Raw genomic sequence first — 1,136,751 nt, forward strand, 5'->3', positions numbered from 1 at the left:
TTATAGAGAAAGGGAAAATAGCAATATTAAAATATTTCCTCTAATTAATTCCCTTTTAATGTGCATGAATTTCGTGCACTGGGCCACTACTATATATATATAAAGAGAGAGAGAGAGAGTGAGAGAGAGAGAGAGAGAGAGAGAAATACTTAAAAAAAAAGTAGTGGCTCATGTGATTACAGAGGCTGGCAAGTCCAAAATCTGCAGGGGAGGCTGGTAGTCTGGAGACCCAGGAGAAGTCAGTGTTGCAGTTCAAGTCTGAAGGCTATCTGCTGTTAGAATTTCATCTTGCTCAGAAGGAGGTCAGTCTTTTGTTCTATTCAAGTCTTCAACTGATTGAATAAAACCCCTTATATTATGGAATTCAATGTGCTTTACTCAAAGTCCACATATTTAAATGTTAATCTCATCCAAAACATTCTTACAGAAACATCCAATGTTTGAGCATATATCTGGGCACCATGGTCCAGCTAAACTGACACAGAAAATTAACCATTACAAGTGAGACTGTTCTCCACTCAGCTCCTCACACTTCATCTTTTTTTTTTTTAGGCTGCTGACTACCAGGGTTCTGGACAAGGCTTTTTTTTTTTTTTAAATATATTTTATTGATTTTTTACAGAGAGGAAGAGAGAGAGACAGAGAGTTAGAAACATCGATGAGAGAGAAACATCAACCAGCTGCCTCCTGCACATCTCCTACTGGGGATGTGCCCACAACCCAGGTACATGCCCTTGACCGGAATCGAACCTGGGACCTTTCAGTCCTCAGGCCGACGCTCTATCTACTGAGCCAAACCGGTTTCGGCTGGACAAGGCTTTTTTTAGAGTCTGCTCGGCTGCACCAAGGTGAAAAGAAAACAGGGGCCTTCATTATGACGCACAAATTATCTCTACTCTTGGATCCTCAATCCCTATTCTCAACTCAGCCCAGGGGTGGACAAAGAAGCATGACTCCCACAGTGCATCTGGCTTCTAACTATCCTCTTTCCCTAGACAGGAGGATTTTACATGGGTTAGAGTGGTAGAGATCGAAAGATGGGATGGATGGGATTGATTCAGCCAGACTGCCTTTCTAGGTACCATATCAATTATGCAAAATTATGCAAATATTTTATTTTCCTTTGCTTTCTTGAACTCAGCTGTGGAGTCTGGAAACGGTGCCCTTACTTTTCTAGACTGACCCAAAAGTCTAAGTTTTATGGAGGAATTTCAGACAAAATAAGAGAGAAAGGCTGGTGGGAAGATATTTTAGGCAATCCAAATCTCCTCTCTATAATCTAAGAATTAAATGAGTACGTTAAAGTGTTATTGGGGAGGGATAAACTATACACCAAGATAAATAAAGTGGTTGGCTAAAGCGGGATCCCTAGAAAGGAAAGCCCGTAACTCTTTGAGTGGGGTCAGTTCTGATCAGAGCAGAAACAGCTGAATTGTGTGTAAACCTTATATTTTGACATCAGTTTTTATTGTTATTTTTACCACTGTAAAGGCAAAGATGCAGAATTTAGGGTGAAGGGGCCTACCTTTGTAAGATGAAAAAATGAGAATGGTTTAAAGATTTTTAAGGAAAAGTTTTCTAGTGTTATGACCATATTTTGGCATAACAAAACTAAAATGCTCAAGCGCAAATTGATTTCTCTTTTTGACTAAAGCATAAGCTATCAAGAAGATGAACTACTGAGTTAAAATAACTACACCAACAAAAGAAAAACAAAAGAAAAAAACCCAAAACACTCCACCAATCATACTACTGCCAAATATCCAGATTTTAACAAGCAATCTGGAAAACAATTTTGAGCAGTATATAAACTTCATAAAGCTATGCTAAGAGAACAATCCTACTGAAGATGATAAATATACCTTTAAACCTCTTAAGCACTTTTAAAAAAAATATGTATTTATTGATTTTTAGAGAGGAAGGGAGAGGGAGAGAAACATCTATGAGAGAGAAATATCGTCAATTGGCTGCCTCCTGCACATCCCCTTGGGGATTGAACCTGCAACCCGGGTATGTGCCCTGTCCAGGAATTGAACTGAGATCTCTTTGTTCCTGGGTCAAGGCTCAACCAGTGAGCGTTGAACTGCAACACCGGCTAGGCTCATAAGCACTTATTTTATTTTTATTTTTTTAGAGAGAGTGGAAGGGAAGGGTAGAGACAGAGACAAAAGCATCGATGTGAGAGAGACACATGGATTGACTGCCTCCCCCATGCGCCCCAACCAGGGCCAGGGGTCAAGCTTGCAACCAAGGTACATGCCCTTAACCAGAATCGAACCCAGGACACTTCAGTCCACAGGATGACACTCTATCCACTGAGCCAAACCAGCTAGGGCTCTTAAGCACTTTTTAAAATACAAAAATCAAAATCAGAACTGGAAGTGATTCTGGATAGTCACTCAGACTTCTGAAACATGACTTATTCTTACGCTTTTATGACAACCAGAAAAAGTATTAATTTTGCAAAGTTTTAGAAATCTGGCCTAGGAAACCATGTATTAATTTATTTCTTCATTTATTCAGCAAATATATATTGAAGAGATATGACTTACAATATTTTCCTACATTTTGTGCTGCAGCTCTAGCTATCCCGTTTGTTTGTGTTATATTCAGCTATCTGCCAGCTGTCACTCCCCTCTCTTGGGACAAAAGTGGGCTACTGCTAGCTCTCAGTTTTTTCTTCAACTGTCTTTGTATCTGTACCCCAATCCTAGCCTGGGGTCCTTTATACCTAAATCTTATAGGTATCCTGTATTTTTCTGTCCCAGATCGGAATAACATACAGAAGGTAGGGCACATGTCAAATGAGCTCATCCTATGCAGTAATATAGCTGTGTGTTGTGGGAGCAGTACTGAAGAGGGAAATGATGACATGGCAAGCTGGGGCTTGGTGGGGATGTATATGGCCTAACCAACAATCAGAACACATGCCCCAACAAGTGATGGTTTATAGGAAAAACACGGCAGACTATTTGAAATCACAACTGTCCTTGTAAATGCAAAAGCAAACTTATAGAGTATTTATTATTTCTTCTAATTCATTGGGGAAAACATTGGCAGGGATGGGATTTCAGGAGATACTTAAATGAAGAAGACTGGACAAACAGAATATGAAAGAACAGGAAAGAAATGGGCCTTACTGCAGATACAGTGTTAGGCATGGGAAAAGCTGAGAGAAGAAGGGAAGTGTACATTTAGAAAAATTCCTGACCAAATGTTTGCACAATATCCTACGAGTAATTCTAAGGTTAAGAGATTTTCCTTTTTTTCTTTCATTGCTTTTGATTGAGGACACAAGATTACTATATTTCTAACAGATGATATATTTTATCTTAAAAACCCCCGTCAGGGTAGGAATCACCCCCCATTTTCTTATGAGGAAACAGCTATCAATAGCAAATCATCAATTGTCTGACTCCAGAGTGTTTGCTTGTTGCAGATACTAGGATATAACCTGAGTCTCCTAAAATAATTCTATCAAGGGATTCTATCAAGAGAAGCTTCACGGAATTGAGAGAAGTAGAGATTATGCCTGAAACCACTTCACCTCCAGTCTTAAAACTTCAAAAATGGCCGAAACCGGTTTGGCTCAGTGGATAGAGCGTCAGCCTGCGGACTGAAAGGTCCCGGGTTCGATTCTGGTCAAGGGCATGTACCTGGGTTGCAGGCACCTCCCCAGTAGGAGATGTGCAGGAGGCAGCTGATTGATGTTTCTCTCTCATCGATGTTTCTAACTCTCTATCTCTCTCTCCCTTCCTCTCTGTAAAAAATCAATAAAATATATTTAAAAAAAAAACAAAAAACAAAAACAACAAAAAACTTCAAAAATGGACAACATTATTTTAAAAGAAAATTTCCAAATATTTTAAAGTCTGAGGTAAAAGGGAGTACAGCATGAAAACCAAACCAGTGCAGCCGTAAGGGTCCTCAATGCGTGTGGATTTACATTCCAACCCGGATTCCATCACCTTGGACCCAGCACCCGCCCTTTTTAGAACTCAGTTCTTCTTCAGTAATATGGATTTTCCAGACTTTTTAAAAGTTATTCAAATTATCTCAATCCTTACTTACCAACTCCTAACACCAACTTCAAAATAGAAGCTTTTCATCTCCTAACTCTCAAGAAGTCAGGGAAGGAGGTACAGGTGACCCTCGAACAACCCCAAGGTTAGGAGCAGCCACCCTGCAGTCAGAAATGAAAACCCAGGTAGTATTTAAGTCTGAGCTCCATGTTTGCAAATTCAAAAATACTGATTCCCAACTCCAGACGAGAAATCCTGTTTTCTATCAGCAGTTGGTTGAATCCATGAACGTGAAACCCAGAAGATAGGAGGGCCCACTATACCCGGATTGAAAAACACACGCCGTTTAAATAAACCCAGGCAGTTCAAATTCGTGTTGTTCAGGGGTCAGCAGTATTTGAGATAACAGGGCAGGAAACAGAACCATGAATGAGGAGAGTATCCTTGCTCATACAGTGCCCAGAAGTTCAAGGAGGATGATGTGCGGCCTGGTAGCCCTTCACTAATTCTTATATCTGTGACTTGATTATTATTTGAGGAACATCCCGGCCTTCATTTCTGCCATTATTAAAGTAACTAACCTGTAATTACCCTACAGATACATTCCTAATAGGTTGTGAAGTGGCCTTCTAGGTTATGGTTAAGGGCGAGGCTCTGGAGCCAAGTGAAACTGGCAGAGTTCAAATGCAGTCCTGTCGCTTGCTGGACGGCCTTACAGAAATTCGTCTTTAAAATGATGAATTTTTTTTTAAGGGTGCAGATTTCTTTCTTTCTTTCTTCTTTTTGGAAATTAAATCACTTTTTATTTTTCAATTACAGTTGACATACATTATTATATCTGTTATTAAGCTTCAGGAGTACACCCCACTGATTAGATAAAATGGATGAGTTTTCATAAGGGGTTAATATCCAAAATTTATAAACTTATAAAACTCAACTTAAAAAAACCCACACAAACGCCCTAACCAGTTTGGCTCAGTGGATAGAGCGTCAGCCTACGGACTGAAAGGTCCCAGGTTCGATTCCAGTCAAGGGCATGTACCTTGGTTTCAGGCACATCCACAGTGGGAGGTGTGCAGGAGGCAGCTGATCAATGTTTCTCTCTCATCGATGTTTCTAACTCTCTATCCCTTTCCCTTCCTTTCTGTAAAAAAAAATCAATTAAAAAATACATTAAAAAAACAAACAACAAAACACACACACACACACACACACACACACACAAACAATCCAATTTAAAAAATGGTCAAAGGATCTGAAGAGACACTTCTCCAAAGAGGACATACAGTGCCGGAAGCCAGTCCATCCTTGCTGCTTGACACAGTCGCTGCAGGGAAGAAACATCTGCACAGCATATGTTTCAAGGGACCTGGTGTATATGGCATACTGTTCTTAATATGTTTGCTCCCCTTCTTGGAGCTATGTGTTTTAACCAAGGTCACCTCTCCGAGAAAGGTTGTTTCCCCAGGTAGGGATTTTTCCCTGAAGTTAGGGAGGGAATAAAACCCCTTAACTAAGTGCCAGGCGGGTAGTTAATCACTTTAACTACGAACAATCACACTTAAGCTACATAATCTTTACTCCCTGGAATGGAGATAAGAAACGCCCTAACCTTTGAAATAGAAATTGATAGGATTAAAATCAACTGGTATAAATACAGATGTAACAAGACAATAAAACACAGAACTTGGCTGGAGAACCTTGCTATGATGATCACCTGAACGCTGCCTATGTGTCATTCATTCTTTTCCGACTCCGTCCACACCTTGGGGAACCCCTGGACCTGCTGGGGCTGGACCCCAACATACGGATGGTCAACAGATATATGAAAAGAAGCTCAGCTTCAAATTAAAACCACATTGCGGTATCACCTCACACCTGCCAGAATGGCTATCATCAATATGTCAACAAACAACAAGTGCTGGAGAGGAGGGGGAGAAAAGGGAACCCTCATGCACTGCTGGTGGGAAAGCAGACAGGGGCTGCCGCGATGGAAAACCGTGTGGAGTTCCCTCAAAAAATTAAAACTGGAACTGGCTTCTGACCCAGCGAGTGATTCCACTTCTGGGAATTTACTGAAGAAACCCGAAACACTAATTGGAAAAAAATGTATGCACCTCTATGTTCACGAAGCGTTATTTACAATAGCTAAGATCTGGAAACAGCTCAAGTGCCCATCAATGGATGCGTGGATAAAAAAGCTGTGGGACATTTACACAGTGGAATACTACTCACCTTAAAAAAGATGGAAATCTTACCTTTTGCAACAACGTGGTGGATGAACCCAACATCGAGAGTAGCATGTTAAGTGAATAAGCCAGGCAGAGAAAGACAAGTGCTATATGTAGACTCTAACGAACAAAACAAAGTAACCAACAAAATAGAAACAGAGACATGGATACATGGAACAGACTGACAGCTGTCAGAGGGGACAGGGGTTGGGGAACTGGGTGGAAAAGGTGAAGGGATTAAGCAAACAAAACAAAACAAAAAAACCCCTCATAGACAGAGACAACAGTGTGGTAATTACCAGAGGAAAAAGGGGGCTTGGGGGGGGATACATGGTGATGGAAACAGACGCGACTTGCGGTGGGAACCACATTATAGAACGGTGCTTGTGAAACCTACTTACTTTTATTGACCAATGTCATCCCAAATACATTCAATAAAAAATTGTTAAAAATGGATGAATTTTCAGATGGAAACAATCCAGTGCCCACACCACAGAATGGCTGCGTGGCCGGGTAAAATCCATGAAAAGCCCAGTGCAGGGCACACAATACATTTCAATAAACGTTAGTCATAAAGTTCAAAACTTTTCAAAGGGATTCATGACCATTCTATAATTAGAACGAGCTGTCAATTACATTTTAAATTTCTTTTTTTTTTTATTGGGAATTTCCCTTTTAAAGCGGTCATTTCTACTTAAATTTTCACATATTTAGATGTCCATGCATCGGGTTTTCGTGAAGCACGACCATTAAGAGCTTGTGCTATTTACTCAATCGCACATGAATCACATCACTTGTGAGCTGTTTTGATTTTCTAAGCCCCTAAGTAGTTAAGGCATAAACGGGCCGGGCCCGCCCATGAGCACTGGTGACCAAGGATTTAACCTCAGGGCCCCGGTGTCCCTGCGGCCGGTAGCTGTCAGCTTGCAGACACGCGAACCTGAGCTGGGCAGGAAGAGGTTCGGAGACAGGGTCCCACCTGAGAGGCGGAGCGCGCAGCGGGTTCTGCACCGCAGACACCGGCGCCCATTCCGTGGCCCCCCGCGGCAGCGGGGCCTCCGGACGGCTTCGCGAGCCCGGCCCGCCCGGCGGGGATGAGGTTACAGCGCCCTGGGTCGCCCAGGCCTCCGCGAGTTTCGCGGGTCGCTGTTCAGCACGTTTACATTTGAATTTCCCTGAACCGCTGGGTGTGGGCGGCGGCGCGGACCCGCCCCGGAAACCTCCTGGCGGCTGGCTCCTTCCCGCCACCCGCGGGCCCGGCCCCTCAGGCCCAGCCAGCGAGCGCCGAGCCGGGGCAGCCGACGGGCAGTCCCAGGCGCCACTCCCCGCCGCCAGCGGCCCTCCCTCCACCACGCCCCGCTCCGCGCGCCCAGCGAACGGCTGCCGGAGGGCCTGAGTTTGAATTTACGGGCCCGGCTCCTGAGCCTCAAGAGCGCCCCGCCGGCCTCCCATTGGCCGGCGACGGTCACGTGGGGCTCCGCGCGCGCCCGCCCAGGAGGTGACTGCCGCGCTCGGGCCGCGCCGCCCCCGCCGCGCGCCGCCCGCCCGCCCCTCCGCCCCGCCTGGGAGGAAACAAAGTGCTGCGGGCGGGAGACTTCGGCGGCGGCGGCGGCGGCGCGCGGACCCAAATCGGCCCTCCCGGTCACCCTTGCCCCGTGTCTTCCTTAGTGCGTGTTTGTGTGGGTGCGCGCGCGCGTGCTTTCTTACAAAGGGCATTTTACGACTGATTGATCCCCTTTGCCCTTTGTGCTGTAACCCCGCTCCCACCATCGCGGATCGCCGGTGTGTGCCTTCGGTCCCGGCGTCGCTCCCTCCAGCCTGCTGCGTGTCCCCGAGCTGCCCGCGGCCTCCCCGCTCCGCGCCGATCGCCCCGCCGCCCGCCATGGCGACCGCGACCCCCGTGCCGCCGCGCACAGGCAGCCGCGCTGGCGCTCCCACCACGCCGCTGAGCCCCACGCGGCTGTCGCGGCTGCAGGAAAAGGAGGAGCTGCGCGAGCTCAACGATCGGCTGGCGGTGTACATCGACAAGGTGCGCAGCCTGGAGACGGAGAACAGCGCGCTGCAGCTGCAGGTGACGGAGCGGGAGGAGGTGCGCGGCCGGGAGCTCACCGGCCTCAAGGCGCTCTACGAGACCGAGCTGGCAGATGCGCGGCGCGCGCTGGACGACACTGCCCGCGAGCGCGCCAGGCTGCAGATAGAGCTGGGCAAGTTCAAGGCCGAGCACGACCAGCTGCTTCTCAAGTGAGTACTCGCTTGGCCGCCGCGTTAGCACGCGCAGGGGCTGGGGGCGCAGCCCGCGGGGGCCTCGAGAACCCCGGAGAGGGAGATCGAGGCCCAGCGCGCCCACGCCCTTCCGTAGGGGTAGGGTCTCCATCTCCGGGAAGGAGAAAGAATCTAGTGTTTCTTAGTGGGCGCAGGGGTGGCGGCGGGGGCTTGAATTGTAGCGATGGTGGGTGGGACTGCGTGCACATTTCCTGATCCTGGATACCGAGCTGGGCCGGGCAATGTGCCCTCCTAGGTGCGGGGAGGTGACGCCCGGGCGCGCGCTCCAATGCGCGCCCCAGGTTCCGGCGGGGCGCGAGACAAAGCGTCTAGTGGGCTTGCAGAGCCGAGGTGGCTAGTCCGCGAGGATTTGCCGCCCGCCTTAAGAATGAATGAGTTTTGAGCTGGGCGGAGGGAGGAAGGGGAGGGACAAGCCTTAAATGTCCCGGTCTCCCGGGGGTGGGTCCTGCCTTGGCGCGCTCAGTCTGGGCCCTGTGACATTTTGTGATCTTTCTGCGCCTGCCTTGAGAGAGGGAGGAGGGGCGGGGTCTGAGCTGCGCGCCACTGCCGGCGCAGGGCCGGTTGGGTTTTCTAGCTGGTTAGCTTTCACCCGGGAAGGATGTCCTTTCTGCGGAGACAGGCGGGGCCCTTCGGTGCTTCTGAGCGCGGGACCGCCAGCTGGGTTTTTCCATGTCGTGGCCTCCATTCTCCGATCCGTGTACCTATTACCACCCCCCCCCCACCCCCCGCCCCCGTCCAAGGCAGCAGCCCCTTCCCTAGTTTTTGCATCCCCGTAAATAATGGTCGGTCGGTCTTTCTGGTAATGGTGGAAGACCATGCTCATTCCCCGAGTCTGTCATAGTGATGACAGGCCAGGGCAGGTCAAAGGTGTGTAAATGTGGAGTGTTGTGGCGAGGGAGAGCTTGTAGTTATTCCACCTAAGGCAGCGGTTCTCAACCTGTGGGTCGCGACCCCTTTGGGGGTCGAACGACCCTTTCACAGGGGTCGCCTAAGACCATCGGAAAACACATATATAATTACATATTTTTGTGATTAATCACTATGCTTTAATTATGTTCAATTTGTAACAATGAAAATACATCCTGCATATCAGATATTTGCATTACGATTCATAACAGTAGCAAAATTACAGTTTTGAAGTAGCAACGAAAATAATTTTATGGTTGGGGGTCACCACAACATGAGGGAACTGTATTAAAGGGTCGTCGCATTAGGCAAGTTGAGAACCACTAACCTAAGGGGTCTGACTTTCATTCCAGTGCACAAGGGTAAACTTGGAAGCCTTTGCTGATCCTACCTTGACTTTCTGATGAGCAAAATGGCATAATTGTCATCATTAAGCAACTTAGTGTTGATGTCAGGCTTTAGAAATTTGTTACATTTGAGTCCAGAATCCACGATCGCCATCCTCGTTGCCAATTGAAATTTTGCCAAATGAAAATCGATTTTGACTTTGACTCTGCTCCTGCGTATCTTTCTATCTGTATCCGTGTGAATGACTGTCTCAGTCACTGATTTTGTAGGTTTGAATCTGTGCTTCCCCGTTACTAAACATTCATAAGAACGGTTCATAAAAAGGTATGTGCACTTGGTAAAAAGAATATACATTAAAAAATACAGGCTGATTTACTGAAAAACTAAAATAGTATCTTGTATCTTTCCCTGAGGCAATCATGTTTGGCCCTTTTTGTGTCTATTTCTTTTAGTATTTATTTCCATAACTCAAAAAATAATCATAAGCTGCCCTGGCCTGTGTAGCTAAGTTGGTTGGGTATCATCCATGCACTGAAGGGTTGCCAGTTTGATTCCCTGGTCAGGGCACATGCCTGGTTTCCTGGGGCTGGATTCCCGGAAGGAGCTGTGCAGGAGGCAGCCCATCAATGTTTCACTCACATCAATGTTTCACTCTCACATAGATGTTTCTCTTTCCTCCTCTCCCTTCCTCTCTGTCTAAAAATCAATAAAATCTTTTTTTAATCATAAGCTTATATTTCTGTTTCTTGTATTTACCAACCTTTAGAGTCATGTTTTAAAATGAGTCCATTCACTCACACTACTGTCTCCATTTTCCTATAAATTTTTTGTTAATGAATTCAAATCTTAGATGCTATTGTATGACTCACCATTGTTATGTGTACTACTAAGGAAAAAAAAAACACATCAGGGCTAGTTATGTAGGAACGATCCTGTTGGATCCATCCTAGTATCAGAGATGTTAAAATGTAGCACTGATTATGTATCTGTTACATGCCAGCCACTGTTCTGTGTGTGAAGGATACAAAGATTTTTTAAAAAAAAAGTTAGTGGAGGATACAAAGATTACACTCCTCGACCCAGTCCCCAAAAGAAACAAACAAACAAAAAAACACCAAAAAGTTACTACCCTTATGTTTCTGAGAGTAGGGGAGATAACCCAGTAAGAAAATAAATATTGCATTTCATTTAATCTGAGGCATTTTGATGCTGATGCTTTTTAAATAATTCCAGAGGGTATCTATCCTTTGAAGGTTTTTCACCCAGTAACAAGACTGCCATCTGGCTGACTAGTTGTAAAATGCTATGTGTAGATTGTGAGATGCTTGCTCGTTTCAATGGGATTAAAGTGGGAAGAATGTGTGTATTAGAATCAGTGAAATAATGCATGTGATTTAATGTTGGATAATAACAGATGCTAGGGGAATAAAAATAAAGCGGGTGAAGCAATAGGGTGGTTAAGAAAGGCCTGTCTGAGGGCTTGACAGTCGAAAATAATCTGAGATGCTGAGTAATGTCCTGGGATTATAGTTTTCTTAAATCTGTACATATATTCCTATTGTCAAGATTAGATGTACAGTAGCATACTCTTATAAGATGGGGCTACGTTCCAAAGCCTCCATTGGATGCCTAAAACTGTGGATAGTGCTGAACCCTTTATATATATTTTTTGAGTTGTTTCCTATAAACATGTACTTATGATAAAGTTCAATAAGTTAGTTAGGCACAGTAAGAGATTAAGAACAGTAGCTAATAATAAAATAGAAGAGTTCTAACAATACACTGCAGTGAAAGTTATGTGAGTGTGGTCACTCCTTTCAAGGGATCCCTTGCTAAAGTTTCATATAGGCTCAATGCATTCTGGTACAATATCTTGCCATCAGAATGTTTTCTATATTCCATACACAAATTTTAATGGCTTTATCACCTTAATTTATTATGCACTGTGGTTGTAACTTTTCTTTCTTTTTTTTTTAATCCTCACCTGAGGATATTTTTCCATTGATTTTTAGAGAGAGTGGAAGAGAGAGGGAGAGACAGAGAGAAATATCAATGTGAGAGAAACACATGGATAGGTTGCTGTTATCATTCAGGTAACTCCTCTGCATTTTCTGAATAGAAGAACAAATTAGGATCTCTCTGATGGAATAGGGTGTGCTGCTGGCCACCTTGTTGGAGGGCCTGCAGTTAAGGTAAGGGGTGCTGAGCAGGGCCACATGCAAAGCTGTTCCATGTTAATCCCTCTATTTAAGTGTGCCTCACTATCCCCTGTAGTTCCTGTGTTCATGTTCTGTGATAGGTGCTTTAATCTATATTTATTCTAGAAATTTGTTGAGATGTCATCTAATGATTCCTTTCCTATTCACTTTGGTGCATCACATAATTCACTGCTGTTTTATTGGGGTTTTCAAGTGGGGAGGCTAATACCTGTGCATAGTAAGTCATCATCTTGGAAATCAGTTAATTTTGAGCAATAATTGAAGTATAATTTGTATGATGAAAAGAAAGAAATGTCTTATTTCTCTTTGGTCCATTTAGGTTTTTTATTTGCTTAAAAATAATTTTCTATACTTAACTTTTTATTTGGAGCCAGAGTATTGTAATTAGTCTATCATTTTGGTGGTTTTAAGATTGTCAACAGTCTTGAGAATTATAGATTCCAAAATTACTAAGTCCCCTTGGGCTCCTCAGTACACAATATACCTCAAAGAAGAATTCATGGAGACATTTGGCCTTGCTGGAAAAAATTTGACAACAGCCTCCACTGAAGCTGGTCTTTAGATCCATCCGACAACAGCTCCCTGATCTAAGATACAGCTACTCCAATTCAGTCCGAGTTAAATTATATTTCATTGGAAGCTTTTTTGGGGGTTTTCAAGAATGATGACGTATGCCATCAGTCAACACTTTAAAGAAAAAAGTAAAGAAAGATTGACTTATTTCAGTATTAACCAAATATGCAGGAAAAGGAGATACAAGAAAATTGTGTTGATTTCAGTAACTATTTTTGTGGCTGCATACATTTCTTTTTCCTTCAGTTATAAGGGTCCATAATCTTTTATGCAAAACCTTTGCTGCTAGTTGTGTTTTGGAAGTAAAAAGAAGTCCAATTTTAATAAGGTAATATGATGCATATACTGTGTATGACACCCCCAGTGGGGTCTAGGGTAGCACGTCATCATGAAACAGATATTTCTGCAGGGAAAGATATTAATAGTCACAGTAAGTGGAGAAAGACATCTATAAATAGACTCACATTCATTCAGGTCTGGTTTTGTTACCAAGTGAATTAATGTAAATTTAAGTTTTAGAACTCTAAAAATGCATAAAAGAGATTGTCAATTTGTATTTTATTATTTTTTTCTTTTTAAAATTTATATTTTCTCTCTTTTTCCCTTTCTTTCTTTTCTTTTCTTTTCTTTTTTCTTTTTTTTTTTTTGGTTAATCCTCACCTGAGGATATTTTTCCACTGACTTTTACAGGGAGTGGGAGAGGAAGAGAGAGAGAAACATTAATGTGAGAGAGACACATTGGTTGGTTGCTTCCTGCATGCACCCGACCAGGGCCGGGGAGCCTGCAATTGAAGTACATGCCCTTGACTGGAATTGAACCCAGGACCCTTCAGTCCACAAACCGACGCGGTATCCACTGAGCCAAACTGGCTAGGGCTCTAGAACTTTTCTTTTTTTCCTCATTTGGTTTATGGTAGATATTAAAGCTTAAAAAACTGCAAAATTAACTGTAGGTTTCTCTTTTTGAAAATTATAACTGAATTAGAAAAATGGTGATGGGGGCTCATTGGTATATTTCTAATATAATGAAGGAAGGCAGTAGGATCATTTGAGATGCTGAGCAACTTACTGTGTTCCTTCATTAAACACATACACACACACACACACACACACACACACACATACCCACACCACACACACACCACACACACAAAATGACTTGAAAAAGGATGTCCCAGGAAACACAGTTGTTAGGCTTGAAAGCCAATGTTTTCAAAATAATCTTTGACATATTGTACACAAATTTTGTTAATAATAATAACATAATTTCATATTTTTTAAAAACAATTGATGCTTTAAAAGATATAATTTAGCTTATGAAAATAAAAGTTTTTTTTCCTCCAAATAGAATAAAGGATAATGTTGATTGTGTTTTTTCATGATACATATGGATCTGAAGATTTGTAGACTTTCTACCTCCATCCACAAGCATCATTGATTTGAGGAAGATAGTTTTGAGGTAGAAGGATCAAGCATACTTAGTGTATTCCTTTGGGAAAAAACAGCATTTGTTACTACATTAGTAAAGATGGGAAATTTGGATTTGTGTGTTTTCATAAATAAGAATGCATGTGCATGTGACTTGCTACTAGCAAGTATGACTGGAACAATGTCCATCACAGTAGCCTGAGATGGGGTAGTATCAAACAAAAGCACTACCTGAAGTTGCAATTTCCTATTTTTGGTGACTTGGGAAAGGCACTTAATTCTTTGAGCCTTTATTTCCTCATCTGTATAATTGGGGTAAGGAGTAAGCAATAGTTTTAGCTGTTAAAAATGGGTAGTTTTTGAGTTAACTTTTTTATTACATAAAGATTATATGTTCATTATGGAAAACTACAAAACACGGATAAAACACCAAGAAGAAAATAAAACTTGCCCTTAGTTCTATCTCCCAGAAATATAAGTCCTGAAAGTTTTTTTCTGTATCATATTAACAAAAAAAATGGGTTGATAATAAGTATGGGTATGTAACCTGTGTTCATCAACACTATTCTGTGAACATTTTACATGTCAGACAGTAAATGTGCAATACCATTACTGAACATACGTTGAAGATTTCATCACTAACCTTTACTGGCCACTTCAGTTTGCTGTGACTAAGGCTTTGCAGGTAAGTACAGCTACCCAATTTCTCAGAGGCCATGACAATATTAGGATTTTTCCTCTGGTTAACTGAATGGTTAAATGTTAACTAATTCAGTGGTTAAATGTTAACCACTAGATAAAGTTATTACAATTTTGCCAATTTTTGATGCCACTAGTAGCAGACGAGTGTCCATTTCCTATTTGGATTAATTTAATTTTAATTTCTGAAGGTTCTTGGTCATTTTTATTATGCTCATGTTGCTAGCATAACGGAGTAAAAAGATAAAAATTCAGGTTATAATCTTAGATTTCTGCCAATATTTTTGGTATAGGCCTACATGAAAACTGAGGTTTTCTTTAGCTAATATATTTAAATGGGCCTTTTTAAATTTAATTTTTGGCCGTCAGTGCTTTTGGCTTTATTGATCATAGAATTACAGCACTTTTACTAGTACTGTTGGGTCTTGTATCATCTGATCTAAACAATTCATTTGTAAATATATAAATTGAAACCTAGAGAGATTAAAATACTTGTGTAAGATGCAGGACAAGAGCCAACATTTATTTTGTGCTTATTGTGCTTGCCTGGTACAATACTAGATGCTTTATAAACACTTTTAAACCTTATGATAACCCTGGTGGTAAGTGAGGAAACTTGAGGCTTAAAGTCAAGTCTTTTGCATAGGATTACTTAGCAGATAGATAAATGGTGAAGTTAAAATAGATTCTAGTTCAGTCTTCTAGCATTGTGATAAGGTTTTTATACCAGTATTGCCTCATTTAATCCTTACATCAGCGCTGTTTTGCAGATATTATTCCGATTACCAGCTTTCATGAAGCAGGCTCACAGATACTGTTATCTCTTCTTGGGACTTGTCTTATGTAGATTGTTAAGACCTCTTTTTTCCCTTCTTTCTTAAAAAGCTACTCTCCTGCTTTACTCAGTGCTTTAACAATTTTAAAAGAAATTAAAATCTCTATGTAAATCTTTAATAGTCATGATAGAAACGTTCTTTTCATTTATATTAAGCACACATTTGTGAAACAGGCACTGTGTGCCAGGCCTTGGGCCAGATGCTGGGGATAGAGGGCTGGGGCGCTCAGTCCCTGTTATCAAGTTGCTTCCAGTCTAGTGTAGAAGGTAGACAACGAATACTACAGTATTGTGATACTTTAAATGTGATACACTAATACAGTGTAATAAGTGCTTAGCAGTAACCACATAGCGCTATGGGAGACAGAGACTACCACCCAAGGCCGGCTGGGAGCTTTGCAAAGGTTTCAAAGACATCTCGGGGAATTGGGGAGGTAGTGATGTCTGAGCTGAGTGTTGGGAGGTAAGTAGGAGTTGACATCTAAAGGAAAACATTGGGAGAGGGTGTTGTCCTGGATGGCAAATAGGTCATTAAACTAGAGCCATATATATATGTGTGTGTGTGTGTGTGTGTGTGTGTGTGTGTGTGTGTGTGTGTGTGTGTGTATATATATATATATATATATATATATATATATATATAGTGTTTATATAGATGGTTGGCTTTTAGGTAATATGGTGCCTCAAGAATTTTAGATGACATAAGAGTGACATCAGTCTGGCTATTCTGTGGAGGGAAATAAGAGTAGAGGTAAAAACACTAGTAAGGACACTTGGGGAGTAATGAGGTGACTCCTGAACTGAGGCAGGCAGTGGGAAAGGACAGAAAGTAGATTTGTCGGTTTAGGAAGAATAAAGTCTAAGTTGATTATTTCTATGACTAGGTGCCTGGGGAGATGGTGTTGCTCTTAACAGAGATGGATGGGGAAGGAACAGGTTGGGGGACCCTCCTCAGGGTTAGTGGTGTTAGTGCTGTTTGTTGGACTTCCAGGTGGAGATGTCAGTGGCAATTTGGAGTAGAACATCTCTTGAGCTCTGAAGAGAGGCTGGGATTGGAGAGACAGTTTAGGCCAGTGATGGCGAACCTATGACACGCGTGTCAGAGGTGACACGCAAGTTCATTTTTTTGGTTGATTTTTCTTTGTTAAATGGCATGTAAATATATAAAATAAATATCAAAAATATAAATCTTTGTTTTACTATGGTTGCAAATGTCAAAAAATTTCTATATGTGACACGGCACCAGAGTTAAGTTAGGGTTTTTCAAAATGCTGACACGCAGAGCTCAAAAGGTTCGCCATCACTGCACTGGAATAACCAACTAGTGTTGAGTGGTGTTCAGCTGCCATGAGACAGCTGTTGTTCAGGAGAACCGTAAGGTAAATTAAAGCCAAGAGCTCAAACAGCCGGTCTAATTGGCCCGGTTCTCCATATAGAGTTGGTCTGTTTTGAGGGATTTAAAAATCCTTGTTCGCACCCTGACTGCTACGGCTCAGCTGGTTCGAGCCATGTCCTGTTCACCATAGGGTGATGGGCTCTACTCCCGGTCAGGGCAAAATCCCAGGTGGTGAGTTTGATACCCAGGCAGCGCATACAGAAAGCAACCAATCACATCGATGTTACTCTCTTTCCCTTCCTCTCTCTAAAATTGATTTTTAAAAAAATCTTTGTGGATATGATTAAAAATAACAATTTTAATAGAACTGTTTCTGCTAAGTCTGGTTTTTAAATCCCTCAAATTTAGAATGTATAGCTTTTTAAAAGGCTATAGGATTAAGTCTATCACCTCAATATTATACCTTGGATGGATTTTTCCCTAAGCACCGATATCTTCAACAGATTATATTCATTGAGCAAGCATTTATTAAATACAAATAATTGCCCTGTCCACTTTTTTTTATATATGCAGTATCATAATCTTTGGCAAATTTTATGGAAATGCAATTAATAGCCAGAAACTAACTTTATATAGCTCTTTCTAGGTATGTTATTATTCCGCCAACTAAGAGATCATTTATAATTTAAGTCTCTTAAGTGGAATTGCTTAATGTAACTCTGTGGGGTTTTGGTTTTGTTTTTAAAATATTTTTATTGATTTCAGGTATAGAGAGACAGAAACATTAATGAGAGAGAAACATTGATCGGCTGCCTCCTGCATGACCCCCACTGGGGATCGAGCCCACAAACCTGGGTATGTGCACTGACCGAGAATCGAACCGTGACCTTCTGGTTCATAGGTCAATGCTCAACCACTGAGCCAAGGTGGCCGGGCCTGGGAGGGCATTCTTTTTTAATATATTTTTATTGATTTCAGAGCGAAGGGAAAGGGAGAAAGAGATAGCAACATCAATGATGAGAGAGAATCATTGATCAGCTGCCTCCTGCATGCCCCCACTGGGGATCGAGCCCACAACCCTGGAGCATGTGCCCTTGACCGGAATCGAACCTGGGACCCTTCAGTCCGCAGGCCAATGCTCTATTCACTGAGCCAAACCAGCTAGGGTTGGGAGGGCATTCTTAATTAGGATAGAGTATCAACTACATTTTTTTTCTTCTATTTATTTTTGTTAATCCTCACCCAAGGATATTTTTTCCATGGTCAACTACACTTTATAAAACTCTCTTCCTGTCTGCAGTTGGAATATTGGTTCTTCTGTAAACATCTACAGTAAATGGGTATGTTTTTTGACTTATATTCAGTGTGCATATTTTTAGTGTTAGATGCACATGTTGAATTTAGGTGAAAACGCAGAAAGATCTCCTTATCTGGAGGTAGGAATACCTTAGGCAGGTCAGTCACACTGAACAAATCCAGTTATGGAATATAGTCAAAGAGGAATGCCCACCAGCCCCCGGATTCCTGTGTAAATTGCTCTCTATTCCTGGGCATTGTCAGTTGCTCCTCTGCTTAGGTGACCTGTGTGTGGTTTAGGATGTCAGTTCTGCAGGTTTCTGCGCTTAGATCATGTACTGACAGTTAGGTCAGGACTTCCTGCAGCACTTTTAATGAATGAAAAATAATGCAGTTAGAAAACTGACAAGATTATGTTCAAGATGTTAACTTGCTACAGGGCCTTGGTATTTTGGCAGCTTATGTGGCCCATAAAACTCACTGACTCATGGCTTCTGATCAGGTGTAATCTTAGGAATTTTTTCATTATCCATCTAACCTCAGAAATTGGCAGACGATAGGGAGGACATCTAGGAATGCAACTTTTAGAGATTATAAAAGTGTCAGTTATTTATTTATTTTTAGGAAAATACACGATATTTTACATAGCATAAAAAAGGCAGAATGGGTTTTTGGGGAGACTATTTGGGGAGTTTCTTTAACAATTACCAAAACAGTCATTATTTATACATTGTCTATGTAGAACCCTCAGAGAGTTCTCAGTGTCCTGAGGTAGCTAAGTACAGACTTGTATGATAAGTGTAACATAAATGTGCAAGAATCAATGTGCAGCCGTAGTATCCAACTCTCCTCCTCTTTTCCCTTGAGCCAGGGCATATAAGGTTAGCTTTCATTTGCAATTTTAAGCACACTTCTAATTCTGATTTGTATCTTCCTAATATGTTCAGTAATGTCAAAGTTACAGCTTTAGGAAAGACTGTAATGGAACAATGTATATTTTTACAAAATAACAGCGGTATAAGTAACTAAGAACTTGACATCACATTTCAGCTGGTACCTTGGGTGGCTCGAGGTATCACACATCAATAGCATATCCTACTCATCCCCTTTAGTCCACTCCTTGTCATAGCTGGTCATGATTTTTGTGGAAGAAGCCACAAAAGTACTCCAGTCATTAGGTGCGCTCTCTTCATTGTTTTGGCTTCTCGTATTTCCTGTTCTCCACAAGGTGCTGCGCAGTATCTTTCACTTGTGGTTTATTTAGCATTCTGGATCTAGAACCATGTACATTCATTGTATCCATTAAATCAATGAAGTAAGACACAGAACATACAGTAAGTAGCCCGTGAAGTTGGAGTGATATTACGTGTCGTTGTGCTTGTGTGTGTCCAGTATCCTTGGTGGGCTATTTGGTTTCTGGGAAGCACATGTTCACTCCCCTGCCATTGCAAAGTACCACATTATGATATGAGATTTAAATATTAAGACAGCGGTGCAGTAGAGTGTTTTGTAATTGTTAAGTAATTTGAGCCAGTAGCTTTTGTAAATATTGTGGAATACATAAAATTTTAAAAAAATCATATGCATTATAATATGTATTCCTGCCCAGCTCTGGTCATTTATACAGTGGGATAAAATAATAGCTCCTCTACAAGCATTGATTCTGTTCTGTGGAGTTCCCAGCGAGAACCAGTTGTTGCAACGAGGCATTCTTTTTTGTTATAAATTAATGACTACATGGGATTAAAAAAAAAATACTTGATTTTTTTTTTCACAAATCTTCAGTGAAAGGTTGCCATCTTGTGGTTTTTTAAAAATAAAGGATTTAAGCAAAATCTGATATGACTGCTGAGATGTTATGAATATAGTTGTTTTATGATACCAAAATGAGTAAGACATGAATACTATTAAATCTTTTTATATTTGCTTATCCTCTGGACAGATATGTGCACTTTATTTTAATATTACAGATTTTAAAAATTTCTATTAGTTATTAAACTTTTCTTTTAGCCCATTCAAACATTAGTAGTATAAATAATCTACAATTACAGTTTTAATTAAGAGCAGATATTGAGATTTTTGATATTAATTTCTAATTAATAATAGAATTATTTGGATAAAAATATACTTTTTTAAGGAGGTAATTATTTAACAAAATATATCCAAAGGAACCTTAATTTTATAATATAGAACTCCAGTTAGTAATCTTTATACAAGAAGAACTGAGTTGTGATTTGACTAATAGATTAAGAAATATATGTAAAAAAAGAGTCTTCTTAGAGAAACATGTAATTCCTTTTAAGGGAGCACATGTGTTCTTTCTCAGAGATAACCAGGATTCTGGTGCATTGGTTCCCGTGGACTTCTGTCAGGGAAATTCCTAGAAGGGAAAGCTTGTTATCCACCCAAAACTTGAGATACAATGCTCCTGAATTGCTCCTCTGATTTTAGCAGGTTATGGCAGCTTTTAGATAAACTGCCTCTTCCGTTTCCCTCTAAGCAGGGCGGGAGAAGGCCTTCAAGTCAGGGGTAGAATTTGATGTCTTGCCCTTCTTCACTTGTCTTGCAGTTACGCTAAGAAAGAATCTGATCTCAATGGAGCCCAGATGAAGCTCCGAGAATATGAAGCAGCACTGAATTCTAAAGATGCGGCCCTGGCTACTGCGCTTGGTGACAAGAAAAGTTTAGAGGTAGAATTGGAGGATCTGAAGGATCAGATCGGCCAGGTCAGTAACCACTGCTCTTGAACCATATTCGGCAGAGTAATCGCCTTGGTTGATTAAGTTTATTTTGTATTATTTTTTTATTTAAAAAAATTATTTTGATTATTTTATGGCTTATCTGATGGCCTTAAGGTAGCTAATGTTCAAAGCACCTCCACTCTTTAGTCATTGTCTCTTGATCATGCTCCTTCTGCTTCTTGCTCTCAAAGCCTATTTCATTATCGTAACAAAATGTGAGGTAGGAAAAGAGAAGGTGTCATACGGTGCGCTGCAGACAGGAAAAGATGAAAGGGGTAGCTACATCTTTGGCTTGAGTTTTGAAATGTAAGTCAGAAGTCTCTGTTCATTTCCTGTCGCCAGTTACCAGATTTGAGAGGTGTTTTGGCGTGGCACTCTGTGGGTGGGACAGCAGCTGACACACAGTTGAGGATCAAGGTTATCGGGAGGGACTCTCATACACTCGTAAATACATAGAAGTTCCAGTGCTTGGTTGGATTCAATCCATCGGTAGCAATTAAGTTTATTACTATATGGTTGCTGTATAATGCCCACCAATTCTTTTTCCTGATGTTAGTTGGAAGTCTCCTTGACTGCTGCCAAAAAACAGTTAGCTGATGAAACTCTGCTTAAAGTGGACTTGGAGAATCGCTGTCAGAGCCTTACCGAGGACCTGGAGTTCCGAAAAAGCATGTATGAGGAGGTAACTGTATAATTTTTACTTCTTCAAGGAATGGAGGGATCCCAAAAGGCTTTGTTATAACTTTATATGTAAATAATGGGAGAAATTTTGTCGGTAAACTTTTCGAGGCACTGCTGCTAAAAGGCTGCGTATGAGAAAACAGGTATGATTTTACTTCATCTGATGTATAAAGGCTTAGTCACAGCAGTTAATTACTGTTTAAGCATTTGTATTACTGCCTCACAGATTACTCCAAAATTTAGCAGCTTAAAACCACAGGCCTTTATTATTTCTGGAGGTCGGGATTCTGAGAGCTGTCTCACTGGATGGTTATGCTTCAGGGTCTCTCATGAGGTTACAGTCAAGCTTTCACCTGGGCTGGAGGAACTGCTTCCCAGCTCATTCACAGGCTGTTGGCAGGAGCTGTTAGTTCAACGAGGGCTTCTCCAGAGGGCTGCTCACGCTGTGGCTTCTCCCAAGAGTGGCGATGAGGGAGAGAGTAAGAGCAAGACAGAGGCCTCATTATCTTCTGGAAGCTACTCCCAGAAGTGATATATCTTCACTCTCCATCTCACACTCCAACCATGACACAGGGTGTGACTACCAGGAGGCAGCAACCATTGGGGGCCTTCTTAAAGGCTGGTACCCATAGCATTTATAGCTATATGTGTATATTTGAAGATATCATTTACAAGCCTTACCTTTTGTGGTCTAACCTTGGGGGTTGACGGCAGCAAGTGTTGCAAAAAAAGAAGTAATAAAATTGGAGAAAGGGGAATGTATATTTCCTCCAAATTGAAGAGGGTTGGCATGAACCCAGGGCAAACATGCAGTTAAATAATGAAATGTTTTTAGAAGTAATATAATTTTGAAAACAATAATTAACAATGATTTGAAAATAGGAATTTATTTTATAAGTTAAATTTTTTTATTGTAGAAAAATATTGGAGATATGACCATATTTATAATGATAGAGTATTAAAATAGGTATTGTTGGGACTTAAGTGCTCTCCCAAGCATTCTGACTTTGGGCAACTCTTGAATTGTTTTTTAATTTAAAAATGAAATACCAGTACTTGCTGTTTTTTTCTTCAAGGAGTAGAGAAGATCAAAATGGAATATTGTGTGTGAAAGCTCCTTGTAAACTAGTGAATGCTACCATATACTTGTTAACGACAGTTTTGCTTTATAAATGGAGATATTTTTATATTAGGTTGATGACATTTTTGTTTTGTTTTGTTAAAATTGTTTGTAATTTGCCACTACTTATTCTGATTTTGTGCATGGACTCCTTTCATCTCAGCTTTGTAATCTACACCATTGGGGAACATCTTGTTAGTTTTTGCCTTCTTTGAGAATGAATTTAAAATATTCCTTTTTTTTTTAACATGGAAGATATAATTCTATTCCATAAGTATACCTAAGTTCCTTATTAGGAACAGTTAAAGGGGCAAGAATGGAAGGAGAAAACCAGAAAGAGGAGGTAGGGAGGCAAAGGGCAAAATTATTAGTACGTCTCAACATTTGCTGAACTAAACCTTTCATTTGCATGCTTCTCACTTCATTAAATAGATGTGAGCCCTGAGAGGTTAATAGCAGAACTAGAATTTGAACCTGGTTTTCTGGTTCTGTCCAATGCATTTTCCTCTGCAAAGAAGTGTTAAAAGAAAGATGAGGAAAGGCATAGGAAAACACTTGCAGTAAGATGATACAGGAACAAGAACTTCAGTGGGTCATATCCCCCTCTTGTGGCCGCTTTAATTATTGTCATTAAAGAACGATCTGTTGTATTTTCAGGGCTGGAAGCTGGAATGGAAACTTGACTCTCGGGCTTGTGTTTCTAGACATTCTGGTTTTGGACAGTTGCTTAAAACATAGAGCAAAGGATTATGCCTACATTCTATTCTTTAACAGTGAATTGTCATAAGTACTCAAGATTGTAAAGTGCTAATTGTTAAGGTTCTGTATCAATTGGTATTGATGCCTCAGCAGCAGCTCTTACAATAACTCATGTAAATTAGCTTGCTCTGCCCATTGTTGCATCTTAGTATGTCTAAAAAGAGTTTTATTATGTACAAATCTTCTAGTTGAAGTTGTCCGCACAAGTTTAACTTTTCATGTGGATTTTTCTCAGAGGTGTCCTTAGGATCATCAATATGACATTTTAGAAAAACGATTACTATTAGGTGTACATAGTTTTGCGTGATTGCATGGTACTTTAGTATGTCTCCCAGGCCGTTCATAGCTGTGCTACTGAAAAGAAACAGAATTCTCAGGGCTTGAGATGCTGCCATTTCTGTTATTAGTTTCATCCTTGAAATCGTCTCATTTGAAAATGAAGGCAAAAAGCTATACTCACATGCCTGCTAGGTCAGATGTGAGGGTGGGAGCATAGACTTCAGGTGCCTCTGATGCCACTCACACTTGTACCAATGCAGCCATGGTGAACAACTTGGTTTGATATCACTCTCCCCTCCCCCCACAGGAGATTAATGAGACCAGAAGGAAGCATGAAACTCGCTTGGTAGAGGTGGATTCCGGGCGTCAGATTGAGTATGAGTACAAGCTGGCCCAAGCCCTGCACGAGATGCGCGAGCAGCACGATGCCCAGGTCAAGCTGTACAAGGAGGAGCTGGAGCAGACTTACCACGCCAAAGTAAGAGTGGCTTCAGGGGGCAGGTTCAAACTCTGAGCCATGGCCTCAGTCACCTGATGACGTTTGCTCTGTTCTAGTTTTCTTTTTCTTATTTTAATTTATTTTTGTTGTTGAAAGTATTACAGACGTCTCTCTTTTTTCTCTAGTGACCCTTCTCCTCCCCCACCCACTACCCCCTGGCCTTCATCACATGCTAAACAAATGTTACTAGAAATTATTAAAAGAAAGTAGGATTATCCTAATTTTATCTGAGATGAGGGTTTATCTTTTTGTTCCACTCATCAGTCATGTCATGTCATAGTAGTCAAACCCAAGCCATCTGAAAACAGTTTTCTTTCAATAACAAGTGCTAATCACACCGTCCTGCACATCCATACAATTGTAAACCAGCGCTGGGCTGCATCTAGTTCTGACCTCCATGGCACCCGTGTACACATATTTGGGGCTTTTTTGAACAAAGGCCAAATGGAAAGTCTGATATTTCTTCCTCTGCCACTATTATTAATCGAAAAAATATTATAAAATTTTTGTATTAGCAGACCATGCAAAAATCCATCAAATCACCTACGAGTACAAGCTTTCCTAGGAAATGATTTTACCCCAATGTGGTAAATGTTACATGTTTTGATTAGAAAGAATTATTAGTGAAGATTTAGAAAATTAGGGTCATAGAGGTATTGAAAAATCATTTCTATTGCATGGCCTTACACTGTTCATGTGCTTTTAGTCCATTTTATGATGCAGCAGTTGGTTGGTGGAAGGGAGAGGTCCTTTAAACCCCATATTCAGTTGCCCAATACTTGTTCAGTGCGAGACATTGTGCAGGGCAGTGGAGGAGCCAAAATATGGATTGGTCCGTCACATAGACTTCGGCCTCAAAGGGAGCCAGGGAAGAGGCGGCGTACATAAAAGTGTGCTGAGCACATGCAGAATAAATATTATGGGCATTTGGAGGAATAGGATATTGAATTACCTGAGGAGCTGTTTGGGTTTTTTTTTTTTTTTGCTTCTGAAAGGAAGTGTTTCTATCTGGTTTCAAGTAATTTATCAATGAGTGCTTTCTGCCTATTTTCTTTAAATTCTGTATTATTTGGTGGGTTAGAGATATGCGATGCTTGTTTTCCTACCATGGTTAAATTGCTACTGCCCAGTCTCCTTTTAGCAGTATTATCTGAGACATTAGAGATATAATGGACAAAATATTGGAGTAATACACGTTGGGCAAAGACCCAGGTATGTGAGCATTGTTAAAGCTCATCCATTGAAACATTTACGGTAACTTTTCCTGTGTCAGCCAACTTCATGATGCTCTTCCTGTTTCATCAACCAGTTACCAGCAGGGCTGAGGTTTGAAATGAAATGCCTTGAGATGAATCATGCTTCCTCATTGGTTTGTTCCATTTCACATAGATAAGGCTGCCTATCGCTTGCTTCTTCTTTTAGCTCGAGAATGCCAGGCTCTCGTCAGAGATGAACACGTCTTCTGTCAACAGTGCCAGGGAAGAGCTGATGGAAAGTCGTATGAGAATCGAGAGCCTTTCGTCTCAGCTTTCTAATCTACAGAAAGAGGTAAGTCCGCATCTTCCCCCGAGAGGAACTGAAGGTGAACCTGAAGCCACCTCCACCAGGGTAGTTCCCCTGGCTTTGCTCTGCCTGGTGCCACTTTTCAGAGAGGGTGGAGTTTGTCTGCGTTCACAGTGCCGCCCAGGTTTTTTCATTTTGCGTTGCTAAACATCCTCTGAGCAGGACCGTTATTCCTAAACTAGAGGCCCGATGCACGAAATAAGTGCAAGGGGCTTGGCCCTCGAAGCTTGCCTTTGCCCTGGCAGCCCCGGCTTCGTCTGGAAGGTCGTTCAGCTCTCCGGTCTAATTAGCATATTATGCTTCTGTTATTATAGATTAGTAGATTAATCTGCTGCTCACCTTACTTACTTGGAAAGTAACCTCAGCTTCTGTTTTCCTTAAGGGAGGACATTTTGTTGTAAACTTTCCATATCAGATGAAACTTTATCTTATTCTTGATTAAACTTTTCTTTACTTTTTCTTTTATTTTAGTAAAATCTTGATTATAAAACTGACAGCATTTATTGCAGGAATTTAGAAAACAAAGCAGACAGTGACTTACAAAAATAAGGTAATAAAAAAAATTAAAATTGAAGTTTTTATAGTGCCTATATGTAGTATTTTGAAGTTTTCATGGAACAGTAAGGCTGGAAGGACCTTTGAGTTCGCTCAGCCCGAACACAGACCTAGGTGAGTTTAACAGCTCGCCCAGAGACTACAGACTGATCAATGGGTTTCTTTCCTAGTTTCCAGTTTGTTTGTTTTTAAATGATTTTATTGATTTTTAGAGAGAGAGGAAGGGAAAAGGATAGAGAGATAGAAACTTCAAGGATGAGAGAGAAACATCATCGATTGGTTGCCTCCTGCATGCACACCCCCTACTGGAGATCGAGCCTACAACCCAGGCATGTGCACTGATGGGGAATTGAACCAGTGACCTCCTGGTTCATGGGTTGACGCTTAACCACTGAGCTACACTGGCCGGGCTTTTTCTTTTTTCTTTCTTTTTTTTTTTTTAAAGTATGTCCAGTTCTTCACTTTAGATCTCAATCTCTTCAAAGATTTTCTTTTAGGAATTTAATACTCTTTTTTTCCATTACAGCATCTTAACAGGTACCTTTCCAAACAGGCCTCTTTGTTCTTGCTCTGACTTGACATTTACTACTTTTTCTCCATTTAATAAATTATATCCCAGTTGTCCCTTCTCCTTCAATTTTACGTTTCCCTAGCTTTTATTATTCATGTTTTTGCCTGCTGTTTAATCCATTTGACTGTGCCCATCAGTTATGTGCCCATCCTTGCAAGTTTTTTTGTTAACTTCAGTTTAGTAGATTTTAACTGATGTTAGGCAGGGCCCAGGGGATTTTTGGAGCTAACTCCTTAGGGAATAGGAGAGGAGCACATCCTTCAAGCAGAATAGTTTTACATTGTAAATAGCTAAAACAAATAGTTTTACTATTCTGACGGGGAGGGGTGATCCTTTCCCCTGTTCATTACTGGTATCAGATTTTATGATAAATAATATACCTTGAGGAATATCTCCATTCGTTGATAAATTTTAGCCTTAGAAAGATCATCAAAAAGGAAAACGCCATTTCTCAATATTTTCCTGGTGTACATCTTAATAGTATTATTATTGAGTCATATCAGTTTCATCATGCTGTTTTTTAGGCCACAGAATTTCCTTTCAGTTATGACTCATGTTAGTGAAGTACTTCTTAAATTTTATTTTAAATGGACATAGCCTTTAAAATGCTGACTTTAGAAAATATTTTTAAATACTACATGTTAGCAGTATTATGTTCTGGAATTAGGAATTTTACATATTGCTTACAGCATTTCTCTCATTTCTATCTAGACTTTTTACTTTGGCCAAATTAATTTGTTGGTCAGAGCCTCTTTGTATGCAGGCGTGTCCAGAGGCACTTTGAAAGCATGTCTAATTTTTGTTTTTCTTACGCCCAGACTCTGGGAAACTGCTATTGCAACTAGAGCATAATAAACTAGTGCAATAAATTGTTACAAACTATAAAATAAAATAAAACACAAGACCATTAGAGGTCAGTCATAAAATTTTAGAGTTAGAGGTGGGATCTTACAGATAATTAGGCCTCCTCACTTTCCAAATGTGGATACTGGTTTAGTGAGTGCCCAGGGTCTCCTAAGCAGCTAACAGCAGGATTGGGAGGGAGAATCTAAGCCTGCTTCTCATGTCCCGTTCTATGGATTTCACTACATAACAGATGCAGTGCAGCTATTTAAAATAGAATTTAAATATTTCTATTTAAACAACAAAATGATTCAGAATAACTTTAAAACCTTTTTATCCTACATGTTGATTTTTCTCTCCTAAGGAACTCTGGAGCATCAAAGGCAAACACATAGGGGCGTTTCAGGGTTTACAAATCTGGGCGCAGAGGTTCTCCCTGAATCTTGGCTACTTTGTGTCTCATCAGCCCCTTTAGATTCCACCTTGTTGCCCTGTCTGTCTACCTCCCACATGGAAATAAGGTGAAGAGATTCATCGAAGAAGAGACATTTTGGACTTATGTATATTTTTCTTTTAGAGGAAAGATCATATAAGAAACCTGAGAGGAAAAAATGTATTTCTCAGTTTATAGCATTTTTTTTGCAAATGCATCTAAGTGCAAGCTCTCAGAGGCAGGGATTATGTTTGGTATCACTGTTAGGAAGAAGGCCTGCTTCTGATACGGAATGTTAGATGCTGCTCTGAATTGTAATTAATTAATTGATTGATTGATTATTTTCTAAACAACTTTTTTGGGGGGTGTAATTCTAGGTTTACCAAAAAGTTGGGAAGATGGTTCAAACAGTTCTCCTGTCTCCCTCCTCCCATTGCCCCCATTGTTCCCCAATAGTTCCCCAAGAATCCCTGTACAGTTCCCCAATAGTTCCAGCAACTCTCAAACATACCCACCCCTGTGTTTTCTTTTGTCAATAAGTTTCTTATCTTTTGTTAGCATTTTGTTCATGGTCAGAACTAAGACCTGACAGTAGGTAGACTCCAGACTGTTTGGGTTTCACCACATCTTCTATTACTGTCATATTTTCTGCCCCAGGGAACTCATCTCCCCAGCCTCCTCTGGTCTGGGACAGTTTCTCAGGCTTCCCTTGTTCTTATGACCATGACAGACTGAGGAGCACTAGCAGGCGTCCTGTAGACTGTCCCCCAATCTGGGTTTATCGGGTGCTTTTCTCCTGATTAGCCTGGGTAATGGGTGTAGGTGCCCTTCTTGTTGCATCACATCAGGGACGACGTGACATCCACGTTACATCCCTGGTGACGTCAACCTTCACAGTTGGGTAAAGTGGGGTTTGCCAGGTTTCTCCACAGCCAGATTACCGTTCTTCCCTGCCCACACTCATTCTCGAGCTGTCAGGGGTGAAGGGCAGGGATTCAGCCCCACATCCTGAGGTGGCCTGTCTACATTTATTAACTGGAGCTCTGAAGTAGAGGTATAGTTCTTCCCTATTGGCACATTTATGTATTGGTTCACATCAGGGTGGACTCGTGGATATTTTATTCATTGGGTTATGATCCAGTACTACATTATTTTACCAGCTTCGGCCAGTAGGAGTTCTTCGGGTGGGTTGTGAGGCCCCCACTTGGGAGCACTTCTTTACTTCCTGGTGCTCTGAGGTGCTGCAGGCTCATCTTGTATCTTCCCTGCCCTCACCTCAGCTCTGCCATTTCTCCCAGGAGCCCTAGTTCTCCTTGCTGGAGAAGGGTACATGCACATGAGACCGGGCTCCCTCCTGCAGGCAGAGCTAGGTCATCCATGAATGTATGCTAACCCGTGTTTGCACACTTATTTGTCTACTTGTATTTATGTTAAGCTAAATACAAATTCATACTGATGTCTCTGACTCCTACCCTGTACCCCAGGGTTCGTTTGAGGCTCCCTTTCTCGTTTATCTGTAATTTTTCTCTCTGAGAGTAAGAAACCTGGTTTCTTCTATCCTGTTTACGTGCTTGTTGAAACCCAGTATACATATAAAGCAGTTTCACAATTTATTACCCACTCCCCTGTGAGAAATAAATCTCCCTTGTAGAGCGCAGTGTGTCTGCACAGTGTAGCGCTCCTTTTATCTCCGGACTCCCAGGGCCTCAGCTGTCCGTCAGTCTTTTTGAGTTGATTGCCTTTGCCACTTTCTGAGGCTGCTGAGATGAATTCTGTCTTGGAGAAATATAGAGGAATAATTACCTAGTGAGCCACAAGGTTTCTAGGATGAACTTCCTGGTATAGGATGTATAATTTCTCATTTTTTTAAAATACCAAATGTGAAGTTTTTATATTTACAATAATATCTGGCAGAGCACACTGTGTTGTGTAGTCTTTGCGGGCTGGGTGAGCACAGCAGTCCCACAGGGGCACATTCCCTAAAAGGACAACCAGAGTCCCTGTACAGTTGCCCAATAGTTCCAGCAACTCTCAAACACACCCACCCCTGTGTGTTCTTTAGTCAATAAGTTTCTTACCTTTTTAGCTCTTTACTTTTGTTGATTTATACTTCTGAGCTAAAAGCGTTGTAGGGGAGTCGGCCGTGACTTTCATGAAAACCATAGTTTAGAATTCTGTTCTATTTGGTCAAATACAGAAAAATTATAGGTGTGTTTATGACATTTGATGGCTATATCTTTTTTAAAGGCATTTCCTGCGGGCTGCATTTTATATTGGAGGAATTTTGGTTTTTAAATTCTTAAAATCAAAATCTCTTGCATTCTAATATTAGACATTCCTTAGGGTTCTATTTGCTTCCTAACCCAGGCAGTGGTTCGTGGTTTAAAATAGCCGCCTGTGCTAATGTGGGAATGTTCCTCGAAAGTCAGTGTGTTCCCTTGAATCTGCAGTCTAGAGCCTGTTTGGAGAGGATTCAAGAGCTGGAGGACTTGCTTGCTAAAGAAAGAGACAACTCGCGGCGCATGCTGTCTGACAAGGAGAGGGAGATGGCAGAAATCCGGGACCAGATGCAGCAACAGCTGAACGACTATGAACAACTTCTCGACGTAAAGTTAGCCCTGGACATGGAGATCAGCGCTTACAGGAAACTCCTCGAAGGCGAAGAGGAGAGGTGAGCAGCCTGCTTTTTGCCCTACCCTTTTTATTTAAATAAGAGTAAATAGGATTGGGTTATATTTTAAAACTAGGTTAACTTTAAATGTTTTCTCTGTCATTTCCTTTAACACCTAGGTGTTGAAATGTTCATAGTAATAGAACATATTTCTATCTCAGCAACAAAAACTGGGGCTCAAGCAGTCTATTATTATTATTATTATTATAAATGCTGAACTGTGCCAGGATGAAGTCTTTCCTTTGAAATTTAAAATGTTTTGATAATTTAATAAGTTGTAAAATATCAGATTTGCTGAAAGAAACTTTATACTTATTTTTCAAATCAGGATTAGTGTATAAGTCCTTTTAATGCCTATTCTCAGAAAAAAAGTTCCAATGGAAAAGCATCTGGTTTAGAATAAAAAGCCATTCAATTTCAGTATTGCATACATTTGTGATTATAATTTTGTAAAAAAGAAAATGCAGGCATGACAAGATTTTAAAAAGTAAAGTAAATATAACAGTGTTTGTGTAGGGTGATGGTCGATGGGGCGAATTCCTCTCGTTTCCCAAGCCTTCTGCATTATGGTTATATTCCGTTCCTGGGGAGAACATTCAAATTATTGTTACTCTAAAGAAAAATGATGGTGGGGATCCTAGCGCAGAGAAGTTCATCTTAGTTAGGATGTGCACCGGCTTGGTCTCACAGATCGCCAGTCATGTTTTGCTGTAGAAATGCACCTGCAGGGCTTCGATAGCCATTTCTAAGGCAGGAGGGGAAGTGTGTTTCATAAGCGGAGCATTGTTTTCCTGTATAGATTGAAGCTCTCGCCGAGCCCTTCTTCCCGCGTGACAGTCTCACGAGCATCCTCAAGTCGCAGCGTGCGCACAACTAGAGGGAAACGGAAGAGAGTGGACGTGGAAGAATCCGAGGCGAGCAGCAGTGTTAGCATCTCTCATTCCGCCTCAGCCACCGGGAACATCTGTATTGAAGAGATAGATGTTGACGGGAAATTTATCCGCTTGAAGAACACTTCCGAGCAGGTAAAAAACAACGCCCCTCTGTTCCCCCAGCAAGACTTTGCTGGCTGGTGGGCTATCTTAACAATTGTAATTGCTCCTCAGCCTTTACTTGGGTTTAGTGGTCTTCACCTACATTCATGAAGAAAGTGTAAATGAAACCAGGAGGGGGGAGAGGAGTTTGTGCGCTAGTTGGTTTGAAGATTTTCTTCATTAGCCCTTCCTTACAGAAGAGCCAGGGCTTTTGGTCACTCCTTGTCATTTTGTCACAGTGGCCTTTCCAAGGATGGATTATTGTTACTCCCTACCCTTGCGAGATTTCTGAAAAACTTGGAGTGTGGGTGTAAATGGAGGGCATTCTTTCACAGCCATTAACTTCATGAAAAGAAGGAAATACGAGCCAGACTTAGATATTTGCTCTCTGAATGAATGAGTGAACGAATGCTAATGCATCTGGACCACTTCTGCCCACATTTAATCTGCAGTATTGTCGAAGTTGCTGTTCTGATGAATGACGAAGCCATATTTTCTTTTCTTTTTTTATCTCTTTATTTTAGAGGGAGGGAGAGAGAAGGTGAGAGAGGGAGACAGAGGGAGAAGGAGAGGGAGAGAGAGAGAGAAACATCGACGTGAGAGTGAAACATCAATTGGTTGCCTCCTGATTGTGCCCCTACTGGGGATGGAACCCAAAACCTGGGTATGTGCCCTGACCGGGGATTGAACCTGAAACCTTTCGGTGTATGGGACGATGCTCCAACCAAGTGAGCCACACTGGCCAGGGCACCATATTTTCTTTTTATAATAGGAAAATATGAATCATGAGAGTCAGCCATAAAGCTAGATTAATTTCCTATATAGACTCGTTGGTTTGATTATTCCATAACTCTCTGTGCATTTGAAGTGACCTTGTTTTATTTTCTTCTCTGAATAGGATCAACCAATGGGAGGCTGGGAGATGATTAGAAAAATTGGAGACACATCAGTCAGTTACAAATATACCTCAAGATATGTGCTGAAGGCAGGGCAGACTGTTACAGTAAGTGACTTTAGTCATCAGTTAACTTCATTGTCTTACCTAACAAAGTAATTCAGGAAAATGATTGGCTTAAAGAGAAGCATTTTAGAAACGGGCATTAAAACATCTTTGACGTTATTAGGAAATCACACATGCTGTTAAAGAGTTTAAAAGTTCTGTGCTATTGAGAGCTGCAGTTGTCTATTAGAAGTGAAAGAATTGACCTATGAAGTCTTTCTATTTTGTCTACATGAGTAGATGTAAAACGGCTGTCTCCTGGCTGACCATTGTAGCCCAGGGTACTTGAGGAGATACTGCTTGGCATAGAGAACAGTTAGGAAGGCCATCTATTTATTATGCTGGGACCTGCCTTACAGCGACAGCCTTTAGTCTCAGATGAGCATCAGAATCTGATCTGGGCAGGGTTTAGTGTCCAGGCCCCACTTACCTTAGCCACCATCTCTAGGGCTGGGATAGGGACTACTTACGTTTTCAATGGAAGTCATTAGGTGATAGGCTCTTCAAGAGCCACTCCTTTAAACATAGTATTTTACCAAAAGTTACACGGGGCTTTTACATAATATCAAAGGCTCTAGATTTAGAGAGATGGGCTCTGTGCCATTCTGATTCTGTTTTGAATTCTAAATGGTTCTCTATTGCTGTGTTTGAAACACTGCATCTTCACTAGTTACTAAATATCATTTGCTCATTTTTAGAGAATTTTCATTGGTCAATCATAAGGTTCCTTTGCTCTAGCTTAGTAAGTAGCTTTAACAAACAATGTGTTAGCTTTGATAGAGATCTTTAAGAAGTTACTGTTTTCATCCTAAAGAATGTAAAGATGGCTCTTTTTATCAATTCTTTTAAAAAATATTAAACATGTTTTAAATTTTGATGGATATAAACCTTAGTGTCTAAGATCAAAGGCTCAAGAGGTTAGAACTTCTCTTTTAAAAGTGTATTCATAGAGCGTGATGCCACATTGTGAAAATATCAGATGCTAATTTTATAATCATGGGTAAAATGGGAACAAATACCCTAACTACATTATCCTTTCCTCTCCGTAGTAATTACTATAGTGAGAAAATTGCTCAGTTTTTTATTATTTGTCTTATGGAAGCTGCATAATGTAGTGGAAAGCATCTAACATTTTAATTCATAAGATTCAGATTTGAGTGTGCTCTCTATTTCTTTAAAGTAATGTGAAGCCTTTATGCCAATCACTGCATTTTCCACTGCATATAGTTCTGCAGGACTAAACAGATACATATTCTGTAGGACTAGGGGAGTAGCCAGTTGTCATATAAAATACTGGAATACATTTTTTTCTCTAGTCGGTAGCATGAAACGTGAGAAGAAGCTCTTTGGAACATGGTCATGATAAGTGATTAATCTATAAAATTGTACAGGGCGATAGCAAAGATGAATTTAAAACTCTAGAACAGAAATAAGAGAACTACACAGGTCATTGTAAATTTTTTTGTAGCCACATTAAAAAATGTAGAGAAAGATGTGAAATTAACTTTCGCACTACATTTTATTTAACCCGATATATGCAAAATATTACCATTTCAACATGGGATCAATATAAAAAATTATGTCAGATATTTTATTGTTTTTCTTCCAACTGATGTCCTTCCTGCATATCTCCATTTGGACCAGCCACACTTCTAGTGCTCACAGCCACATGTGGCTACCATATTGTGCAACTCGGCTCGAGGACATATTTATTACTTTTAGGATAAATTACCCAGTAAGATTGCTGATATTTTATGCTTATTATTAACACGCAACCAACCATGCGATTCCATGTGGACTAGTGAAAAGTATTGCTCGCAATTAGGAAAACACTATCATTCCACATGATCTGAAAGTCTGCCCAGATGCATTCCTTTTCCAGTTTTCTCCCAGGACATGCCCCCTGACCCTTTCCATGTGTAACGCCCATGGAAGACCTGGGAGCTGCATGTGGGATCTAAAGAGGAAGGGCTCCTCATCAGCAATTCATAGATTTTTTTCCACCTTTGAAAGTATACTGGCCTAGACCATCTCCAGTCTCCGTCTGCCATCAGATAGCCCTTTGTGTTGTAAAACATGTTACTGGTAGAGAACTTTCCTATTTTCATGTGGTTTTTAGGACGATCAGGACAGGGCATCATGGCCCTACAGGTGAGCACACTGAGGTGTAGAGGTGTAGTGATGTGTCCGGGATTCACACCTACGTTTTCTACTCTAAAGTTTTCTCCACTTTACCCATATTCTTCTGCCAATAAGTACATTAAAAATATGGCAGTATTTTCATGCCAGTGAAAGGGGAATGCGATTGTTTTCTTTGTTTTGCCTGTTTCAATAGCAGTCATATTCCTGTATCTGTTTGGAGTTCCATTTCACACGGTTCCTGGTTGGAGACATACCACTTTCCACGAGCATTCTCGATAGGCCGTCTCCTCCAGAAAGTCTGAGAAAAGTTAGTCCTCTCCTTGACTCCTGCTGCAGGCAGCTGGAGGGTAGTCCTGTGGGAGGGGTCAGAAGGCTCCCTTCACATGAGCTCATAGAGCTAATAGAATGCTGACAGTGAGAGCTCAGATTCACTGAGCAAGCCAGCCACTCCCTGTGGGTGGGTAATGGCTTGTTCTGGACAAAAATTTTCAATCTTCTAGGTACCATTTCTGTCCCATTTTATGGATGACAAAAGTAAGGTCCCTTTCTCGAGGGTAGCTGACATGCAGAGGAGCTGGCATATGCGTGTAGGCAGCTTGACTTCCGAGCCCTGTGTCATCATTTTCATTTATCAGATGAGGAAGCTGAAGCCCAGATCAGTTCTGCGGGTTCTCCTTGACACAGCCAGTTAATACAGCAGGTCTGGGGCTAGGGCACAGGCCCAAGGCCTTTAGAATCAGCCCTACTGGGTGTTCAACTCTCCTCATAATGTTGCTGTCATTGGCATGCGGATATGGGTTCTGAGTAGACTGATGTCCTGGTTTTGTTTCCAGATCTGGGCTGCAAACGCGGGTGTCACAGCCAGTCCTCCCACCGACCTCATCTGGAAGAACCAGAACTCCTGGGGCACTGGCGAAGACGTGAAGGTCATCCTGAGAAATTCTCAGGGAGAGGTATGGCCATTCATTTTATCAGCACCACTACCGTGTCTACTTCAAAGTTCATCACGCAAGTGTGATTTCTTTGCAGAAATCAAAAAGTGACTGTTGCTTAAATCAGACCAGGGCTGCCATCTAATTCAAGGAGACGCTGACTTCAGACGTGGGGACGCAGTATGAGTGTCAGAGCCCTGACTGGTGACAGCAGAGGCTCAGTGAGCCTGGCCACGCCGCTGTCTCCACGCACACGGCTGTGTGCCCTTGGCAGCTTCCTTCGCTCGCTTAGTTTTCTCTAAAATGGAGATAAGGCAATATAAGTGAGCTAACATTAATATAATGAGAGCAACAGAAATGAGACAGTCCTGGGAGGTGCTTGGAACAGCATCTGGTCTCTAGTGAACATTAATGTTACCAACCTTGTCACTAGCTGTCAGTGTGTGTGGATTTTGAAGATCTGCTTGATGTGTATGTTTTCAACATGTCAGTCCTAGAATTCTTATCAAAGCACCTTACCCATCCCCAAATGTCAGGTAAAGTCACCTGGTGCCCCCACCACACACACACACACACACACACACACACACACCTATGAGTGCATGCGTGTGCACCAGGAGATACAAGTGTCTTTGGGAGGGAGTGGTCTCAGGCAAATCCCAGTGTCCCGGGGGCTGCTTCTGTCCTCAAGGACCAGGTGCAGGCCTCGTGCCCTGGCCTGCGCTGGCCAGATGGGCCCCTCACTAGAGTAGTAAGTACACTGAGGGCAAGGACCTATTCTCATTTTTTCCTGGCATTGTGCCTGGCACATAATAGGCACTCAGTAAGAATTTCCTGGATACATTTTTATAAAACTCCAACATGGACCTTCACTTAAGTTCAGAGAAATAAAATGATTAACAGTGTTGTCACGGGGCTGAGGCATTTGCATAGGAAGGCCTGTGCCGGCCCCCTTCCCATCCTCCCTCACTGTCAGCGCGCTGATGACTAGACTGCTCCACGCAAGGAACCCGCTGCAGGATGGGGAGTGCCCCTCGCCTCAGGCCGAGGCTGGGAATGGAACGGCATCTGTCTTGTCTGTAGACCTCAGTTGTGTTAATTTTGGGGGTGCATCTGGGAAACTCACCTCCAAATGCCTGCTGGGTTCTCCGGGTAGGGGAGTGCCCTCAGTAATTCACAGGCTTCCAGGTGCGGGGTCTCCCTCCTGTTCTCCGCGCGGCAGCCCTGGCTTGCTGCCTGCAGCACTTTGGAGTCCTTCCCAGCGGTCGCTGGCGCTGCCGCCTCAGTGCTCGGATTTCTGTAGCTCCTGTGCTGGTGGTTTCTTTGTCACTGAAATGGGCAGAGTACACATCTCTTTCAAAACATGTAGGAGCGGTGGTTCGCTCAGACTGAAAAGCACTATTATAAGGCAGATGAAATCGGCTTGTGTGAGCCGTGGAATCTAGTTGCCACCCATAGCGTTCTTTTCTGTGTGAAAATGTGTTCCAAGTTAGAAGTAATCTTAATAGGAGGATATTTGGAATGCAGCAGGTTCAGAACCCACTCCAGAGATCCGATGACGTGCATAAAGCAGGTGCCGGAGCCTGGGAGAGGTCTTGAGGTGGAATCCTCAGTGACGTTTCCATGAAGCGACCGGAAGCTCGGGTTTCCCTTCATAATGAGACAACTGACTGTCAGATCTGTTGGTTGGTTTGTCTGGTTTTTTTTTTAACAAACGATTGCTTCCTGCTTGTTAGGCCCTATTAGTGACTTCTGTCAGCAGCAAGGGTGGTATCACAATGTAGTTACTGATTTCTGTGACTGCCACGAGGACTTTTGTCAGCTATTTAATTCTGCACAAGACTATGTTTAGTAGCAGGTCCCAGATCTGTTTGCAACGATCTGTATTCATCACCATAAAGACCACTTTTCTGTAACCTTGAAGGTAATTGGCTCAAGCCAGTTTCGTTTTCTGTGCCTGTTTTCTTCTTGCTGAGTCATTGAGAATGTCAGAAAACCCAATTACACTGGCTTTCAGAGAATGGGGATGCGTGGGCTCACAAAACCCAAACTCCAGAGATAGTGGGCTGGACCCATGGGTCCCCCTGTTGTCTCTGCTTCCCACGTTGTCTCCCTCGTGGGTTCCGGGTGGCTGCTGGCTGCCCCTGGAGCTGGCTTGGTATAGGAAAGAGCGGCTTCCCGTGTCTTACTGTGCCAGCTTGGCTCACGTGCCCGCCTCTAACCCAGTTCTGGGGCCAGCTTGAGCCTCCCTCCCCCTCCAAGACGGGGTCACACTCCGTGAGAGAGAGGGGTGTCCAGTGAAACTGGGGCTCTGACTGAGAACTGAGGGAGGGAGTGTTGGATGATTAAAAACATAGAAAATAAAATGTCTTTGTATGAGGGAAATAAAAAATAAAGCAGTCTCTCTGTACCTAGCAGAATATAGGCACAACTGAAATTTATCTATGCAAATGATTACTTCCCTTTACAGAGATATAACTTAACCATCGGCTCCTCGAATAACAAATGAGTAGTTATATCCCGGAAAACAGTAAATGCTATATAGCTCAGCCGCCAGAAGCTAGAATGTGAAGAATCTGCAACAGATTTTGAAAAAGTCCTTCCTTATTTTAAGATGAGTTGAGGAAAGCTGGGTACTTAAAAAGCTTTTTGAGAATCTTTTCTGTTTTGTATGTATGCCACAATCTCCCAAATGATAGCTCAGCTCCAAGAAATGTAATTGATCTAAATTATACTTTGGTTAAAGCAGGCAGATACTTGTGAAACGGCTCCTTGTTTGTGTAGACATAGACCAATCTCACAGAATCGAAGTTTCCGGCTAATTGAGAGACTCAAAATGGCCCATCTTTCCTGGCCCTGCCACAGTTATCAAAATTCCCACAAAATGCTATCATCTCCCTCACTTCACTCACACACTGTATCCTTGGACGTATTTAACATGAAAGCTCATTGCTATGCCACTGTGGCTTTCTTCCTCTGCTATTTTAAACTAGCTGGTCTGTGTTAAATTTCAGATAAGCTTTCGCTGACATCACGTTAGCGCCTTCCTCTTCCTGTAAAGGCGTTATCGTGCTTGAGTGACGCTAGGACACAGGACAGCGTAAATTAGGTGCTCCGAGCCTCCCGGGCACTCACTCCCCCTGCCAGCCTGGAGCTTAAATGGAATCACTGCTGTGTCTGTGCGAGTCAGCAGTCCCTACAGGAAAGGCAGTAGGAAATGGGATGGCTACTTCCTGTCCCACGGACGGTGAATGACGGGCGGTCCATTTTACGTGTGGAATACACTGGCACTTCACTAGTGTTATCAGTAAACAGTGCTCATTGGTCTTGATTCCATGTCATTCAAGAGGAGCCAGTTGCTGAAGGAATGAAAGGAGCTCGTCCTTTTCTTCTCACTCATCAGGGAGTCCTGTTGCTGCCTTGGCCCCTGAGGTCACAGCAGCTGGCCTCCAACGTCATTTAAAAAAATATATCTACACTAATAAAAGAGAAACATGCAAATTGTTGTCACTCCACTATGCCCACCAGCCAATCAGGATGAGTATGCAAATTAACCCAACAAAGATGGTGGTTAATTTGCATTTGCAGGCACGGAGCAAAGACTGAAGGCTCCGCCCGAGCGAAGACTGAAGAGGCTTGCCTTCTCTGCTGCAGTCAGAGCGAAGGCCTGGGTCCCAGGTGCCAGAGGAAAACCGGTGCCGGCATCCAGGGGAAGGAAGGCCTATTGCACGAATCTCTTTGTGCAATGGGCTTCATATATATATATATATATATATATATATATATATTTTTAATATATATATATTTTAAATTGATTTTTAGAGTGAGAGGAAGCAGGGGGGAGAGAAACATTGATGTGAGAGTGAAAAATCCATTGGCTGCCTCCTATAAACTCCCCTGCTGGGGATGGAGCCTGCAACCTTTAGGTGCACAGGACAATGCCCAACCAACTGAGCCACACCAGCCAGGGCTCCAACTTCATTTGATTCAGCACTTATTTAGCACCTTCTTTTTGCTGGAGCCAAGAGAGAGCCTTACTCTGTATTCACGTGGAGGGTTGTAAGAATTCAATCTGCCAAATCATTTACAGAATTTGGAGTAACAGAATGGGATACGAAGCAGTGGGACCTTCTCAGCAAGCATTTCAAATTGGATACCAGAAGCTTCTCTGCAGGGAATATTGAAGATCTAAGAACTGCTTCTAATTATGCAAAAATTCCTGTTCAGTAGCTAAAGCTACTGATGAGCCACTTTAAACAAAGTCCCTGATGTAGGAATGCTACTTCTTACACTTACGTGTGGTTTCAACTTAAAATCAAACTACTCTTGCTTTTAGGAGGTGGCTCAAAGAAGTACAGTCTTTAAAACAACCATACCTGAAGAGGAAGAGGAGGAGGAGGAAGGAGCTGAAGTGGCGATCGAGGAAGAACTTTTCCACCAGCAGGTATTACTTCAATATATTTGTTTTAAATTTTATGAATGGAATCACATGAAAACCAAAACCAATAGTGGAGTTTGGGTTTTCCCTTGTGCCTGATGAGCCAGAACAGTGATCTACAATGGGGGCTGCTTTTCCTGAGGAGATCCTCAGGAGAGAGTACATTAGGTTACTGCAACAAATGTTGGCGTGCCTTTGTAAAACATTATCTCATTATATCCAATTTCAGTTTTGTCTTTTTTTTTATGTACATAATACGGTAGGACATGTGTGACACTTAAAAATAAGCATATGTAATTAGAATGTATGCTCAAAATTATTTGCCTAAGGGTTCTGTGATTGAGAAGTGTACACTGTTAAATTAGAGTAAGCATCTGCATGTAAACTTAAAAAAATAACAAAGAGCAATATTCAGCTTCAGAACGAAACAAACGCGTTGCTACATTAAGTTCCTAATCATCTAATTGCAAGATAGGTTTTAGCTGGTGCTTGGGCTTTTGAGAGCCCTTAAAGAAGTTCCAAATTTGATTTTAATTAAATTGGAATTACTAATAACTAACGAGCCTTCAGTTTATATTCTCAAGCTGTTTGAGTCTGGTCATTCATCAAAACTGCTCTTTTCATAAGACTGTCTCCAGATTTATAAATCTGTTCGTTTTGCTTTATGAGTCCCAATCCTACTCCAAACGAACATTACCTTACGCGTGTAGTCCCCATGGTGGAGAACCACTGGAGGTGGGCTATATGAGGTAGCATGAACTTTTGGCCTGGATACTTCATACATTTCAGGGACTCTTTAAGAAGAGATACTTTAGACTTGGCTTCACTAAGAAACAAGCTCGGGATCCATTTCCGGCCCTTAATGAAACGTTGCAATGACTGGGAGTAAAATAACGATGTCAGGTATCTGAAGGGGCGAGACTGGTGGCTCAGCGGGAGTGGTAGTCGGCCAGCCGCTGGAGAGAGCTCTCTGGGCCCCAGAGTAGCTGAGATCTCGGGGAAACCTGCTTGCCCAGTGTTTTGAGGGATGGGCAATTGTTGGGGCAGGAGAGGCAGACGATGGTGTTCTGAGGGTGTTTGAATTATTTGTTGTTACATTGACAAACCACCCCAAAACTTAGTGGCTTAAAACAATGGTTTTTTCCTTCCCATGATTCTGTGGTTTGACTGGGCTCAGGTGGGAGGTTATCTTGCTCCCCGTGATGGAGACTGAGTTAATCAAGCAGTTGCTGGGAGCTTGGCTGGGGCTGGAATGCCCCTCACATCTCTTTCCATGTGGCTGCTCATCGTTCAGCAGTTCAGCCCCAGCTCTACAACTTGGCAGCACCCTCCAAGAGGGTGAAAACAAAGAGCGCTGGGTTCCTTACAGGCTAGGCCCAGGTATTCTCCCCGCCAAAGCAGTTGTAAGGCCGGCTCCAGGTGAGGGCCAACGTCTCCACTCTTTCCTTAGGGGAGGCGCGGCAGGGAGTTTGTGGTGATCTTTAGTTCACCAGGGGGCATGCCAAGACTCACACACGAGGTGTATCTGTGCGTCCAGTTGTATTGCAGGGCGTGCCTGAGAGAGAGGCGGGGTTGAAGGTGGTAGAACACCCGGGCAAGTAGCGGCTGCACATTTTGAAGCAGAGGGGAAACTGAAACAGTGTCAGAGGCATTGACTACAAGGGAGATTGCAGAGGTACAGCGGGACTGGTCCTTCTTTTTTTTTTTTTTAATTCATTTAGAGAGAGAGAGAGAGAGAGAGAGGAAGGGGGTGGGAGAGAGAGAGAGAGAAACATTGATTTGTTGTTCCACTTACTTATGCATTCCATTCAGTGGTTGGTTGTTGTTTGTGCCCTGACCTTGGTGTATTGGGATGACGCTCTAACCAACCGAGCTACCCGGCCAGGGCCCTGAGGAACTATTGAAATGCAGATTCATTAAGCTCACTGGCTGAACTTGAGGGTGAGAGAAGGAACACAGAAGTTAAAGATGTGTGAGGTGTTTAGCTTTTGTGATCAGAGAAAACAATATCAAGGTTCAGAAGACAGGAGATGGAAGGACAGATCAGCTAGTTGGACTTCACAGCGGTGAACGAATCCAGTGGCCTTGCAGGCTGACGGGAAGTTTTTCTATGACTTTCACATTTGAGGATGAACCCAATGCAAATGCTTCGGGACGGGGATGTTGAGGAGCCAGCCGGCGTGTTGTTCTCTGATGTGGTCGTTCAGAATGGAGTCCATCAATCTCTTTCCTAAGTTATAAAAGGAAGTTAGTGGACAGAGGTTTTCAGCTTTGGTTGCATATTAGAATCCCTTAGGAACTTTACCATTTTGTATAAATAGATTCTCATTTAATTGATCTAGGGACTTAGATCAGAATTTATTTTCTTTAAGCTCCTCAGTGTAACCGGAGTTGAGAATCACTGTGCTGGAATTTGTTAGAGTTTTCTGGGGAAGAATTCCTTAAGGGACAGATGAAAAAGGATAAATGAGAAATGATGAGGGTCCACTTGAAGATACGGATTTGTAGCATCTCTCATTAAAATACTGTGATCCACTTTCTTAGCACGACTTTCTCTTTCTCTTTTCCTCATCAGGGAGCCCCTCGAGCAACCAATCGAAGCTGTGCAATTATGTGAACTTCTCAAGTCGACTGTCTTCCTCAAAGTGAAGAAGGACGGTAATCCTTACCTACATACAGTGCAGAGCCTTCTCAGAAGCACAGAATATTTTTATATTTCCTTTATGTGAATTTTTAAGCTGCGAAATGATGGCCTTAATTTCCTTTTTTGACACTGAAAGTTTTGTAAAAGAAGTCATATCCATACACTTTGTTGCAAGATGTGAATTATTGACACTGAACTCACTGTACTGTTTGGAAAGGGTCCCTCAAATTTTTTGACATTTTTTGTATGTGTTTTGTTTTTTTTAAGTTCTTATGAGAAGAGAAGGGGAGGGAGGGTCATTAAACCACTGTGTGTTTGGGCATAATTTGAAGATTGCTCCATATAGATTAGCAATCTGCTCTTGATTATTCTCTGCTACATATAACGGTGCTGTGAGGGAGGGGAAAAGCGTTTTTTCAATATATCGAAATTTTGTACTGAATTTTTTTGTAATAAACAATCATGGCTACAACTTTTTTTTTAATAGAAAAGAGAAATTTTGTAAGATGGCAATATTAACCTAATCATGTAAGCACCCTGGATGAAGGATTCCACGAAACTTTGTTTTATGGTTACTTCTTCTCTTAGATTCATAATTCACCAGGGGTATGGGGGGAGGGTGGGAAGGGGGAGGGAGGGTTTCTCTTAAAACGCGTTAGCTGTGTTTTTTTAAGATAGTGTAACTTGCTTAAATTTCTTATGTGACATTAACAAATAAAAGGCTGTTTTAATATTCATCTACTGTCTTTTTTAACTTGTGCTCAGTGCTTTATGCTTTTTAGCTTATTTCACAACAAGACTTAAATGGGAACATAGGTCGGACAGTGGGAGAAGTCATTGAGGAAGACATTTATTTTTATTTTATTTTATTTTAAATTGATTTAAGAGAGAGGAAGGAAGAGGTAAAGGAAAAAAAGATGGAGATTATACTTCTAGAACCTAGTTTTACTGCCTTTTAAAATGGCAAAAAGATATTGCTTAAAAGCCACCGTTTAGAGGGGTAAGGTATGAGTGATATGAAATACAGGTAGGCGTGTGCTGTGGCGGGGGTACCTTTGTCAGGTATCATGGTAATTGGGGTGTCGTTTGTTACGGGTTTGGGGAAATTTTGTCGTGTGATTGCTTTAGCTAAGTGAGTTCATCTTGTTGAATGTGGAGTATCTGAACCATACCTAACAGATGATAACATTTCAGGAGCTAAGCCAGAGTCAATGTTTGCTTTTCTTTTAAAATATTCCTGCGGTAAGCTGCACACTACCAGCTTTCACTTGAAAATAACTCAGAGTCCCAGAATCACTGTGCTCTGCAGATTTACTGCATCCTCTGGTGCCCTCACAGACTCAGATAAATGCTGGGTTAGAAATTCCGTCGGTGAAGCAGATAAAACGATAACTTCTCACACAGATTTATCTTCACAGTGAGAATGGCAACGTGGTGTGGGGCCAGGCTTGCCTGTGAAACATTTTGCCACAAGATGGGGTTCTTGTCATCAGAATTTGCTCTAGGTACTTGATCGTTGGTAAATTAGGTTTTAGAAAAATCATGACACTTTCATTAGTGAAGAATTAAGAAAAATTGGCAGCTGTGATACCAAAGAGTAGTAAAGACTAGTGAAATTTCGAGTAAAAAATCCAGGACTCCGTTTTGGGCCCTTGAATGTGTGAGCGGTAGATTGTTGAGACGATTCAGATGGACAGATGAGACTGACAGGACGTCTCTGAAAGTGAGCGGCACCGCGGCTCTCCCCACAGAATGTTGCTGGTCAGAGCGCGCTGCCTCTGTGTGTTACATGTGTCTCCCTATCAACGGAGTTAAGAGCAAACACAGCATAGAAAACTGCATTGCTGGGTTAGTGAACTATTTTATAACAAGCATGACTTCCCACCCCATTTTTGCATTTTGTCTCCGATTATTGTTGTTTCACCACTGTTTTTACTCAGATTTATTTTTATTCCTCTTGCTTGGCTCTCGCTTTTCTTCACTAAAAAGAAAAATTTGGATGTTCTTATGTTGTTGACTATTATTACTTCGTCTCCATTCACTGTTCTTCCCTCTGGGATTTCTCTTCGACTACTTTGAGCCCATCCTCTCTCATATGGTTTAGGATTCTTTGTGCTGCATTCTCAGTAACTGCCTTGGGTTCATCACACAGATTCTGTTCTGAGCTCTGTAATCTGCTTGCCTATTGAGTTTCTTTTTTTTATTTTTTATTTATTTTATTGAGTTTTTACAGAGAGGAAGGGGAGGGATAGAGAGTTAGAAACATCGATGAAGGAGAAACACTGATCAGCTGCCTCCTGCACATCCCCCACTGGGGATGTGCCCACAACCAAGGTACATGCCCTTGACCGGAATCGAACCTGGGACCCTTGAGTCCGAAGGCCGACGCTCTATCCACTGAGGCAAACCGGTCAGGGCATGCCTATCGAGTTTCTAATTTCATTGACTATACTTTTCATTTCTGAAGTTTCCTTTGATTCTTTTTCAAAACTTGCCTATTCTTTTTTAAACTTATTTCAGAGAGGAAGGGAAAGGGAGAGAGACATAGAAACATCGATGATGAGAGAGAATCATTGATCCACTGCCTCCTGCACACCCCCTACTGGGGATCGAGCCCACAAACCCAGGTGTGTGCTTGACCAGAATGGAACCTGGGACCCTTGAGTCTGCAGGCCAACGCTCTATCCACTGAGCCAAACCAGCTAGGACTCATGAGTTCTTAAGATGCTAATTTTTCTGTTAGCTGCCTCTACTGACTGCCCCGCCTCCCGTGGTGGTTTGCTTCCTGGTGGGGTGTGTAGCCTTGTGACCTCGTCTGCAGCAAGGGTTGCTTCTGTGCCCCAGGGTGTGGGTGGGTTTCCAGGCCAGCTCCCCAGTGATAGCAATGGTTCGGCCTTTCCTGTTGTTTTCTCACCTTGTGATAGCGAAACCCACTGTGACACTGCCTGGGCGTTCCCTGCCCTTATTGGTGCAGCAGTCCGCTCTAGGTGGTCTCCTGCGCCCGCACGCAAGGCCACGTTCCTGTCCCTACTCCCAGCCCCTAACGCTCACATTTCAGACGGTGAGTTCAGTTCTTTGTTCCTTTATGGACACGTCTCGTTCTCTTAAGCTGGGCTCTGTATTACAACAGAAATGTACATTTTACCAGCTGAATAGTGGAAGGAGGGAAGGGATTTCCTTGTCAGTTTAGTCTGTCATCATACATAAATGCATGTGTGTACACATTTATTTGCATATATGGATATATTTATTTGTAAGAGATGTGATTACCCTAAGTCAGTTCCTCTTGGTTTCTCTCTTACCCACCATCCCTTTCATCATATCTTAAATCTGCAAAGGAATTTATTTGAATGCCTCTTCTTTTCCTGGCCAAAATACACGTTAGAAACAAAATGAGATATTAAGAAGAATCTTTCAGTATCCATGCTTCCGGATCGTCGGCTTCTAAACAAAATGCAGATCTTCTCTCTTTGGTTCTATTGCACGAAGCAGTGGCACCTTGGATAAGAATTTTGGGAGGTACCGTCAGAGGAGGATGTTAAGGTTCAAACTTGAGCCCCTGAAATAAGGTTCTGGTAAAAGTGACAGTTACTTGGCAAAACCCAGGATTCTGAAATGGGGACTGACTTTTTCTCTCCCCTCCTATCCTTCCCCTAACCCCCCAATAAAACAAAAACAGGCACCAAATGAGGCAATACTTAGGATTCTGTGTTTCTGCCATTTGCCTGCCTTAACTAAAGGGACATTCGGAGCCAAATCGATGGGAATGAGGAAAAATATTTAGGCAAAACTCACAGAAGTCGTATTTCAAGTTGTTGGAGAGGAAGCTGCATATGAACAGTGTTGAGTGGGAAGAATTAATAGGGAACAATTCTGGGAGTGGGTGCTCCTTGGCTGTTTGGAGGGTCAGAGTGAGGGCAGGGAATAACAGGAGATGGACGGGCGCCAGTTTGCCCCGGAGACAAGCATCAGGCCCAGTGTGTGACATCACTCACTCCCTACTCCTGCCCCTCCAGTCCCCAATAATGTGTTTTCCCTCACTTTTAACAGCACAGTAAATCCTGTTTTCTGCTGACATTTCTCCAGAGACAAAATGCACTTTTCAATGTAAGGAGACAGGCTGTTCAGGACCTTAATTACTTTATAACAATAAAACATACTCGCCCAGATTTATTACGCGAGCGCTTCCTCCCCCAATCTGAACGGAGTCCTAGGTTCCGTGCCAGCCCAGTTTGCTCTCAGAGAAGTGCAGCTCTTGTTCCATTTCGGTGGTTTTCAGACTTCCTTTGGCTGAGTATTACTTCCCAGGGGCCCGGTCTGTGGATCCTGAAGATTTATCTGTGTTTGGTATGCCATTTCCTCAAATATTGGTGTTGATTTCTTTGATTTAAAACGGGACAGTCCCATGTCCCGTGGCTTCAGGTAAGCCACAGGTGCTAACGTGTCCACCGTGCGACCACACCAGAGAAACCTCACCGTGCTGAGTAGGTCTGACCTCCGGCACGAGCTGGCTTTCTAGCTCAGTGGCCACGAGTGATCTTGTTCATTATCTAGTGTCCCAAACGGTGCGTCCCACGTCACCTGTTCCCCCTTTCCCTTCTCTTTCTCCCTGCATTCTTTTAAAATATGTTTTTATTGTGCTCGCTTCGGCAGCACATATACTAAAATACGTTTTTATTGATTTTTTATTTATTGACTAGAGGCCTGATGCACGAAATTCAAGAGTAGGCCTTCCTTCCCCCTGGCTGCCGGAACCGGACGTCTAGTCTAATTAGCATATTATGCTTTTATTATAGATTTTTTTTGAGACAGAGAGGGAGAGGGATAGAGAGATAGAAACATCAATGAGAGAGGGAACAACATCGATTGGCTGCCTCCTGAACACCCCCTACTAGGGATAGAGCCCTCAACCCCAGTGTGTGCCCTGACCTAGAATCTTGGTTCCTGGTTCCTGGGTCGAAGCTCAACCGCTGAGCCACACCAGCCAGGCTCTCCCTGCCTTCTTTACCTCCGAGCCAGGGAGCCCCCCCCCTCACACCGCCCTCTAACCAGCCTCCTTTTTGACTGCGAGCCCGGCATCTGGTGCCTTCTCCTCCTGGGATTGCGGCCCAGCGCTCCCCACCCCTCTGTTACACTGCCTTCCAATGGGTGTCAACAAAGGACTGAACCTAAACGCTTTCTGGGGCCAAATTTTTCTATGATCCATGTTCCCGGTTGCCTGGTTGGATCATTTCTCTGTAAGTTGTCCTGATAAGAGAACAATTGTTAGGAAATCTGAACCTTGGAAATAACAAGAGCTGAGAACATTCACTGTTGCTTAGTTCTCATCATTATGTGTCAGGAACGAAATCAAGACCCCAGACTGACCTCTGAGAAGTGCAGGCTCGTGGTCACCAGGAAAAGTAGGGGCTTATGCTTACAAACCTGGGGGTCCTTGTGGAGGAGGGAGGGTTTGGGCACCCGAGGGGGATGCTTGGGCTGACTCAGGGGGGCCCCACCCCCGACATTCCGGTAGGAGCCTGAAGCTGTGTCACGCCCCTGGGGGAACCGGCTGAGCCCTGGCTGGGGCGGGTTCTGGGCCAGCGCTGCTCTCGCTCTGTGGAGCACACGGCCCCACAGATTGTCTCTTCCTTACACATGGAACAGCTTCGTTCTCATGAAGGAAGAAAGAAAAGCAACAAAGATCCAAAAAGAGGAAGGAGGGCGAAAGGGAGAGGATCAGGTATTGACTTCACAGAGCCGGGCTCTCTGCCCAGGGTGGTTACGTTACCTTACTTACGGCTTTCAGAACCACACCGGGTGGGTGTGACCCTGCTCTGGCAGGTGCGTAACGTAACCTCCCCTAATCCGGAGGTTACGTCACTTATTCCCTCAGTCGTTCCTTCAACCATTCACAGGGATTTGGTTTTGCCGGGCACTGCCTAGCAAGGCACCAAGAATACCAAGATCGGAGAACCCGGTCGTTTTCTTGGGAACTCAGTCTGATCACAGGTCAGTATCCTAGGCCTGCTCTACTCTCCCAGGCAGCGCTCTGAAAATAATTTACGTCCTTCACAAGTGAAGCAGTGTTGCTCACCGTCAAGATGAATGGGAACAATTCCAACTGTCAGATAACCCCCAAATCCCTATTTTACATCTTGGTTCTTTCTAATGTTCTTCAAATTAATGGCAGATGTAAGAAGTGTTATTTGCACGGCGCAGTTTAGAAAGTGCTTTCCTGCAGATTAGCCAGTGTGTGCCTCTCAGCCCTTGAAGATGAGACTCTGTCGGGAGCAGACAAGGGAGGCTGCTTCCTCAGCAGGCTCTGGCTCCCTCCCCGACTTCCTCCCGCCGCACTGCACTCTGCACTGCACTCTGCCAGCTCACAGCTCAGACAGCAGCCCCGGCCGCCCTCCCCTGAGCTGGCTGCGGTTCAGGGTGCACTTCCCCTGACATGGGGGTGGGGGTGGGGGGAAATGAAGTGTTCGGATCTTGTCTCCTGTGGGGGGTAGTCACCATGAGGTAAGCTAAACTGAGGTGGGGGAGGACCCATAAGCACTTGAAAGCAGGTTGGGCCTCGGTGAAGCAACATGGTCATAACATATCTGGGAATTGTTTAAAATGACCCAGAGGCTGTGCAACACCCCTCCCTCCCCCCTATTATCCTAGTGGGCAGTGGGGGAGGGTTGTGAATAACAAGAGTTATTGGAACTGGTGATTCAGCTCTGATTAGAAAGGAGGTAAAAAAAATTGTTGTTAATGATGGAGAAGTAAGCATTCTTTAAAGCATGCCAAGGGGAGTCAGGGGCCATGTCCCAGACCTGTGCTTTCCCACCTGGATGGGCCTTCTCCACAGACAGGCTGCGAGAGTGAGGAGCAGCGTTGTTCTTGCCGCTGAGCTTGCTCTGTCAGTGGAGGCCCAGGTCAGAGCAGTTACTGACACAGAGTTGCCGTCACTCAGTGGTGTGATCCTGAAAAAGCCAGCTTTCCTGCCTCCCAGCTTCCTTATCTGTGTCTTGAGACTAACAGTCCTATTCCAGGGAGAGGATGGGAGGATTCAGTGAGGTCACGTGGAAAGATTATACCAACATAGTAGGTCTGAATCCATAGGAATTTAAAACTGGTGGTTACTTCAAAGGTTTTGGTTAGGGGATTGGGAGGTAAGGTGAGACTTGCAGTACGAAATGGGGGGTGTCCATAGCCGTGCGTGGATGTGAGTCTCCAAGTGAAACCGGTGTTGGTCCGAGTTAATATTTCTCCTGGCCAGTTGAGTGGTGAAACAAGGAAAGCTACTGAGAATACTGGAAGCGCCACATTTACTCGTGTCATGAGTAAATACCAATTCAACAAACACTTATGAGGCACTTCCTAAGGGCTGGCCGCTCTGTGTTCTAGGCCCTGGCGATAAAGTGTAAAAAGAAGGAGAAAGCCTATCCTGTCCTGGCCGGAGGGGCGGAGCCTGCAGCTCAGGGCGGCATCAATCAAATAACTGCACGGACACGAAGGCACCGCTGGTCTCGCACTGGAAAGATGTGTCTGGTTGGAGGCAGTCTCAGAGGTGGCACGTCTCGTTTAGAAGGTCTCAGCTACACAGACCCCCACAAGCAGGACAGGCGTGATTACATTGTATTCACATTCCTTGACTTCCTGTGAGGATTATCTGAGTTTCTTGAAAACCAGGACCCGAACCTTGCGCCGGTTCAGGAAGGGACACAGCAGATGGTCCTAAGGGCCCTTTGTGCGCTGGCCCTGGCCTAGACACCTGAACTCCCGCCAGGCTCCTGGGGCAGGGGAGACAGGTGGTGGGGAGGGGGCAGAGCGACCAGGTTCCAGGAGGAATCCACGTGGGTGGTGGCGCCGGCTGTTTCCCTGGTCCCGGCCCCCCCCCGCCCCCCCCCCCCCCGCCCCCGCCCCCCCCCCCCCGCCCCCGCCCCCAATGTCCTGGACCTGAAATTCAAAGGCACTCAACTCGAGGGCCCAGGCCGGTGGGAGAGCTCCCGGGGAGTTCAGCGGCCGAGTGGGTCCTGCGCCTCTGAGACTCGCCTCTGCCTGTAAGGGATGGGATTTGGGCTCAAACCTGGACGCACCTGGAAATTTGGAGTTTCTGTGTCTAAAGCCGCCCAAAGAGAAACCCATTCCCAATCTGCACGCTTGGAGACAAGCAACACTGTTTGTGAGCAGCGAGATCTGCTTTTTTCCTTTGAGAATGGAATATTCTATGAGGGAGGCTATTTCCCATCGGATGCTTGGGTACCTGTCCTGGGATTTTCCCAGTTTAGACGATTGTTGGCCATCCCCTAAGGAGTCTTTATTGCACGGATGTGCTCCAAACAACCTCTCATCGTGTGGCGGAGGCAGGTCCCGGTCGGAGCTCTTTCTCTGGGGAAGGCGGTCTTTGTGAACCCGGCACCACTGTGACAGGCTGGCCAATTGCTGCCTTTGCGTGTAGTTTAAAACCAAAGATGACAGGGACCGTCAAGGGGCCCCACGTGCTCAGGGCGCACACGGGAAACGGAGAGGGTGTCTGGAACATGCTTGGCAGTCACTTCTGAGTTTTCCACTGAGACCCAAACACTGCGAAGATTTCATGGCTCGTGCCAGTGGTCATTCCTCTCCTCCCGCAGCGCCTCAGTGCTCGGGCCTGCACGCTGTGGTTGCAGCCTCCTCTGCTGTGGACCTTGCTGACCGCAACTCGCTAAGCTTGATCCTGGAACTGCGGCCACAGCGTCTCGCTGTCCTCCCTGGTGTCTGTAGGCTGATCAGGTTTTCATTGAAATAAATAATAATTCAAGCCTTCAGCTGGGCAGGGGCTTGACGGGTCCCCGGGCACTGATATACTAAAGCAACATGCAGCTCCACCAGGGCCCCCTCCTTCCCCACCAGGCGGCTGGAACAAGTACCTGGGTCTTTGGCAGCTCTTTCCCCAAAGGGAGTGAGAGAAGGTGGGCAAACACTGAATTATGAAGGAAAGGGAGGCGGTTGGAATGCATTTGTCATCCTTGGCACACGGGTCCCCAGTTACAGCAATGAGACCAGGCCTTCGGTGGGTACCACAGGGCACCTGGCATCCTCAGCAGGCTGCTTTCAGTGTGTTCTCTCTCGCAGACCCGGTCGGCTACGGCTGGCCCGAGGTGACTGACTTGGGGTGGTTATCACGGGAAACACGTCAATGCTCGCTGATACCGTCTCTGGGGGAACCAGGAACGGACAGGATTCCAGAAGGTTGTTGTTTGAAAGGCCTCCTCAGTTCCAAGGAGAGACAGAAGGAGCCGAAAGCAAACATATGTGCTGCCCATTCATTGATTTGCATCGTATGGTAACGGACCCCACTGGGGGCTGTGACCTCTGTTCTCAGAAGAGCCACCAGGAAGTTGTGGAGACAGATGTGTCTTCTCATCTTGAGTCCCCTGACCCGGCAGGGCATTCGGCCACTTCTTCCCTGAATCGCCCTGAGTCTACGGCTGCTCACAGCTGCTGCCGGTTCTCCTCCCTCCACACGCACCCTGTTCCAGGCACCGCTCCTGTGGGTGGTGCTGGACTTAGCCGCATGGCGCTGTCGTTAGGAGACCCACTGAGATTAACAAAACAAGTGTTGGCCTGTGGAAGGATTCTTAGGCTGTGTGTGTGCGTGTGTATGTGCGCGCGTGTGCACGTGCATGCATGTGTATGTGCGTGTGTGTTTTTTTAATGTGCATGCTGGCACATATGTGTGTGCATGTGGGGTGTATTTCTGGTTCAGAATAACTTCTTAAATTGCTGAGTTTCTTCTAGGAGAGCATTTCTAGATTAGGTCCTCTGTCTAGATGTTTTTAATTCATTTTGAACCACAACGGGGTTTGATTCACGAAACTTTCTTCTTTTTCTGTGCTTAGGTCGGCAGATCCCTGCTATGCTCTGGGCCCGAGGACCACTGTGGTCGGGGCTGGGGAAGTCTCACCGAGGGCAAACCTACCTGCCCATGTGCAGCTCCCGGGGCCATCACAGAGCCTCCTGGATGTGACCTTGTGACATGTGTAGAGGACCCTGAGAACAAGCTGAGGAAATAATTCCTGTCACCACTGAAGAGCAAACCACGCCCCCCCCCCCCCGCCCACCCCCCAGATCAAAGCCAGTGTGTGCAAGTGCACTGCAGGCTGCAGACAAGCAGAGCCAGGCCCCAAGGGAGGGTGTGGCCATTGCCCCTCTGTTCCCCAGTGTGGGAGGGCAGTGGGCTGGTTGCCTCATGTCCATGGTAGGACTGTCTGACTGGTGACCTCCAGCCTCCGCAGGTTCTGTTTTCTTTTTTTTTAATTGGATGCTCTGAGGCCAGTTGGCCACTGTCCAAACTTCTCTGATAGTCTCATGATTTTATTTTTTCACATTTGCTTTTTCTGAATCAGGATCCAAACAAGGTCCACGTGTTCCACTTGCTCATTCGTTCGAAGTCCTCTGACTGAGATATCCAACCGGAAGGGGCAGTGGTGCTGCTGGAGGGAAGCCCTGCTGTTGGTGTCATCGAACAATTTCTTTATCCCACTGGTGCCTCTGAAGTGACAGCTCGACAGCAGTGCTTGGCCAGGTTCCGGTTCCGTTTTGTGGCAAGAATATCTAATGGGCGTATCTGCGCACTTCCTATTGCATCACAGCCAGAGGCGCGGGGTGGCAGCTTTCTCCTTTTTTGTGGAGTTAGGAGTGATCTGTAGGGTTAGGTGTGGAGGGTCTGATCCCTATTACTAAGTTCCCCATCAACTGTGGTCTTAGCATCTTCTAATGATCATTTGGCAGGTGGATTATTTCATTTAGATTCTGCAGTATTTAGGCTCTACATTATTTCTACATGTGTACTTCCTCTCGGGAAAACTTCTCCTCATCAGTTACACCCCAAGATGCAGTGCACACACGAGTCTCTTTTTAAAGCAGTTATCAGAATAATGATTTGGTTACTTAGCAGGCTCCAAAGATAACCGGTGAGTTGTGTGTTTTTTCAAAGAATCATTAGAAGCTCATGCATTTTGACCCAGCTGATGTCTCACAGTTCAGGGCAGTCGTTACTCTTTTTGGTGCTCGTATAGTTCAGCTTAGGCTGCTGGAGCCCATTCTCTGTAAGTTGTGTCCTGTGTCCTCTGGACACCACCACATGGTCTCCTTGCTTCCTGGTGTGACAAGGTGCTCCAGATGCATCTTACACAGTTCCTGTCCCAGACCTAGAGTCGGACATTTCTCGAGGGGACCTGATTCTGTTTAGCAGGAAAATGGCCTGTAGAGACCACCATCAGGTGTGCTCAGTTTCTGAAGACTTTGCGTCATAGCGAGGGACCTGTAAGAGATACACAGAGGGGACCCGGGTCTTGCACTTGGGCATGGCCACGGCACTGCAATCTCACCAAGTGCATTAGACAAAATAAATCCCACCTGAACCCCTTCAAACAGGGAGCATGTTTGAAAGTCCCTTGATCTTTGCAGACCTTGCTTGAGTCTGATTCCTTCCCACCTGGGATGAAGCAGATTAACTGATACCTGTTAGGTTCTTCCCTCTCCCCCTCCCTGCTAGCACAGGCTTCTGAGGCAGGAGGTTCAGGCCCCCGATTCTGCAGCCTCCAGAGGTCACTCCAGCCAAAACTGCCCCCCGCCCCCATTGTTCCGTGAGCCCCAGGGGGCTGTGCCACCCCTCCCAGATCGGAGTGTGCCTTTGGGAGTGTCTCCTCACACGCAGACCTCCTTGTCCAGGATCGCTCATCGTGTTGTGAGATGTTGCCCACAGGACTGAGTCCTGCACCCTCACAGAGACCGCAGAATATAGATCCACATGGCAGTCTTGGCCCGCTCACCACAGCCGCCCCTAATGGGTCTCCACTCTCAGGTCAGGGTTGCGGCTGGCCACCAGCCTCCGACGCCTGCGGAGGGGAAGCTCTGAGTGGTGTCCTGTGACATCATGGAGCTGCCCCACCCCCCAGCTGCTCACGTGGAGGCATGAAATGTGGTTGGCCTGGCTTTTACTAGGCGGGGGTAGTGAGAAGGAAGGTAAATGAGAGAAAAAGCCAGTGACTTTTTTGAACTCCGTAGGAGTTCACATATATTAGCAAAGTTATTTGCAAATTTCCCCAAAGCCAGTCTGAGCTTTCTGTCTACAGAGCAGAAGAACATGGTCGTAGTTGTTATTCTGTAAAAACAATGCCCTGGCCCACGGTGGGGTGTCTTATGGGGCTCTCGCGGTCTGACTCGCGGTCTGACTCGAGGCTGGCTCCTCCCACGCTGTGGCAAGGGGCAAAGAGCCAGAATCACTCATGACAACTAAACCCAAGGGAAAGGCTGGATGTACCAAAGGCAGCTCCTAGACACAGGAAATTGTAAAGCCAAACAGGGTGGACTGCAGAACACCCCAGCCCGAGTAGTTCTGCAGAACCGATACGTTTGGAGAAGGTCTGCAGTTGCCCAGGCGTCACCATTGGGAGGGCCCATTTCTCCGATTCCAACCTCTGCAGCACCCGTCTCCCGCCACAGTCCACGCATCCTCCCAGCGCTTGCCTGGAGGGGCGGCCAGCTCCATCCTGGTCCCTACCTCTTGTCCTGAAATAATCCTGAGCCCTGTCCCATTTGCTGCCCCCCCCCCCCCCCCCCCCCCCATCCCATGTAAGGCTTCAGAATCACAGCCTACACGTCTCACCCAGCACTAAGGCTGAGTGGCTGAACTTCAGGTAGCCCTGAGAACACTCCAGCTTAAAGTGGAAAGGAAGGACGCGCCAATTTCCCTTCCTCGGGATCTTTCCTCCTTAGTTCCTACTGGCCGAGGGGCAGTCCCCGGGGAGGGTAGGTTGAAGACAAAGATTTTGTGCGAGCCACGGTGCCCAGTAGGCTGTGTGGAGTGTCAGGAGAGGCCGAGACAGCCTGGGCCAGACTGAGCCGGTGCCAAGAGCAGAACGAAGAGGCCTGGGGAGAAATGGGACCTGCCGCTGGCCGCTGGCTGCCGTGTACCCGGCTGCTGTCTCTCCTCCATTTTCTCCTTTGGCTCCTCCAAGGCCCCAGATGACTTGCCTTCACTGAACATGAAATGACGGTGGCTGCTGCCCGGACGACAGTGACAGTGCAGGGCACTGAGGGCGCGGGCAGGGGGGACAGGACACGGAAGACAAACGCAGCAGCTTCCAAGTCATGCTGTTTATTTTCCCTTCACTGGGCTTCACAGCTCATCCGGGCTTCTGCTCACTCCCCGAGGAGCTGTGGAAGCGGCGCGTGTACTCGTGCTCTCTGTCCCCCCGACGAGAACACGCAGGAACACACATGCGCACACCCGGGGCAGGCGAGAGCACCCGGGCTTGTTTCAGCTGTCGGTCTCCCCTCTGGCTGCACAGTGACACGCATTTGTCTCTGCCTAATGCTCTCAAGGAAAATGGATAGGCCAGGACGCGGCAAGGAGCACCACGGGGGGCTGTGTAGGAAGCTGGTGGAGGGAAGCATTGAACCACAATGCTCCTTCGCCTGCCCCTCTTCACTCCTTTCCCTGCTTCATGTTGATCTCAAAAAAAAAAAAAAAAAGCAGAGTAAAGGCTAGCAGGGCTGCTGGTCGCCCCCGGAGGCAGCCTGTCCGGGTGACAGATGTAGAGCCTCGGCTGGAGTCGGCACTGCCTCCTGCCCTCCTGGCTGGTGCCTTGTGCATGTGTGCAGTTCCCAGACTCTCCCTCCTTGGACAGCCTCAGGGTTCAAAGGCCAGGAGGGGAGGAAGTGTCTGCCAAGAACTTGCAGAATCCCAGGTGAGCCCTGGCGCTGGTGGGGGTCAGAGTCTCAAAAGGAGGTTCCCGACGGGAGGCACTGACGCTACCCCCCTGCCCCCCCTCAGCTCGCAGGAGTGCTACCCCCCACCCCACAGGCACCTACGCCTCCGACTTGGACTCTGCCTGGTTTTCCAGGGAGCGACGCAAGCATGGGGGGAAGGTGTGGCACCGGCACAGTATTACTGTGTCAACCCTCCCAGCGCAGGGGCCCCAGCGAGCGGCCGGAACCTGCCGGCCTTTGATATTTCACATCATATCTCATCTCATGAACCCAGACGGCGGGGATTCTCCGCAGCCAATCTTGACAGGAATGATGCTGGGAATCTGCCGCTTCCTTAATTCATGGCAGCAGCAGCGAGGAGAGGGTATGGTCCTCTCGTGGGGGCGCCATTCAGTGGAGAGGTGCCACTGGTTAACCCGACAGCTCAGGGACCAAGGCCGGCTGCACCTCATTCATCACCTATATTGCAGGGCTGCGATTCACCAGCTCGCTACCAAGTTGGACCCCTGGCGCTGGAAATTTAGTGTGTGACAGCTGCGTGCAGCCAGTGGTGTCCAGCATTTTAAAAAGGTCAATTAAGAAACGGTTGATGGTGATGCAGCGCATGACAGCCCAGAGGGGTGAGCAGGGCCGAGGAAACAGAAGGGCCGAGGCGTATATTACTGGAACTGAAGCGCCGAAGTGAAGCGTGGTGGGAGGAAATCCATTGTCACAAGCCATAAAGCACATCTGAGTTTTGCAGCGGCGAGCGGTACAGCTGTTCCCTCCCCAGGCAGAGCGGGCAGCAGCCTGCTCGCCGAGGGCTCTGCAGACAAAGGCGACACCTGCATCAGCTTGATCAATCTGCAGACAAAGATCGTTACCCTCCTCGCTGCTGCTCCTCGGCACTTTCTGTTCTCCCACGCGGGGAGTGTAAGGCAGCCGCTGGAGTGATATTAGGAATGTGGGTCATGTTGCAGAAATCCATATTTTAAGCATTCCCCGAAGCTGGGCTCTGCCTTCTACTCCGGGTGTGGGGCGGGTGGGCGGCGGGAGTCTGAGCGGTGCTTCCTCAGACCGCACATCTGCTCCCGGCTTCACGGGGCACACAGACGCGGGAACAGTCTGTACCCTTGACACTGCCATAGATAAGAGAGGGACACGCAGCCCTCAGAAAAAGTCTATTTCATCTGCGACAGGATTGGCCTGTGGTTGGGGGAAGGTACTGTGTGGGGCTGTGTTCTGGAACTGAGACAAAGGGGTCTGAGAGGCCAGGACAGGCTTTTTTTTGCCACATCTACCTGTCAAGCTGGAAATTCAATAGAGCAATGGGAGTGCTAATTGATATGCAAAACAGGTTCAGGGTTCCTAGAAATGTCTAATGATCCTCCTAGTCGCTGGGAATGCAGAATTGAGACACGCACTAAATGACACCAACCTTTTTTCCTTTTCCTTCTTAAAATCTACCTTGGGAAACTTCACAGGTTTTATGATTAAAACAGAAAGTATTGCAATCAGTGGGGTTTGTCTTTCACACACTGGATATTTATTATTAGAAAATAGCTTCGATCAGCCGTCAGTACCAAACGAGTTGACAGGAGCGTGCTTCTCACCATATTTTTTCTTTTTTCCTCCTTAATGAGAATTAAATAAACAGCGCACTGTGGGGAGAGCTGCCACACCTCTTGTTCCTTTAAAGTCTGAACACTTACATGAGATTTAGTACAAAACATCCTTCAAACATGACTTGTTTTGCAGTTGTTATGCTGTCCCCTTGAGTATGGGACATAAAAGAGATGAAAAAGACCACTTAAGCTATCAAATGACCCCAAAGAATCTACAGGAGAAACTGGCAACAAATAAACGAATCCAACAAAACCCATCCAAACCAAGACACCAGTTTTAACATTGGCTTTTCAATTTGATTATCATCTAAGTTTAATAAGTTTATATATTTGAAATAGTAATAAAAAGGAAGAATCGAATTGCATCCTCAGCAGGACAGCCTTCCTCATTGGTTAAAAGAGGTGTTCGGAAAGTTCCATACAGTATCTGCTAAATAAACATGTTTGGCAGCTTAGCAAATATCATATGATTGCAGCATCCGTGACTGGAAGTGAAACAGCATTCGCTTTCTCCTGGCGGAGTTCGTTGCTCCGGGCGCTGTGCTCACACGGCTCTGGATGTTCTTAGACCCACGGGCTTCGGGAAGGGTTTGGGGGTGGCTCAGGGCACGGCCCCAGTGCGGACACTTCCAAACCCAAACAACGAGTCAACCAACCAACCACACAGATGTCAGACAATTGTCTCTTTTGAGTTCCTCTTGACAGAATGGAGGCCCAGCAAGGACTGCTGGTTAGAAGGTATGTTGACAGACTTTGGAATGAGGAGAATCACCCTCTGATTGGTCCGACGCCATTCGTTGTACAATCGACAGTGGTACCTAAACGACACCTGGGGTTAGGAGAGGAAAATAAGGGAAGGTTTCAGGTAAGCAGACACTGATAATCAAAAAACAAACATGTCACATAAAAGAGCTGTAAACAGCTGGCAGCAGTACAGTGGGGCGAGGACCTGGCTGAAACGGCTCCAGCAAGCAGCCCAGTGTTGGGACACTGGGCACCAAGCAAAGCACCCGCATGTGAACACCTGGGCGCAGCTCACAGAGCAGCTTCCTTCGTTCCTCCTCATATTGGGTAAAATCAGGGTACCAATAGGAAATGAGTTTTCTTCTGAGTTTGGGCTTATTTTGGGGATAATGGTGTTTAGGTTTCAAAGCAACAGTGATGAAGAGGGTTGGCTGGAAGCAGCGGGCACAGTGGGTACAGTGCCAGCCCTTCCCAGCTGAGGGACTGGGCAATGTGCCTTTCTGGTCCTCAGGGAGGGATGCTGGGCTTCCCGTGCCCTTCTGCAGGCTGGACACTGCACCACTCAAAGGACCCCATCCACACCGATTGTGATGGGAAGGGCATCTTTTGTACTTGCCATGGAACCCTGTAAAGCTGTACTGGGCGGCCCTGATGGGTGACCCCCAATCGCTCCAGCTCCAGCATTCGATGGCTCCCGGAGGGGGCGCTTTGGCATGGGCACTGAACTCCCTGGTCAGGTCTTCTTGAGCCACCGTGCCTTGTGCCTGCCTCGGCATGGCACCAAGTGCCCTGGGCATCAGAGCACTTGTCTCTCTCCCTGGCATCGTGAGAGCAGGGCTTGTGTTGTTTTCATCTCTGCAAGGCCTGCGCCTATCACAGAGTTGGGCACTGGGACGTGGCTCAGTAGAGTTTGCTGAGTGAATGGATGAGTGAATACATATCCTATGCTTCCTAATTGCAACAACTGCTTAAGATTTAAGCCTCTGTTATAGCTACGCGACATTATGAAGAGGAAACTCAGTTAATTGTGACACAACTGTGTGCCCAAAGTGCTTGCTTCTCGTGTAAATATACTGGGATGAGAGGATGACATGTGTGGCTTGTTTTGGAGAAGACCGGCACGAAGCATTGATGGACTGCCCAGGAAATTCAGTTTCACCTGTACTTTTGAAGATGTACAGACAGAGTCCAGGCTGAGTGCATGCAGACGACTAGGTTTTGGGAAGGAAGGTGCCCTGGGCTGAGAGTGACAAATTATCCAGGGATGGGCTGTGCCACCCTCTGGGGCGGTGGACTGTATGGACCCCAGTGCAGGTCGGAGAGTGGGTTGACCCCGTGGTTTGAGGTCAGCGTTGGCAGAAATGGAGGAGAGTGCAGGCTCTTGGTCTGAAAGGGCTTGCTAGTCTTCATGGCAGGATCATGAAATTCACGGCCTCAGAAAATCAAATTTCTAAGGCTAGAAAGCAAACGCCACAGGCTGAGTGCCAGAGATTTGGGTATGAAAATATAAGCTTTTAAACTCACACAGATGTGCTTTTGTCCAAAAGGCCCTGAACATGCCAAAGCGGATCAGGGTTTTTCCCTTTTTAAAGCCTGCTTCTCTTTCATCGATTCTGTCCTAAGGCTGCTTGGGCTCCTCACGAATGTAAGAGAAGCAGGTTGGACAGCCTGCTGTTCAGGGCCAAGGGCAGGGAAGAGGCAGAACACAGACAAGTACTAATGAAGAGCGTTGGCACTACAGTAAGTCTGGAACCTGAAAGTATTACAGGGAAGCTGAATTTCAAATCAAGAGTCCTTTCATCCATGAGGTTAAAGAGCCGCGCTGGTTGGCATCGGTAAGCAGAGGATTAAGCTGTGGGCACAGGTGGGCAGCACCTTCTTTACAGGGTAGGAATCGGGCCTTGGGCTCTGGGGCCAGGCACATGGGGCCTGAACCCCCAAACTCCCCTTAGTGTCGCCGTGACTTTGGGAGGGTTGCTTACTACCCCCAAGTTTCAGTTCTGTCGTTTGCCAATGTGAATAATGACATCTGAGATGATGCATAAAAAGCACTTAGCACATGCAGGGTAAGGGATAAAGTCAATAATACGGTAATAACAGTGCATGGTGTCAGGTGGGTGCTAGACTTTCAGGGTATCACTTCATAAGTTATATAAATGTCTAATCACCATGCTGTACACTTGAAGCTAATGATATTGCATGACAACTGTCACTGAAAAACAAAACAAAAAATAAGTAACAAGCACTTAGCCTAGTGCCTCACACACAGGTGAATGTGCTTGGCCTGTTGTTCGGTATGGAAAAGATAACTTTGTGAAGTATAGGGAATGGAGGGAATGGAGGCTGGCTGTCTCCTTTCAGGACGCTCTCAGTGTGGTGGCGGGCCAGCCTGCATCACCGGGAGCTTGTTAGAATGTCAGAATGTGGGGCTCTGCCCAGACCTAAGGAGTCAGAGCCCGCCTTTTAACAGGATCTCCAGGTTCTGGCACCTTCCCTGCAGCCTGGGCTGCACTGCTCCAAGGAACACAGTTGTCCACGACTCAGTGGGTCTCCCGGGTCCTTGGCCAGGAAGTGCAAAAACCAGCCCACTTGTTCAGATAAACAAGCGAGATCTTATTATGCATTAATTTATCTTAATTGCTGCCAATGACCATAGTTTGCAGGCAAGTCCAATCAATAAGAAGAGCACATAAGCAGATGACTCCGCCAGCTTATAAAGAAAGTTGGGCAAGTGCGGAAGGGACCGCCGTGCGCAGCTGCCCTGGGTGAACGCGGGCCCCAATCTGTAGACGCTCCAAGACACTCCCTCCCGCAATGAGACAGAACAGGAGAGAACGAGGTGTGATTTAGAGGAATAAAGAGGCAGCGAGGGGAAAATAAACATAAACCAAAAGAAGCTATAGCAGTAGGGACTTGGGAACCTCATTGATACGGAAATTTCTGAAATTTCCAAGGTTTTAAGGAGGAAGAAAGAGCACAGGGCCACTATTCTAACAAAACTCCTCCTTGTAGGATGGGTTTCTTGAAGTGCATTCATTTCTTCATCCAAAGGATGTTTATTCACCTCCTGTCCTGGGCAAGGTCTCTACAGAGTTGTGATCCCATGGATGGCACAAGGAGAAGTCGGGGAGGTGACAGCTGTCGCCAGTGCGGCTGCTAAATCACAGTAGGCTTTGGAAAACCTTCTCACTATGTATTCTTCTTCTGCCCTTTCTCTCCAAAGGTTATGGTGTGACTGTGAGGTTATTGATGGGGCCGGGGCTTTGTGAATTGCCATTGCAGAGAGGGGTCCAGTCTCTGATCTCTGATTGTACCGTGCAAGAGAAGAGGGCTGTGTGGGCGTCCACCAGCCGGGGAGAAATGCCCAGCACAGGGCCACACTGAGCACCCTCACGCTGCCACGGGCTGCTGGGGGTGTGTCTAAGCCAGTCCCCCAGGGAACCTTGTAACAGTATTTTCTCAGAGCCTCTCCCCTTTATAACAAGAATTTAAATGATTAACCCATGGGACGGGGAGTCAGCCAGAGGATTCAGATGGTCCCTTCGTTTTGTCCTGTGATAGAGCACAGTTTCTGTGCTGGGCACTGGTTGCAACAGTGACCCAGTGACTAGAAGGACTTCCTGTGGTCACTGAATGGCGGTGCCTCCGTTCTTGCAGCTCTGAACCGGGCCTCCTATGACTTCCACTATGGACAATTTCTTAATGCTTACTGTGGACTCAGTTCTCATCTAGCGCTCTTGGTGGCTGTCCCTGGACTTCCAACAGGTTACCACGTGGCCAGAGATGTGTTGGGGCACCCCTCTCCTGAGCTCCAGAGTGGGGATGGCTGAGGCCTGGCCCCCTGGGTCCCAGGTGCCTGTGTTCCCACAGCAGCTCCATCAGGCGGAACTCCCGGTTTGTGTCCGTGTCCAGGCCCGGCCTTCGTGGCCAGGTGAGCGGGTGAGGAACTCCAAAGGCACGTTTAGGCGCTCAGCGTGGATGCACGGCCCTCTTCACAGAGCCCGAGAGGCCCTTCCAGGAAGGCTCCTCTGAGGAGTGGGACTGACACCGTGTTTGTTTATCTAAGACATTTTCACAGCATTTTCTCCTTAAGCTTGACAGCTTGTTTACAATGGGTTTCTGCTGGAGGGCAGTTTCCAAGTGCTGTCAGCTTCTGAATTACGGCTCTTGCCAGGGCAGCTCAGTGCAGCATGTCTCTGGGAAGGAGAGAGTCTACACTCACTGCCTACTGCTGAGCACACTTTTCACAACAGTCGAAGGGCAGAAACCCTTTCTTTTCCTTCCGCTGCTTTGCATTGTACAGAGGGCTGGGGGTTGTGGTGGGAGTTGGGAGAGCAGGGAAGCCACAGGAAGGAAACCAGGATGCCTATGCTAGGTGCTTTGATATACGTTCCCATGTAATCCCACCTAATCCTTACAATAGCCCATTGACCCTGGGGTTATCAATCATTCCCTCCTTTTTTTTTTTTTTTTGCAAAGGGGAAGGATGATCAGAGAGGTTAAGTACCTTGTTTAAAGTTACACAGTTATTAGGATGCTAAATCTTGGGTTTGAGCACATGCACTTTTTCCTATGCTGCCTCCTGGGAATGAAGTACTATATTATCTCTCTCCTGAAGAACCGACTCCTGGTACCTTTCCCACCCAAACCTTCCTTTCATCCAAATGGGAGATCAAACAGGGTCACATCCTCACATCCATATTTCTCTACATAATTCTTTCTTTCGTTTCTTCCTTCCATGCCCCTGCCCCCCATTCTACCTTGTTAGGTAAGTGGATGCTTTACAAAGCTGGTTTTCAAAAAGGCTTCAATTGGTTTGAAAGCCAGTATTCAAATCTACATCTTCATTTTAGGAACTTGTCTAAGAAAAATGGTAGACAAATAGACCTCTAATCATGGTAAACTATTATTTTCCAAAGTATTTCCCCCTGCACACTTCCATTTCAATCTAGTAGCACCACGGGAAGTTGGCAGGGTGGGTGTGACTACCATTTCCACTTTACAGATGGGAACACTGAGGCCCAGAGCAGTGACATGACTTTACACTGAGCTAGCCAGACTATTTAACTCCTTATTTCTAACTCTCTTCCCAGCACAATGTCCGTGTGACTTCTGAGTCAGCTTCATTGCTTGATTCGTAATGAATTAGATACACTTTGGAAGCACAGACTTTCAAAGAAGGCAATACTAGCTTTGTTTGGGAGCTCAATTAGGCTGGGAACAGAGGCTAAATAAATCCGAGGACTCAGTTAAAGTCCGAAGCATCAGAACACTCCCTGTCTACGAAGGCTCAGGTTAGGTCCCTTTCCCTGAGACTGAGCTGTGCTCCCCACTTACTGAAGGAGCACTTGCACCAGGGGGAGGCTGTGTGTGTGGGCGGGGGGGAGGGGGGGGGGTGCAGATGAGCAGGGGTTGGGTCAAGGTGGCAGGAATGGCCGCTGGTGGGCAGGGCTTGGGTGGAAATGGGAGCCATGGAAGCTCCCACACGCTGACGCTAACGCTGACGCTGTGCTGTGGGATATGGGAACTACACTTCAGACAGGAAATGCATATTGAATGACAATGGGACATGCTCAGATTAGAAACCAGCAGGCACAGGAGAGTAACGCCGGGAAGCAGGGGCCCAGTTTCGGAAACGATTCTAGATAGTGACGTTTTCTCTGCAGGCCCCAGAGGGAAGCATGAAGAGAGATCAAATGCTGTACTTTGTGGGTGCTGCCAACTGGTGCCTGAGCAACCAACTTACTCCATAAGTTAAAGAATGAAAATAAAAAAGAGAGATGTTTTAAAATTCTTCCTCATATGCAGAGGGAACACTTACTGGGAAATGGTTTTTCTTTGGTGGCAGCTTCTGAGCCAGATAAATGAGTGTCTTTATGGGCAGCAGAGTCAATATCCCGACACAGAACAATCCCCAGGCGCAGGGCAGCTCCACGCCAGCGGGACTTTACTGTGTCAGGGTGTAAGACAGTAACCAGCAGGAGGATTCATGATCTGTGCGGGCAGCCACAGCAGCAGTGCCAAGCACATCCTTCATCATCTACTATGATCCCCGCAAAAGTGAGGAACATAAACAAGGGAAGGAGAACGCCTCCTAACACATGGAGCCTCGACGGCCGGGGTGAGCAATGTCCAGGTGTGTGTCTCTGACTGATGGGCTCTCAGAAGCTGAGGCTTTTTCTTTACTTGATCTGCTCGTCTCAGCAGCGTGTGCCTGCTCACCACCCCCCCCCCCCCCGCCCCCTCTTGTAGTAACAAACCAAATCACACACTCCAGCTGCCTGAACCGGGCAGGTGAGGTGTGACTCAGATAAGAGGGGAGGCCATGCCAGCTGTGGGCTGCCAGCTGCAGCTGGCCTGGTCCCCGGGGCCTGGCCATACTTACTAGTGTCCAAAAGAGGTAAATAGTGAAGAGTGCGACAGTGAGTGCAATCAGTCCGACAGCCTCGAGCCGACTGCTAAAGTGCAGGTGGTCTACGGCGCCCCGCAGGCAGAGCCAGCCCGAGATGGTGGCCAAGGGCGTTATGAACAAGAAGCACACCATGTCTCCAAACAGAGTCCGCTTCTCATGCTGAGGGCCTGGGTTTCTGAGCCACTGCCAGGGAGAGGGAGAGAAAGACAGGACATGGTTAAACCCCCGGTGGAGTGGAGATGCCCTACTCCGAACTTGTCTTGATCTTCAGAATCTGGAAAAAGGCACTTCTGACTTGTGCTGAGATCATAAGGGAGCATTAGGGCTCATTCCCATGCCTCCACCCCCTGAATAATAATAGTGATTATGATAATAATATAATATGACAATGGTGATGATGGTGATGATGATGATGATGATGATGATCATAATAGTAATAATGTATCCTTACTGCAGATGGCCTGTTTTTGAAAACATTCAATGGTTATTATTAGGTTATTATTATATATCACAATGAGTCTATGTGGAAGGTAGAGGATGTTTTGGGGAGGTAATAGTTGAGGTGCCAGGGTCCTGTCAGGTGGCCAAAGTCTTCCAGTGTCTGGATCCAGGGACTGTGAGCAGGAGAAGGAAAACTCAGCAGGCCTGGATTGCTCCATTCCTACCCCTTCCCAAGGGAGACTGGTTTTCGAGACTGGCTCCTCAGAGATGAGCCCTGAGTCCTTGAACTATTCTGCCTGATGAATGTTTTGTATGCCTGAGGCACCGGGCCACGGAGTACCAGTGTAATCAGAGAGCTGATGCCAACTCTGTGATTTATGCTGAACACCTATGTTTGCCCTGGGGGCTGGAGCCTGAGTAGCCGAGGTTAGTCATGCAGGCGCGGCGTGCCTATGTGACTGACCCCAACAAACACTGTGGACACCAAGGCTGATAATGCTTTGTATGTGTTGCCGCGATTTGTTGCTAAACAAATGCACAGTAACATGTGGCATTACTGGGAGGGGACACCTGGGAGCTCGTGCCCGGTTTCTCCTAGACTTTGCCCATGCATCTTTTCCCTCTGCTGATTTTAATGGGCATCCTTTTGCTGTAATAAGCCGTAATCAGGAGCATAAGAGCTTCTGTGAGTCCTTCCAGTGAATCACTGAGCCCGAGGGTGGTCTTGGGGACCACCACACACAGAGACTCACCTGACTCCATGAACTCAGTAATGCCCCCTCCCTCATGTTTTGGGACCCTGAACCTCCTTCTCAGAACTGTCCTGGACATCTTAATTGTGCTACCATGTTGACTGACCCAACCCCCAAAAGGATGGGGACAATTTTGTGCTTGTTTAAGGACTAGAGCTAAGAATTCCTACAGGGCAGGGTTGTCCTCCCACTTGGGGAATTGCTGAATATCTGCTGAAACGTTTTACATAATCTATTCCAGGAAAAGTCATGCTTACAGGTTGGTGTCAGTGTACACTGGTGAGAAGGCCTGGTGGCTTCTGATTAGTGTTGAAACATGCCCCCAAACAATGTGACATTCTCATAGCACTGTCCCATGTAATAATGAGAGGCCATGGAGTCCAGAGAAGGAGTGGAGTCAAACACAGGTCATGGGGTGCAGGTGGGGAGAGACACTGCGACTCTGTCTTTCTTCTCATCCTACCAACAAATGGGGAGGCCTAGCAGTGCTGTGGGCTGGCCCTCAAATGGGAGCACTGTGGGCTACTGAGCAGATACCCCAAGTGGCCAGGGCAACAATTTCCATAAAACCACTGCTGGGAGGGAAAAAACCGGAACAGGAAAGAAAAGGGAGGGAGGGGCTGACTGGAGAGAGAAGGGAATATCATGCTCAAGGGCCAAGGGCGGAAGGAAGAGACAAAAGAGCCACAAAGAGGGCGAGCAAGTTGAGGAAGAAGCTGTGGAAGGGCCAGTAGAAGACTCAGGGAGCGAGCAGAAGAGATGGGAGGTAAAAGGCACAGAAGGAAGTTTTCGGGTGTGTGTGTGTGTGTGTGTGGGGGGGGGGGGGGGGCCCTTGCTCCAGTGTTTGCCAGAAGCCAATATTAAATGACCTGGAATGCCCAACGTAGCACTTTCCAGTAACAATCCCCCTTAAAATGGGTTGAGATGCTGGCGGAAGTCAACCTCAGCTCAAAAATGGGCCTGAAGAAATGCTTAAAATTAGACAATGGGGAGTTGACTTGTCTGTGAATATAAACACGGCATTAAAAAAATTTAATATAAATACCAAAATGACCAAGTGCAATGTGTTGTAATGCTACCTCAGACATTCAAAAAACTCATATTAATTAATATTGTATTGCTATGAAGAGTACAAATTGGGCATTTTTATGGCAACTTTATGGAGGCTCAGTTAGGTTAACCAATTGCTCCAAGTGACTCAGCAGTCAAACTGAAGAGGATCAGGATATTGCTTATTTTTCTTGTTTTTTTTTTTTTTTTTTTTCTAAAATGAACATGGATTGTTCAGATATCCTATCAGTAAATATTTGAAAGTTATAAGTTGTAAGACATTCAGAAATCCAACTTCTTAAACAGTGGAGCCCAATTTGCAGTGACCTGACTCCTCCTGCAGTTTAGACTGTGTCTAGGAGCGGATCTGGACTATTTTTTCTGTTGGAACATAGTAGGTCCTCAATAAAGTGACATATGTTCACAGACAAGCTGAGCTCAGTGGCTAAGACTTCCTCCAATTTCTTTTGCTTTGGAATTCTGAATATATTTTATTAAAACTAATTTAGCACCTTACTTATCTATGTGGCCCTTGACATTACCCAATGAAATAACTCAGGTATGGCAGGAGGTAATTATGAATCACTACTTAATCTCTGTCTGATGTAAAATAAATTGGAAAGGCAAATTAGAAATTATTTGTTCCAAGTTTTTTTATTTTCTATTATTTTTTAAGTCTATATTTCTGAAAAATTTCTAGGTCATTTTATATGTACACAATTACCCAATACCAAGGTTCTATACCTTATTAACACTATGTATTTTTTTTTTTTCAGCTTAGCTTACTCTTTGTGTTGTTTGCTGCCGAGTCATATTTAGGTATGAAGTTCTTTAAACGAGTACTATTATGTTCGCATCTGGGACTTCTTCAGAACCTCAAGTGTTATTTATTGCCTACACAAAGGCAGCCCCCTAGAGCAAGACCAGTGATAACATCTGTGGTTGAGAAAAAAAATTGCCCCGTGCCATGGTAAGAACCTCTGCGAACATGTCCAAATAGGCTGAGCATAAAGGATATTTATATCGCAGAGTTTATGAGAGAAAAATGTGATTACAGCCCTAACTGGCTTGGCTCAGTGGATAGAGCGTTAGCCTGCGGACTCAGGGGTCCCAGGTTCGATTTCGGTCAAGGCATGTACCTTGGTTGCAGGCACATCCCCAGTAGGGATTGTGCAGGAGGCAGCTGATCGATGTTTCTCTCTCATTGATGTTTCTAACTCTCTATCTGCTCTCCCTTCCTCTCTGTAAAAAAATCAATAAAATATATTTTTAAAAAAATGTGATTATACCTCAAATTTCTAGCAATAGGGGGTGGTCAAAATAAATTATGGATTTACTTAAAATAGAATACCATAGAGTAATTTCAAATGATAATGCACCTTTTATATTTACTGACATGATATACTGCTGAGCAGGAAAAGAAGTCTACTGAACAGAATGTATAGTATGAGCCTATATATGTAACCATATATTTACATATACGTTGACATTTACATAGATATAGTGGATTCACATAGACACAGACCAGGACACTGAGCAAAACTGTGGCTCTTCCTTGCAGCCACTGTGGACAACAGGATGAAGACTTCTCAAAAAATTAAAAATAGAACTGCCTATGACCCAGCAATTCCACTTTTGGGTATTCATCTGAAGAAATCCAAAACACTAATTCGAAAAGATGTATGTGCCCCTATATTCATTGCAGCATTATTTACAATAGCCAAGATATGGAAGCAACCTAAATGTCCATCAGTATATGAATGGATAAAGAAGAGGTACATATGTGTGCTGGAATATTACTTGGCCATAAAAAAGTGAAAATTTGCCATTTGCATCAAAATGGATGGACCTACAGAGTATGGCAAGTGAAATAAGTCAGAAAAAGAAAGATAAATACCATATGATTGCCCTTACATGTGGAATCTAAAAAACAAAACAAAGAAAGAAAACAGAAACTCATAGATAGAGCAAATTGATGTTTGCCAGATGGGAGAAGAGTTGAGGGGGAGTTTGAAAAAGGGGGAGGGATTAAGATGTACAAATTGCCAGTTATAAAAACAGTCACAGAGATGTAAAGGGAATATAATCAATAATATTTAATAACTATGTATGGTGTCAAATGGTACTAGACTTATTGGGGTCATCACTTCATAAGTTATATAAATATGCAATCACTATGTTGAATACCTGAAACTAATATAATATCTATACTAAAATAATATCTATAATAAAAGGGTAATATGATAATTAGACCAGACATCTTCCAGGCATCCTTCTGGATGTCCTTCTGGACAAAGCTATGGTGGCAGGGGCCAAGGCAGAGGCAGTTAGGGGCAACCAGGCAAGCAGGGGAGAGCAGTTAGGGGCAACCAGGCTGGCAGGGGAGGGCAGTTAGGGGCGACCAGGCTGGCAGGCAGAGTGGTTAGGGGCAATCAGGCAGGCAGGCAGGTGAGCGGTTAGGAGACAGTGGTCCCAGATTACGAGAGGGATGTCCGTAATCGGGCCTAAACCAGCAGGGATCGGGCCTAAACTGGCAGGGATAGGGCCTAAACCAGCACAATAGAGAGGGTGCAGGCTGGGCTCAGGGACTCCCCTCCCTGTGCATAAATTTCGTGCACTGGGCCTCTAGTTGTATTATAACAGTAATTGAAAACAAAACAACAACAACAACTAAAAAAATGGTGGCTGTTCTTGGTGGTAGAATTATGAATGATCTTTATTTTTTTCTTTTTGTATTATTTTTCTATAATGAATGGACTCCCTGTATAAATATAAGTTGTATATTAGTTGTGTCTGAAACAGAGAGAGAGAGAGAGAGAGAGAGAGAGAGAGAGAGAGAGAGAGAAGAGAGAGGAGAGGTCCAATGATGTCTGGGTGTTTAATCTCAGCTATATTATCATGCATTTTGGCTTAATTTGTAATAGACAAAGGTTATCTCAATAATTGTTCAATTACATTTCTGCTCATGTATGTCTATGGCCTCTCTTATCAGTTATACTTTATTATACATAGAATGTTATATGCATTCTATAGTAGTACCTTCCTTTCCCAAATATTCAATAAAGAGCAGGCTGACACAGAATGGCTGGTTTGTGTGTCTATCTTCCCGCCTGACCCGAGGAGAAAACTTACCTGTATCACTGGCATCTAGCACACTCAACACTCTCAATGTTGAATGAAGGACAAAGGCTTATGTTTACTCACACCTTACCATATGCCAAACACTGTCTCATAAGCTATATAAAGTAATTGGTTTACTCTTCAATAATCTTTAAAGAGGTAGCATTATCATCACCACCATTTTATAGATAGAGAAACTGAGGTCCAGAGAAGTTAAGTAACTTGTAGAAGATTGGCCTTGACTTTGAGCCATGTAGTCTAGCTCCAAAGACAGTACTCCTAACTACTCTATTATATCATCATTCTTAGAAAACACACACAAAACAAAACAAAACAAAATGGGGGGGGGGGGGGAACGACACTGGGTAGATGAAGGGGATGTGAGTCGTATTGTACCTTAACTGTTTTTTATCAGCACAAGAAGGAATATTTACTTATCATGGTTCCCCTGGAGCAAAATATCCATTAATTTGTCCTGTCACTTGTGGACAGCGTTTGCAGCTAAAATATCATTCTTTTTTTTTTTTTTTTTTTACAAAACCAAAAACTATTTATTTGAAAAGATAAATAAAGAAGACAAATCTTTGGCATTTCTGAGTAAGAAAAAAACCAACACATATACTACACTAAGCATGAGAAAAGGGATGCAATTATAGGAACATAATATAGGAATACTACATAAACAATTATATTTTTAAACTAAAATATCATTCTTGAAGAATCTTTAATTTAACCTTTGTCTTCAGCTTATACTTGGTTAGCTGTATTTTAAAAGCTGAGGTCAATGATTGAGAATACTGGTTTGTATGGCATCTTTCCCTGGTTGGCTCACCCATATTGTTGCCAATGGGCAGCTGAGGGCACCTTTCCTGTAAAGCATACCATATGACCCAGCAATCCCTCTTCTGGGTATCTACCAGAAAAATTTGAAAACGTTTATTCGTGAAGATATATGTACCCCTTGCTCACTGTAGCATTTTTCACAATGTCCAAGACATGAAAACAACCGAAGTGTCCTTTGAAAGATTATTGAATAAAGATGTGGTACACATATAAAATGGCACACTACTCAGCCGTAAGAAAAGATGAAATGCTGCCATTAGCCACAATATGGATGGATCTTGAGAATATCATGCTAAGCAAAACAAGTCAGATGGAAACAGTCAAGAACCATATGATTTCCCTCATGGATGGGTCATAAAACTGAAAGCAACAAATGAACAAATAAGATAAACAAACAAAATAAAAACTCTTAACAGTATGGCGGTTTGGTGGTTACCAAAGAGAAAGGAAATTTAGGGGAAAGCAGAAGAGGGTACGGGGGTTATGAAAAGAGACTTGACTTTGGGTGATGAACACACAATGCAACATACAGATGATTTATACCTGAATTGTACACTTGAATCCTATGTAACTTTGGTAACCAATTTCACCCCAATAAATTCAATAAAAATTTTAAATATTGTAAAAGAAAAATAATAAAGCAGGAGAGATGCCGTTGAAAGCCCTGGCGGTGAACTGCCCATTTTTCTGAGGCGATCTCATTCCAATCACTAACTTGTCCCCGAACCATGAGATGGATCTACTCTTGGAAATAGGTACAAAAACCAACCAAGCAACTAAACACAACAGAAACCCCCACAGTAATCAGCCCTGCAGGGCTGAGACAGCAAAGGGACTGGAGTGTATTCTGCTCCCAGTGACAGGGCATTGTTCACTGGCTGTAAACGCACAGCCGCGGTGAGCCAGGCACTAGCGGTTATTTTCAAGGTGGGTTAACTGCGGATTTGGGTCTAATTACAGTGTCAGTTTGTTGAATCCCTTGCTAGTGGGTAAGGGTGGCGGGGGTGCAGTGCTCGAGGACATTAGATTCTGCCTCCCAGGCTGTGAGTTAATCGGTTTAAATCCCCAAGGTAGACAGGACATTGTGCAGGTCGGTTTGTACTAGAACCAGATTACACTCTGGTGGCTAATAGCTCTGATCAATTACAACTTCCCCATGAATCTCTTTAATGAGAAACCATCATGAAGATGAAAGAAACGGAGAGGAGGAATAACAACTGATAGAACTATAGCAAATTTATGGAGCGGGATGAAAAAAAAAAAAAAGAAAAAGGAGGGCCTGGTCTCACAATGTTTACTCACTTGGGTTTATCTGCCTGAGTGCCTCCTGTTAATCTGACACTTGGCAGCGTTATTAACCAAGCACTCGCCTTTCTTGGGATGGGTCTTATTTTCAAAGCCCAACACAACCAACCCCAACCTGTCTTGCTTGCCTGGGGAGCTGCATGTGAAAGGGACAGCAATGATCAGAAGATATGTGACAGGTCCTTTGCATGATTAACAGTGAAGCTGAAACCTGAAAACCACGCATTTCAGTTAACTTGAAACACAGCAGAGAACAAAAACAAACTCCTACTGGAGCTTTAAATCCCTGAACTCCACAGACTATCACTGCATTTCCAGGACAGCTGCAGTCACACAGAAGGAAACTGCGACTCCAGGGAAGCCAAGGAGACATCTCACCAGGCAGGAAACAGGGCACTGCCAACGAAAACTCGACAGAGGGTTTGCCCGTGACCTTAAAGTGTCAGTCTTCAGCTCTGGTGCCTCGCCAGAGCTCCAGATGTGCGTATTCAACAGCCCACTCCACATCTCCTCGGAGATGACTAACAGACAACTCAAACTTAATCTGTCCGAAACAGAACTCTTGATTTAGCACTTAATCCCGAAACCCTTCCTTTCGCCAAGTCTCCTCCATATCAGTAAATGACACCACCATCCACCCAGCCGCTCAGTCATCCTGTTTCCTTTCTGTGTCTGCCCCACACATCGAGCCCTTCAGTGAGCCCTACTGGCACCCCCTTCAACACGTGTCTGTGCACTTCTCTCCATTTCCACTGCCGCCATCCCTGTTACCCTAGAATCCAGTTCCTGTAAAGCAGCAAGATCACATCGCTTCTCTTGCTTAAAGTTGTTCGATGTCTCCCCATCACACTTAGTCTGATGCAGTGATTTTCAGCCCTTTTCATCTGATGGCACACGTAAACTAATTACTAAAATTCTGTGGTTGAAAATCGCTGATCTAACGCCTTGCCGTGGCCCACACAGCCCAGGTGTTTGTACCCTGGCTCCATAGACCCCAAAGGGGGGCAAGGATAGTGCTCATGAGATTGTTGGGTGGGGGAAATGGCATCTTTATTTTTACAATCTCTAACTGAAATTTAGCAATTCATTGAGTTGCACAGAGAATCTCAGTAGTGTGAGCAGCACCTGTGACATTGTCACTAAGGGAAATCATAGATATTTCATATCACATTACAATGCCTGCAGATATCTTGACATATCACTGCTTTATGGTCTGTTATCATATCTGCCCCCAAATGTGTTAAAGAAGCACTTACACTTTATATCACAACTCTGTCTTATAAATGTTTTGATAGATGAATTATAATGTGATTGGCTTTCTTTGCATCCCTATGTAGTTTACCTACTATAATTGAAAACATGACTCTGAGCAGGGATCCAGAGGCTTGGACAGACTGCCAAAGGGTCCATGATAGGAAAATGTAGGCACCTGGATCTTACGCCTTGGGCCTCTCAAACCATGCATTTTAGCAGTGTTTTGTTCCTGTTTCAGAAATGCTGAACTGTCTGCCTCAGAGCCTTTGCAGTGGCTGTTCCTTCTGCTTGGAACGCTTATTCCCATGGCAGGTTCCTTCTCATTGCTCATACCTCCACTTGAATGTCACCTCTTCAGAGAGGCCTTCACAAAACACCACGCATTCTCTCACTCCAGTCATTCTTTACCACAGCAACCGGTTCCTTTCTTTTTAACTTTGACCACTGCCAGAAATAATCTATGTATTTATTATTTTTAATTGGATTTATTGGGGGTAACATCTACACTAATAAAAGAGAAACATGGTAATTGGCGTACGACCGCTACCCTTTTCATTGGCTAATCAGTGAATATATACAAAGTAACTGTCAGCCAAGATGGCGGCCGGCAGCCAGGCAGCTGATGCGAACAGGGAGGCTTGCTTCCTTCAGTGACAGAGGACTCCAACGTTCCCCGCCGGCCTCTGAGCTTCAGTTGGAAACATAGTAACATTTATAGAAGATAAACAAAAGCCCAGAAACCTCCTGTCAGTCAGCCGGGATCTCAGAGCTGGAGTCGCAACATTGTTTCGAATACAGAAAACAAAGGCCAGAAACCTGCTTTCAGCCGAGCCTCAGAGAGAAAGCCGGCTCTCAGCTCCAGTGACAGCCATAGAAAGTAAATAAATGCCAGAATAAAAAGAAAAGAAAAAAAGGAGAGGTTTGGAGCTTCAGTCGCCCGCCAGCCTGAAAACAGTCCTCAGCCCCTCACCCAGACTGGCCAGGCACCCCAGTGGGGACCCCCACCCTGAAGCAACAAGATGGCGGCTAATTTGCATACTGAAGGCAGGCGGCAGCAGGCAAGGCTGTCTGCGGTCTGGGACCCGGATCTGTGACCCTGCCGGGCGGGATCAGCGGAGCCGCGAGGCCTCCCAGCACCGGGATCAGCGTGACAGGGGGCAGCGCCCCAACCCCCTGATTGCCCTGCGGCTCTGTGTGTGACAGGGTGCGGCGCCCCAGCCCCCCCCCCCCCCGCCCCCCCATGGGCCCTGCTCTATGTGAGACGGGATAGAGCCATACCTCCCCATCGGCCCTGCCCTGAGTGTGACAGTGGCGGCTCCCCAACCTCCTGATCGGCCCTGCTCTGTGTGTGACAGGGTGTGGCGCCCCACCCCCCCCCCCCCCCCCCCCCTGCCCACAGACCCTGCTCTGTGTGTGACAGGTGGCGGTGCCCCAACTCCCCTATTGGCCCTACTCTGCGTGACGGGGGGAGCTCCTCAACCCCCTGATAGGCCCTGCTCTGTGAGTGACAGGGGGCAGCGCCCCAACCCCCTGATCGGCCCTGCTCTGTGCATGACAAGGGGTTGGCGCCGCAACCTCCCCATCGACCCTGCCTTGAGTGTGACAGGGGGCGGTGCCCCAACCCCCCAATCAGCTGTACCCTGAGCGTGACTGAGGGTGGCATCGCAACCTCCCAATCCGCCCTGCTCTGTGCATGACAGGGGGCGGCGCCCCAACTCCCCAATTGGTCCTGCTCTGAGCCCGACCAGGCGCTGCACCTAGGGATTGGGCCTGCCCTCTGCCACCCGGGAGCAGGCCTCAGTCAGCAGGTCGTTATCTCCTGAGGGGTCCCAGACTGCGAGAGGGCACAGGCCGGGCTGAGGGACCCCCTCTCCCCCCCCCCCGCCCCCCGAGTGCACAAATTTTTGTGCACCGGGCCTCTAGTTGGTTAATAAAATCATATTGGTTTCAGGTGTACAGTTCTACAATACATCATCTGTATATTGCTTTGTGTGTTCACCATACCATGTCAAGTCTCCTCCATTTAATCTTTTTATTTATGTACTTGTTTATCCGGTGTCTTTCTCCCTAGCAGATAAGCTCTATTATACAACATTCTTCTGGCTTGTTCACAGTTATTGCCCCACTTCCTATAATATTTAATTTGCACGTAATAAGTATTAGTTGAAGCAATATATATAAATTCTCTCAAACCAGAGGATTGCTTTGAGTAGAAATTAGATGAGTTTAACTGAAATATATACATACATATATCACCCCGACTCTTCTGATCAAACACAGTGAAGTAATTTTTGCCACAGACACACACTTAGCAGTGGCTCTGGCATTTACAGCAGTGATTTGGCAGAAGCACAAGCCATATTCAAGGACACCCTGGAGATTTGTGACGCTCCCTGGAGAACTTAGGCCAATAAGCCAATTAATGGGCTATAATGCTCCATAAATACTATCTCTCTGTCTGGGACATTATAATTCGGCTCTGGCATTATTTAAACAAATGCTACACACATCACACCAATGGTTTGAAATTTTCCAAAGATAAGATTAGCAGCACAGCAGGATTAAATGGCAAAATAATTTTGTATATTCACTTGCAACTTCAGATATAAGCAAAATGGGAATCATTTCCCGCTAATTACTTTAGATCATCACTGTGTAGAAGTGATCACAGCCAACTGGAGATTGCTTATACAACAAACGAGTAGATGCTGCAGAGTTAGGTGGCATATGTGATCAATGTAAAGCCAGAAACATAAGAGGAGATAAACAACCAAGAGAGGATAGAGGGCAAGAATACAGGAATTTCCAGAAGAAATTGATAAATAAGATGGACAGTGCCCAAGATGGAAATGATTTACTTTGGGAGACAATGGAGTCATACTGTGTAGTCACTTATAAACAGGACACAAAGAGCAGCTCCCAGTTCCCTGAGCCCTGCTTCATTCTGGCTCTCATGGGGGCCCTGACCCTCCGGCTGGTTAAGTTGCTGGAGTTTAGCACCCTCTCTGCCCACTGCTGCTGGAGCCCAGGTTTCTGAAACTTTCAATAACTACTACTAGCAGAAGGACAGGATCACGCGGTAAAAGGTGCCAGGACAGTGTACCAAGAAAAATCCCCGAGTGGAACACTAGACAAAAGGTGAGACTATGATGAATAATAGAAATAAGGAAAATAAATCCCTATTTTGACAACTGGGGATGTTTAAAGGAATCGAGAGGGAGAAATCAAAATCAAAACCAGGTCGTCAAAATGGGACCACATTTAAAAATCTGTATCCCTCACTATGTAGTGAGAATGTAAATATAAAAACTACCCAAGCAGCCCAGCTGGTGTTGCTCAATGGTTAAGTGTTGACCCTGAACCAAGAGGTCACCGGATTGATTCCCTGTCAGAGTACATGCCTGGGTTTTGGGCTTGATCCCCAGTAGTGAGCGTGCGGGAGGTAGCTGATCTCATTGATGTTTCTATCTCTCTATCCCTTTCCCTTTCTCTCTCTCAAAAAAAGATCAATAAAAACATATCAAACAAACAAACAAACAAACAAAATATCTAAGCAGAGTGTGGTAGAGGGATTTCAATGAAATGTAAAATAAAGGATAGAACAGACATTCTCCCCAGGGCCACATACTCCCAAAGTAAGCAAGAACGGGAACACAGAGAGAGGGAAAAATTTCTGCTAGATGGAAGAACTGTGAGAACAGAGAAATTTTAGATTCACAGTCACTATAGTTCAATGTTTTGCTGCCCAAAGGACCCCAAGTATGTAGGAGGGCTTGGCTGATCTTGCTGACACTAGACCAGTGATGGTGAACCTATGACACGCGTGTCAGAGGTAACACGCAAACTCATTTTTTTGGTTGATTTTTCTTTGTTAAATGGCATTTAAATATATAAAATAAATATCAAAAATATAAATCTTTGTTTTACTATGGTTAAAAATATCAAAAAATTTCTGTATGTGACACGGCACCAGAGTTAAGTTAGGGTTTTTCAAAATGCTGACACGCCGAGCTCAAAAGGTTCGTCATCACTGCACTAGACGTATCCCGGCAATGAATGGATTTGGAATCTCTCAAGGCTCCACTTGAGACAATGGCTTAAGTTCATGAGCCATAGTAGTATTAGGTGGTACCTCTTCCCATCCTCAAATTTCAAAGGGATCCCGAGAGTATTCAAGTAATTTGACTTGTGCTATGTCTAAGCTGGTCATGATTATCAAGATTTCAAACAGCCCTGGCCAGTGTGACTCAGTTGGTTGAGCATCACCCCCTGCACTGAAAGGCTGCTGGTTTGATTCCCAGTCAGGGCACATGCCCAGGTTGAGGGTTTGGTCCCAGTTGGGGTGGGTACAGGAGGCAACCAATTGATGTTTCTCTCTCATCTCTCTCTCTCTCTCTTCCTCTCTCTCCCCCTCTCCCTTCTTCTCTCTCTAAAATCAATAAAAACACATTAAAAAAATACAGACTTAAAAAAAGATTTCAAACATTTCAAACTCTTCCCTAACCTCCTCACATCTAAAGGGTCTCCCTCTCTCTGTCCTGGCCAACCCAGCCATCTGTGTGTAGTGCTCCCCAGAGCCTTTTGGATATCCTTCATTAGGTATGGGGCCCAGACTATCAGAATTCCAGGTAAAAATATGCCATCCTATACAATAAAGAGGGAATATGCTAATTGACCATCATGCCCTCACAAGATGGCGGTGTCCACAGCCACAAGATGGTGACGCCCAGTCCCTTCAGCCCCGCCGCTAGCGAATTTTCATGCGACCATTACCTTTTCAAAAAATCTTTACCCAAGGATATGATTATTTCTTTTAGATCATCTGTTCTCAGGAGCAGGCCTAAGCCAGTAGGTGGGCATCCCCCAAGGGCCCCAGACTGTGAGAGGGTGCAGGCCGGGCTGAGGGACCCCCCGTGTGCATGAATTTCCATGCCCTGGGCCTCTAGTAATGTAATAAGAGAGGAGGGCACCATTTTATATTTTGCTGGAGTTATTCTCTTGATTATGTTCAGGCCATTTTGCTACAAATCTTATGAAGCTGTCTTCAGGGAAGACATTCTTAAGGTGTAGGAGCAACAGCTCAAATGACATGGGCCATGGTATCAAGGGCTGGATTTATACAAGGGTGAGCAGGAGAGTGGCTGGATGAACACAGCTCCTGCCTGTGGGAAAGCTCTGCTCCATCTGGGAGACACACATACATTTTAGCTTCAATGATCCTGAGACATGTGCCCCCGATGTGTCCCCAAGGCAGAATCAAGCCAACCATGGAAAAGCCCAAGTTAATAACTAGCCCAGTCCTGCGTATGTGCAGACTGAATCACTAGCTCTCTATTTAAGACTAGCAAATTATATCCATGGTGGTGGCACCCACAGAATTATAGTATGGCCTCCTTACAGAGGAGGGAATTTGCAGTGAAGTGTTGAAAAGCTTCCCTTACTTTTCATGCTTAAAAACACGTTAAGGGTGCAGGAGACATTTTTGGAAAATCTACATACTTTGTAATTTATGTAACTATTTTCCTAGATCAAGGGTCCCTGACCTAGGCTGTAGGGCTTCAGAAAACCTGTGACTCTTTTGAAACTGGATGTCTGTGCATTTCAGGGGAGAGAGTTCAAGCCTTTTTTTTTTTTCCTTTCAATGATAAGTTGTTTTTTAATGGATATGTTTGACATATAACATTGTGTAAATTTAAGGTGTACAATGTTAATTTTATACATTTAATACTGTATGATTGTCATTGTAGAGACATCTAGCAACTCCATCACATTATATACTTATGCTTTCTTTTAGCAGCTGGAATAATTAAGTTTTAGTCTCTTAGTAGGTTTGATGAGTATAGTTCAATATAGTGGTTTATATTCATTATAATGAGTTCAAGCTTTTCTCAGGTTCTCAAGCACATCTGAGGGGAAGAAGCACTGTTCCAGAGCATTTATGTAAAATGTCCCAAGACACTCCTTGGTCTAGTCCAACTTTCTGAGATTTGATGAATTTAAGAATATGGGCAGTAGGGTCTCATCGTTGGGACAAAGTTCACCGTTCCCACATACAGTGCTCAGCATTTACCCAGGGCTGGGAGCTAGGCAATAGCTTTTGAATTGGAACACCCATGTGTGGACAAATTAAATTCATTAGCACCAGAGTCCCACTCGTTTTACTGGGAGAAATTCAGGGTCAGCCAGCAGCTAGAGCGGTAGAGAAAAGAGGCCCTCGCCAGCGTGCTGGAGGGCTGAGGGGACCCCTGGCCTATGCAGTGCAGCGTGCTCAGATAGTAGTTAGTCCTTAGCTGGTGTCCTTGGCGTCTACTCTGTCTTTGTTACAAGGTCTTAGCCATTTACAGAACTCTCCCTTCTTTCCTTCCACCTGTCATCTTTGCTTCTGAAATAAGAACCATTTGTGTAACACCAATACTTAACTTTAGAAAGACATGCATTATGTGGTTGTAACCAAACCTGATACTTTCAGATGACCTGCTTACATCTTCAATGTGGAAAAGATTAAGAACAAAACAAATTCACCTACATTTCTGGGCAATCCAGTTGGCTTTTAAATGTAAGAATGGAATTCTAAACACTTAACACATTCAACTATATGGCAAAAAGGAAATCTGTGTATATGGTATTTTGTAGGGCAGCAGAATCAAGAAGGCAACCAAATTAAAAAAAAATCAATGTACAAACGATATTTCCATACAATAAAAGAGTAAAAATAAGAACAGGGTTTCATCACATAAACTGTGACAGGGAGAAGGCAGGACTTCAGGAGGGGGAAAACCATTGGAATCTCTGTGCCAGTTTCCTCATGTCTACAATGGACAGGGTGATACATACAAATAGCAGAACAGTCACGTGCCTATAGCAGCAGCCTGGCGTAAGGACTCAGCAAAGGATAACTACTAGTAGCAGTATATTAAGGTAAATAGGATAATGAGAAGGAATACAAATTAAATAAAACTATGGCAAGGAAGGTTAAGACACATTTTCTATAAACCTGAGACCAGACCTTGCAAACATTATGGTACATGAGGGAAGCCAGTCACATAGGACTGCATACTGTGGGATTCCGTTTGTAGGAAATGTTCAGAACAGGCAAATCCAACATGATATCAAATAGAGCAGTGGGTGCCTAGGGATGAGAGGATTGTAGAGTGAAGGCTGAAGTGTGTGAGGCTTCACTCTAGAGTCTAGGGTGATGAAAATGTTCTAAAATGGACTGTGTTGATGGTCACATAACACTGTGAATATGCTAAGTGTCACTTAATGTGCACTTAAAATGGGTGAACTATATGGTATATAAATTATCTCAATAAAGCTGTTTAAAAAATAAAAGACTGGAAAATCCCCCTGGTAAAAATAAATTGAAGTGTCCTGTAGATTTCCCTAAAAAATTCCTCTATCTTGCATGAATTCTGGTTTTTAGATATTTCCTTTTGCCTTGCCACATCTTCATCTATAGGGTTACTTTTCATATATATATATCGGTCAGGTACCTCTTATTAACAGCTGAAAACATGTATATTTTGATGAATGAATGACTTCTGGGTTTCAACGTTCAAGTCATAGATTTTAAGCAGATGAAGCCAGCGTTTAGAAAAATATTAGAGCCATTTTATTACTTCCATCTCTCAACCCTTTCCCATCATCTCCCAGCCTTAATGCAATGAGCAGGCCTTTGGAAGCAGGAGGCGTTGCATTATTTTTTAGGATAGTGATGGTTTTCCCTTGTCTCCCAATTTTTGCTTTTACTGATTCTTCTCAGATATAATATCCTTAAGGGCCTATAGATTCTGTTTTACAACTTCCTGCTGCTCCTGCTCGCCAGCATTTCCTATGTGCTATATTAGTCATTTCCCTTGGAGCCTTAACAGATCTTGAACCTGACAATTTATTCCAACTTTCTGCTTCTAATAGCATCACTGGAGGTGAAGAAGTGATGAAATAATGTGCAGAAAAGATTTCGTTTTCTTCTTTTCATCTGACCTCAATCTTCACAAACAAATCTACACATTTTCAAAAGTGGCATACCTTTGAGTCAAACCCAGTTTTCAGTATTCTAAACTAAGAGCTTCAAAGCAGGTTTTCCTCTTTCATATTGCACAAGGGCAAACATAACTTCCCTCTCATATATCCATCACCGTGAAAATCTACTCCTCTAACTTTGTAATAATGGATTGCACAGAAACAGCTTTACCCCAGACCACCTCCAGGGTCCCTATCTTTTCAAGAATGAAGGCAGGCAGTGATGAGGCATGGCATAGAAACACACATGCAGCAAATATGGAGGAGAAAAACAAAGCCAAAATACCTGACAGTTTTTTCTTATCTTTTCCCAAGTCTGCTGCACCTGTCATAAAAGGTGCAGCAAATAATTGAGGCACTTATACAAATAATTCAAGAGGAAAACTAGTGTTTTCCTTCATGAGTTGTAAAACCAGGTTTTATCTGAATTACTTGGATGACAGTCTTGAAAGAAATTTAGCTACCAAAAATGGTGTAAGCATAGGATGAGTGATGAACCTTCATAACCATTTGTAAAAGGAGAGAAAGGGCTCTTAAACAATATTGAGTTCAACAGGCTTTCAAATAACATCTCTCCCTTAGGAGTAATCCCAGAAAAAATTGGTGGCACAATAACCCAGAAAAATGAAGGCTCAAATGCAGAGAAAGAGTAACTGGATGAAACGAAAAAAAAAATAAAAATAAAAAATAAGAAAGGGTCTATAAAGTCCCTTGGAAATCGAGAATGACTTTTCTGGCTTCCAAATAGGATGATATACCTGAGAGCTTCGTTTCCCAGCTGGACTAGGGTATAAAGAGGCACAGAGAAGTAATGCCATTCCACTGTCCCAGCACACAATCTGGCACAGCTCACGGTTTTGTTTTTAATAGACTTTATTTTTCGAGCAGTTTTAAGTTCATAGCAAAATCCAGAGGGAAGTACAGAGTTCCCATATATCTTCTGCCTTGCCACTGCATAGCCTCTTCCATTCCAACATCCCTCAGGTAGTGGCACACTTGCTACAATAGATGAACCTACATAGACACAGCATTATCCCCCCAAATCCATCGTTTACATTAGAGTTCACTATGGGATTGTACATTCTATAGGTTTGGATAAATGTATAAAGACCATAATAGTATTGTGCAGAATAGGTTCACTGCCCTAAAAAATCCTCTGTGCTCCACTCTTCATTCCTCCCTCCCCGCTGACAGCGCTGGAGTTAAGAGAGGAATTCGGCATCAAGAGGAAATCAGGACTTTAATCCACATTTTCTTCATTCTCCCCTTTCTGAGTTACATCTAGTCCCTTAAAGAGGCTGGTAAAGAAGTCCTCAGATCTGTGCGTGCTGCACATGTGCACGTCAACGAGCAAGTGACAGAAAGTACTTTGGAGCCAGGAAGGAAGAAGCCAGGTGTCGAAAGAGCAAGGGCTATGGAGCCAGAGACCTGCTTTCTTCTGCTTCCTCCACTTACTAGCCCTGTGGCTGGGATTTTTAAAGCTCTCTCAAGAATGACTTAACATCTCTGAGTCTCACCTTCCTTATCTACAAAATGGAATAATACCCGTTGCAGGGATACCCAAGACACTGAACTAAGATGGCTCCATGTGGTGTCTGGCACGTAATATTTTCCCTTTGCCCATACAACGGTAAGTAACTTAAGAAGGAAAAATGTTGGGGTGTGAGCATCTTAAGGATAAAGGCAGATGGACTCAAAGGGAAATTAATGCCACTGGATGGAAGTGTCATGTCCAGCTCTGTGCCTTTTCTAGAAAATGAACTTCGTAGAACCAACGGGCACAGCAGGGTGTTATTCAGTGAATAAAGGACCAAAGATCTCTCACTGCCTCGCTGAAGCGACTTCTCCACTTCGCTCATTCTAATACAATTGTCCATTAGGCGGCATTTAACCATAATCATGTATTGCTCACAGTATTTCACGCCATTATTTGTTTAAAAAACGTGTATTCTTTCTTTGGAGTTCAGTGTCAGTTGTGGACACAAAACTGAAGAGGCAAAAGGATGGCTGGCAGGAGCCCTCGGCGGGGAGGTTTATGCATATTCTATAACTCTGCATTGGAAATCTGCACCAGGGCAGGGCGTCTGCAATTTATGTCTCTCTCCAGTTCATCCTGGTGCCTCATACGTACCTAGGGCCGTTCCTGGGAGCTAATTGTGCTTTGTGATTTCAGCAAGACTTAGGAGAAAGATGGTTCGAAACTGCAGTCATTCAGTGACACTTCATTGCTTCTCTATCAGCTCCCCTTTACAAAGACACCCTGACCTCCCATCTAATCATTTCTAATTGTCTTCTTTTCAAAGCAGTGGCACTCTTGGAGTCCAACACTAGCTGTACTATTTGTTCCTACATTTGGAATTAGCTCAAAGGTCCAAAATCTTTCAGGATTTTATGTCACGTTTTGTTTACTTTCTCTTGTGCTTGGCCCAGATGTGCTTAAGGAAAACCTGGCTGGATTTTCTCCTATATTTGAGACTACCTGAGGATAAATTAGTGAAGACTACATTTTCTCCCTGGAGTGCTAACATTTGTTAATTCTAGGTAGTAGATACACACCTGATTGCTATCTTATTCTTTATCCTCCTCTGTATTTTTAAAAACAGAATAATTAAAATAAAAAAAGTTGTGTGGCCCTGGCTGGTGTGGCTCAGTTGGTTGGGTGTAGTTCCATGCACGGAAAGATTGATGGCTTTATTCCTGGTCAGGGCACATGCCTGGGTTTCAGGCTTGATCCCTGGTAGGGGGCATGCAGGAGGCAGCGGATGGATGTTTTCCTTTCACATTGATGTTTCTCTCTCTCTCCCTCTTCCTTCCTCTCTCTCTCAAAATAATAATAATAATAATAATAATAATAATAATAAAGTAAAATAATAGGTATGGTCATGTTTTATGCATGGGACTGGATTTTCCCTCCAAATTAATCCTTTACCAGCCACGGATGGGCTAAAGACATAGGCACCAAGCCGTGAGCTCACTTCCATCTGGCACGGCCATGTGAACACTTTGGTTGGCTGGCTTTTTTAATGAAGTGATTTTTAATGAAGCAAGCTGTGAATTTAATAGGTACCTTAAAACAGCTTCTTTGTAACTAAGCTTTAAGTAAGGAAGCAACTGCCAAATTAGCTATCAAGGCCAAGAGAAACATTCAAGCCTGAACAACTAACTGCAGGATCAAGGATTGCTGGACGTCGGTCATCAGGCATGTCATCTCAACAGCTGGCACAAAGGATGGTGACACAGTCCACCGGGAGGTTGGTGTATGGCAAGAGGAAAATAAATATAGCATTTATAGCATTTTACTTGACCTCACCAGGGGTCAAGGAAGTGCTGGGCCAGCACTAGGGCATATAGGCAAGTGCAAGATATTTGAATTGTTATTCTTACCTCTGTTCATGCTAGAATGCTATCTCTTAGCGGTTCCTTTACCTTGTAATTGTGAACCAGTCATTTCAGCTCACTTATAATGTGGGGACAACAGGAGAGATCACAAGGTTCAGTCTTTACTACCCTGAGAGAAAGATATGCTGACAGCAGGCAATGCACATAGCATTAGAGAACTCTTTTAAAGGTGGGAGAAACACCTAACTCTGGAATCTCAGCTGTAAATAGTACATGGGTAACACAAGAGGTTGAAGAGGGCTGGGTGGATGTAAGCAAAAGACAAGGCCCGGGGAAATGGGAGAGTGCATGACCCACTTAAAGGCATTCAAATTCTTAAAAAAAAAAAAAAAAAAAATTTCAAGAGAGCACACCTGTGTGCATGAATGAAGTCACCAGTTTGTGAGGTTTGCTTTATTCAATGGTGAGGAAGCTGATGAAAAGAGAAGAGAAATGCCTTGTCCAGGTTCTCAGTGCAGGTCATGGGACCAGGATGGAACCAGGCTCCCTGCGGCTATCCCAGGGTGTCTGTCTGTATTGCAGTTCTAGACCAGCAGCCCAGTCATGACGTTAGCCCTGCTTGGGAAAGTCACTGGCAAAGGTTTCACTCAGTGTATGTTGCCCATACAATAGACACAAAGTCCCTCACACACTCCCTTCCGGTACTTGGCATTTCCTTTGTCCTTCATGCTACAGCGCCTTTTTCTGCTTTGTGAGGCCTAGCCTCACCTGGATCGGGTAGGAGAGTGGCCTCAGGTACTTGGAGCTGGAAAGGAGGGGCCTACTAAACCTGGTGGCAGAGCAGGAAGAACCTGTGCCAGCCCGCCTGGGAATTCTGTCTGTGGTGGACACGAGAACGGGAAGTGGGAACTCCTTGTGGACTCAACTAAGTCCCTCCCACGTTCCATTTCACAGACGCTGGGTGTGGCCTTGTCTTTCATTTCATCCCTCCAGAACACAGCATGGAGTGGACAGAGAGGCCTGAATGCAGGACCAAGAGACCCTCTTACTTTCTCACTGAGGGATCTTGACCTAACACCCCCGTAAACTTGTTTCTTCATCTACCAAATGGGGTAATAGGATCCCCCTAAACCACCCCCCCCCCCCCCCCCCCCCCCCCGGCTGTGGTGAAGTGTTTGCCTGCACAGTGCTTATGTTCCCGAAAGCTTGACAAATACTAGCTGGGCCTGAATCTTTCTGATTTGGCCCGATCGCCCCATCCCCACCACACTTCTCTCAGGCCTGCCAGGCGCTGCACTGTGAGGGGCTCCTGCCACCTGCCTTTCCTTACAACTGGAGGGAAGACTGATGACTGCGTGGGAGAAAGGACTGTCAGAATCACCACATTGCTGTGTTGCTCAAAGCAGTGTTGCTAGTTTGTATTATATAAAAGCCCTTGTCCAACGGAGTCTGTCTTAAACTGTAAGGGCAAGGGGTCGGTTTCTTTGATTTACAACCATAGGCCAAGAATACGATATATGGCTTGCAATTGGGGGAGGGGAGGTTCTCCATCCATTTATATAATGAGCAAGTGCTTCTTGGTTGCCTGTCACATGCTGTGAAGAGGGGGACTTGCCCGCCTTCCTTCAAGGAATGGAATAGGTGGTCCTCATGCCTGGGAATCGCCTTGAATCAGTTTATACCCCCTATACTGTCATTTCCTAATTACCCCAATGGTACGAGGGCTTGCTGATGAAAATAAATACTCTGAAACCACAAGCTCATATTTTACTTAAATGAATATATTAACTAAAAAAACCCCAAAACCCCACTACAATAAGAGTCGAGCAATGTCGCCACCTGAGTCTGATATGTACGTATTAGGAAGGTTTAAGTGAAGTCTTAAATGTATTAACTAGCAAGTGCCAAGGCGCAAAGTGACTTCTCCACAGCAGTTCAACTCTGCTCCCTGCTGTGTAGCTGGAGATTACACTGAATCCAGGGCACGCTTTAGGACCAGCTTCCTCCCGTGACTTACAAAAATAATCATAAATAAAGCGTTTTAAAAAAATCCCCCATCCTCATCTCCCTAGCTTTACATCCCATTATTCTGAGTAACTGATGTGTGTGAAAACACACCCTTTCAATTCACCTAAACCTCTGATTCACAGGGAACAGCTTTTAAATTGTTCATACAATTCTTATCAGTCAGCGGGGTTTGCGTCAAGGAAACAGAAACACGAAAACCTAATCACTCTGCTTGTGAACAATCACCGAGTCTCCCTGATTGGAGGAAGGACAGGTCCTGGGAAGCCTTTCCTCCAGATTTCCACCACTTCCTGGCTGTTTCATTTTAATCATGACCTTGTGGAGCTGATCTATGACTTCAAGCGTTTGCCAGGCAAGGCTGGGTGTTACTGATACACGTCTTAGGAAAAGCAGTTACTCCCATCACCAGAAACTGATGTTGCAAGCACGCTATTTGCACATAGGAAGATGGACTTCCTTGGCAACCTGCTCAGTCAGATGTGCAATCACGGCCGCAGGCTGGAGTCAAGGCACACGACTTTGGGAAACAAGCCATGGTATTTTTATTGGTTTGCTCTATTTTACCCTTATAAAGGAACGGTATCAGAGTTCAACTCAGAGAAATGAGGAAAACTGAAAATGAGCAGGAAGGAGACTATAAAACCACCCAGGCTGGTCATTCAGGGAATCCTTTTATGGTTAGTGGATATCTGCTGACTGCCTTCTACCAGGTCATTATTCTTGGGGATAATTCATCTCACAAATTGACACATCACCAACAGAAAATATGTAACCTTCACGAGAGGCATGCTAGCTGTGCCAGCTGTGCAGAGAGGAAACACATGGGTTATACCGGCTCTTCCTTCTTGCTATGTACAGTTTGAATGTTTTCCTTCCAAGCTTTACCTGATTGGATGCAGACCTTATGAGATTTATATCAGCTGGACTGTACAGGACATTTACCCATGTCTAGAGAAAACCAGATGATCCAGATGTAGTTCTTGGGTTGAAATTAGCTTTTGTTATACTGGCTTATTTAACAAGAAAATAGGGCAATGAATTTACCAAAAGAGACTAAAAAGATGTAGTCTGGCCATGTAGGTAGGCAGGTAACTAGACACACACTAACACAAACATGCACACACAATCATCTTGAGGTATAAATTATATACCACACAAAGTATCCTTTTTTTGTTTGTTAATTCCTACCCGAGGATGTTTTTTCATTGACTTTTAGAAACAGTGGAAGGGAGGGAGGGAGAGGAGAGAGGGAGAGAGAGAGAGGGAGAGAGAGAGAGAGAAAGATAAAAGAACATTGATGTGAGAGAGACAACAATTGGTTGCCTTCCACACACACCCCGACACCCCGACTGGGGGCTGAGGATTGAACCTGCAACCCAGGTATGTGCCCTTGACTGGGAATCGAACCCAAGACCCTTTGGTGCACGGGACACTATAACCATTGAGCCCACGGGCCAGAGCATACAAGGTAGTCTTTTAAGTGCAGAGCGAATTTTTTTTCCTCAGACCTATAGCCTTGGACCTTCAGCCTTATAGAGCCTTATAGAGATCAAAGATATCAGGGAGAGCTCCTAGCTCATCTTCCTTCATACTTCAGCTCAGAGAAACTGAGCCACCCCACCCAGACGGTCAGTGGTAAAGTGGGGAGGTGATGCTCAGTTTGGACATGCTAATAAAAACCAGCCCATTGCCCTAGCTGGTCTGGCTCAGCAGACAGAGCCTTGGCCCATGGACTGAAGTGTCCTGTGTTCAGTTCTGGTCGATCCCCAGCCCCAGTCAGGGTACATGTGGGAGGCAACCAATTGATGTGTCTCTCTCACATAGTTGTTTCTCTCTCTGTCTCTCCCCTTCCCTTCTACTCCCTCTAAAAATCAATGGAAAAATATCCTTGGGTGAGGATTAACAACAATAACAATAACAACAAAAACCAACTCATTGATTCGGTATTATGAATAGAAACTCACTGTTTTGTGGGGAGGGAGAGGAAAGACTCTATGTAGCAGCCCATGTTTAGGTACCAGGTTCCCAACCTGTTAAAATGAACTTCCAACTGTTGGTTGCAGAGAGTTCAGGAAAGGAAGTGAAGGAGAAGTGTCTTTGGAATAGTGGTGTTAAAGAGGATCAAGGGACAGCGTCAGTGGGGGAGGTAGGAGGGGGAAAGGGGGATAAATGCTGATGGAAGGAGGCTTGACTTGGGGTGGTGAACACACAATACAATATACAGATGATATATTAAAGAACTGTACATCTGAAACCTGTATAATTGTATTAATCAATGTCACCCCAATAAATTCAATAAAAAAATGGAACAAAAAAAGGGGGGGGATAAAGGGCCATGTTGAATGAGGACTGAGTTACTGAAGAGTGGGAGTCTGAGGTGTTAAAGTAATTCCGACCAATGTTAACGTCTGGGTGCTGACAAATAAAATTTATAAATGACTTTTCCAACTGCTTCCTCTAGCAACAGGAGCTGTTATTACCACATCGATTTTAAAATTAACTGTTATGGAATTTTCTTGCTTTAATGAGAAGGCAGACCTGACTGGTAAATAAAGTAATGATTAAAGCAATTAAAAGAGTGAAAATGAGAAACAAAGTAACAACCTTTAATGCTTCACCCAAATTGGCAGGTTTTGATGATTTACTTAACAGATTCATGTTTATCTGGAGGTAAACGTACTGAGAAGCAATGGTCACTATGATAAACCCTTCCTTTGGTGAGGGGGAAAGTCAGTTAGTAATGTCATCTGTTTAAAAATCTCCCTGCACCTGGTTCTCATTTGTCCTCCAGCTGAGAAACCAAAGACAACTTCTTTTTATTACTTGTGGTCAAACAGCAAGTTCATCTCGCCATGGGATGATCAAACGGCCAGCCTCCCCCGGCTTGAGAAGGTTTGCCTTTCACTTTCAACTTGTTCAATCATCATTAACTCTGAAAAACGTCACATTCCATTTGTGCAATGAAAATTTCACCACCCGCGACCGTTTGGGTGAAGTTTTTGTAGGCGAAGCCCTAAATCTTGAAGAGCACCTCACACATTCTCAAGGTCATTTGCCTTGTTTCCTCATTTAATGGCAGTTGCCTAAGATTCTGGAGTCTGTCTGTGTCCCGACAGACATCTGTGTGTGGATAGGTTTCCTTCTCTGGGAGTCAGTGGGTTCCCTGGGTGATACAACACGGGTGTAATATGAGAAAACGAAGTTGTGTGCGTGTGTGTGTACACACACACACACACACACACACACACACACACACACTCCTTTGTTATATAACACCCACAATACCCTGGGTTTTTTCCCAAGCAAAAGCAAAGTCTTTTTTACTGGGAGGTACTAGTAAAGAAGGCCATTGGATGCAGCCCACTGAAGCAGGGTTTTCTTACTGTGGGGAGCCAGCTTGCCCGGGGAAGCTGCCATATCAACTTGGGGAAGTTCCCAAAAGTTTCTAGAGAGGGGAAATAGGCTTCTTTTTAAATTTTGCCATTGGGCTTGAGAAATCTTCATCTCCTTTGTTTATTATTTAATTATATTCCCCCGTCTGCAGAGAAGTTCTGACATGTAAATCCCAGTGAATGTGGCAGAGGGCCAAATCCCTGATGGGCAAGCTATAAATATGAATTTCTGAGAGTGGTTGTCAAGCAGCAAGATGGCTAAATTAAGAGGTCACTTGATCCAGAGTCTTAAAAAAAAGCATAGAGTTTATTGGGGCAAGTCAAATAAATTTGTGCCATTTGGCAAGCAAGCCATAGCTAAAACAGGCCCCAGTTTCAAGGTCCTGATTAAAATTTCAAGGTCAAACCCAAGAGAACACATATGCAGAGCTCTCCAGAGCCTTGAGTGCCAAGGCGCTAACGCACTGTTTTAAATAGTCCTCCAGAAGGGCTTCTTGATTTCAAGCTTTAGTTTAATGCCAAAGTTGTGCTGGGCCAGCTGTTAAAGTAAGGAGAAGGTTACTAGCATGTCTGGATTATAGGCACATTGTCTTGGGCCTCTTTCATAATGTATTAGAATATTTATTGTTGCCAAGATCCAATTTTTAATTGGCTGGTAGAAATCGAGGGTAGGAGAGAGGGCAAAATTAGTCCAATGATATTTTCCAATTCCCCAGCTCATACAAGACCAGACCCTTGGTCTAAAGAAGAATCATGTGGCTCCTAAAACATAAAAGAAAATGTCCCACCATTTTAACCGCTGGCTTGATAACACCACCTTTTAAGAAAAGAGATTCTAATACTAGGTTATTAATTGAAAAAAGCTTGTATAAATTTCCTGGGAGAGATTGAAAAAAAAAAAATTCAAACACTTGTCTACCCAGTATTCTTCTAAGTGCTTTATAAACATTAACTCACTTAATTCTCACAGCACTTCCAAGAGGTGAAGTAACTTACATAGGTCATGGAACTATTCAAACCACTATGCAGCAATACTTTTTCATAAAGACCTTTCAGAATACACCCATTGATTGGTTGCTTCTCCTGTCTCCACCTCAGGGAGGTCAACTTTCTACTACTGCTCCTGAATGAGCTAGTGAGTTCTCTCCGTCTGTGTCACCTACGCACGCACACACTCTCACACACACTCTCATGCAAAGCTATTTCTGTGCTTCAGTGAAGCTGCACAGGGTTTGTGATCTGGGCATAAAAGCAGACATCATTTGCTCATTAGAGCTAAGTTTTCGGGACGTGCCCCAATTACTGACCTCCACTAACGGCCTGGGTTTGCGCTCGACTGCAAACCTGAAGTGGCAGAGTTCACAGTAGCTGGTGTTTGAGGATGACAGCCAGTGCTCCAGGCAGCTCCGATGAATTGTCCCCAAGGTCCCCGTACATTCACATGGAGAGAGCAAGTCCTCTTGGCTGCTGCCTTCGTGGCAGATCCTGCACATTGGCCGGTCATTGAAGGGGCTGCAAGAGAGGAGGGGTACCTACTGGTCACTGGGCTAGAAACCACTGCCACGCGGATGGTCCTCTGGCTCTGTGTCCTTTACCCCTCCCCAGTGGCAGCTGCTCAGAAAAGACAAGTGCTTTAAAACCCCAGATCTAGCCCTAGTTGATTTGGCCCAGTGGATAGAGCATCGGCCCGAGGACTGAAGGGTTCCGGGTCCGATTCCAGTCAAGGGCACGTACCTTGGTTGCAGGCTCGATCCGGGGTGTACGGAAAGCAACCAATCGATGTGTCTCTCTCACATCGATGTTTCTCTGTTTCTCCCCCTCCCTTCTATTCTCTTTAAAAAGAAATGGGTAAGGATTAACAAAAAACAAAACAAAACCCTAGATCTACACTTGTACTTGGCAGTGGGGCCAGTGCCATGGTCCTCGAGCATCTACTTTTGCCAATACAAAGAAATGGGGAGTGGCCCAGGGTAAAAAATGAGTAAAAACAAGCAGCATGCTATTTTTGCCTTGGGTACAGATGTAATCCAGGCAAACACCAATTAAAAAATAAAAACCATCCCTCGCCATTAAGGACAGAAATTGCTTTGAAATGATACCAATTGTAATTTCTGGACAAACTGTGTTTTTAAAACCTGGCCAGGACACTTGAATACGCAGAGGTTCCTTTCATTTCTGCTTTCAATGGGTGTGAGGCTGAGAAGAGGGGAGTAAACTGGCTGCCAACCCAAAACCGCCACACAGAAGGGCGGTCTGAGCCACAGCACAAAGCTGAGTAGCAGGACTTTCGTAGGATGCTCTTCAGGATGTTAAGGACACTAAGCTGAAAGCGAGTAATGAGAGGATACCTTTTACCGAGGTGGCCTCTGTCTAGAGCTCTGCCTTTAACTTAAAAAAAATCACCCCTGCATGGCACCTGATATAGTGGTTTGTGTGGCAGGCTCTGGCCTGGGCTCGAACACCAGCTTGCTACTTAGCAGCTGGCTAGCTTTGGACAAGTAACATCATCTTTCTGTACTTCAGTGTCCTCATCTCTAAAATGGGTACAGAGAATGGTGCCTTCCTCATGTGGTGATTGTGAGGATGAGAAAGGATAATCCAGATGAGAAGCTTAGAATTGGGACCAGCATATAGTAAATGCTGAGTTAATGCTGTTTTCACTCGTAGAAAAATTCAGGTCATGGAAATCAAATAACGGCCAAAAACCAGCAGCCATTGGAAGGGTCAAGCAAAGATGACCTCACTTCTCAGTGGATATGGTGTCCTGTATCCACTAAGAGGACTATCTCTTTCTGATCGACATGTTTTTATATTGCTCAAACTCTCCTTTATTGGGCATTAGATTTTAAAGTATGTCATCACTGTATGTGCCAACCAGAGGACCAAGCTCTTTACCCGCTCTCCCCTGCCTCTTCCTGTCCCCCAAAGATGAGAGTGGCCACCACTCTCTGACACCATCTTTGGTCCAAATGGAAACAGTCATAGACACACTGCCATTTCCGACAGGCCTTTCCAGGGATGATCCTGGGAATGAGTGAAGGCTAAAAGGGGATTAAAAGAGAAAAGGACTTCCTTCTCACTTGCCCAAAAGACTCACTCATGCTCAGGGGCGGGAGGCGGGGGGAGGATGGGGGGTGAATGGGGGGGGGGGGATGAGGACACATTTGTAATTCCTTAACTAATAAAGAATTTAAAGATTAAAAAAAAAGTTTAAAGAGTTGACTTTTTCTCCCTCTTTATCAACAGCCTCCTTCATTCACATTGAGCCACTTGCATGAGCCACTTCTCGTTTACATTACTACGTGATGGGAGAACACATAAAAATTCCACACACACACACATGCACATACACACACCGGGGCTCACAAGTCTCATTTTAGTGCTGTAGCCTGTTGTTCCCTATCAACCGAAGTGTTTGATGCCTGCAAGGGTGACAGGTACACATCAGCTATCTGTCTCAGTTCACAGATGAGCAATGATGCTCACTGCCTCATTGTATTCTGAGCCCTAACAATTGTGTAGAAGCTTCTCAAGAGGTAGAAAAATATATATCGACTTCCTTCCCCTCCATGACTTCCCTTTGCCATAGCAGCACAAATTGAAAGTACATGGACAATGTTTATGACATGCATAGATGTGTGAGTCCATGTCTGGCGGACACCACGTCCAAGGTGAAGGCAATAGAAAATATGGCAGTGGCCCAGTGGTAGTGCTGCAGGCACATGCTCAGATCTGTGGACCTGTATCTACATTGGAGGGGTTGGCTAAATTGCTCAGACCAAGGTATGTGGCCCAGGTGTGAGTGACAGACCCACATTTCAGGGTTAGAAGAGTCAGCGCTGATATCAGGAGGCAAGTCCAGTGCGGATATACATGTTACATCCATAGGTCAAGTCCCACTTACCCATTTTGAAAGAAAGCCGGAGAAGCCAGGGTGTACTTATTGGCCAGGCAGCCTGTAGCTGTCAATCTGTCACTGGGCAGCAATAGCACAAGAAGAGACCTCCAGGGACAAAGTATTGGCCTGAATAAGCCACTTCTGGGCTGTTGAAAGCCTTTAGCTTTGCTTTGGTTCATCACTCAGGGGAGACAAGTGTGGGGGTTTTAACAACAGTAAATATCATAGGGCAGGGTGTGTATGAAGGATCATGGGGGGCCCATGAGGAGCAAAGGAGGGAGCAATAGAAGAGGTCCCCAAGGGGGATGTGCCAGGGAAGAGACATGCCCAGGAAGTGGCCCTGGTAAGTGCTCCTATCAGGCAGTGCTGATTGGCATGCACACCAGGAGCAGCACTTCAAAGGTTTTGCCCACAAATCCAATTACTTTGGCTCAGTCACCTGAAATCAGTGCCTCCTTCATTCTACTCTAACATAGGGTTATCTTTGTCACTGCCTGGAGACAATGAGTGTAATTACTGTTGCAATGTCAAAATAAATGTAAAGCAAGGGACTCTGGCTTGTGGGATCCTTCCCTGCCCGGCTCTCTGCAAGTGTGTCTTTAGGCGAAATTAGTGAATTTTAGCTTATACCCTATTGCTATAGAAACAGAACTTGTGTAGTCTCCCCGCCCCCACCCTCTCCCCTACCACCTCTCACCTGACACAAAGACCTGAGCACTAATTACATTCCCTTTTTTCCCATCTGACAAAGGGTCCTTCGGATCAATTACACGTTCATTTATTTTAATGTTAATTGTGGTACTACCTCTGGGTGGCAAGAGTCCGTACTACTGTTGACAGCAGCTGCCCGTCCTTGGCCGAAACTTGCATGACATACTGTGGCTGCCCATTCACTAGGCTGCCACAATCCTCCACAGTCTTCACCAGGGGCACAGTTGAGCTGGTGCAGTCTGGCAGCACTTCTGGCAGGTGACTGCAGCGGCTGGTTGTCATGGTAACAGACAGCAATTACTCTGCTAATGGCTTCCGCATTCATACAGGATTTCCATCTAAGAGAGATCAGAAAACAGTTTACTTGGGCAGGGTGGTTAATAGGAAATGGAGAATTACAGGCTACCAACATCATCGTGTCATTATTTAATATAAATAACAGGGGTAGCCTAGACGTGGCTCATTATCTTGTTACCATTTAATATGCACGCGCACACACACAGAAGTCACAAGAAACAGTGGAGGTAGCTCTGAACAAGACAGCGAGCATGTCAGCGTACATAAACATTAGGATTCCTGCTCTGGGAGAGAGGAGGGAATGATGGCTCCAAAGCTAGATCGGAAGAGAAGATAAGCAGCTCTCCTGCTCTGCACCAGAGAAGCAGTAAGTTTTTGTTGACACTCTCTAAAAATTACTAGAATCATTATTACTGATCGCAACTATTTTATTCTTGGAAGCAATTTATTCCCCATGCAGTTTCATTCTAAGATACTAAGATTAATAAAAAGAGAGAGAGAGAGAAAAAAAATAAAAAAAAATCTGGCCAACTAACACCTTGTAGGACAATATTTGCCAAACATGAATCATTCAATTAATGTACAACCATTCTGACTTTTGCTATATCTTTGCTTATAATACAACTAGAGGCCCTGTGCATGAAAATCATGCACTGGAGGGGAGGGGCGTCACTCAGCGTGGCCTGCGCCCTCTCGCAGTCCGGGACCCCTCGGGGTATGTCCACCTGCTGGCTTAGGCCCGATCCCTGTTGGCAGTCAGACATCCCTTTCACAGTCTGGGCTCTTGCAGTCCTGGACCCCTCACTCCTTACCACCTGACTATAGCGGAGGCAGGAGAGGCTCCCGCTACTGCCGCTGTGCTCGCGAGCTGGCCCTGTGGGAGCACACTGGCCACCAGGGGCCAGCTCCTGCGTTGAGCGTCTTGCCCCCTGGTGGTCAGTGCGCATCATAGCAACTGGTCGTTCTGTTTGGTCGATTTGCATATTAGGGTTTTATTATATAGGATTATCTACTTATGTCTTCAAAATTAACCTCCCTTAAAAACTTAACCTATTTTCTTTAGTCTTAAGTGAAGTTATTAATAAAATGACTAGTTGGATGATCTTATTACATTTTTTTCCTAATAGACATTACAATAAATACACTAGTATTGAGTTTTGTTTATTTATGTACTACCTAAAATCTATGGACACTGCATTGTCATAAAGGAACACATAGGAGTATGGAAGAAACTGATAAGTGAGATCTCTACTGCCTATTAAAAATAATCCATTCTTGCCCCTAGCCAGTTTGGCTCAGTGGATAGAGCATCAGCCCACAGACTGAAGGGTCCTGGGTTAGATTCCGGTCAAGGGCACATACCTAAGTTAAGGTTCCCCAGCCCTGGTCATGGTGCGTGTAGGAGGCAACCAATCAATATGTCTCTCTCACATTGATGTTTCTGTCTCTCCCTCTCCCTTCCACTCTAAAAATCAATGGAAAAATATCCTCGGGTGAGGATTAACCAAAAAAACAAAAACAAAAACAAAAAACCAAAACCCACAATAATAATCCATTCTTAATGACAGCCTTCGCTCCCTGACACATAGTCTATCATGCAAACTGCTAGGAATTCCGTTTCTGATCTGTGTGGCATGGGCTTGAATTTGACCTCAAGTTCAAGGCAGTGAGGCCCACTGGAGTGAGGAACCCCACTACATACAATATTAAATCTCATGTGATATGTAAGAAATAGAGGGCTTTCTAGTGGAATTATTTATGTCTAAGGGTGAGATGACATAGTTTCCCAGTCCATACAGGCCATTTCTGCTCAGCCTGTTCCCCTCAAGTTTCTGAGCCCGACACGACCTAGATAGAGGCAGGGTTGGTTGGCAGATGGAGTTCATGGTCAATAACCAGTCTGAATGGTCAAGGCCCCAAGTCTAAATGAATCTTCCCCCCGAACCCTAAGAGAATTTTTGAAATTCTTGAAAAGGTTGTTTGCTCCCAGATATATGTCTCTACTTATTACACTTTACTTGACTCCTACAAGTCTGGAAAACAGGATCTTCCCAATTTCTAAAAAAATGTGCACCAAGTGGACATTCTTAGGATGAGAATGTAGTGTTTCCAGATGAACTGAGCTGACACTGTCCCTCCCAACAAGCACGTGTCAAGCAGGCCTGACCACCAAAGACAACGGATGGGAATGGAATCCCTTCCTTGTTGAGGAGGTGTCTGGCTAAGTACGCGCCCTTTCCTGTGCTCCTTGGCTGCCATGAGTCCTCTCAGGGTCTGCGGTCTGGCCTTTCCAGGAGCCTTTTGGCACCTCAACAGGGCTGTGAACACCAACTCTATTCTGAGTCCTGAGATGGGGGAAGCGGCAGGGCTGCCATTGTCATGACTCTGGTGGGCTTCTCAACCACCAGGTACTTACTGAGCATTCAAGGAACATACCTAAACAATCAGCTAGTATAGTTTTGCTTTTTAAATAGGAATTGTTGTTGTTGTTGTTTTAGCATCAGAAAACCAGGAAGTATATGCTATGGAAAGTACAGAAAAGCACAAAGAAAACAATAAAACTAACTCATAACCTCACCACTCAGATAATCACAGTATACTTTTTGGGTGGCTGTCTTTTTAATTTTTGGCAGAATTGGCAGGGTGGAGTGGATTTGCAGCTGGGGCCAGATAATGTGGTTTTTATTTTATTTTAACTGAGTTATGGTAGCTCTCAGGCCACAGAAAAAAAGGATGTTCAAAGACCGTCTTCTTAAACTATGTCTAATCCTACTCCCTTGACTTGCCCTTATAAAACCCCATTGACATGATTTTAAATTCTCATGATGCCTCACAGTCACAGAGTGTAACTTCCTGGCACAGCTCTCTTGCTTCACAAGGCAGCCATAGATTAAGAGCCAGGGGTGTCTTGGCAGGAAAAGCAGACACAGTGACCTTCTTGCAGCATGGAATCATTATGTCTGGGTGCACTTTGAGCGTCTATTTTGGGGTTTTGCATAATTCCAACTCAGAGAGCCAAACGCGTCCTCCCTACACTGGATGGAATCGGAAGAAGGCGGAGGAGGGATGCACAGAGTGAGACCATGAGACCAGGGCTGTCAGTGCTTAGGTCTCTCAGGCGTATAATGCCTCCAAGTTCATTTACTTATAACCTAGACTAAGTCCTCATCAAAGGAAGTGGTTCTAAATGCATAACCTCATTTTGCAATGAAATACCCTTAAAACAATTCTAGAAAGCAGCGTTTCCTTTAATCTTATTTTATATCTGTAATTTGACTTCTGGACGATGTACTTCAGTTCACTTCTCTTCTCAAAGGCATCAGGGCTATTATCAGCCATCTATCTCATCAGTTTATTCCATTCACAGTGGGCGCCAGGCACTGAGTTGGGCAAAAAGGAACACAAGGCTTCTCTACTTTGCCTTCTCCTGCAAGCAAGCCCTGACTCTTTCCTTGTGCATCTCTGCAGAACCCTGAGCCCAACTTAGGACCTGGCTGAAGCGAGACTCCAGTCCAGCGCGCACTGAAGGGCACACCAGCACATCCATTGACCAGTATAACCTTGAGATTCTAAGACTGGCATATTCAATCTCCACACTTCTAAAAAAGCTGTCTTTTCTCTCTCTTTTTTGTTCAACCCCTCTACCCCCTCCCCACAAACAAAACAAAACAAAACAAAACACCCCGTTTCTTGAGTTGCAAATGGAGTGGAAGGAATCACACAGAGCATGAGCACCTTTGATCATGGTCAGAGGGCTGAATTGGTTCCAGCCCCAAAGGAGTGAATCTAATGATTGGCTCAGGTGGAGGAGCATAGAAGGGGACATGTTCTCCCCAATCTCCATCAAAAGGAAGCCCAGAGGCCTCGATCCAGACGTGGGCAGGAGTGGGCCCTGCAGGCTGCATGTACCAACTGGCATGACTATTGCACCTGGGGCAGTGACAAATGGCCCCTGCATTCCCCTGTCTCATTCAGAGCCACCTGGGAAAACAGCAGGCTATTGCCTGGATGCTAAAAAGAGCTGAGCTGTGGGTTTGTAGCCCAGCGCCTGGTCTCTCACGGATCTTTGTGCAAAATTTCAAGCACCATTTGACCACTTTCTTATCACTACTGCTGCTCTTGTGAGAAAATGTCTTTCTTGTCTACCCAAGAATTCTGCTCTCTGGGATTTCTTAGGACAAAAACATGCTGGGAGGGAGTGGTGTCTGTATAAACTTGAAACTTCAAATTGCACTGGTAGGATGGGACCTTTGTTGGCCAGCCTTTACACCTTGATAATTTCTTACTCAGGCTGAGAATAAAACATAATTTGGCACTGGCCAAATTCAGCAGCACACAGTGGAAAAAGGTAGATGAGAGGGAAACAATAAAAAAGGAGGGAGGGCTAAATAAATGAAAGCCTGGTTAGACAATTGTTTTCCCCCCGCCTAAAGACAATTCTTTGTTCTGTATTTTTGTGTGTGTGTGTGTCAATTGTTAAGACAAAAAGGACTGCCTGTTAAACTTGACCCCTTTAAAGGACAGAGTGCAGGTTTTACAAAAGCAAGAACCCAACCAGGCTGCAGATAATCGCTGCTGCATTTCTGAACAGGCTGCCATTGTAAGTGATTTCCATGGGAACATGACTGGCATTATGAGGATGTGTCCAGAGGTCAAAGGGGAAGGGAATGGAAGGGAAGGGAATGGAAGGGAAGGGAAGGGAAGGGAAGGGAAGGGAAGGGAAGGGAAAGGAAGGGAAGGGCAGCCCTTTTGCCTCAGCAGCCCCTGGACCCTCCATAAGGATCACAGAGTTATGGGAAAAAGTGCTGTTATTTTTTTTTTTGTTGTTAATCCTCACTAAAGGATATCTTTTTCATTGATTTTTTTTTTAGGGGGAATGGAAGAGAGAGGGAAAGACAGAGAGAAACATTGATGTGAGAGAAACACATAGATTGATTTGCCTCCTGCACACACCCAACCAGAGCCTGGGCCGGGGAGGAGCCTGCAACCAAGGTATGTGCTCTTAATTGGAATCGAACCGGGACCCTTAGATCTGCAGGCTGTCGCTCTATCCACTGAGCCAAACCGGCTAGGGCTGCTTTTTTTTTTTTTTTTTTTTTTTTTTAAATTTTTATTGATTCCAGACAGGAAGGGGGAGGGAGGGAGAGAGAGAGAGAGAAACATCAGTGATGAGAGAGATTCATTGATTGGCTGCCTCCCCAATGGAGATCGAACCCTCAACCCAGGCATGTGCCTTAAATAGGAATCGAACCATGACCTCCTGCTCATAGGTCGACGCCCAACCACTGACCCATGCCAGTCGAGCAAAAAGCTCTGTTCTTAAAGGTAGGACACCAACCCTGACTCTGGTTCACTACTCTTGAGAGCAAATCACTCTGTCTCTCAGACTTTGCTGAGATTTCTTGCACATTTGAAAATAGGGTACTAATACTTCCTGAGCCACTCATCTGAGGCCTAAAATAACATGATACTTGTGAACGTGCTTTGTAAATTGCAACAAGCCCCACACAGAGAGAGCTGTATTTTATTACTACGTTTAGCTTAATTTCCGCTCTTCTTCTGGCCTGGATGCATCTCGTTTCTGATCCCCATGGCTAGTTGACTCCTACAACACTGCACCTTTTAAAAAAAAAATATATATTTTATTGATTTTTTACAGAGAGGAAGGGAGAGGGATAGAGAGTTAGAAACATCGATGAGAGAGAAACATCAATTCAGCTGCTTCCTGCATACTCCCTACTGGGGAGGTACCTGCAACCAAGGTACATGCCCGAACCTGGGACCCTTCAGTCCGCAGGCCGACACTCTATCCACTGAGCCAAACTGGTTAGGGCAGTGGTCGGCAAACTCATTAGTCAACAGAGCCAAATATCAACAGTACAACAATTGAAATTTCTTTTGAGAGCCAAATTTTTTAAACTTAAACTATATAGGTAAGTACATTGTTATTAACTTAATTAGGGTACTCCTAAGGCTTAGGAAGAGCCACACTCAAGGGGCCAAAGAGCCGCATGTGGCTCGAGAGCCGAAGTTTGCCGAACATGGGGTTAGGGCAACACTGCACCTTTTGGAACACACCTGAGCTCTGCCAATGGGTCACTCCATCTGTCTTAGAGGGGGAGCACAAAGGGAGTCTCTTCCTTGCATACCCACTTCTCCTTTTCCTTAGCCCTGTCTTTTTCATATTCCTGAGCAGATGTTTCAGTCTTCCATGAAAATGTTTAGTAAAGATATATGATGGCCCTAGCTGGTTTTGCTCAGTGGATAGACCGTCGGCCCTTGGGCTAAAGGGTCTTGGGTTTGATTCTGGTCAAGGGCACACACCTCTGTTGCAGGCTTGATCCCTGGCCAAGGTCAGGGCTTGTGTGTGAGGCAACCAATTGTTGTGTCTCTCACATCAATGTTTCTCTCTCTCTCCCTCCCTTCCACTCTCTCTAAAAGTCAATGGAAAAATATCCTCGGGTGAGGATTAACAAAAAAACAAATAAACAAAAAAGATATACGATGAAAAGCTATTAGGTTTAAGATACTTTAGTGTAGTTGTCACAGCAGCTACCATTATCTTAGCTAGTCTAGCGTGTGATAAATACACTAGAAAATAAAACACAAGCCTCTCTCAAGTGCCTCTTCAGGCTTGCTTCTATCAGAACTGTATTTTTAGTGCCAAGTCACCTTTAATCACTTAGATGTAGGATGAGAAGGCTGTGTGCCAGCTGGCACTAACCTGGTCATACGGGCTGCCCAGGCAGTGGCCTAAGCAGGCCCAAGCTTGGATTGGCAGTCTGGAGCAAGATTGTATTTCCAAATGCAACTCTAAATGCCAACTCCAGAGATTTTAAGAAGCGGGCTTCTTAGCTTCCAATATGTCCTGGAAGGGTCCTGTGACACCTCCACCCCCAGAGTTGATCAACAAAGAAAATAAAAGGAGCTAATTTATTTCTTAATTCATTCATCCATTAAAAAATGTTTTTCGAAAACTTACTAGGTTTTCCTGGGAAATGCCTGGTGGTATAGAGTCCATCATTCCAAGTCCTGCTTTACATTTCCCAAGCATAGGCCACTAAATGGTCTGGAGTGTTCCCCAGACCCTCTCGGGACTGCAGAGTTTGAGGACTCCAGCAATCATGTCCTGCTAGTTCAGGGAAAACCACCGGATGCCTTAGATTTGGGGGAATGAAACTGCAGAACCATGGAAGGGTGAGATGTCTTTCTGCTCCATCAAAGCTGTACTTTATTAACACTGGTCCAGGATTCAAAAGCCTGACCTTACTTTTACACAAGTAAATCTGCTTCAAAAAGGATTTCCAAACTATCCCTTAGCCTTCTTCAAGGATTCGCATGCTCAGGGAGCGAGGCCTCCTCTAATGAGACCAGTGAATGGGTGATACAAGTCGGCTGGTGATGGAAATGGGGAAAAAATAGCAATAATGGTCTGTCCAGGAAATTTCCCCTCTGAGTTAGATTTTTAGACTGTGGATTCTAAGAAGAGTCTCTGAGAATAGGAATGCTCTTTGAGGGAACATTTCTTTGGCTTTTCAGGCATGTTATAACCAGACAGTGTGCTGCATGGCTGGTGAACTGACTGAGAGTATTCTGAATGTTCAGAGAAAATGAAGGCAGGCAGGAAATCCCGTACTGACCTTGCTTTCCAATGAAAATGGAGCAAATGACTAATTCCAAAACCATTAACATGTAAAAGTGGCATATTTCTTCCGAGAACAGGGCACAAAGGCTCTCCAAGGAGATTGCCGGGACATGATTGCCAGCAACGTTTAAGTTTTCAAAAACACGCCAAGGAGGCTATTCACTAAGAATGTGTTGCAGCAAAGTAGCTGCTTCATTAAGCTTAAATAGCCGCGGCAGGGCTGTGCTTACAGACCCACGCTACCAAATTATACATTTCTTTTCTGGATGCTTCACTGACCTCATTATGTAGAGCGAAGAATTTGTCATTTCAAATAAAGTGACCATCCACATCTTTATAAACATGACTGTCAGGCGCTTGATGAGTCTGCAAGTGAAACACTGGCTGGCCCAATGAATTAAAAAACAAAAAAAAACAAAACACAACCCACACACAAACTCTGCTCTTTACTGCCTCATTTATCTCTAATACGTGCTCACTGTTACAGAGCAGAATAGGCAGGTGAAATGCCTGCCTGTTTCTGAGCATGACAGAGGTTTTGATTTGGGATAAGGGCCCTTTCTTGAGGAATGTGTAAACACCCATGATGAACTCTGGGAAGAAAAAAAAAAAATCCAGACCAGCACCAGACAAGTTGGATCTGTAGAGAATTACCATAACACATTCCGTGTACTATTTGAAACATATCTAGAGTTATTTATCACTTTTCATCCAGGTCATTAATTCTGATTCTCAGTCACAGAAATATCAAACTAATTCCCCCCCCCCCCCATTTCTAATTACTATATTTTCTTTTCCGCCAGGTACAATCTCTAGTTCTGCTAAAGGCATCAAGTAACAATTATTGTATTTACACATACTTTCCCTCTCAAGCAGTACTCATAAAATTAATTCAGATATTGGAAGCTATCCATTTTTTCATTTAATTTTAATTATATAGATGAAAATGGCAATTAAAAATCCCACAACAACACCGTATGTTCAAAGACACAGTGACAGCTGAATTACACTTGTAAATAACAACTAGCTCCTACACAGAGCCCTGCTGAGCCCGGGAGCTGGTGGGGGAATGGAGCTGCACGGATGAGTTCTGGGAGCTTGGGAACAATCCGGGCAAATCAGAAAAGTTTAAACGTCAAGTTTAAAAAAAACAGAGGAGAGCAGGCAAAATAGAATGAAATGTTCATGGTACAGTACTTGGAGATGAGAAAAAAATGTGTATTCTTCAAATGATATTCAGTGTGTCCAGTGCCAACAGCTACCTGTCCAGCATGGGGAAAGGTGTGGAGGGTATGGCCTGCTGACCAGGGTATCTAATGACACAGGAGAAAAACATGTCAGCTGCAAATGAGAGCTGAACATGTTCTACGAACAAAAGTTCCTAATTCGTGGTTGGGTTCAGACACATTTTCTACCAGCATTTAAGTGAATGTCCCCTAGTAAGGAAGTTGATTTGGGGTCCAGTCCAAGTTGTATCTCACTCTCCTCTGCACAAACAACCCTGTACCAGCAATACAGAATTGCTAATTCTTAACCCCACCTCACACCATACCCTGGAATAAAGCCAGTTGCCGGCTTATCTTAAACCAGGGTTCCTTGCGGCTTTCCCCAACTGCATTTCACCAAGAGCACTCTTTAGGAAGTTGAAGTAGGAAGCTGTAGTCTTGCCCTCTCACAGGGCAGTGTCCAAGCTCTGCCTCCCACCAGGCTGGGGGTAGGGACCCTCCGGAGTGCTTTCAGGCCTGTGATGTCCCAAGAGACGTTTGGGGGCATATGTTACCCTACATGTACTTGCAAGGAAAACCAAAGTTACACACCTTGCCAAGGAATATTAAGGAAATGCAGAGCAAAGTATAAAGCTCTTTGGATTTTGCTTTTCAGCCCCGTCTTTGGCATTACAGACTAGACTCCCAATCATATGTTTCAATTACTGAAATCTGCCAAACCTCATGTTCTTTCACACGTGGTCTGGAGGCCTGTCAGAGTCTCTGGGTGCTTCTGCATTGCCTTTTCACATCTGTGGTTTGGGATTCAGGGGCCCCTTGGGAGCCTTTAGGGGAGAGGAGACACAGCTCTGGTTTCAGATCACAGAGTCCTGGCTTTGAATGGCCACCTGGAGCTTATCCGTAGAACAATTACTTGGCGCGAAGCCTGGTTTCCTCCTGACACCGAGGGCCTGTGGTAGGTATGTGCCTGGCACATGGAGGGCACTTGGTAACCCGCTGTGCTTAAGACTGTAGGGCAGCAGTCATCTCACAACAGCCCGGGCCAGGCTGGGGAAAGAGGCCCCTTCCAGAGCCTACCTCTAGGTCCCCTCACCTAGCCTACCTCTCCACACTCCTCCTTACTACTCTCCTAACTTCCCAGGCCAAAAATCCCTCGGAGGCAGAACTGCTGACATCTGCTTTGACAGTCTTGTATAAACATAGGCAAAAAGCACAGACACAACCCCCTGGAATTACTTTACTCCGTTCTCTACACACACACACACACACACACACACCATAGATTCTTTTTTATTGGTTCCCTAAAATATATCCTTTTAAATAATCAAGAAACAAACAAGCACAAGAAAAAAGTAACCCTTAGTCAAGGACTGAGTTAACTGAGATCACTTTATCTTGAATCTCTTCACCTTTGTATATCCTGGATTCTCGAGGACCATGAAATTGGTGGGGAAAGGCCTCTTTCTTACTTCCTGCTTACCTCAAAACAAAGCACCTATTTAATGCAAAGTGCCTACTAACGCCTTCAAAGGTGCCACTGAGGTGGTATTTTTTCTAAGCACACTCCTCCCTCCTGCACTTGCTCCTTGGGCTGCCTGTCCCAACTCTTGACTCTGGCCCAGTTCCAGCTCAAGGTGCACCTTGACTTTGGCAATTGCATCAGTCCCTCATCTTACATGGCTGCCATCTGTTGGAGTGTTGTTGGCTTTGTCTGGACTTTTTCAGTGGGAGATCCAGCCCACTCTCTTCCCAGTCTTCAGGGAAGCTGAGTGTTCTAGAAATGCCCCAGTGCATCAGCTTACACAGAAGGCTGTCTTCCCACCAGAACTTCCCTTAAGCTCCTCAACCACCTAGAAGAAAGGTCCTGAATCAAATATCTGGTCTATTCATGTCTTTGTATACCCAGCTTTGCCAAAAACAATGGGTGAAGTTCCTTCACCTGGTCCTGCCTGTTTGATAGAACCAAAAATAACTGTACATTGACAATGAATGAAATTATTATCCAACACACACAAAAATATTATACAGAGGTCTACCTTTAAATTTTTGTCTGATGGTTGTTTTCCTTCAAAACAGACAAAAACAATTACAATATATTTTTTAATAGTTGCTTAAACATTTGTATTTTTATTGAACATTTTTTTTTCTTTTAAATTTCTGGCGGGTTACGACAATTAAATAGGAAACCGCAATTAAATAGGAAACTGTGGCATGAAAAATAACACACATCCCATCATCCATCAGGAATGACGCCAAGCCCTTTCCATTTCTTTCTCATTCAAAAGAGTCCGTCACACAAATATCAAATATGAGCACTGTCGTTTTTTTTTGGAAGGAGAAGAACATTAATTCTGGCAGCACGTTACAATTCCAGTAAGTGGTTAAAAATTACTCTATTAATAGCAATAGTGTGAGTGTGTTTTTCTATTTTCACAGCACTATTAATTTTCTATCATCTAAGTGCTTAATAAATACAATGGGTCTTCACTGCCTTCCAGGGTGAAAATAACAGTTATGCCCCCACAGAGCTCACTCATTTGCTTTATGGGCTAAAAATTCTCTAAAATGTCACAAAATAACACAATGTTCCCGCGGACTGTGTTTTATTCTTGAATCTCCAATTTCACTAATAAATGTGAAAAACACATGTAGCCAGATAAGTCCCTGGAGACCAGCCACTGCAGGTGCTGAAGAAAGCAAGTTATTTCAGCTAAGATCGGCATTCGCTTTCACAAATTCTCCTCCAATTGCTTGATGTGTGGCAATGAAACTGGTTTCTAGTGACTACCCCAAAGATCTAACAAAACTAGTTAATTTTTTTAAAATAAAGAGGATATTATCAAAAAAATTAAGGAAAAATATCATAAAATTTTAAATACCCAGATAAAGTGACTTTTTCTAGTCCCAGCTCCAATAGATCTTCACTATCATCTCTGAGAGAGAACTGTTATTTTTTCCTTAATATTTTTATAATAAAACATTTCAAACAGAGAGAAAACTACAGTAAACCCACATATAGTCCCTCATTCCCATCTAATAATCAAAATTTTACCACACTTGTTGCACTCTCTTTTTCTTTCTCTCATCCTATTAAGATTTTTTAAAAAAAATAATTCTTTGTTGTTGAAAGTATTACATATGTCCCCTTTTCCCCCCATTGACCCCCTCAGCCCCCTCCCCTGCCCCTCCTCCTCTACCTTCCCCCGCAGGCCTTCAGCACCCTATTGTCTGTGTCCATGTGTTTTACATATATGCATACAAGGTCTTTGGTTAATTACCTCCCCCGCCTTCCCTCTGAGATTCCGCACTCTGTTCAATGCTTCTATGTCTCTGGAATCCTATTAAGATTTTTAAGCAAGTCCCAGAAATTATGTCATTTTACTTCTATATACTTCAGTATAAATTTCTAAAAACATGGACCTTTCTTATATAACCACAAAGCCATTATCATACCTAATAAACAATAATACCTTGTTATCATTTAATACCCAAACTGTAGTCAAATTTCTCCAACTTGAAAAATCATTTATAGTTGGTTTGTTTAAATGATCCAAATAGGGTACAAGAGTTGGATGTTCTGTCTCTGAAGTCCCTCTCACTTGCCCGCAGCCACTCCCCCCCCCCCCCCATGCCATTGTCTTGCTGAATATACTTTTATAGGGTTCCTCATGGGGCCCTTCTCAATAGCCACTTTCATAATTTGTCTTCTTTTGGTATCATTTAACTTGTTCTTATAGCCCCTGTATTTTCTGGAAACTTATTGATTGGTTTGATTAAGTTCAAGTTTAACTCTTAAGCTACAATACCTCAGAGGTGGCATTGTGTCCTTTTCATTCATTGGGTACTTTTCATTACATCACGTCGGCAGGCACCTAATGTGTGGCCATCCCACCTTTAGTGGGTTTGGCAGCCTGATTTCTCCGTTGTGAAGTTCCCTATTAACATTTCTAATGGTACAATCATTGAATCCATTGGTGATAGTGGTTTGACTCAATTATTTCATTTGGAGCTACAAAGTTATGCTTTTCTAGTTCTAATTTCCCTTCCACATTTAGTGGCTGGAATTCTCATGTGAAGAACATTCCTTCATTAACCAGTGCAATCTGGCTTTCCTCAAATACAATATGCACAGAAAAGGCAGGACTCATTCTTTCCTTTGCCAATTTTCAAGAGTAAGGAACTGGTGTCTTAGTTTTATCCTATAGTGACTGAGTTGTCTTTGTTGTTTATATTATTCTTAAAGGTCCACTTGTCTTTACGTAAATAAAAAATGTTTGCCCCATTAATAATCCTTCTTCTTGAGCACAGAGAGCTGGATTTGTGATTTAAAGGGGCACACAGCAAGTCCAGGGCAGTGATGGCGAACCTTTTGAGCTCGGCATGTCAGCATTTTGAAAAACCCTAACTTAACTCTGGTGCCGTGTCACATATAGAAATTTTTTTGATATTTGCAACCACAGTAAAACAAAGATTTATATTTTTGATATTTATGTTATATATTTAAATGCCATTTAACAAAAAAAAATCAACCAAAAACATGAGTTCGCATGTCTGACACGTGTGTCATAGGTTCGCCATCACTGGTCCAGGGCATGGTCCCTGCTATCTTGCAGCACTCTCAGTAGAAAAGACAGGTGCTGTTTCCCTCACTTGTTTTGGTATCTGACTCTCATCTTTATGATTGATACAGTCTTTCGTTAGGCTCAACACTCCTGCATTTACTGATCCCTTAGGAAAATGAGAACAATTCTAAAATATCCTCTTTTGCTTATTGTGGCTGAGCAGTGGTGTCATGTGGTGTCACTTGGCCCTGTAGACTTCCACTTTCATACTATTTGTTAGATACATCTGAAGGCACCTCAAGCATGTGTAAGCAGGTGAGCAGAACTACTCCCTTCAGAATGACTAGTTGAGACCACCTGAGCTGTATCAGCTTGAGCTTTGTCCGTGACTCATCAGTGAAGTTGCAGGTGCCATCTGGCATGGCCACACCCTGCTCCAGGCTTGCAATGGTGACACATTAACACACTGGGCAAGCTCCCACTGGGGGAAGAATCTGCACTGTGGGTAAAGTCTGCACATGTATGAGAAACAGCTCCCTTTTTTTCTTCTCACTAATAAGAGTGAGAATGTTTGGGCCATTCATAGGTATTCCCCACAGAGGCACTTATAAGTCTTCTTTAACAATGGCTGACAAGTGTCTCTGAGACCCATAGGAATCCAGGGTCTTTCCTTTTTTTGCTCTCCTAAGAGCAGAGACATTTTCTGCCCATTATCACCTTGTTTTACTGACAGGCAGCTGTCAGTTAGACATTAAAAAAGAGTGATCACGGGAAGATAATATGCAGCCTCTATCCACACACTTTAAGAGAGAGGTACTCATGAAAAATGTGTATTTTGGGAAACCTAGATGCTCATGTGCCCATCTGCATTCCTAGTTAGCTTGAAATTCAGTGAAAAATCACAAAACAGTGAGAAGAAAAATAACAGCGGGATGGAATCAGAGGAGATTCCTAAATGGCCCTGTAGACACCAGTGTGGGGGGTCACTGCTGTACGCAGGAGGGAAATGGGCTGAGAAATGCATGCCAAACGCATGAGCAGGATGGAAGCAGCTCTTTTCTGGCTTCCCTGGAACTCACCGAGAGCTGCTGAACCCAGGAACAGGTGGGAAATAACTCTATGACTCTATAATGGAGGACTTTCACACATTCAGATACTCTCTTTTGAAACAAAGGTGAAAAGGGAAGTGCACACTTTAAATAAACTAATAAAAGCAATTCAGCGCCCACTGAGAATCCTTCTAGCAAATAGTTCTCTGTCAGAAGTAATAGTGTTACTCAGATAGCTGGACCTCTAGTTATATTTTCAGGTCCTGACCTCTTGGTTAATGAAAATAAAAGCATATCTTTACACACACACACACACACACACACACACACACACCCTATACCAGTGATGGCGAACCTATGACACGCATGTCAGAGGTGACACGCGAACTCATTTTTTTGGTTGATTTTCCTTTGTTAAATGGCATTTAAATATATAAAATAAATATGAAAAATATAAACCTTTGTTTTACTATGGTTGCAAATATCAAAAAATTTCTATATGACATGGCACCAGAGTTAAGTTAGGCTTTTTCAAAATGCTGACACGCCGAGCTCAAAAGGTTTGCCATCACTGCCCTATACAATGCCATCTTTTATTTTCAATTCAATAAAACTTCAACTTATTCAACAAATCTAATCTAATAAAAGAGAAACATGCAAATTGACAGTACCTTTGCTACACCCAAGCCATGCCCACCAGCCAATCAGACTATATGCAAATTAACCCAATCAAGATGGCGGCCGGCAGACACGGAGCTGGAGCAAGCAGGAGGCTTGGTTGCCCCGGCAATGGAGGAAGCCAAGCTTCCCACCTGCCCTGGCCGCTGTGGCCTCCGCTAAAGGCAACAAAGTTTCAATTATAGAAGATAAATAAATCCCAGATACCTGCTTCCAGCCAGCCTCCACTGGAAGCTTGGGTGGCTGGGGGCCGTGGCCAGCCTAGAAACAGTCATCAGCCCCTCACCCAGGCTGGCCAGGCACCCCAGTGGGACCCCCACCCTGATCCGGGACACCCTTCAGGGCAAACCAGCCAGCCTCCACCCATGCACCAGGCCTCTATCCTATATAATAAAAGGGTAATATGCAAATTGACCCTAACAGCAGAACGACTGGGAATGACTGGTCACTATGACACACACTGACCACCAGGGGGCAGACGCTCAATGTAGGAGCTGCCCCCTGGTGGTCAGTGCGCTCCCACAGGGGGAGCTCTGCTCAGCCACAAGCCAGGCTGATGGCTGCCAGCACAGCGGTGGTAGTGGGAGCCTCTCCCGCCTTCTCAGCAGCACTAAGGATGTCCGACTGCAGCTTAGGCCTACTCCCCGCTGGCAAGTGGACATCCCCTGAGGCTCCTGGGCTGCCAGAGGGATGTCTGATGGCCAGCTTAGGCCCGCTCCCCCAGGGAGCGGGCCTAAGCCAGCAGGTGGTCATCCCCCAAGGGGTCCCAGACGGCGAGAGGGCACAGGCCGGACTGAGGGACCCCCCGAGTGCACAAATTTTTGTGCACTGGGCCTCTAGTGATTATAATATAATGCCATCTATATGCTAACAATTCGCCATAATTCTTACCATTCTGGACTCAGTCACAGAGCTTAGGGCTACTGAAGTATAATCCAGACTGAAACTTCTAATATGAGCACAATAGGGAAGAAAATACATGCTACCATAACCAGTGGTAATAATCAGCTTGACTACCGATAGAAGCCAGAAGTCACTAGCCTCACCAGTGAAAAGTGTTAAAATTTTCTTTTTAAAAAACGAAGTAGGGGAATGCTATTTACTGCAGTGGTTCAGCATGTGAGTCATGGAATTAACATCTTTGGTTTGAAACCCAGCTTTTCCATCTATCAGTTATGTCTCATCAAGTTGGGGATAAAATGGTGCCCAACCTCCTATTTTAGGATTAAATGAAATGACTTATGTAACGCTAGCACAGACCTTCCTTGGCACACAGCAAACACTGCTAGCTGCCATTATTGTGTGAGGGCCACAGCAACTTCAAATATCACAAGGGTATACTATTGCTTTTGATACTTCTGTCTAAGCCAAAAGGCATTTACCACAAAACTGACACTAATATAGGAGAAAACACAGTATTTTGAGAAGCAGAGTGGAGGAGCAGAAAAAAACATGAGCTTGGGAATCAGGTACATGGCTTTGAATACTGGCTTTTGCCACCAGTTACTCCTGTGCAATCTTGGATAACTAACTTACGTTAATTTGCCCATCTGTAAAAAAGGCAAGTGCCTCCCATATAGAATCATTGTGCAAATTAGCCCAAGTGTCTCGTCCAGTGGGTGCCCATTCAGTGGTATCTCTCATTATTATTAAAATATTATATATGGCTCTGGAGAGGGACAGAGGTGGGCCTGATGAATCCAGCCACTGGATGCTATGATCCTGAACTGGGGCAGAAGGGCCAGCACTTACTGGAAAAACATTGAGGTGAGACTGAACACAAATACCAGGCACACCTAAAACAATTAAGTGTGACTGTAAGGTGCAGTGTGCAGAGAATATTACCTTAAAACACAGCATCAATACAATAGAGAACAGAATATTGTCTCCCTTTGTTTTTGCTAGAGGGCTAATATGAGGCTCTGAGGAGCCAGGTCGGCCACTATACCTCTGTAACTTTCCCTTTATCCTCCCTGGGTTTGCCTAAGGGCCAGGTACCATTTTAGCCCCAGAATGAGGTAGCGACTCAGAAGCAGGATAGATACAGACGAATGAATGGTGGCCTTCTTTTCTGGGGAGGATGTCAAGATAGTGAATTCATATATTTGTTCAACGAGTCAACAAATATTTTTAAGTGCTAATTATATGCCAGGTACTTGTGAAAAAGCAATGGTCTTAATAACATTGTGGGGCTTTTTCTGAATAGAGGGCTAGAAGGTAGAAGAAGGAAAGTCTATAAAGTATACCTTTTAATGGAGTTTTCCCAATGACTGCATTGCCATTAAAGAAGATTGCTCATGTAAAGAAACTGTGTATGGTTTTGTAGTTAAAAAATAATACAGTTTATTGAAGCAGATTGGAGCTTTATTCCTTGAAACTAATAAAAGAGGCTTATGGGAGCTGGAAAGAAATAAAGACAACGAGTTTACAATCATCTGTAGATATACAAGTATCTAAAAAGATGGCCTTTTTACTCGTTTTAATGAAAATATCTGAAAACCTCCACAGTAATGGGTAATTTGCCTAGGAACTCATCTTCATTATTTGTGTAACTTTTAATCTGCCTGCTTTTCGTTTCCTGTACATCAAAACCACTTAAGGGCTCTAAAAAGATACTGAGGAGAATGCCATGGTTAGAGCAGGAAGTTCTGTTATTGAATTTACCACAGTGATCATCATTTGTAAATCTAAGAAATGAGTCCAATTTATGGACAGACCAAGCTAGAGAAGTCAGCATGTCTTGTTTGCATACATACACGCTGTCATCATGGATTAATTTTAGTTGCATTTTCTCTTCCAGCAGGCAGGACACATTTTATATCACCTAGAAAAGAGAACTTAATAAAAATCATGATGCAGTGTATTCCGGCTTCTTTCTAGTGTTCGGATCCTTATGACCCAGATACCCAAAATGTTGTAAATTTCCCCTCCCACATGTTCCTGTTTTATTAAAAGAACATGCATTTCTCCCTAAGCTACCTGGTAAACATTTAAGTGGGCCCTGGGCTGAGTGCTGTGTAAACAAGATAAAGAGAGTGCATGGTTCTGGGAATGTTGACATCAACCGATGCAGGTGGAATTACAAACTCAGCTTGGTTTTCCCCTGCAAAGAACCATGCCCACAACCAAGGTACATACCCTTGACCGGAATCGAACCTGGGACCTTTCAGTCCGCAGACTGATGCTCTATCCACTGAGCCAGACAGGTTGGGGCAAAACAGATTATTCTTTTTTTTTTTTTTAATATATTTTATTGATTTTTTACAGATCGGAAGGGAGAGAGACAGAGAGCTAGAAACATCGATGAGAGAGAAACATCGATCAGCTGCCTCCTGCACATCTCCTACTGGGGATATGCCCGCAACCAAGGTACATGCTCTTGACCAGAATCGAACCTGGGACCCTTCAGTCCGCAGGCCGACGCTCTATCCACTGAGCCAAACCAGTTTCGGCGATTATTCTTAATGTGGGAGGGCCTCATCCAATCAATTGAAGGCAAAAGGCAGACTCTCTCCTGAAGAAGAGGGAATTCCTCCTGCCTGACAGCCATTCAACTGGGACATCAGTATTTCAGATTCAAACGGAAACATTGGCTTTCCTTTGGCCTCAAACCTGCCGGCCTATGGCCAGGAATGTAGACCATCAGCTCTCCTGAGTCTCCAGCTTGCCAACTCACCCTGCAGATCTTGGAACTTGTCAGCCTCTATTATCACATAAGCCAATTCCTTACAATAAATATCATTCTATCTATCTATCTATCTATCTATCTATCTATCTATCTATTATCTATTTCTCTGAAGACTGCTGACTAATACAGCAGAAACAACCGAAAAGCTGATAATCTAAAAAAGTATATAAATATATACATATACATATACATCTTTGAAAAATCCATCAAGTAAAACTTAAGCAAATTCTCAATTACCTTCTTGGTGATGCTCAGGCTATGTATGATCCCTGATCACACATTAGGAGCGTGGATGCCTGGGGTGTGCTAGGTGGAGGTGACACAGGCTGTTCTCAGCCTGGGTGATGAGCCCTCACACATACTGAAAAGCAATCTGGTGGTACGTACTAAAAGCTTCAAAATGGTTGTGCCTTTCCTTTTAGGGAACTATTTTTAGGATATAATGTTTGAGCCTTTCCTTCAAGGAATATATTTTAGGGACATAATCAGAAATGCAGTGTTTTTTTTCTAGTAGCACAAAACAATTGTCCAACAGTTGGGAAAAGGTTAGAGTACATCCATAAAATGGATTATAACATTACTTTTATAATAGATGTTTAACAGCACTGGAAAATAAAATATAAAGTGATGTAAAAAGAAGTAGGATATACGAGTATTTATATCTATAATTTCAACTACCAAAGAGAAAGATGGTGTACCCACATGTAAGTAGTGGTTCTCTCTGGGTAATAAGTGATTCTTATTTTACTTTTATTGTTTATGTTTTTAGTATTTTTAAAATTTTTGAAAATGAAAATATTTTTATCATATCTGGAAAAAAAGAACAATAAACATTGTATAAACCTCAAGAGGGAAAGCATATTAAATCACCTCCTTAGACAACCAAACCAAACCAAACCAGAGCAAGCCTACCAAAATTCAAAAAAGCACACCTCATCATCATAAACAATTCAAACAAGTAACCAAGAGGACTTCCTTTATCCAACAGATTCAGACATGACATTACAGATATCCAGGGAAGGAAGTCAGCAAACCCTCTCCAAGCACCTGCTCCAGGGAGGAGCTGGTTTTGTGGGAAGACCCAGGTTAGTGACTGGATCCTCCGGCCGCTTCTCCACACACAGATGGCGGCCACAGATGTCAATGTGGAGAGACAAAATGACCCAGCTGGAATACTCCTCTCTCTCTCTTTTCCCCCATATAAATATAATGTGCCTAAATTAACATTTGACTGGCTTTTTTCTTTTTAAGCAGGAACATACTAATTTCCATTAAAAATCCATATACTTAATGTGAATCATATCCTTGCTACAAGACAAGTCTATAAACAGGAGCTGTAATCATCAGCCTGTTTGGGATTTATATAACCAAATTGCCTGGCTCTCAACTGTACATTTAACCATGTGACCTTACGAGAATGGGTGAATATTTTCACTTCTGTTTCATAAATGAGAAAATCAAAGGAAAGGAATCTTATGATTTTCTCAGCACCCTCAAGTCAGTGGAAGAACCTGATAACTGCATTTTTTGACTCGAATTGCTGTGCCTTGCTACCACTTTTATTATTAATACTGATTAAGTGCACATATGATGCAAGATGCCGTTAGTCATTCTAATTGGGGTGAAGTGAGGTGAGACAGAAGAGTAGGGCAAGGGGAATAAAAAGTGAAAACCTTTCTCCCCCAAAGTTACCTAAGTAGGTGATTTCTCCAGTTCTGACAAGTATACTCCCCAAAACTCCCGAGTTTCCTAATAATGCAGAGTAGAATTGAAAGCTTAAAGAAAAAGCACATATTCTGTTGATAAGACTCAAGTTTTGAAACAGGAAGAATTCTTGGTATCGAATTATTTGGTAAGACATTGTAATAGCTGCAAGATTTCATGGTTAAATTCCACAATATATAGTTTCAGCAGCTCTCACTGACATTGATGAGTACTTTAGATTTTTTCAATCCACATTTTACTAATTTAGAGGAGAGCAGAACATACTTCTCAGCTCTGTTGATCTGATTCTTAGAATTTAATCACCTTCCTTAGTATTTCTAAAGTCTCACGCTGTGGGTGAAACTTCTCTTCATATGTGTGAGTCATCACACGTTTTTCTAGGCATCACAACTCCTCTACTCCCCATCCTGTGCAATGATTTAATTTTTCCCCATGGCACTTCAGAAATGTAGGCAATAAAGTTCTGTGAGCTGTCCTACTGAATTACAGGAAATTAGAATCTGGTTTGAGGGAAATAACTTCACATGTGCATTACAATAAAGAAAATGCAATATTTTCTCAGTTTTGCAGAGGCTAAAATAAATAATGTTCCTTATTTCTTACAAACAACAAGAAAAACCATACAGTGACCAGGTATTTTGGGAGTGGGGAAGTTGATTGTCCTTTCACTGAAAGGAAGTGAATTTTGTGTATATACTAGTCACTATAGTTGCAAATAACTTTTTCTAAGAAAACCAGCCTTAGAAAGGTTGCCAGAAGTTTCTTCCTTTTTGGATAGTGTCTAATAACAACACATGCACAAATCCCTGTTAGTATCCAATTCTACAACAAATATAACCTTATGCTAGCATTAATGAAAGCAGATGACCCTCAACTTAAACACTATTTTTATTATTTCTTCTTTGACAGCTCCATACCCTTGGGTATGCCTTCCCTGTAAGAAAAGGTTAGGATCAGCGTCTCACCCACATAATCTCCTACTGCACGCCCTTTTCTCCTCATGTGAAAGGAAGGCTTCGCTAAGTGGTAAAAACTGTTTGGTCAGGGTAGATGAAAGTTCTCAGGAGTGGCTGGAATGGGAGAACACTTATTAACACTCCCCTGGCTGCAATCCATTCTGTATTTCCTTCTTATCCCCTACCCTTCCCTATATCATCTATGCTGGGTGATCAACCTTCAGTATGATTCCTTCTGGAACATGGTACGGCGTTAATAAAGAAAATAGAGAACTGTAATTATATTGGGAGAACTGGAAGAAATTCCTATTGGTGCTTTGAAAATAATTGTAATTATGAAAAATACCGTAGTGGTAATTTTAACAGGCAGAGATGCTTCTGGACTAAATGTATTTAAGACACAAATCTCAGACTTGAATAGAAAGGCAATCCAAATACAGTTGATTCTTGTTATCTGAGGTGGTTATGTTCTATAAATTGCCGTGAACACTGAGTTAGGGAATTCTGAACCATCGCTCCTACGGTAAATATAGGGTTAGGTTCTTGCAAGCCTCTGGTCACATTTTCATCAAATAATCAATACATAACCTTGTTTTATGTGTGTTTCTGTTTAGAGATACCTTATTTAATGTGTAGTTGATTCACTAACATTGAACTCAGGGCCAACAATTCTATAACTTACGCCTGATTGAAACACATCTAACAATTTCTTATACAAGGTAGATAATGAAATTTATCTAACTTATATTTTCTCCATAAGGCACATCACAGCCTTCTGTGCTTAGGAACACTAAACAGCACGTCAGCACTATGCTTGGGGTCATTTTAAAGAGCAAAATTACCAACACTACCCACAAAAATAGATTGTGGAAAAGACACTGGTTTACATCATGAGAGTGAAGCAAGGAGGTAGAGCATCGCCTTTGGCCTGCGCTGGAAATGTGTGTGTTGGGAGACTGAAATTTTTCACACTCTGTGCATGTCTGCATATTACCATGAAAGTACCACAGGTATTGATTTTCGATTTACAAATAAATTTCAGCAAGTACTTGAATTCTCAGATATGGAATCCACAAATAATAAGGACTGAGCGTAGAAATTCTATCTCTTATCCAATAGCAGATTGTGCTTTATCTCCTTTTCTCTTAAACATTGATATGGCCTCAATGAAAGTAATCTCCCATGCTAAACAGTGAGACATGTTTTTATGCTAGGCAGTCACTGCAATTGTAGTGCAGCTGTGTATTATTTATTTTGCTTGTGTGTGTGTGTGTGTGTGTAAGTAAATGGGTGTTAAAAGCTTTGATTTTAAAAAATAAATGAATGTTACTAAGGTTGGTGGAAAATGTTAAACTACAAGTTCACAAAATCTCCTCCAATTATTTGTTTTAGAAAGGAAATAGAGAAAATGTTGTGAACAGATGCAGAAGTTAATTTTTATAATTCCGGTAAAACTTCCATTAGTGCACTTTACTCCCCCTGGTTCAGAAAAGGTATGTTTGGAATTTGGTAGAAGAACGATGAACAATTACTAAGTTCTCTGGAAAGGGAGAGATGCTGAGCTGAATATGTGAAAATAAGAGGCCTCTGTCTCCTTAAGCCCTTTTGTGCTGAACTGCATTTCAGGAGCTTTCTAACCACTGCAGGTAAGATTAGAAGTTCAAACCTATTTTTTACAAGTTGTTGTCATCTCTAAAATGTAGAGAAAAATCTTGACACCATCTATCTAACGAGGCGGTGTAATAAGTAGGGAAAAAACCTAGGCGGGAAAATTCACACTTGTTAGAAACAGTTTTCTGATCATACTTAGGTTTTCAAAACTTAAGCCAAGGCATGTGTTACATGTGGTAACAGAGTCCCATGGAGTAGAACCTGAATAAGACAGGACTGAGCTGCATCTAGGTCTAGGATAACATTAAAGTAAGACTCTGGCAGAGTCACGGTTTGCATTTGGGCCCTGACCCCAGGAAAGCACATCTGTAGATTCAAACAACTGCAGATAGGAAATATTTATCTTTCTCTATAAAACCCTAATATGCAAATAGACCGAACGGTGGAACAACAGAACAACCAACCAACCAAATAACCGGTCGCTATGACGTGTGCTGACCACCAGGGGCATGCATGGAACATGGCAGGCGTCAGAAGCAGGTGGCAGAGTGCGGAACATGGTGGGCATTGGCTGTGGTGGGATGGTGGAGCAGGTGAGCGGGTGCCAGACCAAGGCGGGGTGTCAGTTGCTGTGATCGGGGCAAGCGTCTGGTGGTTACTGAAAATTCTTTGCTCCCACGTGCTGTGGTCCTGCCGGGAGCTCGCACCCGCTGCTGGCACTCACCCCGCTCACACCCGCTGCTGGCACCAGAGCCACCGCTCGCACCCGCTGCCAGTGCTCAGCGCTGGCCCCCATCACTTGGCGCTGTCAGCAGGTGCCAGTGGCAGCTGCTGGCCCGATCGCCCCTCAGGGCTTCTCCACCTCCCCCTGCTCCTTAGGGGCAATTGGGGCAGTAGCTGTCACTTGCATCCACTGACAGTGCCGGTTCCACTCACATCTGCTGCTGGCACTGGCCCCAATCACTCCATGCCATCAGCAGGTGCGAGCGGGGCTGGCGCTATCAGTGTGTGGGAGAGGCGGTGGTGGGAGTGGGGCTGCCGGCAGACAGGGGACCAGGGGCCGCAGCGGGAGGGGCCGGGCAGGGGTGCAGAGGATGGGCTGAGACCCGCCCCTGTACCCACCACAACCTCACAGCCCACAGTTCCTTTCAAGGTGCACGAATTCATGCACTGGGCCCCTAGTATATACATAAAAAGTTATGTTGTTGCCCTAGCTGGTTTGGCTCAGTGGATAGAGTGTAAGCCTGTGAACTGAAGGGTCCCAGATTCCATTCCAGTCAAGGGCACATGCCTGGGTTGTGGGCTCGATCTCCAGTGGGGGGTGTGCAGGAGGCAGCCGATGATTCATCAATGATTCTCATCATTGATGTTTCAATCCCTCTCTCCCTCTCCCTTCCTCTCTGAAATCAATAAAAGTATAAAAAAAAGTTATGTTGTTGCTGACAATTACGATGTAGTTAGGCCTTATGATGGTTGCATCTGTACTGAACATGACAGAATTTTTTGTCATTATTGCCTAAAAAATTAGTATAACAACTATTTATATAGCATTTATATTGTATAAGGTATAAGTAATCTAAAGATGATTTAAAGTACACAGGAGGAAGTGCAAAGGTTATATGCAAATACTACTCCATTTTATATAACAGACTTGAGCATTGTGTATTTTAGCATCTTAGGAGGTCCTGGACCCAATCCCCCAAGGACACAGAAGGACAACTATACTAAAGGTTCTTGCCATTAATGGCTCTGTCGCTCACCTGGTATTATTTTCCCAAGATACTATGTTCCATGTGCACCTAGGTACACAACATTCATGAGGCCTGGAAAGTCTCCACCCTTTCCTGCACCATTACCCTCCCTACTCTAATTCCTGCATATGTCCCAATATCTGCTTTCACACCCTGAATATATATGTTAATATGCAAGCAATGTGAATAGAAAAGGAATGTGGGGCTAGATTTCAGGAAACCGTGGTTCTAGTTCAGGTGTGAACTCTGTGACCCTGTAAAGATCACTTCACCTCTGGGAGACACAGTTTCTTCATCTACTAAAAAAATTTATCCTTATAACATTTTTACAAAAATGATCAAATGATACAATGTATGTGGAAGCATTTTATAATCTAAAAGGAAGGGTGATTGTAGGTGATTATTTTTATTACACACAGCCTTTAACCTTTCCTTTCCAATTCTTTCCTTACTCATTGTGAAGAAAGCAACATGTTTGATAACCTTCATATTTCTCAGAATACCAGGCCCTTTTCTTGCCTGCCACTTCCTTCCTTTTTTTTTTTATTCACTGAGGAGATAGATATACAATGGCCAGCAAGACAAAGATGATCCTTCCCCTTCCCCCGACCAGAGAAGATAAGAGAGAAACCCACTGGTATGCTAGAGCCAGCCTGTACCATCTCGTCGATTTCTTTCCAACTTCATGTTCAGTGAAGCCATATCGATGGCTTGATATTGGCAACAGTTGGAAGTACTTCACAAAACTACAAGTCACTCCTCCCCACCTCCCCTTTTCCTCAGAGAACTGGTGGTTGAACATTTACCAGCACACTTTTGGCTACAGAAGCAAAATGATTAAATGGCACAGGTGCTAGAATGGAGATAGAAAGGACTAGTCTGGGAGCATATAGGGAGGCACTTAGCCTGGTTGTGGGGAGTGGGCAGAGGCATTCAGAGAAGGTGTCCTGGAGAAATGAGTTTAAGCTGAGACCGAAATAATGAGAGGAGCTAGCCAGGCTGGGGGGAGGGAGAAGAGAGTTCCTGAAAGAGGTCACAACATGTGCAAAGACTCAGGGTGTTAGAGCATCTGAAGGAAGTTCCTTCAAGGCTGCAGGCAAAGTGGGAGGGAGGAGAGAAGAAAGAAGCTGGAGAGGTAAGAGGTGTAACTTGACCCTGGCAGCAATGGGTGGCTACCAGTGGGTTTTGAGCAGGCAGGGTCAGGGTTATGAGTGTGGGGTTCAGAGTCAGAGGTGGCATTTGAATTCTGGCTCTGCCAGCTGGGGACCTCCGACAAGCTTCTTACTTCAGCTGAGTCTCATCTATAAAAAAAAGGGTTGTTATAGTACGCAGACCTTCTGGGGTGGTCGTGCAGCTGCAGGTAACATGCTCAGAGTTGCTTGGTGGCAACTAACCACGGAGCAGATGCACACCTCCTATGGGAGAAGGGCTGTTTCTGCAGCCTCTTCCCATCTTAGAACAGCACTATTTTGCTAGTTTTTCACACTCTGAGTAGTGATGCATTACAGTGGTCGGCAAACTGCGGCTTGGCAAACCGTGGCTCGAGAGCCACATGCGGCTTTTTGGCCCCTTGAGTGTGGCTCTTCCACAAAATACCGACTTCTGCACATGGGCCACGAAGTTTCAATCACACTGTACGTGCGCGCCCGCACGTGGTATTTTGTGGAAGAGCCACGCTCAAGGGGCCAAAGAGCCGCATGTGGCTCGTGAGCCGCGGTTTGCCTACCATGGCATTAGTAGGTTGTGAAATCAATTTAGTAAGTCTTGAGTAGCACTAAAAAATAACAATTAAAAAAGGGAAAATAAAAAGATATAGAATTCAATGGAACCGGATTAAAAAATCCCCAGCATCACAGTCCATTGTACGTTGCCAGGTAAGTTTTGTTTTGGGTTTGTGTGTACGGGATGGCCATGTAAAATTTATTCCTGAAGGCTGAAGTTAAAAGTGTGAAATCCCCTGCTTCAGCTTCAAGGGGAAACTTCCTGTGAACTTTGGGGGCTGCAAGAATGGGGAGGGGACCAGCGTTGATGTCTCCTACTTCAGGAGGGGGAAATGTCTCCGTTACGGATTTATTCCCCTGGTTCCCAAGGCTATTTAGCTTCTAATAAACAATGATGCTCCTTGGGCCTGGTAGGATCCTAGCCTTTATCTGTTGTCTAGCAGCCAGGGTAATGGACAGTCCATGAAAGTGACCAAGAGCCAAAGGCCAGGAAGGAGAGTGTCTCTTCTAAGTAGTGGTGGGTGTGTGACTGGGAGGGCAGGGGTACGAAGGACCTTCAACTGCCCTGTTGTTACTAAGCTCAGTTCTGACTACGAGTCAAACTCGGTAACTAAAACTGTCCAAGGCAAATCGCTGCCCAGTCAGTGACTTGGTGCACGAGGGAGCCGAGTAGTAATTGACATTTAGTTTGGTGTATCCCAGAAAGGTAATTGTATATGTGAATACATTTTAGAATAATTTATTTTCAACATATGTCAAAACATATCCAATTTGCCCTTTGGAGTTGCAAAAACTATTTGGCATTTCCTTTTCCTTTGAAAGTAAAAAGAAAAAGAAAAAAAAGGAAAGCAATGGCAGATGCCTGGTCAGTGTTTGGGAGAAAAAAAAAAACAAGCACCACATCACGTGATGATTGTTTCCTTAAGTCTCCACAGGCTCATTCCCCAGGCATATGAAATTGGCACTAGATTATCTGCCGACATTTATTGACAAAGAAATTAATCTTCCTCAATGATGTTTTTAAAAGCCCATTCTTTACAGGAAGTTGCAGCAGAACATCAGGGCTCATTCACTTTCCCTTTTCCTCCTTTCCCTCCTGACAAAAGTGGCTAAAAAAGAACCTCTTAAGCCCTTGATTCCACTGAGAAGGTGAGGGATCAAAAGAATAAAAGAACATCCTCTCCCCTGTGCAGGTTATCACATGCTCAGGTCAGGCAGTCACTGAAATCACAGCCACTAGGAGACCACCTATCATGTGGGTTTGGGAGTGTGTGTGTGTGTGTGTGTGTGGAGGGTGGGGGAGGCAGCCAGTGTGAGAACAGATACCCTAAACATGACAACTGTGTATGTGGTCAGAGAAGACATCCCTATCAATGACCTGCAGTTACCCACTGTTTGGCCTAACTGCATTTTCCTTTCATTCTCACTCATCAAAATAATTTTTAGTGGAGGGAGAAAGCGATAAACACTTCCTACATTGGTAAGACAGTGCCAAGCCAGGAACAGCCCACTTTCATTCCCCAAACACAACTGAGAGCCCCTCTCCCCTGACCCTGGGTAAGCCCCTGCAAGGCTCTGCCACTGTCTTCAATGGAACTGCCCAGTTTCTCACCCAATCTAGTAATAATTGAGCATCCAATGTGTGCACCAGACTAGTGCCCGTGCAGAAACACACCAAGGAATAGAGAAAATGTTGCCCCTGATGACCTCCATGCTCCTCGAAGAAACAATACGTTGGATAAAAGAACGCACGAGAGAATGAAGAGTTGAAAGCAGCCTAAAGTTGTGCCTCTGGAGCTTTTCTGTGACCTGGAATCTGCCTAGTGAGTTTTGGGCTAGTTCAATGGGGGTTATTTCTTAAGTGTACCTGGATATTATCTTGTCTGTGTCACCTGAGACACAGGCCAGCAGCCTGGACCTTGGTGACTGGTATGAAGAGACGCAGGCACACAAAGGGATATAGAGACTAAAGGGAACTCAGAAATGTGGAGGGAGCCTCTGTGTGTCAGTGCTGATGTGGTGGTGATACCCTTGTCTGGTCAGAGCAGGCGGAGGAAGGTGTCGTGGTGCGGGCAGCCTTCTTGGACAGGCAGCATTTGTGGCAGGCTTCTTGGACAGGCAGCATTTGTCGAAGTGTTTCTGCGTGTGTGAGCCTTTGTTGGTTTGCAGACATGGAGTTTGGAAGGCGTACAAGAGGGAGTGTGGAGAGAGGAGGGAGGACTTCCCCCACCATGAAGAAAAATCTTCCTTGGTAACCAGCAAAGCTTATAATACCAGCATCAAACAGTTCTTCCTTTTGAATGAAATTTTGGCTTGATTAAAAGGAAATCCCAGTGGACCTTAAAAGACAATGTTTAGGAGGCAAACCCAGTTATAAATGCATTCAAATCTAAATGTCAACTTTTTCATGTACATATGTTAAAGAAAACAAGGCACCAAACAGCTAATAAATGATATGAAATCTCAATTTAATCCTCTCTGAATGTTTTAATTATCCTGACTTAATTATCCAAAGTGGACATGCAGACGGCCAAGCGACATATGAAAAAATGCTCAAAGTCACTGATCATCAGAGAGATGCAAATTAAAATGACAATGAGGTATCACCTCACATCTGTCAGGATGGCTACCATCAACAAATCAACTTATGACAAGTGCTGGTGAGGATGTGGAGAAAAGAGAACTCTGCTGGTGCACTGCTGGTGGGAATGCAGACTGGTGTAGCCATTATGGAAAACAGTATGGAGTTTCCTCAAAAAATTAAATATGGAACTGCTATTTGACTCACTGATTCCCCTTTTAGGAATATATCCTAGGAAACCCCAAACGCCAGTCAGGAAGAATGTATGCACTTGTATGTTCAGAGCATAACAGTTTACAATAGCTAAGATCTGGAACAGCCCGACTACCCATCAGTAATGAGTGGATAAAAAAGCTGTGGTACATTTATACCATGGAATACAATGCAGCAATAAAAAAGAAAGATCTCCTACCCGTTGAGACAGCATGGAAGGACCTGGAGAATATTATGCTAAGTGAAATAAGCCAGTCAGAGAAAGACAAGTATCACATGATCTCACTCATATGTGGAATCTAGTGCACAAAATAAACTGATGAACAAAATAGATCCAGAGACATAGAAGCATGGAACAGACTTTCGAATCTCAGAGGGAAGGTGGGGAAGGGTGGGTGTGTGGGAAGAGCTCAACCAAAGAACTTATATGCATCTATGCATAACCCATGGACACAGACAATAGGATAGTGAAGGCCTTGGGTGGGAGATGGGTGAGAGTTAGAAGAGGTCAATGGGGGGAAAAGAGGGACATATGTAATACTTTCAACAATAAAGATTTAAAAAACAACAAAAACAAACATAACAAAAAACAAAACAGAAAACTATATTTAAATATTATACTCCACTTGGTAAATTTGTTTTTCTATAGAGTTATAGGTTAGTAATTGTTTTATGTGTATTAAATTTGTGCCATAAGGTACATATTCCAAGATCATTTTGTTCACACAATGCTGTGTCTGAAATCTATCCATGTTGATAGATATGGATCTAGTTTACAGGGTGGGGCAAAAGTAGGTTTACAGATGTGAGTACACAAAACAGTTTATTCTTGTATTATCATTTATTAATTGTTATATTGTTTTTCATAAAAACAACTGTAGATCTACTTTTGCCCCACCCTGTATTCATTTTTAGCTGCTGCAAGTGTTCCTCCACATCAAAAAAAAATAAAATAAAATTCCTAGGTATTTTATTCTTTTTTGATGTATTATTCATTTAATAAATATTTATGTGCACCAACAATGTACTGGTTGGTGCCTGGGAACATAGCAATGAAGAAAACAAAACATGAACATAGTGTAAGTTATCTGTTCTTCATTCACAGACATTAGGTTTTGCCATAATAAAGAATGCTGTGGTGAATGTCCTTGTACAAGGCATCTGCTGCAATGGCTTCTCTAGAATATGTCTAGGGAATATTTCTAGGGGTAAAACTGCTTCTCCCTAGATCACATTTACAACTTTACCAGGTTGTTGCCAACTTGCTTTCCAAAGTGGTGCATAGACTGCATGCCCAGGAAGCTGGGAAAATTCTCCGTTCCATTCATCTTGCCCAACATTTGAACAGTCTTACTTTATTTTTGCCATTCTGATGGGTGAGGAATGGTACCTCTGTTTTACTAAGTATTTCTCCTAATTATTAGTAAGGCTTAGCATCTCTTCCTATATTTATTGGTCTTTTAAATCTCCTTTGCTTACTGCCTGAAGGTAGTACGCTTTGCTGCTCATTTTTGTAGTCAGTTGTTTGTCTTTTTCATACTGATTTGTAAGGATTCTCCAACTATATAGTTTGGAAACATATTTGCTGTTTCATGTGTTGAAAATATATTTTTTCCAATCCAGGGTCTTAACTTTATAGTGGATTTTGCATAAAAGAGTTTTACAGTTTTATTTCTTAATGTAATCTTTCCTTTTATGAACTGTCCTTTTTGTGTACTGAGAAATAATCTGTCCCCTGCAGACACAAAAATATTCTCCTGTACTTCCTTCTGATAATTTTAAAGGCTTATTTTACACACTCAGGCCCTTAATCCATCTAAAATTATCCATCTGTATGAAGTGAGGCATTAATCTATTTTTTTTTCAAAATGAGAGCTAAATCATTTATTAAATAACTCTTCCTCTTCTCACTTATTTTTAGTCTTGCCTACCCTCTGCCAAATTCCTGCATATATCTTGGATATTGTTTCTGGGGTTCCTATGTTGTTACAATGCGTACATCTGAAATTTTAGTCAGATTCTTTCTTAAAACCATTCTCTTTTGGTCCCTAAATTTCCTATCTTTCTCCCAATCTCACAACTTCTCCTGTCTTCACTTCCACTGACCATATTTTTAAACCTGTCTCTTTGTTTACAGATGAAGAAACAAAGATGCAGAGATCTTATACCTCCTGGTCAAGTTCAGAAGACAATTAGCAATCTTGGAAAAGGTGTTATTTCATTGTGGTTTTGATTTGTATTTCCCTGATGATTAAGTGATATTGAACAACTTTCTTGTACCTGTTGACCATCCGTATGTCCTCTTTGGGAAAATGTTATTCAGATTCTCTGTCTATTTTAAAATCAAATTGTTTTTTGCTATTGAGTTGTATGAGTTCTTTATATATTTTGCATATTAATCCCTTATCAGATATATGATTTGCAAATATTTTCTCCCATCAGGTTTTAAAATTTATTTTGTTGATGATTTCCTTTGCTGCATAAACCTTTTTAGTTTGATGTTGACCCACATGTTTATTTTTACTTCTGTTGCGTTTGCTTTTAGAGTCAGATCCAAAAAATCATCACCAAGACAGCTTGCTGCCTATGTTTTCTTCTAGGAGTTTATGGTTTCAGATCTTACATTCAAGTCACTTTTTTGTCTGTTAGAATTTATTTACTTTAATTTAATTATTTTGACATCCAATATTATTTTATTTTAGTTTCAGCTGTATGCATAGTGGTTAGACATTTATATAATTTATGAAGTGATCCCCTGATAAGTCCAGACCCACTAGGCACCATACATAGTTATTAGAATATTATTGACTATATTCCCTATGCTGTACTGTACATCCCTGTGACTATTTTGTAACTACCAATTTGTACTTCTTAATCCCTTTAAATCTTTAATTCATTTTTAGTTAATTTCTGTGTCTAAGATAGTAGTCTAGTTTCATTCTTTTGCCTATGGCTAGCTAGTTTTCTCCACATCATTTATTGAAGGACTGTCCTTTACTTATTGTGAATTCTTGCCTCTTTTGTTGTAAATTAATTGGCCCAAAATGTATGGGTTTATTTTTGGGCTCTCTCTTCTGTTCCATTGATCTATGGATCTGTTTTTTATGCCAATACCATACCGTTTTGATTACTATAGCTTTGTAATGTAGTTTGAAATCAGAGAGTTTGATGCCTCCAGCTTTGTTCTTTTTTTTCCTCAAGACTGCTTTGGCTATTGGGCGTCTTTTGTGGTTCTATATGAATTTTAGGATTGGTTGTTCTATAAATGCTGTTCTATATCTTTTACCTCCTTGGTTAAATTTATTCCTAGGTATTTTATTCTTTTTGATGTAATTATAAATGGCATTGTTTTCCTAATTTCTCTTTTTTAAATTAAGATTATTGGGGCAACATTAGCAAACAAAATCATACAGGTTTCAAGTGTACACTTCAATAAAACATCATCTGCATAATGCATTGTGCGCCCATCACCCAAAGTAAAGTCTCCTTCTGTCCCCATTTATACCCTCTTTGCCCTCTCCCATCACCCCCCACCCCTTTTCCCTCTGGCTATCACCATACTGTTGTCTGTGTCTGACATACATATACATACACATGCGTGTATATGTACACGTATACGTATACACATACACACATACATATATATATACATACACACACATATATTTTTTGCTTAATTCCTTCACCTTTTTTTACCCAGGCCCCCTAAACCTTCTCCCCTCTGACAGCTGACAGTCTGTTCTATGTATCTATGCTTCTATTTCCATTCTGTTTATTAAATTATTTTGTTCATTAGATTCCACATATAAGTGAGATCGTATGGTATTTGTCTTTCTCTGACTGGCTTATTTCACTTAGCATAATATTCTCCAGGTCCATTCATGGTGTTGCAAAAGGTAAGATTTCCTTCTTTTTTATGGCCAAGTAGTATTCCATTGTGTAAATGTACCACATCTTTTTTATCCACTCATCTACTGATGGGCACTTGGGCTGTTTTCAGATCTTGACTATTGTAAATAATACTGTAATGAACACAAGGATGCATATTTTTTTTGAATTAGTGTTTTAGGTTGAATTTCTCTTTCTGATAGTTTGTTGTTAGTATATAGAAATGCAACAGATTTTTGTATATATAATTGTAACCTGCAACTTTACTGAGTTTGTTTATTATTTCTAACAGTTTTTTGGCAGAGTTTTTAGGGTTTTCTATATATAAAATCATGTTTGCCATAAATAGTAATAATTTTACTTCTTCCTTTTAATTTGGTTGCTTTTTATTTCTTTTTCTTGCCTAATTGCTCTGGCTAGGACTTCTAATACTATCTATCTTTATAAAAGCCTAAGCAACCAGCTGACCAGCTGACCGTTCTACCATCCAACTGGTAGCTATGACATGTACTGACCACCAGGGGGCAGACGCTCAATGCAGGAGCTGCCGAGCTATGGTGACTTGGCAGCTGTGATTCTTGGGTGACGCACCCGGAACCAGAGAGGAAGGAGCCCAATTCCGGGTGCGTTCACTTGAGAACCACCCTCTTGCAATCTGGGACCGCTCAGGGGATGTCCGAGAGCTGGTTTTGGCCTGATCCCTGCAGGCCAGGCCAAGGGACCCCATTGGTGCACAAATCCATGCACAGGGTCTCTGGTGTTGAATAAAAGTTGTGAGAGAGGACATCTTTGTCTTATTCTTGGTCTTAGAGGAAAAGCTTTCAACTTTTCATTGTTGAATTTGATGAAAAACTTTCAATTTTTCACTGTTGAATAAGCTGTTGGTTTATCATATGTGGCCTTTATTACGTTGAGATATAGTCCCTCTATACCCATACCTCTTATTAAGAGTTTTTATTATAAGTGGATGCTGAATTTTGTCAAATGCTTTTTCTGCATCTATTGAGATGATCATATGATTTTTATCTTTCATTTTATTAATGTGGCATATCACTTTGTTTAATTTGTGAATGTTGAACCATTCTTGTATTCTTGGAATAAATCCCACTTGATTATGGTGTATGGTCCTTTTAATGTATGGCTGTATTTGGGTTGCTAATATGCTGTTGAAGATTTTTGCATGTATGTTCATCAGAGATATTGGACTATAATTTTCTTTTCTTGTGGTGCCCTTGTTTGGTTTTGGTATGAGTAATACTGGCCTTGTAAAATGAGTTTGAAAGCATTCTCTTCTATTCAATTTTTAGGAAGAGTTTGAGAAAGATTCTTATTAATTCTTTGAATGTTTGGTAGAATTCACCAGTGAAGCCATCTGGTACTGGACTTTTCTTTGTTGGGAGGTTTTTTTTTTTATTACTGGTTCAATCTCCTTACTAGCAATCAGTTTAATGAGATTTTCTATTTCTTCATGATTCAATCTTAGAAGGTTGTATGTTTCTAGAAATTTATTCATTTCTTATAGGTTGCCCAATTTGCTAAGATGTTAATACGAGAAGCTAAGTGGGAGGTATATGGGAACTTTCTGTACTATCTTTGCAATTTTTCTGTAATTATAAAACTGCTTTAAAAATAAAGTTTATTTAAAAAATAATTACACTTTATGTAAATAAATGATAATTCCTACATGTTCTTAAAGCTGCAGTTATTAAACCACCATGGAAAACAACTCAGTAATTAACAGATAGCTAGCCCTGCTTGGTATTCCAACCAGCATTAATTCCTGGACTAATTACCAATGAGCCTTTGTCTCCTGGGTTATTGCTTACTTATAGGTCCACAGAGGGTACTAAGTTATATTCTAAAGCTCCTCTGAGAAAAGAGCAAGAACAAATGGATATAAACTATAGCAGGAGGGTCTTGAGTTGTGCTATGAAGTCAAACTATGTGATATTCCTTGTTAATCATATTTTAAAGGATGAGTTGACCATACATCGGTTTCAGCCCATCTTGGAGTAAATCAGGCAAGAGAATTGATTTCTATAGTTTCTAGAAGGTCCTAAAAGATTTTATATCCTAAGTAGAAAATTTCCATAAACTAAAGGGAATAAGTGGTATCAATCACATAGAACTTGCTCATTAAATTGTCTACAGTTTCTGCCATTCTCTCCATCAACACATGATTTACTAATTTTGTTCCAAAGATTTGGGTTCAGGCAGCATAAATCATGAATAAAGATTAGTTTAACAGTCATAATACCGCATGGGACAATGTTTCAAGTGAAGAAAACTCAAAATTGTCACAATGTGAAAATAATGTGACAGTTGTATCAATATTTGGAAATTGAAATGATATTCAATACCCTTCCAGAGGCAGAGTATAAGTCTTATTTCTGCTTATTTTATGCATATTCTAAAGCTTTTCTTTTTTAAAATTTTATTAATATTTTCCCTTGTGAAAATCTTTTGAAAAGCAAATCTAAGATCATCCTGATCTGCCTCCAGCTATTAAGCAACACTAGACATTGACCTCCTGCTACTGCTTTGATGACTTAAATACTTTAGAAAAACAATAAACTACCAGGCCCCTGAGCCATTTACAGCAATGATATTCTGCCATTTTTTGTGCATTAAAAAAAGGGAGGACTGTCTGTCCATTGGCACATACCGGTTTTAATATTTGAAATTATATCACCTTGTTTCCACTGGTTTATTCCACCTTAGTTTTTAATCTTGATGAAATTCTAATTGTTTATGTACTCAAAAACATAAATGTGATTTAGAAAAATGACCAGACAATAAATATTCTCGTTAGAAGTTAAGTACTCACCAGAATGAATTAAATGTGGCTAGGGTTAAGGAGAAATGGCTCGTTATTTAGGTAACTCAATTTTCTATTATATTATTCTCATGTAGCTGATAGCATAATTAGTATAGACAAATAAGATGTGTCAGAGGTAATTCCAGCTATGACTTCATACATTCTATGACATCTCTTGTTATAAACATTTATTCCAATTGTCTGAATTCTGGGTGTGTTGAATGAAGAAAAGGGAGAAATACAGCAAGCAGAATGGAGCAAATCAAAGTCCTTCACACTATATCCCCTCTTCATTTCACTAACAATATTTTGTTGGAAAGGTTTCAATACATTTTCTTTGTCAGAAATGAAGAACATTGATCTACATGCAGGGTTTGCATAGAGGTTATCAAAATAAAATTTTAGAGCAGCGGTTCTCAACCTGTGGATCACGACCCCTTTGGGGGTCAAACGACCCTTTCACAGGGGTCGCCTAAGTCCATCAGAAAACACATATATAATTACATATTGTTTTTGTGATTAATCACTATGCTTTAATTATGTTCAATTTGTAACAATGAAAATACATCCTGCATATCAGATATTTACATTACAAATCATAACAGTAGCAAAATTACAGTTATGAAGTAGCAACAAAAATAATTTTATGGTTGGGGGTCACCACAAAATGAGGAACTGTATTAAAGGGCTGCGGGCATTAGGAAGGTTGAGAACCACTGTTTTAGAGAATATGAAGGGGCTAAATTCAGTATGTTAAATGTCTAATCAGAAATGCCAAGATTCAGAATCAGACATCTGTCTTTTAGAAGCAACCACCTTAAGGCTGACGAAAGAAGGTTCATGGAAAGGTAAAATGAAATAATGCCAAAAGTTATGTTTACTATTGTAAAAAATATTTTTGGTAAGCAATATAATTTGTTCCTTTTTTGTCCTACATTGTTCCCTCTTCATTTGTGTAACTACAGTTGAATTTATTTCATTAACTAGTATTGGGGAATGAACGAAACTTAATTAAAATTCAAATCATAATTCCATCATGATGTATTCTACCCTAGTATTCTCTGGATCTAATAAGAAATTATGCCTCATCAAACATATATAATTTGACTTGAAGTGGTAATAGTAGGAAGTCAAATTTATGGTTATAATAAAGTTGTCTATGCTGGATATTTTCATTTCAGAGTACAATATGCATTGGGTAACCTAGGTTCCCAGGCAATCATTTAGTCATTCGAACTCACCTTGGGTGGAGCTTGTTTATATCCTATAATCACACCTGGAACAGTCACTGCTAAATATAAACCCAAGGAAGGATATTAATGATTGTTTCCCAACTTCAGTGATACCACTACACAATAATATTGACAGGCTCGAAATTCACAACATTAAAGCTACCATGGTTACTTTTTCACAACGTAAGCAAACAGGCATCTGAAAAACTTAACAGAAATAGCCATCACTTGGTCCTACAGAGCTAGGAAGGCAGCACCCTGTGAAGAAACAAGGATGGTGCTATGCCATGAACATGGGTAGTATAATATGATAACTAACTCAGGGAAGGAAGCCATAGATAAATTGCCAATGTTTGAGAAACCTGTGTTCACAGGAGGTACACAGTGTACATCTACTGATTGATTATGAAATTCAATGACCTGGCTGAGTCCCTGTGGGCTAGTCATTTCACTTCCATGGACCTTGACTTCTTTGTTTGGAAAATGAGGGTATTGGATGTTCCACGGCAATTCCCTTCCAGTCTCAGGTTATGTAACAATAATCACTTATGGCATATATATGATAACTACATACTTCCCCTTCCTCTAAAAGTCAATAAGCATGTCCTGGGGTGAGGATTAAAAAAAAAAGATAACTTCTACCTCCCTCCCCTCATCCACTCTGCTATGCCTCGTCCATTCTTGACCTGCAGTTGAAACTAATGCCATAAGGGCAAAGGGCACAGCACACATACAGGCAAGGGTAACGAGATTTGCCTTTATGTGGTATTCAAATGAATGGTCACTTGCCGTCATTATGCTAGTTCAACCTGAGCTTCCCTGGTTGCTCTATTTGCTAGATATATATAAACACATTACATTTCTTAATTAACTTACTTATTGGTACGATCCATTCACCTCCTGACAGACATCAGCATCTCCAGATTTGGGAACTAGGGAAGATGGAATACTGGCTACTCCCTAACGGCCCTAAGCGAGGGTGCAAAGAGAAACAGTAACCAACTGGTCTTTAAATTGAAAGTGTGAGACTAGGGAATTTACCTTCCTTATGGTTCATGTCTTTGGAAAATAAGACTTAAAAAAAAGATTTTCTGTAATTTTAAGATGTGAGTCCAGTGAGTTTTTTCTTATTGTCCTATTATGGTTGAGGCTGGGGTCCACATAGCATATGCATCTTTTTTTAAAAATTGTTTTATTGCTTAAAGTATTACAAAGGGTATTACATATGTCTCCTTTTTCCCCCCGCCCTTGACAATCCCCTGGCGTCCCCTACCCCCCAGTGTCTTATGTCCATTGGTTATAGCATATGCATTTTAATTGCTCAGCCCATGGGCTTGTTTGTCAGTTTCTTGAGCATGTGGAGCTTAAGGGTGAGTTATGGAAGGAAGCAGGATGTTTTAGCATGAGATTAGCTGAAATAGCTGAGGCTTCTGAGCAAGTGAGCTAGACTGAAACCTGTTGAGAGAAGAGTCATACCTTCTAAGGTAGCCCCAGCAGGAGTGAAGGGCGGGAAGTGAATGACCTTGAGGAGGATGGGGCTTATTGGAAGCAAATGAAATTGAAGTCTTCCTGACCTTCAAGCAGAGAGAGAGAACATGCTCCTGGTCAAAGCAAGGAGGAGAGGGAATTTACATTCTAGAACACAGCCCTATTTTCCTTCTGATGACTTCTTGCTTCAATTACATTGGGACACATCTTTCTTAAAGCTTCCATTTATTGAGCAATAAATATAGACCAGGAACATTGCCAAAAGCTTTACATACATGAGATCATTGTGTTCAGAACAATCATATGAGCTATGTTTAATTATGCCTCCTACCCCCCAAGATTATACATGAGGAAACCAAGGCTTTATTTGTTAAAGAATGGGTCCATGGAGAGAAGCCAAAATTCTCTTGCTGGTCTGACAACCTCTTTATCACTAAACGTACTTCTTCTCTTTCATGAACAGAGACACTGGCTTCCACACAAAGTCTACATTCCAAAGAGTAAACCACAAAAATTGCTAAGACATTGAACGGTCAAGGCTTCAATAATAGTCACTGCCTACTCATTAGAAAGGGACATAAATAAACACTGTTCTAGGAACAGTTTTTAGTTATCGGTGTAGGAAAGAAATATTTTGTGGTAAAAATTTGTTTTAATAACAGTATATTATATATTAATTATATAACTGATGAACAGTATATTAACAATAATTAATATTAATGCTAGTTGAAGCCTAAAATGGTTTGAAACAGTATCAGGAAAGGTTTGCATAAATACAAGGTGAAGCTCCTTAAGCGTAGATAAAACAATGAGCCAGTGAGAGATTAAACCATTCAGAGAGAGAGAGCATTTCCTCTTTACTAATTTGTAAGTCAAGGTTTTGGGCTTAACTGGCATTCTCACGTATTGCTAGTGGGAGTATAAAATGGTGAAACTACTTGGGAAAAGGGTTTGGCAGTTCCTTATAAAGTTAAATATGTATTTAACATATGGCCCAATATTGGGTATTTATCCAAGAGAAATGAAAACATATGTCTATAAAAAGACTTGTGCATTTTTATTTATAACTAGAGGCCTGGTGCACAAAAATTTGTGCACTTGGGGGAGGGGGGGGGGGTCCCTCAGCCCGGCCTGTGCCTTCGCGCAGTCTGGGACCCCTTGGTGGATGTCTACTTGCTGGCTTAGGACCGCTCCCTGGGGGATCAGGCCTAAAATGGCAGTCAGACATCCCTCTGGCAGCCCAGGAGCCTCAGGGGATGTCCACTTGCCAGCGGGGAATGGGCCTAAGCTGCAGTCGGACATCCTTAGCGCTGCTGAGGAGGCGGGAAAGGCTCCGGTCACCACTGCTGTACTAGCAGCCGTCAGCCTAGCTTGTGGCTGAGCAGAGGTCCCCCTGTGGGAGTGCACTGACCACCAGGGGGCAGATGCTCAATGCAGTATATGCCCTCTGGTGGTCAGTGTGTGTCATAGTGACCAGTCATTCCCAGTTGTTCTGCTGTTAGGGCCAATTTGCATATTACCCTTTTATTATATAGGATAGAGGCCTGGTGCACGGATGGAGGCCAGCTGGTTTGCCCTGAAGGGTGTCCCAGATCAGGGTGGGGGTCCCACTGGGGTGCCTGGTCAGCCTGGGTGAGGGGCTAAGGGCCGTTTTCAGGCTGGCCATGCCCCCTGGTGACCCAAGCTCCCAGCCTCTCCTTTTTTTCTTTTTTCCCAGGGCGGCCTGGAAGCACGTATCTGGGATTTATTTATCTTCTATAATTGAAACTTTGTAGCCTTGAGTGGAGCCCAGGGCAGGCCAGGGAAGGTGGGAAGCTTGGCTTCCTCCATTGCTGGGAGCAACCCAAGCCTCCTGCAAGCTCTGTGGCTGCTACCATCTTATTTGGGTTAATTTGCATACCGGCTCTTGATTGGCTGGTGGGCGTGGCTTGTGGGTGTAGCAGAGTGATGGTTAATTTGCATCTTTCTCTTTTATTAGTGTAGATAGCCCCAAACAGAAAGCAACAGGTGAATGGATAAATAATTTTTGGTATATTCATATAATGAATGCTAATCAGCAATAAAATGATATAAACTACTAATAACAAGCAGCAACATGGACACTGGACCCAAGAATATACACACACAGTGAGTCTGTTCACATGAAATTCTAAAGGCAATGCTAATCAATAGTGACAGAAATCACATGAGTGGTTTCCTGAAACAAGACAGGTGTTGGGGTGTGGGGACTGACTGCAAAGGGGTACAGAATTCTGGGGAGGTGGAAACATACTTTATATTGATTGGGATGGTAGTTATACAGGTGTGTGCATACATTTGTCAAAAAACATTTAACTGATATGCTTAAAATATTATTTGTAAATATTACTTTAAAAAAGTTGACTTTAAAAAAAGACAATTGGTTAAAAAGAGATTATGCATTAAAAAAATAAACATTCCTCCATCTCTGTTTCCCTGTCCCCCAAAATGTTTTCTTTATCTAATGCTTGTTTCAGGAAGTTTCTATCCTATTTCTTTAGTTGGAAAGTAGATTTTTGTTTATAAAATCTAAGTGGAAAAAAATTAGAAGATTTTAAAGTAAAGCTATTAAAAGTTTTTTAATTATCTTAACTGGATAAGCAGATTTTCTTGATATTTGAGGTTTTACCACTCGGACCATTCTTTTTTGTTGTTGTTAATCTTCATTGAGAATATTTTTTCCATGGATTTTAAAAAAAATAGAGGATGGAAGGGAGAGAGGGAAGGGGAGAGCGAGAGCACACCAGAAAGACACATCAATTGGTTGGGTCCTGCCCAGGGCTGGGGATCAAACCTGCAACCCAGGTACAACGTGCCCTTGACAGGGAATCCAATGACCCTTCGGTCCGAGGACTGATGCTCTAACCACTGAGACACTGGCCAGAACTCAGAAAATTCTTAAAATGCTATTTTTAAAATGAGTGTTTACTTCTACATTCCTTAAATAACATTTACTGAACACAATTCACTCCTCCCTGAATGCCTCCAGATCTTTATTATTAATCTCAAAAGTTGTACTATTTTGTAATATAATGATGATTTCAGTTTCTAATAGCACACAGGACTGTTTGCTTCTATGCCAAGTGTCCTCAGAATACTGAGCTTTTTAAAAAAGATTTTTAATTGATTTTTAGAGAAACAGGAAGGGGAGGGAGGGAGAGAAACATCGATGTGAAAGCAAAACATTGATCAGCTGCCTCTTGCACACTCCCATACTGGGAATCGAGCCCACAAACTCTGGCACATACCCTGACTAGGAATCGAACCTGCAACCTCATGGTGTGCAGGAGGATGCCGAAACAGCTGAGCTACACCAACCAGAGCTGAGCTTTTTAAGTGTTCATATTTGCATTTCATTATTTTCTGTCTTTCTTGTTGGGCTATAAACAACTTTCTCCCCTCTTATCTAACCCTCTAACAGAGTTAAATTAAGAGAGCTATACACAGAGCATTGGTGTCCAACTTTAGATGTTCAAACCAGTAATTGATTAGTTTCAAAAGAATCACCTGGAAACTTATCAAAACTACATGTGCCTAGGCCCCATCCTTGGGAATTCTCATATCTAATTTAGTATGCATCATACATGATGTTTTTATTATGGAAATATATTTGTATGTTTGAAGACATACAAAAGTAGAAAAAAATATTATAAGGAACCACCAAATACCCATCATCCATTTCAACAATTATTGTCATTTGGTCTATCTTTATCATGTATCTGCCACTCCCCACTTTTCACACTAGAAGTGGAATAGGCCAACTATGGCCCTGCAGGCCAAATCCAACTTGTTGCCTTTAAAAAAAAAAGTCAGCTGCAATTGTATTCCATAAAATAACCCTCTTAAGTGTACAATTTAGTTGTTTCTGTATTTCAAAGTTGTGCAACAATCACCACAATTTAATTCCAGAGCATTATCATCACCCAAGAGAAAACCAACAACCATTCACAGTCACTCATTCTCCAATTCTTCCAGCCCCTTACAACCACTAATCTACTTTCTATCTCGATGGTTTTGCCTATTCTGGAGATTTATATAAATTGAATCTTACAATATGTGTTTTTTTGTGTGTGTGGCTTCTTTCACTTAGCTTAATGTTTTCAAGGTTCATCCAAGTCATAGCATTCATCAATAGTTTATTCCTCTCTTTGAGTGAATAATATCCCATTTCACAAATATACCATATTTTATTTATCCATTCATCAGTTGATGGGCATTTGGGTTCCCACTTTTTGGCTCTTATGAACAGGCTGCTATGAACATTCATATGTAAGTTTTTATGTCTTCAATTCTATTGGGTATAAATCTAGTAGTGGAATTGCTGGGTCATATAATAATTCTATTTTTAACTTTTTGAGAAACTACTAGATTTCCAAAGTGGCTGCAGCATTTTACATTCCCATATGCAGTGTAAGGGTTCCAATTTCTCCAGATCCAACACATTACTGTCCATATATTTGATTCTAGCCATCCTAGTGTGAAGTGGCATCTCATTATGGTTTCGATTTGTATTTCCATAATGGTGAATGATGTTGAGTATATTTTTGTGTGCTTATTGGCCATGTGTATATCTTCTTTGAAGAAACATCTATTCAAATATTTTGGCCATTTCAAAATTGGGTTATTATTATTATTTTTTTACTATTGAGTTGTAAGAAGTTTTTGAAAATATATATAGATTCTGAATGCTAAATTTTTCAGATATATTATTTACAAATATAGGGTGTCTCAAAAAATGTATACACACTGAATAATTATTAATTCCAATGGGTTAAATCTGAAAAGAAAGAAACATCAATTGAGCTATTAGAAAAACAGCACACATTTTTTTGGGACACCCTGTATTTTCTACTATTCTGCAGGCTGTCTTTTCACTATCTTGCCAGTATACTTTGAAGCACAAAAAATGTCAATATTAATTATCTGTTTTCTGCATTGGTTGCCTGTGTTTTAGGTGCCATAACTGAGAAACCATTGCCTAATTCAAGATCATGAAGATTTACACATACATTTTCTTCTAAGAGTTTTATAGTTTCAACTCTCATGCTTAGGTTTTGCAAATCTGAATTTTTAAAAAGCTTCTCATGCAATTTTGAGCCACAACTAGTTTTGTAAAGTAAAAGTAAATAGATTTTTGTCTCCTCCAAGAATTTTTTTTTTAAAGGAGCTTTGGTGCACAGGTTTCTCAATGTATATGTTGAATATTGGCAGGTCTTTTTTGTCTAGTTTCTGTTTTTTCTCTATATTGCAAATGGCTGAGTTGTTCAGAGAGCTGATTCAGGAAAAGTGTGTATTACTGTTTTGGTATGTGGTACCAATAACCTAAAAACAGTTCAATCACATTTAGGAGGAGTTCCTTACAGTTCTAAATTTAAAAACAAAACTGTCATCTCAGTTAATTTTAATGTATGGTAACCCATAATTTTGATCCAGGTATTGGGAAATGTTGTGGAGGGGGAAAAAAAAGCAAAATCAGCAGCTGAGATTTCAAACCAAAAGAGGATATAGCATGATGGTCACACTTCTTTCATCTGCAGAGAGAAAGACATCCAGGCAACACTAAGCACCATCAATTGTTAGTTAACAGTTTGTTCCAGAGACCCTGAGGCCAGTGGTTCTCAAAGTTGAGTGACATCAGAATCCCTAGAAGAGGTTGTAAAAACCCAGATTCCTGGGTTCTACCCTCAGAAATGCTGCTACAGTAGGCTGGGGTAGGGCCATAAATTTGCCTTTCTCACATGCTACCAGATTATGCTGATGGTGCTGGCCCTAGGACCACATTTGAGGATAAAGGGGCTGCCCATCCTGCCCTATTGCTTACTGAACATCGATTGAGCAAGCATTAAGCCAGGAGACTCAGCTGGTGTTCCTCCTTGGTCATGAATATGCTAATAGTATACTAAGGAAGTCACAAGGCCATAAATATAGATTTCAAATTTGGTTAAAATTCTTAATCACTATAGAGTCTCATATCAGGTTCCAGGAGTATGGTCATTTGTCCAAACACCATTTGGTCACTTAGTAAAGTACCTTTACCGTTATTTTTTATTTTTATTTTTTTAAAAAAAATATTTTTATTGATTTCAGAGAGGAAGGAAAAGGGAAAGATAGAAACATCAATGATGAGAGAATCATGGATTGGCTGCCTCCTGCATGCCCCACACTGAGGATCAAGCCGGTAACCCGGGCATGGGTCCTGACCGGGAATCGAACCGTGGCCTCTTGATTCATAGGTTGACCCTCAACCATTGAGCCATGCCAGCCAGAAGAAAAGTACCTTGATTTTAATAAAATGAGCAGGAATTATATAAATTCCTTTGTTTTTCTGGTATTTTTTGGTATTTGGTGCATAGGGACATCCACTGTGTTAAGAATGCTATTCAGGAACGTCACTGTGTTTGTGATAATAAATTTGACCTGTAGCCAAATGGTACTCTTGAGAGATGTGGTTGTGACTTTGACAGATTGAGCCAAAGTTAAATTCTGATGAACTGGAAAAGAATTTTATCAGTCCCAAGATGTTTGCCAGCTGAGTTGGGCAAAAGAGTGGCATTCCAAAATGTCCTGAGCAATCCACATTTATTCTGTCACCTCTACTTCCAGTTTTCTCAAATGTCAGCTAAAATCTTCATTTTCCTACTTCCTGTCATTTCCAGGACCACAAGCTTACACCTGAGAACCAAAAGTTGAGCTGTGTTTCTGCCTCAGCAGCAGAGGGAGTTTACAGTTCTGCTGATGGCACAGAGACAGAAGGGGACCTCAGCTTGCTTGGCTGTTCACTAGAGAAGAAAAGAAGAAAATGTTTCTGTTGGAAAATTGAGCAGATTCAGGAACACAGAGAAATCTGACAGGCTGGCCACAAGAAGACATTTTACATTTAGGTTCTTATAGCTAATTGTTTTTTGAGAGAAGTGGAACATTTGCTTTGAGAAGGAGAAACAGAAGCTCTATGCTAACCCTGTCTGTGACATCCCTGCAACAGGCCCCGCTCTGCTCTACCTTCACTTGCAGACCCTTGAGCCCTCTGCCTCCCAGACCACCCACAGGAAGGATTTGTCCCTCAACAGCCCTCACCGTGCTCCAAGGAGGAAGGAAGCATTTTTTTTTTAAAGTAGATGGCAACCCAATTCAAAGGAAAGCCAGTTACCTTAGTATTTATATGTCCACAAGAGGAAAGGTTGCACATAGCATTTTAATTCCTGGGAGTGATATTAGTCACTAGGCTTCTAAGAGATTTGACTGTTATTCTTCTCCTGCTTCTCTAAATTACAATGGCAATTACTGCATTTGCACAGAAATCACCCTAACTGGCTAGCTACTTCATTACATTATCACATGGTTCCTATTTTATGGGTTCAAAATAGTTGATGTCAGTGAATTGGCAACTGAGAAACTTAGGAGGTAAATTAGAGCAATTACTAATAAATTATACATGTGGTAACTAACAATTTGTCTATCACCTGGAAATATGAGGAAAAACGCCAGCCTCCATGGCCATGCAATTCTAAGCAGGTCTTTTCATTTTCCCTTTCCAAGACCAAAAGCTTCCATTATCCACACCAGTTCCATCGTTACTGTTGCTGCTTTCCCAGAGACCAGCATTTATAATACAAAGTTAGAAAGATAATGGGTGGGATTTTCACTTCCCTTGTAACAGAGGGTGTGACGACTTAAAATTAAAGGACAACAACAACAACAAAAGCCCAACTCATCAAAATCAAGAAGTGAGTTTCCCTAAATAAGGTCAGAGAGGAAATAATGGCCAGAGATAGGGGCAAAGTATGTCCTCATTCATAATCACTATCCATCGTATCTCTACTGTGCATCGTTTCTGGGCGAGGCATTTGATGAAATTAAAGGAAGTTCTGTGTTATAAATCATCAGTAGTTCTGGGGGCGGTGAGATTAAGTCAATTAACAAGATATGATCTTTCTCTTCTTTACTGCTTGTCTCACCGAGACCTGCCATTCAACAGGACAGGCGTTGACGTCATTCAGTAATTGAAGGCCAGATTCCTCCATCAACATATTCCTCCCACCTGGTACAGCCTTACCACCATCCACTCACATGCCCAGCAGGTTTCATCTTCTGTGGCTGCTGTCACAAGGTAAGTGGAGGGAGAGAGTGGCTTTTACAACTGCATGCTCAAATTTATTATCCCTGGTCTCTTGTCCCACTGAGAACGATCTTGAGGAAAGGATGTAACAAACAGCTCTGAAAAACCCCTGCAAACTCAAGAGGATTTACATACCAATTCCAAATACCTTCTGGCAATGGGGAAAATTTGTTTTCTGCATAATTTATATACCGCATTTCCCCTCATACTCAGCACAAATTAGATACCGATTTCTTTATATCACTTGATATCATGTCAGTTTTAAAAATATTTTCTCTCTATCTACATGGAATATAAATGATACCTTTGAAATCTCATATTTGCATATTTTACCTTTGCTTATAATTTCAGTAATTTTTATACTGAAATGCACAGGATTTTTTATGTAGTTATTTTTGCCATATACCTGGTTGGTTACAAGATCTAATTCCATGTCTCCAGGTCCCCTGTAGAATCACATGGCAAATATCTCCCTTGGGAAGTCCTGATGTTAGGGAGAATAAAGAGCAATCACACTCATTGTTTTCTACTGGTGAAATGAGTAGAGTTTAAAACAAAACTAACCTCCCCGTGAATTCCAACACCTTTCTAAATAACTATGGGTGCTGTTTCACAACCTGACCTGCATATTTCCTCCAGGCTGCCATGGGAGTTGTGATTACCCTGTGCCCACATGTTTGTGTGCTAGGTCACACTAACTGAGTAAACAAATTCTGCATTAGTATGTTCTTTGTGGGTGCCTCAGTGAGTACAACCCAGTGAAATTCCACCTGTTGGTGCTCCTGCCAGGTGCAGTAAACCAGAGGAAGTAAGGCTTCCACCTACGGGGGATGCACTTGCAAATCTGGCTGCCCGAGGTCATGCCTTCCTGATTCGTGTGGTATCTCAGCCTCTCAACTAGTGAGAGGCTAAAGCAGCCATCTCAGGAGTACAGAAGGTGGCAGAGATAGTTTGGGGGAACAATCCTCAACTCTCACATACCTTTTGCCTAAAATGCATTGTAATGACTCCACCCGGGCCAGTAGTGGTAGAAAAAATATGTTTGAGTGTGGACTACTGCTTCTGTTGCAGTTAGAAAGGAGTAAGTTGTCTCTACTAGTCAGAACACATCATATACATCTTTGCAGTTCATGTAGTATACAAAAATTGCCTAAGGGGATGGCAGAAAAGAGCATTATTTTAAAAAAATTATTAATTTGGAGTCTGAGGATGTCTTAGAGGAATATATATCTCGTATCCATATTAACCAAAAACTATTTTACAAGGTGGGGCCCAGAATGAAGAGAAGATGAATGGGAAAACCTTCTTCTTCCAACAGGGCTGATTGCTGGGATTGATGGTCCCACCTTCCTTTGCCAAGGCTACACCCAATTGAGGGAAAAAACCCTGGAGATTACCACCTACTTCAGAATTCTGTTCATTTGGCCCAAACAGCCCCTACTTTCCTCCCTATTTTGGCATTATTGTTCTCCGGTTAATCATAAGCAGAGGGAACAATAAGTAACCTTTGTATAATACCCTTGCCCTTGTATTTTGTTCAAACCGCTGTTACCAAGGAAATGATTAAGAATCTTACATGGGGGTTTCAAATCAAAATCATTACATTGATCAAAGGTGGTGTCTTTTTAACAGTGCTTATCTCATAAACTCATTTTAAAACAGATTTCAGAGAATCTTAACCAAGATTTCAGATTACCACATTAAATTGATGAAAACTGTGGCTATTGAGAAAATAAGAAAATAGGTCTCTTAATATAACCTATGCACCATTTATTAACTTTTCACATATTCCATCACATCTGAGCATTACTTTATTCTAATAAATTAATTTTAAAATATTTTTTTATTGTCTAAAGTTTTACATATGTCTCCTTTTCCCCCAATTGGCCTCCCCCCGCCCCCCCCCCCCCCCAGCCATTCCCACAGTGAGCAAGCCCCCACTGCCCCAATGTCTGTCCATTGGTTATGCTAATATGTATGCATACGGGTCCTTTGGTTGCTCTCTACCGCCCCGCCCCCCTCGCCTGCCATTTGTCTCTGGATCTATTCTTATTCATCAAATTATGTTGATTATATCCCACATATGAGTGAGATCATGTGATATTTATCTTTCTCTGACTGGCTTATTTCGCTTAGCATAATGCTCTCCAGTTCCATCCATGCTGTTGCAAATGGTAAAAGTTCCTTCTTTTTTATAGCGGCATAATATTCCATTGTGTAGATGTTTTTTAATCCACTCATCTGCTGATGGGCACTTAGGTTGTTTCCAAATCTTAGCTATGGTAAATTGTGCTGCTATGAACATAGGGGTACATATATCCTTTCTGATTGGTGTTTTTGATTTCTTGTGATATAGTCCTAAAAGTGGGATTACTGGGTCAAATGGGAGTTCCATTTTTAACTTTTTGAGGAAACTCCATACTGTTTTCCACAGTGTCTACACCAGTCTGCATTCCCACCAGCAGTGCAGGAGGGTTCCTTTTTCTCCACATCCTCGCCAGCACTTGTTGATTTGTTGATGATAGCCATTCTGACAGGTTGAGATGGTATCTCATTGTTTTGATTTTCAACTCTCGGATGATTAGTGACTTTGAGCATGTTTTCATATGTCTCTTGGCCTTCTTTATGTCCTCTTTTGAAAAGTGTCTATTTAGATCCTTTGCCCATTTTTTGATTGGATCGTTTATCTTCCTTTTGTTAAGTTGTATGAGTTCTCTGTAAATTTTGGAGATTAAACCCTTATCGGAAATATCATTGGCAAATATGTTTTCCTGCAGTGAGCTTTCTTGTTGTCTTGTTGATGGTTTCTTTTGCTGTGCAGAAGCTTTTTATTTTGATGTAGTCCCATTTGTTTATTTTTCTCCTTAGTCTCCATTGCCCTAGGAGCTGTGTCTGTAAATATATTGCTACGACATATGTCTGCTATTTTGCTGCCTAAGGAGTTTTGTAGGATTTTTATGGTTTCCCGTCTTACATTTAAGTCCTTTAGCCATTTTGAGTTTGTTTTTGTGTATGGTGTAAGTTGGTGGTCTAGTTTCATTTTTTTTGCACGTATCTGACCAAATTTCCCAGCACCATTTATTGAAGAGACTGTCTTGACTCCACTGTATGCTCTTGCCTCCTTTGTCAAATATTAATGGAGCATAATGGCTTGGGTCGATTTCTGGGTTCTCTGTTCTGTTCCATTGGTCTATATGTCTGTTCTTGTGCCAGTACCAGGCAGTTTTGAGAACCATGGCTTGGTAATATATCTTGACATCTGGTATTGTGATCCCTCCTACTTTGTTCTTCTTTCTCAAGATTGCTGTGGCTATTCAGGGTCTTTTTTTTTTATTCCAGATGAATTTTTGGAGAGTTTGTTCTAGAATCTAGATCTTTGAAATATGCCGTTGGTATTTTAATGGGGATTGCATTGAATCGGTAGATTGCTTTGGGTAGTATGGACATTTTAATGATGTTGATTCTACCAATCCATGAACATGGTATGTTCTTCCATTTGTTTATGTCTTCCTCTACCTCTTTTTTCAATGTCCTGTAGTTTTCTGAGTACAGGTTTTTTACCTCCTTAGTTATCTTAATTTTTTTGGTGCATTGGTAAATGGGATTTTTTTGTTTTGTTTCTCTTTCTGTGAGTTCATTATTGGTGTATAAAAAGGCCATAGATTTCTGGGTATTAATTTTGTATCCTGCTACATTGCTGAATTCATTTATTAGGTCTAGTAGTTTTTTGATGGAGTCTTTGGGGTTTTCTATGTATCTAATACATTAATTTTTGCCTGACTTACAAGTCTTAATGAGAAGCTATTTAAGTTACACATGACAGCTGAAGTCATCTAGCTAACATTCATTCTTAAATCTATTCTAGATTCTAACACTGAAAGTTTACTATTACATTTTTGTGTTTCCCCATATGTAAGTTCAAATTATGTTTTAACTTGTATAATATTCTGGTAAAATTGTACTGGAATGATACCAGAACCTAAGCTGGGGTCATATTTCCTCATCAGTTACATTCCTTAATGCAATAAGCCAGACACCTCGGGAAGCTCTTATTACCAACCTGGAGAGATGCAGAACATGGGGATGAGAAAGCCGTTCTCCCAGGTATAGCAGCAAAAGTAGTCTAATAGTAGACTGATGTGAAGGGCAAGTAGGCTTTTAAATAGTGGATCTGGGTCTAAGTGAGTAAAGTTAAAACCCAGAACATCTATTCTGGCTAAAACTCATGATGATTCAAAACTCAAACCTTCATGGATGCACCTAAGGAATGTAATTGATCAAACTTCTCTAAATGGAAAATGTACCTCCTTTCCTCCCCGTGCCATACTATCTTCCCAATAGGCCTGTCCCAATAGTTTCTTTTACTCCCTTTGGAGCTGCCTGCTGTTCTTACAACCCTCTCTTTTGTGGCTTCCAAGGCTGATACGCAAAAAAAACCCCTCCTTCAATCAGGTTTCCACTATCTTTTTACCCCCCTCTCTTTTTCTACCCCTTGGTTAACTTTCCCTTACTGTCTTTTACTTTGCCATCCAGGGAATGACAAAGGAAGATATTTCCCCTTCTATATTCATGGGCTGTTCTTTACTCCCTCTCCTCCGCCCTCCCCTGCTCATGATACATTCTCACTAAGTCCTCAACAGGACGTGACTGGATGTCCATATCACACTGTGGGTACCTTGTGGGTAAAATTATCCACAGCTTAGTGGGGCTTGGGGGACAAAAATCTATGTGACTCAATCACTTCTGTTTTATATTCTGTCAGCCCTGACCCTTGGAGTCTCTCTCTTTCTTGCCATTTGCCCTGCTGTCAAATGCAGGTCCCAGTCCAGCTCTCTCTTATAGCGCCTCCATTGCTTGGTGTCCAGTTTTACTCCTCCTGCTTTGGGTCAGAGTTTCCTTGCAGAACCATCTGCCCCTCTGCCGTGGGACTCAGTCCCTTGGTGATTTATGCAAAGCTGACTCTCCTTTCTCTCTGTCTAGACCTCGTCACATCCTCCACCTGCTCTCTGCCAGCTCCACACCTGTGGTGGCTGATTTGCCCAGTCTCCCCACCCAGCTCAGCTTACTCAGCTCACTCCTATCTCTTTCTCCAAGATCCAGAGCTGCAGTGCCTCAGACCACTTCGGGAGTCCATTCTTTGGCATCTTCAATTTGCACAGGTGGCCCCTAGCCCCTGGCTCCGTTTGGAGATCCTTGTCCCCAGCCCTGGGCAGCCTGGAAAGCATATCCATTTGGCCCTCTGCCTGCTCATCAAGCAGGCAGCCCACACGTCCTACCTGGGAATGCCCCTTCAGGACTGTTTTCCTGACCTGGCTTACAGACACTGGCCTGGATTTGCTTCCAGTCCCATCCCCCAAGGTCATTCTCAGAAGCTTTTAGGAGAAAGGAAGGTCTGTGTGTTCAAGTGACGATGCCTGCTCTGAACGCCCTGCTATCTATCTGGCCACATGAGGAGGCAAGGGTTGGTTTATCAGTCTTGGCCAGGCTGCTCACCACCTGACATAATCAGCACATGTGCGCCTAAAGACAGGCCTCTGCTCTTGGGCAACATGTTTTTGGTAAAAAAAAAAGGGGGGGGGGGCAGATAAAGGGATGCTATGGGGCTCACATGAAGTCACAGTGCTGAAGACACTGTCTCACTGTACAATGTCCTGTATATGAGACCACCATGGCTTTGTTTTCAGTCATGGATCCCATATTGGATCAGTTTCCCCTCTTTGCACTGGCTGCTGGAAAGCTTAGTGCCAAACCTGAGGGTTGCCTGGGGATAGAATGAATCTGCATGGATTTTTATAACCTTACTCACCAGTCCATTTTATGTCTTCATCTCTATTTTCCACTTTCCTTTCCTATCTACTTCTAATTCACATTTTCTTACCTGCCATCTTAAACCCTTCCCAAATCAAGGTGGGACATAAATAAACAAACATATAAAATGAGGTAATTTCATGAAAAACTGAAACAGAATCTCTTTTATACAGTTGGTTAAAAGATAAATTTCTGGACAGCAATATCTACTGAATGTTATAATGCACATATTTATGACACAGAAACATCAATTCCAGGAATGTATCCTACAGACATAGTCACACAAGTGTGTAATAGTTTGATTGCAGCATTGTTTGTAATAGAAAAAAAAGCAAATGTCCAGGAATGGCTAAATACATCATATTGCATGTATACAATGGCACACGTCACAGCTGTTCAAAATGAGAGATGAGTTTACATGTTCTAACACCAAGGATGCCTCTAATGTATTAAGTGAAGAAGAAAGAAATTTGTGGTTGGTGCGGGGGAGGAGAGGAGTATATATTTGCTATTTAAACTTCAACCCCACTACAAATAACATGAATACTAAGGAGAGCTTGCTGCTTGTTGCACGGTATAAACAAAATCATCCTCCTCAGCACAGAAGCTTTCTCATAATTCAAGGCAATATTAAATAACCACAACGAGGAAGCAGAATTGCAGGAGTGTCGGGAGCTACATTCCCTGAATTAGCACAAGCTACAAGATGAGAAGAGAGGTGTGTGTGGGGGGGGGGGGGGGAGGGGGGTAAAGTAGAGGGAAGATGAGGGGGCTAGCCTGTGGAAAAGCTTTGGCAGTTGAGGGTTGTCTAATGGGAATTTTGATGTGAAATGCAGTGAATTTTGTTTTCATTCTGTCTCCCAAAGCCTCAGTAAAACCTACCTTTTTCCCAATACTTTGCAGTTGGATTTGTTTTGGAGGGAACATAATGAAGTGTTGCATCCAACCTAAGGGGCAGAGGTGGCCCAGAGTGATGAGCCCCATCTGAGTCACCAGCCGATAATCAGGTCCCATGTGCAATTGGTTCTGTGTACATTGGGAACTTCAGGTTGATGAGACTAGGAAAAGACTAGAATACAGGGAAAAGCACAATAAACCACAGCAACCCTGTGCAAAAGCAACGGTCTGGCTAATACATACTGAAATCAGCTTCCATATCCAGGAAGACAAATCACAATTTAGGGGGGAGAAAAAGGTGAAAAGATCACAGGCGAGAAGATAATTCCAGAACTTAACATGTGCCAGAGTAGCCACTATTATATACATGACATATATACAATGCTAGCTCTGACTACATTAGTTCTTATAGGAATATCTTCTTTATCTAAAAAATATAAAGAGATGTTGTCTTCATTAAAATTCCCCTTACTGCCCACTTCACCTCTGTACACTTCAGCCCCTCACACAGAACTGCCCTAACGTTCCTATGGATGGCTCTGGGTCTTCCAGAACCACCTCCTCTACAATCACTGCTTCCACATCCTGTGTGACCAACCCAGTGAGGATCTATTGGAGCAGGCCCCATGGATGGGCATCAGTGGCTCCCAAATCCCCAGGATGTTATGCAATCTATTGTGTGTGTACACTTCTCTGGGAAGGAGGTCATGGCTCTGACTCAAATAGCAGTGGGATGATCCCCTAAATGCCCAGGACCTCAGATTTAGAAGCCTGGTATGAAATTACTAAAAAAAAAAAAAAATCTCGTATTTCCAAGGCCTAGCACAAAGTGTGGTGAACAGGTTGTACTTAATAAAAAAATAGATAAAAGCTTACAATGACTGAGTATTCAAAGTACACCAGAGACTGAGGTGTTTATTATTATTATTATTATTCTTGTTTTACAGTCGGGAAAAAGGAAGTGCCAAGTGCATATCCATGTTTGTAAAACTCTAAACTCTTGATGTTAACCACTCTCTATAGATGTTGTTAAGTGAACAAATGCTAAATGAGGTGACAGGTGGTGGCTACTAACTTCCACCTGCAGGTAAGAAAACTGGTATCCTCATGGGGGGAGGGGAGTTGAGTAAAAAATAAGGTTACCCATCTTCCATTTAAGTGTGCTTTTCCTTATACTTCTCCAACTTTGTTTGAAATAGTCTTTATTCCTTATTAGACACGAAAGTGAAATCCTAAATGGAACTCATTTGACCTGTTTCTGCATTCAGGACTCTGGCATGTATATGATAATATTGTTTATTAGTAGATCAAATTTCATACCAATAGGGACTGTGTCACCATGACATCTGAAGAAAGCAAAATCTTTCCTTTTCTGGGATCCTTCTCTTGTTGGGGGGGTTGATGTGTGTGTGTGACTAGTAGGTTATGAAAGTGATATGAGTGGGCTAGTGGGAACAAGGGCCATCAGGACAGGAGCCAAATCCAGCCTGAGGACAGACCTGCCCATTGCCTCAGTCCATCAGGATCACTTGAGAATGTGGGCCCAGGATGACTAGATCTTCAGAATTGTGAGAGAAACCAGAAACATAGATCTTATGTTGAATTTCCTGAGGTTTAGATGTTGACAACTTATTCAAATACTTTTTAGAAATACAGTACAGGCCAAATGAAACACATCTTCTATGGCTGGGTGGACCTGTGAGCCATCAGTTTGTAAACTCAGTTTTCATTTGGGGAACATCCAAAATCCTCTTCTGGCCCCGTCAGGCAGATAAAGGATATGGAGGAGAGGTGAAATTAGTATTTTCAGTTTTGTTGCTTGTTAGCATCTTCACGGAAAGGTTTGGTGAGGGAAGTGGTTAAATCGTTTTTAGACTATCAGTGGATTTGAAATAAGCTATCCACGACCTGGAACTGAAAATCAAGAGCGGGCAGTAACAGTTGCATGTGCCTTTCTCCCTTAAGCGACTAGTTGACCTTTCTGTGGCACAAAGAATCGTTCTGGTGTGCACTGATACATGACTTCAGCATTCTTTAAGCTGGCTGTTAGCAGGCAGTGCTCTGTGCTGACTCAGCAGAAAGATCCACAACCCACATGTCTTCTTGCATTGCACGTGCTTCTGCAGGGCAGCAAACCAGCTCCAGAAGTGAACACACGACTGTTTGCAGAACATCTTTGGATAGTTGCTATCCAGTGAGGAAGAGCTTCTCAGGAGAACAGAACCTCTCCTAATAGGGGGACTCTACCTCGCCGATTACTCTATCAAGGCTGTGCAGAACACTGAATAAATCTGGATTTATTCAGGGATCAGCTACTCTGGCACTCCAGCCTCGAGGGCCCTCAGCCTGCTTCCTGCACAGCACTGCCTCTGAGGCATTGATGGAGGAAGCCATGTGAAATCTTAACTTAGACAATGAGACTGAGGCCTTTAAGAACTAGTTCCCAGTTCAGATCTAAGAACGGTACTTGGAGAAAACTTCCTCCAGCCTTCTTTTCTTTAAATACATTAGTGAAATGGATGCAGAATATTACTGTATTTTGGGAAATAATGCTAAACAATGTTCTCTTCAAACTGAAGGTGTTGCATACAAGTTTAGATTGAAGAGAGATCTATGTTTGTGCATGAACAGAATTTCCCTACCTCACCAGCAAATTGAGGATTTTCCAGCCTTTTTTCTTTCAACAACATAAGATACCTAAGCCAACAGTAACAGAGTACTGAAGTATGGACAATACCAAATGTTATGTCTGGAGTGAAGCTGAGTTCTTCATTGGCTGCCAGACAAGCTCATCTTAACTTTATAAGGAGAACACATTACCTGACTACTATAGTATTTAGCATCTCTAAACTGAAGTATGCCCAAATGTTTTTCATGAAACATTTAAGTCCATTTTCAAACAGCACCTTCTAATTTTGTTAATCCTTTCCTTTCAAATTAACTTGATAGACTGTGCCTTTCTAAGTTTCAGGTTATCTCATATTTTTCAATACCCAGTTCCAACGTGTTCTAAGGACAACCCAATGACCACTGTCCAAACATTTGCGTCACTGTCCAAACACCTGTACTTTTCAGGTTTAAAAATGGTGGACCAAGATAAAATTCACATTTTAGTGTAAATCCCAAAGGAAGAATCCGTGTTTCATCTTTCCTTTTCTTTCCCACTTTTTCAGTTCCTAAATATATAAGAACCCATATGTTAAACAGGACCCAAGTAAGAATGGTTCTCACAGGGAACATACAAGGCAGTAAAGAATCAAGGGCCTTTTCTCTCCTGCAAACAAATGTGGTTCTTTAAATAGAGAATTTAATTATATGTTAAACTGCTCTTCCAACACCTACTTCACACGTTTTTGTTTCTTGCACTGAAAATTAAGGTAAAAGATGAAGGGGAGCTGAAGAGAAAGGTGTGTTTAGTCTGCATAAGGAGCCAAGCTGCCCACGTATACCCGAGTTAAAGGTTGGATAGAATTCATTTTTGGTTTGGACTTTATTTTCAGTTAGCCAAATAATGACAATTTATATTTTGCTCAAATTGAGATATAATTCACGTACCATAAAATTCACCTACTTAAGTGAGTTTTAGCATATTCACAGAGCTGGGCAATCAACGCTATAATCAATTTAGAACATTTGCATCACCCCCAAAAGAAATGCCATGTCGATTAGCAGTCACTCCCCACTCTTTTCTTCCCCAGCCCCTGGAAACCAGTAATCTACTTTCTGTCTCTATGGATTTGCCTATTGTAGACACTCCACCTAAATGGTATCATACACATGTGGCCTTTTGTCTGTTTTTTTTTCCCCACTTAGCATAATGTTTCCAAGATGTACACACGCACAAGAGTATTATCTGAATGCTCCAAAAGAACCTGGGTGCACTGTTCTTGCTATTTGCTTTCGCACCTTCTTCAGAAAGTCTGCATCACATCTTAATGCATTTGGGAAACTGAGCAAGTCCTTTTGTCTCTCATCAGCAGTTTTCACTTGCCAGTGGACATCTCCACAGCAAGTTCTTATAACACCTCAGACTCAGCATGCACAGTTTCTCTCTCCAAACACAATATTACTTTTCACGTACTCCTTTTTGTTAAGGATAAAACCCCTGCCCACGCTAACTTTAAAACCTAGTCATCTTTACTTCATTAAAAATCTAATTCATCCATCACTGTGCTAGACTCTCCTATGCCCCAGATCTTCTCCTGCCTGCCGGCCTCTGCACCCTCCAGTGACATTCCCTGGCCCAGACCCACATCACAGCCTGCCTGCTCAGCTCAGTCACCTACTGCTCCAGTCTTTCCTGCACTGTGGCTGAGCCCTCAGCTGAATGAACTGCAGGGAACAACTCCATCTGGAGGGCAGGGATGGGGAAAGAAGAGCAGGTGATTTTGCTCGGAGCCATGCTGGGCCCTGGGATGACAGTGAGGCAAGCTATACTCTCAGTGCTAGAGGGGAAACTGGGTGCTTGTCAGCTCTTCCCTAGTGCTCTTCTCTGGGCCCCACCCATAGAGGTTCTGACTTACTCATTTTCAAAGTCCCCAGAAGACTCTAATGTGCAGTTCCGGGATCTAAGAGCCTGCCACAATAGCATGGGGTTAGTAGGACAAGCAAGGACAGAAGACCTGGGTGCCAACCTTGAATACCAAGGATAGCTGTGATACCTGGGACATGTTAACTAACTCTCTACCCTTGATTTTGTCATATGTAGCCTGGGCTAAGTGTACCTTCTTCATGAAAATGCTCTGAGTATTAATTAAATTTGACATGAAGTAAAAAGTACCTGGCACAAAGAAGGCCCTGGGAAAGTGGAGGGTGGAGTGGGATACATCTGCCTTGTTCTGCATTGCTTTTGTCACACTGCTAAAACTGGGTGACGACTCAGAACCATTTTGTCTGTTTCCCACAAGGCCTCACATTAGGGTGACTCCTTTGATGCAAGGCAAAATGACTCAGCTGGCTGAGGGCACTGTGGACCTTACAACTCATCCGGACAGGTGCACAGCCAGGTCCCAACATTTTGTGCTGCTTTAGTTTCTTACAATGTGGGAAGGAGCGGTGGTACATGAAAGCAGTATGGTTTGTGGAGGGACGCTGGATTAGAAGTCAGGAAAGCTCAATGTGCTATGTGACAGGAGGAAAATGCCATTGTAACATATGAGTTTAGGTTGTTGTTAACACCCTATTCACATATGCAACTGATCATATATTTTCTCCTCCCACAGCCCCATTAGATAGATTAAGCTGAGATACCTGGTAGCAGTAGGCTCTGAAATACTTTGCAAAGTCATTGATGATTCTTAACTGTGCAAAAGGCTTCTTGTGGAGTCAGCAGTGCATGCCTTCATTATCTTTCTTCTGCAGGAGGAGTGCTAGATTAAGAAACACGTGGAGGAATCCGGTATCTGGATGGTACACATACCCTCTCTCTGTCTGATCAGTGCACCTGGCACATCCCAGAGCCACTGCCTTCCTTAATGAGTGACACATTCCCTTCCCATGGAATCACATCCCTCAAAGGACCAGTAGCATCCTTGTGCCCTGAGGAATCCTGGCACTGTCTTCCCTCCAAGGAAGAGCTGGGGGGAAAAAAGAAGAATAAAAAAAAATTCCACACTAACATTAGAACCTCCCAGATGGCTTTGGTTTCCTAAGAGAGCTACTTATTTTTCAGTAATGAAGGGACCGATGATCCCTTCTGCAAGTGGCCTCAGAATAGGAGGGAAGGAGTGTACAAGAATCTGGCCTCAGAATAGGAGGGAAGGGGTGTACAAGAATCTGGCAGGGCCCTGGTGTCCTGGTCCCTATCTGAGAACAGGAACTAGCCCACTGCCAATGACCAGGCTTTCCTGAGTCATGAGGCCACAGGCTGGTCACTTCTTCAGCTCTGGATTGTGTATTGGAAACAGCAATGCAGCAGCTCAGAACAGACTTTCAGCAGGGATCTAAATAAGGGCTTGAATTCTCTCGTTTGTATATCAGCAAAGGCTATCGGAGGAAGTGTCAGCAGGCTCAGAATGTAGACCTCGTGGCAAGCTAACTTTGGACTGGAATAGCAGTTTACTCAGGGCCCCAAATCCACCCTCACTGCCAACTTGATTTATGATGCTGGGGTCAGTCCACTGGGGCTCATATGGCCGAAGAGCCAGATCCCTCAGCTTACTTTCCAGCTGTGCCCCCTCCGCATTGTAGACACTTTCGGGCAGCAAGTCAGAAGGAGCACGGGATGCAAGGGGTTCTCCTAGATGAGGCCCAAACCAAAAGAAAGCACTGGAAGTCTATGTCCTCTTATCTTTTTCTTATCTTTTATCTATGCCCAACTTCTTTTACGTTTTTCATATCTGATCAGGGTTGGCTATTGTTTTTCCAATACTAAAATTGAAAAATTAGCCAGAAATGTAGAAGACAGAGAGAGAGAAAGAGAGAGAGAGAGAGAGAGAGAGAGAGAGAGAGAGAGAGAAAGAGAGAGAGATTATTAAAGTGAGGCTGAAGCAAGGTAAAACCTGCTCATGAACTGAAGCTGACTGTAATAATAGGACTGGAGGGAGGGGGGGAGGTGGGTATTCTAAGTTAGTGTGGAATCTGGCAGTTTTAGGGGTTTGGAGGGAAGACAGTGCCAGGATTCCTCAGGGCACAAGGATGCTACTGGTCCTTTGAGGGATGCGATTCCATGGGAAGGGAATGTGTCACTCATGAAGGAAGGCAGTGGCTCTGGGATGTGCCAGGTGCACTGATCAGACAGAGAGGGTAGAGAAAAACTTCCGGTGACCCTCTATATTCAGTATAGAAACTCTAGGATAAACCACACCGGAGTAAAGGTGCTTAGAAAATTAGGACAGGAATACCTTCTACGCCAGGACGGGGATGTGAAAAGGAGTAAGGAAAGCCAAGCAGTGGTTAGGTGCAGCCAAGGGCAGCACACGGAGAGAGCGTGCAGGGTAGGTGAAGCCCAGCAGCTCGGGGGAGGTGGACAGAAGAACCAGACAGGAAACAGGCTGCTGCTCAGGGTCTGCAGATCAATGCCAGAGCCCAGCCCAGACCTCAAGTGAAAAGTGAAGGTGGTGGAAGCAAAGGGCTTCTGAGAGCCAGTCATGCTTCTTGACATTCCCGGGTCATAGGTCCCTTTTAAGACAACCAGAGAGCCACTCCAGAGAAAATGCATTTGTGTTCACATTATTCCACCTTTCCCTTCTGGGGAGTCACAGGTCCCAAAAGCCAAGGCACAGACTCGAGGTTAGGAACACAAGACCCAGAGGATGCTCCTCTGCTCTGAAATATGAGAAGTGATAACAGGAAATGTGTACTTAAAGGACTGTTTAATCCTTTAAACCTCTGGCAACCAAAGCGGAATAATATGAGACCTGGCCTGAGACAGTTCTGAATAATATACATCATTTGCAACAAAGATTGGTTAGGCATTTAAAGCTGCCAGTCTGTGCATGCGTCCAGTGGAAAGGCTGGGGCTGGGAGAGCAGGAGGGAGGTCTCAGGGGCAGAGCTGGGGGAAAAAGAGGAATAAAGAAAAACTGGGAAAAGAGTATTTGGGAAGAAAACTGTCCCCCCTATCCACTACCAGGTAGCGGTGGGAGAAAGTTAATTCAAATAATGATGGGGCCTCACTTTAGGGGACTATTCTTAGCTTTTTGTCATGTATGTTTCATACTAAATTAAGACACATGGTATTTCTTTAAAAAAAGAAAAGTGAGTCAGTACTATTTTTAACAAAACATCATTACTTTTCATTTACTTCTTTAATTAAACCACAATTTGATTTTTGACAAGATGTGGAGATATGGGAGGGAAAGGATTGCAGCTCTGTTTGCTATTAGTAAATATGTGATAGGTTTAATTTGATGTTTATGTATGGATGAGTTTTTCGTGGTGGTAAGGAGGCTCTGGTTTTGAAAATACACGGTGGTTTCTGATTCATAAACACACTTTTGCCGGGAGACAGAGCCTGACATTAAGAGCATTTTTCATGCATGACTCTATTTGGTCCCTGGGTACGGAAGAAGCAAGGACACAGTAGGGTGGATTGACTGTCCAAGGAAACCTAACTTCTTATAAAAGAAACAGATAGTTTAGATCATTAGCACAATCCATGAGTGTGAGTCCATCGCAAGCATATCTAACCGTACTAGGATTTATAGAAGAGTGCTCATTGTCTATGTTCCCCAGATGATATACAGCATATGAAAACATATGCATAATTAAGATACAGAATTAGGAGTCAGAAGATCTGGAATCAAGCAGATTCAGAAGCTGTAAGGTACATGACCTCGGCAAATGATGTACCACTTCAGACAAAGCCCAAGTGTCCTACCAAGTGTTCTAAAAATGCCTGCTTACTTCCCAACCCCACAAGTAGCATCAAATGTGAGCAGTGAATGAAATACCAGAAATTAAAGCATTTGAAATCTCTACAGTACCATATTAAGTTATACCATTGTTATACAAAGCTACAGAATTTTTGGAAAACGTAAGCATATTTTAAAAAAAATTTGAGTGCCTGCTTTGGATAAAGCACTATTCTAGGTATTGTGAATTACACACGTGAATAAGCCCTCGAAAAAGCTTTGTTTATGACTTTAAAAATTAAAATAAGAAAGTTAAAGTTCAGATTGTAAAGCTTAAAATTCATATTTTGAAGATTTTTCAAAGTTGTATGGACTTATATCCAAGCAAATAGGAGAATAATTTCATTTAGATAGATCAAATAAAATGATTAGTTGAAAAATTCTAAGTAAGTACAATGCAATAGATACTTAAGCATCAACATTGATAAATCTGTCTAGAGTAATATGTAAAGCAAATACATCTGAGCTGAATCACATGATTCTTTTTTTTTTTTTTAATCTCAAAATGAATGCTGACCTCTGTTGACACACCAATGCTTAGGAGAGGCACTTGCATGAGCAATCAGGTTCTCTGTAACAAATAAACTGTGTTTTCTTCTTGTAGAATATGGTGGAATGAGTACAAGCAATTGTCTCCCTAGAATCTAATAAAATGATACTGAAAGAGGGAGGTACATAACAGTGAAAGGAATGAGAAAGGGACATCAGGGGAAGAAGACAGATTTTGACAAAGTTTTGGAGGTCAAGGACAGGATGGCAGAGAACAGAGTAGATGATGATTAATATTATGTGTCAACGTGGGTAGGCTATGGTGTCCCTCCGTTTGAACAAACACTAGTCTAGATGTTGCTGTGAAGGTATTCTGTAGATGTGATTAACATTTAAGATTTTTGACTTTAAATAAAAGAGGTTACCCTCCTTAATTTGGGTGGATGGGGGTGGGAGGCGCGGTATGAAGGCTCATCTAATCAGTTGAAGGTTTTAAGAGCAAAAACCAAGGTTTCCCAGAGAAGAAGATATAGGAGAAAACTTTGGAAAAGTGGGAGGGCGGGCATGAGCTGCTTGGCAATGTACCAGTAAACCAGTAAGACCCAAGGCTCACTGGGCAGCAGCAACAGAGACTGAGATTTTGAAAGAGAGTGTAAAAGAGAGAGGTTCATGGAAGCCTGCCTAAGGTATACTGGGCCTGGGAGTGCCCTTCATTCTTTTCCTTATCCCCTGCCTTATGTCCATGTACTGTGCCAAAATTTTACTTGTGGGTAAATTATTGGGGACTCTTTATCTATTAAAAATTTTTAAACTGCCTGGAAATTATACTATATGTAAGACACTAACATTAGGAAAAGCTGGGTAAGGGATATACAGAAACACTCTATTATTTTGGGAACTTTTCTCTAGGTCTGAAATTAGTTTAAATAAAAAGTTAAAAAAAAAAAAATAACAACCCCCACCCCCCCCAAAAAAACAACAACAAATAACTGTCTGGAGAGAACCAGAAAGGCTAGAAAATGTTCCAACACTCTAGAGCAGTGGTTCTCAACCTTCCTAATGCCGCGACCCTCTAATACAGTTCCTCATGTTGTGGTAACCCCCAACCATAAAATTATTTTCATTGCTACTTCATAACTGTAATTTTGCTACTGTTATGAATCGTAATGTAAATATCTGATATGCAGGATGTATTTTCATTGTTACAAATTGAACATAATTAAAACATAGTGATTAATCACAAAAACAATATGTAATTACATATGTGTTTTCTGACAGTCTTAGGCGACCCCTGTGAAAGGTTCGTTCGACCCCCAAAGGGGTCGTGGCCCACAGGTTGGCGACCCACAGGTTGAGAACCGCTGCTCTAGAGTAAATCCCTCCACTTAGGCATTTGGAGCCCCCACCCCATCCCCCACAGCCACAGAAACTCCCTTCTCAGTGTTGATCCTAACGTGAAACTACCAGGAGACAAGCCCCCCACAGCACCAATGGCCCATGCAGCCTTCCAATTCAGGGACAGCACAGAGCAGGAAATCAGACACGTGATCATACACAGCAGCAGGGAAAACCCACACCAAGTATTAAGAAAAATCAACTCAGCCCTTTGTTCTTAAATATCGGTGGATAACCAAAGTTCATCACTCCTCTTTAAAAACAAATTAGAAGCCCTACAAAGAAAAGCCAAGTAATTTAAACATGATACCTGACTCCTGAAGAAACAAATCATTCAGGAAACATAAGAAAATTTTTAAAGTGAACTCAAGCTTTGTTTCCACTGGGATTATTAATATTTTCAACTAACAGAATGGAGAGTCAAGATGTACTATATAAATAGATGGAACAATAAATAGAGGTTTAAAACTATTATTTTTAAAGTACAAAGATTAGCAATAGAATAATTAAAAGTAGCCATCAATTTGGGAAGGGAGAAGGGTAATGGAAGTGAACAAATAGAAAAGGTCAACAGATAATTGACACAATGAATAAAAAAAAAATAGCAATGTAAAGATCAAGCAAGGAATCACCTGAGCATCCATTACCAGAGAGCAGTGTTGTCTTGGGAAGGGGGCGAAGGGGGGTGGGAGGAAAGCATACATGGCATTTGTGTGGTATTTTATTTTTATTTATATGTGTATCATTTTCACAAAAGCTGAAAAGGAGGTAAAGAAAAAAAGTTTCAAAAATATTCTTTCAGAAATGAGATTTTTTAAAAAAATGTAGGCAACTTCCACTGACATCACCAACACACTTCACTGAAGAAGAAGAAAACCTATAATAATAGGACTAAAGGGAAACAATTTCAAATTTGGTAGAGGGTCAAGCAGCAAGACAATTTGGAAATTTCTGAATTGTTTCCTTTGTCAGAAAGCAAAGAAAGTTTTTAAAAAACACTTTAGTAACCTCTCCCCGTCCCCCATACACTGTGGATCTTGTCAGTATGTGAGTGGCAGTCCACTGTAAATCTAAGTGTAAAAATAGACCACATGCTTCGTGAGCTGGGGCCTTTCCCTGGCTGGGGAGTGAGATTTGTGGAGTGTTCCAGTACTATTGTGAGCTAGCAAACCATAAATTGTAACACACGTAGAGGAAAGGAATGTGTTACTGATAGCACCAGTATGAAGATACTAATTACAACACTTAGAGCACATCAATGATAATTATGAACAGCTTCCTATTATATTATGCTCTGATCCTTAGTGTCTTCTGCAATAACAGCAACTTGCCTTTTTAAGAATGAAGTTTAGCAGCATGATGACTTCTATTATTATGTTTTCTTCTCCCTACATTCATTTTTACTGTAATGTTTTCCTTGGCAAATGTATTCCTTGTCCTGATAAAATGTCTAGCTTTGTGAACTTGCCATATGCCTAACAAGCAAGGGTCCCAAAGATATTTCCATGTACTCACTGCCTCTAGGATTTGAAATAGGGTCTGCCAACTGGGTCTTCCTTGGGCCACATGAAATATATGAAGTTGAGCAATTTACTGGAGCTGCAAACACTGGCAGCTTTAGGGAAACAATTTACCAGACTGTAAAAGAGAAAGCCATCCTGTGGGTTTAGTGAATGCCGAGTGAACAGTACAGCCCCAGGGTATACAGTACAATCAAAACGTGTGATTATCCCCCCACACCACCACCCCAACTTTTCTTATGTTCTTACATTCTGATAGCTCAGTCTAAAAAGTTCACCTGCCATCAAATCTGCAGCTGGAAACAAAACACACCTCTTCCTCTTGATACCACAGGTATCGTGTCTATTGGCCTTTACTAATCTGTCCAAATTGGCATCATAAGAAGAATGTCAAATCAGCCTGAAACACAAGACCCCTGTCCCCGCCCCGCAAATCCCTAATGATATTGCAAAGCCTTCCATAACACCTCCGAGGACTCGAGCTCAGGGAAGGAAGAAAGGGGAGCTTGTAGCTCTGTGGCTGATAGGCAGGCACTGAATGGACATTTCCCTGAAGGAAAATCAGACAGAAAATAATCATTTTCTATTTGCTTTCCCATCTCCTTTCTATTTTATTAAAGTGGAGTTGTGAGTGAAATACGAAAACCCCATTCAGTTCAGTGCCCTTGGCTGAAAGTTTTCCTTAGTCAGGATCATTCAGTTAGTTTGTACTTGAATACTGCGAGTAACCGGTTCCTGAAGGTTACTGGCCGAATTTCCAGGTCAGGGTGCAGATATGGTTACCACAGAACTCTGAAGGTTACCAAAGGGCATTAGAGGGCCACACATCATATAATAGTTTTTTTCCTTCCTGTTTTTGTTACCCAGGTGATTCTAAGGCAGACCACCATGACTCATGAGGCCATCAGAGGACAAGGCCACCAACCTAAACAGCCTTTGAACTGATCTTCCCTGTTGAGTATAAAGGTGCTAATTGCAGCAATAGTCATAGGGCACAGCCACATCTCTCCTAAATTAGGGCTGAGGTTCCAAAGCCAGGTAGGTGTAGAGGACAAATCCATAATCTCCTATTTCAACCATAGGGAATCAAGATGACAAGAAGCCTATGAGTAAAGTATCTCCAGTGATCAGAATTTGAAAGCATTTAAAAGAAATAAGTTATTAGGCAACTGAGAATATGAATAAAACTTAGAAATATCACCCTTAAAAGATGTGCTATCTTCAGGTTCCCAATATTTGATATTATCAGATGCCATCAGCACCACAACACATGACTGCCTGAATGGCCTGGGGAATGACTTTGTGGCCCAGTAGATTGCTGAGCTTATCTGCAAAGCTGCCATAATCTCCCCTGAATATCAGGGCAGAGTCTTGCCAAACAGCTACACACTCACTTTAATCATTTCAGGCAGAAAAAGAGTTCTGTATATAAACAAAAAGTTTAACCCATTGAGATAGGGTCTGCATCCCTATTCCACGCCTCTCCCTTGCGTTCAATGCACCCATAGGCTGTTGAAATGATTGAAAATGGTGTAGATATAACCTTAATCTTAGACCTTTCTCAGTTAATATTACAGGAATGCAAAACAAAACAGTCCCTTTGAAAATGGTTTGGCAGTTTCTTTATAAGAACTAAACACAAACCTGTCTTTTAATCCAGCAATCTGACACTTAGGTATTTATGTAAGAAAAATGGAAACATGTTCACAAAAATGGTATGTGAATATTAATGTGACTTTATTCATAATAGCCAAAATCTGGAAACAACTGAAATGTGCTTCAACTGGTGAAGAGAAACTCTGGTACATCACATAATGGAGCAATAAAAAGGAACTAACTACTGATACATGGTACAACACAGACGGCTCTCAAATGCATTATGCTATGTGAAAGGAACCAGACTCAAAAAAATACATAGCACATGAATATATAAATGTTATGCCCAGATTTCAGGATCCCCAAGAAACCAACAGGGAGCCAGCCAGTCCGATGCAAAAGCATAAGAGTCTTTATTTCAAGCTAGCTTGAGCTCCCCGTCCACCAGACTCACCAACACAACAGCAAGCCAAGTGGCCAAGAGACAGAACCCTGCGTAGAGATGGGTTTTATAAGGGGGGGGGGGGGGGGTTGGAGTAAGGGGAGGAGAAAGGACTGTGCTCTGCCGATTGGCCAGTAGCAAGTCGGTGTCTTGTTCCTGGGTGTGGCTAGCAGAGGCTTAGACCTCCGGGAAGAAGCTCCTTGCCAAACACGTGGCTGCCCCAAAATGGAGGACACAGGATAAGATGGAGGGCATAGTCCTCGCCCTTTCAATATATATATAAAACATCCTGGAAAAGGCAAAGCTATAGAGCTGGAAAACAGGTCAGCAGTAGCCAGGGGCTGGGAGTGGAAGGAAAAGTTGACTTCGAAAGGGCATGAGATAATTTTAGGGGGGTGATAACACTGTGCTATATCTTGATTGTGATAGTAGTTACACAACTTTATGATTTGGTAAACTGCATAGTACTGTACACACACAAAAAGTGAATTTTACTGTATGTAAGTTATAAAAATAAACCTAACTTGAGCACAAAATCTCAGCATAAAATGCTCAATAATTAAGAAAGGCAAACTTCAAAAGAGCTGATGAACTTCCTTCCAACACCAACATTGGCAGGCCTTCTCCCAAGCTGGGTGTTGTAGCACTCAGAAGCCAGGCACTCAGTTACTCTTGGACATGTAGTTTAAAGAAAGCAACTAATACATAGGTCAATAGATGTTTTCAAGCCTATACTTCATGAGAGAGCTTCTGACACTTTGGCATCAAGGTGCTATTTATTTTGCAGGGTTTCTGCATGTGTTCTTACCTTGCTTTGCCTGGAGTTCCAATTGCCCGGATGCCACTGCTTTCACAATCACAAGAGTTAAGAAATTGTTTCAGACTGAGAATTCAAGCCTGCCCTGTGTTTGTTTTCTATAATGAAGCAAATTAATCTTTATTACTCCAACTGGACATAACACAGAGAAAAGAGTCTTCCATAATTCAGTGATACTTTTCTAGATGACCTGTACAGAATTATTTTTGGCAGAAAAATATTTGTGTCCTGGACATCCAATGGTTGTTAATTTTCCACTGGATGCCATGACAATAATATACCATTTTAACGGCTGTGATTTGACTCGAGGCTTCATTTTGCCCTATCCTTCTCCCAATAAAAACATTCATTGGGAATCCACTATATGGAAGTAAATGCTAAGGACAAACAGAATGAGAAACTCAAAGGCCTAGACTTTCAGCAGCCTCCTACAGCTACTCACATACCTCCAATGGAAGGCAGAGTGTGGTGTGTGGTAAACAGAGGTATAAATACAGTGCTAAGGCAGCAGGGGGAGGGGAAATTGAAATAGTTTGGGAAGCTGGAATGGAAGCTGAGCCTTGGAAGGATGAGGAAGATGCAGAGCTGCAGCTATTCTAGGCTGAGGAACCAGTTGGCACAAAGGTTCCTTGTGAACACAGATTTGTTTAAATTAGTTATCATAGGCTGGCCTCCTGGAGCCTGAAAACCTGGGTACTTACCATTTTTATTTTTGAATTTCAATGTCTTCAGGCCTCAAGCCTCTAACATATTTAGGTTATCTGCCTTGTCCATAAAGGCATTTCAGTGGTGACCCCGGTTTAAGTGGATTGCTTATGGTCAAAGAGTTATAGAGAGTCAAGTTCGAAAAAAAACACACAACAACAACAAGAAAGGGAGAAGAGGGCACACTGGTGGGAAGCTTTTGTTCCTCTCTAGTGGATATGGATCCAGGATCTTTAATCCCCTCAGGAAATGGCATTAACACAGAACACTAAAAACCAATGCAGGAGAACCTTTATTGCAGCATTATCATTACTATTAAGAAAATGGAAATCATATAAATATTCATCAACAGGGCACTGCTTAAATCAATAATTGATTATTTACACAATGGGATACTACAGAGCCAGTAAGGGAAAAACAAATAAACAACAGTGTGAAGAAATGGGAAGATCTCTAGGAGAAATTACTTAAGTTAATTAAAAATCAGGGAGCAGAAGAGTATGTATAGTAGGCTCCCATTTACGTTCGTATATGCATACAAACTTCAGGATACATAAAAATTGTTAACATTGGTTACATCTGGGGAGTGAAAAAAGAGGAGAAAGGGAAAAATTTATTTTCAACTCATACCCTCCTGTAACTGAGTTTATTTTTAACCACTTGTGCATATAATGATGATGATCATCATCACATAAAGCAGTGGTTCTCAACCTTCCTAATGCCGCGACCCTTTAATACAGTTCCTCATGTTGTGATGACCCCCAACCATAAAATTATTTTCGTTGCTACTTCATAACTGTAATTTTTCTACTGCTATGAATCGTAATGTAAATATCTGATATGCAGGATGTATTTTCATTGTTCATGACCCACAGGTTGAGAACTACTGAAGGAATACTTATAATACTTCCTGGGGCTGACCTGCAATGTACTATGAGGACCAATGGCTAATACTGTAAAAGGTACTAGAAGTTTAATTTAACAAGTATTAAGCATTTTAAATTAATAAGTGGTTACTGGATATGTTATTGTTGCAAGCCTTAAACAGCTAACAATAGAGTGCAGTAGCACGTTAAGACAAAGAAAAGACAACAGAAATGCGGAGGGGGGGAGCAGGAGGGAGGAGCCAGGCAGAGAAGACTTCCTGGTGGAAGCAAGGCTTAGGGCTTGGAGTAGTGAAGCAGAAGCACAGAAAGGACAACAGAATGAGAAAACAAGAAAACAATATGATGAGCCGCTCACTTGACAAAAAGACATTTGCTACTCTCAATTCTGTTTCAGAACTGATTAGTACTAGAAGCAAAAAAGCGTTCTAAAATCTGAAAATCCTAATCCCTCTCAGTCACAAAGGGCTTCCCTTTCCATCAAAGACTTTAAGACTAAAGCAACTTGGACCAAGACCCATGAACTAGACCTGGGTCTCTTCTTTAACGCTTGAAGAACAATGAAAAAACACTAGGAATCTCTCCACTCCCATCCATGTGCATGCCTGAGTGTGTACACATGCACATTAAAACAAATTCTGATCCCTTTTTCTTTGTCAGAGGTAAAATGCTTTGCCATATCTATCTACACTAATAAAAGAGAAACATGGTAATTGGCGCACGACCGCTACCCTTCCCATTGGCTAATCAGTGAATATATACAAAATAACTGTCAGCCAAGATGGCGGCCGGCAGCCAGGCAGCTGATGCGAACAGGGAGGCTTGCTTCCTTCAGTGACAGAGGACTCCAATGTTCCCCGCCGGCCTCTGAGCTTCAGTTGGAAACATAGTAACATTTATAGAAGATAAACAAAAGCCCAGAAACCTCCTGTCAGTCAGCCGGGATCTCAGAGCTGGAGTCCCAACATTGTTTCGAATACAGAAAACAAAGGCCAGAAACCTGCTTTCAGCCGAGCCTCAGAGAGAAAGCCGGCTCTCAGCTCCAGTGACAGCCATAGAAGGTAAATAAATGCCAGAATAAAAAGAAAAGAAAAAAAGGAGAGGTTTGGAGCTCCAGTCGCCCGCCAGCCTGAAAACGGCCCTCAGCCCCTCACCCAGACTGGCCAGGCACCCCAGTGGGGACCCCCACCCTGAAGCAACAAGATGGCGGCTAACTTGCATACTGAAGGCAGGCGGCAGCAGGCAAGGCTGTCTGCGGTCTGGGACCCGGATCTGTGACCCTGCCGGGCGGGATCAGCGGAGCCGCGAGGCCTCCCGGCACCGGGATCAGCGTGACAGGGGGCAGCGCCCAAACCCCCTGATTGCCCTGCGGCTCTGTGTGTGACAGTGGCGGCGCCCCAACCCCCCCTCACGGGCCCTGCTCTATGTGAGACGAGGTAGAGCCATACCTCCCCATCGGCCCTGCCCTGAGTGTGACAGTGGCGGCTCCCCAACCTCCTGATCGGCCCTGCTCTGTGTGTGACAGGGGGGAGCTCCTCAACCCCCTGATAGGCCCTGTTCTGTGCATGACAGGGGGGAGCTCCTCAACCCCCTGATCGGCCCTGCTCTGTGTGTGACAGGGGGGAGCTCCCCAAACCCCTGATGGTCCCTGCTCTGTGTGTGACAGGGGGCAGCACCCCAACCCCCTGATCGGCCCTGCTCTGTGCGTGGCAGGGTGTGGCGCCGCAACCTCCCCATCGACCCTGCCTTGAGTGTGACGGGGCGGTGCCCCAACCCCCCAATCGGCCCTACCCTGAACGTGACTAGGGGTGGCATCGCAACCTCCCAATCCACCCTGCTCTGTGCATGACAGGGGGCGGCGCCCCAACTCCCCAATTGGCCCTGCTCTGAGCCTGACCAGGCGCTGCACCTAGGGATTGGGCCTGCCCTCTGCCACCCGGGAGCAGGCCTAAGCCAGCATGTCGTTATCTCCTGAGGGGTCCCAGACTGCGAGAGGGCACAGGCCGGGCTGAGGGACCCCCTCTCCCCCCCCACCCCCCCGAGTGCACAAATTTTTGTGCACCGGGCCTCTAGTATATATATAAAAGCCTAAGTGACCATTATGACCGAACAACTGGTTGACCAGTCACTATGATGTGCACTGACCACCAGGGGGCAGACACTCAATGCAGGAGCTGCCCCCTGGTGGTTAGTGCACTCCCACAGCCAACCTCCCACAGCCAGCTAACCTCTCCTGGTCCCTCCCCCATGGCCGGCAAACCTCCCGCAGTCCCTACCCCCAATCCAGCAGGCCCTGTCCAGCAGGCTCCGGCTGGCCTGGCCCTGATTGGGACTGGGAAAGACTGCCCTGATAGGCCCTGATCGCTGGGCAGATCTAAGGACCCTACCTGTGCATGAGTTTCACGCACGGGGCCTCTCATATTTGAGTAATATTTGATTAGAGCAACCAGCCTCCCTTTTAAAGGAGGCTTCTGGCTGAGTGGTGCTCCCCCTGTGGGAGCGCACTGACCACCAGGGGGCAGCTCCTGCATTGAGCATCTGCCCCCTGGTGGTCAATGTGCATAATAGCAACCAGTCGTTTCACCATTTGGTTGATTTGCATATTAGCCTTTTATTATATAGGACTAGAGGCCCAGCGTGCACGAAATCGTACACGAGTAGCTCGCTTCCACTTGCCGCAGCTGGCCACCCTGCCCATCGCCACTTGCACCCTGCCCTCTGCCGCTCGTAGTTCTCCACTGCTAGTAGCTTGCGCCCCACCCTCCGCTGCTTGTAGGTCTCCGCTGCTAGGCTAGTAGCTTGTGCCCCGCCCTCTGCCACTCGTAGCTCTCTGCCACTAGTAGCTCTCCACCATGAGTAGCTGGCGCCCTGCCCCACCCACTGCGAGAGCTGCTGCCCGTTTGGTTGTGACGCTGTTACAACCACAGGCCTTTTATGATATAGATTTGCTTAGTGCTCTATCCCAAAAGAACCCACTTGATAAACACTGTCCTTTTTTTGCAAGATTAGGAATAAGAGGAGATTCCCCTCCCCAATCAATAGGCTTGCTATCTCTTGCCATCACTGGTACCCAATGTGAAAGCACCAAGGGCAATCTTTCCTATGGATTCAGATCCTGTTTCTAATAGCAACAGTAGAATAAGCTATTTAATTTATTTTTCTGAATACCAGTTTACTAGATACCTTATTTTTTGGTAAGATTATCCTTTTTTCATACTTCCTCCCTCTCTCTTGAGGAACTATGTTAGATCAGCAGTAATTCTCTGTGTCCATTTAGTACATCTGGCCAACTTCGCCTTGTCTGCTACTATTCTTAGGGAATTGACCACAGTCGGTTATTTTAGAAAATGATCGTAATCAATAATCTGCTGATTGTTTATTGCTAGGGGAAAATATTGAAGCACTGTTATTACAGAAACCCATTGGAGACTATTGGTAATCTAAGAACTGAGGAAATATTAAGAGAGTAAAAAAGAATATTATTCTATTTCTCAAAACTCTCCTGACTAGAATCATAAAATGACTTCGTCAATGGCAGGAAATATCTCCTTACACCAGAAATCTTAGGTCCAGGTGGGTTGTTTTTCCTTTTATTTTGTGTAGGTCACAAAGTAAATAAAGAAACTTCTTGTGCAAGGGGAAAGGAGGACCATGGAAATACTAAAGCAGCAGCTTCCAAGTGGTCCACATGGCAGCCAATGAGCTGCATAACCAGAAGTTAACCAGGCCTGGCTGCTGATCAGAAAGTGCTGACTTACGGGGAACCAGAATTCTGCTCTAGAGGCTAAGAATAAAGCATAGAGTTCCTGCTCCTTTTTCAAGCCACTCCTCGGCTTCCCTTAACTTGGAGAATGCATACAGCTTGGATCGGGGGTGAAACTGGAGCAGCTACACTAGATGGGCACTTGGCCTCTGACCAACATGCTTGTCTCCTGACTTTGCTCTCAGCAAACCCAGTGCAAACATTCAGCATTCCATGGCTGAGGCCACATACGGAAACTATCAGGTGGAGATGGCCACAAATGTACTTTCTCACACTGGGGAGAACAGATGAGGAGATGAGGTTGGGTGGGGGGGAGGTGGAGGTGGGGATAAAGGAGCCTCATGAATGCCTTAAAATCCATGCCAGGAGGACAACTAAGAGATATTCCTGTGGATGTCAACCTGAGAAAAGCCATCTTTTAAACAAAAGTCTCATTTATTCCCCTGCACCACTCCTTCCTTGCCAATCCCCAGGCTACGCCAAAACAAACTGAAAAGCTATAAAGATTTGTGGTTAAAAGAACAAGCTCCAAAATATTTGTGGATATTGCCTAAAGGGGCCTCAAAGTGATGGACTGACGTAAAACTAAGAACTGGAAAAAATATTACCGCATGTCACAAGACATCAGGAAGAAAGTATACATGGCGAAAACTAGAGAGCCTCCTAGAAAGTTCTTTTTAAGCAACACTTTTCAAGGAGAACTAGCATATTGAACTTTCCACATAATTGCTTTTCAGGTCTGTCTCCCAAATAATCCCTCAGTGAATATCTAAGTCAGCAAAACAACAGGAATTTTTATATTGATTCTACAATACTGGCATGTCTGTGAGCTATAAGTCTCAGTTGGAGTAAACACATAAAATATTGCCAATAAGGATAAGACGTTTTTACCTAATATAGATGATGCAGAAAATGGGTCCATTTTCTTCCTTTTTTCCCCCCAGATGGCAGACTTATACAATGCTCATTTTTAGGGCAATAATGTCCAGACCAGCATTCAATGAGCCCATTAGAATCAGCCAGTCCAGCATAACTTCCTGGTCCCCCTGCACCTTGGGGACATGGAGTCTATTTACAAGGCAAAGTCCTCAATGACTTGACCTAAATCTTGGGCCTCTAAGCTCCAAACTCCTTATAGGCTCCTCTCTTACAGGCTACTCTCTCACTGACTTTCAGATTTGACCCTCACTGTTCTATTCCCAGGCATAAATTTACCTCACTGCCATTACAGTTTCTGCCCGTCCAGCCACCTTGCAGTAATGTCTCCCAGCTGATTCAGCCCCTGATCCTCTGGCACCTGGCCACTTCAGGGGGAAAGCACCCTCCTCCATGCTAAAGAGAAATAATCACTAAAAGAAACTCCTTCTAACTATGAAATGAGTGTTCCAAAATGCTCTCCCAGTGAATGGCATTATATTTTAATATTTCATAGAAGATACTAGCATTCCAGAAACTAGGTTCAAGTTTATTTTCAAAACATCCAAATGGTCAACTTCTCTATACATCAAATATATAATCTAACCTATTTGGTCAACAAACATACCAAATACCTATTATTGTACGACTGCTATGTTGAAGGTACAACAAATAAGGCACTGCCCTCACCCTCAAAGAACTTAGCCATTACTAACGTACCACAATGCATAGAAATCAGCCCACTCCATTGAAGCCATATCATGAAACCAAAGCAAAATACTAACAATGCCTTAGTCATTCTAAACTTTATAGTTTTCAAAAGGTTATTACATATATTTTAATGTTAATTAATGATCTCAAGTTAATTTCTCACTAGTAAATTGATAGAGATCCTTAACATCATTTAGCCAACTTTATTTGTGCTATTGCCCTCCCTTTTAGCATACATCCTTCATTAATCTCCCTTTCCCCAAAACTTAGGAGGCATCATGCTTCCATACCATTCCTTTTCCCACATTTCAGTTCATTATCAAGTCCCGTTTGTTCTGACACTTCTCTCCATCCCCACTGCCATCACTTTACCCAAGCCATCATCAGATCTCACCTGAAGTACTGCAGTAACCTCCTAATCAGTTGCCTTGCTTCCACTTTTATTCATTACAATCTATTCTCCAGGCAATAGCCGGTGCTCAGTGTACCCATAGCATGCAAGTAAGTCAAGGTGAATTAGGTCCCAGCAACTTTGATCAGAACTAGAACACTGGGCAGTGATATAACATGCAGGATGATGAGGAATAATTTGGATTTGGCAGTGCCAGTGACCTCATAGCATCACTCCTCTTTGGAAAGGCAAGAATGAATTACTTTATAGAAGACCCTAGGGAGACAGCTGTAATCATTTGGATGCATGCCACTTAGAGACACACTACAGAATGGACACTACATAGTGACACATTCCAGAGGGTATGGAATGAGAAACAGAGGAAGACCAAGAATGAATTGAGTAGACTTAGTGAAGAATGACATGGCACAAAAGGATTTAAAGAATGAAGCTGGGAAGCCAATGATACCCAGCCACCAGAAAGACATTAACCCTATCACAAGTGATGAAACCAGTTAAGAATTCCATCCACACAGCTATCTCAGCCCTGATACCATTTGTCTGGTGATTACCAGAAGACTGAGCAATAGAGACAGGGGTTATATTTAAAATGTGTATTAGTTTTCAAGTTCCTCCCTCACCTCTTGTTTTAAGTCTGGCCTATATACAACTGGCTGTGAAAGATGTATTGCGTGTCACTATTCTTAGTGTCTCTTTCATTGAAAATAAACTGATGTTGTATTTGGATGGGCAGAGGGATTTATAAGTATAAAAGTTCTAAAGGGAAGAGATGGCTCCAGAGATGGTGGAAAACAGTTTTGAGAGCCGAAAACTGGAGTCAACTGCTACTATGCATAGTCAGGGTTGGCTTGTTTGCCTCCTTTCTGTACTGACTTTAAAACAGTTATTTTAATTCCAATGCTGCATCGGCACTAAGACCACCACATCAGAGTGGAAACTGTCAACAGGCCATTTCCCAGAAACTAGACAACTATGCCCTCAGGTGAAACAACATTACTACAGTATGTTTAGGAGGTGGCTAGGCCCAGTAGCATGCGTCTGGAATTTTTAACACAAACAGAATCCAACCCCGTATGTCATATTTCAGGATGGGTGATTTCCTTGCTATAAGAACAGTTCCTTTTATAAATTAGATGTTACTGGTGGGGTGGGGGAGGAGTTAAGACAAAATTCATTTCTAACGAACCAATGTTTAGCTATTACTACAATGGAGTATGCTGGCAGGAAACTCTGCCTGGAGGGAGAGAGAAGAGGACAGAGCACAGACCGCAAGTCCCACTGGACTGAGCAACTTGAAGATGGAGATTCTGTCTTATTTCTCTTTAGCTCCAGAACCTTGCAGGTGCCCAGCACTCAATAAATGCTTGTTGCATTGAACTGACAGTTGTAGAAAAGAAAAGAAAAAGAACTGAGAGTGGAAGTTTGGTGAGTGGGATGGAAAGAAACCAGAAAATAAGGGTTTGGGTGTATTAGAGGAGTAAATAACATTGGTAGGAAATGAGTGGAGAGAGAAAAAAATGACAAAAATTTACCAAAAAATAAATGGAGAACCAAATGTCAAAAGAGGATCCCACAAAAACATTCCATTCATACGAAAATGTGCACATGTACCCACAAACACACAGGCACAGGAGCCTGGTCAATACTCGTGGGGGAACTAGAACGCTCACTGAAGGGCAGAAGGGGTCTGGGAGGTGTCCTGTTTGTTTTAGCCCCTGCTCCCACGACAGGAGGCAGCTGAGGAAGGCTGGGGGCAGCTGGTGGGGTGAGCACCAACTGGAGGAGGCACTCAACCTGGAAGCATGTCCACGGGCAACACAGCCACAGACACTGGACTGCATGGAACACAATGGATGAGCCCTCTTCACTAATTCTGAAGGAGATCCCTTTAGTCCTGTTCCTAATATAAACCAAAATTTACCTGACAATTCACCTTGTTTGTATCATCTATATAAAGCAACGAACAAGCCGCACTCTATAAATAGGTTTGCAAACTGGGCTGTGCCTTTTGCAAACATTAAAGTGGAAATGGTCCTGACACAGATCAATAATGCTTGCCTATTTCCCTGTGCTGTTCTGTTTATTTTTAGTCTCTACACAGAGCTCAATACCTGTAAGAAAAACTCTATATCACCTTCCAGAACATTACCAACTAATGACCAAGGCAGAAACAAATTTTTGCATTTATTTTCTTCTTATCCATTTGTGTGTGTGTGTGTGTGTTTTTTTTTTTTTAAAAAAAAGGAATAAATTCAGACCCGGCAAAAATTTGTTGTATTACCTCATTACATAGATTCAGGCTTTGGGGAAGAAATCATGAAGCTTATAAAATTCCATACCTCCTTTATTACTCCCTGTTTTCTTCTATTTGCCAATTTATCTAAGAGTTCAGTTCTCTATTCCATAGGCAAAGAAGTGCATATTAGTGTACATAAACACAAAGAGCTTGGGTTGCTTAGAAACAGGAAAAAGTATGACCCCCTGCCTCACCTCCCTTTACATCATTTAGCACATGAAGGAAACAGCTGCACACCCCAATGAGGATCATCACGAGCTTCAGGAATATAAAAGGTGTATTAGAAAAAACACTGGAAGCTGAAACAATTGGGACTTGATTCTCTACAAGGGCATTTCTTATGGAGTTCAGCATAATACCCTCATGCAGTTGGTGTCATTTAATGATGGCCAAATAAACAAGTTTCTCCTAAACATAAATCATATTGTGATTATTTGTTGCACACTGGAATCCCCAATGAATGTATGAATTCCTTGGGGGCCCAGATAGAGTTCCATCTTCATGTTTTTGTCCTCAGCAACCAGACCAAAGTCTGGAATGACAGATGATTAGGAAGTACTGATTGAAAGATCAGACTATGTCACTGTGTGATGCTGGGTATGTCCTTACCTAGGGGGTTTAATGAAGTCCATGGCAATAGCCATCAGTGGGCATGTGACCACCCTGAATTTCTGGGCAAAATTTTATTTGCTGGAACGTGTGCATAATTTTTCTGAGAAGAGGACACATATCTTTTATTGTATCAAAGAATCTGTGGCTATTAACCTGACCCCAAAAGTTTACGAATCTGTGGCAGCAGTCTCCAACATTATTGGATCATGAATCCCAATACTAAAAAGCTTTGAGCCTGGACAGTGTGGCTCACTGTTTGAGCGTTGATCTATAAACCTGAAGGTCACGGTTCGATTCTCCGTCAGGGCACATGCCCGGGTTATGGGCTCGATCCCTGGTGTGGGGTGTACAGGAGGCAGCCAATCAATGATTCTCTCTCATCACTGATGTTTCTCTCTCTCTCTCTCCCTCTCCCTCTCTCCTTTCCTCTCTGAAATCAATAAAAATATATATATTTTAAAAAGCTTTGAACAGCCGAAACCGGTTTGGCTCAGTGGATAGTGCGTTGGCCTGCGGACTGAAGGGTCCTGGGTTCGATTCCGGTCAAGGGCATGTACCTGGGTTGGGGGCACATCCTCAGTGGGGGATGTGCAGGAGGCAGCTAATCGATGTTTCTCTCTCATCGATGTTTCTGACTCTCTGTCTCTCTCCCTTCCTCTCTGTAAAAAAAAAAATCAATAAAATATATTAAAAAAAAAAAAAAGCTTTGAACATGCACACCATGCTCATGTACTAGATATGTACCCATGTACTATATAAGGTACATGACACAACAAACATCAAAATGACAAAAGTACAAGGTAAATTGAAATAAACAATATTTATTTTAAAAATTTTATTGAATTTATTAGAGTAACATTGGTTAATAAAATTATATAGGTTTCAGGTGTACAATTCTATAATACAACATCTGTACACTGTATTGTGTGTTCACCACCCAAGTCAAGTCTCCTTCCATAACCATTTATTCTCCCTTTGCCCTCTTCTACCTCCCCCTATTCCCCTTTCTCTCTCATACTGTAGTCTGTGTCTGAGGTTTTTTTCTTTGCTTAATCCCTTTACCTTTTTCATCTAGCCCCCCCCCAAAACCCCTCCTCTGTGACAGCTCTCAGTCTGTTCTCTGTATCTAAGAGTCTGTTTCTATTTTGTTTGTTTATTTTGTTCATTATATTCCACATATAAGTGAAATCCTATGGTACTTGTCTTTCTCTGACTAGCTTATTTCACTCAGCATAATGCTCTCCAGGTCCACCCATGCTGTCGCAAAAGGTAAGATTTCCTTCCTTTTTTTTACGGCTGAGTAGTATTCCATGTACCACAGCTTTTTTATCCACTTAAACACTTATTTTATTTAAATATATTTAATAGTACAAACCCATTTTATTTACTAAATAGTCATTATTTTATTAAGAGCAATGTGATTGAATATGGGTCATGTCTGAAAATTTAGATTTAATTATTTATGATTTGTTAATTTTAAGGTCAGATTCTAAGTTCAGTTTATTTTACATAGCTGGGTTTTAATGGTTGTCATAATGCTAAGCAATAAAATCACAATATGATCTAAAAATTTCCAAATACCTTTCCACAACATTCTCTCTAAATTTTAATTTCTTTAAAATTCAGTTATTTTCGTACTTATTCTTGGAAGGACAAATTAATGACGCTTTCTTCTTTCTTTTAAATGATCTGTAGGTAGCACACTACTGAAGTTGCTTATTATCACAGAAACAATTAACGAAATGTAGAAGCCTTTCCTCTTTATAAAGAGAAAAATGAATATAATTTATCTGTAAGTTTAGAACTCTCAAGTAATTTTCAACAGGATAAACAGCAAAAGTGTGTGGGATACAAAAGAGTTTCATGGTCCCTTCTCAATTTAAAATGTATTAAGTGAGTTTTCTACCATGCTGTATATTAAAGGTCTGTTTTTATAAAATTAACTAAAAGAAACATCCTGCAGTATTTTGTATATCTCTGGCTTCAACATCTTGGTTGCACTAGCTTGATATGAATGATATAGTGAATGAATTTATCTCTTCTAACATTACCCTAGAATCGAACAGCTGCTTCTTAAGAGGAAACACTACTCGATGTTTTTCATAAAACATTTTCATAAAGATTGTGAATAAATCTCATCTAGTAGTGGCTTACCAAAAAGAAGCACTTAGTGTATTTCATTGGTGAAACAGAAATGAACAAATACAATAGGTTAGATCTAACAACTTACACATTTAAAACAAGTGTTTTGCCCTCCATAACGTGCTTTAACACAGTATTTGTTTCTTCAAGATTTCAGTAATATCTTTAATAATACTTTCAACAGCATTTTCTGGCAAAAAAAAACTCATTTTAGATAGTTTTCAACATATTATATTATCTGGTCTTGTATTAGGTGAAAGAACATGTATTTCCTCAAGATGTGTGCTTTTAACTTTTACATACAAGTTAGAAAACTTCACAAGAGGCTTCACAACACTATTTAGTTTAGTGAAATTTTATAAAGATTAGAAGGTAAATTTTAACCTTGAATTTAAAAAATTGCAGAGGTTATTCTCCAGGTTTTTAAAAATCATTCATTATTTTAAACTCATAATCATTCATTATTTCTATGACAAAATTTCTCAAGGCAAAGTATACATTTCCTTCCAATATGTGCATTCTTAATGACAATAGATATAAATCCTTATTTCAGTTAGCTGTCTTGATAATTTTGAGATTTGGGGGCTAACTTTTGGTCAAAACTGACTGTATTCGTAGTTTTTTTAACTCATGACTAACAAAAATTTGTCCTAAAAGGACATAACTCCTTCATTTCATACTGTTCCCTTGTGCTTGCTTGTAAAATTAGTGATATCTTCAATCCACATTTTGTTTTTGTCTTTGCCAGAATCTTTTAAAGCTACTTCTTTTGTTTATTTTGTTGTTGTTGGGGGCTAGCTTAAATGAAACAAATTAATATTCTGCAAAAATAAACTTAACTGGACACATACAAATGCAATGCAACATGCTATAGATAAGTGAGGGGCCAGTCACTTATCTGTTTTTTGAGGGTAACCTACTGCTCTCTCAGAACCCAGGGCCTTCTGACATAAAGAACAGGAGAGGGAGCAAATGTCAACTCATATATAGTAATAAAACTTAATTTTTCTTATTTTGGGGGTATTAAAAATAAGTAAAAGTTCTAGTATTTTCTCCTCACATCCCAGTAGTTTATCTTGCAAACTCCACTTTAAAAATCTTTAGTGCTATTTCCAAATCAAAAATTAAAAATTATGGATGGTCTGCTAGACTGGCACTGGCTCTCATTGTTTGACTGCTCAACGAGTTCCTGGATAATCCCTGAATTTCTGTTCGCTGATAACTCCGGAGACACCCTCCATCCAAAAGCCCACTGAGTGAGGAATGAAGGCAGGTTACCGGGGTGGGTTTTCTCCTGCCATCACCTAGAACAGTGGTTCTCAACCTTCTGGCCCTTTAAATACAGTTCCTCATGTTGTGACCCCCAACCATAAAATTATTTTCGTTGCTACTTTATAACTGTAATTTTGCTACTGTTATGACTCGTAATGTAAATATCTGATATGCCGGATGGTCTTAGGCGACCCCTGTGAAAGGGTCGTTCGACCGCCAAAGGGGTTTCGACCCACAGGTTGAGAACCCCTGACCTAGAAGGTAGTCTGATTGACTTCACCAAGAATAATTGGATACAGTTCGCAAGTCTCTGTCTCCATGTTAGACTATATTCACCCCTCAAACGGACTGGCAGTTTTCAGTCTCAACAGACTTCACAACATGTGATTGTGAGGTGTTGCAAAATTATTCAGCACACATGCACTTCGCTTAGAAGCAATGACAGCTGCAAGTGGGAGGGAAGTGACGGGGTCATGTGTTTTCACGGTTGTTCTTCTGGACAGCTCTATTTTGTGTGGGAAGAAGAAACAAATTGTATCTCTTATATGGAAGGGAAAAGTTTTCTAAATTTAGAGTCTTTTATCACCTGGATTATTTCCTTTGAACATGTTTTTCTACAATTGCCACGCTGAAGGCAGGGGCTCAGGGAGTCTCGTGTGCTCGAATGCAGCCAGCGGTAACAAAGTCATATGCCAGGCAACTGGCCAGACAACCCAGTTCAGTGACCAAAGCCTATTTCAAGGGTCTGAAAGGACAGTCATAAACATCTAGAAGAAATTATTTGTCACAAGATCTTGGTTACCTATAGGTAAAGTCTCTTAAAGCACTAGCAACAACATAGGTAAGTTTTAAAATTAAGACAGGGCCAAAAGATGAATTTGTCCTAATTTCCTCCATGAAAACACTAGCTTCTCTCCTATTCTTCAAGAACTCTTAAAAAGGAGATTCTAAAGCTTCTAATTCCTTTTATTTTTATTATTTTTTTAAATCCTCACTCAAGGATATTTTTCCATTGATTTTTAGAGAGAGTGGAAGAGAGAGGGAAAGACAGAGAGAAACATCGATGAGGGAGAAACATATTGATTGGTTGCCTCCTGCATGCACCCTGACCAGGGCCCGGGCCGGGTAGGAGCCAGCAACCCAACCAAGGTATGTGCCCTTGACTGAAATCGAACACGGAGCGCTTCAGTCCACAGGCCGACGCTCTATCCACTGAGCCAAACTGACTAGGGCTCTAATTCCTAGTGAGGGTACACTCTCACAACCAGACTCTTTCAAAGGCTACGGATTACTCACCCTTAGGAAGTTAACTTGATTAGCTCTGTCTGTGTTTGAGGAAAGGGAGGTGTAGAGAATATAGATGCCATTCAGTATCTCTTTCTTTGGGGGAAAAAAAAGTCTTGTTAACAAAAAGAAAAACAACAAGAAAAATGATCCAATCTAGGTTGTTTTCAGTATTTCAGAGATTCCACCATTATCTGTCATCAGAGAGACTAAAGATAATAAGAGATTATTTGTATTTACCTCAGTTAAAAGTATACCATTTTCATTAGGTCTTTTAGAAAGTGACAAGATGGCCCTTACAAATGAAGTTTTTATTTGTGCTACTTCCTTGCCCACAGATTTATAAGCGCTGGTATTGTGTTTCCTATATGAAGGGACAGAGGTTATTAACTGTGGATCCTGACTGGATTCCTGTTACATGTTTGCATACTGAATTCCCTGTCTTTATTTTCCCATGAAACTAGATCCTCCATGCCCCACCAATCCCAACCACTCTACCCTATTGCCCCTCAAAAGTCTTGCTTCTTCTTACATGCAACTTGTTGGCTACTCTTGCTTGGAATTTGTGATTAAACTATATTTGAACTCTTCCATATAAATAGGTAAAAAAAAAAATCAGCCAAAATAGCAACATAAGCAGCCAACTAGTAATCTGGCGAGTATTGCCCTTAAGATTAAAAGTTATCAACTAGAAAATTTTTACATCTTTTTCCCTACAAATGGAAAAATAGACAAACAGGCTTGAAAGATGAATAGAATCATATAGTGTTAACACTGGAGCAAATCCATAAAAATGATCCAGTTTTCTGTTCCTTTCCCAGAAGAGGAACATAAGGCCCAGAAAGGAGCCTTGTGACTCACTCCACTTCCACCTGTAGTCAGAGGCAGAGCCGGGACCAGGCTCAGGGTTCTGACTGAGGTCGAAGCAGAATGAGGGACCTGGCCATCTGGTTATTTACACTGAAATCTAAGAGAAATCTCATAGCAGTAACTGAAATTAGATAACCAATTTCATAAGGTGGTAAAGAGTTCCAAAGGCATACAACATTTAAACTATTTATTAGTTATTCATACATTTTTGAAACTAGAAAAGGGATCTTTAAAAGATTTCAAAGCAAAAATCTATTTCAGACACCCTAAATATTTTCCAGCAGGTTCCCACCAGCCTCTGTCGCTGACATTCTTGGACAGAGGCCTAGGAAATGAGCTAGGCCAACCAACTCGCTTCATGATGGGTGAGAACCAGGCACAACTAGGCCCGATTGCCACATCACATATATTTTCTCCATTCAGGACCCAACAGACTTCTAACTGCCAATTAAAAACCACTCCCAGTATTTTCATCCCAGATGATTATCTGTGACAGTTGTGCTTCCAACCCCCTTTCCAACATCCTGTCCTTGGATCAGGCATAACATCTAAGCTCTGTGTTTAAGCTAGAGAAGGAATAAAGACTAAAAGCACTGCCAAAATACTCTTTGCTGTGAGTCTCCACACCACTTCCTTTCTTAAAAGTTATAACCTGCATGAAATAATCCTAGTTCAAAGTAGAGTGTTTTAACCTACATTAGTGACCTCTGAAAATCTGAGCCTAGAAAGGCCTCTGAGGTTCAAGCGATAAAACTATCCACACAGAATACATGGGTTCCATAAGCCAGGGTACTTTTCTGAAGGACTCCGTGCTGGAAGTGAATGAAATAATCGACGCTCTAATGACAGATTCAAATTTAATCATCTCGGCATGCCTCCATCTACTCATCCAAATAACTGCTGGCTCTTTGGGCTTGTGTTCAACTGCTTAATGTAGTGTGTGGGGAATGGCTTCTCTCAGAATCCAAGGCTCTCTCTTGGTCTGGCCCCCCAAAGTAAGGTCTTATCTCTCATTGGGGCAGACACAGGAGAATGCTTCCCCCCTTTTATTGAAAAAGAAAATGTTGTAGATTTTATTTTATTTAAGAAAAATTTTTATTGAATTTATTGGGGTGACATTAGTTAATAAACTTATATAGGTTTCAAGTTTACAGTTCTATAATACATCATCTGTACACTGTATTCTGTGTTCACCACCCAAAGGCAGGTCTCCTTCCATCACCATTTGCCCCCCTTTACCCTCTTCTACCTCCCCCCACCCCTCTCTGGTAATCACCACACTGTTGTCTGTGTCTATGAGGTTTTTGTTTTTTTTCTTAATCCCTTCACCTTTTTCACCCAGCCCCCTCAAACCCCCTCCCCTCTGACAGCTGTCAGTCTGTTCTGTCAGATAGATGAGATTTTAAGAGAATTCATTTTTGACTGGTTCCTTATTCCTTGTTAGTGATTTCAAACACCAGGTAAATCTATAGCTATAACTGTATGTAGCTGATTACTGCTTCCCATTTATACTTTTAGAATGTAAAGGCTGCCATTTTAATTGGTATTCAGAGGTCTGCCAATGTGCAAACCCAAGCAGTTCAGTTAATTTACCCATTGGAAAAGTGAGTTATCTAGAAACAAAAGGGAATGACAGATTAAAAGGCTATCTTTGCTAATACTTTTGAATTGGGCTAAAGTTAGTTATACCCTGTTGAGTCCTTTCACTTCTTAGGATGAACAATGTAGCAAGCATGGCGAGACATATTGCTTGGGCCTCTAATCTTAGCTGTAACATTTCCTGTCTCCTGTTCTACCATCAATAGTGACCTACTTGCTACACCATGTGATTTTCCAACTGGAGCTTTTGATGCTCACACATGGGAAACACAATTACTTTTATATTTAGCACAAAGTGTAGCCATGAAACATTTCAAATGATTTCCAGTTCAAGATATCCACATTAATCTTATTTTGAGGTAACTTATTTTGCTTTGTCATTTAGAGACATAATAGTTGTAACTCATTAAAAACAAAGCTTTCACTTTAAAAAATAAAAAAGCCACCTGTGAAAAATGCTACATTGTGTCAGTATCTAATAAATTGAAAACTAACTGGCAAAAAGTAAAATAATCATGTCCTAGTTACTTATCTTGTTTGAGGAAATGGACAAATAAGACTCTTGTTGAAAGTGATAGGGAACAACACTGCGGGTATTACTTAGGTTTGCAATCCTTAGAAAAGTGAAAACAACTTATTAATGAGGATAGAACAGTAGACAAAAACTAACACTTAGAAAAACAAACAAACAAAAAAACTAACACTCAGAAATGGAATAGAGGTGTACAAAAGGAGAAAACAACAGGATGTGTTCGGTAAAACTATGGGTAAAATTAAAACTCACTAAAGAAGAATGCATAATAAGATTATGAGTACCTAGCAAGAAACCCTTACAATAAAACAAAAAAACTGAGAGTAACTCAGGAAAGTTGATTTACCAGGCAAAGTAAAACTGTCATACACAGTTTTCAAAATTAAGAAGAAAGTCATTATTGCAAACTCATGTATGTATGTAACATAGCAAATGACTATTCAAAATGTTGTCTTTTCTGGTTAGCTTTGATCCACAAACCTTAAAGGGTCTAACACTCTAATGAAGAATACTTGTTCCATGTCACTTGTGAATAAGCAAATTCCCCTCACTCAACCAAATCTCCAAAACAGATGTCAGGAGACTGCAATGCCCCTATTTAAGTGAATTTCCAAAACTCTGTGCTACACCAGCTCAAAAGCAGCTGCTTTTGTGAATCATAAAGAACCTTTCAAAGCATAGTATTCACACATGGAAAAGCACATGTTCTCCTTTGCCTCCGCCAAAGAAACCTCACTGCCACCCCCTCACCCAAGTACTTGGGAAATATTCCAGCCATGTGTGAGTGCCCATTATGGATTCTTTCTCCTTGCTACTGCTTTTACTATACATTTTCTATAACCTCATGCTGTTTCCTACCCACACAGCTTAGCAAGAAAGGGGGGAAAAAAGGCCTTTTTTTTTTTTTTTATCAATTAAAGGGCCAATCCACTGTATACGAAAACTACCCTGTCAAACAGGCTCTCAAGAGCTTACATAGACCAGGCACCTGCCTAACTTAAACAATGATGATACGCTGACCCAGCCCTTTAATTACCGATCTCATTGTTACCTAGATCTTGATGGATTCTAACCCAGTCATACACCCATGTCTAACCAGGTTATAAAGTGAGGAAGAAAGAGGTCCCCACCACGATACTCAGGAAGAAAGTACAATGTGAACAGCAAAACACCCTTTTCCCTTTCTTCCCCCTTGTCTGATGCAAACCAGAAAAACAATCTGGAAGGAGCCAGATTAAAAATTACTCTCAAATATGATGTATTCTACTCACCATAAAATTTCTATCTGTTTTTGGAAATCTGATACAGGGAGTTTAGCTGAGAAATATATTTCATAGTAAGTGACTCTAACAGGTTTTTGTGAGTGGGAACCCCAGAAGGCAGAACACTGTCAGCTGGGTTTAGGCTGATAATCTGCACAGCGAAATACCCTATAGGTTGCAAGGTCACCTGGGAAAAGATCCAGGACAGATGGGCAGGTAGGAGGGAAATGTGAGGTTCTCGTCAAAGTTGAAATGACGATTTATTTAGTTGAGTGGTAAAGTCACACAGCAAACCTCAGAAAATAATGGCTCACAACATATTTAGCAAATGACCAAGCAACACTCAGAATGACAGGGAAAGAAAAAACATTAAGGCACGTACTTTGGTGGAAAAGGGCCTAAGCTGAATGTGAAAGAAAAGGGATCTCGGAGGGGGCACTCGGCTTCACTTCTGTCAGTCCCTTCCAAATTAATATGTGAGGTAAAGCTAGTTTTCAATTTTCACCTTTATAATTTCCTCAACTAATTAAGTTCTAAGAATAAAATTTATTAGATACGAGTTCAAATGAAAAATTATGTGTAAGCAGAGAATACAATTTTATTTAAGTGAATTTGCTACTGCAAGTTATCATGTCATTATAATTCTCCCAATTTACATTTATCCTTATATGTATACCTTCATATTTAAAGGTTTGTACCCAATTAAAGGAGTTGGCATCCTTATAACTATAATCAACATAAAACCTAAAGTTAAAAGTATTATTCAAATTTTCCTCTTGTATTCATGTAATTCTGCTGTAGTAATAAGTCTATCTTTTCTCTAGAGAAAGAGAGGAGAGAGAAAGAAAAACAAGTTTTGTTAAGTTTTCAAATTTTATAGGAAAAAAGCTAAGGTGCATATACTCAGCTCAAATGACAATCAGCATCCCACTTTATTCCTACTAGAAAAGAAAAAGACTGTCTATGAATTATTAGATATCAAAACTTCTAAATATTCATCTTTTCATCAACTTATGCACTTGCTTGCTCATTCATTTTATAGGGTCTCTGCCCTCATGGAACTTACATTCTAGTTGGGAAGACAGACAAAACCAAGTACACAAAACAAGGTTGTGGCAAGTATCATAAAAGAAACAAAAATAGGGAAGAAACAGAGAATTGGGGTGTGGGTGTGGGCCTCAGATTAGATGGAATAGTGCTGAGAGGTGCCTGTGAAGAGGAGCCCTTAATGGAACGGATGTAGCGGGACAAACCTAAGATGTGTGATCCAAGCAGACAGAACAGGATCAGAGGTGGTAATGGGACTGGCTTATCAGACAAACAGGAAGCTAATGTGATTAGAAAACTGAATTAGGCAAGAGGGTAAGTAATGAGGTCACAGAAATGGGCAGGGCTCATCACTTAGGCCTTGCCATAGTCTTGGGACTATCTTCCAAGGCAAAGGAAAGCCATGGAGAGCAGAAAAGGGACATGAGTAAATGAACCTGAGTCTAAATGCTAGCTTATCCACTCAGCAGTTATGTGACCTAAGCAAATTACTAGTTCCTCTTGGATGCTCAATTCCTACTTTATAAGAGTACTCAATAAATAATGGCCAATTACAATCATCAATAATTATCATTATTGTTAATGCTATGATATGTAAAGAAAGTTAATAAAAATGTTTACATTCAAATAGACCTATACTGCAAAATAACATATCAGAAATTTAGAATTATTGTGAAATAAGCAAATTATTTTAATATTTTTTATTCAGTAAAAATCATCTACTTAAAGAGTACAAATAGACATAAATTAGTACATTCAAAATTATTAGGGTTTATTGTGGTTCTAATCAGAATAATTATTGATCCTGGTTCATTTCTCTGTCCTTAATTAGTCTTCATTGTGGCTTTTTTCTCCCTGTTAACCCAGCCTTGCCATTTTGTGTCCAGGAATGTGTAGCTCATGCAGTTCATGGTATCTACCAAACGATACAGCAGTCATAAAGGGAATTTTATAGTTACTTTCCAAGCCCGCCAATATCTATTGCCCCCTCATTTCCACACACATACTTTTTTTTTTACTAACAGAATCCTGATTTTGTTCAAATTCACCTCCTCTCTTCCTTAGGCAGTGATGATTGATCTTCTCACTAGTGACCAATTTACAGGTGAGAATATGATCCCATTCTGATCAATGAGATGAGAAGAGAGGTCTTCTTAGATTCTTCTTTGTAATGTTTTCAAAAAGAGACCCTGGAACCAGGCCAGTGTTGCTCAGTGGTTGAGCCTCAACCTCTGAACCAGGAGGTCACAGTTCGATTCCCGGTCAGGGCACATGCCAGGGTTTCAGGCTTGATTCCCAGTAGGGAGGCAGTAGATCAATGATTCTCTCTCATCATTGATGTTTCTATATCTCACTCCCTTTCTCTTCCTCTCTGAAATCAATAAAAAAAACATATCTTTTTTTAAAAAAGAGACCCTGGCCCTAGCCGGTTTGGCTCAGTTAGAGCATTGACCTGCAGACCAAAGGATCCTGGGTTCAATTCTGGTCAAGGGCACGTATCTCAGTTGCAGGCTTCTGCCTGGCCCAGGCCCTGGTTGGGGTACAGGAGGCAACCAATCGATGTGTTTCTCCCACTTCGATATTTCTGTCTTTCCCTCTCTCTTCCACTCTCTCTAAAAATCAATGGAAAAATATCATCGGGTGAGGATTTTTTTTTTTAAAGAGAAACTGTGGAAGAAGGTATCCATTTTCTGTGCTCTAGATATTGACATGCTTGCAAATGATATCTGAACAACTATAGCCATCTTGTAAAGAACCAGTCTTAGGATGAACTGGTGTGAGGACAACAGAGGCAGAGACATGAAAGAACCTGTATCCCTGATGATACCACTGTCACTGAATCAACCAATCCTTCCACCAGCCCTACTTCTCACATGGATACTACACTTCCCTTACTGTTAAAGTTAACTTGAGTTGGAGTCTTGTGTTTTGTCCAGAAGGTCTCCTAGCAGAACATTTCCATTCAGCAACATCACTAATTTCTTTGTCTCTGGGATGGTCTAGGAATGTAACTAGGACTTCTGATTCTTGCTCAGTGAACTCCAGAAACCTGGGTATGGGAAGATACAGAATTTTAACTGGTCATCCAGAAAAGCCTGGGAGAAAACAACCCTAGAAATCATAAGAAGATGGTACTATGGCATGGGTAGCTGGTACTAAATGACCCCTCTCTGTCTTTGACTTTCTCGGTTTGTTTAAAAGCTTTGACATGCACCTGGCTGGCATGGCTCAGTGGTTGAGTGTTGGCCTTTGAACCAGGATGTCATGGTTTGATTCCCAGGGCATATGCCTGGGTTGTGGACTCAATCCCCAGTGTAGGGCATGCAGGAGGCAGCGATGATTTTCTCTCATCATTGATGTTTTTCTCTCTCCCTCTCCCTCTCCCTTCCTCTCTGAAATCAATGAAAATATATTTTTAAAAAACAACTTTGACTTTTACCTCCCACCTGCCCAGACACCTGTTTTCTCCCCAAGACCTAAATGAAGTGCATAAGGCTACCGATTGTGAGCCCTTATCCAATTACAAGAATTTCAGTAGAGACCACGTAGGACTAGCACAGATCCCAGGCACAAGGCAGATGTTAAGGAAGGAGAAGCAGCTTCACATTCCACTGGGATAAGAGGATTAAGGGGCAGAAACACTCCAGAGAAGAGGTGCAACATTATGGTTTGTAGTCAGGAGGCAGACATGCCTGAAAAAGAAGGGGGAAATACCATGATCATCAAAGGACAATGGCTGATTTTTCTTTTTTCAGCTATGTAGAATTATCTTAAAGTTGGAAATATTTGGGCCCAGTAAAAGAAAATATCCATCAAGAAAAAAAAAAAGCATAGAGCATGGAAAGAAGGGATGGAGTGGGATTATTGCTTGGGGAGCTGCTGTGAGGGTTGGGAATGAAGAAAAAGAAAAGATCACTTTAATGTCTAAAGGTTCATAATAAGCAAAAAAGCCGTATGGTTTGAAACCAAATTAACCATTCCAGTCTTATAAGCATTTTCCTACAAGAAAATTATAGAATTATAAATTTAGCACATACTAGAGAGCAGAAAATGTAATGCACACAGATTTCATAATTCAGTGCCATATTTGAAAAACATTACTTAGAAAATGGAGTGAACATTATAACAAGGGAAGATTCCCTAAGAGACCATAATTAAAACAGGATATAAATGGTGTCTTAGCTCTTGAAAGGGTCACTATCAAAATTCCATTTAGTGTCTTAATTACTAATTTGTAGCAAAAATGGAAATACATTCAATGTGAGGATGGTATCTAACTGTGACATGTTGTCTGGGTCAGGAAAGTGGTAGGAGAATATCTGGAGAGGTTAGAAACAACCCAACTTAAGGAGGTAGATCAGGAAAAGAAACCTGAAACCCCCCAAATAAAAATTAAATTAAATAACTGAAGGAGAGAAAACTAAAACATACTGGAAATAATTTGTAAGGGAAAGAAAAAAGTGACAATAGCTACAAGGCAATAACCCAGCCTCTCTGGAGACATAGGCCATGCATGATTAGTTAGAACAACAAAGTAAGAATTTATCAAGAAAGGGTGCACCAATCCACATGTTCTGCTATTAAAGATATCAGGGTAGCCCTACCTTTCTTTTCCCTATTCTGTGGGTACCTGTTTTGGTTTTTGTAGAAAGCTTCCTCTCCTTGGTTGTAATGAATATGTCTTGCTAGTCGAGACTTGTGATCTTGTTTCTTAATGATTAAAAAGCACACAGGAGGTGGTAAGAGTGATTAGGAGGATAAGGGAGGTGTCACTGGCAAGCATGGGTAAGGCTGGTAAAAACTGAGGTTTTGTGAGACTAATTACTTTTACACTCTGTAAGGTTGTCAGAACATGTAATATCTTGCATTAGTGTGATCTTTTTCTTAGCATCAGAAAAATACACTGGAATGCTATAGAAAAGTCCTTTGAAAATGTTCAAAAATGCAGTTACTCCCAAAGGGATAAGATTCATGGTAATACTGATTATAATAGAGCTTTTATAAAGTAGAGTTCTTACCTGAACAGAAGGGAAGGAGAATGTCAAAAAAAAAGGAAAACACTGGAGGGTGGGGCTAAACGAAGGAGAAAAGTTGGAATTGGGGAAACTTAGAAGGTTACGGATGAGAACATTCTGTGAGAATCTCTGTTTGTGTAACATATTTGCAAAGTAGAAGAGGAAGATTTGGTATTTGAGACACCTGAAAGCAGACATGAGAAATTACCAAAGCAAGACTCCACAGAGAGAACCTCCACTGGTGGCAGGGAAGGGGCTGAACAATGTGTTCTATAGACGTTTGCCACTACCCCTCACCTGAGCCTTCCTCAAGGCCTCCCAGCCCCAGCTCCTACGTGAAAGCAGAAGCCCTGGGATGTGCAGGGGCAGGTGCTCCTGACTTACAAGATCCAAAAGAAACCAGAATTTGAGTCCCTGACCTAATCTAGAGTTGCTCATCTTCTCTGTTACTTTGAACACCTACTAGTAAATAACTTTATATGTAATCACTCAGTTTTCTAATGATATTTTCTTGGCAGGTCTGAGAAGAAAGCACCTATGTTAAGTAAGGCTTAATGTCCCAGATGATATAGTCATTTAGAGTCTGTGAAGACCTAACGAAAAAGGGCTATCCTAATGGCCCTGACCTCAGGCAGTGAGGCTTAATTCAGCTGATCCATAATCTGCACATGGATACATGATCAGTACATGACCTCAGTAACCCAGCTCCGAGGTAAGAACCATGCCATAAAAATGACTATCTATGGGGCACTTCCCGAACAAAAGAGATTTATAAATGAAAAATATTATGAAAGTTAGTCTCTAAAATCAAAACTACTGTTTTTTTAAAAAAGCTTCTCATAACAAATGTCAAGTTTCCCCATTATGCTGAGCTTTGGATGTCAGCAGCCTCTAGGCCCAGCACCACATTGTTCCTCCAAAGCCCCCAAACCTCCCATGGCCAAACCTAGCTGGTCACCCCCACTAGGTGGTGAAAGGAACCAAGCCATCTGAGACTTCAAAAGATAGAGTGAGAAAAACAAACAAAAAGTCAAAAAGAAAGAAAAAAAGGTATGAGAGTGAGGACGTCCCAAGTCTCAAAAGGGGGCCCATGGGTTAGCTGCCTTTTCAAAATATGACAAGGGGTATGGGAACAAAAATAGAACGAGGGGAGATGGCCTAGGCTAGGGGGAGAGTTGGAGATATTCATGAATAAGACACAACAGGGAGGTGGTGAGAGAAAGGCAAGGCAGGAATGAAGAGGAGGGACTTTGAGGATGGGAGGGGGCGGGAATAGGTGATACTTAGATGAAATGCCGAGGCTGGTGCTAACGTCGAAAGCCTGGCACTTGGATTGCTATTGCTAACATTCATACTATTGGTGAATATCTTTGTCATATCCTTTCCAGGCCTTGTAAGTGTTCACTTGAAATTCTTTGTAGCCTCTAGTAGTGCACCTAGCAACTATTTATTGAATACCCCTTCTTGAGAAGCTACAAGATGAGAGGTGTGGTCCCTGCCCTCAAGGGGATCTCTATCCAGAGGGGCTGATTACAGGAAATAAGGGCCCTGCTGACTGTATACAAGCAGGCCAAAGAAGGACATGGAAAAGCTTCCCATAGTAGGTGCTAATACTTGAATTGCTCTTTGAGTTAGCTAACAGAGAAGAGGTGCTACCCATGATAGATACTCTATTACTATTTGTTAATTAAATTAAGTCTATTCTAATTTGTAATGATTGCCTGGTAGATACTAGTAGTTCAAGGATTAGGAGCTAGTTCTTATCACTAAAATTATCTTATCAATTAAAAAGATAAATCTATCCATTTTAATGTCTAGACCTAGGGGCATAATCTAAAACACACACACACACACACACACACACACACACACACACCCTTATCTTTGGATGAGGTGGAGAGTGCAATCATAATTTTTCTAATTATGAGGCATCTTCTTGTTCTCCTAATTTCATAGTAAAAAGTTTTAAAAGCTTTTGAAAAAAATCACATTTTGCTCACTTAAAATATGTGTGTGTATTTTAGCATAAAATATATTTGGCAGCTGCTAACATAATTTGATGGCTGTGCCCTGCAAAAACTTGATTTCTTTTTAATCAAATTTTTAGAACCATACTGGGTTTCTTGCCAGTGCTGCGATAGTGAGCAATATATACATCATTAGATTAATGGTGGTCTGATGATGGATTGCTCAAAAGATAGTTCTAGCCAAGAAGAATAAGCCCAGAAGTGTCATTGTGCAGAGATTAATAAAATATTGTTTAAAACATAGATATTGAGTTAATACAACAGGGAAGAAAACATTGCAAAATAGAAAGGAACAGCCCTGGGTTTATAATGTAGCATAGTAATATTGATCATGGACTTTCCTGAGTACTCTAGAGCAGCCACACTATTATATATGCCTCTGATTAGACCCAGAGATGAGAAGGAAAAAGTTATAAAAAAAGAAACTAACCAGAGGAAGGCCTGCTGCTGTAATAAATTATTTAAAGCAAGCAGGGCAAGCGGGTTGTGAAGACAATATAAAACAGAATCAATGCCCCCAAGAAACCCCAAACCATCAGCACCTCTATAAATTTCTTACCATCCTGTCTGGCATTTTACTGGAGGTATTTTTTTCTCACCACTCTCCCCATCCCATCCCACCACGACCCTTCACTTTTTGCCAGCTCTTTTCTCAGTGCTTAACATTTGTTTTTCTTCTGTAACCCAGGATGCTGTCTTCAGTTCTATTTCTCAGGCTGTATCAGAAGAGTGTCTGTATGGCCACAGATGAGTGCATCTGTCACTTCATTCATAAATTTCCCACGGAAACTATAAGCTGGGATTATCTAATGTGATACACTTATCAACATAACTTTAATATTATACCTATTTTTATTTTTTCTTACTATTGTTACAGTTAAATCCACAAAATTAAAACTAGTGTAAAACTTCTATATCGCACTACCTGTTCTATATTAGAAGATGTTACTGGACTCAAAAAAACAACAACAAAAAAACCACCACCACAAAGTGAAGGCAGGAGTTTAAGGAGAATTTTGGAGGAGAATTATGGCTAAAATTTTAGTATTAGGAACTGTTACAAGGGCAAATTGTGTGGCTCAGTTGGTTGGGCATCATCCTGTGCACCAAAAGGTTACCAGTTTCGATTCCTGGTTAGGGTACATGTTTCCCATGTACTTTGATCCCCAGTAGGGGGCATGCAACTGATCGATGCTCCTTGATGTTCCATTCTCCCATATCGATGTTTCTCTCTGTCCCTTTCCCTTCCTCTCTCTCTAAAAATCAATAAATATATAAAAAAAAAACAAAAAACAACCAACAACAAACAAACCAACAAACAAGGGCAGGTTGATTTGAAAAGTGATTTTTTCATAAGTAGATTTTTCCATGGGCATAAGGTTATATGGAAAGAAAGGTCAAAACTTGAAAAAAATTTGTCAAATTCTTTTTGCCACAGGTATCCCATGGCAGAAAAAAAAGAACCCTCACCAAAACAACAAAACAAAACAAAACCCCCCAAACTCCAAAACAAAACCAAAACAAAACCAGAATTGCAAAATTGTTGCTTAGAAGCTTACAATGACCTATGACCCAGTTTCAAGAAAAGTAGCATTCTACTATTGTTTTTAACTAGCACAAATCAGTCCCATTGCATCATCAGGGGCTGAAATTATACCTTAGGCTTTAAAAATTTTTAGGTCCATCCAATCATTCAGAAACTGGTCAAGTGAAATATAAGCAACTGTATCCTGCCAGCCTAAAAACATTATTAGCAGCATGACTCAACAGGCAAACACGACAGGTCTAAAATATTAGTGGAAAAAAAATTCAACATATAGTCTTTACTGCCATTGTGCTCTGTGACCTTTAGCAAATTATTTGCCATGGTGGGTCAAGGCTGGCTGGTTAAGGTCAGGTTCATTGAACCAATGATCATATATGGTGGTTAGTTTTATAAAGAAAACTGTTCAAAAAAAAGAAAAAGAAAAGAAAACTGTCCCAAGGTCATGTTCAATATTTAAAAAATGCAAAGGAAGGTAAAAAATAAAAACTATAGATGATATAAATGACTAAGCAGAACTTTATTATCTCACTACGATGCTAAATAACAACAATTCAAAACATAAGGCCAACTTCTCAGTTATTGGTGTCATCTTTGTGAAAAACAGGATCTAAATATTATTATCTTTTGGTGGTTGCTGTTTGCTCATCTGTAACAAAGTTAGGGGAAAGATCATGGTACTCAAAGGATGAAGGTAAAAGACCTATAAACATGCCTGTCAAGTGCTCCTTAAAACAGAAATTGCTCTGTAAAAGTTCCTGTAATGATGCAGGGGCCTGGAACAATCCAAGATCAGTTTCCCAGCCTACCCACATCCTTTTGTCCTCAGGGAAGTAAATATTCTGGGCACTGCTGACTTCTGAGAAGTCATTTGGTTTTTTAGGTACTTGGATGGTAGAAAGAGGAAAGGGCAACAACTTCTCATAGATCCTTTCTCTGTTAAACCTTTTCTAGGAGCCTTAAATTGAGAATTACGCCAGTCTGAAATGGGAGAACTGAATTTAAACATTGGTATCAAACCATACATTAAAAAACACGAATTGGCAGTAATTAATAAATCGAAATTTACACTGATTTGTAAGGTGAGATGGCAATCAATTCTCAACTCATCACTCTGTGATGCTGAGAAAATCTATGTACCCAATTAGATGGGACAGCTCAAAGTACTTCTAAGATGACTTTCTGAAAATAAGATCCCCTGTGTCTCTGGGTGGTTGGCTTGGGACACTCCTGACAGGGAAGCAAGCCAGCTACAGCTTCCCAAGATCCTTGACCTTGGATAAGTTGATACTAGCCCTGCTGAGGTTCTAGCCCCCAACCTGGAACAACTTTAAAGTATCAAAGGTGGCTCCCAAGGGCTAGGATTCATCTAACCTCCAAGGAGAAATTCCCAGGAATGTAAATTAGGACTGGAAAGTCATCCTGGAGACCCCAGAGATCCACTGGACTTGGCAGTAGAGAATGAAAGGACTAAGACTGGGGCAGGGTCTTAAATTACCTTGCTTCCCCAGACAGACTTCCTTAGAATTGGGGCTAACCTGGAACAGGGATAGCTGAGGTTTCCCAAACAGTTCTGAACACAGGAAAAAAGCTGCCACTGTTGAAAACAGAGAATTAAAGTGTTACCTATAAATTTCACAAGGCCAGTAAATGTCACCTGGAAATTTTGAAACAAATATTTGTTAAATCAAGTTATAGAGGATATTGTTTTTTTATATCAAGAATCACTCGGGGGTGCTTGTTAAAAAGCAGATTCCTAAGCCCCACCCCAGACTCGAATCCCAGAGATTGGAGTCCAGCCTATAAAATGAATTTCTAAGGAACAACCCAATTGACTCAGATGACTCATATCAAGGCATGACAGTTATTACGTCCATGTAGTCCATCAGCAATTTAAAGACAGATTAGGGATTTGCACATTTCCCCCCGAAATATTTAAGTACCATAAAAATGAAAACAATACTTCTCATGATGAGTTCATAAGAACCATTGCCGTTTATTCTGCAACATATAATGAACACCATTATTAAAATATAATTATGAGCATAAAATTATTGGGAAAGTATCAACTATGCTTCACAAAAATATTGCCTTTATTTTGTCGCCAAAAAATAATTATGCTATTAAAGGAATTTATAGTTTTTTTAAGTATCAGTCATTTGGCTGCAGGAATTTATTAAGCTGCTAAGCCCCTCCCATATCCTTTTACTCATCAGAATTTTTGTGATAAAGGTTTTTATTATTTTTTAAACTACAAATTGTAAACCATTGCAACTAGTGATTAGGCTGACTATGAATTTATATGCAAGTTATAAATTCCTAAAAACACATTGCATTAGAATTAGTAAGGCAGTCTTAACTCTAACAGATTAAGTAGCCTCTGCAATAAAGCTCTGTTTACTTCTATTAATGATTTTTTTTGGGTGCAAAATGATTCGGTTGTAATGCATTCTCTTAAGAAGCAAAAGAACACAGTTTCTAAAATACATGCTACTGCAAAGCAGTAAACCAGTGTTGCATGGTGATGTGACAAGAACCACATTTCTTTCCTAGAGGAATTTTTTTTTTCTCCTATAAACTCCCCCTCCCCAAATCATGGCTATAATTATTTCACAAAATGCGGTTTGCCATTTCTGAAGAGTCAAACACTCTTTTTCTTCCTCACCCAAATCACAAGTTCAGGCTGAATACTGAATGAAAATAGAACTTGAGAGGCAGGCTTTGTTTGTAGCATGTTTCTACTAAGGGTTGCCCCCTACCCACGCTCCATCCTAGGGCCCCCACTGAAGTGTACATGTTATGTTTTAACAGATGGGCCGGCTGGCGGCTGCAGGGCTGTAAAATAGGAACGTGGAATCTGCACCGAATGGTACTGAACTGAATGCTCATAAAGTTCATGGACATATACTGACCCAGACAGACTAGGCAGATCCAGACATGCTTACACTCATTGTACACCCCACAGATGAGAGGGTCCATCTCTCCACCCAGGGGAAGTTCAAGGTTGCTTCCCTCTGCATATCTCTACTTCATTCACCTGTCAATTTTATACGCACACATATATGTACACACACATATATGCACATCTACATATGCAAACACACACATGGATAGCTAGCTATGTATCTCCACCTTTTTATATATTTTCAAAGACCAAAATATTCCCCAATTCGGATCCCAAGTCTCCAGACCAAGTACTCTCAATAAGCTCTCTTTCACATCAAATAAGAATTACAAGAAAATATTGTATTCAATTCTATTGAGTCCACACATAATATAAAATACATGTATGTAACTGCCCTCAGAAAAACCAGCTGCTTTTACTCCTTATCATTAAGATTAAAAAAAAAAAAGTCTATCCCAGACTGAGTCACAAATGAAGTGTCAGGTTTAACCTTAAATCCTGTTGTCAGTTCCTGTCACAACTTCATCACTTAAGCACAGGTGCTCAGGCAAACGCCACTCGACCAGCCTGGTGGTTCATTTCACGGTCTGGTCCAGTGCTCCCGGGGGCTCCGGGCACCGGGACAGACAGGGGCTCCCCCCGGTGCTGACGACGCCTTTGGACACACCTGGCAGCGACGTGGAGGTCCGAGCACCCCGCGAGGGATGCGGATTCCAGTGCTGGTAGAAAGTCATTACTTCCCAAAGTTTAATATCCGTGCTGTCATTTCCTCCCAATAACTGCAAAAACACCGAAGCCCCAGCTACAGAACCTGGCTGGTTACTTAAGTTCTCTGACGGTTGAAGACCCACCCGAACCCCAAGATCGCTGGCTCGGGCTCCAGATCAGACGCGGACTCGGGGTGATCGCAATTTCCAGGAACCCGTGCGCAAGCCATCGAGGAACCGCGGCGCAGAGGCCGACCCAGCGGGCGTGCCGCGGCCGCAGAGAGCCAGGGGCCACATCCCTGGGCAACCCGGGGTGGCCCTAACCACACGCCAAGTTCGCGTGCACGCAGAGTCGCGTCCCGGGCCGTTGCGACGCTCTGAAACAAGAAGTTCAGGAGTCGGGAATCCGGCGAGGAGTACATCCCTCCCAGCCCTGGCTCCCCACAGCGGCCGCCCTCGGACAGGCGCGCCGACGCGCCCCAGGACGCGTCCAGTCCCCCGGCTCGCGGAACAGCTCCGAGAGGCGCCGCCAGCCTGCGCGCCGAGCACTCACCCTGGTCGCCAAGTCCCGATCGCAAACCAACGCCTCTGCTGCGGGTCCTGAATCCCAAGTTGCCCCGAAGCAGCGACGGCTCTCGCCCTAGCGGAGCGGGGCGGATCGGCTCGGGCAGGCACCTCCGAGAGAGCACGACCAGCCCGCGGCCGCCGCGGCTCAGCAGCCGCCCGGAGAGCTCTGACAATTCAGGGACCGGCTCAGCGAATGAGGCGGACCTCCCGGCTGAGGAGACCTGGCTCCGGAGGGAGGCGGGGCCGGGAGGCGGGAGGGGCGGGGCCAGCCTCGGGTCGCCCCCGCAGGGTGGGTGCCCCAACCCGTGACTGGTGGATCCGACAGCCAATAGTAGTGGCGCTAGGGCCAGGGGAAGCCGGGGGCGGGGCCGAGCGCCCGACTCCGCCCCGTCGCCTGGGCCCAATAGCCGCCTCGGAGGGTTGAGGGGGACGCGCCGGCGGCCGGCGCGACGGCTGTGGTGAGGCGCCCGGCTGGTGGGTGCGGCTGCGGAGGGACCCGGGCGCCTCCGGGGGGAAGTGGGACCCCGAAAGGCTGAGAAAGGCTGGAGCCCCCGAGAATCTTTTCGGTGTTGAGCGAGAAACCCCACCGCAGCGCGGGCCGAGGCCGGGCAGACAACACCCATACCCGGCGCCCGTAGGAGGCGCGGAATTTGGCTGCTTCCAAGCAGCCCCAGGAGTCGGGGGAAGCCAACACCCGAAGAGGGGGAGCCCCGCGCGGGGTCGCCCAGCCTCCTGTGGAGGCCCGGCCTGGAACTGAGAACTCTGGGCTCCCCGGAAAACGTTCTGATTGTGGTCTGTGGATACCCCCGAAACAAAACTCTGACACCTCCAACCTCTCGGCAAGTTCACCACCCGGCCCCTCCGCACCTCCGCCCGCCACACCACCGGCAGCGGGGACGCACCTGGCGCCCAGGGCCTCTGCTCCAGCCTCGAGGCCCTGGCCCTGTCGTCCCTCAGGGCGGAAAGGGGGCGCGGGCATCGACGGCGCCGGAACGCGCCTGGATTGCGTTTCAAACTGTCTCCTCAGCGCCCGTCTCAGTGGGGAAAGGTTCCTAAAGAAGGCGGGCTGTCAAGAGGTCGAGGAAACCAGGGTCCGGACAGTTCTTAGTAGGCCCTGGAAACGGATTCGTGCTGCAGAAGTTGCGCCAATGGAAACCCGCGGGGCCGGCTGGGTCAGCTGTCTCCTGGGTCCGCCAGACGGGCCAGAACTGCCATCTTCGAAGGCGCGAAGGCCACCGAGCGAGCGAGCATCTGCCCCACTGCACGTTCGCGCTCCCTTCCCCTTGGAAAGTCCCCGGACCTCGCTCAGAGACCTCCGAGGGCCGGGCAAGGGGCAGCCTGAGCTCGCTGGGTCCGCCCACGAGTAGCCCCGGAAGAAGGCTTTGTGGGCCCAGCCCTTCCGCTGGTTTTTAGGCCTTACCTGGGCTGCAGCACACACAGGGAGCTGTGGGCCTAGTAGTCAGAAAGCAAAGGGTTGGCTGTTGCTTTCTGGTCCAAAGCCTAGAATGTTAGTAGTCCCTGAACTGCAAGCTGTGGATGGGTAGTGGCCTCTGTGTGCCTGGAGCTGCAGCTTCCCTAGGTAAGACACCCCAGGAATGTTAGTGAAATGAAGGTATGCATGGCAGCAAAGGGGCCAAGCTTCCCGGTGCCCGGACACACACCTTCAGCGCGGACAGCTGTTCAGGATGCCATGTGTGAGGGAGTGTGGACCCCCACAAGTGTTTATCTCAGTGGTTGCCTGGCCCCCCATAGGGACCTGCAGCATAGCTCACTTTTCAAATGCAGGTTCTGGTGAGGGTCACTGGCAAGAAAAAAGACAAAGGGGATGTGGCTAAAAAGGAGCGACACGGTTCCCTCCAACAGGGAAGGCTGCAGCTCGCAGGTGAGCTCTGGCCTGGATTGAGTTTCAAATTGTGTCTCCTCAGCTCCCTGTCTCAGTGGGGAAAGGTCCATAGATAAGGCAGGCTGTCAAAAGATCAAGAAAGCTAGAATCTGGACAGGTCTTAGTAGGCCCTGAAAAAATTGATTAGTGCTGTAGAAATTGGGAAAATTTAAACTCTCACCCAGTGAACCAAATGACTGGTACACATAAGGGAGATCGTTCAGTTCCAACAGTCGCTTAGCTGCCAAGAGGCCTGGGAGCATGGCCTTTGTCGACAAAGGAATTAGATGTAGACCACATGAATGGTATATATACCAAGTCTGGGTTGGGGGTTAAGGGGAAAAATACATTTTCTTGGCTTTTTTCCTCTACTCCTGGATATAACTAGAGGAAAAGTTTGCCAACTGTGTTTATCATAGTAACAGTCTGTGAAGGTTTTCTACCGATGCCAATGATTATTGTAATAATCACCTTGGTAATAGGATCCAAACACTGGATGTTCAATGTGCTTGCTGTAGTACAGTATTTATGTTAGATGATGAAAAAAGAAATAGGAAAAATTTTTTAAATGTATTGATTTGAGAGAGAGGAAAGGAGAGAGAAACACTGATTTGTTCTATTTATGCATTCTTGTACATGCCCTGCCTGGGGATCGAACCCTCAACCTTGGCATATTGGGACAATATGCTCTAACCAACTGAGTTATCCAGCCAGGGTGGACATTTCTGTTCATTAAAAAAGTTAGAACTAAACAAATAACTTCCATGTCTCGATTTCCAAGGTTTTCCATCTGTTTGTTCCATATAGACACAACCATGCCTGGGTTCTTGGATAAGTAACTGGTCTCATTTTCCCTTATAGAATGGAGGAGACAGAGCACATCTAGACTGAGTTCATATTTCCACACCATCTTCTGTTATAATTGGTGTTTGACAAGAGCTTATCACTCAGACACAGACCTATTCCTTTGGTTGCCAGGCCTTCCAACAATCTCTTGAGTTTGGGCCATCCCCATATTCTACAAGGGTAAATGAGATCTGCTATTTATCTGAGAGCTCATTATAATCCTATCTGTGTGAAATAAAGAGAAAACCATGGAAATCTGGATATAAAAGTCATATTTAGTTCTACCTATTTCCCTAAAGGAAATTAGTAGTCCTTAAGGAATGAGGAATTTTTGTGGAATGGCTTAGGAATGAGAAGATTGAGGAGGGACCATGGAAGCAGGGCTGGTCCCTTTGTATATGGTGAGCACCTTGCCTTCAGGCACTGCCACCCATCTCTGACACTGGAACAAAATTTTGAAACCTAGATTTCAGTAGGGTGTGACTGATAGGAGCCCTGGGTTCTTACCTGAGCAGCCCCCAAGGTGAATGCTTTCTTGTCCATAAAACAGCAGTGGCAGAATAGGTCCACCGGGTTTATCTGCTTAAGGAGGACACCGTGACAATAGTTCAAAGCACTTCAAGGGCATGACTTTTACAGCAGTACTGACTGATGAAAAGAGCAAAATGATGTTGAAATTGGAAAATAGTGCGATCTGAACAATTCCTCTTTATGCTTGCAATTTCTATTTATTTTCATCTCATTGGGTTATTGTCCTTTCATTCTATAATGGAAATGAGGGAAAAGGGCCCTCACAGTACTTACTCTTTGATTACCAAACGTCTTGGAGGCTTTACTTAACTGAATAGTACTTTTCCCTTTCCCATTTCCACCACCTCTCTCAGCATATATTCACTTTGAAAATTATTCAGAATTTGAACAAATGCAATCAGAAAAAGCAGATTCTATTACCAGCTATGCTATGTGTTCATTCTAAGACCTTGGGCAAGCCATTAACCTTCCTTTATCTTAGTTTCCCATCTGTGAAACTGCAGTGATACTTCTGGTTAACTTCACAGAGATAGGAGAGGAAACTCATGATAAGGTGCTTTGAAATACTAATTACTGTATAGATTACGAAATACCATGTGGGTATTTTTGGCAAATTAAAATGTGGTGTTAGTTTGTACACAACTAGAAGATATTTTTGTAAGAGAGATTACTCTGACACAATATCTGCAACCAGGGTGATACCACTCACAAAACAATGACATCTCATTGCATTTGGATGACAGTGCAACAGCCCAATATGAGAGTTATATTGTCCCAGGCTCAACTAAATAAAAATGTGATAACAAAAATGGATGGGGAAGGGAAGCTTCCATTCCACAAAAATGTGGGATTTTTCTCATACATGCTCCAGAAGAAAAACTATAAGAAAAACTAAACTATAAGTACATTGAACTTCTTAAAAATGAATGCCATTATGTGAGGACAAGTCTGATGAAAGACTAGAATGATCTTGGAGAAATGACCTGATATAAAATTAGACAAATTAGGAATCCACCAGAAGAGATAAAAAAAAAATGCTCTTAATTCCTAACAAAATCAGTAACACTAAGAAATTAGATAGCCATTTGGAAAGTGAAGATCAAGTGCTCAGGGAGGAAAAATGGACTCCAAACCTAAGTTAAAAATAAGAACAGTAGGGCAATCTAAGAAACAGGACAAAAAATATAGACTCCAGAAATATTATAGACCAAGGGTCGGACTTTCTTTCTAATGCTTCCTAAATTCAAAACTTTGAATAAGTTGCTTAGCTTCTCCAAGCCAAATAAATGGGTTGGGAAGTAGAGGGTGATCAGATTTTTCTCCTTGGCTTGTTAGGAATCTCAAAGGAGAAGCTGTAGGTAACTCCTAGCACAGAGTCAGGCTCATAATGGACCTTCTACTAAAAATAACAACCCCTAACAGTTATTGAGCACTTACTGTGTGCTGCGCACTATTCTAAGCCTTTTCATCTAATGACTCACTTAATCCTATGACCATCCTATGATGTTGCTGCTATCTCTTCTTCCTCAGAGTTTCTGTCTCTGTAGAAGGACTATTCTTTGGTACTGGAGATATTCCAAGAAAATGAATATTTTATAGACAACCTCTTTTTTGAACATATTAAGAAAGAAAATAGCATTTAAAACTAGCATTGCCTTGCTTCCATGAGGGAAAGTTAATCTAATTTGTCTTGGTACCTAGGAAATTAGGGTGCAGTGAGCACTTGGTAGCACATACATTACAGCAAATGAGGGATTCAGAGTTTGGGAAAAAAGGGCCATAGAAAATGTTATGTCCAGATTTCAGGATCCCCAAGAAACCACACCAGGGAGCCAGTTGTGTCCGATGCAAAAGCAAAAGTCTTTATTTGAGCTAGCTCAGCTCCCCCACCTCACCAACGCAGGGGCAGGAAGCAGAGAGAGAGAGAACTCTGTGTGGAGAAGGGTTTTATAAGGGGGTTGGAGTAAGGGGAGGAGAAAGGACTGTTGGCCCTGCTGATTGGCCAGGTGCAAGTCGGTGTCTTGTTACACAGGATGTGGTCATATCTATGGCGACTTCCCTTGATTGTCATTGGTTAGTTTAAAGAAATCCTGGGTGTGACTAGCAGAGGCTTGGGCTTCCCGGAAGAAGCCTTGCCGAGCACATGGCCAAGGTAAGATGGAGGGCGTAGCCCTTACCCTGGGGCAAGATGAAGGGGGTAGCCCCAATCCACTTTCCAGGTTTCAGATTATAAGCCCTAGACCAGTGGTTCTCAACCTTCCTAATGCTGTGACCCTTTAATACAGTTCCTCATGTTGTGGTGACCCCCAACCATAACATTATTTTCGTTGCTCCTTCATAACTATAATTTTGCTACTGTTATGAATCGTAATGTAAATATCTGATATGCAGGATGTATTTTCATTGTTACAAATTGAACATAATTAAAGCATAATGATTAATCACAAAAACAATATGTAATTATATATGTGTTTTCCGATGGTCTTGGGCGACCCCTGTGAAAGGGTCATTCGACCTCCAAAGGGGTTGCAACCCACAGGTTGAGAACCGCTGCCCTAGACGATTTGGCCTCTAAACAAAGTGTGCATCGTCTGGATTTCAGGTTTAATGGAAGTTAGTTCCCTTGAGTCAGCAATATGGGAATGATAACTGGCCAGCCAAAGAAGGAAAACAATGGATTATCCCTTAAAAATGAATTGTATCACTAGTTATTATGAGTAGCCCAAATTATGACAGATTCACATGTAAGTATGCCAAGAAAAGTAGCAGTGAGCTATAATGCACACAATCATTTATTACCCAAGAGAATTTAGGTGCTAATGTGGATGGTATTGCATCTATGAAATTGTGACACCCACAAAGGATTACAAGATATAAAGCCAAATAAAACATAATAAAACAGAGGGAAATGATTTTGGTTATGCAACATTTATACATGGCATTTCATTTTACATTTTCAAATTGCTTTTCAGTCATTGGTTTATTCTTCTCAGCACACCTGGGGAGTACATCCATGCTGTTATCCTCTGTTCACAGCTGAGTCAACTGATATTGAAAGAGGCAAAGTGTTTTGTCCAAGAGCACAACAGGGCAGGGTGAGAAATTGTGCGTTCATTCATTCAGGAGTCTGTTCAGCACCTACTCTTGGCAAGGCACTGCGTACTGTAGTGCACAGACATGGGTTCTGTCTATGTGGCCTCTGCTTTGCAGGAGGTTGCAGTCTGTTGAGGCAATGAGTGGTTAGTGGGTTATATCTCCAGGAGTGCTCTAGACAGCAAGGATCAGGGTTTAGGGCAGTGATGGCGAACCTATGACATGCGTGTCAGAGGTGACACACAAACTCATTTTTTTGGTTGATTTTTCTTTGTTAAATGGCATTGAAATATATAAAATAAATATCACAAATATAAATCTCTGTTTTACTATCGTTGCAAATATAAAAAAATTTCTATATGTGACACGGCACCAGAGTTAAGTTAGGGTTTTTCTTTCTTTTTTAATATATTTTATTGATTTTTTACAGAGAGGAAGGGAGAGAGATAGGGAGTTAGAAACATCGATGAGAGGGAAACATTGACCAGCTGCCTCCTGCACATCTCCTACTGGGGATGTGCTCGCAACCCAGGTACATGCCCTTGACCGGAATCGAACCTGGGACCTTTCAGTCCGCAGGCTGACGCTCTATCCACTGAGCCAAACCGGTCAGGGCAAGTTAGGGTTTTTCAAAATGCTGAAACGCCAAGCTCAAAAGGTTCGCCATCACTGGTTTAGGGGAGGAAAAGGTGGGATTTCCCAAGATTCCAGGAGATAATGGAATTTGAGGCCCTTGAGAGATGAGTAGAATTTTGGCAAATGGATGCCGAAGGTGGTGGCACAGAGACATAAAGGTGGGCAAATTCAATGTATTAGAGAATGTTTGACTACAGCAGAGCAATTGTGGAAAAAGGCGTGGACAGTAGAAAGGAGCAGAGTTTCTAGGACCCTGAATACTCAGCTAAATATACAGATTTTAAACTGTGGGCAGTGGGTACTAGACTCATCTCAGACTTCTCCCATTCACTCATTATTCTAACATGTACCAAGGCTTATGCATAGTCTCTAGGAGTTTTCCCATATGTTCCTTTTTCTAACATTCAGAGCATTCCAATGAGATACATATTATTATCCCTTCTTAAGTGAATGAAAAAAAACTTAGATATTCAGAATTGCCCAGGATCATGTAGCTAAAAACTGATAGATGTGGAATTTGAAGGAGACTCTTGACTTCCTCATGGATACTTATGGGAAGAATAAGGGCAGATTCTGGACAGTGTATTCAGGATGCCCATCTAATAAATGCCCCTCACCCTAGCTCAATGTCTTTCCAGAAATAAAAAGTAAATGAGAAATAAAGTTAATTTCTTAACATGGGAATTATTTTATGTCTAAAGTTGTCAGCCCCAGGTCAAAAAGAAAGACAAAGGGTGTCTTCCCCTGTTTCCTCCATGCAATTAACAATAATTATCTGCATTTTGATAATTTCAGTTTTGTGAGCATTAAAATTTTTAGGTTTCAATTATCATTGGTATACAATATTATATTAGTTTTAGGTGTACAATATAGTGATTAGACATTTATATAACTTATGAGTGATCACCCTAAGTTTAGTACCCATCTGACACCATACAAGTTATATTCCCTCCACTGTACTTTATATTCTCATGACGATTTTTATAACTAGCAATTTGTACATCTTAATCCCTTCCTTTTTACCCTTCCCCTCCCATCTGGCAACCATCAATTTGTTCTCTGTATCTATGAGTTTCTGCTTTATTTTTTTGGTAGATTCCACATATAAGTGAAATCATACGGTATTTGTCTTTATTTTCTGACTTATTTCACCTAATATAATACTCTCTAGGTCAGTGATGGCGAACCTTTTGAGCTCGGCGTGTCAGCATTTTGAAAAACTCTAACTTAACTCTGGTGCCGTGTCACATATAGAAATTTTTTGAGGAAAAATCAAGATGGCGGCATAGGTAAACACCAGAAATTGCTGCCTCACACAACCACTTCAAAAATACAACTAAAAGACAACATGGACATCATCCAAAACCACAGGAAGGCTGGTTGAGTGGAAATTCTACAACTAGAAGGAAAGAGAAAAGCACTGAGACTCAGAGGAGTTACGGAAGTGAAGTGCAGAGGTACGGAGGCGCACCCCGAAAGGGCTGGCAGCTGAGGACGCGGTTGTCTTTTTCAATCGGGAGGGAGTCTCAAGCTCCCGACTGCTCTGAACTCCAGTTCTGGGTGAGTCTCTGGGGACCCAGACTCATACGAGGAGAAACTGGACTGTCTGGCATCAGTCGGAACTCGAGGGCGGCTTTCTCTCAGAGGTGCTTGCAGTGATTACCGGGATACTGAGACGCGGGGCCTCTTAGGGTAGGACTGGGGAGCTGCCATAGCTGCTTGCTCTGCCCTGTTGATCCCCTGAGACCCCGACCCACCCAAGCTGTGCATAGAGGCTTTTGCATATGAAAGGCCTGGCCCTTTGCAACCTGAAAATTATATAATAAACTGCAGCTGAATCAGAGAGACCCAGAACTTCCAAAAGAAGGTCCAAAGCCCCACAGCAGCTTGCATTGCTTCATAGCTGGGCCTCATATGGGCACCTCCAAACCCCAAACAAAGAAGAGGAATCTCTCCATAGCTCCTGCTGGGTAGCCTCAGGCAGAGGCTAAATTAGCACCTCCTTAGAGACCCAAGAGCCAGTGTACCCAGTGGTCAGAGTGGGACAATCCAGATTACAACTCCTCAGATCCATAAGGGACACACTCAGGGGGAAGACTCAGTGAGCACCAAAGCCCCACTGAAGCAAGTCTTGCCCCAGAAGAGTGTCTCCAGCACAGAAGTTCTCCCACTGCAGACACAGCTGATTCTCACAGCCAATTGGCCTGGAGGTCAATTCCTCCCAGTGATACCTACAACAATCAAGACTTAACTACAACAAGACTGTGCACAAAGCCCACAAAGGGGTGCACCAAGAGTGTCCACCTCAGATAATTGGGGAGGCTGAGCCACTGGGCCCTATAGGACACCTAGCACACAAAGCCACTCTATCAACACAAGGAAGAATAAAAAATGCAGAGACAAAGAAACAGGTCACAAATGACAGAAATGGAGGAAAGCAAACTACTGGATATAGAGTTCAAAACCACACTTTCAAGGTTTTTCAGGAATTTTCTAGAAACTGCCAATAAATTTAGTGAGACCCTCAAGAAATCTAGTGAGACCACCGATAAATTTAGTGAGATCCTCAAGAAATCTAGTGAAACCCTCGAGGTTATGAAAAAGGACCAACTAGAAATTAAGCATACACTGACTGAAATAAAGGATAGCATGCAGAGTTCCAACAGCAGACTAGAGGATCGCAAGAATCAAGTCAAAGATTTGAAATACGAAGAAGCAAAAAACACCCAACCAGAAAATCAAAATGAAAAAAGAATCCAAAAATACGAAGATAGCGTAAGGAGCCTCTGAGACAGCTTCAAGCGTACCAACATCCGAATTATAGGGGTGCCAGAAGAAGAGAGAGAGCAAGATATTGAAAACCTATTTGAAGAAATAATGACAGAAAACTTCCCCTACCTGGTGAAAGAAATTGACTTACAAGTCCAGGAAGTGCAGAGAACCCCAAACAAAAGGAATCCAAAGAGGACCACACCAAGACACATCATAATTAAAATGCCAAGAGCAAAAGACAAAGAGAATCTTAAAAGAAGCAAGAGAAAGACAGTCAGTTACCTACAAGGGAGTACCCATATATTCATAGCCCATGAACAAACAATAGTGCAGTGGGCCTGGGGGTGTGAAGTGGAGAGGGTTAATGGGAGAAAAAGGGGACATCTGTAATACTTTCAATAATAAAGATAAATTATAAATAAATAAATAAATAAAATGATAGTTCACTATCACCCAGCAAATAATAATAATAATAATATAATGAACTCAGAGTTTTCAGTGTGTTTCAAATATATTATTTTTAAAACAGTTGGTAAAAAAAATATACAAACATAAATTGTCAAATGGGTATACAAATTCCATTAGGTTTCAGCTGGATTTGAGTTGCACATAATCACTGTAACCAATGAATAAAAAATAATGCAGTAATCACCTGAAAATCACACCTGCCATATATAATGGCAATGCAGAGAATGAAAGACAGGTAGTGATTATTTAAGCCAGTCAGAGAAAGACAAATACCATATGATTTCAAATAAAGCAGAAACTCATAGATACAGAGAACAATTTGATGGTTGCCAGATGGGAGGGGAAGGGTGAAAAAGAAGAAGGGATTAAGATGTACAAATTGCTATTCTTGGGGGGGAAAGGTGTGTGGGGGTGTGGGAAGAGACTGGACAAAAATTGTACACCTATGGATGAGAACAGTGGGTGGCGGGGTAAGGGCAGAGGGTGGGGTGGGAACCGAATGGAGGGGAGCTATGAGGGGAAAAAAGAGGAACAACTGTAATAATCTGAACAATAAAGATTTAATTTTTAAAAAAAGAAATTTTTGCCGAAACCGGTTTGGCTCAGTGGATAGAGCGTTGGCCTGCGGACTGAAAGGTCCCAGGTTCGATTCCGGTCAAGGGCATGTACCTGGGTTGCAGGCACATCCCCAGTGGGGGATGTGCAGGAGGCGGCTGATTGATGTTTCTCTCTCATCGATGTTTCTGACTCTCTATCTCTCTCTCCCTTTCTCTCTGTAAAAAATCAATAAAATATATTTTTAAAAAAAAAAAAAAAAAAAAAAAAAAAAGAAATTTTTTGATATTTGCAACCATAGTAAAACAAAGATTTATATTTTTGATATTTACTTTATATTTTTAAATGCCATTTAACAAAGAAAAATCAACCAAAAAAATGAGTTTGCATGTCACCTCTGACATGTGTGTCATAGGTTCGCCATCACTGCTCTAGGTCCATCCATAATGTCACAAATGGCAATATTTCATCCTTTTCATGTCTGAGTAATATTCCATTGTATACATGTAACACATCTTCTTTATCTATTCATCTATTGATGGACACTTAAGTTGTTTCCATATCTTGGCTATTGTGAAAAATGTTTCAGGCCCTAGCTGGTTTAGCTCAGTGGAAAGAGTGTTGGCCTGCGGACTCAAGGGTCCCGGGTTTGATTCTGGTCAAGAGCACATGCCTGGGTTGCAGGCTGGATCCCCAGCAGGGGGCATGCAGGAGGTATCCTAGTCAATGATTCTCAGCATTGATATTTCTATCTCTCTCTCTCTCTCTCTCCCTTCTTCTATGAAATCAATAAAAAAATATATTAAAAAAATGTTTCAGTGAACATGGTGGGGGGAGAGGGAGGGAGGCATATATCTTTTCAAATTAGTGTTTTGAATTTCTTTGGGTAAATGCACCAAAGTGGGATTAATAGGTCATATGGTAGTTGTTTTGAATTTTTTGAGGAAGATCTATACCGTCTTCCATAGTGACTCCACCAATTTGAAATCCCACTAACAGTAAGGTAGCGTTCCTTTTTCTCTACCTCCTCATCAACATTTGTTGTTTGTTGACTTATTGATGATAGCCATTCTGACAGGTGTAAGGTGGTATATCGATCATTGTGACTTTCATTTGCATTTCCCTGATGACTAGTGATGTTGAACAACTTTTCATATATCTATTGGCCATCTGTATGTGCTCTTTGGAGAAATGTTTGTTCAGGTCCTCTGCCCATTTTTATTTTTTATTTTTTTTCTTGTTTTTATTTTTTATTATTTTTTAAATCTTTATTGTTCAGATTATTACAGTTGTTCCTCTCCCCCCCCCCCCCCATAGCTCTCCTCCACCCAGTTCCCATCCCACCCTCTGCCCTTACCCCTCCCACTGTCCTCATCCATAGGTGTACAATTTTTGTCCAGTCTCTTCCTGCACCCCCACACCCCTTTCCCCCCAAGAATTGCCAGTCCACTCCCTTTCCATGCCCCTGGTTCTATTATATTCACCAGTTTACTCTGTTCATCAGATTTTTTATTCACTCGATTTTTAGTTTCACTTGTTGATAGATGTGTATTTGCTGTTCGTAATTTTTATCTTTACCTTTTTCTTCTTCCTCTTCTTAAAGAATACCTTTCAGCATTTCATATAATACTGGTTTGGTGGTGATGAACTCCTTTAGCTTTTTCTTATCTGTGAAGCTCTTTATCTGACCTTCAATTCTGAATGATAGCTTTGCTGGATAAAGTAATCTTGGTTGTAGGTTCTTGCTATTCATCACTTTGAATATTTCTTGCCACTCTCTTCTGGCCTGCATAGTTTCTGTTGAGAAAACAGCTGACAGTCGTATGGGTACTCCCTTGTAGGTAACTGACTGTCTTTCTCTTGCTGCTTTTAAGATTCTCTCTTTGTCTTTTGCTCTTGGCATTTTAATTATGATGTGTCTTGGTATGATCCTCTTTGGATTCCTTTTGTTTGGGGTTCTCTGCGCTTCCTGGACTTGTAATTTTATTTCTTTCACCAGGTAGGGGAAGTTTTTTGTCATTATTTCTTCAAATAGGTTTTCAATATCTTGCCCTCTCTCTTCTTCTGGCACCCCTATAATTTGGATGTTGGTACACTTGAAGTTGTCCCAGAGGCTCCTTAAACTATCTTCATATTTTTGGATTCTTTTTTCATTTTGCTTTTCTGGTTGGGTATTTTTTGTTTCTTCGTATTTCAAATCTTTGACTTGATTCTTGGGATCCTCTTGTCTGCTGTTGGATCTCTGTATATTATTCTTTATTTCAGTCAGTATATGCTTAATTTCTAGTTGGTCTTTTTTCATATCCTCCAGGGTCTCAATAAATTTATCGGCGGTTTCCAGAAAATTCTTGAAAAACCTTATAACCGTGGTTATGAACTCTATATCCAGTCGTTTGCTTTCCTCCATTTCTGTCATTTGTGACCTGTTTCTTTGTCTCTGCATTTTTTATGCTTCCCTGTGTTGGTAGAGTGGCTTTGTGTGCTAGGTGTCCTATAGGTCCCAGTGGCTCAGTCTCCCCAATTACCTGAGGTGGACACTCTTGGTGCACCCCTTTGTGGGCTTTGTGCACAGTCTTGTTGTAGTCTTGTTGTAGTTAAGCCTTGATTGTTGTAGTTATCACTGGGAGGAATTGACCTCCAGGCCAATTGGCTGTGAGCATTAGCTCTGTCTGCAGTGGGAGAACTTCTGTGCTGAAGACACCCTTCTGGGGCAAGACTTGCTTCAGTGGGGCTTTGGTGCTCACTGAGTCTTCCCCCTGAGTGTGTCCCTTATGGATCTGAGGAGTTGTATTCTGGATGGTCCCTCTCTGACCACTGGGTACACTGGCTCTTGGATCTAAGGAGGTGCTAATTTAGCCTCTGCCTGAGGCTACCCAGCAGGAGCTATGAAGAGATCTGCAGATTCCCCTTCCTTTTTTGGGGTTTTGAGGTGCCCTGATGAGGCCTAGCTGTGAAGCAATGCAAGCTGCTGTGGGGCCTTGGGCCTTCTCTTGGAAGTTCTGGGTCTGTCTGGCCCAGCTGCAATTTGTTAGGTAATTTTCAGATTGCAAAGGCCAGGGCATTCATATGCAAAAGCCTCTGCCACAGCCTGGGTGGGGCGGGGTCTCAGGGAATCAACAGGGCGGAGCAAGCAGCTATCACTGATCCTCAGCCCTGCCCTAAGGGGTCCCGAGTCTCAGTGTCCCGGTAGAGTCTCAGTGTCCCGGTAATTGTTGCAAGCACCTCTGAGGGAAAGCTGCCCTCAAGTTCTGAGTTCTGCCTGCTGCCAGACAGTCCAGTTTCTTCCCGTATGAGTCCTGGGTCCCGAGAGACTTCCCGGAACTGGAGTTCAGAGCAGTCCGGGGCTTGTGACTCCCTCCCGATTCAAAAAGACAGCCGCGTCCTCAGGTCCAGCCCCTTTCCACACACACTCGAGTCTCTGTACCTCTGCACTTTACTTTCGCAGCTCCTCTGAGTCTCTGTGTGCTTTTCTCTTTCCTTCTAGTTGTAGAATTTCCACTCAGCCAGCCTTCATGTAGTTCTGGATGATGTCTGTTTTGTCTTCGTTGTATTTTTGAAGTTGTTGTGGGAGGCAGCAATTTCCGGTGTTTACCTATGCCGCCATCTTGGTTTCTCCCTCTGCCCATTTTTAAATTGGCTTTTTTTTTTTTTTTTTTTTAGGTTAAGATGTATGAATTCCATATGTATTTTTTATATTAACCCATTATCAGATATATCATTGGTGAATATCTTCTAATCAGCAGATTGTCTTTTCGTTTTTTTGATGGTTTTCTTCCCTATGCAAAAACTCTTTAGATGTAGTCCCATTTGTTTATTTTTTTCTTTTGTTTCCCTTTCATGAAGAGACGTATCAAAAAAAAAAAGTACTAAGGGTAATGTCAAAGAGTTGACTACCTATATTTTCTTAAGAGTTTTATGGTTTGGGGTCTTACATTTAAATTTTTAGTTCATTTTGAGTTTATTCTTGTATATGGTATAAGAAAATGATCCAGTTTCATTATTTTGCATGTGTCTGTCCAGTTTTACTAACACCACCTATTGAAGAGACTGTCTTGCCTCATTTGTCATAGATTAATTGGCCATGTAGGTGTCATATTATTTCTGGGTTCTCTATTCTGTTCTATTGATCTATATGTCTGTTTTTATGCAAGTACCATGTTGTTTTGATTACTATAACCTTATAGTACAGGTGGGTATCAGGTAGTGTGATACCTCCAACTTTGTTCTCCTTTCTCAAGATTGCTGTGGTTATTCTGGGTCTTTTGAAGTTCCATATAAATTTTAGGATTATTTACCTTAGTTCTGTAAAAAATGCTATTGGTATTTTGACAGGAATTCAATTGAATACGTAGATTGCTTTGGGTTATATGGACATTTTAACAATGTGAGCATTTTTAATACACTCTGATCTCAGATTAGTTTTTCCACTAAACCAGAATCTCTCTTAGTCAATTCAATTCCTAATCCCTTTCCCTTATCATGAAACCTAACGCATTTATCTAAGTGACCTATGAAGTTTCCATCTCAGTTTGAATTTTACCCATCAAGAAATAGCTTTTTCTCCCCAAGTACAGACTACTAAGTAGCATTTTTTACTGTTAATCATTAGGACTAAAATACAAGTGAGAGAAGTATTATTGTTAACCCGCCAAATAATATTTAGAAAGTAAACAGTTAACTTCATTTAAAATTTTCTATAAAAAATATAGAGATGCTCTAAGGAGGTAGGTAGATACTTGGGTGACATAAAAATTAAAACAGTGAAAAATTTAACATCTATTAAATAGGGCACTTCTCTGGTTCTGTAGAAGAGGTTTTTTTTGTTTGGTTTTTTTTTAATGCCTATCCAAGATCAGTCAGAGAAATCTTCCTCTAGAGCAAAAAAATATCTACCACAGGGAAAAACAAACAAACAAAAAAACAGGCCACTGTCAACCTTCTGCATGAAGATAAATGGGAAACTACCAAAGTGGGGCATTTCAAAATCCTAAATTCAATATACAGCATTCTCCTTGTCTCTCAAACCTCTAGTGTCTTGTTTGGCTTTGCCCAGATTGTATTTTATGTCCCAGATCATAAAGATCCAAGAGTAAATGGTTGAATGTTTCTTCATTGGGTGTTTTTTTCCTTTTAATTTTAAAAGAGAGTAAAGTTAACATGTAAAGATGCTTAAATTTCATCTGAGATTCTTAAGATACCCTGTGAAAAATATGTATAACAAGCACTAGGCCAGAAAATTGTACCTGATTTCTTCTCTCCCTTAAAATGCCATCTGATTTCAAGGAGAGCATGGGTTGAAATGTGGTGGCCTATGTTTCACAGTGGAAAGCAATGGAACTAATTAATGTTGTCTGTCTTGGCTTTTAGATCTGCAGAACAGGGATACTTACCTTGAAATACAGGGGGGCCTTGACTTACGAGTGTCCCGACTAACGAGTTTTTTGAGATACCAGCTGTCTCTCGGCCGATTTTTTGCATTGAGTTGATAATTTGAGTTAAGGAGCTCCTTAACGAACTCAGTCTCTGAACGAATTAAACTCGTAAGTCAAGGCCCCACTGTATAGAGAAAACAGGACTTTGAAAGACTCAGAGGCCCTAGCCGGTTTGGCTCAGTGGATGGAGTGTTGGCCCGCAGACTGAGGGTCCCGGGTTCGATTCCAGTCAAGGGCACATACCTCAGTTGCAGGCTTGATCCCACCCTGATAGGGGTGCATTCGGTAGCCAACTAATGTTTCTCTCTGTCTCTCCTCCTCCCTTCTATTTTCTCTAAAAATCAATGGAAAAAATATTCTTGGGTGAGGATTAACAAAAAATTTTTTTTTAAATGAGACTCAGAGGAAATTATACAACTTACAGTAACCACTTGTATCTCTCCACAGGAAAAATTCGTAATGCATATTTCTGGGGATTTTCCATATTGATGGGAGAAAATGTTTGGGATACCTAAGTGAATCCATTGAAGGTATGTATTAGCATTAATTTTTCCTTATTATTGAAATGAAGCCAATGTGGCTCTTTCTCCCTTTAGGATGTTCAGCAAAAATGCTTTGACTCTCAAAGATGATTAAGTTTGAAACATGCTGAAATTAATCTTATTTTAAAAAACAATAACTATGCATAATAAATAATTTTCCCAACCAATGAGTCTTCCTTATTGAGGCTCTTTTCAGAGGAGCTTCTGAATTCTGGTGGAGGTCTATAGGATATTGCAGGTAGAAAAACATTGTGTGAGAAGTAAAATACATTTCAGCTTGATTTCTGCTGAAGGCCAGTCTAGGAGTTCCCAGGGAACCTGCATGTCCACTGACCAAACCTTAGGAGTCCCTGTGAGGAGGTTGTTGGTCTTCACCTGACTCAAGAACCCAAGATTATTGAGTTATAGCAATCCTGTAAGCATCTCAAGGAATTCTTGGTAGCCTCCACAGTTAGCATTACAGTATTATTTATAGATGTACTCCATACATATTTGTTTAATAGCATTTAATTGTTAGCAGGTCCTGAGGTTAACTAAAGCAGACAGCTGCCCTTGGGAATACAACCCAAACCCTTTGAAGCACAAAGGGGAAAGAGTATGATCAAGGTCAAGTAGCCCCAGAAAGGTCATGCTTGCTTAGGATGTGTGGCTCAAATCAGCTATGGTGGGTGTGAGGGCATTAATTGCCTTCAGAGTCACAGAAATCATTTAATTGTAAATGAGTTGGAATAAGTAATTGGACCTGGCTCTTGATCCTTTCAAAGCAAAATGGAAAAAAAGGAAAATCCAAGTCTGTCTTCTGACTTTTGTTTCCAAGAAGCTGAAAATATAATGTAAACAAGACCTTGGTTGAGGGTCATCATCCATACAAGACCTGTCTCTGGTTCTGAGGTTGGAGGCTCTTCCTCTGCCTTTCCATTCTCATGCACCCCCAACCTGAGATAGGTCTTAAGGTCTCACTTTGACCATATATTCTTTCAGTCATGTGGGGGAGATGGGAAGAGGTTAATAGCCATGTAAAAACTGTCAGCAAACTAGAAAACAATTGCAGGCTTAATATCAACAGTGAGTATGTAGCATTACCTTAAAGACTTGTGTGAACATGCACAAATGTTTTACAAGAATATTAAAAACAAAGAATATTTTTCAGAAGAGTGTATTTATAGATATAATGTTTAATTGCACTGTGAGTGATAAATGAGGTGAAACTCCATTTCATGGCTGCTTTGTATATTTATTTGCTGCCATCCATTAGCTCTGTTTTCTTTGTGACTGCAGATTATGTCTGTTTATTAGTCTTGGTGCAGAGGGGGACTTGCTGTACTTTGGAGCTGGGAAAGGATCTTTCAGATGACGATGAAGGTTGTGGGAAGGCTTGTTTAATAGTTTATTTTGGTATTTGTTTCATTTTAAAAGGCAGTGACTAGGACTTTATACGTGTCTAATAAGCATGGATATAAATATTTTTGTGTGCTTTACAGTCCTCCATTAATCTCCACAATACCTCTTGAGGAATGGTCAGAATCACCACCTACAGTTTATATTTGAAGAAATTTGAGACATGAAGGAATTATGTGATTGGTACAAGGTCACTCAGCATGCATGCCTAGATAATAAAAGATGACTACAAAATTCTTTCCAAACAAAAAGTGCCTTATATATGTTAGGTAGTATTAGTGGGCATGATCCTAGGATAAGTAAAATGCACTCCAGGAGTAAAGTGCTCAGACATGCTCTATAAAGTTATTTTAACCTCAGGGCAACTTTTGAAATAGGAATTCTTGAACCTGGCTATGCATCAGATGTACCTTTATAGTTTCTGGAACATGTGAGTACCTGGCCGTTTACCCAAGATACACAATCATCATCTGGGAGGTGGGACCTGGGTAATTAGTATCTGGAAAAAGCTCCATGAGGGATTCTGATGCTCAGCCAGGCTTTCGAATCATCACTCTGGACTAGAATAATGACCTCAGTCAAGCCAAGAACAACAACAAGATACTGTGGAGTTAATCTAAGAGAAAAAGTCTGGTGTTTTTGGGGTTTCTGTCCACTCAGTTCACAATTATTATTAGCCAAGGAGCTGCCTCCATGAAATAATCAACGGTAGTACCCTGTGTGCAGGTCCAGAAACTAGTGCAGAGATTAAAGATTATTTAAGAACCACCAGTGTTGGAATTTTATAATTTATTGGGTAAATTTACTGGGTCCACTCTGATGTTTTTATTCTGAGTACTGGTATGATAATTGAAACAATAAGAACCTATAATACCTGTCCATTCATCCATCCATCTGTAAAACACTTACTGAATACTTGTTATGTGGAGGTTACAGAGTGAAAATGATGGTTTCTGTTCATAAAGAGGTTATAATCAAGTGTTAAACACAGGCCAAACAAACAAATAAAAACCCTATAATGCTAAGCCATACTATTAAATGATATTCAAAGTTTATATGAGGCATTATTCATAATTACTAAGAAGCTAAAACAACCTAAATGTTAATCAACTAATAAATGCATAAATAAGATGTGGTATAATCAGACAATGGACTATTACTCAACAATGAAGTGGAATCTGGCACTGATACATGCTACCACATGGTTGAACTTTGAAAAAGTTATGCTAAGTGAAAGAATCCAGTCACAAAGAACCATGTATTATATGACTCCATTTATATGAAATATCCTGAATAGGCAAATCTATAGAGATAAATAAAAGATTAGTGGTTGCCTAGGGTTTGGGAGGCACGGTGGGGAGGGGATTTTGGGGAGGGACTGTTAATGGGTATAGTGTTTTTTTGGGGGATGATTAAAATATTCTAAAATTGTGATAGTTGCACAACTCTGTGACTATTCTAAAAATGTACATTTTAAAGGGGTGAATTGTATATAAATTATATCTTAAAAATATATATATGGTGCTGTATGAAGTTGGAAGAAAGAGTGATTAATTTTCTAGAGGAAATGGTATTTGAGTTGAGTAAAAAAGGGTGATTTTTGTAGACACCAAAGCCATGCTCAAAGGCATGACGGTGATTTCATCCAAGGGGAAGTTATCTGGAATAGATGGAGTTTAGGATACATGGGTGCAGTAGATGGGGGCTAGATACATGGCTTTTACTGCCAGGCTAAATTCAATAGTTTGGTTTTCATTACTGTAGGTTTAGAGAGCCATGATAGTTTGTGAGTGGTCTGATCAGGTGGTGATTTGGAAGGATAATTGGAGGTGGTGATAAGGTAGGTGAGCAGGGACACCATCGAAGAGGCTAGGCTTTTTCAGTGTGTAGGCAAGAGAGGATGAAGCCCTAAACCAGTGGTTCTCAACCTTTCTAATGCCGCGACCCTTTAATACAGTTCCTCATGTTGTGGTGACCCCCAGCCATAAAATTATTTTCGTTGCTACTTCATAACTGTAATGTTGCTACTGTTATGAATCGTAATGTAAATATCTGATATGCGGGATGTATTTAGGCGACCCCTGTGAAAGGGTCGCTCGACCCCCGAAGGGGTCGCAACCCACAGGTTGAGAACCGCTGCCCTAAACTGTGACAACAGCAATGAGTACTGAAACAGAGGCAAATTTGAGAAAATGTAGAAGTAGACTCATAAAACAGCAGCTAGAGAGCTGAGAAGGCATGAGATATATGCAATATTGTATTTTAGACCACAGAAAGACATGGGGTGTTTTTTGTTATTTAGAATCAATGCAAAAACTATTGTTGAAACAACACAGAGCAGCCAAATTGTAGCTATTTAATTACTTGTCAACAAAGGTTTGAGACTATTAACATTAACAAAGGAATGTATATTGTGCTAAAAGGATTGACTGAAAAGAGAAATACTATCTCACCATTTTGTGAGTTCTTTGGAATCAGACCTAACCTTGTAGGAGATGAAACAGTCGTTTAGGGCCTGTTTGAATGACTTAGTATTTACCTCTTGCTCAGACAGCTTCCCTAGAAACATTTCCTTTGGGGTGAACAACTTGATTTACTTCCAGGGCAATATCTCCCATCTCATACCCATGCTGCCTCTTGGCTCAGTCCTCACGGACAGGTGTTCATAAGCTTCTAATAAGAGCACCATGTCTGAAAAGCATAGGGTGAATGTACCACACATTATAACTTTCACTTACAAGCATTCTTGTGGGGAAGATCTGAAACCATGGAAGTCTTAAGGATCAGGAAAACCGAGATTGCCTTTTTTCTAAATCATGCCAAGCCACACCTATGTTCTCCATAAGGAGGGTCAGCCAGATGCTAGGCAAAGTTAAAATTTAGAAACCGTTTCTCCCAGTGTATGACAATATGCTTGCTAGGGATCTGTATGGCCTCCTTTGTGGGTTTTGGAAGGTGTTGCAATGACACTGCCTGCTGCTAGCAGTTTGGGAACAGTGTCCTTGACAAGTGCCTGACATGAGTTTAACCAAGCAGGGAACACCATTTAGATCACCACTTGCTGAGATGTGGCTCTTATCTGTGCCTGTCAGTGAACAATGACTACAACAAACTGTATTCAATCACAGTTGTTAGCAGAGTTAATTACAGCAGTCTGGGGTGGGAGGAATCCCAGTACATGCCTCCAAGGGATTTCTATCACAGGTTGAAACATTGGCTGTGCAGGTAAGCAATGGAAACAGGCCCTTTGGGGGAGCTTTAGACAACAGTTCTACAATTCTGAACATGGATCCATCTTAACTCCACAGTTGGTGAGGGATCAAGTTCAAAAGAGAACCACCAAAGGGAGGAGGAAAGGGATGCTTAAAGCCAGTAGGGTAAATATTCTGGGTCAAAGAGAGAAAAACTGGGTATTATTCCTTGGGCTGTTTTGACTCACTGCATGACCTCATGGAGGTCATTTCCCCTTTCTGAGACTCACTATTCTGGTCTCAAAAATAAGGATAATACAGGGGTTGGCAAAAGTAGGTTTACAGTTGTGAGTACACAAAACACAGTTTATTCTTGTATAATTGTATAGTTGGTAATTATTGTATTATTTATTTGCATTACAACTGTAAACCTACTTCTGCCCACTCCTTAATACTGAAAGAATTACAGTATTTATATCATGGGATTTATATCTTGGGATTACTGAAAGAAGAAAATTTGGGGGGGGGGTGAGGAATACAAAATCCTATATAATTCTGTGTAGTTTAACTGTTATTCCCCTTCTCTTGTTCTACATTTTACTTATAAATGATGAGAGGGAACAAAGAAAAAAAATCAGAGCTGTTGTAGAATCTCAAACTTCATTTTCTGATGCCTCTGAGTGATTCTACGGTTTGCTTATCTTCAGATTTGCCTCTCCTTCCCAGAGCACCAATTCTGGTATAAACTCATCTCCAGTGTGGGGTGGAGAAGACCCTAGGAATCTGAAGAGGCAGGCCCTGTACCCATCTAGTCTCGTATCTTCAGATTACCTGCTACATACAAGGTCCTGAAGGCCTCCTCTCTCCCCGCCCTGGAACACCTGATTTGGGAGAATATCAGCCTTGAATGAGTCCCAGAGTCAAACTGGACTTTATGGGATGCCTCTAGGACAGAACCAAACAGAATTTGCAATGTGTGCGGAACATGTCTTAGTGTGGGTCCCTAACCACATTCTTGTTCATGCTAAAAGTCACAACATACTTCTAACCAAGCAAGGCACGTCTATGTATCTGATGGTGCTGTCAGTGATAGAAAAGGATCATGTTATGGATTTGACAGGGAGGAAAAAGAAGATTTATTTCCAAGGTTGAAGATTTATCTTTTCCAGATATGCAAAACCAGTCAGAGCATTAAGAAATATCAGCAAAAAGTGATCATGTTTTGTGAGCAGGAGGAATCATTCTTGACTTCAAAATAATAAGGAAGATTTATAAGGATCCCAAATCCATGGTTTAAAAAAATGATTTGACAATAGGATGCCAGTGAGACTATCAAACTTTTAACTGTCCCGTATGGTGAGGTGACGGCTTCAGTTTTAAATGAATGCCTTACATTGAATGCTTAAATCTCTCCCTTTTTCTTTTCTCCTCCCCATCATTTAGATTTTTTTTTCAATGTTCAGCATAACTAAAACGTCTAAGTAGGGAATTACACATAATTATAGGCTCTGCACCATTGGCAAATGATGCTTCTTCCTAATCATTTATAATCATTTGTTCCACTCTTCCTTCTCCTGGAAAATCTACTTAGAATGACAGCAGTGTCCTTTATTTCTTTTGAAGGCATCCTTTGGTTCCACTTTGTGTAGAGGTTATACAACATGTCAAGAAATGCAACATTGTATTCTCCCCATAGTCACACATATACAAATAGAAAACATGACTTTAAATGAATACAGCAAAATTGAAATAACTAAATTATGTTTTATCTATTAAAGCTATTTGGTAAGGTAAATAAATTTTGAAAAATATTTCTATAACTCAAAGGCCATGATCACTCTGAATGTGTAGCCTGCACCTGCTGGCTGGGAGGTTGTTTTGTGCTGTTAGGTCAGAACTCAGTGCCATCCTTGTTTGCCTCATCAACCTTTTCTTTATTGCTGGCTTAGAGAAATGTGACATTGCTAAAAACTCTAACTTGAAAATGCTTCACAGAGCAGGTTCCCTGCCAAATTCAGGAATCTTGCTGGTTTGGAAGACGAGTGCTGTCATGCAGAACCAAAGGCTGATACTAGAAGTCGGCATTCACAATGGGAATAAATCCCACAATCAGAATGTGGTTTCTGAATGTCTTAATCTCCTCCAACTTTAAAGGAGTGATGCTGGCCTTACTTTCAGGATAACTTTACAAAGAAAATTTAGGGGCAGGTGGAGTTCAATCCTAAAACTTAGTTCTTTCCCAAGTTCTAATGCTTCCATTATTACTGGCAGTTCTTCCCTAACTTCTAAAGCTTCCTTTATTACCCAGATTATTAAGAGACGCCCATTTTCTCCTCTTAGTATTAAATTCCGGAGAAAGAACATACAACATCTTCCTTACCTGGACAAGGAATAAGTTGTCCTGAATAAAGGAGCTTCCCAGCTGATAGTGAAACTAGTCCCCTGATGCAATTGTGTTTTAACCCAGTTTTGAGGGAAGTGGTTTCTACAGTTTGTTTCCCTTTCTATTGCCTTAGTGGGCAGGGCATGGGTTGGCTGTATTGGGAGGACTCAGGGTCATTACTGGGGTCTTTTGTACAATGCTACAGTAAGGCCATCAGGATTTCTAAAGGGAGTTGGATCATATTGGTGCATTGTGAGTAGCACAATGAGGCCATAGGTTGAACTTGTCTTTAACTTGCATCCTTTCTATTTCTTGGTGCTTCTGATTCATTAAGAAAAGTTCCAATTAATATTAGGCCTACCCTCTTTCTGAAAGTAGAAAGCTTTCCATCAAGAATAGTTTAAACCTAACATTTGGCATGAGGAAGGTACATCTTTGACATTGTGGGCTTATGACTGAATTCTTCTTAATTTTGTCTAATTTATTGGCTAGCACTGTGCCTATGAAATGTTCTTCTCCATTTTTTGTATTTTAATCCATTATTTTAATACTTGCCCTTTCCCAAAGCTTTATGCCCTTCTAGACTTTAGAATTCAGAAGTAGATTGACATTGGTAGTCACTCGCTTTTTTTTTTTTTAGCTTTTTAAAATTTTTATTTATTGATTTGAGAGAGAGAGAAAGAGAGAAACATCGATCAATTGTTCTACCCATTTATGCATTCATAGTTTGCTTCTTGTATGTGCCCCCCTGGCTCAACCAACTCTGTCTGAGCTATTCAAATTCTTTCTTTCTTTCTTTCTCCCTTCCTTCCTTCCTCCCTTCCTTCCTCCCTTCCTCCCTCCCTCCCTCCCTCCCTCCCTCCCTCCCTTCCTTCCTTCCTTCCTTCCTTCCTTCCTTCCTTCCTTCCTCCCTTCCTCCCTCCCTCCCTCCCTCCCTCTCTCTCTCTCTTTCTTTCTCTCTCTCTCTCTCTCTTTCTCTTTCTCTCTTTCTCTCTTTCCCTCTTTCTTTCTCTCTTTCTTTCTTTCTTTCTTTCTTTCTTTCTTTCTTTCTTTCTTTCTTCTTCTTTCTTTCTTTCTTTCTTTCTTTCTTTCTTTCTTTCGTTCTTTCTTTCCTTCTTTTAGTTTACATCTTCTTCCCTCCCCCCTGCCAAAATTGTTCTCAATAAGGTCAAGTCACCATCTGTATTAATTCCCTATTGCTGCTGTAACAAATTACCAAAACTTTGTGGCTTAAAAACAACACAAGATTAATTTCTTACTATTCTGTAGGCCAAAAATCTAAAGTCAAGATGTTGGAAGGGCTTGTTCCTTCTGAAGGCTTTAAGGAACATTGTTGTTTTTTGTTTTTTCTTTTCTATTTTCTGGAGGCCACTTGCATTTCTTGGCTCATGATGCCTTTCATAAATTACTCCAACCTCTTGCTTCCATTGTCACATCTGCTTTCTCTCTCTCTCTCTCTCTCTCTCTCTCTCTCTCTCTCTCTCTCATGTTTTTATTGATTTCAGAGAGAGGAAAGGAGAGTGAGAGAAGGATAGAAACATCAATAATGAGAGTCATTGATTGGCTACCTCCTATATGCCCCCTACTGGGGATCAAGCCCACAACCTGGGCATGTGCTCTGACCAAGAATCGAATCCTGACTTCCTGGTTCATGGGTCAACGCTCAACCACTGAGCCACATCAGCCATGCCTGCTTTCTCTTCTGTAATCAAATTTTCCTCTTATAAGGACATTTGTGATTATATTTAGGACCTACCTGGATAATCCACAATAATTTCTCCATCTCAAGATTCTTGACTGCATCTGCAAAGTTTTGTGTTTTTTTTGCATATAAAGTAACATTCACAGGTTCCAGTGATTAGAAACTGGTGCTATAAAACAAAAGGCATCAAATAATAAAATTGCATGAACTTTTCCCACTGCTAGTTCTATATCCTTTCATTCCCATTTCCTTCACTGGCCCTTCTTCTACCCAGGTGGTCAAGATTGGTATTTCTCAGGGCTCAGTCCTAGTCTCCTTGTCTCCATGCCAGATGGATGCAGTTCCAGCCATATTCTGCACCTTACACCCAGACCTCTGATTTGAACTTCCAACTTTAATCTTTACTTAGATGTTCCACAAGCATGGCAGATTTCCCATGTCCCATCTTTCCCATCTACCAAACACAACCAAAAATTAACTTTCCCTTCCTATCATGCTCTCTGTCTCAAATAGTAAGTACTAGGACTTACCCAATAGACACAGCAAGACTGGGATTCATCCCGGGCTCCATGCTTTCTCTCTACTCACTCTTCCCTCACCCCCTCCAGTCAGTAATGAAGTTTTGTTAACCTTACTCCCAAATATCTCTTGATATTTCTTTCTAACTCCCATTTTCCTAGTTCAAGTCCTCATTACTCTCATGAATAGGATATAAATGAACTTTTGAACATGGTAGAATGACATGCTCTTACAACTTTTTGGATGTTTGCCAGAGCTACTGATTATTGCCAACCATGCTTTTAATCTCTGTTGAGTGGGCAGTGACTATGATTTGCATACCAAATGATCTTGGTCCCCATAGTTGATTGGGCCAGGGATGGGCACCGGACCCAGTGGTAACTCTTTCTGTAAGTTTGATTAGCTAATACACGACTTGGGTGGCTGGCTGTAAAAGCTAGATGAGCAAAATTCCTCTTTTGAGATTTCAGAATAGAGAAGCTGAGAGTCTCAGACCATTCATGTACAGAAGGGTCAGCAGGAATGATGGGCAAGAACATGCTGCAGTTCTGAGAAAGCAGATACTCTGAGTAAGCAGGGGAGGTTGTGAGCCTGGAGAGAAGATGAAAAGAAAGAAGCTGAGGCACAGTGAGAAGGGTTCTGCTTTGATTTCTATGGTTCCTTCAGAATACTTCCCTGAGGCCCGGCCCTACTGTGATTCCTACTGTCAGACTTCTACGAGTTGCTGCATTATTATAAACAAACAGAACAACCCTACCCTGAGCAAACCTCTGCTTCCTGTGATAAATTGGCCAAAGAGTTACTGCGAATGATCTGGTGAAACATCTGGAAGACAGCAGCACTGTAATTAAGATCAGCAATATGCAGTCCCAAATTCAGTGTTTGTTCCACTCCTTTTTAAAGTATCAGCTTAGGAAAAAAAGGGAAGGAAAGGTTATATCAATATTTCATTTGGGAGCAGAAGAATATTATGATGAGCTTCTTGTGTCAAAAACAGTCTTTATATGAAAACAACATATGTAATAACTTAATCAATAAAGAAATTAAAAAACAAATTGATCTTTGCAAATATAATTTATGAAAGAAAAAGTAACTGCTGCTACAAATATCATATGAAAATGACTATACTAAGTGACATGACATTGTCTTATGCTTATCAACAGTGGTGTAATCAAACCACCTTCTAGAATCTATGCTGTGTTTCTAGATAGCTGCCTTTTGATTTGCCAGCTGTTGGGACCAAAGGGATTGATGAAAATCTCCAGGATTCTTAGTCACATGCCCACATTACTCTCTCAAATAAGAATTAATAAAGTAAATTTATGAATATTTATAGGTAAGAAATAACATTAGGCACATGTAATTCATATGTACTCTGAATATAGAATACAATCAGATAGCATCTTTATTTATGTCTCCCAGTATGTACTGAGTGGGGAATTTCCTACTCTGTTTAGGACAAAATTAAAACCAGGTAGTGTAAGGACTCTTAGCATTCTCAAGCAATAGAAAGTCCCATGGTCACTTCAAATTGGGTTATTGCATCTATTCCTAAGTCATAATAAAAACTTAGACCTTGGTTTAAACTTATGTCTCACCCTTAGCCCGTGAGAAGCCATGTGCAGGTAGGAAGGTGTGGAAGGGGAGGTCTTTCTCTCCTTGCTCCTGGAAACTTCTGATTCTTCCAGGGTTGGGATGGGAGAAGGTAGGAGACATGGGGAGAAGCAGGAATACTGTCTGGTGAAGTGGTAAGATGGCCTTCAGCTTTCTGGGCCTGGTAAACATTTAGCAGACTACATTTCAAAGGGGCTTTTGCAGGTTCTTGGGAGATTGCATTTACAGCTGGTGATGTCTCAGCTGCAGTTCCCTGGATTCAGGCAAATGTGCTCTCCATTTAAGCCGCCACTTACTTCCTCAGCCCCTAGGAACCTAGTATTTTCCTTCTGCTCCCACTCTTCTAAGGCTTGGCTGCACCTAAGGCTTCCCAAAGCCAGCCCTTGCTCATGACTGACCCAGATCTGATCCCCAAAGGAACACACACACACACACACACACACACACACATACACACACATACATCCTTCCTCTGGACATACTCGCAGCAACAGCAGCTCCCTTTCAATCTGTACCCAACGTGGCTTGTAGCTTATCTTTCACATGATTTCCCAGAAGGGAACTGGACCACTGTGTTCTTCCTACCCAGAGACATATATTAAGCTATCTGTCCCTTTCTCTTGACATTAGGTGACCCCAACCTTTTACTTTGGTAGGAACTAAGAACACACCTTTAAAAATAAAATTCCACCAATAAAAAAATAAATATAAAAATATCCTCTCTCCAATCTCCAACAATCCTATGTGATCTAGTACTTCCTATGGAATGTAACACCTATTGTTTTTTGGTGCCTCAGCCAACACCGTAATTTTAAGACCCTTAGTATAATGGGTTTTTGTTTACTTGTTAAAAATCCTAAGGTCAGAAATTTGTTGTTTGGATGAAGTCCTCACACTCCCTATACACCTCCATTATACTCAGGCAAGAAATTCCCCAAAAGAACAAACTCCAGGCTCTCTGGCCAGCCCCGCTTTCTGAATGGAACCCATGGATTCCCTGTCTCATACCTTAGCAGGTTTTGAAACTCTTGGAACTTTTCCAACTGATGGCCCAGAAGGACCGGCACCCTGGGAAATGGGTCACATAGCCTCATACTGCCTGTAGTAAGAAGGAGGAGCACAGGGTGCCCAGCCACACAGGAATCAGGAGCCAGAGGGATGAGGCCAGGAAGCAAGGGAAGGACCACTTCAGGGAAAAAGCCACACATTTCATGAGGTCCTTGACAAGGTGGACCCTCATCAGTCTTGTCAGTCTCATCTCATTCATCCTTTCCCCTTCACTATAGCCACTCAAAACTACCTGCCATTTTCTAAATATGCCATGCCCTTCCACTTTTACCTTTTCCACCTGCTACTCATTCAGGATGGAATACCCTCCTCACTCTCAATCCCTCTCTCATTGCTTCTATTCAACGAGCAAGACCTAGTTTAAGTCTCTGGTTTTCTGTGAAGCCTTCTGCCACTTTCCCATCTGGCTGCTGTACCACTTTTTACATGTCTCAGTTGCAGCTCTCATGTCATTACATTGTAGTGCTTTATTAACTTGCTCTCTGCTCCCCAAGAGATAGTATCTTGAAGACAAGGACAGTACCTTATTTTTGTAATCCCACCACCTAAGATTGTGCTTCAGTGTTGTAGGGACTTCTATTGCTGTGTAAACACACATTTATTATTTCATAGTTTCTGAAGGTCAGAAGTCTAGGCATGGCGTGGTTAGATTCTGAGCTGAAATCAAGGTGTTAGCCAGGGCTGTGATTCTCACTGGAGCTCAGGATCCTCTTCTAGACTCACTGATTGTTGACAGAATTAATTTGCTTGCTTTGAAGCTGTAGGACTGATGTCCCCATTTTTCTGCTAGCTGTTGGCCAAGAACTGCTCTCAACTCCTAGAGGCTGCCCACAGTTTCTTGCCATGTGGCCCCATTAGACAGTTCACAGGACTGATGTTTACTCCCTTCCAAGCTAGCTGGAACATGTTTCTTTGATTTCCTCATCTATAATCAGCCAGAGAGAATTCTCTGCTTTTAAAGGGCTCACCTGATTAGGTAAGGCCCAACCAGGATTATCTACTTTTGCCATACAATGTAACATAATCACAGCAGTAATATTTCATCATATTCTTGAGTTCCACCCACACTTCAAGGGGAGGGAATACAGAATGAGGGTTAATTGGGGTCATTTTTGCCTATCACAGAGCTCAATTAATATTTATAAAATCAAATAATATGTGTTCCAGAAATATATAAATTATAAACATTGCTACTCAATTGTAGTATTTTTTCTCTTATCTTGGAGGGCTTTTTAAGTTACTTCTTAATGTGTTGGATCCAGAATGGTTGAGTTTACTCTATTTGAAATAACATGATACCCATGCCGTGAGCCGTAATTTAGAGTGGGTGGCAAGACCTGGTCTGACAGCTGACTGTGTGTCCTCAAGTTGTCCCTGAAACTCTCTGAATGTCAGATTACTCCTCATATATGACATTTTTAAAAAAAGTTTTTATTGATTTCAGAAAGAGGAAGGGAGAGGGAAAGAGAGATAGAAACATCAATGATGAGAATCATTAATCGGCTGCCTCCTGCATGCCCCCTTTTGGGGATTGAGACCACAATCCAGCATGAGCCCTGACTGGGAATCCAACCATGATGCCCTGGTTCATAGGTCGATGCTCAACCACTGAGCAACACCAGCCTGGCCATACTGGTCAAATTTAAATCTAGCCAAGGAACTCACAATATTCAAATTCATCAAGATAGTTCATAGAAGAATTTCATTATTGATAAAATTGCAATGATATGATTTTAAGAGGAAAAGGCAGTTTTGTTTTTAAATGAACCCACTCCTATACTGGCCAAACCTGACTAAATATAAATAAGAGTACACAACTACATTTTTAATACTTCACATAAAATGGCAAAGAACATTTTGTTTTTAGATGACATATCTGTCCAGTTATGGTCACAAGTGAATTTTCCCTAAGATATTAAAACCTGATAAAACCACTGTTTCATAATAAGCTTAATTAACTCAATTGACGGTAACTGAAAAACTAACAAAGGCAGTACTCAAATATTACAAATCAACTCACTGACTACATGCAAAACATGTTGAGATCCTTATATACATTTTGGGAGCTTATATCTTTCTTTTGTTTTTCTTAAATGAAGCTTTCTTTGGCTCAGATAATTATTCTCTCCTACCCAGAAAAATAAGCTCTAATTTTAAACAGGTATTATTAAGTTCCACCGAAACAGGCTTATGCAGATGTATCTGTTAAAACATCCCTTTATTGACTGTGCACAGTTATTAACAATTCACATTTCACTTTATCTACTGAGAGGAAGAGCATTTATTCCTCCATTAAAAAGTTAAACCCTCGGGGCAGCAGCAGGGATATAGAGCCTTCTTCCTATAAATGGCCCTGTCCAATGAATGTGAAATGTTTCCATATTAATACAAATAACAAAAGAGAAAAAGAAATAAAACAAATGGATTTCTCCCACCCTCCCTGCCAACACACTCCTCTTATTTCATAAAATGCCAAAGGTAAACAGTTTTCACATTGGTACTTTCATCATTCAGAAGAGAAATGTCAACATTTATTTGGTACCACTAAGTTCAGACCTTATTAGGGCTGTGTGACAGTTGACAAAAGGAATACAAGGCCCTGGTCTTTTCCTTGGGAAGATGCCTTCTGGACAGCGAGGATGGAAAATCACGAGGGCTTTCATCAGCCTCCAGTACCTTGCTGCTCAAGTTTCTGGAGCTGTTTTTCAAGTTTTGAGATGTTTACTCGATGCATCATCAGAAACTCGCCATTCAAATGAAAGACGGGGATGTCAAATTTATACCTCTCATACCAAACAGAGTTTTCTGGAAGTGTGATGTCCACCTCCTGTAAAATAAACTGAAACAGAGACAGACTAGAGCTCTATATTTTTGAGAACATGGAATGATGCAATAACTTTAGTGACAAACTGATCCTGAGACTGGTTCTAACACTCAGAGGTTTTTGTTATTGTTGTTTGTTTGTGTGAAGTCCAAAGTAATCTAATGTCCCTGATTTCCACCACTAGGTTGATTTCATTATATTCCATAACTCCAGATTTTGCTACTTTTCTGTTATACCTGTCACATTCAGCATCCAGGCACTACTCCATTCCCAATGAAATAAAATATGTCCTCACAGGGAAACTTCCTGAGAATCAGGAAAGACATGTTTTGGTTTTAAAAAATGTCATGCTTTACTACAGGTGAACCATGGAAATGACAAAATAAGAGAAAAGGAATAGGGACAAAAGTTTTGAAAAAGCATGAATACAGCACCTGATATTTAACTTTGACTCACATTAAGAGTTAGGAAACAGCCCTAACCGGTTTGGCTCAGTGGATAGAGCGTCGGCCTGCGGACTGAAGGGTCCCGGGTTCGATTCCGGTCAAGGGCATGTACCTTGGTTGTGGGCATATCCTCAGTAGGGGGTGTGCAGGAGGCAGCTGATTGATGTTTCTCTCTCATCGATGTTTCTAACTCTCTATCCCTCTCCCTTCCTCTCTGTAAAAAATCAATAAAATATATTTTTTAAAAAGATTAAGGAAACAAGTACTGCTCAGAGAAACACCTAGGGGTAGTTATTTTTATGGAAATTAGCACTAACATCTCTCTCTCTGAAAATCAGAAAGAAAATGTAAGTGAAAAATCATTTACTCTCTTTTCCTAAAGAAAGGATCCAGATAGTTATATCCATTCCGTATACATAAAGCCACACTGTACTACATTACCCTGTTTTTATAAGGCTCCAGCACTTCCTTAGCTTCATCACAAAGGGGACATGGATCCTGCAGGAAGGAAAAATAAAGCCATGAAACCCAAGAATGGCAGCAACCTGACAAAAACCACAGAAGCAGATTATACGTATTTTATCAGGTTGTTTTCTACACTTTTATTTCCAAAATAAAACACTGTCACAGAATCTTATAAATAGCTAATATTTCATAGTAAATGGGCTTTCAGCATTTTTCAGTTGTTTGATTTGTCTCCATAAATCAATCTACCTACCTAATAAATTTAGATGTTTACATTTGTTACACATACGTATGTGTATATACACATAACATATATGTACATAACAAATGTATCTATTTATTAGGTATGTATTACAGGTAGATATATAGATACATATGTACATATACACATACACAATACATTTAGATGCTTACATTTTTTTTTTTTTTGTCACTGGCTTCATCTAACTGATAGCTGGGAAAATTATTTTTCATTGATCTATACTCCATTGATCTATACACCTTCCTGGCCTGGCTGACATCACCAGAGGGGCTAAAAGTCTATCTTGAATGGGGGACACTGAGCTTTGCCAGCCTATTCCTCCTAATCCACAGGAATAAACCCACTGGAATAGAGTCAGATAATGAGTGTCCCATCTTTAAAAAGGGAAAAATATTTCAGATGTTGAATGTACCAACTCTTTAATGTCTTGTCTCTTCCTCATTATAAGTGTCAGCAATAGGTTTTCCAGATAATTCTCCACCTGAGAAGCAAGCACATTTTAGTGCCTGTTGTTGTTTGTACTCTAACCACATAGTAGAGGAGTCTGTTGAGAATGCTATGGATTGTTGGCAGATTTTAAAGGCTTCTCAGGACTAGATTTCATCAATAGGAACTAGCTATAGGTTCTCTTGCAATGAGCTAAGAATATACTCAACATTATTGTTGCTTATATAAAACTAGACGCCCGGTGCACGAAATTCGTGCACAGGTAGGGTCCCTAGGCCTGGCCAGTGATCAGGGCCAATCTGTGGGGTGACTGGTGGGGCAATCGGGGGGCCCCTATTGGCACCTGCCTTGGCTGACCTGGCACCACCCACTCGCTGGCCTCGCTCTCTACCGCTGGTCGCCTCCCTCTGTGGGGTAACTGGTGGGGTGATCGGGGGGGCCCCACTGGCACCTGCCTTGGCTGGCCTGGGGTCTGTGGGCTGGGGGCAGCTCCTGCATTGAGCGTCTGCCCCCTGGTGGTATGTGTCATAGCGACCGGTTGTTCCACCGGTTGTTCCGTCGTTCGGTCAATTTGCATATTAGGCTTTTATTATATAGGACTAGAGGCCCGGTGCATGAATTCATGCATGGGTGGGGTTCAGCTGGCCAGCCCCAATTGGGGCCAATCAGGCTGGGCCAGCCTGGGGGAGGGACTGCGGGCAGTTGGTGGGCCGGCCCTGCCCCATGGTTGAACTCCTGGTCAAGGGGACAATTTGCATATTAGCCTTTTATTATATAGGATCTGCTTTTTAACATGACAGGAAGAGATAAGCTCTTATGTAAAAGAAAGGCCCTTCCTCCAGCTTAACTCACAGCTTTTTTTTTTAACCAAGATTTAAAGTACATTTATTCCTAACACATGAAACATATAATATAAAGATTTCATACTGAATAAATTATATTCATTAAGCAAAAAAGGAGGAATTTACATCAAGTTTTAGCTAGATTGTTTGACATACAAATATACATACAAATTTTTATCACTGAAAAAATTTCAATTGTGGTTCTTCACCAGGAACTTCAACTGAATGTAGAACTTTTCACACCTCTTTTAGAAAGAAAACAAAAACCCAGAAAAAAACAACAACCTATAAGTTGATTGGCTGCTAAGACAGCAAGGACTTTTTACAGAAACCTGTATAATTCCACCAAGAGGCGTGATATCTGGCAAGAGATTAAATAGCTGGGTCTCACTTTGTGTAGGCCATCACTTGTTAACTCATCATACTATAAAGGGGAAGCTGGGAGGGTGACCAAAATGTGGGGATCCGAGGGTATGTGCAATGACTACAACATCATATATATGCACACATGTCCTAGGGTATGTGCAATGTACGATGCCATATATATATATATATATATATATATATATATATACACACACACACACACACACACACACACACACACACGCGGCAGTACAGTTGCTGCAGCTAAAGGTTAAAACCAGTTCTAAGAGGTGCTCTCAGGGTTGGTTATTCATACAATGAAGGAGAGAAAGAGGTCAGGGTGTTGTAGGTTCACGCATGATACTCTGGGGAAAAGCCGCCCCCCTTTTTTTCTCCTTTATATTTAACTAAAAACATTTTAAAAAGCTTGCTGCTAACCCATGATTTTTCTCGTGTCCATATGAGACATTGTTATTATAGTATGTTTACAGTATCAGGTGCACAGTTCAGTACACAAGGGGGTTTACACTCTTCTGCACAGGCCTCACCAGTGAATAGGGTCTGCCCACACCTGTGAACGTCTCAGTTCCTGCAAGACTGTGAATGTGCAACAATAAACCACACACACTTCGGCAGCCACATATTTTTGTCCTTCAAGGTGTGTTTTTTTTCTCTCTCTTTTTTTTTTTTAACAACCATTAAAGTTATGAAATGTGGTAGCCTATTGATGCAAGGACTATGAAAGTTATTTTTATCTTATATTTCCCCAAACTCACTGTAAATGACAGTAACTTTAGTTAAAATAAAAAAGTCTTCTTTGTAGGCAGAGCTTTGTCTTTTCAAATAGGGTGCAGTCCTGAGACTCACAGCTTATTTCAAAATAAGGACCCACATCATCAAAAGTCAGTTTTCCTTCAGAAGGATCTTTCTGGCCCTAATTTCCTGGTTCAGAGAATTAGGCTCATGCCGTTACTATGAGCATCATCAATAAACAGATTACGAATGGTCTGTGATGTGTTGAGATAATCATGTTGACATTTTTCTGAGAAAGTTTCAAAAAGTCAATAGAAGTTCTTAAAGGAAAAACAAGAACAAGCTAAGTGGCAGAAATACCATATTAGTAACATTTTGCTTTTATAATAAAACACTTTAATAGAGCCTAGATCAGGGTTTTTCTTGTTTTGTTTTTAAAAGCTAGCATCCATAGAAGTTTCTGCAAATTATCGTGTGTGTGTGTGTGTGTGTGTGTGTGTGTGTGTGTGTGTTATGAGAAAAGGTCCATCAGATTTTGAAGAAGTCTATGAACTGAAAAAGGGTAAGACTCAGTGGTCTGGACCATTCAGACATCCTTGTCTAGGATTTTCTATGGCACCAATAGAGCACTTATTTACTCTAGCCCTGAAATGTAACAAACATTTGTTGGGTTGGTTGTCCACCACTCACACCCCTTGTAGCAGGAATGCTGTAATTTTGCCTCACAGGAACTGTTCTCAGCATGTGGTGGACTCCATTCCCGAGAAACAAGGCAATCAGCACATCCTATCCCTTTGGCTAAAATGGAATGGCTCAGGGATTGGGCAGATCAGAGCCAATAGATAGCTATGAGGCTTTTGCTGGAGTTTCTGATACCCAAGCTGTGAGATCTGGGGCTTGGCATCACTGCAGTCATTCATGATAAGAGGCAGAATCAAGACAGATTTAACCCAGAGGATGTGAACTGAAGAGATTGGCAACTGCTTAGTTTCAGAATGAAGCTACCCCTGAAACCAGGTCAAGCCATAAAATCCCTTTTTTGTTTAAGCCACTCTGGGACGTACTTTTTATTATTTATAACTGAAAGAGAGCTAATACTGTGCTTTTTCTTTGGATTGTGAATTCCTGAAGATGAGAGTGATATTATATGCCTAATGACACATATAAAGGGTTCAGAACAAAATTTAAGCTGAATGGAAGATTAGTGTGTGTGTTTTTGCAAATGTTTTCAGCTAACTTGGCTGTTGCTCGAACTGAAAAATAGTGCAGAACTGTTAGGCTGAATGAGCACCATTTGCTTTAGGGATTATTTTATTTTTGTGGTTAATTCTCACATGCATTTCTCATATATAGACACAGATGATGAAATAGTTTTGTTCCATAATTTCTAACAGTGTGGTATATAGTCATGGATATGAAAAGTAGTTTAGAGTAACTATTCTCAATGAGATATTAATTTTTAAAAGTTTTTAAAGCTTTCCTGTTAGATAACCATCAGATATTTTTAAATTGTTAAAATGCCCGAATTATGAAAAATCTATTAAACACAATGCTTTTTTTTGTTTGAATTGCAGTATTATTCACTAAAGTTAATTCTATTGCCCTGCACTTTATTTCTTTTTTTGATTATAAATCACACAAAGTAATGTTAACTAGCAAAAGAAAATCAGCAATGCTTGTATTATAAATATCAGGGGGAAAAGCTCTTAAAATTTTAAACTACTTTTATACTTTAATATTAGTGTGTGTGTGTTTTAAACTACTTTTATACTTTAAAAGTAGTGTCAGGGATAAGAAAACACAGTCGAATGCAGATCGAGAGACCAAGATGGCGGCGTAGGTAAACACCGGAGACCGCTGCCGCAAACAACCATTTCAAAAATACAACTAAAAGACGGAATGGACATCACCCAGAACCACAGGAAGGCTGGCTGAAGAGAGACTCTACAACTAGAAGGAAAGAGAACAGCAAACCGAGGCTCAGAGGAGGCGCAGTGTGGAAAATACAAAGGTACCGAGGTGCGCGCGAAAGCGGGCTGGTGGCTGAGGGCGCGGTTGTCGTTTTCGGTCAGGAGTGAGTCTCAGACTCTGGGCTCCAGATCCAGGCGAGTCTCTAGGGACCCAGACTCAAACGGGAGAAGCGGGATCCGGCATCAGTTGGAACCTGAGGGCAGCTTTCTCTCCGAGGTTTGCAGCGGCTGCCGGGGTTCTGAGAAGCAGAGCCTCTGGGAACGGGACTGAGAGCGGCCATAACTGCTCCCTCCGCCCACCCTGTTGAGCCCGCCCCGCCCAAACCCTGCGCACAGCCATTTGCCGATCGCCTCAGGCAAAGGCTGGATTAGCGCCTCCCCAGAAGGCAGACGTTTTCTACACAGCTGATTCCTACAGCCAGTCGGCCTGGTGGTCAAATCCCTCTAGTGTTAACTACAACAATTAAGGCTTGGCTAGAACAAGACTGCGCACAAAGACCACAAGGGGGTGCACCAAGAAAGCATAAAAGATGCGGAGACAAAAAAACATGACAGAAATGGAGGATATGGAGCTAAGAATCGCAATTTTGAGGGCTTGCTATAAACTTGTGCAGAGCCTCACGAAAACTAATGAGACCCTCGATGCTACGATAAAGAAATTAGAAAGTAAGCATACACGGACTGAAATAAAGAATATTATACCAAATAGCAGACCAGAGGAGCACAAGAATCAAACCAAAGATTTGACAAAAAACACCCAACTGGAAAAGCAAAATGAAAAAAGAATCCGAAAATACGAAGATAGTGTAAGGAGCCTCTGGGACAGCTTCAAGCGCACTAATATCAGAATAATAGGGGTGCCAGAAGATGAGAGACAGCAAGATATTGAAAACCTATTTCAAGAAATAATGGCAGAAAACTTCCCCCACCTGGTGAAAGAAATGGACTTACAGGTCCAAGAAGCGAAGAGAACCCCAAACAAAAGGAATCCAAAGAGGACCACACCAAGACACATCATCATTAAAATGCCAAGAGCAAAAGACAAAGAGAGACTCTTAAAAGCAGCAAGAGAAAGAGACTCAATTACCTACAAGGGAATACCCATACGACTGTCAGCTGATTTCTCAACAGAAACTTTGCAGGCCAGAAGGGAATGGCAAGAAATATTCAAAGTACTGAATACCAAGAACCTACAACCAAGATTACTTTATCCAGCAAAGCTATCATTCAGAATTGAAGGTCAGATAAAGAGCTTCACAGATAAGGAAAAGCTAAAGGACTTCATCACCACTAAACCAGTACTATACGAAATGCTGAAAGGTTTCCTTTAAGAAGAGGAAGAAGAAAAAGGTAAAGATACAAATTGTGAACAACAAACATGCATCTATCAACAAGTGAATCTAAGAATCAAGTGAATAAATAATCTGATGTACAGAATGAACTGGTGATTACAATGAATCAGGGACATAGACGGGGAATGGACTGACTATTCTTCGGTGGGGGGGAGAAAGGGGAATGGAGATGCGGGAAGAGAATGGACAAAAATCGTGCACCTATGGATGAGGACAGTGGGTGGGGAGTGATGGCGGAGGGTGGGGCGGGAACTGGGAGAAGGGGAGTTATGGGAAAAAAAGAGGAACAAATGTAATCAGAACAATAAAGATTTAATTAAAAAAAATAATAATAAAGTAGCTAATGCATCATCCAAAAAAAAAAAGAAAACACAGTCAATCCTCATTATTTGTGGATTCTGTGTTTGTGAGTTCACTTATTCACTAAAACTTATTTGTAACCCCAAGATCAATACTCATGAACCTTTTGTAATCATTCACACATGCATGTGTACAGAACAGAGCACATTTTGAGTTACATTCCAGCTGAGATTGAACAAGATGATGCTCTGCCTCCTTGTTTCAGCTCATATGTGTAAACAAGCGTCCTTCTCGTGATCTGTTTAGTGCCATTTATTTTTTTATTTTTTGTGCTACCTGTTAATAGTGTTGAGGTGCTGTCTAATGCTTCTAAGCACAAGAAGGCTTTGATGTGCCTTATGGAGAAAATATTGTGTTAGATAAGCTTTGTTCAGGCATGAGTTATAGTGCTGTTGGCTGTGAGTTCAATATTAATGAATCAACAACATGTATTAAACAAGGTGTCTTTAAACAGAACAAGGTTATGTACTAATTGGTTGACAAAAATGTCTTTAAAAAACAAGGTTATGTACTGACTGATTGACAAAAATGTTAACAGATGCTCATAGGAATCTAACCCTGTATTTTCCCTAGGAGCAACGGTCCAGCATTTGCTAATTCAGTGTTTTTGGTGACTTTATAGAACATAACTATCATAAATAATAAGAACTAAGTTTCCAAGTGATACATTTATAAACATCATATTATCATCTGATAGTTTTTTCTTTCAATGTAGGATTCTCAGATGACTACTAGATATATTAATTTAACCTCTAATTGTGAGACAATGAGGTATCTGGGGAGAAAATAGAGTTACTACTGCTGATACTGAAACTGAAAAACTGAGGAACAGGTCCGAAGAATGTTTATTCCTTTACTTTCAACGTCTTTCTTCCTTATTTTCTTCACCCAATGATTTGAATACTTTATGTTTTTAAAGCAGTAATTTTATTTTTCACTCTACCTTTGTGAATAAGGTCAGCACAGGCAGAATAGTCCTAGATGCAGAGAGATTTCTCAGGAAGAGTCTAAAGGAGTACTTGGCAAATTGTATGCTATTTCCTTGAAACCAGAGCATCTTGCTTCTGCCAAAAGAAAAACAAACCAATAAATGTAGGTGCTCTACACTTTGCTCTTTATAATATGAACAGTAAGCTGCAAGACTGTGATGGAAGAAGATTTCAGAATTGCTTTTTGAAGTTCAGGAGTGTCAGATGTTTGGCAAATCTCCACCATGCCTGCACACTCACTGTATTCCAAACAAAACCAAATTTAGAATGGGGGGGGGGGGGAATCCATACTTATGGATTGCTGTGTAGCTAATCTCTTGGTTTCTGTAAGCAAACTGCATGGGTTCATTTGAATACAAAATTAAATCTTACCTGCAGATTTTGCCAGCATCCTGATGATCCCCTAAAATGTGGGCTTTCCTGAGATGAATTTTATTCTCTGAGATAGCTTATCTTATTAGTAAGCATTCACCAACACCCAGCCATAAGTAAGCAGCACAAGTCCCCAGCTGAAGGTCATGAGATCTATGCCCCTCTGTGGGGATGGGAAACAGTTGTACAGAGGAACTATAGGGGAGAATTAGATCGAGTTAACTTGTCAGAAACAAAAATTTACTCTCAACTTCTCAAGTACTTTAAAAGAAGATTGCCATCATTTTTGAAAACATACAAATATGCTAGTTTTTCTACTGGAAATATTCCAGGAAGAGCAGTTTGATAATAGCTTCATGTCAAACACTAGGCTGTGAAGCTCCCTCATGCTGCTACTTTGTTTGACATAAGATACCCTACTTATTCCTAGTTATCCTCCATGTTTGTACTTAAAACAACAAATAGGATCATTTCACTTTTAACTGTTGAGTTTATCATTTACCAGTATCCCCAAGATGAATTCATTCTTGGAATATTCATAACTTTGCTTTACTCTTCTCTCTTCAACTTCATCTATCACCTTCCCCTCCTTTATCTTGGCAAGTTGCAGCCACAAAGATTCTCTTTCTGTTCCTTTAATGACCAAAGATAATTACTTCATCAGGATCTCTGCACTTGCTGTCCCTTTGTATGAAAAGCCCTGAAGTAGCTTCTCCTCACTTGGCCTGGGCTCATGCCACCTCCTTAGAGATGCCTTAGTGACTTTCTTACAATTATTATTGGTCAGCCCACTACCCTCTTTCTTCATACTTGCTATAGTTTTTTTTTATACTTTACTATCTAAAATTTTTTCTTTACCTATATGACCCTTATACATAATGTGAGTTCCATAAGAAAGGTACTGTTCACCCAGTATCCCCAAGCATCTACAATTAACCTGGCGCATAGTAGGTGTTCATATATTTCTTTGAATGTTAAAAGTATTGAAGTGAGTCTTTCTCCCCCTCTTTAGTCTCACCTTTAACCCTGATCAGACATTCAGTGTGCACAGAGTCACTATTTGGGCAGATGTCATATCATAACTAAAGGTTAGTGCTCCACAGTGTCCATAAAATTGTGGGTGAGGGTGCTGCGGCTGATTCCAGCCCCTTCACCACCACCTCAAATCTCCCCCTGCACTGCTCCACAGCAAAACCATATTAATTACATGCTAATCCCTATTGGTTACCAGGCTTCTCAGTATAAGATTAGCCTTAAACTCATTTCAGACAGAATGATAAGAGACTTTAAAGAAAAACACCAATCCATATCAAACTAGAATAAAGACCACAAGACAAAAAGATTTGATCCTAATCTGTGAAAACAACAACCTTTCCTTCACTCTTAAACCCTTAGTCTTCTACTTCTCCCTAAATCTCCCTGCTTACTAAATAATCATTATGCATAAACATAGAATGTGATGAGAATTTTGCAAGGATCTGCTACCCAGCATTACGCTAAGGTGGAAAATATATCTAAATAATTTCATGATATGCTGTACCACTTGCAACAAATGTAAAGCCATGATTATACACACTTTCCATAAATTCAGAAGAATCAACAACTCTAAAAGGTGAATGTAATTGGAGACAACAGCTGCTAAACATGGCTTTGTCTACCCAGGATATAAACGAGGGCGAAAGTTGAATGTTAGCCATGTTTATACTAGGTGGAAATGTCTGCATCATTGAGAAGGCCCAATGCCATCAGTATCACATCTTTGTAGGGTATGGAGTTAAGGAAGCTGTACTATTTGGAGGATAAAGGAAATTAACAGTTTTGTTGGAATAAAGGCAGAAAGACAGCCCTTGGAAATAAGAAGAATCAGGCCATCTATGACTGTGACGTGAGACTACAGCTAGGACACTGAACTGCCTGACATGTTTTTGGTGGAGGGATTTAAGATTTATTGATGTCTGGCTGGTAAGGAAAGGAAAATGTATTGCTTTTACCTAGCTGAGTTGAGACTAAGGTGTTAAAGCTTGAAAAAACAATTCACATTCACAATGGAAATCTGCTTCAGTATTTCCAACATGACAAAACACAGCATGTGGTCTTGGTTGTGCCCAAGACAAATAAAGCCTGTCATAGTAAACAGAGTTGCTATTCATTCCAGATTTGCCGGAATATTTGTTCAACCAACCCAGAGTGCTAAGTAAAGTCTTCAGTGATGCTACAACTAGTCTGTTTAAAATGAGTTCTCTTTTGTACTGCTAATCTCCATTTCTACTTTCTGTATATATTTAATCACTTAAACATTGCATATTTATTTGCTGAGCAATACTTTAGCGTTATGTAATTTTTACTATCTGCATGTTTTCCAAATGTCCTAAGGCACATGCATTTTACCATATTGTTAAATTAACTTATTCCTTTATATGATAAAATTATATTAGAGCCTGATATAAAGAAAAAGTTCCATATACCTCTCCTAGGCAGAACTAAGACATTCAGGCTAAAATTCTGAACACTGGAGTCCACTTAGTTCTAGAAATAAAAGGTAAGATGAAAAAATTATACACTCCAACTGAAACTCTATAATATTCTTCTTAGAATATTTTATTAACTTTGTAAACCTAACACCATTGCTGTCAAAGTCACATTCACCTAGTCATGCCTTCTTGAAGTAAAATCTTAATACGGGCTACTCTGTCAATGTGACATTTTCATTAGTTCTATTATTTTTTAACAGTATCTCAGCACTATAAAAATATTCTGAAAGGCAGTCTCTGGCTGTTAGCTCATGACTGTGAGAGGACAACACCTTTTTGATTATGTCATTGAATTTAGTCATGAAGTATGTGTCCTTATTACACAGAGACATAACTTTATCCTTTGTATTTTGTTACATGCCTCTGTGATACGAGCAAAAAGAGCTGTGTTCATAATATCAAAGAATCACAATTGGGTCACCTTTGTCACATAAAAAATAAAGCAAGAGGCATAAGACTGGATTTAGAATGTGCCTAAAACAAATTGCACAGCCGAACAATAAAGATGGTGACTCCTGCTGTTTCAAGTCCACTGCCGCTCAGGGGCACATCACCCTGAAAGAGAAAGGGAATGCTGGCTTTTAACAAAACTGAGGCTGACTTCAGTGGTCTTTATAGCAGAATCAAGTACAACATGGGGGGAGGATTGATTAGACCAATTCAGCCCTCCTTGAAGTAAGATGAAGATAACTTAACTCTCTAGCATTTTCCCTGTGAAGCACTGAAGGCATACCATTAAAGCAACTGATTAGAGTACAGAAAAAAGCCAGGGTCATTTGAGCCTCTATTAAGGATTATTCATTTCTTGCATGAGACGCTGACCAGACTATGGCTGCACATCACTTATATGGGACTCTTGGAGTCTTCAAACACTGTGTGTGTCTGATTAGAAGGGAAATAACATTGTTCTCGCTTGAGTAGAGAAACTGACCTTCACTGACCAGAATTTTTATTCATACAAAGAATCCTTTGGCACACCAAATCTCCAAGCTCACATAATCCCTCATCAGCAAGCCGCAGTGTTCGTTCATGTGCAAAATCAAAAAGTCTATCTAAGCCCAAGTACCACCTTGGTTATTAGCAGGTAATGTTGGAGCTTCTTCACAAGAGTATAATGTAAATTTAATGCTGTACTGACATTAACCAAACACTATTACCGTGGCTCTCACTGAACCTGTTCCATAAAGAGAGGCTCAGGGCTTCCATTTAGCCATTTGTGCCATGTGAGATGTTAAGTGCCCATTTCACATTCATTACCATCTAAGTATAACATTCCTATTTTATCCAGATGACTAGAAACACACACGCACATGCACACGTGTGCGCGCATACACACACACACACACACACACCCCTGTTGGGAACAAAACCTATTACAGGCAGTCCTCGGGTTACGTCAGACTCAACATGTCGTTTTGTGGTTACATCGCAATCTCCCATTTACAGTATTTATAAAAAAAAATGTTCTGTCATTTCAACGTATGTACATATGTGCTTTGTGTTTTTTATTATTTATTTATCACAAGAAAAGGTCAGAAATTGTTATCTTTCTTTTAAATTTTTTTTACTGTTTCAGTTTATTACTGCTGTGTATGTGCTCCATGTGAGTGACGTAGGTGCTTATGTAGGTGGGTTCCGACTTATGGTGAAAATCGAGTTACTCGCGCTGTAGGAAAGGATCTCCAACGTAACCTGAGGACTGCCTGTATTTTAGACTAGAGGCCTGGTGCACAAAATTTGTGCATGGGTAGGGTCCCTAAGCCTGGCCGGCGATCAGGGCTGATCTGTGGGGCGACCGGCGGGGCGATTGGGGTCCCCCCCCCCCTCCGCTGGCGTCTGCCTTGGCTGGCGGCCTGGTACCGTCTGCTCGCTGGCCCTGCCCCCCGCTGACTTGTTGTTCCGCAGGTCGTTCTGCTGTTTGGTCAATTTGCATATTAGGATTTTATATAGATAGATCACTGAAAGTGTATGTAATGATGTGGGGTTGCTCTTAGGGACTCTGGGTCACTGGGTTCTACCTAATCCAGGGAAACAGGGACAAATGCTCCTATGTGCATTTTGGTCAGTCAGCTATGTCCAAACATCCCTCTCCTCAAACAAGTGGCTGCCTAGCCTGGGATCTTGGTTACAAGTTTAGAGCCAAGAGTGACAAGGAGAGGCAGCATGCAAAGCTGAAAACTGAGCAGATACTTTGAGATGTCAATTCCAAGGGACTAAGCAGGGCTAGAATGAATCTACAGAACAGAAACAGGGGGTGGGGGTGGAAGGCCTAACCTGGAGAGGGGCCCTCACCTCAGCCTCAGGAGTCAGGATACCTGGTCAGAGGAACTGCCTAGGAAGTGGAGGCAACTCAGACAAGCTGTTGCAACAAAGACCCTGAGCTAACCACCCACTTGTGGGCCCATTTGTGCATGGCCTCATGTTCAGCTTCATTCTTTCTTCTTCTTTTTTTTTTTTTAATTGAGGTATATTTGACATATAACATTACATTAGTTTCAGCTGTCCAACATAATGATTTGACATTGCAAAATGATCACCCAGCCCTGGGGAGCGAGAAGCAGCCTTTCACACCACACGTCCACCATGCTCCCTGCAGCTTCTACTTCCAGATTTCAGTGCCGGTAGGTTCACCACACAGCGGGCCAGAGAATCCAGTAGGGAACCAGTCCGAGAAAGGAATGAGTGGTCACAGACAAGCCTAGAGACAAAAATCCCTTTGCATTTCCCTTCCAATTATTACCATGACTGTGGGATTTTCAAGTGTCTATTCCTCAGTTTGTACACATCAGGTGCTATGTTAATTTACATTCAACATCCTGCTCTGTGAAAAAGTTCTTTAACTGTTTGAAGTGTGGGCCTTGCCTATCTGGTAGGATTATAGTTTAACTGATGGTATACAGCATTTAGTATATGCACTGTGCCCCCATATCCCACACCCTTCAAATTCTCAGTAAAATTAAGCCATATTTTTTTTTCTTCATCCTGTTTGGTGTTTAGCCCATTTCTTTCCCTCCAAATAAAACTCTCACATGAAGGAATCAACTCCACATACTAGTTACAAACAACAAGAATCGTGGAGAGATGTACTTCATTGGATTCAGTAGAAAAAAGTTAAACTCTTTTTTAAATTAAAAAAAATTTAATTAAATTTATCGGGGTGACCGGGAGTTAAATCTTAACTGAAATAATGTAAATATAGGAGATTACGACAGGGATATCTAATGGGCTACTGTAAATGTTATGAGAAAGGAGGAGAAGAGCACCTGGGCTAAGATTGGAGGTGCTTCCACTAGAGGAGGATCCTAAATCATGGAGGATTTGGATGTAAAAAAAAAAGGGGGAAGCACCCAAAGTTGGGGTTAGACACAAAGGCGCTGAGTAGGAATGCTGAGGTTTGTTTGATGGGAGCCACTGAAGCATTTTGAACAAGAATGTAATGTGATAAAATCAGTTTTGGAAGACTGATCTGGCAGCAGCATGCAGGAAAGATTGCAGAGAAAAGGAGAATGGAGGTGGGAAAGAGTTAGGGGCCAATTATGGCAATTTAGGTGTGGGATGAGAGTCATTCATTTATTCATTCAAGTTATCTGATGTTTCCCATGTATTAGATGCTATTATAGATGCTGGCTTCCGTGGTGAACAAGAAAGCAAAGTATCTTCAACAATAAAGAATTAAAAAAGAAAGCAAAGTATCTGCCCTCATGGGGTCCATATTCTAGTGACACTAAAGAGTCTCTTTAATGCCAGACAGCATCAGATAGTGATAAACAGAGAGAGGGGGGAGGGAGTAAAACAGAGTGATGTGCTATTGATAAGATAGGTCCTTTAATAAGGTACTCTGAGGTGTCATTTTTTGCTGAGACTAAAGGAAGAGGAACATTTGAAGGAGGAGCATTTAGGGTAGTACAAAAGCTCCAAGGTGAGCACTACCTTGGCTTATTAAAAAAATAAAAATGATTGAGTGGCTGAAGCACAATAAACAAGGGGAAGAGTGGCAGGAGACAGGGTTCAAAAACAGTCTCTGGGGATTATATCACTTAAGGCCTTGTGGGCTCTGTTAGGGAACATGGTTTTATTAAATACAATTAGATTTAGAGGAGGGAAGCAACATGATCTCAGATACGTTTTTACAAGATCACTTTAGCAGCAATATGAAGAATAAATTGTTGGGGAACAAGAGTGGAAGTAGGGACTCAGTTAGGGGGCTAGTGCAGTAGCCTGGGTGAGAAGGGTGTGGATGAGGGCAGAAATAGGGCCAACGAGCCTTGACAATGATTTGGATATAAGGAATGAAAAGATGATGGTAAGGACATTGCCAGTTTTTGGCCTTGAGCCTCTGGTGGGGGCTGTGCCATTTACTAAAATGACAACTGAGGCAGGAAGAGGTTGAGAAATGTATGGAACCCAGACCTCAATGAGGGACAAGTGGACAGTGGCATATGCAGGTTTTATAGTCAGGAGAGAAGCCAGAGCTAAAGATAAAATTGAAGACTCCATCAGTTTAGGATTTGTATTTACATGTAGGAAACTAGATGAGATCATTGAAATAATAATATAGAAAAAGACAGGACAGATCTCTGAGGAAATCCAACATTTAGAAGTTGCGTAGAGAGGAGCCAGCAAAGTAGGCAGAATAAAAAGTTGGTGAGGTAGGATGCAAACCAGGAAAGTGTCATCACAGAAACCAAAGGGGGGAAAGTGTTTCCAGAATGAGGGCCCAATGTCAAAAAGAGTGATGAGTGCTCGGACTAGAAAAGGGATAGTGAAAGAATCTGCCACAAGTCAGATATGTCTGCTGCTGCTGCAAATGAATGAAATCTTCTAACCAATGCCTACCCCTAAAATGAAATACCTGTCTGGTTCTTGCCTAATATAACTTATTAACTAAAAATAGATATTTTTGGTGAGGATGTAGGCTGTGCATTGGGGGAGAAGAGTAAAGGCAAAAGGTGATTGAGTGTCTTAAAAAGAGACAATAAAAGTAAAAACATTTGTATAAATTTGAAGCAGAATAGAGAAATAAGGCTTAATATTTTATTACTAAGTAATACTACAAGTAAGGTATTGTTATTAATACTAGTATTAATGATGATGATGGATCTATTGACTGAAATGTGCTTTCAACTGGCCTCAAATGGAAGATTTAAATCACAAGTATAGCAGTCTCAGAAATAGGGAATTACAAAACTGAAAAATATTTCAAACAAATAGTTGAAGATTTAGGATTGTGGACATCACTGAAATACAAATTTCTAAGACAGGCTATCACTAATTAAAGAACCAACATATTTATCTTCTATTAAGGACGTCACTAGGTGATGATTTCATAGAGGTAAACCCCAAAAGACAGGCAACTGCCACTAAGTAGTTCGGAGATGGTAGGCAATTATTCATCTCTTTAAAGCTCAGTTTTATCTTTACTGTAAAATGGAAAGGCTATGCCTCGCTCTGTTCTCTTATTTAACTGAGACCTGGAGAAACTGTGCCCATAGGCTTTGGGAACCAAATGTCCTCCTGATCAGGGAAGGGAAAATCACAAGCAGAAGAAATGCCATGGCAATAATCCAAAACTTCAAAAGGCCCGGAACAAATAATTTGAAGTAGTTTAAAAATGCCAGGGCTTTAAAAAAAATTTATGTACAGATCTAAGCAAAAGTACAAAGGCACTTGCTCATCACAAACTCGCTTTTCTAGCTCCTCAATCATAACTAGAAGCCTTGGCATCAGAAAGGACAGAGTAGGGAAATGAAGGGCTGACATTAGAGTGACCAGGTACTCATCCTGAAGCTGTTTGAGCATCTGTGATGGAAAAGCACCTTTAAAAGGAAAGAATAATGTATTATTCTTTCCTATTATTAGACACAATTATAAGTGATTTTTAAAAATGTTTTAATTTTGCCTGGCTGGTGTGACTCAGTGGTTGAGTGTTGACCTATGAATCAGGAGATCACTGGTCAATTCCTTGTCAGGGCACATGCCTGGGTTGTGAGCTCGATCCCCAGTGTGGGTTGTGCAGGAGGCGGCTGGTCAATGGTTCTCTCTCATCATTGATCTCTCTCTCTCTCTCTCTCTCTCTCTCTCTCCCTCTCCCTCTCCCTTCCTCTCTGAAATCAATAAAGATTTTTTAAAAGTTTTAATTTTATGTATTACAATTGCTTTTGAATTAGGCATCAAAGTAACTTTTCCTAAAGTCAGAGGTGTTGGGATCAGCCCTTCATTAATTATATTTATTTTTAAGTGATACTTAATGGCAGACCATCATCATCTTGTCATTCTCCTCCCTATCCAGAAGCAGTGCTGTTTGCCTAGGCCTAGAGCAAGCTGACACATACCAAGTGGAAGTGGAAGGAATCTTTAGTGTAGGCAAGAGTTTGTTTTAGAATCTTTGGACCTTAGTAGTCACACTTTCCAGATCATTGCTTCAGAGGGGTCTACTCAGTAATGGGGTTAGTGCAAATTACAATGTCAGGGAAGGGTTCCCAGAAAAAAATTCAGCTGAGAAAAATACAGATACCATAAGAACAGTAATGTACTGTTACTATATACTCTCTCTTGCACCCAGAGGTCTAAAGGGGATCCTGGACTAATTCCTGTTAACACACAAGGCTTGCACATATTACACCCTTCCCTTTATCTTCAACCCCAAAGACACTGACTCAGCATCTGGCCTGGAGCCAGAAAGGCATATCCTGAATTCAGTGTGCAACAATGTTCAGTACAATATCCTGTGCAACAATGTTCAGTACGATTATGACATAATGGCTGCAAAGCTGTGTCTGAAAGCCAAGAAAACCTGAATAATGTGGTTGGGCTATATCATACATGAGGGCTTAATAGAGTTTAAAAACCAATTTGAAAATTTCTTCATTCCATAAAGATAGCATTAAGATGAGGGTAAAATCATTCTAGTTCAAGGGATGAGAACAAAGAGCATAAGGAATTATGCAGACTTCTTCCCACATTATCCTTCTTCACCAAAACGACCCATTCCCTTTGCAGATATTTCTGCCACTGAATACTGACCCAGAAAGAAGGCAATTTCCTGAAAACATCTTAGTCTTATTTGTATCCAGCTAGTAATGCCAGTTTCTTTGCTGTTTAAAAAGCACACAATCCTATTTCCAAAAACAACTGTTTGTCATTCAGAATCTGTCCATTCAGGCAATGTCTTCCATTCATCACTGACACTCCATTTCCAACTCATCTTGCCCAAGAGGCAAAGTTATTCTCATGACCACACAAGACCTGAAAGATGCTCCATTTATTTTTAGCCATTTTGTAGCAAATGACTTTGGAACATTTTAATTACTAACTCTAACATTTTCTTGTATGTGTGATACCAACAATACATAGGCCTGTGAAGTACAGTGGTCAATTTGAATGTTGGAAACCAAGCATTCTTGAGGTCAGGCCCTAGCAACCCTCAGTTACATGAATTCTAATCCTCTGAATCCTATTCTGTTACTTAACAGCTAACACTGATAAAATATTTTGGAACTAGGAAGTGACTTTGCTTAATGGATAAAGAAGCTAATGTTTAATCAAAGCCTTCCATACTGCATTTGTTTGTTCATTTCTCTATATTTTCTTCTTGAACAATGACCTATTTTTATATATAATGAGACCAACACACAATTTTCAGAATTAAAAGGGATCTCTAAGTTCACCCCCCTTTCTTTAAAAAAAAAATTCAAAAAGCTTTATATATTAATCCTCAGAGTATACCAATAACAGATACCACATTTGTTTAAGCCTAATTTAAGGAAGGAGAGAGTGAGGAAAATCTCAGCTTTGGATGGCAGAATTTTTTTACTGTAAGAATGAGGTTCTGATCTCTAAGTCTAAAAACATTCAGATTAGCTTTATTTTTGAATCTGGAGAAACAAAGCTAAATTTTGATTTTTTTTCCAGTCTTATGTGCTAAGCTGCTTACTGAATTTCTATTAAATAACAGTATCCTTTCTCTTGGTTGACTGGAAGAACTACATGTTTTTAAAAAATCAAATAATTCAATCTCATGTTCTTCCTCCTGACATTTCCCCATTATTTCATGATTAATATGAAAAGAATAGGAACAATGAGAGGGAGTTCATTTATTTCCAGTAGTAACATTCTGATTTCTGCTGCAATTTTATTGGCAAAAAAGAAGCAACAAATACCACATGCCTGCCCAATTACAACACAAAAAGTTGATTTTGAACTCCTCCAGAATGTTAGTAAAGTAGAAAAGATGACTGTGGCTTTCCTTCAGTGTTATTTGGGCAACCCAGACTTAAAATAGCCACCATATATAGGTCTTCTATCCTTAAGGCAGGACCAAACCAAGATATGAGTGCCCTAGGTAAGCTAATAATTTGGTATATCTTCAAATGGATACTATTCAAATATTCATTCACTCAACAAGTGTTTGGGTGAGGAGTTGAGCATGGCAGGACTGGAGGGAGGGTGGAGACAGGGCTGGTGAAGCCTTTCAGCTTGCATATTCCATTCTAAACAACAATGGCCCTGCAACTGACAGGCCAGATCCCCCTGGAAGGCAGTTTGGTGACCATATGTATGGATTCTCAAATATGCCTTTCCCCATTCCAGGCTGGTTATTAAAGTATTAATGACTGCAGGATTTATAACTGCATCTAGTAACCCCTTCAAGTTATTGTTTGATATTCTTTTCTCTACCTTGCTGCATTCCCAATGATGTTTTCACACTGTCTTTTTATTTCGGTAGCATATAGTGAGTGTCTGCAATTGCCAGGCACTGTGCCAGGTACTAGAAATATAAAAGCGATTAGGATACTTTCCATGCCCTTAAGGAACTCACACCTTGGGCAGGGAAAAGTTTTACAAACAAATAATACAATACCGCAGCGATGAAGTCTATAGCAGCCAAAATGGTTGCTACTATGTTTTACTGGTGAAATGCTCTGAAATCCTTGGAGATGGATACTTCCTTACAATAGAAGGTATTCTGAGTTTTGCTTCTATCTCTGGAAACCTTATTTTGGGAAGGAATTGAAATAAAAAGAGAATAAGTAATGTTTTTATACCTCCAGTTTCCCTGTGGCTATAACTGGGATAGGGAGTTAGAGATATGGGATAATACCTATGAGAAACTTAGCCAAAACCTTTTATTTTGCATATTCTTCCGTAAATGATTTTGTCCCTCAAACATGTTAACTAGGGGAAGAATGAAGTAAGCTCATTAGTCCCTGCTACCTGTGTAGCGACACATCTCAGGATCCAGATGGTTTTTCCCCTTCACAATAATTGCAAACAATATTAAAACTGCATGCAGGGACTATTCCAGCTGGCTTTTGGCTTCCTCTGATGTACACTCCTTGAATAAAGCAGTGGCAAGATTAGATTTAAAATAAGGAACATATAAAGCCTTACTACCTGTACCAGAGCACCAACATGCTAACATGTGGAACCTGGAGCCCTAGCATTAGAGTATAAGCCAGCTAAAGTATGCACACATTATGAAATAAAAACTTTAATAATAAAAAAATAACTTATTTTCTGAAGACATATCTCCACATTGCCTCTGGGTGCTTAAGAGTACAATAGAGTCAGGCATCTGGAATAAAATAGAAATACAGTCCAATAAATTCCTAAGCTGGAAAATCTTCATTTTTATTACCTTACCTGCCATCAGTCCATCTAAATAAAACCACATAGTCACACTTTCCTCTGGTGAAGGAGACAAAAAATATTGATCCTTCCTTGGCAGGAGGCTACTACTGACCACAGGAAGCATGAAGAAAGAAAGCTGAGAGTCTACCTGTCTAAAGTACCTACCCCACCAATCTTAATTTTCACGACAGAACCAATTTTAATTTTCATGACAGGTTCCAGGCAATGCCTTACTCCAATATTGCTATAATCATCCACTATTTCCAGGGTATATACCTCTGTCCCCACATGTTTTAAATCTCAATGTATACAGCTTCAAATATTGGTAGAGAGCTTCATATGCATTTACATAAGCTATTCCTCATATAATTACTAAGTGAGAAGAATGTGGCTCTAAGAGCCACCTCAACTTGCAGTATCATGTACACTGGAGACATGGCTCTAGTGGCTGTGTAGTTATAGATGCCCTGCTTACGTTAGTAAATGTGCTAAAAGGGTTGGGGAATGACAGATCCCAGACACTATTGCTACCCCAAAGAAGCTGAAAACCTTGGGCCATACTGTGAATTTTTTTAAAAGTGCTCTAAAATATGAAGTATTATATAGAACTTTCTATTAAGAAACAAAATTAATAAAGATAAATTTTATAAAAGAAAGAAACAAGAATAAAGATCACCCAGGCCAAAAACTCCTTGTTAAACTCCTGTTTTTGTTAAAGATAGACTTAGAAACAGGCATTTGTCTTTTCATGTTAGTAATAATGTAGATGGAACTTTTCTACTTCTGGACTTATTAAAAAATTGCATGCGCTGGTACCTGTTGGGGGTAACTGACAAGGCTAACTATTTGTTGAGAACTGTACAGTCTCCGATTTATCATCTCACTGCTCAGCACCCAGAGGGCTGCGTTTGCCCAATAAAGCAGAGAGGAGGTCCAGAGAGTATTGGGTTCCCAATGTTCCCAACTGCATCTTTCAACCTTTTCACCCCCAATAAAGGTCGGCATGGCTGCTCAAACATATTTATTTTAATCAAGAGTCATCTTAGCAGCTTGCCCGTGGAGATTATACTGCCATTTCATAGACGTTAATTAAACCGAGGGCGGGTCATCTGTGAATCACTGTAAATAGCACGAAGTTGAAATGTTTCCTGCTTTCTCTTAAAAAGCTGCCTTTTCTCGCCCGGTATTTTGTTCACTTCCCAGAGCGCCAACCCGCGAGAAGACACACACACACACACACACACACACACACACACACACACACACACGTTTACAATCCCTGCACCCCCTCTGGTGGTTCATGGATTTATGGCTCCCGGTTTAATTAAAGTCTCTCCTAAGACGCTGGAAATTGGCCGCGTGCGGCACAGCCAGGGGCTCCTTTGCGCCCCCCTCCCGCCCGCCTCAGGCTTGGTGCAGGGGCCCGCAAGACCCAGCTCCGGGAGGGGGGGCGGGAAGGGGGGGTCACCGAAACCCACCTGCGCCGCCGCTTCCGCCTGCGCCGCCGCTTCCGCCCTGCGCTCCGCACTTCCGCCAGCCAGAGAGACCCAGCGCCAACCGGGCGCTGGGCACTTCCGCCCGGCCCGCCTTCCCACAGGCCGGTGTGTGGATCTCAGATCTGAGCAGATCGCCCCTTTGAAGGGTGGCCGCGCCTGCCTGCCATTATACTTGAAAAGAGAAAGAAAAAAACAAGCCGAACTGTTAATAAATAGGGGTGGGGGTGGGGCGGGGGGACACGGAAAATGACCCAGAGTGTTTGGGGACTACTTAATAACAAAAGTCAGTAGCCAACTTTTTGAGAATGTGCAATCCAATCCATTTTATCCCCTTTCCTGCATTTGTTCATTCGTTCATTCATTCATTCATTCACGCATTCATTCAGTGGTTACTGTCCTCCTCTGGGTCTGGACTGAGCTAGGTTATGAAGGAAACTGGCAGCTGTACCCTCAGCAAACTCTCCACAGTGGATACACAGAAGGCCAAAAAGCATATGAAAAAGTGCTCAAAGTCACTGATCATCCCAGAGATACAAATCAAAACGACAAGGAGGTACCACCTCACACCTGTCAGAATGGCTACCATCAACAAATCAACAAAGGACAAGTGCTGGCGAGGATGCGGAGAAAAGGGAACCCTGGTGCACTGGTGGTGGGAATGCAGACTGGTGCAGCTTCTGTGGAAAACAGTTTGGAGTTTCCTCAAAAAATTAAAAATGAGACTACCATTTGACCCAGTGATCCCACTTCTACAAATATATCTCAAGAAATCAGACACCCATCAGAAAGAATATATGCACTCCTATGTTCATAGCAGCGCAATTTACAACAGCTAAGATTTAGAAACAGCCTAAGTGCCCGTCAGCAGATGAGTAGATTAAAAAACGGTGGCATATCTATACAATGGATTACTATGCTGCTGTAAAAAGAAAGAACTCTTACCATTTGCAACAGCATGGATGGACCTGGAGAGCATTATGCTAAGCAAAATAAGCCAGTCAGAGAAAGATAAGTATCACATGATCTCACTCATATATGGGATATAATGATGAACATAAACTGATGAACAAAAATAGACCCAGAGACATAGAAACATCCAACAGACTGTCAAACCTCAGAGGGAAGGCAGGGGAGGGTGGAGTGTGGAGGCGGGGGGGGGGGGGGGGGGGGGGAGGGGGGGGGTCGCGATCAACCAATGAACTCATATGCTTATATGTATAACCCATAGACACAGACAGTGGGGTGGTGAAGGCTTGGGGGAGAGGGCAATGGGGGGGGGTGTGGAAAAGGGGACATATGTAATACTTTCAACAATAAAGATTTATTTTTTAAAAAGCATTTAAAAATCTGTAGGCAAGTCAGACCTTAGGAAATGATCCTTACAATAGGTTGTGTTCAGTGAACCTAGTACTTTGAAAGGGAAGGAATGTGGACCTATGAAAAAATATGAATGTGACGTACTTAAAGAGTAGCCTTTGGCTAGGGATGTATTGTACCTGGTTAGGCAGGGACAGAGCTCTTCAGGCCTAGGGAAGGCTAGAACTGGAGGGAGTCTGGCCTGGGCAATGCACAGAAGACTAACTAGTATGGCAGCAGCATAGGAGTGGAAAGGAAGTGGAAATAGGCTAAAGAGATTAGGCAGGAGTCAGGTGTTACAGGGCCTTTTGGGTTTTTGCTAAAGGTAGCTGGAGGGATTTTTGTTTTACTCTGTTTATGTTTGTATGTGGGAAGGGGGTTGAACTGATTGCATTTCTGTTAGGGGCAAAAATAGAATATTGGGGACTAGCTATAGGAAACATTAATCATGCTCTGTTTACCATGATTGCCTTGGTCTGGTTAAAGAAAGGACATTCTAACACGGCTGGGAGTTGTACCCACCTGGGACCTGGGAATCAACCTTGGACCTGGAAGTCAACCTTGGAATTTGGTCCATTCTCTATTAAGAACTGCTTATGATCATGGAAAGATTAACAACCTTGTTTTCCAAACACTAGAGCCCAACCCAGCCTGCATTGCCTACTTTCCCATGCCGGTAATTCCTATTTCCCCATGTAGTCTTTGTCCTACCCAATATAAGCAGCTGGCTGATGGGCGGTTGCAGAGCAGATTTTTTGTGGATGACCTGCTCCTCTCACTGCCAGCAGTATTGGAATTAACACTCATATATGATTCAACCCTGTCTCTGCTTAATTGGCTCAAGTAGTGACAGGCACACCGACCCATTGGTTGTCCAGTTACATTTCCACTCTGAAGGATCCTCAACTTTGAGAAGGCAATGGGGTAGGTGAGAGCAGAGTACAAGCAGGGAAGGCAGGAGGTGGCTAAGTAGCCAGGGTGTAGGTGTGGTGGCTTGAATGGTAGTACTGTAAATAGTGAGAAAATGATGAATAATAAGAGTAATATTCAAAGTTAACATTTATTGATTGCTCAGCTTTACATTCATTAACCTGCTAATCTGGAGAACAATTTTATTAAGTATTCTTAGTGCCATTTTACAGATGAAGAAATGGAGGCTTAATAACTTGCCCTGTTCTCAGAGTGAGGAATTGCCAGAGTTGGGATTCCATTTCATGCTGTCTGATGCCAGTATCCATGAGTTTACCACTATACACTCAATATGTTTTCAGTGATGAAAAAAAAAAAAAAAAGACACAAAACGAACCAAGGTCAGAAGTGAATCCCCTAAACAAACCACATTGTTTATGTGACATTGTTAGAGGACACATCTAGAAAGTAGAGTTTTCAAATTCTTACTTTATCACTTTGGCATTTGCTGATAGCAAAAGAGGGGATTTTGTGACCACCAACAGACTACCTGTGGCTATTTTTCAGTTGATACACTCTGATAAGAACTAATCTTTCAGGGGTGGAAAAGGTCAGTCAACTAAGTACACTCCACCTACAGATGCTGATATAATATTTGTAAAGAAGTTATCTTGGGTCTAGTTATAAACATCTTGGTGGCGCATGTATAACTAACATGTTGTGGAGTAACAGAAAGGTGTCCTAGAAATGCAACTCCATGTCAGCTTCCAGATCTCATTGCTTGTTGAAAAACAAAATAAATTGGATTTTGTGAAACCTGATTTCATCCACTGAAGGAGAAGAATGACTTCACCAAAGGCCAACAGTGAAGGCTTTTAGCACTGGTTATGGGTAAATTTCTCTAAGGCGCCAAACATTCACAAATTTTTAGAATTTGAGTTTAATTAGTAAGTTCGGAGATAGCACAAGACTTAGTGTGTCCACATAATAGTTTTACTAGTAGTTGAGGGCTGACGTCCATGAAATGGCCTGGAACTCACTGTAGTCAGTACCCAAGCTCTTTGGTAGTGCTTGGCTGAATGCCAGGAGCCCAGAGGACCAGTTTAGCCTGTAGGTACAGGCTCACGATTCTTGGCATATGAGCTGTGCTTGGGAAGATGTCTTAGAGTCTGAGAAGGAAAAATTATTGTCTCAAAAAAGGCACAAAAAAGAAAAGAAAAAGAAAACTGACAAAGCAGACTTAATAAGCATTTATTAAATGGTCACAAAATATAATACTGAGTCAACTTCATTCATTGCTGGATTTAGTATTCATAACAATTTCATTAAATTTGAAAACAGTTTTTAAATGAGATGCTCTTCTTGAGTGAGAGTTTCTAAATATATATGATGAGTGTTGAGAAATCACAGCATATCTTAAATTAGTTACTTTTTTAAAAATATATTATTGATTTTTTACAGAGAGGAAGGGAGAAGGATAGAGAGTTAGAAACATCAATGAGAGAGAAACATCTATCAGCTGCCTCCTGCACACCCACCACTGGGGATGTGCCCGCAACCAAGGTACATGCCCTTGACCGGAATCGTACCTGGGACCCTTCAGTCTGCAGGCCGACGCTCCATCCACTGAGCCAAACTGGTCAGGGCTTAAATTAGTTACTTTAGTTAAATAATTTTATAAGCAAAATTATAAAGTTCTTTGTTAGCAAAATTATTAAATATGGAATATGTACACATTTTAACATGTAACAAGTGATGTAAAGGTCTTAGTATAGTGATGAGTCTTGCACAGTTTGTTCACTTGAAGCATGCTTGTCATAGGCATTTGACCAGTCCTTTAGGTCTGGACTCCAATCCCAAACTAACCCTGGGAATCTGGACAGGACTGGTGCAAGGATCTCTGTGTTTTGGCATGTCAGTTCAGAACTCACCTGGGTTGAATTTTTCTCTTAGATCGCACGCCCTGCCAGCTCTATGGTCAGTTCTGAGACTGAGACTGTTCTATAGAAAGCCTGCTGGTACACAGTCTGGCCTGAAGCTCCTGAGATAACTCCAAGGGTACCTTAGATGACACACTGCCTGTTCTTCCAGAGGTGACCTGGAGCCAGGCTTCCCCCACCTAAGAGCTAGAGGTGTGTTGTGGAGGGAGGCCTCTTCTCTCCAACCCCCTGGCTTTACTTCTGAGAGAGCAGGAGTAAAGAAATTGCCTTTTTTTTTTTTTTTTTTCTGATGTCAGTGCTTCCCCTTGAGAATACCTTAGAAAAATAATGTGTGTCCTGACAGGTGGTGACTGTCTTGCCAGCTGTATTTTACAGTAACCTGGCTCCAGGCTGCCATTCAAAATATATGCATTCTGAACTTTGACTAGGAGGGACAGTCCCAGTAATTGCCACAATTGGGTGATGTTACCATGGCAATGGAGGTGTTTAGAAACCTGGTAGGTTTTACTCCTGGTCCTTATAGTGAGGTCCTTATGTATTTGTCTCTGAAGTGTCTAATCTCCAGTACTGCAAACTCGCAGGAAATGATCTGTAAAGGGCCAGATATTGTGTTATGTTTAAGGTCATAAAGAATAACAGTGGCAACCTCCCAAAAAAAAGACAGACTTCTGAGTCTGGATGTGTTGGGTCAGCAGGGTCACTGTTGACTCCCCCAGGCCAAGCATTACAGGAAACAGAATTATAAGCCTGTCTAACCAGAGGAGAATGGACTTCAGAAGCCTGATTTCTATATTCCCTTTGACATTTAGAAAACTCCGCTCTTGTGCCAGACATTCAGAGGACAGTAAAGAAAATTTTAAGAGGAGAAAAATGTTTATTTGTATTAAGGCTTCCTCAGTAATCCACTTACGCCATTTATATTAGTTAAAGAACTTTTCATGTAAACATCATCCCATGTAAACACCATTATTTATGTAGTATAAGAGACAAATACAAATGCTATAAAATAAAAGTAATTGTAGAATAAATTAGTATAGCTTGAGTGCACATATATTATACAGACAATGTAGAGTTTTACATTTTATTAAAGGAAGTGGATTTGTGGTTTTCTATTGTTTGAGCTACAAGAAGGAACCAAAAGATATGACAGTTAAAAAATGGACACCAAAACTGTTCAAGTTTAAACCCATACTAGCAATGAAATTACTGTTTTCCCAGGGGCCTTGACTGATACCTTCTTCATATGTCTGTCTTGAAAAGACTATGGGAGGAGATGTGGACTTTCCCAGAAGGTTTTGGGGAGCAGGACCATTACTGTCTACTGCAACACCAGTAGCCTCCAACATCTTCTCAAACTCTGTAACAGAAATTACCTGTTTCCCTGCTAAAGGAAATGAACGGTGTATAGCCTGCCCGGCATAGAGTGGCAAGGACTGAAGTTGTTGAGGAAATATGGCATGGGGATCTTGTAGTAACAATGACAGTAAACATTTGCATCACCTTTTGTAGCATTTCATGGGTTTGTATGTATTTTATTTAATGTGATCTTTCACAATAATTCTATAAGATAGGTAAGACATATTTTTACCAACCCCATTTTACAGACAAGGAAATTAAAGAGTAAGGAGGGCAATCACAATGAAGCAAGGATTGGAAAACATTTCCTAACTCCTACATGTATATTTTTTCCCACTACCACAAACATATTCTTTTTAAGTGTAAATGAAAAGAAACATGGTTTAGTTCATAACTGTTTTGTGCTATGTGGGCTCTTTTAAGAACACTTGAGCACATTTACATCATTTCCTCAGGGAAAGTTGTTTTACCTAGAGAAGCAGCAGATGGAGTTGAAATGGGAAAAGTTATTCATTTTTGTGGATTAAAACCTTCTGTTATGTTCAGTAATCCCAGATCATGGAGGAGGATAGATTTCTCACAGCATGAATAGAAGAGAGAAGAGTAAGAAGTGCCTCCTTGATTCCCTGGTTCAGCTCCACACCCATCCAGGGAGTCCTGTTCAGACAAAACAGGACTTATCAGTCCTGGCTATAGTTGGAAAGAAAAGACACCTCAGTCCTCCAACATGCCCTGGTACACTGACTGGTCTACCACAGTGTTGAAGTTAACACTGACTGCTCAGGAGAATTTTGAGAGATAATTTTTTTACTGATCTGAGCATCTTAAGAAATATGCTTAAATATTTTGCTAGATTATCTCCTACGTCGGCACAATACAAAATAGAGGGAAATTATCTTTTAAAAATGTAAGATGTTTTTATTGATTTCATAGAGAGGAAGGGTAGAGGGAGAGATAGGGAAATCAATGATGAGAATCATTGATCAAGCTGCCTCCTGCACGCCCCCTACTGGGGATTGAACCCCAAACCCAGGCATGTTCCCTGACCAGGAATTGAACTATGACCTCCTCTTCATGGGGCGACACTCAACCACTGAGCCACCCAGCTGGGTGGAAATTATCTTTCATTCATGAATAATGCTTACCGAGTACCTACTATGTGTCATTGCTAGGCACTAGAACTCTGGGATCAAACCAAACAGACATGCCCCTTATTGTAATGGAACTCACAATCAAGTAAAGATGAATCTTAAACAAATGATCACATCAATAAATATTTACTGTAGAAGATCTCTTCTCCAATGAGAACAAGAGTAGTAGCTGAGTAGGTAGTTGTAAAATGCAGTTAAAGTGGGAAATCATTAAAATATGTATTGTATATGTATGTGTGCATACATTTTTATTTTTTATTTAGAACACATAATTAAACATATATATCTGCCAAATGTGATAGGGCCACGGTGCTTTCATTGAGGATCAATTCAGTAACTGGAGTTTTATATCATCTTTCTTGCATAAAACTCACTGAAAATGTATATCATTGGCAATTTCCAGTTTCAGATACTTTAAAGTGGAGGAACTGAAAGACACTTATGAGGTAATTTGAATTCATTTAGATTTTTATTATCTTTTTTCTCCAGTCTTTGACACTTGTCCTGTCTAATTTAAGACCAATTCCTCCCCCCGCTCCCCTCCCCCGCTTTCCAAAGCATTTAACATAGTTTTCATAGAAATAGCAACTCTCTTTTTATGCTCACGTTTAATCAGTTTAGGTGATACTTAATTAAACTACATAATTATAGTAATCAAGTGCCATAAACAGGATTGGGGACAAAAACAACTTCCTCTTAGTAAGGATAGATCTTAGATGGTGGGGGTAGAAGTGATGAAGGTATATGTTAGGTGGCAGAAGCCACAAGCACTTATTATGCTCTGATCTATCAGTCAATCTATTTTACAAATGGATTTGAAAACATCAGTTAATTCCCCGAGGAGCTCAATTAAGAGAGTTTCTATTGTAATTAAAAACTAAGAAACATTTCTAAGGAAAAACAGTGGATGCCATAAAGGTCTGTAATTGGAAGATGTGACTCAGTCCTGGGGCGTCAGAAAAGGTGGCTCAGAGGATTTGACAGTTGAGTTGAGATCAGAGGTTGATTAGGCGTGTGTTCAGAGAGGCGTGGGGGCAGGGATCTGGAGAAAAGAGGTTCAGGCAGCAGAAGCAGCAGAGTCTAGGGCAGAGGGAGTAAGTGTTGAAACTGAGGAACTGAAAGAAGCCAGTGTGGTCAGAGCAAAGGGTGGAAGTGGGAGGGCAGTCCAGGATGAGGCACAGGGAGGGAGAGCCAGTTTATGTGCCAGCTTTGTAGGCTCTGATGAACCTGCAGGCCTTTGTCCCTATTGACAATGGGAAGCTGTCAATGGTTATGAAGCAAGGGTCTGCTTATTTGATCAAGAGCAACAGCTAATTTGTTGAGTTTTGATCCCCAAATCTAACTTGGACACTTGGATGGTTTATTTTAACAATTTGAATACACTCTAGGTAGTTGAGAAAGAATATTTTCTTAACCTCTAGCACCAGAATTCCTCTTAGGGAGGGAACTGTCCTTGTAGGAAAACCCCTTCTTCAGCCACTTGTCAAGGATCCAGGATCTGAGGATTTGAGGATAGGTGCCAAGATATTAGAAGAGATGCTAAAATGCCTCTGCTGAGAAAGTAAGAGGGAGGAGAAAAAAGGTAGGGGGGGGTGGTGGTGCGGGGAGGGGGTGTTTATTAGTTTCCTAGGGCTGCCAACCAAGTACCACAAACTGGGGGCCTAAAATAACAGAAAATTGATTCTCTTACAGTTTTGAACACCAGAAGTCCTAAATGAAGGTGTCTCTCTTTGAGGCTCTGGGTAGAATCTTTCCTTGCTTCTTCCTAGTTTCATGGCAATCCTTGGTGTTCTTTTGATTATAGCTGCATCGGTCCAGTCTCTATACTTGTGGTCATGACATTCTCCCCATGTGTTTCTGTCTGTGCTTCTTCTCCTCTTATAAGGACTCTAGTCATATTGGATTATGTCCCACTCTAATGACTTTATCCTAACTTGGTTATATCTCCAAAGATCCTATTTCTCAACGAGGTCACTCCACAGATGCTAAGGGTTAAATATATCTTTTTGGGGGGCACATACTTCAATCCATAATAAGTATGAATGGAAAGAGGTGAGAGGATCAGGGAGGTTAAATGGCTAGGGTGGCTACAACCAGTAAAGAAATTACTGGAGATGGGATGGCTGAAAGGACTGAAAGGGTTTTCAACTGCTTTTCTTACAGGGTAAGATCTGACAGCCTGTATAACATCTTCCCCATTGTACCCATGCAGTGGCTTCTACCTTTCCAGCAAAAGTTCTGCTAAATGTGTTTGCTGATGCTTTGGTGGTGGAGGTGAGGGGGCAGGTGACAAGTGAAGTTACCAAGAAGGAACTGGGTATCATGTTTGGGTCACTGATATAATGGGTGTGATCACAGAAAACCGCAGAGAGCAACAATTCAATGAAGGCTGGAAAGCTTGCTTATTTATTTATTTATTTATTTATTTATTTATTTATTTATTTATTTATTTATTTTTAAGAAGGAATTCTGTGGCTGTAAGACCCCCCCGCCCCCCCCCCCCCGACTTCTCTTCCCAGTTAGTAAGAGAAATTTTGAATTTCCTCAATATCTAGCATGAGGGTTTGGGTCAACCTTATATTTTGGGCTAGGACCAAGGTTTCAAATACAATTGTTAAAATCCTTCCCCTTCACTTTATTCTGTCAGCATTTTGGGATACAGTGTATGATTTCAGTTAAGAATGTTTGCAAGTTGCTTTTTAAAAATCCTGTATTCTCTATCTCTTGCTCTACCATTTTCTCAATATAAAAATTCCAAGTTGACTACCACTTTGATGGCAGGAGAATGTTTTTTGAAGTTCAGTTTTCATATCTTGTCAATCTCCCTCACCTCATAGAAGACCCTTCCATTTCATTTCTCAGTCTATATCTGAGATGTGGAAGCTCTTCATGCTTTTCACTCAGGTTTGCACCCCAGCTCTCACAATGAAGGAACCAATTTCCCATCGTGAGTCCAGATGTTTGTGTTCGGCATTTCTGCTATTAGCCATCAAGTCTGAGAGTTGTACAAAATTAAATCTGTCCTTGAGGCATGGAAGGGAAGGTGATCTTGGTAATAGTTTAATGTCCTCAGAGTGAAATAGCTGAAATGTGGAAAGAACTACCATCTCCATGAACTATGACCCTACACAGCATTTCTGTTCATTTCTGTTGGTATTTAACACAAATGTGATTTTAAAATACATAAACCATCCTTGAAACCTAAGTAACTGGCAAATGGTTAGAATAATTAATAAAGCTTTATTTTTTCCTATAAACAGCCAGAAGAAAATAAGAAACTTTGGGGTTGGCAAAGATATTGTTTATGGCTAGTATATTGCCTCTGTGGAAGCTTTCACCCCTTATTGCAGTTACTTCATAGCCTGCTCAGGCAAAATGAAGAAAAAAGCAGAGCAATTATTCAGAGACTGTAAACATAAGATGAGGTTATGTTTGGATAGGTAGACAAGAAATCTCTAGGGTCTTCTCCCACTTTATGAATTCTGCTTGGGCTGTTGGTTGGAGTAGCTGGGTAATGCTCTTCTTTACCCCTGAAGCAGTTGGCTAACCCAAGTCTTACCCCACATTATACAGGGAACTTGTGCTCTCTGGCTGCTGAGGAAATAAGGGCCTTCTGGGTGAACCTGGGTCATCCTCTTCAGCCTTTGAGAGCCAGCCAGTCTTCCCCTTCAACCCAAACCATGTCTGCATGCCCCCTGCCTCCTAAAGATGTCCTCATAGAGCAAGCACTCATGGAAAGCCACAAGTCCCTCTGTGGCCCAAAGAATGCTGGAGGAATGGCCTCTGAGGTTCAACCCAAGGCTTACCCCTGCGCCAGGCTCTCTAGTTCTTTTCCATAATTCCTGTGTGGGGTTTCCTTTCCACAATTCCTTCTCTGCCCTCATCAGTCCTCATAACAAACCTTTAAAGAGTAATTCAGCAATGTAAGAGATGCTAGTCTTCTATGACACCTACCTTTTGGCCCTGCCCTAAGTCCAAGGCCATTTTCTCATAGCTCTATACAAACTCCCATTGGCTACCACACATTCAAAGGATCAGTTGATGGGGCAGTGGGGGCTTGCCCTTGGGGGTGAGAATGGCTGGGGGAGGGGTCAATTGGGGGAAAAGGAGACATATGTAAAACTTGAGACAAAAAAAAAAAAAAAGATCAGTTGAGCATCAACCCAGGAACCAAGAGGTCACTGGTACAATTCTCAGTCAGGGTACATGCCCGGGTTGTGGGCTCGATCCCCAGTAGGGGGTGTGCAGGAGGCATACCATTGATGTTGTTCCTTTCTCATGTTTCTATCTCTCTATCCATCTCCCTTCCCCTCTCTCTAAAAATCAATAAAGACATATTTTTTTAAAAAGATTAAAACAGAGAAAAAATATTTCAGCTTGAACAAGCCACGTAACTACCCATTGGTGCTTGTTACCCTGCAGGCATTAACAAAAAAAGGCATTCCTAAGTTTTTAATATTTCATTTTTTTTAATAACAGCAAGTCAAGTTGGCCAGGATTCAGAATAAATGTCTTGGAATGGTAATAAATATAAAAAATTTCTTTATAAAATCAAGAATATTAGCTACTTTCTGGGGAAAAACAGATAGACTGGAGTATAACAATACTTTGGCAAATATCAATATTAGAAAGAAAGTGGGGGTCAGTTATTCCCATTAGTCAAAATAATTGGCATAAGCATGGTAGAATAAGACCTTTAATATAAGAAAAAACTCATTATAAGTACAAGAAAACTTTGGCATTGCCCTTTTGTATTGCCAGTGACAATTTAATTATAGTATAGTCATATTTCTTATTCTGTAATTGTTAATTGGTTAAGGCAGAGAGCATCTTTATGAAATGTCTTTCTTACCAAATGTGTGTGGTATGTGTGTGAGTGTATAAAAATGAAGCAACAGAGACACAGCAGAGTAATATGTTACTAGCTCCATTCATCTGGGGGAAAGCTCACAACCCCCAATTACTCTTTCCTTCCACTATAGTGAGGTCAATGGTCTATTTAAAGACATGTACTCACAGTTTTTTGCCGCCCCCCCTCCATCTAATTCTGGGGTTATTTGTGGTTTCTTGGTTTAGCAGTGGTCTCCTTTCTGGTCATCATTGACTCTCACATAAGTGCAGATGCTGAGGCAGAAAATCTAACCAAGCTTATCTGATTGTATATTACCTCTCATAGCTTTTGTGGATTCCTTTTGAGAGAGAGAGAGAGAGAGAGAGAGAGAGAGAGAGAGAGAGAGATGTTTCAAGTTCTCCATGTAATGTCGCCTGTGCTCCTGCAGGTGATTTACGCACCACATGGTCTCCGCCGCCGTCTGTGTGCTGTAACTCAGTAACTCCTGGTAGCTTGACCTTCAGCAGCTGCTGAGCCTCGTAGTCTCTAACCGGGAGCAGAAGAGACCATTATAAGCAAGGAAACCACACGTGGCTTTCCAAACTGCATGAAATATATCTATTATGACTAGGTGAATTGCATATTCATGAAAACTGAGAAACGGAAGACTACTCCGCTCGCCAAGCACTCACCTTGGCTGAGCGCAAGGCCCAGCAAACAATGGGAAGCTCTGTGTTCTCATTTATTTGCCTTGCCGGTCAACCTGTGCGGCATGATTGCAGGTTTCTACAGCAAGCCATGGCAGAGTTTGCATTTCCAAGGAAATCTGAATTTCATGATGATTGCATTTTTATTTCATATCAACAAGTATTTATTGGGTGCCAGTGTTCTAACATTATCCTAACAAAATTGCAGTTATATTATTAGTAAAGGAATTTACTGCTCACAAGGCCAGTTTCTGCAAGTACTATGAAGATTTCCCTTCCCCCGTTAAATTGACTATCCAGCTAGTGTGTATGAAACCACTCACACTAAGATGATGAGTTTCAATGTTTCTATTTCTTACTAATTCCTGATTTGTTAGCAGAGAATCATGGAAACTCTATTTTACAGGTGGGGGAAGAGTGAAGGCAGAAATGCTAAATGACACCCCCTGCCTCCCCCAGGGGGTAATGTTAGTGGCAGAGCCAGGAAGAGCATTGCTGTCTCCTGCCTCTGCGTTCATATTTACTCCACCAGAATACTGCACACCTGTGGGTTTGACTTTTGTGTTGCAATGTCAGTAATGACAATGCCCAAGAAGACGGTGACATTTCAAATGCTGCCTTTTGGTTCTGTGCGTAGCTCTCAGGGGTGTCATTTCAATGCTGGCTGTGTTCCTACATGCTGATCCTTCTTCCTTTAGTCCTTTCCCTTCTCTGCCCTAAGATCTCTCCAACTTTACATTCTCCACTGCTGAGAACTGAGTTAAATGGCAATAGCAGTGGTGGTTTGCTACTATTCATTCATTCATTCATTCATTCATTCATTTCTTTTCCAGTAAGGATCTAGCAGAACCAACCATTGTGATCTCTAGAAAGCTGCTGATGAGGTATACTCGTTGAGACCACATTACGTTGGCAGCCTCTTGATTCCCAAGCATCCCCAATATGGCAGAGAGGGCAGCTCCCCTTGGGGGTACAATTCTGCAATATTAGTCTAGGATTCTTTCCTCCAGGCTCAGTATAGGGACTGTTCCTCCAGATCTTTCAGTGATTTTGTTAACACCTAATTCTGTATTAAACCACCTGGAGTGGTTTCTTAGATCTGCAACTAAGTCCAGACTCATTTACTGTTCAAAGATCACCTGTGTGCCCCCTGCACCCTGAGTCAACCTTTGTGCTATTATGTCATATTGCATTTAAGTTGTTCTCTCTCCTTGTCTCTCTGTCACCTTCCCGCCACCCTCTAGTCCAGTGGTTTTGAACCTTTTTCACCTCCTGGCACATATAAACTAATTAGTAAAATTCTATGGCACACCAAAAAATATATTTTTTGCTAACCTGACCAAAAAAAAAAAAAAAAAAAAAAAGAGGTATGTTTTTGATTCATTCACACTGGATGGCTATTGTTGTTTTGGCTGTTATCATTGTTTTGTTTGTCAACCTAAGGAAAAAGAGGTCAGTACCTCTGACTAAATAGTCAGGTGTTGCATGTTTTAAAATTCTTGTGGCACACTAGTGTGCCTCTTTGCAGCACACTGGTTGAAACTCGCTATTCTAGTCCACAGACTATAATGTTACTCATCTTTTAGCCTTGCTCTCTGTGAGATAAAGCCTGGCACATAATATTCACTTAAGAGATGTTTGTTTGAATAAATGGGTGGATGACTAAATGCATAGGACCAAATATCCTGTAATGCTTAGTTCATGGGAGAATGAAAAACTTGTTTAAAATGCAATTTTATTTCATACATAAGCCATTAGTGTATTTTATTTAATAAAATGCAAAAAGGCACACACTTTTAGCTTGATATTAATCATTACCTTTTACTTAAACAGTCAAATGGGATTTGCTGCTCAGCAATTAAATAGTTTTCAGTCCCCGGAAGACTAGCAATGTGCATTGATGAATATAAGCCCTGCTTCTTAGCTCCTGCCTCCCACCCATTACTTGTCTTCCTGGGTAAATTCTGAACAGGTGCACCAGATGCCTCATTAACTGCCTGGGGCTATAGAAATCGTGGGTGAGATGATCCCTCCCCAGAAACTAAGCCCAGCGTTCTTTAAACACTGCACTGGACTTGGAGCATTGTGATTCTTTCTGTGTTGCCATCACTGACAGACACTGTCTTAAGGTGCCAAGAGCTTGAATTGATCTTATCTCTTATCTTTCCTCTGATCCTCCCTTCTTGTTGTTAGTCAGTCTGCTCTCTATCATTTATCTATCTGTTTCTTTTCCCCATTAATATTTATTAAGTGCTTACAGGTTGTTTTATACTAATAATATTAAAAATTTTAAGAGGCTTTCACAATTTGTAACTCATTTAATTCTTGTTAAAACTTTCTGAGGTCAGGAGGGTAGGCATTGCTATTGTCATGTTATTGGTAAGCATAGAGAGATGCAGAAAATGTAGTGACCCACTAAGAGTTATATGGCAGAACTGGGTCTGGATGGTACCAGTTGACCTGACTAGGTTCCGGGTTTGTTTTGATCTCCTGTTTTTTTATGATATGAAACAGGATTATGAGACACAAAATAGACGATATCAGGTCTTTAAGACTTCGCACTGTAGATAAGTATAGTACGTATACAAGACACAGAGGGAATGTCTTGATGAGAGTTTGAAAATGCTTCATCTCACTTACAAAAAGTATTTCTATTACCAATGAATATATGTAGTGCATATGCATGAAGAACCCAAATGGAGAGAACACATCAACCTCAGCTGGTGATGACGAATCTCTGGTATTAACGATGCCACTGCAGCAGCAGTCGGAGGAGGTCACACACTCATTGCTCCTGAACTGGTCTGATGACATATGGAATATTGAGCAACATTTCCAAGTAGGAGAACAGCCAAGGGAGGAGAGTCAGGATGGAAAGGCATCCCAGAAACCAAGTCAAATAGGGATTGGTTGAAGGGTGTAGGGAGTAGAGAGAGGGAATGGGAGAGGAGATGGCATGAATCATTTTCTGTGTGACACCAGAGAGCAAAATTCTCCTACATGTGGGTAAAATGATAGGGAGCCAGAAGAAAACATTTTCTGACAATTACAGGATTCCAAAATAAGAGGGGATGACCACCTGCCAAAGCTATGGTCAGGGAACCTCCCTCGTGGGAAGGTTAGATAGTCATCTAGTTGTCAGTCGAAGGCAGCCTGGGAGCTGGTGGAGAAGCAGGCCTAACCTGAAAGTCTGACTCAGAAGCTCTGGGCAGAATCCAGAGAATCTCTGTTGGGAAACCACTGGACCAGATCAGTGGACTCCACAGTGGAAGGCGGAAGAAAAAGGATATCTCCTTAATATTTACATTTTATCTAAAAGTAGAAAAAGGAAGTAAGCTGACTAATATTTGATATCTAGTGACTCATAGGCCTACAGGCAAAGCAGGAGTCCTCCTATAATGAAGGCTGCCACAGTATCTTCATTTGTTTATTCTCATTTGCCTGTTTCCATCTTATTGCAGTTTATTGTGCCCAGCTAAAGAAATTTATGCACCATATCATAACAGAATTGCAAGTAATAGTATCTTTATATTTTGAACAAAATGAGAAGTAACCATGACAATCTTTTGTGTCACAGAGAGGTTTGTGGGTTATGTTGGGTCAAAATAACTAAAGCAGAGTTAAACGTAAAGTTGTGCATTTTTCTTCTACAAAAAAGACATGTGTTCAATTATGCTGACATTCTGTGATGATAAGTAGCTATTGTCAGTAGGACTTTTGGTGGAAATTTCTGAAAAACTAAGCATGCTTAAATGTTTCATTTGTTTAGGGTTTATTATGGGACAGGCATTGTTCTATTTTAAGTGGGTTTAGTCATTGACTCTTCACACAGTCCTAGAAGGTAGGAACTACTAATTCCACTTTTACAGATGAGGAAACTGAGGCATAGAAAGGTGAAGTGACTTTTGCCAAATCACCCAATTAGTGAAAAAATGGGTCCAAATGAAGACTTTCACCAGTCAACTAAACTAATTTCCTCCTCTGAAATGAGATATGTTACTTTTTTTTTGTTTTGTTAATCCTCACCCACAGGTATTTTTCCATTGATTTTTAGAGAGAGTGGAAGGGAGGGGGCGAGACACAGAAAGAGAAACATCGATGTGAGAGAGACACATAGATTGGTTGCCTCCCACGTGTGCCCCTGACCAGGGATCCAGCCTACAATCAACATACATGCCCTTGACCAGAATTGAACCCAGGACCCTTCAGTCCTTGGGCCAACGCTCTATCCACTGAGCCAAACAGGTTAGGGTTATCCGTTACTTCTTGAAAGAAACTCGTGCTATGGAGAAAACCTTTTGAAAATAATGGCTGAAAATGCTCCCATCATTAATGTTATGTTTGCTGCCAAAGCTGTATAAATGTGTAAAATTTTAAAACCATACTTCACAAACTTAGAAAATTTAGAGATATGATTTCAAAATTGATTTTAAAATGAAGCATTTCAGTGTATTTTGACTACTTATTAAATATATGAAAATACAGTAAGTTCCAATTTGTTCAGAAGATCAAATGATAGAGGAAGAAAAATAGAAATTTACTAGCAAATTTCTACAAAAACTTTCATATAGCTGATGGATGAGATTGAAAAGAAGTTTCACAATTTGGTAAGCCCAGCACTTTTCCTCTGATTTAGATGGACATGTATTTAAGAAGTATCTTTTTCAGTGTGGCAGCCAGCAAAGCTGCACCCAATTTTATCACAAAATATTAAACTAAAATTTTTAAAAAATAATGAATTGTATCCCATTGCATTATTCTCAGTAAAGAAATGTTATCCATGGTGACATCTTTTTAGTGAGAGCAAAAATTCTTTGTTCTTTTTAATAAAATACAATAAAACAAAATTATTTTAAACACATTTTATCTTTTTTTATCTTCATGTTATCTTTAAAATACATTTTGTTTTGTATGCTTTGTAATGACTGTAATATATTCATACTATGGTGTATGTATATAACATATAAGTAAATATCTATATATATAAAAGCCTAAGCAACCATCGCAACCGAACGGATAACCAAACAGGCTGCGTGGGGCGACCAGGCTGGCAGGGGGGTTAGTGAGGGGCGACCAAATGACCAAACAGCAGGCTGCGTGGGGTGACCAGGCCCACAGTGGGGGAAGTTGGGGGCGACCAGGCTAGCGGGGGGGGCGGGGGGGGAGGGCAGTGAGGGGCAACCAGGCAGGCAGAGGGGGGCAGTAAGGGGTTACCAGGCTGGTGGGGGAGCAGTTAGGGGTGACCAGGCCAGTTGGGGGGGGCAGTTGGGGGCAACCAGGCTGGCAGGAGGGGCAGTTGGGGGTGACCAGGCCAGCAGGGGGGGCAATTAGGGGTGATCAGGCAAGCAGGCAGGTGAGCAGTTAGGAGCCAGTGGTCCCAAATTGTGAGAGGGATGTCCGACTGCCTGTTTAGGCCTGATCCCCTGTCCCCCGCCCCGCACAAATTTCATGCCCAGGGTCTCTAGTGTAAAAATAAAATGGTATGTGCTCAGTTTACAGGTGGATGTACTCTATCAGCTAAGTGCTGAGACCACAGGATCTGATGTCCTTCAAGGTCCATTCTCTAGTTTAGAGTCTTTGATTCTCAGGTAAATTCTCTGCTCTTATTTGATGGGTGATAAAACCTAAGTGCCAAAAAGATACTTCCTTCCAAGGCAGGCAGCACCTCATTATCCAGCTCACTGCCCAAATCTCATCGGGGGGAAAAAACCGGCTAAAATAAAGACCCACGTTTCTGAGTGAATCAGCTTGATTTAAAACTTGGAGCTGTCTGTGCTTTGTACAACATCTAATGCACTGTTGATGCTCAATAAATAACAAATCATGAGATTAATAATTAAGAATTGATGTTACTGCTTCTGTGAAATGATTTGCCAAAGAATTATTCCCCACTCACTCATAAAGAAAAATGAGAGGTAGGGACAAAGCAATAGCTTTCAAGAAAATCTAGTTCCAGCTACTGTATGTGCATGTGGGTCTTTTCCCCACTCTTTCGTAAATCTGATGTATAACTGAGCAAGGTAGACCCAGAGCGAGCCTAAGCTGCTTCCCCACAGTCCTTTTGTCTTCCTGTCTTTAGGTGGCAATGTCTAGGATGTTTAATTGTATGCTTTAAAGTACTTGACAAACATTAATTAACTGGGGGTTGCTCTTTGTTTGAAGAGAGTTATGTCTAATTGTGAATATATCTCTAATTATCTGCTCTTTTTTGACTATATTATTATCTGAAATGTGCAATGTCTGGTTTGCTTGTACATTTACTTTAATAGGCTTTTTGAAATAGGTGGCAACCATGAAAAAAGGGACATATAGTCACCTTAATGAGAAAAATCATAATTGCCCAAGATTTGTGTTTATGCTCTTGTGTGTGCTATATTACATATATCTACACACACACACACACACACACACACACACACACACACATCCTTCCTTGTATTTATAACCATCCTCCCTTTCAAGCTTTGGATTTTGACAATTGTGATCACCTACATTGAGCTGGACTCCATTCTTTCTGAGCTAGGAGATTGTTGAGATTTGCCTTTAAAAACAAAAATAGGCAAAGCTCCCCAGAAAAGTGAATTATTCTTCCTGCAAAAGTGAGTGTAATTAATCACAAGAGAAAACTGGCCATGCATGTCAACAGAGTCCAGAGAATTGGCTGAGTGTTATTGATTCATTACCCACCGTGAACCCCTCCTCCCACCCCATGCAGGAAGACAGGTGACATGCAGACGGCAGCCATACCTGACACTGGCAGCATGGGCCTGGAGACCAGATGGATTACAAACTGTGAGAGATGCTGGGCTCGTGTTTTGGCATAAGCAGTGCACACTGTTAATTAGGAGCATAGCTTTGAACAATGTCTTAAATAATTAGCCAGGGCAGGTATGTGCCTGTGCAAGGGTGGAATATAGATTTTTCTGTTGCTTAGAGAAATTTTCTATAGTAACAAAGGAACAAAATGTAAATTAATTTACAACTGCAGGATTTACACTTATCATGCATTTTAAAGCAGGCTTCTAAGTAAACCACCTACCAAAACCTTCTAGACAAATCAGTAGCCTGTACATCCTGATCTTTGATGTCACTGTTAGTCTCATCTCTGTACTGCTCATCAGTTTTTAGAGGCAGTGTCATCCCTAGAGTAGAGGTAACAGACTTTCATGTCAATCAGACCCAAATTCAAGTTCTGCCTTTATTATTTACTAGCTATGTTATACACAACAGATCTTAAAATCTGTAAGATAAGAAATCATAGTATCTGTTATGGGATAAATTGTGCCCTCTCCTCAAATCCATATGCTGATGGCCTAATCCTGTACCTTAGAATGTGACTGTTTGGAGGTAGGGCCTTAAAAAGATGATTATGTTAGAATAAGGCTATTTGGATGAGCCCTAATCCCTAATCCAATCTGATCAGTGTCCTTATAAGAAGAGGAAATTGGACACACAAAAGACACTCCAGGGATGCAAATGCACAGAGGGAAGACCATATAAAGAGGCAGCAAGAGGGTGACCATCTGCAGGCCAAGGAGAGAAACCTGGAACAGATCCTTCTATTATGATCCTAAGAGGAAACCAATCCTGCCAGCACTTTCATCTTGGATTTCCAGCCTCTAGACCTGTGAGAAAACACATTTCTATTGTTGAAGCCATCCAGTCTGTGATATTCTTTTATCATAGCCCTACAAACAAATACAGTACCTGTTATAGGGTTATTGCACAGATAAATAATTTTTGCATATAACACGGCATTTGTTCTTAATAAATGACAATGCTATTGTCAGTAAAAGTTATGTTCTTCACTGAAAATGTTGTCATTTCCCAGGATTCCTTAGCCATGACTTTGTGATATCTGTTTGAAATTGGACTTCTTTTCCTTATGTCCAAGAGAATGTTGCCAACATAGCCTCTTCATGGAACAGTCAGCCACCTCTGCCTAAGTGCCCTCCTCATTCCTGTTCTGGTTTCTTCCCTCTGGCTTTTCCCTGTCCCAGCTCAAGGAGACAGTGCCTCAAGTGGGATAGGCTGCCTGAATAGGCAAATCCTCCTTCTTCTGCCCCCTCCAAATCTACAAAGGAAGGGTTGTCTGCCAGTGGTGGGGATGATGAGACAGTGATACTGTCATTGTGATACTGGTGGTGTCCTACATTTCTGCACTTTTTTCACTGACCTGAGGAAGTGTTTGGATACCTATTAGCTCTATATTTTGTTCAAAGTCCAAGTAGATGTCATTTCAAACAAACACAAATGTCTGTGATGTTCCCACTCTGACGTATGGCCTTATAACCAGGTAAATTAGCACAACTCCATGGTCACAGCACTTCCTGCTTCAATTTCAGACAGAAGCAGTTGGTGACTCACAGCCCTACTGACGCTGATGGCCTCAGTCCAGCCCCTTGTCTGGGAAGGCTGTGTGCCACTGACTGCTCTCTTCTTGGGCTGATGGGGGAGGGTCTGTCAGGATGATAGCATGGCACGTGAAACCTGGGCTGAGGTACAGGGGTTGTTTTTAAGCCTTTTAGGAGGTAACGGGTTCTTCAGGCATGGAATTCAGAAGTTTTCTTTTTCCTCAATGGGTTAAGAAGCTTGTCGGTTTCCACTGTGTATGTAATCATTAATTTTTTAAAATTAATTTGACCATCAGTTACTGCATGCCCACCAACTACAAACCACTGAAATGCTGAGAAGCAGAACAACAATAATAATGTTTTATTATGTCGTCAGTAGTGGTCCAGGTCATTTACATATTAGTATTAATATTATTGATAGTACTTGTTGAATGTCAGCTATGTAGCAGTTTTGCTAAGCAGTTTGCTTATGTTCTTTTAGTAATTTCATGAGGGAGGAGGTACTGTTAATCCCATTTCACAGATGGGAAAGCTGAGTTTCAGATGATGCTCAGGTCACATAGCTGGTAAATGCTGAAGTCAGGAGTAAAATTCAGGCTTCTGATCCCAAAGCCAGTTCTTTATTCAGTTGCCCAAAATATAATTGAGAAGGAAACATTCTGTGATAATTGAGACTCTTTGTGTCCTGCACTTGGAAGTCACTTTCAAGAGAAACATTCTTCTTATAAACAATGCTAGCTTTAGCTCATCAAATCATGAGTCTGGTGTGATTCTCAGACTACTACCCCGGGTGCTCGGATCTCCACCTCACACTCTGCAACCAGCTTTTCTTTGACATTCGACATTAGAGGGCTATTCCTTTGGGTTGAGGCTATGTGCCTACTGGGGGGAATGGTTGTTCCACTGTCATTTGCACCTTCATGTGAATGTGTTTATCATGTCATATTCTCTTGGGGGTGGGGGGAGGGAGTTCAGTGTAGATTGATAAGGAGAATCAGGGCCACAGGATATATGAAGGTGTGAAGTGCAGACCCTAGACTGTAGCCTTCTGTGGGCCTTGCTGGTTTGTGTCATTGAGCTGGGATTTCCTGAAGCTCAAGGCTGCTCTTTCCAAATCCATCTCTAACTGAATGATGTTAAGAAGTAGGCAGGTCAGGCTGCTTTGTGAATAAGAAAGAACTCCATTTATCTGAAATTTACATCTAACCATGGTTATGACTACCTCCATGTAGCCTACTTGAATGGAAATATGATTCTTTCTGTTAGGTCTAACTACAATCTAATAATAATAACTAATATTTATATCATGCTGACCATTTACAAAGCACTTTACAGGCATCATCTCATTTGATTATTCCAGCGAATTCTGGGGTGGATAATTTTCCTCTTTTTCCCACTATGGGAACTGAGGCTCACAGTTACATGATCTACCCAGGGTCACAGAGACAAGGAGGGGGGCGTGTGTGAGGAAGCACACCTCATCTTTGGGCAAAGCCAGATGTGATTGGCCACATCAAGCTTCTTCCTTGACTTCACACTCACTCCCCCTTATAGATACCTGAACATGCTGGGCTCCCAAATCACAGACAAGTTAGAATTAACAAAAAGGCTGAACTAAGTCTTTCTACTCTTCCTGGTCATAAATAATCCATCTGAAGCCCTGGTTAGAAAAACACTCCCTCTAATTCGGCTCTCACTGGCCACGACTTCCAAGGACTTGCAGCTGGTTGAGAGCCAGCCCTGAGTGGATGTACTGGGTAATGTCAGTGCTCTGGCCAGATTCCTCACATCCTCTTTACTGTTTGTGTGTGCCAGTGGGTTTGGTGTGATTTGCTTTCAGTGGTCAGTCCTGTGGCTTCTTTTTCTGGGATAACCCTGACTGACAGGTGTGGGAGCACCTCCAGTTAGACAACTATGAGATGTAGCTTCCATCCTGGACCTCCCCAATGGGATCAGTTGAAGTCACTCTCTGTGGGTCACCTTTGCTTGACTTCCTGCCTTTCCTGTTGTTGCTTCCCTCACCCCCAATCGTGTCCTCAGGGAGGACTTCCTTGGTAAGTCACTGGCACATACATCCTTGGCTCCAATTTTGCTTCTAGGGAGCCTGATCCAAGATAAAACATGTCACGAGTTGTTCCAGAATCTCTTGGTTGCCCTAGTTTAATGTTTCTTTTCATATCTTTGATTACGCAGTTTTTAAATGTTTATTAGTTGCTGACGTTACATTATTTTAAATCTCTGAGCCTCTTTTCGCATCTTTAACATGGGGACAATAACACCTGCCTATTAGGGCCATGGTAGGGACTTAATGAGGTAAGTAGGCAAAGCACTAAATATAATATTTATAAGTGATATTCAGATATTATTATCTATTCTAATATTTTGTGTGGAAATTTCTCCAGTAGCATTCTGGAAAACATTGCTGGTAGAATGGGTTAAAGTCACAGAATAATTCTACCACTGTGTAGCCTTGTATCTCTGTGAATTTCATAGACTCAGAAACAAAAGTAGTTTATAGCATATAATCCAAGTGTTTCAGGATTTAGCAGCTGCTACTTGCAAATGCAGTCACGTCATATTAAACCGGAAAGTCAATAGGAACGAGCAAACCCCCATTTGACTGGCTTCTTTTTGACTCAAGGGAGGCCAGTTTTTTACAGAGCCCTCCACAGGGTGCTCACATATGTCTGCAATTATTCCTCACCACTATTTGCTGAGCCCAGACTTACAGCTTTATGCCCCTTTGTGTCCAGAGTTGCTGATCCCAGCCTGCCACTCTTGCTTCTATCGTGGGGCTGCTGCTGCTCCCAGTGGGCATGGAGAGTCCCACACCTAACGTCACTTAAAAAAAAAAAGAGCAAAACTGCTGCACCTCAATGCTTAAAATCCTCACTGTTGTTTTTGTGAGATGGGAGGTGCTTTATTTTTTATTTTTTTGCATTCAGCTGGGACAGGTATGGCAATTCCATGGTAGGGGGCAGCAGGTGGGGAGGTGGAGTGAAATAGAGAGGTGGGGAACCAGGAAAAGTGAAAAGGACCCATAATGAGTTCACCAGAGCCAAAGAGTTTCAGAATTTTAATATATTTTCAATTAACTCACACAACCCTTTGCTCCTCAGGACAAATACATGCTGTCAATCGCCTCAAGTGGCAATGAATTCTGGGACCTCCACCACCTGTAACCATAATCATTCTGCACGTCCAAATTCAAGCCCTGTTGCCTGGTCTTACAGCAGAGACAAACTAATTACGATTTAAAACCACAAGTGACTGCGGCAGCTTTAGACTTACAAGGAAGTAGCATAATTTCTCTCTGGAGTATATAAATTGCCTTTTATTTGGCAAAGATAAGGCCCCCAGGGAATGATTTGGAAGGTGGCATTGAAACAAAGGGATAGCTAAGCCAATCAGCATAAAAAATAAATGAGGATTTTCTGGGGAGGAGAGCAGAGAAAGGAGGAGAAGGGAGCAGGAGAAACAAGGGATTAAACCACAGAGTGGAAGGTCATCAGTCTAGGAACACCACAGATCCCTGGTGCTATCTGTAGCTTCTCTCCACTAGGGCCTGTTTGTCCCTCTAGGAAGTCTCACTGGACAGAACCAAAGCTGACCCCACATTCATTCTTGGTTATGTAGCCCTGCCCTTGGCAAACACTCACCCATTTTTCCCATTGACCAAACCTGAGAGTATAGGCTGCCCCATACCGCCATTTACTTTTTGCTGTATTCATTCACTCAGTAAGTTTAAAGTGAGAGTCAGACACCAGCACGTGTGTTCTCTGCAGTCCTGTTAAATCCTGATCACTAGCTTGAGATGAGTGGCAAGTGTCCCCCCACCCTTCCAAACCCAGGGAACCCAAAGGTTGCATAGCACAGTTCTCTTCAGGGAAAACCCCTTTCCCAGGCCCTCTGAGTCCAGGTGTTTTTATGCCCTCCATACAAATGAAAAGTCTAAGAGAAGTTTCACCAATTCTTGGCACCAACTCTAATGTTTCTAAGTGTAAATAGAAGATTGTAACATGTTGACTTTATGCTTTAGCTCTAATGTTCCCTCGGAAGCCCTATGGCTCCTATTTGTAGTCTTTCACTAGAGCCACCCATTCATCACATTTATGTCTGAATCCCAATAGTGCAATGGTTCTAGTCTTTTTTTTCCTCAGGATAAAATCCCAATGATAATAAGTGAATACAAACGTTAAGGGGAGGAAGGCTATTTCTGTTCTATTTTCCAGAAGGCTCTGAGGTTCGGTGCCTGCCTCACCAAGCCTCCTGTTATAATTAAGAAATGTCCGAAGGGCTCTTCTTTTTTCACTCTTGGAGGAAGGAAGGACGGAATGCTAAAGTGGAGGCATATTAGGATGTTTTTCTCCAGTTGGTTTTTAAAATTTGTTTCTAAGAGTGGTATCATGAACCTCACATGTTAGGATCTAACAGATTTGGAAAATATTTTGAGAAATACCATAAATATACGTAAGATTAGAGCAAGTTAAAAAGTGATTTCCACCTCACTTTCACTCTTCTTGTCATTCTACCCGGAAAATACAAGGCATCCCCAAAAAATGTATACGTACTTAACAGCTGATTCTACTACATTTTGAAAATGAAATGTATTTTAATAAACACTGCCTTTACTAGTAAATTATTCAAAGCGTGCATACTTTTGGGGGGACACCCCATATATTTTGATTCTCATTTGGACTGATCTTCTCTTATACAATCTAGCGACCTTTATTTTGAAGTTTAGAATACAACATGATGCGTGGCCTTAGAAGTTATGTTCTGAAGGATGTGAGAGTTACGTCAAATTACAGATTTATCTTGTGCCATGTGATACTTGGAGATGCGATTGCTGGTAGTAGCTGCCTGCAGCTGAAGAACCACGAGAAGTACACTTAGAAATAGGGCCTGTGGTTTTGACAACAAGTGTCATTGAGATACAGCTCTCCTTACAAATTGGCCTATATTAGGTTGAGATCAAGGAGGAAGGTGTGTGTGTGTGTGTGTGTGTGTGTGTGTGTCTACCATTCACTTACCCACTCACCCAACTATTTTTGGTGAGGTAACACAGAGAAAGCAAAAGAAGTGGCAATGAGGAGAAGAAGTGTGCAATGAGCACAGAAAACCTCCTGTTCCATTCAGCTGTGCTAATTAGTAATGAGCACAATATTCATACAATATTCATTTTTTTTTAAAGGTCAGGCAACACAAAGAAGGGAAAAGAAATGGCCATAAGGGAAAAGAAGTGAACCACGGGCATGGATAACGTCCTGTTCCATTCAGCTGTGCTAATTAGCAATGAGGGTAATATTTCTTTCTTTCTTTCTTTTTTTTTTTTTTTTTAAGGTCAGGCAGGATATTTTAGCACAACAAACAAAACAAAAACTTTTCTGCTGCTTACTTGGAGCCTGAAGCCTTGGTTAGTTTTACCTCCCCTTATTAGCCATATGACCCTACGTAATTTATATCCGCTCTGAGCCTCACGTTTCTGCATCTGTGAACTGGAGATAAACTATCTATTGTGTTGAACTCTCATTTAAAGGACACACTACTTATGAAGTTCTCTGTGAATGGCACAGGGAGACCCTGGTGTAAAGTGCACTGCCAGATGATAGTTGAGATGGCTGCAGATGTGGAGATAGGACACTGGTACTTCAGGGTCTGGATAAGGCTTTCAGTTTCAATTCGAGCATGTACCCACCGGCGGTATTGATACAGCACAAAGCCAAGGGCAGATTTGACAATGATTTGTTTAATTCGATTGGTGTGGACTGCAAAACTGGGCCGTTCAGTCTGCAAAGTGTCTAGCCTGTAATGATCTGATATTGGCTGTCTACATCCATCAAACTAAGTGGATGATTAGCAAAACACCATTTGACTTAGTGATGTAAAGACAGTAACTGCGGCTGTTTCTCAATTAAAAATCTCATTCAAAGTTGTGGCTTTGGTTGTTACATCTGTGTAGACATTTTTCACATTTGTGTGTAACTCCAGCTTTTTTTTTTTCTTAAATACCTTTTTAAAAAAAATAGTCACCAGGTATCTTATATAGTCTCTCCCAGACACATTTTTTTTTTTTCTCCCAAATCCTCCCTCCTGTAGTACACATTTCAGCCAGCCTCAAACTCTCAGGGCTAACTCTGACTCCTCCCTCCCCCACATCTCCCACATTCCATCAAATGCCAGTTTTCTATCAATTCTCTCTATGAAATATCTTGATCTCTTTCTCCTCCTCTCTGATTCTATAGTCCTGTTGTCCTACAACTTCATTGAGGCCCAGCCTGTGATTACAGAAACCCTATAATTGGCCTCCCATTTTGAGTATGGCCTCATTCCAATCCATCCAATACATTAATGCTCTCATCTTGTTTATACTAAGCTCTGAAATGCCTCGCAGGATTCTCACTGCCTAGGGCATGGTGCCCATATTCTTTTTCAGCATGGCAATCCCTGGGTCTAACCTGTCTTTCCAACTTTATCTCCTCCTACTCCCCTCATGCACACTACTGAGCAATCGGTGCCTCATCCCCTACACTGACTCATGCCCTCCCAGATGCTATTCTATGCACACACAAATCCCTTCTTCAGAAGTTTCCTCCCCTCATTTTAGCTCTCTTACCTCCACTCCAAAAGCTACCTAATTAATCTTCAAGAGCCATTCAAATACCACCTTCTCACTGTTCTCCTTTAGGCTCCTGTTTGGAAAGAATCTCTCTCTAGTCTGTACGTTATATGTTAATTAGATCTGCTCTACTTTCTCTCTAGACTGTACATTTCTCCAGGGCAGGATTTGTGCCAGTCATCTCTGTATTCAACAGGGTCCACATATGTTGCATATAATAGCTGGTCCTTAAATAACTGTTGAGTAGGTGAATGTCTGTAAAGGAAGCAACTTTCCAATATATTCGTTGCTTGCTTTCTTGTGTGGGAAGTAACTTCTTATTTGAATATTGTAAACTTATATGCTAGAATATTTTCCTTTGAGAATGCACAAAGAGCTCCTTTGACTTTCTTTTTTCTGAAAATGTGGGTTCTTTATTGGTGGTATGGCATTAATTATAGGGAAAAGAAAAGGAAATTCTGGAAAGTAGTTCACTGAAGGGAAAAATGAACATGAAAATTCCAACTATAAGTGGAATAAATAATATGTTTGCTGAGAAGGACTTCTCGAAAGGTAGTGTCCTCTAGGGCAGTGCTGTTTTTAAAGGAATAATAATAATTTTTAAAAAGGAACATCTTGGAATTTTGTAGGAGAAATTGAATTTGTAAGAACTATAGAATTATTAAATTATTCAGAAATTGGGCCAGACTTTTCCTAGAATTTTGTAGCTCATTGGATTTGACAAGAGAGGTAAAAATGGGTGTTGGATTGGAGAAAAGAACTAATGGAGACAAATTACAGGAATGGTAATGGTTTCATCCTGAGAATATATGGATGGTGTTTAAAAGACCATCATATCATACAGATAGTGAACTGCTGTTGTCACTCCTCGTCACACTGGGGAGCACAATGAAAGAAAATATGGGCAAAGCCAAGCAATGCCTTCTGATACAAAGGATAGGGCAAAGGATGGGGTCAGACTTGCGGATGAAGGCATGATTTCATTTGGGCACATTTCATAGAATAAAATAAAGTGAACATTTAATGGTTTATTTTTAGTTTCATCAAAAGACCCCAAAGTTATTAGATGTCCTATGCCAAGATCTCTCAGGAGAACTAAGAGCTTTCCAATGGTGCTGTGTGATCAGTGACTGAAGGAAATCTTGATAAAGATCAATGCTTGGTGTATTATTTTAGACATAGGACCTGTTAGGTTAAATGCTGTTGGGCTAAAAAAAAAAAAAAGGATTAACTCCTAAATATTCACAAAGGTTCAGATGTAATTCTGCTGAAAGGCAAGAGGATGCGCGCTATGTAGAGTCAGTATATTCATCAGATTTTCCAGAATATCTATGATTTCTAAGTAACTTTGCTATTTTGAATACCTTTGTAAAAATAAAACTAAAGTGTTGTGACAAAGTTCACAGCTCAAAAAAATTTTAAAAGCTTTGTTGGATTTTTGGTAGAGAAAATATGAAGATTGTAATTATGTGGCCTATTGAGGTCCAATCTCTGGGGAATTGTATCTGATTTTATTATCTCACAGATATACTTTGTAAACTAAAATTGGATTTGTTGGCCCTAATAGGGTTTAATTTCAGGGTTTCCCCCTCTATCTTGTGCCCACTTATTAAATACATGGGTTAAGAAGAAAATGAAAAGATCATGGGGAAGATAATATAAAGATCAACATCTCCTTGCCATCCCATTTTCAGTTTCTTTCCAATCTACTGCTCTTGTCAAAGTCACCATTACTTCCAGGTTGTTAGATCCATTGGTCAATTTTCACTCCACGTCTTATTTGTCTTCGTATTTATGTATGTATTTATTTATTTATTTAAATGTATTTTTATTCATTTCAGAGAAGAAGGAAGAGGGAGATAGAAACATCAATGATGAGAGAGAGTTATTGATCGACTACCTCCTGCATGCCCCACACTGGGGATCAAGCCTGCAACCCGGGCATATGCCCTGACTGAAAATTGAACCCTGACCTCCTGGTTCATAGGTCGACGCTCAACCACTGAGCCATGCCAGTGGGCTTATTTGACTTCTTAGTAGTATTCCACACAATTGACATTGAACTGTTTTCCTCATTTATATTTTAGGACGCTTGTTTTCTTCCTGCCTCACTGGCTGATCTTCCTCCATCTCCTTTGCTGGGTCATCCTCTTATCCATAGCCTTGAAATATTAGTGGGTCCTACAGCTGAGGCCTTAGACCCTTTCTCAACTATACACACTCCCATTTCCTTGACTCAAAACCATCTATCTGTTGGCTGATGACTCCAAAATATATATCTCTGGCCTGGCCAGTGTGCCTCAGTGGTTGAGCATTGACCTATGAACCAGGGCATCAGGGTTTCATTCTGGGTTAGCGCACATGCCCAGGTTGCGGGCTTGATCCCTAGTGGAGGCATGCAGGAGGCAGCTGATCAATGTTCTCTCTCATCATTGATGTTTCTATCTCTCTTTCCCTCTCCCTTCCTCTCTGAAATCAATAAAAAATATATATATTTTAAAAAACAAAAAACCCCATTACACCCCTAATATGATATTGTATGTTAATTGTAACTGGAAAATATATATATATTTTTAATATGTTTTATTGATTTTTTACAGAGAGGAAGGGAGAGAGATAGAGAGTTAGAAACATCGATGAGAGAGAAACATCAATTAGCTGCCTCTTGCACATCTCCTACTGGGGATGTGCCCGCAACCCAGGTACATGCCCTTGACCGGAATCGAACCTGGGACCTTTCAGTCCGTAGGCCGACGCTCTATCCACCGAGCCAAACCGGTTTTGGCTGGAAAATATATTTTTAAAGTATCTATCTCCAGCTCTTCCTGAACTCCTGACTAGTATAGGGAACTGACAACCCTTCATCTCCACTTCAATCCTAATACACATACCAAATGTTTCAAGCACAACTCCTAATCCTTCTTCCTAAATCCTCTCCTCTTGTAGACTTCCTCAGGTCAGTGAATAGCAACTCCAATCTTTGAATTGACCAGAGCAAAATCATGAATGTCATATTTGACTCCGTTTTCCCATTCCCATTCCCACTAGTTCCTCAGCAAACACTGTCAGCTTCACCTTCAAAATATATGCAGAATTGAGCATGTTTTACTCCTCTGTCATCATCCAGTGTCTGTCCTTGCTCCTCTACAGCCTTGTCTTACACAGCAGCTATAATTACCCTTTAAAAGGTAAATCAGATCATGTCACTATTCAACTCAAAATCCTCCAGTGGCCTCCATATCACTCGGTATAAAAGCCAAAGTTCCTTACAGCCATGAAAACATGACCAACACAACTGTGGCAATTGGGGGTATCATTGACATGGCCCGACATGGCCCAACATGGCCCGGATCCCCTTTACTCCTCTGGTTTCCACTGTCATTGCTGTTCTCTGCCATTCTGCTCCTCGTATACTCCAGACATGCTCCCTTCCCAGGGCCTTTTTATATGTTTTTTCTTTTGCTTGGAACACTCTTGCCTGAGTGTTCATTCCTTTGGTCAAGTCTTTGTCCCACTGTCACCTTCTCAGGGAGCCCTGCCCTGACCAACCTAATTAAAAGCCCATCTCCATACCCCCAGTACTCTGTGCCTCCTGTCTCTGCTTTATTTTTCTCTGCAACATTTATTGCTATCTGGAATTGTATATATTTAATTTGTTTACCTGTTTATTGCCCATCTCCCCTACCAGCATAGATGCCCAATGGGGATACAAATTTTTGTCTGCTTTGTTCACTCAGTCTGTGTCCTCAGTGCCTAGCACAGTGCCTGGCACATACAAGGCACTCAATCAATATTTATTTAGATGAGGAAATCAATGAACATTTGGAATAGGATAGGGCCCACTTTCCCTGAGGCATTGCTTTGACCTCCAAGGCATTTTGCATAGATTTTAGTTATAGTGAATGCTCTTTAGTCTTTTATTCAAGAAGTAAATACACTACCTCTTGGTTTTTAATCTAGGTCATAAAGATTAAACCTGACAGTATTGGTGGAATGACTAATGAAGAGAAGTACATAATGATGCCTGATAGTTGTGCTTGAAACTATGTTTTCTATAAGTATTAGAAAAGAGGTAAGGATTTCTTTCAAAGATATAACAATGTGACATTCAATAGAAAGACCATGTAGAAAAGTATTCACTCATGTGCCCGTTGTATATCCCCAGAATTCTTTGTCCATATCTCTTAACCCTTAATTATGGGTTTACACATTTGTCTTACCATTTAGACCAATGGTTCCCAACCTTTTTTTGGTCATGCCCAACCTAAGCATCTCTAAAATCCTGATGCCCCCCTGTGATATATAATTTTTATTATTCAAAAAATGAACTTCTGTTCACGTGGAGGAAACCTAAAAGGCCATTAACTTGGTCTAAACAAGTTTCCAAAGAACATGGCATCCACGAAAGGGAAAAATAAAAGAATGAAAGGACAGTTGAAGTACTGAGGAAGAAGTTACTAAAAAATTGTTAAAAAAATAATATGAAGTGATATGAAAAAATAGCAAATAAAGTTTCAAAACATATAATAGAAAACTGAAATGCATAAATATGTCACAATATATATTTATATACTGTATATGAGGCCCCTAAGACCATAAGAAATGCAAAAAAAAAATCACTGTTAATAACTCATTCTCAAATTGCCCCCCTTAAAAATCAAATTGCCCTCCTGTGGGGCATGTGCCCCACATTGGGAACAACTGATTTGGATTATTCAGGGACTGCTGGAATGCTTGATCCACAGCCATGGAATCCCACACAGCATATAGCTGCTGACCAGGAAATACCTTCCCAGTGAAGGAATTATGGGAATGGGCTATTGGCCTTGACCATGGGCTCAACTGGCCGTATCACATACTTTTTAATTCAGAAGGAATTGGCCTCCTAGAACTTGAAAACTGAAGGCCCACTTGAAGTGCCAGCTTGGAAGAAATATTTTGCAAGGAAAAAATACTGCCATTCTAGATGCATTATATACAGCAAATAGGAGACCTTTATATGGCAGTGTGTCCTTAATAGGAAGAATAAATAGATCCTGGGACCAAGGGGTAGAATCAGGAGTGGCTTCACTTATTGTCACTCTCAGTGACTCACCTGGGGGAAACGTTGCTTGTCATCCCCAAATTCTGGACTTCATAGGGTTGGAGGTCTTAAACCCCAAAATAGACACTGTTGCCAGGAGACATAGCAAGGATCCCATTGAGTTACAAACTATGGTTTCTCTTGGCACTTTGAATTCCCTGTGTTTAAAAACCAGGAGACAAGAACGCCACAGTCTTGGCAGGGCAATTGTCCTTAATCAGCAGGTGGAGGAAGGAAGGGATGCAACAATTTTCTTCAGCACCTCTTGGTACTTCCTTGCCCAAATATAACTGTAGATGGACACATGCAGTGACTCTGGCTTAAATGAATATGACCACTAGCTGCTCAGACCCGTCAGGAAAAAAAAGTTTAGGTCCAAGTAAGCCAACAAGACCTGTAGTAGTGATAGCTGATGGTAAGGGAAGGTTAGAATGAAGAGTGGAGGGGGGACATGAGGAGCACCTGTTGTGGCCCCAAGACTAAATGCAGCGACAGCAGCTGTAGTTTTTCCCCATTAACCTCCTTCTTCTAAGTTTCATCTCAGGGAAAGAGGCCATGAGCCCTGGAGGGCTTGCTTTATCTAGTACAGACAGTTATCACAGAGTTTTATTATTGATTTCATTTGTGTGTGTGTGTGTGTGTGTGTGTGTGTGTGTGTGTGTTGCCAATGTCATTGTTAGTTGTTATGGTTTTATTTTCATCTTTAAAATCGATAGCATTTTTCCATATTTTCTCAGAGTTCTTACAGAGTTTTTACTTGCCTTAAAACTTTTAAGATTATAATTAAGCATATGAAAAAGAAGTATATATAGTTATCATAAATACTTTAATGTAGTTTATTAAAGCCAAAAGAGGTGACTTGTTTGACCGTACATGTTGTAGGAATTATAAATCTGATTTTAAAGTAATTAAGTAAATATCAGAAACTAATACTATTCCTTTTTTTATGATTCTATGGCTAACTTTTTAATTTTTAAAAAATTTTAATTTTAATTTTTTACTGAATTCATTGGTTAATAAAATTATATAGGTTTCAGGGGTACAATTCTATAATACATTATCTGTATATTGTATTGTGTGTTCACCAACCCAAGACAAGTCTACTTCCATTACTACTTACCTCCCTTTACCCTCTCCTACCTCCCCCCACCTCCCTTTTCGTCTGGTAATCATCATACTGTTGTCTGTCTGTGAGGTTTTCTTTTCTTCTTAATCTCTTGTCTTTTCACCCAGTCCCCCTCCCCTCTGACAGCTGTCAGTATGTTCTCTGTATCTATGAGTCTGTTTCTATTTTGTTTGTTAGTTTATTTTGTTCATTAGATTCCACATATAAGTGAAATCATATGGTATTTGTCTTTCTCTGACTGGCTTAAATAATCACTACCTGTCTTTCATTCTCTGTATTGACATTATATATGGCAGGTGTGATTTTCAGGTGATTACTGTATGTTTATTTATTCATTGGTTATAGTGATTATGTGAAACTCAAATCCAGCTGAAACCTAATGGAATTTGTATACCCATTTGACAATTCATGTTTGTATATATTTTTTTTGCCAACTGTTTTAAAAATAATATATTATTTGAAACACACTGAAAACTCTGAGTTAATTATGGCAGGTGTTTTTTTCCTGTCAAAAATTGAAGCTAAAGAGACTTGGTGATTTATCCTATGCACACAGCGTAAGTGTTAGAGTTGCCTTTTGAACTCTGGGTCATCTGACTCCAAATTCCATTTGTCTCCCAATACTTTAAGTGACTTTCCTTCAAAATAACAACCATGGCCCTAGCTGGTTTGGCACAGTGGATAGAGTGTTGGTCCCGGGTTCTGTTCTGGTCAGGGTCACATGCCTGGGTTGTGGGCTCAATCCCCAGTAAAGGGCATGCAGGAGGCAGCCGACCAACGATTCTCTCTCATCATTGATGTTTCTATTTTTTCTCTCTCTCTCTTCCTCTCTGAAATCAATAAAAATATATTTTAAAAAAACCCCAAACAGCCATGAAGTTTTCCAGGCGAAACACGCAGTAATGTCATTATGAGAAGGATCAGTTCTTTTGTTTATAATTTTAAGTGATTATCTTTATTATTAAGAAACCTGCACCATGTCCTTGGTGTTTTCTAGGGTAAGCCACCTGCATTCAATGTCTCACCAGTGGCTGTAATGCAGTCACTGTCCATGCTGATGTTTCCTAGCTTTAATAATTACTTTTAATTATCCAAAAGATAAATAAAATGGAAAAAAAGGGAAAGAAGCAAATAACATTAACTTTCAAATCAGCATTCTAAATGAGAAGAATGTTGATTTGAAAGTTAATGTTATTTGGGCTTCTATCCTGTTATAAGCAGCAGACCAGTGTTCAGCTTCATGCTGTTTTTCTGAAGCCCCTTTATTTATTTTTCATTAATCTGTCTCCTTTGTGTGCCTGGTGCTCAGTAATCTGCTCATCTCTGGCATGATCTATACTATAATCTATCGCTTCTTCCTCCATGCATTTTAATGAAGCCATTTTTGCCTCCTTTACATAACTGCTGTCCTGATTTTATACTAAACATCACCATTTATTGTCACATCATTGAAAGCAAATCTTTAAAGGAATACCTCAAAATGGAATAGATACGTATTTTGATTCTTTTTTTTCCCTCAAGAGGGCTTTGGGAACTCAGCAGCATTTTCATCATTTTGTTTTCAGTAGATGTTCAGGTTTGGAAATAGATATCCCCTGGACACAAATCCAAGTGGGAAAACCTTTGGCAGTCAGGATTTGCCTGCCACAGCTGCTGGCTTTTTCTGTCCCTTCATGCCCCATCAGTTGGCTGGGTGATCTGAATTCCTGCCCCGGCCCTGCGCTGCCCTTGTGGGATGGCTTTGGTAGCTGCAGAGCCATAGAAAAACCGTGCAGGAAGTGCTTGCCCATTGTTGCTGTTTGGTGTCTGTCTTCCTGCTAGTGTGTCTCACTCCTCTGTTTCCTGGCCATTGGCCTGAACTTGGACCTTCCACTGTGCTCTGGCCGCACATTCCAGGCTCATGTTTGTCTGCCTGGTTCTGACCCTTGCTCTCTGTGTGAGGTCTGATCCACTGCCTGGCTCTGACTGTGGTGCCCTGGCTACTGTCCCTCTCCTGGCTGTTCTCAGGGAACCAGGGAGCTTCTTGCTCTGGACTTCAGCTTCTACATTTTGCCTCAGCCGGCTCCCTTCTTGGTCTCTTCTTCCCTTCTCAGTCTTGCCTTAGGTTTCTGGTTATTCTTTCTTTCAACAACCAGCTATTAAGAGCCTAATGTGAGTTGTTGATACAAGGATTAAATAAGACATAGGCTCTACCCATACTAACTAGAAGATAAATAGATCCCCCAAAAGAGGCAGATCCAAATTTTGTGGGTTGTGAGACTTATATAAATTTGGGGGCCCTTGTCAATAAAGAGAATGCGAAATTCTGAATACACATTTAGGAAAGGGCCTTTAAAAGGGTTTATGTGAATGAGAGCCCTGGAGCTTCATTAGCTCAACAGTAAATTCAACTATGTGGGAAAAGGATTTTTTAAATGGGTCAAATTCTGGAGTAGAAATATGCAAGGATACCCAGGAGTAGAAATTTGAGGATACCCAGGAAAGGCAACTAACCCACACTGAGGTGGCTTCCTGTTAGTTAGAGGTTTCCTCTAATGAGTTTTTTTTTTTTTTTTAATATATTTTATTGAATCCTTACAGAGAAGAAGGGAGAGGGATGGAGAGCCAGAAACATCGATGAGAGAGAAACATCAATCAGCCGCCTCCTGCACAGCCCCCAGTAGGGATGTGCCCGCAACCCAGGCACATGCCCCCGACCGGAATCGAACCTGGGACCCTTGAGTCCACAGGCCGATGCTCTATCCACTGAGCCAAACCGGTTCGGCCCCTCTAATGAGTTTTAAAGGCTAAGTACTATTTAACTAGACAAAGGAGATGGGGAAGGAGAAAGAGGCAGGTAGGACATTCCAATGAGGGGGTCCAGCATATAGGTGGAGACCACAATAATGAGTCCTGGGCTTCCAGCAGCTCTGTTTTGCTGGAGTGTGAAAGAGGTAACAGGAAGAACGGAACAGTGAGATTGGAGAAGGAAGTCAGGGCTAGAGCCCTGTCTGTGCCACAAAGGACTTCGGATTTTATCAACTGTTGCTTAGATTCTCATATCAGACAAGCCACTCTGGCAGGAAAATATGCAAGTATGGATATCAGTTAGAAGGTGTCAGCATTATGAACTAAAGTCATAGTAGTAGTAACAGAAAAAAGAGATGGGTCAAGAACAATGTAGAAGATGAGCCATCTGGGCTTTCTGAGTTGGGTGAGTGAGTGAATGACAGGACCCTCAAATGAAAATTGGGGTAAAGAAGGAAGATGGTTTAAAGGGACACAATATGTTTAGTTTTAGGGCAACTCCTCAGAGGTGTTCTTTTAGAAAAATGATATCTGAGTCTGAGATTGGGGGAAAAAATGGCACTAGGTGCAGATTAAAGAAATATCAGCATCTAGGTGGTAATTGAAAACAAAGGAATCAATGAGCTAACCCAGGGTGGTGTGAAGAGAAAGGTGTGCAGGAACCAAGGATGAGAACTGGGAAGGGAGCTTGGGAAGGTGTTGGAACAAATCATGGGGAGGTCAGGGGAGGCCATTGTCACAGCAGCCAAAGAGTACAAAACATCAACATCCAGTCTACAGTGAAAAGACTGAAAATGTGCATCATGTTTGCCAACAGGAAGTTACGGGAGATGAGAATGAGAGTAGTCTTGGAAATGAGCCAGATTTCAGATTTCAGTAGGTGGAGGATTGGATGAGCAGTGAGGAAGGAGTGATGAGCATGGCACACTGTAAGGAGATTTTTCGATGAGAAAGGGTTAAAAGGTTTTGGGCTCTGGTCATTAGAATCTAAGGGATTTTTTTATTTTATTTTTTTAGATGGGAGATACTTGGGTGTTTTTCTCTTGAAGATGGGAGGTGCTTGAGCATTTTTATAGCTAGAGAGGTTAAATATTCAGAAGATGGGATGCTTTGTGGGATGGAACAGGTTCTGTTATTTGTGACCCTGCCAGCCGGTTTTCCCTGGAAACTCTAACTCCTGATCCTATAAATCCTTCTAGAAGATGAAATGGAGAGGAGCCTTCTACAGATCTGGCTGATTGGTCTTCACATCTTTTATGTTTTCTGTCAACTCTGACATTCAGTGATTGGTTTATTGATGACCCAAAGAAACATAAATGCATTTGTTGGCCTACAGTGGTCTTGAGTCAGATTACCACGGAATGAGAATGGGAGAAAGGACAAAATGAGGTGGAAAGGACTTATCCTTACCCTCCAACATCCCTTTCTTTTCTGTAATCCTCGTGCCCTCTCTGACTTGCATGACAGAAAGCTATTTGCTTCAAAGGGAATAGCATTCTTTTGGGGAAGAAAAAGATCAGGAAATGGTCAGTTTGCTCTTGCTTCTGGAAACCTGTGATTTTGGCCATTATCAAAACTGCTGATATTAATTCTAGAGGCAAAGGAGATCAAAAGCTACATCCCAGAGGCCACCTCAAAGCCATGAAACTGAGATCACATTTGCTAGCAGCTGAGAGCAGAGAAAAGTTGGGCACTGACAATAAACCTGAAAATGCTTTATAAACCAGAACACACTCTACAAATGCCAGTTATTACCTTCCTTTGTCACAGCTGTTGGCATAAATATTTGCCTGAAGACCCCATAGTACTCAAAATAGAGCAACAGTAATTCAGAGGCAATTGTATTTCTTTTTAAAGCATATGTTTTATTGCAGCATAGGAAACTAAACCTCATTTTCTGCTTAATGCCCACTTGACAGACTTGGTGGAATAAAAAGTATCCTGGCATCTCTGCCGTACTGCTGAAGTGTGTGCTGAAGCAGGCCTCTTATCGAGTAACCACAACACAAAATGAAAAGCACTTCGATGCCATGCCTCCTCAACTGCTGTATCAATAATAAACATCCAATAAAAACCACAGCACCAAACCCCAATTAGCATTAGTGTTAAAAAGATGTTCACCCATTTCAGGGAGAAAAGAATGCTACATAGTTATAATCAGGAATGATGAGCTATGGGCAAATAAAAATTAAGAAAACATTAGGATTCATGGTGGGTAATACATTTACCATTAGTACTCAGAGATGCACTGAAATTAAAACAGGAACATAAAAAAAAAGCAACCAGAAACATTGTCTTGTGTGATCTGAATTTTAGAGACAAGAGAATCCAAACCCAATTATTCTTTCCCAAACCCAATCATCCATGTGTCACTATTGATACCTGAATATGTATGAAGATAACTTCATTTCTCTAATTCAAGGCTTTGCTCCTGGTGACCAGTAAATTCCTGAGAAAGGTAGCATTGAAAATTTCTTATCATTATTCCTAAGAGTGAATAAGTTTCTGGGTTTTTCTGTGAAATAGGAGGGTAGGAGAGGGAGAGAGAGGCGAGGCCCAGGGCAGCCTGTGATTCTCTTCACAGTTTGCTTAGGATCAGGGCAGCCTGAGGTATTACGGCAGAGGTGATGATAATATGCCCATCAGCCATCCTTCTCTGTGGTATCAGAGTCCCAATTTTTGTTTTGGGTAAATGAATCCAGTGAATCTAGTGAATTTCCCTCCATCTCACTTCTTACAGGTAGGGGTGACCAAAAGATAGAGGCAGAAGTTGTTTAACAGACCTTCCTTAAAAAAACAAACAAAAAGGACAGGCCACCCTAGTTGGTTTGGCTCAGTGGATAGAGCCTGAGCCCTCAGACTGAAGGGTCCTGTGTTTGATTCCGGTCAATGGCATGTATTTTGGTACAGGAAGCAACCAATTGATGTATGTGTCTCTCTCACATCAATGTTTCTCTCTCTGTGTCTCTCTCCCTCCCTTCCACTCTCTCTAAAAATCAATGGAAAAATATCCTCAGGTGAGGATTAACAACAACAAGAAAGATAGGCCTTTAAGAAGCATGTTTTCTTGTTGTTGTTTTTTTTGGCCTTCCTACCTCCTTTTACTTCCATTCTGCTAGGAGTGCAGACATGATGGCCTACAAAGGGCTGGTACTCCAGCACCATCTTGTAAATATGAAGATAAGGGGCAGTACTGTCAGAACAGAGAGCTGAAAGGAGCCTGGGTTCCTGGTGACAATAGGGAGTTCCTATACCAGCCCTGTGCTGCACACCTTTGTGTTTCTTGTACACAAGCAAGAAATAAATCTTAGCTAAACCACTCTTTTTTTCAGGTCTCTGCTACTCACAGTTTGACTCTTTCTAACTGATGCAGATGTAGCTTTGTTTTATAGTAAACACACACAACCAAATAAAATTTAAAAATATTGGGCAGAGTTCTGTGTCTACTTCTGGATCCCACAACCAAAGATGGAGTTGAACAACTTCGTAAACTTTCAGAGGAGTCCCCTCTCCCCCACTTCACACACAGATATGCATTGCTTTACCCAAATACATTTATCAGGCATGTGATTACCGGGTATTCCACTGAGTTTCATGATAGAAATATTTCTTGTTTTCAAGTAGTTCATCTGTGATAGATTGCACAGATGCAGGCATGATAAAATATTTGAAAAACAGTAGCTGCAAAGGCAAGTTAAAAAAACAACAACTAGATATATTCGGGGAGACTATAAAAAGTGACATAGAATATCTATCCAAAAGGATTGTTGCACAAAGAATTTTGACCTGGCAGTTCACATATCATGTGAGAACAAAACAAGTAGGAATGATACTGATAAAGAAAGGATATTAAGTGAAATGGGAGTTCAGAGGTGGATTTACTGAGAAGCCAATGATACTTACCCTTCAGGGCCCCTCACTTGCTTGGGCCCCTTCCAAGGTCTCAGGAGATATGCTAGACATATATTCACATCTTCTGTTTTTCTAAAATTTACAAAACTAATACATTTTAACCATAATCAGTTCAGATTACTGGTTCTTTCCAGTTCGACTTTCCTTCCCTGTATCACACTTCCTCTTGTGTTAGATGGTGACAGGATAACTGAGGCATCTCTGGGATCCAAATAAGAGGAAGTTGAGCTAAGGATGCCTTTAGTTTGCATTTAGTGGGGCATAGTTCTGAGGGTGACAATTACTTCCGTGTGTAGCTAAGTTATTTCTAGCCAACTGGTGTAAGAATGGCTTCCAGAAATACATCAGCTGCCCACTGTGGCATCGTGACATGGAGGTGTGGAGCTAGAAGTCACATAGTGATATGAACATGTCCTACAGCTTCCAATACCAGAAGTATTTGAGCAGTAGAGCAGAACCATGTTTTAAATGTGCAGAGCCAGAAGCTACTCTGGAAAATTCTTTCAATCATTTGTATATATTTTTTATTTTTTAATTGTGGAAAAATAGGCAAAACAAAATGTACCATGTTAACCATTTCTAAGTGTACAGTCCAGTGCCATTAAGAACATTCATATTGTGCTATCACCACCATTCGTCTACAGCACTCTTTTCATCATGTAAAACTAAAACTCTATATCCTTTAATCAATAACTTTCTATTCCCTCTCCAATTATCCCCCTAGCAACCACTTTTCACTCTCCATCTCTATGAATGTAACTACTCTAGGTACCTCATAAGTGTAATCAAACAGTATTTGTTCTTTTTGTGACTAGCTTATTTCACTTAGCATAATGTCTTCAAGGTTCATCCATGTTGAGGCATGTGTCAGAATCTCCTTTTTTTTAAAAAAAATCCTCACCAGAGGATATTTTTCCATTGATTTTTTAGAGAGACTGGGAAAGAGAGGAAAAGACAGAGATAAATATTGATATGAGAAAAACACATCGATTGGTTGCCTCCTGCATGCCCCTAGACCAGGGCCCAGGCTGGGGAGGAGCCTGCAACCAAGGTATGTGCCCTTGACCAGAATCGAACACTGCACCCTTTGGTCTGCAGGCTGACTCTCTATCCGCTGAGCCAAACCAGCTAGGGCCCCCTCCTTATTAATGCTGAATAATATTCCTTTGTATGGATATGCCACATTTTGTTTATTCATTCATCCATCAATGGACATTTAGGTTACTTTCACCTTTTGGCTTTGTAAATAATGCTATGAACATGGTGTATAAATAGCTCTTCAAGACCTTGTTTTCATTTCTATTGGGTATATCTATTATGTACAATTTTAAGTAGAGGATTAGGTTCCCATTGATGCCCAGTTAAAATGAAAGATTTCACCTATAAAGAGTATTTTTTAATAATGCAGTATATGTAATTATAAACACACAACATATATAGTCTTTTACTTTTTTGATAGAAATTTCTGTACTTGTAGGTACAAATTTATAGTAGTACTACAAAATATTGATGATGTCCATGTATGAAATCACATTTTTTTTGTTGTTTTTAAAAAATATATTTTTATTGATTTCAGAGAGGAAGGGAGTGGGAGAGACAGAGAGAAACATCATTGATGAGAGAGAATCATTAATCGGCTCCCTCCTGCATGCCCCTTACTGGGGATTGAACCCACAACCCAGGCATGTGCCCTTGACCAGAATCAAACCCACTGAGCAAACTGGCTAGGGCTGAAATCATGTTTTACGCATTCCAGCTATCAAAAAAATGTTTGGTTTTTTTTTTTTATCAACCATACTAGAGGAAAAACTTATTTATCTTTTTATTTCCCTGTAGGAAATGTTATAAAATATTTCCTATGAAGAGGTGATCAAACATTATATAACCAATAAATGTAGAAAATAAATATGATAGAGGTATGTCCAGCAGTTAATGGATAAAACAACTTTTTAAAAAAAATTTGTGGTGTTTGTGCTCTTTTCAGTTAAAAAAAAAGCGTAATGTAACTTTTTATCTCATTCTAAATATATATTCACATTCTTACCTAATTTTGCATGTGTAATGTTGTGTTAATTTTATTAAACAGAAGCCCTCCCCCCAATTGTGTATGGTTTGGGCCCCACAAAACCTGTGGGGATGTCACAGACCCTCTCAGTGCTTGGCTCAGGAGATCTCAGATTCTTTACCTCATTCCCACTAGCTATCCCAGCTTCCTGTATCCTGGTGCATTGTGTAGGGAGTGTCCTCACAGGGTATTCAGGTCCAGATTGAACAGTCCGTGGCACTGATGGGTGCTCAGTCATGAGGTGCTGGGTGCTGACAAAATGGTCTCCTCCTGGCCCAACCACCAGAAGGATCAAGGTAGGAGAGCCTGGGCACAGGTTTGAGAGTTTAGTGCCTAATTGAAGTCTGGGAAGTTGGTGGTAATGACTTGGCTCCCACCAACTCTGTGAACTCCTAGTTACCTTTCAATTCTTGGGCAATAGCCTCAGGATAGGTTCACAGGCTCCTTCACCAACCCCTCTCTCCAAACACCCTGCCCAAGATTCCTGACTTCTTTTTGAGCTTTGGAGGAAATTCCACTGCTTTCTCTGAGTTTTTTTTTTTTATCAGAGGTACTCCCTCTCTTCTGAACATTTTGTCTGTTGTTCTTTAAGTATAGATTTTAATGTCCCCTCAAAAATAGATGCTAGAATCATTAGCAGCCCAAAGTCTAATTCTCCCTTTCTGGGGTGGCAGGAGGGGATGCTAATCTTTAAGTCCTCTCAGGAGACTAATAGAAAACATTTGTATTCTATCGGTTTTTAAAAAAAACACACATGTTTTTATTGATCTTAGAGAGGAAAGGAGAGGGAGAGAGATAGAAACATCAATGATGAGAGAGTCTCATTGATCAGCTGCCTCCTGCATGCTCCCTACTGGGAATGGAGCCCACAACCCGGTCATGTGCCCTTGACTGGAATCAAACCTGGGACCCTTCAGTACACAGGCCAATGCTCTATCCACTGACCAAAACCAGCCAGAGCTGTATTCTATCCTTTTAAAGCAGCAAAGCAAGGGACTACATACCACACAGTTCAGTTGCCATATTAAAAGAGCCTCAGTATTCCTATCCAGGCACATCAAGAATAAGGATTAATAGAAGTTTAGAGTTGTAAGTGAGCTTAGTGATCCTCTTGTCAACCCCTATAACTTTACAGATGAAGTGTGCAAAATCCCTAGAGGGTACGTGAGGCTGCTAAGGTCATGCCCCATGAGCCAGAGCCAGGCCCCCACCAGATCTCGCAGTCCCCAGTCAGTGTTTTCTCCTTGTCACGTTCATGTTAGATGTGGTGAGAAAGTTTCAGATAGAGTTGTTGAATGCAATATTAATACTACTTTATAAAAATCGATTTAGAAATTTTTGCTGGAGGTTTAAAGGGATTGAGGACATTCTCATTTATTTGAGTTGGCTTGAGTCTGGCCTGCCTGGAGGCTTCAGAAAAGGCTCTTGATTAATTTTCAAGATCCTTTTAGCTTGAATAGTGTATGATTTTCATTCATCTATCCTCTTTAGCAAGAATTTCTTGAGGCATATTCTATAAACAGAGCATTAGGTTGTGTACACAGAATAAAATAAAACACGAAGCTCTCAGCTCTGGTGTGGGCAGACCCCTGCCATTCAGGTGCCTAAGTGAAAGGACAGGCTGTCCAAGGTAGGAAATATGCATGGCCAGTAACTGAGTTAAGTCTTTGTTGCCAAAGCTGCTGCTAGAACTGTGTTCTTTGCAGTGGAAGTGTACTAAACACACAAGTACTGTGGGCTTGGTTCAGCTGAAAATGAGGATATGTGGTAGTTGTAGATTCTTGCTCTCATTGTCAAGAACTCCTGCTAATTGGAGCAAGTGCCAGTTGTTATTTCTATTTCCATTGTGTTGGGAAGAGGAGATGTTCAGTTTCCCTGGCCTGTTAATGAACAGCCACACACACACACACACACACACGCACACGCACATGCACACGCACACGCACACGCACGCACACACTCAGGAGCCCTCTGGGAGTTTAATATCCAGTTGGGGAGCAAATACCATCCTCTTGTCCCTCGCCAAAATACAAACAGACACATTTAATAATAGTACATGGCACTTATCAAAATTATGATACAGAGAATTGAATGCCATAGCATCTGTGTGGGGAAAAAAATGCTCAGTGGACCTAATCCTTCTCCTTAAATTGAAATGTGTATTAAGATCATCTTCAGCTATAAGCCATTATTTTGAGTGTTTTTCAAGGTAGGGCACACTTCTACCTCCCCCACCCCCCATGTTTAGATTTGAGTGCATAGGTATGCAGGTGTCCTGGATGGTAATACAGCCCCTTGATGGATATGGGCTGTAAACAGAGAAGCTAATGTAAGGAGATGGCCAGGAGTTGGCCAGGGCTCCAGCTTGGGTAGGAGGTAAGAATCAGGTAAATGTCTAGAAATCAGGTGCATTCTTTTGTTCAGGATTTTATCCACTATATTGGGGGAATAGCATGCACAATTGTGTTATTCTAATCTGTAATCTTCAAAGCAACAAAGCTAAATGAATATATTTTTAGAAATACTCACTGATTTTTCCTATTCCCGTCCCTGCCCTTGCCCCCATTCAAGCCTCTGAGAAGTTCTGGGCAGTTTAGACTCTCCTCAGCTGGGGTTATGTGTGGGTGCTGAGAAGGGTTGGGAGGTGGAGATCGAGGGAAGTTGCTGGGAGAAGAGAGTTTGGTGAATTCCAGAGAAAGGGTCTCTGCACCTGCTTCCTGAGAAGGTGGTAAAAGCCTTGAAAGAGAGGAAGCCATCTGAGATCAGTTTCCTTATAACTCTAAGGGTCCTAAAGAGGTTGAAAGACCAGAGAGGGAATGTCTGCACAGAGTGCAGGCCTTTAGGGTGTGGACAGCTCTGTGGGTTCCTGCAGCTTCCCATGCCCACCGCGAACAGAGAATCACATAATGATTGCAGTACCTTCATGTGTAGCGTGGAAGTAGGAGATAGCGCCGGGTGGGTGGGATCCGGGGATGTCTCAGCCTTCCTGTAGGGACTGCAACCAAAGACCAGATGCTTCCCTTTCCGAAACTTGGCATGACATTGACCTCCTGGAACTTAGACACAACCCTAGGGCAAGGGTCAGGTCTCCAACTGACAAGAAGTCTTCCTGCTGTCTGGGGAGATCACGCCTTCTAAATAGACATGCAGTTTTACTAAAGAAGAATAAAGTTTTATTTCTGGCACCCCTGAATTTATTCACTGACATTTATACCCCCTATAACAGTTTATTTTTCTCCTTAAAGTATGTCTTAAACAATTACTCGCGTTTTTCTTTGAACTGTTGACATTTCATGGGCAGGATTCAGATAAAAATTTACACAATATTCCTAAACCTGTTTGACTCCTTGGGGTTTCCAACTAATTTTCTGGTAACTGTGGAGAGTTTAGAAACTTCAGTCTAAATATTTGATGTGACACTTGGCAGAAATAAAGCCTTTAGCCAAACCTGCCAGAGCCATCCTTCAAATGACTGGACTGCTAAAAACACTGCTGGGCTGGTTGTTGTGGGGCCTGTACATGCTGAGACTCCAGGAATTTACAAAATGTGAAACTGGAAGTTATCAATGAAGTGTAAGCTAAACTCTTACTACTGAAAACAGAACCACCTCCGAAAAAGGCAGAAAATGAAGGGAATCAAACTGTGACTTCCTGGTTCATAGGTCCACACTAATAGAATCTGACCTAGGCAAAGCTCCCCAGCCCCCTATTTGCTGGAGGCAGAAAGGCGGGGGGTGGGTGGGGTGGGGGTTAGTGAGTGAGTGATCAGGCGCTGAGTCCTATAAAACCACCTAAAATTTTATGGCCAGGAAGCTTCTGGATGGCTGGCTTGAGTGGAGAAGCCAAAGATGGGAAAGCCACTTTCTCAAGAGTGCAGATGGAATGCTTTAGAAGCAAAGAAGTAGAGGTCTGTGAACCTGCCTTGGCACTTAAGGAGGTGATTAGAAAAAAAGATGGAAAGAAAGGAAAATCCAGGGTTTCTACCCAGTGTAAGTCTTGCACAGTGACTTGTGACATCCACATAACATAAAATTAACCACTTAAAGCGTACAATTCAGTAGCATTCAGTACATTCACTATGTTGTGCAGCCACTATCTGTATCTTGTTCCAAAATATTGTCATCATTGCCCCGAAAGAAAACCCTGTGCCCATTAAGTGGTTAATTCCCATTCCCCTCTAACTCTAATTCCTGATAACCACCAATCTGCTTTTTTTCTATATGGATATGCATTCTTCTGGATATTTATATAAATTAAACCAGATGTGTGACCTTTTGTATCTGGCTTCTTTTATTTAGTTTAGTATGTTTTTGAGGTTCATCCATGTTGTAGCATGTATCAGCAGTTTACTACTTCTGATGGACCACAGGAAAAGTAAAATGTAATCCTATGTATTTACCATGACTTTGGAAAGTGGAGGCTTAAGGTCCAGTTCATTTCCCAAGTAGACCTCTTTCTCTGCTGGATTCCTTATCTTCTTTTGAAATAGCATTGATTGATTTTGCCTGCCTTGTCTCTGAGCCCCTGGGAACAGCTCCTGATTTGGGGATGGGCACAGTCTCTCCCTTGACTCAGTCTTTGGAATTCAGGTAATATTGATGCAACATCTTCACTCTGGAGTAGGCACTGACCTCAGGCTGTCCAATAAGGTCTTTCATCCCCTTGGGTACAGCTCAAGATGGACTCATATTCCGTTGCCTAGTTCCCTCTTGTAACTACAGAAATGTGTTTTCTTTCTGTTGGACTTGAAGCTAGAAGGTATAAGCCTGCTAGGTGTTTCCATGTGGAGAGCAAGCTAATGGGAGAAAAAGCAGAGGGGAGCCCGACTGGCATGGCTCAGTGGTGAGTGTTGACTTCTATGAACCGGGATGTCATGGTTTGATTCTCGGTCAGGGCACATGCCTAGGTTGTGGGCTTGATCCCCAGTGGGGGGCATACAGGAGGCACCTCATCAATGATTCTCTCTCATCATTGATGTTTCTCTCTCTCTTTCCCTCTCCCTTCTTCTCTAAAAATCAATAAAAATATATTTAAAAATAAAGAAAGAAAGCAGAGGGGAAAGAAGGTGTAAGAGAGCTGAATCCTGGGGACATTGTTGAGCCACTTTGTCTGCCATGTTTAGTTATAACCTTCCCTCTCCCCCTTTTCTTATGGTGGTTTCAGTTGGATCCCTGTCACTTACAACCTGCCACTGCAAGGCATGAACATGACTACACTTATCCAGTGCTCAGGCAATCTGGTTAAGGACATTCTATCCCAATTCTCTGGACAAACCTTAATAATCTTCTTTGAAATGAAGATTCCATATTCGATGTCTTCTCAGCTTGTCTGGGGAGTGTTGTATTCTGTTAACAAGTAGTGGAAAAGTAACATACTTATTTGGAGTTTTGATATTTACCTACCTACCTACCTACCTACCTCTTTATATGTATATCTTTTATTTTGGTGTAAGTTTACATTAAAGGAGGAAAAAATACTAAAGTTTTTTCTCTTTGGTTCCATGACATTTAGATCCTGGATAGAGACACTTTTTTTTGTTCAATAGATTGAAGGATAGAATTTCATTTAATAGAATAGAAAAATGGGGGTCATTTCACCAATAAAAACTTTGAGGAATAACATCCTTTTTACCATCAAAGTCTTTCTGTTGCAAGTTGTCATAAGTACTGAAAACAGAAAAAAAAAAAAAGCCAGCTTTCAAAAATGAGAGTGACTTTTTCCCCCTCACTCTTTTTAGAATCTCATCTTTTACACTAATAAAGATGGGAACATTTCATGGTCCCTTGTAGGGAGCAGCTCTAGGGTCATGCCTTGGGGTGACCTGTGGCAGGGCCACAAGCAAGTCCCAGCCTGGAGAGCAGAGCTCTCCTAGCATAATTAAGCCTGACCTTGTAGCCCTCCCTAATTCTTTCCCAAGTAGCTAATGGGCTGTAGGAGGTGCAGCAAGTGTTGCCAAAACAAGAACATTTATATACATGTTAATCTACCCTTGTTTTAATCAGATTATAAAATAAAGCATCAGAGAAGCAAGATGGCGGCGATATAGGCAGACGCGTCCCAGGTCTTGTCCCGGAGCAAACGGAGTAAGCAGCTGAAACTAATAACACCCACCCCGAACTGGCAAATTTACTCAGCTGGTGAGACGGTTTGCAGCCGGGAAGGGCAGACCTCCCCTGGAAAGGTTAAAAACCAGGGATCTGGGCAGGAAAGTTTGCCAGACCTGAGCCCAGAGGGTCGGAGGGAGACCGCATGGCAGACAGCCGCGTCTCTTGGGACAGACACAGACCCTGACCCGGGTAAGGAGTTCCGCGGGTTTGCTGGCGCCAGGAGATTTGAGATTTGGATTTTGTGATTGCGGAGAACTGAGACTAAAGGGGGCATCCTGAGGAACTGACCGGACCATGCAGTGCCCATAAGAGAGGAGCGTTTCCCAGATCATGCAGTGCTGGTAAGAGAGGAGCGTTTCCCAGACCGCAGATCCAAGCAACAGCAGCCCCCTGATCACCACAGCCTCCTGATCACCACAGCCTCCTGATCACCACACCCTCTGTCTGTGGAACAACAGCTGTACGTGAAGCCTCCCCCCACCAGCCAGAAGAGCCAACACAGCTGTGAACAACACCCACCAGAGGAGCTGCTGCCAACTGGAAAGCAGCTGCTACCGCAACCATCTGAGCAGCAACCACAACCCAAGGAGCCCCTGCCACCCAGGGAGCAGCCACTGAACATCTCAACATCTACATATGTCAGCGAGATCAAACATGGGTAGGCAAAGAAACCCCCAAAGGAAAGAAAAGGAGGACTCGCCAGAAAAGCAGCTAAGTGAGACAGAGATATGCAACATGATGGAAAAAGAATTCAGAATAAGGTTCCTAGAGTACATGCACCGGATGTTCAAGAAGCAAGAAGAAACAGATGAAAAACTCAACTACTTATGCAAGAAGCTAGAAGAAACAGATGAAAAAATCAACAACTTAAGTAAGTCCCAAGAAGAAATGAAGAGCGACATAGCTTCAATAAAAAACTCCATTGAAAGTATCAACAGTAGACTGGGAGAAGCGGAGGACCGAATTAGTGAATTAGAAGACAAGGAAGCAAAACACACTCAAACTGTACGGCAAATGGAGAAAAAAATTAAAAGACAGGAGGAGAGCCTAAGGGAGCTTTGGGACAACATGAAACGAAACAACATACGAATAATAGGGGTGCCAGAACAACAGAAAGATGAACATGGATTAGAAAACCTATTTGAAGAAATAATATCAGAAAACTTCCCTGAGGTGGGGAAGAAAAAAGTCACACAAGCCCAGAGAGTCCCAAACAAGGTGAACCCGAAAAGACCCACACCAAGACACATCATAATTACCATGGCAAATGTTCAGGATAAAGAGAGAATCTTACAGGCTGCAAGAGAGAGACGGAAAGTAACATACAAGGGATCTCCCATTAGATTATCAAATGATTTCTCAACAGAAACACATCAGGCCAGAAAAGAATGGACGGAAATCTACAAAGTGATGCAAAGCAAAGGACTGAATCCAAGAATACTCTATCCAGCAAGGCTATCATTCAAAATTGAAGGGGAAATAAGAAGCTTCACAGACAAAAAAGGGCTAAGGGAGTTTATCACCACCAAGCCAGCCATGCAAGAAATGCTAAAGGGACTGGTGTAAAAAGAAGAAATATCAAGCTCAGAAAGAAAACAGCCACACACACACACACACACACACACAAAAAGAAATGGCTACAAACAAGTACCTTTCAATAATAACTTTAAATGTAAATGGACTAAATGCTCCAACCAAAAGACATCGAGTGGCTGAATGGATAAAAAAACATGACCCATACATCTGCTGTCTACAAGAGACCCACCTCATTAGAAGGGACTCACACAGACTGAAAGTGAAGGGATGGAAAAATGTCTTTCACGCAAATGGAAAGGAAAAGAAAGCTGGGGTAGCAATACTTATATCTGACAAAATACATCTCAAAGTGAAGGCCATAACCAGAGATAAGGAAGGCCACTTCATAATACTAAAGGGATCAATACAACAAGAAGATATAACCCTGGTAAACATATATGCACCCAATGCAGGAGCACCCACATACATAAGAAAACTTCTGGAAGATATCAGGGGAGAGATCGACAACAATACAATCATAGTAGGGGACTTTAATACACCACTGACATCACTGGATAAATCCGCTAGACAAAAACTCAGCAAAGAAACAGCAATCCTAAATGACTCACTAGATCAGATGGACTTAATTGACATCTTCAGAACACTTCACCCCACAGCTGCGGAATATACATTCCTCTCAGGTGCTCATGGGACATATTCAAAAATAGACCACATATTGGGTCACAAGCAAAGTCTCCACAAATTCAAGAAGATTGAGATCATAAAAAGCTTCTTCGCAGACCACGATGGCATAATGTTAGAAATAAACTACAATAAAAACAACCCAAAATACTCAAACACTTGGAAGCTGAATAGCATGTTATTAAATATTGATTGGGTTACCGATGACATCAAAGAAGAAATTAAAAACATCCTGGACACTAATGACAATGAAAACACAACAATCCAAAACCTCTGGGACACAATGAAAGCAGTCCTGAGAGGAAAGTTTATAGCTCTACAGGCCTATCTCAAAAAACAAGAAAAAATGGTAGTCAATCATCTAACTCTACAACTCAAAGAATTAGAAAGAGAGCAACAAGAAAACCCCAGAGTGAGCAGAAGGAAGGAGATAATAAAGATTAGAGCAGAAATCAATGAAATAGAGACCAAAAAAACAATACAGAAAATCAATGAAACCAAGAGCTGGTTCTTTGAAAGGATAAACAAGATTGACAAACCCCTAGCCAGGCTCACCAAGAAGCAAAGAGAGAGGTCCCAAATAAACCAAATCAGAAATGATAGAGGCGAAATAACAACAGACCACACAGAAATACAAATGATTGTTAAACAATACTACGGGCAACTCTACTCCAACAAACTAGACAACCTGGAGGAAATGGACAAATTCCTAGAAAAATACAACATTCCAAAACTCAATCAGGAAGAATCTAAAAACCTCAATAGGCCAATAACTATGGAAGAAATTGAAGCAGTCATCAGAAAGCTTCCAGCAAACAAAAGCCCAGGGCCAGACGGCTTCACGGGAGTTCTACCAAACATTCAAGGAAGAACTAAAACCTACCCTCCTCAGACTACTACAAAAAATTCAAGAGGAAGGAACGCTTCCAAGCTCATTCTATGAAGCCAGCATCACCCTAATACCAAAACCAGGTAAAGACATCACAATGAAAGAGAATTACAGGCCAATATCCCTCATGAACATAGATGCCAAAATCCTCAACAAAATCTTAGCAAATCGGATCCAGCAGTACATCAGAAGGATCATACACCATGACCAAGTAGGATTCATCCCAGAGATGCAAGGATGGTACAACATCCATAAATCAATAAATGTGATACATCACATAAACAAATTGAAAGAAAAAAACCACATGGTCATATCAATTGATGCAGAAAAAGCATTCGACAAAATCCAACACCCATTTTTGATAAAAACTCTCAGAAAGGTGGGAATAGAAGGATCATACCTCAACATAATAAAAGCCATATATGACAGGCCCACAGCCAACATCATACTCAATGGACAAAAACTAACACCATTTCCCCTAAGAACAGGAACAAGACAGGGATGCCCACTCTCACCACTCCTGTTCAACATAGTACTGGAAGTATTAGCCATTGCAATTAGGCAAGAAGAAGAAATAAAAGGCATCCAAATTGGAAAAGAGGAAGTAAAACTGTCCTTATTTGCAGATGACATGATATTATACATACAAAACCCTAGAGACTCCATCAAAAAGCTACTAGACTTAATACATGAATTTGGCAATGTAGCAGGATACAAAATTAACCCCAAGAAATCCGAGGCATTTCTATACACCAATAGTGAACTTTCAGAAAGGGAGATCAGAAAAACAATCCCATTTACCATCGCACCAAAAAATTAAGATACCTAGGAATAAACTTAACTAAAGAGGTTAAAGACCTCTACTCAGAAAACTACAGGACGTTGAAAAAAGAGATAGAGGAAGACATAAACAGATGGAAGAACATACCATGTTCTTGGATTGGTAGAATCAACATCATTAAAATGTCCATACTACCCAAAGCAATCTATACATTCAACGCACTTCCCATTAAAATACCAATGGCCTTCTTCAAAGATCTAGAACGAACTCTCCAAAAATTCATCTGGAATAAAAAAAGACCCCGAATAGCTGCAACGATCCTGAGAAAGAACAAAGTAGGTGGGATCTCAATGCCAGATATCAAGCTGTATTACAAAGCCACTGTTCTCAAAACTGCCTGGTACTGGCACAAGAACAGACATATAGATCAGTGGAATAGAATAGAGAGTCCAGAAATTAGCCCGAACCAATATGCTCAATTAATTTTTGACAAAGGAGGCATGAACATACAATGGAGCCAAGATAGTCTCTTCAATAAATGGTGTTGGGAAAACTGGACAGACATATGCAAGAAAATGAAACTAGACCACCAACTTACACCATACACAAGAATAAACTCAAAATGGATAAAGGACTTAAATGTACGACAGGAAACCATAAAAATTCTAGAAGAATACAAAGGCAACAAAATCTCAGACATATGCCAAAACAATTTCTTCACTGATACAGCTCCTAGGGCAGTTGAAACTAAAGAGAAAATGAACAAATGGGACTACATCAAAATAAAAAGCTTCTGCACAGCAAAAGAAACCATCAACAAAACAACAAGAAAACCCACCTCGTGGGAAAACATATTTGCCAACGTCATATCTGATAAGGGCTTAATCTCCAAAATTTATAGGGAACTCATACAACTTAACAAAAAGAAGATAAACAATCCAATCAAAAAATGGGCAAAGGATCTAAATAGACACCTTTCAAAAGAGGACATTCAGAAAGCCAAGAGACATATGAAAACATGCTCAAAGTCACTAATCATCCGAGAGATGCAAATCAAAACAACAATGAGGTACCATCTCACACCTGTCAGAATGGCCATCATCAACAAATCAACAAACGACAAGTGCTGGAGAGGATGTGGAGAAAAAGGAACACTTGTGCACTGCTGGTGGGAATGCAGTCTGGTGCAGCCACTATGGAAGGCAGTATGGAGGTTCCTCAAAAAATTGGAAATGGAACTCCCATTTGACCCTGTGATCCCACTTCTAGGAATATATCCCAAGAAACCAGAAACACCAATCAGAAAGGATATATGCACCCAGATGTTCATAGCAGCACAATTCACCATAGCTAAGATCTGGAAACAGCCTAAGTGCCCATCAGTAGATGATTGGATTAGAAAACTGTGGTACATCTACACGATGGAATACTATGCTGCTGTTAAAAAGAAGGAACTCTTACCATTTGCAACAGCATGGATGGAACTGGAGAGTATTATGCTAAGTGAAACAAGCCAGTCAATGAAGGAAAAATACCACATGATCTCATTCTTTCATGGATAATTAAGACCATTACAAACTTTTGAACAATAATAAATACAGTGGCAGAGCTGCCTCAAACCGATTGTTGGTCTTCAGTGGTAAGGCCAGGGAGGGTTGGGGGACAGGAGGGAGGGGAGTAAGAGATCAACTGAAGGACTTGTATGCATCCATATAACCATAACTAATGGACATAAGACACTGGGGGGTAAGGGAGGGCAGGGGCTTGTCAAGGGTGGGGGGGAAAAAAGGACACATATGTAATACCCTTTGTAATGCTTTAAGCAATAAAAAAAAAAAATAAATAAAAAAAAATAAAGCATCAGCTTGCAGGCTGGGTCTTTTGTGTTCTCATCCAAGCACAGGAGATCCACCGAGCCCCAGCTGTATTTTCTTTTCTTTTTTTTTTTTTTAAAATATATTTTATTGATTTTTTACAGAGAGGAAGGGAGAGAGATAGAGAGCCAGAAACATCGATGAGAGAGAAACATCGATCAGCTGCCTCCTGCACATCTCCCACCGGGGATGTGCCCGCAACCCAGGTACATGCCCTTGACCGGAATCGAACCCAGGACCCTTCAGTCCACAGGCCGACGCTCCATCCACTGAGCCAAACCGGCTTTGGCCCAGCTGTATTTTCTTGTCTGTCTTTTCTTCAATCCTTCACCACCCCTCCTCAGGTTCACCTTGGCCATGCTGGTGCGGCACAGTCCCTAAAAACATTCTTCTTTCCAATGACTCAAGGTTTTCAGATAAACTCCCAACTAAAGTTTGGTAAAAAATAATGAGACATTTCCTTTCTTTTTCTCTTTTGCTTTAATGAAAAGGAAGATCAATTATAGAGAAACTAGAGGCCCGGTGCATGAAATTAGTGCACTGGGGTGGGGGGGTTTCCCTCAGCCCAGCCTGCACCCTCTCCAATCTGGGACCCCTCGGGGGATGTCCAATTGTCGGTTTAGGCCTGATCCCACTGGCAGTCGGACATCCTTTTCACAATCCGGGACTGCTGGCTCCCAACTGCTTGCCTGCCTACCAGCCCGATCACCCCCAACTGCCCTCCCCTGCTCGCCATCTTGTGGCTGTGGGTGTCGCCATCTTTGAGGGTGGGGCAGTCAATTAGCATATTCCCTCCTTACTGACTGTGGGTGCCACCATTTTTGCGATGGTGTGAGGGTCAATTAGCATATTCCCTCTTTATTAGATAGGATAGTCCTAAGGGCATATTCTTTTAGTCAAGGAGTTCTCTTTATTGCAGAGATTCACCTCATCTTTAGGCCTTTTGAAAAGAGCACTACAAATGTAATGGCTTCATCAAATGGTATCTTGACATGTAGAACTTAATGAAACAATTTCTTTAAAAAATTAGATTTTGTACCTAAAAAAACCCCTAAATAACCTATTTCTATATTGTTATGGTTTGAATTGTGTCCCTCAAAAAGATATGTTGACACCTGAAAACTATATGATCATGTCAACCAATGTCACTCAAATAAATTTAATTTAAAAAAATACATGTTGAAATCTTAACTCCTACTACTTTAGAATGTGAACATATTTGGAAATAGGGTTATTACAGATATAATTAGTTAAGATAAACTCATTTTGGAGTAGGATAAGCCCCTAATCCAATATGACTGGTGTCCTCATAAGAAGACAGCTATGTGAAGATACACACACACACACACACAAACACACACACACACACAGAATACTATGTGACAAGGAAGTTAGCTGTAAGCCAAAAAACACCAAAGATTTCTAGCAAACCACCAGAAGCCAGGGAGAGGTAAGAAAGGATTCCTGTGGGTTTCAGGGAGAGTATGGCCCTCCTGACACCTTGCTTTCAGACTTCTGACCTCTAGAACTGTGAGACAACAATTTCTGTTGTTCTAAGTCACTCAGTTTATGGTACATTGTTATGGCAGTGCTAGGAAAGCAATATATAATTATATTTCTATATAATTATATTGCATATACTATTTTTTACAGTGACATAAAAGAAAGTATACCATAAATAAGATCCCTACCTATATTAATATCAAGAAGCTCTTTACCACATCTACTGTGAGAATGAAGACCATCCTAAGTAATCAGATGTGGATATCCTGTGCTTGGATGAGCTCCCATTTATGAGAGTTCCACCCTCATGACCTAATCACTTCACAAAGGCCCCACCTCCAAGTACCCCCATATTGAGGATTAGATTTTAATCTATTTGAGCGAGATGCAAACCTTCAGTCTATAGCAATGGGGAAACAGAAAGGACCTACCTACAGTTCGGACTGTTTATAGTCATTCATAGAACATGGTCAAAGGTGAGATACTGGGCTTCTGTTATGGGTGAGATCTATGTATTCTCACTTCCCATAACATCATTATTGGAATGGGTCTCTTATTTAAAACCAGAATTTCTTGGGTAAAAAATATATTTGCAGAGTTTGAATGAGGACAGCTGTTGCTTGTTTGGTATTTCAAAACCTTAAAGATGAGTTAAGTCTTGAAGGAAATGATATTAAATTTGTATCAAATTTAGCTACTTTGATTCAGCTGCTTTGATTCACCCACAACAGTTAAAAGCAAAAATATCAGAAAAACTTTGGTTGGTGTGTATCTCTGGAAAAGGAACAGTGCAGATGGCTGATGAATAAGATCTATGAATTGTCCAGTAGGGAAACAAGATGGCGGATGATTCCTAAGACCAATTTGTGTTATTTTAAAGATGCAATCAAAGCCGTAGCCAGTTTGGCTCAGTGGATAGAGTGTCAGCCTGTGAACTGAAGGGCCTGGGTTCGATTCTGATCAAGGGCGTGCACCTTGGTTGCAGGCTCCAGCCTGAGCCCTGGTTGGAATGTGTGCAGGAGGTAGTCAGTTGATATGTCTCTCTCACATCGATGTTTCTCTCTCTCTGTCTCTCCCACTCTCTTCCACTCTCTCTGGAAATGAATGGAAAAATATCCTTGAGTGAGGATTGACAACAATAAAAATAAGATGCAATAAAAGTCTGCTATTGGTTTGGGACTTCTTAAAAAACCAAACCAAGTCAAACCAAACCAAACAAAAGACAAGAGAGAAAGAGAGAGAGCAAGAGAGAGAGAGAGAAAGAGAGAGAGAGAGAGAGATCACTTGGCAATATTATAACCCATGCTCCTTAAGAAAAAAAAATATCTGGCAATTCTGTTATAAATGTAGAAGACTATAATTATGATAGAACCCAAAGTATCCCAAGAACATGATAGAAGCAGGTGGTGTCCTTCACAACTGCCATTTTCTTACATTGGGCCCAGCTTCTTAAACCCAAAGGTTCTTCAACTCTTAAGTGAGAACCCTCTTGGCGGGATCTCTGCATTTCCTCCCTCCCTTCCCTTTCCCTCTACTTCCCCATGTTCCATTTTTTAAAATTCTATAAAATCACCAAACAGTGTTTATGAAAACACCAGGGCCCTTAATTTTTAATTATTATTTAATCCTCACCCAAGGATATGTTTTTATTGGTTTTGTTTGCTTGTTTGATTGTTTTAGAGAGAGGCCTGAGCCCTGGTCGGAATGTGTGCAGGAGGTAGCCAATTGATGTGTCTCTCTCACATCGATGTTTCTCTCTTTCTGTCTCTCCCACTCTCTTCCACTCTCTCTGGAAATGAATGGAAAAATAGAGAGAAACATCAATCGGTTGATAAGGTTCCCTACAGGATTCAAACCTGCAACTTTTTGGCGTACAGTACGACGTTGCCCTGGCTAGGGCAACACACTGGGGCCTTTTAAATGCACCAGTGAGAGCACTGACTTATTTTCAATGTGATAATTCTATTATTTTTTGCCAAACCAGGAAATAATCCCAACATACAAGAATCCAGACTGCTAGTCTCTTAAAGAATATCCCCAACTTATAGCCATGCCTGGGCAGCACCTTGAGAATTACCTTGGTAATTGCCTAGCACAGTAGTTCTTAACCCTGGCTACACAGTACAATGACCTGGCAATATTTTGAAGCCTTCTCACTCTAGTCTAGACCAATTAAATCAGAAACTCTAGGGATAGGGCCTAGGCACCAGTATTTTGTAAAAGAGCCTCAGGTAATTTTTAAAAAATGTTTTTATTGACTTCAGAGAGTGAAAGGGAGAGGGAGAGAGAGATAAAAACATTAATGATGAGAGAATCATCAATTGGTTGCCTTCTGCACACCCCCTACTGGGGATCAAGCCCACAAGCTGGGCTTGTGCCCAGACCAGGAATCAAACCATGACCTCTGGTTCATAGGTCGATGCTCAACCACTGAGCCACACTTAGGTGATTTTAACATGTGGCCAAGGTTGAGAACCAGTGGTTTAATGTCATGTGGCATTACTGTTGGAACAGAACACTCTGATAACAAAAAGCAGAGGTGAGCATCCATCTCCGCCTTTCACAGCCCTCTGCTTGTTGTCTGATTGGAGTTATATAAAGCCTAAGTGGAACTAAGACGAAGCCTAGTAATTGTCATGGCAATGACCTAGATTTTCCTATCAAATCCAATCTTATCAGGATTGGCGATGCAGGAGTGACTCCAGTGAAGTTAAAATCTTTCTGCTCCTGTTTAGAATATGCAGCATTAAATTCAACAATTTTCCCATAAAATTTCAAACACTAAAACTTTTTAAAATAGCATATCTCACCTGAATTTAAAAAATCGTCATTAATTGTAAAGTGTGCTTGATCACAGAGAATTATCTAGGCAATCAGCATCACATATAGCCTTTAATGCCTCCTGTCTCCTGAATGAGTTCTGCATATTGATCAAAAATTTGCAAATTTCTCTGCTTATGCCTCATCACTCTCTTCTTTGAATGAGTCTGAAACAAGTGGGATTTTAAAAATCACAGAGCTGGGAGGGACCATTTTATCTAGTCCTCTGATTTTATAGTTGTATGCCTAATCCACTAAGAGAGCCAGGCTACTGTGATCTTTTGTAAATTCTTAAAAGGTCTAGCAGGAATACTGCAAGATCCTTCTACCTGATTCCCTCCTTCCTGCCCCCTTTTTTCTTTATATTGCTGTTAGAGTAATTGTTCTAAACACATATCCAATCAAGTCGCTCTCTTCCTTGCTTCACATTCTTCAGTGGCTCTGAGTTTGCCTCGGGTCTAAATTCAAACTCCTTGGCCTCACCTATGATCATCTGTGAGTTGGTCTGACCTTGTCTCCCTCTGCAGATTATCTATAAGAGCTCCCATTTCTCATTTTAAACTATGGTATTGCTAGGATTCTAAATGGTCTAAATGCAGTTCTCCAGCTGTGTTCTATCTGCCTCCTTACATTTGCACATGCTGTTATTTCTTTCTATAGTGCTCCCTCCCCCTATGTAAGAAGACCCTTCCTTATTATTCCATTTGGATAGTTCATATTAGGTTGTAATGAGCAGGGGAGCCATCAGAAATTGCAGCACCAGGTGTGAAAAGTGAGAGAGGACCTACTGAGGTGAGGGTGGATGATTGGATGGATGGTATTTACATCCTGAAAGAAAAGTCTTTGTGTAAAGAGCTTCAAAGTTCATATAAGACTAAGGTCAAATGGGTTGATAATGGAACTCTCTAGGGTGGTAGTGGTAGTGGTGGTATTTCAGTGTCCATAATGGGAAAGAGAATGGTTTCTTTATCTATCTATCTATCTATCTATCTATCTATCTATCTATCTATCATCTATCATCTATCTTTGTTTGGTTGGATCTCAGGGGCAAAAGTTTAAATTAACCACATTCCTCAGTTTATGGCATAATACTACCATTGGTTTATACAAAGATGTTATTTAATTTAGTTATTTTTCTTCATTAAAAATTTTATTCACATCTTTACCCCCACTTTCTTCCTCCCATATAGGGAACTATTCCAATGTATTTAATGTAGATTCTTTTATTTGTATGTATTCTTTGGGAGTACATATATTCAAAATTTACTTTTAGTGATACTGTGTTCAGGTCCTCATTCTATATCTTTCTTTTTTCAGTGTGTTTTTAATATACTTGTTATATTAAAGGTCTGTGGTCTTCTAACTGCTACTGTCACTATACTTCATCCATCCACCTTCTCCTCCCCTATTCCAGATAATGAGCACCCAGATAGCCTCCAATTCTGTTTTTATAAACTACATGGAAATATCCACCTGTATGTCCCCTTATAGACGTGTGAGAGACTACCTTTGTGATAGATACTCAGGGATGGGCTCTAGATATGTGCTACCTAATTGGACCAAATGACATCAAGATTCACCAGACTGTGCTACAGAATGTGCATCTGTCTACGTGCTCACCAATAAGCATGATATCCCCACCTCTCCACCAACACTTGGCATGACCCAGCTTTCCAATGTCTGCCAAAATTATAGGAGCAAAGTGATGCCTCAGTTTGTTTTAACTCTTTTAAATAGACTTTATTCATATTTACTAATTTACTTAATTCTCACCTGAGGATATTTTTTTAAAGGGAGAGAGAAAAACATTGATGTGTATGAGAGAGAAACATTGATCAGTTAGCTCCTGATTGGGGATTGAACCTCCAACCTAGATATGTGCCTCAACTGGGAATTGAACACACACAGTTTATGAAGTGTAGTAGGCTGAATAATGGCCTCAGCCTCACATGTGGCTTAATGAGAAGACATTAAGACTTTCCTACATAAGTCAGGGACTAAACATGAATCAGTAACACAATTTCTGCTCCTATATAACATTATTTTGAACCTGTTATTCATTGTAATTAGATAGGAGAAAGCAATTGGAGGACATAATAATTGGAAATGAAGAGTTAAAACTCTGTTTTCAGATGACACAATATTACATCTGGAAAATTCAAAAGAATTAATTAAAATGACCTCAAACAATAAAATATTTTAATAACGTAGCAGCTTATAAAATTAGCATTAAAAATTAGTAGCCTTCATAATAGAAACAAAAACAATTATAAAATGTAATGAAGGAGAGGATCCCTTTCATGATATTAAAAAAAGAGTGCCAAGGTAAAACTTGATTAGAAGTATCCAAAGCCTGTATGAGGAAAACACATCTGAAAGTTACAAAAGTCAATTTCAACAAATGAAAAAATATGCCTTGCTCTTGGATAGGAAAACTCAACATATTGAATATCTGTTTTTCCTATTTTAGTTTATAAATTTATTAAAGCCCAATAAGAATCTCATTAGATTCCCCCACCCCTGGAGCTAGACAAGTTTATTATAAAATTTATCTGAAAGAACAAATAAACAAGAATAGCTAAAATACCCCAACAAAAAAGAGCAAATGGGTGAGAGAATGCAGTTACCAAACATTATAACAAACTGTTAACCCTTTATAATTAGGGCAATTTGATATTTGACACATGGTTAGACATACAGACTAATGGAACAAACTAGAAAAATGAGTAGATAAAATTGCATGTGGAAATTTAGTATATAATAAAGACCGCATCTCAAATCAAAAGGGAAAATACATTTTTTTAAAAAAGTATTTTTAATAATAAAGAAAAGACTGTGGTCACAAAAATATTGGCAAAGTTAGGAAAATATAGCATAATGTTTATTAATAGAACTCAACTGACCAAATTATTAAAACATTGTTCCTTGCTTTATAACTGGATAGGTGTCATAGATAATGGTTCCATTGTATTCACTTTAAACTAGAGCATACATTTTTAATAAATGAAATTGAGATGCTGTGTATCCAGTTTGGGGCTGGTAAATATGTTTAACACACACATATGTATATTATAAATTTTACTGATATAAAGAATGTTTAGCAAGCAATTTACAAATAGTAATGAAATTTACAATTGTAAACCCCATATATTTAATTGATTTTCACAGAATGCTTTCCTTGATTTTTTGCCAAACTCTTATCCATAAGCAATCTCTGGTCACAGTTGGTGAGTGTACTTTCATATGAATGTAGGTAGATATTTTTATTTACATTAATGAATAAGGAAGTGAAATGAGAGACACAATGTTCAATTGTGACTTATTTGTCAATGATGTGAGTTCTTTGCTGAATCAGGTTATAGTTTTTAAATTTTGGAAGATTATTTCTTAAATATTTTTGTGCCATTCACAATGTAGCAACTACAGACACAATGCACTTTTAAGATTAATCTACATTGCTAACATTTTCTCCTTCATTTTCTTAAATCTAGACCATGAGTTGGCAAACTTTCTGTAAGGGCCAGATAGAAAATATTTTCGGTTTTTTGGGCCATGTGGTACCTATTGGAACTATTAAATTCTTCCATTATAGCACAAAAGAAGCCATAGACAATATGCAAACAAATAGGTGTGGCCATGTTCCAATACATTTTTAATTATAAAAATTAGTGACAGGCTCAATTTGGCCTACTGGCCATAGTAATTCCTGTTCAACGCAGTCAACAAAACAATACATTAAGCCCTAATTTTAGCATTGCCAACTTCTGTGGTGTAAATACTTCCATCATAGTTAATTTTGTGCTATTAGTATATTGTTTAATATCAAATTGAGATGTACAACAGCATACCATTCTATAGTTTTCCATCATATGGATGCTGTAGAAGTAAATAATCTCAAGACCCTTGATGATAGTAAAATACACTGAGTGGCCAGATTATTTTGACCACCTGACGTTTGTAGGCAAATTAGCTATAATTTTGCGCTGAAGTTGCTAGAGGGCCAGACCATTATAAATAGGGAAGCAGGTTGTTTACCACAGCAGTAGAAGTGATTTTTTTCTGAAGATATGGGTAAACAACACGATTTAACAGCCTTTGAACGTGGGATATATATATAACCTGAGTGGCCAGATTATTATGACCACCTGACCTTTGTAGGCAAATTTAGCCGTACATGCATCATATGGGATATGGAAGCCGAAGGCCTGTTCAAACACCTTTGCTGTCTGCAGTTACCAAGATAAAATGTCTCCAATTCGCACAGGAACACAAGGATTGGACAGTCGAACATTGGAAAAAAGTCATGTGGTCCGATGAATCACGTTTCCAGTTGCATCATGCAGATGTCAGAGTAAGAATTTGGCGGAAACAGCATGAAAGCATGCACCCCACATGCATGAGTACAACCCTTCAAGCTGGTGGGGGCAGTGTTTTGGTTTGGGGCATGTTTTCCTGGCATGGTTTGGGCCCTTTAATTCATGTGGAACAACGTCTGAATAGCACAACATACCTAAGTATCGTTGCTGATCAAGTTCATCCTATAATGTTGATGGTGTATCCCAATGGAGATGGCTTCTTCCAACAAGAAAATGCGCCATGCCACGGTGCTTGTATTGTGCAGGAGTGGTTTCAAAAACATGAGGGAGACTTCGCTTAGGCGGCCCCCACAATCACCAGATCTCAATCCAATTGAGCATTTGTGGGATGAAGTGAAAAGAGCCATCAGGCAGCTGTTTCCACAACCATCAAATCTCACAGAACTGGACAGTGCTATTCATCAGGCATGGTGTCAGATTCCTCGCATCACCTTTCAACATCTCATGGAGTCAATGCCAAGAAGAATCGCCACAGTTTTGAAGGCAAAAGGTGGCCCAACGAAGTACTGATGGGGTGGTCATAATAATCTGGCCACTCACGTTCAAATATTATCCCATGTTCAAAGGCTGTTAAATCGAGTTGTTTACCCATATCTTCAGAGAAAAATCACTTCCACTGTCGTGGTAAACAACCTGCTTCCCTATTTATAATGGTCTGGCCCTCTAGCAACTTCAGCGTGAAATTATAGCTAATTTACTTACAAACGTCAGGTGGTCATAATAATCTGGCCACTCAGTGTATATTAAAATAATTAGAAGGTGATGAGGTTTGTTTTTAACATGATTTATTTCATTGTAAGTTTATGTAATCTATTTGGTTATAATGGCTTTGCTTAGCAGTCAGCTCACAACATTCCTGAAAATTTAACAATCAGCTCTCTTGAACTGGCATGAGCCAGCATCAGCACACCACTGTGTATAGCCATAAGGGAACAGAGTAAAATTGGATCTATTATTTATAGTATAGGGCAGAATAAATTCCAAATGGGTCAGAGACATAAATGTAAAAATAAAATGAAACCATATATGTACTAGGAAAAAGGTGGATGAATTCCTATATAACCTGGGCATGAGGAAAACTTTCTGAACTATGGCTTAAATCCAGAAACATGAAGGAAAATGAGATTGTATTAATTTCATAAAACAAACTGAGAATTATTGTTTCTTTTTTGCATTTTCTGGAACAACATATATAACATTGGAATTGTGTACTTGAAAATTTGATAGAGTACATTTTATTTAATTAATTAATTAATTAAAACATTTATTGTTGAAAGTATTATATATGTCCCCTTTTTCCTCCCATTGACCCCTCCAGCCCACCCCCACCCTCCTTCCCACCCCCACCCCAGGCTCTTACCACCCCACTATCTTCGTCCATGCGTTATGCCTACTAGTATATGCATACAAGATCTTTGGTTGATGACCTCCCACCCCCCACCCTCTCCCACCTTCCTTCCGAGATTCCACATGATAGAGTCCATTTTAAAAGCATCCAGGTCTAGAGATCTTTGGGATGGAGTTTTGTTTGCTGTTCTTTTGTTTGTTTGCCTTTAATAAGAAGGCCAAAAGCCTTCTTTCCTTTCTTCCCTACCACAGGCTTCTTGCCTGGAAGCCCCTTCTTATCTGGTCTGGCTTTTAGCACTGCTGCTGCTTTATCCACCTGGAACTTATGGTTCTTGGCCTGGCAAAGAATGGTGTTCCGGTGCATGGTCTTTGCATATGGGTTTAGCTTCAACGTGATTCTCGGGTGTTTTAGTGAATTCCTCTTCAGGACTATGAGATGAATCTTCTTGCACCGCAATGTATGGAGGACTCTGGATTCCTGGGCTTTTCAAGATCCTGCTAAGGTCTGTATTGAGCATCTTTTGCAAGGGAAGGTTGTAGTTACCCTTGAGAGAGGCACTTTATGCCAAGTGTCATAGGTCATCTAACTTGTGGAAAGCACTTTCAGTCCAAATGCAGACATGGCCCACATGTCCACCAGGAGCAAGTTTCAAAATGTTCAGTTGACTTACATTAAGCAGAGTAATTCCAGGGATGTTTTTGAAGGCTTTGATGGTACCATTGTCTTCATTATAGATGATGCAAGGTCCCCTGCTCTAGATATGACGACAGTTTCTCTTTTTTGCCTCTGCCAGCTCTCATCCGATGAGAGGCATAGACCTTTTTTATATCATTCCAGGCCTTAAGTTTTTAAGAAGCAAAACCGCCTCCTGGTTTTCTTATAGCCTTCAACTTTATCTTCAACCACCAAAGGAAATTTAGGAACTTCCTCAATATGATGACCTTTAGACATGAGCAGTGCTGGTAAGTCCATGGCAGCCAGCACAGAAGGACAGAGTAGACAGTATATTGCTTCTGTGTTGTGTTCCCTCTGGTGCCAATGGTACCAGGTTTTGGTTGATACAAACATGTGGCCCCCATAGCATGTATTTTCTTTCTTTAAAAAAATATATTCTATTGATTTTTCACAAAGAGGAAGGGAGAGGGATAGAGAGCTAGAAACATCGATGAGAGAGAAACATAGATCAGCTGCCCCCTGCACACCCCCTACTGGGGATGCGCCCACAACCAAGGTACATGCCCCTGACCGGAATCGAACCTGGGACCCTTGAGTCTGCAGGCCGATGCTCCATCCACTGAGCCAAACCAGTCAGGGCCATAGCATGTATTTTCAATAGGACCCTGGCCAGAACGATGAGTTCCACCACCTCGAACTCTGGGAACTTGAGCCACAACTCTGCCAGCACTCCAAGACTCAGCACTGATTTCCTGACCTGTCAATTCACTGACAGTATAGAGCTGTCTATTGTTTTTTCGCAAGTTAGAGTAAACAAAATTCACAATATCTGGTCAAATGGGAGCCTGGAACACAGCAGGGAAAGTGACATTTTTGCCAGATGATTCCCCCTTTTCGGAGTACACTGATATCAGTGGACGAGCACACACCCTGGTGTGGAGAGGAAAGAGCCTCGCTCCTCTCACCCCAGTGGCTCCCACAGGAAAAGACTGGAGATTTAACTATCAATTGCATTTCTTGTGAGTCTATTTTAAATTCCCTTTTTCTTTTTTTACCAGTTTGGCATTTTATGTTTTCCAGGAATTTATCCACTTTATTTACATTTGTTTTTTAAATCTGTAATTATGCCCTTATCTTTATTTTTTTATTCCTATTTATTTACTTTTGTTGGCTTTTTTTCTTATGAGACTTATCAGGTTTGTCTTGGTAATATTTCAGAAGCAGAGCTTTTAGTCTTACTAATCTCCTTTACTAAAAAAATTATTATATTGTTTCTTCTTTTATTATATCATTTTTCTTCATTGGGTTTGCCTTGATGTTCTATTTTATAACTTATTCAGTTGGATGCTGAGCATATTTCTTTTAAACTTTTATTGTTTCCTGATAAGTATATTTAAAGGTATAAATGCTTTTCTAAATACTGCTTTAGTTATGTCCCATACATTTTGTGTTTTCACATTCATTTAATTCTAGATTTTTTCTTTATTTTGATTATAATTTCATTTTTAAACTATGAGTTATTTAGTAACATAGTATTTTTAAAATAAGGGACATTTAAAAAAATTTCTGTTACTCATGTCTACTATTATTTCATTATGTTTGGAAGATGTAATCTACAAGATATTGTTCCTGAAAACTTTATTGAGACCTCTGTTAGGCTTAAAAATTTGCATAAGTATGTACATACTCCTAAAATATGTATTTGCTATTTGTTGCATGAACTTTTATAACACACATATCAAAAGATATATATTATATATAGCATGCCATTAGAACATTCCTATCAAAGATCTAAACAATATAAGTAATAGTATAAGCCTACTAATTATACATTTTAGATAGCTGGGTGTTAAAAACTGCAAGTATTTCTCTCTGTATGCTGTCAGTTATTGTCACCTATTATTCACTGCATGCATATGTTTGTGATGATTATGTCTTAGCACTTTATTGTTTTGTTTATCTTTTACCTTAAATTCTTTTTTATCAGCTATTTTTATTGGAATTCCAGATTTCTTTCATGGGTGTTTTTTGTTTGTTTGTTTTTGTTTTTTGGTCTTTTACTCTTGCATTTTCAACCTTTTGAATCTTTTGGTTTTAAGAATGTTTCTCAAAAACAACATATTTCTGTATTTTATTTTTATTTCTTAATACTATCAGAGAGTATTTGTTATTTGTGAGTTAACTTCATTTGCGCTTCTTGTAATTACTATTATATTAGGAATGATTTCTCCTACCATATCTCATTTTTTAAAATATATATTTTTATTGATTTCAGAGAGGAAGGGAGAGGGAGAGAGAGAGAAACATCAATGATGAGAGAGAATAATTGATTGGCTGCCTCCTACACGCCCCACACTGGGGATCGAGCCCACAACCGGGGCATGTGACCTGGAATTGAACTGTGACCTTCTGGTTCATAGGTTGACACTCAACCACTGAGCCACTTTGGCTGAGCCATGTCTCATATTTTTAATTCACTACACTTTATTTTCTGCTAGCTCAAAAATTATTCTATTTCTGTTCACATGTGGCTGCCCTTAAGATACTTACTCATGTTTACTTATTCCTAATAATTCTTAAATTTATCAATATCTGTATATTTCTCCTAACTAGACAAATAATTTAGTGAACTCATATGTATGTGTGTCTATATATATGTTATTGTGTACACACACACACACACACCCTAATGGTTTTGCTTCTCTGATTGAACTCTGAATATTGTGCCCAGATAGAGAAAAATAGAAACAATTAATAGGAGATAAGGAAAATTCCAAACCTAGAAACATCAGAACAAAATTTAAAAAAAAAGATATGGAAAGAATTTTAAAAATTTTCAGAGATAACAAAGAGACCATCAAATACAACAAGATCACAGGATCTGGCTTACGGCCCATCATAACTGAAAATGTACAGGAGAAGGAATTTGGAGAGCCGTAGTTCAGCCAAATTGACACCAGCACAACTCACTGCTCACTTGCCAGCACTTTTCCTCCCAGCCTCCATAACTCCCAGCTTTCTTTTGTATTTTCTATCTTTTTACACTTTCCTGTTGACTTCAGGAGTTTCTCATCTCATCTCATCTTAAATTCACTGATTTATGCGTCAACTTATTCATCTTGCTATATTTCTTATCTGTTGTTTTATTCATTTCAGTTATTACAAATTTCATACTTAGTACTCAAGTGGGTCCTTTTTTTTCTTCTTCTTGCTTCATATTGCTGATATCAGCCTTCACTTCTTAATATATTCATCTTCATCATTTTAATTTTTTGTTCCATCTCCTCCCATAATTCTAGTTAGATGGTTTATACTGTTGAGTTTGTTGCTTTCTTATATAGTAGTTAAACTTACATGGATTTCTAGTTATTTTGTCCCTCAAACTCCTCTTTCCATGTGTATCAGTTACTACACATGGTTACCAGTATAGTATGTTGGAAAATGACTATAGCCCAACCTCCAGTTGATGTAGGTGAATTAAAGCCAGGAAAGAGAGCCTCAAAGGCCAAGAACTGATGGTGATTATTCCAATTGGCCAATTCCACAAATAACTTTCCTAGTGTATACAGCCAAAACAATGTTTTGGTCAACAGAGAACCACGTGTACAATGGCGATCCCATTAGATAACATTGGAGCTAAAAAATTCCTATCACCAAGTGATGTCATAGCACAGCACATTACTCACATGTTCCCGGCAATCTTGGTGTAAACAAAGCTACTGCACTGCCAGTCATATAAAAGTATGGCTTATACAATTATGTACAGTACATAACACTTAACAATAAATGACTATGTTACTGGTTTATTTACTATACTTTTAATTGTTATTTTAGAGTGTAGTCTTTCTACTTATAAACAAAAGGTTCCTGTAAAACAGTATGCTGTGTTATGTTGGCAAAAGCCTTCTATATCTCTTGCGCTTCTTGATTGTGTCATTTTCTCTTGTGCCTGATTTAGTCTTGTGTTTTTTTTTGTACAGTAACATGCTGTACAGTTTTTAGCCTAGGAGCAATAGGCTATACCATATGGTAGGTTATACCACCTAGGTTTGTATAAGTGCACTCAGCGAATCACCTAACAATGCATTTCTCAGAATGTATCCCCATTGTTAAGCAGGGTGTATTTACCCTATGACTGTATTTACCATTTTAAACTCTCCAGAAGAGTCTCTCCATGGATTTGTTCCCTTTACCCTGGAGGTTAGGAGTGGGCGAGTTCAGTGGTGAACATCAAAGGGTAGCTGGCTTGTACACATCCACCCTTTTCGTCTCTCCTTGTTGTACCCTCCTGCCCCTTGCCTGTCTCCACAGTGATTGGCAGGCTGTTGATTGTTGGGGAGAGGTGAGAGCAGGACATTATGTTGTTCTTTTACTTCTCTTCTCACAGTCACCTATGGCTGCTGATCCCCCAGGCTGAAGGCTTCTCTCCTTTCCCTCCTACTCCCCACCCCTCACTCATCTCCCATATAATAATTCCTGAGTCTTCAGACTCCCCAGGGACTTCTCATAGTGTTTTATTGCATTTTATTTTTTGTTATTAATTCCTCAAATCCAAGTTTCCCTCTAGTTCTCTAGGGTTAATTTTCAGGAAGGAGCCAGTGGCCAATGTAGTTTGTCATCCTGACAGGATGAGAGAATGGTTTACGGAATGAGAAGGTGTACCATAGAAAGGGGAGAATTTGAGACAAATGTATAAGTCTCAAGGAGAGAGGCTACAAAGGATACTTTTTTCCCTCATTTATTTTTTTTATTGTAATTAATGTGTGTGCATATATATATATATATATGTCAGGCATATAATGAAAACAGCAGTCTTCGCCTCTTCCTACTCCAAAATTCTGCTCAATGTAACAATTTTTGACATTAAAAAAACTTTCTTCTGGTATTTACTTCCACATTCTAATATGCTTATATTACTACTAGAGGCCTGATGCATGAAATTCATGCAAGGGGCTCAGCCCTCACAGCCCCTTGAAGCCTCGGCCAGCCCACACAGCCCCAGCTTTATCTGGAAGGTCGTTCAGCTGTTCGGTATAATTAGCATATAGCTCTTTATTATATACTAGAGGCCCGGTGCACAAAATTCGTGCATGGGGGGTGTCCCTCAGCCCAGGCTGCACCCTCTATAATCTGGGACCCTCAGACATCCCTCTCACAATCCAGGACTGCTGGCTCCTAACTGCTTGCCTGCCTGCCTACCTGATAGCCCCTAACCGCCTCTGCCTGCCTGCCTGCCTGATCGCCCCTAAACACCTCTGCCTGCTGGCCTGATCACCGCCTAACCACTCCCCTGCCAGCCTGATCACCCCCAACTGCCCTCCCCTGCCAGCCTGATCACCCCCTAACTGCTTGCTCCCTCTGTGCTGGCCTGATCTTGCCCCTAACTGCTTGCTCCCCCACCGGCCTGATTGCCCCTAACTGCTTGCTCCCCTGCTGGCCTGATCACCCCTAACCACCTCTGCCTCGGCCCTTGCCACCATGGCTTTGTCCGGAAGGAAGTCGGATGTCTGGAAGATGTCCAGTCAACCTGGTTAAATTAGCATATTACCCTTTTATTAGTATAGATGGTAGGATTTCTTGATTTTTTTCAATGTTAGATAGTTTCTTTGGCTTCCTAAAGTGGAAGATGAGAACTTACTGCTTGTAACCGCTGTACTCTTCCTTCCAACTCCAACCTGCCAATGTAGTTACATGACTGCTTTGCTATCAATACCAAGTGTTTGCACCATCATGTCCAGGCAAATGCTATTCACACCTGAGACATGGAGCCTGCTAAGTTTATATGTCCTTATTTATAACCTTTTTTATTGTCTCAGGGTTAATACTTGCCTTTCCTCCTGCAATTGTTCACTGCTCTAGGCGCCTATCATAATTCTCTGGATCCTTTCTTTTTTTCTTTTTTTTTTCTGCAGAGCCCCCACCTTCCTGGTACCTGTGACTTGAAGGACCTGCTTGGAAATTCCTGCCAGAGGGGGTAGGGGCAGCTGCCAGTCTGCTGGGGGCTGCCACCCCCTTTAGGGATAAACACCAGGAGCAAATGCTGGGAAAGAGGCTTTTTAAAAAGATGGCACACTTGTACTATTAGCTTAGCCTCAGCCCTGGTGTGGGGTTCCTCAGTGTGGAGTAGAATTCCAGGGGAGGTCCCAGGGGCTGGAGGCTCCTGGGCTTATTTCAGACGAAGGAGGGAAACAGTGGCCACCACTTTAGTTTCTTGTCCCCATCAGCCTGAGCCAGAGCTGGATCAGGGTGCCCCTTGGGAGAGCCTCTATGTTTCCCCAGCAGACACACACTGAAGCATGGGCTCCAGGTGGACTTAGGGAGCATGGTGAGGTCCTAGGGGCTCCTGGAGGACTCAGAACTTTGTGACTTCTAGATTGACAGTCTGCAGACGGCCACGTTGGGGCTTCAGAGAGAGCTGCCTCTTTTACAGGTCATCACTAGGCCCTGAGACTCAGCAAGTCTATCTTACAGCCTCACCTGGCACCTCCCAGCCTTGCCACCTGTCTTGCATTCCTCCTCCCCTCCCCATCACTGTCCAGGCACATGCTGGTCCCCTTGCTTGCTCACCCTGCAAGCTACTTCTCCTCCATTCTTTGGTATAAGCACTGCCTCTGCCTTCCCTCATGGGACCCCCAACACTGAGAAAGCATCTCCAGGGTCTCAGTCATCTGGATACTTTCTTTTTTATTTTTAAATCTTTATTGTTTCCCTCCCCCATTAACCTCTTCCAGCCCACTCCCATCCTCCCCAACCAAGCCCCTACTACCCAATTGCCGTGTCCATGGGTTATGCATATGTGCATACAAGTTCATTAGTTGATCTCTTCCCATCCACCCTCCCCGGCCCTCCTGCTGAGGTTCAACAGTCTGTTCATATTTCCATGGGTTGATTTTTGATCATCAGTTTACTTGGCTCATTAGATTCACATATGAGTGAGATCATGTGATACTTATCTTTCTCTGACTGGCTTATTTCACTCAGAATAATACTCTCCAGGTCCATTGGATATTTTCAATAAGAGTGAAAGCATCAGTAATGGATCTGATTCTCCCCTTCCCCCGTTCCCACCCCCTGTGCAAGCTCCATCTTCCTGCTCACACCTAGGGCTGCTTAGACCTTCCCTTCATCATCATCTTGGGAACTTCCTTTGTCTGTCTCCCTGTGTTTGATCCCCTATTATCTAATTTTGTATCTCCTTCTTTCTTGATATATTTCCTGGTTTGGCAAAGAAGCTAGTATGTTTTGGTTGTTTCCTAAGAAAGAGTCCATAAGAGGTAAAAGTTCAAATCTGCATGTAGGGGCCATTTATCATTCAGGCTGCCTCAAATTGTTAAACGTCTCCTTCCCATCATTTAAAGTTTCCCACATTATAAATTCTGCATTCTTTTTTAAAAAAATATATTTTATTGATTTTTTTACAGAGAGGGAGGGAGAGAGATAGAGAGTTAGAAACATCGATGAGAGAGAAATATCGATCAGCTGCCTCCTGCACACCCCCTACTGGGGATATGCCTGTAACCAAGGTATATGCCCTTGACCGGAATCGAACCTGGGACCTTTCAGTCTGCAGGCCGATGCTCTATCCACTGAGCCAAACCGGTTTTGGCATAAATTCTGCATTCTTAACAAAGAACATTTTCCAGTCATTTTTTCAGTTGCTAGATTGCAGACATGTGATTTTGATTCCACCAGTCAGCTGCATGTGCGCCAGTCAGACTCTGCGTGCAGAGCTGAATTCCTTGGGAAAAAGGTGGGCCTGTGGCTTCCACTTGGCAGGTGCAGATCTGGGTAAGAGAGCACAGCGGGGTGCTGGAGTCCAATGTGTGTCTGAAGCACCTGATGTAGCAATCTCCTGACGATGGCGGAGGCAGAGGCTGGAGCTGGCACCTGTGACAGCAGCCTCCCGGCTTATGCCTGAGGCAGCAACTACCTTGGTGGGCAGCTCTGTACTGTGGTGCTGGGATGTCACTCTCAGAAGCACAGTCTGTATTCTACCTGCCAGTCTGTGAGCTCTCTACCTCCTAACTGGTCCTTTCAGCTTAAACTGGGGTCAGTCTATTTAGGCTGCTGTCACAGCATATCACAGACCAGGTGGCATGAAGCCAACAGAAATTTATCTCCCACCATTCTGGAGGCTGGAAATTGAAGACCGGGGTGCCAGCATGCTCGGGTTCTATGAGGACCCTCTTCCAGATTGCAGACTGCCAACTTCTCACTGTGCCCTCACATGTTGGAAGGGACAAGGGAGCTTTCTTTTCTTTTTTCTTGTTCTTTTTAAAAATATATATTTTTTATTAATTTCAGGGAGGAAGGAGAGGGAGAGAGAGATAGAAACATCAATGATGAGAGAATCATTGATCAGCTGCCTTCCACACACCCTCCGCTGGGAATTGAACCCACAACCCAGGCATGTGCCCTGACTGGGAATCAAACTGTGACCTCCTGGTCGATGCTCAACCACTGAGCCATGCCAGCTGGGCTCTTTTTTCTTTTTTTAAATACATTTTTATTAATTTCAGAGAGGAAAGGAGAGTGAGAGAGAGATAGAAACATCAATGATGAGAGAGAATCATTGATCAGCTGCAACCTAGGCATGTTTCCTGACCAGGAATCGAATTGTGACATCGTGGTTCATAGTTTGATGCTCAACCACTGAGCAACACCTGTCAGGTGAAGGGAGTTTTCTTGAATCTTCTCTTTTATAAGGGCATTAATCTCACCTTATAACCACCTTTCAAACCCCATACCATCACATTGGGCATTAGGATTTCAGCATATGCATTTATTTTTGCGGTTGAGGTGACAAACGTTCAGACCATAGCCACTGGCTAGAGAAACTTCTGTATTAAACAAACCTGGCCAACATACCTTATATGTCTAAAGGTATCTTGATTCTACTGCAAGACATAAGAGTTTGATTGAGAATATAATTCTAATTTGGAAATCATTTTCCTCAAAAATTTAGCATTTCTCTTTGTCTTTGGTGTCTGGTGTTGTTGCTGAGAAGTCTGAAGCCATTCTTTTTCCTGAGTGTATATGCTGATTTACTTCTATTTAAAGCTTTTTTAAAAATCACAAAGTAGCATTTATTATTAAATTTTTTATACTTTATATTATTAAATCTACAAATGGTTATATTTTAAAGAGCCAACAGTTTTATCCTTTGTCTTATGAAAAATAACTGTTTTCTGACTTTGCCCGCCCCCCCCGCCATTTTCTTATAAGAAGCAACCACGTTCACCACTAGTGTATATGAAATAGATAATTAAATGTATTTTTAGGACACATGAAATGGATCCCAAGTAGTGTTTCAAAATTCTCACATTTAGCTGCTATTCATCTTTTCAAGAAAGCATTATACATAAAGTAGAAGACTGCCTTGTACCTAAAATGTAGGGGTTAGAGATCCTGTAATAATAGCTGTTGATGAAATTTTCCTCCCCTTTCACTTACTTGGTGGTAAGATCTGAGCCTCGGCTGGGGTCTGAAAATAGAAGGGGGCTCTATTTCTAAGGAGTGACAAGTAAGAGGTCAGGTGGTTTGGGTCCATGACATTCCTGGTACCAGCATCCAGGATGAGGCTCCTGACATGGGGAAAAGGCCGGGGAGTGAATTGGAAGAGCTGCAGTAGGAAGCTAAAGAATTGGAACCCTTCCACAGAACCAGAATATTCACTGTGGGTAGGGGTATACTGGCAGAGGCCAGCTCAGCTGATCACTTCAGACACTATTTAAACACCAGCAGAAACAGCAGTATCGGGCAGAGGAAGCCACTCCAGCCTGTCCAGGCTTCAGCTGCAGCTTCATCTGCCTTCGGTGTGACCACTCATGCTAAATCAACGGCTTCAGTAACTGCTGTTAATTTCTCCAGCTATAAGGGAGTACATTTGACTCCAAAGTAGCAAAGCAGTGAGATGGGTACAAGCTGAATTCCCTCCTGAGATTATTTATCATCCTGGACTTTCTACATGTATGGAAGGGGCAAGTGAATCCAAGAGGTAAACTGATTTCCTGCTTATATGGACACAGGGGGTTGAGTGTGGTATCAGGGACCCTCCTGGGGCAAAGCTGGCTTTTATTCAAGAAACAATCTGTGAAATAAGACATATCAGTAATACATATTATATTTCACTGATATCATCTCTCTACTTCTCTTGACACTAGCAAATCTGGTGACCTGTTTTTATGGACCAAATAGGTGTGCCCCACCCCCATATGTTGAAATCCTAACCCCCCAATGTGAAGGCATTAGGAGGTGGGGCCTTTTGGAGGTAATTAGATCAAGAGGTTAGAACTCCCATGAATGGGATTAGTGCTCTTATAAAAGAGACCTCAGAGAGCTTTTGACCCTTCCACCACGTTAGGACACGGTTAAAAGATGGCCATTTGGCCCTCACTGAGTCTGTCGGCACCTTGATCTTTGACTTCCCAGCCTCCAGAACAGGGGTGGGCAAACTTTTTGACTCGAGGGCCACAATGGGTTCTTAAACTGGACCGGAGGGCCGGAACAAAAGCATGGATGGAGTGTTTGTGTGAACTAATATAAATTCAAAGTAAACATCATTACATAAAAGGGTACGGTCTTTTTTTTTTTTTTTTTTTAGTTTTATTCATTTCAAACGGCCGGATTCAGCCCGCGGGCCGTAGTTTGCCCACGGCTGCTCCAGAACTATGAGATATAAATGCTTGTTGTTTAAGCCTCCTAGTCTAAGATCCTTGTGCTTTAGTTTTGTTTTAGCAGTTGAGGATGAGAGGTTGGGGAGGAAGGAGTGCATACTGGAGTGACTGGACCTAACATGACTTTCTTTATTCAAAGCTCCACGTCAAGTTGCCCCATCAAACCAAGGCAGTTCCTACAACTCACAAAGATCAAATTTTGTCCAATTTGTATATTTCTTCTGTGGAGAATTGGAATTTTTATCACAGGTAAAAAATAAAAAAGTCTAACCGCTTAAACCTGAACATACGGAGCTCTGATCTTAGTTTCTCTGAACAATAGCCAAAAACAAAAGTGCACACACACACACACACACACACACACACACGTCAAATCATAAAACCAAAGCCCCGAACAAAGAGAGACACTTGGTGCATATTTAGATTAGATTCATACACCAGGGTGAGTAACACATTTTATTTTATTTTTTAAATCCTTACCCAATGATATGTTTTTCATTGATTTCAGAGAAAGAGGAAGGGCAGGTGTGGGGAGAGAAAAACATTGATGTGAGAGAGAAACATTGATCAGGAAGCCACTCTAGCCTGAAGCGTCATCTGCCTTCAGTGTGCCCACTTGTGCAATCCAACTGGGAATCAAACCTGCAACCTTTCAGTGCACAGGTGACATTCCAACCCACTGAGCCACACAGGCCAGGGCTAGCACACTTTCAACAAACAATGATGAGCCCGATAGGAAACATGGAACAGTATTGGCCACTAAAGCTTTTCTGGAAATGAAAAGAGGCAAATAGCCTAAACCAGACCCTACATCTGTGACTCTCACTAAATTGCCTGTTTGCTCCATCACAGCTGATTTCGAGGTCCTGGAAATCAGTTCCCTGGCTTAATCCACGGTGAATTGGACCCACGGAATCTTTCAGTCACAGTCAATTCTGCCATGGTGATATTTGCAGGCTTTGTGTCAGCTGCCCTGATTCCTTGGGTGATGTGGGGCTGTAGCTATGGCTGTGACTAATGAAAGACACACTTGTTCTTTGTAATTAGGGAGAAAGGGCACTGGGGAACAGTTATATATATTAAATGGAAGGAAATGAACAAACAGATTTCAATAAGATAAGGGAGATTATTTAATTTTGATAGCAGTGTTTATAACTGAATAAAATCAAATATGAGAGGTTCTAGTCAAACATTTTTTTTTCCCAGAAAAATTTAATCTTTAAAGTAAGCAAAAGTAATCAGAATATATCAACTCAAGAGAGAACAAGATATGGCACTTGGAAAGGAAAGGTAATAACGGCAACAATAATGCTCGGGCTCTGTTATTTTTTGAGGCTGGTTCAATAAAATATAAGGTAACATTAACAATTTCTTGGAAAAAACCAATCAACTGCTCTTCTCTTTTTATCTATGGCTCTCTATTCCACATGAATTATTCACGGCTGTGGTTAGTCCCTTGTAGTCAGTGCATCCCCGAAGAACCCGGGGATGCTAAAAGTACAATTTGTAATGTTTTATTTAAGCACAAATGTTAATTAAAGCTTTATTTATAAACAGTCATATTCGTTTTTAATCTCAACACTTCCTCAATTTCAGCTATTGATTCTACTCCATTCAAATCTAGGATTCTTACTACATATTTTGTAGTCTGGTTCATTATGCCATCTTTTTTCAATTCAAAATACCCTATTCACAGAGTGATTTGTTTCACATTGCTTGCTAACCTGTTATCTTTCAATCCTCAGAGGGATGGCTGTGTGACGTGTTACACTGAGAGTGAAATCAAGCTTGAGGCAGTGCTTTCTAGGTGTTTCTCTTTACTCAAGCTGGGTATCAGAAACCTAACGTAATGTTCAGCTTGGGTCTATTTGGTCCCAGATATCTGTATGATAGAATTTGAGGGTCCTTTTAACTGAGGGCTTTATAAATATAATATAATACAATAATTTTTGAGAATAATCAAAACCAAGCCCTGGAATTAATAATGCCCAGCCTCAGCATTAATATAGACAACAGCCTGGCCAGTGTGGCTCAGTGGTTGAGCGTCAGCCTAGGAAACAGGAGGTCATGGTTCGATTCTCGGTCAGGGCACTTGCCTGGGTTGCGGGCTCAGTCCCCAGTGTGGGGTGTGCAGGGGGCAGCCGATCAATGGTTCTTTCTCAATATTGATGGTTCTATCTCTCTCTCCCTTTCCCTTCCTCTCTGAAATCAATAAAAATATTTTTTAAAAATATATGGACAACAAGCTATAAGCTATCGTAAAGTGGAATTTGATCTCATTTTCCAGTTCTTTGTCCTCTGCATGAGTGGCTCCGGGAGTATTTTCTGTTGGGATACCTGTTCTCCTGGGCTTCCCTTTTCCTCATCAATAGTTATGCTCTTCAATGTCCCAGGCTTCAGTGCTGGGATGGGCCCATGCTGCTATTTTTAGACTGTTCTCCGGTTTTTCATACCTCAGGGTTAAAGCTTGCTTCAATTCCAGGCTTCATCAATTGTTTCTACAGACCTGCTTGAGTGTGGAATGTTCTGGAAAATACTGATGTCCAACTCTACTTGTGTGCCTGGGAGCAACTCTTCAGTGCCAGTCCCTCCATTCCCTCCTCATCTGAGCACTGTGGAGGGCTCTGAATGAGTGTCTCCCTCATGGAGGCCAGGTGAAATAGAGTCCTCCGTTAAGTGGCACCAAGATATTTCCTACTCAATGCCAATGAACAGCCCCCAAGCAACAGTGGCTTAAGAGATGTGTGCTTCCCATCCACAGTGCATGCAAGGACACCACTTAGACACAAGGGCATGTGTTTCGGGAGTTGGGAAGAAACGCTTAGCCCTCCATAACCTGCCAACCTCTCTCCTCCCTCTCCCTTTCCTTCCCATCCTCTCTTCCTCCCTTCCTCCCTTATTCCTTCTAATTACTTTGTAAAGAAGTTTGACTTTGACATTGCCCTGAATGAGGACCTGTGCTCCTGGGCGGACACTGTGGATCAAATCACCCTGCGAAAGTGGGAGGCGACTGGTGCTGCCGGGACACTACAGGAACTACCTGGAGGGCACGTGCCTGCAGTGGCTCCGCAGATAACTAGTAAAAGGGAGGGAGATGCTGTCATGCGCAGACCCTCCAAAGACATATGTGACCACCACCCCATCTCTGACCACGAGGTCACCCTGAGGTGCTGGCCCTGGGCTCCCACCCTGCAGCATGACAGGGAGGACTAGACCCAGGACACAGAGCTTGTGGAGACCAGGCCTGCAGAGGCTGGGACCTTCCAGATGTGGATGGCAGTGGTGGTGCCTTCTGGAGAGGAGCAGAGATACATGTGCCATGCTCAGCATGAGGGCTGCCCGAGCCCCTGACCCAGAGAAGGGAGCTACCTCCTCAGACCACCTTCCCCACTATAGGCTTCTTGGCTGTGCTCGTCCTCCTTGGAGTTGTGGTCAATGGAGCTGTGGCGGCTGGAGCTATGATGTGCAGGACGAAGCGCTCAGGTGGAGAAGGAGGGTGCTAAACTCAGGCTGCCGGCAGTGATGTGCCCAGGGCTCTGATGTATTTCTCAGGGCTTCTCCAGCCTGAGGCAGCTGCCTTATGGGGGCTGAGTGATGCAAGATTTGTTCACACTCCCACTTTGTGACTCAAGATGATTTAGAATGAAAACAGCAATCATAAGAACAAAAAGAAAAACAAGTATCTATTGTGTGGTTACTACATGTCAAGCAATGTACATTATATCATTAATCCAGTACTTTTCAACTGTTAACATGCACACAAAATCACCTGAGGTCTCGGGAAAATGGAGATTCTGACTCCGTTGTTCTGAGATGGGACTCAGGAGCCCACCTTTCTAACAAGCTTCCACACGGCAGCGGCACTGCTGGTCCAGGACTCCCACTTTGTATAACTTGGGTTTAACCCGGACAGCGACCCCACCTGATGGGTATCATTTATTGTCCATGCTTCACATTTAATAAACTGAAGCTGTGAGGATAAATAAGTTTCCCAAGGTCACAGAACCGGAAGCAGTAGCACTGGGGCTTGGTCAGATTGTCTCATTCCAGAGCCTGCCTCCTTAACCACCACGCTTGACTTCATTCATGTGTAGGTAGCAGTGGTGTCTATGCCATTTGGCTTCTCCTATTAAAACAGCAGAACATAGAGCAAACACCATATGTTCCCCGAAGTTCTTAAGTCACATCTCTAGTTAAAGCAGAGACACCTGTGGACTGTTTTGTATATTTTTTATTGTATATCACACCCCTGGTCCTTTCTGCCAGAATGACCCATCCATGCCTGCCTGTGGCTTCTCTTACCATAAAAGGAAGTATTAAATTCCAGCTGGTGTTAAACCTAATGCTCAGGCCACTCCTGAGCCCTAAAACTCACTCCCACCCCTTTAAATCCCGACCTTATTTGGTTTGAACCCACTGCACCAATTTTACAATTCTTAGTGCCAGTGAGTTCAAGAATTTGGACTTTGGTTCTCTCTTACTTTTTTTTTTTTTTTTTTTTATCTTAGTCCATGTAATAGATACAGAGATGCATCACTCAGACCTCTTTGAAGAAAGAGCTTGTTACTCAGACTGGAGGAGTAGAGTTAGCTGACACTTCCAGTTCTTAACTCCTTCAGGTCTGCTTCCACTTTGGAACCCAGGCCACGCTCTTCTCTGGCCCTCAGCCTGACCCTTTCCACTGATGCTGACCCCTCGACAGGCACTTTGTTCAGAGCTCCTCGTTGGGCTGCCAGAGACTTTTTAGGTCGGCATCATGGTTTGATGGCTCCCCATACCCAATCCTACTTTCTTCTTTCTTTTCACAAATGTTACTCCCTCGTATAGTAAACCTTTTACATTCCTAATGACATCTCAGTCTCTGCTCCCCAGAGGTCTCAAGCAACACCTACAACTACTCAACTGAGAGCTTCCACTCAGCTTAATCCAAGTTACTGATCCCTCACCTGGTGCCTGACTAGAACTGGCCTGGTGCTCACTAAACAGCTATGACCAGGCAGGTGCTTAATTATATATAGTCATTCCATAAATAGGTGCATGTTGAGTAACCATTGTGTACTGATATCTTTGTAAGCATAATCACATCTTCAAAATGTCTGAGATAAAGAAGAAATGTGACAAGTTTATATACCATGCTTCCCTTTAGCCTTTGGGCTCATGATAAATTGTTTATTAGAGTTTAAACTTTAGCTAGCAATTACATACTACATCATAGGATCATAGGGTGCTGCCTACGAAATTATAGTTTTGTAACATAGTGAGGAAAAACAAATGTCACCAAAGTAAGAAGTGACTAGCCATGTCTATAGTGAAAAAATACAATGACCATGAGTCAGCAACATTGAACTGGCATCCAAAAAGTAAATCATATACTGGATACAAAAAAATAAACACAGAGTAAAAGACTCTGAGGGTTGTTTTGTTTGTTTGTTTGTTTCTTGTTAGTTTATGAATACTACACAGAATTCTGGGTCTTGGTTATAATTTCAAGTAGGGTGACAGGCAGTTGTCAATATGATTTAATGTAATGGGCTCTCAGAGAGTCCCCCCTTCCCTAGCCAAATTCACATATCCCTATGTCGAAGGGTTTGGCGTTTTGAAGAGGGGCAGGAGAGAGAGGGAATGGGAATTTCTGAGCATGGGCCATTCCCCAGAAGTGCAGGCCTATGTCCACCTGTGGCTGTCAGTGGAGAGGAGATGAAAAGGAGGTCTGGGTATTTTTCAGTCTCTAGAGAGGGAGAAATGACTGAGAGATGGAGTCAGTGTCAGGAAAGAAGTAAAAGACAAATGAGTTTTAATTACAGCAGACTTTAGTAGCATAAGAAAGTTAAAACCTGTAGAGAGACTAGAAGTAAATTATAAAGTGGAGAGCTGGGCAAATCTATGATATGAGCAGAAAGTTTTGAAAAATGCATTAGTAGGTCAGTAAAGGGAAGTAAACTACTAAAGAAATCATGAGTTATTCTTTAGAAAATGGGCTTTGCTTGATGTAGAAGGGTTAATAGGTTAGATTTAAAGTAGAATTTCTTGTCAACAAACGCTGACATTATAAATTAATAAGGGAGGTTGTGAAATGTACATTTATTGAAGGCAACTTTAGTATGGCCCAGCAAGAAGTAGAGAAAATAAGAAATAACCAATTTTGAATCACTTTTAGCCCAACAATTCTCTGATTTATTTTTAAAAAATCATATCTTTACTTTTTCTACTTCACCTACAGTCTGATGTGCATGCAGCAAAGATCTGAGTGTGTGGTTTTCTGAATAACGAGCCTAGAAACCCACCAGAGCACACACATGGTGAGGTGACTCTGTCACCCATGGAGCAGCTAAAATGACATCAATAAATCATAAAATATGCCCCAAGAGGGCATTATAAATCATTTAGAGTTGCTATTAATATTTCAGGCATGTTCATCTTTAGCAGCGTGTTAAATTTTAGTGTTTGCATTCCATTTTAATTCAGCACTTGATAACTGAAATATAAGGCTATTATAAATGATTTAATTTTTTGCTAATCATATAAGGATTAAATAGAAGAAGGGAACTGATTGTTGCTAGCTCCCTTTTGTCTAAAATTTCCGCCTGGCACTTTGGGCACCGGTTCTCTTGGAGTGCGCTCGGGTGATCACCATCGGTCTTCCTTGGTAAGGGCAGAGTGTTGGGATGCCCTTCCTGACAGTCCCCCTCCCTGGCTGTGGAGCTCTCACTTCTCAGGAATGTGGCAGTGTGGTGTCTGGTAAGGTGACCAATTCCTACTGGGTCATCCAGGACTTTCCTGATTGTAGCATTGAAAATGTTGAGTTCCAGGAAACACATCAGACTGTGATGGCTGCGTACAGGCTGGTCCCAAATTCAAAAGAGTATTCTTTGGCAGTACTGGTTCCAGGAAAGACTGTGGTGTTCAACACATTATCTTGAGTGCCTTCTTTCTTTACGTCTGTGACGTGCAGCCCCCCCTCCTCCCTCCCCCCCTCCTCCTCTCCCCGCTCTTGACTTCTGTAGTGGCTTTATTTCTCCTCCAGTTGGTCAGGGCATCCTGCTGGACTATCCCACGGAGGTTGTCTACTTCTTTCATATCATCCCAAGTTATTCATAAAAACTACTGTTTACTGAGAATCTATTTGGTGCCCAGCAGTGCGCTAAGTATTTTACATTACAGTATCATAGGGCTTTACAAAAGCTTGGTGGGGTTGATATTATTATTCCTCCTCCTGCTTATACGGAAGCTTAAATTCAGAAGGTTAAGATATTAGGCAAGATCTCAGAACTGGTCACTGTATGCTATCTTTATTCTAAAGCCTATGGGTTTTTCTAATCAGAACTTGATCCCCTTAGGAACTTGCTTGCTAATACTTATGATCTCTGCTAATAGATGCTAATATGTTCGTGATAATTCATACTTCATGAATCAAACTTACTGGCCTTCTTCCTAGACCTTCCTTCCTTCCTTCCTTCCTCCCTCCCTCCCTCCCTTCCTTCCTTCCTTCCTTCCTTCCTTCCTTCCTTCCTTCCTTCCTTCCTTCCTTCCTTCCTTCCTTCCTTTCTCTCTCACTAAGGGCCAATTCAGGTGGCTGTCTTCAGGTATCTTCTGGTGTCTCAGAATAGGGCTGCACAGACCAGCAGCTCCACTTTTCCCAGAGTTGGTGAGGAGCAGAGACTGTATCTGCTTAGGACTATTGATTGTGACTGACACAAACGTTACTCCCACTGGACGCAGGAGAAGGGAGTACTTACTGGATCACATAGCTGAAAGGTGTGAGGGCATCTCTGGCTTCAGGTGCGATTGATTCTAGCACTAACCAGCTCCATCAGACGTGGTACCTCTCCATCTCTCAATTCTGCACCCCTTTGTGTTGGCACCATTCCAGGAAGCCTTTTCCATCCCAATGATTTCCAGAAGCTTTTGGCTTAGAGCATGTTGGCTTATCAACTTCAGGAAAGTCCCAGAATTTAATCAATGGGACTGATTTAAGTCATGCGTCTGTCTCTGAACCAATCACTATGGCCAGGGAGGTGGAATACACCCTTTGCCTAAGCCCTAGTCACACATCTGCACTTGTATTTGGGGATGAGATAAAGTCAGACTTATCTGAACCACATGGAAGTGGGAGGGACATGTCCCATCGAAGGAAAAATGAGGCTTATTACCAGAAATGGGAAAAATGGATTCTGAGCGGGAAAAACTAGAAATGGAACTTGAAATAGCCATTTAAATTGAGCTGGTTTTGAAGATGAAATGAGAAAATATAAAAGCATTTTATAAACTAAAAAGTACTGTGCAGTTTTAAGAAATGCTCTCCTCTTATTAATTGATGTACTGCTCCACTCAGAGTTTAGAAATGAAAAGCTTTAAAAGCCTGCACTTTGATTTGATTAGTAGATCATTCAATATGAGGCAATGCAGATGAAACCAGTGCGGCATTACTGGGGAAGGACCGCTCTGGCATAAGGAGACTCATGGAGGGGTCAGGACAGGAAAGAGGGTCTGAAGAGTCCTGCATATCAAGAAAGGTCTGTAGTCAACTAAATGTGCTCTTTCCTCTTCAAACCTCAGACTTTATTTAAAAATTAAATATTGATTTTCTTAAACAAATGAAGTCTATATGCCATTTAACATAGGAATAATGCAGTAAGTTCATCACATATGCATCAACTTAAAATAATTGGGACTTAATCACATTTTCCCCCCTTTTGTTTCTTGGAGACAACTTTTATTTTCCCCTCAGTATTTCTGCTGTTCACAAACTTATACAGGCCCTTTCATGACTCAGGAAGAGTCTGCTTGGATGTCAGAGCCCAGGAAGGCAGTCTCTCTCCAACTGTATTACCTTCCTGGCAAGCCTCAGGAAGAAGGCAAGGTGTTCCCACAAACACTAAATGTACCCAGGGCCTCTTCTGCCTGCTCTACCTGCCCTGAATCTCATTTTTCTCAGAGGAAAAAAAAAATCCCTTAGGCCTCTTCTTCAAATCCCATTTATTCATTCTCCTTCACATTAAATGCTCATCTCCACTGAGAGTGTGCCTTAATTAAACCTAGAAACTCTTGGAAATGGGAAAACCTGACTTCCAAAAAGATACATGCAGAAAAGCGCATAAATATATACCTATAATAATAACTTTTATGGATATTTTATTATAGAAATGTATGTCCATAAAAAATTTTTAAAAAAAAGAGGTAAAAAGAATATTTTTTTAAAAACCTCCCATACCACCACTGGGATATTAGCACTATAAACATTGTGGAGCCTAGTCTTCCAGTTTATTTGGGGAGGAAAGAGGGCCTGACATTTGCATATTTTTTGAATTGATACAAATGAGATCATGTTAAAACACTCATTTATAATCTGTTCTTTTTTACACATATCAGTATCTGATATTCTTTTCTACAACAGTCTATTTTATAAAGGATTATGTCTTATTTTTTTCTACTTAAACATCTACTTTAAAATAGTCTTGAACGGAGTAGCAATTGCTAAATACAAATGTATAGAGATTATTCTTTTTGCATCAACGTATTGCTGCCCCTGCCGAGAGAGATGTTTGTATTTTAATATTGCTTTTCTTTAACAGTGCCTTAGTGCAGGAAATAAATCTAACAATTGGTCCCGTAGGGAGGTTTTAAAACAGAGTTCACTCATTATTTCCATCATGACACATCGTCTGTCCTTCCATTTGCCCGTGAATGACCCCACTCTAAAGAGAAACTTCCTCCTTCTTCCCCACTGAGTGTTTGTAGAGGGAAGGGCGAACTCAGACTCAGTATTCATTTTAAATGGCATTAGTTAAAGATCTCCCTGTTTATGCTTGCCATATTGTATCAATGTCAGCTGCATCCTTGAACACATGTGTGACTGGGATACCAGTTAGCCACAATCACATTTTAAAGTGTGTCCTCTTCTATTTGATTGTCTGTGGCACAAATGTTTGATTTTGGACAAGGAACAAGGAGACACCTCACCATTAGCATATTTCTGTTACTTGTGTTTGCCTGACATTCCTTGATGAGCAAATATTGTGGGGTTTTTTGTGTGTTAACATCTCCGTAGGGTGAAAAATGGCATTTCACTAGCTACACAGTATCAACCTACTTTAGAATTGAGAAAATATGATATTTAACTTGGGTAAAATAATGCCAGGAAGGGCATTTGGAGGGAGGAAAGTTGCTGACTGGTAAGACTGGAAATGCCAGATGCTGTCAGATTAAAAATGTGCTAGAAGGCTGGCTTTAAGAACCAGAGAATGAGTCTGAGTGTCCGATCAGAGCAGGGCAATGGAGTAGGAACCAGAGTGTCCTTGGGGAAGAACTTATAGCTGAATATTCCTTCACATGCCAGGCATGTAATTTGCTTCTGGTATCTCATGGGTCGCAGAGGCCTTAGCAAAGCAGATCCGAGGTTGGAAGGAGGTGTCAGGAGGCAAACATTAGCAACAGGTCAATTCCCACCGCATAAAAAATGCTGCAGGTGTGCTAATTGCTAATGTCTGGTGTGAATCTCATTTGGGACTAGCAGGTGAAAACCTATGGCAGCAAGCAGTTAAATATGGCTTCCCTAGAGAGTCCAAGCTCAGAACTAAACGTCGATCCCAACATTACCCCTGGCACATCCACAAAATCGTGGAAGGAATGAAGGTAAGTGATGCCAAAGGCATGAAAGCATGAGCAAGCCAGAAACATTTTCAGAATTCTTATCTCAGCTTGACTGTCGTGTTTGGTGGGGAGCAGGAGAAGGTGAGACTAAACAGGCAGATGGGACCCCATGGAAGATTTTGTGTGCTGATAAATTCAAATATATTCTGTGAGTGATGGGAAAACTTGAAGGGTTAAAGCAGCAGAGGTGTGACAGAATTGACCCTGCTGAGGAGCTAGATTATTCAGGCAGGAGTGTGGGGGATTAGAAAACTGGAGAGGATTAATATGGAAAGCAAGGGGGCCCATTATAAGGCCAGGGCAATGCAGGCAAAAATTCAGAGATACTGGTTGCATCACTACGTCAGGGGCATAACACTTGATACAACCTAAATAGCAACCCATAGAAATGGAGCCATGCAGTCGGGAAAAAGAATAAAGCAGTCCTTTCAATATATTGATATGGAATATTCTCCAAGACATGTTACATGAAAAGAGCCAGGTTCAGAGTAGTACGTATACTCTTCTAAATATTTGAATGACAATAAGGGAAACATAAAAATGAATATATGTTTGCATATGCATAAAACCTAGTATTAGGATTAGCTTTGAAGAGAACCTGGGATGGAAAGGTGCTTAGGATTTACTGTACAGTCTTTTGTATTGCTTGAATATTTTCCATGTGCAAGAATTACAAATCTTAAAAACTTATTTTAAAGTCTTAGGCAATAGCCTTATATGAGAGGATTTTTGGAATGTATTGGTTTCAAGAGCATTTTCCTGAAATCAAATCTCTTAAACTCAGCAACTAGGGTTTCTCATTTAGAGTACAGCAGCTTGAACCATCTAGCTTGTGGTCCAGGTGGGAGGCAGCTTGTAAGGATGAAAAATTAGAGGAGCAAATTGGGATGGTGGGCATTCTTAGAACTCTTCCCCCATAACTGAGAATCCTCTGCCATTAGAAAGAATCCCACCTTCCCTCTCTCTCAGCCACACAAGCCAGGTTTATGGAGATAAGAATAGGTAATCATTTTTTGGTGGCATCGTGTTTTGGATGCCAATATTTGATGAATAATACAAATTTTATTTAAAAACAGTTGTTATGACAACTGCAGTGAACACTGGAATTTCATGTTGTTATGGAAAAAGGAGTGCCCTCCCTCCAAGCCCTACGTTCACCTCCTCAAAGCAAGGTTAGTCTTTGATGGTTTAAAATTTTTTAACTCCTGGATATAATGTGTAAATATAAAACCAAGCTGAGATCTCACTCCCTGTGGGTTATTCATGAGCTTGCCTTTTGTCCAAGAAACTTCAGTTTTCTCATGCTGTTCTAAGGCTTTGAAGAAAAAACAATCCTAGAACTCTGGGGCACAGAAATTTCAGCCTCCCGGAAGCACCCAGAATTGTTTTTTTTTTCGTCCTCCCCTTTTGAATCCAGGGACACAAGCCCCCTATCCCCCCTTAATGTAGTTTTATTCACACATCATTAAGCTAATTTACCATATGACACACCACTGTGGCTTAGCAATCATGGCTCCTCTCATTGAAAGAATAAAACAAGTATTCAGAGTCTACTCTAACAAAGGGATTTTGCCCAATTCTGAAAGTACACACCACTAGGGGTTTTGCTAAAATCCCTGATTTTATTGAAGTTCAGATGGGGGTGGTTACAGAGGGCTAGAACGTAAGTAAATTGTACATGCAACAAATGAAATGCTAAACTGTAAAGTAGGAGTGTGTGGCCCTCAGGGCTCGGTTGGCTAACATAAGACATTTCTGAGGAATAGCTTTTAACCTGGGGTTTCAGCATTCCTTATTTTACTTTGGAAAGCACATTTGTTGAATGGCTTTTCTCTGTGTTTTGGAACTCCCTGATTACACGTTTATGCTTTTAAAACACATATACACAGGCACAACTTTTGTTTCCCTCAGTACATGCTAGAATTTTATTGTATGGTTTTTCTCTAACACAACAAAGAGGGAAGAATCAAAAGTGATTATCCACTAATGTTTGCCACTCAGAGGCAGGATCACACACAGTAATGAGCCGCAACACACGGCACAGTTCATTATTGCCCACGGTGAACAACCACCTGGAAGCTGAGACAGTGGCACGTCCTGATCAGAAAAATAAATGACCAGCTGCAAGGTTAAAAGCTCATCATTCAGGGAGTGTCCTTCATATATCTGAAAGCATCTGGAAAGTAACTGGCATCAGCATTAACTACAAACTCATTTGCAAGGCTTGGCAGCATCTCTCCACTTGACACCTCCCTAATCACTCATCTTGTGGGCCGGGAGTGTGCAGGCTATGCTTGTAAAAAGACAAAGCAAAAACTGAAAACCAGCAGGATTTTACAGAATGGATGCTTGCCAGTGGATGCAGAGATGTGCTGGAGGCACTAGAATATTCAGACGGTCTGTATATGCCCTTTCCCCGCTATTTCAGACCATGCTGTTTTCAACCATCCTTTGGCTTTTTGTTTTAAAGACAATTTTTTTTAGAGCAGTTTAGGCTCACAGCAAAATTGAGAGGAAGGTACAGAGATTCCCCATATACCACCTGCCTCCTCTGTTATTAACATCCTCTACCAGGGTAGTACATTTGTTATCATTGATGAACTTATATTGACACATCATAATCACCCAAAGTCCATAGTTTACACTGGTGTTGACTCTTGGTGTTGTCTATTCTGTTGGTTTGGACAAATGTATAATAACATGTGTCCACCATTATAGTATCATACAGTGGTTTCACTGCCCTAAAAATCCTCTGTGCTCAGCCTATTCATCCATTCTTCCCCCCTAATCCCTGGCAACCACCAATCTTTTCTTTTATAGTTTCTCTTTATAGTTCCCCTTTTCCAGAATGTCATATAGTTGGCAGATTGGCTTCTTTTGTGTAGTAATATGCATTTAAGTTTCCTCCGTGTCTTTTCATGGTTTGAGAACTCATTTTCTTTTCAGTGCTGAATAGTATTCCATTGCCTGGCTGTACCACAGTTTATCCAGTCACCTACTGAAAGACATCTTGTCTGCTTCCAAGTTTTGGCAATTATAAACAAAGCTGTTATAAGTATCTGTGTGCATGTTTTTGTATGGATTTCAGTTTTCAACTTCTTAGGGTAAATACCAAGGAGCATGATTGCCAGATCATATGGTAGGAATATGTTTTGTTTTGCAAGAAACCACCAAACTTTCTTCCAAAGTGGCTACAGCACCTTGCATGCCCACCAGCAAAGAATGAGAATTCCTGTTGTTCTTCATCCTCGCCAGCATTTGCTGTTGTCATTGTTCTGAATTTTGATCATTCTAATAGGTGTGTAGTGGTATATCATTGTTGTTTTAACTTGCATTTCCCTGATGACATATAACGTGAGAGGACTTTTTAGCTATTCAAAATGAAAATGAAAATGCAACATGGGTACACCTGCGAATTGACTGCTTTAAAAGACTATTAAAATGGCAGTACATGATATACCTGATATTCTCCAGATGTTATGTAAAGTAAAAATTATAGGTTTACAGTAAAATCAGATGTATACTTTCAAAATGTCCCTTACAAGGAGGACCTAGCCATCAATTGACAATATATTGGAGAAGACCTTCACAGATATCAGAGAAAAATGCCCTAAAGAAAAATACTGGGAATGTCCTAGGAAGGCAGCCTGTTAAGGAGTCCACATTATGTCCTGTTGACTTTGTGAGCTCATCAAACTATATTAACCAGCGATTTTCAGCCCTTTTCATCTCATGGCACACATAAAATAATCACTAAAATTCTGTGGCACACCAAAAAATATGTTATATTTTTTGCCTATCTGACAAAAAATGTGTAATTTTGTTTCATTCACACTGGACAGCTATTGTTGTGTTGGCTGCTGTAATTTTTTTATTTGATAATCTCAGGGAAAAGAGGTCAGTGCCCCTGACTAAATAGTCAGATAGTACATGTTTTAAAAATTCTTGAGGCATACCAGTTGAAATTCGCTGATATTAACAATGGATCCTAATATGTTCCCCTATCTAAGTTTTAATGTCAAAAATAGCAGGTGGGACCCCCTTAGCACCTAGCACTGATCTTTGCATTAAGTCTTATTCCCAGAAGATAATCAGCTCTAATGGTCTCCTGTGCTTCAAATTTATTTGAGACTTAGTTTATATAGGTACCCTGAACTCATGAACCCATGTTGAGTATATTTTAGCAAATTACAAATGGAATTATTAGATGACATGGATGGCTTTATGTGTAAAAAGTGATAACAGAAAACTCACTAACTAGGAGAAATTAATCCATCAAAAGCCTCAATAGATCACAGAATAAGGCTTATATCACCTGGCAAGGGCCCAATGACTTGAAAATAGGTGACAATCCCCAGTAACTGAAATAGATCATTGCTGTCAAATTGAATGAGTTGAATGTGTGGCCAAACCAATGCTAGCTTGATATTTTAGAATCAGTTTTTCTAGCTAAATAATATTGACTCCTTTTAAAATAGTCACAGCAGTCCCACAGTAGTCTGAGGTTCTGATCATAGTGTATTCCAGCTAAGAATTTATAAGAGCTGAAGAAAAACCTATTTGCAATTACGTCAGTACTAGGGAGCCTGCAAAAAAAATATTTTATTTTACGTATTTAAATTCCAAGCACAATGTTTCCTCACTTGAACACACTTTTCACAAGTTCCAAATTAAAATATATAAAAGAAAGATATGAAGCTCAAATATGGACAGTTGAGATACCCTTAGTGTGGAGAAACCCCTTGAAGATACTTCCATTTAATCCTATCCTACTCTTTCTTTTTGGATTCAAAAATTTATCTATTTGGGTTCAGACATCGTCTGAAGAAATGATAACATTCTCGAGTTCATAGAAGAGCAATAGCCTGGGATAAGTCGGAAAGGATAGATGTTCACACCAGGGGAAACTTCAGTTCCTCCTGGCAGCTGGAGCCGCTTATAGGAACATGTGGCCCATGAGACTGCTTTGCTCTGTTTGGATAAAGAGACCTTGCTCCTTGACTTGAAGATGCAGAGTTTAACTTTTGATATGGAAACAGGGCAGATGCCTAGGGGAGTGTTGAGGTAACATTGAGGAAGGACACATGCAATTGATCTTGCGAAGGTAGTTCTAAATGATTTCCTAGCAATTTCCTTAGAGGCTGATCTTCAAACTCATCTCCAATGATGGTAATCTAGCCAAGTCCAGGGGCCCAGACAATGGCTCTCTAGAATTCTAGAAAAGGTAGAAATGAATGAGTGTCATTCAGTCCCGAAAGCCAGGCTTGGCTTGTTCTGTGAGTGCCAGCTGGGCATTAACTCTAGTTCAAGCTCAATGATAACCATGGCACTAGTAGGTATGGTGATCCTGGTAGATGACCTGATATAAAAGCTCCCATTATCAGGCTTGAACCTGATGGCTGAGATTAGAACAAGTCAGTGGAACTACCAGCCCCTTTATATTCTGGATAATAAAACCATGAAACTTACCTCAAGAGAAAAGAAATTGGGACTATAAAGGTTTATTACAATGCTGTAGGTAATTCGGGGTGACAGAGCTAACTGTGTTAGTAAGGGGAACTAAGATTTTGATGGTAGTGGAGGGAGAATATGCCTTTTGCCTCTCTAATATAGAGGAGGGCAAGCATTGGTTTGGCCACACATTTTTTCTCTCCACAGGGTATTCCTTGGAGTTGACAGTCCTTTGGATTATATCATTTCCCAAGCTCGGTGGTAGGAATAGCCACTTGATCTTCAGGCTCTGACATCAGGCTGACAGAGTTACAAGTTAGATAGACCTGGGGAACTGGAGGAGGGTTTCAGCCCATTAGCCCATGGTGATCCCACAGTATCTTTTCCCCATGGATGGTAGCAGGGCTCTAGTTTCTTTGGGGCCTTTTTGCACAGAGGAGATGCCATACAGAGCACAGCACCTGGGCGTGATCCCTGCTTGCCAGCCCCAAAAGACTGTGACTGTGGTGCTGATAAGCAGAGGCATCTCAACAAGGCATGATGAAGAGGCGAGGGCTGGGGTCCAATTCCCTTCTCACAAGGACTTCCCCCATTTACCTTAAATCCACTGAGGCATGGGGCTCGCCTCATCTCCCCCAGTTCACATGTACAGAACTGGGCCACAGTATAATCCTGTTCCCGCTCCCTTTTCTCAAACACAAGTGCTTCAATGGCCCGACTTTAATTTCCTAATAATGCGAGTGTTATATTCCTCTGCTCGGGACCATGTTCTGGGACAGCTGGGGAGAATGAGTTACTATAAAGGTCTTAGAACAGCACCACTCCTGTAGGAGGCCGAGGGCAGCAAGCACAGTCACCCTTGGACTCTGAGTCAATTCTTTTTATTTAAAGTTCCCAGAATATTCAAAAGTGGAAATTTTCCCAAACAGGGTTCCAAATATTGTGGCACATTTTAATTAAAATAGGCAAATGAATGCTTCTAACACCAGAAAACTTACAAAGACTCTCTGTATAACCTTATTTGGAAAAAAAGGTTAAACGTCTACATTTAGAGTCCCTTGTAAGAGTGAGACCTGAGCTAAATGGCCTGGAGCCCCTTGTGATAAGATGTGGGGCTGCTGGACCGTAGGGCTGAGCACAGTTCATATGTGAATACTTAGAAGAGGGAACAATGATAATTTAGAGGTTTGATTGCAAGTAACAATGTCCTGAAAAAGAATATCTTACAACCAAATAGTTTCTAAGGCAATCCAGGGTGAGTGTGGCAGCAACAATGTCAGGAAACTGCACGTGTTTTGCTACAAGGGTTGTATCCTCAAAGGCACCTTGCAGTCCAGGATGGCTGTTTGGGTGTAGCCATTGTATTCCCATTCCAAGCAGCAGGATGGAGGAAGGTGAGAGAAAATATGTAACCCCCTTCCTTAGAAGATTTCCTAACTTAGCGCACAGCACTTCTTTAGTTAGCTCATTGAGAAAAACTAGTTATGTCCTGAGCTGACTGCAAGGAAAGCTGGAAAATAATACTTCAGCAACATATCCTGCTTTTAAAAATTCAGAGTTCGTTTACAAGTTAGTGGGGCGGGGGGGGGGGAGGTTAGATTTGGAGAGGCAGCTAGAGCTATCTGCCACAACTAGGTATCCCTCATGTCCCCTTATCTCGTGAGCTTGTGGATTAAAGTTTGCTTTAATATTTTTTAATGAGTTTATTGAATCAAAAAAGGTCCCATCATTAGATGACTAGGCACTGGCCCTTCTTCATTCTAGTCTCACAGTTACCCCCCGTCTCAGGCTGTTTTTTCTGTTTTTTTCTCATCCATTGTCTGCTTCTGATCTGATTGCCAGTGTAGAGATAGGATCTTAGTTCATAAAGCCTATATATTGGAAATGGGATGTTACAATATTCCAAGTCTATATAGCCATTCTCTTAAGAATTCAACTTCTGATTTTCTTTGAGGACCCTGCCCCGGAGATCTTAACTAGTACCAACAATTCAACTGGCTGCTTTGGCAGAAAAGAAACCCACATATTTTCTCTGCCTCACTTGCTTTGATGCTCCCTGTGCTCTGGATGACGTCCGTCTCATGATCTCTGTTTATTCACAGGCATAGTCCACACTGTGGTCACACATAGTCATCCAATTCCAGAACTTCGGAGGCTGCCAGCTAGGGCAATGGGGTGATTCATTGTTTCATACAATTGTTTTGGTGGAATATCTAGTTTTCCAGGTAAAAAGTTCCCTGTATTTTTTTGTTTGTCTTTACTGATTTTATTTATTTATTTGCTTATTTATTTTTATTTCAGAGAGGAAGGAAGAAGGAGAGAGAAAAATAGAAACATCAATGATGGAGAGAGAATCATCGATCAGCTGTCTCCTGCACACCCCCTACTGGGAATTAAGCCCAAAATCCAGTCATGTGCCACAGGAATCGAACTGTGACCTCCTGGTTCATAGGTTGATGCTCAACCACTGGGACACACAGGTGGGGCTAGCCTCTACTGATTTTAATAGAATCAGTTTAACCACGTAGCTCTTTTCATTCCCAGTATGTTTAGAGAGCTGCAGCAATGGGATCAGGAAGAAATAAAGTACTGCATGAGAAGAGTGCAGGGTCAGGGCCAGAGGGAAGGGAACCGGAAAGCTGCATTCTCTTTGGAGGAGCGGGCAGACTGATGGCCCAAGAACACAGGGCACAAATGCCGTGGAGGTGGGAGTGGCTCTCTGGTGGCGAACTGCCTGCACAGGGCTGAGCCTCCGCTGCAGAACAGCCAAGACTCCTGCTGAATCTATCGCTCATCTCAGTCACCCACTTGCTCTCCGATGTGATTTATTTAATGAGAGAGAAAGAGCTGAAGTTTTAATTGTGCTTCTGGGAATTTTACAAAAACTTGAGCATGCCTAGGAGATGTTATCTGAATGTTATCTGTCAGTGTGATAGGCCAAAAGCATTGAGAATCATGGAATTAGAAAATTATAGTAATCTTTATTTGGGCTTCATCAGTTTAATCCCTGATGTTCTTGTATTTGTGGGGGAGATGTAGTATATTTGAAGCTGACTGAATTAGCATACCCAGGGGCTGCTAATTAATGGAGGTGAGTGTCTAATGGGTGTCAGTAGGCTCTGTCCTTGCCTAATGAAAATATAGAAGGCATGCTAATCAAGTTTTCAGGTAATATTAAGTTGGCAGTGATAGCTAATATACTAGATAATAAATTACAGAGATGCAAAAACATCTCAACAGTTGGAGATGATGAAGTGAACTTAACAAGGTAAAGGTTAGTGAGAAATAAATGTGATACCTCTTTGGAGTCCACACTACCAACTTCACATAAACATGTTGAAGGAGACATCCTTAGGTTCATCATATTTAAGCAGGATTTTAACTGCCATTTATTCTTTTTTAAAAAATATATCTTTATTGATTTCAGAAAGGAAGAGAGAGGGGGAGAGAGATAGAAACATCAATGATGAGAGAGAATCATTGATTGGCTGCCTCCTGCATGCCCCCTACTGGGGATTGAGCCTGAAACCCCAGCATGTGCCCTGATTGGGAATTGAACCGTGACCTCTGATTCATAGGTCAGCACAACCACTGAACCAAACTGGCTGTGCTGTCATTCATTCTTTCAACGAATATTTTTCAAGCTCCTTCTTTGCTCAGTGCTGGGGATTTGATGATGAACAAGAGAGACATAATATCTTTCCTTTTGGAGACAAATAAGACAAAAGAGGATGACAGGTGCAATGGTTGAATAAAAATAGTATCCTAGGAAATACATAGCTTTAACAGGGAATTCTTGACAAAGTGACTTTAAAACTAAAATCTGTAGGATGAGTGAGAGTTGGCTTGCCGAGCAATGGGGAGAGAAAGATTGCTCCAGTAAAAGGGAACAGCATGTTTGTGGCCTGGAGGTAAAATGATATAAAACTTGAAGGAATGGGAGGGGATTCATTAAGTCTGTGGTATGAAGGGTGGGGAAAATAATGAGAGATGAAATTGGAGCAGAGTGGGATGGGAAACCATGAAAAAGTTTTAGGCAAGGCAGTGACTTAATTAGATTTTCTTATTGGAAGGTTCCCCGTGGCTTCACTGTAGAGAAGGGAAGAGGCAGGAGGGCACACAACTAGATGCCTGGTGACCTGTTAGGAAGCTCTTGCAGGCATTGAGGCAAGAGATGTTGGTGCTTCCACTAGTGACACTGCAGATGAAAAGAAGTGGGCAGAGATAAAAAAAAATATAGAGGAATCAGGGACTTGGTGACGATGTGAATGTGGGGTTAAGACAGGATTCATGAGTGACTTTCAGGATTCTGTCTGGGGGCGACTGAGTGGACAGTGAAAAATGTTCTGATTTTTGGGCAACAGCAGGAGAGGAGCATATTTGGGAGAGAAGGTGATGTATTCAGTTTTGGACATGTGGCGTTTGAGGCCACTAGGCATTGTCCGAGTGGTAATGTACAGTTGGATATAAATCTAGAACATGAGAGAGAGATTTGGGCTAAAGATACACATTTGAGAACAAATTCAATGAGCTAACTGAAACAGTGAATTTGGACTTCGGCCATATTTATGAAGTAAAGAGCCTAGAATAAAGAAGGCATAGTCCTGGTTCTGAGTATGAGATGGCACAGGGGCTGAGAGTTTGGGCTTGGGTCAGTCCCAGCTCTGCTCTGCTATGTGAGCCTGAGGATGGTGACTTATGGCTTTGAGTTTCAGTTTCTTCATTATAAATTGGGAATTATAAAACCAGTTACTGCCTTAGTTGGTTTGGCTCAGTAGATAGAGCATTGGCCTACGGACTGAAGGGTCCAGTCAAGGGCACATGCCTGGGTTGTGGGCTCGATCCCCAGTAGGGGGCGTATAGGAGGCAGCTGATCAATGATTCTCTCTGGTCATTGATGTTTCTCTCGCCCTCTCCCTCTCTCTTCCTCTCTGAAATCAATATAAATAAATAAATAAATAAATAAATAAATACCAGTTACTATGTGGTATTTATAAAGAATAGAATAAGGTGATGAGTATTACATGGATAACAGTGCCTGGCATATGGTAAGTGCTCAAGAAATAATAAGTATTGTGTCATCTCTGTGGTAGCTGTTGTGTTTTACTCACTGTTTGAGAGAACTCACTTTAAAAGGGATGGGCTCACTGTACCCCTTATTCAGATGAGACCCTGAAATGTGAGGTTGTCACAGGAGGAATGGTTTAAAAGCCCAGGGCTGGAGATACAGGAGGTTTGAAATAGCACTTTCCAAATATACAAAAGATTTCTAGAAGAAAAAGAAGATAGAATTCCCAGTGGGATTCCAGAGGATGGAAATGAGATGCACTGACAAGAGTTTTAGGGAGACTGACTGAAGTTCAATATCACAGAAACCTCCCCATGGCCAAAGCTCTCTAAAGATACAGTAGTGTTTTTGTCTGTTTGTTTTTTAAAGGAGGGACTTTCCGTCCAGCTGCTGTGGCTCAGTGGTTGAGTGTTTACCTTTGAACCAGGAGGTCATGGTTCCATACCAGGTCAGGGCATATGCCCAGGTTTTGGGCTCGATCCCCAGTAGGGTGCATGCAGGAGGAAGCCATTTTTATTCTCTCTCATCATTGATGTTTCTATTTCTCTTTCCCTCTCCCTTCCTCTCTGAAATCAATAAAAATATATTTTTAAAAAATAAAGGAGGAGCTTTCTCATCTGCAAATTAGAGCTCCTATGATTGCATGGAAGAGTCATACCTGTTGTTGGAGGTGGGCTGGGATGTAGCCTTGCTAACTGTAGAGTGATTGCCTAGTTTAAATAGGGTTTTTATTTAGGGCCTGGTGTCCTCAGCAAGTTCATTAAAATTTATTACAACATTCATTCTCACACTTGTTCTCTAACCATAAATAAGAGATTGTTTTCTTTACTGAGTAGGACAGGGGCTGAGTTTTTTTTTTTTTTTTTTTCCAGATAAAAACACCTCCCTCACATGGGCCTACATTCTACAACTGCCCAGCCTTCTTGCCCCAAATGCACCCAGCTCAGTGTCATGGGCAAAGGGCACAGAACTGCCCGAAGTGCAGCTGTGAGGTTTTGTTTTTTCCACCAGACCCTCTTGCCCTCTGAATGCATCATTATTCTTTCCCAGCTGAGCAGTCTCCTCCCCTCCCAGCCCTTCCCCAGGGCACAGCTCCAGGGAAGGCACAATGATTTGCAATAAGTTAGAGGAGGTCAAGTCTTTAAATCTCACCACCTTGGGTTTATTTTCTGATAGTAAAATGGAAGGAAAATAGAGTGAAACCTCCATGATTTATGGGCCCCCTTCCCTTCCGAGGTTTTTCTAGTCGCATCTTTGTGCTATGCTTGACATTTATGATATAAGGTATTAATATCTGGAAAGAAGAGCTGCTGGTGCTAATTATTCAGACCTGCTCTGACAGTGAACTAGTGAGCAGCACTTATATGTCAGACCCCATCTATTCATTAAGCCTTTAACTTAAAATAGGTGGGGATTCTGAAGCACGGTGAGCTTGCACTGTATAGATTTCACGGAGAGTCTACAGGTTATATTAGTAAATCAGCCATGATAGAACTGCTGAAAAGCAATCCAATAACTGTCTGATATGTGGAATCCTCAGGAAACTCTTTGACTTTTGCAATGTGCCAGGGACACTAAGATGATGCAAGGGAGGGGAAATGGAGAGGATGGGACTAACTTTTCTTAATTAAGAAAGGAAAATGTTTGCCTCCTCTCCTAATTCTTCAGGGTGTCAGATGTGCCTTGTTTCTAGTAGCTATTTGTAAAATTAATCATTTTAACAGTCTCAAACAGACTGGGTTTTTACACTTGATAAATATTTGATGTTGAACCTTTGAAATATGCAGTGATGTGACTTTTTTTTTTCCTCTCAAGAGTTACTCCCCAGAAGCCAGTGTTAATTTGCAGATGCCAACACAGGACTAATGGTTTTCTGTCAAAAGATTAATCCACATTAAATCAACATAGGACTAAGAACTCGAGACTGTGTAGACTTCTGTCATGAAAGAATCCAGTCTGTGATTCTGCCAGCTATGCTGGCAGTCGTTTCCTCCTGAGGGTTGGTTAGTTAATTGGTCAGGCAGCCTGGTAGACCTACTTATTGCCTACCCAACCGTCAGCCCTCTCTGCTAAATCACTCTTAGAGAACACTGATTATGTACAAGGAGCAACATACTGAGCTCCGGGTGACGAGATGGGATTGGCCTAAGCCAATTATGATGAACTACTTGTTTGCCTGTGAAGGGTTTAGGGGTGAGAAGTTGACTCAATTCTGGCCAATAAAATGTAAAAGTAGTGGAGGTTGAATGGGTTGGAAGGGGAAGAAAAAATGTTTTTGGAAAAGAAATAAAAGATCATCATGTGACAGTCCCTTTTGTCTCTGCCAATTTTCTTCCTGATTTGGGTGGGGTTGTGAGAAAGCTGGTGGCTGGAGCTCAGCAGCCACATTGGGATCATGAGTGGAGAGTATAGTCAAGTGCTTTGGGTGGCAGAACAGAAAGATGGAAAGAGCCTGGGTGACATTATCAAGCCATCAAGCCACTCTGCCCACCTCTGGAACTCTTTTTAAACAAGTGACAAATGTCCTGGTTAAAGCCATTGTTAGTCAAGTTTTCTGCATATTGCTGCCAGAAGTATTCCTAACAATTATAGTCAGTTAAGTTTGTAGGCCTGGGACTTGTTCTCACTTTATTTTTTAATTCATAAAATCTTACTTGCATGTAGTAAAACAAAATGTTGAACAATATATAAAGGCATTAAATAAAAAAATAATGTCTGTTATCCCAGCTCCTACTATCCTCCTCAGAGAAAACCATTTTTAATTGCTTCTGCTTTTAGGCCTCAATGGTTATGACTATAATTTAAAGTAATTTGCCTCTTCTTCTATTTAAAACGTATTATTTAGACAGTATATATTGCCTCCCCACTCTGAAAGATGAGAAATACATCTTCAACTTTGATCCCCTCACCATCTATACGAATAAAAGGGTAATATGCTAATTAGACTGGACATCTCCGGACATCCATCCAGACATCCTTCTGGACAAAGCCACGGAGGTGGTTAGGGGCGATCAGGCTGGCAGGGGAGGGCAATTAGGGGTGACCAGGCTGGCAGGGGAGGGCAGGCAGAGGCAGTTAAGGGCAATCAGGCTGGCAGGCAGAGGCAGTTAGGGGCAATCAGGCTGGCAGAGGAGCAGTTAGGAGCGATCAGGCAGGCAGGAAGAGAGTTTAGGGGCAATTAGGCAGGCAGGCAGAGAGGTTAGGGATGATCAGGCAGGCAGGCAGGTGAGTGGTTAGGAGCCAGTGATCCTGGATTGGAGAGGGTGCAGGCCAGGCTGAGGGACCCCCCTCCCCATGCATGAATTTCATGCGCCGAGCCTCTAGGATTCATTATATTTCCTTTATCATTGTTTATAGTTTAAATCAATAAATATAACTTTTCATATTTTTACTATATAAATATTAAGTGCAGAATCAAATGAATTGGTTTAATCCCTAAAAAAGGTAATGCAATCCTATATCACCAAACTATTCAAGGGAGCATGTTCTAGGCATTGGATTATCTTTCTTCACACTCAGAGTCTTCAAAATCATGCCACACTTTAGTTATTCATATTTGTACTTTGGTTTCTTAAACAATGGTGCTTTTTTCCATCCTAAATTGCTAATTGTCATACTTATTTCTTGCAGAGAGTGAAAACACAAACGTTTTCATTATATCACGAAGGTAACAACATCTTAATCGAACTATTTCTTAGAAGATATTCTTTTAGGTGTCTGACTTCCTATTCTAATTAAGCCAGTAATATATTCCTGCAGATCTACGAAAAGACATTGGTCATTGTCTTCTAGCAGTATTGCAGATGAGAAGTTTGATGCCAATTTTATTTCACTTTTTCTGTAACTTTCCCTTGATTTTTTAAAGCTTTTTCCCCCTTTTTCTTTGGCGTTCAATTCCATAAGAATGGGTTGGGGAATGAGCGCCTATATGTTTACTCTGTTCACTATTCAATCTTAAATCTTAGGGTTTTTGTTTTTTTTGAATTCTGGAAAAAAATTTCTATTATTTTTAAAAAATTAACACCTACTTCACATACTGTAAAATTCACCCTTTTAAAGTAAATTATTAAAATTGTTTTGTATATGCACAAAATTGTACAGCCTTCACTACTGTCTAATTTTAGAACATTTGCATCATCCTCAAAAGAAACTCTGCAACCATTATTAGTCATGCCCCATTTCCCTCTTTCTCCAGCCCCTGGAAACCACTAATCTCTATGGCTTTCAATCTCTATTCTGGATATTTTACATAAATGTAAACATTTAATGTATGGCCTTTTGTGTCTGGTATCTTCCACTGGGCATGATGTTTTCAAGATTCATTTATGTTGCGGCATACCCATATCACCAGTACTTCATCCTTTTTTATGGCTGGATAATATTTCATTTATGTATAAACCACATCCACTCATCAACTACTTTTTCTTTACTTATTTTCTCCATGCATTTTTTTTCAGCTCTCTCCTTCTGGCAGTTTTGTTAGTTGGGTACAGAACTTCGTATATGATCCTCTATTATTTTAACTTTGCTTTCATATCTTTAATTTCTTCATTTTTTGTTCAATATTTTAGTAGATTTATTTTATTTTTAGACCTTCTATTACATGTAAAGAAATTTTAGTAAATAAATTTTTAATTTACAGAAACCCTTTCTTGATTTCTGATTGTTCTTTTTTTTCTTTTTTTTTTTTAGAAGAAGCCTATTTTACATCTCTCTAGGTAGTTATATACACTCTGTGAATTAAATAAAATAAGGTCCCTCAGAATGTCTGGTGTGTACTTGGTTTATGGATAACTTTTTCCCCTTCTGCTTCTAAATCCTTCAGGCTATTTTAATGCCTCTACTAAGATGCAACCAGTCTTTCCACTTGCTACTCCCCTGTGCTGTTGGACAGTGGACAACTATCCATTGTTGCAGACCAAGTCAAATGTGAACAACGTTAGCCTTCTTTTCTTTCATGGTTTGTGCTTTTTTTAAAAAAGTTCAGATTCATTGGGCATCATTTACACTCAGTAAAATTCACTCTTTAAAGATGTTGAGTGTGATGAGTGTTGATAAATATATACAGCCATGTCCCTACCACCATAATCAGGATAGAGAAATAGTTCCATCAACCCCCAAAGTTCCTGTAAGTCCCTTCTCAAATCTCTCATCTTGGCTTTAAGTATTAGTGATCAACCCTATAGATTTCTGTCACGGCTTTCCCCTGCTGCTGTGTGGGTCTTGTTCTCTTACAGCATCTTTACGAGCCCATGGTCTGACTGTGAACTCTGGGTGAAACATGCTGACGGGAAGGTTTTCCTATAGGGCATGTGGGTGTGGAATAGGAAGGCAGCAGTTCCGCAGCTTAAATTCCATAATCTCTAATTGCTGTAATTCAAGTGGATAGGAATGGGGTGGGAGGAGCTACCTGGACCAGATATTTCATAAACAGCCCTTTATTTAATTACACTAATTACTGCTTTGCATCCTATTTCTTGTTTCTTGCCATCTACACATTTAGGGTCTCCTAGGACTGTGCCATAGAGAATGGCTCCCACCTCTGCTGCAGCCGTCTTCCAAATGTGTTCTGGGTCTCAGTTTTCATTACTCTGGTTTATCCAGTAACATGGTCCCATCCTCTTTCTTGTTGCCAATAAATCTATCAAAACTTGTTTCTCAGTGCATTCTTTCTCCTAGTCACAATGGTGTCATGACTTTATTCATGTCATATTTCTTTATTATAAATGCCATATGATTTTTGGGAGGGACTGGAAGTGAACACTCATGCTTGGTGTGCCATCTTTTTTTTCAATTAATTTTTTATTTTTTATTTTTAGTTACAGTTTATATTCAATATTCTGTATTAGTTTCAAATGTACAGCATAGTGGTTAGATAATCATATACTTTATGGAGTGGTCCCCCCCAGTATTTCAAGTACTCACCCAACCCTATACATATTATGATATTATTGACTGTATTTTTTGGTGTGCCATCTTGAAGTGTAAGTCTTCAAGGGACCAATTCATAAGAATTTACAGTAAATCCAAGAGGTCAGCAAGTAGTAGAATTATTTGGAATAGTCTCAGATGAAACCTTTTTTCAGGGAAAAGAAATGTGATCTCCACTTGTGAACTAGCTCATGACTCACATCACTGTTAGCATATAATTTGACTCTCTGCATTCAAGTTACTTATTTTTCCCCCCTAAATATATTTTTATTGATTTCAGAGAGGAAGGGAGAGAGAGATAGAAACATCAATGATGAGAGAGAATCATTGATTGGCTGCCTCCTGCATGCCTCCCCTTGGAATCAAGCCTGCAACCCAGGCATGTATCCTGACCAGGAATTGAACCATGACCTCATGGTTCATAAGTCAAAGCTCAACCACTGAGCCACACAGACTGGGCATTCAAGTTACTTGTTTATTCTAGACTATAAACTTGTGGATTCTCATAGGTAGTTTCAGGAAGTGTCCCAAAGACATCGGTATTGATATCTTAGAGAAGTATAGTTTAGTTTTTAGCCATACTGTAAATATGGAGTCATAGTAGTTTATTTCATCAACACACACATTTTTGTCATAGATCCAAGCTACAAGTTAATTTTTACTAATGTAGAACTTGAAACAGGGCAGCTTGACCTGGGTAATAGCACAGAGAGGTTCAAAAGAGAGTCAAACATTGTCTTAAAATCTACTAGAGTGGATATAAAAATACAAAATATGCAATGCTTCACTTTGCCTCTCACTAATTATTTGAAAGAAATGCATTAGCAAAGGAAGATCAATTTAAAACCCAAACCAGCCCTAGCCAGTTTGGCTCAGTCGATAGCCTGTGGACTGAAGGGACCCGGGTTTGATTCTGGTCAAGGGCACATACCTCGGTTGCAGGCTTCTCCCTGGCCGGGCCCTGGTAGGGGCTCATGCAGGAGGTAACCTATCATTGTGTTTCTCTCACATCGGCATTTCTCTCTGTCTTTCCCTCTCTCTTCCACTCTCAGTAAAAATCAATGGAAAAATATCCTCAGGTGAGGATTTCAAAACAAAACAAAAAACCCAAACCCAAAACACCGCTTTCTCATTCTAAGCCATACACTACCACAAAGATATCTTTCATTGTTGGTCTTTTCCTTTCTCTTCCTTAAAATTGGGGAGTAGGGGAAGGCTATTAAAATGTTCTCTCTTTGAGTTGCAAAGAAAAAAAAGCTACCTGTAGGCAAAAATCTCTAGTGGATGGGTTGCAGTCTCCTCAGCCTGAGCTCTTGCAGTTATAGTCGGGCAATAGGACTATCCATTCCCTGAGGGGGGAGAGGAAGTGAGTGAGGCCATCCAAGCTTTCAAACCTCTCTTGAGAAGTTAGTGCCCAGCAGATCTTGTAGTAAGGAAGGTGTTGAAACCCTCACATTTGATCACCTTTTCTTTCTCTGGGGCTTAGCTGTGGTTTCTTTCCTTCGCCCTCCATGGAGCACATAGACATACTAAAGGGCCAGAATAGTCACAACGGTACTAGTAGGAGTCTAATCAGTATTTTGAGATGGTGAGAAGTCACTTTATCAGAGATGCCCTATCAGAGATGCCTTCCTACAGGAAAGTTTGCTCCTGATACATGACTTATACAGGTCGATGATGTTTGGGGAAAGCTTTCTTCTTAGCAGTGGGATCTAGCCCAACTCTGTTCTAAAGGTCAGTCTGGGTGGAACAGGAGGCTTAGCCTTCATATGGGTTCAGTTTTCTCTCCTGTAAAGAGGGGATTGTAATACATGCCCTCCTTACATGAAGTAACAGATATGCCAGGCTCTTTGTGCCTGCGTTTTGGAAAGCACAAACCTCTCTGCAAATGTAAAACTGTTTACTGATGCTTCTCTCCCCTGCTCTAGTTCCCTGCTCGGCCCTGCCCACAAGAACCAGCTGCTCCTGTTTCTTCTGTGACCTGTGGTGGCACCATGGGCAATCATGCACGTAGCTCCTTCAGTTTATGTCAGTATTCAATCAGTCACTCACCAGTTATACCCTCCTGCCTGGGGGGCTGGGCAGCCCTCCAACAGCCACCCTCCTTGGAATTGGTCTGCCTTACTGTCCCACCAAGACTTTGTAAGAGTCGGGGTTATAGGGCCTGGGGGAACAGCACTGAGCTGGAGAGGAAGAGATACTGGGAGACCTGTCAGTATACTCAGGGAGGCACTGGGTGAGTTTGTATGTGGGATACAAGGGTGAGGCTAAGATGAGCTCACATTTAAAGAATTTGAAGAATTGGGTGTAGGAAGAGGATGCAGAACTGGCTGAGGAAAGGTGAAACAAGTGTTAGATGGGTGTGAAAACACCTAATGCTGTGTGATCGAGGAGGGAGCAAGAAGACCAGGATATGTTATCTGTGAACTTCACCTTCCTGGTTTATTTTTAAGTCACTTCCCCCTCTGCTTCTTTGGTATGTATGCATATTTCCCTCCATTGTGTCTTTCCTCCTCTGCCCTTAGTCAGAAGGGGGATGGGAGGAAATGCAGAGGGTACCAGGAGAGAATTGCACTGCCCTCTAGCTGCCATAGTAGCAACTACAGAGATAACCTGGGTTACCGTCCTGACAGCAAGAAACCTTGACAATAATGCCTTTTTGCCGGATGCTTGGGTAATTGTATTATTTGGGTTTCTTCCAAAAAGAAACAATGGGCGAACAAAGTAAATGAAAAAGAGAGGCGTAAATAAATAGATAAACAAACAAATAAATAAACCAAAGAGTATCATTCATCGGTGAATTTTTATGGTGGTGAAAATTTTTAGTTTTTGGTAACTAAAAACTGTGGGCAGAAGAAAAGACCATCAAATCTCTTCTTGTGGTAGACCCGTCTCATTCTCCACCTGTCTAGCAATATGGTCAGCAGCAGCAAAAGGCATATTGGTGGGTTTTAGGGCATGATCTCTTAGTAGCCTGAAGCATTCCTTCACATTTTTTTCTCAGACCCAGTTCTTGAAGCCCCATTCATTGGGCAGAAGATTGGAGCTGGAAGGCGAGGAAAAGCGAATAAGTCAGAGTTAAGCTTGAATGATGAACCCCTGAGTGTTGATAACTTGTAGTTAGAGACTTGGAGCTGACTGCATTGCCCTCCCTTTCATTGCTCATCTTTCAGATACAAAGGCAGAGAGGTAGGTGCAGGGTTGAGTGGCTATCACAGGGAGGGACAGAGGTGAAATTCTGTCCTGGGAATTCCTGATCTTGAAGTTAGTTCATCCTCAGAAAAAAAGATAAATCACTAAGTCAAGAGATTTACAAAATGAAGTAAATGAAATAAGAGAAGGAATATGTGGGAGAACGTATGATTAATTGAGCACTATTATATTCCAGGTGTCTTACATGGTTATATTACTTATCCCTCCCGGCAACCCCAATGAAGGAAGTCAGTTTTATGATCCCATTTTCCAGATGAGGAGACTGAGGCATAGAAAGTCTATTTGCCAACATCACCTGACTTTGTAAGAGTTTTATGGAGCTCCTAGTCTGTTGTTCCAAAGCTTGTGTTATTTTCCTAAAGGGAAGCAAATACCAAGCAAAAGGAGGGGCAGGAAAGCATAGTGAGTAGAGTATAGAATTCATGCAGAAAAAGAAAAGTCAGGATCTGAAGCACCAGGTTGAGGAGACTATGCTGTTGAGGCTCAAACTCCAGTAGAAGGAATTGGTACTGGTATTGGGAACAACCCTTGAATCATAAATGGGATGTGAAAAATATTCCTCTGAAACTTCATCCCACCTTTCTGAAAGTAGCTTCAGTCTGTCATTTGGAAGCTCTCTCTATCTCAGAACCTCAGGTACTTTTGTGATTCCTTGACAAACAGAGAAACTTCCCCCCAATTTTTGGTTCATGATGGTAGTCCTATTGTTATAGTTGACACAGACCCTTAATGGCAGTGGCTCTGCTTCTGTGCTCTTTTTGGGCTGCATGAATCTTTCTTCACATGGGAGCCCTATTGCCCAGTACTGCCTCCTTAGTTTCACCACACAGTCATAGACTTTGGAGGCCCTGAATTCCCTCCAGGTCCTAACAGGAGTGAGGCATGGGTCTCTGCTGTTTGTGGAAACCACTATGCCTTCCTAGTTCAGCCAATCTACATCAGCTTCTGCCTCGCTCCTCCAGCATAAACTACTTCAGGAACTCAAACTCTTAAAGACCATGCAGCAGGCAGAGGTAGTAGGGAGTTTGCTTCCAAGCTTCAACCACAAAGGTTCCTGAAGTAAGGCAGCAATTAACCTGGCTGTATGTGAAAGCCGCCATAGATAATATGTAAACAAATGAATGTGGCTGCGTCACTTCAAACTTTTTTTACAAAACCAGGCAGCAGGCCGTTTTGGACTTCACACATAGTTTGCTGGCTCCTGGCCCATAGAAAACAATCCTGGCTCCTTGGCTTACATACAGTCTATTCACCTTTCTAGATTCATCTACCCACTTTTATGAGCATTCCTGTCCTCTAGGCATATAGACCTGCTTGCATTTTTTAAGCATGTCACATCCTCCCATGATTCCATGCCATTGCAAATGCCCCCTGAAACTTCATTCTCCATCTTCTTTTTATTTTTTTAAGATTTTTTTTTATTGAGAAAGGAGAGGGACACCCACACACACACACACACACACACACACACACACACCACACACACACACACACACACACACACACACATTTGCTGCCTCCTGCATGCCCTCTTCTGGGGATGGGGCCCACAATCTGGTCATGTGCCCTGACCAGGATTGAACCAGCAACCTTTCAGTGCACAGGGCCATGCCCAAACAACTGAGCAACACTGCCAGGGCTCATTCTCCATTTTCTTAAACAGACTAACTCCTACTCACCCTTGAAGATAAAACGTAACAATCACTTCCTGTCAGAAGCTTTCTGCGGTCCCTGGTGGCTGAGGTTATGCGTCTGTCTTTTCCCATGACACTATCAGGAAATTTGTCTGTATTGCGATTGGTCATGACATTCCACCATCTTCTCTTCTAGACTGAGTTCCCCTTCTCTGCAGCACGTGCTGCTCTCCCCTTGCTATGATTACCTCCTACTCCCAAATTTAGAGAATTTGTTGTAAAGAATAGGAGGAAACAGGAAAAAGTGTGAGTTTCATATTGACTTTCTATTGACCCAAAGAAACTAAGAAAAAAAATCCTAGAAATGCCTGAATTCTCTTTAAATTGGAAAACTTGAGTATTCTTCTATCTGTGGAAATAGGTGCTTGTGAGGGAAGTCAATTAAAGGGAGTTTTTATGTTTGTACACCTGGGTTTTGTGACTGTAAAATTTATGCCTGTGATAGTTACTTAACTTTGATAAATGGAAGGGATCAGTTGAAAAATAAAAGACAAAGAAGAAAACATATTATATATGTTTGGGGTATGGGTAGGTAGACTAAGTTGGAGATGTAATAAGTGAAGTCTGGATTTTTGGGCAAGAGGAAGCCCGGAGCAGGCTGTTTAGGAAAATAGGCCCAAGAGTAGTGAAAGGATGAGGATGGGGCAGTAACCTTGAGCCCTGGGTAGGGTTAGATATGGGGACTTGGGCCAACTGTATTGAACATTCCCTCTCCCTCTGCCTGTTTGCCCCCTCCCCAGATTCTCCAGGCTCCACTATTTCCATTTTCTCAACATGTTTCTACCCTGCCTTGTCTTCCCCTGAACTAACTGTAACATGGTACCAAAGTAAATATGTTATTATTTAAATTTTATTTTCTTTCCCCTTTTTTAAAGTTTTGTTTAGGTCATTTGATTCTCTCTTCTTAAACAAAATAAAATAGCTAATCAAGTTGCTTTTCACTTTTAGAAATTAAAATATTTTGCTATATTACAAGAAAAAATGATTTTTAATGTGGTTACACATTTTAGGAAAAACTCAAATCATAAAGGTACAAATTTAAGTATTACTCTTTGATAACACAATCATTTCACTTAAGGGAGAAATATTTTATTAAAAATTGAGTGATTTTATTAAGCTACGAATGAGTAACAGTAAAAGTCCTATGGGGAAAAGAAAGCTTTTATTGCATTAAAGGTATTGAGATAAAATTGGGGAGAACTTCTAGGGCCACTGTGACCATGACCACCACACACAAATATCCCATATAATAAAAGGCTAATATGCAAATCAACCAAAGAGCAGAACGACCGGTCGCTATGATGCACACTAACCACAAGGGGGCAGACGCTCAACACAGGGGCTGCCCCCTGATGGTCAGTGTGCTCCCACAGGGGGAGCACCACTTAGCCAGAAGTTGGGCTCCCACCTCCACAGCAGCGCTAAGGATGTCCGACTGATGGCTTAGGCCCTCTCCCCATGGGCACGAATTTTGTGCACCGGGCCACTAGTACATATATAAGCTGGTGGGTGGAGATACTGTGGATGTTTCCTAATCACAAAAATATCTTTGAAATTTTAAAACCAAGTTACAAAAGTAAAGTTTAAGGAGGGAACCTATGACTAGACTAGATTCTTGACTAGATCTCTGAGCAGGCCTTTTCCTATTTGAGATTTAGATCTTTTTGTGGGACTGTCAATAGTATACATATATCCACTTATACAACAGAAACAGGTAATATATTTATCACTAATCAACAGGAGGTAATAAAATCCTCAATGGGAAATGACACTGGACACATTTTCATGGTTAAGATTATGGTTTATTATTTGGGAAAAGTTAAGATTTGTCATCTGATTGTTAAAATCAAACTTTTCTGCCCGAAGTAGTTCTCATTAGATGATGATATTAGCGATTTTACGCAAACATGTTGACATTTTACCATATTACATTTTCAGCAGGGTCCAAGTGTCAGACAATCCTATATAATGAAAGGGTAATATGCAAATTGCCTCCTTGACTGGGAGTTCGACCAGAGTTCGACCAAGGGGTGGGGCCGGCCCGCCAACTGCCTGCGCCCCCTCCCCATCCGGCCGGCCTGATTGCCCTCAATCGGGGTGGGCCAGCAGGACCCCACCCATGCACAAATTCGTGCACCAGGCCTCTAGTATTTTTAATAAAGACCTAAGGTCTTTTTTTACAAAAAATATATTTCTTTATTGATTTCAGAGAGAAGGGAGAGGAGAGAGAGAGATAGAAACATCAATGATGAGAGAGAATCATTGATCAGCTGCCTCCTGCACACCCCACACTGGGTATCGAGCCCGCAACCCAGGCATGTGCCCTTGGCCAGGATCGAACCTGGGACCCCTCAGTCTGCAGGCTGATGCTCTATCCACTGAGCCAAGCTGGCTAGGGCCCTAAGGTCTTTTTTTAACCAACACATGTTGCCTAGTGGTCCTTCACTGGAAACCCATCATCACCACACCATTTGGAGCTTGTTTTGTGTCAGACGTTGCATGTGTAACAACTCAATGCTCATACCAACCATGTAAAATGAGCTCTATGATTACCCATATTACAGGTGTAGCAGCAGGTACGGAAAGGGTAAGTAAGTTGCCCAAAGTCACACAGATGGTGAGCAGTGGGGCCTGGATGACACCCTGGACAGTCTGGCTCCTGAGGCCTGTGCTTCACCTCCCTCCATGCTTTCCTTCTTCTCAGGATTCTAATTCCCAAGTCCACTGATTTTCTCTAATCACCGCAGGATATTCCTCTCACGGTCTGTGTCTATTTATGATCTATAGCCACCATTCGTGAATAAAACAGATAAAGCTTGGTCTGTATAAATGACCTGTGTTAATGTTTCTTGGCATTAAGATGGCTCATGGGGAAATAGAAATTATATTTGCAGTTCTTGTCTGGTTTCCTCAGTAATGGATTATGTCTACAGGATATGAATTCAATCGGTTGAAAACATGAAAGAATCATTATTAATAACCATACAGCTGACTTCATATGACTCCTGATGTGACACATTGAGAAGAACACATCATCACCTATGTGATAGTACTGCCAAAATGTCTCATCTGAATGTAATCATGAGGAAATAGTCAGACACACACACACAAAAGGACACTGCAAAGTAGCTAGCCTGCATTCTTCAAAGGCATCTGTGTTATAAAAGAGAAAAAGGCCAAGGAGCAGTTTAAGACTGATGGAGACTAAAGAGACAGGACAAGGAAATGCAATACATGGTCCTTGTTTGGATTTTGGATCAGGATTAAAAACAGCTATAGAGAACATTGTTGGAACAAAGAGGAAATTTTAAATATGGACTGTATATTAGATAATGTTAAATTTCCTGAGTGTCATAATTGTATAATGGTTGTAAAAAGCAAAGGAGAATGCCTTTACTCTTAAGAATTAGATGATATGTGAGTATGGGAATATATATATATATATATATATATATATATATATACACACACACACAAACATACACACAGAGCAAGTTACAATGTTAACAATTAATGAATCTAGTTGAATGATAAATTGGTGATTATAGCCCAGCTGGCATGGCTCAGTGGTTGTGTCAACCTTTTAACCAGGAGGTCATGGTTTGAATCCTGGTCAGGGCACGATCCCCAGTGTGTGTGTGGTGGGGGGGAGGGGGGCGGGGTGCAGGAGGTAGTCAATTGATGATTCTCTCTCATCATTGATGTTTCTATCTCTCTCTCCCTCTCCCTTCCTCTCTGAATTCAATAAAAAATGTTTTTTTAAAAAATAAATTGTTGATTATAGTACTATTCTCACAACTTTTCTAAAGGTTTGAAATGTTCATAATTTTATAAAAAAGACAGATATATATATATATATATATATATATATATATATATATATAGAAATGAATGCAGAAATAGACCAAGCAAGATTAGCCTGGAATTGGACATGGTTGAAGCTGGGTGTTTAATACATAGAAGTTTATTATATTATTCTGTCTACTTTTTATATGTTTGAAATTTTTTGATACAAAGTTTAGATAATCCCAGAAAAATTTAGTCCCGTTTCATGGTGCTGATTTTCAATAAATGATGAGGATAAACTGCCATGAAAATACTTTCCCTTTCTGTGTCTCGCCCCATTCCCACTCCTCCCAGCCCAGCTACCATTTCCCTTGCCTGGGTCCTGACCCACACTCCATTTTTATCGATCCTGAAACCAAAGTGATTATTATTTTTTATTTTTAATGAAAAACTGATCTTACCAAGCCTCACTTAAAGCCCTTCAAGTTCTGACCAGTATTTTAGGAGGACTCTCACCACTTCCAAGGCCAGCCCCGCCTCACTCTCCACCTCCTTCCCCTGGTTCTGGGCTCACAGCCAGTGTAGGTCTCTGATTCTCATCCCACCCTTCTCGACATCTGTGGAGAGACCTGCCCCCTCACTAGAATGCTCTTTCCCCTCTTTAGGGCTTATTCAGTCTTCACATATCACTTCTTTATGACATACTTCTCTGGTCTGTCTGCTGCAGCGGTTCTCAACCTGTGGGTCGCGACCCCTTTGGTGGTCAAATGACCTTTTCATAAGGGTTGCCTAAGCCCATCCTGCATATCAGATATTTACATTACAATTCATAACAGTAGCAACATTACAGTTATGAAGTAGCAACGAAAATAATGTTATGGTTGGGTCACACCATGAGGAACTGAATTTAAAGGGCCAGAAGGTTGAGAACCACTGACTTAGGGTAAAGCCTCAGTATGGGCTTCTATGGTACTAGGCACATTTCTCTGGTGACATTTATCCCAATTGGAATTGGAATTTTCTGTGATTACATTAATGCTCTCCTCTCTCACTAGGTTGCAAGCTGTCTGTTTTTGCTTACCATGTGTCTATCCGCAGTAGGTTCTTGATATTGATATCAAGATTTTAAAAATATTTTTTACTAAAAAGATTTAGAAATTTTGTCTTTATAGAGTTTCACTGTACTTATCTTTAAAAGGATAGGAGATTGTCTCCTGAAATTCAATTTCAGTTCTTTTCTCTTTATTTTCTTAAGTGAGGCTAATTTCAGTTCTTAAGTGGATATGATCCCTTCAGACAATATAGAAACATTACTGTCATGATGCTCCTTGAAAAATTAGTTAAGTCACTTGGCTTGCATTTCCTTTCATAATCGATATGACTTCATGCAAAATGATGTAGCAGTTCACATCATTCTGTCATTCTCCTTCAAGGAAATACTGTTTTCCAAAATTAAAATTATGAATCAACTCACAGGAGGATGTCATCAAATAAACAAAGAATCATTGCTTATATTACACTGCCAAGTTTTTGATATGTTTAATTCCTCTAAATGCATTTAACTTTAATGAAGAGTAATACAATCTAATAACAACATAAAATGGAATTGTTTATCTTCCAAGTCCTACATTGGGCAGATGTCTTCTCCTTAATACATTGTTTCCAATGCAAAGGTTTTTTCCTTTTCCCTTCTTCAGATTCGTCTCTCATTTCTATGTATGTGGTTTGGGAAGTGATCTATATGTACATGTTTAATTAAGTCACTTATCAGGCTGTAGTTTTCACAGTTGGAAATGTCTGAGATTTGTTGTTTCAAGTTCTCAAGGCAATGATATTTATATGGCCCAATTAAATTTGGTAATTATTAGTATATTAGTCAAGGTTATTTCAGTTGCAAGTGACGTAAAACCAAACTCAAACAGACTTATGCAAAAAGGGCATTTTATTGATACATATAACTGAGACCAAAGGTGGATGCTGGTTTCAGGGGCTCAGATGACCTGAATAGGGGCCTCTCCTCATCTCCTGCTTGCTTTGCTCTGTGCCCGCATCATTGTCAGGTTAGCATTTTCCTTACGCATGGCAAAGGATGTCCACGAAGCAACGTAGTAGATTATTCAATGATATAGGGTGACCTTTGGATATGTACAAATGGGGTAAAGGTCTCCAACTGGGATTTGGAGTCTGCTTGGGTGTCTGTGTGCGCTGCATTTATTTTTAAATATTTTTTGCCTTAAGGAGAGGTTTTGTTATAAGGCCCAGGGAGAGAGACAAGGTGGGGAGGCCTCACTTGGTACTATGTCTCCCACATAACCCAAGGAGGAGTTTTTGAGTTTCTGTGGAAAGCAGTATTTTAATAGAAGGTGAAATCAATGCAGCACAGTTTTGGTGCATTAAGGTGTGATAGCTTTGAAATGCTTCCATGGGGCAACATCCGTGCAAGACGGGACAGCATCTCATAGTGAAGGAATGATGAACCCAAATGCTATAGTTTCATTCCTGAACACCCTCTGGAGACTTTCAGAGTTCCTTGGGTCTCTGGGGTGGACAGGATAATGTGGATTACACTAACAATAGAGTAACTCATTGTCTTGTGGTGGGTGTTTCTAAGTAGTTTTACATGGATAGATTCCGTGAACCCAAAAGGTTTCTTATAGAGAAACATGCAGAAGACGTCAGAGTTGAATAAGAGTAAGTGAATGGAAAGATTAAAAAAAAAAAGGGTATTGTGTATTGACAAATATTTCAAGTTGATTACTCAGTAAAACATGTAACTTATGTAGAAAGCCAGTGACATTATTGCAGGCTGTTTTTCATTTATTGCCTATAAGGAAGTCAGTCATGTTATTGCTGTGTGTGGGCTTTCAAAGATAGAGCCATAGAAGAGCCATCTCAGACATGTTGCAAATAACTGTGCAACGCTTAGATTCTTCACATTGAGAACACTCTTCTCATATAACTTATTCTCTGGTTAAAAGCATATAAAATTTTAAGAAGCATATGTAATGTAATTGCAGGGACTTATATATACAAATCAGTCATGTGGTCTGCAAAAGTTAACTGTAAATTGTTATCTAGGTAAAAGTCTCTATTACTTTTGTTGGTAGAAACTCAGATTGTAATTAAAACTACTGTCAGCAGAATGCTCATTAAAGTGGATTTAAGATTCCACACAAAAAGTTATTGATTCCACAAAGGATAAACACCACTAAGCCACTAAAATCATCTGAAGTATTAAATTACAGATTTAGTTGCTGTTATATCTTTTTACTCACTTGGTGGTTTACTAAGAAACCTCTGTATAAGGTATGTTTGAAATGAAACAGAGATATCAGCCAATAGTTATTTCTCACAGATATTTAGAAATTAACTATCTGCTGAAAAATGGTTAGTGTAATGGGTTTTGGTCTCTCCTGCCCCAAATTCTTGGCCCTCATAAAAAATATAGCCCACTTCATGTCTATGGGAAGGAAGGATAAGAACGGGGGTCAGATGATAAGTTTTTGGCCAGCAGAATCCAGCCTAAAGCGCCTGACTTAGCCCTATCACATTTCCAGTGTATATTTATGTACTGTACCATTTGGTATTATTATAAAAATTTTTATCTGTCCCCGGAGGCAAAATTGAGTTATATATTAAATGGCTAGTTTCTTTGTTTTCTGCTTAGGTATGCATGTAATGTGGTAGCGTAATATATATTCCACACTTGTTTCATTCCTGCCGAGAGATAATATTTTTGCAGCTGACAGAGTAAAGACATCCTGTGCTCCCAGAATAAGAGAACATATTGGCAGGATAAAATACAGATGTTTCCCGTGTTTTTTCTGCCTCATAGTTGTATTCAGCAGAGTTTAATTTTCATAGGCATATTTCTCTGTCCTTGTTTGAGCAGTTGGACACAGAAGTCCACAGTAAATTCAAGATTTTAAAAGGTGGTTTCAGCTAAAGCATTTTAAAATGTTTTTTTAAAATATATTTTTCTTGATTTCAGAGAGGAAGGAAGAGATAAGAGAGAAAGAAACATCAATGACAAGAGAGAATCATTGATCAGCTGCCTCCTGCATGCCCTACTAGGGATTGAGCCTGCAACCTGGGCACATGCCCTGACAGGGAATCAAACTGTGACCTCCTGGTTCATAGGTTGATGCCCAACCACTGAGCCACACCATCCTGGCTAAAAATGGTTTTATTGGTGGGAACATAACTTAAAAACTCACTCCCCACTCTCCCTACAAAAGGATCTTTTCATTAAAATGTGGGAATCAAAATAACTTTCTTCTCTAGCATGAAGGAACTTGAAGTATATCAAATTTTTCTCTGGAAGAATTATATTTTTCTCAAGTGAAGAACAAATATAAAATTTACCTTGTCACAGTCTAGGAAAAATAAACAGAAAATTCTGACAAAGGTGGTATCCTAATCACATGTTTGATGTCTTTCTTTTTCCCATTTCAGAAAAAAAAAATCCATGGAATAGAAAAGGAATATAAAAAGATCATTGTGTATCATCATCAGAAACTTCTCACATATACCTATGAAGCTGAGATGTTTTAGCTGGAAATGGCACAGGTGGGAATAAATGAAGGGAACGCTGACATTTTGGCTGTTCATCCTAAAAAAAATGAATTCTTCCTCTTTACAGGTAAGAGAAAAGTTGCCAGATAAGGAATTCAGTAGTTCAAATGAGGGGGATCAAATGTGAGCATTCAGATGAAACAATCTCTAGTAAGACAGTTGTACTATAGAATAAAGGGAAGAACTTGGGGGTGAGAAGCTAATTTTCTTAGATTCAAAGGGATCCTCTACTAATTTTTTTCAAGTGCAGACTTTCACAGAAACGTAAAAATTGAGAAACAAAAAACAGGGCTTGGAAATCAAAAGAAGAGTAACTATGGGGCATTTTGCTAAAATGTAGAGCATAAGCTCTAAGTTTTGGGAGTTCAAGAAAAAATCGAGAGGCAGAAAACATTAAAGCAAGAAAAGCAATATTGTTGTTATAGGAGATCTAGAAGGAGAAAATAGTATAGATGCATGAAAAGCAATAATCAAAGAAACAAAAGAAGACAATGTCTTTGGATTGAAAGATTCAGTCTTTATGTGCAGAAGACTTGCCAAAGGCTGGGCAGGTGTAATGACAAGTAATCATGCCCAGGTGGTTTTCCATGTCCTGGATAAAGAACAAATGCTGGAAGCAGCCAACTAGGAAAAAATAAATGTCATCATAGGAAAAAATTTTGAATGGCATTAGGCTACTTATTTCTAACACTAATGTGGGAAAACCTCAGAGAAAATGTTGATACTTCTGGAGAAAAAGCATAATGTTCCAAGAATTATATACCAAACCAAGATATTATCTGAATGCAAAGGCAGATGAAAGCCTGGTTCAGATTTGTAACAATTCAGAAATTACGTGACTCATGTATGGTTTTTGAAAAATACTATTTAAAGTAGACCTTCAAATAAAAACTAATCAAAGCAAACAATTTAATAAAGACACATTTTAGAAAAAAAGAGAAGTGAGCAATAAAAACTTAGATGTAAGTCTAAAGAATTGTTTGTAATGGTGTTATGAAGCTAAGTACAATTTATAACAAAGGATTTTCAAAGAAAAAATGTATATTATTTAAAAATGCTCCCTAGAGATGTGGGGTAAGGAGAAAGAGAAAGTAAAGTGTAATGAAGTTTTTATGTCAAACAAGGAGGGTCTATATGTGTTACTGAATTCTTGACACTGACAGAGACTCAATTAAAACTTGTTTGAATAAATTTTAAACAAGACCAAAATTAGACCATTAGAGAAGAAAAACATGTAAAGGATGTTCATTATTCCAAAGGATGACAAAGTGTGTGTGTGTGTGTGTGTGTGTGTGTGTGTGTGTGAGAGAGAGAGAGAGAGAGAGAGAGAGAGAGAAAGGTAGGGGTAGAAAAGGGGGAAGAGACAAGAAATATAATTAAAAGAATACATGAAATAAGATGCAAAGAATAAAAAGAAAAATATCTATTTGTTTCTCCTATTAACTTCTAGGCCATGATGGTGTAACTGCTATTGGATTTACCCTCCCACTATAACCAGAACAGAATGTGTGACTATTTTCAGGCATTGGAAAATAGGCAGTGTGGGACTAGAGTCCTAGAGAGACAGGGCATCCGTGAGGTGAGCACCACATACAGCCTGACCTTATGTCTGAGGGCACTTTCCTGAATGTGGCACAGAGAGATGGAACCCATGTGAAGAATATATATCTTATTGAGCTGAGGAGGCAGGCATAGAAACAAAGGGGATGACAAGGCAGCTGGCATTTGCAGGTTAGAATTCCAGAGAGGAATGAGTTATACAGGAGGGAGGTCCCAAAGGTCTGTGTGGAGATTCTTCTTAACTCTTTGGATAAGAGCTGCTTTGGGCTTTGCATGTGTAGGTTAAGATTCTATAAAACCTCAAGATTCTGTAAGACAGCAGCTGCTGTGGAGCTTAGTAATGAATGGAAATGCAAGAGGTCATGCAGTGCTAAAAGATATCGAATTTTGGGTTCAACCATATGGAAAGACTTCATTGAGCACACCAGGTATTTAGTCATGACCCCAGAAAGGCCACTCTTTAGAAACCAGGAGTAAGATCATATCCTAGGATTAAGGTAAAAACCAATATAGATTTGCCCAAACAAAGCATAAAATGAAAATGGAAGGATCTAGAGAATGAGCTGGTTATGTAGTTGCTAGCCAGAACCAAACATTTCACCTTTAAAAGGGAGACAACACAATCCAGATGCTCTATAATATATCATTCATAACATGCAGCATGCAATAAAGAAATTATATATGCAAAGAAGGAAAATGGAATCTGAAATCAAGATCTTTGAAAAGCAGACAATAGAAATAGATCCTGAAAATGACTCAGATTTTGTAGTTAGGACACAATTTTAAGAATGGTGGTAATAAACATGTTCAAGGATTTAAAAGAAAACATGGACAATGAAAAAATAGGTGGGAAATCTTAAAGAGAAATTCAAATTATAATGTATCAATTAAAAATATTAGAAATTGCAATTTCTATCAATGGCTTAAGACAAGATTGAACACTGCAGAATAAAACGTATGAGAACTTGAAAATAGACCAATAGAAAAGTTACAAACTAAAATGTAGAGAGAATACAAATTTATAAAATGAACAGAGCCTCAGTAGCTTATGGAATTATGTATATCAATTGTTACATGTATGATTTGTCTCAGAAGGAAAGAAAAAAGAAGAGAATGAGTCAGAACTATTTGAAGAAATAATAACTCAAAATATTCAAAATTTGGTGAAAAAAAAACAATCTTCAGGTCTAAGAAGCTCACAAAACTCAAGGCAGTATGTCTTTCAAAATATTCTAGAATAGAGGTTAAAAATGCTTTTCAGGTGAACGTAAGTTGATAGTAGCTGTGGCACTGAAAGACATGCTAAAGAAAGTTTATTGGACTGAAAAGAAAAGTTAGAACTGTAGGAAGGGATGAAGATCATTGGAAATGGTAAATATGTAGAAAAATGTAAATGAATTTTCTTTAAATTTCCTGAAAAAAATTTGACTGGTTTAAGCAAGCAAAAATAATAACATGTTGTAGCATTTCTGATGTATGTCATGGAAAATGTGACAATAGCATTAACAATTGAATTGGATAAATAGAATTCTGTTGCAAGATTCTTATAGTCTATATGGATGTTATATTAATTAGGGTAGGCTGATACATTAAGGATGTATGCTATAATACTTGGAGTAATATATATATATATATATATAGAGAGAGAGAGAACATGAACAAGATCTAAAGAGGCCTTTAATGGAGTACTGAAAAAATGTTATTATCCTAAAAAGGCAGAAAAGAACCAACAAAGAAGCAAACATGAGATAGGACAAATAAAAAACAAATTGCACAATGCTTAGAATGAAACCCAACCATATTAATAATTATATTCAGTGTAAATGCACTAATTGTTCTAATTAAAATGAGTTTCATAATAAAAGGGTCAATTTATCAAGAGTATACAATAATCATTAATGGGTATTCATCTAATAACTATGTTTAATGTAGTTCCTGACACATGTAACTATTATTTTTTTAATATATTTTTATTGACCAGAAAGGAAGGGAGAGGGAGAGACAGAGAGTGAAACATCAGTGATGAGAGATAATAATTGATCAGCTGCCTCCTGCATGCCCGCCCTAATGGGGATGGAGCTTGCAAACTGTGCATGTGCCCTGACCGGGAATGGATCCGTGACTTCCTGATCCACAGGTCGACGCTCAATCACTGAGCCACACCAGACAGGCACATGTAACTATCATTAATGCAAGGATAACTCAACACAAAGAAAGCCATTAATGTAATTCACTACAAAAATAGATGAAAGGAAGAAAAACTATGGGCAAAAATATATTTGCTAAAATTCAATAATCACTCTTTATTAAAAACAAACAATAAGCTAACAATAGAAGAAAATTTCCTAAAGCTGATAAAGTTTAGCATAAACCAAGCGCAAATATCATATTTGATGTAAAGGATTAGAAGCATCTCTACTTAACATTAGAGTTAAGATAAATTTTCTCCAGGCATTGTTGTTATTTAAGCTTATAATGGAGTCTAACTCTAACTAATGAAATAAATGAAAAAAGAATAATATGGTACATAAATATTAAAAAGAAGAGACAATATAATTATTTTCAAATGAAAGATTGTCTTGAAAATTCAAGAAAAATTATTAGACTCAATAAAGGGTTCAGTATGATGGTTAATGCAAAATTAGCATAGAAAAATCAATGCTTTCCTATATATTACCAACAATGTATTAAAAAATGAAACCGAGAAAAGGGAATCCATTCTCAACAACAGTACAAACTATAAAATGACTAACAAAAATATAAGATTCATAGGCTGAAAACTTCAAAACTACAGGGAAAACATAAAAGAAAATCCATTAAATATAAATACATAGCCCCTTCCTAAATAGAATATATTTTGAAACATTAATCCTTCCCAAGTGAATTTGGAAGTGTAATGCAATCCTAATCATTATTTATAAAACTTACAAGCTGATTCTATAGGTCAAGTAATAGAGAAAATAAGTAATCACTTGGGAAATTCTGAAAAGAAAAAAATGGGAGAAATTTTCCTCTTTCAGAAATTTACACATATTTGACAATTATAAAAGTAAAGGCAGAAATATTGATTAATAACATTATATAGAATTTAGAAATAGGAGTATGTACACTGAGATTTAGCATACTAGTTAAAAACTATTGACTCTCAAGTCAGGCCACATAGTAGCTTTGAATTCTTGGGCAAGTTAACTCTCTATGCCTTAGTTTCTGTGTATGTAAAACAGGGACAATTATGCCACCTATATGCTACGGTTTTGTGAAGATACATAAAGCACTTAGAAGAGTGCTTGGAAGCCCAGCCAGCATTGAGCATCAGTGGTTGAGCATCGACCTATGAACCAGGAGGTCACAATTCGATTCCTGGTAAGGGAACATGCTCAGGTTGCGGGCTCAATCCCCAGTGTGGGCATGCAGGAGGCAGCCAATCAATGATTCTCTCTCATCATTGATGTTTCTATCTCTCTCTTCCTCTCTGAAATCAATAAAAATAATTTTTAAAGTAAGAGTGCTTGGAATATGGTCAGAACTATGTAAGTACTAGCTGCTGTTAATGATGAAGATAGTAAACCAATTAGTTGGATGACGATTAATTACTTCTCAAATGAGGATGAAGTTTAGTTACCCCAAATCAGAATTATTTATTCAAATTTGGTTATCCAACCAAATATTTTTTTTTGGTAAGAGATTTTCTTTTTTTTCTTCTTTTTACTATATTTTTATTGATTTCAGAGAGGAAGGGAGAGGGAGAGAGAGACAGAAACATCAATGATGAGAGAGAATCATTGATTGACTGCCTGCTGCATGCCCCCTACTGGAAATCAAGCCCACAGCCCAGGCATGTGCCCTTGATCAGAATTGAACCTGGGACCTTTCAGTCCGCAGGCCGATGCTCTATCCACTGAGCCAAACCAGCTAGGGCCAAAACAAAATATTTTGAACGAAATACAGTTGAAGTGATTGGTAGTTCTATTTTGAAAAAATATATAGTTAAACACATACCTTACATCATTCCCAGAGAACAACACATAAAATTATTAGGTGAAAACATAAAAAAAAACATACTCATAAGCTTGGGGTGAAGAAAACCTGTCTAAGCAAGATGTAAAAAATTACATCATAAAGGAAAATAGTCACATACTTAAATACATGAAAATTAAAAAGGAAATTTCTGTATGCAAAAAAATGCATAAAGAACAACACTAATAGATAACCCATAGCCTGGGAAGATATTTTCAGTATATTAAAAAAGGATTAATATCAATATGAATCAACAGAAAAAGACAAACACTCTGGTAAAAAAATGAGCAATGGATAAGAAAAGCAATTTTTTTAAAAAAGAAATACAAATGTTCAATGAATTCTACAAAAATCTACCATCTCAAAAAAATGTACAACCGCATTTGTGATCAGAGAAGTGTAAATTAACATGGCACATTTTTATCAATTTTTACTCATCAGATTAGCAAAAACATAAAATTTTGATAATACCCAGGGTTGGTAAACATGTGGCCAATGAACACAATGATACTCTTGGGCAGGAAGGTAAGATGACAAAATATTTTTTGGAGGCTAATTTTTAAGTATCAAGATAAAAACTGCCCCTTTTTGTTGAGTTAGCAATTCCATGGTTTTGAATTTATTCTAAAGATTGTTTCACATGCACATGGGTTTACAAAAGGTCTGTGTACAAAAACAATCACAGCAGGAATGTTAATTACAGTGAAATATGGGTAACAGCTAAGCATTCATCATTAGAAGATCAGTTAAATAAATTATAGTAAAGCCATATATTGAATACCACACATTATTAAAAAGGATGAAGAATGTGTGGTTTATATTTGCATAATATATAATGTGGAAACTTTCCAAAGAAAGTGGGAAAAGTAAATTTCAGGATAGTTCTTCATTTATTATTTTACACACACACACACACACACACACACACACACACACTTGCATGTGCATAATCATGTAAATATGGGAGAGCATAGGGAAAATATGGAAATGAAAGTACTAAACGATAAACCCTGGTTACCTGTGGGGGTGGGTGGGGAAGGTAGTTTTAGTCCACACTTAAGCATCATTTTAACTTTTTATAATGAAAGCATGCTCACACACATTCTATATAATAAAAGGCTAATATGCAAATTGACCGAATGGCTGAACCACCGGTCGCTATGATGCACACTGGCCACCAGAGGGCAGACACTCAATGGAGGAGCTGCCCCCTGGTAGTCAGTGCGGGAGCACTGCTCAGCCAGAAGCTGGGCTCATGGCTGGCGAGTGCAGCAGTGGTGGTGAGAGCCTCTCCCACCTCCGTGGCAGTGCTAAGGATATCCGACTGATGGCTTAGGCCCACTCCCCACGTCAGTTGGACATCCCCTGAGGGCTCCTGGACTGTAAGAAGGAGCAGGCCGGGCTGAGGGACCCCCCATCCCCCGAGTGCATGAATTTTGTGCACCAGGCCTCTAGTCTTGTATAATAAAGATCAATAAAGATCAATAAAACACAACAGAAGAATAATGATTGAAGAATTTAAAGAAACACCAAGAGGCAGATTATTTTCTTGGCAAGTGCTCTTAATTTAGTAGCTAATTCATGACTTTAAAATTGTTACAGAGCAAACACATGAAATGTTTTATTTATTTAAATGGTTAACATAATCCTGAAAACAAACCAAAGGTAACACATAACAGAGTTGTAGTTCATACTCATAAGCACAGATGCAAACATTTAAAATAAAATACTGGGGAATTCAGTTACCAGACCACAATGAAGTAATGCTTATTCCATAAAAGCAACAGTGGTTTACAGTATGATAAATATTAATGTTTTTCATAGGTTAAAAGAGACAAAGCACCTGTCTAGAGGTGACCTGCCCATCATTGACTATTCATTCAACAAAATTTTATTGATCTAGGCCTTATTTTCAGTTCTGGTATAAAACCAAACACTGATTCATACCACCAGAAATATATATTGAAGGGAGGAAAATGGACAACTACACAAATGCTAATGAGAAGTATGAAAAAGTGTTTAGGTAAGGAAAATCCTAGAAATAGAAGAACTAGATGATCATATTTTTATCTGAAATCAAATAGAAAATCATTTTCATATTAAGAAAAACTAGGAGTATTTCCATTCAACTTGAGAGCCATATAACTCTCATTCCCATTATTAATTGTATTCAACAAGTTTTAACCAGTACAATAGTATAGGTAAAATGTAAAAGAAATGAGTCATACATATTAGAAAGAAAAATTATAACACATAATTATAATTATACATTTACTAGAGGCCCAGTGCACAAAAATTTGTGCACTCGGGGAGGAGGGGGCGTCCCTCAGCCTGGCCTGTGCCCTCTCCCAGTCTGGGACCCCTCAGGAGATAACGACCTGCTGGCTTAGGCCTTCTCCCGGGTGGCAGAGAGCAGGCCCAATCCCTAGCTGCAGCCCCTGGTCGGGCTCAGAGCAGGGCCGATTGGGGAGTTGGGGCGCCACCCCCTGTCATGCACAGAGCAGGGCAGATCAGGAGGTTGCGATGCCACCCCTAGTCACGCTCAGGGTGGGGCTGATTGGGGGGTTGGGGCACCGCCCCGTCACACTCAAGGCAGGGTCGATAGGGAGGTTGCGGTGCCACCCCCTGTCACGCACAGAGCAGAGCCGATCAGGGGTTGGGGCGCTGCCCGCTGTCACTCACAGAGCAGGGTCGATCAGGGGGTTGGGGAGCTCCCCCCTGTTACTCACAGAGTAGGGCCGATAGGGGAGTTGGGGCACTGCCCCCTGTCACACACAGAGCAGAGCGCATCAGGGGGTTGGGGCGCCACCCTCTATCACCCATAGAGCAGGGCCAATCAGGGGGTTGGGGCACCGCCACTGTCACACTCAGGGCAGCGCCGACGGGGAGATTGTGGCTCCACCCCATCACACATAGAGCAGGGCCCATGGGGGCGTTGGGGCGCCACACCCTGTCACACACAGAGCAGGGCCCATCAGGGGGTTGGGGCGCCTTCCCCTGTCATGAAGAGAGCTGCAGGGTGATCAGGGGGTTGGGGTGCCACCCTCTATCACCCACAGAGCAGGGCCGATCAGGGGGTTGGGGCACTCCCCCCATCACACTCAGGGCAGGGCCGATGGGGAGGTTATGGCTCTACCCCATCACACACAGAGCAGGGCCCGTGTGTGTGTGTGGGGGGGGGGTTGGGGTGCCGCACCCTGTCACACACAGAGCAGGGCCTATCAGGGGGTTGGGGCGCCGCACCCTGTCACACACAGAGCCGCAGGGTGATCAGGGGGTTGGGGAGCTCCCCCCTATCAGGCACAGAGCAGGGCTGATCAGGGGGTTGGGGCGCCTTCCCCTGTCACAAACAGAGCAGGGCGGATAGGGAGGTTGTGGCCCCGCCCCCTGTCACACACAGAGCCACAGAGCGATCAGGGGGTTTGGGCGCTGCCCCCTGTCACGCTGATCCCGGGTTCAGGAGGCCTCGCTGATCCCGGTGCCGGGAGGCATATTACCCTTTTACTATATAGGATAGAGGCCTGCTGCATGGGTGGGGGCCAGCTGGTTTGCCCTGGATCAAGGTGGGGGTCCCGCTTGGGTGCCTGGCCAGCCTGGGTGAGGGGATGATGGCTGTTTGCCGCTGATCACACCCCCTTCAGGGTGGGGGTCCCCACTGGGGTGCCTGGCCAGTCTGGGTGAGGGGCTGAGGGCCGTTTCAGGCTGGCGGGTGACTGAAGCTCCCAACTTGTCCTTTTTTTCTTTTTTTAAAAATTCTGGGCCAGCTTTAGCTCTGAGGCTTGGCTCCAGCTCTGAGGCCTCCGCTGCTGAAAGCAGGTATCTGGTTTGTTTGGGTTCTATAATCGAAACACTGTTTCAACTCCAGCTCTGAGATCCTGGCTGGCTGAAAGCAGGTTTCTGGGGGTTTGTTTAGCTTCTATATTTGTAACAATGTTTCAAACTGCAAGTTCAGAGGCCAGCAAGACAGGCGGGGAACGTTGGCTTCCTTCATCACTGAAGCAAGCAAGCCTCCTGTTCGCTTCAAGCTGCCTGGCTGCCGGCCGCCATCTTGGCTGGCAGTTAATTTGCATATCGCCCTGATTAGCCAATGGGAAAGGTAGCGGAGGTACAGCTAATTACCATGTTTCTCTATTATTAGATAGGATATGATTGTCTACCTAGAAAACTGAAAACAGTTGAAAAAATATTAGAAAGTAAGTGTTTAGTAGGGTGGCAAGTTGTAACAAAAATATAGGACTTTCTTACATACTTGCAACAGTCTGTGATAATACAGCAGAATGAAAAGAGATGTTTCCATAATAGTAAAAAATAATATAAAATGTCTTGGCACAAACAATAGGAAATGCACAGAACCTACAACAAGAAAATGATAAAGGTCTATATGAGGATAGAAAAAAGGTCTTGTCTTCATTTCTAGAGAGAAATACTCAAAATTATAAAGATATTAATTCTCCCTAAATTTTTAATCTATAAACTCAATTCAGTTATAATGAAAATAGTAATGTAGCTTTTGGGAGGGGTTAATCTTTCTTATTTAAATTTTTAATCTTTATTTTTGCTGAAGTTATACATATTCACTTTATTATTTTAATTTCTTAATTACAGTTGATCTTCAATATTATTTTATATTAGTTTTAAGTACATAGCATAATGGTTAGACATTTATATAATTTATGAAGTGATCTCCTTGGTAAGTCTAGTATTCAACTGGCACCATATATAGTTATTACAATATTATTAACTATATTTCCTGTGCTGTTCTTTATATTTCTGTGACTATTTTGTAACTACCAATCTGTACTTCTTAATCCCTTCAATTTTTTCACCCAGTTCCCCAACACCCTTCCCACCTGGCAATCATGAGTTAGTCTGTTTTTGTTTTGTTTCTTTTTTTATTTTGTTTTTTTAGATTCCACATATAAGTGAAATCATATGGTATTTGTCTTTCTCTGACTGACTTATTTCACTTAGCATAATATCCTCTAGGTCAGTGGTTCTCAACCTGTGGGTCGCGACCCCTTTGGTGGTCGAACGACACTTTCACAGAGGTCACCTAAGACCATCCTGCATATCAGATATTTACATTATGATTCATAACAGTAGCAACATTACAGTTATGAAGTAGCAACGAAAATAATTTTATGGTTGGGTCACAACATGAGGAACTGTATTTAAAGGGCCAGAAGGTTGAGAACCACTGCTCTAAGTTCATCCATACTGTCACAAACAGTACGATCTCATTCTTTTTTATGGGCAAGTAATATTCCATTGTATATATGCACTACATTTTTATTCAATTGCCTTTAAAAATATAACAAGTTCTGTTAACTTATAACAACAATCCTCAGCCTTACTCTTTTCAGCTTTTGATTCCTCCTCCCAAAGTCAACAGTCTAACACTGTGAACAATTTTTACTGGTGTTTATATCCATATTTTCAAAGAAGAGAATTTTTCTTATACTTAAGTTTTGGTTTTTCAATCTTTTTGGAGATTATCAATTCACTTCCTATTGTGGAGATTTAGTTTTCTGACCTACTCCTCAAACCCCAACCAGAACTCCTCCCCCCCATGTACAAATCACACACATTTTATCTTCTTCACTCTGACAATATTTTTGGTTCTATCCATATCCAATGTTAAAATTGGTAATGTCTATGTAAATATTATTATATATAGTGGAGTCTTACAGTGTCCTACAATTTCCTTTCATAGACAACTTGCTTTCTAGGAGTTAATAATTATCCACTTTTAAATTTGTTTTGTTATTGATACAACTGACAGAAAGAGAGAAGACAAGGGAGTAGAAGGGAAGGGAAGGAAGGGAAGAAAAGGGAAGGAAAGAAAAAAATCCAAAGGGGGGAAAAAACTAACCCCTGAATTTAGCCAAACACCTCAAAAAATGATCTAAGAATTTCAGTTTTTTCTTGAAAATATGCATCCTAGACCATCCTTCCACTTCACAATGGACTGGTTACTTGGCCTTGCTGCCTTGCTCTCTCAGGACCTCCCTTCATTGTCATCCTGGGCACATTTGCTTTCCTTTTTCTGAGGTTGGAGCTCTCATTTGCTGGGTTTCATGTCTCTTTTATGGTTTACACTCTTGTTTGTGGGAGCACTTCATCTAGCAGATTTCAGGGAACCTTGCCAGAAGTGCCTAGGGCTATTGCCCCTGCACCATCAGACCCTGAAGAGCACTGCTGTCACCTCTGCCACTCTGCCACCCCCTGGGAAGTCTGCACTGCTATCGCTGCCGCCAAGATGGCCAAAAGCCTCTGTGGTCATTTGTGCCTGCCAGTCCAAAACTCTACCTGGCGTTGTGTTTTAAAATCAACATTAAACCCTTTTCTTTAAATGCATCTTTACAAACCATGTTTCTAAATGTTAAAAAAATGATAATGTTAAGAAAATGCCTTCATTCCTTCTACACAGGCTGGAATAATTTGTGCTTGGTCAGGTGGTGCCCAAATGAGTTCATTCTCATCATGTTGGTGGGCAATACCAACCTATTATGACAAATCTAGTTTATAATTTTAAGTAACTGTATGCAGTTTTTTACAGCAAACATTTCAACAAACACAGTAACCCATAACACATGGTCTGATTGCAAGGTTGCAAGTCAACATTAGGTAGAAATAGTAAAAATAAACTTTCAATTATTATAAAAAAGCTTGGTCCTTAGCAAACAGACTTAGGCAAAAACTCAACTTTTTGGTGACAAGATACAGAGTAAGTCTAGTTTTCACTTAAATTTTTTGACAGTAGGTATCACATAATTGCTAAAAATTAATTATCCTATATAATAAAAGCCTAATATGCTAAGTGTCTGGTCAACCGGTTTGCCATCAACCAATCAAAGCATAATATGCTAATGATATGCTAAGACCACTCAACCACTTGCTATGATGTGCACTGACCCACCAGGGGGCAGACAGTCGGCTGGTAGGTTAGCTTGCTGCTGGGGCCTGGCTGATCAGGATTGAGCAAGACGGGCTAGACACACCCTGGAGCCCTCCCATGGTCCCTTCCCCATAGTCCCTCCCTGGCTGGCCAATCTCCCGCATTCCTCCCTGGCCCTGATATTGCACCAGTGAGGTCCCTTGGCCTGACCTGTGCCCTCTCGAAATCCAGGACCCCTCGGGGGATGTCGGAGAGCCGGTTTCGGCCCGATACCATAGGCCAGGCCGAGGGACCCCACTGGTGCAAGAATTCGTGCACCAGGCCTCTAGTCTATTTATAAAGTTGTAAGAGCTAGCACAAGGAGTAAAGAGACCCATTTTTTCAAATTAATTCAAAAATTGAGATCTGTTTCTACTACCATAGAAACATTTTTTAAAATCAAATGATCAACTAAAGAATATCTTTAGCATAATAGTGCAATAAAAAATAAAATTATTTTATGCAAGTCCACAGGTTTAATTTTTTTAATAGAAGGATGATAACAGAAATCAGATAGAGATCCAGCAATCTGATATTTAACTTTAATATTTCAATTGTGCTCAGTATTGCTTTGCACAGTGAATTCTCTTCCCTGTGAAATGAAAATGGAAATTTTTTCTTAATCTCAGAATAGAGAGAAAATAACATTTGTGTTAGCTTCAGTGGTCTTTCCTTGGGGAGAGATAATGTTGAGAAAATGAGATGGTTTTAAGAGATTGGGACATAAATGAAAAAGAAATTTAAGAAAATAAAAGTTACATGATTATAAAAGTTGTTTTCAAGCACTGTGCCACTTAAATCCTACAAAATGAATTGGAGAAAGTTGTAAGTACTTTCATTTTTCAAGTTAGATGAACTTTGAGGTACATCTAATACCCCCAGTAACTATTTAAAATGTATTCTTTGCTTCAGATTTGGAACAATGTTATTTTGGATGACATGTAAGTGAAAAGGCACAGGGTTGCTCTGAGTTTTTCCTATCTAATCATATATCCATTTTTTTTATTAGGAAGACAATGGTGGTGAGAGTCAGTGAAGGGTGGCTGAAGGGCCACCGTTCTGTAGTAAGCTCTCTGATCAGGACTGCACCCCAGAGCCCACTGCAATATAAATTCCATTTGTGAGATGAGTTGAGCCTTACTCTAAACAATTCCAGACGAGACGAGGTAGCAGAGGAGGCTGATTGTGACCTCCCATGATGGCAAAATTGGTAAACATGGGTGGAGTTGAGAATCAAGATGATCAGGCCACCCTGTCACCCACTGGCCAAATAATGAGTTCTGCATAATTGGGATGTACACTTCTAGGGCTATGATTTCATCAGTCCATAACTTACTTCATTTTTCTATGATCCAACAATCTGTATTTTGATTTCTCATTCTACTTGTTGTTAGAAATTTACCCAGTCAGTTTATCATTCTCACAAGATTTGAGGGATGGGGTAGAGGCCCTAAGTGCATCGAGGTGTCACATGGGGGGGCTGTGGCCTCAGGTTATCATCTGTCCTGTGGGGCATCTACTGTGACGTGGGAACTCATCTGGGTTCTGGTTGTTATTACACTTCCGTCGTGATGTCCACTCACCTACATCACCTCTGGTTTTGTGTGGTTCTTGTTCCCGTGTCCCCTCATTATGGCTGCAAGGCCCCTCTAGGCCCACCCCCACCCCCTGAGCTAACGTTCCCAGGTTTTAGAGGTAACTTTGGGATGATATCTCATGCCACTCTGAGAATGTGGAAAACTGGGGTGCTATCTCACGCCCTCTCTGCATAGATAGGCTGCCACTTCAAGATGGCTGAGGGCATAAATTAAGATGTTTCCAGCTGTAACAGGAAAGTTATCTCAAACTGCCTTAAGGCAAGTTATTAGCTCCTATAAGAAGGTGAGGTGAGCTTCAGGTGTGGGATCCAACAGTTTAAAAATGCAATTAAAGCCGCTCTCTGTCTCTCCGCTCGGCCTTCTGCCTGTGATCTTCATTCTAAAGCTGGCTCCTGTCTAGGTTGTATAATAGCTGCCTGCAGAAATTAGGGCTTTTCTTTCATATCTAATTGGTTTCTCATGCTTCTTTGTTAAGAATGAAGGACATTCTCAGAAGTCTCTGGCAAACTCCTCTTTATCTCTATTGGCATAACTTTGTCACATGCCTAGATCCGAACCAATTCTTAGCAAGAGGAACAGGGCTCGCTTAGACCCAAATCAGGCTGAACCCAGACTCAGGGTGAAATCACTGTCTCTTCGGGTATTTGGTATGTGGTGGAGGGGTGAGTACCTCAACTAAACACCGAATTTGTTACGAAGAGAACAAGGAGACTGAATGTGCTCTAGGCAATAATACTCGTCAGGATTTAGTTAGGCAAACTAATCACTCCAGGAATTTCAAGCGGAGCGAGATTTACCAGGGGAATTAAGTTTACCAAATCATTGAAAGGGATGAAAGAGAAAAAAGGCAGGGGGTTAAGGTGATGTTAGTCAATGTTCAGGAACACCTGGAAGCTGCTACTGTGCTAGTAGGAGACCACATCTGTCTAGCCCCGAAATTCCTTTGAGCCTGTGCTCTAGTGCCCTGCAGAGCCACGCACTTGCTGCAGGGCCACAAGGCTGCCACAGCCACAGCTAGCGCCAGGGCTCTGCCTTCCCTCTTCCCTTTAATCTTTAAAAAAATAAAACAAAACAAAATTTACTGAGATATAATTTATATACTATGCAACTCAATTATTTAAAGTGTATAATTCACTGGCTTATTATATTCATAAAGTTGTGTTTCCATCACCACAATCAATTTTAGAACATTTTCTTACTCTCAAAAAAAAAAACTCTTTCTCTTTAGAGAATATCCCCAAATCACAATTCCCCTATCTACCTCCCTGGTCCTATGAAAACACTAATGTACTTTTTGTCTCAATATATTTGCCTATTCTGGACCTTCCATATAAAGAGAATCTTATAATATGTGATTGGGTTCTTTCACTTAGCATAATATTTTCAAGGTTCATTCATGTTGTAGCATGTGCCAGTACTTTAAAAAAAATTGATTTGGGCGGGGGGGGGGGGGGCGGAGAGGGAGAGAAATATCGATGTGAGAAACATCTATTGGTTGCCTCTCATACATGCCCCAACTAGGGATCAAACCCACAACCTAAGTATGTGCCCTGACTGGAATTGAACCCACAATCTTTTTTGGTGTACGGGATGACGCTCCAACCAACCGACCAACTGAGCCACACTGGCCAGGGCAGTATTTTGATTTTATTGCTGAATAATGTTCCATAGTATGAATATACCACATTTTATTTATCCATTCATCAGTTAATGGGCATTTGGGTTGTATCCACTTTTTGGCTATTATTGTTAATGCTGCTATGAATATTCATGCATATTATATATGTTGGGTATGTACTTAGGAATTGAATTTCTGGGTAATATAGTAACTCTAAATTTAACCTTTTAAAGAACTGATAAACTCTTTTCTAAAGTGGCTGCATCATTTTACATTCCTATCAGCAGTGAATGAGGGTTCCAATTTCTCCATATTTCTACCAACACTTGTTACTGTCTTTTTGTTTATAACTTTTCTAGTGGGTCTGAAGTGCTATCTCATTGTGCTTTTGTTTGTGTGTGTGTTTGTTTTGTTAATCCTCGCCTAAGGATATTTTTTCTATTGGTTTTTAGAGAAAGTGGAAGGGAAGGGGAGAGACAGAGAGAAACATTGATGTGAGAGAGATACATCAATTGATTGCCTCCCACATGCACTCCAACTGGGATGGGGATCAAGCCTGCAACTGAGGTACATGCCCTTGGCCAGAATTGAATCCACAACCTTTCAGTCCGAGGGCTCTACCCACTGAGAAACCAGCTAGGGTTCATTGTAGTTTTGATTTGCATTTTCCTAAGGCTAATGATGTTGAGCATCTTTTGTTCTGCTTAGTGACCAGTTGTATATATTTTTTGGAGAAATATCTGTTCAGATCTTTGCCCATTTTTAAAAATCGGATAACTTGTCTTTAAAAAAAATTATTATTGACTTGTAATAGTTCTTAATATAGTCCATATACAAGTCTCTTGTCAGATATGTGATTTGCAAATATTTTCTCCCATATTGTAATCTATCTTTTCACTTTTTGATAATGTCCTTTAGTGCATAAAAGTTTTTATTTTTTAAATAAAGTCCAATTTATCTGGATTTTTTTCTTTTGTTACCTGTGCTTTTCATGTAATATCTAAGAATACATTGTAAAATCTGAGATCACAGAAATGTATTCCTGTCCTACTAAGATTTTTATAGTTTTTAGTTCAAATATTTAGTTGTAAGCTTCATTTTGAGTTAATTTTTGTATATGGTGTGAGTTAGGGGTCCAACTTTTTTATTTTTTCATGAGACTATCTAATTGTTCCAGCATTTCAATTTAGTCTTGTCCAAGTCCTTTTCACTGGGAGGTCCTGAACTGAAACCTGCCTAGCAAGGGAGACTGGGAAATATAGTTTCCAGACTTCTAGCCCCTGTGATATAAGGGAGAGCTTAGAAGAGTGAAAACCAGACAGTAGCATCCAGAAAACAACTAAAGTAACATTATTCTTCTGTGTGGGTTTGCTGTCTCTTTGGTGTCTAGATAGAAAGCAGGCCACAAATCTTTTATTCAAAGATCCTAAACCTGTCTACAATCATTTTATCACCCTCCAATCTTTCAACGGGTATGGGATATAGGGTCCACACTCACTTTAAAATATTTATCTCCTTTCTGTTCTTTCTTCTCCCCAGTTCAAAGAATTCTAAAATTGAGTCTATCAAAAACTCTGTCTTTTATCTTTGCAGATATTTCTATTTTACATCCTTTTGTTCTCTAGCTCAGTCTCTTTCCTTTCCTCGGTTGGGTCCTCAAACCAAGCTGCCTGGCCTAAGAAGGAGGGCCTTGATAGAGATGGGAAAATTGTGGATTAATTGAAGTTCGTCCTGCCACATATGGTCATGCTGCCAATGGGGTGGAAATAGAGATGAGGTGTGGGTGGTACAAATTCTTATAGTATTTACTGAAACTAACAATAAGAGCCATGCTAAGATAAAAGTGCAACAACCAAACAATCCTACTCCTTTAAGAAATATAAAATCAACCAAAGAACATGTATGCATAACCCATGGACACAGACAATAGGGTTGTAGAGACCTGGGGTAGGGGATAGGGGTAGGCTATAAGGGTTCAATGGGAGAAAAAAGGGGACATATATAATACTTTCAACAATAAAGATTTTTTTAAAATAGGACATGCACTAAAAAGATGATTTTGACTCTTAAAAAAAATATATATGTGGTACTCAGTGTTGCTACCTTTAAAGATATATTGCACTGCTTTTCTTACTTTTGAAACGTACAATGAAAAGCTTTTTAAAAGAATGAAAGAAAATCTTAAAGGTATGAGAGGTTACTTTAATTAGACTATTAGACAGCAGGAAGTGGTATTTCTCCTGATAGACTGGGAATATGGTTTCAGAAATGTTATGCAATGCTCCAGAGACTGGTGAAAAGAAGAGTCTGAGGGGAAGATGAATAATTAGAGATAAAAAGCTAAAATTAATAGGTAAGCAGGGCATTGATGCCTTTGTTAGAAATTTCCAGTTATGACTATGCTGGCATTAGGGGTAACTTGGCAATGATTTTACAACTGTATTTTATAATAAACCACATAGATTGAACTATTGAAATATCTCGGAGACTTTAATTTATTCAGCTTAAGAGCTTAGTTGAAGGGAAAAAAATAATGGAAAGTAAGCTGTAGGACTGCTTTTCCTGAATTCTAAATTTAGCTCAAACATATTTCTAATTCTCTATTCCAGGGATATTTTCTTGAAAATGCGTTTGAATTGTATAATCTGATCACCTTTATTAATGCAGAGACTTAGAGGGCATAAACATGCTAACTGTATTTTACTGTGTCAATTTTTAGCCTATGTAATCCTGTAAATGATTAGCTAATTATATTCTGTCTGAATATCAAGCTACTTAATTTAAATCCAGTGTGATCATAGAAGGCAAGTAATGTTCAGTGCCAATAGAGGAGACTCTACACATTGTTACATTTGAGAAGACAAAAGAATGCACCAATGTGACCAAAGCCTGCACAAGATTAAATCCCATTATATTGATGCCAGAAACCAAAAAGGAATAAATTGTGTGAAGAGCAACACAAATTTACAGCCATTAATGGCTCTGCATGACCCGGAGACAAATATCGTTGCTCCCTAAACGGATTCTCTTATGAAACTAGATGGGGAACATTTCATGGCCAATTGAATGAAATGCCTCTCTGTTTAGGTCCAGATGACCTCACATTGCATATGGGCATTAGTCGACAACTATTTAATAATCAATAGAAGAAGGAAACAGTGTGTGAGCACTCAAGACTATGACATCAATACAGCTCCCAGGGGAGATTAAAAAAGGGAACTAGCATATTCAGTGTCTCTCACATGCAGATCAAACTGTCTCCTTTAGCCCTCATGACAGGCCTAAGAGGAAGGCACATTATCTCCAGATGTGGAAACCGGATCAGATATAATATATATTAAGGTTAAGTTTGTCTAATTCCAAATTCTTTGCTCTTTTGATTGTCACATTTTGACAGCACTCTTTCAGATACAAAAGACAGAAGACACACAATTTAAATTAGCTTAGGAAAAACAAGGAATTTATGGGCTTGTAAAACTAAAGAGTATGATCTTTTCCACTCAGCATTGTCTGCTGCAGGCATGGTTGGAAGCAGGGGAGAAGTGGAACTCTTTCTCTGTGGTCTCGGTCCTACTTTCTCCGTGTTGTATTCACTATCAGGCAGGCTCTTGGGAACCTTTGCTGCAATCTTCCCAGCTTGAATATCATGGAAAAGAACCCCTCTTTCTTAGTTGGAATAAAAGTGCCAGTATTGAATGTCATTATCCTAGCTTGGTCTAAGTCAGTGGTCGGCAAACTGCGGCTCGAGAGCCACATGCGGCTCTTTGGCCCCTTGAGTGTGGCCACGAAGTTTCAATTGCACTGTAGTGCTTGCCCGCACGTGGTATTTTGTGGAAGAGCCACACTCAAGGGGCTGCAGTTTGCCGACCATTGGTCTAAGTAATCCTAACCACACTCTATAAGGAATCTGAAAGAAAAGTAAATGTGCAGGGCCAGCTATTTCAGAAAATATGAATCCAATTCTTAAGCCTTACAAATAAATGTTAAAAATGCAGACATGGACTCCAGAATGACTGGACTATTTTCTGAGATGTTTTTCAGGTGGATCATGGGTATAACCGGGTAGCTATATCATTTGATGCTGATCCTAAGATTCCTGAAGTAAACAGATGACCTTTACTCCTCTGCTGTTGATAAAGGACTAGAACATAGTAGATGATATTGTGGCATTAGTGTCAACATTGTTAGGTGTGATAAAGGTATGGTGGTTTTTTAAGAATATATTTCAACTTTTTGGAGATCTGTGTGGAAGCATTTAGAAGTGAAATATCTCAGTATTTTTCATTTACTTAGAAATAATATAAAAATAGAGGGTGGGATGGAGCCACTATAGCACAATGTAAATAATTGTTAAAGCTAGATGTTGGGCACTATTGTTTCTAATTTTGACATATTTTAAAACTTCTAAAATAAAAATATTTTTGAAAAGCCTGTCCTTTTTTAAAAAAAATGGTTTGTGACTTTGATGTCACACTTAGAAAATGTTTTCTTAAACAAGTTTTAAAAACAGTCACTGAGATGATCTTCTGTGTTGTAATGGATCATTTCTTTTAACACTTAAATCTATTTGAATTTGTTTTGGTGTAATGTACAGATGAAGATTACTTTTATTTTTAGGTAGTTAGATGATAGTAAATACTTACTGTTTTCTTCTCTAAATTCACCCACTTTTTTTTTTCTTTTCTAAAAAGATCCACCTCCCTTTCATTTTCTGGTCATGTGCTTGGGTAGCACAGAAGCAGAACATTACAAGCCTGATACTCTCGGCTAAGAAATAACTAGGGAGAAGCCATCGTCTTTGCTAGCAGTTTGATAGGAAATTTAAAGAATGAGTCTGTTGAGGCATGAGGAGATATGCTCTATTAAACAGATAGGAAGAAAATTGAGAGTATGTTAGCATAAAATGAAAGTTTAAGCTGTATGTTCCTTATATGTCTTATATCTCTTGATATCCTAAGAGGAGTGTCAGTCATGGCTCAGACAAGAACATAAAAAGCACTGTCCATGTTTCAGGCAGAGGCTTCAACACGAGGGCTCAGGTGCTTATAGGGCAACCGTGGGCAAACTACGGCCCGCGGGCCGGATCCGGCCTGTTTGAAATGAATAAAACTAAAAAAAAAAAAAGACCGTACCCTTTTATGTAATGATGTTTACTTTGAATTTATATTAGTTCACACAAACACTCCATCCATGCTTTTGTTCCGGCCCTCCGGTCCAGTTTAAGAACCCATTGTGGCCCTCGAGTCAAAAAGTTTGCCCACCCCTGTTATAGGGCCATCACAGCGGTAAGGGAGGCGAGGCCAGGGGACTGCCACTCACTTTGAGTGCACCACCACCTAGAGTTAGAGAGCCTCTGTCTGCAGGAAACTCCTGTTCATTTCCTAGTACAGTATGGCTCCAAGATAAGTGGAATGGCAGGGCCACAGAGCCCCTCCAGAAACTCACATTTGGGAGGCCTGTGCTATGCCTTCTACTGCTGCCAAAGAAAGAAGAAAAATGACTTTGGCCTCCCTTCCTGCTACCTTTCAAGGTTCACCTGAATTTATCTGTAATTACGATGAAGTCTGAAAATGCATCCAGAACTTTGCTGGCTCGGGTGTCAGAGAAACGGAGTTCTCAGGCTCCCCAGCCTTTGCAGTGCAAGGAAGAGATAGAAGGGTGTTCAAAGATGGATGTCATCAAACAAATCCAACAAAAGGGGCGAGGAGCTTTCCTACAATATTCAAACGTTCATTTCAAAAATTCAAAAGATTGTTAACTTGAAATGCTCAGAGTAGAAAATGTAGGACAAAAGATTTGTTAGAAAATTTGGTGAAGAAAGCAATTTGAAGTTATAAACCATGTTTGGCATAGAGGATTGGTCTCACCCACCAATTGGTAAGAATTAACTTCCTGTGACATCATCTAATCTAGCAGAGTTTCTCATCCAGGACTCAAGCAGCCCCAGGGATGGCTGGGAGTGGCTGAGCAGGGCCAGGTCACCTAGAGAGGCCTTGCCAAGGGCTCCAATTCCTTTTTAATCTCCAAATGACATATAAACAGGACTAGCCTCTTAATGTATCATGAAAAAGGCTGCAAAGCACTGCATTGTAGTAAAACAATCTTCTGTTGTTTCATTGTGAATTATATTCCTGAATGTGAAGGCTCAAAAGGGAATTAATGCACAAGAAGTGTAAGGAGAGACTCTTTTAGGGCACTTGCTCACGTGAAGACTTGTGTGAATACATCATGGCCATATAAAGCTGTAAATCTCAGGTTATAATCTTAAAATTCCAGAGAGAATGCTAGGTAAATAACAAAGCAGGCTGATAAAAATTCCCTGGGTTTTCAGAAAAGTTAAAGGCTTGATTAATTAATTCTTTATCTGCTTCGCCTCCTCTCTTTCTTTACTTTTATAGTGCAAGTGAGACAATTATTCTAATCTGAGAGATAAGACTGAATCTACTGAGAGCCATATTTGTGTAACTCTGTGGTTTGGACAAATATTGAATGAATTAAAGAAATTCATGTTCGGAAGCCTCTGCTCTTAAAATAATTTTCTACTTAGAAAAGATAATTTGCAAGTGTAAAATAAAATATTCTTTACTGAATTATAAAACTTTTGTTTAAAATATATTCACACTGGGCTGGTGTAGCTCAATGGTTGAGCATCAACCCAGGAATCAAGAGGTTATGGGTTCAATTCCCAGTCAGGGCACATGCCTGGGTAGAGGGTGTGATCCCTTGTGTGGGGCATGCAGGAGGCAGCCAATGGATATTGATGTTTCTTTCTCATCAATGTTTCTATCTCTTCCTTTCTTTCCTCTCTCTCTAAATCAATAAAAACATATATATATATATATATATATATATATATATATATCCTATATAATCTATTTATATAAAAACCCTGGGTGTAACATCACAACCGAGGCTCAACCAACCGGAAGGAAGTCAGTCCTACAGGGGTTGTCTTGGAAACAGCTGCACCCTCCCCGAGCTGTTTCCTGCGAGGGCGGCGAGGTTTCAGGCAGGAACCTGCACTCAGAGCGTGGCCACACTGAGTCCTGGGTCCTCTTAGCCACAGCTGCGCCCTCCCTGAGCTGTTTCCGGTAAGGGCAAGGTTTGAGGCAGGAACTGGCCCTCGGAGCATGAAGGCATATCTTTATAAAGTTTTAATACATTATATTAGAGATCATGGTAGTACTGTTTTACCCACAGCATCTACAGGAATTGCTGCAAATTTACTTCTTGGTGGAAGCACCTTTCATTCCCAATATAAATTACCCATTCCACTAAATGAAACTTCAATTTCTAGACTTGATATAAGCAGTGAAGTTGCTAAAATTATTAAAAAGGCCCAACTTCTCATTATTGATGAATGCATCCATGGCATCCAGTCATGCTATAAATGCCATAGACAGATTACTAAGATAAATTTGAATGTTGTATTTGGTGGGAAGGTTCTCCTTCTTGGAGAGGATTTTCGACAATGTCTCAGTATTGTACCGCATGCTATATGATCGGCCATAGTACAAACGAGTTTAAAGTACTGCAATGTTTGGGGATGTTTCAGAAAGTTGTCTCTTACAACAAATATGAGATCAGAGGATTCTGTTAATAGTGAATGGTTAGTAAAGCTTGGATATGGCAAACTTGATAGCAGTTTTCATTTAGGAATGGATATTATTGAAATCCCCTGTGAAATGATTTGTAATGGATCTATTATTGAAGCTACCTTTGGAAATACTATCTCTATAGATAATATTAAAAATATATCTAAACGTGCAATTTTTTGTCCAAAAAATGAGCATGTTCAAAAATTAAATGAAGAAATTTTGGATATACTCAATGGAGATTTTCACACATATTTGTGTGATAATTCCATTGATTCCACAGATGATGCTGAAAACGAAAATTTTTCCATTGAATTTTTTAATAGTATTACTTTTTTGGGAATGCCGTGTCATAAATTAAAATTGAAAGTGGGTGCAATCATCATGCTATTGAGAAATCTTAATAGTAAATGGGATCTTTGTAATGGTACCAGATTTATTATCAAAAGATTGTGACCTAACATTATTGAAGCTGAAGTATTAACAGGATCTGTAGAGGGAGAGGTTGTTCTGATTCCAAGAATTGATTTGTCCCCATCTGACACTGGCCTCCCATTTAAATTGATTCGACAACGGTTTCCCGTGATGCCAGCATTTGTGATGACTATTAATAAATCACAAGGACAAAGTCTAGACAGAGTAGGCATATTCCTACCTGAACCCATTTTCGCACATGGTCAGTTATATGTTGCTTTCTCTCGAGTTTGAAGAGCATGTGACATTAAAGGTAAAGTTCTAAATACTTCAGCACAAGGGAAATTAGTCAAGCACTCTGAAAGTGTTTTCACTCTTAATGTGGTGTACAGGGAAATATTAGAATAAGTTTAATCCCTTTATCAGTCATTGTTTGCATCACTGTTGTTTTTATATCATGTTTTTGTTGTTTTCCTATCATGTTTTTGTTGTTTTCATATCATGTTTTTGTCGTTTTTATATCATGTCTCTGTTGTTGTTATATCCTTTTGTTATTGTTTATTTATTAATAAATTTATATATTATTTTCATATACATTTTACTAATTTCCTTTCATCTCTCACACTTCTATTATAGAGAAAGGGCAAATACCAATATTAAAATATTTCCACTAATTAATTCCCTTTTAATGTGCATGAATTTCGTGCACCAGGCTACTAGTCCTATATAATAAAAGGCTAATATGCAAATAGACCGAACAGCGGAACAACTGAACAACCGGTCACTATGATGTGCGCTAACTCCAGGGGGCATGTGCGGAACATGACAGGCATCGAGTGTGGCGGAATGGTGGAGCAAGTGAGCGGAGTTGCCAGACCAAGGGGGGTTGCCAGTCGCTGCCATTGGGGTGAGCCTCTGGTAGTTACTGAAAATTCTTTGCTCCTGTGCACCACGGTCCTGCCCGCCGCTCACACCTGCTGCTGGCACCAGAGCCGCAGCTTGCACCTACTGCCGGCGTCTGGCGCCAGCCCTGATCGCTCGGTGCTGTCATCGGGTGCAAGCGGCAGCTGCTGGCCCCACTCGCCTCTCAGGGCTTCTCCACCTCCCCCTGCTCCTGAGGGGAGATCAGGGCTGGCAGCCGCTTCTCGTACCCGCTGCCGGCGACAGCCCTGCTCGTACCTGCTGCCAGTGCCAGAGCTGCTGCTTGCACCCACTGCCAGTGCCTGGCACCAGACCCAATCACTCAGCGCCATCAGTGGGTGTGAGCAGTGACTGCTGGCCCTAATTGCCCCTGAGGGCTTCTCCACCTCCCTTTGCTCCTGAGGGGTGATCGAGGCAGCAGCTGCTGCTTGCACCCACTGACGGCACAGGCCCCACTTGCACCCACTGCTGGTGCTGGCCCCAATTGCTCCACGTCTTCAGCAGGTGCAAGCAGGGCCAGTGCCGTCAGTGTGTGGGACTGGTGGCAGGAGCGGAGCTGCAGGCAGACCAGGGACTGGGGCCACTGCAGGAGGGCCTGGGTGGGGGAGTGGAGGATGGGCTGAGACCTGCCCTGTGCCTACCTCAGCCTCATGGCCCACAGTTCCTTTCAAGGGGCACAAAATCGTGCATGGGGAGGGTGGTCCCTCAGCCTGGCCTGTACCCTCTCCAATCCAGATCTCTCTAGCAATCCAGAACCAATGGCTCCTAACCACTCACCTGCCTGCTTGCCTGATGCCCCTAACTGCTCTCTCCTGCTGGCCTGATTCCCCTGACTGCCTAACTGCTCTCCCCTGCTGGCCTGATCCCCCTAACTGCCACCTTCTTCCTTCTCCCGAAGCGCCGGCCTTCTCCCTTCTGCCTTCTTGCGCGGTGCTGGCCTTCTCCTTTCTCCCTCAGTGCCAGCCTTCTCACCTTCTCTCTTCTCACAGGGTGCTGGCCTTCTCCTTTCTGCCTTCTTCTGTGGCTCCTTCTCCCGAAGCCTCTGCAAAAGGGACCGTGGTGCTAGACTGGCCCTCACAGCCACCGAGGTTGCAGGCCCTCGGCCCTTGCAGCCACTGTGGCTTTGTCTAGAAGGATGTCTGGAAGACGTCCAGTCTAATTAGCATATTACCCTCTTATTAATATATATATATATATATATACCCACTATTTCTTGAGAAAGTACAGTGCACAAGAATACCACTTGGTGCTTGAAATATATTAGTAGACAAGATAGACAAAGATTCCTGCCTGACCTTGAAAAGCTGATATTCTAATGGGGGGAAGACAGATATCAAACAATACACATAATGAATATGTAAAGTATATAGGTATTAGGAGGTAAAAAGCAATGTTAAAAAAAATATGAAGAAGTAGAGAATTTTTTAAAAGGGATTAGGTTTGCGGGGGCAGCAGGGTGAGTTACCATAGCTGATAGGAATGCTCACTGAGTAGGCACATTTAAGTTAGACATAAAAGAGATGAGGGAGTAAGCCACACATTCCACACAGAAGGAAAGGGCCCCATGGAGGAAACATGCCTGGTGTGTTTAAAGAAAAGAAATGACACCAATGTGTCTGGAGTGGAGTGAGCAAGAGGATAGCGGGATATATAAAGAACTACAACTTAAAAACAAAACAGCCCAATTAAAAAAAAATAGGCAAGGACTTGACATTTCTTCAAAGAAGATAAACAAGTGACCAACATTTGAAAAAGTACTCAACATCCCTAATCATTAGGGGAATGCAAATCAAAACTACAATGAGATACCACGTCACACCTTTTAGGATGGCCACTATAAAAAAAAAAAAGGGAAAATAACAAATGTTGGTAGGATATGAAGAAATTGGAAACCTTGTGCTCTGTTGGTAGGAATGTAAAGAAATTGGTGCAGTCACATGGGAAAAAGTATGGTTCTCAGAAAAATTAGAAATAGAATTACCATATGATCTAGCAATTCCACATTTGGGTATTTATCCCCCCAAATTAAAAGCAGGGTCTCTAAGAGGTACTTATTAGCTCATGTTCATAGTAGCATTATTCACAAGATCCGAAAGGTGGAAAGCAAGCCAGTGTCCATCCACAGGTGAATGGTTAACAAAATATGGTTCATACATACAATGCACTATTACTCAGCCTTGGAAAGGAAGGAAATTCTACAATGTGGATGAACCTTGAAGACGTTATGCTAAGTGAGATAAGTTAATCACAAAAAGACAAATATTGTAGCTGGGCCCGTGTGGCTCAGTGGTTGAGCATTGACTATGAACCAGGAGGACAGAGTTTGATTCCTGGTTCCCAGGTTGTGGGCTCAATCCCATTATGGGGCATGCAGGAGGCAGTCAATCAATGGTTTTCTCTCATCACTGATGTTTCTATCTCTCTCTCTCTCTCTCCCTTCCTCTCTGACATAAACAAAAATATATTTAAAAAAAGACAAATACTTTATAATTCCATCTATGTGAGATACCTAGAGTAGTCACAGTCATAGAGAGAAAGTACAATGGCGGTTGCCAGGGGCTGTAGAAAGGGGGGTGGGGAATAATTATTTAATGGGTATAGAATTTCAGTTTTGCAGATAGAGTTCTGGTGATGGATGGTGGCTAAACTAGCCAGAAACTCTCAGAAACAGTGTTAGAGTGACAGTGAGCTACTTTCCACCCACACTGGCTGTCTACTGGGCCATTATCAACAAGATACAAAAACAGTAACTCTTCCTACCTCAGAAAACCCTCCTTTGATCCTCCGTCTCTTAATAATATGGCCTCATTTTTTCTGTAGCAGTTTAGAGCAAAATTTGAAAGAATTGTAAATACTCTGTGTCACAGACCACTGTTCTTTGCTCTTAGGGGGCACCTGATCCCATATGGAAGTTTGAAGAACCAAATATGTCCTCTTGTCCCTGGATTGGCAAGAGGGAATGCAAAACCTAAATTCAGCCAAATGGGTGCTCTCTCCTGTGACTTTGATCTTGAGCGCTAAGGAAAGAAATGGTTCACATTCATTAATCTCAGTGGGGACAGCGACCCGGCTGTTTCTGGCCTGAGTGCTTCGCTTTGATTCCTCCTTCCCAGTCCTCTAGAGGGGCTCCTTCTCATTTGCAAGTTTGGTCCCACAGCTTCCCATCTCCTTTGGAGCCGCTCAATGGCCTCCCCCAGTTTTGCAGACAGAGTTCTGGTGGTGGATTTCATTATGTTGGTCAGTGTTGACTTTTGTTACTTGAAAACAAAATCTTGAAGGACATAGGAAGCATTGATATTTCAGACAAAAGGAGAGCACGCATGCCAGAGGCAATGGTTTCTTTTGTGTGTGTGTGTGTGTTTTCCTGGCACTCATATCATTGCCATGGTTACTTTTGGTCATCTGCGCTTTTCTTTTCCACATCAGGCATGAGAGTCCTTAATATGCAGAATGCTTAGATTTATTCATTCCAGATTGAAATAGATTTATTTATTGTGTCAGATGTTACAATTTTAAAAAAGCAATGTCAGGAAGAGAGCAATCTCTTCCCTTCTATCATGGGAAGTGAAGCCTATTTGCCATTGAACTATTTCCAAGGGTGATACCACTCCACAGGTAGTCTTTTACAAGAACATCCTAGATAGGCATGTTGTTGCTTCAAGAGCTTCTCCAAGCATAGTTTTACTCCAGGAAATATACCAGTAGTGCTTTTACAAACTGACAGTCCAGATATATTCAAGAGGCATCACAGTAATTTAGCACTTAAAGAAAATGAAATAGAATAGAACTCAGCTACTCAAGATGCAGTTCGAGAGACAGAAACATCCACTTAGGAGTTTGTTAAAATATAGGCCCCCCAACCCCAGATACTGAATCAGAATCGCATATTAACAAACTCTCTAGCTGTTTAACATGCACATTGAAGTCTGAGAAGCACTAGAACAGAAAATATATGGACACAATGTATAAGTGTGTTGTTCCATGAAACTTGTTGCAATTATATGCCTATGAAGATACGGATTTGGCCATGATGAAAAATGTACTTCTTACTGTGGTAAATTTTTTTTTTTACAGTAAAATAAAATTTAGAAAGAGAGTGATGTAGCCGAAACCGGTTTGGCTCAGTGGATAGAGCGTCGGCCTGCGGACTGAAAGGTCCCAGGTTCGATTCCGGTCAAGGGCATGTACCTGGGTTGCGGGCACATCCCCAGTGGGAGATGTGCAGGAGGCAGCTGGTCGATGTTTCTCTCTCATCGATGTTTCTAACTCTCTATCTCTCTCCCTTCCTCTCTGTAAAAAATCAATAAAATATATTAAAAAAAAAAAAAAAGAGAGTGATGTATGCAAGATGCCCAATAATGCATCCTCGTCATATCCCCCCTTTCCAACAACAATAATTTTTTAAAATATATTTTATTGATTTTTTTACAGAGAGGAAGGGAGAGGGATAGCAAGTTAGAAACATCGATAAGAGAGAAACATTGATCAGCTGCCTCTTGCACGCCCCCTACTGGGGATGTGCCCGCAACCCAGGTACATACCTTTGACCGGAATCGAACCTGGGACCCTTGAGTCCTCAGGCCGACGCTCTATCCGCTGAGCCAAACCAGCTAGGGCAACAATAATTTGGTATCAATCCACTAACAAAAGTGACTTTGTGAGCGCTGTGGGATCTGGAACAAGATGCCAAAGGGTCCAGGGGGGAGTCTTTTCCACTGGTGAGTCAGGTAGTAGGTATAAACACCTCAGTCATGGCTTTGGACCCTAAAGTGGCCCATGAACCAATATAGTCCCTGTGAGTGAGGTCCAAGAGCCCCTGGAGAGCACTGACTTAGACAGCCACACATGGCTGAAAAGTCCAAGAGCTCAGTGGGGAAGTTCCAATACACCATGGAGCAAAAACTGCAACAGGACGCACTGGAGAAGGTAAGAGGAACAGTTTAGCTTTATGCGTGTTACTGCCCCCTTAAGGTGGCACAGCTCAGTGCCAAGACAGCCCTCTTCCACCTGTGATTCCTCTCTGGGAAATGTAAAAGCATGGAGTGAGCACCTGTTTTCCCAAGCTGTACAGGATCCTGCCAAGAGACCCATTTCTCTTTGGCCTCATCCAGAGTACTGAACTGTGAGCCACATGACTGAGGGGCAGCAAGTGGATAGGAAAACACCAGCAGATATAGCACCTACTAACTGTCACAGAGTTCACTGGGAGGACCGCACATCAGTCACAGGTGGTCAAGTCTGTGAGCTCCAGTCTATATTGTACCGAAGACATGATTGAGAGCACTACAGAGAGGGAGCCATGGGTATAAGAAGCCAATCTTGTTTGCTAAGAGAGAGAATTGCCAGGCTGACTTGACTTCCTTTATTGGAAATATTACCAGACAGGTAAATTGAAGACATGAGAATATATCTGGATTTATGAAGTAATTGAAACAAACAAAAAAAATCCCATGAAATCCTGTGGCTCAGATGAAGAAAGTGGGCTGAAATGTAATAGAGTTTTATTTACAAGTGGTTGAATGACCTTATTATAGTATGTGAATGGAAAATAAAGTCTTTATTAGGATATGCCTTTGATATTTATTTATTTATGTATGTATGTATTTATTTATTTATTATTAATCCTCACCCAAGGATATTTTTCTATTGATTTTTCAGAGAGAGTGGAAGAGACAGGGAAAGACAGCAAGAAATCGATGTAAGAGAAACACATCGATTGGTTGCATCCTGCACGAGACCCTACCAGGGCCTGGTCTGGGAGGATTCTGCAACCAAGGTAACTGCTTTTGACCAGAATCGAACCCAGGACCCTTTGGTTTATAGGCCGACGCTCTACCCACTGAGTCAAACCGGCTAGGGCTGCCTTTGACTTTTAGCTGCTTCCACATGTTTAATCAGTATTTGCTTAAAAGCACTGTGGCTTGCTGGTCAAATTTCAGGTATCTCGACTGTGAGCTAGTTAACTAATATGCTAGGACAAGAATTAGCTCCATCAGGATCTCAACAAATTCTAAAATGGATCAGATATAGAGCAATGGAATTTCATGGGATTGTGTGACTAATCCTGTAAGATTACTATGAAAGTCCCAACTAGTACACATAATATTTTTAAAAGTCAGGCTTAAGAGCAAATGTGAAAAATAATTGGAGTTTTAGTAGGTTATAAATTCTATGTTAACAGAATGGTATAGTTAATAACAACAACAAAGAAGCCCATTTAATCTCACATTATATGAATAGTGTTTATAGTATTTAGAATAAAGGTAGGAAAAGTCTCACTCTAATCCAGGCTGTTGAAGCTTTATCTGAAATGTTTCATGTGTTTCATTTCGGTATATCACCCAGAGTTCTTTGAAGGAAAGCAACAGAAACCAAGTCTACCCAATTCAATACAAATAAATTAAAACACACCAAAAATGGGAGGGAATTTGTACAAAAAGTCGCTCCTAAAAATATCAATGAAAAACAACTTTCTTTTGTGGCAATCAAGGAGTAACTAGATTGGACTTATGTTCCTGCCCTAAACAAGCAAAATTTGGACAAAATATATGAAACAACTCTTTTTAGATAGAGGGGCAGGAGGAGAGAGAGAAACCACGGGGGGGGGGGGGGGGGGGGGGGAGGTGTCTAACCTGCAACTTAGGTATGTGCCCTGACAGGGAATCAAACCCATGACCTTTCAGTGTAAGAGAGGAGCTCCTACCATGAGCCACACCGCCCTTATCAATGGCTCATCTCAAGAACACTGTCATAGGGATCAATCAGCTCTAAATTTATTTGTTCTTGGGCCACTCTGACCAAAGTTCGTATACCTGGCGGAGAAGGTCCTGGTCAGGAAAAAGTCAGAGGATCCTGACTGACTTTCCCATCCGGACTTTACTAGCGGTGGCAGGGTTGGTCCCACAAAGAAAAATGTAGGTACTGTTAACCAGAAGAGGAGGCAATGATGCCTGTTTGTTTCCAGGGTGCCCAAGGAGAAGCATAATTTTTAGTATGAACTATATGCAGGTGCAGTTCGTGACTGGGGACGCATGTGCATTCGCGGTCTCTATCAAGAGAAAGAAGAGATCATATTCATCTAAAGAAGAGAAGCGGTGGTAGGAGAGGATCATTTGGGGTTGGTTTGGAGCGCAAACTTTTTGTTTGAAAAGCGAGGGAGGATAGAATTCAGCTGAACATATGAACGAACTTTCCAGCAATTAGAAGTTCGTATTTGCTTGGGTTTTCCGGAGAAATTCTTTAGTAAGGAAGAAGAAGGTGGACAGAGAAGTAGATTCCAGAATTCGCGTCCGGCCCATCTGCAGATTGAGAAAAGACTTTTCTTGGTTCTCACTTTCTAACATTGGGTCTCCCGGGACCTCCTTGAGGAGTCGGCAGAGGGAGCCATTCCCCAAGAAATTTGCGCGAGGCCTCGCAGATCTTTTCTTGCTGGTCCAGAGAGTTCTCTTTCCTCCCCGCCTTTGAAAAGTAGGCTCCCTTGGTCCCACCCATCCCCCAGCTCCTGGCCCCACCTTCCCTACCACTTTGTGGCCGCCTGGCACCCTCGGGCACCGCTAGGTCACCCGTCTCTACGTCCCACATTTGCAATCCCTTCTTGTCACTGCTGGGGACGGGCCGTCCATTCTGGCTGGTGGCTCGGGTGCTGTCCCCAAGTCCCCCAAACCCTCCTAAAGGGTCTAGACTAGAACACCTCCCGGGTTTTGACCCGGAGGCGCTCACTGGATGTGGTCCGGACTCAGACGCGCATTCTGCCACCCGCTGCAGTGACGCCAAGGTTTGCCAACTTCGTGACCGGACTCTTGGCGGGGGTCACTCTCGGACTGTGGAAGCCTCCCAAGGCTGGGGCGACCTGCGGTCGGGGCGCAGGAGTCGGGCCGACGGATCCCGGCTGGCTGCAGTGGGGACAGTGCGCGGCGCCAAGCGACGCCCCCTCCAGCGGTCCCTGCCCCTGCGGCGGCAGCTGCAGCAGCGGCAACTGCTCGCATCCAGGCCCGGGCTCGGGTTACCCCCCTCCTCCTCCAGCATCTCGGGCCAGACGGGAAAGCCTCAGTCAAGTTTGCAGCTAGTACTTTCCCCCGGTGCGCAAAACTGCGCTGAGACCGGCCTCCTTCCCGCGTTTCCACCTCTGGATCTGAACGAAGACTCCCCCGTGTCGCTCTCTCCTGGGACGCTGCTTGGAGGCCAAGAGTTCTGTGTGGGGCAGGTTTTATTTCTCGGCCGGCGTTCCGTGAACACCAAGGGAAGAGGGTTGCATTGCGAATCTCAGGATCTCTGGACCTGGGTAAGAGTTGGGCACACTCAATTCTGGCAGTCGCTGGACTTTGTCAGGACGGTTGATGGTTTCTTGCGGGGGGGGGGCGGGCGGAGAAATGGGGAGACAACGTTTTCCTTCGCCAGGATACCCCGGTTCTGCGTGAGGTCTGGGGAGATGGGCCCAGCCTAGGTTGTTTACAAGGGTTTATGGTTATTGTTTACATTTGGTCTTGTTACTTGGGGCTTGTAGGAACTTCTTGAGTATTTTTCATGGGGAGACATCCCCATTATGCATTTTATTTTGCATAATTTCTGCCCTTGTATTTATTGCCTTGTCTGTTCTGAGATGACGGGTGTAGAGAGACTTGGGAGCAATAAGACAGAATGAAAAGTAGTTTCGCAGGACCTTCCTTTGAGAGCAGCTTCCCTTCTTTGGGATTTTGACTTGTTTCCTAACTTTTCTTTCTCCAGTACTTGATATTCAGATGGTGCAGATAGACTTGGGATAGTCCCACCTCCCCGGTTCTCAGCGTCCTGTGGGGAGTCAGGAGAGCAGGCTGGGTGGCTTAGACCAGATGGGTCTCTTCCCTGTATGAATACCTGGTTCCTCAAGGAATGTTGGAGTGTGAGGGGGTGGGGAGGGGGGGAGGGGGGATTCTTCAAGCCATAGTTACCACAGAAAGATCTATGTCATGTTGATCTTTTAAATTCCTTCCATCTAGGACTTTTACCCCTGGTTTAGGAAAATATTTTGTCTTTTTTTTTTTTTCTTTCTGGAAGTTACTAGTAGAATGATCCCACTGAGTAAATGAAGTTTAATGATGTTTCTTTAGAAAAATGTCCTCACATGAAGATCCAAATTCTTTTTAAAATATATTTGTATTGATTTCAGAGAAGAAGGGAGAAGGAGAGATAGAAACATCAATGATGAGAAAGAATCATTGATCGGCTGCCTCCTGCACATCCCCCCCACCGCCCCCCGCCCTAACTGGGAATCGAATCATGACCTCCTGGTTCATAGGTCAGTGCTCAACCACTGAGCCACTCCAGTTGGGCAAGGACTCACATTCTTTAGAGGAAAATTAAAGATTTGATTAGTCCAAAAGTTTTTAGGTTCCCAAGGCAGAGGAGAATGACATTCCTTCTTGGTTCTCCTTGCCTTTCTCCTTTATATCCTGGGTCTCACTTTCTATAGGGTCTTCTCAACTACAGATGCTTCATTCCCTATGGATGAAAAGACTGGGACCAGGTCATATTCTCCAGAAATGCCTTCTTCCTGATGGGACTGCTCCAAGAGGTCAGCTTGCACGGTAGTTTTTCTCTGGTGCTCTGAGGTCAGAGAGTTGAGTCGATCATGAGCTAGGGACCAGGTAGCCTGAAGTCATCTCTCAACTCTGCACTTTCCAGTTGTGTGATTTTGGTCATTATTTAACCTCTCTATTCTCATCTATAAAATCAGGATGATAATACAGTGCTTATACCAGAGGGTTGTTAAAAGGATTAAGTGAGTTAATGCGTGTGGTGTGCTAACAAGCTTGGCAGATGATAAGCAGGTAAGCACTAGCTATTATTATAATTAGGCTAATATTGGTAACTTGCTGTATTAGGATAATAGAGCTTTTATTAACTCTCGTTGTGTTAGCTATTAATTCTCTTTGGATGGCCTTTGAAGCCTGTGCTCATTTGGGCTTGGCTCCCCCCAGGACATAATGTATTGTCAAATTTACCTCAGACATGATCTTTCTGTTGGGCCCCTTTGGAGAAAGAAAGTGTATGTGGCAGGGCTGAGATTGTAGAGGAGGGGTCATGGTTGTGTGCCAAAGGGTTATTGGAACAGGCTAGCAGGTGGGACATCTACACTTACTTTACAATCTGTAAACTACACTGCCATAGAAACTCCTTGCATTAATATACTTCCTTTAACCTATTTTTTAAGAAGCCAATCATTTATTCAGTAGTTATTTATGAAGCATCTATTACATTTCAAGTACTGTTCTAGGTCCTATGTTAAGTTCATTAGCTTTATTTTAAAAATGGATGTGCATGAGTATTTACTTTAACCTCCCCCCCACCTCACTTCACACACATATTAGGGCTTTGTGCAATACTAGCACCCTATAAATTAAATCCAAAATATTTTTAGCTACATTTCTTTTGGTAGATGTTAAAGTGAAGAGCATGTATCACTGAAGAATTGAACAAAATAGTCAGTATAACTTCTAGCAGTGTTCTTCTCCCATCAGCTTCAGCATAAACTTGTGTAGGGAGGCGGGGAAAAAGCTGGATAACCTAGCGTTCCTTCTGACTCTAAAATCTTTAAATTAGTGGCCTTCATTGATGGTGTTTTTAAACCTCCTTTTTTAAAACATTTGTTTTGAGTACATAAATATGTCACTTCTATTGTTGCATGTTAATCAAAGTAAGTAATGACACTAACAATTAGTAAAAAAGGAAAAGTATTTAGTTCTGCTTGTATTTCGTCAGCTATTCTTAGACTTTGATGTATATCAAGCATGGAGGAAGCTTGTTTAAAAATAACAGATTGAATTGTGAGAAATTGCCAAAGTTTGACATTTTGACCTATATAAAATGGAAATTTAATATCATTCAACCTAATATAAATCCTAGCCCCCTCTGCTTTGGTTCAGATGCAGTAAGTCTTGGGTGAAGTGTGAAAAGTCTGCAGTTTTACAAAAGTTCCCCAGATGATTCTAATACAAACCCAAGTCACGTGCTTATTTAGCAGCAACAGCTTTACCTTCCTCATGATCGTCTCCTTGGTCTAACAGCATGTTTCTAAAATACATATCTGATCATGTCATTCCCTCGTTTAAAAATCTATGGCGAATCCCCAGATGGTGACCATCAGTGTCACCCAGGTGCTTATTGAAAATGCAGATTGCAGGGCTGTCCCCCAGATGCAAGGGCCAGAAATCTGCATTTAACAGATCCCCTGTGATTCTGGTGGAGGTGACCGCATATCACACTTGGAGAAACACTGGCTTATAGCAGGAAGCCTAACTTCTCTAACATGATACACACATGGCCAGGTTTGCACTGTCTTCTCTGTGTTGTTTGTCTGCTTCCCTGTTCTCCAAGCATCTAAGCCCCACTGATCTTGATCTCGTTACATTTCCTTGGAGAATACATTGCCTGCTTTCACTCCTCCTTCACCTACCTGTGTATGCTGTTCCTTCTGCCAGAAATGTCTTTGCTCCTCTTTTCAGTCTAATCAACTATTTACTACCCATTTATCCTTCAAGATAGAGTTCAAATAAGACATCCCCGTGAAACATTTTCTAATTCACATAAACTTAGAGATGTCTCATATGATTCCTACTCTACTTTGTGGATAGCTTTAATATCCTCCATCATATTGAATCAACTATGTTTGTTGTCCGGAGATTCCTACAACTGGGTGGTGAGATGATCATTTCCTATTTATCCAACTAGCTGGCACACAGTAGTTATATAATAAATACCTAAAAAATGTAAGGGAAGAACGAATAAATGAACACTAGTTGACATTTTCTTAGCACACCAAGTGTTTGGGACCGTCACTATGTATAGACTGGGGGCTGTGGAGAAGCCAGTCAAGAATTTACAGTCAGGCTAGACATAGTCTAGAAAGTGAGCAACCTGGAGTGGAAAAAGGCCAGATAGAATATCCTAAGATGACTTATGAAGCACCAGATGCCACTGAATTAATGTCACATGTTTAACACTATGGCAGCACTATGACAAACCTGAGTTTGTCACACCTTTGGGATGGTTTTGGTTGTGAATGACAGTGCCAGGGCACCAAAATGAAAGTGTCAATGCCAATAAAAATAAACAACTTTTGTCATGTGCTTTTCAGTTTATAAATACCTTTGTATTTGTCTTTGTATTTGATGGGAAACATGGTGACTCGTTCAGTACTGTTTTTCCTACTTTAGTACAGGATGCATTTCTAGAAATTGGTCCAAAGGTTGATTGTGCAAAAGCCTACATATTATAAAGGATGCTTGCCTGAGAAGGCCAAATTTATTATGAAATTTTAAATTACTCCTTGCCATTAGACACAGCATTCAGTTTTAATGTTTTCTTTAAAATCCTATAATTTTGGTTATTTTCTTATCTGAACAACAGTTGACCTGCTCATAGTCAATAAATGTCTGATTTTGACTAAAGATTTGCCATTTTTGGCATGACTAATAACTTCTATCTTTATCTAACCTATATTCAGTTTATGATGCAAAACTTTCTTATAATTAATATTATTTTTTAATTCTTAAATTTTTTCACTTCGCATTCATTTTTTTTTTGTAATTAATGGCAATATACAATAACATTTGAACAAATGAACAAAAAAAATTGCAGGGTAATGACAGAGCTGGTGATGCTGCAAAATGGAACTTTTAGCTCATGGGCAGCTCCACGTAAAATAAACAACATCCAAAAAGTTTGCTCATTGTCTGACGTATGAGAGTTCCAATGTCATAGGGCAGGAAGTTAACAGAATTAATAAGTGAAGTACAAATGTCTACATTGTTTGGACTTCAAACAAAACAAAATTAATGCCAGCGATCCCAATTTCTCAAGGATGTGTATCCAGGATTTCATTCTAAAAATTAGCTTAGTTTTAAGAATTAACTAAGATTTATTGGGTTCTGTTGATTTGTCTTCATTTTCAATCCTGTTTCCAAAATGAACTCTTTAAACCTTAATTTAAGCTTGCATCTGGCTGTACTTTTATAAGTTTCTTACCTAGTTTCCTAATGTCTTCATTTATTCATTCTATTTTTCTGAATTTCCCAAGATTTTGTATTTGTCATGTCTCTCTTTTCTCCACAATTTAATATTATTTTTCACTGGGATCATTCTAATGTTTTTTAAAAAATAGTTATTGCAGAAGATTAACTTATAGCACTTAATAAGAGGATTTCTCATTGTATGAGGACAAAAGTAAGACACAAACCAGTGCTATTTTACTTTATTCAACTTATTTGCAAAACTGCAAGTCTCATGTGAATGTTATTTGATGATGCATACTCTGTACCATTAGCCAGTCTGGGAAGTGTGAATGTCATAATATATCCTGTTATTATCGATGTTAATTTTTAGTGATTTCCTCTATTCATTTCCAGTGATTTATACCCCTAGATAAAGAAACTATGGGGAGCATTTCAACCACCTCAATTTTCTACTCAGAGGGCCATAAATTGTACCCTTCCCCCTTTCTAAGACAAAGAATACAGTATTTCAGTATGGAAAGCCTCATCTTGATAGGTACATGTGCAGGATATTAGCATCTGTTAAAAACATCTTATCTTTGGAGCAAGGAGACCCCATTGTAGAGGGTGACTAAGTGCCTTGTCATTAACATCCTGGCTGACCTGGATTTGCTGCTCAGATCTGGTTAGTTCTAAAACCTCGCCACAGGTGACCATTCCCATAATGGATCTTTTAAATGCCTTCTGGTAAAGAATCGTGTTTGTCTTTTTTTTTAAAAAAAAATAATTTTTGATGGGAAATTGAAAATCAAAACACACAAATTTAACTTGTTCCTCATGGAACAAAATAGAAACAGGAAGATTAATTAGACCCAGGAGATTATTTCTACAATCAAAATGGAAAATTTTAAATATCTACTTTCATTGATATCTTCAGAAGCATGCTTTATTTATTTTTTTGGATGAGGAATTGATGACAAGATGTTCTTTTGTGTTCTTTTAAAAAGTAATTGACTTGAATTTTATTTTTGCTCCAACAGTTATTTATTAGGTGAACAGGGCATAGGAATAAATATGATGTGGAATTACCAAGATACTTGCCTTAAAAAAAAAGATAAAGAAAATATACCTGACTGTGTAAGGACCAAGTGGGCAGTCCTGAGAGCTCATTCTAGAGAGAGGACTCCATGTGCTTGGAGGTTTCCTAGAAGCCTGGGGCCTTGAAGGAGAGAGGATTTGAGTAGATGGGGGTATTTTATACAGGGGAGTAAGCTCAGCAAACATGTGGCAGCAGGAATTTGCAAGACATTTTCAAGCAATAATGACTAAATCATTCCACAGTAGGGGTGAGTTAACATTGGTGAATCATTTATGACAGCCATGCATGGGGCTATGGGACTAGATTCTGCCGGTTCCCACAACTCTATGGGCATTAAAGGACCCCCTCATATTACACTGTTATTGTTTTATTATATAAGCCAGATGTGGTGTGGGGCACCCTATGGAGGTTCAAGCAAAAACGGAGTGCCCATTCCATGCAAAGGTGTGAAACGAAAAAACATTTCTTTCAGTCACTATGGGGCTTCTTGGGTGTGGGGGTGGAGACAGGGCTTGTGTTTCTGTCAGCACCATCTAGTTCTGTTTTCTTCCTTTTATCTTTTTTTTTCCATCATTTATCCCCCCATACCCTTCACCACCTCCACCCACTTCTCTACGCCCCACAATCACCACACTGTTGTCCATGTAGCACCATCTAGTTCTGAATTCATATTTTTCTGTAAGAAGTTTAATTTAAAGATGATCTTGCCACACTATTGTACTGTCTCTTTTAGCACGAAGTGGTCCACCCCACATCTCCTTTACTTCACAAAATATCACCAAACATGTGCCTCTGAGTGGGTGACTTTTAAGGCTTGGAACTATGGAGGAAATTCATTTCTTAAAACTAAATATTAAACATGCTAGTTTTTAAAGAGCCATCTGTCCATCCCACCCCTGGGAACTTCATTTCTGAAAGAAGTGCTCACCGTCCATCTTCTTCTGAAGGCTCCAGCCTCTGGCAGGTTGCTTCGGCACTCTCCTCTCCCTGCACCACCCTCTTTATGCTCATCGCGGACCCCACTGTTATTATTATTATTATTTAATTTCCTGTCTCAGTCCCCACATTCCTCGGTGCCCTCATCTTCCTCACTTATCTTCTCCCCAGGTGTTTTCCTCGCAATAAGATTTGATTACCATGACATAAAGTATTAGCCCTTTCAGAACTCCTCCCATCTCAGTATAGATGTCCAAATCAGTCAATTAGTCAGGTCAGAAAAGCTTGAGGCCTCTGTTTAGCTTATGTTTTCAAACTTTAGGGGCCTGAGAGTCGCCAGCAGATACTGGCCCCCCTCTAATGATTTGGATTCAATAGGGGTGCAGTGGGGTCCAGGGGTGTGTGTATTTGACATGGTATTCTGATGCAGGTGGTCCACAGATGCACCATAACTCTTGTTAGGACTATACTTCATTCAGAAGGATGACTTCTTTTTTAATATTTTAGTGACTTGGTCAGAGTGGATCACAGAGAATAACTGGTCTGTGAAAACCTGTGCCTCTCTGTCTCTGCTTGAAGGGACAATGGCTGTAACACAACGCTGTTCATGTGACAGCTGGAGAAAGGGGCCCATTGTTCAGGGGTTGGCTGATGCTCCATTCTGCTCTGGCCAGCCATCCAACTGAGCTTGGTAGCCCCAAGGAAACAGACATACTTGAATCAGAGAGACAAAGAAAAGAGGTCAAGGCCTTTTAGAGTTAAACTACTTGCAGCAATGAGGTAGGATTTGGGAAGGAAAAAAGTAATTCTGTGGAAGCATCATTAATCTGCTGGTTTGGGAGCTTGAGACATGGCAGTAAGGGAGCACAAGTCTGTGTGAACTCCCCCAGCTGATCTTTGACCAAGGAAGAATTGTGTTCTACTATGGCCGCCGGCTTATCTTATTGCAAAGTTTTATTATTGATTTTAAAAATGAGAAAGCTCTTCCTCTGTCCATGATAGACCAAGATACATTTCTCAGCCTCTTTCTTCAGGTTCATCAAAGACAAGTATCGGCTCTGAAAGCCCACCTAAATCAAGGCCTGTGACCTCAGAGAATGATTCTTTGTTCTTGGGTGTAGTCACCATATATACAATGTATTAGTAATTTCCTTTGGAATCTAGATTCAGATATCAATTTGAAGCTGAATTTCTTTGTGATTGAAATACAGTTAAACCCATTAGAAAGTTATTGATCTATCTGGACAGTTGTGAGGTTGGGGGATTCCCCAGATGTCATTTAGATACCACTCCTCACCCCCAACTTATAAACCGGATTCTAGCCCTGGAGAGAAAGGGTTGCAAATTTCCTGTAAAGATCTAATCTGGAGCTCAACAATCAGCTACATTCTGTGTGTCAGAAGAAGATTCTAATTCAAGGTCATAGCCTCAGTGAAGGTCACAGACTTTTTGCACAGATTGTTCTTTTAGCCTGATTATTCTCTTTATGGAAAAGTATGTCATTCATTCAGCCTTTGCCTCTGGGTTTTTTTCAAAGAGAAACTTAGTCCCTAGTTTTTGTGGATATTTGTAAGTGGCTTTCAAAAAAAAAAAAAAAAAAAAAGAAAAAGTAGGCACAGAATACAGCCTTGAGTGATGCAGAGTGGAGAGAGCCTTTTCTGGATATAATGGGCTGCAGAGAGCATCTCTACAGGGTGCAGGCAGCCAGTTCTCATTGCCGTAGGAATCCTTTTGTCTCTGAGATAAGAGTTTTTCTGACTGGGAGCATTAGGCTTAAAGAAGTTTGTACCCAGGAGAAGGCAAAATGTGATTAGCTGGAGGTCACTTAGAGCTTCGTGTAATTAAGTCTGTCATTGCACCTTGATTATAGACTATCATTGTAAATCCATTAAAGAAGAAGCAAGTGGATTGCAGAGAGGCAAGTAGCTTTATTTTCTTCATTTTGTTTCCACTCCATCCTTCTCTTGCTGTTTGTTTATACTTTACTGAGTGGATATTTGGTTTTACCAATGATATAGATGCTTTAGAAGTGAAGAGGGGGAAGAGGAGGCAGGTGGCAAAAGGATTGTGTTAAACATACTCCTGATGAGTTAATTTTTGGTTCATTGTCATTAGGCCAATTCATGGGGCCCCATTCCTGTGACTTAGAGAGGCTCTCTCCTCGGTGCTGTAAGGGATGAGGACTGTGCTGTCCTTGAAAAAATAGGCAAGTGATATGTTGTCTTTTATTCCCAAGTAGCACGTTTAATACTAATGCTTTTTAGGCATAGGATACTTGCTGGGACGTAGTCGTGTGTCAGAATGAACGCCTGGGATGCTAACATTGTTCTATTTCATCTGGGTGTGCTCCCGTTCTGGAAATGTATCAAGCTCTTCAATTTTTATTTCTGTTCTTTTGCGGTATGTATTTTATGCTTCAATAAAAAGTTCAAAAACCTTTAAAGCATCATGTTTAATGTAGAATTAAAGCTCTCACACTGATGGAAAATGAGAAATTTTGAGAAATTCAACTGTTGCGTAATTTGGGGCCTGTCAGGGCTGGGAGGCCTGGAACTTTAAATATCCACAAACTCGCCCTTACTTCATAGCTGGAAGAGCTTTATGTCAGAAAAACGTAGACCAGCACTGTTATAGTTGATTGTTTTACTTTTTTAGATAGCAAATTCAGTGCCTAAGAGGTCAACAGTGTTAGCAGAACCCCACTCTTTAGAATCTAAAACAGAACCACTCTTCCAAGTTGGCCAACTAGCAAATCTTAGTTCGACTCTACTCTCCTATTCATCGTAATCGGCTCAGAAAAATCAGAAAAAGACTATGGATCATGGATGTTTTTCTGAATTTTTAGATGACATTTCTTCTGAAGTCTAATATTGGAATGCTTTTATTTTTCTCACTCTCATTTTTCCACTGGGACAAAGTGATATGAGGTCTTTGGCTCATCTCTCTCACTCATTTCAGCCATCACTTCCTGAGCTCCAGGAGCAGTACCTGTGAAAGTGGGACGTCATATAAGCAAAACAATGCTTCTGGCATGAGACTGGTTTGTGGTCCCTTTTCTATCTGCAGGACATTGGTCATCATCAGTGTGGGTCATTCTACTACAGAACATCCTAGCTTGCTGTTTGGAGCCAGTAGACTCAAACAGAGAAAATAGGAATTTTGTTTTGTTTTGTTTTGTTTTTCTCCTGAAGGAGAAGTCAGGAAACTTGGCTTTGAAATGGTTATAGCACATCTGTCTGAGGTCTTAGTACCCATTCTGGATACTTCCTTTGGGCATTGATTCACATGAAAACATGTGATTAAAATAGTGAGCTGATATATGATTTTGTTGGTCTGAGTCTACTCCGGCCTGGTCTTGTTATTTACTGTATGAAATGGGACAACCTGGGTCGGGACCCATCTCTACCCCTTAAAACTTCATGACCTTTAAGAGGCTACCTAAGTTCTGTAAGCCTCTTTTCATCACCTGTGAAATGATAACAGTATACACTTCAAAGAGTGTTGCATTTAGCATAGTGGTAAGCACATAGTAAGCACTCAATAAATATTCGTTATCATTATAACAGCAAATAATGTTAAAATAGTGAAGAATATTAACATGTTTAAGAATAAGTGCTGCTCATGCTTTTTATGAAAGAATCATCCTACTGCTTAAGATTCTATAATTAAATACAAAAGTTAGAAAGTGTAGTCTCTGATACAAAATATAAGCTATAAAGAATTTAAAATATTCTGTAATACAAAAAAAACCACAGTTAAAATTACTCATGGGAATGAATGTTTTTTAATGAAGGTAAAATTTTATTTTTAAAAGTTATTTTTCTCAACTGTAGGATAAGGATGAGGCTTCTAGTTAACAAATTTATTCTTCCTTTGTAAGATGTCAGTTGAAGGAAAAGTGTTCCAACAAAAACTTGTACACAGAGGTTCATAGCAGCATTATTCACAATAACCCAAATGTGAAAACAACCCAAATGTCCACCAACTGTTGACTGGAGACTGGATACACAAAGTGTCATATATCATACGATGGAATATTATTCACCCATAAAAAAGAATGACATATGATACATACTATGACATGTATGAAACTTGAAAACTTAATGCTAAATGAAAGAAGCCAGACACAAAATGCCACATATTGTGCGATTCCATTTATGTGAAATATCCACTATAGGCAAATCCACAGAGACAGAAAGTAGTGGTTGCAAGGGACTGAGGTGAGGGGGAATGAGGAGTGATTGTGTCATGGGTATGGGGCTTCCTTTAGGGGTGCTGAAAATGTTCTGGAACTATATAGTGCAGTGGTTCTCAACCTTCTGGCCCTTTAAATACAGTTCCTCATGTTGTGACCCAACCATAAAATTATTTTCGTTGCTACTTCATAACTGTAATGTTGCTACTGTTATGAATCGTAATGTAAATATCTGATATGCAGGATGGTCTTAGGCAACCCCTGTGAAAGGGTCGTTCGACCGCCAAAGGGGTCGTGACCCACAGGTTGAGAACGCTGAATAGTGATAATGGTTGCACAATGTGGGTAAAACGATGAATTTTATGTTACGTGAATTTTACTTCAACTTTTAAAAATCTTTATTTAAAAAAGGGGTTTTGCATTTAGATAAGACTGCATCAGCCAGTTGATCTGTGTTCACAGTGTGTCTGCTATGAGCCAAATCTTTATTGCATGTTAGAGAGAACACCAAAAATGAGAAGGCATGGCCCCTGCCCTCGGCACATTGCTAGTGTGTTTGTGAAGACAGGAAAGGATGAGGAAGCAGGTGAGAGATTTCAGGTGAATCCATCTCATAACAAGGCGTGATCACTGTGAGTTTGGTGAGAAGACTTCTTAGAAGAAATGGGATTTGGAAAGATAAATGAATTTCCTGTAGTTAGAGAAGAGCGAGAAAGAATTCCCCAGTGAGTAGAAATGCACATGGCGCTGGTAATGGTGGGCAAGGGCAGGAGCAGGCAGAGATGGTCAGAGTGGAATGTTTGTATAAGGAATATTAAGAAAGAAGGTTGGAAGTGTAGGCTGAAGCCAAGTTGGGACATTTTTGAAAGCTGCTTAAATTCACCAAGCAGTGGTTAGCAAAGGATTACCATTGATGACAGAAGTAGAAAATGAAATAATAATGGGAAGACAATATAAGAAGACTATTGCAGTAATTTTACTAAGTCTAACATATAATCTGCTATTTATTTATTCAACAAATATTTATTCAGTGCCTATTCTGTTCCATGTGATTTTCTATGCAAGGGGCAGGACAGCACCTAAGATAAGCAAGGTCCCTGCACTCTTGGATTCGCATTCTGATACACATTTCGAGCATTGGCTGCTTTGTCCAGTGGACAAATGTGGTTGAAAAGTGAAGGCACAGGTGTGCTAGACTGTAGTGATTTAGTGTGGATTCTAGAACCAGACTCTGTGAATTTGAATCTTGGTTTTCTCCATTGATTACTCGATGTATGACCTTGGCCAGTTACTCTAGACTTCATTTTCTATATCAATTATGTGGGGATAATAATGGTAACTCTCTAAAAGAGTGGATATGGGAAGTAATTGTGATACTAACTGACAAGGACTTAGAACACTATGTGACATGGTAAATGTTCAGTAAATTTTATTTATTTGTTTGTATCTGATTGATTAATTTCTACTCAAGGATTTGTCTAGGTCACTTCTGTTTGTAATTCAGTGAGGCTATTGCAGAATTTTGGTGTGTTGCATCTCAGGTGTATGCTCTCTTTAATATGTCACACTATTTTGTATATGAACTTGTTGATTTTTTTGGCATACAAACTGTTCATAATTAAGGAAAACAGCAGTTTCTCTTTCTAATAAACTGCAGTCCTGATATTGGCTGGGCAAAAGCTTCCAGATAATGCTTCTTCTAGATGCTGCATCAAGAAGTCTTTAAACTTTCATCTGAGCAGTACCGTCCATATTAGGAGTCCGGTGATGAATAATGTGGTTGATGGCACAGACCTTAGCACAGTGGTTCTCAACCTTCCTAATGCCATGACCCTTTAATACAGTTCCTCATGTTGTGGTGACCCCCAACCATAAAATTATTTTCGTTGCTCCTTCATAACTGTAATTTTTCTACTGTTATGAATCGTAATGTAAATATCTGATATGCAGGATGTATTTTCAAATTGAACATAATTAAAACATAGTGATTAATCACAAAAACAATATGTAACTATATATGTGTTTTCCGATGGTCTTAGGTGACCCCTGTGAAAGGGTCGTTCGACCCCCAAAGGGGTCTCGACCCATAGGTTGAGAACCGCTGCCTTGGCACATCTAGTCTCCCTCTGGAGACACAGTCACAGTTTGAAGTTAATGTCTTTATGTTAGCTCATCACAAGTGCCACAGGCCATCTTCACTCTCGGTGCCTCTGCGCCCCTTTCTGTGAATTAGGGTGGAATAGCCAACCACCTCATCCGGAGGTACATTCTTGACGTGTATCTAGAAGGAATCCTTGAAGCTTGTGGGAAGAGACTACATAAACATTGAGGACCTTTCTACTTCTAGAATAAATTGACTCTAGAATGTAAGGTCCTTGAGCACATAGGATCTATATTATTTACCTTTCTGTCCCCAAAAGGTCCAGCATAGTGCTATGGCCTGAATTGTGTCTGTCCCCGATTCTTCTACCCTCCATTCTCTGTTGAAGCCCTACCCTCCAAGAGACATCAGAGCTCTCCTTCCATCATGTAGGATATGGATAGAGGGGACCAGCTGCAAGTCAGAAAGAGAGCTCTCACCAGTAACTGAATTGCCCAGCCTTTGGGTTCCCCAGCCTCCAGAACTGTGAGAAATAAATTTCTGTCATTGAAGTCACCTAGCCTGAGGCATTTGGTTATAGCAGCGTGGGCAGACCAAGACAGTAGACCTTTCCCCCTCTCTTTTAAAAAAATGAAATAGAAACTTAAATATCTGTGGACCTGACTGATTTTGGATTATTCAGAACTATGGGGACATGAGAATAACATGTAAAAGTGAACCTGACCCACAATCCTAATCCTTGCTTAAATGGGCAATCTTTGACCTTGTCTTCCTCCATACATCAGTGAGGCCAGGGTAGCATTATTGCTTGATGAAAACTTCCCCAAGACAGAATCTTTCCTCTAGGTCAGTGGTTCTCAACCTTCCTAATGCCGCGACCCTTTAATACAGTTCCTCATATGTTGTGGTGACCCCCAATTTCATTGTTACATATTGAACATAATTAAAGCATAGTGATTCTAATCATCCGAGAGATGCAAATCAAAACAACAATGAGGTACCATCTCACACCTGTCAGAATGGCCATCATCAACAAATCAACAAACGACAAGTGCTGGAGAGGATGTGGAGAAAAAGGAACACTTGTGCACTGCTGGTGGGAATGCAGACTGGTGCAGCCACTATGGAAGGCAGTATGGAGGTTCCTCAAAAAATTGGAAATGGAACTCCCATTTGACCCTGTGATCCCACTTCTAGGAATATATCCCAAGAAACCAGAAACACCAATCAGAAAGGATATATGCACCCAGATGTTCATAGCAGCACAATTCACCATAGCTAAGATCTGGAAACAGCCTAAGTGCCCATCAGTAGATGAATGGATTAGAAAACAGTGGTACATCTACACGATGGAATACTATGCTGCTGTTAAAAAGAAGGAACTCCTACCATTTGCAACATCATGGATGGAACTGGAGAGCATTATGCTAAGTGAAACAAGCCAGTCAATGAAGGAAAAATACCACATGATCTCACTCATTCATGGATAATAAAGACCATTACAAACTTTTGAACAATAATAGATACAGAGGCAGAGCTGCCTCAAACTGATTGTCAAACTGCAGTGGGAAGGCCAGAGAGAGTTGGGGGGCAGGAGGGAGGGGAGTAAGAGATCAACCGAAGGACTTGTATGCATGCATATAAGCATAACTAATGGACATAAGACACTGGGGGGTAAGGGAGGGTAGGGGTTTGTCAAGGGCGGGGAGGAAAAAAGGACACTTATGTAATACCCTTTGTAATACTTTAAGCGAAAAAAAAAAAAAATTAAAGCATAGTGATTAATCACAAAAACAATATGTAATTATATATGTGTTTTCCGATGGTCTTAGGTGACCCCTGTGAAAGGGTCATTCGACCCCCAAAGGGGTCGCGACCCACAGGTTGAGAACCGCTGCTCTAGGGGAAGTGCCAATGAGCAGGGCCACAGTCAGTAGCAAGTGAGAACCGTTGTCAGAGGACGTGAGGTGAAGGAAGAGGCTGGACAATGTAGACTTGGGCCTTTCAGGTTTGGGACATGACCTTCTAGTTCTTCTTTCTTTGGATGCTGCAGAATCAAAGTGGTGCGAAGGGGTGGGATGTAATGGAGCTCACATCAGCGAGGCAGACAGTGATGTAGGCCAGGAAAGGTGAGTGTTTCCTGGTAATGAGAAGGATCCTTCTAAAGAGTGCTGACTGTGCCTGTGCACAGCCAAAGGTTCAGGTACAGGAGGTTCCTCAGCATAGCTGGCCAGATCGGCCTACTTTTATTTTGGTGAAGACCAGCTTGGAGCAAAGGCACTCTTCTTCCGACATTCAAACACAAAAACAAAAAAGCTTATGATGTGGCGCTCTGCCAAACCAGGGCTGGAAAAAGACTCCTTGCTTTTCTTTCAAGGCGGTATGCAAATGATACTTTATGGCTTTGTTTGTGCAGCCACCTGGACCTCCAGAGGGCCTCCTGCAGCCCATCACTGCTCTAGAGTTTAATTTTTATATATCCCCTAAGCTACCCCTGCAGTTCCAGTTTTCACCTCGCAGCATAATTGTTCTTGGTTGAAGATATTGTATTGTTATGAAGTCCAGAGACCTTCTGAAAGTGGTCCCTTAAGTTTGCTTTAGAATTTCGTGTGCTTATGTGTAGCTCTCTCCCTAAGGACGAAATGCTGGTCTTTCTGAACTTGTCCAGCATTCAGGTGTGGCAGACAGGGATGCTGGTGGCCTATCTCTAAGAAGGATTTCTTAAAGCTTGACCTAAGGAAACTGCTGTCTAGCCAGAGAATTTGGAAGAGCATTTTCATTTCTTGTCCAGGTTGTGCTATTTGTGAAAACCAGGCCATGTAACAAAAGGCCCAGTGGCATGGTATTCACTCGCGGGCACGTAAGGGAGACCACAGTGCTTTCATGGGCTAGTGGCTGGTGTGTCCTCTGTGCTGTCTGTGATGGTGAAGGTGTCAGGCTCCACTGCTGAGAGGGATGGCAACCAAGCCCGGCAGGCCGATTTGCAGAACAGTGTCAGTGGGTAAAAAAAAAAAAGGGCTGAGGAAGCCAGGTGAGTTTTGTCACCAAGTTTTAAGAACAAAAGCAGCTTCCCAATCTCTGTCCAGGAGTTGAACTGATCACAAGTGAAACCCCAGGCAGAGCAAACCCCCTTCAGTGTACATTGGGAAGCACAGTGCAGTTTCTTCCATGGTGAACTCCCTGAGATGCAAGGAGGAGACTGGGCCTCTGCCTGGCTCGGGACCTTGTGCCCGCAAAGACAAAGCTGTGTGCACTGGCCACCTACCCATTCTTTTTGGCCCAGCGGTTCCTGGCAGCTGAGCAGCTAGGGAAAGGGAAGATGCTTGCAGGTGGTCCATATCAAGCCTCAGAATCATTGTTGAAGGCCCAATGGGGAACCCATGGGAGAAGAAAGAAATCCAGATGAAGCCAACTTACTTAAGGAGAGATGAATTTGTAGGGAGTTCCACTTCATTGACTTAGTTCAAAGTTTACCTTAAATGTATTTTATGTGAATTGAGGGGATGGTAGAATCACCCACATTTGAAGTTTCAGCATTACTCCCGAAGGTAGATAGCTGCCTACTTTTAGAACTGCACTGATTTGAAGTAATTTTTTGTTTTCTAATCCTGATGCCAATGAAAAGCATTAACAGTGATGTGAATCTCAAGGCCAGCATCATTAATCCATTATTAGTATTAACTAGAGGCCCAGTGCACAAAAATTTGTGCACTCGAGGGGAAAGAGGGTTCCTCAGCCCATCCTGTGCCCTCTCCCAGTCTGGGACCCCTCGGGAGATAATGACCTGCTGGCTTAGGCCTGCTCCCAGGTGGCAGAGGGCAGGCCCAATCCTTGGATGCAGCCCCTGGTTGGGCTCAGAGCATGGCCGATTGGGGAGTTGGGGCGCCTCCCCCTGACACGCACAGAGCAGGACCCATCAGGGGGGTTGGAGCTCCATACCCTGTCACACACAGGGCAGGGCCCAACAGGGGGTTGAGGAGCTCCCCCCTCTCACTCACAGAGTAGGGCCAATAGGGGAGTTGGGGCACCGCCACCTGTCGCACACAGAGCAGGGCGGATCAGAGGGTTGGGGCGCTGCCCCCTGTCATGCACAGAGCAGGGCCCATCAGGGGGTTGGGGCGCTTCCCCCTGTCACCCACAGAGCAGGGCCCATCAGCGGGTTGGGGAGCTCCCCCCTGTCACACACAGAGCAGGGACCATCAGGGGGTTGAGGAGCTCCCCTCTGTCACTCACAGAGTAGGGCCGACAGGGGAGTTGGGGCACCGCCCCCTGTCACACACAGAGCAGGGCGGATCAGGGGGTTGGGACGCCGCCCTCTATCACCCACAGAGCAGGGCCGATCAGGGGGTTGGGGCGCCGCCACTGTCACACTCAGGGCAGGGCTGATGGGGAGGTTATGGTCCTACCCTGTCACACACAGAGCAGGGCCCGTGGGGGGGTGGGGGTTGGGGCGCCGCACCCTGTCACACACAGAGCAGGGCCGATCAGGGGGTTTGGGCGCTGCCCCCTGTCACGCTGATCCGGTGCCAGGAGGCCTCGCGGCTCCGCTGATCCCGGTGCTGGGAGGCATATTACCCTTTTACTATATAGGATAGAGGCCTGGAGGCCGGCTGGTTTGCCCTGAAGGGTGTCCTGGATCAGGGTGGGGGTCCCCACTGGGGTGCCTGGCCAGCCTGGGTGAGGGGCTGAGGGCTTCTTTCAGGCTGGCGGTTGTTGATTGAAGCTCCCAACGGCTCCTTTTTTTAATTTTATTCTGGGCCAGCTTTAGCTCTGGCTCTAGCTCTGAGAGCAGGTATCTGGTTTGTTTCGGTTCTATAATCGAAACAATGTATAACTTCAGCTCTGAGATCCGGCCTATATTTGTTAGAATGTTTCAAACTGCCAGCTCAGAGGCCGGCAGCAGCAGGCGGGGAACGTTGGAGTCTGCAGTCCCTGGAGCAAGCAAGCCTCATGTTCACTTCCAGCTGCCTGGCTGCCGGCCGCCATCTTGGCTGACAGTTAATTTGCATAAGGATATGCTGATTAGCCAATGGGAAGGGTAGCGGTCGTACGCCAATTACCATGTTTCTCTTTTATTAGTGTAGATAGTAATTATTATTATTTTGTGTGAAACCAATAAATGCTTCAGGAGCAGTGATTTTCAACCTTTTTCATTTCATGGCACACATAAACTAATTTTTAAAATTCTGCGGCATACCAAAAAATGTGTTTTTTGCCGATCTGAAAAAAAAGGTATAATTTTGATTCATTCACAGCTGATGGCTATTGTTGTGTTGGCTGTTGTCATTTTTTATAGACATATTTTTATTTTTTAATATATTTTTATTTATTTCAGAGAGGAAGAGAAAGAGGGAGAGAGAGATAGAAACATCAATGATGAGAGAGAATCATTGGTCGGCTGCCTCCTGTGTGCCCCACACTGGGAATCGATCCTGCAACCTGTACACATGCCTTGACTGGGCATCAAACTGTGACCTCCTGGTCGATGCTCATCCACTGAGCCATGCCAGCTAGGCTTGTCATTTTTTTTTTTTTAATTTGACAATCTAAGGGAAAAGAGGCCAGTGCCCCTTACTAAATAGTCAGGTATTGCATGTTTTAAAAACTCTTGCAGCATACTAGTTGAAAATCGCTGTTCTAGAGTGAGGGAGCGTACTTTTCTCCCCAGAGCTCTGTTAGGCAGCCCAGAATAGTAGAAAGATTACTGCTTCTGGAGCCAAAAGTTCTTGTCTTGAGATCTGCTTCTGCCATAGCTTGATCTTAGGCACCTTAAAAACCCCCAAAAGACTCTTTTGTGCATATTTCCTTATTTATGAGACGAAGAGGACATAAGGCCCTTTCCAACCCCATGAACTTAACTAGGAAGCCTCTGGCCCGGGTCTAGGGTGTAGGGTGCAGCTGAGTGTGTGGGTGAGAGTGGGGTAGGTGAGGGCAGTGCCCCCACTTTGCCTGAGCTGTTGTCTGGCACGGCCATGGAGCCAGACACCAAATGGAAGAAGCACAACTGAGACATAAACAGCTCGCCTCCCTGCTCCTCGCTATGGGGACAGCTGTTTTCCTGGGGGCTGTTCCTCTGAGCTGGCTCAAGGATAGGGCACGGCCTTGCTGCGACTCTTTCCTCTTAAAGCAGGACTCTAGCTGAGTCTCCTATGCAGCTAACTTCAGACCAAACCCAGACCTTTTTTTCTGTCCATGATGGATGCATTTCCTTCCACCCCATTAGGACAGACCTTTGAGACAATATGTAAAAATGAGTTGTTCCCTCTCTCTCTCTTTTTTAAACTTACAAAATATTTTTTAAAAGAAAGAAAATCGTTAGCTTTTTAATTTTTTGTGAAGTCTGAGATCTCCTTCTACACTTCAAGAGACCTTGAAGAGTGTCACATGCCGTCACAGAGCCCAGTTCAGGAGTGTGGTGTGGAAGCCCCAGTCCTGCCTGGGTAACAGAAGCAGGACTCTCTAATCCACGCCGCATGCGGTGACCTGAGCAGACCCTGCAGGACAACAGCCTTGCTGTCTCCTCGTGGAGCAGTTGCTCAGAGCCCTGGTCCAGCTGTGGCCTGCTTTGTTGGGAAGTGCATTGTGACTTGATATTTTAATCTTTTTTCTCCTTATAGGTATTTAAATAACAACTGGTCTGTGGGCATACCTGCCAGAAGGGATTGAGGTCTGCATTCTATACAAAAAAACCATTGTTTTATGTTATCTTAACTTCATTAACAATTAGAGGGGTTGGGGGAGAATAAAATTCCTAAACCAGTGGTTCTCAACCTTCCTAATGCCGCGACCCTTTAATACAGTTCCTCATGTTGTGGTGACCCTCAATTTCATTGTTACGAATTGAACATAATTAAAGCATAGTGATTAATCACAAAAACAATATGTAATTATATATGTTTTCTGATGGTCTTAGGCAACCCCTGTGAAAGGGTTGTTCGACCCCCAAAGGGGTCGCGACCCACAGGTTGAGAACCTCTGCCCTAAACAAAGCTATGTCAAGACCCAGAAAATCCAACTTGAGGAATTTAAAATTGAAATTGAGGAAGACAGTCCATCTAAATCCTCAAATTCCTTAGAAATTCTCTGAGAATGTAAGGAGCACACAAAAGTTCTGATCCCTAAGTCCATTCATTCCAAGTTAAACAATCAAGTTCGAGTTTTGAATCCAGGCCCATGGTGGTGGAGAGCTGCATTCTGATGTGCATCATGGCTTCAAAGGGTTGGATGCCCTTTGGTTTCCATTTGCTGAGAGACAGTTAAGTTGCTCTATTTTGGTTTCTGTGTCTGGGTTCTGGAGAAACCATCACCGGTTTTACAGCCTCTAGGAGAGCCGAGAGAGGTGACATTCTGGCCCACTGCCCCACCGAGGAGGCCGGGTTGGGGCTGCCCGGACACAGGAGCACACTGCCATTACATTTGCTGGCATTTGCTTCCTTCCACCCTTAAGTTCTAGCAACTAGATTACAAATCCAGGTGTGATTCCTGGAAGAATGTGTTTTAACCATGCAGATGGGTAATAAAAAGATGCAAACAGAAGTCCCTACATCTTGGGCAAATATCTTTTACTCCTTAGAACTTGGCTTACTTCTAGATATTTGTTTTTTATTGTGGTAAAATATACATAACGTAAAATTAACCATAGTGACCATTTTTAAATGTGCAGTTCTGTGGCATTAAGTATGATTATTTTATTGTGCAACCATCACCGCCAGCCATCTCCAGAACTTTTTTTTTTCTAAAAAAATATGGAACAGTTCACGAATTTGTGTGTCATCCTTGCGCAGGGGCCATGCTAATCTTCTCTGTATCGTTCCAATTTTAGTATATGTGCTGCTGAAGTGAGCACTCTCCAGAACTTTTTAATCTCCCCAAACTGAAACTCTGTACTGATTAAACAGCAACTCCCCACTTCTTTTGGACCCAGCCTCAGACAACCATCCTCCCACTTTCTGCCTCTATGAATTTCTCTACTTGAGATAACTCAGATGATATGTATGTGTAATCCTATATAATAAAAGGTTAATATGCAAATTGACCAAATGGCAGAATGACCAGCCGCTATGACATGCACTGACCACCAGGGGGCAGACGCTCAACACAGGAGCTGCCTCCTGGTGATCAGTGCGCTCCCACAGGGTGAGCACCGCTCAGCCAGAAGCCCTGAGCTGGGCTCACAGCTGGCGAGTGCAGCAGCAGTGGCGGCAGCCTCTTCTGCCTCCTAGGCAGCAATAAGGATGTTCAACTGCCGGGTTAGGCCCAGCAGTCTGGTTAGGCCCAGCAGTCAGACATCCCCCAAGAGCTTCCAGACTGCGAGAGGGCAAAGGCCAGGCTGAGGGAACCCTCCAAGTGCACAAATTTTGTGCACTGGGCCTCTAGTCTATATATAAAAACCTAAGCGACCATTAAGACTGGATGACCGTCCAGTAGCTATGACATGCACTGACCATCAGGGGGCAGATACTCAGTGCAGGAGCTGCCCCCTGGTGGTCAGTGCACTCCCACAGCCAACCTCCCACAGTCCCTCCTTCCGGCTGGCCGGCCCCAATCGGCCCCGATTGCCAGCTAGGGATTGTGCACCAGGCTTCTAGTATACAAGAGGCCTTCTATGACTGGCTTATTTCACTTAGCATAATGTCTTTAAGGTTGATCCATGTTGTAGCTTGTGTCAGAATTTCCTTCCTTTTTAAGGCTGATTAATATTTTATACTAGTGGCCCAGTGCATGAATTTGTATAAATTGAAAGGAAATTAATTAGAAGAAATATTTTAATATTGCTATTCTCCCTTTCTCTTTTTTTTTTTTTTAAATATATTTTATTGATTTTTTACAGAGAGGAAGGGAGAGAAATAGAGAGTTAGAAACATCGATGAGAGAGAAACATCGATCAGCTGCCTCCTGCACATCTCCTACTGGGGATGTGCCCGCAACCCAGGTACATGCCCTTGACCGGAATCGAACCTGGGACCTTTCAGTCTGCAGGCCGACGCTCTATCCACTGAGCCAAACCGGTTTCGGCTCCCTTTCTCTATAATAGAAGTGTCAACCAAATTCATGATTGACAATTACAGATCAAAACACACGCATACGATTGGTGCTAGTGAGAGCTTTATATGTATCATGCATGTGCTAGTCAACTTAGCCTTTGATAGATATAGAATAAACTTGCTTAATTAGACCTGCTTTCTGATTTAGCTAAACTTTTTCCAGCCCAGTGAAGCACCACAACTGCTCTTTCAGGCAATTGTCAGCAACAGTGTAATATTAACACCAAGCAGATTATTATTGTAGATCACACAGGGAGAACAAAGGGTAAAATATTTAACTGCAACAGTGTTTGACTACATTCTGTGCAGTAAGAAAACCTGAAGTCATTTTCAAGTTCCACCATTTCTTACTTCTTTTCAGTTGGGTCAAATTTCTAAGTTTTCTAAATCTCCATTTTCCAACTAATGAAAGAAAATAGGATTCTACCACGTCTCCTATCTACCTACTCCAAGACTTCTGTGAGGGTCAAATGAGATGAGGCACAGGAAAACACTTCACAGATATTTAGTTAAAGTGTAAAATTTTTCCATCTGGCTATAAAGCAAGTCATGTTCCTGGGCTGGAGAAACTCCAAGGAGGCTAGTTGCTTAGGGAGAAGAAGCTGGGTGTTGCTACCTGACGTCATTACCTGGCGCCTACAGCCACCATTTCTGGGTTGGGCTGGGCTATGGGCTGCATTTTGCACCATGAGGTCTTGGCAATGTTGGCTGTGATTTGGTGGGGTGTTGCTCTGGGGTAGTGGCAGGGCCTGTGTCCCACTTGGAGGAAGCTGAGTGTTGCTTTGTGGGCACCAGGTTTGCGGTGCCGTTTCTCTGTAAATGGCAGCTCCTGTGTTGAAGGCTGCCCCCTGGTGGTCAGTGCACATCATAGCGACTGGTTGGATGGACACTTAGCATATTAGCCTTTTATATATAAAGATACCATATTTTGTTTATCTAATCATTTATTAATGGACATTTGTAGTATTTCCACTTTAGGGATATTGTGAAATGCTGTTATAAACATCTGTGTACAAATCTGTTGGAGTCCCTGCTTTCATTCCGTTAGAGTATACACCCAGAAGTGGAATTGCTGCATCATATGATGATTCCCTGTTTATTTACTTATTTATTTTTAAATATATTTTTATTGATTTCAGAGAAGAAGGGAGAGAGAGAGAGAGAGAGAGAGAGAGAGAGAGAAACATCAATGATGAGAATCATTGATCGGCTGCCTCCTGCATGCCCCCTACTGGGGATTAAACCCACAACTGGGGCATGTGCCCTTGATCGGGATCAAACTCGGGACCCTTCAGACGGCAGGCTGACACTCTATCAACTGAGCCAAATCAGCTAGGGCCGGCGATTTCCTGTTTAATTTTTGAGGAACGGTTATACTGTTTTTCATAGTAGTAGCATTTTGCATTCCCAACAATACACAGGGTTCCAACTTCTCCACAACCTCACCAACATTTATTTTCTGCTTTTTGTTTGTTTTGTGTTTTAATAGTAGCCATCCTAATGGATGTGCAGGAGTATCTCATTGTGGGTTTTGATTTGCATTTTCCTAATGATTAGTGATATTGAAAATCTTTTCCTGTACATATTGGCCATTGGTATATTTTCTTTAAAGAGATATAAAGAGGCCAAAACCGGTTTGGCTCAGTGGATAGAGCGTCGGCCTGCGGACTGAAAGGTCCCAGGTTCGATTCCGGTCAAGGGCATGTACCTGGGTTGCGGGCCCATCCCCCATGGGAGATGTGCAGGAGGCAGCTGATCGATGTTTCTCTCTCATCGATGTTTCTAACTATCTATCTCTCTCCCTTCCTCTCTATAAAAAATCAATAAAATATATTTAAAAAAAAAAAGAGATATAAAGAGATATCAATTGAAGTTCTTTGCCCATTTTTAAATTAAGTTGTTTGTTTTATTGTTGTTGAGTTGTATGGTTTTTTTGTTTGTTTTTTGTTTTTGTAAGTCTGGATTTTGATCCCTCATCAGATATATAATTTGAAGATATATTCTCCCATTGTGTGGGTTGCCTTTTCACTCTGCTGTTAATGTCCTTTGGTACACAAAATTTTTAATTTTTAGGAAGCTCGGCATATCTGTTTTTTTCTTTTGTTGCTTGTGCTTTTGGTGTCATATCTAAGAAATCATTGCCAAATTGCTCTTAGATATTTCACACATAGCTCCTTTCTCTGTAATACCACAAAACCATTACTAGTGGAAATTTATTTTTTAAGACATTGGGCTCTGAAATGGCTCATTTTTTACTTATTTGGAGAGTGGCCTTTATATAAGTTCAGAAATGGTTAATTTCACTTTCTGCTGTGCTCTGTTAATTTCATCTTCCTTCTGTCCTCAAGGGATCACAAAGGCTCTTTTGTGGATAATGAAAAAGAGAGAGTGAGGGAACGACTTAGTTTGAAAAGAGCCTCAATCATTTATATCATAGGGGCTGAGGAGAGAAAGGCCAGATTTAAGAAGTCTGAGGAATGAATGTGAGAGGGCCCTCTAGCAATCACGACTTGCAGGAAGTGTATGACAGATACCACACCAGACCGTCATTTGTCTGCGAAGGCTGAGATCTGTTTCCTAAAGCCCCCTTCCCCCTGAGGCTGGACCGACTGTTGAAGAGTGGGTTGGCCCTGTGGCGAACCTCTAGTAAACTGATAGTCCATCCCAAGAACAGAAAAGGTGATCCATGTACACTTCTCCAAGCACATAGACAATGGCTTTTATAAATGTTCATTCTTTTTTAGGAAACACCAAATATTTTTATTTTTATAATGCTGGTAAAACTTTTTAATAGCTTAGAAAATCCTTTTCTTGCTTGCCAATTTCTCATACTTGACTCATTATTTCTGGATTATATTCTGTACACAAAACACCACTAATAGTAGCCACACATCTAATCACCATGGACATTGCCTGATACAAGAAAGCAATGGAGTAGTACATCATCTATAATAATAAAAGCATGATATGCTAATTAGACCACACAGTCGAAAGACCTTCCAGACATCATTCCAGACGTCCTTCTGAACGAAGCCACGGTGGCAGGGGCCGAGGCAGAGGCAGTTAGGGGCGATCCGGCAGGCAGGCAAGCAGTTAGGGGCCATCAGGCAGGCAGGCAGAGTGGTTAGGGGTGATTAGGAAGGCAAGCAGAGTGGTTAGGGACAACCAGGCAGGCAGGCAAGTGGTTAGGAGCCAGCTGTCCTGGATTGTGAGAGGGATGTCTAAGGGGTCCCAGATTGCAAGAGGGTGGGCTGAGGGGACCCGTGCATAAGTTTCTTGCACCAGGCCTCTAGTAAATGTATACAACCTCATCCTCAAAGGGCAAATAATGCACAGAGAGAGAATGCTTCAGGACATTGTTCTTTATCTGTGATTATTCCAGGAGAATGTATTCACAAGGTATTCATGTTTTACAGTCTTTTCTCATTGCTTACATTACAACCATTGACACAATTTCTGTAGCATTGGGCTATTGTTTAAACAACCAGGGTTAGGTGAGTATTTGTGTGTTTCCCTACCTGGTGTGTATTCAAGATATGAGGTTGCTTGCTGCGGCTGTCCTTGTACATCTGATCTGAAGAGTAGTTTTCTGTGTCAACAATTGTCCCCATGCAATAGCCTGCACAGTAACTTGACTTAAGGGTATGGAGAGCTGTGGGTGTCTGTATTTTTCACTTTAGAAAAGTCGAATGATGGCCTACTTTATGAAGGCAATCCTCTTCAAATGAGCTGCAGTTTAGTTAGTAGATTCCCCACTTGCCTGCATACCCAGACTTGCAGGAATCCATGAGCAGCTTTACTGGGGACAAGGAACAATGGCAATAAGTTTCTCCAGTATGTATGTCACAGAATGAGGCACTAAATGCCTAAAGTCCAATTTGGTTCAGAGAGCCCAAGACATCCAAGGAACTAGGTCTCCTGAGAAACTGGCTTCGGGGTTGCATGTTAACTACCCATTTGAAAGCCATAGAGACCTTAGGAGCTAGGAAATGCTTTTCCTTTGCAGCATCACATCTTAACTCCTAATTTTAATGTCTGCAAGTAGGCATCACCACAGGCCACAGCTCAGCCCCTCCTAGTCTCACCTTGCTCCTTCCTCTCACCTGTTCCCTTTATCATGGGCTGCAGGGAAGCGTGGTGGAGCCCTAGCCGGAGAGAGACACAAAAGGCAGAGCAAGCGGCCCAGGCCCTGCTCCTAGCTTAACTGGCACCAGGAAAAAGTGCCTTCAGCTGGCACGGGGGCTTGTACGAGCCAAGCTTTGCTTGTTTGCCATGGAAATCCTAGTTGTAACAGAGACCAATGCCATTCAGGCAGCGAGCAGGAAACTGCTTTTATGGGGAGGCTTTTTTGGCACCGTGTCCGACATACACTCCAGTCAATCATGGTAAAGTGCCTAATAACAGATGTGGTAATTAAGCCTGAAGAACTCTGTCTCTATTTTTTCATTTTTATTGCAGGGAATAACAAAGTGCCTCATTAAACCCCCAATCACGCTGATTTTTGAATTGGGCACACCGATGTCCTCAAAAATGCCATCTCTGCAAGGGCTCTCTTCCTAGGGCCACAGTGGCTCAGGGCGCTGCCAGGGAAAGGTTGGATTAGTTTGGGGGTGGACAGTTCTGTTTTTTCTGGGCTGACATTTTCACTCCAATACAAAGCATATGCAGACTCCTGGGGTCCAATCAGGTTTCTTTAAGTCCCTTGGATATAAATAAACAGTTTTAGCTTTTATGTGCTTGGGAGACTAGAAAATGCTCCCTGATTCTCTTTGCTTCAAATTATACTGTTTAGAGCAAGAAATTAACTTCTGCTTTCAATCTTGCTAAGGTTTCAGATAGCCTGAAACCATGGTCAACTACCATATTTTAATCTGATAAATTTTCGTGGAAAAAAATTTAATTACATCTGAAAAGGCCTGTCTTTGATTGTGGCAGCTTCTAAGGCAAATGTCTTCATTAAGCGTGTTTTTCCTTCTTTCTTTTTTCTAATGATGAACGTGAGTCTGGCTCATCTTTAAAGAAAATGAATCTGAGAATTTAATGACTTGAGACAGGTAGAGGAAATACATGTCCTCCATCGTAAGAGAACATGGCTCAAACTTCCCTCGGAGCTCTTCCTGATGGCTCAGAGCTGGTTCTCCGTGACCATGTACTCGGAAAAGACAGCCAAGTGCTTAGCCCATGTCTGACATGTCTCTTTGTTGCTATACTATTGGATAGTGTAGATTGCGAAGCTGCGTGTATATCATAGAGATGATTTTTTGTTTGTTTCTAATCCAGTATGGCCATAGGCATAGAGATTGGGACAGACACGTTGAAAAGGCCTTAGATCCCACTTTATAAAATTATTGGTTTATTTCCTTGACACCTGAATGCATAATTTGGGTTTTTCAGGATATTCCAAGAGAATTTGTAGGTGACTAGATTCTTAAGTTCAGCTCTCTTGGAGCTAGTGAAGCAGATGTTTCATAAAGCATAATCAAGATTTAATTTATTCAATTTTTTAATTAGTAAAGCATAAACTTGACCTCCTCTTCTGTTTAGCCCTGACAAGGAATATGCTGTATTTAACAGTTGTACACACACATACATCATGTAAAGCCATACCATTAATGGTCCTCCATATTTGTTTGCTATCCAATACCTAACATTTGTAATTCATTTTTTACCCCCTTTATGCATTTAAGACAACATTTTATGTCATTGATGTCAATAATATTTCTTTCCAAAGATGAAAGTAGGCATGTGAACACTCAGATTTTACCGCATTAAAATGTTTTTTAAGAAACAATCTCTATAGACAGCATACACCAAAAAGTGAGACATCCTAGGAACAGTGGGAAAGAACTGTGACAGTTCAAGCAAAGACACTGTTTTCAGGACTATTCAGTTATGAGAAGAGCAATCTTTTCCTTTAAATAAGATTCAGATTAGTTTTTGTTTTTTTATATTTTCCTTAATAATAACAAAGATCTTCTGGAATAATACAGTTTATGTTTTAGTTCCAATTTCATTGTTGGGGGAATATTTCTATAAATTCATGACAATGCCTTTACTGGATGAAGTGTCAACTTGGCCAACCAAGAGTGGCTCTGAGCTAACGTGCCACCTCCTGGAGGAATAGATCACATCAGGGATCCTTTCTCCAAGTTACTCAGGGTCCCACTGATTCATTGTTTTCCCCAGGTATGGATCCTGTTCTCAGTTATTAGCCTCTCATTTCAAGCCTCTGGACTCATATCAACTGTCTGTGACTCACAAGATATGATCCCCTGACTGCCCTCCAGCCTTAAAGATGATGTGAATGTTGTGTGCTCCATAGCCCCAAGTTTTGATCTAACTCAGTTGAACATTTATTGAGTATCTATTATATTCTCCCAGATGGGAGAGAGGTAGAAATTAGGGAGGAGTGGAGTGTAAGACAAGACAAAGACATGGTCTCTGCTTTCAAGGAGTCTAGTTCAGGAGCTGTGATTGGTTATGTCAAAAGATGACCAGTAGCCCAAGGTAACATATATGCATCAGATGAAGGATGTGAAAAGTTGGTTCTATCAGAGATTTCTGTGCAGTTTTTAGTGAATAGACTAAAGAATATATTTACTTATGTCCTAGATATGATATGTTCCCATTCAGAAAATACATTATTGCAGAGAGAGAAATAAGTTGACAGGAAGCTTATGTAATGATTAAAATTTTAAACAATTACTGAGGCTTATATGTTGACCTGGATTCATAGGAGTGAATCATAAACACTATCAAATTAGCAAGGCAGAAAAAATAAAATTCATGTAGGAAACGATTTCCATCCTCCGTAGATTCTTCTATTAAGATAGTCTTTATGCATAGTTTAAATTCATTAGATTTTATTTTCCCTTTTTAAATTAAATGATTAGAAAGTTAAAATCCTTGAACAAGTGACAGTAATATAGCTTATAGGAATTGCTTCTTCATAAGAAGGACACTAATGTGTTCAATGTGATGGGGTCAACTTAATCTTGAATGGTTAAGATTAATCTTGAATGGTTTCTGTTACCAGTAGTTTCCAGTATTTATGATAATGTGAAGATATAGCTATTAGAGATTTTGAAATTAAAACTAAAAAGGAAGAGAATTTATACTAAAGGCAAAAGGGAAATGACATTTTAAAAGAAAAAGAATGAAGAAGAGAAGAGATTAAAGACAATGTCATAAATTGCAAAGCCCGTGACCGTGCAGAATCCAGAACTCATAGCTTTAGTACAATACCTTTAGCTTCTTTGGTTCAAATTGCCATAAAGAATTATCAAAATCTGCTTAAAAATAAAGGTGATATTCACCATGAAACCTGTAATTATTTTGATAATAATGTTACAGTTTATTTATTCATTTATTTATTCTTAACATTATACTTAGTGCATTTATGCCCACCTGTGCTTTTCATTTTCTTGCCACATTTGGGTAATGTACACATGTTCATTAAGGGTCCATGACAATTATTCTTTTACTTGTATTTACAATGTGACCTTCATCGAAGACCACCAAAGAACTTAGTTACTTCTCAAAAATTAAACTTTAAACTATATCTGAATCCCTTTCTTTTTCTTTCTGATGATATTTCAAGAATATATTTTAAATCACTTTATAATATTATCGTTCCCTTTTGTAAACTGTATTTATATTACACTTCATGAACATGTTGAAGCAGGGCAGTTCTTCAGTTGCTGTGGACTGTGATAAACTGCTAATTATTGAGGGTTCATTTTGGGGTTTTTCCAGAATTGTTTTTCTGGTGAGGTTTGCTGAGTTGCGTCTCTTTGCCAGCCCGCACTGGCAGGCCATAGGAATTGTGCTTTCAACCACGAGGACACTATTCTTCCAAAGAGTTCTTAGCATAGCTCTTGAGAATTTGGTTCCATTTCTCTTTTGCTCCTGGTTCCTGTATCTTCCTTTGTGACTTCTGTTGCCTGACTCCCAGCCCATCTTGGACCCTCCCTTTGCAGCTCCCAAATGTATGCTCCTGGTCACCTCACTTTGCCCACAGCTGAGACAAATACCAGGTCAAAGGATCCTGTCCCATGCTTAAGCAGGGCTACTTACTGAGAATAAAGGAATGCCAATGAAAAGAAAGCCTTAAGCTTTTAAATGAAATTACAGAATAACTATTCATTAAGCCCTTGAAAGTATCCATAGATTCTCTTCAGAAAAAACATACATTTTTTTCTCTAATTAAAACAATAATTTTATGGCAAAACTTTCATTGTTTTCCTCTACTTATAATAATTGTATTGCAATCATTTTGTTGCAACTCTGGGATTTTCCTTTACAGTTGTATAGTTTAGAAATTAAATGGGACAATTGTGACCTTTCTTTCCTTTTATATTGGGAAAAATATTTCAAGATCCAGAACAACTGATTTATATAATCTGAGCTTTATTTTTCCTATGGGTCATTCATTCATTCGTTCAGTCAATCAGTAGTCAAGAAGTTAAGTGCTCCATATGTGGCAAGATCATGCAGAGAAGAACAGTGTACTGTTTTGACATTAAGGAGTTCACTACTTAGTGGAGAGATGAGTAAGAAAATGGTGAATAAAATAGTGTGTGTAATTACTCTGTCAAAATCCACATCATCTACTCCTAGGATTCCCAAGGATTATGGGAGCAAAGAAGAAGGATGTCTAGTCTGGCCTGGGAGCTCTTCTAAAAGGAAGTAACATTTGATTCTCTTTGTTTGTTTATATGTTATCTTCTCCTTTTTAAATTTTTATTGAATTTATTGGAGTGACATTGGTTAATAAATTATTTAGGTTTCAAGGTACATCATTTGTATATTGCATTGTGTTTTCACCACCCAAAGTCAAGTATCCTTCCATCATTATTTATCTCCCCTTCCCTCTTTTCTTTTTTTTAAAAATATATTTTATTGGTTTTTTATAGAGAGGAGGGGAGAGGGATAGAGAATTAGAAACATCGATGAGAGAGAAACATCAATTAGCTGCTTCCTACACACCCCCCGACTGGGGATATGCCCGCAACCAAGGTACATGCCCTTGCCTGGAATCGAACCTGGGACCCTTCAGACCACAGGCTGACACTCCATCCACTGAGCCAAACCGGTTAGGGCTCCCCTTCCCTCTTTTCTACCTCCTCCCATTCCCTTTCCCTCTGGTAATCACCATACTGTTGTCTGTGTCTATGAGTTTTTTTTCTTAATCTCTTCACCTATTTCACCCAGCTGCCCAACTCCCCTCCCCTCTGATAGCTGACAGTCTGCTCTCTGTATCTATGAATCTGTTTCTATTTTGTTTGTTTATTTTGTTTATTAGATTCCACATATAAGTGAAATCATATGGTACTTGTCTTTTACTGACTGGATTATTTCATTTAGCATAATACTCTCCAGGTCCATCCATGCTGTCACAGAAAGTAAGATTTCCTTCTTTTTTATGCCAAGTAGTATTCCATTGTGTAAATGTACCCACTGAATGGGAGAACATATTCGCCAATGATACATCTGATAAGGGTTTACTACCCCAAATTTAAAAAGAATATATACAATTCAACACCATAAAAACAACAAACAATCCAATTAAAAAACAGGCAAAGGGCCTGAATAGACACTTCTCCAAAGAGGAGATACAGACGGTCAATAGCATATGAAAATATGCTCAACATCAGAGAAATGAAAATTAAAACCACAATGAGATATCACCTCACACCTGTCAGAATGGTTACCATCAATAAATCAACAAACAAGGGTGTGGAGAAAAAGGAACCTTCTTACAATGTTTGTGGGAATGCAGACTGGTGCAGCCACTGTGGAAAACAGTATGGTGTTACCTCAAAAAGTTAAACATGGAATTGCCTTATGACCCAGGGATTTCCATTTCTGGGAATATATCTGAACAAACCAGAAACACTAATTTGAAAAAATATATGTACCCCTGTGTTCATTGTAGCATCTATAGATATAAAAGGCTAATATGCAAAGTGTCCCCTCCGGAGACAGGGACCTCAATTGCTTGCTATGACATGCACTGACCATTGGGTGGCGCAGAACGAAGGAAGGCCCCTGCCAGCGGCCAGCAGCCAGCTGCTGGGGAAGAGAGGCTCTGGCCGACAGCCAAAGGCCCTGATTGGCCCTGATCACCAGCCAGGCCTAGGGACTCTACCCATGCACAAATTTTGTGCACTGGGCCTCTAGTTATTTATAATAGCCAAGATTTAGAAGCAGCCCAAGTTTCCATCAGTACATGTAGTGTCATTATTTGTCTCTTATTATAGCCTTTGTTTTAAAGTCTCCCTTGTCTGATATAAGTATTCCTACTCCAGCTCTTTTTTCTTCCCATTTGCATGAAATATCTTTTTTCATCCTTTACTTTTAGTCTGTATCTTGCATTTTGAGGTGGGTGTCTTGTAGACAGTACTTATATGTCTTTTGATTGGAGCATTTAAATCATTTACATTTAAAGTGATTATTTTTTTAATATATTTTATTGATTTTTTACAGAGAGGAAGGAAGAGGGATAGAGAGTTAGAAACATCGATGAGAGAGAAACATCGATCAGCTGCCTCCTGCACACTCCCTACTGGGGATGTGCCCGCAACCAAGGTACATGCCCTTGACCGGAATTGAACCTGGGACCCTTGAGTCTGCAGGCTGATGCTCTATCTACTGAGCCAAACTAGCTAAGGCTAAAGTGATTATTGATAGGTACATATTGATTGCCATTTTATTCTTTACTAGAGGCCCGGTGCACGGATTCATGCTCATTGAAAAGAAATTAATTAGAAGGTGGCTGGCAGGGTGGGACTGGGCAAGACAGGCCGGACACACCCTGGAGCCAACCCCTCGCGGTCCCTCCCCAGCCAGCTGCACATGGGGCGGTGCTGGGGCTCGAGGGGCATCTGCGGAGTGAGCGGGGTCCTTCCAGCAGGTGGGGTCCCTCAGCCTGGCCTGTGGGGATCAGGCTGAAACCGGCAGTCCAACATCCCCCGAGGGGTCCCTGTGTGTGAGAGGGCAAAGTTGCTGTCGCTTGGCAGCTCCTGCATTGAGCATCTACCCCTTGGTGGTCAGTGCATGTCATATCGACCAGTTGGTTGCTTAGCCTTTTATTTATATAAGACTAGAGGCCTGGTGCATGAAAATTCATGCACTCGGTGGGGTCCCTCAGCCAGACCTGTACCCTCTTGCAGTCTGGGACCCCTCAGGGGATGTCTGACCGACAGCTTAGGCCTGATCCCCCAGGGGATCAGGCCTAAGCTGGCAGTCAGACATTCCTCTGGCAGTCTGGGAACCCTCGGGGGGTGTCCGACTAATGGCTTAGGCCCTGTGGGGAGCGGGCCTAAGCCGTTAGTCAGACAGCCTTAGCACTGGCGTGGAAGCGGGAGAGGCTCCTGCCACCGCTGCTGTGCTGGCCAGCCATAAGCCGGCTTCTGGCTGAGCAAAACTCCCCCTGAGGAAGCGTCATAGCGACCAGGCATTCCGCTGTTAGGGTCAATTTGCATATTACCCTTTTATTATATGGATAACTATATTTCTCTATTTTTTCTTCTTCTTGTCTCTGCCTCCTCCTCCTCCCTCTCCTCCACCCTCCCACCTTTCTTCTTCTTCTAGAAGACCCTGTAACATTTTTTTTTTTTTTTTTTTTGGTACTCTGATTGGGTATTTTCTGCTACCTTGTCTTCCAAATTGCTGATTCAGTACTTGGCTTCATCTAACCTACTGTTTATTCCTTCTAGTGTATTTCTTCATTTCAGGTATAGGGGGGATAGGTAGTGATGGAAGGAGACTTGACTTGAGGTGGTGAACACACCACAATACAATATATAGATGATGTATTAGAATTGTACACTTGAAACCTATATATTTTGATTAACCAATGTTACCCTAATAAATTCAATAAAAAAACTTACTATCAGCAAAACCTATTTATCTTTTCCACAAGAAGTTAAACTAAAGGACTTAGCTGCTATTGCAATAGTTAGACTGAGGAATAAAATTAAGTTAATCATAAATGACAGGGGTATATATTTCTCAATTTTTTATTTCATATTCTAATGTTACAAAAAATGTAAAAAACTTGACTTTTTTAGGAATATCCAACCAAAAATTGACCATTTCCTCATTCCTGATAGATGGTTTTGCTAAAATATAAAAGTGATAAACAATTTAAAATGATGGGACCATAATAAGTAGGTACAGTTGGCATCATTGGTTGAAATGAACTTAAAAGTACTTTGGAAAGCAGATAAAAATGCCAAATGATATGTTTTTTAAAAAAATTGTAAAATCATCCTAGGATATACAACACTTATAAATACATGAGGTAAAAGATGACAACTGTTGCAACAATTTTTTCCACTGGGAAATTCACGTCAGCCTGAAAAATAATGAAAAATAAATTTAAAACAAAACAAAACACTTCCAATAAGCAAATCAAGCATAAGTGGCTGAGAATAAGAGATAATTACTGCAGTGCCCATGAAAGTTGTAAAACTATGCCCTATTTCAAACTAACAAGTGAAAGTCATCCTGAGAACTTCTGAAAAAAAACAAAGAGAAGTATTTTAAAGTACATAAGGAATGCACAACTGCCTTATGATACATGAAAATTATTATTCTTGAAAATACTTGAAATATATTTTTGAAATATATATATTTTTTCAACAGAATTTTATTTTTCTAATTCACCAATTCTAAATCTTGCTGGAGAAGTCTTACCAGATCCAAATCTTTTTCTTTTTTAAATGAGTGTTTTTTCTTAAATTCTTTGTTCAAGTTCACATCCTCACTATACTTTTTATTTTCTAAATTTCTTCCTTCATTCATTTGCCCTCCTCTCTGCCAGGTGCTGTTGTAGGTACAAAGGATACCACAGAGAACCAAAAATGTGCCATTGCACTGCAGAAATTGGGGTTGTCCATTTATCTTTAAACTCTTTCACTACAGCCATTAACTAAAGTTTTACGAAGTCTGTGTCTAATCTACTCCTTTGATGAACAGATTGAGTAGACATAACTTACTGTGAGCGCCTTCCTCTTTGGAATGAAAAGGCACATTCATAAGTTGCCTTATTAAAATATTGGCCATTTCCTCAATATTTTAGTGTTAAACTTTTATAAGAGCCCTAGGGCCTATAATGTGTATATTTGCACTCTATGTAGACTGGCATCAGCCCCAGGAAACAAATGTAAGTTCATCATTATTATCTTTGTATGTAGCAATTCATAATATTGTGCATGACCAACTCACAGGATCTTGAATTTTGGCCCAATATTAGCCTAAACAGAAGCTATTAATGAAATAGCTTTGTGACCTGGTGCATGCACTTAATTCCTCTGGACCAGAGCATCATCATCTGTAAAATTAGAGTATTGGCCCAGCTTCCTGCTAAAGGCTATGTTCACACAAATGTCAATGAGTCTTAGGCATTCTGAAGGTTTATAAGAAAGGCAAGTGGAAAACTCAGCTCTCATTGTAAGTTCGCCTGACAATATATCTGCTTTTCTGGCTGATATTCCTGAAAGGGAAATAAAGCAGAGAGAGAATAAGTGACTTGTCAGTGATCAAAGTTTAACACAGAGTCAGACTAGAATGTACCTCAGTCTCTATTTCTTTCCTTCCCCATGGCATCCAGGTCCTGTATTTCCCTAAAAATGGCAAAGAAGGACAAGTAAGAATATGCAGAGAAATAAGAAGAGAGAATTATGAATAGTGTGAATGAAGGAAGTAGTATGGAGAATGGCTCTTCATTTTCCTATCAATATGAGATTGTTCTCAGACTGTTACTCGGGGTCAGACAGGGTCACTTCTTGAATACAAGGTCTGTCTAGATACTCACAGGAAGTGGTATTGCTACTTCAGCATGTGGCACTTTATCTACCAAAACAAAGGCCTATTTTAAGAGTCATAAAGTTGGGGTTTGGGTTGTGGCTTCTTATATTTGCATCTATATGTGATTGGTGAGGAAGCGGAGGTGGAAGGGAAGGCTGCCCAGGAATTTTCTCCTGAATGTCCTGGCCAAATGCAACTTTGAATAATTACCTTCTTCTGCCTACGTATACTTCCTCAGCAGTTTCCTCACATTTTGCCTCAATTCTTCAAAGATTTTGACCATGTGGGCTTAAAACCATAAGGATAAAAGTGTCCAGACTCTTTGGTGGCAATGCCCGCTGCAGGAGATGTCTGTGGTCACTCCGCATCCTGGTCTGGATTAGTGGTTCAGAGTTGAGTAACTCTGGGAAGAATGGCAGCTGAGTCTTGATGTCACTGATTATTTGAAACATCTGTACCGTCTAAATGTGGACATACCTTATGTACCCTCTAATTCAGAGCCTCAGTTTGACCAGGAAATAGTTTAGTCACTTGGAGAATCTAACTTTTAATGAATTTGCATTTCAAGAAGCATTTATTGCTTCAACACAGAGATGGAAAATTTTTAGAAAGACTCTGGCTGTTTTACCTGATGGAGAAGTGATCAGACTGGAGTTAAGATACCTGATTCTGGGTGCTAGCTTTCAACTACCCATGTACTAGCTCTGTGATCATAGTCAAGTCATCATAACTTGGGACTTGAATTATTTCATCTATAAAATGAAAGATTTTGATTGGATCCCATAGTGCCCTAAACTGTAACTCTCTGTTCTATATTTTCAGCACAAAAGCCTGTGGAACCCAGGACATATGTAGTGTTGGGAGCCAAATTAATTATAGAAACCTAAATTATAATATCTACTTTGAAGAATTAAAAAATAGAGGAATGGTGTGTGTGTGTGTGTGTGTGTGTGTGTGTTAATAGAATCTGGATAGATGCAATTGACAGGAAATTTTTCTAAAATCTTGGTTCCCTGGAAGTTCTTTTCCTCATCGGGTCTTTGTTCCCCTGTATTTTTGTCTCTAAGAAATGGCCTTTGAGAAAAAGGATGGCTTGACTTGGATTGCTCAGCTGTGTCCTAATAGTGAGTATCTCAGGTATTGAGGGTTACATAATGACTCAGAGGTTGGAGAGCACGGGACATGTAGGTGTCCCCAGTCATGCCGGTGGTGGGGCAGAGTGAGTGCTGTCATCTTTCCTACTAAAGCAGCATACACCATGGATAAGCACCATGGTTAAGAACCTTCCCTAGAGAGGGCCATGTGAATACTTAGGCTTCCCATTACTGTTCCACTCCCATGTGCGAGGAAAGACCCAAGATTCTGATGATACTCAAGCATCCTGCTGCGTGTCAGAGAATTACATTTTTTCCTCTTTCCTTTTATTACAATTCGACTTTTTCTTTCTAAAGGAAATTGCCTTCTTTTGTCATTTTTTCTGTAGCAATTAGATTTTTTTTCCTGCTTGTGTCAGGGGATTGGTTAAACCTAAAATGTTCACCTTCTGTAATCAGTATTGTTGGTTGAAAGAAAAAAGAAGGCAGTACGCCCCCCTTTCTTCCTGGGCTGGTCAAGTTCTATTTTCTCGTTCATTTTCCCCAAACCTCTTCACTCTTGGACTACCTGACGGCTCATGAAGTGTTTGGACATTTTACCTTGAACCATGTTATTCAACACTATTCCTGATCTGGCTCCAACATTCCTCTCCCACTCATTTCTCTATTCTGTGTTTCAGACAATCTTGCCCATTTGCCTTTCTCTCTGAGCCATTGTTCTCTCTTGCCTTTGCTCTTACTGCTTCTTCTGGATGCAACCTCCCCTATTTTATCTACTCAGCAAAATCTTCAATAATGCCATCTTTTGTGCCCATGCATCAGTTGAAAATACTTTCTGAATACTTATTTTGTAACCTTCTTTAGACCTTAATCACTTGTGAAATTACCTTGTCATTATCACTCACATGACACTACTTTCACATTAGATTGTCAATTCTTTGAGGGCAAAGATGGTCTTCACCAGCGTTTGGTGATTGAAAGAATAAATTCATGTTCTACAACAAAGGCATTGAAAATTTTCTATGTAAAATAGTGTGAAAATAATTACATTACTAGGACAGATGATGAAAAATGATGTAGGCCTGTACATTAGATAGTAGTAATGTTAAATTTCCTCATTTAGATAATTGTATTAGATTATATAGGTAAATATCCTTATTCTTAGAAAATGTATATTGAAGTATTTAGAGGTATAGGGGCATGATTTGTACAAATTACTCTTAAGTGGTTAAAAATATGTGTGTGTGTGTATATATATATATACTATATAATAAAAGCATAATATGCAAATCAACTGAATGGCAGAACCACTGGTCAGCAGGAGGTGGGGCTGGTGAGCAGGTGGTGGCAGGCGAGCCAAGGTGCATGCCAGCAGGCAGAGGGAGGGGACGGCGATGGGGGGAACAGCGGCGACCAGCAGTGGCAGAGGGGCGATCAAAGGGGTGGGGCCAGCCACTCGCGGTCCCCAGATAGGCCTGCCGGGTTTGCCTCCAGCAGAGGGAGGCCACCGGCGATGGTGACGGTATGATTCGGGCAGGGCCAGCCGCTCACCATTCCCTGTGGAGAGTAGGCCTAAGCCGTCAGTCGGACATCCCCTGAGGGCTCCTGGACTGCGAGTAGCGCAGGCCGGACTGAGGGACCCCCCCCCCCCCGCCCCCAGTGCATGAATTTTTGTGCACTGGGCCTCTAGTATATATATATATATACATATATATATATATATATATATATATATATGTATATGTATATATATATGTATATATATATATATATACACACATATATATATATATGTAGCTAGAGAGTGACAAAGTAAATGTGGCAAAATGTTAGCAACTGGTGAGTCTGGGTGAAGGGCATTCTTTGTTCTATTTTTGTAGCTCTCAAAGAAATTTGAAATTATTTCAAAATAAAAATTAAAAAATAGTAATTCAATTTCATATACCATCTAATCATAAATAATCATAGAAAACTAGTTCAACTGCAGGAAAATAAAACGAACATTTATTTGTAGGTGAAAGGGTAACCTGGAGAGAAGTCTAGAATGCACTTATTCACTGTTTTATACGTGAGCCAGCACAGAGCACATGATGAATTCTCCAGGTCACTGTGAGGCAGGTCAATTCTTTAGGGCAGTACAATGCTGAAGGCTTAAGGATAAATGGTAGGATAATCTGGGCCAGTGCGTTGTATGGAAAAACAGCAGGTGCACCTCAAAACACAAGCATTGCCAGGGCCATACCTTGAGGAACAAAATAACAAATTGGAATTAGAAGGTGTGGGGTCTTGCCAGGAGTTCTCATGTAGGGAAAAGATTTCAGATTCACTGCAGGTGGTTCCTTCTGTATGCTACTGCCACTGATGATGCAGCAAAATAGTGGGCATTATTGAGAGCTATGTTGCAAGTCAAACAAAACATTTTGGATGTCAGCATATTGAAATACAGGCAGATGGGTTCTCTATTGCTGTGTAACAAATTACCTCAGAGCTTAGTGGCTTAAAACACCAACCATCACCTCACATTTTCTGTGGGTCAGGAATTTGGGAGAAGTTTAGCTGTAGTCACTGTGTCAGCAGAGGCCATGGTCACCTTGACAGAGGCTGGAAGATCCACTCACCTGGCTGTTGGCAGGAGGTCTCAGTTCCTCTCTATGCGGATCTCTTCATTGGGCTGCTTTAGTTCTAATGACACATCGGGAAGCTGGCTTCCCGCAGAATGGTGACCCGAGAAACAAGATGGAAAGTGCACTGCCTTTGGTGACCTAGATTCAGAAGTATACTCTGTCATTTTTGCCATATCCAATTGGTTGTACAAATACTCTATTCATTGTGAAATAGGCTCACACAAGGCAGGAATCATTAAAAACTGGCATCTGGCTATCACAATAGGGTATAATTAGGGCTGCCAATGCATAGTTGTTGAAAACAGGAAAGAAAGAGTAAATTTTATTAAAGGGCTTCTTTTTTTCTTTTCTTTTCTTTTCTTTTCTTTTCTTTTCTTTTCTTTTCTTTTCTTTTCTTTTCTTTGTGTGTGTGTGTGTGTGTGTGTGTGTGAGTGTGTACAGGCCAAAAAAAAATTAGGACTCTTCAGGTTGAGAAGAATGAATGGGTATGTTATTGAGGAATATTCAATTTTAAGAAGTTTAGGAAAAGAAATATGATTTTATCCACCAAATTCTGGAGTAAGTAGTAGTGTTTGAAGTTTCTTTTTCTATTAAAAAGAGAGGTGTATTGTTTTCCCAGTAGGAGAGAGAATAAACTGAGAAAACAGAAGTGGGATTCAGAATGGTTTAAACCCCAAATAGCTGTCTCTAATATAAGCCATATTTTCTATTATTTCCCTCAGCGTTGCCAATTTTTTCTTTTATTGGCATATACTCATATACTTCCCATTCCTTAGGCTACTACCCTGGCATAGGCAGTTTTACCCCACACCTGAATGCTCTAACTTCCACCCACTTTCTTTGCCCCCAGTCTCTGTCCTCTCCATTGGATTCTGCACACCTTCTCTGTGTTAATCTCCAAAACACCTCTTCCATAGAGAAATGCACCCTTCTCCAAGACTAAAGTGCATTTCACTGCAGACAAAATAATCATCTGACCTCCTTCGTCTGGTGCTCAAAACCCCTGCTCACCCAGTCTACCTCCCTTTCTAGCACCACTTCTCAAGATTCCTTGAGAGCTCCTGCTCTCCACCCTCAAGACTTGGCTCACACCTTTCTCTTTGCATTATTGCCCATGGTTTTCATTTACCCAAATCCTTCCTATTGTCCAGAGGTGATGCTGAGGGCAGATTGCAGACACTGAAGTCATCATCCAGACTCCCTGAATTCTCTGCTCTGTGTTCATTGTCTGATTTCAGGTGAAACACTGATCTTAGTGGATGAGATTGCATGTGTAAGGTGAGATGGCTGAAGCAGGCACTCAGTGACTTCTAGTTCTTTTTCTTTTGGGAGCTCTGTTCAAGTTTGACCTCTTTCTTGATCCTTTGCTACTCACATTGATTTTTTTCCTCCTCTTAAAACTCTAGCAGTTTATTTCCACATTGACTCATTTGAAAAATAATCGCATTTTATTTATCATTTTCCATCCTAGTAAATTTGAAACTATCAAGGGCAGCAACGCTTACGTCAGAATAGTCCTCACAGTTGCTTGCAGGATAGATCATTAGTGAGATATGTTTGTGGATTTTGTTCCATATATTGTGGATGATGGGTTCATAGGGACGTTGTAGAATATTTCCCAAATTTGATGACAAGTGGGAGCCAGGATGTCCCCCAGATAGGGTGGTTGGTTAAGTTGATGAAGCTGTACCTCTGTGATCCCACAGCATTCTCTGGCCTTAGTCATGGCTGCATCATGCTGTATTGAAATGGTCTGTGTGTGACCATTCTCCACGTGGGGTGATGAGCTCCCTTGGGGTATCTCAGTGCCTGGCATCCCCAGGGTTTTGCTCAATTTTTGTTTGATGTGAAGTGCCAGAACTATTACTAAACACTCACTTCATGCTAATATTTAGAGATTTTTTTTTGGTTGTTTATGAAACCATTATCAATTTATAAAATAGGGCTTGAGAATTTTTTTTATTAATGTCAATAGCTACACTCATTTAACTTATATTCTTAGCAGCTACCAAGGTATGCTGTGGGACTGCCCTTACAACATGATTTAATTTTTCTTAGAGGAATATCTTTGTTGCGGTATTTAATGTCAGCATAATGACATGAGCCCTTCCCTCTCCCCCGAGACAAAAAGTATGTATCACACTTGTATTGCTTCGAATGAATGGTTATGCTTGGGAAAAATAATACGCTATTAGAATAACTAGCTTTGGATGGTGAAAATAGAAATCATGACAGTGCCTTAGGGTTTCTTCTTATCAGCAAGTAGTATTTACAGGGAAGTCCTCATCTGGGATTATCGCAGGGCAACAAGCAAGCACTACTCTTTTGACATATTTAATACTCTATTAATATTGTTATTTAATACTCTATTCACAGGCTCAAAGACACAGGAAGAACACAGCACACTATCTAATCCCCCACCCGGGCAGCCTTTCAGGTTAAAGCTAGTACATCCTTTATAGATAACATGTGGCGGGGGGGGGGGGATTGCAGGGTGGATTGTGGAAATGTGGCTATTCTTAATCAAGAAATTCATTTTCATTTAGAGAACTGTGAGAGGGCTTTAGAGAAATGAGCTTGAAAAAAAACTGGATAAGGGCACCTAAGTTATTTCTCTGTGCCCTTAATGATTCTAGGAAGGAAATCGATTTTAGAGTCAGAAAGAATTGTCTGGAATCATTTATCCCTCTGTTGTTGCAAAAATAAATCAGCTAGTCAACGCCCCACTATTTATTTCTCCCTAACACACTGATAGAGAAACTACTCCCTATCATCAGAGGCCAGACTCATGCATTGTAAGGATTTTATTCATCCTGATTATTTACTGTGTGTTTTTGTGGTAGGTAAGCAAAGCCTGCCTTCCTAGACAGCAAGAGTTAACTTCTGCCTGCTGTGTTTCCTCTTTCTAATAGGAGCACTTTAGCAATGCTAATCAGTTATACTGATTTTCTGTTTTGATTTTTCCATAATAATTAAGTGAATGATATGGAATGCAATCAAGTTTGGCGGTAGGGGGTTCATGCAAATGACTCTTTATTTTTTTACATTTTAAATTTTGTCAAATGGAACCTTGAGAAAAGTTATTTGAAGGCTGAAGACTGGCTGGATGGCTGAAGTAGCTTCCCACCCAATTTAGAGTTTTGAATATTTTCAAAATGTCCATTTTAATAAAGCAAATTGACATGGTGTCACCTTTTTTAAAAATTAAAATAATGCTATTTTTTAAAGATGGTATTTTGTTTTCAGTTGTGCTGCAAAATGGAAGATTATAGTGTAAGATAAGATGACAGCTTAAAAGAGAGAAATGAGGAAGAAAAATGTATTAACTTTCTTCCTTCAGGGTTGACATAAAGGAAAAAGGTACCCACATGGAAACCTATGGAACCTATAGAACAAATAAACTAGGGAAAGAATATATAGGACATTCCCCCCAAAATGTATACACACTTTAACAACTGATAACTCAATTTTCATTCCTTTTTTAGGTTTAACTGATTTGAAATAATGGGTGAAGCCAGACTAAGCTTTGAACAAAGAAAATTCATCCTAAAGTGCCACTAGACTTTATTTTTTATGGGGATACATACAAGATAAAGTTTAGGGTACAAAACCAGTAACAGTTGACAAGTTTAGGGTGCACAAATACCTAACAAAATGATTCTTGATGTTTGCAATTCCATTGCTTTGCTTTATCAGCAGTGCCTGGGCCAGAATGATCATCAGTTTGAAAACAGGCATTGGCAAGAAAATTATTCAGTTCTGTAGATTCTTTTAAATTTTGAAAATGAACTTATGTTCATAAATATTTTATAATCATTCAAAGCGTGTATACATTTTGGGGGCCACCCTGCATCTTATTTGGATTGTCTGTCATTGCCTTTATTAAACTAGACAGAACAAAAGGATCATCCATGTTTCTGAACATAGTGAAATGTTGCATTTCTATAGTTCTTTACAGCTCATTGGCATATTTATGAATTGTCTTCTCCTCCCATCATATATATATATATATATATACATATATATATACATGTATACATATATATATGTATGTATATATATATGTATATATATATACAACTTTTTTTTCACCTTCGGAACATAGTTTACTGACCATTTCTGAAGCCTCCATGCGCACCCTGCAGGGCCTGTGGTCAACCTAGTCCATGGTCAACCCATGTCCACCGACACCAAGCTAATGGGAGGTGGATCTATTTGAAGCAGTGGTTCTCAACCTTGGCTGCACATTAGAATCACCTGGGAATCTTTTTAAATCTTTTTAAAATCCTGATTTTGGGCCCCATCCTCCAGAAATTCTGTTTCTTTGTTGTGGGGTGTGGCCACAACCCCATAACAAAGAAACAGAATTTCTGGAGGATAAGGCCCAGAAATCAGGATTTTAAAGACTTCCCAGGCGATTCTAATGTGCAGCCAAGGTTGAGAACCACTGATTTGAAGGGTCCAGACTAGGCCCCAGACTGAGCAATTGCAGCTCGAAGCGCACACAGGTGCTGTGCGTAGGTTGGTGGGAGGCGGGGCCCGTCCAGGGCTTCACGTGCAGCGCTCCAGTGCGTGGCGGTCCACGTGGCTGCGTTTACACAGCACAAGCCACAGGGAGCCCGAGCGCAGCAGTGGCTCCACCCCTGTTTGCAGACAATGACTTCTTCGCAGGAGCCTAGAAACGTGCGAGGCTGGTGGCCACCGGAATTTTTGCCCCTGAAGTGGGTGACCTCTCCGTGGCCACAGTACACACCCACGTGGGCCCGCACCGACGTCCGGTCGCGACAGCAGCTTGAACAGAAAGAGGTCTCCAGGCTCGGGTCGCTGTCCTACAATTCCACGGCCTCGCAGTGCTGAGCCAGGAAAGCCTCGAAGGGGAAGGATTTAATGGTGCTGATGCCCCAGTCTGGGCCTGGGTTGAGCAGAAGTCCTGAGAAGAAAAGACAAGCTGCAGACTTCTGCTCCAGGGACCTGGCATTCGAAGCTCCTTCAGTGTCAGAGGAAGCATTACCCTGCTGACACCTTTTTGGATTTCTAACCTCTAGACCTCCAGTCTGGCTGTCCCTATTTTCGACCCCCCTGGGTCTACAGGCGCCTCAGAGTGAGCCCCACCCGTCTCTTCCCGAGGTGCCTCCGTGCGTCCCTGTACAGACATTTGGATTATTTTCGCAACAGGTTTTTGTGCATTTGCATGATTCCAGCCTCTTAGTCTAGCAATTCCTTTTGCATTTGACATTTCATACTTTAATGGAAATTGTTCTCGAATTCAGTTAATCTTCTCATTTTAATTTGGAAAATACTTTGGGACTAAGGTACCAAATGGAGCATGAATACATTTTTTAAATGTGCTGATATTTTCCTTTTCATGAACGCAGCCCGCAGCTTTGCAATGTAGTTTGATTTTTTTGTATGCCGAATTTCAAAAGCAACGAGGTGGCTAAATTCTGCTTTTTTTTCCCTCCTGCCATCCCCTTAGAGAAGTAAAAACCTTCAGAAAGCCATGCGTCAAGTGCAACACAAGAAGGACTACCAAAAAGATTCATGCTGAAATCTTTACATTAAAGGAAAACACACCACGTTGTTCTTTTTTATTTTGGGGCAGTTTGATTCATTGCTTGCAGCAATTTCTAACTTTACAGACTAAACATTTCTAATTGGGAAATGTATGGCTTGAATCTGAGATGGTGATTCAGGATATAAACTTTTCAACTAGGTGTAATTATTTTTGAGTAGTTGGCAGATTACTGCTGACCAGCCCTTGTTTTGCCTTTGAGGAAAGAATGAAAATTAATATACACATTTCACACTTCATTGAAACGAAATACTTAGCCTGACATAGCTAAGGCCATGAGACAGATATTTGCCATGCTTATTTGTTCACATCAAGTGTATTAAAGGTTTACTTATTTTGATGGATGAGGAAACCACTAGCAGTAAATTTATGTTTTCAACTGGGGAAATGAGGCAATAAAAATACCTACTTCTTAGGTAAGTAACTGTGAGGATTAAATGGGAAAATCACATAAAAGGTTCAGCAGTGCATCTGGCTCACAGTAATCAGTCAGGAAATGTTAGCTCTTGTTGTTTATTGTCATCGTTACTTTTTATTCATTCCTATTCAGTGGAATAGCTTTCGTTATATAATGTTAGGCTTCAGATTTTACAACTTCCTGATGGTTAGCCTGTGAGATATGTCAATAATTTGAATCAATTTATAAGCCGTATTTTGCTTTAAATGCTTTAAATGTTGGAATTATTTCATGAGGATTGAAATCCCCTTTAAAAAGTTCATAACCTCTCCCAATGGCTTGCACCATCTTTTAATTATTCTACAAATTAATGATATAATTTTTCTTTTTTCCAATCAAACATTTTCTTTGGTTTTAATCTTTTTTGGGGGGGGGGGGGGTTAGATATAGATAACTTGCCATAATGTACCTGATGTACTTGTCCTTATAAACAGTCCTGCTTTTGAATAATTTAATACTTCTTCATTTGATCTATTCCCTTGAATTTGAAGGATAAACTGTTTCTTAACATTAGGTTTTTGTTGATATTGTTGTTTATGTGTTTGTTTTAAGATAACTTTTTTAAATCACAAGGTTATTATTCAATAACTTGGGTCCCAAGTACTAAAAACTGGTAACTTCATTGTGTGGAAAGTTAGTATAACATCTCAAAATGCCAGCCCTCACCCGGAAAATAACTGCATGGGTCATATAATCTGGCCTGTTGTTGCTACTTTCACTAGTTTACCAATAGACAGGTTAATTTTAATTAATTATTTACTTAGTTTTAATTAGTTATTGCTTATTTTAAATTGGTAAATGGACCAGCTATTTCTATTTCAAGTCTATCTGTATAATGATTATATAAAACTAGAGGCACGAAATTTGTGCACGGGTAGGGTCTCTAGGCCTGGCTGGCAATCAGGGCCGATCTGTTGGGGGACTGGCAGGGCGATCAGGGGCCCCCCCCTCCCCTGGAACCCGCCTTGGCTACCCTGGGGCCTTTGGCTGGGGGCAGCTCCTGCATTTACCATCTGCCCCCTGGTGGTCAGTGCGTGTCATAACGACCGGTCGTTCCACCAGTTGTTCTGCTGTTTGGTCGATTTGCATATTAGGCTTTTATTATATAGGATAATTTTACATAGTATGACAAACTTTTCCTTCTTACTAAATGCTGAGTCCCTGGAGGTGAGAGATGTATGATTTCCACACACATATCATTACAATGTTACACCCTGGAGCCAACCTCACACATGGTAAGCATTCAATAAATGCCTGTGGGTGACTTCATTTGAATATCTCATAGGAACCTCAAACGACATATTTAAAACTGAACTTAAGGTTTATCCTCCAGAGAGGGAGGGCTTCTGTGCTTCCCATCTCAGTGAGGGCCCACCTCCCCCCAAGGGGCTATACCAGAAGTCCCTTCTCTCTCTCTTACTCTCACATTCAGTCACCAAGTCCTGTGGGTTCTACTTCCTAAAAATGTCCCAGTTCCCTGCAACTCCAATGTTGTTTCCTTCGTTCACCCCCAAGTAGTGTCTTACCTGATCTCCCTCTAAGAGTCTCCTCCTTCAGGTCACTCTCCCCTGCAGCCAGAATGATCTATCTGGTGTCACTGCACCCTTTCCGAGGTCTCCCTTATCCTTGGATGAAGTTCACAAACTTTGCAGTGGCCTATATAACTCATGATATGCCCCCTGTCTCTTTCTCCCACTGAATTGAGTTGAGCCTCCTAAGTGCCTGGCCCTCCCTCATCTTCAGTTTCCTCCGCTTGAATGTCTCCTCCCTCTCCTATCCCTTTTGCTGCCCTGTTTTACAAATACACCATGTTGCTATTTGTTTTTCTATTATGGTCTCTTCCTCTCAGTAATACCAGGTTCATTTTCTCTAACACTGACCTCCAAACAGTTTTACGCCTTTTTTTGCACACCTATGAAGAAATAGCTGGTTTACAGAAATAGCTGTCAAATAACTGGTTTTGTTTCTATGCAGCAGGTAGGGAAACTGAAGCACTAAATATACAAAATATATGTCATAATTATTAAATTACAAGTATCTTAAAGGGCAGGGACAGGAACTAGATCTGTGCTTTATGTCCAGTTTTGCACAGTGCCTGAGATAGAGTATTCAGTGCACATTGAATGAATCTCAGTTTGAGCCTAAGGTGCTTCTCTCTTGAGTCAATGAAGCTTCTGTTTCATCATTTATGCTCTGGGACCAATGAGGCCAGATTCCACTGTGAGCCTTCTTCTTCCAGAAGGGAAATATGCCTGATGAGAGAACCTGGAAGCCCATGTTGCTTTGAGTTGTTCTGGTAGATTCCTTTAATGTTAGTTGGCATGGATGAGAAGGGCTTTTGTTGTGGTGGCAATTAATGATGATTTGCACATTGTAGTAATTTACAAAACAGTGGCCACCCTGCACCACATAAGAAACACCTCTCTCTTCTGGACCATGAAATCTGATGGCCCGTTTATTTGAATACATGATTGTTATGCATGTTTCAGCCCTGGTGACAACTGGTCCCAAATGGCTGCTGTTCTGAAAGGAATTCTGTTTGGATCACTTTACTGCATCTCTAATTTGGATTTTTTTCCCTTGTAGGGTGTTCGTCAGAAAAAATGGTTATTTCTTTGAACACATACCTGGGATTTCTCTGTTTATTATTATGCCACTGGATAAAGACAGCATCACCTCTCAACCTTGAAGACCCTAATGTGTGTAGCCACTGGGAAAGGTAATAGTTCTGAAAGTAATCTTAGAAATAATTTCTGATACATTTCTTTATATACTGTCATCCTCAGTCTGATATATAAAGTTAGAATTTGACAAGAGATTGTAAAGTTACTTTTGTGTGAAAATCATTAGTTGTAGCTAATAAATCAGACAGTATTATTCATCTTGGTCTCATAGAATATATATTATGTGAAAAAAAACTTCATATATTGATTCTTACACAGGTGCGATTATAAGATTGTAAGAGTCAGGGAAAACATTACATTAATCGTTCAATTTAAATGAACTCCCTAAGGTCCTGTCCCTGCTCTGACTTTATTTACAGTAAGTTGGGGGAGTTGGACTTCTGTATGGGAACCAATGAGTGAGCAGTGGAAGACCGTGTATAATAATGTACTTGAAATGTATGGCAAAAAAAAAAATTGTGCTATAGGTGGCCTAAAAGGGAGACATGATTTCTGGGGACACTGGTAAAGCTACCTGGAGGTGGTGTCACCTAAGATGTTTCTGAAGAGCTGACATGAGCAGGTGGCAGTGATTGGTAGGGATTCTAGGAATGGAAGGTGGCCTGACACCAGTGTCATGCAGACCTCTAGGGGCTGTGCCCAGCAAGACTAGAGTCAGCACATCCCTGCTGGCATGGCTCAGTCGTTGAGCATCGAGCTCACGGTTTGATTCCCAGTCAGGTGCATGCCCAGGTTGCAGGCTCGATCCCCAGTGGGGGACATGCATGCGGCAGCTGATCAGTGATTCTCTCTCATCACTGATGTTTCTATCTCTTCCTCTCTCTTCCTCTTTGAAGTAAATAAAAATATATTAAAAAATAAAAATATATATTTTAAAAAGGCTTGAGTCATTACAGGACTGGAGGAGGACAATACTGAATAGATTATATGAGAGCAGATGATGTCGTGTCCAGATCTGGGCAATGTGCAGTAGGAAATACAGAGGAAGTACAAAACTATCGGCTGTTCTTGGGGATCTTATGGTCCCCGGAACACAAAATTAGCACAAGCCATGTGATAGTGCAGTGCAATCATATGCAGTCTACTGAGCTCTGATGTGCATGGCTAAGAAAGTATCTTTATCCAGAAATAACATTGCAAATGCAAGTTTTTCAGACAAATAGGAGGTGTCAAGTACTAGAGAGTAATATGTGTTTTATTGTCTGTAAGTGCATTGACATAAGCTTTGGTCTCCTTTTTCTGTCACCATTAGCACGGTGATTATTCCCCCACAGAGCACACACTCTGATCGCCCACTGACTGGCAGGTTGCACAAAGCGCAGAGCCTGTCCAGCGCAGCAGCTCTGCTTTTCTAGGGCACACTGGCTCCTCACTCACAGCATTATTTTTCATTGAGGGCTCGTTCCCACCTCCATTGGCAGCATTGCAATCAAGATAACAAAAATATATTTCCCTTATCTATCAAGAGAGCTATATATCACTATGAAACTTTAAGCTGTAGAGGAAATATGTATATGTAATAAAGTTCTTTTGTTTGTGATATTAACTATATCATACAGAACGTAAGAGGAGGGACCTGTATATTATCTTTATAATCGTTACAGCACCTTTCATAAAACATTTCACTAACAAAGTATATAATATTTATTAAAGTAATAAAAATACATCTCAAATTGAGAAAAGGGAGAGTCCACTTGTGCTTGAACTTCTTGGAGGATAATAGCTTTGGAATGGGAGGAAGAACAAATTTGTAAGATGCCATGAAATAAAAATCATCAGGTCTTGGTAAAACATTGGCAGTGACGGCAAACCTTTTGAGCTCAGCGTGTCAGCATTTTGAAAAACCCTAACTTAACTCTGGTGCCGTGTCACATATAGAAATTTTTTGATATTTGCAACCATAGTAAAACAAAGATTTATATATATATATATATATATATATATATATATATATATATATATATATTTTAAAATATATTTTATTGATTTTTTACAGAGAGGAAGGGAGAGGGAGAGAGAGTTAGAAACATTGATGAGAGAGAAACATCGATCAGCTGCCTCCTGCACACCCCTCATTGGGGATGTGCCCGCAACCAACGTACATGCCCCTGACCGGAATCGAACCTGGGACCCTTGAGTCTGCAGGCCGACGCTCTATCCACTGAGCCAAACCGGTTGGGCAAAGATTTATATTTTTGATATTTATTTTATATATTTAAATGCCATTTAACAAAGAAAAATCAACCAAAAAATGAGTTCGTGTGTCACCGCTGACACGCGTGTCATAGGTTCGCCATCACTGGACTATAGGATATGAAGGAAGCAGAAAAGGCTGAGGTTTAGAACCTGCTGTGTAAGAGTGGTGGTGTCATTGCACATGTGGAAAGATAAAAGGAAGAGAGCTGATTTGAGAGGGAAGGGACTCACATGGTTTGCTCTGTTGTGTTCATAAGATCAATTTGAAATATGGGCCTGGAAGTGTGTGGGAATGTGGATGTGGGAGCATGATGAAATGTGAACAGACAAGTGCTCCAAGGCAAAGGCTATCAAGATAAAAGAATCCAAGACTTCAAATAGCCCAGCACCCACTCAAATGTACACATTTTGTCCTGATTCCTTGCTCAGTATCTGACCAAATTTGCCAACACTAACTTCCATTGTTTTATTCACCACTGATGATCCCAAGTGTCTAAAACACTGCCTTCAATTAATAGTTGTTGAAGGAGCTTTCACCTTCTGATAGGAGATGACTAATAATGGACATCAATTGGGAGGGAGGAGAAAGAGAGGCAGAAGGACAAGGGGCACATTCATTTTTAAATGCAATATAATTCCACTGTTGCACATTAGAATAACCACTAACACGGTCACTAATGGATCGGGAAGTTGAGCATGAAAAAATAGGGAAATGATGGCGATTTTTTCCTGACTCTCTTTTTTCTATATTAAATGAACTGCTAGAAAGACAGATTGACAGCTACAATCTTCTTATTGATAGATTTCCTGTTACAAAGCTAGTAATCATTCTTTGAAGAAAGGAAAAGGAAAGTGGAATTACTTTGAGAAGCATGGAGAATGGAGGATGAATTAAAATGATCAAATAAAGGTGCAGGTTACAGGTTCTTGTATATTTTCAAAAACTAAAATGGGCTTGAATGGAAAAGGGGAGAGGATGACTAGCTTAGGGACAAAAGTCTTAGTAGTAGGGCTGAAGAGGGCTCATTGCGGGCTTTCCTTACACTAACACCCACCTGTTCCTGAGGGTTCGGAGCCGTGGTGGAATCACCTGGAGGCTTGCTTCTCCGAGTGTGGTCTGCGGAGTTGCAGCCTGAGCATCACCTTGGAGCTTGTGGGAAATGTGGGGTCTCGAGCCACACCCCAGACCTAGAAATGATTTATTTTCAAATAAAAGTGTGCCTCATTTTAATGCAGGAATGCTGATTCTCAGAAGTTATACTTATAATGAAATAAAGAAAAATTAAATAACTTAAAATGCACAAGGGGTATGTGTTATCAAAGGAATTCTGCACAGCATCCTTTTGGAACATGAGTAATTCCATGAATCACCTGTTCCTTCTCCCCATCCTCTCTTTCTGTTCTGTGAGTCTAAGTTCTTCCCTCTATTGGGGTTGCTCCTAAGGAAGGCACAAATGAAGAGAAGCTGTTCTTTGCCCAATGAACCCATTGGGGGTGGAACACAGAACTGGTAGTAATTGAAGCAGCAATCCAAAGCAAGCAGAGATAAGCAATGATGATTATTATCATATCTGATTTCAGTAACAAGATAATTTAAGCAGATAAAATGTAATTAACCACTTTGGAATGTGTCCAAGTGGTGATGGCTTATTTCCCCCGAGTTCTTTGACCTTAAAGTAAATCTTGCTGGGGTTTCTCCCCGGATAATACTTAATAGGTTAAAATCACAGAGATGATATGTTTTCAGTGTGTTGAGAAGGTTAAACAAACAAGCAGGAGATAAAGGGTTTTGCATCTGGATGCTTAAATTAGTGCAGGATTGAGATCAGATTCCTTTCATACCACAATTTGCCCCTCACTCTCTGCTTTACCAGCTTTAGATGTTCTAGTGACATTTGAAAGGAGACAGAGGGGCAGGAGGTGTCTGGGGGTCGAGATGTTAGTGCTCAGTCTAAAATACCCACTAGCACTGGGAGCTCAGTGTTGCTCATTTGTGATGAAAACGAGATTGGACTAGATCAACAATCTTCAACCTTTTTCATCTCATGGCACATAAACTAATTACTAAAATTCTGCAGCACACCAAAAGATATATCTTTTGCTGATACAAAAAAAAAAAAGGTATAATTTTGATTCATTCACACCAGATGGCTATTGTTGTATTGGCTGTTGTCATTGTTTTTACTTGACAGTCTAAGCAGCGGTTCTCAACCTGTGGGTCACGAACAACGAAAATACATCCTGCATATCAGATATTTACATTACAATTCATAACAGTAGCAAAATTACAGTTATGAAGTAGCAACGAAAATCATTTTGTGTTTGGGGGTCACCACAACATGAGGAACTGTATTAAAGGGTTGTGGCATTAGGAAGGTTGAGAACCACTGGACGGGAAAAGAGGTCAGTGCCCCTGACTAAGTAGTCAGGTATTGCATGTTTTAAACATTCTTGCAGCTCACCACTTGAAAATAGCTGGACTAGACCATCCTACTCTGCGACTTTTGGGGCAGCTGCTCCTGAATGTGAAAGTGTGGACTGTTAGCAGAGGTGCTGTTGAAGTTCCAACAGCAACCTAGGCATTGGCCAGAGAAGCAGTGATAAAGACCGGAGGAGGCGGGCCAATGATCAGGGACATTTCCCTTCATGGTACCAGGACACAGCTTCCAGAAAGTGGCCCCTGGAAAAGTGACAACTTAGTTGAATAACAGTAGGTGGGTATTGAGTACATTAGGTGTAGGCACTTACGGAGTATTTGGTGGTCAGAATTTGAAGACTATTTACTGACATGGAAAATCATTATGACATATGAACACACACATACTCTTAAGTTTAAAAAATAGGCTTCAAACTCAGGTGCATAGCATGACTATAAGAATATGAAAAGAAAATACACTAAACTAAAACTAAAAACCCCTAAAGATGAAAGAAGTACAGTAAAATGCTATTAATGGTGATGGAAGAGTTATGGAATTCTCTCCTCTCTCTCTCTCTTAAAATTTATTTTCCAAATTTTGTAGTGTGACTATAATACTATTAAAAAAGAAAAAAGGCCCTGACCAGTTTGGCTCAGTGGATGGAGCATGGTCTGTAGACTGAGGGGTCCCAGGTTCGATTCTGGTTGAGGGCATGTGCCTTGGTTGTGGGCACATCCCCAGTAGGGGGTATGCAGGAGGCAGCTGATCGATGTTTCTCTCTCATCGATGTTTCTAGCTCTCTATCCCTCTCCCTTCCTCTCTGTAGAAAGTCAACAAAATATATTTAAAAAGAAAAGAAAAGAAAAGAAAAAAGAAAGATTGTGTAGAAAAGAAAAAAATGTATATTAAAAAACAACAACAGAAGAGACAATAAATTTGGGTCAACAAAGTTTAAAATCCTTCTTCTGTAAACTTAAGTGGGAGCCTCAGTTTCTGGCCAAATTGTAATTCATATTCAGTTAGTTATGAATTGAGTGTGAGCCTCTGAATAACTTTAATGCAAAGAATCAAGATCAAAGGGAAATGCTCAAGTGAATTTTATAGTCCTATTTCCCCCAAACTGCCTACATGTCTCCATTAAAGCTGTATCCCATTATTTTTAGTATTTACAGGCTGGACTTTCCTGAGAGCTCTTTGAGACCAGGAATTGCATAGAATTGGTTCAATAAGTGTTTATTGGCTCAATAAGTGTTTAGGAATTGGAATCCTAAATGGCTTGATTTCCCTTTTATAGAGAAGACCTTTTTTATATCCTCAAACCAGAGAAGCATCCTGCAGACGAATATTATTGGAGAGCAGCAAGTGGCAAGAAGAGGAAATTCCTGTACTTGCACATTTCCTCTGGTGTAAGCACTCTTCCAGGCCACTAGACATTAGTGGAAATATTTTTCATGTTTGCTTGTGACATCAGTTCTCCAAGCCACATCAAATGGGATGTATTTGGCCAAGATTGTTTGTTGATGATCACGTTTGCTCGAAGGCATTCAGACCTTAACAACATACCACGTCCTTGGAAATTTTAGGAAAACTGCATCAGGTCTAGTTCCAGCAAACTAATTTAGTTAATCTAAATAGCTAAATTAATACGGTAAAGCCCAATAGAATGACCCCCCCCCCCCCCAACTGGCATTAATTTAGAGTGGTTTCTTTTTTACTCCTGTAGCACCCGTGGGAAGCTGCTCTGTTTTTTCCCACGGACAATGTAGCACTGCACCTGTACAACAGCCCATACAGGGGGCGTCCACTCGCTTTGCTCCTCACTTGCAGTGGAATGGAGAAACGATGCAGCAGGCCTCAAAATTTAGCTATTTACAAGCAGCTGGATAGGAAGGACAAAAAGTTGGCAAGGAGTCTCAGAGTCTGCATCGATCTGAACCTCAGGACACTGCTAGGGGTCTGAAGAAAATATCAATACCTTAATGTGAAATTTCATTCTAAGAACATTTATATTTTAATGGAGGCCTCTTGCTTTACCCAAAAGGAGTTATATTGCAGATGTAGGTCACTGCACACTCTAATCTCCTCCGAACCTGTTCTTGCAGGTAACAGCGGGTGTCATCGACTACAGTAAAAGGAAATAGTCATCTAAAATGTGTTAGAAGTTCAGAATTCCACGTGGGGAGGGATCTTCAGACCATGCCTGACCTCGTGGTTTTAAGATGTGACCATCAAAACGCAGGGAAGTGGGGATACCTGCTGAAGGCCACCCAGTTTCCCAATGTCAGATTGGAATTATCATACTGGCTTCTCATCCAGTGAGCTTTTCATAGGCCTATTGCAGCTGCCAAAGATTTGCGGAGGAACCCTATATTTGCCTAGAAATCAAGTTGCAATGTCCCAAAGAATGAACACAAAAGTGTGAATAGTATGATTATTTCATGGGTGTCCAATGGAAGCCTAAGTACATAGTGACTGACAGACCAGCTGGGGAAAGAAAGGCCACTGTTGGTGGGGCCTGCACCACACAGCTTTTCAAATTAGGAGATTCTGCTCTATATCTAATCTGAATTTTTCGTGCTGAAATTTTGACCTCATTTTTTCTGTACCTTCTCCAGTTGATAGTATCTTTAAATGAACTTGGGCGATTGAGTTCGTGATTTCAGCTCATTTTGTTGGTGTAAACTAAAGATTTTAGTGGAAATCTTTAAGAGAATGTTAAAGAAAATAAACTGTATGGAAAGGAGGATTCTTTAGATTTTCCTGTAGGCAGGAATTTGAAGCTCCTTTAAAATGAAGTATGGGATTGAACACTGGAAGTTCTTTATATTTCATGGATGTTTTCCATCCACATTCTTAGGCCCATAGGACTGCATGCTTTTCCTTTAATTAGAAGTTGTTAGTGAAAATGTATTGGAAAACAGGCTGCCTAAATAGCAACAGTTCTGGTACGATTATTTTAGGCTAATTGTCTCAGCCATATTTTTACTGGTTTTAGAGACTTCTTTGTAGTTTTTATTTAGAGGCTGTATATATTTTTCCACTGTCTGAGAAGTGGGGCAGGCACACAGAAGCAAATTATTCCAAGTTTCAATCCAGGAAATATGCTCTTCCTGATATTCCAGCGTCAATAGCAAAATGTACTGTTATAAATACCCAAACTGTCTCTTTGATTACCTTTATTATCTACATGCAGACTTAGATTGAAAACTTTTATTGTGAAAGTGTTGGTTATCCCTGGACCTCTGGGGTGAGGGGATAGAATGAAATACAGAAAAAAATATGGTGATATGTTTTTAAATTTAGGAATATAAGAATTTATGGTGAATACTAAAAGAGACTTTCTTTTGAAATTTATAGCATGAACTCTTGTCTTTTAAATATATTTTTAATTTTGGTTCTGGTTCAAATAAAAACCTGTAAAAACATGGAGAATCTAAGTCAGTATGGAATTGCAAATGGAGCTAATTTAGCCTATGGTTGCGTGTGTTTTTTTTTTTTTTTACATAGTACATAATTAATGTAAGAAAGAGAAATATTGATTCTTTATCTTTCCTCTTCTTTTCAGCTACTCAGTAACTGTGCAAGAGTCGTACCCACATCCCTTTGACCAAATTTATTACACCAGCTGCACTGACATTCTGAACTGGTTTAAGTGTACACGGCACAGGTAATGAAAGCTCGGACATATTTGCGAGTTTGGCTAACTGGGAAGGAATTTGATAACAGTTATTAAATACTTTGCTTTTAATACCTTTATTCTATTTAATAACTCTTTGTATGGAAATATAAATTATTTATTTCTAATCAAATGTCAGGTCAAAAGAGGTAACAGTGTGCTTTTTCCCTCTATATAGAATCAGTTATCGGACAGCCTATCGACATGGGGAGAAAACTATGTATAGGCGCAAATCACAGTGCTGTCCTGGATTTTATGAAAGCAGGGAAATGTGTGTCCGTAAGTAAGACTTTCACTTCTCTGAGGTTTGCTTATTTTCCCAGTGCTGGCTTGCCTCTGTTCATGGCAGCAGGGATAGAGGCCTTGGGAGATGGGGCATTGTGAGTCATTCCCTTCCACTCTCGGCTGCTGCTTTCTTGGTCTGTGTAAGGAGAGAAACATTTACTCTGTCCCTCTGTCCTATCAAAAATCTCCAAATGAATGTCCCTCAAGGAGAAAACAGATGCTCTAGATAGATGCTTCAAGGCCAGATACAGTAATGTTAATCACCGTTTTCAGTACATGTCTCTTTGGAAATGGGTCAAGGAGTTATTAGATTTAGGTCACAAAAGAGAACAGAGACAAAACTTTCCCACAGCAGTTGACCAGGGTCCTGAGTTAACTTCTGAGAGGCCAACGTGTTTTTTGCTGGTGAAGAGAATGATGAGGTTTATTAAAAGTAGAGGAGCTTTCACAGTAAGAAGTGACTATAAGCCTGGGTCACAAAGTAGATCTTTTTTATCGTCATTTTCTCTCTTCCCTCCCCTCCCCATCTCACCAATTCATTCTGAGATGTCTTGAGAGAAGTTTGTTATTTGATGATACACTTTAGAAAATCCTAGACTATGACACGACATGCAGTTTGCAGTTGAGGTTTCTTACCATTGTGCATAGGACATGTCGAAGAGAGAATTTAAAAACAATTCTATTCAGATATTTTGGCTCACCACACAGCTGGAGGTCACCTTTGCTTTCTGAGCCGAGACACTGGTGTTGAGTAGCAGAGAGAGAGATAAGGTTCTGCTCTAATCTGAAGGCACTAGGAATGATCAGACACATTTGGACTTAAGAATCTGCAGTGCCGGGTGAGAGTACCACTCCACTGGGTGACCTCAGATAAGCCACTAATACCTGTCTGAGGCTCCTTTGAAAGAGAAGGCAGCAGGAAAAAAGGAAAACAAATATGATATGTACTGACTTCATAAAAGATGCCATAAGCATGAATCTACAGGAGCTGAGCAGGGCTGTTCAGAATAGCACATGGACATCACTCATCCATAGAGTTGCCAGGAATTGAAGACAACTCAATGGCATGTAACACACACACACACACACACACACACACACACAGCTTGGATCAGTATATGTGTTCTCTTCCTTCCAACCCCTGGATTTTATTCAAAGCCAGCACTATATAGGATAATAAATGTTCATTGAAAAAAGTTAGAAAATGTAACTAAACAAAAAGAAGAAAGTAAAAACACATTGTGAATGTCTTTCCTGGTCAATAAATGTACTTCTGTAACATATTGCAAATGTCAGTGTTATTGCATTGTAAATATTTATTTAACCAATTTCAACTATTGGATATTTGTGATTTCTAAGTTTTACCTGTTATAAACTGACTTGCTCTAGAAGACATTATTGTAGTTAAATCTTTGTTCATATCCTTAATTAATAGGTAAGCATAAATTCCTAGAAGTCAGAGGTATTTGGTATGTTTCCAATTTATACTCCCACCAGCAGTATATGAGAATGCTTTTTTGTTTATACCTTGTGCCATTTTTCTTTTTTGCTAATTTTCTTCTTAATTTGCATGCCTTTGACTAAAAATGCTGCTGAATAATGAAACATCTTAGAGAATAAGCATGAGCTGATATCTCTGGTCCAGGCTGGTAGGACTTTTCAAAGGACAGCACTGAGTGCACACAGAGTGGATAGTGGGGAGGCCTGGCTGGCCCGGCTGGCCATCCGCAGAGGCTTTGGGGTGACATTATGTTGGTACCAAGACTGATGTCAAGGAGCTTACCACATGTTTTCCTCTAGAACAGTGGTTCTCAACCTTCTGGCCCTTTAAATACAGTTCCTTATGTTGTGACCCAACCATAAAATTATTTTTGTTGCTACTTCATAACTGTAACGTTGCTACTGTTATGAATCATAATGTAAATATCTGATATGCAGGATGGTCTTAGGCGACCCCTGTGAAAGAGTTGTTCGACTGCCAAAGGGGTCGAGACCCACAGGTTGAGAACCACTGCTCTAGAAGACTTATGATTTCAGGTCTTACATTCAGGTTGTTAATCCATTTTGAGTTGATTTTTGTATATGGTGTAAGATAGAGATCAAGTTTTATTTTATGAATGTGACTGTCCAGTTTTCCCAACACTGTTTATTGGAGATCATATATGCATGGATTTATTTCTGGGCTCTGTATTCTGTTCCATTGATCTATATGTCTGCTTTTATGCTAGTATCATTCTGCTTTGATTGCTATAGCTTTGTAATATAGTTTGAAATCAGGAAGTGTGATGTCGACATCTTTGTTCTTTCTCAAGATTGCTTTGGTTATTAGGGTTCATTTATGGGTCACACAAATTTTAGGATTGTGTGTTCTATTTCTGTGAAAAATGCCATTGGAATTTTAATGGATTGCATTGAATCTGAATATAGCTTTGGGTAGTATGGAAATTTAAACAATATTAGTTCTTTCAATTCAGATCATGGAGTATTTTTTCATTTATTTGTGTCTTCTTCCATTTCTTTCATTAGTGTCTTAATAGTTTTCAGGGTACAGATGTTTCACCTCCTTGGTTCATTTATTTTTAGGTATTTTATTATTTTTGATGCAGTTGTAAATGAAATCTTTCTTAATTTCTCTTTCTGTTTTTTCTATTAGTGTTAATAATTAATTATTGACTTACTGAAGTTATAAATCCAAGACCTTATTATTTCTAAAGCTAAATTTAGCTTACAGTTGTTTCATTTATTGGTATAACAAATTCTAAAAACACATTAGGGGGCCTTTGACTAATGTTTTACAAGTATAAACACCATCAAGTTTTTAAAATGGAATTTGTATATTTAATAAATTTAATTTTTATCTAATCCAGCTTCCAGGCTGGCAAATTGTCCTATTTGCTTAAGTACTTTTTGTAAATATAAGTTCAACTTATTGATAAGGTGAAATCTTAAGTTCTTTTAAATGTTGTAATATTCTATTTTAAGATTTCAACTTTAAAATAACATTTCTAATCAATTATTGCATTACACATTGAAAAAGTGAAACTAGAAGACTGCTCTCTTATTCTAACAGGCCATATACTCTTTTAAATATTACAAATATATTTTAAAATCTAAAATTATAAACACTATATATTTTGATTCTCTTACACATTTCTATGTTAAAATTAAAATATTCACAAGACTAAAAGATGATTAACTTCTAAGCCAATAATTTTGGCATCTCATGTTTTTTGGTTCACTTTTTTTCCCTTTTCTATTGAATTTATTGGGTGACACAGGTTAACAAAATTATTCAGGTTTCAGGTGCACATTTCCACAGCATATCATCTGTACACTGTATTATGTGTTCATCACCCCAAGTTAAGTCTCCTTCCATCATCATTTATCCCCCCTATACCCTCCACTACCTTCTTCTACCTCCCCCTCTCCTTGGCAATCACCACACTAAATTTTTGTGGTCTCTTCTGTTTGTGAAGTTATTTATTCATTTATTTTTAGATTATAGTAAAAAATACATAACATCAAATTTACTATCTTAATCATTAAAACTTTTTTAAATTATTAATTTGAGAGAGAGAGAGAAAGGAAGAGAGGGTGAGAAAGATTGATTTGTTGTTCCACTTATTTATGCATTCATTGGCTGCTCCTTGTATGTGCCCTGAGATCAAACCTGCAACCTTAGGATATCGAAACGATGCTCTAACCAACTGAGCTACCCAGCCAGGGCCCATCTTAATAATTTTTTAGTGGTATTAAGTATATTCACATTGTTGTGCAATAGAGCTCTAGAACTTTTTCGTCTTTCAAAACTGAAAGCCCCCCCTGCCTTCCCTGCAGCCATTTACTTCTACTTTCTGTTTTGAGGATTTGACTACTTTAGCTGTTGCATATTGCGATTTTGACTACTGTAGAAATCATATGGTATTTGTCCTTTAATGACAAACTTAGTATAATATCCTCAACAACCTCATCCATGCTGCAGCATTTTGACAGGACTTCTTTTTTAGGGCTACATAATATTTCTTTGTATTTTCTGAAGTTTTTTAAATGCCAGAAAACAGTCCTTGATTACTACCTCGATGGAACATACTGTGACCATTGTCTGTTTTAGACGCTGTATCTTCTATCACTGAGACTGAAGACGTTATTTCCCAGTGCCATTTGTGTTTTCCTTTCAGTGACAGGAACAGGCTGGGGGGTGAAGTGAGACTGATTGGTTTCTCAGAGAGCCACAGAAATGCTGATTAGAAACAACAGGTGGCAGTGGAGAGAGAAACTGGCTGATTTCAGGGCTGGTAAAGGAGACAGTTGGAGACTGGGACTTGAATAACACATGTCAGGGAGAGTCAGCAGAAGGCCCAGGCTCTTTGAAGCCCGTTACACTCACCAACATCATGGGGATTCATTCTCTTCTCACCCCAGAATTCAACAGGTCCCCTCTCCTAAGAATTCAACTGTTTTCAACTCTAGTGATGGTCTGGAGCCAGGGCAACCTCCTGTCTTTTTCCACGACCCCCTACCATGAGCTCTGGCAGCCAGAGGAGCTGTAGGCAGCCCGAACTGAAACATGAATGCTCTGGTCCATGGGAAGGAGTTGAAACCCACACTCGTGATCTCCACAATTTTCAATATTTTTCAGCTCATGGCACAAAGGAACTAATTACTAAAATTCTGTGGCACATCAAAAAATATGTTTTTTGCCGGTATGACCAAAAAAATAGGTATAATTTTGATTCATTCACACCAGATGGCTATTGTTGTGTTGGCTGTTGTCATTTTTTGTTTGACAGTCTAAGGCAGTGGTTCTCAACTTTCTGGGCCTTTAAATACAGTTCCTCATGTTGTGACCCAACCATAAAATTATTTTCATTGCTACTTCATAACTGTAATGTTGCTACTGTTATGAATCGTAATTTAAATATCTGATATGCAGGATGGTCTTAGGTGACCCCTGTAAAAGGGTCATTCGACCGCCAAAGGGGTCGCAACCCACAGGTTGAGAACCGCTGCTCTAAGGGAAAGGAGGTCAGTGCACCTGACTAAATAGTCAGGTATTGCACAGCTTAAAAATTCTTGCAGCACATCAGTGTGCTGTGGAACAACATTTGAAAATCACAGCTGTAAATTATGTAGCAAATGTGCATTGGAGGCTGCCCTGGGTGCCTAGCCATTATTTGCAACCTTAGAATTCTAGAAAATGTGTTTGGAGGTACACAAAACTGACTTCCAGACACATCTTTGGAACCCACCCTATTAGCAAGTGGAGATTGCCTATAGGTTTGGTTTCATGGGACTAGGAAAAGCTCACAGGAAAAGCAGTAGCAGAGTGGAAAGTGGCAACTCTCCCTCTGTGGGAAGGATTGATTGATCCCAAGACAGGGCTGACCATACATTCTCACTCCAATGTCCTTGGCTTCACCTGGGCTGATCGGAGAGAAAGTGAATCATTTTAAGCCGGGCTGCTTGCAGAAGAATCATGAATGGACAAAAGCATGGCCAGGGGTCTCTTCTCCAGTCCCGCTTCCATCTTCTGCCCAGATGCTGCCCTCTCCTGCTGGGTGCTACTGCAAAGGAAGGGAACGTTCTGACAAATGTTTCCTTTGTGGTAGACAGCTCCTAGTCTATGTTTGTTTGATGCTAGAGGTCAAATACTAACTTCAAATTAAAGCTGGAATGGGGGCATTGCAGGCAGTGTGGCTTGCAAGGAAGACACGGGAGAGGTTTGGGGGCTGGGTCACCCGCTCAGTTGCCTTGTAGGCCAACTCTGAGTAGAAGATCAGTTCCCATGGATGTGCCCTGCATGTCTTTGGCACTCGTTAAGAGAACTTGGGAACCGTAAATAAGAAGCCTTAACTCCCTCACACGGAACTGTATATGATTTCCTGTTCTTAGCAGAGATGAGTGTGACAATTGATTACCATGCAGTGAATGAATATTCACAGCTGATTTTTAGCTTGGCCAACTTTATGAAAAACTGAATTGGCTGTAGGCAAATAAGGGGCTAGAACTGTGGTTGGTGTTTACATAAAAAATAATTCCGACAGATAAACTTTACTCATGCTTGAATATCATGCTTCAGTAAGCAATGGGGTTTAAACCCAAATTGTGGGTTAAAGGCTTAGAGACATCTGCAGCTCTCTTACCCAGGACTATTTTTCTTCCAGGAGACACATCTACCACACAGGTAGCACTTTAGGGGGCCACATTAGGCTGTTGGCCATATGACCCATACATTTCCCCCATTTCTTCTTTTTGTTTTGGAATATTATTGGACCAAAAGTAACAAACAGTTTCCCTTTTGGGAGAGAGGGTACCTTCTCTTGGAAGTGGCTACCTGGAATATTGTGTTTAGAAGGATTCTGAGGCTATGTCTGTGCTGAGAGAGAGCAGAGTGACTCATTAGTGATTTCTGTCTTGGGCTTGGTACAGCCCGAGTGCTCACATTGCCATCCCTGTATTAGACTCGGTCTGGCATCCGATGGCATTTTGGACCTTTGTGTCATGGAGATATCAGCTGAGGTTCCCGAGTCATGCACCTGGCCCAGAGCCTCCTGCTACACGTAACTTCTCCCTTTAACTGGGGGTCCTATGTGCTGTTCCTGCTCTGGTCCCCAGGAAAATGAGCTTCCTCTTTGTGAACTGGAATATTTGCTAAGCTAACCCAGGATTATTTTGTCAGGAATTTTGTTTGGGAATGCAAGAAGATATTCAACAGCCACATTTGTCTCAGCGTCAGCCATAGGAGGGTCTGATAGGAAGGATATTTCAGACGTGGGCAAATTGGTCAAAATGGGCTAGGCTTTTGGGAAGAGCTGGGCAGCAGATACTTCTTTCTCTGACTTGGAGGTCATGGAAGGACACCTTTACTTCTTTATCTAGGCATCATGTCATTTTGGTCTTTGGCTGCTGAAAAGTTGGGGGCAGATGTTTCAGGATGAGAAGAGCAAGAGTGCCGACAGGATGCCTCGTATGGGGCTGTGAAGATTCAGCGTTTGGGGAGCGCTGTGTTGGCAAGCTGGGCTCTGGGGGATGGTGAGAGTTTAGGAGAGGAGGACCACCTCTCTGAAGTTGAAGGCAACCTTAGCGCTCTGCTCTGGGTATGTTTGAGTCTCACAGGCTTGTTTAATAATAAAGTTGTGACCTTGTTAAATATTTTCAAACAACCTTAGGTGTAGACCATTTTACGCAGCCCCTTTTGAGTGCAGCTAAAAGCGAGACAATCCTTTTAGGCTAGCCAACAAGCCCTGAACTGACAATGATCAGATGGTATGTTCCTAAGTGTATGTACCCTTGATGCCCTTTCTGCCAGTGGCAGTGGATTTTTCCATGTTTCCATGGGACCCTGTATTCTGTTACTATGGAGCCCGACGTGGTCAGAGGAACCTACCAGTAAATACTGGGAAAGGCCCTTTGTCTACACACTGCACCAGCAGAAATTTCAATTCCCTCACACATCTGTTGGAACCTAAACTTCTGCTTCCCAATTTTAGTCATTGGTCTCTGCTAGCAGGGAAGATAGGACACTGAAAACAATGCAGAAAACCTCTGTTGCCTCACTAATGGCCAATGTCTGCTCATTGTTAGGATTTTATAAATAGAAACCATGAGTTTAATAATAATTAAAAACACTATAAATTCAAGGTAGCCTCAGTATAAACACACAGAAATCATGACTCAGTCTAAACAAATGGAAATCACATCTGCTACTCTTTTTTGCTTAAGGAAGCCTGACTTTAGGGTCCCATAGAGAGAGGGCTGAGGGAAACAATGAAAATTCTTGCCTTATCTCTAGAAAATGAGTTTCTGCAACTGTAGTCTTTGCAGAGCAGATAGAATTTTCACAGGCCTAATAATTTATGCAGTCTCTTTATAGAGATAGATAATAGCTAATATAAAAGCTTAGAACTGAGAAGCAATTTTTATTGCACAATGGTTCAAATCCTTTTAGAGCAAAGTCATTTAAAATTATGGCAAAAACACATTTTGATCTAAGTGACCAACCACAAAACATTCACATGACCAGGTGGTGACAGAACTTGGTTTTTTAGTTTGGGATAGCACAACTGTACGAACTTTTACAGATAATGCAGCATAAAACTAGTACATCCCTCTGGGCCACACACAGAGATATTAATGGGAGAGGAAGACCCGTGGACTGATAGAAGCAAAACTGCATGGACACTATCCTTTCCTTAAGTTTCAGTGTTATCTCAAGTTCTAAGTGTGCATTGTTTGTTTGCTTTCTTGAAAGATATCAGCTAGAGCTCTAAGAGAACCACCACAGAGCACAGGAGTCTTCTCCATTAAGGTCACAGGAGGCATCATGATCTGAAGGTGGGCCTCCGAAACCAGCTGGGAGCATTGGAGGGCCAGAGGCTGTTAGGGCAAGTCTAAAGATATGGCAGTTATTTAAGCTGAAACATAACTCAGTTAATTCATTGTATTTAGCATGTAATTGAGGGACAGAAAATGAAATGTGCCACCTCAAATGAAATCTATCTGTTGATACAGGGAGAAGAATAGGTTTCTAGAAACTTGGGCCCTGTTTTTTGCATGCCCCTGTTGTGAGCCACTGAATAATTGTTCTGCAGAATTTATCCAGTAAGACTGGGAAATGCCTTCTGCTGGATCCCCTTTAAGGTAGTCTGTTAAAGGCTCTGAGCATGCTTGGAGTAGAGGCATGTCTCAAACTTATTTGACCATGGAATTTCCTAATCCCTCCATACCCCCATTTCTCCCCCCCAAGAACATGATGGAACTAATAGTCTTTAGAGTCTACTTATTTGAAAAACAATGCTTTAAGGGATTTACTTTGCTTTTATATAACTTTAGATGGCAATTATAAATATTTAACTTTATCAGAGACTCTTTGGATCATTAATTTTGTTGTTTTTTTTAAAATATATTTCTTTTTTATTGATTTCAGAGAGGAAGGGAGAAGGAGAGAGAGAGATAGAAACATCAATGATGAGAGAGAATCATTGATTGGCTACCTCCCGCACGCCCCACACTGGGGATCAAGCCCGCAACCCAGGCATGTGCCCTTGGCCAGAATAGAACCTGGGACCCCTCAGTCCGCAGGCTGATGCTCTATCCACTGAGCCAAGCCAGCTAAGGCTATTGTTGTTTTTAGTTTTATTGAGATATAACTGACATATACCATTGTATAAGTTTAATGTGTACAGTGGTACAGTGTGATGATTTGATACACTAATACATTACAAAACGATTACCATTACTGCAATAGGGTTAGTGACACTTTAATCACCTGACATAATTACCATTTCCTTTCTGTGGTGAGAACATTTAAGATCAACTCTCCTATCAACTTCAAGTATATAATATAGCATTATTAAGTTACTATGCTATATATTAGATTTCCCAGAACTTATTCATCTTATAACTGGAACTTTGTACCCTTTGACAAACATTCCCCATTTGCCTCCTCCCAACCCCTAGCCTTGGTAACCACCATTCCACCCTCTGTTTCTATGAGTTTAGTTTTTTGAGATTCCACATGTTAAGTGATATCATATAGTATTCGTTTTTCTCTAACTTATTGCACTCAGGCTAATGACCCCAGGGCCATCGATATTGTCACAAATGGCAGGACTTTCTTCTTTTTATGGGTGAATAATATTCCATTCTATATATAGTATTGTGTTTTCATCAACATCAAGACAAGACACTCCACCAGCAAAAAGGCTCAGATGATGGTTAGCATTTTTTAGCAATAAAGTATTTTTAATTAAGGTGTACATGTTGTTTTATTAAGACACAAAACTATTGCACCCTTAATAGAGTACAGTATAGTGTAAACGTAACTTTTTTATGCACTGGGAGACCAAAAAGTTCACATGCCTTGCTTTATCGCAGTGGTCTGGAACTGAATCCGCAGTATCTCCGTGGTATGCCTGTATACCACATGTTCTTTATCCACTCATCGGGCAAAGGACATTTAGGTTGTTTCCATATCTTGGCTATTACTACTACTGCTACAATGGACATGGGAGTGCAGATCCTAATTTCTTTTCCTTTGGATATATACCCAGAAGTAGAATTGCTGGTACTTCTATTTTTAATCTTTTGAGACGTTGCCATACTGTTTTCCATAGTGGTTGTATCAACTACATTTCCTTGTACCAACAGTGCACAAGGGTTCCCTTTTCTCTACATCCTCGCCAACACTTGTTATCTTTTGATAGCTATTCGGAGAGGTGTGATATGATAACACCTTATGGTTTTAATTTGTATTTCTCTGATGATTAGTAATATCGAGAACCTTTACATGTATCTGTTGGCCATATGTATGTTTTTGTTGTTTTTTAAATATCTATTCAGGTCTTTTGCCCATTTTAATTTTTTTGTGTGCTGATGAGGTATATGAGCTTTTTATATATTTTGGATGGATGATTTGAAATATTTCCTCCCATTCAGCAGGTTGACATTTTTTTGTTGATAGTTTCTTTTGCTGTGCAGAATTTGTTAGTTTGATGTCCCACTTTTTTTTTTGCTTTTGCTGCTTGTGATTTTGGTGTTGTATAAAAAAATTCACTGTGAAGTTTAATGTCAATGAGTTTTCCCCCTATGTTTTCTTCTAAGAGTTTTATGTTTTTAGGTTTTATGTTTGTCTTTAATCCATTTTGAGTTAATTTTTGTGACTAATATAAGATAGGTGTCCAATTTCATCCTTCTGCATGTGATCATTTTGTTTCCCGTTACCATTTATTGAAGAGACTATCCTTTCCCTATTGAGTATTCTTAGTGCTTTCATCAAATATTAGTTGAACATATATTTGAGGGTTTATTTCTGGGCTCTTGATTTTGTTCCATTGGCCTATGTGTCTATTTTTATGCCAATATCATACAGCTATGATAGCTATGTAATATAGCGTGAAATCAGGAAATGTGATGCCTCCAGGTTTGTTCTTCTTTCTCAAGATCACTTTGGCTATTTGGGGTCTTTTGTAGTTTCATACAAATTTTAGGATTGTTTGCTGTGTTTCTTGAAAATGCCAATGGCATTTTGATAGGAATTGCATTGAAGCTATTGATGGCTTTGGGTAGTATGGACCTTTTAACAATATTAATACTCTGATCCATGAACATGGGATATCTTTTTGTTTGAAGACTTATAAGCTCTATGAACTTAGATATCCAAATCTCCCCCAAGATTTGGGAAGTTATCCCCCATTACTTCTTTAAATAAACTTTCTGCTCCCTTATTCCTCTCTTTTCCTTCAGGGATTCCCAATAATTCGCAATTGCTTCTTTTGATGTTATCCCACAGATTATGTAGGCTTTCTTCAGTCTTTTTTTTTTTTAATTTATTATTGAAAGTATTACATATGTCTCCTTTTCCCCCCATTGAACTCTCCTAGCCTGTCCCCAGTCCCTACCCCAGGCCTTCACCACCCTATTGTCTGTGTCCATGGGTTATGCATATATGCAAACAAATTCCTTGGTTGATCTCTTTTTCACACTTTCTCATTCTTTTTTTTTTTTCATTGCTCTCCCTTAACTGGATAGTATTGAAATATCTTCTACTTCACAGTTTCTTTTCTTTCTTGATCCATTCTTGTGTTGATACTTTCTATTGCATTTTTTATTTCACTCATTATTATATTCTTTAAATCCAGAATTTCTGTTTGGTCCTTTCTTTATGATTTCTATTTCTTGTTACACTTCTCATTTTGTTTATCCATTGTTTTCCCAATCTTGTTGAGTGTTTTTCAGTGTTTTCTTTTAACTCATTTAGGTTCCTTAAAATAGCTATTTTGAATTCTTAGACAGGTAAATTATAGATCTGCATGTCCTTGAGGTCAGTTACTGGTGCATATTGTATCTCTTCAGTGGTGTCATGTTTCCTTGTTATTTAATATTCCTTGAAGTCTTGCATTGTGTGGTCATGTCACCACCTTCAGTCTTTACTGAAATTGGAAGGTAAATACCTCTATCAGATCTGCTAGGGATTCTGGGCTTTCTCAGACCTATTATTGATAAGCCTGCTCCACACGTTATGCTCCCTCTTGTGGCAGAATTCTTAAACTTGTATACCTTTTCTGCATCCTGCAACACACCAGGCCAGGTGCTGACAGCCTCCTTTTTGCTTTCCCAAGGGTGGAGCTAAAGCTAAAATTTGTGGTCTCTTCCTGGCCCAGATGTGAGCCAGCTTTCTGCATGTGCTCAGTAAACATCTGCCGAAGCTCACTCTCACTACTGTTGGGAGTGCGGACAGAGAGCTGGACAGAGTGGGGGTTTGTGTGGGTAAGGTGCACAGAGCATTGAGAGTACACATGGGCCATTTGGAGGGGTGTCCATGAGCCAGGCATCTCCAGTGGCTCACGGGTGAGCTTCTTGATGGCCTCTGCAACACAGGGAGTAGGATCCACATTCCTTTAATGCCCTGGGACCGTGGTCGGCAAACTGCGGCTTGCGAGCCACATGTGGTTCTTTGGTCCCTTGAGTGTGGCTCTTCTAAGCCTTAGGAGTACCTTAATTAAGTTAATAACAATGTACCTACCTATATAGTTTAAGTTTAAAAAATTTGGCTCTCAAAAGAAATTTCAATTGTTGTACTATTGATATTTGGCTCTGTTGACTAATGCGTTTGCCGACCACTGCCCTGGGAGATCCCATCTGCTGCTTTCCTCTTCCCTTTCCCCAGTCATGCAGCTCACAACTCCCTACTCTGGATGTGGTAAGATAGAAATGGACCTCACATGCTCTCACTTGCCCCTGGGAGAGAAATCACAGGACCAGAAGGCATTGAGCTGTGCCGCCCTGGGGAAGGCTGCTGTGGGTAAAGCCTAACTGTTCCTCTTACCTTCTGCAGTGTGTCCACATTGTATTTTCTTTCTCCAGTGATGTGCTGGAGCTTCTCTGCTGGGAACTGGGACTTCCAGAAAGGCTCTTTCATCCATGGGTGATTGTCTTAAAACAGTGTTCCTTAGGGGCTCCTGGGCCATGGCCAAAGGGACTGGAGACCGTTCACGACCATTGAGGGGTCCGCAGCTGAGGCCTGTGTGATACACATGGGTGGGCAAGACTCCTCTGGCCCCCTTGGCATGTGGTGGTGGATCCCACAGCTCCCACAAAGGCACTTCTGTCCCTGAGGGATGCTGAATGGTTGGTGTTGAAGGGGGATACCAGGATGGATGTCTTTTTCAGGCATGTTGCTGATGTCACTCTTCTTTACTTTCTTCTAAGGACATGTCTGTTTCCACAATCATGACAGGGGAATTTTTAGTTGAGTTATGACAGGATATAGCAGACACTGGCTTCCCTTCCCCATGGCATAGGTGATGTAGCCATTTACGAGCTTCACCAATGGGGTTCAGCATTGGCTGGGCTTCTCCTCCAAGTGTGGAACTCTTATTAACAGAGATATTTCATGGCAAACAGTTGTTCACCAAAAGTGAGGATGCTTATGAAACATCTCAATATGAAATTTAAAACTGCTGTATAAGTGATAGATTTGTACTTGATACAGGGGTAAAAACTAAAATTAAGAAAAAAAGACAGTAATGTTTAAAATGCAACCTGTCAAAAATCTTAAAAGCTTTATTCTGAACATTTTAGGACCTTCACTGATGTTTTTAATAAAGCAGGCCAATAGTCTGTCCCCACGATGGCAGAGTAGTAGGCTGGATGATTTGATGTATAATCATATTTTGTTTGGTCCACATAGTGTTTTACATTAAAAAAATTTTAACATAAAACTTAGATTTTCATTTTCCCTGGAGAAAAAACAACAACAGGTGATTGATAACACTGGCTTGACATTTTTTTAGGTATTTCTTTTTATTTTTCAATTACAGGTGATGTGCAATATTATATTAGCTTCAGGTGTATAAGCTAGTGATTAGATATTTATGTAACTGATGAAGTGGTCACTCTGACAAATCTAGTACCCATCTGACACTAGGCATAGTTATTACAGTATTATTGACTATATTCCCTATACTTTAGTTTACATCTTCATGATTATTCTGTAACTACTAATTTGTACTTCACCTTTTTCACTCATCCTGCAACCTCCCTCCTTCTGGCAATCATCAAAATGTTCTCTGAATCTGAGTCTGTTTCTGTTCTGCTTGTTTATTTATTTTGTTTTTAGATACCATACATAAGTGAAATCATCTGGCATCTGTCTTTCTCTGTCTGACTTCCTTCACTTAGCACAACGCCCTCTAGGTCTATTCAGATTGTTGCAGATGGCAAAATTTCATTCTTTTTTTTTTATGGCTGAGTCATATTCCATTTTATATATGCACCACATCTTCTTTATCCATTCATCTATTGATGGACACTTAGTTTGCTTCCATATATTGGCTATTATAAGTAATGCTGCAATGAACATAGGGATGTATAATAGGTCTTTTCAATTTGGTGTTTCAGGTTTCTTCAGATAAATATGCAGAAGTGGAATTGCTGGGTCCTTTTTTTGTCTCTTGTTATAGCCTTTGTTTTAAAGTCTATTTTGTCTGGTATGAGCATTGCTAGCGTAACTTTTTTTCTTTGTATCAATTTTCATGAAATACCATTTTCCATCCCTTTGTTTACAGTCTGTGCGTGCCTTTTCATCTGAAGTGAGTTTCTTGTAGGCAACATATGTAAGGGTCTTGTTTTGTTATCCATTCAACTACCATATGTCTTTTGCTTGGAGCATTTAATCTATTTGCATTTAAAGTTATTATTGATAGATATGTACTTATTGCCATTTTATTATTCATAGTTTTATCCTTTTCCTTCTTCTTCTTAAAGAAGACCCTTTAACATTTCTTGCAACACTGGTTTGGGGGTGATGAACCCTTTTAGATTTTCCTTGTCTGGGAAGCTCTTTATTGATCCTTTGATTCTAAATGATAGCTTTACTGGGTAGAGTAATCTTGGTTGTAGTTCCTTGGTTTTTACCACTTTGAATATTTCTTGCCAATCCCTTCTGCCTGCAGAGTTTCTGTTGAGAAATAAGCTGACAGTCTACTGGGAGCGCCTTTGTAGGTAACTAACTGCTTTTCTCTTGTGGTTTTTAAGATTCTCTCTTGTCTTTAATCTTTGGCATTTTAATTATGGTGTGTTTTGAAATGGGCCTCTTAGGGTTCATGGCTTGGCATTTTTAAAAAATATACTTTTATTGATTTCAGAGAGGAAGGAAGAGGGAGAGAGAGAGATAGAAACATCAATGATGAGAGAGAATCATTGATTGGCTGCCTCCTGCACACCCCCTACTGGGGATTGAGCCTGCAACCAGGCATGTGTTCTGACCAGGAATCAAACTGTGACCTCCTGGTTCATAGGTCAATACTCAACCACTGGCCCACACTAGCCCAGCCATGGCTTGACATTTTTATGTGGCAATAGACAGAAGATAATGAAAAGGAGCCTTTCTTTTATTTATTTATTTTTAATTGAGATATACATGACAGATTATGTTTGTTTCAGGTATATAACATAATGATTCAATATATGTGTATATTACAATATGATTACCACAGTTAGTTTTGTTAGCATGTCACCATACATAGTTACAAAATTTTGTGTGATGAGAACTTTTAAGATGTACTCTCTTAGAAACTTTTACATATACAATACAGTATTATTAACTACTAGAGGCCCGGTGTATGAAATTCATGCACAGTGGGGTCCCTAGGTTTGGTTGGCAATCAGGGCTGATCAGGTTCCCCGCCTCCCTGCCTCCCCGCCTCCTCACCTCCTCCTTCCCTCACTGCCTGTGTGGTTCCCTGCCTCCCCCGCTCCTCCTTCCCTCACCTCCCATGTCTGCCTCCACCCCCTCACCCCCCCCCCCCCCCCGTTCCCCTTCCCAGCCTAAGGCCTGGCCCCCATCAGGCAGTTGGGCCTGCTGGCTAGGGGAGGGGCAGAGAGAGGGACCTGGGAGGTTGGCTGGCAGGCCCCATCAGCGATCGGGGCCTGCGGGTGGGGGGCAGCTCCTGCATTGAGCATCTGCCCCCTGGTGGTCAGTGCATGTCATAGTGACTGGTTGTTCCTTTTGTTCTGGTCATTCAGGTTGTTTCGGTCGTTCCATTGTAATGGTCGCTTAGGCTTTTATATATAGACTAGAGGCTCAGTGCACGAAATTTGTGCACTTGGGGTGGGGGTCCCCCAGCCTAGACTGTGCCCTCTCACAGTGTGGGAGCCCCCGATCGATCGCCTCAAAGAGGTAGGCCCTGCTCAACCATCCAGGGCTCCTCAATGGATTGCCCCAAAGAGATAGGCTGGAGCCAGGGGTCCCGCCTCTGTGGCGGGCACACAGGGCCATGGGAAGCCTGGAGGAAGCTGTGCGGAGCAGCCACTGAGGCCCCGCCCCCACGGCACACATGCGGGGCCACGGGAAGCCTGCCTCCGCTGTGCACACAGCCATCTTGTGATGGCGTGGGGGCATCACACATGAGGGCGTGACGGCTACTTAGCCTTTTATTAGTAAGGATAGTCATCATGCTTTACCTTCTCATGACATCATTTTATTTTATTTATTTATTTATTTATTTAAATCCTCATCTGAGGATATTTTTCAATTGACTTTTAGAGAGAGTGGAAGAGAAAGGGAAAGACAGAGAGAAACATCAATATGAGAGAAACACATTGATAGGTTGCCTTCTACAGCGCCCTGACCAGGGCCCAGGCCGAGGAGGAGCCTGCAACTGAGGTATGTGCCTTTGACTGGAATCGAACCCATTATCCTTCATTCTGCAGACCAACGCTCTATCCACTGAGCCAAACTTGCTAGGGCCTCATGACATTATTTTATAACTGGAAGTTTATACCTTTTAACCCCCTGGATCTATACCTTTTAGATGAACAAGTGCTCTATGAGTTTTCCCTGACCTGCTTACTCATCTTTTTGATGCCACCTGGATCCTGGAGGCATCTGAGTTTATGTTTCTTGGTTTTCTGAGGTGTGTTCTAGTAGCAAAGGTCCTGGTGCTTTCTCTCAGACCCTTAATTCTGCCCCTTTTAAAGAAATTATACCACTTAATTTACGCACTGGCTTAGGGCCTTGACACTGAAATGCAAATATCTTTGACTAGGGAAAAGCATAGCTGTTATTATTAGTCATTGACCCTTGAGTATGAGAATTCCATTTATTTTCAAGCTAATGTAGACAGGAAAGGAGAACAGAAAGAACATAAAGGCACCAGAATCCAAAAGGAAATAAATGTCTGGGGGATCACCACTGAGGAGGGAGGAGGGATGAGGACACTGAATGGAAAAACTGGTAGCCTCAATGGTTGCTACTGCCCTCTTAACTTCCCCTGGGGGTGGCCTCTATTATTAACGTGTGATTCTAATGCATTGGGTAAGCAGAAGCAAAGTATCTGGAAACAAGTGTCAGCAAGATGAAATAGGGCAGACTGAGGGAAATGCCATGTGGTGGAAAACATGCTGTGGGAAGGGGTATCTGTGAAAGAATTCCATGGCTCTGTAGAGAGTGGTTGGACCAAGATGAAGGCCATTCTAAAAACAGAGATTCTGGTGTGGCACTTCCCGTAGTCACCATTCTCTCCCCACAGACATAAACATAATAGGACCAAGGGAAGTGATTTATCCCAAATGAAGGTCTCTTCCATCTGATTTCTTCTCCAAAGTGTATGCTGATGATTTTGAAATTTTTTCCAAACTGAATCAGTTTGCATTTGTATCAAAAGCTATAGGCTAAGTTGCTAGGAATTTGTGCTTAGAAAAGTGGGAGTTTATCCCAGTGTCTGTTAATTTTTTGAAACTATGGTCCATTAGGATCATATTCCTTATTACTTAAATCTGATTTAACCTAAAGAGACAACAATGTGAGAGTTGTGGCCAAAATAGATAATGCCTGTATATGTGTGGAATTAAGCTAAAAACTTTTTCCATTTTCCATTAAATGAATAGGATTATGTGCTCCACAGATGGTATTTCAATCCCTTGTGTGGGATCCATTACAATAGTCTATTTCAACACAAACTTTTTTTTTTCCTGTGTAACTCATTCACTTTGTAGAGGAAAAGCTTAGTAGAACATTGCATTGTGAGTTTTAGTATTAGCATTTCCTCAAATATTTTTGGGAAGGTCTCAAGCCAATACCTTCATAAGCATTTGGAGAGCCCATCCATCAATGACCACAGACTCTTACTGAACTTGCAAAGTATGTATAGTATTTTAGTGTTAGCTCAGATTTTTGTAAAAATAAAATAAATCTGCCCTGTTTTGTATATAGAGAGTTTTCTTTGTCCCTCCCTGGAAGTTCTTCTCACAGTCTAGTTGTATGCATCTTGAACAGGGATCAAACCCACAACCTAGGTATGTGCCCTGACCAGGAATCAAACCCATGATCCTTCGGTGCATGGGACAATGTTCTAACCAACTGAGCCACACTGGTCATGGCTCTAGTTTTGTTTTTTTTTTTTTAAACAGCTTTACTGAGGTAACAAAGACATAAAATAACTAGACAAATTAAGTATATAATTTGATAGGTATGACAAGTATACAGTCATGAAACTATCACCTCAGTTATGAAGTTAACTATTCATAGCATACAAACATTTTTTCATTCCCCTTTGTAATTCCTCCCCTACTTGCCCCTCACTTTCTGCAGGTAACCACTGATTTGCTTTCTGTCACTCTAGATTAGTTTGTATTTTCTAGGGCTTTATATAAATGGAATTATACAGTATGTTATTTTTTTTTTATGTCTGATCTCTTTCACTCAGAATAGTCATTTTGAGATTCATCCATTTTGTTTGGATTATCATTTCAAATAAAGCTGCTCTGACAATTCCTATACAAGTCTTTGTATGAATGTATATTTTTATTTCTCTTGTGTAATACCTAGGAATGGTGTGGCTGAATCAATTGGTACTTCAAAAATGCTTTATTTGAAATAGCCAAACTGGAAACCATCTAAATGTCCATGAACATTTTTTAAAAACTGCCAAACTTTCCCAAAGTGGTGTCCATTTTAAAATCTCACTAGAAATGTATGAGAGTTGCACTTATTTCAGATCCTTGCCAACACTTGATACAGTTTTTTTTTAATTTGTCATTTGAATATATACATATAGTTTTAATTTGAGCTGTTCTAGTGACTAATGACATTGAGCAACTTTCCATGAGCTCATTTGCCATTAGTACACCTTCTTTGGTGATATGTCCAAATCTTTTCCATTTGTTTATTTGTAATTGTGAGCTCTTTGTTTTTTATTTTGTACTAGAGGTCCGGTACACGAATTTGTGCACTGGTGGGGCCCCTTGGCCTGGCCTGTGGGGATTGGGCTGAAACTGGTTCTCCGACATCCCCTGAGGGGTCCCAGATTGCAAGAGGGCGGTTCTTGGGTGATGCACCCTGGAATCAGGCTCCCTCCTCTCTGGTTTCAGGTGCATCACCCAAGAACCGCAGTTGCCAAGTCAACGCAGCTCTGCAGCTCCTGCATTGAGCGTCTACCCCCGGTGGTCAGTGCATGTCATAGCTACCAGTCAGATGGTCTAATGGTCGACCGGTCAGATGGTCACTTAGGCTTTTATATATATAGATTCTTTATAAGTTCTGGATACAAATTCTTTATTAGATAATATGTTTGAAAGTATTTCTTCCAATCTGTGTCTTATCTTTTTATTCTCTTAATGGTGTTTTTTAAAGAGCAGAAGTTTTTAATTTTGATGGACAAATTTTAATTTTTTTTCTTTTGCAATTGTGTTTTGGTACTATAACTAAGAAATCTTTGCCCAACTCAACATCACAAAGATTTTATCCTATGTTTTCTTCTAGAGTTTTTATACTTTGTAGGTTTTACATTTGTGACTATGATTCATTTTGAGTTAATTTTTGTATATGGTGTGAGATTATATATCCATGTTTATTTGCATATGGATGTCCAATTTCTCTAGCATTGCTGAAAAGACTGTTTTTCTTCACTGAATTGCTTTTGTGCCTCTGTCAAAAGATAATTGTCCATATAGGTATAGATTTATTTCTGAACTCTATTTTCTCTATTTTATTTTATTGATCTATTTGTCTACATTTATACCAACATCACCCTTTCTTGATTACTGTAGCTTTATAAGTCTTTAAATCAAGTAGCATTAGTCTTCCAACTTGTTTTTCTTTTTCAAAGTTATTTTGGCTATTATTGGTACTTTGATTTTACATATGAATTTTAAATTCAGGTTGTCAATTTCTACTAAAACAGCTGGCAGGGTTCTGATTGGTAAGTATGCAATCTACCGATCTACGTGGAGAAGAATTGGTATCTTAATAATATTGAGTCATCTGACTCATAAACAAAGCCTGTCTCTCTAGAGTGAATATGTATACATATTCTGCTGTTGTTGGATGGAGTTTTCTGTAAACGTTAAGTAGGTTAAATTTTTTTTAAAATATATTTTATTGATTTTTTACAGAGAGGAAGGGAGAGGGATAGAGAGTTAGAAACATCGATGGGAGAGAAACATCGATCAGCTGCCTCTTGCACACCCCCCACTGGGGATGTGCCCGCAACCAAGGTACATGCCCTTGGCCGGAATCGAACCTGGGACCTTTCAGTCTGCAGGCCGACGCTCTATCCACTGAGCCAAACGGGTTAGGGCTAAATAGGTTAAATTGATTGGTAGTTTTGTTTCATTCTTTCATTTCTCTCAGCAGTTGTTAGTTCTTTGGTATAGTACTTTCACCTTTTGGTTCATATTTATCCCTATATATTTCATATTTTTGATGCTATTGTAAATGGCATTTAAATTTTCAATTTCTAATTGTTCACTGCCAGTATATAGAACTATACTTAAATTTTGTATATTGGTTTTTATCTGCAACCTTCTTAAACTCTCATTATTTTAGTAGCTTTTTTTTTGTAGGTTCCATCAGATTTTCTACATACATACATATATTTACATAATCTGTAAATAAAGGCAGTTTTACTTCTTAATTCCAAATCTGGATTTTAAATTATTTTTTCTTGCTTTATTACACTTGCTACAACCTCCAGTACAATACTGAATAGAAATGATGAGTAGACATCCTTGTCTTGTTCCTAATTTTAGTGGGAAAGCATTCATTTTTTTACTATTGAGTATAATATTAGTAGTAGGTTTTTCATATTTGCCCTTTATCAAGGTGGGGGAACTCCTTTTTGGTTCTGTTTAGTAGAGAATTTTAATCAGGAATAAATGTTGGATTTTGCCAAATGCTTTTTCTGGGGCATTTGTTGAAATAATAATATCTTATTATGGATTTTTTTTTTTAATTTAGGAAATGACTCACCGGAAATATCTCCCAAAGAGGCAGTGTATTAGGAATTATGTTTGGCTGCAATAAATAAATATTTGAGAAATGGAAACATAAATACGTAGGGTTTATTATGTCTATGTAATGAGAAATCTGGAAGTGGGTGCTCTCTTTCAGGAGACCCACCTTGATCTTACTCAAGTTGAAATTAATTGCTTCCTTCCATAGCTCCCACATTACTTATTCATCTGTGCAAGGAATTCAGAGTAAAGGTCTCTGTGATTCTCTGGGCCCTTCCCTCAGAGTTGCCTGATGATGTGTGCAGATTCAGCATTTTGTTCACACACCAGGCATCAGGAAGGAGAGTAAAGGGGAATTGCACTTACTGTTCCCATACACTATTCTCCACATGGACACTTCAATCCAGAGTGAGGGCTGGGAAATGTCGTTTCTTACTGGTCACATTATTCTCTGTGGTGAAAGTGGCATTCTATTAGTAAGGATTGGTATATAATTTGGTATATCATTAGCAATGTCTACCAAAGACACTGCTAGTAATTACTCTTAGTACTTGTCCTTAAGAGTCATGAAAGCCCTATTAGGAATGGAGGGAAATGAATTTTAAATATGGATGTTTTTTCATTACATTTACTAAGTGCAAATGTGTGGGCTCCCAGTGTTCTCTCGCTCCCCATGACTGATCACCATTTATGTAGGCTCTGCATATGAACCGCTGGTGGCTGTGAGGCAAGAGCCCCTGACCCCAAGCAGTGGGTTATGCAACTTTGGGATGGAATGGAAGGAAAATGGGGTATGAGGCAGCTACTGTTGGCCACTCTTTCCTGCAATTTTATTACAAAGGTGTCCACTTTCAGATATTCTCTCTTTCAGGAGACCAACCTTGATCTTACTCAAGTTGGAATTAATTGCTTCCTTCCATAGTTCCAACATTATTTTTTATGACAGCTTTATATAATTCATATACCATACAAGTCAACCATTTAAAGTGTACAGTTCGCCGTAACCAGTTTGGCTCAGTGGATAGAGCATCGGCTTGCGGACTGAAGGGTCCCGGGTTCGATTCCGCTCAAGGGCATGTACCTTGGTTGTGGGCACATCCCCAGTAGGGGGTGTGCAGGAGGCAGCTGATCGATGTTTCTCTCTCATCAATGTTTCTAACTCTCTATCCCTCTTCCTTCCTCTCTGTAAAAAAATCAATAAAATATATATTTTTTAAAAAGTGTACAGTTCAGTGGTTTTTTTTTCATATATTCTAAGTTGTGCAACCATCACACAATTTTAGAACATTTCATCACCTCAAAAAAAGAAAAAAAATCTCTGTATCCATTAGCCACAACCCCACATTCACTCCTAATCCCTCCCAGCCCTCGATAACCACAAATACACTTCCTCTGTTTATAGATTTAACTATATGAACATTTCATATAAATGGAATTATTAAATGTGCTTTCATAGTATTTTGCTCATAACTCTGTTATTTCCCCTGCACTCTGGTCTGTGTTTATTGGATTTAAGGGACCTCTGTGTGACTTTCTCTGCAGACTAGGAGTTCCTGATCTGTTGTCTTTGGATCCACAGTAGCAGTGTGTCTGCTACATCACTAAATATTAAACACAGTAGAGTGTATAATTTGGAAATATGGGCACAGAATTATTCCTGTCAGTACTTCCACATTGTAGTAACAATTAGATTTTGTAAAGACTCTGCATATAGTTAGCTTCTAACAAAAATATTTAGTGAACGAAGTTTACTTGTACCTTGGAAGTTAACTCTCTGCTTTCTCTCTCTTCCTCATTTGAATCTTCTAACTTCTGACTCCTAGCCATCTAATACACCTGCCCTAATTTCTTGCCCAGCACAACCGCTACCATCTTTTTCACCCCTGTCTCTCCCCACTCCCATAAAACCCACCGTAAGTTTTGTTCCTGTGGAGTCAGGCACCAGGGTTTAGTCCTGCTTCTGCCTCTCACACCAGCTGTATCGATTGGGAACATCATTCCATTTCTCAAGTTTCAGTTTCCTTGTCCGAAAAATGTGGGAATGATGTTCAGTAAAGGCACCTTTAACTCTATCTGTGTTCCTCAATGCCAACGCAGAATAAATGAGCAAAAACAAGATTTGTGACTTATTCATAAGACCATGATAAAAGGAACTTATGAGGAAAGATGGGTTAGCTGGAAGGTTTGTGTTTTATTGGACAGTTATTTTCAAAAGATACTTTGATGATGGAAACATTTTTCAAGTTAACTTAAAGTAATTGATTATATTATATCCTTTAGGATGACATAGGTACTGTGTTTAAAGATATAATTGGTTTATAGAGGAGTCTTTGCCCACTCTTACTTTTACCTTTTTGCCACACCCTAGGTGTAAATCCAAAGGGAAATGGATGTGGCAGAAGAGAAAACCATTGAGTATAGTGAGTGGTTCTCAGTATTACAGCCAATTATTTGCTCGTGAAAGCAATGAGGTCCATGGCACTGGTAATGGGATTTAAATGGATTTAGGAACTAAGACTGAAACAGGAGCATAATTAGAAAAGATTCCAGGGTCATCATGTCAGTTCTCACCTGTTCATCAGGCAGACAGGCTGTCCACAGCTTTCACTTCAAAAATGTGGCATGGTCTTCTCATCAATGTCTCTTGCCTTTCAGTTCTTGAGGGAAAGGAAGCCTTGGTCACCCCTAGCAACTCGATGTGTCTGCAGCAGTGTGATTGTTGTGGGTCCAGAGATTCAGCTTACATCTGATCTCTTAAAAAACTCCTGAAAACTCAGAGTATGATACTTAATGATTTTCTTAAGGAGAGATGTGAGAAATAAATTATATAGGCCATATCGTCTTTGCTAGCTTTTCCTGGTTTAAATGAACCTTTTCCAAAGAAGAGGAAAGGACATGAACAAGAAATAAAATGACTGTTGCCAATAATGCCCAAGCCACACTTTATGATGAGTCTTCTGCTTTTGTCCTTGAAATGTGAGCTATTGAACATTTGCTAAGGGGGACCTCTGTTCCCTTTCTCTTTTCTAGTTCACTTTAGGATTCTCTACAGGACAAATTCATGGATTTAACATCCGTGGCTTCTTATGTGGAGTTTAGTCATGGAAGTTCAGCACCCAGAGTAGGAGGCATGTAAAGCTGGAAGAAGAAAGATGAGGCTGATCTCCTAGAGGGGAGAGTCTGTGTTTGTCACCACCTATGCCATAGTTAGTGTTCCTACAACTTGGGGAGTTGGACATCAGAGAACACAGAGAGTTCTACTATTTACTCTGTTCTCCTCTGTTAGCTCCCGTTGCTCCTGCTGCTCTTAAAGGTGCTAGTGAAGGCTATTGCTAGATGTGGAGAACCCAGAGCTGGTGGGATAGGGGCCTGGGGCAGAGATGGCACTGTGTGAGAGTTTAATGCTGTGTGTAGATTCTGTAGCAGGGAAGTAGAATCCTTTCCTTTTAGAATCCCTACCAACAATATTTGTCATGACTTAGATCATTAGTTGACTTTAGGCTTCAATACTCAGGGATAATTCCATTGGCTTTAAGTTTTAATTAAGAAAGAAAATCATTAGGAAAGCAACTTCCCCTTCCAATTCCTAACTTACAGACAAATTTGTTTTCTGCTATTTATTCACATTTTGCTTTAGACTTTGACCAAATGTGAGTTCGTTAGTTCAAGAGTTTCATAAAAAATAGTCTACCGTTTAAAGTTACCCTCCTAGAGTTTTTTCTTCCACTATAATTGAACTTCTTGATGATAATTTCATAAAACACAAAATTTGTACCATCAGGAATCAAACATGAGAACATTCATAAGATTATTCAGCCATCTGAAAGCATTCTGAAGCACATGCAATTCTGATGCGTGACCCTCTGTGCACAGGTTTAACATATGCATTTCTTTACCCATCTTAACATTGGAGAACAGATGCTAGACCTGCTTGTTCAATCTTACATTTCTTCCTAGTTGATTCAGGAGGGCACAGTGGAAATCATTTGGGGCCACACCGGGCTTTGGGGTCTCCACACAACTAAATTAAAACCGGGGTTTGTTATGCAGCCTCTATGGTAGCTATGCATATTGAAGAAGTAGTTTGTGGGAAGAGAAAGATGAGTAGTAAAAGAATGTTAAAGGAAGATAAGAAGTGAAAAAAATGAAAGGATATAGAGCGACAAACTGAGACCTGCCCATAGAACACCCCCAAATTCTCCTCTCGTAGCCACTCCCTCCCAGGTAGATATGAAATACCAGGTTGCTCTTATGTAATCCAGTGTCTTAATTTCAAATTTTCGAATGGTGAAATTGATTCTTTTGTCAAATGAAATTTTATATGGATGCCCAAATATAAAAACAAAGTAAAGTAGTAGGTTTTTAAATTCAATTTATTTAAACTAAAAAAATTAGTTTACCCGTTTCTCCTATCCCCCAACACCTGTGTCTTGCAATGACCAATTTCTTCCCTGTATCTATGAGCTTGGATTTTTTTTTTTTTTAAGATTACACATATAAGAGAGATCATAAGGTATTTGTCTTTCAATGCCTGACTTATTTCACTTAGTATAATGCCCTTGTGATCCATCTATGTTATTGCAAATGACAAAATTTCATTCATTTTTGTGGCTGAATAATAGTTCCTTCTGTATATACACCACATTTTCTTTATTCATTGATCCATCCATGAAAACTTAGGTTGCTTCCATATCTTGACTATTGTAAGTAATGCTGCAATGAACATAGTGGTGCATATTTCTTTTGGAATGTGTTCTCGTCTTCTTCAGGTAAATACCCAGAAGTGGAGTTGTGGATCATATGGTAGTCATATTTTTTGTTGTTTAGGAGCTTCCACACTGCTTTCCATAGTGTTGCACCAATTGACATTCCCACCAATTGTCTCTGAGGGTTTCCTTTTCTTCACATCCTCACCAACACTTGTTATTTTTTGTCTTTTTTATAATAGCCATTCTAATACCTGTGAGGTTTTGATCTATATTTCTCTGACTCATAATGTCAAGCATCTTTTCATGTATCTGTTGGCCATCTGTATGTCCTAAAATAGTGTTTTATTAATATAAATGTTTACCTTAACATTTATAACATTTCCTTAGCATTAAAGTGATTGGTGAGAACAAGAGTCTTTTAAATAAATGCAAGAATTTGAAATTCAAGGATATGAGTGACACTTTTTTTTTATCAACTACTATGTCCAATTTTTGTGTTTTCTTTTAAATACAGTGTATCAGAAAACTCTTGTTTCATGTTAAAGGCAAATAGCATCTGACTTTTAAAACTTCTCCAGCCATACAAACAGAATTTTAAATTGTTTTAGTACTTTAAAGGAGAAATTGGTAAATTTGGGTCTGAGAGCTGATCACTATATGTTGTGAGCAGAGATGTCGCCAATACGTAAGACGAGTGAGCACTTTCACATGTACCTGTCTACGGTGGTGTCAGCACTCTCAATACATGAGACTGTCCTGTGTGTGCATTCTACCACGTGATACAATGCCCATTTGCAATCCAAGACACTGGATGCAATGACATGTCCTGTATGGTTAGACCTGAGCCTCCTGTGGCATTAAATTAATCTTTTCCTACTCCAGTTATGGTAGTTTTCTGGCTTGTTTGCGGATGTCTAAATCTGAAAGAAGGACTAGGACAGAGCTATGACCTTACAAATGAACAGTACATCTACAGTATCAAACACATGCATGGACGTAGCAGGAGACACTGAGCCCTGAGGCTGGCACATGCTGACTTAACTAGGCAGGGTGTCAGCACATTGTAGGGGCAGAGTACACATTTCAGGCAGATTTCACTTTTAATTACAATTAAATATGTAATTGTCTGAAAAAAATATGGTGAAGTTCCTAAGCATCTCCTTCCAACTCTATGTCAGAATTTCTACTCTGGGCCAACATCCGCAGCTCACCTGGCCTGGCACCCCTCACCAAATTGCCTGGGAGCTCAAAAAGCATTCTGGTGATGTAAGTGAGCCTCCATTTCCTGAAATTTATGGTCACTTTATTCTGTTGTGGTGTCCTCTACCTGATGGTTTTTTTGTAATAAATTTATATTTTTTATTAGAATATTTCCAGATAATTCTCAGAATAAAATCTTAACACCTTGGTTTGTTTTTCAAGGTCTTTCCCTGTCACTTTCCAAAGCTATTGCTCCAAACAATGCATCCAAACAGACCTAATTTTCATTCCACATTTTGCTTTTGTTGTCTCTTCTCCTATAATGTCATTCCCCGATGTCTAAGTCTTTTTGATAAAAAATGTAGAAATGATTATCATTTTCATTTTTGGTGCAGCAATATAGATAATATATATGTACACACACACACACACACACACATCCAATATATAAATCACATAAAATATTTAATGACATGGAAAGATTTTTCCATTATATTAAGTGGAAAGGCAAATTGAAAAATATTATGATTCCGTTTTTCTTTTCTTTGAGGAGAAAAATATATAGGAAAAAAATTCCTGAAAGTTTACACCTACACAAAAATGTTACTAGTTGGTGGAACTGGAGATGCGGTTTGTTTTGCTTATTGGTATTTTATGTTTGGATAGTAGACCTGTTTTGTTCTTGTAATAAGACATGAATTAAAACATATCCCTAAAGCATGTGGTACCTTATCTCATCCTTACATAGAATTTTGGAGTATCTTAACCCCAAACTCTTCCAAATTGTTCTCATTATTACTCATATATCCGAGTATTTAAAAAATATTTAATCAATGTGAGTGGCACTAAGGTTGAAGGTAATGCTCATTAATGTTCAGCACAGAATAATATTTTTGAGAGCCCTTTCTGTCATCCCACTGAACTTGGCTTTGGAAATCATCAGACTACCCATCCACTCATGTCTGCAATGATCCCCCTTACCTACAGGAGTTGGGTCAGAGCTAAGATAGTTGCTGATGAAAGAGGAATTTAGATTTACTGTTTCCTAAGACCTGGATGACATTTTTCAAATATTCTCCTCCAGTAGGAAAAGGGCATGTACTTCTCCTGTGCTGCAGTTGTGAATAACGTATGCACAGAGGGGGTAACTATTGTTTCTGGTGAAGGTAACAGGGAAACATCTTTCTACTCAGTCGCCCTGGAGCCCTAATATCTTGCTTTGTGATTTGCCTCTGCATTCACAGCCACATACTCATCTCCCCAAACAAAGAGGATATATTTGGTCGTCACTGATCATTTTTTTAAAACTGGATTAGGCAGTTTCCCTTGAAACTTCTTTCCTAATGTAGCATGAAGTAGAGTTAAATAGCAAAAATGAAGGAATTTATTTGGAGCTATCAAAATAGGAAGGGGAATTGTTTGGTTCCACCGCAGACTGCAAGAGGGCTGAGGCATGGATTGAAGGAAATTATCAAGCGTGCATGTTGTTTTTAAGTGATACTTGAGACCGGGATGGGAAACAGCTGTGTTGTTGGGGGGTTTTTCTCGTGCCAACGTTCCTCATTTGATTGATTTTTCTCTCCGACAGCCCACTGTGCAGATAAATGTGTCCATGGTCGCTGCATTGCTCCAAACACCTGTCAGTGTGAGCCTGGCTGGGGGGGCACCAACTGCTCCAGTGGTGAGTGTCCACCTGCTGTTGTCTGTCTTGGGATGTTTGTGCTGGAAGGGCCCCTTGTCTGCAGATTCCCCCGAGCCTTGGGTTTCCCGTTTCACCCCTATGCAGAGTGTAGTGCGGATTCCCGACCCAACTCATTAATAGAGTTTCCTTTAAATCTCTGCAAGTTATTAGATCCAGAGCTGTTAACTGAGTACAAAGAAAGGTACTTGGAAAGAAGATTTCAATAATCTGATGCTGATGCTTCCGTAACTACCAGTGCATTTGTCAGAGTAGGGCAGTCGTGGTGACATAGCTATTGTAGTCTAACTTCTGTTTCCACTTGTTGATTTATCTATGGTATTTGCTTGGTGATTAAAATTGACTACTTTCTGGTCTTAACTCAGAAGAAGTAGAATGGATATTTTCAATGCTTAACCGATTTTTCTTGAGATGCAAATAATGAGCACTTGCTTGAGATAACTTTGGGGAGAAATATTGGTAATAAATAAAAAATCATGAACAGAATATAGTATGTCATCTGTCTCATGTTAAAATTACAATTCTAAAATAACACTATTTGGACTATAAGCAGGCTGCATTTAAAATCTCATATTCTTTATTATGAGTATTAAGTGATGGAATGTCATGTAGTGCAGTAGCTTTTCTAAATTTCACAGTTAAAACTTAAAAGTTTTCTGGCTAATTTGTTGCTGTGTGTGTAATTGTGTATACTTTCTGTTCCTTCATACTTCTTTTTTTTACGTTTATCTTTTATTGTTGACAGTATTACAGATGTCCCCTATTTTCCCCACATCCCACCCTCCACTAGCCCCCTGTCCCACCCCAGGCCTTCACCACACTATTTGCCTTGAGAAATGTAAGAGGGACTCAAAGAGCAACTAAATTGTAAAGAACGGACCATCATATTTAGAGAAAGGAAATAATAGTTTTAAAAATTAGCAGGCTCTCATGGCAGCACAAATGTGTCCTCATTGCTACAAAACAGTTTTCTGAAACTAGTCCAAACGGACTTCCAGCTGTCTAGGTAAGCCGGGTTTAAGAATTTTTACTTGCTCACATTTGGGATGGGGAGATGACTGTTTATCTTGTTAGAACTACTTGTTTCAGTTTTGTGGTCTCTTGGCTGCCCCTTGTGCTGTCTGTGCACAGAACATTCTGTATGAAAGAGCCTTTTCATTGTATCTTAAGCAGCAGCAGGGGTGAGGGGGAGGTGGGGGAAGAAACAGAGAGAGAGAGAGAGAGAGAGAGAGAGAAAGAGAGAGAGTTTCTGCCCCTGATGGGCTTCCAGTCCCAGTGCATAACTGTTCTGCAGGGTTTTGTTGTGCTTCTGTTCGAGATCAGAAGAGTAGGCATTCTGTTCACATGCCGTTGAGGCAAAATGTTTGGGATGTGGGAGTTGGCTCATGTCCATTTTTCTGGCCGACTTACCTCAAATGCAATGTGGCTTTCATGAACTTTTCCAGCTTAAAAATCAGTTGTGCCTACACATTTTGAGGAAAAATAACATTATTCTATAAACTAGTGGGCAAGAGAAGAGTGGATGTATTCGTCATTTGGAAAGCGAGGTTTGTTGCTAATTCCAGGGCAAGAATGCCGTGGAATAATTTCAGCTGTATTTATACTCTGTCTCCCAAGGACTGCAGCCTGTGTCAAGCTAAGAGATCAGACTAAGAGTGTGTAAACAAAACAAAAGCCTACATGGGTTTCAGATTCTTGAGAACTGGTTCAGGCCTCCTGGAATAGAAGATAGTGTTTTGTTTTGCAGGTTAGGCCTTCTCGAAAATAAACTGCTTCATTTTGGAGTTGACTCCCTTTTGAAGAAAGCCCCTAGAATACTGAGAACACATGTTCTTTCAATCCTGGAAGGTGATATTGACTCAACTTTTATTTATTCTCTACAACTCATGTTTTGGTTTATTTATAATGATGAAAAGCATAAGTAAACATGGATTGTTATTTGACATCTTCAAAGATGTTTGGAGAAAAGCATTTCTGACACCTTTTCTAAGCACATAAGAAAATGCTATTCTGAGCTGGAGCACTGGTCTTGTTACCTGGATTTCGTCTGTGGCAGTTACTCTACTGTCACTAATTAGGAATTGTATAATTTACTGTTTACTCTTGGCCAGATAATTCTTGCAATAAAATGCATGCACTAGTAATCTACCTAGTAACAGAGTTAAAATAGTCTAATTTTCAAAGATTTTATTTCTATGTCGCCTCTTCTCTGGTTATTCTTATATATATATTTGAGGATATATATTAGAACCATAAAATGATTGCTTTGACAATCAGAGCAGTTCCTTGTATCAATCAGGATCCAATCAGGAGACAGAAACCTCAATAATTATTTTTTCAGTAAAGCTTTTAGTTTGGAACCATTTTAAATTTATAGAAAATTTGCAAAGATAGTAGAGTTCCCATATACCTGCATCCAGTTTTCCCCCTTGTTAATGTCTTACCATTAGTTTGTCAAACTGAGAAGTTGATATTAGTACATCACTGTTAAACTCCAGGCTTCATTTGTATTTCATCAGTTTTTCTGTTGATGTCTCTTTCTGTTTCAGATCCAAATCCAGGGCACCACACTGCTTTTCATTGTCCTGTCTTCCCTGACTCCTGATCTGTGACAGTTTCTCAGTTATTGTTTTTCCTAACCTCGATAGCCTTGAAAAGCACTGGCCAGGTATCCTGTAGAATGCCCCTCAGTCAGTGTTTGGTGTTTTTCTCATGGTGGGGTTATAGGTTTCGAAAGGAATACCACGGAGTTGACGTGCCCTTCTCATCACATCATATCAGGGGTTTCATGACATTCATATGACATCACTGGAGATATCATCACTTGGTTACCCTTCATCACTTGCTGATGTGTAGTGTTTGTCAGGTTTCTCCACATAAAGTCACTATTTTTTGCTCTCCCTAATCTGTTCTTTAAAAAGCAAGTCACTAAGTCTAGCCTTCCCTTAAGGTGAAGGGCAGGAATTAAGCTTTAGTCTTCAAGGGGTGAGTGTCTACCTGTGCTATTTGGAGCTCTTTTTGAGGAAGATTTGTCTTTCCCCTATTCATTCAATCACTTATTTATATCAGTATGGGCTCATATACAATTATATTGATATTTTGGTTTATACACCAACAGTACGTTATTTTTTTTGCTCAAGTTGTTCCAGCTTTGGAGATTGGGTATTCCTTTGGATGGCTCTGTGTCCTGTTGACATGCCCCTTGCATTCTGTTTGTTTCTGCTGATTTGTTTTGAGCACTTCCTTACTTTCTGGTACTACAGGATACTCCAAGCTTATTTTGTGTTTTTCCTGCCTCAGTCCTAGAATGAGCCATTGGAAAATGGTATTTAGAAACGAAAATCCGTGTGCTGGGAATGCTCATTGCTACTGGGACACATAGTAACTTTAACAGGGAGAGTTTATTCAGAAGTATTATGAACTACCACAGGGGATTGGAGTAATGAGGGATCGGCTAGTAAGAAGTAGATAGCACTCAAGACAATGCAAGGGCAACTGACATAAGGAGCAGCCTATACTCTTAGGGCTGAGATAAAGTGCCCCAAAGGAAGCCCCACCGGGGTGTGATCCAGACCTCGTTAGAGAAGGCACGTCCACAGCTCACTGAATGGCAGAGAGGCTGCCGGAGTACTGTTCTTGCAGAACTTGCTGGAAATCTGCCCTCCAGGACACTTGGGAAAGCTTTGGATAGAGAAGTGTCTGCTATCAAAGCCCCAGGGGTACCCAGGGACAGTTGCTGGCTCATGGGTTCTGCAGTGTGTTGCAGGAGCTGGATGCTAACCAGCTGCCTGTGCTGCAGGACCTAGCGCTGGGCTGCAGAAGCTGCCCCTTTTGCAGAAACGGTGCTCAGTGAAAGCTGCCACACAGTCAGATGCTGCAGAAGCCAGTCCCATCGTGCTTCCAGGGCAGGCCCTGGGGGCTGGAGAAGCCACGTGCGCTTCAGGAGTCAGTTGAGCTAGCACACTGGAACGCCACGGACAGCTTTCCTCCTGGAATGTCTCTCCCGTGCCCTCTAGAGAAGATGCTTCACACTCAGCTAGCTGGAAAAGGAAGACTATCTAAAGGGCCCAGATCCATTTTTGTAGAGCCCGCAATGAAGGAAAAGTTCAGTACTGAGAGGCAATAAAGTGATAGCCATTGCAGTCCATGCCTTTGGTTACTCGGCTCCTCTATGCACACTTCTACACACATTTTGTCTAGATACTAAAGTTAATGTCCAACAACTTGTTTATTAAATAAAATAAAAATGAAAAGAGAGGGAAAAGAAAATAACATCTACAAATGAATGTATTCATATAACAAGCAAATAGAAACTATTAAAAACTGCAGCAGGCCCCTGTTCTGTAACTAGTCACAAGGCTGTCATTGTATATGCACCTCCCTTCTCCATTCAGCATTGTGTGCCCACCTTTCTCAGCCCAGAGCCTACCTGCTTGGGGCTCCTTACATGGTGGAGTGATTTCAGCCCCCATTCCTGAAGGACCTGAATTCTCAGTTGTCTTACCTTTAAATAAATTATTGATATTTTCTGTTAACCTTTCTTAGTGGGCATGGAATTACTAAGAGGTGCCCCATATCAGAGTTTCTTGGTTTCATGTAGCAACCCAACTTCCTCTTGAAAATCAGGATCAATCATTACATCCAGAAGAGTAAGTACTTTATTTACAGTAAGAGGCTAAAATGACCAGATGGCCGTAAATTGATAACTGTCACCCAGAACTATCTCTCTGTATTTTCCCCCCTCATATACTCAGGAGATTAAGGGACTAACAGATACCTTCATATGTACAGGTTCACAAAGGCATCCCTTGGAAATTTAATCTGCTCACTTTGTCAGTGGAGGGCAGGGTTCCTATATGTGATATATAGTCAGAATTCCTGGTCTCAGTGTATTCTCTGTATAAAAAACCAGGTGTGTCAGAGAACTGTACAGAGTTTGTTCCCCCCGGAGTGAAATCAAGATTTATTTGACTAGACTCGGACATATTGCTTCTTTTTAAATTTGATGAAATGATTTTTTTAAAAAGCACACACATATTTTACTTTTATTGGCATCCTAATGTATACCTTAGCCTATATGACATTAATCTATCTTACCTCCATCTCTCTTCGCTCCTCTCTTTCCTATTCTCTCTCTCTCTGTGTTACCCCGTTCCCTCATCAATCTCTCTGTTCCATCGTCAGTCCTCTATTCCTATTCCTCCCTCACTGGATGACAAACAACTCCTGGAGGGCAGGGGCTGTGTGTTATTAATCTCTTCAGGCTCCATTGTGCCCGGTATGTGGTTGGAGCACAGTAAATGTTTGTTCCATTTAATTAGATTAAATGAACCGTATGATTCTCTATGATTCTGAGAAGGTCATTTGTGTATTCATGAGTGATTACTGTGTGCAAGGAACTGTATTGGATGCTGGGGATGAGGAAACAAATGTGGGACAAAGCTCATGTTTGGAGAAAGGTAGGCAGCAGCATGAATGTCTCATTGTGAGGAAGAAAACAGCCTCAGTCGTGGCGGTGGATTGAGGAAGCCTAAGCGGAGTTGGGCAAGGTAGTGTGAGGCTTTCTGGGTGCAGTAGGGCAAGAAGGGCCTCGTGTATTGCTGTGGGTGAGGGGGAAGGAAAAGAAGCTGATACAGACTACTCATCCAGAAAGTTAGCTGAGAAGCCAACGAGGAGGAGCAAAGAGGGAAGTTAGTGAAAGGCAATGATGGCTCACGGGAAGCTTTGTGTTTGTTTGCTTTTGTTTATGTTTTTCGGTGGAAAAGGTTTAGAGGCTTGAGCAGAAGGTGAAAGAAAAGGGAGGGAAGCTGGAGATTCGGTTGAGAGAGAAAACCATTTAATTGAAGGAACAAGGCTCCTTAGGAGACAGTTGGGAGGTGGGATCAGATCCCAGGAACTGATTGGCAGGAAGAAGTACTTCCCATTCCCAACAGAATGAGCAGGAAACAGTGTCGGTCAGGGATGTCCATAGGTTTCTAGTGTCAGAGGTGCTAGTGGGTGAGGGAGTCCATATTTGGTGACCTTTCTTCATCCTCTTGGTAAACTTGGAGGAGAGATCATCTGCTGATACTAAGGGGAGCAGAAGTTGGGTCACATTGATAATGCCAATGACTGTTCTCTTTCACTGAGCACTTAAAATGTGCCAAGCATCAGTAAAAGGGCTTTATAGGGATGACATTTAATGCTCACAACAGACAATGAAATGGTTACAATTCTTGCTCCTATTTTATGGATGAGTGAATGGTGGTGCAGAAAAATTAAATGACTTGCCTAAGTTGATACACCTAGTAAACAATGGAGACAGACTCACATCTCACTGAGAGCCATTAACTTCAACCACAAGGGTATGGTGCCTCCAGAAATTGGAAAGGAGGTTTGGTGAAAGTGACAAGGGGCACTGAGAGAAATGAGAGCAGGAGGCCGGGGTTGAAAACACCAGACAAATATTAAAATAAAATTTCTGAGAGAGGCTGAGGGCACACTAACATTAGAGATGGGGAATTCCAAAGGACACCATTTTGGTTGGCCTCATTTGTAATTTGTAATTTCCTCATTTGTAATATTAAGAACATTGGGCCAGATTATATGTACCACCCCTTTCAAGTCTGTGTTTCTATGAGTGATTGACTCCGATAGCTACATACATGCAATCCCCACGACCTTTCTTAGTGTTGGAAACCCTTTAAAGCTTTTCTATGAGTTACAATAACACATTTGTTCTCCCAACCTATATACTCCTATTTATGATTTTCTAAACGTCTATAGAGAAATTTATTTCTCCTCTGCTGTAGGGCACATTCAAAACTCCTGGGAAAGTACTAAACCAGCCAGCAGCCAGCAGCCAGCAAGTAGTTCTCAAATGCTTGTTCCCCAGGCTTTTGACATTAGGACCAAACAGAGGCAAAAGTGGAAATTAAGTTTGGTTTAGAAAATCAAAACTAGAGTTGTATTGTCATCAATAGCATGTCTGGTTAAATGTACTCAGAAGTAGTGGAAACATGCCTAGGAGGCAAGACTAGCTCACACACTTTCAGGTACCACATTAGGAACACTGATAACCTTTTTTTATAAATAAAGAAGGCACTCCGCAAAGCACTAAGTAGTAAGACTTTGCTTGCAGGATATTCAAACTGGGGAGTCCATTTGAAGGCTGTTACAGGCCAGAAATCATAGGCACAAAAGCTGACTTATTCCCTAGCAAGATTTGTTGTAAAGGTCTATTGACTGGGCACAATAGTCTGATCGATATTGTCTGGGAGAGAAGGCACTCAGAGCCCAGTCCTGGAGGCAGGTCATTAACATGCCCATCTCTCTGTCAGAATTACTTTAGAAATCAGGTTGATGGAGCAGCAAGAATAAGAGTAGATCATTGGGCTTCGGGGCACGGGGGCAGGGCATTGATGATGGGTGGGAAGGATTGAGTTCACAATGGTTGAGCAGAACTGCCCGAAAGCGGTTTCACTGACGGATTGCCCAAATATTTTGATAGAGGTTACAAACAGAAACTGCTGATTTTGCCTTCTAAAGGAGCCTAAGATCTGGGCTGTGCTTGGTTACTCTCTGGATGGGCAGAGCGCCTCCTCCCCGCCTTCCTCCAACCCCCAGATTGGAAATGAATGGCAGCAGTCTCAGCTGCTCTCCTCTCTGAGCTGTTTCTGAGCCTCACTTCCCTCATGCTTCAAATAAGGGTGAGAGTACCTACTTCCTTTTCTTGTGAGGATTAAATGACACAATACCCGCTCAGTGCTCGGCGCTGTGCCTGGCAGCATAATAATGGCGGAATAAATGGTACTTTCACTTTCTTGTGTGACGCACGGGGCTACCACCAGACTTCTTCACAGCAGTCTGGTCTTTAGACTGGACAGTGGATGGGGTGGCTCTTTGTGGCCATCTCATTTCGTCCTACAGGCGACACCCTTCATTAGCAGAAACCTCTCTGCCCATAGTCACTTGCCAGGAGGCTTCCCAAGAAACCCTAGTGAAGGTTTTACTTTGTTGTTGTTTTTGTTGTTGTTGTTTTTTGTTGTTGTTGTTGTTTTTTGTGTGTGTGTGTGATTTCCAACATCTGACCATGGATGTCCATCCTTACCAGATGAATTCGGGTTTACATTGCTTCTGGCACAGTAAGAGCACTGTAGACATTTATGTTCCTATGCTAGTCAGTTCACTTGCAATGGGTGTGAAGACAAGGCTGGGCTGGCATGTTATTTAACCCTACTCGACATCATTTATTGTTTTTTTTTGTTATTATGTTGTTGTTTCATGTAATATCCCTTGACATCAATTTATCAGAAAATCTTGGTTCAACCTCAAAATATGACCAAATCTAACCTTTTCTCATTGTCATTAACATGCCCATCTCTGTCAGAATTAGTTTAGAAATCAGGTTGATGGAGCTGCCACCCAAATACAAGCCACCATCCTCTTCTTAATTAGAGGCTAAATTGGTTTATATTAAGACTTATATCCTTCCCTGTGTTCTCACAGACAGCAACTTAAAATATCTTCTATGTTTTGATTAATTTGGAAGCTCTAGATATTTTATCTTTTTTAGTAGCTAAATATATTTATTTATTTAAAGTAATTTTTATTTTTCAATTACAGTTGATGTACAGTATTATATTAGTTTCAGGTGTATAACCCAGTGAATAGATATTTATATAGCTTACAAAGTGATCACCTCAATAAATTTAGTACCCATCTGGCACCATACATAGTTATTACAGTATTATTGACTATATTACATATGCTGTAGTTTATATCCTCATAACTATTCTGTAACTACCAACGTATACTTCTTATTCCCTTTACCTTTATCACCCATCCCACCTCTACCCCCCTCCAATCTGGAAACTATCAAAATGCTCTGTGTCTATGAGACTGTTTCTTTTCTACTTGTTTATTTTGTTTTTTATATTCCACATAGAAGTGAAACCATATGGTATCTGTCTTCCTCTGTCTGAGTTGTTTCACTCAGCACAATATCCTCTAAGTCCATTCATGTTTTGCAGATGGCATTATTTCTTTCATTTTTATGGCTCACTCATATTCCATTGTATATATGCACCATTTCTTTATTCACTCATCTGTTGATGGACACTTATGTTGCTTTCATTTCTTGGCTATTATAAATAATGCTTCAATGAGCATGTGGCTATATATGTTTTTTGATTTAGTGTTTCGGGTTTCTTCAGGTAAGTACCCAGAAGTGGAATTGCTCTTATAATTGGTTATCACAATTGTCTCCTTGCTGCAGCATCTACTTGGGCCCCACTAAAGTCAGTTCTCCCTAGTGAGACCAGGTGACCTGTAAGTGTATATTGTATAATGCACACTTATTATACATTATAAATTCCAATGGGTTAAATCTGAAAAGAAAGAAACATCAATTGAGCTATCAGTTGTTAAAGTATGTATACATTTTGGGGACACCCTGTGTATAAGCAATGTATTTGGAGAAGTTAAGAAATGATCAGAGGTCTTCCTTAAACCAGTGGTCGCCAACTTTTTGGACCTCATGGACCACCAGTTGGCGACCGCTGCAGTCTAGAGAAAGGCATGACCTAAAGTCTTTCCTCCAGGGGCCTTAAGGTAGCTTAGGCTCCTGTGGCTTTAGGATTCACCTCGGCTAGTATCTTGTAGGCTCACTCATCTTTGGTGACTTAGCAGAAGTTCCCTTCCTTGCCTACTAATTGGAAGCTGCCCTGAAACTAGATGCCAGGAGACATGCACCAGATGTAGTTTCCATGAACATTGAGGAAGATGTGGATGTGGGAGCTCCTCAGACTCAAGAGAGGAAAGGTCGTAGTATAAGCATCATGATTCTAACTCATATGGGGTGTGACTCCTGAAATGGTGGCCCCAGGACTATGAGAGGTTTTGAAAGTCAGCCCTAATTTGAGTGGAGAACGCTTAACAATTTCTCATCAAAACTTGCACATATTACTTTTCAAGGTGCACATTTTGTATGACAGTATGGAACTCAGCTGTTAATTTGTACCCAAATGATGCATAAACTAAGAAATAAGGCAAATAAATTCAAACTACAAGTTATTTCAAATCACGTATCAACCATTTTCTCATGGCAATAATGTGCTTCCTGGTTGTTCTGCTTAGAGTGAAATAATGATACCATGTATATTAGGTGATCCTATAGCCTCACTTGTTACCCCACCTGTAAAATGGAGTAGATTAATACCCGATTTTAATAGAGATACATACATCTCCTTTATGAGGTTATGTTGTTAATTGGCTGAAATTAAGTCCTCTGATTTATTATATGATTAAATTCATTTGAAATATGATGTTGGAGGAGAGCTCTATTGATACCATGGACCACCAGAATGATGAACAAGTGGCTTCTAGAGCAAATTAAGCCAGAAACATCACTGGAAGCAAATGGACAAAACTGAAGTTGTCCTACAGGGCACATTATGAGAAGGTAGGGATTTTTTGGAAAAAAAAATAATGCTGGGAAAAATCGAAGGCATCAGGAAAAGAGGAAAACCAAATATGTGTTGGGTTGACTCTATAAAAGAAACTACAGCCATGAGTCTGCAGGAGCTAAGCAGGGCTGTTAAGGACAGGACATTGGGGACCTCACTCATTCATAGGAGTCAGAGGTGATGCAACGGCACATAACACACACATATCTTTTATGATCATATCTGGTTTCTTATTGCTTGTGATTGTCAAAGCATTTTTTTAAATATTAGTAAATTTCTTCAATGCAAATAATAAAAAAAACAACTAACCACAGTTTTTCCTTTTTGGTCAAAATTCCCCTCCCCCTCCCCCAACCCCATATACATACACACTTTTAAATCATTTTACCAAACTAGTATTATATGAAATATTAAAGGGTCTTCTTGAAGAAGAAGGGGAAAAAGATAAAAAACATGAACAAGAAAATGGCAATAAATACATATCTATCAACAGTTAAATCTAAAAAAACAAAAAGAGCAGGGAACGAACTGAGAACCAGGCAGAAGGAGACAGAGGAGACTTTAACTTGATCTGCAGTATTTTATTTCTTGCATTAAATGTTGAAGCAGATGTGATGGGATGTTCACAATAGTTAATTCTAGGTTGTGGATTCATGGGCCTTTGTTATAGCGCTACTTATAGTCTTCTACAGTTAAAAAAATTTTTTTCTCAAGAAAATTATAATAAATTTTTCAGACCATCCAATTAGCCTTGAGGGTTTGAGGGCTGGTTTTCTTACTATGAGATTTTAAACAAAACATTTAAGACCTCTGCCCTCTGGCCTCTCACATCCAGAGTGAAGATACTAAGTACTTTGCCAGTGATGGTCCTTAGTGCTTATCCTTCAGTGCTCACCTCAAGCCCCATCTCCTCTGGATGCCGTCCCCCCTCTGCCCAATGGTACAATGTGCCTAGGTCCTCTGGGTTCCTTGAGCATCCTACACACAGAAACACTTACTAGTACATAATCGTTTGTGATAAACCTCACTGTGGGCCAGTCTCTTCTAGTAGATAAAGAAATCTTAGCCATAGAACATGTCTTAGGCAGGAGCAAGTAGTAAGTGCTCAACAAACAGAACTTAGTAGCCATAGGACATGCTTAACACATTTGTAATGAAAGAATAAATGAGCAAAGAACAAAAATATGGCAAGACTTTCTAAAGTAAGACATCCTGTGGTGGCCCCTGAGGTGGTTATTATTCTTTTGACTTTAGTGAGTAAATGTAATCCCCCCCAAATCCCTTACTCAATCCCAGCCTACAGTGTGTGTCCTTGAGGTTTCCCTACATTGCGAACAGGTTCATCAGTGTGTTCTCATAGAGAGACATCAACATCTGTAGTTAGATACACCGAAGAATAAATATTTCACGCCCCCTTTGCTGGTTCATAATTTGAGAGAAACACACACTGAAATTATAACATGACAGTGTTTCTTTGAAAATCTATGTAGCAAACATTTTTTAAAAGAAGGAAAAAGGTCTTCCCTCAGCACTGAATGATATTCATATAAACAGCCCTGGTGGTGTCCACAGCGATGCTGGCACCGTGTCAGCTCTCCAGTGGGGCGTTTTGACATGTGAGGGACATGGGGCTTTGGTGCTTTCAGAGGATCTGGAAAATACATTTTTATTGTTCTTCTTCATGGTTGGAGAGGCTTTCCAGAGTTGTTTTATTTTTAAAGCATTGATGTTTTGAATGAGGATCTTTTCTTCTACAGTAACAAAGGGAATGACACAGCACAGCCTTGTTAGCCTGAAGCACGGGGAACAAAATCACAGGAGATAAAAGACACTGGGGGACCAAGGCTTAGGAAGAAAGGGTGTGTGTTTCAGGAAGAACTGTTTTTCTGCCCTTCGAGACAACAGAATATTATTTCGATCTCTTCTAAAAGACACACTCTGTAGAGATACTTTCTTAAAAGCAACTTGTTTGTGCTTTGCCTGTATGTTAGAATACAAAGGGTTGCATTTCCTTCCTTAGTAATTTCTCTCATAGTCACAAACTTTCCTCTTTAAAGTCAATGGAGAACATCACGGCAAAATTCCATGTAAAAATATATTTTCGAATTAGTATAGCTGACTGATATATTCTAATAGATACTTGACATTTATACCTTAAGAGGACTTATAGTCTTAGTTACTTCAAAGAGCAACCCTGGTGAGGGTAGTTATGTATTATCAGCTGACATCACTTTCTCTATGATAAACTTGAGTTCTGAGATTCAATACATTATCCTGCGTATCTGGTAGAGAAGTATTCACAAGGTTCTTGAACCTCATATAATTCTACAATATTGATATTTTAGATCCCAGAGGCTTTAAATGAAGACCCCCCCCCCCCACACACACACACAAACCATACACACCCAGAAATCAAATCCAAAAACAAGAAGCAATGAATAAAAACTGAATTGCTCATTCATCTAGTTTGTTTAGACCTAACACAAGTACACAGAATTAGGCACCTTTGTTGTTCTCTATAATGCAGAATCAATTGCTTTTAAAAAGCATCTTATATTTCAAAATGTGTCTCAAGACCGCTCTGTGGTCTTAGTGGGCCTAGATTACCTGAGGAAAAGTTAAGTCATTGGGATTGGTGCATACTAATATGGCCAGATGCTCCAGATTTTATTAATGACTTTTTTTTTTCATGCTAAGGAAGGATGACTATGATTGTCTGTTTGTAAGTTTCTCCTTTCCCATATCTGGGCCTCATGGCCTATCCCTCTCCACACATTAATTTTTCAGCAAGTGGGAAATTTCTAAATCCTGTTTTGAACTGGCAACTAAGAATACAATGTAAAATGCAGGGTTTCATTGTACAGCCGAGCCTTTTCCAGATGGCCTTGTAAAAACAGATGAAAAGGGTGATACCAGGGCTTGTTTTTACTTCATGGAACTACTGGAAAATTTGTTTTTGAAATTCGCATAGTGAGAACCAAGTTGTCTTTTTGGGCATGAATGATTCATGCAAGACAAACAAATAATACAAACCAAGGACAGGCCTGCTACTCCTGCTTCATATGCACTGGAGGATGTTTTTCTTGAGTGTCCTTCCTGAGATGTTCCAATGTGCCAACCATGGAATAAAATCTCTGCTGCTATTAGGTCTGTGCCGGGTCACACATAAGAAGTACTTTTTTGTAATTAGTACGTTCTACCATCTCCATTTTACAAAAGAAAACGAAGTGTAACAAAGGTCAGGGACTGGCTCCAGGTTCCATGGCTATGAAGTGCCGGTGGCCTGGTTGGAGTCCCCTCTGTCTGATGCTAGATCACTGTTCTCCGCATTGAGCCAGTTGCTGATCAGTGAATTTTGTAACAAGGTGAACCTGAGGGTGAACATGACTCCATCACTCCTTTCTCAATGAGATAATTATTTCATCCTTTCCCTTCCTTTTTTATTTTTATTTTTTGATGGAGTCCTTTGAATGAAACAATGTATTAGCATGCCCTTGTTCCTTCTCAGTTTGGCATTTCTGTTGATCTCTAATTGTGCTCCTTTTCTTATTCTTTGTTTACACAAAGACAAGAGATGTACTAAACTGTCTCCCTTTTGTTCAAAGATTTTCCCTCAGGCCTTGTTTTTGTTAATACCATTTGTGGCTGTGGACCTGTTGGGGCATTCCTGATCAAAACCATTCTGATGAGCAGGCTACCACCACTCTGAAGATGGGGATGTCGTTCAGGCAAACAAGTGTTGTTGCTCAAACACATGTGAGACTTTTGTCCTGGAATGACCCCCTTTGGAAACCAGGCAGAAGCAGTGAATGTGCACTGGTGTGGGTTTTGTCATTGATGAGCATCATTCGCTCGGGATGGTCTGCATGGTGGGGGAAGATCCTGGCCCTGGAGGCCTTGAGAGGTTGGGGTTTATCCCTTGCTTCTGCCCCTTCAGCACTGAGTGACTTTGAGAAAATTATCATGAGTCCATTTTGCACATGAAATGTTGGAATAATTTTACCTGGTAACATTGAGTGTTATTGTGAAGTTTAAATAAAATAGCTGCATAAAGCTGACACACAATTGAAACTCTTCTCTTCCCTCCCTGCCCCCCCCCCCCCCCCTACTCCCATCCTTTGCACAGAACATTAGACGGAGGGTTTGAAGTGGGTTGGGGGAGGAAAATGTGCCTAGAATCGTTACAGTGGTTGTACAGGCTTCTCTGCTTGTGAAAGCTATAGTGATGTACATTTACCTTCATTCATTCATCAGATACTAGTGTATCTTGAGTGCCAGCCGTTCCCAGTGATAAGTGGATCTAGCTTTCAGGTCTGTGGACTCTGAAAGCTAATGACATCAATACTTTTACCACTACAAGTTTATTGGCATTTCTGTTTGCATAGAATCATTATCAACTCACAGAGGTCTTCAGATCTGAGCATCTCCTTAATTTTCTTTTCTTTTTGAGAAATGCCCTCTGTTCTTACTACTGAGGTAATTTCCTACCTCTGGTGCCCCTAAATATTGAGTCATGGGCTGAACCCCTAGGCTTGCTCATGAAAGGTCTTATCGTATGTTGCTCTACCTTAATGGATCATATTAGATGAAAAACATAATTATGGGATATGTTTAACCAAAATCTATAATTTCACTACTTCAAGAGCAGCATAGTCTCCTGAAAAGTGCTTGGACTTTGGTTTTCAGGAAGTCTTAGACTTGAATATTGATGCCACCATTTATTGGTTGGGTGTTTATGGACATTTTACCAAAATGTTCTCATCCGAAATATGTTCAATGTGCTAAATGTGATCCTGACACCCACCTTGTTGGAATTGGTGTCTAAAGCATGGAGCACAGGACCTGGCACAGGATAAATGCTCAGCAGATCAAACCGTTTAAAACCTAATGTTTTGCTTGCTCTTCTCATGTGCCAAAAGGAGACACGTAGAAAATGTAGAACATCTAGTTAATCCAAAGGAATAAAAGAAAAATCATATATGCTCTTAAGATCCAGAGATACCCAGTGGTACCATTTGAAAATGGAGCTTTTCCATATCTGTCTGTCTCTGTCCCTATCTTCCTCATATCTCTCTTCTCCTTCTTTCCCCAGTTATTAGGTACAAATATTATAATTGCAGATATTTGGCCATTTTTTCCCCAAATTAATGACAGTTTAATCTGGTTCATTTTAATATATTGCTCAAATAGAATCATGTGGAGCATACTGTTTTTAATGTACTTTTTATAATTATGATATTGCTAACATCTTTCAAATTCATTAAATATTCTTCTGTAAAACCACTTTTAATTGATGCATAGTATTCCATTCATTATATGACTTTACCAAAAATAATTGTCTTCTATTACTAGAAAATTGGCTGGTTTTTAGTTTTTTGTTATTATAAAAGGCATTGAGATAAGCATCCTTATAGCTTTGGAGGGAGTAAAATGTAGAATACAGGCTCTGAAGACAGGTCTTGTGCCTCACTGCTCACTACCTGTGTAACTTTAAGCAAGTCATTTGGGACATAGTTCCTTCATCTAGAAAATGTAGATAATAGACCCTGGGTGTTTGGCTTAGTGGATAGAGCATCGGCCTGTGGACTGAACAGTCAAGGGTACATGCCCAGGTTGCTGGCTCAATCCCCAGTAGGGGGTGTGCAGGAGGCAGTCAATCAATGATTCTCTCTCATCATTGATGTTTTTATTTCTCTCTCCCATTCCCTTCCTCTCTGAAATCAATGAAAATATATATATTTTAAATGTAGATAACAGGACTCTGTCAGGTTACTGTGCTTTAGAACAGTGGCTATGGGTGCACTGTAACTATTATTAATTAATCATGATAAATTGTTATTGTCTTTACACACATACATTTATTTATTTTGGAAAAATACCAAAAGAGGAATTTATGAGTGAAGGGCTTTAGATACACTTTTCCAGACTAATCTATAACATGGATGTGGTAACCTGTTCTCCTGTAGTACAGCCTAAGAGTGCTGGTTCTGCCCACCTGGTGTGGCTCAGTGGTTGAGCATCGACCTATGAACCAGGAGGTCATGGTTCAATTCCTGGTCAGGGCACATGCTAGGGTTGCAGGCTTGAGCCACAGCTGGAGCTGTGCAGAAGGCAGCCAATCGATGAAGTTTCTCTCTCATTGGTGTGTCTATCTCTCTATCCTCTTCCTTCCTCTCTAAATATCAATAAAAACATATTTTTTTAAAAACAACAAAAAGAGTGCTGGTTCTCACAAAAAGGGAAAGGTTATCATCATCACTGTATCAGCCTCATCTTTACCATTACCTTGCTTCATGCCTTAGGTTGTGTAGTCTTGTGTTTGATATCCCTGAAATCAGAATGCATCTAACCATATTGTCAGCAGGGGCTGCCATGACATGGTAGTACGAAACCTTCTGTTAACAACTGCTAAGGTCAAGAAAGGGTGTCAGTATGTCTAAATGCCTATGAAATTCAGTCTTATTCGAGAGATATGAAGAGATATAAGTGGATGTCATAGAATTTATATAATGCTCTTTTCAGAGAGCATCTCAGATTGGGTCTCAGAAATGTACCTGAAGGCCTGAGGTATCTGGGCTGGGCTTGGAAGACTGGGGAAGACAGATGGAGGGAGAGGGCATGTTTAATATCTTTACTCTACTTATTTTTATACTTCCTTCTTGTTGCATGTGGTTAAGAGAGATGATAATGGCCATGATGCAATAGCGTAGAAGCCCAAGAAGGTGTTCATAGACATTTGCTATTTAAAGGCCTTTTGGCAGTTGCATGTATCATACTCTCTGAATGTAATACCTCCTGCAGCCTCCCTCCCCTGTTAGTGCCCCCTCTTTGTAGGTACAAATCCTCAGTCTTTACCTAAATATGGCACACTCTGCTTTTAAGTCCAAGCTTAGATATTGTTTTAGCTGGGACGCCTTTCCCAACTCACCAGCGCTGGTTAAGTGTCATTTCCGTGGTTTCAGTTGCCCCTTGTCCATATCCTTACCTGACTGCTTATCCCAGGCTGTCTTACTGCCTAGTAACTTGATGCCATTGCCACTAAGCTGTAAGGTTGTAGAAGCAGGCGCTCTTTCGTTCTCCTATCAACTCTAGGCCTAGTACCGTGGCTGGCACACGACAGGTACTCAAGTTATCAACTGAGTGAATTTCAGCACCCAGCCCACGGATCCAACCTGTGGTGACTGTGCCATAGGGCTGCAGGGGGAGAGGAACCAGTGCTCTACAAGGTGTCGCTAAGGATTGCAGTGGGGACTGTAGTATAAAATTCCTTTTATTTCCAAGTCATTATGAGAGCTTAATAGAGCGAGCTGTCTGTGCTCACGTCTGAGACCCTTATGAAGCGTCTCCTGACACATCTGCAGGAGTCTGGGCACACCGCATCCGACAGCCCACTTCTGGCTGTTAGCACAGTAAGAGCTGAAAATGAGTCCTCGCTCTCTTACTTGCATTTGGGTTTTTTCAATTTAATCTGAATCAAAATCTTGTTCATTTACCTTTTGCTTTTATGATAGTCAAGCTACTTCAGTGTTAACTACATTTTCTTAAGTGGTCAGTGACCAGCCCAGTCACTGTTTCTTGAGAAGCAAAACACTTCCCCTTTGAGATCAGAGCGAGATGTTAAGTAAAATGAATCAGATGATTTGAGTTCAGATTCTTTCAAGACTGCCTTTCCAGGCACAGTACTTGAACTCAGGATAATTGGTTAAGCTTGGTGCCAAACATAAGGAAGCCATTCTGCCTATTGTGTAGGAACCAGGGAAGAAAGCTGGCTTTTGTGCAATGAACCGTGTCACTCCCTGGGATCCGTTGAAAAATGGATGCGTTGACGTGGTTAAATATGACAAATGAAGAAAGGAAGGAAGTCACAGTGATGCCTTAATTCAAGCCAGGCTTCTGTGTCCCACTCTTCCACTTCTTGACTGTTTGTCTGTAAACTTCTGTATGTGGATTTCCCCCCAGCATAGCCCCTGTTGGTGACCAGTGAATACATTGTGAGGCCCATATATGAGGGGCCTTTTAGGGAAACACAGCCCCCATGTATCAGGGGCCTTTTAGGAAAATACAGCCCGAGGGGAGAAGCTGTCACTTCAAAGCATACCACAGTGCTTAGATAGAGCCAGGAAATTCACCATGTCTGCATGATAATATTCCTTTAAAAGCCCAAAACCCTTTCTTTGATGCTGCTAGTTATCAATCCCTGCTATATACTTGCTTCTATCATGAGATATATTTAGGCTTTTCATTTTTGTTTTTGAATTGAATCCCAAGAAAATAGAACTGGTCTCTCTCTGCCTGGCTGTTCTGCTGGGGGAGAAGCAGTTGAATGGGATGTGGAAATGGGTCAGAGGAGAGGAGAGACCAGCTCTGACCCCTGCACCTTCTTCCTGCCACTCACCTGTTGTTGTCAAACATTCTGCAAAACACATGGGCTCAGCCCACGCTTACACAGTGTCACAGTGGGGAACCAGCACTCTAACTCATCATGATTTTTTTTAATGCCTTTGACATCATCTTGGTGCCCTTATGAAGGTAATTGTGTTAGCTAAAATTATTTTTTGTGTCAATCAATTAATCCTCTATTATACATAAGGGGAGAAAGTAGGTATTTAGTATCTGACGCTCCTGGAAGTTGAGAGGATATGGGAACTTGGAGAGGGTTTAGCAAAGAAAATGAGTGAAATTGAATAAACTTAAAAAAAAATAAGTGAAAGTATTGGGACTATAGTATCTAGTCTAGCAAGAGCAAGATCAAGGATGCATTCATATTCCAGGGATAAGATCATTTATAATATGGAGAACAGTGGTGAACTGACTGTACTGTAAGGAGGACAGGAGAAAAAGGGATCAAATTACAGGATAGCAGATTTGACTTACGTGGAATGAAGATTTTTTCCTTACTCTTAACATCAATGGGCCAGGGAACACATCGTAAAGGACTATGGAATTCATTTTAGTGGGCCTTAAAAACAGGATAGATTCTCCCTGGGATCACTGAGAGGATGTAAAGGAACATACAGGTAATTAAAAAAATAAAATCCTAGATTGAAAGAGTTAGAATTGAAAAAAAAAATTCTTTATCCTTATCCATAAGCAATAAAAGAAACAATTCATATGAATAACAATTAGGCTTAAATCTCATCTTGGAAAGACCACCTAATCTTATTTTCTGAAAGAACATTGTGAGTTCTTAGGTAATTGCTTTCTTGATCTGCTTTAGGCTCAAGAATTCTCTCTCATTGTTTTTAATTGTGTTAAAGTATGTTTGCTAAAGTACTAATGAGACCAAAGCCATACTGATTAAAAACAGAAATTATTCAATTCAACCTTTTGATAGTATGGAATGAAAGGTAGGTTCTCATATTGGAAGATGAATCCTGTATGTCTAATTTGTTGTTTGCCTAATTTTCGTTTGTTTTCTTCCTCAATAGTTCATTTCAGGCCTGTTGAAGTTATAACATTTTTATGAAATGAAACTTTTTTTTCCATAAAAGCAATTTATCCTAAGAGCTCTAGGCAGGGTGCATCTTCCCTTGTGATTTTTATAGCATCTAATTAATAAATAAATGCACGACTGGCTAAGCAATGCATATGAAGAGTAGGTTTTGCTTATAATCACCCTTTATAATTTTTAGACTGTTTGGGGTTGAGGTTTTTTTCCCTTCCCCACTCCCCTTTTCCTACTCATTGACTTGAATTACAGCCACTCTTCCTTTTCTTTGCAACTGTACTTTTAAATCTATCTTTCAAAAGTTTTTTTCTGCCTTTGGCTTACCTGGTTTCATGTATTTATTTCGTTATTTACTGTCGATTTTCTGTTTCATTGTTGTCTTATTTTTAAAATAAGTCAATGAATTTAAACATTTTAGTCAAAAATTTTCCTGCCTTTTCTGCTTATGTCCCAGTCACACATATTTTGATAGATACTTTGAAAACAGATCAGCTTAGAGAGAGCTCAGCTCAAACCCAGAGCAAGGCCAGTCCACTCCTCCACTCTGCCTGTGGGTCCCCTCTTGGTCTTCATGATCACACACTGAGGTCAGGCCCCTCACTGACCTGACCTCCTGCCATTCCTCTCGCCTGGTACTCCTGCCTCTCACTGTCAGCTCCTTTCTGCCCTTTCCTTACACCGTAGCCAGTGACCTTACTAGGAGCCATATCCGCAGTGTTCCTCGTTGCTTAAAATCCTTTACTACCACTTCCTTGTCCAAAAGATGCAATCCAACTTCTTAGTGTGCATAAACGCCCTGTATGAGCCGACCATTGACCATTCCCACCTGCCTGGCCAGCCTCATCTTCAAACCGCGCCCCCACACACGCACCCTCCCCTAGCCAACCACTCTCACACCAAACTCCACACTCGGGGGCAGGGAACAGGCTGAGCAAGGCATGGAGTGGAACATGTAGCTGAGCTTCAGCAGTGGAGTGATGGGAAGTGGCGCACCTAGTGCTGAGCATCGGTGTGTGAGGCATTGCCCTGGGTGGGTGCTGGGGCCCTGACACCCAGCTAAGGAATGGCGGTGGAGGGGTCATTAAGCCGTTTTCTCTGAGGAAGAAAGGAAAGCTGATTCTGAAGAGGTTGCCATTACCCTGCCCACACTCTGATGCCCTCGTGTTTCTTTCCTCCATCTCAGCCTGCGATGGCGATCACTGGGGGCCGCACTGCAGCAGCCGGTGCCAGTGCAAAAACAGGGCCCTTTGCAACCCCATCACGGGGGCCTGCCACTGCGCCGCGGGCTTCCGAGGCTGGCGCTGCGAGGAGCGCTGCGAGCAGGGCACCTACGGGAACGACTGTCACCAGAGATGCCAGTGCCAGAACGGAGCCACCTGCGACCACGCCACAGGAGAGTGCCGCTGCCCGCCCGGGTACACCGGAGCCTTGTAAGTGACAGACCCCTCCCTGCACTCATGCTGCTGCTGCCATCTTATTCCTGTGCTTCTGTTTCTCTTGCTGCCTGAGGAGTCACTGAGAGGGCAGGCATCCAGGCACAGAGGTGGGATCAGCAGTGATGGCCACCAGGTGATCCTGCTGTTTGACCCTTGAGCACCAGAGCCCAGCAGAGTCTCAGGGCCAGTTTCCATGCTTTGCTTTGAGCAGAACAAGGATAGAGCGGGCCAGGATGTTGGGCTGGATGGCCAGTTGCGGGTTGCTGGGGCAGAGTTGAAGTTCCGCTTTGATTCTCCCACAGTCACATTCCTTTTACACCACTGGTGCTAATGGTCCACGTTTTCCTGTTCGTGTGGCAAATTAATTAGCTGGATAAAACTGGATGGGTTCAGTGCCTTAGAAAAGAGGAAAGGGAGAAGTTGTTAGAAATAGCCCAGGATAAAAGGAGAACTGGGTTAATTAATGCCTATAGGTACGTATGTTGCTTTGTGAATATAAAAGTCTATGTATCACATCTGTATAGGATGGTTAACTGCTTCCGGAGAACAACGAAGCAACTACTTAGCCTCCACTGTCTTTTGTGGGAAGGACATTTCTTCGCTTTGTACAGGTGGTCCCCCCCAACTTAACAATGCTCCAACTTAACGATTTTCAAATTTAGGCTGGTGTGAAGCGAGACACATTCAGTAGAAACCACACTGTGAATATTTTGAATTTTGATCTTCTCTGGGACTGCTGATGTGCTGTGGTAGTCTCTGGTGACGCTGGGCAGTGGCGCTGAGCCACAGCTCCCTGATCACGAGGGTAACCTCTGGTACTCTAGAGCATGTTCATTGTGTTAGGTGATTTTGCCCAACTGGAGGCTAATGGAAGTGTTCTGAGCACATGTAAGGTAGACTGCGCAAGCTATAATGTCTGGTAGGTTAGGTATATTAACTGCATTTTGAAGTTATGTTTTCAATTCACGATGGGTTTATTGGGATGTAATCTCATTGTGAGTTGAGCATCTGTGATAGCAAACAGAGTAAGAGGCAGAATTTGCCAAAAAAAAAAAAAAAAAAAAAAGTAGGAGATGGAAAAATCTTGTTCCCTTACTGAGAAAATTATAGTTGTAAATCATAGAACTAGAACTTGGGGGAAAATGGGGCTGATTAGGTAAATACTTCCCGCTGACAGTATTGGTGCTATAAAGTAGAGCTAGAGAAAAAGTGCATTAGCCTAGAAAGCCCTAATTTTCAGAAGAATGAATGACCATCCCAAATGATTTAATTGTTAATATTGCTTCTATGGGTTTTTATTAAGGCCACAATTGAATAGGTCTTTGGAAACTTGGAGCAGTTTCACCAGAGAGAAAAAATGACAAAGGCTTAGAGAAGAAGGTTGGTTCACACAATATGGCACAGAAGGTTAAAGGCATGGAAACCGGTCCATCTGAAGGAGAGGGTGCTGAAAATTGTTTATGAAAAATATGTGCACAGAGTGGAGATGTGCAAACATTTCAATCTCCTTCAAGGTTAGAACAAATGCACAAACAAAAGTAGATTTCCAGTGTAGCATGTGGGCTTTATGAAAGTTACATGGAAAGTTCCTGACACCAGGAGTGCTTTGCCAACCCGAGTCGTTCTTGGCACGCTCAGAGAGGACAGATTCTCCTCAAATTGAAATGGCTTCATCAGACAGTACCCTAAAACAAAAGGAAGGACCAGGTGACCCCTCAAAGACCCTTCCAGCCAATATGATCAACGCTGTCAGTGTTAATGAAACGAACAATGTTGAACAGAGAAAGCTGGTCTATTTTAGGACTCTGGGTGCTGTTGTGTCTGTGAACCTAAGGGCCGTGTGGTGGAATAAATAATGGTACCCTTTGTCACCCATTAATCCCTCAGCTGTGAGGATCTTTGTCCCCCTGGCAAGCATGGTCCACAGTGTGAGCAGAGATGCCCCTGCCAGAATGGAGGAGTGTGTCATCACGTCACTGGGGAATGCTCCTGTCCTCCTGGCTGGCTGGTAAGCTCCCTTCCTCCCTCCAAAGTCCCCTGCTTCAGGATACTCAGGTGAAAACGCACGTGGAGGACTTTAGCACAAAATAAAGTTACACTCATGGTTAAAGATTCCAAAACTGGAAATACCCAACCACTTCAAAGCTGGGATGCTTCAGTCCAAAGATGGCAGAGGGTGATTCAATCCTGAACTTGAAGTGCCGTAAGGGCCCTCATGGAAAAGATAGTAGGCCATCTGTCCTGCATTTCCCCTCAGGATATAAAAGGGAAACATCTCATCTTACATATGGCAGCCAGAGCTGTTAAACACTGTACATTCTTAAATAATCATTTTCATAATTATGTTCTGTTGATCACTATTGTTCTTTGAGACTGTTATTTTCAACAGAATAAGTGTTATATGAAAAAGTTATCTGGTCATATCAATCTGGAGATACTTTCAGGGAAACCAAATTTCCCAAGTGTTGCAGAACTCTTTAGAGCAGTGATGGCGAACTTATGACACGCATGTCAGAGGTGACACGCAAACTCATTTTTTGGGTTGATTTTTCTTTGTTAAATGGCATTTAAATATATAAAATAAATATCAAAAATATAAATCTTTGTTTTACTATGGTTGCAAATATCAAAAAATTTCTATATGTGACACGGCACCAGAGTTAGGTTAGGGTTTTTCAAAATGCTGACACGCCGAGCTCAAAACATTCGCCATCACTGCTTTTAGAGCCTTTAGTATTATAATACAAGAGGAAGCTATAACCTACCACAATTGCCATACTTTGACCTGATACTCTTTCTTTATGTGGCATCACACAATCTTAATGTGATGTGCGATGCACAATGTCAAAACAGGCTTACTAGCTAGATTTCTCTGAAATGAGGAAATAACATTGGTTCTTATTCCTCTGAGTTGGTTTGTGCATAAGTCTGCTGGAAGGCTGAAGAGTGAATGACCAATGTCTGCTTCCTTTATTAGCAAACAAAAAATAAAAGAGCAATTTATTTCATGATCATTTTCTATCCCCATAAGGGTGGGAAGCTGCTCTTGTATAGTGAAATGACTTCTTAATTGCCAAATCCATTCTCATTCCACTCTTCTATTCTCATTAGCTTCACTTCTCCAAAACTTTTGACACTGCTTCTCATCCACTTCCCTTTGTTAATCTCTTTTTCCTCCATTTCCCTGATAACCCTCTCTCCTGCCTTTCACTAAAGATCTCCTTTCCTCATCCTCCTCCTCATACAGATCACTTTATTGTATTATTCTCTAGGTTTCAGTCTTGTCCTTCTTCTCTGTTCTTGGTATAAGTCTCTGAAAATCTCATCCAGACCCATGGCTTTGACAATCATATATTGATTTTCCCAAATCTTAACTTGCCTAGACACGTGTCTATCACTATCCTGTTAGACACACCAACCTAGATAGATTATTATGTATGAAGCCACCGTCTGTCTAGGTGATGCCCAAGCTGAAGGCTTAGGAGTCAGACATGGGATGGAATTGGTTTGGTATTACCCTTGTTGTAGGCATGGAGCAAAGGAGAACTGGAGTCTAGTTCCCAGAAAAGTCATGGGAAGTAAGGGAGAGGTCAAGATGTTCAGACCACTGGGACAAGTGGAAACCAAATACCAGACCCAAGGTGAGAGTTAGAAATGGTAAGCAGGCAAGATAAGGTTTGATTCTGGAGGCAGAGCCTGGAGAAGTTCCATGAAGTGGTAAAGTGAGAGTGAGGGTCCTTTTTTTGGGCACTGATGATAAGGTGAACAAGGGATCATGGAAGGAGCACTGAGGTGGTTCAAGCAGGCCCATCAAAGTCAATATTAATAAAACCAAATTTGTACACCCAAGCCTTTCTTAAGCCTACTCCTCTTCTACTTTAAGAAAAAAAAAATCTTAGTTAAAACCAGTATTTCTCTTAGTGGCCCAAGGTAGAAATGTTGATTATCTGTGAATTATCTTTGACTCTTTATCTTCTTTTACTTCTTATATCTAGCCTTTTGTCAATACTGGTCATTGCTTTGTCCTTGATAGGGGAAGGATTTTGCTGGAGAGAACTATGTGTTCTTTGAATGAGAAGCTGTAGATTTTATACCTCTGGGACTTTTGTTAGACATCAAATGTTGAGTTGCTTCATCTGAGATTGAAGCTTTCTTCTTGGTTGGGGTGGACATGATACAGTATAGTGGTAACCACAGGCTTTGACTGTGAGTCCCACCCAGTAGGTGGGCAGGTGGCCATCTCCATCAGCCCAGTGGAGCCTCCTCTATACTCTGGGCCCCCTATCTGTTTTTGTATGGAATGCTTCGGGTCATCTTTCTCTGTGTGTAGTTGAGCTTCCATCTTATAATTCTTTTTTAAACATTTTATTTGTGCTATCATCCTAGGTGCCTTTCAAAGATGAATATACCTTCCTATTACACACACACATACACATATACACACACACACACACACACACACACATATGTCAACCAGAATTAATGTCCTACTTAAAGCTGTTTGCCCACATTAATCCTTACTCATAAACAACATTTCAACAGCATTTCTGAAGCTTATGTGGGATTGTTACAAGCCGAGTAGTTAGAGTAAGTCCCTGAGAGAGTAGAATTGTCACCAGAACCCCTGCTTCCCACAGATTGATCCTTTGTGTATTATTCCTTCAGTCATGTTTATACGTTGTGCTCATGGAGGGATTAGAGTTATTTTTACATCTGTCCCCCTCACCACATTGTCAGTTAATAAGGGTTGTGACCTTATCTTTGATTCTCAGAGTTCGAGTGCTGTGCCTGGCACATGATGATTCCCAGTTAGGCATTGATTTGAATAATCTCTCAAATGTTTTCTTGGTTCCAAGAGTCTGTGGAAGAACTTTCTCTGTTTGTAGGTAGACAGAAACCACCAGAGGAGACTTAATTAGCACACCAACTGCCTTTGTGGGTAGCCAAGAGTTAGAGGAAATGTATTTTCTTATGCTCTCCAGAATAAACATTTACAAAACCATCTGGTGCTCACTAGCCTCCAATTTCAGAGTGCCCACAGTCTGCCTTTTTTTTTTGAGAGAGAGAGAGAGAGAGAGAGAGAGAGAGAGAGAGAGAGAGAGAGAAGGAGAACAAAACAACAGCTTCCAACAGTTAAAAACATTTTAAAAATTCCTGTAATTTGCAATATGTTGTTTGCTCCAACAAAACCCCAATAAACAGATAAGCTACAAGGCCAAGTGAAGTAGAAAATAGTAGAGTATTTCCTAGATTTATTGGTACAGTATCTTTATTCTTTTCCACATAGAATAGGAATAAATATGACAAGATGGACAGCCTCTAGGGTGAGGACACATGTCCAAGTTACTCTTGATTTTTCTTACCAGGAAATAAGGTTTCCTATTGATCTTGGCCCAGCAATGTTTGTTGAATCTGCTGAAAATAGAAGTGTTTTTCTTCTGAAATAAAATGTCTAGGTTCATTCCTTTAGACATATTTCTAAGGTGATGTTATTGTTAATTCAGGTACACAAACCTTCAGTCTTATGTTATGCTACATTACAAGAAAGAAAGCCAATGATAATGTGTATTTTCTCCAGAACATATGGTAAAGCACTTGGATATTTCATTTGCACCAGATGTTGCTGTTTATGTAATGGATGCTCAATAAGTATTGTTGACTTATTGTACTTGTAAGACACAAGGAAGAACACTTAGAAGGATTTATAAATTCCATAGGTTACCATAATAATTTGATGTGACTCTATCTTAAGCTTTAGTTTTGTAATATGGGTGGGTATTTCTTCAGAATACTATTCTGCCACCTTTGAATGTGTCTTGACATTTAGGCTTACCGAGTAAATAAGTCAGTTTAAAATTTCTAACATTTTTTAAGATGATGAATCTGTGTTCTGAAATCCCCTAAATTTCTTGCAGCTCTGTTCCCATACCCCTCCTTCCCTTTCTGTTTCCTCTCTTTCCTCCCTCCGTCCTCCTTTGGCCCTTCCCTGGCTGGAGGCCCATCTAATTTCCCAAGTCTCTTTGAATGCAGGGCACAGTGTGTGGTCAGCCTTGCCCCGAGGGTCGCTTTGGAAAGAACTGTTCACAAGAATGTCAGTGCCATAATGGAGGGTCGTGTGATGCCACCACAGGCCAATGTCATTGCAGTCCAGGATACACGGGGGAACGGTAAGGGACAGTCTTGTATTTGTTTGTAATGGCGTGAGAGGAGAAAGCTCGAAAGGTCCAGCGAACGCCTCCATTACCGTGTGTCTGTGACTGTTCTATAATATTCCAGAGCACCTACCAGGTATCAGAGGGTTTGACACATTCTTTCCCAGCTCAATGCATAGGAACCGAATCATAGATGGTGATGGGGAATTGAAGAAACAGAGAAAGCATCAGAAATAAAAATATCAGCCATTCATAACTTATGATGAATATGTCATTCTAAACAGATGAGTGCTTAGGACAGCCACTTTAAGCAAAAAACTTTTTACCTTGTAAACCATTTTGGATGGGTTTATTTTTAAATGGGATGTGTACTTAGGTATATTTAAAAAATATGTTGGACGTTATGTTACCTCCAATGATTCAGAATTGTATTAAGAATATCAGTCATTTTCTTGTGCTCCAGTGACAGAGTAAGATGCGATGGGACTTATAGCGCTCCCTGGTCCCACGTGGTATCCTGGAAAGCAAGGTAATCAAGCTCATTGGATATTTATGTAAAATTAGAGAAAAGAGACTTGAGAAGCAAAAGAGTATAATGCCTGAAAACAAAGATTTTGGAACCTGTGTCCTCATCTATAATGTTCAAATAATAATTATACATTCCTCTAGGATTATTATAAGAGTTAAACAAGGACATTGACACATTTAGAACTGTGCTGAAACATGAATATTAACTATTATTATAGTTGAGTGATTTCTATGAACTGTTTAAATCCTAGTGATTTCAATTTGAGTAATGTTAGGACTGTACTAATATTACCTATCTTTTTTTTTAATCCTCACCTGAGCATATGCTTATTGATTTTAGGGGAGCAAGGAGAGAGAGAGAGAGAAACATCACTGTGAAAGAGAAATATCAATTGGTTGCTTTCTGTATGTGCCCTGACCAGGAATCAAACCTGCAACCTTTTGGTATACGAGAGAATAGTACAATGAACTTAGCCACACCAGCCAGGGCTAGCTAGCTATCATTATTTTTTGATGGTTTCTGTGAACTAAGAATTCTTTCAATCTCCTTCCTTAAATTTTTTTCTTTTCAAAAGCCTGATCTAATTTTATGACTTTTAATAAGATACTGTAGGGTGTTTTCCCCCCAGTTAGACTCTCTACTTCCTTGTTAAATTTATTACTAAGCTTTTTGTAATTTTTGAAAAATCCAATTCCAGTTTCTATTGGGCATTTTTGGATAAAGGAAAACTTACTTTTGAATACAGGATGGGGCAAAAGTAGATTTATAGTTGTGAGTACATGAAATGCAGAGTTTATTCTTATATTATTATTTATTAATTATTTTCCATACAAACTGTAAACCTGCATTTACCCCACCCTATATTTACTTCTGCCAATCTTTTTCATTAACTCTGTTATTTTTAGCAAATGCTAAAAATTTTTTTATCATCTACAGATAAAGATAAGTCAGTCTCTTCTTTTCAATATATAATGACTATTTCATTTTCTTGAATTATTGCATTAATTAAAACCTTTAAATCAGTGTTGACAAAAAGAGGTAAAAATGGGAATTCCCCTTTTGTTCCTAATTTTATTGGCAATGGCTTCAGTATAGTTTCATGTTTGTCATTGGTTCTTAGAAAACTCTTTCATCCTCAAGTGGGCTTTTAAATCCCTATTTTTCTTAGGAACTTTGTTAGTAGTATATGTTTCATTTCATTAAGGGCTTTTCCATATTTTGTTAACATAATTAATGCATTTTTTCCTTTAATGGTTTGATGCTATGACTTGCTGACACCTTTAGTGCCTGGTTTGTATGACATGTAATTAGGCTACTTGGTACATTTTTGTGACCTGCATCCTGGGTTGTGGTTGTATTCTGAAGAGAGGAGGTTGCTAGATGAGTTCTGGATCCATGTGTCACTAACATCTTATTATAGAAAGATGAGTCAGGAAAGGAGAGACACAGGACCAAGCAGAATCCTAAATACAAGTTTGTGCAGTATTTTAGTGCACTAAACATTTAAATGTAATTGTTTTTTGCCCTCTAGGGATTTAATTCTTAAATCCGAGGCAACACAAAAACAACAAACGTATAAGGCAGGCTTATATTCATCTTATTTGGGATACAAGGAAAGGGAATGGCAGCTCATTTTCAGGTGAATTTTAGACTTGAAGCAAGGAAGGCGAAGAGCCAGAGAAAGAGAAGGAAAATGAAGAGGGGACTTGCTTCTTGAGTTGTTGTTCTTGTAACTATTATTATTTATTTTTTTTTGATGAACTGATGGTGTGACCTCTGTTTTCAATCCGTCTATACCCATCTGGTTTCTAGAGTTCACACACACACACACACACACACACACACGCAGTGAGAACAAGCACATTAGTCATATGAAAGGAAAACAATGTGTGGCTACGGGGCAGTATGTGGCAGGAGGTGTAAGGAAAGGGCATAGGGTCTCTTGCTATTTCCCCTGTGCTGAGCAGTCAGCAGTAACTTGATGACTGAGGTTAGGCCAGAGGCTGCCTGGAGGAGCAGGTACCACCACATGCGTTGCCAGCCAAGCATTAGCAGGATGTGGGAGCAGCTTTCCCATCCAGAGGGCAAACAGGAAAACAAAACAGGCACCTTGGGGCAGGCAGAGCTGCTCCTGTAATAGGCTTGGGGGGGTGTGGAGAGGTTGCGAGGATATTATCATAAGGGAAATGTACAGTGTCACAGCCAAGCAAGAGTAAGGAGAAGTTGGTTTCCAGATCCTCCCAAAAATTCTTCTGAAGGGGTTAAAAGAGTGTTTTTAATGCTAATGGTTGTCTGGGAATCTCTGAGGCCTTCAGTGGCCTCGCTGGGGTCTGTGCACATCATGGGTGCTCCCTAATGTCAGCTGGACGGACAGATTTGTGGATCAATTTTGGACGCTGTTCAGATGCAAACTAAGACTGTCCTGCCACGCCTATGTCCATACTGCCCTCGAAGCGAAGAAGAATGCGTGAGAAAGGAGGTCAGAAATTATAAACAGAAATTGAGGGGATGCAGCTTGCTCTTCCGCAGAGGAACCCTGTCCTCTACCTGGGGCTGTGGGAAGTGGGCTCTTTCGCAGCGCTTTGTATATGTTCTCCCGAGAAGTTTGAAAGGCAGGAGCCTGATTCATCCATTCAGGCTTAGTGAGGAATGTGATTCTTTCACTATATCATCGTTTGGCCCAGTTATTCCAGTCACTCTGGGAGGGACATGCTCAAAAGGACAGGGAGACAAGGAAGCTGCCACCCCTTCTATGCCAACTCACTTTCTTTTCCACAAGTTCACAGTGAGATGCAATATCATTATCGAAATGGTATTAATCTTGTGACCCTCATTGGTTTGGGAATTGATATCATGCTGTATTAGTTTATCTCTATTTATTGCTTACCTATTTTTCCTAATTCCCGGGAGTTATTCAAAATCTTAAAAATACATATAGAAACTCTAAATATCAATATTTCTACTGTGGCCAATATTTACTGCTCTATTTTTATCCACCTTTCTGTCATCTCTCCTAAGAAAATGTATTTCCAGTTTTCCTGATTCCTAAGATACCTTTTCTTGTTCCACTGGGTACCACAAAAGCAACAGTAGGGGCATTAAATTAGCTGGGAAATGATGCTACTTTTTCATAAAGGGGCCAAAAAGGGGAGATAAGAATGCTTGCGAAAGACTTTTACATTCAGCCAATCAGAAAGGTAGAAGCTACTTCATGATCGTGTTTATTTTCAAGATGGAAAATGTCTACTTCTAGACATTTGGAAGATGGAAATGGGCATAACTATTATTAACAGGATTCTCCTACAAGTGCAATGTTGACAGAAAAGAAGTGGGAATATGAACCAAGCTTTACATCCTGGCTACTTTAGGAAGTAAAATTCAAATGGCTTTTTGCCATTTATAACACAAACTAGTAGTATATTTAATTATAGGTTAGAAAGATAAATATGGCCAGGACCAGCTATTATGAATATTGTTTTCCCAGAGAAAAGGAAGTCTCTGCCAAGACATGATAAAATATACACACTGCTTCCCTGTCATTTGGTAGTTGACGCTTTTCCAGGCCTCGGATCTCTACCCGGTTCACCCACTTGAAGAGCTGTGCTTTCTCCTAAGTTACAATCATGCAGCCCAGTGCTTAGCATTCGGGTTTGTTTTCAAATCCACGCAAGAGGGAGAAACCCTTTTACATCTCTTTTTCTTTTTGGTACTAACTTGCAACGAAACCTGGACAGAGAGGTTGCAAAGTTGTCTTAATAGAATTTAGCAGAGCCACGATGGGGCTAAATTATAGGACCTCAGTATTTCGTTCTCTGAAGTTTACATCTTTAAGAAATAAACTAAGTGATGTCACTTATTAAAGCTTCTTACTAGTTAAAAATAGAATACCTTTAAAAAATGCTCTGGTCTAACAATAGGTTAACTTTATGCTAAATGCTAGTGCAATTACTTGGGAATTTACCAAATAATTTGTTGAGCAGTTGATTCGAAGACTTTGCCTGTTAACACACACACCTAAAGATGTCTAGAGTCTGTGAAACCCAGTTTGCAAGAGGCTCTTTTCCTTGTCTCTATCCCATTAAATATATGCAAGAGCCAGAGTTAACCAGAAAAGTATCAAAGGATTCTCAAGATTTATCCTTTACATTTAAATAGAATTCCTGCCCAGCCCGGGTATTGTCATTAAACATATGCAGTCGTGTGGGAAATGTTGGCTTTTCAGCCACTTTGCTGTTGCTTTTCAGTATGCTTCAATGTGTTTTGCACTTGCTGCTCGCATTATACCCATCTGAACAGTGCAGTGCTGACCTACATTTTAGACTCTGGGTCTGGCACGGCATGGGAAGCGGCTGCTGAGGCTCCCAGTGCTACCCTGCTTGTGGCGAGCGCTTGGCTAGATGAGACTCCGTCTCCCTTTCCCTTGGCTAAAAGCACTCGTTCTGCTGCAGAGAGCTCCATCCAGTCACCTTGCCAGGTCGAAAGGAGGCTTGGCTGGCCAGGAACTGGTCCTGCTCTCTCTGGAGCAATGAGTGTTCTCTTCGCTATCACAATTCCCTCCAACAACTCCACTTCCCCCTGATCCAGCTTCCCAGAGCATGTCCTTCCTCTGGGACTGAGCTCTAATGTTATTTTTTCAAAAGGTCAGTAAAGAGATTTTTTAAAAATATTTTTTTATTGATTTCAAAGAGGAAGGGAGAGGGAGAGAGAGATAGAAACATCAATGATGAGAAAGAATCATTGATCGGTTGCCTCCTGCACACCCCCTACTGGGCATGTGCCCTGCCTGGGGATCGAACCGTGACCTCTGGTTCATAGGTGGACGCTCCACCACTGAGCCTCTCAGGCCAAACAATAAAGTGAACTTTTGAGGTCTGATATTTTTTCCTTGCCATTTAGCAGCCCTTCTTCTCAACAGAAGACAATAACTTGTTCAATAAATATTTTGCGTTAGGGATCTCCACGCCTTCCTACAACCTGCCTGCTTCTGCTCCCAGGGTAGAGGCGAGAACACCTGATTTCAGTACCTCACACCTCCCAGATCTAAAGAGGACTTTGTTTATTAGTTACATAGCTTTAATTGCATGGCTGAGATTAAAAATTAATGTCAATGTGAAAGCCAACAGAATTAAAATTTAGTTTAGAATCTGCTGCAGTTTTCTCTTTGGGACCAGGAAACACGTGTTTTATTTCCTGATTACAGGCTGGGACTAACATTTGGACAGTTTCTTTTCTCCCTTTCTTGGTATCTACTAGAATGTTAGATGTACCTTTGGCAAGCACTATGTATAAAACATGCTTCATGTCCCAAGTTCATTATTTTGTTGACGTTATTTCTTTGATCAGTTCATATTGCTGTTACTACTGCTTGTAGTCAGAGTAATTCACTTAATGCTCTTCATACCTGTAAAGGGGTAATCACTCAATAAATACAAGTCCAAAAAGTAATTTCAGTTTATACATAACAAAGTCTGTCTGAATCGACTGTTTCACAAGGTACTAACCAGTCTACCTTCTGCTTCTGCCTTCCGCCTGACAGGTGCCAGGACCAGTGCCCTGTGGGCAGGTACGGAGTGCGCTGTGCAGAGACCTGCCAGTGTGTCAACGGGGGGAAATGCTACCACGTGAGCGGCTCCTGCCTCTGTGAAGCGGGCTTTTCTGGCGAACACTGCGAGGCGCGCCTGTGTCCTGACGGGCTCTACGGCATCAGATGTGACAAGCGCTGCCCCTGCCACCTGGACAACACTCATAGGTGAGGGCCCGTTGCCCCTGGAAGGACATGGCCACTATTTGAAAGGAGAGATTGGCAGAGAGATTCCCACCCCAAGACCATTCCTGCCTCTGAGTTGTCCTGGGCAGGAACTACTGAGTGAATGGAAGACTTTTGTGCTTGGTGGGAGGTGGTCTACATCAGAAGTGCTAACACCCTCAGATGGTTGTGGGTGGATAGCAAATCCTATTCTGTACTAATGGTGACTAGCAAAAATTAAACTTGCTGAGGTTAATGGAACGTTTCCCTGAGAGAGGGATTCTGTGACATTCCCTGAGCAGCAAAGATGCAATGAGAGATATGGGTTAAGCCAGTTTAGTATGTAAAAGTCTCACAAAGTGATTCTCACGGTAACATTTTTTGCTTGGCAGAAAGAACATCTGTGTAGAGAGGAAGTGTACCGGTGGACGTTTTTGTGAAAGTGCTTCACATGTGGCTGTCACATGTGAAATATGTTTTCAGAATTGATTACCCTGACATAGAAACTCACAGGGGTCTCTTAGCTCAAAAATCTCTCGAAGAATTTAAGAACAGGAAACCATGATCCCGCCCACCCCACTGTACCTTGTCTACCCCTGAAAATATCTTTCCACCCCCCGACTTCCTCTTCCTTCCCCAAGGACCAGATACATATCACTTAGAATTCTGGGTTTCATTTGTAAACTGCTGGGAAAGTTGAGTTTGACCAAAATGTTGTGCATTATACAGCAGCTCAGACGTTACAAGAATTACTTTATTTGCATTCAGCACAGCTGTTCTTTCATTTATGTTTCTAAAAGATAGCTCGTGGCCACATCAGATCTCAAATGCACAAAAGTTAAAAGTAAACACAAGCCTGTGGTTGGTCTCTTTTTTAAACCATTGTTTGGAATTTAAAAAAAATGGACTCTTGCATTGTATGCGTGTGTGCACGCGAGAACGTGTGTGTACGTGCGTGCGCAAGTGCGTGCACACATACCCACATGCTGGCATACATTTCAGTGGGGCACATCAAAGAAGTACATTCTTAAGATCTCAAGCAACTTTGTGAGCTACTTTAGTCAACTTTTGGTTTTCTTTATTGGAAAATCCTGCCACTCTTTACATGACAAGGCTAAACAAACATTGGGGAGTAAAAATAAATAATCTCTACAGGATTTTTTTTTGTTTTTAACCTTTCCAATATTTAAGGGGCTGGCAGAATTTAGGGACAAGTCATGAGTTTGGCTACCTTTCCTGCAGAAAGCTTGTCCCAACAAAGGTAAGCCACATGTAGTGACAGTTAAGAGTTTTTTAATGCCAGTGTGCCATTTCATTGTGTGTAGACACAGCCTGAAATCAAATAGATTACTAAACCTATACAAAGGAGAAGAATTGGAAGAGCAGATAAAATGTTGGTTTTATTGTTGGGGTCCATGTTAGCAGTGGCAAGTGCAATTGGACAGTTAATAGGTAGTATTTGCATTTCATTTATATTTGCATATAAGCTACAGCAGGGTATGCCTACACATCATTTTTTCACATGGATTTAGCAAATTTAAGTTTTGCTTTTTGGAACTTTCTGGGGGTTTTTTTTCCTAAATATTTTTTATCTGCGCTTGATTGCATCCTGAATGCAAAACCATGGACAAGGAGGACCAATTGTACATGAAATTATTTGACAATCACAGATCAAAAGAACACAAAAACCTGTCTAATAAAGCATAACAATCAGAAGTTTAAAAAACAAATAGCCTGTGAAGTGCTTTCCTAATAATAAAAGCTACTTTTAAAAATTAGCTTTTACAGATTTCTAGTAAAACCATTTGAATGTTGATTATATAACTGTATCATGTTGAATTCACAAGTGGAGCCAGGCGTCTGATTTTTATATCTTGAACTTCTATGTAAAATTCCTGGAAACATATGGTTCCTTTGAACTAAAAGCCATAGAATATTTTTATCATTTGAAAGTCAAGCTTGTTCATTTTACCATTTAATCACGCAAGTAGAGCTTTCTATTACATAATTTATTATGTATATTTTAAAACCTTTCATTATAATTAATGAGTTAACTAGTACAATGCAAACTATTAGTTTACCTTGTCTATTGGTAAATTTGGAGTTATAAGGACATACATATTGACATATATTGCAGTCGTACTAGTATATTTGGGTAGGGGTTTGTATCAGCATTTGCTGCATTAAAAATAAAATCTTATCCCGAATTTAGTGATGTAAAACAATTATTTATAAGCTGGTGACTTTTTTTTTTTGGCATGACTATTTGTGCTGGGCTCAGCTTCGTGGTTCTTTTGTTGGTCTCCCTATGTTCAGTTGGCAGATCAACTAGAGCCTGATTGGGCTGGAATTCTTCACTTACATAGCTAACATTTGATGGGTGAGAGGGGTGGCTGACCCTATGTCTCCAGCATCTAGCAGGTTAGCCTGGGCTTCTCTATATGGTGACAAGGAGCAAGACACAACCGCAAGCTCCAATGTGCAAACATTTTGCAAACATTTGGTTACGGCATGTTTGCTAATATTCCTTTAGACAAAGCAGGTCACACAACCAAGTCCAGATTCAGTACATTCTATCTCTTGATGGGCAGAGTTGTAGCCATTTTTATTTTGCCATTTATCATATGGTTCAAATGAATTTAAATTCATTCATGATACTAGCATTTAAAATTACAGTACTGCCCTGGCCGGTTTGGCTCAGTGGATGGAGCGTCGGCCTGCAGACTGGGGGGTCCAGGGTTCGATTCCGGTCAAGGGCATGTACCTTGGTTGTGGGCACATCCCCAGTGGGAGGTGTGCAGGAGGCAGCTGATCGATGTGTCTCTCATCGATGTTTCTGACTTTCTATCCCTCTCCCTTCCTCTCTGTAAAAAATCAATAACATATATTTTTAAAAAATTTAAAATTACAGTACTGTTATAGAGCCTAAAGACAGTCACTGTGGCCTGGACTTTTCAACTGAAAACTAACTTTGATGGTGGGAATGATTTTGACCTCTTGGTAACAACACCAATTGATAAAAATAAAATGATAAATGATTATATGTGAAAATAAAACTTGAGATTTAGTAAGATTCCACATGAGATATTTGTATTAGCTCTTCTTAATAAAGACATTTAATAGCTGTGGGCAATCAGGATGTGCCTATTTGCAATTGCCACCTGATTATATTTGAACATTAATAACATCTAAGGAAATGAATAAAAGGAAACTCTAGAACTCATTCTATTTTAGCCAATATTGTATTGGGCTTATAATAATTTAACTCTTAAACTGAAAATTTTACTAGAAGATGGGTATCTAGTTATATATGTGTATAAAATGATAGGTGTTCCTATATGCGTATAATCCTATTTTCACTTACACAAAGCAAGCTGTTCTATAGACAGAGACCAGATAGGAGTTTACCACCCTTCAGCCTCGAATCGGCTGCTCTCACATCAACACGTAAATCTATCTCATTACCAATTAAGCTGCCTGCACGAGAACACATCAAATGCCTGCCAAGTGCTCTGGCTTCCTATACCTAATTACAAATTGCAGAATACTAATTTGGGTGTCAATCAATCCAAGAACCAGTGCGCTGCACTAATACTCACTGAGGGGCATTGAATATCAATTTCTCTGTCTGCCTCTAGCTTAGTTCAATTTCCTGTCCCCAAATTATCTGTTTTATTTAACATTTATGTCTATACCATGAAATTTATTTTCTTCCTTTTAATGTAAAGTAATATTTTCCACGAGAAGATATCCTTTTTTATAGTATGGTTAGATAAGGTAAACTACTTTAACCAATTTATTTCCCGAACTATTTATTTTCCTCTTCTCAGATGTAGGACCTGACTGAACTAAATTTAAGTTGTCCCTGCTTTTTTCACAACACAGGCTTTTATTGGTCCTGCTAACATTTGATCTATGCTCTATCCTAAGTAATAGCAATTCTTTTTTCATATCTAGCTTTCTTAGCAGACTGCTATCAAAGTTCCTTTTTCTTTGGTATAAAAACAAATAACTAAAGTGGGTTTGAGTTTGATTCTGCCACTACCTGTATCAGACTTTGAATGAAGTATTTACTCTTTCTAGGTCCCTGTTCCCTCATTTATAAAATGGGATTACACCCAATACTTAGGATGATTGTAAGGATTAAATGAAATAATGCACATGGGTTGCTGAGCATGGTGTGAGCACACATCGGTGCAGTCCACGCTGGCTGCTAGTCTGTGCATTCACTTACAGTATCATCATTAATGTCACATGGAGTCCCTCTCAGCCATGACTTTGACGTTTTAAAAACTAATTGTAGGGGAAATTTGCCTTTCTATTCCAATATAGAGATTACAATTTAACATTGCCAATGACTCAAAGATTAGAGAGAAGCAGATTTGTTTGGGAACCCAAGGTCCCTGAGTCAGACCCTACTACACAGAAACAGTGACATTTTCACTTAATCATTATATATTGTGGTCCTGCTGTGCACCAGGGACAAGTAACAAAACACACCTGCCCTCCTGGAGCTCAAAGTGTAGAGGGGAAGGAAGACATTGAAAGATTGTAAAAATAAACCCAAGATTATAGACTGTGGTGAGTAGATGAGGAGAAAGAGCAGGATGCTATGAAAGAGAATGACAGGAGAGACCTGTTTTAAATGAGAGTTGTCAGAAAATGTCCCTGTAAGGAAGATATACTATTTAAGCTTGGACTGGGCCAGGAAGATGGAGAGAGCTAGGCCGAGTGGGAAACAGCATTCTAGGCATATGGAATATAGCCCATGTGAGGCCCTTGAGTTGAAAAATCTCAACGCTTTTTTCCCCACACACCCTAAAATCCATTACAACTGAGCATAGTAATTGAAATGAAAGAAGAGGTTGGGAAGTAGGCGATGACCAGATGATGAGGGCCTAAGGGCTATATGTAGGGTGACCCTGTATCTGGTGTCTCAAGGACCATCTGGTTTAGGCTTGTTGTCCTAATGCCAGTAACTGCCTTTTTCACTCTAAAAATGACCTGGTGTTAACAATTAAGGCCTGTGACAGATGCCTAGGCCTTTGCTTGTGGGAATTTAGCTGTAATAGGGGCTTAAAAGTATAACTAAATAAATTTATGAAAATGGGAGCAAACTGTCCAACCTACAAGGGTGTGGCTGAGACCCTCACTTGACAGATGAGGACGTCAGGCCCAGAGAAGTTGTGTGCTTTCCCTTCGTTTACCCAGGTAGTGGGACAGCTGGAATTCCTCCCTCCATCTTCATCCATCCCAGAGAATCATTCTTTCCAAGAGTAGAAAATCTGTGAACAGTCCTCCAAGAGAGGTCCTTTAGCAAACGTCTGGATGCCACAGTGGATTTTGTTGTTGACCCTACGTAAGGGGAGGGTTTTCTCTCTGGAGAGGATGCGCATCTTTAACAGTCTTCCATTGTGAGCAGAGCTAGTTCCATTGTTAGGATTTTCCTTACTGAGAGGCACATGTGTTTCGAGTGTCACAGAGCGCCCTATTGTGTCCAGCTCAGAAAGGCGTGCATCCTAGCACAGCTGATGTATCCATTTGCTGTGGGGCGACAGCTGGCTGCCTGGCTCATCAGTGTGGCTGCTGTTACAGGTAGAGACAGCTGCACCACCACCAGGTATGGGGAGCTTAGAGAAGAAACAGGCTGAAAAGATTGCAGCTTTTGGAGTTCCTCGGACATCACCCCTGGTTAACTGATAAGGTATCATTCCTTGGATGGAGTCCTTTAGATCTTCTCATCGTGTTAACCTTTTATTGAATCAGTGCTTTTGATTTATGAAAATTAAAATGAGTTCCTGACCAAAGGACACAGTGGAGGTAGTCATCCTCCTAGAGCATGATGCTGATCCCATGCAACATTTCTGTAGGACCCACCAGGTAGAGCCGATGAATTAAATCACACCAAGCCCGGGAAGGAAGTGTACATTATTGTATATGGAATTGCCCACATGATGAGTGATTACGACTAAAGCAGCGTTTGCATGGGCCTTGGGTGTCGCGTTTCCCTGAAAGTGACTTGCTCCTCTTATCCGTGCTCTCAGCTGTCACCCCATGTCTGGAGAGTGTGCCTGCAAGCCAGGCTGGTCAGGCCTTTACTGTAACGAGACATGCTCTCCTGGATTCTATGGGGAAGCTTGCCAGCAGATCTGCAGCTGCCAGAACGGGGCTGACTGTGACAGTGTGACTGGAAAGTGCACCTGTGCCCCGGGATTCAAAGTAAGTGGCTCGGCTCTGGAGGAGGGAGACAAGGGTGTGCTGTGGCTCGTATTGGTACCATGATTTATGTGACCTTTTCTGAAGTACAGTGAACATGCTAAAATCAATCCCATCATTAACAAGATAAAGCATGAAAACTAGTAAGGAGCGACACAAGGAATTGCCTTAGAATGATGACTGGGAAAGCCAGTAAAACTTTAATGTGGCATCAATAGTTAATTAATTAATATATGTCATGAAGTATGCTGTATTGTAGTTATTCCTTACGTAATTATTTTACTGTTGTATAGGCAGTATAAAATTAGTTTTCCAAGTAGTATATGTATTGTTGTCAACAGTTTTTGTCTTAATTCCATGTATTTCCATGTGATGGTTAGTAGTACATAAGTTTTTTGGTCCCTTTGGGAATCTAGAACTTACAAAAATGCCTATGTATGCCGACAGAGCAGAATTTTGCCTACTTGCTAAGGTTTCTTAGCTACGGATCAGGAATCTTTGTTTTAAAGGAAAATGGGTCGTTTTTTAAATTATTTCTCCCATTTTAAAGAGAACATTAAACTCTGAAGGATGTTGGTGATTATTCCAGAGCATTTCATGCAGAACAAGAGAATCATAAACTCTCTGAGCTGAGAGATCTTTACAGGGTTTTCTAACCTATGACACAGTCCTTTGGTTGAGCCCTTGAATCCACCTTGTCTTAAAGAGTCCTTTCTGTGGTTTTTGTTGTTTGGTGTGTTTTTTGTTTTGTTTTGTTTTTTGGTTAATCCTCACCTGAGGATGTTTTTCCATTGATTTTTAGCGAGAATGGGAGAGAGAGGGAAAGACAGAGAGAAACATCAGTGTGAGAGAAACACATTGATTGGTTGGTTGCCTCCTACACGAGCCCCGACCAGGGCCCAGGCCAAGGAGGAGCCTGTACGTGCCCTTGACCAGAATCAAACCCTGGACCCTTCTGTCCACAGGCCGACGCTCTCCGCGGAGCCAAACTGGCTAGGGCAGTCCCTTCTGTTTTGAAAGGAGGTCACCTCCAGTCACCTCTGGTAACCGATGTCTAGGTTTAAGGCTCGCTGTCAGATAACAAACTGAATCATGTGGGCTGTTCCTTTGCTGCGCCCACTAATCATGTTATATATTTATCATACAAGGAATTCTAGGAAGCATTGCGATTTAATGTATAGCTCATATTTATGTTTATTTGTTGACAGTAATTTTACAGCTGCAGTTTATTGTGATATAGCTACTTGTCTGAGCAAGGACAAAAGGTTTTATATTTGCTACCAAGGAAACTAATGAAGGCAGCAGGCTTTTGGGGATGTTATTCAACACTGTATCATAAACATGGGCCAGCTAGCATTGCCCTTGAATCTCTAAATTTGTACGGTGGTGACATTATAGCAACTTTGTAATATACAATGTGTTAAAATTGGTGCAGGGGTATAATTAGCATCACCAAGATATATTTTTGTTTATTTGTGCTGGCCTTATTTCAGTGGGTAGAGTTGCATGCATTTTCCTGTTTGCGCCTGTCTAGGGAACTTACTGCTCTGCGCCCTGCCCTCTGGGAACCTACGGGGTCAACTGTTCCTCTCTCTGTGGCTGTAAGAACGATGCCGTCTGCTCTCCTGTGGACGGCTCCTGTACTTGCAAGGCAGGTAAGTGGGTGAAAGAGTCTGTTTTCTGATCCTGGTCCTTTTATCTCCTAAAGTCACAGGAATGAAACCTTAACGAGGGTTCTAGGTCCAGCTGTGCCAAAATTCAGTGCCTGATCTCAACAAGCCCTTCAGCCAGGGGTTCTCCTGCTTTCGTGAGTGGAGGGGGGAGGCTCACAGATGATCTCTGATGAGTCAGGGAAAAGGCTCAGGCATAGGAGATGATCTCAGCTCCAAAACTCTGTGAGTCTCTGCACTTTGGAGATGACTAAGCCAAGCAGACATGTGTCCATGCGCCTAAGTTCACTGACCTGGAGTCATGACGAGAAATGCAGCCAAGCACCGATTTCACGTGAGGGCCAGCAAGTGTCTATTCAGAGTTTCTGCAGCAGTTAGGACTCTAGGTACTCAGTGCTCATGGTTAAGGGGGTCCTGCATTAAAGACAAAGTTGTTCTTTCAAATGCAAACCTTCCTTTCCCCTCCCATGTAAGTATTTCACTTTTCTAACCGGAACAAAACTTAGCATCACTCTGCATTCAAGCGGCCCCCACGCCATGTCTCCTCCCCCATTAGCCCAGGAGTGCTTCTCGTGTTGGCCTCTGTGTGACGGATCACACACCCATGTGGCTGTTCGGGGGCTTTTGTTCATTTCTGTGCTGGGGCTGGGACACTGCTGTGCATCTCTGAGATGCTTCTAAAGGGAACGTGGCTGGGAAAGGCTTGGCAGGACGCCCTGCTGCCTTTGTTTCCTCACGTGCTCTGGCCTTCTTGTCATGGCAGGCTGGCATGGGGTGGACTGCTCCATCCGCTGTCCCAGTGGCACATGGGGCTTTGGCTGTAACTTGACGTGCCAGTGCCTCAACGGCGGAGCCTGCAACACCCTGGATGGGACGTGCACGTGCGCACCTGGATGGCGCGGGTTGAAATGTGAACTTCCCTGCCAGGTACGACCAACCAGTACCCCCGCTGGGAACGCCTGGGAGCCCATGCCAGAGGGTTAGCCTCTTTTTGCAGTTTTTTTTTTTAAGTATCTGAGTGCAGACCAAATCTTAGTAACTATTAGAAGAATTAAGGTATTTGAACTTAGAATGGATATAGGAGCAGAAAAGGGGTAGACATGAAATTGATTAGCTTTGTAAGAATCATTTTCTTCTTTTCCTTCATCTCAGGTTCTCCTAATCGCCCCCCCTCCCCCCGCCCCCACCTCCCCGTTTATTTTGTTGTTGTTGTTCTTATACACCCATCTCTTCCTGGCAGCCAATCAATAGCATTTGCCCAACACTCAGTGTGTGCCTGTCAACTCTCCAAATACTGTGTTTCCATTGTAATGGGAAACCTCCAGCATTTGGGGAGGAAAGTGGCAGGGAACTGAAGGGGGTGGTGATGGTGTCACAGAAGTGCTCATTGAGGTGGTAAAAGAAGGTTTGGAAATGGCCATTTTTTAGTGTAAATATTTCTGGAGTCACAAGAATCCCCAAAGGTTTCCCTAGTTCAACACTGACTCTTCCCTTGACCAGCTTTGGAGACATATACACCACTAGCAGTCCCCCACTGTGTCAGTCACCACAGACTGACAGAGGGTGCAAACGGAAAGTGAGTGCATTCTCTAGTAACTTGCTGATTTCCCTTTCTTCCTGAATGACGCATAGGCTGCTTCTCTCCCTCTTTTCCATAATTCTTTCTTCCCTTCACAATTCTTTTCTCCTGAGCTGTTAAGCGTTCTCTCCGTGGTGTGTGTTCTCTGCCTCCGGGAGGACAACTGATAGGGGGATGACACTGTGACCCCTGAACACAGCCCCTCAAGAAGGGCCTTTCCCAGGCTTTCTCCGCATTAAGCAACCCATTTCCCAAAGCAGAGAGGGTCTGCCCTGGGCGCGCTCATGCCCCGCCAACCCTTAGGACAAAGTTAAGTCAGCTTTGCTGCCTCTCATCCTCCAGTGCTCTCGGATGGGCATGGAGATCGCCTTTTATTCCCAGTTCAGTTGTGGACAAAACAGAGCCTCTGGCACAATCCTGTCCTTTTTTTGTATATTAGATGCAAGGCCTATGGTTTGGTGGCCCATATGGTAGCAGGGCTAAATCCCATGTAACCCCATAAAACAGTGGGACCTAAAAAGTGGTTTATTTCTTTTATTTTAATAAGTGTAACAATCTGGACAAATGATTATGCCATCTAACACCCACTGCCTGTTTCATGCTGGCTCTCAGGTTCCTCTCTCTTGGTAATTATGCACCCTTGCTCTTTCCTTTTCTTCTCTTTTCATTGCTTTTCTGCTTAATATTTTTAACTGATTCTTAGAGAGAGAGGAAGGGAGAGGGAGTGAGAGCTAACCATCAATCTGCTGCCTCCTGCATGCCCCCTACTGGGGATCTGACCGGGAATCAAACTGGCAACCTTCCAGGGCACAGGACAACGCCCAACCAACTGAGCCCCAGCGGCCGGGGCCACCCACGCTTTTCTTAGTGCTGGACGGTGTGGGAGGCTTGTAGTGCTCCCCCTCAGTTCATCAGGACCTGGCATGAAGGGCAGAGCTTGTCAATGCACAGATTCCCACAAACTAAATGATCGCATCCACATGTCCGTTGGACCACTGAAACTGACATGCCTGTGAGAACACAGAGGTCTGGGAGGGGACAAGCAGGAGGGTGTGCCAACGCGTACCTCATCCTCCCAGAATCCTGACTCAGAACACTTCATTTCGTCTAGACTCTTTCATCGAAAGGAGGATATTAACTAGGAAAAATAACAGAAGACTTTCATTTTTCTTTAAAACTCCACATATCCCATTGGCAACTTATGGGAAAAACTTAACTCAACTAGAGCTATAATACTTTTTAAAATTTTGGAGCTTCTCTCAGTGGGTCAGGCTCCTTCTTTTCCACCTAAGAATAGAATGCCTTGAAGAGAACATTGAACTATTTTATAAAAATTAGGAGCAAAAGAAACTATGTTTACAAGTTGTGGTTTATGATAAGATAAAAATATTATTTTAATTAGTTGGCATATTTACATACATCTGCATATATGCATATCAGCATCTTAGTATTATTGATTTCACCATTCATATGTCCCAACCATATGTCAGGCATAAACTAAGGTGTGAGGGACTTTAAAACACTGACCTCCTGGAGCCCCTATTTTGGGGGCCAAGAAGGCATGAAAAGAGGTGTTTATAATGCATGTAGCTGAGGGGTATTGGGACTGTGGCCCCTTTGTCTCCCGTTGTCTGTTTTCCCTGTCCTCATTGCTGTCTCCCATGCAGGACGGCACGTATGGGCTGAACTGTGCAGAGCGCTGTGACTGCAGCCACGCAGACGGCTGCCACCCCACCACGGGCCACTGCCGCTGCCTCCCCGGATGGTCAGGTGAGAGCCCAGGAAATGGGAAACGTGCCAATCTATGCCCAGCGCTACTCCTTGCTATTTCAAAGACACACGCACAGGTCAACTGTACAGAAGGAATGAAAATAGAGTGGTCTCCAGTAAGCTGACACATTTTTACCCAAGAAACATTACTATTAGGCCTAATGAACCTGTAATCCAGAAAGGACTTTTTGTTGAACTGGACAGGGCAGTTCTCCTGAGCCTGCATGGAAGGTCCAGCGGTCAGAATTCAGGAGGCCAGAGGGGAGAAGTGTGAATTTCTTTGAAGCGTTTAGCAAGACCTCTGTGGTATTTTGGAGCATTGAGGAAAGAATGATTAAAATAAACCATAGGAATGTAATTGAGCTCACCTTACTGAGACAGAAATATTAAATATTAACATAGTCAATATGCAAATGTTAAAATATTCATTACTAGAATTTGAAAGTTTTAAAATGTAGTTTTTCTTATAATAATGTTTGTCATAAAAATTCATAATATGGTTGAATACCAATTTTCTAACCAAATTTCTCCTTATTTATATCACTTCATGGTTTCAGCCAGGAAGTTTAACAGACTAACAGAGGTCTTAAAAGAAGAATGGTTTTCGCTCATGATGTACAGACATGGAAGATGGCACTAAATGCCCAAACAAATTGGGATCATGTTCTTTTTTATACACCAATTCAAGCCTATACTAAAAAACAAAATAAACAAACTTTTAAGTACGTTTTAAGAAACAGTATGACTGGCAACGCAATAGGACAGTTATTAAACATTGGGATGAACGAACTGAGCAATTGATGACCATTCTGCTGAAAGTAAAATAAAATGTTGATTGCTGATTTGCCAATTTAAAGTGAAACCTTGTTGTACTAGGGACTGGGTTAGAGGTAGATAAATGAACCAGAACTTCTTTTTAAAATTAACTTCCCTTTGAAGCCATTTGTGTTTGAGTGTGTATTTATGTATGTATATGTATGTGTGTGTGTGTGTATATATATATATATATATATATATATATATTAGAGGCCCGGTGCACAAAAATTTGTGCACTGGGTGGGGGGAAGAGGGGGGTCCCCCAGCCCGGCCTGTGCCCTCTCGCAGTCTGGGACCCCTCAGGAGATAACGACCTGCTGGCTTAGGCCTGCTTCCGGGTGGCAGAGGGCAGGCCCAATTCCTAAGTGCAGCCCCTGGTCAGGCTCAGAGCAGGGCCAATTGGGGAGTTGGGGCGCCGCCTCATCATGCACAGAGCAGGGCGGATTGGGAGGTTGCGGCGCCACCCCCTGTCATGCACAGAGCAGGGCTGATCAGGGGGTTGAGGCGCTGCCCCCTGTCACGCATAGAGCAGGGCCCATCAGGGGTGTTGGGGCTCCGTACCCTGTCACACACAGAGCCGGGCCTATCAGGGGGTTGAGGAGCTCCCCCCTGTCACGCACAGAGCAGGGCCCATCAGGGGGTTGAGGAGCTCCCCGCTGTCACTCACAGAGTAGGGCCGATAGGGGAGTTGGGGCACCACCCCCTGTCACACACAGAGCAGGGCCAATCAGGGGGTTGGGGTGCTGCACCCTGTCACACTCAGGCCAGGGCCAATGGGGAGGTTATGGCTCTACCCTGTCACACACAGAGCAAGGCCCGTGAAGGGGGGTTGGGGCGCCAACCTCTATCACCCACAGAGCAGGGCCGATCAGGGGGTTGGGGCGCCGCCACTGTCACACTCAGGGCAGGGCCAATGGAGAGGTTATGGCTCTACCCTGTCACACACAGAGCAGGGCCCGTGGGGGGGTGGGGTTGGGGCGCTGCACCCTGTCAAACACAGAGCTGCGGGGCAATCAGGGGATTGGGGAGCTCCCCCCTATCAGGCACAGAGCAGGGCAGATAGCTCTCAGGCCTCGCTGCTGAAAACATCAATACAATGTTGCTAAAGCCCGGTTGACTGAAAGCCCGTTTCTGGGGTTTTGTTTATCTTCTATGTTTGCAACATAATACATAGTTGCTTAGAGTTGTAGCTCAGAGGCCGGCAGCGCAGGCGGGGAACGTTGGAGTCTTCCTTCACTGCAGCAAGCAAGCCTCATGTTCGCTTCCAGCTGCCTGGCTGCCAGCCGCCATCTTGGCTGACAGTTAATTTGCATATACTCACTGATTAGCCAATGAAAAGGGTAGCGGTCATACACTAATTACCATGTTTCTCTTTTATTAGTGTAGATAGTATATTTGTATCTAAATATATCTGTATATAAATTTAGAGAAGAGAGGGAATTTGTAAGAGAACTGTTTCCATATTGATGCTTTAGTATCCTCCAGAACATTTTCAACTTGTCCGCTAAAAGAAATTGGTAGTAACAAGCTAAATACCCTCTTTAGTGGTGTTATGGATCTTTCAGAGAGAATTTTGTGCCTCCATACTAGAGATGTCATATTGAGGAAGTTATGGAGTCAGGGTGGTCTTACTTTTAAGCAAAAATGCATCCAAAGAAGATTCTAGAGCAGGGGTGGGCAAACTTTTTTGACTCGAGGGCCACAATGGGTTCTTAAACTGGACCGGAGGGCCGGAACAAAAGCATGGATGGAGTGTTTGTGTGAACTAATATAAATTCAAAGTAAACATCATTACATAAAAGGGTACGGTCTTTTTTTTTTTTAGTTTTATTCATTTCAAAAGGGCCGGATCCGGCCCGCAGGCCGTAGTTTGCCCACGGCTGTTCTAGAGAAATAATAAGTAATATTTTGAGTGCTTACTGCAGGCTTGCAACTCTATGAGGTAGGAAATATTATTTTCTCCTTTTTACAGATGAGGAAGCTGAGGCAAAGACATGTTAAGTGACTGAACTAAGGTCCCAGAGTCAATAAATGTAAGGGACAGGTTTGCAAATGCTCCCCACTATGTACCCAGCGCTTTTGACTATTGCACCCACCTGCCATCACACTTATTCCAGGAGGTGCTGGAGGATAGGGCACTTATGCTGAGATTTATTTTCACTCTGGATGAAGATCCAGCGCTCTTTTTCTCTCTCTCTCTCTCTCTCTCTCTCTTTCTCTCTCTCCATACACACACACACACACACACACACACATACAGAGCGTGTCCCAAAAAATGTATGCAAACTTTAACAACTGATAGCCCAATTTTGAAAATGAAATATCCTATCTAATAATAGACAAACATGGTAATTGACCATACCTTCACTATGCCTCCCATTGGCTAATCAGAGTGATATGCAAATTAACCGCCAACAAAGATGGCGGCTAATTTGCATACTGCAGGCAGGACAGGTCAGCGCCAACCCACCTGCCCTGCCGGCATCCGAGCCTGCTATCTGCAACTCGGGGTGGCAGGCATCCCGTGTGCAACCTGACCCAGGGCGGCGGGACAGTGTGGCTCCTCTGTCACCCCAGCTTCCTCATCACAGCTCCCTTGGGGGCCTAAGCCTTTAGTTGGACATCCCCGGAGGGCTCCCTGGCTGCCAGAAGAATGTCTGACTGCAAGCTTAGGCCTGATCCCCCGGGGAGTGGGCCTAAGTCGACAGGTGGACATCCCCCAAGGGGTCCTGGACTGCAAATGGGCACAGGCCGGGCTGAGGGGACCACCCCCCCCCCCCCCGAGTGCACAAATTTTTGTGCACCAGGCCTCTAGTCTACACTAATAAAAGAGAAACATGGTAATTGGCGTACGACCGCTACCCTTCCCCTTGGCTAATCAGCGTATCCTTATGCAAATTAACTGTCAGCCAAGATGGCGGCCGGCAGCCATGCACTGAAGCGAGCAGGGAGGTTTGCTTCCTCCAGGAACTGCAGACTCCAACGTCCCCCCCCCCCCCCCCCCCCCCCCCCCGTCTCACTTGCCGGCCTCTCAACTGCAACTCTAAGCAACTATTACTATGTTGCAAATAAGAAGCTAAACAAAACCGGCTTTCAGTCAGCCCCAGACCGCAACATTGTATCCATTTTTTCAGCAGCGAGGCCTCAGAGCTAAAGCTGGCCCAGAATAAAAAAAAAAAAGAAAACAAGGAGCGGTTGGGAGCTTTTAGTCAACTGCCAGCGGGAAAACAGCCCTCAGCCCCTCACCCAGACTGGCCAGGCACCCCAGTGGGGACCCCCACCCTGATCCAGGACACCCTTCAGGGCAAACCAGCCGGCCCCCACCCATGCACCAGGCCTCTATCCTATATAGTAAAAGGGTAATATGCCTCCCGGCACTGGGATCAGCGGAGCAGCGAGGCTCCCGGCACCGGGATCAGCGTGACAGGGGGCAGCGCCCAAACCTCCTGATCAGCCCTGCTCTGTGCCTGATAGGGGGGGAGCTCCCCAATCCCCCGATTGCCCTGCGGCTCTGTGTGTGACAGGGTGCAGCGCACCAACCCCCTGATCGGCCCTGCTCTGTGTGTGACAGGGTAGAACCATAACCTCTCCATCGGCCCTGCCCTGAGTGTGACAGTGGTGGCGCCCCAACCCCCCTCCACGGCCTTGCTCTGTATGTGACAGGGTAGAGCCATAACCTCCCCATTGGCCCTGCCCTGAGTGTGACAGGGTGCAGCGCCCCAACCCCTTGATCTACCCTGCTCTGTGTGTGACAGGGGGCGGTGTCCCAGCTCCCCTATCGGCCCTACTCTGTGAGTGACAGCGGGGAGCTCCTCAACCCCCTGATGGGCCCTGCTCTGTGAGTGACAGGGGGCAGCGCCCCAACCCCCCTGATGGACCCTGCTCTGTGAGTGACAGGGGACAGCGCCTCAACCCCCTGATCGGCCCTGCTCTGTACGTGGCAGGGGGTGGCGCCGCAACCTCCCCATTGACCCTGCCTTGAGTGTAACAGGGGGCGGTGCCCCAACCCCCCAATCGGCCCTACCTTGAGCGTGACTGAGGGTGGCATTGCAACCTCCTGATCCCCCCTGCTCTGTGCATGATGGGGCGGCGCCCCAACTCCCCAATCGGCCCTGCTCTGAGCCTGACCAGGGGCTGCACCTAGGGATTGGGCCTGCCCTCTGCCACCCGGGAGCAGGCCTAAGCCAGCAGGTCATTATCTCCTGAGGGGTCCCAGACTGTGAGAGGGCACAGGCCGGGCTGGGCCCCCCCCCCCCCCCCCCAGTGCACAAATTTTTGTGCACCGGGCCTCTAGTATTTTAATAAACACTGCCTTTATAATTATTCAGAGTGTGTGTATACATATGTAATAGCTTTATCGAGATATAATCATATGCCATAGAATTCACCTATTTAAAGTGTACAATTCAATGGTTTTTAGTGTATTTAAAGAATTGTACACCACAATCCATTTTAGAAGATTTTCATCACCTCCAAAACTTAGTGCTCATTAGCATTAATTCCCTATTTACCCCCAGTCCTTTCTACTGCCCCCTTTCCCTAGGCAACCGCTAATCTACTTTCTGTCTCTATAGTCTTGCCTGTTTTGATATTGTTTGGACTCGTACAACACATGGTCTTTTGTGACTGGTTTCCTTCACTTAACATTTATTTGCAAGTTTCCTCTCTATTGGAGCATATGTCAGCACTTCATTTATTTTGACTGCCAAATAATATTCTATTGCATGGGCAGACCACATTTTATGTAGCCACTCATCATGGATAGATTTTTGGGTTGTTTTCACTTTTTGGCTATTTTTAATAATGCTTCAATAAATAAATAAATATATATATAGTTAGAGGCCCAGTGCACAAAATTCTTGCACTCGGGGTGGGGGGTAGGTCCCTCAGCCCAGCTTGTTCCCTCTCACAGTCCAGGAGCCCTTGAGGGATGTCCGACTGACGGCTCAGGCCTGTTCCCTGGGGAGCACGCCTAAGCTGTTAGTCAGACATCGTTAGTGCTGTGGCAGAGGTGGGAGAGGCTCCCGCCACCGCCACTTTGATTGCCAACTGTGAGCCCCAACTGTGAGCCCGCCTTCTGGCTGAGTGTTGCTCCCCCTGTGGGAGCGCACTGTCCACTAGGGGAAGCTCCTGCATTGAGTGTCTTCCCCCTGGTGGTCAGTGCGCGTCATAGCAACTGGTTGTTCTACCATTCGGTCTATTTGCATATTAGCCTTTTATTATATAGGATATATTTAGAAGTGGAATTGCTGAGTCATAGGGCAATTCTAACCTTTTTAAGAATTAAAAAGAATTGCTAAACTGTTTTCCAAAGTGGCTGCATAATTTTACATTCCTACCAGCAATGTATGAGGGTTCCAATTTTTCCATATCCACGCTATCACTTATTATTATCTGCCTTTTTATTATAGCCATTCTTATTGGTGGGAAATAGTATCTCATTGTTTTTTATTTGCTTCCCCAATGAGTAATGATGTTTAATATATTTTCATGTGCTTATTGGCCATCTGTATATCTTTTTTGTTGAAATAGCTATGCAAATTTTTGTTTGCTTTTTATTGGGATATTTGTCTTTTTATTATTGAGTTGTAATAGTTCTTCATATATCCTAGATGTATGTCCCTTATCAGATATATAACTTGCAAATATTTTCTCTCATTCTCTGATTTATTTTGTTCACTTTTTGATAGTGCCTGTTGCAGCAGAAAAGTTTTTATTTTGATGAAGCCCAGTTTGTCTATTTTTTCCTTTCTTTTGCTTATGTTTTTGTCATCAAATCTAAGAAACCACTGACTAATCCAAGGTCACAAAGATTTATGCCTATATATTCTTCTAAGAATTTTATAGTTCTAGCTTTTACACTTTATCTTTACATCTAGGTCTTTGATCCATTTTCAGTTCATTTTCTATATATGGTATGAGATAAATGTTCAACTTCATTCTTTTGCATGTGATTATCAGCACCATTTGTTGAAAAGACTATTCTTTTCTCCATTTAATTGTCTTGACATCCTTGTCAAAGATCAATTGACCATGAATGTGGGAGGCCTTATTTCTGGACTCTCACTTCTTTTCCATTGATATACACTGAGTGGCCAGATTATTATGACCACCCCATCAGTACAATGAAGGGAATTAGTTATGCAAATAATAATAATAATAAAACCTTGAGAGTATTTGCTTAGGAAGTTTTCAATATTCAGTATTTTTGGAAGTGTCAATGAAGTGGCCAGTCATAATAATCTGGCCACTCAGTGTATATATGTATCTCCTATGCCAGTACCATACTGTTTTGATTATTTTAGCTTGGTAGAAAACTTCAAAATTGGTAAGTGTGAGTTCTCCAACTTTAGTCTTCTTTTCCAAGATTGTTTTCACTGTTCTGGGTCCCTTGAATTTCCATATAAATTTTAGGATCAGCATGTCAATCCTGCAGAGAATTAAGGCGGAAATTTAATGAGGATTGAAACTATAGATCAATGTGGGGAGTGTTGCCAACTTAACAACATTGAGTCTTCAGATCCTTGAACACAGGGTGTCATCAGCAGCCTCTTCAGTGGTGTCTTTCAGTCCTTTGGAATTTGTTGAGAGCTTCTTTGGCTTCTGACGGGTAAACTGAAAAGAACCGTCATGTACTTGATTTCTAGTGTCTGAGAACTACCGTGGGAAACAGACCATGGCTGGTGTAATTGACTCTATTTTCTATTAATAGGAGCCACCCACAGACACAAGGACTCCATGGCCCTCTAGTTCCTCCTTGACTTGCAAAAGCTAAGATTACCCAGACTTTACAATATGTCGTTCCACCTTCTCATAGTTTCTGTTTGGCTCTCAGTTACTAAATGTTAAAACTACATTATTTCAGGGATTAAAGCAGATTTTTGTGACTTCAACAGGCTTCTTGAAGCTCTCAAATGGAATGACCAGCACTAGGTTCTCAATGACCACAGTGAAACGAAGGAGCATTTTTAACCCCCAGCAAATTCAAAAATTCCCTTACAGAGAGGCCATATCATTTGTTTTGGGAAAAACTCCACCCAGTCTACTCTTGCCTTATGACTATAGAGGAAATGTGAGGTGTTCACTGTTCAAGTATCCACCTGCTTTGATGATTTAGAACCAGCCTGTGAAAGGCATACTCTCGCGTACATGAGCAAATCGGGAGCGAGGGTTTGGCCTGAAGCCAAGTCAGAAAATGTGTTCGTTGCATTCCACAGTCTGGGTCATGGGGTAAGACAAATTATCCCATCTGGCCTTAGACCTCTGGGCTCCTGTGGGAATGCAGTGGCTTTGTCACACAATGTAATCTGTAATCCTCTGTCCGTCTGTGACTGGTCCGCTTCTCCGAAGGGAGGAAGCTCTATCACACGTCGCCCACCTTTCCTTTGCTTCATGGTCCCAGTGACTTGTTTATCCGGGACTTCTGTGTGGGCATCAGGTCTGCAAGTATCAAAGGCTGCTGTGAAATGTGTTTTAGAGAGGTCATCCCCACACTCACAGAACGCACACGGAATAAGCAAGTGTATGTCGAGGAAAGAGAGTTCCTGAAGTTCCCAGACAGTACCCTACACTTGGACCAAGAATTGGCTTTTTATTTTTTTTTTTCCTAAAAGAAAAGTAAAAGAAGTGTAGCCTCTGTTATTTACACGGAACATCATTACATTTCGAACATTGGATGGGCTCCTGGCTTTTCATCGCAAACCTGTTTTGAGTAAGTCCTTTTGAAGGACCTTTTCCAACACAAAGGAAGGTCTGCTGTCCATTCAAGCATCAGTTTCAGGGTTAAATCAATAGCATCGGCCCAGGGAAGCAGGTGCTTCTTTTCCTCTCCTCCCGTTGCTACAGGTGACGTGTTGAGACCTGCCGGGCAGGGTAGCAGTGGATGGGATGACAGTGAGGCTTTTGTGAAGGAATCGGTGAAATCTAACACGGGGACTTGCGCTCATCTCCTGACCAAGCCAGCAAGACGGCCTAGAGACACCAACAGGGCTCGGCCACTGGCTGCAGGAGAGGCTGCCAGGCCTCTGAGTTTGGAGCTAGAGATAGGGGTTAGAAGAATTGTACCCCAAATTACCAAGAAATGGATACACCTAAATTGAGGAAGTCCTGTGCTAACCAGATATGCCAAGGAATTCAGCTTGCTTTCTTACCAGGGGGCTCACCCACCACTCCTCATCACTTCACCCTCTTTTCTAATGTTTGACTGCCTTTTTATCTTAAAGGAACCAGAACTCTTATTTATTTCTACTATAATTGATAGTCCTATTTTAAAGTCATAAAAAAGTATTCATAGTGTACTACCATATAGATTAACCAAAATATGCATGCACTTCTATTATATGTGGTCATTTAAAACCTTAATTTATTGACATTTTTAGCCAGTGGACTACCTTATCAAAAAGGGGAAGATTGCAGTGAAAAAGGAAAAAAAGGGGAGGGGGGAAATGAAACACCTTTTCCTCATTTTGAAAAGCCAGTCTCATTTTATAGCCGTGTGTGTGATAGCTGTGTCTTGCTACTCTTGTTCTTGAAGGGGAGCATTTCTGTGACAGAAGCTGTATAACCTGTTGCAAAAGGCTACAGGAGGCTTAGGGATGCATTCATACCAGAAAAAAAGTAACATGCTAAATGGATAAAAAAGAGATTAGGATGCCAAATAGCCCCTAGGAGTCATGGGAAAAAGAAAGGGACCAGCAGGGCATGGTATGATGTGAAGAAGGGGAAGAAGGGGAAGAAGAGGAGGTAGAGAGGTGAGGCACTCATCCAAGCCCTGCCAGGAAGTGGGGGCTTTGGGTGGAGGAAACCTGGAGGCAAGTTCATGAGATATTGTGGCTTCTCTACTCTGCTCAGCAAGCAGAACTAGGCGTGCAGGGGTCCCAGCCCCTCTCAGAAGGGCATTGCCCTTTCCAAGCTTCCCCAAACACAGCAAGTGTGACCAGCTGAGTAAATGAATGGCTCCTTCAGGTACTCGTCTGCCCTAAACTGACCTCTCATGCAGCTGAGAGATGCCTGAATTGTTATAATAAGGGGAGGTCTACCTTTCCTTGGCCAGTGACATGTAAGTGCAAATTCAATTGCAAATGAGCTTTAATGAACGTGCATGCACCCAATCAGCCACAAGTGCAAATGACACGCTATCTGACGCTTTATGGTTTTGAAGGGTGCAGAGGAGAGTGTGTATGCAGGAACATCAGTCTGTCTATCTACATGTCTTGGGGGGAGGGAGTCATGTAAAAGCAGAATGTGGGGGTCTCCGAAGGGAGGGTGGATGGAGGGACTCGCCTTCCCGAAAGAAAGGCTGCAGAAAAAGCCCAAGTTCCCTGATCTCCCAACCTGCCTCGCAGTCTGTTCTCCGCTTTTATCTGGGTCCAACCTAAGGCAGGCCATGCTTTCTGGTGTTTATGTCTTATAGCTGCAAATGCACACATTTCTGATTTATAGGACTTACCAGTATGTTTTTTTTCAAAGCAGATTATTTTTTAATGGATCTTTACAATTTGCAGTATCCAAATAAACTTGACAAATTTAATAACCAGTCATTGAGTGTTCCCACAGTGCTTAGGTGCTGGGAACATGAAGATAAGTAGCACCAGCTCCTGGCCTGCTCCGTTCTCTCGGGCAAACACTGCGTGGGCAGAGGAGAGCACGCCAGTGAATAACCTCTTACACTACAGTGTGCCGTCACTTCACTGGCCAGAGGGTTACAAAAGCAGAAAAGTGCTATGACTAAATACTGTAGTCCCTTTCTCCTATAACCACCAAGCCCAATTATTATTAACACATCTCTCTCTTGGCTCTAATATATGTTTAACAGCTTATTGGTCAGGAACAAGACATCAAATTGAAATCATTTCATTCATTCACTTACGCCCCAAAATTTCAATACTGGCATAAAGAATATAAACAATTAAGCAAGACAAGGAGTTTGGGGGTTATCTCGGAGAGGGGGAAGTAACGACACTCCAGATGATTCATTCATTTGCCGCATTCATGGAATCACGAATGCCTGGTGAATGCTGATTTCCCATTGAGGCTGCTGGCCTAGGCATCAGGCATTAAAGGCACGGACATTTCTTTAGAGCTGCTTAGCTGAAGTTTATCGCGATCATTCAGCCATTGCCTAGCAACTTGTGAAGGCCATGAAAGAGCTCTTTGTCCCCAGGCCTGGCAAAAACAGTCCCTCTCACATCTCCTTATCAGCGTTAGAACATTTATCAGGAAAAAAGGCTTCCATTGAGCCAGAGATTCCTGCACATTTAAAGATACTCCCGAGTTTAGGAAGTTGTTTCCTGACGTAGCTCATATGAGAGCTTTTATCTGTGCTTTGGGAAACATTCCACAGAATTTCCTCAAGGTGTCCCATAATTCTTCTATTGCTTTATAATTTGGGCCAAGCATTAAAAAACACAGACCTGAGCTCATGAAAGTTTATCCTCTCCAAAAGAAGCAAGGCAGACACTTCCACCCCCTTTGCAGGGAAGGGTCACCATGTGAGGTGCACAAAATGTGACTATGCCGGGCTTCCCGACTTCACCCCACTTCTCATCACTTCTTGGGGGAAGGAAAGAATGACACGGTTGCTCCATCCAGTTGGAAAATGGTCCTGAATATCACACTGAAAAGGGACAGGGCTTATGCATTCATTCAGCAAATATTTGACACCTTGCATGTGCTAGGCACTGTAGTCAACAGAACCAGGCACCTTCTCTCCTTCGTGGAGCTGCCAGAACTCATCAGTGACCCCGGGTGAGTGTGGGGAGGGGGCTGCAGCCTTCATCTGCATCCTCTCCTACATTTCTCTGAAATTCATCTTCCCCTGCATCCCAACTACCATTAATTTAGTTTAAAACGTTGTCGTTTTTATCTTTTTTTTTTTTTTAACCTGGAAAATCCCAAACGGCCACCTGAAAGGTCTTTCTTCTCCCAGGCTCATCTTCAAAACAGCTTCTGCCCCCCTACAAACACACGTTTAATTATGCACATCTCCTGCTGAATTGTCCATTTGGTCCCTGTTAGCCCTCTTACCAAACTAAAGGGGTTTGTTCTCCCGTGTGCCTCAGAGCCCAATCAAGGGCAAACGGGACTTTGCAGCAAAGAAAATAAAGGTTTATTATTTAAAGAAATGGTGTCAAACTGAAACCATTGCTCTAAGACCTAGTTCCCCAAGTCTTCCAGGGGATGCTTGTATAAGGGACAGTCATTAATCATGGCAGAGGTAGGGTCGTGGTCTCTACTGATGGGTCAGCGCTAGGATAGGGGTCGCTGACCATTGCCTCTGGTCCTGATGTCAGCCATGGTGTCGCTCTGTCTGGTTTCACACCGGTGTGGTTGGTGGGGCCATCCTGCTTTTCTAGGTCTGGACCTGAAACACAGCCGAGGCCTAGATGTTATCTTTAGTTGGACTGAAATATTGTCTCTGTGGTCAACAGACTGGAGCCTTTGTTCCTAAGATTAGTTGACGGGGTCAGAACCTCATTGTCCTGAGGGCTTTATGATTAACGAAGTGGTCGTGCCAGTCAGGGTGCTGGATGAGGCCAGTTTGAATCAAAAGGAAAGAAAGGAGAAAAGATCATGTTAAAGAACTGAAGTTTCTGTGTGGTTACAGCACCAGGAGGAAGCTCACACTCCACAGTGCAGATTTCTTGGCTCTTCTACATGACCATGCCTGGCTGCCCTGAGGACTCTCCCACTCTCAGCCCCATTTCTCCTGTCCCCAACGTGCCATTCCAGAAGGAGAAGACACATGCTTCTTTGGGCTTCTGAGCCTTGCATCCAACTTTTCTTTCTCTTGGAACCCTCCTCTGCCTTCATAAGCTACCTGCTCCGACCGAGATCCCCTAGCAGGGTTGGGCGTGCCTATTCTGGGCCCATTCTCACTCTAGAGTTAGAGGTCTTTCTCAGAGAACCTCTCACCAGCAAGCCAGCAGCTGTCAGACCCCATGAATGTTTACTGAGTTGAATTTTCTCTTCTGTCTTTGACAAACAAGGAAATAAAACACTGTCTTATAGGACTCTAGCAAAGTTGGCAAAGACTAAGATGAGATCAGTGGAAATAATTCATGAATAAAATACACACACACACACACACAGCCAAAAAAAAATGGTTAAAGCAAACTTACAGTTTTCTATCCTGGAAAAAGGTTCATGCTATGCCTGGCAGAGAGGTCATATCAGTAACACTTACCCTGGTATCCCCTCTGTAAGTCTCATGGCCTGAAATTTCACACTTAGAGATTTATTTCTTAGGCTCTTAACATGTATATTTCTTAAAATATCAATATTCTCTAGAAAAGGTAACACCTCAGCAATAATAAATGTATCTTATCCTTTCCTGACTATAAGATGGAGGGAAAGATACAAGGGGCGTGAAGGGGAGGAATAGCAATAGGAGAAAATATCGGAAAAAGAAGACAGCTTCACACTTTTCCCTGATTGAGATATACTGTATGTTTGTCTTCAAACAGGTTAGGCATTAATACCTGCAAAGTGATGACTCACTTTTACTAATGATAGAGAAAAAAAACATTGAATTCTTAGGGGGAGTTGGTAATAGAATTGTTACGTTACTTTAAAGGAAAGACTTCATTGCAGTCATAAGAGTTATTTAAAAGTAAGCTTGGTTCTGTTGAAATTTGTGTATAGTATGTATATGATTGGAGACAGAGATTTGATCGATGATTTCTAGAATTCCCTGAGATGGTCTGGAAATGAAATGATGGGTAAATCATGTGAAATGAGCTTATCTTTGCAATGGATCTCCTTGCTGTATCGAGGGCCTTGTTGTGTGTATGAAAATTACCTCGATAAAGTTGATTATGACTGATGGTTGTGCTAATCAGCTGAACAAACCTGTTAGGGAAGAGGAATCAGATATGAAATAAAAGATCACTTATTCACATTTGTCAACCTGCCCACGAGTCATTTATCTTAAGGGCTCTGATTGAGAATGTGCTAAGTCATATGTAAATCATGATAATCTATAATGGCAAAAGTCAGCATAGACTTTTGGATATAAATTGCACTCCATTCCATCTTAACTGCATTGATTAATGTGAAGGAGAGATTGGCAAGCATCTGATAAACTATATCACTATAAATAGCTAAATCTCCTATTTCCCCACGTTCCCACTCCACCAAAAAAAAAAAAAAAAAAAAAAAAAAAAAAATGCCAAAAATCAGGATGAATTTTCAGGATGATTTTGAGGTTGACAAAGTAATTACTCAGCGTTGACTTCTCCAGAATCCCAACTGGGGTTTGCCTGGGTGGCTCCCGATTAAAATGGCCAGGATGTCAGAATCTCCACGAAGCAGGCGTCCCTAATTCAGCGGCTGATACACGGGAGTCCCATTCACGGTCAGAGCTCAGGAACTGAACTTGAACAGAGTGAAGCCTTAGCAGATTACTCTCCTCGGTACTTCCTTCAGATGCACAAAGAAAAGTTTAGGTTTGCAGCCCCCTTGGAAGTGATTTCCTCCTCTGTGCATTTGGTGCTTCTGCCCTGTATAGACATGAGTCACAGCACCAGACAAGATTCTATGGCCGGTGAATCACATTGGGAATGTGGAGTTTGCAATTCCATTTCAGCTTTTCAAAACAGATTTGATTTTTTTTTAATCATATATTTGTGAACTCCAAAAAAAATCACAGTAGGTCAAAATTCCCCATCTTATGCTATGGGGAACTCTTAGACCCTAATCAACTTATACCAGGACTAATCTCCTTTCCCCAGCCAGCAGTCCAAGCTAAAATAATAGTCTATTGTTGCTTCAAGCCAGACACAGTGAGGTCTGTGTGCTTTCATGCCTACTCTACCATGTGGGAGACTTTCTGAAGGAAAAATCAGTCAAAAGTGAAAAATGTGCTTCAGCAGAAATGGCTGTGTACCAATTAGCAGTGTTCACATTCTGGTTTGGGGCTCCGTCTGTTTTAAGGTTTGGGCCATGGTAACTTTTCTCCTAATCAGTTGAGAAGCAAAACCTGCAATAGCAACATTGCCTTCTCAGCTTCCTTGGTGCTGCGGGGTGTGGGTGCTCTGTAATCCCTGAGTGTGTGCGTGCTTGTCCGTATTGTGTTTCCACTTGGTTGAAGGCCAGCCGTCACCAGTTCTCTACTAATTACAACTCATTCTCATTGCCTGTCAGGGTGAAGAGCATTTGAGTTGTGAAGAATTCAGACATACAAGAATGGAGCCCCTGTCTTATTTCAAATACAAACTTACAAAGGACACTTCCATTTAATTCCAATAAAACCAGGGTTTATATTTTATATTTGCAACTTGGGTTTTTCTTTATGTTCCCTCTAGGCATTTTGTTCATTCATGACTGACTCTAAAGTTTCAGTATTTCCAGAGTGCGAGTTAAACACCTACATAGTTTCATAAGAATCGTTAACTTAGACAACAGCTATAAATAACATCGATTGTGATATCCCACCTATAGCTGCTCAAAGTCAGATTAAATTTTTAAAGTGGAATTTGGTGGCACAGATTTCTGTGCTGTGTAGTGTAGCATCAAAATAGTTTAAGATTGTGTGGGTTTTTGTGTGTGTGTTAATTCTCACCTGAGGATATTTTTAATTGATTTTTTTAGAGTGGAAGGGAGGGAGAGAGGTAAAGAGAAACATTAATGTGTGTCTCTCACATTGATTGGTTGCCTCCCCACATGTGCCTGACCAGGGGCAGGGATCCAGCTTGCATCCAAGGTAGGTGCCCTTGACCATAATCAAACCCATTCTGAGGGCCAATGCTCTATCCACTGAACCAAACCAGCTAGGGCTAAGATTGTGTTTATTTGATTGCTCTGGGGAATGGGTTTTCTTTATGTAAAACAATATAACCACCTTTTATTTCTCATCTTTTTACACTTTGTCTTTTTCTCTGTAAAAATAAAGAATGGAGCGGGAAAGAGGAAATCACTCAGAGCTAAATGATGCAATCGTTTTGATAAATGTTGCCTTTAATAGAGCCTTGGGCTTTCCTTTGTTCTCTCCTCCTAAAGAGGAAAGTCAGTATAACCAAGGTGTTTTATTCCTTCCCTTTATGACTGTAGGAAGCAGTCCTGGGATTATTTTAACCTTAGGATGATACATGATCACGCAGTATATGATGGCATGTTGATGTGTATAAGTGGATTTTAAACCTTATGCCATCTCCACTCGCTGTTTGCTGGGATAACTCAGCTTTGATACCAAGACCTTGGTCCTTGTGCCTGACTCAGCCTCCCAGAGGCACCCGCCTGCCCTGCCTCTCACTCAGCCCTGCCCGTGTGTGTTGTCCCAGGTGTCCACTGTGACAGCGTGTGTGCGGAGGGACGCTGGGGTCCCAACTGCTCCCTGCCCTGCTACTGTAAAAACGGGGCTTCCTGCTCCCCGGACGACGGCATCTGCGAGTGCGCGCCAGGGTTCCGAGGCACCACTTGCCAGAGAAGTAAGTGTTCCCTTAGGCGGCAGTCTCTCCTCCTGGGGGCACCGAGTGAGGGTTATTATCTCTGTCTTCCTCTCAGCGAGTAGGGACATCTGTGGCAGTTGAAGGCAGAAGGAAGTATAATGGGCACCCTGTCCTTTGCAGAGCCGGCCTTCATAGCACATCCCGGCTTTTATTCCTTCCAACCTTCCAGGATTGACCTAACAGATGGGGCTTTCGCCATTTTTTCCCCAGTAATGATTTCATTGCCTCATTGGCATCACCATCGGGATATGTTTCTTGATCCTGCCTTAAATCTTGCAAATGGTGTTCCAGAAATCCATTGACCTGTAAATATTTTATTAGGCAATTTGGCATTGGCCTTATTTCAATTACTAGAAGTCAACATCAGCCAAACCTTGTGGCAAATCATGCATCCTGCTAGTAGTCTGAAAGTTAGTACTATGGGGGACATAGAATTGCCGAGTTTAAAATGGGGGCTGTTGACATTGGTCAGTTGAAAACTTAAGTTACGAAATGACCCATAAGATTTTACTAAATCTTCTTGTAAATGTTTTCAAGAAAGGAATATAGGACTAACTATAAGGTACATTATTCTAATTTTTAAATTACTTTGTTTTATTGAGAGCTCTATGCAGTTGTCCTACATTTAAATCCCAACTAATGTCTTGGGAAGAACCTAATTATGTAGTGTTTTGCTTATTCACTTTTCAGCCACAATCATTAAGCTGGACCATGTAGAGGAGGCACCATCTTTTAATTCTGACTATAGATCTATGTATTGCCAGTCATGACTAAGTGAAGGGTCAACACATGGCTTGAGAGTATTTATTTTGGCCTTCTTAGAATTTAGATTTTTATTTCCTTCTTTCATTTATTTATTAAAGCCTTTAGCTCTATGCCAAACCTCAAGCTAATTGGAACCATAAATGGGAAAATAAAGGGGACGAAGTCATTTGCCTGTCCTCGGGCAATTCAGAATTTAGTGTCTTTTTTTTTTTCATTATGAAAGAATACCCTGTTTCTTTGGTGGTTGTTATTTTATACTTGGAAAATTCTCAGTATCATTAAAAAATGTTTTACTCATAACTTGAACTAGATCTCGATGTGGAATAGGAAAGAAAACTATTTCAGGAAAGATAACTGTCGATTTCCATTCTTGTTTCAGTCTGTTCCCCTGGTTTCTATGGGCATCGCTGTAGCCAGACGTGCCCGCAGTGTGTGCACAGCAGTGGGCCCTGCCACCACATCACCGGCCTGTGTGACTGCTTGCCTGGCTTCACAGGAGCCCTCTGCAATGAAGGTAAGGCGCAGTTTGGGAGAGACACCTGGTGATGAGCAAGCCCGTGCGGTCTGTCCTCAGGCTCCCAGGGACCTGTCTGCAGCTACTAGCTCTCGATGCCTCCAGGGGGCTGGGTTTGCAGCTTCTGCAGATAATGACGTTGAGCTTTGGAAGAGTCGGCTTGCCACTCCAGCAAAGCCTCTTTATTCTCTGAGCGGTGCTACACTTCAGCTTTAATTGCAAACAGCCTCCCATGAAAAAATCAATCTGAGGAAAGATTTTGCCTTCTTGAGCGAAAAGTTATGAAAGCATATTTCTAGAAATGTGCTGGTGTCTCCTGGTTCTTGATGCCTTAATGAGGGCGTGTGGCTTAATATGTTTGTAAAAACAAGCCCATTCAGGATGAAGGATGATGTTAGGTGGAGGCAGCTACTAAACGGGCAGCTGGGCGGAGGACCTTTAAAGTTCCCTGCTGTCCCAAGAGCCCAGGGATATTGTGAGATGAACGTAATGATGAGTTACTGACCTATAACTTGTTCACAGTGTGTCCCAGTGGCAGATTTGGGAAAAACTGTGCGGGAATTTGTACCTGCACCAACAATGGGACCTGCAACCCCATTGACAGATCTTGTCAGTGTTACCCGGGATGGATCGGCAGTGACTGCTCTCAGCGTAAGTCTCGTCTGAGAAGAACTGATCAACCATTTTTATTTGTTTGTTTTCAACTCTTTGGGTTGAAGTATGAGTGGTTATCTAATCAAGCAAACTATATGAATAATTATAAGATATTATTTTAAAGTTTAAATGACTTTGTTTTTGCCATTAAGAGCTCCATGCAATGGTCCTATATTTAAATCTAAATAATGTCTTGAAAGGAACCTAAATAAATAGCATTTTTTTGCTTATTTACTTTTCAGTGATTCTTCATCTGTAAAATGGGGGTCATGCAATCAGAAAATCTATGCTAAGATTCACTCCAGACCTCAAGTGGGAGATATTATTTTTCCCTTGCTCTTGGGGGAAAAACATGTGGGGAACTTTTTTATGGGAGACTTTCTTCATTTTTAAAAATTACTTCAGATTTATTTATTGTCTTTTGGGCCATATTTCCCACTGGATAACCATATAGAAATTATAGGCGGTCCTCCTTTGAAGGAGTTATGTTCTTTAAGCGTTGGTATGAATAAAAACATTGTTTGACTGGGTTTTTTGGTAAATCAAATCATTTTACCCCATCACCTTACATTGCAATTTCACAGATACTTTATCTGAGGTTCTGATGGCCCTTCAATGAGCAATGACCCCTAAGATTTAGTGTTTTTGTGTGTTTTTTGTGTTTTTTTAAATATATTTTATTGATTTTTTACAGAGAGGAGGGGAGAGGGATAGAGAGGTAGAAACATCAATGAGAGAGAGAAACATCAATCAGCTGCCTCTTGCACGCCCCCTCCTGGGGATGTGCCCGCAACCAAGGTACATGCCCTTGACCGGAATCGAACCTGGAACCCTTGAGTCCGCAGGCCAGTGCTCTATCCGCTGAGCCAAACCGGTTAGGACTAGTTTTGTTTTTTCAACTCTAAGAGTTTAAAAATCTATTTTAGATTGAATCCAAGATAACTGAAGATTTAGTTTTATTATTATCTGCTCTTTCTAAGTAAGAAGTTTTACACGTAAACCAATTCTTACATACAACGGGGCACCATAACATTTAAAACAAGCCTCTTGTGACATCTCTGGAACAGGCTGACAAGTGCCAGCTTCTAAGATCAAAGACAAAAATTACATGGCCCTGGTCCCTAACCTCTCTCAAGTCACATCATTTTTCTATCTGATCTCTGCTCAGCAGCCTCTCCTCAGAGAGTCCCTTCTTAAAGAAGTAGCTCCGTCATTCCCATCCCCTTAACCTGTTTAATTTTTTTCATAGTACTTATCACCGCTGGTTTTGGGTTGGCTGGTTGGTTTGCCTGCCTTCCCTACTAAAAGAAGCTTCTGGAGGAGAGCCTTTCTCATTCTCTGCTATCACCTTCGTTCCCCAAACAGTGCTGGGCACAGAGGTGCTCAGTGTACATGATAAATAATGAAATCTGTGACCTTGAGGTGATTCCCGCTCTGCTCTGCAGTCTGTGAATGAATTCCTGTCAGTGGTGCTGGTTGCTGTCACAGTCAGCATTGCCATCTGGGTCTTATGTGTGGAGCATGTGCTTCCTCAGTCCTGGTGCACACTGCTAACCTCTCATGTGCAAGGAGCTGTGTGTGTGGGGTGGGGGTGGGGGGGCATTGGAACCTTCTCTGCTGAGGTGGCCTCGGATCTCACAGAGCTCTCCACACCTGCTGTGCTTTCAGCTTGTCCACCCGCCCACTGGGGCCCGAACTGCATCCACACGTGCAACTGCCACAACGGGGCCTTCTGCAGCGCCTACGACGGGGAATGCAAGTGCACTCCCGGCTGGACGGGGCTCTACTGCACGCAGCGTAAGCGGCCAGCCTCCCGAACCCAAGGGGAGCCCCACCCAGGAGGACACAGCCTTTTCCGGTGCACCCGCGAGCTCTCCTGGCATTCGAGGGCTTGGTCTACCCACCGACCTCTAGACATCTCACTCTCTACGTGGTTAAGAGCTGCCACGTCCCAGGGTTTCTGTCTGTGTCATATCAGGGCCATGAGGGGGAGCAGTGCTTGCTATATGTAGATGTGGTGGGGGGCAGTGTCTTTCTCTTCTTTAAACAGACCCTATTTTTATGGCTCAAACTCCTTTTCATGCATTCTACACGCACTTGGTTAGAGTAGGTGACAGTGATTAGAAAGGGAGCGAAGGCGACAAGCCTCCACCTGCCATGCTCTGTGCTCTTGGAGAAGATCGAGTCCATGGCTCTCGAGTTTGAGCGAGCTTCCCAACCACCCGCCGGCTCAGTCAGCTGGCCCCGCTCCCAGCGTGTCTGATCCGGGAGGGCTGGGCTGGCACCAGAGAACTCACATTTCTAACAACTTTCCAGATGGTGATGCCAGTCTGGGATCGTGCTTTAAAAATCACTAGTCCTTTTTTCCATTTTGTATCCCATAGAGTCCTGACCATTTCTTCTTCTATAAGGTCATTAGCGTCATAGGTTATAATGTGCAAAGTACTCCCCATCTTGGCACTGTTGGGGGAAAAAAGACTAGTCTCTACCCTCTTGCCTTTCATTGAGTGAAGGAGAAAAGACAGGAAGGCATGTATCATGATTATCATTAATACTCATATATAATTTTAAATCGCAGAAGTGAGCAAAGAGAGATGAGTCAGAGATTAAGCAACATTTGTTTAATACTAATTAGAGAACATAAAGAATAGGCTGAACAAACCTTTTGGAACTTTCTAGAAAAGGGTATAGACCTTGAGTCATGATTTGAAAGGGAGAATTGGCAAGGAGGAAGGTTGTCCCAGGCATATTCTGCCGAGATTGTATATGTACATAGAAAGGTTTTTGAGCTCCTTAGGGAAAACACCTTGTAAGTTGTTATCTATAATTCTAAAACCAGGACCTGCTTCAGACAGAGGAGCTTTTAAGTGGACATATCACAGTGCAGTGGGAAGAGCAAGGGGGTCTAGAGGCAGACCTCCCTGCGTTTTGCATCGTCACCCGCCATCCTGCCATTTGCTGGCTGTGCGCACTCAGGGCTCAGTTCCCACATGCAGGGTGGGATTATCCATCCCTGCGTTTCTGGGCTTCTGTCAGGAGTCAGTGAGGAGGCATGAGAAGAGCTGGCACAGGCTGGGTGCTAAATGAGTACAATGGCCACAGGGAGGCTGTCGCTGCATTCCAGCATCTGGGTCTGCCTCTTCGTCCTGAAAGCTGAGGCTTCATTAAAACTTCCCTGTAAAAAAAGGGGGAAATAAAAGGCACATGTGATGCTTGGAACCAGCCGTGGAACCAGCTGGCGTTGAAGCTTTCTTGACTCACAGAGCCCTGAAACTCTTGCCGGTCAGCGGCCGGCCCATTGAAGCCAGTAGGGCTGTGCAAGAGTCCCGACGGTCTGGGCCTTGAAAATTGTGCCTCGGTGGGAAGGCGAATTGCTTTGTTATAAAGCACCTGCCAAGTGCAGGGATGTTTCAGTTCATCATTTTACCACGTATCTTCAGTGAAGGAGATCATATTATCGAAGTGAGTAACACATACGGCGGACAGGTATCAGAGTTGGAGACATTCTGTACCAAAAGTAAAAGCATTCAGGTCTTTTTAACATAAAGTACCCACTTCAGTCCATGGAATTGGAGTCCAGGATGCTTGTAGTTGAGTGAAAGAATGACAGGAAATGCCCAGACCTTGGCAGGGTTGAGGATGCCTTGTTCGAAGACACCAGCCGTGCCTCCAGGGTACCAGTACTGGTTCACCTGCCAGGTGTGGAACTGCTCTGCCTCCGCCTCCTCACAAGAACCCCTTCTTGGGACTTCAAAGAAGGCTTTGTGACAAGCTGACACGTGCATCACTGTCTTTACTCGCTCTCTAGTGGCTCAACGTCTTTAAAATGTTGGAGGCAAGAGCTGTGCTTCTCCTCGGCAGCCTCTTGACTCCTGCTGTCCTTCCTCCTCGCACAGGCTGTCCCCTGGGGTTTTACGGGAAAGACTGTGCGCTGATATGCCGGTGCCAAAACGGAGCCGACTGCGACCACATTTCCGGGCAGTGCACCTGCCGCACCGGGTTCATGGGGAAGCACTGCGAGCAGAGTGAGTACGAGAACACCACATCTCTAGGCGGGCTGTCCCCCCACAGAGTCACTTTTCCTAGATGCCTGAAGATATTTTAAGTTTTTTCAGCTGGCGGCTGGTCACCAGCATGGTTGACTTCCCTTCAAAGACCTGGCCACCTTGGGATCTTTGCTGTCTTTTTCCTCAAAATTCTTCTTCTGAGTAACTCCTCATTGCTCTGGGTGGAGGGGGTGTGGCTCCAAGACTGAAGACAGAATTCAAGTTTTCCATCTGTTCATCCTGGCTCCCTCTTCCACTCTTTCTTATTTTTGGAACGTGGATGCTCAGAGCTTTAAAAGAGCCAGTCAAGCTTTCTTTATGGCAAAGACAGAGCCCAGGTCTCTCGCTGAAGGAGATTGCATTCAGTGGGCCAGGCTGGGTGTGCAGGAGGCAGAGGGGCTGGGTGCCCAGGGCCAGCCCACTATGGGTGAGCGAACAAGCCTGTGCAAACATGGCCACCCTTCTGACAACCTCGTTTAGAAAGGTTTTATACTGTTTCTACTAACAACTTCTCATATTTGCCTTAACAGCCTTCAAGACAACATCTTACCTTAAAATTTTGTTCTAAAAATCCCATCCTGGGAGAATATGCTCTGTTGGAATTACCCACCCTTGGTTTTCCATTTCTGCCCCACCAGCTCTGCATCTCCTCACGAGGTTATGGGAACATTTAGTCTCGGACTGAGCATTTCGGATTAGTTTACTATTCTTTTCCTCTGGGACTTTCAGTATTTACGAGGAGTAAATAAATACTTAGAGCTGTAAGGGGCTGACTTTACAATGGTAATGGCAGGAAAAGGAGCAGGAGATTTCCTGCTCACCAGAGGGCACAGTCTTGGGAAGGATGAAGCAAAGATGACAGGCCTGCAGGAGCCACATGGCCTAGAAAGACTGATCAGCATAGGAGGATTTGGCAATAAAGTGTTGCCCTCCACCAACCCACCAGCACCTCACAGCACTACTGGACAGCCCAGTAAAATGTGTTAACCTTAGAATATTTGTGCATATACTCCTGCCTAGCAAATATAAAAAGAGTGATGCCCAAGAAGCAGCCTGGACAGAGAAGGCCTGATTTTAGTTTTGCTCTGCTAGTTCACTTAATCATGAAACAGATACTGAGTCACAGAGCTACCTGCACATCCCTTGGTATATACAAATATTGTGCACATTTATGCAAATGTCTAAACATATGTGCACATACATACAGGGGTGGGTCAAAGTACGTGAATCACAGTTTATTCTTGTATTATTATTTATTAATTAGAGGCCTGGTGCATGAAATTTGTGCACAGGGCCGGGGGGGGGGGGGGGGGGCGGGTCCCTCAGCCCTGCCTGCAGCCTCTCTAATCTGGGATCCCTCTCACAATCCAGGACTGCTGGCTCCCAACAGCTTGCCTGCCTGCCTGCCTGATTGCCCCTAACTGCTTCTGCCTGCCAGCCTGATCACCCCCTAACCACTCCCCTGCCAGCCCAATTGCCCCTAACTGCCTTCCCCTGCCAGCCTGGTCACCCCCAACTGCCCTCCCCTGAAGGCCTGGTCACCCCAACTTCCCTCCCCTGCTGGCCCAGTCACCCCTATCTGCCCTCCCCTGCAGGCCTGGTTGCCCCCAACTGCCCTCCCCCGCAGGCCTGCCCCCCCCCAACTGCCCTCCCCTACAGGCCTGTGTCCCCCACAACTGTCCTCCCCTGCTGGCCATCTTGTGTGTTGGACTGATGGTCAATTTGCATATCACCTCTTTATTATATAGGATTATTGTATTATTTTCCATATGAACAACTGTAAGCCTATTTTTGCCCACCCCTGTATCTGTATAGAAACCGGATAAGCTCTAAACTGACTTAAGCTTGAATGGCAGACTGTAACCACTCTTATTAAATAAAAGCCTCTTAAGTGCTTCCATGATTATTCTGAATGACAAATTTGTAAACAGAAACCCTGAGCTGGACAGAGAACTCTGATAATAGTAGCACATTGCCCCCTGCTGATCTCTCTACAAAAGAATCACTATTTTGTCATGATGATTTTTAGATTTAACAAGCCTATGCTAAGCTTTGAAATTCATGCCCAAACTTAGTAAGTCTACATCATAAAAATCCCACTGTTTCAGTCTTTCAGCCTTCCACCTGCAAATCCAAATTTTGAGCCATTCTTTGGTAAGTGAAGTTCTTACCTAGAAAATTAACAAAACTTGCCCCCCTCCTTCTTCTCCTTCTGCTAGCTAATCCAAGTCAGAATATGCCATTGGGAAGATCCCTGGGCCTGTAGTAAGGTATACTTGTTCTCAAGAGAGCATCTCTAGTTTATACTTCTCAGTCTGGTCCCCTTCCATCCCATAGCTTTGCCTGGTGGAGTCATCACAGGTTGTCCTTAGTCAGTTCCATTGGAATTCCGCAGGCTCTGTGCCTACTCATCCAGGAGGTGGGTACATAGAAGCTGAAAGTGTCAGGAGCTGTGATGAGGGGCTCAGTCTCCAGCCTTGTGTCTCCTGGCCTGTGAATTGCACCATGAATGCTGGCCAGCTCTCGGACACTTTGGGTGGTACAAGTCTGCCTAAACAGGGATCCCTGAGAGGGGTGGCCTCCAGACACTCAGGGTCATACAGTAAGAGACAGCCTTGCCCCAGATTCCCAAGGCTGAATGGGACTTTCACTTCCTTCTCAGAGTGCCCTGCAGGGACATATGGCTACGGCTGTCGCCAGATATGCGACTGTCTGAACAACTCCACCTGCGACCACATCACTGGAACCTGTTACTGCAGCCCAGGATGGAAGGGGGCACGGTGTGATCAAGGTAAGGATTCTAGTAAATAATAACCACCACCTCGTATCGTGTGACCACCATCCACCCGACATGAAGTGTTTCGGCCTGTGTTCTCTGATGTAATCCTCACCATGACGCTGCAAGGCACAGCTGGTCATTCATGTAGCTGCCAGGTGGATGCCTTATTGTTGCTGTCCTACAGATGAAAAAACTGAAGCTCAGAGAGGTTGAGTAATCTGCCCAAGGTCATGCAGCTACTATAGAACATGTCAGGGCTTTGATGTCAGATATCCTAAGCTCATGAACTTTCCATTGCACCTACAATGTTTTTTAGTCTTACTGAGGCATGATTAACCTATAAAAAGCAATAAATATATACAATATATGTACAGTAACACAGAGTATACAATTTGATAAAAATCTGACATGCATACACCCATGAAACCATTACCACAATAAAGAGAATGAATATATCCATCACTTCCAAAACTTTCATCATGTCCCTCCTTTCCAGCACTACTCCCGAGGCCCCATCTACTTTCTGTCTCTATAGATTAGTGCAGTTTTTAGAATTTCATATAAAAATGGAATCATACTGCACACTTTTTGTCTAATTTTGTTTACTTGGCATAAGTATTTTAAAATTAAACCATGTTGTGGTGTATGTCAGTGGTTCAATTGTTTTTACGGCAGAGTAGTATTCTGTTGCATGGAATACACCATCATTTCCTTGCCCATTCACATGTTGATGGACTTTTGGATTGTTCCCAGTTTGGGGCTATTACAGATAAAGTTTCTGTGTATAATAGTGTATCAAGTTCTTTATAGGGACATATACTCCCATTTCTCATGAGTAAATTAGTAGGAATGGAGAGTGATTGGCTCAGGTGGTAGGCATATGTTTAGCTTGTTAAGAAACTCTTGCCCGTGGTTTTTAACTAAGGTGTATGTCATACTCCTCTGGGGGTATTGTATACGTTGTCCCACTTGGCCAATCTGATTCTGGGATGAATGGGGCCTTTGAGAAAGTGCTCCTTACGGTTCTGAAGCATGGCCTCCAGAGAGTTCCTACTGCACGCGGTGCCCTTCAGTAGGTAAATAATATAATACACTCATAAATGTAAAGGCTTTAGAATTCATACAGTATCATAGGTGAAGTCATCTTGCACTGTAGATTATGTAGGTACTCAGTTCGTTTCTTTCCGACAATAACGTTTGCATGCTCGTGATTTATGTCTGATTGTCCTAACGATAGGATGTTACGTTCCACAATCACACCGTTATTACAGACGCGCTGTAATCACACTGCACTGGTCCTTGTCGCTCTGTGTTCCGGGGCAGACTGTCTCATCAGAGGTCTGGCATTTAGACTCATAAAGTCACGGGGACATTAGAGCTGGAAGCACCTTCAGGGGGGCCAGTTTCCTCATTTTCAGATGATGAAACTGCAGCGGAAGAGCTTAGGGGAAAGCAGAATATCAAGGTCAAGTGTTTCAGATGCCAGTTCCTTGACCCTGAATCTGTACCTTTAGTGTCTTCACTTGATGAAACCAGAGGAAGGATTGGGGAAAACTGAGTTTTGAATTATGAGTAAGGTTTTAAGGTAATGTTATCAGGTATTACTGGGACAGACCTTTCTGTCATAGAAAATAACTGCATAGAGCAGTATTTTCTGAAGTAAAAGCCCATTGAAATCAGGATAAGGCAGGTCCTGATCTTGGACTAGGTTTAAAATGGAGTTATTCTGGCTTGGAAGGAAAATTACTGTTAAAAATGCTAAAGATAGACATAAAGTTAAGTTAGTTGAGACATTTAGGAGCTAGCCCTTCATAACCTTAATACCGTATGATAAATAAAGCACAATAAAAAATTAGATCAAGTGCCACTCCCAATTAATTGCCAAAGTGTTTAAACTGAAATAGGCAAGAAGCTCCCAAATCCTACTGTTGAATCTTGGGGTTTAGGAACTCCTGCCTTTTTTCAAGGTTTAGAGCTGCCTTTCTCTGGGCACAGAACAGCCAACAACATCTAAAAACGAGGAACATTTGTTTCCAAATTAACATCTTAGGAGCTGAAAATATCCCGATCTTAGCACGGCGGGAGATGTTTGTAAGTAGACCACATTGTCATCCTTATTCGCGTCTCCTTTTCTCCTTTTTCTAGCCGGTGTCATAATAGTTGGGAACCTGAACAGCTTAAGCAGAACCAGCACGGCTCTTCCCGCTGACTCCTACCAGATCGGGGCCATCGCCGGCATCATCATCCTCGTCCTGGTCGTCCTCTTCCTCCTGGCCTTGTTCATCATCTACAGACACAAGCAGAAGGGAAAGGAGTCAAGCATGCCAGCCGTGACCTACACCCCCGCTATGAGGGTCATGAACGGAGACTACGCCATTTCGGGTGAGACTAGAGTCCTTAGAGGCCTTGTACTCTTTGAAAAGTTCGGTTTTCTTACCTGGTTCTTTGAAACTGGGTGTTGGGTATGCTGCCCACTGTTCCTGTCAGGTAGCCTTGAGGAAATGTTATGTTTGGAAAAGGTTCATTGTTCAAGATGTGTTCTGTATGTCAACAGTAGTAATATTACTGTGGTCTTCTAGGTCAGTGGTTGGCAAACTCATTAGTCAACAGAGCCAAATATCAACAGTACAACGATTGAAATTTCTTTTGAGAGCCAAATTTTTTAAACTTAAACTATATAGGTAGGTACATTGTTATTAACTTAATTAGGGTACTCCTAAGGCTTAGGAAGAGCCACACTCAAGGAGCCAAAGAGCCGCATGTGGATCGCAAGCCGCAGTTTGCCGACCACGGTTCTAGGTGATTGCTTTAGACTTCGGGAATTTCAACCCGGGAAAAGCTTTACTGGGTAACGAGTCCCAAGGTTTTGCCCTCTGTGGGGACAGGGATGGGAGAGGCGGGTGGCTGTAACTTCACCAAGGCCTCCAGGGCCAGGGACCAGGGACCAGGGCCAGGTCTGCTATCTCTCGCCTTGAATTGTTCCCGCAGTTCCTTCCAGCCCATCTCCGAGCCCACACAAATCATTAACTGCACAGCAACCAAGTTACAGAAGAAACAGTTTTTTGGTTTTAGCAAGAACCAGGGCATTTCCTTAAGAAAACTCTTAAATCTTCCTTTCGGTCACAAGTCCTCATAAAAGTAAATTTTTAGGTGACACGCTCAGTCATCAGAAGAAGTAACCACTTAAACAGAGGAATTTGGAAACTTAAAATATTTATTAATTGGAAGGCAATTGCTGAAGGACTTTGGGGGTGTCACATGATTGTAAATACACTGATTGTGGAAGAATGCATAAAGTAGCCACACAGAATATTGTAGTACAGAATATTGTAGTCAAGGACTCAAGTGTTTTTAAAAAAGAGGAAAATGACAGCAGAAATAACTTCAAAGCGGTGCCTTCCCAGCCATATCTGTGGATATTTTCACACTTTCCAAGGAGGCTGGTAAGAAGTCAGACTCCTGCTGCTTCTAGAAGCTTCGCTGGGTGTACTGGGCAGGAGGGTATTCCGCCCAGTTTGCAAAATGGAAGCAGCCCAAATACATGTTCTCATTACATAGCTTGCTTCCCTTTTTTCCACCCAGGGTCAGGGGAGCCTGCCATCTTCACTGTCTCCTCCTTCTCTTGCAGAAACCCTTCCTCACGGCAGCGGTGGAAATGCTAACAGCCATTACTTCACCAACCCCAGTTACCACACGCTCACGCAGTGTGCCGCATCCCCTCGGGTCAACAACAGGGACAGGATGACCATTGCCAAGGTGAGAGGTGATGGCTCAGATCGGTGAGGGTAGGCAGGGGAGAGAGAAAGGAACAAGCAGGTATCGAGGGCTGCTGTTTGCCATGCTGTTCTAGGTACTTTATATCTATTGTCTCATTTATCCCTCCAAACAGCCCTGTAAGTGTTTATCCCTCTAAACAACCCAGAGTAATGGGGGATTTGAGTCACTTCCACACACAGCTCCCCAGCAGTGGGTGAGGCAGCTGCGATGTGAGTCAAGGTCTTTCTGCCTCTACAGTTTATACTGTTTCCATTGCTCCTCTTTGGAAAAATGTTTCTAATATTGGGTGAGGTTTTAAAATAATGTCTCATAGCAGAATACAGCAGACTCATTTCTGGGTAAAATTGCCAAGTTTGTCTTTTCTGATCACCTGTCTCCTAGTGCCCTTTCCTGGCCACTTATACTTTCATAACAACAACAACAACAACAATAATATGTATGTATTTAGATCAAACCACATGAAATTGCATTTTTGTAGGTCAAAGGGATCAAATAGAAACAATGTGCCAAGCATTTCTAGTTATTTTACCTATAGAAGCTCATTTAATCTTTATGCCAATCCTATGAATCAAGAGTAGATATTATCCCCACTTGGTAGAGAGGTTGAAGAGCCAGGGCTGCCTAGAACCCGAGCTGCTTCCTGTAGGACTCCCCAGATCTCTTCTACATGCACTGAAATCCCAAACATGCCTCCCTTCCAGTGGTACCCAAATTATATTTCCAGTCTCCGTTGTCTAATTCTAGCTCTCTCTTAAAAGACAACCAAGCTAATAAAATTAATTCAGTTGCAATTAAGTTAATGCAGCTGGATTTTAATTATAGTGCCTCATAGTTAAATAGCACTTCACATTCTCCAGAGACTTTCATATTCATCATTCCATTTGTTCTCATTCACATTCAGGGAGGGAGGCAGAGTCGATGATCTTATCCTCATATTTATAGCTCGGAAAACTGCCGAGAGTCACTGTGACTCTTACAAGATCATACAGTGTTGGATGGGAGAGCTCCAACCAGGAATTTGGTTTTTTCAATGTAAAGTTCCATGTATGTAAACCCAAATAAGGCCTAGTTGGTACAGAGTAACATCCTGAAATCAAGAAGCTGAGGCAGTGGGGGTGGGGTGGGGATGGGAAACAGTTGGGGCCAAGAGACATATACTCCTGCTGCCTCGATGTCCCACCAGGTCAGACATGGTCACCTCTGCCCCTCCGCCCGGCCTCGTTCAAGGACCAGCCCTTGGTACATGCCATGGACTTGCTCCCCCAGACCAGTAACATTGTGCGGCACCACATTATATTCTCTTTTGACTTCTTTTGTTGTTTTTATTTTTAATAGTCGAAAAACAATCAGCTGTTTGTGAACCTGAAGAATGTGAATCCTGGGAAGAGAGGCCCGGTGGTGGACTGCACGGGCACACTGCCTGCGGACTGGAAGCACGGCGGCTACCTCAACGAGCTTGGTGATTCTCCCGACTCCCATCCCCAACGAGCACCTTCACTTTTTAGTCACCTCAGATAGTCTGTGCCAAAGTGATCTCTTAGAAACATGCGTGAAAGACAGACTCATCGACTTCTACCTCACCCCCTTAGGGGGCTTAGGACTGTCCCAAGTGCCTTATTCATTCAGCATTACTTGCGTTTCTGCTGTGTGCCAGGAATGATCAAGTGAGATAAGGGTCTCTGCCTGCTTGTAGCTTACATTCCAACCCTCTCTAGTAACTGACTTAGTTCTCCTAGGCGCTGTAATAGGCAGGAACTATGATCAGCAGCAGCATCTCCATGTTACAGTTAAGAAGCTGAGTCTTAACAAGGTTAAGTAACTTGTGCAAAGTCTCAAACCCTACTAAGTGATAGAACTGGGAGTTAAACCTAATCAGCTGGGTACCAGGTTGTGGGCTCCTCTTTGTTCCCATGGGAGGTGAGGAAATGGAGATATCAACAGGAATATAAATCAGTGGTTCTCAAGTGTTGTGGAGTCAGGACCCTTTCACACACTCTCCAAAGTTATCAATGGCCCCAAAGAATTTCTGTTGATATGGGTTACATCCACTGATATTTACCATATTATAAATTAAACAAGAATACTTAAAATAGTTATTTATTAACTTATCATAATGATCTCATTTTATAATGTAAGATGCATTTTACGGAAAATTACTATGTTTTCCCCCCCAAAATAGCGAGAAGAGTGTCACTCTTTCACACTTTTGTCCATCTCTTTAACGTCTGGCCTAGTGAAGGACAGCTGGATTCTCATTCTGCTGCTGCATTCAGGCAGCAGTGACCTCACACTGGTATAGCTCCTGGAGAACTCCACTACAGACTTGCGAGAGGAGGAGAGTGAAAAGGGCAAACAGTGTGGCTGTATTATTATAAGAAAAGCTTTGAGCACACGGCCTTCCTGCAAAGGTGGTGAGGACCCTGAACCGCACGTAAAGAGCGGCCGTGATGCCCTTGGAGTAGGTGGTGCCGCTTCCAAGCACATGCTCCTTATTTCCATGGAGGAGCTTGATGATATATTAACTAATGTGTGTGGCACCTTATGGTCATCAAACCCTTTCATGTGTATTTATTCACTGGTAAGGTTGCCACAAAGCACAGTTAAATTTGAATTTCAAATAAGCAACAAATATTTTTAGTATAAATATATCGCAAATATATAGGGCATGGGACATACCTATACTAAAAACTACTTGTTGTTTCTCTGAAATCCAATTCAACTGGCCTTCCTATGTTTTTATTTGCTAAACCTGACACCCCTACTGGATGGGCCCTTCCTGAATACTGTTTGATTGAGAAGGGAAAACTGGGAAGCACGGAGAAGTCAATCTCCTGTCCAAGATGCCATGGGAAGAAGGGGGTAAAGCTAGTCTCACAGTTGGGCTCTGACTGCGCCCCCTCCGATCTTTCTGCGAACACCATGTATGCTCAGTCACCTGAGCCAGATGTAGGAACCAATCCCTGTGGGCTCTAAAGTCCCCTCTGACCTCAGAAATGCAAATGTTTAAAAAGCAAAATGAGTATAAATTCTTAGTTTTTATCTGCATTCTACACCAATATTATCTAGGAGATGTGTATTTCCACACATGCACAGTAAAATTATAAGATATTCTTACAGTATACTTATTTATAACACACTTATTGGTGAGTTTATTTAACATTGGGGAGGTTTTTAAGAAGTCTAAATTACATTAAAAAAGCACCTGAATTGATATTCAGTAAAATACCACCAAGTCCTCCTGAGGGAAAAGTCCTCTTGCTCCACGTTTCCTAATGTCATTTGTTCTGACTCCAGAAGACACAGTCATTGCAATGGTCACAAATAAACCTCTGCTTTCTGTCTCAGTGAGACCCACGGCACATAAAATTTTCATTGGAAATTCTGGATCTTCTTGGTTTGTTCCATTCCAAGAATAATTTTGCATTCCATGTACTTTTAAAGTTGTTGCACAGAAAAGTCTTCTCTTATGAACAGAGTGAGGCACGTTGTCGATGATGAAGTTTGTAGGTGTTTCAATGATGGGAACGTTGTGGTGAGGTTGTCTGAAAGAGCCTTGAACTTGACAAAAGAGCCCTGAGATCAATTCCTGGTTCTTTTCTATGACACTGGGTCAAGCACCCTCTCAAGATTGATTTGTTCATTTGTAAAATAGGGATAATGACCATGTTCTGGCTCACCGTATGAATTAGATTAAACTGAGTGCATTTGGAAGCATCTATCCAAGGATGGGGACATATGGGAGTTTATGGGGAAACTTACCTGCTCCCTTGTTAAAACAGCACCTTGGCCCAGCCAGTGTGGCTCACTGGTTGAGTATCAACCCATGAACCAGGAGGCCATGGTTCGAATCATGGTGCAGGCTTAATCCCCAGTGGAGGGTGTGCAGGATGCAGTTGGTCAATGAACTCTCTCATCATTGATGTCTCTCTCTGCCACTCCCTTTCTCTCTGAAATAAAAAAACAAAAAACATTTAAAACACACACACACACACACACACACACACTCACACAAAAGGCACCCTGATTTTCCAAGGTGCTGAAGAGAGAATCTGGCAGGGGTATTTGGTCTCACAACCCCAACTCTTGTTCCCTAATTTACTATGCACTCCATACTGCTCTTTTTAACCCCTTGGGGAAGGCTCACTGCAAACTAAAGCCAAAATGATAATTTAACAAGACTTTGGTACAGTTTGGAAATGGCTAAGGGAATTGGGCAAAGAGTAAGATAGAGTTCCTTGATAAGGAGCTCTCAGAGGCACAGCCCCTGTCCATCTTCCTGGGGTCCCTTTACAAAGTCTGGGAGTCCACCTTCAGGATAAAACATTTGCTGGAGAGACTCACAGAACTCACTGAAAGCTATTATACTCATGGTCACAGTTTATCACAACAAAAGGATACAGAATAAAATCGCCCAAGGTAAGAGATACGGGACAGAGTCCAGGAAAGTTCAAAGCATGGAACTTTCTGTTGTCCTTTCCCAATGGAATCATGGAAAGTGCTAACCTTTCCTGGCAACAGTGTGTAGCAATACACATGAAGCATTGCCAAGCAGGGAAACTAACCTCAGCCTTGGTGTCCAGCGTTTTCATGGGGGCTTGGTCATGTAGACTTAGTTCACTACCCATGTGGTTGACCTTTAGTCTCCAGCCCACCTGAAGGTTACATTGATACCAAGTGGCCCAACCCTCCTCCCATAAATTACTTTGTTAGACTACCCCGTGTAGCCATAGGCCCTCACGTAAACAAAAACACTCTTACTGTGCAGTAATTCCAAGGACTCAGAGATTACCTCCTAGGAACCAAGGGCAAAGGCCAGACCTCTCTTTGGTAAGGTTGATTCTTCGCTACACAGCCTTTTGTCCTGCCTTCTGGCTTACGGCGGTGCCTTTCCCACCAGCTGGGAGCTTGGCTAGATTTCACAACCCAGACCCAAAAAAGTGCACCTGAGAGAGGAAGACATTCCCATATCCTGTCCCACCAGGACTGACATTAGACCCGCCCTCTCCTCTTAAGGGATTCTTCTTTCTCCACAACCGTGTGTCCCCATAGGACATTACCATCAGAACTTGAGTTTAATGTCACTGTGAGAAACACATGCACAGTGGTAGTGGGCCATTTCTTGCCCATTCTCATACCTACTTAAATGCTCATCACAAATCATTACTTACTCTCTGTTTTTAACCTAAGTCCATAGTTTTCCTTTCAAAGATAATTAAAAAGGCTTTGGAATGCTTACGATAGACTGAAGCTGAGACATAGTAAGTGTTACAGTAACTGAAACACCATTCATTTACATGGTGCTTCAGATTTTACCAGGCCTACTTCACTTAATGATCACCACCACCCTGTAAGGCTTGGAAGGTAGGTTTTGTTTTCCTCATTTTAGAGATAAGAAAATTGACAGAGAGCCCAGCTGACATGGCTCAGTGGTTGAGCTTCGACCTATGAACCAGAAGGTCATGGTTCAATTCCCGGTCAGGGCACATGCCCGGGTTTGCGGGCTCAATACCCAGTAGGGGACATGCAGGAGGCAATCGATCAATGATTCTCTCTCATCATTGATGTTTCTATCTCTCTCTCCTCCCTTCCTCTCTGAATTCAATAAAAATATATTTTTAAAAAAGAAAATTCTCAGAGAGTTGAACATCTTTCCCAAAGTTATGTGGCTAACAAGTGATGAAATTTAAGACCTTCATCTCACTTCTAGTTCTGGTCGTGTCCTTTCCACTGTGCAACCTTGAATAAAGTGGACTGATTTGTCTGTGCCTCAGGGGCTACCCTGTATCAATCTGCCTTTCCCAGATCACTGTAAATGAGCAGGAGAATGATCAGCATGACACATGTGTATTGTCAATTCTAAGTGCTGGGGTAGCCGGCATGGGAGACCTGGAGTAAAGGCGTGAAAAGCAGCAGCCTTGGTGGTCTGCAGTGGGAAGACAGTGGGTGCCCAGCCATCTTCCTCGGTGACCTTGACATAGTAGATGAGCTTCCTCTTGCTTTCAGTTCTCACTGGGTATTTCTTTTCTTCCTTTATCACAGGTGCTTTTGGACTGGACAGAAGCTATATGGGAAAATCCTTAAAAGGTATGGTGTAGATTTGAGGAAGAAATACATTTATCAAAATCATAATTTAAAAAATACATCTCAGAGACTGAAATAATTTGCTACATGGACAAGAGTGTCAGTGTAGGAAAAATGTAGACTTACTGTGGTTATTCCAGCAAACACACAAACACGTTTGACTGACATCAAGACAGTGACCACAGATGGGTCAGTTAGAGCAGAAGTCGGGGAAATGCAGGTTTCACTTTGCTGGGGAAACACTTATATTTCCTTAAAAGAAGTGTGGCTTATCGGGGGAGGAAAGGAAAGAACAGGGAAAATAGGAAGAGATCAGTGTGGTTACGTGTTCACTGAGGCCTGCTCTTCAGGAAGAATTTGAGTAATAACTTCAGGTGCCCAGTACTGAGGTTTTACAAGAAATCCACAAATGCTTTCTTCACCGTGATAATAGAACCTTCTTGTGCTCCTGGGTCCATCAGCAAATGGTTTCTCAATTGAAGCCTTTGAGAATTTGGAGACTCTTAGTAAAATAGAATGGAATTCATTTCATTTGAGTGTGATAATCAAAATGAAATCAAATCTATGATGTTTGTATTGGTATTCACCTTAGTAATTTTATAGCAAATTCTCTCCAAAATAAGTGAAAAACATTTAGTATTATTTTTAGTGTATATAATTCAGAAAACTAGCTAGAAAGAAAAACTGCCCAGCCCTGGCCAGTGTGGCTCAGTTGGTTGGAGCATCATCCCATACCGAACAGGTGGCGTGTTCAAGTTTTGTTAGGGCACATACCCAGGTTCTAGGTTTGATCCCTGGTCAGGGTATGTGTGGGAGGCAACTGATTGATGTTTCTCTCTCACAGCAATCTCTCTCTCTCTCTCTCTCTCTCTCTCTCTCTCTCTCTCTCTCCCCCTCCCTCTGTAATAATAATAAAATTTTAAAAAATTGTCTAAGTAAATTATCACCAAGAAAAAAATAACATTTTTCAGTACACCTGAAACTATAATAAAAATAATATTGAATGTAAACTGTAATTGCAAAATAAAATTTTAAAAATAACGTTCAGGTAATATCATTTGCTTTTCCCCGCTATTTCTCTTTACAGACTTGGGAAAGAATTCTGAATATAATTCAAGTAACTGCTCCCTAAGCAGTTCTGAAAACCCATATGCCACTATTAAAGACCCACCTGTACTTATTCCCAAAAACTCGGAGTGTGGCTATGTGGAGATGAAGTCACCAGCACGGAGAGATTCCCCATATGCAGAGATCAATAACTCAACTTCGGCCAACAAGAATGTCTATGAAGTTGGTGAGTTCTCCTAACCAAGAAAGAACCTGGTATGGGAATTTAAAAAACAAAACTTTCAAAGTCTTTGAGAATACAACAGCATTTCATACAAACCTTACTAAAAATGGCCCATATTTTAAGTGTAAGCTGTGTTTACAGTGATCATATTAATTGATGTCAAATAATTTATTCAGGGAAACACCATTTAGAAAATTTAAAGGAAGTTTTCCTTATCTCCCACCTGGTCATCCATCTTTTGTTTTTTAGCCATAGTGAATATTTTAGCCTGCATGTGGAATAGCATATGTATCATATTAGCTAATATGTCAACTTAGCCAAAACAAATGGTTCCACTAGATTAAACAGGTGGTTCCAATTCCTGGTTGCTTTCATTATATTAATATAATATAATGCTTTTAGCAGGATTAAAACATTTTACTTCTAAATTTGTCTAACATATCAGTAAGAGTCTAAACTGTGAGTCTGGTAGAAATTAATAAGAATTCAATTTAAAATTAGAGATACTTTGATTGCCTCTTGCAAGTGCAATTTGGGGGAAGTTAAAACATATCAGAGCTATCACTAGCTAGATAATAGGGCTATATAATTTAATTTTTCTTACTCTCTATCTCTGTATCAGTATTTATGATTGAAACTTTAAAATATTCTCTACTACTTGTAAATGAAGTGACTAATTTAACTCTAGTCGCTAGTAATTCATTTTATGCTATAGACATGTCACTGAAGATATATAACTATTTTAAAAGTATTAAGACAGCTTTTTAAAATGGAAGGCATAGCGAACTAAATTGTTATAGAAAGGTCAGTAACAAGTCCCCTTTGCTCTGTCCCATAAGCTTACCACCGTAAGATTGGAACTCAACGTATGTTTCCATGAATCGAGTTAACTTCTAAGGACCTCAGTCTTCTCATCTGTAGAGTAAGGGGTTTGCACTAGATTATTTCCCAGGTTTTTCAGACAATGATTCATATCCAGGGTTTCTGTATATTCCCTTGATGCCTTGATCCCAAAGATACAGTCATCCTTTTGTTCCGAGCACCATTTGTGGGCATCAGTGGGTCTACCAACCACAGAGTAACCACCTCTGTGATTATAAAAGGATCATTTGTTTTTAAAAATAATATTTTCTTATTTGACATTTGCAAGAAAATCCATGTTTAATTTATTAATTTTTTTATTGCCAATAAATTAACACGTCCCTGGTTGTCACAGAACCTACAGTGAGTGTTGTCCAAGGAATATTCAGCAATAATGGGCATCTGACCCAGGATCTGTACGACCTTCCAAAGAACAGTCACATCCCTTGCCATTATGACCTGCTGCCAGTCCGAGACAGTTCACCCTCCCCCACGCGAGAGGACGGAGGCAGCAGCAGCAGCAGCAGCAGTGAATGACACCAAAGGACCTTCGGTAGCCGCTGGAACCCTTTCCAGAACGGCAGTTCAGTTCTTCTCCATCCTCACGTTGCCACCTTATGTGAATGTTAATCTACTTGGTAGGCAAGTGCTGGGCGTAACCCAGAAAGCTCAAAGCTGAGGCTGACGGACGGTAGGTCCCTGGGTACGGGTGGCTGGGCAGGAGATACCATGTGATTTTCCATTCTTGTTAGTTTTAGAACTGCACCCCTGAAGCATGACTTCCTGTAAAATCTTGGCTATGAGCATGAACTTGCAGAACTCCTTCAGCGATGTGGGCTGCAGTGGACATTGGTATGATTGTTTGAAAAACTAAAGTTTAAAGATTTTTTTTCTCATTCGCATTGTAGATCTGTACCTAGGATTGTGCAGTTTGCTATGAAATTTAGTGTGAATCACTAAATATGTAGAAGAAAAGGGGCATATTATTGAGTCCTGATTATTTGGGTGTGTGTGGTTTGTTTGTTTTTTCAGTTGGACTCAGAATTGTAGGGGTAACATGAACCCAGGAGAAAACATTCTGTCAAGTGGCATAACTGGATAGACTGAATAAAACCCTAGCAGAAGTAGAAAATTTAAATATGAAGTTTAAATATGTAGACTTTTTTTAGAATGAAGAAATGTACACTTAGAATTATTTTAGAAACACTAGAGTTATTAAAGGAGTCAATATGTACCAGGCAGAGGCGATTTTTCTCCCTGTTTGACCCACAGCCCACTTTACATCCATGACATTATTCTGATCACTGTCCCCATCATACACATTCACCACTTGAGATCCATAACATATCAGTAATTATTTCATAAATGTGGAAATGGAATAATTTTATTTTTAAAAGACTGGATTGAATGAGTGTATAATGAATGATTGGAAAAGGTTGTAAATTTTAAGTGTACGAAGACACTTAAGTTTTGTAAACCATTAGTAACACATGCTGTAATATAGAATTAGCAGAAAGATTTTATTAATTTTCCCTAGAAGTGACTGAAATGTTTTTGTGCGTATTTGAGGAAAGGGCACTTTTCTTTTATTAATTGTTGATTTAGAGAAACTATGCTTAAGCTGGTCTTTTGCATTGCTAATATGACATGTATCCCATTTTTCTTTAATTTGTATTTTCATTTTTAAGTTGTATATTCTACATTTTGTAGTGTTTGAATTGTTAATGAAAAAATATTATATGTCTGTTGTTTCTTATATTGTTGCCACTTATCTTTTTGCTTGATAAAAATGCATTGTTCTTTTTTTCTTTCAGAGGGAGGAGATAGAAATATGTAAATCAATTATATTAAAAATTGGTCATTACTAAAATAGTACAAAACCATAGGTGAATGACTTATAATTGAAATAGACAAGGTTTTCAATATTCTAAAATGGAGTTCCTTTGGTCTGTGGGTTCTGAGTCTTGGTTAAACCAGGGGGGCTATTGTTCCTGAGCGCGTGCCACAAGCTGCTCTTATTAACACCTTCACTAGGGTGATCGTATAATTGATCATCCAAACTGGGACACTTTTTTAAAAATATATTTTATTGATTTTTTTACAGAGAGGAAGGGAGAGAGATAGTTAGAAACATCGATTAGAGAGAAACATCGATCAGCTGCCTCCTGCACATGTCCCACTGGGGATGTGCCCGCAACCAAGGCACATGCCCCCGACCAGAATCGAACCCGGGACCCTTCAGTCCACAGGCCGATGCTCTATCCACTGAGCCAAACCGGTTTCGGCAAACTGGGACACTTTTGAGAGTAAATGCGGACATTATCAATGATTACCCTGCAATGGGCTTCAATCTGGACTGCTCCAGGCAAACCAGAACAGATGCTCATCCAGTGCATACTGATCATGCAATAACATTCTCACCCCAAAATGCCAGTGTAATGCCAGAAAGCTAGTTTCTCTTTCTTGGACCTACGTGAGCAAGCCGAAGGGCTGGAAGGCTGAAAGCGGAAGCAGCTTCACAAAAGAACACAGTGGTCTTCCATCTTAAAGACACCCTGTGCGGTGTCCTGTCTCAGGGAGTCAATTAACAAATATATATTGTGCACCTGTTCTGCCAGTAGTACCCATGTGGCATTGCCCCCGCCAGTCACTGAGTTGGGATATTCCAGTGACTTCATGTCATACACCTGCACTTGCGATGGCAGTTTGGTCAGGTGGATGATAGAACAAACATACTTAGAGCATTTACTCCTTTGGTGGCTCTTCCTTTTAGGGAACCCCAAAGTTAGTTCAAGGAAATGTGGGCTTGCCTGGAATACACCCTAGAAAGAATTGATTTATTCCCACAGTTAACCACTGCCTGACTCTTGCTCGATGATAGCGAGTAGGCATCTATTGGAGGCTCTTGTTAGTCAATAGCTATAGAGTCCTTATTGGTAAGAAAAAAGTAGCATTTCCTCCTCCCCCCCTTTCTTTTTTTAAGGATCATCTCTTCAAATTTCCATGGTACGTTTGAGTTTTCCCATTACTCCCTGAAGATAAGTAAAAGAAAAAAAATACCTATTTATTTTCTTATTCCACTATAGGAAGAGGGGAGGGGAGGGTATACTGACGCTAAAACTCATTCACATCTGCATGCCACACAATTATCACATTGGTAATAAAAAAGGGTTCCTAGATTTCCCTGACCATGGATTTTATCATAGGCATGTTCTTGTGGTATTAATCTTAGCTGCTTATTTTGAATCAGTGCACTTCTCAATTTAAAATCATAATGCATTTTAGAAGTTTCATATGTTCTGTGTACTGCAATCACAGAAGTAAAAAGACTAGGACTTCCAAGCACCAAATTTGTAAATATAAACTCAAAACGAATACTGTTACATTTTGTTAGTATACAACGAGCTTCAGTTTGGCCTCGTCATTTAGAGTTAGCGGTCCTTGTCGTAACGTTCAATGTGCAGTTGTAACCGATAGAAAGATTGACTCTGGGGAATGCCACAGAGTGCCCTAGAATTCTTAAACTTGTTGCTGAGAGTCTACCTCCCTCCCCATTGTTTTCTTTGGTGTCTTCAATTGAATCTAAACAAAAAGGACTTCTCCAGGCCTTGTTTTCATTTGTTGTGAGGACACCTGGAAGCAGACATCCTGGGCTTCCCAAGACACACCCAGCACTGACGTGGAGACCAAGGCCCGCGGGCCCTCCCCACAGAAGTGGAGCTAAGGTTAAATTTTGTAAAATAATGAATTTTCTATCATTGGGTAATGTCTTTATTATTCAAAATAAGTATTTAAGAGGTATTTTGGTCTTCAAGGCTTTATGTCATGGAAATGTACATAGATATGCAAGTGTGAATCACATGGTGTGGCTGGGTAATTGTTTATTAACTAAAGATGTTTACTGCCCTTTAAGGTCCTCTTCCAATTAGTATCCGAACACTGGGTCTGCTTATTCCAATTTAGTATTTAGTCCAGGCTTCATTATGATGTAAGCAAATAGCAATATAATTTTTTAAAGGAAAAAAATGAGACTATATTAAGTTTTCTTGATTTTAGTAAACAAAACAAAAAATGCTTTCAATGTTAAAATATCTCTTCTCCAAAGATGATAAACTTTCATCAGTATTAGCCTCCATCGCCATTTATATCATCAAAATGTATTATAGATGAATGCAATAAACTTTCTAATAGAAAAACTATAAAGTAGTGTTTATTTCTATGTTTCATTCCATTACTAATTAAAGAGAAGAAAAAAACTTACCATCTTACTGGAAAAATTAATATTTTTTCATGTGTGGACTCATAGCACTTTATATATACACAAGAGGCCCAGTGCACGTTCGGGGCCCGGGGAGGGATGTGGGAGATTGGCCATCAGGGGAGGGACCGCGGGACAGACCACAGAAGGGCTCCAGGGCGTGCCCAGCCCATATTGCTCAGTCCCAATCAGCCGGACCCCAGCAACAATCTAACCTACCAGTCAGAGTGTCTGCCCCCTGGTGGTCAGTGCAGTCATAGCGAGTGGTTGAGCAGCCTTAGCATATCATTAGCATATTATGCTTTGATTGGTTGAACTGAACGAACAACCGAACACATAGCATATTAGGCTTTTATTATATAGGATTTAAAAAACAGGTATACTTTATAATATTTAATTGCTCATGTATCTGCTTTCCCTTCAGAATTCTTGTTCTTAAAGGACAGAGGATCATATTTGGATCCCTGGAACTTAGGTCAGTGGCTGATAGGTCTTCTAGAAATAGCTCTAGGTTATCTTATATGGATTTGCTTTTTAAATCTCAGCAGCCTATTAACGTTTTCTTTTATGATTAAAACATTTCTGAAACACTCACTTTATCGCATCAAATATGAATAAAACATTTCTTCTCTTAATATCTGTTTATTTACTGAGGGCCTGAGTGCCAAGCACAGTAGGGGATGCAGGAAAATATACGACATGAGCTACTCTTGAGTCACTCATTATTATTATTTATTAGGGAAATAAAGTATCTTACTAACTGGCTTTGGGAAGTTACTTGATTTCTGCAGGCCTTGAGTTCTATATTGTTTAATGGTGGAAATAATAGTACCTATTTCAAGGACTTTTGTGAGAATTTAATAACTTTCTACATACAACGCCCTTCAGTGTCTACATGTGGTAGATAGCTGGTGTTAGCTGTGTAACAATTATGAAAAGTTAACCAATAATATGATTCAGTTTGTTATAAGTTGTGAGGCTGGTAAGTCAGAAGTGAACATTTAATGAGTATTATGAAACCTACATGTCCATATGACCACATCCTGATCTATTTTTGTACTATAAAAAAATTCCATACATATTTTATTTCTGGAGTTGTAATTGAGGAAAAAATAATATGATTTCATCTTCCAGTAATATGTTATATTCCTAAGAATTGTGAATGCTTTTAAAATGTTTGGGTGTGGGATTCTAGGGAGATGGTGCCCTGGCCTTGTATTCCCATCCTGGCAAATACAGCCGTCCAGATACAGTCAGGGCTGCCCTTAGCCACCTGAAGAGGCTCCACCCACAGTGGGACCCCAAGTCCTTGAAAGAGGTGCATATAGGGAGCAAAATGTAAATGGGAGTTGCTGGGGGGGAACTGTGGAGAGTGTCTGGGGAGAGCCAGCTGACCTGGGAGATACACAAGGAGAAAGTAAGGGAAGACTGCCTCTGCTGCATGTGTGTGCAGCAATGAGAGAGGCTACCATCTCAGGAGGGGTAGTGTCCAGGCTGGGCTAAGGTCACATTTCCCTACTTGGACTTGTGAACCAAGAGGCCTTCTGCCACTTACATCAACATTTGGCAAAGGGGATCTCTGGCTGCCCACTGAGGGGAAAACCCCTACTCTGCCGCCAATACACAGGAAAGACCAGAGAGATCCACGAAAGTGTTGAAAACCAGCACGTTGTCAACTTGAACTGGCAGAGAAAAGTCACAAACCACTCAATGGTGCCGGAAGCTGGTCCATCCTTGCTGCTTGACACAGTCGCTGCAGGGAAGAAACATCTGCACAGCATATGTTTCAAGGGACCTGGGGTATATGGCATACTGTTCTTAATTTGGTTGCTCCCCTTCTTAGCGCTATGTGTTCTAACCAAGGTCACCTCTCTGGGAAAGGTTGTTTCCCCAGGTAGAGATTTTTCCCTGGAGTTAGGGATTAACAGGACTAAGGAAGGGAATCAGTAAAACCCCTTAACTAAGTGCCAGGCGGGTAGTTAATCACTTTAACTACGAACAACCTTGGAATGGAGATAACAAACGCCCTAACCTTTGGAATAGAATGGATAGGACTAAAATCAACTGGTATAAATACAGATGTAACAGGAGACTAAAGAAAGAACCTCGCTATGCTGATCAACTGAACGCTGTCTCCGTTTCATTCCTTCTTCGCCAACTCCGTCCACACCTTTGGGAACCCCTGGACCTGCTGGGGCTGGACCCCAACACAATGGGAACATTGCAGCCCAGGTAGAAGGAAATTAGAAGCTAAACTGGAAATCCACAATAAACCTCTACTGTGGAGGTGGAGCTAATTATGTAGATAATGGAAGAAATCCTAGATAAAATATGATTAAAACTTTTCAAGGTATATTGTAGGACCAGAGGACGTTTCCTGGAACTGAAAGTAATGATTTGCCAATTAAACTCTGTGGGCTGCTTTAAGGTGGCACTCTAGTTCTCTTACTAAAATCCATGGCCTCGTCTTTGCCTTAGTTTCAGCTTGGTGATCCCGGTGGCCTGTGGGTCAGCGTTTAACCGCCAGCTGTCTGAAAAATAATTAAAGGCACTGATCTGTATGTAGCACTTTCTCATTTCCATGAGTAAGTCCTCCCACCAGGGCCCAGGTGAAGCTACAACAAGATATCACTGGATGGTTAGGGAGGGATGCTCAGTAGCACACCATTATATGGTTTCTTCACAACATAGACAGGATAACTGTAAATACCATCAAGGACATAACTAATAGTAAAAGGTAGTAAAATAATTAAAATTGGTGAATTTTAAGCACAACTTTTTAAATTATACCTTACTGAATTGTAAACATAAATACTTTAATTTTAATAATGTCTGTGCATAACAACTGACTCACAGAATTCCTAAAGTTTTCACAGTTGGCTTTCAACAAGCCCATATGAGGTGCTTCAGCACATCCCTGTGTTTGTGTAACCCTGATTTCCGATTGTCCAAGCAGGGACCATGATCTCAAGCCACTGACATTAATTCACAGAAGGAGCTCACAGTGTATTTCCTCCTGCCTTTTAGTTTTACATCCAGAAAAACTTGGCCCATTAAGTTTATACATTCACGTAAGCATTTATTTACTGAAAAAACTGTGAGCTGTGTCTTCTCAAATGTATACATTTCTGATGGACTCATTTTACCAGAAAACGATGATAGGAACTAGATTATTTCTTTCTTAAAAGATCCTCAGACTAATTTGGCCTTGAAGGAGTGCTCCTCGTTAGTGGCTTTCCCGAGAAGCATTGAATTACAGTGGTTCTCAACCTTCCTAATGCCGTGACCCTTTAATACAGTTCCTCATGTTGTGGTGACCCCCAACCATAAAATTATTTTTGTTGCTACTTCATAACTGTAATGTTGCTACTGTTATGAATCCTAATGTAAATATCTGATATGGAAGATGTATTTTCATTGTTACAAATTGAACATAATTAAAGCATAGTGATTAATCACAAAAACAATATGTAATTATATATGTGTTTTCCTATGGTCTTAAACAACCCCTGTGAAAGGGTTGTTCGACCCCCAAAGGGGTTGCACCTCACAGATTGAGAACCTCTGAATTAGAAGATGACTTCACTCAAGGGTCCTGGGCTCCTTATGCTATATACACGCTTAGCATGACGATTTATTTAGGAGTTGCCATTCAGAAAAAAATACACTTATGCACAAAGCTATTTAATGATGCCATTGCTTATCACTATACACAAAGTTCCTTAACTTTGTAATAGAACCCACTTGAGACTTTTCCCAGGATGAATGCCCAACTAACAGAGACCATTAAAAATTGATGACTATGTTATAAGAACTGGATTGACTGTTTTCTTCATAGGGTACTGGTTTGAAAAAGACTCACTTTAATATTTCTGTTCACTAAATAGCTGGGAATTGATAAAAAGCAAGTGCTTGAATTATAGCTATAATTTTTTTTAAGTCCTGAATATTATTTTGTATTGCAGGTAGATTTTATTTCTGGCAGAAAGTAAACTGCCGTTGAATCACTAGACAAAGATAATTTTAAAACACTGGAATGGAAGGCAGGTGTTTTCTTACTTGTCTGAGATGTTAAAAGAAAGCCCTGACAGCTTAAGCTCAAGGGTTGGTCTCCAGAAAATGTATTTAAAAAGTGGAGAAAATAAAGGAAAAAAAATAGGAAAAAATATGCAGAGGCTCAAAATATTGCTATTTTCCTTTGTAGAGCAAAGTATAAGATGATTGCCAATGAATTCCCTTAAACTTGGAGTGAGAAACCATGTGGCCATATTAATGATGAGAAAATTCCTTTTAGTTATTAAAAGAGTATCATTTTCCTTAGAAGGAGAACTGATTCTTCTATGAGCTCAGCACCTGATATGTAAAATGGGTCTCCATTAAGTGATCTTAATTGAATACACAAATATAAGAACATTACATACTTCTTTAAGTGCTTTAGAAACTTTAAAAGCAAGTCAGTATTAATTTACTTGAATAATAAAAAGCCACAGTGCCATTAAACAAAACCTTTAAGCATAATCTATTAAAACATTATCATGTAAGTCTATATATTACAGAATACAAGACGCATTTCCTGTTCTAAAGGCAGACTGACTTAAATGATGCAGGCCAGGACAGCCTCCCTTAGACTAATCTCATTGCCACCCAGGTGATGACTTGAAGGAAAACATTTTCTTGGGTGTTTGCATCCTGAATTATTCACTTTAAAAAAAACTGGACTCCCTACTTTATAGTCAGAGCTCTTATATTGTTAGAAATCAGTTCAGAGGCAAAGGACAAACACGTTCTCCAAGGAAAACCTCAGAGGAATCGGGGGAAACCAGCAACTGCTCTGAGAAGCAGTGGCCCTTTATCTAACGACAGAGCTGGCTGGTGTGATCAGCCAGAACCCAAATCCTCTGGTCGCAGCAGATTTCTTCCTGACATTTTTGCTCACAGCTGCTCTCAGCGTGTTGTTACTTCACGCATGCAGAAGTGGAGCATGTTGCGTGTACACAGCCATTACCGTGTTGATTAGAACAGAAGTCTGACAGCATTCCTAAGTAGGACTTAAAGACAAATGTTGATTTGCTTTCTCTCTGCTCCTCTATGGAGGACCATTTCACTCCTCTCTGAACTCCTTCCCCACTGTCCTCTCATCCCACCACATCCAGACCACACCACCTCTTCCTTTATCATGCAAAGAAGATTTTGCTACTGTATTTAAAGAATTCTGATCTCATTTTATGGTTAGTCACACAGCCATTATTTAAGTCTCCATATTTATTTATTTTATCTCCTCTCTATATACCTTGCAGCGGTTCTCAACCTGTGGGTTGCGACCCCTTTGGCGGTCGAACAGCCCTTTCACAGACAATCCTGCATATCAGATATTTACATTACAATTCACAACAGTAGCAACATTACAGTTATGAAGTAGCAACGAAAATAATTTTATGGTTGGGTCACAACATGAGGAACTGTATTTAAAGGGCCAGAAGGTTGAGAACCACTGCCTTACTGTCTTCATTATCTATTTTTTCAGAGCTATAGATGAGGCTTTTATCGGGACTACTGCAAATTCTTTCTAGGATTAAGAGAAATACACTTGACATGATATTCAAATTGATACCACTTGAGAATGAGAGAATGAACGAAGCTGCTATCAATTAGGTGCTTTGCGTGGGCAAACGTTTTCAGCTCACTTGGGTAAAAGCCAAGGAGTGCAACTGCTGGATCAATATGGCAAGTACGTTTAGTTTTGTAAGGAACTGCCAGATGGTCTCTGATGTGGGGGCGCCATGTTGCGTTGTCACCAACAATGAGTAAAAGCTCCTGTTGTTCCACATCCTCGCCAGCATTTGGTGTTGTCATTGTTCCAGATTTTGGCCACTCTGATAGCCGTGTGGTGGTATCTCATTGTTCGAATTTGAATTTCTGTAATGACATCTGACGTGGAGCATTATTTCATACGCTTCTTTGCCATCTGCGTGTCCTTTTTGATGAGGTGTCTATTAAGATCTTTGGTTCATTTTTTAATCACTTGTTTATTTTCTTGTTCAGCCTTAAAAAGTCTTTGTATATTTTGGATAACAGTCCTTTATCAGATGTCTTTTGGAAATCTTCTCTCCCTGTCTGTGCTTATCCTCACAGGCTCTTGACAGTGTCTTTCGCAGAGCAGAAGTTTCTAGTGAACCCCACCTTATTATTTTTTTCACAGCTTGTACCTTGATGATGTATCTAAAAGTCATCATCATATCCAAAACCACCTACTTTTTCCCTGTGTTATCTTCTAGAAGTTTTATAGTTTTGCATTTTACATTGAGGTCTGTGGTTCATTTTGAGTTAATTTTTGTGAAGGTTTTTTAGTTAATTTTTGTGAAGGTTTTTGTATAGATTTCTTTTTCTTTCTTTCTTTCTTTTTTTTTTTTTTTTTTTTGCATGTGGATATCCAGTTGTTGCAGCAGCATTTGTTGAAAATACAATCTTAGCTCCATTATATTGTCTTTGCTTTTTTGTTAAAGTTCAGTTAACTGTATTTATGTGGGTCATTTCTGGGCTCTCTGTTCTGTTCCATTGACCTATTTGTACTCTTTCACCAACTATCTTCGTTTCATCTGTGGCTGAGTGACATTTATGTGGGGAAAATTTTCAGTCATTATTGGTTAAACATTATTTCTCTTCCTGGCTTTCTTTTTTCCTTCTGCTATTCCCATTGTGTATATGTCACACCTTTTGTAGTAGTCCCAGAGATCTTAGAAATCGTTTCTTTTCCTGTCCTCTTTCTCTTTGCATTTCAATTTGAGAAGTTTCTGTTGTGCTCAGAGATGCTTCCCTCAGCTGTGTCCAGTCTGAGCCCATCAAGTGCAATCTTCACTTGTTACAGTGAAGATTGTTACAATGTTTTTTGATCTCTAGCATTTCTTTTTTATTCTTCCTTAGAACTTCCATGTGTGCTTACATTACCCACCTGTTCTGCATATTGTCTACTTTACTACTAAATCCTTTAGTATATTAATCATAGCTCCGCAAAATTCCTGGTTTGATAATTTCAACATTTGTGTTATATCTGACTTTGGTCTAATGCTTGCTCAGTCTCTTCGAACTTTGTTTTTGCCTTTTACTATGTCTTATAACTTTTTAAAATGTTCATTTATTGATTTGAGAGAGAGAAAGAGAAACATCAATTTGTTGTTGTATTTATTCATGCATTCATTGGTTGATTCTTGTATGTGTCCAGACCAGGGATCGAACCACAACCTCGGCGTATTGGACGATGCTCTAACCATAGAGCATCCAAGACCTATATGCCTTATACTTTTTCGTTGAAAGGTGAACATAATATATTAGGTCAAAGAAACTAGGGTGAGCAGGAGCTGCTGTAATGGTGGGGGGAGGGGAAGCGATCCCTCGTCCTGTGCCCCATTGCTCTCAGTCTCCCTGAACCTGTCCCTGGGCTGGGAGCTCACAAGTGATCCTCATTCCCTCCCTGTCCTGTCAGGTGGGACAGGTGGGAGGGGCCGGAGACCGGTATTTCCCTTCCCCGGGGCTTCGGGGCTGGGTCAGCAGTTTCACCTGAGGTCAGGCTTGTTAAGAGCTGAGTGCTCACCCTGCTGTTTCAAATGGCTCCTTTCCCCTCTTCCCACCAGGAGCACGAGGGCGTTTTCTCCACTATTCTCTGGGAGAGCCTGCTCTGAGTTCTTGGCGGGGAACTTACAGGCGCATGGGCACCCCTAAGGACTAGGTCCCCCGAGTTTCTCTACTCTCAAAGGCTGGTTCATCCCGAGCCTCTGGGCCTCAGGCAGCTCCCTGCTTCACAGCAGTTCGGGTCTCCTGCCGGCTGGCTCCTACCCTCGTCTCTGCTCCGGTGAGTTGTGACTCTTTATTCACCTGTCAGTCTCCCGCATTTGGGGGTAGTGGTGGTGCTGTGACTTCCCTTCTCTGACGGAGCTGAGCTAAGACAAGTTATTGGCTTTTTGGTTTGTCCAGCTTTTTAGTGGTTGTAAAGTGGCGTGGCGACCTCTAAGCTCTTTACTAGTACATGTGGGACTGGAAAAAGGAAGCCAGAGATATCATTTTTATGTCAAGGAAATGAATACACCCTAACTTATGAGTGTGTAATTGCGGTGCAGAGGAAATGCTGAATTCTTTCTTCTTGAATATGCAAAAGGCCCTTAGTCACTGGTTCAAAACTACACTTAGAAGGGCCTACTGTGTATTACTAGAACTTGTCAGTGATTAACGTTTCAGCTGTTTTCTTTTAGTAATAGAAGAAATATACATTTTGAAAGTTTCATTTTTATCATTTCATGTAATGGTATATATTTGGTGCGGTGTGGAATATTGTACATTAGAAAATTATTCTTATCTTTTGGGAGCTTCTAGTCTAATTTAAATTCTCTGCCTTTTATGTAGAAAAGCCAAGAGAAAAGGTATTAATGCCTTTTTCCTCAGCACCTTCTAGTCTTAAAATCCATTATGAGTTCCAAAATGTTAAAATGCAGCTTTGCGTCTCTTCTAAAAGTAAGGGTCACAGTATTTATTAAAATAAGGATAAGAAGCTATGTTTTCACTGCCTGAGCCAGACTATTGCTTATTCTATTGAAAGAGTGTAAAATTCACTGAAACTGCCCAATTCTACACTTTTTTCTTCTGCTTTTCTCATCCAAACATGTATGAAATAATGCCTGAATCCTTTCCTGTCAGGACACCTCTGGTAATAAATCACTTTCTACTTGAAGCGACAAGTGATTTCATTTATCTCTGATCAAGGAATCCAAATAGTTGATAAATTGGTAAGACAAACCCAAGAAAAACAGGGATTGACTATCACTGTAAACCTTTTTATTTCTTTGCAATTATTTCCAGATATTTTGTTCATTGGTCTTGTTACTTTTCAATACTTGCTATCATTTGTGCTTCTGCTATCAGATAATGTTTTGCCCAGATTCCAAATCAGATGTGATCAATCCAAAGTTTTTTTAAGGTATTATCATGACTTAAATGAAAATGGAGGATGGCCATTCATCACTTTTGAAAGCTGAAGGTTTTTTTCACAATCCTTCAGCATGTCCATGAGATGGAGCTAGGCTTTCTCACGACTAATCCACATCCAGATCCTCCATCGATGGAGGAATGTTGCGAAGGGCAGGGACAACTAGTGTGGTCAAATGGGGGAGCCAACAGAGGATGCATTTTTATTTTGATCATCCCAGGCAATGAGCTCAAAAAGAAAAAACAAGTAGTTTGAGCTTCCTAAGAAGTCTAACAACTTCTTGTTTAGAAAAGTACAATTAATTCTAATGTGTGTGGGAGCTGCCTGAATGCATATCACTGAAGGGCAGGTGAGGTGGCCACATTCAGAGATGCTATCCTAAAGTCACTGTAGGAAAAAATGAATGTTAAATAAAAGTTGGAATTAAAGTTTTTGAATAGAATATAAATATTATAAACCACAACAACACAAAAGTAGCAAAGTGACTAACAAAAACAGATTGGTGGAATGACAGGAAAAAGGTGAGACATAATGAACTTAAGTATATTGATTGATACATTTTTCACAGTATGGGAATGTTAAAAAGGTATTATCTCCACATGATAGCTCAAGAAAGATATCCTATATAATAAAGGCCTGTTTGTTCCACCATTTGACCAGTCACAGTGACGTGCACTGACCACCAGGGGGCAGACGCTCCAACCTGTAGATTAGCTTGCTGCTGGGGTCCAGCCAATCGGGACTGGGTGATATGGCCTGGACACGCCCTGGAGCCCTCCCACGGTCTCTTCCTGGCCCCGATCGTGCACCGGTGGGGTCCCTTGGCCTGGCCTGCACCCTCTCACAATCCAGGACCCCTCCAGGGATGTTGGCTACTGGTTTCAGCCCAACCCCCACAGGCCAGGCTGAGGGACCCCACCAGTGCATGAATCTGTGCACCAGGCCTCTAGTATTATAATATGTTAGTTAAAGAAATAACTATAAAAATAAATAATAAGCAAAAAATCAGATGGTATAGTTAGGAGAATGCCCCATCTCAGTGAGAGGGGATAGTAAATTAATTATTCATTTTTATAGTGGAACGCTAAAGGATGCTGCATAAAGGCAATAAATCAAGGAATAAGGATGTAAGTGAATTATATCAAGTAGTGAAAGCTACAATTCACTGGAAGAAAAAGAAAATTTCCAAATTTTTAGAAGGAAAACATAAACAAATGTAAATAAAACACATTCAATAGAGCAAAAGATTAAAATCTAAAGAAATATTGAAAAATAGAAGGCATAAAACAAAATGGCAGAAAAGGATTGAAGATACATGCCATATACTAATGTAAATAGTATAAAATATTTGTTAAATAAAAGATTTTAGGACAGATTAAAAAATCCAACTGTATTGAATATACAAAATGCACATTGACCGAAACAAGTGACTCCCAAACGTTACAAGTGATGAGATGAGTAAAATATACCAGGAAACTATTACAAGAAATCAGGAATTTTGATGTTAATATCAGACTATGCTTAATTCAGAAAGCATTAATTAAAATCAGAAAGGCAATTTGTATCAATCAAATATACCATCAGAGTTCATAAATCCAAATGCTAAGAAATAGAAGACATGAAGGGGATAAACACAATAATCATGGAGACTTTAAGTTTTCCAGTCAGTTCATGACAGACCAAAAAGACAAACAGATAAGGATAGAAGGGACCTAAGGAATGTAATGAATACTTTAAAAGCACAGAACACACCTTAAATCCTGCCCTGTAATAATTTATGAAACTGTTCACAATTATGCTACAAAATACATACATTCAAGCATATATACATATGAACTGAATGCCTATGCCCCCAAAATTCATATAGTGAACCTCTAATCCGCAATGTGATGATATCTGGAGCCGGGGATCTTTGGGAGGTAATCAGATCATGAGTGTGGAGCCCTCATGAATACTCTATAAAACACATTTTTGTAGTGCCCTTACAAAAAGAGACACATGAGATATCGTCTTTCTCTCCTCTGTGTGAAGATACAGCAAGAAGGTGGCCATCTACAAACCAGGAAGAGGGCTCTCACCAGCAACCTAATGAGCTGTCACCTTGATTTCGAACTTCCTAGCCTCCAGAACTGTTTGTGTGGTTTAAGCCACCCATTCTATGGTACTTCTGTTACAGCAGCCCGAGCTGACTAAGACATATTTTTAAATGCTCTCATTATCCATAATTTCTAAAAACACAAATTTAGACAAGATGCCATGTTTCATTTAGCAGATTAGAAAAGGTCATTGTGTTTAGTAGTATGGCATTGTCAAAGATCCGGGAAAAGAGAATAGCGTACACTGTTGACGGAAGTCAAATTTAGTGATCCACTTTTAAGAATTCTATTTCAGAAATTTAACATACAGTTATACTCAGATATGTGCTTAAAGACATATCATGCTGTTACTCAGAAGGAAGAGGATGATCACAGGCTCATGTGAAAAACTGTAAAAATGCTGTTAAAGGAAAATAAAGAATGTTCAGAAAATGTTTTGTAATGTGCCATTGTGGGGAGGGAGAACCTTTCCTCCACCCTCAAGACATGAGACAGATTAGCAAGAGAAAGTGACCACATTCAATTACACACATATGTATGGGAGCCCCACACACATGAGAGAATCAGGGACAGAAGGGAAACTCACGTATGTATGACGTGCTGAGCTGTGGATATGGGGAGGCACCTGGAAAGCATTTCAGGGAGAGCACATGTTCCGTGATTAGTATAGGTAGGTGAAAAGTCATGTCTGGTGATAACTCTCATTATGGGCTATACCCTAATTTAAATGTTTCTATATAGCTACGGGGGAGGGGACTGTAGTTTTTCTTGAGCCAAAGGGCCTTGGTTGCTTTTAGCTCAAATAATCTGCACCCCTGAGACACATCTTGGAGTGGCTCATTCTGAACCCCTACACTGTCATGTTACATACATTTGTATGTGCACATAGAACTTCTCGAAGGACATGCACACACAAACCAATGGTGGTTGCTTCTGGTGAGAAGATAGTCATTCTAGAGCAAAAAGGAAAGTTGTTTTCCTTAAATACACCACTGCACAGATTTGTGATGTGTAAATATTAGGCTTACACATTTTTTAAAAGAGTAGAAAATAATGAATGAGAGAGACATCACATGTGCCCCGAGGAAGCCTGCCAGCTAATGGAGGAGACATATAGATAAAAATTACAACGCAGGGCAAGAAATGATCAACTGGATTTGTGCAGCTGGAGCCTGGAGGAAGTGCCTAACTGCAGGAGCGATTTTCTTGTAAAAGTAGGAGAAAGTGCTGCCTGCTGACACCTCCCCCACTTCTTTTCTTCTTCTGCTGTTAGCATCCCAACTTTTTGGGAAAATAGGCCTCATTTACCAAATATGGAATTCTGTTGTACCCATGAACAAAAGGAGCAGAAACCCAAGAGGAATCGTTTCTAAAAAGAATACTCCACTCTCGCTGCGGGGAGGAATTGTTCTTCAGTGCCCTCTCCTCTGATTATTTCTCCCATTCTCTCCTTTTATCTCTAGACATCTTTCAGGCAGGGTTGAGAAGCATGTTCACAGTTTGCTGCTATCAATAAGTAACGTAAAATATGTCCCATGAGTGGTCACAGGCTGTGTTCATATTTTAAGTGAATTCTCCCATCCGGAGTGATGGCCTGGCCCAGTGGCTCTGTGTCCTCTGTGGCACTGGCTCTGCCTGCCGGTGACACAATGGTGACGGTGCCATGGCCGGCCAGCGCAAGGCCCTTTGCACAGTGTGATGTGCCTCCCTGCTTTGTGCACATCCAGGGACTTCGACGATGTGACCCATTGTTGGAAACAAGGGGCCACTTCATCTTGACATGGACAAAAGGGGTGAATTACTGAAAAGCTCGAAGGAGTTAAGTTTCTCACAATAAATAAATAGGCCGGGACGCGTCGGCAGCAATATAACCCTTTAGAATCACATTGATCTCTGGGTTTCTGTTCATTGTCTGCTGGAGTTCAGAACTCCATGCTTCTAAAAGAAAACAAAAATGGAATGTTTAGATGGGTGAAACAATAGTTTACTCTGTGGGTGAAAGGACTGTGTTTGCAGGCCCCCATGCGACAGATTTCCCTTGAGAGTTTCAAAATCTCACACTGAACTTTGATTCTTTTAATTCTAAATTGTACTTCCACTCCAAAGTTACTGCATTTCTGCAACATCATAAAAAGACCATTGGTTCTTATGTCTCTGCATGTCTCATTGCTCTGTTTTTCCCCTTGCTGTCTAAGAAATTTTTGAAAATGAATTTATTTTCTATATTTAGAGTTTATCTCAAATTAAGGAAAATAATTCAATTAGTTAATATAGTCAAAGTTAATAGAAAGAAATATCCAACTGTCTGTTCGGTGATTTCTCCTATGACCTCTTTACGCTTTCTGGTTGGTAAAAGTGGTTGCCTCTGCTGCTCTTGGACCAAAGGAAATTTATACAAAGTCTGACTATTACTTAACAACCAGTTTGCAACAGAAGCCAAAGCAAAAAGGGAAGTAAAGTAAAAAGGGATTTACAAATCTTTTGATGAAGATCAGAATTATGTCATCATTACATTCTACATTTCCAAAAAGATTTTTCACTCAAATAGAAGATTATAAAAATGACAAACACAACTTAGAATTATTAATTATTCTATGTGCTAATGTTTTCATTGATCTTTTATGTTACTATCTCTAATATTAGAAAGCTTCCATTTCAATATGAAGCTACAGCTCTTTCTGTATTTTATAACAGATAGAGTTTAGATGATGTTAAAAAAAAAACACGAGTTATTGTAACATTATTTGATCATCATTTCAAATATCTACTATGAGCACATATTTACAGTACAAAGAATGTGTTAAATAAACATAAACTTTAACTTCCATCACATTACAAATTTAGTTTAATACAATAATAGAACAGGTTCTTGCATTTTAACCCCTCTCTGTATAAAAATGATTTTACACTGATGTTGAGAGGGTTTGATGGTGCTGATTTTCCTCTGGGTTGTATACTTTGTGAAGTCTCTGCAGTCAATTAGTGATTCAGATCGGCTTCCCCTTGCCAAGCTATGTGCTGATTCCTTTGGTGATGGGCTGTTGTCTTCATAAAATGAAAAATCACTTTAATATTGATGTCAGTAAGACACACTGAGACAAACTGGCCCCCTAATGATAACATCATGCTCTTCAAAGTCAAATAGAAATGAATTTCAGATCATCTTCTGTTTGCAATTATCGGCACCACTGTTGCTGCAGGTGTTAAGAGCTGAAGACATTTCCCCTAAATGCATCAAAGGTCATTTGATGGTTGACATCAAGATTTTTGCCAAGTTTCTTTCATTTCTGGTTCTACCCAACCATTAATCTATGCTCTCTGACAAATATTTAGCTCAAGTTCAGTTTCCCATCTTCTTCTTATAAGAACTCTGTTCAGTTGCATATTCCCAGTACTTACCCCAGTGCCTGGCCAATAGTAGATCTTTATCTTTGTAGCTACTAGCATACATGCCAGATGTTGTTCTAAGTTCTACGTGTACTAACTCATTTAATACTCTGAACAAGGAGTATTAATGGTAAGAACCATTATTCTCCCCATTTTACAGGTAACAAAACAAGAGGTTAAATTACTTGTCCAAGGTCACATACCTAGAAACTGGAGAGCCAACCTTGAAACTAAGGGAGTCTGTCTTCAGGTCCTGTGTACTTAACCACTAAGATTAACCCCCTCAAGCAACACTGATTTCACAGAATGGACTGATTTCACTAAATACTTTCACGGATTCCAGGACCAAAATGGTGAAAGGGGATGAGGAAATGTACTTGGCCGATGAGATCTGATAGCTCAGCAGATGTGGCGGCTAGATTATGTTCTCACAAATCTAATTTATTGTGTGCTACTCTAAATTAGATACCAAGGGAAAGTTTCTTGTATATGTGGTGAAATACTATCTTATATAATAAAAACCCAGTGACCGTTACAGTGGAATGACCAGAACGACAAGTCACTATGACACACACTGACCACCAGGGGGAAGACACCCTGGTGGTCAGTGCATTCCCATAGCGGGAGCTCCATTCAGCCAGAAGCCAGGCTCATGGCTGGTAAGCACAGCAGCAGTGGCAGGAGCTTCTCCCACCTCTGCGGCAGCAGTAAGGAGCGGTGAGCCAAGTGATAAGGAGTGAGCAGGAGGGTGGTTAGGAGCGAGCAGGTAGACAGTTAGGAGCAAGGGGTCCCAGATTGAGAGAGGGCACAGGCCGGGCTGAAGGACCCATCCCCCTGCATGAATTTCGTGCATCGGGCCTCTAGTCCATTTATAAGTTCTCTTAGAATATCATATACAATTTAGGTTTGTTATTTTCAGCATTTTAAGTTTCTTTCTCTTTAAATGAAAGATTCATTGTAATTAACATTCAAGTCACTTCCTCTTCAAGTATTCTTCACTGCATTTGCATGAAATCATAAAGGCATGACCTTTCACATGTTTTTCATTGATTCAACAAACATTGGAATATGATATAAAAATATCTCAGATTTGTATAACTCACTGAAATTAATAAGGCTCTTCTAAGTACACAGTTTTTATTTTATCCCCCTACAATGCTGGATGTGATCATTCATTTATGGATAATTCAAGTGGAAAGGAGTTAAGGCACTCAACAGGTAAGTAACACTTAAGTAGTTTTTTGCCTATACTGTGTGTAGATAGATAACACAGTGCTTGGCTGTAGATACATGTCCTTTTCCTCAAAAGTCTAAGTAAGCCAATAGCTGTGGTGAAAGAGGGCTGTGCTGTGCCATAAGGCAGATATTAAATGATGTGCTGAGAAGGGAGTGCATGTTCCTGGCTGATGGAGTAGGGTATGGAAAGAAAGACCCAGAAAAACATCTCCCAAGCGAGGTCTTAAAGGATGACTTGAAAAAAGATGCAGAAGACTGTTTCAGGTAGAAGGAATAATCAGAGTAGGTAAGACTTGTCTGGTTCCCAAAACATGTTAGATTCAGCTAACATGGAATCTTTCCTACTACAAATACCTGAAGATTCTGGAAGAAGATATAAGAAAAAATGATGTAGAGACCTGGCTGATGTTGCAAGAGAAAAAAAAAAAAACAGAAGTGGGAGGGAAAATCCTTCTGATATCAGAAAGAAAGAAAAAAAGTCCCTTGAAACCTAGAACAGTAGTAGAGACTAATATGTTGTGATCAGCAGGTGGGATATTAAGTCCACAATTAAGTCTTATAGTCCTAGAAGTTAAAGACTTAATGTCCTAAGAGTTACAGCTTTTTCTCCTCATGAAAATATGACCTGGAACCATAAAGCTAGGAAAGGTTACTTGCTCCATGAAAAAAAGCTAAAAAACAAACAAACTATATATTCTGGACCATTGATGCTGAAGAATATCCAGAGCAATGCACAGGAAAAAAAATCCAATAAAAGTGTACAATTCATTTGGTAAAATAATTATCAAGATTCAAATTTGCCATAAAAATCACTCAGAGGCTAGTGATAGCCCTAGGGTACCAGATAGTATAAAAATCAACACTATTCTGGAGTGGCACTTCCACAAGCCAGGCCACATAGGATTATCAAGATAAAATAATTTCTACTAAAGATGAGCTCACAACAAAATTATAAAACATAAAAGGAAATGATACACTGTGGGTGACCATCAGCAAACACAGTGAACAGAGGAGTAACACCTCCAAGAATGCCAGATAATAAAGCAATCTGAATGCGAAAACAAAAACAATCATGCTTATCCTATATAATAAAAGCCTAATATGCAAATTGACCGAATGGCAGAACGACTGGTCACTATGACACGCACTGACCACTAGGGGGCAGATGCTCAATGCAGGAGCTGCTCCCAGCCCGCAGGCCTCAGGCCAGCCAAGATGGGTGCCAGCGGGGGCCCCCAGGTCGCCCTGCAGATCAGCCCTGATTGCCGGCCAGGCCTAGGGACGCTACCCATGCACGAATTTCGTGCACCGGGCCTTTAGTATTAAATAGAGGCATAAAAGAAGGGGCCAAATCCATGAGGAAAATCAAGACAATACAAACGAACAAGCAGATCAGAGAAAGAATAAAATGATATTTCTATGTAGTCATTGAAACTGTCAGGGTTAAACAGCAGATTCCACATGATAGAATAAGGAATCTTTCTCAGCCATGAAACTGTGCCCCTTAGATCTGCTGTGAGGACTAAAATTGATGGATGGGCCTAGGTGCTTTGCTCTGAATCTACCCATGTTCATGCTTAGGCCATGCTTCCAACAGCCCAGTCCAGCCAAGGCTGAGTGTTCTAAGGCAGACCCAGTCCTGTGATACTCAGAACTCTTCCAATGATTGACTTTCTCCCAACCAAGGCTTTCCATTGGCTGTGCTGGAACTTTCTTGGACAGTTCAAGACACTGCCTACCCAACACTCCTTCCACCCTGCCCTCCTCCGCAGGAGTCAGACCTACTTCAGACTCCCACCTCCTCCAGCTTCCTCCCTTTTTTCTTCACCATCATTGTCCTCAATAAATCTCTTGCAATCTAACCTCATCTTGATAGCTGCTTCTCAAGGCACCCAAACAAATGCAGAACAAGATCTGAAGTATAGATCTGAGAAAAATGATCCAGAATGCACACCTATGATATACACTATATTCATCTAACAGTGAGGGCAGCCCTGGCCGGGCAGCTCAGTTGGTTAGAGCATCCTCCCGATATGCCAAGCTTGTGGGGTTCAACCCTGGTCAGGGCACGTACAAGAATTAACCAATGAATACATAAGTAAGTGGAACAACAAGTTAATGTTTCTCTCTTTCTCAAATAAATAAATTGTATTAAAAACATTAGCAGTTATTATAAAAATTACAGTGGGGGCAAAAAGAAAGCATTTTAATTTTTAAAAAATGAGCAACACAACAGTTGACTCATAGACCCTTGCTAATGTAGTTCAGAAGTAAGAGCACTGAGCCCAAAATAAAGGAACTGATCCTAGAATCAATTGTGATAAACATATTTTAAAATGAGAATTAAATATAGAACAACTACAAAATGATTATTTTTTAACAACCCAAAATACTAGGTTATAATAACATGGAAGATGGGAGACTACATAGAGTTAAATCATTCTATGGGCTTTCTATTCTTCAAAAAAGGGGAGGTATATTTGAATAAATGTACCCTTTTTTAAGTCAAGTGGGCATAAAAAGTAAAGGGTAGTATTTCTTATAAACATGCCAGATTGGACACATGTGTTTATCACCCCTTATTGCCCAAATCCAATTAAATTAGCAGTAAATGAATAAGAAAAAAATAAGCTCACAAGGAAAAATAGAACAGTAGAGTGGTCCGGGTTGGTGGTTCAGTGGTTACAGCATTGGCCCGTGCACCCAAGGGAGACAACCAATTGATGTGTTTCTCTCATATCCATATTTCCCTCCCTCCTTTCTCTCTCTTTCCCTCCCTCCTCCTCCCTCCCTCCTTCCTTCTTTCTCTTCCACTCTCTCTAAACACCAATGGAAAAAATATTCTCAGATGAGGATTAACAACAGCAAACAGTAAGGAGGATGACAGCAGACAGCATGTGTTTTAAAAAATGGCAACATGAAATGTGAGAACTAGAGACTATCTTGGAGCAGAGAAGAATGTAGTGCAAGAGCCTTTAATGAGCGAGCCAGTAACAAACCATCTGGCAGATATGTTCTTCTCTACATTGGGTTCCTTTCATTTTGATGGTGTCTTCTTTTGCTGGGCAGGTTTTTCGTTTGATGTAGTCCCATTTGTTTATTTTTTTTTTCTTTGTTTCTCTTGCCCTAGGAGATGTATTGGTGAAAATTGTGCTACATGAGATGTTTGAGATTTTGCTGCCTATGTTTTCTTCTAGGACTTTTATGGTTTCACAACTTACATTTAACTCTTTTATCCATTTTGAGTTTATTCTTATGTTTAGTGTAAGTTGCTGATCTAGTTTCTTTTTTCTTTCTTTCTTTTTTTTTTTGCACGTACCTGTACAATTTTCCCAGCACCATTTATTGAAGAGACTGTCTTTACTCCATTGTATGTTCTTGCCTCCTTTGTCAAATATTAATTGACCATAATGTTGTGGATCAATTTCTGGGGTCTCTGTTCTGTTCCATTGATCTATATGCCGGTTCTTATGCCAGTACCAGGCTGTTTGGATTACAATGGCTTTGTAGTATAGTTTGATATCTGGTATTGGGATCCCTCCACTTTTGTCCTTCTTTCTCAAGATTGCTGAGACTATTCAGGGTCTTTTTTGGTTCCATATAAATTTTTGGAATATTTGCTCTAGATGTGTAAAATATGCCATTGGTATTTTAATAGGGATTGTGTTGAATCTGTAGATTGTTTTGGGCAGTATGGACATTTTAATTATGCTAATTCTACCAATCCATGAACATGGTATATTCTACCACTTGTTTATATCTTCCTCTATTTCTTTTTCAACGTCCTATAGTTTTTCTAGTACAAGTCATTTACCCTCTTGGTTAAATTTATTCCAAGATATCTTAAGTTTTTGTTGCAATGGTAAATGGGATTTTTTTTTTTTTTTTTTTTTAGTTTCTCTTTCATTTTTTCTCTCATCACACCAAAAAATAGAAAGTTTATTCTCTGATGAAACTGGCCAAGAGTTCTAGTGAGATGGATGCTGGACATGACTGAGAGCAGAGGCGAGGTGCTAAACTACAAGGAGGAAGTTAAGTTCTACCTGCTCATGTCTCAGCCTCTGCCTCTGGGCTCTTGGAATGCTGAAAGCCAGGCTGATACGCCCAGATAGCAGCCACAGAGCCTCTTTTTTGATGAAGCTGACCAGCTCCAGAGGACAAAATAGTACTTAAAATGTAATTGACAATCTTGGACTAATGTGTATGTGAGTGTATGTATAATATACAGATATAAGCATAGGTATGGATAAAGATCTAGTTTTGCATCTTTATTTATGATTTGTTAACTGTCCAACTGGCTGTTGTAAAGTGCAAGGAGAAACTAGCAAATCTTTCAACTTCTAAGGACTTTGCTCCTGAGTGTAATCTTGACAAGTTCAGCTCTTCCAGCCGCTTTTAGGTAATAGAAACCTATTCCAGTCCAATATATGTGTTGAATTTTAGGAGTTAAATTAGGAGTTATATATGTGGCGCATTGTTATGAAGCTTTGCTTTGTATGCCACACCAAATTCTGGCTCTGTCTTTAAAGAGACACTTCTGTGAACTTTTTAGAGACCCCGTTATTATTGGAATTTTATATTCCCAGCTTGGCCACTAGCTTCTAACATCTACCTTTCTGTTGAAGTCCCCCAACCCTCCTAAGCCATGCTCTTGGGGGCGTCTCCCTCCCAATCATGCATACAATCATGAGAAAACTATGCATCCACATTTGTCCTAACGGACTCTGAAAGCGCAGCCCACTTCTGGAAGACCGCTTTAGCCAGGACTTTACCTTTAGAATATTTAGTCATGCGTCAGGTACCAAGTATTGTGCCCCCAATTCTAGGGCGCACTGTCTAGCTCTCGAATTGGTTCTTTTGAAATGTGCTCCTTGATTAAAATAAGAACAGCATTAGCAGCACATCTGGATGGAGAGGAGAAACACCATTGTTCTCCAACTCTCTCTCCAAAGAAACATTTCCTTCCTGACCTCTTCATCATCACATAACCAATTCCCTAGGCTGATCTCATACAACCTTGAAGTGAGTGAGGACGTAAGGGTTGTAAAACCCGTCTCTCATTCTCTAGAGTGCTAGCAAAGGTGTGCAGTGACAAGCCATGCGACTTCTGCTGAAACACCGAGACAACAAAAAAATCACATTTCACATCTTGTTTCTCATACACCGACACCACCCGACACGTACAATTTAAACCCATAAAAGGAAAAAGACACAATGCAAGTCTCCACACATATTGAAGAATTGACATGATTCAGACCATGTTCTTTTAAATTTTATCTTGCAATAAACTTAGAAATTAACAAAAAATAAAATCTTCATGTATTGGAAAATTTAAAACACAGTTCTAAGTGAGTCATGGGTCAATGATTAATAATGAAATTAACAAATAATTACAGCCCAGCTGCATGGCTCAGTGGTTGAGCATTGACCTATCATCCAGGAGGTCATGGTTCGATTACTGGTCAGGGCACATGCCTGGGTTGCAGGCTCGATCCCCATTGTTGGGCGTGCAGTAGGCAGCCGAGCAATGATTCTCTTTCATCACTGATGTTTCTATCTCTTTCTCCCTTTCCCTTCCTCTCTAAAATCAATACAAATATATTTTTTTAAAAATATTTCATTAAAAGAAAATAATTAAACACAATTACAAAGAAAATCCCTATGTATCAAAATGTGTGCATCTAAAATCTAATTTAAAGGGTAAATTAGATTTTAAATCTTTTTTTTTACAGTTTATTTTATTTTATTTTTTAAATTTTGTTTTATTGCTTAAAGTATTACAAAGAGTATTATATATGTCTCCTTTTTTCCCCCTTCTTGACATTCCCCCGGCCTCCCCTATCCCCCAGTGCCTTATGTCCATTGGTTATGCTCATATGCATGCATACAAGTCCTTCGGTTGATCTCTTACCCACCCCCCTCCTGCCCCCCAACCCTCCCCGGCCTTCCCACTGTAGTTTGATAGTCTGTTCTCTGCTGCTCTGCCTCTGTATCTATTTTGGTTCATCAGTTTATAATGGTCTTTATTATCCATAAATGAGTGAGATCATGTGGTATTTTTCTTTCATTGACTGGCTTATTTCACTTAGCATAATGCTCTCCAGTTCCATCCATGCCGTTGCAAATGGTAAGAATTCCTTCTTTTTTACAGCAGCGTAGTATTCCATTGTGTAGATGTACCACAGTTTTCTAATCCATTCATCTGCTGATGGGCACTTAGGCTGTTTCCAGATCTTTGCTATGGTAAATTGTGCTGCTATGAACATAGGGATGCATATATCCTTTCTGATTGGTGTTTCTGGTTTCTTGGGATATATTCCTAGAAGTGGGATCACTGGGTCAAATGGGAGTTCCATTTTTAACTTTTTGAGGAAACTCCATACTGTCTTCCATAAAATTTAAATCTTTATACTAGGAAAAAAATTACCTGTTTAGAGTAAAAATGTTAACCTTTACTAAATGTTAATAGGATGTTGCTTATAGATATTTTTATTGTATTAGATTGTGTATACTATTTGTGCCTTTTTAGAAAAACAATTCATTATTTTTAAATTTTAGTGTTTGAGGATCTCTAGAGTAATTTCTTATCCTTTGTATAGCTAAAAGGAAAACAAATTATTCTCTTAAGTACTATTTGTTGATATAATATTTTACTATTCTTAACAATAAAAATGCCTTAAAAGAAATTTATTTTCTTTAACCAGGTAGATATATGCAGGCAAATTTCCTGCATTTCAGTTAATCTTAAAAAAAAAACAAAAGGAAAATTCAAGGTCTTAAAGCAATACAATCAAGTTCTGAAAACAGAAAGAGAAAAAAATTTAAGCCTTGAGCTCCCTCTATTGGCCCAAAGAGAAAATTCCCAGAAACAATAAGACAACTTCAGTTAGGTAATAAATCTCACACAAATATGTTAAAAATTCTCGAAATTATTCAGATTGCTGTTTCACTTTAAGTGGAGCATTGGTAGTGATAAAGAGCTGACGTATTCCTGAATGTTGCCGTGGTAATAGCCTATTCTTTTCACTTATTTACTGATAAGGGTATTTGCTCGCCCCCTAGTGGGTATTTGCCAAAATGAAACAAAGATACTTTCAAACCAAGAGATTAAGTTATTACATTCTTAGAATTTATTTTCATGTAATTAAAAAATGTTTTCCAGTTACAGTGGTCATACAATATTATGTTAGTTTCAGGTGTATAACATTTTCTTTTGTTAATCCTCACCCGATAATATTTTTTCCATTGTTTTTTTAGAGAGAGTGGAGGGAGAGGGAGAGACAGAGAGGAACATCGATGTGAGAGAGACACATGGATCAGTTGCCTCGTGCATGCAACCAAGATATGTACCCTTGACAGAATTGAACCTGGGACCCTTCAGTCTGCAGGCCAACGCTCTATCCACTGAGGCAAACCGCTAGGGCTCAGGTGTACAACATATTGATTAGACATTTAAATAGCTTACAAAGTGATCACCCCAATAATCTAGTACCCATTGGCCATATGACACCATGCAGATTGAATATTCCCTAAACTGTACTTCACATCCCCGTGGCTATTTTTAAAACTGGCAATTTGTATTTCTTAATCTGTTTGCCTTTTTACCCATCCTCCACCCTCCACCCCTCTGACAACCATCAGTTTGTTCCCTGTATCTATGTGTTTCAGTTGTGTATATTTTGTTTTTTAGATTCCACATGTAAGTGAAATCATTTGGTAATTGTCTTTCTCTAACTTATTTCACTTAACATAATACCCTCTAGGTCCATCCATGCTGTTGTAAATGGTAACATTTTTTTATGGCTAATATTCCACTGCATATATGTACCACGTTTTCTTTATTCACTCATCTATCAATGGACACTTCCATATCTTGGCTGCTGTAAATAATACTGCATTAACATAGGAGTACGTATATCTTTTCAAATTTGAATTTTGGATTTCTTCAGATAAATACCCAGAAGTGGAATTGCTGGGCCATATGGTAGTAATATTTCTAATTTTTTGAGAAACTTCAATACTCTTCTCCGTAGTGACTACACTAATTAACCCACCAACAGTGCACAAGGGTTCCCTTTTCTCCATATCCTTGCCAACATTTGTTGATTTACTAATGATAGCCATTCTGACAGGTGTGAGGCAATATCTCATTGTGGTTTTGATTAGCTTTTCCCTGATGATTAGTGATAATGAGTATCTCTTTATATGTCTACTAGAGGCCCAGTGCATGGGATTCATGCACTGGTGTGGGGCGTGGCCTGAAGGGATGGGCCCGCCATGGGAGCGCTGCTCATCTCCCTTACATCCCGGTCAGCGGCTGTGGACCCACCCTCTGAGCGGCTGCTTCCACTGCGGTAGCAGCTGTTCATCCCGGTCAGCCAAGCAGTGCTCAACTGGGGGAGTGCCCTGACCACCAGGGGGCAGCCCCTGCATTGGTTGACTGGTCGTTCTGTGCCACGACCTTTGCTGCGGGGTTCAGGATCTGAAGGAGGGGCCGACGCACAAATGAAAATGCTATACAAGAAATATGAATTTAGAAGACATTGGGGACCGGGGGTGTCTCTTTCGTGAAGAGCACACTGACCTCTGGCTGATCCACTTTTTATTTACTTGAATACACATTTGCCCTTTAGCAATGCATACAGGCATATCAAAGGTAAAGTTTGGTAAATGGTAAAGGGATTGTCAGGTTAGGGAATTGCCTTGAGCCACCACTATCTCAACACTCAGTGCTTAGCATCAGCCCTGCTAACGCCCAAGGTCCATCGGCCTTCCGTGTTCCTTGGTGTACTGACAGTATTGGCAAGCGGTGGCTTCCCACAGTTCTGGTCGTTCTGCCATTCAGTTGCTGGGCTTTTATTATATAGGATTGGCCATCTGTATATACTTTTTGGAGAAATGTCTATTTAGATTCTCTGCCCATTTTTACTTTATTTATATTTGAAATATGTTTTTATTGATTTCAGAGAGGAGGGGACAGGTAGAGAAAGATAGAAACATCGATGTGAGAGAGAATCATTGATTGGCTACCTCCTGCATGCTCCCACTGGGGATCAAGCCCGCAACCCGGGCATGTGTCCTGAACAGGAATCAAACCATGATCTCCTGGTTCATGGGTTTATGTTCAACCACTGAGCCACATTTTTTATTGAATTGTTTTTTTGTGTGCTAAGTTGTATGAGTTCCTTATGTATCTTTGGCAAATATCTTCTCTCATTAGTAGCTGGTCTCTTTGTTTTGTTGATGGTTTTCTTTGCTATGCAAAAACTTTTTAGTTTAATGTAATTTCATTTGTTGGTTGCTTTTTTTTCTTCCCTTGGCTGAGAAGATATATCCAACAAAAATGCTAAGAGTGATGTCAAAGTCTTTACTGCCTGTGTTTTATTCTATGAGTTTTATGGTTTAACTAAAGGCCTGGTGCACAAAAATTTGTGCACTCGGGGGGGGGGGGGGGTCCCCTCAGCCCAGCCTGTGCCCTCTTGCAGTCTGGGACCCCTCGGGGGATGACCACCTGCTGGCTTAGGCCTGCTCCCCAGGGGATTGGGCCTAAGCTGGCAATCAGACATCCCTCTGGCAGCCTGGGAGCCCTCGGGGGATGTCCACTTGCCAGTGGGGAGCAGGCCTAAGCTGCAGTCTGACATCCTTAGTGCTGCTGAGGAGGCGGGAGAGGCTCCCACCACCACCGCTGTACTGGCAGCCGTCAGCCTGGCTTGTGGCTGAGCAGAGCTCCCCCTGTGGGAGTGCACTGACCACCAGTGGGCAGCTCCTGCATTGAGCGTCTACCCCCTGGTGGTCAGTGTGTGTCATAATGACCAGTCATTCCCAGTCTTTCTGCTGTTAGGGTCAATTTGCATATTACCCTTTTATTATATAGGATAGAGGCCTGGTGCATGGGTGGGGGCCGGCTGGTTTGTCCTGAAGGGTGTCCCGGATCAGGGTGGGGGTCCCGCTGGGGTGCCTGGCCAGTCTGGGTGAGGGGCTGATGGCTGTTTTCAGGCTGGCCACACACCCTTTCGGGTGGGTGTCCCCACTGGGTTGCCTGGCCAGTCTGGGTGAGGGGCTGAGGGCTGTTTTCAGGCTGGCCAAGACCCCTGGTGATGGAAGCTCCCAGCCTTTCCTTTTTTTCTTTTTTCTTTTTTTTATTCTGGGATTTATTTACCTTCTATAATTGAAACGTTGTTGCCTTCAGTGGAGCTCAGAGCCGGCTGGGAAGCTTGGCTTCCTCCATCACTGGAGCAACCAAGCCTCCTGCTCGCTTCAGCTCTGTAGCTGCTGGCCACCATCTTGTTTGGGTTAATTTGCATATAGTCACTCTGATTGGCTGGTGGGCGTGGCTTAAGGCATAGCAAAGGTATGGTCAATTTGCATTTTGTCTTTTATTAGATTAGATTCTTAGAATTTAGACAGCACCAGAAGAAAATGTAACAAACCTACTTATGACAAGAGATGAACGTCTTCTCAATATGTATATATTGACAAATACTTATTATTAAACAACACTTATGTTTCTAAATTCTTTTAGATTGTTTATTTACTTGCATACATTTTATTAACAAATGAATTTAATTTTTCAATAAAAAACTAGTTGAACTGAACAGCACCATCAATCAACTGAATCTAATGTACATTTATAGAATACTTCAACAGCAGAATACACATTTTTTTCTCAAGTTCATCTGGAACATTTACCAAGATAGACCACATTGTGGACCATGAAACACAACTTAACAAATTTAAAGGAATACAAATCATAAAAAGTATACTCTCAGATCACAGTGAAATGGAAATAGAAATTAATAGCAAAAAGAAAGCTGGAAAATCCCCAATGCTTGAGATTATTCAACACACTTCTATGTAACACATGGGCCAAAGAAATCTTGAGATAATTTAAAATATTTTTAACTAAATGAACATAATAAAAATCAGAACAGAAATCAATGAAACCAAAAGCTGGTTCTTTGAAAAGATCAATAATATTATAAACTTCTACCAAGGCCAACTAAGAATTAAAGAGAGACACGAATTACTAATATCAGAAATAAAATAGACCATCACCACAACCTCATAAATATTAAAAGGATGATAAAGGAATATTAGGAACAATTATATGCCCACAATCTTGATAACCCAGATGAATGGAACAATTCTTTGAAAGACACACATGACATCTTCAAATGTAACTCCTAAATTCAAGAATGAGAAAACAATCTGATTAAATATTTGCACAAAGATTGGAACAGACATATCACCAAAGATATACAGATAGAGAATAAGCATATAAAAAGATGTTTATCATCATATGTCGTTAGGGAATTGCAAATCAAAAGTAGAGTGGCAGATGCAAGCAATGATCTAATAAGGAGACCAACCTTTGGCATTGCAAAGAAGCAAAGCCACATTACCTCTTCATCTTCAAGTTCAATATTGAGCTTTGCAGCAAGAAGCAACCTCTCTTTTTTGGATCGTAGGAGACAAAACCCCACGTTCAGACATGAACTTTACAAACTCCACAGAGCACTCCATTTTAATGACTATTCTCAAAATAAAAGTCTATTTTACTTTGCTTCTCTGACTTTAATTGAAAAGCACTGCTTTCCCACAATGCCTCCTTGTTCTTCTTTCCCCAGACTTCTGAAACTATAAGATCTCAGAATTTCCCGCATCTGCTAGTTTTTGCATTTGTTTTCCTCAGATTGTCTGCTGCAGGAACTTGGTTTCTGGCTTGTTCTAGATGCTGATTTTGCCTCTTAGCTTAGATGTAAGGGTTTCAGTTTGGAGATACAGACTGGAAGATGAGGAAGGCTCTTGGGAACCATATTCAGCCAATAAATCAAGTAACACAGGTGTCTGATTTAAACATATAAAGGTAGATACTACCAAAAATATATAATCAACTACAATGAATTGGTAGCAGTTAGGAAAGGCCATGAGCATATACTAGTTTCATCATTATCACTGTAGGGAGTCAATAGATGCTATATAGAGGATCAAATATATTTCATAAAGTAACAATTATAAGGTTAATCATTAGAATAAAAATATAAACTCTCTAGATTACCAGACAATGCACACACACACAAAACATTATAGATAATGTAATGAAAGATTGTAGAAAATAAAAAATCAATGTAACAGAAAACATAATATGAAATACATTAGATGAAAACTAAAAATACATGTCATATAAATAAAGTAAGTTGATAATGCCTCAGTGGAAGAAAAAAAATCATCTCAAAGTGAATCACAAAGCAAAACTTAATTATATTTTCAAATTCAAGAGATACATCTAAGATAAAATAACTCATAAAAATTAAAGGATGAGTAAATGTGTGTCAGACAAATGTGAAGTAAATGATAAAAGGTATAATCCACTCTGATGATCTCATAATTATGGATACCTATGAATCAAATAACCTTGTATCTACATAATTAAAGCAAAAATTACAGGAAACACAAGGGAAAATAAGATACATTAGTTACAGAATATTTTAATTCTATATCTCAGTTCATGGCATAGCAAGTAAATAAGAAATGTTTGTCAGTGGAATACATAAATAATGTAAGTAATAGGTATATTTGCTTTGCATAACTTGACAATCATTTAATGTACCCATAAAACATTGGAGTTAACTGGCCATATTTTAGGACACAAATAAAACCTTACTCAAGTTAAGAAATTTATATTATAAAAATAAATAAGTGTAAATATTGTAAAGGATGGGTAAAGAAAAGCAAATCAATTCATTTGCTTTTGGCAACAAGCCAATTCAGTAAGGAGACTGGTTATAAAATTAATACAGTGAAATAATCTTCCTATATATAAACAATAATAAAATGCAATAGAAGAAAAGACTATTGACAATGGCAAGAAAAAATAAAATACCTAAGAAAAACTTATGAATAAATATTTAAGGTCTATATTTTCAAATAATTAAATGCCATAAGGGCACATAAAAAGTTTTGGATAAAAAGATATTGCATAATAAACATGTCAGTTCTCTCAGTTCTCTAATGCAATCTATTTATATAATAGGACCTCAATAAAAATGCCAGCTGAGTTCTATTTTAATATTGAACAAATGATTATAAAGATCTAATAAATTTGCCTCTCTGCATGGCAAATCACACATACACACACATACACAAAATCAAAATCAAAATTACAAAGAAGGCAAAGTATTTGCAATATGTACTACACATATAGGTGTCATTTATTTTTTTTTAATATATTTTTATTGATTTCAGAGAGGGAGGGAGAGAGAGAGAGAGATAGAAACATCAATGATGAGAGAGAATCATCTGCCTTTTACATTCCCCCCACTGGGGATCGAACTGCAGCTCAGGCATATGCCCTGACTTGGAATCAAACCAGTGACCTGGTTTCTGGGTTGACACTCAACCACTGAGTCACACCCAGCCAGGTTCTCATTTTTTATTGTATAAAGACTTCCTATAGACTGTTTAAAAATCAATAATGTAATTTAAGATAGAGATCACATCCAAACAAATACAAACATATGGACTCACACTAAGTAAGTTTATGGCTTTTACATAAAATGCTCAATCTTCATAACATAAATGCAAAGATATATTTTCTACCTGTAAGTCAACAAAGATTCAAATATTTGGTAAGAAACTGTATTTGGAAAGGAAATAGAGAAGCAGGCCTTATACGTCACTGCTGAGAGTATAAATTGATACATCCTCATTGAGAGCAATTTTGCATTATCTATTAAAATTCCAAAGACATCCCATTTGATCAAGTAACTCTACTTTAGTCTACAGATATGCTTGTTCGTGTGTAAAATGGCATCTAAGTAAAATCAGTATAGCATTGCTGTGGGTATTAACAAAAGGTTGGAATGAACTAAATGTTCAGGAATTAGTAAAAGTTAAAGAAATTATTGGCAATCCAGTGCATTCAGTGGAAGCACATGTAGGTCTTTTTAAATGCAGTGGCATAAATATAGTCATATGGTTGAGCTCCAGTGTGAGTGTGTGTGTGTGTGTGTGTGTGTGTGTGTGTGTTTGTATGTGTGTGTGTTGCATGCATGCAGTATTTTACACATGCACCAAGCACTAAGCTATAATATAGTATATCTGGTGTATTTCCAGTTGTGCGAAAAACACACGGAAAGAACCTGTATATATACTTGTGAGATGCAGAGCTGTAGTTGTCTCTGAGGAGGGGGACAGGCTTATGAGACAAGTTGTCACTACACACTTTTCTGTACCTTTGAGTTGTGTACAAGTCCGCATATTACCTTTGAAAAAAACATAAAATCAAACTTTTGAAAAGTATAGCATCTGAAATAAAAGTCTGAGTGTATGTTTGCTAAGCAAGAGCGGGCTGTGCTTATAGACTCCAGGCTCTGAAAAGAGGAAACTGCTGACTCCAGGGGCCACAGCTCCTCTGTGTGGCTGCTACCACCTTGGCTGGATTTCCTCACCTCTCACTTGGAATCCTTCCTGAGGGCCCACCTGCTTCCACTCCTGCCTCTAAGGTGCTTTTCCGCGGAGCTTTACCATGGTCCACAAGGCAATAGACAGCTTAGCAAATTTGGGGTCTTGATGAATATGGTTGGTGAAAAAGGGAGAGCTGTCAAATACTTTTTCTGATTACTGGATAAAAGTGATAATATTAATGAAATTGAAAAGGCAACATATGAAACTAGTTTTATGGAAAGGTGATGGTTTTATCTCTTACCTGATTGAAATTGAGAAGATGGTGAGCTTTCTAGGTTGTTAGAAACTGGAACTCAAGCTTTGGAGAAGGATTAGAGCGAGTCATACAGAACTGAGGGTCTAAGGGTAGATTCCTTCTCTTGTCTATAAATAGGGAAGGTACAATAGCATTGGCAGTCTTTAAAAACAATATGCCAAGAGTTTAAACCCTTTCCATCTAATGTAGAGGGGCGGATGGGGCATGCAGAAAGATGGCGGCAGTGGGGGCAATGGTGGGTGATACGCAGTGAGTCTTGCGAGCCAGAAGGTGAAGATTTGTCGGCTACAAGCTAGTTCCTGTCTTTGTGACTAGGAGGAATGTGAGATGAGTCCCAGTGTTGGCTCTCATAGTGTGTCTGGGGACAGCAGGCATAAAATCTGACAGTAGTTAAACCCTTGTTAAATGACTCCAGGGCATGATCTCCATGTGAAATAGGCAATGTTCGAATAAGGAGACAGGAAAACTAAAAAAAAGTAAATTCTGTCAGACGGAAGTGGTCAGGAAGGAGTAGGAGAAGAGGATAGTTCAGCATCATGGATTCAGGGGAGGAGAGTCTCAGAAGGGGACAGCCTGCTCCATAAAAGCAATGGTGCGTGAACAGATCCACTCACAGATCCGTTTCCTGGTTGCCAGCGGCAGTTCCTCCCACCCCAATAGCTGCATGAAAAGGAAACGTGTTTTTCACACAGCTCTGTGTGGTTATGACGCGTGGTTTGTGTTCTCCCCTATCCTGTTGTGTGAACTTGTCAAAAGACCCCAAATTTTCTTTCTTGGATTTTTGTGCTGTGGGTGCAATAGCTTTCCTCTCGACTGCGATCGTTTGTTAGGGCGGGAATTCATTTGTGTTATTTCTGGTCCATGGCTTCTAGCACAGTGCGTCGGTCAATAAACATTGGTTGGGTGAATATCTCAAAATGTTTACAGGTGTTGTCACCTGTAGAAAATTAAGCCACAGGCAATGCATATGCCTATGCAAACTATGTAAGGAATCTTAACTTCCATTTCAGATCACATTTCTGAGGCCCAGTCAAATGGACTCACTAAGTAAAATACATTTGATGAATAGAAAGGAAATGAAGAACCGAATTGTCTCTGCAAAAAATAGTTTTGATTTGATGGAATTGAAATTATGAGCTGTTTGAAAAGAATGATAAGAGCACTCTGCAGCATTAGCATGCTGACCCCCAATCCATTCATTTACTTATTCATTCACTTAAATGTTGATTGAGTGCCTACTGAGTACTTGGAACTAATACTGGGGATGTAGTGGTGAACAAAACAGTTGTCCTTGAGCTCATGGACATTTATATGCACAGTGTGCGATGAACAGTAAACAAATAGATATATGGTAATGTTCAGAAGTGCTAAGTGTTATGAAGAAACATTTAAAAAGAAACATAAAGCAGGGTGTTTAGGGAAGGACTTTCTGGGAGTGAAGTGACACGAGGAAGCAAATCAGTGTTCAGGAAGAGGGAGCAAGTACAAAGGGTCCAAAGTGCGAGTGGGCAGGGTGCACCTGAGAAACAGCGTGGAGGCCAGCGTGGTGGAGGAAGGAAGTGGGGTGAGGGAAATAAGGGCAGAGGGTCCCAGGGGAGGGTCCTGTGCACCTGAGGCCACGGGAAAGCTCTGTGAGAAAGTATGTTAGAGGCAGGAGTGCAAGCAGGTGGGCCCTTAGGAAGCTAGTGAAGACTTCCAAGTGAGAGATGATAAAGTCAGGGCCAAGATGATAACAGTAGAGCAGGGAGGGTGGGGTCAAATACTAAGGATTTGCTAAAGGATTGCAGGTGGAGGGTCAGAGAAAGTAAGGAGCCGAGGACATCTCAAAGGTTGTTGTTGTTTTTTAAATGAACTTTATTTTTTAGAAGTTTTTTATTCACAGAGAACTCAAGAAGATAGTAGAGTCCTCATATCTCATACCCAGTTGCCTCTCTTATTAACATCTTATATTCACAATGGTACATTTCCTACAGTTAATAAACCAATATTGCTATATAATTATTAACTAAAGCCCATATTTTAATTCAGAACTCTGACCCATAATATATAGCAACCTGCCTTGGAACCCAAACAGCAACCTCTGTAGCAATCAGCCCCCAAAAGCCAGGACTTAATTAATAGCTGACAGTTTTCATATGCTGCTCCCCCCCCACCCCCGTTCCAATTTAGGTCTAACTGAAGAAAGCCAAATATGCACCCCCAAGCAATCACGTAGAGTGCCCACTTCTAGTCAGCCCTGTCCACAGCCTCTAATCAGGCAACCTGAAACCTCTTCATTTCCCACTAGAAAGCTTTCCACTCCTCTGCCAGCCTTGGAGTCTCTGCCAGATGCAGTGATGGTGGCTGACTCCCTTGCAGGCCCTGACTAAAGAGCCTTTCCTCATTCTCATGTAGGCGGTCTTTATTTCCACACCACATGACTAGTTGTCAGGTCACCTTCAGCTCCCATTGGCTGAGACAGTTTCTCAGGCCTTCGTTTTGACAGCTTTGAGGAATACTGGTCAGATATGCTGTAGATTGCTCCATTTCCATGATTACACCTGAGGAAGACCACAGAGGTCAAGTGCCATCTTCATCACATCATCTCAAGGGCAGATTCTGTCAACATGACTCATCACTGTTGATGTCAACTTTGATCCAAGGTGTTTTTTACCTGAGCAACCGGAAAAGCGAAGCTGCCATTTACTTAATGGAAACAGTGAAAGTAGGGCACATTGTTTTGTGTGTGTTTTTGAAACATCAAGAGTTTTAATTAGCCCCCTGATCAGACACCAAAGTAAAGCTATTGAATGGCTGTGGAGCTTAGGAGAGAAGTATGGTAGGACATATAAATGTGGAAATCACTAGGATAGATGTGTAAAGTTATGGACTGGAGGGCGATTACTAGAAGCCTGGGAAAGAGATGCAAGGATTATGTGTGGGACATATATACAAGAATGTTTACTGCAAATAAGAATAGTCTTGCTTCTTCGTTCTATGTAAAACTTTTATCTCTTTTTTTACATTGTTATAAGTTTACATGAAATGCCTCTAATATCTCACAATTAAGTGTTATATTTGCTATGTTATTTCATAGATGTCCTTTATCGGGTTAAAGATTCCCTCTATTTCTAATTTACCAAGAGTTTTCAGAAATAAGATTTGAACTTTAACAGATGCTGTTTCCCTTATCTATTGATTGATATTATCAAATTTGAAACATTAAATCATGAGCAAATTTTTCTGAAATTGGGGAGGGGGGCAGGAAACCTACTTAATCACCGTGAATATCATCGTCATCCTCATCAACTCCTCAATTCCATTTTCTAACATTTCACCTAGGACTTTTCACCTATGTTGATAACTACTTATCAGCTTCTTTTCTTGTCTTGTGAGGGAGCTAACCATGATTAACATCCACTACAGAAATCACTTAGCTCTTCTTCAGTTGTCAGGGGAGGAAAAGGAAGCTCCAATACAGTGATCCCAGGGCAGCATTGTTAATTAGCGGCAGTAGGACTAGATTTCTAATCTGGTGTGTTGCCCATTTTACCCTATTGACCTGCGCAGAAGTAGTTCTATGAGACAAGTGGGAGGACACCAGATGGCTGTTTACATGCAATTAGGCTGACATGTGATTATGTGAATTGGACCCATTCATCTCTTAGGCTGTCTTCCCAACATTTTACTTCTGAGCCTTAGAGAAATGCTGAATTGCCAAAAGAATGTGTTGAGGGCTGCTGGCAAAACACTCGGGCATCTTTAAATATGTTGGCTGAAACTCAGGCCATGCCCTGGGGGCGGACCTGGTCAACAGACCAGGACGCCACTCAGTTTGACCTTCCCACCCAGTGTTAAGGGGATGGATCTCATGATGTTGCCAGGAACTCAAGGCCCACCTAGATGTGATGTAATTTCCTGTTATTCAAGTATTTAATAAGTCTACTTGCGGTGCTGGCTCTCTGTATCTGTCCCTCCATCAGTGGGCAGAGGCCACACCCGGCCCTAGCTTTTATTCTATTTTTGTGTCTGTCTTTTCATTTCTCTCTAATCCCAAAAGCGCCTCCAACTTAATAGAACCGGTTCAGGTCTCTCTCTCTCTCCGTGCTGGACACGGAGAAGGGAGACCCCCGACATAGAATGAATACAACTTTGAACATTACTTGAAAATAGAGGTGCATGTAAAAATAATTGTGTTGTTTCCTTTTCTAAACTATGATGTAAAATTCATAGGGAAATTCTGTGAATTCAAAAACTTGAGGAACACTTTGACAGGTATAAATATTTAGGAGTTCTGATGCATTGGGAGGCTATTGGTTGAAGTTATGCAAACTTTTAACTTTGTAAAAACACAAAAGTCTAGAAAAAATTTAGAATCCTATATAATATGTTATTGTGTATTAACAGTATTTCCTTGGCTGCACAACTAATTTTAGTTGCATGATTCCTTATTCAAAGTAAAATTTCAAAATTTCCAAAAGAAACGTATTTGTTCTGTCTTCTGCAGGTTATTTTTAGTAAAACCATCTGTAGCAGGGAAAAGGCTGATTATAAGGACTTTTTGCAATGTCTGTACTACACATGAGTCTTCTTAGAAATTCAAGTCAATTTAAAAATAATCAAGATATTTAAGAATTTGAATGTCATGGGTTTCAAAAAACAAAGTATTGCCTGGCTGGTGTGGCTCAGTGGATTGAACATCATCCCATGGACCAAGAAGTCCAAGGTTTGATTCCTGGTCAGAGCACATGCCTGAGTTTCAGGCTCAATCCCCAGTAGTGGGTGTGTAGGAGATAAACCATGTTTCTGTCTCTCTCAGAGCTCTCCCTTCTTTTCTATCTAAAAATCAATAAAAACATAGTTTAAAAACCAAAATATTATCAAGAAACTTATAAACAAACTAGAGGCCTGATGCACGAAATTTGTGCAAGGGGCTCGGCCCTTGCAGCCCTGGCTTCATATGCTTTCATTGTTATACTAGAGGCCCAATGCATGAAATTCATGCAAGGGACTCGGCCCTCACAGCCCCCGCTTCATCTGGAAAGTCGTCCGGATGGTCATTCTGCTGTTTGTTCTAATTAGCATATTAGCTCTTTATTATATAGGATAAATAAATGGGGAGTATAGATATGTACAACCAACAAACCTGCAATGGGAAAGGTTTTAAGATGGAAGAAAGCTTTGATCTGGTCCTTGAAAAAGGAGGAGTACCTACTAGCAGAAAGGGAAAGGACTGAGAGGAGCACAGGCGCATGGTTTCAGCCTTGCAGCGGGTGCCTGGGGGGTGTGGAGGAAGATGCAGGAAGAGGAGAAGAGTCTTCTAGAAAGTAAGGGTAAGTTGAGTTTTTTCAAGATTTTACCATGTAGGCAATGAGGAGCCATCGAATGTTTTCATGAATAAATATTTTAGAAAGATGAGTTAGTCTTTAAAGCAAATGGAAATGGACTCTGGTAATAACTATTGTGTGTGTGCAGGCTAGAGGCAGGGGTTGACATTTTCACACTATAACTCACAAGTGCAAAAAGAAGTTCTTAATGTCTCTGTAATTAAGATTTTATTGTCCAAACTGGAACACTTTTGAGAATAAAAGGTGGGTACTTTTAATAATTATGCTGGGCCTAGCAGGTATGGCTCAGTGATTGAGCATTGACCTATGAACCAGGAGATCACAGTTCAATTCCTGTTCAGGGCACATACTCTGGTTGCAGGCTCGATCCCCAGTGTTGGGTGTGCAGGAGTCAGCCAATCAGTGACTCTCTCTCGTCATTGATGTTTCTATCTCTTTCTTCCTCTCTTGTCCTCTGAAATCAATAAAAATATATTTAAAAAAATAATAATTATGCTGGGTCAACAGCCCTAAATTGGAAGTGTCCTGTGCAGATTAAGAGGTAGAGTCATCTATTTATAATTAAAGTAAATTTTCTTTAATTGAAAACAAACAAGCAAATGAAATCTTGATTCACAAATTACAACTTGGACTCACCTAAATAAAAGTCTTTTTGGTTTATACCAGTCATGGCCAGATGAATATTGAGATAACTCAAAAGTCAAAGAATAAGAGCTAACACCTACATGAAGAATACTATGTTGGGCACTGCTGCAAGCATTTCCCATATATTAAGTCATTTAATCCTCAAGTAAAAAACATGAGGCACCTAGGAGTATAACTTCTCATTTTATAAGTGAAGAAATCAAGACACAATGAGTTTAAATGACATGCCCACGGTTAGCAGGTGCTAGAGCCATAATTCAAATGCAGGTTGTCTGGTACCAATTTCTATGTCCTAATCCTTACTACATTGCCTCTCAGATGAAGTCACAGCTTGTTGGCTCCTAAATTTGAATTCTACTGAGCCACACTGGCCCCAGATAAACAATGAGCAATTCTTTAATACAAGTATGTCCCATGTAATATTTGGTACAACCCTCCGCCCCCTTCCTACTTGCTAAATGAACTTAAAATAACCTCATTGCGTGGGTTGGGTGTAGGGATGGGCCCTGATTTCTACTTGGCTACACACATCTGCTGGAGTGTCCCTTATGGTTGTAGAACTCACTGACTGTTCTTGTAGCAGAGCCGTCATCTCTCAAACCAGATTCAGCTTTTGCCCCTACTCCTGGTTACACTGCAAATGCTCAAAATCTCAGTCCTGCTCTTCTCCACCTGAAAATACATGCTTCACTATTAACAGGAATATTAGAAAGCTTATGGATTACTTAGGAATATTTAAGAATAAATCTATTAACTCTGAAATGAGCTAGAGAAACCCCTCCACTCAAGTGGGAAATAGTTTGCCTGTGTGCAGTAACAGCAAAATCCCACTATCATATTGTCTCTCTCATTATAGCTCAAAAATGAACTCTATTATGTATCAGAAGCTTCCTGTAAGGAAAAATGTGATAAGTTCTGTTAGCAACAACTAAAAAAAAAAAAAGCATTCTTTGTTCAAAATTTAATTTTTCCATTGATGCCCTTTATTGCTTTCCATCTAACACATTTTCTTACCTTGCAACTCCAAAAGCAGGCGAGAAGTCGGGGTACAGCTAAAGGATTCTGAGTTCCCACTCTAGGTTTACACAGAATTTTCAGAGCCTTAATTTCCTTTGGAATAATGTTAGAAAAAATGATTTCTAATATTGGAATAATAATAATAATACCTGCCACATAAAATTCTTTTGGAATTTTGAGAAGTGGTGAATAAAACATAAAATATTATAAATGGAATTCAAGGTTAACAACTTCAAAAAACCATCATTTTATTTGGTTGATTCTGGTCTCTCATGCCCCATTTGGTGGGTAGAATAGTCCGTGCCCCCTCCCCCAAAAGATATATCCACCTGGAACTTGTGAATGTGACCTTATTCGGAAATGGCGTTTAGCTCCTCCAGGATCTTGAGATCACTTGGATTTAGGGTTGGCCCTAAATGCAATGACAGGTATTCTTATGAGAGAAAGGCAGAGGGAGATGTAAGACACAAGACACAGGGGTGAGGGTCAGGTGAAGACAGAGGCAACAGTTAGAGTTATAGAGGCACAAGCCAAGGATCTACCAGAAACTAGAATTGGCAAGAAAGGATTCTCTCTAGAGCCTTTAGATCGGCCCTCCTGACCCTTGATTTTGGACTTCTGGCCCCTAAATCTGTGAGAATACATTTCCGTTGTTTTTGTTTTTTTTAGCCATAGAGTTATGGTATTCTTTTAGGCAGTGTTAGGAAAATAATACAGTCCACATCCCACTCATCAGTAAATCATCAGCTCAACCTTCAAAATATGTCCCAGACCATGCACCCCTCCTCCTGCCCCGGCAGCTACTCCAAGCCTCCATCATCTCATTGCTGGCCATCAGGCTTTAATCCTCGCACCTCTTCAAGTCATACTGCAATGAGAGTGTGATTTGAAAAAGAAGTCAAATCTTGTCAGTCCTCTGCTTAGAACCTTCCACCTACTTTTCATTTCTCTCAGAATATAACCCAAAGACCTTGCCATGGCCCATAAGGCTGGATCTTATCTGGCTGTGCTCTCTCTCTGACCTCATTTCTCACCATTTTCTCACTCCCAGTTTCCTCACTGTTCTGCAAATGTGTCAAGCGCTCTCCCTCAGGGCTTTGCGTGTTCTGTTCTTTCTGTCCAAATAACCGCAGGCTGGCTTCTTTGCAGGCCTGCTCAACTCCCACTTCCTCAGAGAAGCCATTCACATTCATCTAATACAAAGTGGCTTACCCCATTCCTGTATATCACACCATCTTCAAAGTGCTCATCACAAACAGTATTTGCTTCGCTTATTTTCCTGTTCTTAGACCCTCCTTCTCTCTCTTATGAGAATGAAACTGTTATGGCAGAAATCAGGTTGGCGGGAAGCGACAAACCATATGCACTCGGAGATTCAGGAAAGGACTGTTTATTCCAATACTGCCGGCGGTATGAGAGAGCGGCAGGTCATCCACAAAAATCTGCTCTGCCGCTCCCCATAAGCCAGCTGCTTATATAGGGTAGAACAAAGATTACACAGGGAAATTGGACGATAGGCATTGGGAAGTAGGGGGCTGCGGTGGGACTCCATTGTTTGGGCAAAAAGGGTGTTAATCTTTCCATGAGAATGGACTGCACTCCAAGGTTGACTCCCAGGTTCCGAGGGCGTACAACTCCCAGCCAGGTCAGAATGTCCTTTCTTTAACCAACACAAGGCCGTCATGGTTAAAAGACCATGATCAATATTTTCCACAGCCATAGTTAGTCCCCAATATTCCTTTCTTGCCACTAACAAAATCTCCTTAAGTGTTAGGACCTGTCTGTCTTGTTCATTGCTGCATTTCTGGTACCCAATGCTCAGCATACTGCAGCCACTAATAAATATTTGTTGAATGAAGAAACCAATAGACCTTTTCGTTATTAAGGGTGTTAACCAAAGAGGATGGAGATGGTAATATTTTCAGCACCACCCCAAACAGCACTTTCTGGAGAGTAACCTAGATAGCCACCTACACACATTCTCAGTGGATAGGATAAGCGTCACCACCAAGGGAACAATCCATGGTAGTTGCAAAGTGAGATCTGAAGACAGGACATAGTTAAATAGTATTAACTTTTCTGTGAAGTATTTCAGAATGCTTAAAACTGTCAAGTTCAAGAGATAAATTAATGTTAAATCTATGAATGGATTCCTGATGGAATTTGGGAACCATAGAAACAATTTTCCATGTGTTTAACACTAGGCAATTTAAAAAGTGCTTTCACATGCCTTATTTTATTTGATTCATACTTGCCTGAGAAATGGCAGATAATATTATTCCCATTTTACAAATCGGTATATAGAGACTGAGTGACCTGTGCAAGGCACAAAACTGCAAACTGGCAGTAGGGTGGTTCCAGACCCAACCAGGACTTCTGACTTCCAATTCCTTATTTTCTCCACTGTATTCCAGTCATCAATTTATTTAATGTGCTACATTATTGAGCATCGACTGTTTCTGGTACTGTTTTAAGTGGAACTTATGAGGTTAAAAAAGGATTGGCAAGAAAGGATTCTCTCACAGTGGCTCTCAACCTTCTGGCCCTTTAAATACAGTTCTTCATGTGGTGACCCAACCATAAAATTATTTTCGTTGCTACTTCATAACTGTAATGTTGCTACTGTTATGAATCGTAATGTAAATATCTGATATGCAGGATGGTCTTAGGCGACCCCTGTGAAAGGGTCGTTCGACCGCCAAAGGGGTCGCCACCCACAGGTTGAGAACCGCTGGGTCTAGAGCCTTCAGATTGGCCCTCCTGACTCTTGATTTTGGACTTCTGTTGATAATCTTTGTCTTTAGTTTTCATTTAAAAAAAAAAAAAGTAATGCATGTACTAGGGAGGAAAAATCAGTACAGTAACTGCTACCTGTCCCCACCCCACTCTCTCCTGACGCAATTGCTGTTATCTGGGAATCTTTGAAAATACATGGGGTAAGTTCCCTGTTTCGACCCTTCCTGGAGGTGGGGACTGAGCTCGATGACCTTGGCTGGCTCATCCCCATCCCTGTGGGGGCCCCGGCACAGGACACTCCTGGTGGTAAGGGTTGGGTTGCACAGGGGATAGGAGGACAGTTCGACTGGAGAAGGCTCTGGAGTAAGGCAGCGCCAAGCCCAGGAGGGCAGGACCTTCGGACCCAGGTCCTCCGACAGGTTTAACGCGGGCCGGGGGCGGGTTCCCTGCGAGTAGGAGGGGGCGGGGCCGGGGGCGGGGCCGGGAGCCGGGCCGGGGGCGGGGCCGGGCGGCGTGCCGACGTGGCAGCCGCAGGGGCCATCTTGGAGGCGGGGACGCGCGGTGCGACTCCTCTGTGCCTCCTCCTGGTCTCCTGCGAACCGTAGTCTAACTCCCTGAGCTCCCTGTCCCCCGCTTTCCGGCTGCCACGCAGACACTCCTCGGGCCCCAGGTGAGCGTCAGCCTGGGAACAAAGCGGGTGCATGCGGGCGGCGGCAGCCCCGGGGGAGGGTGCCGGCGGGCGTTGCTGTCCCTGCGAGGTGGGCGGGCTGCTGGCCCCCCGGGAGGCTGGGCTCTTCCCGGAGCGGAGCCCCGCGGCCTTTCCTCCCCGGCGCGGGCTGTGGAGCCCGCCGGATGCAGTCCGGGCGCCGGTGCGCATCGCCGCGAGCTGCGGTGCTGCCGTGGGTGCGCCTCGGGGGTCTCGTTCCGGCGCTTCGCCCTCGTCCAGGTGCCGAGGCCGGCGCCCCTGGCCTTGGGGCTCCACCTTCCTGCGCTCGGGCGTCGGGGGAGACACCGGCGGGCACCCGCTGACCTTAGCCCAGCCCTGCGGGGCCTGGAGACGTGGCAGAGCCTGTGGGGAGGCCGCTGCCTCCGATTAGCAGGATTTCGGCCGCTCCCGCCTTGGCTGGGTCAACACACCGGACCCGCAGTGGGAAGGAAGTAGCTTATTTTCTCGTAGGTTCCCGGGTCAGTGCCTTGCGCTCCAGGGGGCTTTTGTACTCTGCTCTTTGTTAGTTCTCGGGACCTCCAGCAGGCAACGTTGCAGGGGAGCCTGTATCCCAAATTGGCAGAGTTTATATCCAAGAGAGTTTTTGTCATTCAAAGTAGTCTTCAGAGACGCCATGTACAGTTCTGTGAAATGGCACATTTGGGCATTCCAGGCTTCCTAATGTCAGCCACTGTTTAATTCAGTGAACATTGATGGAAGTTTATTTGGGGATCAGAGCTGCGAGTGCAAAGACGGAAAACCCAGACCCTGCTCAGGCGCTCACTCGTTGGTAATAGAGACCAGCTTTTGCACCTGTAATACATCAACAGTAATTGCTTTTACGGTTATCAAAGCTCCATTATTCCATTGATTTTTTTTTTGGTATCCTTATAAGTAGCCATCCACTTTAACGTTGATACATAAATATTCCTTTTTGTGCCCAGGCTTGAGCACTAAAACCTTTAACCACTCTGACACTTCACTGTTATTTTTTAAAAAACATATTTTATTGATTTTTTACAGAGAGGAAGGGAGAGGGATAGAGAGTTAGAAACATCGATGAGAGAGAAACATCGATCAGCTGCCTCCTGCACACTCCCTACTGGGGATGTGCCTGCAACCAAGGTACTACATGCCCTTGACTGGAATCGAACCTGGGACCCTTAAGTCTGCAGGCTGATGCTCTATCCACTGAGCAAAATCGGTTAGGGCTTCACTGTTATTTTACCACGATAGCTTTTCTTTAGTATTACATTTATGTATACAAAATTTACCCAATATTCTCATTAAGCCAATTCTCAAAGAGTAAAGCTTTTTAAAGGCTGAAATAAATGGACTAATTATTCCATACTACGGATTGCATTCATTCGGCAAGTTCTTTTGCCAACACATTTGTTAATGTTGGGGATGAGGGTCATCTTTAAGTGTGACTTCCACTAGCCATTGTAAGGATTCAGTAGTGTCTGTATTAGGACATGAATGACTAATAGAAAAATGGGAAGATGAAGAAGAGATAGCTTTGGGAAGAGATCATGCATATTTGCCTTCCACTCCTCAGTCCAAATTCAGATGGACATCTACCCCATTCCTTCCATGGAAATAGCTCTCACTACATCATCTCCAGTTTAACAAATCCATTGAAGTTTTAGATGCCCTCCTCTTTGTTTCTGCAGATTTTAATACTGTTGCCTGTTTCTACCTTGGAACACACTGGCTGTTGGACACCACAGTCTTCCTGGTTTTCTTCCTATCTTTCTGGTCATCTCGTGTTCTTCTCTGTACACTTGTCTTCTGCCTGGCTCTTCTTCAATGACTGGTTGGATCGTATTCTCTTTTCACTTGGTATTCTCTTAGTCATCTCAGAACATGACTTTGGAGACTAGGTAAAATAAAGGAACCCACGCTTGCGGTTTCTAAGCTACAAACCAAGTCATTGTCTTTCCTTGGGTGTTTCAAGGGACTTAAATTCAGCATGCCCAATATAAACACTACACAACCCTAACCCCGGAAAGATATCAAGCAAGTACCTCTTCCATTGTTGCCTATGTGAATGATACTCATCTCTGTCCAGTTGTGCAAGTCAAGTGTCTCACCAGTCATTGACCCATATCCCGTCTATCACCACCTAAACATTCCTTAAATCAACTCTTCTCTAGCTCCACTATCACCACTTTAGTATAGGCCAAAGTTTTTTTTCTTTTTAATATATTTTATTTATTTTTCATAGAGCAGAAGGGAGAGGGATAGAGAGTTAGAAACATCGATGAGAGAGGAACATCGATCAGCTGCCTCCTGCACACCTCCTACTGGGGATGTGCCCGCAACCATGGTACATGCTCTTGGCCGGAATCGAACCTGGGACCTTTCAGTCCGCAGGCCGACGCTCTACCCACTGAGCCAAACCGGTTAGGGCGAGGCCAAAGTTTTTCAACTTTGGCATTACTATTTGGGGCCAAGTAATTTTTTCTTTCGGGGCCTGCCCTGTGTGTGGTAGGATTTTTAGCAGTACCCCAGCCTTTATCTACCAGATTCCAGTAGTACCTTTCTAGTTCTGACAACCAAAGTGTCAGAAGCACCTTCTTCCCCACCTCCCTAGGTATCTAGGGTGTTATTACTTCCTACTTGAACTACTTCTGTATCCTTCTTAATGGTCTCTCAGCATTTACTCTGACTGTCCTGTGGCCCAGTTTGTATACTGTCATCAAAAGAATCTTCTCAGCACAAATATGAATTGTCAAACTCTGGAATCAGTCTAAATGTTTTTCAGGAGATAAATGGATAAAACTAGTACATCTATAAAATGGAGCACTATTCAGCAGTAAGAAAAGAACTAACTATTGATACACCCAGCAACTTGATGGGTTTCAAGGGCATTATGTTGAGTGAAAAAAAGCCAATCTCAAAAGGTTATATGCTGCATGTGATTCTATTGATGTAACATTTACAAAATGAGAAAACGTTAGAGAAAATTTTTTGCCAGGACTTATGCTTGGTGGAAGCATATGACAGGATGTGACCAAGGGGTTTCCCGGGGGTGTCAGAATAGTTCTGTATCCTGATTGTAATGGTGGTTATGATGCAACTTCATATAACTATACTCACACACGCGCACAAATATAAAAACAGGTGAAATCCAAATAAGGTCTATGGTTTGATTACTAGTATTGTACCAACGCTAATTTCCTAGGTTTTATCATTGTACTAGATTATATAAGACTAGAGGTCCAGTGCACAAAATTTGTGCCCCGGGGGGGGGGGGGGAGGTCCTTCAGCACGGCCTGTGCCCTCTTGCAGTTGAGAATCCCTTGGGGGATGTTGGACATCCTTAGCACTGCCGAGGAGGTGGGAGAGGCTCCCGCCACTGCCACTGTGCTTGCTAGTTGTGACCCAGATCAGGGCTTCTGGCTGAGTGGCACTCCCCTTGTGGGAGCTCACTGACTACCAGGGGGAAGCTCCTGTGTTAAGCTCCTGCCCCCTGGTGGTCAGTGTGCATCATAGCATTCGGTCATTCTGCCATTTGGTTGATTTGCATATTAGTCTTTTATTATATAGGATGCTATTATTGGGAGGAGCTGGGTTAAGGGTACTCATGAGCTCTGTTCTATTTTTGCATCTTCTTGTGAATTTAAAATTTCTTCAAAATGTTAAAACAAAAGACAACAATGTCACATCCAGCTTAAATGCCCTATAGTGATTTTCTGTCCTTAAAAAAAATTCCTGCCCAGTTGGTGTGGCTCAGCGAGGAGATCACAGTTTGATTCCCAGTCAGGACACATGCCGGGATTGCGGGCTCAATCCCCAGAAGGGAGGATGCAGGACATAGCTGATCGATGGATGTTCCTCTCTCATCGATGTTTTTATCTATCCCTCTCCCTCTAAAAATCAATTTAAAAAAACATTTTTAACAAAATGAAACACTTACTAATTAATTCTTTAAAATATTAAGAAAAACAACCCAATTCCTTAACCTGACTTATAAGGCTCAACATGGCCTGAGCCTTATAATAGGCCTGAGCCTATGTCTCCAGCTTTCATTCTTTTCTGTTTTGTGCCAATGGGATTTCTTAATGTTTCTTGTTTCCTCTACCTTGTCAGGGCCTTTATACTTCCTATACATTCACTTTTTTATCTTAATTAAATTCTGCATATTCTTCAGAATTTTGGGGGACTCTTTCCTGACCTTCAGGTCAAAATCATTCCTGTCATACAAAACTGTTCTCACACCCAGAGCACACACCTCAGGCTACAGTTCTTTGTACATTGGTATTACTCGTTGATTATCTCCTGGACTGTAAGTATCCTGTTTTTGCATCCATTGTTTTTCCAGAGGCACCAGTACAATGCTTCCCAAGTAGTCGACCTTCACTGAAGGATAAATGAGTAAAAACATAAAAAACAAATTTGGTGTATTTAGAAGTTTTGAATTTATGCTGGAGACAGGCTTGAAATTTTGTAATTTATAAAGGAATTTTTCCATATTTTGTCATCATTATCGTCTGTTAGGATTCTGGTATCTAGTGGCATTTTTGCTATAATTAACTTTTCTAAAACGCTGACATATCATTTAGCCATTAATGTGAGGAAAACCGAGAATTGAGCATATTTTATTATTATTTTTCAGTGTTAATGGGAGTAGCCCACATACAATGCTTTATTGGGAGAGAAGAAGTGTTTCAAAAATACTGATTTTTATTTTAAATGTAATAGTGACTGGAACCCAGATATAAATCTAAAATGCATCGCCCTAGCTGATTTGACTCAGTGGATAGAGTGTCGGCCTGCAGACTGAAGGGTCCCGGGTTCGATGTCGGCCAAGGACACATGCCTGAGTTGCCAGCTCTGTCCCCAGTGTGGGGTGTGCAGGAGGCAGCTGATCAATGATTCTCTCCCATCATTGATGTTTTTATCTCCGTTTCCCTCTCCCTCTCTGAAATCAATAAAAAAATATATTTAAAATAAATAAAATAAAATACATGCGTGTGGCAGAAAGTAAATTAGTAATTTACTGTTTGAAATTATTGGATGAGTAATTATAGTTAACATAAAATCATAATGATGAATTATATAGTTAACATGAAATTATTTCCCAGTAATAAGTATGTCACAGATTGCCTATTTAACATTATTCCAGACTGGTTTGTTTTTTTTTAGGAATTTTGACAGACCCTTCATCTGGAAATAAGTGGCATTGTAAACATAAAGACATCTGTCTCTTAATGATTATTCTTTTGTTTTTGGTATATTTCTTTATTATTTATTATTATCTTTGTTGTTGAAAGTACTACAGATAAATCAACAAACAACACGTGCTGGCAAGGATGTGGAGAACAGGGAACCCTAGTACACTGTTGGTGGGAATGCAGACTAGTACAACTAGGGGAAAACTGTGGAGTTTCCTCAAAAAATTAAAAATGGAATTGCTGTTTGACCCAGTGATCCCACTTCTAGGAATATATCCTAAGAAGCCTGAAACACCCATCCGAAAGATTATTCTTTAAAATTATTCTCTAACTATACAAGCTTTAAAAATATGCTTTGACTACTGTGTAATACTTATTACATTTTTATAATTTTACAGTATATCATAATTGAAGAAAAATGATGGAAGAGAGTGGAATAGAGACAACACCACCTGGAACTCCTCCACCAAATTCTGCAGCAGGACTGGCTGCTGCTGCTGCTGCTGCTACTGCTGCTTCTGCTGCGATGTGTTCCACCCCTGTTCCTTTAGGTACATGGAGTTGTCTAGCATATAGTGTTTTTTTGTTTGTTTTTTATTTTTTGGGTTTTTTTTTTGGTATAGCAAAGATGGAGTTTTATTCAAGAATAAGTACAGACTCCCACGTTGGGGAGAGGGCAAGAATTCCACAGAATGGACTCCCACATAGGGAGGGGGAAAAGGGTCCCCGCATACAGTGTGTTTTAAGGATAATGACGAGACTTCTCTTTTCTGTGTCAATTTAAAAAATGCATATATTAAAACTTATTTTAATAAGTTTTTTTTGGAGTTGGAAGTCATATTTGTTGTATATTTTAAAATATACATTTTTTAAATCATGGGATGTGGTCTGTTATATTTAAACATTTTGCAAGAAGAAAGTCATGAAAACTAAGTGAAAGTGTTTCCAATTTTGTCTTTTTTTTCCTCTTCCCCTTTTCCTAGCTGCAACCAGTTCTTTTTCTTCTCCAAATGTATCTTCTGTGCAGTCCCTGCCACCACACGCATCCTCTACCCCTCAGCCATCCCTTCCTCCTGTGAGGCCTTCAGCATCATTGCCTTTTGTGCCTCCTTCACCAGTTCCTTCTGCTCCGCCACTTGTTACTGCTATACCACCTCCTGTGTCTCCACCAACTGCGGCTGCCTTTAGTAATCCTCCTTTATCCCCCTTCCCAACTTCAACTTCTGCCCCAAGTACTCTTCCATCTGCGCCCCCTCTGGGTCCTCCTACATCAGGATTTTCTGTCGGATCAGCGTATGACATTACAAGGGGACATGCAGGAAGAGCTCCCCAGACACCCCTGATGCCGTCATTTTCTGCACCTCCAGTAACAGGTAATTCTCTCTTACTCACACTTTGAAATAAGTGGTTATAGCTAATGTTTTGTTTTTCAAATAATGTTTTGTTTTTCAAATAATAATATATCATTTGCATACCATATAATTCTCACATTTAAAGTGTGTAATTCATTAGTTAATGTATTTACAGAATTATGCAACTGTGACCACAATTTTAGAACCTGTTAATCACTCCAAAAAGAAACTGCGTAACTATTCGAAGTCACTCCCTACTTCCTTCCAAATCCTCAGTGCCCTAGGCAACCACTAATCTACTTTCTGTCTCTGAATTTGCCTATTTTGGACATTTTATGTAAATGGAATCTTCTTATATGCAGCCTTTTGTAACTGGCTTTTTCACTTGGCATATTTTCAAGGTTCATCCATGTAGCATATGTCAATACTTCATTCCTTTTTATGGCTGGGTAATATGCCATTGAATGGATATGCCATATTTTGTTTATTTAATTCATTGGTGGTTGTTTCTACTTTTTTGGCTATTATGAATACCTCTTCTATGAACATTTGTGTACAGGTTTTTGTGTGGACATATTTTCATTTATCTTGGATATGTACGTAGGCATGGAATTGCTGACATTAAAAATCACCAGACTGTTTTCCAAAGCAACTCTCTTACCAGCCATGTATAAGGGTTCCAGTTTCTCTGCATTAATGTTTTAAACTCATTTCTTGGACTTTCAGAGTTTCCTCTTCTCATGTTTTTGCTATTTAAATTATTAAAATAAAGCTGATGTAACTTAGTATATGATTTTTATGTGTTGTAAAACTTAGTAGTACATGATTAGTATATGGACTGTCAGACAAAATTCCAAAATTTTGCCCTAATATTTTGTGCACTTATTGAGAAACATCAAGGTGAAATTTGAGAATTTTTTAAAACTTTACTTAAAAAATTATCAGGACTGAATAGTCCAGGGAGTAGTTTTAGTTAGCCTGGTAAAAATTTAAAACCAAATAAAAGCTTCTGTGGGCTGTAAATTGGTGGTATTGGGTCATTTCCTTTTCTAGGTCAGCTATACCTTCTATTGGCCTCTCTGGAATGGTTGTTAGAAACCAATATTAAAACTTCATCCTTGTCACCTCTGACACGTGAACTCATTTTTTTGATTTTTCTTTTTTAAAAATGGCATTTAAATATATAAAATAAATATCGAAAATATAAATCTTTGTTTTACTATGGTTGCAAATATCAAAAAATTTCTATATGTGACACGGCACCAGAGTTAAGTTAGGGTTTTTCAAAATGCTGACACGCCGAGCTCAAAAGGTTCGCCATCACTGGTATAGAGAGTATGTGTACTAATTGTTATGTGCTTTTATGTGATGGGCTTGGGTGCTTACACCAGTGATTATTATGCACTAAACAGATTAGAACTATAATTGACCACATCCAAGTGCTAAATAGAGTAAATGTGAAGTACTTTTTTTTTTCTTGTTAATCCTCACCTGAGGATATTTTTTCCATTTCTTTTCATAGAGAGTGGAAGGGAGGGAGGGGGAGAGAGTGAGAGAGAGAAACATGGATGTGAGAGAGACACATCAGCTGGTTGCCCTCCCATATGCCCCTAACCGAGAGTGGTGAGTGAACCTGAAACCCAGGTATGTGCCTTTGACCAGGAATCCAACCTGTGATCCGTCTGTGCACAGGCTGGCACTCTAACCACTGAGCACACTGTCCAGAGCGTGAAGTACTTTTTTTTTTTTTTTTTAATATATTTTATTGATTTTTTACAGAGAGGAAGGGAGAGGGATAGAGAGTTAGAAACATCGATGAGAGAGAAACATCGACCAGCTGCCTCCCGCACACCCCCTACTGGGGATGTGCCCGCAACCAAGGTACATGCCCTTGACCGGAATCAAACCTGGGACCTTTCAGTCTGCAGGCCGACGCTCTATTCACTGAGCCAAACCGGTTAGGGCTGAAGTACTTTTTGCTTATTTTATTTGTACATTTCCCGGACAATTGGTGTAAGCATATGAAAAAAAAGAAATTTATTTTTTGGAATTTTGTTTCATTTGTATTTTATAAAATAGTTTTAGGTGATTCTTTGAGTTCCTAACTCAATCTTGAAATGCCTGGGTATACAGATACATTATTTAAGCTGTTTTAAATTGCTCATCTCATATATTGTATCTTCTTTTTATAGGAAATGGTTTATGGAATAAATTACATATATTAAACATTTTTGCCATTAACTAGGTATTTTGCCAGCCCCCATTACTCAGCAAGCCAGTTTGACACCTCTGGCCCCGGGAACTGAAACCACGTCAGCCATTACTTTTCCAGAGGAACAAGAAGATCCTAGAATTGTTAGAGATCAGGATGAAGCATCTGCGAGTGGACTCTGGGGTTTTATCAAGGTGAGCTTATTTACTTTAAAAACCGTGCTTAACTTTTATGAAACTAATAGGCATTCATTAGAGAGAATTTTGAAAATACAAAATGGTGTAAGGGAAAAAATGATTTTTATTCTCTTTACCAGTTTTCTATAGTTTCAGTCTTTTGTTTGTGCATATCTATGTGGATGTTCATCTCTTTTTAAATAAAAATCAAATTGGGGTAGTGCATGTGGAGATGTCTTTTGTTTGTCTTTACCTAATGTATAGCTGGAATATCTTCCTAGCCATAGCATATCTTCAGAAATTTTTTCTTTCTGGCTGCTTTGCCCTACCTGCCATTGCATTTATTTCCCATATTTCATCTTGCTAATGTGATTTGGCATTTTCTAATTGTAATTCTCATCAATAAAACTATGATGAGTGCTCTTATATGCAGATCTTTGTGTTCATCTGTTTCATCAGGATTAATTCCCAATGTATGTGCAAATGAACACTTTAAAAATTACTGATACAGGGGTAAGAGATCAACCAAAGAACTTGTATGCATGCATATAAGCATAACCAATGGACACAAGACACTGGGGGGTAGGGGAGGCCGGGGGAAGGTCAAGGAGGGGAAAAAAAGAGACATATGTACCACTCTTTGTAATATTTTAAGCAATAAAACAAAATTTTAAAAAAATTACTGATACATATTGCTGTCCAAGAAGGTTATTCCAAAATAGACTGTTAAAGCATTTTTCACTGCTAGCAGTGATTAATTATCTTGAAGTACAATATTTTCTAATTTGAAAGGCAAAAAAATACCTTGTTTTAATTTGCATTTCTTTGTACTGAATTTGAACTTTTTTTCAGATTTATTTGCAATTTAGTTTTCTTTTGTGAAATCTATGTTCTTTGCTCGGTTTTGAATTGGGATGACTTTCTTAATGAATTCATAAGATCTGATATTGTAGTAAGAATATGCTTTTTGTCACAAAAGTTTCTAAATTTTCAGGAGTCATTTCTATCAGTCTTCTTTCTTTTCAATTTTTTTTCATGATAAAAATGACTTTTTCCACTATTAATATATGATAAATGTTTTTCTTTGGTTTCTTAATTATTTTTTTTATACTTCCCAACTTAGTGTAGCTATACCTACTTTATTATATGAGGTAGAAGTCAATTTTAATTTTCTTTCAACCACTTAATCGACTATTCCAACATAATATCTCAGAGATTTGATATGTCACCTCAGTTACTGAATTGTTGGTTAGTATCAGCTTCTGGGCTCTGCATTCTTTTCCACTGCTCTGCCTGTCCTTGCAATAGTTCTACACTATTTTAGTTTTTGTAACTATTAATATTCATTGAAAGCCTACTCTGTGCTGAGGTGGGGACGGCGGAGTGTTCGTTGATGAGTAAGCGAGGTCAGTTTCAGGTCTCTGCATCCATAAAGATACATCAGTATTTGGTTGTATAAGTTTGCTGATTTCTCTGTTCTTTAAAAATTTTCTTTATTATTTTTTCCATTTATTTTTCTTGGTGAAATTTGGAATCGCTCCATGAGTACCCCCCACAATCCCCCACAAATATTCTGATGGTGGCTTGGCTGCAGTTTAGTTGTATATTAAACATTTTTAGGTATTAGTATGTGGTTGACTGACTTACCACATTTTTCATGTTTCATGAAGATGGCGTTTTTCTAAGCTGTTTTTTTTTCATATCTCTCTCTGCTTTTTAAAGGCTTTCTTTATATAAGGACTATCACTTTTCTTGTGAAAAGCATGTCATTATGTAAGTTATCATTTGAATACCCAGTCTAGCTCTCCAAGTTTTATGAATAACTTCTGATGTTCAGCATAAGGTTGGTTGACAGTCTTAAATGTCAGTGTTAACGAACTCATTGTTTTTTTCTGAATCACCTCAGCTTAATGGTAGGTTGGGAGAGGTGGAATCATGGTTGTTAGCCAGATGCCATCTTGAGTCATTGCTCTCAAGAATCTTTTACCATGGGAGAAGTGTAGCACAGGAGAGAGGTACTCAGACCTGGCTCCTTATTTCTAATACTAGTGGCCCAGTGCACAAAAATTTGTGCACTCGGGGGGGGGGGGGCATCCCTCAGCCCATCCTGCCCCCTCTAACAGTCTGGGGGCCCTCACAGGATGTCCTACTGATGTCCCTGTGGGGAGTGGACCTAAGCCGCAGTCTGGCCTCCCTCTGTGGAAGGCAACTGACCCATCAGGTATATAGATACTTTCTGAAGGCAGCACAGACTCCTTCCTTATTTCTTTCCTCTGTGGTTGGAGAATAGGGGACTAAAAGGTGGAGACAGAACTGTGGCAGGGCCTGGGGCTCTTGTAGGCAGCAGAAAGAAGGAGAGGGCTGGGGAAAGTCTAGACATGGTTTTCTTCAATTGTCCTCCCTTCCTCCAGGCCCTTCACTCTGTTCTTTCCTTGTCATGGTGGACGCTTGGGACTCGGACTGACAGGAGCCGAGCAATGGTGGAGTTCAGCCCTCTCACTTCTCAGCTGAACATATAAACGCCTCACATTCCAAGTGGAGCAGTTTTCAAGTGGCTAAAGTGCTGGCAATTCATGCCTCCTGGCCTTTCCCCTCTGGGGCTTCCACCATGGGTCAGTTGCAGACTTCACTGAGACACCGAAGCAACTCTGCCCTGGTACTTCTGCACCGGCCCCTGCACTCTTTCTTGAGGTCTCTGGGTCCACAGTCTGAGCCCGTTGCCCTGGACAGGTGGGGCAGGGGGGCTAGCTTGAAGAGCTGGAGGAAGATGGCAGAGTAAGAGTTGGTATGAACCAGCGCCTGCTTAGCCAGACTTCCTAAGCTCCCCACTGGGCCCAGGCCGGGCCCCTTCCCCACACCAGGAGGATCCCAGTTGAGGTCTCCTCCCTGCACCCAGCGCTCTCCTCCCTGTTCTACCACTGTGGGAAGGGAGCAGCTCACCTGCTCTGGACCCTGCCAACTTGGCAGGCTGAGGCACAGGAGGTGCAGCCTAGGGTGCTGGTGGCTGCGAGCCTTTTCCCCCACCCTGAAGCATGGGGCGGGGTTGCAGCAGCTCACAGCCATCCCTGGGCACCATGCATGGAGAAACTGCTCTCCACTGGGCCACCATCCACCGTCCTGAAGGCAGCCCACATTGTGCCAGCCCCTCGTGCTGGTCAATCAGGGAGGGATGCGGGATGCAAAATTCCGCCTCTTTCTCTCTCTCTCTCTCTCTCTCTCTCTCTCTCTCTCTCAGAGTGGGCCCCGGGTCTCCGGTGGGCGGGTGAGGGCTCCGGCGAGGCAATCTGCACGGCTTGCATTCGCCCCAGCCCGCCCCCTGATCGCATTGGGACATGTCTCCTGCTGCATTCCCAAACCCCTGGGTGCCCCTGCCCAGCACTGCTCTCGGGCCTGGGTGGGGGTGAGGGATATGGAGCACCATCCTGAAGGCAGCCCTTACTGGCTTGGAATCACAGTGGTCAATCAGGGAGGGATGCGGGATGCAGATGGCCTCGCCTGAGCCCTCGCCTGCCCACCGGAGACACGTCCCAATGCGATCCAGGGGCGGGCGGGGGCTGGGGCAATGCAATCTGTGCAGATGCCTCCCGGGATCCCTCCCTTGCCCACCGGAAACATCCCAATGCGATCTGGGGGCGGGCGGGGGCTGGGGCAAGGCAAGCGGTGCCCATTGCCTCGCCGGAACCCTTGTCCGCCCACCGGTGGGCAATCGAGGGCTCCGTCGAGGCATCTGCACCGATTGCCTTGCCCCAGCCCTCGCCAGCCCCCCCGGATCGCATTGGGACATGTCTCCAGTGGGCAAGCGAGGGCTGCGGCTAGGCGATCCGCACCGCTTGCCTTCGCCCCAGCCCACGCACATTGGCACGTGTCTCCAGTGGGCAGGCGAGGGCTCCGGCAAGGCAATGGGCACTGCTTGCATTTGCCCCAGCCCCCGCCTGCCCCCGGATCGCATTGGGATGGGTCTCTGGTGGGCAGGCTTGGGCTCGGGCGAGGCGATCCGCATTGCTTGCCTTGCCCCAGCCCACCCTCATTGGGACGTGTCTCTGGTGGGCGGTCAAGGGCTCTGGTGAGGCAATGGGCACCGCTTGCCTTGCCCCAGTCCCCACCTGCCCCCAGATCGCATTGGGAGGTGTCTCCGGTGGGCAGGTGAGGGCTCCGGCGTGGCGATCCGCACTGCTTGCCTTCGCCCCAGCCCACGCGCATTGGCACGTGTCTCCGGTGGGTGGGCAAGGGCTCTGGCGAGGCAATGGGCACTGCTTGCCTTGCCTCAGTCCCCACCCACCCCCAGATCGCATTGGGACGTGTCTCTGGTGGGCGGGCAAGGGCTCTGGCGAGGCAATGGGCACCGCTTGCCTTGCCCCAGCCCCCGCCCGCCCCCAGATTGCATTGGGATGTGTTTCCGGTGGGCAGGCGAGGGTTCGGGCGAGGCATCTGCACAGGTTGCATTGCCCCAGCCCCCACCCGCCCCCCAGATCGCATTGGGACATGTCTGCAGTGGGCAGGCAGGGCTCCGGTGAGGCGATCAGCACCGCTTGCCTTCGCCCCAGGCCCCGCCAGCCCCGTGTTGTGTCTTTTCTCTGGTAGGCGGGCCAAGCGATCGGCACCCGCTTGCCTTGGCCCCAGCCCCCACCAGACCCAGATCGCACACGGAGGTGGGCCCTGTGTCTCCGGTGGGCGGGGGAGGGCTTCAGTGCAGTGATCAGCACTGCTTGCCTTGGCCCCAGCCCCCGGCAGACCCCATGGCAAACGGGGGCCTGGATGGTGGCTTATGCTGTCCTACCCTGCCTTCAGTATGCAAATTAGCCGCCATCTTTGTTGGCAGTTAACCGCCAACTTGGCTGGCAGTTAATTTGCATATCGCCCTGATTAGCCAATGGGAAGGGTAGCGGTTGTACGCTAATTACCATGTTTCTCTTTTATTAGATTAGATGTGGTTTTAAGAATCAGATGGGTGCAAGGCCTATCGAGGGATCACTTTGTAAGTTATATAAAGATCTGTTCACTATGTTGTAGACCTGAAACTAATATAATATTGAGTTTCAATTCTAATTGGGAAAAAACACACAGTCCAGAGACCTGTCTTAAAAGTGAGAATTTGGGTATGAACAAAACAAGAAACAGGAACTAGGACAAAGAAGAAACTCTGGTAAGACATAGCAGAATATTTTATATTAAGGTAACAGGTAGCTGCTTTGGGGAATAGATAAGAGGAATGTTTTCACTAGTTTTATTTTTTTATTAGGGAGCAAAGTATGAGTCTATGGAGACATCTGATTACAATCTTTATTTTGGAACTTGATGGACAAGTTTTGCCTAGTCTTTTAGATAAATAAATGAAATAACATATACATAGAAATTAAGTAAATATATATGCATGCACACATATGTAGATAGAATATACATACATCCCAGACCAGTGCTACTAAAAGTGTGGTCTGCAGTTTGTTGTGGGTCTGTGATAGATAAGAAGAGAAATTGAGAGTAAGCATTTTGAAATGTAATAGCAATTTAACATTGTTATAACCTTGTTTTTCTTATATTTTATAAAAGTACAGGTCTGTGATGCATTGGGAACCTAAAAAAATAATTTATTTCATTATCGGGTGATCATTGTTTTCATTGCTTAGAATGGGTATTTATATGTTAATTTGTTTTATGCAGGGTGTAGCTGGGAATCCTATGGTGAAATCTGTGCTTGATAAAACAAAACATTCTGTAGAAAGCATGATTACAACGCTGGACCCTGGCATGGCTCCATATATCAGTATGTACCTAAGATAGACTAGCATCTGCCATGTATTTTAAAAGTATGTGCTAATGTTAGCCATTAATTAGAAATCCACAGGTCTTACATTTGGTAGAAATCCTCTGAATAGTCTTATATTGATTGTCAAATCTTAGTCTTGGTATTTTTAATTCATCTTTTTCTTAATCACCATTAAATGCATTTTGAAAACTCCTCAGAATAAACTTTGGAGGAGTAAAAACAGTATGAATTACTAGTATGCATACTTACTGAATTTAAGTGTAAATGTGGCTAGTCACTTGCTTTATATGACTTTTACTTTATTCACTGTTGATATTTGAAGTGATGCTTTGTTTATATTTGGTTTTGACATTTCTGCAGTTATCTATTTCAAATAAGTATATTTATGTTTAACTCAGTAATAATATTTTTAGAGGAAGTTAATCTATTAATAATACTGTAGATTACTGGGTTTGTTGTGAAAGCTGTTTTATCCATTTTTGAATCTTCATTACCAAGAATCCTCCAGACAGTTGACATAGACATGCAGTCTGCCCTTTAATTTTTAATGTACATATCCAGTATGTGAAAAAATATAATCGTTTAGCAATATCAGTGACCAATTGTTAGTAATTCTGTTTAAGGTAATTTACAAGCCAAAGCTGTGTACCAGGTATCTGAATATAGGTTTTTAATGGCAATAAAAAGTCAATAGTTTTAATGAGTCTTGACTAAGTTGGTAGTTTACTATGTAGTAAATGTCAAAGGAGAAGATCTAACAATGATAAGTACCATTTGTTAAATGCTTGCTCTGCCAGGCACTGATTGTACCAAGAGCTCTGCAATGTAGGTATTATTTTCCTCAAGCTTTAGATGAGGAACCTGGGTTCAGAGAGATTTAAGTTATCCTAGGTCATACAGCTTGGTGGAACTAGATTAAACCCATATTCAGTTTTTGACAACTAACCACTTTGCTTCCCTTGAATCAGGAATTAAATCAGCTTAATTATTTTTGGAGTTTATACCTGCTAAAGGACTTAGAAATCAGGCCCTATCATGCATATTGATTTTACGTATTCATAATAATCAAGTTTGACAATGAACATACCGTGATAATCTCCACAAGCTCCTATTTTGAATGAGAGAAAGTATTTTTGGAGCTCTTGCTCTTTTAATGGGTACTGTATTAGACTGTGAAAGCCATTATTTTATGTATTCTTAGAGCAAGCCCTGTGAGGTGATAGGTACTTTTCTATAAAACAAGTTCAGTGACTTCCACAAAATAATGAAGCTAGAAAATGATAGTTAGGACTATAATCCAAGACCATTTCTCAAGCCAGTAGTCTGCATGACATCAAGAAAAAGTAAAAAAAAACAAAAACCCAAGGGTGGAGGAAGAGATACAAAGTGAAGTTTATATTATTAGATAACGTAACATATAATCTTAATCAGCTTTAAAAAGTAATACTGAGTGTGGAAAAGCAGACACTGTCTTGACAGCAAAAGCAAGACTATTCTTATCTAATAAAACAAAGTAAAACGATATTTTTACTCAGATATTCTAGAAATCATTTGATTTAAAAATTTTAAATGCATCATAAAGGCACAAGAGCTATTAGAAATGCTCTAATATATTTTAACACAGTTTAACTTTCTACAGTCTTTTAATTAGTTCTTCCTTTGCTATGAAAGGCCACGCTAAGTGAAAGCTTAGTGGAGTAGTACTCAGAGTCAAGAGAAGTCTCATATGGAAGAAAAAAACAAGAAAAAAGTATGTTTCCTCTTCTCTCCTATGTGAGCTTTTGCTTTTAGGTCTTAGTAATGTCTGATAAAAAAAGGGGGGGGGGGGATCCATAGTAAAAAACTCAGATACTTAGAAAATATTTTCAACTGTTCCAGAAGATATTTATTAGGAAAACCATAGCATCGTTTCTGGGCAAAATATTTTACAATACAGATGGCTTTCTTGAGAAATCTCTCTTACCAGAGATAGCCTAATGCCAAGTAGCAAAGTATGCTGTGCTTAGAACCAGGCCTTTGAATTCAGTGTATCACGAAATGTTAGATCAAGATCTTAAAAGTAATTAGGCACATTTGATTAAATTACTCTAAATAGTACATAGGTTTTTAAAATAATTGCAATTTTAAAATTCATATTGCTTTTAGCCTTTTTAAATTTCAGGTTTTATAAAAGTTGGCATTTCATTTTTTTAAATATATACTTGCATTATTTGTATTAGGTCAGTAATAGATGTATAATTTATAAACATTTATTTGTGGTATATGTTTTTTTTCAGTGATGGGGATGTATAATAAAACTTCATCTCCCATATTTTAAACTATTTTCTAGATAAAAAGCATATTTCATGGTAGTCCTTGTTTAGTGCAGAATTTCTGTGCAAGTCTTTGACAGGTTACATCAGTAATAGTCATTTTCTGTAAATAGTGTCCCAAATATGTGACTTGTATTTCACAAGTCAGATATTTAATTCCTATGATTGCTGAAGGATTGGCAACTGTGGCATCCATGTGGTGTTAGAATTTTGTGTATAATAGATATGTCTCTAGTAATTAACAGTAGAAAAACCATTTTGATTTACAGCCTTTAAAATGCAATAAATGTGTCTATCTAAAATTTAATCAGAAAATGAAACTTGGCTAAATTAGTAGAGCAGTATAATAGAAAATCTGTTTTCATAGTGGCCCTAACATCATTTCTCAAATAGATATCTATGGAACAGGAGCTATTATTAGATGCTTAAAAAGTGTTCCATGAACAGATTAAGCATGGAAGTACTGGGTTATAGTCATGATTTTTAATTGTTGGATTTCTCAGAATCTTTATGCTAATGTACCTTATAAATTTCCAAGAAATAAATATGGTGTGCAGCATCTCCCTAGCTGTTTGACTATATCACGCTGTCATCAGGGAGAGCTAATGTGTTCTGGGACAGTAGTTCATAGAATACAGAACAGTGTGGTGCCGTATTTGTGGCAGATATGATAATCAGAACCATTAGAAGGTATGTGCCATCTTCTGCTTGCAAATAGATTCCCTTAGATAATGCATTAGTTCTCATTTTTAAAACTAAGGAAAATTTGTTAGTTCTGGGCTAAGCTCTTGTTGAAATAAAATGCCTATCTTGCATTGTTCTGTGAGCTTAGTAATAATTATGCAGATGAAATGTCAACTTATGGTAGTAATTATGAGAATTTGATTATTTTAATTTGGAATTGAAATTTTCTGCTGTTTGTAGAATCTGGAGGTGAACTGGATATTGTAGTGACCTCAAATAAAGAAGTAAAAGTTGCTGCTGTCCGAGATGCCTTCCAGGAGGTCTTTGGCTTAGCTGTGGTTATGGGGGAAGCTGTTCAGTCCAATATTGCCCCACAACCAGTGGGCTATGCAGCTGGATTAAAAGTAAGTAATAGAAGGAAGACCTTCTGGGTATAGAAACTGGCAGTAATCTCTTCATAATTCTGGTAATAATCCTGTGGTCTGTATGGAGCTAAGCGGTTTTTACATAATGACATGATCAGCTTGGTTTTAATTGGACAACTCTGCAGTGTTATGAAGATATAGTGGACTTTTAAAGAAACCTAAGGTGGGTTTTTAATTGGGGGAGTGAGTAAACATGCAGAGAGCACAAAAAGAAAATGAGTCCTAAAAGAGATATTAACCCAGTTTTAACATTCAAAATCAATTACTAAAGAGATAATAACCCTCAAATCCCATAAGCTTTTTATTACTATCACTATTAATAATACTTTACACTTAAGAGTATGTATTTCTTCAGGGTTAGGAGCCTCTAATTACAGCATTTTTGCCAACCAATTAATAAATAACTTTGTTTTATGTTTGCTATGTTTAAATATACCTTAATGTATATATTTTATTCATTAACATTAAACTCTTATAGTTAACAGCACTAAATTCATGACTCTTAGTATAAGTCGTTAGAGTACAGGGTAAGCTCTAGGGTCTTTGGGTATCTTACTTTAGTACTGAGATAATTCAATGTGGCCTCTATATCACCTAATTTTTGATCCCCTATACTTTTAGAAAATAAAGGTAAAATTCCATTCTCAGGATATCGGTAGGGAATGATATTAAAATTTCTATAATTGTGACTCCAAAAGATGCTACATTTAATTAATGTGGTCAGAGGATAAGAGAGGTGAATATAACCCCCTCTTCATTTTCTCTTCTGGATTCCGTAAACAAACAAAAAAAGAATTAGACTTGTCTACCTAGCTCATTTCTATATCTCTAATAGGTGCTAATTAATTTCAGTAAAATATTTTATGACCCTTATGAAATATAAAGACCAGTGCTGTAGGATACTAACAAATGAACAGTTTCTGTTCCCTGGAAGCATAAAACCTAGGAATATTTTGTTATAGTACATAGCTGAGATATCACCTTCAAAGAGTTAGGGGTGAGTCTCTAAACATACCCCTAATCCATTAATAGTTTTTACTGAATTAACATTTATTTCAACTTTATAATTAAAATTCAGCCATAATTACCTCTTGGGAGGAGTGAATTAGGTAAATTTATAATATCCAGTATAAAGAACTAAGTTTATCTTATTTATTACATTTTTTTTCCAAAAATTATTTAGATTCTGAACATTAGCGATACAGGCCTTCAGAAGCTCTTTTGTTCATTTTTTCATGCAGTTAAGTTCTTACTACAGGCCTATTAGGTTAGACACTGTGCTATATACTAGAGATGTAAGAGTTAAGAGTAAGCAAAAATACACAGTCTTGATTTATTTGTAAATATCTTCTTTCATCCTTCATCTCTATAAGTTAATATCTTTACTCATTCTCATCTAGTTTTCACTTTCTGTTCTCTATTTCAGTTATCTCTGAAATAAATTCAGTTGTCTCTAGAAGTATCTTAGCTTTCTCAGTTTTCACTTGAATAGGAATTGATCCCTTAATCTCATTCACTATTAAGCTCTGCTGTCTAAAATAAAAATAGATAACTTTTCATCTTGCTTTTTGAACATATTACTCATGATCACTGTTTATGAAGTGATTCAGATAAAAATAGTAAACAGCAACCTTGTTTTCATTAGTCCAGTTTTTAGTTTTCTGTAAAAAGATTATTTAATTCATGATCTTGATTTATCTGCATAGTGTTTGTAGCCCCTCAATTTTGTTTCATTAATGGTGATAATATTCCTGAATAAAACTTAAAACTGTCACCTTAAAGTTATATTTAAAGAGAATCAGAAGAATAGAACATTTACTATTGATATGATTGCCTACTTAGAAAATTTGAGAGAATCAACTAAAAATCTGGGATAAAAAATTTTTATTCAGTAGGAGGGCTCCTTGCCAGGTTAACATTAAAAAACACAGTTTTCTTAAATTAGTAATAACCATTTAGAACATAGAATATATAATTCATTTTACAGTAGCAACCAAAACAATAACTCAAATTGGAATAATTTGTAAGGCATACTCCAAACTGAGTACTGAGAGGAACACGATTGTACTTTTTCACCTTTTGTCTTCTGCATTGTGTGAATGAGTAGATGTATGTTTGTATAAATGTATGCATGTATTGCTTGTATAATCATAAATTAGTATATTTAGTAATGAATAATTTGAAATGGTTTCTAACCTACCCTGTTATTCAGGGTGCCCAGGAACGGATAGATACCTTGCGTCGAACTGGAGTGATCCATGAGAAACAGATTGCTGTGTCAGTAGAAAACTTTATTGCAGAATTGCTTCCTGACAAGTAAGAGGCTTGTTTTTTTTTTTTTTTCTTGTAATGAGAACTCTTAAGATCTTTCTTAGTAGCTTTCAAATATACAATACCGTATTATTCATTGTAGTCACCACGTTGTACATTATATTCCCATGACTTATTTTATAACTTGAAGTTTCTACCTTTTGATCCCCTTCACCCAGTCTCTGGCAATCACCAATCTGCTCGTTGTATGTCGTGTTCTGTGTTTTAAATTTGCTTTTAGATTCCATATATGTCAAATCATACAATATTTGTCTTTCTCTTAGTTCTCTTAGCATAGTGCTCTCAATGTCCATGTGCCTTGTCATAAATGGCAAGATGTCCATTTTTATGGGTGAATTATATTTCAGTGTCTGTGTACACATTTTCTTTATCCATTCATCCTTCAGTGGACACTTACATTGCTTCCATACCTGGGCTCTTTTAAATAATGTCGCAGTGAACATAGGGGTACATATATCTTTTAGTGTTTTATAAATACTCTGAAATAGATTGCTGGATCATATGATATTATTTTTCATTTTTTGGGACACCTCCATACTGTTTTCCATAGTGGCTGTACCAATTTACATTCCTACCAACAGTTTGTAAGTGTTCCACCTTTTTGATAATAGCCATTTCAACAGGTATGAGGTGATATTACATATGGTTTGGGTTTGCATTTTCTGGATGATTAGTGATGATAGGGCATCTCGTGGTTTTGATTCTGGTTAATTAAAATGCTGGTGGTGGTACAGTTGACTTCACTTAAGTCAACTTACAAGTATCTTTTAAATGGAAAAAGTTTTCATTGTGAAGGATTTATCAGGAATGAGGAAAGGATTTGTTATTCCCTCTGAGCTTATTTTTTAATTTACTAATAAGTTTTCCAGTTGGCTATATAGAAAAAATTTTCCATATTTTTTCAAGTGACATATTAAAAATATTATGCATGACAAACTATTTGAACTTGATCAGTAGAGATTGCTGTTTTTCTTTCTCCCTGGGGCAGGGAGTGAGGTGAAGTTGAAAGATTATTAGGAAGAAGAGGGGGAGGAGAACTGAAAGTTTCCTCAGCCAACAGCACTAATAGTGAAAGAATTGGAAGAGGTTTGGTGGGTATGATAGGTATTGTAGTTTTAGATTTATTGAGTTGAAAGGGATATCTGGGTGGACATGTTTAGGAGCATGATAGTATTTTAGAGAACAAAGACGACCTTGGAGTTCTTCTAACGTGTATTCACTAGCACCACAGTGAATACACAAGAACTTTCCATGATAAGTAATTTTCAATTATTTTTTTATTATTATTCCTCCTCTTGGAATTAAGCCAACGGGAATATTATATATTGTTTTTATGGGTTGTTTTCTTGAAAATTGATAATATTTTATCAAAATGATATTACTTATACCTTTTATTTAGCACATAACTTGAAACTCATATTCTGTTGCAGATGGTTTGATATTGGCTGTTTGATAGTTGAAGATCCTGTGCATGCCATTCATCTAGAAACATTTACACAAGCTACACCAGTGCCTTTGGAATTCGTACAACAGGTTAGTTTTTTCCATTTTCATTAAGCTCCAGTGAAGCTTTCAATATTGTTTCAAAATAAAAATGTGGGCAGATTTTTTGTTGGAAATAGCCTCCTAGCTTTTTTTCCTTCTATGTTTTAGTACCTCCTTACTTTTGTTTTCCAACTGTCTTTAAAAAGGTAATATAGTTAATCACTATTTTCCTCACCCTAAGATGAAAAGAGATTTACCTCTTCTGGTTTTATGTTCACCTTTCCTTTATTTTCCCTAATAACTTTGTCTTGATCTTCCTCTTTGGTGGTAAGTAGGAACTTTAGTGTAAGGCATATGTCTTTACCTATTCACATTGTTTCTATACTGAGGCATAAATGTGTAATGATTTTGATTTTCTATATTTTTGTTATTTTTTTCTTGAACAAAATGGAATATGTGCTTATTTACATTGGAATCTTTGTACTCTTAAATGGCATTTTTGTTGACTTTTTTTTTATCACATTTGTACTCATGCACATTGTCATCTCAAAACTGTATTGGATTCTCTCCCAAGAAAATACATGTATGTACTCACATATAAATTGGGCAGATGTGTGCATAGAATCCCTGGAAGCAACTTGTGGCTCTCTTAATAGGTTTCCAGCTTAGATGGGGACTAAGAATTGATGCTTGGAATTTTGAAGTTATTGAATCTTTTATTTAAACCGTAATTTATTTTCAGAAGTACAAGAAAGCATTTTTGTAGATGTTAACATTAAACTCTAATATGAAGGTGATTACAAGATTGTAAGCAAATATTATGCATATTGTTAGACCAATAAATTAGAAAAATTGGACAGAATGGTCGATTTAGTAATTAGGTTGAACCATATGGAATTGCTGTCTAAAAAAGTCAAATATTGGCAGTTTCATATGATTCAACCTTAATCACCTCAATGAAGCTTTCCAAAGTCATCTCATTAACCTAAAACATCTTTATAGCTCTTAACACTTAGGAAATTACAAGAGTTTTGGGAGCTCTGCCAAAAATTGGGATGAAGACTATGTATTTCTTATTAGAGTCTACCACTGTGGTTTTGAAACACAGATCCCTTATAGTCAAACAGTCAAAAGATACAGGCACATTAAGCTCCCATTCAGTTATTAATAACTTCTAGTCTTTCATATATGAAAATGTCTCCCAGGGTGGGGCCACTCAGGTTTGCAGATTTCTATTTGATCTGTTCAGGTTCCCAAAGCAAAGGCGATGTCAGCAATATAGGGCTTCACCCTTTCAGGCACCTGGTACAAGCGTGCCTCATAGATAGTGCAGGTTAGGTTTCAGACCACCACAATGTTTTCTGATGCATATAAAAGTAATGTTTACACAATACTGTAGTCTAATAAGTGCAATAATATCAGTATGTCTATAAAAAACAGTGCACATACCTTAATTTAAAAGTGCTCACCATTATCTGAGCCTGTTGGAAAAATGGTGCTGATAGACTTGCTTGATGCAGGATTGCCACAGACCTTAAATTTGTAAAAAACAAACAATATCTGTAAAGTAGGAAGTGAAGTGAAATAAAACAAGGCATGCATGTATAATGAAGCTAAGAGACAGCATCATCTCTTGCATTGAGCCTTTTGAGTTGTTAATGTAATATTCGATTTCCCTCATTACATAAACCATTTATTCATTCTCTTACCCATAGCAACTATTTTTCCTTCTCTCCATTTATATCCAAACTTTTCTACCTTTGGAAAGGACATTAGGTTTGGCCACTGTGCTGGTCCATAGAGCAGGCAGCAATCCGAGTCTAGCAAGTGTATTTTCCTCAGCCCATATGGGCATCCTTTTAACAGGCTAGGTTCCCATTGCCCTCCTGCCTGACCATAGGGCCAGGCCACTGCCTGTAAATCAGTAAAAACTGAGACATAGGGGATTTTACCACTGTTCAATTTTTCCATCACTATTAGGAAAACAGCATGCACTTCAGCCCACCCTGCTGATTTGTTTTCACTTTAAGTCAGAGTGGTGGCCTTCCACATGGGATGTTGTCCATTCACCTTGGAACTGCCATTTGTAAACCAAGGAGTCTTTCACCTGAGAGCTGTTCAGAGGGCACTGTCCATGCAGCAGTTGGTTCCAGCAGCTCCTCAGGTGTCTCCAGAATTGGTCCCAAAAGCAAAGAGACTCCCTGCTTGCATCTCCTCCTCGCATTCCCTCGGCAGCATGATCCTGTGTAAACCACTTCCATAACATTGTATGGAAATAGAACTATGAAAGCTCATTGTTCCGGTCACTGCCATCCCATTAGGGCATTTCTTCAGCAGCATCAGTGTATGTCCTTCAGTCATAAGTGTAGCTTCAATTAAGAATGTCTAATAACAAGGTAGCAAATGCCCGCAATTGGAAATTCTCTGATCCCAAGTCCCAGTAGTCATTGCTGGGAGGCACTCACAGGTTTTTGCCGTAAGCCCCATGGGTTATGGCAAAGAGATTTTTGCCCCTCCCATCACTCCAGCTTCTACCCTATACTGTGTGGGCTGAGGCAGTTGTTCTGATTCCCATATAGCATGTATAATTAACTGCTTGAAGAGCAGATGTACATGCCTCTGTTTTACAATACTAGGTAGACAAAACATTCCCCAGTGAAATACAGTGTCCATCCCCAAAGTAGTCAGGTAAAGGAAACAACGATTTCATGTAAAGCCCATTCAAATATACCAATTCTACTACAAACTTGCATGGTAATTCCGTCTACTCTTATGCTTCTAACTGTAGTCTCTGTTAGGACTTTATCAACAGGGTTTGGTTTTATAATACTAGGTAAGGAAAGTGTTCTCTAGCAGACATAATATCTGTTCCCATAAAGCATCCAGGTAGAGGGACACAACTTATTTACATATACCTGCTTAAACATTGAGCTTTCATAATTCTATCAACCTTTGCATTTATATTATTTCAATCTAATTATAGCACTCATCAGGGGAGTCTTGGAAACCTCTTCACCCCATGACCATTTTATTCACTATTGTGACAAAAGGCTCTGTAATGATAAATATTAGAAACTTTGTCATTATAAGGGTGCCTCAGGAATCAGCAAAAAAAGTAGCCTGCAGCCAAATCTGGCATGCCTGCATGTTTTTGTAAAATTTTATTGGAACACACTCCTGCCCATTTATTTACATGTTGTTTATGGCTGCTTTTGTACTTCAGTAGAACTGACTAGTTACAGTAGAAACCATCCTGCCCACAAAGCTTAGACTGCTTACTCTCTGGCCCTTTTCAGAAAAAGTTTGCTGACCCCTGTGCCAAATGTCTGACCATTGCAGAAGGATCATTTTTATTTTATTTTTAGGAAAACATATTGGAAAAAAACAGATATAATGCTCAAAGAACAAAGCATCAAAACTGTATAAACTGATATCAAAACTTAGGACATATTGCCAAGTAAAAATAAGCTGCATCTAGTATGATCCATATGTTTACATATGCACACATGTATACTTTAACATTATATATATTAATAGAAAACAAAACGCAACAAGCTGTTATGTGGTTAACTCTGAAAGAGTGTCATTTGCTTTTTGCTTTGCCTTTTTTCTATTGTCATTGTTTATTTTTTTGTCATGAGCTTCAAAACTAAGATACCAAAGCATGTGCCTTCCTTCTATTCCTGCTATTCAGCTCTCCCTGTTCCTTTTTTATCTGTCCTAAGAGTTTAATTCTGTGCTTCCTCACTGTTGGAGTTTGAATGATATAATGATGCTATCCTGGACTGCATATTATTTTATAGGTATTAACTTATTCACATGAAAATAAAGTTTCTGGGAGTACTCTACAAATTAATCGAACTATCCTTTTCTGAATGGATTAAAGCCTAATGTGCATGCAATTTCCTTCTTTCTGGTAGGAATGTCATAACTGTAAAGAGATAACAATATTTCTATTTTAGTACTAATTTTATTTAGTACTAATTTTATTATGAACCTGAAGTGACACCGAATGTAGACGTAGAGCTTAGGCCAGCCGTGGGCAAACTACGGCCCGTGGGCCGGATCCGGCCCATTTGAAATGAATAAAACTAAAAAAAAAAAGACTGTACCCTTTTATGTAATGATGTTTACTTTGAATTTATATTAGTTCACAAAAACACTCCATCCATGCTTTTGTTCCGGCCCTCCGGTCCAGTTTAAGAACCCATTGTGGCCCTCGAGTCAAAAAGTTTGCCCACACCTGGCTTAGGCTCTCTGACACTGAGCTGTTAGATATAGTCATTAGACTTAAGACCTTGATTATATTTTAAACAAATTAGCTGTGTGCAATATCGTGTTGATTCTTCCATAGCTTTGGAACTTCATACAGTTGGCAGCATTAGCTGTTTCTCAGGGTCTGTCATCACTATTAAGAGCAACCTGAGAGACTTTGAAATGTCACAACTATTTCCAGTGATTTTAAAAATGTATTATAAATAATGTAAATTTCATTTTTCTATAGGCTCAAAGTCTAACTCCCCAGGACTACAACCTGAGGTGGTCAGGCCTTTTGGTGACAGTGGGCGAAGTCCTGGAAAAGAGTTTAGCAAATGTCAGCCGGACTGATTGGCACCTGGCTTTCACTGGCATGTCACGTCGACAGATGATCTACAGTGCAGCCAAAGCAATAGCGGGCATGTATAAACAGCGCCTGCCCCCCAGGACCGTGTGAGAGACCTACCTAGATCCTGAGACATCCCCACCTTGAGCTTGGTGGTGAAGAAGACATTTACTTTCTGAAATTGGATAACGTCAGCGATCCAGCAGTTTTGGTAATTTTCCTGTAGGCTGCAGTTTTTCTTTCCCTTTAAAAAGCCATGGTGTCATGTCAGCAAATGAAAGGAAACAGATCCTTTCTATGATCATTTAATTACCTGTACTATAGTTCTCAAATATATAAGTATTTTTATAGGACAATTTGATACCAGATTTAGAGTACAAATTCATGTGTTAAGAAATGTAACTTGATATGTACTTGATTTTGTTTTTCATAACATAGTTAATGACATACTCGTTGAATATTCTTTAAAAGCATTGTTTCTTTTAATTCAAGATTAATCTCTGTCATTCTTTGAAGGTTTTTTTGTGTGTGCACATGATCTCAGGTCTGATACTGAGTGTCTGCTCAACAGTTTACCCTAAAACACCTACCTGTAGAGAGGTGGTGCACATTTTGTTTGCATAGTTTTAACATGGGCCAAAACAACAGAATGGATCATTTTCTCTTTGGTTATCATGTACACACATAGTGTGAATAATTCTATATTTTTCTTTTTAAATAACTTCTGGCATCTTACAGATTTATACTCTGATCATTAGGGTAATGCATTTTACTTTTTGATTGTTATGTGACAACTAAATGGCAAATGATTCGAGTATTTTTTAAATCAGAAGCATTTGAGTTATTTTCTTAATACTGCTGTTCAGTATTTCCTAGTAAATTCTGACAACAGCCATTATTTCTGATTCCATTCATATTTTTCCATTGTAATGGAGAAATTTTGGGAGGGAATTACTTTGTTGTTAATGGGATTGTATGCTTCTTATTTAATTAAGGTTACTTCTAAGTTTGCCTTAAACACTACTTTTCCAACTTGCTGCATTCTGCCTTTACTTTTAATGGAACTTTTCAAAGAAACTTTTATATGCAATCTGGTTTATTTAGTCCATTATCTTGGTACTTAGTGAAATTTTTTCTCCCAAATAGATTTACCATTTTTGTGTTTTATATAAATCAAAATTAAATAGTTTGTCTTACACTTTTAAACTCTATATATGCAAGTTTAAATAACACTTGAGATAGTTTCTTATATAAATGTAATTTATTTACTCTTCTATGCAGTTTTTAGAGATAAAAGAATTAGCACAATCTTATAAAGGGTGTTAAAGCTCTTCTTATACTGCACTGTCATTACACGTAAGGTTTGCTTTATATTTTTGCAGTTTTTTACCTGGGGCTAAATGAATAAGTATTCAGTGAAATTCAAGCTGTCATTCAAAGTAATGAGAGAAAAGAGATGAAACCAGTTGTGGCATAATAGGGACAGAATACTTATTTCCTCTTTGTTTTCTCCATCTTTCATGAATAAGAGAAGCCTTTCTCTACCATTTCTATTTGTCCTTTATTTTCAAAAGCTCCCTTTTCTAATAGTATTTTATCATGGCATGGCCTGATGACTAATTATGATTATGGATGAAGGAAAGTATTCCTAATTAAAATACTTTTGCTACTTCCCTCCTATTACTGGGAAATTTTACAGATCCTAAAAGTAACTCATTATCTCTCTCACACCACAGCAGCGTTAGCAAGGCAGTCTGCTAGTGTTGGTGTTTTGGTGCTCACCATCGATTTAAGACCATGGTCCTTTTACCCATCATCCAACTTCCCTCTGTTCTTTTCTTTTTCTGCTCATCTCCTTACAACTCCCACACTAGCATTTCTTAGAGTTGGACTGGGAGCTGTTGGCTTTTTTCCTCCCTCAAGCTGCTTAGGAAAGAAAACTTGTCTTCCACACAGTCCTTTACTGCTATTGTTTTGGTCGAGTTTGTGATTTATTTATTTTTCCTGAAGTGCTCCAGTAACTACTTACTGAATTTTATAAGCTTATACATATCTTCGTTTTAATTAGTGTGAAAGAGAACAGGTAAAAATGCAAGAAGAGTAATTTAACATCAACCTCAGTTGTCAGAGGTACTCAGATTATTCAATTCAAGATCTTCCTGTTACTAAGTTTGTCCATCAACCCCGGACCTAGAACTGTGCCACAGACTTATGGAGTTGGAAAGCTTTAGGCAATACTAGTGGTTTTCTCTTCTGAACTCTTATTATTACTTCCCCACTCTTTGTTCCTCTTTCTCTCAAGGAGTAATGAAGTAAGAAATTGAGATGAATGAATATATACAAAATGGTAGTAGATAAGAGTACATACAGATGAACAAGTAGATAAGAGTACAGATGAACATGTATTATGTACATCTATTAAAAATTATGCAAATTAGTGACATACTCAGGGTCAACTAAATTACTTTAATATGTTGTTGGATTTATTTTATTCCTTGGCTAGAAAAAATTCTTAACAGGAATTTATGTTCTGTGAAGCCAAACTTTCTAAGTTCTAGAACAGTGGTTCTCAACCTTCCTAATGCCGCAACCCTTTAATACAGTTCCTCATGTTGTGACCCCCAACCATAAAATTATTTTCATTGCTACTTCATAACTAATTTTGCTACTGTTATGAATCGTAATGTAAATATCTGATATGCTGTATGTGTTTTCCGATGGTCGCAACCCACAGGTTGAGAACCGCTGTTCTAGAAGATGTTGAGTTATGCGTAAATTATTAAGAAACTTAGATTTTTACTCCCAGAATATGGTTTTTAAGGTACTATGCAGGATGATGTATTGGGTAATATCAATTTTGTAAGTATGTAAATATGACAAATAAATAATACCTCTACTTATTTCCCAGAAGTGTACAGTGATTTTTAAAAATGTTTATGCATATTAATATTAACTGGCAACTAGCTACCAAGAATTCCTATAGAAGAGCAACTTCAAGCACCATCTTTCAACATTCAGATATATCAGAGTTGCTAACTTTACATTCATAGAACTCAGAATATTTAGGGGAGAAGATGCACTGGAGATAGAGTTAATAGGCCTGTGTTCATGAAGAGACCTGCATTTAATTTATCCTTGACCTTCATAGGTGTCATCTTTAAAAGAAAAAAAAGTTTTAGTTGTTACTGTATTTGTCATTTGGAGCCTAGTAATCCCAGGAGGAGAGATTATTGTTTTGATTTGGCACAGGAAGGGGTATTGTAAAAGACACTGAAATATTGATTTGGGGGTTTTGTTTGTTTGCCAACAAAACAATATTGCTGTCAATAGACTAGAAAAACACCTGTTGAAGGCCCAGGAAAGGTCCTTTTATAGTTACATCTTTTTTCAGTATTAACTAGAGAAGAAAAAAGTTTTGGAAAGACAAAATTGGCAAGGCCATATGAAGGAGGTCTTTTAAATTATCAAGAATTTAAAGCAGTAAGAAAGAAAGAGGAACTTACAAGTTCCTTTGTTGGTTACTCATTGGAGTAGGAACTTATTTTTATAGGTTAGATAACTGAAACATTAAGTTTCTTATCCAGTATCATCACAAAAACTGAATTATAGAGATATAAGTCCAGTGGTGTGTGATTTACTCTATACCAGTCATTTGGCACAAGAATTTTAAAAACTTGCAATACCTGACTATTCAGGGGCACTGACCTTTTCCCGTGGATTGTCAAATAAAAGAATGACAATAGCCACACAATAATCAAAATTATACCTATTTTTGTAGCCAGATCAGCCAAAATGCAACATTTTTTGGTGTGCCACAGAATTTTAGTAATGTAGTAGTATATATGTGAGATGAAAAGGGTTGAAAATCGCTACTCTAAACCATTCTCTTCTAAAACATCCTAAGTATTTGCTTTAGGAAGTTATGGGTGCATAGTTAATCTTATGGCTGTTGAATTCAACTTAATCACATAATAGCAGGAAGACTTAGCTCTAGTATACTTTTAATTTTGTAATATACTAGAGGCCTGGTGCACGAAAATCATGCACTCTGGGGGGAGGTCCCTCAGCCCACCCAGCCTGTGCTCTCTAGCAGTCCGGGAGCCCTCAGGGGATATCCAACTGATGGCTTAAGCCCGCTCCCCATGTCAGACATCCTTAGTGCTGCCGCTGAGGTGGGATAGGCTCCTGCCACTGCTGCTGCACTTGCCTGGCTTCTGGCTGAGCAGCGCTCCCCCCGTGGGAGCGCACTGACCACCAGGAGGCAGCTCCTGCATTGAGCATCTGCCCCCTGGTGGTCAGTGCACATCATAGTGACCGGTTGTTCCACTGTTAGGTCGATTTGCATATTAGCCTTTTAGTATATAGGATTTTTTAAGGAAAACTTATTTTTATCCCCTATTTTTTTGTTTTTAAAAGTGGTGTTTTTGACTTTGCTAATAATATGAGAATATATCTGAGATATTTGAATATTCTCCCAAATTTGGGAAACCATAAACTTACTAGGTTTACCTTTGAGTATAATTTTTAGGATTAAAGCCAGAAATGTTCTAATTGTTCAACTACTCTTCAAGCAAGGCACTTTTAAAATAATACCTTTTAAAATATTTTGAGAACCACTGTTATAATACGCTTCCTGACTCATTCTGCATATCTTAAGATATTTTAAAGAGAATGATGTCACCAAGATGGTGACAGGTTGTTCCTGACTTTGTTCCCCCTCACAGGAAGAGCTAACAACTATTCAATTACAAGACACCACTGAGAGAATCCTACAACATGGGGGTGAGGCTGAAGCACCTTACTGCATCAAAGACCAAGGCAGACTGATTTTCAAGGCTAAGAGGAAGGACTGTATGTTGACCACATTGCCCTTCCCCAGGCCAGAATAGTACTATGCCAAGAAGTGACCCCCTGGACCTACAGTTTCCTTCAGTGGGAAAGAGCTCAGGGTGGACATCCAGCTCTCTCAGAGTTGGGGGTCACTTAGAAGCCCCCATTTCGGTTTCGCTTCCTGGAGATTGCAGAGAAATCTGCAGAACTTAACCACTGGGAACCTGTAACAGAGGAGTGGGGATGGACTTACAACCACCAGCATTCGGATCTTGGCATACTGAGTTCCTACCCGCAGCACCTAAGTAGTTATCCAAACCAGTGTCTTTGCTCATCTGCAAAACCAAGCTGGTGGCACAGTCTGACCAGGGAACTTGGCAGGGTGCAGATATGCCTGAATTGCATCCCCAGGTGAATAGCCTAACCTGCTCTCATCCAGGCAGGGGAGCTGAGTCATAGTCCAGCTCACTGCTGAGTGTAACTCCTGGCTCCATCTGAACAGAAAAGCAGGCAAGAGTACCTGTTCAATGCTTGAACAGAGTACAGAATGCACAGTTGATTATGCACAGAACAAAGCCAGTGCTGGGTATGGAGTGTTATCCCCCTCCTCCTGGTCAGGGGAGATAATTCACTTCTCACTATAAAGTCTGGTCTGATTGGGAAAACCTGGGAGGAGGCTGCTTGGAGCTGGCCCTCCCCTCAGGGGAGCTGAGAATATCCCCACTCCCCATGCAGTGAAGCTTCCAGGCCTGTCCAACCAGAAAGCCTGGCGGGACACCTGGAAAGCTAAGTAGCCCATCAACACTTGAGCAGAGAGTCCAGCACGCAGAGCTGACAGCGCAGAGCAAAGCCAGGAAGCCTGTTTGGCCAGGAACGAGGCATGGGTCAGCTTGGGTCCAGGCCATAAACAGAGTCTTTCTGGCTTTGGAGTTGGTTCTCTCAGTGCCTGGTCAGGGAAACTAATTTGTAACCTCACGCATTGCTGAATATAGTTTTCAGCCCACCCAACCAGGGAACTTAACCAGAGCACAGGGGAAACTGTGAAGCCCATCCCACAGCCCTACTTACAGTAGAACTTGAACAGAGAGCATAGCCAGTGGCTTTCCCCATTTGCAGAGCAAAACTGATGGTCTTGTCTGTCCAGGGAATGTAATGCATACCCTTGCCTGATCAAGTCCCCAGTCAACAAGCTGTGCGTGCTTTGGGCCCCATTCTACTGCCCCCCCAGGGCTTGGAGGCTAATTTATAGCCCCTTCTACTACTGAGTATAGAAGCCAGTCCCGAATGTCTAGTAAGCCTGACCAGATAACCTAGGCAACTGGTGGAACACATCCTACCACCTCACTTGGGCAGAGAATCAATCCAGTAGTCTTACCTAAGTGTTTTCAGACAGTGGCATCTCTGCCCCACTCGGCTTAGAGCTGAAGGAGTGGGCTCTCTCATAAATAGACTCTGATAACACTCTCTACTACCCCCAAGGGCGTTACCAGTAGACACACCCATAAACCCTCAACTGAGCTTCCTGGTGAAGAACTATCTCTGCCAAAGCAAACTTCTAAAGCCTGGAAGAAGAAATTACTCGAATGCACACATAACAAAGTAAGGAACTAAGAATCACGAAAAATCAGGTAACATGACACCATCAAAGGAAACTAATAGAGCTCGAATAACTGACCCTAAAGAAACGGAAACCTATGAGCTGGAAGACGAAATTTCAGAATAATTTCCTTTAGTGAACTACAAGAACATAGACAACTAAATAAATTAGGAAAACAATGTTGAACAAAACAAGTTCAACTATGTAACAGAAACTCAAAAAAGAAAAACCCAAACATAAATCCTAGCGTTGAAAAATGCAGTGACTGAATTGAAAAATTCAATAGCAAGTTTCAAAAGCAGACTTGACAATGCAGAATAATCTAACCTATAATAGAGGACATTTGAAATTCTCCAATCAGAGGACCAAAAAGAGGAAAAGAAAGAAGCCTATAGAAACAGGACACCATCAAAAGAAGCAATACCTGCATTGTGGAAATTCCAGAAGGAGAAGAAAGAGAAAGGGACAGAAAGTATATTTAAAGCATAGGCCTGGTGCACAAAATTCGTGTATGGGTGGGGTCCCTAGGCATGGCCGGTGATCAGGGCTGATCAGGTTCCCCGCCTCCCCCCATCCTCCTTCCCTCACTGCCTATGTCCACTGCTACCCACCCCCGGTTCCCCGTCCCAGCCTGGCCGGGGGAAGGGATGAGGGGAGGGACCTAGTAGGTTGGCCGTCAGCCCCAAGGAGGGAGCCCGCCCTCGGCCCCCCTGGGAAAGGGGCTGCATCTGCCGCCACCCACCCCCAGTTCCCCATCCCAGCCCAGGGGCCTGGCCCTGATAGAGCGATCAGGGCCTTCCCGCCAGAGGGAGGGATCGGGAGGTTGGTTGGCAGGCCCCATTGGTCATCGGGGCCTGCGGGGTGGGGGAAGCACCTGTGTTGAGCATCTCTGCCCCCTCGTGGTCAGTGTGTATTATAGCAACTGGTCATTCTGGTCGTTCCATCATAACTGTTGCTTAGGCTTTTATATATATAGATGTTTGGCCCTTAATAAAAAATAACCAGCTATTATAGGAAAAGAAGTTTTTCCCAGAAACCAAGAAAAAAGAACTGGTAATAGAAACTAGTCCACAGGACCTCAAAAGATGGAACTATCAAATATGATCTTTAAAATAAATCAGTATTTCCAAAAATTAAGACAAAATGGAGAACTTTAGCAAAGAATGGAAACTACAAAAATAATTAAATGATATTCTATTTTTCAGTTCTAGAATTCTCAGGTCAATAGGTGAGTTTAGTAGCAGAGTAGGCACAGGTGAGGAAAGAATTAGTGAAGGAGCAGATAATTGAAGGAAAACATCTAAAGTTCAGAGTCAAAGTAACAAATGGAGAAGAGACATATGGAACACAGTAAAAATGTCTTTCTAAAGTCAGGTTTACATTTGATATTTTTAAATATTTTCAATGAGAAGAAATAAAATATCCATTAAACAATCATGCTGTGTGGTACAGAAGGAATTTGGCATATGGGGCTAGACTTGAGTTCTTTTATTAAAAAATGCTTACTTTTAAAATTACAGTCCCACAGTAAAGGGGATACAGAATTTGGTCGCATATCCTAAGCATATCATACTACCACTCTGATATCCAAAGGCAAAGAGAAAATCTGAATTGTAGCTAGAGAAAAAAGGGTTTTCACTTGCCTTAAAAGAAGCATTAAGACTGCCAATTGGCTTATCAATATAAACAATAGAAGCCAGAGGATATTGGTATGTTATCTTAAAAGCACTGAAAGAAATGTCAAACTAGAATTCTATATCCATGGAAAGCATTCTTCAAAAATGAATGTAAGATAAAGACATTTTAAAAAAAGAATGTTTGTCACAAGGAGATCCATAATAAAAAAGGACATTAGAAAAGGGTCTCTTCAAGGTAAAGATGAAGAATAATCACAGAAGGAAGCTCATAAACACAGAAAGAAATAGAGAACAATAGAAAAGAACAAGTCATATGTAAATGAAAATGAATATTGATGCTATAAATAAAATTAATAATGTATAATGGTATTTTAAATATATGTAGAATTTTAAAAGAAAAGGAAAGGAAAGTACATGTGGTAGAAGGATGTCAATCCAGTTAAAGTGCCCCAAAGTCAACGAATCTAAGGATGGTCTTTTTATAAATGAGATAAGGATGTGGGGGAGAGGGGTGTTTTTAACCCTTATTTCACACCATTCATACATACACATAAAATGACTCCAGGATTATCAATGTAAAATGTGAAGTTTAAACAATTAAAAAACTTAGACTTCAACATAGATTGTCCTTAAGAACTTGGGTAAAGAAAAGATTTTTAAAAAGGACACACATTGTCCTTGACTAACCCTAAAGGAAGAGAGGGATAAGCATCTGTCTTGTGTTACAATTTAAACTTTTCTTCTTTGAAAGATAGCATTCAGGGAATGAAGAGACAAGTGGGAGATATCTGCAACCTGGACTGCCTAGGGAATATAAGAACTTCTAAAAAGCAGTTAAGAAATAGAGAAAGATCAATGGAAAAATAGGCCGGAGACTTCGTACCTCTCAAAGGAAGATATCCAAATGGCAAATACAAGAAAAGTTGCTCAACTTTATCATCTTTAATATCAGAGAAAAGCACATTAAAACCACAATAAAATTAAAAAGACTTAATATCAAGTATTTGCAAGGATGTGTAGAGGAAGTAAAAACTATATCTATCTATATATATCAATGGGGGAGGGGGTAACTTGGTACAATTACTTGGAACACATTTTGGCAATACCTACTAGAGTTGAACAGTTGCATACGTTATGACCCAGCATTTCCACTCCTATGTATATTTTCCAACCGAAATACTATGTGTACCAAGATAATTGTAAAAAATGTCCACAGCTGCATTATTCAATTAAAGTAAAAACAAACAAAAAACAAACCACGAGAAATAGCCCAATAGTTCAGGGACAAAAGAAAGGTGAATAAATTGGGGTATATGCAGTCAACTGCAAGATAAATGAACATACATTGCTATAAATAACACAAATGAGTTTCACAAGTATAATGTTGAAAAAAAAGTCAGGAACTAAATAATACATATTATATGGTTCTATTTATATAAAATTTAACAACAGACAAAACTGGTGTTAGAATTTAGGCTACCATTGGGGAGAAGGTAAAGGACTATGATTTCAAGGAGGCCTATCAGGTGATTTGTGGGTGGCCTGTTTGTTGATCAGAGCAATGTATGATATCTACATGTTGAGATGATTCGCTAATTCGTTTGTCATTTGTGTAGTTTTCTGTATGTATATGTCAGTAACAATTTTTAACATGATGTGGCAAAATAAACAGATATCCTATTTTCATATTACAGTGAAGAGATTCTTTATTTTTTCCTTGTTAAAGATTGACTAACTTTTCACAATCAAGAAAAAATGTTTGCAACAGTAAGTACACAAATCCTACAGATTCTGCAGCATTCAGAAAAAAAAAAGAGGAAAATATTTATAGCAATGTACTGGGCAGTGTAGAGTACAGAAGTTCCCCCTTATCCACGGCTTTGCTTTCCATGGTTTCAATTACCAGAGGTTAACTGTGGTCTGAAAGTATTAAATGGAAAATTCCAGAAGTAAACAATTCATAAGATTTGAATTGCACATCATTCTGAGTAAAGTGATGAAATCCCATGCTGTTCTGCCCTGTCCCGTCTGGGATATGAATTATTCCTTTGTTCAGTGTCTCCAAACTATATAAAATCCCATCCCCCCACTAGTCACTTTATAGCCATCTCAGTCATCAAATTGACTGTCACACTATCTCAGTGCTTGTGTTCAAGTAACCCTTGTTTTACTTAATGGCCCCCAAACACAAGAGTGGTGATGCTGGCAATTTGGCTACACCAAAGAGAAGAAATAAATGCTTCCATTAAGTGAAACAGTATGTATGTATGTATGTATGTATGTATAGTGAAAAACAGTATATGTAGGATTTGGCCTTTCTGTGGTGTCAGGCATCTACTGGGGATCTTGGGATGTAACTCCTGCAGATAATTCCAACCTCTATTAGTTGCAAAACATCTTAGGCAGTAAGTAAAATAGTAAATATTATGTATTCTACTAGAGGCCCAGTGCACGAAATTCATGCACTCGGGGGTGGGGGGTCCCTCAACCCGGATTGTGAGAGGGCGCAGGCCAGGCCTAGGGACCCTACCAGTGCAGGATCGGGGCCAGGGAGGGACGCAGGAGGTTAGCCAGTCGGGGAGGGGCCTCGGGAGGGCTCCAGGGCGTGTCCGACCTGTCTTGCTCAGTCCCAATCGGCTGGACCCCAGCAGCAAGCTAACCTACCGATCGGAACATCTGCCCCCTGGTGGTCAGTGCACATCATAGCGAGCGGTTGAGCGGCCTTAGCATATTACGCTTTGATTGGTTGAATGGCCAATGGGATGACTGGACACTTAGCATATTAGGCTTTTATTATATAGGATAACTTGGCCTAACCATATGCGTATGGAATCAGCTCTAAAGCTAAGGGATACCTGGGAGTCATGTAACATACATCAGTAAGCTATTTTCTGCAATCATATTGGTGTCCTTGGGTATTTCAAAAACAGCTGGCAGAATTAGTTTTACATGTCGAATTGGTGCAGTAGAGTACCTAACGAGTGCCAGGTAAAACATGCCATTTCTCACAGCATTTTTGTGTGCAACTGGCCTTGGGTAACATGGCACTATTTCTAGCAGACCAGGGTGCATTCTATCGGGCAACTAGACTTGAACATTAGACACATGTAAGTACGTGGCTGTAAAACCATTTAGAGTGAGTGTTTATGGCATTAATGATACTTGCCTCTTCCAATTTCCCAAGTATTACTTAAATCTTTCACATTTTTATATAAAATATGTAAGATGAAAAAAAGAAAAATTATTGTAAAACTTTTCTTTAAATTTACTCTGTTTTCTGACAGCATTCAAACTCAATTTTCTTTGAAGAACAGTTATCAGAAAATTTCTATGTTGTGTCCTATGGGACACATTAACAAAGATAGTGAGGAGGTCGTAATTTTACCAGAGGAGGTAGTAATTTTAAGCCATTTTAACAGAATTTTAGTGTAATAATTAGTCTAGTTTTAGTCCTTAGCTCTACCCACAAAATTAAATATCTTAAATTAGACATACTCAATTCTTAAGAAATAGTACAAGGGTCAAATTAATGAAATGCATTAACATTTTTCATAGGGATACCTACAGGATAAAATTGATTCTGAATATAAAAAGTAAATAACCATTCTGGTTTATACTACTTTAGACCAAAACTTTTAAATATACCCAGATATGAATAAACTAAGTATAAATATGTCACTGATCGTATATAAAAATGTTAGTGACTCACTGGCTTGAGTGTGTATATAACTATTTTAGCCGTTCATCTATTGTTTCCAAGGACTCTGACTCTGGAGACTCCAGGGAGATACAGGGCAAGATCAGCCACTGCTCTTCGTGGGGCTCCCCAGGATGAGCTACAAAGCAATCTGCAGAGGGATGCTCCTTGTGGAGGCCAAGCAGTGAACGAAGCTGGTTGCCACTAGTGCTGTGCCTGAGGCCACTTAGCAAGAGGTACAGGACTCCCTGAGGCCAGAGGCTGCTTGTTTAGGGTTTGTGAACCTTTGAGAGATTTTAGGACAGGTCATTTGTATTGAAAAGCGACTGGAAATGGCTTGGGTGGGCCTGCAAGTTGGATGGGACAAGGTCTCAGGAAATCACTAGGGCGGTGTGAACAGTTGCCTGGTGAATGGAGACTCAGATATGGTGCCATATGCCAGTTCTATGGTGGGGAAGGAGGGGGGAGGGAGGGTTCAGCAAAGGAACAACAGCCTCTGCCAGTACTTCAGTCTGGGAGAAAGCTGCCCCTCCAGGGCTTACTCTGATGCCAGACAATTTAGTTCCTCCCTGTATGTCCCTGGCAACTTTCCAGCTGCTGCCCCAGCACCGAAACTCAGAGCAAGTGAATCTGAATTAGTCTGTGCAAGAGTCTTTTAAAAAGAATGCCTGAGACACCAGCAGGCCCCTATCTCACTCAGCCACAATCCCTGCTGATTTTCACAACCAGAAGTTATCGGGCCTTCTCTATCCAGAACTGGAATTCAGGTCTGGAGGGTGTGGGGGGACTTGGGACCTGGGACTGGGACCCCTCATTTCTCAGGGGGTCTTCTGAAACTGAGATAACCCTCCCAATTTTAACCACCACACGGGAGTGGAACCAGCCCATTACATGTCCCTCCTATTAGTCTCTATGTGACTACTTTATTTCCTTAGTTATAGGACTTCAGCTGGATTTCAGGTAATTCTGAATGATGGTTGTCCTGTTATTTGGTTGTAATTTTGATGTGGTTGTGGGAAGATGCAACTACCTATTCCACTACCTTGACAGGAAGCTCCCATTTTATAAACTAGAGTTGTAAGTGCATTATGCACCACCATTACCATTTACAGAATCTAATTTTTACTACATATTTAATATTACCAGTAAATTTCAGACTGCTTTGTTTCTGTAATGTTAATTAGCATCCATTCACTTTCACTCAAAGAACTTCTTTAGCATTTCTCACAAGGCAGGTCTCCCTCAGCGTTTGTTTGTTCAGGAAAGTCTGTCCTTCATTTCTGAATAACGGCTTTGCTGGGTATAGATTCTTGGTTGAGTTTTTCTCTCAATATTTTTAATGTATCATCTGATCCTTTCCTGGCCTGAAACATTTCTGTGTAGAAAACATCGATAGTCTCATGGAGATTCCCTTGTAACTTTTCTCTTGCTGCTTTCAAAATTTCTTATTCCTTAACATTTCACAGTTTAATGGTAATATGTCCCGATATATGCCTACCTGGGACATATTATCAATCTATTTGGGGTCCTTTGGGTATCATGGATTTCCATTTCTTTCCCCAGGTGGGGAAAGTTTTCAGCCATGATTGCTTTAAATATACATAAAAAAACACCTTTCTTGTTTAAAGTATTACAGATGTCTTTTTACCCCCATTGACCCTTTCTAGCCCACAACTGCCCCCAACCCCAGACCTTCACCACACTATTGTCTGTGCCCATGGGTTACTTCATACAAGTTCTTGGGTTAATCTCTTCCCACCCACCCAACACCCCTGCCTTCCCTCTGAGATTTAACAGTCTGTTTTATGCTTCTATGCTTTGTAGAAATCTGTGAAATTCCAAGTAACTTCATTTACAATATAAAGTATCAGAACAAGTAGAACTATAAAGAAAATAGGTCTTGTATACAGTCAGATCATATCTCCTCAGCCTGCACACCTCTACGGTTTTCACTTGTCAGTTGGGGAGAAAAAGCTACTTTTAGTAGTTCTGATTGTAGATGGTGATGGTGGCATTTGCTCTGGGGCAGCCACTCTTTAGAGTACAGATTAAACTTCATGACCATGATGCCCATTATTTCAAAATCCACCTGCCCCTGGTGGTTCTGTTTAATTAGTATTATTTATTTATCAATTTAATAACTACTACTAATAACCAAACGGTTTCTGTGTGTTAGGCCTTACTAAATGAATAGCTCCAAATTCTTATTGCATCCCTGCAAAATAAGTTAAAATACTTCTGTTTCACATATTTTAAAAAATGTTATACCACTAGAACATAATCCCTTTGAGCACTAGCACCATAGTTGCTATATGTACTCAGTGCCTGGTACAATTATAAACACTCAAACTTAAAAATTTAAAATTAAGCATTTTTTTAAATAAAAGAACTCAAGTCTAGCCCCATATGCCGAATTCTTTCTGTATCAGACAGCATGATTGTTTAATGGATATTTTATTTCTTCTCATTGAAAATACTTAAAAATATCAAATGTAAGCCTGACTTTAAAAGGATAGTAAATCACTTATTTAATGATGTAGGAAGAAGTTTAAATTAATATAAAGACAATACTGGCCAAGACAGCTATTAAACTTCTAAAAGGAAGCTACTGAAAGTTGAATATTGAACTACTGAGAATTAAACAGCTGAAATGAGCTATTAAAGAATGGAAGAGCTCTAGGTTAGAAACTCTGAATTTGAAACTTGTGCTCACCAGTTGATAGCAGAGTAATTTTAAGCATTTTTTCCGATATATTTGAGCCTCACTTACTTCATCAGTAAAATAAAAGTTGTGATACCAAAGGCTTAAGGCTGTCATGAGAAATACATGAAGTGATACATATTCCTATGAGCCTATTAATTTTAAATAACTATCCACACCGATTCCGATTCTGATGTTTAAAAATGAGAATTTTTCATAAAGTGTAACCCATTAAACTAGCCACCTACTTAAGATTATCTGTCCTAATGCTGGAATTGTTTTGGACTTACTAGACGACAGGTCAGTCGCCTCTATGGGTCCTTCTGAAGGGATTTTTCAAGGATGGTTTTGATTACACAGGCATTCCTATTACAATTCACCATATATATACATAGTCCTGAAGACCTTTGATTTCTATATAATTATGTGCTGGAAATAACAGGAGTTATAGAAAAAGATAGGGTTAGAACTGATTGTTCAAAACCTATGTAATTTTAAAATCTAACAAAATCAGTAACAACCCGAACTACAACATTAATATAATTTAAAAACATGTTTCATTCTTAATACATTAATAAAACAAGACAACTGTACCTTAATTTTTAAAAATGGGGTTCCAGACTTCTGGTGAAGATGGTCAAGTAAATGCTCTGCTTGCCTCCTCCCACAACCACATCAGAATTACAGCTAAATTATAGAACAATCATTATTAAGAATCACCTGAAGGCTAGCTGAACAGAATTCCTATAACTAAGGATTTAAAGGAGAAACCACGATGAAACTGGTAGGAGGGGCAGAAACATGGAATGGACAGGTCCCAACCCAGTGTGGTGAGTAAGAATTGGGAGGGACAGCTGTGGAGGTCCCCCCCCCCCCCCCCCCGCCCAAGGAGAGAGGGGGAGTCCACATAACTTCTAGCTGTGAAAACCAGTGGGAGTTGTGTCTGAGACAGAGGGATGCTGAAGTCCCAAGCATTCCTCCTGAGGGACTACACACACAGGGACATGCACAACATCACTTGCTCTGGGTCCAGTATTGAGGCAGCCACTTGAAAAGCACCAGGGAGATACAGGGAGGGATTGAATTGACTATATTCAGGGCAAGGGCTGGAGGGGCGAGGGTCAGTGCAACTCTCTCTAAGGTCAAAAGCACTGGCAGGCACCACTTTTCCTTTATTGTCCCTTTATTCCCCAAACCAGCTGGCAGGTATGGGCATTAACCTGGCTAACACTGTTTGCCCTCCACCCCTCATGATTCCCTGAGCTGCCACCTGACCCAGCTCATGTGTCCAGGCTCAGCCACTTCCAGCGGCTTTTCTATACCTGTGGCTCGCCTTGGCCCATGCTGAGGACTTTCCTAAAATCTCTCAAAAATGCACAAACCCTAAACTGGCCTGACCTGGCCTCAGCATGCCCTGTACCTCTTGCTAAGTGGCCCCAAGCCTGGCACGAGAGGCTACCGGTCTCAGCTTGCATTGTAACTCCCATCAGGTGGCCCCAAACTCGGCATAAGCTTCAGCCAGTGTTGGCTTGGAATGTAGCTTCAACTAAGTGGCCACAAGTCCAGCACAAGTAATGGCTGGACTCAGCTCGCGTCATGCTGCCCACTAAAGGGGCCCCAGCCTGGCACTACTGGCAGCTGGTCTTGGTTCACAGTGTAGCCTCTCCCAAGTACCTCTAATCCCAGCACGAGTGGCAACCAACCATAGATCACGTTGTAGCTCCAAGGAGATGGCCCAAAGCCAGACACAAGTGTTGGCTGACCTTGGCCTGCAGTAGAGCCCCTCCTCAGAGGCTCCATGCTAACACCTGCTTCAGGTCACACCAGAGCACCGCCCACGCAGTTCCCCAAACAAAACATCCAAAGGGTGGACTTGGCTGGCGCCAGAACCTTGTTGAAGTGACTCCTCCCATCCCATGGGTTAGCCCCTGCATAACAGCATGTCAGCTACAGTCATAACCAGCCCTGACAGCCAATTATCCTGAGGGTTAACCTCACCCACTTATGTGCCACCTGAAATCAAAGTTTAACTACAACAGGAGGGCACACACAACCCCCACGAGGGACACCCCTGGAGCACTTGGATCAGGTGAACAGGGACACTGCTACTGGCCCCACGGATACCTGCTACATAAGAGCACTCTGCCAAGACTTGGAGATATAGCAGATCTACCTAATATAGGGTGTCCCCAAAAATGTATACATGCTTTGAATAATTATTAATTGCAATGTTTCTTTTCAGGTTTAATCCATTGGAATAAGTAATTATTCAAATTGTACATACATTTTTGGGGGACACCCTGTACATAGAAACAAATACAAGCAGCCATAATGAAGAGACAATGAAACATTTCTCAAATGAAAGAACAGAACAAAACTCCAGGAGAAGTACTAAACTAAATGGAGACAAGCAATCTACCAGATGGAGTGTTCAAAACACTGTTTACAAGGATGCTCAATGAACTTAGGGGAAGAATAAATGAACTCAGTAGGAACTGCAAAAAAGAAAGAAACCATAAAATGAACCAGTCAGAAATGAAGAATGCAATAACTGATATGAAGACTACATTATAGAGCAGTGGTTTTCAACCTTCTGGCCCTTTAAATACAGTTCCTCATGTTGTGACCCAACCATAAAATTATTTTCGTTGCTACTTCATAACTGTAATGTTGCTACTGTTATGAATTGTAATGTAAATATCTGATATGCAGGATGGTTTTAGGCGACCTCTGTGAAAGGGTCATTCGACCGCCAAAGGGGTCGCGACCCACAGGTTGAGAACTGCTGTTATAGAGGAATCAACAGCAGATAGTGATTTGGAAGACAAGGTAGGGAAAACACCCAATTGGAACAGTAAAAAGACAGAAGGATTTTTAAAATGAGGATAGTTTAAGGGACATCTGGGATACTGTCAAGCATGCCAACAATTACTTTATAGGGGTACCAGAAGGAAAATAGAGAGAACAAGGGATAGAAAACCAATTTAAAGAAACAATGACTGAAAACTTCCCTAATCTGGCAAAGGAAATAGGCATACAAGTTCAGGAAGCACAGACAGTCCCAAACAAGAAAAACCCAAAGAGACCCACTCCCAGACACATCATAATTAAATTGCCAAAGGTTAAAGACAAGGAGAGAATAATAAAAGTAACAAGGGAAAAGCAGTTAGTTATGTACAAAGGAGTTCCCAAAAGACTGTTAGTTGATTTCTCAACAGAAACTTTGCAGGCCAGAAGAGATTGACATGAAATATTCAAAGTGATGAAAAGCAAAGACCTACAGCCAAGATTACTCTGCTCAGCAAAACTATCATTTAGAATCAAAGGAAAGATAAAAGAGTTCCTAGACAAGAAAAAGCTAAAGAAGTTTATCACCACTAAACCAGTATTACAAGAAATGTCAAAGGGACTTCTTTAAGTAGAAAAGATCCAAAATATAAATAAGAAAATATAGGAAAGAAAAAATGCTAAGTGATAAAGGCAAACACTTAGTAAAAATAGTGGATTAATCAACAACAAAGCTAGTAAAAAGGGTAAAAAAGCAAAAGTAGGAAGATGATGTTTACGCTTAGAAGAAAACTGAAAAACACACAAACACATGGAAGCTAAATAATATGCTACTAAACAATTAGTAGGTTAAAAATGAGATCAAAGAAGAAATCAATATACCTTGAAACAAATGAAAATAGAATAATCTACAATCTATAGGACACAGACAAAACAGTAATAAGAGGAAAATCTGTAGCAATGTAAGCTTACCCCAGGTAACAAGAAAAATCTCAAACAGTCCAACCTTATACCTAAATGAACTAAAAAAAAGTCCAAGCTGAGTAGAAGGAAGAAAATAATAAAGGTTAGAGTGGAAATATATAAAATAGAGTCTAAAAAAAACAATACAAAAGATAAATGCAATCAAGAGCTGGCTCTTTAAAAAGGTAAACAAAACTGATAAACCTTTAGCCAATCAAGAAACAAAAGATAGGGCCCCCCAAAATAAAATCAGAAATGTAAAAGGAGAAGTGACAACAGACAGCACAGAAATAAACAGGATTATAAGAAAATACTGTGAATAATTATATGCTAACCAATTAGACAACCTGGAAGAAATATATATTTCTGGAAACATATCATCTTACAAGGCTGGATCAGGAATAAAACAACAAAAAATCTGAACAGACTGATAACTGAAATTGAGTCATTAATAAAAAAACACAACAACTCCCAATAAACAAGCCCTGGACAAGACAGCTTCACAGGTGAATGTTACCAAATATTCAAAGAAAATTAATTAATATCTATCCTTCCCAAACTATTCCAAAAAATGTAAGAGGAAAGCTCCCACTCACTTTACAAGAATTACCCTGATACCAAAACCAGACAAAGACACTATAAAAAAGAAAATTACAGGCCGATGTCCTTGATGAATATGCAAAAATCCTCAATAAAATATTAGCAAACTGAATCAAGTAATACATTAAAAAGATCATACACCATGATCAAGTGAGATTTATTCCCTGGATACAAGGTTGGTTAATATCCACAAATCAATGAATGTGGCACAACACAAACAAGATGAAGGATAAAAATCATGTACTCATATAAATGGATGCAGAAAAAGCATATGACAACATTAGCATCCATTTATGAAAAAAATTCTCAGCAAAGTGGGGGTAGAGGTAACATACCTCAACATAATAAAGACCATATATGACAAACACACAGCTAACATCATATTCAATGGTGAAAAGCTGAAAACTTTTTCTTTAATGTCAGGAACAAGACAAGGATGTCCACTTTCATCACTTAATCAACATAGTATTGGAAATCCTAGCCACATCAATCATACAAGAAAAGAAAAGGCATATGAATTGGAAAGGAAGAAATAAAACTGTCATGATTTGCTGATGACATGATATATACAGAGAACCTTAAAGATTCCACCAAAAAATTAGACCTAATAAATGAATTCAGCAAAGCAAGATACAAAATTAATATTCAGAAATTGGTTGCATTTTCATACACCAGTAATGAACTATCAGAAAGAGAAAATTTTTAAAATCCAATTTTAAATTGCATCAAAAAATAATAAATTACCTAGGATTAAATGTAACCAAGTAGGTAAATGACCTATACTCAGAAAACTATAAGGCACTGAAAAAAGTAATTGAAGAAGGTACAAATAAATGGAAGGATATACCATGCTCTTGGATAAGAAGAATTGACATCATTAAAATGCCCATAGTACTCAAAACAATCTACAGATGAAATGCAATCCCTATCAAAATATCAATGGCATTTTCACAAGACTGGAATGAATAACCCAAAAAAGTATATGAAACCGCAAAGACCCTGAAGAGCCAAGGCATCTTAAGAAAGAACAATAAAGATGGAGGCATTATGCTATCCGATATCAAACAATACTATAAGGTTACAGTAATCAAAACAGCAAGGTACTGGCATAAAAACAGACACATAGATCAATGGAATAGAAAGAGAGCCCAGAAAAAGAAAAAAAGAAAAGCAATCCATGCTTATATGGTCAATTAATCTATGACAGAGGAGGCAAGAATATACATTGAGGTAAAGACATTCTCTTCAATAAATGGTGTTGAAAAAAACTGGACAGACATGCAAAAGAATAAAACTGGATCATTTTCTTACACTATATAGAAAAATAAACTTAAAATGGATTAAAGATTTAAATGTAATACCTGAAACTATAAAAATCCTAGAAAACAAAACAGGCAATAAACTTTGATATCACTCTTAGCAATACTTTTTTTGGATGTCTCCTCTAGCAAGGGAAGCAAAAGAAAAATTATAAATTGGACTCCATCAAACTAAAAAGTTTCTGCAAAGCAAAAGAAACTATCAACCCAATGAAATAACAACTTACTAAATGGGAGAAAATATTCACCAGTGATACATTTGATAAGAGTTTAAAATAAGAAATATATAAGAAACTCATACAAAAAGATTTTTAAAAAGAAACTCATACAACTTAACACCAAAAAACCAAATAATATGATTAAAAAATGGCCAGAGAACAGACATTTTCCAAAGAGGTGACCAACAGGCAGATGAAAAGATGCTCAACATCACTAATCAACAGGGAAATGTACATTAAAACCACAATGAGATATTACCTCACATCTGTCAAAATCATCAATAAGTCAACAACAAATAAGTGTTGTCAAGGATGTGAAGGGAACCCTTGTGCACTATTGGTGCAGCCACTATTGAAAACAGTAAGTATGGTTTCCCCCAAAATTAAAAATATAACTACCATATATCTAGAAATTCCACTTCTGAGTTTTTATCCACAGAAATCCAAAACACTAATTCCACAAGATATATGCATCCCTATGGTCACTGCAGCATTATTTGCAATAGCCAATATATGGAAGCAACCTAAGTGTCCCTCACTAGATGAATGGATAAAGAAGTGGTACATATATCCAATGAAATATTAGCCATATAAAAGAATGAAATCTTGACATTTGCAACAACATAGATGAACCTAGAGTGTATTATGCTAAATGAAAAAAGTCAGACAGAGAAAGATAAATACCATATGATTTCACTTATACGTGGAACCTGAAAAATAAAAAAAAAAAAAAACAAGCAAAACAGAAACACACTCATTGATAAAAAGAACAAACTGATGGCTTCCATATGGGAGGGGCATTGGGGGCTGGGAAAAAAGTTGAAGGAATTAAGAAGTACAAATTTCCAGTTATAAAAACAGTCATAGGGATGTAAAACACCACAGAGGGAATATAGCCAGTAATACTGTAATAACTATGTACGGAACCAGTGGTGCTAGGCTTATCTGGGTGATCACTTCATGAGTTATGTCAATGTCTAATCAGTATGTTGTATACCTGAAACTAATACAATATTATATGTCAACTATAATTGAAAAAAAAAGTTCTAGTTCAGACTGTCAAACTTCAGTGGGAAGGCAGGGGAGGAGTGGGAGGTGGGGGTAAGAGATCAACCAAAGGACTTGTATGCATGCATATAAGCATAACCAATGGACACAGACACTAGGGGGAGGTGAGGGCATGTGCCAAGGGGTGGGGGTGGCTGGGGGGAGGTCAATGGGGGAAAAGGGAGACATATGTAATACTATATGTAATACTCAACCTGTGGGTCACGACCATTAGAAAACACATATAGCATATCAGATATTTATATTACGATTCATAACAGTAGCAAAATTACAGTTATGAAGTAGCAACGAAAGTAATTTTATGGTTGGGGGTCACCACAACATGAGGAACTGTATTAAAGGGTTGCGGCATCAGGAAGGTTGAGAACCACTGCTTTAAACAATAAAATAAAACTAAAAAAAAAAAAAAAAAAAAGATGTTGACATAGATCCTGAACTGACCTCTCAGAGACACACCAAAGGACAGCTACATTGGAGCAATTTCCTCTGGGAGACAAAGCAAAAGCTAGCTGAATGACATCTATAAATGGGCAAATGAAAACCCTACAAAACCCCACCTTGAGGCTGGTAGGAGAGGCTGAGACAATCTCACATTAAATCTCCTCCCCTGTGCCGTGACCCAAAATTGGGAGAGAATTCACAACCTCAAGCTTCTTCCTGAGAAATGAAAAATTGGAACCCCATTCTGGCACCCCAACTTTTAAGACCCATGATGAGAGAAGAGCTCCCCAAACTTATGGCTTTGAAAGCCAACAAGAATTGTGCCCATGAGACCCACAATGCTATGTAACAAACTGAGAAACAGTTTTCTTTTTGTTTTTTTTGGTTAATCCTCACCCAAGGATATTTTTTCCATGAATTTTGAAGAGAGAGTGGAAGGGGGAGATGGGTTGGGAGTTGAGGGGTAGAGACAGGGAGGGAAAGAAGGAGAGGGGGAGAGGGCGAGAGGGGGAAAAGGGGAGAGTGGGGAGAAGGGGAGAGGGGAAGAGGGAGAGATTGGTTGCCTCCCATGTGCCCTGACCCGGCTGGGATCAAACCTGCAACCCAGGTATGTGCCCTTGACCGGGAATCAAACCCAAAACTTTGGTGCTGGACCAACATTCTAACCACTGAGAAACACTGGCCAGGGCGAGAGACAGTTCTTACAGCGCTCATATGAACTAACCCACCCCAGCACCCAGTGCAGAGGCAGCTGACTATGTCTGTCACTTCTTAGATGACCTATTATTCTCTTTTATCTTCCTGTTACTGGGCTGTTTCATCCAGTCTTTTCCCCAAAGAGTATAAAAATGAGTTTCCTTCTGCCTTTGCAGAGCTGGTATGTCCAGGATAAATCCCAACACTCTGTCATATATTAGGACCTGATGTAATAGCTTAAAAGTCTTCCCCTAACTTTAATCCTTATCACTACTTTATTTCACAAGAAAACAGCGGGTGGAATAAAATTCCCAACGTTTCTAACACACATAACTAATTAGATTCTTAAGTCTCTTCTGCAACATAAAAACTGAAGTAGGTTTAAAGCTGAAGCGCCAATTAACAGAGCTTGTCATGGAAAGAACACTTACAGGGCAAAACTTAATACCCCGTTTTTAGATTTGCGTAATGGTTTGTTGGCAAGCTGGGTCTTTTTCCCCTGCGTCTTTGCCTATGTTAAATGCTTTCAGAGGGTGTGGGCAAGTATTCTTGTCAGCAGGGCCTTGGCAAGTAACGTCTCTTTCCTGAACCCCCCGTGCTCAGCCTGAAGACAGTGAGGCAGCCAGCCACCCAGGCGATGGTTTATGAATCTGATGCTGGGAGGAGGGCAGTAAATTATGGGGAGCTGGAGTCTGTCTCTTTCAGAACACCCCACTTTGGGAATGTGAAATGTGTGTTGCCAGCGGGAGTTGCTGAGACAAGATGATGAAGTAGAGGTCTGAGTATATGATTTTATTATTTTTTCAGCTGAGTTGGCCCCAGGGATATACAGAAGGTGAGAGGGGGAAAAATGATTAAATTGCCTAGTAGTAAAAACACACCTCCCCCTGCTTCTTAGTATGAAACTAAGGAATGGTAGACGAACATTTCCATGAAGTAATAATTGCCCCTTGAATAAGCTTCCATTTGTTTAAAAAAAAAATCATCATTCTGTGCCAAATGCAAGTGAAAATGTACATGGAGTCAGGGTGGAAAGTACAGATATATTCAGCATGAGATCAGAGAGACCATTAACTAGATTTTCTGAGTTTCCACTGCTGCTCCAGGAAGATCAAATCCTCTCAATCACATCCATATGTACATTACGTGTCCGATGGATATAGAAAAATCTCCCTGCTGAGTTCTCCTAGGCACATTACATACACACCCTAACTCGGTGATCATTTTGCATAGAAGGTACTATCATCCCCATCTCACAGTGAAACACGGGCTCAGAAAGGTTAATTACTTGTCTAAGGGCACCCGGCTTGTGAGAGGTGGCAGGAAGACTCAAACCATGTCCCACCAGAGGCTGAGATGCATGCTCTTTTTATTTTGACTGCTGAGCGATAGATAAAATGAAGCTGTCTTTCAAAATTGTACAAAACCCTTTCTGTGTATGTGTACTGACTGCTGCATGCCAGGCAACTTTGGGACACCTGAGAAGAATGAGCCCGATTATGCTTAGTGAAACAAGTCAGAGAAAGACAAATGACATATGATCTCACTTATATGTGGAATCGTAAAAAAGAAACAAACCTTAAAAAGTGAGCTCAGAGATACAGAGAACAGATGGGTGGTTGCCCGAGGCAGGAAACGGGGGTGAGTGAAATGAGCGAAGGTGGTCAAAAGGTACAAACTTCCAGTTATAAAATAAGTAAGTCACGGAGATGTAATGTGCAGCATGGTGACTGTAGTCCATGATCCTGTATCATATATGTGAAAGAAGCTAAAAGGGTAGATCTTAAAGTTCTCACCACAAGAAAAAAAACAACTACATATAGTGATGAATGTTAACTAGACTTACTGTGGGGATTATTTTGCAATCTATACAACTATCTAATAATTCTGTTGTACACTGGAAACGAATGTTGTATGTTAATATCTCAATATGAATTTTAAAACATGTTCAGTTATACTGCTCTAGTTTTAGCAAATTTTTGTGCATAGTATTTTTGTGTATAGTGCTGTATAGCATTAATACAGAAAATAATTTAAATTAAAAAAAAAGAATAAGCCTGGAGTTTTGCTCTGGTGGAGGTCAAAGTGGAGACAATGCATAAGCAAATGATAGCAAGACTCCTCTGACCAGCATTGCTGCTGAAGCAGATGGTGTGGGACCATGGGTGGGAGCCATTAGGATGCTGGGAATGCTTCCTAGAAAAGACAGCACTCGCAGGTGAGGAAGGATGGCCAGGGCTCTGCAACCTTCCACACAGAGGGCAAAGCACAGGTGAGACAGGAAGATGAGAGTGTGGGGAACAGGAGGAGAGGCTGAAGAAGTGGGCTGGGGTCACTTCATGTTATTATCGTTTTCCCTAAGATCACCAGGTCATAAAGTGCTTTTTAGAAAAACAGCTTGTAACAGCGTGAAAGATGAATTAGCAGGGGAGAGAGAACCCAACTTGGAAGATACAAAGACATTCTCAATGGGAAAGGATCAAGGCGGGGGTTAAGGCAGCAGTTGCCGGGAGAGATGAATGGAAAATGTCCCATAGCTAAGTGATGATGCCACCTCAGCAAAGATGGTCCTGCAGGCCAAGGAGCCGTTTTGATCAGAAGAAAGGCTTTGGACAGTGGGTGTGTGTCTAGGAGTCTTAGGTGGAGACCTGCTGGCTTGAAGGAGTTTCAGCTCACAAGAGGGCCCTATTCTATCCATTCTGGCTAGAGACTGTGAAACAGTTGTGTTCTGCCTCATTATTCCAGTGTCTCTCTGGGCCAAGAGGAATCCTGCCATTTTTTGGAGCATATCTGAATTATCTGAGGCAGACCAGAAAAACTCTGTTCCCACACAAGGGAGGTTCCCAGAGATACCTGGCAGACAAGTGTCCTCATTTATGGGAGAAACGTGAAACCTCCTAGACGTTTCAAACCCTTATTTTATAAGCCCAACGATGTCTGCTGGGACTTGCCTTATGATTTACAAAGGAACCCCAAGGCACCTTCTTCCCTTCCAGCTTCTCTGTGTTCTCTTCCCTCCTTGTAAATCCGGCATAGGATAAACTAGAAAGAGTGGAATTCTTTAGCTTTAAAATGGAACAATAGATGGCTAGAGACTTCCCCCACCACTAGAGGGCACCAGCTGCACATAAAATGCCTAGGTGTCAACTTCATAAACAGTCTTCAAATACAGCAAAGGTCACACGGAAATGGCTTGTAATAAGATAGCTTTCCCACTACTCAGTTCACAGTAACTCCATTTCTGCACGCGAATAAAAGGAACCTAGGAACTTTGTATAGTGTTTTCAGAATTTCTTTAAATTCCGAAAACTAGTAATTTGGAGCCAAAAAGAACAGTTTAGTGTGTTTTTTTAAAAATAAAAATTACGTAACTACATTGTCTTTGCTATGTGATGTGTAAAACCTTCGATGAATTTTGCACATAGTTTTATTTCAGATTCTGTAAAAAAAAAGTTGGTATGGGCATAATGTCTGCCCGGGATGGCAAAGCTGCCAGATAAAAATTCACCACTTCACTTGTACGGTGTAGGTGTCTATAAAACCCAGATGTTAACATCTATAGGAAGTTTAGAAAGAAAATCTGTTCCGGCATTTGTTTTTGTGTGACCCTGCATGGAAAGGCCCAGAAACAAAGTGTCACGAAGAAGCTGTCAACAGTCCAGTTTCCACCAGCTCTGCCTCAGGGAGCTCACCCCCCTGTGCCAAGACCCAGCTGGAACTTATACAAGCAAAAGTGGGCTCATTGTTTTCCCTAACCCACAGCCCTGTGCTTTGGGACAGGGGGTTAGGGAAGGAAAGGAAAAGGAGGAAAGAACAACTATTTGATTCCGTTGAGCGCTGACAGGTACTCTGTACCGAGCAGAATTACAGGGAGCTGCCTGCCCCAGTATCAGGGCAGCTATAATTAGCACCTGCGATAGGACACAGACTTCAGGCCTTGGGAGTGCAGTGGGGGCTCAGCGAGCACATTAGTTGCTGTGCATTAGTTTCTGAGTAATGTCAGGAAGGATCTTCAATCACAGTGTGCTGCGTGCTCTAAACTCTAAAAATGGAAATTCAACCACCAGCTCCTCACCGGCCTGCGGGCCTGCGTGAGACTAGATGGATAAGCGTAGCAAACCCAGGAGAAAGCAATTAGCTCAAATAAAAGGGAAAAGAAGGTTCACAAAGTGTGAGGTTTTCTTGCCCTTGGAATGTGTGCATTTTCTCCAGTGCTGGGGCCGGTGGGTTGAGGGCGCTCCCAGTGGGAGGGCAGGGCCCGGGGAGGATAAGTTTACGTCACAAATTGAGATGCCATTGAATGTCTGCCACTGGGCTAGGTTTTATAGGAAGAAGAATATTTATTCTAGCTTAACAGGAAGAAATAGGCTACACTGCTGTTAAAAACGTGCCCAAGATGAGACTACTTCTCATAAGAGGTAACAGGATGATACATAACAGCCGCCACTGACCACGCACGTCCGCTGTACCCAGCACGAGCTTCCTCTCTGATCCTATAACACCGCCAGGCAGATTATCAGACCCATTTTGCAGATTAGAAACCCGAGGCTGGGAGAGGTTAAATCACTTACCCAAGTGCATCGCCTCCCCCGGAACCTCTCAGGCCTGTCGTCACTCTACAGGCATTCTCTGCCGCACCGCGCCCCAAAGGAGCTGTTCTGTCTAGAATTAGGAAAAAGAAAAAGAAAAAGCCTTCTAACTAATTCATATGCACACCATGGAAAAACTGCTACAACCAGGTCGCCAAGACGCGCATCTCCCAGTGTCAGGCAGAGCAAGGACTGTGCTTCTAGGCACATTTAGGACATGTTTCGTGCTGTGTCTTCCTTGGAGATTCCCCACCTCACCTTACGATGTCCTGGAAAAGAGAGGACACCTGCTCCATCGAGGACAGTTTGCACAGACCGCCTCAGTGACGGGACCTCCGCCTCAGCCGCCCCATCCCTGAAATGAGTTGCTCCAGGCAAAGGCGGCGAGAGCAGGTTCTATATACGCAGGGAGATGACTTGCACCTGGACACCTGGCTCTCCGAGCACCGAGCATGCGCACTGGCGGCTGCATTAAGGGGCTGGGGGTTGGGGGGCAGCCTTCCCGAGCCCTCTGGGCACAAGCGGGAGTCCGGTTGGGGAGAGATGGATTTTCAGTCAGTTACGGTCTGCACTCCTCTTAACCTTTCTGCGCCTCAGTTTCCGTCCACCAGATGCGGATAAGATAGTCCGTTTCTTTGATTTTTGTAAACCAGTAGCTCAGCAGGTGCGAGTTATTATCCATAGAAGGTCAAGGGAGGGCACCTGTGGAGCGCGAGGGCATGCACCCGCCCGGGAGGAATGAATTTCCCCACATGCATCTCTTCCTCCTCCTCCTCCTCGTTTTTTACCATTTTGGTAAAAAGTGAAACATTTGCACCGTAAAGTTTATTTGGGCAAAGAGTATTTGAAGGTTAAACTTCTCGTTCTTTCTAGGGAGAAAGTATGATGAAGCAAGAGGAAGGAATTGCCTGGAAGGAATAACCTGGGGAAGAGCGAATGGAATCTGGGAAAGAACGCCAAACTCCTTAGGAAGAGCGCGTCTGCGAAGCGGGGTCGGATCCCGTGGGTTGCAAGGGCACAGGCTGCCTGGGAAGGTGTGCAGGGAGCATGGGCCACGTCCAGGTTAAAACCGGCGCAGAAAAGGGACACTATTCATTTCCCAAGATTCACATAATCCTTTAAATAAATCCAACCTGTTTTCATTGAAGCAACTGTCTCATTCCCTCGATGTTTAATCTGAAAGAAAAATAAATATCCCTCTGGGAAAACACTGAGCAATTACGGGGCCCTTCCTCCCTTCCTCAGACCGGGTTCCCTGCCTCCGCTCCTGGCCCCTGTGAGATGGAGGGTTGAGACCTGCAGCCAGGGGAGCGGAGTTGGACAGTGGGTCAGGGCAGGAGGAGGCAAGGGAAGGTCAGAGAATGGGATTCAGAGGATGGAGAGGCTGCTTGTCTAGGCTGCTTAATTAGGTGCATCTTATTCCAGAGGCTAATTAAGTCCTGTAAGGAGAGAAACAGAGCGCGCAACCAACCAATAAAACTGGGCATACCAATTACAGAATGAAAAGAAAGGGCATGTATTTGTGTGTATGTGTGTATGCTTGTGCGTGTGTGTGCACTTTATATCAAAAACAAATGTATGCTCTGCAAGTCACAGAGGTGGGGCAGCTTTTTAGATGTGGTTGGATAGATTAAGCCATCCAGAGGACTTGGACATCTCAAATCATGGCACTTCATACATTGCCCTTGTTACTTTAAAAAACCCATCTCGGTTAAGCATGAGTTCACTGGAAGCATGGCAGGATTTTTCAGATGAAGCCGAGGGAAGGGATCCCTATGATTGCTAAACAACTCCTGGAAAACACTTGTCATCAACGTAGGACTCAATAAATGTTAGCATCTTTCCATTTCCCTTCCCTTCATAAAAAAGGGTATAAAAACAATAGCAAAGCACATAGGAAAAGAGAGGAAAAAAAAGAAAGATGGAAGGAAGCTGAAGGAAAAAGAGGAACAAAACTTTCCCCAGAGAAGATGCCAGCTAAAACATGGAAGAAATTTGTGCATTTAAATATTAATGATATTTATAGACATTTCGGGGAGTTTTCCACAGTGCATACTCTGTGTAAAATCCTGCAGTATAGGTGGCTCTTTAAAAAAAAATTAGGCTTTACAGGCAATTTACTATATAACACCAAATGCATATCTTAAAGAGATATGACCACTAATTAGATTGTATATGTCCTCCTATGCTTGTTTCTTATCTCTGAGTATTTGTTTTAAACATATATATATATATATACATATATATATATATATATATATAGTAGTTGTGAACTGTACCTTTGAAACAGTAACCTTTGAGCCCTTCCTCACCTGTGAGCATCCTTCCATACCTGAAGGGTGGCAGGTTCAATTCACAGTCAGGGCACATACCTAGATTGCAGGTTCAGTCCCTGGTTGGTGCACTTATGGGATTGATGTTTCTCTCTCTCTTTCTCCCTTCGTCTCTTCCTATAAAAACCAATGAAAACGTATCCTCAAGTGAGGATTAAAAAAAAAAAGGTAACCTTTGAAATCAGGCTGAGGTCATCTTGTTGACCTTGGTTGGACCACACGATTCTCATGAAGTCCCAAGGCGTGAATAGATCTCTTTGTGTGCTTAGCCCTCATCCCAGCCAAGCCAGCCTGGGTTTTGTTTGGGCACGTCTGGGAGTGTGCCATACACAAGTAGGTTTTGATTTACAGATACACAAAAGGAGATCTGATTTCCTCTCCAGGAAAATGGCACGATGGCTAACATGCTTTAATTTATACACGTGGGGCTCTTTTAGAACTAAGTTGAGGCCTGGTCAAAATGGGTCCTTTGGCAAGAGGCGTTGCTCGCAAATGCTTGTTGATTGCCAAGTCAACCTGGAAAAACATCAAGACAAAGAGGTAGTAGGGGAAGACCGGGGCAGAAGGGTATTGGAGGGTAGAACTCTAAACATCTCACTGTCACGGTTTCACACATTTCACATGCATCCACATTTGTTTTTCCCTCTGGATCTGGTTGTCTTTGTTTTAGGTATGTCCTGTTGTTCAGGCACCGGTGGTCCTTTTTCCTGGAAACATCAACTGCTCATTTTTCGGACCTGTGCTTTCGGTGGGATAAGGTTTCTAGAATAAATGAGGTTGATTTGGTCCCGTCAGCTTGTGTCTGTTTTCCAGTTGTGCACATGGTTCCTTTTCAGCACGTAAGCAAAATCTAACTTAACTCTCCCCAAAGCTCCACCACATTTCCAGGGGCCGCAGAACAATGACTTGTTGGTTGCATGAACTTCAGTAACTTTAGCAAAGAGACAAACAGGCGGTGCCCTTGTATGTACAGGGTCTCCTCTGGAGGAGGCCACTCTGTCAATGTGATGATGGTGCGAAAGAGGTCAAGGCTGCCTCCGCTCCCAGGCCGGCCGGCTCTGCACAGAGAAAAACGGTCCCAGGGCCACAGGTTGAGCCCCTCCGCTGGAGAAATGCCTGTGTTGCACAGAGGGGCACGGAGGAAAACGTCCTCTGCAGCCTCGCTAGCCCTCTTCTTCGCATTTGTCCTTTGTTCCGGCACCACCCGGAGAGACAAAGAACGCCTCTGTCCTTTGTTTGCTTGGCCGCTGCTTTGTGGAGCTTTCTGCTCCCTTTCCGATCCTGCCTCCATTTAGATGGTTCCTGTGACCGGAAGGTGATAAAAGAAACACATTTCAAATAGTACAAACAAGTGTCCAGGAAGGATCTTGCCTTGGGGCTAAAACAGATGAAAACACCAGGCCTTTAGTTTCTCCGTCTGGATCTGGAACAGCTGAGGGAGACACCTCAGCGAGGCTCACAGCAGCTGTGGGCAGACGCAGCGGCCTTGGCCACGCAGCCATGCTCCCCAGAGGCCGGGCAGCAAGGAGACATTTCCAGGGCAGCTGCTCTGTCCACAGTTTAGACAACTCTCGCTGTTCTTTGTCCCTGTCAATTTTTCTCCCTCGCCCCTCTCTTACATTGTCTCTCACCTTCCCCCTTTCCCTCTCGTTGCCATTTTTTACTCTCTGCTCAAAACGCTAGCCTCTCACCTCCCACCAACCCAGCAAACCCCCTCAGTCCCCAGCTCTAGAGTGTGCCCTTTCTGAAGATCATGGCGATGCTGATAGCATCATGGCTACGCGTTATTGAGGGCATCTCACATGCTTTTAATCTCACCGCCGCATTTCAGCAGCCTCGGGTGGCGTGCTAATGAGGACGGGCCGTGGCTGCAATAAGCAGCCCCAGACTGCAGCGGGACTGTTTCCTGCTCTCACGTGGGGTCTGGAGCACGGGCTCCTGGAGGCTCACCTTGAAGCAGTGAGCGCAGGGTTGCAAGCCCCTTTGGCCATTGTCTCAACCATCTGGGCTTTGTGTGTAGAAGGGGAGAGTGCGTGGAGGATTGCAGGGATGTTTGGGGGCCAGGCCTCTGAGTAGCATCCCACCACTTTCCCCACTTGCTATTGGCCACAACCTGACATGTGGTCCCTCCTCGCTGCAGGAAACCAGGAAGTGCAGCCTGAAGACAAAACTCTTCCACACGTGGGCGCTGTCATCCTCTCCATATAGGGAGTGGAAGCTCATAAATTCAGAGTCATCATCAGCTAGTGCATGGTAGAACCAGATTCCAACCTGGTAAATCTCTAGAACTGTACTCTTAACCTGTGTTCTGTTTTCTCGGTCTACCAAAAAAAAAAAGCTTATTTTCTTCTTTTATACTAACACTTTACCATTTACAAAACTTTCCTACCCTGCTTATCACACTGTGCTGCACCTGTTGTACCGGGCTGTGGATGCCCAGGGAGAAGGAAGCCTCACTCTCATGTCTGCATCAGCAGCAGGTAGCACAGTGCCTGGACACAGTGGGGCTCAACAAAAGTTTGACAAGTGAAGGGTAACTGTGGTTAATGTGGGGGTTCACCCAAGGGCACCCGACTTACTTCACAGTTGTATTGCTTCACCAAACAACTTTTCTAGATGACAGTAAAGGTGTCTACATTATTGCAACCCGCCCCCCCCCATCACCACCTTTTAAGTTGAGTCCATCCGAAGTCCTTTTCAATGGCCTACAGAGTCTGAGGTGATGCTCACTGCTCCCTCCCTGGCCTTGTCATCTTCTCTCCCTACTTCAGGGAGCTTTAGCTACACGGGTTTCCTTCGTAATCCTCTGACACACTTAGCATGCTCCTACTCTGGGCCTTGACATCTATTATTCCCTTTTCCTGAAACTCCCCTTCCTCAACCCCCCAAAATTGCTTCATGGCTAGTTTCTTTACCACTTGGAGATCTTTACTAAGATGTCCCCTAGTCATGAGACTGACTCTGATCAACTTACAGAAAACACCATACCCATGTCTGGCAAATCCTCTGCACTCTCCTGCTTTACTTTTCCCATTATCTGTCATTCAATGTATTTTATTTGTTTACTTTTCCTCATCTATATCCCTAGTAATGGGCAGAATATCGGCCCCCACAAATGTCCACGGTCTAATCCCTGAAATCTATGAACATGTTAGGTTACATGGCAAAGGGAAGTTAAGATTACAGATGGCATTAAGGTTGCTAATCATCAAGGTTGATGACCACGAAATGAGGAGATTATCCTCGATTATCTAGGTGGGCCCATATAATCAGAAGGGTTCTTCATGGCCGGCCAACGTGTCTCTGGTTAAGCATCGACCTATGAACCAGGAGGTCATGGTTCAATTCCTGGTTGGGGCACATGCCTGGGTTGTGGGCTCAATCCCCAGTATGGGGCGTGAAGGAGGCAGCTGATCATGAGTCTCTCTCATCACTGATGTTTCTATCTCTTTTTCCCTTCCTCTCTGAAATCAATAAAGACTATATATATATATATATATATATATATATATATATATATAGTGGTAGAGGAAGGCAGAAAATAAGAGCAAGTGATTCAATGTGAGAATGACTCAATCCCCCATTGCTGGGTTGGGAGATGGAAAGGAGCCATGAGCCAAGAACTGGGGGCAGTTCCTAGAATCTCAAAAAGGTGAGGAACTCTTCCCTAGGTACTCTGGAAGAAACGTAGCCCTGGTGACGTCTGGATTTTAGTTCAGTGAGACCCACGTCAGACTTCTGCTTTACACAACTGTAAGGTAAAGTATCTGTGTTGTGTAGGCTACTACATTGGTGGTAATTTGTTACAGCAGCCAGAGAACTGAACTCAAAACCTGATCAAAACCAATGCCCAATGGGACTGCCTATATGGGATTTGGGACCTGCCGAGTACTGACATTTGGCCAGTGCAGGAACGATGTGAAAGGTGAAGATCATTTTATCGTAAACTCTCCGGTGGTAACAAGAAGTTGGTGAGATTCTATGCGCCCAGGGTGTGTCTGAGGGTGCCTGTGAGAGGAGGAACCCTGAGAGCCCTCACAGGCAAAGTCCCTATCTTTGGGGTCAATAATAAGAGTAAGGCCTTTACAATTTCTGTGCTCACAATTCAGAGCCTCTAGGTCTGGGAGGACGTGGACAAGATTCTCAGACACTGCCTGAGTGCCCTGCACCATGCCTGGCTGCTCAAGACAAGAGAGAAAACAGTGGCCACAGCATCCTGAAGCTTCATGTCCGCGGCTGACTGAGGCATGAAAGAAATCTGACAAGAAGTGACTTACGAAGCCAGTGCAAGTGCCTCTTCTGTTCTTACTTAAGAGTCCTTCCCAGCCAGAGTCAGACCTTTGAGGGATTATAGATTGATGGGTGAATTTGTTGTTTTTATTATGTAAAAATAACCAAAGAGCCAGAAGCAGTATAACCAAAATACTAGAGAGTGTTATGAATAAAATAGGAATAATAGATACTTGAGAGATAATGTCGCCAAGCACTTTAGAAATGACAAAAGTGTCCTGAATGGTTTTAGATGAATGGCTCTGAATTCATTTGGAATGGGCTTTGGTTGTTAAATTTCCTTTTCTGAGTAAGTCAGCAAAAGTTTTAACTAAATATAAAACACAAAGTGAACAGCAAGAGCATCCACCAGAAAGTGTTCATTGATGAATTTAATACAGCTATCATCCTGCTGTGTGAGCAGATGATTTGGGTTTGCACATGACAAGAAACCCGACTCAACTTGGCTTAAACAATTATGGGAATTTACCGGCTTATAAAACCATAAAATCCCGAGGTAGGGCAGGCTTCTGCAAGGTTTGTTCAAAAGTTTACAGTATCACCAGGACTGTGCTCTTGTCCCCCGCAGTTCTCTCAACTCAATTGTCCAGTTTGTCGGTGGGCAGAAATCACTGGCTGGGAAATTCAGGGCTGACCATAGTAGAGCAGAGGCCACAAAACAAGGCCTATGGGTGAAGTTGGGCCAGTTTCCCGATTTTGTAAATCAAGTTGCACTGGAACAGAGCCAAGCCCGTGCGCTTGCATATTGCTACGGCTGCTTGCACACTACAGTGGCGGAGTTGAGTATTACCACAGAGACCTTACGTCATGCAAAGCTGAAAAGATTTATTATCGGGCCCTTGACAGAAGGCCCCTTGTGCAGAGTAATAGGGAATAACTCTTTGGGGTGACACTCAGCCCAGAGCTGTTCTCTTCTCACCAATAGCAGTGGATCCATTCTCGCTATTTCTTTTCTTTCTTTTTCCCACCAAAGCACAGACAGAAGATTTTTCTCAGTCAAGCACAGCGAGCGGTTTTCAAAAGTCCTGAATCAGACTTCCTATGTTTGAGGATTTACATCAGTGGTTCTCAACCTTGGCTGCACATTAGAATCACCTGGGAATCTTTTTAAAATCCTGATTTCTGGGCCTCATCCTCCGGAAATTCTGTTTCTTTGTTACTAATGTTGTGGCTTCACCCCATAACAAAGAAACAGAATTTCTGGAGGGTGTGGCCCAGAAATCAGGATTTTAAAAAGATTCCCAGGTGATTCTAATGTGCAGCCAAGGTTGAGAACCACTGATTTAGATGGATTGTCACTATAGCTAATGGCAACAGCAATGGCTATATTAGAGAAAGAGAATCATTGAGGACTGCCCTGTAAATGAATACTAATAGCACTCACTGGAAGCCAGATTCTGTATGAGCACTTTACATACGTTAACCTCTCACAAAATCCTATGAAGTGTGTTCTATAATTGTTCCTATTTTTATGGCTGAGGCCCTGAGAGTTTAAGAAATGTCCCCAGTTTACATGACTGGAAAGTGGTCCAGCTGTTGCTGAAAGCCAGGCTGTGGGACTCCAGAGTCCACAGTGTTAATCAGCACAGGAGGCCGCCTCTCTGAATGGGAATTCAAACTGAGCAAATGTAGAAAGAGGCTTAGAATTATCTGAGGTTTGCGATGTGGCTTAGCACTGAACATAAAAAGTGTGAGACATGCAACAACAACAACAAAAAACAGCAGGCCTTCCAAAAAAGAGAAGACCTGGCCTGCACACGACCAGACCAGGAAACAAAACACAGAGGAAGTCAGAACAAAAAATAAACACGTCCTTTCGCCTCCCCTTGCGAAAGGCTCAAGCAAGATCCTGCAGAAGGAGGCTTTGGAAGGGAACGCCTGAACCACACCAGTGTCAGCCAGTGACCAACTCAGTCGTAGAAACAACATATACTTACCCGCTTAGGGAGGTTCCTGTGCAAACATGAGACTTGGAGAAATGAAATGCTAGAGTGAGGAAACCAGCTCGCTAAACCCCACATTTACTGAATTTATCTGACCACTGAACATTCTTCGTGGCTATGCATGATATCTGTAAATATGTCAAAGAACAAACTTTTGATCCATTTGTTATATAACTTAACTGCATCGCTAAATGCTTAGTAATGTGGTTTACTCCACAGCTCATAATGTGGGGCCTGTATGAGGTGGTGGCGGTGCCAGCAGACATGGCGTGCTCAGTAGTCACTGCAGTGATGCCCAATGGGAGCCCTGATGTCCAACAGAGGGGAGAGGAGCAGGAGAAGGGCACAAGTGGGGGTCAGGTGGTGCTCACTAGTCTTACTCCTGACGAGCCATTTCAGTCACTTTTTATTCTCAAGGGCAGAGCCTCCAATGCCATCGTCCCATCATGTGATCCTTTCTCATGCTACCAAACATGGAGATTGTCTCCTGCTCTAAGGTCTAGTCTAAGTCAATAACTTATAAAAAGAAATACTTCTGGCCCTGGCTGGTTGCTCAGTGGTTAGAGCATCAGCCTGAGGACTGAAGGCAACCAATGTCTCACGTTGATGTTTCTCCCCCACCCTCCCTTCCACTCTGTCTGAAAATCAATGGAAAAAAATATCCTTGGGTGAAGATTAAGAAAAAAAAAAGAAATACTTCTGCTTATCACAAGTCTTAAAATAATGTGCGTCTATAGTGAAGTTGTTTGAAGGGGGGGTTGCATCATGTAACACAGAATTGAAAACTTTTTTTAAAATTCTCACTCAAGGATTTTTTACTGATTTTTTTTTTCGACAGAAAAACATCAATTGCCTCTGAACATACCCCCACTTGGGATTGAACCTACAACCTAGGTATGTGCTCTGACCAGGAATCAAACCTGCAACCTTTTGTTGTATAGGATGACAATCCAACCAACGGAGCTACCCAGCCAGGGCTGCCTTGAAAACAGTTCAGCTCCGTGAAGCTCACACTGCCCAGCAGTTGCTCCTCCAAATCTCTCCCAACAGTCTCTATCCATCTCCAGGACCTGCTGGCTTTCTCTTCATTGCTCTTCATTCTCTGGCTTGCTTCCTCCTCTCCCTGTTGTTCCTGGAAGTTTCCTTGTCAGGGAGCTCAACTTTTTCCTCCCTCCCTCCCTCCCTCCCTTTCTTCCTTCTTCTCTTTTTTCTTTCCTTTCCCTTATTCTTCTTTCTTTCCTTCCTTTTTCTTTCCTTCCTTCCTCCCTTATTTTCTTCCTTTCATGTAAATAATGAAGTATCTTTAAGTTTTTTCTTTAATTTACTTGCTACCCTATCCATGAGACAAAGGGTAGGAAACTGAGCACTTTAGCTAGAGAATCTTGCTTAGAAAGCTGAGGAGCATAGAAAATCCTATCTAATAAAAGAGAAAAACGGTAATTAGCGTACGACCGCTACCCTTCCCATTGGCTAATCAGAGCGATATGCAAATTAACTGCCAGTCAAGATGGCGGTTAACCGCCAACAAAGATGGCGGCTAATTTGCATACTGCAGGCAGGATGGGACAGCGCTATTCTGCCTGCCCCGCCGCCATCCAGACCTGCTATCTGTGACCCTGATGGCAGGCGACCCCTGTGCAACCCGACCCAGGGCTGGCAGGCATGACCCCAGCGATCTGCCACTGGCCAGGCCCCCAACCGGCTCTCCCTCCGGAGATCCCCTGGCACTGGCGGGAACTGCTGCCCGTCAGCCAGCAGTCACCACCCAACAGGACCTCCCGCCAGGGATGAGCAACCAGAGATCCCACAGCAGGAAAGGGCGGCCTGCAGCCAGCCCCTGTGTGCACCTGCCCCTGAGTCACTGCTGAGATCCCCGAGCAGGAAAGGGCGGCCTCTAGCCAGCCCCTCTGTGCGCCTGCCTGTGGAATCACCCAGAGATCATGGAGCAGGAAAGGGTGGCCTCTGGCCAGCCCTTCTGTGCACCTGCCTGTGGAATCGCCCAGAGATCATGGAGCAGGAAAGGGCGGCCTCTAGCCAGCCCCCATGTGTGCCAGCCCCTGGGTGGCTGCAGGGATCACAGAGCAGGAAAGGGCGGTCTGCAGCTAGCCCCCCTGTGCGCCTGTCCCTGGGTAGCCCTCTGGATCCCACAGCAGAAAAGGGTGCCCCATCCTGGCCACAGCTCAAGGGAGAGTACAACATGCAGTGGAGGCCAGGAGCCTGAGAGATCAACAGAGAGGGACGCCTGCTCGAAGCCTTCAGGGTGTGGCTGGTGGTAGGCCCCCAGCAGACACACACACACACACACACACACACACACACACACATGGGGACGGCTGCACCGAGCCTCTGCTGCCAGACTGTGGCCATCAGTAGGACATCCACTGAGGGCTCCCGGACTGAGGGGCAGGCTTGGCTGAGGGAACCCCATCCCCCAGTGCACGAATTTCGTGCACCGGGCCTCTAGTCTTTATATATAAAAAGCTAATATGCTAAGTGTCTGACCATCTGGGTAATGATGTCACGTAGCAATGCCTGGTTTCCTCTCCCTAGCGACTAGCCTCCTTGCAGTTCTTCAGCCCAGGAACACGACTTGCTTTACAACCAAGTGCAAACAGTTAACACTTTAACCAAATATCTGTGAAGCGTTTTCCTGTGCCTCATCTCATTTGATCCTCACAGAAGTCCTAGAGTAGGTAGATAGGAGACTCAGTGGAATCCTATTTTCTTTTCATTAGCTGGAAAACAGAGATTTAGAAAGCTTAGAAACTTGACCCGACTGAAAAGAAGTAAGAAATGGTGGGCCTTAAAAATGACTTCAGGTTTTCTCACTGCACAGAATATAGTCAAGCACTGCTGCAGTTAAATATTTTACCCTTTGTTCTCCCTGTGTGGTCTACAATAATAATCTGCTTTGTGTTGATATTTACTGCTGTGTTGCTGACAATCACCTGAAAGAGAAGTTGGGGTGCTTCACTGGGCTGGAAAAAGTTTAGTTACATCAGAAAGCAGGTCTAATTAAGCAAGTTTATTCTATATATATAAAAGGCTAAGTTGACTTGTGCGCGTGCAATACATATAAAATTCTCGCTGGCTCCAATCGCATGCATGTGTTTCCATCTGTCATTGTTGATGGTGAATTTGGTTGACACTTCTATTATAGGGAAAGGGTGAATAGCAATATTAAAATATTTCTTCTAATTAATTTCCTTTCAATGTGCATGAATTCATGTACCAGGCCACTAGTGGTAAATAACTGTTTTCATATTATACCTGCTACAGAAACAGGTGGGGATAACCCAATATTATTAAGGCTGAAACGCCTTAATCCTGATTATCTACAGATTAACGCCAGGCAAAGTGATCTCTGGAAACAAGAAAGCTGATTACTGCTGGTAAATAAACTGACTCTAAACTCTAGCAGGTGCCTAGAGAACACTCTGACTTCAAGTTAGTTGACTCTTTTGCTGATGTTTCCTGCCACTTAGAAACAAGTTTTGGATACATTGATTTATAAGATGAAAAGGCTCGCATCAGGCAATGCCTGCCTGATTGCCCCTAACTGACTCTGCCTGCTGGCCTGATTGCCCCTAACTGCTCCCCCTGCCTGCCTGATAGCCCCTAACTGCCCCTGCTGGCCTGGTCACCCCTAACTGCTCTCCCCTGCTGGCCTGATCGCCCCTAACTGCCTCTGCCTTGGCCCCCGCCACCATGGCTTTGTCCAGAAGGATGTCCGATGGATGTCTGGAAGATGTCTGGTCTAATTAGCATATTACCCTTTTGTTAGTATAGATGTTTAAGGATCAGGAACCAACTAATGGGAAGGAATCAATTGTACATGAAAATTACTCTCAGATACCAGAGAGATTAGGCTAAGGACATCTTTTGCATATATGTAAAAGCCTAAGCGACCCAACAACCAAACGACTGTTCCCTATGATGCGCACTGACCACCAGGGGGCAGACGATCAATGCAGGAGCTGCCCCCTAGTGGTCAGTATGCTCCCACAGCAGGAGTGCTGCTCAGCTGGCCAACCCGTCCTGGCAGCCCACCAGCCTGGCAGCAGCCACTCACTCCCTCAGTAGTCTTGTGGTCCAGTCTCCGGAGAATGGGCCAGGCACCAACGGACTGGAGCCACAGGCATGATCCTGACAGTGCCGCAGGCCTCCTGGAAGTCAATCTTGGGCAGCGGGGCTGCTTCCCCTCCCTAGTCTCTCCGCAAGAAAGAAACGATATAACGGTGGCTGCCAGGTGGCTCCCAAGAACCAGCGAGAACATCAGCAGGATGGATCCGGATCCTGGGCTGGCAAGGGCATCCCACTGGCACCTGGAGGGCCGATCACATCCTGGCCCCCTCCCCAACCCCCCTCGGGATGGTCATCAGACACAGGGCTCAAGGCTGGCGGTGCAAGCCTCTCCCAATCAGGACTGACAGGGTGTGAGCCTGTGGCAGATACAAGGGGGCTGAATGAGCGGGAGCAGCAGGCAGGAGCTGCAGGCAGCCAATCCACTCAGGCCACAGTGAGGGACCCCACCTGTACATGAATTGGTGCATCGGGCCTCTAGTATATTATAATTGAAAGTCAATAACAGTGACCTGGAAGGAGATGGCCCCTTCCTACTTTTACCAATAACATGAATTTATGGAAAAGGCACATATATAAGGGCATTAATGTTCTTTTGCAGTTAGAATAAACTTTAATTTACCTAGGGCAACTCTGAGACTTTAGGATAGAGACCAAGGTCTGGAGCAGTGGAGTCACTTGTTCAAGGCCCCTCTGGTCAGTGGTTGGGGCTTCTTTTGTTGGGTGTCTAACATATGCCAGATGATATTCTAGGTCTCAGATAAGCAGCCACAAAGTCAAGGTCCCTGTCCTCTTGGGATTTAAATATCAGTGGAGGAGGCAGATAAACACGGGAACCAATAACAAATGAACAAGATCATTGAAAGTGTTGGATTCCTTGATGGGAGGAATGTGATGGAGAGATGAAGGGAGGTTCTGAAGAGAACATGGGTGTGAGGTCTCAGTGGTGAGAAGTACCAGTCAGTCCTGTAAAGTTGGTGTAAGTCTGAAAGTGTGAGCACCATGCACTCCAACCTACCTCCAAAGAAAATGCCTAAATCTCAGAGGGAAGGCGAGGGTGGGTGGGAAGAGATTAACCAAAGAATTTATATGCATATATGCATAACCCATGGATACAGACAGTAGTGTGGTGAGGCCTGGGGCAAGGAGCAGGGGTGGGGGGAGGCTAGAAGGGCATTAATGGGGGGAAAGGCGACATCTGTATTACTTTCAACAATAAAGATAAATAAATCCAAAAAAGAAAATGCCTATGACTTCTTGGACAGTTCAGTGGAGGTTCTTTCATCTCCTTGGAATGTTTTCAGAAAGAGAAGTAAAACAGAATGATAAGATGTAAATGTGATAGCCTTTCAGAATTATAAGACGAGCATCATGCAGCAAAAGGTAGAATCGGCAGCACGTTGTGCTAAGGCCTTTAGAAAGAATTTTATGCAGCATCCACTCCCTGCCCTGGCGGAGCTCACAGCCTCAGGAGCGGCTTCTCCCTCACAAAGGCAACCTCCCTAAGGAACGTGGACCATCGCTCTGAGATCCATCCATCCAGGGAGAAGTGAGAGAGGCAGCTAATTTGGCTTAAACAGGATGCTAGTCAGGGATCCTGTCCTCTTCTAAACAGTGCTTTTAGCTCTGGTCTCTGTGGCTTTGGCTTTATATCTTATCTACACACACACTGGCGTTTAACGGTATTACCCAGTAAAAAAAAAAAGAGTCATTGTGTATATTCACAATATTGACTAACACTGCTATTAATCATTGAAAATAAATGAGAAGAGCCAATGAACAAATGCCAACATGCAAAGCATTTTTTTCTTTTTAAAGATAAAATTTGGCTAAATATATTGGTATTGAATGCGGAAAATTCAAGCTACAACTTGATCATTATTCTTTAGCCTGTGATTACTTAAGGAGACACTATGAGATGGGTTAATAGGTATTTAGTATTGATAATAATAGGAAAAATACATTTTGTTGAAAATATTATCTCCGTGCCTCTTTTCAGAGAAAATTTCTCCCAGATTATATGTGCTTCACATGATCAATGAAGAGAGAAAAATAAAAGCCTCAGGTAGTCATATTTAAAGTTTGGGAAGGCTAGACTAGAAGGGGATTTTTAAAAAAATATGTATTTGTATTGATTTCAGAGAGAGGGAGAGAGGGAGAGAGGGAGAGAGGGATGGAGACAGCAGTGATGAGAGCGAATCATGCATCAGCTATCTCCTGCACGCCTTTTACTGGGGATCAAACCCGCAACCCGGGCATTGAACTGTGACCTCCTGGTTCATAGGTCAACACTCAACCACTTAGCCACACTGGCTGGGCGGGATTTTTTTTACAATTTAATTTAATTGTTTCCATCATCTTTTATTCCCTTTATGCCCTCTACCACCTCCACCCCAGCAGGTTTCATAGAGATCTTGGGATTCTTTGAGACATTTCTAAATGATCTTCAAAATGATTATAAATAGTTTTCAGTCCCACTGTGATAACATTCTGGAAATTGTTAAGGGTGATGGGGTAACTGTAAAAAAATCTAGAGCAGTTACATAGCTTAGAAAAATGTGAAAAATCCATGTGGCCTAATCTTCCCCTGGGAAGTGGGGGTTTATACCCATCATGACACGTGAGCCAGAGCGCATGTGCTGTTTGCTACTCAAGAGCTTGGCAACACCAGGAGTTTTGATTGTTGCAAGGCACAGAGTTTCCCAGAAGGTGTCTGTGGTGGAAGGAAAGGGTGCGAATGTTCAAGTGCACCCTTACTGGAGTGTAGGAGAACTTCAAAAGCTTCCCTCTGTCTCGGTTGAGCCTCCTGAGAATAAAACATGAGGTGCCGAAGATGTTTCCCATCTGCGGGGTGTGCTAAGGAGAGAACTGGAGCTCTGTGAAACTGACCAGGGTTCAGAGATGTTTTCTTTGGAGGCAGTTTGGAGAGCTGTGCTATTTCGCTTCACCCTGTCTTCCTCACCCCGGATCTTGCTCGGGGAAGGGGGGAGTGTTACCCCTTAAGCCAAGTGAGAGGAGCCTCCAGGAGCCACTGACACAGTTTAACCTTGTATGGGGCACACACCATCCTTGGGCTGGACTCTGAGGCCAGGTCAGCCAGGAGCTGGTGGAGCAAAGGGAGAGGGTGTCTTCTTGGGAGTGAACGAAATGGCAGGCAAAAGTGATTGTTTTCCATGGATCAGACGTGGGCCTCCCAGCAGAGAGCAAGCCTGTCCATGAGGATGGAGGGATAGAGGAGAGACCTACAGATAACAGAGGTATGGTGTTTGAAGCCCAGAGGCTGAGGGGTGCTAAGTGGCCAGCCGGAATGAGGCACTGCCTGTTCAAGGGCACTGTGGCCAGAGGTCACAGCTGGGTTCTCTGAGGAAGTGCCCCACAAGAATAAAAGCCAACCTCAGACATTTCCTCATACCTAAAGGGCACTGACACCAATTTACACCTGTCCCCTTTTCCCTAAACTTACCCCTGGGCCTAGTCACAGGGAGGCCAGAAACTAACTGGGGGAGAGGAGCTGACAAGAGCAGAGCGGCCCATCATCGCTCCCCCTTCCTCTAGGCAGCATTCCAGGGTGGAGCAGACCCCCCTAGAGTGATGGGGAGGGAAGTTTGAATGAGGTTGGAATGTTGTTACTCTATGAGAACAGACTGACCTCTGTAACTTTGAGCAGGACTGGACTCAATGAAGTTTGAAGGTGAGCAGAGAACTTTTATTATCCAAGTGTTACTAGAAACCAAAGACATCCCTAAGATTTCATTTCAGGGTCAGGAGAGAACAGGTGAGGGAGTTTAACAGGCAGAGAAAAATAAAGCGAAATTGGTTTCTAGATCAGTTAATGAGCTGGTTCCATGACTTGAACACACACCAAGATTGCGTGCTGTTACAGTTCCAAGGAAATGGTCAAATGTCAATGAGCAGTGACGGCATTTGCTTACCTCACATTCTCACAGGCACAGTGTCCGTAAAGTGCTCAGCGTCATGTCCGGCACAGTGCAAGCCCTCAATACCATATTATTAAGGTGTTATTGTGCTACTTATCTTTCATTATTATTATAGGCATCTGGTTTAAGACACATCCAGCTAGACTCTCAGCAACTCCCAACCAGCAGGTTAAGAAGCAGGGACAGTTCCAGGCCTCTGCAGAGGGAGCTCTGAAACCATCCTCCCCAGGCTAAGGGGTGGTGGGGCCTCTACCAGCTCTGGCTTCCCTGGGAAAATGATGTAAGTGATGGATCAGACTCCAGGGAGGTACCACAGCAGAGGGATTAGGCTGTCCTGACTTGGAATCTTGGCTCCATAGCCAGTAATGAGACAAATTATTAACTTCCCTAACTTCAGTTTTCTCATGTTTAAAAATCCAAGAATAAGATGTACCTACTTTGGGGGGGGGGCGGTGAACTTAATCCTCATTTAATTGGGTTGTTATGGTATATAATAGATATTCCATTTGTTTGGTTCCTTCTTCCCAGTTCACCTAGCGGTGTTCCTCTTCTTTTAATTCTTAAAACCTCTCTACGGAAGCCCCGATTCTTAAACTTTCCTGCTCTGTGTCCCATTTTCCTTATTCATCTGAGAAAGTAGTCTAACAAACCGACCTCTAAGAAGGTAGAAAAGAATGATACTTGCTTAGACTCGAGATTACCTTTTCACAGGGGAATCTAGACAATGGAAAGCAGAGAAGAAATCTCAGGCCCTGAGCTTGCGTCAAGCTGATGGGAAAGGCTTAGGGCTGGAGGATCACAGTAGGCACTCCCACTAGCCTGGCACTCCACCAATGACAAAACTACCTTTTTCCCAATGTGGGCATCCAACGCTTACAGCCAGTGACTTGCTCTGTACTCCTCTGTGCCGGCTCTACATTGGGGGCTTTGCAACAGAATCACAGTGAAATTTTGCAACATCTGAAAGGAAGGTAAGGTGAACTGAGAGAGGTGATACTAAAATCAGACAGATATCGAAGTAGTCATTCATCCCAGACACCTCCCCATGAGAAGATGATACCGAAGTGGCTTAAGATATACTTGTGTGTGTGAAAAAAAGGATGGAAACTTTGCAAATAGGAGCAGAGGGAGGAAAGAAAGGTGAAAAGTCCTAAACTTTAAATGCTTGAGATTGTCCTTGAACTCTCTACCTTCCTTCCTTACAAGTTAATACTCATTTCTGTTGGATTAGCACACAAGCTACTTTCCACAAATCTGCCAGGTACTCAACCGGCAACCAGAGGTCAAAGTATAATGCATGTCCAGCTCTTAATCGGGAGCTGGCTTTTGGCAGTGTTTGTGGGGAGTTAACATTAATTAAGTGACTTAATTAATTAGGACTAGAGCTGACAGTTTCCCTTGCATGGATTTGAGAAAGTTTAAATTTTTCCCTCAAAGAAACTTACGGTACTCTAAAACCCTGGGACCGTGGAGGAGGCCATCCTAAAACTGACATCTTCTCTCTTGGAGGGTCTCTCTCTCCACACAATAAATGCAATAGTGTTCATCGTTGAGGGAAAATGTGAGCCCTAAAGGATAAAAAAAAGGGGTATTCAGTGATGAAACTGGGGAGAAATAAAAATAGTATCACTGAGCTGTGGCCCTTACACGCTCCTCCTTCTCTTCAGGAAACTTTCTGGTGGCTCCCCACCCCTCACATTGAGCTTTAGTGTATAATGTGGTCCTGCTGAAGGAGCCTCAGCACCCGCTCCTTGAAACAACCTCTACCTGGAGTCTCTGAGCCCACAGCCATTACTCATCCTAATCCCTGAAGGAAATGTGGCCACATGCTGGTAGCAGAAGCTGCATCGGGAGGCTGAGCTGTTCACCCCAGGGTTCAGGCGTGTGTGAACTCGTCTGGAGGACCAGCGGAGGGGGCTGCAGGCTCCTTGCCCTGCAAGGCCGGGGCTTCGCCAGGCAAGAAGGTGCCCCGAAAGCCAAGTGAGTCATGCTGCCTGTATTGCACAGTGAGCTCTGAGGAAGCACAGAGTGGATGGGTATTTGCCCCCAGGGGGTTGGCCTGTGTCCCAGGCAGGGCCTGAGGTAAGATGAGGCAAAAGCTTAAGTGCTCTTGGAGATGAGGTGCCAGCAATCCAGGCCTCCAGCGTCAGCACTGATGGAAGACACCTCCCTTAGTGTGCTCAGCTTTGCTGGGAACAACCAGCGGTCTTATCATATGTTAATGTCCTGGCCCGGTAGGAGCCGCAGTGGCAGCACTCTGGCATGCGCCTCTCATGGGCATTGTCAACGGTGACTGATGATGGGTTACAGTTGGAAGTAATGCTTAGGGGTCAGCCATGACTGGAGACAGCTCCCTGGTGAGCAGCAGTAACGGCTGTGAATACTGAGAGAAGTGAAAGTTGAAAGAAGTGCTTCATGGAGCAGTGAAAATTCCTAGACACATGAAGCTGGTTTTTGAGGGGAGAAGTCCCCCCAGACCTAGTGGAGTTGAATCGGAGAAATACCGGGTAATGATACTATTTAAGACTCCTGCTACCCCTGACCGATATGTAATGGGAAATCAAGCCTATGTGTGTTGGGACATTGGGTCTGTGTTTTGATTGTTGATGGTAGGCTTTGGAGATGAGACAGTCAGAATGCTGAGAATCATGCTGGGTCAGGAACTCGATGGGCACTGAAGCTGAAAGAAGGAGAGACCCAGTGTGGTGCTGACCTTCCCTTGGCTTTGAGGCAACTGGGCTATGTCAGCAGCACCATGGATTCTGTGGATCCTGGGCTACTCCGATGCCCCTAGTGAAGTAGCATGGGCACTCGTTTCCCAAGGAGATTCCCCTCATTGAGCCCTGGTAGTAAGTGGTGTTTGGATGGAGGAATGCAATTCTGGGCAGAACATCGTTGGATGATTGGACACCTCTGGCCCAGCTTCTTTAGCCTCATGGGGACCTTGGGATGGTGACTGAGTTTGTAGATAGGATAGAGAGCTCTGTCTCTAGAGAACTGTAGGGCTGAGAGCAATCTTAGTTGAACAAGGCACTAATGCTGCTCTCCTGAATGGGGAGAAACTCCTATGAGGTCAGCATTGCTGGCAGATGTGCAGTGCTCTCTTCAGCAGATAAGGACTGCTCAGCATAGTGGTAATAACCACCACTACAACTGAAGATTGACTGCTACAGACTGAATGTTTATAATTACCCCCCCCCCCCCCCCCCCCCCCCCCGCCGCCCATTCATATGTTGAAATCTTAACCCCCAGTGTGATATTTGGAGATAGGGCCTTTGTGTGTGTGTGGGGCGGGGGGGGGGGGGGGGGGGGGGGGGGGGGGGGGGGAGGGTGATTAGGTATTGAAAGTAGAACCCTTATAAATGGGATTAGTGGCCTTATAAAAGAGAACCCTGGAATACTTCCATCATGTAGGGATACAGAAAGAATTTGGCCATCTATGAGGTAGTTATACTATTTTTATTTCTCTCCAGTTTATTTCTCACCAGACAAATCTGCCTTGACCTTGGCTTCTTAACCTGCAGTACTGTGAGAAACAAGTGTTTGTTGTCTAAGCCACAAAGTCTATAGTATTTTTGTTATAGCAGCTTAAATGGACTAATACTCTAACAGAGTACTGTGTTTGTTCCATTTTCTCTTCTGAAGAGTTGGTAATCAAAACAGACCCATTGGACTGAGTAAACACCTTTGTGTGTCAAGACCTCTTTTGGGAATGAAGACCCCAGGGATGGAAGAAATACTTTCCTCCACAGGTAGACTGAGAGACAGGGTAACTTAATTTGAATATAAAAAAGAATGGTACCTAATTTTGCTTCCCAAGCTGGTAATGTGGTATAGAACAATTCAATATGACGCTGTGCAGATTATTGGAAAGCCTGCCTATTGTGTTTAGTGCTGTAATGGCCTCAAGAAGACTTTGGGAAAAATGAGAAATCAGTATTTCCTGTTGGGAACTGTGTTCATGTCAAGTATAGAAGAGCCTGCAAACACAGGATAGTCAAGTGAGAAAACAAGCATGAAGCTTGTCTTCATGAATTAATTATAAAATGCCTGAAGAAGAAAATAGGACCTGGTATGAAAATAATGTCCTGTGCTTTAAATCACTGCACTGTCCCCATACCATCAGCCTCTAGCAATAATCTCTGAACTCAGTCCCCCCCCCCCCTCGCCCCCACAGTTTTTGTGAAGAAATAAGTCACTTCTGGAAGATGACTGTTGGATAAAATAAGAGATGAAACAGCAAATAAGAAAAATGAAACAATTTTCTTTCAGGAAAAATGGAACTAGGCACCTTTAAATCTCATAAGCTTTGCTGTAGAAAGTTGTTTTTTCCCCCTAAAACATGCAGATATTAACTCAATTTCTGCTGTATATCCAGGACTAAGATTTAGGAATGGGTTGTGGTCTTGTTTCAATTGTTCCATTGCTAATGCTCATTAAATATTTTTTATTTTTTTAAATATGTTTTTGTTGCCCTAACCAGTTTGGCTCAGTGGATAGGGCGTCGGCCTGCGGACTCAAGGGTCCCAGGTTTGATTCTGGTCAGGGGCATGCACCTTGGTTGCGGGCACATCCCCAGTTAGGGGGTGTGCAGGAGGCAGCTGATCGATGTTTCTCTCTCATCGATGTTTCTAACTCTCTATCCCTTTCCCTTGCTCTCTGTAAAAAATCAATAAAATACATTAAAAAAAATAAATATGCTTTTGTTGATTTTAGAGAGAGAAGGAGGGAGAGAGAGAAACATCAATTAGCTGCCTCCTGTAGGCCCCCCTCTGGGGATTGAGCCTGCAGCCGGGACATGTGCCCTGACTAGGAATCGAACTGGCCATCTCTCAATGCAGGGGAGGACACTCAACCAACTGAGCCACACTGGCCAGGGCTACAGTGTTTTATTTTAAACACACTCTCTTCTGAAACATCATAATGTCAAAACTTCCTAAGGCCAAAATAGTTTTGGTCAGACAAATTTGATCATGTCCGGAAAGTGTCAGAATGAGTAAAGGGTACCTTAAAGACTGTCAGGGAAACCATCTCAGTCTACAGTAATAATCAGTTGATTACAAATGTTTTTCATATCATTGCAAGAATCAGTGTATCTCTAATTGTTATTGCTGTCTATTGAGAGCCCCAGGGAATTATAGGATCTCAGAGCCTGACTTCACCTTTTTTTTCTGATGGCAATTAGCCTTTGATGGAGGCCTGTTCAGGTTATTTGGAAACTGCCCTTGAAACGGAGATTTGTGTGCAGTAGGTTACGGAGGCCGACACTCAGGAATAACCCGTAAGGAAGGGAAGGAAGCCAGACTGAGCAAAGGAAGAAGTTGAGCTGATACTGTTGGAACCAAAGCCTTAGCCTATCTCCCTGAGGGCAATGCCTGAAAAGGGACACAGCTATGAACCCTCAGCATCCACCATTCCACCCACCTGGGAGAATGATGAGTACTTGGTTGTTCTGACGTGGAAGGAGAGAGACGGAGGGAGAATAGACGATGCAGACGCACTGCAAGGCCCCTTATTAAAAGAGGTCCTTAATGAAGAAGAAGGTAAAAGTTTTTTTCTGTTATCTAATAACTGAGTAACATATTACTCCAAAACTTAGTGGCTTAAAACTACAAAAATAACATATCATTGCTTCTGTTTGTCAGGAGCCCACAGTTTCAAGGGGAAGGGACATAGATTCCATTGCTTGATAGGGAGTGACAAGGTTTGTAAACACATGTCAGAAGGGACATTTTTGGACCATATAAAAGTCTATGAAGCTTATATTTTCCGATGCCAATAAATCCAATAAAAAAGAGAGTTTTAAAAATAATGGCAAAACTCAAATCCTTTGAATTTTTTTTTTACATATTCAATGCATAAATTCAGTCCAGACTGTGCCAACAGTTGTAAGGAACTAGACACAGACCGATATCAAATCCAGCACTACTGCCTTCTATCAAACACTACACATGGGGATATAGGAGACTCTAATTAAAGCTCTTCCCAGTCCAAAAAGCCAGCTGAGTACATTTTACATTAATTTCCCTTCATGATGAGCTTAAACTTTCACATATCATGTATTGCATCAGCCTCAAGAGTCGATCCTCTTTTTTGCAGTGGAATTAGAAAATCTTGAAGCCAGTACCCATGTTTTCAACACTCTGACCCTCAGTTTCAGATCACAGAAATACTATCGGCTCCTTGTTCTCATTTGGCTGAAGCAATTGTGGTCACCACCACGAGAATTTGGACCTCAAATTCAATTTTAAAACTGACATAAACTTTGATGTTAGGCAAATTACGTTAGCTCTGACTGTGACAGACTGTGGGGTTAGCTCGGTGAACACTAATAGGCTTGTCTCTCTGAAGTTTATTTGTTATTTCCCAGGAGGGAAACACAAATACCTCTGTGTGATGCAACGTGAGAAACTAAACACAGTTGTGGTGCCTCAGAGTTTTGCTCTTTGGTGATGAAATTCAGACCCGCTTGCATCCCTGTCATTTGTCTAATCTCTTTCAGTGCTATTCTAGGTGCCGGATGGGACAAAACTATTGAGGCAGGCACACAGTCAGCCTTTGTTCTGGGGGGGAGGGGTATTGGGAGACAAAAAGATTTGTTTTGGATTAGGAATCCACCAAATCATACTTTTCAGAAAACTTCTGAATTATTTTATTATAATATCTATTGGTATAGGTAGGAAAGGTTGTTTAGTTTACAATATGCCACTATCGACTGTAGGATAGATAATTTAGAGGATAACAAATGAAGCTCCGAATCCTTTTATGATGCAGAGAGCTCTTCAGCAGCGTGTGTCAGTGCAATCAACGCTGTTTTTACAACTTAAAGTAAAAAGCATCTGATGGGAAATTGCTGTTGCAGAATGACATTGTATTTTAGTGCTTTCGCCAAAAACAAGTATCTTTAAAAAGGCTTTTAAAAGAAATGATTAAAGCCCCAAATATATAAGGTTATCTTAGAGTAGTTAAATGATGAATATCTGTATATTTTCTATGTTCCAAATCTGGAGATATTTAAAGCAAAGAATTTCCATCGCTGGACAGATAGTACATATTTTACTCTCTAAAGAGAAGCTTTTCAAGTCTATCTCTTTGAGGCTAGAGTAGCTGGTTGGAAGAGAGGTTTGCATATTTACTCGAAAAACATTCAGAACTCTTCTCAGTTCAGTTTACATTTGATTCCAAATCAGGGCTCTCTGACTCGAGGTGGTGCATTGTTTCTCAAAATACCTAAAGGCACAATACAGGGTAAGGCTTGAGAATCTCTTCAATCGCAGAATATTATCAGCGGTGCAAATCCGTGCTTTGCATGCTCCCCCTATACCTTTAAAACTCACTGAGGGGAGCGGGAAAATGGAAGAGGACAAAAGAAAAGAATGCGGTGGGGGGGGGGGGGGCGGGGGAGGTGGAGGAGAGACAAAGGATCCTCTGCCTGTGACATGGCAAGTTGCCCCCAATTGGGAAATGGCTTATTAACTCTATTGCGTGTTTGTGTGTGTACACGTGCATAAGTGTGTCTCTGTGTATGTGTGTCTGTGTCTGTGTGTTGAGTATGAGGATTTAAGATTGTTCATTATTGCCAGGAGACCATTGTGGAGGGGGTATGTGTTTAATACTGAATGACAGTCCTCAAGGAGTGTGGGTAGTAAGACTGGGGCTCTGGGCTGCCAGCTCAGAGAACGCAGACCTCTGTCTTCTCAGCTTCACCCACCAGGAGGCACCTCTTCCAGGTTAACAATAATCTGGGACAAGGGTTTCTTCTTATGTTCCTTAGGGGAGAACTCCTAAGGGGTCCTGGGGAAATGACCTTGAATGGGTCTCAGAGGAAGAAGGCAGATGGTTCTATGTTTTTCTCCCTTCATCCTTTGTTCTTAGATTCTCTGGAATTTGTCACTTTTGTCATTTTCCTTTTAAGAAAGTGACGGTTCCCTGGAGATTTTTCACAACACATCATCTCTTGACCTTTCTCTGAGAGGTGGTTTCTCACTTCACTGCCAGCTTGCTGCATGGCCCTTTTTTATTTGCAAGTGTTTAGGGTGACGACTACTCTCATGTGTGAACTTTCTGTACCTCCAGCTGTATTTTACACTGGGGCTAACTTGCCCTCGAACAAAGAAACCGACAGCCAGGATAAGATGAAATAGTAACCGATGTTTTCCTGCAAGCTCTTGAATTCAAACTTTCATATTTCAGATCTTATGCAAATTTGACTTTACAGGATTTCTCTTTATGTTTTTTGAGCCCTTTCACTGAACCTGAAGAAATATCTGCCTTATTGAGATAATTGCAAAAAATATCAAACCCTAGAGCAGTGGTCGGCAAACTGCGGCTCGCGAGCCACATGCGGCTCTTTGGCCCCTTGAGTGTGGCTCTTCCACAAAATACCACATGCGGGCATGCACGTACAGTGGGATTGAAACTTTGTGGCCCATGCGCAGAAGGCAGAAGTCGGTATTTTGTGGAAGAGCCACACTCAAGGGGCCAAAGAGCCGCATGTGGCTCGTGAGCCGCAGTTTGCTGAGCCACAGTTTGCCGACCACTGCCCTAGAGAATTTGATATTCCCTTTCCTTCTTAATATGTTTTTTGGGAGATATGAAAGTCCAACATTAATAGATGATCAAAAGCACATGGCATTTATAGTGTACCCTTCCTAGTTTGAAGTGCCACTAATATCAGTGGATAAGATGCTGAGAAGGGGTCTTTATTTAGTGATAAATTCTAAAATAGAAAGGAAGAAACAGCATTTAGAGAATAACTGTCTCTGATAGCATAGATTTGTTCTTAAAATTTTAATGATGGAGAAAATATTTTAACAAGTTTTGATTTAAAATAGCTAAATTTGTTGAGGTGTGATCAGTTTGGACTTCAACTGAATCACCTTATTCCATCCAAAGTAAGTAGTGAATATGACCCAATATGGAAAATAACCCGGTAATACGGTAGAGATCTAAAAAAGAGAAACAGTGAGGATCCATCCTCTTTGTTTTTCCTGCTTTAAAAACTTCTACGTGAACCAAAGTAAGCAAAGATGAGTCTGAGAAATCCTAGAAATTAAGATAGCATTCATGGAGGCCTGATCCTTTATAATAAATTCTAATATGCAAATCGACTGAACGGCAGAATGACCGATTGCTATGACATGCACTGACCACCAGGGGGCAGACGCTCAACGCAGGAGCTGCCCCCTGGTGGTCAGTGCGCTCCCACAGGGAGAGTGCCGCTCAGCCATAAGCCGGGCTCACAGCTGGTGAGTGCAGGGACGGTGGCAGGAGCCTCTCCTGCCTCCATGGCAGCACTAAGGATACTCTACTGCCGGCTTAGGCCCACTCCCTGCCAAGATCAAGCCTAAGCCATCAGTCAGACATCCCGTGAGGGCTCCCAGACTGCAAGAGAGTGCAGGCCGGGCTGAGGGACCCCTCTGAGTGCGCAAATTTCATGCACCGAACCTCTAGTGTATTTATAAAAATTCAGTAGTCTAAACATGTTCTAGTAAATGTAGCACCTGTATTTATTCAGTTTGTTATGTATTTCTATCTCTCTAAAACTGTACTTTTTCTGAGATGTTATGTCAAGAAACTTTTTATCATGAAAACTTTCAGGTTATTTGGGTGAGTAAGAAAATTTTGCATACTCTATTTTCTGCCCTAGCTGATGTGGCTCAGTTGGTTGCACCCAAAGGTCGCCGGTTTGATTCCTGGTAGGGCACATGCTGGGTTGTGGGTTGGATGCCTAGTAGGGGACAGAGGGGGCATGCTGCAGGAGGCAGCTGATCAAAGTTTCTTTCTTCCTCTCATCGATGTTTCTCTCCCCCTTCCTCTCTAAAATCAATAAAAACATATTTTAAAAAATAATAAATAACTCCCAACTAATGGACAAGTGCTCAGGCAAAGGCATATTTTGGATTGGGATTGGGGTGGAGTAACCTTGTAGCTGTTCTAAGAACCAAACACATTCTCCCCAAAGTAAAAGTGATAGAAGGGACTCCCCTTCTTCATCCTCCCTCCCCCGCCCCTTTTTTTAGGAGTTTGGTAAATGTATTAGTTTCCTATTGTTGCTATAAATACCACAAGCCTAGTGACTAACACAAGATAGATTTATTCTGTTACTCTTCAGGAGGTCAGAATTCAGAAAGTCTTACTGGGCGTACACTCAAGGTGTTGGCCAGGCTGTTTCCAATGCAAGTTTTAAGGGGAAAACCCCTTTCCTCAACTTTTCTCTCTCTGACTGACTCCTCCTGTGTCCCTTTTATAAATCAGGATACTCTATAAATCAGGATACTCTTCCCATCCTAATGTAATCATTTCTGCAACATCCATTTCGCTATGTAAACTCGCATATTCCTGGGTCCTAGAGGTTAGGATGTGGACATCTGTGGGGGCCATTATTCCATTTACCATAGTAAACATGCTCTGTGGTTGTCAAGCTGGGCTTTCTTTCCAACACCGGGACTCCAGGAAGCCCTACAGCAAGCAGGCCCCATTCTCAGGAGATACATATGAAACTGTACCGGCAACCACTGTTATAATTTTAATATTTACACCATCTTGTCTCATGGGGGTCTCTCTGGTGAAGTTTTATTTATTGAGCTTGGGCTTAGAAACTTAGCTTTTAAACTTAAACCACTGTTGCAAGACAGAATGCGAGCAAAACTATCTAGATGCTGTGAAGTAAATTTTAGGAGTGCTTTACTTTTTTAAAGTCCTTCCCAGCAAAAACATTTTCTATTTCCCATTTATAGTCTGTGCCATTTTTAAATGACTTGTCAAGGTTTCCCAAGGCTGGTCAATGAGTCTCAAATATTTTTATTAATGGACAAGATTAATTTTTACACCAAGACTTTTCCCAAAAGCATTAAATCAAGATGCAAATACTTCTGTCAACTGTATATTTCTTACTAACGTATCACATTCCATGCCAATTTTCTATTTTAAAAAAAAGTGGCATTCAATAAAAGGGTTCTTTGGTGTGAGATAAGGACAAATGTGTTCCCAAAATGCTGGCAAATGAGGACAAAATAGGTGAACGGTCCGTCAGAACACTATATCCCAGCTGGCAGAGGTGACGGCCCCCAACACAAGGCTGTTTTAGAAGTCGGGGGTCATCTCTGTGAGTCTCAAGGAACACCCTGGACCATTCCTACCTCTAGAGTATCCCTAGCGTAAATGTACATGGGCAAGTTCTCGGGTTTTTTATTTAGTCCCAGAGCAGCTCCCAAGCTGGATTCTTTTTCTGCTGATGTGGGCTTCCACGGACATCCAAGCTGCTCTCCTCCATGGCCCGATTCTCTGAGGAATCACAGCACACGCAGCCACTGAAGGTTCCAGACCAGGGTAACGGCCAGGGCAGCACCATTCGAGTGCCCGCCTTTGATATCACCCATCGAGATGCCAGAGATGTCATCCCCCCACTTAAGATGCATCATGGTTTTTGTCATAATGAAATAAGCCCTGGAAAGGCCTCTTTTAATATTTTTACATCCCAACAAATTTATCTGCATTTTATTATAATAAAAATTCTCAAATTAGTCATCAAAATGGCAACAAAGTCCAGTCATCATAAATCCTAGTTTAAAAGTTTATTTAAGTAAATATGTTGGTTTTTCCCCCCACCCTTCAGCTTTTATAGTTAGGGATTTGATTTTCAAGAAGTCAGAAACATATTTTCTTCGTAGGAAAGCATCTGTTTTTCTGGAGAAACAGTCATAATTACTGGTGTCTCTTTTCAGTTAATATGAGAATTAGATTTTGTTATCATGCTTATGTAAGAGCAAATAGTATATCCAAAACTTTTTTTAAATTGCAATCCACAGTAAGGACATTTTAAAGTGAGCCCAACACCTAGTCAGACTACAGAGACACAGTTACATATTTCTGAGGCAAAAGCTTTCTAAAAAATAATTTTCCTTCCTATAGAGATACTCTGATATTTTCTACCTATTTTATCAAGAAGCTACTTGTTATGACCCACTAAACTGATTTCATGACTAGGAGGAGTATGAAAAACACTGTTATTAAATGATGTAAAAACTCATTTGAGTTGGAAAGAGAAAACATTATTATGGGCAATCCAAATTAATTGCCTGAACAGAGTCTATTATAAAAAGATTAAAAGTTAAATCTTTAAATCATGAAGATCATGGTTCAAATTTTTGTTAAATTTTTATTTGTTAGATTTACAATGACTTTTAGAACAATGACATTGAGTAACCCAAACTGTCAGTGAAAATAAGATTCTTTTTAAAAAAGCTGTGGAGGTGGTTCTGTCCCATTATGTGGATACAATGCCACTGGAGTCTGTCGTACCACTTATAAACCCCTATGGTTATATTTCCACACAGACTTACATCAAGGGTGTCCACACAAGCTATATCTGTATATCTAAGGGAATCAAATGTTCGTGCTTTTTCTTTACCATTTGTGACCCCCACCCTCAAAATAAAGTTACAAGGGCTGAGTATTTTTATTTTGGAATAATGTCATGATTCTCTCCAGCTGGTAGAAGCTTCAAGATACTCCAGTTTTTCTGTTGGGTCAGAGGAGAAGATATTACTGGGAAAGGTAAGGTTTAGACCAGTGGAGGATGGAGTTTAAATTTGCAAATAAGCTGAATGTTTGTCTAGAAAAGGGCAAAATGACTTTGAAGCCCAGAAAACATGAAGATGCTTCTCTAGCCCTAGCCAGTTTGGCTCAGTGAATAGAGCGTTGGCCTGCAGACTGAAGTGTCCTGGGTTCGATTCCGGTCAAGGACACATGCCTGGGTTGTAGGTTCTATCCCCAGTAGGGGGCGTGCAGGATGCAGCCGACCCATGATTCTCTCTCATCATGGATGTTTCTCTCTCTCCCTCTCCTTTCCTCTGAAATCAATAAAAAATATTTTTAAAAATATGCTTCTCTACTCTGTAATTCAAATTTAAACAAGACTAAATTGTAAAATAAAAAATCAATTGGATATTTATTTTCCCATTGCTTATCACTTTAATGCTATGATTAATTGTTTATATATGTATATATAAATGTAGGCATATGCCTCATTATCCTGCCTGTGGCCAGGCCCTGCTGCTTCTGGGAAGAAGTGAGGCTGTAATCTTAGTTGGTGGTTGGTGGCCCATGGGTATTTCTTAACCACGCACAAAGCATCCCTGCTGGAGAGATGCATTTTTCTTGCCTTACTTCTCTAACACAGCTTTACTGAATATAAATAACTTCAATTCATCTTCACTTTTATATTGCCTTAGATGCTGCTTCCAAATGCATTTTGCATCAACTGAAGAGTTTGCTAACTGGGTGACCTTCACACCCTTGTACGGGGGAAAAAGTGCAAAATGATCCTGGGATTACCATTTTAGATGGAAGAGCTGTAGTTGGAAGAAAAATAGCTCCTCAAGGCTCTGGAAGCAGAGTTAATGAGTTGCAAAGAGCTTGAGGGCAGAACACCTCTTGTTGCACTATTTTTGCAGAATTTCTTGACTGGTTTTTAGGTTCTAGGCTTTAAAGAGGAAATCTCTACATGTGAAGATGGGGGAGTAGGAATGAAAAATAACATTTGCTCAGTGTCAGGGGCTTCACATCTGTACTCATTCAACTGGCCCAACAATACCAGTAATTCCTTCATTTATCAAACACACACACACACACACACACACACACACACACTATATATATATATATATATATATATATATATATATATATATCTTATAGTAAGTGCTAGAAAAGACAACAATATGTCAAAGTAGGAGGAAAAAAGGAGTGTGGTAGGAAGGCAAAATTTCTCAATAAGAGTGACCTCTGTAAGCGTGTGCAAAGGCCTGAGGTGGGAGCTGCCTGGCATGTCTAAGGAACCGCAGGAAGGTCTACGTGTCAGGAGCTGAGTGAGTGAGCAGTACAAGAGGAGGCCATAGAGATAAGGAAGGAGGGGGGCAAGGATGGGGGGGGTAAATGGATGGACATCCTTATACTAAAAATTATTTGTTATTTATCTGAGGTTCACATTTAACTGGGTGTCCTTTTTCTTCTTGCTATATCTGGCAACCCCTTTCCTTCTTCCCTTCCTTCTTTGCTTCCTTCCCTTCAGTGGGATATGCATTTGAACTACAGTTTGATTCATATGTTTCAGTGTCAATTTTTCTGTCCTATTTGATTTGGTTTGATTTGATTTTCAAAAAGGCTTTAAAAAATCAAAACCATACAAAATGATATTCTTGGAGAGGTGTCATCTCCTCTTCTGTCTGTTCTAACACCATTACTCTTGTTGGCTATTAACTTCTTTCTTTTCTGGGTATATTGTGCTTGTGTGTTTTGTTTGTTTTATTTTTTTTTTGTAATGATAAGAAAACAGATGCATATTTTCTCTTCTTTATTATGAAAATTTTGGCATTCTATATATGGTCCTTTGTACTTTGCTTTTCCACTTAATAATATCTCTTGGAAATTATCGGTTCATAGAGAGCCTTCTTGCCGGAAGCCTGTCCATCCTTGCTGCTTGACACAGTCGCTGCAGGAAAGAAACATCTGCACAGCATATGTTTCAAGGGACGTGGCATATATAGCATATTGTTCTTAATATGTTTGCTCTCCTTAGCGCCATGTGTTTTAACCAAGGTCATCTCTCCGAGAAAGGTTGTTTCCCCAGGTGGGGATTTTTCCCTGAGGTTAGGGAGGGGATACAACCCCTTAACTAAGTGCCAGGCGGGTAGTTAATCACTTTAACTACAAACAATCACGCTTAAGCTTTACTCCCTGGAATGGAGATAAGAAACGCCCTAACCTTTGCAATAGAAATTGACAGGATTAAAATCGACTGGTATAAATACAGATGTAACAAGACAATAAACATCAGATCCAGTTCAGATCCTAACCAGAACTTGGCCAGAACTTGGCTGGAGATCCTGACCAGAACTTGGCTGGAGTTCCTGGCTAGAGATCCTGGCTAGGCTTCTGATCAACTGAAGGCTGTCTTCGTGTCATTCCTTCTTCACCAGCTCCGTCCACACCTTTGGGGACCCCTGGACCCACTGGGGTTGGACCCCAGCACCTTCTCATTTTTTTTATAGCTGTACAGTATTCCACTGTATAGTTCAATAATTTATCCAAAAAATTTCCTTTGCTTAAGCATTTAGTAAATTTCCAGTGTTTTACACTTACAAGCAATGCTGCAAATGAATAACTTTTTGCATGTGTATTTGTACTGATGACCGTGTATCTTCAGGACAAGATCCTAGCTGTGAGACGCTGGGTCAACAGTGAATTCATATGTCATGTTGTTAGTTAATGCCAATTGCCCTTCATAGGGAGACATCATTTTACATCCTGAACAGCAATGGAGGAGAGTGCCTGTTTCCCCACAGCCTCACCAAAAGGCGGTATTGTCAAGCTTTTGAAATTTTGCCAGTCCGGTGAGTGAGAAATACTATGTCAGTATAGTTTTAATTTGCACTCTACTTATTATGAAATGCAACATCTCTTCATATGTTTAAGAGACATTTTTAGATTACTTTTGTGAATCATCTTTCATATCTCTTGCTCAGCTTTCTACAAGATTTTTATTCCAAAAAATTCATTGTATATCAGGAATATTAGCCCTTTATCTGAGATATATGTTTCAAATATTGTCTTGACATTTTTCATTTGTCCTTTGTGCTCACTGTGTTTTGTTTGTTTTAAAGTAGATCAATTTCTGTACTTTATATTCAGTTTAATTGATCTTTCTCTCAATTCATGAACGTGGACATGTTTTGAAGGTAGAGAGAGCTGACAGGGTTTGGCGATGGATTTGATGTGGAGCATCAGAAAAAGAGGAGTCAGGCATGATTCCCAGAATTTGACCCTAGCAAATAGAATGTTAGAGTTCCTACTTACAGAGGAGAATTCAGTTTTTGTGGAGAAGACTAGGAGTTCTGTTTTAGCTACATTAAACCTGAGATGCCTGTTAGATATGAGGCGGCAGCTGACTTTGAATATAGATTTAGGGACAAGGCAGGAGGCATTTAGAGTCGGTCATGTAGTCACAGAATTTAACACCATCAAACTGTTAGGAGGTTTTGATGAAAGCATTATATCCCTTTAGGGGAAATATATCTGATATTTTCAGGGTTTAAGTAATTTGTTCAAGTCAAGTGCAGGGCTGGGTCATGAATCTAAGTCTTATCCTCTGTATTAGTCTGCTAGGGCTGCATAACAAAGTACCACAGACTGGGGGCTTAAACAACAGAAACTTATTTTCTCCTAATTCTATAGGATAGACAGATAGACGATTGAGATCGAGATGTCATCAGGGTTGCTTTCTTCTGAGGCCTCTCTCCTTGGCTGGGAGATGGTTGTCTTCTTCTCCCTGGTAGTCACATGGTCTTTCCTTTGTAACTTGTCTGCATCCTAATCTCTTCTGTTTATAAGGACACTAGTCATACGGGATTAGGGCTTATCCTCACAACCTCATTTTATTTAATTACCTCTTTAACAACATATCTAAATATCATCACATTCAGAGGTTTTAGGACTTAGGTAGACCTTCAACACATGAATTTTGGGGTATACAACTTAGCCCGTAACACTCCTCTTTCTATGACGCCAATCTGCTACGTGCTTGAGAGGAAACAGGGCAGGGATTTAGAGTCTGAAAGACCCTGTTGTTTCATAGAGAAATTAAAATGATGATTTTACTTTGATGCTTGAAGGTTAAGCTTTCTCCTTTATTTGAAGGATGCTTATGTGGGTGATACAAACACGAATGATATTTTATATGAGCCACAGTTCTCAGACCTGTTCCCAGAGAAAAGATCTTGTCCTCTCTGGGCAACATGGGATCTGGGAAAACCCCCAACACAGCAATAAACTTGGGTCTTATCTGGGCTGGAGGGAAGTAGGATAGGCATATTTTAGAACTAATGCCAATTCTTATCTCAGAGAAGTCCTTCTTTGACCACTAACAAATGTGGACTAATGTAAATCAGAAACATTGGTCAGTAAGACAATATCCCAAACTCCATCACTATGTTTTCAGTTAGAAGGAACCCCAAGGAGATTTCTCCTTTTAGATATAGCCTTTAGTTAAATAGGGAAATAAGAGTCAAGACATAATTTATTGTAGTTAATTCATTAAATCATTATAAATACATTGAAAACAGAAGACTAAAACTCTCAGGGCCTCATGGCATGAGTCCATAATTTTTCCAAGTCACCTTTAATTGGAAAGTTCCTAAAAGTTCTTTTCTGCACTAGTTTGTAAGCTGTTTTTCAATATTTTTTGCTACTTGGTTATTATTCACTGGACTACAATGTTCTGGTTCAGGAAAATATCTTCATAAATTACTAACTACAACTCACCAAGATTCTATGGGAAATAAATTACTTTGAGTTTGCCTTCCAAGAATTTATAGTTATTTCGTAGTAGCTTTGTCACTGACATCTGTGATAATATTTTGGAATTAGAATGTTATCTATCTAGCATTTCTACTTTCCAGAATAAATGATCTGAACTGAGTAAAATTTGCTCAAAAACATATATCGATGTTTCTATTTCTCCCATCCACTCTCTAAAACTAATAAAAACATTAAAAAAATGAGAATATCTGTGCTAATTAGAGAATTAGCAATGTAGAAAAGAAATAACCCCTAAATATGATCACATGTACTATCTTAATTGAATGGCCCCTCATCTTCAAGCGCCTTTGGTTCTCTGGTCCTCCTGGGGCCCAGGCTGTGCTCACAAACATTACCACCAAGTTTGTTTATGTAGGCAGTCACAGAGGTACACAGGCAAGACTGAACATTAAAAATGTCGACACAACATGCTCCTGTCTTTGCATTTCTTCTTTTTTTCAAGAAAAAGTGGCCCAGGCCTCTCTATACCTCTGAGAATCCTAGCAAAATACTTTTTACTTAAAAACACCGCCAACAAAACATCAGCCTCAGCATACTGTTTACGCTGCATTCCTCAAATGAAATGGTTTTGAGAGGCAACAGGCTTCCCAGGCCTGAGTCCCTCTCTCCCATGGCCCTGACTCTGCTTCTCGCCCCCTCGTCACATGGACTTCAGTCTCCAGTTGTTTTTAGTTCACTTGACTTTGGCTGCCCCTTTTCAGTGAGCATTATAATCTGGCACATCTTGAGAACAGACTAAGTCCAACCCAACCAAACCAAACAAAAAGCCCAAACAGGTTAAATACAGTCCCCCTGGATCTGTTGTAATTACCTTCCTGCATCACCTGTGTTTAAGACAGGTACTGACTGACTGCCTCAGCTCATTGACTGCTCTAGAGAGGGCAAATGACAAAAGTGAGGGTGCGGAGCCTTTTGCGTGCTAGCCGGTGGACTCATTATTCCACCAGATCACAGACAGAGAGAAACTTTGAGATGTTGCCCTGTGGCCTAAGTCCTAGTTTTGGGTTAATTTACTTCTGTTATCCCCTAATAGGGTCCCCTGGAGTGGCTCTAGCCATCACAGCTGTGTCAGAGGGGGGATTGGAAGAGTGGAACACAACAGAAGGGCCCGGGCTTTTGCAAATCAGACAGATATGTTTAGGGGAAAAAGTAGAAACCCTTGATCCCTGAGACCACCCCCTCCACCTCCAAACAATGTGAAATTAGGGATCTGCCTTCATAATGCTTTGTCGATAAATTCACATACAGAAAAAAATGATGAGTGGCAGTCCCATTGTGGAAATAGATGAAGACCCATCAAATGAGAACAAACAAAGGCTATTATAGCAAGGGAGTCAGCCACCATCATTTATATTTGGCAGACACTCAAAGTCAGGGAAAGGAGAGGGACAGCTTTACAGTGGTAAAGGGGAAGGCTTCGGGTGTGCCCTGATTTGGGGTCAGTAAGGGGAAGCTGTAGGCAGGCCAATCAGAAGCCAGGCATCCTATATAATTGGTTAGGATTGCACATTTGGCTTTCTTGTGTTGGTCCAAAGATGGGAGAAGGGGGAAAAAGAGGGAAGCTGTCAGTTAATAATCAAGTCTTGGCTGTTTTGGACCAATTGCTACAGGGCGACTGTTTGACTTCCTGGGCTGGTTGCTGCACGTCATGGGTCAGAGTTCTATTTTTATATATGGTCTGGCCTTTCAGTCTGTATATTGAGTCTATCACCATAGGCAATTATTTACTTATAGTCACTCTTCTATATCTGGAATACAATTCAGTTGGCTATTGCATATTGCAAACAAAATTTCCCCCAGATTGTTGTTTTCCATGTTGGAATGTTTTTAAAATAAATAAATAAATAAATAAATAAATAAATAAACAAACAAATAGATAAATAGATAAATAAATACTATATAATAAAGAGGTAATATGCAAATTGACCATCACTCCAACACACAAGATGGCCGCCCCCATGTGGACACAAGATGGCCACCACAAGATGGCCAGCAGGGGAGGGCAGTTGGGAGGGACCATGCCTACAGGGGAGGACAGTTGGGGGTGACTGGGCTGGCAGGGGAGAGCAGTTAGGGATAACCAGGCCTGCAGGGGAGGGCAGTTAGGGGCCACGAGGCCTGCAGGGGAGGGAAGTTAGGGGCAACCAAGCTGGCAAGGGAGGGAAGTTAGGGGTGACCAGGCCAGCAGGGGAGGGCAGTTAGGGACAATTGGGCTGGCAGCAGAGCAGTTAGGTGTCGATCAGGCTGGCAGAGGAGTGGTTAGGGGGTGATCAGGCTGGCAGGCAGGTGAGCAGTTGGGAGCCAGCAGTCCTGGATTGTGAGAGGGATGTCAGATTGGAGAGGGTGCAGGCTGGGCTGAGGGACACCCCCCCAATGCACGAATTTTGTGCACCAGACCTCTAGTAGATAAATAAATAAATCAATCAAGTCTTTTTCTTTATGCTGGGAATTTGTAGCTTCCTCAGAAGGCCATTCTCTTTGTAATATTACAACATATATCTCCTGAATTTCCTTTAATGTTATGATTGTTTAAAAATAGCTTTGTAATTCAGATAAACTTTATTTTAAGAGGTACTACAGCTTTATTTCCTTTTCCAAATGGACAGCCACTTGGAATTCTACATTCTCCCTCCATTGGCTCAAAAACCCATCTTTAACAAACACTAAATTCTGATATAAACTTGCGTTTGTTTCTGGACTTTATTCTGCCCTTTGAATCTATTTTTCTGCTATAATTACTAGAACATCACAGTTTATTTTTGAGGGCAATAATCTCTTTAATTTCTTTAAGTTTAGTCATTGAGAAAATAATTTAAAAATTTTTAAAAATTATAGGCTTTTTTCTTTTACTATTTTATACTGTTATTGCATCATAGTACAAGAATGTGGTCTGTATGATTTCTGCTTTTTGATTACTGAGGATTATTTTGGTCTAAACTATGTCAGTTTTTATAAAGTTCTTAAAAATCTTTGAAAATAATGTGTATTTTCTATTTCTCAGATTAAAATATATACATTCAACTGTGTTATGCTCAGCCTCAAATTCTCTATGCTCTTACTGTCTTAAACAGTTTCTAAGTTAGTTACATTCAGTTCTCGGTATGGTTTTGGATTTGCCGATTTCCCCCTTTCATATCTAACAGCTTTTGGTTTCTATTAAAGCAAAGTGTTTAATTAGATAAATATTCATGACAATTATATCTCCCCGGATGTCACCCACACTATCTTGAATGCCTCATTCCCAGTAATGTAAGGAAATCCACAATTGGGAGGTAATTGAAAATCAGAGTGGAGAGTGGTCAAACTTTAATATTTTTTACCTGCACAATTGGGACTCACAGTCCCCTCAAAAGGAAACATCTCAGTGACAAAGGCCTTCTCTTCCTAAGCAGCAACAGTCCTCACTGAGTCAATACAGCCCCGGGGCCTTGGGAACCCCTCCCCACCCTGTAGAATTTCTGTTTCCACACAGTCCATTGCCCATTGATTTATTTAGTTTTAGACTTTTAAGGCCATTCACTAGGAAACTGCGAAATTTGGTGGGCTCAGCCTCTCTGGTCCTGAGTACCTTTTGCTGTCTTACACTCTGTACTATCTTTAGATGAAAATGTTGGAATAGGAAAAACAGTGGCTAATTGCTCTTTGAGTTGAGATTTCAAGCATTTAATGAAATGGAGCATTTTCCCTCAGCCTAGAAGTCTATTTTGTAGCTATCAAGTCTGGAAATCCCCCTTTGATTCCAAAACGGCGATTACTAGGTGGAAAGCAAGAAGTTTAGAGTGCCCAGGACTGCACCAGGGACTGGGAGTGCCTCTAGTTTTCACGGATGTTTTTTCTCCTTTTCAATAGAGGCAATCAATTAAAAGTGGAACGAATGAAATTGAACTGGTATATTGTTAGTAGGCTTTACATGTAAATGAACAAATTTTAAAAGCCCACTTGTCAGGCTTTGTGTCCCAGTTTTTTATTCAAAGGGTATGGTAACAGTAAACTACTATAAATAGTAGAGGACACAAAAAAACCTAAGGAATATTCCTTCCAATATTAACAAACATCTTAGGGAGAAAACCCTCCCATGAAGATCATTAGACAATAGTAGAATACAGCATAGACTCAACTGCTAATTTAAATCACATTGGCTAAAAACTTTCTGGAAATTTTGTTGTTTTGTATAGATAGACCTTGACTACTCCAACATCGCTGTTTCAGACAAGGTGCCTCTCCCCATCCTTATAACTTAGAACAGGCCAGGCAATTAAAGAGTTTGGGAGCAAGTAATGTTCCTTCCCTCTGGTCTTGGAGTTAACCTCTTCTATCTGTGTGTAGGAAAAAGGCAAGCCTATATTTACGGGGTGCCAGACTGGTGCTTTAATATGTTCTCTTTCACTTTATCTTCATCACAGACCTGCAGGGTGAGCATGAGATCCCCATTTTACAGGTGACAAAACTGCAACTCAGATTACATTTCATGCCTTAAACAGAATCTAAGGGATTCATTGTTTAAAGTATATTCTAGCCGGGCCCGAGTGGTTCAGTGGTTGAGCATTGACCTATGAATCCAGGGGTCACGGTTCAATTTCCGGTCAGGGCAAGTGTCCAGGCTGTGGGCTCAATCCTCAGTAAGGATGTGTGCATGAGGCAGCTGATCGATGATTCTCTCTCATCATTGATGTTTCTATCTGTCTCTCCCTCTCCCTTCCTCTCTGAAATCAATAAAAATATATTTTTTAAAAAGATAAAGTGTATTCTATCCAATACTATAGACAGTCAAGCATCATAGTTACGAGCACAGACACTGAAGCCATGAAAACTGGATTCTATATTTTCCAGCCATGTGGCCGTGGGCATATCATTAACCTAAGATCCAGTTTTCCCACTTGTAAAATATACAGAGTAGTAACAAATACCTCCCAGAGATTTGAAGGAATGAAATATGATAATACATGTTCTTCATACACTGCATGGCTTGTAGTGAATGCTCAATAAATGGCTATTACCAAGCTGTTTTCAGTATTAAAAGTATGTCTGGTCTGATTACACTTAAAATTGAAATTGGATAGATAAAAGACAGAAGCCCAAACCCAAATCTTGCCAGCATATTATTTGTTGTTGTTGTTGTTAATGATATTAACAGGATCAGAATGACTTCTCATCTAGACAAGCTCACAGACAAGCCACTGACACCATGAACTTGGATGTTGCGGGATGCCAACCAACCCTAACAATGCCAATGTGAGGCAAAGTGCCAGCTGGAGGAAGTGTAGTCAGGGCTACATCTTCCACATTGTCCTGCTACATTTTATGTACATTTAACAGCACCAGCTTGCACAGAAAGATCTCACAATCATAGGATATTCATATACCTCTCATGCTGTATTTCCTGGGTTTATCCATTCTTTCACCTCTCTCTTTCTCTCTCTCTCTTTCTCTCTTTAGATAGATAGATAGATAGATAGATAGATAGATAGATAGATATTACACACAATCTACTCTGAAAATTATTTATTGGTAGCTTTATTTTTAAAAAATTTATATTTTATTGATTTTAGAGAGAGGGAGATAAAGAGATAGAAACATCGATGTGAGAGAGAAACATAGATCGGTTGTCTCCTGTATGCACCCTGACCAGGGATCAAATCTACAACCTGGGTCTGTGCCCTGACCAGGGATCGAACCAGCGACCTTCCTGTGCATAGGATGATGCTCAACCAACTGAGGCACACCAGCCAAGTATTGGTTGCTTTCTTGGTAATTATAAAGCTTGGCTAAAAGATGTCACTGATCATGGATAAGTAGCGAAAAATAAAATCACTATTAGAAATTCCAACTAGGAGAGAAAAATCATAATAAATGAAAATATGGAAACCAGGAGACGTCATAAGGAAAATGTGCATTTGTTTTGTGTGAAAAAAATAAGTGGTTCAAGGAACAACACTGTGAATTTCTTAAGACTGTCACCAGCACTTATATTGTATTATTTCCCGTCATTAATTTCTTTAATAAAACGAAGGATTTGTTAATTAATAGCACAGAAAGGAAGTGAAAGTTAGCTGTAGTTACCTTAAACATTTACTACGAGCCTTATGTGACTTCTGTTTCCAAGCACTCATTTAATTTCCATTTGCTGCCTCTATATCCTTGGCATTGGAACTTGAGAAAAAGATCTCTTATTGAGAAATAATTATCAGGGTTCACAAGTAAATAGGGAGCTCACTGCTTAGAGGACCCTGTGCCATCATTGAGACAGTTTTCCCATGTATATATAAAAATCATATTATGTGCCCTTCCAACATATCTCAGCAAGAATACATAAATAACTGTATCTCGTCAATGAGATTGAAATACACTCCTCATATTTAATACTTCAAGACAACAAATTTCAAATGGATTCCACAACAAATTGGGAAAGTTAGGGAGGAGGCAGTGAAGAGAGTTTACCGCTAGTCCCCAGATAAAGATACGCTATGCAGCCTGAAAAGAACATGCTTAGCTGAATTTATGCTCATTGGATATCCCACTAGACCCCATTGTTCAGATGGGACACAGGAAGATTCTTTTTTGGGAAGTCTAAGCAGCCCAAGAAGAAAGACCTGGAGTCAGTGACATCATAGTTTTCAGACGAATGGCCTACTGAGGTCACCTGATAATGAAACTCAAAGTCAACAAGCCTCACACATGCGTTCAGAGCTTCCAATCAGGGAAGACTCTGAGATGAAAGACAAAAACCAGAACACTCAGGGGAAACAACAATGTGGTAGAAACAGAAACCAGTAAGGAAGAAGAAATCTTCCAATGCCTATTATGAATATTCCAGAGAGTTAAGAGAAGAGAGTACAGGAACAGAGAATAAGAGGTTAGAGGTTAGAAAAAAGACATTCAGATAACAAACATATTTTTTTGGAGATTAAAAAAGATGATGGCAAAATGAAAAACTCAGTGGAAAAACTGAAAATAAAGTTAGAGAAATAGCTCAGAAAATATAACAAAAAGACAGAAAATAGGTAAAAGGAGATAAATTTAGAAAACAGTCCAGAAAATCTAATATACAATAACAGAAGTTCAAAAAGAGCAAGAACAGAGAAAATTGAAGATAGGAAATCATCAAGAAAATAATTGAAGACATTTCCCCAGGACTGAAGATCATAAGTTTCCAGATTAAAAGGGCTCCTAGGAGACCTAAACAATGAGTAAAAATAGACCTACATAAGGCACATCATTGTGAAATTCCAAAGCTGGGCACGGGGAAGATTCTCAAAACTCCCAGATGGAAAAACAAGTCACACACAAAGCATTACAAAGCATATAAACTCCATAAGCTAGAAAAATGGAGAGTTCCTTTTAACTTCAGAAAGAATATTATTTCCTATGTAGAATTTAATGCAGAGACAAAACATCAATCAATTGAGACAATAGAAAACAGATATCATACATGAGAGGCATTCTTTTCCAGGAAACTACTGGAAGATGTGATCCACAAAATTGAGGGAGCAAATCAAGGAGGAGAAAAACATGGGGCACAGGAAGCAAGAAATCCAACACGGAAGAGACACAGAAGGAATCCCTACGAAAATAGTGAGAAAGCTGCTCTTTGCCCATCACGCAGGACAAATGGTCTACAGTGTTAGGTGGAAAATTTTAGCGAAGGACAGTGAGGGTCCTTTTCTCTGTTGTCAGACTCCCCCACAGAGGGAAGAGATAGGTATAGTGAGAGTCAGTGCAACCACTGCATTTATTGATGCGATCCACGATGGTATATGACTAAGAATTAATAAGTAGATAAAAAAAATTTTGGTTTACACTAAAGGTTGGTGTCTCTTTTAATCAAAATCTTGGTAAAAGCCTACGGTTCCAATAGACAAGAATGAATAAAACACAACTCTGCTTTAATAATCTTTGTATCCAATCATTCAGACTCTGTTCTATTTTTCTATGAATGAAGGGTATCCTTCTGGTATTGTGCTGGTTGTCACTTCTGTGAGTGGTCACAATAATTATACTGCATCATGAAAGCAGGGACTGGATCAGAAGCACTCTTAGCAGGAAACCTGGGAGGCTGGGAACCTCTATCTCATGGAGCAGTGGGTGAGATCAGGTTCTTTTAATACAGGACAAGGGCTGTAGCTCAGCTTTCCTTTAGGGCAGGGGTGGGGAACGCCCAGTCTGCAGACCGTATAAGGCCCTCGAAATCATTTGGTCTGGCCCTGCCAGGGCATTAGGGGTGAGTTAATTAAATGTTTGACAAAATATAGCAGGCTAATTTTTAAGTTGATAAGTTTGTATGGCCCGAGAACGATGTTATATATATCCAAATGGCCCTTGGCAGAAAGAAGGTTCCCACCCCTGCAATGAGTCCCCTGCTTTATTTATAGAACTAGCTTGAAGAAGATAGAACCATTGTTTTTACGCTGTGGCAACTGAGGCTTTCTATATGAATCTGTGACTCAGTTCAAGATACTTGGAGATTGTCTGACGGTGTCATTCCTTACACAGGCTGAGAAGCAGACCCTACATTTATTCATCTTAAGACCTAGGATTTTAGTGATTTTATAAAGGAACTATGCAGTCTTTGGATTGTTTTGGTATATTTTGTTTTGTATAAGTTAATGCTACTGAGTTGAACTATAGTCTGTTGTTTAGAATGTGTGTTTAGAATGATACGTGTGCTTGGGAATGGCTGAGAATTTCCTAGACGAGATATTGTTTCTGCTTCTGCCTCAGCTCATCAGGAGGACATGTCATATCCTCATCAGCGACAATGACTCCCGGTAAGCAGAACGTGCCTGCACGCCTTCTCAGTTAGTTTGGATCCAAGCTCTCTCTCGGACAATTTGAACACTGCAGTCAAAGTCAGTCTGTTCAGTTTATCCAATTAAGTTTATCCTCAATTTTTGTAAATAAAATTTGACAGATAAAATAACTTATGGAAATTAAAATGATTTTCTCTACTTCTGTTTATGAAAGTTACGAATAAAGTCCAAAGTCAATTTCTGTTTTATTAGAGGAAAAATCGTTTTATTTTCACATGAATGGAGTAGATCAGAAATATTTCAGATGCATTTTACCTGAATTAATTGCTTATGTACAGAACTTGCATTTTCCTCTAGAAAGTAATTCCTATGTTCATGTTTTATGCCCCAAATCCTAACATCAGATTTAAAAGATGTATTTCTTAGCTAATATCTGTTGTGGTTTATCCTCAAGAAAATACTACCTGCCATGGGTGATTCTGCATAGTCTCTTTGGTTTTCTCAGAAAACATACCCTCTAATCCTTTTATTTAATTGAAAATAAAAAATGAGGACAAGACCATTATAATACTACCAGATACTAACTTTTACAAGCACATGAATTAAAATATTTATCAAACTTAGGTTTTAATGACATAAGAAGTTTCGTTCAGTATGCTTTGCATTCACCCAGCAAAACTCCTACCTGATATACAGCTCTGAAATGCATTTTGAGTACTACTTGGTATCCTCAGAGTTTCTGAATGTTAGATTTGAATCTTATATTGTGAATAAAATTAAAAATCACACTGTTGGTTAAGTAACATATTATCACAAACCAGAGTTGTGCAAAATAGATGCAACTTTATTGTTAATCTGAGCTCAGAATAGAAAGGTTTCTCATTCTGCCTAAAGCAGAAAATGTTTACCTAGTTCCTTCTAGATAACCGGGTGTCACTTGTAGATTAGTTCTCAGTCTCTTGGGTAAATATTCAGGCAATTCCAGCGTTTTCTCTTCCTCCTCCCTCCCCCTCCTCCCCCAAGGTGAGCAATGTTCATGGTGGGATGGAGAAGGGCAGGTGTTCTCATTCTCAGTGTGGAAAGGTACCTCAGTATCTCACTAAGCTGTGTGTGTCTGTGTGTCTGCACCTAGAGGACAGCGTATCCATGCTTAATATATGACTCTATTGTTGCTAGTAGCACCACTTTGGATTGGATTGTATAGGTTGAATTGATGAAATGTTATATTTTGGAACACAACTTGTAAATCTAATTTAAAAATCCCAGAGTATGTAAGGTGGTTGAGGAGATTTTAAATTCCTGGTTGCCTTTTAGTTGGGAAGTTTTAGGTTAGTCATGGAGAGAAAGGAACTGATGATGGAAGCTGAAGATGATTTGAATAAACAGGATATAGATATTCTATATGAATTTACATATTTAGATATATTTTTATTTTAATGCATACATTTTTCTTTGTATCTCTCTATATATTTAAAATTTTCTGTGCATCTGTATCATACGCTCACACAAAGCAATTAATGCTATCTGTTCTAACATTTTCAACATTATTCAAGATATTTAGGTGAAATATGTTCTTGGAATGCAATTAGTCTAGAGGAAAACTTTTGTGAGACTCCTGTGAGTAATTTTTTTCCCTTCCCCGTTGCTGTGCTGTGAAATCCATAAATGAAGTGTTATAGTATTCCCACTTCTCATTCACACTTGAACGAGTGCACCCACTCACCCCAGAAGTGTTTCTGAGGAAAGCTATGATGAATGTGGCATCGCCTCCTGGGCTCCTCCGTCAGCACCACCTCCCCCCAGGCCCAGAATCCTCCAAAGGTCTATGACCCGGCTCAAACACAAGTGCATCTTGGGGGTTTCTGTACTTTTGTGTATATGCCAATGAAAACACAGAGATAAGAGTGCATGGAGACCCTGAATAACATCACACTGCAAGTGTGCAGCCAGGGGACTGCAGTGGAAAATTCCGGAGGAGCTGTAGCCTCATCTTCCAACCTAAGCTCCTTCCCACGCCCCAACAACTCAGGCTTTAGAGGTTTCCTTGCCAGATTTTACACAGGGAGGAGAAAAGGAATACCAGTAATACTATCCTGACTTAATGGACCTTTTAAAAATCAAAATCCTGGAGAATGGCAGGCCTGCATAGATGCCTTGGGGTGACAGAGAATTTCCCCTTGTCTTCCTGTTGAAATATAAACTCTTCAGAAATAACATAGTCTTTTTCAAAATGTTAATTTTGCCTTCCTGGTTTGACGATATAAATCATTAGCACTCTATATAAAGGGACTTTTTCTATTAGCTACCATCAAAAGTCTAAAGGTTTATTTGTTATTATTGAACAAGTGTGGATTTCGAGTTGATTGATTTACCCAATCACTCACACCTCTTTTTAAAAATATTTTTATTGATTTCAGAGAGGAAAGGAGAGGTCGAGAGAGGGAAACATCAATGAAGAGAGAGAATCATTGATTAGCTGCCTCCTGCATGTCCCTGAGCACTGGGGATTGACCCAGCATTCTGGGTGTGTGCCCTGACCAGGAATCGAACCGTGACCTCTTGGTTCCTAGGTCGATGATCAACCACTGAGCCATGCCAGCTGGACCCCTCACACCTCTTTAGTACATTTAGAATGATAACATAAACTAGCTGGCAGGACTTTTGTAAGAATTACTTGATATAATAATATCTGTGCTACCCAACCCAGGGGTCCTTGGAAGGTCTCGAAGCCCTATAACTGACAACTTCCACTCAAGCCGTCATTGTCTAGAGAGCCCCATATTCACATCAAGGGCTAAGTAATAATTTTCTTTTAAAGCCAGATAGAGGCAGATGGCTCTTTGAAGAATGATGACAAAGCCTTCCCAGGTGGAGCCCTCCAGCTAACTCAGTGCAGACTTGACCAGATGTATGGCAGAGGGAGGAAGTACTGGCAGGGGAAACCAGTCCTAAATCAGAAGCAGAAAAATCACCTCACTTAAACTGAATTGGGCGATGCTTACAGTCAGATGGAAAGGTGTCACATAACTCCAAATTTTTATGGCGGGCCTTCTACCTGACCGAAACTGCAGTGGACTTTCTGGAGGATATAAGGATCCTCCTGAATATTAGCTCAGGGATTGAAATGAGGAGTTTTGCATCCATATCAAAAGCAGCGTAGAGGTTAATCAAGTGGTCTGCAGAGGCCAGCTGCCTGTTTGAACCCCTCACTCATCACTTTCTGCCCATGTGATATTGGGCAAATCATGTACCCAGTGTGTGTCTCAGCAGCAAAATTAGGATAGCAATACCTAATTTATAAGGATTACATAAATTATTACATCTAAAGCACATTTCAGGTGTTTGGCATATAGTGAAAATTCAATAAAAAATAACTCTGGCATATACATTAATGATCCAGAATAGAGCTCAATGTTTTTTCAGGGGTCCAATTCCAATTTGAACATAGGCAGTAGGTTTCAACCCTTTTCGGTCCAACCTCGAGGCTGACTCGACAGACCAGGCGCTAGGAGCAGGTCCAACATCGAGCAATAAGAACATTAAAAAGTTCAACATTCAATCCCGTCCATTAATTTGGACCAGACTGTTTGAATTCCAAAAATAACATGGGACCGCAAAGGGTTAAAATTATACTTGCATTTAAATTTGCTAGATGTATGCTGAAATGAAAAATTATAATGTACTTTATCATGGCAAGGTTTTTCTTTTATCATCAGTGCAATCAGAAGAAAAATATAAAACTGATATTTATCATTATGTAATGTTTAAAATTTCTATATAATAAAAGCCTAATATGCTAAGTGTCTAGGCATCTGGCCATCCATTCAACCAATCAAAGCATAATATGCTAATGATATGCTAAGGCCGCTCAACTGCTTGCTATGACATGCACTGACCACCAGGGGGGCAGACAGTTGATTGGTTGACCAGTTGCTATGATGTGCACTGACCACCAGGGGGCAGACTATCTGACCGGTAGGTTAGTTTGCTGCTGGGGTCCGGCTGATCAGGACTGAGTGAGATGGGTTGGACACTCCTTGGAGCCCTCCTGTGGTCCCTCTGTGGCTGGCCAACCTCCCGCATCCCTTCCCTGTCCCGATTGTGCACCGGGGAGTCCCTCAGACTGGCCTGCACCCTCTCGCAATCTGGGCTGAGGGACTCCCCCCACTCCCAAATTCATGAATTTCGTAAACTGGGCCTCTAGTTTTATAATAACATATACTTCTATGTGCCAGGAACTACTCTAAGCTGTTTTATATAAATTTAGTCTACTTAAACCTTACAAAAACTCTAGGAGATACATAAGTACTATTATTATCTCTGTATCACATACGCAAGAATATAGGGATTGAGAGAAGAAGAACAATAAAATTATTTGAATTGCTTTATGTCTTTTGTTGATGATAACTAGGAACTCTTGGCCTCCCATTAGATCTCATTTTTATATGTTTATAATCTATTGGTTCAATTTTTTAAGCAAAGTTTTATCTGTGTTATTTATATTAACATTTCACTGATTGTGTATACCATGGAAGGTCATTTGGGGACAGGGCCAAGCTGACTGAGGAATGGACTACAGTGGTTGAGTGGTTCCTGGAGATCCTTAAGAGATAGGTCAGCGAACTGGAGAAGTCAAATGACAACTGCTAGCAATAGAAATTTTGAAATTACTTTACATTATTTAATGTGACCAAATTCCTAAATGGCAAAGATGCTTGATTATAGACCCTTAGCCTATTGTTTTATGAGGAAATCCTAATGATGAAAACTCATCTAACAAACCATCACAGGGAACTTTCCATTGGAAGCACTGATTTAAGCCATGATTTCTAATTGCTCTCTGAGATGACTTTTTATTGGGGTATGCATAGACCATGAGTCTTGAAATCTATTGAATTCATTTTCATTTTATAAACACTAACCTTTGAAAGGAACATAGCCAGTGCTATTAGCAGCCACTATGTTTGAATTGAACCAATTACTCAAATCATGATGGATTTGAATTGGTTTTCTTTGTGTTTATGAAAACGGGTTTGTAGACTTGAATTTTTCTTCCCCGTCATTTACCAGTAAGAAGAAAACTCAAGTATTTTAGAATAACGGTATAATTCCCTATGGTTGGTTTAAAGGTAACATTGAACTATTTTGACACTCAAATGGATTGTGGAAAATACTTTGGAAAAGATGATGTTTTCCATTTTAAAGGTAGGATTGTGTACAGAAGCTGTTCTTGTGCCTCATCCACAACAGACCTGATTCTCTCTTGCCTCCAGTGAGTGGCAAGCATACATGTTAAACCTGGGTCGGAATTCCTACAAAGGAGAATATGCCTCCCTGGTTCTCCCTATGCTTCAGAACCTTCACTCAGATCTCAACAGCTGGCTTCTGACTCTGCAGGTGAAGACTTGAGGCAAATAGTAATGAAGAGTTACCCCTATTCCTTCTATCTTCAAAAGAAGCAGTCTACAAGGCAATACTGCAAAATATATATTTTGGGGGGGGTGGGGGACACAAGAAAACTCAAGAAATCTCTCTTAACCTCCAGATGAAAATTCCCTTTTTATTTCCCCCCTGAAGTGCTGGTGGGACCATTTTACCCTGAAAAGGTGAAGTTCTTGATGGGCTTGCACACCCTCTAATTGTCCTGATGGAGATGGTGAGTGTTCTGGGAAACCCATCCAAACATGGGAAGACAGTGTGATTTTGTTCTCATGGGCGTAAGATAGAGGGAGAATCATAGAATTTCAGGTCTAGTTAGAGCCTCCTTACTTTAATAGCTGGGGAAAGTGGGACCCAAGAGCCAGCTTGCTGAGGATAACTTTGTCCCACGGCCGCTGTAAGAATGCAGATCTAGGGTCTTTGTACTACTTTGCCTCCCACAGGAGTCTTCAGGTAATTCTCAATCCTCTTCTCTCAGTAGTAGATTTCACTGCCTTGAATGAATTATCATGTCCAAAGTTATGTAAGCTTTCCTCCAAACTGCAGCTTGTTTGCATTCTGCTTATAGTACATAGCCTGAGACTCAAAAATATCTTTCCCGAAATAAAGGAACTCAATATTCTTAAAGTAGCAAAACATTGAGTGCCTTATTTATTGATACCTCCTCCTACAGTGTAAAAATCACTCTCTTTTGGTTCCAAGCTATTTAGAGCACAGTTTTGAGAAATGATTTTATAATATAAAATAGGAACATGACAAATATTGACAGAAATTTCTTTTTTAAATTAGGTTGCAACAATTTCTGTGGACTTCTGAGTTAGACAATCTATTCCCCCAACCGACCCTTGACCCAGTGCTACACTCAGCTTGGAGCCACCTCTAATGCGATATTTGAACTCAAGACAAATGCAACCGCCTAAATGAGAGGTAGGGGCAAGTAGCCAAGGACCAAGGGAACTCAGCTGCTCAACAGTGGTCACCACACAGTCGTCACTTCAAGACCCCTATTAACCTCAAAACTCGTAAATCCACGTGGGAAGGTGAATGGGCCAGGCCCTATCACAAACACTGACTGTAGGTGTGAGCATGTTTTGTTTTTTGGTTGCTCTGAGGAGCTTTTTTGCTTCTGCACTCAGGAATTCGGCAGGCTTATGTTCCCCTCAGAGGGCAGCGAAGAAGCAAAACCATTAACCGTGTTTATGCCTCGTGGTGGAGTCTCCATAGTCTAAATGAGCACTTCTACCTGAGAAGAAATGTTGCTGCTCTTCTAAAATGCTTATTCTGCATGCATCTAGGAAAAGGGTTGGCCACGGTCAGACCAGAGGGGGCAATGCTCAAACTCCAGATTTGATGCAGTCTCTTTTGTGTCCACATCTACCCTCCCTGCCCATGAAAACATGAATGTCCTTATTTTTTCCAGAGGCCCCTATCAAACCTTGGTTGTTTTCAGATACTGTCCTGTCTATTTCTCTCAGGCCTTACAAAAGAGTGGGTGGTGAACAAAAATATGTTAAGTGTGATCTTTGTGTTCCTCAGCAAATTATTTTACCTTCCAAAATCTTGTCTAGGTAGCTATAAAATTGGGATAATAATATTATGTATCCTAGGATGGTATGACCCCTGTGAGGTGTTGGGTGCCGTACCTGAGCCATTTGGCCAGGAGTCAGGGTGTGGGAGTGGATCTGGAAGTGTCAGACTGTGACTTTGCCCATTACGAAAGATGCAGAGTCTGGGGCTGTGTCCAAGGGCAACATGCTAAATAGAATGTCTTACTGTACTGAGCTAGAAAGGAGACAAGACATAATCCAAAAGAGGACCCAAGAGATCAGAAGTTAAAGTAACCAAATGAACCCAGGCATCAAAATCTAAGTTGATACTGGAAGCCAGACGGAGGCAACAAGGTTTAAGCAGGAGATCAGACCAAGATCAGGTGGAACTGGAGCAAGGGCTGGATGGGAGGTAACATCGGTGCAGGATGAAGCTCAAGAATGCTGAGATGGGGGACCATGTATGCCAAAGAAAGGTTATTGTGGGGCCATCATCTAAAGGGATTCACTGTGTAAAGGGTAGAACTCTAGTTAAATGTAGTGGTAGACTTTGTCATTGTTTGACATTATTCCGTGTTCCTTTTTAGGAAGAATCATACTTCTCAACCTATTAAATTCAGATGTGGCCATGAGATTTGCTTTGTCCAATGCGGTTTAAAGCCATTTGGTAGAGTTTAAGAGCTTAAGAGCTAGCATATGCTCTTCCATGCTCTCCTTTTCCTTTACCTCAATATCTGGTAGAGACTGGCCTCTCTGTCTGGGTCTTAGAATGAGTATAATGAAGATATTGGAGCAGAATTTCCAAATGATCCTCAATAAACCTGTACCAATAAATACATTTATGTTATTTTCTGCCACTGAAATAATTTTAAAATCACAGCATTGTCTAGCCTACCTTGACTGATACGAATGAAGATACTGGTTGGAAGCTAATAATTAATGGTGATGTCTGGTTATACTTATTTTAATATGACAGGCAAAGTATGACAATGATGTTGCAAGAGAAAACAACTAGAAAAAATACGACTTCAATGTTTATTTAGGATGATTTGTAACAGAGAGTGAAGTCTTTAGATAAATTTGTTACATACATATGCTAATGTCACAGCCAGTCAAGTGAAAAATAAATGAATAGGAGACCCAGCTTCCTTTGTTCTCAAGTATCTTACAGCCCAATAGAAACTCAGAATAAAATCAAACACACACACACACACACACACACACACACACACACACACTTTCACTGTATTAAAAGCATGTAAAAGGGTCCTATTCTTGCCATTTAAGAGTTCAAAGTCTAAGAAGACCAAACATACCAGGCTGCTGAGTTTTGTTATTGTGATTGTATTGTTATCCTAATTATCGTCGTCATCATCATCATCATCATTTTACTGTTGTGGTGTTAGATATTAGACGCAAAGAATGGCTGTTGATTGGAGTTGCAAAAATAAGTTTCATTGTTTTTTGTCATGTTTAGTTTTCTGAGCTATGTAGCCTTTGAAGGGAGAAAGGTGGTAATTTATTATTTTACATAAACAAATGGCTTAGGAAAGTTGTGGTTTTGAAGTGATGGGACTATAGAATGAGAAAGGTTTTGAAAAAAAGATGCAATCAGGTAGACAGGCGAGGGATGGACTCCATCCTTAGAGGAAAATCAAGACAGAGCCCCAGGAGCTAGCAAGAGCTCATTTCAGATCACAGAGGCTAATTCTCGAAGGCAAGCCCAGGGAAGGGGTGACTGTTAATGATGAATGGACCATTCAGCCATTCTGACTTGGCCTAGGAAAGTGGGCATGTACAGAGGACAATACAGAGATTTTTCTTCATTGTTTGTCCATTTGCAAACACAGCTTTTTATAGCTTCCACATTAGTAATCCATAGTCCACTGAATATCGTATTGGCATTTGACCCAAGCCCCTCACCATATTCATGACATGCAACACCAATTGCAGGGCTGTTGGCAACACTAACTGTTCATTTTTCTCAATTGATCTCACATCTACTTTTGAATTAAGAAAAATGCTGAGAACAAAGGCAAGGAGCCTTTCTGAAAGTAATGCTGAAGGGCATTCTGCTTAAGATGAAAGCAAATGGAAGTGAGACTTAGCAAATACCTGCTCTGGCTTGGGTTATTTTAAAGGTGCTATTCTTGAGCATTTTATTTTACCTTTTATTTTATTTTATTTTTTTTGTTAATCCTTACCTAAGGATATATTTCCATTGATTTTTAGGGAGAGTGGAAGAGAGAGGGAAAGACAGAGAGAAACATCAATGTGAGAGAAACACACCAATTGGTTGCCTCCTGCACGCAGCCCCACTCGGGCTGGCGAGGAGCCTGTAACTAAGATATGCATCCTTGACTGGAATCGAATCCGGGATCCTTTGGTCCACAGGCCTATGCCCTATCCACTGAGCCAAACCGGCTAGGGACTATTATTGAGCATTTTAAATGAAGAGTTGCCTTTTCACAAGCTCTTTGAAAAATTTTCCTGAATTGTATTCAGTGCCTACTAATTTACCATGCAGCATTTTCACCTTGGTGTTAATAATGTACATTGAATATATTTGGGTATATGTTATTATGTTTGTTTATGTATAATTGTAGCAAAATAAAGTTTATAAAAGACATAGGTATGTTTTTAGATTAAATAAGGTATCTACTGCTTCAGCTAAACCACCATTCTAAAAAGAGTTTATTCTTCAAATACTGAAAACAAGTACATCCAGCCTTTTATCTATCAGCAAGGGGAAAATTCATTGAATACATAATAGAAGTGATATTCTGCTCCCGCTAGTTCATAACTTTCTTCAAACATTTCTAAAATTTAATGGGGTATAAGTACATACACATAAATAAATAATTAAATAGAAGTTGGCTATAAAAATGAATAAATAGCCTGACCTGTGTGGCTTAGTTGGTTGGAGCATCGTCCCATACACCAAAACATTATGGGTTAGATACCTAGGTCATGGGTTCAATCCCATGTCAGGGTGCATATAGGAGGCAACTGATTGATGTTTCTCTCTCACATCAATGTTTCTCTCTCTCTAAAAAATCAATAAGCGTATCTTCGGGTGAGGATTAAAAAAAATGAGTAAATATAAAAAACATATAACAACAGATGATGTCTGCATAATGTGGGAAAACTAGGGCAATAGTTTAGATTTTACTGCACTGTATGCAGTGATAAGAAATCATATTGTAAGTGTGCATAAGATATTTGAGGAGTCCAGAGAAGGATTAGCTTTACCTACATGTAGAATATACCACAGTCCTTGAGAGGGGACTCTGGGTATTTGAGGAAGCTCCTGTTCTCAAAGAATTAACCAGGCATTTCCTGCGGGTATCTAGGATGTCATCAGAAGAGACTCTTTGCCTGGATTTCAAGCAAGGTTTTTCTTTATTTAATTTTTTTTTACTAATAAAAAATTATATTTACTTAGAAGCATTCAGAATGTCAACAAAACAGCTGCAACTTTTTTTTTGCAATTACAGAGTGATATTCCGTTAACAGAACAACAATTATTTTGTATAAGCTGCATCAGAGACAGCCGAAGATGAAAAAACTACCATCCCCATATATAACTAATTTGTGCTGTGCACCAACAAGAACCTGCTTTAAATTTCCATGCCAATTTACAACCCCCATACTGTACCAGGCAAGGTTAGTGGCTATTGAAAATACAACCAGGACAGGGCTTAGCTAAAGACACATTCGGTAGTGTGTTAACTGTACAAAAAAAGACACTGTACAGTTTAAAACATATCTTACACAGCCTTACATTTCAATTTTTTTCTTTAAAAGGAGTGAATTGTGTACGGGGCGGGGGGTGGGGTGGGGTTTAAATGCTTTATAGACAAGAAAAAAAAACTGCGCTAGAACCAACTTATTTATCATCATCCTTTTCTTCTTCATCTTCCTCCACTTCTTCCTCATCCTCATCTTCCTCATCTTCTTCCTCTTCCTTCTTTTTCTTGTGTTTTTCAGCCTTGACAACTCCCTTTTTGGCAGCATCAGGCTTTCCTTTAGCTCGGTATGCAGCAATGTCCTTTTCATATTTCTCCTTCAGCTTAGCAGCCTTCTTTTCATGAGGCTGCTTGTCATCTGCAGCAGTGTTATTCCACATCTCTCCCAGCTTCTTTGCAATGTCACCAATAGATAGGCCAGGATGCTCTCTTTTTTTGGGGGGGGGGGGGGTGATACTCAGAACAAAACAAGAAAAAGGCCGAAGGAGGCCTCTTGGGTGCATTGGGATCCTTGAATTTCTTTTTTGTTTCCCCTTTAGGAGGAATATAAGTTTTCATTTCTCTCTCATAACGAGCCTTGTCCGCCTTTGCCAGGTCTTCAAATTTTCCTTTCTCCTTAGCAGACATGGTCTTCCACCTCTCTGAGCACTTCTTAGAAAACTCTGAGAAGCTGAAGCATCTTGGTGCTTCTTCTTCTGTTCCTCCCGGCAAGTTTGCACAAAGAAGGCATACGATGACATTTTGCCTCTCGGCTTCTTAGGGTCTCCTTAGCCCATGTTTAATTACTTTCCCTCAGTGAGCACACAGTCACCCAGTGCCCGGCCGGCTCGCACTTGCCCCGGCGCTGTCTCTATGGAGCTCAATGTACTGCAATCTTCTTTATTTTTTAACGGTTTGCTTTTACTACACTGACAATTTTTACAAAGTGAAATTTCACATAGTTAAGCATTATGCACGTGGTTAAACAATCAAATTGCTTGGAAGGGACTTCAATGAAAAGTGGCAGCTCTGTGCACTGCCCTCATCTCTCAGGTCTAACCCCAGGGAAAATAAAGTTTTAATAGTTGCTCTTTTTAGTTCTCTTGTTATTTTCTTATTAACGAATTGACCCCATCTCTTGTCCATTTCATCAGTGCTGACACTCTCTCTTCTCTTCCTGCTCTCAGAAGTGGTAATTTAGCTCAATCTTCACCACCAACCACCCCTGCTAATAGTTACATCAGATTCCTGGCCTACTGGTTAGTTGTACAACCTTGGAAGGCAGTAGGGTCACTCATTTGTCCCCAGGCCTTCCACTTCTTCCCACTTCTTATCCTGATCTTAGTCTTCCCTGGAAGACAGTCACCCCCTTTGTAGCTGTCACCTCCTTAGGAGCTGTCGCCCCCTCTGCATGTCTTCTAATCTCTGCATCGCCATGAGCACTCCTCCATCCACCTTCCTCTCCCAGGGATAGGCCAAGTTTCTCTCTGCCTCTTGTTCTCTATTGTCCTTATCACCCTCGGCTTTTATTTTGGTCCTTGTTTACTACCACTTTAATGGGAGGTCAGAAGGGGAGGAAGGAAGGCAGGGAAGAAGAGAAGATGCATGAATTTTAAGTGGGAATTGCAGGCAGATGTTCTCAAAGCAGGGTATATGCAATTTCTAATGACATGCCGATAGATTTCATCAGTTTTCAAAGAGTTTTCTGATACCCCAAATTTTAAGCTTAAGGCTCTTTTAAAAAATATTTTTATTAATTTCAGAGAGGAAGGTAGAGTGAGATAGAAACATCATTGATGAGAGAAACTCATTGATCAGCTGCCTCTTAGCTATCTTCACAGGTCCCACACTGGGCATCTTGCCCACAACCCAGGCATGTGCCCTGACCGGGAATTGAACCAGGACCTCTTCGTTTATAGTTGACACTCAACCACTGAGCCACGCTGTCAGGCAAGCTTAAGGCTCTTTCTTCACAGAGTTAAAATACCTAAATCATTTCAAAGTGTAGACTTCATATACCCTACATTATTAATCATATAGATTTTTATTTAAAATATAGATTCTTGGCCTTACTGAAATAAGTAAGCTGGGCCTGGGACACTCAAATATGCATCTTTAACAAGCTCCTGAGGTAATTTAATATTACATATGACAGAAATACAGATGATTTTACTATATATAAATATAAAATATTTATTATTTACAGGCAGAATTGTAGATGGGAGGCTGCCCCTTTCAGTTTTGAACACAGAATTGGAAGAGAAAGATGTACCTTTAAATCTGCCTTTTAAAAATCATATGCTATATGACTAGAACTTTTGATTGATCTCATTGAAATATTGAAATATTTATAAATTAAAAAATTTTTAAAGCAGCAACTTGATGGCATCATTCATAAGATGTAGCATTGAGGCAGCTGGAATATCCATTCAATGACCATATATCATAACTTCTGTTTATGACCATTTCCTCAGCCTCTTTTCCACCATTTCCATAAGTTTAAATATCATAAATGAAGATTGGTTTTCCATAATTTTTTAAACAAGTATTTTCTTAACAGGTCCATATGATCAGTTTTCTCCTCTGGTTGTTTTCAAATTGAATTTTTTTTTTTTTTTTTTTTTTTGTGGCAAGATTTTTAGATCCAGAATTTTGTCAGCTATCAAAGGGCCTGTAATTCTCAGGTACATGCTATTTCATTTTCTAAATCATCTTAATATTGTAAGCTGCTTAATCCTCTAACTGTCCACACAGTATAGTTTCTCTTCTAAAATGCAGCCATTAAACAGAAAGAATGGTGCCAAAATGACAGCAAAAAAATTTGGAGGGATTTGTATAAAACCTTAATTGGCACTTTCCATGACATTTTAAAGGCATTAAGTATCTCAAAGTCATTTTAAAAAATTGTTGTTACTGTACCAGTCATTTAAAAAGAATAAATTTCCCCACTAGGCTGTTAACTTCAGTATGAATTTCCCTGGAACAGTGAATAATTCATAGTGATGATCTTATCCTTTCAAACTACAATTAGAATTAACAACTAAAATTTTGCAGACACTGTTTCTAAATAGAACGACTGCGGGACATTTTGTGAAGTTGCTCCTTCTTAGGAGTGGACATTGGCTTCCTCCTGAGCATGATGCGCCTCCTCCCTGTAGGCTTTCTGATGTTTGACTTAAGAAGGAAGGATTGAACAAACTCGTTCATTTGTAGGGCAATTTGTAATCCTCACAAGTATTACATTCTGTCAGTGTTTTCTTTTTTTCAAATCCACTGAGTTGCACCATTGTTTTCTCCTCGTTTTCATTTCACATACTTCTCTGTCCCAGATTCATCAGCTACTAATTGAGCATTCAACATATTACAGAAGTACATTCCAGAAAAGACCAAACCAGGAGGCTTCCAATTTGCAGTTGGACTTTAACCGGCGGCTTGGTTTTAATAATGTTTGAATATAGATTCTAATTCATAGGCTTGGTGTGACTATTATTAAACCACCCCCACTGTGGCCTGCCGTTTCCCCCACAGGTCCACTGGCCTGTGAAGATAGCTAAGCGGATAAATATGCTCATACTTAGACCTGGCAAGTCAAAGGGATATTGGAAACTGAACTAATCTTGATGGGGGAAAAACCCTGTATATTACATGATATTTTTTAAACAACTTAGAAGACAGAAAAATAAAAATATTACACATAAACTGACTTCTGCTTCTTTTTTATGAATTAAAAGAGGTGGAGTCACTAAGGGATATCCAACCCTCAACTTCACATTGACTGCTAGTTACATGAATGACACTTGGCTTTCACCATGGAAGGCAAACGAGAGACTAGGAAGGGAGAAGGCACAAGGGGAACCAAAGGTCCTGCCATTCCACCTTACCCAGTGTATTCTTCTTTTTCTTCTTCTTTTTTTACATATAGGAATGCTACTTTAACTAATGTGTCAATTCATTAAAGTTGTGCAGAAAACATTATTAATATAATCAAGACTACCACAGTAATCCTCAGAGGAAAGGGGGGAGGATCAACCAAAGCACTTATATGCATATAGGCATCACCCAGTGTATTCTTTCACTGGACATTCCTTGAAAAGAGTGGTCAGCCATGTCCAATGTTTCCACGAAGAGCAAGGAAGATAAACGCTGAAGAGTTTTTTCCTTTTTAGCTTGAGACAACTGGAAGCCACAGATGACCTTAGAGTTGAGCACACAATTCAGCCGTCTGCTGGTAAGCAGTAAAGGGGGGTAAGGAAGTGGAAAATTGTGGGGGTGGGCTAGTCAAGAAGCTTAGCAACCATTGCTTAGTGCTGCTGGGCCCTTACCAGGGAGCCTTCTAGAGTTGCACAACCTGAACAATTATCCTTTGCAATACCTAACACAGAACATAACTGACACTTAAATGAAAGAACCTAATGTTTCTTGAATACGAGAAAGAAAAAAATCTACACAAAGGAAGAAAAGATTTTTACAAAGAATGTAATGATGAAAATGAAATCATAATTACATTTTGAAGATTATACCAAGAATGGACTCAATTTTATTTTGAGAATTAGGCAGAGTCAGAGAGAAAGACAATGATGATGATAACAATAACACTGCCTGTAATGGCATAAATCTTGGTGACTCATGAAGCCTTTTTCATATTCATTGTCTATTTCTCCATGGAAAAGTGCAACGTAGGACATTTAGGAAAGAACTGTAACCTAAAGCACATGACAGGTGAGACTTGAAATTAGAATGTAGGGAAAGTTCTTAAAATAGATTTCTAACTAGCTGAAGTCCTGATGTTGTGTGGTTAGAAAGAAAGACTGAATTAACACACAGGAATAATGAGAGATCAGAATGGATAAGAGAAGCATAGCAATCCCACCTTAGTCTGAGCTTTATACAGCTCTGTGCAGCAGTCTAGGCTCTCCATTTACAAGCTGGGCCAGAAGGCAAAAATTTAAGAAAGAATTCACAAAAGAGCTTTAAAGATGATTAAAGACTAAAGAAATAGGACCTACTATGAAATAGTCAAAGAACTAGACTTTTCCTAAATCCTTACTCATTGTTTCAAAATTCATGATGATTCACATAATGTAACTGCAATAATCCAATTACAATTATCTTATAAAAGAAATATCCAAACTCAGCTGCAGATTTTGGTATCAGCAGGTCTTTGCCCAAGGCTTTTTGGTTTGCCTGGTTCAGTTTCCTTTGGGGAAGAGCATTCTAACAAGGTTTTGTGGCAGTTAATGACTGTGGGGGTTTTGCAGAGAGGGTAGAATGAAAGGAAAATAGGTTTATTTAGACTAAGTACGCAATGGAGGAGTTAGTTTAAACAGAAGTTGTCAGAGGGGGTGGTGGAGCCTACTTCTCTGGAGAGTTTAAAAATAGGCCAGGCGCTCATCTCTCTGGGATGGCTTCAGCCTGCAGAGTAGCTAGAGGACAGCCACAGCCCGCTCATGTTCCCTTCCACCTCTCTGAGTCTACAGGCTAAAACAGCATCTGAGGAGGCCTCCTGGGCAGGGTCAGTTGTTCCTTTAAGGGAGAGTGGGGTCAGAGTGTTCCCTGAACCTCACTCTGTAGGCATTACCGAGACAGGGTCTTCCACCTACCAGCACCGTCTGCGGAGAAGCACAGAGGATGCCAGCTAGTATTAAATGATAATGCTTTTATTTGTTGGATTTTATTTGTCCCATTGTATTGTGTGTGTGTGTGTGTGTGTGTGTGTGTGTGTGTGTGTGTGAAAATACAGTAAGCAAAACTAATTGGAAAGGAAACTCAGTTCAAAATCCAGAAAACAGCCTGGTGGGTGTGGCTCAGTGGTTGAGCATTGACCTATGAACCAGGAGGTCACAGTTTGCTTCCCAGTCAGAGCACATGCCCAGGTTAACACGTTAAGCCCCATGTCAGTCACCGGCGACTGACACTACACTTTCCTTCCGAAAGACAAAACAGGCTGGGTGCTTAATGTGTTAAGACTCAATCCCTAGTGTAGGGCGTGCAGGAGGCAACCGTTCAATGATTCTCTCTCATCATTGATGTTTCTATCCCTCTCTCCCTCTCCCTTCCTCTCTGAAATCAATAAAAATACATAGTTTTTAAAAATCCAGAAAACATAAATGGGGAAAAGACCTTCATGTCCTTTGAGGTTAGGGTCTAATGTCAAGCATTAGATTCTGACTTTAAAGCCTAACATTCAGTATTTGAATTTTCTTGGGTCTGAGGCCTGTCTAGGATTATTTTCTGTTGCCAGCACAGGGGGTTTTCCTCTTAGAAAATGAGCTGTGTTCCAGTCCCCTAACGCTGCTGGGCAATGGCCTTTGTCTCACACCAGCTGAAGAGACAGCAGGGCCCACGGGCACAGTCAGAGTTAGCTTTAAGTATCATGTACCCCATCGTTGGTGGGTGGTGTTGTCGCTAACTACACTTCCACCTCAACAAAGAAAGTGGTGAGTTGCCAAAAAACAAGGATGTTCCAACTTAAGGATTATGCTGAATTCTTTCCAGAGGAGCACTTTTTATAAAAAGATAAATTTTATCCTAAAATATTTTCTAAATTTACTTGGGCACTCTATCCAAGGAAAATAGTTTAAGTATTGCACCATGTAACTACTATCTGCAGAATTGGAACAACTTTCTCTCAACAAAGGTCTATCTTTATTCATCAAGTGGCCTCAGATGGTCTGTGTGGGGTGCGGAACCTCCAAGGTCACAATTATGCAGGTTGAACCAAGGAGACACTGGACAGGCAGCCTAGAGCCTGGCAAATTTACAAACAGGTGGTGAAAATATGATTTTGTTTTTTTTTAATTGTTCTTGTTGCTTCCCATAATTGCTGCTTTTCTGAAAGGTCAGTTTCATTTTCTTTAGGAAAAGGAGACTTTTTTTTCTTCATCTCCCAAATGCTAAGTTGATGCCCTTCCCTAGAAGTCTTCCCATGAATTAAGTTGGCCTGAAGGTCATAAGCCATAATCAATATGGAGGCTGGTGGCTGCAAGGTGCTCACTGACATCCCCAAAGAGGGGCAGTGTCCACAATCGATAGGGAAGAGCAGAACCCTGGTAGATTTATGGCTTCGATTTTGAAAAGGTATGGGAATGCCCTGTGATGCTCCCCCCCGCCCCCGTACTCCTTTTGAATGTTAATGCTTTCTTGGGGATGATTTCAGACACACTGCTAGGATACTGCCTCTACTCACTGAAGCAGAATCCTCGGAGGAGTTGCTGAGGCAGAACTGAAATGATGGCTCGCCTCAGAGAAGCAGCCGTGTTGGCCGCTAATGATGCCTCACCCAGAAAGACGATGCTCCTTTAACTCGAGGCTTTTAATGGGAAGTTTCTAAGCCTGAAACAACAGCTTTAGATCTGGGGTGTGCCACCAGCTGCGCGCGGCTCCCACTGTCTCCTGCTTTAACACAGCCTGGTCGGGAGAATGGAAACTAAAGAAGCTTGTAACTACCTGTAACTGTTCCACCAGGAAATGGATCAAGTGTTTGTTCAGCCAGACTCAGGTACCTGACCGAAACTGTGCCTGTGACAGGCTAGTTATACGTTTCTCTCTAACTTTACAATTTGTGCATGAGCAATAATTGCATAGATGCCCTTTGGATCTCAGTTCTGAATTCAGAGCTCGCTGTCAGATAAAGTGTAATTAAACAGCTGCTAGGTGAAGTTAATGTGGGGGAGGCGGTGAAATATCATGATGCCTTTCTTTTTAAAGCATGCTTAAGTTTATAATGCTACTGACACTGGATAAAGGAGCAGTAAAATAGACTTATTTCTCGGTTAAGCTGCAGTAAATTTTATTCTTGAAAGCTATTTGGCCATGACAGTAATTTTTTCCCCTTTTACCTCAAATATCCTGCCTTCCAAAATGTAATAGGGATGTTTTAATTTGTTTACAAAGGATCGCAACTCAACAACTCGTAGCGATAGTGCTGACTGTCCCTGGTGTCCCCGGGTGATGAGCAGCGTGCAGCCTTAGCCCTGCGCGTATCAGCAGGCACTCCTTTTCACTAGGAAACGTAAGGAAAACTGGGCAGCATAGTCATGTTTGTTGCTTGAAGTTAAAAGTTCCAGCTTGCGAAGGGTGCCTTTTGCTACCCCCAGTTACTGACTGAGACTGGGTGGTATTTTCCTGATGTTCTCAGCTAGGCTGCAGCCTTGCCCTTCTGTCCCTTTAAGACTCTTCAAGCAGATGTTAGGAAGAAGAGGAAGCTAGGGAAGAAGTAAAGCTGAGGTTTGGGCTCAGGCTGAAGAGAAAGGTCTCCAGCTGACTCAGAGCTGACAAGCCCGGGACCGGCAGGGTCCACTCCTGAACCCAAGCCGACCTGTCTGCAGGCTGACTTTGCAGAGACAGACGGCCGGACGGACGGCCAGCCAGAGGGACCAGACCTCCCCGTGCAGCAGTGGGGGCGAGCAACAGTTCCGAAACTGCCTGTTGACATTTGTAGCTGTCCACATTCACATGTCTTTAAAATCAGCGTTTATGGGCTTCCTAGTAGCCTTGGGTCTATTATCTGAGTGTGTAAAATAATATTTACTCTTAGCCGTCCTGTGAATTCCAGAGCACCAGGGCTATTGTACTGCAACAGGGGAGCTGTATTTGGAAAAAGAGGAATATGGAAGTTGCCATGTATTTATGTGAGTCAAAAAAGGGGGTGGTTAAAATGCACGAAGTACCTGGAAAGAGCCAGGAAATCTTTCCCGGAAGTTCTTGGCTGGTCACCAAGAGGGCCACACGTTGTTTGAATTTATAGGAAACATTTTGCAGCTTTGTGTGTATCCCCTGGAATGCAAGTTACTGTTCACGGGGCTCACACACAGAATTTCTGCAAGAGTCATAGATATCTACAAGATTCATTTGCTTATAAGTGACTTGGTTGCTTAGATGATGAGGTGGGTTTTGTGGAGACCTCACAGCTGTGGGGAAAGAGGTACAATAGCGATGCCTGGGACGTTCACATGTCTTGTGGGAGGGTGGGGAGTGGAGGGGGTGGACCTCCTGAGGCGCCAGTTATGTAAACGGCCATGCAGCCGAGGCTTCTTTTAGCTCCGAAAGTAGAGAATAATTCTATTGAGCATCAGTCTCAGGACATGTATTATTTTAATCACCGAAAGCCACGTTAACATTTCAACAGTGAGCTTCAGAACTGTGGCAGAATAATGCCGCACTTTGAGTAAGGCTGTCTGCCAGTTGCTGCAGATTCAGTCCTGCTCACCTCGTCAGTTCCCTTCCCGTGGCAGCCCAAGACTGGGCTCGCTAGTCTGCTGGGTAAATATAAATAGGGCACACGGGGTGTCTTTGCAGGACAAAGCGTCCTGTCTGACACATGTGGAAGTAAACTGGACAAGCCTGCGAGTGTTCCTGCTCAATAGACGAACTGTTTTTACACCTACTTTTGAAAACGTGTCAAGTCACATAACTAGGTTTCTGGCCTAGAAGTTTTAAAAAAGCAGGAACAGCAATTATGTGGTTGAGGAGAACTTAAATACAGACAGCGTATCTTAACTGCACCCTGCATGCCAGTAGCGGCCGAGAGATGACAACTTTCTATTTGCTCCAACGTACCAGAGAGAAACTTGCGATCCAGCATCCTTAAGGGATGCTGCTCTCTTGGTAACGGATGTTTCTTTTTATTTGGGGCAATTTACTTAGAATCTCTCTTGCTTTGTGTGCTTACTTGCATAACAGAAGTCAGAAATAAATCTTGTTTTGCACAAAAATGGCCTAAAGAGAATACACTCATTTGTCTTCGCCTGTTTACTGACCACTCACTATGCCAGGCAGGACTGCACATGCGCTGCATCTGCCGCAACTGTTACTGCAACCGACCGCAGGAGCGCGGGCACTCGGCCGGTGACCACAAAAGTGAGACGGCGGAATGAAATGCCAGTGTGTTTGCCAAATGCACTTAACGATCCTACTGCTGTCACTTCAAAAATGAAAAGAAACATGTCATTGCTTTAAGGATATATTTTCTTCAGATCAAATGTTTCCTTACTGTGACATTGTTTCATGAGATGCTAGTGAAATGAAATGGCCAAAGGAAGGCCCCAAGCTTGAGAAGGTACATGTTGACATTTATAGTTTCCGTGCAAGACATTTGCACTCAGGATATTTTAAATGGCTGCCCTTCCAGACCGGAGAAGCAGATCAGGGTAGAAAGAGCTAACCCCTTTCATAGAGGGAACCTGCTTATCTCCGCTTGATTTTTATATTCTGGACCCCACCGATCAGCATTGAGGCCAAGGAAGATTTAAAGGGCCGAATAACTGCTTTTCAAATCACGAGATCTGTGACTATTAAAGGGCCACTGTGACTCAGACTATCTGTGATTCTTGGAAACAGCCTCTATTTCAAACACAGTGGTCTGACATCTTATTTTTGCCCCCTGTCGGTGTCAGCCGGACCCTGACGTTTGAATCCAGTTCCCTGGACTGTAAGGGGCTAGAGGTTTGAGTCAGTCTCTATTGAAAGAGGCAGAGATCCCAGAACAGCAAGAATCCCCCAAGGAGCCTGTTGTTGACGAAGGGGAAGGAGATGAACCCCGTGGAGATGTCCTGTAACTGGTGCTGCCGCACTCCTGGAGGCGGAGCAAAAGCACCGTTCCCCATTCCCTTCGGTGAAGGGGCGGATGTAGGTCCCACTGGGGAGGTGGTGTTTGGTGCGGCCCCTGGGGGAAGCGGAGAGGCCCACAGGTGGGAATAGGGCGAGGGGAGCAGCACCACTGGAAGCTCACAGGTGGGAGGCCGGAGGTGCTCCAGCAGCAGCAGGTGCTGGGTGAAGCTGCAGAGCAGGCCTCGTGAGGCTTTCTCCCCAGGTGTCTGCAGATTCAATTACATGTCGGTTTGTTCTTATCAATACGTTGGTCATTTCACTCAGAGCCAAATGTGATTTGATGTTGGCTCCTTTTTTTTTTTATTGTGAAAATATATTAATATCTTAGAACAATTCTATTGTCAGGATATGACCTGATTTGTGATCCGGAAAACAGGGGTATCAGGTCCAAAAGGGGGTTAATGGGCGGGTTAGGGTCTTGGCCATTGGAGGACAGAGGTTTTCTGACGGGAGGAGAGGTAAGATCTGAGCACAGAAAGATGAATCCTGATGTGGGATGGAGGAAGGATGGGAAGGAGAGAGAGCCTCTTTGTAAATTACCCTGAAGCGCGTGGCTAGTAGTGAGAACGGCTGTGGCTAAGTGGACTGCTCGCATGGGTCTTTGTAAGTAATTCAAGGTATTTTTACACTTTGTGAATATCAGGGTCCGAGGAGCCTGACTCGAGAAAAGAGATATATTATAGGATTTTTTAAAAAAATGGCATGTTTTAATGAAGGTTTCCTTGGTCTTGTATTAAAATTAGACTCTATTTCCCGAGCACACACAAATGGATTAGCAAAGGGAAGACACGGAGGTACTGCGGGAGGGGGACGCCAGTCAGGATGGAAGTGCTGCTGCAAGTAACTGCTCCTTCTTATCCTGAAAATAACTGCCTTTGTTATTATTAACGCAGGAGGGTTGTGTCAGAATCTCCGGCAGTAATTTACTCGCCCAGATTTCACTATTTATCTAAAAAAAGATTTCATTATTCCGCTAAAAGCAATTGTGAACATTTCCTAAGAACCGTTTGTACCGAAAAGGGACATTTTAGTCTAAGATGGACATTTTTTAAATGCACGTGTGTGTGTGTGTGTGTTTAAATATTTTTGTACTGTGGTTACATGTAGTTCTTTTTGTGCATCTTATTATATCTGATGATGTTTCCTTTAACTTAAAACACGCTGTTGAACTTTCCAAATTTGTAAATTATTGATTAGCTGATTGTGGGATTTTAAAAGAAAAGCAGGCTCTTCCAAGGATCTCAATCAGAGCTGGGCAAAACTATGAAATAGCTGGCATTTCTTTCCAGATCTCTGTGTCCCCAAATCCCTTTAAACCATTTCCTATTTTCTCATCTGTGCCCATCATCTCCACTCCCCAGGGCTCTCTTGCTGGGTCACCTGCTCCCCCCCCCGGGTCCTCTCCAGCAGCCTCACTCCCAGCAAGGTCTTCCTTCAATCCCCTTTTATCAACCACGTTTCCCCATCCTTCAAGTAGGAACAGTTTTCATAGACAAATGCCTACGGTACTAATGTGTCACTTTCCTTGGTAAACTATTATAATTTAATATCCTTTAGTGGTTTGACCAAATGAAGTAATTTTAATAGGGACTTAAGCACCACAGTTTCCTGGGAGGGAAGAGGCTTACAATGTATAAAGAACTATAGAATCGTCAAAACACATAATCTGGCTGCAAAGAGAGTTAAGCATATCCTTGCATCAGCCTTTTAATCAGAATAAGGTGGTACAACTGCAAATTAAAACTAATTTTTAAAGCATTCTAATCGGAATCAGATGATGAGGTTATTTGCTGGGGCTTCCTGGGATGGTTGTCCATCACTGAAGACCCCAAATGAATAGGGTATCAGCTCTAAAACCTGAGTTGTGGGGAAAGCCTAGGAAGTATGAGAGGTTGTGATAGGAGAAAAGAATTTGGCATTTGCCTTGTGCTAAGGACAACGCTGGGGAAAACTGCACCTGGGTGTCAACATGGCTCTTATCAGGTGGAGGTGCAGGGTGGGGAGGGCATTGCTGAACAAGGCATTGCTATCCTAGTCAGCCAGCCCATGGATAGGGAGTAATTATCACAGGCTCAAAAGGCCCTATACCCCATTCTTTACTTTGAATTCCACAAATCCAGGACTTTATATTGTACATTTATCAAGGGGTGGGGAACATCCAACCTGAGGGCCATATAGGGCCCATGGAATCATTTGGTCTGGCCTTGCCAAGGCAGTAGGGGTGAGTTAATGAAATGTTTGGCTAAATACAACAGGTTAGTTTTCAAGTTGATAATTTTGTATGGCCCGTGAGTGATGTTATAAATATCCAGATGGCCCTTGGCAGAATAAAGGTTCCCTACCCCTGATGTACACAGTTAATGATCTTAACTTTTTCTATATTTCCTTTTTGGTTTATGTCGTGTTTTCATAAGGGATTTTCTGAAAATGCAAACCTGCATTGGGAATAGACAAAGAAGGACTCTGCCCTCATTTGGGGAAATGGACCTAGACTGGGACCTAGTATGTGGGCGGGAGGGCAGGGGTGGAAGTGTGGGGACCCTCAGAAGGACAGGAAAAGGCAAGAGGGAACATGGCAAGGACATCCACTCTTCTGCCACTACATGGCTTTCTTCTGACCCAGCCCTGGGAGACTTCTGCACTGGGTATGAGTAAGCCCAGCCTGGGCACTTTGGAGGGTACAGGCGGCCCCAGTCAGAGCAGCGAGGGGAGCTGCATTGGAAGCTCTGGCCACATTTCCTGCCCCCTCCCCACAGCCCCAGTTCCCTAGCGATTAGCACCCAAGCAAACCCAAACCAAGCCCAACCCATGAACATCCTCTATAGTCCTAAGGAGCTTATTTTTTAAAAAATACAGTCAAATTTTATCCCAGTCTTATTTCAAAATAAAAAATGAAGCACAAATGAATCCATTGCAACTATTTCGGTCTGAATTTTTTTAAAAAAATTCAGTCATGGAACTGCAAAATATTCTTTCCCCCCAAACTGGTAACTCCTTCCTCCCACGTACTGCTTGTCATTCCCTTTAGAAGCTGGTTTTTAAAACTGTGATTTTTATTAACTGTGAAGTGTCAGCATTCATGCAAACTGCTGTGGTAACTACGGCCATACTCAGTGTGGTGATTGTAAGTTCGCTGAAGAAATACAGCATTAATGCCTGAGGTCATAATTTCTAGTTTTATCTGGTTGCTTATTTTCATTGAAGCATGATTTTTTGAATCCACGTTAATTTTCATACCTGACTACTCTGCTATGTAATTTTTCCAATAGACAGATTTATAAATGAATGCATCATATGATTTTTCTATATAGCAATGTGTAATATAGATGCTCTTCTTTACACGGTTTGAGTTAAATAGATGGAGTTCAATATCTGGAGCTTTTAGTGGTCTTTGTGTACACTTCAATTTGTCTTGAAAGACAAACAGTAATACTCATAATCCTTAATTCTTCCCCACCAGTAAAATGTCCTACTCTTTCTCTCCACCAGATGGTCTTAAACAGTAGGAAGCCACTGTAAGCTTTAACAAGGATGCAGCCAATCAACTCCTTTTTCCTCGCTCAGTTCTCTGAGTGCTTCCCAGGGTCGGGTATTAACCTGGCCTGGCGCTTTCTGCAGAGAAAAGCAGGAAGTCTGAGATGCCTCCTTTCTCTCTTGGCTCAGGCAAGAGAAAGTGAAGAAGCACCGCAGCTCTTAGTCATGTCCTAAGTGAAGCGACACTTTGTTGTTCTTCTCTGTGTACTTTTAGAAGGCATTCATCCTCATTATAGCAAGAGGAGATACACAGGCACTTCTTCCATCTTTACAGTTTAGTGACCTCTCCAAGGTCCCACACTTATCCTATATACTAAAAGCGTAATATGCTAATGATATGCTAAAACCACTCAACCGCTCACTATGTTGTGCACTGACAACCAGGGGGCAGACAGTCCGACAGGTAGGTTAGCTTGCTGCTGGGGTCCGGCCGATCAGGATTGAGTGAGACAGGCCAGACACGCCCTGGAGCCCTCATGCAGTCCTTTCCTGGCTGGCCAGCCTCCCGTGTCCCTCCCTGGCCCCGATCATGCACCAAGGGGATCATATACCCTCTTGCAATCCAGGACCCCTCAGGGGATGTTGGAGAGCAGGTTTTGGCCCGATCCTGCAGGCCAGGCTGAGGGACCCCACTGGTGCATGAATTCATGCACCAGGCCTCTAGTTTAGTAATAAAGTTGAGGCCAGAGGCTAGAGCCCAGGACCTGATGCTCCCTGAGAGACTTTCTACATTAAGCCCCTTTCCTTTCCTTTCCTTTCCTTTCCTTTCCTTTCCTTTCCTTTCCTTTCCTTTCCTTTCCTTTCCTTTCCTTCCCTTCCCTTCCCTTCCCTTCCCTTTCCTTTCCTTTTCCTTTCTTTTCTTTCCTTTTGTCAACCCTCACCTGAGGATATTTTTTACATTAATTTTTAGAGAGAGTAGAAGGAAGGAAGGGAGGAGAGATAGAGAGAAAAAACACACACACACACACATTGATATGAGAGAGACATTAATTGGTTGTCTCCCACACATACCTCAACTGGAGCCAGGGATCAAACCTGCAACCAAGCTGCATCCCCTTGACTGGGAATCAAACCTGCGACCCTTTGGTGCATGGGCCAATGCTCTAACTGCTTAGCCACACTGGCCAGGGCAAGCCCCTTTTCTAGGCTCAGTTTCTTTGCACTGAGGCTCTAGAGGTCTCTGCTTTCATGGTGCTTATAGTAGGGCGGCTAATGCATGGTGTTCAATCAATGGTATCATTATAGGGAGGATATAAGAATAATATTATTGGAGAGAATCTAGATGAGACTTGGCATGGAGGCTGGGTTTGGATGTCAAGTTGGCAAGCACACCTTGAGGTCCACATTTCTCCTTTGCTGTGCTCTGGTTACCTTCCCTGCCCATCCCTCCTGACCCCAGGTGGCTCCTCTGGGGACAACGTGGTAATTTCATACAAGAGTAAAATATTTCTCTGCATAATTATAGAGAATTAGAGATCTCCAGTGAAAACATTTAGAGATTCCTTCTTCTCTCTGAAGACCATGATTGTGAGTCTAGAAATTAAGTTGCTCTTTGTTAGCTATTTCCTTTCCCCCCTCTTTCTTTCTTCCTGCAGAGAACTCAACCTCTCCAAGGTGCAAGCACCATGATCTCAGCAGACTGACGATGGAAGGAGAGGACACTGGGCGATCCTGCGCTCTGGCTTCCCTGGATGATGGATGGAGGACAGCCCGTCCCTTCGCCCCCAGTGCCCTTTGGGAATTTGTTGTCAGATTCTAGCATGTCTCTGGAGCAAAAAACCACGTTTGCTTTCGTGATTTTGCTGTTTATTTTCTTGGGCGTCCTCATCGTCAGGTGCTTCCGGATTCTTCTGGACCCATATAGGAGCATGCCAACCTCGACCTGGGCTGACGGACTTGAAGGCCTGGAGAAAGGGCAGTTTGACCATGCCCTAGCTTAGCAGGGCGGGAGCAGGACCCCCTACTGAGGAGGGGAACTGCTTCATGTCTTGGCAAGGAACTCTCTCTCGTCAATGTTCTCAACAAATAATCAAGTTTTAGTGACATCTGGTCCTAAGACCACAACCCATTACTCAGTAAGCATGCTGTTGGGTTAAGACATTTGAGCATATTGGAAATGGAGACTTATGTTACTAACCCAAAATAGAAAGGTTTCAATTTCTGTGTTTACTCAATGAATGGATGTTGTCAAAGGTGGGATGGTGAAACCAAGAGCATTGATGCTGACATAAACTTTGCCATAAGATGAAGCACTACCCAACCTGATCAGAGAATAAAGACTAGAAAGGGTCGGACCCTGAATCTGGTGACAGGGCCAAGAAGAGATTTCCTTGCTTTCATCGTGTCCCTCACATTATTTTATTTTCATGGGAATCTGGGTCCCAGGCAGAGAGTGAGGAAGATTATGCTGAGTGGACCAAAAGCAGGTACTTGTTTTTTCCTAAAGCAAGGAATATGGGGAGGCCATGGGAGGGCTGAGAAGACATGGTTTCATCCTGGGAAAATAGAGTGAGGATGATATTTTATTTTTAAAATAAAACTGAGTTGAAAGGCTTATAGAGGTTTAAAACTATTTACCAGGCCAGGTACAGTCTATGTATTCATATTAATAACATGTGTAGAGGTAGCTATACATAACCTGAATTTACTTTCTTTACACAAACAACTGAAATAATAGGTTAGAAGTGCAGCTTGGAGTTGTGTTTGTGTGTGTGTGTGTGTGTGCTTTTTTTAAAATAAAAAGTTAAGTGTTTAGAGGAGGAGACTTTGACAGTCTCAAGAGAACTGTGTGTTTATGACTGAATATAGAAACCAAATAAAACTTTTCAAGGCACAGAAGTGTCTCCTCTTTTATTTCTCCGAGACTACGTGCCTGGAGGCCATGTGGTATATCCAACGCTGGGTGTTTGAGTGTTCTGAGGGCGAGAGAAAGAGCAAAGACCATGAAAGGTCATCTGATTCATCCCTCTGCCCTTTCAGGAAAGGCTCCTACAAATGGCCTTGTACCTAAAAAACCTACTTAAGCACTATTTAATTCCACCAAAAAGAGAGATGTAAAAACCTCTTATTCTGACTTCCCTTGGTGAAAAAACCCCCTCAGGCTGTATTTATAGTCTATGTCTTTTAATTTTCTCCTCAGCTAGCCATCATTTTTTAAATAAAAAAATTTAAAAAGATAATTATGCCTAAAAAGGCAGCCCTTAGTAAAACTGCTTTCTTGTTTCCTTTCTTTCAAAACATTCTCTGGGGATCCTGCTGCCTAGATTTCTCCCTCCCCATGTCTCCTTGATTTTCTTCCTTTACTTAAATAAAATAGCTTTATTGAAATATAATTTGCATACCATACATTTACCTTTTTAAAGTCTACAATTCAGGCCCTGGCCAGTGTGGTTCAGTTGGGTGGAGCATCATCCCATGTACCAGAAGGTCATGGGTTCATACCTAGTCAGGGCACATACCTAGGTTGCAGGTTGGATCCCTAGTTTGGGCACATATGGGAGATAACCGATGTCTTTCTTTCTCTCTTTCTCTTTCTCTCTCCCTCCCTCCTCCTCCCCTTTCTAAAAATCAATTTTAAAAAATTTACAGTATTGCCGTAACCGGTTTGGCTCAGTGGATAGAGCATCGGCCTGCGGACTCAAGGGTCCCGTGTTCGATTCCGGTCAAGGGCATGTACCTTGGTTGCGGGCACATCCCCAGTGGGGAGTGTGCAGGAGGCAGCTGATCGATGTTTCTTTCTCATCGATGTTTCTAACTCTCTATCCCTCTCCCTTCCTCTCTAAAAAATCAATAAAATATATTTTAAAAAATTTACAGTATACAATTCAGGACTTTTAGTATATTCCAGAATTGTGCAATTATCACCACTAATTCCAGAATTCTATATCTACTAGCAGTCACATCCCCCTTTCCCTCAGCCCGTGGCAATCTCTAATCCACTTTTGTCTCCATGGATTTGCCAATTCTGGATATTTCATACAAATGAAGTTGTAGAATATGTGCCCTTTTATGTCTGGTTTCTTTCACTAGCATGTTTTCAAGGTAAGTTCATTTATGTTGTAGCATGCTCAGTATTTCATTCCTCTGTATAGCCAAATAATATTCCATTGTTTGGCTATACCACATTTTGTTTACTCATTGGCTATCCTGTTTATATATTGGCTAGTGTAAAGAATGCTGCTATGAACATTTGTGCACCAGTTCCTGTATGGATATGTATTTTCAATTCTCGTGTCTATTCCTAGGAGTGGATTTGCTAGGTGATATGCTAACTCTGTTTAACTTTTTGAAGAACTGTGAGACTATTTCTCAAAGTGGCTGCATCATTTCACATTCCCATCAGGAATGTAGGAGAGTTTTGATTCTTTTCTTATCTCTCTCCAACTACTCAAATTTCTTCTTTTGCTGTAGAATTTATAATTGAACACATTACTTCAAGAATGAGTCCAATGAAAAAGAGCGAACCACCTTGTGGGTTTTTATGTGCTAAAAGTTTAGTGATGCCTCCCAAGATCCTTTGCTTCTAGATCTAAAGCAAAACCCCGATGCTGATGTGTGGTCATCCTGTGGTTTATTAAGCCACCTGAGTATTTTTGGTGTCTTAATACATTGTTCCTTAAACCCACTAATTATAACATTTTCTTTTTTTCTTCTTCAAATGTGCCATGCCATGTATGTCCTTATTAAATTTTTTCTTACTTAATAAGGGTCTAATCAAACCCATTCACTTATTTACCGAGCACCTGCTTTGAGCCTGGCATTTCTAGCACTGGAGAGAGAGAAAAAGCAGAGGGTTAGTTCTTGCTCTCGAGTACCTCTCTACCTTGTTGAAGAGCTAAAACATGAAAGAAGGTATGTGCTTGAATCACTGTTCAAATGATTAAGATAGACCTATGGTTGTCATATCATTAGAATCATCTGGGAATTATATCTATCTCCACAAACTAATTTTTGTTATACAAGTTGTACATTGTCATGGTAAGAAATGTAGAAACAATATGGAAAAATATCAAGTAAATGGCAACAGTCAACATTCTGCCTCCTTAGGTCACTCCTCAGTTTCTCCTGGGGAGCTTGGTGAAAATGTAGATTACTACAGCCTCCCATCCCTAGAGGTTGATTCTAGTAGAATTAGGTCAGTGAACAAATGTTTTAGGAGCTAGAATATGGGAGAGATAGATGTAGGCTAAGATAGGCAAGGAAATGTTGCGGGAGACTATGGCGTGGCTATGATAGTATATATTTAAGTGTTTGGTATAAAGCTTTATGCCAATGAAAGTTGTCATTATTATGAAAGAAATTACATCTTGACCTCAGAGATGGAGGTGTTTTAGATATGTGCAAAGGAAGAGAGGAGGTAAAACCAAAGAATAAGGAAAAGGAGGTGTAGGTATGGGGCTTATAGCCTAGCTAGAGAACATGGTCGGAGGCGTAGCTGGAGCTCACGTGGGAAGGATAAAGTGGAGCTGAACATCAGAGGGTCCTAAAAGGCAACATAAAGTGTGGGAGTCACTGTAGATTCATGAGAAAGAACATGACTCGAAGCGTGGTTGTCAATTTCAGTTTCCACCCTTCCTCAGAGCAACACTAGAATCATGTCTGTAATGGGAACAGACTGAAATAGCCACCTGCCCTCTATGAGGCCTTTGAGCACAGGACTGCCAACAAGTGCCATAGGGCCTCCCACAGCCTGCTCTTCTTTCTTTCCTCCCTTTATTCCCCGCTCTATTTTTGTTTTTCCTTCTCAGATTACTGCTCCTTGTTCAACCTCCCCTCACTGGGTCTCTGTCTCCACCCCTCCCTTGTCCAGAGCCAGAGTACCATAACAAGTGAGAAAAGGCGTTGGGCTATTCAGAGTAAATTGATCCCTCCTGTGTGAAGTGCTAACACTGTTTTAATTACTCAGGGCTTCTTGGGGTGAACAGAATATTCTGGAAAGGTCACAGAAGCCATCTCTGTCCTAGCTTTGTGGCTGCAGAAATTACAGTACAGCATTTTGCCTACCTTACGAGATATTTATAACGAGTGCAGCTGCCCTCTACCGTTTATATCTGCATCCCAGGATGAAAAAAAGTACTTTCCCAAGGTTACTCTAGAAGACAGCTGCCTTTTGATTCAGAAAAATGTGGCAAACTCATTCTCAGTCTGAGTCCTGACTGGTTTATGCCCCTAAGAGACCCCAAGTTCTAGGTCAACAGTGCTCCCTCCAAGAGAGCTTTTTAAATACTGAGTAAAGTAAGTCTAACATGGGGTGTGAAAGAGATTAACTTGACTCCTGCTGTTAAACTAATGAACATTCCAAGCCAGATCATTCTCTCACTATTTCTAAGGGTTAAAGCTGAAACAAAATAAGCAACAGTTTTAAGAGGCAGGAGTTAGAGCAGATGCTTATAAATACGTAAGAAAAAAATGCATTTGAGCTCCTTTTTTATTAGACTCATTACACCATCTTTTACTGAAACACTGAGGCTTTTATGTTGTAAGTATATTGATAAATTTGATGTGATGAGAAATTTTGTTTGTCCACCATAAATCATTTTTTAAAAACTTTGTAGTTTCAAGATGTCGACTTTCAGAATTGACATGTAGAATATACTGAAACACAATTATAAAAAAAACAACTTTAAGCCCCAAAGTATTGAGTAAATTGTGAGACATGAACCGTGACATCTGAGATGTGTGTCTTCTGAGACAAAATGTGCAAGAGGAGCATCTCAATTATTGATTAATCACAAAGTTGTAGAGTAGGGCCATGATCTCCAGAAAAAGTACCCAAATTACTATATGTGCATATGCAATCTGGGAGCAAGCTGGCCTGTGTCAGAAGAGGTTACTTGAGATGCAAAAGAAGGACCTGGTAAACTTTGTATCTCCTGTTTCTTAAAAGAATAAATGAATTATTTTCAGATAGATGTCTACCTCTTCAGAAGCAAGGCCTCCCCATCCTACAGGGCCCAACACATCAGCTAGTGTGGGGCCTGTTCCAAAGTTATTATTTTTTTTTTTTGGTAAGAATAGGATTCCCTGTGGGATTTAATATAGAGTGAAAATTTTGTTTCCAGTTTCCTGACATAAATTGCACTCATGTCTTGTTCTAAAGCAGTGGTTCTCAACCTTCTGGCCCTTTAAATACAGTTCCTCATGTTGTGACCCAACCATAAAATTATTTTCGTTGCTACTTCATAACTGTAATGTTGCTACTGTTATGAATTGTAATGTAAATATCTGATATGCAGGATGGTCTTAGGCGACCCCTGTGAAAAGGTCGTTCGACTGCCAAAGGGTTCGCGACCCACAGGTTGAGAACCACTGTAAGCATTATAAGAAACTCTATATCCCTCCATCCCACAGCCTTTTCCAGTATCCTGATGGATGTTCCTATGCTTTAGGATAAGAGAGATTCCTTTTAAACCATCACTTAAAGGGAATTTCCATCCTTATTTTCTCCTAAGCCCTGTTACCTCCCTCCCTAGAGCTCCAAATTTATGGCGGCTTTTAAGAAAAGAAGGTAAGTCTTCCTAGATCCTTTGGAGTTTGAAAAGCTGGAAAGAAACACTGCTGTCATCTCTTTCAACCCCCTCACTTTACATATAAAAAATAGAGAAGCAAAAAGGTCAAATGGCATGCCCACAGTCTCATCTCCACTTATTTGTTGTAGTTGCACCATCTATATATGTGGTGTGCAGTTGTCTTTAAAGAGCATGAGCAGTTAATAAATCCACGAAGTGAAAAATGTACATTTTCTAATTGACAGGACAGTTATTTTTAAATCCTCTTTCTTTCTTTCTTTCTTTCTTTCTTTCTTTCTTTCTCTCTCTCTCTCTCTCTCTCTCTCTCTCTCTCTCTCTCTGTTGTGTGTGTGTTTTTTTAAGGGGGGGGGTTGACAAATGTGTTTTATTTCTTTAAAAGACTCCTATGAGCAATGTATTTTCTTTTGAGATATTTCCAAACTCTGGTTTAAGTATCTAGATTGCCAGAAGTATTTCCAGATAAATTATAAAGAATTCCTTAGCAAAGATTCTGTTTCTCAACACCTAGGATAATCCATCTAGAATAAAGCTCCCGACTTTCTTTATTTTCAAATAGAACTTTGAGTTTTTTTCTTTTTTAACTGAAGAGGCCGACAAAGGAGATGACAGCATGAAGTTCATAAAGGCTACGGATGCAGCCCTGTGTCTAGTTTATCAAAGAGATGTCTGGATCCCCTTGGGACACAGATAGAGCATCAGAAGACAGACAGTAAAGTATTTAAAGTTTGAAAGAAGCCTTTTTTTCTCTTCTGTTGTGCATTTTTCCCTAGTTACTTCATTTCTTTCTTTCCTTCTATTTTCTGAGAAGTGGAGTGCTGGAAGAAGCTCAATGTAAAATTAAATGCAGTACTTCTTTGGCATGCAACTACTTCCTTAAGTCACAACAAATGGCTGCCTGACTTCTTCCTGCACATGTCTAGCTTCTGAAGGAGTCCATCCCATTCTGAGCTTGTTCTGTTTTTTTTTTTTATAAACAATTTCCTTATCTGTGCATCTTTCAGTAATTTTCACCAGTTGGCCATTGTTTTTTTTTTCTTAAGTAACAGAGTTCTACTACTCTTTAACGTGACAACGCTTGAGGTCTTTCCTCTTTCTGCAGGTCTTTCCAGCAGAGGCACAGATAGCATTTTGTTCTTTCAAACACATTTGTTTAGAGATAGTATATCCCTTCCCCTAGGGCAGCGGTCAGCAAACTCATTAGTGAACAGAGCCAAATATCAACAGCACAACAATTGAAATTTCTTTTGAGAGCCAAATTTTTTAAACCTAAACTATATAGGTAGGCACATTGTTATTAACTTAATTAGGGTACTCCTAAGGCTTAAGAAGAGCCACACTCAAGGGGCCAAAGAGCCGCATGTGGCTCGAGAGCCGCAGTTTGCCAACCACTGCCCTAGGGGAAAGATTTGATTGCAGCCTATTATAAAAGACTAGAGGCCCGGTGAATGAAAATTGTGCACTGGTTGGGTCCCTCAGCCTGGCCTGTGCCCTCTCGCAGTCTGGGACCCCTCGGGGGATGTCCACCTCCTGGCTTGGGGCCACTCCCCCCGGGAATCAGGCCTAAGCTGGCAGTCAGACATCCCTCTCGCAGTCTGTGACCCCTCGCTACTTAACACCTGCCTGCAGCGGAGGCGGGAGAGGCTCCGCTGCTGCTTGCCAGCCATGAGCCCAGCTTCTGGCTGAGTGGTGCTTCCCCAAGGGAGTGCACTGACCATCAGGGGGCAGCTCCTGAGTTGAGCGTCTGCCTCCTGGTGGTCAGTGTGTGTCATAGTGACCTGTTATTCTGCCATTCAGTTGATTTGCATATTACCCTTTTATTATATAGGATTGGGATTTCCTAAACTCAGGGTTCCTCTCTGCTAACGCAATCAACTGTGTGTACAAGTGTCATCTGGTCTTTTTTTGTGTGTTGCCCTGTGGGTATTGGAGCTTAAGTACCTGCCGTATATTTGGGTACTGTGATCACTGTAATAAACTGTCCTCTAAGTCTTGTGTCTTCCACCAGCATCCATAAAACAGTGTCAGGCTAACTTGTCAGCTTGCAAATGTGGTAAAACCTTAGTTCCTTATAGTTCTTGACAGTTATGATTAATCCCCAGGATAAAAAATTCCAGTTCCTTCAACCATATTTTATATTGTCATAGCTTTTGAATCATCTCTTGTTCTTATCAAACACTCTGGATGCTCTTCAGTTTAACTATGTCCCTATTGCATAGGAAGGAAAATAATAGTCCATATGTGGTCTAAGATGAGTGGAACCAAATGATCATTTATTTTGTTCTGAAAACCACATTTATTTTGTTCTGAAAACCACACTTCAAGATGAAATGCTCTTTTTTTACAGCCATATTACTGTTAACTCATATAAAATTCACAGTCAGCCTAAACTCTTGGGCATTTTTACCTGTGCCAAAGTAGAAATTTACCTATGCCAATGTTATGTCAAACACAAATTCCCACCCTATTCTTGTACAGTTTACAAATTTTGCTCCTACGTCCAGGAATTTAAATTTTACTTTTCTTAAAATTTCACTGTATTATATTTGTCCCATATTCTAGACTTTTTACAACCTGATTCCCTCATTATCATATTCATTGTGCTCACCATCTTTGCATCATCCATCAGTTGGCTCAGCAAGCCATCTATATATTTATCCACATTAATGGTAAAACTTTGAACATATCAGAGCCAAGGAGAAAGCCCTGAGCCAGGCTGCAGAGATTTCAATGCATTTAAGGAGTCCGTGGCAGAGGTAATTGTAAGCAACTGTTCCCCACGAGAAACTCCATGAAGATGTTTCATGGAGATACCACGGAGGGGAAATCCATGAAGCCTGAGGACTCATTGAGGCCTTGCAGCAAAGCTTCAGAAGATAGGAAAACCACCCAAGTGATGCTTGTGTAACTTTCTGAGCTCTGCTGAAATGGTATGGATCCAAACTGGCAAGTGGGAGTCACACAAATGGCAACGAGGGACTCGATCCACATTTGCTAGAGCTTAAAATTCAAAGGCAGTAAACAGACTTTTGTCCAAATCTACCTCTCTGCCCAGCATGTATCTCTGGTTATGCATAAGAATAATCATGCAATATCTGCCTGAGGAAAACTTCTGGTGACAGAGATCATCAATCATACACTAATGCACTTGAAAATAGCACGGGGCAGTGGGAGAGCACATGCCGGGACTCTGGCAGTGTGGGTTCATTACCAGTTCTGCAAGGAGCTCTTTGGAGGCTTTTTACAGTCACTTCATTCCTCTGGGCCTCACTTTCTTCACTTGTAAATTGAAATGTTTGGACTAGTTAATCTCCAAATACCCTTTTACTTCCTAAAAAAACCCTTACAGCTAGAAATTTGGGAATCATTCACTGAATACTAACATGAAAGGGACTTGAAGAACTTAGATAATATGCCCCAGAGCACATGGCCAGTGTGAGGCAGAGTTAGAATTTGAATTCAGCTTGCTATGAATACTTCTCTATCTACAAAACAGCAGTAGGTAGAAATCAAACCAATAGCAAAGACTCTAGCAATAGAAAGGGTTTCTAGACATACTAAATTGAATCAACATTCTGCTGAAGTTTTTGTTGTGATCATTGTTATTTTTAAGAAACCACTTGGAAAAGAGGTTTTATGGGCTAAAAAGTAGCCTTTGATAGGGCTGTGAGGTTGACTAGATATACTGAGTTTTATTTTGTTTCAGATAATCAGCTTGCTTACATCCAGAGTGTTTGTGATTATGGGAACATGAGCTAACTTTTCCATACCTAATTTTTGCATCTGTAAAATGGGCATGATATTAATATTATCTCCCCTATATGGTTTTTTTTACAAGGACTTAATGAGATGAGAATAGCAACTGAATCACAAGCTTTCAACAAATATTGGCTTAATATTATATTGCAGGAAGGGCCTTTTTAAAAATATACTTTTATTGATTTCAGAGAGGAAGGGAGAGGGAGAGAGAGATAGAAACATTAGTGATGGGAGAGAATCATTGGTCGGCTGTCTCCTGCATGTCCTACACTGGGGATCGGGCCTGCAACCTGGGCATGTGTCCTGACCAGGAATTGAACCATGACCTCCTGGTTCATAGGTCAATGCTAAACCACTGATCCCCGCTGGCCGGGCAGGGAGGGATCTTTTACATGCATACCTCCATGTGATACTAAGTTATTTATTTATTTACTAGAGGCCTGGTGCACAAAATTCGTGCATGGGTGGGGGGTCCCCTCAGCCCAGCCTGCACCCTCTCTAATCCAGGACCCCTTGGACATCCCTCTCACAATCCTGGACCACTGGCTCCTAACTGTTTACCTACCTGCCTGCCTGATTGCCTCTAACTGCACTCCCAGCTGGCCAGGTCACCCTTAACTGCCTCCCCCCGCCAGCCTGGTCACCCCTCACTGTCCCCCTTGCCAGCCTAGTCGCCCCCAACTTCCCCCCCACCAGCCTGGCTGCCCCACGCAGCCTGCTGTTCAATCATTTGGTTGTCCTTCACTGCCCCCCCCCCCCCCCCCCCCCCCGGCCTGGTTGCCTCACACAGCCTGCTGTTCGGTTGACTGGTTGTTTCGGTCATCACGGTCACTGCCTTTTTATATATAGATTTATTTGTTTATTTATTTATTTCAAATTATAAGAGCAGGTTTACTCAGAAAGTTTCAGAGGCAGTAAAAGGGCCCTGGAAGCTTAGGGGAGAGAGAGAGAAAGTCTAAGTTATTTAAATATGTGCCCCACATACAAAACACTGCCATTGAAAATTAGACTATTAAAATTGTGCTTCTGTAATTATTTAAATTGTTTTTTGTTCAATATCAGGATATAATAAGGAAAATGTCCAGCGGAAGTAAAGATTAACTTGAGCTCGGTGGCTAATATAAAAAAGCTCTATCTTTGGAACTAGTATAGACCTCTAGGCATTGAGAGACAGGTTTCTCTTTTTCATTCCCAGAAGTGCTCTTTCATCACACAATTTTTTTTTCTTTACATGAGCCAAAATATTTCAAAATATTTGGAAGCAGAAAGAATTCACTCTCAGGTTTCTTGTCATTGCTTTGCTGGTGACCTTGGTAAAGTCAATTGAATTCCTTCATGTTCTCCATAGAATGGAAATAGTAGGACTGCTTAGCAAATAAATCAATGATCTTTTGCATGCTTAAAATCCTGATAAAATATTAAATATGAAAGTATAAATATTTAAAAATTATTAACTTCTGTTCTTTATTCTTTTTATGCTCCTAAAAGAAATAAATTAAGCATACATTTTGTTGGTAAAACAAGATACATCGCACATGTGACAAAATGCTACTTCATAGTCCCCGGGTAACATACTCACTGGTAAAACATTGGAGAATTTTTTGTGGACATTCTCTAGCAGTATCACCCCTGCCTCATTCCAACCCTTGTTGGAGCCTGCTTCCCCTCTAAGATAAGTAGAAGCTGTTGCAGCTATTTTTAGTGTTAAGTTAGTTTTAAATAGAGAAAATATTAATCTTGTAATTACCCTCCTCCTAGAGTTCCAAGACTGAGCTCTCATGAAGGTCATCCTGTTCCTTTGAGTGATCTGTAACTGAAGTTTCAAAGAATACCCAGCTAGTGAGTACAGGAATGAAACCATGTGTTTATTTAAATATCTCACCAAGGAGGGTAAAATATGAGAATGATATGTCCTCTAACTTCTGCAAAGGAATTCTTGGCAATCAATCTCGTTGATGCTTTAGAATTGGATAGCTCCGCTCAGCATGCTGGACAGTTTTCCAGGATATCAGGTTATTGGCCACAGCTTCTGGTGGTGAGGCCTGTGGCGTAAACACCTCTGGGGGGAGATCTACAATTGGTGAGTCCTACAGGACATCACTGGAGATTGAATGGGGTAACCCCTGCGGTCAACAACCTCCTCCTAGCAACTTTTCTCAAAAATACAACTTCTCTTTTTTGCCCGGGGAAACACCTACCTATTTTCTTGGATTGTTCTTTCATTACTGAGTCATTCTCTATTTTTGCTTACTTTTCTGGGTAAAAGAAGTAAAAGTTGCTAAATGCTGCAAAGTATCAATTCATTCATTCATCCACGTACATTATTCAGTGCCTATGGGTATTAGGCATTGTACTAGGGACTAGGCCCTCAGTAGGTTCACAGAAATAAAAAGAGAGAACCTTCTCTTGGGGAGTATAACTTCTACTTGGGAAGCAGAAAAAGGTTCAGCTTCTGACTATTTACTACTTAAAACTTTTTGAAGAAGCTAACGTTTTGATAAAATTTTGCTCAAGATGCTCTTTAAGTTTGATTTGTGTTTTCATTTACCTCCTAGAAACAAAATGATCCTCCAATAGTTTTTCAGTAAATATAATTTTAAAGCATTTCATAAAATTCATAAAACATGATACATGGGTAAATATTATTGAAATATGAAAATGTCTTAATTGAGGTCTTTTCTTTTTTTCAACCCTCACCTGAGGATATGTTTTTATTGATTTGAGAGAGAGAGGAAGGGGGAGAGGGAAAGAGAAAGAGAGAGAGAAACATCAATGTGAGAAACATTGACTGGTTGGTTGCTTCCTATATACACCCCACCTGGTGATTGAACCCTCAATCTAGGTATGTAACCTGACCAGGACTGGAACCATAACCTTTTAGTGTTACAGGACGATGCTCCAACCAGCTGAGCAACCTGGCCAGGGCTTAAATGAGGTCTTTAGATCCCAGAACTATCCAATGTTTCATTCCTGGAAATGTCTTTTAAGATAAATTTAAAGAAAACCCTTGGATTTAAGCCAAATGAAGAACCACAGTTCTAGGAAGCTAAATTAAATCAGTGAGATGGTGACAGCAAAGAGTCACCCAGATAATTCAGAGCCCTTTCCCCCTCAGAAATCAGTGCTAAAATCTATATGGGGACGGAGCTGTTATTCAGATCAGCTAATGTATAAACAGTATCCACAGTGCGTGAAACCCCTGGTTAATCTGAGGATATAAATTAGTTGTAATCATCTTTATTTACCTCATATTTCCTAGCCAGCACACTGACTGAGATATAATGATTATTCATTAATTATTCTTCCCATATCATAAGAGTAAATTTAATGAAGTGCCCAAATATCTTCTGATAAACTTGCATACTCCCGATTTGCAGGTCAAAACGTGGAAGGCCTGTCACTGCCTTTTTCTTTCTTTCTCTTCACCCCCTCTCGTAGGGCCTCTGTGAGAGGATCTTGTTTTTCACATGGGGATTTTCCTTGGGGCTAATTTTCACTTGGGGGTAAGTTTTACTTTCTAACTACACCGTAAGCCCCATGTAAACATTTTAAAATAGAAATAGATTGATGGCTTTGTTTCTTTTAATCCAATCTTATATGAAATTTCTGCTTTTTAAAAGTTACCCCCTCACTCTACTTTGAAGTAGAATTTAGTACAATAAACATTTACTTAATAAGTACACCAGGGCAGAGGAATTGGGGTGATGGATTATCTCATAGTTAAACATCCACTGGCAAAAGCTAACCAACTCTTTTTCAATTTAACTTGACTGAATATTTTTGGCCGGCAGCCTTTCTACACTCAGCTAACTGGCACTCTTCATATTTTAAAGAGACACATGGATTTCTAAACCGAATCTTTAAATCCCTAATAGCTTGGTCTCTGCTATAATTCACTAATTCCCCCCTGCTTGTTCTAATGAAGGGAAAGGCATAAAGAGGAGGGATGAAATTATTTTTTTAAATCAATAACAAACCTTGAAATGAATGTGGAGCCCTTTTGTTCAAGGAGATGAAACTGCATTACATTATGGCTTATGCTTTTGTACATTTTCATGCATCCATTTTTCTCATTTGACAGATTTAATAGCCAAGGCTCTGAGTTGCTATGTTGCTTTCCTTTGTTCAATTGTTTACTTGACAAAAATGCATGGAGAGTTTCCCATGTGGAAGGCATTTTATGGGGCAGACATTGTGTCAGATAGCATCATGGCTTCAATATGTTTAAAATCCAAGAAGGGAGCTAAGGATCACAGCATCCAGCAAGTTACAGGCTGAGTGTGGGCAAAGAAGGATGGGTCTCTGCTGGTTAATCACAACGAGGGAGCTGCCATTTATCTTAGGTCTTGAAGAACAGGTGAGACTTCAATATACAAAACCAGAAGAAAGAGGAACAAGGGATGATGTAATGTAAAAGGGACAGGACTGGGAAGTGGCAGATCTGGGTTCTGGCCACTGTGAGAAATTCCCTTCATGAGCTCCAGGACCTCAGGGTCTTCATTTGTAAAATGAGGAATTCGGTTAGATGAGCTCCAACTTCCTTCCAAACTCTACCATTTTATGGCCTTGAATGGTCTGAAAGGAGCAGTCATTAAGATGAGCTGGTAAAAGAAAAAGTGGTAGGTTTTGGTCTAGGTAATCAAACTGAGTCCATTACCTTGAACATAATAATAAGAGAGTCTAATATTAAAATGGTATTAGATTTTAGTTTGGAAGAACAAGAACGTTTGAGTCTGCCCCACCCATCATTGGGCATTCAAAAAATACTACTGAATGGCCAGATACTTGCATGAAGTTTTGTCACTCTTGCCTTTGTACTTCCAGTTGCTCCAATTAATTGTTTCAAAAAAGTTTGGTTATTTCTTGCTCTTCTCAGAGAGGAACCAGTCCTACTGGTGGATAAAATTTAGGAATTTTGGACCTTTGAGACACAATGTTGCCCTAACCGGTTTGGCTCAGTGGATAAAGCGTAGGCCTGTGTACTCAAGGGTCCCAGGTTCGATTCCGGTCAAGGGCATGTACCTCGGTTGTGGGCACATACCCAGTAGGGAGTGTGCAGGAGGCAGCTGATCGATGTTTCTCCCTCATCGATGTTTCTAACTCTCTATCCCTCTCCCTTCCTCTCTGTAAAAAATCAATAAAATATATATATTTTAAAAGACACAATGTTATCAATTTTGGCATCTCTAAGGAGGAGCAAAGTCCCTTCAGTGGCATCAGGAATCCCTCCTTCTCTCGTGTTTTTATAAAAGTTGCTGGTTTTTGTGAACAGGTTGGTGGCTTGGGAAACTCATGGAAGAAAACATATTATTTCAGCTTATAAAATATTTACAAAGGAAAACTTTCTCTGAGCCAAGTTAAAGTCCTTGACTAGCCCTTATGGAGATGCCAGTGACTGCCCCGCTGAATCTTGCCTTGCACACCTTGTTATCCCAAGGCATCACAGCTAATATGTGAAGGAGCAACAAGCCGGGGCTACAACTTTATTTGATGGACAGAGAGAAGCAATTGGTTCGTATTTTTCAGTGGGAATGGTTTGATTTGAACCTTTCATTAGGAAGATGGATTTGGAGCCAGCATGCAGCATGGATGAGGACACTGGAGGAGAGAGACTGTGCAGGCAGAGGAACCCGCAAGGATGCACTGTAAGAAGCCAGAACAGACGTTAGTAGTAAGACTGACATGGAAGAGATCCAAGAAATGGTTGCGAAGGAAGACGCTGCCCAATAGAAACATAAAGCAATCCATATATGTAATTTAAATGTTATGATGGCTACATTAAAACAAAACAAAAAGAAATAGGGAAAAATTAAATTTAAAAATATATATGATTTAATCCAATATATCCAAAATATTATCATTTCAACATGTAATTAATATTAAAAAATTGAGATATTTTAAATTCTTATTTACTGTACTAAGAGTTCAAAATCCGGTGTGCACTTTGCACTTACAGCTCATCTCAGTTCAGACCAACCACAGTTCAAGTGCTCAACGGCTGCATGTGGCTGGTGGCTGCCATGCTGTTCGGTGCAGCTCCAGAATGACAGAAAGTCACACATAGATTGGGTGTCCCCCCAAAATGTATACACACTTAATAGCTGATAGCTCAATTGATGTTCTTTCTTTTCAGATTTAATCCATTGAAATTAATAATTATTCAAAGTGTGTATATATTTTGGGGGGACATCCTATATATTTTATCCCCTCCCTGTAGAAATAAACACCATTTCTATCAGTTTACCTAGATGCTTTCTTAGGCTATTGGGCATATTAACCTCCTAACACCAAGTTATTATATTTGGGTTGCTCCTGAAATCAACTTTGCCATACTAATTTGGTCTAAACTCTCTTAGGTAAGGAACCTTAAAAACGTCTAGGCCTGGGGAAAGGCATGCCATTTTAGGCTTTTGGCACAGGCTAACATTGATCATTCTTGCCTTGTGTTTGGCATAAACTTCCTGTGATTAATTCAGACCTCCCTTCCCCATATCTTCTTAAATAGATTATTTATATTCTAGAAACTGAACATAAAATGATATTGTTTTTTTCAAACCACTAATAGTCAACTTTGTGCAAGTTGCCAATCTATATATATAAAAGCCTAATATGCAAATTGTCCGTATGGGAGTTCGACTGGGAGACCGATTGCTCACTATGATGTACACTGACCACCAGGGGGCAGTGCAGAATAAAGGAAGGCCCCAGCTGGCAGTGGGAAGGGCCCGATTTGCCCTGATCACTGGCCAGGCCTAGGAACCCTACCCATGTATGAATTTCGTGCACCAGCCTTCTAGTTTACAAATAAAAAACCATGACTTTTATTCAACCATGGCAGAATAGTCAGCATTTACTGAGTGCTTTCTATGTACCACATATTCTCTATGCTGAGTGTGAATTATTTTGTTTAATTATCTCAGGATTCTGTGAGTTAGTTGCTCTCATTATCCCTTTTTTATAAAGCAAGTCTAGGCAGAGGACATATATGTTACTTGCTCAAGATCACACACTCAGTAAATTGGAGAGCTGGGATTAAAAAATAGTGAGGCTTTAGCCACTAAGCTATATTGTATTTCAAATTAAGGACATGGGTGTCTGAAATGCGTAGAAACATTCTAAAAAGTGTAGGCCCCAATGTAAGAACCAATTATAATTACTTAATCAAAATTACAGGCTCATCAGAATTTTGTTATTTCATTACATCGATGCTCATTTATTTAGCATCCATGACACAGCATAGCAACAGAGGATGTGACAATGCATAATGATAATACTGAATGCTTGCCCTTGAGTCATCTATAATCTGGTTGGGGAGACAAAACTGACACATAGAACATTCATAGAGCAATCAACATGTGTAGTTAAATGCTAAGTCATGTGTTGTATTAAATTGTATATTACAAGGGCATCAAGAAGAGAAAGAATGCAGAGGGCCAGTGTGGGTTGGAAAATACTCACAAAGGATTGTAATGATAGAGAGAAGCTGGATGAGGAGAGGGGGTAGAAGGATACACCTGTCAAGAAGAGCAGGATAAAGACAAATGGAAGCTCAGAGAGGGGAATGAGCATGATAGGCTGGTTTCTTTTTTTTTTTTTTTTTTAAATATATTTTATTGATTTTTTACAGAGAGGAAGGGAGAGGGATAGAGAGTTAGAAACATCAATGAGAGAGAAACATCGATCAGCCGCCTCCTGCAAACTCCCCACTGGGGATGTGCCCACAACCAAGGTACATGCCCTTGACCGGAATCGAACCTGGGACCCTTGAGTCCACAGGGCGACGCTCTAGCCACTGAGCCAAACCGGCCAGGGTGGTAGGCTGGTTTTTATGCTTCACTCCTTTTTTTCCCTTTCCACCCCTCCTCTGCTCTGTACACACACATATACAGGGTGGGGCAAAAGTAGGTTTACAGTTGTTTGCATGGAAAATAATACAAGAATTAATAAATAATACAAGAATAGACCCTGTGTTTTGTGCTCACAACTATAAGCCTACTTTTCCCCACCCTGTATACAGATATACATCCATGTATACACACATGCTTTTGGCTGTATATGAGTGTGCATATAGATATATACACATAGATTTACCTCCAAATAATATTTGCCTTCCTTACACCAGTGTCAAAATGTTTCTGATAAACTTAGAAATATGATGGGTTGCTGGAGATGACAATTTGTAATTTTTAAATCTGCAATGGCTCACACATAAAGTAGGAGGATATGAGAGAGAAATGAGGTATTAGTTACCCTTGACTATATTTAGCAAAACCATCCTCCTTTTAGAAATTGAGGGCAGGTCAATACTCACACCAGGAAAATATTTTTATTAAAAAATAACTCTTTATATGGCAAATTTGATTGTTTTTTGATTGATACACTTACTTATACACATTTTGGGTTTATCGTTAATATGGGAAATAAAGAGAAAATTGTCCTGTAATGTTATTCCTCTGTGTTTAACAATAAAATTCAAGAAAAAAAATATTCCTCCAGTACAGTGAGTTGGGTGACTAAGATGAAAACCCTCAGTTTTATGGGTTGAAGTAGAGTTCTGAGTCATGGGTGTTGTTACCAAAAAAAGCTAGGTTTCTAAGACCAGGATAAGGAATTCTTGTATAAATCAATGTCTTTGTTGCCTCAATTTTGTAAAACAAAGGAACCAAAAGTCTGGGTTTTAATTTTGAGACGTAATAAATTGGATTTATTTGCTATAGGATGTTTACAATTGGTAAAAATATGCTACTTCATATTTAACTGAAAACAACTATAATTCAAAGACTAGGACTTAAAAGCTATCTATTGTCATGTCAATTGAATATAATATCTTTGTTTTATTACTATACGTTTAACAATCCTCCATGAGCAATCTGTGGAGGAATAGTCACATCTGTATTCTGCAGACATACTCAACCAGGCCAATTCCGTTTGGGCACCATCATATATGGGAGTTCACTCATATAATAGAACCAGGTGGCAAAATTGATTCTCTCCTCTTATTTTTTACAAAAGCCATCATGAACTTACAGATGTGATAAAAAGCAGTAGTAGTAGCATTGATTCTGATTTCATCAACAGAAGGTGTATCTGTATGTGAATCTCTGTGTCTGGGTATGTACCCAAGACATTAGCCTCTCAGTTTTGATTTCCCAAGCCACTTTTTCTTTAATATTTAACAAAAAGTTCATGACTCCTCTTCTCATATATTGTTGGAAACCCAGCATATTTTCTAATAGCTATAATGACATCTGTTGGGTTGGTTAGTAAGAGATGTCGCTTATATTTTTATGATGACTTTTGACTTCTAGTTAGTTCTTGCTGCATTAAATTCTTGATCTTTTCTCTGCCCTTCACTTGCTATCTCTCAGGCTCTTTCCTGCACTATTTCACTCTGCTTTATATGGTTTTAATTACTGTACTACTAAAATGACACTGTCTAGGTCAGTGATGGCGAACCTTTTGAGCTCAGCGAGTCAGCATTTTGAAAAACCCTAACTTTGGTGCCGTGTCACATATAGAAATTTTTTGATATTTGCAACCATAGTAAAACAAAGACTTATATTTTTGATATTTATTTTATATATTTAAATGCCATTTAACAAAGAAAAATCAACCAAAAAAATGAGTTCATGTGTCACCTCTGACACGCGTGTCATAGGTTCGCCATCACTGGTCTAGGTTATATATAAAGCAGGTTTTTTCTGAAAAACTTGGGGAATAAAGAACAGTTATATAAAATATGCAGCATATTTGATGAAATCTAACCTTCAAGGTTAGACAGACTTGTTCTTAAATGTGGTCATTCCCATACAGATCCATGAAACTAAAGATCTAGCTTATCTGTTCCTCATACACTCAACACACAATAGTGGAATGGGCATAGGATAACCATTATAAACATGACTGGTCAAAAAATGGGGGAAATAGGAGCCATAAAGGAGGTTTTGGTACATAGCAGTTCTGAAATCTAAGCAGAAAATGTTGGAAATGTCCTAATTAGGTCCAGCAAGCATTCTTTCGGCTCAGCCCTCTGGGCTTGTATTAATTGGCTCAGACTGCCATAACAATACCACAGACTGGGTGATTAAGTAACAGAGATTTATTTTTTAACACTTCTGGAAGCCAGAAGTCCAACATGTCTGCTGAGACCTGTCTTCCTGGTGTGCAGATGGCTGCCTTCATGCTGTGTCCTCACCTGGCCTTTCCTCTGTGCTCGAGTAGTGAGAGAGAGAGAGATTTGGTGTCGCTTCCTCTTTTTAGGAAGATGCCAATCCTATCCAATTAGACTTTATTTTGTGACCACATTAAACTTTAATTACCTCCTTAAAGCCCTATCACCACATTGAGGGCTAGGGCTTCATATAAATTTTGGGGACACAATTCAGTCCATAGCAGTGCTCTTCTTGGTTCTGCCTGCTGAGTATCCTCCCCTTCTCATGAAAGACATCACTTTTGCCAATGAGCAGTTTTCCCAGGCTATTTGCTGACATTTTGGGGGATCCAATTGCCTTTTTGTACTTTTATGCTGTCCTGATACTTTTCAACCCAAGGTGGCAGTATAGGGCCTTTTGTATGACTGAAGAGGTCTCTGAGGTCTTACCAAAAGATTCTGCAGTCACACCCATGGCTTCATCTCTAGACTAAGGGCACAATATCATGTCTTTGGTATTTTTTGCCAGACATGTACAACTGTATTGAATCACACAGACCCAAAGTGAGAGATATTCTATAAAACAACTAGCCAATACTCTTCAAGAAAGTTGGGTCATGAAAGATAAAAGAGACAAAAAAGATGTGACAACTGAATACAACATGGGGTCTAGATTGTATTCTAGACTATAAAATTGTCCAAGGAATGTGTAAAGTTAGATGTAGTTTAGGTTTGTGCTGTTATTCAATGATACTCACCAATCTGATGAGTCTGAAAAGGTGTGTGTGTGGGGAGGAGCATTTCTAGATAGCCCTGATTCAAAATTGGAGTCATAGGAGGGGTTAGATCAATATGGACCATCCAGTTTAGCCAATTGGGAGAGCATGGTACATGACTATGTTATTTTCTGCAGAATAGTAATTAACTTAAAAAGTGTAGGCAGGGGGTAGTGAAGTATAAAATAATCATTAGAACAATTTTATCATCAAATTAGGCTATGTTCCTTTTGGATATGAGCTTTGGAATGATAACTATTAATTCTTTTTTTTTAACCAAGCCATTTAATTGTCCTTAAGGTAAACAATACATGGAGCTGGATCCCAAGCCCTGAGAATGCCAGAGATCAAGGTCCAAGTGTCCCGTGGTGTGGTGTTCTCAACGGAGTTGAGGAGGGTTGGAACTCAGAGGTGTTGGAGGCAGAGCACTTTGGGAATTCACGCATTCCATTTAGCAATTTTGCAAACTGCCAGAAGCAGACCCCAAGAGTCTTTTGAGATGGGGAAAATTCAACTCCTGGTTTTACAGGTAAAAGAATGGAGAGTACCCAAAATGCTGTTTACTTTTGTCACACAATCTGAAGCCTGACCTGTCCTAATCCCAATTCATAGCGTCCTATGCTGCAGTTTAGGTACGAGATCAGTCCCTCTATCCATTCACTTCCATGTAATGCCACAGCAAGAGTGACCTGGGTTGGAGAGCTCTTATCAATACAGCTTTTTAACACGCACTTAAATGAAAAGAACCCTCTGGTGCCACACAAGTCAGTTTATAAGATTTTAATTTACAAATTAAAAAGTTACATGTTTTATTTTTTCTTCTTTTTCTCTTCTTTCTGTCTATCACTCTTTCCCTTATCTTTCTCTTCATCATCTTTTCTATCCTTTTTGCTCTCTTCTTTTCCCTGCCCTTCTTTCTTCTCTGCATCCCGGTTGGCAATCTTGTTGTTGATGAGGTTGTCCAGGGCAACCACTGAACGGATCAGGGAGGCCAAATACACCACAACCATCTGGTCGTTGGCCGTTACGTAAAAGGCCTTGACAAACTCCTGCAGGCCAACGTCTGGCAGCAGGTTGAAGACATCCTGCAGCTGGTAGATAATTTGGTGGTTGATGGGAAGCTTGCCTGTAGCCACTTTCTCCAGACAGCCTTTGATATCCAGAAGTTTGGAGTTCAGTCCCTTCAAACCATGCGCCTGGTTTGTGATCCGCTGGGAAAGAGTGCCCACAGTAGTGTCTTTGATGTCTTGTAACAACTGTTCGACCCCAACTTCTTCAGCTTCCTCTGCTCCAATTTCACTGGTCACGTGCTCAAATGTTTTTGAGGTTGGAGTTCCATCATGAACTTCTTCCACTGAAATATATGCTCCTGTGGGCAGTCCCAGGCCCTTTGGTTTCACATCAATGATGACTAATACTGAGTTAGGGCAGTATCTTTTCATGAGTTCATTGATGGCGATGTCATTCTTGTGTAGTTTAGGGCCTGTGTGGTACCATGCAACTATTCTTTCTCTGGCATTGACCTTCTTAAATATGCCATACGTGTTTTCCAAATAATCATGGTCTGAAAACCAGATGGAATCATCTTTGTCATCTTCATCAAAAGGGACTATAAAACTGTTGGATACATCCAGTATTTTCTTTTGCCATGACCCCAAAAGCACACCAACAACACACTCTGGTTTCCAACTTTGCCTATTCAGTTAAAATGATCCACCACACTGAGCAGCACCAGTGGGTGGACCACCACCTTCTGCACTGCCAGCTCCAGCATCGCGACACACCACACCCGCCAGGTTCTGCTCTCTGTGACCCTCAAACACAGGCAGCCACAGCGGCAGGGACACTCCTGATAACTATTAATTCTGATCCTTAGTTTTAGCGTAAAAAAACCTACCTCAAAATGTTGTACAGATTAAAATGAAGAGTTGCATATCAAGAGCTTGACACATGGTAAGCATTCAATTAAAGACAGGCTTTGTTTATAGCATGCTGATGGTGATGGTGATGGTAGGCCGCATCTAAGCAGACTAGTATTTTGGGCAGAGGTGTCTCACAAAGACACTAGATAACAGTACAGATAAAAGAAAAAAGTCAAAAGAACTTTCATGACAATTTGTCAATAATCTATGAGTTAAGGGCAAGAGTTATAGGTTGATGACCTTGGATGTTTCAGGGTTCCATTCAGACAATACAGGTATTTGGCTGGATCCAAAAAGACTATTTCTGGTCTCTCCACCCACAGGTAGAAATGGAACTAATACGTTCATTTTATCACTCAGGAAATGAAGAGAAATTAGCTATAGCAGGGTTTCTTAACAGCAGCACTATTGATATTTTGGGTTAGATAACTCTGAGCCTTGGCCCCTGAAAGATGGGTGGGTGGAGAAAGTCAAAGGGGAAGGGGAAGCCACCAGCAATTGAGGGGCCTTGTCGATGAATTTAGCAGGCTTGCATTTCAAGGACATGGACTGACGTTCAAAAATGTAACACTATTTTCTATAATCAAAATACATTTTTTGCTTTTAGTCTTCATATACTCAAATATAATAATAATTTATTCTAGGTATATTCTATGAAAGTATGTAATTTCTCAGGCAATCCTAGTTTATAACCAAGACACATTTTGGATGAAACTTTATCTTGGCTTTTCTCCCTGGAGTTGAGTCTAAATTGGAGAACTGGGGTAGGCTGTTAAAGAATCTTGCTCAAAAGTCATTTGATAGCCCTAACTAGTTTGGCTCAGTGGATAGAGCGTCAGCCTGCAGACTGAAGGGTCCCAGGTTCGATTCCGGTCAAGGGCATGTACCTTGGTTGTGGGCACATCCCCAGTAGGGGTGTGCAGGAGGCAGCTGATCGGTGTTTCTCTCATCGATGTTTCTAACACTCTATCCCTCTCCCTTCCTCTCTGTAAAAAATCAATAAAATACATTTTAAAAAAAAGTCATTTGATAGTATTGGGAAAGAAGCCATTTGCTTCTTATTTTGATGTGTTTGATCCTATGCAGATGTCTTCGAGCATTAACAAATCTGCTTTGATTTTCAGGCACAGATCATGTTTTTCACCTAACAAAATGTTAGAGTTTGGCCATTAGCATCTTCCCAGGGTTTACCTATTTAGAAGTTTGTGAGTTGCCATGTTCTCTGGTTGTCATGCTGCATTTTCGTTGGCCCAATCTTTTGGTCTTCTTTTCCATGTCCTAGTTATCTCCCCACATCTTGTGATTCAGGGTTCAGGGATGCTGAAAGGATCTCACTGTGTCCCTAACACTGTCTCTTATCCATCTCTGCTCTATTATCAGCAATTCTATTCTCACGGAGGACATTGGCTTGATCACTAACTAGAGTTTAGACAGAACCGGTGAGGTATTTTGTTTCATCATGATGGTGCCAGGGACTTCTCTAGGAAGGTTGCTCTTTCACTGAGTCTCACCCAGGGTGCAAGAGATGTGTCTCTTTTGTTATCAGAAATCAAAATTTAAATGACAATTTTATTGTATCCTTCCCCACCTTCACTTATGGGGAGAGTGATGGAGGAGAGTCAGGGTCAGGGAACAAAGAAAAGGCTATAGGTTCTTGGTTCTCTTCCAAATTTGCTCCCATTTCCTACACAGCTTATATGGTTTTGTGGTCTGAGAGCTGGGGTAGAAGTGTGGATATATTTTGCCATATTGCTTTTCCTTTCAAATCTTTTTGAAATCATACACTGCATTTGCATTGAGGCTTTTGAATATAGGAGCCAAGAATTCAGAGTCTTTGCTCTCCAGCCTCATCAGAGAACTGGTCCTGGGTGAATGACAGCCCATATGTCAAGACCCATAAGGGGCACAGGAGGAAAGAAAAAATTAATATTTAAAATTACTCCCCTGATAAGTGAATGTTGTTAAGGTTTAACTTGGCTTCCAATAGAAATCTTTCCTTCCATTCACACCTCTGCTAACAATAAACAGATGATAGCATGCTCTAAAGGGGTTCCAGTATCCCACACACTTTTCTGATAAAGCACCACCAGTTCTCCTTGGGCCAGTATTCTGATTTCACTCATGCCATGTGCATTCCCCTCTCTGTTGTCAAGTTCCTTCTGTCTAATGTGCCACACCTCCTTTCATTTTCCTGGATCATATCTGTAAGACATAAGGGCAGTTTCAACCACCTCATGACATCTTTCCCAAGCATCTTTTCCCCCCCTAATTAGCTAAGACTTAATTCCTTCCATTTTGAGTTGTTATTTGTTTCATAATTGTCAGTTACATTTTTTAGCCTTATAAGAAATATGTTACTTGAATATACTCTACATACTGTGAAGTATTTAGCACGGTGCTGGTACTTAGTAGATGACAAATATTGATTCATTGTCTACACTGGTTTAAAAAATATAAAAGTCTAAGAACTGTTCTAAATTATTTTCTGAGTTTTTTATAACAGTTTAACTTCTGTTTTCTAGAGACATAAAAGGCTTCTGAAAAATAAAAATTAATAAACCTAATTTTCTAAATTTTCATCATACAATTTACAGTTAAATAATGATCATAGATATGACAAGTTTTAAAATTGCCAAGAAAACAGTCTGGTTTGCTTTGTGCATTTGCCATTGCTATTTTTCAGCATGTTATGTCATTTTCAGAGTCAGTTGTCCTTGCCATTGTATAGTTCTCTTTAACAGAGATGAGTCTGAAAATATGTTTAATAAAGAAAAGAAAGGCCAGTACAGCACAAATACAGAGATCAGAAAAACAATTAGATATGTTATCAATATCAACCATAATAATAGTTTCCTAGAATGTCTTTCTTGTAGATAAAGATAAAATCACTAAAAATTTCACTAAATAAATAAAAAATCATGTTTAATTATAAAAAGAATTATATAATTGTATTATTATTTTATTATTATTTATATCTTACTAATAATACTTTGATTTTGTCAATATTCCATTCTTCTATTAATTCATTCAACAAATGAATATTAACCACTTACTACTTGCTGGGTATTAAGGTTACAATGATCCCTGTCTTCGCTGAACTTACAAATTTCGCTTTTTAATTCTATAAAGTGATATAATTTTTATGTAAGAAAGAACTATAATTGAAATAAGAATTTTGTCAGGCATCTTATAGACTCTAAATGGTTTCATTTTTGTACATACTTTTAAAAACTTACTATCTTTTAATTTTAAAAACATTTCATAACCATGCCTAAAAGTTAAAAGGAGAATAGATATATGAATAGATTTAATTTTTATTTAAATACATTTGCTCTTTTACTTCTGGCCAGGAAGACACTTGTGATTTATGTTGAAAAAGTAGCACAGTGATTTGTAAGGTAATTTCCCTCATGGAAGACTCGAGAAGAGAAGAAATGCTCAGAAACCCCCTGGCTCACTGTTGCCTGACTCAAGAGCTTCGTTTCAATATTAGCACTTGGAAGATAAACACTAGCCTCCAAGGGAGGGGATGTTCACTGGATATCATCTGACTCCACGTGGGAGGACAGAGAAACTACTCAGATGTTGACAAGCAGAGGCAAACAAACATTTATGCCAGAAATGTATGCACTTCCTACCATAACATCATCCCTACTCCCCTGCTCTGGTAGGTAGAGATTTTCAGATTCCTCCCAGGAATATGGCGTTTGTAGGATTTAAATTTAAATAGCTTTCAGGAGGATGTGGAAGAGGGTCTCTGCACAGACAAATATACCAGATATCTAATCATTCTTTGGATAACTTAACAGAGCCTCACCCAACATTCCTCATGGCCAGAGACTGGCATCTGACCGGGTGAGACTATCCCCAGCATCTCTGTTCTTGTCAGCATGTTCTGCTCTGCTATGTCTGGCACACAGAGTGCTCTGCTGACCTGGGAGAGTATTACTAAATACTAGGAATGACTTGCTATCCTACATTCATTTTGACAAATAAAACACAGTCCTAGAGGAAAGAGATGGTCCTCCGCAGTCCCATCTTCTGGGTCATTACCGAATGCAGAATCCTTCTTTTCCCTTTGCTAGAAATCTCACATAAAGTGTTCATCTCACTCCTAAAATTCTAAAGTGATCCGACAACTAAAATGTATCTCTGTTTAAAAAGTGTTAGAGCCTAATTGCTCAGGTATTTTTTGTTGTGGTTTTTTTTTTTTTTTTTACTTCAAAGCTGAACTATGTATTTTTACACAGTGTTCTCATTAGAGGGGTTTTTGTAAGCTTGCTTTGAGTCTTTGCCTTTGATTCTCTGAATACTCAGTTGGGCCCTGGTCAAGATATTTTAGTTCATTTAGCGAAGCCCACATAATGATGTTCTCAGTGTAGGTAACGAATTCTAGTTAACTAATCACATCCACGAATTGCATCCATCGCAATTACTTTTGAGATGTGATATGCTAATAGAGATTCCTTTTTAGAACCACATTAAATGGGTCATGTGTGAATGCTACACCACCTGACACATGACTCTGCGAATGAGGAAAATATGCCACTGGAAGCGGCTAAAGAATAGAGAGATTTTTCTTGAATGTATGAATACTGGTTAGATTCTTTGGTGGGAAGTACTAAATATTAAGTTGCAGGAGCCTTAACATGGCCAAGACTCTTCCCCTCACTGCAGCCTCAGAACAAAGGAGAGATCCCCAATTCACCTGAAGTGGTGGTCTGCATTTCTCATCTCATTTTAATGGAACCACAGGTAATTTCTTTCAATCAAGTCTTCACTTTGCGAGATATCTTAGAATGGAAGAAAACAAAACTGCCATACCAGTCAGGGAAAAGGAAAAATTATTCTCATTGTGTAAGTTGTGACGAGATCCTCTGTTTTTATCATAAACACTACGTAACAGAAAATGACTGGAAGATAAATTACCAAGTGTCTCAGAAGCCCATTTGAGAAAATATAAAATGAGAAAAAGCTTTTTGAAACCTCTCCTAATGTATCTCTTAGGACTAAAAGAACTATAACTGTCTCAGGCCTGCCCTTCTGACCCCACTTTCCTTCTAGCAAGTCAACGGAATTCAATAATCAAATGCTTCAAAGGATGCCAGAAGGTCTGACATAATTCCCAGGGACGGTTATTGGAGTGACTTCTGGGGAGAGGCAGAAACCAGAGGTGCGTCTTTGTTGCATCCAGGTCTGACTCAAAACCAGAGGAAGCCATAAAAGCACGAGGCCAAGAAGACAACTGTATGTTTGACCTTCCTGTAGAGACAATGGTAGAACTATTAGGCTTCCACATTTCAAAGCAAGTCTCTGGATTTTATCTACCAGAAATTCCACTTCTGAGACTTTCAGAGCAGCACGCATTCAAGGACAAGGCGCCGTGAAAAAAACAAGATTTAATTAGGAACTCAGGAGGTGGTGAAGATTTAGTATTATGCAATCAAATTAAATATTCTTTCGCAGCATTTTGTTTTCTTAGCAACTTAGCAAAGTTACTTAGAATATAATAAATCTAATGAAGAATAAAACCAAGTGATTAAACCAATAATGGCAAATCTTTTCAGAGAATACTTGATTTTCCATTTTTGCATGGATCCATTCCAAGATGAAATAATGTGGAAAATTATTTGATCCAGTGTGTAAAACTCAGGGTTTTGTCAGAAAGAATGAAATTGTGCCTTTATGTCTGAGAATTTAGTGAGTACTATTTCAGTGAGTTAACCTTTAAAAGTTTTAAGTGTTCACTGCTGACTAACTAGGAAAGCTCTGGAATTGAGTTCTGACTTCATTCATTAATTTGTTTATTCCCTCATTCATTCGCTCACTCACTCACCCACTCACACTACTATGTGCCAGGCACAGTGCTAGGCACTAGTGATACCATGTTGATAAAAACAGACAGCCTTTGTCCTTCAGAGATTATCAGTTTAATGAGGAGGGAACATATGCTACCAAATGATTACTATATTATAAACTTCTCTAAAGGAACATGACACAGGAGACCTCAACCACTCTGGGCACTGATAGAAGGTTTCCTTGAAGAAGCACGATTTAAATTGAGATCTGAAGGATGAGTAGGAAGAGTTCACTGTGGGGCGGAGGAAAGAGCATTCTAGGTTGAGGGAACAACATATACAAAAGCCTTAGGCAGGAGAGAGCATGGTGTTTTGGAAAAGTTAAGAAAAAAAAAGTCCAATGTGATTGGAAGCAGGAACAATCCTAAAAGTGTCTGGATCTTGGTTTCTAAATACCATTTTTCACTAACAAAAAACAGGATTCTCCGGAAAAATGGCCAGTTCCAGGGCTGGGGAAGGGAAAGGACACAATGAACCCAGGACATCTTGCTGTGTCATAAAGTAAGAAAGTGCTCAAAGAATAGAGGGTTTTGTCAAAATAATGCTGAGGCAAAGCCAGCATTATGGAGTTCCCTTTGTCCAAATTCCTGGCAATTTGAATATTAAAATAAATGATAATAGTATATTACAAAGCATTGAATAACACAGGAAACAAGTCCATACTGATATATATGCATGGATAAATTTAAAGTTTGGTGAGGAATGAGATATTTACATAGTTCCTTACTTTCCAACAAAGCATTTGTTCATTACAAAGGGAAAAAGAATACTTTACAATGGAGAACCTTGGCAGACACCAACATAAGTAATCAAAGTTAACATGATTAGTAATCATAAAAGTTGAAATTATGTGCTCTTTTATAGTAATCAATGAGAAGAACACAATATTATTTCTTTAGTATTTTTGCCAAAATGAACAACTATCATACTTACAGACCAGTCCAAATTGAGGGACATTATCCAAAATAACTGGCCTGCAATCCTCCAGTTTCAAGATGATGAAAGCCAAGGAGAGAATGATAAACTGTTCCAAGTGGAAGGAGATTAAAGAGACGTGACAACTAAACACAGTATGTAACTCTAAACTGGATCTCCTGCTATAAAGGAAATTGTGTGGATACTTTGTGAAAATTGAATGGGTTCTGAGAGAGGAATTGAGGTGAAGTTCCTGATTTCAATGACTGTATTGTAAGTATGCAGGGGAATGTTCTTGTTTATAAGAACTGCACCAAAGTGTTTAGAGATCATTGAGCAACACGTCAGCAATATATGTATACACACACGTGGTTGAGAAAAAAACAAAACAAAAAAAACACCTTCCAACTTTTCTACAAGTTTGAGATTGTTTAAAACAAAAAAAATAATTCAATTAATTAAAAAAGGAAAAAAGCAACTAGGGCTAGAAATCTTGGCCCTCTATTTCACTATGTGGACAATAAGGAGGGTAGTTGAAATCTAAGGATCTCAGTTAAAGGTATACTGTAGTGTATTAACTAGTTCCCAGGAATAACATACAAATGAAAAATTGCTATGTAGCCAATGACCACAAACTTGGTAACTTTAAGTTATATCCCTTTATTATCTCACAGTTCTGTAATCCAGAAGTCTAGATGGCATGACTAGGTTCTCTGCTGATGGCTAAAATCAAGGTGGCAGCTCTGCATTCGCACCTGAAGCTTGGGGTGTTCTCTTACAAACTCATTCCTGTACTATTGGCCTAATTCAGTTCCCTGAGGTTGTAGGACTGAAGTCCCATTTTCTTGTGACAGACTGCTCTCAGCTCCTAGAGAATGCTCTGAGCTCCTTGCCCCATGGTGCCTTCTATTTCAGCAATGGAGAGCCTTCCTCTCTCACATTTGGAATCTCTCTCACATTTTAAATCTCTCTCTCCTGCGACTATCTGGAGAAATATATTCTGCTTTTAAAGGGGTTTATGCTGATTAGGTTAGGCTATCCAGATCATTTTTCTATCTTGAAGTCAATTAGTTAGAATAACCTTAACTACATCTGCAAAATCCCTTTTATAACAAAACACAATCATGGGAGTAACATCAGGGGGCAAAATTGTGGGGGCTATCTTAGAATTCTGCCTAATACAGGGTGGAAGAAAGAAATGTGTTTGAGTTTGCTGTCAAAAAATAGATATAGGTAAAGAAGGGAAGGTAAAAATCTACTTCCTGACTCATGAACTGGGGGTTGGGGAATTCTGGACTTTGAGACACCTTCCCCAGTGAATTCTTTGCTTTGTTGTTCTGAAGCTGTAAGAGCAGGCACAGTGTGTTTCTGATTTACTATTTCATTCCCAGCACTTCTTGGAATGAGTGATACATAGTAGATACTAAAAATATGTTGAAGGTATGAAGAATAAGTGATGAGTGAATAATTAGCTGTAGCAACCCAAGATTTATTTTCTTATTTAACTCATCAAAATCATTATTCCTGGTGCTCGGTGAGTTATTATTCCAAAATAGACAGGCTAAGGAGAAACCTGACAGTTAATTTCTAGTTCCCTTTTGATTGATGGTATTTGTGTGTATTGAGAATTTGAAGTTTGGTTTTTTTTTAAGTAAGTATATGTTTCCAAGAAGCTTGGAACATATTCATGTATCAATAGAAGTAGCTATTATATTCGGAATGAAAGGATCTTATGATGCTATGTGGTTTTGATTAACATATGATAAAAGCTTAGAACATTCCTATATAGGGGTATAGGAGGAAATGTATTAAATATTATTTTGAAAATAGTCTTATTGCTTTGTGTCATTATACAATGCAAATGTGCTCAAAGTAAAAAAAAAACCAAACCAAAACAAAAAAAACAACGGAAAAATACAGAAAAGTATGAAAAAGAAAATAAAGATCATCCATAGCCCCACAACTCAAAGATAAACACTATTGATATTTTGATCGATATCCTTTCAGGTTTTTTTCCTGTGCCACAGTGGACGACACCAGCACACACATATATAGTTCCACATAAATAATTCTGCCTGTCACAGGATGGAAGAGTTTTTATAATCTGCCTTTTTTGTTTAGAAATATATCATAGACATAGTTCCATGATTATAAATTATATATGAACCATTTTTAACAGTTGCAATATATTTTATTATGTGGTTGTATTAACATATTTTATTTAGCTGATCCTTCCTGATGGACTTCTAAATCATCTCCATTTTTTTTTAGAAGTAAACATATCACTGTAATAAACAGCCAGGTACATAAATCTTTATACATTGGCTTAATGATTTCTATAAAATAAGTACCCAGGAGTACTATTGATAAGTCAAAAGGTATGTAAATCTTGATGTTACCAGATTGCCCTCAGATGTGTTTAATCTCACAAGCAGATTACAAAGAATCTGTTTATCCTTGCCAACAAGGATTATCAATTAAATATTTAATCTTTTTAAACTTGACACATAAAAATGATTTTTTGTTTCAAATGCATATCTTACAGCTATTTTACACCTTTATTTTTCTTTGGAGTTTTAAAATATATTTTAAGATGAGGTTGTAAAAAATGGCTATTAGGCATTATTTTTTCTTATTCTTTGTCAAAAGTATATTTTTTACCTTTGTAAATATTTAAGTCCTTATCTAGGTGATTTTTGAAATGCATTAGTATAGTAGGCAGCCCCTAGGATGGTCTCCAATGATCCCAGCATCTGGTATTCACAACCTTCTGAAATTTTCTCCACTTGAGTGTGAGCTGGCCCTGTGACTCTCCTCTCTGTCCTGCCAATAGAATATGGCAAAGGGGGTGGGATTCCGCTTCCATGATTAGGTTATTAAACACGGAGACTTCCATCTTATCAGCAGATTCTCCCTATTGCCTTCTTGGCTGCCTGATTCGATGAAACAAGCTGCCGAGTTGGAGAGACCTAACCGACAAGGAACCAAGGGGACACTCTGGTCAAGATGCTGAGGAAATGAATCCTATCAACAACCATGTGGGCTTGGGAGCAGATCTTCTCCCGGTGAGTCTTCAGATGAGACCACAGGCCTGACCAACGGACACTTTGGTTGCACCCGTAGCCGTGCCACTTCCATTGTACTAAACACTCTCACAGTGAGACTCCCTCTGTGGCATATTCTCTCTCCTTACTTCACAATGTAGACTTTTCAGTGTATAGACATGTAACTTTAACATGTTGTATCTTAAAGCACAGAGATCAAATACTGAGTTTGAAATTCCTATGTAATATTATCACATACTATATGGCAACATGGGGATTTTAGAATAACCGAAAGGAAACTTGGTCTCAAGTTTGTTTATTTTTGACAAAGAAGGTTGATGACAGCTCTTGTATCTGTGCTTGTTATTTTAAAGAACTAACTCCCTTCCTTTAGCACCAGGATTCTTAAGGACGCTCCTCTGTTTTGATTTCACAATAGGATTAGAAATTCTATACCAGCTTATTTGCATGTACTTGTATTTGTATAGTTTTAAGGATCTCCTTATGTATGTCCTGGCTTGTGTAGATTCTCTGGTAGATAAAAAGAGATAAATATCTTCATTCTTTTTCTTTTTTAAATATATTTTATTGATTTTTCACAGAGAGGAAGGGAGAGAGATAGAGAGTTAGAAACATCGATCAGCTGCCTCCTGCACATCTCCTACTGGGGATGTGCCCGCAACCAAGGTACATGCCCTTGACCGGAATCGAACCCAGGACCTTTCAGTCCGCAGGCCGACGCTCTATCCACTGAGCCAAACCGGTTTCGGCATATCTTCATTCTTAATGCTGGGATGCACAGTTCCCTAGGAAATGTTGCTTGGGGAGGGCTGGGTATTGTATAAGGCACACTCATTCCGCCTCCAGAGGCGCCTCTGTTTCCTCTTCTAGAATAACAATACTCATCGCTCACCATTTCTGTGTTAATGTGGATGAAAGATTAAAAACTTTAAGCCTTTTCCTAATGCAAGGAATTGATCCATGAATGTCTCATTTGACCCTCTGTGAATGAGGCATCGTCAGGGATCTAGAAATTGTCATTTTGGGGGAAAGAAAGCCTCTGTTCCCATTCCATATTGCCTCCACCTCCTTGACTCCATCTGCTTTCTCCACATTAAATGCCGTCTCAAAAAAAACATGCTTACTTACATGTTTTTTATTATGCGAGTTAGAGGAAACATTTAATAACACCCTCTAGGGCAGTGGTTCTCAACCTTCCCAATGCCGCGACCCCTTAATATAGCTCCTCATGTTGTGGTGACCCCCCAACCATAACATTATTTTCGTTGCTACTTCATAACTGTAATGTTGCTACTGTTATGAATCGTAATGTAAATATCTGTTATGCAGGATGTATTTTCATTGTTACAAATTGAACATAATTAAAGCATAGGGATTAATCACAAAACAATATGTAATTATATATGTGTTTTCCGATGGTCTTAGGTGACCCCTGTGAAAGAGGTCACGACCCACAGGTTGAGAACCACTGCTCTAGGGATTTTATTCACACATTCATTAAGTTTAGTAAGGCACCATATTTTCACAGAACAATGAATTCAAGCAGTGAACAACACAAGTTAATGTTTTTATCAAACAAATATTTTTTCTCAAACAAAGGAATGTGATAACACAAGAATTTGAAAGGTGAAAGTTAGAGGTAGACTGAAGGGGGATGGAGGAAGATCCCAGACTGGGGAGATGGATGGAGAAGAGGGAACATACCACCTCTTTTGTAATATGACCCTGGTCAAGCCACATTTGAGTGACAGCTACACATTCTGTTTAAAAAAACAACAAAAAACAGCAGTTGCTTCGCCTTCTGCCCAAGGTCAGATTCCCTGTTCATATTACCATTTTTTACTATCTTATTTTGATTAATTAAGAGAAGTCCAGAAATATGTGTGAAAGGCTAAGAGAGTTCCCAGCCTTGACAATTCAAAAGAAATAAAACTTACGATGCCTCCTATGGAGGAGTTGATAGATTATTTTACTTCTAGACGTGAGCCACAAGCACAAGGGGAATGACTGCTGTCAATGGAAAGTTCAACAGAATATGCACCTCCGTAGAAGGCTGGGGGTCGGCCCACCAGGAGTAGCTCCAGTCCTCATTCACAGAGCATCTAAGTAGTAAGGCAATCATTCCACATAAGAGAAATGCTGTCCAGGATTTTCCCTGAGCAGTGATTCAGATCTGAGTAGGGGGCAATCAGAGTTTTACCTCTTCCTTCTCCATTTGGTGACTTTCAGAATGACCAGCTATGCCATGCAATATAGGGAGAGAGAGGCTGTAACTTGGAATCAGAATCCTTGGATTCCACCCAATACTTCTACCTAGTGAGCAAGTCACTAAATCTCTTTAAACCTCAGTTTCCTCATTAGTTACAATCTCACCAGGTTGTTTTAAAATCCATTGAGTTAAGAGGTGTGAAATATATTGTCCTACAGATTATGCTTTTGATTTTCACTGCTACACATATGCACAAACTCCAGAAGATTCCAAGAGAAGCAGCATGACTTAGTTGTCCAAATACAGATGCTATCACAGAAATGTAACTCTGTCACTCATAAGCAGCATGAAGGATTTAAATCTTCACTCCCTTCCTTTAGGACGCAGCCAAAGATGTGCATGGCACACAGTATCCCTGGGAAGTTTTTTCAGTTGACATGAAAGAAAGTCTTTGAGGTTCATTATGTAAATTTTTTAAAAAAGGAATTTAAAGTAGTTTTCCTAAAAGTGTATTTTATTTAATTCTACAACACACACACACACACACACACACACACACACACCAAACAAACACAAATAAGTCTGGCCAGTTGTTTACATAAATGACAACTCTTTTTGATGACATGAGTTTTAAGAGAAACCTAATCTGTAATTAAGTTGCCATGCCTTTTGCCTCCAACAGAAAGTAAGTGCAAAAAAAAAAAAAAAAAGATAGGTGATGTGATACTTGCTAATATTTGTTGCTGAAAAGATGTGAGGGAGTGGGATTGAAGGGAAGGCAAATAAAACCCACTTCTTCGTTTCCAGAAGAATATATGTACTGTGATTATTGGGCCTCTGATTAAATATACAGTAGATGAATTTGAGTACTCCATGACCTACAATATCCGCAGTAATATTTTGAGTGATGGAGGGCTGTAGGGAATGCATTATAGCAGAGTGATGGAGAGTATGGATTTTAGTTCCACAAAGACATGCAGTATATCGGAATTTCAGGCCCTCTAGTTACTAGCTGTAAGATCTTGGGTAAATAGTTTAACTTCTGCAGGTCTTGGTTTCTTCATGAGAAGGGGCAATAATTGCAATGGTTATCACCACAGAGTGTCAAGATGTAAAATGAAATACTATAAAGAAGAGTAGGAAATGTTTCTTCTGCCTAGGGCCATACAAAATTATCAACTTAAAAATTAGCCTGCTGTATTTGTTCAAACATTAATTAACTCACCCCTCATGCCTTGTGGGAGCTTATACAGCCCGTGGGCCAGATGTTCCCCACCCCTGCTATAAATAGAACTAAGTCTGGCATATTGTATATTGTAAAATCTCAATAACTCTGCTTATATCGCTATCTTCTATGCACCTTTAAGAATTATGTTTAAAAATAAGATATTGTAATATATTTAATGATATTTCTAAGGTTTTGAGTTAATTTATTCTCATAATCAACACACACATATATATTTTTTTCATTTTATAGCAGCATTTTTTTTCTTATGTGGGTATACTCTGTTTTGCAAAACAAATTAAATCAACATTTTGTAAATCAAATTATATTTGATGATGAGGGGTGGACATTACACTAAAGAAACATAATTTTTAAACTTTATTGAAACATATAATCTTTTGAAATCTGATGACAACAATGAATCCTTTTTCTGGCCAAATGTACAAATCTTCACCTGCACAAAAGTTTGTGAATAATTAAACCTGGACCTCCCCTAACAAAGCTCAGATTTTTAATGACATGAATAAACTTTCAATATTGCAAATAAACCAATCCTTAATTTAGCTGTTGTATAAATTCAAATTTCTATACAGTAGTTTTTAATGAAGTACCTTATATAGATTATCAGTGTTTAATGCAGCCTGAAACATAGTTATATGCCACTATGTTTGCTAGATAAAATTATTTTTAACCCAGGCTTATTAACTATGCTGTACTTAGCAGTTTGTAAACAGTGAAATGTCACTGATATACCATTAATATTAGTGTCAGGTTGTAATATCGAATGACACCATATGGATGAATGCTTTTTTTTTAATGCTTTTTCTGTAGCAAAGAACCAGCAAACACAATGATTGTTTTTCCAGAACGGTTTTTTTTACTGTATATTTTCAATAAGTATCTTTTAGAAATTCATATAAAGTACTTATTTCCCTAGCATGTCAATATCTAATGGGAGTAATTGAACATTTGAATCATAAAATCAATCAGGAAGGTGACAAGTTTACCATTAGATTCCTGGCTTTGCTCCTGTGGTCAATACCATCTTAATGTAACATAGTGTTTCAATTATTTTAAAACAACAAATGGTTAATAGATTCTGAAGAATTCCCTGCCAGCAAAATTGGATGTTTCTGCTAATAAAATAAAATCATAACGATATCTTCTAAATAAATGTTTAAAGATAAGTTTCAAAAGATGTAAAAAAAATCTTGAGAAAATATAAGTTAGCTATTAAGCAACCCAGAAAAAAATTTATTTCTGAAGTCGTAAATGAACCAGGAAAATGACTTACTTTGACAAGAGGTTATCAATCTGGGATAACCTGCACTGTCATCTCATTTGTGATTTTGATCTCTTTTATATCTCCCAACTTCAACTAATGGAGTGCTGATTATTTGTTCCTATTTTTTTTTTTTTTTTTTTTGGTAAGTTGTGGGATTTTCATAATCCATTAATGGTGTTTTTTGTTTGCTTTTAATGTCATTAGGCAAATCAAGAGGCAAATGCAAGCAGTTCCTGTAGAGGCAGTGAGAAACGACCTCCACTAGCAAGAGTTTTGTCTGGTTGCTGATCGGCTGCATCTGCTGTGTGTGAAATGACAGAAGGATTATTCAGGAAATTCAATACACCCACAGAGAGAAGCCAAACATGACAGCTTATTTTGGGAACCATTCTATCATGAGGATACATTTGTTCTTGGAGCAGCCTCAGAAAGCCTCCCTTTCATCGAACTAGGTCTTGATTAAAGGGACTGCTGATGCCTGCTACACAAAGAATGATTTTCTCTTGACAAAGTTGTCTTATTTCAGTCAATATTTTTTGTTTTTGTTTTTACTATTATAAGGAAGATATTTTATTGTTCAATATTTGATAACTGTCTGTTTCCAGTAGTACAGATTAGAAGATGATTCCTGGAAGGCCATAACAATCATCTGATAAATGACAAATAGTAAATCCTTATAATAATGTTTATGGCATTTTTTTCTTGTAAATATGCTTCTGAAGAAGGAGGTAATTGCTATATGTTTATATTTTTATTTGTAACCTTTACAGTTGTAGTATAGTCCATAAAAATTTATTTAGTTACTAAAATTTAGAAATTAATTCAGAAGCTATTGTGTTTTTACCAGGACATGTATATAAAAGCAAATAATAAATAGTATGTTAGTTGTAGCTAAAAATTAAGAATGAAGTCTGTTAAGGCACTCAATCATGCTTTTTGCATCTTTCATTCTCTTAAATTGTTTTTTTTTTTTCCTTTACCTAAAATTTCTACCCAGTCTTGGGATTTATTGGTCATGTAACTTCTTTAGCTAATGTAAGTCAGGATGGCCAAAATAACCCTTCATAAATTATAGCAAATGTGATATATTCAAAGTGGTTATGTAGCTCTATCTTACCAGTTTCTGGGACTCACGCACTTGCTGAACGGCTTTCACATTCAGCAAGCATCTCACAAACCTCACAGAATCATAAATAATAATCAACATCTTATAAGCACAGCAATAATTCATTGCCTTGAGATGTGTTGGTAGGTTGTGAGCATAATGAACACTAAAAACACTGACAAAGCCACTCTCCTTTCTGAGGTGGTCTATTTAAAGCCTTTTCCCTGGTGTTTGACTTGCCACACATTAAACCTTGCCAAGGATCAAATTTCTTCTCTTTTGCTTGTGTTTCAATTAATAATTCTTTTCTTCCCTAAAATTAAAGCTACAAATACAACAGTTCTCAACACTTTTTAGTTATTTCAGATTTACTGATTTTTGAATAATTTCCATATGTTGTCTATGAAGCAAATACTGTCTGTCCTGTGCCGAAATGGGCAGATTCTAAGAAGAATCTTTTCTCCATCGGGCTGATGGTTCAGAATGATTAATCCTTTTAGAATAGCGAACGAAACGTTCCCTGCATTGAGTACGTACAGATGGTGCTCATTGTCTTTCCTGCTTGTCATTTACTTTCGACTCACATTCACATCAAGTCCTAAGTGCTGTCTTCGTGGTGAAGGATAATGATGAGGATGTGACCTCCTGGTTAAGGATGCAACTTGTCGGTCGTGTTTAGACTCTGGTATTTGGAGTTGAGAACACGTTCCTGCTACTCAGCGGCCTGGCATTAGCACTTTTGTAAGGGACATACGTACTTTTATCACATCTCTGTTCTCTCCCAATTCTGAATTTTCTAACCTCTCCTTCAATGTTCTATGCACTTCAGGAAGAGTATAGAAACCTCTCAAAATCCTTGTCCATCTGTGCAAGCAACACACACACACACTCACACATGTACTCAGTATCTAACAGAGTGCCTGGCACAGAGTCAGTATTCAATCAAGGGGATAAACTCAACGAATGTTTGGAAAAACAAATGAATAACTAATGAAATGAACTACATTGAAATATGAAGAGACATTTCAGTGAATTTTTGAGCGGATCAGAATGTTTTGTTGTTGCTTCTATGATGGTAAAGATGAAGACTCAAAATTCTTTGCAATAGAGAGGTTAAAATAGATGTCATTTTTAAGTTAAACACATCATTAGACATAAAAATATCAAAATAATTTCTAAGCTAGAACTACACGTTGATTGGTAATTTCATAAATATAATAAGATTAGTGAGTACAAAGTATTTTAATGGTACATAATAATAAATGTTTTTAAATGAATAAATTACTTACTCTCAAGAAGTGAATTATATTCTGAAAATATAGTATATGTAAGCCACTATTAGTTACTGTTTATTTTCTTAGTTTTGTCTAACATAGAGATTCTCAAATTATATTTCAGATAACAATTGTAAGTGTTCTTCTCATCCTTCCTTTAACATTTTGTTTCCCTTACTGGTGTATACCTTATTAAGAAAGAATAAAAAGAGATAAATAGGGAAATAATGACCTATGAGTTTTAATAACAAATTAATCTTATTGAATATTTTCCTAGTTTAGATCATATAAAAAATATGTAAAGCACTTAAATGGTAACACTCTATATTAGTAAGACATGATTGCTATTATTTCTATCATAAAATAATCAAACAAGAAATACATATGTGAATTATACACAGATTATATATGCAAATGTATACCTGCATTGGATAGTGTTGGAGATTCCCAAATATATTTCATCCTTCCCCACTATGTAGTGGCCACAGAATTTGAATGGAATTCATCCCACCCCCAGTTGTAAGGATGGGTTCTGATGAATCCTTTTCCATTGCCACAATGGTTGGTTTGGGTGTGGGCATATATTTCAGATTTAAGTCAATCAACATTTCCCAAAGTATAGTGATCCAGCTATTTAGGATCACCCAATTAGAATAAAACATATGACTTTTGTTCCAAGGTTATGGAAGGCAACCCCCTTTCTCTATCTTTAGTCATGAACAAAGTCACCTCCAGTCTCAGTTACCACTGGCAGCCATTCTATGCCCACGAGGAAAGCAAGCCTTCAGAAGAAGCCAACCCTGCTGACAGAAGAATGGCAAGATGGAAAGATACTGTGTGCTGATAACATCACTGATTAACTTTGAAGAACCTTGAAACTTCTGGACCTTCTAGTCACATGAGCCAGCATTACTTTATAAGTTAACTACTATGAGTTGCTCTTTCTGTCACCTGTGAAATATCTTTCACAGCACAATATCCTTCACAACATGTTCATTCATTGGCTGTGAATCATGAGAAAATCCTGGTGGAGAAGATGACTTTTCTGAAAATGGCTTCTTAAGATTCTCTAACATCACCTTGTTAAATTTTATTTACTTGACACTAGATTCTATTTAGAATAATGAGAAAATTATTAAAGAAATAAAAATATAATATTTGGATAAATTATAGTATTTAATGCTATGGCTAATGAATCTCTAAGAAATTTTAATAGTGACATAACGAGCATAGATTCTACTGAGCTTAGAGTAGCAAAGCATTAGAAAAAACCCCATGAAGAATATTTAAAAATATAGTAACAACAGAAACAACCTAAAAGAGAAATTTCTCAATAGTGTACCAGTCTGACAAATATGTCTAGGAACTATGGCTTTTTTTATTATTATTATTGATTTCAGAGAGGAAGAGAGAGGGAGAAGGAGAGAGAAACATCAATGATGAGAATCATTGATCAGCTGCCTCCTGCATGCCCCCTACTGGGGATCGAGCCTGCAACCTGAGCATGTGCCCTTGACCAGAATTGAACCTGGGACCCTTCAGTCTGCAGGCCAATGTTCTATCCACTGAGTCAAACCAGCTAGGGCTAGGATCTATGGCTTTTTAAAATTATACCAATATCTAGCATTGTGATAGGCTCATCCATAATAATAATTTTTTTAAATGAATAAATTATTTACTCTCAAGAAGTGAATAAGTGTAAGAAAACAGCTAATCAATCATAGAAGAAACACAAATATGTACTCAACAAGACAATACTAACATTTAAGGAAAGCAAAAGAATGAATGAGGACTGTGCTGTAAGTTGAACAACTAGGTTTCTTGGGAAACAACAACAATAATATAAAAAATACTAGAGGCCCAGTGCGTGAAAATTCATGCACTCGGGGGGGGGGGGGGGGGTTGGGTCCCTCAGTCTGACCTGTGCCCTCTCGCAGTCCAGGACCCCTCAGGGGATGTCTAACTGCTGGCTAAGGCCCGCTCCCTGGGAGATCGGGTTTAAGCCAGCAGTCAGACATCCCTCTGGCAGCCCAGGGGCCCTTGGGGGATGTCTGACTATGGCTTAGGCCCACTCCCCCTGGAGACATCCTTAGCGCTGCTGAGAAGGTGGGAGAGGCTCCTGGAGCTCCCCCTGTGGGAGCACACTGACCACCAGGGGGCAGCTCCTGTGTTGAGCATCTGCCCCCTGGTGGTCAGTGTGCATAATAGCGACCAGTCGTTCCTGGTCATTCCGCCATTAGGGTCAATTTGCATATTACCCTTTTATTATATAGGATAAGTGCATGAGTTAGGCTTGGTTGGAAGCAATAGAAACCGGTTTTGGTTAAGAAAAGAGAAAGAGACAATTGGTAGTATTAGAGGGCTCATGAGATCAGCAGAGCTGTATTTAGTGTTAGGAATGGGCAGAAACCAAGGCCATTTGAGAGACTAAGAAGCAGGACTCATAACGAAGAAAATTCAGGTCAGGATGCAGCTATTTAAGGGAGATGGCAAGATAGAGGTTGGTGGTGATCTGAATGAAAGTCATTTCGGTGGAGACCATGAAAATTTGATTGGAAAAGATTGAAGAGATGCAGTGGGGGAAACAACTCTTGAGGAAGTTTTCTGTGAAATGAGCACAGAAAGACATGAGGTCAAGAGAAGTTTGTCTTTTATTTTAAAATATATCTCTATTGATTTCAGAGAGGAAGGGAGAGGGAGAGAGATAGAAACATCAATGATGAGAGAGGATCATTGATTGGTTATCTCCTGCACGCCCCACACTGGGAACTGAGCCCACAACCCTGGCATGTGCCCTGGTTCATAGGTCCACACTCAACCACTGAGTCACATCGGCTGGTGAAGTTTGTCTTTTGTTACTGCTACTTAGCATGCTTCTATGATGTTGACACTGAACCACTGGCTAGAACACAATTCCCTGCAAAAGTTCCTGGGATGCTTCCTTCCCATGCTTCATGTCTTAGTTCTGTGTTACCGCTTGCTCCTAGCTGTATGCCCTTGTTGTATTTTCTGTACAGTACTAGTCCCTGTCTAAAATCACCTCCTGTATTTGTTTGATTGCCTCCATGGACTAAAGTATGAAATTTAAAGACTGGCAACTTTGTCGTGCTTACCACTGTACTGACCATCAGCATTGAGAAAAATGCCTGTCATGCACCCGAGCCTCAATAAGCATTTGTCAGATAAACAAATAAGCAAACAGATAGCTAGAAATTCAACTGTTTCATCCATTCTTCTCTTATTTGAGACCCAAAGTCCTAGGATCAAGTTGCTAAGTAGCCAAGTTCAGGTGCTGTGCAGTCCTTCGTCTGGAAGGAATTTTCCCTCCTTGGGTTCTACAGGGTGGAGCAAAAGTAGGTCTACAGTTGTTCTTATGGAAAATAATACAATAATTAACACATAGTAATACAAGAATAAACACCGTGTATATGAATTTACTGTCCTTTCAAAACCGAATATGTGGGGAGAGAGGCACTTCCCATGGGGAAATAGGATTTCCTGTGCTCACCGTAATACACAATGTAAGGAGGGAGAAGGACTGTTTCTTCCTGCCATTAGAAATGCCGTAGAAGAAAAGTTTGCATTCCTGCCTATCAGTTAACAGCTTTCAATTTCATTCCTGTGTTTCCTGAAGAAAGCCTTTAGGACCTGGGGTAGGCAAGTCTCTCTGCTAAACTGATAAACATTCCTCTCCATTAAAACAGGCGGGAAGCCTGGAGATAATTAGACCCTCCTGTGTCAAGCAATCAGCAGCCCAGGGAAGAGGTCACAAATAAACAATGATAAAAGAGCTGGTCGATTCTTGAGAGAAACAGAAGGAAAACCTCTGCAATCAGCTGAAAAGTGTTTCGGTTGCGGTGGTTCATAGATTGATCTGTTATTTGTATAATGTAACTTTGGTTTCTGTCTCACTATCACCATCTTTTCTTGTCTTCCTTCAGCAAAGACACACCCAGACACCCAGGCATAGGCATACTCATCTTATGTCCAGCACAATAAAAGCAGAGTAAACTTTCTTCGGTCAGTTCTGTAAAAGTAGTCACTTACTTCCACAAGAGGAACACCTATTGAGGTATTTCTTTTTGCTTTTATTTATTTACTAGAGGCCCAGTGCACAGATTTGTGCACCAGTGGGGTCCCTCAGCCTGGCCTGCGCCCCCTCGCAATCCGGGACCCCTTGTGGATGTAGCAATGCACAAAGCAGCAGGTGGCCGGGGAGAAGCCCGAGCCGGGGCAGGCGCACACTGCTTCCGCTCAGCTTATCCTGGCCCCACTGCGCCTGCTGCCGCCATGGCTTGGAAGTGGGAGAACCACTGCACCTGCGCTCGCCAGCCATGAGCCTGGCTTCTGGCTGAGAGGCACTCCTGCTATGGAAGCACACTGACCACCAGGGGGCAGCTCCTGTGTTGAGCATCTGCCCCCGGTGGTCAGTGTGCATCATAGCAACCAGTCGTTCGGTTGTTCAGTCACTTAGGCTTTTAAATATATATAGATAGATTCTTTTCAATGCTTGGGATATGTCAAGTTTGAAGAGCCCTTTGGAAATCCAAGACCTGCTTCCTTTACTCTTTTTTCAAAAGAACATTGATGGCTACTAGAATGATAACCTTGATACAATGATCAGCTCCACAAAATCAGGGACAGTAAGATTTCATTCATGCCTAGCACCATGCCTAGGACATAATGAGTTTTCAGTAAACATTTGGTAAATACGTGCATAAACAATGGAAAGTCAGTGGACAGATGAAGGTCACAGGGCTTTTTCCTAAGCAGAGATTCTACAGACCTCCACTTCGGCTTCCTCTCCTCTCCTCAGCCCCATGACTTTCCTGCAAATCTGCTGTCTTTCTGTCTTGATCTTTCCTCAATGCTATGTTTTTTCTTCTACCTTCCTTTCTGGTCTTACTGATACTTTGTCACCTAACTTTGATACGGAGTCCTGATAAGCATTAGCATGAGAGCATACCAAGTATGCATATTCCTTGAGATTTTTCCTTGTTATATACACATATATGATTCCAAGAAAAGATGCATTTTTGACAAACCACAAGGTCAGTGTTTAAATTGTGCATAGTAGTCTACAAGAGCCCCCAAAGAATGCAGTGTCTTTTTAATTTAAAGTATTGTTAGTGGTGAAAGTGCCAATAATTTATATGTATTTCTAGAGGTGTTTTCTTTTAATCCTCACCGAGGATATGTTTTTATTGATTTATTATTTTTTAGAGAGTAAGAGGGGAAGGGAGAGAATGAAACATTGATTTGAGATAGAAACATTGATCCATTGCATCCCATACATGTCCCAATGAGGGATTAAACTTACAACTTAGGTATGTGACCTGGTTAGGAATCAAACCCACAATCTTTTGGTGTATGGGATGATGCTCCAACCAACTGCGTCACCCGGTCAGGGCTATTTCTAGTTTTGTTATAATATCCCTTTTTCCGTTAGACTTAGAGGGAAAAATTATATAGTTTTTCTTAAAATTCAGTTCCAGTTTTAAAAATAAGACCATTTCAGTGACTTTCATTCATAAGTACTTTTTCTTAACTTGATCATAAAAGAAAATGATTGTTAATTTTATTATGTAGCCTCCTCAGTCAAGAATTCTATAGACCAATATGTTTATGATAAACCTGTTAATTAGTTCACCACCTTCTGAAATCCTTCCCCCATAGTATTCATTTAAGGAGAGCTAACAATGGAGAAGTCACTCTGTTTTTTCAAGGACTTTTTTGAGTCTTTGTTGGTGTCAGCCAATCTCCCCATCTCTCCTTTTGATTAGTGAGATGTAAGATAAGAGCAATAACCATTATAAATAATCAGTGCCTACACTACCTTTCACCAGCCATTATTGAGATGACCTTCCTTTCATAAATTGTTATGAACCAAATGCCTGGTGAACGTCTGTACGTTCTTCTATCATATACTAAAGAATGATCAGCTCTGTGGCTGTTTTAATAAGATGGGCTAAGGGAATAGAACAGAATGTTCGAGCTAGAAGAAATGACAGAAACAGCTCAAGTGAGACTTTTATAAATAAGAAAACTAAGGCCTAGACAGTGAGCTGACTTGCTGAATTCTATACTGGCTGCTAACTGGGTGCAATGCCAGTCCTTGTCTTTCCGCATCTACCTAGTTAATGATTTTCCCAGCCAGACACCAACTGCTCAAGGTTCATAACTTTACTCATAGGACTGTTTTACCAAGGGGCTGGGGACTTAAAGCTCCTTTGGAGAAGTAATTGCTAATTACACTCTTTACTAGTAATTGGCCAGTTCTAACTACAGTGGGGCCTTGACTTACAAGTTTAATTCGTTCCGAGACCAAGCTCGTTACTCTATCAACTCAATGCAAAAAATCGGCCGAGAGACAGCTGGTATCTCAAAAAACTCGTTAGTCGGAACACTCGTAAGTCAAGGCCCCACTGTATACCCATTACTATTATGGTTATTTGATCTATATGCTCTATCCCTAGAAACAAGTTCTGTGATTTAAAAAACTGCTAACCAAGCTAATTTATTTTGGGATGGACTGTGTGACTAGGTTTGGGTGAGCCCAGGAGATAAGGGAGTGATTTTCATCCACACACTGCAGAGCTCGCACATGTACTTCCTGCCAGAGCAGGAAGTAAAGTGAATACAGACTAACCTGGATCCACACATGTGTCCGGGAAGAGATGTAGCAAATGGCTGGGAGCATGTGGATGCTGTCTTCAGATGAACAACAGAGCAGTAGTGGCCGCACATGAATTGTGACAGGGAGCAGAGGTCCAGCTAATCAGGCATAATGTAGCACCTCCGCAATGCTGTGTCAAGAAAGAAGTCTTAATTAGGATATGGCCAGGTAGGGTTTCTGTCTGGGGCCAATGAGTCCCAGGGAAAATCATCACAATTAGGGATCTGTGGCAAAAACCACTGAGAAGCCTGTACCCCAGTCCATTTCTGTGTCGGCACCCCTCTCTAACAAGCAGTGTGACTATTTCCTTAGCACTGGTCCTGGAGGTAGCAGACTAAGGTTCGAGCACAAAACCACTGCTGCTGGCCACTCTGAATGCTTTTTTCAGAAATAATGAATATGCAGTGATTCCTCATTTATAGTCATATCTGTATCTGATTAGTGAGGGGTTTCTGAGGCTTTGTAATTGGGATTTTTTTTCTTTGAGAAGTTAACTGTCTTTTCCACAGCCATTCTGGTCGCCTAGCAACAGGGGACAGCAGAGCAGGAACAGGGATTCTAAAACTCTAAGGAATGGGGATAGTTGATGTCTCTCCCATGGACAGGGTACCCCAGTGGGCCTGACTTGAGATGGGACAATGTTATGGCAGGAAATCTGTGGCTCCGGAGTCTGAAACCCCAGAGAGAATCAGGTGAGTCCACAGCTCTTCTTTTCCCGAAATAATTCATAGGATTTTGAGATAAAGTAGCCTTTGCTCAGTGCTTCCAGGAAAACCTTTCTATAAAATCTGGGGGAAAACATTAGACAGACTTTTCATCCTTTCTTGGGGAATGACCCCGTTATGTGAACCAGCCTGTGTCTTCCCAGATCACAGGGCATGACCTGAACACACAGTAGGTCTTCAACAAATATTTGTCAAATGAATAAGCTGTCTCTCACATGCTCTTCTCAAAATCACATCCTCAGCCCAACCATTTTACTGGTGTAGGAAGCGGTGTGAGGGGCAGGGGAGCTGACCTCGGCCTTTTTTTAGAGCCACAGCAATAAAATGTCACCTTCATTGCTCTGTTGACAGGAGATATACACAAAAGAAGACAGGTCATTCCAACACCGCCAAGTAAAAGCCCAAACCAAATCTAGCTACAAATATGGAAGCACAGTTCACCTCTGTAACTGATCTATGGTTAATCACTGGAAAACTTTCATGTTGGCACAATACTCATTTCCCTCTCAAATGTGGAATTACCTTCCATTTTGAATTTTCTTATACACCTTGGATGAGAGCTGGACCCAGGAAGGCGGTATTCTGTGTGTTATGGTCACATGTAACCATAGTTCTGCTTTATGAAGCTTTAAAATGTATTTTTTTTTATGACATGAAATGTGTGGGCCTTGTTTTTTATTTATTTTTACCCTTGAGTCTGTGGTCTGTGGGTGATGTGGGAAATTCACAAAGCACCCCCCAATTTTATGTGAAGTGTTTCCATATGCAAAAGAGTGCACGAACCTCAAAAAATTAACCATCTTTGGGAGGGAGGAAATTTTGTCTGTTGAAAATGAATTTAGCAAACACTCATTTTTTAAGAATTTCCCTGAACATTGCACCTAAAGAGGTACTATGTCAATGTGCTGACAATTGGAGAGGTGGACATGTTACCAAATGGAAGAAAAATGCCCTGTGGTTAACAACTTTGAAATGAACAGCCCAGTGTACAGCCAGCAGGGGAGCCAGGTGGAGAGCCAGACTTTGCTCTCACTGCCGACGATCACTGGTGTTTTTGTTTTCCTGGTAGATGAAGCTCAGTGTTCTGTGCAAGGAGAGAGCAGGGCTCTGAGGCAGGAGACCGTGGACCACGCTACCTTGGTTAACCTTTAGGTGGGTTCAGTTCAGCTCCTTCCCTTCTAAGCAGGAATAAACTGGTCCCATTATCTACTTGCCTGCCCTACTTTCTTTCCCCTCGTCCTTTCTTCTCGTGCCCTGAGACAAACCTTCTCCAAAATTTATACAAACCAAATGGGAACTTGCTTCTAAGTTGTCTACGTAAGGGAGGGTAAGGCCTGGGATGCAGTTAACCTAGGGAATAGAAAAAAGCATCTTCCCAGGAAACTCTTTCCTATAAAAATTGGGTACTTTTAAAACTTTATTAAAATCATTTATTCAGAGGACTCATTGGTGACTGATTACCAACTTCAACTCAGCATTAAAAACATAAGGTAAAAGGTTTGGAAAACAGAAAGATTTCACTTAAAGGAAGGAATCATGTTTATGTTCTTGTCAAGCACTGAGAAAAAATAACTGTAAGGCTTACTTACAAGTCACATTATTAGCCCCTGCCAGAAGAAATTTAAATAAATTTTTTCAGTTTTCCCATGAACAGTGAAGAAAACACGGCAATGAAGACAAGCTTTGTAAATATATTTGTTCGTTTTAATTTGTTTTCTCTCAGGCTAATAGGCTTTACAAAGCTTTTCCCCCTTAATCATGGTACAACATGACTTGTACTGTGTATGCTATGCTGCTATGGATACTCCTAAGGCCATGACTCATGACCTTTAAATATTATTGTCAGGCAGCCAAAGGTCTCTCACTTTTTTTTTTTTTTTTTTAGCTCTCTCACTTTTAAACCAGTAGTTTTGTTTCAGGCCCTGTTAAGAGAAGGTGGTTTCAAATAGTTTTCTCGTGTATATTTGTAGCACATCTGAATATGCACATTAGGGTTTTGTACTCAAATGTTTTGTTTTGTTTGGCTTCATTTAGTGACATAATATGAATTTCTTGTTTGGAATGTCATTGGGTGACAAAAAATATAAATAAGGTATAGTCCTCATATTCCTATGAGGGTGTCACTGAGAAATGCAAAGACATAGGCAGACAAATAATTATATACATCGTGAAATGTAATAAGGGATATAAAACACAAACATCCAAAAACTACAGAGGCAAGAAATACTTCTGATTGGTAGGGTCAGAGAGGCAGCTTTTGAGCTATAGTGTGAGGAATGGGCAAGGTTTTGACAAGCAGAGAAGAGAGCTTGAGCATTCTAGTTGGAAAAAAACAACCCGAGACAGGGATAAATACATACTCTGGAACTACTGGGTAGAGTTTGGTGAAAATATCAGTTTCATGAGCTGCACTGATAGAAGATAAAATTAGTAAGAAGGCAAGAGGGGCCAGCCTAGTAAGGTCTTTCCATTTGTTGTGTTGTCCAGCAACTGTGATAACCAAGAGGCTGTTTTCCATTTCATGAGAGTTACTGTCAAGTAGAAAGCACCAAAATACTGTTGTTGTTTTTTTATTTTGGTACAGTGCAAGGAAAGTAATTACTTCTATCAGAATCTCAATGTGTCCTTCCACTAAGTGGGGATTTCATTAATTTTGCTCAATAGTCACTGATTACTTTGTGAACATTTTAAATGAATTTAAAATTTTTTTGAAAAGTGAGAGGCATGCACAGAAATATGGAAATAAAATAATACATTTGTTAGGGAGATAGTAGGATAGAAAATAATAAAAGTACCCCTGATCTTTAAAGTATGGTTTATTGGTTGGCTAAAGGAGAATGAGATTTATTAAGATTTAAGATTTATTAAATCATCTATTTATGCATTCATTCATTGAGCAAATATTTATAGACCTTCCTAGCCCTCTTTAGGATGCTAAGGATAGAGTAACAAAAATAACAATAGAAAAAAAAATTCTATTTTCAAGGAGTTTAGATTTTCAGTAGGGAGGAGACACGATATATACAATAAATAAGCAAATGATGTAGCATGTTAGAAGGTTTTAAGTACTTCAAAAAATAAGCAAAATGATGAGGATGGATATTTCAATTTTCAATGAGGTGCATATGGCAGGCCTCACTGAGAAAGTGATATTTGAGCGAAGAGATGAAGGAAGTGGGAAAGAACCAAGTAGACAGGTGTGGAGAAGGTATTCCTGGCAGAGGAACTTGAGATGGGAGTCTCTATGGGTGGCTGAGGAAGAGTGAGGAGGCCAGTGTGACTTGCAGGGGAGGGGTTGAGAAGGAGAATATTACGTGGGGTCAGGAGGGATTGGGATGGAGCCCTATGGTGGATGGGAAGGGTGAATGGCAGAGACATCTGTAGGACCTTGTAGGCCATTATATGGACTTTGGATTTTATTCTGAGTCACATGAGATCCCTTGTTTGAGGTTTCTGAGCACAGGAGTGAAATGATTTTCCTTATGGTTGATGTATGGAAAACAGAATATAGGGGGCAAAGGTGGAAGCAGAGAGAACCATTTAGGAGGTTAATTCAATTGCCCAGACAAGAGCTAATGGCAGCTTGAACCAGGGTGTTAACAGTGCAGGTGGTGAGAATGGTCGGATACTGGACATATTTTGATGGTAGAACCAAAAATTTCCTGATGGACTGGATATGGGTTCTGAGAAAAAAACAGGAGTCAATATTTTAGCCTGAACAATGATGTCATCAACTGAAATAGGGAAGACTGCAAGTAGAGAAGATTTGGGAGTAGGGATCAGGAGTTGGGTTTTGGAAATGTTGAAATTAAGATATCTGTTCTTAACTCAAAAATAAGATATGAGATGTTAAGAAGGCAATTGAATGAGTGAATCTGGAATTCGAGGAAGAAATCTGGACTAGAGATATGTATTTGGGAGTGATCATCATATTGATGGTATTTAAAGCCAAGAAGTTGAATGAGATCACCAAGGCAGTGAATGTAACTAGAGAACAGAAGACGTCCTAGAGCCCGCCAAAGTCGAGTGCTCAGGGAGGTGGGAAAGGACCATCAAAGGAGACTGAAGAGCAGCAGGTGGCGCAGGAAAGAAACCTAGGACCTTAGGGTGTCCTGGAGCCAAGTGAAGAAAGTATTTCCAGGAGGGAGTGATGCATCATGTCAAAACTCTGAAGTAAGGTGAGTTGTGACAAATGACCCTTGAATGTAGTCATGTGGAGATCACTGGTGAATTCAGTAAGTGCAGTTTCTGGGGATTATTTTAACAAACTGAATGGAGTGGCTTTAACAAAAATTAGGAGGAAAGGAATTGGAGACAGTGAGCATATAGTTTTGCTATAAAGGCAGGGGAATATTCAAGCAGAAACTAAAAGGTTAAGAGGGTTTGAGATGCAAAGAATGACAGCATGTTTGGAAACTATTGCAAATGATCCGAGAGAGAGAGAGAGAGAGAGAGAGAGAGAGAGAGAGAGAGAGAATGAATTCCCCAAGCGTGCTATTTCATAGGATAATATGCTTCCCTCCCTCTACTTCTTTTTTTAGAGGAAAGAAGAGATTTCGCAGGTTTACAGAACAGATTGTACTGTTTGGACTGCTTATTCTCAAGAGAACCTTTAAAAGCTATTTATCTTCTCTGAGTAAAGTTTACATTCCATAGTTTTGACTTCCTTTGGAAATATTCAGAAATTGACATTTGGAGGAAATACTTTAGGAAATTTATCTTCAATATTACAGTATAAAGACCTATTTGGTGTGGTGGTGGTGATGTGTGTGTGTGTGTGTGTGTGCGTGTGTGTGCGTGTGTGTGCGTGTGTGTGCAACTGCATAAGCTCCTGAAATAAAATGTTGAAATTAAAACTCTTACTTTATTCCAGCATCACATCTGGAAGTTCCGAGTCAGAGAAACAACAAAGAAACAAACTATCGGTAAGAAATAAAGTTTGCATTAACTATTTAAAAAAACATTAAAGTTAATAAAACTGTAACTTCTTTGATTACTGTTGAGATTTTTTCCTATGTTTAATGTTCATATTTTACTAAGTAAAGATTATAAAAATAAAACATGGAATTTTCTTTCTCAAGAAAAACGAGGTAAAGTGGGCAGGTGCCAACTAAGGGATGTTATCGGGCAGCAGGGAAGTTAGGGTTGGTGTGCTGTGGCCTTTCCCATTTGCACTTGCTCTGGTGGCCCTAGGATATCACAGACATCCTGGGTTACTTCAAAACATTTTCTTGTATGTGAAGTAATCCTAGAATTCAGACATGATACAGATGGGGTAAGTTACAGTATTTGAGTTTAAATCACAGTCTATTCCAGAGAGTTCCAGTTCATGCTTTTTCAACTCAGCTGATGACATGCCTAGGTCTGACCTCTGAGGTCTTCTCTCTTCCTGACACAGCAGCTGGGTCCTTTCTACCTGAGCCTCATCTAGACCCTCCTTAGGCCTCAGGTGATAACTGTGCGGGTTGCTGGTAAGTGTTAAAGCTGAGTGATCGCACCCTAACCGGTTTGGCTCAGTGGATAGAGCATCGGCCTGCAGACTGAAGGGTCACAGGTTCGATTCTGGCCAAGGGCATGTACCTTGGTTGCAGGCACATCCCCAGTAGGGGGTGTGCAAGAGGCAGCTGATCGATGTTTCTCTCTCATCGATGTTTCTAACTCTCTATCCCCTCTCCCTTCCTCTCTGTAAAAAATCAATAAAATATATTTTTTAAAAAGTTGAGTGATTGCTACATGGGGGCTCATTATACTAGTTCTCTACTTTTAAGTTTGAGAGTTTTCCTTACAAAAAAATCTATCTGTACACTGTGGATTCAGCTTTGGTAAGGATCCCCTAGACTCCACCCATAGACAATTCTGAAACAACCCTTTCAGCTCTAATGTAGAGGCAGTGTGATACAGAAGAATGATTGTAGGACTAGGAATTAGGCCCAAATCAGTCACCTCCAAACTGTGTCATGATAGCCAAGCTAGTTAAACTCTCAGCCTATTTTTCATCCATAGAATGAGGATGATGAGACTTGAATAGTCTACAGAGATACCTTAGAGATACTGCAGCTTTGGTTCCAGACCACCACAATAGTAAAGTGAGTCACATGAATGTTTTGGTTTCCCAGTACATATAAAGTTCTGCTCACACTATACTGTAATCTAGTAAGTGTGCAATAGCACTGTGTCTAAAAAATGTACATACCCTAATTTAAAACTACATGATCGCTAAATGCTAAACATTATGTGAGCTTTTGGTGAGTTTAATCTTTTTGCTGCTGGTGGGTCTTGCCTTGATGCTGATGGCTCCTGACTGATTAGGTGGCGGTTGCTGAAGGTTGGGGAGCCGAAGCCATTTCTTAAAATAAAACAACAATCAAGCTGGACACATCACTCAGTTCTTCTTTTCATGAAGGATTTCGCTGTAGCATATGATGCTGTTTGATAACATTTGGCCCAGAGTAGAATTTCTTTCAAAATTGGAGTCACTCCTTTTCAAACCCTGCTGCTGCTTTATCAACTAAGTTTATGTAATTTTCTAAATCCTTTGCCATTTCAACAATCTTCACAGCATCTTCACCAGAAGTAGATTCCATCTTAAGAAAGCACTTTCTTTGCTCATCCATAAGAAGTTTAAGTTTCTTAAGCTTCATTGGTTAAGGCTTTATCATGAGATTGCAGCTGTTCAGTCATGGCTTCAGGCTCCGCTCCTAATTCTGGTTCTCTTGCTGTTTCCACCACATCTGCAATTACTCCTCCACCAACGTCTTGAACCCTCAAAGTCATCCATGAGGGTTGGAATCAACTTCTTCCGAACTCCTGTTAATGCTCATATTTTGACCTCTTCCCATGAGTCACAAATGTTCTTAATGGCATCTAGAATGGTGACTCCTTTCTAGGTTTTCAATTTACTTTGCTCAGATCTATCAGAGGAATCATTGTCTATAGCCTTACAAAATGAATTTCTTAAATGATAAGACAAAAATCAAAACTGCTCCTGATCCGGGGCTGCAGAATGGATGCTGTGTTAGCAGCATGAAAACAATAGTCTCATTGTGTATCTCCCTCAGGGTGACCAAGGTGCATTGTCAGTGAGCAGTTAATACTTGTAAAAAAATGTTTTTCCTAAGCTATAGGTCTCAACACTGGACTTAAAATATTCAGTAAACCATGTTGTAAAGAAATGTGCTGTCATCCAGGCTTTCTTGTTCCATCCATAGAGCACAGGCAGATCAGATTTAATATAACTCTTAAGAGCCCTAGGAGTTTTGCAATGGTACATGAGCATTGGCTTCAACTTAAAGTCCCCAGCTGCATCACCCCTTAACAAGAGAGTCAGGCTGTCCTTTGCAACTTTGAAGCCAGATAATGACCTCTCTCTAGCTATGAAAGTCCTAGACAGCATCTTCTTCCAATATAAGGCTGTTTGTCTACATTGAAAAATCTGTGTTTATCTCAGCTAGGTCATCTGAATAACTTGCTGCAGCTTCTACATCAGCACTTGCTGCTTCACTTTCCACTTTTTTGTTACGGAGACGCTTCTTTCTTTAAACTTCATGAACCAACCTCTGCTAGCTTCAAACTTGTCTTCTGCAGCTTCCTCGCTTCTTTCAGCCTTCACAGAACTGAAGAGAGTTAAGGCCTTGCTCTGGATTAGGTGTTGGCTTAAGGGAATGTTGTGGCTGGTTTGATATTCTACCCAGACCACTAAAACTCTCAGCAATAAGGCTGTTTCACTGTCTTATGATTCATGTGCTCACTGGAGTAGCACTCTTCACTTCCTTCAGGAACTTTTCCTTTGTTCGCACAAGTTGTTTGCACAAGAGGCCTAGCTTTCGGCCTACCCCAGCTTTTGACATGCCTTCTTCCTCAGTGAATTAATCATTTCCAGCTTTTGATTTAAAGTGAGAGCATGTGACTCTTCCTTTCTCTTGAACATTTAACCATTGCAGGGTTATTAACTGGCCTAATTTTAGTACTGCCGTGTCTCAAGGAATAGGGAGAGCGGAGGAGATGGGAAGAGATGGGAATGGTGGGTTAAGGGAGCCGTCAGAACACACATTTATGACTTAAGTTCGCCATCTTATACGGGCGCTGTTTGGGGAGACTCAAAACAATTACAATAGTAACATCAGAGATCACTGGTCACAGACCACCAAAAAAATATAATAATAATGGAAAAGTGAAATATTGTGAGACTTATCAGAATGTGACACAGGAACAGAGAGTGAGCAATGCTGTTGAAAAAATGACACTGATAGATTTGCTTGATGCAAGGTCACCACAGACATTCAATTTGTAAAAAGTGCAATGTCTCCAAAGCTCAATAAAGCAACGTGCAATAAGATGAGGTATGCCTGTACCACAAATGAGATATTTGGAATGCGAAAGTTATTGGTTAAGGACCGACAAGTGTAAAGGAGTACAGGAGTATAGTTATTGGAAATCTATAGCATTCAAATGGGCTCTCCTGTGGGCCAAGCAAGGGACCCTGCTCTTTGAATACTCTTGCTTCTTTCTGGATTCAGCAGTTCTGCTCTCCCAGCATCACCAGCTAAGAACAACTGATCTAGTGAGGTGCATACCCAGAACCTCACTTCTGAACAATTATTTTGTTCATAAAATGTTAACATCTCTTTTCTAAGTATAGTTCATTTAATCTGGCCCCAGAGAGAATGGATATACCTCTCAAATCCACCGTCATTTTCAGAAGGAGGGCTTTTAGAGAATAAATAAAAGTCAATTAGATTAGTAAAATGTGACTTTAATTAAAAATTTATTTTCTAACTTGGAGGGCTAGTTTAATCTTAGATGGCTTTTATTTTTCAGTTAGCAAAAGAGAATCTAATCATGAGTTTTTATTTTATATAGTGGATCTATTTATGATCCCATTGCTTAAAGAAGGAGTATCCCTCACTGGTGCTACAGGAAACATTGATCTCTGGTTAGAACCCTTGGGTTAGCAGTTGAATTGGGGTTTTGGAAATGGGAGACTTTAGGTCTCCCATCTGGTACTGCCTTTTCCTCTAACAATGCTAATCAATTAGCACTCTAGAGGCAACCCTGTCACTGAAAAGGACCAGGTGCCAATCACCACACTCAGGATTTTTGCCTAAGGCTCCCAATTAGCTTCCAGAGTTCAGAATCTATTTCCTTTCAATTTACATTTAACATGGTTGGGAGCCCTGGGGCGTGAAGTAGCTGGTTCTGCTTTAGTTACTGTATTTTTATATTTCTAAAAGAATACATTTAGCTAAAGGAGGCTAGGATTAAAGACTTCAAGATGTCCATAGGATGTCCACAATTAGTGCTGCTCCCTCATTGCACAATCCTCTAAATTTTGGAACTCACAGAATGATCACTCAGCAGAACCTATTCTGCTCTGTACCATGAAGAACCAAATTGCAGGTGGACCTCAGATGCCTTTTTAAAATAGTTCTAGTTAGCTTTGGTAGAGGGGATTGAGATGAAGGATGAAATTTGTTCAATGTTATAAAGAAGTCTTGAAAACTCATGGGCAATGAATCACACTCTACCTTGTGGCACCACTGTCTGGAGACCCTGGTTCCTCATTTTCCTTTTCAGCACTGGTCTCAGAATACTGTTTCAACTTTTGGACCCTCCTGGTAAACTGTGCCTTCTTAGGATGAGGACTGGCCTTGCACTCATCTCTGTGTTCCTGGGACAAAGTTTCTGATACTAACAGCACTCAATGAGTATAGTTTGAAATAGAACAAATTCATTGCACTAGGTGATTGACAGATACCATCCCTCTGAATCCTGATAGCAACATATAGGGGTGATGTCCAGAATCATCACCTATTATATTGACACATTTCTTCTAATTATTATTAACACGTTAGAAATGAAGTAATTGAGATACAGAGAAGCTGAGGGAAGATTTCAGCTGTTGAATGATCAATGAATATGTGTTCACTATATAGTAGGAATAATATGGGACAATCCAGTGAGACTTAGTTTATTATTATCCACTTCTTGGGTGCCAGATTGTCCCTGTTTATCTGGATCTTATTCCTTTCGGCCTGTAGAATTTTATTTGAACTGTTGCCATTGCCCCATTTTAACATCCTCTGACAGAAAACAGCCAGTGCATGTAGATCAAGCATGTCAAACTCGTGGCCCACGGGCCGCATACCTCATTTATTTGACCTGTGTTAGCCTTTGAGTTTGACATGCTTGACGTAGATCATCTCATTTGAAACTGTTTAGGAAATAAAAATTCTATTGCAAGGAGGCTTGGCCTCAACAGGATAGCTGGCTCAGGATTTCTCCCCCTGAACTATTCCTGAGAACTGTGATGCATAGAAATGAACAATGTAAAACATATGATGTCACTGGCCCTGTGGACTGGCACACAGTGAGAATATGGGTATGAGTTCATTAATGCTAGAGTAGGTATAGAGTACTTCACTCATTGTGCAAAACTACGCTTATTATAAAACCTCATTATGCCATTTAGATTTCAAGTTATAATTTAGTGACGACTTCATTTAAAAAATCATTATGTTATGTGACAAATATATGAAAGCACTTTAAAAATTTTTAAATTGTAAGTCAAATTCATAACCATGTAGGGAGTCAGCTTTACAAAATGACCTTAAAGTAGCTAAAACATTTTACATTTGATAAACTGAGGAAGGCAAGCAATGCCTTAAATTGTGTCAATTTTTTATAAATTCCGTTCTTCTTTTAGTACTTGGTATAATACAGCATTATTTTTCAGGAAGCATATATTTGATAATATTTCTCACATTTCTAAAATTTAGCATTCTAAAATGGCTTTTAGAAGATTTCTCCTTTTGATGAGCAAACTCTCAAATCATTAATGAATCACAGTTAATGTATCACTTGTGCTTTCAATTGAACATTTCAAGTGGTTTAAGAAGACATTCCTATTTATACTTAACATGAGGTCAATATAGAACTGTCGTTCTGCATATATTTAAATACAAAGATTTGCTGCTGTTCTAGGAAATAGGTTATTTATTTATTTATGTTGCCATTCTAATAGGTGAGAAATATCTCAAAACTTTTTGTTTTGGATCTTCTTCCTACCTTTCTTCCTCCCTCCTCCCCCCCCTTTCCTGAAGCATACTTGCCCAATTTCAAGTGTACAAGTTGATGAATTTTGACATACGTTTACACACATGAAACCACAACCCCAGTCAATCAAGATAATGAAACTCTCCATCGCCCCCAGAAGTTTCTCATTTTAATAACATTAGCTCCAGAATTTCTCATTTGAATAATAAGGTCTATTTAACTTGTGAGCAGAGACCATAAAAAAGACCTTAGCAGTTTAAAGTGAGGCTGGCCAAAAGCTAGGAAGTGTCCTTTAGAAAAGGATCCTTTGCAAGCAACCAGCAAGACAACTTATTTTGTTTTTAACTTCTATGATAAAGTAAATGAATAAGTAACAAAAGGTTCTGTTTTCACATGCAGATGTGTTCCTTTATATTTTTTAAATGTCAACAGACAAATAAATTTAAAAAACATGGGGCACTGAAGCAGATTGTTTACAGATAGGACCTTTTGCAGAATTTCCCCAATAGGCATGGGTGGCACAAAGGACCTCCACAAACTGAAGCACTTGAGTGTCTGCAAATTTGTTTCATTAAATGCCCATGACATTTTCTCTCCATTTGGCTCCTTCAAATGGTAAAAACTTCCAGACAACAGGCATTATTTGGGAAAAGCGTGCTAATCTGTGCTGTGTAGTGCTGACGTGTTTCATTTTCTGTGCCAGTGAAAATGTTGAGAAGTTTGTGTGTAGATGAGGAAGGAAGTTGTGAGATGTAAAAAAGGCGACAGAAGTCAAATGTACCGTATACATTTAGGTACATAAAAGTTTAATATATGGATTAGAATCGAAGATGGCGGCATAGGTAAACACCGGAGACTGCCGCCGTGGACAACAGCTTCAAAAATACAACTAAAAGTCGGAGCTGACATCAACCAGAACCACAGGAAGGCTGGCTGAGGAGAGTCTCTTCAACTAGAAGCAAAAACAACAGCATTCCGATGCTCAGCGGAGGTGCAGTGTGGAAAATTTAAAGGTACGGCGGTGCAGTGGTGAGGGTGCGCGCACAAAGCGGGCTGGCGGCTGAGGGCGCAATTGTCGTTTTCAATCAGGAGCGAGTCTCAGACTCTGGGCTACAGATCCGGGCGAGTCTCTAGGAACCCAGACTCAAACGGGTGAAGCGGGACTGTCTGGTTACGGCCCCTCCGAGGTTTGCAGCGATTGCTGGGACAGAGAGGCAGAGCCCCTGGGGACGGACTGAGAGCGGCCATAGCTGCTCCCTCCCCCCCCCGCCCTGTTGAGCCCGCCCTGCCCAAACCCTGCGCACAGCCATTTGCCGATCTCCTCAGGCAAGGGCTGGACTAGCGCCTCCCCTGAGGACTGAAGTTTTCCCACAGCTGATTTCCACCGCCAGTCGGCCTGGTGGTCAAATCCCTCTAGTGTTAACTACAACAATTAAGGCTTGGCTAGAACAAGACTGCGCACAGAGACCACAAGGGGGTGCACCAAGAAAGCATAAAAGATGCGGAGACAAAAAAACATGACAGAAATGGAGGATATGAAGCTAAGAATCGCAATTTTGAGGGCTTGCCATAAATTTGTGCAGAGCCTCACGAAAACTAATGAGACCCTCGATGCTACGATAAAGAAATTAGAAAGTAAGCATACACGGACTGAAATAAAGAATATTATACCAAATAGCAGACCAGAGGAGCACAAGAATCAAACCAAAGATTCGACAAAAAACACCCAATTGGAAAAGCAAAATGAAAAAAGAATCCGAAAGTGAGAAGATAGTGTAAGGAGCCTCTGGGACAGCTTTAAGCGGACTAATATCAGAGTCATTGGAGTGCCAGAAGATGAGAGACAGCAAGATATTGAAAACCTATTTCAAGAAATAATGGCAGAAAACTTCCCCCACCTGGAGAAAGAAATGGACTTACAGGTCCAAGAAGCGCAGAGAACCCCAAACAAAAGGAATCCAAAGAGGACCACACCAAGACACATCATCATTAAAATGCCAAGAGCAAAAGACAAAGAGAAAATCTTAAAAGCAGCAAGAGAAAGAGGCTCAATTACCTACAAGGGAATACCCATACGACTGTCAGCTGATTTCTCAACAGAAACTTTGCAGGCCAGAAGGGAATGGCAAGAAATATTCAAAGTGCTGAATACCAGGAACCTACAACCAAGATTACTTTATCCAGCAAAGCTATCATTCAGAATTGAAGGTCAGATAAAGAGCTTCACAGATAAGGAAAAACTAAAGGAGTTCATCACCGCCAAACCAGTATTATATGAAATGCTGAAAGGTATCCTTTAAGAAGAGGAAGAAGAAGAAAAAGGTAAAGATACAAATTATGAACAACAAATATGCATCTATCAACAAATGAATCTAAGAATCAAGTGAATAAATAACCTGATGTACAGAATGAACTGGTGACTATAATGAATCAGGGACATAGAAAGGGAATGGACTGACTATTCTTGGGGGAAAAGGGGTGTGGGAGATGCGGGAAGTGACTGGACAAAAATCATGCACCTATGGATGAACTCAGTGGGTGGGGAGCGAGGGTGGAGGGTGGGGTGGGAGCTGGAAGGAGGGGAGTTATGGGGGGAAAAAAGAGGAACAAATGTAATAATCTGAACAATAAAGATTTAAAAAAAAAAAAAGTTTAATATATGTAGTTAGTTGAATTTAAGGATTGTTCTGAATTAATATTCTGGATAAAATCAAGTTTCCCATACAATTTTCTCATCTTCTGAAACCTGAGTGTTTCGATCAGAGCAAGGGGGAAGTATGTTTTGGGGGCCATCTGAGCAGTCAACCTGACTTTTAAAGAACACATCAGTTGCTGTGGTCTGAAGAAAAATACTTTCCCACACGTCAAAGTGTCCTTGAGAGAGAATATCCTCCAAAGGGCCTAGCGGCTAGTGGTCGGCAAACTCATTAGTCAACAGAGCCAAATATCAACAGTACTTCTTCAAAATAGACTCGCCCAGGCTGAAAACTGACTTCTGCGCATGGGCCACAAAGTTTCAATCACACTGTACGCATGCCTGCATGTGGTATTTTGTAGAAGAGCCACACTCAAGGGGCCAAAGAGCCGCGTGTGGCTCGCGAGCCGAAGTTTGCCGACCACGGGCCTAGCCAATTATTCAATCTAGCCTTTCTCCAGGAGGAAATCTCCCCCGGGGGAGGTGCTCTTTGGATGCTTGGAGAGAAGGGAGAGCCTGGGGTGACCTGGGCGTGAGGAGCTCATGGATGCAGGCTCTCAGGCTAGAGCCGGGCCTCTGGCTGCCTTCGTCTCATCAGGCCAATTGGATAACACAGACTTCATTTGTTTTGATAGTTTTGTTAAACTGAAATTTGCTGCTGGGAATAATAACCCCAAGTCATCATGTCAGTAGCTGAGCTGTTTGTGTTAGATCAGGTATCAGAGTCAGTCGGTTATTTCAAAATATTTCTAATAATTTGAATCAATGTGGTGTGTTATCTGTACTTAAGGAGGTCCAGAGAAATGGAGCATTTTGCCAAGTTTTGGCTAGAGTTTGCTTCTTGCAAAAGTTGACTTTCTCCTCAAACAAAATTGTGCATTCATGCACAGAGATGAAAATATAATTTAGTCCTGAAAATTCTATACCTCATAAGAAAACTTACACTCACCATTATTTCAACCCATTTAAGAAGAATCTGTCAATATTCAAAATAAGTAATAGAAAATATTTGTAACATTTATTACAGTATAATATCTTTAATATACAAAGTTCTCATAAAAATCAATGAGGAAAAGATTTACCCTTAAATTAAAAAAAGAATGGTTGAGCATTGACCTATGAACCAGGAGGTCATGATTCAATTACTGGTCAGGGCACATGCCCAGGTTGTGGGCTCGATCCCCAGTGGGGGCTGTGCAGGAGACAGCCAATCAATGATTCTCTCTCATCATTGATGTTTTTAGCTCTATCTCCCTCTCCCTTCCTCTCTGAAATCAATAAAAATATATGTATTTTTAAATGGACAAAGGACACAAATCATAATTTACAAAAGAAGACATATAAATATCCAATAAGATTTCTAAACTTGCATTTACCAAATAAAATGTCCAAACTTAATAGAAGACAAAGAGATAAAAAAAAGTTTTAAACTTAGATGTCATATTTAACTGTAACATTGACAGCTATATGAACAGCAAATAGATATATGTAAAAATGTTCAACCTCACTGGCAATTAGGGAAGTGCAAATAAAAACTACAATGAGATACCACCTCACACCCGTTACAGTGGCCATTATCAACAAGACAAGTATTGGAGAGGTTGTGAAAAAAAGTGAACCCTCCTTCCCTGCTTGTGGGAATATAGACTGGTACAACCACTATGGAAAGCAGTCTGGCAATTTCTCAAAAAATTGGGAATAGAGCTACCATATGACCCAGCAATCCTCCTGAGTATATACTGGAAACCTTGAAATCATGTATTTGCAAAGATATATGCACTTCTATGTTCATTGCAGCATTATTCATGGTGGCCAAGACATGGAAACAGCCAAAGTGCCCTGTGATAGAGGACTGGATAAAGAAGATGGGGTACATACATATAATGGAATACTACTCAGCCATAAGAAAGGATGAAATAGCGCCATTTGCAACAACATGGATGGACCTTGAGAGCATTATGCTAAGTTCAATAAGTCAGTCAAAGAAAGCTAAGAACTACATGATTTCACTCATATGTGGGATATAAAACTGAAACTCATGAACACAAACAGCAGTGTGGTGGTTGCCAGAGGGAAGGGGTGAGGGGAGAAGGGGGTCCTAATATATGGTGATGGAAGAAGATTTGACTTTGGGTAGTGGGCACACAGTGTAATATAGAGATCTTGTAACATAGAAACCTATACCTGAAACCTATATGATCATGTTTATCAATGTCACCCGAATAAATTTAATTTTAAAAAATAAATAAAATTACTTATTAAAAAGTATTGAAAATATTATTATAGGAAAATGTATAAGAAAACTACGATTCTTGCCCTAACTGGTTTGGCTCAGTGGATAGAGCATAGGTGTATGGACTGAAGGGTCCCAGGTTCGATTCCAGTCAAGGGCATGTACCTTGGTTGCAGGCACATCCCCAGTGGGGGAGTGTGCAGGAGGCAGCTGATCGATGTTTCTCTCTCATCAATGTTTCTAACTCTCTATCCCTCTCCCTTCCTCTCTGTAAAAAATCAATAAAATATTTTAAAAAACAAAAAACAAAACAAAAACAAACAAACTAACCACATTTCAAGTACTGACAAGTCACACATGATTCGTGGCTACTGCATTGGACAGTGCTGGTCAAGAATGCTGCTCTTCACATTCATCTTCTGATTTGTCTAAGAATTGTGAAATGTCCTCCTCTATCAATTTTCTTCTCTTTGGACATTATATATGGAAAAGAATTTAGTATTCACAGCTGTGTTTAATGAAAGCCAAAACTAGGCTATAAAAATGGTGTCTCCTCTTCTATACCTCGAAAGATGATACTTCTGGCAACACAATGAGAAAATGACGGACGAGTATCAATTTTATGATTGTATTGTCCTCTAGGCAATTTCACTGGGGACCAAGCCCACAACCTGGGCATGTGCCCTGACCGGGAATGAAACTGTGAACTCCTGGTTCATAGGTCGACACTCAACCACTGAGCCACACCTGCCGGGCCACACTTTTTTCTTTTTAATCTTTAAAGTCTTCATTGAAAAGAATTGATGAATAATGATAAAAAAAATTCCTAGAATGATCAAGTAACAATGTGTTTCAAATATAGGAAAAATAAGGTTACTGCGATCCCACAATACAGCCTAGATTTAAAAAGGCTCCAATAGATCTGTATTGTATTTGCAAGATAGAATGAGTTTCATTCTATTTTTTAAACAAATATATATTATTTTGGTTTTTATAAGACTTCTTAGAAAGAATACAAGCCATGAAACATAGATTTTTATTAATATAATGGCTCAAAAACAGAAATTCAAAACTACATTGGGTCCAATGAACATTGGTGGTATATTGAGGATTAAACTCATTAATTAAACAGTATGTGGGGAAATTTTTCAGAGATATGTTTTTTAAAAATTTCTTTTCTTTTCTATAAGCTTCTATCTCACATGACAGTTTTCCCCAAATGTTCTCCTCAAAAGTTCCTTGGAAATGTATTTCCTTTAGCCCTAGTCCATCCATACCCCTATTCATTCTCTCCCCTTTCATTTCAAAAGCTCAAAAGAACATGTCTAACAAGAAGGTCCAGAGAAGGAAGAAACAGAGCAGACCCCTTAAAAACCCGCTTTGGCAGGCGGAGAAGAGTACATTTTTTAATTTGTGTTCTTATGCACAGTGAATTACTTTTTCCAACAAGGAGTAACCAGCTAGATACAGTTGCATATTGCCAAGACTACCAGTGTTTCTAAGAGTTTGGGGTCTTTATGATCAACGATCTGGCTCTTTCTAGGCTGTGAGCTCCCAGAAGCTATATCATCAAAACATAAAACCTAAAGCATAAACAGAAGATGCTTTTTATGGCCCATGGACACAGACAATGGGGTGGTGAGGGCCTGGGGTGAGGATGGGATGGAGGGGTCAATGGGGGGAAAAAGAGGAGATATGTAATACTTTCAACAATAAAGAATTTTTTAAAAAATAATAAATAAATAAAATCAATTAAAAAACACATATCCTTGGATGAGGATAAAAAAATTAAAAAAGTAAAATAAATAAAAAGAAGATGCTTTTTAAAAAGCTTACTTCTAAGGATCAGTCATTATGCTAAGCATTTTTCTTCATTACCACATTTAATCATCATAGCAACTCCTATTGAGTTATTATTTCTTCCATTTTTAGAGGTGAGGAATCGAAGGCTCAGAATAAATTACTTGCTTAAAGTCACATGAACAATAAGTAATAAAATCAACAGAACCCATCCCAGTTAGTATTTACGGGGAAATGAATTATTAAAGGATAATAGGTATCTCAGAGGATCTCTAGGATAATCAGAGAGTCAGGCTTGGAAAACATACACAACTAGAGGCCCAGTGCACAAAATTCACGCATGGGGGGGGGGGGGGGCGGTCCCCTCAGCCCAGCCTTCACCCTCTCCAATCTGGGACCCCTTGGAGGAAGTCCGACTGCCAGTTTAGGCCCAATCCCCAGGACATCAATTGGACTCACAATTCAGGACTACTGGCTCCTAACTGCTCACCTGCCTGCCTGCCTGATTGCCCCTAACTGGCCCCCCTGCCAGCCTGATCACCCCTAATAGCCTCTGCCTACCGACCTGATCTCTCCTACTGCCACCCCCTGCTGGCCTGGTCTCCCCCAACTGCCCCCCTGCCAACCTGGTTGCCCCCAACTCCCTCCCCCCCACCCCTGCTGGCCTGGTAGCCCTCAACAGCCCCCTCTGCCAGCCTTGTCGCCCCTTACTGCTCCCCCTGCTGGCCTGGTTGCCCAAACTGCCCCCCTCTGCTGGCCTGGTCACCCCTCATTGTCCCCCCCGGACAACCCAGTTGCCCCCAACTGCTCCTTGCCAGCCTTGTCACCCCCAACTGCTTCCCCCGCTGGCCTGGTCACCCCCAACTGCCCCCCTCCTTGCCGACCTGGTCACCCCTCACTGCCACCCTCTGGCAGCCTGGTCATCCCTCACTAACCCCTCTGCCGGCCTGGTCGCCCCACGCAGCCTGCTGTTCTGTCATTTGGTCGTCCCTCACTAACCCCATTGCTGGCCTGGTCACCCCACACAGCCTGCTTGTTCAGTCATTTGGTCGTCCCTCACTAACCCCCCTGTCGGCCTTGTCACCCAACTCAGCCTGTTCAGTCATCCATTCGGTTGTTTTGGATATGATGGCCCCTGGCTCTTTATATATATAGGTTACCCTGCCAGGTTCTGGTGAAGAACCAATTGCTGCTGCCACCAGATGTAAGCCCACATTACTTGTTACTTCCCTGAGTATATTACTTCTAAGTCTCCTGTCACCTCAGCCTCAGAAAAAGAATGACTCTCTCAACTGGACCAGATTCTACTTGGCTCCTGTTTCATATCCCTTTCTTCCATACTAAAGTCTCAGGCTGGTGTGTCTGATTGGGGGAGACACATATCTACAGCGTGGCTGCAAAGGATGTTGTAAGAGGGAGTTCTTGGCTTATACTTTGGGGAGATGGGCTTCATGAGATGGGAAATTTTCCAGACAGGGAAAGACACTGGACCGTCAAAATGGAATGGCAAATGCCCACCAAAGAGAGCAAGATGAATTAGCTATATCAGAGGCCCAGTGAGTAACTAATGTCGGGCACGCTACACCACCTTCTCTGATAATCTGGCCATGCCTCTTAGTAGTATTTTGACTGTGAGACCTTAAAAGAAGTGGAAATTCACAGCAAAAGAGATCTCTCCCATCTGTTCTCTGCTTACCTTATCATATTGGAATGCACTATGGAAATTGTTGCTAAACTTTTATCTGATTTAAAAGAATGCCTAACACATTTCTCCTTCATATCTTGGTAAAGAAGGGAGTCTGTGCAAATGCCAGGCTGGGTCATGGGGGAGAGGTGTCTCATGGAAAAGGTTTCTCATGAAACATCAAGTTCATCAAGTTCAATTAAGGATTCCCTTGCTAGGTTTTGAGAACAACATCATTAGAGTACGGACGTTCATACCATTGCAGTTAAATTTCTTAGATGTTTTTATTTTAACTTTTCTTATTTAGAGCCTAAATTTTACGGGCAGAAAATATTATCTTCATTCTGAATTTTGTTAATTATAAAATATTTGATGATTATACACAGCTTAACAATAATTTATTCACAAAGCTAAGTTGAAAAACCCCAGTTAATGTGGGTAGTAAAATTCTACCCCTTTACTTTTAAAATGACCTGAAAATCCTTCTTCCTAGAGTCATATACATTTCCTAAAACATTGGGATTTAAGGGGAGGATGAAAACATTGTTGGTCAAGACATCCAAGTACTCAAAACCTGAACTTATGTAAGATGTGTGAGAAAATAAATAATCCTGTCACAAAGTACTAATCTATTCAGAACATTGTCTTTACAAATGGGAAAAGCATTTGCATTATGATATGCTCCACTAAACCAAAATTTTATTTAGCACAAACAGTATTTTTTGGTTGTTTTCTTTATCAAAGGGATCAAAATTCTTTCCTTCAGTAAGATTACCTTATCATATTTTTTATAATGTTTTATTTTATAGTTCTTACTAGAGGCCCGGTGCACAAAAATTTGTGCACTCGGGGGGGAAGAGGGGGTCCCTCAGCCCGGCCTGTGCCCTCTCGCAGTCTGGGACCCCTCGGGAGATAATGACCTGCTGGCTTAGGCCTGCTCCTGAGTGGCAGAGGGCAAGCCCAATCCCTAGGTGCAGCCCCTGGTCGGGCTCAGAGCAGGGCTGATTGGGGAGTTGGGGCGCCGCCCCCTGTCATGCACAGAGCAGGGCGGATTGGGAGGTTGTGATGCCACCCTCAGTCACGCTCAGGGTAGGGCTGATTGGGGGGTTGGGGCACCGCCCCCTGTCACACTCAAGGCGAGTTCAATGGGGAGGTTGCGGCGCCACCCCCTGTGATGCACAGAGCAGGGCCAATCAGGGGGTTGGGGCGCTGCCCCCTGTCACTCACAGAGCAGGGCCCATCAGGGGGTTGGGGCACTGCCCCCTGTCACTCACAGAGCAGGACCAATCAGGGCGTTGGGGCACTGCCCCCCCCCCCCCCCCATCATGCACAGAGCAGGGCCCATCAGGGGGTTGGGGAGCTCCCCCCTGTCACGCACAGAGTAGGGCCGATAGGGGAGTTAGGGCACCGCCCCCTGTCACCCACAGAGCAGGGCCAATCAGGGGGTTGGGGCGCCCCCACTGTCACACTCAGGGCAGGGCCGATGGGGAGGTTATGGCTCTACCCCGTCACACACAGAGCAGGGCCCGTGGGGGGGGGGGGGGGGTTGGGGCACCACCCCCTGTCACACACAGAGCAGGGCCGATCAGGGGGTTGGGACGCCACACCCTGTCACACACAGAGCCGCAGGGCGATCAGGGGGTTTGGGCGCTGCCCCCTGTCACGCTGATCTGGTGCCAGGAGGCCTCACTGCTCCGCTGATCCCTGTGCTGGGAGGCATATTACCCTTTTACTATATAGGATAGAGGCCTGGGGGCCGGCTGGTTTGCCCTGAAGGGTGTCCTGGATCAGGGTGGGGGTCCCCACCGGGGTGCCTGGCCAGCCTGGATGAGGGGATGATGGCTGTTTGCATCTGGTCACACACCCTTCAGGGTGGGGGTCCCCACTGGGGTGCCTGGCCAGTCTGGGTGAGGGGCTGAGGGCTGCCTTAAGGCTTGCGATTGATTGAAGCCCCCAACCGCTCCTTTTTATCTTTTTTTTTTCTTCTTCTGGGCCAACTTTAGCTCTGGCTCTAGCTCTGAGGCTTCCGCTGCTGGTTTGTTTGCCGTTCTATAATCGAAACAATGTATAACTTCAGCTCTGAGATCCCAGCCGGCTATATTTGTTAGAATGTTTCAAACTGCCAGCTCAGAGGCCGGGAAGTCAGGCGGGGAACGTTGGAATCTGCAGTCACTGGAGCAAGCACACCTCACGTTCACTTCCAGCTGCCTGACTGCCGGCCGCCATCTTGGCTGACAGTTAATTTGCATAAGGATACGCTGATTAGCCAATCGGAAGGGTAGCGGTTGTACGCCAATTACCATTTTTCTCTTTTATTAGTGTAGATTATGTTCAATCTCTTTGTTTTATTTTGTTCTCACAACAATCCTGTGAAGTAGGTAAAAAGTAGTTGAATTAATTTTAAAACATTGGTTAATTCCTTCACCCTGTAATTTTCCTGCTTTATACATTTGTTTTATGTTGCTGTTGTTTTTTAATGTGGTAATATACCTATAACATAAAATTGACTCTTTTAACCATTTGTAAGTGTGCAATTCAGGAGTATGAAGCATGTTCACATTTTTGTGCAACTAATCTCCATACTGTTTGCATCTTGCAAAACTAAAACACTCTACTTATTAAATAATAACTCCTCATTTCCCTCCTTCCTCATTTTTTTTTAAAGAAATCAAGTCTTTTCTTAATAAATTGAAATGCTCTGAACTGAATTAAAATAAGAGCTGGCCTTTTCAGAGTTTCGGGTAAGCCATTATTTATAGTTATTTATGAAGCTATCAAATGTCATGCAGTCATTTCTCTTTCACCTCCATGCCAAAGATCTTTTTATAGGTTAAAATCTGGGTCGAAAACTCCTTTCCAATACATTTTTCCTTTATTTTATCAGTGATGCTATAGAAATGGAAAAGTAGTTAAAACTTTTGTGAAAGACTGACCATTGGGAACATGTTTTTTTTCCTAGAAAAGTAGTATCTTGGAAGCTTGTTAAAGTAACTTGATATTGAATACAGGTCCATCTTGAACTTGGTCTACAGCCGTGGTCGGCAAACTGCGGCTCTTTGGCCCCTTGAGTGTGGCTCTTCCTAAGCCTTAGGAGTACCCTAATTAAGTTAATAACAATGTACCTACCTATATAGTTTAAGTTTAAAAAATTTGGCTCTCAAAAGAAATTTCAGTCATTGTGCTGTTGATTGATATCTGGTCGGCAAACTCATTAGTCAACAGAGCCAAATATCAACAGGACAACGATTGAAATTTCTTTTGAGAGCCAAATTTTTTAAACTTAAACTATATAGGTAGGTACATTGTTATTAACTTAATTAAGGTACTCCTAAGGCTTAGGAAGAGCCACACTCAAGGGGCCAAAGAGCCGCGTGTGGCTTGCGAGCCGCAGTTTGCCGACCACGGGTCTAGAGGAATTGAGGGACCATAGTCCTGGAAAGACCACCTGATAAGACATTCAGTTCAGTATTTAACAGATGACTTAAAGGGTCTCTATACTTTTAGATTTTATAAACCCCTAAGAATTTTCATTCCCTATATAATTGGGATTAGGTCTAATAGGACTGCCAAATTCTCCACTTTAATTCTAAAACACAATAATTTCCATATACTATCACCACCATTTTTGTTAAAGAAACATCCTTTTAACACCAAAATATATAGGATGATCAAAATTCCAGAATAAAGGAGAGTTCTCTAAATGGAATAAATTGGGCTTCATGAAAACTTCGAATTGGTCTTTTTAAATCTTCAGCTTTGTCTTTTTCTTGCTAACTGGTGAAATGTTATCATAATCCAACACTGATCTATGGGCTGGCATTTGGGACCCACTAATATAATTAAACCCCTTTGGCTTGAGGTGTCTATTTTCCCTTCCAGATTCACTTTCCACCCTTCTCCCTCCACCTCACTCCATCCCCCCAGCCTCCCATTCCCCCTCTCTCCAAAGCATGCCCCCCTAATCTTTTCTAGGGAAGCTGGTCCCTCTGGACTTGTCATTCAGGCTCTCTTGTCTTCTGGCTTCTTGTTGGACAAGGGAGATACAGACAGAGGGTGAGAGGAGATGAGGTCAGGCTATTTATTCCACTGATCCACCCACCGCTACTGCCTGGGCAAGGGTGGCAGGGGCTGTATCCCTCTACCAAAGGCTCAGCTCAGGGGGTCCTCTCCGCAAGCTCCATCCTGTAATAATGCTCCCCCATTATCTCTTCCCCTACCTCTTTAAGGTAAGGCAAATAGTACCTTCACTTCTAGGGGCTGCCTCACCATTCTTTGTTGGTGTCCTTAACTGTGCCCACACCTTGGTATATAGTCCCTTCATCAAATTCCCCTCCGTGATGCCACTGGAGTGGCTATCTGTTTCCAGCTGAGATCTGACCAATACCTCCATCATTTAAAGATGAAAAACTGAGGTTCCAAGAAGTGAAGTCCGAAAAGTCACATAGCTCAAGTGAAACGTGCCATCCGGACTCCAGAACATGGCCGTTGGAGTCCAAGGTTCTCCTTAGTCAGTGCGCATCTCTGTCACCCCATGGCCATCTCCTTCAGTCACATTCATGGGCACTTTCTAGAACCTTCTTTTTACTGGGCTTTGACAAAAGTTGTAGTTTGTTCAAGTTTTGAATAAAAAATACCTCGTTAGGTAACTACTGAGGCAACCCCAAGCATAGAGGAATACTGTTTTCACTAGAATGAACTGAAATCAGGAAAACTGAGTTTTTAAATTGTTGCTTAAATAGAAATTGAAATTTTAGCCCAAGAAGCTATTGCAAAAGGTAAGCACAAAAGGGCATGAGACTGATGACAATTCTACACTAAAATGAATTCTGATCACCAGAGATGGGGGCAAGTATGACAGCTATCTGCCCAGGGCAAGGGGCTGAGCCAGGGCCCTGGGGAAAGACTTCAACCTGTGTGAGAAATAGGAACAGGTTTTAGAAGAGCAAAGAATTTTAAAGCTCCCAGTGCCTGTCAAGCAGGGGGAAGGAGCAATAGGCTGCAGTGGTAAGTAGACAATCCGTCAAGCAGAAGCTTGACCATTGCAGAGTGTGGCGAAGGCCTGTGCTATCTGCAGGAAGTGACTGCATTACTGAGCAGGGGCTGCTGGAGCCCTGGACACTGGAACTTCAGATGGCTGGGAACATTTCATTGTAGCAAGCTGACCCATGCCAAATGCTCTCCTGTAAAGGTGAAATTGCCTATACCCACATCTTTATTTAGCAATCTCGCCTTTAAATGAATGCACATATTTAACCTATTAACTTTGTTCTGACTGCATACTTGACTGGATTTCCCACTGCTGTCGTTTGATCATTTGCTGTTACGAGAGTGTCTCCATGGGGAATTTCTTTTCCTAGGGTTTAAAAATGAACTAGCAAGTTTTAATGTTAAATGATTCTCTTTAAAGGAGCTAGGATAATGGCATTGTTAATAATAACATTAATGGAACACTGCACCTGTCTAAGCAGTTACCTGCTTTACCTCATTTAATCCTCAGAACAACCTTGCCATCATCACCCAACTTCTTGCTCTCTGCTGCCCTATCTTGCACCTGGCCTTGGCAAGCAGAATTTCTCAGGCTCAGATCCCTGTCAGTGTCCCAGGCTGATGCATGGAAAATATTGCTCATAGACGTAGCTGTGATAGCCTCTCCGCGTGACTGCTCCTTCTGGTGAAACCACCTCTTTGACTGCTGAGCCTTTAATCAAGAACAACTATTTTTTTGAGCTCCTAGCAGATACTCAGTGCAGTGCTGTCTGACCTCTGCACTCGGGGGCCTTTATAAGTGTCACACATGGATTCAGAGGTGGGTGGAGGATGTGGATCAATCAGAGACCGTGAACCAGTCTCAATGGGTGGAAGGGGTTTGTATGGCTGAGAAAGGAGAGCAAAGTCATTGTAAGACAAAGAAATACTAATGGGAGATGTCTGTAATACTATTAATAATAAAAATATATTTAAAAAATAAATATTAAGTTAAAAGTAAGGAAGGGGATTTGACATTGGGTGGTAAACACACAATGCAATACACAGATGATGTACTTATAGACTTGTGCACTTGAAACCTATGTAATTTTATTAACCAATGTCACCCCAATAAATTTAAAAAATAAGAAGGGAGGCAATGAAAAGATAGTGACATGGGTTAGAGAAATCAAGAAAACTTAAATGAGAGAAAAAGAGGTTTTCCTTCAGAGTCTCAAATGAAGAACCTATGCAGCCAAAAGATAACCTACTCTTACAATTTTGAATAAGATTTGTCAGTTTGTAGTCTGTCAACTTTAATACACATACTGTGATCAAAGAGTTTATTGAATTTGTAATATTCTGTAGTAGTCTTTTAGTTTGATCATCTTGATTATTTTAGCTACATTCCACCTGGATTACCAGCTTGGTATTTAGGTAAGAAAATTTTAAGACAAAGAGTAGAAGTTAAAAACTAAAACTTTCATTGAATTGCTGGAATTTAACATTTGAAAATGCAGACACAGGCTCAATCCCCAAACACCTATGTATATCATCTATTTTCAACATGCGATGTCATGTTGAATATAATTCATTCATCGATTACTTTAACCACCAAGACAGATTCATATTGATAATAAACATAGATTGCTTTATGTAGGGTGTGTCCACATGTGCCTGAAGCAGAATGAACTTAATGGTATAAGTCCCACCCTTCTGCTCATCTGCCATTGCATCCTGCAAAATTGGGACAATGACTACACCTAACTTTTTTAAGATCCTTGAAACTACACATCTACCTCCAAAACTCCTAGCCCCACGTGTTTACTTATTTCTAAAATTATTCTCAATTTAACTTTTGTTCCTTTGTTTGGTTAATGGGAGTTGCCCCCTGTTAAAAAGCACTTGCCTTTGTATAAGACATTTTTACCTTGGTGAAGATACATTTATGGACCTCTCCCTTAAGGGACAAGAAGGCAAGTCAGAGTGGGGAGAGTGATAGCTTGCAGCTGGGGTAAAGAAGACAGACTGAATTCTTCACTGTTTGCTCGACTCTCTCTCTCTGTTCTACAACACATGACAATTTCTTAAATCTACCTGTACAAAAAGTCTTGTTATTTCGTAATAGTCTTCAGTCAAGCCTGTTTCATTTGGCATTATATACAACTAGAGGCCTGGTGCACAAAAATTTGTGCACTCGGGGGGGGGGGGGGAGGGGTGTCCCTCAGCCCTGCCTGTGCCCTCTCACAATCTGGGACCCCTCGGGGGTGACCACTTGCTTGCTGGCTTAGGCCTGCTCCCCAGGGGATTGGGACTAAGATGGCAATCAGACATCTCTCTGGCAGCCCGGCAGCCCTCGGGGGATGTCCACTTGCCAGCGGGGAGCAGACCTAAGCTGCAGTCAGACATCCTTAGCGCTGCTGAGGAGGCAGGAGAGGCTCCCACCACCACCACTGGCAGCCATCAGCCTGGCTTGTGGCTGAGCAGAGCTCCCCCATGTGAGAGCGCACTGACCACCAGAGGGCAGCTCCTGCATTGAGTGTCTGCCCCCTGGTGGTCAGTGTGTGTCATAGTGACCAGTCATTCCCAGTCATTCTGCTGTTAGGGTCAGTTTGCATATTACCCTTTTACTATATAGGATAGAGGCCTGGTGCACAGGTGGGGGCCGGCTGGTTTGCCTTGAAGGGTGTCCCGGATGAGGGTGGGGGTCCCCACTGGGGTGCCTGGCCAGCCTGGATGAGGGGCTGATGGCTGTTTTCAGGCTGGCCACACCCCGTTCAGGGTGGGGGTCCCCACTGGGGTGTCGGGCCAGTCTAAGTGAGGGGCTGAGGGCCGTTTTCAGGCTGGCGGGTGACTGAAGCTCCCAGCCTCTCCTTTTTTTCTTTTTTTTTTTTTTATTCTGGGATTTATTTACCTTCTATAATTGAAACATTGTTGCCGTCACTGGCACTCCCAGCTCTGAGGCCTTGGCCGGCTGAAAGCAGGTATCTGGGGTTTAACTTCTATAATTGAAACATTGTTGCTTTCGGGCTCAGAGCCGGGCCGCAGCAGGCGGGGAACCTTGGCTTCCTCCATCACTGGAGCAAGCAAGCCTCCTGCTCGCTTCAGCTGCATGGCTGCCGGCTGCCATCTTTGTTGGCAGTTAATTTGCATATCGCCCTGATTAGCCAATGGGAAGCATAGTGGAGGTACGGTTAATTACCCTTTTTGTCTTTTATTAGATAGGTTGCTTGTCTTATTGGAAATGGTAGTCTTTGGCCAGGGAAATTTGGGATGTTTGGAGAAAAATGACCTAGAGAAACAGATTAGCTGATCTTACTTGGTCTACTCCCCCCCAAATTTTTAAACTTTCTCTAAAGACCCTACATGCTACCAGAAGATTCTCCTTGGAAACAGTAGCCTACATCTGGGATTCCCAATCTTTTGGGACAAATTTGGCCTCTTGACAATTTCCCCTTTCTGCATAAAATGTTTTATAGCATGAACCACTTGTAAGTGTAAAGAACTTTGTTTTGAGGCTAGTATTTTTGAGAATTTTTTTTTTTGGAATGACTTCAAATTATTGGAGTCATCATGGCATGATGAGGACCATTGGTTCATCCCAAGTATCACCATTCTAGCCCAAAATGTTCATCTCCCAAAAGCCAGCTTTTGGAGGAGATTTGCAGCCACTGGGAGCCAGGCTGTTTTAGAGCTAGCTACTCCTTTGCCCCTCATCTCATGAGTGTCATTTATATCTGAGGCCTGTGGCATGGCCCTAAGGTCAGAGTGCTACATGAACAATTGTAAGAACGGAATGAATGCTTTATTTTCATGGCTGGTTCCATTTGCCACCAGATGGCTCTATTGTATCATAAGGAAATGCACACACGTAAAATCGGTGGGCTCCTAAAGCAAAGGGAAAAAAAACAGCAGCAGGTTTTCTGTTTTAACTTTTCATGTTGCTGCATAACTTTAATTAATTGTCTCAATAGCCAAAGAGCAGTCAGTAAGCACTCCAGTCTCCGTGGGGCCAGCGACTGCTATGTCCATGCCAATTTTGCACACACTTCTGCTTTTAAATGCAAAAAAGCAACTTTTGAACCATTTTACCCATCTGCTGATTTGAGCCGTATTAGCTGTGTTGTGGGGAAGGATGGTCTGATTCTAAACCAGGTAGTATCTTTGCTTTAATGGAACTTCTGATAAGAAAATGACAGGAAACAAGAGGGTCTCTGAATTCAGATGACTGTTTCTCAAGATAGGTGGATGTTTAAAATGTAGGCATTCTCGGTGACATCTCTTATTAGGAATGTAAAATTTTGGTCCTAATCTCTTGAGGGAAAGTTGTTTGTGTTGTTGATTTTTTTGTATCAAGAATAAAAGTTGCAAAACAACTAAATTTCAACATGGGCAATTTTATTCAAACTTTTTAAAGCTATTCATTGTTATACTTTAATATGCATTTTTACCCTTCCTTTAGAACCTAAATGTTAAATAAGGCTATTGCTTTTGTAATGTTTCATGGTTTTATTACTGTGTTGAAGAAGAAAAAAAGATGATGTGTGTGAGTTTATGAAGCCTATCTTTAGTCCATAAAGTTGTTTGAGACTTATGCTCAGGGACTTATCCATGTCAAAAAGTAATACTTGGTTGTTATTTTAAAGAAAGAGTCCCTGGGAACTGGACAGATGACGTTCACGTTGGCACATCTCAAGTCCTTGGAGGTTTGCCTGAAGGAAGCGGAAGAAAAGGCTAAAGCCTTATCTGAGCAGGTAATGCCTGTCATTGGTGATGGAAAGATGTGTTTCTCAGTGTTCAGTAGAGCAAGTGTCAATCTAAATACGTGCTGTGACCTCTGCAATTATTCACACACACACACACACACACACACACACACACATATACACACTCGCGCACACGTGTGCACACATACATACAGCATATCATTCATTTTACATATAGTAATAATTACTTTAATCTGTGTGGACCTTTTCAGCCTTTACAACTCCTTTTTACTATTATATTTTGATTTTCGTTCACCATAGCCCCTGAGTCAGGCAAACGATCTTTAAGCAAGTGGTTTTCCTGAATAAGTGAAGCATTATAAACAGATAAGCCCCAAAGTAAGGTAAAAACCTATAGGAACCACACAGAAGAAATTTTCTCAAATTATTTGAGGAAAGAGAATTTTCCAAATACTGGCTTCCCTCTTGATCTTTAGAAACTCACAGAAGCCAGGCAGGTCCTAGGAGGAGCCCCGCCCGTACTGGGCAGCCTGGGTGCTTTATAGGGGATCTGCGTACACAGCAGGTCTCTGACGTCAGACACAGCGAGTATGGGTATCAATAAAGCTCAGCACAGGGGCTGGACCATTTCCCAATAGGATTACACTTTGCAACAGCACAGTGTGTGGTGCAAACCCCATGATTACTGTTGTCCATTCTCCCTGGGCAGAGAGCTCAGCCCCAGAGAACAAAGGTGCCTAGAGCCTGAGTCCTACAGAGCCCACTGCTCACTGTTGGTGACAGACAGTGGAGGAAAATGGACAGCAGAAACTCTGAAATGTTATAAACGTCTATTGACTTATCGTGGTTTGATACATTATGATAATATATTCTTAGAAATTTTTGAAAAACAATTTTAAGAGTTGTTTTTGTTTTTCATAACAAAGGTTTGCCTAGAAAAATTTGATTGCATGACATGTTACAAGAATTTCTGCAGCAACTAGGGGGAAAGATGCTTGTGTGATGAGAAAAATAAGTATAATTAACATGGAAGGTAGTGGCACAAACACACATATGGCCTCTGTTTCTTTTTCAATTTACCAAAAGAGTGCATGTCTTACTTTGGGATGTGTTTTTGTGTGTGCGTCTGTTTTCATTTATTTTACTTATTGATTTTAGAGAAAGAGGAAAGAAGAGAGTGAAACCTTGATTTGTTGTTCCAATTATTTATGCTTTTATTGGTTGATTGTATGTGCCCTAACCAGGGATCTAACTCACAACTTTAGGGAATCAGGACGATGCACTAAGCTACTGAGGTACCTGGCCAGGGCCAGGATATGTGTATTGTTTACTGACTAAATGTGATTGATGCAAAGGGTCACGGGGGATTTACATCATTTAGTGAAAGGTGCTGCCCTAGGCCCAGAGCCTATTGGGAAAGTTTCCATGTCAGCAGCATGCCATAACCCTGGCTTGCCAACTGGTCTTTTCTCTGAAATAAATAAAAACAAGCCTTAAAACTGTGGCAATATTATGAAAAAAATAATAATGAACATGGGCACCATTTTAAAGGAAAAAAAACTAAGAATTTCTTACCCTCCATACTGGAAGAAATTTTTAATGGCTAACTAACAGAGGGCACCCCAGCTGGTATTAACTTTTGCACTAAGATATATGTTTATTGTGTAATTGAATATCTTTTAATTATTTCTCATTTAAATCAGTAAAATTCGATTCACCCACACAGCACTCAATCCTCTTATTCTTTATAAAATATTTTATTCAATACAAAGAGCCCCTAATATTTAAGATTCTTAACTCACTGATTCCTTTATGTAACATCAAAAATTAGATCTATTTTTTTTTTCAGCGTTTAGAAGATTCAATATATAAAACGGAAACTGGATTTTATTTACCTTCTTTATACCTAACATGAGTAAGATGCTAGTTAGGTGTTTCAGGAAGGATGATATATACTCGGGGCTTCTCTACCCAAGAGGTTCACAACCAAAATGATCAATGAAAGATGTAGAGAGTAAAAATCGGTATTTGTATGACTCCCAGATAAACTGCACAATATCATTAAGTTGCAGAATTTGTGTTATTTTCCTGAAGTATTGTCCTTGGAGTTGCCAAATTTGCACAACCAAGTGAATTCGATTGGAAGTTGGCAATGTTTTGAGGAAAAGGAGGATATAATGTGTAAAAAAAACAAAAGCACCTGACAGGCATTTTCAATATTATATTTTTAACTAAAAGTTGAGTATTTTACTAGGTTTGGCTGTCTCCACTGTTACTTTTGAAACGGGTTAATCAAATATAGACACTGTTCTCAGAGGATTTAATCCTGAAATTGTTGCTTCCTCCAGTGTTTTAGATTAGTCTTATTCTTGAAAAGATAAGAACATTCCACTCCCCTTTTAAATTCAGTAGATTATTTTAAAAATGGGATGACGGATAGTGAAATGGGAGGGAAGCAACTGACATTTCTTAATATACGAGATACGAGAATATTTCAGCATGGAACACCTGTCTCAAACAGTCAAACATTTGTCCACTGGGTGCCACTGTCTTCCTTACCAGGCTACGCCACTAAGTGTTTGCAGAAAGAGAAACTGTCTTTAGTATTCAAGACAACGACGGGTGTGTGTGTGTGTGTAGGAATACTTGTGCCTGTATACATCATGTATACATCTTAAGGCTTCTTTTAAGTATCATGATTTGTCACAAAGATGATGAGAATGCTAGCTGGCTTTCACTGGTAATCAAAATTGCCAGCCCTATGACTGAGCACAGGCCAGATACGCTGGCCTAGGGGGCTAGAAATGGGTGGGGAGAGGAGAGCAGAGGAAACGGCGGGAACAACGATTAGCGCTGTAACTCGGGAGTTGGAAGCTCATGGTGTGGTCAACCAGTGGATTCTGCCTTTGAGAAACGGGTAAATCTCATTGTCAGCCAAAATTTTACCCCCTGGCTTTGCCTCCTAGAGAAGAACAGAAAATTAACTCGGAATGAAAAGTATAGATGCCTGGGGTTTCATCTGCAATAAGACTCTGTTGGTCCTGGGCCTCAAGACCAACACTGAATCTTTCTAAGGTTACTTTCAGGAGGGTCTCTGTTTTTTCCCTGCGATTTTAAAAAAAAAAGGAAGAAAGCAGCTTAGAAATAATGAGAAAAATGAAGAGTTTGTGAGGTCACATAGTAAACAGAACTCTTGTTGGCTCCCCTCTAGCTAACAATTATTCTTTATTTCTCGGCAGTCATGACACCATTGCCAAACAGAAAAGAAATATGAGATCAGGATAATTTGCAATTATGGCTTATAATCTGGGCTATTCATAGCCATAATAAGCGAGTTTGCAACAATTTAGTTGGACAGAGTAAAAAGGGTCAGAAGAATCCAACTCTTGTCCTGGGTTACAATAGTAAAGAGCACAAAACATGACCAAGGTTTGCTAAAGAACACTCTTGATTGTGTTTTCTACAGTTTAAGATCAGTGAAAGGAAATGCCTGGAGATGAGCAGTAGATAAAGAACTCAAAGTGGGCGGTAGGAAAAAGGGAAGAGTGCTAAGGAAGAGAAGGAAAGAAGAGTAAAAAGGTTACTGGAGCAACTCATAACTGTGGCTTCTGCATGTGTGCTGGTGTTTAGCACCTGTGCAGTGGGAGGGACAAAGCCGCGCTGGGGGGGGAGGGGGGGTGCATTTTTGACCTGACACAAGCAAACATCCCGCAGCTCTTGTGCTGAGGAAATGTCAGGAGAACCCCCAGTTTCACAATGGAGCAGAGAGGCAGAGACACCCCAGTGCGCACCATGCGCGGGTGAGACAGTCCCTGAGGTGCTTCTGGTTCCCAGCTCCCAGCAGCAGGCCCCGAAGAGCGCAGGCTTTGTTCCTACTCCATTTCTTGCTACTAGTAGCTTTATGACCTTGGACAATTCACTTAATTTCTCCGAGTCACAGCTGTCTTATCTAGAAGGGGGTAAACATACTGGTTTCATAGGGCTGTTGTGAGGATTAAACAAGCGTACCTGGCTCTTAGTAGGTCCTCAATACAGATTCATTTATCTGCACTCCTGACAGTGGTCATAATTAAACTGTATGATTCTTTGTGTCATGGGCTGGTGTGTGTGTATGTAAGAAATTTCTTTTTTTTAAATTAATGTCTCTCAAAGTGTTTGAAAGCTACCCAGATATAATACAACAGCTTTTCCCCAGCCCTCACAATCATACAGTTTTTCAACCAAGGAAAGTCACCCTCCCTACCCCAGATCCCTTGTCCCCACTTGGCTTTCTCGCCACCTGCTTTCTCTTCTTCTCTTTCTCAGCTTTTCACTTGGTAAAGGGACTTAAGTAGCTAATCTTATTCTTATTTTCTGCATCATCTCTTTGGTCTTTTGTTGTTTTGCCCATTCTCTGATTTTGCCCAGCCTGGGAGCTAAATGGGCAGTGCTTGTGTCTGGTCATTGCAGGGTTTTCTTAAGGAAATTGGAGAATGGAGAATGGGGGGGATCTGTGATCATTCCCCACCAAGGAGGTGAGTCCAATAACAACTATGTAGTCAGAATTAGCTTCAAGCATCTTCTAGATACCATACCCAGCAAAATATTAGTTATTTATTAGTATTAGTTTACATAATAAACACTAGCTGGGAAAGAGATGTCATGATTTGATGCAAAAGCTAGGAAGTGGAATGTTTGGGGGCGGGGGACTTGACCTTTACTCTAGCCTTTTATTTTCAGGTAGGAATGAGACAAGACACAGCAAGAGGAATCTTTATCACCGTTTGGAGCATAAAAATAATGTTGCCCCTTTTCTTTTCATAAAGAGAGATGTATTGGTGATACCCACAATGCAAAGAAATTTCCATGGAGATGACCGTGATTGTTTTATTTCCCAATTTTGGGGAAAAAACACATATGAACCTTTTTCTTACTTCTTGGTAGTAGCTTATATGGCAGTGCGGTTTAATTTTTTTCCTTACCTGGTGAGGAACATTGCCGAAGGCCAAAAATAAAACTTGTAACAGTGCCTTCCTGTATCCTCACTCTGTAGTGAACTTGACCATTTATGTAACATTCAAAGAAGATTCTTTTTCCTACCCTCCCCGTGCCCCCGCCCCCCATCTCCTTGCCTAAGGTTCTTCTCCAAAGAATAATAGGAGCAATGATGAGGACAAAGAGTGAAAGGGGGTGCAGTGAGGGGGTGTTTAAGCTCGGATCCTGCAGGAATGTGTGCCTGCTATGTATCATAAATGATAGACAGTGAGTGAAGGAATTGACATTTATGAAGCATCTACAGTGTTCTCTGCTGAGATTTATAGATGTTCCATGTGATCCACACAAGAACCCTCTGAGGGGCTCTATTATTGAAACCCCATGAAGAAAATGAGACTTAAAAACATTATGTCACTTGCCCAAGTCATACAGGTAATAAGTGGTGAAGCTGATGTTAGAACCTAAGTATTTTTAAAATTCAATGCCCTTATTCTTAAGAACATGTGGTCACAGGCCAAAGCCATTTAAAAGAAGTTTCCTACTCAAGCAATTCTGAACAACAAGAACTTACCTTGGTTCCCAAACTGGAACCTGGAGGGCTTGTTAGACTGGGCTCTATTCCCAGAGTTTCTGACTTAGGAGATCTGGGTGGGGGATCAAGAATTTTCATTTCTAGCAAGTTTCCACTTTAAGCTGAAGCTAAATTCCAGCCCTAACACAATCCTACAGGCCCAGGTTCCTCTTCACCCTTGATCTGTGCCCCCCAAACACAGGAACTGATGAATTAGGTAGGATTAGTCTTGGGTGCATAAAACAAACAACTCAAATAAAAATGGCCTGAACAAGTAGATGTCTATTTTTCACTCATGTAAAGTCAGTCTAGACACAGGCAGCTGAGGACAGGCGTGGTGGCCCCCCGCAATGTTCAGAGGCCTGGGCCTTGTCGCCTCAGGTATTCACAGACAGACTTCCATCCTCAAAGTCCAAGATGCAGCTGTGCCTGCAGCCATTCTAGTCATGTGTCAGGCAGCATGAAGAAGGAAAAGACAAGTACAAAACAGGGATAGGCAGCTCCCAGCTTAGCAGCCCCTTTGAGAGCTTTTCTCAAAAACTCCCTTAACAAACTTTGATATATCCCTGACCACTGCTTATCCCATGGACTAAAAAATGTGGATATTTACTTGGACACACTGCCTTTCCAAGAGCATGGGGATCCTTTTATTACGAAGAGGAAAATAGATATTAGCCTGGCAAGTTGCAGTCTCTGCCTGGCTCATTCTACCTCTTGACCTTACTGTAGTACCTAGTGCTTTGTCCTGGTAACTTTAATGTTCTTTTGCATGTGGATATCCAGTTTTCCAGAACCATTTTTTGAAGAGATGATTCTCTCCCCATTGTAGAGTCTTAGCAGCCTCATCAAAACTCACTTGTTTATAGATGTATAACACTTTAGACTCTCAATTCTATTCCATTGCTCTATAAGTGTGACTTTCATGCAGTACTGTTGTTTGGAAACCCCAGAGAAATTTTTGAGCTGGAACTTAAATTCAGTCTCCCACATCCTTTACCAACACCCTTTCTTAGTGTGAGAATCACAATGAGCCTCTCCTACTTAGGCAATAGCTTGGGTTTGAATAAATCTTCTAACTGATCGTTTACCTTTAGCACTCGGTATAAGCAAGCAAACACAAAGACAAAAGACTAGTATGTTTGACTCTAATAACCAAGTTATTCATCATTTTATACCTAAGAGTCTAAAATAAACTCCCATGATTTGCCTCTCAGTGTTCAATCTATATTTTCTTTTTAAAATTTTCTCTTTATTGTTGAAAGTATTACAGAGGCCCCTCTTTTTCCCCCCTTTGCCCTGATCCACCCCACTTCCGCGTCCCCCACCCAGGCCTTCACCACACTATGGTCTGTGTCCATGGGCTATGCATAAATGCATATAAGTTCTTTGGCTAATCTCTTCCTGCCCCTCTACCCCCACCCCTTCCCTCTGAGATTTGTCAGTCTGTATTTCCTTTAAGTTTAAGAACAGAAAGAATATAGATCTCCAGCAAATTTTTAGACTTTTGAATATGTGTATAAGTGGCTCAAAGAGATTTGCTGCATTTGATTTGAGATTGTCCATCGCCCCCCACCCCCCCAAAAAAATGTCCTGGTTCTTTTTCATTGTTTAAATGCAACAGTGGATCTGTTGATGTCGAGTTTGTTTGAAATAAGTACTGTGCCCTTGGTAGGAGTATTCATTTCTGCAACTGCTCAGGAATTATGCTTGATATGCCAATCTGAAATCATGGGTTTTTGTGAATGAGTTTTTGTTTTCCAATCTATTTGGAAGTCTACTTTAATGCCATAAAATCACAAGCCATTTGTTTGACCTGGCATGGGTTTCCTTATCACCATAAAAATGTAGGTTTTGGGAATTTTGTCAAATAATTTAATTCTGGTTAATTTTACAGCAGAAGAATTTCCTTTTAAAACATGTGTGTGTACATACACACACACACACACACACACACACACTCCTATCTAAGCAGATGTCAATCTTCACCCCCTTACTGGATTGTCAGACATCAATTGGCAGCCTCAGAGAATGTAAGGGAAAAAATCCAAGCTAGTGAAGAGATGTGTTGTTTTGAATAGAGTCAGGCACAATGACAAATGGGCTTCTGTTGTTATTGTTGTTACAGGCGGGACGCATGGACTGCTGGTTTGTTACATAACTAAAGACTTCCTTTTGCTTGTAAATGTCAAGATCAGAGGTTAGTTTAAAATAGCTGACTGGGTGCTAATAAATGTGACTTTCTTGTCTAAGAAAAAGCAAAAGGCCTTGTCCCTTATGAGTCATGGCTCTGTTGATAAGAGTAGGGATCTTTTTGCATGGGCATAACCTGTATTTTCTTCATCCGATTTTCTCAAAGATGGCAAACTTGCTTCCACTTTGCTTAATCTCTACAAGAAAATTAGTAAATTAGGTATATGCTTTGGTTCAATTATTCACATATCCATTCAATAAATATTTATTGAGCCTGTACTATGAGCTAAGCATTCTGCTTTGTCAGTTCATGTATTTCTCCTAAAATTCCTGGAAAATAGTGTCCCTACTACAACGCTGATGTCTGCTTTTTCTATACATTCTCCCTTAAAGACCTGCCTTTAGGGCACACAATCTGTTGAGAAGAACCAAGTCTTCGTCATTAGTCTGATCTTCTTCCTGAATATCCAACTGCCTACTGAATATCTCCACCAAGATCACAGTCAATTCAAGTTCCACCTGCACCTTAGCTTCCTGCCCCAGATTTGTTCCTCTCCCATATCCCCTAGGCCAGGGGTAGGTGCCACCAGCCTCCCTGTGGCTCATGTTAGAAATCTCTGCTGCTTTGATTCTTTTCTCTTCCTCACCCCACACATCCAATCAATTGCTAAGTACTGTGAATGATGATGCCTCTCAATAGTTCTTGAATCTTTTTTTCCTCTATCTTCACCATCATTGTCCTTATCCAGGCCACCAACTACAGAGGTCTCTCCTGATTTTACTCTTATTACGGTCCTTGTTTAATGGCTTCTCAACACTTCAGCCTCAGTGAAGAGTCTTCAACACACATCTCATGTTTCTCCTTGGCTTAAGTTCTAATTAGCACCCCCTTTTACTGTCAAGGTCAAATCTATACTCCTTAGCAGATCTCATAAGCATTTGTTGTCTGAACCCTCTCCTTGTTTTTCAGCTTTATCTTACACCACTCCCCGCATATCACAATTACACTGCTTTCAATTTTTTGAATGTACCATATTCTCTATTACCTTTCTTATGTATGAAGAAACAAAGGCCATGTACCTTAAGAGCCAAGTTTTAATTAAAACATTCTTCTCCCTCTGCTTCTGACTATAATTACTCTGTTTCTACCACCTCCTTTTACCCCCTTCCCATTATCAAATAAATTCCAACAAATGTATCCGTCAATTGCATGCTACTTCCTCCAAAATGCTTTTCTTCCTCCTTCAAGTTTGGGTTAGATGTCCTTCCCAGGTGCTCTCATAATTTCTCTCTCACTTCTCCACCCCCACCAACTATAATTGTCTATTTGTATCTTCCTCTACACCATATGCCTCATGGAAGAAATACAGAGAGTGACTTCCCTGAGGTCTCCAATCAAGTTAAGATTTAACCACTTATCTCCCTGATATCAAAGCTCATGCTCTTTCCATTATACCAGTTGGAGCTGAGGAGACATTAAAGGATGAGAAAGGAGATAGAAAGAAACTTTTCTTCTTCCCCCCATTTTTCAGTCCCTGGGATTTCAAAGAGAAAATTTTGCATAATCGTGTGTTTTGTGAACAGAGATCTCATTTATTAGCCTCCAAAAGAGTTTAATGTTTATATTTGGGGTTGTATAAATGCAAGTCTCTCAGCATTATTGAATAGATATGTAGTGACAGGCAGTCCCTGATACCTTCAAGGGATAATCGAAGTTGAAAATGTTTGCATAATAATAACAGGTTATTCTCCCGCAAGTTGACAGAGAGGTTTTCCAAATGCCTCATGAAAGATCCAATACTGAGTAGGTATGAGACTCCAGCAGTCAGACATTAAGGAGGTCTGAGTAGAAAGGGAGACCCCTGAGAGAAACTCAAGGATAGTAGAATGCATTTCCTGAGTCAACTCTGAGAGTCCTACCAACAGGGCAAGTCTGTGCCCTACCCCCAAAAAATGCTCTGAGAATGTGCTGGAATTAGAGGGACTGGGACATTATTTGAATGGATCCCAGGCCCTTGCAATTGTTGGCTGCAATTTCTTAGAATCTGACATTATTGCTTTGGACTTTTATATCCCAGCATTTGACCTTTACATCAAAGCCAATGATTAATTGCCTCACGTTTTCCCATGTCTGATTTCTCTCTGGTATTCGTATCTATTCATAAGGCCCAAGGAATCTCTTTTGAAGATTAAAGGAATCTTAGGACTCTTTATACATGGGCCTTGGCACTATATTTCAATTACAGGCATACCTTGTTTTATTGTGCTTTTCTTTCTTTTTTTTTTTTTTTTTTTTTTGCATTTTTTTTTTTTTATTTTTCGCTTAAAGTATTACAAAGGGTATTACATAAGTGTCCTTTTTTCCCCCCCGCCCTTGACAAACCCCTACCCTCCCTTACCCCCCAGTGTCTTATGTCCATTAGTTATGCTTATATGCATGCATACAAGTCCTTCGGTTGATCTCTTACTCCCCTCCCTCCTGCCCCCCAACTCTCTCTGGCCTTCCCACTGCAGTTTGACAATCAGTTTGAGGCAGCTCTGCCTCTGTATCTATTATTGTTCAAAAGTTTGTAATGGTCTTTATTATCCATGAATGAGTGAGATCATGTGGTATTTTTCCTTCATTGACTGGCTTGTTTCACTTAGCATAATGCTCTCCAGTTCCATCCATGATGTTGCAAATGGTAAGAGTTCCTTCTTTTTAACAGCAGCATAGTATTCCATCGTGTAGATGTACCACAGTTTTCTAATCCATTCATCTACTGATGGGCACTTAGGCTGTTTCCAGATCTTAGCTATGGTGAATTGTGCTGCTATGAACATCTGGTTACATATATCCTTTCTGATAGGTGTTTCTGGTTTCTTGGGATATATTCCTAGTAGTGGGATCACAGGGTCAAATGGGAGTTCCATTTCCAATTTTTTGAGGAACCTCCATACTGCCTTCCATAGTGGCTGCACCAGTCTGCATTCCCACCAGCAGTGCACAAGTGTTCCTTTTTCTCCACATCCTCTCCAGCACTTGTCGTTTGTTGATTTGTTGATGATGGCCATTCTGACAGGTGTGAGATGGTACCTCATTGTTGTTTTGATTTGCATCTCTCGGATGATTAGTGACTTTGAGCATGTTTTCATATGTCTCTTGGCTTTCTGAATGTCCTCTTTTGAAAGGTGTCTATTTAGATCCTTTGCCCATTTTTTGATTGGATTGTTTATCTTCTTTTTGTTAAGTTGTATGAGTTCCCTATAAATTTTGGAGATTAAGCCCTTATCAGATATGACGTTGGCAAATATGTTTTCCCACGAGGTGGGTTTTCTTGTTGTTTTGTTGATGGTTTCTTTTGCTGTGCAGAAGCTTTTTATTTTGATGTAGTCCCATTTGTTCAGTTTCTCTTTAGTTTCAACTGCCCTAGGAGCTGTGTCAGTGAAGAAATTGTTTTGGCATAAGTCTGAGATTTTGTTGCCTTTGTATTCTTCTAGAATTTTTATGGTTTCCTGTCGTACATTTAAGTCCTTAATCCATTTTGAGTTTATTCTTGTGTATGGTGTAAGTTGGTGGTCTAGTTTCATTTTCTTGCATATATCTGTCCAATTTTCCCAACACCATTTATTGAAGAGACTATCTTGGCTCCATTGTATGTTCATGCCTCCTTTGTCAAAAATTAATTGAGCATATTGGTTCGGGCTAATTTCTGGACTCTCTATTCTATTCCACTGGTCTATATGTCTGTTCTTGTGCCAGTACCAGGCAGTTTTGAGAACAGTGGCTTTGTAATACAGCTTGATATCTGGCATTGAGATCCCACCTACTTTGTTCTTTCTCAGGATCGTTGCAGCTATTCGGGGTCTTTTTTTATTCCAGATGAATTTTTGGAGAGTTCGTTCTAGATCTTTGAAGAAGGCCATTGGTATTTTAATGGGAAGTGCGTTGAATGTATAGATTGCTTTGGGTAGTATGGACATTTTAATGATGTTGATTCTACCAATCCAAGAACATGGTATGTTCTTCCATCTGTTTATGTCTTCCTCTATCTCTTTTTTCAACGTCCTGTAGTTTTCTGAGTAGAGGTCTTTAACCTCTTTAGTTAAGTTTATTCCTAGGTATCTTAATTTTTTTGGTGCGATGGTAAATGGGATTGTTTTTCTAATCTCTCTTTCTGAAAGTTCACTATTGGTGTATAGAAATGCCTCAGATTTCTTGGGGTTAATTTTGTATCCTGCTACATTGCCAAATTCATGTATTAAGTCTAGTAGCTTTTTGATGGAGTCTCTAGGGTTTTGTATGTATAATATCATGTCATCTGCAAATAAGGACAGTTTTACTTCCTCTTTTCCAATTTGGATGCCTTTTATTTCTTCTTCTTGCCTAATTGCAATGGCTAATACTTCCAGTACTATGTTGAACAGGAGTGGTGAGAGTGGGCATCCCTGTCTTGTTCCTGTTCTTAGGGGAAATGGTGTTAGTTTTTGACCATTGAGTATGATGTTGGCTGTGGGCCTGTCATATATGGCTTTTATTATGTTGAGGTATGATCCTTCTATTCCCACCTTTCTGAGAGTTTTTATCAAAAATGGGTGTTGGATTTTGTCGAATGCTTTTTCTGCATCAATTGATATGACCATGTGGTTTTTTTCTTTCAATTTGTTTATGTGATGTATCACATTTATTGATTTACGGATGTTGTACCATCCTTGCATCTCTGGGATAAATCCTACTTGGTCATGGTGTATGATCCTTCTGATGTACTGCTGGATCCGATTTGCTAAGATTTTGTTGAGGATTTTGGCATCTATGTTCATGAGGGATATTGGCCTGTAATTCTCTTTCATTGTGATGTCTTTACCTGGTTTTGGTATTAGGGTGATGCTGGCTTCATAGAATGAGCTTGGAAGTGTTCCTTCCTCTTGAATTTTTTGTAGTAGTCTGAGGAGGGTAGGTTTTAGTTCTTCCTTGAATGTTTGGTAGAACTCCCCTGTGAAGCCGTCTGGCCCTGGGCTTTTGTTTGCTGGAAGCTTTCTGATGACTGCTTCAATTTCTTCCATAGTTATTGGCCTATTGAGGTTTTTAGATTCTTCCTGATTGAGTTTTGGAATGTTGTATTTTTCTAGGAATTTGTCCATTTCCTCCAGGTTGTCTAGTTTGTTGGAGTAGAGTTGCCCGTAGTATTGTTTAACAATCATTTGTATTTCTGTGGGGTCTGTTGTTATTTCGCCTCTATCATTTCTGATTTGGTTTATTTGGGACCTTTCTCTTTGCTTCTTGGTGAGCCTGGCGAGGGGTTTGTCAATCTTGTTTATCCTTTCAAAGAACCAGCTCTTGGTTTCATTGATTTTCTGTATTGTTTTTTTGGTCTCTATGTCATTGATTTCTGCTCTAATCTTTATTATCTCCTTCCTTCTGCTCACTCTGGGGTTTTCTTGTTGCTCTCTTTCTAATTCTTTGAGTTGTAGAGTTAGATGATTAACTACCATTTTTTCTTGTTTTTTGAGATAGGCCTGTAGAGCTATAAACTTCCCTCTCAGGATTGCTTTCATTGTGTCCCAGAGGTTTTGGATTGTTGTGTTTTCATTGTCATTAGTGTCCAGGATGTTTTTAATTTCTTCTTTGATGTCATTGGTAACCCAATCAATATTTAATAACATGCTATTCAGCTTCCAAGTGTTTTGAGTATTTTGGGTTGTTTTTATTGTAATTTATTTCTAACATTATGCCATCGTGGTCTGCGAAGAAGCTTTTTATGATTTCAATCTTCTTGAATTTGTGGAGACTTTGCTTGTGACCCAATATGTGGTCTATTTTTGAATATGTCCCATGAGCACCTGAGAGGAATGTATATTCCGCAGCTGTGGGGTGTAGTGTTCTGAATATGTCAATTAAGTCCATCTGATCTAGTGAGTCATTTAGGATTGCTGTTTCTTTGCTGATTGTTTGTCTAGCGGATTTATCCAGTGATGTCAGTGGTGTATTAAAGTCCCCTACTATGATTGTGTTATTGTCGATATCTCCCCTGATATCTTCCAGAAGTTTTCTTATGTATGTGGGTGCTCCTGCATTGGGTGCATATATGTTTACCAGGGTTATATCTTCTTGTTGTATTGATCCCTTTAGTATTATGAAGTGGCCTTCCTTATCTCTGGTTATGGCCTTCACTTTGAGATGTATTTTGTCAGATATAAGTATTGCTACCCCAGCTTTCTTTTCCTTTCCATTTGCGTGAAAGATATTTTTCCATCCCTTCACTTTCAGTCTGTGTGAGTCCTTTCCAATGAGGTGGGTCTCTTGTAGACAGCAGATGTATGGGTCATGTTTTTTTATCCATTCAGCCACTCGATGTCTTTTATTTGGAGCATTTAGTCCATTTACATTTAAAGTTATTATTGAAAGGTACTTGTTTGTAGCCATTTCTTTTTTTTGTGTGTGTGTGGCTTTTTTCTTTCTGAGCTTGATATTTCTTCTTTTACACCAGTCCCTTTAGCATTTCTTGCATGGCTGGCTTGGTGGTGATAAACTCCCTTAGCCCTTTTTTGTCTGTGAAGCTTCTTATTTCCCCTTCAATTTTGAATGATAGCCTTGCTGGATAGAGTATTCTTGGATTCAGTCCTTTGCTTTGCATCACTTTGTAGATTTCCGTCCATTCTTTTCTGGCCTGATGTGTTTCTGTTGAGAAATCATTTGATAATCTAATGGGAGATCCCTTGTATGTTACTTTCCGCCTCTCTCTTGCAGCCTGTAAGATTCTCTCTTTATCCTGAACATTTGCCATGGTAATTATGATGTGTCTTGGTGTGGGTCTTTTCGGGTTCACCTTGTTTGGGACTCTCTGGGCTTGTGTGACTTTTTTCTTCCCCACCTCAGGGAAGTTTTCTGATATTATTTCTTCGAATAGGTTTTCTAATCCATGTTCATCTTTCTGTTGTTCTGGCACCCCTATTATTCGTATGTTGCTTCGTTTCATGTTGTCCCAAAGTTCCCTTAGGCTCTCCTCCTTTCTTTTAATTTTTTTCTCCATTTGCAGTACAGTTTGAGTGTGTTTTGCTTCCTTGTCTTCTAATTCACTGATTCGGTCCTCCGCTTCTCCCAGTCTACTGTTGATACTTTCAATGGTGTTTTTTATTGCAGCTATGTCGCTCTTCATTTCTTCTTGGGACTTACTTAAGTTGTTGATTTTTTCATCTGTTTCTTCTAGCTTCTTGCATACGTAGTTGAGTTTTTCATCTGTTTCTTCTTGCTTCTTGAACATCCGGTGCATGTACTCTAGGAACCTTATTCTGAATTCTTTTTCCGTCATGTTGCATATCTCTGTCTCACTTAGCTGCTTTTCTGGCGAGTCCTCCTTTTCTTTCCTTTGGGGGTTTCTTTGTCTACCCATGTTTGATCTCACTGACATTACTAGTTGTTGAATCGTTCAGTGGCTGGACCCTGGGTGGCAGTGGCTGCTCCCTGGGTGGCAGTGGCTCCTCGGTCTGTGGTTGCTCCTTGGGCGGTTGTGGTAGCAGCGGCTCCTCTGTTGATAGCAGGGCCTCTGATGGGTGCTGTTCACAGTTGTGGTGGCTCTTTTGGCTGGTGGAGGGAGGCTTCAGACGCAGCAACTGTTCCCCAAGCAGAGCGTGTGGTGATCAGGAGGCCGCTGTTGCTTGAATCTGTTGCGTTGATTTAGAGGCACAAAATACAACACAACAAGGCACAACGTACCAGGCACTGAACACTATTGTATTTACGATATTACTAACCCCAAATAAAGGTGGCCACCCGAGCTAAGAGAGTTGGGAGATAAGGGGGAAAGAAGAGAAAAAGGTAGAAGAGAAAAAAGAAAGAAAGAAAAAAAGGAGTGCAAAAATGAGATTGGAAAAGGGAGGGGAAAAAGAGGAGGAAAAAAAGAAAAAAAAAAAGAAAAAAAGTAAGAGAGAAAAGAGAGTGAAGTGTAGAAGAGGGAGAGACTATTTATGTGAGGAGAAAACTCCTATAGGTCTGCCACTAATACCAACAAATTGCAGCAACAGATTCCTGGAGATGAATACAAACTACAAACAACCAATAATATCAAGCGACGCAAGGGGACAGAGAAGCGCAGAAATAACCGGGGGGGGGGGGGGGAGAGGGAGGGGCAGGAAAATAAAAAGAATAAGCAGTCTAACCTCACAAACAATCAAATAAAGAAAAAAAAAAGAAAAACAATATACTCGTCAATCAGGCAAACAACGATAAAACAATAGAGAGAGAAAAGAAGAAGAAGAGAGAGAAAAAAAAATGGATAGTGAAGGAAGATAAGGGAAAGGTGTATAAGGATTTAGAACAGGGGATTGGACATAGGATATTTAAGCAGGGTTAAATTTTGACAGAGGGTAAAAAGAATAGGGAAGATCTAAAGCTGGAGTAGGGTAAGAGAAACAGGACAGCAAAAGGGAAAAAGTGGGGAAGATTGTTTAGCACAGAGGCAAATTGAGGTAGAGAAAAATGTTGCTAAAGGAACGATGAAAATAGAATGGAGAACATTAGTCCCAAAATAAAATAAAGACAAGATAAGATGACACTTTAAAAACTGGTAAAATGGTAGCGGTAATAATACTAGTTAAAAATAAAAATGTAGTAGCTGAAAGGGCAAAATCGGGTGATGGAGAAAAAGAAAAATGAAAAAAAAAATGTTTTCTTAGTTAAAAGGAGAAAAAGTAATTTAAAAAAATAAAAATAAAAAAGTGCATTAATGCAGGTGCTTCAGATCTTCTACTCTTCTTATTGGCACGCCCGGAATTCAGGAGAATGTTGACTTTCCCTCTGATACACTGTTCCTCCTTGTTGCAAGCCACAGTCCTTATTGCCTTATCTGTATTTACAGAGGAGTCAGTTCGTGGCTCTGCCTCTGGGTGGCAGTGTGTCTGAGTTGACCTCCGAGGCTATAAGTTCTCTCCGACCAGTTCTCTATTGTACCTGAACCAGCTCCGCCCAGAGGTGGTTCCCCCGGCGCCACTCCCAGCTCTGTTTCCCAGGCTCCCCAAAAACAATCTTCCCCTACAAGCTCTGCTAGTGACCCCAACTGGGCACTCACATGCACTGGGCTCAACAATCAAACTCACAGAAGTAAGAGGAAGTGTGCAAACTAGAGCCTGGGAAGCTGTTCGAACTCGCAGGGTTTCACCCTCCAGAACCGCGCGGAGTGTCTGCGCGCGCTCAAGCCCCTGGCAACAACAAGTAGCCGGCTATCAGGGAAACTCTGAGGCAGCCCTTTTGCATCCAGTCCAACTATGGGCTCATTTATAGTGTTACCTTCTGGCAGCAGCCCTGCGGGAGCCCTCCCCCCTTGCGAGACACGCTGGCCTCTATAGGCACGGATTTTGGAGAGCGTGGATTTTGGCGGACGCAGATTTCCCCCTGCGCCCGCGCGCACGTTCCTCGCTCCAACCTGAACTGCGAACCGCACCTTTGAGGTAAGTCTAACCTTTCCGTGGAGGGGTGCAGGTCTCCCCTTGGCTCTTGCAGTCGCGCTGTTTGCGAATCGTTGCCTCCGGGTTAGTAGCCGATCTCTGGATGCCGGTAAACGCTGCCTGAGATGGCGCGGTCTCGCCGCTGCGCTGGCGCCCAGAGGGAGGTTTCAGCCTCAATCTCTAACCATCTGCATTTTTTAGGAGTTTTCTGTCTTTCCTGGCTGCAGACTGTCTCTCAGCTGAACCTCCCCAGCTTGATCGGGCTGATTGTTACCCGTTTCAGCTGCTCGCCCCTATCTGGTCCGGGACGACGAAGCAACAACACGTCCGTCTAAGCTTCCGCCATTTTCTCGAACCCTATTGTGCTTTTCTTTATTGCACTTTATAGATATTCCATTTTTTACAAATTGAAGGTGTGTGGCAACTCTATATCAATCCTCTATTGGTGCTGTTTTCTAACAACATTTGCTCACTTTGTGTCTCTGTGTCACATTTTGGTAATTCTTACAATATGTAAAAATTTTATTATTATTATATTAGTTATGGTGATCTGTGACCAGTTATCTCTGATGTTACTATTGTAATTGTTTGGGATGGAATGCCACAAATCTTGCCCACATGAAACAGCAAATTTATTTGATAAATGTACGTGTTTTGACTACCCCACCAACTGACCATGCCCTGTCTCTCTCCCTCTCCTTGGGCTTTCCTATTCCCTGAGACACAACAATATTAAAATTAGATCAAGTAATAACCTTAAAATGGCCTCTAAGTATTCAAGTGAAAGGAAGTGTTGCAGGTCTCTCACTTCAAATCAAAAGCTAGAAATGATTAACTCAGTGAGTAAAGCATGTCAAAAGCTGAAATAGGCCAAAAGCTAGGCCTCTCGTGCCAAACAGTGAGCCAAGTTGTGAACGCAAAGGAAAAGTTCTTGAAGGAAATTAAAAGTGCTACTCCAGTGATTACATAAATGATAAGAAAGTGAAACAACCTTAGTGTAACAGGAAAAAAGTTTCAGTGGTCTGGAGAGAAGATTAAGCCAGCTACAACATTCCCTTAAGCAACACCTAATCCAATTCTGAGAAGGCTGAGAGAAGTAAGGAAGCTGCGGAAGACAAGTTTGAAGCTAGAAAAGGTTGGTTTGTGAGTTCTAAGGAAAGAAGCCATCTTCATACACAAAACTGCAAGGTGAAGCAGCAAGTGCTGATGTAGAAGTTGCAGCAAGTTAACTTCTATCTTATCCAAAAGACCTAGCTAAGATAATGAAGGTGGCTATAATAAACAAGGGCTTTTCAATGTAGACAAACAGCCTTATATTGGAAGAAGATGCTATCTGGGACTGTCATAGCTAGAGAGATGTCAATGCCTGGCTTCAAAGAACAGCTTGACTCTCTTGTTAAGGGGTGATGCAGCTGGGGACTTTAAGTTGAAGCCAATGCTCATGTACCATTGCAAAACTCCTAGGGCTCTTAAGAGTTATATTAAATCTGATCTGCCTGTGCTCTATAGATGGAACAACAAAGCCTGGATGATAGCACATTTCTTTAGAACATGGTTTACTGAATATCTTAAGCCCAGTGTAGAGACCCATACTCAGGGGGGAAAAAATTTCAAAATATTACTGCTCATTGATAATACACCTGTTCACCCAAGAGCTCTGAGGGAGATGTACAATAAGATTAGTGTTCTGCAGCCCATGGATCAGGAGAAGTTTTTAACTCTTAAGACTTATTATTTAAGAAATACATTTTGTAAGGCTATAGCTGCCACAGATAATGATTCCTCTGATGGACAAAGTAAATTGATAACCTGGAAAGGAGTCACCATTCTAGATGCCACTAAGGACATTCGTGATTCATGGGAAGAGGTCAAACTATCAGCATTAACAGGAGTTTGGAAGAAGTTGATTCCAACCCTCATGGATGACTTTGAGGATTTAAGACTTGAGTGGAAGAGTAACTGCAGATGTGATGGAAACAACAAGCGAACCAGAATTAGAAGCGGAGCCCGAAGCTGTGGCTGGGTTGCTGCAATCTCATGATAAAGCCTTAACTGTGAGGATTGTTGAAATGACAACAAAGGATTTAGAAAATTACATAAATTTAGTTGATAAAGCAGTGGTAGGGTATTGTAAGGATTGACTGCAATTTTGAAAGTTTTACTGTGGGTAAAATGCTAACAAGCAGCATTGCATGCTATACAGAAGTCATCTGAGAAAGGGAGAGTTGATCAAAACAGCAAACTTCTTTGCTGTCTTATTTTAAGAAATTGTTGCAGCCACCCAGTCTCCGGCAGCCACCACACTGATCAAAAGCAGCCATCAACATTACGTCAACATCAAGACAAGACCCTCCACCAGCGAAAAGATTCCAACTCACTGAAGGCTCAGATGATGGTTGGCAATATTTTTTTAGCAATAAAGTATTTTTAAATTAAGATCTGTACATTTTTTAGACACAATGTTATTGCACACTTAATAGACTACAATATAGTATAAACATAACTTTCATATGTACTGGGAAAACAAAACATTTGTGTGACCCCCATTATTGTGATGCTCATTTTATTGCAGTGGTCTGGAACTGAACCCACAGTGTCTCTGAGGCATGCCTGCATTTACTGACCTTTCATTAAATATTCCTCTCTGTTTTCACTCAGAGCTCAAATGCTCCTTTATTACCGTCTACATGTAGGGGTGTTATGGGTTCGATTGTGTCCCCTTCTCAGAATATGAATTTATCTGGAAATGGGGTTGTTGCAGATGTAATTCATTTAGATGAGGACGTATTAGAGTGAGATGGGCCCCTAATCCAATAGGGCTGTTGTCCTCATTAAAGTTGGAAATTTGGACACTGAAATACAGAGAGAGCCACATGAAGATGAAGGAAGATGAGGGTCATGCCTCTACAGGCCAGGAGCACCGATCCCCAGAAAACCACCAGCCGCTAGAGGAGAAACAGAGAAGAGGTTCTTTCTCACAGCCCCCTAAGGGACCAACCGTACTGACACCTTGATCTCAGAGTTCTAGTCTCCAGAACTATGAAACAATAAAGTTATTTTGCTTACGCCACCCAGTTTGTGGCGCTCTTTTACAGCAGCCCTAGCAAACTAACCCAGGGGGTAACTATGCGTTTAAATTATAGGCATTTGGAGGTCTATTTTAAGATATTCATGAACCTAGAAATGGCTGGAAATAACTTTCTAAAGGCAGAAATATTAATAAATGTAAAAGTTTGTTCTGTCTAGGTTTGGGATAGGATGAGGAATTCGTTGTTTGTTTTTAGCTGTAAAATTAAAATGAGACCAAACCAGTTCTGTGAACTAAGTGTGTATCTTCAGCGCCAGAGGTTCCTGCCCATTCCACAGATAGGCTAGGTCATTTTTAAAGTGCTTGCTTCTGTTATTTATTGCCAAAGAATTTCATAGTTTGTAGTACTCGTCTAAGTCAGCTTGTGAAGCACTTAGCACAAGGGAAGCCTTTGTTTTTAAATGAAGTCACTCCTTTCTCTGTAGCATGAGCTCCACAAGGTTTGCCAACTCAGTTTGTTTTTGAGTGGTTTCTGAGTGACACCAGAAACCTATTCTGCAGTATTAATTGCTGTGTATATGGGTGTGGGTTTGGAGGAGAAGATCTAGGAGTACAGGCAATGAAAGGAGATGAAAATAAAAATTCACATTACTTAATGGTGTGGTTTTAATCATTGTACTCTGTGATCAACTGGATGAATGGTGAGGGAGAGAAGTTTCATATATATTGTGGTTTAAACACATGGATGGGTGGTTCTATTTATTGAGAGAGAGAGAAGTTTGGGGAAGACATATGGTATGAGTTCATTTTGAATACACTAATTTTTAGATGCCTAGTATACATTCAAGTGACAATATTACTTGTGTATGTGCGTGTGTGAGTGTGTGTGTGTATGTGTCTGACACTATGTAAAAAAATTGTGAGTCATAAACATGTGACTATCACTTAAATCATGGCACCTAAGAAATCAGCTAGAGAATTAGTGCAGATAAGGGAGAGAGTTGGGCCAAGGACCAAACTCTCAGATTTCGATATTTAGAGGATTGGAAGAAATGGGAAATCTAGCCAAGGAAACTGAGAATCAGGAAGAAATCCAGAGAATCATGTCCTGGAAGCAGAAAGAAGACAGTGTTTCAAGAGGCATGGGATGTTCAAATGTAATATTTTACTGGGAGGTTGAAAAATGACCACAAATTTGTCCATTACATTTGATAAAATGAGGATTATCAGTAACTTTGACAAGATTAGTTGCAGTAGAGTAGTGGAGGACAGAAGCCAACTGAAGAGTTTAGGGAAGAGAGGGAGAGGGAGAGGGAGAGGGAGAGGGAGAGGGAGAGGGAGAGGGAGAGGGAGAGAGAGAGAGACCAATGATGGTAGAGTGAGAAAATTCTGAGAATCTAATTTGAGACTCAGAATCATCTGTGCCGCTCCTTCCTAGCTGAATGACCCAATACTTGTCTCTTTAACCTAAGGCAATGTAACTGTGTTTCTGTAACATAACTGAGATGATCCTGACAAATAGAGGAATTAATGACATACCAAAACTCAAACTTAGTACAACCCCCACAAAGGAATGCCCTCTAGCCTGTTTCTTGATCGTGGCCATAGAAGAAAATGCTCCCTGAGGTCAGCAACGGAATCAAACCTCAGAAACCTCCGTCACTGCACTGCCCGGACAGGCTTCATTATCTCCGACTAGTAGAAATGGTGTTTGCAATAGCCTGCCACAAATGTAAGTTGTTCCCCTGTCCCTTTTCCTGAAGGGGAATTATATTGTGATTGCCCTATATTTTAGACATATTAGGGAGATACACTTCCTATTTGATCTTTAGGTGCCATATGATGATGAGACTCATCTGGATTTGAGTCAGGGAGTATTATACATAATTTGGAGATCTCAATGTGAAGGTAGATGCAGTAACTTGAGATGACTTTGGGTTGTCTCCTTTTAGGAGGGGGTGAGTGCATTTTGGATTACGTAGACTAGATGCACCATATTATGCGGGAGCATTTTAAGAATTGAATATACTTATGAACATAAGGGTGTAATTGTGCTGAACACCCAGAGGGTGGTATTTAACTGGCCTCTGTTTTTATGTCTACCTTTACTGAAGAACTGCTCCTCCTGGCTTTAATCTTGTAATAATTCTGTGACTGTCAACCACAGTATCCCTGACTAGAAGGAATGAACTTTGAGCATATGACATAGGTCCAGTCAATATGATATTCCATTTTCCTGACCATAAATATTGACCCAGGAGAGGTCATATGAACAGGCATGGGCCAAACCAAGTCCTTTTTCAATGTGTTACTGGAGGGTAAATTGTCCGACACGTGAGGTCATGAACCTGGAAGGCCATAGGTAACGTTTCCCACTGTGTGAGGGAAGTTTGTCTGCACTGGGAAATAATGAGGCCAACACATAGGAGCAGAACAAAGATATAGAGTTAAAAAGAGATGATACTATGAGTTCTTTGGAGTTTGTGAAATCTAGTTGTGAGCGAAACAAAAATCTATTTCTGACTTCTCAGTTATATAAGTCAACATTTTTAAAGAAAAAGAATGACAGTATGTAAGAAACTGATAACAGTGTAGAGAGGCAATCATTTTAACAAGTTTGAGTGGGAAAAGGAGCATAGAAATTGAATGATTGGAGATGCAGAGAGTTCAGCGGACAGCTTTTATACATCATGAGACTTGCTGTAACATGTTTATATGCTGAATAGTATCATCCAGAAAGAGTAAAATAGGTAATGCAGAAATGGGTTGAGGGAGCAGGGTGAAAATTCCAGAAGCAAAGGTGTTGTGACCAATGAGATGGGATTCAAAGCCAACTGGAAGGACTGGCCTTTGATAGTCAGAACTCCTCCTCCATTTGTTCAATAAGGATGCTTTCCCCTTCCAGTAATAGAAGCCAAATTAAAGTAGTGTCCTAAGGCCAGCTAACATCTCACAAAAGAATAAGTCTAGAGGGGAGGCAGTTCCAGGTTTGGATATTTCAGTGGCTCAAGAATGCCACCAAGAGTATAGGTGTTGGCCGTCCTCAGTGCTGACTGTGCCACACTTGTAAGGTATCTGCAGCAGTTTTAAGCATTATATTCAGTCAAAACATCCCGAGAAAAAGGGATGTGCTTCCTCCTGTGTGTCTTTTTTACAGAGCTGGTAAAATTATTCTCCTCAGGCTCCAAGGATTGCAGGCCCATGCTTAAAATACTCTTTTACTAGTATACCCGGGAATGAGACCAACATGGCTGGCTTAGTTCAGTTGTGATTCATTCCCTGATGCTAGACAAAGCCAAGCGCCTCTAAACACATGGCTGCTAGCTAATCCAAATCTACTGTCTGGTAGCAAGGGATAGATGGGAAACAACTGTAGGGAAACAGATTAGCAGTGTCTGCTGCAGCAAGGTTTATATGCTGGCTGGGGGGAATGTGAGGGAGTAGCAGGCCATCTGGCAGCTTCTGTTTTTTCTGTGAATTATTGATGAGGTGGTCATTGGGGTGAGGGGTGAAGTGGAATTTTGAAGAGAAAGTATGGAATGACATTAGAGAAAAGAGTAGAGAGTAATAAAGAGTTATCTCAGAGAAGAGAAAAGTTAATTTACAAGAAAAAAAATATAATGATATTTTGATTTCAGAGCATTGTTGAGTGCCTGAGACTTGTGTTCATTAATTTAAAATGAAACCAGTCAATTCAATTTTGTTATTTTTTTTCCAACAACATTCAATAAATGGATGTAATGCTAACAATTTTCTTGACCACTGAGAGCTAATTAGTAAGTCATTTTATTTTCATGGAGATTAAGTTCACATAACATACAATTAACCATTTTGAAAGATGCAATTCAGTGGCATTTAGAGCCTTCAAATGTTGTGCAATCACCACCTCTCAAAAGTTTCAGCACTTTCTTGTCACCCCCAGAACACTTTGTACCCATTAAATAAGCATTCCCCATTCCCCTCCTCCCATTCCCTGACAACCACTAATCTGCTTTCTGTCTCTATGGGCTACCTATTCTGGATATCTCATATGAAAGGAATAACACAGTATGTGACCTTTTGTCCCTGGCTTCTTTCACTTAGCATAATGTTTTTGAGGCTCATCCAAGTTATAGCAAGTGTCAGTACTTCCTTCCCCTTTGTGTCTGAGTAATATTCCATTGTATGCATAAGACACAATTTGTTTATCTATTCATCTGTTGATGGACATTGGATTTCCACCTTTAGGCATTATAAATAATGCTGCTATAAACATTTGTATACAAGTTTCTGTGTGAATATATGCTTTTATTTCTCTTGGGTACATACTTAGGAATGGAATTGTTGGACTATATGGTAATTCTATTTTTAACATTTTTTATGACCCACCAACCTGTTTTCCACCAGCAATGGACAAGGGTTTTTATTTCTCCACACTTCACCAACTCCTTTTCCTTTTCCTTTTTTAAATTACAGCCATCAGAGTGACTGTGAAATGGAATCTCATTGTGATTTTGATTTGCCTTTCCTTAATTAATAACCAAAGATGTTGACTTTTTTAAATTAAGAAACATTTCCACTAACCACTATAGTGAATACCTGAAACTAATAAAAAATAATATTGAATGTAAATTGTAATTGAAAAAAAATTTTTAAAGAAACATTTCCAATTCTATTCATAAAATTATTAATGAAAGTGGATTTATAGAGTTACATATTAATAACAAAATGGGAAGGAAATGAAAGATTCCAGAGGTATATTGCAAAATTAAACTTCATGGTGACATCTACCTGGCACTGGGGAGGCTCTTGAACATCTTTCCATGTGCTTTTGGCCATTTATATAACTTCTTTGGAGAAATATTTATTCAAGTTCTGCCCCCATTTTTTTTTATTGGATTGTCTTTTTGTTGTTGGATTGTAAAAGTTCTCTATATAGTCTGGATACTATACCCTTATCAGATATATGATTTTCAAATATATTCTTTCATGCTATGGGTTTACTTTCACTATCTTGATAATGTTCTTTGCTGTACAAAATTTTAAAATTTTGATGTTCAATTTAACTATTTTTATTTTGTTGCTTGTGCTTTTTAAATATATATTTTAGAGAAAGAGGAAGGGAGTGGGATAGATAGAAACACCCATGAGAGAGAAACATCCATCGGCTGCCTCCTGCACACCCTCCACTGGGGATCGAGCCGCAACCTGGGCATGTGCCCTGACCGGGAATTGAACTGGAGACCTCTTGGCTCATGGATGGATGCTCAACCACTGAGCCACATTGGCAGGGCTTGTTGCTTGTGCTTTTAGTGTCAAAGAATCCACTGCCAAATCTGAGAGCTTGAAGACTTTTTCCTGCTTTCTTCTAAAAGTCTTTTGGGTTTGCTCTTATAATTAGATTCATGTTAGTTAATATTTGTTTATGGAGTGAGGTAGGGTGCACCTTCAGTATTTTGCATGTGGTTATCCAGTTGTTCCAGCAGCATTTATTGAAGAAATTCTTCTTTACCTATTGAATGGTCTTGGCACTGTTGTTGAAACTTAATCGGTCATAAATATTTGGGTCTCTTTCTGGACTCTCAATTCTATTTCATTGATCTACATGTCTATCTTTATGCCCAGTAAGACACTGTTTTGATTACTGTAGCTTTGTAGTAGTACATTTTAAAATTGGGAAGTGTGAGTCCTCCACCTTTGTTGTTCTTTTACAAGATTGTTTTGGCATTTCTGGATCTTTGAGATTCCATATGAATTTGAGGGTTGGCTTTCCATTTCTCCAAAGAAAGCCATTGTAATTTTAATAGGGGCTGTACTGACTCTGTAGTTTGCTATGGGAAGTATTGCCATCTTAATAACATTAACTTTTGCAATTCAGGAACATGGAATATCTTTCCATTTATTTAGGTCTTCATTAATTCCTTCAACAATGTTTTATTGTTTTCAGTATATCACTCTTTCACCTCTTTGGTTATTTATTACTTGGTAATTTATTCTTTTGGATGTTATTGTGAATAGAATTGCTTCCTTTATAGCCATACCTCATTTTATTGTGCTCCGCTTTATTGCATTTCACTGACACATTTTTTATTTTATTTTTTTTACAAATTGAAGGGTTGTGGCAACCCTACATCAAACAAGTCTGTTGGCACTATTTTCCAATAGTATTTGTTTATTTTGTTTCTGTCACATTTTGGTTATTCTTATAATATTTTAATTTTTTTCATTATTATTATATTTGTTATGGTGATCTATGATTAGTGATTTTTGATGTTACTAATGTAATTGTCTGAGTCACCATGAACCATGCCCATTTAAGATGGCAAACTTAATCAACAAATGTGTGTGTTCTGACTGCCTTACCATCTGGCTGTTCCCCATCATTCCCCTTTCTTGGGCCTCCCTATTCCCTGAGACACAATAATATTGAAATTAGGCCAATTAATAACACTACTGTGGCCTCTAAGTGTTCAAGTGAAAGGAAGAGTCACAGATTTGCTCCTGATGAAGATGCTATAAAGACTGTTGAAATGACAACAAAGGATTTCGAATATTACATAAACTTAGTTGATAAAACAGCAGTAATCCACTCAAAATTTGAAAGAAGTTCTACTGTGGGTAAAATGCTATCACACAGCATAACATGCCATAGAGAAATCCTCATAAAAGGAAGAGTCAATCAATGCAGCAAATTTCACTGCTGTTTTATTTCAAGAAATTGCCACAGCCACCCCATCCTTCAGCAACCATCCAACATCGATGCAAAAAGATTCCAACTCACTGAAGGCTCAGACAATGGTTAGCATTTTTAGCAGCATGCTTTAATTAAGGTACATACATTGTTGTTGTTTTTAGATATAATACTATTGCACACTTAGTAGACTACAGTATAGTATAAACATGACTTTTATATGTACTGGGAAACCAAAAAATTTGTGTGACTTGTTTCATTGCAATATTATCTTTATTGCAGTGATCTGGAACCAAAGCTGCAATATCTCCAAGATATGCCTGTATCTCCTTTTGTAGAATGCTCATTTCTGGTTGTATTAATTATGCTTTTTATATTCTGTAGTTCAGACTCTTTGACATCTGGGATTTCACTAATCCTGGAGAGACTGTCCCTCCCAGGGTTAGCCAATTCCTAGGGATAGTGAATGGCTTGCCTGTGAGCCTGCCTTTTAAGTGCAAACTAATCAATCCAAAATTCACACCCTCAGGGCCATCTCCTTCAGGCTCCACACTCAGGGACACTATTCACCTGTCTTACTCACCACAACCAGACAACTAAGGACAAGTTACTCAAAACATCCTGCTTATCCTGACTCACCCCTTCCTTCCCACAGAAACTACAATAAATGCTCTTACCCACCGTTTTCTTCTTGCTTCCTTTACCTCTTGACTGATCCTGGTAATTCCCCACATTGTCTCTGCCCCCCTCCCCCAAAGTATGGCCCCCCACATGGTGTGACATGACCCCTCCTCCTAGGAACTGTAATAAACTATACTTTTGAAGGCAAACATCTCCCGATTTGTTGGCCTCACTATGCCTGAATAATATTAAGACCTACATTTTAAAATACTAGTGTATAGCAACAAAGGTTTTGGTGTATTTACTTGTACTCTGAACCTTTACTGAAACCATTTATTAACCCTAGTTTTTGTGAATTGTTTGAAATTTTCTATATATAGAATCACATCTTCAAACAGAGTTTTATTTCTTCATTTTCAATTTAGATGCCTTGGGTTTTCTTCTTGCCTAATCCCACTGGGTAGGACTTCCAGTACGAGGTTGAAGAGCAGTGGAGAAAGCAGGCATCCTGTCTTGTAACTGATTTGAGGGGGAAAGCTATCCGCTTTCATCACTGAGAATGAGATTAGCAGTGGTTTTTCATAAATGCCCTTTATCATGATAAGGAAGTTTCCTTCTATTCTTAGTTTGTTGTGTTTTTATCATGTTGAATTTTGAAAATTATTTTCCTGACCCTATTGAGATACTCCTGTTGTGTGTGTGTATGTGTGTGTGTGTGTGTGTGTGTGTGTGTGTGTTTTATTATTCTATGAATGTGATGTATGAAAGTAATTGGGAATCGAAGATGGCGGCATAGGTAAACACCGGAGATTGCCGCCGTAAACAACCACTTCAAAAATACAACTAAAAGTCGGAACGGACATCAACCAGAACCACAGGAAGGCTGGCTGAGGAGAGACTCTTCAACTAGAAGCAAAAACAACAGCATTCTGACGCTCAGAGGAGGCGTAGTGTGGAAAATTTAAAGGTACGGCGGTGCGGTGGTGAGGGTGCGTGCGCAAAGCGGGCTGGCGGCTGAGGGCGCGGTTGTCGTTTTCAATCAGGAGGGAGTCTCAGACTCTGGGCTACAGATCCGGGCGAGTCTCTAGGGACCCAGACTCAAACGGGAGAAGCGGGGCTGTCTGGCTACGGCCCCTCCGAGGTTTGCAGCGGTTGCTGGGACAGAGAGGCAGAGCCCCTGGGGACGGACTGAGAGCGGCCATAGCGGCTCCCTCCCCCCGCCCTGTTGAGCCCGCCCGCCCAAGCCCTGCGCACAGCCATTTGCCGATCGCCTCAGGCAAAGGCTGGATTAGCGCCTCCCCAGAAGGCAGACGTTTTCTACACAGCTGATTCCTACAGCCAGTCGGCCTGGTGGTCAAATCCCCCTAGTGTTAACTACAACAATTAAGGCTTGGCTAGAACAAGACTGCGCACAGAGACCACAAGGGGGTGCACCAAGAAAGCATAAAAGATGCGGAGACAAAAAAACATGACAGAAATGGAGGATATGGAGCTAAGAATCGCAATTTTGAGGGCTTGCCATAAATTTGTGCAGAGCCTCACGAAAACTAATGAGACCCTCGATGCTACGATAAAGAAATTAGAAAGTAAGCATACACGGACTGAAATAAAGAATATTATACCCAATAGCAGACCAGAGGAGCTCAAGAATCAAACCAAAGATTCGACAAAAAACACCCAATTGGAAAAGCAAAATGAAAAAAGAATCCGAAAGTGTGAAGATAGTGTAAAGAGCCTCTGGGCAGCTTTAAGCGGACTAATATCAGAATTATTGGAGTGCCAGAAGATGAGAGACAGCAAGATATTGAAAACCTATTTCAAGAAATAATGGCAGAAAACTTCCCCCACCTGGAGAAAGAAATGGACTTACAGGTCCAAGAAGCGCAGAGAACCCCAAACAAAAGGAATCCAAAGAGGACCACACCAAGACACATCATCATTAAAATGCCAAGAGCAAAAGACAAAGAGAAAATCTTAAAAGCAGCAAGAGAAAGAGGCTCAATTACCTACAAGGGAATACCCATACGACTGTCAGCTGATTTCTCAACAGAAACTTTGCAGGCCAGAAGGGAATGGCAAGAAATATTCAAAGTGCTGAATACCAAGAACCTACAACCAAGATTACTTTATCCAGCAAAGCTATCATTCAGAATTGAAGGTCAGATAAAGAGCTTCACAGATAAGGAAAAGCTAAAGGAGTTCACCACCGCCAAACCAGTATTATATGAAATGCTGAAAGGTATCCTGTAAGAAGAGGAAGAAGAAGAAAAAGGTAAAGATACAAATTATGAACAACAAACATGCATCTATCAACAAATGAATCTAAGAATCAAGTGAATAAATAACCTGATGTACAGAATGAACTGGTGATTATAATAGAATCAGGGACATAGAAAGGGAATGGACTGACTATTCTTTGGGGGAAAAGGGGTATGGGAGATGCGGGAAGTGACTGGACAAAAATCATGCACCTATGGATGAACACAGTGGGTGGGGAGTGAGGGTGGAGGGTGGGGTGGGAGCTGGAAGGAGGGGAGTTATGGGGGGAAAAAAGAGGAACAAATGTAATAATCTGAACAATAAAGATTTAAAAAAAAAAAAAAAGAAAGTAATTGATTTTTTAAAATATTAAAACACCCTTGCATTCCTGGGATAAATTCAACTTGGTCATGATGTACTAGTATATTATTTTTAATGTGCTGTTGGTCCAGTTTGCTAGTATTTTGTTGAGAATTTTTATATTTATATTCATAAAAGATACTGTAGTGTTCTTTTCTTGTAGTATCTTTGCCTAACGTTGGTATTAAGGTAATGTTTTAGAAAGTATTTCCTCTTTTATTTTTTAGATGAGTTTGAGTAGGATTAGTGTTAATTGTCCTTGAATTGTTTACTGAATTCAGCAGTGAAGTCATCTGATCCTGAACTTTGTTGGGGGGAGTTTTTCTCCTTCCATCACCATTGCTCCCCCCTTTACTCTTCCCTACTTCCTCCCACCTCTTTTCCCTCTGGTAATCACTGTATTGCTATCTATCTATGAAGTTGTTGTTCTTTCCCCTATTTTTTCTTGAATCACTTTTGGTAATTTGTGTGTTTCCAGGAATTTTGCACCTCATCTAGATAAGCTTTGTTGATATTCAATTGTCCATAGTATTTTCGTACTCCTTTTAATTTCTGTAAAGGTTGGTAGTAATGTCTTCACTTTCACTTCTTTTTTTTCTAGTTTTTTTTTTGTCTTCTCTCTCTCTCTCTCTCTCTCTCTCTTTGTCTCTCTCTCTCTTTCTCTCTTTCTTAATCAATATAACTAAAGGTATGTCAACTTTTTTATCATTTTCAAAAAACAACTTTTGGTTTTTATTGATTCTCTCTACTGTTTTTCTTTCTCCATTTTGTTTATTTCTTCCGTCTACTGGTGTTGGTTGTTCTTTTTCTAGTTCTTCAAGGTGTGAGGTTAGATTGTTGATTTAACATACTTCTTTTTTATCCTAGGTGTTTTCAGCTATTAATTTTCCTCTAGCACTGCCATTACTGCATTTCCTAAGTTTGGGTATGTTGTGTTTTGTGTGTGCATGTGCACATGCGTGTGTCTAAGTATTTTCTAATTTCCCTTATGATTTCTTCTTCGACCCATTGATTCTTTAAGAATGTGCTGTTTATTTCAATTTATTTTCAAGTTTTTCAGTTTTCCTGTTGTTACTAATTTCTAGTTTCATTTCACTATAGTCAGTGAAGGTATTTTTCAATCCTTTTAAATTTATTGAGAATTATTTTATGGCCTAACATATGGTTTACCCTGGAGAATGTTCCATGTACAATTGAGAAATATGTGTATTATGATGTTGTTTGGTGGATTGTCTTTCATAGATCTACTACATCTAGCTGGTTTGTAGTGTTGTTCACATATATTTCCTTATTGATTTTTTGTCTAGATGTTCTAGCTATTATTAAAAATTGGTATTAAAGTCTCTATTACTATTTATTACTGTCTATTTCTCCCTTAAATTCTGTCAATAATCATTTCATATATTCTGGGGATCTGTTGTTTGGTGCATATATGTTAATAATTTTGGTGAATTAACCCTTTTATCAATTGTGTTTTGTAATGATTTTGACTTATTATCTATTTTGTCTAGTATTAGTATAGTCTCCCCAGCTCTTTTTTGGCTACTAGTTGCATGGAATGTGTTTTTTCAACTTTTCACTTTCAGCCTATTTCTTTCTTTGAGTCTCAAGTTAGTCTCTTGTAAGCAGCATATTTAAATCATGTTTTTTTTTAATCCATTCTGCTAGTCTGTCTTTTTAAAAATTGATTTAGAGAGTGAGAAACATTGATTCACTGTCCCACTTATTTATTCATTCATTGGTTGATTCTTGTATGTGCTCTGTTGGGGGATCAAACCTACAACTTTGCCATATTGAGATAATACTCTAACCAACTGAGCCACCTAGCCAGAGCCTACTCTGTTTTTTATTGGTGAGTCTAATCCATTTACTTTTAATGTACTGCTGATAATGAAGCACATACTTCTTTTCCTTTGCTATTTGTTTTCTCTGTCATGGGTAATTTTATCAATTCCTCCAATGCTGCTTCTTTTGTGTTTGATTTTTTTTTCTAGTGTACCATTTTGATTAGGTTTTACTTTTCTGTATCTTTTTAAATTAATTTTAGTTCTATAATATGTATGTTAATATGCTTTGTAGTATCCCATAGGTCCCTTAGGCTCTGTTCATTTCCCTTAATTCTTTTTTCTTTCTTTCTGCTCCTTAGACTGGGTAATTTCAGCTATCATATCTTCAAGTTTGCTGGTTCTCTCATCTGCCTGCTTATATATGCTGTTGAACCCTTCTAACGAATTTTTTATTTCAACTATTTTGCTTTTCAACCCCAGAATTTCTACTTGGTTTCCATAATTTCTATCCCTTTATTCTTATCCCTACCTGCTCATACACCATTCTTCTGATTTTATGACTTTACCTGTGGTTTATTTCAGCTCTTTGAGCATATTCAAGATAGTTAATTTAAAGTATTTGTTCAGTAAATCCAAAAGTTCAATGTCTGGATTTCCTAAAAAAATAATTGTTTATCTCTTCCTTTCTTTCTTTTTGTAAACAGGTAATACTTGGCTTTGTAAGAATTATAATTTTTTTGTTGAGAATTAGATATTTTAAATATTGTAATGTGGTAACTCTGGAAATCAGATTCTCCTCCCCAAGAATTGCTATTATTGCTTGCTGAGGGCTGCAGTTATATATTTGTCTAGTTATTTTTCTAAAGTAATTTTGCAAAGACTGCATTGCTTATTATGTGTGGTCACTAAAGTCTCCTGTTCCATTATCTCTATAGTTAGCCAGTGACCTGACAGAGGTTCCCTTGCTTGCCAATCTCTTTACTCATAAAATTCTTTCCTGGATGCTACAGCTATTCTCCTAGGCTCTAGAGTTCTGAAATTGTTAGTTCTGACAGTTCTTGTCAGCTCAACAGTTGTGTAATTGGAGGGACCAATTTCTGGAGCTTCCTACTCTGCCATCTTCTGTGAAGTTCAACTCATTTTGTTTTAACTATTATCTTGAGTACAATTCTAAAATATATCAATACCCTTTCTTGACTGTACCAATACATTGTACAGCGAATACAATTTGTCTTCCTTTGGTTTTAACTGTATTGTAATCTATATATATAAAACCCTAATATGCAAGTAGACCGAACGGCAGAACAACCAAACAACTGGTCACTATGATGTGCGCTGACCACCAGGGCGCACACGCAGAACATGGCAGGCATCAGCAGTAGGTGGCAGAGTGTGGAACATGGTGGGCATGGGCCTCGGTGGGATGGTGAAGCAGGTGAGCAGGGTGCCAGACCAAGGCAGGGCACCAGTCGCTGTCATCAGGATGATCCTCTGGTGGTTACTGGAAATTCTTTGCTCCCACACACCGCAGTCCCACAGGGTGCTCACACCTGCCACCGGCACCCGTACCTGCTGCCGGCACCGGCCCCACTCGCACCCGCCGATGGCACCAGAGCCACCACTTGCACCCGCTGCCAGCACCCAGCGCTGGTCCCAATTGTTCTGCACCATCAGTGGGTGTGAGAGGGGCCAGCACCATCAGCGCGTGGGAGCGGCGGCAGTGGAGGGGGGGCTGCTGGCAGACAGGGGATGGCGGGGGGGGGGGGGGGAGCACGGCAGGAGGGACCAGATGGAGGTGCAGAGGATGAGCTGAGATCCTTCCCTGTGCCCACCGCAGCCTCGCGGCCCACAGTTCCTTTCAAGGTGCACAAATTCGTGTACTGGGCCCCTAGTATCTCTATAATGATCTTTATTGAACATTGAGGTACATATTGAAAGTTGAATTTTTTTAAATGAATTTACACAGCTTCAAGTGTATAATATGAAGTTGTCTATTTTACACAATTCTTAAGACAAATGTTGTTAATGCTTTTAAAATCACCTCTTCACTCCACAGTTGCTAGGAACATGAACAGAGGGGAAGGGGGCCTTGTCTTCAAAAGGAGTCAAAGGTAGAATATTATCTTCCCAGCATCATGTTAACTATCCATTCCAGCAAAGCTGGCTAACTAAGATATATAAAAATTATCCCTTCAAGACTAGGAGAATTTCTACTCTCTTTTTGTAAGCAGATACTTGATTCTAAGTTGGACTAAGCTTTCAAAACAGTTACTCTATAAAACAAACTAGTTCTTATGGAAAAAGTAAAAAAGAACAGAAAAGAAAAAAAGAAAGGAAGCTATGCCTAAGGTCCCCAGAGTTTTAAAGTTCAATTGCGATATCTTGTAGCTTCTAACTTGAATTTCCTCTTATTTGCTTTGATGCCTTGCTTTCTATCCTAGAATTTGAATTTAAATTTAGGCATAAATCCTAAGGGTTTCCTGAATTGAAAATTAGGCTTTGAAAAGTTCTAAATCCCCATCAAAACAATGGAGTGAATTCAAAATTTTGGCAGCTAACATTGTGACTTAATGTAAAGCACAATCTTTTATGCAGCGCTTACATTTTTAAAACATTAAATGTATACTTTTTATCTTATTTTCCTCTCATCTCTTTCCTTTTGGATTACCAGGTTTATTCAATGAGCTGTTTTTCAAAGGGACTGGGGAAGTACCAATTTTCCTATGCTAATAAACAGTTTCACTATTATGTAATGTAATCCAACAGTAAATTACTAGTTCTTGCCCCAACATTACTAAAACTTGCCCCACATGAAGAGGAAATAATATCCCTTTATCCTGCTTTTGTGAGGTGATGATACATTTGTGAATTAAGACTCATAGTTTAAAAGTTAATAAATGGAACGATTTCAGCAGAGCTTGTTCCTGGCCAATTTGATTATGTCTTACTGTAATTTTAACCGAACTCTCCATTCAACCTTCTAGAAAATTTACAATCTAGTTTGAATACACACGACTAGAGAACTAGCATGTAAAAATATAGAAAGGTAGCATAGTAAAATCCTATTATGGGTACCAAGGTCATAGTGTCAGTGAGTTGTGGGGGTAAGACTAAAACATAGTTCTCCTGACGCCAAGTGCTTTAGAGTTAAGCTGAACTGGAGATAAACATATCTGAGTGAAAGAGATATGAAGACAGAAATTCCTGACAGGTGGAGAAGAATGAGATGGAGTTGGTGTCCATATAAAAAGGAAGCAAGATGACAGGTCAGAATTCTCAAGCCTTAAAAACAAAATTAATTTTCTTCAGGTAAATAAGTAAACAAACATGTGAGAAACAATGCTGAAGGCCACATAGTAAGGGGGAGTAGGGGAATCACAGTCTTCATCTCTGCAGGCAGCCTCAGAGTTAGGGTTTGGATGTCATATAGAACCCAGAGGTAGAAGCAAACCAATCTAGATCCAAACCCAACCTCTTCTAATTAGCTATGGCCAAGTTAATTCGTCAGTAAAAGCATCTGGTTCCTCAATTTTTAAATAGTGTTAATAATAAATACAAATAAAAGTTCTCCAAGGGTTTGAGCAATAGGATAAGGTAGCACATATATAGATAGCACACAGCAGTAGCTACCGAATAAATGTAGGTACTGCTGTTTTTCTATGTATTTTACTAACTTCTTGTCAAGAGCATGGAATTTTGGAATCAGACATCAAGTATTCTATTAGTAGAATGTAATAGAAAACTCAACGCCTACACAATAAGGAAACTTATTATCTCACTAAGTATAAATCTCAAGGTGGGACACGCTTCAAGATTATTTGATAAAACATTTCAATAGTGTGAACCAGACCAGTTTTTTTCCATTCTTCCATTCAGAGTGTGGTTTTATCACATAACTGGTTTCCTGATATTTATAGGATGGCTACAGGAACATTCATATCTGATAGAGGAGAGAGAGAGAGCACTTTTCCAAATCATCAAAGTTCCTCCTGTGTAGTGAGTGGTCCAAGTCAGATCACATCTCCTCATACGAGGTAACTGTTGCCAAAGAAAAGCAAGGCTCCGATTGCGTTTAGGCCTTGATTCCTGAACCAATCAGCAGCAATGAGAACAGGATTGTTTGTGATTATCAGGCCCCACTTCTTGAGCTGGGGTCAAATTTGGGTTTACAGTATCAGACCCAATGTCCACTACCAAAAGCTTGGGTTCCAACGTTTACTTGGTACTTCCTTGGGCAAGTTATACAACCAGATCGAACTTCTTGAATTTTCTCATCTGAAGTATTCAGATAAAATGAGTATGAAACTGAATTAAGATTAAATAAACATGAAAACAAAAGTTTTGGCAGAATGGCTGAAATGTACCCAGTAAATGTTAATTATGATTATTATTTATCTATATACTTTCATCTTATATAATAGTTTTTAAAATATTTGGTATAGTGTGAGGTATTTGAGCATATGAACAATATCAGTTTTTTTTACATTTTTTACCTCCAAAGTCTTAAATATAATTACATATTTTACCTCTAAAGTCTGACATATAATAAATGTCCCACATATCTCTTTAACAAATGAGTTAATAAATGAATATCTATTCAGTGAATGAATAAAAGCCTAAAACAATAAAGAGTAGATAGACAGACAACCAAATGGTGACTAGAAGAATTATAGGATCAGGAGAAATATGGAAACAAAATAGGCCAGACTGAGAAAGAATATATTGTGAAAAAAAATACTAGACCTGGAGACCTTTTCCCCTGAAGTCTAGAGTGGTTGCAGGAAGTGAACAAAGCGAATACAATTTGAGTTTAGGTAACTAGCTCATAGAGGCTGTGAAGTCTTCAGATATTTTGTTTTATAATTAGATTAGAGGCCCAGTGCACGAAATTTGTGAGTGGGTAGGATCCCCAGTGGCTGCTGGCTGCTGGCCAGGGCCTCCCTTCGCACCCGCCTTGGCCTGGCACCGCCCACTCACCTGCTCCACCATCCCGCCACGGTCCCGCTCTCATCGGGGCCCATCAGGGCTGAGAGCTCCTCTACTGCCGCCCACTGCCAGCGCCACATTGCCAAGGCCCACAATGTTCTGTGCTGCCCCCTGGTGATCAGCCCACGTCTAACTCCCGGTCAGTCGAACTCCTGCCCATAGGGACAATTTGCATATTAGCCTTTTATTATATAGGATAACTAATAAATATTTGGATAAAACCCATATGAGGTTACTGCAATCTAGAGGAGGTAGATGCAATAATAATAGTTACTGAGTACTTGATATGTTCCAGACATTATTTTTAGTGTTTCCCTGTATAAACTCAAGTAATCCTCAAAGCAAACCCATAAGGTAAGTACTACTTTTTCATCCCCATTCCCATGTACATATAAGAAAATCAAGCCCAGAGAGACTCAACAACTTGCCCAAATCACATAGATAGTAGCAAACTGAGATTTTTACCCAAAGGGTCTGATTTAAGAGTCTGTATGCTAAGCTATTACTAAACTGTGTAATAAGATAGGGTGCTCAGAGAAGCTAGGTTACATTCCCAAACCATCATGCACCCAAGAGTTAAATGTGTTAGTGCCCACGAGGAGCACCACAGGCCTCCTAAGTCACGGAGAGTAGAAAGGCATAGCCAGTGGTGCATGACATATGTGCTCCCGCTGGTCCTTACATTTCACTTTCATAATCCCTAGCTGCCGGGGCGGACCAGCAGCCCCTGAACGAAGGATGAACAGGTTACTCCAACAGTTTCACTGTGGGGGAGAGGGCTAAGAGACGGCCTGTGGAAGGAGCCAGGCCGCCTCCATTGCCTGCCTCATTAGCCTTTTATTGTAGGTTTTATCTTTAGATACCATCAGTAGGTGAGTAATCTTGGGAGGACACATGTGTTTACATTGTCCTCTAAGCAAGGGCATCTAGAGATTAAGCATAAGGATTCCAGTAAACACCCGGGGGTCTACACATTCACAGACTTGTTTGGAAATATCAAGGAGTAATTAGGGGCACTGCCTTCGACACTCCCCTAAGTCTCCCCTAAGTCAGAATTCCGATAAACAGGGCAGGTGACCTTCCACACACTTCCCTCTTATCAGAATGTCCACCTTACAACTTTCCAATCAAGTCTCGTGTGCTTCCCAACACCTAGCATGTAACACAATGGCTGTGGAGAGTGCCAACTAGACGAATATTTGTTAAGTGGATGATTTGTGTAGATGGCTGGATGGATGCTAGTATATATGATGTTCCCACCTGATTTCCACAGCAGATCAACCTCTTTATATTTGGTAAATTGTCATTAAATACTGGCTGCACTTTTCAAGATGCGACAATATGCTTCACAATAATGCTTAGAGTAACATGAAGGCGGCATGCGTCCTCTGAGATGCCCGCCCAGGGGACACGCTGGACCTGGAATGAACACAAGGCTGTGTGTCCCTTTCCAGGCACTCTCAGAATTGTTGCTGACCTACAGAGGAAACGCACAGCAAGCTGCCTGGATGAAAGGAAAAGCTGGTCCAGGGCCCTCCAAGGGAATTAAGGGAGTAGGGACTATCAAACTACCACTTTCCTCAAGAGGAATCTACAAACAGTAAAACAAAGACAGTCACTTCTAGACTTTTGTTGTTGTTGTTGTTAAGTTTAGCATAGATTAGCCTTTGATCAGACTTCAACTTGAAATTCCTGCATTTTTTCCCTTTAGCTCCATCTACCCAGCTGCTTATATGGTAATCATTTAAGGGGGTCAGAACTCCTACTCTTTCTAGAGAACTGTAGTCCCCCAAGAGTTCAGTTTCAAGAACCACATGGAAAGCACAGTACAGATTTCAGATGCAGCTGTACAAATAAAGTGATCTGGAAACATAATAAAGATGACGGTTGAGATCACTGCATTAGAAATCTCTCCGCCTGCTGTAACTATTGGTCTCATCTCTTGCCCAGAAAATCTTTATTATGAAAAAATAAGTAAAAGCAATGTTATTTTCCTCTCTATGATGTTGTTTCATGTGTCATCTATGAGGAATAGTCAAGAAGCCATTTTCATATTTAATAGGTATTGGCTGAGGTAATTAGTTTATAAATTGGACTTTTAAAAAGCAGCTTTTTAAAAAGTCACTGTGCCGATATACCCTTACAAGCAAATGTCTTTAGCTTTCAGCCTCTGAAGAAACAAAGTCAAAACTGCTGGAGCAAATTTCCTGGCTGGAGGCAAAGCTAAAGGCTCTGGACCACAAGGAACACAGTGGGGAACCATATGAAAAAATGGTTCTTGAAAAAGACCAGGTATGTAGTGGAAGAAAGATCACCTTTATTTTAAGTTACCTAAACTGATGTGAACTGACAATTCTGCAGTCCTTATTGGCTGGGTTGGAAGTTTGGGTTTAAGTTCAAGATGGCAAATAATATTTGTATTTGCTAAACATACTACTAATTGTATTCCCTGATAAATATTTACATAGTAATATTTTTAAAGTTTGTTTGACATGTATCCCTTTGAACCGTATTATCTGAATACTTTATTTAGCAAATGGTATTGACTATACAAATGTTTCTTAGTTTTCAAGGTTTCAATCAAGGAATAGTTTCTATCTAATAAAACAGTGGATCAGAAGATTTGGCATATGCTTTTAATCAATTCCTTTATAAGAAGTTATTAACCTCTGGATCTCTCGACATTTATATATGGTTATTATATTTATAATATATATATTCTTAGAAAAACATATCCATGTGTTACAAAGGCAGATACAAACCCATTTGGCCTCATATACATGTATATAGGATATAAGGTAGATTAGCATTACCTACAATATATCAGCAAGCATTATTTTTCCCAATCATTTCTAACTCTTAACACACTCATGTCCTTTATCACTGTGCTCTTCCATAGGATGGAAAAGAGATAGGGATGGATGCAATAATTTCTTTAATGAACATTTTCAAAACCTCTAGCTGAGATAATGCCATTCAATAATTTGAGACCTGGTACATATTTATATCTGGAATACTTTGAATGTGTAAAAAGAATAGTTATACACTTTGTTTCTAAACTTTTCTCCATTTCAGTACATTGAGAAATTACAAGCTGAAGTGAAAGCTTCCCAGGAGCAACTCACAGCCCATGTAAGCACTTCTTTCCTTTCTCATCTCTTAATTTATACCATTGTTATCCTGGACGTGAACAGAAAATTTTCAGAAGTTATAACTGGTCATTCAAGCCCTGGCTGGGTAGCTCAGTTAGTTAGAATGTTGTCCCAATATGCCAAGGTTGTGGGTTCCATCCCCGGTGAGGGCACATACAAGAATCAACCTCTTTGTAATACTTTAAGCAATAAAACAAAATTTAAAAAAAATCAATGAATGCATAAGTAAGGAGAACAAGAAATTGATGTTCTTATCTCTCTCTCTCTCTCTCTCCGTCTCTCAAAATCAATATATAAAAATAAATACATAAATAATAACTGTGGTGTTTTGCTGCAAACCAAATCACAAGACTAAGAATCAGTATTTTTATGCAGAGTCGCATAAAAGAATTCTGATTAATGTGGATGTTAAAACATAAAACTGAGTTCCTATATAACCAGGTGGTCTGATCAGGTACCACCAGGATAAAACAGCTGGAAACAAAGAGTAGAAAGACAAGGAAACCAGGCTAGTTTAGTGAGATACATGGAAGTGGAAATATTAGACACATTGAATATAGGCCTACAGCATACAGCAGTTCTTCTTAAACTTTAGCACAGCAAGAATTATCTGGAAAACTTTTATTTTTCTATTTATTTATTTTTAATGTAGAGTAATTTTAAAAACACGTTGCCTAGAGATTCTGCTTCCTGTATACCTAGAGTGGAACCTGAGGCTTCGTATTGCTAGGTGATGCTAGATTCAGGTAATGCTGAAACTGCTAGTCTTTCAACACTATTTCAAGCAGCACTGTTTACTGTTTTATATATACTGTATTTGTTCTGCCCCAGTCTTATGATTTTTAGCTGATCATAGAAACAAATCTGATACAGAATTGTCTATCTTCAACAGGAAGTACATCCCTGAGAGAGACCCTATGAATTTCTAGGGTAGATTTCATTTATATTTTAGCCTCGCTTTACTCAGAGAACAACTAATGAGCAACTCCTGCCACAATACCCTTGTGCATCCACGCACATAAACCAGCCGTCACCCTGACGCTGTCCCTTCCCAAGGATCTGAACAACCTCGATGCCCTAAACGCTTCCTCAAAGACTTGCTCACATCTTTAGTGACCTCTGTCTACATCGTGGGTGTCATGGGATGGCTTCTCAATTAAGAACACTGGCCAGTCATGTTAAATGGCCAATATGAACAACAAACCTCTCTGGGGACTCTGAGGGAGACCTGAGAGGCTGGAGTCCAGGAGTCCTACAGAAAACAAAACAAACAAACAAAAAAAAACAACTGCAAAATAATAAATTCTAGTCACCATCCCTTTGGGATTTGAAATGAGCTGATCCAGATAAAATCACCGTAATTGTCCCAGTTTTGCGCTGGGATGGAGAGGAGCTAACCGGCTGTGGCAGTTAGCAGAGCTTTTAACTCTAAATTCAAAATCTTTTTTGACCTTGTATGCTCAGTTGACCAATATTGGAAGTGACTGAGGCTGCTTTTGTGCCACTGTGACATCTTCAGACAGAAGTCTGTCTCATTAGCCCAGTATTCTATCCCCCGGGCTCTCCCCTGGCCTGCCCCTGCGGATGCTGGATAATGGCTCTTGTCAGGGGACGTCTCCTCTGGCCTGACTGATACCTACAGCCAGATGCCCAGCGGGGGTTTAGCTCAGAATTTTTTAGGGAGAGCAAATAATTCACTAAGGTTCTGAATAGTAGCTTCCAGCATCTCTTCATGAAAAACTGATGAAAAAACATAGTCATGGGCGCCTTAGGGAAATTCCTGTGGTGTCTTCTTCCCTTGCCTAGTTCCTGTGGATGCCATTCCTGTCCCCGACTGTTCCCATCCCAGGCTTGTCTGAACTGGGACTGCTTCCTTGTTTGAGGGTATTGATACGAATGACTGAGATTTCTCCTACGTGATGGTTCCAACATTCAGATTTAATATAGCAGTGTGATCATCAAAGTTTTGCTTCAACTAATCAACAATACTTAAATAAAGATAAATATGAATAACACTGATTATTGAGAGTGGATTATGTGTATACTGTGCGGTAGGTGCTTCATATATTCTATTTTAAATCTCAGCACAACCCATCAAGGTAGGCATTATTTTTCAGATAAGAAAACTGAGACTTAGAGATTAGGTCACTTGTCACACATGTTAATTCTGAAACCCATGCTTTTTCTTTCACAATTTGCTGCCTCTCCAAACTATATTCCTACATGCCATTTACGGCATCAGTCAGTGTTTATAAAGATTCTATCTCCAATCTTCTTTCTTCTTAGGTGACTCACCAGTTCATAATGCTTCAACTCTCACTTCCATGCAAATAACCCCCTCCACCCCTACCAAGTTCCTCCTATTTTAATCATCCCCAGATTACAGCTCCTTGGTGCTCCAATAAGCATTTCTTAAAACATTGTTCCGGGAAAAAACATTCCAAATGATGTTAATAGATATTTTGGGGGAAATATGGAAAAGGCATTGGAAATTAAGTTAAATGGGTGTTTTCCTACAAGGACTTACCAGTGTATAATCAATCTCCAAGAAAGGACCAGAGCGTGATATTTGTCTTTGGTGTTTGACCATAAATGGCATTTTAAACACACAGGTTTGGAGACTGTTGGCCTATTACATCGAATTAAAGCACTGTGCTTGCTAAATATCACCTGACTATCTTGCTGACATTCCAAGCTCAGCATATCTAAAGTCAAAATTATCATCTTCTATTCCCATCTCTTAAATATGCTCCTCTGTATTCCCTAGTCATGGTGAATAATACCACACTGCTGGCATTTATTCTAGATGGAAGAAGCCGTATTAGAACCCTACCTCTCTCTGCCTCCATCGCCAATTTAGCCTCCTGCTGAGCCCTTCCCTCCCAATCACAATGTAGCCCACTCACTTTCACATCATAGGCCCTGGCTGCAGAGGCGAGAAAGGCTAAAATCAACATGGAAAGATTTGGGATGGGGCAGAAAACTAAACTGAGCCAAGAATTAGCACTCACAGGGAGAACGGGTGTCCCATGGGAAGAGCAGAAAAGAGAAAGGGAACTAAGGAACCAAGGTGGTGGGAAGGGAATCCCATAGATGGGGCGAAAGCTCTTTGGGGAGATTGAACTTCTGGGAGTTCTGGGGATGCTTGAGATGAGGAAATAACCGGGAGTATTAATAAGAGTTGTCAGGCAGTACGTGTCGTGTGTAAAGTTTGGAATTCCCATTTGGGCCGTGCCTCCTAAATGTAACACTACTGTAGGCCTTGACCACCCTAGTAGTCTCCTTGTTTCCCTGACTCCACCCTGAGGGACATTTCCAAAAGACCATCATCTCCCTCACTCTCCTCTCTCTGGCTCATGCTGAACAGGCCAGTAAAATGGACCTGCTGTCTTTACACATCCAGTGTCAGCTGGTGCTTGTGACTTTGCTCTCTCTGTTCTCTTGGTCTAGACCAGTGGTCGGCAAACTCATTAGTCAACAGAGCCAAATGTCAACAGTACAACAATTGAAATTTCTTTTGAGAGCCAAATTTTTTAAACTTAAACTATATAGGTAGGTACATTGTTATTAACTTAATTAGGGTACTCCTAAGCTGGCCTTTGCTAAAAACGTCCTCAATCTGATTGAGGTACGTTCGCTGAGGTCGACCCCTTCCAACTCTCCCATCCACGCTCGTCTTGTATACTTGTTTCAGATAGACGAGTGTGGATGGGAAAGTTGGAAGGGGTCGACCTCAGCGAATGTACTTCAAAACAATGTACCTCCCCCGCGCTGCGTATCCCGCGGCCCGCCTGCGCACGTCTCCCATCGCCCCAGGGACCAACACCCCCCACTTCTAACGCCACTTCTTTTTTTTTTTTTTTTTTAATATATTTTATTGATTTTTTACAGAGAGGAAGGGAGAGGGATAGTCAGAAACGTCGATGAGAGAGAAACATCGACCAGCTGCCTCCTGCACACCTCCCACTGGGGATGTGCCCGCAACCAAGGTACATGCCCTTGACCGGAATCGAACCTGGGACCTTTCAGTCCGCAGGCCGACGCTCTATCCACTGAGCCAAACCGGTTAGGGCTAACGTCACTTCTTCAAAATAGACTCGCCCAGGCCGAAAACCGACTTCTGCAGATGGGCCACGAAGTTTCAATCGCACTGTACGTGTGTGCCTGCACGTGGTATTTTGTGGAAGAGCCACACTCAAGGGGCCAAAGAGCCGCATGTGGCTCTCGAGCCGCGGTTTGCCGACCACTGGTCTAGATTATCCTCCCCTCTCCTCTTTATGCAAGTAATTCTTACTCTTCTTGCATGGTTCATATCATGGATCAGCTTCTCCCTTCTCCCCCGGAGTACCTTCTCTAGGCTGCCACAGTCTCCTGTACAGACATCTGTATTAGCTCAAAATATGTTTTATTGACATTATCTGTTTATACATCCATCTCCCACTAAACTTGAAGATCATTAAAGGCAGTGCCAAGAATATGTTTCTGTACCCACTACCCCAAGTGCAGAATTGAATTGAATTTTACTCCGACCATGTCATTTCCTGTTTGAAAGCCTAGAGTAAGAAAACGTTTGCCCATTATCCCAGAATAAAGTCCAACCTCCTGAAAATGAGGGCCTGACTCCTTTTCCTGCCTCCTCTCCATCACACATCTGTGACCCCCAAGTACACCCATGCATTCCTGTCCTGGAGACTTTGCTCCTGGTATATTTTTCACCTAGAGTATCTGTCCCCACCACTGTGTTTGCCAGAGTTTTCTCATTCTTCATTGAGATTGTTCCTTCCAGGAAGTTTCCCCTCACCATCAAACTAGAATTAATCTCTCCTTCCTTGGTCTTCTCACAGATCTTCTCTGTCCCTCTCTTCTGTCACTTTCACACTCTGACCCCCAATAGATTATTTGATGTGGCCTGGCTCTTCCCCAAGACTGTGAGCCCCTGGAGAATAGGAGCAAGTCTGCTTATCTTTATGCCTCTCACGTGTCTGGCTCACGGCTTTGCACAGATTTCATGGAAATGAATTGTTAAAATGACTAAATTAAAAATAACCTTATCTCGGTATTTAAATCTCTAGGAAAATTACTTTATGATATTTTATTCCTTAAAAATACCGGTTACATAAAGCATAACCTTAATCTGAAATTGATATTTTGAAAATATAACATGAAAGAAAAAAAGGTAATGATCTCTTAGAATAGAAATAAAAAGAAAAATAACACAGAAAGAAAACACAGTCGTGGGAAACCCCTATTTCAGCAGCAGTAAGAACATCTAAAGGAAACTATGGTCTTAACATGAAAATTAACAACATAGGGTTCCTGGCTGCCTTTTATTAAGAGTTTACTTTTCTAGAATCCAGTAATTGAATTATATTATTGTATATTTAAAATGACAGCTATGGAATGAAGAGGAAATACAAGCCTAAACATTTCAGAGTGAGTTGTCACTGCTAATATTTTGATGATTAAAATTTCTTTCCATTATCTTTACTTTGCCTAATCACTTTGCTTATATTTTCAAAAGATTACAAAGGGTTGCCCTTCCCAACGCATACATGGGTACTCACTCTGAGCCACCCACAGGGCTAACCTGCCTGGGTGTTTTTTTAACTCCCTCCCACATGATTACTTATCTGCTTAGGGACCTAGCGAGCTTAACACGTTAAACACCCAGACTGTTTTGTCTTCCAGAGGGAAAGTATAGTGTCAGTCACCGGCGACTGACTGGGCACTTAACGTGTTAAACAATATTTGGAGTGAATGCTTACAATCACTTAAAGATAATTGTCCGTGTTAGGGCAATTTGAGTCAGACTAGGGATTTTTATGAGGGGAGGAGGTGGATCCTTTTAAAATGAATGCCTTCCAAATTGTTAAATCCATTGCTTGCCTATTTTTAACATTTGGGGGGTATAAATACTCAGCCCTGGCCCTCCACTCCATCATTGATGATCTGATTATCTGTAGCAGTCCAGAGGTTTGCCTCCCCACCCTCACCTACATTCCAAAGGCCAGCTACCCCCAAGACCTGACCAGTGCCAAAATTTCTATAATATTTTATGGGATTATTTCAAAAAGAGAAATCTGGATAACTGGGTGGTAGACACCCAATGCCGGGGTCCAACCCCAGCGGGTCCAGGGGTCCCCAAAGGTGTGGACGGAGTCGGCGAAGAATGAATGACATGGAAACTGGTTTCAGTTCATCAGCATAGCGAGGTTCTCCCTCCAGGATCTCCAGCGAGGTTCTGGTCAGGATCTCCAGCGAAGTTCTGGTCAGGAACTCCAACCAAGTTCTGGTCAGGATCTCCAACCAAGTTCTGGTGCCAAGCTCTCTCGCTAGGTTCTGTCTCTAGGTTCTGTAGTCAGGTTCTGTTGCAAGGTTCTCTAGCCAGGTTCAGTCACCAGGTTCTTTTGCCATGTTCTGTCTAGGTTCTCCAGTGAAGTTCTGTAGCCAGGTTCTGTCCAGGATCTTTTGCCATGTTCTCTGGCTAGGTTCTGGTTAGGATCTGACGTTTATTGTCTTGTTACATCCGTATTTATACCAGCCGATTTTAATCCTGTCAATTTCTATTACAAAGGTTAGGGTGTTTCTTATCTCCATTCCAGGGAGTAAAGATTATGTAGCTTAACTACCCGCCTGGCACTTAATTAAGGGGTTGTATCCCCTCCCTAACCTCCGGGAAAAATTCCTACCTGGGGAAACAACCTTTCTCGGAGAGGTGACTTTGGTTAAAACACATAGCACCAAGAAGGGGAGCAAACATATTAAGAACAGTATGCCATATACGCCAGGTCCCTTGAAACAGCAAGGATGGACCGGCTCCCGGCAAATTCCCCCTTTTTTATTTTTTAAATGATAGCGCATGCAAATCAGTGGCCACCTCTCGGGTTGTTTAAGACTCGGAAGAAGACTGGCAAGCAATGACAACAAGCATAGCTATAAACATAGTGGATGGAGTGCACAAGGAGCCTTGTTCTTGTAGAAGGTTGCTGGTCTCTTCAGTCTAGGGATTTCAGCTGTCCTCAAGTCGGGGGTTTGGTTGTCCTTGTTGATCTGGCTAGCGGGCAGCGTCATTGGCGACGGGCTTCCTGAAGCGTCAGCGAGTTGAAGGGCTGCGTCAAAGGGTCCATCAGGGCTGTGCTTGATGGTGGTGTCGGTGTCCGGGAGGAGTCAGCTGTGCCCTCTGGGTTGGACAATATGGATGATACCGGGGAGGAGGAGGAGGAGGAGGGGATGGAGAGTGGTGTGACATAAGGTCGGATTAGATGGTCTGGAATCCACACAGGTGAGTCTGCATCCTGTGGAAATATACAAGCATCTCCTCTCCCCCAGGTTAAAAGTACATCAGGTCCCTTCCAGGCTCCTGTAAGTTTTTTCATTTGACGAAATAAGTGAGTTTCTGCTAAATGAAAGTTTCTTTTGCTGATTTACTCAGAGTCCTCGGACTTGGCTGAGAGATTAGCTTCCACTTCTTGCTTTTCTACCATCTGTTGGGCCTCAGTTGTTAACTTCTTCAGCTGACCCCATGTTGGCATCTCAGTCCCTTGCATAGCCTTCCTTTTCTTCTTTTTTCCGCTCTTCTGTCATGGGGCAACTCCAAGTCTTTGGAACGATGAGACAAGGAGCTTCTCTGGATCCATTGTGGTGACGCACATAATGCATTTACTCAATCCAAGGCAGGCATTAAAAAGAAAAAAAACCCAAATGCTCTCTTGTATCCATTTTAAGAGTAGGATTAGTGCTTTCTGATATTACTGGAGTCCTGATCTATCACCCCAGGGAGAGCTTTCCATTCCTGCACTTTTCCGGGGTGGAAAGGCTGCAGTGGGGTTAAGGATAAGGCTCCTTGGGCCTATCTTCTCCCATGCCTCTACATTTACCTTTCCGGCACCTTTCCTTCCTCAGAAAAGCATGGACATACTTCTTGTATAAAACATTCCGTCTGACTGGATGTAACCTTAACTCCTCTGCTAGCAAGCATATGTGTTAAAAGATCAATACAGAGTCTTTTTTCTTTAGACTCAGTATGGCACATCTTCTCAATCTAAAGATCAATACAGAGTCTTCTTTCTTTGGACTCAGTATGGCACATCTTCTCAATCTAAGTTCTGTACTATCCACCTTCTTACCCTACTTATCCTCTATAGGGGGGTCTGTAGCACCCTGGTGGAGTCCTATCCATCCCGAGTGTGGGGGTTCTCAATGGGGGGGCTTACCTAGGGGAATCCTTTTCCAGGGGTTCCCAAAGGTGTGGACGGAGTCGGCGAAAACTATCCACCCTCTTCCTACAGTGGAGTCCTTATCCGTCCCGAGTGCAGGGGGGCTTACCTAAGGGTCCCTGTTCGGGCGCCAGATGCCGGGGTCCAACCCCAGCAGGTCCAGGGGTCCCCAAAGGTGTGGACGGAGTCGGCGAAGAATGAATGACATGGAAACTGGTTTCAGTTCATCAGCATAGCGAGGTTCTCCCTCCAGGATCTCCAGCGAGGTTCTGGTCAGGATCTCCAGCGAAGTTCTGGTTAGGAACTCCAACCAAGTTCTGGTCAGGATCTCCAACCAAGTTCTGGTGCCAAGCTCTCTCGCTAGGTTCTGTCTCTAGGTTCTGTAGTCAGGTTCTGTTGCAAGGTTCTCTAGCCAGGTTCAGTCACCAGGTTCTATCCAGGTTCTTTTGCCATGTTCTGTCTAGGTTCTCCAGTGAAGTTCTGTAGCCAGGTTCTGTCCAGGATCTTTTGCCATGTTCTCTGGCTAGGTTCTGGTTAGGATCTGACGTTTATTGTCTTGTTACATCCGTATTTATACCAGCCGATTTTAATCCTGTCAATTTCTATTACAAAGGTTAGGGTGTTTCTTATCTCCATTCCAGGGAGTAAAGATTATGTAGCTTAACTACCCGCCTGGCACTTAATTAAGGGGTTGTATCCCCTCCCTAACCTCCGGGAAAAATTCCTACCTGGGGAAACAACCTTTCTCGGAGAGGTGACTTTGGTTAAAACACATAGCACCAAGAAGGGGAGCAAACATATTAAGAACAGTATGCCATATACGCCAGGTCCCTTGAAACAGCAAGGATGGACCGGCTCCCGGCAACCCAAGTGTTATGTTATTCTCTATACTGTTCTGTATGCTTAAAATATTTCATAATAAACTGAAATTTTAAAATATCCTGAAGAAGGAACCCTTCCAATGAATAAAACAGTGTGCTTCAAGCTGTAGGATAGATGAGTGTGTCTTTGAAGAGAGAAGCTCCTGAGGACATACTTAGACTTGGTAGCAACGGTCCTGAAGCTCAGCATCAGGAATGGAGGGCGTGGAGGAGCTACCAGGAATACCCCAGGCAGTTGGTTTAACTTCTTCCTTGCCTTCTCAAAGGAAGTTCTCAACTGTCATTTTGCTTTCTAAGTTAAGAATCTACGAGACCCCCCAATTTAGATCCAATGCAGACTTCTCTCCCCTAGAATTCCTGGCCCTCTGCTAATTGGTCTTTTCTACTGTGATAGAGGAGATGGGCTTCCTTTGTTGCCTTGCTGTTTTTGGTTGCCTAAGTATCCACTAACACGGTTAGCAACATCACCCTGATACTCTTTTCAGTGGCATCTCTCCCATTCTACACAGTCTTAGAGGGCCTATACTTCAAAGTATCCTGTCAGCCCTAAGTCAATTGGACTCTAAATATTAATTTCGGTGAAGCAAGAGAGGAAAAAACAGTGATATATTTTAACAGTGATGCCCTGGCATCATGACAAAGGAGTTGTGTTACTGGGACCAGAACTGCTCTAGTTCCTGTCTATATCTAAATTAGATTCCTTTTAGGAACCACCCAATCACCCTAGTTAGCTTGAAGAAAATTCCCTTTATCTTTAAGCTAGCAGAATCAGATTCAGTTGTTTAACTGCTGAGGGCTATAATTCTTATGGAGAGAGAGAAACATCAATAATGAGAGAGAATCATTGATCGGCTGCTTCCTGCACGCCCTTAACTGGGGATGTAGCCCACAAGCCGGGCATGTGCCCTTGACCGGAATTGAACCTGGGACCCTTCAGTCTGCAGGCTAACAGTCTATCCACTGAGCCAAACTGGTTAGGGCTCTTATGCTATCTATTTAAGTAGTTCTCAAAGTGTGGCCCCTGGATCGAAAACATTGGAGTCACCTGGGACCTGTTTGAAATGCAAATTCTGAGGCCCTGGCATATACCTCCTAAACCAGAAACTCTGCAAGTGGGGTCCAGCAATATGTGTTCTTAAAGTCCCCCAGGTTATTCTGATCATGGCTAATGTCTGAGAAGCACTAAACTGTCCAATAAAGTCCCCACCAATGTCAACTTAGACCCTTTGTTCTCACCAAAATCATTGTCCCTGGCCAGCATCTCGCTGTTGGGAGCCAGCCTCTCCACCCTTATACTCCTGGCTCTGGGAAACCTCCAGGCCTGATTCCTAGTACAACTAGCTGGAATCATAGGACATAGGACATGTTCATTCAACTCACGAGCCAAATAGGAATGATCTTCCTGCTCCTTTCCCTCTACTCCCACACTTCTGTGTGCTCTAGAAGTATCACTTCATTCCCAAAGCTTGACATAACTAATTCCAAGGTAAAGTGACAGTAATAACACCTTAGAGAAGCGGTTCTCAACCTGTGGGTTGCGACATTTTTGGCGGTCGAACGACCCTTTCACAGGGGTCGCCTAAGACCATCCTGCATATCAGATATTTACATTACGATTCATAACAGAAGCAACATTACAGTTATGAAATAGCAACGAAAATAATTTTATGGTTGGGTCACAACATGAGGAACTGTATTTAAAGGGCCAGAAAGTTGAGAACCACCACCTTAGAGTTATGTAACAATTTATAGTTTCCTAAATGCTCCCACCCACATTGCATCATTTATTTTTCACAACAATCCTGTGAGGCAGGTATGGCTCCTCCTCTATAAGATAAAGAAAGTGAGAGTCAAGAGAGACAGTAAGAAGCCTGACTATTCACTACAAACAACCAATAGGTAGCAAAGAAAAGAGTCGAATGTAGAGTTGAATGACTCTAGGTCCCGTGTTTCATAAGCTTGATTTTAGTCTTAATTAAGATATTTTGTTGAATGCACACACCAACACACATGCTGTTTGTGTCGATTATTTTTTTATGGTCTTTTAACTTTATTGTAATCTACAGACCTCATGGCAGAGCTAATCAGCCTGAGAGACTTTGGTAGTAGAATCTAATAGAGCACTACCAGGAGCCAATGTAGGAATAGGGGAATTCTTTGCCAGTGGGCCATTCTTTTAGAGCCAGACATGTCAATTTAAATGGAAAATTTCTCAATAATTATTTAGGAACAGAACCCATTGGTACTGAATAGCAGCACATGGGATAAATCTCAGAAATATTTTCATAGCGTTAGTTGATTATATTATAGTTAACTCCTCTCTGCATTCCAACCTCGCTGGTTGGATTATCCGGACTGGATGGCTATTTGCTTCTTTACTTTAACCCTTTAGGTAGATATTCCATGGCTCATCTCCCACATGCTTGATCTGGAGAGGCTAAGGCTTTCAAATCCCACTGTGAGTGTTGCTGCCAAGCATCTCTGTGAGCTTAGAGGGGAAGGGGTCCAAGCTCTCCCTCCACACCAGCAAGTTGCTCATAACCCAGTCAGTTCTCTTAAAGCTGCCAGCATGAAACACATCCTGCCTGACAAGGCATGGCTAAATAGATAATCTCTAGCACATTGATGAGCAATATTCAAAGTAAAACTTTGGAGCTTCACAAGGATCTTATTTATATAATCTCTCTTCTCTTTTCTCTCTTCTCTTTTCTCTCTCCTCTCTCCTCTCTCCTCTCTCCTCTCTCCTCTCTCCTCTCCTCTTCTCTCCTCTTCTCTTCTCTTCTCTCTCTCTCCTTAAAAAGCCAAGTCATAATATAATCTCTCCTCTCTCCTCTCCTCTCCTCTCCTCTCCTCTCCTCTCCTCTCCTCTCCTCTCCTCTCCTCTCCTCTCCTCTCCTCTCCTCTTCTCTTCTCTTCTCTTCTCTTCTCTTCTCTTCTCTTCTCTTCCCTTCTCTTCTCTTCTCTTCTCTCTCTCTCCTTAAAAAGCCAAGTCATAATAAATTCCTATGGGAACCACTAAATCTTAGCTGTAGGATCAACCAGTAAAGGCAGGTTGAGGGGCAGGGACCCAACGCATCAGTTTGGTTAGCACATCACCCAAGCCTGGATTCTGGCTCACATTTTCCCCTTTCTGACCAGATTTGAGTCTGGTTTCTTTATTTTTTTATAAATGACATATAAGTTCAAGCTGAACAAGTACTCAAGGACAATTCCTGTCACCCCAGCTACTTTAGAACACTGCATGTGTCTGAAATTTGTTTAGCCACCTGATTGCACACGTGGTGTAATCCTTGCACTTTTTTGTTAAGTACCTATTAGCTGACTATGCATTTCTTCAAATATATATTTCAGTTTCTTGCTTTATAAACTTGGACTTCTCAAACCAACATCCTTTATAAAGAATATAAAGAGTTTACTTCCAGTAGTTGAGCATCGACCTATGAACCAGGAGGTCATGGATCAATTTTTGGTCAGGGCACATGCCGGGTTGCCAGCTCCATCCCCAATGTGGGGCATGCCGAAGGCAGCCGGTCAATGATTCTCTCTCATCATTGATGTTTCTATCTATCTCTCTCCCTCTCCTTTCCTCTCTGAAAGCAATAAAAATATATATTTTTTAAAAAAGAATATACACAGTTTAGAGGCCCAAACATTCCAATACAGATTTTTGGTATACTTGTCAAAAAATCAGGTGGAAATAATGTAATATTGTTCAAAGAACTTTTCCATTTGCTAATTTATATATGTAAACTTGCAGCCATTAATGCTCACAGAGAACTCACCCTGTACTATTACTACAGCATCTAAATGAAATCATTTTAAGATGAATGAATTATACCCTTTCATTATGGAGAATACAAAGATAAACTATTTATATGAATCATGAGGGGAGTTTAAAAGACCATTAGTCCTGCTACCCAATTACCACCTGGGAGGATAGACATGGAGAGCCAGGCACTGGGCTTGAGCCTCAGGACCTATGATATTTACTACAGTTCCATTCCTCTTATCTGTGGTAAGAAGCTAATTAATATCATTACTTTGCCTCATAGGGTCATCCAGAGGGTACAAAAACTTGTGAAATGAGCTAGTACATATGAAATAGAGTATCTGATATATATATATTAACTATGGTTCAAAACTTTTATTAACAGGTGTTCCAGAATGAACGGTTTCAGTAACTGTTCCACAATATTTATGGGGTTGTGGTTAATGATGTGCTAGCATAAAGTACCTCATTTTAGGCTGCCAGTTTATTTTATAGGAGGTGCTAGGAAATTGATTAATCAGACTAAAAATTACTTTCTGAGGAGAATCTTGTCATGTCTTGTCAGTACTTCCTCAGCTCAGTTCTTCCCTTGGAGAATGTCTTTTTTATGCCTTTGTTAGAACAATCTCCTTATATTTGTCATTTTATTTGTCTTTATCCCCCATTAGGTAAGTTTCTTGGGAGTAGAGCCTTGCTCTAATTTATGGTGTCTGCCATGTAGTAGGTTCTCAGTAAGTGCTTGTTGAATGAATGAATCAATCAGTGAGTCAGTGGGTTAATGAAGGTGAGCAGCCTTTCAATTCAAGAAGTATCATTTCAGGTCCCACAATTTCTAAAAGAGGATGTCACTTCCCACTCCAACCAGCTGACCATTTCTACCAGAGAGCTTTGTGCTCAAGTGTACTCCGGGGGCTAACCAGAAGTATTATCTTTGGCTCAATAGTTAGCTTTCTACAGCTTGAATGGAAGGACACATATCACAGAGAAGTAACTGAACTACAGTTCTTTTTTTTTTTTCCAAATAGATACCCCCAAATCATTCCTGAATTAAGTGAGATCAGCAGGAAGCCACATTTCTAGACTACATCAAGTTTCCCTAGAATTGTTTTTATTGAATGGGGGAAGGTGGTTTGGCATGATGCTAATGACTTGGTTTGGAGAGATTTTATAAGAAACTGTCCTCTGGAGTTTATTAGAGTCTTTATTGTTAGTTTGCTATTGAAAACACTTATTATTATATCAGAGAGTATGCCTTTCTGCATCAGGAATATTGGTGCTTCAACTGTGCACGGGGCTTGCTTTTACCCCATGGGTTCTATGTTTTTATAAATGGTTATTCTGACTACCAGAAAAGCTAGAGTCAAGTTCTCTGTGCCTCACCTCTAACAAGTGGTTACATAGGATGTCAGGGCATGTATTGTTGGAACCAACCTTCCCACTTGCTTCCCTTAAATTCCCTTTATGTATCTTTCAAGTTTTTATGTTAGTGGCTTCTAACTCGATATATACATATCTTTTCAAGCTACCCTAAATTCTTTCTGAAACATGTCAGTACCAAGTTAAATCAATGAAGCATAAGGGAAATGATCAGACTATCTCCCTAAAAGCCCTGGCAGTTCTTCAGAGCTGGTTCCAGGTTCCCCCCGTCCAGCAATTTTCAACCAGTGTGCCACAAGAATTTTTAAAACATTCAATACCTGACCATTTAGGTAGGGCACTGTGACAACAGTCAACACAGTAATTGTCCAGTGTGAATGCCTTATTTTAAATCATAAATATATACGTCATATAATAGAGTTGCCTGTTATCGGTTACATTGCATAATACGCTTGTGTCTGATTAGTTAATTCTTGGTACCAGAAATTCTTACATACAAGTATAGGCACCTGATTTTTAAAAAGTCACAAATGTATTAGAGGTGTGGGGATTTTTGTTTTTTGTTTGTTTGTTTTTGTGTGTGTGTTGTTGTTTTTTGGTAAATCAATCAAAATTATACTTTTTTTGTCAGACTAGCAAAAATCTTGTTTTTGGTGTGCTGCAGAATTTTAATAGTTTATACGCACCATGAGATGAAAAAGGTTGCAAATCTCTACTATATTTTATAGTAAATTATCCAGAAAAGATACCAAGAAATTATTTATTTGTAATTTTATCCTACTTTCAAAAGGGAAGAAACAAAATCAAATAAAAATTTGTATCTTAAATGGATATAGACTGGCATTTTATGAATAAACTTTCTTTCTTGCTATAATTTTATACTGTTATTAACATTTAACCATATTTATTTATACTCTAATTTCACAAAGAATTTTAGGTAACCTATAAGAAATGCAAGTATGAAATTGTCAAGTTGAACTTTTGAAAGTATATAAATAATAATAATTGAGAATATATATATTGAAACAAAATAGCAATAAAAGGAGAAAAATAGATATACATGTTTAAGTTATACCTTCCCATACACTATAGTAGAAACAGAAATATAGCTTTGACCTTCCTAACAGTCAAAAGGCAAAATGGGAAAATAATCAGATAAATAGTTCCCATCATACTAGGGGAAGGAGAAGTTACCAATTATTTTCTAATGAGTTAATTCTGAAATGAGATTTTATGTTGGATTTTATAGAGAGAATACTGAAAGATACAGTGGGGAGGGCATAAAAAATATCAGATCAGCAAACGCAACAGTGGGTTTTATATGCAGCCAAAGGCAAACCATGTAAATAGTGAAAGTCATCTTTCCTTACTGTAATTATAGTCTAGTTGGTATTGCATAGTTTTTTAATCCCCAGCTATTTATGATAATCTAGCTGGCAAATTCAACTGCACTCAAAGGCTGTGTAAGTAATGCAGAAGAAGGAGGAGGTCAGAACAAGTCAAAGAGGGAAGAGGTCAAAACAAGTCATATGGGTCTGGAGAGTGCATGACTTACATAAAACAGAATAAAGTCCAAGTTGGCCAGGTTAGCCTGTTTTTCAGAAGATGAAAATGCATATTTTTGTGTGAAATTTTCTCATTTATAAATGTTGGCAACTAATTCAAATAAAATAGAATTATCTGTGTGGTAAACAAAACACATTTATAGGAAGCCTAACTGTGAAGTTTATACTGGATTTTAGGCTTAGAATGCTATTTTCTTACATCTTTGACATATAGATTCAGTTGGCCAGAGGAGAAGAGATCATGGAGGCATGTGCCTAGGAGGTTTCTAATGGGCTATATCTAGAAGTGGTACTTCACTTCTGCACACATTCCATTGGCTAGAACTCAGTCATGAGGCCACATTCATTGCAAGGAATGCTGGGAAAGGTATTCCAGCTATGGACCCATGAAGAAGAGGGGAGCATAGATTTTGATTGTCATTCATCTTCTCTTGGATCTATAAGTATTGACAATTTATCCCCAGAGTGAAGGATATTTGAAATTGTTTTATTATTATTATGATTCCTGTGAAATCTGGTATTAAAAATGTATGCCATAAATAACAATCAAATGGTATGACAGAGAATTATACAATATCCCTTCATGTCTTGCTCCATGATATTCAACGTACAAAAGTATCACATTCCCTTTTTTTAAAATAAATCAAATTTTATGTTATTGTTAATAGGAAATTTGGTCTCAGTTATTTGGTAGAAACAGTGGCCTTCTCTCCTCCCTGGGGTTTGCCATCGAAAATTGAGGACCATTATTTTCGAGTCAATTGTAGCTGCCCTTTCCTCTGCTCTGTGCCCATGCTGATGATCCCATTCAAAGACCTGTGGCTCAATTTTAGTTCAGTTCTGTCTTAACAGATTTGTAGGAGCTACCAGTCTATATACATAGCATGCAGAGTCCAACCATTTCTCTGAACCTGCCTATTTGAGGCCTTGCTACCCAACAGACCTGGGTAGAAGTGAAGTATGGTCCCTACCATCTGAAGAACCCCCAATATTTCATTTTATTTGTTTTGGATAAACCAACTTCCTCACCTTAAGTTTGTTTATTTTCTTTCCCTTCTCAAAGCACCAGACTCTATCACCTTCCTACTTGAGGTATTTTTAGATTCTATTAATGAGACCAGGCCTCTCAACCAAAGGCTTTTCAGGTACTCAAGATTCCATAAATGAATGTTAATTTCTTCTCCTTGCATGGGTGTGAGAGCTGGTGTCACTGATGCAGTAGGGGCAATTTCTCTTTATAATGTTGAAGTTTCCAGATTGATTTATTTGAAACTTAAGGGATTGTCTAAAGAGTTATGTAGAAATGTATGTCTGGATTGTTAAGTAGAAATATAATGTATTTTGTATTTTATTTCATTGATAAAGAAGTATTAAAATTATTAAGTGAAATAAAATCTGAGTTGTTAACTTAGCCAGTAGCATTGAGATTGATTTTGATTGTTTATTTACATGTTAGATAGCTTCTAAACCCCAATGATCAGTCTACTATCCTTACTAGGTTTATTAGGTGGTAACATCTTAAAGAGGAAATGTGAACTCTTACCCAAGAATCATGAGGTACAATAGTGTCACTGACAAGTTCTGAGAAGAGACAGACAGGATAAACACCTCTCCTTCCCCTCCTTAGCTTCTCCTTCACAATACCCCCACACTCCACACACACCCCTCCCCACCCCAGGAAACTGGGGAAGTTGACTAAATTTAAGAAATGTTTGAGCATCAGCTGTTTGTATAAGACATTTCCCCTCTGAGCAGTCACAACAGACTGCCTGGGGTTAAAGGCCCACACTACTAGCTTACTAGTTGTGTGACCTTGGGTAGGTTGCTCCAACTCCTTGAAGCTCAACTTCTACATCTCCAAAATGATGGTGATAAATATATCTAGCTAACAGGGTTGTCATGAGGATTAAATGAGTTAAAAGAAAATCTTAGATCACTACCTGCCACATCTTAAAACTTATATAGGTGCTTGCTAACTAATAAAACAAAACAAAAAAACAAAACAACAAAAAGCCAACAAACATTCCTATGGTGAAAAAATGCTCTGAAAATTTAGCATCATGATTATCTGTAAAATCATAGAACCTGCCTCAGTAGAGTTGTTGTGAGGATTAAATGAGATGATCCAGGTAAAGGGCTTAAAATATTGCCTGGGACAATAGCCAACCCTCATTAATGTTGATATTAATTGCTGCTGCTGCGTCTGTTACTGCTATTGCTTTATCCTGATTATCATTTGAAATATATGTTTTGACATGTATCTAACAGTTTAAAAGCATAAATTTTCAGTACCTGACTCCGTTTTGTTGAGCTTAACTCTTAAGTACTTCACTGTATTCACAATAAATACATGTCCCTGTTAAATCCAAAGATTTACTAATTCTTATAAGCACTAATTCTTGTAAGCACTTATTCTTTCTGCCCATGAGAAGAGTGTGTAGGAGACTGTCCGCACCTGCCAAGGGAGGCCCAGAGGAATGAATACTGGTGTCTTTGCTTACCTTCACCTGAATAAGAACACTGTGATTGTGTTAGGCAGCTGTTGATGCCACAGGGAATGGAAAACTACGGCTGAGGAGTTTTCCAAGGGAAAGAGATTTTCTTTGATGCTGAGAGGTAATTCTGACCACACTCTTGTCCCTCCACCTTTGCCTCCCTAGTTTTTAGTATCTCAGGCCCCCTGAAAAATGTCTTTCTGCCTGATTCTCTCTAGTTCTTGCTTGACCCCATAAACAAACATCCCTACTGGGAGTTCTGGTGATGCACATTCCCCCTGTTGGAAATACAATGCAGCCAGCTGATTTGGCCAAAGTGTCTTTGACATTCATTTTTGAATGCACATTTCTGGAAACTTTAGTGTGTCTTTCTTGGGGGAGCCAGGAGAGGGAGGAGGGGTTCAGCTGGCAGGTACTTTCCAAGAGATCTTTTTGATGCTATTCTTCACTTTCCTAATTTCAGTGCCCAGGATAGGACTTAAACTGTCCCTGTTGTATTCGTCTGTCGCTTTTCTGCTTTGGCTTTCCCATTCTCAAATACTCTGTCAGGAATTCCTCTAGAGTAGAAACCCCTTCAACTGAATTGAATGAGGAATTCAGAATTGTGGAGAATTTACTTTTAAACAAGTAAATTTTAATATCGTTTCCTAGAATATCAATCTTCTGTTTTGAAAAATAAAAGAAGGAAGTTGTTTCTAATTTTGAGTGTTAACTTAAGTAACTGCTTATATGCAGATGTTTATCACTTGGAGTGCTTCAAATATAAATAATTCTATCTTTTGCCCAATCTCTTCCCTTTGTTTTAAGTGCTCTTTATTGAGAGCTGACATAAACCCCACTGGGAGCCTGCAGGGAGAAAGTCGGGGTCCAGGAGAGTTCTTTTGAGCCTTTATAACTGAGAAGGTATTGCCATCGCCTTGGAACTTGTAACAGTAATCAGCAGCCATATGAATAAATGATTTAGACAGACTTGTTTAAATGTTTGTGATTCTCAGAGAATAATCAGCTCAAGTATTGACAAATGGTTTAGGAATGAGTTACCTTAACCATAAAGAAGATCTAAAAAAATAACTCCACACCTTTTAAGCTTTTTTCATTAAACGCTTGTGGCAAGAATGTAATGCAGGAACTAAGGAGGACCTGAGCTTCTCGTAGAAAGAATACAAGTCAGTCACAGGATTCCAGGACAAGGCCAAGGAATGCAAAACCGAAAGAAATAGTTATTAATTGTTCTCTCTTCAACTATTTTTTGCTGATCCTAACAAGCCAGTCTTTTATCCTTCAGGCTTAATGGGTGCAGGGAGGCTTGGTTGTGAGTTGTTATTGTCAGTCCTCATGGAAGAACCAGTGAAGAGGAAGGATTCGAGGAGAAGTGGGAGGAGGAGGCTTGGCGATCACACAGGGAGGCTGCTGCCAGCCCAGGGGAGAATGCAGAGCGCACCAGGGTGGGAGTGGGAGCAGGAACAATGCAACCAGTCAGACTGGAAGTTCAGAAGAGGGAATAGGCGGAAGTGAGAATAGGAGGCATTATTCTGCTTTGTGCGATTGCTCATGAGAATACAGCTACATGTTTACATTAAGCATTAAAACAAGTTATGTCCAGTTTGAGCTCATGAAAATGTTTCCCCCTCAACACTTCCAGCCGTGAAACACACCCATCCCCAGAAATAGGGTTCATGAGGTAACCAAAGGACTTAGAGCTCTAGCAGAGTCACGCTTAAAGGCCAGTGTTCAGCTAGTCATTGTAGACAGAAATTACACGAGATGGAAACCTAGGATTGAGGTGGAGCTCGGCCTGAACAACTAGCATGTCCAATGCTCATAAATGTGTAGTCTTTGGTACATTGGAATAGTTCAAAGGAGAACTGGGGAGAGACTCAGTTATATACTGAGGATAGTTCCATGACCATTGCCTAGGGCCGTGGTTGGCAAATCACGGCTCGCGAGCCACATGCAGCTCTTTGGCCCCTTGAGTGTGGCTCTTCCACAAAATATCACGTGCGGGCGCACACGTACAATGCGATTGAACCTTCATGGCCCATGCGCAGAAGTTGGTATTTTGTGGAAGAGCCACACTCAAGGGGCCAAAGAGCCACATGTGGCTCGTGAGCCGCGGTTTGCCGAGCCGCAGTTTGCCGACCACTGGCCTAGGGTGTTCACTTTGCCTTTGGCCACAGATTTCGGGATAAGAAATTAGACCTTTAGGAGGACTTCTTTGCCAGTCAGTTTCAATTCTAACCCCTTTGGAAATTCGTGCCAATGAAATGACATGCTTCTTGACTATCACTGATCTCTCATTCATGTCTTATGTATGTGCATTGTATTAGAGAATTGTATTCAAAAACTGCCTTTCAGTATGGCAAATTGAATTAAACTGGGAGCTTTAAAAAATACTAAATCCTGTTTCCCATCCCCCAGAGACCCTGATTTCACTGGTCTAGAATGTAGACAGGGCATCTGGACTTTAAAAATCTCCTTAGATCAATCTAATGTGCAACCAAAATTTAGAACCACGGCTGTAAGGAGAAGATTAACGATGAGTAGGTTGAATCACATATTATACCAGATGGTATGTTGGTAGTAATCAAAAATTATTATGGGAACTGAGAGGACTCATCCCCAAGCTGGAGATGAGGATTGCTCAGGGAAGCCTCTAGGTGTGAGGGTGATACGTGAACTGACTATTAAATTATGTAGAGGAATCAACCAAGTAAAGAGGAGTATGAGAGAGATCTAGGCAGAGGAAGCAACCTTCAAAGGCAGGGAGAGATGAAAGAAAGGGCCTAAATGAAAATCCAACAGACATGCCCTATAGTCTATAGCTGGCTGCAGCCATTGGAAGTTTCTTCAGAAACCCACTTGAGTTGGCAACACTGGGCTTTTCAGGTCATAGCATCTTCTTACTTCCTTACATCTGAGGAAAGGCAGCAATATCCTAGCACTCTGTATTATGGACTCTCAGTGGAAAAAGAAAATCTAGCAGTGCTGGGCGTTTCCAGTGAAGTTAATAGCTGTTGAAATGGATCCTGGAGTTATTTGTTTTGTATGGTGTGTGATACATGTCAACTCATATCAATCACAGGGTCACTTTTCTACAAGTGCTTGAGCCCATCATCCCAAGTAAAGATCGTTTATTGTCCCTAAATTAAGTAACCATTGAACAGCAGGGAGGGCACAAACTAGGCAAATACTAGGAAACAAACTGAAAAAGAACTTCCTTATAGAGGAAAAGGTGCCTATTTCTTACTTACCTGACAAGAACTTTGGGGTTTGGATTGTTGCCACCTAATTATGTAAACAGACCCTGTTTTAGGTTCCCAGCCCTGTACTCTCTACTATCTTTCCAGCCTGATTGCCATACAAATACAGGTGGTTCTCGGGTAGGATAAACAATCTGTGTGTTATCTCCAGAGGAATATTTGAGGTTGTAGAAAGATTATCTTTATCTGATGTGGTGGAGTCACTGATATGACAATATATGCTCTCTTATACTGAATCCGGGTGGTCACTTCTGTAATGTGACTTTAAAGATCTGGAATGAAAGAAGCTTACATCTTGGCAAACCTTTAACACCACAGTGAAAGTTAGCATAGAAGCCAGGTCTTCTGATGGTTGTTTCTTTTTAGAAATCTTTACAAAATGCATATATTGTATATATAGCATCATGGCTTCTGACGTCCTTCACAAAAAGTTTCCTCTCTGCTTGGATCCTCCCAATTTATAGAGAGAGTCAACAGCTGGTCCAAGGTTGAAGAGTCATTGGTGTCATACTTAGAATACACAGAATTAGACTCCAGCTCCTCAGAATAAATGAATAGTCCATTGTCTATAATGTGCTTGAACTTGGTCAGGCAGCCTTAGTCTCCACTTTCTGGGATTCTTCTATCCTTTTTTATTTTTATGAAATATTTTAAGGTTTGCATTTTAAACTTAACCTTAGCATTTTATGTACAATCATCTACATATCTTATTTATTTGTATGGCATCATGCAAAAAGTCATAAAGTTCAGCTCAGAACCTACTGTCTGCAGCATCTGGAATTCAGAGTTATACGAAGAAAACTTGGGAGATTAACTACCTTCTCAGGTGGTTCTTAAGCCCAGTGATGTTTGAAGAACTTTGCTAATGGGTGACTATTTCCTCCATGACTATAACTGCCATAAAAGCCTTCAAACACAAGATGATAACTCAGAAACCATGGGACAGAAGGCCTAACATAAAATCCAACTGATTATGAATCTTTCTATAAAACTTAATTTTAAGGTAACTATAAATATTTCCCAAGCTCTATTGACTACCTCAGAAACTTAAATCAGTAAAGGGAAGATTTAAAGAAAATTAAATATAGAGAAAAGTCAACAATTATTGGATCCTGGTGTTTTCTAGGGCCACATTTGAATTTGTTGTCCTGATTCTTTTCCCCTAAGGACAGGAACTTGCCATTGCCACTCCAAGGATAATATTCAGGGCTCAGTAGGACCCTGTGTTGAGAAACCTAGTCAGGAAACACTGAAAACCGCCTGCCATTCTGAGAGTAAGGAAACTTTCACTTTTCCTCTTGGGTACATTGATTAGCCTTGGGACTTGCCCCATTCAGGTTACATCCTTAAAAAAAAAAAAAAAAAAAGCCTTTTCTGTCATTTGCCTTGGGGTCTGAACTGCCCATGGATCTGAGAAAACTGAGTTAAAAGCTTTGCTTAAGGACTCATTCATTTCTTTCCCAAATATTTACAGGATGCCAATGGTGAAATATAGCAGTAAACAAAATGGGCAAAATCCCTGCTCTTGTGGGACTGTCATTCTAATAGGGCAAGAGAGATGATAAGCAAATAAACTAGCAAGAATATAGAGTATCAGATGGTGAGAAGGCTAAAGAGACAAATAGAATATGGAAAGGGGGTAAGAATCCTAGGTAGGGGAGCTGTTTTATATAGTGGTAGGGAGAGACCTCCTGCATAAGATGATTTCAGAGCAGAGGTGGCACCCAGTGAGAGTGTGAGCTCCAGGAATGTCTGGGGGAGGGCATTCCACCAGAGGTTCCAGGAAGGGCAAAGACCACATGCTTTGCTTCAGAGCACTCTGCATATGAAGAGTTCCCCAAGAATGGCACCTAGCTTCAGGGTTAGACTACTTCTGTGTTGCAATCCCGATAGTTCAAGGTGTCATGCCTGAAGGCACGATTTCCAGGAAGAGAGGGAGTGATCCTCAGCACTCCTCAGGAAGTGCCTCAAATCCAGCAAAATACCTGCCTATCAGCTCTTCATTGCAAAAGGGAAATTCAGGCAAACCTGCCCTTCTCCTGAAGGTGACTATTATGGCGTTTTGGTTGATTTGTGCCTGTCCTTTGAGTAATTACTGACAATAGTGCAGATGGTAACCTGATCATACAGGCGTCTCTCCCACACTTTATGTGGGTAAAGTCCGTCTTTTCAAGTCTGTGGGTACAGTTGATGTTGACAAAGCCTGGGGCTGTTTGCAACCACACCTCTTTTCCCTACCATCTGCTCAGTCCTTCAGTCAGAAAGACTCTGTTTTTTATTACCAAGTGCCAAGTTGATATATATGTCCTTGGGATAGTCCAGAAGTCTCCATTATGCCACATTGTTGGAATTCACATTTTAGTATGTCCATAACATATTCCTCTCCTTTCTCTACTAAGTTTCCCAATTCAATTCCCCACACTGAAGATTATTTTACTAGTGAACTAGCTTCTCTCTACCATATGGGTTAAAGGCTGCAAAGCAATACTGGGCAAAATGTCCCTCATGTTAGCCAATACATTCTATTCTCAAGCCTTGCTGAGGTCTTTGCCTTACTTCTAAACTAGTTGATGAGAAACTAGAAACTTCTCTCGTTGGAAAAATCCGTCGCCAAATCTCCATTCCTTGTCTGACCTCTAGGGTCACCCTGAAAGTCCTTCTTATATGTTCCAAAAAGGTGATAGGATTTCCCCCAGTGCCTCCTTACAATCATGTTTTGGAGGTTTTATTAAAATTGGTGAAAGGCTTTCTGTTCCAACTGTGTCCATACAAAAGGATCATTATTGATTTGACCTTAGTTGCCAACTAGCCAGTTTTTTTCTTTGTTGATGAAAATCTTGGGCATTTCCAAAATGCTCAGTCCTCAGATCACCCAGCACACCAGGCCAACCAGGTTGTCACATCAGCAGTGCACACTTCACCCGACAGCAAGACTCCTAGCCAGGAACATACTCAGGGAAGAGGTGAGAGCAAACTAATGGAAGACTAAAACTTCTAATACCACCTCTTACCCTCTGAGAAATAGTAATAACACCAAGAAGAGCGATCTTCAAGGACATGACCAAGGCCAAAGCTCCGCTTCACTTAAGAAAAAAGTTAGCAGCTATAGTTTTCTTTGAAACATTAACAATAATATCAACAACTTCTTTCCTAGCTTCTTGGAAGGAAAAGATACAGAGAATAATATGACCTTTAGTTTTCATTGAGGAAGGTACCAGAATTGCTCAATGTCCCATGAAATTCATTTGAATGGATCCTGTTTAAATGTGCCAGCTGGAGGAAATATTATTTATCAAAGCAAACAAGCAACACTAAGGAAGTGGAACCTGTGAAATAATGTGGAAAATTTTCCCAAAAAAACTACTGTTCTTAATGCTTTCCTCATTGGGGGTTTATATAAAATGAATTGGTTTTATTTGTTTCTAAAACTCCCCAAATCTTTTTTTTTTTTTTTTTTAATGGAGCTCTTTCTGAGGATTTTTCTCATGGAATTTCACAGACCTAAGGACAAAGACACAGTTGCCTAGAGTTTGAATACCATTTCATTTCAACATTGTCTTAGATGAGGATGGAATCAGAATCTGAATTAAAAAATCAATTGTGATTCATGGAGATGAGGGCCTGTGTGTTATGACGTCACTACATAACTCACCTACCTCCTCTCCTGCCCCCCAGGTCATGTTGTCCTCCAGTCAGGGTCACTCCCACTTGGAAGAGAAAAGTTCAGGAAGTCCCAGGGCTCCTTATGAAGTAGCCTCTTTTTTCACCACCTATGTTAAGATAAGTGAAAGTTGTGTTGGTGCCAAATCCTTCAACCCAAACATACTTGTTTCAAGAGAAACAATGGAAGTTCTTATCACAAAGTTTTAATATGGGAAAGGACAAGTTTGGTAGTTGTTCAAGCACATGAGCTGATCTTTAAGATAATCTGGGTATCTTGATGGGAATACCACAATAGGCCTGTCCAGCTCTTTGACCAGATTCCATACTCTTTTTTAAAAATATTTTTTTTTTATTGATTTCAGGGAGGAAGGGAGAGAGCGATAGAAACATGATGATCAGAAAGAATCATTGATCAGCTGCCTACTGCACACCCCCTACCAGGTATCGAGTCCGCAACCTGGGCATGTGCCCTAACTGGGAATCAAAGCATAACCTTCTGGTTCATAGGTTGACACTCAACCGCTGAGCCACACTGGCTGGGCTGGATTTAATACTCTTATAAAACTAAAAATGCAGGTATCTTCATTAAGTGTTTGCTTAAAGAGGCTTGTGGAGGATTGACTAAGAAGAGACAATCACTTGGCAACGGATAGCTAATAGCACTTCTGTTTCCTCTATTAAAACTCATTCCCAATTTACAATGAATATAAAAATGTTACCCATGATAATATCAGAGAACAGTTCAGGGACAGAGACCAGAAGCCAGCAAGTCCATTAGTGGCATCTCTCTCTAGAACATAAATGAACTTTGAAATAAAATGAACTTCAGTGATGGGGGATAGAGGAAAGTGGACCAAGATTTAAAAAATAATAATAAAGTAGAAGAACCACTGCTTTAAATCACAACATGCCCTGAAATGTATTAAAGTCAGAGAGATGTGAACATGAGGGTGTTTTGGGGGGTAGAAAGATCGTTTATTTGTTTTTGCTTTCACTAGGGACATAGTTGGCTTGCCAAAGAAACCACTTTAGCTTAGGTGAAACTAAATGAGTGACAAAATTCTTATCTTGTTTTGACTGTCCTATGCCCAACCTGTGTGTTTTCTGAACCACAGATAAAATGAGCCATCCATTACTCTTTTGAGAGTATTTCAAAACTTTAATAACTAGGACTTGGCTTCAAGTAAATCGAGAAGCTATGTCTTCAGAGACAACCCTCTTCACTTCTCCCAAGATTTACTAGTAAACATGGTCACTCTTCTCCTTGCTGAGTTTTGGCCCATAGTGATTTTGAAGTAAGTTCTGTAATGACCTGAGAAATAAGTGCCTTTTACTGGAGAATAAGAATAAAGACTTCTTCTCTAGTTTTTCTACCTCCAATGTCCTAATGACAACTTGGTGTAGTTTTAATAAAGTAATTCTTTAAAAGAACCATGTTTTGATCAGTGTAATTTTCTACAAATTTTATTTAAATCAAATATTAAGACATTTATACTTGTCTTTAAAATATGAAAAATCAAGACAAAATGGAAATGTGGAATAAACCACTATTTGTGAAGTGGATGAATTAAGTCACCTATGTAGTCTCTCCAAGGCCTGTGTCCCAAGACTCTGGCAGTGATAGAAGCCATATGTGCGTAGGGCTGGGCAGGCTCCACCAAGGAGCCATGAAAATTCCCCAAGTGCAGAGCCTTTCCAGAAAAGTCTGTTTGTTCTCTTGTTTCTGCAAGAAAAGTAAAAGGAGCACAGGTTTCTCTGTGGACAACAAATACTAATTTGGTCTGTCAAGGCACTCCATCCTGGTAGCAAACTTCAAAGGGTGGTTTCTAGTTCTTTCTTTTATCATTTGCTTTTCCAGGCCCCACAAAACATAACATCTACTCTGTCCTATGGGAATAAAGCCTAAAAAAGAATGATGCCCTGGAGTTCTTTCCACTTCAGATGCTCTTTTTTAAATTTTTTAAAATGCACATAGATGTTTATTATACACTGTTTATAATAGTGAACCCTGAGGGAAAATTAAATTTCTGTTGGAAGTGATCTGGTTAAACAACTAGTGCTGCATCCCTAACAAGGATACTATACAGATGCAATAAAGAATTATATTAAAGAAAGAATCCAAATAAACTAGATGCATCAGTGCAAATATGGAATGTTCTCCACAATAAATCAGGGGTGGGCAAAAGTAGGCTTATAGTTGTTCATGTGGAAAATTAGTACAATAATTAATAAATAATAGAAGAGTAAACTGTGTTTTGGGTACTCAACACTGTAAACCTACATTTGCCCCACCCTGTATTCAGTGGAAGAGCAAAAAACAGTATTAAAATATGAAAATATGTTTACTTGCATATATACCTAGAATACGCCTGAAGGACACATGAGAAACTGGTTCATGACAGCTGGCTCTGCCATGTCAGATGTTCTTGATGGCAGCACCTAAAAACTCAGGTTCCGTTTTTAAAAATGTGTTTATTTTTATTATTATAATGGTGCATGATTAGCCTAAAGTCTTAGAGATGTCTGACATTTTAAAACTTTTCGATTTAGACTGGCACGGTTTATTGTGTCTTCACACACAGAACCGTTCTGTTCCTAAATATTTAATCAGTGTAAAAGAATTAGGTGCGGTCAGCAGGAGAACTCCTTGTGCTGCTGGTTGTCATTGATGCTGGCAAGTGTCCCCAGCTCTGGACACAGCTGTGCAATGTACAAGGACTGACCTGAAACCCTGGACCAACATATAAATGTCAAAACAATAAAGACACTATTGCCTCCAACTTATCTTTCTGTCCAATAATAACTTCCCACTCGCTGGATTATTCCCAGCGTTCCAGGACAGAAAACCAAGAGGTGCATATATATGTGGACTCTCCCTGTAAACTTCTTGACCAAGGTTCCCAATTTCCCATACATTTATTTGCTAAGAATATTCAGGCTTGACTCGTCAACTCATTTTTTAAATCTCTATTCAATTTTTTTCAAAAAATTTAAAGCATCCTTCACTTTCTACACACGTATTCTGGGAAGAAAAAATGGCTAGATTTCTCTTGAGTAATTAGAAACTACTGGGGAAAGTACATTACACTTGAGAAGAGCAGTGAGTCATGGCACTTATTTATTTGCTCTATTATTAAGTCACTGAAATGGCCTAATGAGTCAACATTCTGATCCACTTGGAATCAGGGCCACTTAACTTTCCTTCCCTGCCATCACACTGTCCTTGAGAGTTGTTGAGAAGAAAGATCAAGGTTCCTTTAAGGTAACTTCTGCATTTTCAAGCACATTTGTGTGATCTGTTATATTACTAAAACATCCTAACAAAAAGACAAAATAAGGGGTCCATCAGAAGTAGCATAATCTTTGTTTACTAATTACTTTTTATTTGTTCATTTAATAAGTACTTGTTAATCACCTATTATGCGCCAGGCTCTGTGCACATACATCAGTGAACAACATAACGATTGGACTGCCTGTCTTCAGGCACTTTCGGACTGGTGGGAGACACAATCAAGGTAGAAGACATTTGCAATGTAGTATGAAATGACATAGACGTGGAGACATGAAGCATGCATAGAGCAGAGGGGTATAATGTTCCTTTCTCCAAGGAGGAGCGTGGGCATTTTCTGGAACAGAAATGTATCCAGAGATAAGGCTTGAGATGTAGGCATTACCAAGAGTGGTGGTAGCCGCTGAGCAGTTTTGGATAAAATCGGATTGATATTTTAGAAATGTCAGACTGGCGGCACTGTGGAAAGTGACGTGGAGAAGATGGGCCAAGGGAACCCACAGCAGCGACCTGGGTGGGAGGGGATGGCTTCCCTGGGGACAGAGAGAGGAAGCAGTGTAGCTGGGACCCCAAGAGACTGAGGATGTGCAGAGGGAGCCGGGGGAACCCGGTGCAAAACAAGAGCTTGGGCAAGAGGGCGAAGGTGGTGGCACTCACTGAGCAAAGAAAGCTGTTGAGGAACCGGTGGGGAGGGCAACAGGATTAATTTGATTTTGTACACATTGTCTTTGGTTTGCTGATGGGACATGAAAATTACACATGGTCAGGAGTAAGCTGAAAATGCCGATCTGAAGTGAAGAGTGAGAACAGGGTTGGAAACAGTTTTAAATACAAGTCAAGTAAACAACAAAGAAATTTAGATCCTCTTTTATATCTTTTTCTAGAATTATTTTGGGGATAGTTAACTGTAATCTTCCACCTTTGTCCTTCAAATATGTGTGACAGCACCATAATGTCTAATTAGTTTATTTTTTACATCATTGCTGGTGACCAGAAAGAAAAGATAGCAATAAACCCAGCTGGTGTGGCTCAGTGATTGAGCGTTGACCCAGGAACCAAGAGGTCACGGGCTCAATTCGGTCAGGGCACATGCCCAGGTTGTGGGCTCAATCCCTAGTAGGGGACATGCAGGAGGCAGCAGATCGATCAATGATGTTTCTCCCTCATCAATGTTTCTATCTCACTATCCTTCTCCCTTCCTCTCTCTCTAAAAATCAATAAAAGCATATTTTTTAAAAAATTTTAAAAGATAGTAATAAAACAAAAGAAATTGCTATAGGAGGAGTTGAGTGAAGAACAGTTTTGTATTTCTTTAAATACAAAACATGAAATATTTCCAATTTCATAAAATTGTTGCAATAAAAATTAGATACATGTACACTTGAAACCTATATTTTATTAACCAATGTCACCTCAATAAATTTAATAAAAATAAAATTTAAGAAAATTAGATGCATGAAGAAGTACAATATTTTACTGGGTTTTTACTCTTCAGTTATTTAAAGGTTATTTTACTTCTCAGATTAATAATGTTCAGAATTAGTGCTTTGTGTCTGTTGATTTCTATGAAGGCAATTAAATACACAAATATGCAAGATCAAATCACTGCATTTAGTTATAATGGTGTTAGAATAAGCTGTATAAAAACAATTAAATTGCATTCTTTGTCTCTCCGGCGATTTCTTAGTTTCTAGCCCAGACAGAGACCTTGAACATTTTCACCACGCGCACACACACACACACACACACACACACAAACTTACCCATATTTTACTATGCATCCAAAATTAAGAGAAAATTAGAGATGATGTCATAAAAATCACAATAACAAAATGTGAAATTTTAGTCACTTGATACAGTAATTAAACAAATGTTATAAGCCATACAAATTTGTTCTATACTATAAGATGCTTTAATCATAGCATCTTTGCAGGCAAGGATTCAAATTGAAAAACAATCCAAAACCACCACCGGCAGAATTTTTTTTTTAACGTAGCAAATATTTTGTGCCAACAACTAACTCTCCTCAGTAGAGTCAAACAAGCCCATCCCTGAGGATAGCCTGCTAATTGCTTATGTCTCCAATGAAGGTAAAACAGCTGTGGGTGTCTTGAACCTATAACAATAACATCGCCTAATGAGTGAAGAAAATGTGTTTGCATGAAAATAAAATGGGGTAAATGTGTTGTTCTGTGCTCCGGTAGCTTAAAGTGCCCAGTGTATACTGACTTTCAAAAAGCAGAGAAGGCAGATTTTAAATTACTGGTAAGCTTGATATAAAAAAAGCAAAAACCACATAGTTTCAAAATTTTTCTCTCTCTTCAGCCAAAGTCTACCAACTGTCTGAGCATCTGCACCTTGAGAAAGGAAACAAAAATCATGATCATGACCTTAAATCCTCTTTAAACTAACATGATTGTTTCTCAAGTTAAGCTTAGTTCTTCCTACTGGGTTCTATAGAATGTTTTAGGTATGCATACGCCTCGTCTTATTTCACAAGAAATTCAGATGGATTCTGAAATAGGTAGTACGTTTCCTGAAATTGAAATATTAAAGGGAAAACTGGTCTCATGTACACATCAGGAAATGTTCTATATTACTCAAGCAGTCAATCCAGAATCTTCAGAGTTGCCCAAATTCACTCCGGTATTTTCCCTTTTGGAGTCTTTTTTCATCATGTCCCCTTTGCCGATTTTCTACGGATAAATTCGTAATCAGCTGTCCCAGTCAGGTCCCCAGTGAGCCCACAGTTTTTCTCACTTTTGAATGTTGGCTCTCCCCCATTGCCCTCTTCTGGTGAGGCCTGTGTTTTGGTGACTCCAGAGAAGTCTCTCTCCCCTCATTGGACTGTGCATGCTTTGTGCAGAGCAATTACGCTTTATCTCTGTGTAAGAGCCACCCTGAAGAGTGGCACCCATTAGTCTCCAAACAACTATTCATTATATGATACTAAATTCAAAAATTAGGCCAGAGTCCATATAAACTTTCTAAAATGTGAACTCTAGAAAGCATTAATAATACAAATATATTTTATCTGACTTTTACCCCCGTATACATAAAGCAACCCAATTCACTCTTGTTTCATCTCCCTGATCCTTAATATAGTCTCAAACTTAGCTCAGTTGATAGCCTCTGGGAAAGCAGTCTTTGGAGTTGGTGGTCCCTAGAGCGCCTAGCACAGGGGCACACATATAGTTTGTATCGACGAGGACAAAACAGTTAGAGATAATGGGGTACTTTAGTTTTACTTAGAAAAAGTTCTGGTTACTTGGAGAATTCTAGATTGTTCAATTAAAAAAAGATGGTACTCCGGTGAGGTTGAAACGGCCCCCGTGAGGTAGGGACGACCCCAGTCAGGTCGAAACGGCCCCGGCGTGGTAGGGACAACCCCGGTCAGGTTGAAACGGCCCCCGTGAGGTAGGGACGACCCTGGTGAGGTTGAAACAGCCCCCGTGAGGTAGGGACGACCCCAGTCAGGTCGAAACGGCCCCGGCGTGGTAGGGACAACCCCGGTCAGGTCGAAACGGCCCCGGCGTGGTAGGGACAACCCCGGTCAGGTTGAAACGGCCCCCGTGAGGTAGGGACGACCCCGGTGAGGTTGAAACGGCCCCCGTGAGGTAGGGACGACCCCAGTCAGGTCGAAACGGCCCCGGTGTGGTAGGGACGACCCTGGTGAGGTTGAAACAGCCCCCGTGAGGTAGGGACGACCCCAGTCAGGTCGAAACGGCCCCGGCGTGGTAGGGACAACCCCGGTCAGGTTGAAACGGCCCCCGTGAGGTAGGGACGACCCCGGTGAGGTTGAAACAGCCCCCGCGAGGTAGGGACGACCCCAGTCAGGTCGAAACGGCCCCGGCGTGGTAGGGACAACCCCGGTCAGGTCGAAACGGCCCCGGCGTGGTAGGGACAACCCCGGTCAGGTTGAAACGGCCCCCGTGAGGTAGGGACGACCCCGGTGAGGTTGAAACGGCCCCCGTGAGGTAGGGACGACCCCAGTCAGGTCGAAACGGCCCCGGTGTGGTAGGGACGACCCCGGTGAGGTTGAAACAGCCCCCGTGAGGTAGGGACGACCCCAGTCAGGTCAAAACGGCCCCGGCGTGGTAGGGACAACCCCGGTCAGGTTGAAACGGCCCCCGTGAGGTAGGGACGACCCCGGTGAGGTCGAAACAGCCCCGGTGTGGTAGGGACAACTCCGGTCAGGTTGAAACAGCCCCGGTGTGGTAGGGACAACCCCGGTGAGGTTGAAACGGCCCCCGTGAGGTAGGGACGACCCCAGTCAGGTCGAAACGGCCCCGGCGTGGTAGGGACAACCCCGGTCAGGTTGAAACGGCCCCCGTGAGGTAGGGACGACCCCGGTGAGGTTGAAACGGCCCCCGTGAGGTAGGGACGACCCCAGTCAGGTCGAAACGGCCCCGGTGTGGTAGGGACGACCCCGGTGAGGTTGAAACAGCCCCCGTGAGGTAGGGACGACCCCAGTCAGGTCGAAACGGACCCGGTGTGGTAGGGACAACTCCGGTCAGGTTGAAACAGCCCCGGTGTGGTAGGGACAACCCCGGTGAGGTTGAAACGGCCCCCGTGAGGTAGGGACGACCCCAGTCAGGTCGAAACGGCCCCGGCGTGGTAGGGACAACCCCAGTCAGGTTGAAACGGCCCCCGTGAGGTAGGGACGACCCCGGCGAGGTTGAAACAGCCCCCGTGAGGTAGGGACGACCCCAGTCAGGTCGAAACGGCCCCGGCGTGGTAGGGACAACTCCGGTCAGGTTGAAACAGCCCCGGTGTGGTAGGGACAACCCCGGTGAGGTTGAAACGGCCCCCGTGAGGTAGGGACGACCCCAGTCAGGTCGAAACGGCCCCGGCGTGGTAGGGACAACCCCAGTCAGGTTGAAACGGCCCCCGTGAGGTAGGGACGACCCCGGCGAGGTTGAAACAGCCCCCGTGAGGTAGGGACGACCCCAGTCAGGTCGAAACGGCCCCGGTGTGGTAGGGACAACTCCGGTCAGGTCGAAACAGCCCCGGTGTGGTAGGGACAACCCCGGTCAGGTTGAAACGGCCCTGGTGTGGTAGGGACGACCCCGGTGAGGTTGAAACGGCCCCCGTGAGGTAGGGACGACCCCGGTGAGGTTGAAACGGCCCTGGTGAGGCTCAGACGGCCCTGGTGAGGTTGAGACTACTCCAGTGAGGTTGGGACAAATAAAGGGGACCAGTATGGACTGATGAACAGGTGTAGATACAGAAGCAGAGCAACATGGAACAGAATGTTAAACTACAATGGGGAGCCTGGGGAGGGTTGGGGGGGGGGATTAAGAGACCAACTGAAGGACTTATATGCATGCATATAAGATTAACCAATGGACACAAGACACGGGGCGGGGGGGGCGGGGGGTAGGGGCCGGGGGAATGTCATGGGGGGGAAAAAGGAGACATATGTAATACTCTTTGTAATACTTTAAGAAATAAAAATTATAAAAAAAAAAAAAAAAAAAAAAAAAAAAGATGGTACTAAAGACTTTTAATTTGGGGTACTGGGAAAATATCCCTTAGTTTTCAAGAGACATTAATTTTCAAGACACATTTTAATCACAACAGTAAACATGAATGTACCCAGGAAATAAAAGCCACAATTGCCAGAGGTTATTTTCTGAAGGTGGGAATATGTACAAATGTCTTCCTGGGGATTAGTGGATGGTGGTCAGGACCGTGCAGTGATCCTATGGGACCTCTTAAACCTCTCTTTCTTAAAACTGAATTTATTGGGGTGACATTGGTTTGCAAAAACCTTACAGGTTTCAAGTGTACAAGTGTACACCTCAATAAAACACCATCTGCACTCTGCATCATGCGCCTCTTGCCCCAAGCAAAGTATCTTTTTCTTTCCCCCCACTTTATCCACCTCTACCTAGGCTCTACCCCTTTTCCCTCTGGTTATCACCACACTGTTGTCTGTATTTATGTGTTATATATGTTGTGGTGTTTGGGTTTATTTTGCTTAATTATATACATATATATATATATATATATATATATATATATATATATCTTTATTTTTGAAAGTATTACATATGTCCCCCCTTTTCCCCTATTGACCTCTTTTAGCCCACCTCCACCTTCACTTTCTTTCATCCAGTCCCAAACTCCCCTCCTCTCTGACAGCTGTCAATCTGTTCCATGTATCTGTGCCTCTATTTTGTTTGTCAGTATATTTTGTTCATTAGATTCCACATATACTAGTAAGTGAGATCATATGGTACTTGTCTTTCTCTGCCTGGCTTACTTCACTTAGCTTAATAACTCCTGGTCCATCTATGCTGTCCCAAAAGGTAACATTTCCTTCTTTTTTACAGTCAGGTAAGTATTCCATTGTGTAATGTACCACCACCTTATTTATCCACTCCTCTACTGATGGGCACTTGGGCTTTTCAGTTCACTGTGACCTTTTTAAGACTAAGCTTTGCTGTGATGATTACTTGCTGATTTTTGCTCTCTCCTGTCAGTACTGCGAAGAGATAAAAAGAAAATGAGACTAAGGAAGTGAAAAGCCCTGAAGGTGTTGAGATCAGATTTCCTAGTCTACAATTTCCATATCCACTGTTTCTATGCGCCCTGCGTTCTGTAACACATCATTGGAAAGCAGTGTTCTGTCCTCAATGATGTGACCAGAACTTGTATGGAGCAAAGGCCCTGTTGCTATGTTAACTCAACCTCAAACACACTGACTGCCTGGGCCTTTTCTAATGAGGATAAAATCACCTCCTAAAGAGGGTGAACAATGCCAAGTAGCAACTCCCCGGAAGCCACTGGTGTTCTCTTTAGGAAATGTTTCCCACCTGAGCTCTGGATTTTGCAGACACTTCATACTCACAGCTCTTCTTCTATAAGGGAAGCGCATACTCTTTTCATTCTACTGATAAGCTGAGAAGAACATGATAATTTAAAAAGAAGTAAAACAGTTCTTGGAACCCTCAGGCAATGATAAGACAGTTGATTGCATGTACTTATAGTGAAACCTGGCAACAATCTAAGTGTTCAATTGTAGTATATCTCTACAGTAATAAATGAGACAATCACTCAAAGTCTTGTACTCATAGAACATGTAATAACATTGGAAAATGCTCATCACATAATGCTAAATGAAAAAAAGAGGGATGCAAAACTGTATCACTGGTATGCTACCAATGCTATAAATATATTTGAATGTGCAGAAGCAGGGGGAGAGCCAGGAAGAAATATACCAAAATGTTATAACGGTGTTAGAATAAGTAATAGCTTAGTAAGATTCAAGTTGATTTACTTTTCTTCCCTAAATTTTCTGCTTTGACAGTGACTGTGTATTAACTTTTAAAGCACAAAGTAAAAATAATCATTAGTTTTTAAAGTCATACATTTAAATATAATAATAAAGAGGAAATTACAGAAAGAAAAAATAGCAAGGATCACTGCCCCAAGTGGCAAGGTTGTGGTCAAGAGCTTGAGCTCTGGAATCAGGCTCTATGGCTTCATGTCCTTAGACTAACTTCTCTGAGCTTGTGTTTCCTTGTCAGTTGAATGGGGATATATTTCATCAAATCTAAGAATCCATGGATTGTTACATGTACATACCACCATTTTATGTGCCAATAAGGTTTTTAAAATGCTGCCAATACTCTATTTTGAGCCACATTCCTATTTCAGAAATGTGAAATAAAAATGTCTCAGAGAATCAATGAAATATGATATTTGTAACTACTTCATAAGCTTTTGTGAAGAATGAATGAAATAGTATACATAAAGTTCTTGGAAAAATCTATGACAATCAATGCTTAACTGTGAGCCATTACGGCAGATTCATGTAAGAGGGCTAAAACAAACCTGGAGGGTGAAGGCAGAGATTTCGGTTTGGGAGATCTGAGGATGGCAGGTGAAAGGGTGAAGGTGTCTGAGCCCTAGAGAAGAGTGCTCTCGTCATGAAGACCAGAAGCCAGAGCATCCTACCCTTGCTTGACTGGATGTGATAACCACAAGTAGAAAATAGAGCCATGGTTTTAAAAAGCAATATTACAGAGGGTCCCAAAACTTGAAATTGTCATATAACTGGGTAAGAAGTCAAATGCTGAGAGTTGAAGAGAGAAAAAGAGGAAGAGGAAGAAAGTTTGAGATTGAGTGGCTGAAGTATTGTAGTCATCATATTATCTCATTCATCCACAGAGTAACCACAAAACACAGACTCCCTGCAGTTGGGTGTAGGGAGATAAAACTCAAGGAAAAACACATTCACAATCTCTTTCCTCGAGGACTTTCCTAACAAGTGAACAAAATAAAAATTTATATGTAAGAAAATGTGCAATTTACATGCTTGTGATAGTAAGCATAAATTATAGTAAAACTGAATAAAGATAACTGCAAAACTGAAGACATGCTAAAAAAATATTTTTATTAAATTATTTCACATTTCCTAAGCTACAACAAGGCTCTAGGAAATCAATGCTTTTCTTCTAGCACTTTTTAAAAAAAAGACCTACTGTGATCAGAGATCAAGTAAGTATTCATGACTATCTTGGCTTAAAAGCAATAATATGAAAAGGAGTTATTAAAAGCATTAAAAAGCAATATGTTTAGTCATATTGGTCACTCAAAGGGTAAATCTATTATGTTTTTATTTACTTATGTATAAATTAATTACCAAATATTTACCATGTGGGTGCTTAAGTTAGATGAGTGTAAAAGTGCTGGCACAAGGCACAGCTAGGAAATGAGGTAAAGAATGTTGACCAAGAGGGAGAAATCTGGCATAATGAGTCAGCCAGAACCCTGACCATTGAACCTTTTCAGGTTTTGTATAGAACAAATCTTGTATAGAAACAAGACCTGGCCTGAAAATGGTCCAGAAAACTAAAATACTCTATCATGCCAGGAATCGCAATGAGGTCAAACAAAGGGGAAAAGGAAGTGTTGACAGGAAGATATTTTTATGTGCACTTAGAAGGCAAATCCATTTTAGAGCACAGAACAGCAGCCATAGTGGGGTCCGTGATAAATTTCAAGCTGATGGTGAATTTTGAGGCTCAAGAGAAGGAAGCCCATGATTTTGGAATATACGAGTATGTAGGAAGAGCTAAGCCCTTCAGATGTATCCTCTAACTTCCCTAAGAGCATGATGTTTGTTTGTTTTTAGGAGAAAGCTTCATCAGTGTACATCAGATGGGGGTCAAAGGGAATGACTGATTCTCAACTCTTTGCATAGGTGTTGATTTTAAAAGAGTGATTTTAAAACTAGCATTCGTGCTTGCCAATTTTGTGTTTTGTTTTAGTTTTTAGGGCAGAATCTTTCAGGTTTTCATAAAATGATAGACTTTTTTGAATCCTACCTAGAGTGAGTATGCTTCATTCATCTTCCAGTGTTGCATTATTCCATGTAATCTCCCTGGGGGAGGAAAGGTATATTGAGGTCATGTTCTAAATCCTCCATGGATTTAGAACAAAAAAAAAATTGTCCAACCTGTGTGGCAGTGACTCCCACTTTCAATTAGCAATAAAAGCCTTGTAGTGGGTCACTGCCTCCAATGAGTGATCAATAAACCTATCTTTGTATGGTCATTTTTAACCCTTAGACCAGAGGGCACAAATTCACATTCCTACAGGGACCAGAAAAGTCATATAAATAAGCTCAGCAGGTCAGGGTGAAAAAACCCAATTGAGCAAGTACAGTGATGAATGTTGACTGACACTTGGCCTCAATATAGGAGACAGAGGGAGTGATTAAAGGGGCAGCCACCACTCTGCTCTTATTGATTGCTATCTGAGAAATGTGAGCCAATGGCCAGCTCCTCTGAATTTTCACCTGATGCTGACCTGCACTTACAAGGGCCCACACTTGCCTTGATGCTCCACTGTCATAAAATCATTAATTTTTTTTTAATTTTTTTGATATTTAGAAAGAGTGAGAGAGAGAGAAACATTGGGCTGCCTCCTACATGGCCCCCTGACCGGGAATTGAACTGGCCACCTTTTGGTGCCCAACCAACTGAGCAACACCAACCAGGGCCTTAATAATTTTTGAATAAGAGTGTCTGCATTTTTATTTCGCACTGGACTCCCAAAATGATGTAACCAGTCCTATTTTAAGAGAATCTGCATCTATAATTTCCTATAATATATTCCAATTTTTAAATATTGGCAATTAATTCCGATTTTAAAATGTAATGAATGTTATACATTTGCAAGCTGTGTGGACTAGGAGTGGGCATATTCTAGAATTATGGAAGTTGGAGCTGTGAGATCTTCAATGCAACCTGGCCAATCCCCTTGTCCTGCAGATGAGGGAAGAGACACTAGGGATGAAAGTAGAAACAAGCTGTCATATGTAAAACTCACTATCTAGGCCTGCTGGGAGCAGCTTTTCCTGGACATCCTTCCCAGACACAAGGATCTGGGTTTTATGGCATCTTGGACAGTATACTCTCTCAGCTTCATCACTTTAATTTTTTGGATGGTGATTTTACTAAGAAAGATTCTTTCATCTTTTGGTGATGTATGTTTTCCCAGTGATTTTATTATGATTTACATAATAAATACCCAAATACTTAATATCTCTTGATTTAGCAAGGGGTCTGTACATTTCTAGGGTCCAGTCTACTGCAGGAAATACACTATTAGATCCTACCTGAGAGCTGTAGACTTTTATGTGAGCAATTCTTTTCTTTTTTTTAAATATGTTTTTATTGATTTCAAAGAGAGATAGAAACATCAATGATGAGATATCATCATTGATTGGCTGCCTCCTGTATGCCCCCTACTGTGGATCGAGCCCAAAACCTGGGCATGTGCCTTGATCAGGAATCAAACAGTGACCTCCAGGTTCATAGGTCAGTGCTCAACCATTGAGCCACACTGGCCTGTGAGCAATTCTTTTCTTTTGTCCTCTCTGTATGCCACTGGTTTTGGTAACATACTATGTGATGTAAGAAGGGGGGGAAATAGCATGCACAAATGTATAATCATATTCTGCCATGACTGTTTTAATTTCCTTTATTATTAGCACATTAGAAATGTGTTTATTACTGGGTTACTAGATATTACATAATTGCTATTTTCATAAATTTTAGTTTTGTGTTAGATTCAGCCCTATTTTTTAAGAATGTGAAATAAACAACAATCTCTTTTCAAGAGTTCCCCAGTTTATACGTCTTTGCTTTATGCTCCCATTTCTGTATCTTTCTCCTAGCCCTGCTCTATGGCATCCTATTCCTAAGCAAACTCTGGTGGGCTATCAGTAAGTGAATATGTGTTTTGACAGGTCCTGGAGTGAGCAATGATTATATTCCTAATAGTGAAATTTTACTATATACCTGAAGCCGCTAGTGTAATCATTTTAGCACATGCACCTCAAAGTCTCATTTTCGAAGTAGATTAAACTTTTTAATGGAGTAGTAGGATTCAGAGACAACTTAATTAAAAGATATTGTGTTAGATCAGACAGGAGTTTCCAGGAATGGATTTGACAGACCTCAAAGTAAAATGTCAAAAACAAATAACCTGTGCCTTGACTAGAATAGAGCCCTAGTCCCTGCAAGATTAAGGGTGTGATTTAATTGCAGCAGTTTTTCTTTGAAATGCTCACCCTGCCTGTGAGGGTATCTGGGCCTCCCCAGGTCACCCCGAGGGATCCAGTGGACCTTTTACACCCGGTGCTAGACTGGAGTTCCCTCTCACAGAGACAGAGGTGGGCGGAAAGGCTGTGCGGCAGACAAGCGAGATGTTTTGGGGACGCAGCAGGATGTAGATGGGGTGGCTACTCTTTGTTCATTCATGGTGGCAGCTCGCCGGGCCGCCTGGCCAACAGTGCCCTGTGTTTGCTCCTTTGTTGTTCCGTGCCATGTGGTGCCAGCAATATGCTGGCAGCTGAGACCGTCAGCAGGTGCCCCTAAAATCCCCAGTAGCCCTGGGAAGACAGGAGGAAATAAAGTTTGTGGCCACACAGGGCCTTGTGCCACCATTTCACAGGGACTTGGCTTCTGTGATTTGTTTATTATTTTTAAGCCAAAGGGTGTCACCCTTCTCTTTGTGGTTCTTTGAAGACAGCAAAGCTTCACTGCTTTTCTCTGTTCCTCAGAAGGGTCATGTGTGCAAGATAAATAACCCCAAGATAATGAGAGGGAGCTGGACTGACTTGAAAAGGCCACGTTTGGAATAAAACAAGTGAATAGCGCTGTCCAAGCAAAGCAGGAAAGATAAGTTTTCATTTAAAGAAATAGCTGCTATCATTTACAAACATGAAGTGATGTGTGTAGTTCTTGGAGTATGCAGTGTGTTACTCTTCAAGGATGCATGATGTTGACACACAGACAATAAGAAAGGCTGCATGCAGGATCCGGCCACAATAAGCACACCGAAGTCATTGAGTACATGACCAGCAAACTCTTCCTATTTATCTACATGTCTTGGCCTTGTTTTATCAGTAAAAACTATGGTAGTTCATTATAGGAGTACCTTCGGGCATATCTGTGACAGGCAGGGACTTCTTCTGGAAGATAATGACTTGAGGTTGAAAGCACTTTCAACCATCCTCAGTTTAATCCTGTCTCCACATTTATTTCTATGGAATAGAGTCATCTAACTTTTTTTTTTTTGAAATCACTTCCTTTATTTTTGTGTTTTTAAAGCTACAGGATATCAAAGCATTTTTTAATTAAATATTTATTGTTCAGATTATTACATTAGTTAATCATTTTTCCCACCATAACTCCCCTCCACCCAGTTCCAACCCCACCCTCTGCCCTCACTCCCCACCCACTGTCCTCATCCATAGGTGCACGATTGTTGTCTAATCTCTTCACTCAACACCATACCCCTTTCTCCCCACCCCCCGCCCCCCAAGAATAGTCAGTCCATTCCCTTTCTATGTCCCTGATTCTATTACAATCACCAGTTTATTCTGTTCATCAGATTATTTATTCACTTGATTTTTAGATTCACTTGTTGATAGATGTGTATTTGTTGTTCATAATTTGTATCTTTACCTTTTTCTTCTTCTTCCTCTTCTTACAGGATACCTTTCAGCATTTCATATAATACTGGTTTGGTGGTGATGAACTCCTTTAGCTTTCTCTTATCTGTGAAGCTCTTTATCTGGCCTTCACTTCTGAATGATAGCTTTGCTGGATAAAGTAGTCTTGGTTGTAGGTTCTTGGTATTCATCACTTTGAATATTTCTTGCCATTCCCTTCTGGCCTGCAAAGTTTCTGTTGAGAAATCAGCTGACAGTCGTATGGGTACTCCCTTGTAGGTAACTGATTTTCTTTCTCTTGCTGCTTTTAGGATTCTCTCTTTGTCTTTTGCTCTTGGCATTTTAATTATGATGTGTCTTGGTGTGGTCCTCTTTGGGTTCCTTTTGTTTGGGGTTCTCTGTGCTTCCTGGACTTGGAAGTCTATTCCTTTCACCAGGTAGGGGAAGTTTTCTGTCATTATTTCTTCAAGTAGGTTTTCAATATCTTGCTCTCTCTCATCTTCTGGCACCCCTATAATTCGGATGTTGGTACGCTTGAAGCTGTCCCAGAGGCTCCTTACACTATCTTCACATTTTCGGATTCTTTTTTCATTTTGCTTTTCCGGTTGGGTGTTTTTTGCTTCTTCGTATTTCAAATCTTTGACTTGATCCTTGCGACCCTCTGGTCTGCTGTTGGGAGTCTGTATAATATTCTTTATTTCAGTCAGTGTATGCTTACTTTCTAGTTGGTCCTTTATCACAACATCGAGGGTCTCATTAGATTTCTTGAGGATCTCACTACATTTATTGGCGGTTTTACCAGTCTTTTCGAGGATCTCACTACATTTATCAGCGGATTCACCAGTCTTTTCGAAGGCCTTACTCAATTTATCGACGGCTTCTAAACAGTTCTTTAAAGACCTTAAAAGTGTGGTTTTGAACTCTATATCCAACAGTTTGCTTTCCTCCAATTCTGTCGTTTGTGTCCTGTTTCTTTGTCTCGGTATTTTTTATGCTTCGCTGTGTCGATAGAGTGCCTTTCTGTGCTAAGTGTCCCAATTACCTGAGGTAGACACTCTTGGTGCACCCCCTTGTGGGCTTTGTGCACAGTCTTGTTGTGGTTAAGCCTTGATTGTTGTAGTTATCACTGTGAGGAATTGACCTCCAGGCCAATTGGCTGTAAGAATCAGCTGTGTCTGCGGTGGGAGAACTTCTGTGCTGGAGACACCCCTCTGGGGCTAGACTTGCTTTGATGGGGCTTTGGTGCTCACTGAGTCTGCCCCCTGAGGGTGTCTTTTATGGTTCCACGGAGCTGCAAGCTGGATGGTCCCACTCTGACCTCTGGGCTTCCTGGCTCCTGGTTCTCTAGGGAGGTGCTAATCTAGCCTTTGCCTGAGGCTATCCAGCAAAAGCCTCCCTGCAGGGCTTGGGCGGGGCGGGTCCCACGGGATCACCAGGGTGGGGTTAGCAATTATGGCTGCTCTCAGTTTTGCCCTCAGAGGCTCTGCTTCTCAGTGTCCCAGTATTCGCTGCAAGCCCCACGGAGAGAAAGCTGCCCTAGGGTTCTGAGCGATGCCAGACAGTCCCGCTTCTCCTGTATGAGTGTGGGTCCTTAGAGACTTGCCCGGAACTGGAGCTCAGAGCCTGAGACTCCCTCCCGATTGAAAACGACAACCGCGCCCTCAGCCTCCAGCCCGCTCCGCATGCACTCTGAACCTTAGTATTTTACTTCAGCACTGCGCCTCCTCTGAGCCTCGGTATGCTTTTCTCTTTCCTCCTAGTTGTAGAACTTCCACTCAGCCAGCCTTCCTGTGGTTCTGGATGATGTCTGTTCCGTCTTTTAGTTGTATTTTTGAAGTGGTTGTTCAAGGCAGCAAACTCCCGTGTTTACCTATGCCACCATCTTGGTTTCCCAGAGTCATCTTTCAATCAAACTCTGGTCTATCAAAGGATAGCATTTCTTTTTTCCTCTAAATTTCATTAAGTGATTGGTTCTGAAAGAAAAGATTCTTTACATCAAAGTACTTAGGATGTCTTACCCAATGTCAACTGTCCCCGAGGAAGAATGATGTTCGTATATACTTCATATGGAAAAACCTTATCAATCTTACAAATCATTTAAAACCTGAAAGTGATCTGGGATATTTGATTTCATTCAAGAAGTCAAACATTTTCACGTTCTCAACACCTTTGGGTCCGTTGTGGAGACTGGAGCCATTCTGGGAGAGGGCTGAGGGGTGAGTGGGAGATGACAAGTGGAAATAGTGAGAGTAGATAACTCTTTCAAGAAGTTTGCTTTTGAAAGGATAGCTAGAAGGAGATGGGGGATGAGCACAGTGGTTCATTTGTTAATTTGTTTGTAAGACAGGAAAGTCTTATGCATATTTGATAGATGTTAAGAATAAACCTAGAGAGGGGCACTTGGAAGATATGGAAGAAAGGATGATCAGGAGGGAAAAGTTGGGTGGTGAACACACAATACAATATACAGATGATGTATTATAAAATTGTATACCTGAAACCTATATAGTTTTATTAACCAATGTCACCCCAATAAATTCAATTTTTTAAAAAGGAAAAAGACCCTGTGAAAGTAGAGACAGGACACAGAGCATCTAAGGACAATGGGAGGGATGAGCTACATGCAGATGGAGGGCTCCTCTTTCACTGTAACTGCAAGGCCAGGAGGAAAGGCTGATGCCTAGGCAAGTAACTCTGTGGACTTTGTGGCCTGAATTGGAGGGAGCTTTTGTCTGAGTTGTTTACCTAAGTGGGGTTTTTTTTTTCTTCCTCTGTGTAGGTGAGGAAGGTCATCTGCAGAGAGTGAAAGGAGATTGATCAGTTTAGGCCATTTGTGAATAGTATTGATGGCCTGACCTGGCCACTGTTAAAATCAGAGAAAGCTGCAAGAATTGCTGGCTCATTTTGATAACTCAGTTGAAATTAGAAACCAATACTACACAGTGTCATGTCACTAAAGTGCAAGATTGTGAGGTTTCTCCCACAGAACTCAGCAGCACCAATGTGATAAAAACCAAGGGAAGCACCAGAGATGGGAGTGGGCACAACAGGACGATGAAAGAAAATTGAGGCTGATATTGAGAAGAGTTGAAGTGACAGGACAAGGAAACCACACTGGGCTTGACTTAGCTAAGGGACGTGGCATTTGAGGTCATTTGCACAATCTCCTTAGTTAACATAAAAGGAAACCACCAATTTTTCTGAAGATTTGGTCATAAAACAAATCATTATAATGTATTTCCCAGTTTCCAATATGACTTTGTAATAAATGAGGATGCCATTGCTGAGTTAAACCTTGGCTTCAAATGGGTAAACAGAAACAATAGATATAATAAAAGAAAAGAAAACTATAAATCTTCATAAAATTTTGATATACAAAAATTATGCTAAGTCAAGAGAGTCATATATGTGCTATCCATATTAATTATACAAAAGGCTTCTATGTACCTTAACATTCCTAGGGAGTACAACGTACTTCTTATGAATCTGAAATTAAATTCTAGTTACTTTCATTTAGGTTATAACTTCTGTAAAAGCCAGGACTTTGTCGTTCCTATAACAGTATCCCCAAAACCTAGAACAACACCTGGATGAGTAGGAATTTAATATTTGTTGAATGAATGAATACGTTAAACAAGCCTGGCTCTTCCCCTTAACCTCTTATAGGTACCTTACAGTCAAAATTGGATTTATTTTGTACCCTTGCTCACCCCACATATCCTTACCCCCACAAAAGAATCTGATCTTTTTCTGTGTTACTTATTTCAGTTAAAGGAGATTCTATCCACCAAAATATCAAAACAAAAAGCAGGGAAACATCAGTGATTCCTCCCTCATTCCCTAAGGGGACTAGTTGGTTTTCATAGTCTGTCAATTCTATCTTGGGAAACATCTGATCAATACTTTCCCCTCAGAGCATTCCCTCAGTTCTGCTCTATGCAGGCTTTATCATTTGATTATTAAATTGGTCCTATATTTATGACCCAAAATTTTCCTCCACTGGTCCAGTATTATTTCCAAATACCCATCCACTGGATAAATTTATGATCCATCACTATTTTCTACAGATTCAGTTTCCTTAGTGTGGCCTTTAAAGATGCATAATCAAGTCCCTTGCTGTGCTTTGGGTTTTGTCCACTTCATACTGTTGCCATTCAGCATTGGTCAATAGTTTCATAATTCTATGTCTTTTCTCAGGCTGGCTTCTTCTGTCCAAGATACTTTTGCTTCCTAGCCCATCTGATAAAAATTGAAATTATTCTTTACATTTCCCCTCTATTATTGGCGCATTTTTCTTTTTAAAAAAATATATTTTATTGATTTTCTACAGAGAGGAAGGGAGAGAGATAGTTAGAAATGTCGATCAGCTGCCTCCTGCACACTTCCCACTGGGGATGTGCTCGAAACCAAGGTACATGCCCTTGACCGGAATCGAACCTGGGACCCTTCAGTCCGCAGGCCGATGCTCAATCCACTGAGCCTACCGGTTAGGCAATTAGCACATCTTTCAATGAGCTACTTCCCTTGAAATGTATGTAGTGATTACTCAGTTACATTTTTGCTAACATTTCTAAAAAAAAACACTATTTTTAAAAGATATAAAATATTAGTGATATATTAAGAGTAAAATGGCCATTTTAACCTAATATTTAAACCCAATATTACAATAGACATAAATATAAAGAGATAAGATTTTTTTACTCTCTGTATAATTAGATTAAAATAAGTCAAATAACTATAAATAGGATGTCATTTTGCATCTTTCTAGTTGGCAAAATATAAAAATTTGATTTTTTAAAACAGGATAGGCTAGGAGATAGGCACTCTAAATACATTGTGAGATTGTAAATTGGTATTACTTTTCTGAAAGGAAATTTAACATACTTTAAACTTTTAAACACGGGCACCAACTGGAATTTAAGAGATTATTTCTTTTGTAGGCCTTTTTGTTTCTAACTCCCCCATTTTTTTCTTCTTCTCATTAGAAGTGGAGATTCAGACAGGAGTGGGGTCCTAATGGGTACATGTAGGTGCTTCAGTGAATAAATCTTGGTCACTTCAGTTGTGTACCAGGAATTTTTTTCCCCAGACAATGTAGTTTGTGTTTCTAAAAGAAATGAAAGAGGGCCCATTACGGGTTCAAGTGAACAAGCTAACCACAGCCAAAGATTTAGAATGTCTGGCCAGGAACTGTGAGACAGGATTTGTCTTCAGACAACGTGCATTAATACATATATGCCCTTCCTATCTGAGAAGATTTGAAGAAAGTAGTTGGGAGACAAAGACATTCCTTTTGCAGTACGCGTATCAATGAGAGAAGCAAAGGGTAGCTTAGAGAGTAAAGATCCCTCATCCCCCAAACCACCCATGATAAAAACAGGAGCTAACCTAAACCCATGTGCTTTCACCAGTGCCCTGGCCACACCCTTCCATCTGGATTAGAAGTTCCAAAGCCTCTCATCTAGAAATTCTGGAGCCACTAAGACCTGAGTTGACTCCTCTAACAACATCACTGGAGGATCAAATCAATCACAAGAGGTGATGGAGGGAGGTCTCACCTTTTTGACTGTATTATTTTTAATCTGATGTGAACAAAACACAGGAATTTTAACTTAGGAAAACATACATCCAGTATATCAAGCAGCAAGGATGGGCCGGCTTCCGGCAAAGTCCACTGTAAAAAAACAAAACAAATTCCTTTTATTCTTTTCTATTTTAAGTTGATTTTTTTTCTATATATTTGATGGCCAAACTATTGAGTGACTACTGTTTTCTTGTCTTTGCTGGTTCTTTCTCATGATTACAGTCTAGGAAGCATTTCTGCATCCTCCTAGAATTGTTCTGTAGTAAACCCTCAACATGGTCACACACGCTTACGCTTCTTATTTTGAGGATCATAAAACAATTTCACAGCAGATGGACTTTGAAGGAGTTCAGCCACTGTCCACCTTGAGAGCGAACTCTGAATGCCCTAGTTCCCTGAATCTATTTCCATTTCCATGTCTTCCTTGTTTGGGTCCACGTTTGCCTCACATCCTTTGGGTATCCAACACTTGACCGTACTTACTCTAGCCTTCATCTTTTCATCCTGGAAAGCCTGGGTTGCTCTTCTTCCTGGAGCCAGTCTGTCACAGCAAATAAAAGCCCAAACCTGGAGCCAGCGTTCTAAATGGGTTTTCAACCCATCTCTGCCACTTAGTAAAGTGTGATCTTTTACTTAAACTCTGCAACTCACTTTGGCCAATCTTCTGTGCCTCAGTTTCCTCAACTACAAAATAAGGATGCTAATGAGTTTCTTCCATGTAGAATTCTTATGAGGTTCTCATGAGTTAATACATGTAAAGTGCTTAACACAGTACCTGACATAGAGAAAACACTAAATAAGTGTCAACTTTCATCACTTCAAAGACACTTGGTTCATTTTGGGAAGAAAGGTGGTACCTATTGTTTAAATAGGAAATTTCACTTGGAAGATAGAACGTAAAATAGGAGCAAGCCACTACCTACCCTGACATAAAGGCTTCTATACAAGTTTTAGACGCACTTATTTACCTCTTCCCTTGAATTTACTTGAAATTAATAAGTATAATTGCTTGATTATGCCCTAATACTATAGCCAGAATTTCACCTACAATTTCCCTTCATGGCACTCCCAGCCCAGCCACAGCCTTCAACCATAGGATCGGGTGCCAATGGCATCTGGCTCATTGCTAGGGGCACACTGTGATCTAGGGCAGTCATAGGTCCAGCCAGCCCTGGCTCATCTCCATTCTGGAGAATTTCCAGAAGACTGGTACCCTCAGCAACCCACGATGTGGAAAGAGCTGACTTTCCTGGGATGTGGTGGTGATTCCATTGGCCCTGAGAGAATTTTCTCTATTTCCTACTAGTACCTCTATTTCCTTCTAGAGCTTGTCAAAGTAAAAATGTCACCAAATGATTTATACCTGGCTTGGATTAGAGACACATAGACTCCTGAGCGGTGGGGAGAGGTACTAGACAGAAAGGAAACAAATCTTCAACATCTCAGTAATACATTTTCCTAAACCAGTCCTGTTTCCCAGACTGACTCAAGACCGACAGCTTAGATCTTTTAGGCGAAGAAAAATTCCTCGTGAAGAGGAATCTCTCAAGACAGGACTCAGAAAATTCCAATAAAATCCTTCAAATCTTGAGTCAAAATAAGATTACTTGAATTTATCATACTTGGCCAGACTTTTGCACTTACTCTGATAAGGACCTGGATAATAGCAACAACAAACGTGAAAAAGGGAGTTTATTTGCCTTTTTCTGATAACATCTGCCAATTGACTATGGAGCAACATTTTATGGCTTTAAAGCTGATTGTAAAATAAAGGACTTCTGAATTACAGAGTTTGGGATCAGTGCTGCCGCCGAAATCTGCCACTTGTGTGCATGTGGTTTTATGATCACATTTAATCCCCTTATCTTAGGCAGGTGTAGCGCCATCAGGAACACTGTATATAGTTGGATAGGTTATAGCATGAATAAGGATGCCCAGCTGAGGGGCAAGGTGGAGGGGGGAGACGGGGGGACGCGGGGAGCTAATATCCAGCTGCATTCTGCTTGCCTAGCTGAGCTCCTTAATTTAGGAAAAGATTCCCATAGAGGAAAGGGTACTTAAAAAAAATTCTCTCAAAGGTATTCCGATGGCTAATGCACAAGATGCATCTACCTCCATGGGGCATCGTTTAATAATGCAAGAGAAAGTGCTCCAGGGGATGCAGCAGCAATCTTGGTGGACAATTTTAGCAACCTGAACTCCTTACCTATGATGGAGGAATTCTCCACTACACAGGTCTTCAAGAGAAGCAGAGCCCACCACAAACAGACCAGATCACTTTCTGGCTTCCTTTGCAGCCACAGTGAAAGATCGTGACCAACCAGATACACATTCCCTGGACTGGGACTTGGGAATTGGACCTGCTCAAAGGGGCATGGAGAATCCCTTGGGGAAGCAGCAAATTCCAGTTTCCAAAGCAGCAGCGGCAGGGGCCGTAGGAGCTGTAGAAAGCACCCCCCACCCAGTGCCGCAGGAAGACTTTGCAAGCTGGTTCTGGAAGGTTTAGTTGTTGTCTGGCTGCTGCATTGCATCCCCTTATATCCAGCCTGTTTCCAGTCTGATTCTCAAGTTTCTCAGCAGTAAGTTATTTTTGTGTTTAAATTTTGGTCTCAGTGGTTTACAAATGGGAACACTGAGTGCTTTGATGCTGACACCGCTATCATTTCGAGCTAAAAATCATCCTAGCAATGGTATCAGACAGAACTCTTCACCTTCCTACTACCACACATACAAGTGTACCTACCTCTTCTGGGCCAACACTCACCCAGCTTTGGATCCAATCCTCTTCCACCATCTCAGGAATCTTAGAATATAAACTATTCATTTCTTTCTTGTATATTTAAACCCCTCCTCTCAACTAGATCCTTCCTATCAACACTTAAATATGACCACATAGCTCCCAGCTAAGTGAAATGACTTCCCTGGAGCCCACAAGTCTAACTATATTGTTCTAGCTCACCGTTTACCAACTGAAGTGCCCGAGTACTGTGTGTCCGGGTTATAGGTGTGCCATGAGATAGTGCAGGTTGTAAATATTTATGGTAACAAATATTTGATGAATTAGAATTTCTAGGAGTAAGACCCAAGGTGTCCCTTTTAAATTTTTCTTGCTAGAACTCAATGAAACTTTTAAGTCTGAGGAATTACATTTTCCTTCACTTCAGGAAATTTTTCTACCAGTTTTGCCTTCCCCTCATTCTCTTCTCTTCCTTTCCGAAAAGCATGTTAGGCTTTGCAATGGAGATTCCCCTCTCTACTTTATGTCTCTTAAATGTTCTTCCACATTTTCCATCTCTTTTTCATTTCTGTAGGTTCTCATGATTTTCCCCAAATTGTCTACCAATGTTTTAAGTCTCTTGTCTGCTATATCTATTCTATTCTTTATATCTACAGATATTTTTCAATGATTATAGTTTTTATTTTCAAATGTTTACTTGATTCTTCTTCATATTGGTTTTTCCCCCCATAATGCTGTATTCTTGCCACATGATTTTCAAAATTATTTTGAACATTAAACATCCTTCAGGATTCCTCTATGATTAGCAGTTCCTGGGTATGAGTTCTTCTATTTGTTATGTATGCTGACACTCCCTCTCAATGCAGTGTCAGCTTTTGTGCTTTTGTCATTTTCGTCTGTGAGCTTATCTTCAAGGAGGATTATTTCCATGGGAGCTTCTAATACTCAGTTCTAGGTGTACCTCTCCTAGAACCCTCATGTTTCATTATTTCTGAACCATTTTTTACATTTTTTTTTTTGCTCATGGTTTCTGTACAGCAAGATACACATGAATCAGAACCACAAACCATACGTGACATAGATTTGGGGTTCAAAATTCTCCAGGATGTCTTCTTTGCCGCTCATTTCCCACTTTCTTGTGATATTTTTGAGTTAGCCATTTTCCCCAACTGGGAAGCCTCTTCCTAGTTCAAGTTTATGTACAGGGGAAGAACAGCCCCATCCTAGCCTCTTGCTATGCACAAGGCCTCCAAGGTTGGATTCCCATTCCTGACTGACCATTACAACTCTAAAGTTTATATCTGCTCACAATGTTCCTGCAGGCTGCTTCGTTTCCATTCCTGTCCAAAATTACATTCTTGCTTGGAGTCCCATTGCACTTTCAATATCCAGATATTTTACTTTTCTGCTTTGCAGCTTTTAAAATTAATTAATTAATTTATTTATTTATTTATTCATTCATTCATTTTGTCAAGGACATTTTTTTCCCCATTGATTTTTAGAGAGAGTGGAAGAGAGGGAGAGAGACAGGGAGAGCAACATCAATTAGTTGCCTCCCTGCAACTGAGGTAAATGCCCTTGACCAGAATCAAACCCGAGATCCTTCAGTCGGCAACCCGTTTCTTCCTAAACTATTGAATTCCTATTCATGTTTCAAGATTCAGTTCAGGGCCCTGGCTAGTTTGTCTCAGTGGATAGAGCATCGGCCTGCAGACTGAAGGGTCCCAGGTTTGATTCTGGTCAAGGTGAGGATTAAAAAAAAAAAAGATTCAGCTCAGGCAATAGCTCCTCTAGGAACACTTCTCTGAAGATATGGAAGCAACCTAAGTGCTCATCAATAGAAGACTGGATAAAGAAGATATGTTACACATATACAAAGGAATATTACCTGCCCATAAAAAGAATGAAATCATATCATTTGCAGCATGGATGGATCTAGAGCAGCGGTTCTCAACCTGTGGGTCATGACCCCTTTGGGGGTTGAACAACCCTTTCACAGGGGTCGCCTAAGACCATCGGAAAACACATATATAATTACATATTGTTTTTATGATTAATCACTATACTTTAATTATGTTCAATTTGTAACAATGAAATTGGGGGTCACCAAAACATGAGGAACTGTATTAAAGGGTCGCAGCATTTGGAAGGTTGAAAACCACTGATCTAGAGGATACTATGCTAAGTGAAATAAGTTACAGAAAATAACAAATACCATATGATTTCACTTATATGTGGGACCTAAAGAACAAAATAAGTGAATAAAACAGACTCATAAATCCAGAGAACAAACTGATGGTTGCCAGAGATGAGGAGGGTTGGGGAGCTGGGTGAAAAGGTGAAGGGATTAAGTACAGATTGGTAGTTACAAAACAGTCAATGGGGATGTAAAGTACAGCATAGGGAATATAGTCAATATGGTGGCAGGTGGGTATTAGACTTATTGGGGGATCACTTCATAAATTATATGTCTAACCACTATGCTGTATTCCTGAAACTATTATAAAATAATATTTAATGTCAACTGTAATTGAAATATATATATTTTTTTGCAAAGAAAACTTATTGGCCCTCTAGGCAGTGCTAAGGGCCCTTCCTCTGTGCTCCCAGGGGACCTTATATCTCCAGTGCCACATAACATTATATTGAAATTTTATTTCTGTCTCTCTCACAAGACAAGGGCTTCCAAAGGGAAGGGATTATGCGTTATTTTTGTATTCCCAGCATGTGGTTCAGAGGCTGGAACATAATAGATAACATTTGTTGAACTGAACTAAATTATTGAGAATCTCAGAAAACCAGCTCTCTCTAATAAGCTGGATTCTCTCTTTGAATTTTATCTGCTTTGGAATGTTTAACCTGGTCAGAAAAACATATCCTCAAAAGCCCTAGAATAAAAAGATTTTCAGTAGATTATGTGCTTGGAAACTTGGGAAGAGTCCAGTAGAACCGTTCAACCCTTGTTGATATGCTCACTTGGCTCTCTCAGGTTAATATAAATACCACTTCTAGTATAATTCTTTAACTAATTTACAGAACTTTCCTCATTTGCTCCATATAGAAGATAGTAATAACAGTCTTGTTGAAAAATAAAGAGGCTGAAAAAAGTAATAGAGAAACAATTAGATACGATACTTTCTTGCGTTAAAATATGCACAGTATGACTCCAGCTTCGGATAGAAAAAATAAATAGAAACAATAGAAATGACCAAAGCCTGGATAGTAAGTAACTATACACCACATTAAACCTCTTCAGATGACTTAATAGTCTTCCTTTTCATATATTGGGATACCTTGGAGTATTTTGAGGTCCCATATACTTTTCCCCCTATGATAGACAAAAATTAGACTAGCTTTCTTTAAGATATTTTGTGCCACAAAAATAGCATTTCTTTTTTTTCGTGTGTGTGTGTGTGTGTGTGTGTGTGTGTGTTAAGTGCACATGGGGATTATCAAGGGATTTAATGAATTTAAAAAGTATGAGTTGCTTTAAAAAATCGTAAGTTACATTTAAACAAAGAAAAAATATAATTTTAAGGCTAAAAATTATTTTTTTAAGAAGACTTTTTATTGTCTGTGTTCTCTACCTCACTTTGAACATTTGAGAGTCAAAGCATTTAATCAGGATGAATTCATTCATTCATGTGTAAATCCTGAGGTGGTTTTAAAAAATTCCATTTGTCATTAGAGAGTGAACCTCAAGCCACTTGCCTCAGATTACTGTGTTGTTGACAAAGTTGGAAACAGGACTTAGAATTTTCCTGCTAGATTTCCTTGGAGCCATGAAAGTCATTGAAATAACTTCGAACAATGTAATGAGTTGGAAGTTCTGGGTGGGAAATAACAATTAGGGCTGGGATGTTTTTCTCCAAGTAAGAGCCAGAGCTTTGAATGTCTTGGTGCAGTTTGCTGTTTTAATTATTGTCTCTTCATATTTACCCTAAGAAAGAAGCTGATGTAGTCCACAAATTTCTTAACTGTACTTCTATTCTGTAGTTTGATTTCCAAAACCTGAGATTCCTTTGCTCCAACTAATTCTTTTTTTTTTCTACAGCTGTAATTGACCATCTACCTTTAAAAATGCAAACATGTTATATGAACCAACCCCCACAGAAGTCTCCCCCATTTCTGCAGTTGCTATGTCCACACTTGCCCAACTCACACTCATAGCTGCCTAAGTGCCCTCTTATATACAAACACGCACAAGTCCACAGGACACTCATACTGCCTTTGTGGCCAGCACCTGGCTCTTGTCTACAGATATTCCTCCAATTGACCTTTACAGATGTGCACATCAGAACCAACTGGAAGACTTTCAAACCAGATTACAGTCCCACACCCAAACTCTCCCAAATTCTGATTGAGTGGCACTAGAAAGGAACTTGAGCTGATGTATTTTTAAAAAACTCCTCTGATGGATCTGATGCACAGATGTCAAACTATAGAGCAGGAGGGAATCCTTAACAGACCCATTCTGAAAGGGTAGATGAAAGAGAGAGAGAAAGGCTCCTCACGGAATCAGCTTGTCTGATAATAATCACCTATGAGTTTATTTTCTAACAACTACTGGATATCTATTAAAATTTACCTATCTAACCCTGGCTGGTGTGGCTAAGTTGATGGGGCATCATCCTATGTACTGAGAGGTTGATGGTTCAATTCCTGGTCTGGGCACATGCCTAGGTTTTGGGCTCCATGGTGGGTGGCATGCAGGAGGCAGCCAATCAATGATCTGCTCCACATGGATGTTTTTCTCTCTCTCTCTCTTTCTCCCTTCCTCTATCTCTAAAAATAAATTTATAAAAATGTATATTTCAAAATTTACCTATTTCTTAGGATATTGCCTTCTTGAGTAATTTTTGCTTCATAAACCCAGGCTTGTTTACCAATGGGATTTTTGCATTTACTATTGACAGTAGTACAGACTTCTTCCTTATAAAAAAAGGAGAAAGGCCCTATGTAAGACATGAAAGGAATGCCTAATTTAGAAACCTATAATAGAAATTGTCTTACAAAATCTATACCAATAAAAGGGTAATAGGCTAATTAGACCAGACATCCTTCCGGATGTCCTTCCAGACAAAGCCACGGTGGCAGGGGTCGAGGCAAAGGCGGTTAGGGGCAACCAGGCAAGCAGGGGAGAGCAATTAGGGGCGACCAGGCCAGCAGGGGAGGGTAGTTAGGGGCAACCAGGCAGGCAGGGGAGGGCAGTTAGGGGTGATCAGGCAGGCAGGCAGATGAGAAGTTAGGAGCCAGTGGTCCTGGATGGTGAGAGGGATGTTTAGACTGTCAAAAAGTACGTATTTGTTGTGCATTTCCTGAGCTTTAGTTTCACAGAAGCTTGAATGGATCTGAGTCAGCCTAATTCTTATCTGGGAGGGATCAGATTCAGGCCAGGGTGTCTCAAGGATATATTTCTGAGGGCCTTACATTTCTAGATCTGGTTAGTCTCCTATCAGGCCAATGTTGTTCCCACTATTATTAAGGATGCCCTATTATTAATTTGAGTCTAAAGCATAGCTCATCAAATATGGCACCTATAGGTTTTCTGGGTCAGGACCAGAATAGGCAACTCACCATTTGTCAAACTTGGGATATCTTTAACTTACTCCTGATGAATAACTCACCTGATTATCCCTGTATCTTACAATCTCAGACGCTGGGAAGTTGTGACACCACAAGTCACTAGCAAGAGACGAGGCAAGTGGCTTTAAGCCCAGTCCACATGTTCCCCACCCTGCCTGTTATCCTTGCATATCTTAGAGATACTGATGGAAACAGGTTTAAAGGTCTACCTCTGAAATCTACTTAAAGATTCCTGTTTGGGAATTCAAATTTATGTGTTATCTTTTCACTACCAGCTTTCTTAATACAATTAGAGAAAGCACCTTACAAGAGAATGAAATAAGACAGATTCTTGAGCCCAACAAAACCAAGTAACAATCGGATTTGATGACTTGTTTTGTAGCAAGCACATTTGTCTAAACTTGTTAAAATATGCAATCTGAAACTTGCTAATATCTACATAGCAAAAGTTCACGTCACCACCACACCTTTCCTCCCTGACTCTTTGCATGCTATTTACAAGTGACAAATGCTTCTTTTATTGGGTTATGCCTTTGCAACCCCATCTTGCATGCATATAACCCAGTTCACATACAGATTCTGAAATTGAGTTTGAGGAATAAAACTGGTTTTAGGTTGCAAATACTGCTTAATGTTCACACCATTTCCCCAAGTGCTAAACCATCCCCACAGAGCAGGACTGACACCTTTTAGTAAGAAAGTTCTCAGGTGTGGCAAATCGTGGCTATTTTATTATCATCTTTAAAGGTTTATTATAGAGGTTGCCCCAGTAACCAAGAACATGACTGCAGGAAAGCCAGGAACAATAGACTAAGCTAGGAATTTTCAACTTTTTTCATTTCATGACATACATAAACTAATTACTAAAATTCTGTGGTACACCAAAAATTATATTTCCAACCTGACAAAAAATGTGTAATTTTGATTCCTTCACGCCAGATGGCTATTGTATTGCCTATTGTCATTTTTTTTAATTTGACAATCTAAGGAAAAAAGTGGTCAGTGCCCCTGACTAAATACATAGTCAGGTACTGCATGTTTTAAAAATTCTTGCCACACACTGGTTGAAAAATCACTGAACTAAGCTAATGATTGTCAGATTGTAAGATTTTAGCTAAGAAAAGCAAGGGGTGAATTTGTTACAGTATTGGCAACATGGTTTACTTGTCATCGAGTGGACACAGATTACAATGTCACCAATATTAGGTAAAACATCATCTATCATCATCAACACACATTCATAAGAAGCATGAATGTGAACAAAATTGGGAGGGGGTTACAAAATGTCCTTGCAATGAGACCTTCAAAGTGACGTTGCCTTGTAGCTCTTGGGCAAGTGAACTTTTTATTGATTTTATTGATTTCAGAGAGAAAGTGAGAGGGGGAGAGAGAGAGAAACATCAATGATGAAAGAGAACCATTGATCGGCTGCCTCCTGCATGACCCACAGTGGGGATCGAGCCCTCAATCCAGGCATGTGCCCTTGACTGGAATCAAACCCAGGACACTTCAGTCCGCAGGCCGACGCTCTGTCCACTGAGCCAAACCAGCCAGGGCTCACTCTTACTTTTAACACAGTAAATACTTTTAAAATATGAGATCAGGTCCATTTCACTTTTAAACATAAATTTCTGCTATAAAATTGTTTCAACTTTGTGTTAAGAAAGCAGCAGTTTTTAAAACATTATTTCATGGGAAAATAATACATTATCATAGAAAACTTTCCATTTTGCTGCTTCCTCTAATTTCTCTGTACACTGTCCAAAGCTATTTCATGCCATATGAGAATCATTTCTCCTCTTACGATAGTTTTCCTTGTCTCTACTTACATTTTTTTATGATTTAAGTTCTTTTAAGGCAGTGGTTCTCAACCTTCCTGATGCCGGGACCCTTTAATACAGTTCCTCATGTTGTGGTGACCCCCAACCATAAAATTATTTTCGTTGCTACTTCATAACTGTAATTTTGCTACTGTTATGAATCATAATGTAAATATCTGATATGCAGGATGTATTTTCATTGTTACAAATTGAACATAATTAAAGCATAGTGATTAATCACAAAAACAATATGTAATTATATATGTGTTTTCCGATGATCTTAGGCAACCCCTGTGAAAGGGTCGTTCAACCCCCAAAGGGGTCTCGACCCACAGGTTGAGAACCGCTGTTTTAACGCCACTATTATACTGACTGAGCCTGTGTCCCCTTTCATGTCTCTGCTTTCAGGGCAGAGTGGCGTTTCTGAAGGAGAGCGATATTTACTGGGAAGGTTACCTTCATTCGGCTTCCTTTACCATAGAAAGCCCTTCAAAGTGACTTAAGCACCTTGGTGCTTCAGAATCTCAATGTTTCAGTTCTCGAACACCTGCCTTCACTTTATGATTCGAGATAAGTCACAGGTGGCTAATTTCCTCCCAGAAGGCAGCCTCAGTCAAGTTCAAAAGGAGTGATGGGCACAGGCACAACAACCAATACCTGCCCAATCAAAAAGTTCTCGTGGAGGAAAAGCTCTTCATTATTTTTATAATCACATTAGAGAAACTTAGCAGCACTTTTACATGGCAGAGATGGGAATACTTTTTACCACCTGTATATTCTGTCCTCTCTGGTTTCTGTTTTCTTCCACCCACGTCTTCCTATGGCTGTTTGCCAATGATACCAGCACTTGTTGAGGTGGGGCTGAGAAACTGAAATTGCTTCATATTCAGCTTTGGCCCTTTGGGCTCTCTCTATCCCCCAGGGAGGATTGGACTGGAAAACAGCTTCCTACCCGGAGCTGATAGGTGTGACAATGCACTTCTCTCCGGGTGTGATTTGAGATTGTAAGACCAAAGGGTAGATTTGGCGTTAGCAGGCATTGACTATTTTTTCCTTTCAGAAGACTTATTGAACACTCGGTTTTGTTCTGTGCCGAGCTCAGCCAGTAATATGAAAACTCATTTACTGCACTGTAGGTCTTTTCTTTCTCAAAAATACTGGTTGTCAGTCTGGTAAATGACTACTCGATAAGAATGATGAGGTAGAGTTACACTCACCCTCTAAAAGAGAACGCAGCAGGATCCCTTCATCTCAGAAATGCGTTTGTTTGACTGAATACAGACATTCTAATGCTACATGAAGGCAAGGTGGCTAGTGGACATTGGTCCAGCTTATTTCTTTGAAGTTAGCAGGCTCTCAATTATTCTTTATTCTTTTAAATGTAACCCCAATGCGTACTATATTGAATGACCCGAGGCCAGTCTTTCTTGGATCTCTGCGTGAGAAGGGCTTTAAGAGAAGGCTGCCTGCCTCAATAACTGCTAAGGTTCCTGGGACCTTATACCTTAGGGATCCCAGCTACTGCTCCAGGTTTCAATCATGTACTCATCCCACTGCCCTTCAGCTCTGATGGCCAAGGAGTAACATGATATAGTGGAAAAAAACACTAAGATGGGGAGTCAGAAATTCTGGCTTGGAGTCCTGCTTCTTGTAGTTTTATTAGCTGTGGCTTTGGGCAAATCATGACATTTTTCTCTGCTTCCCGATTTGACTCTCTCAAATGCCATGGCTGAACAATTTGGTTTCAAAGATTGCACCCAATTCTGTGTCATCAAGATTTGGTGGTTCTACTTGATTTCCTAATTTGTACTAAGGAGGGTAAGCCCCTGGCTCCAAACTTCATGATCAGAAATCAGACACTTCTTCCTTTAAGAAATGGCTTTACAGAACAGGAAATGTCATCTTATCCAAACTCACCAAAATGTAGGACACTGGGTAGGATGAGGTATGTGTAGCCCAGTGCTGGAAGGCATGGTCTGGAGCCAGATTGCTCAGATTTGAATTGAGTCACTCTTTGATTTCGGGAAAGTTACTTAAACCTCTCTGTGCTTCAGTATTTGCATCTAAAAACAGTATTAATAGTAGTCCTATTTCATCAGGTTGCTATAAAAATGAAACGAACTAGTACATATAAAATTCTTAACTAGTACATAACACTTATTATGTTATAGGTGGTCAGTAAGTGTTAACTTCTCTCTGGATTTCCCCCAGTAGTGGTCTGTATATCATATGCAAATAAGGGCAGGCAACTTACTGTCTTTTAAGGCAACAAATTCAAACTTTGGACCATTTTATTGTTAGAAAGTTCTCCCTTATCATTAGAATTCATTCCTAAATAAAAGTTGTCTCTTTATCTTGTATTAATTTGTAACATCTCTTACATAAACACTATACAGACATTTCTGGGAACTAAGACATATACCGGCAAACTCTACCTCTGTCTCTAATAACTGTTTATCCCATAAAGGGAAAGAATAGAGACTTGGCTCCAAATACTAGTAAACTTTTCCCCTGTAGTGAGTCAAGACATTTGTCTAATTACTGGGATTTTGTTTTTATTTTTATTAGAATTCCAAACCTTCTGGGTGTGGGGAACAGAATTAAAATGTATTTCTATAGCATGTTATAACATAAAATAAGTTACTCAGAGGGGAAGGATACTCTAAAGACCTGAACAGTGTCAGCTGTGATTTCTAAAGTCTGACTCCTGGCCATTAAGTATCAACAGTGGTCCTGTGGGGCCTAGTTCTTGGTCAAAACTGTGATGAGGCCTAAGGATTTGTGTATCAACTAGTTCCCCTACAACTTCATTAAATAAAATAAGACTAAGCTACATTTTGCATTTGTGGTTTGTCTTTCATTCCAGGAATTTTATTTATTTATTTTTATTTCTTTAATCCACACCTAAGGATATGTTTTTATTGATTTTAGAGAGAGGAAGAGGAGAGAGAGAGAGAAACATCTATTGGTTGCCTCCCATATGTGCCCCAACCAGGGATCAAACCAGAAACCTAGGTATGTTCCCTGACCAGAAATCAAACCCACAACCTTCTGGTGCACTGGACGGTGTCCCAGTCAACTGAGCCACCTGGCCAGGGCCATTCAAGGCATTTTACAAGAGTCACCTGATCCACTCTTTGTCACTTTAGATGACTCAGCTAACTAGACTGGTCACAATAATCAGGATCAGTTCAGGATCCTCTGATGAATGACACTAAGACAGCTCAGAACAAAATCTGGCACAGATAGCTCTTAGCTGGGTTCATCGAATCTTTCCTTTTTTTCCTAGGTTCTCTAAAGATATCATGGTAACCCATATTATAAATGCCCCGCCACCATACTTCAATGGTACTCTTTTAAAACCAAGTCTGTTATATTGCCTTTCTACTTCTGCTAATTAGAGCTAGTCACACTTTAACATCAAAGGTTACCTTTAAGTAACCTAACAAATTAATGGTACTATTTATTAGTGAGCCTTGTGTTACTATTAAAAAGAAAAATCAGCATCTGGAATCGAAAGAACTTTGTTCAAGTCAATTGAGCTCTTACTAAGAACCCATGATTAAATCTACTCAAGTGTTCTGGGGCCTCAGCTCTCTCACCTACAAAATAGACACACTTCCCTGGCCAGTATGGTTCAGTTGGCTGAGCATCGTCCTGTGCGCCAAAAGGCCGCTGGTTTGATTCCTGGTCAAGGCACATGCCCATGTTGCTGGTTCAATCCCTAGTCAGAATGCACATGGGAGGCAACCAATCGATGTTTCTCACATCGATGTTTCTTGCTTTCCCCTCCCTCTCCCTTCCACTCTAAAATCAATAAACACATATTTTTAAAAAATGCAAAACAGAGATGACTAACATAGATGACGATTAGGTTTCATCAATGAGCAGTGGCTACTGGGAGGGTAGGTTAAGGACTCTGAAGCCAGGTATGCAACTCAGGATGAAAGAATCTCCAAATCAAAGGTCTGCCATGAAGAAAGAAGGAACACACAAGGCACATATTTGCCATCCCTGGACTTTTAAAATATTCACCCGAGGATTGTATAAATATTAAACAAAAGATAATAAGTGATCTTTTAAGCCCAGTTGTATCCAAATGCTACTATCAGATTTATTAGTTTCATTATTAACGATGGGCTGTTAAAAGAGAAATGAAAGGAGATAGCTGCCTATACCTTCTGTATTCAAATCAAATTCTTTTGTATGGTAGCATTATCAGTGGCCCTCTAGAGATAAAACCTTTGTTCTATATGCTCCCTAAGTGAATGAAGGTGGGGTGAATGGGGTAGATTTCAGACAAGGTGGAGAAAAACTATGCACTGGCAGGCCCAAGACAGAGATGCCATGGGAAGCGAGAGGTAGGGCCTCAGAGTGCTCCTCACATTAGTCCATGTTGGCAGCCACCTACTTTGCCTAGGCATCGGGCCAGCTCTGGCAGGAGATTGGATCAAGGCTATTTGCATGTCTGTTTTCGGGACCTTAAGTTTTGTCTACCCATACAAAATGAGGAGGAAACCAATGCGATCATGCAGAGAACTTAATTTGGGAGAAGGAGGTGAAGGAAAAGAAGACAAATTGCTTGCTTTCAAGGAAGTACAAATTTTATTTCCTATAAAGTATAAAGTATGACAAAGACATCTTTAGAAAAGATACTTCAGTGTTTTAGTGCTTCAAGAGATAATGACAAAAATAGAAACATATATCTGCTACATTGCAAGCATAGTACTGGGTACTGTCATTTATGTGTTATGTCATTTAATCCCCATCAGCTCTATGAAATGGAACCCAGGGCCTGGAGATGTCATGTATCTGGCCTAATTTCCCAGGGCCAATAACCAACCAAGCCCAGCCTTGGAATCTTAGGCCCTGATGCAAAGTATGTGGAAAGAACAAGAAATTTTAAACAGTGCTGGCAACTCTGTATTGAAGCTCTTCTATAAATAGTTCCCTGATTATTTCTAATTCCCATTGACTTGGTATAATGCAAGCTATTCAGCAATGTAATACAGATAGATATTTCCTTTTAAAAATACTGCACAAATACATGATTTCCTGCTTCTGTCCACCCTGTCGGAGAAGTAGGAAAAGAGCAAGGTAATAGGAATTTACCTCCAAGCTATAAAACCTTCCTATTCTTTTAGTAATCAACAAGGGGAACTCCTAGTAACCAAGGAGACCATAATAGACTCCATTAGAATCAAGTACAACACTTGGGTTGCCTGGCTAGAGCATGCCAAAAGAGCAAAGGAAAATATTATCATTGCTGAAATCATTTGATGTCTATGACTAATAAAAAAGCATGTTGGCAAATTGAGTTTTTAGAAGTGCCCAAAGGGCTTGGTTAAAGCTGTGAATGAATAGTATACAGTAGTTCTGTCTGGAGAAAAGAGGTGGATGGGTGGAAGATGATGTTAAACTATTTTTAAAAGTATCTGAATAACAAAAGGGGCCAACAGAAATCCTAAACAACCAATCTAGGTCCTTTATTCAATTTTTAAAATTTTAGATTTCCCGTCCCCTTTTCCTTACAGCTAACTAGCAAAGTTGGTTCATTTTGAGTCACATTATCCTTGAATTCATAGGCCTTGTTGGCCTTCTTACCTAACATCTCACAAATGCCGGATTTATCCTTAAAGAATCCCTGACAACTGTACCCACCTTAGAGACTGTGAGAGCTGAGATGCCTATTCATGTATGTGCTGTGTCCCTTGGGAGCTAGAGGAAGCCAGAGGGAAAGAGTTGGGGGTAAGCCAGACCTCTAATTACCTCTTAACCCAGGTCCCAGAGGTTGCAATGGGCCTGCCTGAAGATGTTCATCCAGTCTCTGCTTGATCATTCCCAGAGCAGGAGGCCTTTGCCAGGACCCATCCTATCTTGTTATGCATGGACACAGCTCTGATTGTTGGAGGGTACCCTCTCGTGCTGTGCCAAAATCTGCTTCCTTGTATTTTCTAAGCATTGTTCCTCCTGGTATCTCTAGAACAATGCTGTTTGACTCAACTTCCTCTCCTCTGGAATAGTCCCCTAGATAACTGAAGTCAACTGTCTTGACTCCCAGGTATACTGTCTTCTCTGGATTAAATATCCTTAGTTTCGAGGGAGACCAAGATGGCGGCGTAGGTAAACACCGGAGACCGCTGCCGCAAACAACCATTTCAAAAATACAACTAAAAGACTGAACGGACATCACCCAGAACCACAGGAAGGCTGGCTGAAGAGAGACTCTACAACTAGAAGGAAAGAGAACAGCAAATCGAGGCTCAGAGGCGGCGCAGAGTGGAAAATACAAAGGTACTGAGGTGCTCGCGCAAAGCGGGCTGGTGGCTGAGGGCGCGGTTGTCGTTTTCTGTCGGGAGTGAGTCTCAGACTCTGGGCTCCAGATCCGGGCGAGTCTCTAGGGACCCAGACTCAAACGGGAGAAGCGGGATTATCCAGCATCAGTTGGAACCTGAGAGCAGCTTTCTCTCCGAAGTTTGCAGCGGCTGCCGGGGTTCTGAGAAGCAGAGCCTCTGGGAACGGGACTGAGCGTGGCCATAACTGCTCCCTCCGCCCGCCCTGTTGATCCCGCCCCGCCCAAACCCTGCGCACAGCCATTTGCCCATCGCCTCAGGCAAAGGCTGGATTAGCGCCTCCCCAGAAGGCAGACGTTTTCCATACAGCTGATTCCTATAGCCAGTCGGCCTGGTGGTCAAACCCCTCTAGTGTTAACTACAACAATTAAGGCTTGGCTAGAACAAGACTGCGCACAGAGACCACAAGGGGGTGCACCAAGAAAGCATAAAAGATGCGGAGACAAAAAAACATGACAGAAATGGAGGATATGGAGCTAAGAATCGCAATTTTGAGGGCTTGCCATAAATTTGTGCAGAACCTCACGAAAACTAATGAGACCCTCGATGCTACGATAAAGAAATTAGAAAGTAAGCATACACGGACTGAAATAAAGAATATTATACCCAATAGCAGACCAGAGGAGCACAATAATCAAACCAAAGATTCGACAAAAAACACCCAATTGGAAAAGCAAAATGAAAAAAGAATCCGAAAGTGTGAAGATAGTGTAAGGAGCCTCTGGGACAGCTTTAAGCGGTCTAATATCAGAATTATTGGAGTGCCAGAAGATGAGAGACAGCAAGATATTGAAAACCTATTTCAAGAAATAATGGCAGAAAACTTCCCCCATCTGGAGAAAGAAATGGACTTACAGGTCCAAGAAGCGCAGAGAACCCCAAACAAAAGGAATCCAAAGAGGACCACACCAAGACACATCATCATTAAAATGCCAAGAGCAAAAGACAAAGAGAAAATCTTAAAAGCAGCAAGAGAAAGAGGCTCAATTACCTACAAGGGAATACCCATACGACTGTCAGCTGATTTCTCAACAGAAACTTTGCAGGCCAGAAGGGAATGGCAAGAAATATTCAAAGTGCTGAATACCAAGAACCTACAACCAAGATTACTTTATCCAGCAAAGCTATCATTCAGAATTGAAGGTCAGATAAAGAGCTTCACAGATAAGGAAAAGCTAAAGGAGTTCACCACCGCCAAACCAGTATTATATGAAATGCTGAAAGGTATCCTTTAAGAAGAGGAAGAAGAAGAAAAAGGTAAAGATACAAGTTATGAACAACAAACATGCATCTATCAACAAATGAATCTAAGAATCAAGTGAATAAATAACCTGATGTACAGAATGAACTGGTGATTATAATAGAATCAGGGACATAGAAAGGGAATAGACTGACTATTCTTGGGGGGAAAAGGGGTGTGGGAGATGCGGGAAGTGACTGGACAAAAATCATGCACCTATGGATGAACACAGTGGGTGGGGAGTGAGGGTGGAGGGTGGGGTGGGAGCTGGAAGGAGGGGAGTTATGGGGGGAAAAAAGAGGAACAAATGTAATAATCTGAACAATAAAGATTTAATTAAAAAATATATATATATATCCCTAAAAAAAAAAAATAAATAAATAAATAAATAAATATCCTTAGTTTCTTTCTCAGATCATAAGTCAAATACACAACAGTTATAAAAATATTAAGAGGCAGAACATATCACCATAAGAGAAAGGCAAAGCCTGAAATTAGAACTTTTTTTAAAAAGAGTTAAATCTTTTAACTGAAAAGCTACAATTTTTAACTGATATTGAGAAACACTGTCTTTCCACTGAGTTCCTCCATGCCAGTGGTCGGCAAACTGCGGCTCGCAAGCCACATGCAGCTCTTTGGCCCCTTGAGTGTGGCTCTTTCTAAGCCTTAGGAGTACCCTAATTAAGTTAGTAACAATGTACTTACCTATATAGTTTAAGTTTAAAAAATTTGGCTCTCAAAAGAAATTTCAATCATTGTACTGTTGATATTTGGCTCTGTTGACTAATGAGTTTGCCGACCACTGCCATGTTATCTATCAATTCATCCTGTCAAAACAGAAATGTATCTTGATAAGAAATGTAGAAATGTAGCTTTTTCTTACTGATACCACACCAGCAACCAATGATCATTCATCAGTTCTCACCAGGTTGCATTTATTTTTTGCCTTTGTTTACCGTTAATGCCTACCTTGAGAAAAGGTTCTGGAAAAGTACTTACCTGCATAGGAATGTTTGTGGCATGACTTCAAAATTTGAATACTAACTATTAAGAATTAAGGGAAGGGCAATGTAAGAATACTAAATTTTTTAGTTCTTTTTCCCAATATTTTATTTCGAAAAATTCTAAATATACAGAAAAGTTAAAATAAATTTATAGTTAACACCCCCATACTTAATAACTGGATACTACAATTATCATTTTGCTATCTTCAATTTGTCTCATGTCTATCAGTTTCTTTATTCATCCATCAACCAGTCTTACTTTTATTTGAAGATCAGCAGAAGTTGCCTTCATCCATCAGCACACCTAATCCCTAAAACTTCAGCATGAATATCATTATCAGTTCTCTTTTGATGCTTTTAATTAGTGCTCTCTTTTGAATCCCTTTTGCTCTTCTTTTCCTCTTCCCCTCTGCTTTCTCAATTTCTTTTTCTGCACCCTTCCTCTCACTTTCTAACCCCAAAGTTCTAAGCTGTAAAAGGAAAGTATGAAAAATCTGAGCATGGAGCAGTCTTGAAGTAGCATCAGAAAAGGTCACCGATGGTCACACAGGGCCTCACAGCTGTTATCACCACAGACCTGGGACGGAAAAGGCCCTCATGAACAAGCTGATGCGAACCAACTTACAACAGAGCAGGGTATAGATTAGCATGCCCACTTAATAATTTACTATGAGAAACCCAGCTATCAAATACCCAGTCTCCCCCTCAACTAACCTACATAACAGACCAAACTGTGAAGGGTTTTGGTGAATAGACTCAGAAGGAAATTAGTTAGACGGTCCTAGTGGCATGAAGCAGAGACCTTATCCTCACTGATCTTTTGACAGCTGGCCTGCACAGGACCTGACACCAAAGGGGTGCTTCAGAAATCAGTACAATGATGAAATGAGTAGGAGAACACTAAACTACCACTCCCACACCACCAGGCACCTCTCACCTGGACTGCGCTGGCTGAACCCAATTCCACCCCTCCAACTCCCTTACGAGAACTTCCATGACTGCCATTCTCCTTTGAGTAATGCGTTCTCTTTCAGCCATGTGTATGCCATTAATTAAGCTTTCATCAAGTCCTGATCTTCCTGCTTTGGTCTGGAAAACAACCTGTCTTTAACATGGGAGGTCTGTGTCTTTTTAATCCCATCCTTGACAAATTGATGGTACTGGCTTTACTCTCATAAAAAAGGGTGTGATCCCCTAGTGCCCGAGTGTACTCCTTTCAAAGACCAGGGAACACCATCTTCCCTGTGAGCAAAAGCCATTCCTTTCCCGATCTTGAGATTTATGTCTGCTAAGAAATGTCAGTGATTTCTCTTCTGGGCTTCCTGATTACCAGACCACAGAGACCTGGCAAAGTGAGCTCCTCAGTGGAAAGGCAGGACACAAAAGTGCAAATGTAGAACGTTTCACCATAATCAGCTTCTCCATAGTTGCAGGTAAATCCAATTTTAACAAATTAAATCCATTTTGAAATCCATAAAAGGATCTTTCTAGCCATAAAGTCTCAAGGTAAATCCTTTGGGTGTATAACAATTTCCTAATGTAGTTCTTTCAAAGGTTTGGATGTCATAAATCATATTATTTTACTCGTGCCCCAGTGCACAGATTCATGCACATTGAAAGGAAATTAATTAGAAGGTGGCTGGCAGGGCAGGACTGGGCAAGACGGGCTGGACATGCCCTGGAGCCAATCTCCCTCGGGCCCCCCCCCCGGCCCGCTGCACCTGGGGCGGCTCCACACCTCGAAGGGCATCTGCAGAGTGAGCGGGGTCCCTCCAGCAGGTAGGGTCCCTCAGCCTGGCCTGTGGGGATTGGCCAAAGCCGGCTCTCCCACATTCCCTGAGGGATCCTGGATTGGGAGAGGGCAGTTCTCGGGTGACGCACCCCAGAATCGGGCTCCCTCCTCTCTGGGTCTGGGGTGCATCACCTGAGAACCGCCACTGCCAAGTCACTACAGCTTGGCAGCTCCTGCGTTGAGCGTCTGCCCCCTGGTGGTCAGTGCACATCATACCTACCAGCCAGTCGGAAGGTCACTTAGCCTTTTATATATAGAGATAGCAAGGAATTCCTGTCCTCTATTACCTGAAAACCATTCCTATCCCCGACCACTTTCCTTATATAAGTACCATAGTAAATATCTGTAAATATCAGCATTTCATGGTAGCTTCGCACCCTTTAGAATATATTTGAATGCAAGCCATTATGGTATTAGGATGAAAATGACTCAGAATCAAGGCTTTGGCTCTTCCATGTGAATGTTTACTTACAGATTGGGAAAAAAATCCAATACTTTTAGGCACTGGCACTTCAGTGGTAAAATCCCAACTGACAATGAGAGGTCTTCTCTAATTCCTTCTCTTATAAGCAACTAAAACACAAGGTTCAGATCCAGATAAAAACCCTTCAAGCAAGTAAAAGAGCCCAGCCAGCATGGCTCAGTGGTTGAGCTTCGACCTATGAGTCAGCAGCCAGATTGGATTCCCTGTCAGGGCACATGCCTGGGTTGCAGGCTCGATCCCCAGTAAGTGGAGTGCAGGAGGCAGCAATCAATGCTTCTCTCTCATCATTGATGTTTCTCTCTCTCTCTCCCTTCCTCTCTGAAATCAATAAAAACATATTTAAAATAAAATAAGGTAAAAGATACCAAGCTGCAGAGAGTACGCTTTGATCGTTGGTGACTTGGGCTCTCTGACAGCAGCACACACTCAGTCTCACAGCCTCAAACAGGACTCAATCCAGATAAACAGGGAGTGTTTCATCTCAGCCAGGCTTCAAAGGCCAGGTTCGTTCAGACATCATTAGTTCTTTTTATTCCTTTGATGTATCTGTCTCTAGTGATGGAAACTCTTATTTTTTTTTTTAAAGAAACTAAAGCACAAAAGGAAACTGAAAAAGCTACAAACAGATTTGGCAACAGCTAAGCAAGAGGCTGCCATCATAGCCCTGGAGCTCAATGAGAAGATAAAGGCTCTATGTGAAGGAAAGCCAGCCCCTAGAGGTCAGTATCACCACGTGACAGTCACTGGCCCATGATCCTGGGCGGTATATATAGTGTTATTGGCAACCAGGCGAGAAGCAAGGCCACAGTGCCAGGCGCACACTGGCCCGGCGGCATGCTGACCTGGCCTGACCTCCATTCGGCATGAATGGCGATATCACAGGAACTACTCACTCTAGACGAGGTTCCTTTCACCATAAGAGAAGCAGAGAATGAATGAATAAGCGGTTCTTTAAAGGAAAGTCTCTGAAGCTGAAGAGCTGGACTGAAATAGATCTGATCCATGTCTTTGCACAAGCTGGGTGGCAGGGAGGGAAAGGCAGGGCCTAAGAGGAGAGACCCAAGGCCCCCCAGAGAAGGGGCTCGGGAACTGGGCAAGGAGAGGGGCTCATCTAAAAGTGTACATGGGTTTATAGACTAAGAAGGCACAGGGAAGGAAAGAAATCAGTGCTTTCACAATAGGCAACTGAGCCTGAAGCAAGTAGGGAAGGCTGGTTGGGGACAAAGTCTAGGTGGTTCAGAAAATTTTTAATAGCCACTTTGGTTTGGAATGTTTTGGTGTTGTTATTGTTGTATTTTATTTTATTTTATTTTATTAGCATTCTCTAAGAGACTATAATAAACACACATGGGGGGGGGGGGGTGATACCCAAAACCTCAGATTGTCATTAGCAATAATACAAGTTAACATTTAATACCATGTGCTAGGCATTTTGCTAAGTATTTCACGTGTATTTAATTTTCAGAAGTCAGTACATTTATGGATTCTACAAGAATAAGCAGAGGCTTAGAGATGCCCATTCCCTTGCCCCAGGTTAGATGTGTCTGAGCAACACCTGGGCACTCAGCCTCCAGACAGAAATGAACCGAGCCCAGGTGCCTGTGCAGCTCCAAGCCAGTGAGGCCTTTCGTTTCTGCTGTGCAGCAGTGGGAGCACACTTCCTCCTGCCTGCTGGATCTCTTGCAAAACTGTGATTCCCTGGGATAAAGGTCTTCCTTTGATGTGTGGCACTCTTGTAACGCCAAAAACATGCCATTGTTCTTACTCTGGCTTCCTTTATTACTCATAAGTAATTCTGGAAAAAGAGGAGGAGCGTGGAAATAAATGGGAGGAGGAGAAAATAGGCGCTGTGGTGGCTTCAGAAAGTGAGACACTCCCAGCATCCTGACCACATTGCAAAGCTTTTAATATGGATTTGTTTTTAATTTTCAGTTTTGAATAGCACTTTCCCAGGGTTGAAATGGCATATAACAGCCACCTTGAAACAAACGCTGAAGGTCAATTTGTTTTGCTCTTTCCACAGAAAATAAAGATAGTTTATGAATTTGCTTTTACCACCATGAAACCTAAAAGAATAAAATCTGTCAGAGAATCCCATCTATTTAAAGGTCTTTATTAATCTAAGGCATCATAGCCAGATTTCAACTCGGTTGCATAATAAGAAGCTGAGAGAAGGTTTCAACTGCTCCACTATATTTTTAATCTAGTGAAAAAAATATATATTATTGCAAGTTAGCTAATTCTCATTACTCATCTTTTGACAAAAATAATATCATTTGCTGTCTAATAACTTTGTTCCTTTAATATTTTGATAGGTCAAAATTAAAATAATATGGAGAGAATAGAAAACATTAAGTCCTACCTTCCTTCTTTGCCCATTTTTTTCTACATTTCTGTTTAAAAAAACAAAACTTATAGTACGGGGGGGAGGGGGGACCTACTGTATTATGAAAAGATACAAATTTCAATAAAGCCAGGTCTCCCACGTTCAATTACGGTTGAAAACAGGACTTCCTTTTGTTGCTTCTCTGATTTGGTGGAGGGAGAAACTGAGTCTGTGGACGGACATACAGGACTAAAGTCTTAAATTAAATATTTGCACATTCTTGCTCTCCCAGGGGCCCCAAGCAGCCTCACCCTGAATTCAATAGCCCAGAAGACTGTCAAGGCCGTTGTGGCCCCAGAGTAATATTAGCTCTTATTCTCAGAGACTTTGGTCACCTTGCCCTACCTATCAATTCACTTCAAAGCCAAGTCCTGAACGATGTCGGTAACTCCCACATATAATGACCCCCACTTAACCACAGAACGATTAGCGCTGACCCACCTCCCATACACATTCCTCAACCAGAACACCACCCTTCCCTTAGTTGTCTTGTGTCCTTTTATAAAATGTTTGTTTTCAGTTCTCAGACCTTTGTTTGCAAATGACAGATGCCCCAGTCATAACAGCTTAAGGGGAAAGGGTGATTTATTGGCACGCGTGTAAACAAACTGAGCAAGGGCATGCCATTAGTCTTGGAGTCTGATGGGTTCAGGGTCTCAAATATCACTCTGTGTCTCTCATCTCTGCTTCTCTCTACCTCGGGACTCCACTCTCTCAAGCAGGATGTCAGAAGAGACTAGAAACATGGCTCAAAGCAGCGATGGGCTGTCCTCCTTACCTGTCCTCCAGAGAGGAGAGAAAGCATTTTTTTTTCCAGCAGCTCCATTTAGAAGAAAAGTATAAGAACTCTGTCCTGGCATGGGTACCCTGAGGGTATATGAATAATCTTTGTGGCCAGGGTTGGGAACTACGGTTGGACAAGCTTCGGTCATGCACTCACCACTAGGTGATGGTGTAGAGCAGTGGTTCTCAACCTTGGCTGCCCATTAGAATCACCTGAGAATCTTTTAAAAATCCTGATTTCTGGACCTCATCCTCCGGAAATTCTGTTTCTTTGTTATGGGGTGGGGCCACAACATTAGTGACAAAGAAACAGAATTTCCGGAGGATGAGGCCCAGAAATCAGGATTTTAAAAAGATTCCCAAGTGATTCTAATGGGCAGCCAAGGTTGAGAACCACTGGTGTAGAGGGAAACAAGGGTGGGGAAGGGGAATGTTCTGACTCGGTGGTCGGCAAACTGCGGCTCGGCAAACCGCGGCTGGCGAGCCACATGTGGCTCTTTGGCCCCTTGAGTGTGGCTCTTTCACAAAATACCGACTTCTGCGCATGGGCCACGAAGTTTCAATCGCACTGTGCGTGCGCACCCGCACGTGGTATTTTGTGGAAGAGCCACACTGAAGGGGCCAAAGAGCCGCATGTGGCTCGTGAGCCGAAGTTTGCCGACCACGGTTCTGACTGATTGTTACTACAGGGCTAGATTGGGAGAAAAGCACTTCCTTAGAGGAAGGGATAGCCCACTACTGAAAAGAAAGAATGAAGGACCAAACCAACCTGTCCAATACATTCTCAGTAAGTGGTCAAATTAAAATGTAATGCTTAATGAATCACCCATCTTCGAGTATTTGTACTTTTTAAGTAGATTCTTTTTGATGAGCAAAAGAACGTAGTGATCCAAGAAATAAGTGTCCAATGGTGTAATTTCAGACCCCATAATAGATTGAGAGTGAACCACTTTGGGAAAGGAGTCCCCTTCCAGCCTCAATCAAGTGACGTCATAGACACCCACTCCAAAAGCCGGTCTTATTGTAACATGAAACTGCAAGAGGGGAAAACTGTGTTGATTCTAAACGACATGTTAACTGGATTAACATAAAGCTACTTCTCTGTTATAGTTACAAACTGATGCCTACAGTTCTAACAAGCAAGTTGAGATATTTATTCCAAATAAATTAGAATTTCTTTTTACCCAAATATGCACTTTTAAGCATATTCAAATTGATGAAACAGTGAGCTACCAAACTTTTTTCTTAATACATAACCACAGTAAATTATTTCATTGGCTCTAAAGAAATAAATGATTTAAGTCCATGGAAAGTTCAACTGAAAAGAAAAACACCTTTATTATAAAACTGGCACAGCAGGAAACTTACTTACAGCCTCAGTGTTGTTTGTTGATTTTACTTTGTTCAAATAATCACAGCCCAGGGCAGATTCCTTCCGTCATTTCCACAGCCTGCACCTGAGGTGCCCACCGCTTTATTTACTAGCAGAATTCAGTGAAATGCCTATTGTACGCTTGCAAAACACGAGTCCATCTTTTGCTAAATCTTAGTATGCAGGCACCTAAGGTTAAGTTTCAAAACAATCTTTGCTTCCTTTGGCTTAGGAGGACAAAATTACTTTGCAAAAGACCTCATTGACTACGTCCTTTTGTTGGCACAAGAGCATTAAGTCACTTGCTATAATGAAAGCTCCTATGTTTGACCAGAACATCAGGGTCCAGGTTTATAGATTCCAAGCTAGCATACTAAAGGGAATGCACTCTTCTGGATTTTTTTTCCCTTTTAATTCTTTTCTCTTAATATGCACAATGTGGTATCTAATCCTCACTTGCACAGTCCCACTGTCCCGGTGGAAGCCATATCAACTTTTAAGTCATCTCTTTGTTTGAGGAGATACTCCCAGGCAGTGCAGGTGCATTCTGGGTCAGGCCGATCCAGGACTCAATGTCTGAATAGAGCCAGACACATATTGAGGGGAGGCTTGTATAATAGGACTGACACCAGCGATCTTTTAGTGACACAAGACTGTTTTTAAACACTACCCCATTAATTTTAAGAACCAGACTATTGCTGTCCTATTTCTTAAGAGAGTCAGGAGCAATATCTCTTTGCCAACACCCAGAGCCAACTTTTAATCAACATTTTAAAGAGTATCTTTTATCATGATGTTCGCCTCCAGGCATTCAGCCCAAACTTTCTGTTCCTCTTTTTATCTCTCCTCCTGCAAACTTCCTCCAGATTAAAGCTTCCATTGCTTCTAGGTCAGCGGTTTTCAACCTGTGGGTCGCAACCCCTTTGTTTGTCGAATGACCCTTCACAGGGGTTGCCTAAGACCATCGGAAAACACATATATAATTACATATTGTTTTTGTGATTAGTCACTATGCTTTAATTATGTTCAATTTGTAACAATGAAATTGGGGGTCACCACAACATGAGGAACTGTATTTATTAAAGGGTCACGGCATTAGGAAGGTTGAGAACCACTGTTCTAGGTGTTAAGAAAAGAGTGATTTGAAGGTGTTGAGGCATTCTGGAATTAGATAGTGAAACTGGTTGCACAGGAATGTTACTACCATAAACCTAGTGAACTGTACACTTTACATTGGTTAACATGGTAAATTTTATGTTTTAAAATTTTATCTCAATTAGAAAAAAAGTTATTAAAACAATCCTCACTAAATGTAATGGCTGACACCCTGTCACATGTAAGTGTATTTTAATAAGTGCTTTGGGCCTAAATAAAATAATGACTTGGAAGAATTCCAAGAGAGAGGTCATATTAATATTTACTGGAGTAAGGCTAGTCTTGAGTAGCTGTCCACTAGTGCCTAGGTTTTCCGAACAATGCCATCCTTGGCTCTTTCCACTTGCTGTCAGCCCAGCTCTTTGAAAGGCTGCTAGTCCCCAGACTAGGAACCAACTCCCTAACCAATAGTTCTACATGCAACCTTCTTTCCCCACTGAACACACATATTTCTTTCACTAGTCTACCTAGAGTTTCCTAATAAAGCAACAAGGAAGGTCTTGGGATCTCACTGTTTCGACTGCTGGGACGTTGTCCAAAAGCACCTCTCACCACCCAGGTCATCAGACTGCATGGGGCTCAGTCTGCCATTTAGTCAAAGCACAAGCAAGTAGTCTGCTCTTCTTCCTGCTGCCAAGAGTGTTCTTGCCTTGACAGAAAGTGACAAGAACTTGAGGAAAACAAAAGGTGGAGATTCCACACCCACACACATTATTATCCCAACATTTGCAGAAAAGGGTTTTCCTTTAAGCATTTACTAAACCCTCAGAGGCAGAAACTATTCCAAGGTGGAATACTTCACATTTGAACCAATAAACACCAGCAATGACTATTAGGGAAAATGAGAGAAGACAGAAGTGATCACTTCAAGGGGTGCTCTGTAAGTATAATGAGTCCCTAAGGAAATAGAAATAGTTATATTTATCCTATAATATCTAAGTTTCATTTAGAGATTTCCCATCAGGTTGTCTTTTCCTTTTCCACTGAAGTCTCCCGAAATAGAGCTACTTTCTGAAATGGAACCCCAAAGCCAAGGTCTTCTCACTACTTCAGGAGTCCCCTCAAGGATAAGCAACTGCACCAGGAGTCCCTGCAAACCTTAGGGATTGATTGCACGAAGATCCCAAGAAATGCTATGTGTTTAATATGCATAACTTTAGAGTGATTCTCATTTTCAAAAGAACATGCGAGACCTCTAGGTCTAAAAGTCACTGGTATAAAAACTAGGTGTTTCTCAGGAATTTGTTAGCTGCAAGTGGCAGAAACCAAAACGAAACTAGTTCAAGCGGAAAAGAAATTGACTAGCTCCTGAGGCTGGCGGGAAGACTGAGCACAGGGTTTCTGGGTTGCTCATTTGGCTCTTGTTTCCTTGTTGGCCCCCTCTGAGCTATTGCCGGCCTGGATCAGGAAAGATCCCCTGGCTGCACTGGCTTAACAGTCCAGGGTGAACATCTGTTTCTGCCTGCTCACAACCATTTCCCCCTTCTTTTGAACAGAAGCATGATTTTCCTTTGGGGAGGTGTTCCTCTCCCATCCTCTGCAGTCCTGTGGGCCTGTGATCGTGGTGTGCGTTTCTCCCTTGACTCAGGGGAAGGCTGTGACTAGCAGAGCCAAACACTCTTGCTCTTTTTCAGAATCTTGAATCTTGAGCTGAGTTGAGTGAAAGAGGGCAGAAAAAGACTAAAAGACTAGAGCTGATTCATCCTGGAGGTTGGGCCTTGACCCCTGAAGAAGTTGTCTATTGCTTTTGATATCTTATCCCTAAGGCTACCTTTACAAAGTCTGGTTGTTAAGCTTTCCTTCAATACTGAGAGCTACCTTATATCTTTCCAATAAACTTTTTTTTTTTTTTTTGCTTAAAGTAGTCAGCATTGGCTTATAATACTTGTAGCCAAAGACTCTTAATTTTTTCTAGCTCCAGAGAATAGAACTTCTTTCTCATGGAACCTATACAGAAATTTCAGGGAAGGAATTTGATTGACCCTACTGGTATCACATTCTTACCTATGGATCAATCACTGTGGCCAAGGAAATGAGATATTATCATGGCCCTCACCTGGGTCATGTGCCAGAGGCCAAGGGCAAGGGAAAGTTTTCAGATAAAAGAGGAAGGGAAATTTTTCTGGACAGAAGACAAAAATTACCTCTCATTGTCCCCTTACATCTATTTTAGTTAAACCTCACAAACTTGGAGAAGACATTCATGAGCTGAAAATCTGTTTTATCTTATCAGGAAAATACCAAATTTCTCTTCTTTCTCCCTCCCCCCCCTTTTTTTAACTGCATATTTAGGCCCTTCCTTTGCAAAAGGTCTGGAAATCTATTTATTTTATAATTAACAAAGGGTAAGAAGATCCATTCTGAAATTTTTGGTTGGGGTCCAGTGTTTGCTAGCTACTCTAGCTGTGGGAATTCAATAATGTCAAGGTCCCCTCCCTCCTTTGTTTGTAAGACTAATTTTGGAATTATACAATGATCAGGAAATGGTGTTCCCTTCCTTCTGTCCATCCCTAAGGAATGGGTTTAAAAAAAAAAAAAAAGTCTACTGACTTCTGTATCCAGAGAGGTTGGATGAAAGGGCAAGCCCCAACTAAATGTCAGACAAGGCACATGGGAAATGGAGCTAGATCAATTAAAGGTTTCCTCCTTACGCATGGAGCCTGCTTTGATTGCCAGAAGAGCACGAGCTGTTTTAGAATGCTATTACATAACCTGGAGGAGAAGGAAGATTCTTCCTTTCAGGAAACGTGCAGAGAAGTAATGGGTGCTCCTTTGTCAAACATTGGCAGATGCACATTTATTTGTCAACATAAATGCATTAGAGAATTTCGGGTTACAAACAATTGTCAGCCAGCTGTCAGGACATTTGCAGCTACTCCTGGTACAAATCTCTTCATGCCAACGTAGAAAAAAAATCAATGATGTTCTCTCCTGTATTCTTCTAGAAACCTCAATATTATCTCATTTCATGACTCAATGTTTCCTGACAGATGCTGAAGTTAGAGGATAACTACATTGGCCATATGGATAGTTTTGGAGGGCTTGAGCTCATCAAATCAAATTTAGAGAGGATGCATAGAACAAGATTCTTCTGCGCAAGTGGGTACATTCTGTTTGAAGGCACAGGATTTCTTTCTGGCCAGCGGGATAGGGTTAGATAGGTACTCTTACGTACACATTAGATAATACCACTATGTGCTTTGTAGTAGCCTGCAAGAATATTTGTTTTTGAAGACACACTTCCTTGGAACAGATTACCCTACCATGTCTCTAAAATTCCTCAATCAAATAAAACCACACTTTGATATTGGACAAAGAACATACAACTAAGAAGAAATAAAGAGAAAGCATAAGAGGAACAGCATTATTCCTGATTCGTTAATATGCAGATGGATCCTGAAGTAGTGTCTTAATGGTGCTGCCAGAATAATTGCTGCCTGCAAGATGCAAAAACATTATCGCTCTTCTGCAGATGCTTTCTTTAATCCCAGAAATTATGGCTGCGGACATTGCTCTGATTTTCCAGGAAGACCTGGAAGTCCTGCCATGCCACGCTGTCATCTCAACCTGGGCATACTGTTACATCTGCTTCACAAAGATGCTCTAATCATGTTCCAGGGCCATTTTTCCCTTGGCCATTCCTAGTGAATAAGGAGGAAGCTCTGTTCCTATTTCAGAGAATTTGGGGTAGAATTTGGCAAACTGAGAAGGGAACAGCCCTCAGCCACAAACTGAATTTATATTCTTATAAAATGATCAGTTATATAACTCTAAAAGGTGAATTTCTGAGGCCAAAAAAATAAAAGGATGCAAGAGAGATACATGATGCTTCATGAATAGACAAAAACAAGAATTCGTATGAGTCTTCAAAAGCAGAACACGTATTTACAGACATAGGTCAAAAGGATAAAACTTACTTAGTTCTATACAATTCTAATATTACCCTAACTCTTAAAAAGTTCATAGTGTATAAGATAATAAGATGGCAAAATTTTGTCACACTGAGCTGCCTATAGCAGGATCCTGAGCTCAAGTTAAAGTCTCCTTCTCTAAGTTGACTCAAAATATGTCAACCCATTTGACAGTCTCTTCCAGTTCCTTTATCCCAAGTGACCAGAGTAACAATTTTAATAGCTTTTTAGGGTCAATAGGTCAATCTAACTTTGAATGAGTGACAAAACCTCTGATCTTATCCCAGGTTGCTAAGTAAATTTCTGACAAAAGGTAGTTAATTTTCAATTTGCTTTCTTTTATTTTTGTAAGGTATGCCACCAGCAGACAGTATTCATTTTAATTTAAAGTTAGATATAATGCTAATTAATATATAATTTTTATTTACTATTTTTTAAAAATTACTTGGAGGCAAGACATGTGGCTCAGTGGTTCAGCATTGACCTATGAACCAGGCGGTCACAGTTCGATTCCTAGGTTACAGGCTAGATTCCCAGTAGGGGGCGTGCAGGAGGTAGCTGATCAATGATTCTCTCATCATTGATGTTTCTATCTCTCTCTCCCTCTCTGAAATCAATAAAAAATATATATATTTTAAATTACTTGAAGTTTTGAGAACTCTTTTAAAGTGCACTTTATGTTTCCAGGTTTAAAAATTTCATATATCTATAGTGATATTATTAGAACTAAAAATCAAAACATAGCCTGACATTGTTCTAACATATAAAATTACATTCATATTCAAAAATATTTGAAATCAGGAGTGTGCTACAGGATCCTAAATATATTATTACTGTATTTATAGTTCAAGTAGGGTTGCATGAGAGAGTGGAAATACCACATTTATTTGGCTGATTTTACTTGTGATCTTAGCAGCTAAGAGTCTTGTAGGGTCTTCAATGTGAAGGGTAGTAGAATGTAATTAATGCCACAAATCCAATAGACTGTCGGGAATCATTAAGGAAAACAGAGAGCTGATTACTCTGAAAGTGAGAATCAGTGCTTATCTTCATTAATTACATCAGAAGAAAAAATATTAGAATCATACCTGATATAATCCACCTATCTCAATGCTATAAATAACATATTCAGATGCAAGTGGCTGATTGTTTCTTTTTCATAGCCATAACTTTTCTATATGAGTCCCAAGAGAAGGTAATTGAACTTGAGAAAAGATGTCCTTTTGAGGTTGCTTTTGATCTGAAGCCAAAGGGAAGTAATTTATTTAGCAGAAGCTGTGGGTTCTAAACAATGTCTATGTGGTAATATTGGCAAGCAAAATTAAATATACCTTAATTTATTTGTCAATAAAGCAGTACCAAGATGCTAAGAAGTCTCTTCAAGATAAATTCTTAAGGAAATGGAGACTGGTTGAGGTTTTCTTTTTTCCTTCCACATGAGCATAGGCTCATAAACACTCTTATTTACATTCTATAAAAAGGCTTTGGTCCTTTAAAACTTTCCTGAAAAACACTGATCAACCTACCAGTCTTTTATTGCCTCATTTACATAAGCTTTTCTTTTGGTTAATTTAATCTAAGGTAATAAACAAACACTCTTACTCTTTTTTTAAATACTGATTTTACATGTATATTTCTATTTTGGTAATATTTGTATTATTCCTGGACAGATTGCATGTATGCGTTATATTTGGTCTTAGAAAGCTAAGCAAGAAAGAAAAAAATCTTAATTGAATTTTAAATCAAGGAAGGGAAAGAACAAAAAATAAATATTACACTAGAGAAATAAAATCCACATGAAATGAGTAAAATCCGAACCTAATTGATGTGGCGATATGCACTGGGAATTTCCCCCAAAATGCCACTGGGTAACTGAAGACTTAGTACCAGTTATTTCCTCTTTCTAAGCTGCCTTAACCCTTTAACCCGTGTCTGCACCCCTGCCCCATTTTTCCTTCTTATCCTTCTTCAGAGTGTCCTTTGGAACTACCTCCATCGCCACTACCATCTCTCCACCCACTCCCTGGCCTTCTCATGAGTTATGCATCCATAAGCCTTGTGCACACTGCAGTTATAACACCTATTATTAATATCTCTTTGCTTAGCTTTCTTTACAAATAGGTTATAGATTTCTTGAAGAGAAACAGATGGAATCTTCTTTGTATCCAGAGCCTAGCACAGCGCCTGATGCTTGATGGTCATGAAATGTTGAATGGACGGATATGGAATAAAATAATGGATTCTGTCCTGGCGCTCTATTGCTTGATACGTTTATGAATTACTGGGTGATGGAGAGAGTTTGCTTATTAGATTAAAATTTTAATGTCAACCCAAGTGGCAGATTCACCAGAGTGTAATTTCAGATTGCCAGTGATGCCCATGGGATCGCCAGCACAGCCTTCTGGCTCCCAGGTTGAGGGAGATGATCAAATCCTAAAATTGATTGGAAGTATTCCTAGTTCTTCTGCACTGTATTGTAATAAGCTGACTTTGAATTATTGCTGTGTTATTTTATAAATTTTCACGTTACCATTTCAACTCAACAGTGTCATGTACTCAGGATTCAAATCAGAGCTTTGTTATTACATTGGCCGATCCTATAAAAACTAAACTGAACATTAGTTCCAAAGTCTTTTCTGAACTACTTTTGAATTGGCTGGCCTCCCTGCACTATTTGGCACTCTGGGCCGGCACCCAGCAAGCCTGCATTGGCCATGGTCTACGCCTTGAGCCACGCTGACGCTGCCCATTGTGCACACCACTTCCTGATATCTCCTCTGGCCCTATCACTACTTGACAATTTTATGATTATTTATTTGGTTCCAAAACTCAAGGTGACTTCTTGGGTTCTTACTAATTTTGTGATTAATGGATATGTCCCCTGGCATATTTCTGCTTCCAGCTTTTAGGTAATATCTTGCCTAATCCTAGTTCAGCCTTTAGGATTCTCTCTCTTGTAGCCTGATGTTCCATTCAAGTTGGTCTGGTTCCCATAGATACCAAGATCTGTTAGGAATTTAAGCTTCTATGGTCTGGCTGAAGTCAACTGTTGCTTATTTTCATTTAGATCTTGATTACCTAACCTCTGTTCCTTCACAAACGGTCTTGTTATTTCTTAATCATCTCAGTGCTTTACACTAAAGGCAGGTTAATTATTCAGGAGCACAGGTTTGGTAAACTTACTTTCATAATCAGAAACACTTCAATGGCTTCCCATTGCCTGGGAAGTAAAGTTTATATTTTTAGCCTGGCTGGTTTCTACATATCTTTCTAGATTGGTTTTTTAAAACTTCCTTTTACACACTCATATTCCTTCTCTCCATCACTTGCCTGATAAAACATCTGGTAGAAGTCCTCATCTCTCTGTCCACTCCTGCCTGTTTCTACTTTGTAGCATGACTATAGACCTCAGATGAGCATTTAACTTTGCCCAGAAAAGCAGCCATGATTTTTTTCTAGAAGGTTGCTTTCTCATTCTCCAAGACAACTATTCTGTACCTTCATCTCTTCCAAGACTTCTTTCCCCTCCTCCACACTTACACCCATCTGATGACCTCACCTATAATTTGCTGAGAATACACAGGCCGTCACACGGGGACTCTCCCATCTTTCCAACAAATCTAAATTCTTGCTTCATGTTGTCACCTGTGTTCTCCTGACAGCCTTTTGTTTGTGTTCCTCGCCCATTCAAGGCTCTATCCTCTACTAGTGCGCCAGACCCCATGGTTCTCACCTTTCTGGGTATGTCACTTATTTACCCTGCTTCACACTTGCATCATCTACTCCTCTTTACAAGCTCATTCCTATCTGCATATTTACATGTTAGCACTTTACACCTCTGCCAAAACTTTCTTTGATTTCTCATCACTCTTATTCCCACTCTTATTCTAAGATAAACAGCCCTATACAATGTCTTCACTTCCTCGCCTTCCTCACATTTGCTATTTAATCCACCTCAGTCTTGTTCTCTCCACCCTGTTTAGATGAGGATATTTGACTGAAAGTGCTCTAGTCAAGGTCCCCAACAACCTTCATGATGACAGACCTCGTGTAAACTCTTCTGTGTTCATCTCACCTGAACTCAGAGCATCATACAACACAGAAGACCACTCCTTCCTTCTTGATACATTTCCAATCTTGGCCTGTGTCAAACCACATGGTCCAGGTTTTTCTTTTTCCATATTAGTTACTTCTCTAACGTGTTGAATTCTACTTTATAGAATCTCTAAATATCTTCAAGACCTAGTGCCACATCCCCTCTTCTTCTGAATCTTCTCTTATTCCCTGATTGTCTCATTCATTCTCATGGCCTTAAATATCACCTACAGTCTAATAATTCCTAAATTTGTATCTCTAGTCCAACCTTCTTCCCTTAACTCCAAACCCATATGTTTTCAGGTGGACTTTATATTTTATATTTCTTGTTGTTTAGCTAACCTTCCAACCTAATCCTGCTTCAAACATGTCTTCCCCTGTCTTCTCCCGTCTTAGGCAATGGCACCACCAACCCTGTTACTCAAGCTAAACAAATTGGTAAAAAGGAAAGTTATAAATTGGGTTCAGTGTGGTAAAGAAAAGAGAGTTCTATGACATAAAATAGAGGTTGAAGTACAAGTGGAGAACACATTGATGATGTAGGTCAGCCAAAACCTCTTTAAGGAGGACATGCCATTTCAACTGGAACATGAAATATGAGAAGGAATCATGCCTATAGAAAGGCAGAGGAAGAGCACTGTTATTACTGTTATAGCAAATAGCAAGCATAAAACTGTTTTAGGGAAACAGTTCCGTGTATTTTTATAAAAGTTAGACATAGAATAACCCAGGAGTGAAGTAAGTAAGAGGAAGGTCGCAGGGAATGAGTATGTAATGATAGGGACTAGATCAAAATGTGAGTATTCCAATAGTCCAGGTGGTGGTTTGGACCAGAAAAGCAGAATTGGAGAGAATGAATTTAAATTCTTTAAAACATTTTTAAATTATTTTGAAAGTTTTATTGTGGCATAAAACACATAAAGTGTTTATCATTTTAACCATTTGTAGGTGTTCAACTCAATGGTATTGAATACATTCACGGTGCTGTATAACCATCACCACTACTGATATCCAAAACTTTTTCATCATCTCCAACAAAATTCTGTACCCTTAAACAATAACTCCCTCTTCCTTGCAGCCCCTGGCAATCTCTATTCTGCTGTCTGTCCCTATGAATTTGTCCAGTATAGGACTTCATGTAAGTGAAATCATATAGTGTTTATCCTCCTGTGGTTGGCTTATTTCACTAAGCTATGCATATTTTCAAGGTTCATCTGTGTTGTAGCATATATTATTAAAAGTGTGTCCCTTTTTATGGCTTAATGATATTCTATTTTATGTATAGCCCACATTTTTTTAAATTTTAAATTGATTTCATCCTTTTTGGGGAATCAGAATTAGTGAGACATGATGATAAATTGGATGTGGGGGAGAAAGAAATGAAGGTAACAAGAATGATTCCTAGGACTCTAGCTTGTGAAAACAAGAGGCAAGAGATAAGTGGGGAAGACTTGAAAAGAATATTTCTTAATCCTAATCAAACTGAATAAGAATTCATAATCTACTGAATAGAGGGGGATTCCTGAGGCATGAGGTCCCCATTAGGGTCTGAAAGAATAAATATGAGTTAACCATTTTAAGAGGTATGCATGGGAGGAAGTTAGATACAGAAGAAAATTTAAAAAGAGTAGACCAAACGATAACAGTAATAAAGATCTCTGTTTTATTTGTTTTGCCTGGAATACCCACCTGTAATTCCTATGGCCCTCTCTAAATTTTTCCTGATCTTCAAGTCCCAGGTGAAATGCCAGCTTTTCAGAGTCCCTTACCCATTTATTTATGCTCTTTTATTTTTTTCATTTTTTGTTTGTTTGTTTAAAGTATTATAAATAGTAGTACATAGTCTCCTTTTCCCCCCATTGTCCTCCCCCAGTCACCCCCACCCCCGGCACATGCCCTCATTTTGTCCATTTCTTCCTTATTATACCATAAACTCTTAGAGGGGTGTATTGTGTCTTTTGCATATTTGTATCTTCAGGACTATTGCCTTACATAAAGAAGACTAGAAGTGCTGGTTTTTAGCAGAGTATCATTATAAAAAAATGAGAATGGAAGATAACATGCAAACTGCTAGCCTAAAACAAGCCAAGAGGCTATAATGAACATTAATTACAAAAATTATTATTTGAAGATTTTAAAGTTTTTTATATCAGAATTAAGTTGTACAATTATTTGATGCCATTGCATTTTGAGAGCAATGAAGAAAGCCTCAAAATTACAAAGTAAACATCATAGAACCTTAGTATCTTAAAAGAAAAAGTAGACAATTCTGAGATAGCTAAGGGGCTGTTTTTTTGTTGTAGTTATTATATTTTGTTACATGTAAATATAATAACCAGAAAGATTAATTCCTGCATGGAACTATCAGTACAGAAAAGTAAGATACAGTCATTTCTAACTTATATAAACATTGGTTCAGGATCTAAGATGCTGACATTAGTTGATATATAGTGTAGATTTTCAAATGCCTTAAAATAATCTATGCAAACTCAAAATATATTCTCATTATAATTAGAATTACTTGCAAGTATGTATATAGATTTCAAATACATAGGTATAATGGAGAGGATTTAAAATATATCTTCACTAACAAATAGATAGGGTACTGGTAGAGTTACCTTAAACCACAGAGACTCAACCTGTCAAAATTCTAAACAAGAGCCCAGCCAGTGTGGCTCAGTAGTTGAGCATTGACCTATGAACCAGGAGGTCACTGGTTCAATTCCCTGTCAAGGTACCTCCCTGGGTTGTGGGCTCGAACCCTATCAGGGGGCATGCAGGAGGCAACCAAGCAATGATTCTCTCTCATCATTGATGTTTATATCTCTCTCTCCCTCTCCCATCCTTTCTGAAATCAATAAAAATATATATTAAAAATATTCTAAACAAGAATATGTCAACAAATATGGAAAATAAAACAATAGCCAACAGGCTAGAAACATTCAATATACATTCAAATTTTTAAGAAAGAAAATGCCAAGCAGTGCAGTAACTATAGGGCCATTGCTCTAATTTCCCATGCAAGTAAAATGATACTCAAGGTGATGCAACAAAGGCTTGTATCTTATATGGAGCAAGAAATGCTGGATGTTACAGCTGGATTCGGAAAAGGAAGAGGCACTCGAGACCTAATTGTGAACATTTATTGGATACTGAAGTGCTCCAAATAATTTTTAAAAGATTAGTGTATGTTTTACAGACTACAGTAAAGCCTTTGACTGTATAGCTCATGAAAATCTATGGGTTGCTCTAAAAGAAATGGGTGTGCCTTAGCACTTGATTGTCCTGACAGGTAACCTTTATTGTGGACAGGAAGCCACTGTCAGGACAGCATATGGAGGGGCAGAATGGTTTCTTATAGGCAATGTTGTCAGATGAGGGTGCATCTTATCTATTTGTGTAATCTGTACGCAGAACATATCATAGGAAAAACTGGGCTAGACTCAGAGAAAGGAGGAGTAAAAACTGGTGGAAGAAATATCAGTAAATTAAGATACATTGATGACACCACCTTACTGACAGAAAGTAGCAATGATTTGAAACAACTTCTGAGGAAATTGAAAGGAGAAAATGCTAAAGCAGGACTGCCATTGGGACATCAAGACAAAAGTCATGACTACAGAAGAAATATACAACTTTAACCTAGACAATGAAGACATCAAAATTGGTAAAGATTGTCCTTACCTTGGTGCAGTCATCAATGCAAATGGAGACTGCAGCCAAAAAATTAAGAATGAGACTCAAAAGGGCAGCAATGGAAGAATTAAGAGAGACCATCAAATGCAAGGATGGGTCATCAGAGACCAAGGCTAAGATCATCCATACTCTCCTGTTCCCAATTTGTATGTGTGGTTGCAAGAGTTGGACAGTGAAGAAGGCTAATAGGAACCAAATTGATTCATTTGAAATATGGTGTTGGAGAAGGGCTCTGTGGATAACCTGGACTGCTGGTTTTAAGATGAACGAGTGGGTCCTAGAGCAAACTAAAGCCTGAGATATCACTGGAAGCAAAAATGACAAAACTGAAGCTGTCCTACCTCAGGCACATCAGGAGAAGGCAGGACTCTTTGGAAAAGACAATCATGCTGGGGAAAATGGAAGGCAGCAGTATAAAAGGAAGACCAAATAGGAGGTGGATTGACCTTATAACAGAAGCCACAGGCATGAATCTCAGGAGTTGAGCAGAACTGTTGAGAACAGTACATTGTGGCCATCACTCATTCTTGGGTCACCAGAAGTCTGAGCAGACCTAACAGCTTGTAACACACACAAATCTAATAGTTCACTTGGCAACTAGCAGTGTGGTCCTGACATCATCTTATCATTGTCCAGTTTTACAAAAATTTGGCATTGTTTTATATGATGTTCTTTTTTAAAAAAGCCTAGATAATTATAGATTTTAAAGAAGGATTTAGAAATTGGTATTATAGTAAAATGTGAAAAAAAATCAACAATCTGGTTAAATATAAACTCATAGTTCAGGGTTAGAAAAAAAAAAAGAAGTCTAGAGTAGGTTTATGTTAAAGTAAAATAACAGAGAAAATAATGCTCTCCATTGTTTAGAGGGACAAAGAAGTGGCAGAAATCCAAATACCACAGGAGACAAGATTAATATTAAGTATATCTGTCAACATCCTGTTTGAAAATCTGAGCCAGGATCTGAGGTATCTAAAAACATCCAGAGGGGTTTCTCCTGAGAATGACTCACACTCTCTGTAGCAGAAAGCCCTAAAATATCAGCAGAGGATGTTAGAAGTCAAACGGACCTAAGTGACCATCTTGTCCAACTCCCATGTTTTATAGATGAGAAAACTAGGGCCCAGAAAACTCTCTTTCCACTCTGCAGCTCTGGGAGGCACCAGGAAGTAATAGACAGAATACATACTTTGGAACCATACAGAAGTAGGTTTAGATCCCAACTCAGTCGCTCAGATAAGTCCTTTACTAGCTCTGAGCCTCAATTTCCTCAAGTGTCATATGGGAGTAGCTACTTTTTCAAGGTGGTTGTGAGATTAGGAATAATGTACATAAAGCATTTGGCACATAGAGAATCAACGAGTGCTAATTCTTACTACCCAAAATGCTGGGGTTCATGGCAGAACAAGGACATCAACCTCAATCCAAGCGTGTCCTCAGATACCTTTAAGAAATCCCAATCAGCAGATCTCTTTCCAAAACAAGGGTAAGCAGAGAGGGTGGTACACTCTTCTATAAATACTTAGACCTTTAATACTCTGGAAATATCAAATGAGTCAGTATTTTTTTTTCCTTCTACAAATTGGAGGTTTATTTCCACAAAATGTTAAAAGATTTGACTGAAGCTCCTTGCTCATCAGAGTGTGTCCATCGAACTTCCAATGAGACAAGTGAAGGCTGCTCTGTGAACGAGGTGATGGGACCATGAGGCAGTCTCAGTCCAGCATGTCCTGGTCCGTACTTTGCTACCTGCCTGCCTCAGCGACCTTGCTTGTGCAGGGGGCTGTGGGATGTCAGCTGGCTCACACTCTGTGGCTCTTCTGTCTTCTCCATATGAAAAATCCCTGTCCAGGGTAAGACCTAAAGTGAGGTGCTCTGGAGATGGAGCAGTAGGCATTACAGGGGTCTAGAGAGGAAATGGATTCGTTTAATGTGTCATAATTTGCAGAGGGGAGAGGCACATGAGAGTAACCCACTCTGCCTCTGAAGAAATGCCGGGCGAGCACAGGCCCGTGGAGAGCAGGCTTCACACCAGCTGTCGGTGCATATCACTTTATTTATTGCAGGAAAGTGGAGAGGAATAATATGGTCAGAGATGAAGTCAATTCTTACTGGGTTAGCAGATACTAGCAACAGTGGATGCTGCCTCCTGGACTGAATGTTATTCCCTACCTTTTCCCGCCCTTCTCTGGTAGTGCCAAACACTGTACCTGTACCAGGGCAGCCTGGCTGAGGCCCCATGCTCCTGGGGGGAGAGGGAGGGTGGTGACAGACCCAGCCACACAGTTCCATCTGCATAAACTGTTCCCAAAGGAAGGGAAGTGGAGCTCTTTCTTGTGAACTACAGGGTTAAGGCTCAAATCTGGAGGTTGTACACAAGTATTCATATCAGTGCTTCTAAGCCGTCCCAGTGACTTCCTCCTTGGTCACCAGTGACAAATGCAATTAGCTGCTCTGTAGGAACAGATGCTACACCAGCCTGATCACCTGCCACTCTTGCTTTAGGAATACCAACGGGGGAATCAACTGATTGTTGATTGAATAAACTGATTGTTGACAAAAACAAGCGTTCTCCACCACCCGTGAGGGGCCCTTTCGCATAGGGCCCCGTGAGCCTGGAAGACAGCAGCACCAAGAGGGAGTCGTAGGTAATCTCAAGGTCATGTGGATTCTGGGGTCCTGGTGCTGAGACCATAGGTGTTCGCAGGGGTCCTGTCAGCAGTGGTGGGGAGACCTGTTGCCCTGGAAATGGAGACAGCGACTCTGTAGGCACTACTAACCTCTGTGACTACCATCGTTCCAGGCTTAACAGTGACAACCTCCCAAGTCCTAAAATCAGAGACTACTTCCCATGAGTGACAGAGGGCAGCCTTCCCCGCACTGGCCTGTTGGGCAGTGACCTGCAGGGAGTGGTAGGTCCCCATCTCTCCATTTGCTCTAAGAGAACTGACCTCGACGTTGAGGCCTCTAATCCACAACAGTGACTAGGTCTGTTTTCTTTCTCTGCTCTTTGGATCATGGTTTGCCTTCATCTTTGAGTTCCCATGGAGCTTGCCGATTTCATGCTCTATTTTCCTTCACAAACAGGACCTTGGTGTGATGAGCCTGGAATGATTCCTCTTCATTGCTAGTGTGTGCTGGGCTGAACGTGGGGTTAAAGAAATAATGCACGTGAGGCTTCTTCCTCGCTCAGCCCTCCCCTGCTACCTGGGGTGCAGGCTTCCGGGGCTGAGACCAAGGGGCAGCCCTGCTTCTGTGTAGGAAGACCTCATGGTACGTATGTACCCTTCACTGCCTTCTTGGGTGTGTGCAGGGTAATAAATACTGAACGGGACAGTGTGACGGGGGCTGGAGCATGGCTCTGTGACCCTGTGTCCCCGTGTGCCACACAGAAACTGAAACATTCGAGGGGAAGTAAAACGCCAGTTTGATTCCAGTGCTGGGTCTCCCGTGCCTTCTCGTTACAGTGGTTTCCGTAGTAAAAGGCAGCTCTAGTCTAGCCCTTTTCTCTGGAGGCAGGGTGAGGGCGGAAGCTCTCTCTACATCGAAGGGGAGTCTGCCAGGAGCCGGTCCATCCTTGCTGCTTGACACAGTCGCTGCAGAGAAGAAACATCTGCACAGCATATGTTTCAAGGAACCTGGCGTATATGGCATACTGTTCTTAATATGTTTGCTCCCTTTAGCACTATGTGTTTTAACCAAGGTCACCTCTCTGAGAAAGGTTGTTTTCCCAGGTAGGGATTTTTCCCTGAAGTTAGGGAGGGAATAAAACCCCTTAACTAAGTGCCAGGTGGGTAGTTAATCACTTTAACTAAGAACAATCACGCTTAAGCTACATAATCTTTACTCCCTGGAATAAGAAACACCCTAACCTTTGGAATAGAAATTGATAGGATTAAAATCAACTGGTATAAATACAGATGTAACAAGACAATAAAACACAGAACCTAGACTCAGAACCTAGACACAGAACCTAGAGAGAGACAGAACCTAGAGACAGGACTTGGCTGGAGATCCTACACAGAACCTAGAGACAGGACTTGGCTGGAGATCCTATACAGAACCTAGAAACAGAACCTAGAGACAGAACCTAGCAGGAGAACATGGCAAAAGATCCTGGACAGAACCTGGCTACAGAACTTTGCTGGAGAACCTAGACAGAACATGGCAAAAGAACCTGGATAGAACCTGGCTGGAGAACCTGGCGACCGAACCTGGTTGGAGAACCTGGAGAACCTGGCTGGAGAACCTAGCGAGAGAACATGGCACCAGAAGTTGGTTGGAGATCCTGACCAGAACTTGGCTGGAGATCCTGGCTAGAGAACCTGGCTAGGCTGCTGATCAACTGAACGCTGCCTCCGTGTCATTCCTTCTTCGCCGACTCCGTCCACACCTTTGGGGACCCCTGGACCTGCTGGGGTTGGACCCCAGCAGGAGTCCATCGTGGACAGGATCCGGACGACTTCTGCTCGCTGAGTGGGTGAGATGTGCTGGGTCATGTGGACAATGGAATCCATGGCGACCTCTGGATTGGCCTGGACCAAGCTGCAGATCTGCTTGAGGACATAGTCTCTGTTGATGTATTTGATGATTTCCTCTATTACTGAGCGAACGCCGTCCTCTTCTGTCAGCTGTTTCTCCAGCCACTCGACCAGGTTCTTGTTGTTGTCCCAAATGTAGGCCTTCACTGTTCCTTCCACTTCCACAAATCAGCGCCTCAACATGGCCGGGACCTGGCCGTCAGTCAGCTCAGGGTTGGCGTTGTGGATTTTCTTCTTGTCCAGGTCCTCCAGCAGGAGGCGCCTCAGCCGCCAGTAGAAGAAGGTGCGGGATGTTTTCCAATCCAGGATGTCCTTAATAACACCCTTCTCCTGCATCCGGCCCGGTGTGTCATGCAAGTCAGCAAACTGCACGGCTACCTGGTAGTAAATGGGAACCAGGAATTCCTCCCGCTCCTTCAGCTTGTTCTCCAGCTCCTTCCGCTCAGCTGCACTGAGCTCAGGGGTGCCCAATAGCTCAGCCAAGTTGATGTAGACGGGGTCCAACCGACGCATAGTTTTCACCAGATCCTTTTTGCGGAATTTGATTTCTACAGTCCCTTCTGGCTCCAGAACTGATGCCCTGCTTTCCCGGTCGGCATACATCTCCATGTGCCGGGGGTTGATGGTGGGGTCAGTCACGACCCAGGAGCCACCCCGAAGCTCGGCATGGGGAGCGATGTAGACCATCACAGGCTGAGAGCACTCCCTTAAGCCGTCCACAATGTAAGCACCAAATTTCAGCACTTGGTCGTACATATCTTTCATCCCACCAGAGAAGCCTCTCCAGTTAGCAAAGACCATCAGAGGCAGCCCTTCACGGTTGAAGTCCTTGACAGCCTGATAGGTTTTAAACGCAGAGTCTGGGAACCAAACCTGGCCAGCCTGCTGGATTATCTTGGCTTCAGAATCCAGGTTTGCAGGATCAGCTGGGATACTGAGTTCCACTGTTCGGGTTTCTACGGCAACTACTCCCACAGGTATTCCTCCTAGCCTGGCTCTGCCAACCACCACGGTCTGGGCCCAAGGCTGCATGATTTCCGAGAAAGACCCATAGTCAAAAAATCCACTCAACCACTGACCTTTCTGGGTTGGGTGAGGACGGCCTGCCAGCATCCATCGAGGATCGTATGGGGCCTTTGTGGGGACAAACTCGATAATTCTATCTATAGGATCCTTGGAGTTCAGGATAGGAACGGAACTGTTCACGCTCTTAGGCATGTATGATAGCCAGTGCAGGATAGTGAAGACCCCCTCAAAGTCATCACAAACGGTGCTGTGGGTCACCCCATTGTTGTGCATGATCTGGATGCCACCGAGCTGGTTATTGGAGGTATATACTTCCCGCCCTAGGACTTTGTTGAGGGCCCCAGCTCCTGTCAGAATTAAGTGAGAATTTTCAACCTGGATGGTTCTCTGTCCCAGCCGGACAAGGTAAGCCCCAATTCCAATGGCCCGGCATGTAACCAGGCTAATGTTGATGATCTCATCATAGGCTAATGAGGTTTCTTCAGCAATCATTCCAGAACCTCGAAGGTTCTCTGCTCCAATTCCCTCTTCCTTCCCAATAATATCAGTTATCTTGTACCTGGATTCTCCTTCATCCTCCACATGTTCACAATGGACAGAGTTGAGAGCACTGACTCTCTTATAATCTTGAGGGGTCAGATATAAATATTTGTATCCCTTGTAAAGATCCTCAGGATCTACCCAGGCCACATGAAACATGTGACGAATTTCTTCTGCCAATCCAATTCTTGCTCCGCTGTTGGCTGCTACATAGATGCGTGGGATACCCTCTGCCCTGGCAAGCTCAGAAGCTCTGAGAAACAGCAAATCCTCCTGGGGCCCAAAGGACCCAATTCGGTATGTGATGTCATTACCAATAACAATGATATCTCGGCCTTCTGGATATTCAAGACTTTTAAGCGTCATTTTCCAAGCCACCATGCCAATCTCATTTCCTCCTGGTAGCCTGTTCATGTGGATCAGTTGACCTTGATCATCCAACATGAGCTCAGTGTAGGTCAGTATGTCAGAAGGCAGAGGGGGTGACAGAAGAAATGCTTGAGTGGACATAGACTCCCAGAGTTTGATCAGAGACTGTCGAAACATCTCTGGGATATCATATATGTATGTTGTCCCTAAGGACTGTGCCTGGAACCTCTTTGATTGAAGCAGGTCTTTGGTCACATAGGGAGTGTTGATTAACATTCCATGCAGTGGTCCCTGTTTGTCTCCATATGCCTGAAACATGATCTGTGCTGTCCTGGAGTCAGTCACTTCCTTGTACAGGCTGATGTCCAAGTAATAGCCAGACTCGTTTGTCAGGAAGAGGCAGATGGGAATTGCTTTTCCGGTTGGTGTCAGGCGAATGTTGATTTTCAGTTCTGCCTGGAGGACGCGTAATTTCCACAGCCGACTTCCATAGCGCATTACCATGCTCCGCACGGATTCCTCAATCTTTGATTGATCCATGATGACCGTGGGCACAAAGTTCAGGAAGATGTGGTTGCAGTCAGTATTATTAAAAGCGACTTCCAACTCATCCATGGCTTCCAGGAGCAGCCGCTCCCCTTCATTTTGTAGATATTCAAAAGAAGCTTCCTTGGTGACCAGATCAGAATGTCTGATGATCGCACAGACAAAGAACCTATAGTCTGTCACTTCTGTGGCCACTTCCACTTTGGCTGCCCCAAGATATAGGTGCATCTTGTGATTAGCACATGGAATGGCAGTGAGGTCAAAATTTCTCATCCGGTTCAGCTCTAACTGGAAGGCGAGGGCAGGTTCCAAGTGACGATAAATACGATCCTCCTCAAACTTTTTTTTTTTTTTATCATGTCTCTTTTATTTATTTATTTATTTTTTAATATTTTAATAATTTTTATTTCTTGAAGTATTACAAAGAGTATTACATATGTCTCCTTTTTTCCCCCCCCTTGACATTCCCCCGGCCCCCACCCCCCGCCCCCCCCCCCGCCCCGTGTCTTGTGTCCATTGGTTAATCTTATATGCATGCATATAAGTCCTTCAGTTGGTCTCTTAATCCCCCCCCGCAACCCTCCCCAGGCTTCCCACTGTAGTTTAACATTCTGTTCATTGTTGCTCTGCTTCTGTATCTACCCCTGTTCATCAGTCCATACTGGTCCCCTTTATTTGTCCAAACCTCACTGGAGTAGTCTCAACCTCACCAGGGCCATCTGAGCCTCACCAGGGCCGTTTCAACCTCACCGGGGCCGTCCCTACCACACCGGGGCCGTTTCGACCTGACCAGGGTTGTCCCTACCAGACCGGGGTCGTCCCTACCTCACGGGGGCTGTTTCAACCTCACCGGGATCGTCCCTACCTCACGGGGGCCGTTTCAACCTCACCGGGGTTGTCCCTACCTCACGGGGGCCGTTTAGACCTGACCGGGGTCGTCCCTACCTCACGGGGGCCGTTTCAACCTCACCGGGGCCGTCCCTACCACACCGGGGCCGTTTCGACCTGACCAGGGTTGTCCCTACCAGACCGGGGTCGTCCCTACCTCACGGGGGCTGTTTCAACCTCACCGGGATCGTCCCTACCTCACGGGGGCCGTTTCAACCTCACCGGGGTTGTCCCTACCTCACGGGGGCCGTTTAGACCTGACCGGGGTCGTCCCTACCTCACGGGGGCCGTTTCAACCTCACCGGGGTCGTCCCTACCACACCGGGGCCGTTTCAACCTGACTGGGGTCGTCCCTACCTCATGGGGGCTGTTTCAACCTCACCGGGGTCGTCCCTACCACACCGGGGCCGTTTCAACCTGACTGGGGTCGTCCCTACCTCACGGGGGCTGTTTCAACCTCACCGGGGTCATCCCTACCACACCAGGGCCGTTTCGACCTGACCGGGGTCGTCCCTACCTCGCGGGGGCCGTTTCAACCTCACCAGGGTCATCCCTACCAGACCGGGGCCGTTTCGACCTGACTGGGGTCGTCCCTACCTCACGGGGGCCGTTTCGACCTGACCGGGGTCGTCCCTACCTCGCGGGGGCCGTTTCAACCTCACCGGGGTTGTCCCTACCACACCGGGGCCGTTTCGACCTGACCGGGGTCGTCCCTACCACACCGGGGCCGTTTCAACCTCACCGGGGCCATCCCGACCTCACCAGGGCCATCCCAGCCTTACCGGGGAAACAGGAAGTTTGGCCCTCTGTCCCCTGCCGGCGGCTCCCCACCAGACAAAATCTCCAGGCGTTCCTGGTGGTTGAACATCCAGCACTCCTGCCCTCCACCAAGTGCACAGACTGCCTGTCTGCTGTCCCCCAGCGCCCCACAAGAGACTGGGACCAGTGGGCATGTTTGTGCGCTTGCTGGTACAGCAGTTCCACAGTGCCGGCCGAGTCAGGCCCAGCCCTGGCCGGCCCCAGACCCGATTGCGTCCCTCCCAGATGCAAGGAGCTGAAATCTGCAGCCTGCTGGGATGGGCTCTGTACTTGGTGCCTCTGCACATCCTACTCAGTCTCAATGCGCTTCTTTCTATGCGAGGAGTTGAAATCTGCAGTTTGTTGGGTTGGGCTCTGTACTTGGTGTCACATCCTACTCAGTCTCAATGTTCTTTCTCTCCTTCCAGTTGTAGAGCTTCCACTGGGCCAACTTTCCCATGGTTCTGTATGATAGGTGTTTGTCTGATATTTGGTAGTTTCGATGTTGTTGTGTGAGGTAGCACGCACAGGTCTCTTCCTTATGCCGCCCTCCTGGTTCTCCTGGGTCTGCTTCTTGAGTGTGTCTCCCATGGCTGCGAGCAGTTGAAGTCTGCAATTTGTTGGGATAGGCTGCAAAAGTGCAGGTGGGTCTTTTTGTGCACCTGGCACAGCTTGGATGGGGATGTAAATTGATTAGTGCTGAGACTCAGGGAGTCGCCATGGCGGAGCAAATTGCACTGGCTGAGTCTCCGCGGCCCCTTGAATCTCTGCCAGGGCTTTGTGTCCCCCAGTGCCGGCGAGCAGCTGTGCAACAGAGTCTCCCTCGCTTTCTGATGGCTGCAAGGCCGTGCTGCCTCTCCCCGTAGGGTCTGGTGCCTCATGATCCCGCCTGAACCAGCTCAGTGGATTTGAAAGTTTGCAGAAGCAAAGGCATTTCTACTTGTGAGTCTGGCACAGCCCAGATGGGAATGTAAATTGCGTAGGGCGGGGTCACAGGGAGTCGCCGGGGCGGAGACTCAGCGGCCCCTTGCCTATCCAGGACACCAGGACTTTGCGTCCCCCAGTGCCAGCGAGCAGCCGAGCGCCAGAGCCTCCCTCGCTTTCTGACCACTGGAAGGCCTTGCCGTCTCTCGCCTTGGGGCCTGGGGCCTCAGAGACCCTCCCGAACCAGCTCAGTGGATTTGAGAGTTTGTAAAAGCACAGTCATTCCCTCTTGTGCCTCTGGCACAGCCCTGAGGGTAGGGCGGGGTCACAGGGAGTCGCCAGCGTGGAGGAAATAGCGATGGCGGCGTCTCCGCGCCCCTCGCCTCCCCGGGACACCAGGACTTCTTGTCCCTCGGTGCCGGCGAGCAGCCGCGTGTCAGAGCTTCCCTCGCTCTCCGACCACTGCAAGGCCGTGGCCGCCTCTCCCTGTGGGATCTGGGGCCTCAGAGACCCGCCCCGAGCAAGCCCAGAGGATTCGAGGGTTCGTAAAAAACCGAGAATCCATTTGCAGCCCGAGTGGCGTGTGACTGTGTACCTCTGGTTTTGGTGCCTCCGTAGCTCCCACTCAGTCTCACTGCGCTTCTTTCTTTTCTTCCAGTTGTAGATCTCCCACTGGGCCAGCTTCCCCATGGTTCTGAGTGGCGTTTGTTTACTTCATAGTTGATAGTTTCAATGATGCTGTGAGAGAGCAGCACACACAGGTCCGCTCCCTACGCCGCCATCTTGGTTCTCCTCGATCCTCCTCAAACTTATCCCTTGCTCAGAACGTGAAAAATTTAGGGAATTCTCTATGAAATCTCTGATCCACCTCATAGCTGATCTGTTTCCTAAAATCCTTTTGTGCAACCAGGAAAGTAAGGCGGCGGATTCCATGCTCAACCAGAGTAGCTTTGTTTTACTGGGTAAACTCTCTGAACATCGCTGCCAGCCTGTCATCCTCAATATCACAGTCAGTCTTGATAGCCACATTCAGAATGTGAATAGGTTCATCCCTGGGGACCTTGTCTTCATCGTATAGAGACGTGTGACCTGCCTCAGGGAATGTGGGGCTTTGGGGTGGGGAATCACAGAAGCAGCCCATCACTTCACCAAAGATCCTGACAAAATCTTCAAAAGTCCGAAAAGAGACCATTCCACCCATCCGCTGGCATGGTGGAGTGAATGAATTGTCCAACAACACGTCGTTGACATTAACTACATGAGTCATGCCACAGTGGTTGAGATTGGAGGAGAAGGACATTCTGTTTAGCGTGGGGATGTTCCCTCTGTTTGGATGAGATGTGGGCAACATGAACTGGAATTCCACCACGCAGGTGTTATCCTTAAGCTGGCGGTGTTGTACGCTGTTAAGTTCATAGGCAATATAAGCCCTTCGAACATACACCTCCAGAGCTGCCATCCGCACCACGTGGTTGCTGTGGTAGAAGAAGTTTAGTAGGACATCAAAAATAGATGTTTCAGATAAGATGAGTTTCTGCAGGTTCTCAATGCAAAACTGATGTCCGTACATGTCAATAGCTGATAGGAAGATAGACTCTACTTGGTTATGGCGAAGCTCATATGATGGCAAATGGGAGGCAATAAGAACCTGGCGTGCTCGGAGTGCCACTTTAGCATTGGTGGTCTTACTGAGTTGAGTTAGCTCTGTGAGGATATTCAGCAGCTCATCAGTGAGTGTAGGGTCCCGGCCACACAACTGATCAATAAGCATTGTGACCAGAAGATTCTTCTTGGTGACTGGAGCATGAGAAAAGATATAGTTCAGTATAGCGTTCATGTCACTCTTACTCTCCTCTCGAAGAACGAAGACACATTTGTCATAGTGACTGTTCTGGAACTGTGTCTCTACTCACAGATACTGCCGCAACAGATCCATCACCACAGCCTTCATGTGGCCTCGGATGCCACTTCGGTACCTCTGTACCAGTTGGACAATGCTCTGAGTGTTCATGAAGAAGACTCCCTGTTCAGATTTCCAGTTCAGTGTAGCTGCATGGCTATCTAGGATGTTGGCAATCTGCTGGCTGGGAAACTGACAGAGGACTGATGTGATGTTGCTAGCATACTGAGCCATTTCCTTCTTGATAGACTTCTCCACGTTGGGGGGGATGCAGCCAGAGACACTGGTCATGATATCTTGCAATTCTAGGAGAGGTAAGGAGGGATCTCTGAGGGTCTTCATCAACCGCTCTACCCAGTCTTTTACCCTGCTGCTAAAGAAAGGATCTGGAAGGCAGTATCCATTCATCACATTGACCAGATTGTCCAGGACATAGGGGAACACTCGATGGAGCTTCTCGCCTCTGAGTGCTGTGCTCTAGATCTGTGGCAGACTGCCGGTGTGAAGCTCAGCCTGCTGGACCTTGCTGGGGTTATCCAACTGCATTTTGGCTATTACACAGCCAGGGTCAAGAGCTGCTCCAGGCCGCTTGACATAATGAATACAGCCAGACTCTATAGCTGTTAAGGTCATTACCATCTTCATCACCTCAATCTCAGCATAGCACTGGCCAGAAAACACATGGCCTCCATCCTCCACAATGTACTGGATTAACTTCCCAGCAGAAGGTGAGCGCATCACTGAAGGGTCATTCTCTTTCTCAAACACACAGGTTTTATTGTCAATCGTGATGCGATATCTATCCACTTCTTCCTTCATGTACGTGGTGTAACTGCTGCCATCATAGGACAAGAGCAGTCCCCCGTCACTCAGCAGATGCACGTCTACTTCTACACATGAGCCGTTCATGATCACCACATATGAGTTAGAGGACTGTCGAGTCACCTTAAGTACATACTTGATTCCCTCATAGATAAGTTCAACATCTACAGTGTTCAGAAGTGTATGAGCAGGAAGGACTTGACCCCTTTCTAAGGAGTGAAGGAAGTTAGAGACGCTATTCTGCAGGCTCACATCAGCCACATGGAGAGCCCCACACACAAATCCCAACATGGTGTCAGTTCGCTCTGCCTGTACTTTTTCTGCTAACAGTCTGTCCAGCCAGCCAGTGTCAATTCTATTCAACTGAAAGCTTTCCGTCTCCAACAATTTGGTCAGGTATTCAACTGTAGTTCGAAAGTCACCCCGAATAGACAGCTCCTTCAAAGCCACCACCATGTTTGAAATTGCTTCCACTCTGTTTTCTCCCCAGGAAAAGCAGTGACCAAACTGAGAATCAGCAAATTCATGAAGTCCCCCTGCAGCAGCAACACTGAAATAACCCCATACATTCTTATTGCTGCGGAAATTCAGTTCCTGAACTGTTCCTGAGCTGGGCTTAAAACCCTCATCTGGATTTTCACTAGTGATCCGAGCAGCAATAACATGGCCTCTTGGGCAAGGAACATGAGCAGAATTTTCAAAATCAATGGGAGCATCACCCCAGGGAGAGACCCCATATATCATACGAATATCCTTGATTCTGTACAGAGGGATCCCCATGGCAATCTGGAGCTGTGCTGCTGGGAGATTGACATCAGCCACCATCTCTGTACAAGGGTGCTCCACCTGTAGCCGAGGGTTTAGTTCCAGAAAGTAGAAGCTGCCATCCTGGCTGTAGAGGTATTCCACAGTCCCCGCACTCACATAGCCAACCATTTTGGCAAGTTTCACCACACACTGTTCCATATGTTCGAATACTGCTGGAGTAGCAATAGCAGCAGGTGCCTCTTCAATAATCTTCTGATGCCTACGCTGTACAGAACAATCACGACCAAACAAAGAGATAGCATTGCCATACTTATCTGCTAATATCTGCACCTCCAGATGACGAGATTGTTTGGCTAGTCTCATCACAAATACAGGAGATCCGGGGACTTCAGCTTGAACCTGTCTGAAGAGGTTAGGGAAGTCATCTGCATTATTGACTTTTCTGATCCCCTTTCCTCCTCCTCCTTCTGAGGCCTTGATCATTGCTGGATACCCAACTTCCTCTGCTGCCTTTAGCCCATCATCCACATCCTTCACGTAGGCTTTTTCATAGAGTTCTTTGGGAACATTTAAGATACGTTTTGAAAAATCATTTTCTTGCCAGTCCACATGAAGACCACTGCCACTCCAGGGAAGAGTTGGGATACCTGCAGTTTGTGCCACTATGGAAGATGAAATCTTATCCCCCAAAGCCCACATAGCCTGGCTTGGAGGACCCATGAAGGCGATGCCATTTTTCAAAAGAAGTTCTGGGAGCTTGGGATTCTCAGAGGCATGACCCCAGCCAGCCCATACTGCTTGAACTGGGATCCTTTTAGCAATATCAAGAATTAATTCAACATTTGCATAGTTGTTGTTGTTTGGTCTCCCTGGTACTGGTACATAGTGATCTGTCATCTTAATGTACTCTGCATTGGCTTTAAGGTCTTCAGGTGTGACCATGACAACAAATCGGATTGCACGTTCATTTCGAAACATCTCGTAGGACCACGGACGGATAGACCGCATGCATTTCACTGCTGCAATGCCATTGTTGGCAATAAGAACCTTCTCAATCACTTTATTCCCCCCAAAGCGAGTAACAAATTCTGCTGGAGAAGCTACAGTGAAATCTCGCTGTGAGTCTATTTTCTTTCAGTCTCCACCTTGCTTTACTAGATGCAAGCCAGACATGCTGGCCTTACATGTAAGGCCAAGCCATCCTGTAGGCTAGAGATGCCCATATCAGAGAGTGTATCCGAGCTGACAGAAGTGGGTGACAGAGAGCCCTCCTTCTCCTCCAGTAGATCCAGCTTCACCAGACTGCTGATCTCATCCTCCGAGTTATCTTCAGACACAGAACCAATTATGAATCGGGAGTGCTGGTTTCCCACCATAACTCTCCTCCACCCAGTTCCAACCCCACCCTCTGCCCTCACTCCCCACCCACTGTCCTCATCCATAGGTGCATGATTGTTGTCTAATCTCTTCACTCACTCCCACACCCCTTTCTCCTCCCCACCCAAGAATAGTCAGTCCATTCCCTTTCTATGTCCCTGATTCTATTGCAATCACCAGTTCATCAGATTATTTATTCACTTGATTTTTAGATTCACTTGTTGATAGATATGTATTTGTTGTTCATAATTTGTATCTTTACCTTTTTCTTCTTCTTCCTCTTCTTACAGGATACCTTTCAGCATTTCATATAATACTGGTTTGGTGGTGATGAACTCCTTTAGCTTTTTCTTATCTGTGAAGCTCTTTATCTGGCCTTCACTTCTGAATGATAGCTTTGCTGGATAAAGTAGTCTTGGTTGTAGGTTCTTGGTATTCATCACTTTGAATATTTCTTGTCATTCCCTTCTGGCCTGCAAAGTTTCTGTTGAGAAATCAGCTGACAGTCGTATGGGTACTCCCTTGTAGGTAACTGATTTTCTTTCTCTTGCTGCTTTTAAGATTCTCTCTTTGTCTTTTGCTCTTGGCATTTTAATTATGATGTGTCTTGGTGTGGTCCTCTTTGGATTCCTTTTGTTTGGGGTTCTCTGCACTTCCTGGACTTGGAAGTCTATTCCTTTCACCAGGTAGGGGAAGTTTTCTGTCATTATTTCTTCAAATAGGTTTTCAATATCTTGCTCTCTCTCATCTTCTGGCACCCCTGTAATTCAGATGTTGGTACGCTTGAAGCTGTCCCAGAGGCTCCTTACACTATCTTCACATTTTCGGATTCTTTTTTCATTTTGCTTTTCCGGTTGGGTGTTTTTTGCTTCTTCATATTTCAAATCTTTGACTTGATCCTTGCGACCCTCTGGTCTGCTGTTGGGAGTCTGTATAATATTCTTTATTTCAGTCAGTGTATGCTTACTTTCTAGTTGGTCCTTTATCACAACATCGAGGGTCTCATTAGATTTCTTGAGGATCTCACTACATTTATCGGCGGTCTTACCAGTCTTTTTGAGGATCTCACTACATTTATCGGCAGTCTTACCAGTCTTTTCAAGGATCTCACTACATTTATCGGCGGTCTCACCAGTCTTTTTGAGGGCCTTACTCAATTTATCAGTGGCTTCTAAACAGTTCTTTAAAGACCTTAAAAGTGTGGTTTTGAACTCTATATCCAACAGTTTGCTTTCCTCCAATTCTGTCATTTGTGTCCTGTTTCTTTGTCTCAGCATTTTTTTATGTTTCGCTGTGTCGATAGAGTGCCTTTCTGTGCTAAGTGTCCCAATTACCTGAGGTAGACACTCTTGGTGCACCCCCTTGTGGGCTTTGTGCACAGTCTTGTTGTGGTTAAGCCTTGATTGTTGTAGTTATCACTGTGAGGAATTGACCTCCAGGCAAATTGGCTGTGAGAATCAGCTATGTCTGTGGTGGGAGAACTTCTGTGCTGGAGACACCCCTCTGGGGCTAGACTTGCTTTGATGGGGCTTTGGTGCTCACTGAGTCTGCCCCCTGAGGGTGTCTTTTATGGCTCCACGGAGCTGCAAGCTGGATGTTCCCACTCTGACCTCTGGGCTTCCTGGCTCCTGGATCTCTAGGGAGGTGCTAATCTAGCCTTTGCCTGAGGCTATCCAGCAAAAGCCTCCCTGCAGGGCTTGGGCAGGGCGGGTCCCACAGGATCAACAGGGCAGGGTTAGCAATTATGGCTGCTCTCAGTCTTGCCCTCAGAGGCTCTGCTTCTCAGTGTCCCAGTAGTTGCTGCAAGCCCCACGGAGAGAAAGCTGCCCTAGGGTTCTGAGCGATGCCAGACAGTCCCGCTTCTCCCATATGAGTGTGGGTCCCTAGAGACTCGCCCGGAACTGGAGCTCAGAGCCTGAGACTCCCTCCCAATTGAAAACGACAACCGCGCCCTTAGCCTCCAGCCCGCTCTGCATGCACTCCGAACCTTAGTATTTTACTTCAGCACTGCGCCTCCTCTGAGCCTCGGTATGCTTTTCTCTTTCCTCCTAGTTGTAGAACTTCCACTCAGCCAGCTTTCCTGTGGTTCTGGATGATGTCTGTTCCGTCTTTTAGTTGTATTTTTGAAGTGGTTGTTCGAGGCAGCAAACTCCCGTGTTTACCTATGCTGCCATCTTGGTTTTTTCCCCCTTTTTCCTTCTTTTTCTGTGTTCTCTACTTGGTAGTTTATGAAAGAAAAACCCAAAGAAAATATCATGACTGATACGGTATGAGGGATCTAAATGTAATTACCTAAATGTAATTGCTCAATCTGAATGTTTTTACTATGGTGACTAGGTTACTAGTATGCAATATCTTCTACCCACTCTACTGACTTTGCTCCTTTTTCTAAAGAATGGTTCCTTAGAATTGGAAAAATAATTTTATTAAATTGGAAAACAAAAATTTCCTTTATTTTTCTTTTTAAAAATATATACATATTTTTATTGATCCCAGAGAGGAAAGGAGAGGGAGGGATAGAAACATAAATGATAATAGAGAATCATTGATTGGTTGTCTTCTGCATCTCCCACACTGGGGACTGAGCCTGCAATCAGGCATGTGCCCTGACCAGGAACCAAACATGAGCTCCTAGTTCATAGGTGGATGCTCAACTACTGAACCACAGTAGCAAGGCAAAATTTCCTTTATTATTAAAGAACCAAGTTTACTATAAGCTTTGTACAACTTTAGTTGAAAATGCAGGTCAACTTGGTTTGTGTTTCTTCCCTAAAACTTTTCTTCTTTAAAGGTTTTATACTTTATCTTCTATAGCTTTTAAACAGACTTTTAATAAGAGCAAACAAGAAAAATAAATACTGTTACACAGCAGGTCCCTCACATGGTACCATTATTTGATTCCACCAAATTGAACTATATCTCATATGATATATTATATCAGAATCCTTTTAAGTTTATCTCATTTAAAGCAACTTTTAAGAGAAAACGTTTATATTTAGTACAAAAAAAGGTTTAAAAAAACGTTTCTTAGAGGAACAAGGTTGCCAAAAAGGGATATGATCTCGGTCCCCAATCAATCCATATTGAAACACTGCAGAAGTAGCACCACATTACAGAAGATAAAGAAGAAGAAAAACTTCATCAAAGCATTGAGTTGAATTCCCAGTAGGATAATCCTGAATGTGAACATTAAGGTTCTCAGGTTATGAGTGCTTACAATGGAGTAATTCTTGATGTGAAAGCTGGCACTCTTTTAAGAACAGGTAAGGCCTTGGAGAATATTTAACATTATTTATGGAAACCAAACTTATGTATGAAATAATACAATTTTAGAAGCTGGGGACATGCTGTATACTGTTCTCTTTTTCAGTTTTCCTCCTAGGAATTATCCTTTAGAGAATTGTCTCATTCCTCTTTATCTGTCAAAATTTTGCATTTGAATCAGATGTTCTATCTCATAAAAGCATGTTTTTAAAAAACCATTTGAGGATGTGAAACTATTTAAGACTCTTTCAGCTTCTATTGTATTTTATTTCAAAAGTAATTTTTATCACACTAGAGCATAGGATAACATGCTGCAGAAGTGATCAATCGACGTGGCTCTATCTAGTAATTAAGACCCTCCCTTATAGCAAATGAGAAGCTTAATGTACGTGGTCATATAACAGATCTTGAGTTAACTTCAGCTTTATCATTAACACAGGAATTTGGGAACCAGATAGCTTAAAAACATGCCAGAAAATATTTTAATGGCCCAAAAGGATTCCTAATATTGTCCAAATATTAGTTAACTAGTGGCCTGGTGCATGAAATTCATGCACAGGGGTGGGGTCCCTCAGCCCGGCCTGCACCCTCTCCAATCCAGGACCCCTCAGGGGATGTCCCACTGCCGGTTTAGGGCCTAAACTGGCAGTCGGACATGACTCTCGCAGTCCGGGACCGCTGGCTCCTAACCACTCACCTGCCTGTCTGATCACTCCCTAACTGTTCCCCTGCTTGCCTGATCACCCCTAACTGCCTCTACCTCGGCCCCGCACCTGAGACCCAGGATTCCCTCCTCCGGCCAGCTGCAGGTACCCAGGACCCGGGCCGGCTTTGCCTGGGCCGGCCACAGCACCTGGGACTGTGGGTGGGTAGCTCCGCCCGGACCATAGCCATAGGCACCCAGGACTGCAGGGTGGGCAGTGTGTCCCTCTCCCGGACCAAAGCCACAGTCGCAGGCACCCGGGACCACGGAGCAGGCGGCTTCTCCCAGGCCTGGCTTTGTCAGGAAGAACGTCCAGTCTAATTAGCATGTTATCCTTTTATTAGTATAGATAGAGGAGGAGAACTGGGTTAGTTACTTGATCCAGAATTCCCTATATAATAGTGTGATCAATTATACATGCAATAATTTTAAAAAAGAAGGGGGGTTAAAATCATGCCCTACTCTAGGCAGTAGCAGTCCTGTTTTGCAGGAATGAGGAGGTGGGGGAAGCAGGGGACAAGCAGGACAGAGAGGGAGGAGGTGGGCATGAGCACAGCACAGAGCAAGAAGGTTGTTTGACCCCATGAAATGCCCAGGAGATGGAAGGTCCAACCTTTTGGCTCCCAGCTCTGCACAGAGCACCCCTTCCTCAGCATTGGCCTGGCTGAAGCGTTTCCAGGGTAAATCTGTATTTGGGACAGAATTATGATTTTCTAAATAAGCCTGTCGCCCTGGGACATATCTAATGAGGACAGATTTCCACTTTGAGCAAAGGTTCCAGGCCTCAGCTGTGCTCTCTCTGTGTTGCCTATTATGGATTCCAGGGCAGTGATAACAGCCAGAGGGTGGATTTCTTAGAGTTGACTCTCTTTTTAGGAAAAATGTAAGAACTTTATAAGGAAGGAGTCATGGGCAAGCTTTGAAATTTAACTCCAAATGTTATAGAATGCTAATCGTTTTAAACTCCAAAGTAAAAGTTAGAATTATGTCTTTATTTCTGCACTTTGGGGTGGGGGTGTGATTCTTTCCAACAAAACAAAAGAAATGCTTTAAATTCAGAAATGAAAAGAAGACCAAAAAGCAATCTTTCTAAGCAGACATTTGCCTGAGGAGAGGAATGTACAGGACAAGCAGTAGAAAGGTTAGGCACTTTTAGAAGTAGAAACCCGGGACCCGCTCCCAGGCTGAGCCCCCTCAAGCATACAATTTGCAGGAGAGGGAACAGTTGGAGAGAGAGTTTCTAGGACAACAGGGGGGCTGGATTAGTCATAAAGCTGCTCTGTCAACAAACCCAGGGCCTGCTCCTGAACTTAAAGGGCATAAACACAGCCTCTCAACTGCCATCCATAAATGCGAAATGCTGTCATTCACACACACACACACACACACACACACACACACAAAGAATGAGAAAAAGGAGCCTTAAACTGCAAGCCATGACGACCCAATCACCCAGCAGAGAATCTGGGGACTCAAAGCTCGTCTGTGGGCTTGGGGGAGCTCAGCTGAAAGACTCGGGTGGGATCTGGATTTTGCAGGACCAGACTCACAATTTACAATGTTCTCAAAAATTATAAGTTACCAAAACAACCTGCACATTTGCCTTCAAACATTTACCCAAATACCCCGAATGTGTGCGAGGAATAACAATGGTATAACAAGGGGGCTCAGGTCTGAATTCTGTGTGGGACCACAGGTCTCCTCAGTGGTCACTCTCAAGTTCATGTTTCCATTGACACGTGAGTAATGGCTTCAGATCCCTAGAGAAAACAATTTCAGAAAGCACCTGCATCCACAGGTGTTTAGCATAATGTGCAGATTTATCTGTTCTTTCTCAGAGATATTTTAACATTAGCCTTGAATATCTAGTTCTCAGGAGAAAGAGTGGAGAGAAGCAGAAAAGCTGGGTCCAGATACCAACTCTGCTAATCCCAATATGTGCTGTGCCTCAGTTTCTTCATTGCTCCTAAACTGGATTCATGTTGTAAGATTTTGTTGGCAAAAAAAAAACATGGAAACCCCTGAACCATTGCTTCAGCTCTTTCCTTTTTCTGGAGGTGTCTGGAGGTTTCCTTCCAGAGATGCTACGCATATAAAGCAGCGTTGCATAATTCAACTCATCCTAAACTCGAATGTCCAAGTAAAATGGAATTATGGTTATTCTATTAGCTATAAAAGAGTACTAAGGCCAGTCCAGATTCAAGGGATGGGGAACCAGATGTCACCTCTTAACAGAGTTTGGCCAGTTCACATTTTAGAAAAGCATGTGGGGCAAGACATATTGTTGTGGACATCATTGGAAAATATGGTCAGCCACACATGGTTTGCTGCCTAACCCAATTTTGAAGGTCAAAAGCTGAGTATAGCCTGTTGGTATTTTCTTTGTAACAAATTCCAATTTCTCCTCAGGCAGACTATTGCTTACAGTGGACTAGTACAAAGGATTTTTGGATTCAGGAAAACAAAAGAGAAAAGCACGTTAAGTATTGTAAAACATTGTCACAGATGCACCTATGACTCACATAAATTGGACCTCAGGGGCAGAACTGCTTGGCTTCCTACTGACTTAGCTAACAAGTGAGAGGGGTAGAGCAAACGCTCATATTTAATTAGGTTTTCTTTAAAAATTATTTTTTATTAAAGCAGCACTGTATAAAAGCTGATATTGCTTTGTGGCTCCAGTCTTACTAAATACTTGGTCACTCTTCTGAAAAAGGACTGATTTGAGAAAAAATCTTTAACTTCTGGGTTCAGAATAAAACTTTTTTCTCAGAGAACACATTACTTGGTTAAAAAAATGCTTAAGTCTATACAAGTTAGTTTTTAAGCAGAAACATAAACTAGGCTAAATAATGAAACATGATTTTGTACAGTGAAGGAAACCATCAACAAAAGAAAAAGACACCTACTGAATGGAAGGAGGTATTTGCCAATGATACACTGATAAGAGGTTGGTATCCATAAGGAACTCAAAAAAGCAAACAATCTGATTTAAAAATCAGCAGAGGACTTGAATAGACTTCCCCAAAGAGGACATACAAATGGCCAATAAAAGAGGAGGAGAGGTAAAGGGGGGAAGGGTTGGGAGATGTCTGCAATACTATCAACAATAAAAAATAGGTTTTTAAAAATGGCCAATAGACATATGAAAATATACTCAACATCACTAATCATCAGAGAAATGCAAATTAAAACCACAATGAGATATTGCCTCACACCTGCCAGAATGGTTATCACCCAAAAATCAACATCAAACAAGTGCTGGCGAGGATATGGAGAAAAGGGAATCCTCATGCACTACTGGGGGGTATGCAGGCTGTGGAAAACAGTATGGAGGTTCCTCAAAGAATTAAAACATGAGCTATCATATGGCCCAGCAATCTCACTTCTGGGTATTTATCTAAAGAAATCTAAAACACTGATTTGAAAAGATATAGGCACCCCTATGTTCATTGCAGCATTATTTATAATAGCCAATGTATGGAAGTCACATAAATACCTACCAATAAATGGTTAAATAAAGAATATGTGATACAGTTGATGAACATCTTTGTTGAACATGCAACATAAATGATAAAGTTTGTTATGTTAAAAAAATATGAAATACATATAAACAAGGGATATTACTCAGCCATAAAAAGGAATGAAATCTTACCATTTGTGAGGATAGAGTTAGAGGGTATTATGCTAAATGAATTAAGTCACAGAGAAAGACAAACCCCATATGATTTCACTTATATGTGGAATCTAGAAAACAAAATAAATGAACAAGACAGAAACAAACTGATGGGTACAGAGAACAAACTGACAGTTGACAGAAGAGAGGGAGGTTAGGGGACTGGGTGACAAAGGTAAAGGAATTAAGAGGTACAAACTGGCAGTTATAAAATAACAATATCATTGACTACACTCCCTATGGCAGTGGTCGGCGGCAAACTGTGGCTCGGCAAACCGCAGCTTGCGAGCCACATGCGGCTCTTTGGCCCCTTGAGTGTGGCTCTTCTTCGCATGGGCCACGAAGTTTCAATCGCACTGTACATGCGCGCCCGCACGTGGTATTTTGTGGAAGAGCCACACTCAAGGGGCCAAAGAGCCGCATGTGGCTCTCGAGCCGCGATTTGCCCACCATGGCCCTATGGTATACAGCATAGGGAGTGTAGTCAATGATATTGTAATAACTATGTATAGTACCAGGTAGGTACTACACTTATCAGGCGATCACTTCACAAGTTATATAAATGTCTAAACACGGTGCTGTACACCTGAAACTAATGTAATATTGAATGTCAACTGTAATTAATAATTTTTTTTTTAGTTTTAAATAGCTCTTGATAAACTTTTTTAAATGATATGATTAGCCCTAACTGGTTTGGCTCAGTGGATAGAGCATCTGCCTGCGGACTCAAGGGACCCGGGTTCGATTCTGGTCAAGAGCATGTACCTTGGTTGTGGGCACATCCCCAGTGGGGAGTGTGCAGGAGGCAGCTGATTGATGTTTCTCTCTCATCGATGTTTCTAACTCTCTATTCCTCTCCCTTCCTCTCTGTAAAAAATCAATAAAATATATTTAAAAAAATAAATAAATGATATGATTAAATTATAGTCAATTTTATTCCACATGATAAAATTAATCATCTACTTGCAGTAAACAAAAAAGTTGTGTTCCTTGCTTTCATGAAGCTTATGTAATGAAACTCATTTGATGTTGTTTCACTGAAATAGTCCTCAAGAAATTAAACTGGTTTGTTAAATCATAACATTGCTAGGTAATACCATGCAAAACCATTCTATTCCACGTGACAAAAATCTATGATTCCAAAAACTGGAATGGCATGAATAATCATCAGTGACTTGTAGTTATTTTGGATAGACCTAGGCCAAGGAGGAATGCTTAGGAGGGTATCACCAAACCTATCTCCCATTCATATTTTTATTAATGATTAGTAGGAGTTTTACTTATAAAATATGTGTGAATGTGTGTGTGTGAAGTGAGGTGATGTGCACACTGCAAAGCTACACTCAGGTCCCTACTGAATTTGATTGATTAGAAAAGTGAACACATATAGTCTGAAAATCAAGAGAGAAAATTGGAGAGTCATTAGTGTAGATATGAAAAGCAAACACAATTAAAAAAAAAAAAAAAAAAGAAAAGCAAACACAATTGAAATTAAACCAAAAATAATTAAATAATTACTGAAAGACTCAGAGACAAGAAGGCTGTTTTTGCACCCGCTTCAAAGAAAGCTTAGGGAATAAGAGTAGCATCCAAGAATCTTAGGAGATTCTTCCAATTTGGGAATTAGTCCTTCTTTTATCTACCCCCATTCCACACATTTTTGATGGTTCATCTCAAACCCCACCACCCTGAAACTACTACAATATTCCAATCCTTTTTCAATGTGGTCCCTTACGGACAGACATTAAATCAGAACATGTGCTTCCTATTTTGGCCCTTGATTGTGTTCTCTTTTGCATCATTTCCCAACTGTATTTGTAGGCTTTGAAAAACTAACTCCCAAGCACGGAAGTAACCAGTCTTCCTTCAGGACTAACGGTCAGCAACAGAAAGTCAGAGGAGAAATGAGTGGCTATTTTCTCAACATGGAAACATGTCAGGTGACATGAGGTGCAAAGGAGAGTATTAGAATGGGCAGGACAAAATCTGAATCTCCTTCAAGTTATTCTTTTTATAAAGATCCTTGGGGCATGTACCAAGGCCAAAGTCTCAAGTGGGCAATAGCAACCAGGTACCAGTCCCTGCCTTAGTCCAGCAAAAAACAAACAAAACTCAGTTTCCCCTGACCTCCCTGACACACCCACATCTTGCCCAGGGAGTTGGAAGTCCGGTGCTGCGGCATAGACAAATAATAGTCTTAAAAGGTTTAGGCAAGGTGGTCAGGGAGCTGGCAGATAGTTTACTTCTCAACTAGATGAGTGCTAATGCAGGAGAGGACGAGCTCTTCCTCTACCCTCTTAGGTGTAGTGACTGGAGCCTGCAAATTAAACTGACAGAAGAGATGAACAGGAAAAAAAGTATAAAAATGTATTTGATGTTAATATTTTTACATGACACAGGTGTTTTCAGAGGAATGAAATGAAAACCTCAAAGAACTGGTTAGGCCTGACAGTATATATACTATTTTAAGAAAGGATGTTACATTGAAGACAAACATCTTCAAGGGAAAGGAGTTTGAGCTTTAGGGTGGTAAATTGAGGGAAAGTAAATATATAGGGAAACTAATAGAAGATAAGGGTTATTTAGTAAAGTGTGTTTGTATGGAGTATTCTCAGCATCTACTCCCTGACTCCAGTGATAATAATGGTCCTGGTAGGGGCACCTTTCTCATGGGAAATTTATGCTCTGCTTTTAGGCAAAAAGGGGGAAAGGGGAGAGTGTCCTTCCAACATCTGCTGTTTCTCAATTTCCTTCAGCTCAAAATAACCCATACGCACAAGCTGCATATTTTGGGGTGTCATGTTCTGACCCCCTCAATAGCTACCAGTTAAAACCTAAAAAATTCTGTCCAATGTCATTCGATATCTTTTAAGAGTGATTTTCAAAGAATGATCCTGGGATCATCTGCATCAAAATGAGATAGTGTTTGACACAATAAATAGTAATAATTTTTTGATGATGATGAAAGACACAAATTCAGAATCACGGGTCTATCCCAGACCAGCAGAATTGGAATATCTGGGGTAGGGGTGGGGTACATAATCCACATTTAATGAGTTTCCAGGCAATTCTCAGGTGCTTGGTTTCTTTGTGCACAGGGCTATTCCATGCACAGGGATGGCTAGAGTCGGGTGGCACAGCCTCCTCTCCTTGGGGCATATGTGGCCAAGCTCACTCCCATCCTCACCAGCCCCCTTCACTCCCTCACATTTACCTGAGTGGCCCAACCAGGAATTTACATATTCAACCTCTGGTTGAGAGCTTTCTGGGTTTTGTGATGAGGAAGGACCAGCAGCCTCTGAAATAACAGACTTGCTAACAGATGTTTCTGGAAACCTCTTCTGCCTAATTGACTTCAGTGCAGAAAAAAAATCAGGTTAGAAAAGCTGCAACTCTACTATGGCAGATGGCTACGTTTTGTCTCCTGGGACTTGGGGAAAGCTTATGGCCTTTCTCTCTAAGGACACCAAAGAGTTGTCAGCAAGCTGTCCAGGAACTGATTTCCAGAGCCGTGTCCATGTCTGATGGCTGGAACGAGGGGATCAATACAAAACATCTTTACGTCACTGCTCTACACAGCTGCTGAGAAGTCATTAGAGAATTCAAGAGGCAAAACTAGGACAGTTTCCCAAGACCATGTTAATGCTGACCCGTGGGAACAGAGGTCAGGGGAAAATGTCAGAGGAGTAAGAGGAAGGCAGTGCTGCTGGAAAGTCAATGACTGCTGCAACTCAGTGACTCACAAGGAAACTGCTCATACATGCACATAAGCAGAGCATATCGAGATCAACATTCTTACATACAAGCTGAATAGTTTTGTCTCGACCAAAAATACAGTACTTAACAATTGTTCCATTAAAAATAATAAACCAAATTGCCCTAGCCGGTTTGGCTCAGTGGATAGAGTCTCGGCCTGTGGAACGAAGGATCCCCGGTTCAATTCCAGTCAAGGGCACATACCTCAGTTGCATGCTCCTCCCCAGCCCGGGCCCTGGTCAGGGGTCATGCAGGAGGCAGCCAATAGATGTGTTTCTCTCATATCAATATTTCTCTCTGTATTTCCCTCTCTCTTCCACTCTAAAAAATCAATGGAAAAATGTCCTTGGGTGAAGATTTAAAATATATATATTTTAACCAAATTTTTAAGCAATATAAAAATTACCCATAATCTTATTGCCCCAACAATTTTTTTTTCATATTAGCTCTTTGCACATATATCTATATACATATGTAATTTTATAATCAAAATATTATATTTTGTGTTCTGCTATTTTAATAAGACTTTTTTTTCCATTTTAGCACTGTTGGGATGGATCCTAAACATGACAAATAAATTGTATATATGTGTGAATAATTACTGAGGAATATAAATCTTCAATAATAATAGCCAAATAATCTAGAAAAAACATGACAGCAGGAAGTTATAAAAAAGTGTTCTTTTTCCATTCTTAGATCTGGGTCCTGACATTCACAGCATGCTTGCTAAAAAAAATCAAACAAACAAAAAAAAAACCACTTCCTGTCCTCATTCAACATTTATTAAATGCTCTTCAATGTGCTTTCATAAACATTCCTTTTTGGTCATCACCCCCAGTTTTCACATACCTCCTTTCCGTATGCATTCATGGAACATATATCACACTTGGCAGTGAATGTCAAGTGATGCACCTGCTGTTGGACTGGTCTCCAGCAGAGCATTCAACACCCTGCATGACTATGAAGTTTGAGGTAAATACCTACAAGCTTGCTGCCTGCCGTGGCTGCAGATGATTTTCTGGGTTGATGTGGCATCATAGAGGGAGTAACCTACTGGACAAGTAGCGAGGGAATGGGAGTATTTTTTGTAAATGATGACACCAGGTATTCCAGGCAGGTAGAACCTCTGAGGTACTCTCGTGCCTCAGCGGTGAATTGAGCATGGGGGTCAAAATTCTTGCTCACCTACAGTTGTGCTGGGGCATGGGAGTTTAACTTTATTACCTCTATTTAACTTGCTTGCCTCTATCAGTTATGCTTCATGTGGTTGCAAGTGTCAGGAACCCAAATTAAAGTTGCTTAAACTAAAACGAGACTAAAAGTATACACTTTTGAGATAAAAATCGCAGGCATGGCTAGATCCGGATGCTTGGATGATGTCAGTGGGGGCCAAGGTTCTGTCTGGTCCTCCAACCCTGCTTTCCTGCGCAGTGGGCTCATTCTCAGGTGTGCTCTTCCCCTCAGGAGAGAGGTACACACCAGCAGCTCCACAGCTGCATTGTACGTGCCTAACAACCCCAGCGGATAAGGATTCCTCTTTTAGACAATCTCATCAAGTCCTACAATTCACTGTCTTGTGGGAATTTTTTAAATGAATCATTGTGAGTGGATGCTGTGAAATTTTGGATGGGCCAGCGGAGCCTTGTGTAAGGTCAGGAGCACCCAAATCATACAATCCGAGAACAGAAAAGGGAGATTACCCAAACAAAATTGGGATGGTATTACTAAAAATAGCACTACCTGGCAGAAACACAAAAAAATAGTTCTTCACTACCAATAGAAATGCTAAAAACTTGGTCTCAAGTTTGGTAATATGTGACCAAATTATAAACCAATAGTTTGTAAAGTCTGGTTGTATGTGGCCAAATTATTAACCAATAGTTTGTAAAAGAGATTTTTAAAAAACACAAACAGCTTTGCTCTAAAGCGGCAGCCAGTTATTAACATTATATTTTTAAAAGCAGATTTCATTATAATAAAATGTTGCTGTGATAGGTAGAATAATTACCCCCACCCCCATCATTACCAAAGATGTCCCACCCCAAACCCTGGAACCTGTGACTATGTTACTTTACATGGCAAAGGGACTAGGACCTGGAGCTGGGTAGAGTATCCTGGATTGTCCACGTGGGCCCGATGTGACCACAAGTCCTTAAAAGCAGAGAACTTTGTCTGGCTCTGACCAGAGGGGTATGTGATCGTGAAGACAAGTCAGAGAGATGCACCATTACTGGCTTTAAAGATAGAGAAAGGGAACCAGGAACCAAGGGATGTGGACAGCCTCGGAAAAATGGAAAACACTAGAAACAGATTCTCTCCTACCGCTCCCAGAAGGGCACAGCCTAACATCACCGTGACATTATCCCACTGAGACCTATGTTGGACTTCAGACTTCAGCCCCGTAAGATAGTAAATGTGCGTTAAGCTGCTGTTTGTAGTCACTTGTTAGACCAGCAAAGGAAAACTAATATAGCAGCTATTGGGCACTTCCATACATCCTGTGGCCTAAATTCTCAGGACATGGCTCAGACTGAATAACCTCGTTTTGGCAGAGTCATTTAATTGCCCACTCCATACACATGTTGTCTACCTTTCCCAGTCTCTGCGCAGTTAGGTAGGGTCATGTGATTTTCTCTGGCCAATGGACTGTGAGTTTAAGTAAACATGACATGCCCCAGGCTGAGATAAGGAAAGGCCTCTGCACATGCTCCCCACCTGGGCAAGCTGGAAGGCTCGTGTTGAAATGGTGGTGAACAAACTTCCTGGAACCCCGAGACACTGCAGAAAACAAGCTGCCAGAACCACTGGACTTGCAGACCATTTTGCATGAGTGAAAAATCAATTTTTATGTTTTAAGTTACTAAAGCTTTCAGATTTATTTGTTTCTATAAAATAACCAAGTCTATTCAGAGTAGTAGTATACTTACTTAGAGTAAGACTATCCCAGGAGACAAAGGACCCAACCTACCAAGTTTAACATAGAAACTATTTTCTAATTTTATCCCTCTTATTAAAGAGGCAATCTAGTAAATTGCATCTTTTATGCTTCAATTTCCCTGAACATACAATTTGGACAAATGTAATTTTACATAGCAATTGGGAAAATATTGAATATTATATCAAAGACTATTTCACTTATTTGTGTTGCTTATATCATACAATAATGAATTTTAGTTTAAAAAATAAAAGTTTTTCATTTTATTATGATTTTTTTCTGTCATTGGCTACTAATGATAATGTAGATACTAAGCTTTCATTCAAGTTTATATGATGAAATTGTATATTTAAATGATGAAGTGTGTTTTTTTTCAATCAATAATTTACATTTAAGACATTTGCCAAGATATTAATGAACTGAAGCAAAACAGCATGCTTATGGGCATCAAAAGGTACAGTTGACAAGGAAAAGTACACTCAGTCTGTAATGCTTTCCTAAGAGAACTGGAATGCACAAAAGTAAACCAAAAGTATAGTCTATTTTAAATAGTCATGGCTTAATATTTTCCATTTAACCATCCAAGATGATAATAACAGCTGAAGGAGAGCCAGAGATGACCCACTTCCTCTTTTTCATCTGATAAGAGAAAATTGAGGACTAGAGAAATTAAGTAGTAATTTCTGCCAAGTAGCCAATAGGGAGAGAGGGAACACCTGAAAGCAAATCTGAGTGCAAGTAGAAAGCAGCTATTTTGCTAAGGGAGAGCTAGATATACATGATCAAAATTCACATTTATTAATTACTAGAGGCCAGGTGCATGAAATTCATGCGGGGCGGGGGGGGGGGGCTCCCTCAGCCCAGCCTGCACCCTCTCCAATCCAGGACCCCTCGGGGGATGTCCAACTGCCTCGCAATCCAGGACTGCTGGCTCCTAACTGCTCGCTTGCCTGCCTGCCTGATCGCCCCTAACCACCTCTGCCTGCCTGATGGCCCCTAACAACCTTTGCCTGCCTGATTGCCCCTAACTGCTCCCCTACTAGCTTGACCGCCCTTAACTGCTCCCATGCTGGCCTGATCGCCCCTAACCGCCTCTGCCTCACCCCACACCTAGGACCCTGGATTCCCTCCTCTGGCTGGTCTCAGACACCCAGGACCCAGGCTCCCCTCTCTCTGGCCGGCTGCAGGCACCCAGGACCCAGGCTGGCTTCACCCAGGCTGGCACAGCCATAGAGGACCATGGGAGGGCGGCTTTGCCTGGGCCATCACCGCAGGTGTCTGGGACCACAGGGTGGGCAGCTTGTCCCTCTCCTGGGCCGCAGCCGCTGGCGCTTGGGACTACAGGGAAGGTGGCTTGTCTCTCTCCTGGGCCCCAGCCCCAGCTGCTGGTGCCCAGGACCATGGAGCATGCAGCTTGTCCCTCTCCCGGGCCACAGCCTGGCTGGTCTCCATTCCTCTCTCACAAGCTCATTTGTGCCTTGCTAGTCCCCATTCCTCTCTCCCCAGTTTTGAGTGTCTGAGCCATTATGGAGTGATGGTGTGAGGGTGTGATGACCATTTGCATATTAGCTCTTTATTACATAGGATGGTAAAATATACATAAAATAAATTTATCATTTCAATCATTTTCATATGTACAATTTGGTGGCATTACATACAGTCACATTGTTGTGCAACCATCACCACCACCATCCATCCCCAGACCTTTGCCCTCATCCCAAAATGAAACTCTGTACCCATTAAATAACTCCTCTCCCCCAGCCCTCAGTAACCATTGTTCTATTTTTGGTATCTATAATTTGACTATTTTAGATACTTCCTATAGGTGGAATTATATAGTATTTGTCTGTCTGTGACTGGTTTTATCACTCTCCATAATGTCTTCAAGGTTCATCCATGTTGTACCATGTATCAGTATTTCCTTTCTTTCTTAGGCTAATATTCCATGTGTTCATATATCAAATGTTGGTTCGCCATTCATCCGTCAATGGACATAAGGGTTGTTTCCACGTTTTGGCTACTATGATTAATGCTGCTATGACCAGGAGTGCACATATATATATCTATTCAAGTCCCTTCTTTCGGTTCTTTTGGATATATAACTAGGAGTGGAATTGTTGGTTCATATGGTAATTTTGTTTCCTTTTCTGAGGAACTGCCATTCTACCTTCCACAGAAGCTGCACCATCTTACAGTCCCACCAGCAAGGTGCAAGTGTCCCACTCTCCATATCTGTGCCAGCCTTTCTGGGACTTTGGGGGGCTATTTTTGCTTTGTTTGTTTTGATAATAGCTACCTTAATGGATATGACATGTTACATCAATGTCATTTGGGGGCGGGGGGGGGGGGGGGGAATCACATCTTTTTACCACTGAGAAGTCTCAGCCCTGCCACTTTTTCTAAAATGTCATTCTTTATGAATTTGAAAATGTCTGACTTGCCACTTACAAGAGAAATCACACCAATAAACAAAGTCCAACTAACCCACAAGTTAGCAATCATTTAAATCCTTTTAAATTAACAAAAGCAGCCTTGCTGGTGTTGCTCAGTGGTTGAGCAGCAACCCCTGAACCAGGAGGTCACAGTTGATTCCCAATCAGGGCACATGGGATTTCGAGCTCAATCCCCAGTCGGAGGCATACAGGAGGCAGCCGATCGATGATCCTCTCTCATCCTGGATATTTCTATCTCTCTCTCCCTCTCCCTTCCTCTCTGAAATCAATAAAAAACATATTTTTTTTAAAAAGCAACATTTTTTTTAAAAGCAACATATTTTTTTAAAATTAACAAAAGCAAATAAAATAATTCATTTGTTTGGGGGCTAATTTTTTCAAATTTTCTCTTTGAGAACAAACTTAAATTCAAATTCACCACACTTAAAACCTCTAATTTATATTATAAATTTATCTCAAGTCATTTAAATTATTGAATTATGTAGTTGAAAAATTTTTTGCATATTATATTTTTAGCCATTATCATTCAGTGTCAGTATCACAGTAGTTTCAAATATGACAAATTCTTTCAATTCGTTTTTCTTGAGAGACAGCTATAGATAGGTGTTAATGTCTGACAACTATTTCAAATTTTCACTTTATATTGGATTTATCTTAATCATCTATTTTAAGTCATTAAAAATAAATTACCAAAAATCTGTGGTGTTATGCTGACTCTCCCCTAAATGGCACGGCCAAGGAAACCTCTAAGAATCCTGAGCCCATCTACAATCAGTGGGATTAAAAGAAAGTGCTAAGCCAGATATTTGATTCGGTAACGCATAGCATTCTGCCTTTCTGGACAGAAAAGGAACCGTTTATCAGCTCTGCAGATAGGATAATCAGGTTATAATAAATAAGAAGTATATTGGTGAAGGAATGCAGGAGATTATTGTCTACTAAAGATTGGTACTTTCTAAGAATATAATCACAACTCAGAATGGCTTAATGCTATCATTTTGCTCTCTTCTGAAAGAGTCATGCCAGCTGATGCCTCATCTTATACAGACAGTCCTCAGGTTATGTCAGTCTCGACGTACATCGTTTCATGGTTACGTCACCATCTCCCATTTATTTATAAAAAAAAGTTCCATCATTTCGACATATGTACATATGTGCTTTATGTTTTTTATTTATTTACCACATGTAAAGGTCAGGAATTGTTATCTTTCTTTTAATTTTTTTAGTGTTTCACTTCATTACTGCTGTGTATGTGCTCCATGTGAGTGACATAGGTGCTTATGTAGGTGGGTTGCAACTTAGGGTGAAAATTGCGTTATGTGGCGCCGTAGGAACGGATCTCCCACATAACCCGAGGACCTACGGCACACACACTGACTACACACATTTCACATCTTTTTCAGCTCCGGAACAGCTAACTTCACGGTTCTTCCCCAGGATGGATGATTATTTTGAGGAGAAAAATACTCAAAACATACTAATAGCCTAAGCCCAGTCCTTTCCCCTGGTCATGTAATTTAGCAGTCCTTTAACGTGGGACAAATCAGTTTCTCCTTAGGAACTTAGAGGCTTGCAGGTTTTTACTAAAAAATATATATATAGTTTATATGAAAGGGTTCTTTATTATAGTGTTTACAAAAGTTTAAAGAAATATTATTCTTAAAATTACATTACCAGTCATTCTTGTCTCATCTTTCACTTTCCCAAAACAGAATAAAAATTTCAAATAAATTAGAACATAGGTAAATTTTAACATCACTTTTCCTGAAAAAATATAACCATATTAGTGCTATCAGGTCACTTCCTCAGGAAAACTTAAAACTATTACTTGGGTCTTTGATTTGAATTTTTGTAGCAGTAGAAAAACAATGTTTTGAAATATCCTCTGATGTAATGTTGAGCCTGAGTAATTTATTTTTATTTTTATTTCTCCGTCAAATTTTCTTTTGCCATTCAAGTGTAGAGATCTTGAATCTGAGGCTTAATTCTCAGGATAGGGCAGAGTAGCAACTGTATGACACAATGAATAATTAACCCTGGCATTAAAACTGAAATTTTTAAATTCCATAGGTGATAATCGGGCTTTGAGGAGAAAGAGTAATTTTCTCAAATTCTCAAAATCATATTTTAACAGGTTGAATCACAACCTACAAAATATTCAACCATTTTTGAGCCACACAAAAAAAATGGAATTTTATTATTATTAAACCTATAATATACATATCAAGAACCCAAGCTTAGAAAATTGGCCCTAGATTATATCATAGAGAAGGAAAGGCAATGTGAAGAAAATTCTTACGTTACTATTGCTCAGAGGAGAAGCCAAAAAGAGAAGATAGAACAGTTCTGTGAAGATTGTGGGAGAAAGCAATGAGCAGTGGTATTAATAGCCAGTTAGACTGTGGGCTGATCTACTGCTTTCCCACACGAAGCCTGAAGACTGTGCCTTTCAAGATACCCCAGGCTTCCTGGCCAGAGTCGGAGCTCTCTGGTTCCCCATGTCTCAACACACTGTCAAGGATATATAGTTCTCATGTGCCTCTACTCCAGAGGCAAAAGAGCTGAGACCTGAAGTGGTCCAGGATCGGGACAAGGAGATGGCATTAAGACCTAGAGAAGATGCACTACTCAGAAACCAGGGCCTTTGGTGTCCAGTTCCAGCAAAACATCAGAAAAACAGGGGAAAGCAGTCATAGCTCAACAGACACCCATCAGCAAAGGACACAGGAGAGCCCTGGGAAAGTACTGAACGCAGGAGGACTACACAAGTATCAAGCATCTTTCTGGTATACTAGCAATGTGGTATATGAACTTCTGAAAGGCTTTATCATGGAAAAGTCTAGGAGAAGGTGGGTTCTCAGAATTGACTGCCCTAGATCCTATAGGGACTGGGAAGTGACTGTTTTAAACTGCAAGGACATAGTTAACCTGAGTGGGCAAGTTCAAGTTCACTCTTTCCCCCTGCTACCATGTGAGAATAGACCAATAAAAAGAAGAAATCAGTTAAATTCTGAGGTATACCACACTAGATTGAGATAAACATGTTCTTTGAAATGGTTTGCAATTAGGAAAAGTTTGCAACTTTTAAATTTGTTGCCAAATCTGCAATTTTAGTATATAATGGTCCCAATTTCAACAGCTATAAAGCTGTAAAGTTAAACAATTTGTCCATTGTAATTAGCTAGTTACTGAAAGAACTAGAGGCAACACTCATATTTTCTGACACCTGGTCCAGGGTGCTTTTTCTGATAGTGTTTGTTTGTTTGTTTGTTTGTTTTCTATATATACTAGAAGCCCAGCATACAAAATCGCGCGGCCCAGCCCACCCACGCCGGTCTTTGGTCATTACTACATTAGGGCCACAGGCCTTTTATAATATAGACTAGAGGCCCGGTGCACAAAATTCATGCCCTCAGCCCAGCCTGCACCCTCTCCAATCTGGGACATCCTTCTCACAATCTGGGACTGCTGGCTCCTAACCACTTGCCTGCCTGCCTGATTGCCCCTAACTGCTTCTGCCTGCCGGCCCAGTCACCCCCAACTGCCCTCCCCTGCCAGCTCAGTCGCCCCCAACTGCCCTCCTCTGCTGGCCTGATGGCCCCCAACTGTTCTCCCCTGCCAGCCATCTTGTGACAATGTGGGGACAGCCATCTTGTGATGACCTGGGGGTGGCCATCTTGAGATGATGTGATGGTGTGAGGGCCACCTAGGCTTTTATTAGTGTGTGTGTGTGTGTGTGTGTGTGTGTGTGTGTATATATATATTACTAACACCTTTTTTAAAAAAATCTTTTTATTGATTTCAGAGAAGAAGGGAGAGGGAGAGAGAGATAGAAATATCAATGATGAGAGAGTATCATTGATTGGCTGCCTCCTGCATGCCCCACACTGGGGATCAAGCCCACAACCTGGGCATGTGCCCTGACCAGAAATCGAACTGAACCATGACCCCCTGGTTCATAGTCGACGTTCAACCACTGAGTCACGCCGGCCAGGCTGTTTTAGTTATAAAGTGCTAAGACAATGATGCCCTGACGTTTACTAAACTAATAACAAACGGCTTTTTTTTCTGGTCAAGATAGAGAAATAGAAAAATTCAAAAGACTTGATAGAATTATATATATATACTTTTTACTTCTTAGAGATGACCAGAATCTCAGTTCATCTCTAAGATGGATTTTATTATCTCTCCTATGAAAAAGAATCAATGCAAAGATCAAATGTCAGTACTTTTCAAATGTACTCATTTTAATTTGGCACAGTTTTTTCACTTCCACTGTGTCTGTCAAGACAAGTACCTGCATGAAAGATTATGTCAAACTGAGACAAAACAGAGGGCGTACATATAAGAAGAATGTTACAAAGAAAAGTTGACCTTTCTGAGGCTCCAAATCCTCAAAGATCTCAGATCTGCATCTTCTGCCTGAAGCTAGGAGCTGCTAGACCCTTCCTGTCTTATTTGCACATCTGCAAAATGACATATATATTTATGGCTTTCAAAGTGATGTATCTGTTTACCTTTGGCATCCTCACTTAAATAGAAAATGCAAAAGCTCAGCAGATAAGGATGGATGACTGTGCTTTCCACGGGCTTCCTAAGTAATTACAAAGAATTCATGTGCAGATGAAACCAGTGCTCTACCTTTCTCAGATTTGTTAATGTTTCCATTTTTATTAGCTAGCGATTGGTGTAGAATGGTGCAATACAAAAGGCAAGTTCAGCTGTGCATCTGAATGGTTGTGTAACAGGGATAGCCAGACAACAGTAAACTCCGTGTTGAACTAGCTTAAGTAGTTGTATGTAGTACAGTTCCCCCACCATTCCCGTTGTTTCCCCATTGCAATAAACCTGGGGGGTTCTTTTCCCATGCAGGAGCCATAGAAAAGCTAGTATCCAGTAGCAAACAGTGGCCCATTGACTGTCCAGATCACAGTATTTCACATGACCCCGGATACAGGCGAAGAGTAGTGTCCTGCCAAACCGTAGTCTATGGGGAATAGGCCTTTGAGGTTGTTTAAAAGTGGCAGACTGTGAGAGAGAAGACTATTTCCTTTCTTAGAGCCTAATTTAGCTGGAAAACAAAGATAGACAGAATGTGAGTTTCCTGTAGCTTCGTGTGTGTGTGTAATTTTATTAGACGTAAACAAACTTGCTCTAAATGACTTATATTAGCCAACTGGTATGTTTACTTTCATGTAAAATGTGACCTTCAAGCTATATAGAGAGAGCACATCATCCAATAAGAACACAAAATAGCTCCCAACAATGCTCCTTCACAGTCAGTCTCATCGTCAGATCCTAGATGGGAGATCCTTTAATGTCACAAGGCACACGTTGAGTGCCACGATCTTGCAAAAATGTCAACACACATTTGTCGAACACCCATTGTGGGCCACGTAATTAGGGAGACCTGGACATAAGAAGTCAAGGGGTTTACATGCCAGAGGAGGAGACAGAGATGTAAGGAGGCAAACACTAACACTGATCCAGGATGACCTGAGGGATGAAGAGAAGCTGGAATAATCCTGTGGCTGTTGTGTTCTAAATGCATGTATCCTACACTCTAGCCTATAAATTGGTCACAGGGAGCTAAAAATGCATAGATTGTAAATGTCTCAGCATCACAAGTAGGTGAGCGCCTCAATTTATATGCATTTATTGATAGATATGGGTATATAGAGATTTTTTTCTTCTAGATCCACAGAGGGGATGACCATGGGCAATAAATGAGAAAGGAGAGGATACTACAATTCTCTATTTTTGCCTTATTTTAAGTCCTATATCCACTTTTATCCTCCCCCCACCCCCCACCACCTCCACTTCTCACCAAAAAAAAAGTTTTTGTCGGGAAACAACATGGAAATGCCATAGCCCTGAGACAGTGCCTCCAGGAGGCCCTCCCAGCAGCCTCCCCTGAAAGCAGAAATGGTGCGCCCACTGGGTTATAAAGATGTTTGCCTGTGATCGCCAACGAGAACCAGTTCCTGGGTTTAGGAGAAAAGGAAGCAGCTGTGCTTTACATTTTACTCAGTGTGGTGTTTAGAGATTACACCAAAGACTCTGGAACTTCAAGCATTCCAGGAAGCCAAGGGCTTCTGGGCTTACACCCGGCACAGGAGGAAACTGGCTCCTAGGTCCCGGGAGGCTTCTGGTGTGGGCGGCTTCGGCCTCTCCATCTTGATCCCTTTTGGTGATAAGAAGGTGTCCACTGGCACTCCCAAGTCTCAGACACCCAGGCTTGCTCAGGAAGAGGAACTCCATTCTCTAGCTTTTTTTAGGCAACGGAAATTTCTGCTGTCATTTCTCCTCTTCTGCTCACTCTCAGCGAGCTCCATGATGCTTCCAATAACACTTTCTAAGGCTTGTTATGTGGTTCCACAGGTTTACATCTCACCACAGAAGAACCACAGCCCGCTTCAAACTGCCCCTCCCGCCACCCTGTTACTTAGGTCAAAGGAAGTCTTTTCCATTTAACGTCGTTGCAGCAGTGCCCTGCACGGAGCCCTGACCGACACCAGGTCCCATCATCAACAGTTAAACCATCCAAAAGCTCTTCCTCACTATGGTAGTATCTAGCCGTGGCTGTTCAGAGCAGAGGGAATATTCTGTTTTACATGTGAACTTTCTAGAGTCATCACGACGCAAGGACAAGTTCAGTGTTTTTGGAATCAAATATACATCTGAATTCCAGCTCTGTCATTTTCTGCCGTGACCTGGGGTAATTCCCCTAAACGTCTTACGATGTCTATGGTACTGACCGAGAAAATGAAGCCCAGAGAAATTAAGTGGTTTGCTCCAAGGCACAGAATGAGTAATGGTCCAGGGAAAATTCCAATGCGCTTTACCATATTTTCTTCAGAATGGGGTCTTCACCTCATTGGGGCTGGGATGCTCTACCCGTTTGGATTAGTATCTGCTATAAACCTATATTTACCTCTTCACTGTTGGCCGCCTTGGTAAGTAAGTAGTTCTACATCTTGCGACCTCCCTGGCCACAAAAGAGAAAGAAAACATCCTGAATCCCCTGGAAAAGAGATTTTCAGGATCAGTTCTACCTAGACTGCTGCTTTCTATTAGTAAAACCCAGCTGTGTTTCTGTGGATAAATAGGAAGTGGAGATTAAGTCTATTTGGAGAATTTTTAAACACATGACTTGAGGTTCCCTGGAGTTAAAGAGGAAGGAGCCTTAGAAGAATTTTCTCCCAGACATCTCTGGCGATCTTAGGGCTCTTTAATAAGAATAGGTAGTTTAGATTGGGATCTACTGTCAACTTCCTGAAATAAAACCAGATGGACTATCTGGAGACTAGGCAGTTCTTCTAACCAGTGGCGCAGGCATCATAGAGACATGTGCTGGAGGGCAAAGTGAAGTGAATGGCTCTGCAAGTCTCATCCTTCTTGATTCCTTGACTTATACCAGGTGGGGAAAATGGAAAAAGTAATCAAGAACACCCAACAATTTGTTTGTTTTGACCCATCCTTGATGGTGTAATTGTGTGAATGTGGATGGAGATTGGGGGGGGGGGGAGGGGGGGGAGGGGTATAACATTAAAATAATTGCAGGAGTCAGAATTATTATAACTTGATAAATGTTCCAAAACTAAAATAACTGCTTCTTGCAAATTATAGTAAAGGGAACAAGTAGGAGGGGAGATTGACCTAGTGATAATAAATCCCATGGGGGAAACAAGTTTCACATTTTTTGAATTTGGAGAGCTGATTGGTTCAGGATGTTTAAAGAAACTTACATTCTTGCTTTAATAAATCTTGTTAGAGCCACAGATGGAAATGTCTTCTATACTGTCTACCCTGACTAGTATAGGTCTACAATTTCTTATCTGAAAATTGGGAACCAAATATGTTTCAGAATGCAGAATTTTTCACATTTGAAAGGTAATGCCAGTAGGGTTTGGGACAATATTCCATAATCAAATATAGCAATGTTTATACTGAATGAGAGGTATAAACACCATAAATAGCTTCCCATTAGTTCAGATCAGATTTTGCTGCCAATAAATTGAGATCAGGTCAGGTCAGATTTTGCCACCAGATGAACCATGAAAAACTCATTTTGCAGAGTATTTAGGATTTTGGAAATAAAGCTAAGGAACTGTGAACTGTACTGTACATATGGAAACTTCTTCTTGACCATTCTACTGAAAAGAAACATCAGTTGATTTACAGGAATATGGGGAATTTAGATTTGGGGAATGCTTAGATATCATAGGTAAACGATAAAAATCATGTAGTTAACATTTCTTGAGCAATTATCTGCCAGGCATTATTCTAAGAGCTTAACATGAACTAACCCATATACATCTCTTATAATATTGTGAGGTACTGTATTTATGTATTGATAGACCTATTTATAGATGAACAAACTGAAGCATACAGCAAGTATTTTATATATATATATATGTATATATATATATATATACATATATATATGCATGTGTATTTATAACTTACAAATGTGCACAGATTGATATCTTTCCTGAACAATAATACTTCAGTTTTATCTTCTGTACAAAGAAACCAGTTCTTATATATCATTCTACTCACATTCCTTTTAACTATAGGAAGCTAAGGGATACATTTAAAGTTATTATATCTTCTCAAGATGCTTGCTTTCTTCAGGGACTGTCTTTTGAATTAGAAAACACATGCAATTCTTTATCTTGAAACTGGGCCGATTAACAGATTATAGACACAAACAAGCATATTATAAAAATATAAGAGGAATTGAGCATTAGAATATTTCCCTAAGGGTCGAGACTGGCTTAGAATCACTGTTTTATCCCCGAGGACTTAGATGCTTATGTATAATAGACACTTTGTGGGATGAATGAGTGAGTCCAAATTTCCAAAAATCCCCAAAATAACTGAGTCCCATTCAAAAATGCGAATTTGCTTTATTTTACTTACTTTTTTTTTTATCTTAGTTGATGCTAATCCATTAAACTTTTTTATGAAACCAAACTTTTATGTTGGTTATTATATAAAAGTATAGTATTCTTGATGGAGTGGTTGACAACTTTGTATTTCCTTGCATATATTATTTTAGTTGGTCTCTACTGGCTCTGGTCATGCTTACTAGTATATGTATGTGTATTTATAACTTACATATGCATACGGAATGTGTGACACAGCCAGATAGGATCAGGCCTTATACAAGCAGCACTTGGAAAATGATGCTGCTTATCCAGTTTTACCACTCCAGGTACTTGATTGCTAGGGTCAGATGCTTCCACCTGGTTCCCATGTCTATCTCCAACAAGATCTGAAGGCTTTTTTGACGAAGAACTTTGTAAAGATGAATGGATTGATAAGGCCTGAAACCATACTATAAAACACACTATATACAGTTTTCTAAATTTACCGTAAGCAAACCATGTAGTTCTCATGTTAATATCCAATCCTACTCATCAAAGAATTTGTAGATAAAAACCAGCTCCTTTCTGGTCCTGTTCATATTTTGCATCATTGCCATGGTTCTGCAGGATTCACTGTTCTCGCCTGTCCTGCACTGGTCCCAGTTTCAGATTATATATGGCAGAGTCACTCTTTTGTATCAGGGCTTCTGTACTCGAAGCAGAGAATTCTCCGTCTACCAGCAGTTGTTCAAAATTCTCCCTCAAAGCACAAAGTTTTTCTCACTGAAATTTGACAGAGGATTCTACTTTACAACTGCATAAGACAGTGCTGGGAATCACTATTTTTCAAAGCATCCTCGTAAAATTGCCCAGGGATTGCTTATTCCTGTAGCTTTTCCCTCAACGCTGCTTCACTACATCTCCCTCTCCCTCTCTCCCTCTTTCTCTCTGTACCTTTGTTTCTTCTATCCTGTGCTGCAGGAGCAGGGTGGGCTATTTTGATAGAGTGCAACTTTCAGGTGGGTAAGTTCACATACAAGATTCCCCATTGAGTCCTTTGTCTGGACTTACCCTCCATTACTTCCTGTGTCACATTATCGACTTCCTCTCTGGATATTCTTGGACCACACAGACAACATTTACACATGCAGAGATCCACACACCTGCACGCCTATACCATCCTTCCAGACAGATGATGATTTGAGGATTTAAGCTATCTTATTGGCTTTTCAAACATTTATTATACCAATTATTAGCATTAAACCAATTATAAGAATCTTCTTTTCAATTTTAATTAAAATTCCTACTTGAGAATTTCACTCATGTGCAAATATGTAATTTAGTGGTTTATCATCAATAGGGCTCATAGTTTCCAGGAAGCTAAAAAAAAGCCTGCAAAGTATTAACCAAATTATTTCTGCCCACCTTTTGTCCTTTTTGGTTGTTTTCCGATATTTGGGGTCATAGTGACATTAGACAGATACTCAATAAACTGTTCACTCCTACCCACCATTTGCTGAAGAAGACAGAGTCACAATCATCATCGTTATCTCCAATTTAACTCAACAAGAATCCAGCACTTATTATGAACCCACTACTGGACAATACTAGGTATATGAAACTTAAGTGCCAACATGTAAACTAACAACACAATACAGTATGTTCAATACCAAAATAGTTTAGAATATATGCCCAGAAGTTCAAAGTCCCTAGTGCAATTATAGAATTACAGAGCCAGGAAGAATTTTCATTGATTACATAGGTTCATATTTTTATTTTATAAATAAAGGGGCTGACACACAGAGGGGCTGATTTGTCCAAGACTTTAGGAAATTATTGTAGTGGCCATCCATGTACGTGCAGGCCCTGAATCTTCCTCTTGCATCTTTTGGAAGCTGCCCTTTCTTCTCATGCTGAATCATATAATTCACTTCCTGGCTTTTAGATACTATTATTTTGTCCAAGGGTAAAATTATATATATAATTGTATACAGTAGCCATTTTGGAAATGATGACATCCTGGCATTAAACATCACTATGCACTAAACAATACATGCTACTAAAAATATTTCTTCTTATTCATATTTAAGAAGTCTCTTCAAATAAAAAACAAATATCAGAGCCAAATTTGAACCTAAACTAATTGAATTCTGTGTGAGTTCTTTAGCCAAAAAATTAATTCAATTTCCCCAATATCAAAATGTCACAATGAATAACTTCTTAATCTTTTTTAAACCAATAAATGGTCTTCAAAATTATCATCTTATTCTGCTAGAATTTTGATACTGGTGTAGCTTTTATTACATGTTTTCTATAAATTTGATTCTTATTATTTGCTTTACATTAAGCTATCTTCTAGACAAGAATTATTCAGTTTATTGAAATTCTTATTAGCAAAATGGCTATAATATGAAATTCATAATAATTGGAAGAGATCTTTCTTTATTCATTATTCATTCATTCATTCACTTCTCTTCCTGACTTCCTTTCACTTCTGTCAGAAACTTACTGTTATACAAACAAAATAGAAACAGACTCATAGATACAGAGAACAGAGTGACAGCTGTCAGAGAGGAAGGGGTTATGGGGCTGGATGAAAAAAGTGAAGGGATTAAGTGACGGCAGGGCAGGGGGAGCGGGGAGAGGAGGAACAAAACAAAAACCTCAGATACTGATAACAGTATTGTGATTACCAGAGGGGAAGCGGGGTGAGGAGAGGTAGGAGAGGGTAAAGCGGCAATAAATGGTGATGGAAGGAAACCTGTCTTGGGGTGGGTGAACACACAATATAATATACAGATAGGATTGTACCCCTGACACCTATATAATTTTATTAAACAGTCACCCCAATAAATTCAATAAAAATAAATATATAAAAAAGAAAATCACTGATGTTGTTATAAGCTTTAACATCAATTGCATATCCCATCCATTGGTTCAGAGATTAGTTTATAATCTAATATAATTTGTCTCATCTACCCCAGAATGTTAATGTGTATTAGTCTTAACCAATCATGGTTATTCTATTTCTTTGTCTAGAGGCAATGGAATGTGAGAAATATTTATGGAAGCTTATGGGAAAGAAAAGCCTCCTATTTTTTCTGTAGTAGATATTTAGGGACATTCTTTGACACTAGATAGAAAGGAGGAGGTTTATCCCTGGAAGACAGTGGCAGTCATCTGGCTACCAGAATAGTACCAGGTTTAGAAAGAAGCTGACATTGTAAAGAAAGAGCAGAGAGACCAAAAAACCTTCAGTTATTTAACTGGGTCTACTGGTTCAAGTCTTGCCTGAAACTAGTCCTATCTCAATACATTCTCTTAATTACTTAGGCCATTTAGAGTTGGGCTTCCAGGTTTTTTTGCAACAAAAATGGCAGTGAATGACCCTCTATTATTGGCATTTTGTATAAAAACAGTTTTGTTCACAATGGCAGACTGTTAGTCACCTACACAAAAGACACTATTCTTTTTAATAAGAACCCCAATTTTATTCATAATTTAGTTGTATAATGTATTTCAGGCATCCTCCCCACCCACCCCAGAATGTTAATGTTTATTAGTTTTACCTAATCATGGTGATTCTATTACCTTGTCAAGGGCTGCTTTAGGAATATAATATAACCATGGATGAAATATTTATATGTATGGTAAATTCTGCTGTGATCATCATAGAAGCTTTCCTAAATCTTTAAGAAAGAAAGAAAGGAAGGAAGGAAGGAAGGAAGGAAGGAAGGAAGGAAGGAAGGAAGGAAGGAAGGAAGGAAGAAAGAAAGAAAGAAAGAAAGAAAGAAAGAAAGAAAGGCCATGGGGAGATGAGACAAGACTCCTTTCTCTTTCAACTTTTAGACAATGCCCTGTGAAGAATATAGCCACCTCAACAAATAGAGAAAAACAAGAGAATCTAACAAAGCCAACCTGGCTTTCTTGAGCCACAGAATGAGCTAAGCCTGGAATTCCCCCAACTTCACCCTGTGCAATAATAGACTCCCTATTGTCTAAGTTGCTGCTAGTCACTTGTTCTGTTATGTGGAGTTGAAATCACCCTGACTGACATAGTCACAAACGATATTGATTCTATGAGGCCAACTGCAAGTAAAAGTTTACATTACTTGATTGACTAAACCCAATCTGAGTCTTTAAAAAAGAAAACCAGATATTTTAACAATTTTAGGCACACTTTCTTATTTGAAGGTTTAAGTGGTTGAAAGAATAGAATTGTCCAATTAATACATAATACAGATTAAATTTAAACAATTCCTATATCTTAAACCAAAGACAAAACTGAAACCTTGGCCTACTGAAAATTAATGTGTCCCTAAGCCTTTGTTTATCCAGGTGGCTAGAACCAGAAGACACTGGGAGGATCATCTTGGAAAGTAGCCAGAACAAATGCCCACAAGTCTTAATGGTAATCCTGCTGCCAATTCTTAAGATTCCTATTACCTTAGCATTTTCTAGTTCAGAAATTAATAATAGATAGGGACAAAAAAGAATGAGACACCTAGCCTGTTGTTTTATTCAGGAATATTTCATAAACAATTGAGAAATACTTAGAATATGACCCCCATGGATATGCTATAAGCCAAGACCAGGAGAATATGTTGATGCAACAAGAATTACATGGGCTTACGTGGATACCTGACACTAGGGAGGGGGTGGTATGAAGTTGAAAAGCTGCCGAAACCGGTTTGGCTCAGTGGATAGAGCATCGGCCTGCGGACTGAAGGGTCCCAGGTTCGATTCCAGTCAAGGGCGTGTGCCTGGGTTGCGAGCACATCCCCAGTGGGAGATGTGCAGGAGGCAGCTGATCGATGTTTCTCTCTCATTGATGTTTCTAACTCTCTATCTCTCTCCTTTCCTCTCTGTAGAAAATCAATAAAATATATTTAAAAAAAAAAAAGAAAAGCAGCCTACACATTTCAGACCCACTCTTTTAAAAAAAAAACACACACACACACATTTTTATTGATTTCAGAGAGGCAGGGAGAGGGAGAGAGATATAGAAACATCAATGATGAGAAAGAATCATTGATTGGCTGCCTCCTGCACACCCCCTACTGGGGATTGAGTCCACAACCCAGGCATGTGCCCTGACTGGGAATCGAACCATGACCTCCTGGTTCAAAGATCAATGCTTAACCATGCTCAACCACTGAGCTAAGTTGGCCAGGCCAGACCCGCTCTTATGTGAGAATTTGGGTACTATTGGTCATAATAATAGAAATATGATGTAAATATTTACTCTGCTTTAGTGTGATTGCTAAACAAGTTCTTAGCAAAATACCATAAAGTAGGAGCTCTGTAAGAGTTCATTTCTTTCCTCACTTCCCTTTCTTCCTCTCTTTGTCTCTTGTCTTATGATTATAACTAGAGGCCCCATGCATAGGTGGGGCCCTCAGCCTGGCCGGCGATCAGGGCCATCAGGGGGGCTGGCCAGTGGCAGGGATCGCAGGAGGTTGGCCTGCTAGCCCCCTACCAGGGCTGATCAGGGCGGGGGCTGGCCGGGGAGGAGGGGCTGTGGGAAGTTGGCCAGCCAGGGGGAGAGGGGCCATGGGAGGTTGGCTGTGGGAGGGCACTGATCACCAGGGGGCAGCTCCTGAGTTGAGTGTCTGCCCCCTGGTGGTCAGTGCATGTCATAGCGACTGGTCGATCAGCCGTTCCAGTCGTAAGGTTCGCTTAGGCATATATATATATATATATATATATATATATATATATTACAAAGAAGGGCTATAGAAAAAGTAAAACCATAGTTATAGAAGTTCTTTGACAACTCTAAAATTATAAATATTATTTTTCTCATATTTTTGTATAATATGTTCAAAATACATACAACAAAACTTCCCAGTATAAGCCTGGAAGCCTTTTGCTGAATACTGTACTTAATCTCCTAGACCAGCGGTCACCAACCTTTTGGACCTCACAGACCACTGGTTGGTGACCGCTATCCTAGACAATATTTTGTGCTTCTCTAAAGTGCATTAGATTTAAGCTGAACCTGATAAGAACTTCTTTACCATTAGCTTTAATAATGTTCTTGAGGCATATAATTTATGCAGTCAAGTATGTAACTAATGGGAAACCATCTATGAAAATTAATGCTTGTACCAAATATTAGAAGATTTTCTACATAAAGAAAAGCTTGTTTGTGTTCCCTCTTGGGATATTTCTCCATCACTTTTGAATTACATGTTGAAATTTCAAAAAATATATAATCAACTGATAAAAATGGAATGGCATTCCACTCGGAGGAGGAATTGAAAGGACTGTGTTCCACAGGCTGTCCTCAAGAACAGGGCATTTTTATGCTGCCCATTTAGCAACGTAGCAGAAACATCCCTGGCCCTCATCCATTTCTGAGTCAGTTTTTACTGTTGTCTTATTACTATAAAATTTAAAGTAACAGAAAGTTGCACAAAATGAAAGGGAATTAATAAAAAAAATTAGATATGATTACCTATAGAGGAGGTAAGATTGATAAGCAGTGTTGGTTTCTGTGAGCAATTTCTCTCAAGTGTGCAAGGGCCCTCCCACTTTGATGCTTTTTACCTACTTCGACTCTGCTATTTCTTCACATGCATTTAATCCACTTTTATGTCTCCTTCTTTACAACCTACTTCCTCTTGATCTTTTCTGAATTGAACCCTGTATGTCCAAGTGCTCAATGAATGTCCAAGTGCTCAAGTGGGCCACTCTAAAGCCCATTTGTGTCATCTGATAAGTGGTCCTCACCAGCTTGTTAGTTGCTTATGACAAATTACTGTTTTTATAATGTGACTAAAGCTGGGGAGGAAAGAATGGCGTTTGAGAAAGTCCTTAATAAAATAGTACCCCAGCCCTGGCCAGTTTCTCAGTGGTTAGAGCATCAGCCCACAGACCGAGGGGTCTTGGGTTTGATTCCTGGTCAAGGGCACATACCTGGGTTTCAGGTTTGATCCCTGACCCTGGTCAGGGCATGTGCAAGAGGCAACCAAACAATGTGTCTCTCACATGGATGTTTCTCTTTCTCTCTCTCTCTCTTTCCCCCCTTCCCTCCATTCCACTCTCCCTAAAAATCAATTGAAAAAATATCCTCAGGTGAGGATTAACAACAACAACAGCAAAAATAGTACCCTAGAGAGATTAAGAATGTAATTTTTGAATGAGAATGACAAAGCACAGAGGTGAAGGATTTTGCAGGAGCCTGACCTAACGGGTGTCGACCCTATTAGATAAAGTTAGGAGTTTAAATCAACAGAACTCTGTAATAAGATGGATGGAAGAGCATGGAAGAGCAGAGGAGGAATCTAATGTAAATCTCAGATCTGATGTTAGCACATAGGTGCACGATGATGCCATTTTACTCAGCTAGTGAACACTGGAAAGAGATCAATTTTGGAAGTTAGATAATGAGTCCAGTTTTGTACATATTGCATCTGAGATGTTTATGAGATATCTCATTGGAGTGGTGCAGAGTCCAGAGCTCAGATCTAACCGAGAGTGGTTAAGTGTGGGCCTCATTCACACAAATAGATTGCAACCAAGGCCACAGGAGCTACTGAAATTACCTATGAAGAGAAAGAAGAAAGTTTAAGACCAGGAATATAGGGATCTCCATATAGTAATTGCTCTGAGAAGGAGCCCACAAAATGAGACCATAGGAGTAGTCACAAAGTTTGGAGGAAGAGTGTCATATTACAGAAGTGAAGGGAAGGGTGTTTTAAAGGGGCCTGTCAACTGTGACAAATATTCAGAGGTCGTTCAAAATGATCCTGCTTTCTAAACCTCCCTATTTCTCAAGTACTCTGACAAGCTTGCTGAGAATTATAGATGGAGCCTTAAGAGTTTCCACTACTTGATGTTTTACATAAGTAAAAATGCCAGTAATGAATTTCAGCAAGATCATTCTCAAATGACAGAGTGTTCAACACTTAGAGAATTTGTTCTGGGTGATGTGAAGATCCCATTAGCAGGAGTTGATTTCATCATTTTAAATGGTCCAGGGCAAAATAAATGAACAACCCAAATAAATTCTTGTGATCCGTCAGCTGCTATTTTTAAAGAAAACATTATTCTGACACTTGTTAAAATGGTAAGGAAGACTATATTCAGGACTAATGGGATAGACAATCACATTAGGGAAGAGAGGTTGGCTCAACTCTGAATATAACAAGGAAAAGTGGGGATTTGTAGCCGAAGAGCAGAGTGGTAGGATGCACAGATAGGAGATGGCTAAGAGGAGAAGGAAGGTGGGCCACAATGATCAGGCATCACCTGAAGGGTTAGTGGAAGATGAGAAATTGCATCAGATATTGAGAATGATCAGATACTAAGGATGGGGGATTCTCTCTAAAATGACTTAGCAAGGTTCTTGCTACAACTGGGCTCTTAAGGATTAGTCAAGACAAGGCTCAGATGAGCCTGATTAAAGTTTGGTGAAGGAGAAAGTCTTTGTCACTATAGTATTATTTGCAATTTATTACATCTTATGCACTCACTCCTTAACTCCAGCCAAGCAGTACTGAGTCTAGACCTAGCACTCTATCTAGGGAACTCATAAAATTCAATGTTCCTATCACTATCATCCTAAAGCTACTCAGAAAATGAGTAAGATTTAAGGAAGAGAGGGAGCCATGTATTGTGAGGTTTAGTTGTCCATGTCACTCAAAATTTTGCACACAAAGATGAATGTACCTAAGTGTCCTGTTGTCGGGAACATTTAAGAGCAGTGTCAAGTCCACAAAATCAAAATGACTTGTTACCCCTCTTCACAAACCACGTTCCCTTGCATAGTTTAAACAAGAAAATCCTGATCAACAAAAATGATGAATCCTTTATCCCATCTTTCAGCACAAATGCACACAAAACAACCAATTGTCATTATCAAAAAATAACTAACCCTGACAATACTATTATTACTAGAGCATCATTTTATTTCTCAATGCCACACAACACAGAAACTGGAACATCTTTTGAAGATTAATACCAATAAACTAAATTGGCATTTCTCATTTTATAACCCCTGTGCATCAGGAAGAAACGCAGGGGAAAGTCTCACTGTTAGATGCTCTAGGGCAATGATGGCGAACCTTTTGAGCTCGGCGTGTCAGCATTTTGAAAAGCCCTAACTTAACTCTGGTGCCGTATCACATATAGAAATTTTTTGATATTTGCAACCATAGTAAAACAAAGACTTATATTTTTGATATTTATTTTATATATTTAAATGCCATTTAACAAAGAAAAATCAACCCAAAAAATGAGTTCGCGTGTCACCTCTGACACGCGTGTCATAGGTTCGCCATCACTGCTCTAGTGCAACAGGCAGTCCAAATAATGTTACATAACCTCTACTCATATTCCTCCGATTGACCTGAGTCCATACTGATCCCATGTCAGATAAGCATAGAAACAGTCCTCATCTATTGTCTCCTCTTTTCCTTCCTTTCTCACAATCTCTTAGGCCTCTCCCTCTCTTGAATTTCCTGTTCTCCTACCAGGATCCATTTTTACCTTGTTGACCTCTGGCCAGGCTGTCTGTCATTGGGTTCATTCATTATTCTCTTCAAAGGGGACTTCAGGTCCAGCTAAAAGGAAAAGGTAGAGGAGCTTCAAAAATAAAATTAAAAATTTTTTAAAAATAACAAACCTTTCTTCTGCTTAATTTTTCTCTTGCCAAACCTCAGGTGAATTGTTATACTAACAGTGTTTGTGTCATTTCTCAACCTTGTCAAAGAACTCCTGTAAAATTACCTGATGTGATCCGAGACCCTGGAGGGGTTGGGAAGGATCCCCGCCCAGAAAGGGAGCTCTTAGACCAAGTTACCCTGTGCTGTTCGACATCTCACCCCAGTGGTGTAGCTAGAACGTGGAAAACAGCACTGCAACCTGCCCAGCGGGCAGTGTGTGGCCTCTGTTCCATGTACAAGCCTATATTCATGTACTTATATTCTTTTTGAAACATCCTCACTCGCTTTTCCACACAAACGCCTCTCCCCGCCTCCTGCACTACTGCCAAGATTTCACACAGCCTTCTGTGATAATGTTCTTAACGGTCCTCTTGGACACCATCGCTGACTTTAGCGTGCTCCAGGCAGAAAACCCTTGATTCAGAGCTGCAGAAAGGGGTTCTATTCCTCCCTGTGTGGCAGGGGTAGCTGCTAGACTCATGGGAGCTGGGGAGCCACTGTGCTTCCCCCCGAAGGCGTGATCTCTCCCTTCCCCACCCACTCCTCATGATTAGGAAAAGAGAGACTCCTCTCCAGGCCACTTGTGAGGAAGGGGACCATCCCTTCCCTGGGAAACAGAAACAGAAGCCAAAACAGAAACAAACCCTACAGCATTCCTCATTTTCTCTGGATATTCTGGAAATAATTCAGCCAAGTTAGAACTGACGAGGTGCTGCTGAGCGTTGAGCTAGTGAGAGGAGGAGTGGGTGCCAGAAGGACCATGGATGCATTTGGTCAGCGAGTAACGTTTACAGGCTGAGCCATGTCAGGTGACAGGGCAGAGGCACAAGGACTATGTTAGAGGTGCTCTCTCTCCTCTCACTGTGGGATGGCAGTCTTGTCAAGAAGAGGCTTGCCCGGGAGATTTCTGGCCTACCTTTTAGAATTTAGCCAAAAGCTTAGTTCATCGTGCCTTGTTACCGGTCAGCAGAAATTAAATTGCAAAAACCTGGCTGATCGTCAGAATTACCTGGAGAGCTTCGTAAAGATGTAGATTCCCAGACACCCCCCTGGATTCACTCAGCAGAATTTCAGCAGCGAGGCCTGATTCTCCGCACAAATGAAGCTTTCAGCTGCCAGCTTGGAGAACCATTTTTACAGCTCGTAGAATCTAAGTCAGATCTGGGAGAGATCTATTCTAACGTTTCCATTTTTTTAATTAAAAAAGAACTTAAACTCAGAGTTGTTAAGTGCAATGTTGTATAATCATGACAATTTATTTTCTGAAAAAATATGCAGTCATGAAAAGCTGTGTGGAAAAAAAATATGTGCCTGGTGAGGAAATGTAGGAACCAAACTAACGATACACCGATTAAAACCTTTGGGCCAGCCATTGCTATCATATATGCACTTAACTTTCATTCATTTATTCACTAAAAAAAATGACAATAGCCCTAGCTGATTTGGCTCAATGTATAGAGAGTCAGCCTGCGGACTGAAGGGTCCCAGGTTCGATTCTGGTCAAGGTCACATGCCTGGGTTGTGGGCTCGATCCCCAGTAGGGGGCCTGCAGGAGGCAGCCGATCAACGATTCTCTCTCATCATTGATGTTTCTATCTCTCTCTCCCTCTTTCTTCCTCTCTGAAGTCAATAAAAACCTAGTGTGGGGTGAGAGACTACCAACAAGGGAGAAATAAAATACAGCGTAATCAGAAATAGCATGTCAGTGATAAAACACCAGGAAACAGGGATTTGACGTGTTTAGCAATCGGCGTCAGGTTGAAATTGTAGGCAAGATGGCCAGGGAAGGGTTTCATTGTGTGAAGGTTACTTTGGAAAGGAAGGACCTGAAGGAACTGAGAGCTAATCATGTATGTATCAGGGGTACAATTATCCAGGCAGAGGAAATAGCAAATACAAAGGCCCTGGAGTAGGAACATACCTGGTCTGTTAGGGCTGAGGACAGTGGGAATGTAGCAGAATGAATGAGGAGAGGAGGAGCAGGAGAGGTGTCGGGGAGGTAAAGGGAGGGGGTAGGGGAGGGGGGATCATATAGGACCTTGCAGGGTAAGCACTTGGGTTTTTAGTCTTGCCTGAAATGAAACATCAATAGAGGATTTTGGACACAAGAGTGTCAAGTCCCAACATATATTTGAATGAGACATCTCCGTGCAGAGTTGCAACCAGATTGAAGGGCAGTAACAGAAGTAGGGTGGCCAGATATGAAGCAACTGCGATACTTTAACTACATGTGCTGGGCAAGAGAATTAACATATGCCTCAGAGTGACATAGTAGGGAGGCCAGGAGTCTGCAGTTCCCTCTGCCTGCTTGGCTCCCACACATCCTACGGTGAGAGCATTCTGCCACCACCAGAGTGATGCTAGCAGTTACAGGTGAGTGATTATCTTCCTCCCTGGTCTCCAAACACCAAATAAGTCCTCAGAGCATCCACATCAGTCAGACCCCTTGTGCTGGTTCTGGAGACAGGTGAGGGCACAGCATCAGCATCTGTTTGAGGCCCTATGAACTTGAGGCAACAAGTGCTTCCTACAGTCTCTCTTGTCCTTCTTGTTTTTCCCAAGTGTTTTTGCATCGAGTGTTCTATAAGCTCTCTGATCTCATTGCTCCCGAAGAAACTAACTTCTCCGTGTAATTAGGGCTGCAGCCTTTCCATCATTGTTGCAACTGAGTATCTTGTCCCCTCCAAAGCACTTATTAAAACACATAATTTTAAGCTTTTAGGTATGGAGCTGTTGGGCTGTTTCTAGGTGAAAACATATATTTGCTCCAGTCTGCCACTGCACTTCAAATGTTTCCTCTAAAGCATAATCCTGTAATATGAATGGTTATCAGCCCTGGCCAGTGTTGCTCAGTGGTCAGAGCATCGCCCCACACACCGAAGAGACACAGGTTCAATTCCTGTGGTCAAGGGCAAGTACCTGGGTTATAGGTTCAATCCACACTGCCCCAGTTGGGATGTGTGCAGGAGGAAACTAATCAATAGGTCTCTCTCACATCGATGTTTCTGTCTGTCTGTCTCTCTTTCCTCCCTCCTTCCTTCCCTCCCACTCTCTCTAAAAAATCAACAGAAAAAATATCCTCAGGTGAGGATTAACAACGACAAAAAGAATGGCTATCATTATGAAATGGAAAGTTTTGTAATACATATGGAAAATTCCTAGCAAATATCACACTGTATTTTAATCCTTTTAACTGACCATACTGATTTGCCAGTCAAATCTGTTCTTATAATGCTGCTTGTTTTTCCCAAATCCACAAACACCTGCCAACTTCAGATGTATTTTAAGTGTCCATAGCATTAGTAGAAAAACATTGAAAACCCCTCCAACTCAATCATTTGCCACTACAGAGACTGGGCTCTATACAAATAAAAACATCGAAGGGGGAAGGTAGAGAAATCTTCAAGAAGTAAAACTAATCTGATTTCCAAGAAGTAAAATATTTGTGCAAAAAATAAGTGAATCATCTATTCCAGAGAATTACCATTCTCAAGAGTTCACTGTAAAAGTCTAGAGAAGGACAGAAAACTAGGAAGGTTTTTTATTGTCATTTTGTTTTTTGTGCAAGCAGTGAGAGGAATGTCTTGACAGATGTGCCAGTTTTCAAGTCCAAGTATGACAATAGTTGAAACTGGACTCCCTTGTGGTTACTGAGAAATATACACAGCTTTCAAAACCAACATGTAGGTGAGTCAGAGTGATGGGCATTTGTACAGAGGAGGAAGCTGACATAGTCTTTCAGGCCAAACAGTAAACCTGGGTGGCTCTGGCGGAATGAGGTATTTAATCACCTCACCCTCAAGAGTCTTTCTTCTTGAGTAAATAGTTGGCAGCCTTGGTCATTAGCTTGAAAGGCAGAGAGAAAAGCAAGGGTTCACAAGCGAGGACCCAGCAGAGGTGTTTGTTTAGGCTAAATCCTAAATGTCCTGTAGGGCCCAACTCAGTGTTGCCTCTTCCCTGCACAGCTGTGACTGTAGGAGCCATCGCATCTGATTCATTCTCTATGTGTCCCTGTGTCCAATTACTGAATAAATGAAAGAAGAAGATGACCATGGAGGATACTTAAGACCCAACTGGGAACATGTGTGCTTCCCATTGCTAGAGATATCTGAATCAGAAACTAGATCAGCAATTCTCTGTTCAAGGAGCACGCTTGAGTGGTAGCATAATGAAGGGGTCAAACGGGAAACAGCCTTTTTAGAAATATTTAGAAAAATATAAAAAAAGCTCTCCAACCATTCACTGAGCCACCCATCAGGACTGCATCACTGTTTACACAGAACTATTAACTTCCTGGATTCCCCAGGCAATGCTTTCAGGTAGCATAGGTTCTTGGTCCTGCCTCTCCACCACATCTCCTTTCTCGAATTAGCAAGTTGCAGCCTGCTTTCCTCCCCTATGTCCCTCCCAGCCTTCCACACCTGTCGGATATCTCTGCAACAGTGGGTAGCTGTGTGATGGCAAAACACAAATTTTATTCATTGATTCCAGTTGGCAGGTGACCTCTGAAGAGCTGGAGGGACACCAGTGTCTAAGATCCGCTCCCTTAGAAAATAATCAGCTGGGGATGTTGTAGAAAAAACTCCTAAACAGGCGGGACCACATCGCTCACAAAATGCACATTCCAATCCTCAGTGTCTAAGATACTCTTTACACTATAATTTGTTCTGCTGTGAACTATTTAGTCATTTTGACAGAATTCTCACGTGGCACTTTGCTAAGAGTGTTGAGAATATGAAGAATGAGAAGTTGGAAATAGTCAAAGGCAAATGTCACAATTTCTTCTGGGCCTTTTTTCTTTCCAGGCTGACATTACAGAACTAAGCATAGTCTGGCCCAGCTGTGGGCAGAGGGTTCCGTTATCTATCCTCTTCCTGAACCTTTCTAAACCTGTGCAACTACATCACCCCTTCTCCTACCTCCTCTTCGCTATGCCCGAAAGCCCTCATTCTCACTCTTGGAGGCAGACAGAGAAGAATTCGTGAAAAATGGCGTGTGTTTGTGAAAACCTCCACAACAGTAGCCATTTTAATGAGTTCATATTCTGACTGTGGCTAATCAGATTTGCACCCCCTCTCTGACAGATGAGAAGAATTTCTCTTGTCTCTGGTTCTCCTTGAGCCTCTGGTATGGGTTACACCTAAGATTATCTGTTCAGATGGCAAAACCTCACACTCTAGGTTGGCCGTGGCCTTGGCAAGGCTACCTGAGCTGCTAGGGAAAGCCTAGCAGAGACCACAGGTGTTTGAGATTTGGGGACATGTAACACTGCTGGGGCCTTAGGGCCACACATCCCTTCCAGATTAGGGAGCCTCAACTAGGAGACAGCAGGTCATGAGAAGGTTAGTGGTAGAGTCTGGAAAACTGTAGCCTTGGGTTATTTCCAATACAAATAGGATCTGAGACTCCTGGAGTCCCCCACTTTGTTGAAGAGTTTAGAACACTTTTGATGTTTGTAATGTGTTTAGAAACAGACGAACATATTTTTGTTCTGGGTGTAAAGAGGTTATTTAGTAGTAAAACACACTTGTTATGAGAAATTTCTTTTTTGGTGTATATATTCTTTAACTTATCACATCATCATTTTCATTTAATACACAAAAACGGTGCAGTAGGAATCGAAGGCCTCATGCCATCTCTCCTTTTCTTACCTTCACATTCCTTCTCTACTCCTTTTCCAACTGTCTTCACCCTGTGCTACAGTCTGAATGCGCCCACCCCCATATTCATGTGTTGTATCCCTAACCTCCCCTGTAGTAGTAGAAGGAGTTGGTGCCTTTGGAAATTAATTAGGTTTAAATGAGGTCAGGAGGATGAGGCTCTCTTACTAAGATTAGTGCCCCTATAAGAAGAAACACAAAGAGCTTATGGTTTCTCTCTACCAGGTGAGGACACACAGAAAGGTGGCTATCTGCACACCAAGTAAGGGAGTTTTCACCAGAACACAATCATGCTGGAACCATGATCTTGGACATCCAGCCTCTAGAACTCTGACAAAATAACTTTCTGTTAAATCCCCCAGTCTATGGTATTTTGTTATGGGAACCTGAGCTGACCAAGACACCCGGCCTCTCTTTCTCTACTACTTCTCTCTTCTGGGAGGACAGAGACAGAAATGTAGACCTACTGACAACAATCCCTATGGAATGCCACCTGCTGCATTTTTGTCCCTTTATCATCAGAATTAGGTGAACAAACTATTCTACCTACATTGCAAACTATTCTACCCTTTTGACCAGATTGCCTTCTGGAGTGACAGTAAACCCTTTCTTCATTGTGCCAATTGGTAGAGAGAACTTTTCCTGAAAGGAAGGGGAACACTGGGGAAAGAAAAGTTTGGAGGGGCCTGGTCGGTATGGCTCAGTGGTTGAGAGTTGACCCAGGAACCAAGAGGTCACCAATTTGATTCCCGGTTAGGGCACATGCCCAGGTTGCGGGCTCCAACTCCAGTAGGAGGCAGCCAATCATAGATGTTTCTCTCTCATAGATGTTTCTATATCTCTATCCCTCTCCCTGTCTCTCTCTAAAATTAATTTTAAAAAATATATTTTAAAAAAGAAAAGATTGGAGGAGAGGTCAAAGAGAAGGTGACAGGCCCCGTACCAGGCGAGAGGGTCCTAATGCACCCCTCCATTCCTGAGCCTCACTGAGCCCCAGGTTTCCCCATCCTTTCCTTAGCATCTTCCCAGTGCCTCTTGCTGCCACTCCCATCTTTTCTCTTTTCTTTTCTCTCCTGTTGAAATTCACTTTAACACATAAGAACCCATCCTCCCAAGCCCCAATTATCATGCCTCTACCCTCTGGGGTAACAGAAAGGCAATCTATGTATGTGCTAAGAGTTGAGGACCAGTCCTCGTCCCTCCCAAAGAACAATTGTACACATTAACTAGAGCCATGTACAAGGAACACATTCACCTGGGCCTCAGAGAGTACTCATCCAAAAAGAAACTCAGGATGTAAAAGGTGAAGAGATTGAGAAGTACAAATTGGTAGTTACAAAGTATTCTTGTGGATGTCAAGTACAGGATAGGGAATATAGTCAATAATATTGTAATAACTATGTATGGTGTCAAGTGGGTACTGGAAATATCAGGGGGGACATAGTGATTAGTATATGATTACCTAACCACTATGCATACACCTGAAATTAATACAAAATAATATGAATGTAGTTGAAAAAAATTGTTAAATAAAAATAAAAGGAAACTAGCCCAGTCACTATTCAATAGAAAATGATGAGCCACAAATAATATTTTAAATTTTTTAGTAGCCACATTTTTCAAAAAGTAAAAACAAATGAGTGAAATTAATCTTTAAAATGTATTTTAACACAATAGATCCCAAATATCATTTTAATACATAATTCTTAAAATTTAATGAGATATTTCACATTTTTTTAAACTAAGTCTTTTTAAAAATATATTTTTTTATTGAATTCAGAGAGGAAGGAAAGAGAGAGGTAGAAACATCAATGATGAAAGATAATCATTGATTGGTTGCCTCCTACATGCCCCACTCAGGGAATAGAGCCACAACCCAGCATGTGCCCCAACCTATAAGGCAACCATGACCTCCTGGTCCATAGGTTGACGCTTAACCACTGAGCCATGCCGGCCAAGCTAAACTAAGTCTTTTCAATCAAATGTGCATCGCAATTATAGCATATCTCAATTCAGAGTAGCCACATTCAGTTGGTTAATGGCCACATATGATTAGTGGCTATCATATTGGACAGCACAGCTCTGGCAGGTAAAAGGAAAGGTGAGGCCCTGGCCTATTGCCATATGGACTCCCATCTGGGCATAAAAGCACAGGCCTACTGCAGACGCACCAAACAAAATGCTCCTTTAAGATCTGAGATTTTTTCATGGCTTTTAAAGAAAGATAATAAAAATATATATATTCCTTAAATATTATTGTTAGAATTTCAAATGTTCAAAAAAAAAATTTCTCCATGGTTTCTTAAAAGCTAAGTACGTTGCTAATAATAATTTCTAGGAGCAGAAACAGTCTGATCTCTCCTCCCATCAGTTTTATGAGGCCAAAAGCACCCTGCCCACTGTGTAATTCAGTGCACAAGCTTTCACCCTGGGCTCCCTCAGGAAAGTGATGACTTCAAATTAGTCCTATTTGCCGAGAAATGGGTGACTGCCTGCCTTTATGGACTACCACAGCTAAGCCGTCTCATCTTCAGCAGCTACACAATAGTAGCAGGCTTTGTAGTCTCAACTAGAAGTGTAGCTGTGGGGTTTGTTCTCACTGGGGATCGAGTGCATGCTGAACCTTCTACTTAACAACTAGCTATCAAGGCCGTCAGATTCATCCATATGCTACTGGCTCTATTATTCCTACAATGGAACCCAAATATTGGTGTCTCTTCCTATCGCTGAAGTCTGCCTTTTTACATAACGCAAGAAATAATTTTAATGGTTTTTGGAAATTTCAGGATGAGAGTGTTAAAGAAGATGTTGCTAAAGTCTAATGGGATGAGGTTTGCTTTCAGCAGCTAAATTGTTTGATGGTTGAGTGAGATTTCTTTTCCAGGATCTCCGGCTGCCGGCCACTCATCTTTCACCCATTTGTTGGAGCCTTTCCCTCCTTACTCAGGGCTTTATCCTTATCTGAGGAGTTAAAATGATAGAAATTGATAAAGGATAAGTTTTTATGTCCAGGAAGTATTTGTGATTTTCATTAAGAAATGCTCAGAAGCCTTCAGACCTAAAACAAACGAATCTCTATGGGAGATCCCATGCTAATAGAGTTTTTCTAGATCAGCTCAAATTATGCTCTGCCAATGCTAAAGAAACTAGTCTTTTCTCATTACCACTTCTCCCAGAAGGGGCAATGACCTTCTCCACTCTCCCTCCCCCCACCCCTTTGAATTAAAATTCAAATTGAAGCATATTTCTACTTGAATGTAGCTTTTGTGAAAGTCCTAGGGAAAGGGGTAACATGCAACTTGGGATGGCTTTTGTTTTCAGATTGGATTTTCAAGGACCGCCCATTCCCAGGGTTAATTGGGAGTTAAATGCGCATCAGAAAGAGTTGGCAAAGACTGATTCTGCTCCCTCTCCAGGGGCTTCCAAGTTCTTTTTTCATGAGCACCCAGAATCTTTCCCCCTCAGTGGGATCCAGATTCTATTCTCAGTATCTTTGACCAGAGGATGCAACATCTGTGTTGTCTTTTAAGAACGTGAGAAAAGAAGCTTTTCATCTTCCCTCTCTTTGAGTTCTGGGAAATTCAATTAAAACTGCTCAGACTTTCCTTTTCCTGTTTGTTTTAGAAGACAACTCACCGGAAGAGTCCTGTGGCAGTCTCCCGCCTGTGGAAGAAGGTGATCGGAGAATGAGCCTGATTATGGAGTTGTCAACCCAGATTTCCCTTCAGACTGAGAAGATAACTCAGCTGCAAGAAGTTTTAGAGAAAAAGGAAAGGAAGATTCAGGAGCTGGAAGCCCAGCGGGGGGCTCATCCTGCCCAAGAGGTCCAGGTCTCTCCAGAATGTTTACAAGAAGCCCCAAATTTATTTAATAATAGCATTATTTCTGTCGTCTCTGATAAGGATATGTAAAGATTCCCAGTAAAATAAATAAAAGTTTATTGTTATCAAGGTAAAGTCCAGAACCCAAATAGACTCCTCATTGGCAAGCTCAAGTTCAATTTCATGGGTTTGAATACATCTTATAATGTTCATATTGAAAAGAAACAAAACAAAAAAAGTATTCAGAAGCAAACACTGCATGTTTCCCCTGTAGGCATCAGTAGTCATGTAATCCATACTACATTTTCAGGCGTTCCTGGTAACAGTGGGAGAGGGAAAACCACAAAACTAGACAGAGTGAAAGGACTTAGCATCATCCTCTTATGAGAGGTTTGTCACACTGCACGGGAGGGGTGCCACCAATCCCATGTTAGTGTACAGCTCAATTGTGAACAGAAAGTGTCATGGAAGGCAAGCTTCAAACAAATAGCCATGAGGTCCATCCTTTCGTGTCCTCTAGAATGTGTTTGTGTACAGCGTTCAGTGTTTTATTAACATTTAGCATGTGTAGAAATTAAATAAAACCAAAGCAATCGAAAGAAAGGAAGGAAGAATGGATGGATGAATCAGAGCTGCAGTCCTTTGGGAACAGTGTCCTGGGACAGCATCTCCTTGGGAAAACACAAAACGCTGATTTTTCCCTTAGGAACAAGACCAAGAGCAGAGCAAAATATATTGCTCTGTTCTGAATGTACCAAGAAGTTGTGAACAGCACAAAATATTATCAGGAAAAATAGAGGGTGGGCAAAGGAAAGCTACCTTGTAATCAGTGGAATAGAATGAGTCATATTTCTTCTCCATGTATCCCCCCTCAAATGAACTATTTTCCATCCAAAAGGAGCAACTAGGCACTAACTTTAAGGAAGACTTTGGTACCTAGTTCTTACTGTCCTAATACAGCATGACTCAGGCTAACAGCTCTAGCTCTTCCATTCTTCTGACTGTATTACTATCTCTCTATTTAATTCAACTAGTTCAACAAATACTCATTAAAACTCTTCTATCTACCAGGCATAATAATCGATGCTAGAAATAACACAGCAAACATGAGTGTCACAACTTTTATCATTCAGGATTCATAGAAACACAAGAGTCCCCTTAAATGTAGGGGTGATTGTAATGAGAGATGGGAAATGGAGAAGAGAATGTGGGGGTGACTGTGGGTAAACCTGATTAGTACAGCTTTAGTAGAGGTTCTCAAATTTATAAGCATGGGTGATCAGTAAGAATGCATAATCCTGGGCTTAGGTGCACAGCCTGGGAGTATGCATTTTAACAAACACATGTGGCATTCCTGATGACTGCATTTCAGGAATTACATTTTATTTTTTAATTCTTTTCTTTCTTTCCATCACCATTTATCTTTCCTATACTTCTTCTACCTCCACCCCCGCCCCAGTCACCATGCTATTGTTCATGTCCATGAGCTCTTTCTCTCTTCTTTGCTCAATCCCTACACACACACACACACACACACACCACCCCAAGAATTACATTTTAAAACACATTGGTTTAGGGCTGGCTTCAAGCAAAGCTGTCACACATTTGCTCCCCGCCTGAAAGGCTATCCCCCTGAAGGAGAACCATTCCTTGCAGACCAGGGTGAGGAGTCTTCTACCATATTTAACTAGTTTATAATCTGACTGTGGATCCTGACTATCTGCAAAACAAAGTTTCTAAACTTGGCCTTTTTTCTTAAGGATGTAATTGAGTTTGGGACTCAAAGTAGTTTGTAACATTGACTCTAGAGTTTCACTTAAACAACTATGAGTTTGACCAGTAGGTTCTGTTTTCATACAAAGCTGGAATCTGCCTATATTTGTTTATCACCTCAGAGTTTCACCTGAAATGTCTGCAAGTATGCATAGACACAGTCTATCGTCAGAAATGGAACCAATGTGCAAATGCAGGAGTGATTGTACTGAGAGACTGTAATGAGAGAATGTATGGACTCATTCAAATCATGAGTACATACCTCGCCCAAAAAACGACTCAAAGCACTTTTCCATGGAATCTAGTTTGACCCCTACAGATTCCACTTCGGAAGCCCCTTCTCTCTGGTTCCTCCTTTTTACCTCCGTAAGTTCTATGATCTCCTTTCTCCCAATTCCAGGCTTGAAGTTTTGCCTATTGCTTCTAATACCATTGGTGAGGCCGAAGGTCAGCATGTCCTTACTGTGAGAAAGCTTTATGTCTCTGTTAAGAGTGGACTGTCTCCAAGACAAACTATCATCTCCGCCATTTTGATATGTTATGATAATCAAGGTTTCATCATTTTATTTTACCAAAGATTGTCTCAAACCCATGAAATATTGAGAGTGAGCTAGATGGGAAGGGAGGGAGAGAACAAGAAAATCCTATTACCTCCCAGACAGGGTGATGGTAACTTCTAGATCAATTTCCCCTGGCTCATGCCCTGGCTGGCCCTCAGCAGGAAAGCAGCAGAGATAAAATAACAGGCAGAGCTGAAACTGCTGTTAATAATTAATTGAGCCTGTCATCTCTCAATAGGCAAGGACCAGCCAATGAAGAAGAAAGCCTCCAGGGTCATATTACCCTGCAGAGTTATCTTTACAAGAAGCTGATCTTGACTGAGGTCTAGGTTATCTCCAAATCAGAAGTGGGAAAGAGATTTGGCCCAACAATGAATATACTAATCTCTATTAGTGACACCTTGGTAATATGAATTCTTTAAATATCCAGGTTTTATTGAGGTATGGGGGTGGTAAGAAACAGTGTTACTGGGCTCTAAGGCATTTCTAAGTAAAAAATGTCATATTCCCAGTGGAATATTTATGCCATTGTATGCCCCCCAAAGTTTATTTTTATTTTCTACCATCCCCCCACCCCCCCGGGATTTGAAGAGTAAGCTTTAGCTCTACTAAAGCTGTGCTAATCAGGTTTAACCAAACAAACTAAAAATCACATTATAGCCCATACTATAAGTCAAAATCTCATTTTCTTGCCAGGCCAGTGTAGCTAAGTGATTGAGCATCATCCTATGAATCAGGAGGTCATAGTTTGATTCCTGCTCAGGGCACACGCCCCAGTTACAGGCTCAATCCCCAGTAGGGGGCTTGCAGGAGGCAGCTGATCAATGATTCTCTCTCATCATTGATGTTTCAATCTATCTCTCTGTTCTTCTCTGAAATCAGTTAATATATATATAGATATAGATATATATTATATATGTTATATATATAAGATATATATATATATATATATATAAATATAAAGTTTCATTTTCTCAGGAACAATCTGGGTTGTTGAAGTGGTCTACTGATCTTTAAACTACCTGGTGTAAATAGCACAAAGCAATTAGCATAATGATGAACCTATTTCTTAATGAAAATTTGACAAATCATCAGGTTATCTGATTCAAAAATAACTAGGAAATCCAGAAAAATATTTAACAAGTAACTTACACCATTCTCTAATAGTCTCAAAACATTTAAATAAATATATGCATAATTTTAATCTTCCTTTTTTACTAGTCATTAACTTTTCTCAGAGAGTTAAATTGAATGTGTGATATGTCTAACTAATTTAAATAAATGTTCAAGTTAACAACTTAGTTTCACTATTATGTACATGGTGAGCTGAAATCATAACAACACACTTGTTCAAGGTTAGCAGGAAAGCAAGTCATTGAAGAAAAAAATGCCCAGAAATCTGGAGGCAGAGGGTGGGGGAGCAAAGTTTAGCAAAAGCAAATAAATTCTAATACTTTATGCCTAAATGCATTTCTGGGAAAGAATGATTCAGTCAAGTTATAATTATCTCCTAAACTGCTGTGCTTATCCCAAAACACAATCATTTGTTTTTACATTACACTGAAGTAAAGAATTTTTCCTTTAATGAGACAAATAGAGAAGTGTTGATGAATGTTGCAGGCCTAAGTTAAAATAATATTTACTTGGCAATTATCAAGAAAGGGATTGCAGGGACAGTTCCAAAAGATATAACAAAACACTTTTGAAGGACTTAGAAAATCAAAAGTCTGAGATTCAAAAAGTCTGGCTCTCATAATTTGAAAAAATCAGACAAAAACTAAAAAATAATAAATTGTAAAGAATAAATTATTAGTATAATTTTCCCCTGCTATTACAATAAAATCTTTTCTTAAGATTTCTTGAAGAAAAAAATACATTTCATAGATTTTCCAGACACCTGAGAGCTTTTTTGCTAATACAGGAGAATCAAGTTCAAATAGGAAATAACATTTTTTAAAATAAAAGTACTAGTATACTCAGAAAAGTTCACAGCAACAGAGCTGGCCATGAGATTTCTGATAGCTAATGAAACTGGGACTTTTATGAAATAAAACAAAACCAAAAACAGTTCTTATTCCCAGCTTCCCAGAGAAATTGACCATCTGGAGTCAGATATTCAATACATTTCCAATAACATGAGCCCGTGGCAAGATGACCATTTTCATCTATGAGGTTTGCATTTGAGTGTGTGTGTGTGTGTGTGTGTGTGTGTGTTAATGACTCTTACTGCTCAAATTCAATAATACCCAATCCTTTGTTCTTGGATGCAAAAGTCATACAGCAAACGGTCTAATAATTATTTTAAATCCATCTTCCTAAATGTCACAAGTCATCTTTGCCAAGAGTTTATTATCTGATGTCACATTTTTTCATAGAATGAAATCACAGGTAAAGAATGAAAGCAAAAAGGAAGAGAAAGAACGAGTCCAGAACAAGCTTTTTGTCATATGAGGTCCAAACCATGACAACAGTGAGCTCTAGTTAAAAGAAAAGGCTGATAATATAATCCTTGGCCTTATAGTAAAAGGTGTACCTTATTGATTAGCTCCTATTTCAATGAAGTTGATATGATTACGGTGAAAGAGAAAAGCAGGTACAGTGGATGCCTTATAATCTTGTTAGGGACCAGCATTTACTAGCCATCAGTTATTGCTTTCGGGATATAGCAGGCCCTCAGTGGGATTACCCACAAGGAACATGAGGCAGATGAATTCTGAGGCCCAGGGTCCCAGGCCCTGTCAAGAGTCCCATCCCCATGTGTGGCTTGGATAAAACAAAGCAGCAGATCTGAGGGGACCAAGCTGACTAGGAAGATAGGGGACTCAACATCATCAGAGGACAGAAGGGTCTCAGAACCAAGACTCCTGACATGAAGCCAGTGAGAGAAGAGACCCAGAATGACTGAGGTCAAACTTCCTGCCCCCCTGGTGGGATGGGGACTCCAAGTCCATATTTAGATAATTTATAGAAAATAGAGAAAAGGAATTCCCGCAGACTTGAGTTTGCAGATTGAGATTCACATGAGCCACACTATTAAAAGTTTCCATTAAAAGTCTAAATCACTAAGACTCCACACTTCCATCCAGAAATTCCTGCTGGGTCCAACTTTCTGTTAAGTTCTGCTTCCCAAGAAATGTATGGAAATCACACCATATTGGTGACTCAACACCTCAGTCTGCTGTTCTCACCACAGATGCTTGAGGGGGCAATCTCCTGCCATGTTCTGACTGTCCACCCCATGTCCCCACACTTTCCCTCTGCTACCCTGATGAGCTCAGGACACCATCAGAAGCATCTCCCTTAACTCTCCGAAGCATAACCAAGCCATGCTATGGTATTTAACAAAACTTTATTAAATGCTTGGGAATAATCAAGATATGGTGCAAAAAATCACACAGCTAATTTAATTTACTCATAGTCCTAAACTTAAGATCGCAAGTTCTTGCTTTATTCTCAGTAGACACCAGCTTAGCTATTACCCTTGGAATATCATTACAGATACCCTAACTCTTCCTCCAGAGAGAGGAACAGGTCTCTGCTTCCCCTAGTCCAAAACTGTTCATTTTGAATCCTAGGATGACTAATTATGATAACATTCTTCTTCAGGAGAAAACTCCACCCTGCCCACAGGGTGGGGTCTGACTTCATGAACTCCAACCATATGTCCTAGAACCTGGGTTATTCAAGCTTAAATAACACCCTCTGTGGGATACCAACGGTCCTATAAATATCTATGCTTCCGAGGAAGTATTCTCAATATAGACTACTTCACAGAGGTGCTAAGAATCAGCCTGCACATCTCCAATCGTGTATGTAGCGACTTCATTCTCAAGAAGGAGAAATAGGTATTTGCTTTACATTTCTGTAATTAAATGAGCATTTGTGTCATTTTTCAAACATAAAGGCAGGCATCCTCCGAGATGAATTAAAATCATGACTCTAGAAATCCAGCTACTGATTTCCAGAGCTCTTGTGGTCAAACAAATAAAGTCACTTTATCTGCCATATCATCCCCTACCATTCCAAAGACTATGCAGAGCAGCACCACTATAAATCGAAGTAGCCATCTTTTCACCACACTGCCATTTCCGGCAAAAGTTCCCATTTTCTTAAAAATAAAGCAAGAGCCAGAGTATATGTTCTGTTATTCACTCAACAAATATTTACTGAGTACTTATTATGTGCTTGTACTTATTATATGCTCTATCAGTCATGTCAAATGTCTAGATTTAGCTCAAATTTACATATACAATAATAGAACATTTATTATTGCCTCAGTTGTTTACTATAACATTTAAGTTTGTTAAATAGTAAGTTCAAGAAATGTCTGGTAAAAAAAAATCAGGAGAGAGGCTTTCTTCACCACAATTCCTTTTATAAACACAGTTGGGATTGAATAGAGGAATTTTTTTTTTAACTCTCCATGGACTTTCTTGAGTGGATAAATGCGGTGAACAACATTCAGAGAGTCGGGTCATGTACAATCTGCTGCGGACTGCAGATTGAGACCTGGGGGAAGGTCTAGGGATAGAGAAAGCTGTGACTCTTTGTTCTCCATTTTACCTCCAACCTAGCAAAGATGCCAAGATTTAAATTAACCTGATTATACTCTGGGAGTTACTCCATCTTAGTATTTTACCACAGAAACTTAAACCCATTTCTTGAGCTTTTTCACTAGATTGAATCTTGCTAAGAACTTTAATAAACTGAGATCCTAAAGACAGAGAATTTTTTTCCATCGTGTTGTTTACTCCACAATTTTTAAGCACGGCAGTTATCACCTAAAATGTTAGAGAGCCTGAGAATCAGGAGCTCGGGCTGTAATGGTGGGAGTTGTTTGCAGCCTCAGCCCACTGACAGATCCAGGAGACCTAATCAAATATGGAAATTGAATAGGCCCCTAGAGTGATATATAATTTCACAGAACACATTCCCATCTGCTATTTTTTTCCGGTAAGAACTGAAAAAACTGCGTACTGAGAAAACAGAGTTAGACTTAAAAAGGGAGCCTGTGTTTATATCGAAACTTCTTTTCTTTAGTAATTAAAATCAGAAAATAAAATACTTACATTTCAAAACAAAGATATGGAAAACTCTTCTGGAGATTAAAGCCCAAGAAACCCCATCTGTTCCACTGCTTCACTAACCTCTCTAGAGGAGTAATAAATCACTTTTTAAATTTTTTATTGAATTTATTAGGGGAAGATTGGTTAATAAAATTATGTTTCAGGTGTATAATTCTATAATACATCATCTGCGTATTGTATTGTGTATATACCACCCCAAGTCAAGTCTCTTTCCATCACTGTTTATCCCCTCTTTACCCTTTTCTACATCACTCCACCCCCTTTCCTTCTAGTAATCACCATACTGTTGTCTGTGCCTACGAGGTTTTTTTGTGGTTTTTTTTCTTAATTCCTTTACTTTTTAAATATATTTTTATTGATTTCATAGAGGAAGGGAAAGGGACGGAGAGATAGAAACATTAATGATGAGAGAGAATCATTGATTGGCTGCCTCCTGCACACCCCCCACTAGGCATGGGAGCCCACAACCCAGGCATGTGCCCTGCCCTAACCTGGAATTGAACTGTGACCAACTCGTTCATAGGTTGATGCTTAACCACTGAGTCATACAGCTTTTTTATCCACTTATCTACTGCTGGGCACTTGGACTGCTTCCAAATCTTGTCTACGATAAACAATGCTACAGTGAAAATAGGGGTGCACATATTCCTTCTAATTAGTGTTTTGGCTTCTCCAGATATATTCACAGAAAAGAAATTGCTGGGTCATAAGGCAGTTCCATTTTTAATTTTTTCACATAACTCCATACTGCTTACCACAGTGGCTACAGCAATCTGTATTCCCATCTACAGTGCATGAGGGTTCCCTTTTCTCCACACCCTTGCCAGCACTTGTTGTTTGTTGATTTATTGATAATAGTCATTCTGACAGTTATGAGATGATATCTCATTGTGGTTTTCACTTGTATTTCTCTGATGATTAGTGATGTTGAACATCTTTTCATTTGTCTATTGGTCATCTGTATGTCTATTGGAGAAGTCTATATTCGGGTCCTTCACCCATTTTTTAATTTGTTTGTCTTTTTGGTGTTGAGTTGTATAAGTTCTTAATAAATTTTGGATATTTACCCCTTACCAGATATATCATTGGTAAATATGTTCTCCCATTCAATTGGTTGTCTTTTCACTTTGTTGATGGTTTCCTTTACTGTGCAAAAACTTTCCAGTTTGATATAGTCCCATTTGTTTATATTTTCTTTTGTTTCTCTTGCCCAAGGAGATATATCAGAAAAAAATATTGCTATGAGAAATGTCTGAGACTTTACTGCCTATGTTTTCTTCTAGGATTTTTACAGTTTTGAATCTAACATTTGTCTTTGGTCCATTTTGAGTTTATTCTTGTGTATGGTGGAAGAAAAGTAGTCTAGTTTCATTATTTTGCAGATATCTGTGCAATTTTCCCAACACCATTTATTGACTAGACTGTCATTTCCCCCATTGTATGTTCTTGCCTCCTTTTTCAAACATTAATTGATCATAAAATTGTGGGTTTATTTCTGGACTCTATCTGTTCCATTGATCTATGTGTCTGTTATTATACCAGTGGCATGCTGTTTTGATTACTATGGCCTTGTAGTATAGTTTGATATCAGGTATTATGACACCTCCAACTTTGTTCTTCTTTCTCTAGATTACTGTGGCTATTTGGGATCTTTTGTGGTACCATATAAATTTTTGAAATATTTGTTCTAGTTCTGTGAAATATGCCATTGATATCTTGATAAGAATTGCATTGAATCTATAGATTGCTTTGGGTAATATGAACATTTTAATGATGTTAATTCTTCATATCCTTGAACACAGTTTATGTTTCCACTTATTTGTATCTTCTTCAATTCCTTTCTTCAGTGTCTTATAATTTTCTGAATGCAGATCTTTTACATCCTTGATTACATTTATTCTTAGATATTTAATTTTTGATGCAATTGTGAATGGGATTGTTTACTTAGTTTCCCTTTCTGACACTTCATTATTGATGTATAAAAATGTAACCGACTTCTGTATATTTATTTTGTATGCTGCTACTTTACTGAGTTCATTTATCAGTTCTAATAGTTTATGGGTGCAGTCTTTAGGGTTCTCTATACATATAGCATCATTTCATCTGCAAGAATAATAAATCTTTAGATCAAATGAAAATTTCTATGTTATTATGGAAAATAAAGACGATTTTTTCTTGATATACTATAGTTTGTACTTTATGTTTTATTAAATCATGGTCATTCCATCTGTCTCGAGCTTGATTAAATTACAGTCGTTCAATTAGATTATGGTTGTTCCAGATGTGACTTGAGTAGACACAATTAATTATGATAGCTAAAGACAGAACAGGGAACTGCCAATTTGAACCTCTCAGCACTTCTCCAGATATAGGAAAACCCAGTGTTTAATGTGTTTGCATTATTTCCAACAAACACTAATGACAGTGAGAACTGGGGGGAATTTTCCTCAGGGTAAAGATGATTAAAATTTTCCCTAAAGCGAGACAACTTGGAAAAGCACATGTCTTACATATAGTAGATACTCAGAGATGCGTCTTCATTCTTCCTGGTGACCTAAGTCATGTTGGACTAAAGGGAGTATTGTGGCAGCTTTATAAAATAAACAACTTATTTTTCCTCCCTGGTGGAGAGTACTTCCTGATACTTTTCATTCTATTACTTTCTTTGAAGAATTTTACAGAATCAGAGTGGGGTTGGATCATGAAATGGCACTAATATACCTTTCACCTTAAAAATAACCCACACATGATTAAGAGAATTATCATTTAAAATATACTTGATAAGCAAGTGGGATTACATCAAACTTAAAAGCTTCTGCACAGCCAAGGAAACCATCAATAAAATAAAAAGGCAACCTACTGAACAGAAGAAAATATTTGCAAATTATGTATCTGATAAGGGGCTAATATCCAAAATACATAAAGAACTCATAAGTCAATAGCAAAAAGAGAAAAACCCCAGTTTAGTTTAAAAATGGGCAGAGGAGGATCTAAATAGACATTTTTTAAAATAAGATATACAGATGGCCAACAAGTACATGAAAAGATGCTCAACATCGCTAATCATCAGGGAAATCAAAATCAAAATCACAATGAGATAGCACCTCACACCAGTTAGAATGGCTATTATCAAAAAGACAAGAAATCATAATAAGTCTTTGTGAGGATATGGAGTAAAGGGAACCATTGTGTACTGTTGGTTGGAATGTAAATTGGTACAGATGCTTTTAAGTTTGATGTGGTGGGCGGTCGTGGGGTAATTTAAGGAATTGGCTCGTGTGATTACAGAGGCTGGCAAGTCCAAAATCTGCAGGGTAAGCTGGCAGCCTGGAGACTCAGGGAGAAGTTAATGTTGCAGTTTAAGTCCAAAGGCTTTCAGCTGACAGAATTCTCCTCCTTCAAGGAAAGTTAGTCTTTTTCTATCAAGGCCTTCAGCAGCCTGGATGAGGCCACCCATACTGTGGAGGGTAATCTGCTTTACCTAAAGTTTGCTGCTTTAAATGTTAATCTCATTTAACATATACTTTCACAGAAACATCTAGAATGATGTTTGACCAAATATCTGGGTACTAAGTTGAAACATAAAATTAACCACTGCAAGGAGGGAACACTTTCCAACTCATTTTATAAAGTTAGTATTACCTCAATGTCAGAATCAGACAAAGAACACTAAGGCCAATATCCCCCCATGATTACAATAGAAGATCCTTAACAAAATATTAGCAATACTGTGGGGCCTTGACTTAGGAGTGTCCAGACTAACGAGTTTTTTGAGATACCAGCTGTCTCTCGGCTGATTTTTTGCATTGAGTTGACAGAGTAATTTGAGTTAATGAGCTCCTTAACGAGCACCTTAATGAGCTTGGTCTCGGAACGAATTAAACTCGTAAGTCAAGGCCCCACTGTATAGTATTCAGCAAAATTATACATCATGACCTAATGAGGTTATTTCAGGGATGCAAGACTGGTGTGATATTCAAAACCTAAACAATGTAATCCAGCATATTAACAAGCTAAAACAGAAAAATCATATAACCATATTAATTAATATACAGAAAGCATTTGACAAAAATTTAATACCCACTTATGATCAAATACTCTCACAAAAATTGTGATAGAGGGAAATTTATTCAATTTATTCTCTTATGAAGAATTCTCTATTTGCAGATTTTTAGAAAATTCCAGGACCTTAAAAAGAAAAAAGAAAAAAAAACTTCTAAGACTAGTAAATAAATTCAGCAAGGTCTCAGGATACAGAATAAAGATACAAAAATTAAGTTAGTTGTCTTGCTATGTAATAGCAATGAACATGTAATAAAACACTGAAATTAAAAAATGCATTACCATTTACATCACTTTATTTTATAATTTAAAAAGTTTTCTAGTAAACGTAACCAAACATGTACAGGATTTATATACAGAAAACTGTAAAATGCTAATAAAAGTAATCAAAGAAGACTTAAATAAAGGGAAAGCCATATTGCGTTCATGGATTGGAAGACTCAACATAGTAAAGATATCAACTCTCCCCAAATGGATATAGAGGTTTAACCCAATGTCTATCAAACCTCAGCAAGATTTTCTTGGATATATAGAAGAAATTACTCTAAAATTTATATGTAAAGGCAAATAAACTAGAATAGCTAAACAATTTGAAAATAAAATAAAAATGGCTGAGAACTTTCCTAAATTAATAACAGACGCCAGATCACAGATCTATGAAGCTCACAGTCTACCAAGCAGGAGAAATGCAACACACACACACACACACACACACACACACACACACAAATACACTCACACTTATGCATATTATACTCAGACTCAAAGATCAAACAAAGAGAAAATCTTAAATTAAGCCAAAAGAAAACAACACTTTACCTACAGAGGAACAAGGATAAGAATTATATTGGAATTGTCACAAATCCAGTAAGCAAGAAGATAGTAAAATGAAATATTTAAAGTGTTGAAAGAAAAAAGCCACTAATCTATAATTTTATACCATCAACATTATTTTTCAAAGGTGAAGGAGCAATAAAGAGTTCTCATAAAAGTAAAATTATAGAAACGGAGAACAGATTAGTGGTTGCTAGATGTTAAGGGCTGGAGAGGTGAGTGTGTGTGGTTATAAGAAGACAACATGAAGGATCCTTATAGTGATGGGATTGTTCTATTCCTTGACTGTTAATGTACTGGCTGTGATATTATACTGCAGTTTTGCAAGTTGTTGCCATTGGAGAGACTGGGTAAAGGATATATAGCATCTCTCTTTATTATTTCTGACAACAGCATATAAATCTAAGTTATCTCAAGTAAAAAAAAAACTAATAGGAAAAATAAACTCAGTTTGTTTTCTTTTTAAATCAAGAATATTTCTTATATTGTAGAACATAATGAACAACATAAACTATGATTAAAAAAACAAAACACATAGATCCAGAGACAGAGAAGCATCGAACAGACTGTCAAACCTCAGAGGGAAGGCAGGGGGTGGGGGAGTAAGTCAGAGATCAACCAAAGGACTTGTATGCATGCATATAAGCATATCCAAGGGACACAAACACTAGAGGGGTGAGGGCATGTGCTGGGGGGTGGGAGTGGCTGGGGAGAGGTCAATGGGGGGGAAAGGAGACATATGTAATACTTTAAGTTAAACAATAAAGAATTTTTTTAAAAATAATATTTATTTGTCCTCATCCTCAGGTTGATGCTAATAAACTCAGAGAGGATGTAAGCAGATGGCACTCCCTCAGCAGCCAACAGGAGGTGTTTATTTCTGTGTCAAGCCCATGCTGGCCTCTCAGGTGTGACTCACCCTGTCTTATTCCCATGGTACTTGCAGGGACTGCAGACCTTGACCTGGTTCCCACATAGTACTGGTATCTGCAAACATGGAAATATGTGGCCTTGATCCCCTGCTAAAGATGTAACCTTTCATTCCTGCCACAAGACCCGCAGAGCCCAGAGGCTTCCCCCAGCTTCTATCAGTCACCTGCTCTTAGACTGTTGAGTGCCTTCGCCCACAACTTCAAGTGCACATACAGTTGAGGAAACTGTCTCTGGCCCCCTACTGCCTAGATAAACTATGCCACCAGTTCTCACCAGTACCTACCAGCTGTCACATCAGAATGGCATGGGAGGGAGGGGTCAACTCCCTGAGAATCACTGTTCTATTTTCTAAACTGCACACTTACTCATATCTACATTCTCCCGGGCTTGACCACAAGAGAAACTGGTTTTACAAGGGTACTTGTGATTTGTTCCATCTTTCGTTTAAACCGGCAGCTTTGAACTTAAGAACTGAGAATATGCTACCTTTGTTACTCAGGTTCCAAAACAACTACCTTCCCCGAGGCCATGTGCAACTTACATCTCATTTACCTGGACTGCAGGGAACTCTCTTGGGGTAAAAAAGTAAAGAGAAGAAAGTTAAAGAGCTGGGCAAAAAGGACAAAGTACATCAATGAACACATGGGGGACTATGTCTGTAAAGTATCTATATTGTATGATGGGCACACATCAGCAATGCTCCCGAAATAGCACCTTTCCAAATAGCACCTTTCCATAGCCTGCAGGGCTGCAGCTCTAGGCCTCAGCTATGATTGCTGCACATGATTTATCTTCCAAAGACCATCCAAACCTGCTATGGACCTTCAGACTCAAGAGGATCTTTGGAAAGACTTACTCATGTGAATGTTTTCGGGTTTCTTAAAAAAAAAAAAGGAAGAAATACATGGAAGAAAAAAAAGCAAAAGCGGAAAACCTTGAACACAAAACCTGAGGGAAGTGGACCATTTGCAAACTGTTGTCTTAATTTTATCTTGACAATAAGGCTTTCCTTTTCCTTCCCTCCTTGCTGCCCTCCAGCTTCCTGATACCTTCCACTGAGCTGAGTCTGCTTCCACGCAGGCCCTTCATGATGCCTTCACTCCGCACACAAAGGCCCTTTTCAGGAACTCTGGCAATATACTTGTTTGCTGCTAACCAGCTGCTTGCTAAGTCACCGCACATCCTGGTGCCCAGAGTACTATAGATCATTTAAGTTGTAAATTCCCTGTAAAAATCCAAGCCAACGTCCCTTTGGTCAAAGATTTCAAACACAAGAAAATCCTTTGTGTGAACAGGAAACTGATTTGCGTACTTACTGTTAACTAGACAAACAACTTGTCAGTGAATTGCATTTGTTCTCTTGGCGGCTCTGTTTGTCTAAAGAGGCTTAACTGAAGATTAAGACAAATTCTATCTTAAAATATTGTGCTGTAAAACCATACACCTGCTCGGAGTTCAAAGGACTGTAGTTATTACAGATTGCATGAGCATGGAAAACGGTTCAAGTAACTAACCTAGACAATCTAAGGCCAAGCCTCCCCAAGTCCAAGGTTTTCTGGGATGGTAAATGGGAAAGACAAAGCCAGACTATCAGCTTCTGAAGGAAGGCCAGCTAGACAGATAGTGTGGAGCTTGGAAACTTCCAAAGTATTGCTGAGAGGAACCGATGAGTTCTAGAGGGTCGAGGAAACATAAAGCCTCTTTGGGATTCTATGATAAGGATTCTGCTAATTCCAGAATAATTGTGGTTTTGGAAAAAATGCTACTTCCTAACCCATGTGGTGATTACCCTTTATTTACTATCAAAGGTAAGTGTGGGCCGAGAGAAACAGTAGTTACTAAGACACATAGGATACGTTTTAGAGAAGCAACAGGATGTTCAAGCTTTCACCAACATTGAAACTTTCTGGAAACTACCCACATGCAAGATAATAGTAATATAACCCAGGTGTTCAGTGGGTGTTGAAGGGAGAGGCCCGTTCATTCAGGTGTTAAGAAAATGCTGTTTTTCTTGCTACCTGCAATTTTCAAATTAATGACCTAATGCTGCCCAGGATGAATAGACCACCTCTTAGAGGATAGTTGGATTTATTTTTTTAACCCAAAGGAGGAAATGCTCTTTCTGGGCTCTGTCCATCTCCTGAAGCTGCTCCGGGCAGCCTGCCAAGGATTGCTCACCAGGCCCCTATTGTCCTTTTTTGAGCTCATTCAATCCTTTTGCCTTATGCTCTCACTTCTTTTCCCATTTTTCTCTGTACTGTACCTCCTGCATGTTGGGTAATAGAAGTGACCTGCTTTCCCTGCCTGCCTGCATAGAGCAGGCCACGATCAGTTGGACAGATGAAAAAAATCAGTTGTTGGCTTCGTCTTCAAGATACTGGGACACATAAAAATCCACTAAAAGGTGAGACTAAACTGGGCATTCATGGGGCTCTAGGGTGACTGCTTTTCTTTTGGACGACACAAATGATCTTCAGGAACTGGAGTTATTCCTGTGGCTCCTTCCTGGGGGAGTGCACACAGGTGGGTCACGTGTGGGCTGGATGCCAATGAGTCCTCCCGGGGGAATTCACAGAGTGCACAGCGGCAGCTTTTGATCTCCGGTCTCATATAGAACAAGATACCCGATCTCCTGGTAAATCAGGCTCTGTTTATTTCACTGGAAGAATTATGTCTTAATCACTCACTTTCCAGAGAAACGTTCTTTACATAAGCTCCCAAATTTAAACCTCTTAGCAGCTTCTTGTCAGTTTTAGCAGCAATTTCAAATGAACTGAACTCAGAAACACACTCATTATCCAGTCTCTCTCCCAAGCTCCCCTTCTCTTCAAATGTCTCTTCTGGGTGACTAACATATCTACAGTACTTTTATAACTCCAGCTGAAATCACCTAAAAATAAAACTTGCAGGGCATTAGCTGAGGTCGGTGGAATCATGACAGTTTCGTGGAATGCCACCTGTTGAGTTTGCTTTGCTTTTACTCTGGAAGAAGTCAGCACTGTGGGGGCCATTTGCCAGGCAGCACCCTCTACAGAGCACCATGCTGTCCACTCTTTCATTTCCTGATATTTCCAAGGGCAGCAGAGCATCCTGGTTCAAATCCCCATTATACCACTTCCTAGCCGTGTAATTTTGGGGATTAGTTAGCTCACTTTACCTCTCTGAGCCTTGGTTTCTGCCTTAGCATCATGCCAAACAGTCTTATCTGGTCTTCCTCTCTGGGTTTTCCCTTGGAGTTCGAGGCCATTTCCACCTAAACTGAAAAAGACAAAGCATTGCTACACAACTAACGAAGAATTGAGGCCTTTCCTTTGATCCTGTCTTTAAAAGATTTCCCATTTCCTGCTACAGCTGCTGAAATTAGGAATTTACTGACTTGAACAGTTGCTATTGACTCATTTCTCATCTTCCTGTGATGTCCACAACACTTGTTACACGTATGAATGACTTTTATACTTTGCCACACTTTGTAGTATCAGAATTATACACCAAAATGACCAACTGATGTCACTGAAAAGATGTAGTGTTTTGAACAGGAATCTTCCTTGGCCATCAGGTTCTCCTATCAGTGTTGTTCAATGGTGCACCCAGTGAGGCCTGATTTTCCGGGTTGAAGGAGGTCAGCTTGTCTTGTCTGTGACTTGTCAGGTGTTTCCTCATGCCATGTGTCAAAGGCTGTTTTTATACAGACTCAGAAGTCTCATGGTGCTAGAGTAAAGAACAAAATCCCAACTACGAAATGATTTAGAAAACACTAAAAGTATAAAAACTGATAACAATAGCTATCTCATATGGTCATGGCAAGGATTAAATGAGCACAGAGCCTATGCATGGCAAGCTCTCAGTAAACATTCACTGTTATTTTTTACCGAAGTGTAAAACAGCATTTTGAAATCTCACAGAGACTGCAACTAAGCTAAAAGCATGCAACAATGCCTATAAATATGTACAGGGGTGAGAAAGATAAGAAAAGGGAAGGGTGAAAGCCAAACAAGGATGTGGACCCAGAGGAAGTCTAGTCTTGCCTTGATCCACAGGGAGGCTCTGGAGCTTAAATGGCGCCACCTACCACCTTGCCTCAGGGGGCTGGCCATTTGTATTCCCATATCCATCAGCCATTTGCTGTGAGCTGCACCTCCTTCCTCTCACCAGAAGATGGGTCTTAATCCCTAGGACACTGCAGTCCCCTTCCACTGAGGGCAATTCACCAGAAAAAAGGAGGTATCAGAGAGCATTTGGCAGTTAACATTCACAGAAGCAGAGGCATGGGTACAATAAATAGGTATGCTAGACTGTTTGCAAAACTGAGGCCAATATTCTCCTTTCTGTATTCATGCCCCTTCCAATATGACTGAAGATTCCTACCCTTTGTTTCTGGATTGGATTTCTGACTTATTTTGACCACCAAAATATAGTGGAGCCTGGCTGGTGTTTCTCAGTGGTTAAAGCATCAGCCCGTGACCCAAAGGGTTGCAGGTTTGATTCCAAGACAAGGGCACGAATGTGGGTTGCAGGTCCGCTCCCTGCCCCCAGTTGGGCCACATGAGGGAGGCAACCATTTGATGTATCTCTCACAGCGATGTTTCTCTGTTTCTCTCTCTCTCTCTCTCTCTCTCTCTCTCTCTCTCTCCCTCCCTCCTTTCCTCTCTCCCTTCCTCCCTCCCATCTACTCTCTCCCTCCCATCTACTCTCTCTGAAAAGGAATGGGAAAAATATCCTCAGGTGAAGATTAAAAACAACAACAACAAAAATAGTAAAAGTGACACTTGGCCAGTTATAATCCTAGGGCTCAAGGGGCCTGGTGAGCTTTCACGTCTGGTGCTACCGCATGAACAAGCCTAGTTGGCCTGCTGGATGATGAAAGACACTGCTCCAGCCCACAGCCAACCAGCCAAGCATCAGACAATGAGAAGAGTAGCCAGATCCCAGTCACCACTCAAGCTGAACACAGTCACTTGAGTGAACCCAGCTGAGCTCAGCTGAGCCTGGACAGATCAACAGAACTGCCAGCTGACTGGCAGACTTAGGAAGAATAATAAATGGTGGTTGCTTTAAACCACTAACCTTGGGGGGGAGTGTGCTTTTAGAAACAACAGTAGATAACTAATACACCCAATAAAGGGAACGTGGACAAAAATATGGAGTTAATGTAGGTGATCAAGCATCTTAAAGCAATAATTTCTATAATCATGCTTGTAATTGGTTTTTTTTTTTAAGGAATAATTGCTTCTATGACCTTTAAAAATATAAAAATCTGATGTGTCAGAATCAGGCACGTTTTATTTTCAGTAAATATTGAGTCCAGTCCCTGCAATCTAGTTTAATCCCTGTCTAGCCTCGGGGATACGTATCTAGACTTAAAATCAGCTTTTGTCTAAGGACACTGATCTCACTTTAGTCATTAAAGAAATCCACATGGGGTGTACTCAGAGGAAGTTATTCAGGGTTTGATATTTTATTTGCATAATTTGGCAAAAAAAAAAAGAAGAAGAACTTGTCTGAATCAATTTTGTCATGTTTTACATGAGGATAATATTCCACATCTCCTGAGAAAATTTGTCAAAAGGCTCAAATGAAATATCAACATGAAAGTCTAGGTAAAGTGGAAAAGTGTTCCACAAACCTAAGTGACTTCAAGGGGACTTAATCTTATTTATTTATTTATTTATTTATTTATTTATTTTAGAGAAAGGAGAAGGAAAGAAGGAGGGAGAGGGGAAGAGAGAGAGAGAGTGAGAAAAAAAAAAAACACATAAATTTGTTCTTCCACTTATTTATGCATTCACTGGTTGTTTTTGTATATGCCCTGGATCTAATCTCTTACATCTCCTCAGGAACTCTGGGATAAAAAGATAAACAACCAGGAGTCCTTGTTGTGTGAAGGTCCTGAAATTCCATGAGATAAATGTGAAGTAGATTTTGAGATAACATGTTCAAAGTTTGAGACTGTGATTATATTCCCTGAAAGGTGAGACAAGGTGGTCTGCCCATTCTCACCCTGAGGAAGAAGACATTCTAAGACGTGCCTCCTCGAGGGACTCTGATTAATCATGTCCAAGGAAGAGCCTTGGGGCAAAGCCCAGAATACTTCTGACCTGACCTTGAGACATTTGTTTTAAATTCTTCAACAGAGGGAACAATAAAATTGAAAAGTCCTGGTTACATATTGAAGTCTTAAACAGAGTTGATTTTCCAGTTCAAGTTTGGCTAACTGAACATAAGGTTTTCTCTCTAAAAAAAAAAAAAAAAATTCCCACTAAAATGACAGAAAAGTATACATAAAAAAGAATACATCTTAGCAGAGTGGTAAATTTGAAAGAGATGCCACCGACTGAATTTCTGAAGGATATAGCCATTCAAACCAGATTGAAAGTAAAACCTACTAAAACTAAGGAAGTCACAATTTCGTATAGAAGAAAGAGAAGGTCAAAGGAAGTGTGTTTTCTCCACTGTGTACCAAAATAATCCAAAGAGCAGAAACAGTGGGAACTAGGGGAAAGAGCAGTTGGCAAGGTAATTCAGTAAGAGTGACAAAATATTTACATCAGTATCCACCCTCCACCTCCCTGTTGTTGTAAAGAGAGTGGCTACTTCTTAGCGCTATAGACTCGTGATTGGTCTTCAGATTCAAGCCATGAGGGTGGCACTCTAAAGTGGGAGTTGAGGCACAGAGAACTCTATAGTGGAGGAAGCTGGAAAATCAAAGCAAGCACTAGATAGCCTGTGCTTACTGGAGGGCCTGGGACGATGGTCCCACACACACTTCCCCACACTAGCTGCTGGAGCCCAGCTCCTATAATCAGAACCTGTTTCAGTGTTACATGAGCAGTGATGTTTATTTTGGCTAGAAATCACCTCTTCTTCTGGGAACAGAAAACTACAATGTATAAATATTTGAAGAAAACCAACAGAAAAAAACATCATAAAAAATATATATATTTATACACATATATTTAAAATAAGCTCTAAACTGAACAAGGACAAGAATTAACCCGTGAGGGAAAACATGGAATCCAGCAAATGAAAGAAAACTACAAAATAATATAAACAAAGGAAATTAAATGAAACTGCAAAGTAAGTATGATAAATTTCCTCAAACTGGTTAGAAGGGGTATTGTGTTCAAAAGAAAATACACTGCAATACAAAAAACAACAAGGGAAAGTTAAAAATATGACCAAAATATAATGGACCAAATAGCAAAATGCACATAGCTGAAGAGTCAAATGGTCAGCTGGAAGATAATGAAGAATGATTAATGCAGAAAGAAAAAGGGGGAAAGTGATGGGAAAAACCTAAGGAACATGAGAAAAAGATCTGGAAAAATAATCACCCACTTAATGGAAATCCTAAAAAGAACAGATGGAACACAGAGGAAGAAGTAATAAAAATAATAATAGAGATGAAGGCTCTTATCAGATCTTCAGATGAAAAGCCCCAAATTAAAAAGAAAAACAAAACACAACGCTAGGCTTGCCCTGGTGAAATTTCAGAATCCAAACAATAAAGACACTGTCCTAAAACATGTTAGAGAGACAAAAACTGCACCCATAAAGAAACAATCGGATGAACACTGAACTTCTGATCTGAATAATAGGGTTACTAGAGAACAAAAAACCAATATCATCCCAATTCTGAAAGCCATCCTGAACCTAGAATTCTGTCCTAGCCAAAATCTCACTGAAAGAAAAGAACAAGGGAAATAATTGGGGAGCATGTACATCCTTAGTCAGAAGAGGTGCCACTGAAACACTCTTCCAGAAAGAATATCTGAATGTCACAATAAATATGTTTCACTTAATACATATGGAGAGAACAGTATATTTAATAGTAAAAGAAAATACATTCTTTTTAAACTCTATGGAATATTTACAAAGATTGGCCATGTATTAGTCTGCACACACGTTTACATGAATGCTCCATAATTTCAAAATGGAAAATTTATTTCAGTCACATTTTTCTGACTCTAATCCTATATAACAAAAGGGTAATATTCAAATTGACCCTCATGGCAGAATGCCCACTGGACCAGTCACTATGAGGTGCACTGACCACCTCTCGGTCCCTTTCCCTGGCTGGCAGGCTCTGATTGCCCAATGGTGAACAGGGAACTGGGGGTGAGTGATGGCGGGGGGCGGGGCTGGCTGCAGGCAGCCAGGGAAGATGGCCCTGATCGCAAGCAAGGCCTAGGGACTGTACCCATGCATGAATTTCATGCGCTGGGCCTCTAGTTCATAATAAATGGGGGAAAAAAGAGGAAAAAATAATCTATTTATTTGAAAATTGTTAAACATTTTTCTGTAATAAATCCTGAGTAAAATCCAAAGTAAAAACCAAAAGTATAAACAAGTTAGAGCTGAATGACAAGGAGAACATGAACTATAGGATGTGACCTAAGCAATATGCAAAAGAAAATCCAGAGCCATAAAAACATTTATAAGAGAACATTAAAACTGAAAATAAAGTATCTGCATATCAAAGTTTAAAAGTTAATAAAAAAAAGTAAAGACAAAGAAATTAGATATAAAAAATTATAAAATAGGAAAGCAAAATAAATAAAGATTTGATTAATAAAGTAAGCCAAGTATACATCTTTATGAAAGACAAAAAACTAAGTGAAAACTTCAGAAAATATAAAAACAAGAAAGAAGTCAGCACCTCTGGAAAGGCAGGTACAGACAAATGAAAAGGATCTTACAAGCTGAGGTGATAGGCTTGAAATGAATTCTAACCATCATGGGAGAGTCTTTTTAGGGATTGGTAAGTAGAGGAATGATATGGTCAGATTTATGGTTTTGAGGGAAATCCTTCTTACAGCAATGTATAAGCAAGCAGGTTTTGTAAGAATGTTAACAAAGCAGTGACAGTAGGTATGACGGCAGCAAGAGTCAAGAAGGATTCACGAAGAAATAAAGTGCAGGCTTTGGTGACTAATTGGAGTGAAAGTGCAAGGAAGAAATGGAAGAAGCAGGTTTGGGGGTAAAAAGGAGGATTTTGCTTGGACATGTTGAAATTGAGGTACTTAAGTCATTTAGGTAGAGATAGGCTGTGAGATATTCAGAAACTCAGCTTGGAGGTTCATCTTGGTCCAAGACTGATGAACTATGGGTTCAAAAATAGAGTTGGTGTCAATTTAGATCAATTTAGAGATTAGATTTAGATATGTGTTGAGGTGTACAGAGTACCAGGACAAACTAGCAATGTGCACCATGGGTGTAGGCCAGAGGTGATAGGAGACATGCAGTAAATTCACTCATCTACACTAATAAAAGAGAAACATGGTAATTGGCGTACGACCGCTACCCTTCCCATTGGCTAATTAGCGAGATATGCAAATTAATCACCAGCCAAGATGGCGGTTAACTGTCAACAAAGATGGCGGTTAATTTGCATATGTAGGCACAATGCAGGGAGGCAAAATGGAAAGCACAGAAGAAGCCCCCTGGCACTCCCAGGGGGGAGCTAAGAGCCGGGGGGCAGGGCAAAGGCGGCCCCCAGGGCCGCCTTTGCCCTGCCCCCCAGCCATGATCGGAGAATCCTGGCCTTTGCCGCACTGGCCAGTGATAGCAGGAAGTAGGGGTGGAGCCAGCAATGGGAGCTGGGCAGGGGTGGAGCCCGGGATCTTGGGGTGGCTGCAGCCGCCCGGAGCCCACGATCAGGGAGCGGTTGCAGCTGGGTGGGGGGGGTGGCTGCAGCTGGGGGTCCCCACTGCCGGGCCTCACGCCTCGGCCAGAGGCGTAAGGCCCGGGCAGGGGCGGAGCCCACAATCGGGGCGGTTGTAGCTGGGGGTGTCCCCTGCCCAGCCTAACGCCTCGGCCCACGCCCGGGCAGGGGCGGAGCCCATAATCAGGGGGGCGGCTGCAGCTGGGGGTCCCCACTGCCCGGGCCTCACACCTCAGCCAGAGGAGTAAGGCCCGGGCAGGGGCGGAGCCCACCATCAGGGGCGGCTGCAGCTGGGGGTTCCCCTGCCTGGGTCTAATGCCTCGGCCAGAGGCGTTAGGCTGGGCAGGGGCGGCTGCAGCTGGGGGTCCCCACTGCCCGGGCCTCACACCTCAGCCAGAGGCGTAAGGCCCGGGCAGGGGCGGAGCCCACGATCGGGGGGCGGCTGCAGCTGGGCAGGGGCAGCTGCAGCTGGGGTTCCCCACTGCCTGGGCTTCACGCCTCAGCCAGAGGCCTAAGGCCCGGGCAGGGGCGGAGCCCACGATCGGGTGGCAGCTGCAGCTGCGGGGGTCCCCTGCCCAGCCTAACGCCTCGGCCAGAGGCGTTAGGCTGGGCAGGGGTAGCTGCAGCTGGGGGTCCCCACTGCCCGGGCCTCACGCCTCAGGCCCGGGCAGGGGCGGAGCCCACCATCGGGGGCGGCTGCAGCTGGAGGTTCCCCTGCCTGGGTCTAATGCCTCGGCCAGAGGCGTTAGGCTGGGCAGGGGCGGCTGCAGCTGGGGGTCCCCACTGCCCGGGCCTCACGCCTCAGCCAGAGGAGTAAGGCCCGGGCAGGGGCGGAGCCCCCGATCGCAGGAGGCTGCAACTGGGGGGGGTCCCCTGCCCAGGCCTAACGCCTCGGCCAGAGGAGGTGTTAGGCCGGGGCAGGGGCAGCTGCAGCTGGGGGTCCCCGCTGCCCAGGCCCAACGCCTCGGCCAGAGGTGTAAGGCCCGGGCAGGGGTGGAGCCCATGATCTTGGGAGGCTGCAGTTGTGGGGGTCCCCTGCCCAGGCCTAATGCCTTGGCCAGAGGCATTAGGCCTGGGCAGGAGCAGTGCCAGCGATCATGGGGAGCAGGGGCACAGTCGCTGATGGTGGGAGCTTGGGGTCCCCTGCCCAGGCCTAATGCCTTGGCCACAGGCGTTAGGCCTAGGAAGGGGTGGAGCAGGAGGTCCCTTGGAGAGCTGTGGGTCCCCTGCCCAGGCCTAATGCCTGGGCGAGAGGCATTAGGGCGGAGCGGTCAATTGCAGGGAGCAGGGGCCGAGTTGATGATGGTGGGGAGCTGGGGTCTCTTGCCCAGGCCTAATGCCTTGGCCAGAGGTATTAGGCGTGAGCATGGGCAGAGCCAATGATCGCGAGCAGGGGCGGCATGGGCGATCGTAGGGAGCTGGGGGTCCCCTGTCCACCCTGATCTGGGACACCCTTCAGGGCAAACCAGCTGGCTCCCACCTGTGCACCAGGCTTCTATCCTATATAATAAAAGGGTAATGTACATATGCAATTTTTTTCCCCAAATATATTTTATTGATTTTTTACAGAGAGGAAGGGAGAGGGATAGAGAGTTAGAAACATCGATGAGAGCGAAACTTCGATCAGCTGCCTCCTGCACACCCCCTACTGGGGATGTGTACGCAACCAGAGTACATGCCCATCACCAGGCCAAGGCCCCCGCCCTGCTGGTTGCCCCACACACAGAGGGTGACCCACTGCAGGGGCAGGGCCAGGGCCAGCAAGCAGGAGGGAACAGCAGACCTCTCAGTCCCTTCCCCCAGCCAGCAGGCTCTGATCACCCGATGGCAAATGGGGAACTGGGGGTGGGTGGCAGCGGGGGGCAGGGCCGGCTGTGGGCAGCTGGGGAAGATGGTCCTGATTGCAGGCCAGGCCTAGGGACTGTACCTGCTTACAAATTTCATGCACTGGGCCTCTAGTCCTGTTATAAATAGTAGCTGAAGCCATGGATGAGGATGAGTTTGCTCCCAGACAGCATGTAGCTTGAGAAGAACATAGCAATTAAGAGGAATCCAACAGATCATTAATATTTAAGGAGTAGATAAGTTCTGTCTTCACACAGATTCAGCAAGTTTTATCAACCTCGGTTTTTAGCATTTTACTTTTATCACATGGAGCCACAAGGAGCTGTGCCTATAAATTAGTGGGGCAATTTGAAAGTTGCATGAATCAACTGATTTCACTGCTTTCTAACTACATCCACAAGAATTTGAGCTGGAAGAATTGTTAATAACAATGCTTGGGTTAATTGTCCCAATTTTTATTAATAGAACAAAACACCTAACCATTGCCTTATGTCTTTTATCTGAGTCATATATTTTAGACTCTTTTAACTATAACCCTAAATGAATTTACAGAACAAATGCTGTCTTTGGCTAACCTCAATATACTTCATCAATTTTTTTCTCTCTGTCAATGAAGACAGGAATAGCCTACTATCCTTTTTACATTTAAATTAGGCTACAATTTTATGTACTAACTAGAGGCCCAGTGCATGAAATTCATGCATGGGGTGTGTGTGTGTCCCTCAGCCAAGCCTGCACCCTCTCTAATCTGGGACCCCTCAAGGGATGTCTGACTGCTCTCACAATCCAGGACTGCTGGCTCCCAACCGCTCATCTGCCTGCCTGCCTAACTGCCCCTAACTACTCCCCTGCCCGCCTGATCGATGCCTAACTGCCCTCCCCTGCAGGCCTGGTCCCTCCCAACTGCCCTCCCCTGCTGGCCTGATTGCCCACAACTTCCCTCCCCTGCAGGCCATCTTGTGGCGGCCATATTTGACCACATGGGGGTGGCCATCTTGTGTATTGGAGTAATGGCCAATTACCTCTTTATTATTTAGGATACTGAGTTCTTAAGAATAAGATGGCCTAAATCAGAGTGGGAGAAGACTCTCATAAACATCCTAGAACATAAAGTCGAACTGATATTACAGTACTCTAGAATTTTAATATGTTGCTCATGAATAAAGAGATATTTTTACTGCATTATGTTGTCATATAAAAGACCTTATACTAGAAGACTGAAAGCATGGATTTTAGTCTGCAGTGCATCGAGCCACTATGAAACTTTGAGCTAGTTAACTGGTTGTTGGGTGGCCGACACCCTCACCTGCTTCGGGCTTTCCCAGTTTCCCTCTGAAAGCACTGCAATCTGGATGGTTGGTGGGTCACCATATTGGTTGCTATCCATGAACCTCAATTTTCTCATTTGGCCCTAACCGGTTTGGCTCAGTGAATAGAGTGTCGGCCTGCGGACTGAAGGGTCCCAGGTTCAATTTCAGTCAAGGGCATGTACCTTGGTTGCGGGCACATCCCCAGTAGGGGGTGTGCAGGAGGCAGCTGATGGATGTTTCTCTCTCATCGATGTTTCTAACTCTCTATCCCTCTCCCTTCCTCTCTGTAAAAAATCAATAAAATATATTTTTAAAAAATTTTCCTCATTTGTAAAATGGGAAGACTAGAATGACCTGTAAAACCTGTTTGCTCTAAAATTCTAAACACAGATAAATTATATATACCAAAAATAGTGGCTGTCTGCATACCACAATTTTCCCAGCACCAAAAAGCCAACCTATTGATCACACTTCCTCTGCTATGTAACACAATATTTTAAATCTATAAGATTTATACAACAAGATTATAGAGATGGGTCACAACCTCCTAGCAAACAGAACGGGATTGACATTTGGGGGGGACCTAAAGCTGGGAGAAACTAGGAGCTGCTTCTCCTAGCTTTGGAGGCAATGAGGGGCCAGGAGAGAGCCCTGTTTTGAAACTAAGGGACTTCCGCCTCACAGTTCTGCCCATCCTGGCCCAGCCAACATCAGACCTTTTCTTTTATTCGGTGGTCATCAACAGCAAAGGTCCTGAATAGAGATCAGTCTTCAATTAGGATGAAGGCAGGGCTTTGTGAAGCCATGAATGCAGGATGCAGTGACCTGGTTAGTATAGGGCTGGTTAAGATAAAAGGAAAGCTTTCTCTAGCTGAGACCTCCAAGTTGCTTATCTTTGCCACTCCCAGCATTGAGTCACTCAGAAAGATAGCAGGTCCAAAGGAGTGGATGTGGTTGTTTTCCTGCTCCTCTTCCCATGAACATCCAACTTCAGACATTTCCATTCTTCTGAGACACAAGCAGTTCTCAGTGGGGCCATCTTATTAGCATCTCTCTGGGAGGCATCTGACAGCATCAAAAGAAAACTGGCCTGTTTCTTACCAATGAAGAGTTCATCAAGTATAAAAATGTTGTCTAGCCCCGGCCAGTGTGGCTCAGTTGGTTCGGCATCCTCCCCTTCACCAAAGGCTGCCGGTTCAATTTCTGGATAGGGCAAATGCCCGGGTTGCAGGCTCCATCCCCAGTAGGGGGCGTGCAGGAGACAGCCAATTAATGTTTCACTCTCACATCAATGTTTCTTTCTCTCTCTCCCTCTCCCTTCTTCTCTCTCTAAAAATCAATTTAAAAATTTTTATATAGGAAAAAATAAAGGAAAACTAAATATCAAACATTAGGGTCCTATAGTTCATGTCTCACCATCACTGATTTCAGACAGCTTAATAACTGAGAGTTGAGTCAGATGTTCTTGCTTGGACATCTCCAGCAGCAAAGCAAATACAATAGTGTCTTCTCAAGGCTCTGAATTGTGGTGAGTATACCCTTAAAAGAATGAGAGCCCAAGCCAGTTTTGCTCAGTGGATAGTGCATCGGCCCGCAGACGAAAGGGTCTCAGATTCAATTCTGGTTAAGGGCACATACCTTGGTTGCAGGCTTCATCCCCAGCCCCAGATCAAGCGTGTGTAAGAGGCAACCAATCTATGTGTTTCTCTCGCATCTCTCTCTCTCTGTCTCTCACCCTCCCTTCCACTCTCTCTAAAAATCATGGAAAAATATCCTCTCGTGAGGATTAACAAACAAATAAAAAAAGAATGGGAAATGGATTCAGAGATGTATCTAGTTCCAGGAAGAGGCAGACATAATTTAATAAATTGTACTTAGTAAATTAAAATTTTAGTGCTGGGAAGACATGAGAACCAGATAGAAAGTGGGCTTAAATGTATGTTTCTCTCCTGCTTAAACATAGCTTCCTACATCTCATACAACAAACTCCAAATTCAAACTCTACCACTGTTTATCCCACCCAATATTTCCAATCTCATCTCCCATTTCTGAGCTCAAACCTTGCTCTCTACTACTCTATTCTAACCATCATTTTCATCAAGTATTCCTATGCCTTTCTGTCTCTGTGCCTCATTATACAATGCCTTCCACCTGGACTGCTCTCCAATTTCTGCCTTCCTCTCAGAATCCTATTTATCCTCCAGTCTCCATTCTTTTACAAAATCTTTCCTGAGTTCTCCAGCCCACAGTGATTTCTCCTGTTTCTGAGTTCCTATAGCACATATTCAACAGCCTACATTAAGCACTAGAGAACCTAATGTGGTAGATGTGTTTTTTTTTTCACACACACATCTTCCCTCCCTAACTAGATGCATATATCCTTGAGGGCAGTGACTTTTATGCCTTGCATTTCCCTTCACTGTTACTAAATTGAAATAGTGCAATCTACTGAGTCCTGGATTAGGTCACAAAATCATATTCTTCCCTGGGGATTAAAAGACTTGCCCACTGGTCTGAAACAATTTAAAGAAAGAATTGAAGCTGGAAGGATAATAATAGACTTTAGAAGGGTAATAGATAACAGATAATGACAAATAATAATAATAGACTCCAGAAGGGATTCTAAAACTAGATACAACCGGCCAGCCACTCGTTCTAGGCCAAACAGAAAATAGAATGGAAAATCTGGGTTTATATGACAGTAACCATTGACTAAGGAATAGAAATATTTAGCCAAGGAGTCTATTATTAGGTTGTCAAACATTGATTCAGAAGTGGGTATTTTTTTTTTTTTTTGGTAGTGAATTGGCATAGTTAACTAGTATTAAAGGAAAATCAGATTGAGGGCTCTACTGAACACCAAGCCAAAACTAGAGTAAGTTCAATTTCCTCCTTTCACTGCTCTTTTTATTAAATTGATCTTCACAAGAGACTGTGTTTTGGCAGAATAATTGAGTGTGTTTATTGCAAAACTGAGGGAAAATTAGAATCTGCAGGCAGATGATGAAATTTGTTCAATGACTGTTAGCAAATGTTAGTTAAGACATACAGATATGATGTAAAAGACACTGAACGTTTATAAATGAGCCTCTCAACTTTCCAGTAGAGGCTCATTATGAGATATGTTGTCTAGTTAGAGCCCCATTAAGATCTCATATGTCTTGCTTTATCTTTTTCTCCCTCTATTTTTAGTACTTCATTTTCTACAAGACATATAGAGCTGTGCTGAGAAGCAAAAGTGAATTTAATATGCAAGCTCAGAATCACCAAATGTAAAACAGAATTACCGATGAGAAAAAAATTTTCAAAAGGAAAGGAACTTTAAAAATATTTATTTGTATTGATTCTAGAGAGGGAGAGAAAAGGAGAGAGAGAGAGAGAAACATCAATGATGAGAGAGAATCATTGATTGGCTGGCTCCTGCATGTCCCACACTGGGGATCGAGCCCGCAACCAGGTATGTGCCCTGACTGAGAAATGAACCACGACCTCCTGGTTCATAGGTCAATGCTCAACTACTGAGCCACGCCAGCTGGGCAAAAGGAAAGGAACTTGATGGCCAGCAAGAAGGAATCATTTTTAGGAAGGCACACTTGATTAAAAAGACTTGATATTTTTAAAAGACTTGATTCTTTTAGCCCTGGATGGTGTGGGTCAAATGGTTGAGCATCATCCTGTGCATAAAAGGTCACTGGTTCTAGTCCTGGGCAGAGCACATATCCAGCAGGTTCAACCCCCAGTCAGAGTACATGCAGGAGGCAACCGATTGGTGTTTCTCTCACACATTGATGTGATGTGTTTGTGTGTGTGTGTTTTTTTCTCTCTCTCCCTTCCCTCCTTCTTTCCTCTCTCTCTAACATCAATTTAAAAAAAAAAAAACATTTTTAAAAAAGATGATTTTTTTAGAGCAGGTCTAGATTTACAATAAAATTGATAGGAAAGTACAGATGTTTCCCATATATCCTGTCCCCCCACATCGATAGCCTTTCCCATATCAACATCATTCACCAGAATTGTATTTTTGTTAACCAATTATAAACCTACATTGACAGGTCATAATCACCCAAAGTCCTTAGTTTACTTTAGAATTCACTCTTAGTATTATACATTCTATAAGTTCAGACATATGCATGATGAAATGTATCCACCATTATAATATACAGAGTGTTTTTATTGCCCTAAAAATCCTTGGTGCTCCACCTATTCATCTGTGCCTGCCCCTTTCCCCACCAGCAACCACTGGTCTTTTTAATTGTCTCCATAGTTTTCCTTTTCAAGAATGTCATATAATTGGAATCATACAGTATGCCTTTCAGATTAGCTTCTCTCACTTTGTAATATTCACTTAAGGCTTCTCCGTGTCTTTTTATAGTTTGATAGATCATTTCCTTTTTGTGCTGAATAATATTCCATTGTCTAGATATAGCATAGTTTATCCATTCACTTACTAAAGGACATTGTGATTGCTTCCAAGTTTTAGCAATCATTAATAAGCTGCTATAAACATCCATATGCAAGTTATGTATGGACCTAAGTTTTAACTCCTTTGGGTAAATGCCAAGAAACATGACTGCTGGATTGCATTGTAAGAGTATGTTTATTTCTCTCAGAAATCATCAAATTGGCTTCCAAAGAGGCTGCAGCACTTTTCATTCCCACCAGCGATGAATGAGAGTTCCTACTGCTCCACATTCTCGCAAGCATTTGGTGTTGTCAGTGTTCTGGATTTGGGTATGTAGTTGTATCTTGTTGTTTTGATTTGCATTTCCCTAATCACATCTCATGTACAGCATCTTTTCATATGTTTGTTTGCCATCTGTATATCTTCTTTGGTGAGGTGTCTGTTAAGGTCTTTGACCCATTTTTTTTTTTTAACTAGGTTGTTTGTTTTCTTATTATTGATTTTTAAGAGTTCTTTTTATATTTTGAATAAATGTCAGATGTATTTTTACAAATATATTCTCCCACTCTATGGCTTCTCTTCTCATTCTCTTAATATATATTTATTTTTATTGTTGGAAATATTATAGATGTACCCCCCTTTCGTCCCTATTGACCCCCTCCACCCTGCTCCCACCCCTCCCAGGCCTTCACTGCACTATTGTCTATCCATGGGCTATGTATATATGCATATAAGTTATATGGTTTATCTCTTCCCACACCCTCCCCTCCTTGTCTCTGAGATTCATCAGTCTATTTCATGTTTCTATGTCTCTGGATCTGTTTTGTTCATCAGTTTATTTTGTTCATTAGATTCCACATATAAGTAAGATCATGTGACACTTGTCTTTCTCTGACTAGCTTATTTCACTTAGCATAATACTTTCCAGGTCCCTCCATGCTGGTTCCCGGGTAACTGGAGGGAAGCCAGTGCCGGCAGCTGGGGGAAGGAAGGCCTACTCTTACATAAATTTCGTGCATCGGGCCTCTAGTATGCATATATGCATTTCATAGACACAGACAACAGTTTGGTGAAGGCCTGGGTGGGGGGCAGGGGCAGGGCAGGCTAGTAGGGATCAATGGGGGAAACAAGGGGACATTCGCAATACTTTCAACAATAAAGATATTTTAAAAAGCTAGAATACTACTCTGCCATAACAACAACAACAAAAAAGGAAATCTTACCTTTTGTGACAGCATAGATGAATCTGTAGATTACTATGCTAAGTGAAATAGCCAGTCAGACGAAGACAAAGACAAATACCATATGATCTCACTTATATGTGGACTCTAATGAACCAAATAAACTGACGAACAAAGTAGAAACAGAAACATGGATACATGGAACAGACCAACAGCTGTTAAGGGGGAGAAGAGTTTGGGTGGATGGATGAAAGAAGGTGAAGAGATTAAGCAATAAAATATATATATATATATTCACAGAGATACAGACAACAGTGTGCTGACAGCCAGAGGGAAAGGGGGATGGGGGTAGTTGGAGTTGGGCAAAGGCGGGGTGGGGGGATGGGGAAAGAGACTTTGCTTGGGGTGATGGGCATATAATGCAGTGTGCAGATGATGTTTTGTTGGCTTGTACACTTGAAACTTGTATGATTTTTTTGTGGACTAATATCACAAATTCAATTTTAAAATGATAATAATAAAATAAAATATAATGTGGAATGATGAAAAGTACAGAATCTGGGACCAGACTGCCTGGATTCAACTACTAGAATCTTACATATCTGACCTTGAGTCATCTAAATTCCCTCATCCATAAAATGAGCATGATAAGTGTATGTAATTTATAAGAATGTGTGAAGATTAAACAAGCTAATGCAAATAAAACTACCTGTCACATTAAAAAAAAAAAGGTAACTCAAAACTGAAAATGTATGTGTACATACTCCATTTTTCGTCAAAGATTTCATTGGGGTTTTACTTATGCTAGAACTTACCTAATAATTCACACCTTGTAAATACTTTACAAAGCTTGATAAATTATTAATTTCAAGGTATGCTCTTACAAGCCAAACTGTCTCTGCCTTCAAGTAAGATTCATCATATTTGGGAGACTAGCATTGCTGTGGTTGAAAGTATTGATATCCAAGTCAAAAAATTAGTTCTTTTCTTTGAAGTCATTGTGAGGCTATTAAGAAGCAAGGCACTTAGGAACAAGTAGATGTTAAGTTCCAGGATGACCTAGCCAGGTCTGGCTGCTCACCACATTGTTACTAATGCGCATCACATAGCACTATGTGTTTATTGGCACTCAGTGTCTGGAATAAATGAACAAGCCAAGATGTGTAGAAACAGAAGTGAACAGGGTTTCAGGAAAAGAGAAAAGGTATATTATCCAAAGATAGCTACCCAATGAAATAATTAACATTAGACATGTAGTTATATTATGTAAACTATATTATGGATTTTGTATCATTGTCACTTTCCTAAACATGTTATAGGAGAAGAGTGTTTGACAATAGGGGAATACCAAATGCTTTGGTTTAACTGTGCATTAAAATTTTAAAGTTGATTTTAGGTACTCAGGACTGAGACATAAATGATATCTTTAGATTCTTATTAAATTTGATAATCATATTATGAAAGTACAGGGTTGATAATTTAGTCAGTTATCACCCTCACAGGAAAATATTAGGTTACCTCCAAATTATTCTTCAATCATCTCTAGGACTATCCTGGTACTAACGAAAGATAAATGTATTTACTTTGTGTGAGATCTACCAAGATCTCCATTGCTGGCCCGCACAGCCCTCCTTTTGCGGTATCCCAATCTGCATTAAGTTATCTCAGAAGATATTCAATTTAAAAAAAACTTTCAGATACTTTAAATATTTAAAAATATTTTTGATTAATTTTAAAATAAAAATCACTTGCATTTAACCCTTTGGGGAAAAACGAGAAAAGAGTATCCCTAAACCTACCAAGCTCAGAAAGTCTCACAAGAAAAAAAGGAAGGAGAGAAGACAGGTTATTTAAACAGCTGGAATGGGCGGTGGGAAGATAAATGAAGACCAGAATACAAGAAGATGGCAGGCAGAAGTACCAAGGAAATGAGATACAAACACAGCCAATACCCCTCCCAAACTACTACTTAGGCAGCCCTGCAGGAGGCAGAAAAAAAGAAGACAAATGATACTTCCTATTTACTTTATCGTCCCCATTCCTAAATCTCTTCCCTAAATCTGGCTTTATTACCTGTCATCTTCAAGGAAAAACATGCCACTAAAGGCCTTCTTTGTTGTTCCAATCTCCAAGACAATGTACAGAGATTGAGGAATAGTGCTAAGCCCTGGGGTGACCTTGGGCAAGGAAACAGGAAAATAGGAGAGAGCTCTTTTCCCAGACTGTGGGGACTTCGCTTTGGTTCTGGATAAGTGTCTTTTTTGGGGACGAACCATTTTCTTCTGAATTCAGACAGCAATGCACTGTAAGCTCAGAGCCGCCCATGGTGAGCTGCAGTAGCAGCTCCTGAGTCAAGCTCTTAGGGCTCCTATCTACACGAAGCTTCTGCTACAAGCACTTCAACACCCTTTTCCTTTTCTTCCTCATGATTAAAGCTGATTTCCTAAGCTAGCTCCTGCTGCAGGGCTCAACCTAGGTGAGCATCAGACCCAGGGCCAGATAGCACAGAAGACCTCCCTCTCCAGGTGAGCTCCCACTTGCCCCTTTTTCCCCAAGCGCTCCCTGTTCCTCTTCAGTCCTACACAAAATCCCACACTGCATTCAAAAAAAATTTTCAAAGGCATCTCGGTGAAACTTAGGAAGGCATTCTTTTTTTCTGTAAGGAATATTTTTAAGTAAGTATTTTAGCTCTATACGTATATATTTTTAAACGCAGGTTTTCTTAACATTTGAATCCTTTGTGATGTTTAATTATACTCCCTACTCCTCTGAATAAACATTCTGAAAAGGCTGCCTTCCTTACCTCAAAACAGCTAGAGCCTTAGCACATTACCTACAGCATTTCATAACCTGTTTAATTAGGCTCTAGTCCAGCGTCCACAGCCCTCAGTCAGTTTAGCGTTTTTTCCATGTCTACAAACGCCAGAATTATCTCAGAATATTTCACACACTCGCTGCAATATCTACAAGGGAATGTTGTTTTTTTACCTGCAGGAGAACAGTTAGTACAAATTGAGTACATTTACATCCTCCATCCCCCTTGGCCAGTGTCCTTGTTCAGGCTTTTCTCCACCACATTTCGCTTGAAAGGAACAACACAGAGAATGTTGTTGCCTATCCAAAAATGGGTGACACAGCCTCAGATTCAATGAGAGAAGGAAAAAGTCAACTATTACTGAATGCCTGCTATGTGCAAGACGTTGGTGCTCAGTGTTTTATCTGTATTTTCTCCATTTAATCCTCACAATACCTATATGAGGTAAATACACTTATTTCTGTTTTACAGATGATGGAACAAGAACACTGAGAGGTTAAGAGTTCTAGCCCTGGCTGGTTGCTCAGTGGTTAGAGTGTCATCCTGCAGACTGAAGGGTCCCAGGTTCAATTAAGGTCAAGGGCAGTACCTCATCTCTCTCTCTCTCTCTCTCTCTCTCTCTCTCTCTCTCTGTCTGTCTATCTCTCTCCCTTCCACTCTCTCTAAAAAAATCAATGGGAAAAAAAATCCATGGGTGAGGATTAACAACAAACAAACAAACAGAGTTCTATCTGATGCCATCACACTAAGTTTTTATCAGTTCACCAGATTGTTTATATTAAAACCAAGCACGTAGCAAAGGCAGCTCTAAGGACCTAAGTTTGGTCCTGCTTTGGCTGGTGATTTCACAAAGGCTCTAACAATGAGAAGGTAACCACATTTTCCTCTTCTGAGCTGCTGGAATTCACAGGGTAGCAGCGTTGCTGAAACCATGTGCTGAGCACTGGACGGGCAGGGGCATCAGGTCAGAGACTGAGTCTGGGTCCTAGTTAGCTCTATGACCTTTGGGTGAGTCTGGGTCCCCGTTGGTCATGTGACCTTGGGTTGTTAGCATTTACTCATTCATCCATTTATTTTGTAAGTACTTGTTGAACACCTATTAAGTGCCAGGTATTCTTTCAGATGCTTAGGATATAGCATGAACAAAATAAGTCAGGCTCAAGGAATGTAAAACATTATGCCTCTACTTTCTTCCTGTATGAAAGGAGAATGATCGTGCCTCCCTCATGTCTTTGTGCTAAACATGAATTAAATGAATCTATATGGTGCTTACCACAGTATCAGGCACAATGTAAGCACTCAATAAATGGCCGTTGTTATTTTAAAATGGAAATTCCTATCTGTAGCACAAATTGGGCTAAAGTATTAGTAAATATAGGTAACCAGAGTGGGACTTTTGGTTACATAGAGATGGGGTGAGGGATGGAGAACAATTGTCCCCTGAAGTGTCCAGAGTAATTTCCTGCCACATTTAGTTGAGTCTACAGGGCTCTAATGTGAGCTGCTTGGCTAGCATTCACTTGAACACTAATGGAAAAGTCAGGCTGCATTGAGTCCTGTTGTCCTGCAAGTTTCAGCATACAAGTGGTCCTGAGGTTTATTTTTGCCTAGTACAAAAAATTGAGGTCTCCTCAAAGAAAGCAAAGTGCAGGTATTATGGTAATTATATTAAATAATGCAAGCATAAGAAGGAGAGCTTTTCCACAATACCTTTGGAAAATTAGACTTTTTTTTCTCTCTCTTGTGTTTTCAGGAAGCTGGAGCTGTACCTAATCTGCTTTATAAGCTTCAGGAGCTAATAGGAGTACACAGAAGAACGATGTGATTGGTTAATAGTTTCCTACCCATTCTAAGGACAATACAGCATCAGGAGACTGTGGGAGCCAACCCAAGTTTCAGACAACTTCCTGAAGTCAAGGGGTGGGGATATAAATGAGCCACAGCTACAAAAAGTAAAATAATTAATTAAGTAAAATAAGCTTTTAATCTCCCCAACATCTCAAGTAGCAAGACATATCTTCTTAGCTGCCCAAGCAATGATCCCAGTTTCTCCCTTTGATTGCAGACCTTGGAATTTAAAATCCATACATTTTGTTCTGTTTATTTCTGAGAATATTTTGATGCTCTTGATCAAAAAAAATAAGAAAGGTTTATTTCAAACCTATTCATTGGGATTTCAAAGAGAAACCCTTTCATTTAGCCTGTGTCTTAAATCAATATTGATGGATTGATCTACCTGGGCTTCAGGGTTAGTAAGTTAGTGTGGTGGCTATGGGTTTGATACAAGTTTCAATTTGGTTTAATTCCCTGCCCCCAAAGTCTAAAAAGACACAGAAATGAAGTGAAATATAAATAAGAACAATGAGGAAGGACATAAAGGAATTCCATAGGAGACATTTTCTATACCAAACCTTCCTAATAATGAAAGTCCTGGTTACAACAACAGTTCTATTTCCAGTCGCAGAAATTCTCTTTCTTCTTAAACAAAATAAAGCAACTATGATTTTCCTATCTCCTCAGGAGTCTCGAGTATAGCGCCAGGAAAGAGCTTTGTATGTTTTTCTGAGGTCTGTAGTCCAGACCTTTCAAAGACGTAGGAAATATTTGGCTGAGATCTGGGGAGGCCTGCAGACCTCTGTCATACAAGGCACTCTAAAGGATTATTTCAACCAACTGTGCCTCTCTGGATTGTACTGTGCAGTTATTAGTTTCTGACTGGAAGCCAATGCTGTAACACTTTCAACCTATAGTTTTCTGAGATGCAGGAGGATGCTGGCAGTTAGCCAGCTGAAGTATCTAAGTTGCCTCCCATGAGCACTAACTGCAAGTCATTTGCACCTAAATCTGGATGCCAGCTGGTCTGTATCTTTGATCAAAATCCCTGAATTGTTCTGTATGTATATGTGACAGCACTACCTAGCTTTTCTGCCGATACTCCCAAGAAATAGCCCAGCACTTTCACAATATGTAAGGGAAAGGGAAGGTATTGAACATGAAATTGTATGAGGTTGGCTTATTTTAAACCACGACTCTGCCCATAAACGGAAACTGTGAATACACAATAGAAATTAACACAAAGAACAATTATTTACTCAAGAAAAGTACACTCTAATATTTGCCAAGGGTGAAAAATAAAGACGTGATTTTATTTTTTCCTACTGAGTAAGAAGGCATGGGAGATTTTCAGGATGACTGTGAGAGGTTAATCTCATGGAGGGCAGCTACCAGGCTAAGCCACAAAATAGCCTTTAGGTTTCCTGGCCCAGAGAGGACTCTTCCAAAGTCACTGAAGAGAAAGAGGCTGGACCAGCTCATATAGAAGGGCCTCTGCAGTGTCACAAGACCTGAGTTTGCATCCTGACTGTGTGATCTTGGATATCTCACTTAGCCTCTCCTGGGGTAAAATTAGCTACTGTAAGGGGAGAGACTCTGTGCCAGGCATCCCAGTAAGGTCAAATTACTGGTTGTGGCCAGGAAGTAGGGGGTCTGGTGATTCCCAAGTCTATTTTATGAGTTGATCTGCATACAAGTAAGAGGTAGTTGTGGACTTGAACAGGAAGGTAAGTCAGGAAGAGAAGGAAGATAGTATTATAAAGAGAAAATTAGCCTGACCGGTGTGGTTCGGTGGTTGAGTGTCGACCTGTGAACCAGGAGGTCATGGTTTGATTCCCAGTCAGGGCACAGGCCCGGGTTGGGGGGTTTAAACCATGGTAGGGGGCATGCAGGAGGCAGCCAATCAATGATTCTCTCTCATCATTGATGTTTCTATCTCTCTCTCCCTCTCGCTTCCTCTCTCTGAAATCAATGAAAACATACTCTTTTTTTAAAAATGTTAAAGAGGAAATTATGTCTAATTACCAGGCCTATGGGGTGAGGGCCTAGAACAGCGGTTCTCAACCTGTGGGTCGCGAACCCTTTGGCGATCGAACAACCCTTTCACAGGGGTCGCCTAAGACCATCCTGCATATCAGATATTTACATTACGATTCATAACAGTAGCAACATTACAGTTATGAAGTAGCAACGAAAATAATTTTATGGTTGGGTCACAACATGAGGAACTGTATTTAAAGGGCCAGGAGGTTGAGAACCACTGGCCTAGAAGCTGAAGTGGTTACTTCCTTATTCTAAATGTTCTGAGACGTGAGCTCCATGTGTGGGTATGTGTAGAATCACCTGGGAAGTTCCAGAAATGCCTAGAGGAAACTGAAGAAGAGGAAGAAGATTGTTGGGATATTTAGCAGTAAGTTTGTAAAGGATCTCATCCAGGGAAGGTGGGGTAAAAATGTCAACATGACTTTTAACACAAGGCCATTTAATCCTCACAGCCCTAACCGGTTTGGCTCAGTGGATAGAGCCTCACAATAACATGAGGAGGTAAATATTATTATCCCTACTTACCCCATTTCTGAGCTTCAAACAGTTTAGGTAGATAGCTGTACTACTGTTTATATGTGTTCAATGATTTGAATCAAGGTCTTACCCAAAAGCAAATGTTCTTTCCAGTAGAACACACTGCCTTTAAGCCTTAAATCTTATTTATTTGCCTATTCACAGCTGTAAACTTCTTAAAACAGACAACTGAAAGGGATACTCTATTGTTTCAGATTCAGCAGAGTTAATAGAGTCAAAAGAAAATAGGGAAAGCAGAAATTGATTTTGAGAACAACCCAGGAATATAAATCAGGAAACTCAAATCTTTATACTTTCTGTATAAACACTTTCCTTTCATAGATTCACAAGAAAGCAGAGTGGAAACACTGGGTGAGATCACTCTCACTGCTCTTCTAAAGGTCAAACACTTTCTTTATCTAACTCTGATTTTTCTTGGGTTGTGTGGAATTCAGTGAGTTTGGTTTAATCATTGATGACTCTGGCACTTCATGTTGGAGATTTAAGCCATTTTGACTTATGCCTTGCTTTGTCTTGAGGTAACGCAGTAAGCAGCTCTTCCAACACAGTTTCAATTGTTTTTAGTGTGGTGACCTTAGGTTGCAAAGAAAAATCTCAACAAAATTGAGATATTCTCTAGCAGCTTTAGTTTTACTTCATGTCATGTCTGAGCTACCTGGATTTCTTGAATCCTAAACAGAACTACCCAAATCTTGCCTTTCCCAAGAAGAAATCTCAGTCATTTATTGTTAACAGGCAGAGAGTTCTTTTCATGTTTCAGAGACACAACATGTGGTTCCCTGGGCCAGAATCTCCTTTCCTGCATTCTCAGGCTAGCTCTGCCCAGGGAAATCATTAAACCTGTTGATCTTAGAAAAAATCTATACTAATAAAAGGGTAATATGCTAATCAGACCGAATGTATATATATTTGACCCAAAAGTTGGCCTTTATGTTTTGGCATTACTTCATTGGAGAGTGCTTTACACTTTCACATCCATCTTTAAAAAGTGCTTTCATATTATTTACTCACTTGATTCTATGTGGTTTGGAAAGGCATTTAGCACTGTCCCAACTTTATAGGTAAGTCTAAGAAAGCTTGGTTGATATGATGAACATCTTAAGGCTAACAAATGACAGGGGTAACAAAAGGCTAACAAATGGCTCCTTATTCTATGCACTGATTCATGAGTGTTCCATTTATCTATTGCTATGTAACAAACTACCCCAACTTAGTACAGATTCAGAGCAGCAGGGAATTTGGACAGGGCACAGAGGGGATGGCCCATTTCTACTCCCCAATGTCTGAGGCCTCACAGGTAGAAAGAAATGGCTGGGGGTGACCAAAATGCCTGGGGTTGGAATCATCTGGAAGCTTCTTTATTCACATGGCTGGTGCCTGGGCAAGGATAACCACTCATGCAAGACTATAAACCAGAATACCTGCATGCCATGGCCTCTCCATGGGGCTTGGACTCCTCACAGCATGGCGTCTATACAGAGGAGCATCCCAACAGGGAGCATCCTGAGGGGAAAAGTTTCGAGAGAACTAGGCAGAAACTGAATGTCACACAGCATCCCTTCTGCTGCATTCTATTAGTTATAAGTGAGTACTTAACCCTGATTCAATTAAAGGGAATTCTGGTGGAGAAGTGGCAGGGTCACATTTAGAAGAGCACACGGGATGGAAATGTTATTGTAGCCATCTTTGACAAATACAATCTTCCACAGTGAGCAAAATATCTTTCCTACACAAATAACGAGGGATAAAAAACAACATTTTCTGAAGTAGGGTTTAACTGATTATAAAATAAGCAAATATTAAGAGCTTTTCCACATACCAACAATAGGTAAAAAAATAAAGTGGGGGGAAAAACATGCCCATTGACATCAGCACAGCAAAATATATAAGAATTTAGAAAAAGTTAAAAAATTATACAGGACTTGTGAAGAAAACATTAAATATTCTGAAATATAACTTAAAACTGAAATAAAGGAAGGGAGATATATCATGTTTCTTAATAGTAATGTTATTTCCTTTTTTTAAGAATGTAGCCTTGATGCCAGACCGGTTTGGCTCAGTGGATAGAGCGTCAGCCTGCGGACTGAAGGGTCCCAGGTTCGATTCCGGTCAAGGGCATGTACCTTGGTTGCGGGCACATCCCCAGTGGGACGTGTGCAGGAGGCAGCTGGTCGATGTTTCTCTCTCATCGATGTTTCTAACTCTCTATCCCTCTCCCTTCCTCTCTGTAAAAAATCAATAAAATATATTTAAAAAAAAAAAAAAAAGAATGTAGCCTTGAGAGCCACTTATCTTTTTTTTTAAGTATATTTTTATTGATTTCAGAGAGAAAGGAAAAGGGAGGGAGAGATAGAAACATCAATGATGAGAGAATCATTGATTGGCTGCCTCCTGCACGCCCCAGACTTGGGGATCCAGCCTACAACCCGGGCATGTGTCCTGACCCGGAATCAAACCATGACCTCCTGGTTCATATGTCAACACTCAACCACTGAGCCACACCAGCTGGGCAATAATGTTATTTCTGACCAAATCCAACACATCCTGCTCTTGAACAATATTATTTCTGCTAAAAATGTAACGTAATGCCCAGAAAAAGCCCAACATAGACTTATGTGAATTTGATAATATGAATGTAAAGTATTAGAATTAAAGAGTAAAAGTATTAGAATTGTCAATAGCCTTATTAATAAAGAATAAATAAGGGCATAAAAAGCATAAAGTGCCCTCGGCAGTCCCAGATCTGTCTCTTGCTTCATCATTTGGATGGAACAGACCCAGGGACGCTCCTTCTCCCAGCCTCCAGCCACTCTCCTGCATCTTATCCAGTCACCACCTTCCGAACCACCTCCAGGACCAGCCAACACACCGGTGGTTTTTTCCCACCTTAACTCGTTATTGCTGAACAACCATGAGCTCCCAAATGCGTCAGAATTACTCCATCAAGGTGGAGGCTGCAGTCAACCTCCTGGCCAACCTGTATCTGCGGGCCTCCCATACCTACCTCTCTCTGAGCTTCTGTTTTGACCGTGATGATGTGGCTCTAGAGGGCATGGGCCACTTCTTCCTGAGTTGGCGGAGACGAAGCGCCAGGAGGCTGAGCATCTCTTAAAGTTGCAAAACAATCTCAGTGGCCTCATTCTCTTCCAGAATGTGCTGAAGCCTTCCCAAGATGAGTGGGGCAAAATTCAGGATGCTGGAAGAAACCAAGATGGCGGCATAGGTAAACACCTGAAATTGATGCCTCGCACAACCACTTCAAAAATACAACTAAAAGACAAAACGAACATCATCCAGAACCACAGGAAGGCTGGCTGAGTGGAAATTCTACAACTAGAAGGAAAGAGAAAAGCACACTGAAACTCAGAGGAGGTGCGGAAGTAAAGTGCAGAGGTACGGAGGCGCACGCGGAAAGGGCTGGCAACTGAGGGCGTGGTTGTCTTTTTCAATCTGGAGGGAGACATAAGATCCCGATGGCCCTGAACTCCAGTTCCGGGCGAGTCTCTGTGGACCCAGACTCATATGGGGAGAAACTAGACTGTCTGGCAGTGGGCGGAACTCAAGGGCAGCTTTCTCTCAGAGGTACTTGCAGCGATTACCATGGGACACTGAGACCCGGGGACACTTAGGGCAGGACTGAGGATCAGCCATAGCTGTTTGCTCCACCCAGTTGATTCCCTGAGACCCCGCCCCAACCCAAGCTGTGCCCAGAGGCTTTTGCATATGAATGGCCTGGCCCTTTGCAATCTAAAATTACCTAACAAACTGCAGGTGGGTCAGAGAGACCCAGAACATCCAAAAGAAGGCCCAAGGCCCCACAGCAGCTTGCATTGCTTCATAGCTAATCCTCATATGGGCACCTCCAAATCCCAAACAAAGAAGAGGAATCTGAAGATCTCCCTGTAGCTCCTGCTGGGTAGCCTCAGGCAGAGGCTAAATTAGCACCTCCTTAGAGATCCAAGAGCCAGTGTACCCAGTGGTCAGAGTGGGACCATCCAGATTACAATTCCTCAGGTCCATAAGGGACACACTCAGGGGGCAGACTCAGTGAGCACCAAAGCCCCACTGAAGCAAGTCTTGCCCCATAAGGGTGCCTCCAGCACAGAAGTTCTCCCACTGTAGACACAGCTGATTCTCACAGCCAATTGGCCTGGAGGTCAATTCCTCCCAATGATATCAACAACAATCAAGGCTTAACTACAACAAGACTGTGCACAAAGCCCACAAAGGGGTGCACCAAGAGTGTCCACCTCAGGTAATTGGGGAGGCTGAGCCACTGGGCCCTGTAGGACACCTAGCACAGAAAGCCACTCTATCAACACAGGGAAGCAGCCAAAATGCAGAGACAAAGAAAGAGGTACAAATGACAGAAATGGAGGAAAGCAAACTACTGGATATAGAGTTCAAAACCACACTTTTAAGGTTTTTCAAGAATTTTTTAGAAACCGCCGATAAATTTAGTGAGACCCTCAAGAAATCTAGTGAGACCCTCAAGGTTATGAAAGGACCAACTAGAAATTAAGCATACACTGACTGAAATAAAGAATATTATACAGAGATCCAACAGCAGACTATAGGATTGCAAGAATCAAGTCAAAGATTTGAAATACGAAGAAGCAAAAAACACCCAATCAGAAAAGCAGAAAGAAAAAAGAATCCAAAAATATGAAGATAGTGTAAGGAGCCTCTGGGACAACTTCAAGCATACCAACATCCGAATTATGGGGGTGCCAGAAGAAGAGAGAGAGCAAGATATTGAAAACCTATTTGAAGAAATAATGACAGAAAACTTCCCCTACATGGTGAAAGAAATAGACTTACAAGTCCAGGAAGTGCAGAGAACCCGAAACAAAAGGAATCCAAAGAAGACCACACCATACACATCATAATTAAAATGCCAAGAGCAGGGGGGGAAAGGATACTTATGTAATACCCTTTGTAATACTTTAAGAGGAAAATAAAAAAAAAAAAAAAAAAAAAAAAAAAAAAAAAAAAAATGCCAAGAGCAAAAGACAAAGAGAATCTTAAAAGCAGCAAGAGAAAAACAATTAGTTACCTTCAAGGGAGTACCCATATAACTGTCAGCTGATTTCTCAACAGAAACTATGCAGGCCAGAAGGGAGTGGCAAGAAATATTCAAAGTGATGAATAGTAAGAACCTACAACCAAGATTACTTTACCCAGCAAAGCTATCATTCAGAATTGATGGTCAGATAAAGAGCTTCACAGATAAGAAAAAGCTAAAGAAGTTCATCAACACCAAACCAGTATTATATGAAATGCTGAAAAGTATTCTTTAAGAAGAGGAAGAAGAAGAAAAAGGTAAAGATAAAAATTATGAACAACAAATACATATCTATCAACAAGTGAACCTGAAAATCAAGTGAATAAAAAATCTTATGAACAGAATAAACGGGTGAATATAATAGAATCAGGGGCATAGAAAGTGAGTGGACTGACAATTCTTGGGGGGAAAGGGGTGTGGGGGGGTGCGGGAAGAGACTGGACAAAAATCATACACCTACGGATGAGGACAGTGGGGGGGGGGGGCAGAGGGTGGGGTGGGAGCCAGATGGAGGGGAGCTATGGGGGGGGGGGGGGGAAGAGGAACAACTATAATAACCTGAACAATAAAGATTTAATTTAAAAATTAATTAATTAATTAATTAATTTAAAAAAAATTCAGGATGCCATGGAAGCTGCCATGATCTTGGAGAGGAACCTGAACCAGGACTTTTGGAGCTGCATGCCCTGGGTTCTACCCACACAGACCCTCATCTCTGTGACTTCCTGGAGAACCACTTCCTGGATGAGGTGAAAGTCATCAAGAAGATGGGCAACACCTGACTAACATCCGCAGGATGGCCAGCCCCCAGGCTGGGTTGGGTGAGCATCTCTTAGAAAGGCTCACCCTTAAGCATGACTAGAAGCCTTTGAAACCCAGAGGCCTTTCAGAGGCCCCTCTGCATTTCCCTGGTGTCTGGCTTTTACCTGAGCTTCTTCCCAAAACTACTAGCCATTCTTTTAACCACTCTGAAGCCCTCTCCCATGCATTGGACCAAATGAAAAAAAAAGCTTTTTGCAGAAAAAAAAAAAAAAGCTTCAATAATTTAAATAAAATTGGGTAACCATATGCCTGAGACAGTCCCAAATTACACCTCTTGCCCCAGTCCTTTCTAATAAAAGAGTAATATGCAAATTGACCATCACTCCAACACACAACATGGCCAAGATGGACACAAGATGGCTGCCACAAGATGACCAGCAGGGGAGGTCAGTTGGGAGGAAACAGGCCTGCAGGAAAGGGCAGTTGCGGGGGACCAGGCCTGCAGGGGAGGGCAGTTGGGGAGAACCAGGCCTGCAGGGGAGGGCAGTTGGGGGGGACCAGGCCAGCAGGGGAGAGCAGTTAGGGGCGACCATGCAGGCAGGTGAGGGCAATTAGGAATTAGGGGTGACATGGGTTGGCAGGGGAGGGCAGTTAGAGGCAACTAGGCCTACAGGGGAGGGCAGTTAGGGGCGACCAGGCCAGCAGGGGAGGGCAGTTAGGGGCAATCGGGCTGGCAGGGGAGCAGTTAGGCATTGATCAGGCTGGCAGGGGAGTGGTTAAGGGGTGATCAGGCTGGCAGGCAGGCGAGCAGTTGGGAGCCAGCAGTCCTAGATTAGAGAGAGTGCATGCTGGGCTGAGGGACACCCCCCTCCCTCCGTGCACGACTTTCATGCACCGGGCCTCTAGTGTAATTATAATTCCTTTTACTTTCAAAAGTGTTTTGGTTTGAATTATAAATTTTATGGCCATTCTACAATTAATCACATATACAGGGTGGGACAAAAGTAGGTTCACAGTTGTAAATATGTGAAACAGAGTTTATGCTTGTATTATTATTTATTAATTATTGTATTATTTTCCACATGAATAACTATAAACCTACTTTTGTCCCATCCTGTATCTCTACTTCCTCCCCAGATCCCACTTAAATAGCAGTAAATAGATTTTTTAAGATTAGTGACAAGGTCGAAGAGAAGAGATGGATGAATGGATGGATGGATGGATAGATGAGAGGATAAACAACATATATGTAGGTGAATAGATAGGTAAATGTATGGGTGGATAGGTAGTTGAGTGGATATATAGATTAATAAGTAAATTAATCATTCAACCAACAACAAACCAATAAGAAGAGGATCAAATAATGATATGTATGTTGTAGTGAGAATTAAAGCTGGATATAATGATTGTTTTCATATTTTTTCTACCAGAAAGGTTGGTCTGGTGCAGGTAGGAAAGGGTAAAAGGGAGTAAAATATATGGTGACAGAAGGAGATTGACTTTGGGTGGTAGGCACACAATGCAATATGAAGATAATGTATCATAGAAATATACATTTGAAACCTATATAATTTTATTAACTGATGTCACCCTAATAAATTTATTTTTTAAAAGAACAAGAATATAATGTAAAAGTACATAACTTAAAATAAAGCTCTCATTTGCAAAAAAAGAAAAAGTTTTCTTGGCTATTTTTGGAGAAAATTTTCCTCTGAAGGGATTAAATTTAAATTGTGATGTGAATGGCAAAAATCAAATCATTCAAAGAGCTGGAAAAGATGCTTTCTATTCTGGGAGAATAATTAGTGCAAAGCCCATAAACTAAGAATAAACTTAGTTTGTTTGAGAAACTTTATGCTTATGTAGCTGAAGCATTGTACTTATATAAGATGAAGTCTGAGTGGTGGGCCAGACCATTCAGGGTTTTTTGTAAGCTAGAGTTAGAAATATGGATTTCATCCTAAATGTAATGTGAAGCAATTAAAGAGTTTTAAGGAGAGGAGTAATATCTGATAGGCACTCTTAAGTGGAGGAGGTGTAGAGGACACATTGTGGAGAGGCAGGAGTAAAGCTAGCCGATCAGTTAGGAGGCTATTGCAGCAGTCCTTACAAGAGGGGATAGTGTCCTGGGCAAGAATGGTAGAAAGAAAGGAAAGAGAAGTGTCTGGACTTGGCAGAAAGAGTTGACAGAATTTGCATAAAGAAGAAACTTGATGAGCCCTGGCTGATTTAGCTCAGTGGATAGAGCATCGGCCCGAGGACTGAAGGGTCTCAGATTCGATTCCGGTAAAGGGCACACACAGACCTCGGTTGCAGGCTCAATCCCCGGCCCTGGTCAGGACATGTGCAGGAGGCAACCAATTAATGTTTCTCTTTCTGTGTCTCTTCCCCTCCCTTCCTCTCTCTCTAAAAATCAATGGAAAAGTATCCTCAGGTGAGGATTAACAACAAAAACTTTGATGAATATGGCTATATGAAAATGTAAATCTTGTATATTAAAAGGACCGTAAACAAAGTTAAAAGTTAAGAGAAAATATGTGTAACATATAACAAAGTATTAAGATAAAATGTATATGGCATATATAAGAAAAGGATCAAGATCCAAATTACATATAGAAGTGGTAAATCAATAAGAAAAAGACAACCCAATAGAAAAATGTGCAATGATATAAAGAGATAACTTACAGAAAAAAATACAAAGGCAATGACATATGCAAAAACAAAAACATTCAACCCACCAATAAACAAAGACTTACAAAATAATAGGATATCACTTTAGTCTTTTTGAATGAAAAAATTAAAAGATATAAAATTTAAAATATAATAAAAGAAAATATACAAGTTTCAATATTGTGTACTGATTGAGATTATGAGGAAATTACTCTCATAATCTGAGTGGGCATATAAATGAATATCAACATTTGGAAAGCAGTATGCCTACATCAGTTAATTTTTTAAATTAACTTTAGAATTTTCCAGGTATTTATTTAGAAATATACTTTCAAATGTGTACACAGAGGTATATAAAAGAATATTCATTGCAAGATATTTGTAATGTAAAAAACAAAGGAAACCATTTACTTGCTCATTTTTAGTGACACATCATGAAATGGAACACTGTAAAGAAAGTTAAGAGAGTGGCATTGTGTATATTTACTCAACTGAAAATATCTCTACAATGTTGTTAGGAGGAAAAAAATCATAAGATAATATGAGGAGTCTGGTGTCATTTACATGAAGCAAACTAAAATTATACGTGAATTTATATAAATACATAGATTAATATCTGGTAAACTACACATTAAACCTTTAACCAGTTCAACAGGGAGTTAATTGGTCTTGTTCAGGGGAAAGCTGGTGTCTAAAGTACTTCTGCTTTTTACTCCAATATTCCTATATTGAATACTTAATAGCATATATTTATGTATTACTAAGTAATTATCTTAAAATTTTTTAAAGATTTGTTCACTCTTTAAAATCTAAATGCAATGAAACTTAGAGGCACTCACCAATGCCTTAGAAAGAATTATGTCAACACTCGTAGAACGGGCTCTGCTGCTAAACAATGTGAAACTTTGGGGGGAATTTAAATTTATTTATTTTTAATTTAATAAATCTTTACTGACCACGAGTACACTGTAGAGTTCAGTCAAGTGGCATTAAAGAAGTGCTACACGAGAGTCCAGTGACTTGGTGTGACGGAAGGAGCACGGCGGTGAACTCTAACCTCTCTGGGTCTCATTTTCCTTATCTATAAAACCAAAGCTGCTATTGGCCAAAGCACCTTTGCAAACTCTTTTTTTTTACTTTTTTGGAATACAACACTTTTGCAACCCCAAAATGAAATATTAAGGAAATATCACTTTTTAAAAAATATATATTCTTTTATTAATTTCAGAGAGGAAGGGAGAGGGAGAGAGATAGAAACAGCAATGATGAGAGAGAATCATTGATCGGTTGCCTCCCGCATGCCCCACACTGGGAATTAAGCCTGCATGTGCCCTGACCATGACCTCCTGGTTCATAGGTCAATGCTCAACCAATGAACCACACCAGCCGTGCAAATCTCATTACTTAAAACTGATAAAAGCAGCATTTCTCTGGACAAAGGAGGTCAAGGGCCAGAGTCCCACTCCCTCCTCTCCTTGAGCAATACCGCAGGCTTCCCTAGGGGAACCTTAGGCCTCATAGAACACTCCTAAAAACCTTTAGTCCAGATAATTTCTAAAGCCTTTCCATATTTAAAAGTGCATAATTTTTATTTACTAGATGTAATTTATGACAGCCAGGCAAATGAAAGCCCCAATGACTGTAGTACTACATTTGAAAGCCCCAATGAGTGTAGTGTAGATAGAATTTGAAGGAGAAGCAGAAAGAAGTAGCATTTATTACACTGTTAACCTTGTGTAAGGCATTTCAGTACCTTATTTTGTTTAATCCTTACAATGACCCCATATCCTTACCCTTATAAGGATGAGAAAACCTGGAGATAAGTAATTGCCACAGGTCACCCAGTAAGTACTGAGCTGGAATTCTAACCTGATTTGCCTATTTGGAAAGGTCACATTAGAGTACAGTGTCTTACTAGAGAAAAGAGGACATAACTAAAGATAGTAATGCTGGGGTGGGGGAGAATACCAAGAGAGAGGATATGGGAGGACTCATACTTTTGCCCGGGATTATGCCTTTTAACAATATCTTTGGGGAGCTAAGACTTTCCTATGTGAAACAAGGAAAATAAGAGGCTGCATGTAATTAGCTGCTTAACTACATGGTATATTCTAGAATTTGGGGAGCTCTGAGTTACTTTTTCAGGAGTGATGTTAAATTTATACCGTTCCTGTTCCACCCGCTCCTGATACCTGGCAGAGGTAGGATTGTGGTCAGTGCCTGTGGTCTAGGCATTGCAATATGTATCCAACACCCATGAGAGTGATGTACTCACTCATGAACACTACAATGATCCCAGAACATCTGCCTCATTACATCACCAATGGACCTAAATGCCTAACTTAATAGGTAGGGCTTTTCTGGATGCTAAATGACCTGCATGCTAATTGTCCCTACTTGTAACTTCCTATTGTAATTTACATTATTTTTCAGGTAACTGATTCACAGGAACAGCCAGTCAAGAGCTGAGTCATCTTGGAAGAGAGCCCCAAATTCTTCCCTGCACAGCAAGCTTTACAAAAACACCATCCTTTGTGGAATGCAAACAAAATGGCCTCTACTGTTTAGTAATGTTCACATGAGACTCGGTGAAGAAGAATGGATAAAAACCAATAGCACTAGAGAATTTATAGAAAAGATACATGTAATGAAGATTAATTAAAAAACAAAGCAAGATAAGCAGGGTAAAATTATATAGGAGGACAAGGAATATTGAAAGAACCTAAAAGGTACCCCAAACATGGAACATGCTTGGAGAACACTACTGATATTATAACATGACTAGAGGCCCAGTGCACGAATTCGTGCACCAGTGGGATACCTTGGTCTAGCCTGCAGGATTGGGCCGAAACTGGCTCTCCAACATCCCACAAAGGGTCGCGGGTTGCAAGACAGTGCAGGCCAGGCTGAGGGACCCCCATAGGTGCATGATTGGGGCCGGGGAGGGCCACGTTGGCTAGCAGGGGAGGGATAGTGGGAAGGCTCAAGGGTGTGTCTGGCCTATCTCAGTCCCTATTGACCAGACCCCAGCAGCAAGCTAAGCTAACAGTCGGAGAATCTGCCCCCTAGGGGTCAGTGCATATCATAGGGGCTGGTCAACCAGTCAACTATCTGCCCCCTGGTGGTCAGTGCACATCATAACGAGCAGTTGAGTAGCCTTAGCATATCATTTGCATATTACACTTTGATTGGTTGAACAGACGACTGGACACTTAGCATATTAGGCTTTTATTATATAGGATTTTAGGGGAAAACCCCCTCAAAAGAAAAGGATAGCCAAGATATATGAACGTGTTTACACTAGAAGAAAAAATTGAGTGAGAATTTTATCATAAGGCTCTAAATGTAGAAATAATTTCTTTTGGGTACAAGACTAGTATTTATATAGCCTAATGCTTACATTTATAGTTATGTAATAAGTGGGGTGGCACATTGAGTCACCAGGTAAGCACTCATAGATCTGGTCGGTATGTATATTGAATTCTCTAATCACTAAATGAACAGCTCGACCAGATGGCACATGGGAATTTTCCACTGCCTATAGACTGGGCCCTCACTGCCATGAAAAGTAAATTAATTTCTTTACAAAGAGCTTGGTGGCTTCAAAGGGAAAACTACAGATTAAATCTCATCTCATCTCAATGAAAGTTGAAAAGGGTTAGTTGCTACCAATTATGAAACACTTCTATTGTTGGCTATTTGGTAGTGAAGTGTCATTTTTAAAAACTGGTTTCACTGATAATTATGCAGCATAAGGTTTAAGTTCTAACTTCTCTGAGATCTGGTCAGTGGTTTCTCAGGTTTGAAACAGAAGTAGGTTCTTTGCAAAACTATATTCTCAAGTGCTTACCACATCAAGTTCTGATTTTGGGAATCAAAAACTCTCCGTGAAAACATCATGATTAATCTAATTAGTGAGTTGGATCCCTTTAAGAATTGTTTTAAGTAATACTTAATAAAGAATGAATCATTTCTTTAATAGCCAAGCAAACGAGCTTTTAGAATTTCACACTACTCACCAACCCCCACTCTAATCCTATGAATTGAGTTGTTCAATACAGTTGCGAAATGTATTTGCAAGAACTAAACAAACTCAAACACATAAAGGACATGTTAAGCATCCGGTGAGCTATGAAAAAGTAACCCTTGTGTTATAGAACAGAAGAAAAAAAGAATAATTGTGAACTAATCCAAGTAAACAGGATGTGCTGTCATAACCAATTTCAAGTCAAATACAAGGATCTGGCAATCTGAATCAGGAATGAAAATAAGGAAGAGCTTCCCTCCGCCAGCACTCCAGAAGGGTGCCAGCCCTTGTAGATGTGTGTCAAGGGAAGTTAGTGGGGGGCCCACTGTTGCACAGATCCTTTCTACTCCCCACCTTGTTCAGCCTTCACTCTGTGGTGTGGGCAAGACACTCATTCATTCAACAAATATGTAGTGATATATACACTGAACCAGATCCCGAGCATACTGTACTCAATGCCTTTTTTTGCTAATAAAGAAAAACAAATACCCTTGCTTTCCTTGATTTAGCAACATATTATGGGGGAAAAAAAACCTTTGATGAGACAAAATGATGCAGTTCTAGCTCATGTTGGATTACTTATTGAATATGTGATCATGAGCAAGTTAGATCCTTGTTTTTCTCATTTGTAAAATGTCTTGTAAACAACTGCCCCCACGTATGGCCAAATATAAACGCTTATAAAATTATGTGGTGATAAATATTAAGCAAGTTGCTATGTTTTTCATCGAGAAGGTTTGTTAAATCCCAGACCGACAGATGTCAGAGAACGTTTTGTTGCAGAAAGGGATGATTGACAGTCCCAGCCTCCCCTTTGCTCTACTGCCCATAAAATGGCCACTTGAAATACCTTCCTCCTCCCCTTGACAGTGATGGACACACAGTGCAAGACAGGCCTGTTGTGTCCCATAATCAGAGAGCTTTCGGGTGGTGAGCCGGAGCTCTGGTAGCCATGTCCATACCGTGTGAAAAAAGCTGGTGTGGGAGAATTAGGCCAACACTCTGCTTCTCTAGCAGAGATGAGAGAGAATTCTGATGGAACGTGCACTAGTTCTCGTCTTCTGGAGACTTTCTCAGGGCTTGTTCTCACGTCTTCCTCCAGTTCTAGCCTCCTTTATGTATAAGCTAATTTGGATTGGTTTCCATCACCAGTGCCATGGCCGAACCATGGAAAAAGGCAGATACTCACATTTTCTTTGCTCTTAGATTAAGGCTACCTATGAGAATGGGGCTGATAAAGTGGCCAGAACTTTTTCATAAGGGAGATTCAAAGCCACAGTCTCTGGCTTTGTTGGATAAGGATAGATGCTGATTTTTGACAGGGCAGTGGCGCTGGCAAGAGGGCAATAAGCCTGGGTTCCTCTGGCTCCCAAAGCTACGCCATCCTGACCTTTACGCCACAATTAAGATATTAGAGGTAGAAACAGGATATGAATCCTGGAAGTGACCACTAAGTTGTGACTTTGAGCCATTCATCTCACCTGTCCAGGCTGGCTGTCATCTATAAAGTAAGGTCTCACATTGCAGAGTGTTGTAATTCTTGAAGCTCTTGTGAAAAGTTACTTTAAACTTAATAAAGAGTAACCACGAGAGATGCCATATGAAGAGTGGATGAGTAGAGATTTAGATGAAAATAGTCAATTGAGACTATTTTTAATAATAAGATTTATAATAACTAAAACATATAGCATTACTATATGGCAAGCACTGTTATAAAAGCATTACCTATGTTAACTCATTTAACCCTCACTTCAACTCTATGAGATAGATAATTATTATCCCCATTTTATAGTTGAAGAAACCAAGGCCCAGAGAAGTTGAGTAACTTGCCCAAGGCTACACAGCATGTCAGAGGGACTTAACTTATGCAATTAGTGTCCAAAACCCAAGCTCTTAAAACTATGCTCCACATCTGCTACTAAATGCACCTACTTCTCTGCCTGGCACAAAGTAGAATTCAACAAGTGCTTATTAAATGTTAGCAGCTGGGTGTGTTCTCCCTCCCAGAGATACATCCCTTGCCTTTCCCTTCTCCCTCTTCTTCCCCCCACAGGCCTGCATCTCTTAAACTCTAAGGGACCCCATGAGACTTGCAATCTGGGAGCAATGGGCAACAGCAGGCCCTCCTGGGCTAACCCCCTGAGCCTGTCTCCAAGGCCCTCTTTCCTCCGACTCTCCAATGAGCTGACAGCAATCCCACCTTGGTTCACTTCTTTCCCAAAACGTCTCTAGGGAGCAAAGCACCCCTGCCCAGGCTCTCTCCTATTGCTTCTTCTATCCTAAACCCTTCCTTTTTTTCACTGCCCCCAGCTTTAATAAACGTCCTCTCACAATCGCCCCGGGGCAGGGCGGGGGGGGGGGGGGCGAGGGAGGGGAGGAGGGGAACCAGCAGATGAACAAAGGGACCTTTGTGAAGGCACTGACAGCAACCAAGTGATACATTTTTCAAAGTCACACCAGTGGCAGTCATGGAGGGTCCATGGGACAAGATATCCTGTTGGGGATACTTTGCAGCCACACTCCCAAAGGCGGTCTATTTGTCATGCTTTGCCTGGAGTTCTTAGAGCATTAGATCAAAGGCTAAGTCAATGTTGTTACAGGTAGGACAACCGTTTGTGTAATTTCACTGGAAACTAAGATTATACTAAGCAGACTGGCTTTTGACAAGCAGTCTTACCTCAGGCCAATGGGCAAAATCAGGAAATAAACTACTGGAAACAAAGAAGAGCAGAAGAAGAACATGGTCACTAAAAATACTCACTTTCCCCCCATTTATTAAATAAAGGCACCATTTCCTCTCTCATCAGAGGTCTACATGAAAACAGTCCTTTAAATCATGACTTGCTCAGCACCCACAGAATTGGCAGAAATGGCTTCTGTAATTAGCATCTATAATTTGGACAGTGCCCTTACAATAAGATTTATTATAAGATTATGTATGAAGCAAATTAGAATTTACGTGAAAGTAAATTTTTTAAAAATATATTTTATTGATTTCTTAAAGAGAGGAAGGGAGAGGGATAGAGAGTTCGAAACATCGATGAGAGAGAAACATCGATCAGCTGCCTCCTGCACACCTACTGGGGATGTGCCCACAACCAAGGTACATGCCCTTGACCGGAATTGAACCTGGGACCTTTCAGTCCTCAGGCCAACGCCCTATCCACCGAGCCAAACCAGTCAGGGCTGAAAGTAAAATTTTGATACGTAACCTCATTGTCCCTTTAAGCAAGAATCAAATTTTCCTACATTAATTTTACTGTGAAGAATTATGTTGCCAGAATCAAACTTGGTGGTTTGATAAAACCACTTCTCATTGGAATGCTGAGATCAAGTTTATTAATCCGTACCAGCAGAGCTTATCTAAGCAATGGGAAAGGCCATTGTAATGATTATCTACTGTGTGGTTTTACAAAACAGCCGAAGTTTGGCAACTTGCACTTTTATTGTGGCTTCAAAGATCTAAGGAACAACATGGCTTAAAGATTAATTGAAACTCAAATCATGACAACTGCCAGGGTTTGGAAATGTTAGATTATAAGGACTACGGATAGCTCTCATGTGATCAAAACAATAGCTGTGGAAAAAAACTATTAGGTCACTGCATCTACTGATCCCCCTGCCAGTTCTAGAGAAGCAATTAGAGCCTCCCTTGCTCCCCTGTTGCTTGGCTGTGTGCAAAGGGACAGCGTTAACTCCTTGTGGTGTAACCAGCCTGGCTGGGGTGAGATGGGGCGCCATCCATCCAGCCTATTTGCATCATTGTGTGTGTGTGTGTGTGTGTGCGCGCGCGCGCGCGCGTGTGCGCGCGTGTGCGCGCGTGGGGGGGGGGGGGGGGAGCCTGCCCAAGCTGAATCCTGGACTAAGCCCAGGGTGTGCTTAATAGTGGATTTTAAACAGGCCCTTCTGGGACTCTTATTTTGCAGAATTTCCCATATGGAAATGTAGCCACAGGAGCCACACCTTGCCAAGCCCTGAGAAGATGGAAACAGTCCACACAGGGGACAGTCTACTGAGCTCAGCCCACCGAAAAGCCCTGCCTGTTGGAGCTCACCAGGACTCAGGTGCATGGCCTCACTTGTCAGATGACTTTTGAATTATTTGCACAAGCCATGAGACTGTGTGGATGTAACACTCTCTAGAAGGAAATACAGCTTAAAAAAAAAAAATTTAATCCCCACCTGAGAATATTTTTTCCATTGGTTTATAGAGAGAGTGGGAGGGAGGAAGGAGGAGCAGGGTGAGAGAAACATTCACATGAGAGAGATATATGGATTGGTTGCCTCCCATATGCGCCCCAACCGGAGCTGGGTATGCAACCGAGGTACATGCCCTTGACCAGGAATTGAACCCAAGACCCTTCGGTCCAGTGGTAGACACTCTAACCACTGAGTAAAACTGGCCAGGACAATATGGCTTTTTTAAAGAGACTGTACTAGAGGCTTGAGGGAGCCTCTATTGTGAAGATAATCTTGATGTCAAAAAGAGGTTGTGCATACAAGAAAAGGAGGTTTGGAGTGATCAAAAGGATTTGCCCTTATTTCTGCCCATGAAATTAACTAATAAAAGTAGAATTAAAAAGGTGAGTTCTTTCTGCTCCTTCTGAAGGCTGAATAGATACAGTGATCCAGAGATGCTAGACTGGAAATAAGTTTCTGACCATGGTCCCACAATTAGATGGCTTCAGAAGACTCCAGAAGCATTCCATACAGTATACCCCATGCTGTAGCAGAAACCTATGGGAGAGAACTTTGGATTTAAACTTGTAGATAACTTACTTTTTTAAAAAAAAATGTATTATTCAAATATTTCTATAACCCAACATAGACTATAAATTACTCGAGGGTTGAGATCAGACTACTCTTTCCCCTGTGGGACCACACACTCCCTTGAACAGTGTCCACAGCTATTACTGCAGCCAGCTCCAACACAGCAACAGCTGTCCCCCACATTGTTCCCAAGTTGGTTTGTGTGAGCAAGAGTATGGCAGAAGTAAAAGGATGTCACTTCTGATATTAGGTTATAAAGGACAGTGGCTCCATTTTGGTTCATTCTCTCTCTCACTCTTATACACACATACACACACATCACCCTCTCTGGGAAAAAGCAGTGTGCCTTGTTTGAACAGCCTCATAGAGAGGTCCACGGGACCAGGACCTGCTGGCCGACACACAACCAACGAGGAACTGAGGTCCAACAACAGCCACGTGAGTGAGCTTAGAAGCAGACTCATTAACCCCAGTCGAGCCCTGACATGACTGCAGCCCCAGCCAAATGCTTTGCAGCATCCTCTTGAAAGACTGAGCCAGAGCCACCCAGTCAAGCTGTGCCTGAATTCCAAAATAAGTTGCTACATTTTAGGCAACTTTATTACTCAGCAACAGATAACTAATATAATTACGGAGCCTATATTCCTTCTCCTAGTAGATATTCTACAAAACTCTCTTGACTGTAGGCATGAGGAAGGCAACCAGGGACATAAATAGCTGATGAAGAGTCCAATTGGGTTACAAATTTTTCTCAGTGGTCCAGACCTAAATACTTCTGCCCAGTTATAGGCCTAATCCATCTTCCTTGCCTGCTGGGAAGATTGCGAAGTCTTGTTCTAGTTTGACAATTTCTAATTTCAGTTGAAGATGAATTGTGCTCATGTAGTTTGCTTTAAGCTGGTTCTCCTCCTGCCTGAATTGCATGAGATGCCCCCATCACTTGTCCATTTATTCATTCACTTAACAAATATTTCGTGAGTGCCACTGTTCTAGGTGCTGGGGCTACAACAGTGAACAAAACTAACTAATAAGATCCCTGGCTTTAGGAGTTTACATCTAACATACTCTCCTGATAAGCTAAGTCTCCCCAACTATAGAGCTGATCTTTCAACCTCTTCTACCAGCACCCTGGGCTCTGAATCCCCATCTAAGCTCTTGCTTATGGGGACCCATCATTAGACAGCATTTTCAATGGAAGTCTGAGAGACATAGTTCTGTAAGAGGCAGCCATACTAGCCCATCATCCAGACAACTGTACAATGCAGTTATGGGCACATACCATACTTCCATCCCTCTATGTATATGTTCCACGGCACTTAACAGTGTACCTTACACTATAAAGTTTCAATATTTCATATTTTATCCTCTGATAAACATCTAAGGTGACATTTCAAGCCCAACATCCAAGTGGAGCTAGACCAGTGGTCGGCAAACTGTGGCTCGGCAAACCATGGCTCATGAGCCACATGCAGCTCTTGGCCCCTTCAGTGTGGCTCTTCCACAAAATACCGACTTGTGCGCATGGGCCACGAAGTTTCAATCTCACTGTACAAGCATGCCCGCATGTGGTATTTTGTGGAAGAGCCACAACAAAGGGGCCAAAGAGCCGCATGTGGCTTGCAAGCTGCAGTTTGCCGACCACAGAGCTAGACCAATAGGGTATGTGCAGGAGGCAGCCAGTCAATGATTCTCTATCATCATTGATGTTTCTATCTCTCACTCCCTCTCCCTTCCTCTCTGAAATCAATAAAAATATATTTTCAAATGGACAATAAATAGTGTCTAAAATACTTATAATCCTATTTCCATGCCTCAGAGGCTGTTTCCTCTCACCTTGACTCACTTTAATTCCAGCACTAATTCTAAGTTGGAGGAAAACTCATGTTTCCTAGGTCACTGCAGACTGAAAATAAATATATTGTCAAAACAATGGTCACAAAACAGTATTTTCTGACTCTGCCCCACTCAGCTTCAGTTCTTCCTAATAAGTATAAAAGGTCTCATAGATGGCTTCCTCTATGTTCTAACCTATGTATTTCCAGAATAACAGTTATTTGTGAAAGTCTCCAGAAAGTCTGGAAAGCTCAACTTGAAACAAGTCTACAGACCAAAAATGGAATTTTTTATTCATCCCACTGGAATTTATCAATCAAATCCTATTTCCTGCCTTCAACATTTTCATTAAAGTTACTAAATTTTCAATCAAAGCCAAACAGGTTCATCACCTTACTCAGTAGTGTAATTTTTAGAAAGACTTTGAAATACATGAATACAAGGTTAACCCATTATAAAGAAGAGAAAATCTTCTTAGTTGCTAGGAATGAAACTATTTTGTTGGTATTGTGTTTAGCTGTGATTTTAAAACAACAAAAAAATAGTTCTTTTTCTGTGTTTTAGATTGTAAAGAGGGTTTTAACTAAACAGTTAAGACTGAACTCAAACTTCATTCACAGCTTTTTCTTTCACCCTACTTATTAATTACTTGGGTGTGTTATTTCTTTCCTTAAGACTACATTTTATAAGATAATTTTTTTCATAAAAGGCAAATTTTGCATTAAATATACTTCAAAATAAATTCATTAAGCGAATTAATTAAAATATATAACTTAGCACTATGAAAAACAAAATTATAAGAATAGGATTAAAATGAAGATGACCATGGTATTTCAACATGCCTAAACAAATAACAAAAATTAGAGATATATTTGTACTATCCTATGCAACAAATGGAATATACAATTCTGCATTTTTCTTTTCCAGTTGTTCATAATAGGACCATCTATAATCTATATGCTATATTAAGCTAAAATTTGGCTTTTAAAAAACTGGTCCTTATAGGCATGGAACATTTCCTCTGATAAACACATACATTCCTTTTAGATAATGAAATAGTAAATATATCCAGAAGTATCAAAATATAAATAATAAATCCTGAAAAAGAATGGATAAAAGAATTGCAAAGCCCTTATATGGATTATTTCAGGGTGGGAGAAACAGGTAATTTTTGTTTTCTTCTTTACACTTTGATTTTATAATAAAGAGATTTATATTAGAAGAGGAGAAGGAGTCTGGCCTGCATGGCTCAGTGGTTGAGTGTCAATCTATAAACCGGAAGGTCACCGTCTGATTCCCAGTCAGGGCACATGCCCAAGTTACTGGCTCAATCCCCAGTGGAGCGTGCAGGAGGCAGCCGATCAATGATTCTCTCTCATCACTGATGTTTCTCTCTCTCTCTCTCCCTCTCCCTTCCTCTCTGAAATCAATAATAATACATTTTTTAAAAAAAAAGAAGAGGAGGAGGAAAAGGAGAATACCTGCCCAGCCTCACCTGTGTGTTTTTCCCTTTCCTTTGGTAGAACACTGTAAAAATAGCTTACACAAACCTAGTTCACCGAAGCCCTATTTATTCAGGTGTTGATACTCTGTCCCACGGCAGTGTCTGGAATGGTACACACTTAGGGGCCAGGGAGGACCATGCAGACTGTTCTCTTGGTTTTGTACACTAACAAGTGCAACGAGCAATGGGTGCTTAATGTCCTTTTTCATTCACAGAGGATGACAGTCACATTTAGAATGTAGTGAGCAAAGTGTGGCTTTATGCCTGAGTCTTTAAAAAGAGAGGGTCACAATGCTAGGATGGACTGACAAGAGGAAAGCAATAGTCAAGGCAGCAAATACATATCTTCTCCAGAATTTTGGACTTTGTGGTAGGCATATCTGTCAATAAAGATCTGTATATTGCTTTTCATAACACTTCCATTTTGATATTATATTCCATCCATGAGCTATGGGCTCAGAACACAGCCTCACAGTCCACTGGACTTGTCTCCCTGCATCCAAACAGAACAAAATAAATGGAGCCATTAAATGCCTGGGAAAATTTTTTAAAAATCTATATGTACAGGCATGTTCACTGTAAGTGTAAATAGCAGGATATTGGAATAGAGAAGGTATAAGATTATTTTAGGGTATCCAGACATTAATGAAAGCCAATTTGCAATTAGGTGATTAATGTTAAAAGCCAGTGGTAACAAGCAATGTGTTCTCATTCCAAACATCTTCACTACAAATTGCTGTTAAAAGTTTCTCCCTGTATTTTCTCTTTGTATTTTGACTGCATAGTGATAATATAAGGTAATTGCCCAGCAACTGCAAAATGCTGCATGTTATTTCATGCAAGCTATTTAGTAACTCTGTCAGGTAACCATATGGAAAACCCTTTTAATTACAAGATATAACAGCTGTAGTCTCTCTGGTTAACCTTGAACCAAAGGTTTATTCCTAAAGCTCCCATTTGTCTCAGGTCATGCTGTGCCAGCTGCCAGGGCTGCAATGACTCTGGTTGAGTGCTCCTGCAGCTTTAGGTGTGGAGGGATGCTCCCTTGTTTCTCTGTGCTGGGTACCAAGCAAGGGCTTGGCTGCAATCGCTACTTGCATCCACCTAGTTCTGGTTAGCAACGCCATAAAGATTCTGCTGCTCATAGACTCTACAAAAAATAAACTGATAAACAAAATAGATGCAGAGACATAGAAGCAAGGAACAGACTGATGAATCTCAGAGGGAAGGGGTGGGGGATGGGGATGGATTAACTAAAGTACTTATATGCATACTACTGGCCTGGTGCATGCATTTGTGCACATTGAAAGGAAATCAATTAGAATATTTTAATATTGCTATTCGCCCTTTCTCTATAATAGCAGTGTCAACCAAATTCACAATTGACAATGACAGATAGAAACACATGTGTGGGATTGGCACCAGCGAGACCTCTATATGTATTGCACATGTGCGAGTCAATGTTTATTTTTAAATTGCCAGTGCGTGTCATATATACTGGTCGGTTGGTCAGATGGTTGGATGTATGTACGGTTGGTCACTTAGATAGATAGATAGATAGATACACCCTAGAGGCCCAGTGCACAAAAATTTGTGCACTCAGGGGGGGGGGCCCTCAACCTGGCCTGTGCCCTCTCACAGTCTGGGACCCCTCGGGGGATGTCCACCTGCTGGCTTAGGCCCGCTCCCTGGGGAATCAGGCCTAAGCTGGCATTTAGACATCCCTCTGGCAGCCCGGGAGCCCTCGGGGGATGCCCACTTGCCAGCGGGGACCAGGCCTAAGCTGCAGTCAGACATCCTTAGAGCTGCTGAGGAGGCAGGCGAGGCTCCCACCACCACTGCTGTGCTGGCAGCCATCAGCCTGGCTTGTGGCTGAGCAGAGCTCCCCTGTGGGAGTGCACTGACCACCAGGGGGCAGCTCCTGTATTGAGCATCTGCCCCCTGGTGGTCAGTTGTGTCATAGTGACCAGTCATTCCCAGTCGTTCTGCTGTTAGAGTCAATTTGCATATTACCCTTTTATTATATAGGATAGAGTCCTGGTGTATGGGTGGGGGTCAGCTGGTTTGCCCTGAAGGGTGTCCCGGATCAGGGTGGGGGTCCCACTGGGGTGCCTGGACAGCCTGAGTGAGGGGCTGATAGCTGTTTGCAGGCTGGCCAAACCCCCCAGTGGGGACCCTCACCCCATGGGGGTGTGGCCAGCCTGGGTGAGGGACTGAGGGCTGTTTCTGGCTGGCCACACTCCCTTCAGGGTGGAGGTTCCCGCTGGGGTGCCTGGCCAGCTTAGGTGAGGGGCTGATGGCTGTTTTCAGGCTGGCCACAGCCCCTTCAGGGTGTGTGTGTGGGGGCGGGGGGTCCCGCTGGGGTGCCTGGCCAGCCTGGGTGAGGGCCTGAAGGCTGTTTTCAGGCTGGCCACACACCCCGGCAACCCAAGCACCCAGCCTCTCCTTTTTTTCTTTTTTCTTTTCTGGGATTTATTTATCTTCTATAATTGAAACTTTGTAGCCTTGAGTAGAGCCGAGGGCTGGCCAAGGCAGGAGGGAAGCTTGGCTTCCTCCATCGCCGGGGGCAACCAAAGCCTTCTGCTCACTCCAGCTCTGTGGCCACTGCCATCTTAGTTGAGTTAATTTGCATACTCATTCCTGATTGGCTGGTGGGTGTGGCTTGTGGGCATGGCTTGAGCATAGCAGAGGGATGGTTAATTTGCATGTTTCTCTTTTATTATATAGGATGGATGGATGGATAGATAGATAGATAGACAGACTAGAGGCCTGGTGCATGAAATTTGTGCACAGGTAGGGTCCCTAGGCCTGGCTGGCGATCAGGGCTGATCTGTGGGGTAACCGGCAGGCGATTGGGGGCGGGGGGGCCTGCTAGCACCTGCCTTGGCCAGCCTGGGGCCTGCAGGCTGGGGGCGGCTCCTATGTTGAGCGTCTGCCCCCTGGTGGTCAGTACATATCATAACAACCGGTCGTTCTGCCATTCGGTTAATTTGCATATAAGCTTTTATTATATAGGATATGCATAACCCATGGACACAGACAATAATATGTTGAATGCCTGGGGTGGGGGACAGGTGTGGAGTGGAGGAGGTTAATGGGGAAAAAAGGGGGGACATCTGTAATACTTTCAACAATAAAGATAAATTTTTAAAAATTAAAATAAAAGAAAGCAAAAATATAATTGTTGATGACTCAGACCCCTCTGAGGAATAAACTAAATAGAGCTTCCCTAACAGCTAATTTAAGAAAATACATACATACATATATACATATATTCACTGTAAGTAATACAAAATTTGGAATTACTACCTTTTAGCATTTCTTTCTAATTAAGAATGGTGACTTACTTAGCTATGTGTGGCTAAGAATAATATACGTCCTTGGTCATGTTTGTGTCCTCTTTTTCATCATCTTGGTTACAGGTTATCTGCTGGAATTCCTCTGTTTTATGCTGCTCTACTTCCTACCTCAGTTATCTGTCAGAGCTAGTATTTCCTTTAGCAAGGTTGACATGACAATTCACAGTGCATATTCAGTATCCTTGATGGTAACTGCTCAAAATTCCATTTCTAAATACACATAATGAATTGTATGTATAGCTCTAGCTAATGCTCTTCCTAATTTGCTATGGAACAGATACTGAAACTTAGAGAGATACTCTCCTTTCCTGGGCCCTCTGTAAAAACTTGCTTCTGTGAATCACTCCCCATCCAGGTGCCCTGGCTTTTGATTACTGTGAGAACAACTCCCAGGCTGGATGCTACTGTGAGGGAGAAACTAGATTCTATTGTGCATAAATGGATCACTGTATTGAGTGCTTTCAACAGCTACAGCTATGGTAGGCCTGTTGTTAAACTAGCTCCCAACCACAGACATGTCAGTTACCACTGCTACGTCTAAAAGAAACCTCAATCTTATTCTTTTTCCATAGTATGAACAGTGACAGAAAGTTTAAGTGGAACTTTTAGATCAACATTAGAAAACTTTTATTTTATCTAAAAATTGCATTCTTAAAGTATATGAGGACCCTGGCCACTTAGTTCAGTTGGTTAAAGTTTATCAGGTTAAAACATTTCACATTGGAGAGAAATATCAATGTGGTTTCTCTGAACTCCAAAAAGTTTCAGTACTTCTTGTTCTCATAAGGGCTTATTCATAACAAAATCCTGCCTTGGGGTGCTGAGTTAAAGAGACATTCCCACATGCCTGTCCGAATCCACCTCACGTTCAGTACCAACTCTCCCCACCCAGGCCTCTTCCTAAACTTCCTGTCTTGGTCAATACTCGCCACCCCTCCAGAGCACCCAGACCAGAACCTAGACAGTCTTCATTGACTCCTACTCGCAGACACCCACACACGTCATCAGGTAGCAAACTCCTGTATGTTTTGAACCCTAAAGACAGGAAAGGCATATCATTTTTTCAGATATCTAATGGAAATAACATGTTTGCCATCAAACCACATGGATTTTTTTTGTTTGGGTTGGAATTCTTTTACATCAGTATGGTAACTTATCTCAGGATCATTAAAATATTCCACTGGCTTTTGATGGCATCAGAATCCCTGAAACATGAATGTAGATCAGACTTCACTTTAAATGTTCAGCATGTGATTGACCTTGGATACGGGCACAGTGACAAAGACCTGCAACTGAAAGCAGTAAAGTATTTTTAAACGTCTGCTCACTTGCTCAAGTTTGGTGCTTATCACCACCAGGACAGAGCCTTTGATGATTACGAGCTGTTAGTTACAATGTGGATGTGTTATCATGGGAAAAATAATGATCTCATATGGAACATATTTCTCTTTGTTTAGTTAAATCCAGTTTGCTTCATAAACCAATCTTTCGAATCATAGAATCACAATTGGTAGAAATATGAGAATTGCCAGCATAGCCTACCTACCAAATTACTCTTACCTCCATCCGCTTCTCCCCATTCCAACTGCATTTGCCCTCATTTACTTCCTTTCCTTTTACTTGGGCTGTTATAAAAGATTTGTACTAGACTTCTATCCTTTTGCCTCTCTTAATTATATATATTGCTGCTCAATTAATCCTGATCAAAATTCAAAATCGTCAATCTATATCGATTAACATCCTAAGTACAAAATTACTTACCCTGGCATATAAGCCTCCTGAAATACAGCTGCAACCTTTAGGCTAAGCCTTAACTCCCATTATTGCCCAATAAAATGCCTATGTTCATCAAGATGTACTGCCTCCTACTATTAATATAGCAGTTAGACTTAATGGTCTGGGTTGTTGCCTCCATGAGTTCAAATCTGGACTCTGTGGCTTATTAGCTCTGTGACTTTAAGCAAGTTTTTTAATCCCTCTGAAACTTAATCTCCTCATTGGCACAATTAAAATAACTCCAGAATATAAGTATTATTATTATTTAAAGTGCTCCTCAGTTTTTTGCCTCTCAAATGTGCTCATACTCTTTCTCTGGGTTAAACACTCGCCATTCCTTTCCAGTCTCCGGAGCAATGTTTCTCCAAGTGCTGTCTCTGAAAAAACCGGGTCACCTGGGAATCTGTTAGGAACAGATATTTCAGGCCCCAAACTGTGTTTCAACAGCGCCTCCAGGTAACCCTGGTGTGTACTAAACTTGGAGACTCAAGATCCTTCTCAAATGCTACCACCCAGTTCTTCCCTTCTCCCTCCCAGGATACTTGATCTCTTCCCCCAGTCACACCTTCAGAGCACTCTGTACCATCCCTCAGCACTTATCTTCTCTTCGTTGCCTTAACCATATGCGTATATTTTCCACTTTACCCTTGCCAAATTATGAACTTTTTACAAGAAGGAACATTGGTTACTAATCTTCAAATAGGAAGCGGGGCTTAACAAAGTTTCTCCCAAATATTTATTTGACTAAATTGAATCAAATTATCTTAGTACTCAAGGTATTAGAGACTAAATAAAGAACTAGAAATAGAGGAACAACTTTCTTTTTAATACCTATAGGCATGACTCATTTTATTGGGCTTCACTTTATTGCACTTTGCAGATGTTGTTTTTACAAATGAAGGTTTATGGAAACCTTATATTGAGCAAGTCTTTCAGCACCATTTTTCCAACAGGCTTGGATGATGGTTCGCATGTTTTAGCAATACAACTTTTTTTAAATTAAGGTATATATATTTTTTAAACATAATACTATTGCATGCTTAACAGGCAACAGTATAAACATATATGCACTTGGAAACCCTAAAATTTGTGTGACTCATTTCCTTGTAGTGGTCTGGAACAAAACCTGCAATATTGCTGAGAGATATGCCTGTATTAAGAAGTCCCATGTTGAAAAATATAGCAGAAATATGGATTGAATGCTTCAAGTTCTTCATTGGAAGCAAAGTTTCAAGCTAGGCAGAGGGATTAAATTTCCACCCCTATAATCATTTCTTCATTCCTTGATTCTGTAGAGTGAGCTATTTTTTAAACATAATTTTCTAAATGCATGATAATGGGTAATATCAAGCATTGAGGCAAAAGGAGTATATAAAACTGGTGATTTTTATAAAAGTACTTTCTATTTTATCTGCTTACAAAAGGTATAAATGTTATTTATTTTTCCCAGTTTGCTTAAGTAATTTTGAACTTGGAAATGAAGCCAAGGTTGGCCTATTAAATTGCAAATCCAGTAAAAACAACATAGTCTCTATTCTTTCTGAACACATGGAGTCTGTCATATACCAAAGAAAAGAAAGAATAGTATTTGTTAAAACGTCATTCACTAATTAGTACCAATAAGCAATTTTTTAAAAAAGAAGGAAATAGTACCTACCTAGATTTTTCAAATCATGTGAGCACAGTTGTATATCCATAAAAAAGATTATTAGGAACAAAAACTCTTATGCTTGATATCATCCAACTGATAGTTGGGCAGTAGTTGAGTACAAGCTTAATTTAAGCAGTTTATAAGTTGGTGTGACTTTCAAATAATGAAAAAGGAATCCATTGTTATTGATAAAAACGTGGTTTCTTCTACTCTAGTGCTTGGGCTGCACAATTTACTTTCCTTGGAGGCACCCTTAAACTCCCCACACCAGAGGAAATCAGCGAGCACTAACTAGTGCTATTTTAACAAATTGATGCACAGCCTGAATGCCTACGTAATCAAAGACACTGTTACCACCCTGTTCTAACCCTAACTATCAGATGGCTGTTTTTCCCCCTTTGGCAAAGGGTCCTGTGCTGCTGCCCTGTCAAATGTTAAGGCACCGGCCTATGAAACAAAATACAAGTAAAGATGACCAAGAGACTCTCCTGACTTCTAAACTGTTTCACAACCCTAGCACCTACTTCCTTCCGTCTTTATTTGAGGAGAAAAGCAATAGCTGTGTTAATGACGGAATGCTAGAGGCAGCTGCCTGGCAGATAAAATTCAATCAATATAACTTCTAATGGGTACTTATATTGTTTCCTATTTCTGAGGCTCTTGGCTTTAAAGATTACTTTTAGGAGGATCTACAAAGAGAGCTCTTGGCAAAATTCTAAGAGACACCTAGAATATGTTTGGAACACTCTACTTGCTGTGGCTGGTTATGGAACAAGATGATAGAGATTTTGGTGGCGCCCACACATGAGTCACAGAATGAATAATCAGCACACAAAACTCTATTCACCTGCTGGTAAAAGCCAAACAAAAGACATGGTTCTAGAATTCTTGCCTTTGTGATAGTTATACTTCATTTTCAAAAATGGGGGTGGGGGGAGAAATAGTCATATAAATAATAAAATATTAATAAAAAGAAGAGCTTACTTTTGGAAAGGGCACTAGAGAAAATATAAGCTGTATTGCAGAGATCTAAAAAGAAATGCAAATTATAAAAGCAAGCAGAGATGAACTTTGAAAACATTACTGTAAGTGAAATAAGCCAGACAAAAAAAAAAAAAGAGCAAATGCCATAGGACCTCACTTGTATTAGGTACCAAGAATTGGCAAATTCATAGAGACAGAAACTAGAACTGAGATTACCGGGGACTGGGGAAAGAGGCGAATGGGAAATTTAATGGGCTCAGAGTGTGGGATGATGAAAAAGTTCTGAAAATGGATACTGGTGATAGTAGCACAGCACTGCAAATGTACTTAATGCCACTTAATCGTACACTTCAAATTGGTTTGAAAAGGTAAACTGTACTAATAATATTTTACCACAATAAATATTATATGTAATGAAAACAAGCAAATGAAAAGAGCAAGCAGGGAGTCCTTATGACAGAAAGTGACTAATGCTAAAACGTCATGAACCTGGGGAAAAGAAAAAAAAAATCAGAACTAGAAAAAAAGATGAAATTAAACTGGATTCTCATCTGCAGAATTATATCGTGCTTTCCATGGAGGAAAAATAATAATAGAACAGGCGGCTTTCTCTGTGGAGCAGGCCAGCGCCTTTCCCCAGCCCCTTCCCAGGTGCATTGCCTTACCTCTCCTCCTAAGATCCACGGGCCCATCTTTTGCCTCTGTAACCTGTTCCCAAAGCCCATTTCTCCTACGGCTCACTTTTTCTACCTCTTTGACTTTCTAAATAAACTTTCTCTTATAGTTTGAAGGAAAAAGAAAAAAAAAAAAACAGCTAGCACTAAGTACTGCTATTTTGAGATGGAACATGACCATAGTTTGAACTGATTAAATAATACCCTATTTAGGTACAGTACTTTTGTTAAAGTCAATGTATTCCTTAGACCAGTGGTTCTCAACCTTGGCTGCACATTAGAATCACCTGGGAATCTTTTTAAAATCCTGATTTCTGGGCCTCATCCTCCGGAAATTCTGTTTCTTTGTTATGGGGTGAGGCCACACAACAAGGAGGGTCACTGATAAACAGCTAACTGTAGAGGAAGACAGAGTCTTTACCACAGAGTCCAAAGGTACCGGGTTAAAGCACAAAGTGTAAAACCGTAGTTACTGCCCAATAAAGAAAGGGGCGAAAAGAAGGAAATTAGAAAATCTGGCCCTGTGGGGTCTGTCCAACACTTGAGATTCAGTGGTTTGGTGATGCGGGAAAGGTCTTTAGAAACATTTAAACACACAGTTTCTAGCAGTAAAAAGTGATTGCTAAGCACACACCAGGGTCACAGAAAAGGGTTTACTTTTGTTAATAAATAATTCACTATATAAAATACCTCTACTGTATTTTTGAAAGCAGCGTTTCTTCAAGGGTGGTTGCCAGACCAGCAGCAACCGCACCTCCAGGGGGCTGGTTTGAAAGGCCAGGTAGGTGCTGAGCTTCACCTGAGACCAATTGAATCCGAAACTCCGGGGGTGGGGCCAGCAATCTGTGTTTTAGTAAATCCTCCAGGTGATTCTAATGCTAAAGTTTGAGAACCAGGGCCTTAGGAAAGAACTGGAACTGGAACTGCCCGGCTGGCGTGGCTCAGTGGTTGAGCGTCGACTTGTTAACCAGGAGGTTCAATTCCTGGTCAGGGCCCATGCCTGGGTTTCCAGCTCGGTTGGGGCCTGCAGGAGGCAGCCGATCAATGATTCTTTCTCATCATTGATGTTTCTATCTCTCGCCCTCTCCCTACCTCTCTGAAATCAATAAAAACATATTTACAGAATAATAAAAACCCAGACACGAGAGAATGAAGACCCGAAGAAATAACCGGGGCAGAAAGCTTTTATACCTTTTAGACAAACAATTAATTGTAAGAAATAAGACAAAGGGTTTAGGATAGAGGCAACAAATTGTGGGAAATGACTAGGTGATTTATGGAGGGGCAAGATAAGGAAGATGAGGTTATTTCAGTAAGTTTGTTTGTACAGCTCCATTTCAGCATCAATTCTCAATCTCTACTGATAAGGACATTCTTCTCTTCATGGTACAGGGAGGGCATCTTTCTCATTGGGGAATTTTATGGCCTGTTTTTAGGCAGAAAAGGGTAGGCCAGCGAGTCCTTCCTGCATCTGCTACATTTCAGGTGCCTCAACTCAAAATAATCAACATGCAAAGCAGCATGTTTGGGGGTGGCAGGTCCTGAACTCCTTCAGGTACTAACCCCTTGTGACCATTTTCACTGGCTCCTTGAATTATGTCTAATTTTGGATGCTCCTGGTAACAAGTGCACAAGAGCTAGGAAAGAGCCCATCAAGCGAGCATTTCTACCAGTCTTCCTGAAGAGAGCTGGGCATCAGGAACCATTTTTAGAGTCACACCATAAAAAAACAAAATTTAAAAAGTGGATAAGTAGAGGTTTTCAATGTAGCTTGAGATGGTTCCTACAAAAATAAAAACAAAGATATTCATTCTGTGCTGGTGCTTGCTGACGGCTAAACTCTGAAGGTGACCTATCAGCTGCCTATCTGAAAATCTGTGACTATGGAATTTATTTCTAATGAGAAGGATAATTCTCATTAGACTCAAATTAGACCTTTTATTAAGGTGTGGAGGATTGCTGAGCCGGTGAAATTGAGAAGAAAGGAAACATAATTTCTAAAACTTTTGACTGAAAAGGACATCATTGTTTAATGTCATGAAAATATGCATTGACAGGGTTTCAAGGAAATAAGGTAGCCTGAATAAAGAGGATTAGTTGGAGAGCCAAATGGAAAATGTAATGCACTTCTTTCTCCATCCTATTTTATTTTAGTTTGACATTCCTGGAATCTATGTTTGTGGAAGAACTAGGAGTTTTACATGCAGCAGCAATATTTTTATGTCCCCAGTACTGACGGCAGAAGCCAATACTTTAGCTCCATGCCCCATTAAAAGTGCAAATGTTTGTGAGTAGTTCTGTTCAATTCACTAGTAATAATAATAAAAACAACAATAATAATAATGATGCCAAGATGCTAGGCTAAGCTGCAGTAACAAAAAAAAAAAAAACCACCCAAATTATAGTGCCTTGACACAATCAACTTTTATTTCATGTTTACACAAAGCTCCCTATAGTCCAGAGACCTCCTGGGAAGTTCTCCTTTGCAAGTGACTCAGGACTCCTTGCATATTACAGCTATATCACCAAGGTTGCTGCTGCAGAGGTAGAATATGCAGGAAATACACTGGATTTTAACTGTCATGGCCTATAAATGCCACGCCCCCTCACATTTCACTGGCCAGAGCCAGTCACATGACTCCTAACTACAAGGTAGTCTGGGAAGTATAGAAGAACATAGAATATTTAGTGAGTCCCACAATCAGTGATGATTTATTGATCAATACTATCTATATTCCCAGCACTGTGCTAGCTAATTTACATGCATTATCTCAGATCCTCAAAAGAACCTTTCAAGATTTGTATTACTAATTTCACTTTGCAAATGAGTAAACCAGGGCTCATCCAAAAATGAACTAATTTACAAGTATTATCTCAGATTCTCACAGAAATGTTTAAAGGTATGTATTATTAACTCCAACATACAATTGAGGCTTATAAACATAAACAAATTTCCCAAAAGATAAATAGCAAAAATGGGATTTGAATTCTGAATGGCCTAACTTCTTGTTTCTCCACATGCTGTGTGCCAAGTATAATGTTGTGCTCTGGGAATATCAGAAACAAATGGGAATGGAGAAAGAGAGGAGTCCACTTCTATGACCACGACAGCAGATAATGCAACCAAAGCATGATACCTCGATGGGATATTCACACCTGGACCAAAGATATAAAGAACAATATTTCCAAAGGCAAAAAGCCCAGCCCGGCAGTGTGGCTCAGTAGTTGAGCACTGAAGCATAAACCAGGAGGTCACCATTCAATTCCTGGTCAGGGCACATGCCCAAATTTCAGTCTCCATCCCCAGGAGGAGGCATGCAGGAGGCAGCCTATCAATGATTCTCTCACATCATTGATGTTTCTCCCTTCCTCTCCCTTCCTCTCTGAAATCAATAAAAATATATTTAAAAAATAAATAAAAGCCCAGACACTTGGTCACAGTCAGGTTTTCTGTGAAGCTAATAGCATTTAAGGTTCAGAATCTCACTTTCATGAGCACCTTCCAAGGCTCTGGGAGGGATGCCAGTAATATACTCAGAGAAATCATGTTTCTATAAAATATGGAAAAGTGAGATCTTGTAAAAGCATTTAGTTGAGACCACTGTCTCTTTCCACTCCTTTGTCCTGACTGTCACTTAACTTTTCATGTTGATGGTGGTAACCTGCCTATAGGCATGTTTAAGGTTTGGTTAAGGAGAAATTGAGTACAATATATATTTACCTCTGTTTGAATGAGGTGTACTCATGTGATTCACAATCATTTCCATGTATAAATAAGTTATCACTAGCCATCCTAGTGTAAGGACTGACTTTCAGGAATATTCCTAATGTTGACTCAGCTGACACCTAGTGTGCAGAACTAGAGGTTGTACTGTGACATGAATATATCCTATGATGAGTGACAGAAGTGGGTGAAGGAAGAGTGAAGGAAGAAACATAAGAAGTCAGAAGCTAATCTTTGGAAAATTCTCCCAATCATCAAACTTGTAAAATTGTAAAAGATGCGGTTCCCATAAATGTCTAGTCAAAGTAGAAGTTCTCTTTCTGTCAGGAATATACTCAGTAATGCAGTATATGCAATTATAAACACCATATTTTTTTCTTTTGGTGGCAATTACATGAAATAAAATTTATTACAATTTCCGTGTTTACAGGAATACTACAGAGAGTACACATGTAGATGAAACTTTTAGAGGTTTCCAAAACTTAATACCAATCTATACTTTTCATGATTAATAATGGGTGGTGGAAATAAAACAAACTTTTTAAACTATCGATAATAAATAAAATAAACAATGCTAGTGGAAAAATTTATTTTATTCTATTTTCTCTACAGAAAATGATATAAAAATTTTAAATTGTTGGTATATGAAGAGGCAATCAAATGCATATCCCCAAAAATATTGGGAAAGGGGCAGTTAAATTTCAGATATTTAATTTAATTATTTTAATTTGTGGTATTTGTCAGCTCTTTTAAATTTCTTTTTTTGGGTGATTTCTTTTTGTGAACATACTTGCCTACTTTGTGTTCTTTTGTTTGCTTGTTTGTTTTTGTTTTCTTAATCCTCACCCAAGGATATTTTTATATTCCCACTGATTTTTAGAAAGAGTGGAAGGGTGGGAGATAGGGAGAGAGAGAGAGAGAGAGAGAGAGAGAGAGAGACATCAATTGGTTGCATTCTGCACACACCCTGAATGGGGCTAGGGATCGAACCTGCAACCCAGGTATGTGCCCTTGACCAGGAATCAAACCTGAAACCCTTTGGTAGCAGGCTGATGCTCTAACCACTGAGAAACCTAGCCAGAGCCTACTTTGTGTGTTTTTTTAAATATTTTTATTGATTTCAAAGAGGAAGAGAGAGAGCTAGAAACATCAATGATGAAAGAGAATTACTGATCCGCTGCCTCCTGCACACCCACTACTGGGGATAGAGTCCACAACCTGGACATGTGCCCTGACCTGGAATTGAACCATGATCTCCTGGTTCATAGCTGAATGCTCAACCACTGAGCCACATCAGCCAGGTGTGTTCTTTTTCTTAAAGAGTTCCCCAATTATGTAAGCACTAGAGGCCCGGTGCATGAAATGTGTGCACTCAGGAGGGTCCCTCAGCTCGGCCTGCGCCCTCTTGCAGTCTGGGAGCCCTTGGACATCCTTAGTGCTGCCGCGGAGGCCGGAGAGGCTCCCGCCACCGCTGCTGCGCTCACCAGCCATGAGCCCAGCTCAGGGCTTCTGGCTGAGTGGTGCTCCCCCTGTGGGAGCACACTGACCACCAAGAGGGGGGAGCAGCTCCTGCATTAAGCATCTGTCCCCTGGTGGTCAGTGCATGTCATAGCGACCAATCGTTCTGCTGTTCGGTCAATTTGCATATTAGCCCTCTATTATATAGGATTGGGGCTTGCTATAGACTGAATGTTTGTATCTGTCTCCACCCCCACCACTAATTCATATGTTAAAAACTAATCCCCAATGTTATAATATTAGGAGGTGAGCCTTTGGAAGGTGCATGGGTCATGAGGGTGGAGCCCTCATGAATGGGATTAGTGCCCTTACGAAAGAGACCTCAGAGAACTCCCTTGCCCCATCCAACATGGGAGGACACAATCAATGACAAAACAGCCACCTAAGAACAAGGAAGCAGGCCCTCTGCTAGTGCCTTGATCTTGGACTTGCCAGCCTCCAGAATTGTGAGAAATAAACTTATGTTGTTTATAAGCCACCCAGCCTATGGTATTCTGGACTAAGACAGGCCCCTGAAAACCTGGATTCCCCTGTGCATGGTTATACATCAGTAGGTAAAATACCTGTCTCATATTGACCCAATAGAACTTCTGTTGATGTAACTTTTGAAAATCGTGAAAAAATAAAATAATAAAGGATCAAGATGACAATAATGTGGTTAGTTCACATGCCAACCATTTCAAAGCAAAATAAGTTTTTGATGTTTTAAATTATTCACCCCAGGAGATAAGTAATTAATCCGGAAAGACATGTGGATTTGAAATTCCACTGCCAAGATAAAGAACAAAGTCTCTAGATTGTTACTAGTTATATCTAGTTCTGCAGTAATATTTATCAATCATTGATACTATTCAACTTTAAAAGATGTCTATGGCTAAATTAGGCCAAGGAATAAAAGTCCTTGGATAAAAGTGGCCTTCATAGAACTAAGAAAGACATCCTTCTGATCCACTCTACACAATATGAAACAATTTAAACTCTCTAGGGAGAATTAGTTTCTATCTGGCACAAAGTGAAGTCACCTTCTTGTTAGTGGATATAGGATACCTTTAATGATCAAGATATGCGAAGGAATTGGATAGTTCCCTGAAAAAAATGCGGGGGGGGGGGGGGGGGGGGCGGTAACTTAATGCTAATGATTGGAAGCTTAATAAATAATGTTAATGCTTATGCTTAGTAAATATCTGATTGATTTTTCTTTTAAAAGGTTTTGCTATAACCATCAACACTTTCAAAAGTTCCTCTGGGAAAGCAGAAATAGTATTTCTCATGTTGAATATTTTAATAGCATGAAGAGGAAAATGAGACTAAAATAAGACATCTTTATCACCTTTTATCAGAATATCTCAAAACTTGATATAGAAATTAACTTGATAACCCTTAAATTCTAGATAATTATGCAATAATACTACTGTTGATTAGCTGAGCAATCTGTAGCCCAGAGAGATAAACAAATGCAAAAATAAAGATGGGGAGAAAGGAAATAGATGCTAGAATCCTGAACACAAATTCGTAGACTAACCCATTCCAGTAAGTTTCTTCTTAAGATAAATGATTCTGTTTCTTCTGAAGAAGACATTAAAGCCCTGTTTTCAATAAACTAATATAGTCCCAAAGACAATTTAATGGTCAATCTGAGAGTCATTTGAGTGGATCTAATTATATTCCCATGGTTCTAAATATATTGCGAACTACAGATAATTTTGAAGAATTTGGTTCACAGAAAATGTACAGAACAACAAATCAATGGAGAATGTGTTTCTGGTAGAAAATTCCTACTGTGTAAAAATAGTCCTGTTCAGACTTTGTATCTCCTCCAAATTCCATTTCACTCAAATTCTGGGAAATCTAAAAAAGAAAAAATTCTAAAACTAGATGGATAAAATCCAAAAATTTAAAAAAAAAAATCTGGAGGGGATTTCATCCAATCATCCAATCATCTTTTATCTTTCTTATTCTACAGACAAGTTTAAGTGACTTGTCTGAAATAGTCATTTAGCTAAAGGCAGAGCTAGAACCAGAAAACAAATCTCCATTCCTACTACCACAGGACTATCACATATCACACTGCCTCTTCCCAAATCTATACTCATCTGCTGGAATAATAATAATAATAATAATAACAAGATAAAGGGAAAAAAATCTTATAGTGGATAATCACATTGAAAAATAGTCCTAGGTCACATGAGCATAATTCCTAAGAGCCTAGATTGTTTTTTAATTCAAATGATACTCATTATCCCAAGAGATAGACAGTAGGAATGCTATTTGGCTTTTAAGGTTAGGGATGGTGTTTGCACAGAGGTGAGAGAGAAAGCTAAATGAGGGGGAAACTACACAGAACTATATACTCAGCAACCCTATTTGAGCCATATGCTGGATGCAGAGGAAAAGGAAATGAAAAGCTTTGAAATGCAGCTGTCCCACTCCCTGCTATTTCCACTCAAACCCAACTATTTTTCCACCAGGATCCAACACATGTGCAGTGACACATGGAAACAGGGTGAGCTCATGAACCCAGGGGAATAGAGAGTCCAGCATTCCCAGTGCAGCACCCTGGAAGCACATGGCCACTCCCAACCTCCACTCCTAGGGATGGTAAATGTGACGGAAAAACCCACTTCACAGCTGAAAAGGCAAGCCAAAAAGTAACTCGGACACCTGCCATTTATTAATTATGCCAGCAGACAGAATCGTTACTCCATCTTTTCTTCGTGTTTGTATGTTTCTGACACTGCTGTGTTAACATTTCAAACTGAATCTTTAAATAATCAGTATATGAGAACCACATTATTGGGAAGCCAGGCTCAGTAGATGACCTTAAGTGAGGTAGTCAGCTGCATGGTTTCGGTAATTTGGTCTTGTGATATATCCTTTTTCTCCTAGGTATGAGACTCTGGTTTGAATTAAACTGTACAGCACGCCCTGAACTGTGAGGGTAACTGAAAGGACTTGTTTTCAGCTGGTGGCCAAAAGGCTTCCTTGTCGTTCATAGCATACAGTTTATTCATTTAATTACTTGCTCGTTTGATGAGCATTTATTGACATTCCCCACACACACCTCATGCCAAACACTGTGCTAGGTATCAAACATGACCTAGTTTCATGCCCTGTTTCTGCCAAGTATTTACCTTTCAGCGGGGCGTGATATTTAACCCCTCTGAGCCTCTGTTCCCTCTTAGGTCTATTATAATAACTGAATGAGATAATATAGATGAAATAATAAATAGTGGTTTTTAAAAGACCTCTGCCCTTGAGTAGCTCAATCTGAAAATATGACAAGTACATAAAAAAATTAAAATGTAATCTGATATTTGCTACCACAAATAATATGAGAATACAGAGAAAGGGGGTAGCTAAATCTGTCTGGAGTGGGGATGGGAGGAGGTCGTCAATAAAGCATCAAAGAGCAGGTGACCTTGAAGTATGAATAGAGGGGCAGGAAGAGACATTCAGAAAAGCTCAGACTGAAGCCACAGGTCCCTGGAAAGTGAGAGATCTCTCCCAGTAGCAGCAGAAAATTCACCCCTTCAGGCTGGCTATGTTCTCAGTCTTGAAGCTGGAAGTTGCTCAGGTGAAGGCCATTTCCAGCTTTACTCCACACTATCTGGTCCTGCGGCCATTTCTTCCCACTCCTAAATTATACCCTGAGGGGCCTGACCCCCCTGAGGTAGCAGATGAGTCATGGGAGGAAACAGGGGGAACTATTGGATAAACATGGAGGTGAAAAACAAAATTAAGGACACAAAATACTCAGGGTACCTGGGACTCAGTATGCATTCTAACAGTAGAAAACATTTTTAGTCACCAAAATATTGGAGTGGCTGTTGCTTCTAACATATAAGGATAGTAATCTATAGCCACAATGCAGTAAGTTTATCACGAGTGAAGCAGTGAGCTAGAATGAAGATGGCAATTGAAAGCACCAGTGCCCTCTCCCCATTCCCCGGGCAGACATTATTAGTCAATCTTGGCAGGCTTTCCACCTCAGAATCTTGGCCCTTACTGTCCTGCCTGAACTGGTAGCTCTGTAGAGAACATGCTAAAAAAAATTCTTTTTCAATGAAGAACATTCTATTGTGCCTACAGAAAGGTCAGGATTGCAGACTCATTGGTGTTATAAAAAGAGCCGTATGCAGCTACTCACTTGTATGTGTACTCTTGCTTCTTTCACAGCGGTGCCCTACGAGACTTCAACCAGGGAGGCAGCAGCAGTCAGTCCCAGGCTTACACCCGATCCTGTCTCCAGGAACCTGAGTCCTGGCCTCTTTCTTTTCCCCACCTAAATAAACTCACTTTTGCTCTAAAAATAAATAAATAAATAAACAAACAAATAAATAAATAAATATCATGTGCACAAACCTAAAGTTCAACTAGGCTAGATATTTACTGTAAAATGGGGCTGAGACACTGAGTTGGATATTGAGGATTGGCTTATCAACACTCATACCAATTCCCTTCTAGTATGCAGAAGCTGGAAAGCTAAGAAACATTACCTGGTCCTTTTACTAGTAAATGTAGGGTTTCTTTCAGATTTTGATTCAGAAAGACCCTCATGGAGAGCAAGGCAGGGTTCTGTGTCCATTTTCCTGGCAAGGTTTGTGATGGACACAGCCTTGTCCCGTGGTCAGCAGCATGACAGGGACTTCCTGATCCGGGGACTCGCTGGCCCTGGTGGAGGAAGGCTTGCCGCATTTCACCCCCATGCCCAGTTCTGTAATCAAGAGTCATTCCTAGAACCCCAACCTGGAGTTTGCTTCTCTGTTTCCTCCTCCACAATGATTTCACAAACCTCTTAATAGCTAAGTATCTTTCTGCTTAAACAGGCTAGAGTAGACTCTGTTCCCTACAACTGAACTCTGACTGCTAAAGGCATGAAAACAACCTACCTTAAAACACATTTGCGGGAAGAGAAACATTTAGTAAAAATAGTTTTATCACCATGAATGTTTTAGTTAAAGTTCATATTCTTGTAGCTTCAGCTATTAGCTCTGTGAAAATGAACTCGAAATCTGTATTTCTACCTCCAACTTCTGACCCTTTCTGCCTTCTCTTATCTCAAATTGCTTCCTGGACTTCTACACTTGGATTTCCTGCCAGCACCAGGAAGTCATATAGCAATAGTTTTATTTTTCATCTTCTCTTTCATTAACCTGGTCACTTGAACTCAAAATACCAGCATAATTTGACTTTCCTCTTTCTACCTTCCCAAGTCCTGACAGTTCTTTTCCATAATCTCTCTTTTCCATTGACACTATCATCAGATTACTTCAGGCCTTTTCCAGTTCATGCTTGCACTATTATATTATTCTCCTGTCTGGTTTTCCTGCTTTCAGTATCTCCCAACCCGGCTTACCCCTCAAATTTACCCTAGCTATGGCAACCCAGTTAAATCATTCTCATCTTGATACTTCCTGCTTAACATTTCCAGACTTTCAATACTTTGAATATAAAATTCAAACCACTTAACTTGACACTCAAGGCTTTGTCAATCTGACTGCCCAAGATTATTTTCCACTGCTTCCCTCCTTGTATCAACACTGGAGCCAATTATAGCCAAATCAACACACTATTTTGAAGAACCATGTCTTGCACACATTTCCCCTTCTTGAAGTGCCCTTATTCTCTTCTCTGCATTTCATGTAATATTGAATGGAAAATCATAATTCTTCTCCATTCAAAGAAAAAAGGGGGGAGGAAGCAGACTCCAGAAGCTATCTGAATGACAAAAGAATTTACTAAATTAGGAAAGTAGCACTTTAGATTATTTTGATTGTTTTAGTGAACTATAAGAAACATTTTATTTAGATTCTGAGAGAGCTGCAGCCTAGTGTTTGTCTTCTGGTTCTCCAGGTAGAAAATACTGTTCAAATGGGCAAAAGTCATCAAATTATCCATATTGGATAAGAAATAGTACCACTGACTTATAGAAATAACTTTTTGGGTGAATATAACTGTCGATAAGGCCAGACCAGAACTTGGTTAACTTTAGCCAAGTGAGACATCGAGGCAGATGACTGGCAAGCCAAAACCCTCCATCTCCACCACATATTTTCTCCATTTTAGGACCTGCATCAGGAATGCATTATTCATTTTATCAATCTCACCAGATGGCTTCAACTCTACTTGTAGAACAATAAAGCACTTTTATTTTCCTCCATCCTCTGCTCTTTTTGGCGGTATACTTGCACAAATAGGAAAATGGATTCTTTTAGCTTCTTGACCCATATCACCTCCACTCTAGGCCGCCCTGCCACTGCACTTTCCCAATGGGGCTCTGGCACAGTAGACCAAGTGATGCATCTGAATTCACACTCGCTGATTATGGTTCTAGGCCCCTTTCGTGCACCTTGTTTGCTATCTATATTCCTATTACACAAGGGATGGATGTCTAAGGCTTCAAGTGTTATATTTGGTCTCCTGCCAACTGTCACTTGTCAAAATCTGAACTGATCCCACACTCTTCCTATGTCAACCAACTCTTTCCCAGAGGGCTAGATGTTTCTCTTCATCCCCTCCATATTGGATTCAAAGAACTTTAGATCAGGCAAGTGCATTCTTCTCTATTCTAGTAAGATGTACCCCATCCCTAGACAAAAGTCTATTTTCCTATCATTTGCATCCATGATTTAGAGACCTAAATCCCACTCTCAGATCCCATCTTGGTCATCACTTCTTATCTTTTAAATCCTTATTGCCCAAATATGCTTTCAAATCCATTCCTTTTCCAGAAAATGGGCTCAACAAGTGTTTTTAGACTTGCCATCCCAATTGTTGTACTACAAAAGGACAAGCAATAGGCCACATCAAATCTGCATATAACCACAAACTGGGAATCACTACTTCCATTTTTACTTCAAAGGTTAATTTTCACCCAATACCAAGGCCCTCTTTGATGAATCAGGATTGGAATCTGAAAAGGAATCCTCATTCTTTGTGCCCGCTTCCCATGACTGCTTTGGTTGACAAAATGATTAGTCATACATTTTCCTGCCAAAGAAGCTGATAACTGCTCTGGAAATTACTGTTGTAGTTCATTCACCTACTCAGGCGTGGGTGTCTTGGGCCCCTTCAGAACTATAAAACACTCCCCTCTCCCATCTTGTAAACTAGCCCCTGTTATGTGATCTCAGGCGGCTCTATACTTTTTCCTTTATACCCCTGTTCACAGTTGTTGTCAATTATTTGAATGATTATCTGCACAGCATCAGATTTCTTAATATGGACACCTACCATCACCCTCAATCTGCTACTTGCTTCCAAAAATATGGATCCCAGGCAATGGGTTTCATAATCATCACACAGAACACTCAACAGTCTAATGGAGAGCTAACATGTCATCCAACAGCAAAGGCAAACAAGAATGATGATGCACTTATAGGCATGTGCTCTAAAGGCAGATGGGGTACCAGTCCACAGACTTCAGAAAGCAAATGGAGTTACTGCTCAGTCTGCAAAGTTACTGCAGAAGGTTATAAACATCCTTGCTTGTGCCAGAACCTCCTGGGTAATAGTCACAGGAGACGTCTCAGTGGAAAAGGCTGCTTGGCTTCAACTCTAATAACCTGAACAGGCTACAGGGCAATTAGCTCGGGCTGTGGCCTCCAGGGTATGCTTTTGGTCACTCTGCAACAGGCAAGCCTTCCTCATGGGGTCCAGAAAAACCCCACACCACTCAGCCATCCATGTACCTCTCTCCCCTAGGAAGAACGAAGTTTCTTTTCTCCTGTCCCACATTTTCACACATTAAGCAATTGTTCTCCTGACATTTTAGAAATTTTTGGTGACTTCTTACAAACCCCTGTTGTGTTTGTTCTTAGGTTGTGAGAATCAGAGGTAGAACAACTAATGACAAAAGAGAACTTAATTCTAATCTTAAAAGAACTTAATCCTAGGACAAAAGAGAACTTAATTCTAATCTTGATTGTTGCCTCGGGCAAGTCACATTTCTGGACCTGTTTCTTCAGGTGTTCAATAAGGGAGCCATCTGCTTCAGGGTTTAGTTTGGTTTTATTTTTTATCTAAGGTGGATTCTCTAGGACAATTTTTTCAAACTGGGAGTTGTAACTCACTAGTGGCTCATAAAAATCTGTTTTTGTAATAGAATGGAATATATCAGAGTTTGTTGCACAGAAAAAGAGTATTGTTCTATGAAACTTTTGTGGTGTGTCTGTGTGCATCTGAGTTGGATGTCGAACATATTTTTTGTTGTGGCTAGAGTAAAACATTTTAAGACTCTGCCCTACAAATATAGTGAGACAGAAAGTAAATTAGTGGTTGGCTAGGACTGGACTAGAAATGAGGAGTGACTGTAAATGAACTTAAGATTTCTTTTTAGGGTGATGGAAAGGGTCTATAATTAGTTTGTGGTAGTGGTTATATAACTCTGTAAATATACTAAAATTCATTAAATTGTACACTGCAAATAGGTGAATTTTATGATGTTTAAATTACATCTCAATAAAGTTATTTAAAAATAAAATAAAACTGTTCTAGAGTGCCATGGATTTGCTTCAGGATATCTATAGATCCTGAGAAATTATATCATACATTTTATTTTTCTAAGAGGAGTTAATAGAGCTTTTATCAGATTCTCAAATGCATCCAAGATTCACAGAACTTTTAGAACCAACTTGCTTCTAGAACGAAAATTCTATGATTCTAAAACCCTAAAGTGTATTTTAACTTTATTTCCTCAAAATTACAATTATAAATAAACTTTTGCCTCCAAAGTATTTGCAAGAATCCATTTATGTATCCAATAATCTGAGTGGATTAGGTTATGTGTGTAAAAATACTTTTAAAAGGAAATTATTGTGTGAATTTGACATATTAATAGCATTATCATTATTTGATTATATGTCATTATATTTACCTGCATTTGGTCTATATCCCCGGGATTTTTAATCATAGCTGCATCTATAATTCATATGCCAATTATATATTACAATGATATTTGAAAAAGACAAACTGGGATTTATTTATTTATTTATTTATTGCCTCACCCGAGGATATTTTTTCCATCGATTTTTCAGTGAGGGTGGAAGGGAGGAAGGATAGGGAGAGAGAGAAATATCAATGTGAGAGAGACACATCAATCGGTTACCTCCCACTCGCACCCCGATTGGGGAGGGGATCACACCTGCAACTGAGGAATGTGCCCCTGAGAGGAATAGAACACTACTTCTGTCTCAGCCGATGTTCTAACCACTGAGAAAAACTGACCAGGGTAAGACTGGGATTTTTTAAGCAAAGTGGCAATCTGGAGGCAAAAACACATTTCTGAGTAAGAGAGCTGTTTACGCAAGAGGTTGGGCTGAATTCTTGTGTATATACGTCGTGACTGTCAGCCAACTACATTTAATAGCTTAAAAGTATTCTGATGGCAAGAAACATGTCTAGTTTATCTAATAATGCTAAAAATAGGGCTTTAGACACAGTAAGTATTAAAAGTTTGTTAAATTGCATTGTAATTTTACATTGCACACTGGCTGGTAATAACCAAAGGACCAGATGTAACCTAAGTGTCCATCAGGAGGAGACTCGTTAAATAAATTGGCACTGTCAGATCGTCACAGTGAGGTATGTTCATATGTGCTATTATAAAAATGATCTCCAGAATATACTATTAAGTGTAGAAAACATTTTGTAGAATATCCCCATTGAAGTAAAAGAGAAAAAAAATAGGGAGATTTTATATATTATGTATTTCTGGAAAGATGCAGGAGTCTGTTTATGGTGAGTGCCTCTAGGGAATAGGACTGAGTATTATAGGTAAACAGAGAATTGCTTTTCACTGTAAACCTTTTTTTCCTTTTTGGATCTTTTAATTTATAAATTCATTATTTTTTATTCAAAATCTTTTAAAAATAGTATCACAGAAAACAATTCAGTATCAGCATGAGTCAGCTCTTTCACATACCTTATCACATTTAATGCAAATGACAATTCATCATATGAATGAAGAAACTGAAGCTCAAAGACCATAAACTGGTACAACCTCACACAGCTTGACAGTAACCAGCCTATCTAATACTGGACCCAAATTCTTGGGCTTCACATCCAATGACACTTTTTTTTTTTTTTTTTTGCAACTTCTACAGACCAAATGCATATGGAGATGAAACTAGGGTATATTTGCCCATCCAGCGTGGCTCAGTTGGTTGAGCATCATCCCATGCACCAAGAAGTTGCTGGTTCGATTCCTAATCAGAGTACACGCCAGGGTTTCCAGCTCAATCTCAGTAAGGAGCATGCAGGAGGCAGCCCATAGATGTTTCTCTCTCATCAATGTTTCTATCTCTCCCTCTCCTTTCCTCTATCTCTAAGAAAAAAAAATCTATAAAAAAATACTTAAAAAGCAAAGTACACTTAACATCGTTCAGTTGGTTTAATTCTGTGTGCTCAAGGATGTCGCTTTTGCTATAGATGTTAGGTTAAGCTTTAAGTACTATGTAATATTGTCCACCTCCTGTTATGCCCAGATTTCAAGATCCCCAAGAAACCACATCAGGGAGCCAGCCAGTCCGATACAAAAGCATAAGAGTCTGTATTTCAAGCTAGCTTGAGCTCCCCGTCCACCAGACTCACCAACACAACGGCAAGCGAAGTGGCCAAGAGACAGTACCCCGGTAGAGATGGGTTTTATAGGGGGGGTTGGAGTAAGGGGAGGAGAAAGGACTGTGCTCTGCCGATTGGCCAGGTGCAAGTCGGTGTCTTGTTCCTGGGTGTGGCTAGCAGAGTCTTAGACTTCTGGGAAGAAGCTCCTTGCCAAGCACGTGGCCAAGGTAAGATGGAGGACGTAGCCCTTACCCTGGGGCTAGATGGAGGGCGTAGCCCTTACCCTGGGGCAAGGTGGAGGGCCTAGCCCTTGCCCTTTCACTCCTTCTCCACAAACTTCCCTCTTCTAGCCCTCATAACTCTTTCCTATGAGACCCAAATTCTTCATTTAACTGACTCTTATCTCTGGCTTGACAATAGGGGAGTGCAGCTTTGTACCAACTCTTGTTTCCAGCTTATACATTATTTCTATTCCCCGGGCTATAACAAGACCCTGAACTCCTGATCTGCCATCTTGGTTCTCCCATGCTACATTCATTGCTCCTCTCTAGTATCTTTCATTCTCTTTTTCTTCACTGAACTTTAACATTTATTTCCATTTCTTTTTTTCTAAGTACTATGTTTTCTCCCCTTATCCTATACAACTTCCCATCCTCCAACCCATTCCCAAATTCCCAAATTCCCAAAATAATCTCTGCTAGAAGTTCCTTATCTTATCCTTTGCTTATCCTCCACTGAGCTTGGCTATTTTGATACCTTTTACTCCAACACAAGTATTTTGATATTTTTGTATAATATCTATTTTACAATTTTATCACACTCTTTAACAGCAACTAAACTGCACTTCTCTGACATTAAAATGATAGATAACATACCTCGAGAATACTTTTTTTAACTGAACAAAACCATAACCTCATAATAGATAGTATAGTACAGTGATTAGAAGCATGACTCTGAAATTAGTTAAATCTGGGCTTGAATATTAGTTCTGCCAATTAATAACTGTGTGATCTTGGGAAATTTCCTTACTCATATCTATTTTCCCATTTGTAAACTGGTGTTAGATATGGTGGAAAAACATTTTAAAATGAGATAATAGCATGTACCTGTATAGGTTTTCTGTGGTAATTATGTGAGATAATACAAGCAAAATTGTTGAGGTATTAGTGGGTTCAATGTAAGTGCCAAATAAATGCCCCTCCTTTGCCCTCATATCTCCATTAATTCTCTATAACCTTGCAAAAATCCATGCTTCCTTTCCCAACCCCCATTCCACCCACCTTTCATCTTCATGGAAAGCAAGAAAGTTAATTTCATCATATCACTTATATTAAGAATTTTATAGAAAAAATACCAAATGGTCATACGATATTTTTTGCTTTACCCTTTTGGCCATAAAAAAAATCCCCTAAATCATAAAATTCTAGATTCTAATCTCAAAGAGCTAACCCAATTTGGGGGTAAGCAATGAAAATCTTCTTGTGCTGCATTAAAATTCACACACACACACAAAACTCTCTGGTATTCATTTACATTAATTATAGTGGTGATTGCCTGTGGCTATGCCAGAGAATGTATTCCAGACTCAAGTTCTATTTTTAGACAACTGCTCTGAGGATCATCAGACACCTGTCCTATTTAACAACTGGAATATTTAAGCACCCTAGTGATTTTAAAATAGCAGACAAGCCAACCACAAAGACACACTTTAAACAAAGGGGTTTTAGTATCAAAGATCATGATTTGAATTCTTTCAATGCTCTCTTAATAGAAGTATATTAAGATCCAAGATAATACAAGCCTGTGACTCCAAAGTAAAAAAAAAAAAAATGAATTTTTCTGGAGACAAATGAAAAGAAAAATTTCTTCCTCACCTTTCCACTTCAATACCTTGATTGCAGTTTCTGAAATCAAATAAGGATGGATCGGTTTCCATAAAATTCCCATTGGAATGGAGAAAGAAAAAATTTTTTAAATCTAATAGGCCAAGGTATCTTTTGAGCTGGAAGGAATCTTCAGTGATTTCCCTAACCCCAGTCTAACTCCAATCCTCTTTCTTTACAGCACAGAGAAATGAGGCTCAGAGAGTAAAAGTGACAGTCCCAGCATGGATTCCAAAGACTATCAAAGGAATCATGGTAACAGTGGGATTCAACATAACATGACTCGTTTTCCTCACCCAGCGCTAGCATATGAAGCAAAACTGGTCTAAGTGAGCATGGTAACCCGTCCTCATTTGGTAGAGACTGGGTTACAAGTAAGTAAATAACCCAGCATCAGTCAAATAGATATAATGGAAACTTTCTATGGGGGATGATTTCTGGAAGGGATTTTATCTCTAATAAAAAAAGAAAGAATGGAGAGGACTGTATCTTCTTCTGGTTGTGAATGCAGTAGTTTGAGGATGCAATTTCTGGAGCTACAACAGTCACACTGGAATCTTGCTATGACAATCATTGAAGGAAGGATGGTAGAGAGGACAGGTACAAAGAGTGGTGGTCATTGATCATATTGTTGAACTGCTGCACTCAGTAGAGGTAATTATCTTTAGACATCTTGTTGTCTGAGATAATTAAATATTTTAATATTAAAATAGTAATCATTTGCTGGTCAAATAATATATGACTTACAGTCAAATGTATTCTTATCATCTACAGGGCCAAAAACCCCTACAGCCTGATAATTTACTATATTTGTAACCCTAGAAAGCAGGAATTATGGTTTGTCTTGAAAACAACAATGAACCAGCACAGTCCAGAAAAGTAGTAGCCTCAGAATGTTTGTTGTTGTGGGATTATGAATAGCATAGCCACTCTGGTAGTTAAGATTGGTCATAAGTTTACCAGATGACGAAGCATTTTCACTCCTAAGAATCTACCCAAGAAAGTCACAATATATATTAACACAAATATTTGTACACAAATGTTCATGGCAACATCCTATATAATAAAAGCCTAATATGCTAAGTGTCTGATTGTCCAGTCATCTGTTCAACCAATCAAAGCATAATATGCTAATGATATGCTAAGGTCGCTCAGCCACTCGCTATGACATGCACTGACCACTAGGGGCCAGACAGTCGACCAGTTGACCAGTTGCTATGACGTGCATTGAAAACCAGGGGGCAGATGCTCTGACCAGTAGGTTAGCTTGCTGCTGGGGTCCAGCCAATCGGGACTGGGCGAGATGGGCCGGACATGCCCTGGAACCCTCCTGTAGTCCCTCCCTAGCTGTCCAACCTCCCGCGTTCCTCCCCGGCCCTGATAGTGCCCCTGTGGGGTCCCTCAGCCTGGTCTGCATCCTCTCACAATCTGGGACCCCTTGGGGGATGTCAGAGAGCCGGTTTTGGCCTAATCCTTCAGGCCAGGCCGAGGAACCCCACTGGTGCACAAATTCATGCACCAGACCTCTAGTTATTCATAATAGCCCCAAACTGGAAATAACCCAAGAATTCTTCAGCTGATGAACAGTTAAACAAAATGATATTTCCTTATAATGGAATCATATTCAGCAATAAAAAAGGAACAAAATAGCCCTAGCTAGTTTGGCTCAGTGGATAGAATGTCAGCCTATGGACTAAAGGGTCCCAGGTTTGATTCTGGTCAAGGGCACATGCCCACATTGTAGGCTCGATCCCCAGTCGGTGGTGTTCAGGAGGCGCCAATCAATTCTCTCTCATCACTGATGTTTCTATCTCTCTCCCTCTCCCTTCCTCTCTGAAATTAATAAAAAAATATTTTTAAAAAGGAACAAAATACTGAACTTTCTACAATATAGATGTGTTGGGGTCCAGCCCCAGCGGGTCCAGGGGTCCCCAAAGGTGAGGACGGAGTCGGCGAAGAAGGAACGACACGGAGACAGCGTTCAGTTGATCAGCAGCCTAGCCAGGTTCTCTAGCCAGGATCTCCAGCCAGGTTCTGTCACCAGGTTCTTTAGCCAGGTTCTATTGCCATTTTCTTGCTAGGTTCTGTCTTCTCCAGTGAAGTTCTGTAGCCAGGTTCTGTCCAGGATCTTTTGCCATGTTCTCTGGCTAGGTTCTGGTTAGGATCTGACAAGGATCTGATGAGGATCTGATGAGGATCTGATGAGGATCTGATGAGGGTCTGATGATTATTGTCTTGTTACATTTATATTTATACCAGTGGATTTTAATCCTGTCAATTTCTATTACAAAGGTTAGGGCGTTTCTTATCTCCATTCCAGGGAGTAAAGATTATGTAGCTTAACTACCCGCCTGGCACTTAATTAAGGGGTTGTATCCCCTCCCTAACCTCAGGGAAAAATCCCCACCTGGGGAAATAACCTTTCTCGGAGAGGTGACCTTGGTTAAAACACATGGCGCTAAGGAGAGCAAACATATTAAGAACCATATGCTATATATGCCAGGTCCATTGAAACATATGCTGTGCAGATGTTTCTTTCCTGCAGCGACTGTGTCAAGCAGCAAGGATGGACCGGCTTCCGGCATAGATGAACCTCAGAAACAATTGCTAAATGAAAGAAGTCAGAGACTACATGTTGTATTAATCTATAATAATAAAAGTATAATATGCTAATTAGACTGAACAGCCAAACAACCTTCTGGACGTCATTCCAGACATGCTTCTGGACAAAGCTGCCATGGCAGGGGCCAAGGCAGAGGCAGTTAGGGGCAATCAAACAGGCAGGTGAGCAGTTAGGGGTGATCAGGCAGGCAGGCAGAGTGGTTAGGGGCAATTAGGCAGCCAGGCTAGTGATTAGAGGCGATCAGGCAAGCAGGCAGAGTGGTTAGGGGTGACCAGATAGGCAGGCAGAGTGGTTAGGGATGATCAGGCAGTCAGTCAGAGGCGGTTAGGGGAGATCAGGCAGGCAGGCAAGCAGTTAGGGGCAATCAGGCAGGCAGGCAAGCAGTTAGAGGCGATCAGGCAGGCAAGTGGTTAGGGGTGATTGGGCTTAAACTGGTAGTTGGATATTCCCCCAAGGGGTCCTGGATTGCGAGATGGTGCAGGCTGAGCTGAGGGACCCCTATACTCCCCCCCCCCCCCCCCGCCCCGAACGAATTTCATGCACCGGGCCTCTAGTTCCACTTATATAAAGTGTCCAGAATGGACAGATTTATAGAAACAAAAAAAGATAAGTGATTATCTGAGTAATCAGTAATACTGGAGTAGGACTAGGGATTTGGGGAGGAGGGATAATTGAAATGTTTGAAAACTGGATTGTGAGGCCCTGACTAGGTAACTCAGTTGGTTGGAGCATTTTCCTAATATGTCAGGGCTGTGGGTTAGATCCCTAGTCAGGGTACATACAAGAATCAACCAATGAATACATAAATAAGTAGAACAACAAGTTAATGTTTCTCTCGTGCGCTCTCTCTCCCTTCCTCTCTCTCTAAAAATCAATCTATCAGTCTATCAATCTTTTTTAAAAATAAAAATGTTTTAAAAATGGATTGTGGGAAGTGTTACACACTGTGTACATTTACTAAAAATCATTGAATTGTTCAATTTCAATGGGAAAAATTTATGGTGTGTAAATTATACCCACCACAACTGTTAAAAATAAAAATGTACGAAGTTATTGAAACAAAACAAAAATGTGGAGTTATGGAAACACATAAACTCACCCAGTCAAGGATTTGACATTAATTGAACATTAATTAATACTGCATGGCCCTAACCAGTTTTGCTCAATGGATAGAGCATTGGCCTGCAGACTGAAGGGTCCCAGGTTCAATTCCAGTCAAGGACACATGACCAGGTTTCAGACTCAATCCCCAGTGGGGGGCCTGCAGGAAGCAGGCGATCAATGATTCTCTCTCATCATTGATGTTTCTCTCTCTCTCTCTCTCTCTCTCTTCCTCTCTGAAATCAATAAAAATATATTTTAAATTTTTTTAATATTGCACATATAGCATAAAGATGCAATGATGTTGCCTTCTGGTGGGTTGAGAGACATTATAGACAAATTATTACAGTTCAGTCCAAAGTGAATGAAGCAGATTAAAGAGCACTAAAAGCTCAAAGGGAGAGACAATCATTGAGAACTGGATTTTAAGGAAGATATTCTGAAGATACAGAAACTTCAAGCAGGTTTAGAAGAAAGGAAGCATTTGGGGCAGAAGAGAAAACTGCTTAACATATTCTGGCAGTGAAAAACAAATTAAGGAAGAGAAAATGCATAATGTTAAGTGTTAGGTTAGGAGTTTCCATTTTTTGTTCAGAAAGGGTGATTTACAATTACTTAGGTTTCAAATTAATATGCAGATTTTGTTAATTTAATGTTTTCTTAAACCTTTGAGATGGACATCCAAATCTTCTACTTAAAAATCTAATAATTGTTATGTAAAACAAGAAGTTACTTTCAGATAGTCTATAATTAATATTGAATTAACTCGTTGAACAGATTGAAATCACATAAGTAGTTCTGTTTAAACACTTAGTAAATTACATTTTATTGCACATTTTCAATTACATATTTTTTTTTTATATTTTTATTGGTTTTTTACAGAGAGGAAGGGAGAGAGATAGAGAGTTAGAAACATTGATGAGAGAGAAACATTGATCAGCTGCCTCCTGCACACCTCCCACTGGGGATGTGCCCGCAACCCAGGTACATGCCCCCGACCGGAATTGAACCCGGGACCTCTCAGTCCGCAGGCCGACGCTCTATCCACTGAGCCAAACCGGTTTCGGCTCAATTACATATTTAATAGATTTGATTTTTTGTAAGCATTTCAAATGCCTAAATAGACACACTTACAACCCTAACAAGTAACACCTTCCTTGGTTCCTTCCTCTTACAGATTTACTAAATTATATCTATAAAAAGTGTGAATCACAACTGTTCTTAAATATTACAAAGCTGATTTTTTAATTTTTAAATATATGTTTATTGATCTCAGAGAGGAAGGGAGAGGGAGAGAGAGATAAAACATCAATGATGAGAGAGAATCATTGATCGGCTGCCTCCTGCATGCCCTCTACTGGGAATCAAGCCCACAGCCCGGGCATGTGCCCTGACTGGGACTCGAACTGTGATCTCCTGGTTCATGCATTGATGCTCAACCACTGAGCCACACTGGCTGAGCGCAAAGCTGATTTTAAAAATTATTTAAATTCTATTATACTTTTCCACTAAAGCCACATGTGTAAACCAAATACATATTTCAAACAAAAGTCACATGTGTAATCTCTCAGATTAAATAACAAATGCACATATTTTCTTAAGGATTGTGTAAAAATGTTCTTATATAAAATCATAAGTACCATAGGCTCCATTTACTTCATTGTACTCATATTTAATTCTAAACCTTCCTGAATATCAAGATATTTACTTAAATAATGGAGATTTATTGCCCTGGCAGGGTGGCTCAGTTGGTGGCAGCATCATCCTGTACACCAAAATGCTGGGGGTTTCATTCCCAGTTAGAGCACATACCTAGGCTGTGGGTTTGATCCCCGGTGTGGGCACATACCAGAGGCAACTGATCAATGTTTCTCCTCACATCAATGTTTCTCTCTCTCTCTCTCTCTCTCTCTCTCTCTCTCTCTCCCTTCTTCTCTCTCTAAAATCAATAAAAACATACCCTCAGATAAGGATTAAAAAAATAGGAGTGAGTTTAAAATCATCATAATAATACTAATAATAATGAAGATTTTTCATCTCTGGCATAAAGAAGTTATTAAATCAAAGTCCTAGGACCTTGATACAATTACTTCTTGTTCAGAAATTTGAGACCAGGAGGTATGACTTGAGGTCTATAGCTCCCTGATTTTGCGGGAATCACAAAAGGACTGCACCTTTTTTGTACAAACTATGTCAATAAGCCCATGCCACTCATCCTATCTATTTTAATTACCTAACTGGTATTGCTAGAATTCTGTACCCTCACTCTGGTTGCAATTAACTTCCTTCATGCTTTGATTTGATTCCATTAATCTCTTTACTGCCTGCTGGGATTCTGCAAACCTTCCTATTCTTTTAGTTCTGCTTGGATCTTGCATGCTTTGGTCTCGCTCTACACATAACCTACAATCTTTTTAATGACACAATTGTCTTTGCAAGGGATCTAGACCACAGTGTCCTATTTCCTTCAACAGAGATCTCTTGCCAAGAGCAAGTGCCAAAGGAGGTCTATAAAGTCATGAAACTGATGCCCATGTCATAGAAAGTTCAAGATGGAAAATAATCTGCAGTGTTGAAATAGTCAGAATCAGAATGGATGTCAGGCAAAGAGTGAATTTAAGGGGGCCTAGGAAGACTTCATGACTGGGTGAATTGGTAATAGTTGCCTGCGAGAGGAGGAGCAGAGAGGATAAGCAGCTATGAGAATGTGGCCCTGAAGGAGAGATGGCTCTGTTCAAAGTCTTTGGAAAAATCCATGATGAGCCCTGGCTAGTGTGGCTCAGTTGGTTGAGTATCATCCTATGCACTGAAAGGTTGCCAGTTCAATTCCTAGTCAGAGCACATGCCTGGGTTTCGGGCTCCATTCCTGGTAGGGGGCATGCAGGAGGCAGCCAATCAAGTTACACTCTCACATCAATGTTTCTCTCTCTCTCTCAGTCCCTCTTCCCTCTCCCTTCCTCTCTCTCTAAAAATCAATAAAATAAGCATTATCTTCCCTTACTCAGAAAACAATGTTTTTTACAAAAGAAAATTCTTGATGATAAAATCCAGAGTAATGTCATGATGATAAAATCTAGGATAATGTCATGTGGAAAATATGCAGGGCAGGTGAAAATGTTATAGATTAAAAGATTTAGAAGGAGCCTAAAGTGAACAGTGAAGATATACAAAAGCATTAGGGTTCATGGCAATGGTAAAGTGAAGAAAAGAATTTGATCCCAGCCGAAACTGGTTTGGCTCAGTGGATAGAGCGTCGGCCTGTGGACTGAGGGGTCCCGGATTTGATTCCGGTCGAGGGCATGTACCTTGGTTGCGGGCACATCCCCAGTGGGGGATGTGCAGGAGGCAACTGATGGATGTTTCTCTCTCATCGATGTTTCTAACTCTCTATCTCTCTCTCCCTTCCTTTCTGTAAGAAATCAATAAAATATATTAAAAAAAAAAAAAGAATTTGATCCCAGCCCTAACTGGTTTGGCTCAGTGGATAGAACGTCGGCCTGTGGACTGAAGGGTCCCAGGTTTGATTCCAGTCAAGGGCATATACCTTGGTTGCAGGCACATCCATGTTTCTAACTCTCTATCCCTCTCCCCTCTTCTCTGTAAAAAAATCAATAAAATATATTATTTTTTAAAAAAGAATTTGATCCCAGAGCTCTAGACATCTAGTAGAGAGAAACCCATGGCAAAAGTATCCCTGTTCAGCCCTGGCCAGTTTGCTAAGTGGTTAGAGCATCGGCCCAAGAACTGAAGGGTCTTGGATTCGATTCTGGACAAGGGCATGTACCCCATTTGCAGGCTCCATTCCCAGCCCTGGTCAGGGGGCATGATGGAGGCAACCAATTGATGTGTCTCCCACTTTGATGTTTCTCTCTGTCTCTACCCCTCCCTTCCACTCTCTCTAAAAATCAATGGAAAAAATATCCTCGGGTGAGGATTAACAAACAAACAAAAAAAATTTTTTTTTAAATCCCTGTTCAACACATTCTGGATGACACAAGGATGTCTAAACAACAACGCAGCTGCCCCGTCATTTCCAGCAACATCTGAAACATCAAAATTTCTAATAACAAGAACTGAGAAAATACAGTCACTTTAGAGCTCTTAGTGATAATGGAATTTGACATGTGATAACTTTAAAAATAGTTTTATTGAAAATAAAGTTATGAAATAGTGATAAAAATGACATCCATGTTCTTTCACCACATTGAATTAATCACATCCATATTAAAATTTAATTTCAGGAAGACCTATGTAATACTTTCAACAATAAAGATTTAAAAAAAATTAATTTCCAAGGTTGATTTGCATTATTTTGTATAGACTTGCAAACGTTTTTTAATTAGGTGGCCTTGTTTTAAATACAAAAGCTAAAAGGCAATAGGTTAGGAAACTTTTCATTTCCCATTGAATTCCTAGCAGGAAACAGGAAGAAAAAATATTTATGCTCAACCTATTTCTATAAACTCTGCATGGCTTCATCATCCCATCCTTAATTCAAGTGTACTTAGAAACAAATGAAGACAAATTTAACTCGATCTTTATTGGAGATATTGACTACATGTTTGGTGAAAATTTTAGTTCCAAACAGAGTAGCCATATTTATCAAACAAAACTACAGAATACTCAGTTAAATTTGAATTACAGAGAAACACTGCTTTTTTGATGAAAATATGTCACACAAAATTATTCATTGTTTATTTGAAATTCAAATTTAACTGGGTGTGCTGAATTTATCTGGCAATACTTGTATAGTGAGTAGAGTTTAGTGACTTGAAATCAAAGAGCCATGAACCAGGAGTGTTTCTTTGATAAATACCACTAATAAGGTTAACAATCTAATCCAAACCACTAATCTTCTTCCACTCCATATCCTTCATTCCCATCCCTTTGATATATTTTTAAATTTTAGTCTATATTCTTACACAGCCAATCAGAGTCAAGTGAGTAGCAACTTTGCAAAGCAGCTTGACTCTAACAGAAAATCAACCCTTTATCAGTCAGAAGACATTCTGAATTAAAATTCCTCATTTAGTTGTGCCAACATTTTTAGCTAATCCTATATTTTAAAAAAGCCTAATATGTTAAGTGTCTGACCATTTGACCATTCGACCAGTCACTATGACACGCACTGACCCCCAGGGGGCAGACGCTCTGACCGATAGGTTAACTTGCTGCTGGGTAAGATGGGCCGGACACGCCCTGGAACCCTCCCGCCATCCCTCCCGGCCAGCCGGCCCCAATCGGCCCTTATCGGGACTGGGCAAGGTGGGCCAGACACACCCTGGAACTCTCCTGCGGACCCTCCCAGGAGGGTCCTCTCGCAATCTGGGGGATGTCAGAGAGCCAGTTTCGGCCCAATCCCCACAGGCCAGGCCGAGGGACCCCACCAGTGCACGAATCCATGCACTGAGCCTCTAGTAAGAAAATAAGCAGCCTGGCTGGAATGGCTGTAGGTTGGAACATTGTTCCACCCTTGGCTATACCTCCTTCCCCAGTTTACAGAGTTCCTAGAGACTGTCAAAGTACTGGCTACCACCCAGCTGGTATAGCTCTGTGGTTGAGCATCGACCCATGAATCAGATGGTCATGGTTCAATTCTGGTCAGGGAACATGCCTGGGTTTCAGGCTCAATCCCCAGTAGGGGGTGTGCAGGAGGCAGCTGATGGATGATACTCTCTCATCGCTGATGTTTCTATCTCTTTTCCTCTCCCTTCCTCTCTCTGAAATCAATGAAAAACATCTTTTTTTAAAAAATGCTGGCTACTCACCTTTTTGCATTGGAACCTACCCATGTGGCTATGATGACATAGATACTATTTTTCAGTCACAATATAAAAATAAAAAATTTAAAAAGGGTGAATCCAACAAATATTTAAGCTCTGAAAATAGAAAACAGTTCAAAATTTTGATATCTCTAGGAAAGCTGCCTTCTGTTAAGCATATACCAGGAATTCACAGCTTTAAAGGATGTTTAAGAAAAAAGATTTGGGCGTGCATATGAACAGTTAACGTCGTTTAATATGTGAGTAATCAAGCAGAAGTATTACTTATTTTTTAGAAAATTGTGTTTTATTATATTAGTTTTGTGTTACAAAGGACCTTAAAGATAAAATAATCCAACATCATCCATTATATAAATGCCTTTTCACCCATTCTTCATGTGACATAGAAATGAATTGTTCTAACAAAATTAAGACAGAATTCTTAATTGGATGACAGTATGAATAATTCAATAGTGCATTGATGCATTTATAAAACTAGGAAAACCTTGTCTGTTGTCTGTAAAATTTCTCAGGTGAAACTGGAGAAAACCCACTCAGCAATAGAATGAACATTTAGCACTTTAATCTTAGATAATGAATTGGTTAAAGAATTTGATGTTTATTAAATAATTTGCATTCAATCTCGAATATAGCAGTACTGTGGCAAAAAACCTGACTTACAATAGAATGTGATGCATTTGCTAACAAAGAGTGATCATGTAATTTAAAAGCACAGCTAGAAATTAACATGTTAACACTACATCTTTTCAAATCTTAAATTCTCTTCTTTTTGGATAGATTCAGCAGAGTTTTTTAAAGAAAAGGCCCCCAAACTTGACTTCTCTCAAACTACTTCTCCAAGGACAGGTGATTAATTCATGACACTTTCTAACTTTGTGTGACTTTTGCACATAAAAGATGATATTTACCAATTGAGAGTGTATACTTTTCATGTACATCTGGGAATTATATAAACAAAAACACAGTCAGTCAGTGTTGGTTAAAGAAGGCATGCTTTGAACAATGTTTTGCCTACACATTTGGGTTTTTTGCTTACCTAACGTTCCTTTCTTGTTTTCACTTATCAACATCACAAAGATTTTTAGTTTATTCTAGAGGATTCATCATTGCTCAACTTATCATTAGAAGCTAAGCATGATTCAGAATATCCTCAAATTTTAGCCCTCTAGCACTTTTGGTTACCTAAAGTTTACCTATCCCTGATGTCTATATCAGTCAGCTAAAGTCAGCTAAACTGTGATCCTACATTGCAATGATTTTCCTCAGAAAAGTGAAGACAGCTATTGGGTAGTCAGCCTGAAGCACTTGCCTTCTATAATAATAAAAGTGTAATATGCTAATTAGACCGAACGTCATTCTGGACCAAGCCGGGGCTGCGAGGGAAGCCCGGGTCCAGGGTGCCAGAGGGAAGCTGGTGCCGCCGGCAAGCCAGGGGAAGGAAGGCCTACTCTTGCACGGATTTCACACATCAGGCCTCTAGTTTGCATATAAATCAGGTGCTTCTTAAACTTCAGCTCATCCTTTTCTTATCTGTATTCATTCAGCAGCTGCTGAAACTGTACTATATCTTCCAAAGTATTTGGCATTTTCTCTGCAGAATTGTAAAGTTAATACAAATCAGCCAAACGCTTTTAGAAGCGGCAATAAAGGTCCTGAGGCAAAGTCAATGAATGATATGGTTGCTGATGCATGATTCTGACTTAGGTCAGCTTTTAGGTAACTGCTCTCATTTGAAGATCAAGGATGAATCCATGTGAACTGCTGCTTTTATTTGGGTGAATTCTGTAATAATTTGAACCTGCAGATGTTAACTGCATTTATTATACAACATGAACATCAGCACCTTCTAGAGACAACGGATGAATGCTCTGCAGCTAAAACTGACCAAGAGAGAAATTCCGTGGGTAGACAGACTGCATTGATTCCATGGCCCTCAGGATTTTGCATTCCCTTGAGATATCTCTGTCTGGCGGTCAGCTGGTGGAGGAAAGGTCAGAGTGACCTGCACCATTAATAAACAGCAAAGAGGCACAATGGGCGGCTGGGGGTGGGGGGAGAGGGAGAGACTTCATAGTGGGAATAAGAAGAGGAGAGAGTTCTGAGAAAATAAATTAATGGCTTCTGAATTAAAAAAATAACACTGGGCGCTATGGGAATAGCTCATGTCCAAACTTGGAGTTATGATGAAATGTGACTCATCCTTGGAATGGTTTTATTTCTATAATTTCTGATAATCTAAATAAAGATCCCCTATAATTCCAAATTTCTTCTCCAAAAGTTAAAGTATCAGTAAAATCAGAGGATATACTAATAGAATTTGTAAAACAAAATGTATATTTTATACAGCAGTGGACAAAAGTAAGTCTACAGTTGTGGGCACATGAGTTTATTCTTGTATTATGTATTGATTATTGTATTATTTATTTGTAAACCTACTTTTGCCAACCCTTCTATATTATTTTAGCATTGAATTTTCAGACTTTCTCATTATTTAGTTTACTCCAAGCGTAACTTTGGGCTATAATTGGTGGATCTATATCTAAATTCTCATTAAGTATAAACATACACAATCTATGCATTTCAGAAAGATGATATGAGTAGTTAGTATTTTTTTAAAAATATCAATGAAAATCTACTTCTAATTCCCACTTAAATTACCCTACAAGTGCTACCATTTCAAAGGTTTATAGTTTTTAAAGCGAAAAACAGGAACATTTATGTAAGTATACCAAGTATACCAAGTAAAGAAAGAAGTCATTTTAATTGTTTGTTTAAATTTTAACTTTAGCATATGGTAATTTGGAGAAAAAAAATTTAGAGATCTTTTAGTCTAATTCCCTTCATGGTACAGGCAAGGCAACGATACCCACTAACACCCCAGGCACCCAGGTTCACTCTGCGAATCAAAGCCAAAGTCAGAAAGTGAATCTAGGTCTCCTAATTCCTTTCCTTGCATTCCACTTTACTACAAAAATACTTTTTTAAAATCAGTGAACACTATAATGCTAAGATATTGTCAGAAATGCTTCATTGGTAATGTTATGTTTTATCCCTCTCAGTGTTCAGTATAAGTGGACTATAATTAAAATTAGACAGTAGATACAAAGAGGAAACATATGCTGGTACAGTTACCATATTTTGATAATGTGTTTGTCAAACTTAGGGGAAAAACTCTGTGATTCAGCTTACCAGATATAAGTTATATTTAAAGAGTGGTATTCTGGGAGAGTTTTGCAAACAAGAGAAAAATTAGGATCAGTTTCACTGTTAGTATAGCAGTAGGAGGAAGAGAAGAAATTCATCTTTTTTTTTTTTTTTAGTGAAAGGAGATGACTAACATTCAACACTTTGCATACACCACTATAAGAAATTACAGATATTTTAACATTTCTTTCTTTTTTAAAAAAATTTATTTCAGAGAGAGAAACATTGATTTGTTGTTCCACTTGTTTGTGCATTCATTGGTTGATTCCTGCATGTGCCAGGCCAGGGATTGGACCTACAACCTTGATGTATCGGGAGGATGCTCTAACCAACTAACTACCTGGCAAGGCTTTTCACATTCATTTCTTTTCTCATGTCCAAGAGAAATAAGAATTGCTTAGGCATATTAGATGATGACTGGGCATAGATGACTGAATGCAGGGATGTTTGTCTTATGGTTTTCAGACTTGATTAAAGTGACTGGTGGAATAAATGTGTGTAGTAGTTGATAGCCTTCTAAATTTGATAAAGAAAACTATAATTACAGCCAATCTTACCAGATGCTCTAAACAAAATATTTAGAGCATGCAGTGAGGACATTGTTGTCCTATTTATGACCTGTAAAACAGCTTAGAAATTATAGCTTAGCTGTATGCCTTGATATGATTAAATATATATTTAGCTGCCTACCTAAGGTTCACATGACAGAAATAAAAATGTAAGCCACTGTTTTTTTTCTTTTTTTTAGTTTCTCTAAGAATTACTTACGTTTGAAGTCAAATGCATTTTTTTAAAGCAATGCCTATGAGAGAGAAATGAGAATAAAAGATACTATACTTTTTCTCAAAAGAGGACTTCTAAATTTTAACTAGGTGTAATGTTTAGGGGACTTATGTAAGTCTGTGTCAGAAAGAGATTTAGAGAGACTATAATAAAAAACTGTAGCTGTTTATCCTGTTTAAAATATAATCATAATTTAAATCTTTTACTTAGATTTTTTTTACTTTATTATATTCACATTTTTCCTTAAATTTTTCCTAATAGCACAAATCTCTCTTCCCATGACTTGAGTCCAATTTTCATCTTCCACCTTCAACAGAGATAGGACCATTGGTTGGGGCCTATCATACAGAAAAGCAATGACTAGTTTACAAATGTTTTATACTGTTAAGGAAGGCTTAGAAATACGTGGCTTCTATTGAAATTGGGTATGCTGGCGAAAGTTCAGGACTTTCACTCTGATTACAGACTGAGGTATAGTTTCCTCTCCTGGTCCTCTATTTTTGTTGTACCTAATGACAAAGAACTCACTTTATTGTCACCTCCCAGTAATTTTATCCAATGAGAGGCAGGTAGGTGGTGGGATGTGGGGTAAGAGAGGTTCATTTTTCTCAAATGCAAAATTCCAGAGGTAGTCATACATAACTGCCACTTAGATCCCATTATCGAGAATTGAATTAGTTGGCCATACCCAGCTGCAAGGAAGGGTACAAAAATGCAGCCTTCATTTAGGGTAGCCATGTGCCCAGATGAATACGAAGTGGAAAAGAGGTGGAAAATGGATTTAGGGGAAGAACCAGCAGTCTCTTCCACATTCCACACCACACATTCTAACATTGTATTAATAATCAAATCAGTTGTGCCTAGGATTCATCTTAGGAATTTCTTTAATCTTTAGTTGGACCTTTACCCAAAGTAACATTATTCATGGTTCAAACTACTCTATTGTACTTCATGCAGAGAAAGGATAAATTGGCACCAAGGTCAATATAGAAAACGACATAAAATTTATAAGCATTAGGTTACCTAGAATTTATAATAAGACATGCTCATCATATATTTTGAAATTGAAAAATACTTACATAAATAGGTCTCACTATAGGGAAATGTTTTATTTAAAGGAATTTACTTTCTATTAAGTGCTTGGCTCTGATCTTTTTTCTACTTGCTGCAGGTTCTCAAAATAATATAAAGTGTTACATAAAGGGACAGGATTTAATCACAAAACTTAGCTTTGTCTGGGAATTCTAACACGTGGCCAGTTTATTATCATGCCAGAGGACTTCAAGGTGCTTCACAAAAGATGTACAATTACTTACCGACAGTAATGCAATCTGTGGTCCCAAGATAAGGATTGAAAGCAGGAGGAAGCAAGTGAGTCATTACAACTATTGGCTTCTATTTTTGATAAGATTATAAAGGAATTGCCTGCCTTCAGTCTTAGCTGCTTCCTATGTGAATATGCACGAAGAATGTAGGTGTGGTAAATAAAACAAAAGAAGCTATTTCAATACATTTTTATAACATCTTGCACATTCTTTTAAACTGAGTTCATTGAAGGCAATATGATCTTTTAAAAAATTATATTACATTGAAAATCAAAAGAAAAAAAAAAAAGAGAGTTCTTCCTATTTTTGCTAAAATAAGGTCCCGATTTAGTGTCCTCTAAATTCCTACTTACTTGTTTTCTATGTAATATGATTTTAATTACCTATATGGAATCTTTCACTGTTTAAATGTGTGGGCTTTTTGTTTTTGTTTTTGTTTTTTTACCTTTTTGGCCAGGACTATTGGGTATACGATCACTAACACTTCTAGGTTTCTGGGTTTTGTGTAAGAGTTGAAGAAAAATTAAATAAGGATAAATTTTTTTCTTAAAAAATTATATGCTTTTCTGACTTACTATAGCCTTAAGCAGAGAGTCGTTCTCTGGTCCCCATTCTTCCAGTGGGTTCACAGCTTTGTCACTGATGCCTTGGCCTTCCTGGCCTTTGTTCACTTTTAACTTTGTGCCTCTGATAAGGATACACAAAAACCTGAAGGAAAACCTTGAAAAGATGACTAATGGTCAGAACGGTAAAAACAAATCTGGGATTTCCAGTGGGGATTTTCTATGATGAGTTTAATTTTATTTCAAATTAGAGATCACTAGCAGCACCTAGCAAATAAATCTTACAGTGAGGGTTGATACAAATCACAGGTGTTTGGGGATGGTGAACACACAGTACAGTGTACAGGTGGTATGTTCTAGAATCGTGCACCTGAAACCTGGAGAATTTTGTTAACCAGTGTATTGCCCCAATAAATTAAATAAAAAGGGAAAACAATAGTTCTACCAAAATTAGCTCTTCAAAAAAAAACACGAAAAACCAGAAATCATAAGTACTATACTGCTAAATGTTTATACTCAAGTGTTCAACACATTTTTAGTGCTAATAACAGTATTGGTCGCTAATATTTATTGAATTCATCGAACATTTACTCTATATAGACACTGTTCTATGTACAGTATATATTTTCTTATTAAATGCTCAAAACAATCTATAAGGAAAAAATCATTCTCTTTTCAGTGTTACTATTAAGGTAACTGGACCACAAGTAGGTCAAGATTTGCCCAAGTTCAAACAGCGAGGATGTTGCAGATGGGAGCTGCCTACAAAAACAATCTTAATACAGAACCCACACTCTTGCTCTTGACATTAATTCATCTTCCTCCTTTGTTCATGACCTAAGTCAGAGTTGGAAAAATATGTTTTTCTTAAAAGTAAAATTGAAGATATCTGGGAACTATTTGTAAGTTTTGTGGCTCTATTTAGACAATATTTGGGTTGCCGCTTCCTTCTCTGATAACTATTCTCCACTCTCCTTCCTTCCGTATGGCTATAGTGGGAGCACAATTTGATCCTGTCTTCTAGACAACCATTTGTTGGGCACCTGACTCAAGATGAGCCCCCAAGACCTTTTCCAGAATATGGAGAGTTGGTTGAGGTTCCAGTTTTAGCCTGGCCATCTTACTGAAGAGCAAACATGAAAACTAGGAAGCTGGTAGCATGGCCATTTTCTACCACATGGACCAGGTAAGAGAGAAAACTGGCATCGGTGAAAGAAAAATAAAGCAAAATTTTACAGAAAAGCAGAGGTGACTTCCTGGGTTTACTGTAGTAGATAGATTGCTAAACTGGCTGCAGTTCTCCACTCCCCTTCCTGGATACAACCCCCTTCACAGGATGACTTTGCAATTCTTCCCATCAAGAGGCAGAGCCTAGTAGTATCTCATGTCTTGAATCTGGGCTGGACTTATGACTTGGTGAAAGTGACAGAGTGCAAGTTTCAAGCCTGGATCGCCAAAAGCCCTGTGTGTTTCCACTTTTTGTCTTTGACCCATTCAGTCCTTGAGGACATATTTGGCTAGTATGCTGGAAGGAGAAGAAAGATAAGATGCCCCATCCAAGGCCATCCTAAACAGCCAGCTTCTAACTAACACAGCAGCTGACCAAAGAGACATTAAAAAAACCCAGGCCATCCAAGCCCAGTCTAAATGAACAGAACTACCCAACCAACCCATAGTCTCATGACTGTGACCATACCTCTAAGTCTCAGGTTGTTATTATACAAGGCTAAGTCTCGGTTAGTTATGCAGCATTAGCTCACTGACACACTTCCCTGCCATGTTTCCATCCATGGTTCTGAAGGCCCTGATATATCCCAGCACTGATGTTCCATGGCTCACACTTATAGTCTTATAACACACTTTTTAATTTGTCTTGTTTCCTCAATTGAGGTGAGTTGTTTTTTTTTTAATTTGCAACCAAAGGAATCTTTTTTAATTATTATAATTTTGTTGTTGTTAATCCTCATCTGAGGATATTTTCCATTGATTTTTAGAGAGTGTGGAAGGGAGGGAGGTAGAGAGAGAGAGAGAGAAAGAGAGAGAGAGAGAAACATACATCAATGTGAGAGAGACCAGGGCCAGGCTTTGAGTCTGCATTGAGCCTGCAACTGAGGTATTGAACCTGACACCCTTCAGTCTACAGGCCCACGCTCTATCCACTGAGCCAAACCGGGTAAGGCCAAAGGAATCTTAACTATGTTTTTTTTCTGGGATCTAAGAATAGCAGGGACAACATCTTACTCTTATATAGACTTCCATAAGAAGTACCCAGGTGTGTGATAGGGTGGCTCAGGATACTGGGTAGGGGAAAAAAGGGATCTGTTAATCAGCTCCTAGTCAAGAAAACAAAAACCAAGTTAAATATTCCAATTAGAGAAAATTCAGTTCAAGCAACTGGTTATAAAAGTACTGGGGGAGAGAAAATAGGGAATATGGGGAGGTGGAGGGTGAAAAGCAAGAAGAATATGCCCAAGAGATAGAAACTGCCAGTGCTCCTGAGCCGGGGTTCCCCAGCCTGGACCTCCCACTCAGGGCACCGAGTGAGATCCTACTGCAGGCAGCTCCAGACCTGCTGATGAGGTGCTGCCGCTCCCAGGAATGGAATTCTGGCAACACCGTTACTGCAGTAAATTTCATCCTTGCTGCCTGAGACACTCAGAAACTGGAAGGCATAGGTGAATCCCGCCTCCTCACTTTAGTCAGTGCCTCCCATTAGCCGCCCTAACCTAAAGCCTGCTGGCAAGGAACCCCAGGAAATGCAACGTGCAGACTTTCAGCCCTCTGGAATATTAAAGGAACAAGAAGAGCAGCAGGAACAGAGCAGCAAGCAAACACATGACCAGTACAGGGGAGTTAGCAATAAGCTTTAAGAGAAGTTTCTTGGAGGGCTGCTAAAGGATCCTCATGGTCAAAATAAGGTAAAAAGAAGCTGAGGTACTGCCATTCAAACTCTCACAGAAGTGGACAAGGAGCATGTCCACAGCGCGTCTACCCACGGTTAGATGTGTGGGCTGCACAGTGTCCGGGACTCTTGACAGAATCCTATAATAGGGGAAAGGAAATCTGACAAAAGGATGGCAATGAATTTTTCTGTAACCCAGCAAAAGAGAAATCAAGATTACATTTTATTAGGAGAAATAAAACAATGCGACATTTGTTACAACCAGAGCATTCAAATGAGAATCACACACACTAAAGAATTGTAGGATTCAAAGAAGCCTCATCATTCCACCTACCATGGGATGAGGAAGGAAAGCCGGAGAGTTAATGACATGCCCATGGATTGCACAGATGTTACAAAGCCAAGTGAATGACTTCTGAACTAGCCTTCCCAATGGACCATGCATTAGAAATAGATATGCCATGAGCTCCACTCTGAATGTTTCAATGTATTTGAAGCCAGTTTTCTACCTTTGTGTTGTTGGTGGTAATGTTGGCAGTTTTTTAAAATTATATTATATAGGAATATATTCTCATTGCAACAATAAAAGTATACATGTGTAAATATATCTATTTTAAAAATAAAAATAATAAATGTGTGTGCGTGTGTGTGTGTGTGTCTGTCTGTCTGTCTGCCTGGCCAGCATGGCTCAGTTGTTGAGTGTTGACCTATGAACCAGGAGGTCACGGTTTGATTCCCAGTCAGGGCACATGCCCAGGTTGTGGACTTGATCCCCAGTGGGGGCCATGCAGGAGGTGGCCGATCAATTATTCTCTCTCATCATTGATGTTTCTATGTCTCTCTCTGAAATCAATAAAAATATATTTAAAAAGTAGAGGCCCAGTGCACAAAATTCGTGCACGGGTAGGGTCCCTAGGCCTGGCCGGCGATCAAGACAGATCTGTGGGGCGATTGGCAGGGTGATCAGGGCCCCTGCTCGCACCTGCCTTGGCCTGGCGCCGCCTGCTCATCTGCTCCACCATCCCACTGTGGTCCCGCTCTCTTTGGGTCCCATCAGTGCTGGCAGTGACTCCACTGCCTCCTGCTACCAGCGCCGCATCACTGACACCCACCTGTTCCGTGCTTCCCCCTGGTGGTCAGCGCATGTCTAACTCACTGTTGGTCAAACTCCTGCCCCTGGGGACAATTTTCATATTAGCCTTTTATTATTAAAACTAGAGGCCCAGTGCATGAATGTCACTGGGGTCCCTCAGCCCTGCCTGCACCCTCTTGCAGAATGGGACCCCTCATTCCTTACCACCCGCCTGCAGCAGAGATGGCGGGAAAGGCTCCCGCTACCGCTGCTGCACTCACCAGCTGTGAGCCAGGCTCAGGGCTTCTGGCTGAGCGGCACTCCCGCTATGGGAACACACTGACCACCAGGGGGCAGCTTCTGCATTGAGCATCTGCTCCCTGGTGGTCAGTGAACATCATAGTGACCAGTCGTTCCACCATTCAATTTGCATATTGACCTTTTACTATATAGGATATGTGTGTGTGTATGTGTGTGTGTGTGTGTGTGTGTGTGTGTCTAAAGCATGAAAATGCAGTCCCTCTTTGCCACTCCCACCCATAGTTAAGACCCTCCTCAGCGGAGTCAGTGTAGGAGCTGAGATGTTAATCAAGGAACAAGAACCTTGAACTTGTATCTTTATTGAAACTTGGCCAACTGAAACCTGGATGAAGAAGATAAAAGCCTACAAAACTGTCAAAGGAGTGAACTGGTTTTTATTGTTTGTTTGCTTTGCAGTATTGAGTCTTCTTTCAGGGCAAACCACTACTTTTGATCTGAAAATCCTGAATAGGCCATTATGTCAGTCTTAAACTAATCCCTCATCTGAATAGAAGGTGTTTGAAATGATGAGCCCCCCAAATTTTCATGTTTTGGTACGAAGAGGTTCACACAGGAGGCTTACACACACATGGTGTTTAAAGTGTGACAGGTAATATTCTATTTGAGAAATGTTTTGCTTTATACCTCTGATTTGAGATCTCACTATTCTAAAAATGGCACTTGTTCTTATAAATAAAATGTGTATACTTGTTTGCAGGCTTGCTGAGCGCTGAGAAATAGAAAAACCTGTTTGCTCTGGTTTTCTTTAGAGTCATGGCACATGTCAGTGCTGCTTTGAGGCGATGGGCAGCCTTCTGAGCACTGTGAGATGGGAGGTCCCTTCACACAGGCAAGGGGTGCCATGAGTAATGGTGGTGGTGAGGCACCTTCAGGGACCATTCTAGTCAGTGAACATGGGCCTAGGGGAGCCAGCCGGCAGGGAGGAAAGAAGGTGCTAGATATCTCCTGGAGATCAGAACAGGTGACTGCACCACAATTAGAAATATCAATGCAGGCCCAGTTTTTAATCATAGATTTTTAAAGCTTACAAACCACATTAACAGTTTATATAAATTTATATCCTTCCCAAACTTGTTTAGTTTTTGTTTTTTGAAGGATATACACCAACATAATAGGAGTAAGGGTGCTTACAAATTCTTTGTTACTTTTGCATTTGTGTATTTTCTATTATTTCAGCAATGTACATGTACTAGTTGTATACTTAAAAAAAACATAACTAAGCCCTAGCCAGTTTGGCTCAGTGAATAGAGTGTTGGCCTGTGGACCCAAAGGGTCCCCTGTGCGATACCAGTCAAGGGCACATCGGTTGGAGGCTCCTCCCCGGCCAGCCCCATGCAACCAATCAATGTGCTTCTCTCACACCCGTATTCCTCTCTATCTTTCCCTCTCCCTTCCACTCTCTCTAAAATCAATGGAAAAATATCCTCCAGTGAGGATTAAAAAAGAAAACACAGTGCCCTGAACTCAATAATTATTTGTTGAATGAATCAATAAATGAATGAATGATGGCCTAGACTAGAGACATTTAATCAACCTGCTTTTAAAAAAATAATCACAACATCTATATAATTTAGGGTTTATATCATTGGTAAACATGTGAAAACCTGCTGGGTCCCAATCCTTAAACTTTAGGAATATTTGAAGAAAGCCTCTACATGCAAAATGTAAAAACACAATTGATTTGTAACATTATTCTAAGTATCAAAAAAATAGAAGGAAACCAGAGCTCTAGAGATCCAAATATAAATCAAGTTGTTTTTTTGTTTTGTTTTGTTTTGTTTTTTTAAATATATTTTTAATGATTTCAGAGAGGAAAGGAGAGGGAGAGAGAGATAGAAACATCAATGAGGAGAATCATTGATCAGCTGCCTCCTGCACATCCCCCACTTGGGATCGAGCCCACAACCCCGGGCATGTGCCCTGACCGGGAATCAAACCGTGACCGCCTGGTTCATAGGTCAATGCTCAACCACTGAGCCACGCCGGCCCGGCTATAAATCAAGTTTTGAGGGTAATTTTTAAGATCTGACAACAGTGTATGTGGTAGCCAATCTCCAAGGTGACCCCGAAGTGATTCCGACCTCCTGGTGTTCATGTCTTATGTAACATAACCCATTATGTTAGGGTTAGCTCCACATAGCCAATAGTAAATGGCAGAAGGGATGGATTGTTAGTTCCAAGATCAAGTCATAAAAGACAGTGCAGTTTCTATTTCCCTTCCCTACAAATTCCTTCTCTTTAGATAATTTGCTCCTGAGTAAATAAGCTGCCTTGGCATGAGCAGCCCTATGGAGAGGCCTATGTAGTAAAGAAATGAGGCCTCCTGACAGTTACACCTGCCAGCTGAGAAGCAGACACCCCAGTTAAATGAAGCCTTCAGATGACTGCAGCCCCAGCTGAGACTCTGAGCCAGAGCCACCCGGCTAAGCCCCTCCTGGCTTCCTGTGTGTACTAATAAACATTGGTGTTGAAAGCTACTAAACCTTGGGGTAATTTGTTATGTAGCAATAGATAACTAATATAGTAGAGAATAGAGTGAAAAAAATGTAGAGATCCCAGACTTATGCAACATTATAGGCTTTTCTAGAAAACATAGAACTGATGAAATTCTATAATTCCTAGTTTGCCTTGGGCCTTCCATCCTATTAATTCCTTCCTCTCCAAAAGTTTTCAACACACCTGACTGGAAAATTTCACTCTCCTGTGGAAACATATTTTTAATTGCATAATAAAAGTCCAAAGAAGATTTAGATTTATTTTAAGTTGCTCATGACTTTACTCTAAATATTAATGTTCTATTCTTAAATAGTAGATGTATTTTTCTTATAATTACTATGAAATTCATTATGTGAGAAACATGGTTTTATGTATATTAAAGTGTTTAATCTAGAAGAGAACAGTTGATAAATTTTAATTCCATCATAGGATTTTCTTACTTTTATGATTGTGACAATAGATAATTTTCTAGTTGAGTCACCTAAGGATGATTGCTTCTGGTATCTCCTCTGTAGATGCAGGACTAAAAAAACCTCTGAAGGTGTTGCAACCTACTGTCAGATTAAATAAATTCACTCTTAGAAAAAGCTATTCTTATTAAAGGAAAAAAAGGATTTCCTTTCTTTTACTGGTCTAACAGTGACAATGTATTGCAATAAACATCTCCAAATAAAAATTAGTGTGATGAGAGTGTGATGAAAATGTGATGATATGCATAGTTTGTCTCCCCAATCCCTCTTTTCCTCCCCATCATTTACATGACTATCAGGGGATGCCCACCAACCATGTCCATCAAACATCACCCCTAGACCTGAGCTGATTGAAGGTGAATATCTACTAATCCTAGAAATCTAAAATGGTAAATGGGGTAGAGAGATGAGGAAGGATTGGAATTGATTTAGTTTTTCTCAGGATGGCTGAACCTGTGATATATAATGGGTTTATGTTACTAGAAAATAAGGGTTCTAATACAGAAATAATGTAGTGATATATTTTAATAAAGGCAATCGGGAGAGATTTATCTAAGCAGTTATTGATCACAGCATTGAAAACACTAAATATTTGATATATAATATCTAGTGTGTGCCAACTATAAATCATTGTGTACAGTAATACTGGGGTAGGATTATATGTTTATGTACATGTTGATGAAAAAAGCAAGTTTTGGAAGTTTATGTCCCAAGTGACCACATTTTTGTTTTTAATTATCCATACATAGGCATACAAAAAAGTATGGCATCAGATGAAAATGTCAATAGTGGTTCTCTCTGAATGGTGGGATTGCAAACATTTTTATCCCTCCAACCTTTTTTAAAATCTCATTATCAATATGGACTTGCACTTCTTGTGCATTAAGAACAAATAAAGTTTTACACTAAAAGTAAATTTAAAATAATATATGGAATGTCTCTCAGTCCACAAGTTAAGTAAAACTAAAACCTGTAAAACTTTAAAAAAGAGAGAACTCAGCAGTAGCTTAATATCCATTGAAATGAGATAATATGATAGTCATGAGAATTGAAGTAGGAGAAAAAAAACCCTCCTGCAAATGAATTACAGTTTGATTGTCACAGTTACATTGTGTAGATAAACAACAAGTTTATAATAACAAGTTGAATAAACAGTATGTGGTTGGTAAGGCTCACTCATTCTCTGTGGGCAACAAGCCACTGTCTCAAATCTCACTCATACAGTAACTATTTGATCCAAAGTGTAATTCCAACAGATAAAAAACATCCCCTAGCGGGATATTGTTTGCTAAAATCTAAGCTCACTGTGATAAACTGTCATTTAGATTTAAAGCAGATGGTTTTAAAGGACCAACAAGAAAATATTCCATGGAAAAGTAGAAAATGATCAGATTGCATATTGAAAACATTTTTACAGAAACATATTGTCTAAACTATGACCCATTCAAATATAAAACATCAAAACCAAACTCTCTAAATACCTGCTTGGCATCTCACCTCTTCTAACCTGTTTTTTTACCAAAGAACTCCAATCACAAGATAGGGTTGGCAGTATTTCAGAAATGCTTTTCAACTGTACCAAAACCTTTTTTTAGAAACTAGGATTAGGGTAACACAAATATGGGTATGTAAAAGTAGGCACTGAGTTATGCAATATTTATTCAAGTGGAATTCTTCCAATATTTTCTGGAAGAGATGTATTGGCCACTCTGTTGACCAACATCTTAGGGATAGTGCTTATGAGTATTCATCTTTTTAAAAAATGAGTATTCTTAAAAATAAAAAGGAATAAAAGTGAGAGTAAGATAAATCTTACATTTTCTATGTAGTAAATAGCTGATTTCAATAAAGATTAGAAATAAAATATGCTCAGGATTTTTTTTAGACAGAGGTTGACTCCATTACCTTTTTTCCATTTTTCTAAATCCTCGGGAAATTTTACTTATTTCTATGAGCTTCTAACTTCCCTCCTGTTCACTCATACCAAGTTTGTTATGTTTCAGGAGTGAACTAGCTCCATACATTACCTGTACAATAAGCTATCTACATTACTGTCTCCATCTCTTCACTGTGTATTATCTATTTCAATCTTAAGCCTCTTCAGTCTGGCCTCTGACCTGATGGTAGAATTGAACTGTATGGTCTCTCCACTCACCTGCCCTTACCCAAAGCTCTAAATTCTTCTCTTTTCCTGAGTGCCCAATATCTGCCCTTCTTTTTCTTCTTGACCCCTGAAATCTGATGAATATCTGAAATTTAGTCCATAGCCTGAAGTTCATAAAGTCTTCTTTTATTTATTTATTTATTTTTATTTTTTATTTTTTATTTTTTTTTATTTTTCGCTTAAAGTATTACAAAGGGTATTACATAAGTGTCCTTTTTTCCCCCCCGCCCTTGACAAACCCCTACCCTCCCTTACCCCCCAGTGTCTTATGTCCATTAGTTATGCTTATATGCATGCATACAAGTCCTTCGGTTGATCTCTTACTCCCCTCCCTCCTGCCCCCCAACTTTCTCTGGCCTTCCCACTGCAGTTTGACAATCAGTTTGAGGCAGCTCTGCCTCTGTATCTATTATTGTTCAAAAGTTTGTAATGGTCTTTATTATCCATGAATGAGTGAGATCATGTGGTATTTTTCCTTCATTGACTGGCTTGTTTCACTTAGCATAATGCTCTCCAGTTCCATCCATGATGTTGCAAATGGTAGGAGTTCCTTCTTTTTAACAGCAGCATAGTATTCCATCGTGTAGATGTACCACAGTTTTCTAATCCATTCATCTACTGATGGGCACTTAGGCTGTTTCCAGATCTTAGCTATGGTGAATTGTGCTGCTATGAACATCTGGGTGCATATATCCTTTCTGATTGGTGTTTCTGGTTTCTTGGGATATATTCCTAGTAGTGGGATCACAGGGTCAAATGGGAGTTCCATTTCCAATTTTTTGAGGAACCTCCATACTGCCTTCCATAGTGGCTGCACCAGTCTGCATTCCCACCAGCAGTGCACAAGTGTTCCTTTTTCTCCACATCCTCTCCAGCACTTGTCGTTTGTTGATTTGTTGATGACGGCCATTCTGACAGGTGTGAGATGGTACCTCATTGTTGTTTTGATTTGCATCTCTCGGATGATTAGTGACTTTGAGCATGTTTTCATATGTCTCTTGGCTTTCTGAATGTCCTCTTTTGAAAGGTGTCTATTTAGATCCTTTGCCCATTTTTTGATTGGATTGTTTATCTTCTTTTTGTTAAGTTGTATGAGTTCCCTATAAACTTTGGAGATTAAGCCCTTATCAGATATGACGTTGGCAAATATGTTTTCCCAAGAGGTGGGTTTTCTTGTTGTTTTGTTGATGGTTTCTTTTGCTGTGCAGAAGCTTTTTATTTTGATGTAGTCCCATTTGTTCAGTTTCTCTTTAGTTTCAACTGCCCTAGGAGCTGTATCAGTGAAGAAATTGTTTTGGCATAAGTCTGAGATTTTGTTGCCTCATAAAGTCTTCTTTTAGAGAATTCATTCATTCTCAAGATTTCACCTCTCACTTGATTCCTAAAGTTTAGTCCCAACTGCCTGCTAGGCATTAACATTAAATTAGGGCCTCGTGTAGAATAGAACCCATCACCTTGCCCTCCAAGCTGACTATCCTCATTCTTCATTGTTTTATTACTAAGTTTTACCAAGTCTTTTATAAAATCTGAAATCCATCTCTTGATTTCTCTTTGCAATTACCTTTCTTTGGCTATGGCCTGATTATCACACTAATTTCTCCCTGTCTGATGTCTGACATTGGTTATCTCAAAAGAAGAGCTAAGACATAGGCTTGCATATTGGTGGGAAGTGATCCCAAGAAGCATGATTGACAGCCTGAGGGTGTGGGACAGAGATAGAAGGAGAGCCAGTTCAAGGATAACTTATGGAATTGGCCAACACTACAAGTAATTGATGCCAGGTCTCACCTGGATCTTCTAATGAGCCTTATAAAATGTGTCTCTGAAAATCTACTGAGAATAAAAGGAAGAAATATTTACTTATAAGCTCCTGTCTCCCACCGATTACAGATGGCTCTAATGGCAATAACTCCCCTGTGCTTTTTTTTAAATATGCTTTTGATTTTAGAGAGAGAGAAAGTAAGAGAGAGAGAGAGAGAGAGAGAGAATTGATCGATGGGCTGCCTCCTGCATGGCCCCTATTGGGGGTCAAGCCCCAAATTTGGGCATGTGCCCTGACAGGGAATGGAACCTGCAACCTCTTGGTACATGAGATGATGTTCAACCAACTGAGCTACATCAGCCAGGGCTCCCCTGCACTTCTTGATTGCACAAGCATGAGTCTGTGCAGTTCTGCTGGCCTTCACTGTGGCATTAGAGAAGCCCTAGGCAAGAAGTAGTAGGATAAACAGGAGGAGGAGAAGGATGAGGAGGAGGAGGAGGAGGAGGAGGAGGAGGAGGAGGAGGAGGAGGAGAATGTTTTGAGCTTAGGTAAATTTTGTTCAGTTGTATCCATAAGACATGGCACAAATAGGAGTGGAAGGCTTATAAAAGGCATGATATATCTTACAAATTCATTTTCCATGTGTGTCCTTTGTCTCTTCAATGGTACTCTAAGTATCTCAGTGACATACAGCCATTCAGTTGAAAATTTTACCAACAATTACTACCACTCCTCCCTGGTCCAGCCCTCAATGTCGATGTCAAAGAACTCCCCACCCACTGTTTTTAAATACCCATTGTATTTTGAATTCTTTTCTCATGATACTTCCTATATCAGGCCAGCAGAACTGCACAGACTCATGCTTGTGCAATCAAGAAGTGCAGGAGAGCCCTGGCTGATGTAGCTCAGTTGGCTGAACATCATCTCATGTACCAAGAGGTTGCAGGTTCCATTCCCTGTCAGGGCACATGCCCAAATTTGGGGCTTGATCCCCAATAGGGGCCATGCAGGAGGTAGCCCACCGATCAATTCACTCTCTCTCTCTCTCTCTCTCTCTCTCTCTCTTAACACCATGGCACATCTATGTAAGAAGGCTGACCAGTTTAGCAGCATAGCCACTGCACTGGCTAAAGAAATAAAGTGAGTGGACTATCTGAAGTTGAAACACTGGACTCATTATAGTCCAGACAACTAACCTAAATTTATACACTATGTTTTGAATTTTTTTATCCCTGGCTTAAGGTCAAATTGCTCTAGTAATTTAAGTTTGGTTTTTATTACAATTACTTATCTTTACATCCTATAGCTTGGATAAACATTTTTTGCATTCTCTTCTCTAATCTATTCCATCAAGATCAGTTGAAGACTTTAGCAGTTGTGAATGAAGTCCAAGTTACGATGACATTATGTTTATGTCCTACAAACCAGTAGTGTTTATTTATAAAATGTTCTAAAACTGAGAAGAAAGAAAGCAAATCTACTTTCTTTACCCTTTGGGTACAATATGACATCCACAGAATTTATCAAGTTCTTTATGTACTGTCAGTGGTTTTCAAATGTTGAAGATAAAGTTAACAGAATATGTCCCTTATCAGAAATTTGGGGAGTTCTTTGACCTGAAATAAATGTCCTTAATGTTTTTAAAGAAGACTTTGAGAATTTGAAAAATGTACTCATTCACTTAACCAACATTCATTGAGCACACTGTTGTGAAAAAGTCCTGTAAGGTCTTGTTCATCACTTTAAAAACTAGTGTTTATTTTTCCCCTTACAAAACATTAAATATACTCTACGCAAAACAAATAAATGAGGGAAAAACTTAGAAATATAAAAGTACCTGTAAATACATCATTTGAATATAAAGACTATTAACCTCTGATGGATGTCTCTATTGCTTCTTTGGTGGACTCCTCTCAAAAATGCTTTCATTAGAACAAATTGGAGGTTAAAAAAAATTCAAGAGTCTCTATTTGAGTAAACTCTACAATATTCAGATACTGGGATTATATCTTACTCTCCAAGGTATTTTACCGCAAGGGATGACACATATTGTATGCTAATAACAATGTTAGGGGATAGTTCCTGGGTCTCATTAAAAACCAAACCAAAACAAAATATACTAATAAAGCTCAATTCCCCCACAGTGCCTGCTATTAAAGAGACATTTAGAATGCCTAGTTACATTAACTCTTTCTGATCATAAAGAGATATTCACCAACCTTGAATAGAGTTTCTCTTTGTTCATCATAATAACCTTTGGTGTTTAATTAGAAATAGAATTTGGTGGCATAGGCAAGAAAAGTCTATACTTAGGTAGTTACCAAAAATCAGGAATGTGGTATCCTTTGGAGCACAAGGATGATGGTGTCAAATTCTCTACACTCCTTCATTTTGCCCCAATCAGAGGTGAGGCCAAGATTAAGTTATCATGTCAGTGACTTGCTTTTTCACATTTGCTGAAAGTGACCATACTATAGTAAAATTATCGTTTTAGTATTTCTGTCAGAAGGCTTAAGGTTTAGAAAAACTAACCAGAAAATTTTAAAAAGAGTGAGAACAAAGCCCATTATTTTGTTGTTGTTTGGGAACTACATAGTACTGTCTTTCAGTCAGAAAATATGTTTTCCAGCAGTTCTTTGTATGCTAGATATGAGCAATTAGCCTGTTTTAATACAGAGTATTTTCCCTTTTATTTTTAATATAAGAAGGAAGATTCTAATAAATCTATGGGGAAGAATACCTTTCCCCTGCCCTATCTTTGCATCCTCAGGAAATAAAACAAATATTTCCAATCTCCTTTCAAGTATAGAGAGGGGTCTATGTTTGTAAAATTAAGTTATTTTTGCCCTTAAGGAAATGAAACCAGCTTTTATGTTGCCAGTGATTTTTGCTATGGGTTTTTTGGTTTTGTTTTGTTTTAGAAAAAAACACAGGATTTTATTGTTCTCCTCAAGTGCTTCCTGTACTGAATTATAATTGTAGACCTGAGCTATTGTCTTTTTATTGTAAATGATGCTCTGACTTGGGATGGCAATCTTTTAAGTGACATGTTAGAGTTCAACTTCCTTCTTAGAAGACCGAGAAAACTTAAGAGAACCTCTGTATTGTAATAGATGCCAGTAAATCAGGAACAAATTCCACATCCAGAAAGCCAAGTCTAAAGTTGATGTCTATTCTGATATGTCATAGTCACAATTCTACTTTTCTAGTAGTAAAAGATATAGTCAGATTGTTAGCATAGGTAGTTAGATATTAATAAAGGAAGGAAGCAAAAGGAATTACACATTAAAAAGTCTAATGAACTAGGAGGCTGGATCCAACATTGGGCCTGCTTCACTAGGAAGCTACAGCTTCACACACTCCCCAGGAAACTACCAGTCCCATCCCCACAGATTACTGGTGGGGATGGATGAGACAATAAAGGAGAAATTCCTCCGCTGGACACATGCCAGCAAAGTCACAATGGTGCATGGGGAGGTACTTTCACTTCGAGGCATGCTCAGTAGGAGCAAAGATGGTGACCACAGAGGTCTGTCTGTCTAGCCTGGGAAAAGGATTGCATAGGATAAAGGACACAGAACCCCAGAAAATCTAGAAATGGATAGGTTAAGGGGGGGTTCCAGGACCAGCCCGTGCATACTTGGGAAGTTGATTGGCTAATGTGAAAGGGTCTCTGTCCTTCCCAAGCCAGAGATCAGCCCAGAATACAGACTAAGCTAGCCAGATGGTGACAGGGACTAGACTTGGACTGAACTTTTGGACATTGGCCTTTGTACTGGGCTTGATAAAGACAAGATTGGACTTTTTCCATGGTGGGACAGATGGAGATGGGACCCTAGGAAGCCAGGGGCAGGCCTTTGATTTTGCCTCTATAATGAATCTTACCACAAAACCTCATCCTCTCATGTGTGAGTCTCCTGAAATGCTTTTCTCACGACTCCATGAAAGGACTTCATTTCCACTGGCAATGAGATGAGAATATAACTGGTTTTAATGTATTTTTTTTAATCCTCACCTGAGGCTATGTTTTTATTGATTTTAGAGAGAGAGGAAGGGAGAGGGAGAGAAAGATAGAAACATCAATGTAAAAGAGAAACACCAATTGGTTGCCTCCCTCACACACCCTGACAAACTCATGACCCTTTGGTGCACAGGACAACGCTTCAACCAAGTGAGCAACATTGGCCAGGGCAATATAACTGGGTGTTGTGGTTTTTAAATTAATGCTTGGTTTATTTGAAATTATTTGTTATCATTATTAATAAGGCTGCCAAACTAGTTCTTTCTTATGCATTTTGACAGGCTGTTTGGTCAACTAAATGGATGTTTACCTAATTTTATTCAAGTCTACTATAGAATCAGTGAGGTATTCTTAGCTCTGGTACTCACTCCCCCTGGTGGGCCAACAAATTGTAAACCTGCTAGTCTTCAGGGAACACCATGAAGTATTTGCCTCTTGGCAACTTGAATACAAAATGGAATAATGCTTTCATGTCAAGTGACCAACTCAAGTGTTTTTAAAATGCATTTTTATAAGATACAGTATATATTTTTAGAACCTAGCAAAAAATCTATTAATATATATACCAATTATTTAATATCATAATAAATAAAACATTCATTGACAAATAAAATAGCAATTACCAATTTAAAGTAGTGAATTAATAAGCATGTTTATACTCCACCGCAATTGTATAAAGAACACCTAAGATATTTTTAATATGAGTAATGCTTTCCCAAGCAAAGCAAACCAAATATGTATCTGGTAAATTTAGGCAACAGAAGAAAACTGCAATGTATCTTGTTGCAAGTAAATTTGAAGGGAAGTTACATAACTCCTGCAAGCAATATAACCTAATATCCAGATCTTCTGACCTATCCTAAATATTTAGGATTTTGCTCACTTCAGCTACAGGGACCTTGTGTTCATGACATTATCAAATGGCAAAAAAAGATGATATCCATAGATAAGATGCATTTTTCCCACTAAACCATAGTGACCCAGTAAATGCTAGGCATTTATAAACAACTGATGACATGAGAGGATTACATAAACAAAGGTATCATTTTTCTGTTTCTCCTCTGAGGGGCAAAAAGCCAAAGAGATGAAGAGGATATAGATTAAGAACAAAAAACAAAAACCCACCCCATGTGACATTCCAGGGCATCCACAGGAAGCCAGAAAGAAGTTAAGAAAGATAGAAACAGATCTTAGCAGATGTTAATTTTCTTGAGTCACCCACAACTACAATTAATTCTAAGGCAAACTTAACAATCAGGAAAACACTGATTTTGAAGAGTTAGAGTTTAAATGAATATAAGCAAAAAGTGATGAATCAGCAACTGAATAACTACATAAGAAATGCTAATCCAGGAATTAAGCAGACTAACTGGTATCTATCACATGGGTCATTATTAGAACTAAAAATCACCATGATTTCCCATCTGCCACTGGTCAAGGCAGAAAGGCTGATTTTCAAACATCAATAATAACTAAATATTTTTGGAGTGCTGGCTGTATTAACAGCTTCACCGGAGTTACCTCAATTATTCCAACAGCAACCTGCTGGTACTGCTCAGACCCCCAGAGTTGGTATGAAGATTATTTTACACTAAAGACATTTGCAATATAACATACAGAAAGAAGATTTTTTGAAACTTCTCTTATCTAATTAAGATAGAAACTTCTAGGATTGAGGCTACCATAAATCCCCAACCAGAGGAGTTTTATTGGACAGGACAATGGAGACGACTATTTGTACCTGTACAAACAAACATTATCAAAAACTTTACCTCCCATTGTTCCCCTAGAAACCCATCTGTTCTTCCCATAAGCCTTTTCTACCCACTCCTTCCCTTATTAAATTAGGTATAGGTAGGCAAACTTCGAAGATATTGCGGTTGGGTTCTAGACCACCATAATGCCCTAAAACGCATAGTAATCTTTTAGCTGGTAAAGGGTCTTGTCTCAATTTGAAAAAGAAAAAAAAAGCAACACCTGTGAAATCCAATAAAGCAAAGTGCAATAAAAACCCCGTCTTTAGCTGTTTGGAGAATCACATTTTTCTGTGTGCTCCCACTACTCAGGTGAGTAAAAGCTGTCAATTATTTTGCTAATCTGTCTTTTGCCAGTTCAATTCCCATATCCCCAGTTATTGAACCTCAGGGTAGAGTAAAAAAATTTCCTCCTACAAATCCTATCATGTAAGTATATCTCATCCTCACTGTAGACTTGACAGAACCCTTAAATGCACGGAAATTAGGAAAAGTTGCCCAAGTTCACTTAAACAGAGTAGTCAAGATCAATACCATGCTAGTATCAATTCATTACATTGTGTATATTGGGTCTAGAGCAGTGGTTCTCAACCTGTGGGTCGCGGCCCCTTTAGGGGTTGAACGACCCTTTCACAGGGGTCACCTAAGACCATCGGAAAACACATATATAATTACATATTGTTTTTGTGATTAATCACTATGTTTTAATTATGTTCAATTTGTAACAATGAAAATACATCCTGCATATCAGATATTTACATTACGATTCATAACAGTAGCAAAATTACAGTTATGAAGTAGCAACGAAAATAATTTTATGGTTGGGGGGACACCACAACATGAGGAACTGTATTAAAGGGTCGCGGCATTAGGAAGGTTGAGAACCACTGGTCTAGAGGCTCTACCAACCCATGTGAACTGTCAAATCTTAAAAGCAATTCTTCCAAGACCCTACCATTAATGCCTTAATTTTGAATGTTTTGGTATTTACCAGGAGGAATATTACTTGGAAGACTGCAAGGTGTACTTAAATTATTTGGGAAAAGCAAAGATAAATGAAGCATTTAACTTTATTTTACTTCCCTCAAACTAGTTTTTAAGGTTGGTATTATAAACTGAAATTAATTTTAGACTGTGATAAAGAATAATAAGCAGTTATTTGAGCAAAAAGAGCTGCAGCCCAGGAGACACAGATTTAGGTAGCAACCTAAATTCTACATTGTGTTTCACAAAGACAGAGGGGAAGCCACCTGTTATAGAATACATTTCTGCCCAGGTTATCAATTAGGTTCATTTTATGTAAATGAGGTATCTAAATTGTGTAGTTCTTATTGGATGGGGCAGATCTGCAGTGGTTGACTCACACAGTGTAAATAAGCCAGGCATAATGTGGGAAGCCTAGGATTCACTCTGAGGTTTTTCCCAGTACATAGAGTACTGAGGAGTCCGTCAGCAAAGGCCCCTAGACGATTATTATTCATAAAATTTGGGCCCTTGATTGCCCAGGGGGAGTCCATCTCAGCAGATAAATTCCTTCTTGGGGCCCTGACCGGTTTGGCTCAGTGAATAGAGCGTCGGCCTGCGGGCTCAAGGGTCCCGGGTTTGATTCCGGTCAAGGGCATGTGCCTTGGTTGCGGGCACATCCCCAGTGGGGAGTGTGCAGGAGGCAGCTGATCGATGCTTCTCTCTCATCGATGTTTCTAACTCTCTATCCCAGTCCCTTTCTCTCTGTAAAAAATCAATAAAATATATTTTTTAAAAATTCCTTCTTGGGGTCCATGTTATGTTTAATTCATTGGAATAAATTTCTTATATAGAACTAGTGGCCCGGTGCATGAAATTAGTGCACTCGGGGTGGGGGATGGAAGGCCCCCCAGCATGGCCTGTGCCCTGTCACAGTGTGGGAACCCTGCAACCCATCGCCCCAAAGTGGTAGGCCCCACCCACCCATCCGGTGCTCCTCGATGGATTGCCCCAAAGGGGTAGGCCGGAGCCGGGGGAGGCCTGCGGACCCCCGGGCCAGGTCACAGCGGAGGCCTGAGGACCTCCGCATGCCTGCAGAACCCCAGCCGGACTCATGGTGGAGGGGCCTCTCTGCGCACCTGCAGACCCCCAGGCCGGCACAGGGGGGCAGGAACGCGAGCCTCACGTCCCAGGTCCATTGCCGGGGGTGGGGACACAAGCCTCATGCCCCAGGGCCTGTTGCCGGGGTTGGGGACGCGAGCCTCATGTCCCTGGGCTGGCACAGGGGGCTGGGACACAGCCTGCTGATCAGTCATTACGTGACAGCGTCCCAACCAATTTGCATATTATCCTATTATTAGATAGATTGGAAAAGTGACTCAAGGTGAAAGAATCCAGCATGAATAAGGGTTTCATTTTTCACATGCCCATATGAAGAAGTTGAGCAAATAACACAGAGAACCTAGACCAATCAGAGACCAGTATCTCAGATCTCCTAGACATGCCCTAACTTTGTAGCTGAAGAACCAGCCCTCAAACAGCCATTACTAGCAGCCATGAAGGAAGGTAGCATCAATATAAAACAATGTCCAAACCTGTAAAGAATTTTTATGGCCTGAAGATGGGGGTGAAAGGGAAGGGATGGAGGTGCAAAGGCAGAAATAAATGTCCAGTGATGGACACAGGAAAGCAAGCAGCCTGTAAAGAACTAGACTGTTAACACCACAAAGCCAACTGTGTTACAAGAAGCCAGGATAAACATTACTACTTCCCTCTAGTGAAAACAATTGGGATGAATTAACATGAATAGATTCACAGGACATTTTTAAGAAAAAAAAAATCAAGTTCCAGGAAAATATGTCTAACATTATTTTTTTTTTAAATCCATAGAGTAGTATGCATTTCCCAAGGGTACATATAAATTTCCATCTATAAATTCATAGTAAAAAGACTGGAAGGCTATTGTAAAAATACAGACCACCAAATGAGCACATTCAGGCTACTTGTTTAGGGCTTGCTAAATAAGTGTAGTGCAGAAGTGTAAGGGAGGAGATATTTTTCTCTACCCTCAAGTTTCTTTTTGGCCGCTTTAATAATCAAACAGACATGCAACAGATAAGCAGGAGAAAACAACTAAATTGAATAATCATGTATGGAAACCCAGCATACCTGAGAGACACCCCACACACAGGAGAGGTTTGGAGACAGAGACGGGACACTCGCATATAAAATATTCTGAGCTAGGGATGAGGTAAGTAAGGTGCCTTGGGGGCTTCAAAGGGTCCAGACAGGTCAAAAGAGGTTATCTCTGACAGTTTCTCATTATGGGCAAGGCCCCTAATTCAAATTCTTCCAGGTAGTCAAGGGTGGGGCAGAAGTTTCTCCTGAGGCCAAATTCAAATTGCCCTTGGTTCAAAACAATCCACATTCCACAGAAGAGCGTCTTGGGGTTGAGAGAGCACAGGGATTTGGGGGCCAGGCGAAGGAATGCCAAATGACCAGAAGGTACACCAGATGTCAAAAAAAAACACTGTTCTGCAATCGCAGTTGATCAAGATTTCACTCCTATATGACCTTCCTGGGGTGGCAGTAATGAGCACTCCCTCATTTTGGCCCTCACAGCCCAGGCTGGAAGATAATTGCTAAGCAACCCTACCGGAGGAAATAGTTCCACCCAAAATGGAAAGCCTGCCTTTTTCAAAAAGCCCTCCTTTTCTCGAAAGCCCACTTTATCCCCAGCTTATAAAAGCAGCCAAGCAGAGCCAGCCCTGAGCCAGTTCGGAGCACCTTCCTTCCTTCTGTGCCATCTCCCTTGTGCTAGAGCATACGCCTAATAAAACCTGTCTGGAAATTTCTCTGGGGTTTCCTCTTGAGTTCTATTTTGGGGAACCCAAGAACTCCAACGCCAGTAACAGGGTGGCTAGCTCTGGACCCTCATAGGGGTCAGCCATCATCACTGATGTTTGGCAGGGTCTCAAAGACAAGCAGAGGTGTGGTGAAAAGAAGTGTTATAGTGGAAAAAAAGGGAAGGCTTCAGGTATGCTGTGATTGGAAACTGTTGGTATGGGAAGCTAGAGATGGACTAACTAGAAGTAGACATCTTATGTGATTGGTTTGGGAAGCTGACTTTCTCTTTGCTCCTGAGTTGAAAGCTGACAGTCATTGACTAAGCTGTGACACTTCTAGACCATTGCAACAGAGCTTGAGTGTCAGAGGTCCATTGACATATACAGTCTGGCCCTCCTTGACTGTTCTCTCAACATGCATCAAACTGATACTAGTGGTTACTATTGACAGGTGGGAAAGGGTATGGACATCAAAGTCTAACTCCCTTATCTATAATATTTTATTATTTTATGAGAATACATTTACTCATTTAAAAATTTATTTATTTATTTATTTATTTATTTCAGAGAGAGGGAGAGGGAGATGGGAAACATCAATGATAAGAGAGACTCATTGATTGGCTGCCTCCTGTATGCTCCCTACTGGGAATTGGGCCTGAAACCTGGGCATGTGCCCTTGACCAGAATCAAACCCGGGACCCTTTACAGTCCACAGGCTGATGTTCTATAACTGAGCCAAACCGGCTAAGTTTACTAATTTTTTTACTTGTATAATTTTTAAAATTCTGAAGCAAATTGAAAGAAGGGTGGTAGTTGTCATCCCTAATCCTTGCAACACTACAAGATGAGTCCTATTCTTATTTTAGATTTGAGGAAACTAAGGTACTAAGAAACTAACCTGCCCAAGGCCACACAGTTGATAAATAGCAGACAATTTAACTCCAAGTATATCTGATTCTAAAAGTTACTTTTCACTATGCCATACTGCTGCTTACAGAAGTATAACTATTTTAACATTAAAAGAGAAAATGGTCATTTGTACTACTTACAAAAGGTAGGTATAGACATGTTGGAGTAGAGTAATTTTAGCATTTATTGGTACAATATTATAATCTACCTACAAATAAAATATTAGAACTCAGAAATAATTGCTGTCCTGTTCAAATTGAATTTATAAAACTATCATATAACAGTTCTGGATAAATTATTACAAGTCTAATCCTTTATATTTCCAGGATAGCTTTGGCTTTTGAAAAAAAAATGTTTAAAATGCAGTATAACTATACAAAATGAGGATAGTTTGGAACCTTTTTGTATCTCAGAGAAATCCTTGTAGAACACAATTTATCATCTATATTATTGATGGAATAGTGTGTGCCAATTTCTCTTCTAGGAGATACTAATGAATTCATGGGTTTAAAGCAGGATGTGAATCAGTTGACTGTTTTCATGTGCAAATGTATCTAAATAACTTTGATTCTCTTATTGATCAAGAGCTTATAAAAGTGTCATATTTACCTCGGACTTAAGAAGTACAAACCAATACTTGAATATTTGAAGGCCTGAATTCTTCTTTTTTTAAATCTTTAATTGGAATTAGAGGTTTTGATGACCTGTGAAGTTTTGAAAAAATTTTTATATTAGGTAACTATGTTATCATCGTCATTAGCTAGTTATTAACATTAATAATATGAAGAAAGCAAAGGGGAGGCCAGACATTATAAGCATAGTCATCTGGGCAGCTTCACTAGGAAGCTGCAAGTTTCACACTCCCCAGAGAACCATCAATCCATTCCCTGCAAATCACTGGGAGAAGGGGTCAAAGGAGAAATGGGCACATATAGCAATCGGGGTGATATATAGAAGGTGTTTGTCAGTCTGACCTGGGAAAAAGACAATTGGCTAGGTGGGGCCCAATTTGCAAGCGCACAAAATAAACTGATGAACAAAACAGATCCAGAGACATAGAAGCATGGAACAGATGCATCTCAGAGGGAAGGTGGGTGGGTGGGGGAGAGATTAACCAAAGAATTTATATGCATGTATGCATAACCCATGGGCACAGAGAATAGTGTGGTGAGGCCAAAGGTGTGTGTGTGTGTGTGTGTGTGTGTGTGTGTGTGTGTATGGAAGGGTCAATAAGGAAAAAAAAGGGGATAACTGCAATACTTCCAACAATAAAGATAAATTTTTTAAGAAGCATACAGCCTGGCTGTTCTCAGTGTGGACCAATGAACCAGGAGGTCATGATTCCAGGTCAGGACACATGCCCAGGTTGCAGGCTCAATCCCCAGTGTGGGGTGTACAGGAGGCAGCCAATCAATGATTCTCTCTCATCATTGATGTTTCTATCTCTCTCTCTCCTCCCTTCCTCTCTAAAATCAAAATATATATTTTTAAAAAGCATATAAAAGTTGCTTATTAGGTCATATTTAAAGCAGAACTTTAGGGAGAGAAGTTAATAGAGATTTTGTTATTCACTTTATACCTTTTTGCTTAATATAAAATTTTATTTTACCATATATAGTTATCAATATATATTAATATATATGTTATATTACATATTTGATATATATTTATCTGCCATATATAAATTGACCTCTATATTTATATTATGCAATTATAACATTTTATAAATATATCATTAATTAATACGTAAATATATATTATATGATATAACTAATATATTATCTATATATTATAATATAGTATATGTGGTATATTAAATATAGTACATATTTTATATTATTACATAATTTATAATATATTATATATATTATATATAATATATTTCATATAGTACATTACATGTTATATATTTTATATGCTATATTATATATAATATATTAATATATGTTATCCACATTGAGATACCTTTTTAAACCAATGACTGGAAAAGAATGGGTTTTTATCCTTTCTAGATGATATTTTAAAATTTATTTTATAATAAAATACAATAAGATAATATGCCAAATATTTTTCTTCTCTCAGGAAACTTTTAGCAAATATTTGAAGACATGGTAAAGAACCTTAAAAATAATATCACTCTTAATAATACCCACTTGGAAAACAGTTTGTCATCTATGGTTTGTCACCTTGTATAGATGATTTATCACCATCTATTCAAGGTGAAGAACATACTCTATGAACTACCAATACCTAAATATAGATCCTACAGAAACTTACACATATTCCTATGATGTGTACTAAAATGTTCACAGTAGTCATGTTCATAATAGCAAAAATAACCTGAGCCAAAATATTAATTAACAGAATGGCCACATTAATGATGGTATATCCATACAAGGTAACACAATAATGTTACAAAAATAAATGTACTATGACACAAACAACAACAAGGATCAAATGCATAAACACATGCTGAAAAGAAGTAAGACATAAAAGAAACATGCAGTGTGAATCCATTGATATCATGTTTAGGAATATAACCTATATAATAAAAGGGTAATATGCAAATTGACCCTAATGGCAGAACAACCAGGAACAACCGGTCGCTATGACGTGCACTGACCACCAGGAGGCAGACACTCAATGAATAAGCTGCCCCCTGGTGGTCAGTGCGCTCCCACAGGGGGAGCTCTGCTCAGCCACAAATCAGGCTGACTGCTGTGAGCGCAGCGGCAGTGGCGGGAGCCTCTCCCGCTTCCTTGGCAGTGCTAAGGATGCCCACTGTGGCTTAGGCCCTAAGCTGTTAGTCGGACATCCCCCAAGGGCTCCCAGGCTGCAAGAGGGTGCAGGCCAGGCTGAGGGACATGCCTGAGTGCATGAATTTTCGTGCACTGGGCTTCTAGTATATATATACAAAAAGTAAAGCCAAGGAAACGATAGTCACAAACTCTCTGGGAGTGGGATAAAAGGGGTGTGATCAGGAAGGGGCATACTTGGGAGCTACTGTAGGCCTTACAGTATTATGTTTCATGACCTAGATGCTGATTGGCAGATACTTGCTTTGTAATTTTCATCAAAATATACATGTTTTAAACACTTCACTGCATGTTATGCATCATAATAAAAACTACAAAAATAAAACAAAGCACCTCCTGCTATTCTACATCAAAAACATGGCCCACATAGATCAATGTTCTTTATTTCATATTCATACCTAAATCAGATGTAGGCCATTCCTCTTTAAGAATATTGTATTTCCTGATTAATTTACTACATAAATTGCAAATCCTTTTAAACAATTATATTAATATATCATTCCTATCATCATTGCTCACATTCACATAGCCTGCACAGAAAGAAATCTGAGAACTAAACAAAAGAAGTACATGAAGCATGTCCAAGAGGCTTCAAATCATCTAGTTAAAAGAAAAGTCTCTTCTCAACTCATGTCCCACATCAAAATATATGGTGGAGAGGAGAAAGAGAAGCTTTGAATTGCGATGGTACCACACACACATACCACTTTGTAAGGGAAAACCCTTTAAATGTTAGAGCTATATGTTAATTTTCACTTAATATTTCATTTTCAGTTCCATTCTATATAATAAAAGGCTAATATGCAAATTATCCCCTCCACCAGGAGTTCAACTGGAAGTTCAACAAGGAGTTCAACCAGGGGCGGGGCCAGCCGGCCAAACGCCCACGGCTCCTCCCCCTGGCCGGGCCCACCCCTGATCACCCCCCCACACTCTGATCGGAGGTGGGGCCAGCCCACCAACCACCCATGGCCCCTCCCTCCGGCCTGCCGGATCAGCCCCGATTGGGGTGGGCTGGCTGGATCCCATCCATGCATGAATTCGCGGAACAGGCCTCTAGTGTTAAACATAATTACCATTTTAATGTTAGTAATAGAACCTTTATAGCCCTTTAAAATTCAGGTTTCTACCCACTGGCAGGACTCATCATCATAGGGAATTCCAGAACTCCAAGTGTGTGTGTGTGTGTGTGTGTGTGTGTGTGAAGTTGCTTTTTTTCACTCTCTAGTTCCTCCTTCCCACTGACTGGAATATAGAAAGATGTGTGTAGCTGCCTCTGACCCAGAAATGAAAGCCTCCTGGTAAGAATGGCAGAGCTACCTGGCCTGCTTGAGTCATGTCATTTCTGGATTGTTGTCTGAGTAAAAGGTAAATGTCTATCTTATTTAAGCATTGAAATTTGAGGATACTGATAAAGTAGACTTTAACATAAAAGCTTAAATACTCAGTTAAATCATTTGAAGAAAACTGTTAAATCATTGCCTCACACCAAAGAAAAGATAAATGTTAGAATAATCAGAGGATTAAAAATAAAAACTTTATACTATTAGTTTTATGTGTGATGGCAAAGGCCTTCAAGCATTCTAACAAAGTAAAAATCACAAAGAAAAAGATTGAGATACTTGATGGCAATACATTTTTTTAATTTATTGATTTGAGAAAAAGAGAGAGATATCAATTTGTTGTTCCATTCATTCATTTCATTCATGCATTCATTGGTTGATTCGTTCTTGTTTGTGCCCTAACTGGGAATGGAACCTGCAACCGTGGCATATCAGGATGATGCTCTAACCCAGTGGTCGGCAAACTCATTAGTCAACAGAGCCAAATATCAACAGTACAACGATTGAAATTTCTTTTGAGAGCCAAATTTTTTAAACTTAAACTATATAGGTAGGTACATTGTTATTATCTTAATTAGGGTACTCCTAAGGCTTAGGAAGAGCCACACTCAAGGGGCCAAAGAGCCACATGTGGCTCGCGAGCCACATGTGGCTCGCGAGCCGCAGTTTGCCGACCACGGCTCTAACCAACTGAACTACCCAGCCAGGGCCTAGCAATAAATTTTAAAAATATAATCGAATGTCAACAGTATGATGAAAAACTACAATGGAACTGACAAACTGAAGAGAACCAATTTAGTTTAAGGTTTAAGTCTGTGATACATAAAAAGCTCAAAAACGTGAAGTAAAAGACATCAGAAAATTTGCAAAGAATGCATTCATACTGATCCTTGGTTGCAAGCCATAGGAACCAACTCTTAGTAATTTAGAGTGAATTACTGAGAATATGGGAATGCTAAAAGGAAGAACTGGGTGCAGGCAGGACAAGAGAGGTCGTTCAGGAGGCTGGTAGCAGGAACTACTTACTATTCAGTGTTCCTTCAGTGCTGCCACTGGAGTAAATGGACAGTCCTTAGAAACAGACTGAGGTGGAGGAGCCTTGGAGGATTGCTCCAAGCGGGGTGGGGGGAGGAGAAGCGGGTGTGCTCTCAGGAGATGCACCTGTAAGAAAATGAGGAAGGGAGGCTGTGCAGAGGGAGAATGAGACCCACAATGAGGATGCAGCTGAAGCCTCTGTTAATCCTACAGCAGTGATGGCGAAACTATGACACGCGTGTCAGAGGTGACACGCGAACTCACTTTTTGGGTTGATTTTTCTTTGTTAAATGGCATTTAAATATATAAAATATCAAAAATATAAGTCATTGGTTTTTTTTTTGTTTGTTTGTTTTTTTCCTTTTTTCCCCCCCGCCCTTGACAAACCCCTACCCTCCCTTACCCCCCAGTGTCTTATGTCCATTAGTTATGGTTATAGGCATGCATACAAGTCCTTCGGTTGATCTCTTACTCCCCTCCCTCCTGCCCCCCAACTCTCTCTGGCCTTCCCACTGCAGTTTGACAATCAGTTTGAGGCAGCTCTGCCTCTGTATCTATTATTGTTCAAAAGTTTGTAATGGTCTTTATTATCCATGAATGAGTGAGATCATGTGGTATTTTTCCTTCATTGACTGGCTTGTTTCACTTAGCATAATGCTCTCCAGTTCCATCCATGATGTTGCAAATGGTAAGAGTTCCTTCTTTTTAACAGCAGCATAGTATTCCATCGTGTAGATGTACCACAGTTTTCTAATCCATTCATCTACTGATGGGCACTTAGGCTGTTTCCAGATCTTAGCTACGGTGAATTGTGCTGCTATGAACATCTGGGTGCATATATCCTTTCTGATTGGTGTTTCTGGTTTCTTGGGATATATTCCTAGAAGTGGGATCACAGGGTCAAATGGGAGTTCCATTTCCAATTTTTTGAGGAACCTCCATACTGCCTTCCATAGTGGCTGCACTAGTCTGCATTCCCACCAGCAGTGCAGGAGTGTTCCTTTTTCTCCACATCCTCTCCAGCACTTGTCGTTTGTTGATTTGTTGATGATGGCCATTCTGACAGGTGTGAGATGGTACCTCATTGTTGTTTTGATTTGCATCTCTCGGATGATTAGTGACTTTGAGCATGTTTTCATATGTCTCTTGGCTTTCTGAATGCCCTCTTTTGAAAGGTGTCTATTTAGATCCTTTGCCCATTTTTTGATTGGATTGTTTATCTTCTTTTTGTTAAGTTGTATGAGTTCCCTATAAATTTTGGAGATTAAGCCCTTATCAGATATGACGTTGGCAAATATGTTTTCCCATGAGGTGGGTTTTCTTGTTGTTTTGTTGATGGTTTCTTTTGCTGTGCAGAAGCTTTTTATTTTGATGTAGTCCCATTTGTTCATTTTCTCTTTAGTTTCAACTGCCCTAGGAGCTGTATCAGTGAAGAAATTGTTTTGGCATATGTCTGAGATTTTGTTGCCTTTGTATTCTTCTAGAATTTTTATGGTTTCCTGTCGTACATTTAAGTCCTTTATCCATTTTGAGTTTATTCTTGTGTATGGTGTAAGTTGGTGCTCTAGTTTCATTTTCTTGCATATGTCTGTCCAATTTTCCCAACACCATTTATTGAAGAGACTATCTTGGCTCCATTGTATGTTCATGCCTCCTTTGTCAAAAATTAATTGAGCATATTGGTTCGGGCTAATTTCTGGACTCTCTATTCTATTCCACTGATCTATATGTCTGTTCTTGTGCCAGTACCAGGCAGTTTTGAGAACAGTGGCTTTGTAATACAGCTTGATATCTGGCATTGAGATCCCACCTACTTTGTTCTTTCTCAGGATCGTTGCAGCTATTCGGGGTCTTTTTTTATTCCAGATGAATTTTTGGAGAGTTCGTTCTAGATCTTTGAAGAAGGCCATTGGTATTTTAATGGGAAGTGCGTTGAATGTATAGATTGCTTTGGGTAGTATGGACATTTTAATGATGTTGATTCTACCAATCCAAGAACATGGTATGTTCTTCCATCTGTTTATGTCTTCCTCTATCTCTTTTTTCAACGTCCTGTAGTTTTCTGAGTAGAGGTCTTTAACCTCTTTAGTTAAGTTTATTCCTAGGTATCTTAATTTTTTTGGTGCGATGGTAAATGGGATTGTTTTTCTGATCTCCCTTTCTGAAAGTTCACTATTGGTGTATAGAAATGCCTCAGATTTCTTGGGGTTAATTTTGTATCCTGCTACATTGCCAAATTCATGTATTAAGTCTAGTAGCTTTTTGATGGAGTCTCTAGGGTTTTGTATGTATAATATCATGTCATCTGCAAATAAGGACAGTTTTACTTCCTCTTTTCCAATTTGGATGCTATAAGTCATTGTTTTACTATGGTTGCAAATATCAAAAAATTTCTATATGTGACACGGCACCAGAGTTAAGTTAGGGTTTTTCAAAATGCTGACACGCCGAGCTCAAAAGGTTCGCCATCACTGTCCTACAGGGTACTCTTTGGAGTAGTCCCAAATAGAAGCAAAGGCCTGTGTATTGTCTGTCCCCTTAGCCAGTTCCCTTGGGCTGCCCCAGGCAAGGCAATTCTCTAGTGAGGGAGGTAGTGAGATATGAGCAGCTAAAAGTCCCAGCAACTGGATTTATTTTCTGACACCATTCAAAATTCAAAACTCTTAAGAGAGCCAGGCTGGCATATTGGTCATGTGCTTAGAATTTGGCTGGGCCAGGCAAGATCCTCTAATACTGTGTCCTTCCAAAACTGCACAAAGGTTCATTCCCACACCCCACTAAAATAAACAAACAAACAAAAACAGTTATATGCTATTACCAGAACAAGGTAGAATGGAAACCAGACTCCTAGGATACAGCAAATGTCTACTATCGCTATCAACAAGCAATTCAGAATTAGCAATATACAAATGATTAACAAACTTTAAAAAGATCACCCTCATTAGCAGTCAATGATCTGAAAAGTAAACATCTTTTGCCCATCAGATTGACAAAGATAAAGAAGGATCCTTCTCAGAATTTATAAGGATAGTTGTGAGGATGGTGTAAGGCAAACACTCAAATACAATGCTATTAGAAGAATAAACTGACACAATCTTTCTGAAAATTTTGCAATGTATGTCAAAAGTTTTAAAAATAGACACCCTGCAATATCACTGCTAGAAAGTTATACTAAGGAAACAAATGATTATAAAGAAAGATATATGTACAAAGATATTCAATGCATCAGTGCTTGCTATAATTAAAAGGAAGGAAATAAATGAAACATTCAAAAATAGGTGATAGGGGGCTTGGGTAAAAAAAAGTGAAAGGATTAAGAAAAAAAACAAAAAACTCACAGACACAGACAACAGTATGGTGATTACCAGAGGGAAAGCGGGTGGGGAAAGGTAGAAGAGGGTAAAGGGGGGGTAAATGGTGATGGAAGGAGACTTGACTTAGGGTGGTGAACACACAATACAGTATATAGATGCTAGAGAATTGTACACATGAAGCCTATGTATTTTATTAACCAATCTCACTCCAATAAATTCAATTAAAAATAGTAAATTATGATAAATCCAAATGATGCAATATTATGAAACCATTAGGAATCATGTAGCTTCAAGATATTTATATATGCAGAAAGATATTCGTGTTATTGGTATGTTTTAAAAGTTACAAAACAAAGCATATAATAAATCATTTTGTATTATCCTAAACCAAAAAGTAAATGTTCTTTTAGGGTGATAGAATTAGAGTACTATTTCCCTTTTATTTTTCCTATGACTTTTCTATTAAACATGTATTTCCAGACACCCCCCCCCCCATGAAAATAAAACCAACATGTATTTCCTTTATTAGCACAATATTACCAATATCAAATTAATCGATCTCTTATAAATATGACATTTTGAGTTTATATTCTAGAACTTTGTGTCTTTATGTTATCGGTGGAAGTATAGTACCCACTGGTGGAAGTGGAGGATCCCTTTCCCCACTGAGTCTTGGTCCTATGATATTTTGAGAAAAAGAATTTTCTGAGATTCTCATGGCAGGATGAATGATTCTTATTTGCATGAAATTACATCCCTCATTTTTTAAAGCCCCATTTCTTATTTGCATGAAATTACATCCCTCATTTTTTAAAGCCCCATTTCCAGTCCTGGAAATGTGCGGCTGTAGAGCTGGGTCTGGTTTAACATTAGGCTAGTTGCAGTCCATTAGTCCATTGTGTGGGGGATCCACATGGCTGTGGGCCACGTAGGTGGATGCAGGAGTGTGAGAGTCCCGAAAGTCAGGAGCCCGAACCACAAGGCAAGAGCATTAGGGCCAAGAGAGCGTGAATCAAGAGAGGAACTCCTTTGTTCAGGAGCTTATGCATCTCAAATCTTCCCACGCTTGCAGTAGCCATGCCTACTCTGGCCAATGACTTGTTCCAGATGTGACTGATAAGAAAGTACCTTCCCTATTTCACCCAGACTTTACCGGGCATGTGTCTAAATTGCAGCTTTCTGGCAAAGCTGCACAAATGAATGGCTATCTTATTTGGCCTTCCCTTTGTTCCTGGCCCTCTTGCTCTTGCCTCTTGGTTTGCCCTCCTGGCTTGCAGGACTCTCACGCTCCAATCCTGAGCACCCAGTGGGAAGGGGATACCCCACTTCCACCAGTGGACACCCCACTTCCACCAATAACATTTAGAAATTGGTTAAAATAGAGATGGACCTCTGGTTCAAATTTCTTTAAAAAAAACAAAAAATATATATATTTTTGACTAATCAGAAGAGTTGATACCCAGGGCCATAGTCTAAGTCAGCTGTGGTGGCCCAGTTTTAAGTAAAAACAATTAATTGTACTGTAAAAAAATCTGTCTTTACCTTTATAATCACCAATTGTTGTTTTTTTAACTGGCATATTGAACCTAATAGTTTTGGCCCACATTTAAAGGAAGAATAAATTACTTGGAAAGAGCCCAGAGGAAAGTAATAAAAATAATTACGTACTTAGAAACTGGGCTCTAGAATGACATGCAAGAGGAAATCACTTGAAAAGTAAAACCAAAAATAACCTTACATTTTATGGGTTACCATAACCTCTGAAGAAAAAAAATTAGAATTGTTAGGAGAATAATTTTGTTTAGCCATTAGGAAGAATGCCTATTCTTTGAGTGTATTACACTTCTAATACTATGGCTGTAAGAACTTGTAACCTTTAGAGTATGTTACTGGTGTGCTCTCCCTCCTGGGAGCATGCCCTGTGCCTTTCCCTTCCCCCTTTTCTTCCCCCACAGGCTTATATCTCCTAAACTCTAAGGGATACCACAAGGCTTGCAACCAGGGGAGTGATAGGCAACTGCAGCTCATCCTGGGCTAACCCCCTGAGCCTGTCCCCCAAATCCCCTTTTCTCTGACTCTCCAGTGAGCTGACAGCAGCCCCACCTTGATTTCTTTCCTATAAAATTTTCAGGAATCAAATCAGCACCCACTCCACCCCCAACCCCCGCCTTCAGGCTCTCTCTTGTTGCTTCTTCTAACCCAGAGGCTTTCCTTGTTTCACAGTTTTTAGTTTTAATAAATATATTCTCAAAAATTAAAAAAAGTATTTTTTTTTAAGTGTCAAAGATAGAATAATTGCTCTATTTTTTTAAAGTAGGGACTTACTACATAATCCTTTAGGATATCTTCCATGTTTATGGCTTTTTGAATTTCAGGCATCTTAAATAATTATAAAAACATTTCTCAATTATACTTGTAGCTTTTTGAAAGTGGAAACATTAATTAATCATAAAGGAATGTAATAGAAGATAAAAAAATCAGGTATTTTTCATTAATAGTGAAGAAAATATAGGTATGTAATTTAGTTATGGGATGCACTACAATATTTGACTCCATAAAGGGGGACATTTAAAGTAGTTACTAAGGTATGTGCGTGTTTTGTAAGTATTGGTGTGTTTTAAACCTCTATTTTTTTTTTGGAAAGTGAATGCAGACAAAACATTCCTGTAGCATACTTTAGCATATAACATACATTTAATATGTAGTGATTTCAGTGACAAACCATTAGTTTTAAAGGGTCCCGTATAAGGAAAAAATGAATTTAAGATGAACAAGAAAGAAATCCTTCATAGTATTAGAAGTGTAATACACTTTGCTGGCACATACACACTCTTTTGTTGAAATTTTCCATGACCTTTTTGCATAAATGTGGCTGAATTTCGATGAGGCTCATTTTCATCTTGATGGCTTGGTTAATCGACAATGTATCACTGTTTGGGCTGGAGGCATCATCGGACCATTCTTCTGTTTCATCTCCCCAAAAAGTGGCAGCAAAATGACATTAACAACTGCTTTAAAAATCGAAAACCTGCCCTGACCGGTTTGGCTCAGTGGATAGAGCGTCGGCCTGTGGACTCAAGGGTTCCGGGTTCGATTCTGGTCAAGGGCATGTACCTTGGTTGCGGGCACATCCCCAGTGGGGGGTGTGCAGGAGGCAGCTGGTCGGTGTTTCTCTCTCATCGATGTTTCTAGCTCTCTGTCCCTCTCCTTTCCTCTCTGTACAAAATCAATAAAATATATTTTTTTAAAAAAATCGAAAACCTGTAACAGTAAAGAATGGCTTACCTGATACTTAAAAATGCACTCCAATGCCTCTCAAAAACAAAACAAAAAGCAAAATTTAAAAACTAAGTAGGACAGTCACAAAAAGAATACAATTTTAAAGGTTTGTCTTAGCATTATTCTTTTTTTGAATAACATATTAAAAGTTTAAACGCCTATTTAATGTTTATATACATTAGGGCTTACCATGTATCAGGCACTAAGTGCCTTAGATACTAATTCATATAATCCTCATAATTCTAGGAGGTAGTACAATTATTATCACTATTTTTCAGATGAGGAAATTGAGGCACAGAAGTCACATTAGCCCAAGTTCACATGACCAGTAACTACTGAAACCGATTCAAATCCAGGCAGTCTGGCTATGGAGACCACATCACTGGAATAACTAAACTATGTATTTTGTAAAACTATTTGCTTCTACATATTAATATTTGATAATAATTTTGAAGTTTGCAAATGTTCATAGCCTGCAGAGTTAGATGTATAGAAGTAAATCAGTGGAGATGAAAGGTAACTTTTCCAATACAAAATTTGAGTAGAAGAGATTTCCTTGACTAGCTTTATGACATACATACATTGGTAGAGTGAGGAATGAGAAAAGACAGATATTACATTTATTTTAAAGGCATTTGTCATGAACTTACTGCTTGGATAAGATTTAAATTCAATAGAATCATGGGCTGTTTTGCAAGACATAATTCACAAATCTGATGCCTGGCCAGCGTGGCTCAGTGGTTGAGCTTCGACCTACGAACCAGGAGGTCACAGTTTGATGCCCGGTCAGGGCATATGCCCAGGTTGCGGCTAGATCCCCTTTGGGGGGGTGTGCAGGAGGCAACCAATGGATGGATCCCTCTCATCACTGATGTTTTTTTTTTATCTCTCTCCTCTCCCTTCCTCTTTAAAATCAATAAAAAATATATTTAAATATTAAAGAAAAAGCACAGTCAGATTTTGATTATTTAATTACATGACTGACTTTAAAATGTTTATATTTTTAATTAAAGAAGAATGTAAAGGGTGTCCCAAAATTCACGCAAGAAGTAATTTTGATAGAAAACACAGGTTAATAATTAAACATTGTAAATTTTTTTATTGATTCACAAAGTATATAGTATAGGGTTATGTATGGAATAGCATATTGGGTAAATGGCCCCCACGGCTTTGCTGGCACATACGCACTCTTTTGTTGAAATTTTCCATGACCGTTTTTGCATAAATGTGGCTGAATTTCGATGAGGCTCATTTTCATCTTGATGGCTTAGTTAATCGACAAAATTGTCACATTTGGGGTTCAGAAAATCCACCAGTGATTGTTGAGAAACAAATGCATCCACAATGTATCACTGTTTTGTGTGGATTTTGGGCTGGATCGGACCATTCTTCGAAAATGCGGCTGCTCTGGCAATAACAAGAGTGCGTATGTACCAGCAAAACCGTGGAGGCCATTTACCCGATATGCTATTCCATACATAACCCTACACTGTATACTTTATGACTCAATAAAAAAATTATAATTTTTAATTATAAACCTGTGTTTTCTATCAAAATTACTCCTTGCATGAATTTTGGGACACCCTTTAATTGGAACTTAGGCAAGTGAACAAAATTATAATGAAGAATAAACAAGCTTCTCTCAGTAACTTCTTTTCTATGATAGTATAATCATTTTATTTCTTAATGGAAATACCATTGACCTAATCTGTATGCTACTAAAAAAGGAAAACCATAACCAGGTACAATGTAAGCATAGCACATTAAACTCACTGTAAAACAAAAGAGCTGATTTCAAAGATTCTACATAGTTCTCACATGTTCTAATGCTAAAGATATGTAGGTCTAATATAACATATCTTTTTTAGCATTTGTGAAATTAAAGTCCTTTCTAGTTATAAAATTCTAAATACATTCAATACATAGTACTAAGTACATTGAAACAAATATTGCCAAAGGCTGACTTTTTGACAAAAGAGGAAAATGAGCAAAATGACCTGGGTACTTCATCATGGCATTAACAATGAGTCGGTTCTCCTCAAGGCTAGTGCCTAAATGGACACATGGTAAAACTAATAACCAAATGTTTGCTGACAGTAAACTAAACGGAGACCTCTCCTAAAGTGTTTCTGTGAGTTTCACATATATATTTTGATTATATCTCCTGGAACACTTGCTCTCCCTCTCATTACCCTCCTATGATAATGCACAATACATGTTAATAAATTCAATATGCTATATTCACCTCTCATCTTTCCCCACCTCTTGGCCCAATTTAACACAGCTAATCCTACTTTGAAAATGCCTTCATCTGGTTTCTTCTCTTCCCTCAGGAATTATACAATGCTGGGCCCTAGGCCATCTTTTGACCTCTATACCTAAGTTGCTAGATATGGCAGCCTCTAGCCCATAGGGCTCTTTAATAAACTTAAAATAATAAAGTTACATTTAAATTAAAAATTCATTTCCTTGGTTGCACTAGGCATTTCAAGTGCTCAATAGCCACAGGTGGCCCTTGGCTATCATACAGGGCAGGACTCCCATCATCACAGCAAGTTCTATTGTATAGTGCTGCTCCACACCAACCCCAAGTGGTCCCATTCATGTCTGTGGGTGAAAAAAAGGGGTTCTGTGGAAATTTACATCAAGGGTGATCTGATCATAAATTCCTAACTGGGCAGGTCATGGTGGGTAGTCATACCCCTGGCATATATCATTTTAGTAAAAGTTTTATCTTTGCCTTAAGCAAGCCCTGTCCATTGTTTCTGTGTGTCTAGATCATCGGTTCTCAACCTGTGGGTCGCGACCCCTTTGGGGGTCGAACGACCCTTTCACAGGGGTCGCCTAAGACCATCAGAAAACACATATATAATTACATATTGTTTTTGTGATTAATCACTATGCTTTAATTATGTTCAATTTGTAACAATGAAAATACATCCTGCATATCAGATATTTACATTACGATTCATAACAGTAGCAAAATTACAGTTATGAAGTAGCAACGAAAATAATTTTATGGTTGGAGGTCACCACAACGTGAGGAACTGTATTAAAGGGTCGTGGCATCAGGAAGGTTGAGAACCACTGGTCTAGATTAACACACCTTTGAAATACACCATCCTTAAGAGAGCACATTTTCTTGTGAACTATCCTGTAATCCAATCCCCACCTTGCTTTCTTCCACCTCCATGTAATCTTTCTTACATTCCCTCCTTAATTTCAAATGCATAAATAAGCTGCAAAACTGTAATTCTATGGAGCATTTGAGAGCTTGCTCCCTGGCATATGTCATCAGATTGGCTCAATAAACTAGTAAAAAAATTATCTATAGGTTTGCATTTTTCTTATGTCGACATGTCCATGGTGTCAGTTATCTATTTGCAGAAGTTCCCCACATATGTACTCTCTTATACAAACTTCCCCTTTGAGCACAAAACCCATGTAGCCAAATAATTTTCCTCTTTTCCACTTGGATGTCTCAAAGATACCTCAAACCCAATATGCCCAAGAACAAATTTCTCTTATTTTTCTCCAAACCTAGTTTTAGAATATTTTCTCTTTTTTCCTATAACATCACCAACACTTAAACCCAGGTAAATAAGTTAGAAAACTCATTTATCCCTTATTTTCCCTCATAGCGTCAACCCATTTCCAAGTTCTTTCTTTCTTTTTTAAATCTTTATTGTTGAAAGTATTATATTTCTTTTTTTACTCTGTATTGTTGAAAGTATTATATTTGTCCCCTGAAATGGAGGAGGTCATTTCCAAGTTCTCTGAGTTATCTTTCCAAATTTTCTCCTACCTCATATCCCTGGCAGCCTCTATAATCCACACTTTTATAGCTTGATTAGTGGAGAAATCACCCTGGAATCAAATCTTGGTTTTGGCTGAGTGACCTAGGACAAGTTACTCAACCTTTTTTTTTTCTTAACCAAGTGTTTTATCTGTAAAATGGAGGAAATAATAGGACCTTCTTCATAGTGTTCTAGGAATAAAGATTTTGAATGTAGAGTTTAGCACAGTAGGCAGGATATTAAGTTCCCTATAAATGTTAGCTACTATTATCATCATCTCATGCCTAGATTACTAAAATTGTATCCTATCTTTTCATGCTTATTCTTGCTCCTTTCCAGTCTTTTCCCCACAAAATAACCAGAGACTGTTAATAAATGTAAATCTGACCATGTGCCTCTCTATCTCCCTGGAAACCCATTAATGGTTTTATAGGGCTTTTAGAATAGACAGACTCATTAATCTCTTACCACTCTTGCCCCTTAATCAGTATGTTTTAACCAAACTGGCTTCAAGCTCCCTAGACAGGTCATGTTCACTCCAAGAGGGCTTTTGTCCACAATGTTTCCCTTTTTTTGAAACTCCCCTGCAAATTAGTTTAATCCCAATCAACCTTCAGACTTCATCTGAAAGGTCACTTCCTTTCTAAGTTTGGTCCCTCTATTTTACATTCTCATTGTACCATGTTCTTCTCTATATATATTTATTGATTTCAGAGAGGGAGAGGCAGAGATAGAAACGTCAACGATGAGAGAGAATCACTGATTGGCTGCCTCCTGCACGCCTCCTATGGGGATGGAGCCCAGTACTTGGGCCTGTGCCCTGAGCTGGAATCTAAGCATGAGCTCCTGGTTCATAGGTCAATGCTCAACAACTGAGCCACACCAGCTGAGCCTGTCCTAGAACTTCTCAGTTTGCACTTACACGTTTTTGAGTGACTGTTTATTATTATTACTATGCATTTATTTGTTTTCTCCAACAGACATCTCAGACTGAACTCCTGGTATTCTTACTACCCAAGGTTGCTCCATTCACCATCTCCTTATCTAAGAAAACAGCAGCACCGTTTTCCTAGATGCTAAGTCCCCAAACCCTTGGATTCTTATTCATACTCTATATTCATCAGCAAATTCTATTGCCCCCTCAGAATTCAACCACTTTCCAAACACTCCCACTGCTACCCATTGTGGTCAAAGCCACATCACCACTTCCTGAACTTTTGTATTACCTCTTAACACATCTCCTTGCTTCCCTCTTTGTCCCCATCCCTTACTCCCTTGTATATTTACAAGGCAGCTAGACTGGTCATTTAAATATATGTCAAATCATGTCATTCCTCTACTCAGGATAACTTGCCATCTGCCAGGGATGGGATGGTGTCTCCCCCCTCCCCCCAAATCCATATATTGAAGCCCTAACCTATGTGTCTTTAAGGAGGTAATTAAGATTAAATGAGGTCATAGGGTGGAGCCCTGATCAGATAGAACAGGTGCCTTTATAAGAAGAGACACCAGAGTTCTCTCTTCAACATGTGACCAAATGAGAAGGTGGCATTCTCCACTCACTCACCAAAACCTGGCCATGATGGCATGCTGATCTCATTTTAAAACTGCAAGAAAATAAAGTTCTGTTTAAGTCACCCAGTCTACGGTATTTTGTTAGGGCAGCCCAAGTTGACTAATAGCCTATCTCACTCAGGGTACAAGTCAAAGTCCTTCCAATAGCCTAAGAAGTCCTACACAATTTGGTCTGTTATAACCCCAATCTGTGAACTCTCTGACCGAATAGGCTTTGATTCTCCCCATCCCTTAAGCAGTTTCAGCCACACTGGCCTATATGAAATTGTGAACATGTCAGACATGCTCTCAGCTTTAGGCTTTTGCTTTCCCTCTGCTTGGAATATTCTTTTCCCAGATATTTGCATCACCCACTTCCTCACTCAAATGTCACCCTCTCAGTGGGGCCATCCCGTGGAAAATTTTACCACCTCCATCTCACGTACATATCCTATCCCTTTCCTTAGCACTCAAAGCATGCTCTATATTTCTATATTCCTATAGCATGCTATATATTTTATCATTTGTTGCCCCCCCACACCCCCAACAATGGGCTTCATGAGAGAAGGGATAGTCTGTCTGGCTCACTGCTATATCCACAGAACACAGAGCACCTCATGGTAGGTGCTTACCATTTGTGCAGTTCAATGAATGGGGAAATAGCCACCTAATTAGCTTCGGAGCTAAGAGGTACCATCAGGTCAGCTACCAAGGCAGCAATGCCCTAGTACAGTGGTCAGCAAACTGTGGCTCAGGAGCCACATGCGGCTCTTTGGCCCCTTGAGTGTGGCTCTTCCTAAGCCTTAGGAGTACCCTAATTAAGTTAATAACAATGTACCTACCTATATAGTTTAAGTTTAAAAAATTTGGCTCTCAAAAGAAATTTCAATCGTTGTCCTGTTGATATTTGGCTCTGTTGACTGATGAGTTTGCCGACCACTGGACTAGTAGAAGTGGCACTGCCTGAGGACCACCTGATTTTTCTGGCCTCTTACGGTTTTCTGGTATTATAATGCTCAAGAGGGGATTTAAGAACTGCAGCTACACGATCCAAGGGCGGCTCCTTCCTCTCTCCTTCTTTACAACGGAGATAATAAACTGAGATGAAAAGCTGTGCAGGTCCAATAAGATCATGGTTATGACAACTTCTTAAAAGCAATCTGGTTGCAGCTCTCTTAACAGCACTGTGTTTTCAAACAGTCCTGCACACTCTGCGGCTCTTCGATCACACTGCTAGGGTTCAGCAAAGGACGGTGTTGGTTCTCATAAAACTTAAAAATACATAGAAACACGTAAGTACAAGGCAAGTGACCGAAAAAGTCATTCATCGTTCTGTGTTCATGTAGGGCTGTAGGTAGAATTTAGGTTAAAAATGGATTCTGTTAAGGAAGTTGCAAAATAACTACTTTCCCCTACATTTCACCTGCAACGGTTCTCAACCGGTGGGTCGCGACCCCTTTGGCGGTCGAACAACCCTTTCACAGGGGTCGCCTAAGACCATCCT

General features: G+C 41.1%; 7 protein-coding genes, 1 non-coding gene and 5 pseudogenes across 20 annotated transcripts; 6 read left to right on the forward strand and 7 right to left on the reverse strand.

Moving 5' to 3' along the window:
- Positions 1-7,826: 7,826 nt before the first annotated feature.
- On the forward strand, positions 7,827-43,711 carry LMNB1 (lamin B1). Its single transcript, XM_070412558.1, has 11 exons — positions 7,827-8,494; positions 20,746-20,902; positions 21,474-21,599; positions 24,064-24,234; positions 25,678-25,803; positions 30,671-30,891; positions 31,691-31,916; positions 32,824-32,928; positions 35,901-36,020; positions 40,336-40,443; positions 43,013-43,711. Exons 1-11 carry the CDS (start codon positions 8,136-8,138, stop codon positions 43,052-43,054), a joined length of 1,761 nt encoding a protein of 586 aa, XP_070268659.1. The 5' UTR covers positions 7,827-8,135; the 3' UTR covers positions 43,055-43,711.
- Positions 43,712-58,311: 14,600 nt separating this feature from the next.
- Positions 58,312-196,571, reverse strand: MARCHF3 (membrane associated ring-CH-type finger 3). Of its 3 annotated transcripts, XM_070412560.1 has the most exons (6): positions 196,362-196,571; positions 113,938-114,005; positions 95,819-96,062; positions 92,423-92,627; positions 65,543-65,752; positions 58,312-59,242 (listed from the first exon to the last, which is right to left on the reverse strand). In XM_070412560.1, exons 3-6 carry the CDS (start codon positions 96,004-96,006, stop codon positions 59,084-59,086), a joined length of 762 nt encoding a protein of 253 aa, XP_070268661.1. In that variant the 5' UTR covers positions 96,007-96,062; positions 113,938-114,005; positions 196,362-196,571; the 3' UTR covers positions 58,312-59,083. The 3 variants fall into 3 exon arrangements, with proteins under 3 accessions (XP_070268661.1, XP_070268660.1, XP_070268662.1); XM_070412559.1 differs by lacking the exon at positions 113,938-114,005; XM_070412561.1 differs by lacking the exons at positions 113,938-114,005; positions 196,362-196,571 and adding an exon at positions 179,313-179,329.
- Positions 196,572-197,874: 1,303 nt separating this feature from the next.
- MEGF10 (multiple EGF like domains 10) lies at positions 197,875-567,787 on the forward strand. 6 transcript variants are annotated; one of them, XM_070412562.1, is made up of 27 exons: positions 197,875-197,954; positions 213,038-213,120; positions 365,823-366,009; positions 447,094-447,226; positions 455,370-455,471; positions 455,659-455,759; positions 484,497-484,589; positions 505,684-505,930; positions 507,824-507,944; positions 511,967-512,103; positions 518,154-518,366; positions 524,408-524,582; positions 526,114-526,234; positions 527,013-527,176; positions 529,496-529,598; positions 545,693-545,839; positions 547,005-547,139; positions 547,662-547,790; positions 549,462-549,590; positions 551,690-551,818; positions 554,502-554,630; positions 556,764-557,000; positions 558,247-558,374; positions 559,731-559,854; positions 564,435-564,479; positions 565,564-565,770; positions 566,984-567,787. In XM_070412562.1, the coding sequence occupies exons 3-27, from the start codon at positions 365,928-365,930 to the stop codon at positions 567,163-567,165; spliced, it is 3,513 nt and encodes a 1,170-aa protein (XP_070268663.1). In that variant the 5' UTR covers positions 197,875-197,954; positions 213,038-213,120; positions 365,823-365,927; the 3' UTR covers positions 567,166-567,787. The 6 variants fall into 6 exon arrangements, with proteins under 6 accessions (XP_070268663.1, XP_070268667.1, XP_070268669.1 ...); XM_070412566.1 differs by having other exon boundaries at positions 565,564-565,799; positions 566,984-567,053; XM_070412563.1 differs by lacking the exon at positions 197,875-197,954 and having other exon boundaries at positions 213,037-213,120.
- Positions 227,394-250,144, reverse strand: CUNH5orf63 (chromosome unknown C5orf63 homolog). 3 transcript variants are annotated; one of them, XM_070412571.1, is made up of 4 exons: positions 250,095-250,144; positions 236,038-236,158; positions 228,719-228,775; positions 227,394-227,834 (listed from the first exon to the last, which is right to left on the reverse strand). In XM_070412571.1, the coding sequence occupies exons 2-4, from the start codon at positions 236,149-236,151 to the stop codon at positions 227,670-227,672; spliced, it is 336 nt and encodes a 111-aa protein (XP_070268672.1). In that variant the 5' UTR covers positions 236,152-236,158; positions 250,095-250,144; the 3' UTR covers positions 227,394-227,669. The 3 variants fall into 3 exon arrangements, with proteins under 3 accessions (XP_070268672.1, XP_070268670.1, XP_070268671.1); XM_070412569.1 differs by having other exon boundaries at positions 227,394-227,846; XM_070412570.1 differs by lacking the exon at positions 250,095-250,144 and adding an exon at positions 236,456-236,477 and having other exon boundaries at positions 227,394-227,846.
- Positions 314,377-315,964, reverse strand: LOC139009454 (large ribosomal subunit protein uL4-like; annotated as a pseudogene).
- LOC139009715 (U6 spliceosomal RNA) lies at positions 419,641-419,747 on the reverse strand. Its single transcript, XR_011471417.1, has one exon. It is a non-coding gene; the product is annotated as a U6 spliceosomal RNA (small nuclear RNA).
- A 1,955-nt stretch (positions 567,788-569,742) lies between the features above and the next one.
- Positions 569,743-576,739, reverse strand: LOC139009455 (BBSome complex member BBS5-like; annotated as a pseudogene).
- Positions 576,740-611,573: 34,834 nt separating this feature from the next.
- PRRC1 (proline rich coiled-coil 1) lies at positions 611,574-666,515 on the forward strand. Of its 2 annotated transcripts, XR_011471220.1 has the most exons (10): positions 611,574-611,696; positions 617,311-617,463; positions 617,896-618,285; positions 620,510-620,670; positions 626,311-626,413; positions 629,653-629,816; positions 632,050-632,153; positions 633,599-633,701; positions 638,158-638,467; positions 666,273-666,515. XR_011471220.1 is itself a non-coding variant. In XM_070412572.1 (9 exons), exons 2-9 carry the CDS (start codon positions 617,331-617,333, stop codon positions 638,365-638,367), a joined length of 1,368 nt encoding a protein of 455 aa, XP_070268673.1. In that variant the 5' UTR covers positions 611,574-611,696; positions 617,311-617,330; the 3' UTR covers positions 638,368-641,156. The 2 variants fall into 2 exon arrangements, 1 of the variants encoding a protein (XP_070268673.1); XM_070412572.1 differs by lacking the exon at positions 666,273-666,515 and having other exon boundaries at positions 638,158-641,156.
- A 52,472-nt stretch (positions 666,516-718,987) lies between these two features.
- LOC139008171 (high mobility group protein B1-like) lies at positions 718,988-719,623 on the reverse strand (annotated as a pseudogene).
- A 6,203-nt stretch (positions 719,624-725,826) lies between these two features.
- CTXN3 (cortexin 3) lies at positions 725,827-772,378 on the forward strand. Of its 3 annotated transcripts, XR_011471111.1 has the most exons (3): positions 726,004-726,324; positions 766,782-766,939; positions 771,863-772,378. XR_011471111.1 is itself a non-coding variant. In XM_070411497.1 (2 exons), exon 2 carries the CDS (start codon positions 734,660-734,662, stop codon positions 734,906-734,908), a length of 249 nt encoding a protein of 82 aa, XP_070267598.1. In that variant the 5' UTR covers positions 725,827-725,903; positions 734,564-734,659; the 3' UTR covers positions 734,909-735,794. The 3 variants fall into 3 exon arrangements, 2 of the variants coding, with proteins under 2 accessions (XP_070267598.1, XP_070267597.1); XM_070411497.1 differs by lacking the exons at positions 726,004-726,324; positions 766,782-766,939; positions 771,863-772,378 and adding exons at positions 725,827-725,903; positions 734,564-735,794; XM_070411496.1 differs by lacking the exons at positions 766,782-766,939; positions 771,863-772,378 and adding an exon at positions 734,564-735,794.
- On the reverse strand, positions 755,989-756,953 carry LOC139008172 (26S proteasome non-ATPase regulatory subunit 7 pseudogene; annotated as a pseudogene).
- Positions 772,379-781,343: 8,965 nt separating the features above from the next.
- On the forward strand, positions 781,344-995,502 carry CCDC192 (coiled-coil domain containing 192). Its single transcript, XM_070411498.1, has 7 exons — positions 781,344-781,405; positions 786,312-786,363; positions 810,514-810,621; positions 849,621-849,752; positions 850,536-850,592; positions 919,290-919,422; positions 995,216-995,502. Exons 1-7 carry the CDS (start codon positions 781,344-781,346, stop codon positions 995,500-995,502), a joined length of 831 nt encoding a protein of 276 aa, XP_070267599.1.
- A 41,697-nt stretch (positions 995,503-1,037,199) lies between these two features.
- On the forward strand, positions 1,037,200-1,040,215 carry LOC139008176 (ferritin light chain-like; annotated as a pseudogene).
- The last annotated feature ends 96,536 nt before the right edge of the window (positions 1,040,216-1,136,751 follow it).

This window comes from Myotis yumanensis, unplaced genomic scaffold (genome assembly GCF_028538775.1).
Source record: "Myotis yumanensis isolate MYYU_CA2020_CCGP unplaced genomic scaffold, mMyoYum1.0.hap1 SCAF_4, whole genome shotgun sequence".
NCBI classification, from domain to species: Eukaryota; Metazoa; Chordata; class Mammalia; order Chiroptera; family Vespertilionidae; genus Myotis; species Myotis yumanensis.

What these genes read in the sequence shown, in the direction of transcription:
- CTXN3 (XM_070411497.1), top strand. Translation starts at nt 734,660, where the DNA reads ATGATGGATGGAGGACAGCCCGTCCCTTCGCCCCCAGTGCCCTTTGGG.
- MEGF10 (XM_070412562.1), top strand. Translation starts at nt 365,928, where the DNA reads ATGGCACAGGTGGGAATAAATGAAGGGAACGCTGACATTTTGGCTGTT. An exon ending in GGGCACCAACTGCTCCAGTG is followed by an intron (nt 484,590 to 505,683) that starts GTGAGTGTCCAC and finishes CCTCCATCTCAG; the next exon opens with CCTGCGATGGCGATCACTGG. An exon ending in CTGCCTCCCCGGATGGTCAG is followed by an intron (nt 529,599 to 545,692) that starts GTGAGAGCCCAG and finishes GTGTTGTCCCAG; the next exon opens with GTGTCCACTGTGACAGCGTG.
- LMNB1 (XM_070412558.1), top strand. Translation starts at nt 8,136, where the DNA reads ATGGCGACCGCGACCCCCGTGCCGCCGCGCACAGGCAGCCGCGCTGGC. An exon ending in GAAAAAGCATGTATGAGGAG is followed by an intron (nt 21,600 to 24,063) that starts GTAACTGTATAA and finishes CTCCCCCCACAG; the next exon opens with GAGATTAATGAGACCAGAAG. An exon ending in CTCGAAGGCGAAGAGGAGAG is followed by an intron (nt 30,892 to 31,690) that starts GTGAGCAGCCTG and finishes TTTCCTGTATAG; the next exon opens with ATTGAAGCTCTCGCCGAGCC.
- MARCHF3 (XM_070412559.1), bottom strand. Translation starts at nt 96,006, where the DNA reads ATGACAACCAGCCGCTGCAGTCACCTGCCAGAAGTGCTGCCAGACTGC. An exon ending in CGGACTCTTGCCACCCAGAG is followed by an intron (nt 92,628 to 95,818) that starts GTAGTACCACAA and finishes CCTCTCTTGCAG; the next exon opens with CCCCTTCAATGACCGGCCAA. An exon ending in TTTACCTCTTTTGGACACTA is followed by an intron (nt 59,243 to 65,542) that starts GTAAGTATGGCC and finishes TCCTAACCCCAG; the next exon opens with GTGTCGTTTAGGTACCACTG.
- PRRC1 (XM_070412572.1), top strand. Translation starts at nt 617,331, where the DNA reads ATGATGGAAGAGAGTGGAATAGAGACAACACCACCTGGAACTCCTCCA. An exon ending in TTCCACCCCTGTTCCTTTAG is followed by an intron (nt 617,464 to 617,895) that starts GTACATGGAGTT and finishes CCCTTTTCCTAG; the next exon opens with CTGCAACCAGTTCTTTTTCT. An exon ending in TGGCATGGCTCCATATATCA is followed by an intron (nt 626,414 to 629,652) that starts GTATGTACCTAA and finishes TGCTGTTTGTAG; the next exon opens with AATCTGGAGGTGAACTGGAT.
- CUNH5orf63 (XM_070412569.1), bottom strand. Translation starts at nt 236,151, where the DNA reads ATGCTCTGGTTTCAAGGAAATAGCATACAATTTGCCAAGTACTCCTTT. An exon ending in TGCTGACCTTATTCACAAAG is followed by an intron (nt 228,776 to 236,037) that starts GTAGAGTGAAAA and finishes TCCTTCCTGCAG; the next exon opens with GATCCATGTCCCCTTTGTGA. An exon ending in TGGAGCCTTATAAAAACAGG is followed by an intron (nt 227,847 to 228,718) that starts GTAATGTAGTAC and finishes TCTCTGTTTCAG; the next exon opens with TTTATTTTACAGGAGGTGGA.
- CCDC192 (XM_070411498.1), top strand. Translation starts at nt 781,344, where the DNA reads ATGGGACAATGTTATGGCAGGAAATCTGTGGCTCCGGAGTCTGAAACC. An exon ending in AACAAAGAAACAAACTATCG is followed by an intron (nt 786,364 to 810,513) that starts GTAAGAAATAAA and finishes GTTATTTTAAAG; the next exon opens with AAAGAGTCCCTGGGAACTGG. An exon ending in AGGAAAGCCAGCCCCTAGAG is followed by an intron (nt 919,423 to 995,215) that starts GTCAGTATCACC and finishes TGTTTGTTTTAG; the next exon opens with AAGACAACTCACCGGAAGAG.